At 38.2% G+C, this 1,153,433-nt stretch overlaps 5 protein-coding genes and 2 pseudogenes across 8 annotated transcripts; 3 read left to right on the forward strand and 4 right to left on the reverse strand.

The window, feature by feature from the left end:
• Positions 1-109,186: 109,186 nt before the first annotated feature.
• Positions 109,187-109,985, reverse strand: LOC136148112 (glutamine synthetase pseudogene; annotated as a pseudogene).
• A 167,706-nt stretch (positions 109,986-277,691) lies between these two features.
• MARCHF1 (membrane associated ring-CH-type finger 1) lies at positions 277,692-713,088 on the forward strand. Of its 3 annotated transcripts, XM_065907224.1 has the most exons (7): positions 277,692-277,802; positions 491,181-491,231; positions 592,523-592,602; positions 592,904-593,644; positions 640,357-640,537; positions 701,747-701,894; positions 711,831-713,088. In XM_065907224.1, exons 1-7 carry the CDS (start codon positions 277,692-277,694, stop codon positions 712,127-712,129), a joined length of 1,611 nt encoding a protein of 536 aa, XP_065763296.1. In that variant the 3' UTR covers positions 712,130-713,088. The 3 variants fall into 3 exon arrangements, with proteins under 3 accessions (XP_065763296.1, XP_065763298.1, XP_065763299.1); XM_065907226.1 differs by lacking the exon at positions 592,904-593,644; XM_065907227.1 differs by lacking the exons at positions 277,692-277,802; positions 491,181-491,231; positions 592,904-593,644 and having other exon boundaries at positions 592,390-592,602.
• LOC136148100 (basic immunoglobulin-like variable motif-containing protein pseudogene) lies at positions 402,515-433,664 on the reverse strand (annotated as a pseudogene).
• Positions 713,089-719,438: 6,350 nt separating the features above from the next.
• Positions 719,439-758,479, reverse strand: TMA16 (translation machinery associated 16 homolog). Its single transcript, XM_065907228.1, has 7 exons — positions 758,355-758,479; positions 739,047-739,159; positions 726,786-726,823; positions 725,502-725,586; positions 724,288-724,436; positions 721,342-721,384; positions 719,439-719,663 (listed from the first exon to the last, which is right to left on the reverse strand). Exons 1-7 carry the CDS (start codon positions 758,355-758,357, stop codon positions 719,483-719,485), a joined length of 612 nt encoding a protein of 203 aa, XP_065763300.1. The 5' UTR covers positions 758,358-758,479; the 3' UTR covers positions 719,439-719,482.
• A 24,975-nt stretch (positions 758,480-783,454) lies between these two features.
• TKTL2 (transketolase like 2) lies at positions 783,455-787,628 on the forward strand. The gene has a single exon (XM_065907374.1). It carries the CDS (start codon positions 785,108-785,110, stop codon positions 787,058-787,060), a length of 1,953 nt encoding a protein of 650 aa, XP_065763446.1. The 5' UTR covers positions 783,455-785,107; the 3' UTR covers positions 787,061-787,628.
• Positions 787,629-997,231: 209,603 nt separating this feature from the next.
• NPY5R (neuropeptide Y receptor Y5) lies at positions 997,232-998,663 on the reverse strand. The gene has a single exon (XM_065907536.1). The coding sequence runs from the start codon at positions 998,637-998,639 to the stop codon at positions 997,299-997,301; it is 1,341 nt and encodes a 446-aa protein (XP_065763608.1). The 5' UTR covers positions 998,640-998,663; the 3' UTR covers positions 997,232-997,298.
• Positions 998,664-1,021,840: 23,177 nt separating this feature from the next.
• Positions 1,021,841-1,033,271, forward strand: NPY1R (neuropeptide Y receptor Y1). Of its 2 annotated transcripts, XM_065907275.1 has the most exons (4): positions 1,021,841-1,022,003; positions 1,023,272-1,023,461; positions 1,029,193-1,030,040; positions 1,030,147-1,033,271. In XM_065907275.1, the coding sequence occupies exons 3-4, from the start codon at positions 1,029,342-1,029,344 to the stop codon at positions 1,030,597-1,030,599; spliced, it is 1,152 nt and encodes a 383-aa protein (XP_065763347.1). In that variant the 5' UTR covers positions 1,021,841-1,022,003; positions 1,023,272-1,023,461; positions 1,029,193-1,029,341; the 3' UTR covers positions 1,030,600-1,033,271. The 2 variants fall into 2 exon arrangements, with proteins under 2 accessions (XP_065763347.1, XP_065763348.1); XM_065907276.1 differs by lacking the exon at positions 1,023,272-1,023,461.
• The last annotated feature ends 120,162 nt before the right edge of the window (positions 1,033,272-1,153,433 follow it).

Here is a 1,153,433-nt window from a genome sequence, read left to right on the forward strand (position 1 = left end):
CCAACAGATGTTGGCAATTTGATCTCTGGTTCTTCTGCCTTCTCTAAATCCAGCTTGAACATCTGGAAGTTCACAGTTAACATACTGTTGAAGCTTGGCTTGGAGAATTTTGAGCATTACTCTGCTAGCATGTGAGAAGAGTGCAATTGTGCGGTAGTTTGTACATTCTTTGGCATTGCCTTTCTTTGGGATTGGAGTGAAAACTGATTGTTTCCAGTCCTGTAGCCATTGTTGAGTTTTCCAAATTTGCTGGCATACTGAGTACAGCACTTTCACAGCATCTTCTTTTATGATTTGAAATAACTCAGCTGGAATTCCATCACCTCCACTAGCTTTGTTCATAGTGATGCTTCTTCAGGCTCACTTGATTTCGCATTCCAGGATGTCTGGCTCTAGGTTAGTGATCACACCATAATGGTTATCTGGATCATGAAGATCTTCTTTGTATAGTTCTTCTGTGTATTATTGCCATCTCGTCTTAATATCTCCTGCTTCATTTAGGTTCATATCATTCCTATCCTTTATTGTACCCATCTTTTCACAAAATGTTCTCTTGATATCTCTAATTTTCTTGAAGATATCTCTAGTTTTTTTCCATTCTATTTTTTCCCTCTATTTTTTGCATTGATTGCTGAGGAAGGCTTTCTATCCTTGCTATTCTTTGGAATTCTGCATTCAAATGGACATGTCTTTGCTTTTCTCCTTTGCCTTTCAACTCTCTTCTTTTCACAGTTATTTGTAAGGCCTCCTCAGACAACCATTTTGCCTTTTTGCATTTCTTTTTGTTGCGGATGGTCTTAATCACTGCCTACTGTACAATGTCATGAATGTCCATCCATAGTTCTTCAGGTATTCTGTCTATCAGATCTAATCCCTTGAATCTATTTGTCACTTCCACTGAATAATCATAAGGGATTTGATTTAGGTCATATCTGAATGGTCTAGTGGTTTTCCCTAGTTTCTTCAATTTAAGTCTGAATTTGCCAATATGGAATTCATGATATAAGACACAGTCAGCTCATAGAACGATCTTCTTTTCATTGACTGAATTGAGCTTCTCCATCTCTGGCTGCAAAGAATATAACCAATCTAATTTAGGTCTTGACCATCTGGTGATGTCCATGTGTAGAGTGTTCTCTTGTGTTGTTGGAAGAGGGTGTTTGCTATGACCAGTGCATTCTCTTGGCAAAGCTCTGTTAACCTTTGCCCTGCTTCATTTTGTTCTCCAAGGCCAAATTTGCCTGTTACTCCATGTATCTCTTCATTTCTTATTTTTGCATTCCAGTCCCCTATAATGAAAAGGGCAGCTTTTTTACATGTTAGTTCTAGAAGGTCTTTTAAGTCTTCAATGAACCATTCAACTTCTGCTTTTTCAGCATTACTGGTCAGGGCATAAACTTGGATTAATGTGATATTGAATGGTTTGCCTTGGAAATGAACAGAGATCATTCTATTGTTTTTTTTTTTTTTTTTTCATTTATTTTTATTAGTTGGAGGCTAATTACTTTACAATATTGTAATGGTTTTTGTCATACATTGACATGAATCAGCCATGGATTTTCATGTATTCCCCATCCCAATCCCCCCTCCCACCTCCCTCTCCACCCAATTCCTCTGGGTCTTCCCAGTGCACCAGGCCCGAGCACTTGTCTCATGCATCCAGCCTGGGCTGGTGATCTGTTTCACCCTAGATAATATACATGTTTCGATGCTGTTCTCTTGAAACAGCCCACCCTCACCTTCTCCCACAGAGTCCTGCATCCAAGTACTGCATTTCAAACTCTTTTGTCAACTATATGGCTACTTCATTTCATCTAAGGGATTCTTGCCCATAGTAGTAGAAATAATGGTCATCTGAGTTAAATTTCACCCATGCCAGTCCATTTTAGTTCACTGATTTCTAAAATGTTGATGTTCACTCTTGCCATCTCCTGTTTGACCACTTCCAATTTACGTTGATTCATGGACCTAACATTCCAGCTTCCTGTGTAATATTGCTCTTTACAGCATTGGACTTTACATCCATCACCAGTCACATCCACAACTGGGTGTTGTTTTTGATTTGGCTCTGTCTCTTCATTCTTTCTTGAGTATGCTTTTAGTAGAGCCATAGATAAAATGCAACAATTCTGGGGGAAAAAAAAAGAAAAAAAGTATACACATTTTTAAGAAATTACCAAATTTCCCAACCTCTCATGAACAAAGTGAAGGACCCAAGATCTGGATTGTTCATTAGTGGTATATATGTATGTGTTTATGGGTATATGTGTATTTTCATGACTTCAAAATCAAACTAGCAAACCTTGGCTACAGGAAAGACATTTTTCCTTTTTGCCACAAAACCAAAAAGAGACAGATTGCTGTGCTGTTAAATGTTGAGAAGAGAAGAGCTCACAGAATATGTTTAAATCCCTGTGCATGCCCAGAAATCCTAGGAGTCTCAGATGGTTCTCTTCCTTAGAGGGCTGAATTTGTATCTTTGAGCAAATAAGAATTTTAAGTATTAATTTTTATTTAGGGATATGTCAGAACAGTACTTATTTTATAAAAATTTTTCTTTGCAAAGTTATTTCAGAAAGTGGCTGCATATTAAACACCACCATTTCCCATAAAATTTTAAAGAAAATCAGTGAGCAGAATCTACTAGCATAATTATATTGGTATGTTCTTCTAAATAAGAAACATTCCTAATTTGAATAGTTCAATATGTAAATATTTTTCAAAACTTTAAAAATTTATTATGGCATTCTTAAATCATGATTGCAAAATATGATGCAACTCGTTTGATCATTGTCCAGCAATTTTTGCATTTTCTTAGTTTTGAAAGTGACTGAGGATTTTACTTATAATTCTCTAATAACTTAGAAAATCCTGTTTTTCATGCATTTACTTTTAACTCTTTAGCTAATATTTATTTAACCATTGTCAAAATAAAGCAGAGATATGCTTAAGAATTTTTCAAATCTATGAAATATAATGGAGAATGAGTCTTAGTTGAAGTTTGTGGTTCATGAAAGATGAATGAAGAAAGAAATTCTGTGAACAGGTTTATCTAATCTATGACTTAAGAATTTCTTCTTATAAAAATCTCTGTACTCACCTCAACACTTCCTTTTCTCATTATTGTAATAATGGAAATAAAACAAAATATATATTTGGACATTTGGGAATATACTAAAAGATTTTTATCTATTGATGCAAAATGAACCACTTCAAAATTAAATGACTTCACTATATTAATTACTGTGTTTATTCATGATTTTGCAGTTTGGGATTCCTTGGTGGATCAGACATTACAGAGTCTACCTGCAATGCAGGAGACTGAGGTTCAATCCCTGGGTCGGGAAGATCCCCTGAAGAAGGAAATGGCAACCAACTCTAGTATTCTTACCTGGAGAATTCTATAGACAGAGGAGCCTGGCAGGCAGCAGCCCGTGGGGTAGCAAAGAGTCAGACATGACTGAACGACTTCACTTTCACTTGCAACCTGGGCAGGTCTAAGCTGGGTGTTTCTTCTGCCAGTGGTCTTTCATGTGACTGAAGTAAGTTAATGTTAGGGAAATTAAATAGAACTAGTCTCGTTCAGGCTTCAAAGATGAGAAGGCAGAACAGGCCTCTGACTTTGCTTCTGACTTGCCTGGACAAGACCCTGACTATGTACCTGCTGTGAACGCAAGGCATGTGACACCACAGATAAGATAGGGGATGGATCATGGACTTGTTGAGCCCCTAGAAGGGGTCTGGCCCACCACATTCAGGACTTAACATTTCAAATTACATTTCAAGATTTATAAGACAAAACAAATGGCATTACTAAAATAAATAAATAAATAAAAGTTAGCTTAAAACCAGCGCTGCAATTTGCTCCCAGACTGATGATGATATTAGTTTGTGGCCTGGAATTATAAGCAGGAACCCCCATAGTGGAGTTTGAAGTCTCATCCATTGAGCAGACATACTGCCCAGGACCTTTTCCCAGATTGCTGTCACATGGGACTTCTCAGCACTGTTTGAGTCAGGATGTTGGTCAAAACCCAATTTGGTGATATATATACTGTTATTCTCCTTTAGCATTTCACTTTTCTTCCCTTCTAATGATTGCTTATTGAAAACAAGATAGATAATTCTCTATTAGATATTGATACCCCTTTCTTTTAATGACTGTATAGTAAAAATAAGGTAGGTATTCTCTATTAAATATTGGAATTATTTATGTAATTTGAGTGGTTTCTCTTGTTAACAAATCATTTTAGCCTGAAACAACAATTAAAGCTTTCAACAAGCCAGTTATGTTAGTTAAGGCTTGGGATCAGCTCTAATGTCAGAAAGCCCAGGAATCTGTCTTATTCCTTGTAGTCACATGAAAATAATTTCTTCAGACAGAGAGCTAAAGCCCAGTGTTGCAGGGCTCCCCAAACCACAATAGCAGACCCGTTCAGGATCTCTAAAGACTTAAGTTGAGAAATTGAAAAATTATGACTTCTGAAAACATAATGCTGATGAAGGTGAATTTGCCATGAAGAGAACTTTCATGACAGGGCCCCTAACTTGCCAGCACCCTTCCCAGCTCTGAGATTAGTTCTGTATATGTAAAATGACTTGTTGTGAGATACCAATATAACAGACTATAACACTGATATTAATATATTGTGTATGACATTATTAATGCTTTCCATAATATATATGTGATATTAATATTATGGAAAAATGAGTGACAAAGTGTAAGCAAATACTTCTTTTAGAAGATGTGTGCTGTAAAATTATCTTTTGGTAATGGTCAAATCACAGCTACTGAAAAGCAGATAAATAAACAGAGAAAAGTAGATTTGTTGTTGTTGTCATTCAGTTGCTAAGTCATTTCTGACTCTTTTCAACCCCGTGGACTGTAGCCTCCTCTGTCCATGGGGTTTCCCAAGCAAATATACTTGGGTGGCTTGCCATTTCCTTCTCCACAAGTCTCCCTGATCCAGGGGTTGAAATATTGTCTCCTGCATTGGCAGGCACATCCTTTACCACTGAGCCAACAGGAAAGCCCAGAAAAGTAGTTAAAATTGACCAAAAAGAAAAGACAGTAATCCTTTCATAAATGAGTGTAAATAATTAGGTGAGCTTCTAAACTAGTGTTCTATTATGGGTTTCTTACAGCAAGAATACTGGGGTTTGCCATTTCCTCCTCCGGTGGACCACATTTTGTCAGAACTCCCCACTATGACCCATCCATCTCGGGTCACTCTACACAGCATGGCTCATAGCTCCAGTGAGCTATGCAAGCCCCTTCACACAAGGTAGTGATCCATGAAGGGGATGGGTTAAGCTTTTGAATTCTGGTGCTGGAGAAGACTTGAGAGTCCCTTGGACAGCAAGGAGATCAAACCAGTAATGCTAAGGGAAATCAACCCTGAATACTCATTGGAAGGACTGATGCTGAAGATGAAGCTTCAATACTTTGGCCACCTGATCCAAAGATCTGATTCATTGGAAGAGACCCTGAAACTAACGAGAGAGATTGAAAGCAAAAGGAGTCATATCAATGTATGACAAAACCCAATGGGAAAAAAAAAATAACTAAATAAAATTAAAAAAAAAAAAAAGAAAGCAAAAGGAGAAGAGTGTGGCAGAGGATAAGATTGTTGGATGGCATCACTAATTCAATGGACATGAACTTGGGAAAATTCTGGGAGATGGTGAGGGACAGGGAAGCCTGACATGCTGCAGTCCGTGGGGTCACACAAAACTTAGAGACTAAACAACAAAAACAAAACTAGAAGATTCATTGAACTGCTTTGCTGGAGAGAAAAGTGAAGTTGTTCAGTCATGTCAGACTGTTTGTGACCCCGTGGATTGTAGCCTACCCGGCTTCTCCATCCATGGGATTCTCCAGGCAAGAATACTGGAGTGGGTTGCCATGTCCTTCTCTGGGGGATCTTCCTGAACCAGGAATTGAACCCAAGTCTCCTACAGACGCTTTACCCTCTGAGCCATTGCAGGCAGACACTTTACCCTCTGAGCCACCAGGGAAGCTTTGCTGGAAGTCCTTAGTATTTTATTAAATTAGAAGTTAAATGAGACCACAAGCTTATTCTCTTTTCTGATAATATTTTTAAGGTATCCATTTCATAATGAATTCTATTAAAACTAAGAAGACCTATTGTCTATACAAATGCATTATAACAAAAATTAAGCATATTTATTAACATTGTCAATCCTAAAGGAAATAAACCTTGAATATTCATTGGAAGGACTGATGCTGAAATTGAAACTCTAATACTTTGGCCACATGATGTGAAGAGCCAACTCACTGGAAAAGACCCTGATGCTGGGAAAGACTGAAGGCAAGAGGAGAAGGGGACAAAAGAGGATGAGATGGTTGATGGCATCACCAACTCAATGGACATGAATTTGGACAAACTTTGGGAGATGGTGAAGGACAGGGAAGCCTGGCATGTTGCAGTCCATGGGGTCGCAAAAAGTTGGACATGACTGAGCAACTGAACAACAACAAGAACATTAACATTGTAAAGAATATAATTTCTACAAAAGCACTAGCTTTATAACTACAATTGCTGATGGACTTTATGGTAAACAACTATTATCATTGGGATCATAAATGACTTCCCTTTTCAATTTTCAGTTTGGCTGACAATACCAACTTCCCCTTGGTTCAGTGACTTTTCCTTGTGTTTATTAAAATAGAGATCTCCCTGAAATAGTAGAATCATTTTTTGAAAAAGAATAAACAAGAAGAAAGTATTTGCCATATGTAACAGAGAATTGTGTTAATATCATAATATGAAATATTTTAGATATTCTATTTTACAATGAAATAAGAAGCAAATACATAATTCAGTAGAATCAGAAACTAAAGTGTCAACAAGAACCTTACAGAGGATAAATGAAAAAAGTTGTAATGAATAGAAAAAAAATATTCAACCCCCTTTAACCTCAACTAAAGTGTTTATTTTTAAAACTCCTATATAGTTCTTTCTCAAAAATTCTAGGCTATGACTTACAGTGTCCTGTTAATTGGTATCACTTTAATTATTTTTTTTATTATTTTGACCACAGTAAGCATAGGTTTTTTTAAAAAAAATCTTTGAATTCTAATATCTAATGTATTTCCAAGTCCTTTTCTGCTTTTTGTCTCTTCTATTTTTTGTTCATGCTATTTCATTTTCCATTGCAATTAATTCTTTTTTTTAAATAAGATGTTTATCATTACTAGTATTATTATTATTTTTTTTTTTTTAGAAAATTATTTGTTGGAATTCTTTGAGCCCTAAGATGAAGGCTTTCTTTCTTCAAAGAGATGGTTTATCTTCCTCTATCAAATACCTCAGTCACTGCTACAGGGAGACGGGCTCTTGGACTCCACCCTCACCTAGAGCCTGCCCTGGCATCTAATGCTCTCTCCCATTCTCTGTAAATATAAAAACACAAAAGCATATACAGCACATCGACTATATTTAACATTACCATATGGTATTTTCGAAAGTTACAAAATTTAAGTTCTCAGGAGAAATACAAAGGAAGTATATGAGATTATGAATGTAACTGTCCTTTTTGTGGTAATCATATTGCAATATATACATTTAAAAAAAAACATAAATTCTTTCAGTTTGGCACATGTTCTCAGGACATGTGCCTGGACAAAGTGAAGTTTTGGTTCCAATTTGTCGTCTGAGCTCCAGTTTATTACTTAGACTTTTTTTTTTTTTTTTAAGTACAGATGATTTACAACATTGTGATTATTTCAGGTGTACAACAGAACAATTCAATGTATATTGACAGATTATACTCCATTTAAAATTATTATAAAATAATGGCTATATATCCCTCTGCTGTATCCTTGTTGATTATTTTACACTTAGTAGCTTGTATCTGTTAATCTCCTACCCCATCTTGCTCCTCCCCTTCTCTCTTCTCACTGGTAACCACTAGTTTGTTCTCTATATCTCGGAGTCTTTTTATTTTATACACATTCATAGTTTTATGTCTTGGGTTCCGTATGTAAGTGATACCATAGAGTTTTTGCCTTTCTCTGTCTTATTTCACTAAGAATAACACCCTCCAGGTACATCTGTGCTGTGCTTAGTCACTTAGTCGTGTCTGACTCTTTGTGACCTCGTGGACTGTAGCCCACCAGGCTCCTCTGTCCATGGGGATTCCCTGGGTGAGAATAGTGGAGTGGACTGTCATGCCCTCCTCTGGGGATCTTCCAAACCCAGGGATTGAACCCAGGTCTCCCAAATTGCAGGCAGATTCTTTACCATATGAGCCATGAAGGAAGCCCAAGAATACTGGGATGGGTAGCCTACCCCTTCTCCAGTTTCCTGACCCAGGAATCAAACTGGGGTCTCCTGCAGATTATTTAGCAGCTGAGCTACCAGGGAAGGCTCTAGGTCCATCTACATTGTCACAAAGAGAAGAATTTAGGTCCTTTATATGGCTAATGTTCCACTCTTTATATGTACATCTTCTTTATCCATTTATTTGTTGATGGGCACTTAGGCTGCTCCCATATCCTGGCTATTGTAAGTAGTGCTGCTATGAACAATGGTATGCACATATCTTTCTGAATTAGTGATTTTACTTACTTCAAATATGTACTTAGGAATGGGATTGCTTGATCATATGGTATTTCTATTTTCAGTTTTTTGAGAAACCTCCATACTGTTTTCCATAGTGGCTGTACCAATTACAACCCCACTAATACTAATAGTGTACTGGGGTTCCCCTTATTCACATGCTCTCCATTTATTATAGGTAGAATTTTTGATGATAGCCATACTGAAAAGTATAAGTTAATATCTCATTGTGGTTTTGATTTGTATTTACCTGAGGGTTAGTAGTGCTGAGCATTTCTTTCTTTGACTGTTGGCTATCTGTATATCCTCTTTGAGAAAAAGTTTTCAGGTCTCCTCATCATTTTTTAATCAGAACTTTTTTTTTTTCCATCTTGAGTTGTATGAGCTATTTCTATAGATTTGAGTACTAACCCTTTATTGGTCGTATTATTTGCAAACATGCAAATTAGCATGTTGTCTTTCATTTTGTCTATGGTTTTCTTTGCTGTGCAAAAAACATTTAAGTTTAATTAGGTCTCAATTGTTGACTTTTGCTTTTGTTCCTTTTGCCTTAGGAGACAGATCTAAAAAAAAAATGCCACTGTGATTTATGTCAAAGAGAATTCTGTTCATGTTCTCTTTTAGGAGTTCTAGTTCTTTAACTCATTTCAAGTTTATTTTTAGATATGGCGTGAATTCTAATTTCATTCATTTACATGTCCAGTTTTCTTAGTACTACTTGTTGAAGAGACTGTATTTTCCTCAGTAATTTTTTTGTTTTTGTTTGTTTGTTACCTTTGTCATTGACTAATAACCTTAAGCATGTAGGTTTATTTCTGCGCTTTCTATTTCATGTTAGACTTTGGCTTCCATATCTGTTACTGTAATAATGTTATGTAAAAAGCAATCACAATACTTCAGTTAAATATAAAAATAAGTACATATTGCTTATGTAACTCAGATGGGCAACCGGGCAGCCTTGAAAGTCTTGGTGAGGGTTGGTTGGCTGTATGGGGACATCTGGGAGGCCTGGGGTGATCTGATTCCACTCCTCACTGATCTCATCCTCTGTCTGGGACTAACCTTGGTATGTCCCGTGGCTGACACAGAAGATACTGCTACTGAACCAGGTTGGTTTGCCTGATATTCAGTGAGGCAAACGCTGAGACACCGAGGTTTATAGCAGAGAAAAGGCTTATCCATGAGGCAGCCAAGAGAGGAGATGGGAGAACAACTCTCTGAGGCACCTCCCTGAAGACGAAAAGCTCAGGATATTTAAGAAATAGGGTGGTCTGAGATGTGGGAAAGGTGATTACAGTTAAAGAATTGGTGAACGTTTTTTGTGCAGACTTATCGAGTTACTTGCTTTTTCATGGGACATATATTCAGAAAACGGCAGCATTAGCATGATCTGAGGGTGAATTTTTAGACCCTATGACAGTTGCAAGGTTGGTGGTCTGTCCCAATCAGTCTTAACCAGCAGGACCTTGAACTGAACAAGAGCTGACTCTTGAGCAACTGTTACTATAATCATCCATATTGCAAAACAGTTATCGATGGTAGGTTGCTAAGGATATATTGTCTAGGCTGCCTGAAGTTTGAAAGGTGTGCTGGTCACAGGAACAAGTAAAGCAAGCTTGGTCAGTGAAGGCGGTTACAGGTTATTATTTATTAAGCAAATTATGGTTCGGGAGATCTTATTGATGATGACCGCAGTTTCAAAATAAGTGAGAAATCCAAACACATAAATACCTTTCAAGCTCCTGCTTAGAGAATGCTTGCCAACGTGGTGCTGGACCAGGGCCACTGTGTCACAAAGGGGTAGATACATTTTGGGTTGAAGAATGGGTGTATATTTTACAATTTGACTTACCTCTGTAATCCCTTGCTACCTTTTCAGTCCTGTGATGCTAGTAAGAAGTGTATTGTTTTTATATTTATCTAAAAGTTTTGCCATTTTCTTTGGTTTATTTGGTTTATAAAATAAGTGAGAGAACAATAGCCTGTTTTCATTTATTTTTTCATTTATATAATTACTAATGTATTTTAACATTTTGAGGCTGATATCATCACAATAAAGCACACATAATGTTGCAAAAATGATTGCATTGGTTGGACCAAGCAATATAATTCAGGGTAGCAGTTTTTTGTTTTTATAATTAAATAAACTATTACTTTTTTTCTTATGATGCAATCAAATATATAGTTTCATACCATGAAGAAAATATGAACTGTACTTAATTTAAAGCATCTAGGAGAAATCACTGCTGATAGATTGAAAAAATAAGATGGTGCTGTTCATACTCTATTTAACTTTTTCATTTCACCTCAAAACACACTGAAAAAAAAAATTACATGCCTATAAATACTCCTCTGCTACATACTTTTAATTACAACATATTTTTTATTCTCTTTTTTACCACAGTTTAGTCAGCCAAACTCCTATTTTTGATAGATAGGCTCTACTCTTTTCAATATTATATATAATAATGCAAAGATTATTCATGTAGATTTAAAAAATTTTTTTTAATTTAATTTCTTCAGGATAAAATAGAAAAACTGATTAAAGTCTGTACCCATTTTCAGGGATGGGATTCATATTTCTGTATTTTCCCCTAGAGGTGTTTACCCATTCCACACTCTAGAAATGAACCAGGACCTCTCCAGTGAGAACAGTGGAGGATATCTGCACAAGGCATCAGTCACCATCACCTGCATGTAGCAGAGATGCTGAGGTAGTTAGGCTTGTGAGAAAGCTTTACAGAGAAAGGGGAGTTTTCTAGTTGGAGATTATTGACGTGGGAACATGGGAGGCAAGCTAAGCAGCCATGCATTTTATGTGACTGGTTTGGATACATACTTGGCTTTCTCTAGTTGGCCCTGTGGTGGTAGCAAGGGAAAAGAAAAATCACTTGCAGGTCGTTGGTCAAATCCTGACAATTCTGGGTCAACAGTTTTAGAGGTGTGGCTGTTTGGTCTGATCATTTCAAAACTTGTGGTCTGGCTTCCTAGACTTCCTTTGTGATCAGGAATTTCTTGTCATATAGGTTCTGGCTATTGCTCATCTGTGTATTTAGTCTTTCAATAATGAAAAAGTTATCTAAGAACTAATGCTTAGTATGCACTGTGATATTATTCATTAAATATTTTTTTAAAATGCTTTTAAAATTAAATATTTATGAAAAAAAGTTTAGTAAAATAATTGATCCATGGAAGGTCTCAGCAAATACTAGCCATCATTATTTACTCACTGAAATTTAACTTTTTAAACTAGTGTATTTATTATATTAAACCTTATCAAAACTCAATGGCATTTAATATCCAACATTATTACCTTATTTCAAACTAGGAGTATAACAGAGTACCATAGACTGGTTGGCTTATAAACAACAGAAATTTATGTATCAGAGTTCTGAAGACTAGCAAGTCCTCTCCTCCTGGTTCATAGACAGCTGTTTTCTTGCTATGTGTTCATATGGTAGAAAGGGTAAGGGAGTTCTGGGGTCTCTCTTGTAAGGATGTTATCATATTCATGAAGGTGCTAGACTCTCACCTCCCAAAGGCCTAATTTCCTAACACCATAACATTCAGATTGTGTGTCAACATAATGAACCTTGTGGAGACATTATATTCAGTATAGTAATGATGATGTGATAAGTTGAAATGATATTCAGAGACTTCCATATTCTGTCCCCTAATGTGCACATTTAACATATAATATTCATAAACTCAATGCATGCATTATACTTTACTCATCATTGTTGGTGCAAGACACTGTACTTTAGAGGCACTTTGCTCCTGATACTGTTTACATTTTAAAAATTGATTTATATATTTTAATTGGAGGATTATTGCAATATAGTGACAGTTTTTGCCATACATCAACATGATTCAGCTACAGGTATACATGTGTCCCCCCTCATCCTGAACCACCCTCCCATCTCCCTCCCCACTCTATCTCTCTGGGTTGTCCCACAGCACTGGTTTTGAGTGCCTTGCTTCATGCACTGAACTTGAACTGGCCATCTATTTTGCATATGGTAATGTACATGATGCTAGTCTCTCAATCATCCCACCATCACCTTCTCCCACTGCCTGTTCTTTACATCTGTGTCATCTTTGCCATCCTTCATGTAGGATCATCAGTACCGTCTTTCTAAATTCCATATATATGCATTAATATACAGTATTTGTCTTTCTCTTTCTGACTTAACTTCACTCTATATAATAGGCTCCAGGTTCATCCACTTCACTATAACTCAATCAAATGTATTCCTTCTTATAGCTGAGTAATATCCCATTGTGTATATGTACTACAACTTCTTTATCTATTCATCTGCCAATGGACATCTAGATTACTTCCATGTTCTAGCTATTATAAACATTGTTGCAATGAACATTGGGGTACATGTGTCCCCTTCAATTCTTGTTTTCTCAGCATATGCCCAGCAGTGGGATTGCTGAGTCAAATGGCAGTTCTATTCCCATTTTTTTTTAAAAGAATCTCCACATCATTCTCCCCAGTGGCTGTGCCAGTTTGCATTCCTACCAACTGTGTAAGAGGATTCCCTTTTCTCCATACCCTTTCCAGCACTTACTGTCTGTAGACATTTTGATGATGGCCATTCTGACCAGCTAGAGATTATATCTAATTGTTATTTTGATTTGCATTTCTCTAATAATGAGTGATGTTGAGAATCTTTTCATGTGTTATTATCCATCTGTATGTACATTTATGTGTAATTTAAATTGTAAAATTATGTGTTCTTCTTCAGGGAACAAGATAGGGATTGCATTGAATGTATAGATTGCTTTGGGTAGTATGCTAATTTTCAGTATATTGATTCTTCCAGTCCAAGAGCATGGCATATTTCTCCATCTTTTTGTGTCATCTTTGATTTCTTTCATCAGTGTTTTAGTTTTATGTAGGTCTATTGTTTCTTAAGTTAAATTTATTGCTAAGTAGTTTATTCTTTTCATTGCATTGGTAAATAGGATTGTTTCCTTAATTTATATTTCTGATTTTTCATTGTTGGTATATGGGAATGCAAAGAATATCTGTGTATTAATTTCATATCCTGCAAATTTGTTATATTCATTGATTAGCTCTAGTAGTTTTCCAGTGGCATCTTTAGGGTTTTCTATGTAGAGGATTATGATATCTGCACACAGTGAGAGTTTTACTTCTTTCCCATCTGGATTCCTTTTATTTCTATTTCTCCTCTGATCACTGTGGCTAGCACTTCCAAATCTATGTTGAATATTAGTGCTGAGAGTGGGCACCATTATCTTGTTCCTGATTTTGGAGGAACTGCTTTCAGTTTTTCACCATTGAGGATAATAATTGCTGTATGTTTGTCATATATGGTTTTTATTATGCTGAGGTATGCTCCTTCTATGTCTGTTTTCTGGAGAGTTTTTTTTTGTTTGGTTGTTTTGTTTTTAATCATAAATGGGTGTTAAACTTTATCAAAGGCTTTCTCTGCATATATGTTGGTATAATCATGTGACTTTTATCTTTCAATTTGTTAACATGGTGTATCACATTGATTGATTTGTGAATATTGGAGAATTCATGGAGATATAGAAATTATAAATATATATACACTCAATATAAGAGCACCTCAATACTTAAGGCAATGATAACAGGTATGACATGGAAAATTGAAAGGAACACAATACTAGTGGGGGACTTTACTACTTCACTCACACCAATGAACAGATCACACAGGCAGAAAAATGAACAAGCACTAGCTTTAAAGGATGCTTTGGACCAGTTAGACCTAATTGATATCTATAGATTGTTACACCCCAAAATAATGGATTTTACCTTTTCCTCAAGTACCCATGAAATATTCTCCAGAATAGGCCACATCCTAGGGCACAAACCTAGCCATAATAAACTAAATAATAATAATAATGATAATTTGAAGCATCTTATCTGATCACAATGCTGTAAAAGTAGATATCAACCGTGGCGGGGGTGGGGGGACATAAAAAACACAAACATATGGAGGCTAAAAAACATGTTTCTAAATAATCACAGATCACTGAATAAATCAGAAAGGAAATCAAAATATGCATAGAAACAAGTGGTAATGAAAACATGACAATGTAAAACCCATGGAATTCAGTAAAGGAAGTTCTAACAGAGAAGTTCATAGCAGTGCAAGGCTACCTCAAGGAATGAGAGAAACACCAAATAAACAACCGAACTTTACACCTAAGGCAACTAGAAAAAGAATAGTAAAAGAAAAACCCTAAAGTTAGTGGGGTTTAACAAGTGGGGTTTATGTTTTTAACATAAAAACAAGAGCAGTAATGCAGAATACATAAAGGAGACTATAGCAAAGATCAACAAAACTAAAACCTATTTATTTGAGAAGGTAAACAATGTAGATAAACTGTTAACCAGACTGATGAAGAAAAAGAAAAGGAGAGGGCTCAAATCAATAAAATTAGAAATAAAAATGGAAAAATCACAACAGACAGCACAGAAATGCAAATGATCATAAGAGACTACGTGATCAACTATATGAAAATAAAATGGACAACTTAGAAGAAATGGACAATATTCTTGGAAAAGTATAACTTTCCAAAATTGAACCAGGAAGAAATAGAAAATTTGAACAGACCAATCACAAGCACCAAAATCAAAACTGTAATAAAAATCTTCCAACAAACAAAAGTCCAGGAATAGATGTCTTCATAGGTGAATTCTATCAAAAATTTAGAGAAGAGCTAAGATATCCTCCACATGCCTGCAAATATGAAAACTCATCAGTGGCCACAGGACTAGGAAAGGTCACTTTTCATTCCAATCCCAAAGAAAGGCAATGCCAAAGAATGTTCAAACTACTGCACAATTGCATTCATCTCACATGCTAGCAAAGTAATACTCAAAATTCTTCAAGCCAGGCTTCAACAGTATGTGAACCGTGAACCTCCAGATATTCAGGCTGTATTGAGAAAAGGCAGAGGAAACAGAGTAAATTTGCAACACCCATTGGGTCATTGAAAAAGCAAGAGAGTTCCAGAAAAACTTCTACTTCTGCTTTATTGACTACACCAAAGCCTTTGACTATGTGAACTACAACAAACTGTGGAAAATTCATCAAGAGATGGGAATACCAGACCGCCTCGCCTGCTTCCTGAGAAACCTGTATGCTCATCAAGAATCATAAGTTAGAATTGGATACGGAACAACAGACTGGTTCCAAATAGGGAAAGGAGTATATCAAGGTTGTGTATTGTCATGCTACTTATTTAACTTATATGCAGGCTACATCATGCAAAATACCAGGCTGAATGAAGCAAAAGCTGGAATCAAGATTGCTGGGAGAAATATTAATAACATCAGATACACAGATAACATGATCCTTATGGCAGAAAGCAAAGGAGAACTAAAGAGCCTCTTGATGAAAGTGAAAGAGGAGAGTGAAAAAGTTGGCTTAAAATTCAACATTCAGAAAACTAAGATCATGGCATCCGGTCCCATCACTTCCTGGCAAATAGATGGGGAAACAATGGAAACAGTGAGAGACTTTATTTTTGGGGGCTCCAAAATCACTGCAGATGGTAAATTAAAAGCTGCTTTCTCCTTGGAAGAAAAGCTATGACCAACGTAGACAGCATATTAAAAAACAGAGACTTTACTTTGCCAACAAAGGTTCATCTAGTCAAAGCAATGGTTTTTTCCAGTAGTCATGTATGGATGTATGAATTGGACTATAAAGAAAGCTGAGCACAGAAGAATTGGTGGTTTTGAACTGCAGTGTTGGATAGACTCTTGAGAGTCCCTTAAACTGCAAGGAGATCAAACTAGTCAATCCTAAAGGAAAACAGTCCTGAATATTTATTAGAAGGATTGATGCTGACGCTGAAGCTCCAATACTTTGAACAACTGTTGTGAAGGACTGACTCATTTGAAAAGACTCTGATGCTAGGAAAGATTGAAGGTGGGAGGAGAAGGGGATGACAGAGGACGAGATGGTTGGATGGCATCACCAACTTGATGGACATGAGTTTGAGGAAGCTCCAAGAGTTGGTGATGGACAGGGAAGCATGGAGTGCTGCAGTCCATGGGGTCACAAAGAGTTGGACATGATTGAACAACTGAAGTGAACTGAAGGACATTTTGATCTTTATTTTTTTTTTTTTTTTTTTTTTTTTTTTTTTTTTTTTTTTTTAATTTTTTTATTTTTCAGTGGGTTTTGTTATACATTGATGTGAATCAGCCATAGAGTTACACGAATTCCCCATCCCGGTCTCCCATCCCACCCCCCTCTCCACCCGACTCCTCTGGATCTTCCCAGCCCAACAGGCCCGAGCACTTGATACATGCTGTTCTTTCGAAACTTCCCACCCTCCCCTTCTCCCACAGAGTTCAAAAGTCTGTTCTGTACTTCTGCGTCTCTTCTTCTGCCCTGCATATAGGGCCATTGTTACCATCTTTCTAAATTCTGTATATATGTGTTAGTATACTGTAATGTTCTTTATCTTTCTGGCTCACCTCACTCTGTATAATGGGCTCCAGTTTCATCCATCTCATTAGAACTGATTCAAATGAATTCTTTTTAATGGCTGAGTAATATTCCATGGTGTATATGTACCATAGCTTCCTTATCCATTCATCTGCTGATGGGCATCTAGGTTGTTTCCATGTCCTGGCTATTATAAACAGTGCTGCGATGAACATTGGGGTGCACGTGTCTCTTTCAGATCTAGATTCCTCAGTGTGTATGCCCAGAAGTGGTATTGCTGGGTCATATGGCAGTTCTATTTCCAGTTTTTTAAGAAATCTCCACACTGTTTTCCATAGTGGCTGTACTAGTTTGCATTCCCACCAACAGTGTAAGAGGGTTCCCTTTTCTCCACACCCTCTCCAGCATTTATTGCTTGTAGACTTTTGGATAGCAGCCATCCTGACTGGCGTGTAATGGTACCTCATTGTGGTTTTGATTTGCATTTCTCTGATGATGAGTGATGTGGAGCATCTTTTCATGTGTTTGTTAGCCATCTGTATGTCTTCTTTGGAGAAATGTCTGTTTAGTTCTTTGGCCCATTTTTTGATTGGGTCATTTATTTTTCTGGAATTGAGCTGCAGAAGTTGCTTGTATATTTTTGAGATTAATCCTTTGTCTGTTTCCTCATTTGCTATTATTTTCTCCCAATCTGAGGGCTGTCTTTTCACCTTACTTATAGTTTCCTTTGTTGTGCAAAAGCTTTTAAGTTTCATTAGGTCCCATTTGTTTATTTTTGCTTTTATTTCCAGTATTCTGGGAGGTGGGTCATAGAAGATCTTGCTGTGATTTATGTCAGAGAGTGTTTTGCCTATGTTCTCCTCTAGGAGTTTTATAGTTTCTGGTCTTACGTTTAGATCTTTAATCCATTTTGAGTTTATTTTTGTGTATGGTGTTAGAAAGTGTTCTAGTTTCATTCTTTTACAAGTGGCTGACCAGTTTTCCCAGCACCACTTGTTAAAGAGATTGTCTTTTTTCCATTGTATATCCTTGCCTCCTTTGTCAAAGATAAGGTGTCCATAGGTTCGTGGATTTATCTCTGGGCTTTCTATTCTGTTCCATTGATCTGTATTTCTGTCTTTGTGCCAGTACCATACTGTCTTGATGACTGTGGCTTTGTAGTAGAGTCTGAGGTCAGGCAGGTTGATTCCTCCAGTTCCATTCTTCTTTCTCAAGATTACTTTGGCTATTCGAGGTTTTTTGTATTTCCATACAAATTGTGAAATTATTTGTTCTAGTTCTGTGAAAAATACCGTTGGTAGCTTGATAGGGATTGCATTGAATCTATAGATTGCTTTGGGTAGAATAGCCATTTTGACAATATTGATTCTTCCAATCCATGAACACGGTATGTTTCTCCATCTGTTTGTGTCCTCTTTGATTTCTTTCATCAATGTTTTATAGTTTTCTGTGTATAGGTCTTTTGTTTCTTTAGGTAGATATACTCCTAAGTATTTTATTCTTTTTGTTGCAATGGTGAATGGTATTGTTTCCTTAATTTCCCTTTCTGTTTTTTCATTGTTAGTATATAGGAATGCAAGGGATTTCTGTGTGTTAATTTTATATCCTGCAACTTTACTATATTCATTGATTAGCTCTAGTAATTTTCTGGAAGAGTCTTTAGGGTTTTCTATATAGAGGATCATGTCATCTGCAAACAGCGAGAGTTTCACTTCTTCTTTTCCTATCTGGATTCCTTTTACGTCTTTTTCTGCTCTGATTGCTGTGGCCAAAACTTCCAACACTATGTTGAATAGTAGTGGTGAGAGTGGGCATCCTTGTCTTGTTCCTGATTTCAGAGGAAATGCTTTCAATTTTTCACCATTGAGGGTGATGCTTGCTGTGGGTTTGTCATATATAGCTTTTATTATGTTGAGGTATGTTCCTTCTATTCCTGCTTTCTGGAGAGTTTTAATCATAAATGAGTGTTGAATTTTGTCAAAGGCTTTCTCTGCATCTATTGAGATAATCATATGGTTTTTATCTTCCAATTTGTTAATGTGGTGTATTACATTGATCGATTTGCGGATATTAAAGAATCCTTGCATTCCTGGGATAAAGCCCACTTGGTCATGGTGTATGATTTTTTTAATATGTTGTTGGATTCTGTTTGCTAGAATTTTGTTAAGGATTTTTGCATCTATGTTCATCAGTGATATTGGCCTGTAGTTTTCTTTTTTTGTGGCATCTTTGTCTGGTTTTGGAATTAGGGTGATGGTGGCCTCATAGAATGAGTTTGGAAGTTTACCTTCATCTGCAATTTTCTGGAAGAGTTTGAGTAAGATAGGTGTTAGCTCTTCTCTAAATTTTTGGTAGAATTCAGCTGTGAAGCCATCTGGTCCTGGGCTTTTGTTTGCTGGAAGATTTTTGATTACAGTTTCGATTTCCTTGCTTGTGATGGTTCTGTTAAGATCTTCTATTTCTTCCTGGTTCAGTTTTGGAAAGTTATACTTTTCTAAGAATTTGTCCATTTCATCCAAGTTGTCCATTTTATTGGCATAGAGCTGCTGGTAGTAGTCTCTTATGATCCTTTGGATTTCAGTGTTGTCTGTCGTGATCTCACCCTTTTCATTTCTTATTTTGTTAATTTGGTTCTTCTCTCTTTGTTTCTTAATGAGTCTTGCTAATGGTTTGTCAATTTTGTTTATTTTTTCAAAAAACCAGCTTTTAGCTTTGTTGATTTTTGCTATGGTCTCTTTAGTTTCTTTTGCATTTATTTCTGCCCTAATTTTTAAGATTTCTTTCCTTCTGCTAACCCTGGGGTTCTTCATTTCTTCCTTCTCTAATTGCTTTAGGTGTAGAGTTAGGTTGTTTATTTGGCTTTTTTCTTGTTTCTTGATGTAAGCCTGTAATGCTATGAACCTTCCCCTTAGCACTGCTTTTACAGTGTCCCATAGGTTTTGGGTTGTTGTGCTTTCATTTTCATTCGTTTCTATACATATTTTGATTTCTTTTTTGATTTCTTCTATGATTTGTTGGTTATTCAGAAGCGTGTTATTTAGCCTCCATATGTTGGAATTTTTAACAATTTTTTTCCTGTAATTGAGATCTAATCTTACTGCACTGTGGTCAGAAAAGATGACTGGAATGATTTCAATTTTTTTGAATTTTCCAAGACCAGATTTATGGCCCACGATGTGATCTATTCTGGAGAAGGTTCCGTGTGCGCTTGAGAAAAAGGTGAAGTTGATTGTTTTGGGGTGAAATGTCCTATAGATATCAACTAGGTCTAGCTGGTCCATTGTATCATTTAAGGTTTGTGTTTCCTTATTGATTTTCTGTTTAGTTGATCTATCCATAGTTGTGAGTGGGGTATTAAAGTCTCCCACTATTATTGTGTTACTATTAATTTCCTCTTTCATACTTGTTAGCGTTTGCCGTACATATTGCGGTGCTCCTATGTTGGGTGCATATATATTTATAATTGTTATATCTTCTTCTTGGATTGATCCTTTGATCATTATGTAGTGTCCTTCTTTGTCTCTTTTCACCTCCTTTATTTGAAAGTCTGTTTTATCTGATATGAGTATTGCGACTCCTGCTTTCTTTTGGTCTCCGTTTGCATGAAATATTTTTTTCCAGCCCTTCACTTTTAGTCTGTATGTGTCTCTGGTTTTGAGGTGGGTCTCTTGTAGACAGCATATATAGGGGTCTTGTTTTTGTATCCATTCAGCCAATCTTTGTCTTTTGGTTGGGGCATTCAACCCATTTACATTTAAGGTAATTATTGATAAGTATGGTCCCATTGCCATTTACTTTGTTGTTTGGGGTTCACGTTTATACAACATTTCTGTGTTTCCTGTCTAGAGAAGATCCTTTAGCATTTGTTGAAGAGCTGGTTTGGTGGTGCTGAATTCTCTCAGCTTTTGCTTGTCTGTAAAGCTTTTGAATTCTCCTTCATATCTGAATGAGATCCTTGCTGGGTACAGTAATCTAGGTTGTAGGTTATTCTCTTTCATTACTTTCAGTATGTCCTGCCATTCCCTTCTGGCCTGGAGGGTTTCTATTGATAGATCAGCTGTTATCCTTATGGGAATCCCTTTGTGTGTTATTTGTTGCTTCTCCCTCGCTGCTTTTAGTATTTGTTCTTTGTGTTTGATCTTTGTTAATTTGATTAATATGTGTCTTGGGGTGTTTCGCCTTGGGTTTATCCTGTTTGGGACTCTCTGGGTTTCTTGGACTTGGGTGGCTATTTCCTTCCCCATTTTAGGGAAGTTTTCAGCTATTATCTCCTCGAGTATTTTCTCATGGCCTTTCTTTTTGTCTTCTTCTTCTGGGACTCCTATGATTCGAATATTGGGGCGTTTCACATTGTCCCAGAGGTCCCTGAGGTTGTCCTCATTTCTTTTGATTCTTTTTTCTTTTTTCCTCTCTGCTTCATTTATTTCCACCATTCTATCTTCTACCTCACTTATCCTATCTTCTGTCTCCGTTATTCTACTCTTGGTTCCGTCCAGAGTGTTTTTGATCTCGTTCATTGCATTATTCATTTTTGATTGACTCTTTTTTATTTCTTCTAGGTCTTTATTAAACATTTCTTGCATCTTTTCAATCTTTGTCTCCAGGCTATTTATCTGTACCTCCATTTTGCTTTCAAGATTTTGGATCATTTTTATTATCATTATTCTAAATTCTTTTTCAGGTAGATTCCCTATCTCCTCCTCTTTTGTTTGACTTGGTGGACTTTTTTCATGTTCCTTTACCTGTTGGGTATTTCTTTGCCTTTTCATCTTGTTTAGATTGCTGTGTCTGGAGTGGGCTTTCTGTATTCTGGAGTTCTGTGGTTCCTTTTTATTGTGGAGGTTTTACCCAGTGGGTGGGGTTAGATGATTGGCTTGTCAAGGTTTCCTGATTAGCGAAGCTTGCGTCAGTGTTCTGGTGCGTGAATCTTGATTTCTTCTCTTTGGAGAGCAATGGAGTGCCCAGTAATGAGTTTTGAGATGGGTCTATGTGTTAGGTGTGACCTTGGGCAGTCTATATGTTGACGTTCAGGGCTATGTTCCTGCGTTGCTGGAGAAATTTGCGTGGCATTTTGATCTTTATAAGTACCATCTCAGACATCTGCGGGGAAGTGAACCCACACCTTTCATAGTGTATAATAATATTGAAGGCTTTTATGTGCCACTTACTTTTTTAACATCAAGTTGTCATGACACTAAATTGTTTCAAAACAGCTATTCTGCATGTGTTGAGGCAATATTTGCTACAAGCATTTTTTTCTGGCTATACTGTTATACAGATTGCAAAAATACAATTTGAAATGTTAGGAAAATATTTGGATTATAAGAGTTCAAAGTGAAGCCTAGAAAACTTAAAGTTTGGTGAAACAAGCTCTTTAACTTTCATGAAGGTTGAAAGAAATAAAAAGTGGCTAGGCTAATTAAGATGATATATTTATTACAGGTGGCAAAATTGAACTCCCTGAAGTCAAATTTTCCTACTCTCCTCTCCCCACTGAGAATACTTCAGTAGGACTATTCCAAAGTTAATTCAAGTTTTGGGAAACAAATTACATCCTAAAACACTGATTGAAATTTCAAGGTCGAATCAGTTTTTCCTATTTGGATAAACATAGTGAATGGAAGAATTGATGAAAGACCAAAGCAGTCAAAGTGGGAAGGTTGGTATTCAGAAGCAAATTACCCCCAAAACTTAACAATGCATGAAAGAAATTATTTTGAAATATAGTGTATGAGCTAGTAGAAAAAATAGCATCATGAGTGAGACCCAACAAGGTTCTGATGTGAATGATATGATTAATTAACCTCCTTTTTGGTCTATTGTTGCTGTAATTTAATTCATAACTTACAGGAGTACTGTAGATGTAGGAAGATAATAATATTTTATGATGGCTTAGGAAAAAAAATGGATGGAAGAGAGCACAATGGCAGATTAGTTGCTTGCATTTGTAAATGTTCATACAACCATTGTCAGAGTGTTGATTAATAAATTGATATAACTTTGTGAACCACCTTGTAGCATCATGTAAATTATCCCTTCAACATGTTTGTTCATGGTAGGTGGGAATAAAACTATAAATTTAGCAAATCAATAGGTGATGCATGAATGAAAAGGATAAAATACATGGTTTAGGAGAAATGCAGAGAGAAATATTCCTAGTAGTCATTCTAAATATCAATTTTATCTTTAGAAAATTGAAACTACTTGAAGATTCTTAAGTTATTGAATGAAGATTTATCTCCTTGTAACTTTTACTTAGTTTTCTTAGTTCTCTTCCTCAGGGTCTATAAAAAATGTTGAAGTTTTTTTCTAAATGATTTTCTAAATGATTGTTCCACTTTGTCCTGCTAAATATCCTCATTTTTTTTCATTATTACATGACATGGTTCTGTGTTTGTGTGCAATAGCTTTTATTACCCATTGGTCACAAAATATTTTTGTACTTACATTAAAACATCTCATACCAGGAATACAAGTAAAATTAAAAAATGTATTTTCTGATAAAATTAGAGTAGTATAAGTTTTTCATCTCCAAAATCTGAGGTTCAGCTTTCTGTTAATGACTTGAAAGCATACTAGGAAGCTGTACTTCCTGGAAGCTGTACATCAATATACGTTTAGGTATAATAAGTATAATATGCATATTAAAAACTCTGTTAGATAGGTTAACATGCACATCTTTAGCTAAATTCTTGCAATTTTATATTATTCTTACAAATCTAGTATCAAAATATGGATATCTGGGGAAAAGGACCATTGCTGTTGTTCAGTCTTTCAGACATATCTGACTCTTTGTGACCCCATGAACTACAGCATGCCAGGTATCCCTGTCTTTCACTGTCTCCCAGAGTTTGCCAGACTAATGTTCATTGAGTTGATGACATCAAGCCATATCATCCTTTCTCTCTCCCTTCTCCTCATGCCTTCAATAGTTCCCAGTATCAGAGTCTTTTCCAATGAGTCCCTTGGACTGTGAGGAGATCAAACAGTCAGTCCTAAAGGAAATCAACCCTGAATATTCATTGGAAGTATTGATGTTAAAGCTGAAGCTCCAATAATTTGGCCACCTCACGTGAAGAGCTGACAGTAGAAAAGACCCTGATGCTGGGAGAGATTGAAGGAAGGAAGAGAAGGGGATGACAGAGGATGAGATGGCTGAATGGCATAATTGACTTAGTGGACATTTGTTTGATCAAGCTCTGGGAAATGGTGAAGGACAGGAAAGCCTGGCATGCTGCAGTTCATGGGGTCACAAAAAGTTGGATATGACTGAGTGACTGAACAACAACAACAAATAGGTTTTTCATAGCTTTTCTTCCAAGGAACAAGTTTCTTTTAAGTTCATGGCTGCAGTCAACATCTGCAGTGACTTAAGAAAATAAAAAGGATAATAAAGAATATAAAGTCTGTGACTTTTTCTATTTTTTCCTATTTGCCAGGAAGTGATGGGACCAGATGACACAATTTTTGTTGTTTGAATGTTGAGTTTAAGCCAGCTCTTTCACTCTCCTTTTTCACCTTAATGAAGAAACTCCATAGTTCCTTTTCACTTCCTGCCATAAGGGTGGTGTCATCAGCATATCTGAGGTTATTTATCCTTTCCCCTGCAATCTTGATAACACTTTGTGCTTCATACAGCCCAGCATTTCATATGATGTACTCTGCATATAAGTTAAATAAGCAGGGTGGAAACATATAGCCTTGACATACTTCTTTACCAATTTTGAACCAGTCTGTTGTTTCATGTCTGCTTCTAACTGTTGCTTCCTGACCTGCACGCAGGTTTCACAGTTGGTAGGTAAAGAGGCCTGGTATTCCCAACTCTTTAAGAATTTTCAATTGTTTCTTGTGATTCACACAGTCAGAGTCTTTAGCAAAGTCAATGAAGCAGAAGTAGATGTTTTTATGGAATTCTCTTGCTTTTTCTATGATCCAGCAGATGTTGGCAGTTTGATCTCTGGTTCCTCTGCCTTTCCAAATTCAGCCTCTACATCAGGAAGTTCTCAGCTCACATACTATTGAACCATAGATTGAAGGATTTTGAGCATTACCTTGCTACACGTGAAATGAATGCCGATTGTAAGGTAGTTGGAACATTCTTTGGCCTTGACCTTCTTTGGGATTCAAATGAAAACTGAGTTTTTCCAGTCCTGTGGCCACTGCTGAATTTTCCAAATTTGCTGGCATATTCGGTGCAGCACTTTAACAGCATCATCTTTTACGATTTGTAATAGCTCCACTGGAATTCCAACACCTCCATTATCTTTGTAGTATTTCTTCCTAAGGCCCACTTACTTCACACTCCAGGATGTTTGGCTCTAGGTGATTTACCACAATATCTGGGTCATTTAGACCTTTTCTGTACTTGCATTCCTGCCATCTCTTCTTAATATCTTCTGCTTATGTTAGGTCTCTACATTTCTGTCCTTTATTATGCCCATCTTTCCATGAAATAGTCCCTTAATGTATCTATTTTTTTTTTTTTTTTTTTTTTTGGGAGACAATCTCTAGTCTTTTCCATTCCAATGTTTTCCTCTATTTATTGGCATTATTCACTTAAGAAGATTTTTCTCCTTGCTATTTTCTGGAACTCTATTGCTATTCTCTGCTACTCTCTTGGCTGTTCTCTGAAACTCTATTGCTATTCTCTGGAACTCTGCATTCAGTTGGATATATCTTTCTCTTTCTCCTTCGCTTTTCACTTCTCTTTTTTCCTCAACTATTTGTAAGGCCTCTTCAGACAGCCATTTTGCCTTTCATGTCTTTACCTTGGGGATGATTTTGATCCCTGCCTCCTGTATAATGTTATGAACCTCCATCCATTGATCTTCAGGCAGTCTGTCAAGTCTAATCTGATGAATATATTTGTCGTTTCCACTGTATAATCATAAAGGATTTGATACAGGTCATACCTGAATGGTCTTGTGGTTTTCCCCAGTTTCTTCAATTTAAATATGAATTTTTCTATAAGGAGCTCATAATCTGAGCCATAATCAGCTCCAGATCTTGTTTTTTGCTGACTGTATACACCTCCTCCATATTTGGCTGCAAAGAATATAATAATCAATTTGATGTCCAATTGACAATCTGGTGATGGCTATGTGTAGAGTCAACTATTGTGCTGTTGGAAGAGGATGTTTGCTATGATCAGTGCATTCTCTTGGCAAAACTGTTTGTCTTTGTCCTGCTTCATTTTGTACTCCAACTTCAAACTTGCCTGTTATTCCAACTATCTCTTGACTTCCTACTTTTGCATTCCAATCCCCTGTGATGAAAATGACATCTTTTTTTGGTGTTAGTTCTAGAAGGTCTTGTAGGTCTTCATAGCACAATTGGACTTCAACTTCTTCAGAATTAGTGGTTGGAATATAGCCTCGAATTACTGTGATGTTGAATGATTTGCCTTGGATATGAACAGAGGCAATTCTGTCTTTTCCATGAGGTACCCAAGTGCTGCATTTCAGACTCTTGTTGAGTATGATGGCTACTCCATTTCTTCTAAGGGGATTCTTGCCGAGAGTAGTAGATATAATGGTCATCTGAGTAAAATTAGCCATTCCTGCCTATTTTAGTTCACTGAGTACTTTTAAATTTTAAACAATTTTAAAATCCTTTAGTTTGTAAAGAACCTACACTATAGGCAGGATGTGACAAGAAACAAAACCAGAATTATTTTATTTTGCAAACTGACATATACTAAATTATTGAGTTTACTTTGGACAAAACTTTCATTCCATACATGAGAAAATTGAGACACAAAATGTTTGACAATGTTTACATCAATACTGAAACTCCAATATTTTGGCCACCTGATGCAAAGAACTGGCTCATTTGAAGAGACCCTGATGCTGGGAAGATTGAAGGAGGGAGGAGAAGGGGATGACAGAGGGTGAGATGGTTGGATGGCATCACTGACTCATTGGGTATGAGTTTGAGTAAACTCCAGCTGTTCATGATGTACAGGGAGGCCTGGCCTACTGCAGTACATGGAGTTGCAAAGAGTTGGACACAACTGAGTGACTGAGCTGAACTAGCTGAACTAACTGAATTGAACTAACTAAATGGCAGACTGGATCACAAGCAAAGGTGTTATTTACCTACCTTTCATGTTGATTGTGCTGCAAAAATATTTTGTTAATACTAAGCTGTGTCCATCTTTATAGAAAATGTTAAGGTCTAATTTTATTATCAAGCTTGTATTGCTTGAGAATAAGTGTACAATTGTAAATCATCAGATAGTGCCAATTTTTGAGTTTTATATAGTATGCATTCTGAGCAGATACTTTTGATCGGAATTACCAAAACGTACCCACAAAAGGACAGTTTTCCTTCTAATCCCGAAGAAAGGCAATGCCAAAGAATGTTCAAACTACTACATGGTTGCACTCATTTCACACGCTAGCAAAGTAATGCTCAAAATTCTCTAACTTGACTTCAATATTACATGAACCGAGAACTTTGAGATGTTCAAGCTGGATTTAGAAAAGGGAGAGGAACCAGAGATCAAATTGCCAACATCCATTGGATCATAGAAAAAGCAAGAGAATTCCAGAAAAGCATCTATTTCTTCTTTATTGATTACATCAAAGCCTTTGACTATGTGGGCCACAACAAAATGTGGAAAATTCTTCAAGAGATGGAAATATCAGACCACCTTACCTGACTCCTGAGAAATATGTTTTCAGGTCAAGAAGCAACATTAGAACCAGACATGGAGCAATGGACTGGTTCCAAATTGGGAAAAGAGTAAGTCAAGATTGTATATTGTCAACAGGCTTATTTACCTTATATGGAGAATACATCATGCAAAATGTCAGGTTGGTTGAAGCACAGGCCAGGATCAAGATTACCCGGTGAAATATTAATAACCTTAGATATGCATATGACACCACTGTTATGACAGAAAGTGAAGAACTAAAGAGTCTCTTGATGAAGTTCAAAGGGGAGAGTGAAAAAGATGGCTTAAAATTCAACATTCAAAAAACTAAGGTCATGGCATCCGGTCACATCACTTCATGGCAAATAGATACGGAAAAATGGAAACAGTGACGGACTTTATTTTCTTGGGCTCCAAAAATCACTGCAAGTGGTGATCACAGCCTTCAAATTAAAAGACAACTGCTTGTTGGAAGAAAAGCTATGGCAAACCAAGGCTGTGTGTTGAAAAGCAGAGACATTACTTTGCCAACAAATGTCTGTCTAGTCAGAGCTATGGTTTTTCCAGTAGTCATGTATGGATGTAAGAAGACTGAGCACTGAAGAATTGATGCTTTTGAACTGTGGTGTTAGAGAAGACTCTTGAGAGTCACTTGGACTGCAAGGAGATCAAGCCAGTCAATCTTAAAAGAAATCAACCCTGAATATTCATGAGAAGGACTGGTGCTGAAGGTGAAGATCAGGTACTTTGGCCACCTGATGCAAAGCACCAACTTTTTAGAAAAAACCCTGTTGCTGGGAAAGATTGAAGGCAGGAGGAAAAGGGGATAACAGAGGATGAGATGGTTGAATGGCATCACCGACTCAATGGGCAAGAGTCTGAGCAAGCTCTGGGATATGGTGAAGGACAGGGAAGACTGGCATGCTGCAGTCCATGGGGTCACAGGAGTTGGACACGACTGAGAAAGAACAGCCCATAGATGTGACTGTGGACCTCTGTATTTATTTATACCAGGTCAATTGTGATTGGAAAAAGTAAAAATTATACACCAAAGTTTATATTAATTTTATTTTTATTGCTAAGCTTGATGTTGCACAAAAGCTGCAGGGTTAGTATACAACCAGGCTTTTTGCCAATGAATTTATATAATTAATGCTAAGAAAGCTGAAGAATAATGTTTCATTTATCCATCCTGAATATTTAAAAATCATGTGGAATTTTTGATGAGAAGTCTAGAACTTAATCAAAATTTTAATTTACATAAACACAAAAGCCTTGTCTTAAAGTATCCTATAGAATTGCCTATCACACTGCTAATAGAAAGATTGTATACATATTTCAAAGCTTTTAGTGAAGTCATATGCCCTGGAAATGTCAGCATACTGTATGAGGAAGCAAAGTGAACCAATGTCTCTGTTATAGATATTATATATAGATATAGATATAGATATATAGATATAGATAGATAGATATTAAATAACATATATATATATATGATATTCTGTTATAGAATATCATATACTCCAGTCACTGAAACTGCTTTAGTATTTTGAAGCAGATCATGGAGAAAATATCAGTTACTTTCCTTCAATATACAGAAACTTGAAGTGCTTTCAGTACAACCAGGTTTTATGTATAAGCATAAATTATCTACAAAGAACTCCTCTTCTATAAGTCCCTTTTGCAAAGTGTTAAGGACAGCAGTATCTTCAGATGGTGAAGAATTTTATGCCAAGCCAGACTTCAACTGGAAAGAAAATCTTGTTACTCTGTATCGATGGAGCACCCGCAGTTTTTGGCAATATAACTTTATTTGCAATTTTAAGAAACAAAGAATTTCAACAGGCATCATTGTGACTCACTGGTTTCTATATCTGTGAATTTTTGCATCCAATACTTTGCGACCACAACAATACATCTTTTTTCCATTGCTCTAAAAGTTGTCAGTTTCATTAGCGACAAGGATTTGAACAACTACATTTCCTAGAGGTGTGTTTTAAATCAAAAATTGGAATAAAATGTAAAGTTCCTTTTGCTGTCATTGGTTAACATTGACTTTCTCTGGATGTGTATCAAAGAGGTTAATTATATTTTAGACATTTTAAGGGAAAATGACTTCCTTTTTTGTCAACTAAATTTGTTTGCCTACACATCAGGAAAAAAATAATAAAACACTATGACTTCAAGATAGAGGTTTATATTCCTCTCACATAAAGGAAGTTCAGATGGAGCCAATCTAGAGAGATATAGCATTTCTGTTAAAGGTCTAGCCTTTTGTCTTTCCACTTTATTAACTTCACCCTTTATTTCTATTCACACAGTTGTCCCCTGAGCTAAGATGGGTGTTTCACGGTTGAGTTTCAACCTCTAAGAAAGATGGAAAACAAATGGGCAGAAAAATTTCCTTTGGCTATAAGGTGACTTTAGTGGAAGTCCCTCAAACATATATATGCTAAGGTGTCAGCAGACCAAATTTAGTCACATGATCATATTCAGAAATAAGGGAGACTGAAAATTCTAATCTGAATTGTATGGAATAATGTGTCTTAAAAAAGTTAGGTGTCTGTTACTTGAATGAATAAAGGAAGTGGAAGTTGGGTTAAGCAACTAGCAGTTTCTACAGCATTGATTCAGAACAATTTACTGGATGCATTCTTAGCTTGAGTTATTTTGTGGATATTCTTGTGATGTGAATGAGGTAATATCGTTTTCAAGGTACTGCAGTCTTTATTATAATTATTGCAATAGTATGATACGGGTAGCTACCTAATTTGTGGTGTCCACTGCCATATGAAAATGGCTTTTTCTAAAGCAGGAAAAAGAAAACTTTTTTTTTTTTTTTCTGTAGTCTCTCTCTTTAAATGTCATTGTGTTTTTATTAGTTATTTAAACATCATACTTCCTTAGGCAAAAGGATGCTCCTGAGGGGAGTACCAAAATTCACAGATGCTGAGTGCCTACCCTGCAACTCTATACAACCTTCCTAGAACCCACATTCAGGGATTGATGGGGCAAAATGGTGCAGGTGCTAAGTCTATGTGGTGGAGCAAGGGACTGAGACCCTGTTTGCCCCAGGGAGCTGAAAGGGCATGATGCAGTGCCATGTATAAACCCAGACCCTGCCACTTGTTTCACTGTCCCATCATACTTTGCTAACAAAACACAGATTCAAAGACAAAATTATTATGAAGTTCAAGATGGTGACCACAGAGTATGAACCCCAAGTATCAGCATGAGGTTCCCATCTGAGCATGGAGCCCAGTGCCCCCGCACTGGTTACAATCGCTCAAAATCAGCATCAGTTGTAAGTTCTTCTACTCAGTCTATTTAACAAGCAACTGGAAAACAGATAGCACCATTAACATGTTTAGATAGAATTTTCCAGAGGCAGACCTGACATGAGTTCCTGTGAAAGTGGTTCTCTCAGAAGCTTTCCCAGAGAACGTGGTATGAACCCAGAGAAGTGGAGTGGGACATAAAGGCACTCAAGCAAGGGTCTACAAGTTCTTATGGGAATCTTCTCCCACGGACTCAGAGCTTCTGAGAGGGTCCAGGCCACACCTCTTAGTTGTGTTGGCCAGATCACAGAAGAATTGGGAAGTGTCTGGCCCAGACATGCCAGTCAGTAGTTCAAGGGTAACTTTCAGGAACATAAATTCCCAAGAACTTTCTGTTCTCCCTGAGGCATTCATCCAGGGGTAACTGGGACATCCTGGAGGGAGCCCTTCAGCAAAGAGATGGATATGCTGATTCCTGGAGAGCAAGCAGACAGATCCAGATCCCAAGGAATATGACCCAGACACCAATAGCATGCCTGAAGTAACATCCCAAACTGGACATATACTTCACAGGCCATGGGTGAACTATTTATTTCTGCTAGAAGTATTTATAGACAATCAGACACATTACAAAGGTTACTTCTGCAGGGGAAATATTTGCACCTTTCCTTGGTGACAAAGATGAGCATCATCAATAATGCTGATGTGACTAAAGAAGGACAAGTTTTCTTACACAAGAAACTAACATTCAGAGGTCTTTAGGAAATCAGGCTCTTCATGTTACAATGCCTTCTTGATAATAGGGATATAAAATAAAGCCGCTGAAGAGTGTTGCATGCATATGTATGTGTGCATTTTTCTGTAGAGTAGCTATAAATTTAATCAGTTTCAAGGTAATGGTCCCCAAAGGACCAATACTCTGGGGTTCTGTTCTTTTCCCTGATCCACACTACTTATTGTGTTAAACTAAAAGGAAAAATGTTTAGGTTGACTAAAATTTTGATAGAAATCTACATTTATTTATTAGTACTCTCCTTTTTACTTTACTTATTTGTTCATCTAATAAATATTGGTTTATCTAATAAATATTCGTTCATCTAATAAATTTTGTGTTTTGGCAGAGAAGAACTCAGCTAGCATATCCTTGACCCTGCTAGTCCAAGGGACTCCCCTTCCCCAATATCTCATCACATTTTCTAGGGGTTTTGCCTTCACTGTAGTTTTCACTGACTTACTGTACCATTTTCAATTTATCACTAGTTTATTTTTTATACTCCCCAATCTGTAAATCACGTAAATAAATCACATTTCCTTTTTATACTCCCCAATCTGTAAACCTCAACAGATTTAACAGAGGGTTGTGCATTAGCTAATATCCAAAGTCACTTTCGACTTTCATATTATATGATGGTGTAAAGAATAATTTTCTAACAATTAAGTCATCTCAAATCAAAGTGGCCTTTTTCATAACACAGTGAATTGTTTTTCGCCACATGTTTTCACAGATATTCTGACTGTTGGCTTAAGATGCTGAAGAGATTATTCATGCATTAGAAAAGGAAGTTGAGAGAGATACCCTTAAAGATTATTTTCATCTTTTGAGAGTAGAAACTAAAAATTAGTAAAAGAATAAGAAGAAATATAAAATAGAACACAGAGAATGGCAAGATATGTAAATTATTTCTTTATGGGCTGAAACAAGGCTATTTCACAAGGTTAATGGAAGAAACATGTGGAAAACACAGTAAGGCACTATATTAAATTTTCCCAAGAGCCCAGCAGTTAGGAAAAACATCTTTTTGAGGAAAAAATTGTCTTGGGCCTTAAAACCTGAGATTTAAGTATTGATAGTCAAAGAGAAGTTTACTATAGACAAATTGGAAAGCTAGGAGATGGATTATGCTTTTACCTTTTTAATCACATGCAAGCGTTCCCCTGCCAACTCTCACTGTCACCATGACATGTGCCAGCATCACAAACTGCACCAGGACTTTTACTATATTCAAACATGGCATCATTGATTGAGAAATACCAGCAGACTCTTCATTTTCATTTCTCAAATCGTATGTATCAGGTTGACCACTGAAATAATACTATAGGTCAAAAATGCTCAAAGTCAAGGATTTCATATGGCTTAATCTAAGTCCATGATGTAATGAAAATAATGGCGACCTCCTTCAAAATGTCCCACGCACGCGCTGCTGCACTCAGTGCCCCTGACCCTGCAACAGGCCACCACTGACACACGCTTCTGCTGGAAACTCCTGGACACTCATGGACAAGTCTGGGTCTGTCTCTTTTGGGGTCACTGCTCCTTTCTCCTGGGTGCCGGTGCACACAAGGTTTTGTTTGTGCCCTCCAAGAGTCTGTTTCCCCAGTCCTGTGTAAGTCCTGGCATCTGTTTGGTGGGATTAATTGCAACCTCCTCCAAGCGGGCTTATGCCACATCCAGGACTGCTACACAGAGCCCCTGCCCCTGTGGCAGTCCACTGTTGACCGGAACCTCTGCAGGTACACTCAAATACAATTCTGACTCAGTCTGTGGGGTCTCTGGGTCCCAGTGCACACAAGGTTTCTGTGAGCCCCCCAAGCATCTTTGGAGGCTATGGGGCTGATTCTAAATGTGATCTTTCCCCTCCTACCATCTTGCTGGGGCTTCTCCTTTGCCCTTGGATGTGGGGTATCTGTTTTTGGTGGGATCCAACATTCTCCTGTCAATGGTTGTTCAGCAGCAAGTTGTAATTTTGGAGTTCTTACAGGAGATGAGTGCAAGTTCTACTCTACCATCAGGATACATTGTATAGGATAACCTCTGGAAGTTTTTTTGTTTGTTTGTTTGTTTTTGTTTGTTTGTTTGATTTTAAGGAGGTTGCCATTATTTTCACTATCTCCACCATAGTTTGGCCTCAGGTCAAACAGCAGGGAGGGACACAGTTCCTTCCGCCCATCAACAGAAAATTGGATTAAAGGTTTACTAAGCATCAGTTAAGTTCATTCGCTCAATTGTGTCCAACTCTTTGAGACCCCATGAATCACAGCACTCCAGGCCTCTCTGTCCATCACAAACCCCTGGAGTTTACTCAAACTCATGCCCATCTATTCGGTGATGCCATCCACCCATCTCATCCTCTGTCATCCCCTTCTCCTCCTGCCCTCAATCCCTCCCAGCATCAGGGTCTTTTCCAATGAGTCAACTCTTCACATGAGGTGGCCAAAATACTGAGTTTCAGCTTCAGCATCAGTCCTTCCATTGAACACCCAGGACTTATCTCCTTCAGGATGGACTGGTTGGATCTCCTTGCAGTCCAAAGGATTCTCAAGAGTCTTCTCCAACACCACAGTTCAAAAGCATCAATTTTTTGGCGCTCAGTTTTCTTCACAGTTCAACTCTCACATCCATACATGAGCACTGGAAAATCCATAGCCTTGACCAGATGGACATTTGTTGGCAAAGTAATGTCTCTGCTTTTTAATATGCTATCTAGGTTGGTCATAACTTTCCTTCCAAGAAGTAAGCGTCTTTTAATTTCATGGCTTCAGTCACCATCTGCAGTGATTTTGGAGCCCCCAAAAATAAAGTCTGACATTGTTTCCACTGTCTCCCTATCTATTTCCCATGAGGTGATGGGAACAGATGCCTTGATCTTAGTTTTCTGAATGTTAAGCTTTAAGCCAACTTTTTCACTCTCCTCTTTCACTTTCATCAAGAGGCTTTTTAGTTCCTCTTCACTTTCTGCCATAAGGGTGGTGTCATCTGCATATCTGAGGTTATTGATATTTCTCCTGGCAATCTTGATTCCAGTTTGTGCTTCTTCCAGCCCAGCATTTCTCATGATGTACTCTGCATGTAATTTAATTAAGCAGGGTGACAATATAAAGCCTTGACGTACTCCTTTTCCTTTTTGGAACCAGTCTGTTGTTCCATGTCCAGTTCTAAACGCAGCATAGCCCCACCCATCAGAACAAGACCCAGTTTTTCCCTCAGTCAATATCTCCCATCAGGAAGCTTCCATAAACCTCTTATCCTTATCCATCAGAGAGAAGACAGAATGAAAACCACAACCACAGAAAACTAACCAAATTGATAGCATGGACCACAGCCTTGTCTAACTCAATGAAACTATGAGCCATGCTGTGTACGGCCACCCAAGAAGAAAAGGTCATACTGGAGAGTTCTGAAAAAACATGGTCCACTGGAGAAGGGAATGGCAAACTACTTCAGTATTCTTGCCGTGAGAACCCCATGAACGGTAGGAAAATGCAAAAAGATAGGACACTGAAAGATGAACTCCCCAGATCTGTAGGTGCCTAATATGCTACTGGAGATCAGTGGAGAAATAACTCCAGAAAGAATGAAGGGATGGAACCAAGGCAAAAACAACACCCATTTGTGGATGTGACTGGTGATGGAAGTAAAGTCTGATGCTATAAAAAGCAATATTGCATAGGAACCTGGAATGTTAGGTCCATGAATCAAGGTAAATTGGAAGTGGTCAAACAGGAGATGGCAAGAGTGAACATTGACATTTTAGGGATCAATGAAATAAAATGGACTGGAAGGGGCAAATTTAATTCATGTGACCATTATGTCTACTACTATGGGCACGTTCCCTTAGAAGAAATGGAGTAGTCCTCATAGTCAATAAAAGAGTTCAAGGTGTAGTATTTGGATGCAATCTCAAAAACAGCAGAATGATCTCTGTTCCTTTCCAAGGCAAACCACTCAATATCGCAGTATTCCAAGTCTATGCCCTGACTGATAATGCTGAAGAAGCTGAAGTTGACTGGTTCATTGAAGGCTTACAAGACCTTCTAGAACTAACACCCCTGAAACGATGACCTTTTCATTATAGGGGACTGGAATGCAAATGAGGAAATCAAGAAATACCTGGAGTAACAGACAAATTTGGCCTTGGAGAACAAAATCAAGCAGGGCAAAGGCTAACAGAGTTTTGCCAAGAGAACACATTGGTCATAGCAAACACCCTCTTCCAACAACACAAGAGAAGACTCTACACATGGACATCACCAGATGATCAATACCAAAACCAAATTGAGTTTATCATTTACAGCCAAATAAGGAGAAGCACTATACAGTCAGAAAAAATAACACCAAAAGCTGACTGTGGCTCAAATCATAAACTCCTTATTGCCAAATTCAGGCTGAAATTGAAGAAAGTAGGGAAAACCACAAGCCCTTTGGGTGTGATCTAAATAAAATCCCTCATGATTATACAGTGGAAATGACAAATAGGTTCAAGGGATTAGACCTTACAGAAGGAGTGCCTGAAGAACTGTGGATGGAGGTTCATTCCATCCAGGAAGAGGTGATCAAGACCATCCCCAAGAAAAAGAAATGCCAAAAAGGCAAAATGGTTGTCTGAGAAGGCCTTACAAATATCTGAGAAAAGAAGAGAAGTGAAAGGCAACGGAGAAAAGGAAAGATATGCCCATTTGAATGCAGAGCTCCAAAGAATAGCAAGGGGAGATAAGAAAACCTTTTTCAATGATCAATGTAAAGAAATACAGGAAAACAATAAAATCAAAAAGACTAGAGACCTCCTCAAGAAAATTAAAGATACCAAGGGAATATTTCATTCAAAGCTGGGCACAGTAAAGGACAGAAATGCTATGGATTTAACAGAAGCAGATGATACTAAGAAGAGGTGGCAAGAATACACAGGAAAACTATACAAAGAAGATCTTCATGACCCAGATAACCATGATGGTGTGATCACTCACCTAGAGCCAGACATTCTGGAATGCAAAGTCAAGTGGGTCGTAGGAAGCATCACTATGAAAAAAGCTAGTGGAGGTGATGGAATTCCAGTTGAGATATTTCAAATCCTAAGAAATGATGCTGTGAAAGTGCTGCACTCAATATGTCAGCAAATCTAGAAAACTCAGCAGTGGCCACAGGACTGGGAAAGGTCAGTTTTCATTCCAATCCCAAGGAAAGGCAATCCCAAAGAATGCTCAAAATACCATACAATTGCACTCATTCACACACTAGCAAAGTATTGCTCAAAATTCTCCAAGGCAGGCTTCAGCATACGTGAACCATTAACTTCCAGATGTTCAAGCTGGATTTAGAAAAGGCAGAGGAATCGGAGATCAAATTGCTAACATCCTTTGGATCACAGAAAAAGCACAAGAGTTCCAGAAAAAAATGTACTTCTGTTTTATTCAAAGCCAAAGCCTTTTACTGTGTGGGCCACAGCAAACTATGGACAATTCTTCAAGAGATGAGCATACCAGACTACCTGGCCTGCCTCCTGAGAAATCTTTATGCAGGTCAAGAAGTAACAGTTAGAATCAGACATGGAACAATGGACTCGTTTGATATTGGGAAAGCAGTATGTCAAGGCTGTATATTGTCACCCTGCTTATTTAACTTATATGCAGAGTACATCATGCAAAATGCTGGGCTGGATGAAGCACGAACTGGAAGCAAGATTGCCAGGAGAAATATCAGTAACCTCCAATACACAGATGACAACACCCTTATGGCAGAAAGCAAAGAAGAACTAAAGAGCTGCTTGATGAAAGTGAAAGAGGAGAGTGTAAAAGTTGGCTTAAAACTCAGCATTCAGAAAAATAAGTTCAAGGCATCTACTCTTATCACTTCATGGCTAATAGATGGGGAAACAGTGAGAGACTTTATTTTCTTGGGCTCCAAAATCACTACAGATGGTGACTGCAGCCATGAAATTAAAAGATGCTTGCTCCTTGGAAGAAAAGCAAAGAGCAGAGACATTACTTTTCCAACAAAGGTCTGTCTAGTCAAAGCAATGGTTTTTCCAGTAGTCATGTATGGATGTGAGAGCTGGACTACAAAGAAAGTGAGCACTGAAGAATTGAACCTTTTGAACTGTGGTGTTGGGGAAGACTCTTGAGAGTCCCCTGGACTGCAAGGAGATCCAACCAGTCAATCCTAAAGGAAATCAACCCTGAATATTCATTGCAAGGACTGATGCTGAAGCTGAAGCTCTAATACTTTGGCCACTTGATGCAAAGATCAAATTCATTAGGAAAGACTCTGATGCTGGGAAAGATTTAAGGCAGGAAGAGAAGGGGATGACAGAGGATGAGATGGTTGGATGGCGTCATCAATTCAGTGGACATAAGTTTGAGGAAACTCCGGGAGATAGTGAAGGACAGAGAATCCTGGCATGCTGCATTCCATGGGCTCACAAAGAGTCAGACACTCCTGAACAACCAACAACAATAAAGGGCAAAAAGATGGGGGAAAAAAAGAAAAACATCATATGTGGGTGGAATTTGTATTTTTTATATTGACTGGATTATTGCAATGGGGGATAATAACTAAGACAAAATTTTTCACAGAATAGGAAGTTTTTTAAAGGAACTGTAGCATAATAAGGGGGCTTCCCTGGTAGTTCAGCTGCCAAAGAATCTGCCTGTAAAACGGAAGACCCCAGTTTGATTTCTGGGTAGGGGAGTTCTGCTGAAGAAGAGACAAGCTACCCACTCTAGTGTTCTTGGGCTTCTTTGGTGATTCAGTGAAGAATCCACCTGCAAGGAAGGAGACTGGGTTTGATCCCTGGGTTGGGAAGATCCTCTGGAGGAGGACATGGTAACCCAGTTCTGTAATCTTGCCTGGAGACTCCCCATGGACAGAGAAGTCTGATGGTTACAGCCCATAGGGTCTCAAAGAGTTAGACATGACTGAGCAACTAAACACAGCACAGCACGGCTTAAAAGGGGCAAGGTGCAAACTAGATATTTTGAGATCTGCACTTTTAAAAAAGTCAAAACCGCTAAGGAAAGTACTTTCAACGTCGTGATTATGTAGGCCTGAGAACAGAACACTGAAGTGAAAAAGGAAGTGGAGCATTGAAGGGCTATACTATCAGTGTCTAGAGAAAACCAGAGTCATAATGAATTTTTCAGAAGTACAAATCAACTATCTTACTTTATTGTTTCTGAAAGAATCTTAAAAAGTCAGCACACACTAAGAAAATCTAAGCAGGTCATAGTAAGGGAAGATACACAACAGAGGGTGATCATTTGACCTTTGTCTTCCTTTCATATCTTTCATTTTTGTGGAAGCTCTCAAAGAGTAGCTGAAAAGTCATCTAAAGATTATGCTTCATGTGATTTAAGCTTTTTTGTCGTTGTTGAATTCATATTCTAACACTATCAGTCATCACTTATTTGGTGTAATTAGTTTTAACTTTTTCCCTCTATAGAATAAACTACTTTATATACAAGATTTTTGAACTGTAATTTTACCCTGTCCAGTGATGTGTTTTCTGAATTAGTTCAGAAAGATTAACAATATTCAACATCAATATTTATGTGATTATGTGTTGAATTTGAAGAAAATGCCTAGTAACTTTAAAGTATAAATCAGAAATAAAAGTGGAGATGTGGTTAAAGATTTTTAAAACTTTCTATATATAAAATTGAAGCTGAGTAATAATATATTTTCGGGTAACAGGGAATATGGAATCTGACAAAAGATCAGAAACAAAAGTGGAGAACAGTGTAGAGTTAGAATATCTACATGGCCAATATGGGCCAGGGGGCAGTGGTGAAACCTGCAAAATTAAGTTGGGTTATATTTACAGAATGCCATTTTGTTTGTTCCTATTGCTATCGTGACAACTTAGCACAGATCCAGTGGCTTAAAATAATATTTATCTGTTGTCTAATAGCTCACGGGGTCAGAAGTCCACATGCATTCAACTGGGTCCTCTGCCTCAGATACTATACTCTCAAATTGAGGCACTGGCTGGCCTGGACTCAAGCGTGGAGGTTCTGAGAGAAGTCTGCTACGATGCTCACTATGGCAGAATAATCTTTACCACGTAGTTGTAGGACTGAGGTCCCTCTTTCCCTACTGCCTGTCAGTTGAAGGTCCTTCTCATCTGTTACAGGCATTTTCTGGCTGGAGCTAAATGAATACATATGTCACATGGATTAGGAGTGGAATTATCGAAAGAGTGTCTTAGAAAAGTATATTATTTGGATATGCCTTTAAGCAATTGGATATTTGGATATGCCTTTAAGCAATTGGATATATCTTCAAGCAAATTTATTTTAATGCAAATAGATGCATTTATATTTAGCAATGTTTATGAAAGTTTATATTTCTTTAAGTAATATTCATTTATTTAATATAATTAAATTTGTGGCAGTGATTTTGTCCTGAGGTTTCAACTCTAACACCGCATATTTTAACTTTTATATAAAAATATTAGTCTATTTTCAGTATGCACTTTCCTATTTTCTACCAAGAGTTTCCTTTCTCTTAAACAGATCTGAAAGTGTCTCTTCTTCCTTAAAACTTTTTATTGTGAGTTTTCATCAAAATAACTATCTGTTCTCCTTCACTATGTCATAGATGATCATATTTCTATAGCTATTTTCGCTAATCCTAACACTAATTGTATAATTTAATTTTCTTCTCTTTCATAGGCATTCAGTGGTGTCTCAAAAATAATGTTTTTCATGTTCACTCATATACTGTAGATCCAATGTATCTGTAGTTTTATTAATATTTCTTATCTTGAATTGCAAACTCATTACACAACAAGGATGTGATTTCTACCAATAAGCTGTAATTTCTAGTGCAGAACAAAGATACACTAAGCATTTAATGAGTTACATTAGTAGGAAAGAAGAAAATGATTATATTCACATTGACAATTTAAGAATATACCAAGAATTAGCCTATGATAATATGATGAAATAATGCTTATAATTGGACTAATTTTCATTGTTTTCATCAGTTAATTGAAAACTGGAAATGAACACTTATTATGTGTTAGAAGACAATTCTCTGTGGATCTTTTGTGTTAACTGCATTTCTTGTGAACAGAGGTACTGACAGCTTTTGTTCTGAATATTCTTTCAGGAATATTTGTGAAGTGAACAGCCTTGGTAAATAGAAATCATGTCTCTTCTAGGAAAGAAGATGTGTAGACTGTCCAGTGCAATAAAGATAATGTGTCCCTCCGAGGCAAAGGTCTGTTATAAGGCATTGGGATTCAGCCTGAGGTTCCTTTCCTGTAGCACAAACCACTGTGCATGCAAGTGTCACCTCTCTTGTTTTGCCAGCCCATGATAAGTGGGGCACATGGAATTGGCACATGCAGATGGTCATACTTTGGCTAGTGTAATTGCTAGGAGTAACTAACTGTCTCTTGTCTTGTTTTCTGTCAGCATCCATGAAACTGAGGGAGGCTGGCTTGTCAGCTTGTGAATAGGGTAAATCCAGACCCTTCCATGTTTTTGACATTATATTTCAAGTACTTTGCTGCATGTATAAAGAAAACTAAGCTGCACTCGTGCCCTGTAGTTAATCTACCTTAGGCTGCTTTCGAGACAAAAATTACAAAGTAGAAAATCAGGAGGAGGGGTTTTTCTTTTTTGCTATTTTTTATAAAGTAAGCCACAGTATTTTCATCAGTGTAATGCCATGACTTCTGTGTTTAAAAAAATGAACTAAACTTGAATAACATAACTCTAAAATTTGCTAAGAAGATATTAATTTTTAGTTAATCAAAGTAGTATTCATTTAGAAGGTTTAAAATCCTTTAGAGGGTCCTTTTTGTTGCTGTTTTCTTGTTTAATTGCTTAATTCTCTTTTTTTTTTTTTTTTGCTTGTTTGTTTTTTTTTTTTAAGATAGCTTTGACTTTTGCTTTCAGTTATCAGACAGTGATATTGACTACTATTTCTTTTGATGCACACATTTATGATTTTAGGTATGTGTAGCCAGAGCCACATTAGGGCTGTAATTCCCCAAACTCCTAGAGGTTCCTTATGTTAGTTTCCATTTCCCTGAATGACAGGACAGGCTACCTCTTCTTAATTTGCTGATCTTAGGCACCACTGTTCCATCCCCTGTCTACTTCCAGACAGCCCTATAGGAGTTGCTTTAGGATTAGGGGGAGGGAAATATGTTGCAAAAGAAAAATTAAAGAAAAAATAAAAAAGATGGCATGGGGTGATTTGAAGAAAACCGATGAGGAAGGCCAGTAGCAAGATTCCCAAGTCTGATTCTGGGAATCTTCCATCTGTTCCTTCAAAATCTAAACTCTCCTCTCATAGAGGATTCTATTTTATTAATAAATAGGACATGAATTCTCACTCAATCTGGAGGGACAGAATGGTCTGATTCTTGAACCCTGGCCAAGAACAGTCCTCAGGACAAAAGTAACCAGACAATGATAAACATATTTCACTCTTTCAGAAAATATTAATTAAGAGAAATAGACTGAGAATGTTGGTTGCGCCATCTTGCAACAGAGTTGGAGTCTGTAGAGCAGGGCAATAGTGCAATGAGAAATTGTGGAAGTGGTGAGGGGCTTTTCCTTTTCTAAGTTCAGTTGATCACTTAAATCTGGCACAGGGCAGTTTTTTTTTTTCCCTATACAATTCCCATATTAATTCTAAGACTGTTCAATGTTTTGTAATGAACTATATGAATGGTGCTTCATATAGTTGGTACTTAGAAGAGAGTGTATATGTGTGTAAGTATAACCGATTCACTTTGGTGTACAGCAGAAAGTAACAACATTATAAATACACTATGATCCAATAAAAATTGCTTTCAAAAAGATTATTTAATATTCTGTGAGAGGTACAAAGAAAAGCAAATGAAAGATTATAAACCTGGCATAAATCTTTAGAAGGAAGCACATTTAAATATTCTAATCTAAAATACAATGCTGCTTGTTACAAGACATGTACTAATTTGGTTCTGTCATTAATACCTTTATTCACTCCAAAAATAATTACTAAGGACACATCAACCAAGGAATCACCATGCTAGTAGTTGTGGCAGGTACAGTAAGTCCCCTACATATGAATGTGTTCTGTTCCAAGATTGTGTTTGTAGGTCCAATTTGCTTGTAAGTCCAACAAAGTTTGAAGTACTCAACTAATACAATTGGCTATATAGTATTGCCCTTTAATACTTGTAAAATACTTTTCACATATATGTGACTCCATGGCTGATTCATGTCAATGTATGACAAAACCCACTGCAATGTTGTGAAGTAATTAGCCTCCAACTAATAAAAATAAATGAAAAAATAAATAAATAAATAATACATTAAAAAACACAAAGAATAAAAAAAACATTTTTAATCTCAGAATATAGTACCTTGAAAAGTACAGTAGAATAGTACAGCAGCTGGCAGACAGGGGATGGCATTGAGTGAACAAGTAAAAGAGTTACTGACTGGTAGAGGAAGAAGATGTGGGAGATGGTACAGCAATCGGAGGTGGAGGGCAAGCTTTCATTCATGCCTGATGTTGATCGGACAAGTTCTGGTTCCTTGCTGGATTCAGTTCTATCGACCCCCTTGAAAGAACGATCCAGTGAGGTCTGGGTAGCAGCTTTTTTTTTTTTTTTTTTTTTTTTTGTCATAGATAACACAGTATCACTGGGATGCATTTTGAATAACTGCTGCAACCATCATGTACCATTCCACAATGGGGTCCTCTGCCTCAAAAACTAACCGTGCCTCCTCAAACAAAGAAAATCTTATTTTCATTTCCTGCATTTTGAATCTATTCAGTTCTTCAATTACTTCTTCCTCTTTGTCCTTTTTTCTGAGCCTCCAGTTCCATCAGGTAAGCTTCTTGTATTGCACAGTGAAAAGTTCAATGTCATAAAAATGAACAGCTTCTCATTCTTTTTGTCTTGCTTCACTCTCAATTATTTTCACTTTTGTTTCCATCATTATCATTTGACACTTTTAACAGTACCACTTACATCACCACTGCTTTTATACTTGCTTCTGGACAACCTGAGTTTGAAATAAAGACACTGTGCTATTGTACTCTAGTACTGTACAGTAAAGTACGCAAAAACACAACCACTTATAGAGGATGCACCCATCAGTGTATACAAGACATGTGGACTAATGCACATGATTGAACATGAAAATGCACATCCTCATCTTTGAAAGTTTGCAACATGAGAGTTCGTATGTAGAGGACTTACTGTAATTTGAGGAGGTAGACATGCATCCCATCCATGAATGGCTTGCAGACTCAAAGAAGATATAAGGCACATGGAAAACAATGATTTCTAATAGAAAGGCTAAGTGCCACAACACGAAGTGCAGGCATGGTGCTCTGGTGAGGAACGGAGGGAGGGTCTGACAGAGGTCTACAGGTATGCCTAGGTTTAGCCTCACAGCTTCGCCCATGGCCAAATCCTCTTCCCTCTGCACAAGATATACCTGATTTGCACATTTAGGAGCTGCCACAAAATTCTCCGTTTGCTTATATGACGAATATCTAGATATATTTGCCACATACCAGGAGCTGTAGGTAGTTGGGTTCATAATATAATATGTGGTATAAAGTTTATTATATTGTGATTCTATTATCATTGTCATTATAATTATCTATGAGATTTTAAACTCAATTTAGTGAAAGGGAAAGTGTTAGTCATTCAGTTGTGTCCGACTCTTTGAGACCCCATAGACTGTTGCCCACCAGGCTTCTCTGTCCATGGAACTCTCCAGGCAAGAATACTGGAGTGGATTGCCATTTCCTTCTCCAGGGGATCTTTCCAACCCAGGGATCGAACCTGGGTCAGTAAAGAATCTCAGGCAGATTCTTTACTGTCTGAGCCATTGGGAAAGCCCACTATCATTTGATGTTGTACCATAACAAGAAAATAAAACATCTATGATTTTATTTATTGATTTGTTTATAGTGTGAGGACAATGTCTTAAGTAGACTATTAACATGATCTAGAGCAATAGTAGATGTCTGTTAATATTTGATGGTGCCTCCTGATCTCAGTTCTTTCTAGAAGTCATTGCAACTTCCAGGGAGTATATGTCTTAGACCACAGGCATTGGGAAGAGTGGTGGATGTATATTTTAACTGTGATTACATAAGTCTTGTGTCTTTGGTGGTAATAGCCCAAAGAAAGGACTTCTTATATTGAGTACATCTTCACTCTTCACTTAATTTTGTTGCAGAGATTTTTGCTATAACATGGCAAATGCAATTTAACCCAATGTATTTCTCTGTAACTTTATTGGTATGTCAAAATCAATGCAAATTGCTACTCTGAGGCCAGAAGTTCCACAGAGATTCAAGTTTTATGCCAACCCCATGGCCCCTATTGTTTTTCAAAGCATCTTTAAAAGATTAGCAAACATCACTGTATGCTGAATTTAAAAAGTAAAACCAATATATTGAACTTCTTTTTTTCATTTCTCCAAACAAATGGCTAGAGGCAAATAGCTTATTTTATTCTCTAATCTAGTACATACATATTTGTATATGTATCTGCTCAAATTTCATATGTTAGAAGTTTGTGTTGAGCATAAACTTGAAGTATGTTATTGAATTATTGAATTAATGAGTTTTCCTTCATCTTGCATACATGCTTAGTTGTTCAGTTGTGTCCAACTAAGAGTGACCCTATGGACTGTAGCCTGCCAGATTCCTCTGCGCATAGTATTTCTCAGCAAAAAATACTGGAGTGGGTTGCCATTTCCTACTCTAGGGAATCTTCCCGATCCAGGGATCAAACCTGCATCTCTTGAGTCTCCTAAATTAGCAGATTCTTTACCACTGCACCCACTGGGAAGCCCTTTCCCTCATTTTACTTCAGCTTAATAGTCTCTTGTTATCACATTTTATGTGTGTGTTTTGTAATCATATTTCATTGTTATTTTATTTTATATTAGTTTATCCATAGTCCTGGGTGTTCATTGGAAGGACTGATGTTGAAGCTGAAACTCCAATACTTTGGCCACCTGATGCAAAGAGCTGACTCATTTGAAAATACCCTGATGCTGGGCAAGATTCAGGGCAGGAAGAGAAGGGGACGACAGAGGATGAGATGGTTGGATGGCATCACCGACTCAATGGACATGGGTTTGGGTGGACTCCGGGAGTTGGTAATGGACAGGGAGGTCTGTCATGCTGTGGTTCATGGGGTCGCAAAGAGCTGGACATGACTGAGTGACTGAATTGATTGATTGATCCATAGTCAATTATATAAATTATTGATTGCATCATTTGAAATCATACAGCAAGAGATAATAGATTTGGTAATATTAGTAAAGTTTCGTAATCTCAACTCATAACAAATAATTTTTAACACGAAATAATGCCATGGGATTAGTAAATGTACCACTTATAAGTTAGTAAACAGTCCTCTGGACACAGGAAGAAGTTACTGGATGAACTGGAGACCAACAGGTGTAAGAAGATGGAGAGAGGGAGAAAGGAGTTTGCCAAGGACAACCATTCTGCCCTGCAATTTTCCAGGGGGAGGCTATTATTTATTGGTCTTTCCTCTTATTTGATTTCAAGGTAGAACTAGTAGAAACTTTTAAATCAGAAAAAGTGTCTAAATAGAAAAAAGGACCACTTTTTTCATGTCTAGTTTTACCCTGCTTGTTTTTGTGCTAAGTCACTTCAGTCATGGCCAACTCTTTCTGACCCTATGAACTGTATAGCCCACCAGTCTCCTCCATCCATGGGATTCTCCAGGCAAGAATGCTAGAGTCAATTTCCATGCTGTACTTCCAGGGATCTTCCCAGCAATTGGATCAAATCTGCATTTCTTACATTGGCAGGCATGTTCTTTACCACATGGGAAGCCTCCTAATTGTAGCCTACACAGCACCTTTACAAATTTTAGTAAGATAGCTGTCAAGCTAAATTTTTAAAAATATACTATTTTAATAGAAAATTTGATGCATAGTAAGGCCAACAAATCAGGAGATGTCTTCTACTAAAAAATATAGTTTATTACTCACAATTCCCAAGAGGAAGGAAGCAGGTCACATCAGGAGGCCACGCAGGGAAGCGCCAGCATTGGGCAGAAGACTTTATTGTGATTTCCATAGAAAGGAACTGGCGAGATTGTGCGGGTGGACTTAGGATTGGCTACTCTGAATGATTTTAACAGGGTCTGGGTCACAGAGCTGTTCTTGTTTGTTTAGTACCTGGCACTGGAGTCTTTCAGCTCAGAGGCAAGATCTTAACAAAGGGCAGTAATGGGGGTGATTGGGGGTGTGGACTCTGGATTGGTTGGCTTTGATTTTGAAAAATATGTGTCTAAGGGGAGGACCCCTCTTGTAAGGGGGGGATGTGTGGGTGGGAGAGGGGACCTGAGGGAGGTAGGAGGTCAAGTCAGATGCCTCAGGCATGTGTCGGGCTGTCTACAGCAAGGCGTGCCCAGTGTACTCATGAAGGACAGATACTAAAGCATTGTGTTTACTGAAGTCAGAAACATGGTTAATGAATTAGATGAATCCAGCTAGTTATTCTGATTGGCTTTCGAGTCCCAGTCTCCACCTTCTTCTCTACCTGCTCTGGGCCCTGAGAGGCCAACATTTGTATACCACTTACCTCCATTTTTTCCAGTATGCTTGAAGTTAGAGTCAGTGATGAGGCACACCTGCTGGTGATTAGAGGTGGGATGAAAAGTCCTGTATATTTATATTATCCCCACTCCTCCATTCTGACATTGTCCTACATGTAGTTCCAACCTCTATCACCCAGCACTTCTGCCACCACTTCTGCTTTGATCAGTTTTGGGTAACATTCATCTTACATTTCTTCACTTAGCAGTTGTTATGAATTCCCATTGTTTCTAGCCCTGGGTGCTTCCCCATCTCCTGTACATTTTCTTCATTCTGTACATACTTCTGTAAATAGTCCCTTCAATAAACTGTTTTCAGTTAAACTGTGAACATACTATTTCATTTTTTCCTGCTGAGACCCTAATTTTACACACTTTTTCTGGTTAAACACAACCTTGCCAGTCCAAGCTTAATGAAGAAAGGAGTCCTTTGTACTAACAAAAACTAGTTTTCTTCTTTGTCTAGTCCAGTGTCAGAATGCAGGGTTTGGTTACTAAACACAGACTCCATTTTAGCTCTCATTAGCCTTCTTACCCTGTGCTTCACACACTGCATAATGCATTCACAGAGGAAAAAATGAAGCATGTACTGCACTTACCATGGAAGAAAACCAAGGAAGAAGAAATGGCAGAATCTCCTGCCTCTCACACAGATGTTTATATTTAAGGGGTTTGTTTTTATAATACAATTGTATATTCAGAATATGTCTGTACTAATCCATGATTTTATGTGACAGATTCCATTCAGATAGCATAATACTGTGGTTCTTAATGCACCACAATCTCATAGCAGCTATGGAACATAAGTTCACATCTTTCTGTAATGAGATATTATGTTTTATATATATTCATTTACTTTGACCTATATAAGTTATGGATTGATATATGAAGTTCATGTATAAAAAAACACACGACTTGTATACTGATTTCTTTTCTTTTTGGTGGAAATTCATAGATTCATCAGTGAGCTTCATCTTTAGTGCCCTGACTAGTACCTGTTTAAAATGATAGATTTTGAGAAGATTTTAGAGTAATTTGGATGAGAAAATGAGAACTTTCTAGTCAAGTGGACATGAAGGAAGAGTGAGAAATGAAAATGAGGGGTTAGAGGGACTTAGACATCCAGAGAGTATATGGTGGTGCCCAACAATGGAAGGCTGGAGAGAAGACCTATTGAGCTGGGAAAGGGCACCAGAAGAGTAATTTGGAAAATGACTGACTTATCTTTTCACATTTTCATTTCTGAAATATATTTATAGCTCTTAACATTAGCTATAATTGCTATCAGGTCCTATATTCCAGTTAAATCACTGTCACTTGTCTTTAGTTGTCTGTGTCAGAAAACACAGATTTGGTTGTTTTTTTTCTTTAATTTTATCGAAGTATAGTTGATTTACAATGTTATGTCTAATTTCTGCTGTACAACAGAGTAGCGCAGTTATGCATATGTATTCTTTTCCATTATGATTATTACAGGATATTGAGTATAGTTCCCTGTGCTATACAGTAGGACCTTATTGTTCATCCACCTTTTGTATAACAGTTTGAATCTGCTGATCCCAAACTCCCAATCCTTCCCTCCTCCCTTCCCACCCCAGCTTGGGAACCACAAGTCTGTTCTAATGAGACTGTTTCTATTTCATAGATATGTTTATTTGTGTTGTAGCTTAGATTCCACATATAATATCTTATGGTGTTTATCTTTCTGACTTCTACACTGATATGGTAATCTCTAGGTGTGTCCATATTGCTGCAAATGACATTATTTTATTCTTTGTAATAGCCAAGTTATGTTCCATTATATATATAGCGTGTGTGTGTATATAGTCGTTCAGTCATATCTGACTCTTTGCAACCCCGTGGAATGTAGTCTGTCAGCCCCCTCTGTCCATGGAATTATCCAAGCATGAATACTGAAGTGGGTTGTCATTTCCTACTCCAGTGGATCTTCCTAACCCAGGGATCAAACCTGCATCTCTTGGATCTCTTGGATTAGCAGGCAGGTTCTTTACCACTAGCATCACCTGGGAAGCCCACAGTGGCTGAAACAATTTACATTCCCGTAGACAGTGCAGGAGGATTCCCTTTTCTCCACACCTGCACCAGCATTTATTATTTGCAGAATTTTGCATGATAACCATTCTGACTTATGTGAGGTGATACCTCATTGTGCTTTGATTTTGCATTTCTCTACTAATTAATCAGCCCTCTGTACGTGTTCTTGGAGAAATGTCTATTAAGGTCTTTTGCCCATTTTTCAATTGGGTCATTTGGTTTTTTATTGAATTGTAGTATCTGTGTATATTTTGGAAATTGTTGATCACATAATTTTCAAATATTTTCTCTCAGTTTGTGGGTTATCTCTTCATCTTTTTTATTATTTCCTTTGCTGCACACAAGTTCATAGATTTGTTTACTTTTTGCTTTTATTTACTGACTTTGGAGACTGACCTAAGAAAATATTGGTACAATTTATGTCAGAGGAGGTTTCGCCAATGTTCTTTTCTAGGAATTTTATGGTGTGCCTTTCCTTATATTTAAGTCTTTAAATCATTTTGAGTTTACTTTTGTGTAGATGTGATAGATTTTCTAACTTCACTGTTTTACATGCTGCTGTCCAGCTTTCCTAACATCAATAAACACAGATCTTCATAGCAGCTTTCTGCAGTCTCTCAATCACCTCTCAAACTGTATTATGGAAGCAACATCAATAAGTCAATGATATCGGCCAAACTGTTTCAGTTCAGTTCAGTGGCTCAGTCGTGTCCAACTCTTTGCGAACCCATGAATTGTAGCACGCTAGGCCTCATTGTCCATCACCAGCTCCCGGAGTTTACTCAACCTCATGTCCATCGAGTCGGTGATGCCACCCAGCCATCTCATCCTCTGTCATCCCCTTCTCCTCCTGCCCCCAATCCCTCCCAGCATCAAGGTCTTTTCCAGTGAGTCAGCCCTTCACATCAGGTGGCCAAAGTATTGGAGTTTCAGCTTCAGCATCAGTCCTTCCAATGAACTGACCCGGGACTGATCTCCTTCAGGATGGACTGATTGGATCTCCTTGCAGTCCAAGGGACTCTCAAGAGTCTTCTCCAATACCACACTTCAAAAGCATCAATTTTTCGGCACTTGGCTTTCTTCACAGCCCAACTCTCAATCCATACATGACCACTGGAAAAACCATAGCCTTGACTAGATGGACCTTTGTTGCCAATGTAAAGTTTCTGCTTTTTAATATACTATCTAGGTTGGTCATAATTTTCCTTCCAAGGAGTAGACGTCTTTTAACTTCATGGCTGCAATCACCATCTGCAGTTATTTTGGAGCCCCAAAAAATAAAGTCTGACACTGCTTCCACTGTTTCCCCATCTATTTCTCATGAGGTGATGGGACCAGATGCCATGATTTCAGTTTTCTGAATGTTGAGCGTTAAGCCAACTTTTTCGCACTCCTCTTTCACTTTCATCAAAAGACTTTATAGTTCCTCTTCACTTTCTGCCATAAGGGTGGTGTCATCTGCATATCTGAGGTTATTGATATTTCTCCCGCAATCTTGATTCCAGCTTGTGCTTCTTCCAGCCCAGCGTTCCTCATGATGCACTCTGCATATAAGTTAAATAAACAAGGTAACAATATACAGCCTTGACGTACTCCTTTCCCTATTTGGAACCCGTCTGTTGGTCCATGTCCAGTTCTAATGGTTGCTTCCTAACCTGCATATAGGTTTCTCAAGAGGTGGGTCAGGTGGTCTGGTATCCCCACCTCTTTCAGAATTTTCCACAGTTTATTGTGATCCACACAGTCAAAGGCTTTGGCATAGTCAACAAAGCAGAAATAGATATTTTTTTTTGAACTCTCTTGCTTTTTCAATGATCCAGCAGATGTCAACAATTTGATCTCTGGTTCCTCTGCCTATTCCAAACTGTTTAGAAATCATAATTAAAGGAGATTATCCATGGGTGAGCAAGATAAGTAAACTCCCAAAGCTTCAATACCAGTAATTCAAACCAAAACATATAGAAGTTTTAACAACTGTTCTGGCAATAAGTTCCCATTAATTTGATCTAATTGGATTAATTTTTTATCCTCATTAAGTTTCTTTCAAATCAGAGGATCCACTGTGCTTGATTCTGAAAAGTGGAAATGAAAGTCACTCAGACATATCCAAATCTTTGGTGACCCTATGGACTGTACAGTACATGGAATTCTCCAGGCCAGAATACTGGAGTATGTAGCCATTCCCTTCTCCAGGGAATCTGACAAACACAGAGATTGAATCCAAGTCTCTCACTGTGCAGGCATATTCTTTACCAGCTGAGCCATCAGGGAAGCCCAAGAATGCTGGAGTGGGTAGCCTATCACATCTTCAGCTGATCTTCCCAACCCAGGAATCAAACGAGGATCTCCTGGATTGTAGGTGGATTCTCCACCCACTGAGCTACCAGGGAAGCCCACGTTTGAATTTAGGACTCTCATTAAACACATGTAATATATTTTGCCAGTATTTTTCTTTTAACCTCTAGTGAGTTATTTATATGGAAATACTAGGTTACATAGATATTTTACTTCCCCAAAAGGTTTCTACTTAATAGGCAACAAAAAAGGAATTTTAAATACTTCTCATGGAAAAGTATTAATATGTGTAGTTATTTTCTTTCTAAAAGTTATGAGGTTGTCAATTTCCTTAAGTATTCCATAGAATTTGTTTTTACAGTTCATATCTAGGGTTTGTGTAGTGACTGCTTTGTTTTTCTTTTATTCATTTATTATTCTGTAAATGCATGGAGCTCTTAAATTTTATTTATTTAAAAGAGAATAAATGTATGAATTTACAGAGAAGCTATGAATTTCAGTTATGGCTGTCAAGCTGTTAATGAATCATTTATTTTCTGTGAGCTGCTGCTCCCCAATAACATCCGCCTTCTGTTTCTACACACACTGAGAAAATCCTTGATGAGGTTTCAATTATCTGGTTTTACTAAGATAGTTCAGACTTGGATGAGACACAGTAATGTTATGTATCTAAATAATACTTTATATTAAAACCTTATATACGTGCTCTTCTATTAGAAATGTTAATTAAACTAGAAAAGTGAATTCACATGGATACAGTGAATGGATATCAGTGGCATTCTTTCTTTGATATTTTGTTAATAATGTGACATGTTACAGGTATTTAGAGGGATATGTGTGGAAATCAATTTGTGATCCATATATATGTTACGTTCTCTGGATTTGGAAACAAGAGACCTGTATGTGAGAACCCCAGCTCTATTGTCTGTTGTTTCAGTGATTAAATAAAAGGTATGTAACAGGTATGACCTAAATCAAACCCCTTATGACTATACAGTGAAACTGATAAATAGATTTAAGGGACTAATCTGATAGACAGATTACCTGATGAACTATGGATAAAGGTTCATGACATTGTACAGGAGACAGGAATCAAGACCATCCCCCAGAAAAAGAAATGCAAAAAAGCAAAATGGCTGTCTGAGGAGGCCTTACAAATAGCTGTGAAAAGAAGAAAGTGAAAAGCAAAGGAGAAAAGGAAAGATATACCCATTTGAATGCAGAGTTCCAAAGAATAGCAAGGAGCTATAAGAAAGCCTCCCTCAGTGATCAGTGCAAAGGAATAGAGGAAAACAATAAAATGGGAAAGACTAGAGATCTCTTCAAGAAAATTAGAGATACCAAGGGAACTTTTCACTCAATAAAGGGCTTAATGAAGGACAAAAATGGTATGGACCTAACAGAAGCAGAAGATATTAAGAAGAGGTGGCAAGAATACACAGATGAGCTGTACAAAAAAGATCTTCACGACTTGATAATCATGATGGTGTGATCACTCACACTCACCTAGAGCCAGACTTCCTGGAATGGGAAGTCAAGTGGGTCTTAGGAAGAATCACTATGAACAAAGCTAGTGGAGGTGATGGAATTCCAGTTGAACTATTTCAAATCCTAAAAGATGATGCTGTGAAAGTGCTTCATTCACTATGACAGCAAATTTGGAAAAGTCAGCAGTGGCCACAGGACTGGAAAAGGTCAGTTTTCCTTCCAATCCCAAAGAAAGGCAATGCCAAAGAATGTTCAAACTACTAAACAAATGCACTCATCTCACATGCTAGTGAATTAATGCTCAAAATTCTCCAAGCCAGGCTTCAGCAATACATCAACAGTGAACTTCCAGATGTTTAAGCTGGTTTTAGAAAAGGCAGAGGAATCAGAGATAAAATTGCCAACATCTGCTTGGATCATCAAAAAAGCAAAAGAGTTCCAGCAAAACATCTCTTTCTGCTTTATTGACTATACCAAAGCCTTTGACTGTGTGGATCACAATAAACTGTAAAATTCTGAGGAAGATAGGAATACTAGACCACCTGACCTGCCTCTTGAGAAAACTGTACACAGGTCAGGAAGCAACAGTTAGAACTGGACATGGAACAAGAGACTGGTTCCAAATAGGAAAAGGAGTACGTCAAGGCTGTATATTGTCACCCTGCTTAATTAACTTATATACAGAGTACATCATGAGAAACACTGGGTTGGAGGAAGCACAAACTGAAATCATGATTTCTGGGAGAAATATCAATAACCTCAGATATGCAGATGACACCACCTTTATGGCAGAAAGTGAAGAAGAACTAAAGAACCTCTTGATAAAAGTGAAACAGGAGAGTGAAAAAGTTGGCTTAAGCCAAACAATCAAAAAACTAAGATCATAGCATCTGGTTCCATCGCTTCATGGCAAATAGATGGTGATACAGTGGCTGACATTATTTTTTGGGGGGGGAGGGGCTCCAGAATCACTGCAGATGGTGATTGCAGCCATGAAATTAAAAGACACTTACTCTTTGGAAGGAATGTTATGACCAACCTAGACAGCATATTAAAAAGCAGAGACGTTACTTTGTCAACAAAGGTCTATCTAGTCAAGGCTATGGTTTTTCCAGTGGTCATATATGGATGTGAGTGTTGGACTGTAAAGAAACCTGAGTGCCAAAGAATTGATGGTTTTGAACTGTGGTGTTGGAGAAGACTCTTGAGAATCCCTTGGACTGCAAGGAGATGCAACCAGTCCATCCTAAAGGAGATCAGTCCTGGGTGTCCATTTGATGGACTGATGCTGAAGCTGAAGCTCCAATACTTTGGCCACCTGATGCGAAGAGCTGATTCATTTGAAAAGACCCTGATGCTGGGAAAGATTAAAGGCAGGAGGAGAAAGGGACTACAGAGGATGAGATGGGTGGATGGCATCACCGATTCAATGGACATGGGTTTGGATAGATTCCGGCAGTTCATGATGGATAGGGAGGCCTGGCGTGATGTGGTTCATGGGGTCGCAAAGAGTCTCACCCAACTGAGCGACTGAACTGACTGATGTAACTTCCTTGAAGTCTGTTATCTTTGTTTATAAAAGTCGCATTAATAATGGTAAATAAAGTCAATTTGAGACGGAAAAAATTTGTAGAGGGAAATGTTATTTTTGTGTGTGTGTGTGAAAGATTGGCCTATGCCACTTTATTGAAATGAATTTTTTGTTGTATATGATATTTACCATAAAATGTTATTTTAAAAGTTCAAATAGTAAAGTTGTTATCAAGTAATCATAATATATATTCCATCTATTCACCTTTTAAATGAGAAATAGTAAAAGTCTTACAGGTAGTATTTTAAATTTTACTGAATGCAATATTTCTTGTGCTTACTGTAATGCATAACAACTTGCTACATACCTGAATCCTGATTCTATGCACAAACTCACACATTTAGTTATTTCAGCTTGCTAAAATTTTATCTTTGTTAAGTAGATTTCTTAACCTGGTCTTATTTATTTATTAAAGAATACTATTATCATACACTTCACTCTGTAATAAACGAATATAAGTAAATTAAAAATATACTATAATAAATATTTATGAAATGCAATGCCATAAAAAAATTTGACATTCTCTTTGTGACTATAGACCCTAAAAAACTTGTCTTAGTAAATGATGATGATTTATTATGCATGAATAATTTATCTTGAGTTTTAGGGTTGTCCATAATAGTCAAAGAAATGCAACTTAATTTTCTTCATATGTAGTATCTAGATTAATAGTTCTGAAACTTGAATTATCACTCTCCTTTGAGACTGCAATATAGGATATTATCTTTATCCACAGAAAAATACTCAAATTCTCAGAGAATGGAATTTTGCATAAGGTTTCAGAACATCACTGGGTATCTACTGAAGTCTATTTCTCCATGGAACCCATATTAGGATATTTGCTTGGGTTGTTAATTTCTATTTCAAAAAGTACTTAGACTTTAGGGTGTGTATGTTAGTCGCTCAGTTGTGTCTGACTCTGTGCGAACCCATGAACTGTAGTCCACCAGGCTCCTCTGTCCGTGGGATTCTCCAGGCAAGCATACTGGAGTGGGTTGCTATTTCCTTCTCCAGGGGATCTTCCTGATGCAGGGATCGAAACTGGGTCTCCTGCATTGCAGGCAGATGCTTTATTGCCTGAGCTACCAGGGAATCCTCTAGTAGACAATCCACCCTAGTAGACATTAGGGTACAATTTATAAAACTTACACAAATATGAAAAAGAAACCTGTTTATAGTCCAACTTGGAGGTATTCACTTTTCCCTTGGCACTGACATGTCATTAAATATTCTTATACAGTTTCACCTTTATTAACTGGCTATTATTGCAACATTGAATAATTGCATAATTTTTCATTGAACAAATGCATTGAATATTGCATAATTTTTAAATGACATACTCACTGATGTTTAGCATGCTGATGTTTAGCATGCTGATGTTTCAATTATATAATCAAACTACAATGAACTTAACTTGTAGCTAATAAAAAATTTTCAGAATTGTAGAATGAAATTTTTTTTTTTTTTTTTTTTTACATTTCAGACTTAATTTCCCTCAGGGGATGTTTATCAACTAATTACTACCAGGAGTTGATAGCCAAAGTACTACTTCCCTGAATCTTTGACCCTGCTGGATATACTATTTCAAGTCTTCAGATTTTGGATATAAAACTTAAAATTCTATTGTAATTTATTGACTACTAGAGGAAATTAAGTCTTCCCTGGTGACTCAGAGGTTAAAGTGTCTACCTCCAATGCAGGAGACCTGGGTTCAATCCCTGGGTTGGGAAGATCCCCTGGAGAAGGAAATAGCAACCCACTCCAGTCTTCTTGCCTGGAGAATCCCATGGGTGGAGGAGCCTGGTAGGTTACAGTCCATTACACGACTGAGAGACTTCACTTTCACTTTCAGAGGGACTTAACACTGCTGTATTTAAGATGGATAACCAGCAAGGTCCTATCAAGTAGCACAGGGAATTCTGCTCAATGTTATATGGCAGCTTGGATGGGAGGGGAGTTTGGGATACACGAATATATGTATGGCTGAGACTTTTCAATGTTGAACTGAAACTATCACATAATTGTTAATAAACTATACTCCAATATGAGATATATATATATATATACATATATATATATATATATAGTTGTTGTTTTAAGAAAAAACAAAAAAACAAAAGCAAGTTGTCTAGTATTTGTGCAAAAATGCAATCAAAGCAGCTATGACAGCTAGTGTCTGCAGTTACAATTAGGGCAGGAGAGTTTAAGTCTAGGGAAAATAAATTAAGAATATTCTTAATTTCTTAATAGTGTGATACTTGCAGCTTGGAAAAGCAGTGATCAATAAAGAAATTAAATACACAGGTGACAGAGCTTGTATCTCAGTTTTAAGAAATATTAGCTTAAAATCATAAGGAAGTTATGTAAACACTCTAAAATTTTGTTTATTCTTTTGTAAAATAATGGAATATTATCTCCTATTTTATAGAATGTTTGTGAAGATTTTGCAGAATGTTTTTAACTAAAATGCAAGTAGGGCTATTATCATGGTGTGTAGTACATACTAAAGGTTCAATAAAGATGATTAACATCATTAATCATCCAATATCATTCAGTACTGCAGATAGAAACCATAATGAGGTATCAGCTCACACCTGTTAAAACTACTATTTTCAAAAGACAAATAACAAATATTGGGAAGAATGTAAAGAAAATGGAACCCTTGTGCACTTGAGGCAGCCTCTGTGGAAAATGGGCTTCCCAAGGTGCTAGTGTTAAAAACCTGCCTGCCAATGCAGGAGATGCAATAGATGTGGGTTCTATCCCTGGGTTGGGAAGATTCCCCAGAAAAGGGCATGGCAAACTACTCCAGTATTTTTGCTTGGCATATCCCATGGACAGAGGACTGAGTATGAGGTAGGCTACGGTTCATAGGGTTGCAAAGAGTCAGACACTACTGAAACGACTTGGTAAGCACTCACGCTGTGGAAAACAGAATGGAAATTCTTTTTAAAAAAAAAAAACAAAAAACAAAACTACAAATAAAACTGCCATGTAATCCAGCAATTTCACTTCTGAGTATTACCTAAAGGAAACAAAAACACTAATTTGAAACATATATGCACCCCTTTGTCCATATCAACATTACTTACAATAGTCAGGATATGGAAGCAATGTAAGTGTCCATTGACTGATGAATGGATAAAGAAGACATGAATATATGTACAGGCAATGGAATTTTACTCAGCCATAAAAAGAATAAAATCTTGCCATTTGTAGCAACATGGGTGGACCTTGAGGGCATTATGCAAAGAGAAAAAATTCAGAGAAAGACAAATATTATATGATCTCACTCATATGTGGAATGTAAAAAAAACAAAAAAGCTCAAACAGACAAAATGTAGAGAGCAGATGAGTGGCTGCCAGAGGTGGGGGCTGGGCAGAATGGGTGAAAGGGATTAATAGGTATCAAAAAACACTTCTGGTATAAAGTAAATAACTTATATGGATGTAAGGTATAGCATAGTGTGCTGTGCATGTGCTCAGTCAGGTACAATTCTTTGCAACCGCAAGAACAACAGCCCACTAGGTCCTCTGTCCATGGAATCTCCCAGGCAAGAATGCTGGAGTGGATCACTATTTCTTGTTCCAGGGGATCTTCCCAACCCAAGGATCAAATCCACATCTCCTGTGTCTCTTGTATTATCAACTGTACCACCTGGGAAGCCCATAGCATGGTGACCATAGCTAATAATGCAGTGCTGCATTCTTGAAAGTTGCTGAGAGTATCTCTCATCAAAAGAAAACAAAATTGTAACTACAGACCAATAAAAGTTTACTATTTTTATCTTTTTTTTGTATTCATAAATATTTTCATAATATTAACAATATCTACATAAAAACAGTAAAGAATCTACCTGCAATGCTGGAGACAGAGGGTCCAACCCAGGTTGATCCCTAGGTCAGGAAGATCCCCTGGAGGAGGGCATGTCAGCCAACTCCAGAATTCTTGCCTGGAGAACACCATGGACAGCTGAACCTGGCAGGCTACAGTTCATTGTGTCAGAAAGAGTCAAACATAAATGAAGAGAAAAATTATTCACCAAAAGAATTAATAATTTTGGCAGTGAAAAGTTGTTTCATTACTGTATAATCACCCTGGGTATTTTAGCTTCAAAGAGATTCTGTATTGCAGTTGATATTTTGAATGTTTTCTGAAAGTCATTTTTCTTTGATGAAACCAATGAAATAGTGAATCACATTTCAATATGTTAAAACTGAATGCAAAAATGAACAAGAGAACATTAAGAAAAGTGCAAAAATAAGATGAGATTAAAAGGCATGCTTTTGACCCCTTCAGCATATTTGCAACATAGGAATCATTGTGCCTACTTGTACATATTTTAGCTTTTCTTTTTTAAAGTAAATAAGATTTGCCTTATATATTGATGTCCTACTGTATTGGGTACCTATGTATTTACAATTGTCATATCTTCTTGGATTAATCCCTTGATCATTATGTAGTATCCTTCACTGTATCTTGTAACAATCTTTACTTTCAAGTCTATTATATCTGATATATGTGTGATACAAACAAACTTATCTACAAAATCAAAATAGACTGAGATTCATAGAAAACAAACATCCGGTTACAAAAGGAGAAAGGGGGCAGGAGAATAAAGTAATAATTTGAGATTGATATATACATACTACTATATGTAAAATAGATACCAACAAAGACTTACTACATAGCATAGGAAACTACTCAATATTTTGTAATGACCTATGGGTGAAGGGAATCTGAACAAGAATGTATATATATATATATATATATATATATATATATATATATATATATATATATACATACACATATACATATACACATATATATTTTGGTCTATACAGTCCATGGAATTCTCCAGGCCAGAACACTGGAGTGGCTGGCCTTTCCCTTCTTCAGGAGATCTCCCCAACCCAGGGATGAAACCCAGGTCTCCTTGCATTGCAGGCAGATTCTTTTCCAGCTGAGCCACAAGGGAAGCCCAAGAATACTGAAGTGGGTAGCCTATCCCTTCTTCAGCGGATCTTCCCAAACCAGAAAAGAACCAGGGTCTTCTGCATTGCAGGTGGATTCTTTCCTGAGCTATCAGGGAAGCCCATATATAATACATAAATATATATAAAACTGAATCACTTTAATGTACTCCTGTAACTAACACAACATTGTAAATCAACCATACTTTAATAAAAAGGGATCCCCATTTAAAAAAAAAGATATTGAGAAAGACACTTTTAATAAGATATCTCAGAATTTGAATACTTTTTAGGTGTAATACACTCATCTTCAGGAAGTATATTTACATATATTGAAAAGTTAATTGACACAATGCATGCACACCTTGGAGAAGGCAATGGCACCCCACTCCAGCACTCTTGCCTGGAAAATCCCATGGATGGAGGAGCCTGGTGGGCACAGTCCATTGGGTCGCGAAGAGTCGGGCACAACTGAGCGACCTCATTTTCACTTTTCACTTTCACATTGAAGAAGGAAATGACAGCCCACTCCAGTGTTCTTACATAGAGACTACCAGAGACTGGGGAGCCTGGTGGGCTGTCGTCTATGGGGTCGCACAGAGTTGGACACGACTGAAGTGACTTAGCAGCAGCAGCATGCACACCTTCTAAAGTAGTAATATTCCACCCCAGTCTCATGCACCAAGTCAATCACTGTAAACCATTCTTCCTTTTACTTTTCTTGGTGCCTGCATTCATCAGTCTCTGTTACTTACATTTTAATTCTTGCAAACGTCCTTGACCCGCATAAGGACAGATGAAATGTAGCTTGCTTTTTATGCCCTCCCCATCATTTCTATCCACCCCACTCTAATATTTTAAGTAAGATTATCATGATTGATTTTCTATTTATAGCTTTTTAGCTTTACATAGGTATAAAATCATCTGTTTTTTGTTTCACAAACACTAAGCATTAAGCATTAAGTTAGGGCTTTTGCTACACAATATGAAAATCCTTTATACTCCACCCTAGATTCCATTCTTTATTCCCCTTCAACTTCCCATGAGAATCTCATACAGATTTTCCAGGAAGGTTGTTTGTCTTTCCACTATATATATATATATATATATATATTTCTTGTAGAATGAAGTATAGATCAGTGTTCTTAAATATTTACACATATTTTCTTTTACCATCCCCTTCCCTTCTATTCACTTGCATTCTCTTAATATTTTTAATTCATACTCTGATCTCACTTTCTCAGCAAAAATTCCCTCTTATAATGTACTGATTCATTCATGCTGAAAATTAGGTTGCTGTTATTATCCACACAGATTTATGTATGATACTGTATTAACTTAATAGAGCCTGTTTTGTAAGTGTGAACTCCTCGACAGTGCTATTTCCTCAAGTTTTCTCACATGCTCCATGGTGCATTCTGAACACTCAGTAAGTATCCCCCAAAGTTGTTGGATTGTAATTAAAAGATGATGACACTCAAGCATGTCATTTATGATTAGGATGAATCTTTTGTGTAAAGGTGAATCATTAGTGTCTATAAACAGGTAGTTTGATCTTAAAGGGAATGCAGAAATAGATGACGGATTATTTTACTAGGTTGTCATAGAGCTAACAGAGAGTTTATGATAAGAAGAAAGCCTTCTTAGAAAGAATATTAATTATGCCTTTACTGCACTTGGAGGTTATAAAACAATAGAAAATGTGTATTATCTCCTGTTGTAAAAATTTTAAACATCAAACTATATTCTCAAAACTCAGTCTTTAAAAGGAGGGGATTTACTTCCAGTTTTCTATAGAACATTTCTATCTGTTATCATATTAAAATATATTATTTTCAAATCTAAATTTAAAATGGACCTTTTATAAAAGATGATTTAAAGTTTTGAGAAATGATATTTATAAATAGAGGAAACAGTAACTGATAATGTCTTGTATAATAATACACTTCTTTTCAAAATGCAGTTGTCCTCCAGTGGTTTTCCCTTTTCCAAGTATGTTTTTTTATTCATTATTGTCAATTCATCACTTATAAAATCCCCATGAAAGGTAGGGCCCAGAAAATTAAAAAAGGCACTTTTTCAAAAATTTGCTCAAAAGAACTCAATGTTTAAAAATATAATTTATTAAAAAGAACTCATATTCATTATAAATAAAATATTGTAAGAAGTCTCTTTGAATTTAAAAACAGTATTTTAAATTATATACTTTTCTTTTTCTGTTTTTCTGCAGTTTAAAACTTAATTCCCAGACTAGGGATTGAACTTGGGTCCCTAGGCTCCCTGCAGTGGAAGTGTGGAGTCTTAACCACTGGACTGCTAGGGAGGTCCCTAAAACAGCATTTTAAACTATGACATTTTTATTATGATGGCAATGTGAATGTCTCCTATCTACAAATCGTGGAATAAACTAAAAAATTACTCTTAGTACAATATTCAAGCAACCTCAAATGTATCACTTAATGAAGTTACTACAAATCAATACAAAGATGAAATTCAATAAAGCTTAATATGCCCAACAATCTGTGACCATAAACTTTTGTACAGAGGTACAGCTCAGCAGCACTTCCTGAGACAAATGGAATTTTTCTATTCCTCAGTGTACAACCAGGTGAGCGCTATCAACACGTGTCACCTGAAGACTTGACGTGTGGCTAGTCTAACTGAGAAAGTGAATTTCAGTTGTGTTTAACTAGCCATATGTGGCCAATAGGTAACATATCTGACAGTGTAGTCTTAGAGAAAAGGAGGACTTGAACACAGCAATCGCCAATTTCCTAGTAGGAAATTCATTGTACTGTCAACAGGATTTAACTGAAGAAAAAATAGTGGCAGTATATTGCGGTTCTGTGGCATGTGTAAAGTAAAACACATGACAAAATAGCTCAAAGAATGGGCAGGGATAATTGGGAATTGTTGTAAGGCAACAATTATGCTACTTTAGCTTCCCAAGTAGAATCCAGAAGGTGGAGGGTCCTAATGACGTAGTTTACAGAAGCCGTCTTCTCAGGCCACACAAGAGAGAACAGTAATAGCAAGCAGATTAGAGGAAATGTCCCTAAGATTCCACCCTCTTTACCAGTCAGCTTCTGTTTTTGTCCTTTGATTAATTTCAGAAAAATGCATTCTCAACTCAGAAGAAATACGAAATCCCATAGTCACCATATCTTTACAGGGTGAGCCCAATCACCCATCAGTCAATCCTACTTGGATTTTAGATTGTACAGAAAGCCGAGATATATAGCTTTTTTCTATAATTTCTCACCTTGATAAATGATCAAAATTCCCTCTGGAGAAAACTTGGGAAAGATTTACAGTGTATACTTATTTACAGTGTATACAGTACATACTTATGTGTATAAGTGTATACTTATGCCTTATTATATTTTTTTTCCAAAATAACCAGACCTGCCTCCAAGTTAGTATATTGCAGGTCTGTAAACTGACTGAGGTCTAGGGGTGGTTAATGAGTCTGGGAAGCCCCAATGGTAATTTGATTCAAGTGTGTACCCAGCACACACAAGTGCTTTATTTCATATTTTCTTCAGAATCCTTGGTGAATATTCTCCTATTGATATCTTTGGCCTAGTTCAATGTCACAATTTCTGTTCTTTCATATAATATCCTTAGAATATTTCTCAACACTCTCCCTTAGCTCTTGACAAATGAAATTAGCAAAGATCTTGCAACAGTTTCTCCTTTTGGAAAGGACTGTGCATTTTACCCCCTCCGGTTAATATTGAGATATAAATCTCATTATGAGACCAAAGGCAATGAGAGGTGGTGAAGATAGATCCTGAAAATTATCTGCACATTATTTTGAGGCAACCACCCAAATGGAGTCACTGAAACATTTTGTTGCAAGGAAGATTGGTTCCCTGAGCTGAAGGAACAGAGCTACTTCCATCGGCAAAACATTGCAGGACTTTTAGATTCCAAATTTCAGCTTTGTCTCCTCTTGCCGAATGTCATGGCTCCATTCCTCCCCAACACATTTTCTTTCCTTGGGTCTAAATGATTTGGCAAGTTGTACATTTCATGACACAGCAACATTGTAACTCTGCAATCCTGCAGTCAGACCCTGGGTGCCCTATGCTACTACAAATAAGAGATTATTTAAGGCTGCTATTAAGATTTTCTGGATAGCCACCTGTGACATAAATTAGGAGTTCAGGTTTTTTTGTTTTTTTTTTAATGTATATTTATATTCTTCAGAATCGTCAGAAGGAATCATCCCATCCCATAATCTTTGCAATAACTTTTTTTTTTTTTGCCAAAGCCATTAAGTGCCAAAGGCGATTGATCACTCAGTGATTTGCCCTCAATTAGTTCTTCATTATATGGCATTCCAGTGAAAAATTGATGTCACTTTGTCATATGTCATATGTCTCCTCATATATAGGAGAGCAAACCCAATGCAGAATCCTGCTCATAATACTAACTATTGACAGGGTTGTGACAGAAAACAGGGCATGTTCAAATGATTTTAATAAAATTAATTTAAAGAAGACAGAGCTTAGTGAACCAACAAGGGATGGTGAGGCAGGCAGTGGGTACTTGTGGTGGAAATCCTCAAGGGGACAGTCAAGAAAGCATAGTACATCTGGAAAGACCTGGCCTGCATGGCCCTCAACATATGTTCTCACTGCAGATGAGAGCAACTAAGGTTAGAAATGCCATGACACAGGAAAGAGGTAGAAAAACATGTACCCTGGCCTCACTGCTCTCCTGCTACTCTTCATTACCTCCTGGTGCCCTGCCCTTACCAATCCAGCCAAAGTCAGAGGATAAAGCAGTCCCACTGATGTAATCTATGCTGTATTTTAGGATGAAAAGCAGAGAAGGTCAGGGCATAGAAGAGAGAACAGAGGTCAACGAGAAACAATGGACAATTTTAAAGTGTCAGTTAAAAGAACTTAGGCAATTTCAGAAAGACCAATATGTTAACTTATGACTATGGTTTTGAAGTAAAACTTAGGGGAACAAACATAGTAAAAGGATTCTGTAGTATAACCTATATGACATCCAAGAGCACCCTGTTATATGAAAAGTGTTATGATTTGAAAACCACAATGATATTCTTTGATAAATCTCTTATTACTTATAAAATATTTGCACTTGGTATGCATAATCATGGTAAGCAAAAGTAACTATAAAATGCAGAGCTTCAGTTTACCAAGAAATTACATCAATCATACAATTCCAAATAAGTAATAATAAACATACATATAATAATTGTTACTTTCTTTGAGTTCCTTTAGTGAGTATATAACAGCATCTAATTATGATTTAATTTGATTTTCCAGGTTATTAATTATATTGAACAATGTTTTATATCCTTATCAATTGCATATCTTAGTTGGTGTAACATCCTTTCAACTAACTTGACATTTTGCATCTAGTTGTTTGTCTTCCTAGTATTGAAATATAAGAGATCTTTTTCATTTTTGTAAAGTATAATATGTCTAAATAGACAAAGGTTCAATATTAGTACAGATATGCTAATATAAATATAGATGTTTATAATTATTTATATTAAAATATGAAATTAATATTTAATTAGTACAATACATAATATGAATGAAAAAGTAAGTTGTGCAGTGGGAGAAAAATATGTATATTTTATTATGCATTATTTATATAAGATATCTTATTACATTATATATATATAGCAAAATATATGCAGACTCTATATGATATAATATTTTCTCCCATTCCATAGCTTACCTTTTTACTTATTTAATAAGCATCTTTCAAATATGGTGGGTTTATTTGAAACGAATTTATCAACCGTTTTTCCTTTGTATTCAAGCTTTCTCCAAGCAAAAATATTTGCCTAGCACAATATTTCAAATTTTTCTCCTATGTTTCCTTTTAGAAAAACATAAATTTGATTTAGCCCTTACATTTTGATCTTTGTTTAATTTGGTTGAAATGCTGTCTAAAGTATGAGTTAAGGATCAATATGCATTTATTTCCAAACATGCATATAGATATTATAACATCATGTGTTAAAAAGATATATAATTCTTTGCTGAATTTACCTCACATGTTGCAGAAAAATCAGTTCACCATGGATGTATTGGTATTTGACATAATATTGATATTCTAAATATATAATATATCTATTTATTTAAATCTTTATTTTATCTCAGCAATGTTATATAGTTTTCATAGTATAGCTCTTGCATACACTTTAACTTATTCCTAAGTAATCTTGCTTTCAGATGCTATTGTAAATGGTATTTAAAAATTACATTTTATCATTGTTTGTGGTCAGTCTATACAAATACAATTTATTTTTGGTATGTGGACTTTCAATCTTGTAATTTGTCTTAATTCACTTAGTTCTAACTGCTTTTTGTGAGATTCCTAAGTCTTGTCTGCTTGATCCTGTTTTCTGAATACAAAGACAATATTGATTATGTATTATGAGAATAATCATCTGAACTTGTTTCTGATCACAGAGAGAAATGCTCTTGGTTTGCTTGTTTGATTGTTTATCATTATGTAATATGTTTGCCTTTTCAGAAATATTCTTTATCAATGTGAGAAAGTAGATTCCGTTTTCTTCCTGGTATTCTAAAATTTTATCAACAGGTATTGATTTTTATTAAATCCTTTTTTTCTTTATTAATTGAGTCAATCATTATTATTTGTTTAGATTTTACTATGGAGCTATGCATTGTTATTATTTATTTGTTAAACTAGCAGGCTTCCCTGGGATAAGCCTCATTTGCTCATGATGTATCACCGTTTTAAAATATTGCACTTGATAGGGAACTCTACTTAATGAATTGTGGTGACCCAAATGGGGAAGAAGTCCAAAACGGAGGGGATGTATGTGTATGTGTATGTATAACTGATTAATTCTACTATACAGTAGAAACTAACACAACACTGTAAAGCAACTACACTCCAATAGAAATTAATTTAAAAATAAAAATAAAATGTTGCCCTTGAGATTTCTTCTCTGGCTCATGGAATCTATTTAAATATGCAAGCTGACAATTATTTGGAGATTTTCTAGATTTCCTTACTACTGATTTCTAATTTTATTTCATGGTGATCAGAAAACATATATTTGATTATTCTCCTCTTTCAGGTGTATCGAGTATTTTTGTTGCCCAGCGTTTGTCATTATTTTTATGAATGCTCTATGCACACTTGAAAAGAGTTTCTTTTCCACAGTTCTTGAGTAGAGCTGGCTAACAGTGTTGCTCTAGAATATATTTTTTCCTCTTCTATTATCAGTTACAGAAAGAGGAGCATTGAAATTACAGACTATATTTGTCTGTATATATTTGACTATATATGTCAATTTATCTACTTCTTCAGAAGTTCTAGCAATTTTTGCCTTATTTAAAATCTGTTAAAAGTGGTTTTTTGATATCTTCCTAAGGAATTAATCATTTTAACATGATAAAATGTCTTTATTACTAATCATATTGCTCTCCTTGAATTCTCATTTGCATGTGTTTCTTTACATTAGTAGTTTGTTTTATTTGTTGAGAACATGTGGATTGGTCTCTATTTATTTAGTCTGACAATCTCTTCCTTTTAATTGGAATGTTAACTGTATTTAAAACATGTAGAAATACTCTCAGGTGATAGTTTATCATCCTGCTGTATGTTTTATTGTCTCATCTGCTTTTGCTCTCCCCTGCTCCCCATTCTCTTTTGCATTATTTTGTCGTTCCTCAGTCGCTATGTCATGTCTGACTCTTTGCAACCCCAAAGACTAGAGCACACCAGGCTTCCCTGTCCTTCACTATACTGGAGTTTGCTCAAACTCATATCCATTGAGTCAGTGATGACATCCAATCATCACATCCTCTGCCATCCCTTTCTCCTCCTGCCCTCAGTTTTTTCCAGCACTGGAGTCTTTTCTGATGAGTTGGGTCTTTGCATCAGGTGGTCAAAATATTGAAGCTTCAGCTTCAGCATTAGTCCTTCCAATGAACATTTTAGGACTGGTTTCCTTTAGGATTAACTGATTTCCTTGCTGTAGAAGGGACTTTCTTTTTTAAAAAAGTTATTTACTTTAGTTGGAGGTTAATTACTCCACAATATTGTGGTGGGTTTTCCCATACATTGATATGAATCAGCCATGGGTTTACATGTGTTCCCCATCCTGATCCCCCCTTCTACCTCCCTCCCCATCCCATCCCTGTGGGCCAACAGTGCACCAGCCCTGAGCACCTGTCTCATGCATTGGACCTGGACTGGCGATCTGGTTCACATATGATAATATACATGTTTCAATGCTATTCTCTTAGGTCACCCCACCCTCACCCTCTCCACAGAGTCCAAAAGACTGTTCAATACATCTGTGTCTCTTTTGCTGTCTCACATACAGGGTTATCATTATCATCTTTCTAAATTGCGCATATATGCATTAGAAGACTACATTGGTGGTGTTCTTTCTGGCTTAATTCACTCTGTATAATAGGCTCCAGTTTCATCCACCTCATTAGAACTGATTCAAATGTATTCTTTTTAATGGCTGAGTAATACTCCATTGTGTATATGTACCATAGCTTTCCTATCAATTCATCTGCTGATGGGCATCTAGGTTGCTTCAATGTCCCAGCTATTGTAAACAGTGCTGCGATGAACATTGGGGTACATGTGCCTCTTTCAGTTCTGGTTTACTTGGTGTGTATGCCAAACAGTGGGATTTCTGAGTCATATGGCAGTTCTATTTCCAGTTTTTTAAGGAATCACCACACTGTTCTCCACAGTGGTTGTACTAGTTTGCATTCTCACCAACTGTATAAGACAATTCCCTTTTCTCCACACCCTCTCCAGCATGTATTGCTTGTAGACTTTTGAATAGCAGTCATTCTGACTGGCATGAAATGATACCTCATTGTGGCTTTTATTTGCATTTCTCAGATAATGAGTGAGTGTTGAGCATCTTTTCATGTGTTTGTTAGCCATCTGTATGTTTTCTTTGGAGAAATGTCTGTTTAGATCTTTGGCCTATTTTTTAATTGGGTCATTTATTTTTCTGGAATTGAGTTGCAGGAGTTGCTTATATATTTTTGAGATCAATTCTTTGTCAGTTGCTTCATTTGCTAATATTTTCTCCCTTTCTGAAGGCAGTCTTTTCACCTTGCTTATAGTTTCCTTCATTGTGCAAAAGCTTTTAATTTTAATTAGGTCCCATTTGTTTATTTTTGCTTTTATTTCCAATATTGTGGGAGGTGGGTCATAGAAGATGCTGCTGTGATTTATCACGCAGACTGTTTTGCCTATGTTCTTCTCTAAGAGTTTTATAGGTTCTGGTCTTACATTTAGATCTTTAATCCATTTTGAGTTTATTTTTGTGTATGGTGTTAGAAAGTGTTCTAGTTTCATTCTTTTACCAATGGTTGACCAGTTTTCCCAGCACAACTTGTTAAAGAGATTGTCTTTTCTCTATTGTATATTCTTGCCTCCTTTGTCGAAGATAAGGTGTCCATAGGTGCATGGATTTATCTCTGGGCTTTCTATTTTGTTCCATTGGTCTATATTTCTGTCTTTGTGCCAGTACCATACTGTCTTGATGACTGTGACTTAGTAGTAGAGCCTGAAGTCAGGCAGGTTAATTCCTCCAGTTTCCTTCTTCTTTCCCAAGATTGCTTTGGCTAATCGATGTTCTCTTGTATTTCTATGCAAATTGTGAAATCATTTTTTCTAGTTCTGTGAAAAATAATGTTGGTAGCTTGATAGAGATTGCATTGAATCTATAGATTGCTTTGGGTAGTATACTCATTTTCACGAAATTGATTCTTCCAATCCATCAACATGGTATATTTCTCTATCTATTTGTGTCCTCTTTGATTTCTTTCATCAGTGTTTAATAGTTTTCTATATATATATATATATATATATACATATATATTTTGTATCTTTAGGTAGGTATATTCCTAAGTGTTTTATTCTTTTCGTTGCAATGGTGAATGGTATTGTTTCCTTAATTTCTCTTGCTGTCTTCTCATTGTTAGTGTATGGAAATGCAAGGGATTTCTGGGTCTTAATTTTATATCCTTCAACTTTACTATATTCATTGATTAGTTTTAGTAATTTTCTGGTTGAGTCTTTAGGGTTTTCTATGTAGAGGATCATGTCATCTGCAAACAGTGAGAGTTTTACTTGTTTTTTTCCTATCTGGATTCCTTTTATTTCTTTTTCTGCTCTGATTGCTGTGGCCAAAACTTCCAAACCTCTGTTGAATACTAGGGGTGAGAGTGGGCACCTTTGTCTTGTTCCTGACTTTAGGGGAAATGCTTTCAATTTTTCACCATTGAGAATAATGTTTACTGTAGGTTTGTCATATATATTTTTTATTATGTTGAGATATGTTTCTTCTGTTCCTGCTTTCTGTAAGATTTTTATCATAAATGCATGTTGAATTTTGTCAAAGGCTTTTTCTGCATCTATTGAGATAATTGTATTTGATTATAATTGATTATAATCATAATCATAATTAATTATCTTTCAATTTGTTAATGTGATGTATTACATTGATTGATTTGTGGATATTGAAGAATCCTTTCATCCCTGGCAGAAAATCCACTTGGTCATGATGTAGGATCTTTTTAATATGTTGTTGGATTCTGTTTGCTAGAATTTTGTTAAGGATTTTTGCATCTATGTTCATCAGTGATATTGGCCTGTAGCTTTCTTTTTTTGTGGCATCTTTGTCTAGTTTTGGTATTAGGGTGATGGTGGCCTCATAGAATGAGTTTGGAAGTTTACCTTCTTCTGCTATTTTCTGGAAGAGTTTGAATAAGATAGGTGTTAGCTCGTGTCTAAATTTTTGGTAGAATTCAGCTGTGAAGCCTCTGGTCCTGGACTTTTGTTTGTTGGAAGATTTGTGATTACAGTTTTGATTTTCATGCTTGTGATGGGTCTGTTAAGATCTTCTATTTCTTCCTGGTTCAGATTTGGAAAGTTGTACTTTTCTAAGAATCTGTCCACTTCTTCCAAGTTGTCCATTTTATTGGCATATAGTTGATGATAGTAGACTCTTTTGATCCTTTTTATTTCTGTGTTGCATGTCGTGATCTCTCCATTTTCATTTCTAATTTTGTTGCCTTGATTCTTCTCCCTTTGTTTCTTGTGAGTCTGGCTAATGATTTGTCAATTTTATTTATCTTCTCAAAGAACAAGCTTTTGGCTTTGTTGATTTTTGCTATGGTCTCTTTTATCTCTTTTGCATTTATTTCTGCCCTAATTTTTAAGATTTCTTTCCTTCTGCTAGCCCTAGGGTTCTTCATTTTTTCCTTCTCTAGTTGATTTAGGTGTAGAGTTAGGTTATTTATTTGACTCTTTTTTCTTGTTTCTTGAGGCAAGCCTGTATTGCTATGAACCTTCCCCTTAACACTGCTTTTACAGTGTCCCATAGGTTTGGGGTTATTGTGTTTTCATTTTCATTTGTTTCTATGCATATTATTTTTTTTTAATTTCTTCTATGATTTGTTGGTTATTCAGAAGCGTGTTGTTTAGCCTCCATATGTTGAAATTTTTAATATATTTTTTTTCCCTTTTTTCCTGTAATTGAGATCTATACTTACTGTTTTGTGGTCAGATAAGATGCTTGGAATGATTTCATTTTTTTAATTTGCCAAGGCTAGATTTATGGCCCAGGATGTGATCTCTCCTGGAGAAGGTTTCGTGTGCACTTGAGAAAAAGGTGAAATTGATTGTTTTGGGGTGAAATCTCCTATAGATATCAATTATTTCTAGCTGGTCCATTTTGTCATTTAAAGTTTGTGTTTCCTTGTTAATTTTCTGTTTAGTTGATCTATCCATAGATGTGAGCAGGGTATTAAAGTCTCGCACTATTATTGTGTTATTGTTCATTTCCCCTTTCATTCGTGTTAGCATTTGCCTTACATATTGTGGTGTTCCTATGTTGGGTGCATATATATTTATAATTGTTATACCTTCTTCTTGGATTGTTCCTTTGATCATTGTGTAGTGTCCTTCTTTGTCTCTTTTCACAGCCTTTATTTTAAAATCTATTTTATCTGAAATAAGTATTGCTACTCCTGCTTTTTTTTGGGGGGGAGGGGTCTCCATCTGTGTGAAATATCTTTTTCCAGCCCTTCGCTTTCAGTCTGTATGTGTCTGTTGTTTTGGGGTGGTCTCTTGTAGACAGCATATATGGATCTTATTTTTGTATCCATTCAGCCAGTCTTTGTCTTTTGGTTGGGACATTCAACCCATTTACATTTACATTTACATTCAACCCATTTACATTTAAGATAATTATTGATAAGTATGGTCCCATTGCCATTTACTTTATTGGTTTGAGTTAGAGTTTATACTCCTTTTCTGTGTTTCCTGTATAGAGAAGATCCTTTAGCATTTGTTGAAGAGCTGGTTTGGTGGTGCTAAATTTTCTCAGCTTTTGCTTGTCTGTATGTCCTGCCATTCCCTTCTGGCCTGAAGAGTTTCTATTGAAAGACCAGCTGATATCGTTATGGGAATCCCCTTGTGTGTTATTTGTTGTTTCTCCCTTGCTGCTCTTAATATTTGTTCTTTGTGCTTGATATTTGTTAATTTGATTAATATGTGTCTTGGGGTGTTTCACTTTTTGTTTATCCTACTTGGGACTCTCTGGGTTTCTTGGAATTGTGTGCCTATTTCCTTCCCCATTTTAGGGAAGTTTTCAACTATTATCTCCTCGAGTATTTTCTCATGGTCTTGCTTTTTGTCTTCTTCTTCTGGGACATCTATGATTCGAATATTGGGGCGTTTCACATTGTCCCAGAGGTCCCTGAGGTTGTCCTCATTTCTTTTGATTCTTTTTTCTTTTTTACTCTCTGTTTCATTTATTTCCACCATTCTATCCTCTATCTCACTTATCCCATATTTTGCCTCCGTTATTCTACTGTTGGTTCCCTCCAGAGTGTTTTTGATCTCATGTATTGCATTATTCATTATTAATTGACTCTTTTTTCTTTCTTATAAGTCCTTGTTGAAGCTTTCTTGCATCTTCTCAATCCTTGTCTCCAGGCTATTTATCTGTAACTCCATTTTGTTTTCAAGATTTTGGATCTTGAAAGATTTTTAATATCGTTATTCTAAATTCTTTTTCAGGTAGACTCCCTATCTTCTCCTTTTGTTTTGGTTTGGTAGGAATTTATCATGTTCCTTTACCTGCTGAGTATTTCTGTGCCTTTTCATTTTGCTTAGATTGCTTTGTTTGGGGTGACCTTTCCATATTCTTGTAGTTTGTGGTTCTTCTTTATTGTGAAGGTTCCTCCCTGTGGGTGTGGTTGGACAATTGACTTGTCAAGATTTCCTGATTAGGGAAGCTTGTTCTGGTGGGTGGAGCTGGATTTCTTCTCTCTGGAGTGCAAGGAAGTGTCCAGTAGTGAGTTTTGAGATGTCTGTGGGTTTGGTCTGACTTTGGGCAGCCTGTATATTGATGCTCAGGGCTATGTTCCTGCGTTGCTGAGAATTTGTGTGGTATTTCTTGCTCTGGAACTTATTGACTCTTGGGTAGTGCTTGGTTTCAGTGTAGGCATGGAAGGTTTTGGATGATCTCTTATTACTTAATGTTCCCTGTAGTCAGGAGTTCTCTGGTGTTCTCAGGTTTTGGGCTTAAACCTCCTGCCTCTGGATTTCAGTCTTATTCTTCCAGTAGCCTCAAGACTTCTCCATTCATACAGCACTGATAATAAAACTTCTAGGTTAATGGTGAAAGGGCTCTCCACAGTCAAGGACACTTAGAGAGGTTCACAGAGTTACATGGAGAAGAGAAGAGGGAGGAGGGAGATAGAGGTGACTAGGAGGAGAAAAGGGGGAATCAAGAGGAGAGAGGTAGATCTAGGCAGTACTCTGTTCCCTAAGTGTTCTCCACAGCCCATAATACTTACAGAGATTCACATAATTGGGTTGAGAAGAGGAGGGGGAGAGGGGAGATAGAGGTGATCTTGGGGAGAAAAAGGAGAGTCAAAAGGGGGAGAGAGTAATCCAGCCAGTAATCACACTTCTGAGTAAAAATGGGTACCGAAGATTGGATTCTTAAAAGTTTAAAATTGATATCAAATACTATAAAACAAGGATTAAATATCTAGAGTAGAGATTAGGCTCTTAAAATACAATATTTAAAAAAAACAATATCACAAAAATGTAAGAAATATATGTGAAGTTTGCATTAAAAACAGTTTTTTTTAAGGTAATAGTGGGTTATAAAAATGAAAATTAAAGGAGTAATAGAAGACTTAAAAATTTTAAAAAAATTTAAAAAAGATGATAATATTAAAGATATATCTAGGAATTTCTCTGGAGCTGTTGTGGACAGTGTGGGGTCAGTTCTGTTTCAGACAGCTCCTTGTTCCAGCTTACACTTCTCAATATCTATAGGCCCCTTCCAGTGTAGTCGGTGCTAACTACAGGGATTTTAATCTGTTGCACCTGTCACTTCCCAAGCAGTACCCTCTGTTTATTTAGCTTCTTCTGTTTGCAGGTCTCTTCAGTGTCTAATTTCCTCCCTGTCACAAGGGGGCGGTGGTGGTCACTTTTTTAGGCTCACGTGTTCAGTCCTGCTGTGGGGAGGGAGGAACACTGCAGACAAATATCCCTGGCATGTGTGGGGAGTGCTCGCAATGTTTCAGCCACACTGGGTTTGTGCCCGCTCAGTGCGGGCGTGCTTTCCCGGTCTACACTGCTCAGGCTCCAGGTTGCTCTACAGGAGAACTGTCTAAAGCGGGCCCTGGGTTCTGTGCACTTCCCCGGTCTAAGCTGCTCAGGTTCAGGTTCTTGGGTACTCCACAAAGGCGCAGACTCAGTTGGGCCTGTGTTTTTCTCCTTCCCAAGCGATGCATAGCGACCAGGTGCTTGGTGAACACACTCTCTTCAGGTGCAGTGTGTCTTATCACCTCCCCAGTTCCAGCCACTCATTTCTGGGCGCGCCCGACTCCGGTGTGCCCTGTGTCTCTTCTGGGGAGCTGATCTCTGGCTGCAACCCTCCCGGCGGATGTCAATTGTCCATAATCTCAGGAAGTCTTTGGTTAGAAACTGGAAACCTGTTCACAGCTTGGTAGAGGATACCCTCTCTGGGGCCGAGTTCACCCCTTTCTGTCTCTGGCTGTTGCCTGCCTGCCCCCTCCATCCAGTGGGGGAAGGGCCGGTCTGCAGCCAGCTAGCGCTTCTCTGGTATTGCTAAGTCCTTTGTTCTGTGAGCGGGGGAGCAGTGCCTTATGTTAGGGCTTTTCACAGGATAATTCTCTCTTTCTCTATGGCTATCCCACAATCTGGGTTGCTATCTCACATTAGCTCCCTCAGATTGCCTTCAGGGCATTCAGACCCAGTCCTTACCCTAAGCAATGGCGCCCGCTCCTCTCTGTTCAGCCCCCACTTGCTGATGATGGATGTTATCATCTGGGGTACTTCTCTGCTGGGGGTTGCCTTTAGGCATGCAATCTGTGGGTTTTATTTACTTATTTTTCCTCCCAGTTATGTTGCACTCCAAGATTCAAAAACTTCCCCCAGACCCGCCGGTGAGAGTGTTTCTTGGTGTTTGGAAACTTCTCCTCTATTAAGACTCCCTTCCCAGGACAGATCTCCATCCCTAACTCTTTTGTCTCTCTTTTTATCTTTTATATTTTGTCCTACCTCCTTTCAAAGACAATGGGCTGCTTTTCTGGGACCCTGATGTCCTCTGCCAGCGTTCAGAAGTTGCTTTGTGGAGTTTGCTTAGTGTTCAAATGTTCTTTAGATGAATTTGTTGGGGAGAAAGTGGTCTCCCCGTCCTATTCCTCCACAATCTTAGGACCACCCCGTCCAAAGGGACTCTCAAGAGTCTTCTCCAGCATCACAATTCAAAAGCATCAATTCTTCAACCCTCAGCTTTCTTTATGGTCCAACTCTCACATCCATACATGACTACTGGAAAAACCATTGCTTTGATAATACTGACTTTTGTAGGCAAAGTGACCTGCTTTCTAATATGCTGTCTAGGTTTGTCATAGCTATTCTTTTGAGGAGCAAAATTCTTATAATTTTGTGGCTACAATCACTGTCCATAGTGATTTTGGAGCCCAAGAAAATAATATATCACTGTTTCCTCATCTATTTGCCATGAAATGGTGGGATCAAATGCCATGATCTTAGTTTTTGAGTGCTGAGTTTTAAGCCAGCTTTTTCACTCTCCTTTTTCACCATCGTGAAGAGGCTCTTTAGTTTCTCTTCACATTCCATCATGAGAGTGGTATCATCTGCATATCTGAGGTTGTTGTTATTTCTCCTGTCAAACTTTATTCCATCTAGTCATTCATCCAGCCTGGCATTTCACATTATGTACTATGCATAGATGTTAAATAAGCAGGGTGACAATATACAGCCTTGACATTCTCCTTTTCCAATTCTGAACCAGACCATTGTTTCATGTCTGTTTCTAACTATTGCTTCTTGAACCACATACAGGTTTCTTAGGAGACAGGTAAGGTGGTCTGGTATTCCCATCTAAGAATTTTCCACAATTTATTGTGATTCAGAAAGTCAAAGGCTTTAGTATAGTTAATGAAGCAAAAATAGAGATTATTTTTTAGTATTCCCTTGCTTTTTCTATGATTCAGCAGATGTTGGCAATTTAGTCTCTGGTTTCTCTGCCTTCTCTAAATCCAGCTTGTCCATCTGGAAGTTCTTAGTTCACACACTGTTGAAGCCCAGCTTGAAGAATTTTGAGCATTACCTTGATAGCATGTGGAATGAATACAGTTGTTCAGTACTATGAACATTTTTTTGGCATTGCCTTTCTTTGGGGTTGGAATGAGAACTGACCTTTTTCTATCCTGTGGCCACAGCTGAGTTTTCCAAACTTGTTGGCATAGTGAGTGCAACTCTTTAACAGCATCATCTTTATAGGGTTTTAAATAGCTCAGTTGGAATTTCATCACTTCCACTAGCTTAGTTCATAGTAATTCTTCCTAAGAGCCACTTGACTTCACTCTCCAGGATGTCTGACTTTAGATGAATGACCACACCATTGTGGTTATCTGGGTCATTATCACCTTTTTTTATATAGCTTTTCTATGTATTCTTGCCACCTCTTCTTAAACTCTTCTAGTTCTATTAGGTCCTTGCCATTTTTGTTGTTTATTGTGCCCATATTTGCATGAAATTTTCCCTTGGTATCTCTGATTTTCTTGAAAAGACCTCTAGTCTTTCCATTCCATTGTTTTCTTCTATGTTTTTGCATTGTTCACTTAAGAAGCCTTTCTTATCTCTCATTGATTTTCTCTGGAACTCTGCATTCAGTTGGATGTATCTTTCCCTTTCTCCCTTGTCTTTAATTTCTCCTTTCTCTGCTATTTGTAAGGCCTCCTCAGACAACCACTTTGTTTTCTTTCATTTATTTTTCCTTGGAATGATTTTGTTCACTGCCTCCTATATACTATTACAAAGCTACATCCATAGTTTTTCAAGAATTCTCTCTACCAGAACTAATTCCTTTAATTCATTTGTCACATCCACTTTAAAATCATAAGAGATTTGATTTAGGTCAGATGTGAATGGCTTGGTTGTTTTCCTTACTTTCTTCAATTTAAGCCTGAATTTTGCAATAAGGAGCTTGTGATCTGAGCCATAGTCAACTCCAGGTCTTTTTTTTTTTTTTTTTTCCCCTGACTATATAGGACTTCTCTATCTTTGGTTGCAAAGAATGCAATCAATCTGATTTGGTTTTTAATCATCTGATGATGTCCATGTGTAGAGCCACCTCTTGTGTTGTTGGAAGAAGGTGTTTGCTATAAACAGTGTGTTCTCTTGGCAAAATTCTGTTAGCCTTTGCCCTGCTTCATTTTGTATTGCAAGGCCAGACTTGCCTGTTACTTATTGTCTTACTTAGGATTAAGTATTTTGGCCTTCCCACCTGGCACTATTGGTAAAGAAACCACTTCCCAGTGCAGGAGATATAAGAGACTTAGGTTTGATCTCTGGGTCTGGAAGACCCATGCAGGAAAGCATGGCAACCCACTCTGGTATTCTTAGACATGACTGAAGTGATTTAGAATGCACACATATTTTAGAATTTAATATTGTCTCTGTGTTTGGCTTATGATCCATGTTACATTATTTTACTTTTATAATGATTTTAATGGTTTAGATATTCTTCCTTAACCATTGTCATCTACCTTCATACTATTTTATATATATTCCTTATATTACACTGTTTTACAAAAGTAAGACCCTTACCTTCCTCATTTCTCTTCACAGCCTTTGTCCTATTGTTATTTTTATTGATAATAGACTCTACAATGTAGTGGGTTTTTTTTTTTTTTTTTAATATTATTTTATTAGTTGGAGGCCAATCACTTCACAACATTTCAGTGGGTTTTGTCATACATTGACATGAATCAGCCATATAGTTACACATAATCCCCATCCTTTATTTTTATTAGTTGGAGGTTAATTACTTTACAATATTGTAGTGTATTTTGTCATACATTGATATGAATCAGCCATGGATTTACATGTATTCCCCATCCCAATTACCCCTCCCACCTCCCTCTTCACCCGATCCCTCTGGGTCTTCCCAGTGCACCAGGCCCGAGCACTTATCTCATGCATCAAACCTGGGCTGGTGATCTGCATCACCCTAGATAATATACATGTTTCGATGCTGTTCTCTCAAAACATCCCACCCTTGCCTTCTCCCACAGAGTCCAAAAATCTGTTCTGTATATCTATGTCTCTTTTTCTGTTTTGCATATAGGGTTATCATTACCATCTTTCTAAATTCCATATATATGTGTTAGTATGCTGTAATGTTCTTTATCTTTCTGGTTTACTTCTCTCTGTATAATGCACTCCAGTTTCATCCATCTCATTAGAGTTGATTCAAATGAATTCTTTTTAATGGCTGAGTAATATTCCATGGTGTATATGTACCACAGCTTCCTTATCCATTCGTTTGCTGATGGGCATCTAGGTTGTTTCCATGACCTGGCTATTATAAACAGTGCTGGGATGAACATTGGGGTGGACGTGTCTCTTTCAGTTCTGGTTTCCTCAGTGTGTATGCCCAGAAGTGGGATTGCTGGGTCATATGGCAGTTCTACACCCAGTTTTTTTTGTTTGTTTGTTTTAAGAAATCTCCACACTGTTCTCCATAGCGGCTGTACTAGTTTACATTCCCACCAGCAGTGTAAGAGGGTTCCCTTTTCTCCACACCCTCTCCAGAATTTATTGCTTGTAGACTTTTGGATAGCAGCCATCCTGACTGGCATGTAATGGTACCTCATTGTGGTTTTGATTTGCATTTCTCTGATAATGAGTGATGTTGAGCATCTTTTCATGTGTTTGTTAGCCATCTGTATGTCTTCTTTGGAGAGATGTCTGTTTAGTTCTTTGGCCCATTGTTTGATTGGGTCATTTATTTTTCTGGAATTGAGCTGCAGGAGTTGCTTGTATATTTTTGAGATTAATCCTTTGTCTGTTTCTTCATTTGCTATTATTTTCTCCCAATCTGAGGGCTGTCTTTTCACCTAACTTATAGTTTCCTTTGTTGTGCAAAAGCTTTTAAGTTTCATTAGGTCCCATTTGTTTATTTTTGCTTTTATTTCCAATATTCTGGGAGGTGGGCCATAGAGGATCCTGCTGTGATTTATGTCGGAGAGTGTTTTTCCTATGTTCTTCTCTAGGAGTTGTATAGTTTCTGGTCTTACATTTAGATCTTTAATCCATTTTGAGTTTATTTTTGTGTATAGTGTTAGAAAGTGTTCTAGTTTCATTCTTTTATAAATGTTTGACCAGTTTTCCCAGCACCACTTGTTAAAGAGATTGTCTTTTTTCCATTGTATATCTTTGCCTCCTTTGTTGAAGAAAGGTGTCCGTAGGTTCGTGGATTTATCTCTGGGCTTTCGATTCTGTTCCATTGATCTATATTTCTGTCTTTGTGCCAGTACCATACTGTCTTGATGAAGGAATCCAGATAGGAAAAGAAGTGAAACTCTCGCTGTTTGCAGATGGCATGATCCTCTACATGTTAAACCCTAAAGACTCTACCAGAAAATTACTAGAGCTAATCAACGAATATAGTAAAGTTGCCAGATATAAAATTAACACGCAGAAATACCTTGAATTCCTATACACTAATGTTGAGAAAACAGAAAGAGAAATTAAGGAAACAACACCATTCACCATTGCAACAAAAAGAATAAAATAATTAGGAGTATATCTACCTAAAGAAACAAAATACCTATCCATAGAAAATATAAAGCACTGATGAAAGTAATCAAAGAGGACACAAACAGATGGAGAAATATACCATGTTCATGGAATGGAAAAATCAATATTGTCAAAATGGCTATACTACCCAAAGCAATCTATAGATTCAATGCAATCCCTATCATGCTACCAACGGTATTTTTCATAGAACAAGAACAAATAATTTATAATTTGTATGGAAATACAAAAAACCTCAAATAGCCAAAGAAATCTTGAGAAAGAAGAATGGAACTGGAGGAATCAACCTGCCTGACTTCAGACTATACTACAATGTAGTTTTAAATAATCAATTTTAAATAAAAAATTTAATGAGACAGCATCTTTTGTAATTACTTACATGTATACTATTTCTGGTTCTCACCATGCCTTTGTATTGATACAATTTTGTACCTGATGTCACTTCTCTTTTGCCTGAGAAAATACCTTAACATTTTTTGTAATATAGGGCTGCTAGCATAAATTTCCTCAGTTATTATTTGTGTGGAAACTATTTTCCCTCTATTTTTGAAGGATATTTTCATTGGTATTTAATTTGAATCAACAAGTTTTGTTTTGTTTCCCTTCCAGATGAGCTAAAGAGAAGTTGGTGTGAATCTTCTATTTCTTGCCTTGTATTAAACAAGTCTTTTTCCCTCCAATGTTATTTAAGGTTTTTTTTTTAGTTAAAAGTTTTCAGAAATTTGAATTTGTTGTACTTGAATCTGATTTTCTTTAGATTTCTTCAGTTTGGTACTTGATAAGCTTCTTGTATCTATGAATCTAATTAGCATAAATTTTAGAAAAAAAAATGATTATTATGTTTTTCAATATTAATTTCTGCCCCCATCTTCTCTCTCTTTTCCTTCATACCCTTCATTTGCATGAATGTTAAACTGCTTGATTTTCTCCCACGTTTTACTCTTTCTCTATTATTTACAATCTTTGCAGTCTTTTTTCTCTCTGTGAAAAGTTTAGATATCTTTGTTGCTATATCTTCAAGTTTACTTTTTTTTTTAATGCAATGTCTAATTTTGTTTTCAATCTGATTAGTAAAATTTCATTTCAGATATTATATTATTTAATGTTATAAACTCCACTTGGCTTTTAAAAAATATTTTTCATCTCTTTCTTCCTACATTTGTTTCCCTCTGAGCCAATTTATAATAGTTATTATAATGACTCTTTGTTAGCTCCATCACTTCTATATTTTTTAATTTATTAAATCAATGACATTAACCTTGAGTATTAATTATATTTTGCTGCATCTTTTTATGTCTAATTATGTTTTATTCAGTGCCAGATATTCCATTGTTGAGAAACTGAATTTTGCTATTGCCCTTTAAAAAGTGAAAATTTTTGTTTTAGCCTGCAGATTATTTACTTGAGGTTTAGCTTATTTTGTAAAGTCTGGCTTTTAAACTTTGTGAATGTCTATGGTTAAATTTACTCTAATATATTCTTGTCTGCTGATCTCTGCTGAGTATCCCATTATTCTACAAATTCTCTCCTTTCTCACTTGCTGGATCTTGAATTCCATGCCTCCTCTGGGATTTGCTCAGCTTCTATTACTCAGGTACTCCTGTTTCATTCCTTCTTTGCAGAGTGTAATCTCATGAACATGCGTGTTCATGTATCGCTCAAGAGGAACCTTATACAGATTTCCGGAGCTCTCTTCCTGAGGTACTTCCCAGTTCTTCACAAATTTTAGCCATCTTCATTTCCCTGCATCTCAATCTGTATCTCCTCAATTAAGATAGGCAACCAGGTTCTGGTTTTGTTCTTTGTACCAGAATCCAGAATTTGCCTCAAGGCAGAAAATCAGAAAGTCATAGGAAACTTCTCATTGTTTTCTTTTTTGAAAAACCACTGGTCTGTGTGACTTGGTTGACCATTGCCTGGAAATATTTGTGTAATATATTTCCTCAGTTTTATATTTCTTTACAGTTGTATATAGTTGTATACAGTGGGTAAAATAGCCTCAGAACAAACAAGGAAGAACTCTTCCCACCATTATTTTAACCTCATGTTGCTTCTTCCTCCTATATATCTTGCCTCTTATATGCCTGAAATCTGTGATTTACATTCTGTTCCTAGGTGTTTGTAACTTAAATTTTTGAGTGCCTAGAATATGTCATGATCTGTCTTATGCTTCACACATATTGTATAATCTAACCACATGCTTTGCAACTCTTTATGTAGTGCCCTCAAGTGAAGTTATGAAATGTTTTTCTAGCATTCAACTCATGTAGATTCCATGTAACAGCAAATGGTAGTCTTTATTTGTAAGTGATTTAAGTAATAACATATATGGTAGTTTCTTCTTTAAAACAAAAGTAGATTATATTGAGCATTATGATTCCAGATGCATTGAACTCTCTGTTTTAAATGGAAACTTTATGTGGTAATTTTAATATGAACTAAATGATCATTACTTTCTGTTATATCTTATTCATAAGCTGATTGTAGCTATTTTTAGAAAAAATGATCCTTGGGCAATTGCAGATTTGTTTGTAACAGATGAAAAGCCACCAGTTAATATTAAAGTTCTAAACAGTAATCTATATTTTTATTGCTTAATTATATTGATGCAGTTTTATCTAATAAAATAAAGCATCAATCAGTGTTCTCTATTAACAAGCCATTTTAAAGGTGTTTCATGTCAGGTAGTAAACATTTTCTTAGATATCTATTCTTCTATGAATGAAATTATATCAAATTTAAAATTGTGTATAATTCATAATAGACTTATAGTTTGGATTGCATTTGATTTTCAAACCAATTATAAATATTTGTCCATTGAGTGTCTGGGAATAAGTACTTCTTAATATTCTACTCAAGTGTTCTTTCTTCCTCAGTTGTTTCCACGGGGACTGAAGATAATTATTAAATTCTATCATATGAATAAATATTCAACACAAATAATCTAATTTACTCTATTTAGTAGTTTAGATAAAGTTGTTCAGTATTGCTGTGTGTACACAGAGCTATTATGGGAGAAAATGAAATTTATTTTCTAACATTTAGGTACTAGTTTTGATTATTTGATATCCAAAGTGACTAGAATCTGTGAAAATTTTCAGGAAATAATGTCAACCACTTATATTTTCAGTTCAATGATTTATAATCTGGCATAAAATAGGTATCTGCCAGCAATGCAGGGGACCTTGGCTTTATATCTGTGTTGGGAAGATCCCCTGGAAAAAGGAATGGCTACCCGCTCCAGTATTCTGTCCTGGAGAATTCCATGGACCATATAGACCATGAGGTCGCAAAGAGTCAGAGACAACTGAGCTACATTCATATAAAAATGGTTAGATCATCTATGTTTCAATCATTTATTCTACCTTTTAAAAATTGATTAGAAATCTATTGGGTCCACATTCTTGAGGAAATAATGTAGCAATATAGGAGCTTGTGCTGTATATATTTGTTTTGCCTCTTACAATGAAAGCAAAGACGTTATGATAGAATGCATTGAGCTGGGTGTCATTGTTACTAAAGTTCTAAGAATATCCATTAACACCCTTTGTGATATTCACTGCAAGGAAGGCAAAATCAGGGTACCTTGATGAATCTGCACCATCAATATCATAGTTGCTCTGCAGTCCATCAGTCAGTGTTCTCTATTAACAAACTGTTCTAAAGGTGTTTTGTGTCAGGCAGTGTTATAGTTAATCTTTAGTCTGTCATTGACTATATGTGGGAATCTGGCAAATCATACACCTGCCAGAACCTTAGTTCCCTTCTCTGTTGGTGGTGGTTTAGTTGCTAAGTCATGTCTGACTCTTGTGAACCCATGGACTGTAGCCCACCAGGCTCCTCTGTCCATGGGATTTTCCAAGCAAGAATACTGGAGTGAGTTGCCATTTCTTGCTCCAGGGAACCTTCCTGAGCCAGGAATAGAACCTGGGTCTCCTGCATTGCAGGCAGATTCTTTACCGACTGAGCTATGGGGGAAGCCCCCCTTCTGTGATTACTGGACTCAATTATTCTGCCCAGAAAACTTATGGTGAGAGTCAAGTTTGGTAATGTACATATGTAAGAGAGCCTGACACATTACTTGCCAGATAATAGATGGCTTAACAAATAGTAATTACTGTTGTTATCATTGTTATTTTCTGCAATATAATAATCCAAATTTATGATAAGCAAACTGAGCTGCTGCAACTCTCTGATTAGAGAGTTGCATTGCGTCAGCTATCATTTGGGTACACCATATAAACTATTTTCTTACAATTCTTAGTTTTCAAAGAAAACTAAATGATATTCAATTTAGCATGCATAATTATATTTAATCAACAAATGGCAATAATCCCCTATGGATATAAAATACTAGGTTTTACTGTGTGTTTGAATACTCCTTTCTGAAGTAGCGTTTGAAGGAACATACCAAATATTTTTTAATATATTGAGTCTTCATTATTCTTTATAGTATATTTTTGTAGTCAAAATATTTATTAAATAAACTTCATAAAATATGAATGGTTAACACTTACTTAAATGTCTTCTCAACAGCAGGTCACATGCCAAAAAGTCAGCACACATTATTTAAGTTTTACCACAGAACTTCTGGTGTGATAATTAATGCTATTTAAGAATCTTACTGTCCTTGAAAGTTAAAATATCTAGGTAATTATTAATATTATTAAAAATAAAGAAAACATTTGAATTATTATTATAGTACTCTAATTACCAGATTTTGGAGATTGAATCATAGATGGAGAGAGCATCCCATAAACTGATATAATATCCATCTGATAAAGCTTTTGATTTCTTCTTCTTTTTTTTTAAATTTATTAATTTTAATTGGAGGTTAATTACTTAACAATATTGTATTGGTTTTGCCATACATTGACATGAATCCGCCATGGATGTACATGTTTTCCCCATCCTGAACCCCCCTCCCACCACCTTCCCCATCCCATCCTTCTGGGTCATCCCAGTGCACCAGCCCCGAGCACCCTGTATCATGCATCCAACCTGGACTGGCAATTAGTTTCACATATGATAATATACATGTTTCAATGCCATTCTCCAAAATCAACCCACCCTCGCCCACTCCCACGGAGTCCAAAAGACTGTTCTATACATCTGTGTTTCTTTTACTGTCTCACACACAGGGTTATCGTTACCATCTTTCTAAATTCCGTATATATGCATTGAATACTGCACTGGTGCTTTTCTTTCTGGCTTGCTTCACTCTGTATAATAGCCTCCAGTTTCATCCACCTCATTAGAACTGATTCAAATGAGTTATTTTAAATGCCTGAGTAATATTCCATTGTGTATATCTATCACAGCTGTCTTATCCATTTGTCTGCTGAAGGGCATCTAGGTTGCTTCCTTGTCCTGGCTATTATAAATAGTGCTGCGATGAGCATTAGGGTGCATGTGTCTCTTTCAGTTCTGGATTCCTCGGTGTGTATGGCCAGGAGTGGGATTTCTGGGTCATATGGCAGTTCTATTTCCAGGTTTTTTTGTTTGTTTGTTTTTTGTTTTTAAGGAATCTCCACACTCTTCTCCATAGTGGCTGTATTAGTTTGCATTCCCACCAACAGTGTAAGAGGGTTCCCTTTTCTCCACACCTTCTCCAGCATTTATTGCTTGTAGACTTTTGGATAGCAGCCATCCTGACTGGCATGTAATGGTACCTCATTGAGGTTTTGATTTGCATTTCTCTGATAATGAGTGATGTTGAGCATCTTTTCATGTGTTTGTTAGCCATCTGTATGTCTTCTTTGGAGAAATGTCTGTTTAGTTATTTGGCCTGTTTTTGATTGGGTCGTTTATTTTTCTGGAACTGAGCTGCAGGAGTTGCTTGTATATTTTTGAGATTAATTCTTTGTCAGTTGCTTTGTTTGCTATTATTTCCTCCAATTCTGAAGGCTATCTTTTCACCTAACTTATAGTTTCCTTTGTTGTGCAGAAGCTTTTAATTTTAATTAGATCCCTTTTGATTATTTTTACTTTTATTTCCAATATTCTGGGAGATCCAATATTCTAGAGGATCCTGCTGTGATTTATCTCAGAGAGTGTTTTGCCTATGTTCTCCTCCAGGAGTTTTATAGTTTCTGGTCTTACATTTAGATCTTTAATCCATTTTGAGTTTATTTTTGTGTATGGTGTTAGAAAGTGTTCTAGTTTTATTCTTTTACAAGTGGTTGACCAGTTTCCCCAGCACCACTTGTTAAAGAGATTGCCTTTTCTCCGTTGTATATTCTTGCCTCCTTTGTCGAAGATAAGGTGTCCATACGTGCATGGATTTTTCTCTGGGTGTTCTATTTTGTTCCATTGATCTATATTTCTGTCTTAGTGCCAGTGCATTATTGTCTTGATGACTGTGGCTTTGTAGTAGAGTCTGAAGTCAGGCAGCTTGATTCCTCCTGTTCCATTCTCCCTTCTCAAGATGGCTTTGGCTATTCGAGGTTTTCTGAGTTTCCATACAAATTGTGATATTATTTGTTCTAGTTCTGTGAAGAATACCGTTGGTTCCTTGATAGGGATTGCATTGCATCTATAGATTGCTTTGGGTAGTATTCTCATTTTCATGAAATTGATTCTTCCAATCCATGAACATTGTATATTTCTCCATCTATTTGTGTCCTCTTTGATTTCTTTCACCAATGTTTTATAGTTTTGAATAGATAGGTATTTTGTTTCTTTAGATAGATATATTCCTAAGTGTTTTATTCCTTTTGTTGCAATGGTGAATGGAATTGTTTCCTTAATTTCCTTTTCTGTTTCCTTATTGTTAGTGTATAGGAATGCAAGGGATTTCTGTGTGTTGATTTTATATCCTTCAAATTTAATATATTCATTATTAGTTCTAGTAATTTTCTGGTGGAGTCTTTGGCGTTTTCTATGTAGAGGATCATGTCATCTGCAAACAGTGAGAGTTTTATTGCTTCTTTTCCAATCTGGATTCCTTTCATTTCTTTTGCTGCTCTGATTGCTGTGGCAAAAACTTCCAAAACTATGCTAAATAGTAGTGGTGAGAGTGGGCACCCTTGTCTTGTTCTTGACTTTAGGGGAAATGAGTTCAATTTTTCACCATTGAGGATAATGCTTACTGTGGGTTTGTCATAGATAGTTTTTATTATGTTGAGTTATGTTCTTTCTATTCCTGCTTTCTGGAGGATTTTTTATCAAAACTGAATGTTGAATTTTGTCAAAGGCTTTCTCTGCATCTATTGAGATAATCATATGGTTTTTACTTTTCAATTTGTTTAAGTGGTGTATTACATTGATTGATTTGTGGATATTGAAGAATCTTTGCATCCCTGGGATAAAGCCCACTTGGTCATGATGCATGATCTTTTAAATACGTTGTTGGATTCTCTTTGCTAGAATTTTGTTAAGGATTTTTGCATTTATGTTCATCAGTGATATTGACCTGTTGTTTTCTTTCTCTGTGGCACATTTTGGTATTAGGGTTATGGTGGCCTCATAGAATGAGTTTGGATGTTTACATTCTTCTGTAGTTTTCTGGAAGAGTTTGAGTAGAATAGGTGTTAGTTCTTCTTTAAATTTTTGGTAGAATTCAGCTGTGAAACTATCTGGTCCTGGGCTTTTGTTTGTTGGAAGATTTATGATTACAGTTTTGATTTCCATGTTTGTGATGGGACCGTTAAGATCTTCTATTTCTTCCTGGTTCAGATTTGGAAAGTTGTACTTTTCTAAGAATTTGTCCATTTCTTCCAAGTTGTCCATTTTATTGGCATATAGCTGCTGATAATAGTCTCTTATGATCCCTTGTATTTCAGAGAAATCTGTTGTGATCTCTCCATTTTCATTTCTAATTTTGTTGATTTAATTTTTCTCCCTTTGTTTCTTCATGAGTCTGCTAATGGTTTGTCATTATTATTTATCTTCTCAAAGAACCAGCTTTTGGATTTGTTGATTTTTGTTATGGTCTCTTTTGTTTCTTTTGCATTGATTTCTGCCCTAATTTTTAAGATTTCTTTCCTTCTGTTAGCTCTGGGATTCTTCCCTTCTTCCTTTTCTAGTTGCTTTAGGTGTAGAGTTAGGTTATTTACTTGACTTTATTTTCTTGTTTCTTGAGGTAAGCCGTATTGCTATGAACCTTCCCCTTAGCACTGCTTTTACAGTGTCCCATAGGTTTTGAGTTGTTGTGTTTTCATTTTCATTCGTTTCTGTGCACATTTTGGCTTTTATTTCTTCTGTGATTTGTTGGTTATTCAGAAGCATGTCGTTCAGCCTCCACATGTTAGAATTTTTAATAGTTTTTATCCTGTAATTGAGATCTAAACTTACTGCATTGTGGTCAGAAAGGATGCTTGGAATGATTTCAATTTTTTTGAATTTACCAAGGCTAGTTTTATGGCCCAGGATGTGATCTTTCCTGGAAAAGGTTCCGTGTGCACTTTAGAAAGAGGTGAAATTGATTGTTTTGGGGTGAAATGTTCTATAGATATCAATTAGGTCTAGCTGGACCATTGTGTCATTTAAAATTTGTGTTCCCTTGTTAATTTTCTGTTTAGTTGATCTATCCATAGGTGTGAGTGGGGTATTAAAGTCTCCCACTATTATTGTGTTATTGCTAATTTCCCCTTTCATACTCGTTAGCATTTACCTTACATATTGTGGCGCTCCTATGATGGGTGCATATATATTTATAATAGTTATATCTTCTTCTTCGATTGATCCTTTGATCATTGTGTAGTGTCCTTCTTTGTCTCTTTTCACAGCCTTTATTTTAAAGTCTATTTTATCTGATATGAGTATTGTGACTCCTGCTTTCTTTTGGTCTCCATTTGTGTGACATATTTTTTTCCAGCCCTTCACTTTCAGTCAGTATGTGTCCCTTGTTTTGAGGTGGGTCTCTTGTAGACAACATATATAGGGGTCTTGCTTTTGTATCCATTCAGCCAGTCTTTGTCTTTTGGTTGGGGCATTCAACCCATTTATATTTAAGGTAATTATTGATAAGTATGATCCCATTTTCATTTACCTTGTTGTTTTGGGTTCAAATTTATACACACTTTCTTTGTTTCCTGTCTAAAGAAGATCCTTTAGCATTTGTTGGACAGCTGGTTTGGTGGTGCTGAATTCTCTCAGCTTTTGCTTGTTTGTAAAGCTTTTGATTTCTCCTTCATATCTGAATGAAATACTTGCTGGGTACAGTAATCTGGGCTGTAGTTTTGTTTTTTTTTTTTTTCTTTCATCATTTTAAGTATGTCCTGCCATTCCCTTCTGGCCTGAAGAATTTCTATTGAAAGATCAATTGTTATCCTTATGGGAATCCCCTTGTGTGTTATTTGTTGTTTCTCCCTTGCTGCTCTTAATATTTGTTCTTTGTGTTTGATCTTTGTTAATTTGATCAATATTTGTCTTAGGGTATTTTGCCTTTTGTTTATCCTGTTTGGGACTCTCTGGGTTTCTTGGACTTGGGTGATTATTTCCTTCCCCATTTTAGGGAAGTTTTCAACTATTATCTCCTCAAGTATTTTCTCATGGTCTTTCTTTTTGTCTTCTTCTTCTGGGACTCCTGTGATTCAAATGTTGGGACGTTTAACCTTGTCCCAGAGGTCTCTGAGGTTGTCCTCATTTCTTTTAATTCTTTTTTTCTTTTTTCCTCTCTGTTTCATTGATTTTTACCGTTCTATCTTCTACCTTTCTTATCCTATCTTCTGTCTCCGTTATTCTTCTGTTGTTTCCCTCCAGAGTGTTTCTGATCTCATTTATTGCATTATTCTTTATTTACTGACTCTTTTTTATTTCTCCTAGGTCCTTGTTGAAGCTTTCTTGCATCTTCTCAATCCTTATCTCCAGGCTATTTATGTGTAATTCCATTTTGTTTTCAAGATTTTGGGTTATTTTCACTATCATTATTCTAAATTCTTTTTCAGGTAGTTTCCCTATCTCTTCCTCTTTTGTTTGGTTTGGTGGGTGTTTATCTTTTCCTTTACCTGCTTTGTATTTCTCTGCTTTTTCATCTTGCTTATATTGCTTCATTTGGGGTGCCCTTTCTGTTTTCTGGCAGTTTGTGGTTCCTCTTTACTGTGGAGGTTCCTCACTGTGAGTGGGGTTGGACAGGTCGCTTGTCAAGATTTCCTAGTTAGGGAAACTTGTGTCTGTGTTCTGGTGGGTGGAACTGGATTTCTACTCTCTGGAGTGCAATGAAGTGTCCAGTAGTGAGTTTTGAGATGTGAGTGGGTTTGGTGTGACTTTGGTGCGCCTGCATTTTGAAGCTCAGGGCTATGTTCCTGCGTTACTGGAGAATTTGTGTGGTACATTTTGCTCTGGAGCTTGTTGGCCCTTGGGTGGTACTTGGTTTCAGTGTAGGTATAGAGGCATTTGATGAGCTCATATCAATTAATGTTCCCTGGATTCAGGAGTTCTCTGGTGTTCTCAGGATTTGGACTTAAGCCTCCTGCCTCTGGTTTTCAGTCTTATTCTTACACTAACCTCAAGACTTCTCCATCTATACAGCACTGATTATAAAACATCTGGGTTAATGATGAAAGATTTCTCCACAGTGAGGGACACTTACAGAGTTTCACAGTGTTACATGAAGAAGAGAAGAGAGAAGAGGGAGGCGGGAGATAGAGGTGACCAGGAGGAGAAGAGGGGGAATCAAAAGGCGTGAGAGCAAGCTAGCCAGTAATCAGTTCCCTATGTGCTCTCCACAGTCTGGATCTCTCAGAGATGTTCACGGAGTTACACAGAGAAGAGAAGAGGGAGGAAGGAGACAGAAGTGGCCTGGGGGATATAAGGGGGAATCAAAAGGAGAGAGAGAGATCCAGCCAGTAATCAGTTCCCTAGGTGTTCTCCACAGCCCGAAACACACAAAGAGATTCACATAGTTGGGTAGAGAAGAATAGGGGGAGGGGAGGAGATAGAGGTGACCTGGTGGAGAAAAAGGAGAGTCAAAAGGGGGAGAGAGGAATCAAACCAGTGATCTCGCTCCCAAGTAACAATGGGTACTGAAGATTGGGTTCTTAAAAGTACAAAGTTGATAACAAATACCAAAAAGCCAAGATTAAAAACCTAGAGTAGATGTTAGATTCTCAAAAATATGATATTAAAACAAAGTCACAAAAAATATAAAATATATATACATGAAATAGGGTCTTTTTTTTTTTGGCAAGGTAATAGTATATTATAAAAATGAAAATTTAAGGAAGTAATAGAGGATTTAAAAATTAAAAAAAAGTAATTTAAAAAATGATTATAGTAAAAATATACCTTGGACTTTCTCTGGAGCTTTTGTGGACAGTGTGGGTTCAGTTCATTTTCAGATAGTTCTTTGATCCGGCTTACACTTCTCAAGATCTATAGGCCCCGTCCTATGTAGTCGGTGCTAACTACAGCATTTTAATCTGTTGCACCTTTCACTTCCAAAGTGGTTCCCTCTGTTTATTTTAGCTTCTGTTTGCTGGTCTCTTCGGGTCTAATTTCCGCCCGGACACAAGGGGGCGGTGGTGGTCACTTTTTTAGACTCAGTTGTTCAGTCCTGCTGTGGGGAGGGAAGAACACTGAGCAAATATCACTGGCGAGTGTGGGGAGCGCTCACAGTGTTTCAGCTGCCCCGGGTTTGCCCCTGCTCATGGCGTGTGTGTGCTTTCCCAGTCTACACTGCTCAGGCTCTAGGTTGCTCTGCCGGGAACTGTGATGTGGGCCCTGGGTTGTGCACTCCCCAGGTCTAAGGTGCTCAGGTTCAGGTTCTGGGTACTCCACAAAGGTGCAGACTCAGTTGGGCCTGCGTTTTGAGCCCACCCCAGGTGCGAGCAGCTCATGTGACCAGGTGCTTGGTGCAGAGTCGCCCCCAGTTGAAGGCTGCGGCCTGTCGCCTCCCCCGTCCCATCCACTCAGTTTTCTGGGTGTACAGTGGGTGCACCTTCTCAGGTGTGCTGTATGTCTCTTCTGGGGAGCTGATCTCTGTCTGCAACCCTCCCTGCAATGTTGGCCATCCAGAATCCCAAAAAGTATTGGTTAGCAATGAACCCTGCTTGCAGTTTGGTATAGGATGCCTCTCTGGGGTCACAGTTGCCCCCTTCCGGCTCTGGCTGCCCTTGCCAGCCTGGGGGATGGGCCAGTCTGCAGCCAGCTAGCTCTGCTCAGTCCTTTGTTCTGTGAGTGGGCCTGGCCATGTCTTAGGTTAGGGCTTTTCACAGGATAACTATCCTACAGTCTGGGTTGCTATCTCAAGCTATTTCCCTCAGATTGCCCTCGGGGCATTCAGGCCTGGTCCTTACCTTAAGCATTGCAGCCGGTGCCTCCCTGTCCAGCCCCTGCTTGCTAGTGAGGGATGGGAGCGCCTGGGCCACTGCTCTGCTGGGAGTTGCTGTTAGGCATGTAATCTGTGGGGTTTAATTATTTATTTATTTATTTATTATTTTTCCTCCCAGTTATTTTGCCCTCTGACATTCCAAGGCTTGCCACAGATCTGCCAGAGAGAGTAGAGTGTTTCCTGGTGTTTGGAAACTTCTCTTTTTTTAAAGACTTCCTTCCCGGGACGGATCTCCATCCCTACCTCTTTTGTCTCTCTTTTTATCTTTTATATTTTGTCCTACCTCCTTTCGAAGACAATGGGCTGCCTTTCTGGGTGCCTGATGTCCTCTGCCAGCATTCAGAAGTTGTTTTGTGGAATTTGCTCAGCGTTCAAATGTTCTTTAGATGAATTTGTGGGTGAGAAAGTGGTCTCCCCATCCTATTTCTCTGCCACCTTAGGACTGCCTCTGATTTATTCTTCTTGAAAAGTAATACAGAATACTTTTAAATAATCAATAACCTATTTTCAAATATTTTATAGTATCTCATATGTTTTACACCCTTTAATCTTTATTGAATGTCTTTTCTTTATACTTTTTTTACAGTAATAACTTTTAAAAATCTTCAGCATTTCAAAGTTAACTATGCTAGGAATCTGTTCTGTTATTTTTACCTTTTTTTAGACCTTTTACATGTATTGATAGAATGTGTGTGTGTGTGTGTGTGTGTGTGTGTGTGTGTGTGTGTGTGTGTGTTTTGGTCAATCATTTTAAATTGTAGGAAAGGAACATATATATAGTCAATAACTAGACAGGTCTAGTAATTGTAAAATGCTTACCCTGTTGCCACAAGCTTATTTAACTCTTCTGTGTTAAGATCTAACACCTCTCTCACCCCCTGTCCTTTTCTCTTTTTACTTTTTTTTTTTTAATAGTATGTCATCGACAGCTACAGACACTCTTCCTACCCACATTGAACTTTCCTTTACTAAAATATATAACTTTAAAATGTTACTACCTTTATACAAGGAACAATTTTAGGTACAAAGAACAAACACAGACTCTAATGGCATAGAACCCCCAGTTAAAAGACATTTCAGAAGTTACTGAATTCACCCTTTAAAAATATATTTTTAAAATTTATTCCTTCATCATCCCAGTAAGTGCTTGTGTATCCTTATTTGAACAATAAAGTTTGTTCCTAAAATATAGGTGGGAAAAAAGTAGCCTGTTTTGACTTTCACAGATCTCGGATTGTCAAAACCTTCCTTCTACCTGCTAGACTATGTTCAAGGCAAGGAGTAAGTGTTCCATTATTTCAGGACATACCTCCTTGGCCAGGCCCCTTTATTTCAACCACTTAGCATCGTCCCCATTCTTTTCTCTAGCTCATTCAAGCACCTGTCACCTCGCATTAGGGAACAAACACCATGCAGACCCTGGCGTGGACTCTTCATTCTCAGGCCACTTTAAAGCTGCTTTTTTTCTGCCCACCTCACTCACTGCATCATTCTCAGTCTCTTCTTTCTATCCTTAGTGGTTTCTCCAGAATTTGAGGCCCACTGTTGTTCAAAACACTGATTGGTGTTTTGGCAGTTGTTGATGGTCTCTCTGAGGAGGAGAGGCCTTATCTGAGGAACATGCTGTCTCAGAACCCAGAAGATACAAGTCTTTGGCTAAGACTCCATCCCCAGACTGCCTGTCTCCACCTGACCTTTGGCAGCTCACGTCCTGTCGAGCCTCCTAGACTCCCGACTTGTGCCTCTCGTGCGGGCTGCTTTCCTCTGGAACACACTTCCTGATATGGAAGCCTGGATGGCCCCTGGAATATCATTTCCGTTTTCCCAGGGATATGAGTAGCGTGGCTTTCCTGATGCTCAGGTTTCAGTGAATTGCTTTCTAATTTCTGTACACCTGTTATTTTCCACTCACTGGAACGTGTATCTAGTTTGAAGAAAAAATTCACTAGATTTGAAAAGGAAGAAAGTCTGTTGTATACTTCAATGATATCTGAGTGCTTTTACTAATTCTTTTTTGTCAGTATTTGAAATGTAGAAATATGAATTTATCCTTCAAAGATTCCTTTCCTTTTTCCTAGAAAGAAAGCAGACCTATCTTCACTCAGTTCAGTTCAGTCACTCAGTCGTGTCTGACTCTTTGCAACCCTATGGACTGCAGACCTATCTTAGCTGTCTGAATAAAGAATAGATCATGTTTAGCCAAAGTTTTATGAGTTCATCAAAAATACATATAAGCAACAAATGGGGAATAACTTTCAGTTGCTCCTTATTTTCTAATCATGATATTATTTTTGTAATGGTAAATTAAAATGCTGACATAGTATTTTCATCCATGCCTGAAAATAATTTAGAGCATGACATTAATTTTAAAATAAGAATATATGCAAAGAGAATATTTAGTGAATTTAATTTTTTTTCTTCTAATACCATTGTATTATTTTTTAACAATTAGTAAGTAGCTCATTTCTAATTTCATTTACTTATTTCTAAAATTCTTCAAGGAAGATACACGCTAGCTTAAAAATAAGTATAAATAATTTTGTTCTCAAAAAGATTAAGGATGGTTTTGTATACTTAGTGGTCTCTTAAAATAGGTTATTCAAATGGGATTATAACCAGTTATTTTTAGTAACACTCCAAAAGTGTGTTACTTATACACTGTTAGGACAGGGTAAATAGTTTAAAAAAAAGAAAAGATGATTCAAAGGATCTGTCAGTAGGAGTCAATTAGTTTCCTAGGGCTGCCATAACAAAGTACCAAAACCTGAATGGCTTCAACAGTAAAAGTTTACTGTCTCACAGTTCTGGAAACTTAAAGTCCAATATCAAGGTGTCAGCTGAGACTACTCCTTCTCAGGATCATAGCACAGCATCTGCTGGATCCAGGCTTTTGGTAGCACTCTGGCTGTGATAGCAGAGCCGCCATTTCACTGGCGTCTGCCTATATGCATCTATTTCTGTGTCATGTTGATGTATGGCAAAAGCATTACAATATTGTAAACAGTAAAGTAGTTATCCTCCAATTAAAATTAAATAAATAAATAAAATATTTAATAAAATGAGGTTTCCAAAGACGAGATACATGCAACTTACATTTTTGTACCATAAAATATATTTCTCAGAACAGCTAACACTGAAAAAATATATTAATTATGTTCATAAATAAATATATTTATTACATGGCTTGTCTATTTATAACATATCTAAGCTTTATATTCATAAGATTGTGCTAGATCATGGCAAAAGGGGAGGAATCTCTGTGGATCAGGAAACTGTTTTGTGTTAACTCTACCTTCAACTAGTTTCCAAATATGTCAGAACAGCCGACTGGGACTTAATCTGGTCATCTATAAAATGGTAGGGTGCTTTCCATTTTTACTACCAAATATAAAATTCTATGATTCTGTTTTCAACTTTCACTGAATAAAGACCAGGAAGAGACATTCATTTATAGAGCCTTCAAGCAAATAATATATGAGCATATATACACACACACATGTATATACATCTGGACTTAAAATTTATTTAGGAGTCTAAAATACTGTTATTTATTTTGTGTTTTTGTGCATGTGCGTGTGTGTGTGTGTGTGTGTGTGTGTGTGTGTGTACTTGATTAGGAATATCCGGGCCAATTGTCATTTGCTTAATATCTTGAAATCATACAAGAAGCACATAAATTTGCTCTTTAACTTTCTGATTCATTGGGACTTCCCTGGTGGCTCAGATGGTAAAGTGTCTGCCTACAATGTGGGAGACCTGGGTTCGATCCCTGGGTCAGGAAGATCCTCTGAAGAAGGAAATGACAACCCACTCCAGAACTCTTGCCTGGAAAATCCCGTGGATGGAGGAGCCTGATAGTCTATAATCCACGGGGTCACAAAGAGTCAGACACGACTGAGCGACTAAACTAAACTTTCATGCATTAAGTCAGAGTTTTGACATAAGTGAGGAGAAACTATTATTTCCTTCTTTAATCCAATGAAAGTCTGAAAGGAGCTGTGATGCTGGACTCCGAGGAGGCTGAGGTTCCTGGGACAGTGGAGACTCTGATGGTGCAGTGGAGCATCACCACTCGTGAAATGATCCCTACTGCATTCCTCGGAGACCTCTGTGAAAAGATTCTGAAGCAACAAGTGGCTTGAAAACCTACCGTGAATCCAGCCCCCGCCTAGATGCCAGTGCATCCTTCAGGGTGACTACTTTTCATTTACTGAAATGTAACGAAATAGATATATAATTTCCCTGAGGATTCATTTTTTTCCTATTATTTCCTAATTCAACTGATATATGAATATTATGACAGTTATAGAGGACATTAGCAAAGATGAACTTGTTGATTAATTCAAACTTGTTGATTAACTTGCATTAATATGTACTAGGAGAGCAAGGCTATCTAACTTTATCTGCAAAAATAAATCTTTGTTTTTAAACAAAATTTTCATTCCATTTGTCTGGCCAAGAAAGAAAAATATAGCATCAAAAAATTGTTTCTACTTAATCCTAAACTATGTCCACAAGGCTAAGTAAATATTAATATATGCTTATATTCCTTATAATTTTGATTAATTCTAACATCATTTTTTAAGATAATTGAACAAAATAATCTTTTTCTTTCCTAGCAATTTATAAAGGAGCAAAGATCAGTCTTATGAAACTAAAAAAGAAGATACTATTTCTGATGATTCTTTTGTCATATAGCTGTGAAAAGAAGAGAAACAAAAAGCAAAGGAGAAAAGGAAAGATATACCCATCTGAATGCAGAGTTCCAAGAATAGCAAGGAGAGATAAGAAAGCCTTCCTCAATTATCAGTGCAAGCAAATAGAGGAAAACAATACAATGGGAAGGACTAGAGATCTCTTCAAGAATATTAGAGATACCAAGGGAACATTTCATGCAAAGATGGGCTCAATAAAGGACAGAAATGGTATGGACCTAACAGAAGGAGAAAATATTAAGAAAAGGTGGCAAGAATATACAGAAGAATGTACAAAAAAGATCTTCATGACCCAGATAATCACAATGGTATGATCACTCACCTAGAGCCAGACATCCTGGAATGTGAAGTCAAGTGGGCCTTAGGAAGCATCACTACAAACAAAGCTAGTGGAGGTGTTGGAATTCCAATTGAGCTATTTCAAATCCTAAAAGATGATGCTGTGAAAGTGCTGCACTCACTATGCCAGCAAATTTGGAAAACTCAGCAGTGGCCACAGGACTGGAAAAGGTCAGCTTTTCTTCCAATTCCAAAGAAAGGCAAAGCCAAATAATGCTCAAAATACTGCACAATTGCACACATCTCACATGCTAGTAAAGTAATACTCAAAATTTTCCAAGCCAGGCTTCAACAATATGTGAACCATGAAATTCCAGATGTTCAAGCTGGTTTTAGAAAAGGCAGAGGAACCAGAGATCAAATTGCCAGCACCTGCTGGATCATTGAAAAAGCAAAAGAATTCCAGAAAAACAACTATTTCTGTTTTATTGACTATGTCAAAGCCTTTGACTATGTGGATCACAATAAATTGTAAAATTCTGAAAGAGATGGAAATACCAGACCACCTGACCTGCCTCTTGAGAAATATGTATGCAGGTCAAAAAGCAACAGTTAGAACTGGACATGGAACTACAGACTGGTTCCAGATAGGAAAAGGAGTACGTCAAGGCTGTATATTGTCACCCTGCTTATTTAACTTATATGCAGAGTACATCAAGAGAAACGCTGGGCTGGAAGAAGCACAAGCTGGAATCAAGACTGCTGGGAGAAATATCAATAACCTCAGATATGCAGATGACACCACCCTGATGGCAGAAAGTGAAGAAGAACTAAAGAGACTTTTGATGAAAGTGAAAGAGGAGAGTGAAAATGTTGGCTTAAAGCTCAACCCTCAGAAAGCTAAGATCATGGCATCCGGTCCCATCACTTCATGGCAAACAGATGGAGAAACAGTGGCTGACTTTATTTTTCTGGGCTCCAAAAATCACTGCAAATCGTGACTGCAGCCATCAAATTAAAAGACGCTTACTCCTTGGAAGAAAATCTATGACCAAACTAGGCAGCATATTAAAAAGCAGAGACATTACTTTGCCAACAAAGGTCCATCTAGTCAAGGCTATGGTTTTTCCAGCAATCATGTATGGATGTGAGAGCTGGACTATAAAGAAAGCTGAGTGCCAAAGAATTGATGCTTTTGAACTGTGGTGTTGGAGAAGACTCTTGAGAGTCTCTTGGATGGCAGGGAGATCCAACCAGTGCATCCTAAAGGAAATCAGTCCTGAATATTCATTGGAAGGACTGATGCTGAAGCTGAAACTCCAATACTTTGGCCACCTGATGCGAAGAACTGACTCATTTGAAAAGACCCTGATGCTGGGGAAAACTGAAGGTGGGAGGAGAAGCAGACAGCAGAGGATGAGGTGGTGGATGGCATCACCAACTCAATGGACATGAATTTGTGTAAACTCCAGGATTTGGTGATCGATAGGGAGGCCTGGGGTACTGCAGTCCATGGGGTTGCAACAAGTCGGACATGATTGAGCGGCTGAACTGAACTGAACTAAAGAATCCAAACTAATCCAACAGACTAGTTCCCTGCCTGCTCTATTTATCACACATTTTATGGGGTTGTGAGGATTGCTATTGATGTTTCAAAAGACTGAAATGAATTCCTTAGCTTCACTGTAATCTGTTTCAACTTCAAAAAATAGAGGTGTTGAAAATTAGGAGCAGTACTTTCCAGAGAAAAAATCAAGGAGCTTTAGGATTTATCTGAGCCTTCATTCTGTCTTGAGTTTTGTAAGCTGATTGTCTGGTTGTGTCTGAGAGTTCTGCAGGGATGGAATGTCTACATTAAATGGATGTTTTTCTAGAAAAGGATGCTTGTATATACCAAATATAATCACAAAGTGAATTCCAACTATCAAACAAAACAGAAAAACAGACTATTTTTAAAATGTTTTATTACATTGCATTCTTATAAACCTAGAATAATAAAATTTTAGTATTTTTCTGCTTTATTTTTCTCCCTTACATTATTCCCATCGATCTTATTTTGCTTGTTTAAGTTTTTCCATAACCCTACATAACTCTGCATAAATATGTGATTCAACATTTCCCTAAGAAAAACAGCATTTCAATCCAAGCCTCTTTCTCTTCCTTTTTTAAATCATCTGTCATAAGGCTTTTATGTCGTGCAAATTACTCATTCTTCTCAATGGCCTGGGACAGTGGCCCTCCAGTGCCTTCCAGGTTTCCTCCTTTTCAACAAGGATGTGCTAAGAAATATTCATTCCCTGCTCAGAATGCTTTGTTTCCATTTTCAGAATCTCTTAAAGTTCTTATCTTTATTAGTTTCTGATCTCTATCAATGTATTTATAACTGATGTGTGTGTTAGTCACTCAGTCATGTTCGACTCTTTGTGACCCCCATGGACTATAACTTGCCAAGCTCCTCTGTCCATGGAATTTTCCAGGCAAGAATGCTGGAGTGGGTAGCCATTCCCTTCTCCAAGGTATGTTCCTGACTCAGGGATTGAACCCAGGTCTCTTGCATTGCAGGCAGATTCTTTACTGTCTGAGCTATCTGGGAAGCCCTATAACTTTGCTACTGCTTTGCTTAGACTTTGTTTTTGCTTTTATTTTTTCAAGGCCATTGCTAGTTTCTTCCTCCCAAGTTTCAATGTGTCACATTTGAATGGCCACAGGTGGCTTAAGCAACTTGATAACTTGAAACAAATTTTCTGTGGCTTTTAAACTAGTGTCCTAAGGCACACACCAGCCTCACCCTCATCTCTATGCTTCGAAATGACTCTGTCATCTTATCTGTGAAAAAAAATGAAAAGTGAAAGTGAAAGTCAGTTTTGTCTGAAAGTGAAAGTTGTGTGTGACTCTTTGTGACCCTGTGGTAGTAACCCGCCAAGTTCCTTCTTGTCCATTGGATTCTCCAGGCAAGAATACTGGAGTGGGTAGCCATTTCCTTGTCCAGGGGATCTTCATGATCTAGGGGTTAAACCCAAGTCTCCTGCTTTGCAGGCAGATTCTTTACCATTTGAGCCCACCAGGGAAGCCCTCATCTTGTCTGTACTAAACCCCAACCTGGACCCATTTCCTCTTTAAGATGAACTATTTAGACCTATAATGGTACCTGGTGCTCAAACCTTCTTCGACCCTTACATTCAATATTCTATTTATGTCTCAAGTATTGATTATATTGTACCAGGTATTTTTTCAACCTGACTTAGCTGTGGGAGTCACAACCTCCTAATGACACAGCAAACTTCTTGACTACAGACACCGTCCCACATAATTTTATATATTACCACCTGCCCCTTAATTCCTAACATGGTTCAGAAAACACAGAAGATGCTCAATAAATAGTTGTTAAGTTGAATTATCAGTCTCTCCAGTAAAACATTAGCAGATGTTTACTTGGTTTCTTGTCTTTGCCTAATACTGTATTTCTTTTCTTACTTAATTACAGTCAAACTAATAAACTCTTTAGAGCTCATTTCAGTTTTTGAAGCTGGCAAAGACTTAGGTAGGTCTTATAGTAGAGGATTAGATGTGTATTTCATTTTGTTTCCTTTTTAAACCAGAGATGACTGAAGTCATTGAGACCAAGGAGAAGCACCAAATAAGAATCTCTTTGGGAAGGCTGAGGTTCCAGCCTTAGAATTGCTACCTGTAAATCTCAAGGTAGTTAGCCAGATGTAGTAACTGGGGTGCTGTTTCCAGAGCCTGAGGTCGGAAGTCAAAAGACGGCAGCAAGTCATGTGTGTGAAATAATATCCAAGTGGATCCAGGCTGGTTTCAGCAATAATTATAGTCAATAGTATCATCAAAGACAAGATTGGAATTCTGGATCATGTCTTATGACTGCTGGTGGACGTAGACACAGATCAGCTAAGAGGTTCTGACTTCCAGGACTCGTCTCTGATGTGGGGCCAGTGTCTAGCCGTGCTCAGCTCTTGAATGCTTTGCTTCTTGTTTATTCCATAGGGTTTAGTTACTGAATGAAATAGATTGTGCTCCCACAGGACAACTGCATCCCATTACCTTTCTTTTAGCTTTGGATTGTTATATAAAGAGCCATCCTACAAGACTCCATGTTTCCAGCTAGCAGAGCACTTTGCGAGCTGCTTAAGGAAAAGTGTTAGATAAGTGCGCCCTTGATATTGACTGGTGTAGGATCCAGCATTCCAAGGCTGTGCAGTATTAGAACCCACAGAGCATTGAAAGCATTTTTCCCCTGATTTAAAAATGTTAAAAGCTCAGTGTGTGCCAGTATCTAATACAGTACTAGGTAAGTATTTATTAAACATCCTGGTTAGTAATTATTCTTGTAATTTATGAAGTATTTAGTTGAAAAGACATAATAAATCATGATTATTAAATAACTGGTTTTATTTAGTGTGTAAAATATTTGACAAAGTAAATATTTTCCAGATTTATATTTAAATTTTAAGGTAAAAAGAAACTAATTGAAATAGCTAAAATAAATCAAATTAGCTTGAAATTAAAATCTAATATCTAAAAAATGACTTCAGAGTAAACAAAGGATAACCACCCATGCATAATGAAGTAAAGATTAAGACAGCCATTTAGTTAATTCAAGCTAAAAATCTCCTTTCTGTAACTTCAATGAATATTTTAAGCAAAAGTATCTAAATCTAAGTTATCTGGAAAGCTGCCCTAGCTTTTTATGGAAATTTTCATGGATGAAAACACAGATGATATTACTTTTTTAAACAGATTGATAATTTGCATTTTAGTATTTGTCACACATGATTAAATTTACAGATTTCTATTCCCATCCTTCCCTTAATTAAGACAATCCTTTTAGATAGAAGGATTAACAGTTATTTTTAAAGTAAGAAAACACCCACCTCACAATTACAGGTCACAGATGTCATCTGCGATCCTAGAGCTATAGAAATGTTCAAGCATTATCTGTTTAACTTTGGATAGAACAGTTTTGGAATAATTTGGCTTTTAAGCTCCTTCATAAAGTTTTCCAGATGTACTTTGTAAACTCAGAATGATGAGGAATAGATACTAGGTTTAGGGCTATCTAACTTATTTCTTTAATTTATTTTATTATTTTAAAACAAGACACTTGTCACTAGGTAAACTTTAAATAGCTTATTATTCTAAGGTTATTTTATTGCTATTTGTGGGGATTTTCAAAATTGGTTTATGTTAGAATCATCAGTGATCTGTTAAAGAAATGTTCACCTCGCATTTTCCCTGCCACCCTGTTGAATCTGAGTCTGTGGTAAAGTGACTCTCATAGATCCATCTATGTGTTCTGAAACTCCCCAAGGTGAGGCTCGTGGTCATAGAGCCGCCTGTGAGAGCTCATGTGAGGTAGCAAATTTAGGCTGAAAAATTAGGCCATGCTTACAAGTACGTCAAAGTATTCATTTCAGTAAATATTTTAATGAAAGATTTTTAGCAATCTTTGATGATCTTTAGCTTTTTAATTGCCAATACCAGAACCACCTTTTCCACTTTTTTACCTTTGCCAGAGTTTAAACAAATTGGAACGTCATGTAGAAATGGCAGTATTGTTGTGGAATAGAAAGATAGAGATGAATTGCAGCTAGAAACTACTTGGAATATCTCCTACGTGATTAAGGACAAATTTGAACTCAAAAGCAGTGTCTGAAGACATAAAAACTAATTTCCTGATCTTTGCTTCACTTACGTAAAAAAACATAAAAGATAGCAGAAGACCTGATTTATTCACAATGTCTGGAAAATAGAAAGTGCATGTATTGCAATAAGAAAAAGAGTCTGTCATTTAAAAAATAGAATATCAAATATCCTAGCAAAGAAGACATGATAACAGGAGGAAAAGAATCTTTTAAAGGTTAATATATTTTAATAATTCTCTCCACGGGGATATTGATTTTTTTTTGTTTTGGAAAAGCTGAAATTTAGATTAGCTATTTATGTTCTCCAAATTGCATATCTATAAAGGGGACAATAAAGTCCTTAGCAGAGTCTACTCCCTTCCTGGAAAAGTAAGGAGAAAATACTCTTGGTTCTAATGATGTATTTCCAGAATCACGGAAGTTGCAGTAAAGCAGAAATGGGTGCTGTGGGGCTCCAAGCCTTGGAGTAACAATACCTGTGACTTGTGTTGCTGAAATCTTACTGAGAAAGGTGCAGGCAGCAGGCAGCTCTCTTTAATAACCCGCTGAAGAAAGACATTTGCACTTGTTCCCAATCTCTGTCTCTTATTTTTTAACACCTCATTGGATGCTCTTCACTTCAAGGCAGATCCTTCGACCTAAGCAGATTATTGCAGATGCATTAAGGACACAATCAGCTAGCCATTCTTCTCAAGGAAGAGATTTGGCTCCAAATAGGACACTAAGCTCTTCAGCCTTCTGCTTATTTACCTAGTCAGCAGGATTCGGTGTCTCTGGGTGCTTAGTGCACTCATGGGGAATCAGGAAAAAAACAAAAGCGGAAGTGGCAGCGGCTGCAAATGTGGTTGCTAATAAGGGCCTGTGAGACCTAGGTTTCCTTGGTTTCTGTGACACTTATTAGGTACCATAGAAATTGAATTGTCTCCCATAAAACGGTACAGTTATGACTTGCAGTAAATCGTCCTTTTGAGATGCAACACTCTCTGTACTATTTGCTCTTGCATTTCTTTTCGATTCCCTTTCAGTATGTTTGACCTTTTGGCCAGAGATCCTGGCTTCTGCTGCACAGTCTCTCAACCACTATTTTTCCCCTTTTTGTTTAGAACTGAGCTTGGCAAAGCCAGGATATGAACTGTGCAGGTGGACTCCTCAGGACGAGTGAAGAGATAAGGGATCCAGTCAGGGACTGGCCACCTGCAGCCCTGCCAATATGCCCCTCCACCAGATTTCCGTAATCCCCACCCGGGAGATGGCCAGCAATGGGAGAAGTTCAGTGGGCAGAAACAAAGAGAAGAGCAAGGAAGTCGAGGTAAGAGGAGGTTTGCTTTGATAAACTAGAGCAGCCAAGCCGACTGCAGCCAGCACTGCTCTGCGTTCCCTGGAGTGGCCGGGGCTCAGGAGCAGCGGGGCTCCCCCTCTCAGTTTGTGACGGTCCCCTGTAAGAGAAGGGCGGGTAACTAGCAGGAACACAGGAAGTGTAGCCTCTGCTTCCTGAATGGAGGAACCGAGTCCATGAGGACACTTGCTGCTTGAAAGATAAACACTTCTGCTTCTGTCCTGGCATCCAATGGAGTCACTTTGCCCTTGGGTGGCTCCCAGGACTACCCTGCGTGGCTCTGATTCTGGTATCATCCATTTTCAGAGAGGCTGTTGATGGCTGCTAATTTTGCTCACTGTCCATTAAGCTAGAATGTTTGAAAATAACTTTCTTAACAGAGTGATAGAGAAGCAAAAGCTGTGACATCTGTGTCACTGACGTGAATTAGGACAGCACTCCACTGCCTCCTAAGGTCTGCTGCTTCCATAGCCGTTCTCAGGGATGCATTTGGATTACTTTTGCTTGTTGTCTCTTTCTTTTATATATTTTTTCTTCTTCATTAAAAAATATTTGAAACTTACATGGGCTAGAAGAATGTAATATTCAACTTATTACATTTAGGCTTTATTTTGCTATGAAATCTAGCAGGATCTGTTCTAAGTGAAACTGCTTGAAAGTTGTTGGGAACTTATTTTAAAGCTTTTTAAGGAGATTGAGCAAACTGAAGGATATTGGGTGAAAAGATTTTAAATGCTGTTGCATTCCTTTAAATGGAATCTTGAGACGGAATGTCAGAATTTGTAATCCTCTTACTCCCTTAATATAACTGTTGTCTCAGGACTCGTTAACTTTGTGCAAAACGAGATTTTCCCACCTCCAACTCTGTCTGTTCATCGTTTTTTTCTTAAGAATGGGTGGTGGGACAGAGAAGGCAGGGAAACTGAACCCAAAGCAGCCAACTAACCAAATAAATCCAAAAGAATTCTAGTGTCAAGGAGAGCCTGATAGGCAGAAAGAAACGAGCTCAAATCACCTTCAAGTGAGGAAAAGCATGTGTAGCTTCTTTTTACTTTGTACTGATTTTAAAAATGTCACTGAAGAGTTAGCAGATTGTGATCTGTCTAGAGTCTGCAGAAGATCTAGTAGGAAACATCAGAAGATGTGTCTGACTCACGTAGTAGAAGAAACTTTTACTCTAGTCATTGCCATGCCATAGACATATGGCCTATTTGTAGGATTTTTGAGAATGAAATATCTCTACAAAGTGAGGAAATGTATCAGCATAATATTAATTGGAAACACTCTCTATGATATGTATCTGTCTTTTGACTTGGTGGTATGATCGCTAGAACATAAAAATAATCATCTCTTAAGTTTATTGGAGTGGGACAGGGAGTGGGGGACACTGATTGATTCTGAAAATGTGAGTGGAAATGTTAAAAGTGAGATTTGTAAAAGATACACACTGTTTACTTATTATCTAGGTTCTTTGGATGATCCTAAAGTAATATGGAAGGAAACTTCATATGAGAATATTGAGTGGAAATTTTGCATAATATCCAGAATGATCAACTTCTGAATGACATTTGGAAGTGAAAATGCTGTTTTGATCTCAGCACCCCACCACCTTTCTTTGGCAATATGTCAACACCAGCAATTTCCTGTCTACTTGGCCATGAGTCAGATAAAGCTCGGGTGGCTTATGTGATTTCTTAAATAAATCACACTTGTCTTTTTTTTTTTTTTTAACTTGTTAGAAATAATAATGAAATTACTCAATCTCAAATGAAAATAGTCACAATCTTTATCCAGATATTGATGTTAAGCCACATCTTCTGAATCCGCAAATGTCTTTTGAAAAAATAACCATTTATAAGCAGCTTAGTTTCTTCAGGGGCAAACACACTTACTTTGTGAGAGTGTGAGTCAGGAGACATTCTTAAAAGCAAATTGGGTTCATTATGAGAGAAATGAAACTCCTAGTTTACACAATATCTTTTTTTTTATTGTCACCCTGCTTATTTTTTTTTTTTTTCATTTATTTTTATTAGATGGAGGCTAATTACTTTACAATATTGTAGTGGTTTTTGTCATACATTGACATGGAGATTTCTTAAAAAACTGGAATTAGAACTACACAATATTTTTTAAAAGAGACATTGTTCTGTGCATCGGAAAGGGAACTACATTTCATGCTAAAGTATATCTTGGTTTTCTATTGGATGGAGTTAAAAGTATCTCTTTAAGAGTATATTTGAAACATACCATTAAATTCCATGGGCTATTAAATAGTTTGTCTTGATGGACTAATAGTTTGTCTTGATGGTCCAGAAAATTTGTGAATGCCATTTAAGGTGGATAGATTTAAAAGCATGCCCAGAAAACAGCAAAATTCTGTAAAGCAATTATCCTTCAATAAAAAATAAATACATTTAAAAAAGAAAAGCATGCCCCTGTATGGGGAAAGCAAAAAGAATCTATTCAGGACAATGATTTCTGTAATTCCAAGTGTTGATTCCTTATAAAAGAAGGAAAACCATCTTGTACACATGGCAACAGTTCCTGATGGTTGAGCAAATGAGACAGCTCCTCCTCTGGTTTCCTTAATGCATTTTCACTTGTCCTAAAGTTTTCCAAAGGATACATGTGCATATGGGGCCAACCATCTAATTTCAAATTTAAGACTTTGTTAATTTAAATGTGAGTCAATTTAACTTGCACTATTAGAAACTTAGAATATTTCAAATAAACTAATCTATTAACTTGACATCAGTTTTTATTTTAAGGCATATTTAAAGAAAGGAAAATGTGGAAACTGTTTCTTAGTTATTATTTCACTCCAGAAGATTTAAGTTGTAAAAAATAAATGAGTTAAGGTCTTAAAAGATAATAAATCTAACCCTAAGCTTTATAATGAATATACATTTTGATGCATTTTGTGTGCTGTAACATTATAGTTATTTATCTACTTAGTTAATAAGCCCAGAAGTGCAAAATGCAAAATAAATATTCCATCCAGTTTGGGTATGGCTGGTATTGGTGCTCAAGAGCATTCTCTGTCACTAAGTTGTGTCCAAATCTTTGCTACCCCACGGACTGTATCCCACCAGGCTTCTCTATCCATGGAATTTTCCAGGCAAGAATACTCGAGTGGGTTGCCATTTCCTTCTCCAGTTAGTGCTCAAGGGAAGGATACAAATTATTCTTCCAGGAGGTCCCTGAACACTGAAAGGATAATGTGTCTCAGACATGGATTCCAGACACAAAGTTTTATCAGCACAACCAGAGATGATTAATTTCTTACAAAGTCAATGCACTAGTCAAAATTATAGAAAGTTTATATACAATGCAGTTAATCAAATGTTTCAATCTATACTTGGAGATATTTTTAGTGATGGACTTGACTGAATGTTCCAAGAAAGTTCTGGAAATTAGCAATCAGACTTTTCTTTGTATTATGGAATCAGGTTAGTTCATCCATATCTACAGAAAGCTGAAAAACACCGCTCTGATTAGGTCCATAGCTCTTCAAAGCTTTCCAGAGCTCTTCCTCTTTCATTGAGGGCAGAGGCTGGTCAGTTTGGCTTTTTAAAATCTCATTTGCATACTTTTCTAAGTGACCACTCACTTTTTTATTCATTCATTTTTTCCTTTTTTTTTTTGGTAAGGACAAAGGTGGGGTTTATTGTTATTATAAAAGAAAAAAAGATAATAACTCCTCAGGAATCTTAACAAAAGAAGGGAATATTTCACACTCAGAGAACAGACAGTAACATACAAAATTATAATTGTTTGAACTCCAGACTTGTCCCATCTCCTCCAGAGCAGAGATGGGGAGGAGACAGCTGAAGCAAACAAGAAATTCTGTAAAACAAAGACTTAGAAACCCTACAAAGATGATTAAAATTTAACTTCTGTTTTGCTTTATTTTTTTTTAATATATCAAAAGGCCTGCTTTAGTGACATGATAGCCCCACTAGAAAATAACCCCAATGCCCCCTTGTCAGTAACATACTCAAGTTGACCAGCCAACTCATATTTCCAAACCCCATGTGTGCAAGTACATGTGTGTCTTTTAAACCCGGGGCTCAGTGGATGGCTACTGCTATCTTGGGCTTGCATCTATTAATCAACCAATGTCGGCTTCCCTAGAAGGGAAAGCAGGGCAGAGAGAAGCCCTGAAGTGTTAGTGAGGTAATAACAGCCCCAAACAGCCAACTTTTCCAGCACGGCCTCCCCCATCCCCAACCCGACTCAAAAGGAGATCCTTAATTTCTAAGCAGACTACTTGTCTCAAATTTGGGTTCCCCGTAACCATAATGGCTTTTTCTCCCTAAAGAAAAAACACATTTATCTGCACACCCATGTATATAAATGTTTTGTTTTTATATTTAAGTATAAAAATACTACTCTGCTTTGTGTTATAAATGGAGGACCAAACAATGGTCTTTTCTTTTAAAGTAGAGTTATCCAACCATTTATGCTGATTCTGTCAGGGCATTGAGTCCCTGGGAAAGGAAGCACCACACCAGGAGATCTAGGGCGTTTTCCTACCTGACTTCCCACTCTTTCTTCTCTCCTAATGCTCACTTTTAATAGAAAGTTGGTTACAAACTTGTAAGTAATGGAACTTCCCACCAAGAAGGGAAATCCTAACCTAACCACAGAATCCAATACCCGCCCCCCCACTTAACAACCGCTCAGAAAAGTCCTCCCCATCGCTTCTCAGTGACTGGGCTCTCTGTCCAGAGAGCTATGCCTATTGGACAAACACACCCGATTAAATGGAAGCAGTGGTTATATTCCCTCTCCCTCAACTAACGCACTAGAAAGCTTCAGTGACTGGGAAAAAGAAAAGGGTGGTTGTGAAGTTATTAAGAACTTGACCCCCTCAATCCTGACCACAGGAAACAAGAGATATTAACTGGGTATGAGGAAATAAAAAAAAAAAAAGACCTTGATATTCCCCCCTTTGAGTTATAGCTATGATGACACAGAGGGGCGAGAATGGGAGCAAAATGTAGCATTAGGAGGGTTTGAGGCTGCAAGTCTAGGGCACCTGGTGCTGGTACTGGAAGGGCTCGTGGCCAGTTCATTCAGAAGACCACACACCGTACAAGACGAAGAGGCCGCCCAGAGACGATCTCCCACGTCGACTCCTGCACAGGGCCCTACCTGGAATCCCCACTGCACAGGCATGGCCTTGGTATCTGTGCCCCCAATCTTGATGCCAGCGTACAAGCAGGCCTGGCAGTAAGCCTCCACAATGTCCCTGCCATAGGCCTTGTCTTCCACATGGACCTTCCAGTAAGGACCTTGGGGTCCAGGAAAGCCATTTGCAGGCAAACCAAAGAGGTGCCATCTGTGCCCCTGAGGGTATATTCCTGCTTCATCCCAAACCAGGGGTGCTGGTTGCTCACCATGTCCATTATCCATTTACAGGGGTGCCTTAAATTGGTCTCTGCAGGCTCTGGGTTGCACTTGAAGACTTCACAGAACACCAGCTTGTTGGGGTCCTTGCAGAAAGGGTTCTGAAGCATGGCAGCAGGGACAGGAAACATATCACTGTTGGAGCCTTCAGACCGAAAAGTCCTACGGCCATGCAAATCTCACTGGGGCAACTCCTCTATGCACTTGGGCTCAGAGTCCAAGGTCCGGGTCTTGCAGCACAGTCCTTCTGCTGTACCTTCAGATGTACATAGCTTGGACTTCCTCACCCTGAGGTAGGGCCGTGTAACCTGCCTGATGCTTTGTCCAAGCGGGAGCTGGCTGACGTGGCCATGGTGGAAAGGTGTTCTGGATGCCCTGCAAGTGGTGGGCTGGGCAGGCCGCCAGAGCACGGTGAGGAGAAGAGACGGGCAGGCAGGGGTGCTGCTGAGACAGGCTGCTCTTCTCCCATTCTCGGCTCTCCACTCTTTTCCTTCTTTTAAACATATGTTGGCATCACTTATTTGGAGAAGGCAATGGCAACCCACTCCAGTGCTCTTGCCTGGAAAATCCCATGGATGGAGGAGCCTGGTAGGCTGCAGTCCATGGGGTTGCTAAGAGTCTGACACGACTGAGTGACTTCACTTTCACTTTTCACTTTCATGTATTGGAGAAGTAAATGGCAACCCACTCCAGTGTTCTTGCCTGCAGAACCCCAGGGACAGGGGAGCCTGGTGGGCTGCCGTCTATGGGGTCGCACAGAGTTGGACACGACTGAAGCGACTTAGCAGCAGCAGCAGCAGCAGCACTTATTACACTGCAATTAATTCACATTAGGGATCTGGGCCTATAAGACATCTGTCTTTAACAAGGGGAATCAAATTCTGAGACCTCAAGGGTAATTGAATTTCATACTCTGTGACAGCAAAGTATAAGGATAGTACAAATTCCAGCGTTTAGTTAACCTGTCACACATACTCCTTAGAACACTCATTTATAATCAAATGTCCCTAAGATCCGTTGTATTTCAAATGTAGAGATGAATCAGAAACCAAGCCCAATGTCACTGCCAGCTGCATTGCATGCCGCCCAGCCCTCATTAGCACACTCCCTTACCCCTCAGGTGATAGAGCTGTGTCAGAAGAGACAAGGCTGGAACTCCTGGCTTCTAACCTTTCCTCACTCTCAAACTGACCACGTGTGACAACCATGCTTTAGAAAGGGTTTCAGGGAGAGAAAATAAACCCCTCCCTCCCAAAAACAAACAAACAAACAGATACACTTCTGTTTACATGTGCATTTTCCTTCACTTCTTTCACAATTTTATGATATTTCTATATTTTGATTTTTCCTTCCTTTTTCCTGTGATATCCCTTTTAAGATATTCTATGTGTCTTTTCAACAGTAGCCCAGATAACTGCTGATCTCTTATGTGGCAATACCTTCACAAACTTCAGCAAATTAAGAAATAAAACAACATGGCTTTTGGAATATTCTTCATTTTGAAATAGTGGCTATAATATAGATTTATTATTTCTATATTTAGTAGAAAATTGTAATATCTAAATAGGACATTCAGTCTCAGGGCCAGAGCCTAGTCTAATATTAGCCAATCTAATTTCAAAGTTCTGTGTGTTTCTTTCCAATTAAGGCACCAACTTTTCCCATTGCCTAACCAAAATTTGTGAATCAAGGGGTTCCAGAATCAGAAGTTCCCTTAAAATTTATTCATGTTAATTCCACAGCTGAATTCCACAGAGAATGAATAGCTTGATTATGTTATAGGAGTAGTTAGTGATAAGTGAAAATGAGTGTTAATTGCTCAGTCATGTTTGACTCTTTGCAATCCCATGGGACAGTAGCCTGTCAGGCCCTTCTGTCCGTGAAATTCTCCAAGCAAGATATTGGAGTGGGTAGGCATTTCCTCCTCTAAGGGATCTTCCTGACCTAGGGGTTGAACCTGTGTCTTCTGCATTGTAGGCTGATTGTTTACTCCCTAAGCCACCAGGGAGTGGCAAAGTTGGGACAAAATTGTTGGCCTTCTAAGTGCCAGTCCCTTTGTTCTTTCTAATATTGCTGAATTTAGTAATAAATATTTTTCTTTCAAGGCAAAACATTACAATCCCTAGACTTAAAATAGTTCATATAATTCTCAAAATTGCTAACCTTTGAATGGCAGAGTTTGCATTTCTTGTTCTGAGAGTTAGTTGTCCATTACTCATAGGTTAGATAGAATATTAAATGGGTCTAATTTATAGAATATAACCAGAATTAATTTAATTAAAGTTTAGAAAATTAGGTAAAAATGAATAATAATGCTGAAAATGGTTTGGTAGGGAGGATACTAGATTGAGATACAATGTATCTGAAATGTAGTCCTAGCTTCACTAATACCTTTTAACCTTGAGAAACTCACTTAACATCTCAAGCTTGTCCCCTAGAGAATGTCATGTTTACTGGTAAATCTACAGAAAGTAACTTTGCAAGATCTCATTTTAAAAATAAGAGTCTTTAATTTATTTATTTTCTATTACTCCTTTAACATACATGCTGGAGAAGGAAATAGCAACCCACTCTAGTACTGTTGCCTGAAAAGAATGGACAGAGAAGCCTGGTGGGCTACAGCTCATGGGGTAGCAAAGAGTGGGACACAACTGAGCAACTGAGCACACCTTTAACATAACCTTGAGGTCAGGCTTCCAGTTTGGCTCAGGCAGAATGGGATTCACCTTCAGTGGACATTTCTTTTTTCCATTGCATATCATCCATTCTGTCTTCTGGAAACAGGGCTCAGAGAACCAGTCTTGCCCATCTCATGACAGCCTTGATGGGTTTAAAAAAATCAATATATTGTAACACTGTCTCTTAGCCCTTGAGCACAGAAAATGGTTCAGAACTGAAAACTGAACTCCATCAGAACCAAAGCACACATAGAGCCTTTAATAAACTGCTAGGGAAGAGAAGCCTTGCTGTTCCTGGAAACCTCTGGAATAGACTAGCTCTCTCCTTCTGGATGGTTTATGTGAGGACATGAGGTCTGCAACTGGATATTGTAAGGAAAAAGGTTGGTACTTGTAGGGGATCAGGAAGTCCTATGGGAGCTGGAGCTGATTATAAATAGGCAGTATAGAAGGAAAGAAAGAAAACATAGATTTTGCATGATGTTTGTTGAGCCACTGGGTCAGTCCTTCCTTGAAACCAACCCTTATTCGAAACAAAATGGCTTTCCAATGAAGTGATTCAATATATGTTCTTAATTATTTAAACCATTTTCTCATTTAGTTGTTACATCAATTACAACAGGGCAGGATCCTCAATGATTATTTACAAAGTGTAATTTCAATTGTTTCCTGTGTTGTTACCTGTGTAGCAGCTAATTCCTGAGCTTGGAAAGAACTGGGGTCCAAGTAAAACTGTCACAAACACGAATTTATGAATAACCTGTGCACATAAGCTGTCCCACGTGGTGCAGTGGTAAAGAATTCTCTTGCCAATACAGGAGACTCAAGGGATGCTGGTTCTATCCCTGGGTCTGGAAGATCCCCTAGAGAAGGAAATGGCAACCCACTCCAGTAATCGTGCCTGGAAAATCCCATGGACAGAGGAGCCTGATAGGCTACAGTCTGTGGGGTTGCGAATAGTCAGACACGAATGAGCAACTGAACACATGCACACATTTACCCAGAATGATCTGTATTAACCAAGGGAAGTGTATTTTGAACAGGTGTGAGCTTGACACTCTCTTTCTATTTTTCCACTTTACAAGGCTCTCCTGAGTCTAAATTGAATACTAGAGTCCCATGTGCTTAGAGTTAATTCCTCTGAGTGTACTAATAGTATTGAAATAATTTTCTATAATGAAAACCAGGAAATTTCTATATTATTGTTTGCTTTCAATTAAAATTATCATAACTCACATTAATTTTTCTTGTTTAAAACAGATGTTGTGGATAATTGCATTAATAAGTAAGACTGAATAACACATTTTATTGACTATTAACTGAAAATAGTAATTGTTGGCACACTCTGGTCAGTGAATCATGGGCTCAGTTAGGCAGATAGATTGCTAAAATTCCTTCCTGGCATAGATTTTATAAATCATTATGAATGTGCAGCTGATTTAGTGACTCTGTGATCATTGTGTTAGAAACGTTGTTGAACAAAATTCTTGATGTGGAAGTGTGTAGGAACATGGGAGGAGCAGATGTACCTACCCATGTTTTATTAGTCAGGATATTTAGAATTGTGGATTAGCCAGTATTTAACTCGACTCTTTGCAGCATGAAAAAAGCACTGAGTATGCCAACACGGATTTAGAATCCCTCAGTCGGAGGTACTGCTGAATGGGGAGGACAGCATCACGAGCGTGGCTTTTCCCCAGCTCATTCCCACAAAATCACCCTGAGCCGCTCGCAGTGCCTTCACAGCCTCCAGGTGGGGATGAGAAATGACATCTATTCAATGCTCATTCCCTCCCCTGTCTCTGCAGCCCTGTTAAATAATTGAAACAGGCATGACATGAGGGTAGAGCTGGTGTCAATACTAGACTCTTAAAAGAGGGCAAGGAGACTGAAGCAGAGGCCGGAGTGCTCCTGGGTGTGGGGTTCCTGACGCGATGACCCTGTTCATCATCTGTATGCGGCAGGCAAAGAAGACAACTTCAGTGAGCTCTCTTCCCCAACAGCTGACAAAGAATACACATGGTCTGATACAAAGGAGCTCTTTGAATTCTTTAGGATTTGTGCTTTTGATGTCAACAACAAAAAGAGAGTTTCTTAGGAAAGGATTCTGGCACCAGGAAGTTGCTGAACACACAGTACCGCACAGGGGAGGCTCCAGGGTGAGACAGAGTGGACAATCATTTGTGGAGTGAGGCCCCGCTATGTTTGCACAGATAGTCACGTTTTTAAAAGATAGCAGCCATTCCCACCTGTCAACCTAAGAATATTTACTCCTGAATAAGCTCCACACAGTGGTGTAGGGCTATGAACGTTTCCTGGCTGAAAGTTGTGTGTTTAAGTTGTGTAGTTAGAACTCGTAACACAGTTTTACTTTCCAGTTTTATTCACTTTTTATTCACTTTTTATTTTCCAGTTTTATTCACTTTTATTCAGTTTTATTCACTATTTTTTACAAAGTTACAGAATATGAAGGAGATTTGTTACTGTAACTTTTACAAAACTTCAAAAATTTAAATTCTGGCATGTTTTAATATAAAATACTCTCTCTATGACCATTTATGATGAAACTGCTACTGTAGTACATTCAAGTGTTGGAAGAAGTGATGTCCGCCCAGCATAGTAAAGGATTTGCCTATGACTTCAGCGTTACCATCTTGCTCAGGCATTCTGTTTGGCGTCCAGTGAGAGCATAAAAGGAAATCCATGCCTTAGAATTAGAGGGAATCTCTCGTGTGTTACGTGATCCTATGTGAACAGATCACAGAGTTAAACACATACATCTGGAGAAGACTAATTGAATTTAAATCTGAGCTTTGCCTCTTCATAGTTGTAGAGTCTCCATAAGATAATACCTCTGTGTCTCAGTTTACTCAAGTGCAAAATAGTGACACATGTGAGAAGTGTCTCATAAACTTATGAGAATTAAAATGAGTTCATATTTCTAAATACTAGGAATGCTAGGAACAAAATAAGCACCTCTGAGTGCTTGATAAATGAAAGTATAAATCAAATCCTTATGTTTTACATCAAGCTATTTTATTATTTGTTGTGAATAAGACTCATTAGTACTTTCCACTAATGAAATGATGAAGACCTATTTATGGTTGCATAAGGTCATAGATCAAGCATTTTATAATAATGATGATAATTAAAAGTAATGAAAATAAAAAGCTAACTCATTGCTATTTGAAGTTTGCCCAATCTCTGACCTTTATGTGAATAGACGCTCTGTTTGCCTTAGGTAAATGAAACCTAACCTATGACTTTAATGTCTGACCATCAGTCTCACAGCTACTGAATCAAGAATTTTGGAGAGTCAAGAATTTGTAGAAAAATGCATACTATCCTTCATTTCTGTTCCATATTTATATTGTCAAGTGTTCTTTACTTATGCTACTATTTCTCAACATTTCATGGGCCTTCAAAATTGAATATTATGAATATTTGTTACAGTGATAATTATTTTTATTTTCCTCACCTTTATTGGGGTTATGCTCTCAATTTCCTTTTGTTGGTAAAATAAACTATTTATTGTATAGAATAAGCCATGCTATGGAAAAATAAAATAACCAGTGATACTTAATGGGTAAGCTTATTGAAAGTTTACATGCATAGTATTATCCCGTGAATATCTGAGCACTTATTTCAGTTCAGTTCAGTCGCTCAGTTGTGTCAGATTCTTTGTGACCCTGTGGACTGCAGCAGACCAGGCTTCCCTGTCCATCATCAACTCCCAGAATTTGCTCAAACTCGTGTCCATTGAGTAAGTGATGTCATTCAATCATCTCATCCTCTGTCATCCCCTTCTCCTCCTGCCTGAATACCAGCATCTGGGTCTTTTTCAGTGAGTTAGTTCTTCGCATCAGGTGACCAAATTATTGGAGCTTTCAGCTTTGGCATCAGTCCTCTCAAAGAATATTCAGGACAGATTTCCTTTAGGATTGACTGGTTGGATCTCCTTGCATTCCAAGAAACTCTCAAGAGTCTTCTCCAACACCACGGTTCTAAAGCATCAGTCCTTCTACACTCAGCCTTCCTTAGGTCCAATTCTCACATCCATACAAGGCTACCAGAAAAACCATAGGTTTGGCGAGATGGGGCTTTGTTGACAAGGTAATGTCTCTGCTTTTTAAAATGCTGTCAAGGTTGGTCATAGCTTTTCCTCCAAGGAGCAAACATCTTTTAATTTTATGACTGCAACCACCATCTGCAGTGATTTTGGAGCCCAAGAAAATAAAGTCTGTCACTGTTTCCACCATTTCCCCCTCTATTTGCCATGAAGTGATGGGACCAAATGCCATGATCTTAGTTTTAAGCCAGCTTTCCCTCTCTCCTCTTTCACTTTCATCAAGAGATCTGCATATCTGAAGTTATTGATATTTCTCCTGGCAATCTTGATTCCAGCTTTTGCTTCATCCAGCCCAGCATGTTGCATGATTTGCTCTGCATATAAGTTAAATAAGCAGGGTGACAATATACAGCCTTGATGTCCTTCTTTCCTAATTTGGAACCAGTCCATTGTTCCCTGTCTGGTTCTAATTATTGCTTCTTGACCTGCATACAGATTTTTCAGGAGATAGCTGAGGTAGTCTGGGATTCTCAATCTTTAGGAATTTTACAGTTTGCTGTGATCCACACAGTCAAAAGCTTTAGCATAGTCAATAAAGCACTTAGAGAAATGGCCATTGTTTTTTTTTCATTTTTATAAATCTAGTTAACACTATTATTAACAAAATTTTCTCATATCCTTTCTTTTTCTCTTCTTCTGTGACCCCTCTAACTGGAATGTTGGTGGGTTTGATTGTCCCAGAGGTCTTTGTGACTATCCTCAATTGTTTTCATCCTTTCTACTGTATTCTGATCTTCAGAATTTATTTCCACCAGTTTATCTTCCAGCTCACTAATCCATTCTTTTGCTTCAGATATTCTGCTATTGGTTCCTTCTAGAATATTTATAATTTCAGTAATTGTGCTGCTTGTCTCTGTAAATTTATTCTTTAATTCTTCTAGGTCTTTGTTAATTGATTCTTGTATTTTCTCCATTTTGTTTTCAAGGTTTTTGATCATCTTTACTATCATTATTCTGAATTCTTTTTCACTTAGTTTGCCTATTTCCTCTTCATTTATTTGGACTCCTGTGCTTCTAGCTTGTTCCTTCATTTGTGTAGTATTTCTCTGCCTTTTCATTATTATTATTATTTAACTTATTGTGTTTGAGGTCTCCTTTTCCTGGGCTTCAAGCTTGAATTATTTGTCCCTTTTGGTGTCTGCCCTCCTAAGTTTGGTCCAGTGATTTGTGTAAGCTTCCTATAGGATGCGATCTGTGCTGAGTTTTGCTTGTTTGTTTTTCCTCTGATGGGCAAAGCTGAGTGAGGTAGTAATCCTGTATGCTGATGACTGGCTTTGTATTTTTATTTTGTTTGTTGTTTAGATGAGGCATCCTGCACATGGTTCTACTGGTGATTGGGTGATTCAGGTGGTTCCTTTGTGGGAGTTCTCACTATGTGATACACCCTAGAGTTATTCCTCTAGTAGAGTTATTCCTCTAGTAGTCTAGGCTCTTGGAGTCAGTTCTCCCACTCCAGAGACTCAGGGCTTGATCTGTTTTTTAAGAAAGGTACAAATTTCAAGTTTGAAAATGCAACTTTTATGATTCAGTGGTCTCTTAAAAAGTTCCTATAATCCAGCTGGAGGAAGTCATATAAAGGACATAATGACTGACTGAATGGAGAGCTGGGTGGGAGGTATCCTTAGGGCTCGGACTAGCAGGTTTGTCTCCTGGTCCTTCTAAATCTGTTTTTTATTTTTTTTTTTTTACTGTAAGTCCTGTTTACTACGTAGTGGTTTATTTGCATAGTGCTTGTACATTTTAGATAATTGAGACTGTTTCCATTATCCTTAATTTGTCCCCAACATATATTATGGGCTGAATGATTTCTGTACCATCAAATGGCCTCATTTCCTCTCCTACTTCATTTTACACTTGAATGTACATTTACTTGCTGAATGATAAATTCATTGATTAATAATCTACATAGCATCAAGTTTAAGAAAATTGGGTCATAGAAACACCTTGCATGTAGCATATATTTGTTTCACGTCATTTGTTTTGGTCTGTTGCCCATCCAGATGGACTCTAGCATATGCCACTTTTATCACAAAACATAAATAATAGGAAGATGAAATTCCAGCCTGAGAAAAATCATTTTCACTTTTATATTAAATCTAATTTACATTTATGTAAAAGGAGAATATTAAAATACATATTCCTGTTATCCTGTCACATATAAGCTTTATTGTCAGGAATCAATTTCCCAAAAAGCATTATTTCTTCCCTGAAACCTATCACCAAGCTGACTTATGTCTCTTTGAACATATTTTAAAGCATTTTTATTGCAGCATCAAATTTGCTTTAACTTGTAAAAAATGTCATAGAAAACATGATGAATTTTGCAGTGCAGCTCTTATATGTTTTACTTGGAATAGCACCATTACCTGTTGAGCTGAATCCCATTAGCATAATATATGAACACACAAATACTACTTACCAGCTATGTGCAGTCATGGTGGAGGTGTGCACTCCCATTTTCCTGGTGGTGCAAAAGCTCCAGTCCTCTCTCACGAATCTGACCCCAGTCCTTTCTTGTCAAAACCATTGTAGAAGTTGGCGATCACTCTGGAGACCACCTGTACACCCTGCCCTGGTGGGTCTCTCCTGAGAACAATTCCAGCCTTGTGCCTATGGCTACCTGCAATGCCTATCTGCTTCTTCCTTGTGAACTGGAGATCCTAGCTGTTTCTAGGACCTCTGAATCCTGCAGATCAAGCCCTACTACAGAGCCATCTTCCTCCCTACTTTGCATTGACCAGGGGGAGGAATTAAGCTTAAGACTAAGCTTAATTAATTAACACACTGTGGCTAGACATGGTGATTTGGATAAACAATTCCCAAGTCAGGAAGTCCACTTTTCATTTTGTTGCATTTTATTTTTCAGGGCTTATTTCACTTCAGTGTTGTTCATTGGCTGAGAGGCAGATGGAAGAGGAGCAGTGTTGAGTGAGAGAGGAAGTGATTGCCAAATATTAGGATCTCGGTGTTTGCATCTACAATCCCAGGCTTCTCTTAAGTGCAAATAATATAGAGTGCCCAATTGGCAAGGATGCCCTGGCACAGTCAGAAAGCAGAAAGCCTTTATTTAGTGCTGAACAGAGAGTAAGAGTTCAGAAAATCCTGGCCAGTGTAATAGCGTTTTTGGTTAGTGCTCTTTGTATGCATTAAATGCTATAAATGTAAAAATAATAATAATACATAGACAGTAATTCATATTTTTCTATATTTTAGAGAAAATCACAATACATGATAGTAATTACTGTCTTTGAAACAAGTAGTAAAATGTTACTGAATGTTAATCTGGAAATTTCCTTGATAGAAATTTAAGTCTATGTTTCCCTTTCACTTTATTTTTGCTTTTTCTTCCCCTTTATTTTCAGAATAGGAGTGTCTTTAAGCAAGCATTAAAATTCCTTCCAAAAACCAAAACAAAGCTTTTATCTTTCATGAAGATACACACACACACACACACACACACACACAGAGTCCAAGGAACGTACAAGAGGCTGTTTGCAAATAAAGGACTCTAGTGGAGATGAATACAGACAGCCCTGAATCTGATGCTCTGACTAGCAGAATGTTGTTTAGTCGCTAGGTCATGTCCACCTCTTTTGTGACCCCATGGACTATAGCCCACCAGGCTTCTCTGTCAGTGGGGTTTCCTAGGCAAGTATACAAGAGTGGGTTGTCATTTCCTTTTCCAGGAGATCTTCCCAACCCAGGGAGCAAACCTGTATCTATGGCATTAGCAGGTGGATTCTCTACCACTGAGCCACCAGGGAAATCCAATCAAGGTGAATACTTGCAGCAAATGTGTACTTAACAGTAGCAAATACCAATTTGATGAGAAACATTTCCAGTCATGCTGGGGGACTCTGATGGATGCTTAATGGATAGTATTTAATCAAATAGAAATAGAAATGGCTACTTTGATGGTTAATTTTGTATGTCGAATTGGAGTGTGTTTTTTCAATGAGATTAGCATTTAAATTGGTAAGCAGATTGCTCTTCATATTATGAATGGGCCCCATCCAATCATGTAAAGACCTGAATAGAACAAAAATAGTAGTCTCCTCAAGCAAGTGGAAATTCTCTAGTAGATTGTGTTTAACCTTATCTGCAATATCTGCTCTCCTGAGTCTCTGCCTGCTGGTCAACACTGCAGATTTTGGACTTTCCAGTCTCCATAATGGCATGTGCCAAGTCCTTATAAAATATCTCCCTATGTATATTAATACATATACATATAGATATATACGTATGTGTGTATTCATATACATTGCTGTTTGTTATTTAGTCCCTAAACCATGTCCTACTCTCTGGACGCCCCATGGACTGTAACCCACCAGCCTCCTCAGTCCATGGGATTTCCCAGGCAAGTGTTCTGGAGTGGATTGCCATTTCCTTTTCCAGGGGATCTTCCCAACCGAGGGATTGAGCAATATCGCCTGCACTGGCAGGCAGATTCTTTACCTGGCAAGCCCCACTCATATTCATACACACATATATATCTCTTGTTGGTTCTGTTTCTCAGGGGACACTGACCTTATGACCACCATCAGCCTTTGAATGTTCCTCTTTGTTGCACTTGCTGAAGGAAGAAATGGGTCTGGGGAAACTAACTGGGTGGCGGGGCAGAAAGTGAGAGAGCAGGAAAAACATTGGCAGTTGTGAATAAAGTATTCTTTGCTCGGGTAGTATTTTGATTGTGCTAATTATGTAAACTACCAAAGTGATTTGCATTTCTTAAAACATATTTTGAAAGTTAAAAAATGGGCTAGGACAGTAGTCACACAGAGTAGTCACACTTGAGATCAAGTATGAATCCCTGATCATGAACACTTATTTTCCTTTCCTTCCTCACTGTTCACTGCTCTGGACTCATCTCTGTCAAGGACCAGGCTCGGCTGTCAACAGGCTAACTCTGTAGAAGATAATTTGACAGTATCATGCCTTAAGTGACTGATTATTTCCCACTGCCTTCCCAGTAAATCGAATTTCCTTGTCATGGTACACAAGGTCCTTTAATGATTGGATGCCAAAGACACTCTTCTTCCAAGTCTCACTAGAGCCATTTCACTCTGATTGCTGTGAACTTATTGATCTACTGATCACTGTCTGAATAGACAATCATGATGGCATTCCCCCCCTACCCTGGATGTTCTTTTCCTGCTCTTTGGTGGTTGCATTTTTCACCAACTGAAAAGGAAACTCAGCTATAAAATACTTTCCACTTCAGAGAGTCAGAAAAGTCACCTCTTTTTTGCTTTCAGAACATGTTTCTGTATGTCTGTGATCACACCATCATGCCAGTTTTTAGCAGACTTTGCAGCATGCAAGGCTGATTTTTCTGCCGGAGCTGACAAACCTGGCTTGGGAAATCAACTGTGCTATGTGGTAACTGCATGAGATGGAACATATTTACTCCCTAAGGTCCATTTCCTCATCTGGAAAACTGAAACTAGTAGGACTGTTAGGAAAATTAAATGTTTTAATACATGAAAGTATTTAAAACAGTGCCTGTCTGATATTTTGAAAAAGCTATAAAATATTAGCTTTAATTAATCTATTGATCCTTCAAAAAATATTTATTGAGTCCCTGTTATGTGCCAGGCATTGTTTATCATCATCACACTTATAATAACTAAATTCACATTCATTTTTAAATGCTGAACATCTAGTTCAATAAATGTCACGTAGATATTCATTATATGTTTATTAGTATAAAAACTACTTCAGTTATCAGGCTTAATCACTGAGAAATTAGATACTCAGTTTCCGTTCTATTTATTAGGTAAAAATATACCATCTATAGCTATGCTAAACATGCTTTATTTAAGGAGAATGTTGTTCTCTTTAACGGTTCAGAATTTAATTAACCTAATTAAGATAAAATAATATCTTCTTTGTATGCAAAATAATTATGTTTTTACCTTATAAAATTACATTTGTGACACCAATTTATAAATGGTATGATTGTGTGTTCTCATCTTAATATAACGTAGAAAATTTTAGTATAATTAGATATAAATTATAACTTTTGAAATATTAATACTCTCAACTCTTTGAACCAAAATCAATATAACTTTGCAAGAGCTACATATATAACATTAGTTGTTAGTATTACCACACAACCTCAAATGCCATATATACTTACATTTTATAATTTTTGTGCTATTGTGTCTAACATTTCTCAATCTCTGATATATTATGAATTACACTGAAAACTGTGAGAAATATAAATAAAAAAATAGGTCCTTTTTCACATTGAGATAATGCATACATTCTTATGTATCAAATACAGGACCTATTAAATGAGTGAACCATAATCTGTTACTATACCACATTCACTTATTCATATAAAATTAGTAACTAAGCAGACTCATTGTTATGTGATCTGCTTATGTCATTTTCATATGTCTAAACTTATTCATTTGGGGATACTGAGTGTAGATCAACTTGGTTTAACTATGCAGTGTTATAGTCTTCTTAGCCTGAAGGTACATATTTTATAAATTTGGAGCTATTTTAGAGGTGAACCTGTAAACTATTTTGGTAAAAATGTCATACACAGTAGGAATGGAGCTAAGAAAGACACAGGTCTGGGTTCTGGCTATCATCTGGAGCTGTTTTAGAATGTTACCGTCTCATTGCCTTGACAGAGAGCCCTGAACCCGGTCACAAGGAGCCCAATCTCCGGGACCAACTGTCCAAGTTCAGTTTTATTAGCATCCTGTCTGTGGCTCAGTTTCTTGATTGTGCAATAGGAATGCTGAAAATAACAGTCCCAACCACACAGGGTAACCATGAGGATTCGGTGGGTTGATACATTAAAGTACTTAAAATAGCACACATCTAGTCCAGTGAAAAGCATATGCCTGAACATCTCACCCTAACAAGAAATCTTTTCTCTATGTTTGAATAAAATGCTTTAGGAACTTTAGCCCATTACAACCATTATTCCTTAAAAGAATAAGACCCACATGTTTGGAAATACAAAATTCTATAGAGAAATGCAGTGCCCTCTAGGAAATCCTTATGAGTAAATATTACTTATAAAATTTACTTTAAAATTTATTTATTAAATCATAGTTTAAAGCAAAATGTCATCCTTCCCACTTGTCCCATTGTCTATAAGTAGCTTTGATTGTGCCCTACTTATTATTCTCCTTTGTTCTAGTGAACTTAGGTACTTAATAAAAGTTGTTGCCTATGTTTTTGAACCACTGGAAAATCAAATATTGTTGTTTCATTCATTTCTTTTCAGTTTATAGACATAATTCTTAAACTTGTATAGAATCCTTGCCATGTAGTGCCATGACAAAACTATCAATAATTCACACTGTGAATTGGGTTTTTATTTAATTTTACCTAAAAACAGTTGGGTATCAACTCTGCACCCCAGGCCTTGTGTTCTAGGGCATAATCTCAACCCAGGATGAGCTTGAACTTGACCTTTAATGCAGCATTTCTGAATCAAAAATAGGAGATGTCAGTGGACTTTGACATGTTCCTTGTGTTTGGAGGAAATCACAGCTGGGAGGGACTTTACACAGAAAGTCAGGGGCACCCTAAAAGTACTGCTCATGAAGAGGTTTAAAGGACAGAGAAACCACAAAGGGGAGCAGGACAGAATGAGAAACTGAGAAACTTAGTAGACAAACTTACCTGATTTATAATTTCTGGGATTAAAGGTCCTAGAAGAAAGTGTTTGGAGATCATTTTAACCTCAAGGTTCTCAAAATGTGGTCCTAGACCTGTAGCATCAACATCATTTGGGAAGTTATTAGAGATGCACATTCCTAGGCCACATTTCAGGTCTCAGGAATCAGAAACTGGGGGAGATGGAGTCCGACACCCTGCTTTTCACAAGCCCTCTAAATGGAACCACTGTCATAACTTGGCCAGACAGTGTGCAGACAGTCATTCACATTTAGTGTTTATTAAGTTAAAGGTAATGAAACATTTTTAAAATATCATTGTGATTTCAGCATTACTGCTGCAGATGGAAGTCCTGTGTTTTGGCTCATTCTGAAAATGAAGAAGCAGTTATTTTCTGCTCTCTTATTAGCAATAAAGAAGATTTAAATAGCTAGCAATAAAAAATAAATAGCTAACAATAAAAAGCAGTATTTCCTTAGTATCAAATGATTATTGTGATAAAAACTATAGATATTCAGAGGAGATGGTGACACCCATAGGGCAGGTGATGGTGAATGGGATCAGGACATGGATTTTAGGGGAGGTGGGTTGTCCTGTTCTAGCTCTGGTTTCAAGATAAGCCTCCTGATGACTTATGAGTAGCAGACATCCCAAGCTTGATGGTTAAAGCAACCATGTATTATTATCTCTCATAGTTCTGGGTTTGCTGGGCTCAACTGGGAGGTTCTTGCCTGGGATCTTGTCTGCAGGTACAGTCTGATCATTTAACAGACCAGAGTTCTTGGCCTCCTTAGTCAATAGAAATTTATCAGAGACCAGACAAAAAAAATCATGCAAAACTTTATTTGGGCCCCTTCTGCTGGAGTGGGGAGCAAGAACAAATAACAGATTCTCCTGCTGACTGGCCAAGTCAAGCTAGGGACTCAAACTGGTTCTTCAGCATGGGATGGAGGTAGGGCTGTGTCCAGGGGTCGGTCAGCAGGAGTGGCATAGGTGGTCTGCTCACCCCTTTGGTTGTGTTGAGTACAGGGATGTGTGTGGTAATCTGCTTTTTACTCCTGACATCTTGCTTTTCCTCTCAGCTCTTCAGAAGTGGCAGCTGAGGTTTTTATTTGTTTTATTTTGTTTTTTGGTCTTTTTGTATTTTTTGTCCATAATTTTCCCCAACTGCACATCACACAGCTATTTTTAGTCCCTTATGGTTTATCTCTGGGCTTCCGTGGTGACTCAGTGGTAAAGAATCTGCCTGCAATGCAGGAGACCAGGGTTAGATCCCCGGGTCGGGAAGATCCCCTGGAGGAGGGCGTAGCAACCCACTCTAATACTCTTGCCTAGAAGATCACATGAACATAAGAGCTTGGCAGGCTGCAGTTCATAGGATTGCAGAGAATCAGACCTGACTGAGGTGCCTAAGCAGCAGCAGCAACAGCGGTTTATTTGTATTTTGTTGCTTGAGGAGACATTTGTCCATGTACAAACACTGCAGCAAAGGGTCCCAGGCCCCAGCCTGTCTCAATCGTAGCTGGGTAGAGTTCTCCAAAATTCAGAGGAGGCTGGATTCCATGAGCACTTCTTCACTCACAGGTCATGGTCTCTTTCCCTCTGCCCCCAGCGTTGAGGGCATATCCATGTGACTTGGCCTTCTCACAGAATCTTTGTCTCGGAATCGAAGCAGTCACAGGTTTAGTTCTAATTCAAGGGGAGAGAACACACAGGTGTGAATGCTTGAAGGTTCATCTTTGGGAGACTAATGGCCACAAGTGAAGTGAAGTGAAAGTTTCTCAGTTGTGTCCGACTCTTTGAGACCCCATGAACTATACAGTCCATGGAATTCTCCAGGCCTTAATTCTGGAGTGAGTAGCCTTTCCCTTTTCCAGGGGATCTTCCCAAGCCAGGGATCGAACCCAGGTCTCTCATATTGCAGGCGGATTCTTTACCAGCTGAGCCATAATGACCACAAGTCACTGACAGTCTCTGAAAAATGTTGACTATGGCCTAGACAACTTCTGGAGTATTGTTTCTTTCATGCAGCTTCACCTTTTATGAGCTTCCAACTTTGCCTCCATAAATTGTAATTCACCAAAGAGAACAGTAAAATGTATCTAAAGTCGATATCATTAATTTTCTATCCCCATGGGCTTTGGTTTTCAGTTAGTTATTCGTATGAACAGTTGAATTAAAAAAAAAAGAAGAAGAAAAAAGAAAAAAACAAATTTCAGGTTATAAAACTGCTAGCAACCTCCCAGAAAAATATAGCCTTATGCTTATGAAACATTTTGGCTTTAATTTCATCTTTATAATCAGCCCACACCTATTCATAATCTCAGTGATTTTATATAACCAATGCACATGTGTATGTAAGTTTCTTAAAGTCAATAATGGCCTATACATTCATTTTAGTGGTTTTTTGGAGGAACTTTAGCCCATTACAATCATTACTCCTTAAAAGAATAAGACCCAGATGTTTGGAAATACAAAGTTCTATAGTGAAATGTAGTGCCCTCTAGGAAATCCTTATGAGTGCAAATAAATATGAATTTTCTTATAATTTTATGAGTGTACAGACTCTTTTGCTTCGAGTATCTCATGAGATGAAGCCATATGCCATTCCTTGTGTGAGGATCATTAAAATTTTACCAAATAAACAAAATAAAAATTTAATCTCTAAATAATTAAAAATTACCTTAAAATTACTTATTCTCTAAAAGGTAGTAAAGGGGTTTAGAAGATTTAAATTTATACTAAAATGCATATAAAATGATTCTTCATCATAAGGCCAAAAACATTTCATCCTTAGTATATTATGATAGTATCTAAGGTTTTAAAGTTAAGAGAATGGGATTGTTTACATTTTATATTGAAATGTTGTTGCTGAACCAAGGATTCTTGGCCTCCAGAGGAAAAGAATTCAATCCGAGGCCAGAGACAAGGCTGGATCACTCAGAGCTTTTGTGTAATAAAGTTTTATTAAAGTATAAAGGAGATAGAGAAAGCTTCTGACGTAGGCATCAGAAGGGGGCAGAAAGAGTACCCCCTTGCTAGTGTTAGCAATGGAGTTATGTACCCTCTAATTAGTTATTATAGTGAATCAGAAGAATGTCTGGAGGTTGTAAAGACCTCATTAGATCTACTCCCATAATATACATTTTAAGATAACAGGATTAGCCAGAAGGTTTTTTCCAGAGACTGTCCTCAAGCCAGATACATTATTGTTATATAATCCTAAGGAATGTAGAGGCAAAAAAAGTTTGTCCTTTATTCCTTCTTGAGAATTCCAGACCCCTCTCTCCTTGGGGATCCCTAGACTTCTTATTGACCTGCCTAGGAAATGACTTTCTCATTTAGACAGTTTTTTTTTTTTTTTTTTAACACTCTTCAGACTTGAATGCCTAAAATGAACATATTTTTTTCTCTATGGTTGACTGTAACACATTATAGTTATTGTGTATACATTTAAGTACCTGCTATTCAACTTTAGGTCACAGTAATAGCATATTTCTTGATCATTCTCTATCTCTACATCAGTTAATTAGGGACGTTGGATCTGTGAATTCCCAAAGTTGGCATCTTTTTCATCCAGCCACCTCCACCTTAGAGTCTTCCTGCAGCACTCCAAGTTGTTCCTTCTCCATACCGTTTCCGGCACCTAATATGGGCCTGCCATTAATTAATGTGCTCAATAAGTGTTTGGTGAATGAATGAAAACTGTGTCTCCTTAATCGGATGGGAAGCATTCTGGGCCCTAGATGACTTCAACTTGCTCCTGAGTTTCTAAGATCACCTAGATTAAGGAAGTGCTGTGCTTTGCTTAGCTGTTCAATCATATCTGACTCTTTGCGACCCCACAGACTGTAACCCTCCAGGCTCCTCTGTCCATGGGATTTTCTAGGCAAGAATACTGGAGTGGGTTTCCATGTGCTCTTTCAGGGTATCTTCCCAACCCAGGGATCAAACCCAGGTTTCCCACATTGCAGGGGATTCTTTACCATCTGAGCCACGAGGGAAGCCCAAGAATACTGGAGTGGGTAGCCTATGCCTTCTCCAAGGAATCTTTCCAACCTAGGAATCAAACTGGTATCTCCTGCATTGCAGGTGGATTCTTTACCAGCTGAGCTACAAGGGAAGCCCAGATTTTTTTTTTTTTAATTGTAGCTTTTCCTCTTTGAAAACTTTGCAAAGTATAGGTGATTGGCTCTTGGAAGGCAAAATATTAGAGAAATATTTTAGAATGAAATTTAGCATAGATACCAAGTTATATTTAGTATTAGCTTTTAAAGCATTCTATTTTTACAGATTAGTTCAAGTCACAGCTTAAACATTTTAACAAACAAATGTTTCTTAATTTCAAAATATAAAGAAATCTTAAAATTTTCCACTTTGCCCCCATAAATCTGTGTCATAAGAGGAAAATGAATGAAACAAATGAAAATTGCTAGAGCACTGAGAAATTAGTATTCTTTTCTAAAAAATAGTGATGCTATGTTTGGCTAGTTACAGCCTTTCATCAAGGGGTTCCAAGTATGCTAATAAAAATTAGCACCGTTATCCTCAGTACATTAATACCTTTAGCCTCACAAGGTATTTTAAAGTACAATATTTAAGAGAAAGTGTTTTAGCCTTATTTTTTAACTTTGGTGAGGAGTCAAAGAGGAGTTACATAAAATATTAGGTCAAAGGATAGCGAAGTCATTTGCTGGGAAAGAGATGGGTAAGCGTTTCTGGACCAGACTGGCTGAGTGTCTTTTTGGTCACTTATGCAGCTTCAACTGATGACAAACTGTGATAGGATAAGACACTGTTGTGGGCCAGTGGAACACAAGTTTTAAGGGAATAGAACCATGTGACTTTCTTTTATTATTATTTGTTTGCATCCATTTAGGTGAACTACTGGTTAAAAAAAAAAAAATCAGTGGTGCTCAGTCAGTCTTACACAATTGTAATGGTAGAAACATTTGACTTTTATCATTTTAAATGAAAGAATTAGTGTTCCTTGTAAATATAAGAGATAGCAATGTCACATATATTAAACCTCCCTATGACTATTAACTAACTCAGCATTTATTATATGGAAGGTCATTATGGGAATACTTGCTACTTAATAACTCTTCTATAGATGTTAATGTAGTATAAGTTCTCTATTGTTGCTGATATGGATTGAATTGTGTTTTCTTCAAATTCATAAATTGCATCCCTGATGCCCAGTGTGATATTTGGGGATAGAATCTATAGAGAGCTAATTAGCGTTAAACGAAATAGTAAAGGTGGTACCAAATCCAGTCGGACTGATATCCTTATCAGAAGAGGGAGAGATGCAGAGAACCCTCTGCACACACAGGGGAAGGTCAGGGGTGGGGGTGGGGTGTGGGGAGGAGGTGGCTCTCTGCAAGCCAGAAAGAGAGGGCTCACCCAGAAACCAGCTCCAGCAGCACCTTGGTCTTGAACCTCCAGTCCTCAGAACTGTGAGCAGGTAAATTTGTGTTGCTTAAACCCCCAGAATGTGATATTTGGCAGTCTGAGGAGGTTGACATGGCTATTGAATGAACCACACTGACTTTTACTGGCTCCAAACTCTCATGATGCTATTTGCTCACAATTCCGAGGGTCAGGAACATGTGTCCAGTTTGGCAGGAACAATTCTCCTCCGCCTTCTGTGGGGTGGACGGCATAGACCCACTGGATGCGGAGGTTCACGGGTGACCCCGTGCACACACTGGGGCTCAGTTCTGGCTGCTGGTGGAGGATCACAGTTTTTCTCCACATGGCTTTTTCTCTTCCCACATGTTTCTAATTCTCTGTGGATGGGCTGGTGCCACCTGGGAAGTCCCAGTCCTTTCCTGACAAAGACTAAATTTTACCTCTTTAATGTTGTGTGATCCCAGCTTTTTCTAAGATAGTTGGTATCTTACTTGATTAAGGAAACAACTTATAAGAGTGTGTAAGAATCAAAAGAGAAAATATTAATTCATTAATTTACAAAATTGATAACTGTTACTTGTTTGCTACCTACTATGTTATAAGCTTCTGGACACTGGATCTAAGCTTCAGAGTATGCAAAGTCCCCAACATTTTTATCTCTAAGAATGATCCTAACACAGTCCTCAGAGGTATAACTTCCTGAAAGTGAAAGTGAAATTGAAGGTCTTAGTTGCACAGGCCTGTCCAGCTTTTTGCAACCCCATGGACTGTAGCCCTCCAGGATCCTCTGTTCACAGAATTCTCCAGGCAAGAATACTGGGTTAGGTTGTCATACCCTTCTCCAGGGGATGTTGCTGACCCAAGGATTGAATCTGGGTCTCTTGCATTGCAGGCAAATTCTTTACCACCTGAGCCACCATGGAAGCCCATAACTTTCTAACAGTTCAATAACTAGCAAACACTTATATATTAAGTCACATGGGAAGTGAAGTTATAAAAAACAGAAAAAGAAATAAAATGATTGAGAGGCAATCAGGAAGGGAACGTTTACTATTTTAAATAAAATAGATTAAAGTTGTCAGAAAGAAGGTAAAATTTGAATTTCAGAAGGTAATTAGGAAGTTAGACTCACAATGTCTGGAGGAAGATCCTTCTACATAAAAGTTCTACTACAGGAAAGCTCTGCAATATTCTAGCAAGAATGATTGATGCATCATGAGGAAAAATTGAGTCAATAATTATCCAGGGGCCAGACATGCAGAATATTTCAAGCTACTGTAAAGCTCTAATTTTTAATCTAAGTATGATTAGAAATATTTAAGTTTTTAAAAGACTCTTTGAAGGCAGTATGGAAAATAACCTGGAGAACATGAACTGAATGGAGAACCCATTAGGAAGCTTTTTCAGGAGTCTGGAAAAAGTGATGTTCCAGATCAGACCCAGGGTGATGCTTGTGGATGTGCCCAGAGCTAGGCAGTGCATCAGACACAGTGAAAGTGGAATAGAACTATACATGGGGGGAAGGTGCAAGGATACAAACAGTCCAAAATAACTAAAAACCACTTGGCCTGGACAGCTCCATGACAAGGAAGAGCAAGCGTCAATGTAAAGGAAAGTGAGAGTTTAGTGTATATGTTTGTGGAAGGAGCCAACACTGTATGCACATCACCTTTCAATAGATGCTCAGGTAATTTGATATCTTCTTTCTCTCCATAACTTTTCCCCCCTTACAATGTAATAAAAGGTATCCAAAAAAATAGAAAAGAAAAAAAGGAAGGGCAGAAAAGAGCCAAGCAGTTGACTTGTCAGCAAAACAGAGCATTCTGGCTAGGAATTTTCATATATTTAAAGCAAATTTGAAATCAGCAGATGGTGTGGTTTCCTGGGTCACATACTGCCATCCATGGGGGTTGATTACAGTTTGATTTGGTTGCATGAACTGAAAAGAAATCCTAAAACCACTGCTCAGATTAATTTTTCATTACAGTCACTACACATGTACGTGGAATTTCAGAAAATAATGCATCACATTACATTAATTAGTATGCAGCTTAATGAAGTATTTAGAATTTAGTGTCATGGTTTAATTACACTGCTGTATTTTTTTTCCCAAAGAAACACTTATTCTCAGCTGTAACTATGAAGTTTCTGTCAGTAATTTAAAATTTCAAAATGTGCTAAAATATGCAGAAATCCTACTATATACTTTAGCAAAAAAACAGTTGAAAATAATTGCTTAAGTAATAAGGTTACATAGAGTTTCTAAATTTAGATGAAATACATTTTCTGAGTTTAATAAAACAGACATAATGTAGACATTCTGGGATAAGTGGAATGAGTGAGCAGCAGAGATTCTTATTATTATTTATTCTTATTCTTACTTATATATTTATTGAGTCAAATAAATACTCATCACAATATGTGCAGTTTTGAAATCTTATGGTGAATAACCTTACCAGGATTATTTCAAATTGAGTAATAAACATGCTATTTAGATGCTTATGCTGTGTTTACCATAGAAAATCACCTTGTTATTCCATAATCTACTTGTTTATTTTCTCCCAAATCATTTGTCAGTTATTTAAACAAACACACACACACACACGTAGCTATTTTAAATCATGTATGCATCACATACTAAAATGTTAATATGGCTCAGACTGTAAAGAAACTGCCTGCAATATGGGAAACCCAGGTTCGATCCCTGGACTGGGAAAATTCCCTGGAGAGGGAATGGCTACCCACTCCAGTATTCTTGCCTGGAAAATTCCACGGACAGAGGAGCCTAGTGGCTACAGTCCATGGGCTTGCAAAGAGTCAGACATGACTGAACGGATAACACTTTCATTTTACTGATATCAGGCTTCCCTGGTGGCTCAGACAGTAAAGAATCTGCCTGCAATGCAGGAGACCTACGTTTGATCCGTGAGTCAGGAAGATCCCTGAGTCAGGAAGATCCCCTGGAGAAGGGACTGGCAACCCACTCCAGTATTTTTGCCTAGACAATTGCAAGGCCAGAGGAGCCTGACATGGTGTGCTCCATCGGGTTGCATACAGTTAGACACAACTCAGTGACTAACACTTCCACATTTTCTTATTTTGTACCCTTATAGAAAATACTCTCCATGATATAATTTTTATTTTTACTTAAAGAAACAATCAAATAACAAGTAAATATTAGTACTAATTAATAATGAGCTAAAGGCCTTATTGTCTGGTGTGTCCACTCAAAGGGGACATTCTGGCAACAGTACTTGCTTCCTTCTCTGGCCAATTCCACAGTGGCTTTAATGATAGGATTTCCAAGTCCAGAGTAATCATGTGCTGTGTTATTGCTGTAACAGTGTCTCAGCAAATACATTCGAGACCCTGCTCTATTGTAGCATTTCAGTAAGTATGTACTGCATGACTGAATGAGACAAGAATTATCAGGCTTGAGACTGTGACTTGAGCAGAATCTTTTTTTTTTTTTTTTTTGACTTTTATTTTGGAATGATTTTAGATTTTCAGAAAAATTATGAAGATACTAAAGAATGTTCACATATACCCATCATTCAAACTCCCCTATATAACGTCTTACATAATTATAATTTTTATGCTGTTTTGTCAAAATTAATAAAATTAGCATTGTTACTATTCTACTCACTGCAGACGTTTTTTGAATTTCATCATTTTTCCACTTATATTGTTTACATGTCCCAAGATCAAGTCTTGGATTTAATCATCATGTCTCCTTGTCTGTTTCTATCTGGGACTATTTTTGAGCAAGCTTTTACATCTTTGTCCAAATAACTGAATGCTTGGCATTTCTAGTATGTTTTATACAGAAATGAAAGTCATTTCATATTTATCAATTCAATGAACACTTATGAAGTGTAGGTCATAATACACTATTCTTGGCATTGAAATATAAACATGATGAGATTATTCTTATCCTAGAGACACTCATAATTTATTGTGAGCAAATAATTCCAGAATTTACATAAGTGCTGTAAGAGAGGAATTGGAAGAAAGTAAGGGAAAATATCTGACTTCTACTGGAAACAAAGCTCAGGTCTTCAAGAAGCCTGCGAGAGGTCTGCAGGAAAATGGGAATGTTCAGAGAAAGGCGTATATATGCAGCCACAGAGGTGATATGTGATGATAAGAGATGATATGAGATGATAAACTCAGATATGCAGATGACATCTCCCATATGGCAGCAAGCAAAGAGGAACTAAGGAGCATCTTGATGAAGGTGTAAGAGGACAGTGAAAAACTTAACAGCTTAAAATTCAACATTCAAAAAATTAAGATCATGGCATCTAGCCCCATCAATCCATGGCAAATAGATGGGGAAACAGTGACAGACTTTATTTTTCTGGTCTCCAAAATCACTGTAGATGGTGACTGAACCCATGAAACTAAAAGACAGTTTTCCTTGGAAGAAAAGCTATGTCACATCTAGACAGCATATTAAAAAGCAGAGATATCACTTTGCCAACAAATGTACATAAAGTCAAAGTTATGGTTTTTCCAGTAGTCATGTACAGATGTGAGAATTAGACCATAAAGAAGGCTGAGCACTGAAGAATTGATGCTTTCGAGCTGTGGTGTTGGAGAAGACTCTTGAGAGTTCCTTGGATAACAAAGAGATTAAAATAGTCAGTTCTATAAAAAACAAACCCTGAATATTCATTGAAAGGACTGATGCTAAAGCTGAAGTTTCAATGCTTTCGCCACCAGATGAGAAGATCTGACCCGTTAGAAAAGACCCTGATGCTGAGAATGACTGAGGGCAAGGGGAGAAGGGGACGACAGAGGATGAGATGGTAGGATGTCATCGTTAACTCAATGGATATGAGTTTGAACAAACTCTGGGAGATAGTGAAGGACAGGGAAGCCTGGTGTGCTGCAGTCCTTGCAGTAGCAAAGGGTCAGACATGACTGAGCTACTGAACAACAACAACAGAGGTGAGGAGCGCACCACAATGACAAGATTGGCACATGGAGTGAGAGGGTGAGTGATGAGGGAGTTGGATGGTGGTGGAGGTGGCAGGGAGAGGAAGGACTCAGATCTGGAAGGACTTGTCTGTTGTGTTAAAAACTGTGGGCTTTGTTCCATAGGGAATGAGAGCCACTACATTTGTTTGTTTGTTTTAAATGGAGACTGTAAAACTTTTTTCTCTGTGACAGTGATTATTGTAAGATCATTGGATCATACTGGGGAGTTATTCCTGTTAGATTTTTATTCAAAACACTGTGTCTTTCTCAAAGTTTCATTTTCCATTAATGTTTAATGAGAGTTAGTAAAGACTCTAGGACTAAAGCTATTGTCATGAACGTTTTAAAAGTTATCTTTCTCTATAGGTGGATTTTAATAATATCCAATGAAACTATACCCACATATCACTTCCATTGTCCAAATTTCTCATATTTATCTTGCAAATGAGAAATATAAAGCCATCCTTAATTGTTCAGTGGTTAAGACTTTGCCTTCTTGTACAGGGGTGTGGGTTTGATCCCTGCTTGCCTGATGCGAAGAGCTGATTCATTTGAAAAGACCCTGATGTTGGGAAAGATTGAAGGCAGGAAGAGAAGGGGACGACAGAGGATGAGATGGTTGGATGGCATCACCAACTCAATGGACATGAGTTTGAGTAAACTCCAGGAGTTGGTGATGGACAGGGAGGCCTGGCGTGCTGAGGTTCATAGGGTTGCAAAGAGTCAGACGTGACTGAGTGACTGAACTGAACTGAAGAGTTCAGGTCCCACATGCCTCTTGGCCAAAACATCAAACCATAAAATAGAAACAATATTGTAACTAGCTCAATGAAGACTTAAAAAAAAAATGGTCCACATCATTTGACTGTGTGTATCACAATAAACTGTGGAAAATTCTGAAAGAGATGGGAATACCAGACCACCTGACCTGCCTCTTGAAAAATCTATATGCAGGTCAGGAAGCAACTGGACATGGAACAACAGACTGGTTCCAAAAAGGAAAAGGAGTACGTCAAGGCTGTATATTGTCACCCTGCTTATTTAACTTACATGCAGAGTACATCATGAGAAACGCTGGGCTGGAAGAAGCACAAGCTAGAATCAAGATTGCCAGGAGAAATATAAATAACCTCAGATATGCAGATGATGCCCTTATGTCAGAAAGTGAAGAGGAACTAAAGAACCTCTTGATGAAAGTGAAAGAGGAGAGTGAAAAAGTTGGCTTAAAGCTCAACATTCAGAAAACTAAGATCATGGCATCCGGTCCCATCACTTCATGGGACATAGATGGGGAAACAGTGGAAACAGTGTCGGACTTTATTTTTTTGGTCTCCAAAATCACTGCAGATGGTGATTGCAGCCATGAAATTAAAAGATGCTTACTCCTTGGAAGGAAAGTTATGACCAACCTAGACAACATATTAAAAAGCAGAGACATTAATTTGCCAACAAAGGTCCATCTAGTCAAGGCTATGCTTTTTCCAGTGGTCGTGTATGGATGTGAAAGTTGGACTGTGAAGAAAGCTGAACACCAAAAAATTGATGCTTTTGAACTGTGGTGTTGGAGAAGACTCTTGAGAGTCCCTTGGACTGCAAGGAGATCCAACCAGTCCATCCTAAAAGGAGATCAGTCCCGGGTGTTCATTGGAAGGACTGATGCTGAAGCTGAAACTCCAGTACTTTGGCCACCTGATGCGAAGAGTTGACTCACTGGAAAAGACCCTGATGCTGGGAGGGATTGGGGGCAGGAGGAGAAGGGGACAACAGAAGATGAGATGGCTGGATAGCATCACTGACTCGATGGACATGAGTTTGAATAAACTCCAGGAGTCGGTGATGGATAGGGAGGCCTGGTGTGCTGAGATTCATGGGGTTGCAGAGTCAGACACGACTGAGCGACTGAACTGAACTGAAATATATATACTGGGACACGAAAAGCAAAGACAACAAGCCAAATTAAACACATGGGACTAGATCAAACTAAAAAGCTCCTACACAGTGAAGGAACTCTTCAACAAAATGAAAAGGCAACCTCCTGAGTAAAAGGAAATATTTGCAAACTGTATGCATTGACAACTTGTATAATATCCAAAGTGTATAAAGAACTCATACAGCTTGACAGCAAGAAACCAGCTGATTGAAAATGGACAGAGGATCTGAGTAGACATTTTCCCAAAGAAGACATACAGATTTCTGACAGGCACATGACAAGACACTCAACATGGCTAATCATCAAGGAAACACAAAGCAAAACCACAGTGAGATATCATCTCACCCTTGTTAGGATGACTATTATCATAAAAGACAAACAAATTTTGGGGAGAATATGAAGTAAAGGGAATTCCTATACACTGTTGGTGGGAATGCTAATTAGTGGGTCAGCCGCTGTGGAAAACAGTATGAAGTTCCCTCAAAAAATTAAAAACAGAGCTACCGTATGATCCTGCAATTCTACTTCTAGGTATTTATCCAAAGGAAGTGAAAACAATAACTCAGAAAGATAGCTGCACCTCCATGTTCATTGCAGCATATTAACAATAGTCAAGACTTGGGAAGCAACCTAGATGCTTATCAATAGATGAATTGATTTTAAAAAAAATGTCATATGTATATGCAATGCAATGTTATTCAGTGATTGAAAAGAAGGGAATCTTCTCATTTCTCACAACATGGATGGGTCTTGAGGGCATTATACCAACTGAAATAAGTGAGAGAGAGAAAGACAAATAGTGTATGATCTCACTTACACGTGGAATATATTAAAAAAAGAAGAAGAAGACCACCAAACTCAGATGGTGAGCAAAATAGCTGCAGGTGGTCAAAAGGTACAAACTTCCAATTATAAAATAAATAAGTTCTGAATATGTAATGTGCAGCATAGGGATTATCATTAAATTCTCATCACAAGAAAGTTTGTAATTACTTTTGGTGATGAATGTTAACGAGACTTTTTGTGATAATTTCTCAATATACATAAATAGCCAATCATTATGTTGTACACCTGAAACTAACATAATTTTATATGTCAATTATAATCTCAATAAAAAGTACAGTGGATGTGGTCAAACTTGAGAGCAATAGAGGGACATAAAAAATGTAGATAAAAATCTGGAATGTAAAGCAAGATTAATCCTTTATAGAAGGATTAACATTTTAAAATATCAGCAAGTATAATACTTTGTTTAAATCTCCAGGTTAAGCAGCAAAGGAAGGAAATTTACACTGAATTTATGCCAGGTACAAGGGAAAATTTATAAATTCTCAAGCACGGCAATGCTATTATTTTGTGTGTGTGTTGGAAATGAATATTGGTTAGACTTTGCTGCTCACTGTATGGTGAGCATCCCCTGGGAGCTACTGAACCCGTTCCTGCATCTGTAACAGAATCTTCTATGATATGTGTGCACATTCAGGTTTTAGGAGCGCTGGTTTAAGGTACTATCTGTTATGTTTTAAATTTTTTATGAAGACATATATGGTAGCCAAAAATAAAATCATAGCTATAATTTATTTTTAGAAGAACAAAACTTGTCAATAAAATGTGCATGCTAAAATTCTTCTAGAAAGGAAAGTACCTTGCTTATGACTATTGAGTCTTTAAAATATGCATTTTATTTTTACCTAAAAGCATGCAGGGGACAAATGAGAAAATTGTGTTCAAGTATCTTTAAATGTCACTTCATTATACTCACTCCTTCAGATTATGCATTTTTAATGACAATGAAATTTATTATACCAACCTTCCAAGAAAGTTTTAGATGTGGATCTTAGATGCTGAGATCTTTCATCTACCACTTAAATATTTGAATTTATGTTAAGCTTCAAAATGACTTTTTAAAAATTATGAGTTTCTGGGGAATTTAATTATGATATCTTAGTATTCTATGTGATTTCTGCAAGTATTATAATTCCCTAAGTGTATTCTAAGTGAAATTTTAATAAATGAAGGTTAGAAATTATTTACCTCTCACAGGACCTGTGTCCTTTATCTAACTGTCTTCTTTTTAATTTTATTTGAATACAGTGCTTTACAATGTTGTGTACATTTCTACAGTACAGCAAAGTGAATCAGCTATACATATACATGTAATCTCCTCTCTTCCCACTCAGGTCACTACAGAGCACTGAGTAGGGTCCCCTGTGCTATGGAGTATGTGCTTTAGTTATCTGTTTTATACATAGTATTAACAGCATATATATACATATACGTCAATCCCCATCTCCCAATTCTCCCCACCCATACTTTTCTGCTTTACTTAGGGTTTATTACAAAACTACTGCTAGCACTACAGTGATTATTTCCCTTTGTATCGAAGTCTGGGATACTTGCTCATGAGCCATTTTGATTCAGTTCTCTGTTAGTAACAATCTAAGACAGGGATCAGCTATCTTTTTCTGTGAATGCCGGGCAGTAAATATTTTAGGTTTTGCAGCCCATATTGTCTCTTACCTATTCAACTTTGTCCTTCTAGCATAAAAGTAGCCATAGCCAGTACATAAACAAGTGAGTATGAACTTGCCCCAATAAAACTTCATTCATGAACACTGAAATTTCAGTTTCATATAATTTTATTTTTCTTTTGATTTTTCTTATCAATCACTTAAAAATGTAAAAGTCATTCCTAGCTTGAGGCCTTCACATAAACAGCCTGTGGGTCTGACTGCAGGCTGGATTTGCTGACTTCTGATGTAAGACAATGAGCCTGTATATGGTTGATTCGCTACTGACTGTAGAGTCCATAGAACCCTGAAGAGTCCCGGTACCTTACCCTTGACGTGGAGTTTATATTTTTACTGATTTAGACAAAAACCAGAGACTGAAAGAGAAAGAGAACTAAACGTCGGTGTGAATCTACTATGCACTAAACCCCTTGCTCGGCATTTTATCTTTTCATCTCCTTTGAACTTCACCACACCTTAGTGGAGGCAGAGCATCATTGCCAGTTGATACATGAGAAAAATGGAGGCTTAAACAACTTTTCCAAGTCATTCAGCAAGTCAAAAGCAGAATTAATCCAGGTCTGATTCCAAATCCTGAGAGAGTTGCACTAACACATTTGTGACATGACTTACCAACAGTAGTGCATGTAATACACTAAAGAGATAGTTTTAGAGGAAGGTGAGGGACAGTGTCAGATAAAATGAAGTGCTTGCTTCATATGTTCAGTTACAACTCCAAATGTCAAACAGTGGTAAATCAACAAAAAACCCCTACGAGCAGTGAATCAATTATATCTTTTATTTAAAATTTCATTCGTGATAGTACTTTTATTTTTTTTTTTTCATTTATTTTTATTAGTTGGAGGCAAATTGCTTTACCAGATTGTAGTGGTTTTTGCCATACATTGGCATGAATCAGCCATTGGATTTACATGTGTTCCCCATCCTGATCCCCCTCCCACCTCCCTCTCCATCCCATCCCTTTGAGTCTTCCCAGTGTGCCAGCCCTGAGTACTTGTCTCATGCATCCAACCTGGGCTGGTGATCTGTTTCACACTTGATAATATACATGTTTCAATGCTATTCTCTCAGATCAACCCACCTTCGCCTTCTCCCACAGAGTGCAAAAGTCTGTTCTATACATCTGTGTCTCTTTTTCTGTCCTGCATATAGGGTTATCATTACCATCTTTTTAAAATCCATATAATTGCATTAGTATACTTTATTGGTGTTTATCTTTCTGGCTTACTTCACTCTGTATAATGGGCTCCAGTATCATCTATCTCATTAGAACTGATTCAAATGTATTCTTTTTGATGGCTGAGCAATATTCCATTGTGTATATGTACCATAGCTTTCTTATCCATTCGTCTGCTGATGGGCATCTAGGTTGCTTCCATGTCATGGCTATTATAAATATGCTGCGATGAACATTGGGATACACGTGTCTCTTTCAGTTCTGGTTTCCTTGGTGTGTATGCCCAGGAGTGGGATTGTTGGGTCATATGGCAGTTCTATTTCCAGTTTTTTAAGGAATCTCCACACTGTTCTCCATAGTGGCTGTACTAGTTTGCATCCCCACCAACAGTGTAAGAGGGTTCCCTTTTCTCCACATCCTCTCCAGCATTTATTGCTTGTAGACTTTTGGATAGCAGCCATTCTGACTGGCGTGTAGTGGTACCTCATTGTGGTTTACATTTGCATTACTCTGACAATGAGTGATGTTGAGCATCTTTTCATGTGTTTGTTAGCCATCTGTATGTCTTCTTTGGAGAAATGTCTGTTTAGTTCTTTGGCCCATTTTTTGATTGGATCATTTATTTTTCTGAAACTGAGCTGCAGGAGTTGCTTGTATATTTTTGAAATTAATTCTTTGTCTGTTGCTTCATTTGCTATTATTTTCTCCCATTCTGAAGGCTGTCTTTTCACCTTGCTTATAGTTTCCCTTGTTGTGCAAAAGCTTTTAAGTTTCATTAGGTCCCATTTGCTTGTTTATGCTTTTATATCCAATATTCTTGGAGGTGGGTCATAGAGGACCTTGCAGTGATTTACGTCGGAGAGGTTTTTGCCTATGTTCTCCTCTAGGAGTTTTATAGTTTCTGGTCTTACATTTAGATCTTTAATCCATTTTGAGTTTATTTTTGTGTATGGTGTTAGAAAGTGTTCTAGTTTCATTCTTTTACAAGTGGTTGACCAGTTTTCCCAGCACCACTTGTTAAAGAGATTGTCTTTTTTCCATTGTATATTCTTGCCTCCTTTGTCGAAGATAAGGTGTCCAGAGGTGCATGGATTTATCTCTGGGCTTTCTATCTTGTTCCATTGATCTATATTTCTGTCTTTGTGCCAGTATCATACTGTCTTGACTGTGGCTTTGTAGTAGAGCCTGAAGTCAGGCAGGTTGATTCCTCCAGTTCCATTTTTCTTTCTCAAGATTGCTTTGGCTATTCAAGGTTTTTTGTATTTCCATACAAATTGTGAAATTATTTGTTCTAGTCCTCTGAAGAATACCGTTGGTAGCTTGATAGGAATTGCATTGAATCTATAGATTGCTTTGGGCAGTATAGTCGTTTTCACAATATTGATTCTTCCAATCCATGAACACAGTATATTTCTCCATCTATTTGTGTCCTCTTTGATTTCTTTCATTGGTGTTTTATAGTTTTCTATGTATAGGTCTTTTGTTTCTTTAGGTAGATATACTCCTAAGTATTTAATTATTTTTGTTGCAATGGCAAATGGTATTGTTTCCTTAATTTCTCTTTCTGTTTTCTCATTGTTAGTGTGTAGGAATGCAAGGGATTTCTGTGTGTTAATTTTATATCCTGCAACTTTACTACATTCATTGATTAGCTCTAGTAATTTTCTGGTAGTCTTTAGGGTTTTTTATGTAGAGGATCATGTCATCTGCAAACAGTGAGAGTTTTACTTCTTCTTTTCTTATCTGGACTCCTTTTATTTCTTTTTCTACTCTGATTGTTGTGGCCAAAACTTCCAAAACTATGTTGAATAGTAGTGGTGAGAGTGGGCACCCTTGTGTTGTTCCTGATTTTAGGGGAAATGCTTTCAATTTTTCACCATTGAGGATAATGTTTGCTGTGGGTTTGCCATAGATTGCTTTTATTATGTTGATCTATATTCCTTCTATGCCTGCTTTCTTGTCAAAGGCATTTTCTGCATCTATTGAGATAATCATATGGCTTTTATCTTTCAATTTGTTAATGTGGTGTATTGTATTGATTGATTTGAGGATATTAAAGAATCCTTGCATTCCTGGGATAAAGCCCACTTCGTCATGATGTATGATCTTTTTAATGTGTTGTTGGATTCTGTTTGTTAGAATTTTGTTAAGGATTTTTGCATCTATGTTCATCAGTGATATTGGCCTGCAGTTTTCTTTTTTTGTGGCATCTTTGTCTGGTTTTGGAATTAGGGTGATGGTGGCCTCTTAGAATGAGATTGGAAGTTTACCTTCTTCTGCATTTTTCTTGAAGAGTTTTAGTAAGATAGGTGTTAGCTCTTCTCTAGATTTTTGGTAGCATTCAGCTGTGAAGCCATCTGGTCTTGGGCTTTTGTTTGTTGGATGATTTCTGATTACAGTTTCAATATCCGTGCTTGAGATGGGTCTATTAAGATCTTCTATTTCTTCCTGATTCAGTTTTGGAAAGTTATACTTTTCTAAGAATTTGTCCATTTCTTCCAAGTTGTCCATTTTATTGGCATAGAGCTGCTGATAGTAGTCTCTTATGATCCTTTGTATTTCAGTGTTGTCTGTTGTGATCTCTCCATTTTCATTTCTAATTTTGTTGATTTGGTTCTTATTCCTTTGTTTCTTGATGAGTCTGGCTAACAGTTTGTCATTTTTATTTATCTTTCCAAAAACCAGCTTTTAGCTTTGTTGATTTTTGCTATGGTCTCTTTTGTTTCTTTTGCATTTATTTCTGCCCTAATTGTTAAGTTTTCTTTTCTTCTACTAACCCTGGGGTTCTTCATTTCTTCCTTCTCTAGTTACTTTAGATGTGCTGCTAAGTCACTTCAGTCATGTCTGACTCTGTGTGACCCCATCCCTGGGATTCTCCAGGCAAGAACACTGGAGTGGGTTGCCATTTCCTTCTCCAATGCATAAAAGTGAAAAGTGAAAGTGAAGTTGCTGAGTCATGTCCGACTCTTCGAGACCCCATGGACTGCAGTCTACCAGCCTCCTCCGTCCATGGGATTTTCCAGGCAAGAGTACTGGAGTGGGGTGACATTGACTTCTCTGTTAGGTGTAGAGTTAGGTTATTTATTTGACTTTTTTCTTGTTTCTTGAGGTAAGCCTGTATTGCTATAAACCTTCCCCTTAGCACTGCTTTTTCAGTGTCCCATAGGTTTTGGATTGTTGTATTTTCATTTTCATTCATTTCTATGCATATTTTGATTTCTTTTTTTGATTTCTTATATGATTTGTTGGTTATTCAGAAGTGTGTTATTTAGCCTCCGTATGTTTGAATTTGTAATAGTTTTTTGGTTTGTTTGTTTGTTTGTTTTTCCCTGTAATTGAGATCTAATCTAACTGCATTGTGGTCAGAAAAGATACTTGGAATGATTTCAATTTTTGTTGTGTTTTTTTTTTAAATTTACCAAGGCTAGATTTATGGCCCAGGATGTGATCTATTCTGGAGAAGTTTCTGTGTGCACTTGAGAAAAAGGTGAAATTGATTGTTTTAGGGTGAAATGTCCTATAGATATCAATTAGGTCTAGCTGGTCCATTGTGTCATTTAAAGTTTGTGTTTCCTTGTTAATTTTCTGTTTAGTTGATCTATCCATAGGTGTGAGTGGCTTATTAAAGTCATCCACTATTATTGTGCTATTGTTAATTTCCCCTTTCATACTTGTTAGCAATTGCCTTATATATTGTGGTGCTCCTATGTTGAGTGCATATATATTTATAATTTTTATATGATCTTCTTGGATTGAACCACTGATCATTATGTAGTGTCCTTCTTTGTCTCTGTTCACAGCCTTTATTTGAAAGTCTATTTTATCTGATATGAGTATTGTGACTCCTTCTTTCTTTTGGTCTCCGTTTGCATGAAATATTTTTTTCCAGCCCTTCACTTTAAGTTTGTATGTGTCCCTTGTTTTGAGGTGTATCTCTTGTGGACAGCATATATAGGGGTCTTGCTTTTGTATCCATTCAGCCAGTCTTTGTCTTTTGGTTGGGGCATTCAACCCATTTACATTTAAAGTAGTTATTGATACGTATGGTCCCGTTGCCATTTGCTTTGTTGTTTTGGGTTCACGTTCATACAACCTTTCTGTGTTTCCTGTCTAGAGAAGATCCTTTAGCTTTTGTTGAAGAGACTGTTTGGTGGTGCTGAATTCTCTCAGTTTTTGCTTGTCTGTAAAGTTTTTGAATTCTCTTTCATATCTGAATGAGATACTTGCTGGTTACATTAATCTGGATTGTAGGTTATTCTCTTTCATTACTCTAAGTATGTCCTGCCATTCCCTTCTGGCCTGAAGAGTTTCTATTGAAAGATCAGCTGTTATCTTTATGGGAACCCCTTTTTGTGTTATTTGTTCTTTCTTCCTTGCTGCTTTTAATATTTGTTCTTTGTGTTTGATCTTTGTTAATTTGATTAATATGTGTCTTGGGGTGATTCACCTTGGGTTTATCCTGCTTGGAACTCTCTAGGTTTCTTGCTCTTGTGTGACGATTTCCTTCCCCATTTTAGGGAAGTTTTCAGCTATTATCTCCTCGAGTATTTTCTCATGGTCTTTCTTTTTGTCTTCTTCTTCTGGGACTCCTATGATTCGAATGTTGGGGTGTTTCACATTGTCCCGGAGGTCTCTGAGGTTGTCCTCATTTCTTTTGATTCTTTTTTCTTTTTTCCTCTCTGCTTCATTTATTTCCACCATTTTATATTCTAACTCACTTATCCTATCTTCTGCCTCTGTTATTCTACTGTTGGTTCCCTCCAGAGTGTTTTTGATCTCATTTATTGCATTATTCATTTTTAATTGACTCTTTTATTTCTTCTAGGTCCTTGTTAAACATTTCTTGCATTTTCTCAATCTTTGTCTCCAGGCTATTTATCTGTAACTCCATTTTGTTTTCAAAATTTTGGATCATTTTTATTATCATTATTCTGAATTCTTTTTCAGTTAGATTCCCTATCTTCTCTTTTGTTTGGCTTGGTAGTCATTTTTCATGTTCCTTTACCTGCTACGTATTTCTCTGCCTTTTCATCTTATTTAGATTACTGGGTTTGGGGTGGCCTTTCTGTATTCTGGTAGTCTGCGGTTCCTTTTTATTGTGGAGGTTTCACCCAGTGGGTGGGGTTGGACGATTGGCTTGTCAAGGTTTCCTGGTTAGGGAAGCTTGTGTCAGTGTTCTGATGTGTGTAGCTGGATTTCTTCTCTCTGAAGTGCAATGGAGTGTCCAGTAGTGAGTTTTGAGATGGGTCTATGTGTTTGGTGTGACTTTGGGCAACCTGTATATTGATGCTCAGGGCTATGTTCCTGCGTTGCTGGAGAATTTGTGTGGTATGTCTTGCTCTGGAACTTATTGGCCCTTGGGTGGTGGTTGGTTTCCATGTAGGTTTGGAGGCTTTTGGATGATCTCTTATTAATTAATGTTCCGTGTAGTCAGGAGTTCTCTTGTGTTCTCAGGTTTGGAGCTTAAGCCTCTTGCCTCTGGATTTCAGTCTTATTCTTCCAGTAGCCCCAAGACTTCTTCATCCATACAGCACTGATAATAAAACTTCTAGGTTTATTGTGAAAGGATTCTCCACAGTGAGGGACACTCAGAGAGGTTCACAGAGTTACACGAAGCAGAGGAGAGAGAGGAAGGTGATAGAGGTGAGCAGGAGGAGAAAAGGGGGGATTCAAGAGGAGAGAGACAGATCTAGGTGTTACTCTGTTCCCTAAATGTTCTCCACCGCCGAGAACACCCACAGATATTCACAGAATTGGATTGAAAAGAGAGGGGATAGGGAGGAAATAGAGGTGATCTGAGGGAGAAAAAGTGTCAAAAGGGGGAGAGAGTAATCAACCCAGTAATCACACTCCTGAGTAAAAATGGGAACTGAAGGTTGGATTTTTAAATGTCCAAAATTGATGTCAAATACTGAAAAACAAAGATTAAAAATCTAGAGTAGAGGTTAGACTCTAAAAAATACAATATTAAAAAAAAACAAAAACAAAAAATTTAAGAAATATATATGAAGTTAGCTTTAAAAATAGGCCCCACCTTTTTTTTTTTTTTGCAAGGTAATGGTGGGTTATAAAAAAGAAAATTAAGGAGTAATAGAGGACTTAGAAAAAAAGAAGAAGAAAAAAATTTTTAATTAAAAAAGATAATAATAGTAAAAATATATCTAGTAATTTCTCTGGAGCTGTTGTGGGCAGTGTGGGGTCAGTTGTGTTTCAGATAGCTCCTTGTTCCAGCTTACACTTCTCAATATCTATAGGCCCCTTCCAGTGTAGTCAGTGTTAACTGCAAGGATTTTAATCTGATGCACCTGTCACTTTCTAAAGAGTTCCCTTTGTTTATTTGACTTCTGTTTGCAGATCTTTTCAGTGTCTAATTTCTGCCCTGACACAGTGGGCAGAGATGGTCACTTGTTTAGATTCGCTTGTTCAGTCGTGCTGTGGGGAGGGAGGGGCGCTGCAGACAAAAATCACTGGTGTGTGGGGGGAGCACTTGCTGTGTTCCGGCCACACTGGGTTTGCCCCTGCTCACGGCACGTGTGCTTTCCCCGTCTACACTGCTCAGGCTCCAGGCTGCTCTACAGGGAGCAGGCCCTGAGTTGTGTGCACTTTCCAGGCCCAAGCTGCTCAGGTTCAGGTTTTCGGGTACTCCACAAAGGCCCAGACTCGGTTGGGCCTGCGTTTTGTGCCTTCCCCAGTCAGAGCAGCTCAGGGAATCAGGAGCTTGACGAGCGCACTCTTCCCGGGTGCAGTGCGCCTTATTGCCTCCGTGGTCCCAGCCTCGGTTTCCAGGCGCGCTGATCGGGTGCGCCTTGTGTTTCTTCTGGGGAGCTGATCTCTGGCTGTGACCCTCCCGGCGGATGTCAACCATCTAGCATCTCAGGAAGTCTTTGGTTAGAAACTGGAAACCTGTTTGCAGTTTGGTAGGGGATGCTTTCTCTGGGGCTGAGTTTGCCCCTTTCCCCTCCCCTCTGCCTCCCTTCTCCAGCGGGGGATGGACCACTCCACAGCCAGCCAGCTCTTCTCTGGAATTGCTCAGTCCTTCGTTTGTTCTGCAAACGGCCGGCAGTGCCTTCTGTTAGGGCTCTTCCCAGGTTAATTCTCTCTCTCTTGCTATCCCACAGTGTAAGTTGCTATCTCATGATAGCTCCCTCAGATTGCCCTCAGGGCTTTCAGGTCTGGTCCTTACCCTAAGGAATGACACCTACTTCCTCTCTTCAGCCCCCACTTGCTGGTGGCGGATGTGAGCGTCTGGGATACTTTTCTGCTGGGAGTTGCTTTTAGGCATGTAATCTATGGGTTTTATTTATTTTTCCTCCCAGTTAGGTTGCCCTCCAAGATTCAAAAACTTCCCCCAGACCCGCCGGTGAGAGGAAGAAACACCAGTTTCTTCCTGGTGTTTAGAAACTTCCTCTATTAGGACTCCCTTCCTGGGATGGATCTCCATTCCTAACTCTTTGGACTCTCTTTTTATCTTTTATATTTTGTCCTACCTCCTTTGGAAGATGATGGGTTGATTTTCTGAGTGCTGATGTTCTCTGCTAGTGATCAGAAGTTGTTTTGTGGAGTTTGCTCAGCGTTCAAATGATCCTTTGATGAATTTATGGGGGAGAAAGTGGTCTCACAATCCTATTCCTCTGCCATCTTAGCTCCTCCAGTATTTTTAATCATAATAAGAATTGTTAAACAAAACAGAAACAAATGTAATGCTTGTTTAAAACTTTTAAGTGAACTTCTGACAAATACTCAGAAGGTAGTGGAAGGCAGTCCAAATACAGGGATATAAAGCTCAGGAGGACATATTTGGAACCTGAAAAATCAGCATATGGGAGACCCCTTTTACATTCCCAGTGGATGAGGCATTGTCTTTCATTTTGCTCCCTTTCATTTATCTTCCTCTTTGTAATTTTTAGCCTTTATAGCCTGATGAAAATGGAATTCATTAACATTCTTTTTACTTTTCTGTTTCTGTTCTTGACCAAAACAAAAATTTTCAAAAAGTAAACTTATTGCTGCTTACCTGGCAATTCCATGTCCCCAGGAACAATTTCAGAAGAAGCCTCTAATCTCAGGCAGTTTTACATGGCAGTGGGCTGTAATATAATATGCAGTAGGCAGCTCATAGAAGCTGTGTCTTTAATAGACCATTGCCTTCTCTCTTTTCTCAAAGCAGATTGTAGCCATATAGCTCTTTCAATGCTATGAACGTTTTATCTGGTCAGTTTTGGGGCTGGATGAAAACCCTGCATAAGTGGAGTGGTGTTCCATTAGTATAACTATACAGGCTCTTTGTTGTGTGGTGAGCATATTAAGAAACACAATCCACATTTTCCTCTTAACAATGTAGTCTTATATTTAATATACACTTATTTTAAGGCATTTTAATTGTTCTTCATTTAGAAAACTTTCATAGGAAAAAAAAAAAAAAGTAAAGTAGGACAATGAAGATGTTGGTCCAGAACATCTGCACAAGAGTCTAAAATAAATGTTTGAAAAATGATGAGAAAATTGCACCCTAATAGAGATTTCACAGGTTGTTTCTTTGGTATTTTCTACAGTGTAGAATAATGAGAGAGTAAAAGTATGTGTGAAAGAATCTCTCAAGAATGAAATCTATTATATTAAGCACTGTTCAAGTTTGATATAGGGTATGGAAATTACTACTTTGTGTTTGGAAGATCAAATTCAATTATTATGTTTCTCATATTCCAATGTTTATTTAAATACAGTTAAGCAAGTATCATGGAATCTTAAAAAGTTAAGAGATCAATAGAATTTTATTGCCTAATAATTGTTACTAGTGACTATTTTCCAAGATTGAGAAAAACGTTCTATCTTTATAAATGTTAAATTATAGGATGCCATGAAAAATGAGAAAACACAGTCAAGAAATATTTTGTAAAAGTGTTGACTTCTTTAGTTCACAATATGTAGCATATTTTGAAATAATAACCTAGGAGCAATCTGTTTATGAAAATATTTTTCTAAGGTGCCTTTAGCTGTAGTTTTTTGTAATAACAAATGCTTGGGAAGCTATAGCCATGTGTCTAACTGTTCCTTCCCAAATGATGCTCTGAGAAAACCTGAGATGTCCCTGGGGCTTTAAGCTCAGCTGACTCATCCACACAGCCTGCCCAGGTTCACACTGTGAACCTCAGCACTTGCTTATGACAGCTATCCTGGTCCCCTTTCTGCTCTCTCTCTCTGCAGTTCTCAGATTTCAGTTATCATTCCCTTGGAGGCTTTGCTGCAGGACCACCTTCAGTTAGTCATGAAATGTTTCTCTCTATTTTCCAGAATTGTATTTTTCTTCTTGGTATTTGCTTTGGTTTTAGTTTTGACCCATGCATTCTTCACAAAGATGGATTCTGTTCACTTAAATAGGCACATTTTCTTAAGCTCTACAATCACTAACCTTTCCACAGGCTTACACTTATGTTCTTATTTCTTTGATTCTATATAGCTATCTACTTTGTGAGTGGGAGTTCAGGACAATGATTAATTTAAAGGCAGTGGAGGGAGAGTAGGTGTTGATGATAGATTTAAAGACAAAACTACAGAATGGTTAAGAAGGAGTGCAAATCTGGTTGATTATTTCCAAAAGTAATGATCCTTTTTATCTACTTTTTCACCTCTATTAAGATCAATTTTACCTCTTCTCATCTAATAGTTTAGGTGAAGTTTAACTCATTTATCATAATTCCATGAAAGTGAGTGCAGTAATATTTTTATATGCTTTTTTTTTTTTTGATAGCTAGTCTATTTGGTCTATGTGACTTGACTCTGTCCAATATTTTGAGATCTCATGCTTTTGAAATAACTTCAGTAATCTCTAAATTATTAAAAGTCACTTGGCTCATTGTACATTATACTACACATCATACTGTAAGCTGATATCAAAGTGAGGTTCCTTCAAATGTCAAGGAGAAACATTTATTTAGATCAATTTCTTGAAAATGTACTATTAATACATTTACACTCTCATAGAATACAAATAACCTTATAAATTAATATATTTTATCACCCGAGGGAATCATGTGTAATAGTTAAGCATCACAGAATGAGCTATGGGAATTTCACAAATCACATGTAGATTCTTGAAGAAGCCAGCCAGGTAGCTGCAGTATTTAAATCTTCCTTTCCATTCACACTCTCTAGACTTGGGGTTTCTGATTTTTGGTTTTCACACTCTTAAACCTGTTGTGCTAATTTGTTGTTTTTTAGTGCTTTCATCACTTTGCTTGCTTGCTCAAGTTTCCATGGTATTCCAAGCTGCTGCTGACTGCTCGCTTGTGAACTTCTTACTGTTTATCCTAATTTTCCACGATGCCTCCATATTACTCAGCCATCACAGTGCCAGCTTAGGTTTTTCTGTGTCTTTCTTCTTGCTGTTTGTTCTACTTGGAGTGTCTTCTATCTTCTTCTACAAATAACTTCATCCTGTACTTAATTTTTAAGTCCAACTCATGTCCTGACTACATAAAGCCTTTCTTAGGAAACACGCTATACTTCAGCATCTTTCATTTTCTTTATGCATACCATTTTGACTTAAATATCTGGCAATTCATCATAAACTGATTTTTTCACTAACGTGTTGTTTTCCTTACTTGATTGTAAATTTCACAGAAGTAAAGAATTAAAACTTTTGCTCAATAAAGTCCTAAAATACTAGTCATGTAGAAAACTTAGAAGACTGCTCTTTCTAATGAAAATAAGTGTGCTCTTTGTACTATATTAGGACAGCTAGAATTAGCTTAACTTCAAAGAATTAGTGTCTTAATATGAAAAAAAAATGTAGCTAAATATGCTGTCTGATTTGACAGGAATATTGTTAACAGATCATTGAAACAAAATGTATGATGCACTGCCATTTCAGAGCACTGATTATTAGTTTAAAATGCTGCCTTTGATTTTATGGCTAGATGTTGGTTTTTACCTTAATAGATTATCAATGTGCTACATCAAAAGACATAATAGGACAAAGTAGAATGATGAGAAGGCAAAACACATAATCAAAGGGAGCAGTGATGGCTGGGCATAATACAAAGTCCAAGCTTGTCGTGTTTATCATAGAGCAGGCCAGTAAATCAAGAGACAAGGTGTTGGGGCAAGGAATAGTCACTTTATTCAGAAAACAAGCAGCCTGAGAAGACGGTGGACTAGTATTCCAAAGAACAATCTCTTTGAGTTAAAAGTTATGATTATTTTATATTGAAATAGGTGGGAGTGTGGTTGGTTGCTACAAACTTCTTTGTGTCAGAATCCTTTGTTTGCCACCAAACAAATGTAGGTCAGGTCACAATGTTCCTGTAAACCTCCAACAAGACAAACGTTATTCTCTGCTCTTAATTTTTTATCTCTAGATGGATGGAAAATTATAACTTTAAAAGTCTGAGCTTTGAGAATGGACTATCCTATATATTTCAGAATATAGACAAAATTCTTAACTTGTAGCAAAATTGATAGAATGCAAAGGTTAACAGAAAAGAAACAAATCTAATACAGAATCAGATGTGTTCTTCCCTTTTACAGGGATGGAAGCAGAGAAGTCTGCATGGAGGAATATTACCGCATGCCTTTAGAATTTTGATAGTAGTCAACAGAAATAGAAACAGCTAAATTGTATGTTTATTTTTCTCTTAAAAAGCTATAATAACTACAAAGCAGTTTTCAGTACCCATATATGAAATAGAAAAGTAAGATAATTGTGAACTAAAAGTGGCTCAGCATGCACAAGAGGAAACTAAGCTACCCAAAAGGAAGTATAAGCTGCTTGCTTATAGGAAATTTTCCTATTTCTAATATAAAAAATTATCACAAATTTCATGACTTAAGTCAAACAACAAATTTATTAATTTACACTCTAGAAGTCAGAAGCATAAAATCATTCTCCAAACCTGTTTCCTTCAGGAGACTAAAGAAGATAACTTGTTTCTTTGACTTTTCTAACTTCAAGAAGCTGCATACATATCTTGCCTTGTGCCAACACATGACCCTGACATCTGCATCCTGTGTCATATTTCCTCCCTGATCCTCCACCCTTCTTCTTATGTGGATCCTGTGAAAATATTAGATTCTCCTGGATAATCCAAGATAATCTCCTGTCTCAAGATTCTTAACTTGTCTATAACTTCAATACCCTTTTTGCCATATAAGGTGACATATTCATAGTATTTGGGGATTCAGACATGGACATCTGTTCAGCTCAGTTCAGCCATTCAGTTGTGTCCAACTATTTGTGACCCTGTGGACTACAGCGCACCAGGACTCCCTGTCCACACAAATTCACAGGGTTTACTCAAACTCATGTCCATTGAGTCGGTGATGACATCCAACCATCTCATCCTCTGTCATCCCCTTCTTTCACCTTCAATCTTCCAGAACCAGGGTCTTTTCAAATGAGTCAGTTCTCCGCATCAGGTAGCCAAATTATTGGAGTTTCAGCTTCAGCATCAGTCCTTCCAATGAGTATTCAGGACTGATTTCCTTTAGGATGGACTGGCTGGATCTTCAGGGGACTCTCAAGAGTCTCCTCCAATACCACACTTCCAAAGCATCAATTTTTCAGTGCTCAGCTTTCTTTATGGTCCAGCTCTCACACCCATACATGACTACTGGAAAAACCATAGCTTTGACTACATGGATCTTAGTTGGCAAAGTAATATCTCTGCTTTTTAATATGCTGTCTATGTTGGTCATAACTATTCCTCCAAGGAGCAAGTTTTTTTTTTAATTATTATTATTATTATTTTTTATTTCATGGTTGCAATCACCATCTGCAGTGATTTTGGAGCCCCCCAAAACAAAGTGAGAAATAAAGTTTCTCACTGTTTCCATTGTTTCCCCATCTATTTGCCATGAAGTGATGGGACCAGATGCCATGATCTTAGTTTTCTGAATGTTGAGTTTTAAATCAGCTTTTTCACTCTCCTCTATCACTTTCATCAAGAGGCTCTTTAGTTCTTCTTCACTTTCTGCCATAAGGGTGGTGTCATCTGCATATCTGAGGTTATTGATATTTCTCCTGGCAATCTTGATTCCAGCTTGTGCTTCATCCAGCCCAGCATTTCACATGATATACTCTGCATACAGATTAAATAAGCAGGGTGACAATATACAACCTTGACGTATTCCTTTCCTGATTTGGAACTAGTCTGTCGTTCCATGTCCATTTCTAACTGTTGCTTCCTGACCTCCATACAGATTTCTCAGGAGGCAGGTCAAGTGATCTGATATTCCCATCTCTTTAAGACTTTCCACAGTTTGTTAAAAGAGTTTAAAAAAAAAATGTTTAACTGTAATTTTTAGATCATTTTGTTTGAAAATTTTATCATATAAAGTGAAATATCTTTTCCCAGGTGAATTTAGACTGATGATTTCACAAGTCACAATCTTCAAATATGTTGTTCCACATTTATACTATTTCTTTGTGCATGTGCTGATTAAAAAATGCTCAAATAAGCATTCATTGTTTGCTGCATATGCTACTTTTATTCATATTTCCAAAGCATGTTTGAAAGGCAAATGCTGCCTAAATTTCAAAAACTTCTATAAATATGTGCCCCATATTTAAATACAGATCTAGACTTTCTTTATCTTTGTAGAATTTGGTAGAAGTTTCTAACGGTATAAAGATAACATCTCAACAAAATGTTGCACTGATATTTAACAGACATTTATATATATAATGCAAATTCATCCAATGGAAAATAGATCATGGTAAACATAATCATTTTTAATTACTGAGAGAGACAATTAAAATGCAGCTGTGTCGTCCAAAAGCATGTCCACAATCAGATAAAGTTAACAAGATTACCTAAGAATAAATTAATTAACATCATTCACTTTTGCTCAGCACAATCTGAAGATTTTTGGGGAACACAGAAACAATAGAAGTAGAAACCTTTTCTACCAATATAGTTGGGAAGATTAGGTAGATATTCATGCAAATTAAATTTTAGTAGAAATTGGGAGATGAGCACGATCATTTTGGATTAGAGGAATCAAGAAACTTTTCTGGAGGAAATTACTTTAACTGGTGCATTGGTTAGGCAAAAATGACCTTGTGGACCAATATATGAAGCTGATATAAAAGGACAATGTGAGAGAAAAGTGGGATACTATAGGCTCTATTTTGGATTAACACAGCAGGTTCAGATTAAAAAGTTCTTTAAGCACAGGTAAACAAATTTAAGCTTACTAATACAGGCCATTTAAAAATCAGTCAGACAAAACCCTAGAAAGTAATGTCTCCCCACCCTACATGAACACAAGAGAAAATATGCCATAATGCACATTTTGTTTTTTGTTTGTTTGTTTTTATTTTTGTTTTTTTGCTCAGAAGGATGCTGGATATAGATAGATAGATAGATAGATAGATAGATAGATAGATAGATAGATAGATAGATGGATAGATAGATATATACACACACACACGTATGTGTGTGTGTGTGTGTGTGTATATATATATATATGTATGAATTGTATTGAATGAATAAATTCATTTTCTTTACCATATGGCTGATTCATGTCAATGTATGACAAAACCCACTGAAATGTTGTGAAGTAATTAGCCTCCAACTAATAAAATAAAATTAAAAAAAAAAAAAAGAAAGTAACAGCTGGAGACTGCCTACAACCCATGCTTGCCCCAGCAAGGTGAATTCTTCCTCGGAGGACAATGCAGTCCTGTGTCTAACCACCTTGAGTTAGTAAGTGGTAGATGGTGTTGAAGGACTGTAGTAAAGGCATTTTGGATGAATAGTCTTGGATGAATTAAAAGATTTCACATTCAGTAAAATCTGTGATTGTGCCCAAATTACGCCTGGGGTCAAATTCCCAGTAAGTTTCTAGAATCAGCCCAAGGACAGAAGTATAGTTTAAAGTGTCGTAAACATTCACAGAACACAAGTGCAAGTGTATCTATTATGGGACTTTATGAGCTGAGTTTTGTTTGTCTGGAATCCAACTTTTTCTTCTGAACAGAACCCTGGTTTTCCTTTGGAGGGTCACAGCTCTCCTGTTGTAGAGCAGTGTTCACACTACTAGTAATGATGTGGTTCAGTGTTCTGCTGTCTCTGCCCTAGAGGCGGGTGTGACATCTAGTTCACCAGTGAGATGCATTCGCTCTAGACTGTGAATGTTCAGAGAAGTGACAAGAGCAGGAAAGAGAAGGTTGAGGCTGATTCGTCCAGGTGGGAGCTGCCTGAGAAGACGATCCGCAAGCCTCAGGCCTTTCTTGGCTTTGCCCTGCTTGATATCTAAGTGTTAAAAAGTTTCATTGATTCCCTTAATGATATAATAGTATTCCAATAGATTCCTTATTTATTTTCTTTTAGTTGACAAGAGTTGGTTGGGTTGCTTATAAAGTCACCCTTTGCAGATGGTGAACACAAGCTAATCCAAAATAATAATAGTAATGATAATAAGTTCAGTTCAATTCAGTCACTCGGTTGTGTCTAACTTTTTGTGATCCCATGGACTGTTGCATGTCAGGCTTCCCTGTCCATCATCAATTCTTGGGGCTTGATCAATTTATGTCCATTGAGTCAGTGATGCCATCCAACCATCTCATCCTCTGTTGTCCCCATCTCCTCCTTCCTTCAATCTTTCCCAGCATCAGGTTCATTTCTAATGAGTCAACTCTTCACATCAGGTGGCCAAAGCATTGGACTTTCAGCTTCAGCATCAGTCCTTCCAATGAATATTCAGGACTGAACTCTTTAGGATTGACTGGGTTGATCTCCTTTCAGTCCAAGGGACTCACAAGTGTCTTTCCCAACACCACAGTTCATAAGCATCAATTCTTCAGTGCTCAGCTTTCTTTATGGCTCAACCCTCACATCTATACATGACTACTGGAAAAACTATAGCTTTGAATATATAGACCTTTATTGACAAAGTAATGTCTCTGCTTTCTTACATTCTGTCTAGGTTTATCATAGCTTTTCTTCCAAGGAGCCAGGGTCCTTTAATTTCATGGCTGCAGTCACCATCTGCAGTAATTTTGGATCCCAAGAAAATAAAGATAATAATATTAAATAATGTTAACAATGAAAATGCTAATTAAATAATGATAATGTTAATAAAATAATGATAATAGAAGTAAAATGGAAATTTTGTTATTATTATTATTTACTATGAGCTTATTTCTGAGAATGCTGAAGGGTCCATCCCTCCAGCATATGCTGTTTTGTTCTTTTATTGAACAAGAGCTCTCTGCCAAATAAACACAATTTGAAAGGTCACATTAGACCTTACTGGGTCTAATTAGAAAGGTCGTGATGATGGGTAGTGTAGAATCCAAAGGAAATTAATGAAAATAAGGAGAGAGCTACCCACAGGGACCCTATAATAGATACAACCAGTCAAAGGATCACCATGCTGCTGCTGCTAAGTCACTTCAGTCGTGTCCGACTCTTAGCGACCCCATGGACTGCAACCTACCAGGCTCCTCCTTCCATGGGAGTTTCCAGGCAAGAGTACTGGAATGGATTGCCATTGCCTTCTCCTCCAGCAATGCAGAGTCAGAATCAAATCTAGTCACAAAGCCATATTCTTGCAGGTGCTAGCCACCTTTTCTAATAATTCAAAAAGTAAAGAATAACATGTTTTGTTGTTGTTGTTGTCCCCCCCCCCCAAAAAAAAATAAATAAGAGAATGAGACAAGCAAAACAGAAAGGAAAAAAAAAAGAGAGAGAGCTAATTTGAGAGGAAATAATTTCAACTTGTTATAAGGGAGAACTTTCTAGTTAATAAATCTTTCCTAAATGTATCTGGGGAGGTAATTAGTATTCCCCTACTAGTCCCCATTAGGAGGGAAAAGGAGCTTCCCTGATAGGCCAGTTGGTAAAGAATCTACTTGCAATGCACGAGACCCTGGTTCCATTCCTAGGTCAGAAAGATCCACTGGAGAAGGGATAGGCTACCCACTCCAGGGTTTTGGGGCTTCCCTGGTGGCTCAGCTGGTAAAGAATCTGCCTGCAATTCGGGAGACTTGGGTTCAATTCCTGGGTTGGGAAGATCCCCTGGAGAAGGGAAAAGCTACCCATTCCAGTATTCTGGCCTGGAGAATTCCAAGGACTGTATAGTCCATGGGGTTGCAAAGAGTCGGACACAACTGAGTGACTTTCACTTTCACTTCAGGAGGAAAAAGTAGAGGAGAAAAATGTCTGGCTTGCAAGGCTGTTGGTTAGGATGGATTTCCTGTAAATTTTCCCAATAAGATGTGTCCATCATCTCTCTGCCCAAATAATAATACATCTAATCCATTAGCTCAGGCTCTCAGGATCTCTGCCTGGGAACATATGTAGCACAAGGTCAGGAAGCTGTCCAGGAGGCTTACAGGACAATTGCCTTATTGTCTTTATGTGAGTCTTAACAAGAGCTACAATTAGACAGAGAAACAGTGGCTTAGCCAGAAGGGCATGTTTCTGGAACTCCAGGATATGAAGAGGATTGTTAAAACCCATGACTACTTCTTTGCTTTACTACTTCATGCTTCTGAACTTTGAAGATGACTTCCAAATTGGCCATGTTGAACCTGATGACTTTTCCAGGGAAAAGATGATGTGGAACAATTCAGCACTACAGATATTTCAAAAAATCAGGCCATTATTCATGAAAATTGTAATATAATGCAACAGAAAATAAATATTTTAACTTGCTATTTCTTGTTCATGACAGTAAATACAATTTTTTTTTGAGAAAGTGTTTCTCTTTTAACCAGTCCTTCATATGAATCTCACACTGAATTTCATGTATTGTGTATATGACTTTGACCAAAAAGTAAACAGAATAAAGCTCTTTGGCTGAAAGAATGCAATATGGAAAGAGGTATGCAGGTTTTACTTTTTTTATTATTATTTCTACATGTAAATTAGCACTTCTAAAAATGGAATCATAAAATTAAATATTAATGTGAAAACACTTTCATAGCATTTGCTATAAGCCAAGCATTATTTTACAAACTTAACACATATTGAATCCTCTAAACAACTCTATAAATCTCTTTTCCACAAATGAGAAAATGGAAGTAGTTAGATAAACAGTTCTTTAGGAAGCAACCAGAAAAATGAGCAATGTCTCTGAAAAATCAGTGACAAAGGGAAATCAGTCCATTGGACAGAACTTGGGATAGTAAATTTTGTTTTCAGTTTTGCATGGATTGGGAAATAAATAAAGAGGTCCCATGAGGCTCAAGTAGCAGGACCACAGTTTGAGAGCAGAGTGGGTGCCCCACAGTCTAAGCGCATGTCCTTCACTGCTATTTAGCACGCACAGCTGCTTCTAATCAGACTGCTGTGCCCCCTGACTGTTGTCATGTCTGTAGCATTGGTTTGTGCCCTAACCATGGTTCATCCACTTTCTGTCTCATGGTTCCTTAGAAAGCATTTTTCCTTCCTTTAACTTACTCACCTCCACTCAGGACCCAGCTCAACCCCAACTCCTTCACAAAACCACAGTGAAGATAATATTTGACCTTCTTTTTGCTCATTACCTAGCCAAAGAGTGAAGTAAGTCAGAAAGAGAAACAAACAATATTGTATATTAGTGCATATATGTGGAATCTGGAAAAATGGTAAAGATGATCTTATTTGCAAAGCAGAAATAGAGACACAGATGTAGAGAACAATCGTGGATACCAAGGGGGTAGGGGAGGCGGGATGAATTGGGAGGTTGGGACTGACATATATACACTGCTGATTGGTTGTTGTTCAGTCGCTAAGCTGTGCCCAGCTCTGTGCAACCCCAGGGGCTGTAGCCTGCCAGGCTCCTCTGTCTATAGGCTTCTCTAGGCAAGAGTACTAGAGAGTGTTGCCATTTCCTTCTCCAGGGGATTTCCTGATTCCGGGATCAAACTGGAGTCTCCTGCATCAGCAGCCAGATTCTTCACCACTGAGCCATCAGGGAAGCCCTACTGGTACTATGTATACTATTGACACTATGTGTAGCACAGAACATTTCTCAGTGCTCTGTAGTCACCTAAATCAGAAGAAAATCCAAAACGGAGCATTATGCATACACATGGCTGATACACTTTGCTGTACAGTGGAAACTGACACAGAAAGGCAAAACAACTACACCTCAATTAAAAGAGGTCTTTAAAAAGTTAATTACAGAAATCTAGAAACTGAGATTTTATTTTATAGGATGGATAATATGTTTTGATGACCAACATATGCCATTTTTTTTTTTCTCACTAGCTAGAACATTTGAGTCTGGGAGTCAAGAGGCAGAGGATGGAGTGGTATCACTCACTATTTCATTTACTAAACCTTTTGCGGAATTCTTTTCATTTTCCCCATTACTTAGTTTGAATTTCCTAAAGGAAAATGCTGTCACTGAGAGGGACAACTATGATTTCACTGAATTAGAAATTGAGACTGCCACCTGGCTATTTTGTGTTCCTCCCATCATGAACAAAAAGGCAGGTTAGTTCACTGGTTGAACATGATTGATCCTGATCATAAAGAATAAATTCGGTCACTGATATGTCAACAGGCCTGAAAGGTGATCTGTGATGCCTCCAAGCCCAAAGGCACAAGTTAGCAGGAAATTACAGAATATCCCAGATATTGGTATACAAGACCACTGAGGATTCAAAATGTTTAGGAATGAAAGTTTTAGGTTGGCCTACATGCTGCCAATGCCAAAAGGTCTATCTATGTACTTGCTAGTATAATAAAGTTAGAGCTTTGTTAGAGCTTTGTTACCAGATACAAAATGAGAGCTCCATCTAGTAACTGTTAATGCAACCAATATGCAAATTTTAGTATGTATTTGTCCATATGAGTACGCATCAGTATGTTTGGTCACTAAGTCGTGTCTGACTCTCTTGTGACCCCACAGACCATAGCCCGCCAAGCTCATCTGTCCTTGGAATTTCCCAGGCAAGAATAATGGAATGGGTTGCCATTTCCCTCTCCAGGAGTCTTCCACACTCAGGGATTGAATCCATGTCTCCTGCATTTCAGGCAGGTTCTTCACCCCTGAGCTACCTGTGAAGCCTATGAGTATGTATGAACATGAAATGTTAGTCATCAAGTCATGTTCAACTCTTTAGGACCCCATGGACTGTAGCCTCTGTCCTTGGAAATCTCTAGGCAAGAACACTAGAGTGGGTAGACTTTCCCTTGTCCAGGGGATATTCCCGACCCAGGGATCAAACCTGGGTATCCTGCTTTAAAGGCAGATTCTTTAGTGTGTGAGCCACCAGGGAAGACTGAGTGTGTGTGTGCGTGTGTGTGTGCATGTGTGTGAGAGTGTGTGCATGCGTGCATGTGTGTGTGTGCGTGTGAGTGTGTGTGCGTGTGTTTAATAATTACCTTGTTCTACTCCCTCATTTTATTACTTATTTAAAACTTGGCACTGGTGGTTTCCTCCAAAACTTAGCCTTTAGTTTATAGAATATTCAGAATATTCACTGTGACTGAAATAGAGCAGTAATAAAGATCTCTCCAGAGGTATGAGTTACCGTCTCTACAGATGGATACATGATGGCTTGACTTTTGTAACTCATTTTTAGAGAGAAGCTTCAAGTTCTTTCATTTAAATGAAATATATTTGCAACTTGTTATATGGAAGTATGAAATTGGTAATGTTTAGTCTGGGGATAGATTGTATACTCCAAACTTCATTGTTATGTATTCTGCTTAGAGATGCTGAACCTGAGGTTCTGTAAACTATCTTCTCCTTTGTCAGCTGATTCCCTGTGAACTCTCCCAACCAGGGACCCTGTAGGGAGGTGGAAAGGCAAGAAGAAGAATCTTATTCCTGTCAATATCATCCTGGCTAATGACATTTCACTCAATCAGCAGCAGTGGGTTTATATCTCAAACTGCTTTAGTCATTTCCAGACCCAGCCTTAAGTTTCTCACTTAGAGATCCCAGAAGCAGGTGGGTAGCAACTGCTCCCTGGAAGACTCAGCCCCATTCACATAGGGCCCATCCTATGAGCTGAAGTGCCCTTATTAATCTCCTCAGAGATCTGAGACTGAGTTCCTAGTGCCACTGTGAGCCCATGAGGTACTTACATCAGCCAAATCTGTTAATTATGGGATTACTTGGCAAGCCCAAAGTATAATGAGGCAGGCCAGCTGTCTAAAGACTAAGGGAATTGTTTCAGAGTCCAAAAGAAATCTACAGGGAGAATTTCTTCTTGGGAAGGTCAATCTTTGTTTTATTAAATTATTCAACAAGTTGAATTACCTCCACCTGTGGAGGGTAATCTCCTTTACTCAAAAAAAAAAAAAAAAAAAAAGGCATAGACTTGGTGGTTTAAACAGTATAAATCTATTTTCTTACATTTCTGAGAGGCTGGAAGTACAAGATCAAGGTCTCTGCTGATTCGGTTTCTGGTGAGAGCTCTCTGTCTTTCAGATGGTCACCTTCTCTCTTTATCTTCATATGGCAGAGGAAATGACAGATCTCCTGTTTCTTCTTCTTCTTCTTCTTTTTTTTAAATAATGCCACCAATTCTATTGCCCCAGAATTGGGCCCCAAATTTATGACCTCATTTAACTTTAATCACCTCATAAAGAGTCTATCTGCAAATAGTTACATTGTGGGTTACGGTTTCAAAGCATGAATCTTGGAGAAACAATTCATTACATTCCCTGTCCTTATTAAATCTGTCCTTATAAAATCTGTCCTTATTGCATGGGAAATATGTTCAGTTCATCCCAACAACCCCCCAGGTCTAAAGTTCAACCTAGCATCAATTCTAAAATTCTCATTTAATAGCATCTAAATCAGGTATGATGAGACTTGAAGTATGATTCATCCTGAGAAAAAATATCTTTGCAACTGTGAACTTCTGAAGCCAGGCAGGCTATGTGCTTCCAAAAATTGATGGTGTGATATGCACATGGTAGATAAACATTTCCCAGAAACATCCAAAATAATGTTTGACCAAATTTCTATGCACAGGGTCCAGTCAAGTTGACATATTAAAACAATTGGCACATAAGACATAACATCATCTTCAAAGTTATGGGTCCCAACCCTGCTGGAACTTTGGGTTTCAAAGGAACCAGTACCTGCCACTGGTAATTTTTATCAAAGTGATTTGAAGCTCAGGTCTGTGGTATCCTTGCTCTGAACCTCCAAGGATTAAAAATCTCATTATTTTTCCTTTTATATCCCTAGTCCAGAAATGATAGCTGTTTCCTGGACCTATTGTCTGACCACTATTCCTTTTTTTTTTTCAGTCCTATGGTTGTTGTTGTTCAGTCACTTACTCCTGTCTGACTCTTTGTGAGCCCATGGACTGCAGCATGCCAGGTTTCCCTCTCCAACACCATTCCTGGAGCTTGCTCAAACATGTCCGTTGAAGCAGGCATGCCAATCCAGTCATCTCATCCTCTGTCATCCCCTTCCCCTCCTACCTTCAATCTTTCCCAGCATAAGGGTCTTTTCTAATAAATCAGCTCTTTTTATCAAGTGGCCACAGTATTGGAGCCTCAGCTTCAGCATCAAGTCCTTCCAATGAATCAGTTCAGTTTAATCGCTCAATCATGTCCAACCCTTTGCGACCCCATGAACCACAGCACGCCAGGTCTCCTTGTCCATCACCAATTCCCAGAGTTTACCCAAACACATGTCCATTGAGTCAGTGATGCCATCTAATTATCTCATCCTCTGTCACCCCTTCTCCTCCTGCCTTCAATCTTTCCCAACATCAGGGTCTTTTCAAATGAGTCAGCTCTTTGCATCAGGTGACCAAAATATTGGAGTTTCAGTTTCAACATCAGTCCTTCCAATGAACACCCAGGAGTGATCTCCCTTAGGATGGACTGGTTGGATCTCCTTGCAGTCTGAGGGACTCTCAAGAGTCTTCTGCAAAACCACAGTTCAAAAGCATCAATTCTTCTGTGCTCAGCTTTCTTCATAGTCCAGCTCTCACATCCGTACATGACTCCTGGAAAAAACCATAGCCTTGCCTAGATGGACCTTTGTTGACAAAGTAATGTCTCTGCTTTTTAATATGCTATCTAGGTTGGTCATAACTTTCCTCCCAAGGAGTAAGCGTCTTTTAATTTCATGACTGCAATTACTATCTGCAGTGATTCTGGAGCCCTCCTCCCCCTCCCCAAAAAAAGCCAGCCACTGCTTCCACTGTTTCCCCATCTATTTCCCATGAAGTGATGGGATCAGATGCCACGATCTTAGTTTTCTGAATTTTGAGCTTTAAGCTCATTCTCTTTCACTTTCATCAAGAGATTCTTTAGTTCTTCTTTACTTTCTGCCATAAGGGTGGTGTCATCTGCATATCTGAGGTTATTGATATTTCTCCTTGCAGTCTTGATTCCAGCTTGTGCATCATCCAGCCCAACATATCTCATGATGTACTCTGCATATAAGTTAAATAAGCAAGGTGACATTATACAGTCTTGATGTACTCCTTTTCCTCTTTGGAACCAGTCTGTTGTTCCATGTCCAGTCCTAACTGTTGCTTACTGACCTACATACAGGTTTTACAAAAGGCAGGTCAGGTGGTCTGGTATTCCCATCACTTTCAGAATTTTCCACAGTTTATTGTGATCCACACAGTCAAAGGCTTTGGCATAGTCAATAAGGCAGAAACAGATGTTTTTCTGGAACTCTCTTGCTTTTTCGATGATCCAGCAAATGTTGGCAGTTTGATCTCTGGTTCCTCTGCCTTTTCTAAAACCAGCTTGAACATCTGGAAGTTCATGGTCACGTATTGCTGAAGCCTGGCTTGGAGAATTTTGAGCATTACTTTACTAGCGTGTGAGTTGAGTGCAGTTGTGCAATAGTTTGAACATTCTTTGGCATTGTGTTTCCTTGGGATTTGAATGAAAACTGACAGTTTCCAGTCCTGTGGCCACTGCTGAATTTTCCAAATTTACTGACATACTGAGTGCAGCACTTTCACAGCATCATCTTTTAAAATTTCAAGTAGCTCAACTGGAATTCCATCACCTCCACTAGCTTAGTTCATAGTGATGCTTCCTAAGGTGCACTTCACTTCACATTCCAGGATGTCTGGTTCTAGGTGAGTGATTACAGCATCATGATTATTTGGGTCATGAAGATCTTTTTTGTATGGGTCTTCTGTGTATTCTTGCCACCTCTTCTTAATATCTTCTGCTTCTGTTAGGTCCATACCATTTCTGTCCGTTATTGAGTCCTCTTTGTATGAAATGTCCTTGTATTCAGGGTTAATTTCCTTTCGGATTGACTGGCTTGGTCTTTTTGTTGTCCAAGGGGCTCTCAATAGTCTTCTGCAACACCACAGTTCAAAAGCATCAATTCCTCCGCACTCCGCCTTCTTTATGGTTGAACTCTCACATCCACTCATGACTGCTGGAAACACCATAGATTTGAGTAGACAAACCTTTGTTGGCAAAGTGATCTTTGCTTTTTAATATGCTGTCTAAATTGGTCATAGCTTTTCTTCCAAGAAGCAAGCAACTCTTAATTTCATGGCTGCAGTCACTATCTGCAGTGATTTTGGAGCTCAAGAAAGAGTCTGTTAATGTTTCCAGTTTCCCCATCTATTTGCCAGGAAGTGATAGGACTGGATGCCATGATATTCATTTTTTGAATGTTGAATTTTAAACCAGATTTTTCACTACCATTCCTTTTGTTGAAAGAGGACTATCATTTCTTTCTTTTTTTTTTTTTAAATTCTGTAATGCTAACATGTTCCTCATGTTAAATTCTGCATATTAAAATACATGACACCATTTTTATTTTATCTGTTAGACTATGGTGGATGATGTACCACTCCTGTCTTAGTTTGGGCTACTATAACAAAGTAACATAGATGGTGTGGCTTATAAACCACACAAATTTATTTCTCAAGTTTCTAGAGGCTGTAAGTTCAAGATTAGGGTACCAGCATGGTCGTGTTCTCATGAGAGTCCTCTTCCTGATTCACAGCTCGCTGTCTTCTTGCTTTGTCCTCACTCAGCAGAGAGCAGAATAAAGCAAGATCTTGTGTCTCTTTATAAGGGTACAAACTCACTCATGAGGGCTCCATCTTCATGATGTAGTAACTTCACAAAGGGCTTACTTCCTGATACCATCACAACTGTGAGTCAGGATTTCAAACACATGCGTTTTAGGGGAACATATATATCAGTCCAATGCAATAACACATGGATTCAGCAAAGGCACAAACATTCAGTCCTGGTTTTCCTGGGGCTGTCCTAATCTATTTTAAACTTTCACTTTCTTTTTTTAATTCTGCAAATTATCCTAATTGAAGGATAACCTATACCATTATGCTGAAACTAAAGAACATTGCTCTAGAAATCAGGACATCTGGCACCTAGCCCTGACTTTGTAAACAATGCATGTGAATGAGGAATCACTCAAATCCACTCTGAAGAATAAGTGATTGTTTCTACCATTTATTACAACTCCCAAACTCTCAGATCTTATAATACTTGATGCTATCATGCAATTTATTTATTCAAATATATTCAAATGTATTATCACTGAGATACTGACAGAAATATCAGGAGAATTTTAGAAGGCACCAGAATTGACATGAAGTTTGAGTGGTCTGGTCTTCTAAGGAACAGAAAATAATTTGATTATCAAAGATAAACTGGAAGAGTTTTTCTGAAAAAGGGTTGTTAAATCAATCTGACCACTTCAAAAATTTTTGCAGCAGGAAAGGTTAGAGACATTCGATAAGCTTAAGGTATATACAACTGTACTGGCATATTACTATTCATTGATTTTTTTTTTTTCTGTTTCTCTGTTTAGCCATTAGTATAAGAACTTTGCATATACAGGTTGATCCTGAAAAACATGGGTTTGCTCTGAGTGGTTCCACTTATATGTGAAATTCTCCCCAGTGAATACTGTAGTACTGCACAACCCAAAGGCATTTGGACCTAAGTCTGTAGGGCTGCAGATACAGAGGGTCAACTCTGAGCCTCGAGTGCCTGTGCATTTTGGTATCCTTAGCATGTCCTGGAACCAATCCCCTCCAGAGACCAAGGGGTGACTGTAACTATTTAACTTTTACAATAATCCTGTGAGGGAGGCCTTATTATCATCCACATTTTATAAGTGAAAGTTTAGAGGGTTAACTAATGCGTTTGAATATGTCTAGCAAGCAAGTGGTTATACTAGAAATTATAGCTAGTAATATAGTTTTATAACTGGTTTACCATAATTTTAACTATCAAGATCAATATAGCTTAAAAAAAAACTTTATTGGAGTATAGTTGCTTTGCGATGTTGTGTTAGTTTCTCCTATTCAGCAAAGTGCATCAGCCATACGTTTATATATATATCCTCATTTTTTATTTCCTTCCCATTTAGGTCAACACAGAACATTGAGTAGAGTTCCCAGTGCTGTAGAGTAGGTTCTCATTAGTTATCTATTCTATACATAGTAATGAATATATGTCAATCTCAATCAATGTAATTTATGAGACATGAGAGAGATATTAGCTAACCCTATACCAGTCATCATTTTGCAATACATTAGTATATCAAATCAAAACCTTGTATACCTTAAACTTACACAATATTAAACACCTTTTATTTTTCAACAAACCTGGGGGAACAAAGAATACTGCTAGATACAGAAGAAATATAATCACAGTACAATTTGATTAAGAGATTCCCAGGTGGCACTAGTGGTAAAGAACCTGCCTGCCAATGCAAAAGATGTAAGAGATGTGGTCTCGATTCCTGGATCAGGAAGATCCCCTGGAGGTGGGCATAGCAACCCACTCTAGTATTCTTGCCTGGAGAATCCCGTGGACAGAGGAACCTGGCAGGCTATGGTCCATTGTGTCTCAAAGAGTCAGACACAACTGAAGCAATTTAGCATGCACGCATGCACAATTTGCTTATAGAAAATCTTAAACTCTATTTATTTAAAGTCACCATTGCCTGTTTTACTCTCACTTTTAAAAAGCTATTAGCATTTATCTTCACTTTTCAACAACAATCTTCTTTCTAAAAGTGAAGTGAAGTGAAAGTTGCTCAGTCATGTCTGACTCTTTGCGACCCAGTGGACTATATAGTTCATGGGATTCTCCAGGCCCAGAATACTGTAGTGTGTAGCGTTTCCCTTCTCCAGGCGATCTTCTCAACCCAGGGATCAAACCCAGGTCTCCTGCATTGTAGGCAGATTCTTTACCTAGGCACCTAGTAAATCAGGTTTTTTTAATTAAGATTTCACCTAGATATAATCTCTTTACTTTATTCTGATATATAAGAGCAGGTATTTGGATTATTCTTTTTTTCAGGATTACAAGGAAACTTTCCTGGTGATGTTGGATTTCTTAGAGGACATGGCTCTAGACTGCCTAAAATTAACCATCACATTACTGGGTTTTCACCACAGATAATCCTGAAATACTCAGGCATTCTGATTCAGTAGAGTTGAAGTGAGGCCCAGAAATCTGCCCTACATTTTCAGTGATAGTTTTGTGCCCTAAAGTTTGAGAGCAACAATTTTCTAGCCTTTGTAATGTCAAGAAAGCAATGATGTACCTGATAGGCATGCTGTGTCATTAGTATGCTAAGACTTCTATAACAAAAAACACAAGCTGGATGGCTTAAGCGATAAAGTTTTGTTTCTGGAGGCTTGAAGTCTGAGGTCAAGTTGTCAGCAGAATTGGTTTTCACTGAGACCTCTCTCTCTGTCCTTGGTCTGTAGACAGATACCTTCCCACCTCACGGATGACACAGTCCCTTTGTGCCTGTGTCATAGATGTCCTGATCTCCTTTTTATTATGGATAGCAGTAACATTGAATTAGGGATCATCCTAACAACTACTTTTTAAATTAGTTAAATCTTTAAAGATCTTATAGGCAAATCCAGGCACATTCATCATGTGCATTTTGGGAGATACACCTCAGCCCCTTACACTACTGACCCACATCTCATCTTGTTCAGAATAATCCCAGTTTACATCTGATGTGCTGGGATGATCTTTCCAACTCAAGAGTGTTTTAGTTTGAACCACAAATGATATACTCTCATTATTTAGAAGCTAATAATTTAGTTAAATAGATATACAGATCTCCTATTTTTCTATTTGGATCATTGGTATCTTGAGACTAATTCTTTTTTTTTTTTTTTTTTTTTTAATTAGTTGGAGGCTAATTACTTCACAACATTTCAGTGGGTTTTGTCATACATTGACATGAATCAGCCACAGAGTTACACGTATTCCCCATCCCGATCCCCGCTCCCACCTTCCTCTCCACCCGATTCCTCTGGGTCTTCCCAGTGCCCCAGGCTTGAGCACTTGTCTCATGTATCCCACCTGGGCTGGTGATCTGTTTCACCATAGAAAATATACATGCTGTTCTTTCGAAGTATCCCACCCTCACCTTCTCCCACAGAGTTCAAAAGTCTGTTCTGTACTTCTGTGTCTCTTTTTCTGTTTTGCATATAGGGTTATCGTTACCATCTTTCTAAATTCCATATATATGTATTAGTATGCTGTAATGTTCTTTATCTTTCTGGCTTACTTCACTCTGTATAATGGGCTCCAGTTTCATCCATCTCATTAGAACTGATTCAAATGAATTCTTTTTAATGGCTGAGTTATATTCCATAGTGTATATGTACCACAGCTTCCTTATCCATTCATCTGCTGATGGGCATCTAGGTTGCTTCCATGTCCTGGCTATTATAAACAGTGCTGCAATGAACATTGGGGTGCACGTGTCTCTTTCAGATCTGGTTTCCTCAGTGTGTATGCCCAGAAGTGGTATTGCTGGGTCATATGGCAGTTCTATTTCCAGTTTTTTAAGAAATCTCCACACTGTTTTCCATAGTGGATGTACTAGTTTGCATTCCCACCAACAATGTAAGAGAGTTCCCTTTTCTCCACACCCTCTCCAGCATTTATTGCTTGTAGACTTTTGGATAGCAGCCATCCTGACTGGCCTGTAATGGTATCTCATTGTGGTTTTGATTTGCATTTCTCTGATAATGAGTGATGTTGAACATCTTTTCATGTGTTTGTTAGCCATCTGTATGGGCCAAAGAACTAAACAGACATTTCTCCAAAGAGACTAATTCTTAAAATATAGAAAACATTATAACAAAAAACTTCCAAAAGTTATATTGAAGCAATTGTTTTTAAAATTATATTAAAAACTATAACTAAAATTTGAAATCAGGAAAGAAAATTAAAGTACTTACAGTACATTTTACCACTCTGCATATGCTATTTTTGTCAGTTTTCTCACTTGATATATTACTTTTTTATAGCCAGTCTTTGTAGTGTGTTAGTCGCTCAGTTGTATCTGGCTCTATGATCCCATGGACTATGGCCTGCCAGGCTCTTCTCTCCATGGAATTCTTCATGCAAGAATATTAAAGTGAGAAGTCATTCCTTTCTCAAGGAGATTAAACCTGGGTCTCCTGCATTGCAGGCAGACTCTTTACCATCTGACCACCAGTTTTTGTAATATTAATATATAACCTAAATCAGGATTTAATTTTTCTTGTTCAAGGACTGCTACTCACATAATTGAAATGTCATTTCTATATAGAGCTTTCAATCAAAAAGTTTATACAAGCTTACTATTCTATAGTTTTGATAATGTCTTTTAGATTACCCCAAGTCAGTTAAATTCTTTTTGCTCTAGTGTCCTCACATGTAAAACCTACTTCAAGATACCAACTACCCGAAAATTATAAAATTGTCAAGTTCACATAAAGGCTAAGAAGATGTTTCTGCCCCACACTTAACTGTTTTTCCTTTTAATTTTCTCAGCACCCCTTCCTAGTACTTGTCACATTAGTTCATCTCATATTTTTGTTTTGTCCTCACTATCGGGATGTTGGCTTGGGGCACAGCACTATGTTGGTGGGTTTTTATTCCTTGGATGAAGCAGATGAGTGGCCTAGAGATACTAGTAAATATTCATGGAGGACAAATAAATAAACACAAAGGAAATGAATGGATGAAATTGACAAATGCAATTTGCTTCCATTGTCTCTACAGTAGAGAATTACATGGAAGAATCACATGAAAGATCACTTGAGGGCTTGAACATCTAATTGAGCTTTTTCTAATATGAGTAAACTATACATACAACATTTAAGCATCACGTGTTTAATTCAGATGTGGGCAAACCGAAAAAGCAGGGAACTTAGAAAGCAGATAAGAGAAAGAAAATATGCAATTTTTTAATTCCTCATATTTCCTTTGGTAGAGAAAAATAAATAAATCTTAGCATCGGTTCTAAAGCCTTTTGTTCATGAGTCTTCACTTGTGTGAGTGCGTGTTTCACATTTAAAGAGAAACTAATCTGAAAAATCAATTTGATCTCATATTTCATCTTAGAATTCTTATAAAAATAAATACATGCTAACTCCAGAGTACATTTCTGATTTACCAGCAATCCATGAGTTCTTCTTTCTTTCTGGAGGACAACTTCTATGTTATTTCCCTTAAACTTTGTATAGATCTGTTTTGAAATTATCCTGAACACTAAACAGCTAAAGTGCTTCATTTTATTTTCTGTCATGTCATTAGCATTTCCCAAGTCTCTTTAAAAATGATGATGAACAGATTTACTTAAAATATTCCCTTTGTGCTTCCTCTTTTTTCTTGGTGAGGTGCTTCCTCTAGCACCTGCCTGTCTGCCTGTAAGGACAGGGTTAGCACTACTGAGACAGGTGGAAGAAACTGTGGCTTAAACATGCTGATGGTCCTTGCCCCTCCTCTGCTCCCCACCCCGCCCCCGGCTCAACTTCTGCCACCCACCTCCTTGGGTGACCATCTTGGACAAGTACATATGCAATGGGCTGCTGCCTCCCTGCATTGCTCTGTTCAAACTGGCAAATAAGCTGGCAACCTGGGCAGAAGCTGGCCATCCCAGTGTTCTGATATTTCAGACGTCTGCGCCCTGAAGGTGAAAAGTCAGCTGCCCTGTGTGCTGTGGAGCACCTGTGTAGCAGAGGCAGAGGCCCCTTCCCTGATTTGTGGGAGAATTTTTAAATGTCATGACCTTTGAGCTTCGCTAAGCCTTGGACTTCAGAAAAGTAATGTTTTGGTTTAGTTTGAACCTGTTTTGTGTTAGAAGTGGAAATGCTGTTTCTTGAACTCATTAGGATCATTCAACATAAGTATCAGAATCATGGAGTTATACACAAAAGTTTCTTAGAAACTGACCTTGAAAATATTGATAGAAAGCAGGCGCCTCCAAGATTTAACACCTGCCTGCCTTAATGAGAGCAAAGCAACTGCCTCTCCTTTTTCTTTCATGTAAGTGTTTTTAGGCCAAGTATTATTATGATACCCAAATTCATGCACTATACACTAGTTCCAATGGACATAACTATTTTGGGCAGTTCTTTACAGTTCTTTATTGATACTTCAATTAAAAATTTTACAAAGCATATTCAGTATGCTTTTTTTTTTTTTTTTTGGCATTCTGTACTTGAAAGCATGTAAAAAACCTGGGTACTTTGAAACTAAATACTTCTGGGCATAAGAAAAGCTTTGGGGAAACATTTACAAATTTTAATCACTGACTTTGTTGTTTATATTAGACATTTTCTTTTTCACCATTAAAAGGATGCATTTACTAATATCAAACTTTCTATTAACATTTCAATTAACAAGTAACCAATTACTAATAATTAATCTGTAGCACATCAAATAAGCAGTTACTCTGAGAGATTTGGTCAGTCATACTTAAACTTCAGTCTTTCCTCTCTCTTCTACCCAAATATTTATCTTCTATTTTCAGACAAAAATTGTTAAATGTTTATGAAAGTTCAGTCTCTGAGCTTCTATGAAAGTGACAGTTGCAGATTTTCGTAGATAGTTATTTATCTTGGACATTCTAGATATATCTCATTTGATCTCTATTGTTTTCTAAAGCATTTTGCGTGTTGAATACACAATGTAATGTTAGAATGGGTTGATTTATAAGAATAATTTCAATTGACAGATAACTATTTCTCAACAGTAATTAAAAGCAGAGGTGCTCAGTAGGGAGCATTTCAGCATGGACCTGCATAAAGTATTCAGTTACTGAATTACTGAGGTGTCTGAGCAATGTACAGGCTGTATGTGAGGGAAACAAGTGAGGCCCTGCATCCCGAGCAAGTGCTGCATGTCTGTGTTTTTGAGCTGAATAGCTTCACATATGAACAAATGTTCTACTGTTTTTCCTTTATCTCACTTTTCCTCTCTTTACTTTTTTTTTTAATTGAAGTATATTTGATTTACAATGTTTCCGGTGTACAGCAAAATGATACATTTTTTTTTTTCAGGTTCTTTTCCACTATAGGTTGTTGTTGTTCATGTTACATTGTGTCAGACTTTTTTAGGACCTCATGGATTGCAGCATGTCAGACTCCTCTGTCCTTCGGTTTCTCCCTAAGTTTGCTCAAATTCATGTCCATTGAGTCAGTGATAGTATCTAATAACCTCATTCTCTGTCACCCCTTCTTCTTTTGCCTTCAATCTTTCCAAGCATCAGGGACTTTTCCAATGAGTCAGCTTTTTGCATCAGGTGCCCAAAACGTCAGAGTTTCAGCTTCAACAACAGTCCTTCCAATGAATAATCACGGTTGGTTTCCTTTAGGATTGAGTGGTTTGATTTGCTTGAGTCCCAGAGGACTCGAGAGAGTCAAGTCAAAGGACTCAAGTCAAGAGTCCCAAAGGACTCTTGAGAGTCTTCTCCAACACCACAATTTGAAAGCATCAATTCAGTGCTCAGCATTCTTTATGGTCCAACTCTCACATCCATACATGACTGCTAGAGCAACCATAGCTTTGACTATATGGACCTTTGTTGGCAAATTGGTGCCTTTGCTTTTTAATACTTTGACTTGGTTTGCCATAGCTTTTCTTTCAAGAACATTCGTCTTAATTTTGTGGCTGCAGTCACCATCCTCAATGATTTTGGAGCCCCCCAAAATAAAATCTGTCTCTGCTTCCACTTTTTCCCCATCTATTTGCTGTGAAATAATGGGACTAGATGTCACTTTTTTTTTTTTTTTTTAATGTTTAGTTTTAGGTCGGCTTTCTCACTATAGATTTTTAAAATATATTAAATAAGGTTCCTGGTGCTATACAGTAGGTACTTGTTGTTTATCTATTTTAAATATATTGGTGTGTACCAGTTGATCCCAAACTCCTAATTTATTCCCTCTCCTTTTTCCCCTTTGGTAGTCATACATTTGTCTTATACATCTGTGAGTGTGTTTCTGTTATATAAATAAGTTCCTTTGTATCATTCTTGTATTCCATGTATAAGTGATACCAGATGATATGTGCCCTTCTCAGTTTGACTTACTTAATTTAGTTTGATAAGCTCTAGGTCCATCCATGTTGCTGTAAATGGCATTGTTTCATCCTTTTTTATGGCTGAGTAGTATTTCATTGTGCATGCGTGTGTGTGTGTGTGTGTGTGTGTGTGTGTGTGTGTGTGTGTGCGCGCGCGCACGCACGCCACATCTTCTTTATCCTTTCCTCTCTTGAATGGAATATCTGCCAGGAAATATTGTGAGGTAAACAGAACAACAGAGTTCAAAGCTGACAGTCTACTGGAGAGCAAGATGAGGGGAGCCAAACTGTGCCACTGAGACTTTAGAAAACTCATTCACACTTGGCATTCTGCAGAACTTTGCTTGTGAGTGCAAGCCATTGTCATGTTACTTTATACATGTACCCATAGGACTGAACCAAAAATCAATTGGCTCATGGAGATAAAGGGGCATCTTAGGAAGTGACTTTGTAAGTATGCATTATATTGCTGTTCAATTTCTTTTTCCACAAGTTCATTACATTATGAATTCATTATATGTGATGAAAGGGAGCAAGTGCTTTAGAGCGTGGGCTTTGGAGAGAAACTTCCTGAGTTTGACTTCAAGCCCTGGGGCCCATCAAGCTCTGTGTAACTGTCAGGTTTCCACCCTCTCTACCTGCTCCCATTTCCTCATCTGAAATGTATACCAATCGCACTGTGTAAAAATGATCACGTAAATTCATGTTTATGATGTTGTAAGGGAACTTCTTGGCTCTATACATGTTTTGTAAAATAAAATAAGTAAAACCTCCACAGCAATTAAGAAAAGGACATTTTTTATTTGTTTCTATGCTGTTTTCTGTTCCTGTTCCATATTCTGTAAGATGGCTGTATTGACACATCTCAAGGTATCATATCACATTTGCTGAGATGCTGTGTCCATCCTGTCTCATCCCTTCACTCCTGCTGTTTCTTCATTTGGAATGTTACTTCTCCTGATTGTTGCATGCCACATCCTGCCAGCCTAGAAGACTTGGCTCAAATGTACCAGCCCCTTTCATTACTCTCTAAATGACAATATGAATTTCATCTTCTTCTGAAATTGTAAAGCTTACTGTTCAACTGTTGTGTTTAAGTTCTCTCTATCTTGTATTACAGCTCCTTGAGTACGACACTTCATCTCCTAGATGATAGTCTGTGCAGGTGTTGTCAAAACCTTTCCACATAGTCTACATATTGAGTACAACTCTGCACAACAAATATTTGAATTGTTCATTAGTTCATGAATTAATGAATGCTTGATTTAAATATATTTTGTAACTAATTTGTATCATGTTTTAAAATCAAATATTCTAAAAATATCTTTTGACAGGACAAAATACACATGATAGAATGTTAATTTATAGAAAACTCTATAATCAATGTGACTCTAGTTTTCAAAAACATAATCTCTATCCATCCATGTATTTACTGCTTATCTGTCTACTTACCCATGTCTATCTATCAGGGCTTCCCTGGTGGCCTCTATCCGTTCTGAAAAGATTGGAAATAAACTTCCAAGACTTTATGGTATTTATGTCTACATTATAAGATGCAGGTATTTAAATTTTCTTTTAGGTTTTGATAAAATGTGTATAATCTCAATACATCACCTTTAAAATGATAAAAGCTTAATACTGAAACAACATAAATGCCTATACAAAAGTAAGCATGCTTTAGCCTAGAAATATAAAAACACACCCTCATCTTTTAAGAGTTTAACTTTAGATCAAATGGATTAAAATAAATTGATTTAATAGATTTATCTGCTGACTTTCAGCATATAAGACTTTAGATGTCCTATAAGAAATAGCATATAAGACAGGTTTCATCTTTCTTGCTTAATTCTAAGTGCAATAACTAAAAAGTAATTTTTAGTAAGAAATTCTAAGAGAACTATGAAATATTTTTCACATAAGAACTTTAATTATTGAAAGCAAAGCATATTTTTAACTTGCTTTAAATGTGCAGAAAGAAAAAAACAAGTAGAGAGAAATTAAGAAATACCAATAAGGAATTGAAAGAAGGTTGGCCATATATATCTGTAAAATCTTTTTAAATGATTCCATTTGAAAATAAGTTTTATAGTGCTGCACACATAAAATATAATGTGTATATATATATATATATATTTATTTATATTTATTTATTGATATGAAGGGAAAGTATTTGTTATTTCAAGAAAACAATTAGAAGTGAGTTCAGTTGTTCTTATAAAATGAATTTCCAAGAGGTTATTAAATTAAGTAAACTCACCATATGTTGTTAAGCAACCCTGGGTCATCATTAGTGGGCTTTTCAAATATTTTAATACATTTTCTCAAAAGGACTTTCTTCCAGCCTGGTAAGAGGTACACACATCTGACATTTATCTACTTAAAGAATTCCTTTGTTTTTGACAAAATTACTCATATCTCTGCAGTTCTTCTTTGGATAAAGTTTTTTTATGGTCTATTTGTTTAAACTGAATTTGACTTTACTAGTGAGTGAATTTTCTCTAAAATAGTGCTGAAGAAAAGTTTGTTGAAAGAAATTTCACTTTAATGTATCCTTGGAAAGAAGCAACTCCATAGCGATAGAAAGAACGCAAAGGAGTTGTTTTCTCAGGGAAGAGTATCTGTTGATATTAAAAGGAAATTTGACTCAAGTTCATTCTTTTTTATGGCTGAATAATATTTCATTGCATGTGTATACCACAACTTCTTCATCCATTCATCTGTTGATGGACATCTAGGTTGTCTCCATGTGCTGGCTATTGTAAATAAATAGTGCTGCAATCAGCATTGGGGTACATTTGTGAATTTGAATTATTGTTTTATCAGGGTATATATACAGTAGTGGGATTGCTGGGTCATATGGTCGTTTTATTCCTAGTTTTTTTTTTAAGGAATCTCCATACTTTTCTCCATAATGTCTGTATCAATTTACATTCCTAGAGCCTGGTATACAGAGTGAAGTAAGTTAGAAGAGAAAACACATGATTTGTATATTAGTGTATGTATGTGGGATCTAGAAAAAATGGCACTGACAAACCTATTTGCAGGGCAGGAATAGAGAAGAGACTTGTGGACAGGGCGGGGGAAGGAGAGAGTGGGGCAGAGAGAGAAGCGCTGACGTACATGCATCACCGTGCGTGGGACAGGAAGCGGGAAGTGTAACACGGGGTGCTCTGCCTGGCGCCCCATGATAACCTGGAGGGGTGAGGGGGGCTGGGGGAGGCACACGAGGGCCGGAACATGTGTGTACTGATGGCCGATTCATGCTGTTACATGGCAAAAACCAGCGCAGTGTTAGGCCCGATGTCCGAATCCCCTAGCGGGAAGAGAGAAGGCTTCCAAGGCAATGCAACTCGCAAAAAAAGGGAAGTTTATTACTGACTCGAGCCAGGGCCTTCTGCCTCACCCATCACAGTGGTGCAGGGTCAGAAAAACCCTGAGCCCAAGCTGTTACACAAATTTATAAGATACGCATAATCAACTAGTAGCTGGCTTAAGCGGATTGGTTACATGTTTGCAAAGCAATTCTATTGGTACAGACTTTCGCGGGCTTTTTCAAACCTGGGCTTTCGCGGGCTTTCTCAAACCTGGGCGTTCGCGGGCTTTTCAGCTCTCCCTTTGTTTCTTACTGGGCGCATATTGATTGGCTGGCTCCAGGTTACCTGATGGGGGTAGGGAATCTTACCATTTCGGGGAAAGCTAAAACTTAGGTCCAGGCTGCCTGTCATGGTATTAACCCTGGCAGCCTCACACGCAGTATGGTAAAGCAATTATCCTCCAGTTAAAATTTTAAAAAAATTCAATTTTGAGGACTTGATGATTGCATACAGTAAAGATCATTTGATAAAGAAAAAAAAGGAAGTTTGGCATTAAAAGGATGTTCATTTCTCTTTGTGAAGTTCTTTATTTAGCTGAAATATCTATCTAATATAATTATGAAAATACATCAGAGAAACAGTTTAGTAAAATACCATAGGTTGGTACAACTCATTATGGAATAGCCAAAGAGAACTATAGTTTGTTTAGTATACAAAATAGGTCTTAAGTGAAAACTTCAGTGTTGTTGCTATGTTCTTTTATATATAATATGGGAGGTTAAAAGTAGCTTTCCAAATGCTCCAGATTCCTGAGAATTCTTTTCCCAACTTAAAAGTCTATTCACTAATTTAGGAGAATGAAAGAAACAACAATCATTTTTCCTCCCAAAATTTAATCCTGATTTTTTCCAAGAATTAATCAGTTCTGATAAATCAAAAATTGATTTTATATTCTTTATAATGGTATAAACTTGATATCTTATTTCATTTAAAATAGGTGTGAGATTCTGAAGGAAACAAATACACCACTACTGAATTCTACCTGAGATATGTTCATTCTCTTTGTTACTTTATTAAATATAATTGCATTGTCTTATTTTGATCTGCTACTTTTCTTTTTTTTTTTTTTTTTTTTTTTTTGAGTCATCATGAAAACATTCTAGTGACGGTCCAGTTGTTTATGGACACCATTCCATGAAAATTTTCACCTTCCTTAGAATTCACTGCATGTTGACCTTTGACTGAAGGCAAAAATAAGCAGGAATACAAACTTCTAGATCTACATATTTTCTTGTGGGCTAATAATTTAAATCAGCTCCAATATAGGATCATAAACATATTAAGTATGTTACCATGAGAGGACAGTGAAAGGTTTTTGCTGAATGATAAGACGCTGAGATTCTTGGCCTCTGGAGGAGACGAATTCAATCCAGGGCCAGAGACGAGGCTGAATCGCTCAGAGCTTTTGTGTAATAAAGTTTTATTAAAGTATAAAGGAGAAAGAGAAAGCTTCCGACATAGGCATCAGAAGCGGGCAGAAAGATTACCCCCCTGCTAGTCTTCAGCTGGATGTTATATAGTTACTAGCAGTCTGTTACTGAAAGAAAGGAATGTCTTAAAACTCAGAATGACATCAGGCCCCTCATCCATAAGTTGCACTTTGTGATAATCTTGGCACCAGGTAATTCATCCCAGGCCATAAAAGGGTTGACTTGAATCTTGTAGAAGGGCAGATTACCATACTAACAGCTTCATTTACATAGATTAGGGGAACAATAGCTGAGTATAACATACTGGTCTGTCAAGTAGTTTCTGAGCCATTTGGCGGAACTTACAGAGTCTGGGGTAAATGCAGAGCACATTAACATAGCTTAAGACAAACATTTCCATAAGAAAAATGTATTGGTTAACTCAAGGTTTTGAGAATAGTTAGCTTCAGGTGAAACCAGGTGTCATGGCAATACAGCATTTTAAGAGAAACTTCCTTTTAAATTTGTATAGAGAAGGGGAAAAAAAACAAACAAACTCCAGTTTGTTTCCTCCTGCCGCTTAAGAGAGAAAAAAATGTCTGACACTTGCAGGCTATTTCCTCTGTTTGGAGACCCCTGGCCTTCCTGCCTATTACCCTCTCAATAGTTAGTGTTTATCCTAAGGCAAGATTAAATTTAAACTCTTGCAATTGGATGAGAGTCTCTTCAGTTTACAAAAATTTACAGGGGAATCAGATTCTATCACAATTCATAGCATCATGAGCTGTTTAAGGACATTCTCATCAGGCTATGTTTTGTTTTTCTCATTTAAATTTCTTATTTGATATAGTCAACTATTTTAACCTAACTTTGCTCTCCGTAGAAACAAATACAGTTGACATCATTCTGTTTGGAGACTAATGCTTTGATATAAAAAAAGATTTGAACCTGCTACATCTTTTTAAATTATATTTGTTTTCAAGTTTTATTTTCTCAATTAGAGTCAGTTTGATATTTTTGGTTGAATATTTTTTTGTTTGTTTGTTTGTTTTGTTATTTTTGAGTTTGTTTGTAAGATGTTCCTACATTGTTCAGATCACACTAACTAAAAATCTGCTTACTCTGGAAATTCAAACCTATATGACTTCTTTTTACAAGAAGACTCAATAAGTCACTTCACTCAATGCAGTCAAAAATTTCAAGTAAAATTTGAAATTATGGCAAATATGCTTTCAAATCTAGTATCTCTGACAAACCAGGAGTGTTCTTAACACACATTTTTGCCAGAAAGTGAACAAATCTCTGGTATCCTGACTCTAATAGGTAGTCATTATTAAGGCTATGTTTCCAGTTGGCTACTTATTCTGGGTAAAGAAAGCAGAATTGATCTCAGACCATTTCTACCTATACCATCTACCATTTACTTATTGATCTTGGAGCCACAGAGAGGTTTTATCTGTGAATATCATCTCTGTACTAGATCCCATATATGTGATTATCTCATATAGTCCATCTAATAATCTTTATAAGAAGCCAATGAAATATTAGTCATTAGTCTCATTTTGAAGATGAAGATATGAAATTATGAAGACTTAAGTTCTAACCAAAATCACACTCCTTGAAGAGTAGAAGCTGAATTCAAATTAAATTGTGCTCTTTTTTCTTAGTGACTCATCTATTTTCCTGTAGACTGTTAGATCTAATGTCTTACAGTTCAGTTCAGTCACTCAGTCGTGTCCAACTATTTGTAACCCCTTGGACTGTAGCATGACAGGCTTCCCTATCCATCACCAACTCCCGGAGCATACTCAAACTCATACCCATCGAGTAAGTGATGCCATTCAACCATCACATCCTCTTCGTCCCCTTCTCTTCCTACCTGTATACCAGCACCAGGGTCTTTTCCAGTGAGTCAGTTCTTTGCATCAGGTGGCCCAAGTATTGGAGGTTCAGCTTCAGCGTCAGTCCTTCCAATGAATATTCAGGACTGCTCTCCTTTCGGATGGACTGGTAGGATCTCCTTGCAGTCCAAGGGACTCTCAAAAGTCTTCTCCAACACCACAGTTCAAAAGCATCAATTCTTCTGTGCCGAGCTTTCTTTATAGTCCAACTCTCACATCCATACATGACTACTGGAAAAACCATAGCTTTGACTAGTTGAACCTTCGTTGGCAAACTAATGTCCCAGCTTTTTAATATGCTTGCTAGGTTGGTCATAGCTTTGCATGCACTATTAAATATCTTTAAAATGGAGAGGTCCTTAAGACATAGTTCTAAAATCAGTTCTCTGGTCTGAGGGACTGGTTAAAATATTTCTGGATATTCTGAGTCATTAAATCACCCTAGCAAGTTCTTTTGAAAATAAATACATTGATATAACAGAATTCATGTTCATACTATATGCAAACAATTCATTAGACTGAGTTACATAATTGTGTATAACTATAGGATAAATGGAAGTCTTTTAAAATGCATATTTTAATCTTTTAATTAAGTTAGTCTATTTACTTGTAACTAAGTCAGTATGTTTCTAATAAATAGTTTCTATTCATCAAATTAATATAAAATTAGAGACATTAAAGTATAATACACAGAAAAAAAATATATGCGTAAAATTTCTAGTTTAAGACCATCATTTTTTATATTCTTCCCAATCACTTTGCTAAAATTTCTTTTTTGTTAATTTGTCATTTCCAGTATAGTATTTTAGATGCTTCATATTTTGCTTCATTATTTGAGAATCATTGTTTGTATCAATTTTCCTTTGTGTTGTTGTTTTCTTAATGGAAATATTTACTCTCACCATCTTGAAAGAATTTCCCTTCTCTTTTATAAGCTCTGGCCAGCTCCAACATCTTTCTCCAGTATTTTCATAATGCATTTTAACCTAACATAAGCTGTTTTAGCATTTACTTTTTAACTGAAATCTTATCCATAATAGTATTCATGAGTCCATTATAACTTTCTTAATTCCTCCTCATAATTTCAAGGAGAAATCAATGCCATTCATGGGTAATGTGTCAATATAGTTTCTTAAGTAAGAAGAAAATAATAGCTTTTGCTTCAAAAATGTTTATGACCTTGCAAGAATATTTGTCCCTATAGGAAAAGGCAAAAAACAAACTCACGTTAAAAGCAACTTAATTGCTTATGAATTTGTACTACAGGAGAAAAGGCCAAACCATTATAAATATCCCTGCACAAAATCCACACTGATAGGGAAATACATATAAATTGATGCAAAAGTTATTTTAACTTTCTCACAGAGCTTATCTTGAACAAATAATGCACTGTTCCTCACTTCTAATTTCTAACCAATTCTCAGTTAATTCACACATTAGGGAAAATATACACAGGAAATAAAAAGATGAATGAATGATAGACTCTAGGTATAAACTCCTTTATTGTCTGAAAGAGTAAAACATTAGACACATTTTTATAGACAAAAACATCCTTAGTTATGAAACAAAGTTGTGTGTTTCTGAATATGCAACTTTTTCAAGTCACTTACTCTTTATTATTGTACACCTCCCAAACCAAACATGCTAGATTTTCCCCAACATTCTCAAATTTTGACCTCCATACTTCAGCTGATTGCAAGCACTTTCATATATTTCCCCACCTAAATTTGTGTTCTCTTAGAGTTGCTGTTGTTTAGTCACTAAACTGTGTCTGACTCTTTGCAACCCCATGAACTGTAGCCTGCTAGACTCCTCTGTCCATGTCTCCTGCATTTTAGACAGACTCTTTATTATCTGAGCTACCAGGGAAGTCCTTCTCTTAGAGTATACCTTGTAAAAGATATACCATGACCAATACAATGTTACAGCAAGCCACATATTAGGATAAAACATTTGCAAAATATGTATCTGATAAAAGCCAGGTATCCAAAATGTACAAAGAACTCTTAAAACTCAACATATAAGAAAATGAACAACCAGATTAAATATGGGCCAAAGAAATAATACCTTACCACAGAAGACATAGAGATGTCAGATAATCAAATTAAAAGATGCTCAGCATCATAAATTGCAAGTTAAACCAATGAGAATGACCAAAATCCAAAATGCTGACAACACCAAATACTGGTGAGGATGTGGAGCAACAGGAACTCTTATTTAGTGCTTGATGGAAATCCAAAATGGTACATCATTTTGCAAATATTTGGCAGTTTTATAAAACAAAATATACTCTCACCAATAGAGATAGTAATCACACTCCTTGATGTTTACCCAAAGGAGCTGAAAACATATCTCCATGAAGAACCTACACACATGTGTTTATAATAGCTTTATTCATGATTGGTAAAACTTGGAAGCAAACAAAATGTCCTTTAGAAGGTACATGAGTAAGTAAACTGTGTTACATGCAATGCAATATTATTCAGGACTAAAAAAAAATGACTGACCAAGCTTTGAAAAGACATGGAGTAACCTCAAATTCATATTAAGTGAAAGAAGCCGATCTGAGATGGCTACACACTGCACAATTCCAACTATAAAATATTTTGGAAAAGGCAAAACTGTGGAGACAGTGAAAGAACCAGTGTTTGCCAGGGCCTGGGGAAAAAGAAGGATGAATTGGTAAAGAACAGAGAATTTTTAAGGCAGTGAAATTATTCTATGTGATATTTTAATGATGAGTATATATCATCACACCTTTGTCAAAACTTACAGAAAGGACAACTCCAAGAATGAGCCCTAATATAAACTATGGCTTTCCTTTGGGTGATAACGTAGGTACCAATGTAGGCCCATTAATTGTAAGAATGTGACACTCTGGTTCAGGACTTTGTTGGTGGGAGTCTGTATGTGTATGTAGGGGTAGGGGGTGTTTGAGAAATCTGTACCTTCTGCTCAATTTTGTTGTGAAGCTATAATGTATCTAAAAATAAAGCCTGTCTATAAAAATAACAATACAGAGAATTATCTGTAACATGACTTGTCTGATAATGCCATAGAAAATTAAGTCCATTTAGTGGCTAAAGTACCTCTTAGTGAGATAAATTCTGTGACCCATGGCACCATCAGGAAATCAGTGATCATATTTCTGGCCATTAGGAGCCCATATCTATAGAAATGTCCTTTGTCTTAATTCCTTCTGTGTGCACTCCTGTGCACTCACACATCTGTGTACCTGCTCCCTGTCTTGTATTAGATTCTGGCCTGCTTGGTTCTTGGAATGACCTGTTGTACTAGAGTGGAAAAACTCCAAATTTTGATGCTAGTTTTCCTTATCATGTACTGAGGGGTGAGGTCAAGGAAATCCCTTGCTCTGAAGCAAACTGACTGGAGCAACTCAAGGGGGTCCATCTTTTGAAAGATTGTGGGAATCTAGCATTACTTGAAGAAGTGATTTCTGCTTTCAACCTGCGCTGATCTAGTGCAACAGTTACATGTACTGATTCACATATTTTTCCAGAGATTTGGGTAATGTTTCCTGACCCTGTGTTTATTGGGCTCTGAGCCCTGTGGCTTTTCTGATTAGTTTACAACAGATTTAACTCAGATTCTCACAGAGTTCCTTGAGAAGACTTGACTGTCCTAGTGGTAGGGGAATTAATTTCTATCTTGTACAATCCCCCAGTGGGTTATTAGCAATAAGTGTTCCAAGCCCATGATCTTAAAGCTGGTTTTTGGATCTAACCATTGGCCAAGTAGGAAATCCGTTTAACAATGATCGGCTACCAGCTGCCTTTTTAGGGCCCACGTAAGGTGGTTCAGTGCAGGAAATGAGGCAGGTTTGATCCCTGGGTAGGAAAGATACCCTGAACAAGGAAATGGAAACTCACTCCAGTATTCTTCCCTGGGAAATCCCATGAACAAAGGAGCCTGGTGGATTATAGTCTATTAGGTCACAAAAGTGTTGGATGACTTAGTGACTAAACAATAACTATTCTAACATCAATCTTTATTTTAATAAATACAGTTTAAGAGATGTACCCATTTTTATTGACAGAATTTAGTTTTATCATAGTGCTAGGTTTCTAAAAAAACTGATCCAATTTTACAGTTCAGTTCAGTTCAGTCACTCAGTCATTTCCAACTCTTTGACAGGATTTCCTGACCACCAGCAACTCCTGGAGCTTAATCAAATTCATATCCATTGCGTCCGTGATGCCATCCAACCATCTCGTCCTCTGTTGTCCCCTTCTCCTCCCACCTTCAATCTTTCCCAGCATCAGGGTTTTTTCCAAAGAGTTGGTTCTTTGCATCAAGTAGCCAAAGTATTGGAGTTTCAGCTTCAGCATCAGTCCTTCCAATGAACACCCAGGATTGATCTCCTTTAGGATGGACTGGTTGGATCTCCTTGCAGTCCAAGGGACTCTCGAGGGTCTTCTCCAACACCACAGTTCAAAAGCATCAATTCTTCAGCACTCAGTCTTCATCACAGTCCAACTTTCACATCCATACTTGGCCACTGGAAAAACCATAACCTTGACCAGACGAACCTTTGTTGGTAAAATAATGTCTCTGCTTTTTAATATGCTATCTAGTTTGGTCATAACTTTCCTTCTAAGGAGTAAACGTCTTTTAATTTCATGTCTGCAATCACCATCTGCAATGATTTTAGAGCCTCCAAAATAAAGTCTGACACTGTTTCCAATGTTTCCCCATCTATTTCCCTTGAAGTGATGTGACCAGATGCCATGATCTTAGTTTTCTGAATGTTGAGTTTTAAGCCAACTTTTTCACTCTCCTCCTCCATTTTCATCAAGAGGCTTTTTAGTTCCTCTTCACTTTCTGCCATAAGGGTGGTGTCATCTTCATATCTGAGATTACTGATATTTTTCCTGGAAATCTTGATTCCAGCTTGTGCTTCTTCCAGCCCAACATTTCTCATAATGTACTCTGCATATAAACTAAATAAGCAGGGTGACAATATACAGCCTTGACGTACTCCTTTTCCTATTTGGAACCAATCTGTTGTTCCATGCCCAGTTCTAACCGTTGCTTCTTGACCAGCAAACAGATTTCTTAGGAGACAGGTCAGGTGGTCTGGTATTTCCATCTCCTGAAGAATTTTACACAGTTTGTTGTGGTCCACACAGTCAAAAGCTTTGTTGTAGTAAATAAAACAGAAGTAGATGTTTTTCTGGAGCTCTCTTGCTTTTTTGATGGTCCAATGGATATTGGCAATTTGATCTTGTTTCCTCTGCCTTTTCTAAATCCAGTTTGAGCATCTGGAATTTCATGGTTCCTGTACTATTGAATCCTGGCTTGGAGAATTCTGAGCATTACTTTTCTAGTGTGTAAGATGAGTGCAATTGTGTGTTAAAGGAAAACAATAGAATGGGAAAAACTAGAGATCCCTTCAAGAAAATTAGAGACAACAGGGAATATTTCATGCGAAGATGGGCACAGTAAAGGACAGAAATTTTATGGACCTAACAGAAGCAGAAGATATTAAGAAGAGGTGGCAAGAATATACAGAAGAATTATACAAAAACATCTTCCTGACCCAAATAACCACAGTGGTGTGATCACTCACCTAGAGCCAGACGTCCTTGAATGGGAAGTCAAGTGGGCCTTAGGAAGCATCACTATGAACAAAGCTAGTGGAGGTGATGGAATTCCAGTTGAGCCATTTCAAATCCTAAAAGATGATGGTGTGAAAGTGCTGCACTCAATATGTCACCAAGGTTGGAAAACTCAGCAGTGGCCACAGGGCTGGAAAGGATCAGTTTTCATTCCAATCCAAAGAAAGGCAGGGCCAAGGAATGTTCATACTACCACACAAAATTTTACAGAGGGGTCCCATTAACGTCTCCCACTGTTTTCCTACTATTAAAACCATATTATGCTAGCATAGTTCATTAGTCATAATTAATAAGCCTTTATTAATATATTATTATTAACTGAAGTACATAGTTTAATCAGCCTTTCTTCCTTTTCATTTACTGTCTGTTTTCTCTTCCAGGATCCCATGGGGGACACATGTCTCATTTAGTTGTCAAGCCTCTTTAGGTGTCTCTTGGCTGTGACAGTCTCTCAGGCTTTCCTCATTTCTGATAACCTTGATGATTTTCAGGTATACTGGTAGGGTGCTCTTCTATTGGATTTATTCCTGATATTTTCCTCATAGTTAAACTGGGATTATGGGTTTCAGGGAGAAAAACCACAGAGATAAAGTGTCATCTTCATCATGTCTTGTCAAGGAAGCAGTTATTCTTTTTTTTTTTTTTTTTTTTAATTTACTTCAAAGCAACCTAGGGATTCTCTTAATTTCTCTTTTCCTCTTCCCTCCCCTTTTCCAACCTTGTTCTTTCACATTTTAATCTTCACATAAGAGTAAAATGTCCTTTCTTTAAATTAAACAAAGTGTGTTCTTTAGCCACTTTGCATCCCATTGTTCTTAGAACAAGATAGACAAAGACTTCCCCTTATTTTGTGATTGTCTTGCAATGATCTGACCCCTGCCTATCTCACCAGAATATTTAGGCTATTCCCCTGCCCCACTATGCCCCAGCATGCCCCAGTTCCAGTTATTCAGCACAGTTATGTGGCTCAGATGGTAAGGAATTCATCTGCAATGTGGGAGACCTGAGTTCTAACCCTGGGTTGGGAAGATCCCCTGGAGAAGGGCATGGCAACCCACACTAGTGTTCTTGCCTGGAGAATCCCCATGGACAGAGGAGCCTGGCTGGCTACAGTCCATGGGGTCTCAAAGAGTCGGACATGAATGAGGGACTAAACACAGCACATTCTGCAATAATAGCTGAGGGATCCACCAAAAATACCCAGTGCACACTCAGGCTCCACGGAGAAGTGCACACATACATGGAACAGAAATGACAGAGGCAGTGGAGAAGAACTCAAGTCTGACAAAGGCATAGGAAGATTTGTCTATTAAGGTTTTTATCATCTGTCAGCTTTGCTAATTATTCTTCTATTCTCCACAAAGTTTTAAGCGTTCTTATCTAGTTTTCCACGTAAACTTTAGAAACTCATTAATTTCTCAAAAAAAAAAAAAAAAAAAACTGCTGGAGTTTTGATTGAAATTCCAATATATTTATAAAATAATTTGAAAGATTGGATAGTTTTACTGTACCTTCCAGAATGTTGTACATTTAATTCCTTTATTAAAAACAACTAACCTTCTGATTTGTGATTTTAATTTTATTATTTTAAAAAATAATTTGAATAATATTTGTTATAACTTAATAATTTACCTTTCAATCTTTAATCTTTTCTCTGAAATTATTGAGATGTTTTGAGTTTTTTAAGCTAAATTTTAATTTATTTATATACTTTTAATCATTATTATATATTAAAAAATCTTTGAAAAAAATAAATTTGTCTCTAAATATAGCCTGATCACTTCCTTTAAGTTTTATTTGCAATGCTTTGGTTATCCTAATTTTCTTTAAAATCTATATCTATAAGCTTTGCTTCTTCTTCAATCAAAAATATTTTTAAAAATACTCCTTTTTTTAAAATAAAGGAGTCATTTTTATTTTAAAAACTTTTAAAGTAATATAAGCTTATATTTTATTATGTCATTTAAAATATTATCTTTATTATCTCTGATTTGGGGAATATTTTCAGGCATTGTTAATGGCTTAATATCCGGGTGATTAGTTATAACTTTTTAGCATGTGTTTAAAATGTACTATTAATAAGGCACAAAGCTCAGTTTCTTCTTCTGAATTTAATCTTAACCATCATAAAGCCATACACTCTTTTCTTTTTATTTTCTGGATTTTTCAGTATTGAAAAGGCAGCTATGCTATAAATCTCATACATTAACTATTGTATTTGTGCATTTCCTTTTGTAACTAGCAGTTTTATTGCATGTCTGTATTTAATAGTACATAAAGAGATTATTTTTTCTTTCCACAGCGATTTGTAAAGCCTCCTCAGACAGTCATTTTGCTTTTTTGCATTTCTTTTCCATGGGGATGGTCTTGATCCCTGTCTCCTGTACAATGTCACGAACCTCCATCCATAGTTCATCAGGCACTCTGTCTATCAGATCTAGCACCTTAAATCTATTTCTCACTTCCACAGTGTAGTCATAAGGGATTTGATTTAGGTCATACCTCAATGGTCTCGTGGTTTTCCCTACTTTCTTCAATTTAAGTCTGAATCTGGCAATAAAAAGCTCATGATCTGCGCCACAGTCAGCTCCCTGTCTTGTTTTTGCTGACTGTATATAGCTTCTCCATCTTTAGCTGCAAAGAATATAATCAATCTGATTTCGGTGTTGACCATCTGGTGATGTTCATGTATAGATCTTTCTCTTGTGTTGTTGGAAGAGGGTGGTTGCTACAACCAGTGTGTTCCTTTGGCAAAATTCTATTAGCCTTTGCCCTGCTTCATTCCATACTCCAAGGCCAAATTTGCCTGCTATTCCAGATGTTTCTTGACTTCCTACTTTTGCATTCCAGTCCCCTATAATGAAAAGGACATCTTTTTTGGGTGTTAGTTCTAAAAGGACTTGTAGGTCTTCATAGAATCGTTCATCTTCAGCTTCTTCAGCGTCACTGGTTGAGGCATAGGCTTGGATTACCGTGATATTGAATGGTTTGCCTTGGAAACGAACAGAAATCATTCTGTCATTTTTGAGATTGCATCCAAGTACTGCATTTCGGACACTTTTATTGACTATGATGGCTACTCAATTTCTTCTAAGGGATTCCTGCCCACACTAGTAGACATAATGGTCATCTGAGTTAAATTCACCCACTCCAGTCCAATTTAGTTTGCTGATTCCTAGACTGTCAACATTCACTCTTGCCATCTCCTATTTGACCACTTCCAATTAGCCTTGATTCATGGACCTAACATTCCAGGTTCCTATGCAATAATGCTCTTTACAGCATCGGACCTTGCTTCTATCACCAGTTCTATCCACAATTGGGTATTGTTTTTGCTTTGGCTCCATCCCTTCATTCTTTCTGGAGTTATTTCTCCACTGATCTCCAGTATCATAGTGGGCAACTACTGACCTGGGGAGTTTCTCTTTCAGTATCCTATAATTTTGGCTTTTCATACTGTTCATGGGGCAAGAATACTGTAGTGGTTTGCCATTCCCTTCTCCAGTGGACCACATTCTGCCAGACCATGACCCATCCATCTTGGGTGGCCCCAAAACAGCATGACTTAGTCTCATTGAGTTAGACAAGGGTTTGGTCCATGTGATCAGATTGGCTAGTTTTCTGTGATTATGGTTTCAGTGTGCTGTGAAAAGAAGAGAAGCGAAAAGCAAAGGAGAAATTGAAAGATATATCCATCTGAATGCAGAGTTCCATAGAATAGCAAGGAGATATAAGAAAGCCTTCCTCAGTGATCAATCCAAAGAAATGGAGGAAAACAACAGAATAAGAAAGACTAGAGATCTCTTCAAAGAAAATTAGAGATGCCAAGGTAACACTTCATGCAAAAATGGGCTCAATAAAGGACAGAAATGGTATGGACCTAACAGAAGCAGAAGATATTAAGATGAGATGGCAAGAATACACAGAAGAACTGTACAAAAAAGATCTTCACAACCCAGATCATCACGATGGTGTTATCACTCACCTAGAGCCAGACATCCTGGAATGTGAAATCAAGACAGCCTTAGAAAGCATCACTATGAACAAAGCTAGTGGAGGTGATAGAATTCCAGTTGAGCTATTTCAAATCCTGAAAGATGATGTTGTGAAAGTGCTGCACTCAATATGCCAGCAAATTTGGAAAACCCAGCAGTGGCCACAGGACTGGAAAAGGTCAGTTTTCATTCCAATCCCAGAGAATACTCAAACTCCTGCACAATTGCATTCATCTCACAAAGTAATGTTCAGAATTCTCCAAGCCAGGTTTCAGCAATACGTGAACCGAGAACTTCCAGATGTTCAAGCTGGTTTTAGAAAAGGCAGAGGAACCAGAGATCAAATTGCCAACATCACTGGATCATCAAAAAGCAAAAGAGTTCAAAAAAAATTATTTTTGTTTTATTGACTGTGCCAAAGTCTTTGACTATGTAGATCACAATAAGCTGTGGGAAATTCTGAAAGAGATGGGAATACCAGACCATCTGACCTGCCTCTTAAGAAACCTGTATACAGGTCAGGAAGCAACAGTTAATGCTGGACATGGAACAACAGATTGGTTCCAAAGAGGAAAAGGAATAGGTCAAGGCTGTATATTGGCACCTTGCTTATTTAACTTATATGCAGAGTACATCATGAGAAATGCTGGGCTAGAAGAAGCACAAGCTGGAATCAAGATTTCCAGGAAAAATATCAGTAATCTCAGATATGCAGATGACACCACCCTTATGGCAGAAAGTGAAGAGGAACTAAAAAGCCTCTTGATGAAAATGAAGGAAGAGTGAAAAAGTTGACTTAAAACTCAACATTCAGAAAACTAAGATCATGGCATCCAGTCCCATCGTTTCATGGGAAATAGATGGGGAAACATTGGAAACAGTGTCAGACTTATTTTGGAGGCTCCAAAATCAATGCAGATGGTGATTGCAGACATGAAATTAAAATACACTTATTCCTTGGAAGGAAAGTTATGACCAAACTAGATAGCATATTAAAAAGCAGAGACATTATTTTGCCAACAAAGGTCCATCTAATCAAGGCTATAGTTTTTCCAGTGGTCATGTATAGATGTGAGAGTTGGACTGTGATGAAGGCTGAGAGCTGAAGAACTGATGCTTTTGAACTGTGGTGTTGGAGAAGACTCTTGAGAGTCCCTTGGACTACAAGGAGATCCAACCAGTCCATCCTGAAGGAGATAAGTCCTGGGTGTTCATTGGAAGGGCTGATACTGAAGTTGAAACTCCAATACTTTGACCACGTGATGCAAAGAGTTGACTCTTTGGGAAAGACCCTGATGCTGGGAGGGATTGGGGACAGGAGGAGAAGGGGACGAAAGAGGATGAGATGGCTGGATGGTGTCACCGCCTCAATAGACTAAAGTTTGAATAAACTCACGGAGTTGGTGATGGACAGGGAGGCCTGCGTGCTGTGATTCATGTGGTCACAAAGAGTCGGACACGACTGAGCGACTGGAGTGAACTGAACTGAACTGAAGGAGAGTTTAAAGTTTTATGACTATTTATAGGCGTTATTTTCTCTTATATTCTTTATTTCCTGAAAACATTTGTAAAAGTCAAGCAATTTATTTTCCCAGAGAGCTTTAAAAACCCTTCACTTAGAGTAGGGCAAAATTACAGTGGAAAACCTTATTTTAAAGATTTCCATGAAACGGTACTTCACCAAAGTTTTTTTTTTTTTTTTTTTTTTTTTGGCATAGTTTTTTTTTTTTTAATTTATTTTTTTAATTTTTCAGTGGGTTTTGTAGCTCTATGGCTGATTCATATCAATGTATGACAAAATTCACCAAAGTTTTGATGAGGCTGTCTATAAAAGAAAAGAAAATTAGTTCATAGTTAAAAATGTCTTGAAGAATGTAAAGTAGGTTGTAAAAAGTCACTTTGATATCGATTTTTCATAAGTTTTTATATACTCTCTGAAATAGAGAATAAAAAATTCCCTTATACTATGTAAATCATGTAAAACTTGAACAAAATCTGTCAAATAAAAGATCTCTATTCCTATGAAGCATGAGAACAAATCCAAGAATGGAGACCACCTTGCTGTGGTCTCTGATGTCATCAGCTTCTGTGTGCTGTAATAGCCTGCCAGCACCCACTATGAAAATGTTAAAGAAATGTATAATCAGGGAAATGAGGATGAAAGGCAGAATCTAAGCAACTAGCATTTTTTAACGTCCAAGATATGCTGGGCTTGTACACTTAAACTGTGGTGGCAGTTATAATAAGTGACAGTGAGAAATGTCAGAGAAGGACACCAGGGCACCAGTGTTCAGACAGCAGTGGAATTGGTCAGCTTCACAGATCAAATACAAGTGTGACCATTACAGGGGAGAGCTCAGTTTCTCTTCAGTTATTCTCCTTTTTATAAAAAATGTGTCAAACATTGACTAACAAGTTGTATGTGCTAAATACCCTAGATTTAGTGTACATCATAGTTTAGTGCAAGGAGAATTTCCTGGCACTTTCCCATAAGAATGTAAGACTGCATAGATGTAATGAGACTTCAAAATTTATATGTAGGAACAATGAAAATTTCCTTGATATGGAAAGAGAATATAGTACTGGAAAATATGGTTACCAATTCAACAAAAGTGTCTCATAGAAGGCTAGACTCTTGAGTACAAGCCAGTGTTGTTTATTTTCATTATAAACTAAAACAGAAGTAAATCCCTCTTTGAGGGCACAAACATTAATCTAAAACCTTATAATCTTCAAAATTAGAGAACTGAACAGCAAACCCTCAAGCTGATGCTGAACATCATTATGTGCCTACGTACGTGCTAAGTTGCTTCAGTTGTGTCTGATTTTTGGGGCACGCCATGGACTGTAGCCCGCCATTCTTCTCTGTCCATGGGATTTCTCCAGGCAAGAATACCGGAGTGGATTGCCATGCCCTTCTGCAGGTGGTCTTCCTGATCCAGGGACTGAACCTGGGTCTCCTGTATTGCAGTCAGATTCTTAACCATCTGAACCACCAGCAAGTGGTGAACATCATTATGGGTGTGTGTAATTCACACAAAAATGCACAAAGCATGGGGACACTTTGACTAGTTAAGGAAAAGACTCGTTTTAAACTAAAGAGTGATTTGCTTTATAACAATGTCTTTTAATTTGCATAGTTCTTCGTATGTGTCAAAGCATTTTTACATGTTTTTGCATAGTATTTTACACACGTTTCATGTGACATTACCATAGCAATTTCCTAAATAATTTCTCTTATTCCCACAGGATTATTTTTTATTTCCATGGATTTTATGCCATGATTAGTGTTACTAGAAAATTTTGCAAATACCACTCTTATGATTATATGCCACATGATTTTTTTGTTCTACTTTGCTCATTACATTCTAATAGACAAAAAGTTTGATAGCCCACTGTTTCAGTGATCAATGTGGATCAGTATATAATTGAGTTGAAGCCTGCAAATGATAATAACCAGAAAAATGATCAAAGCATCTGGTTAGCCATGATGAAGTCCAATTCAAAACCAGCTCTTGCAGATTTTAAGGATAATTTCTTGTATGCAAGTGTCCTTTTCCACTCAAATTTGTTTTAGAAGACAATCCACATGTCACTTCCTTCCACATTCCATGGAGCTACCTATCATACACTGGATAAATCTGCATTTAAAAGCTGCTAGCTAAGAAATTCCGTGTTCCAGTGGTTAACACGTTGCCTTCAAATGCAGGGGGGTGCAGATTTGATTTCTGGTCATGGAGCTATGATCCCACATCCCTGGCAGCCAGAAAACAAAACATAAAGGAGAAGCAATGTTGCAACAAAGCTTAGTAAAGACTTCTAAAAATATGGCCCACATTAAAAAAAAAAAAAAATCTTCAAAAAAGTTTTACTGTCTGCTCTTTAGAGGACAGTTATGTAACATATCTTTCTTTATGTTGGTTCCTGTCCAAATGGTTCCTTTTTGTTGCTGTAACTTCTTGTTTTCTCCATGAGTAAGAGAACTTTGAGTTTGCATCTGGACACATCACTTCCTAAAATAATGGCCACATTGTCCAGACTCTCTCCCAGAAACTATGTGTGGTGACATATATTTGTTCTGCTGACAGTTTGTAAACAGAAATACTCTTACGAGAAGGATGCTTGCTTTTTCTCCCGATTTTTCCTTCTCTTGGCTGGAATGCAGATGTGATGGCTGAATCTGAAACATAGAGAAAACCTGTGTTCCTGAAAGCTTCACAGTGTTGGTTTACAAGCTCCAGACCAAGGATTTTGTTTTCCTAAGAAAGGAAATTGCTGTTGCTTAAGCCACTCTATATTAGTTTGCAAGAGCTGCCATAACAAAATACCATAGACTGGATGGTTTAAAAAATGGAAACTTTTTTTCTCACACTTCTGGAGACTAAAAATCAGATGTTACAGTGTTAGCCAGATTGGTTTTTTTCTGAGACCTCGCTCCTCCCCCTGGGTCTGCATGTGGTCTTCCAGATTCCCTCTTAGAAGAAAGCCAATTGTATTGGACTAGGGCCCATCCATATGACCTTGCTTTACCGAAATTACCTTTTGAAAAGCCCTGTCTTCAAACACAGGCTTCCCTGGTGGCTCAGAGGTAAAGAATCTGCCTGCAATGCAAAAGATGCTGAGACACAGGTTCGATCCCAGGTTCAAGAAGATCTCCTTGGAGGACTAAATGACAGCCCATTCCGATAATCTTCCCTGGAAAATTCCATGGACAGAGGAAGACAGCATCCCAATAGCATTATTATTATTATTATTATGACTTGTAGCCAAACACATTCCTAACAAACTACAGGAAGATATTCCAATCTTCTAATTACTGATGGAAACTGGGACATGTGGACATCACAGGCCTCTTAGACCTTTGCTCCTCAGTAAACCTGACTTTTGACCCAGTCTAGGCACAGTTTGCCCCCTTACAGGGAAACCTGTCCTACCAAACTTACAGGGTAGAAAGCGGACAAAACTGTGCTTTCTGAGATAGGACCCAGGAGATACCAAACCATATGTGTGAGTTTCTTCTCCCAAGTCAACCAGACAGGTCACTAAGTCACTCTCTCCTGCCATGGTAAGTGATGAGCAGGGAGACACAAACTTGAGTTCTCTCATTAAAAATCATCCATATGGAAAAATGAAGCTAAGGAAAGTAACTTTTCTCCCAGTACTAATGCTAAAGAAAGTGTTTTCTCATAACTGCTACTACTAACTTTTTAAATTTAATTTTGCATTTAAATTTGTATTAAAGCCTGATAACAGTGCAAACCAGAAGTCCAGAACATGTGGTATATGAGTTTTTCAAAGTTACTATTGATCACTTAAATTGTCTCTTTTAGGAGACACTTATTTCTTACCAGACGTTGGAAAATCACTATTTGGGAAACTTGGTAAAGTTTGGGGCACTTGAGACACTACATTATAGGAGTCACAATGCATAGGGAAGAGACCAATAGGGAAGAGACCATGTTGCTGGAAACGTGCTAAAGACACTGGCTGAGCTGCACTCTCGGAATTTAGTCCATTTGTTGGCAGAGACCCGAGTTTGGCAAACTATGGCCTATGTGGCAGTTTCAGCCCTTGCCCATTTTGCAAATAGTTTTACTGGAACACATTTTTTACACCAGGTCTATGGCTGTTTTGTGCTAAGACAACAAAGTGGAGTCATTATTAAAGAGAACATACTGTCCACAGGGCCTAAAGTATTTACGGTATGGCCTGTTCTGAAAATATTTACTGACATGGGCATAGAATAGGGTCATACAAAATGCTTCCATTTTTAGCCATTAGTTTGCCTTTTTAAAATGCTAAATTATCATATGCAATTGGCTGCATACTTATTCATAGAAACATATTATGGATTATTGCACATATAAACTGATGAATTCTACATTTTGTCACAAATGAAGGATTTGGTCCTTATATGTAAAATGTTCTGCTATGCTTAGAAAATTATAAGACACCACTTCATCGAAGCTAAGAACAAGTGTTCTAGTTAAGATCCAATTAGATAATTTTATTTCCATTGCACTCTAATAGGAAAATGGTTTGATAATATTTTAAATAGATTTAAAGTGTAGCTAGTGAAATTATTTTTCAGTGAATTAATGGTTTAGGATACTTTTCACTAACTCATCTCAGTTTCATGAATATTAAATACAAACTAATTCTCAGATAACTCTCATTTAAATATATGTATGCAAATAACCTGATGTTTTCTACAACACAATTAAAAAAATTCTAAAGTAACTTAATCTTGGTTGCCTAATTTTATTTTCTGTGAAATTAAAGTTCTTTTATTCTTCAGAATCTAGTCAGAGTTCAGCCAATAGTGTAGTATATTAGATTATGGAATATAAGCCTTTATTTTAGCTCATAAAACTGAATAAAATTTCTGACTGAATGCTGCTTAATGAAAGAAAAATGAGATTTACTGTTGTACTCTAAAGTATACCACTCCACTGGATTGTTGAGCCCAGTGCCTTATAGAGGGGAAACATTTTCAATTACAAGCCTGAAATGCTTTCTTTCTCTCTTGAAAATATTTGTAATGTTTTATGGTAATTATAGTATGAGTATGGATTACACATGATTGTAAGTGTCACATATACTTACCACAGTAGGATACAATTTATGGGCTTGCAGTGAGAGAAATGCTTTTGTTTATGCATGTAAAAGATAATGTTAAGTCTCTGAAATCAGAATCCTGGAGTGCTACAAGAGTTTATTATCATCTCACATTTAAACACTTATGTTTCTATTATTGCTTTTCCATAGTAACCACTACCTGAACACAATTTAATTGCATTGTGCAGCAATTTAAATTAATTCAGAAGGGGCTGTTTAAAGAAGGATATTGTAGTGTATCAATTAACACTTATTAAAAGTAATTTTTAAGTCTAGAAGTCCCACATAAAACTGTATTGCTGGGAAAAATTATAATGTTATAAAAGAGGAAATAATGGTGCTATTGATTTTCTTTTCTCAATGTTATATTCTGGCAGAATGAGATAAACTTTCTTGATCCACTGGTTTTACATTCTCTATTTTCCTATAGACTGTTATATTTTTACTGTGTGCTAATAAATCTGTTTTTAAAAATATATATAGCCTTTAAATCTATTAATTCCACTTCTAGGAATGTAAATTCAAAAATTATATTGACAGATACCATAGATTATTTATGATAATAAAAAATTCAACCTTGACAATATGTTAAATTAAATAAGATCCAATCCTATGATCAAATGCTGCACAACATTTAAGAAGAGATTTAATATGAATTTAAATTAAGTCAATAAAAGTGCATAAAATTATAAATGCAGTATATATGCATACACAAATACATATACAGATACAATAACCTGAATGTTTAGCATAATAGTTACCCCTAGATTGTGGGTTTTACATTTTTTTCTCTTTTCTCCTTTATATTTTTCTAATTTTATTCAGTGACCATGTTGCTATCAGATGAGACAACTGTGAAATATATTTAAAATATAAAAGTATCAATCAGTTATGAATTCTAGGAACACTGGCTTTGTGTACCTGGCCCATTTATACTCACAGAGACAAATGAACACACCATCTAGTCATCTATTTAAAACCATCCTTTCAGTTTGACCAAGTGATGTCACATCTATTCAGATGCAGCAGAAAAGATACATTGTGCATATTGTGAGCTTTTTATTTGGTATGTCAACTATTTACAGGCACTGAAACCTTTTAAAACTATGTGCTTTTTCACTTAAGGCAAAGCAACTAATAGAATCAATAAATTTGGTAGCTGGAAATGATGTTTTTAATCATGTTTTCTCTCTTCTTATTTCTTGTCTTTCTGCTTTGGCTAGGACTTGGCATATTTTATTGGTGAGAGTGGTGAGAATGGGCATACTTGTTTTGTTCCTGATCTTAAAGGAAAATTCACCCTTTTACCATTGTATATTATTTGTGGGCTAATCATATAGGACCTTTATTGTGTTGAGTAACATTTCTCTTCTATACCCAATTTTTGGTGAGTTTTTATCATGAGAAGATGTTAAATTTTTGTCAATATTTTTCTGAATCTATGAAAATGATCACATGGTTTCATGTTTCATTTTGTTACTTAGACTTATCATACACATTGATTTGTGTTGAACCATCCTTGCATACCAGTGATAAATTCCATGCAATCGTAGTTTATAACACTTTAAATGCTCTGTCTAATTTGGTTTGCTAGTGTCATGTTGAGAATCTTCAGATATATATTCATTGGGATATTGTTCTACATTTTTATTGTAATACCCTTAACTAGCTTTGATATCATAGTAATTTTGACTTCACCAGATGAGTCTGGACATGTTCCATCCTCTTCAATTTTTTGGAAGAATTTGAAAAAGCTTGGTGTTAATTCTTTAAAATGTTTGGTAGAATTTACTGTGAAACCATTTGGTCTTGAGCTTTCCTTCATTGAAAGGTTTTGATAACTGATTCAATCTCCTTACTTGTTATTGGCCTGTTCATTCATGATTCAGCTTTAATAAGTTTCACATTTCTAGGAATCTAAACAACAATAGAACAATAGTTGGACACTATAATATCCTATGAATCAACTTTCTGCTTCTTCATGATGTAGCATTAATAGGTTTCCTATTTATAGGAATCTATTCATTTCTTCTAGGCTTTTCAATTTGTTGGGATATAGTTGCTCATAGTAACTAGTCAATCTGATCACAAAGACCACAGTCTTATCTAACTCAATAAAACTAAGGCATGCCATGTGGGGCCACCCAAGATGGATGGGTAATGGTGGAGAGTTCTAACAGAATGTGGTCCACTGGAGAAGAGAATGGCAAACCACTTCAGTATTCTTGCCTAGAGAACTCCATGAACAGTATGAAAAGGCAAAATGATAGGATACTCAAAGAGGAACTCTCCAGGTCAGTAGGTGCCCAATATGCTACTGGAGATGAGTGGAGAAATAACTCCAGAAAGAATGAAGGGATGGAGCCAAAGCAAAAACAACACCCAGTTGTGGATGTGACATGATAGAAGCAAGGTCTGATGCTGTAAAGAGCAATATTGCATAGGAACCTGGAATGTTAGATTCATGAATCAAGGCAAATTGGAAGTGGTCAAACAGGAGATGGCAAGAGTGAATGTCGACATTCTAGGAATCAGCAAACTAAAATGAACTGGAATGGGTGAATTTAACTCAGATGACCATTTTATCTACTAGTGTGGGCAGGAATCCCTTAGAAAAAATGGAGTAGCAATCATAGCCAACAAAAGAGTCTGAAATGCAGTACTTGGATGCAATCTCAAAAATGACAGAATGATCTCTGCTCGTTTCTAAGGCGAGTCATTCTATATCACGGTAATACAAGCCTATGCCCCAACAAGCAATGCAGAAGAAGCCGAAGTAGAACGGTTCTATGAAGACCTACAAGACCTTTTAGAACTAACACCCAAAAAAGATGTCCGTTTCACTATAGGGGACTGGATGCAAAAGTAGGAAGTCAAGAAACACCTGAACTAACAGGCAAATTTGGCCTTGGAGTACAGAATGAATGGGGCAAAGGTTAATAGAATTTTTCCAAGAGAAGGCACTGGTCATAGCAAACACCCTCTTCCAACAATACAAGAGAAGGATCTACACATGAACATCACCAGATGGTCACCACCGAAAACAGATTGATTATATTCTTTGCAGGTAAATATGGAGAAGCTCTATACAGTCAGCAAAAACAAGACCAGGAGCTGACTGTGGCTCAGATCATGAACTCCTTATTGCCAAATTCAGACTTAAACTGAAGAGAGTAGGGATAACCACTAGACAATTCAGGTATGACCTAAATCAAATCCATTATGATTATACAGCAGAAGTGAGCAATGGATTTAAGGGACTAGATCTGATAGAGAGCCTGATGAACTATGGACAGAGGTTCATGACACTGTACAGGAGACAGGCATCAAGAACATCCCCATGGAAAAGAAATGCAAAAAGGCAAAATGGTTGTCTGAGGAGGCCTTACAAATAGCTGTGAAAAGAAAAGGAGCTAAAAAGCAAAGAAAAGGAAAGATATTCCCATTTGAATGCAGCGTTTCAAAGAACAGCCAGGAGAGATTAGAAAGCCTTCCTCAGCGATCAATGCAAAGAAATAGAGGAAAACAACAGAATAAGAAAGACTAGAGATCTCTTCAGGAAAATTAGAGATACCAAGGGAATATTTCATGCAAAAATGGGCTCAATAATGTACAGAAAGTGTATGGACCTAACCGAAGCAGATGATATTAAGAAGACGTGGCAAAAATACACATAAGAACTGTACAAAAAAAAGATCTTCATGACCCAGATAATCACTATGGTGTGATCACTCTTCTAGAGCCAGACATCCTGGAATGTGAAGTCAAGAGGGCCTTAGAAAGCATCACTACGAACAAAGCTAGTGGAGGTGATGGAATTCCAGTTGAGCTATTTCAAATCCTGAAAGATGATGCTGTGAAAGTGTTGCACTCAATATGCCAGCAAATTTGGAAAACGCAGCAGTGGCTACAGGACTGGAAAAGGTCCATTTTCATTCCAGTCCCTAAGAAAGGCAATCCCAAAGATTCCTCAAACTATCGCACAATTGCACTCATCTCACACGCTAGTAAAGTAATGCTCAAAATTCTCCAAGCCAGGCTTCAGCAATACGTGAAGCGAGAACTTCCAGATGTTCAAGCTGGTTTTAGAAAAGGCAGAGGAACCAGAGATCAAATTGCCAATATCCACTGGATCATCGAAAAAGCAAGAAAGTTCCAGAAAAAAGCATCTGTTTCTGCTTTATTGATATGCCAAAGCCTTCGACTGTGTGGATCACAAAAAACTGTGGAAAATTCTGAAACAGATGGGAATACCGGACCGCCTGACCTGCCTCTTGAGAACCCTGTATGTAGATCAGGAAGCAACAGTTAGAACTGGACATGGAACAAGAGACTGATTCCAAATAGGAAAAGGAGTACGTCAAGGCAGTATAATGTCACCCTGCTTATTTAACTTATGTGCAGAGTACATCATGACAAACGTTGGGCTGGAAGAAGTACAAGCTGGAATTAAGATTGCCGGGAGAAATATCAATAACCTCAGATATGCAGATGACACCACCCTTATGGCAGAAAGTGAAGAGGAACTAAAAAGGCTCTTGATGAAAGTGAAAGAGGAAAGTGAAAAAGTTGGCTTAAAGCTCAACATTCAGAAAACTAAGATCATGGCATATGGTCCCATCACTTAATGGGAAATAGATGGGGAGACCGTGGAAACAGTGTCAGACTTTATTTTTTGGGTTTCAAAATCACTGCAAATGGTGACTGCGGCCATGAAATTAAAAGACGGTTACTCCTTGGAAGGAAAGTTATGACCAACCTAGATAGCATATTAAAAAGCAGAGTCATTACTTTTCCAACAATGGTTTGTCTGGTCAAGGCTATGGTTTTTTTGGTCATGTATGGATGTGAGAGTTGGACTGTGAAGAAAGCTGAGCGTGGAAAAATTGATGCTTTGAACTGTGGTGTTGGAGAAGACTCTTGAGAGTCCCTTGGACTGCAAGGAGATCCAATCAGTCCATCCTGAAGGAGATCAGTCCTGGGTGTTCATAGGAAGGACTGATGCTGACACTGAAACTCCAATACTTTGGCCACCTCAAGCAAAGAGTTGACTCATTGGAAAAAATCCTGATGCTGGGAGGGATTGAGGGCAGGAGGAAAAGGGGATGACGGAGGATTAGATGGCTGGATGGCATCACCGACTCGATGGGCATGGGTTTGAGTAGACTCTGGGAGTTCATGTTGGACAGGGAGGCCTGGCGTACTGCAATTCATGGGTCACAAAGAGTCAGACATGTCTGAGCGACTGAACTGAAAGAATAGCAAGGAGACATAATAAAGATTTCCTCAGAGATCAATGCACAGAAGTAGAGGAAAACAACAGAATGGGTAAGACTAGAGGTCTCTTCAAGAAAATTAGAAATACCAAAGGAACATTTCTTGCAAATATGGGTTCGATAAAGGACAGAAATGGTAGGGACCTAACAAAAGTAGAAGATATTAAGAAGAGGTGGCAAAAATACACAGAAGCACTGTACAAAAAAGATCTTCACAACCCAGATCATTACGATGGTGTGATCACTCACCTAGAGCCAGAAATCCTAGAATGTGAAGTCAAGACGGCCTTAGAAAGCATCACTACAACAAAGCTAGTGGAGGTGATGGAATTCCAGTTGAACTATTTCAAATCCTGAAAGATGATGTTGTGAAAGTGCTGCACTCGATATGCCAGCAAACTTGGAAAACCCAACAGTGGCCACAGGACTGGAAAAAGTCAGTTTTCATTCCAATCCCAAAGAAAGGCAATCCCAAAGCATTCTCAAACTAATGCACAATTGCACTCATCTCACACCGTAGTAAAGTAATGCTCAAAATTCTCCAAGCCAGGCTTCAGCAATAATTGAACCAAGAACTTCCAGATGTTCAAGCTGGTTTTAGAAAATGCAGAGGAACCAGAGATCAAATTGCCAACATCTACTGGATCATCGAAAAAGCAAGAGAGTTCCAGAAAACCATCTATTTCTGCTTTATTGACTATGCCAAAGCCTTCGACTGTGTGGATCACAATAAACTGTGGAAAATGCTGAAAGAGATGGGAGTACCAGAATACCTGACCTGCATCTTGAGAAACCTGTTTGCAGGTCAGGAAGCAACAGTTAGAACTGGACATGGAACAGCAGACTGATTCCAAAGAGGAAAAGGAGTACATCAAGGCTGTATATTGTCACCCTGCTTATTTAGCTTATATGCAGAGTACATCATCAGAAACTGTGGGCTGGATGATGCCCAAGCAGGATTCAAGATTGCCAGGAGAAATATCAATAACCTCATGCAGATGATACCACCCTTATGGCAGATAGGGAAGAGAAGCTAAAAATCCTCTTGATGAAAGTGAAAGAGGAGAGTGAAAAAGTTGGCTTAAAGCTCAACATTCAGAAAACTAAGATCATGACATCTGTTCCTATATCACTTAATGGGAAATAGATGGGGAGACAGTGGAAACAATGTCAGACTTTATTTTTAGGCCTCTAAAATCACTGCAGATGGTGATTGCAGCAATGAAATTAAAAGATGTTTACTCCTTGGAAGGAAATTTATGACCAACCTAGATAGCACATTAAAAAGCAGAGACATTACTTTTCCAACAAAGGTGCATCTGGTCAAGGCTATGGTTTCTCCATTGGTCATGTATGGATGTGAGAGTTGGACTGTAAAGAAGACTGAGAGCCAAAGAATTGATGCTTCTGAACTGTGGTGCTGGAGAAGACTCTTGAGAGTCCCTTGGACTTCAAGGAGGTCCAACTAGTCCATCCTAAGAGAGATAAGTCCTGGGTGTTCTTTGGAAGGACTGATGCTGAAGCCGAAACACCAATACTTTGACCACCTGATACTAAGTGCTGACTCATTGGAAAAGACACTGATGCTGGGAGGGATTGGCGTCAGGAGGACAAAGGGATGACAGAGGATGAGATGGCTGGATGGCATCATCGACTCAAGGGACATTAGTTTGTGTAAACTCTGGGAGTTGGTGATGGAGAGGGAGGCCTGGTGTGCTGCAATTCATGGGGTCGCAAAGAGTCGGACACGACTGAGTAAACGAACTGAACTGAACTGAGTTACTCATAGTAATCTCTTATAGTCCTTTGTGTTTCTGTGGTATTACATAAGTATTTTAAGTATTGGTATATTGTGTTTCCATTTTAACTGGCTTCAACAGATTTTCAAATTTCCCTTTCAATATATTCTTTGATGCATTGGTTGTTCAGGAGTATATTGTTTAATTTCCCTTTATTTGTGAATTTTTCAGCTTCTTTCATGTATTTATTTCTAATTTTATTCTATTGTTATCATAAAAGTCACTTGATATAATTTCTATTCTCTTAAATTCGTTGAGATTTGTTTTGTGACCTAATGTGATATACCCTCAAATTTTTTTCATGTATTGTTGAGAAGAATTTGCATTTTGCCCCTGTTGGGTAGACTGCTCCATATATGTCTTTTATGTCCATTTATCTACAGTTGTTGCTTCCATATTGAGCTCCTGTGTGAATGATCTATCCATTGTTGAGAGTGAGATATTATAATCACCCACTGTTATTACTGATGTTTATTTCTTCTTTTAACCCTGTTGCTATTTGTTTTACATAAATAGATTCTCTGATATTGGGCATGTAAAGGTTTGGAATTGTCTTTTCTCCTCCTTCTATATGTATAATGACTGTATAATCACTCTCTTTTGACAATTTTAACTTAAAAATCTATTTTTTCTGACATATGCATAGCTTTCTTTTGGTTGCCATTTGTTTGATATATTTTTTGCATCCCTTCACTCTCAGTTTATATGTGATCTTAAAGCTAAAGTTAGTCTCTTGTAGGCATAATACAGTAAGATCTTATTCTTCATTCTGCCATTTTATCTTTTGATTGAAAATTTTAATCCACTTACACATAAAGAAATTGTTTATGGGTAAGGACTTATTATTACCATTTTGTTATTTCTTTTCTGTCTGTTTTGTAGATTTATTGCTCCTTGTATCCTCTCTTGCTGTATCTGATTTGATTACTACTTGTAGTGGTGTACTTTGACTCCGTTATCATAATTTTTTCTGTATCTCCTCAGTTGGAAAAGAGTCCGGAGTCCCTTGTCAGGAGTCCTCCACAAGTGGATAGAGTGATTGGCTGAGATCCTTGCCTGGGCCAGGTCACAGCCCGCATTCAGCAATCAGACAAGTCTGTTGGTTTGGTTGTGCTACAGAGTAGGGATGCAATCTGGCCTGCAAGGCTGTATTGTGCAATATACTGGATATTAAGCCAGCCCAGGGTCACTGTTCAGACCCCATGGTTAGGCAGGACCAGTGACTATAATTAACAGCTGGTCAGCCTAATAGCTTAATTCCTTGCCCAAATGCAACTGTAGGATGGACTCTGAAGCTGCCAGGATTCTCTGGCCATGCTTCTTGGTTGCATAGAACTGGAGACTATATTCAGATGTTGGACAGAACAGCAAATCTGCTTCCATGTCCAGTAAGAGCCATTGGCTTGCTTTGCAAATGGGCAGAGCTTTTGGCTGGGATTTCTGTTTTGGCATTGATGCAAATGTATGTAGGATGCCCAAGTTCTCTGAACAATCTTTCTGCTCAGGCAGAACTGGAGCCTACACTTAATGGTAGGTGGTACTTTGAATTTGCTTCCTTGCCCAGGTAGGACTATAGAGTAGTCTCCATGAGCAGTATAGCTGGTTGGCTAGACATGAATCAAAACTGCCCACTGAGCTCTCTGGCCAGACTGGGCCCCTAGCTCTACTCTCTACATGGACAGAACTGTTGGTCTCTGCCCAGGCACAGCTTTGAGGAGAAATGAGGTCTGACAACATCTGAGCACTGGTTGCCATAAGCTCTGCCCACCTCTCCAGTGTTCTGATCCTAGGTGATCAAGACTCACGGGGTTCCCTAGAGTTCCTTGTGAGGCAGGACCCAAATAAGCCTCCTGGGAAGTGCTCCTCAATGTTTGGGGAGCTGGATATTCACCTTGGGTTCATTTATTTATTTTTTCTTACTGGAGAAACCATAGACCAGCTGGTTCCCTTTGGTGTAGTACCATGTGGCATGGGAGGGATGATGTGGTCAGATGGTACCTGCTCTTCTCACCCTTAGAACGTAGTTCTTTTCAGTCTCTGTGGTCCAGAAAGAAGCATGTTTCAGCTTCATCCCTGGGATCTGGATGTATGTTGCCATTTTGATGACATCACTCCTCACTTGTAAGTTTCTAGTACTGAAAATATTACTTAATATATTTTCTCTCTCTTTCTGTCTTTCTCCCTCCTCCTCTCTTTCTGGTGATGCCAATAGAATGTCTTTAATTAATGTATGCTGCAAGCATTTTGAATGTCATTGGTATATAGTTGACTGAAACCCATTTCCCACCTCAAGGTGAATTTTCATTTTAGCATATGCAAAAGATGGTTACAGATTTTCGTATTAGCTACTGATTAAAATATTTTGTTAAGCTAGGACATGGGCTGAGTTTTTATCTTCCTCTTAATTACAAACCTATATTGCAGAATTCATCTTGTGAAATGAGCCATCAACACTGTATGTCTTTCATATGCATGCCGTGTGTAGACATTGTCTTGTGTAGCATTTGGATATGTTCCTTGAGAATTTGAGAGTTGAGTAGCGTTTGGAGAAGTGTATTGTGTAGCCAGCTGAGTTGTGATATTTAAAGGGATGCAGCAGATGTATTCCAACACTAACCTCCAGGCCCCTTGTTTTATTCTTTGGGTACCTCACTCCCATTGATGTTGGAATATAATGGGTGAGCCAGGGGCTGGGAACTTTTGCATAATCTGCAACATGTACTACCCTGATTAATAAATCTTAGTATAATTATGTAGGAGTCATACATTCTTCATAACTGTCATAACTGTCATAATCCACTTTGATTTTATTTCTAAATAGAAGACACAAATCAAAATGGATAGGGTAGACTGAACCAGATCAAGTAAGAAATTACAGTTCCAAGTCGTTCCAGCCTGTCAACTCACCTAAACTTTTTTCCCCTTCTACACCATTATTATCTTACTTGACTAACAATTCAATCTAGAAGTTAAGGTTATTGCAGAATGGCCTGATCTCAAAACTTTATACAAATATGTAGCTTATTGGCTTAGAATTAAATGTCTTATTCTGTTATGATCTGTATGCTTTGTTTGGATGGGAACATTGACAGAAAAATAAGGTAGGCAGCATCTTCTAACCCGTGCATTTTCCTTCAAAACATTGCTGTCTTATATTGTAACCCATTGCTGCTCTTACAACTCATTTGTCACCTGTATACACCCTACTTTTTCTTAAACAACTAAATGAAATGACAAACACACACACACATACACAAAACCAACCAGTTGTTACTGATATATAAAGTATATTCCACTCATTTGAAGTTTATTTTATTAAGAAAGGTATAACATAAAGATATTATAATAGAAATATAAAATGAAAAAGTGGTATAAAATGGGAAATACAAATGCGTAAAAAATATTATATATGAGTAAGCATAAAATTTAGCTGTGAGCTTACAAAAATAAGGTAAGTATGAAAAAAAGGGTTGTGTAATTCTTACCATCAAACCAGATAACATACATGTTGAAGAAACACCATATTTTTCTGACATTTTATAAAGAAATATATCATACAGTTTCAAAAAAAAAAAAAACAACTGTTAAAGATAGTAGATGATGCTATCTGATCAATAGTTTGGTAAAAGATGCAAAAAAAGCTTATAAAATATTATATCTATTAATTTTTGATGAAATCCAAAAGCAAGTGGTTAAACTGATACTGAATGAAATATGTTGGTAATCTGGTGTGTGTGTGTGTACATGTGTATTTAATCTGAATAAAGTTAAGCATTAGATAATCGATCTCTTAAAGACAAGAGATAGTGTGTTCCTTAAATAGCCTTTGTCAAATAACCATTTTTTTTATCAAGGATTTGTTGACTAATCTAAAAAGCACACAGCATGAGATATGTGAGTTCAGTCTTATCTGGGCCTTACTGAGGAGTGTAACCTGGGAGACAGTCTCTCAGACAGCTCTAAAAAGTATGAGCAGGTCAGAACATGTGTGATTTTTGGGAAGGGAGTCTGTGCAATCAGACACTCATCTTCAGAGAAGGTTTATGCTAGTCTTGGGGAGCAGATGTCTGTGTTAACAATTTCAATGCTTTTGTAGATAAAAGAAGATGCAAGGAATTGTGTTCATAAAATGATCTCCTGACATTACCTAACTAGTCTAACTGTTTTGCCATTTTTTCCGGTGCATGGAATGCCTTATTCCTGATCTCCATCCTGAACTTTCAAGGTGTTCTAATGATCAGCAGCTACAGAAGCTGGTGACTTCATTCTTGTAGAACCAGATGGTGAGCATCATTGTTTTAGTTGTCAGGACCCAGAGAGACATCCAACAAAAAGCTAAGCTTCTTGTCCTTAGTCTGAGATACAAACAAGAGGCAAACCTGCTATATTGCTGAGAAGAGAAGAAAAAAAGTTATTGGTAATCTAGTCAGATACTCAGCAAGCTTTCCCTTCTTTTTATCTCTAATCTCTCTTTTTTCTGTTCTCTTGAATCTGAGCAATATTCTAGTCTCTCCAAGGTAAACCCAATGAGCCCAGAGACAACTCAGGTGCTCCTTCAATACCCTCTTTATTTCCCTGGTTCCATAGAGAAGCCTGGAGACGTGTTTAATTTTCCCTGGGTAGAGGCTGATGGCCCATTCATGGCCCACAACCTTGTTGTGGGGAAGGGGCATGCTTAACTCAGTGAAGTTATGAGCCATGCTGTATAGGGCCATCCAAAATGCACAGCTCATTGTGAAGAATTCTGACAAGATGAGGTCTACTTCAGGAGGAAATGGCAACCGCATCCTGTATTCTTGCTTTGAGAATCCTGTGAATAATATGAAAAGGCAAAATTATATGACACCATAAGATGAGCCTCCAGATCAGAAGGTGTCCAATATACCACTGGAGAAGAGTAGAAGGCAGTTACTAATAGTCCCAGAAAGAATCAAGTGACTGGGCCAAAACAGAAATGATGTTCAGTTGTGGATACATAGTGGTGAAAATAAAGTTTGATGTTGTAAAGAACAATACTGAATAGGAACCTATAATGAATCATCCAGGTCCATGAATCAAGGTAAATTGGACATGGTCAAGAAGGAGATGGTGATTGAAAAATTGACATTTTAGGAATCAGTGAACTAAATGGATGGAAATGGGCAAATTTAATTCAGGTGACAAATATATCTACTACTGTGGGCAAGAATCACTTAGGAGAAATGGAGTAGCTCTCATAGTCAATAAAGAATCCACAATTCAATGCTTGGGTGCAATCTCAAAAATGGCAAAATTCCTTGGTTTGTTTCCAAAGCAAGCCATTCAACAGCACAGTTATCCAAGTCTATGTCCCATTTACTAATGCTAAGGAAGCTGAAGTTGAATGATTCTATGAAGATCTACAACACTGTCTAGAATTAACATCCCAGAAGATGTTCTTTTTCATCATGGGAGATTAGAATGCAAAAGTAGGAAGTTAAGACATATCCAGAATAACAGGCAGGTTTGGCCCTGGAGTACAAAATGAAGCAGGGAAAAAGCTATCAGAGTTTTGTCAAGAGGATGTGCTGATCATAGCAAACACTTTTCCAACAAACCAAGAGACAACTTTACACATGAACATCATCAAATGGTCAATAATGAAATCAGATTTATTATATACTTTGTAGCTGAATGTGGAGAAGCTCTATAGAGTCAGCAAAAGTAAGATCTGGAGCTGACTGTGGCTCAGATCATGAACTCCTTTTTGCAAAATTCAGACTTAAAATGAAGAAAATAGGAAAAGCCACTAGGCTGTTCAGGTGTGACCTAAATCAAATCCCTTATGATTATACAGTGGAAGTGAGGAATAGATTCAAGGGATTATATATGGTAGACATAGTGCCTGAAGAATTATGGTCAGAGGTTTCTAACACTGTAGAGGAAACAGTGAACAAAAACATCCCAAAGAAAAATAAATGTGAGAAGGCAAAGGGGTTGTCTGAGGAGTCTTCAAAAATAGCTGAGGAAAGAAGTGAAAGGCAAGGGAGAAAGGGAAAGATACACCCAACTGAATACAGAGTTTCAGAGAATAGTAGGGAGAGATAAGGCCTTCTTAAGTGAAAAATGTAAAGAAATAGAGGAAAGCAATAGAATGGGAAAGCCTAGAGGTTTCTGCAAGAAAATTGGAGATATCAAGGGAATATTTCATGCAAGGATGGGCATGAAATGATAAAGACCTAATGATAAGGAAAGAAATGATAAGGACCTAATAGAAGCAAAAGAGATTTAGAAGAGGTGGCAATACACAAAAAAAACTATACCCCCCAAAAAGGTCTTAATGACCTGGATAACCACTACAATGTGGTCACTTACCTAGAGCCAAACATCATTGAGTGTGAGGTCAAGTGGGCCTTAGGAAGCATTACTATGAAAAAACCTAATGGAAGTGATGGGATTCCAGCTAAGCTATATAAAATCTTAAAAGATGATACAATTAAAGTGCTGCACTCAATATGTCAGCAAATTTGGAAAACTCAACTGTGTCTACAGGACTGGAAAAGGTAAATTTTCATTCCAGTCTCAAAGAAAGGCAATGCCAAAAATCATTCAAACTGCCTTACAGTTGCACTCATTTCACATGTTAGCAAGGTTATTCTCAAAATCCTTGAAGCTATGCTTCAGAACTGCATGAATGGAGAACTTCTAGATGCATAAGCTGGGTTTCAAAGAGATAAAGGAACCAGAAAACAAATTTTCAGTTTGTTGGATCATAGAGTAAGCAAGGAAGTTTCAGAAAAGCATCTACTTCTGCATCATCGATTATGCTAAAGCCTTTTACTGTATGGATCACAACAAATTGTGGAAAATTCTTAAAGAGATGGGAATACCAGACCACCTTACCTGTTTCTTGAGGAACCTGTGTGCAGGACAAGAAACAGTTAGAACCAGACATGGAAAAATAGACTGGTTCAAAATCTGGAAAGGATTACAAGGCTCCACTAATACTTTGACACTAGTTAAACTAGCTTTCATTCTAGTAAATTTCAGAGTTAAATTATAGTGGTATTGCTCCATTGATCCATTGGATAAATTTTAGGCTTTCCATAGAATGCCAAAGAGATTTACTATCTTAATTTAATTTAATTTATCATCTTAATACCTGTTCTTTTCCTTTTTGTCTGAAATTCATGAAGTCATTATGAATGATTAAGCCACATAAGTTGGTAGGGAAAGGTATTAAAACCTTTTTTGAGCTTTCTTTGCAGGATAGAGTTTTCTGATGTTAACAAATTTAGCTGATTCTGACTGGAATACATTGTCAGCAGTAGAAATGCATTCATCCATGTTATTATCCAGTTTCTTTCCCAGAGATCAGATGGAAAAGGAAGCATTGTTAAATAGGGACCTTCCCATCCAAAGGATTTTCTTAATAGTCTGATAATCAGTTAAGCCTTCCCATATCTTACAGAAGATGCTAAGAAGTAAGACAACAATATAGGTTACCTAAATCTGTGTCAATCAAAATCTAACTCTTTGGGGATTTAGACTGCACATCACTTACAGATGTCTCAGATGTTACAGGGATAGCAGAACTGTCCCTACCCTGACTTTCACCAGAAATTCCTGTTTTAAATACTTTATTTCCTCTCTGTGATATGTCAGCAATATATCCTTGAAAACATATGCAAAATAGACTTCAGATTGAAGTTAATATTGGGATAGTCAGATTCTATCTCTGAAGTTTAAGTCAGTCATTAAACTTCAGATAAAAGGTTTAGAGAAGAATCATTAAAGGAGCATATTCAGTTTGATTAAAGTTCGGTAGGTAGTTCAAATTGCTTATTAACTATGTGAGTCAATAAATATTTGAGCAATCATTAAGTATCTGTGGAACAAAATTGAAAATTATAATAGTTGTGTCATTTAAAATTATTTTTTTTCAATTTATTGTCTCAAAATTAAAGTAATATTATTCCTGAGTTTCTTCATCTGTAGTATTATAAAATTTGTATTAATGACATCACTTAACATATTTAGACAAATTGTTATGAAGCATAATAGAAACAATGTTTTTGCTTTTGTAACAGATCAGGTTCTAATTTGACTTCCTTAAACAATGTGAAATGCAATATTAGAGTTCTATGTATCTATTAATACCAAGCAAAAAGAGCCAGCATTCAGAGATTCAGAGTGAGTTAAAAGTATATGCACATGCACATTCATACACATACATTTTTTTTTAATTTAAAAATATCCAGAGTATTCATGAACTCTTCCTCTACCCAAATGGGGTGTAAGACTATATGATTCACAGCAGAAGTGGATCTTCACAAGGTAAGCTGTTACCTGTCCTTTGCAGGCAATGCAATTATTCTGGGTTCAGGGTCAGCAAACTTGGAAAGAAAATGAGTACTGAAGGCATTTCAGCTCACAACACTGAGGTTTACTCAATTCTGGCTCTACTTTTGAAGTTTAATTTCAGGCTTGGAAATGGATATGGAAATCTTATCTCAAGATACCCTTGTGTAATGTGTGAATTAGAGATGGTTTAGTTGGCAGTGATTTCAGAAATACATGTTTAGCTCATTTAGATATGAGAAAGTAACCATACAAAGGTTCAGTTTGCAGTTTAGAGCTTCCAATTAGTAATGAACATAAAGTTTATGTAGAATATTCACTAGTCATTAGAATAATAAAGCTTTTCTTCTACATAAGCTTTTACAGTGTCTTCTTACTGTATAATGAATTAAATAAAATATACCTAATTTGTTATTGAAATGACTGTACTTAAATCAAATCTGTCCAATTCAAAAAGTACAAATATAGATCATCTGAAAAGCATGACACCAATACACTTGTGCTAAGTTGCTACAGTCATGTCCTACCCTTTGTGACCCTATTATCTGTAGCCCACCTGGGTCCTTTGTGCATTGGGAGAGGATACTGGAGAGGAGTATCCAGGCAAGAATATTGGAGAGGATTGTCATTTCCTCTTCAGCAGATCTTCCCAACGCAGGTGGGTTCTTTACCAACTGAGCTATGAGGGAATACACTTACTTTTTGTTTAATATATATGACATTTGTAAGAACCTCAAAACTTTTGCATTTGACTACAATCATATTAAAAATACAACTTTGAGGCAATTCTTACAAATGAAACACTTTTAGAAGTCAGTCTTGATATTTTGTAAAACTGCTTTGAATCAAAAAACCTCTCAAAAATGCATGCTGAACAAATTCAAGTTAACCTGAAATTAATTAAGTTCTAGAATATTCAGTTAAGTTGGAATCCTGTTTCTCAGCTTCTGAAAATAATCTTTATATATAGTCGTGTCAGGATCATCAGTTCAGTTCATTCAGTTGCTCAGTTGTGTCCGACTATTTGCGACCCCATGAACCACAGCACACCAGGCCTACCTGTCCATCACCAACTCCCGGAGTCCATCCAAACCCATGTCCATTGAGTTGGTGATGCGATCCAACCATCTCATCCTCTGTCGTCCCCTTCTCCTCCTGTCCTCAATCTTTCCCAGCATCAGGGTCTTTTCAAATGAGTCAGCTCTTTGCATCAGGTGACCAAAGTATTGGAGCTTCAGCTTCAGCATCAGTCCATCAAATGAATATTCAGGACTGATTTACTTTAGGATTGACTGGCTGGATCTCCTTGCAGTCCAAGGGACTCTCAAGAGTCTTCTCCAATTCCGCAGTTCAAAAGTATCAATTCTTTGGTGCTCAGTTTTCTTTGTAATCCAACTCTCACATCCAAACATGACCACTGGAAAAACCATAGCTTTGACTAGACAGACCTTTGTTGGCAAAGCAATGTTTCTGCTTTTTAATATGCTGCCTAGGTTGGTCATAATTTTCCTTCCAGGGGGTAAGCATCTTTTAATTTCATGTTTGCAATCACCATCTGCATTGATTTTGAAGCCCAAAAAAATAAAGTCTGACACTGTTTCCAGTGTTTCTCCATCTACTTCCCATGAGGTGATGGGACGGGATGCCATGATCTTAGTTTTCTGAATGCTGAGCTTTAAGCAAACTTTTTCACTCTCCTCTTTCACTTTCATCAAGAGGCTCTTTAGTTCTTCTTCACTTTCTGCCATAAAGGTGGTGTCATCTGCATATCTGAGCTTATTGATATTTCTCCTGGCAATCTTGATTCCAACTTGTGCTTCTTCCAGCTCAGCGTTTCTCATGATGTACTCTGCATATAAGTTAAATAAGCAGGGTGACAATATATAGCCTTGACATACTCATTTTCTTATTTGGAACCAGTCTGTTGTTCCATGTCCAGTTCTAAGTATTGCTTCCTGACCTGCATACAGGGTTCTCAAGAGGCAGGTCAGGTGGTCTGGTATTCCCATCTGTTTCAGTATTTTTCACAGTTTATTGTGATCCACATAGTCAAAGGCTTTGGCATAGTCAATAAAGCAGAAATAGATGTTCTTCTGGAACTCTCTTGCTTTTTTAATGATCCAGCAGATGTTGGCAATTTGATCCCTGGGTCCTCTGCATTTTCTAAAACCAGGTTGAACATCTGGAAGTTCACAGTTCACGTATTACTGAAGCCTGGCTTCGAGAATTTTGAGCATTACTTTTGAGGTGAGTGTAGTTGTGTGGCAGTTTGAGCATTCTTTGGCATTGCCTTTCTTTGGGATTGGAATGAAAACTGACCTTTTCCAGTCCTGTGGCCACTGCTGGGTTTTCCAAATTTGCTGGCATATTGAGTGCAGCACTTTCACAGCATCATCTTTCAGGATTTGAAATAGCTCAACTGGAATTTCATCACATCCACTATCTTTGTTCATAGTGATGCTTTCTAAGGCCCACTTGACTTCACATTCCAGGATTTCTGGCTCTAGGTGAGTGATCACACCATCGTGATCATCTGGGTTGTGAAGATCTTTTTTGTACAGTTCTTCTGTATATTCTTGCCATCTCTTCTTATATCTTCTACTTCTGTTAGGTACCTACCATTTCTGTCCTTTATTGAGCCCATCTTTGCATGAAATGTTCCCTTGGTATCTCTAATTTCTTGAATAGATTTCTAGTCTTTCCCATCTATTGTTTTCCTCTACTTCTGTGCATTGATCACTGAGGAAGACTTTCTTATCTCTCCTTGCTATTCTTTGGAACTCTGCATTCAAATGAGTATATCTTTCCTTTTCTCCTGTGCTTTTTATTTCCCTTCTTTTCACAGCTATTTGTAAGGCCTCCTCAGACAGCCATTTTGCTTTTTTGCATTTCTTTTTCTTGGGGATGGTCTTGATCCCTGTCTCCTGTACAATGTTTCGAACCTCCATCCATAATTCATCAGACACTCTGTCTATCAGATCTAGTCCCTTAAATCCATTGCTCACTTCCACTGTGTAGTCATAAGGGATTTGATTTAGTCCATACCTGGATGGTTTAATAGTTTTCTCCACTTTCTTCAATTTCAGTCTGAATTTGGCAATAAGGAGTTCATGATCCGAGCCACTATCAGCTCCCAGTCTTGTTTTTGCTGACTCTATAGAGCTTCTCCATCTTTGGCTGCAAAGAATATAATCAATCTGATTTCAGTGTCGACAATCTGGTGATGTCCATGTGTAGAGTCTTCTCTTGTGTTGTTGGAAGAGGGTGTTTGCTATGACCAGTGCGTTCTCTTGGCAAAACTCTATTAACCTTTGACCTGCTTCATTCTGTGCTCCAAAGGCAAATTTGCCTGTTACTCTAGGTGTTTCTTGACTTCCTAATTTTGCATTCCAGTCCCCTATAATGAAAAGGACATCTTTTTTTGGTTGTTAGTTCTAGAAGGTCTTGTAGGTCTTCACATAACCATTCAACTTCAGCTTCTTCAGTTTACTGAAGTCAGGACCATAGTAGGATTTAAAGGTTAAGATCCTTGGAAGGGAAATAAGAAACTTTAAAATGAAAAATGTCTACTCTAATGGAATTGGTGCTGAGTGTTAATGATATTGGATGTGTCACATGGACAATATTTGGGTGTCAGGAAAGTCCAGTCAGATGAATGGAGTGTTTTCTGGAAAAGGTGAACGTGGAGAAAATTCATATTGGGTGATATATCTCTTGGTACAGTAGCTGTTAAAGAAAGTATGCTACTCCTATTAGGTAATAAGTCTTTATTCTGAAGTAGAGAATATTTATGTATCATTTATATCACCTGGTCCCAGGTACAAGGTTTCTTCCCTGAAGGAGCTTAAATTTTATTTTTTCAGCATGGTTTTCAGTAATGTGTGTGTACACACATGTAGAAGGGAAAGAAGATATAGGAAATATAATTTCAAAACCTAAAATGACTCTACCTCCCAACACAAAAGTTAAACAGTTTTGGCTATTTTACAGAGACTTCTAGTAAGCCTTCCAAGATTTTGTGATTTGCTTGAATTTACAATAATCTAAGAATTCTGGCTCCTCTATCCGTTTTGAAGACCTAGTAGTTATTAGGGATCCTTTCAGATGAATGGCTTAGATGGTATAGAATCTGCCTGCAGTGCTGGAAACCTGGGTTCCATCCCTGTGTTGGGAAGCTCCCCTAAAAAAGGAAATGGCTATGTGCTACAGTATTTTTACCTAGAGAATCCCATGGACAGAGGAGCCTGGCATGCTACGGTCCATGGGATTTCAAAGAGTCAGACACGACCGAGAAACTAACACTTTCCTTTTTCACTTTTTGAAAATGGGGGCCACTAGAAACAGCCTGTAGAGAGGGAGGAGAGGACAGGCAGGGGTGGGGGTACAAGTTTGAAGGTGGGGGTGGGGAAGGTGAAAAGCCATCACAGGGATGAGCAGGGTTTGGAGAAGAAGAACCAGATCCCACAACATGCTCCAGCTCTTACTGAAGCTCCAAAGCAGATGTGATGATGGAGTTGGCAATAATTTTGGAAAGTGTAACTTTCCAAGCATAGCAGGAAATTAAGACATGCTGTTTGGGAGCTGAACAAAGCACTTATTTGCAGAGATAATAATAATACATTTCCTTATTGGGATGGATAACCAAATGCTTTCTAGAAACAAAGAGAGTCCATTATGATTATTTCTTTTTGATAGAAAGACTATAAACTCTAGTTACTCTCCCAGTCATGGAATCTGGAGTCTGAGAGTTGGCCCATTTTTCTCTCCTCCTAGCACTCCTTACGGAGAAGGCAGTGGCACCCCACTCCAGTACTCTTGTCTGGAAAATCCCATGGACAGAGGAGCCTGGTAGGCTGCAGTCCATGGGTCGGACATGACTGAGCGACTTCTCTTTCACTTTTCACTTTCATGCGTTGGAAAAGGAAATGACAACCCACTCCAGTGTTCTTGCCTGGAGAATCCCAGGGATGGGGGAGCCTGGTGGGCTGCTGTTTATGGGGTCACACAGAGTCGGACACGACTGAAGCGACTTAGCAGCAGTAGCAGCAGCAGCAGAATAGCACATGGAGGATTTCCTACCTGAAGCTCTTTGTTGAGGAATGAAAAAGGCATTAAAGGTGCAATAGGTGCTTTTAACAAATGTATGCAAATTGCATTATGATGGAAATTGTGTCTGAAAGATTTTCTCATTAAGAGACGGGCCAACAATCTGTTTGTAGAAAGCACTTCATGTCTGTAGTTTGATATACTCACAACCATTTCAAAGCCACATAAGGTATTCTGTGAGCCAGCAATAGCCTTCCTGTGGTCTGTGTGATCAACATTCTCTAATTAGGGCAGCACATCACTTGAAAGGATCTTAATATTTAATTAGGTTTAAAAGATTAGCCCCCCGCAATGGTGATGTAGGCACATCACAGCTGCTGAATTCTCTGAGAGAGGGTTAAAGGTGTGCTCAACACCAGCTTTAGAGCCCTGTCAAATGTGACAAACCATGCTTTTGATGCCTGTAGCAATCCTTCTTCACAGACTTGACATCACCAGCCCTTGTGGAGTATTGGGGATATGAAAAATACTAGCATGTAGGATATTTTTGCCACTAGCAACAATTTCTGCTCATTCAGCACTTTTGCAGCAGAATTGCTTGCTGAAGTGATGTGATATAATGACACACAAGAGTTGGAATTTTCTTGATATTAAATTTAAAGAGCTAGAGATTTTGAACATTAGGACAACAGAACCAAACACTTGAGGCAGAGCTGCTTTCACCTTGTTATTTATTCTGTAGTTGTTGAAATGAGAGTTTCACTAGATAGGGTCAAAGGGAAGATTGTAGGTATTTGGTTGTTACCATACATTTTGCAAGAACTCCGAATGTCTGAGATAGAACATAGCAGTTGCTCTAGCTGGTAGAGAAGTGTCATTCTTGCCCAGTTATTTGCCTGTTATTTTCTGTAACAATTTTAATTCTGAAGAAATATCCTCAGAGCCAAAAACTTGTTAAAACTCTGTGTGGAATAAGGGTGCTGCCTTGGGTTCTCTATGAGCTGCAAAAAGAGAGAAGCTCAAAAAAAGAGGTTGGCCCTGCCCATAGGGGCAGTAAATGAAATATAAGACACAGGCAAATAAAAAGGACTTTGTGTACAAGACTGGTGGCCAAATATTAATAAGTACACCAACAGTCATAAAATGGGCTGAATGAAAATTTGACATCAGCTTAGTGAATAGTATTGCACCAAGAACAGAGTACACATTGGTGCTACTGCTACTAATAATAAATACCTACGAAATCCTCTTGTGCTAGGCAATCAACTTAGCTCATATTAAATCTTCAATACAGCCCCATAGTATAGTATAAAATATATATATAAAATAGCATAATCCTAAATTGATGGAGAGGAAAGGTAACTTTTTTTTTTTTTTTTTTCTTTTTCCATTTTTCCTTATTAAGGCTTTTAAAAGAGCAGTTTAAGGCTCATAGCAAAGTTGAGGCAAGTGCAGAAAGTGCCCATGTAACCCTGCCACCACATGTGCAGAGTCTCCCTCTTTTACTGGACGGCACATTTGTTGCAGTTTATGAGCCTATACTGACACATCATCACCCAAATTCCGTACTTCAAATTAGGTTTTGCTGTACATTCTATAGAATGGACAAATGTATAATGACAAATGTCCATCATTATGTGGTTTCACCCTCATTGTTTTCACTGACCAAAAAGCCCTCTGTGACCATAAAACCCACATTTATCCTTTCCCACTGCCCCTAACCTCTGGCAACTGCTCTTTTTTTTTTTTTTTTTTTATTGTCTCCTTATTTTTTGTTTTTTAATTTTTACAGAATGGCAAATAATCGGAATGATACAGTAATATATAGCCTTTTCAGATTGGCTTCTTTCTCTGAGTAAGATGCAGTAAAGGTTTCTCTGTGTCACTTCATGGCTTGATAGCTAATTTCTTTTTAACATCTAATAATATTCCATTTTTATATGTACCACAATGCATTTATCCATTCACCTACTGAAGAATATCTTAGTTGCTTTCAAGTTTCAGCAATTATGGATAAAGCTGCTATAAACATCCATGTGCAGGTCATTGTGTGAACATCAGTTTTTAACATCTTTTAAATACCAAGCAGCATGATTGCTGGGTCAGAAGAATATTCTTAGTTTTATAACAAATAGCCAAACTTCTTCCAAAGTGACTGTACCATTTTGCAGTCCCACCAGCAATGAATGAGCATTTCTGTTGCTCTGCATCTTCACCAGTATTTGGTGGTGTTGTTACTGAACCAGATTTGTTTTGCCAGATAAACAGCAAGTCAAAACAATGAGACCCAGAAGTTTGCAGCAAAAACAGGGTTTATTCATAAGGCAGCTGAGTGAAGAGATGGGAGAACAAGTCTCAGCTCTGCCTTCCTGAATATCCAGTGCTTGTGGTATTATGTGATACCAGATAAATAAAGCAACAGGGTGATATGTATAATGGGGAGCCTGGAGAAATGTGATTGAAAAATAATGCAGGAATGGTCCTTTTGCAAAGGTGTAGTTAAGCTTCAAATCTTTGCACATTGAAAAGGTTAAGAGCACCTTGACATAGGTTATGTCCATAACAAAGGTTATGTCCAGCTAGAGTAGTGGTGGTCTCATCAGTATTAGCTAGTTCAGCCAAAACTAGACTCAACTGATCCCAAGTTTCCAGAAAACAACTCATGAAAACATCTTACTAATACCATTTAGGCTATATGCCACTTGGAGGACCTACAACTCTTAAAAAGGCCTTGATTAGTGAAGGCCGGTGAAATGAATTTAAACCATAGTTTCATTGTCAGTGTTCTGGACTTGACTATTCTATTAATAATAGATGTATAGAGGTATTTTGTTGTTTTAATTTGCATTTCCCTGATGAAACATTATGTGGAACATCTTTTTCATTTGCTTCATTGACACCTGTAGTTCTTCTTTGGTGTGTCTGCTCAGGTCTTTGGCCTATTTTTAAATCAGGTTGTTTTTGTTTGTTTGTTTGTTTTTTCTTATTGTTGAATTTTGAAAGCTCTTTGTATGTTTGGTATAACAGTCCTTTACTAGATGCGTCTTCTGCAAATATTTTCTCCCAGTCTATGGCTTATCTTGTCATTCTCTGACATTGTTTTTCACAGAACAAAAGTTTTAGAATTTAATGAAGTCCATCCAGAAGGTCAATCTGTTCTCTCATGTATCATGTGTTTGGTGTCACATCTAAAAAATCATCACCATATAAGGGTCATCTAGGTTTTCTCTTTTGCTATCATCTAGGTGATTGCAGCCATGAAATTAAAAGATGCTTACTCCTTGGAAGGAAAGTTATGACCAACCTAGATAGCATATTAAAAAACAGAGACATTACTTTGCCAACTTCTGTCCATCTAGCCACAGCTATGGTTTCTCCAGTGGTCATGTAAGGATGTGAAAGTTGGACTCTAAAGAAAGTTGAGTGCAGAAGAATTGATACTTTTGAATGGTGGTGTTGGAGAAGACTCTTGAGAGTCCCATGGACTGCAAGGAGATCCAACCAGTTCATCCTAAAGGAGATCAGTCCTGGGTGTTCATTGGAAGGACAGATGTTGAAGCTGAAACTCCAAAATTTTGGCCATCTGATGTGAAGAGTTGACTCATTGGAAAAAACCCTAATGCTGGGAGGTATTGGGGGCAGGAGGAGAAGGGGACGACAGAGGATGAGATGGCTGGATGGCATCACAGGACGGAATGCTTTATATTAACCACAAAGAAATAAATGCTTTATATTAAGCACAAAGAATAAATGATTACTTTCATGACTGTTTACAGCATGGTAGAACTGAAACCAGAGTTCAACTTTCCTATCGGTGTCATAAAGCAAACAAAACAACTAAATCCTAACTGAATCCTGAAGTTTCTGTTCTGGTTTTATCATCGCTATAATTGTTGTAATTAATTGCATGCTAATAAACCCTAACGAGTGAGAAATTATTCTTGATTCTTTTTCAGCACAATATATATTTAAGGTAAATTCAACAGAAAATAAGGCACAATCAAAAGAAAATATGAAAGTCTAACTGGAGGGAAATGTTTGCACTCCATATTTTATAATTGGTTATAGAAAATCATTTTTATTTCACAAAACAGTGATTTTAAAGTGTCCAGCAATGCTAGTCACAGTGAGGTAATGGAGCCTGTTTTGCTGGGAATTTTTATTTCCCTTTTTTTCAGTTATGTATGTTTGTTGTTAGATGGTGGGGTCATGCATACAGTGTGACTGCAAGGTGTTGGCAAAAGAGAGAGTCAAGGTTTAATCCTGGGGGAGGTGAGGGCGTTGTCTGGCCACTCCCTTTATCCAGATGGTAATTCCACATCCCCTGAGCATTAGCGGGCAGTGTACACAGCCAACGCCTCTACTTATAATCAATAAGCCAGGAAATATAAAGCAAAATTAGGTATGCCCACACTCCACATGCAATCTGGTCAAAACAGAATGAGTGTCAATGAAGAAACTTCAGTCAGTTTGCAGTGACAGCATGTTTGGAGATGGAAATAGTCAAAGCAATCATCTATTGTTCCTGCCTCCACCTGCACTGTGCATCTTCAACTTTGGAAGGATAGGGATCAACCACAGGAGCAAGTAACTGGAGAAATGCCTACAGCCCCACTTTCTGGTCTAGGTAGTGGGTGTTAAGTATGGGTTGAAATAGCTTCCTTTCCATCGTAAGCACAGTTCTTGTCATCTGCCAAGCATCTCTGTTTGAGACAGTTCATCGAACACCCAGGAAGTGTAGCTATCTCAAGGAAACAGCTTGTCCTAAAATGATTTGCTCCTTTCTAGAAGAGTGTTTATTAGAGATTTTAAGGAAATAAGGTAGTGAGGACAATAATGAAGGTAAACAATTCCAAGTAATTGTTCCCCTAATTGCATAAGTACACAACACAACTTAATCATTTAAATTGCTGAAAAGTTGGTGCTGCACTTTCTGGCCATTGCAAATGCATTGTTATGCATGCTTGTTTGTAGGTCTTCTACCTACAAATATATGCCCATATGTGTGCATGTGTGAATGGGTGTACTTCTTATCTTTCAACAAGATGATTTTAAAGTGCATTCAGTATGCACCTATTTTCATTCTTACAGAGGTTGGCAATGAAAGTTACCTGTTCTTTAATTGCTCATTTATTGATTCTGCATATACTTATTATAAATCTGTGTAGATTTATAGTAAACATGGGGTATTTAGCCAAGATTATGGTTCAATTCTTGTTTTAAACTGTCATATATACCTATGTGGATAATTAGACAAGAGACAAGCACAATATAATGTGCCAAATGCTGTAAATAGGGTACTTTAATAACATAAAGGAAAACTGCCAAACCAGTTCAGCCTGGAAGCTAGGTTTCTTCTCATACGTAGCTGAGTCTTGAAGGATAACAGACTTCAACTCACTGTCCCTAACAGGAAATAATACTATCAATACTTTATACTTGATAGTAGTGGTCTTATAACTCTGAAATCACCATTTTGCACTGCTGTATTTTTGGAACTAAGCAAGAAAAAATGAGGAAATGGGTGAAACAAGTTATTTGAGGTATCAAAAGTTAGCCTTGCTGCTGCTGCTGCTGCCGCTAAGTCGCTTCAGTCGTGTCCGACTCTGTGCGACCCCATAGATGGCAGCCCACCAGGCTCCTCCATCCCTGGGATTCTCCAGGCAAGAATACTGGAGTGGGTTGCCATTTCCTTCTCTAATGCATGCGTGCATGCTAAGTCGCTTCAGCCGCGTTCGACTCTGTGCGACCCCATGGACAAGAGCCCACCAGGCTCCTCTGTCCATGGGGTTCTCCAGGCAAAAACATTGGAGTGGGTTGCCAATTCCTTCTCCAAAAGTTAGCCTTAATCCAACTTATTTAGAAACATCATGTGTGTTCCTATGCCATTTGACCAGTGATCAAATTTTGAGTAGATAATCAGTTTCTTTTCTGGCTGAATCATCTAAGCTGACTCTGAACATTTCTTTGAGTATGTTGGCTCCTGGTTGCCTAACATTTGGTGGCTCCCTGGTTTGCTCTTAAGCTCTGTAATGAGACTTCAGTGAAAGTCTAAGGGAAGCTGCTAAATTTCCCTTCACCTTAACCTAAAAGAAAAAACATTGCTGTATATTCACACATTTATTCAAAACACATTTTTTAAACTAAAACTATGTGCCAAAGATTCCATACAGTTTCTTAGTATTTTCTCATGTAAATTTTAGAAATAGCAATTAGCTATTCAAAAAATGAAGAGAATATTATGTAAATGTTTGATCATTATTTACCCAAGTTCCCTATTTGTATGCTTAATGTGTTGGAAGGCAATTAATTCTCCATGGGTATCTTACATTTCAGCACATTTTGTGGGCAGAGGCATCAACTATCTTGTTTCAAACTATCTTTTCAAAGAAGTTTGTAGAGCAGACATCTTTGGAAGACATAAATGGTGTCTCCATCAAGAGTGCAGACAAATTTATTTACTGTCCAGTAGTTTACTGCTGGCTCATACAGTAAAGAATCTGCTTGCAGTGCAGGAGACCCACATTCCATTCCTGGGTTGGGAAGATTCTCTGGAGAAAGGAATGGCTACTGATTCCAGTATTCTTGCCTGGGAAATCCCATGGACAGAGGAACCTAGTGGCCCATAGTCATGTGGCTGCAAAAAGTTGGACATGACTGAGTGACTAACACACATATATACACAGAGTATGATGATGTCTCCCTCCAGGGCTTACTGCCTTTGGGAAAGATCTGTTTCCTAGATCAGGGTTCCTCTCCTGAAGTGAACCTCACTGTGTTTGCAGAAATCATCAAAGTCTCTTTGCATTAGCATGTGGAAATCTGGGTTCAAGAAAATGGCACAAATGCTAATCCTCTGGCTATGACTATTTCTCTGAATAATAGAGTCATTTGCCTCTGATCCTGGAATGTCATGTCTTATGCCAACATCCATGCAACTGGTGGCTAATTAACTAGCTTGCAAGTAGACCCTTCCCAGTCTTAGCAGAATCTTCTGTTAAATACTTCCTTCTACTATCATCTTGTTTCCTTATGGAGAAATAAATGAATAATTCCCTTTTATCAGTTTTTTAATTGAAATATAGTTGATTTGCAATGTTACATTAGTTTCAGGTATACAGCAGAGTGATTCAGTGCTATACACACACACACACACACACACACACACACACACATATCTATATTTATCTTTTCAGTTAATTTTCCATAACTGATAAGACATTTGGCATTGCATCCTGTGTTATGTTGTAAATTCTTGTTGCTTATCCATTTTATGCACAGTAGTTTGTATCCGTTAATCCTATACTCCTAATTTATCCTTCCCCCACCTCCCTTTCTCCATGGCAACTATGCATTCATTTTCTATGTCTGTAAGTCTGCTTCTGTTGTATATATAAATTCATTTGTATTATGCTTAGACTCCATACATAAGTGATATCATATATTTGTTTGACTATCCTATTTCACTTAGTATGATATTCTCTAGGTCTATCTATATTGTTCCAAATAGCATATTTTATTCTTCCTATGGCTGAGTGGTGGGGCTTCCTATATGATACTAGTGGTAAAGAACCTGCCTGCCAATGCAGGAGATATACGAGACACAGGTTTGATCCTTGAGTCTGGAATATCCCCTAGAGAAGGGCAACCCACACCAGTGTTCTTGCCTAATGAACCCCATGGACAGAGAAGCCTGGTGGATTATGATTCGTATTTAGCAAAGAGTTGAACATGACTGAAGTGACTTAGCATGCATTACTGAATAGTATTCTTTGTGTGTATGTGTATACACACATCATCTTTATCCATTCATCTGCTGTTCTGTTGTGGACATTTAGGTTGCCTCCACATCTTAGTTATTGTAAACAGGGCTACTATGAGTATTGGGGTACATGGATCTTTTTGAATTAGAGTTTTAATCTTTTCCAGATATGCACCAAGGAGTGGAAGCATACTGCTGAATCATATTGTAGCTCTAGTTTTAGTTGTTGTTGTTTTTAAAAACCTCCCTACTAATTTCCATAGTGACTGCACCATTTACATTTCCACCAACAATGTAGGTGGGCTCCATTTTCTCTACACCCTCTCCAGTATTTATTATTTGTAGACTTTTTGATGATGGCCATTATGATCGATATGAGGTTTTATCTCATAGTTTGAATTTGCATTTCTCTAGTAACTCGTGATGGTGAGCATCTTTTCACGTGACTTTTCATCTATATGCCTTATTTGGAGGAGGGTCTATTTAAGCCTTCTATTTTTCTATTAGATTGCTTGTGTTTTTGTTTTTTTGTATTGAATGGTACAAACAGTTTTCATATTTTGAAAATTGTGCCCTGGTTGGTTGCATTGTTTGCAAATATTTTCTCCTATTCTGTATTTTGTCTCTGCTGTTTGATGATTCCCTTTGCTATACAAAAACTTTTAAATTTGATTAGGTTCTACTTGTTTATTTTCATTTGTTAATTTTCATTTCTTTTGTCTTCAGAGACTGATCTAAGAAAATATTGCTATGATTTGTGTCTGAAAGTGTTTTGCCTGTGTTCTTTCTAGGAGTTTTATGGTATCATGTCTTATGTTTATTAGTTCTAAGAGGTCTTGTAGGTCTTCATAGAACCATTCAACTTCAGCTTCGTCAGCGTTACTGATTGGGGTACAGTGGACTTGGATTACTGTGATATTGAATAGTTTGCCTTGGAAATGAACAGAGATCATTCTGTCGTTTTTGAGATTGCATCCAAGTACTGCATTTCAGACTCTTTTGTTGATTATAATGGCTACTCCATTTCTTCTAAGGGATTCCTGCACACAGTAGTAGATATAATGATCACCTGAGTTAAATTCACCCATTCCAATCCATCATAGTTCACCAATTCCGAGAATGTCGATGTTCATTCTTGCCATCTCCTATTTGACCACTTCCAATTTGCCTTGATTCATGGACCTAACTCTCCAGGTTCCTATGCAATATTGCTCTTTACAGCATTGGACCTTGCTTCTATCATCAGTCACATCCAGAACTTCGTGTTGTTTTTGCTTTGGGTTCGTCCTTTCATTCTTTCTGGAGTTATTTCTCCACTGATCTCCAGTAACATATTGAGCACCTACTAACCTGAGGAGTTCATCTTTCAGTATCCTATCTTTTTGCCTTTTCCTACTTTTCATGGGGTTCTCAAGGCAACAGGCTTCAGCAATACGTGACCATGAACTTCCAGATGTTCAAGCTGGTTTTAGAAAAGGCAGAGGAACCAGAGATCAAATTGCCAACATCCGCTGGATCATTCAAAAAGCAAGAGAGTTCCAGAAAAGACATCTATTTCTGCTTTATTGACTATGCCAAAGCCTTTGACTCTGTGGATCACAATAAACTGTGGACAATACCTACCATCTTGCTGGGGCTTCTCTGCCCTTGGATTTGAGGTATCTCCTCACAGTCGCTCCAGCGCTGTGCAGGATCACACAGCCACCGCTTCTTGCCCCAACCAGTAATTCTGAAGAAGCTGAAGTTGAACAGTTCTATGAAGACCTACAAAGACTTTCTAGAACTAAGATGCAAAAAAGATGTCCTTTTCACTGTAGGGGACTGGAATGCGAAAGTAGAAAGTCAAGAAACACCCGAAGTAACAGGCAAATTTGACCTTGGAGTACAGAATGAAGCAGGGCAAAGGCTAATAGAGTTTTGCCAAGAGAACACCCTGGTCATAGCAAACACCCTCTTCCAACAACACAAGAGAAGACTCTACACATGGACATCACCAGATGGTCAACATTGAAATCAGATTGATTATATTCTTTGCAGCCACAGATGTAGAAGCTCTATACAGTCAACGAAAACTGGACGGGGAGCTGGCTCAGATGATGAACTCTTTATTGCCAAATTCAGGCTTACATTGAAGAAAGTAGGGAAAACCACTAGACCATTCAGGTATGACGGAAATAAAATCCCTTATGATTATACAGTGAAAGTGACAAATAGATTTAAGGGACTAGATCTGATAACGTGCCTGAAGAACTATGGATGAAGGTTTCTATACGGATGACATTGTACAGGAGGCAGTGATCAAGACCATCCACAAGTAAAAGAAATGCAAAAAGGTAAAATGGTTGTCTGAAGAGCTGTGAAAAGAAGAGATACAAAACACAAAGGAAAAAAGGAAAGATATACCCATTTGAAGGCAGAGTTCGAAGAAAGGCCTTGAGAGATAAGAAGCCGCCTCAGTGATCAATGCAAAGAAATAGAGTAAAACAATAGAATGGGAAAAACTAGAGACTTCTTCATGAAAATTAGAAATGCCAAGGGAACATTTCATGAAAAGATGGGCTCAGTAAAGGACAGAAATGGTATGGACCTAACAGAAGCAGAAGATATAAGAAGAGGTGGCAAGAATACACAGAAGCACTATGCAAAAAAAATCTTCATGACCCAGATAATCATGATAGTGTGATCACTCACCTAGAGCCAGACATCCTGGAATAAGAAGTCAAGTGGGCCTTAGGAAGCATCACTACAAACGAAGCTAGTGGAGGTGATGAAATTCCAGTTGAACAATTTCAAAGCCTAAAAGATGATGCTGTGAAAGTGCTTCATTCAATGTCAGCAAATTTGGAAAACTCAGCAGTAGTCACAGAACTGGAAAAGGTCAGTTTTCATTCCAATCCCAAAGAAATGCAATGCCACAGAATGCTCAAACTAACTCACAATTGCAATCATCTCACAGGCTAGCAAAATAATGCTCAAAATTCTACAAGCCAGGCTTCAATCATATGTGAATCATGAACTTCCAGATGTTCAAGCTGGATTTAGAAAAGGCAGAGGAACCAGAGATCAAATAGCCAACATTTTCTGGATCATCATAAAATCAAGAGAGTTCCAGAAAAACATCTATTTCTGCCTTATTGACTATGCCGAAGACTTTGACTGTGTGGATCACAACAAATTGTGGAAAATTCTTCAGGAGATGGGAATACCAGACCACCTGACCTGCTTTCTGAGAAGTCAGTATGCAGGTCAAGAAGCAACAGTTAGAACTGGACATGAAACTACAGAGTGGTTCCAAATCAGGAAAGGAGTATGTCAAGGCTGTATATTTTCACCCTGCTTATTTAACTTACATACAGAGTACATCATGAGAAATCCTGGACTGCATGAAGCACAAGCTAGAATCAAAATTGCAGGGAGAAATATCAATGACCTCAAATTTGCAGATGACACCACACTTACGACAGAAAGTGAAGAAGAACTAAAGAGCCTCTTGATGAAAGTGAAAGAGGAGAGTACAAAAGTTGGCTTAAAGCTCAACATTCAGAAAACTAAGATCATGTCAGCTGGTCCCATCACTTCATGGCAAATAGATAGGGAAGCAATGACAGACTTTTTATTTTTTTACTTTTTTTTGCCTCCAAAATCACTGCAGATGGTGACTGCAGCCATGAAATTAAAAGAGGCTTGCTCCTTGAAAGAAATGTTATGGCCAATCTATACTAAAGAGACATTACCTTGCCAGTGAAGGTCCATCTAGCCAAAGCTATGGTTTTCCCAGTAGTCATGTATGAATGTGAGAGTTGGACTATAAAGAAAGCTGAACATGAAAGAATCGATGCTTTTGAACCGTGGTGTTGGACAAGACTCTTGAGAGTCCCCTGGACAGCAAGGAAAGCAAACCAGTCCATCCTAAAGGAAATCAATCCTGAATATTCATTGGAAGGACAGATGCTGAAGCTGAAACTGCAATACTTTGGCCACCTGATGTGAAGAACAGACTCATTTGAAAAGACCTTAATGCTGGGAAAGATTGAAGGGGAGTGGGGGAAGAAGGGGAAGAAAGGATGAGATGATTGAATGGCATCTCCGACTTAATGGACATGAGTTTGTGTAAACTCTGGGAGTTTGTGATGGACAGGGAGGCCTGGCGTGCTGCAGTCCATGGGGTCACAAAGAATCGGACATGACTGAGCAACTGAACCGAACTGAACTGACTGTGGCCACTGTCTTATACAGTGCAGGTTAGACCTTTTCATTAACAATATCTATACACACTACTTAATCTCGTTGCCCGTATGCCTCTCCTTGACCAGACAGCCTGTATTTTCAGCTCACTGTCTAGAATTCATCTCCAACAGTTTTAAGATATTCTCCCCCTTAGACCTTGAATCCATTGGTCTTACTACTTTTCACTGTCTTTAGCTCAATGAGCTTCTCAGTACCCAAAACAATTAGAGCAAAACTTGTATTACAGAGTTAATTTATACTTCATCTCACTCACTGATCTTCCCATGCCCCACCCATTCCATGCGCAGCGTCTCCCTCTGCTCTGGACACATTGGTTTCTTGCTTTTTCTAGAACATTACCAGATATGTTCTGTCTGCATTCACCTTCCGTTCTGTATACAGGGATGTCTATTTTTATCTTCTCCTCTTTTCTATTCTCACTAAACTTTCATCAGCATCACATTTGTTAAAACCTCTTACCACAGATGGCTCTGGATTAGAGTATACCAGTAGTTTCTGGAGTTCTTGAGAGTCACAGTGATTTTAACCCTTAAGAACTTCAGTTTATAAAAAGCTATTTAGTATTGGTGGCCACCATCTTTGGCAAGAGATTTCCCAACCTTCTCTCTTCAGCCCTTCCAAAGCTTATGCAAGTTTCTAATGACATATAAAAACACTTCATACTTGGAATACAAAGAACAGCTTCTGTTTTCCTGAGTGAAATTTGACATACACTCTGTAAGGAAATAATCTTCCTCTTGAAGTTGTACTCCTCCCTTCCCCACTTCCTTCAGATATCTACTCCCTACTCTGTCTTAAATAACACCCCTGACTCCCAACCATCTTTCCTGATTTCTGGGCATTGAATTATCTCCACAGCACTTATTGTCAGCAAACATGCTTATGTTGACACATCTGTTTAGTGTCTGTATCTTCCCAATAGAATATAAGATTCTTAGGACAGGGATACTTTCTTTTTTAATTTTTTTTTTTTATTGTGGTAAAAGTCATATAATATAAAACATGCCATTTTAGCCATATTTGACTAAGAGCCACTTCAGTGGCATGAAGTACATTCACATTGTTGTGCAGCTGTCATCATCATCAACCCCCTGAATTCTTCACTTTCCTAAACAGAAAATCTGTATGCATTAAATACTAAGTCCCCCTCCCCACCCCATCCCCTGGGTTCTGGCATCTACAAATGTACTCTATGAATTTGACTATTTTAGGTACCTCACATAAGTGGGATCAAACTGTTGATTCACTGTTACATTCGCATTGCCAGAAGCAGGTCCATCATATAGTAGGGTCCTAATACATCTTTGTTGAATAAATGAAGGAGTAAATTTGCTGTACCTTAAAAAAATGAGCATATTACTTTTTATGGCTGAGCAATATTCCATTGTATAAATGTTTACAGTGTACTATAAATACACTTCATTGCATAAGTATGTATACTTTGGAATATTACTCAGCCATAAAAAGATGAAGTAATGCTATTTACAGCAACATGTATGGGCTTGAGATTATAATACTAAGTGAAGTAAGTCAGAAAGAGAAAGACAAATATCAAGTGATATTGCTTATATGTGGAATCTAAAAAATGATCAAAATGATTATCTTATGGTTACCAAAGGTAAAAGGGGTTGAGGGTAGGGATAAATTGGGACTCTAACAGATACAATTTGCTATATACAAAATAGATAAACAACATGTACCTACTATATACCACAGGGAACTATACTCAATATTTTATAATAACCTGTGAAAGAAAAATTTGAGAAAGATATATATATATATGTATATGTATGCATAACTAAATTACTTTGCTGTATAGCTGAAATTAACACAACACCATGAATCAAGTATATTTCCATTTTAAAAAGTGAACATAATGCTAGCTAATGTTTAAACAGTGTTGGCAATTTACCAGATATAGTTGTAAGGGTTTTACATAATATTAACTCATTTTCAGTCCTTCTAAGAACCCAGTGAAGAAAGCATTATCTTTCCATTTTCTAGATGAGGAAACTGAAGCACAGATAGATCAAGTAATTTACCCAAAGTCTCACTGTTAATGGAGATCAAAGGTCAGGGCTTGATCTCAGTCAAGATTGACTTTAAAGTCTTGTGTTCAGTCACTAAGTCATGTCCGAACCCTTGCTGCCCCATAGGCTGTAGCCTGCCAAGCTTCTCTGCCCATGGAATTTTCCAGGCAAGGATACTGGAGTAGATTGCCATTTCCTATTCCAGGGGATCTTCCTGACCCAGGGATAGAACTCACATCTCTTGGGTCTCCTGCATTGGCAGGCAGATTCTTTACCAGAAGCGCCACCTGGGAGCCATCTCTGATCTTTAATTGAGATTCAAAAAGCAAAGGAACATAAATAATAAAAAAGTGGGGACTCATTTTAAAATTTCAAACACCCTGAATATTTTACAATATAAACACAGAAAATTCTTTCCACTTTCTAGTTCTGACACAAAAACATCAGAAATTGCAGGATGCATTTCTACATTTAAAGTGTAACAAAAATAGCAATGGCATTTTTTATTAAGATTTCTTTTTGATCTGTAAGGAGTTGTCCAGTAATAATTACTTAGAGGTGGATGTGTTATAAGGACATATGCAGACATGTAATAAGAGGGGGATACAATGGTCAGAGTCGCCAGCTAGTGAATGCAGGACTTCTGGTCTATAAAATACAGTAGAAAAGGGAAATAGATCAGGACATGATTTCATTGCATGTGAGGGAGGAACAAATGTCACTCAGGAGACACTCCAGCAATCCTGTGACTAAGGTCTGAGAAATTTAAAAAGAATCCCTTTTGTCCATTGTTATTTATTATCTTGACATATTTTCCTCCAGCATGTAACATGTATTTGTCAAATGTGTTTGGTTATATTACATAGTGATGAGACAAAGTTCCTGTTCTAATTACATTTACAATTTAGTAGAAACACATAAAAAATTATCATATTATGTAGCCTCTTGTTAAAGGTGAAATCTCTGGACTCCCACACCTTGGGTTTGAGTCCTGACTCCAAGACTATCTGAGCAAAATACTTAACCTTTCAGTATCTATGTTCTTTATCCCTAGAGTAGATATAAAAAGAATATCTACCTCATAGGATTACTAGAAGATGAAATGGTTTGATATTCATAAAGCGCTTAGAATAGTGTGTGGTACATGATAAAGACTATAAATATCTCCTGTTATTTAATGTAATATTTATGATATGTAAAACATAAATCATGATAAATATCATAAATTATGATAAACCATTTGTACCTCCAGAACACAGCATTTCATTCCAGATCATTCTGTCTTCTGTATTTTTTTCCTTCTCCTAAAATTTTTTTATTGCAAAAGTCTAGTTTCTCCTCTTGGGTCTTTGTTTTATTGTCACATGGCTGTCATACTCACAACACTTCCGATGCCAGATGTGTGGGAGTTTCCCTACAACATTCCTCTGTGGAACCAGCTGGGTGTCCTACAGTAACTCATTTCTGACATTTTCTACCTGGAGGTGGCGTTAGATCCCACAGATTGAAGGCTCAATCCTGTAAGAATGCTCCTTTTCCATTTCAGGTGCTGATCACAAGTAATAGATCCCCTGGGTTACCAATACCTTCTGTTTGATTTGGCTACAACACCCTCTGCTGGCTCAAATAATCTGCTAGGACAGCTCATGGAACTCAGGGTAACCAGCTTATTTAAAAGATCTGATAAAGGATACAGGTGAACATCCAAATGAAGAGATCTGGGAGGGACCTGGGCAAAGAAGCTGTTGCTCCCATGAAGCTGGGGTGCTTCACTCTCCCAGAATGTGGATGCATTGAGCCACTTGGAAGCTCCTAGAAACCTGTACTATGGGAATTTTATGACAGCTTCTTCATGTAGGCATGTGGGGTTACTAACTCCACCTCAGTCCCTCTCTCCTCCTTGAAGGATGGGGCTGAAAATTCCAAGCTTCTAATCACACCTTGGTCTTTCTGGTAACCAGTCCCCTTACAGAAACCATGCAGAAGCCCACCCTGAGTTATCTCCTAGAACAGCAGATGCATCTAATGCTCTTATCACTTAGGAAATTACAAGGGTTTTAGGAGCCTGGGACCAGAGATGGGGCCAAAGACCAGAAAACGGATTTTCTATTTTCTTACATATGTCATTTCCTGATTCCTCATTAACACCAACTTGTTTTTGAAACTCAGGCAAAGCATCAATTCAGAATGCAAATAGAACTTATTATATCATATATAATAGCTGATACAATTTATTGTGGCTGTTGATTTATTTAGATTCATGCTTCTAGATCACAGGGGCCATTTTGGATGATCTTGCACCCTCAGCATCTAGCATGGTGTCTGGCATGTAGCGCAGGGATTTAGCAGCAAAAACAAAACATCGTTTGCTGCACACAAACAGTGAGGCTATTGGAGCCATATTATGTTCTCCAAGAAGAGGACCCCAGGGTATCTCCCAGGAAACCTGCAGAAGTCTTGTATCTTGATTTATTTCCAACTTTCTGTCTGAACCTCAGCCTTAAGGGCTTAAAAAATACACTGGAACATACACCAATACTTTATTCATTTCTCGGGAGTGGACTCTGACTTACTTAATCAGATAAGTGAAACCAGACTGCAGTTTATCAATTAGCCATGAGAAATTCTCACACAGACAAGGATACAAAGATGAGTGTGTTCCCTTGATAAGGACAAAGTTTTGGGATGATCGTCAATACATATATATTGAATAAAGAATTAATCCTGATAGAAATACTCAAGGGAGAGTTCTCGGTTGGAAAGTGTGGTATTTTAAAGTGTTAAAATGGAAAAATCTTTCTGACATGAGAATGTGGGGCAGGGCAGGAAGAGGATTCAGAGCAAAAACTTAGAGAATCGTTGACTTTTTCATCTTTCTTTTAAAAATTCATCTTCGTCTTATAGGAAGAGGGTCCCTTTTGTCCAAAACTTGATATTGTTCTGGGTTTTTAATTGGTTAGCATCTTTCAGATTTTCTCCTGACAAAAGCCCTGCTTTTTGAAACCCTGAAAAAAAGTGCAACTTGCTTTTCACTTTAGAAGTGAGAAATCTTCTGTACATTCTCTACTGTCACAAAGGTCTTTCCTCCTTCAATTGCATTTACATTTTCTACATTTTTTCTCTATATGAACAGAAAAATCTCCAACCCCCACTTTTTTGTCTGTTTACTAAATTGACCTTACTTAATTTCAGGATTTCAGTGATTTTTGGTAATGCATAGCTACCACTTTTTTTTTTACAAACAGCCTCATCATAGCTTAATATCTAAGGGTGTCAAAATGCTTTTTTTTTTATTGCACATTGCCAATATATTTTATTTTGCTGTATTTGTTATTAAGCTATACTGCTTTTGTTGTTTAGTCACTAAGTCATTTTCTGACTCTTGCAATCCAATGAACAGTAACCCACAAGGCTTTTCTGTCAATGAGATTTCCCAGGCAAGAATACTGGAGTGGGTTGCCATTCCCTTCTCCAGGGGATCTCCCCAACTGAGGGATAAAATCCATGTCTCCTCCATTGACAGGAGCATTCTATACCACTGAGCAACCAGGGAAGCCCCGATAAGTTATATATAATAAATTTATTACATGTAAGGATTATTACAATGCATAGACTATATAAAAACACACATCTGGTGATAGAGGATGAGAAGCAGGTTTCAAACCACAGTCTTAAAGTCTGTCATTTTCATAACTCCATTTAAGGTATGATTAAATCATCCATACTTTGTAATGTGCCTGATGAAGGGATTGCTCTTTACCATGATTTTTGACTTGTGTTACTTTTCTGTTTATTTTCAATTTGATTTCTTTTAAGTTAGCTATAAGCCACTTATCCAGTGAATGAAGGTTAATTTACTAAACCAGAATAAATATCCTTGAAATCCATTTTACAGGGCGTGTTTAAACAAAGGCAGGTTGAAATATGCTGAAATTGAATGACTGAGTGAGGCAGACCTGTCCATTCCTCCTTATGAGGGATACCATTCCCTCCAGAACGGTGGATGATGTGATTCATGTAACAGACCACATGAGGATGCTGGTGTCAGCCACTGGCTAGTAAAGCTTAACAGAGCTCGGTTTTCTCTATTACTACATATGTGTACATACCTATGTTTTTTCACCCTAAGCCCTGCACATAGTCTCATTTGTTTGTTCTACTTTGGACCCCCACTGATTTAAATCAAACACTTTTCCAAAATTATCCCCAAATGTCACCAACTGCAAAAGAAAGTAATTTGCACTCCTGGACTTTGAAGCTTTAAGATGACAGTCACTAAATTTTTCTAAAATTTTCTTATTTTATCTTTAAAAATCTTTAAAAGTAAAACAGCTTTAGCATTCATTCATATTGATTTTTTTTTAAAGTTCTTTTTTCAATAATTAGCTATTTTAAAATGTATATATAAAATGTTTATCTTCTGGCTTGGTCTGTCTCCTGGCAAATTATTATGTTTATAGAAGTTTGCTCAGGTAGATCTCTGGTAAAAGGATTCCTCTGCCAATCCAGGAGCCACAGGAGATGCAGGTTTGATCCCTGGGCTGAGATGATGCCCTGGAGAAGGAAATGGCAACCCACTCCATTATTCTTGCCTGGGAAATCCTATGGACAGGGGAGCCTAGTGGGCTATAGTCCATGGGGTTGCAAAGAGTCAGACACAACTGAATGACTGAGCATGCATAGTAGGTTTGCAAATTTGATGGATGCAATTTTGGAACAAAGATGAGAGAGATCTCATTCAATGTGTTCACAAAAATTTGAGATCAATAGGCTCCATGATGGTGACGTTTTGAAACCTAGGTGGCACCAGCAGCACCTTTGACTTTCTCAGATACAAAGATATCTTGGAACTGAGGTCTCTCAGCAAACATGAGAGATGAGGATAATGGGACAGAGGTGCAGCCAGAGTTGCTGGTTTATCACGTTTGTGCCCATGACTTCTTAGAGAGAAGAGAGGCTCAGATACTCCATTTTAAAGTTTATTTAGAATGTTAATAAAAATTAAGGAATGTCCTAATATGGTCATAAAATAAAGTACATTCTAAAATAGAAGAGGAAACATTCTATATTCAGGTAGCAGTAGAGATTCTTTTATTTTATAAGTATTGTGTTTTCTTAATATAAGACTGCTTTAACCTTTTTTTAAAAAATACTCTAAGCAGGGATTTGGTTTCCAGGTCCAACAGGACCCTAGGAGGTCCTCTTAGGGTACCACTTATGTTGGATCACCCTACAAACTTATTCTTCCATCGACTACTCTACTAGGTAATGGATATATCTGACAGTCAATATCAGTCTCTTAAATCAGAAACAACTGTTCAAACATATTTATAAAGCCTATTAAATCAGGGTTTTCTCCCTCATTGAATAAATAAGGAACTTTTTTTTTTATTCCAGTACATAAATTGCCAAAGAAAATGGTTAGCTATCATGGTATATACAATTAAAATACACCAAACACATACCAAACATGGTCCACTGGAGAAGGGAATAGCAAACCACCTCAGCATTCTTGCCTTGAGAACCCCACGAACAGTATGAAAAGGCAAAAATATATGACACTGAAAGATGAACTCCCCAAGTCAATAGATGTCCAACATGTTACTGTAGAGGACCAAAGAAATTGCTCCAGAAGGAATGAAGAGGCTGAGCCAAAGTGGAACAGTTACAGATGTGTCTGGTGGTGAAAGTTCCACCACCAGATGGTGTAAGATGCTGTAAGAACAATACTGCATACGACCTGAGATGTTAGCTCCACAAATGAAGGCAAATTGGAAGTGGTCAAACAGGAGATGGCAAGAGTGAACATTGACATTTTAGGAATCAGTGAGCTAAAATGGACTGGAATGGGTGAATTTAATTCAGATGACCTTTATATCTACTACTGATGGCAAGAATCCCTTAGAAGAAATGGTGTAGTCCTCATAGTCAACAAAAGAGTCCAAAATGCAATACTTGGCTGCAATCTCAAAAATCAAAGAATGATCTCTGTTCATTTCCAAGGCAAACCATTCAATATCACAGTAATCCAAGTCTATGTTCCAACCGTGAATGATGAAGAGGCTGAAGTTAAACAGTTCTATGAAGGCCTACAAGACCTTCTAGAACTAACACCAAAAAATAAATAAATAAATTAAAAGATGTCCTTTTCATCATAGGGAACTGGAATCCAAAAGTAGGAAATCAAGAGAAACCTGGGGTAACAGATAAGTTTGGTCTTGGAGTACAAAATGAAGCAGGATAAAGGCTAACAGAGTTTTGCCAAGGGAATGCACTGGTCATAGCAAACACCCTCTTCCAACAACACAGGAGAAGACTCTACATGTGGACATCGTTGGATGATCAATACCAAAATCAGATTGATCATTTTCTTTACAGCTAAAGATCAGCAATTCTATACACATGACCAGGAACTGACTGTGGCTTAGATCATGAACACCTGATTGCAAAATTCAGACTTATATTGAAGAGAGTAGGGAAAACCACTGGGCCATTCAGGCTAATCAAATCCCTTATGATTATACAGTGGAAGTGACAAATAGATTCAAGGGATTAGGTCTGATAGACATAGTGCCTGATGAACTATGGATGGAGGTTCATGACACTATACACGAGGCTATTATCAAGACCATTCCCAAGAAAAAGAAATTCAAAAAGGCAAAATGGTTGTCTGAGGAGACCTTAAAAATAGGTGAGAAAAGAAGAGAAGCTAAAGGCAAAGGACAAAAGGAAAGATATACCCGTTTGAGTGCATAGTTGCAAAGAATAGCAAGGAGAGATTTAAAAAAAAAAAAAAAAAAAAAAAAAGCCTTTCCAAGTGAATAATGTAAAGAAATAGAGAAAAAAATTAAAATGGGAAAAACTAAAGAGCTCTTCATGAAAATGAGAGATACCAAAGGAACACTTCATGCAAAAATGGGCACAATAAAGGACAGAAACAGTAGGGACCTAACAGAAGCATAAAATATTAAGAGGGGGTGTTAAGAATACACAGAACCACTATACAAAAAGTATCTTCATGACCCAGATAACCATGATAGTGTGATCACTCATCTGGAGTCAGACATCCTGGAGTGTGAAGTCAAGTAGGCCTTAGGAAGCATCACTAAAAAGCTAATGGAAGTGATGGAATTCCAGTTGAGCTATTTCACATCTTAAAAGACGATGCTGTGAAAGTGTTGTACTTAATATGCCAGCAAATTTGGAAAAGTTAGCAGTGACCACAGGACTGGAAAATGTCAGTTTTCATTCTAATCACAAAGAAGGACAATGCCAAAGAAAGCTTGAACTACTACACAACTGTACTCATTTCACATGCTAGCAAAGTATTGCTAAAATTCTCCAAACTAAACTTCAACAGTATGTGAAGCATGAACTTCCAGATGTTTAAGCTGGATTTAGAAAAAGCAGAGGAACCAGAGATCAAATTGCCAACATCATTGGATAATAGAAAAAGTAAGGGAATTCCAGTAAAAACATCTACTTCTGCTTCATTGACTATGCCAAAGCCTTTGATTGTGTGAATCACAACACACTGTGAACAATTCTTAAAGAAATGGGAATGCCAGACCATCTTACCTGCCTCCTGCAGAGCCTATATGCAGGTCCAGAAGCAACAGTTAGAATGAGACATGGAACAATGGTCTGGTTCCAAACTGGGAAAGGAGTACATAAAGGTTGTACATTGTCACTCTGCTTATTTAACTGATATATAGAGTACACCATGACAATTGGTGGGCTGGATGAAGCACAAGCTTGAATCATGATTTCCAGGAGAAATATCAATAACCTCAGATAAGCAATTGACACCACACTTATGGCAGAAAGGGAAGAGCAACTAAAGAGCCTCTTGATTAAGATGAAAGAAGAGAGTGAAAAAGTTGGCTTAAAACTCAACACTCAAAAAACCAAGATCATGGCATCCTGTCCCATCATTTCATGGCAAATAGATGGGGAAACAATGAAAACGATGACAGACTTTATTTTCTTGGGTTCCAAAATCACTGCAGATGGTGTCTGCAGTCATGAAATTAAAAGATGTTTACTCCTTGGAAGAAAAACTATGACAAACCTAGACAGCATATTAAAAAGCAGATGCATTACTTTGCCCACAAAGGCCTGTCTAGTCAAAGCTATGGTTTTCCTAGTAGTCATGTATAGATCTAGTAGCTGAACCATAAAGACTGAGTGCTGAAAAACCGATGCTTTTGAATGTGGTGTTGGAGACGACTCTTGAGAGTCCCTTGGACAGCAAGGAGATCAAACAAGTCAATCCTAAAAGTTACCAATCCTAAATATTCATTGGAAGGACTGATGCTGAAGCAGAAGCTGCAATACTTTGGCCACCTGATGCATAGTGCTGGCTTATTAGAAATGACCCTGATGCTGGGAAAGATTGAAAGCAGGAGGAGAAGAGGATGACAGAAGTGAGGTGGTTGGATATCATCACCGACCAATGGACATGAGTATGAACAAGCTTGGGGAGATGGTGAAGGATAGGCAAGCCTGGTGTGCCGCAGTCCAAGGGGTCACAAAAAGTCAGACACAACCGAGGGACTGAAAGACAAGAGCAAATGAACATTCATTTGCTACTTTTTCAAAGATTTATTAGATGTTCCTAGAGTAGATATAGATTGGGGCAGGCATACAACTTAGCTTGTCAGGGTTTATGCTGGATATTTCCTAGTAGTTCTTGGTAAATAAAGTTGCTAGATTTAGTATATAAAAATGTAAGACATCAGTTAAATATAAACATCTGATAAAACAAATAATTTTAGTATGGCTCATACAAAATTTATATGCTTATACCAAAAAAGTTAGCTTGCTTATACTAAAATTAAAAAAAAAAAATTCAGTGCTTACTTGAAATTTAAATTTAAACAGGATTTTTGTTTGTTTGTTTGTTTTTTTAACCTGGCAATCCTATCTTTATGCCTCGGGTGGGGGAGGGGGATATTGCAAACTTAGCTTCCATTTAAATTTCCAGTGTTGGCAGTCAATACTCTGTTACCAGGTAGTACAATATCTGATCTCTTTAATAACAAAATCTTAAGGCTCCTTAATTAAGAGTTTGATTGATTACTGGGACCTTTCAGCAAGTCAAGAAACAATAAAAAATAGGATTAAGAAACCTTAATGATTAGGTGATTATTATGAGCCCTTGCATCTTCAGATGTATGGAAATGGAAATGGAAAATATACTTCTCTATGTAATTCTCTGTTTTTTTTAAATAAGCAGTGAAAATAAGCTAATTAAATGGAATTTATTTGCAATTATCAGTGTAAATGTAATGTATTACATTGTTCATACTCAGTGATGGAAGGTGGAAAGAAAAGAATGTTAATATCCACTTCTGTTTCCAATCTCAGTTCAAAACAAAGCTTAAGATTTTAAAATATAGAGTGAAATGCTTAATCAAATTTCCTGCCTTTGGTCGTATTATCTGCTATGGTGACCACCCATTTTTAGCTAGATATCCTTCCAAAGCATCTTGAACGTGTCCTATTTTGACTTTTGTTATATTTAAAATATCATGTTTTTATTCATGTATGGATGTGACAGTTGGACCATAAGGAAGGCTGAATACCAAAGAATTGATGCTTTCAAATTGCAGTGCTGGAGAAGACTTTTGAAAATCCCTTGGACTGCATGAGGAGACCAAACCAACAAATCCCAAAGGAAATCAACCCTGATTATTCTTTGGAAGGACTGGTGCTGAAGCTGAAGCGCCAATACTTTTGACCACCTGATGGGAAGGGTTGACTCTTTGGAATAAGATTCTGATGCTGGGAAACTGAAGGCAAAAAGAGAAGCGGGCGGCAGAGGAAGAGATGGTTAGATAGCACCACCAACTCAATAAACCTGAATTTGAGCAAATTCTAGGAGATCGTGGTGGGCAGAGGAGCCTGGTAAACTGCAGTCCATGGGGTCCCAAAGGGTCAGACATGACTTAGCGACTGAACCACAAGTTTCTATAAGGTCAGACCTATCCATGTTCAAGTATAAGTATGAAAATGCATTTCAGAGATTTTTAGGTAAAATATGTATGCCATGGTAGGAAAGTGGATTATTGAAAGAAAGCAATAGATCTGGCCCACTGGACTTCATCTGGCATCAAATTCCCATGCGAAAACAACAGATCAGGTAGAAAGGTCGACATATAAGAGTAGAGTTTAATGGGTGCAACATGAAAGAAAGTGAAAGTGACTCAGTCCTGTCTGACTCTGCGACACCATGGACTATACAGTCCATGGAATTCTCTAGGCTGGAATACTGGAGTGGATTCCCTTCTCCAGGGGATCTTCCCAACCCAGGGATCAAACCCAAGTCTCCCACATGCAGGCGGATTCTTTGCCAGCTGAGCTACTAGGCTTGCAACATAACCAAATTCAAATCAGATGCCAGCATCTGTGGGCATCTTGGTTTGTATGAAAGATGTGTAGTTCACTGAGTCTCCTTTTATTAAAGTTCCTTTTAGTCATTAGGTATATGTGTCTTTCTTGTGGTGGGGAGCTATACAGACAGGACACAGTGATAGCGAAGGGAGCTACTCCCAAACCTCTAGGACAACCAGAAGTAAGTGATGGTATGAAGCAAGAGAAATGCCTTCATTTATGCACTCCTGGGTCCTAGGTGCTGCAATATATATATTTCACCATCTCTGGAAGGTGAACAATGTGTTCAGTGAAGGTGAATAGTGTGTTTAAGAAATCATTTTTTAATATTTTTATGTAATTTCAACATTGAACATCTAATATAATAATGAGACGAAAAAGAAAATCTACAAAAAAAAAAAGGGTGGTGCTCTAATAGTAGCCTTCAACGGGCTATATCCCAAGAAGCAAAAGTCAAAATAGAAAGACAATAATTTAGACAAATTATGTAAATGATACAATCAAAGTGTAGGGAGATGTGTTTTTGCATTCTGCTTAGGTGACTATAATGGCATATTTCTTACTGAAGACGAGAGACTCCCTGGAACACTGAGGCCCTCATGCTGTCTGGGTTCTGACTCTTGAAAATGAAATTTATTTTACATTTTTGGGGTATAGTTGGTCTGCCGTGTTGTGTTAGTTTCAGGTGTATAGCAAAGTGATTTAGTTATACATTTTCATATATCTATTCTTTTCCAGATACTTTTCCCATATAAGTTGTTACAGAGTATTGAGTATAGCTCTCTACACTACACAGTAGGTCCTTTTTGGTCACTTCTTTTATATATAGTAGTGAGTATATGTTACTCCCAATTTCCTAATATATCCCTCTCCCCCATCTCTCCTTTTTGATTGGATTCTGACTCTGATCACCCTTCATGGTGCTGGTAAGCTGTGTTACCTTAATATTGGCAAAAAGACCTAATTGTATCTCATGAAAGATGTTCAGATTGTCTCTACTTCTTTATAACTATAATTAATGTTGTCATGAAAGCTACACTCATACAAATGCTATATAAATGTAGCAGGTCATGGGTACATCTGTGCTATTTCACAACTCCATGTCTAGGGATTCCCTCTCATTCACGTCACTTGCCCCTGCCTGAACCCCAGGACCCTGCACCCCTCCCCCTGATGGAGAAACAATAGAGGCAATACCTGGCCCAAGATCAATCTCCAGGATTCTGCTTTGATGTACTCAAGTTATACAAAATCCTATCAGCCCTTTCAAGGTCTCCTGAACAATGAGTTCCCCTTCTCAAATTCTTCCTTGGTGATAATCTGAAATTTCTTTCATTTATTTATTTATTTTTAATTGAAGGAGAATTACAGTATTATTTTGGTTTCTGCCATACATCAACATTGATCAGCCATAGATATACATCTGTCTCCTCCCTCATGAGCCTCCTCCCACCTCCCACCCCATCCCACCCCTCTAGTTATCACAGAGCACTAGTTTGAGTTCCCTGAGCCAAACAGCAAATTCCCACTAGCTATCTATTTTACATATGCTAGTGCGTGTGTTTCCAGGCTACTCTCTTCATTTGCCCCACCCTTCCCTTCTAACCCCCACCGCCCTGGTGTCCATGAGTCTGTCCTCTATCTCTGCAGCCTCATTGCTGCCCTGCAAATAGGCTCATTGGTACAGTTGAATACTTCACCTTGTTTTCCTGTAGAACCAAGTTGCCCTCTGTTTGCTGTAGTTTCTCAGGGCACAGAAGTGTGGGAAGTCTCAGTATTATGTGGTGCCGAGGCAGTGAAGGTGCCCACGTCTCTGTTGGGGCCCAGTCCTGAACACCCCATGATGGAAAAGGGGTATCAGGCACAGCCCAGAGCAAATTTTCCTAGTGAGCCTGCAATGACTGGAACAAAACACTGACTGCAGTGGTGCACATATAATGGTATCTAAGGCAGATCTGAATTCTGCCTGAGCCACAAACTGTTGCGGAGACTATTTTCTGGCTTAGGGAATGAGTCCTTCAGTTATGTGAAGAGAGAAGCTCTACAACCCTCCTCAGCACCCACCAGAACAATGGACTCACACGCCCCAGAAAAAACTCTGGAACAAAGGCATGAGGTGGAATTGAATCCAGAAAGTCACTGAGGGCCCCTCTCCCCCAGATCCTGAGTTAGGAAAACCTCCTGCAGGCCTGGAGTATACCCTGGAACCCAGGCAGCCTCAATGCAGTGCCTCCTTCATTGCCTAGCATGATACAGTTTCCATCAACTCAGTGCCCGAGCCCATGTCAAAGTCAGAAGAATTGCAGACTCACTTGGATGAGTAAATATCCTTTTTGCTTTTTAAAATATTTATTTGTTTATTTGTGACAGCATCGTGTCTTACTTACAGCTTGCAGGATCTTCATTCAGGCGTGTGGGATCTTTCGTTGTGGCATGCAGGTTTCTCACTAGTTGAGGCTTGTTGGCTCAGTGATGGTAGCAGGAGTATTTAGCTGCCCTGTGGCATGTGGACTCTTAGTTCCCCAACCAGGGACTGAACCCATGATCCCTGCATTGGAAGCTGGATTCTCAACCACAGGACCACCAGGGAAGAAGCTTCCTGTTTTCAAAACCAATACCTCCCACACCTGCCGCTCCCCTCCCACTATGACTTAACCTCCTCCCCCTTAATGCTCAATGGAGTAAGGAAGCTGGTGTTATATAGAACCAAACTTGCTCCTAGAAAGCCTTTGCCAAAAACGTATATTACTGAAGGGCATTTCGCAGAATTCCTGCAAACATCTACCAAATGAGGTCAAGGGAAAAGGGAACATGTGAAAGAAGCAGGGGGCTCTTCGTTCTTGACAAAGAGGCTAGAAGAGAAAAGAGAGAAACATAGGAAAGAGCATCTTCATAGAGCTTGAGAAACTTCACATGTGACTCCACATCTGAAAGTGTGTCTGCATCCCCTCCACTCCCTACCCTGCACTTTCATGCCTGGGTGTGTATGTACATGTAAATGGCTCTGGTGTTTGCATGTACATGTATGAAGCCCAACGTAAGAGACTGACTGGGCTTCATTCCAAAGTATAACCAGATGGTTGAAGTGTTCTGAGCAGACACTGTAAAATTTACAGTAAATTTATTTTTTTATCGAAGTATAGTTGGTTTACAATACTGTGTTAGTTTCAAGTATACAACAAAGTGCCTCAGTTAGAGTGGAAATGAATCTGAATATATATATTTCAGATTCATTTCCATTCTAGGTTATTATTAGATATTGACTATACTTCCCTGTGCCATACAGTAGAGCCTTGCCGTTTATCTAATTTATGTATAATAGTGTGCTTATGTTAACCTCAAGCTCCCAATATATTCCTCCCTCATTAATTCCCTAAAACTAAGATTCTCTAAAACTAAGATCATGGCATCTGGTCCCATCACTTCATGGCAAATAGATGGGGAAATAATGGAAACAGTGAGAGAATTTATTTTATTGGACTCAAAAATCACTGCAGATGATGAACTGCAGTCATGAAATTAAAAGGCCCTTACTCCTTGGAAGAAAAGCTATGACCAAACTTGACAGTATATTAAAAAGCAGAGACATTACTTTGCTGACAAACATCCATCTAGTTAAACCTATGGTTTTTCCAGTGGTCGTGTATGGATGTGAGAGTTGGACTATAAAGAAAGCTGAGTGCCAAAGAATTGATGCTTTTGAACTGTGGTGTTGGAGAAGACTCTTGAGAGTCCCTTGGACTGCAAGGAGATCCAACCAGTCCATCCTAAAGGAGATCAGTCCTGGGTGTTCATTGAAAGGACTGATACTGAAGCTGAAGCTCCAATACTTTGGCCACCTGATGTGAAGAGCTGGCTCATTTGAAAAGACCCTGATGCTGGGAAAGATTGAGGGCAGGAGGAGAAGGGGGCAACAGAGGATGAGATGGTTGGATGGCATCACCGACTCAGTGGACATGAGTTTGAGTAAGCTCCGGGAGTTGGTGATGGACAGGGAAGCCTGGGGTGCTGCAGTCCATGGGGTCACAAAGAGTCAGACACGACTGAGCGGCTGAACTGAACTGAACCATAAATTTGTTTTCTACAACTGTGGGTCTATTTCTATTTTGCATATAAGTTCATTTCTATCATTTGTGTTTTTATAAGTTCACTCTGCCTGCCTGGTGAAGACTGTGCTGTAAGAGGACAAAAATGGAAACAGGGTAAGGTGGGAGCCATGTCAGAGTAACCCCGTAACTTTTACTTGTTGGGCAGATATGAGGGTAGACAGTGTAGACTTCTGAGAGCAGTGGTCAAGGGTTTAGTTTTGAACATGTTGAGATGTTGAGTGGGGATTTGGATAAATTGATCAATAGATAAGGACAGTAAGACCTTGAGGTGAGATACAGTTTGAGAGTATAACAGATTATTTTCCAGAAAATGGGAGAGAATTAAGAGTGGTAGTCTCAAACCCATGTTTTCATTAGAAAAACAACAGTGCCCACATCCAAGTACATACTAATTGAATTAAAATATCTGGAATGGGACTGAGACAATGATAATTAAAAAAAAAACAAACTCTCCTTTTGATTATGGTGTGCAATGAATTAAAAAACTGATTCATGTCAATGTATGACAAAACCCACTGAAATGTTGTAAAGTGATTGGCCTCCAACTAATAAAATAATATTAAAAAAAAAATAAAATAAAAATAAAAAAAAAAAAAAAAAAAAAAAAAAAACATCCTTGAAGGAAGAAGAGGACTTCCTGGACATGTAAGATATTAGTGAAAGTCACTCAGTCATGTCTGACTCTTTGCTACCCCATGGACTATATTCCATGGAACTCTCCAGGCCAGAATACTGGAGTGGGTAGCTTTTCCTTTCTCCAGGGGGTCTTCCCAACCCAGAGATCAAACCCAGGTCTCCCACTTTGCAGGCAGATTCTTTACCAGCTAAGCCATAAAGGAAGCCAAGAGTACTGGAGTGGGTAGCCTATCGCTTCTCCAGGGAAGGAAAAGATAAATGGTCAGCATATTGGAATTAAATCACTGAAGCTTCTGTCACTTAGACATTTAATCAAAAACCTTTCTGTAATGATGAAAATAACTAATCGAGATCACAAGTGATGACAGATGGAAGGGACTTATAATATAAGGCTGTTATTATCATTTATACAGTAGTTCTTAATACAGTCTCCATAGAGTTGAGCATGGATAATAACTATTATTCTGAAACCTGTGGAGTTTTTAAAATATAATTTGGGGCTATTTTCTTCTTCCTGAAGTTTCAAAGAATTGGTACTAATTAAAGAATGGTTTGACACAATTAAATTTATGATTGAATCTGTAATGTTATTCTAAAGTATCTAATTAATCATCAAACATCATTAGCTTAGCATTTTGCTGTATGTAATCTTTTCAACTACCAATAACTCTTCTTTGTAATTATTTGGAAAGTCTGGCTTGTTAATTTCTGACTTAGCTACTGAATTATTGAAAGAATATTCCACATGCAAGACTGAAGAAAATAATCAGTGGTTAAAAGTGAAAGATATTACTTTGTGTTTCTGTCCTCAACTTTTCTTTTTCATCATCTTTTGGGGGGGCAATACAATTTATTTCTGTGGTTTCTAATATTAATTCTATACCAATAACTACCAAATCTACAATCTTAGCCTTGATCTCAATCCAGTTTCACAAGAACACTTCAAACTCTTCAAATTGATGCTGGGTTGGAGGCTCTTCAGATATCTCACATTCCACATGTGAAAAAGATGGACTAGTGAAGAAGCTGTTTAATAATCCAAAGGAGAGTTGAGGAATTGGAATCAAGCCAGAGGTAACAGGAGATGGAGAGAAGAAATTGGACTTAGATAGATACATTCTGAAGTCCATCTTTATAATCTGGGAGCTGATTAGATGTACGCAAAAGATAGTAACCATGAATAGAATCCACATTTCTAGTTATGAACATGAGGGAATGGGAAGTCTTAGTAAAAATGAAAGTTTTAGGTGACAGAATGATTTTGAAGGGAAGATAAATTCATTCTAGGCATAATAATACCATTCTTCCTGTAAGATATTGAAGTGAATACAGTTGCAGGCAGCTTTTGAGTCTGGATTTGGGGAAACAAGTTAGGTCTACAATGAAATTTGATTTTGATGTAGCAATTGTTGCTGTCTAGAGATTGTCAAGACAATTTCTCTGGGAAGTTTTTCATCCTTATGAGAAAGCTGTGTCCAATAAGGGCTAATAAGCTATAATAATATCTAATCATGGCTTCCTTTGTGGCTCAGCTGGTAAAGAATCTACCTTCAATGTGAGAGACCTGGGTTCAATCTCTGGGTTGGGAAGATCCCCTGGAGAAGGAAAAGGCTACCCAATTCATTATTCTGGCCTGGAGAATTCCATGGACTGTATAGTCCATGGGACCACAAAGAGTTGGACATGACTGACCGATCTTCACTTTCACTTTCACTTTCAATCAGTAATTTGGGGCTTCCCTGGTGGCTCAGCAGTAAAGAATCTGCCTGCAATGCAGGAGACCCTGGCTGGATCTCTGGGTGAGGAAGATTCCCTGGAGAAGGAATGGCAACCCACTCTATTATTTTGCCTGGAGAATTCCATGGACAGAAGAGCCTTGGCATGTTATGGGGTCCATGTGGTCTCAAAGAGTTGGACACAGTAAGAGCTTTATAAATTACAGTTCTGATAGCTTGCTTTTTCTTATCTACACACATATTTATTTTTCTGTGTTATCTAATTCTCTACCGTTATCTTTGCCTGATATCTAATTTCTTCCCTCTTCCAAACATCAATTTATTCCTCAACCTTTAAAGTTTTACTAAACTGCCTTTCCTTAGTTCTCCTTGTCGGAAACAGGTAATCACTTCTCTGGATCCCAAGAAAAATCCCACATACAGCCTGTTGAATGAGAGGAACTAACTTGACTCTTGCTTGCACAGTCTTAATAATTTACAAAATTCTAACTAAGCAGTTCACTTTAGTAAAGATTTTGTAGTTTGGTTTAAACATGGAATAAATGGGTTCAGTTTCCACAGATTAGTACCTGCAATACAAGGGAGCAAATAAATATTTCGACATTCTATTCAAATCAAAAGAGCTGGTTCATGAGCCCAATTTTCACTGCATCTTTGAATATGATGGGTCATGCTGTGGTATTTGTGAGCAGTTCTTATTACTTGTTTTTCTGGGAAATGTAATTAAGGGAGTGAATTTTCTTTCATATTGTGATTTTAATAATCACCTGTTTAAGGCAATTTGGGAAGAAATTGTGACAGATTATTGAAATTTAGCATATTTCATTGCTAAATCCTGCTGAGTTGTTTTTTTTCCACATCGTTGACTTTGAAATTAAAGAGTTCCAAGAAACTAAAAATTAGGGACCTCCCAGTGAATCACTTGTGTTTATCACAACATTTGTATGAACACATTTAACTGAAGACTAAACGAAGACAAAATTTCAAGAAGAGTATCACTGACATGTTAAAAAGAAGAGCAAGCATTCAAAATCAAATCCAACATGTATGTTCAGGGAAGACAGATAAAATTGAGTTGAGTCTTCTGTTATGAATTATCCTGGACAAAAATCACAGAACAAAGAGGTTTATTGAGGTTTCATGCAGATATGAACTCAAATTTTCTGAAGAGATTCATAAATCTTATTGTATATAAAGGTAATTTATATTACCCCCTCCCTTTTTTTTTTTTTTTTTTTTTCTATCCAGAGGCTTTCTTTGTGGCTCAGCTAGTAAAGAATCTGCCTACAATGAGGGAGACCCAGGTTCGATCTCTAGGTTGAGAAGATCCCTTGGAGAAGGGAATGGCAACCCACTCCAGTATTCCTGCCTGGAGAATCCAATGGACAGAGGAGCCTGGTGGGTTACAGTCCATGGGGTTTCAAAGAATTCGACATGACTGAACAACTAACACACACACACACACACACACACACACACACACACACATTATAAAATTGTTGCCACAATCCTTATCTCAAATGGTTATGTGTGTGCGTGTTGAGAAGGTTAAAGATTTACTCTCTTGACAAATGTCAAACATATGATACAGTATTATTAATTATAGTTACCATGCTCTACATTAGATCGTCATAACTAACTTGTCTTATCACTGAAAATGTATACCCTTTGATCAACATTCCTAACTTTCCCCCACCTCCAGCCTCTGGCAACTACCATTCTAATCTATTTCTATGAGTTTCACAGTTTTTTTCTTGAAAGTAAAATATGCATTATTTTCTTTGGCAAACAATATTTTTGAATGTAGGTAACTTGTAGTTGACTGTATTTATCTTTCTTACTTAAGATATATTATTGTGATACCTCTTCTGATGTATAAGCAAAGGCGTTGTCTTTCTTCTCGTAGAAAGGAAATCATGATTTTCAAGTATTTTTTACATCATATCCTTCTTTGCTGAGAGCTTTTAATTTACAATCAGCTCTCCAAACAGTCTACTTTGATCTTCTATTGTGGATACAGAGTTATCATTCTACAAGGGTCTACTTGTGTAGATTTAAATGAAAAACTAAGTGTTCCTTGGCATTTCAGTCTAAGTAAGTGCTTCCCTTTGGGAAGACAATCAGATAACTTTCACTTCAACATGGTAGACTTGCTCACACAGCTTAAATGAATGCTTTATTCACTTTATATGGGACAAAAGGATTGACTAAAATAATACAGGATGCCTAAGGTAATTTTGAATTTGAATTAAATATCACTAATTGAATTAAATATCACTAATTCAATATCACATATTTAGAATTTAGTTTTATTATGTCTAGTAAAGCATGCAACTCTGTGTGATAGTTGATTTATTATATTACTTACCTTAAATTTTTTTCTTTTAAGCATCTTAATTTCAAATGCTTCAAGCTACTTCTTGAATAAATTAAGTAATAACAAACTCCAGTATCAAATATCCTCCTTGACTAATAAACCAATTGTTTTGGACATTATAGGTCATGAAATTAATTGCTTTAATAGTCTGTCTAAAGTAAACTTTTCCTATATTTGATTTAGGATTACTCATTAACTGAGAGTTCTTGATCTCAAATTATTAGCAAATGAAGATGTATTGCACAGAACTACATAATAAAGGAAGAAGCATACAGTTTTCATGTAACGCAAATGGAGATTTCAAATGCACATCCTCTATTACCTATCTGGTTTCACAAGGTCACACACATATTCTTTAACATAACTGACCAAATTTAAAATGTGTTTTTCAGGTCAACTCAATCTATTTGCCTTTTACTTTTCTATGCATTTTACTGTGAGTCCTCTAGAGAACAAAGACTATGTTTAAAATTATCTGATGAGTCCTACATACCACCATTGGCAAGAAGCAACTCACTGAATGCAGTTTTGATACTGAGAAAGATGGTATGTTAGGTATGCATGTGTGATAATTCACTTCAGTCATGCCTGATTCTTTGTGACCCTATGGACTGTGGCTCTCCATGCTCCTCTGTCCATGGGATTCTCTAGGCAAGCAACTGGAGTGGATTGTCATGCTCTTCTCCAGGGGAACTTCCTGACCCAGGGATCAAACTCAAGTATGCTAAGTCTCCTGCATTGGAGGGTGGGTTCTTTACCACTAGCACCACCAGGGAAGCCCAGTTGCTCAGTCGTGTCTGACTCTTTGTGACCCCATGGACTGTAGCCTACCAGGCTCTTCCAACCATGGGAGTGTCCAGGCAAGAGTACTGGAGTGGGTTGCCATTTCCTTCTCCAGAGGATCTTCCCGACCCAGGGATTGAACGCAGGTCTCCCACATTGTAGGCAAACACTTTATCATCTGAGCCACCAGGGAAGTCAGTATTAGGCATAACACCAGTCAAATACTAATCCCATTATTATGCTCTACTCAAACAAATGTTTCCCTAATTAGATATTTCACTCAACACCTCCTTTTGTGCCATACCATGTAAAAAATAATGTTGATGTGCACTGACTCTTCAGATATGGTCGGAGATGAGAATCTTATCATAATGTATAAAGGAAGGAAATGCACTTTGTTTCTCACATATGAAAGCCCATGGCTTACATTTCATTGACTCAAAAAAATTTCAAGCCATCTTAATTTTCCTCTGACCTATGATGAGAAAGGTAACATCACTAGAGTGACAATTTCTTTTAATTCATCCCATTTTGCTTCACTGAAACATTGTGTAAATGTGAGAGCAATCAGGAAGAAATGTGCACTTTAGATTCTTTGCCATGTAAGTTACTTAGTGGAAATAATGTTTCCCTTCTTCAGTATGTAAAACACTATTCATAATATGCCAATAAACAAAACCAAGCCAAACAAAAAACTTGATACAAGGCAGAAAAGCAGCATCTCTGCTCTATTTTGTCCATATCATAAATATATTTGGACAATGACAAGAGTATTGGAAAATGAGATTGTTTTGAATGATAAAGCTTTTCAAATGGAAAATGTGTGCATCTGAGTGACAATAGTCATTTGGAACCACAGAAATTTTGAATTTAATAAAGAAATTTAGAAAAATTATATATACATGATTGAAAAATAATTCTGTTATTTTTTCCTTTTATTATTGTAGTTGAACCACATAGAAATTCTGTTTATCCAGAAAATTGACTGCTAAACAGTCTGAAGTGGTATACATTTTACCTTTGACTCAGTAATTAAGTTGAGCTCCAAATTCCTAGAACAAGACCAATATTTGAGTATGTGATTTTTTAGTTTTAAGATTTTTCTAATATTCAAAGACTGTTTTGGGAGATTTCATTATTTTGCAAGATGCCTAGTTTCAATATTATTTCCACTAATCTTTTTACATGATGACTGAGATCCAGCTTGAAATTTTGGTCATGGGCAATATATATATAATAACAAGAAGTACTTGACTTTAACAGTATAAAATCTGGACAAGGCATTATATTAACTCACCTAAATCATGAACTGAATAATAAATATAGCTACAATTGTTGTGTAATATACAATAATCATTGGTTTCATATTATTTAATAGTTTTAGTGTTTTCTTATCTTGACAGTAGACTTTCATAATGCTTTTTAGTAGATAACTGCTGGAAAATGCTTTCTTATTTCAGGATTTTTCTATTACCCTTGGTTTGTCACACAGAAATTATATGGGGGTACTCTTCAAAAGGAACAACATAAAATATGTAATGTGTTTTTGTTTGATGATGAATTCTGGGATCAAAGAAAATAAAAGATGAATGACCCTGAGTCTGATCTGACATCTGTTCTGGAACTACATGCTCTCTGGTCAAGGTTTCATTTCTAAACCTACTGGATAAACACATTCATAAGAATCTACCTGCAACTTGTTCAAGCAAATCTATTGGGCAGTTCTTGTTACTGGGATTTAGCATCACCGAAGGTCATGAAGTATCTTTATAGCGAATTCCCTAAAGAGTACCTGCTATTTCCATCTGGCTGCTCAGAAGCCTTAGTTAAGCCTGCATTAATCAAACTATCATGGGTCTAGAATATGATTGGGAAATAAGACATGATACCTCGACTCATGTGTGTAATACCTTCCCAGGTTTTTCTGCTTCTCTAGAGATCTTTTCTTTCTTTAGTTATGGTGACCTTGTTGCTTTTAAGCTATTGTTTAAAGCTTTAAACATTTCTTGCACATTGTGAATTGAATTTTAAGAAGGTACTTAAATTAGGGTTTTCTCAGGGTATATACCTCATAGTGGGATTGCTGGGTCAGATGGTAGATTTATTCCTAGTTATTAGACAGGAAAGAGTCTGCCTGCAGTGCAGGAGACCTCGGTTCAATCCCTGGATCGGGAAGATCCCCTGAAGAAAGAAATGGCAACCCACTCCAGTATTCTTGCCCGGAATATCCCATGGATTGAGGAGCCTGGAAGGTCACAGTCCATGGAGTCACAAAGAGTCGGACACAACTGAGCAACTTCACTTCCTTCCATACTATTCTCCCTACTGGTTGTATTAATTTACTATCCCAACAGTGCAGGAGGGTTCCCTTTTCTCCACATTCTCTCCAGAATTTATCATTTGTAAATTTTTTGAAGGTGGCTATTCTGACTGGCGTGAGGTGATATCTCAATGTAGTTTTGATTTGCACTACATTTCTCTAACAGTTAGCTATGTTGAACATCTTTTCATGTGTTTGTTTACCATCTGTATGTCTTCTTTGGAGAAATGTCTGCTTAGGTCTCCTGCCTAAGATAGGTGTACCCCAATGTTCATTGCAGCATTATATGCAATAGCCAGGACATATAAGAAACCTAGATGACCATCAACAGATGAACAGATGAAAGAAACTGTGGTACATATATACAATGGAATATTACTCAGCCATAGAAAGGAAGGAATTTGAGTCAGTTAACTGAGGAAGATGAATGTAGAGCCTGTTATGCAGAATGAAGTAAGTCAGAAAGAGAAAATCAAATATTGCATATTAAAGCATATATATGGAATCTAGAAAAATAATATTGATGAACCTATTTGCAAGACAGGAGGAGACAGACATAGAGAACAGACTTGCGGATGCAGCAGAGGAAGGAGAGGGTAGAATGGATTGAGAGAGCAGCACTGATGTATATATACACTACCGTGTATAAATTAGATAACTAGAGGCAAGCTGCTGTAGATCATAGGGGGTTTGACCTGGAGGGTGTGACAACCTAGAGGGGTGGGATGGGTTGGGTGAGAGGCAGGTTCAAGAGGGAGAAGATGTATGCAGACATGGCTGATTCATGTTGTTGTGTAGCAGGAACCAACGCAACATTGTAAGGCAATTAACCTCCAATTAAAAAAAAAAAAAACTATATAGCACATTGTAGAGGATCTAGTAAATGTTACTGATAAGTGTGCATTCAGGGATCTTGCAACAGGAAAAAGTGTCATAGTACAGCTTTCTATTTCCTATTCTGGGAAAAAAGAATGTGTTCTTAGGGTGATTATTCCTTGCTTTTCACCACACAGGCAATCTAAGAAGGGATATTAAGTCTACCAAAGTCCCTATTTATTGTGGCATAAAACAGTTTCCTTATTCTTTTATCATCAGTTTAACATATCTCCCCCCACAATGGAACATGATACATTTTAAATGTCAAATGTATCTTCAGATGGATCTTCACAGATGTTACTATAAAAATTAGTATTCACATATCCATATCTAACTCTCATGGAATCAGTTTCAATTACACACTTGCTTATGTATACACATGCATGTTCTTTTCTCTTTTGTGAAATTAGTGACATTAGAACACTGCAAAAGTGCATATCAAAATATTTTATTAAAATATGGTTTATTTATAATATTTTATTAATTTCTACTGTACAGAAAAGTGATTCATTTATACACACACATGTATATTTTTTCTTCATATTATTTTCCACTATGGTTTATCATAGAATAGTGAATATAGTTCCATATATGTAGTGCTATAGAGTAGGACCTTGCTGTTTTTTCATTCTATATATAATAGTCATAATTTTTCGTTCATTCAGATAAAATTTGTTGTGTTTTTTTTTCTTCCCCTTTTAGCATCAACTGTTGAATAGTTTTCTCTATTTTGTATTCTCTGGTTTGGTGCTAATGTCGTGTCTGTCATTAGTTTGCAGTTTTTGTTATATCCTCACAAAATGACTTTCCTTTATGATTTTAACTCTAACTTACATTTTTATGGCATTCTTATACATTATGTATGTGGGCAGTATTAAAAGGATTCAACATTGAAAAATGTTTTTTATTTTTTTACTTTTCATTAGCATATGGAAAATATTTTCTTTGACAATCTGTGTTTCTTTTTCCTATTTTAATATTCATCTAACAGTACTGAGCATCTGCTTTGTGCTGTGACCTGGTTTTGATCCTGAAGATATAGGAGACTCATTTGAAAAAACCCTCGCTCATTTCTGAGTACCCTCAGTGTAGATGGAGAGGCAGACAGCAAACAAATAGTAATGCAACACCAAAAATTCTCTGATAGTGGAGTAAATAAACTACCAAGCTCTCATAAACAGTGAATAAGGAATCAAGCAAGATATTGCAAGATTCCTGCTGAAATAGTCTAGTGTAGACTGATGTCAAAATTATGAGAGCTAAGAAGAGAAATCACAGGGAGATGAAAACAGAAAAGGGATCAAAGGAAACTTATAAAGATCAGCTTCTCAGAAGAAATTCAAAATTAATTTATTGAAAGCTAATGATACATTTTATGACTTTGAATTTTGTATATTGGTTTATAATCAGTTAAATTGTGATCTTTAAAACTCCAATATTACTGAATATTTAAGGGCAAATGATTTATGGGAAACCTATATGCAGGTCAAGAAGCAACAGAACTGGACATAGAACAACAAACTGGTTCCAAATTGGGAAAGGAGTATGTCAAGGCTGTATATTGTCACCCTGCTTATTTAACTTATATTTAGAGTACATCATGCAAAATGCTGGACTGGCTGAAGCACAAACTGGAATCAAGATTGTTGGGAGAAATATCAGTAACCTCAGACACGCAGAAGACACCATCTTTATAGCAGAAAGTGAAGAGGAATTAAAGAGCCTTTTGATGAAAGTGAAAGAGGAGAGCGAAAAGGCTGGCTTAAAACTCAACATTCAAAAAAATAAAATAAAATCATGGCATCTGGTCCCATCAGTTAATGGCAAATAGATGAGGAAACAATGGAAACAGTTACAGATTTTATTTTCTTGGTCTCTGAAATCACTGCAGATGATGACTGCAGCCATGAAATTAAAAGATGCTTGCTCCTTGGAAGAAAATCTATGATGCACTTAGATGGCATATTAAAAAGCAGAGACACTACTTTCCCTAAAAAGGTCAATATAGTCAAAGCTATGGTTTTTCCGGTAGTCATGTACAGATGTGAGAACTGGACAATAAAAAAGGCTGAGCATGAAGAACTGATGTCTTCAAACTGTGGTGCTGGAGGAGCTTCTTGAGAGACTCTTGGACAGCAAGGAGATCAGAATAGTCAATCCTAAGGAAATCAACACAACCCTGAATATTTATTTCAAGGACTGATGCTGAAGCTGAAGCTCCAATACTTTGGGCACCTGATGCAAAGGGCTGACTCATTAGAAAAGACCCTGGTACTGGGAAAGGTTTGAAGGCAGGCAGAGAAAAGGAAGACAGAGGATGAGATGGTTGGATGGCATCACTGACTCAATGGTCATGAGTTTGAGCAAGCTCCAGGAGTTGGTGAAGGACAATGAAGCCTGGTGTGCCACAGTCCGCAGGGTCACAAATGGTTGGACACAACTTTAGTGACTGAACAACAAGAACAGTTTCTGGGAATGGCAAAGAGTGGTTTGTGGCCAAGAAGTGTACTATAAAACAGAAAATAGTAGTAGTCAGTATCTGAGTTATTAGTCAGATCAAGTGTCCAAGATAGAAATAAGACTGAGCATACAATAGCATACTAGTGGCATTTTTAACATTGAAATGTAATTCTCATTAAGTAGTACACAATAATTTTAATGTTAAAAATAAGTAAATTCAATTATATTTTGGGACTTCCCTGATAGCTCAGCCTGTAAAGAACCCACCTACAATGCAGAAGACCCCAATTTGATTCCTGGGTCAGGAAGATCTGCTGGAGAAGGGATAAGTTACCCACTCTGGTATTCTTGGGCTTCCCAGGTGGCTCAGCTGATAAAGAATCAGCCTGCAGTGTGCAAGACTTGAGGTCAATCCCTGGGTTGGGAAGATCCCCTGGAGAGGGTAAAGGTTACCCACGTCAGTATTTCATTCTGGAGAATTCCATGGGCTAGCCTGTCACAGAGAGTCGGACACAACTGAGCTACTTTCACTTATGGACGTTGTGCATTCAATTAATCTCATATAAGAAAGGAAATTCACAGAGAGACTTCCATATGTTTGATTTTTTTTTTTTTTTTTTGCTTAAAAATCTTATACTTACTGATTACTACTAGTTATTTAAAAACTTGAGATCAAGATGGCAAGTTTAAACAATAAAATGTTAGAACTGTATGGCCTTTCCTCTCTCATTTTATATAAGTATTACAATTGGAAAGTAAGTTAGAGTGAAAGTGTTAGTCTCTCAGTCTTTGCAACCTCATGGAGAGTCAAGATGTAAAGGAAAGGAGATGCTTTATGAGTGAACACTAAGTTTACTGATTCTTGGTATATACTTGCAACTAAAAATCTATTTTTCTGAATGTATCTTTATAACTTGCAAAAGAAGCTTGAATGATCTACAAAGATATATTTGGAACATCAGGTTAAAATGTAAGGATTTAGATAACTAAAAGACAATAGACAATATAATATTTTCTGATGTTCAAAGATTATCAAATGTTCAGTGTTATACTAACTATGTAAAATATATGCTAGAAATGTCAGAAAAAATTAAATTATATTGTCATCTGTATTCTAGTTCCCTAAATGTTAACATAAAGAGGGAAATGTGTACCTCTTCTAGTGTCTCTTCGAATATAAAAACTCGAGTAGAAACTTCAGCTTAACAGCTGAGATATAGGAAAGGGGATAAATAAAGGTTCACAGTCCCATAGTATGGAGAAAACAAGAGAAGTTGTTAATGAACTTCTTTTAATCTTAAAGATTTTGCAAAATTTAGAGGAAAAACTACATTTTCATAAATGATAAAATGTCCCTAAAATAAACCTAAAAATCTAGGCATGTATATACTTATATTCTCATATCTTCATATATGAACCATGCAGAATTTCATTTATATTAGATGATGTATTTTGCTTTTAAGGGGGACAATGAAAGGTATTTAAGACATTTGATGTGCAATGTCCAGTATGCTATGCTTGTTACAAAGGCATATGGTCTTCAGAAACTTTACTTGAATAGTGAGTGACACAATTAACTTGGAATCAGCTCAGAGATGAAGAGAATTAGAAAAGGAACTCATCTTATTTTCAGACTCCATGAGGATGGTAGAAACTATATATTTAAAATTTTTAGGGAAAACATCTAGAAATTTCTATGACTTTCACATGTGAGACATTTATCTCTGGGATGAATCACAAATTTATTACAATCAGAAAAATTCACATGGCAATGCTTTTTTCTTGATTATACTTAGAATACTCTAAGTATAAAGTCGATCATTTGCTAAATTTTGTATGATTAAAAAGATAAAGATATCTCTTAAATGTGTTCTCAAAGCTACCCAAGGAACTCAAGTTTCCTGTTTTGGTTTTTTTTTTTTTTCCTATTTATATGATCAAACTTTCATGCTTTTGGTAAACAGAATTCTTGAGGAACTGTGCATGTCTGATGCATACAGCAAAACATATCCTTCAAAGGTATTACACTAAATATTACAAATTTCACTCTTTCACTAAATTCCCTCATTTATAGAGAGATGAGACTAGAAGTTAGCCTATCTTTAAACCATTATGATCATTTTGTTTGGAATTTTGACTAAAATCAATTTCAGATCAGTTCAGTCACTCACTTGCGTCCAATTCTTTGTGGCCCCATGGAGAGCAGCACACCAGGCTCCCCTGTTCATTACCAACTCCTGGAGCTTGCTCAAACTCATGTGCATCTAGTTGGTGATGCCATCCAGTCAGCTCATCCTCTGTCATTCCCTTCTCCTCCTGCCTTCAATCTTGCCCAGAAACAGGGTCTTTTTGACTGAGTCAGTTCTTTGCATCAGGTGTCCAAAGTATTGGAGTTTCAGCTTCAGCATCAGTCCTTCCAATGAACACCCAGGACTTATCTCTTTAGGATGAACTGGTTGGATCTCCTTGCAGTCCAAGGGACTCTCAAGAGTCTTCTCCAACACCACAGTTCAAAAACATCTATTTTTTGGCACTCAGCTTTCTTTATAGTCCAACTCTCACATCCATACATGACTACTGGGAAAACCATAGCTTTGACTAGTTGGTCCTTCATTGGCAAGGTAGTGTCTCAGTTTCTTAATATGCTGTCTAGGTTTGTCTTGGCTTTTCTTCCAAGAAGTAAGTGTCTTTTAATTTCACGGCTGCAGTCACCATCTACAGTGATTTTGGAGGCCAAGAAAATAAAATCTCTTACTGTTTCCATCATTTCCCCATCTATTTGCCATGAAGAGATGACCCAGATGCTATGATCTTATGTTTTTGAATGTGGAGTTTTAAGTCAGATTTTTCACTCTCCTCTTTCACTTTGATCAGAAGGCCCTTTAGTTCCTTTTCAATTTCTGCCATAGGGGTGGTGTCTTCTGCGTATATGAGGTTATTGATATTTCTCCTGGCAAACTTGATTCCTGTTTGTGCTTCATCCAGCCCAGCATTTTGTATATTGTACTCTGTATATAAGTTAAATAAGCAGGGTGACAAAAATCAATCTGGTCACTTTTGAATCACAACCAAGTTATATAAACTCTTCTGCCAGGCTCTTGTAGTTATTTATTTCTCCTTAGAATGTGAAAATGACTTCATCAAAATTTCAAATTTATCTACAGCTTTTCTCTGTAATAAGCATCTGAACCATGTAATTTAGAATAATTTGTTGGACTAATTAAATAAAAATGTATACATTTCTACTAGCTACCGATTAGAACTGTATGGTGAAATAAAGTATAGTTTTTACAGACCTAAAACAATAGAATCCACATTTATTTTTTAAATAAATTGTTAAATTTTATATAATTTTAAGATTTATGGGAAACCTGTGACCTAATACAAAGAGTTTCCATATACCCTGTATGCGGTTTCTGCTATTATTTTCCTACATCAGTATGGTACATTTGTTATAATTAATGAGTCAATAATACTACATTAAAATTAACTAAAGTCTGTACTTAATTGACATTCCCTTTATTCCTACACCATACTTCATTTCTTCAGTATCCCATTTAAGATACATGTCTCCTTAGGCTCCTCTTGGCTGTGACAGTTTCCCAGACCTGCTTGCTTCATGCCCTTGACAATCGTGAGGACTAGTGGGCAGATCTAAGAGGAAACAGTGAAAACAGTGACAGACTTTATTTGGGAGGGGGGCTCCAAAATAACTGCAGATTGTGACCGCAGTCATGATATTAAAAGATGCTTGCTCCTTGGAAGAAAAGCTATGACCAACCTAGACAGCATATTAAAAAACAGAGACATTACTTTGCCAACAAGGGTCCATCTAGTCAAAGCTATGGGTTTTTTTTCCAGTAGTCATGTATGAATATGAGACTTGGACTATAAAGAAAGCTGAGTGCCAAAGAATTGATACTTTTGAACTGTGATATTGGAGAAGACTCTTGAGAGTCCCTTGGACAGTAAGTGAATCCAAGCAGTCCATCCTAAAGGAAATCAGTCCTGAATATTCATGGGAAAGACTGATGCTGAAGCTGAAACTCCAATACTTTGGCCACCTGATTCGTAGAACTGACTCATTTGAAAAGACCTTGATGCTGGGAAAGCTTGAAGGCGGGAGGAGACAGGAACAACAGAGGATGAGATGGTTCGATGGCATCACCAAACTCAACAGACATGAATTTGAGTAAGTTCCAATAGTTGGTGATGGACGGGAAAGCCTGGCATGCTGCAATCCATTGGGTCACAAAGAGTCGGACACGACTGAGATACTGAATTGAATTGAACTGAGCTGAGTACCAATATTAGAAACCCAAAACTCTGGGCACCAGGAACGTTCATTTCTACTGAGCTGCCTCTCAACTGATAGAGGCAAGGAGATATATGTACATGTACTAATCAGTATATATTCACATTTATAATTCTTTCTGTATGCAGTTGAAAGATTATTGCTGAGCCACGAAAGACGCTTGGATTCTTGGCCTCTGGAGGGGAAGAATTCGATCTGGAGCCAGAGACAAGGCTTGATCACTCAGAGTTTTTACATAATAAAGTTTTATTAAAGTATAAAGGAGATAGAGAAAGCTTCTGACATAGACATCAGAAGCGGGCAGAACGAGTGCCCACCAGTAGTCTTCAGCTGGATGTTATATAGCTCCTAGCAGTCTGTTAATGAAAAAAAGGAAATGTCTCAAAACTCAGGCACCAGGCCCCTCACCCACAAGATGCATTTTGAGATAATCTTGGCACCAGGTGAGTCTTCCCTGGTCATAAAATGATTGACTTGAATCTTGTAAAATGGCAGTTTGCCATACAAAGAGTTTCATTTACATGGATTAGGAGAACAATGTGTGAGGTTTGTCAAATCAGTTTTGAGCCTTTAGGTGGAATGGAGTTGAAGACAGAGTTCTGGGTAAATGCATAGTACATTAAAATAGCTTAAGATGAACATTTCCATAAGAAAAATGCATTGGTTATCTCAAGATTTGAGAAAAGTTAAGTTCAGGTGGAACCAGGTGTCATTATGGAAACACAGTATTTTAAGAGAAATCTCTTTTTAAATTTGTATAGAGAAGAGGAAAAAATATATCACTAGTTTTATTCTTCCTGCTGCTTAAGAGAGAGATCTTAAAAAAAAAAAAAAGAAAGAAAGAAAAGAAATGTCTGACACTTGCAGCCTATTTCCTCCACTTGGAGACCCCTGGCCTTCCTGCCTGTTACCCTCTCACAGTTAAGGTGAACAAGGGGCTTCCCAGGTGGCACTAGTAGTAAAGAACCCACCTGCCAGTGCAGGAACTATAAGAGACACGGGTTCAATTCTTGGATCAGAAGATCCCCTGGAGGAGGGCATAGCAACCCACTCCAGTATGCTTGCCTTGAGAATCCCATGGACAGAGGAGCCTGGTGGGCTACAGTCCATTGGATCACAAAGAATCAGAAATGACTGAAGCGGCTTAGCACATACCAAGGTGAACAGGAGTTCATACTGATGTTTGCATCTCTGATACCATATGGCATGTGCCTTCTACCCCCGCTTGTCTGTAATCTCCCACCCCAGCACTGAGAAACTGGCCCGACTTAGCTGCCAATCACTTACTTAGTTGTTCAATTACAGCATACTTGTCTAGCTGCATCAAAACTGTCAACCGGTATTTCTGTAGGGAATAATTATGTGAACTAGAGCACAGTGCAGATGTGCGATATTTTTTTTTCTTTAATCTAACAGACTCTGTTGCTGCTGCTGCTGCTAAGTCGCTTCAGTCGTGTCCAACTCTGTGCGACCCCATAGACGGCAGCCCACCAGGCTCCACTATCCCTGGTTTCTCCAGGCAAGAGTACTGGAGTGGGTTGCCATTTCCTTCTCCTACTATTTCTAAATTACTTAGGTCAGCACATTTGACCCACACTCCTTGGTGAGGGCATTTCATACATTTGTCATATATTTAGATAGTATTTTTCTCAATCCATCTTGGGACCTCCCAACCTTCTAAATGATGTTTTAATTTGGATCCATTTTCAGGTTTACACTTTGTGCTATGAAGCTCTATAAATGGCCACGATCGATTACAATGTCATACACAATAGTTTTACTGCGTTATCACTGATTATTTTTTTATTACTAGAATTTTGTCTTTTCCAGAATGTCATATAATTGGAATCATACATAACATAGCCCTTTTCAGACTGCTTCTCTAACATAGCAAATATGGTTTTAAAATTCATTTATGCCTTTTTATGGCTTAATAGCTTTTTTTGTTTCTGAAAATGTATATTTTAAAAAGTGTATTAAAAAAGTGTATAAAAATATACCACAATTTGTTCATCTATTCAGCTATTGAAGGCTATATCAGTTGCTTCTAGTTTTCAGCAAGTATGAATGAAGCTACTAGGAACACCTGTGTGCAGGTTTTAGTGGAAACATAAATTTACAAATCAGTCAGGTAAATAGCTATAAGTGTAATCGTTTGATTTCATGGTAATATTTAGTTTTGCAAGAAAGTACCTAAGTGGCTACACCATTCTGCATTCCTAATAACAATAAATGAGAGCTCCTGTTGCTTTGTATTCTTGTCCAGCGGTTGATGTTAGCCTCTTGGGATTCAAGCCATTGCAATAAACGTGTAGTGATATTTCATTGCTTTATGTTTCCTAATGATATGTGACAATGAGCATCTTTCATATGCTGATTTGCCTCTTGATGAGGTTTCTGTTCAGATAACTTTTTTAAAACTGGGTTATTTGTTTTCTTACTATTGGTCTTTAAGAGCTGTTTGTATATTTTGGATGCAAGTCCTTATCTGATATGCAGTTTTCAAATATTTTCTACCTATAGCTTGAGTTTTCATTCTTAAGTCTTTCAGAGAATAGAAGTTCATAATTTTAATAAATTCTAGTATCAGTTTTTCTTTCATGGATCAGGATTTTAGTGTTCTATCTAATATTTCATTGCTGTAACCAAAGTCATTCTCCTTTGTTTTTCTTCTAGAAGTTTTATAGCTTTTAATTTAAATTAGGTCTATGATCTATTTTGAGTTATTTTTTTGTGAAAGGTGTAAGGTTCTGGTTTATATTTGATTTTTTTTTTTCTTGTGGATATCCAGTTTTCCAGAACAATTTATTAAAAAAAAAAAAAAAAAATTTCTTTTCTCCACTGAGTTGCCTTTGCCCCTTTCTAAAGATGAGTTGATAATAATTATGTGGTTTTTTAGTTTGTTTTGGGATTCTCCAGTCTTCCATTGCTTTATATGTTCATTCTTTTGCCAATGCCACACTGACTTGGTTACTGTAAATTTATGGTAAGTTTTGAAGCTTCATAGTGTGAATCATTCAGCTCTGTTCTTCTTCATGATTGTACTTGCTGTTTTAGGTGTTTTGCCTCTCCATATAAACTTCAGAATATTTTTGTCAGTATCTCCAAAAACAGCTTTTTGGAATTTTTATTGAGATTGAGCTGAAACTATAGCTCAAGGTAGGAAGAACTGACATCTTAACAATATTGTCTTATCATCCATGAACACAAAAGTTGTTGGTATTTATTTAGATTTTATCCAATTTCAAAATAAAAATATAACAGTTTTACACAAAGATCCTTTAACAATTTTGTTAAATTTATACCTAAATATTTCTTTTTTATTGTTATGAAAGTGGTATTGTTTTTTAAATTTCAAATTTTAACTTCACTGACAACTAGACATTCATATATATAGGAAAACACTTGCCTTTTGAATGTTAACCTTGGATTCTGCAAATATTTCTTTTGCTTTTTTATCTTTATTTCTTCTTCTGGTATTCCAATTATGCACATGTTACATCTTTTGAAATAATCCCACAGTTCTTGTATGCTGTGATCTTTTCTGTTTTCCATTCTTCATGCCCTTTGCATTTCTGTTGGGAAGTTGATTTTCTCAGGGCATATGCACAGTAACGGGATTGCTGAGTATGGTACTTCTATTTTCAGTTTTTTAAGGAGCTTCCATTCCTGTTCTCCATAGGGGCTGTATCAGTTTACAGTCACACCTATGATGCACAATTACTCTAATAATTGTTGGTGTTCAAGTAAGTCAGAAAGAGAAAAACAAATATCATATAAATACTTCACTTCTGACCTTTCAAAGATTGCCCCAAACTATGTACTAAGTGTTGAGCGAGCACCACATTTAGGAAGAAGCTTGTCTGCCATCACTGAAGAACAGCCCCTCATTTCCAGTGTGGGTATTTGAATGTGACCTTCTCTTCATCTGCATTTGTATTAAGACTGGAATAGCAAGCTAATGATACAAAGGAAGAAGGGCTGTGGAAATTCCCTCTGGGTGATGGGTAGCCCCAGGTGCCAGGTGGCAATAGTAGGGATACCAGGAGCCCAAAATCCATGGTGTCAGTAGAGTAAGCCAGGGATTCTGTGTAAGGCAGCAGCAGTGGTGACCTCACCACACACATTTATGCTATCATTTGGAGCACTATATCTGTCTGCATTTCTGTTCTTCAGCATTCTAAGGTTGTCCATGAGTAGCAGTATCATTTGAATGAATTTCTTATCTACTCAAATTTGTAAAATGTAGAATGTATTGACTGTAACTAGTATGTTTCCATTAAAATTAGAAACAAAACAAAACAAACAAATGAAAAAGACTAAAATAGTCACTGCTTTATGGTTTTCCCAAATGATGATCTGGAATCTGCCGTTTACTCCTTTTATAAAGGGCTTAGGGTTGTGGCTCATACCAAGACTGTCTCTTCAAACACCTTATCTCTGAACTGCCGCAAAACAGGGGAGAGAATAGGTTCTCCTCTTCCTTTTATGTAACATTTTTTTATTCATCCCCAGATTTCCTCACAAGGTTAAAGAAATTTATAAAACTTCACAGAAAGATGGGTGGTTCTTAGAGGAATTGCAAGGTAGAGAGAGGATTTTTAAAAAGAAAGCTATATACTAAACATACATTTTCTAAAGTTCAAGCCAAAAACACTTAAGAATTTAAACCTTCACCTTGAGTCACGTTATGATTGTTCCCATTTCTTCAGATCAGTTCAGTTCAGTTGCTCAGTCATGTCTGACTCATTGCAACCCCGTGAATCGCAGCACGCCAGGCCTCCCTGTCTATCATCAATGCCCGGCATTTACCCAAACTCATGTCCATCAAGTTCCTGATGCCATCCAGCCATCACATCCTCTGTCGTCCCCTTCTCATCCTACCCCAATCCCTCCCACCATCAGGGAAGAGTCAACTCTTCTCATCAGGTGGCCAAAGTACTGGAGTTTCAGCTTCAGCATCAGCCCTTCCAATGAATACCCAGGACTGATCTCCTTTAGGATGGACTGGTTGGATCTCCTTGCAGTCCAAGGGACTCTCAAGAGTCTTCTCCAACACCACAGTTCAAAGGCATCAATTCTTTGGAACTTTGCTTTCTTTACAGTCCAACTCTCACATCCATACATGACCACTGGAAAAACCATAACCTTGACCAGATGCACATTTGTTCACAAAGGAATGTCTCTGCTTTTTAATCTGCTGTCTAGGTTGGATAACTTTCCTTCCAAGGAGTAAGCGTCTTTTAATTTCATGGCTGCAATCACCATCTGCAGTGATTCTGGAGCCCAGAAAAATAATGTCTGATACTGCTTCCACTGTTTCCCATCTATTTCCCATGAAGTGATGGGACCAGATGCCATGATCTTAGTTTTCTGAATGTTGAGCTTTAAGCAAACTTTTTCGCTCTCCTCTTTCACTTTCATCAAGAGGCTTTTTAGTTCCTCTTCACTTTCTGCCATAAGGGTGGTACCATCTGCATATCTGAGGTTATTGATATTTCTCCCAGCAATCTTGATTCCAGTTTGTGCTTCTTCCAACCCAGGGTTTCTCATGATGTACTCTGCATATAAGTTAAATAAGCAGAATGACAATATACAACCTTGACGTACTCCTTTTCCTATTTGGAACCAGTCTGTTGTTCCATGTCCAGTTCTAACTGTTGCTTCCTGACCTGCATACAGGTTTTTCAAGAGGTGGGTCAGGTGGTCTGGTATTCCCATCTCTTTCAGAATTTTCCACAATTTATTGTGATCCACACAATCAAAGGCTTTGGCATAGTCAATAAAACAGAAACAGATGTTTTTCTGGAACTCTCTTGCTTTTTCAATGATCCAATGGATGTTGGCAATTTGATCTCTGGTTCCTCTGCCTTTACTAAAACCAGCTTCAACATCTGTAAGTTCACGGCTCACGTATTGCTGAAGCCTCGATTGGAGAATTTTGAGCATTACTTTACTAGCGTGTGAGATGAGTGCAATTGTGCGATAGTTTGAGCATTCTTTGGGATTGCCTTTCTTAGGGATTGGAATGAAAACTGACTTTTTCCTGTCCTGTGGCCACTGCTGAGTTTTCCAAATTTGTTGACATATTGAGTGCAGCACTTTCACAGCGTCATCTTTCAGGATTTGAAATAGTTCAACTGGAAATCCATCACATCCACTAGCTTTGTTCTTAGTGATGCTTTCTAAGGCCCACCTAACTTCACATTTCAGGATGTCTGGCTCTAGGTGAGTGATCACACCATCGTGATGATCTGGGTCATGAAGATCTTTTCTGTACAGTTTTTCTGTGCATTCTTGCCATCTCTTCTTAATATCTTCTGCTTCTGTTAAGTCCATACCATTTCTGTCCTTTATCAAACCCATCTTGCAAGAAATGTTCCCTTGGTATCTCTAATTTTCTTGAATAGATTTCTAGTCTTTCCCATTCTGTTGTTTTCCTCTATTTCTTTGCAATGATCACTGAGGAAGGCTTTCTTATCTCTCCTTGCTCTTCTTTGGAATTCTGCATTCAAATGGGAATATCTTTCCTTTGCTCCTTTGTTTTTCACTTATCTTCTTTTCACAGCTATTTGTAGGGCCTCCTCAGACAACCATTTTGCCTTTTTGCATTCCTTTTCCATGAGGATGGTCTTGATCCCTGTCTCCTGTACAATGTGATGAACCTCCATCCATAGTTCATCAGGCACTCTGTCTATCAGATCTAGTCCCTTAAATATATTTCTCACTTCCACTGTATAGTCACAAGGGATTTGACTTCAGTCATACCTGAATAGTCTAGTGGTTTTCCCTACTTTCTTCAATTTATGTCTTAATTTGGTTATAAGGAGCTCATGATCTGAGCCACAGTCAGCTCCTGGTCTTGTTTTTGCTGATTGTATGTATAGAGCTTCTCCATCTTTGGCTGCAAAGAATATAATCAATCTGATTTTGGTGTTGACCATCTGGTGATGTCCTTGTGTAGAGTCTTCTCTGTATTGTTTGAAGAGGGTGTTTGCTATGACCAGTGCAATCTCTTGGGAAAACTCTATTAGCCTTGGCCCTGCTTCATTCCTTACTCCAAGGCCAAATTTACCTATTACTTCAGGTGTTTTTTGACTTCCTACTTTTGCATTCCATTCCACTATAATGAAAAGGATGGCTTTTTTGGGTGTTAGTTCTAAAAGGTCTTGTAGGTCTTCATAGAACCATTCAACTTCAGCTTCTTCAGCATTACTGGTTGGGGCATAGACTTGGATTACCATGATATTGAATGGTTTACCTTGGAAATGATCAGAGATCATTCTGTCATTTTTGAGATTGCATCCAAGTACTGTATTTCAGACTCTTTTGTTGACCATGATGGCTACTCCATTTCTTCTAAGGGATTCCTGCCCACAGTAGTAGATATAATAGTCATCTGAGTTAAATTCACCCATTTCAGTCCATTTTAGTTCGCTGACTCCAAGAATGTCAACATTCACTCTTGCCATCTCCTGTTTGACCACTTCCAATTTGCCTTGATTCATGAATCTAACATTCCAGGTTCCTTTGCAATATTGCTCTTTACAGCATCAGACCTTGCTTCTATCATGTCACATCCACAACTGGGTGTTGTTTTTGCTTTGGTTCCATCCCTTCATTCTTTCTGGAGTTATTTCTCCACTCATCTCCAGTAGCATATTGGGGACCTACTGACCTGGGGAGTTCCTCTTTGAGTATCCTATCATTTTGCCTTTTCATACTGTTCATGGAGTTCTCTAGGCAAGAATACTGAAGTGGTTTGCCATTCTCTTCTCCAGTGGACCACATCTTGTCAGACCTCTCCACCATGACCTGACCATCTTGGGTGGCCCCACATGACATGGCTTAGTTTCATTGAGTTAGACAAGACTGTGGTCCGTGTGATCAGGTTGACTGGTTTTCTGTGATTATGGTTTCAGTGTCTGCCCTTTGATGCCCTCTCGCAACACCTACGGTCTTACTTGGGTTTCTCTTACCTTGGATGTGGGGTATCTCATCATGGCTGCTCCAGCAAAGCGCAGTCGCTGCTCCTTATCTTGGACGAGGTGTATCTCCTCACAGGTGGCCGTCCCATTTCCTAGCTTTACTCAAAAGGGGAGAGCTCTTCTTTACCTTGTCATTTATTCTATTATCAACAGTTATGTATTTGTCTCTATATCTGTGTTCCACATCCTAGAAGGCAACTATGAACCTTTCTGTCCACTTGAGAACCTCACATTCTACTCACAGAAATCAGAAGACCTCCAGGACTTATTTCCATTTCATAGTAGTAAATTTAACAAACAGTTATCTAGTTTAAAGACAGTCTGGTCTAAAGACTTCCCAGTCTTTGGTGGTCATTAAAACTCCATATTTTCAAGGACAGTTCACGGTTGTGTGTGAGCACTTCAAAACACTCATGCAGGCATCCAGAGTAGCAGTTGCTATTTTAGGCATGTATGGTATAACCTTCTGAGGGTCTAGAGAGGGCTCCTGAAACACACACACACACACACACACATCTTTTCAAAGAACAAGTGTTAATTCTCTGAGGAACGGAAGCCTATTCCCAACCAAATCCCTAAAACTTTTGTTGAAAAAATCCTTTCAAAGTCTTAGATGAGGACTATTGTCAAGTCTCAAATTTGAGGATAATTGCCTACATGAGCAGGTTCAGGAAGCCTCCTCAGTTACATGTGTGTGGTGAAGAGATGAGGCCCTTAACTGTACTCTCCTAGATATGACACGCGGTGGGGACATTTTAGGAAAGAAAGAGTTGAAGAGGTAGATAGACAAGGTAGAGGCATGCAACTGCATTTTTTTTTTTCCTATGAGAAAATAAAAGTTCTTATTTTAAGGTTGAATTGCTTTAAACTCGGGGCACTGTAAGATATATGTAATACATCTCACCTAGAGAAACCAGCATGGCTCTCTTTCTGCCAGGCTGCTTCCTGCAGGATCTCCACCCACACGGTGCTTATATGTGAAGCGCACCCCTTGGGGCTCAGTGCTGTTTATGTGGATGACAGTGGGAGTGAGATCCCCTGGAGTGGTGTAGCACAGCCAACCAGTAGTGGCAGAAGCCTTTGGAGTAGCAAGAATTTTAATTTTCATGTAATTTATTTGTAATTTTATTTTCTTTGGAAAGTTGTCCAAAGTCAATGGTCTCCTTCAGCAGTTACTAAGTCAAATGTCTTTTCTCAAATTCTTATTATACTCATTGCACTGTTATTAAAAGTTGATCTACTTGTCAGCTTCCCTTCTACTTCAAAGCTCCAAATTTAAAAATTTTTTTTTAATGTGACCATTTTTAAAGCCTTTAATTGAATTTGTTACAGTATTGCTTCTGCTTTATGTTTTTGGCTTTTTGGCCACAAGGCGTGGGATGTTAGCTTCCAAACAAAGGATTGAATCCACCCCCAACCCCCCTGCACTGGAAGGTGACATTTTAACAAATCAAACACCAGGAATTCCCTCCAGATTTCTTTAATCACTCTTACCAATAGTTCCAAGCACAGTATATGGCACAAGTGTTTAGTGAACGTTTCCTGAATTAGAAGTAAATTACTTTCTATGACATATATGCAATTACCTTGCATTTTTTTCTACTTAATTTTAATTTGTTGTCAATTTAGTTCACAGAAAATGCACTGTGCTTCTATTTATTAAATTAAATGTCTCCTAGGTGTAAGCATATTAAAAGGTAAGCTTAATTAAATCTCAATTTCCTGTGATCATTATATAAGCTCCTCATTGCTTCATTTCATATTAGCTTGGTTCAATGGTTAGATGGAAATTTACATGAACACTTAATGATCAATCACTTTTCCATTCTGATATATTACTAATGATACTTAGAGTTTAAAGTGAATTAGGGTTAATTAGAAATGTTCATAATTTGCCTACCCTTCTTCTTCTCGAGACTGACTCGACAAGCAGAGTTTCTGAAAGTGCAATAGGGCAAGAGAATGAGAAACAAGACACAAGAATTAAAAAATGAAGACACAGTGAAAAGCAAATTCACAAGACACAGTGAAAAGCGAGGATCAGAGGACCAACACTGCTCCAAGGTGAAGGTTCCGAAACTGAATCCAAATCAGCTTTATTATACTTTCAGCCATGAAGAAAAAATATGTGGGGAGTTAAGCTATAAATCATGTGGGCTTCAGGGCCAAAGAACAAAGTGATCATTAACTATTGAGTAACTAAGTAACAGTAATCAATAACAAATCAGTAACTAAGACTAATATTTTTTATTGAGTCCATCTTTGTTGAAATGTTCCCTTAGTATCTCTAATTTTCTTGATGAGATCTCTAGTCTTTCCCATTCTATTGTTTCCTCTATTTCTTTGCATTGATCACTGAGGAAGGCTTTCGTATCTCTCTTTGTTATTCTTTGGAACTGCATTCAAATGGGTATATCTTTCCTTTTCTCCTTTGCTTTTTGCTTCCTTTATTTTCACAGCTATTTGTAAGGCCTCCTCAGACATCCATTTTACTTTGTTGCATTTCTTTTGCATGAGGATGGTCTTGATTCCTGTCTCCTGTACAATGTCACGAACCTCCATCCATAGTTCATCAGGCACTCTGTCTATCAGATCTAGTCCCTTAAAACTATTTCTCACTTCCACTGTATAGTCATAAGGGATTTGATTTAGGTCATACCTGAATGGTCTAGTGGTTTTCTCCACTTTCTCCAATTTTACTCTGAAGAGGTGGCAAGAATACACAGAAGAACTGTACAACAATAATCTTCACGACCCAGATCATCACGATGGTGTGATCACTCTCTGAGAGCCAGACATCCTGGAATGTGAAGTAAAGTGGGCCTTAGGAAGCATCAGTACAAACAAAGCTAAAGGAGGTGATGGAATTCCAGTTGAGCTATTTCGAACTTTGGAAGATAATGCTGTGAAAGTGCCACACTCAATATGTCAACAAATTTGGAAAACTCAGCAGTGGCCACAGGACTGGAAAATGTCAGTTTTCATTCTAATCTCAAAGAAAGGTAATGCCAAAGAATGCTCAAACTACTGCACAATTGCACTCATCTCACACGCTAGTAAAGTAATGCTCAAAATTCTCCAATCCAGGCTTCAGCAATACGTGAACTGTGAACTTCCAGATGTTCAAGCTGGTTTTAGTAAAGGCAGAGGAACCAGAGATCAAATTGCCAACATTCGATGGATCATCAAAAAAGCAAGAGAGTTCCAGAAAAACATCTATTTCTGCTTTATTGACAATGCCAAAGCCTTGACTGTGTTGATCACAATAAACTATGGAAAATTCTGAAAGAGATGGAAGTACCAGACCACTTGACCTGCCTCTTGAGAAACCTGTATGCAGGTCAGGAAGCAACAGTTAGAACTGGACATAGAACAACAGACTGGTTCCAAGTAGGAAAAGGAGTACTTCAAAGCTGTATATTGTCACCCTGCTTATTTAACTATGCAGAGTACATCTTGAGAAACACTGGGCTGGATGAAGCACAAGCTGGAATCAAGACTGCCGGGAGAAATATCAATAACCTCAGATATGCAGATGATACCACCCTTATGGCAGAAACTAAAAAGCCTCTTGATGAAAGTAAAAGAGGAGAGTGAAAAAGTTTGCTGAAAGCTCAACATTCAGAAAACTAAGATCATGGGATCCAGTCCCATCAGTTCATGGCAAATAGATGGGGAAACAGTGGAAACAGTGTCAGACATCATTTTGGGGGGCTTCAAAATCACTGCAGATGGTGATTGCAGCCATGAAATTAAAAGATGATTACTCCTTGGAAGGAAAATTATTACCAACCTAGACAGCATATTAAAAAGCAGAGACATTGCTTTGTCAGCAAAGATCCATCTCACCAAGGCTATGGTTTTTCCAGTGGTCATGTATGGATGTGAGAGTTGGACTATAAAGAAAGCGGAGCACCAAAGATTTGATGCTTTTGAACTGTGATGTTAGAGAAGACTCTTGAGAGTCCCTTGCACTGCAAGGAGATCAAACCAGTTCATCCTAAGGGAGATCAGTCCTGGGTGTTCATTTGTAGGATTGATTTTGAAGCTGAAACTGTGATACTTTAGCCACGTAATGTGAAGAGCTGACTCATTTGAAAGTACCCTAATGCTGGGAAAGATTTAGGGCAGGAGAAGAAGGGGACAACAGAGGATGAGATGGTTGGATGGCATCATGAACTCAATGGACATGCGTTTGGGTAGACTCTGGGAGTTGGTGATGGACAGGGAGGCCTGGTGTGCTGCGGTTCACGGGGTCACAAAGAGTCGGACACGACTGAGCAAATGAACTGAACTGAAGACTCATATTCTAATCTATAGATTTTCCACTAGATACATAAAACATGTGACTCTGAGATGCCAGTTGAGAAAGAGTCCAACCTCAGGATCGTATCTTGTTTTCAAAACTGTGAACTGTTCCCTCTGTACTTGTTCCAAGAGTCTTCATGCCTTATAGCATCCAGTTTATCAATAATTATAAATTTCTTTTGTGACCTGTCGGGGTCCAGCCTCAGCAGGTTCCAGGGGGTACCCTCAGGATGAACGACATCGGCGAGAGATAGAAGACACGTGAGACTAGCCTTGATAGGGCCAAATCTGTATTTTACTTTTTGACAACCGGTTTTATACCCTTTCACAGAATGTTTTCAAGGTACAAGATGCTTACTCATGATTACACAGGATTAGTATTACATCATTTTGATTTTTAGGAAAAGCAGGAATTTTTTGCTTTCTAATTCTACAGTAATTCTTAGCACGTGATCTTCTGGCCTTGGGGCTATTAACATTTTATGCAGGTCAGGTGACTGTAAACCTATTTTCCTTTTTTATGGTGACCTTAACTGAAAGGTAACAATGTCATAGGGAAATAGTACAGAGTAGAATTATATTCTTGTTAATAAAAAATTAATCTTTCTGCAAAAGTTGTCAGTTGCATTTATCTAAGAAATTTACCCCATACTGACTGCGACTTTGGTGAGGCAGCTTCTGCCTAGCACTCCTGACTGACAATTAACAACCATCTTATTGTTACCACACTAGGGCTAAGTTCTTATTTCTCTAGATTTTTAATTATATTAACAATGGTTTTTATAACACAACCTTAGCGCATTAAAGGCAAAAATACAGCAAGCAAAAACACAGCAAGCAAATCACAACCCAATAACCACCTATAGAATAATTTTTCTTATGTTTTCTAATAGGACTCCTTTACCCCTTAAAAGGGCTCTATATTTATGAGGGCTTTTATATAATCAGGTTCTTTATGCTGTTTTATGATTAGGATATTATAAGCAATCATGCACATTAGTACCAAGGGCATAAATGCATTTGGCTAACAAACTACCAGCAAAGGAGTTTAAATTAAAACACTCCTTTCACCCTGAATAATCTCATAAAATACCACCACCTGGGAAACTTATTGATTGAAGTTCTAAATTGATTCTTATTTGGGAAGAGATCGGGGAAGGCCTTCCTGCCTGTGTCAGAGAAATTAGGGAGTAGTCCATTGAGGCAGGCATCAGAAAGACAGATATCATCTTTAAGGTGAGCGCCGGGGGCAGTTTTTTGAAATCCCTGAAAACCTGATCTGCCTTGCCTGCCAGGCTTTCTCCTCGTGACATTGTCATGGGTGGGATCTCGTGAGCTGGCCTTTCCGAAACCCCTGAAAACCTGATCCACCTTGCCTGTCAGGTTTTCTCCCTTATGGCCTTTTTAGGGGTAAGGTCTCATGTGTTGGCTCCCAGCAGCGACCCTCGCTGGGACCTGCTTTTGTTTTATTCTTCCTATCTCCTACACTTCTGACTGACATTACATTCTTACACCTAAGAATACGATGAGTGTTACAGACCTGTGCAGGGATAATACTGGTCTTCAGAGGCTCAGCAATCAACATTATTAACCCGTTAGTTATCTCAAACCTATAACCTAAACTTTCTGGAATTTGTACGTTGTTATCAATGTTCCTCAAAACACTGTTCTGAAGTGTAACCTCAAGTCTGAGTGTTTTGTGATTCCAGAGAAGATATAGTCTTTAGTGACCGTCAGTCACTTCCTCACAGGAATTTGTGGGATGAAGTGGTGCAGCACGTCTTTCATTCCTGTTTCTCTCTCTCTCAACTCACCTACACCCAAGTTGCTTCCTTTGGTGCAGTTTAAAGATTATGTTCTTTCAGTCATGATTCTTTGACTCTAAGGTAACTGTCAATGTGAGTAAATACATATTATACTGAGCACATCATTAGACAAAACTTTTATAAGATGATGTAAGTGTCCAGATGTAGGAATGCAACCATCAGAGGCCTTTCTTATAATCTCACACATTGTTCATTCATATAATGAAATACTGAAGTGACACTCTCTAGTTAGATTGTTCTGCTCGTTTGACACATTTAATTTTCTTTGTGAACGTTTTTCTAAATATGTCCAAGTTTAATGAGAAGCTTTCCAGTCTTCTAAGCTCTGATTTTATATCATGTTTCTTTTCTGTTTTCCCACAACAGACAGGACAGTGCCCGTGGTAAATATTCTATGATTATTACGAACACATTATTTAGGTAGAAAGAGTATATGTGCTAACCTCTTAGATGAATTAACCTATTTGATCATCTTAGAATTAAGATAATGTGTTGCATGCAAAAAACTCCTAAAACTGAGAAATTTATTATATTTATAATATAATAATAATGTAATTAAATATTATATAATATTATTTAATGTAATATTATAATATAGTGTATTGTACTATATTAGCAGGTATAGCTGAAGATTAATAACCCTGTCACAATGACTTATTCACCAAACAAATCAGAAAAAATAGTTTGCAGAAAACCAAGTTCAATGAGGACTTCTAAGATCAAAGAGGGCAAGCGGTCACCTTAGAGTTGAGCAAATATGTATACAAGTTAAAAAAATTAGAGAGTCTAGAAGATGCTAATTATGCTTGAATTTTAAAATTCTCAAGAATATTGCATTGAATCTGACTCAAAATGAAAGTAAGCCTCTTCTTATCATTTCCATGCCTACTTCAATAGTTAAAATATAATAGGGACTCAAGAAATGCTTTAGGATTAATGTTGATTGAATAAGGAGGAACATAGCTATGAACACCATCACTACCATGAGAAAAGCCTGCAAATGAAATTAAATTGTTGTATTTAGTCTCAGAAACTGAATAGGAAATTCTAAGTCTGCTGCCTTTAAAAACATATCCCAGAATGGGTATTCATGATATAATTTTGTGGGCCACATTTTTATGCTTTTTATTCATGCATGAATTCAACATTTTATTATAAGCACTAAAGTGATATTTAATTATAGAGTTAATTATTTTTAATAGCAAATGACTTACAAGTAGAACATTTGTTTGTACTTGATTAAACAGTTTTGGTCATTATGTATCATTTCACTCGCTGCTTTTGAATAAAGATACTCATTTTCATTTGCTTTTAATACACTTCAAGAAATGTAATTAAAAACTGATGACTAACCAAGATACTGTGCATCAAGAATGTGAGAATATTTACTCTCTGTGGAATGCAAATTAGTTGGGTGTGCAGATTTTATAATACCTAGATAAGAGTTTTCAATAAATTTCAAGCAATGTGTTTAAAGGGGCAAGCGTTAATAATTTGTTGCTCATTCAAGCAATTGTTTTGAAGCTCTATTAGCCATTTCCCTGTACCTCAAATGAATGATTCACTCATATGAGATTGCCAGTCTTATTAAAAAAGCCAATCCATTAAGTATCTTAGATTTAATTTTTATGAGAGTTTTTAAAAATAATTCCCTACTTACATTGTTCAGATCCATTTCACTTGAGTATTTTGTCATTTACAGAAATAATTCATCAATCTGTTAGTGCAAGCTTTCTTAAATGTTATTTCTCTTAGTCCTGTGAAATGTGCTATTTTGAATCTCTGAAATGTTATAAACCACCAGATTGCTGATTGCTTTGGATGCTGTGAAAAATAATTAATCCACATTATTTTTTATATTTAATTGACAGTGTAATGAATTTAACTAAAGACCTGCAATAAACTATTTCTAATTACTGAGGGTGGTGGAGTGGAAAACTAGGCTGTAAAACTTTACAAGGAAACAATGTTTTCTTCATTACATTAAATGTCATTGTTGATACAACTTTTTCGGAGACAAAAAATAAAGTCCCCTAAATGGGAAGTTCTGGAAAACTAGAAGGAGTTGTGGAATATTTTTACTCATTATTTGGTGAGATTTTTTAAAATAATTATTTTAATAGATTGCACTAGTGATGTACGTCAGATACTAAATTTACCATCGTTGCACTAAAATTTCTCCTTCTTTATTTGGCAGAACTTTATGAGGGAGCTGCAGTATGTTAGGCTACAGTCCATGGGGTCGCAAAGAGTCTGACACGACTGAAAGACTTTACTTTCACTTTTTCACTATGAGGGAGCTAATCATGCCACTGCCAGAATGAGTGATGTTTATCACTGGCCTGTATTTAATTCACTCTGTATCTGTAGGACATTCACCTGAAAAGCTCTAACGAATTTTAGGTGTCACTGAAGTATGTAGATATACCAGGAACTGGGTCTGTTCTTAGCTTCCAAAGCAGGGACTTCTCGTTAGAAACTGATCCTTGATGTCCAAAATTGAGGTGTGAAGCATTAGGCTCTGATTAGGGCTATTTGCATTGCCTTGTGGCCCTGAGGCTTTTAATTAATAGCATATCCTTCTTTTCCTCCCCATAACCCCTGGCTAAAATAAGGTGTCTCCACTGGTATTTAATTCAGTTGCATATTTAATTTCGATGATGTACATATTCCAACAACAGACAACTAAAGCAAGTGACCTGTTTCAGGGAATGTAAATTATTTTCAGGATTTCAGAAATTGAAAAGGGATAAGAGGAAGGAGAAAATGCTGGGCTGGTGTGAAGCAATAGCCTGTAATCCTCGCAGGATTCCTAACGCCACTCGGACCCCAGAGGGCTCAGAGGAGTGGGCTGATACCTCGCAAGCCTCCACACTGGTGAGTGTAGTCATGGTACCTCAAATGGTTTGTGTGAATGGATGCTGAGGGAATGGTGGGGAGGGAAGCGCTTCCTAAGTTAACAGCTCTCTGCTTTGCAATGGATTATATTGTTTATATAGATGTTGTTCAATGGGTAGTAGTTATCATAATTTTATAGAATTTAGAGTTTAATTCAGATTAAATAGCAATTTATTTTTCTTTCTGTTTCTTTGGACTTTGACCATCCATTATATCAGTGACCTTAAAGAGATATTTAAAGTTTATATCTTGCATTCTACACTTTTTTTAATGAAGTCAATGGAGGAAAACAAATAGGGCTACCCAAAATAATGAAAAAATCAAAATCATACCTTCTGTATTTTCCTAGATTCTAAAAATGTCTTTAAATGGATTTAAGAGTTATAATTTTGATATACTATTGTGAATTAAGTAATTGCAAGAATTATTTGAAGACCAATAACATACCCATTCTTGTATTGTTTTCTGCTTTAAGTTTGCATGTTTGACTTCAGTTAGCTTTATTTTCCAGTGATTAGGAAAAGAACTTATTAACAAAAGAGGTTTTACAAGGTCTTTGTTAAGATTTTGCATGCAATGTATTTCATTTTGATTTAAGGAAGGATGATTCCATTCAATCTCTAAGTTTTAATTGACATGTTAGTTGTATTTTAATTACTGTTTTACCAATGTATAAGAACACAAGTGTTTTCATTGGCCTGATTTATTAATTGATGAACATGTAATTAAACATTTGTAAAAGTTTTAGGTTTCATTTTGCTTTTGAGTTATTTGATAATTTCTATTATTTTACATAAAAACAATAATCTTGAACAAACATTATTGAGCAAATTTAAATAGACACCATTGGAAGGAATAGGCTTTCAACTGGTGAAACGTAGACGTGGGAATCCTTTTTAATTTCATTCGTCTTAGACAGTGGGGAAAAGGGCTGACGGCATTAAAAAAACTGCAATTTGATTGGACAGTCTAAGTTCTGGGGAATTAATTCTTTGAAATTATTATCTGCAATGGTTCATCTCACTCTAATATACTCCTTTGTAAATTACTATTTTCAATAAAACTGCTTGGCATAATTTAACACCACTCATAATATATGTCGACAATATGTATACATAAAGCCAGACTTTGTAGGTATCATGCAATAGGTAAACATTTTTAATAAATATATTACTTCTGTGATCTCATTATAGCGGCTTTAGTGTTTAATTCTTATTTAGTAGAACCATAGATCCAAACCAGGAAACAATCTTGAGCAAACATGTAGCCTGAATTTCTCTTATAATTTTGCATAACCTAATATTAGCTTTATTTTACATATGTGTAATGTGGCCCAGAGAAATTAAGTGACTTTCCTAGTGTCACTTAGCTAGTAAATGTCACTTATAGGATTGCTAGAATCCTTCCTTCTCAAGATAGGGCTTGCTGTATTAGGGTGATAGCCTGCAATCACTGTAACATAACCCCAAATCTAAGAAAAATAAAATATTTCTTATGTCATAGTGCACATGTCTAGGGCAGTTCTCCTTGGAGGTTCACTGATTGTTCAGACTTCATCCATCTGCCTTCTTAAGCACATGAGCTCTTAGGTCACTGAGGAAAGGAAAAGGCTATGTGGTTCATTGTACATGAGCTATTATGGAGCAACCTGTAATGTGTAGGCATCCTTCCACTGGCCAAAACCTAGTCGCATAGACCCGTCTGAACTGCAAAGGAGGCTGGTGAGTGTCAGGAAACCATATGGACAGGAAAAGCAGATGGAACTAGTGAGCACTTAGCACATTTCTGCCACAGTCCATCCTCTGGTCACCACACCTTCATGCCACGTTTTTACTCTTTCATGAAGAAGAATTATTGCTTTCCAAGAGAGATAACAAATATTTTTTTCATTCAGTAAATTCAAGTCCATTATTGTTGTTATTGTTCAGTCGCTAAGTTGAGTCCAGCTCTTTGCAACCCTGTGAACTGCTGCACACCAGGCTTCCCTGTCCTTCAGTATCTCCTGGAGTTTGCTCAAGTCCATAGTCTTTGGTTCTTCATCATCCTCATCTAATGATGTGATGGTGCATCACCTATAAATAAATTATCTGTACCTTGCAACCAGCTCCCAACAGGCATGCATACCCAATATGCAGGACAAGGGTAAGAAAAGGGAAATCACAGTAAGCACTAATTTTGGAAAGAGAAAGAATCAGATGAACATGGGAATCAGGGGTCAATTCCTGCTAGACAGGCCTTATCAAGTCTCTCTGATTGAGAGGTAAGGGAGGATCCTTGAATTGGCTTTGACCCTGCTCCCTATGATGTCTTACTTGGACATCCTTCTCTCTAGCCTTTAGATATGCCCTCTGAGAAGTTCTTCCTTTTCTATTATTGTCCCTGTTTACAATTGAAGTGCTTACAGAAACTTGTATCACATTATGACATTATGTTTTTTTGTTTGTTTGCTTGTTTGTTTCCTGTTTGGGGAAAATTATGGGGCCAAGAGTTGTTTTAAGTCTTCAGTATTTCAAAGCTCATACTTCTGGAATAATGGTATTTTAGTACAACAGTCCTCTGAAATCTGCTTGGGTTCTGATTTCTCTTTGCTTCCTGATAGTCTGTGTGTCTAGGAAAGTTCTTTCTTTGTTGCCTTTTTCTCATGATCTTATGTTGAAAAGCAGACAGGAGGACCACATCCTTAACATCTTTGTCTAGAGATACTTTGTTCAGCTGAGAGGGTCCACTCAGTGTAAGCTTTAAATATCATATGAGTCTTGAGTCACTTTATTCAAATATAACTTTTCATTGGAACTTTGTTACTCACTTCAAGGTCAGATCTACCAGTTGGGGTTTAGAAGAAGCCATACATTGGGTCCAGCAAACCCTGAGACTTCTGGATTCTCTCTATTTCTGGTCAGATCTGCTTTTACACAAACCACTTAGTTCCCGAACTCACACTTCTCCTGTAACATGTTGCTGAATGTAGTGGATACATTGCATTACGTAACATACATTACCAAGTTTTGTTTTTCAATATACTATGAGTGTTGCCAGGCCAACAGGCCTAGGTTCTGCCTCTTGAGTTAATTCAAATAGAGATTTTGCCAAGAGTTTTACCCAAACTTCATAAAGATGCATAGTTTTCTACCTTTGTAAATCAGTTCCCTGGCTCCCTATTGCTTAAACATTAAACAAAGGCCACATATTTGTGATTTTCATTATGGTAGCACAGACTTTGGCTACTGATTTCTGTATTTGGATAGTTATAAAAGCTGCAGCACACTCAGAAAAAACAGAAAGTTGTGATTTTACAAAAAATATAATATAAAAATTATTTAACTTGCTATTGGAAGATTTAAAATGTCAGAAAGTTGCACAAGTTTAGTATTCACGAGAACTAGCAACCACCCATACAAAAGAGTGGCACAGAGAGAAGGCTGGAGTTACTAGAACCTAAAATGTTGGCTGAGACCTCTCAGAACTATACCCCAACTTCAAGAAGGTGTCCAGTTCCTAACTTCTCAACTGGTGCAGGAAACTTGGAGCTCAGAGGAAGGACCCTGAGGATTTAGGACCAATATCCCTGAAAGGAATGCTATCCTTATATATTCAAGTGGGGAAAAGGAGTTGGTGCAGTAAAAATAGTTCAGGGAGTGTGAAAAAAACAAAAGAAAAGAAAAGAACTTAGAAACTGGACACACGCTCCACTGCTGATTTGAAGAAGCCTTGCTGGGGTACGCTGCAGAAAAAGTCTTCTCTCCCCTCCTGTCTTTTGATCTCTGTTATTTGTTAATTTTTTAAGTTACATATTAGCTTTACTATGAATAGAGAAATACCATGTGATTCTATTACGGTTTCAGAAAAATTGCTAAACATATATCTACATTGATTTTTAACTTAAACAATTTTAAATGAGAAACAGAAAGAACATTCTTTAATTTGATGAAATACATTTATTGACTTTACAAGTAGCTTATATAAGTGTAGAGCTTTAGAAATATTTACATTAAAATTAAAGACAAGTCAATTATGTTAGTTTTGTATTGCTGCATAACATTGTCATAAACTAATGGCTTAAAGCAATAACCTTGTGTTAGCTGATAGTTCTATAACTCACCATGTTTATTGACCTGAAGACCTTTTAGTACCAGCATTGGCAGGACCTGACCAAGAAGTAAATGTCAAAAGAGACATCTGGTTTAAAAGTTCCCAACTTCAGCATCTTGGAACAGAATACAGAAGAATGCATTTAAAGCTGGGTGATATTAACTTAGTAATCAGAATGGAAAATTAGGAATAGAAGCTTCAACAAACTCAGAAATTTCAAAAGCTTAGCATAATAAGGGTTTACTTTCACTCATGGCTCAGTCTGATACAGGACATTTGATCCCCCAGCAATGAATGCAGAGATCTCTTGTCCTCCCCTCTCATGTCTTAAATGTATCTGGTGATGGTTGGTTGGTGGTTTAGTTGGCAAATCATGTCTGACTCTTACAGCCTCATGGACTGTAGCCCACCAGGCTTTTCTGTCCATGGGATTCTTCAGGCAAGAATACCGGAGTGGATTATCATTTCCTTCTCCAAGGGATCTTCCCAACATGTCTTAAACATGTCTCCCATCTCTATGTCTTAAACATAGGCCTCCGAGTGAGTTTATCAGATAAGGGACAGAGCATAAATAGATGATCATGGAAATACATGGTTATGTTTGGAAGTGATATGCATCATTGTATCTTGGCAACATGGACTGGAACCAATGACATATCCCAGTGTACCTGTCGGAATGATGGGAAAACAAGCTTTCCTCTATGACCCAAATAGGGAAACTGAGAGCACTTAGTCAGGCTCTACAATGGTTGGATTTTGCTTTGAATGGTAGCACTTTCATCCTGCATTTCAATTTGTAGAACCAGGCTTTTATCGTTATTGTATAATAATACTGGTACCCTCTGTTGTCATCAGAGCATGTGAAATTTTTCTGCACAAATTATACTCCATCTAAACATGATGAGGAGAAAGAGGAAGGGGAAGAGACAGGGAAGGAAGAAAAGGAGGATGAAGAGGATATGACTGGTTATTATTTGCTGGGAACTTTTCTAAGCATTTCACCCATCATCTTATTTGTAACATTACAAGGACTGATGAGGTAGACCTGATCATTATCCCTGTTTCATGGATAAAGAAATTGAGTTATAGATAAATTTAAAACTTGTGCAAAGTGACTGAGTTGAAGCTAGGTTTGCATCAGCCTAGGCAGTCTAAATCTAGATGGCTGCTCTCTAGTCCTTCGGTTGTGGGGTAAGGTTATTTGAATTGTATACATTTGGCTAAATACAAAAACTGTAAATGAGGTAATAATACATTATAATGTGGCATAAAGATAAATATGGCCATTTCATTATAATTTCATGAGTATTTGTGTCTGATATATTATTTTTTTCCTTGCATTGACTGACATAACTATGGTCAGTTTCACCATTGTATCCTCAATAACTAACCTAATTGGAAAAAAAAAATAGCGTTTTAATTTTTTTTATCCATAAGGCAGTTCAGACCCTCTGCTTTCTAAATTCAGAAAATGCTTACTTAGCCTAAAATTTCTTAAGTTTAATAAGATTATTGAAGCGTTTCAGAGATGCTTATTAAGCAACCATCTTTGTAATTGTAACCAATGGGATGAGGGAACCTCTTGTATGACAGAAAGGGAAGAAATCCTTCAAGTTTATTATAATACAAATTTCCATGCTAAAAACAAAACAAAAAATACCTTATATTGACTACCTTGTTACTGTTCAGTCACAAAGTCTTGTCTGACTTTTTGCAAACCCATGTCAGGCTTCCCTGTCCTTCACTATCTCTGAGAGTTTGTTCAGATTCATGTCGATGATGCTTTCTAACCATCTCATCCTCTGCCTCTCTCTTCTCCTTTTGCCTTCAATCTTTCCCATCATCAGGGTCTTACCCTTAAGCAATTTCCTGAATCAAAGGGAGTTCAACATTAGATTCAAACTGAGAGCAAAGGAAACTGAAGCAATAAGAAACTGAAATAAGAAGGTGAGAGACTTTATAGAAATAAAGTTTAAGAATCTATGGAAGTCAAAATAGGGAGGTCAAAAAATGTCATTTTGGGAAGTCATCAATGGCTCCATGGAAAGTTACTTTCCTATAATTAGTGATGGCTCTTTAAGAATATTATTAGTGATGGCTCTTTAAAAACTAAAGAGTCTCTTGATAAAAGTGAAAGAGGAGAGTGAAAAAGTTGGCTTAAAACTCACCATTCAGAAAACTAAGCTCATGGCACCCAGTCCAATCACTTCACAGCAAATAGATGAGGAAACAATGGAAACAGTGAGAAAGTTTAATTTTGGGGGGCTCCAAAATCACTGCAGATGGTGACTGCAGCCACGATATTAAAAGACGCTTGCTCCTTGGAAGAAAAGCTATGGCCAACCTAGACAGCATATTAAAAAGCAGAGGCATTGCTTTGCCACCAAAGGTCCATCTAGTTAAAGCTATGTTTTTTTCCAGTTCTCATGTATGGATGTGAGAGTTGGACTATAAAGAAAGTTGGAGAGGTGGAGAAGTTGGGGGAGTGAAGTCCATTGTGGTGTGGACTTGGGAGTCCCTTGGACTGCAAGGAGATCAAATCAGTCAATCCTAAAGGAAATCAGTCAATCCTAAAGGAAATCAGTCCTGTATATTCATTGGAAGGACTGATGCTGAAGCTGAAGCTCCAATACTTTGGCCATCTGATGCGAAGAGCTGACTGACTAGAAAAAACCCAGGTGCTGGGAAAGATTGGGGGCAGGAGGAGAAGGGGACAACAGAGGATGAGATAGTTGGATGGCATCACTGACTCAATGGATGTTAAGTTTGAGTAAGTTCCAGGAGTTGGTAATGGACAGGGAAGCCTGGCGTGCTGCAATCCATGGGGTCGCAAAGAATCAGACACGACAGAATGACTGAACTGAACTGAACTTAAAGGCTATAAATAGTCTACAGTTAGGTAGAAAAGAGCAAAGTAACAATCTATGTGTTAGATGAGGTGATTTGCCACTTTAAAACACGCATTCATCTGCTCAGGGCACATTTTCTATCCTTCTGTGTACATGATTTGCAACAAGGTACTCACTTTTAGTAAAAAAAAAAATATATATATATATATATATAATTAAAATTATTTGTAATAAGGTACATATTTGTAATATAATTTTCAAACAATATTTATGTCCATTGTGTCATTATAATCTGCAATCATCCTGAATTATACATCATATAATTATTCAAATACATAATGAAATGGAGATGTCGCTAAGAGGTTAACAAATTACTACAAATCCTAAGGACCAAGGACTTCTAGTCTCTAGGTTATTTATATGCCAAACCCATTTTAAGAAGTTGATAGTGTTGGCATATTGCAAGGGAAGATAGTGTATTATTTTTTAAAAAGTGAAATAATTCAACTTGGTGGCAAGTAAGAAAGAATTGGTGACTCAGATTTCGGTCTGATTTTAAATCCCAAGGTTTTTCCAATTTGCTATACATTCAGACACTTTCATGCCAAAACTTCGAATAATGAGATGCAGTAAATAATGAATAATAGCTTGTAATAATGAAGTGGAGTGAAGATCACGTGCTATTGAAAATAACCACATCCAAGTCTAGTAGGATTTTGTATTCAAAATTAACAACATGTTTTAAATTACTTGCCTTTTATTAGTAACTTTAGCAATGATGTTGTTTGAATTGATTAGAATATATTGAATGTGCGTGCTAAGTCAATTCAGTGATGTCTGACTCTGTGACTGTAGCCCGCCAGGCTCCCCCTCCATGGAATTTTTCAGTCAAGAATATTGGAGTGGATTGATTGCCATTCCCTTCTCCAGAGGATCTTTCTGACCCATGGATCAAACCTGGGTCTTTTGCATTGCAGGCAGATTCTTTACCATTTGAGCTGTAGGGAAGACAAATATATACACTACTATGAGCATTGAGTAGAATTCCCTGTGCTATACAGTAGGCAGGGAATTCTATCCAATGCTATGTGGTGATAAACATAGGATATGTGTATACATGTAGCTAATTCACTTCGCTGTACAGCAGAAACTAACATTTGTGAAGTGACTAAACCTCAATTAAAAAAAAAAAAAGATTTTAAAATATTGCATATAGCTTCCCCAATGCATGAGACAATGAAATGCAAATGCATTCATATTAAGAATTAATATGTCTTATATATTATATATATGATACTATATATCATATATATAATATGTCTTATAATAATTAAATTACAAGTTAACCATTTTCCAGTTACTATTTACCAGTCATCTTCCTCAACTTCTTTCTTTCCAAGTATCCCTTTAGTCTATTTTTACTTACCAGGCTGAAGAAAATCATATATCTGCCTATAGCAAATGAACTGATATTGCCCCACAAACATAACCTATCTTAGAAACCAAAGAAAAGGTAAATAAAAAGAGAAGCTTGAGTATGTCAAATTTCTCATTAAACCTATTGACTTATTTTCCATAGGCTCACCCTTATTTCTTTCCATATCTGAGCACAAATGTGCTAGCTGCTTATTGTGCAATGGCCTTTATATATTTGGAAAATAAATGTCAGGGCAGATAGAGTTTTCAGGAGTGCCTTTTTTTAACTTCATTTTCTTCCTCTTTTTGATTCTTTCACATTTGATCATTTATCAGTTATTGCTTTTAATCGCTATTACAGAGCCTTTACTAAGCACTACCAAAGGCAATAGTAAATAGTAAATGAAAAGGAAAATGATTTCTTAGAATAACTATAAAAAAGCAGGGAAATGGAATAAAAGACACCACTCCTTTCAAGAGCTTTGATTTCTGTAAGTAAGTAAATCATTAAAAATATATCCCAATGGTTGTTATGGAAACAGACTGAATTGAAAAATGCAAAGGGGAAGACTGGTGCTTTAAATGTCACATCATGAAGAAAGGTTACATTCATCACCCAGTTTAAAGTCATGCATTAAAATTAATTGTATAGTTACTGAACAATGTCAAAACATCATTATTCACAATCGTAATGATTGATCTAAAAATGCTCCTCAGAGGAAGACATCTTTTCCTCTACAGAATTAGTCACGAGATCATGTGCAGAGCTGTTCTTTATCAAAATATGTCATGTCTGTTTCGTTTAGATATAAATTAAATTGTGAGCACCTCAAAAAGACATTTAATTCTCAATAGTTTAATTCTACAATTAGTACTATTTGGAACACACTGATTTCCTAATATCCCAATTTAATTATCTGAAACCCAATGATCATTATTATGTGTACTCAGATGGGCATGTGTGGAGCTGGGGTGTCCTCTTTCTCTCCACACACAAGTGACCCAGTGTCTTCTTTATGTTGATTTTTGTGGAGTGTTGTCATGTTTTATAGAAAGGGAGCAGGCAGGACAAGTCAATGTCCTATTTGTCAAATCAGCTTGTTTTTGCCTCAGAATGAAAATTGTACCTGGAAATAAATGGAACATGTCAGTGTGGTCCTGAAGAATCTGAGCAATAATCTCCCTAATCAAGAGACAAATAGTATAGAGCTCACAGAACATTTATATCTCAAAACACAATTACCAGTAATATGGTAAGAATATTTAAATTCCTGTTTTATGCTGATGAATTTAGATGTCCTGGCAACCCTGAAAGCAGGTATGCTGTTCTCAAGACACAGGCAGAGAAACTAGGTTCAGAAAGATTAGAAAAGTGGTGTAACAGGAATCCTGAGTTCTATGCTGCTTCATAGAGCATATTTTCTTCATATAAACATTTGACAGTTACATCACATGATATATGATGCTAACCTGAGCAACTGCTCTACTAATTCATCACTGTGGTATTTGCACTGCCTGATGAATGAATTGTTTGGCATCCCGGGCTCTATATTGTTGAGTTACAGTTTGGGACTCCAGAGCTTTCTGCTATCATGGAATGAAGTAAGGATAAATAAATCATTAGGGAATGAGTGATTCAGAACTATGTGAATTACAGTTAGCAGGCAGTTTACAATGTATCCTCATTTATTCATTTAACTACTCTCTATTGAAAGTCAGCTATGTGCGAAGCACCGCTCTATGCAAAAATATATAGTATTGGAAAAAAAGATAGTCCTCATCCTCAGGAATTTAGTGAGCAAAACAAATAAATGAATAGATTAAAAGTAGGATAGGATAGGGAGTCAACATAGGGTGTAGAAGAGTGCTTAGGTGTCACTGGCCCAGCTGTATGTGTTCAAGTTCCCCAAAGACCACAGAGACTTGGAAACAGAAGAAGATGGTTGCAGGGAGGAAAGAGCACCCTACATAAGCCGTTTATCATGTGAAAATTGCACTCTTGTATTCTGTTTACTTTTAAAAATGCATTTTCTATAGTTAGTAAATAGAACCATCTTCAGGAATTGAGTTAGAGAAATACACTTGACCTAAAACAAGACAGTAGTTTTGTCCCTGGTGAATGTTAAGCTCTTGTCACAGAAATAATTCAGAAATGAGAGAGATGTCAAGAAAGTAAAGTTTCATTCATTCATTCATTATTTATTTTAATTTTATTGGAGTATAGTTAATTTTCAATGTTGTGTTAATCTCTGGTGTACAGCAATGTGAATCAGTTATACATACACACATATCCACTCTCTTTTAGATTCTTTTACCATATAGGCCATTACAGAGTACTCATTAAAGTTCCCTGTTCTATAGAGCAAGTTCTTATTAATTACCTACCTTATATATAATAGTGTGCATGTCAATCCCAATCTCCAAATTCCTCTCTCCTCCCCTTTATCTCCTGGTAACCATGATTTTTGTTTGTTTGTTTGTTTGTTTCATTTTCTATATCTATCACTCAACTTCTGTTTTGTAAATAAGTTCATTTGTACCCCTTTTTTTATTGATTCCACATATAAGTGATATCATATTTTTCTTTCTGCATCTGACTTTCTTCATTCTTTATGACAATCTCTAGGTCTACCTGTGCTGTTGCAGATGGCATTATTTGTTCTTTTTCATGGCTGAATACTATTCCATTGTATATATGTAGAGTACGCTCTTACAGGGAGTGTGGGCAGACAGATAAGTAGCTGTCCTGGGTTTCTTTAGAAGGCTGGATAGGAGGGGCTCACAAATGAAGGGCAAAATATTCACTGGGAAAGAGTGCTTGCATGTCATATTCTCTGACTTTCATCCCAGTTCCATCTTCCAAGAGGAGAAGGGATTTTTGTCCTTTTTAAGCTTAGATCAAAAGTGTCATGGCTTCAGTGCCTGATGGGAACTTACCTGCAAAGTTAATTTTGTTGTAATGAGAGCATAATGAGCAGCAGGTTACATCCAGATGTGGAGATTCCAGCCTTTCTCCTCCTTTATTTGTCTGCTCCAGGACCATATCACCCCAAAATGTGTGGTTTCCTATCGGTCTGAAGGTTCCTGCTTTTCTTTGTCTGCCCATGGACCCCTTCTATTTACAAGATGTGTGGTTTCTGGCCTCCTGGCCCATGTTCCCCTTTCTCTGCTCACATCTAGCTACCTGCCTGATGGAAAACTTTCTATAGGTAGTGAAATTAACTAAATATTTTGTGTACTTTTTTCAGCTCTAATATCCAATGTGTAGTCTTATTTATGAAGGCTGTAATAATTCAGTGGCCACATGAAGGTGGCTTCCTTTGAGAGCACAGTGAAACTTCCTAGTGAAAGCTGTGTGTCAAAACACATTCTTTGGGAAGGAAACAAGGACGTGTAAGTGTACCTGTTCCCTTGGCAACACAGAGGTGGGAAAACAATACAATTAAAGCTAGTGTTTGCTGAACACATACTGTGTACAGGTCATGGATCTGAGTGCCCGACATTTTAACAGCTCATTTAAACCTTACTGCAGCAGAGGAAAAAGGTAACTTGTCCAGGTTTATTATTCTAGTAAATCTGACTCTAGAATCCATGCCTATTACACCTTCCTATGCTACAAAGAGGGCCTCCCTGGTAGATCAGCTGGTAAAGAATGCACCTGCAATGCAGGAGACTCTGGTTCGATTCCTAGGTCAGGAAGGTTCCCTGTCGAAGGGACAGTATGCACTCCAGTATTGTTGGGCTTCCTGGTGGCTCAGACCGTAAAGAATCCGCCTGCATTGTGGGAGACCTGGGTTCCATCTCTGGGTTGGGACAAACCCCTGGAAGAGGGCATGGCAGCCTACTCCAGTATCCTTGCCTGGAGGATCCCCATGAACAGAGGAGTCTGGCAGGCTACAGTCCATGGGGTCTCAAAGAGCCAGACATGGCTGAGCGATTAAGTACTGCACAGCTTGTGGCAAATAGTATGCTCAGGAAATGATAAAAAACATTGACCTTATTAGAAGTAAGTTTAATTCAGATTCACATTCAACTCTGAATTTGTTGCACACTTTATATACATATATGATATGTATGAAAGTCGCTCAGTTGTGTCCCACTCTTTGAGACCCCATGGACTATAGTGTCCATGGAATTCTCCAGGCCAGAATACTGGAGTGGGTAGCTGTTTCCTTCTCCAGGGATGTATATAATAGTATTCTCTAAGTTTGTACATATTTTACATTGTATATATGTATTTTTAATTAGCAAAACAGCCTTCATTTCTGTTCAGTCATTCAGTTGTGTCCGACTCTTTGCGACCCCAGGGACTCAGCATGCCAGGCTTCCATGTCCATCACCAACTACTGGAACTGACTCAAAGTCAAGTCCATCGATTCAGTGATGCCATCCAACCATCTCATCCTCCATCATCCCCTTCTCCTGCCTTCAACCTTTCCCAGCATCAGGGTCTTTTCTAATGAGTCAGTTCTTTACATCAGGTGGCCAAAGTACTGGAGCTTCAGCTTCAGCATCAGTCCTTCCAATGAATATCCAGGACTGATTTCCTTTAGGATGGACTGGTTGGATCACTTGGTAGTCCAAGGGATTCTCAAGAGTCTTCTCCAACACCACAGTTCAAAAGCATCACTTCCTCGGCACTCAGTTTTCTTTGTAGTCCAGCTCTCACATCCATGCATGACTGCTGGAAAAACCATAACTAGACAGAACTTTGTCAGGAAAGTAATGTCTCTGCTCTTTAATATGCTGTCTAGGTTGGTCATAGCTTTTCTTCAAGGAGCAAGTGTCTTTTAAATTCAAGGCTGTAGTCACCATCTGCAGTGATTTTGGAGCCCCCCAAAATAAAATCTGACACTGTTTCCTTTGTTTCTTCACCTATTTGCCATGGAATGATGGGACCAGATGCCACGATCTTGGTTTTTTGAATGTTGAGTCTTAAACCAGCTTTTTCACTCTTGTTTATATTTCCCATTGCACAGCCTTTGTATTTCCCATTAGACAGATAGAAAAGCTTAGGTTTTTGACTAGATGTCTTGCCCAAGGGGATTCATCAGCATCTAAAACAGCTCAGTTCATTGCGTTTATACAGGAACAGTGATCTCTTCTAAGACTTTTATTTGTAACTTCTAAATGTTAAAGTGCAAATACAATGTGGCTTTAAATAGTGTTTAAAATGAATTTGGAGATGAGAAATATACTTATGGAATCTGTATTTGAAATAACTGACTTGGTGAAAATATTCATATTCTAATTATCGATCACATTTCTGGAGGAAGGGGTAAGGTTGCTTAATAGATTCACTTAAATTAAGCAAGGACTTAATTTGTTTTAACTATCTAGCATAAAGTAAAATGTCTATTCAACATATGGAACTAGTCCCTCAAGTTAAATCCGAAAACAACCTTTTTGGGTTGATGGTCTGTTAAATTATTTTTATATCACCATAATAATTGTCAACTGTAATTATTAGGTGGAATAATCCATGAGTACAACGTTGTGATCCCATATTAGGAAACCAGCATCTCAAATGCAGATATGGGAACTTACACACCTGGTTTCTGTGTGAAGGATGCAGTCTACAGGAATACATTTTACTTTAACAACCCAGTAATTCTTTAAAGATAAAAAATGAAATGGCTTTCACATTGCAGTGCCGATTGTCAACTTTCACAGACATGTTGTCACACCAACCAAATGTTATTACACATATTACAATGAGACTACAAACAAAAATGGATTGTCTTTTCATGGGTTGAATAATTTTGCCTATGGAAATTAGACAAAGCAGCATTATTCATTGAGTCAATCATTACTGATGCTGTTACTGCCTCTCATTATTCCAGAATAAACTCAAAGTGTAGTGCAGTCATATGTGTAGTGTTTTATCAGAGCCCAGAACCACATTATTCACTATATTTTCTGAAATGTTTTAGGATTAGCTCCACTGCCACTGACTTGTATTAATTTTTTTACAGGGACATATTTACACTCAGTGAAAGGCATTTAAGAAAACAAATTATTTACCCAATCCTTGTGCAGTGCATGCTAACCTTTGCATTACTATAATGCATTTATTTGGGACACACAAGCAAATGCAGAGCAGAGATAAAAATAAGTTTGCTTCTTATAAAAATATTTAAAACTTTATTAAAATCTGATCTACCTTCCATTTTAAAAGGAATCAACTTATGTTTTATTAGAATAAAAGCATCTCTCTCAAATCATCTACTTTTGTTTAAAAATAAAAATACTTGCCTTTCTACTCAAATGTCTATTTCCCTTTCAGGGTAATGATTCATTCCCTTTCCCTGCTGATATCCTGAAAAATGAATGTATAAAAAAACAAAAAGGAATAAATCCAAAATAACAGAAAGGAATTTCAACAAATTTAAGAAAAGTGAAAAGCAGAATTGATCTCATTTCTGTTTCGGTTCCGGAGAAGGAAATGGCAATCCGCTGCAGCACTCTTGCCTGGAAAATCCCATGGATGGAGGAGCCTGATAGGCTGCAGTCCATGGGGTCGCTAAGAGTCAGACATGACTGAGCGACTTCACTTTTACTTTCACTTTCATGCATTGGAGAAGGAAATGGCAACCCACTCCAGTGTTCTTGGCCTGGAGAATACCAGGGACAGGGGAGCCTGGTGGGCTGCGGTCTATGGGGTCGCTAAGAGTTGGACACAACTGAAGTGACTTAGCAGCTGCAGCAGCAGCTGTTTCAGTTCTGAAAAGTCATATTTTTCTTGAAATATGGTCATTTCATCCACATGATAATAGATTCTTAAGTTTGTTAGTATAAAATTGGTCATATTACATCTGTAGGTTCTATGATGTCATCTTTTCCTTTCTGATATTGGTCTTTTAGGCTAGTCTCTTTCTATCATGATATTTCTTGCAAGTTTTGAACAATATTTTCCAAAGGACAAATTTTATACTTCGTCAATTTTTTTTTGTCTGTTTACTTAATAACTCTATTGAGATATATTTCAAATACTGTCAAGTCTACCCATTTAAGTGTAATTCAATGGTTTTTAGTAAATTTACAGAGCTATGACACCATCATTACAATATAATTTTAGAGGGGTTTTAGCATGCCCAAAGAAACTTGTACCCATCAGCAGTCACTTCCAGCCTTCCCTCCAATCTCCAAGCTTAGATAACTACTCATCTAATATGACTCTATAAATTTGTCTATTTCAGATGTCTCATTTGAATGGAATTGTACACTTTGTGATCTTTTGTGAGTGATTTCTTTTACTTAGTGTAATGTTTTAGGGGATCATCCTTGTTGTAGTGTGTATATAATGCCTCATTCCTTTTTATTGCAAAACATTTATTACTATTTCATTGTATGCATACACCATATTTTGTTATCCATTCATCAGTCAATTCAGGTTGTTTATACCTCTTAGCTGTTATGAATACTGTTGTTATGAACATTCATATACTAGTATTTATATGAACATGTATTTTCATTTTCTTGGTTAGGTACAGGTAGAATCAATTGGTCATATGGTAATTCTATATTTAACAATTTGAGGAATTGCCAACATGTTTTTCATCATGGCTACACCATTTTAAATTCCCACTAGGAATATATGAGGGTTTCAATTTCTTGACATTCTCTCCAACACTTGTCTGTCTCTCTGAATGCAGCCATTCTAGTGGATGTGATGTGGTCATTATGATTTTGCCTTTTTGTTTGCCTAATGACTAATGATGGTGAACATCTTTTCATATGTTTATTAACCACATATGTATCTTCCTTAAAGTGAAAGTGAAGTCACTCAGTCGTGTCTGACTGTTTGCGACCTCATGGACTGTAGCCTACCAGGCTTCTCCATCCATGGGATTTTCCAGGCAAGGGTACTGGACTGGGTTGCCATTTCCATCTCCAGGGGATCTTCCCGACCCAGGGATAAAACCCAGGTCTCTTGCATTGCAGGCAGACACTTTACCCTCTGAGGTATCTTCCTTGGAGAAATGTATTCAATTATCTTTTTAATACTGAGTTGTCAGAGACACAAATTCTCTATGATAAATATGATTTTATTATAAAAATATCTGCAAATATTCTCTCCCAGGTTTTAATTTTAATTCTCTCCCAGTCTTTTAATTTTCTTCATGGTGTCCTTTGAAATCTATCAATTTTCTGCATTGTTGCTTTTGCTGTTAGTATTGTATTTGAGAAATTACTGCCTAGCTAAAGATTGCAGAGTCACTTCTGTGTTTTCTCCTAAAAGTTTTAGTTTTATCTCTTACATTTAGTTCTGTGAGCCACTTTGAGTTAATCTTTGTGCATAATGTGAACTAAGGATTCATATTTATTCTTCTAAATGTGGGTATTCATGCAATCTACTTATTTTAGCAACATCTGTTGCTAATTAGAAAGACTATTATTTCCCTACGCAGTTGTGTTGGCCTTAGCATATTTAATTTAATTATTTTGTTAATTATTTGTTATTTAATTATTTTGAATTTGATTTTCTGTTTTCTTCTATTTAGTTTGGGTTCAATTTGTTGTCTGTTGGTCCTTTAATGGACCGGAACCTGGTGGTCCAGAGAGTAAGAGAGAGAAAGAGGCTGCTATCCCCTGGTTTACGCGGAAAGCCAATAGAGCCCTGTTCTCAGGGCTCGCGCTGCTGCACGTAGGCACCAGGCGCCCTCTCGAGTGGGTGAAGGCACAGCGCGCCTTCTCGAGAGGGGCTTAGAAGCCCGGGCAAGAAAGTGGGCTCACCGGGCCTCTGCTCTCCAAGGAATTAGCCAGAAAGAGAGAGAGAGAGAGAGAGAAGGAATAGAAAGAAAGAAGGAAAGAAAGAAAGACACGGGGACCAAAGCTCTCATGAAGCAAAGTTGTTTTTAATCAACACGGCGTGGGCATATATACTGTCTTACAAGGTGGTTATTCTCAGCAAAGAAAAAGATTAAAATTCCAGACTTACAAAACATAAGATGATCCCTATCAAAGACAGAGTTGCAAATGATCACCTTTTACCGTTTGGCTCATAATAAGGAAGAGGGTACTTATCACTGTAATGAGAAATGCCTGGATTCCTCAGCCCCAGGAAAGGCGTGCCGCTCCTCTTAATTCCTGAGTATTCAGGAATCAATAAGGGTCAGAGGGTTCCTGACAGATCCAAAACAGCACACAGGAAGCCTTTTGTTAAATGCTTCCTGATAGTTGTCTATTTCCTAATTTCTTGAGACAGATATTTAGATTACTGAATATCAACTTTCTTCTTTTCTAATATAGATATTTTAAAGCTATACATTTCTAAGTGCCTCTTTTCTTCTTATCACTTATGTGACAAAGGAAATATATATTTATCTCAATTATCATTTGATTCAAAGTAGTTTCATACATTAAGTGAGTTTTTTTAACTCATAGGATATTTTTGGATGAATTTATCTTAACTGTTTTTTGTTAGTTTTGTTTTTTATATAACTTTTTAAAGGTTATACTCCATTTGCAGTTATTAAAAAAATATTAGCTATGTTCTCTGAATTGAAAAATACATCCTTGTAGCCTTACACCCAATAATTTGTACCTCCCAACCCACCACTCCTATATCGTCCCTCCCCTCCCTCACTGTTAACCACTAATTTATTCTCTATATTTGTGAGTTTGCTTCTTTTTTTGTTATATTCACTAGTTTGTTGTCTATTGCCTTCCTCTGTATGACTTTTTCACTTAACATTATTCTCATCCACATTACTGCAAACAACAAAATAATAATCTTTTATATGGCTGTGTGTAATATCCCATTGGACTTCCCAGGTGGCGCTAGTGGTAGAGAACCTGCCTGTAAAAGCAGGAGACGTAAGAGACGTGGGTTCAATCTCTGAGTCAGGAAGACCCCCTGGAATTGGGCCTGGTGACCCACTCCAGTACTCTTGCCTGGAGAATCCAATGGTGAGTCCATAGGGTCTCAAAGAGATGGACTCTACTGAAGTGACATAGCATACACACAGTATTCCATTATATATATATATATATTCCATACCATCTTTACCCATTTATCTGTTGATGGAGACTTACATTTCATTGGCAATTGCAAATTGCTACTATGAACATCAGACTATAGCTTTTTGAATTAGTATTTTTATTTTATTTTATTTTATTTATTTATTTTTTTTTTTTGAACCCCCCCCCCGTATTTTTATTTTTTTCAGCTATATACCTACTAGTAGATTTGCTAGGTAGTACAGTAGTTCCGTCTTTAGTTTTTTGAGAACCAATTTACATTTCCAACAACAGTGTAAGAGGGTTTTTATTTTCTCATAGCCCCAGCAACATTTGCAATTTATTTATTTGGGTGAAAGTCATTCTGATACAGGTGAGCAATATCTCATGGTTTTGTTGCAGTTCCCGGATGATTAGCAATGCTGAACATCTTTTTATGTGTCTGTTCCTCATCTGCTCTTCCTCTTTGGAAAGAACATATCTACTTGGTTTTACTGCTCATTTTTTCAAATGTTATGCCTGATAAAGGATTAATATCCAGCACTTATATTCACATAACAACATAAAAAAGAAACTTACTTAAAAATGCATAGAAGAACTCATAGGATAATAGAAGTGCTCTTCTTAGTTTTAAAATATTGAGGGATTTTTCTTTCTTTCTTTTTTTTCTTTTTTTTGGGGGGCCACATGGCTTGAAGAATGTTAGTTCCCCAACCAGGGAATTTTATCACTATAAAGTTTCTTCTTTAAGATAATAATGATTTTTTCTTTTGATATCTGTTCCACTATATCAACTTTCTTTATGTTAGTATTTGTATAGCATATCTTTTTTGCACTTGTAATACTTTGCATTTTTCTTCATTATTATATGTAAATTGTGTCTCTTAAATATAGCTTTCAAAGGTTGTTTGTTTCTATCCACATGGAAATACTTGCTTTTTAACTGAATTTAATCTGATGACTTTTAATTTTGGTGTTTAAATCTGCTTACTGTTTCTGTGTGTGTGCTAACTATTTCTTTGTTCCTGTTACTTTAATGTAAATTATAGCTCTGTTGCTTCCTGCTTGTGTAATCATGGGCAAATTAAGGCTCAGAATGTTTAAATGATTGGATCAAGTCTCATACCACTGGGATGGACAATTCAGTTCTGCCAGCTCCTTATAATACCTCTAATTGTGACTCATATTTTTCAGTTTTGAATTTGCCATTAACTAGCAATTTATCTTTAAGTTAGACACTCAACTTCCCTGTGATTCTAAGCATACGGTGTTTTCAATGTCCTCTTCATTAAAAATATATGTATATATTCTTATCTTTCCAAAACAATTCTATGGTATATAGAGAGCAATTATTAAAACTCACAGTAGGATGAGTAGGATAACTCACAGTCAATTTGCTCACCTAAAATTCAACCTCCTTAATTGGTTTTCCAGTTACTTTGAGTTTTCCAGGAGGCTGAGTCCCTTGAACTCAGGAAGAATTCTCTCATATTCTCTAGTCACAGTTGTCCAGGCAGCAGCCTCTGAGATCTTTGCGGCCAATGGTCTCTTGATATCACTGTTTCGGGGAAGACACTTTCAATTGCTAATGATTCCTCTTTCTACTATTCTGTGAGCTTTGATCATTTCTCATTCCTTGTCTTTATCTATGTTATTCAAAAGGTACACTTTATGCTTCATAACAGAGGGGCCAGGGTGCATCTTTTAACAAACCTTAAATAATAAGTGTGCATAACCAAATAGTGCAACTATCATGTAGGTATGAATCTGAATAGGTCCCTACAAAGTCAGCTCCTCCCAATTACATGGAAACTTGTCCCTGCAAACATTCTAGAGAACTTCATGCTAATTCCTGGCACTAGAAAAAGAAATAAATAAAATTTCGTCCAATCTGGCCCAAGACTGCCACTTGTTGTCCATCACCAACCTGTTCCAAGGAGAACTGTGCCAAGCCACTTTAGTCTATTTTTATTTTTGTTCCAAGAGACTTATGTTATTTTTTCCATCTTACAGATGGGAAAGCTGAGATGAAGACCTTTGAAGCAAATTTTGCCTTATCACTAAGCAGGAATCTTTCTCTAAGTATATTAAATGAAGTAATGCTTTTGTAGAATAAATGTGAAATCTTCAATTTTTATATATTTAGCCAAAATCCATAGATGAGTTGTACCACTCATTTACCTGCCAGTCTGAAAGACTTCTTACTCTGAGATTTTAAGAAATTTGAATGTGGGCTTACTTGTCCCATGCATTGATTGCAAATTATAGTAAGACTACTATCCTAGTTATTATGTCAGATTTTACTTACTACAAATGTGATAATATAAATATTTACATGCATTTACAGTGATAACATGTGTGTTAATATCCAGAAAGCAGCTCTGACCTGAGTATGCACCTATGAGGACAAAGAATAAATGTAGAGACAGACTTAAGACCTAATAGTAGCAGAGTTTTATTTTCTCTTAACACAATTTGAGCAAGCATAATATATCAGGTATGTCCTATTTTAATTACATATATTTTTCACAAAAATTGTTTGGAAGTACAGAAAACAGTCTGTGGAATTTATTTAAGGTTATGTGACAGGTTTTATCAGGTAAGATTATGTGACAGGTTTTATCAAGTGATGAGTTCCTGCTACTTATTCCCTTAAAGCCACAACTTTGATGTACCACAACAGACTTTTTTTTTGGGGGGGGGGCATGTTTTTAATTCTGTATAAAGTGTGAAATTAACCCTGGTGCTGATTTATGAGTATAATTTTTTTATTTTTTGTTCTTGATAACAAATTGTCGCTTTCTCTTCAAAAACAGAAGAGTGAAGTACAGAAACATGGTGCAATTGTTTATTTTAATGTAATAAGACATAAAAGGCTTATATTCATTGCCTTTACTTATCAGAATGGCTGAAAATGAGGCCAGGCTCCTGAGTGTGCCTGATGCTTATGTGTGGACTTGGACTTGATAATGACATTGTGGTTCACTGTGTGTTTCTAGCGGCTTCCGGAAAGCTCTGATTGATGTTACACCAGGCTGTGCACAATAAACTGAAGTGCATTATTCCATGGTAATTGTTCCCATTTCCGTGGAAATCTCTGACTCATGTCCATTTTACTTGATTGTGTTCCAAACCATTATTATTATTTTTTTTCCCTTACAAAAGTTGTCCAGCCCTCCTGTTCTAAGGTTTAAAAACAATAATATTTTGGATCAAACTTTTAACTGAGCTAGAAGAAGGAAATGAAATCTAATTTTTTCAAGGCTGGAAAGTTTTTACAAACCTTTCTAGTATTTCCATGAATTAAAATAACATTCAAATGAAACAACATTCATGTCTCTGTCACATTAGCACCTTTTCTACACATATCGATTTCATGTGTGAGGGAGTAGAGGTATTCTCACCTCTGTTATACAGACAAGAGAGGATTAAGTTAGGGTGTCATATCTTATCAGGAACAAGACCATCCCTGGAGTCTTCTAACCCTGACTTCTTACCATGCTGAGTCCTTCCTTGTTCTTTATTCCTATGAAAGCCATGCTTGTTCTATGCCTTTATAAAAGGCATCACATTTTATCCATTTGTCCAAATTAGAAAGTGCATCCTTCCCTGTTGTGTACCCCAATCCCTCACAAATTATTTTATCAAATTTACCTGATACATCTTTTCACTCCACTTCTGTTCATACCACCATCATATCGGCACTGTAATAGTTCAATATTCCTCTAAGTTGTCTTTCTGCTTCTGGGTGTTATTGTTTCTTATCTGTTTTGAATTTTGCTTGAAAATTGTCTTTTCAAAACATGAATAGAACGCAGTGCTCTGAAACTGTCAACGACTTAGCTTTGCCTGTATCGCAAATGCCAAGCTTGTTAGTGTGTGTAAATGGGCCCTTCAAATTCAAACTCTGTATTTAACTACCATGAATCCCTTTAGCAGTTCAAGATCTGCCACATTAATGTGTTGCCAAATGCTCTGCAAAGAAGGCCACAAAATTGCTGGCTGGAGGAAACTGTACCTGAACAAAAGAAAATACAAAAGGGAAAGAAGATGAATTTGTGGGCTGACAAATTGCTTTGGATCATTGCCTGCTATATTTCTGCATGGATTAGCTGTCTTACTTCCCTTTTCCCTGAAACTTCTGTTTCAGCCACTAGCTTTTTCTTTCCCTTCAATTTTGTTTGGACTTGGATTTAGTAAATGGACTTTGGACCATAGATGTGGTTCTAACCTGGCAATTCATTTAGATGTTATGCCTGGAAAATTCCCTTGGTTCTGAGAACAGAAAATTCAGTAGAGAGCTTCTGGCCCTCACTTCCTTTATCAGTCAGTGTTCAGTACAGGAAACAGAAACTACTCTAAGAAGACAGTTAAAATGAGAATTAAGTTGTTGGAGGAGCAGAAGAATATTTCATCTGAGCTTCTTGGAAATAATCCCATGCCAACATTCTTGGTTTCCTAGGGAGAGATCACTATTTGTCCTGAACCAGGCTGGAGACAGAGCCCCATCTGCACTATTGCAGCTGACTCTCAGCACCTATAAAACTCTTGGTGGATTCTTCACTGCTGCTGCTAGGGCAGCTGAACATTTCCACACCCAGTATTGTAAGCAGCCTCTGCCACACAAGCACCAGCAGGACCTCATTTCAACTTTTCCAAATCTCAGGAATGTGTGACTGATGGACCTAATTTACATTGAGACCCCTAGCTGCAAGGGAAAAGTCAATTTTAGCTTTCCAAATCTAGAAGAAAAGAGGCTTGGAGGTTGATTGAATCAGTCCAGGGTCCTCAGTATTCTTCCAGCTCTTGCTCCTGTTCTGTTTCTCTGTCAGTCCTGACATTTATTTCTTCTCCTCATTTTGCTTTCTTATTTTCTGATATAGAGTTAGTCCAACTTGACTCATCAATACAGTATGGTACTGACAAAATACATCCTTTTAAAAACAAGCAGAGGGAATCAGTTACACTTATACATATATCCACTCTTTTTTAGATTGTTTTCCTGCATAGGTTATTATACTATGTTGAGTGGAGTTCCCTGTGCTATATAGTAGGTTCTTATTGAACTAATTTTATTTTATTTATTTTTTTTAATTTTATTGGAGTATAATTGTCTTACAATGATATGTTAGTTTCTTGTGTACAACAAATTGAATCAGCTATATGTATATATATATATCTCCTCCCTCTTGAACCTCTCTTCCTCACCCCCCATCCCACTCCTCTGGATCATCACAGAACAAAGAGCGGAACCTGTGCTATACAGCAGATTCCCACTAGCTATCTGTTTTGCCCATGATAGTGTATATATGTCCATTCTATTCTCCCAATTTGTCCTACCCTCCCCTCCCTTTCCCCCACTGTGTCCACATGTCCATTCTTTACTTCTGCATCTCCATTCCTGTCCTGCAAATAGGTTCATCTGTACCACACTTCTAGTATGAAACCAACACAACATTGTAAATCAACTATACTCTAATGCTTGCATGATAAGTCACTTTAGTCATGTCTGCCTCTTTGTAACCCTATGAACTGTAGCCCCACAGACTCCACTATCCATGGGATTCTCCAGGCAAGAATACTGGAGTGGGTTGCCATGCCTTCCTCGAGGGGATCTTTCTGACCCAGGGGTCAAACCTACATCTCTTAAGTCTCCCGCATTGGCAGGCAGGTTCTTTACCACTAGTGCCACCTGGGAAACCCACACTCCAATAAAAATTATGTTTTTACAAATGCAAAAACTAAAAGAAGAAGAAGAAATATTTGTGGGTAGGATGTGAAAACTTGAATTTATCAGTTTATCAATTTGATAAGCTGATAGTTTTATCTAGCTTGCATTTATCTTCCAAACAGGAAAGAAGATAAGAAACTGAACTTGACTATAAAATTAATCCAATTCCTAGAATTTGCAAACACTTTGAATTAAACTTCTAGAGGTTTTAATTAAATTGTTCACAATTTGAACTTATTCAAAACATCTTGACATTTCAGCATTGCTCCAGGCTCCATGCATAATGCTTTAGAAACTGAGCCAAAAATGGGTTAGATATAATTTATCTACTACTTGAAAAACTAGTCTCAGAAAATTAGGAAGTCAGGCAAGGCCAGGTTATTAACCTGTCTTCTGGAAAAGGTAAAAGGATTATTTCCTGTGCAGCCAGGCCTCCAGTTCAATTGTTTATCTAGTTAATTTACACACAAGCATAGCTGCTCAGATTTCCCCTTGGTACAGATCTGTAGGGAAAAACTTAAATTCATAAAGTATGCTTGCACTTACAAAAGTAATGCTGGCAGAAGCGGTGTTTACAAATGTCAGCATGGGTGTTCATTGCAGGTGTATAAGTGGTCACCATCTTGACCAGAAGAGCATTCTCCTCTGGGCCTGTTGCACTTCCTAGAAATCCAGGGAAGGTCTACTGAGCAGTATGGCAAGGCCTGTAAGAAGATTTGGCAGTTTCTGCATATTCTAGTGAGTGATTTGAATTACCACATGTGAAAATGTGTGCATATAGTCACAAATATGCTAGTGATAAATGGTGCCTAGAGTAGGTTCTAGGAAATGAGATTCAAGCACTTTATTTATGGTTTTATATTAACTAATGTGGATCTTCTAGTCTTTCTCTGAGTAAGTATGGAACAGTTGCAGAGTAAGGAGGGAAAAGTTCTTAGCCCATTCTAACTTGTCACAGGATGGTGGCATTTCACAAACTGGACTTTCTCTGCTTTAAAGGAGTTATTAGGATATCCACAGCAAATGGGCATTGAGTGAGAACGCATGCATCCAAATATCAAAAATCATGCTGAGAAAAAGGGATCTTTCTTTGGAGTGGCCTTTTCTATTGCTCTTTTTGGTGTGAAAGAGTTCTGGTGGTGGGCTGCAGCACCCCCAGAATGAGGGTTCATTCAGCTGCTCACCTTGGCTACCTGGGGGATCCCTGCCTCCACTACAGCTCCTTGTGCACCTCTCCCAGGCATGTGTGTTTCAGTTCAGTTCAGTCACTCAATCATGTCCAACTCTGGGTGACCCCATGACTGCAGCACACCAGGCCTCCCTGTCCATCACCAACTCCTGGAGCTTGCTCAAACTCACGTCCATTGAGTCGGTGATGCCACACAACCATCTCATCCTCTGTTATCCTCTTCTCCTTCTGCCTTAATTCTTACCCTAGTCAGGGTCTTTTCCAATGAGTCAGTTATCTGCATCAGGTGGCCAGAGTATTGGAGCTTCAGAATATTATTCAGGACTGATTTCCTTTAGGATTGACTGGTTTGATCTCCTTGCAGTCCAAACCCTCTCAAAAGTCTTCTCCAACACCACAGTTCAAAAGCATCAATTCTCCAGTGCTCAGCTTTCTTTATAGTCCAACTCTCACATCCATACATAACTACTGGAAAACCCATACTTTTGACTTTGACCTTTGTCAGCAAATTAATGTCTCTGTTTTTTAATATGCTGTCTATGTTGGTCATAATTATTTTTCCAAGGAGCAAGTGTCTTTTAATTGCAAGGCTGCAGTCACCATGGGCAGTGATTTTGGAGCCCAAGAAAATAAAGTCTGTCACTGTTTCCATTGTTTCCCCATCTATTTTCCTTGAAGTGATGGGACCAGAACCTATGTTCTTAGTTTTTTGAAAGTTGAATTTTCAGTCAACGTTTTCACTATCCTCTATCACTTTCATCAAGAGGCTCTTTAGTTCCTCTTCACTTTCTGCAATAAGGGGAGTATCATCTGCATATGTGAGATTATTGATTTTTTTTGGCAATCTTGATTTCAGCTTGTGCTTCATCCAGACCAGCATTTTTCATGATGCACTCTGCATATAAATTAAATAAGCAGGGTGGCAACATACAGCCTTGACATACTCCTTTCCTGATTTGAAGCCAGTCTGATGTTCCATGTCTGCTTTCTAACTGTTGCTTCTTGACCTGCATACAGATTTCGCAGGAGGGAGGTCAGGTGGTCTGGTATTCCCATCTCTTTAAGAATTTTCCACAGTTTGCTGTGATCCACAAAGTCAAGGACTTTGGTGATGTCAATAAAGCAGAAGTAGATGTTTCTCTGGAGCTCTCTTGCTTTTTCAATGATCCAACAATGTTGGCAATTTGATCTCTGCTTTTTCTAAATCCAGCTTGAACATCTGGAAGTTCATGCTACACATATTGTTGAAGTTTACCTTGGAGAATTTTGAGCATTATTTTGCTAGCGTGTGAAATGAGTGCAATTATGAAGTAGTTTGAACACTCTTTGGCATTGCCTTTCTTTGGGATTGGAATGAAAACTGAGCTTTTCCTGTTCTGTGGCCACTGCTGAGTTTTTCAAATTTGCTATCATATTGTGTGTAGCACTCTCACAGCATCATCTTTCAGGATTTAAAATAGATCAACTGGAATTCCATTACCTCCACTAGCTTTGTTCGTAGTGGTGCTTCCTAAGAACCACTTGGCTCCACATTCCAGAATGTCTGGCTCTAGGTGAGTGTATACACCGTCATGGTTATCTGGGTCATGAAGATCTTTTTTTTTTTTTTGCTTTTGTCTAATTTTTTTTTTTAATTTTATTTTATTGGTTGGAGGCCAATTACTTCACAACATTTCAGTGGGTTTTGTCATACATTGACATGAATCAGCCATAGAGTTACATAGTTCTTTTGTGTATTCTTGTCACCTCTTGTTAATATCTTCTGCTTCTGTTAGGTTGATACCATTTCTGTACTGTGTTGTGCCCATCTTTGCATGAAATGTTCCCTTGGTATCTCTAATTTTCCTGAGATCTCTAGTTTTTCCCATTCTATTGTTTTCCTCTATTTCTTTGTGCTGACAACTGAGGAAGGCTTTCTTATTCTTGCTATTCTTTGGAACTCTGCACTCAAATGGGTATATATTTCTTATTGTCCTTTGCCTTTAACTTCTTTTTCTCAGCTACTTTTAAATCCTCCTCAGACAACCATTTTGCCTTTTTGCATTTCTTTTTCTTGTGGATGGTCTTGATCACTGCCTCCTGTACAATGGCACAAACCTCCGTCCATAGTTCTTCAGGCACTCCATCTATCAGATCTAACCCTTTGAATCTATTTGTCACTTCCACGTTATAATCATCAGGGATTTGATTTAGGTCATACCTGAATGATCTAGTTGTTTTCCCTCCTTTGATTCAATTCTGAATTGGTCAATAAGGGGTTCTTGATGTGAGCCACAGTCATCTCCCAGTCTTGCTTTTGCTGACTGTATAGAGCTTGTCCATCTCTGGCTGCAAAGAATATAATCAATCTGATTTTGGTATTGACCGTCTGGTGATGTCCACATGTAGAGTCTTCTTTTGTGTTGTTGAAAGAGGGTGTTTGCCTGACCATTGTGTTCTCTTGGCAAAACTCTGTTAGCCTTTGCCCTGCTTCATTTTGTACTCCAAGGCCAAATTTGTCTGTTACTCCAGGTATTTCTTGACTTCCTAGTTTTATATTCCATTCCCCTCTGATAAAAAAGGACATCTTTTATTGTGGTACTTCTAGAAAGTCTTATAGGTCTTCATTGAGCTTCTTCAATGAACTTCAGCTTCTTCAGCATTACTGGTTGGGGCATGGAATTGGATTACTGTGGTACTGAATGGTTGCTTTGGAAACAAAGAGATCATTCTGTAGTTTTTCAGATCGTACTCAAGTGCTTCATTTTAGACACTTTTGTTGAGTATGACGGCTGCCCCATTTCTTCTAAGGGATTCTAAGTGTTTCTTCTTAGTGTTTATATGAAGATAATTATATTACCATGATTAGATGTGCTTCTGTTCTTCAATCAAATGTAAATATAGTTCAGTATCCCCTGCCTAGAATCCCCAGTCTTCTGCTTTTGTTTAACAGAAGACTCATGATGTGAGGTTATAAATGTTTCTGATGAGTTTTTCTTCAAAACAAATCTAGAAAACAAGCACTTGTTTTTTGACCCATTTTTCTCATGATATCCTTATAATATAGCACAGATTCACATGACCAGAATAGTCAGTGTTTAGGGTTGAGGGGGAAATTAAAATGATGTTTTATTAGCTGTAATGAGTTTCTTTGCCAACCAATGTTTTTCCTTGTAAGTTGTTTTTGAGGCTTTATGTGCATTTGTACTTATAACTGAATACGTACTTTTTTTCTTATGTTTAATGTAAACACTCCCTTATTCATACCTATCTTAATATCATTTTTATTTATTTTACAAAAAAAAAAAACTTTAAGCACATCAATGAATACATTCTTACCAAAGTTTCTTAAAAATGTTTATTTTAACCCCTTGCAATGTGCCTCCATTCATCTGAATCACATAGAAGTCATGTTTATTAAGAAAAATAACCAGAGAACAAAGCTCCATAACTGAGGCAATATGTCTTATTTCAACATAAGGAAAAGATTAATAGAAAAATTAAAACTGAATATGAAAACCAGAGGAATATCAGAACTCAGATATTTCTTATGCTTCTTTTCACTCTCTCAGTATCTTTCAATATACCTCTATAAAGTTAAGAGTAAGCATGAAAGAAATCGAGAACACTTAAAAAGTATACACACTACTATGCATAAAATAGATAACTAATAAGAACCTGATCTATAACACATTGAATTCTACTCAACACTCCGTAATAACCCATCTGGGAAAAGAATCTTAAAAAAAGGACTATATTATGTATATATATATACATATATATACACATGTGTACATATATGTGAGCTGATTCTCTTTACTATACCTGAAACTATCACAACATCGTAAGTCAACTTTACTCCCATTGTTGAGTCTCCTCTCAAATCTACTGAATTGACAACCATGGTGTATATTCTATAAACATTCTTACACAACACATTGATTTCAGTTTAGGTTTGTGTTTGTTTAGCTATATTGATTTAAAAGTCTCCAAGAAAAAGAAAGGTCTTATTTTCATCTGATATATGTCTCATTGCATGGTCTCAATTTTCAAAATTGCAAAATATAGCTCAAGTGAAGGTTAGTGTACAAAGAATGAATACTATTTTCTGTAACTTGCAAAGCATCCCTGGAGTATACCTAGGAATAACTGGTGGAAGGGAATTTTCTGTTCAGCCATGTCTTACCACATGCTCACCACATGGCAGCAATGAGCTAACCTGACGGGTGTGCCCTGATTTCATGAAGCAAAGAACTTTTAGTCTGAAAAGAAACATTTAATTCAATGTCAGAAATAATTCACTAATCACTATCTTAACCAATCTATCTATTCAACAAATTTATAAATCAAGTCAATGAAAGTAGAAATCCAATCTCATCTATTTCAAAGACATTAAATGACCTAAATTCTTATTTTTATAATGGTATTAATTAGCATAATCTCCTACAGAAGTCTCAGGTGTTATAATCTTCAGTTTGTTTTTGATCCCTGAAATACCTTGAGGTCTGTCCCCAACTCTACCAATCCAGTGGAGAAAACATCAATCTGTTGGTCAGAAGTCTGTTTTACTGAAAGTTGCCTAAAGCATCAATATGTTTACAGGATGTCTGTATGTAAACAGTCCTACACCACTACATATCTTACTTTTAACCTAAGGTAAAAGGAGATTTTCATTCCTATCTGCCTCTCAAAGCTGGTATAAGAATAAATACAATGTGAATATTTTTAGTTTCCATTTGGAATGGTGGCCAAAAAGATTTGCTCCTTTACTGATTCTCTTTTTCATTCTAAAACATAAAAATATTAATATCTTGTATATATGCAAAGGAGCATAGGCTTATATAACTTTAGACAGTAGAAAATATTTATTGGTCATAAATTCTGCAGAGAAAAGTGTTTTTACCCAATTCTCTTCCTGGGAACTGTGAGCAATGCCTCAATATGGTTATTTATAAGTTAGACTTCCTAATATTATTTTATTTCTCTGTTATACCTCCCTTTTACCTCTGCTGGAGGAGCTTCATACATTTCCTGGCCACTCTCTAAATTGCCCATGAAGTTACAGAGCTAAGCATATTATATCTTTAAAAAAAATTATTAAGATATAGTTGATTTGCAAGGGTGTGTTGAGTTCTACAGTATAGCAAAGTGATTCAGTTACACGTCTATATTGCATTCTTTTTCATAGTCTTTTCATATGTTTTATCTCATAATATTAATATAGTTTCCTGTGATATGCAATAAGATCTTTCTGATTATCCACTCTCTATGTAATAGTTTGCACCTAACCCCAGACTCCCCCATCTCCCTTCTCCCTTGGCAAACAAGCCTGATCTTTTTGTCTGGAAGTCTGTTCTGTTTCAGAAATAAGTTCAATAACTACTGTATCTTCATGGAAGACTTCTATCCTTTTGAAGTAGGGATGGCCGTACTTTTTGACAATACCAGTTGTTTGCTCATATTTTTCATATATTTTCTAGGTTATGTAATCAATATTATTTTCTTACTTGCATTTTGTCTACTTCTCTATGAACTCTATGAAGCAGGGTACATATTGTTTTTGTTAAGTGTTTTACCTTAGTACCTAATACAACACATCAAGAATCTCCATAAATAATTATTGAATGAATACATACTACTTTAATATACTATAGTTCAATAAAACTTTATGTACATCTTCATGAATATTCATTTTCATAACTACGAATTGGGAGAATCAAAATTTTCCATCAAGAAAGTTAACCTAAAATTAACGTTTCAAGAGTAAACTTTGTAAATGATAATTAACTGTGATCATTTTTTTTTTCTTGTATTGCCTTTTCCCTAAACCAAGGAGAGGAGAACGGTATTTCTCATGTTTGTTGGGCACTAGCACCTTTTGAAGTTATCATCATATCTCTTGGACAAGTAATGTGCAAAAAAATTGCCAAAGCCAGATTATAAATTGTACTACACAAGTTGTGAAGTACTAGACAGTAATCCAGAAAAGCTAAACTAGATAAATTAATTAACTAGAAAATAACACATTTGGGAGTTATCTTTAACATCTTATCAGTTCGTTCAATCGCTCAGTCATGTCCGACTTTGTACAACCCCATGGACTGCAGCATGCTAGGCTTCCCTGTCCACCGCCAACTCCCAGAGCTTGCTCAAACTCATGTCCATCGAGTCGGTGATGCCATCCAAACATCTATCCCTCTGGTGTCCCCTTCTCCTCCTGCATTCAATCTTGCCCAGCATCAGGGTCTTTTTCAATGAGTCAGTTCTTTGCATCAAGTGGCCAAAATATTGGAGCTTCAGTATCAGTCCTTCCGATGATTATTCAGGATTGATTTTCTTTAGCATGTACTGATTTGATCTCCTTGCAGTCCAAGGGACTCCCAAGAGTCTTCTCCAACACCACAGTTCAAAATATGAAGTCTTCAGTGCTCAGCTTTTTTTATGGTCCAACTATTACATTCACATATGACTACTGGAAAAACCATAGCTTTGACTACACAGATCTTAGTTGGCAAAGTAATATCTCTGCATTTTAATATGCTGTCTAGGTTGGTCATAAATATTCTTCCAAGGAGCAAGTGTTTTTAATTTCATGGCTGCAGTCACCATCTGCAGTGATTCTGAAGTCCCCCAAAATAAAGTTTCTCACTGTTTCCATTGCTTCCCCATCTATTTGCCATGAAGTGATGGGATCAGATGTCATGATCTTAGTTTTCTGAATGTTGAGTTTTAAACCAACTTTTTCACTCTCCTCTTTCACATCCTGCAAGAGGAATTAATTAATTAATTAATTCTTCTTCACTTTCTGCCATAAGGGTGGTGTTATCTGCATATCTGAGGTTATTGATATTTCTCCCAGCAATCTTGATTCCAGCTTGTGCTTCATCCAGCCTGGCATTTTGCATGATGTACTCTGTGTATAATTTAAATAAGCAGGGTGACAATATATAGCCTTGACACATTCCTTTCCCGATTTGGAACCAGTCTGTTGTTCCATGTCCAGTTCTAACCGTTGCTTCTTGACCTGCATACAGATTTCTCAGGAGGCAGATAAGGTGGCCTGGTATTTCCATCTCTTGAAGAATTTTCTGCACTTTGTTATGATATGATCCACTCAGTCAAAGGCCTTGGCATAGTCAATAAAGTAGAAGGAGATGCTTTTCTTGAACTCTCTTGCTTTTTTGATGATTCAGCAATGTTGGCAATTTGATTTCTGGTTCCTCTGCCTTTTCTAAATCCAAGAGGAGGCAATCCAAGAGGTAACAAGAATTCACAGAAGAACTATGCAAGAAAGATCTTTATGACCCAGATAACCATGATGTTGTGATCACTCACCTAGAACCAGACATCCTGGAAGGCAAGTGGGCCTTAAGAAGCATCACTGCAAACAAAGTTAGTGGAGGTGATGGAATTCCAGTTGAGGTAATTCAAATCCTAAAAGATAATGCTGTGGAAGTGCTGCAATCAATATGCCAACAAATTTAGAAAACTCAGCAGTGGCCCCAGGACTGGAAAATGTCAGTTAGTTTTCATTCCAATTCCAAGGGAAGGACATGTCAAAGAATGTTAACATTTTATAAAATGATATCATTTCCCAGCTAGTCATCATTTCATGGCAAACCAAAGGCATTTTAGTACTTATAATGGGCTAAAAAAAATGCATAGAATGGGCTTAAAACCTATTCCTTTCTATTTTTCACTCACTGGTCAAAAATAATTTTGCTCATAAGTTGTATTAGCTGATCCAGTCCCCTCCCACATTCTCCACAGGAGGTGTGTAGGGGAACATGCACTCTGTTTAGATAGCCAGGAATAACTGCTTAAACAAAGTTCACATTCATCACAGTAGAACCTGAAAGAGGAATTGCTAGGAGCTGATTCAAGTTATTATTTCACTGAAGATCTGAAATAAGTCATTATATCTAAAAGGAAAATATTTTTTGAAAAATAATTAATTAGTAAATAAATAATTTGAATGATCAATTGTGTAACTATGAAGCATTATGTTGATATTTATATTCATACAATGTTTTAGAATTGGATAGTTTCTAAGCTTAGAAAGACAGATTATATTCAAAGATAAATCATTAATGCCATGGCAATATCCCATATAAGTAAGAAGTATTTAAAAAACAAATAAAAATACCATCTTGAGTGGTAAAACCTCTAGTTTATATTAACAACTGCTCTCTATAAATGAAAGTCAACAAATAAGGCTCAGTATTGTTAAAAAGTGGAAAAAGAAAAGTACATCTAAGTGCATAGGTACTAAGAGCATAAAGCACCAAAAACATATGAGATCAAAGGTTACTCTTTCTCACAAACAGTAGTCCTCCTTAACCCATGTGGGGTATATTTCAACACCCCCAGTCGATCCCTCAAGCAACAGACAGTACTGAACCCTATATATTTTGTATGTTTGTATATCTATGGTGAAGTTTAATTTATAAATTAGGCACAGTGAGAGAATATCTGAATTGTCAACATCACCACTCTCACATTTGGAGCACTTATTAAGTAAAACAAGGTCCATTTAACACAAGAACTGCAGTATCATGACAGTCAATCTGATAAACAATGCAGCTACTAAGTGACTAATGGGCAGATGTGTTAGACAAAGGGATGCGCTGTGGCCCAGGCAGCAGAATGGAGCAGGACAGTGAGAGTTCAACACACTATCCAGAATGATGTGCATTTGAAAACTGACAAATTTTTTATTCATAGAATTTTCCATTAAATATTTTTGGAGATTGTTGGCCAGGGATAACTGAAACCTCACAAATCAAAACCACAGATGAAGGGGCACTGGTGTAACAAATTTCAGACCCTCAACACCTAACTTCAGACAGATGTTCATTGTACAAATCATACAGCTTCTAGTGCCTTTTATGAGTGTATTTATAATTCAGTGCTGACCATTCGATGATCTGATAAAACCATGAAAAGGAAAATTGCAAGACTGATAACACAGACAAGTTGTTGGTAGGAGTCCAGAGCAAGGAAGCCAGGAGAGCAAAAGGAAATGCAGAGAGAGAACACAGCTCATGTAAGCAATCTGAGCGTGTTTAAGGTAGGCTGGGCTAAGTTGTGATGTGTGGTAAGTTACATGTATTAAATGCATTTTTTAATTCATTTAGTTTAATTGGAGGCTAAGTACTTTACAATATTGTGGTGGTTTTTGCCATACATTGACGTGAATCAGACATGTCAATTAGATGTGTCCCCCGTCCCAAATCCCCTCCCACCACCTTCCCCATCCCATCCCTCTGAGTCGTCCAGTGCACCGGTTTTGAGTGCCCTGTTTCATGCATCAAACTTGGACTGGTCATCTATTTCACATATGGTGATATACATGTTTCAATGCTATTCTCTCAAATCATTCCACCTTCAGCTTCTCCCCCAGAGTCCAAAAGTCTGTTCTTTATATCTGTGTCTCTTTTGCTGTCTTGCACATATGGTTGTTGTTACCATCTTTTTAAATTCCTTATACATGTGTTAATATACTGTATCGGTGTTTTGTTTTGTTTTGTTTTCTGACTTACTTCACTCTGTATAATAGGCTCCAATGTCAACCACCTCATTAGAACTGACTCAAATGTGTTCTTTTTAACAGTTTAATAATATTTCATTGTGCATATGTACCACAATTTCCTTATCCACTCACCTGCCAATAGACTTATAGGTTACTTCCATGTCTTAGCTATTGTAAACAGTGCTGCAGTGAGCACTGGAGTACACGTGTCTCTTTCATTTCTGGTTCTCTCAGTGTATATGCCCAGCAGTGGGATTGCTAGGTTGTATGGCAGTTCTATTTCCAGTTTTTTAAAGGAATCTCCACACTCTTCTCCATTATGGCTATACTAGTTTGCATTCCCACCCACAGTGTAAGACAGTCCCCTTTCTTCACACCCTGTTTAGCATTTATTGTTTGTAGACTTGTAGATGGCAGCCATTCTGACTGGCATGAAATGGTACCTCCTTGTGGTTTTCATTTGCATTTCGCTGATAATGAGTGATGTTGAGCATCTTTTCATGTGTTTGTTATCCTGTATGTGTTCTTTGGAGAAATGTATATTTAGATCTTTGGTTCATCTTTTTATTGGGTTTTCTATTTCTCTGGTACTGAGCTGCATGAGCTGCTTGTATATTTTAGAGATTAACTCTTTGTCAGTTGCTTCATTTGATATTATTTTCTCCCATTCTGAAGGCTGTCTTTTCACCTTGCTTATACTTTCCTTCATTGTGCAAAATCTTAATTAGGTCCCATTTGTATATTTTTGCTTTTATTTCCATTACTCTGGAAGGAGGGTCATAGAGGATCTTGCTTTGATTTATGTCAGAGAGTGCTCTGCCTGTTTTCCTCTAGGAGTTTTATAGTTTCTGGTCTTACATTTAGATATTTATTCCATTTTGAATTTATTCTTCTGTATAGTGTAGAAAAGTGCTCTAGTTTCATTCCAGTTTTTCCAGCACCACTTATTAAAGAGATTGTCTTTTCTCTATTGAATATTTTTTCCTCCTTTGTCAAAGACAACATGTCCGTAGCTGCATGGATTCACCTCTGTGCTTTCTGTTTTGTTCCATTGATCTATATTTCTGTCTTTGTGCCAGTACCATGCTATCTTGATGACTGTAGCTTTGTAGTATAGTCTGAAGTCAGGAAGGTTGATTCCTCCAATTTTAGTCTTCTTTCTCAAGATTGCTTTGGCTATTCAAGGTTTTCTGTGTTTCCATACAAATTGTGAAATTATTTGTTTTAGTTCTGTGAAAAATACTGTTGGTATCTTCATTGGGATTGCATTGAATTTATAGATTGCTTTGGATAGTATGCTTATTTTCACTATATGGATTCTTCTGATCCATAAACATGGTATATTTCTCTATTTGTGTCATCTTTGATTTCTTTCATCAGTGTTTTATAGTTTTCTATATATAGGTCTTTTGCTTCTTTACAATTCCTAAGTATTGTATTCTTTTCATTGTAGTGATGAATGTGATTGTTTCCCTAATTTCCCTAATTTCTCTTTCTGTTTACTCATGGTTAGCATATAGGAATGCGAGGGGTTTCTCTGTGCTAATTTTATATCCTGCAACTTTACTATATTCATTGATTAGCCCTAGTAACTTTCTGGTGGTGTCTTTAGGGTTTTCTAAGTAGAGGATCATGTCATCTGCAAACAATGAGAGGTTTACTTCTTCTTTTCCAATATGGATTCCTTTTATTTCTTTTACTTCTCTGATTGCTGTGGCTAAAACTTCCAAAGCTATGTTGAATAGTAGTGGTGAGAGTGGGCATATTTTTCTTGTTCCTGACTTTAGAGGAAATGCTTTCAGTTTTTCATCATTGAGGATAATGTTTTTTGTGAGTTTATCATAGATAGCTTTTACTATCTTGAGGTACATTCCTTCTATGCCTGCTTTCTGGAGAGTTTTTTTGTTTGTCTGTTTGTTTTGGGTTTTTTTTTTTTTTAATCATAAATGGGTGTTGAATTTTGTCAGAAACTTTATTTGTATCTATTGAGATAATCCTATGATTTTTATCTTTCCATTTATTAATGTGGTGTATCACACTGATTGATTTGTGAATATTGGAGAATCCTTGCATCCCTGGGATAAAGTCTACTTAGTCATGATGTATGGTCTTTTTAATATGTTGTTTGATTCTGTTTGCTAGAATTTTGTTGAGTATTTTTGCATCAATATTCATCAGTGATATTGACTAGTAGTTTTCTTTTTTTATAGTATCTTTCGCTGGTTTTGGTATTAGGGTGATGGTGGCCTCATAGAATGAGTTTGGGAGTTGGCCTTCCACTGAAATTGTCTGGATGAGTTTAAGTAGGATGGGTGTTGAAGTGAAGTGAAGTGAAGTCTCTCAGTAGTGTCTGACTCTTTGCAACCCCATGGACTCTAGCCTACCAGGATCCTCAGTCCATGGAATTTTCCAGGCAAGAATACTGGAGTGCGTTGCCATTTCCTTCTCCAGGGGATCTTCCTGATCCAGGGGTTGAACCCCGGTCTCCCACATTGTAGGCAGACGCTTTATCATTTGAGCCACCAGGGAAGTTAGCACGTCTATAGATTTTTGATAGAATTCACCTCTGAACCTATTTAGTCCTGGGCTTTTGTTTGTTGGAAGATTTTTGGTTACGGTTTTGATTTCCATTCTTGTGATGGGCCTGTTAAGAGTTTCCATTTCTTCCTAGTTCAGTTTTGGAAGGTTATACTTTTCTAAGAATTTGTCCATTTCTTCCAAATTTCCCATTTTACTGGTATATAGCTGCTGGTATTAGTCTCTTGTTATCCTACGTATTTCTATGATGTTTGTTGTAATTTTTCCATTTTCATTTCTTTTTTTATTTATCTGATTATTCTTTTTTTTTCTTGATAAGTCTGGCTAATAGTTTGTCTATTTTGCATATCTTCTCAAAGAACCAGCCTTTAGTTTTGTTGATTTTTGCTATAGTCTCCTTTGTTTCTTTTTCACTTATTTCTGTTCTGATTTTTATGATTTCTTTCCTTCTACTAACTTTGGGATTCTTCATTTCTTCTTTTTCTAGTTGTTTTAGGTGTAAAGTCAGGGTATTTATGTGATGTTTCTCTTGTTTCTTGAGGTAAGCTTGTATTGCTATGAACCTTCCTCTTAGCATGGCTTTTACCATAGGGTTTGGGTTGTCATGTTTTCATTATCTTTTGTTTCTATGCATATTTTTATTTCTTTTTTTTTTTTTTTTATTTCTTCAGTGGTCTGTTGGTTATTCAGAGGCATGTTGTTTAGCTTCTATATGCTTGTATTTTTAAGTTTTATTTTCCCCCCTCTGCTGCTGCTGCTGCTGAGTTGCTTCAACCGTGTCCGACTCTGTGCAACCCCATAGATGGCAGCCCACCAGGCTCCCTGTCCCTAGGATTCTTCAGGCAAGAACAATGGGGTGGGTTTCCATTTCCTTCTCTAATGCATGAAAGTGAAAAGTGAAAGTGAAGTCGCTCAGTCGTGTCGGACTTGTAGCGACCCCATGGTCTGCAGCCTACCAGGCTCCTCTGTCCATGGGATTTTCCAGGCAAGAGTACTGGAGTGGGGTGCCATTGCCTTCTCCTTTTCCCCCTCTGCTGCTGCTGCTAAGTAGCTTCAGTCGTGTCCGACTCTGTGTGACCCTATAGAGGGCAGCCCACCAGGTTCCCCCATCCCTGGGATTCTCCAGGCAAGAACAGTGGAGTGGGTTGCCATTTCCTTCTCCATTTCCCCCTCTAGTTGACATCTAATCTTACCACATTGTGATCAGAAAAGATGCTTGAAATAATTTCAATTTTTTCAAATTTTCCAAAGCTAGATTTATGGCCCAGGATGTGACCTATCCTGGAGAATGTTCCATGTGCACTTGAGAAAAAGATGAAATTCATTGTTTTTGAGTGACACGTCCTATAGATAACAACTAGGTCTAACTGGTCCTTTGTATCATTTAAAGCTTGTATTTCCTTGATAATTTTCTGTTTGGTTGAACCATCCATAGGTGTGAGTGAGGTATTAAAGTCTCCCATTATTATTGTGTTACTGTTAATTTCCCATTTCACTTATTGTTATATCTTCTTCTTGGATTGATCGCTTGATCATTATGAAGTGCCCTTCTTTGTCTGTTTTCATGGTCTTTATTTCAAAGTCTATTTTGTCTGGCATGAGTACTGCTGCTCTTGCTTTCTTTTGTTCTCCATTTGCATGAAATATCTTTTTCCAGCCCCTCAGTTTCAATCTATATGTATCCCTTGGTTTGAGGTATGTATCTTGTAGACAGCATATATAGGGGGGGTTTGTATCCACACAGCCAGTATTTGCCATTTGTTTGGGGCATTCAATCCATTTACATTTAAGGTAATTATTGATAAGTATGACCCCATTGCCATTTACCTGCTTTACTGTGAGGGACACCCAGAGAGATTCATAGAGTTACATAGAGATGAGAAGAGGGAGGTGGGAGATAGAGGGGACCAGGTGGGGAAGGGGGGAGTCAAAGGGGGAGAGAGGAATCTAGCCAGTAATCAATTTTCTAAATGCTCTCCACAGTTCAAAACACCCAGAAAGATTCACAGAGTTACACAGAGAAGAGGGAGGAGGGAGGCAGAGGTGCCCAGGAAAAGAGGGGGAGTCAAAGGGGAGAGAATGATATAGCCAGTGATCAGTTTCCTAAGTGTTTTCCACAGTCTGGAACACCCAGAGAGATTCACAGAGTTAAGTAGAGAAGAGAAGGGAGAGGAAGGAGATAGAGGTGACCTGGGGGAGAAGAGGGAAAGTCAAAAGGGAAGAGAGCAGTCAAGTTCAGTTGAGTTCAGTCGCTCAGTCATGTCTGACTCTTTATGACCCCGTGAACCGCAGCACACCAGGCCTCCCTGTCCATCACCAACTCCCGCAATTCACCCAAACCCATGTCCGTCGAGTCAGTGATGCCATCCAACTATCTCATCCTCAGTCATCCCCTTCTCCTCTTGCTCTCAATCTTTCCCAGCAATCAAGGTCTTTTCAAATGAGTCAGCTCTTCTCATCAGGTGACCAAAGTATTGGAGTTTCAACTTCAACATCAGTCCCTCCAATGAATACCCAGGACTGATCTCCTTTAGGATGGACTGGTTGGATCTCCTTGCAGCCCAAGGGACTCTCAAGAGTCTTCTTCAATACCACAGTTCAACAGCATCAATTCTTCAGTGCTCACCTTTCTTTATAGTCCAACTCTCACATCCATACCTGACCAATGGAAAAACCATAGCCTTGACGAGACGAACCTTTGTTGGCAAAGTAATGCTTTTGCTTTTCAATATGCTATCCATAGGTTTAATAGGTTGGCCATAACATTTCTTCCAAGGAGCAAGCCTCTTTTAATTTCATGGCTGCAATCACCGTCTGCAGTGATTTTGGAGGCCAGAAAAGTCAAAAGCAATCAAGCCAGTAATCGAATCCCTAAGTGAAAATGGATACTGAAGATTAAATTCTTAAAGGTATAAAATTGATAACAAATATCAAAAAGTAAAGATTAAAAATCTAGAATAGAGGTTAAACTCTCAAACATGCAATACAAAAAGTACAAGACAAAATCAATCACAAAAATTAAAATTGTGTGTGTGTGTGTGTGTGTGTGTGTGTGTGTGTGTGTGTATGAAATTTGCTTTAAAAATAGGGTCCTTTTTTGGCACGGTAAGAATAGGTTATTAAAATGAAAATTAAAGGAGTAATAAAGAAGTTAAAGTTTTAAAAAATATATTAAATGTGATCATAGTAAAAATATATATCTAGGAATTTCTCTAAAGCTATTGTGAGAAGTGTGGGATCAGTTCAGTTTCAGAGAGCTCCTTGTTTCAGCTTGTACTTGTTCTCAAGGTCTATAGGACCCCTCCAATGCAGTCAATATCAACTGCAGGATTTTCAGTATCAACTGCAGGATTTTAGTCTGTCACTTCCAGAGTGGTTCCATCTTCTTTGCTTATTTTGGCTTCCTCTGTTTGCAAGTCTCTTCAGTATCTAATTTTTGCCCTGACACTAGGAGGTGAAAGTGGTCACTAATTTAGGTTCACTTGTCCTGCTGTGTTGTTGGGAGGGAGGGACACTGTAAACAAATGTCATGGGCATGTGTGGAGAGTGCTCACAGCGTGTGAACCACAGTGGTTTGCCACAGCCCAAAGCGGCATGTGCTACTCAGATCTACACTGCTCAGGCTCCAGGGTGATCTGCAATGGCACTGTCCCGGGGGGGCTGTGCATTGGTGCCCTTCCCAGGTCTAAGCCGCTCAGGTTCTCGGGTGCTCATCAAGGGCTCAGACTTGGCTGGACTCTGTGTTCTGTGCCCTTCCCAGGTCCGAGCAGCTCAGGCAGCTTGGCGAGAGCACTGTCTCAGGTGGGCCGTGCATTTTAATCACCGCCCTGGTCCCTTATGCCGATTTCCTGGGTGTGCCGCGAGAGCACTGTCTTAGGTGTGCTGTGTGTCTCCTCTGGGGAGCTGATCTCAGGCTGAGACACTCCTGCCCAATGTCAACTGTCCAGGATCCCAGGAAGACGTATTAGCAACTGGGAGCCTGCTTACAGTTTGGTGAAAGATGCCATCTCTGGGGCTGAGAGTGCAGCAGTCCCTTGCCTTCTGGCTCTGGCTGTCGCATGCCTGCCTCTCTGCCTGGCAGGGGGGGGGGGGAAGGCAGGGGACAGGGACCTATATGCTAGCCCTCCTTTGGTATTTACTCAGTCCTCTGCTCTGTGAGTGTGCCAGGCTGCACCTTAGAGTCTTTCATGGGAAAGTTTTTATTATTTTTCTCTCTCCATGTTCCCATGGTCTGGGTTGCTGTCTCATGTTAGCTCCCTCAGATTATTCTCAGGGCAATCAGGCTGGTCCTTACCCTAAGGACTGATGATGCAATCTGCACCTCCCTGCCCAGTCCCTGCTCACTGGTGGCTGATGCAAGTGTCTGGGCTACTTCTCCACTGGCAGTCACAGTTAGGCACAGATTCTGTGGGGTTTTTTGTTTGTTTTGTTTTTGTTTTTGTTTTTCTCCCAGCTATGTTGCCCTCTGCGATTCCAAAACTCCCCACAGACTCACCTGTGGGAGCATTTCCTACTGTGTGGAAACTTCTCCTCCTTCATGGCTCCTTCCCAGGATGGGTCTCCATCCCTAGTCTTTTTCTCTGCTGTTTTATCTTTTATATTTCGTCCTACCTCCTTTCGAAGAGAATGAGCTCCCTTTCCGGTTATCTGGTGTCCTCTGCCAGCATTCAGAAGTTGTTTTGCAGAAGTTGCTCAACATTCAAATGAGCTTTTGATGAATGTGTGGGGGAGAAAGTAGTCTCCCCGTCCTATTTCTCCACCATCTTGGGACCACCTCCTTAAATGCATTTTCAACTTACAGTTTCTCCAACTTACAATGGGCTTATCAGAATTAACCCACTGTGAATCAAGAAGGATCTGTATATGACTTCAATTTAAAATAAGTACATAGATTATATATATATATATATATAAAAATATATATATATATATATATATGAAATTTGAGTGATGACGTTAAATACTTATTGGAATGATGAAAAAAAAAAAAAAACTAGTTCTGTGTACTAAGTAGAAATTCCTCATTTGTTTATGTGCTGTTTCTGTAATTCCATCTCTTCAAGTTATAGTTTAATTATTTATTTATTTATTTGCATCCAGAATATATTTTGAAAACGTTTACACTGATACCAAAGACAGGCAAAGACACTACAAGAAAATTACAAATATCCTTTAAAAATATTGACCTAGAAATCTTGAACAACATACAAGCAAACCAAAGCAGTACATTGAAAGGTTTATACATTATGACCAAGTGGGATTTGTTCCTGGAATTTGAGAATGAATCGACAAAAATTGATCAATGTGATATGTTAACTTAATAGAATGAAGGGGGAAAAAATCATCTCAGTTGATTCAATGAAAGAATGACAAAATTCCACATCCTTTCACAATAAAAAACACTTAATGAGCTAGAAATGGAAGGAAACTTATTATGATAAAAGCCATATATGAAAAACCTACAGCTAACAACATATTCAGTGGTGAAAGACTAAAAGCTTTCCCCCTAGAAATATAGGGAATGCCCACTTTTGCCACTTCTAGTAAATATTATTTTAGAGGTTTTAGGCATAGCGAGTAGACAAGAAAAAGAAATAAACTTTCAAATTAGAAAGGAAGAAGTAAAATTATCTCTATTCACTAACCACATGATAGTATATCTAGAAAACCCTAAAGATTATAATAACAAAGTTAGATCTAATAAATGAAATCAGCAGAGTTCCAAGATACAAAATCAACATACAAAAATCAGTTGCAATGAACAATCCAAAAAGATAATTAAGAAAACAACTCCATTTACAATAGAAGAATAAGATACTTAGGAATAACTGTAACCCCCTAATCAAAGTCTCAATGGTGATGAAGCTTTGAAACTAGAGAGAGGTGCTCGTTATACAACATTGTGAATGCACTAAATGCCACCTGATTGTATTCTTCAAAATGGTTAATCATGTTTTATCTAGGCAATACCCAGCTTTCTTCTCTTTCTCTTTTCCTCCCAACATGTTATTTTCGAATTTTTCACTGAACACCCATATACTGATCAACTAGATTCTACCCATTAGCATTTTACTATTCTCTTTACTATTCTTTATCACATAATTATCCCTCTTTCTACCAGTGCATTTTATTTTCTGATGCATTTCAAAGAAATTGTCATCATCACTACACTTTGCCCATAAACATTTCAGCAAGCATATCATCAACTAAAGCTCAATATCTGTTTTACATATCTCTGAGTTAAACTTACATAAAATGCACCAAGTTTAAGTGCATTTTGCTGAATGTTGACAAATACACCCACCTATCTAACCCAATCCCGTATCAAGATACATAACATTACCATCATCCTAGAAATTAAGCACTTGCATGGATGAGGTAGGATTTCCACCTTTTTAGCAATATTTCTAGAGCTACTAATTTGCATTTACAAAATACTTGATAAAAATATTCCAAAATTCTTCTGGATTGTATGAGAAGGTAGACAGGTGCCACTGATAGACTCAGGAGTGTGATGTTAATCACACATAACGTCTCTCTTTCCTTCTCCACCAGAGGCCAGTCTCTCCTTGTTTTCAGTCTCTCCATTTGATGCAGGTAAATCTTTAGCCTCTTGCTTGGCCACTTCCGCCTGTCTTCCCTTTGCTCCCTTCTTCCTTTTGTTTGCACTTTTCCACCTGAAGATTCATCCTTTCCTGCTGCCCTCTTTGGCTTTGCCTCCACTGTGGCAGGGGTTGGTTTAGTGGACAGCCTCCCCGGTCTCCTCCTGGGCTCCTCTTTCCCTGCACCCCCGATGTGGAGCTGGGACACCCTGAGAGCTGACCGCAGGGTGGGCACATGCTGGAAATACGGAGAGGAGTCTGGAAGCTGGTCTGCCAGCCCATAGCTGCTCCTCCTCCTGCCTGAGCAGCTGGGACCCCTCATGGGCCCTATTCTTGTCTTCTTTTGTTTTATTCCCTTTCCTTTTTGCTATGCCGATTGAGTGACTTCTACTACCCTTGTCACCCAGATCACTGGTCTGATTTTTGTTTTTTGTTTGTTTGTTTGTTTGTTTGTTGCATTCTTTGTCCTCTTGCTGGTTTCAACTAGTATATTTTTTGTTTCAGTAATTGAATTCAAAAGGTATAAATCTTTTTTTTTTTTCCCCGTTTCTAGCCTTTTGCTGAAGAAAGCTTACAATTCACTTAAGCTTTGGTGATTCTCTCATCGAACTCATCCAGTTTTCTACTGAGTCTGATAAACATCTTTACGAGTGTTACTCTGAATACTTTATCTGATAAACTTATTATCTCCTCTTCATTTTGCTGTCTTTCTGAGATATCCTCATGTTTGAAAGATATTCTTTAAAAGATATTCTGTAGTTCCTTCATTTTGCCTAACTCTCTTTGTTTCTATGTATATCAGCTTCACGGCCCAGCTTTGAAAGAGTGGCCTAATGTAGGAGGTATCCTATAGAGTCCAGTGGTGCAATCTCCCCTGGTCAACAAAGCCAGGTGTCCCAGGGCATCCCATGTGTGGGCTGCGTGTGCCCTCCTGTGATGGGTGGATAGCAGTTGTTGCAGGTGTGCTGGTGGTTTAGATTGGTCCCAGGCCAGCTTGGCTATGACTGCTGCAGAGGGTCCTAGTAGGTTGAGCTGGTGTCTGGTCCAAATGTCTACAGGACCTAGCTGAAACTGCTGCAGGGAAGTGGTGCTGGTCTCTTAAGTTCTCGTAGGAAAGCAGGGGCAGGACAGGTGGTGTTAGTTAGGCTGATGGAGACTGATAGAAATAGTACTCACCAGCACCAGGCCAGCTATGTGGAAACAAAGTAAAAACAAATGAAATCTGCCAGGACTTCCATCCCTAAAGTTCCACTGGAGCCCTGCTCCTCTGGTGCACACCCAGAAATTAGTCAATGGCTCTCCCGCTTGTGTGGCCCAGGCACTTTTCAAGCTGCTGCCTAGGTGATGGACTTTGAAGTGAGTGAGTTTCTGCGTGAGTCTTTTAAGAGTGGAGTCTCTTTCGCAGCCCCTGGGCTCCCCCAGATTAAACCCTGCCGGTTTTCAAAGCCAGCTATTATGGGGGCTCAGCATCCTGGCACAGGTCCCCCAGTTTGGAAAGCCTTATGTGGGACTTGGACCCCTGCTCCTCACAGGGTACCTCCGCAGTTGTGATACATCTCCTGTTTGTGGGTTGTACCACAGAAGTGTGGGAGGGTTTGTTCTCACTAGACCAGGACTCTGCACCTCCTACCTTTCTCAATGTGGCCTTTTCCTTACATCCTTAGTTGTAGAAAATCTGTTGTGCTAGTCTTCAGGTCAATTCTCAGAGACAGTGGTTCTATATGTGGTGGTAGTTTTGGTTGGTCCCTGGGAAGAACTGAGGCAAGATCTTCCTACTCCACCAACTTGATCTGAAAATTGTGCAAGGCACTACCCTTGCACGAGCATTTGACTGAACCTAAGTTCAGCCTAAACGGGGACTAGGAGATGACTCTGTAACTGCTTCTCCTACCCCTTGAGAGAGTCACTTGCCTTGTCACTCAGCTTCAGCATATCCGGTTCCCAGATATCAGGAATCTATCAGATATCAGATATCTGCCACAAGTGGCAGAAAGGAATACCTTTACTCCGTCAGAACCTCTCTCTTAAAGCCCAGACCCAGAAAAGCCAGATCAAGAATGATCCTGCCGCCTCTCACTGCCTGCCACCTTCAAATATCCATAGTTTGGTTTTATTTCTGTTCTTCCAGATGTGGTAATATTAGGACTTCATCCTTTAGATAAAGACTGAAGTTACATAAGGGGATTTTATAATTTTTAAATACCCTATATGCAAGACAGAAAAAGAGACACAGAAGTACAGAACAGACTTTTGAGCTCTGTGGGAGAAGGTGAGGGTGGGATGTTTCGAAAGAACAGCATGTATATTATCTATGGTGAAACAGATCACCAGCCCAGGTGGGATACATGAGACAAGTGCTCGGGCCTGGTGCACTGGGAGGACCCAGAGGAATCGGGTGGAGAGGGAGGTGGGAGGGGGGATTGGGATGGGGAATGCGTGTAACTCTATGACTGATTCATGTCAATGTATGACAAAACCCACTGAAATGTTGTGAAGTAATTAGCCTCCAACTAATAAAAAAAATAAATAAGAAGAAAAAAAACTTTTATAAGAAGGAAACATATTATCTATACTGGCCATAATTTCTTTTCTCAATTTCTATTGTTGAATCTTTAACTTAATTTTAAATGCATTTTAGACTCAAAGTACATTGACTGTGTTTGATTAAATGTAGAGAACTGAAATATAACTCTTCTAGAGGTTTGGCATTATTTGATCATCCTCATTATTAGTTTCCTATTGGTCATATTGTCTCAGTATACTTTAATTACTTCTGATCATTCTGGTTTGTAAATGTTTATGTTCTAGTAGGAATAATGCTAAAACAGTTGTATCAGGATGGAAAATTATGAACTTGGTTAATTACCTAAGACTAATTTAATGACAACTGGTGTGGTTTTCAAAGCAGCAATAATGATTTGCATTTGATTAGGAATTTTGTTAGTACATTATTTTACTGTGTAATTAGGAAAGTAATAGCTCTCTTAAATATCTACTATCCTAATGTATACCTTTTAGCTTGCATTAGGTAAAATTCAAGTAGTGGACAGAGCAAAAAAGTATATATAGAGTTGATTGGAGTTATGTGAATATTCTGATTCTACCATTTATCAGCTGCTGGATCCAGGCCAACTTGTCTTCAACTCTCTGACACTCAGTTTCTTCATCTGTAATAGGAGGGTAATAATGCCTTTCTCTCTGGGTATTTGTGAATTAGTGAAGATAGACAAAGCAGCTGGCAAAAGCAGTAATGGTTTCTCTTTTTGACACAAACTTGAGACATCAGACCACTTTGGAGGTCTAAGTGAATGTGAATGTGTGAAGGGAATTCTTCATTCATTCCCTAATTCCTCTGACTTTTAGGGGTCTATAGTTCTGTCACTTTTGTAGGTGATATAAAAACAGAGAGCATAAGACTAATGAAAATAGAGTGAGACTATTTGTGTTGGAAGCACAATAGATTTAACAGCTGGTAAAGGAGAGTAGAAGACCATAAACAGCTATAGTCTTAGAGTCCACAGTTTTTAACAGGGTTTCCACAGTCAGATTCATGAATGAAATTCAGGGCACTAAGCATCTCCTGATGTTTTTTGTAAACTTGTTCTGGAAGTGTACCTTTCCAGAAGTAGTCATACATTCATCCTATTTTCAATGACATCTGTGACCTCCACACCTCTAATAACTGGCTTAATGCAATGTGGAGGGAGGTGGGAGAGGGGATCAGGATGGGGAACACAAAAATCCATGACTGATTCATGTCAATGTATGGCAAAAACCACTACAATATTGTAAAGTAATTAGCCTCCAACTAATAAAAATAAATGAAAAAATAAAAAATAAAATCTAACATTTCTTCTCTTTTTTTTTTTTTTTTTGCCTACTGCTCAAATAATCAGCAAAAAAAAAAAAAAAAATAGATGGCAGTGTTCTTTTAATAATAGCTGTTATATTTGTCCAGTTGTGTATGCATGTTGCAGAAGGTATAAATAGTTATGGGTCAGGTGACTTTCAGACTGGAAGCCCTGTTAGAAGGAGTGAGCCTCCTTTGTGAAAAATAATCATGTGATGTGTGCATGGAATGGATGTTCATGAAAAGAAATGCAAGCCTTTTGTCTCTATAGTTACATATTCTCTTAGATACCTAACTTAGAAATGATCTAACTTAACAAAAGATCTCTGTGAAGAAATCCAAAACTGAGAACATGATTAAGAAAAAAAAATCAGGATAAATGAAAATTAATTCAGTCTTTTCACAGCATAAAAATCATGCAAGATTATGCTTTTATTAATTTTATTTAATGACATTGTCTCATAACTTGACTCCTTTCCTGGCATGTCTGCTGCCAATGGCTGCATGAGTAGATGAAGTTATAAAAGAAAATTTGTTCTGTGCTTTCTTTTGCCAAAGGAATTTCTGTTTTGTGACAACAAAGCCACAGATGATGCTTTCCTGCAGCAGGATTGCAACCGAATACTTTCTCTGGAGCCTTGGCAGTAAATAAAAGATTTAAAATTTGATGCTGCAATTTTCTATTTTCATAGTCTTTTGTTCCACAAAGGACAGCTTTTTCTTGATTTGTGGAACTAGTCATTACTCAGTTGAATTGGGAAAGAGATGAAAAATTAGGGAGAACCTAAAAACTCATTAACACAGTCATTTTGTTAACCCTGCTAACAAAATTTGCATGACTAATTTAAGTTTACCTTCTTTCAAGTTTTTAATTTTTGTCCCCAAGTATTTTTTGTTTACTTCATAATGTCAGTGATTTAATTTGCCACAAATTTATCAGTCTGGAAAATTGAAATTATTTATATCTAATATTATTATCCAAATATTCATTCATTGCCTATTGTTGCCAGCTCCAATACTGAGCATTGAGCATGCATGGTTCCTGACCTCATGGTCTAGTTAGAGAAATAATCATTAATTAATAAGGAAATCGTCTGCAAGTGCCCATGAAAATGAAGATGATGAGTATATATTAAGACCAAGAGGCCCAGTGATGCTGGAACAAAAAGATCTGTCTAGAGTATTTCAAGATGAAGCTGGAGAGATGGGGATGGGACCAAGCTGGACAATACAGACTGGATTGATGAGTTTTCCTTATACTAAGAGCAACGCAGAATTTAAGCAGGTAGGGGGTGTTTTTATATTTTCATTTTAAGCCCCTCCTGCAGTATAAAGAATGAAACAGGACAATAATAGAAATGGGTAGAATATGTCGAAGGTTACTTCAATAACCCAAGAAACAGATGATGGTAGCATGGACTAGAATTTATGAAAGGCAGTGTTTAAGGATAGAAAGAAGTGGATGTGAATAAAATTTGCAAAGTCAACTCTGCAGGATCTAGTGAGGGGTTGGACGTGGAATAAAGACAGAGAGATGTAAAATCACCCTTGATTTCCAGCCAGCATAATTTGATAATGGATTATTATGATTAGAAATAATGAGAACTGGAACAGAGCAAGCTTGGTGGACTGTGAGGAAGATGGTAAAATTCATGGTAGACATTTTGAGTTTGCATGTTCAAAGTAAGATGTCAGTAGATTTTGAAAACTCAACAGTGGCCACAGGACTGGAAAAGGTCAGTTTTCAATCTGAAAGAAGGGCAATGCCAAAGAAAGTTCAAACTACCTCACAACTGCACTCATTTCACATGTTAGCAAAATAATGTTCAAAATGCCCCAAACTAGGCTTCAACAGTAAGTGAGCCAAGAACTTCTATATGTACAAGCTGGATTTAGAAAAGGCAGAGGAACCAGAGATCAAATTGCCAACATTGGTTGGATCATAGATAAAGCAAGATAATTCCAGAAGAAATTCTGCTTCATTGACTATGATAAAGCCTTTGACTGTGTGGATCACAACCAAGTGTGGAAAATTATTAAAGAGATGGGAATACCAGACCACCTGACCTACCTCCTGAGAAATCTGTATGCAGTTCAAGAAGCAACAATTAGAACCAGACATGGAACATTAGACTGGTTCAAAATTGGGAAAGGAATACGTCAAGCCTGTATATTGTCACTTGGCTTATTTAACTTATATGCAGAGTACATCATGTGAAATACTGGACTGGATGATGCACAAGCTGGAGTCAAGTTTGCTGGGACAAATATAAATAACTTCAGAAATGCAGATGACACCACCCTAATGGCAGAAAGTGAAGAGGTAAAAGAGGAGAGTGAAAAATCTGGTTTAAAACTGAACATTAAAAAAAATGAAGATCATGGATTCCAATCCCATCATTTCATAGCAAAAAGATGGGGAAACAATGGAAACAGTGACAGATTTCATTTTGTTGGACTCCAGAATCACTGTGGACAATGACTGTAGCCATGAAATTAAAAGATACTTGTTCTTTGGAAGAAAGGCTATGAGAAACCTAGACAGCATATTAGCAAGCAGAGACATTATTTGCCAACAAAGCTATGGCTTTTCCAGTAGTCATGAATGGATGTGAGAATTGGAAAATAAAAAATGGCTGAGCGCTGAAGAATTGATGCCTTTGAACTGTGGGTCTGGAGAAGATTATTGAGAGTCATTTGGACAGCAAGGAAATTAAACAATTCAATCCTAAAAGAAATAAGTCCTTGAATATTCATTGCAAGGATTGATGTTGAAGCTGAAGCTCCAATACTTTGCCCACCTAATGAGAACAGCCAACTCATTGGGAAAGACCCCAATGCTGGAAAAAAACTGAAGAGTGGATGAAAATGGGACAACAGAGGACAAAAGTGTTGGATGGCATCTCCAACTCAACGGACATGAGTTTGAGGAAACTCTGGGAAATAGTGAAGGACAGGAAGCCTGGCATTCTGCAGTCCATGGGGTTGCAAAGAGTTGGACATGACTGAGAGCCTGAATAACAACAGCCACAAAAAGACTTTGAATAAGTAACTTGCAGAATAACAAAAGGTCTGAATTAGAGACATATATTTGTATGTCATTGAATCTATGAGCATGAATGATTTTCTCCAATGAGAAAGGAAAAAAAAAAATTGAGAAAATGAGTCTAGAAAGGCAGGGAAGTTCTACAACTGTAGAGCTGTAACAAACAGGAGAGGGTAGTGATGTGAGGTTTACAGAAGAGAGCACTTCAACAAGACCACAATTGACTTCCCTGGTGGTCCAGTGGTTAAGACTCTGCACTTCTACTGTAAGGGACCCAGGTTCTACCCCTGATCAGGGAACCAGGATCCCACAAGCTGAGGCTAAAAAAAAAAAAAAAAAAAAAACCACTGAGGTCATCTTTCTAGAAGGCTGCTGAGAGGGCAGATTCAGTTCAGTTCAGTTCAGTTGCTCAGTCGTGTCTGACTCTTTGTGACCCCATGAATCAGCACACCAGGCCTCCCTGTCCATCACCAACTCCTGGAGTTCACTCAAACTCATGAGACCACCGAGTTGGTGATGCCATCCAGCTATCTCATCCACTGTCATCCCCTTCTCCTCCTGCCCCCAATCCCTCCCAGCATCAGGGTCTTTCCCAATGAGTCAGCTCTTCGCATGAGGTGGTCAAAGTATTGGAGTTTCAGTTTCAGCATCAGTCCTTCCAATGAACACCCAGGACTGATCTCCTTTAGGATGGACTGGTTGGCTCTCCTTGCAGCCCAAGGGACTCTCGAGAGTCTTCTCCAACACCATAGTTCAAAAGCATTAATTTCTCACCACTCAGCTTTCCTCACAGTCCAACTCTCACTAGAAGAGTGAAAAGTATCTACTGCATGTGATGATGTAAATACCAGCACTGACCTACCAAAGCTTTCTGGTATAGCCTGGAGAGTTAATGCAGCTGAGAATGTGGACACTCTGAGTACAGATAACTCCTTTGGGGAATTTGGCTGTGAAGGAGAGAAGGCATTAACTGGAGGGGAACATAGGGTTAATTTTATGTTTTTTTTTTTTTTTAATATTGTTTAAATATATTTTCTTTGATTGCATAGACTTGTGCCAATTCAGGGAAGTAGAAAGATATCAAGGGTTTAATGAGATTCAAACATTTTTGAAACAGTTGTGCTGAATTGAAGAGGAGGCTTTCAGAGAGAGAGTGGTGTTTACATAAGGTGTTTCAGGGCACTTTGTAGTTTTGTCATCATTAACTTACAGTAGCTCAAGTGTGACCTGTTGTGAAACTCTCACAAGTAGTATTCTGCTTCTCTTGGGAAGCCACAGAGTTCGTGTGTGCAGGGGTTTCACTACAGCCAGTGGCTCCACTATCCAAATGCAATTTAAAAAGAGAGAAGCTATGACACCAGAAAGTGTATTATTAAAATAAAAACTATAGAATATCAACTTGATAATGAGAGAAGTAAAAACATAAAGAAAACAAAGGACTGGGATGTCCAAGAGTAGTTTAAAATAACTGTAGTGGGTGTAGTTGAATAATAAAGGTGAATTTTTATATGCATTTGCTCAAGGTAATCCCCAACTGCTACTCTGGGGTGATGACTGAAGTGCCAAGACAGAGAAGAGCATTGGGTCAAGGTGGTGCCAGTGATGCTGGTTCATTAGCGTGAATGTTGTCATCAGGCAGATGAATAGCAGGCTCTGGGCAAGGAGAGCAGACTGTGAGCCTGGTGCCAGAATCGTCAATGAAAGTAGTGTGAGCTGGATGTCTGAAGACACCAAGAGTGAGGAACTGAAAAACGTGATGGCATGTGTTTCAAATAGAGAAGTAACCACATGGGAGCTCTAAGTGAAAGTAAGAAGAATGTTAATTTCTCTTGACCGTGAAGTTCACAGTGAGAAAATAGTGAACATTGAAGAAGTGGCGTCTTCAGAGGCAAACCAGAATTCAGTTACAATATGGAGAGGACATGGGGAGCTTTGCAGGTTTTGGAGTGGAAGTTCCAGAAGGTGACATAGAAGGGTTTGCAAAAGGGGGAGTGATTGAAGGATGAGTTGAGGGCAGATAACCAGAGCAATATGGGATTAACGTACTTGTAGCCAAAAGAAAATATTAATTCACAATGATCTAAAAACAAACGTTATGGCATGCATTCCGCACATCTGTTAGGATTCACGAAACATGGACAAAGGATATCTTACAAAATCCCATAAGATTAACAAGAAAGAGAATCTTTTATTATCTTTCACTTTAACTGGAAGCAAATTAAAACATAATAATGAAATAAGAGGGGCTTTCTCAGTGGCTCAATTTGTGGTTCAAGAAAATACCCTGAAGAAGGACAGAACACCTCACTCCAGTATTCTTGCCTGGGAAATCCAGTGGACAGAGGAGCCTGGTGGGATACAATCCATGGGGTTGCAAAATAGTCAGACATGACTTAGTGACTAAACAACAATGAAATAACAATTGAAATATCAGTAAATTAAGCAATATAGAAAAACTAAAGTATATGAGTAATAATTTCACTGTAGGTACCTTCCCAATTGGTTTCAAAATGTAGGTAAATTCTTGACAGAAATGCCACCAAGTCCTGATTGATATGCAAATTGTATTTTTAGTTCATCTGAGTATATATACTATTTGGGTACTATCCTTTTGGACGCAGACAAATTCTTGAAATAAAAAGATCCTGAAATGTGGCTTACAATTGTATAGAACTAGCTCCTTTTGAAGAGTAAAGAGATGCCCGAGTGGGGATACACTTTACAGGGGAAAATGATGTGCCTCTAAAACATGATACAAATAAAACAGGAGAGCAACCAGAGCTGAAGGGTAACACAGTGAAGAGTAGTGTAATGGACATTGTTTATTTTGAGAGAGTTATTAAAGACATGTCTGACCTTGTTTTTCATCTTATGACTATTTTGAAAATATTCTGCCATTTGATATCATGCAACTAATGTAAAACTACCTAGAAAGTAAACAGGCAAAGCCAAAGCATGGAACAGTAGACAGGGAAGAGGTTTGGATCAGAAAGGCCTGAGTCATCATCTGTTTCCACCACTTGGTACTGAAAGGTTGTTGCTGAACGATAAGATGCTGGGATTCTTGGCCTCCCGGGAGACGAATTTAATCCGGGGCCAGAGATGGGGCTGGATCACTCAGAGTTTTTGTGTAATCAAGTTTTATTAAAGTATAAAGGAGATAGAGAAAGCTTCTAACATAGGCATCAGAAGGGGGCAGAAAGAGTACCCCCCTGCTAGTCTTCAACTGGATGTTATATAGGCACTCGCAGTCTGTTAATGAAAGAAAGGAATGTCTTAAAACTCAGAATGGCACCAGCTAATTCATCCCAGACCATAAAATAATTGACTTGAATCTTGTAGAAGGGCAGATTACCATACAAATAGTTTTGTTTACATAGATTAGGTGAACAATATCTGAGTATAGCATACTGGTTTGTCAAATAGGTTGGCGAACTGACTTGAAGACAGAGTCTGGGGTAAATGCATAGTATATTGACATAGACTAAGACAAACATTTCCGTAAGAAAAATGTATTGGTTAACTCAAGGTTTGAGAATAGTTAGCTACAGGTGAAACCAGGTGTCATGGCAACACAGCATTTTAAGAGAAACCTCCTTTTAAGTTTGTATAGAGAAGGAAAAAAAAATACTGCTAGTTTGTTTTCTCCTACTGCTTAAGAGAGATAAAAATGTCTGGCACTTGCAGCCTATTTCTTCCATTTGGAGACCCTTGGCCTTCCTGCCTGTTACCCTCTCAGTACCTGTGGGCCTTGACTAGGTTATTTAAGTCCTCGGAACCTCAGTTTCCTCATTCATAAGATACAGAGCATCAGAGCTACTGGGAGTTTCCTGCTGGGCAGGTTAAATGAAATGATGTTGACACAGTATGACCAGTGCTGGGTACCCAGGAACTGCTCTGCGCATCCTTGGAGGCTGAGTAGTACGATGGCTGAAGCTGCACTTGGAAACCAGACTGCTGGTTTCAGATATGAGTCTGTTACTTTCTAGCAGTGTGATTTGGGGTAAATCACTTACACTTCCAGGACTGTTGTCAAACTTAAATAAACTTTTGCCTCTTTAAACACAGGCTGATAATATAGTAAGTATCTGATAACTATTTATTCGTCAGATAAATAAATATTTTAAATATTAAATAAATATTTTAAAATCAAATATACAATAGTATTAATACATAAATTATTATTAATAGCATCATTAAGGACTTTTTGGTTAGGGCATCCAGTCAAGAAGGGGAAATTGAATGAAAGTAAAGAGTTTTAGTTGAACCACAAGATATTTCTAAAAATCACACTAAGGTACTTAAATTCATGCATCTGATGTGGTCTATGTACGTTTTGGAGATCAGTGTAATTTACAGTAATTATCTGCTGGCGAGTGTACAGGAACATATAAGAAGTAATCTGCTTATTGATCAGCCTCAGGTTTTATTCTCCTTTCTCAGCCAATTTTCAATGCCTTCACAGCAGATACATGTAATTACAAACATCTGGTCTCACTGGCATCCCCTTAGTTTTATTGTGTTACTGCTCAAGCTTAAGACATTCCTTTTAGAAGTCCCATTTTATTGGTTATTTACTGGAAATGAGGCAATGCTCAGTACAGTATGGTTGCTATGAAATAAGTAGTTTCTGACAACCCATAGAGACAGTGTTTACTACTTCAGTCTGGTAAACAGTGAGTGTGTATCCCCCTTTAACATATTACTTGGAAAGTATATTTACTTTTATCCAGTCACAGAAAGGGAAGATGAAAGGAATTAAGATGATTAAAAACGATGTTTGCAGTTTTGATCTTCATTTGGTTGGCTCATTTCCCCACATTTCTGCATTAATTGTTAGGCAGATAGTTCCCATGATTTTTTTCTGAAAAGTAAGAACTATGTATTTTCATGGAATGCCTCTTTTTCATATATATTTTTATTTTTACACAATTGTAAGCATTACTTTCCACTTACAGTTATTACAGCATGTTGACTATATTCCCCATATCGCACAGTATGTCCTTCAGCATATTGATAATCCAACAGTTTGTATCCCCTGCCCCCTCATGCCTATACGGCCCCTCACCACTGGTAATTGCTAGTTTGTTCTCTATATTTTTGAGCCTGCTTCTTTTTGGTTATACTCACTAGTTTGTTGTGTTTCTTAGGCTCCTCAGAAAAGTGATACTACACAGTATTTATCCTCCTCTGACTTATTTCACTTAGCATAATGTCCTCATGGTCCATTAATGATGCTGTAAGTGGCAAAATATCATTCTTTTTTTTATAGCTGGGTAGTATGAAATGTCTCTTATATAAGGTTCACATAGCCTATAAAATCTGCACAGATAGAACATTTAAATTATTAAGACTCTTAGAAGATGGTAATAGCCATAAATCTTTGACAACTTTGAAGAGAGGAGACACAGAAAGGTAAGCTGTGGCAGATTACAAAGAAACTGGGCCATGGGCCTAGTGTATCAGCATGGGAATCCTGTCTTTTCTGTCTGACTGTGGAGTCATCATGAAGGCACTTCATCTCTCTGAGCCTCTATGTACAGTTGGACTAATAATACCCATCCAGATGCACTGTGAAAATTTCATGTAATCTTGCAGATAATGCAGCAGTCCCAGGCATTATCCATAAGAAACGTCCTGTTAAATTTCTTTCTTTCTTTATCAATAAGAAAATGTAACATCATTTTTTTAGATCTTCCTCAAAAGGAGTTTCCTTCCAAACTGCAGTATGGTTACTCAGGTTTTCAAAGAATAAAGACTGAGACCATTTTATTTATAAATATGCACATTATTACTGGGATGTTTGGGAGTTTTAAAAATCTTTGGGATTTTTTAAGCCAAAAATCTTGGCTTAAATGGAAAATTTGTGAGAATATGCTACAATAAAAGTAAGATATCTAAACTCTTTCTTACTCTTGTTTAAAATATTTATGTTAAACTTAAGACAGAATGCCAACTTGAAACTTTTCATAATAAAGTTGCCCTTAACATTCTATATTCTGTATAAATAAGTCAAGCAAAATAAAGAAAATTGTTTGTGAATATATCTCGTTAGCAACTATGAGCTTAAATTATCTTGTCTTAAATTTTTAAGAATAGTACTGATAAACCTGTTTGTGGGGAAAGAATACAGATACAGATACAGAGAACATACTTGTAGACACAACAGGGGAAAGAGAGGGTGGGATGAATTTGAGAGAGTAACATTGAAACATATACATTACAACATGTAAAACAGATAGCTAGTGGAAAGTCGCCTTATAGCAAAAGGAGCTCAGCCTAGTGCTCTGTGATGACCTAGAGAGGTGAGGTGGAGAGGGGAGTATGAGGGAGTCTCCACAGGGACGGGATATATGTATACTTATGGTTGATCCATGATGTTGTACGATGTTGGCAGAAATCAACACAACACTGTAAAGCAAGTATCCCCCAATTAAAAATAAGAATTTTTAAAAAGAATGAGGCTGACCATTTTGTAACATTGATACACTTAATTTGAAAATCAGTAGAAAAGAATCTTCAAATATTCAAACTTGTGCAAATGTATTTTTTTATAATCATGAAATGCTAAAAGGATATACTGACATTGTATAGTATTATAAATTTTTGAATCATTTTAAGCTTGTGTATATAATTTCAACTCACACACCTATAGTGTTTGCTGATAGTTTTAGCACAGACAAGAAAACTAAAATAGAAAATATAAAATTTGCCCAAAGTCCCATGACAAATAAGCTTTTGAACCAGAAATAATACATTCTTTGACTTTTAGTCTATTTCAATTTATATTATATTGTACTGCAAAGTTTTCTTCCCCTAAAATATGTGGTATGGCAAATAGTTTTCTAGTCATATTAAAATAATTTTTTTCAAATGTGTTACTTATTGGCTTCTAGGATGGTACTTGCAACTAATTCAGTTATTTTATTGGTTTACTTTAGAGGGAATATGCTTAATAAAATAATCAGATACTTGTACATAACAAAATTAAGTGAGTGAAAGTAATTTATGTGTTAAAATATGGGCAGATGTAATGCAATTTTCATTTTTGTTCCTTACTTTCTTTATAAAAACACAGTTTTAATTTTTTTATAAAAACTTTTCTTTAAAAAATCTGTTTAGAAATCATATCTCTGTAATAGCATAGCATTCTAGTTGAGTTAGCAGTAATACATGCTGTGTATTGTCCTGAGGAAATCTGAGGATTTCCACAAATGTGTGCTCATTTGCTTAGTCATGCCCAACTCTGTGACCCCATGGACTGTAGCCCACCAGACTCCTCTGTCCATGGAATTTTTCATGCACTAATACTGGAGTGGGTTTGCTGTTCCCTCCTCCAGGGACTCTTCCAGACCTCAGGTCTCTTGAGTCTCCCTCTTTGGCAGGCAGATTCTTTACCACTGAACCACCTGGGAAGCCCAGTCCTATGAATAATAGTGCTTAATTTGCAGATAGTCAACGATGATAATAACGAACTTTAGCAGAATTACAGCAAGATATCAACTAACACACAAAGGAAGTGACCTAAGAGTCTGAAAGTAGAGTTCATATTTTGGAGTCGGACAAATATGGGTTTAAATTTCAACTCCTGCACCAATTACTTCTATAATGGGAGCTGTGAGGATTACTTAACCAGTCTGATCCTTGGATTCCTCTTCCACTACAAGTGGCATAGGGGGCAAATGCACACATTCAGAAATCATCCTGTTTAAGACTGAATTCTATCAATGACTAGTCATGTAACTTTCAGCATGGGATAAGCCCGCAATTCCTAAATCCACAAAGGTCTATAATCCTAATGATATTTATAACTCTGAGGACATTACCAGCTGTCCTGAGCTAACATGAGCTATTTATAATCCTTCTTTATCCCACTTAGTGTGAAGAGTCTATGTTTGCTTATATAACCCTATTATTACATTCTATTGTGGGTTTATGCAATTTGTGGTTCATGTATCACCTTACTTCTAAAACAACAATTAGTATAAAAATTCTGAATTCCTAAAGGTGTTAATCAGAGGATGTGGATCTATGTCTAATATCTCTAAACCTCAGCTTCCTCATATATAAATAGAGATGAAACACACAGCTGAGTTGCTAGGCCGTTGTGGAGATAAAGTGGTATAATGAATGTGAAGCACAATGCCTGGTCCATTGTAAAGTACTGAATAAATAGGAATTATAGTGATTATACCTGAGCTTCCCCAATGCCTCAGATTATCATCTCTTTTCTAGGAAACTTTCTAGAGTTGACCTTCATCTACAATTGAATTGCAAGTTTCTTCCCTCCCAACATACACTTGAAACAAATTCATCAGAAATTTGATTCTTCTGTTTAACCCTCTCTCTCTCCATTTTTGTTTGCTGAAAACTGAAAATATTTAGGAACTTTTTTTTGGCAATTAGAGACTTTCCAAAATAGCTTGTGGAGTGAGCTAAAAGTCTTAAGACTTGGGCATGTTTGATATAAAATTGTAATATAATTTGCCAAATGAACAAAGCTTGAAATTAAACAAAGTATATTCTCATGCTTTGAAAAATCAAGAGAGGAACCGCTTCCAATTTGACTAGATAAAGCACTTACGGTCTCATCTACTGTGTCCTGGGGAAGAGGAGTCAAACCGACAAGTCTTCAATAAGATGTCCCTCTGCTGCAATGAAACTTCTTTGTGCTAACCCAGCTGTAACCAAAAAACACAAAAGCAACTATGATTACTACCTCTCCTTAGCAATGACAGTGGTGCCTGGGTTACTGTTGTTTAAAGATTTACTCAAGAAAATTCAGTGATATTGTGGGTGATCTGGGGGAAGTGGGGTAGTGAGGATTGGCTTCAATGTGATTTCTTATCCATGGGTGGTTCAGTGTCAGTTCAGTATCAGTTCAGTTCAAGTCAGTTCAGTATCAGTTCAGTCGCTCAGTTGTGTCCAACTCTTTGTGACCCCATGAACCACAGCACGCCAGGCCTCCCTGTCCGTTACCAACTCCTGGAGTCCATACAAATCCATGTCCATTGAGTCGGTGATGCCATCCAACCATCCCATCCTCTGTCATCCCCTCCTCCTCCTGCCCTCAGTCATTCCCAGCATCAGGGTCTTTTCAAATGAGTCAGCTCTTCACATCAGGTGACCAAAGTATTGGAGTTTCAGCTTCACTATCAGTCCTTCCAATGAACACCCAGGACTGATCTCCTTTGGAATAGACTGGTTGGATCTCCTTGCAGTCCAAGGGACTCTCAAGAGTCTTCTCCAACACCACAGTTCAAAAGCATCAATTCTTTGACGCTCAGATTTCTTTATAGTCTAACTCTCACATCCACACATGACCACTGGTAAAACCATAGCCTTGACTAGATGGACATTTGTTGACAAAGTGATGTCTCTGCTTTTTAATATGCTGTCTAGGTTGGTCATAATCTTCCTTCCAAGGAGTAAGTGTCTTTTAATTTCATCGTTGCAAGCACCATCTGCAGTGATTTTGGAGCCCAGAAAAATAAAGTCTGACACTGTTTCCCCTGTTTCCCCATCTATTTGCTGTGGTTGTAATTACTTTATAGTCATCAATATGTATATGTATACTCACCTATATAGTGGTTAAGAATTCAAAGACATTTCCTAAAAACATTAGTATTTCAGATTTATACAATAATTTAAAAATCAAAGCTATACTGAGCTAATTTTAAATTCAAATTTTACTTTGGTTTATAAGGTTTTTTTTTTAAGGATATTAATTTCAATTTTAATTTTAACCTAGAAAAAAGTTCATACCATCATGGAAATTCGTGTCATATGAATATTGTGCTGAGGTGTTTCAGAGACCATTTGGACATGGTAAAGCCAGGAAACTGTGGGCCAGGAAACTCAGAGGCAGAGATGGATTCGCCTGTTGACTTACATGCTAAGGCCCCCAAAAACCAATAGAACCTAATTTTTTCAAGATTTATTGAGATATACTTGGTATACAAAAGTTATGATTAATATATAATTTGCTGAGTTTGGATATATGAGATATACTTGGTATGCAAAAATTATGATTAATATATAATTTGCTGAGTTTGGATATATGTATACACTTGTGATACCATTCCCATAACCAAGGTAATAAATATATCTACCTCTAAAAATTTCCAGTGTCTCTCTGCATTTCTTTTCTCTTCTGTTTTATTGTTGGTAGTGTTTTGTTTTACTGTTGTTTTTTTTCTCTCTCTCTCTCTCTTTTTGATGGTAAGAATACTTAATATGAGGTCTACTCACTGAATACATTCTTAAGTGCACAATATTTTATTTATAATTTTATTTATAATTATAGGCATTAGCTTGTACAGTGGATCTCTGGCACTTACTCATCTCATCTAACTTTATTCTAACCCACAACCTTATTATTTTTTGGATAAGAGTTTATACTTCCTACCTTGTAAAAGAAAGTTGAAGACAAAAAGAAGACCTAAGGGAAAGTTCAAAATATTGTTGGTCATTCTTAAATGTATTTATCATAATATTTAAAAATACTATTGAGTTATAGGTAGTGGAAAGCACCGTGATGATTCTGAGTTTAGCATTGCTAAATAACTTTAGCCAGTTCAGAGTGGAGTCATCCTCAGACCTGTATATATACTGACTTTTCTCACTACCCTCCTCTTTTTCCTTCTCTTTGCTTAACTGCTGCAACTCCAACTGTCCACATCAAGGGTGAAGTCCACACGTGGAAGGGCAGTCCTAGAGGGTCACTGTAAATGATTTAATTGTGGGCTCCCTGGCCCCAGTGTAAATCTTTGCCTGTTGGATCTTGGTGGTCAGGCATTCAAACTTAAAGTCATCTCCCAATCTGACAGTTTTTGTTTAGAGCTTTTCAAATGGCACAGAAGCCTTGCCAAAGACAGAAAAAAGTGAAATTTTATAGAAGTTACTGAACTCAATGAAAATCCATAGCCTTGATTCTGTATCATTTCACTCTTTATACAATAGGAATCAGTCTTTAACATTTTTTTTAAATTATATTTTTATTTTAAAATATGTTTTGCCCCCAGACTTACCACCCATGCCATGTATGTGTCCATGTTTGATTTTTATATAACTTATATGTATACCTACATTTATATAAAAGTAATGGAAACTAAAGTGAAGAAAGAAAAAATATATCTTTTGCACATAATAATATCCTCAGCAGATACTATGTGCCTCATATAGTCCTGCTTTCAATATAAATTTGATCTTTCTTCTGACTTATTCCACAATCATGGAGGACTTCAAAATAGGAGAGAGTGAATTGAAAAATTTAACATTTCAGTTTTGGGGGAAATTTTCTCTTCCCAAAGAAATAGGCAGAACTGGTGTTTACGACTAAATAGAGGAAATGTGAAATATTATAGATGTCATTATAAAATGCAAATATCACTGAAGAGTGGATTCAACATTTAGATCTCAACTAGACTTTTTTTTAACCTTTTACTTTATAAATACTGGTAAAATGTTTTTCTTCTTACTATTAGTAAACCACTTTGCATAACCCATAGCTAGGCTAGTCTGATATAAATCATGACCCCTTTTAAGGATTTCCCAGAGAAAAGGTCATAATTGGCTAAAAGTAAGAAAACGTTTTCAAATTCTAAATCATGTGTTAATTATTACTTTTAGGATTTAAGTCAGAGTGGAGGCCTGGAGTGAAGCGTGAAGCTGAGAATCAGTTGGAAAAGAAAACAAGAAAGGAGCAGGCAGGCAGAAGAAGGAGGAAGGACTTGCTGTTTAGGATGACATAGAGGAAATGGTGCAGACTTTTGAGTTCTCAGCTCTGTGTGAAATGAATGAGGTGGTCTAATCTGGCCTCACCCAACCAACACGCCTAATTTTCTCCTTAAACACAAAAATGGATTTCAGTGCATTTCTGTGTGAACTTTCCATCATTTTCCCATTACCTAAGCCTCATTCAAGTGATAATCAGTGATTTATCTGACTCTAAAAACACTTTTGTTAACCAATACTTAATTAAAAATGAAAAGATGTTTTAATTGATGCTTACATTTGAAGTTTCCTCTCAGCTGTAGCATTTTCAATTAGGGCTGCATAACTTCTAAAAAAACTAGGTCAATCCACTCACTGATTATGTACTTGAATCAGAAATGCTTACCTAGAGAAGCCAGGTAGTTACCATGGAGAAGAGATGGTCCAGGGAGGATGTGATTATTGAAATGGACATTTTATTTAATTTTTTTTTTTTTTTTTAAATATTATTTTATTAGTTGGAGGCCAATCACTTTACAACATTTCAGTGGGTTTTGTCATACATTGACATGAATCAGCCATACAGTTACACGTATTCCCCATCCCGATCCCCCCTCCCACCTCCCTCTCCACCCGACTCCTCAGGGTCCTCCCAGTGCACCAGGCCCGAGCACCTGACTCATGTATCCCACCTGGGCTGGTGGTCCGTTTCACCATAGATAATATACATGCTGTTCTTTCAAAACATCCCACCCTCACGTTCTCCCCCAGAGTTCAAAAGTCTGTTCTGTACTTCTGTGTCACTTTTTCTGTTTTGCATATAGGGTTATCGCCACCATCTATCTAAATTCCGTATATATGTGTTAGTATACTGTAATGAGAAGCCAGGTAGTTACCATGGAGAAGAGATGGTCCAGGGAGGATGTGATTATTGAAATGGACATTTTATTTAATTTTAAAAAATTTTACTGAAGTATAGTTGCTTTATAATGTGTTCATTTCTGCTGTACAACAAAGTGAATCAGTCATATGTATGCACATATCCCCATTTCTTTGGATTTCTTTCCCACTTAAAGACCTAAGTGTAAGCCTGGACACTATAAAACACTTAGAGGAAAATATAAGCAGAAAACCATTAGACATAAACTGCAGAAAGATATTTTTTGATCCACTCCTACAGTAATAAAAACAAAAATAGACAAATGGGACCTAATTAAATTTAAAACCTTTGCACAGCAAAGGAAATTGAAAACAAGACAAAAAGACCACCCTCATGAAGGGAAAAAAATATTTGCAAAGGAAACAGCTGGCAAAGGATTAATTTCCCAAACAGACTTTTTGTGTGACAAGTTCTTATTGGGGGTTGGTTAGCTGTGGTTTTTGTTATGATTACATTGTCTAGTTAGATATATTAATTCATGTAGTATCTATGTATAATTATTTTTTTTCCTCTCCTTCAAAATGCTGTGTCACAAAACAGTACAGCAGGAAGATAGCAGTGCAAGAAACGTATGCAGGACTGAAGGGAGAGAATCCCAGGGAAGAGGCAGATCTTTACTATGAGACTGACTAATCTTGTCAGGGTTGATTCCGTAATTCAGAAACAAAAGCTTTCAAAATACTGTTAGAAAAGTGTTAAACCTTTGCATGTTACATTTTTATAATAAAAACAGCAAATATTTGTGGGGAAAATACTGAAAATAAAGAAGCAAGTAAAAATTAAGTATAATTTCACTACTTAGATTTAAGAAATATTAAATTTAGGGTATATTTATTTCCATCATTTGTTTCATTGGGCTTCTCTGGTAGCTCAGCTGGTAAAGAATCCACCTGTTATGTAGGAGACCCCGGTTCATATCAGTTTCAAGTACTTGAAATAGTTCCAGATATATTATATCACATTTTCCTTCTTTACATTGAAGCAGCCATTTTTATAACTTTACTATAATGAAATAGTGAAATATTCCAGTAGTGAAACAATGATGGATGGATATGTCTAATCTTATTTAAAGTGACCTTTTTATAATACATTTGGATTACATCTAGTTTGTCACTTCCACAAACATATTTAGGCATAAGAATTCTTTGGTTAATTTTGAATTATTTTCTTGGAACAGATTTCTAGAAATGAAATTTCTTACAAATTTGGTTAATTTTGAATTATTTTCTTAGAAAAGATTTCTAGAAATTACAATTTCTTACAAATTGTTAGATGATCATTGGAATGAAGATTGTGAAGGCTGCTTGGAAGAAGTACTAAATTGCTTTCAAAATAGCAGTTTATATATCCATACAGTGTGCACAAATAGTCATTTCACATATAAGCATTTGTAATTGTGTGTCTGTAAATTTTAAGATGCATATACACACAGCATGTAACATTTAACCCAAAAGCTGTAATTTACCTTATGTTTCTTTCTATTATGCTTTATCTTCTTGAATTGTCTGTCTCTCTCTTTGATCCATTTTAATACTGAGAACATTATTGCCATCGTCCTTAGAGTAATTACTTTTTGAAAATGCTAATAAATGCTGTGCTATGCTTATTTTCCCAGTTACATTTTTTGTTTAGGATTGTAGCAAACTGAAGTGCTTATTATTCATGTGTTTCCATTCTATCTGATATCCTTTGTATCATCTTTTATGTTCAGTCTTGGAAAGAAAGTTTCATCCTGATATTTATGAGACTTATTATACTTTTTTTGCTATTTTTTAGATTTTATGTTTTTTTGTTTGTTTCTTTTTTTACATTTATCACCATAATACATCTGGAATTTAATTGGTTGAGCAAGGTTTTATTACCTTGAATCTTTCTTTACTGTGAGTGATCATACTGTTTGGGGCTAAGGTGTAGTCTATAAAATTGGGATGAAAACTTGTACTTGGGAATAAGAGCAGCTGGAATCAAGCAGGATGCTTTCTCCCATCTCTTCTCTCTGCTTTTTAGTTTCACTTTTTCCTTGTAGTGGGGAAAGGGCGATCATCTATTTATATCCTCAGAGCTTTGCCACCGAAGACTAAGTCCCTTCCTGCTAAAGTTTTCTTGAAACAGAACATCAGTTGTCACATCGTGGTTACATGTCTACCCCAGAGGCCAGAGAACCAGGGTGCTAGGGTTAGCAGTCCTCACTGAAGCCCATGACTGGGATGAATGATAGTAGTTATTCCTAAAATGGGTGCAGCAGTTAACTGGAAATGAGAAAGTGCTAGATGGACTAAAAGGATGGAACTCAGAGGTAGGACTGAGCTATCCTTTATGGGTATTGCTAGTCACACTGTCATCCCTCCCGGTGTGTGAAACCAACTGAGAAAAAAGAGTGTCAGACAGGTGGCAATTAACACAGAAATCCATTACCTATAAAGTAGATTGGAGAAAACAGTGTGCCTATGTGCCCTACAGTTGGGTTATACATGCAGCTCCTAAACTGAGTTCATCCTTTCCTGCTACTGACCTGTTGCTAGGAAGGGGCAGAACCCCCTGGTAAGCCCAGTGCATGGATGAGCAGAGAAGTCAAGCATTTCCCCAGGGACAGGGGCTTCCATGTTTGCAGACTGTTCCCAAGAAAGTGAGTAAAATGAGTCTAGAATTAGGAGGATCTCTGAAGAATCACAGTATTTAAAGTGTTAGTGAAAGATTAACAATCTTGTGTCATCAGAAAATCAGGATAAAATACTTTGACAAAGAAAGAGGGTCTCCCGTGCTGGTGCTGTGACACTTTCGACACCATCACTCTGGTCCTCCACACAGCTGGCTGGAATTTCCTAGGGCCGTAGTTCTCAGTGGAGCCCTGTGTTCCAGTGCTGTCAACATAAAGAAAGTTGGGCATCTAAGGTCTTATTTCTTGAACCTCATGTGCTCATGCTTACTTTTCAGTTATTAACACTACATTCCCTATTATTGGAACAAAGCACCTAGATTTCTGTAACTGACTCATCATATTATTCTCACCAGAGGAAAGGACTACATTTTAATTTTTTACCTTTTTTTACAAATAAAATGAGATCCTATTGGTAGTATGTGCAAAGTGACAGAGTACAGGCCATGAGCAAATATAGGGAGGTTCTGATCAACAGTTTCCTCTTAAGAATGGACTGTATCTAATGTAAGTTCAAAATTATTTTGCTTTTCAATTTCAAACGCCTTCTCTCCATTGCAAAGAAATTCTCTTTAAAATACTCCTGGAAAACACCCTGCAACTGAGGACCCAAATACAATAATTAAAACAAGGTGTGAAGAACATACAAATGCAACACCATGGATGACTCTCAAGACTTTGTATTGAATGAAAGAAGCCAGACACAAAAAGTGTATCATTGTTATTCTATACTTGTATGAAGTTAGAGAATAGGCAAAATCAATGGAATGTGATAAAAGTACAGCTAATAGTCACATCTTAGGAAGAATTGACTGGATAGAGGGAAGAACAAGCATGAATTGCAAAAGTTTTCAAATTCTTTCAACTTCTTTCCTATGATTCTGCAGAGTCAAAAAATTGTATCTTTTTTTTTAAGTTTATTTTTTCTAATTGAAGGATAATTGCTTTAGAGAACTTTGTGGTTTTCTGTCATACACCAACAAGAATCAGCCATAGGTACACCCATGCCCCTCCCTCCAAAACTCCCTCCCACCTCCCCTCCCATCCCACTCCTCCAGATTGTCACAGAGCCCCTGTCATTCCCTGAGTCATATAGCAAATCCCCACCAGTCATCCATTTCACTTATGGTAATGTAAATTTCCATGTTACTCTCGCCATTCATCTCACCCTATCCCTCCTCCCCCGCCCCCCACCGTGTCCATAGGTCTGTTCTCTAAGGCTGTTTCTCCATTGCTGCCCTGAAAATAACTTCATCAGTACCATCTTTTCAGATTCCACATATATGCATCAGTATATAATATTTATATTTCTCTTTCTGACTTACTTCACTGAGCATAATAAGGTCTATGTTATCCACCTATTTAGAAATGATTCAAAAATGCAGTCCATTTTATGGCTGAGCAATATTCCATTGTGTATATGTACCACAGTTTCTTTATCCGTTTATCTGTCAATGGACTTCTAGGTTGCTTCCGTGTTCTAGCTATTGTAAACAGTGCTGCAACGAACATTGGGGTACATGTGTCTTTTTCAATTTTTGTTTCCTAGGAGTGGGATTCCTGGATCATATGGTGGTTTTATTCCTTTCTAAGGAGTCTAATACTGTCTTCCACAGTGACTGTATCAGTTTATATTCCCACCAGCAATGCAAGAGGGTTTCTTTTACTCTGCACCTTCTCTAGCATTTATTGTTTATAAACTTTTTGATGATGGCCATTCTGACTGGTGTGAGGTTATTGTAGTTTTGATTTGCATTTCTCTAATAAAGAGTGATGTTGAGCATCTTTTCACATGCTTGTTAGCCATCTGTATGTCTTTGGAGGAATGTCATTTCAGGTCTTTTTCCCACTTCTTGATTTGGCTGTTTGTTTTTCTGGTATTGAGTTGTATGAGCTGCTTGCATATTTTGGAAATTAATCTTTGTCAGTTGTTTCATTTGCTATAATTTTCTCCCATTCTGAGGGTTGTCATTTCACCTTGTTTATAGTTTCCTTTGCTGTGCAACAGCTTTTAAGTTTAATTAGATCCAACTTGTTTATTTTTGCTTTTATTTCCATTACTCTAGGAGGAGAGTCATAGAAGATCTTGCTTTGATTTATGTCATCAGGTGTTCTGCCTATGTTTTCCTCTAAGAGTTTTATAGTTTCTAGTTTTAAATTTAGGTCTTTAATCCATTTTGAGTTTATCTTTGTGTATGGCATTAGGAAGTGTTCTAATTTCATTCTTTTGTACATAGCTGTCCAGCTTTCCCAGCACCACTTATTGAAGAGGCTATCTTTGCCCCATTGTATATTCTTGTCTTCTTTGTCAAAAATAAGTTACCCATAGGTGCATGGGTTTATCTCTGGGTTTTCTATCTTGTTCCATTGGTCTATCTTTCTGTTTTTGTGCCAGTACCATGCTGTCTTGATGACTGTAGCTTTGTAGTGTAGTCTGAAGTCAGGCAGATTAATTCCTCCAGTTCCACTCTTCTTTCTCAAGACTGCTTTGGCTATTCAGGATCTTTTGTGTTTCCATGTGAATTTTTTTGTTCTAGTTCTGTGAAAAAAAATGTCATTTGTAGCTTGATAGGGATCACATTGAATCTGTAGGTTGCATTTAGTAGTATAGACATTTTCACAATATTGATTTTTCCTACCCAGGAACATGGAATATCTCTCCATCTGTTTATGTTGTCTTTGATTTCTTTCACCAGTGTCTTATAATTTTCTGTATACATGTCTTCTGTCTCCTTAGGTAGGTGTATTCCTACATATTTTATTCTTTTTGCTGCAATGGTGACAGGGTTGATTCCTTAATTTCTCTTTTTTTATTTTTCATTGTTAGTATATAGGAATGCAAATGATGTTTGTGTATTGACCTTGTAACCTGTGACTTTGCTGAATTTTATTTTCTGATAGTTTCTCTTGGGTTTTCTATGTATAGTATCATGTCATCTGCAAATGGTGACAGCTTTACTTCTTCTTTTCTGATCTGGATTACATTTATTTCTTTTTCTTCTCTACTTGTCATAGCTAGGACTTCTAAAACTATGTTGAATAATAGTGGTGAAAGTGGACACCTTTGTCTTATCTTAGAGGGAATGCTTTCAGTCTTTCACCATTGAGAATAATGTTTGCTGTGGGCTTATCATATATGGCCTTTACTATGTTGAGATAGATTCCTTCTATGCCTATTTTTTAACTATTTTTATCACAAATGGGTTCTGAATTTTGTCAAGGGCTTTTTCTGCATTTATTGAGATGATCATATGGTTTTTATCTTTCAGCTGTTTAATATGGTGTATCACATTGATTGATTTGCCTATATTAAGGAATCCTTGCGTCCCTGGAATAAACCTGACTTGATCATGGTGTATGAGTTTTTTAATGTATTGTTGAATTCTGTTGGCTAAAATTTTGTTGGGAATTTCTGCATCTATGTTCATCAGTGATACTGGCCTGTAATTCTGTTGTTGTTGTTGTTGTTGTTGTTGTCTTTGCCTGGTTTGGGTATTAGGATGATTGTGACCTCATAGAGTAAGCCTGGAAATGTTGCTTTCTCTTCAATTTTTTGGAAGAGTTTCAGAAAAATAGGCATTAGCTGTTCTCTAACTGCTTGATGGAATTACCCTGTGAAACCATCTGGCCCTGGGCTTTTTTCTTTTAGAAGATTTTTGATCACAGTTTTTATTTCAGTGTTTGTAATTGGTTTGTTCATAATTTCTATCTCTTACTGGTTCAATCTTGGGAGGTTGAACGTTTCTAAGACTGTCCATTTCCTCTAGGTTGTCCATTTTACTAGCATATATTTGCTCATAATATTCTCTTATGATCCTTTGTATTTTCTGTGTTGTCTCTTATAACCACTCATTTTTCATTTCTAATTTTACTGATTTGACTTTTCTCCATTTTTTTCTTGATGAGTTTGGCTAGTGGTTGTCAATTTTGTTTATGGTCTCAAAGAACCAACTTTTAGTTTTATTAATCTTTACTATTGTTTCCTTCATTTTTTTTTCAATTATTTCTGCTCTTATTATTTTTTTTTTTTAATGACTTTTTTCCTTCTGCTGACTTTGGGGGTGTTTTGTTCTCATTTTTCCAGGTACTTTAGATGTAGAATTATGTTCTCTATCCAATGCTTTTCTTGTTCCTTGAGGTAGGACTGTATTGCTCTAAACTTCCCTCTTAGAACTGCTTTTGCTGAATTCCATAGGTTTTGGGTCATCATGTTTTCATTGTCATTTGTTTCTAGGAATCTTTTGATTTCCCTTCTTATTTCTTCAGTAACCTCTTCATTATTTAGTAATGTATTGTTCAATCTCCAAGAATTTGTGTTTTTTGCAGTTTTTTGTTTGTTTGTTTTTCTCCTGTAGTTGTTATCTAATCTCATAGTGTTGTGGTCAGAGAAGATACTTGATACAATTTCAATTTTCCTAAATTTACTGAGGCTTGGTTTGTGGCCCAAGATTTGGTCTATCCTGGAGAATGTTTCATGTGCACTTGAGAAGAAAGTGTATTTTTCTGCATTTGTATGGAGAAGTCCTGAAGATGTCAATCAGGATCATTTGGTCTAATGTTTTATTTAAGGTTTGTGTTGATTCTCTGTTTTGATGATCTGTCCATTGGTTTAAGTGGGGTGTTAAAGTTCCCTACTATTATTGTGTTACTGCCAATTTCCCCTCTTATGCCTGTTAGCATTTGCCTTATATATTGAGGTGCTCGTATGTTGAGTTTATAAATATTTATCAATGTTGGACTTTCTTGGTGGCTCAGACAGTAAAGCATCTGCCTACAACGCAGGAGACCTGGATTCAGTCCCTGGGTTGGGAAGATCTCCTGGAGAGGGAAATGGCAATCCCCTCCAGTATTCTTGCTTGGAAAATCCCATGGACAGAGGAGCTTGGTGGGCTACAATCCATGGGGTCGCAAAGAGTTGGACACGACTGAGCAACCTCACTTTCTTTTCTTTTCACTATGTTTTCTTCTTGGATTGATCCCTTGCTCACTATGTAGTGTCCTTCTTTGTCTCATATAATATTTAAAAAAAAATTTAATGTCTAATTTTTCTGAAACAAGAATTGCCACTCCAGCTTTCTTTTGGTTTCCATTCACATGAAATATCATTTTCCATCCTTTTACTTTCTGTCTGTATGTGTCTCTAGGTCTGAAGTGGGTCTCTTGTAGGCAGCATATATATGGATTTTGTTTTTGTGTCCATTCAGTCAGTCTGAATCTCTTGGTTGCTGCATTTAATCCATTTACATTTTAAGGTAATTATTGATATATATATGTCCCTATTAACATTTTCTCAATTGTTTTTTTTGTTTTTGTTTTTGTAGGTCTTTCCTTTCTCTTGTGTTTACTGGCTACTAGTATTTGTTGCAAGACTGGGTTGGTCATGCCAAAGTCTCTTGACTTCTGCTTGTCTGTAATACTTTTGATTTCTCCATCAATTTTGAATGAGATCTTTGCCTGGTACAGAAATCTTTGTTGTAGATTTTTCTCTTTCAGTACTTTAACTATATGCTGCCATTCCTTTCTGACCTGCAAAATTTCTGCTGAAAGATGTACCGTTAATCAAATGGATTGTCTCTTGTATGTTACTTGTTGCTTTTCCTTGGCTGCTTTTAATATTCTTTCTTTGTGCTTAATCTCTGTTAGCTTTATTAATATGTGTCTCAATGTGTTTCTCCTTGGATTTATCCTGTAAGGGACTTTCTGCCCTCCTTGGACTTTACTGACTATTTCCTTTCCCATGTTGGGGATGTTTTCAACTGCAATTTCTTCAAAAATGTTCTCAACACCTTTCTTTTTTTTTTTTTTTTTTCTTTTTCTTCTTATTCCTCTGGGATTCCCATTAATTGAATGTTGGTGCATTTAATATTGTCCCAAAAGTCTCTGAGGCTATCTTCAATTTTTTCATTCTTTTTCCTTTATTCTGCTTTTCAGCAGTTATTTACACAAATCTATCTTCCAGCTTACTTATCTGTTCCTCTGCCTCAGTTATTCTGCAACTGGTTCCTTCTAGAATATTTTTTAATTTCAATCATTGTGTTATCTATTTGCTTATTCTTTTTTTTCCCCCATGTCCTTGGTGATTGTACTAACTGTGTTAAATGTTTCTTGCATTTTCTGCATTCTATTTTCAAATTTTCAGAACATCTTTGGAATATCATTATTCTGGAATTCTCTTTCAAGTAGATTGCTTATTTTTTCTTAGTTTATTTGGTCAGTGAATTTCTACCTTGTCCTTCCATCTGTGTTATATTTCTCTGTCTTTTCATAATCATTTTTTCTAACTTGCTCCACTTGAGTCCTCATTTTTCTAGGTTTTAAGGTTGTATTCCTTCTTCATTTTGGTTTTTGCCCTTGGAGGAAAAGGCTGTTTGAATGCTTTGTGTTGATTTCTTGTTAGTGGTAACTTGTGCTTGTGTTCTGATGGGAGGAGATCAAGAAGATCACAGAGGTAATTACAGAAATAAAGGGACATATACACACACTTCCACACACACAGTTATAACCAAAGTATTCTAAAGAAAAGAGTATAGGAGATTGATTTGGTGAACAAGGGAAAATAAAAGTGATACTGACCAATTAAAAACAGAGCTAGCTAATGTTCAATCTGGAAAACTGAGCATGAGCAGAGTGCCAACTGGGCAATATAGCAAAGGGAGCTCAACGGTTTAACCTGCTGAAAAAAAGAGAGCGGGGGAGGGGGGGAAGGAGGAGAAAAAAACACAAGGGAAAAAGAGGAGAAGGGAGGGAAAAGAGAAAATGAAGGGGTGGAAACGAGGGTAAAAACATAAAGAGAGAGAAAAGAAAAACAGGAAAGCAAAAATAAACAGATGTATGTGAAAAAGATTTATATAGACAGGCAGATAGATAGATAGATAGATATAGATATACCAGTTCAGTTCAGTTCAGTCGTTCAGTTGCTCAGTCGTGTCCGACTCTTTGTGACCCCATGAATCGCAGCACCCCAGGCCTCTCTGTCCATCACCAACTGCCAGAGTCCAGACAAACCCAAGTCCATTGAGTCGTGGTGCCATCCAGCCATCTCATCCTCCGTCATCCCCCTCTCCTCCTGCCCCCAACCCCTCCCAGCATCAGGGTCTTTTCCAATGAGTCAACTCTTCGCATCAGGTGGCCAAAGTGTTGGAGTTTCAGCTTCAACTTCAGTCCTTCCAATGAACACTCAGGACTGATCTCCTTTAGGATGGACTGGTTGGATCTCCTTGCAGTCCAAGAGACTCTCAAGAGTCTTCTCCAACACCACAGTTCAAAGCATCAATTCTTTGGCACTCAGCTTTCTTCATAGTCCCACTCTCACATCCACACATGACCACTGGAAAAACCATAGCCTTGACTAGACGGACCTTTGTTGGCAAAGTAATGTCGCTGCTTTTTAATATGCTAAGTTGGTCTTAACTTTCCTTCTCAGGAGTAAGCGTCTTTTAATTTCATGGCTGTAATCACCATCTGCAGTGATTTTGGAGCCCCCAAAAATAAAGTCAGCTGCTGTTTCTACTACTTCCCCATCTATTTGCCATGAAGTGATGGGACCGGATGCCATGATCTTAGTTTTCTGAATGTTATCTTTCACCTTCATCAAGAGGCTCGTTAGTTCTTCTTCACTTTCTGCCATAAAGGTGGTGTCATCTGCATGTCTGAGGTTATTGATATTTCTCCCAGAAATCTTGATTCCAGCTTGTACCTCTTTATATATATATATATATGTATACATATGAATATATATGAATAGCTACAGCCAGTAAAAAAAACTATAGGAAAATTACATGTATATATCAAAAACAAAATAAAATAAAAACTTATAAAATGGGTGAAAAAGAGAAAAAAATAAGAAAGAAATCTTAAAATGAATTATTTTTTAACAAGGAAAACTCCACAGCACCACAAAAGGCTAATATGAAGGTGGAAATAGGTAGGGGGTATAAACAGTGTGATTTATAAAAAAGAAAGAAAAGAAAAGAAAGAAAGAAAAGACAAAGGTTCTTAAAGTTGTAATTTTCTTGCTTGTGGAGCCTGCCTCTGTGGATGGGGTTGAGCTAGTGTCTTGTGTTTTCCTGTTTGGGGAGCTTGTGGCTGTGTTCTGGTTAATGAAGCTGAATGTCATCTCTTTGAATGGCAGCACAGTGTCAATAGTCGGTTTTGAGGTGTCTGTAGGTTCAGTATGTCTTTGGGTAGTCCTTCCGGCTTTGGCAGTGTTAGACATGTCTGTTTCTGCAGCCGCCTCAAAGTGGCTCTCTCAGCGTATATTCACTGCTGCCAGTCCCCTACTTGTCCCTGGGGTCTTTGCTGGTGCTTCTGTTCCCCTGCCCTGCCCTACACTGCTGGCTGAAGTTTGCTAGGTACGGGCTTGTGTGGATCTTTTCTTGGCTCCTCGCCTGTGTTTTCTGCTTTGTGGAGACTTGTGGGCTTCCCTCAGTCCCCTGAGCTCACCCTGAATGTCACGGAGCTCGAGTGCACTCACCTTGGCTCGCCAGGCCCGCCCAGTATGTCATGGGGCTCGGGGGGCTTGGGGGTTTGTCTCCGCCCCCTGCCCCCCCCCCACGTGCTGTGGGGTTTGGGGGCTTGTCTCTGCTCCCTGGACCACCCCCCCCCGGCTGTGGGGCTCAGGGGCTTGTCTCCGCTCCCTGGGCGCCCCATCCTCTATGCTGTGGGGCTCGGGAGCTTGTCTCCGCTCCCTAGGTCCCCCCTCTGTGCCGTGGGGCATGGGGACTTGTCTCCGTTCCCTGGTTCCCCACTCTGTGCTGTGGGGCTCGGGGACTTGTCTCTGCTCCCTGGGCCCCCCTCTGTGCTGTGCGGCTCTTGTGCATTTGTCTCCGCTCCCTGGGCCCCCCTCTGTGTTGTGGGGCTCCTGTGCACTTGCTTTGGCTCCCTGGACCCCCCTCTGTGTCTCGGGGGTTGTGTGCACTTTCCCCCTCTCCCGGGGCCCACCCTCTGCATCGTGGGACTTGTCTTGCTCTTGTTTCGTCTCACCAGCCTGCACTCACTGTTGCAGGGCTTGGGTGTTCTTCTTATGGCTCCCCAGACCCACCCTCTGTGCCGTCAGGTTTGTGTGCACTGCCGAGGTTTGTACGCCTCCCCTCTCTCAGCACCCGGGCCCACCCTTTGCACCGTAAGTGTTGTGTGCACTGGCAGAGTTCGTGTGCCTGGCCACCCTCGGACATCCGGGCCTGCCGTCTGTACCACAAGGGCTGTGTGCATTGGTGAGGTTTGTATGCTGCCCCAGAGGGCTCGGTGCCTAGGGCTGTGTGCGCTGGAGAGGTTCGTGTGCCTCCCCTCTCTCGGTGCCCCGAGCCCACTGTCGGGTAGGGGACACAGTCCATGTCTGTTTTCTGCCCTCTAAGTCCCTGTTCTGCCCAGTTTTCTGAGACTCGGTAGCTCTGCCTCAGGCCTCCCTGAAAGGGAGCTTCCCTGTGCCCAGGAACTCCTCCTGTTTCAGGACCCCCTTCCTCCCTTGGGGCACATGCTCCTGTCCAGAAGTTCTCCAACTTTTCCCTTTTAATGTCTCCATCCTCTTTCCTACCTCATTCCAGGGAGCTGAGCCTGTTCCCTTGGAGGACTGGGGTCTTCTACTGTTGCCTAGAGGTTGCTTTGTAGCAGTTGTTCCATATCTTGATGAATTTTTTATGTATTTGTGGGGAGACTGGTGACTTCCCCATCTTACTCCTCCACCATCTTCCTGGAAAGCTTCTCAGAAGATTTTATCTTAAAAATCAGTTTTAAAAATTGGTGGTGTTGTTCAGTCTTTAAGTTGTGTCTGACTCTTTGTGACCTCATGGGCTACAGCAGTGCAGCATTTCCTTTAATTCAGTATGCCCCAGAGTTTACTCAAACTTAGTGTCCATTGAGTCAGTGATGCCATCCAAACATCTCATCCTCTGTTACCCTCTTGCCATCAATCTTTCCCAAAATCAGGATCTTTCCAATGAATATGTTATTCAACAAATAGCCATCATGGTTACGCAGGTCTTTAAGACCTTGCTTGTACAGTTTTTCTGTGTATTCATGTCACCTCTTCTTGGTTGCCTCTTGCTTAAAAGAGGTGGAAAATAAGTCAAGTATATTTTATCATAGAATATACCCTAGCATTATATCTGTATATCTTTTTATTGCTACCAGAGTTCTCTGTGTTTAAGATTTTTGAGAGGAGGAGGAAGAGAAGTGTTTTATATGACTCGACGCTCATTAATTTGTATTTAATGTATTATGGTAAGGAGGAAAGACACTTAGGAATTATGTGTTGGATGTTTTAATAAAATAATGTAGTAGAGGGAAATGATAAGAAAAGAGAGCACATGTACCAATAAGGTTACAAAAATAGTGGTTTATAATTTAAAATAATGAAATTAAAATTAAGACAGTTTTAGTGTTTTAATTTTTCATCATTAATCATCAAATAATGATTAAAGTCTCATTTTAAGCTCTGTAAAAATGTACTTTTAAAGAAACTTTTTCTCAGGATCCAGAGTAAGAATCATCAAATATTAGTTGGCATGGATATTTGTTATTTATTATTAGGCCTCAGTTGACTTAGGCTTATATACCTTTTTATATACTGGTTCATACTTCCCTGATTTAGCAAATTAAGTCTATTTAAATTACTTGGGCCTCTGAAATTCTCATATTATATTCATTTTTAAAAAGTTACACAACATTTTTGCAAACATTCTATAGAAATGTACATTGTTTTCCACAGTATAGCTTAGAAATCAAGGAGAGCCCAGGGACAATGCTTTGTCAGAATCGTTAGAAATTATTCACAAAAAAAAACTCTCTTAAGGGACTTAGATGAATGCTGTCACACAGAATTTCTGTGATGATGGAAATGTTCTGTTGTACTCTCCTCAAAATAGCTGCTAGCCATATGCAGCTATCAAGCATGTGAAACATGCCTAATACAAATAGGAAACAATATATTTAATTTAAATATCATGGACTAGTTGCTATTGCTTTGAATGGGGCAGTTTTAGATATAAAAGTTCAAGCAAAGTGCTTCCTTGAAGGTAGTACCTACCTGACACTATCACTGAGAATATTAAATGACCTAAAATGAGGTGAATGCATAGTACCTGGTCTATACTGGATGTTGAGCACAAGTCACTTACCTTCCTTTCCTTATGTAAGTCAATACTTAGCCAGTGTTGGTGCTCCCAGAGATCACTGACTTTTCTACTATTTTTACAGTTTGTTTCTTGTTTTCTCTTTATATTATCCTAAAATTATCTCTCATATAACCAAACAGCCCATCTTACTTTTATTTCTACTTATCTACTCTTTTTGTTTTCTCCTTCCCTTCATGATGGGAAAGACTACTCAACAATTAACTTATCTTTCCCAAATGCTCTATCCTGAGTGTAAACATGAACTGGGAATGAACTTGCTTGATTAGAATTAGCACTATTTGCAGGCAAATAAGTCAGCCCTTATTTCTCTTGAGGCCTCCAAGAACTTTCAAAATTCCAAGATATTGAGATTAAAGCAAGCACTGAGACAAAAATTAATCAGAAATACAGACACACAAGCTCTCATCTGAATATACACAAGAAAAGGACAACAGACTAATGTCCAGAAAATTTAGATGTTGAAATGACCAGACAAAGAATACTAAATACTTATGTATAATATGTTTCTTTTAAGTAAAAAAGAAACTGGAAACCATGTGTAAAAAAGGAGAGATTTTAAAAAGATCAACAGACTTAGAAAAAATTCAAATGAAACTCCATAAGTTTAAAAATGTAACTAGGGCTAAAAACAATGAGCAAGTTAGGTAAAGATTAAATGTAGATTAAATGTAGCTCATCTGAGTTAAATTCACCCATTCCAGTCCATTTTAGCTCGCTGATTCTTAGAATGTCGACATTCACTCTTGCCATCTCCTGTTTGACCACTTCCAATTTGCCTTGATTCATGGGCTTAACATTCCAGGTTCCTATGCAATATTGCTCTTTATAGCATCGAACCTTGCTTCTATCAACAGTCCCATCCACAACTGGGTATTGTTTTTGCTTTGGTTCCATCCCTTCATTCTTTCTGGAGTTCTTTCTCACTGATCTCCAGTAGCATATTGGGCGCCTACCGACGTGGGGAGTTTCTCTTTCAGTATCCTATCATTTTGCCTTCTCGTACTGTTCTGGGGTTATCAAGGCAAGAATACTGAAGTGGTTTGCCATTCCCTTCTCCAGTGGATCACATTCTGTCAGATTTCCCCACCATGATCCGACCATGTTGGGTGGCCCCATATGGCATGGCTTAATTTCATTGAGCTAGACAAGGTTATGGTCCAAGTGATCCAGATTGGCTAGTTTTCTGTGATTATGATTTCAGTGTGCCTGCCCTCTGATGCCCTCCAGCAACACATACCATCTTACTTGGGTTTCTCTCACCTTGGACGTGAGGTATCTCTTTACGGCTGCTCCAGCAAAGCGCAGCCGCTGCTCCTTACCTTGGATGAGGGGTATCTATAGAAGACCATTATATCTACTACTATAGGCAGGAATCCCTTAGAAGAAATGGAGTAACCATCATAGTCAACAAAAGAGTCTGAAATGCAGTATTTGGATGCAATCTCAAAAATGAGAGAATGATCTCTGTTCATTTCCAAGTCAAACCGTTCAATATCACAGTAATCCAAACATATGCCCCAACCAGTAATGCTAAAGAAGCTAAGGTTGAACGGTTCTATGAAGACCGACAAGAACTTTTAGAAGTAACACCCAAAAAAGATGTCCTTTTCATTATAGGGGACTGGAATGCAAAAGTAGGAAGTCAAGAAACACCTGGAGTAAAAGGCAAATTTAGCCTTGGATTATAGAATGAAGCAGGGCAAAGGCTAATAGAGTTTTGCCAAAGAATACACAGGTCATAGCAAACACCCTCTTCCAACAACACAAGAGATGACTCTACACATGGACATCACCAGATGGCCAACAACGAAATCAGATTGATTATATTCTTTGCAGCCAAAGATGGAGAAGCTCTATACAGTCAGCAAAAAAAGACCTGGAGCTGACTGTGGCTCACATCATAAACTCCTTATTGCCAAATTCAGACTTAATTTGAAGAGAGTAGGGATAACCACTAGACCATTCAGTAGGACCTAAATCAAACCCCTTATGACCATACTGTGGAAGTGAGAAATAGATTTAAGGGACTAGATCTGATAGACAGAGTGCCTGATGAACCATGGATGGAGGTCTGTGACATTGTACAGGAGACAGGGATCAAGACCATCCCCATGGAAAAGAAATGCAAAAAGGGGAAATGGTTGTCTGAGGAGGCCTTACAGATAGCTGTGAAAAGAAGAGAAGCAAAAAGCAAAGGAGAAAAGGAAAGATATTCCCATTTGAATGCAGAGTTCCAAAGAATAGCCAGGAGAGATAAGAAAGTCTTCCTCAGTGATCAATGTAAAGAAATAGAGGAAAACAACAGAATGCGAAAGACTAGAGATCTCTTCAAGAAAATTAGAGGTACCAAGGGAATATTTCATACAAAAATGGGCACAATAAAGGTCAGGAATGGTATGGACATAACAGAAGCAGAAGATATTAAGAAGAGGTGGCAAGAATACACAGAAGACCTGCACAAAAAAGATCTTCATGATCCAGATAATCACAATGGTGTGATCACTTACCTAGAGCCAGACATCCTGGGATGTGAAGTCAGGTGGGCCTTAGAAAACATCACTCTGAACAAAGCTACTGGATGTGATGGAATTCCAGTTGAGCTATTTCAAATCCTGAAAGATGATGCTATCAAGGTGTTGCACTCAATATGCCAGTAAATTTGGAAAACTCAGCAGTGGCCACAGGACTGGGAAAGGTCCGTTTTCATTCCAATCCCTAAGAAAGGCAATCCCAAAGAATACTCAAACTATCGCACAATTGCACTCATCTCACACGCTAGTAAAGTAATGCTCAAAATTCTCCAAGCCAGGCTTCAGCAATACATGAACTTAGAATTCCAGATGTTCAAGCTGGTTTTAGAAAAGGCAGAGGAACCAGAGATCAAATTGCCAATATCCGCTGGATCATTGAAAAAGCAAGAGAGTCCCAGAAAAACATCTATTTCTGCTTTATTGACTATGCCAAAGCCTTCGACTGTGTGGATCACAATAAACTGTGGAAAATTCTGAGGGAGATGGGAATACCAGACCACCTGACCTGCCTCTTGAGAAACCTGTATGCAGGTCAGGAAGCAACAGTAAGAACTGGACATGGAACAACAGACTGGTTCCAAATAGGGAAAGGAGTACGTCAAGGCTGTATATTGTCACCCTGCTTATTTAACTTATATGCAGAGTACATCATGAGAAACGCTGGGCTGGAAGAAGCACAAGCTGGAACTAAGATTTCCAGGAGAAATATCAATAACCTCAGATATACAGATGATGCCACCCTTATGGCAGAAAGTGAAGAGGAACTAAAAAGCTTCTTGATGAAAGTGAAAGAGGAGAGTGAAAAAGTTGGCTTAAAGCTCAACATTCAGAAAACTAAGATCATGGCATCTGATCCCATCACCTCATGGGAAATAGATGGGGAGTCAGTGGAAACAGTGTCAAACTTTATTTTGGGGGGCTCCAAAATTACTGCAGGTGGTGACTGCAGCCATCAAATTAGAGGACGCTTACTCCTTGGAAGGAAAGCTATGACCAAACTAGATAGCATATTAAAAAGCAGAGACATTACTTTGCCAACAAAGGTCCATCTGCTCAAGGCTATGGTTTTTCCAGTAGTCATGTATGGATGTGAGAGTTGGACTGTGAAGAAAGCTGAGTGCCGAAAAATTGATGCTTTTGAACTGTGGTGTTGGAGAAGACTCTTGAGAGTCCCTTGGACTGCAAGGAGATTCAGCCAGTTCATCCTGAGTGTGATAAGTCCTGGGTGTTCATTGGAAGGACTGATGCTGGAGCTGAAACTCCAATACTTCCGCCACCTCATGTCAAGAGTTGACTCATTGGAAAACATCCTGATTCTGGGAGGGATTGGGGGCATGAGGAGAAGGGAATATCAGAGGATGGCAAGATGGCATCACCGACTCGATGGGCATGAGTTTGAGTAAACTCTGGGAGTTTGTGATGGACAGGGAGGCCTGGTGTGCTGCGATTCATGGGGTGGCAAAGAGTCAGACACGACTGAGCGTCTGAACTGAACTGAAATGTAGCTCAGAAATTAGTTAAGTATCAAACCAAATAACCAAATGCAGCACAGAGAAAAATAAATGTCAAGTATAAAAGAGGTATCTGTCAGAACTGGCAATACTGTCATATATATATATATATATATATATATATACATGATCTTGAGTCCTGAAAGGAAAGGAGAGAAAGGGGATGAAGCTATATTTCAAGATATAAATTTAGTAACCTCAAGAGTTGTTGAAAATTACTAAGCCCAAATAATCTTAAATGAAATAAATTCACACCCGCACACACACACACACACACACACACATGCACACACACTGTGTCAAAGTTGAAGCCACATTACACCAAGGACAGAAAGAGCTTAAAAAACATCCCCAGAAAAGACACAGACCCCTTAGAAAGGACAATAGGCTTCCTGGTAGCAAGAATGGAAACTTCAGGCTTTAGAAAAATATTCTCAAATTAGCTAAAGAAAACAATAGACAACTTAGCAAGTATGAAATAGATTTCAAGAACAGGGTGAAATAAAGAAATAATAACAGTTTGTTACCAATGAACTGTTATGAACAAAATTCTCTAATAGGCCTCTGCCAATTAAGAAATAATCCTAAACAGGAATTAGGCAAAACTAGCATATAGATGTGAGATGTGGTCAGATTTAAAACATTCTCAGGCCATTTATTATTCAGGAGAGAGGTAAATGTGTTCTTACACTTCATACTTTATTAAGGAGGAAGATTAAAAGCTATATAACTACTGAAAATATAAGGGCAAAGAACTTAACCACTGAAGAGTGAAGGGGAAAGAATAGAATGAGAAGAAGAGTAATCTAAAATAAGTTCAGAAAAATGATGATAATAATATCCAAATAGATAAAAATGGGATATACTCATAATTAAATGAGCAAAAATGTCAGACTGTAGTAAAACATACTTAAATATAGTGGTCTGCTATTTTTAAGAGCTGCCTCTAAACCCTGACAGAAAAGGCAAAAGGGAAAAAATAACAAGATAGATGTAAGGCTAGTATCACCTCTTTATTCTTTCCTTGCTCCTGGATAAAAAAATAACAAAAATTGATGTAATGGTAGTAATATCAGACAAACTAAAGTTTAAGTAAAATTTATTGCTAGAGATAAAGCCTGGTTACATGTTGATAAAAGTTTCAATTTCCTAGGGAGGTATAATAATTGTACATTTATATGCATTGAATATTCTTCATAACTTGACAGAATTACATGGAATAGTTTCTAAATTATCTTCATAAAAGAAAAATATTTAACACCCTCTATTAGTAAATAATAGATGAAGGAAAAGTAATAAAGTTCAAAAACACCTAAACTATATAATGTGGAAATTTGACAAGATTGCATATCTATACAGGCATATTTTTTTGTTGTTTTGTTTCATAGATACTGCATGTTTAAGAAGTTGAAGTTTTGTGGCAACTCTGTGTTGAGCAGGGTTGTTAGGGTCATTTTTTTCAATAATTTATTCAGACTTTGTGTCACATTTTGGTTATTGCAATATTTCAAAATTTTTCATTATTATTACATTTGTTATTATGATCTTTGATATTGTAATTGTTTTGGGACACTCATATAGTATGGCAAACTTAAGCAATAAATGTCATGTGTATGATGAATAAATTCTGTAAAATTGCAAGATACAAGGTTAATATTTAGAAATCTGTTGTTATTTTTCTATACATTAATAATGAACTATCAGGAAGAGAAAGTGAAAGACATCTTATTTAAAATTGCATCAAAATGATAAAATAGCTAGAAATAAACTTAAGGAGGTGAAAGATTTATTTATGCTCTGAAAACTACAAAACATTGATGAAAACATTTTAAAATGATACAAAGACAGGAAAAGATATCCAATATTTTTGGATTGGAAAAATTAATACTGCTAAAATGGTCATACTGCCCAAAGACATTTAATGCAATCCCTATCAAAATACTCATGACATTTTTCACAGAACTAAAACAGATAGTCCTAAAATTTATATGGAACTATAAAAGACATCAAATTACCAAAACAATTTTTAGAAAAGAGAAAAAAAATTAGAGGTACCACACTCCCTGGCTTCAGACTATACAGCAAATCTGTAGTGATGAAAATAGCAAGTCAGTGACACAAAAACAGACACATAGACCAACTGAATAGAGAGTCAAAAAATAAATGCACACTTACAGTTAGTTAATCTACAATAAAGGAACCAAAAATATACAATGGAGGAAAAACAGTCTTTTCAATAAGTGATGCTGGGACAGCAACATGTAAAAGAACCGGATTAGAACATTTCTTCATACCATATACAAAAAAAAAAAAAAAAGGATCTAATGACCTGAAACCATAAAACTCCTAGAAGAAAACATAGGCAGAACACTCTTTGGCACAAATTGCAGAAATGTTTAAAAAAAAAAAAATCTGTCTCTTTAGATAAAAGAAGCAAAAGCAAAACTAAATAAATGAGACCTAATTAAACTTAAAAGCTTTTGCGCAGTGAAGGAAGCCATCAACAAAATAAAAAGAAATGTATTGAATGGGAAAAAAAATATCTGCAAATGATATGATTCAAAATTTTTTTAAACTGAAATAATATGATTAAGAAAATGGGCAAAATACTCGAATAGACATTTCTCCAAAGAAGGCATACAGATGACCATGAGACACATGAAGAAAATCTCAATGTTGCTGATCATTAGAGAAATGTAAATCAAAGCTGTAACAAGATATCATTTCACACCTCCCAGAATGAATATCATCAAATAACATATCATACAAATAACAAATGTTGGTGAGGATGTAAAGAAAAGAGAACCCTCATACACTATTGGTGGGAATGTTAATTGGTCCAGCCACTATGAAAAACAATATGGAGGCTTCTCAAAAAATTAAAAATATAGCAACCATATGATTCAACAATTTCATTCCTGTTATATATATGAATAAAATAAAAACACTAATTCAAAAAGGGAAATGAAACCCAATGTTTGTAGCAGCATTATTTATAGTATTCAAGTTATGGAAGCAACCTAAGTGTCCAACAGGTGAATAGATAAAGAAAATGTGATATATATATATATATATATATATATATATATATATATATATACACATAGAGAGAGAGAGAGAGCTTTACTCAACCATAAAAAGAATGAAATTCTTTGACTAAGCTTCAATAAAAAAATAAAAATAAAAGTTGTGTATGTTATAACTGTTCCTGCGCCTCTGACCCTCTTTTCAGATCTACTTCTAGAGACACAACCATATTGAAATTAAGCCAGTTAATAACCCTACAGTAGCCTCTAAGTATCTAAATAATAAAAACAAAAAGAGTCACATGTCTAACTTTAAATCAAAAGCTAGAAATAATTAAGCTTAGTGCATAAGGCATATTAAAAGCTGAAACAGGTCGAAAGCTATGCTTTTTGTAGAAAATTGTCAAGCAGGATATGCAAAAGACAAGTTATTGAAGGAAATTAAAATTGTTCCTCCAAGAAACACACAAATAATTAAGAAAGCGAAGTAGCTTTATTTCTGATATGGAAAAATTTGAGTGAAGCAGTCACAACATTCCCTTAAGCCTAAATCTAATCCAGAGCAAGCCCTAACTCTCTGTAATTCTATGAAGACTGGCAGAGGTAAAGAAACTGAAAGAAAAAAAAAATTGTTTGAAGCCAGCAAAGGTTGGATCATGAGTTTCAAATTATGAAGCCATCTCCATAACATGATAGTACATTATGAAACAACAACTGCTGATAAAGAAGCTGTAGCAAGTTATACAGAAAACCTAGCTAATTCATGGAGGTAGCTACACTAAACAATAGATTTAGAATGTAGATGGTATAGCAGTTGTATACTAGAAGAAGACACCATCTAGAACTATCATAGCTAGAGAAGAGAAGTCAATGCCTGTCGTCAAAGCTTTAGACAGCAGGCAGACTCTCTTGTCAGGGGCTAATGTAGCTGATGACTTTAAGTTGAACTAATGCTCATTCACCATCTGAAAATCCTAGGGCCCTTAAGAATTATGTTCAGTGTACTCTGCGCTTTATAAATGGAACAACAAAGCCTGAATGACAGAACATCTGTTTACAACATGGTTTACTGAATATTTTAAGTGTTCTATTGAGATACACTATTCAGGGGAAAAAAAAAACTATATATATATATATATAATTTTTGAAAGAATTGTTGATCACTGCTCACTGGTCACCCAAGAGCTCTGATGAATATGTACAAAAAGATTAATGTTGTTTTCTTACATGTCATCACACATCCATTCAGCAGTCCATGGATCAAGGAGTCATTTTGACTTTCAGGTCTTATTATTTAAGAAACACGTTTCATAAGGCTGTAGCTGCCATAGAAAGTGATTATTTAGATTTGGGCAAAGTCAAATGAAAGTCTTCTGGAAAGGATGCCCCATCCTAGATGCCATTAAGAATGTTTGAGAGAAAAATAATGTTTGTGGTTTATGGGAAGAGGTCAAGCTATCACCATGAACTAGAGTTTGAGAAAAGTTGACTCTAACTCTCAGGGATGACCTTGAGTGATACAAGATTTCAGTGGAGGAATTAATTGAAGATGTGATAAACTATCAGAACTAGAATTAGACATGGAACCTAAAGATGTAACTGAATTGCTGCAATCTCATGAAAAAAATTAACAGGTGAGGAGTTTCTTCTGGTAGATGAGCAAAGAAAGTGGTTTCTGGAGATGGAATCTTCTATTGGTGGAGATGCTGTGAAGGCTGCTTGGATGACAATAAAGAATTTAAAATATTTTGTAAACTTATTAATAATTAATAAGCCAGTGGTAGAGTTTGAGAAAATTGACTCCAATTTGGAAAGAAGTTCTTCTGTCAGTAAAATGCTATTAAAGAACTTTAACTGCTACAGAAAAATCATTATTAAAAGGAAGAGGCAATGTTGTATTATTTTAAGAAATTGCAGGCGAATGGATAAGAAAGCTGTGGTCATATACACAATGGAATGGCTGCGATCCAAAAGTCTACAAGCAATAAATGCTGGAGAGGGTGTGGAGAAAAGGGAACCCTCTTACACTGTTGGTGGGAATGCAAACTAGTACAGCCACTAAGGAAAACAGTGTGGAGATTCCTTAAAAAACTGGAAATAGAACTGCCATATGACCCAGCAATACTACTCCTGGGCATATACACAGAGGAAACCAAATCTGAAAGAGACACGTGCACCCCAATGTTCATCACAGCACTGTTTATAATAGCCAGGACATGGAAGCAACCTAGATGCCTTTCAGCAGATGAATGGATAAGGAAGCTGTGGTACATATACACCATGGAATATTACTCAGCCATTAAAAAGAATTCATTGAATCAGTTCTAATAAGATGGATGAAACTGGAGCCCATTATACAGAGTTAAGTAACGCAGAAAGATAACACCAATACAGTATAGTTCAGTACAGTTCAGTCGCTCAGTAGTGTTCAACTCGTTGCGACCCCATGAATTGTAGCACGCAAGGCATCCCTGTCCATCACAAACTCCCGGAGTTTACTCAAACTCATGCCCATCGAGTCGGTGATGCCATCCAGCCATCTTATCCTCTGTCATCCCCTTCTCCTGCCCCCAATCCCTCCCAGAATCAGGGTGTTTTCCAATGAGTCAACTCTTGGCATGAGGTGGCCAAAGTATTGGAATTTCAACTTCAGCGTCAGTCCTTCCAATGAACACCCAGGACTTATCACACTCAGGATGAACTGGCTGAATCTCCTTGCAGTCCAAGGGACTCTCAAGAGTCTTTTCCAACACCACAGTTCAAAAGCATCAATTTTTCGGCACTCACCTTTCTTCACAGTCCAATTCTCACATCCATACATGACCACTGGAAAAACCATAGCCTTCACCAGATGAACCTTTGTTGGCAAAGTAATGCCTCTGTTTTTTAATATTCTACCTAGTTTGGTCATAGCTTTCCTTCCAAGGAGTAAGCATCCTCTAATTTGATGGCTGCAGTCACCAATGAAGTGATTTTGGAGCCCAAAAAATTAAAGTCTGACACTGTTTCCACTGACTCCCCATCTATTTCCCATTAAGTGATGGGACCAGATGCCATGATCTTAGTTTTCTGAATGTTGAGCTTTAAGCCAACTTTTTCACTCTCCTCTTTCACTTTCATCAAGAAGCTTTTTAGTTCCTCTTCACTTTCTGCCATAAGGGTGGCGTCATCTGTATATCTGAGGTTATTGATATTTCTCCTGGAAATCTTAGTTCCAGCTTGTGCTTCTTCCAGCCCAGCGTTTCTCATGATGTACTCTGCATATAAGTTAAATAAGCAGGGTGACAATATACAGCCTTGACGTACTCCTTTCCCTATTTGGAACCAGTCTGTTGTTCCATGTCCAGTTCTTACTGTTGCTTCCTGACCTGCATACAGGTTTCTCAAGAGGCAGGTCAGGTGGTCTGGTATTCCCATCTCCCTCAGAATTTTCCACAGTTTATTGTGATCCACACAGTTGAAGGCTTTGGCATAGTCAATAAAGCAGAAATAGATGTTTTCTGGGACACTCTTGCTTTTTCAATGATCCAGCGGATATTGGCAATTTGATCTCTGGTTCCTCTGCCTTTTCTAAAACCAGCTTGAACATCTGGAATTCTAAGTTCACGTATTGCTGAAGCCTGGCTTGGAGAATTTTGAGCATTACTTTACTAGCATATTAGATGAGTGCAATTGTGCAATAGTTTGAGCATTCTTTGGGATTGCCTTTCTTAGGGATTGGAATGAAAACGGACCTTTCCCAGTCCTGTGGCCACTGCTGAGTTTTCCAAATTTACTGGCATATTGAGTGCAACACCTTGATAGCATCATCTTTCAGGATTTGAAATAGCTCAACTGGAATTCCATCACATCCAGTAGCTTTGTTCAGAGTGATGTTTTCTAAGGCCCACCTGACTTCACATCCCAGGATGTCTGGCTCTAGGTGAGTGATCACACCATTGTGATTATCTGGATCATGAAGATCTTTTTTGTGCAGGTCTTCTGTGTATTCTTGCCACTTCTTCTTAATATCTTCTGCTTCTGTTATGTCCATACCATTCCTGACCTTTATTGTGCCCATTTTTGTATGAAATATTCCCTTGGTACCTCTAATTTTCTTGAAGAGATCTCTAGTCTTTCGCATTCTGTTGTTTTCCTCTATTTCTTTACATTGATCACTGAGGAAGACTTTCTTATCTCTCCTGGCTATTCTTTGGAACTCTGCATTCAAATGGGAATATCTTTCCTTTTCTCCTTTGCTTTTTGCTTCTCTTCTTTTCACAGCTATCTGTAAGGCCTCCTCAGACAACCATTTCCCCTTTTTGCATTTCTTTTCCATGGGGATGGTCTTGATCCCTGTCTCCTGTACAATGTCACGGAACTCCATCCATGGTTCATCAGGCACTCTGTCTGTCAGATGTAGTCCCTTAAGTCTATTTCTCACTTCCACAGTATGGTCATAAGGGATTTGATTTAGGTCATACCTGAATGGTCTAGTGGTTATCCCTACTCTCTTCATATTAAGTCTGAATTTGGCAATAAGGAGCTCATGATCTGAGCCACAGTCAGCTCCAGGTCTTTTTTTGCTGACTGTATAGAGCTTCTCCATCTTTGGCTGCAAAGAATATAATCAATCTGATTTCGTTGTTGGCCATCTGGTGATGTCCATGTGTAGAGTCATCTCTTGTGTTGTTGGAAGAGGGTGTTTGCTATGACCTGTGTATTCTTTGGCAAAACTCTATTAGCCTTTGCCCTGCTTCATTCTATAATCCAAGGCTAAATTTGCCTTTTACTCCAGGTGTTTCTTGACTTCCTACGTTTGCCTTCCAGTCCCCTATAATGAAAAGGACATCTTTTTTGGGTTTTAGTTCTAAAAGGTCTTTTTGGTCTTCATATAACCATTCAGCTTCGGTTTCTTCAGCGTTACTGGTTGGGGCATATGTTTGGATTACCGTGATATTGAATGGCTTGCCTTGGAAATGAACAGAGATCATTCTGTCGTTTTTGAGATTGCATCCAATATACTAATGCATATATATGGAACTTAAAAAGACGGTAACAATAACCCTATATGCAAAACAGTAAAAGAGACACAGATGTACAGAACAGACTTTTATACTCTGTGGGAGAAGGCAAGGGTTGGATGTTCTGAGGGAATAGCATTGAAACAAATATACTATATAGGGTCAAACAGATCACCAGCCCAGGTTGGATGCATGAGACAAGTGCTCGGGGCTGGTGCACTGGGAAGACCCAGAGGGATGGGATGGAGAGGGAAGCGGGAGGGGGGATTGGGATGGGGAACAAATGTAAACCCATGGCTGATTCATGTCAATGTTTGGCAAAAACCATTACAATATTGTAAAGTAATTAGCCTCCAACTAATGAAAAATAAATGGGGGGGAAAAAAAGAAAGAGAAAGACAAAGAAAAAAATTGAATGAAGTAAAAAACTAAATAAATAACAAGGAAGAGGCAATGTTGTTTTATTTTAAGAAATTGCAGACGAATAGATAAGAAAGCTGTGGTACATATACACAATGGAATATTACTCAGCCATTAAAAAGAATACATTTGAATCAGTTCTAATGAGATGGATAAAACTGGAGCCTATTATAAAGAGTAAATTAAGCCAGAAAGATAAACACCAATACAGTATACTAATGCATATATATGGAATTTAGAATGATGGTAACAATAACCCTATATGCAAGACAGAAAAAGAGACACAGATGTACAGAAGAGACTTTTGGACTTTATGGAAGAAGGCGAGGGTGGTATGATCTGAGATAACAGGATCGAAACATGTATATTTTCAAATGCGAAACAGATCACCAGTCCAGATTGGTTGCATGAGACAAGTGCTCGGGGCTGGTGCACTGGGATGACCCAGAGGGATGGGATGTGGAGGGACGTGGGAGGGGTGTTCAGGATGGGGAACACATGTAAATCCATGGCTGCTTCATGTCAATGTATGGCAAAAGCCACTACAGTATTGTAAAGCAACTAATAAAAATAATGGGGGAAAAAAAAAAGGGAAGAAAATTAAAAGCACCAAAAAAAAAAAAAAAAAAATTGCTATAACCACTTCAGCCTCCAACCACCACCCTGATCAGTCAGCATCCATCAACAAAGAGGCAAGACTCTCCACCAGGAAAGAAAAAAAAAAAAAAAAAAAGACTGTGACTCACTAATGGCTCAAACGAGAGCTAGCATTTATTAACAATAAAGTATTTTTTAGTTAATGCATGTACATTTTTAGCTGTAATACGTGCATTGTAGTGGGCTTCCCCAGTGGCTCAGATGGTAAAGCATCTGCCTGCAATGTGGGAGACCCAGGTTCTGTCCCCGGTGGGGAAGATCCCCTGGAGAAGGAAATGGCAATCCACTGCAGTACTCTTGCTTGGAAAATCCCACTGACAGAGCAGCCTGGTAGGCTACAGTTCACAGGGTTGCAGAGTCAGACACGACTGAGCAATTTCACTTTTTTTTTTGTTTATGAACATAACTTTTATATGCACTTAGGAAACAAAAAAGATTCAAGCAACTTGCTTCATTGAGGTATTCATTTTATCGTGGTAGTCTGGAATGGAACCTGCAGTATTTCTAAGGTACCCCTATACAAGTAAAAATTTGTCAGACAATACTTTTAAAACACATGTGAATTCATTCAACCAAAAACATACAACATCTTTTACTGAAAAACACTGAAAGAAGGTCAAATAAATATAACTGGATGGAAAAAATCAATTTCACAAACAGATTTTATGAATTTGATTAGTAGATGTAATTTAATTCCAATGTAGTTTATTCTAAAAATTAATAAAATGAGTCACAAATATATATGAAAAGAAAATAGAGGAAGAATAATCAAGACATATTAGGAAAACAACAAGATGAAGCCAAAATTTAAAGTAGTGACAAAGAATTTTCTATTTCTTAATCTTTGTAGATAAAAACTGCTTCATTATATTTAACCCTAAAGTTAATTTTTATGTATTTTGGTTTTATGTACCCTATTTCACAACATTTTTTTTTAAAGCTAACAGTATACATCTGAGGTTCATAGTCCTATAGAATTGACAATTGAAACAGGATGTTTTACTATTTTACATATGGAACTCAGTAATTGTTACTCACTTTTTAAAGTAAAATATATTTCAAAATAATTAGAATGCAAGTGTAATTTAGGAAATTTGAAATACACAGAAAATATGTATAAATAAAAATCATTATTATCCAGGTTAAGTACCATGAACATCTTGTACACTAATCTTTTTCTCTGTGAATGTGTGCATCTGCGAATTTGTGATTTTTTTTTTTTTTACAAAATTATTGCTTTATTTTATTATATATTCATTTCTGTTACACTTTTTTGTTGACGACTGCAAATTTATTATTTGGTGTGTTAAGAATTTTGCAAAACTATACTTTTAATTATGAAAAAGTATAGCTGAAATTAGTGTGCCTGGTCAAGCAATTATCTTTAGAAATAGCAATATTTTAGAAACTAAAACTTGAAAATATATCAGAGGTTACATTTCCTGAAAGATATATAATGCACAGGAAGAATACCTTTTTAGTAATCCAAAAAAGAGAAAGACAGGGCATACATTTATCTAGTGCACTAATCTCACTACAAATTGTCAATACTCTGCACTGCACCTGCCACTTTTATTTGTTAGTTATTAAAATGAAGTGTAGAGGGCTTTCCTTAAACAATTTCCTCACAAAAACTGATCCCAATAATTTGCATAAAGGACATATTTATTTCAACAATTATTGAGAGAGAAGATAGCATAGTGAACTTGATAGTATGACAAAACACTTTCTATATTTTTCTTTCTATCACAAAAACAGAATTTATTTTCAAAGGCAGAAAACATCTTGAGTAGTATTTCATGGGAGAGGAAGAGGCCATTTCTTTCAGCTTGAGAAAATCTTCCCTTGAGTTTCACATCTTTTCCTCCAGCTACCTGGGGAGAACTACAGGCCTGAGGTTGAATCTGGTCTGCAGCAAGTAACTTTATAAATCCAACAATGCCAGTCATACTTGAGACTTCTCTAAATGTTGCTTTCAATCTGTGAAATATATTCCTGTTACTGCCTAATTAGAGGGAATAATAGGATTATATTTGCATTGCCATGGCAACTTACATCTCTAGATTGAGAAGACATTTTTTACTATTTAGCTCTACTTTTCGTTTAGGGATAACAGTTTTGTTTCTCTTTCTTTCTTTTCTTTTTTTACTGCTTTTTAATAGAAAAAAATGATATTCAAACAAAGGGAGGAAAATTAAAATTTACTTTACACCTGCTATATGTCAGGCATTGAATTGAGTTGTTTATACACACCACTGCATTTAGTTCTCTGAGGATTTCAGGAAGGTTGTCCCATTTTAGAAGGAGACAGAAATTTAAGTACTTTGTTTTGCTTAAGGTCAAATTAGAATCTAGTAATTCAACCAGGATCTCTTGGAACCGGTGACACTAATTCTCAAGCCAGTGTCTTTTCACTGCTCTAGACCTCTTCCTCCAAGTTTTCTCCTGAACTTCTAGTCTGACTCTCCCGTATAACTGACAGCAAATGTTTTGTGAAACATTAGTACATGCATTGCAATATACATGTTTTAAGTGTTGTGGGTTTTGATGCTTAATTTTAAATTCCCTGTATAGAAAATTGCATCTAAATCAGAATTGACTTGATTATGCTTTACTCCTCAGTTAAAATAGTTATTCAAATGTTTAAATTGCATGCCATGTGCATTAGAAGATGATACCAATTAAGTAGTTAGGATTTAGTTATACATATGATAGAGAATTAGTTATATCACTGTGGAAGAATAATATCTAAATTTTAATACAAGTTTACAGATATAGACTGCATAAAATATGCATTGCAAATATTTGATTTTGAGGATCAGCACAGATTTGTTGAATTTAAGGGTATGTCTGTGTTCGATTGGAAGAGCAAAGGAACAAAGATGAGTTATATTTATAAGCCATTGAATTAAAATTAAATTGATAGCTACATTCGTGGTAAAATCTAAATATTCTTTAGTTAAAATTGGATATCATTTTCTTTACATTTTGTTGTAGAGATTTTTTTTCCCTTTTAAATAAAAGAATATAAAGACTAATGCAAAGAGAAGATCTTTTGTAGCAGACTTTAGGAGATATTTAAATAGTTTTGTTGTGAGGAAATGTTGTTCATCCAGAAGCACCAGTGGCAACTTGCAGGAATAAAACAAAATTCTGTCTATTGATTTTGTCTTAATGAAGAAGCAAATAGAAGAAAGTGTCTGATTTTTTTTTTTTAAACGTGATATCATCATTTAAGCACCTCAGCAGTTTTTTTCCCTCTTGGTTCCCAGCAGGAAAAGGTCTCAAAAATATTTATTATTTGGGCAGTTGAGGGGTGATAGCATTTGAAAGCAAGAACATTTCTACAAGAAAATTTCTACTTGAGTGATACGGGCATAAATAAAGGCAGAGAAGAAGCTATTAAAGACTGATGGGTGATCCAAACAGAAAGCATAAAAGTTTAGGATTGAAGGGTAAATCAAAAGAAAAAAAAATAAATTGAAGATGAAATGTTAGGCTGGAAAAGTTGTATTAGTCTTTGAAGTCAAGGGGTTCCTGGGTGACTAGATCCGCTGTGTATGGTAGAATGGACCCTGTGCGGGAGCCAGGTCCCATCCCCATCCTGCAGTCCTGCCATGCCCGGCCTTGTTAACTAGAGGTGCTGCTTGGCCCTGCTATGATGAAACAATCTAACATAAAAGAACTTCTGATTGACAAGTTGTTCCAAAGTTAATATGAATGCATAAAATTTCGAGTACAAAAAATTATAAGGTGCTATGAGTCTTATATAAAATTATCTTTGATAAGTGAAACAAAATGCACCATCTAAAAGTTGAGTTATGTTTCATCCAGTGGACAATATGAGTACTGAAGTACAATACACAGTATCTCAGATAACTCTGAGAAATTATTCTGGAAAGGAAGGGGTGGAAGATGAGATTTGAACATAGGCTTCTGTTCAGTTCAGCTCAGTTCAGTCGCTCAGTCGTGTCCGACTCTTTGTGACCCCATGAATTGCAGCACACCAGGCCTCCCTATCCAGCACCAACTTCGGGAGTTTACTCAAACACATATCCATCTAGTCGGTGATGCCATTCAGCCACCTCATCCTCTGTCGTCCCCTTCGCCTCCTGCCCCCAATCCCTCCCAGCATCAGGGTGTTTTCCAGTGACTCGACTCTTCCCAGGAGGTGGCTGAAGTATTGGAGTTTCAGCTTCAGCATCAGTCCTTCCAATGAACACCCAGGACTGATCTCCTTTAGGATGGACTGGTTGGATCTACTTGCAGTCCAAAAGACTCTCAAGAGTCTTCTCCAACACCACAGTTCAAAAGCATCAATTTTTCAGCACTCAGCTTTCTTCACAGTCCAACTCTCACATCCATACATGACCACTGGAAAAACCATAGCCTTAAAGAGGTGGACCTTTGTTGGCAAAGTAATGTCTCTGCTTTTAAATATGCTATCTAGGTTGGTCATAACTTTCCTTCCAATGAGTAAGTGTCTTTTAGTTTCATGGCTGCAGTCACCATCTGCAGTGATTCTGAAGCCCCAAATAATAAAGTCAGCCACTGCTTCCACTGTTTCCCCATCTATTTCCCATGAAGTGATGGGACCAGATGCCATGATCTTAGTTGTCTGAATGCTGAGCTTTAAGCCAACTTTTCCATTCTCCTCTTTCACTTTCATCAAGAGGCTTTTCGGTTCCTCTTCACTTTCTGCCATAAGAGTGGTGTCATCTGCATATCTGAGGTTATTGATATTTCTCCCAGCAATCTTGATTCCAGTCTGTGCTTCTTCTAGCCCAGCATTTCTCATGATGTATTCTGCATATAAGTTAAATAAGCAGGGTGGCAATATACAGCCTTGACCGACTCCTTTTTCTATTTGGAACCAGTCTGTTGTTCCTTGTCCAGCTCTAACTGTTGCTTCCTGACCTGCATATAGGTTTCTCAAGAGGCAGGTCAGATGGTCTGTTTTGCCCATCTCTTTCAGAATTTTCCACAGCCTATTGTTATCCACACAGTCAAAGGCTTTGGCATAGTCAATAAAGCAGAAATATATGTTTTTCTGGAACTCTCTTGCTTTTTTGATGATCCAGCAGATGTTGGCAATTTGATCTCTGGTTCCTCTGCCTTTTCTAAAACCAGTTTGAACATCTGGAAGTTCACAATTCACGTATTGCTGAAGCCTTGCTTGGAGAATTTTGAGCATTACTTTACTAGCGTGTGAGATGAGTGCAATTGTGCAGTAGTTTGAGCATTCTTTAGGATTGCCTTTCTTAGGGATCAGAATGCAAACTGACCTTTTCCAGTCCTGTGGCCACTGCTGAGTTTTCCAAATTTGCTGGCATATTGTGTGCAGCACTTTCACAGCATCATCTTTTAGGATTTGAAATAACTCAACTGGAATTCCATCACCTCCACTTGCTTTGTTTGTAGTGATGCTTTCTAAGGCCCACCTGACTTCACATCCCAGGATGTCTGTCTCTAGGTGAGTGATCACACCATCATGATTATTTGGGTCATGAAGATCTTTTTTGTACAGTTCTTCTGTGTTTTCTTGCCACTTCTTAATATCTTCTGCTTCTGTTAGGTTCATACTAATTCTGACCAATATCAAGCCCGTGTTTGCATGAAATATTCCCTTGGTATCTCTAATTTTCTTGAAGATAACTCTAATCTTTCCATTAGAAGATCTTAATCCTATTATGGATCTAGGTTAGCTGATATTTTAATACTTTTCAAAATGAAACATTACAGTGATGTTTTGTCATCTACAGTAGGATAAAACATTTCAGGATATCTGAAGTTTGGACCATAAAGATCAATTTTACAAGACTGAGAAACATTAATAAATATTAAATTGAATAGATGTCCTCTTTACAAACAAAATCAAGATGAGTGTTTGGTGGATTAACTGAAAAGGTTGGTAAAAGTAAAAATGTAAGTAAAAATTATCTACATATCCCTTATTAAAAAAAAAAGGTAAAATTGCATAACTGTGTTGCATAGTTACATAACTGGGGCTTCTCAGGTGGTTCAGTGGTAAAGAACATGCCTGCCAGTGAAGAAGCCACTGGAGACACGGATTCAATCCCTGAGTCGGGAAGGTCCCCTGGATGAGGAAATGGCAACCCACCCCAATATTCTTTCCTAGAAAATCCCAAGGACAGAGGAGCCTGATGGGCTATAGTCCATGAGGTTGCAAAGAGTCAGACATGACTGCGCATGCAAGCACTCATAACATTCACTAAGCTTTAAATGACACACACTTCCTTTGAATAGAAAACTTCCAGTTGGAGTTACTTGTCATCCTGTTTAGACCATCTATGATTTTTAATCTTTTCATTTTAGTTTCTTTAAATTTAAAATAAATTTAGCTATTTATTAAAAAAATAAAATCACCTTGAGATGAAAATTCTTCTAAACATTAACATTATTTAATCCAGTCTTTATATTTTCTTCATTTTATTCAACAATATTTTTGTAAATATTTCCCAACTTTTTGGTACCTTTCCAAAAACGTGGTATAGTTTTCATGTAACTCATTTTATATTTGTACTCAATAGATTTACATAATATTTAATTAAGTTTTCCAATTAATACTACCTTCAAAATAGCTAGCTTTCTACAAAATAATTTCCCTTATTATTCCGTAGATGCAGGACTATCTTCAAAAGTCCCATGCATTTAAAGATGGCCATGTAAACAAATTCTCCCCAATAGAATATGAATAAATTGTGTTGTTTACTGTTAACCCTGGCCTATTGGACTTCCCAGGTAATTGGTTCTGTGTCCTTGTTCAATATTTTCAGACTCATACAATAAGGACGAGAGCAATGTTTAAGTTCATATGTTGAAATGATAATTACCTAGATCTCTAAAGGCTCAATGGAAAAGTACTCTCTCTCAACTAGGAACTACTCACCTTAGAGTGTGAAAAACAACTTCTCTTGGTTTGCAAACTATATTTTCATCAATCATAAAACAGAAATTAGTATCTTGATTTAAGCAGCTGCTTTAACAAAAACTTATAGTATTTAGCATTGGCTTAATAGTCATGCTATAGCTGCAAATAGCAAACATACAGATGCTTCAAACTATCAAGGTAAAATATTTGATGAAACTACAACCTGTGGTTTCTAGAAAGGCAGACCTTATGCCACCAGCCGAGCCTATACTTCAAGGAGAAATACTTGTGAAGAGCCAGAAAATGAGTGAGTGCTGCTTGCTGCTCTATGCTATAAACAAAACCTTCCAAGAAGGGACAAGCTTTTTGCCTGCTTTGCAGGAAAACAAAAAGAGAGTTCATAAATATAGAGCCAAATCTTGGAAAAGCCAACAGATCCTGAACTTCAAATAATAAGAGAATAAATTGTTCAAAACTCTTTGAAATAACTTCTTTACTATTTGACACTTTCCTACATAAATTTTCTAAGCTTTCAAGGCAAAAACAAAAACACAGTTCTTTTTCCTTAAAAGAGCATGTTGCCCACTTCTTTAGAGGCTACGATGAAGAGTGGCAACTGGAGTTCAAGGAGCCCACATACAAAATTTAAGGAAGCACTTACTCTCTACACATGGACATCACCAGAGGGCCAACACCAAAACCAGATTGATTATATTCTTTGCAGCCAAAAATGGAGAAGCTCTATACGGACAGTAAAAACAAGACTGGGAACTGACTGTGGTTCAGATCATGAACTTCTTATTGAAAAATTCAGACTCAAATTGAAGAAAGTATGGAAAACTACTAGACCATTCAGACAGGGCCTAAATCAAGGCCTTTATGATGATACAGTGGAAGTGACAAATAGATTCAAGGGACTAGATCTGATGGACAGAATGCCTAGGGAGCTAAAGGCAGAGGTTCATAACATTGTACAGGAGATGGTGACCAAAACAATCTGCAAGAAAAAGAACTGCAAGAAGGCAAAATGATTGTCTGAGGAGGCCTTACAAATAGCTGAGAAAAGAAGAGAAGTGAAAGGCAAAGGAGAAAAGGAAACATAAACCCATCTATAAGCACAGTTCCAAAGAATAGCAAGGAGAGATAACAAAGCTTTCTTAAGTGGACAATGAAAAAAAAAAAAAAAAGTAGAAGAAAACATTAGAATGGGAAAGACCAGAGATCTTTTCAAGAGAACTGGAGATACCAAGAGAACATTTCACACAAAGACAGGCATAATAAAGGACAGAAAAAAGAAAAAAAAATACTAGAAGATATTAAGAAGAGGTGGCAAGAATACAAAGAAGAACTACACAGAAATGATCTTCAAGACCAGATAACCATGATGGTGTGACACTCACTTAGAGCCAGACATCCTAGAGTGTGAAGTCAAGTGGGCCTTAGGAAGCAATACTTCAAACAAAGCTAGTGGAGGTGAAGGAATTTTAGCTGAGCTGTTTCAATTCCTAGAAGGAGATTCTGTTAAAATGCTGCACTCAATATGCCAACAAATTTGGAAAACTGAGCAGTGGCTACAGAACTGAAAGAGGCTAGTTTTCATTTCAATCTCAAGGAAGGCAATGCCAAAGAATATTCAAATTATCACACAATTGAGCTCATTTCACAATCTAACAAGGCTCAAAATATTTCAAGGTAGGCTTCAAGAGTATGTGAACTTCCAGAGGTACAAGGTGGATATAGAAAAGGCAGAGGAACCAGATATCAGATTGTCAGCATCCACTGGATCATAGAAAAAGCAAGAGAATTCCAGAAAAGATATCTGCTTTATTGACTATGCTAAAGACTTTGGCTGTGTGGATCACAACAAACTGTGGTAAATTCTTAAAGGATGGGAATCCCAGACCACCTTACATGTCTCCCAAGAAACCTATAAGTCAAATGAAGATGCAACAGTTATAACTGGACATGGAACAATCCACTGATTCAAAATTAAGAAAGGAGTATCAACAGGTATATATCGTCAACCTGCAATTTTGACTTATACGCAGAGTACATCATGCAAAATGCCAGGCTGGATGGAGCACAAGCTGGTTTCAAGATTGCTGGTAGAAATATCAATGACCTCAGATATGCATGTGATAACACCCTTATGGCAGAAAGCAAAGAAGAACTAGGGCTTCCTGGCCTGCAATGAGGGGCCTGGATTTGATCCCAGGGTTGGCAAGGTCCCCTGGAGGAAGGCATGGCAGTCCACACCACTTTTCTTGCCTAGAGAATCTCCATTGACAGAGGAACCTAGCGGACTACAGTCTATGGGGTCACAAATAGATGGACATAAATGAGCAGCTAAGCACAGAACAAAGAGGAACTAAAGAGCCTCTTGATGAGGGTGAAAGAGAAGAGTGAAAATGTTGCTTGAAACACAACAGTCAAAAACCTAAGACCATGGCATCTGGTCCCATCACTTCATAGCAGATCAGTTCAGTTGAATTTAGTCACTCCATTGTGTCCGACTATGTGTGAACCCATGGTCTGCAGCACCTCAGGCTTCCCTATCCAGAACCAACTCCCAGAGCTCATTCAAACTCATGTCCATAGAGTTGGTGATGACATCCACCCATCACATCCTCTATCATCCCCTTTCCCTCCCACCATCAATCTTTCCTAACATCAGGGACTTTTCAAATGAGTTACTTCTTTGCATCAGGTGGTCAAAGTATTGGAGTTTCAGCTTCAGCATCAGTCCTTCCAATGAACATTCAGGACTGATGTCCCATAGGATTGACTGGTTGGATCACTTTGCAGTCCAAGTGACTCTCAAGAGTCTTCTTCAACACCACAGTTCAAAAGTATCAATTATTCAGTGCTCAGCTTTCTTTATAGTCCAACTCTCATATCCATACATTACTACTGGAAAAACCATAGCTTTGATTAGATGGACCTTTGTCAGCAAGGTAATGTCTCTGCTTTTTAATATGCTGTCTAGGTTCGTCATAGCTTTTGTTCGAAGGAGCAAGCATCTTTTAATTTCATGGCTGCAGTAACCATCTGAAGTGATTTTGGATGCCAAAAAAATAAAGTCTGTCAGTATTTCCATTGTTTCCCCATCTATTTGCCATGAAATGATGGGACTGGATGATAAGATCTTTGTTTATTAAATGCTGGGTCTTAAACCAACTTTTTCACTCTCCTTTTTCACTTTCATCAAGAGGATCTTTAGTTCTTCTTTGCTTTCTGCATAAGGATGTTGTTATCTGCATATCTGAGGTAACTGATATTTCTCCCGGCAAACTTGGTTCCAGTTTGTGCTTCATCCAGCCTGGAATTTCTCGTGATGTACTCTGCATATAAGTTAAATAAGCAGGGCTACAATATACAACATTGACGTACTCCTTTCCTGATTTGGAAACAATCCATTGTTCCATGTCTCGTTCTAACTGTTGCTACTTGGCCTGTGTACAGATTTCTCAGAAGGCAGGTCAGGTGGTCTGGTATGTCCATCCCTTTAAGAATTTTTGACAGTTTGTTGTGATCCATAGAGTCAAAGGCTTTGGCATAGTCAATAAAGTAGAAGTGGATGTTTTATTGGAATTCTCTAGCTTTCTCAATGATCCAGTGGATGTTGGCAATTTGGTCTCTGGTTCCTCTGCCTTTTCCAAATTCAGCTTGAACATCTGGAATATACTGCTGAAGCCTTGCTTGGAGAATTCAGAGCATTACCTTGCTAGTGAGTGAGATGAGTGCTATTGTACAGTAGCTTGAACATTCTTTGTTCTTGCCTTTATTTGGGATTGGAATGAAAACTGAACTTTTTCAGTCCTGTGGCCACTGCTGAGGTTTCCAAATTTGCTGGCATATTGACTGCAGCACTTTCACAGCATCATCTTTTAGGATTTGAAATAGCTCAACTGGAATTCCATCACCTGCAGTAGCTTAGTTCATAGTGATGCTCCCTAAGGCCCATTTGTCTTTGCATTCCAGGATGTCTGGCTCTAGGTGAATAATCACACCATCGTTGTTATCTGGATCATGAAGATCTTCTTTGTATAGTTCTTCTGTGTATTCTTGCCACTTCTTCTTAATATCTTCTGTTTCTGTTATGTCCATACCATTTTTGTCCTCTACTGTGCACATCTTTGCATGAAAATTTCCCTTGGTATCTTTAATATTCTTGAGGAGATCTTTAGTTTTTCTGATTCTATTGTTTTTCTCTATTTCTTTACATTGATCACTGAGGGAGGCTTTCTTATATCTCTTTGCTATTCTTTGGAGATCTGCATTCAAATGAGTATATCTTTATTCTTCTCCTGTGTGTTTCACTTCTTTTCTCAGTTATTTGTAAGATCTCCTCAGACAATAATTTTTCCTTTTTGCATTTCTTTTTCTTGGGGACGGTCTTGATCACTGCCTCCTATACAATGGCATTAACCTCCATCCATAGTTCTTCAGGCACTCTGTCTATCAGATCTAATCCCTTCAATCTATTTGTCACTTCCATTGTATAGTAATAAGGGATTTGATTTAGGTCATACCTGAATGGCCTAGTGGTTTCCCCTACTGTTTCTTCAGTTTAAGCCTTATTTGGCAATAAGGAGTTCTTTGTCTGAGCCACAGTCAGCTCCTGATCTTGTTTTTGCTGACTCTATAGAGCTTGTCCATCTTTGGCTGCAAAGAATAGCATCAATCTGATTTTGGTGTTGACCATCTGGTGGTGTCCATGTGTAGAATCGTCTCTTGTGTTGTTGGAAGAGGGTGTTTGCTGTGACCAGTGTGTTCTCTTTGCAAAGCTCTGTTAGCCTTTGCCCTGCTTCGTTTTGTACTCCAGGACCAAATTTGCCTGTTACTCCAGGTGTTTCTTGACGTCCTACTTTTGCATTCCAGTCCCCTATAAGGAAAAGGACATCTTTTTTGGGTGTTAATTCTAGAAGGTCTTGTAGGTCTTCACAGAACCATTCCTCTTCAGCTTCTTCAGCATTTATGGTTGGGGCATAGACTCAGATTACTGTGATGAATGGTTTGCCTTGGAAACAAATAGAAATCATTCTGCTGTTTTTGAGATTGCATCCAAGTACTGCAATTTGAACTCTTTTGTTGACTATGATGGCTACTCCATTTCTTCTAAGGGCTTCTTTCCCACAGTAGTAGCTATAATGGTCATCTGAGTTAAATTCACCCATTCCAGTCCATTTTAGTTTGCTGATTTCTAAAATGTCAGCATTCACTCTTGCCATCTCCTGTTTGGCCACTTCCAATTTGCCTTGATTCCAGGTTCCTATGCAGTATTGCTCTTAAAGCATTGGACTTTACTTCCATCACCGGTCACATCCACAACTGGCTGTTGATTTTGCTTTGGCTGTGTCTCTTTATTCTTTCTGAAGTTATTTCTCCATTGATCTCCAGTAGCATGTCGGGCACCTACCGATCTGGGGAGTTCATCTTTCAGTGTCCTACCTTTTTGCCTTTTCCTACTGTTCATGGGATTCTCAAGGCAAGAATACTGAACTGGTTTGCCATGTCCTTCTCCAGGGGACCCCATTTTGTCAGAACTCTCCACCATGAACTGTCTGTCTTGGGTGACCCTACATGGCATGGCTCATAGTTTCATTGAGTTAGACAAGGCAGTTGTCCACATAATCAGATTGGCTACTTTCTTCTGAAGCAGGTTACATGAGAGGAGCCCTCCCTATATCAGAAGGAGAGGAGCATCTTTCTCCAAGAGGAATCTAAACTAGCATGCCTTGCTATTTCCTCCAGTTTACTGTATTTAGCTCATACTGCCTTTTTTTTCTTATCATACTTTTTCCTTGACTCTCCAATCTGTGTCATACTTAGCACAAAAATAGTAAGGTTTAACTGTTTCTTTGAATCTTCATTTTGTCATGATGGCTTTGATGCCATGTGTAGCATGTTTAATGAACATGTATGCTTTATCCCTGCTAATCTTTCTTTCAGAGTGGTCACAGCAAAGAACTTATAAGGTTAGAAGAATAAGGTGTTTTTCTTCAACTATACCCATAAGGTACAATTTTTATCCTTTCACAGATGATAAAATTGAAGCTTGGAATAAACTAACCTCAAAGAAAACTAGCAAATGACAGTCAAAATTTCTGATCATCAAAATTCTAAATTCTAGACAGCAGAATCTACTCCACCTAGCTTGAACAGGGAGAGATTTAATGTAAGATATGATGTAGCTTACAGAATCCTTGGAAAGGAATGGATCCTTGGCTGTAGGTTATGTTTCTAAGACAGTTTTCAGAACCACAGCACAGAACTGTCCTGACAAGTGAGCTGTAAATTCCCTTGAACAAGGATCCCATTTCTTCTGCTTTGATGAAAAACCTGTCTTGGCACTCCTAAAAAACACTACATCTGCTGTCACCTGCACCAGCCAAATCATCCAGTTATCTCCCAGTTCACTTCTGAAAGAAAGTCTGAGGGCACACACCTTAGGCTCCGAACCAAGGTGAGGATGAAGGAAACACAGGAGGAGGCCATGGTATAAAATGTAAGAGGGTGCTCATTTCCAGGGCCATGCACAAGCAGAGGGTAAGCAACAGAAAGAGATGTTTGCTGTTCAGTCCCTCAGTCACGTCTAACTTTTGCAACCCCATAAAGAGCAACATGCCAGGTTCCCCTGTCCTTCACTATGTCCTGGAGTAGGCTCAACCTCATGTCCATTGAGTCGGTGATGCCATCCAACCATCTCATCCTCTCTTGCCCCTTTCTCCTCCTGCCATCAATCATTCCCAGCATCAGGGTCTTTTCCAATGAATTGGCATTTGTAACAGAGGGTCAAAGTATTGGAGCTTCCACATCAGTCCTTCCAATGAATATTCAGGGTTGATTTCCTTTAGGATTGACTGGATTTATCTCCTGACTGTCCAGGGACTCTCAAGAGTCTTCTCCAGTAAGACAACTCAAAAGCATCAATTCTTTGGTGCTCAGCCTTCTTTATGGTTTCTTTCTCACGTTTGTACATGACTACTGGAAAAACCATAGCTTTGACTAAATAGATCTTTGTCGGCAATGTAATGTCTCTGCTTTTTGCTTAGGTTTGTCATAGATTTTCTTCCAAGGAGCAAGTGTCGTTTAATTTCATGGCTTCAGTCACAGTCCCCAGTTATTTTGGAGCCCAAGTAAATAAAGTCTGACTGTTTTCATTTTTTCCCCAACTATTTGCCACGAATCTATGTCCAAGAAATTTAGCCCAAGATGACAGAGTAGAAGGATGTGCTCTCATCTTCTCCTGCAAGAACTCCAAATTACAACTTGCTGCTGAAAAGGTTGACAGGAGAATGCTGTATCTCACCAAAACAACATACCCCAGGTCCAAGGGCAAAGGAGAAGCAACAGAAAGATGGTAAGAGGGGCAAAATTGCATTTAGAATCAAACCCCATATCCACCAGAGATGCTCAGAGGGCTAAAAAAATCCTTGTGTGCACCAGGACCCAGAGACCCCACAGAGACTGAAGCAGAACTGTCTGAGTGTCTCCTACAGAGGTACAGGTCAGCAGTCGCCTGCTGCAGAGGCTGGGGCTCTGGGTGCAGTAGACTTGGGTATGGCATACGCCCTCTTGGAGGAGGTCGCTATTAACACCACCATAGAGCCACCAGCACTTACACAGGACTGGGGAAACAGATTCTTGGAGGGCACAAACAAAACCTTGTGCACACCAGGACCCAGAAAAGGAGCAGTGACCCCACAAGAGACTGACCCAGTCTTGCCCATGAGTGTCCAGGAGTCTCCAGTGGAGGCATGGGTCGGAGGTGACCTAATACAGGGTTGGGGACAGAGTGCAGCAGTGCATGCGTGGGACCTTTGGAAGGAGGGCACCTTATCTTCATTACCCCCACCATAGTTTGGCCTCAGGTCAAACAACAGGAAGGAACACAGTCCCATCCATCAATGGAAAACTGGATTAGAGATATACTGAGCATGGCCCCACCCATCAGACAAGACCCACAGTCAGTCTCTCCCATCAGAAAGCTTCTGTAAGCCTCTTATCCTTATTAATGAGAAAGCAGACAGAATGAAAACCACCATCTCAGAAAACATACCAAACTGAAGATATGGACCATAGCCTTCTCTAAATCAATGAAACTATGAGCCATGTCATGTAGGGCCACCCAAGGCGAACGGGTCATGGTGGAGAGTTCTGACAAAACGGAGAAGGGAATGGCAAACCAGTTCAGTATTCTTGCCTTGAGAATCCCATGAACAGTAGGAAAAGGCAAAAAGGTAGGACACTGAAAGATGAACTCCCCAGATCGGTAGGTGCCCGACATGCTACTGGAGATCAATGGAGAAATAACTTCAGAAAGAATAAAGAGACACAGCCAAAGCAAAATCAACAGCCAGTTGTGGATGTGACCGGTGATGGAAGTAAAGTCCAATGCTTTAAGAGCAATACTGCATAGGAACCTGGAATCAAGGCAAATTGGAAGTGGCCAAACAGGAGATGGCAAGAGTGAATGCTGACATTTTAGAAATCAGCAAACTAAAATGGACTGGAATGGGTGAATTTAACTCAGATGACCATTATAGCTACTACTGTGGGAAAGAAGCCCTTAGAAGAAATGGAGTAGCCATCATAGTCAACAAAAGAGTTCAAATTGCAGTACTTGGATGCAATCTCAAAAACAGCAGAATGATTTCTATTTGTTTCCAAGGCAAACCATTCATCACAGTAATCTGAGTCTATGCCCCAACCATAAATGCTGAAGAAGCTGAAGAGGAATGGTTCTGTGAAGACCTACAAGACCTTCTAGAATTAACACCCAAAAAAGATGTCCTTTTCCTTATAGGGGACTGGAATGCAAAAGTAGGACGTCAAGAAACACCTGGAGTAACAGGCAAATTTGGTCCTGGAGTACAAAACGAAGCAGGGCAAAGGCTAACAGAGCTTTGCAAAGAGAACACACTGGTCACAGCAAACACCCTCTTCCAACAACACAAGAGACGATTCTACACATGGACACCACCAGATGGTCAACACCAAAATCAGATTGATGCTATTCTTTGCAGCCAAAGATGGACAAGCTCTATAGAGTCAGCAAAAACAAGATCAGGAGCTGACTGTGGCTCAGACAAAGAACTCCTTATTGCCAAATAAGGCTTAAACTGAAGAAACAGTAGGGGAAACCACTAGGCCATTCAGGTATGACCTAAATCAAATCCCTTATTACTATACAATGGAAGTGACAAATAGATTGAAGGGATTAGATCTGATAGACAGAGTGCCTGAAGAACTATGGATGGAGGTTTGGGACATTGTACAAGAGGCAATGATCAAGACTATCTCCAAGAAAAACAAATGCAAAATGGTAAAACAGTTGTCTGAGGAGGCCTAACAAATATCTATGAAAAGAAGAAATGTGAAAGACAAAGGAGAAAAGAAAGATATACCCATTTGAATGCAGAGTTCCAAAGAATAGCAAGGAGAGATAAGAAAGTCTTCCTCAATAATCAATGCAAAGAAATAGAGGAAAATAATAGAGTGGGAAATGCTAGAGATCTCTTCAAGAAAATTAGAGATACCAAGGGAACATTTCATACAAAAATGGGCACAATAAAGGACAGGAATGGTATGGACCTAACAGAAGCAGAAGATATTAAGAAGAGGTGGCAAGAATACACAGAAGAACTATACAAAAAAAGTTCTTCATGACCCATATAATCACAATGGTGTGATCACTAGAGACAGATAGCCTGGAATGCAGTCAAGTGGGCCTTAGGGAACATCACTAGGAACAAAGCTAGTGCAGATGATGAAATTCCAGTTGAGCTATTTCAAATCCTAAAAGGTGATGCTGTGAAAGTGCTACACTCAATATGACAGCAATTTGAAAAACTCCCCAGTAGCCATAGGACTGGAAAATGTCAGTTTTCATTCCAATCCCAAAGAAAGGCAATGTCAAAGATTGTTCAAACTACCACACGATAGCACTCATCTCACACGTTAAAAAAGTAATGCTCAAAATTCTCCAAGCCAGGGTTCAACAGTACATGAACCATGAACTTCCATATGTTCAAGCTTGATTCTAGAAAAGGCAGAGGAACCAGAGATCAAATTGCCAACATCTGTTGGATCATCAAAAAAAGCAAGAGAGTTCTAGGAAAACATCTATCTGCTTTGTTGACTATGCCAAAGGCTTTGAATGTGTGGGTCACAACAAGCTGAAAAATTCTTAAAGAATTTTTAAGACCAGACCACCTAACCTGCTTCCTGAGAAATCTGTATGCAGGTGAAGAAGCAACTGGACATGGAACAACAGAATGGTTTCAAACCAGGAAAGGAGTATGTCAAGGCTGTATATTGTCACCCTGCTTAGTTACCTTATATGTGGAGTACATCATGAGACATCCTGGACTGGATGAAGCACAAGCTGTAATTAAGATTGCTGGTAGAGATATCAATAACCTCAGATATGCAGATGACACCACTGTTATGGCAGACAGTGAAGAAGAACTAAAGAGCCTCTTGATGCAAGTGAAAGAGGAGAGTGAAAAGGTTGGCTTAAAACTCAACATTCAAAAAACTAAGATCATGGCATCTGGTCCCATTACTTCATGGCAAATAGATGGGAAACATTGGAAACAGTGGCTAACTTTATTTTTGGGGGCTCCAAAATCACTGCAGATGGTTTCTGCAGCCATAAAATTAATATGCTTTCTCCTTTGAAGAAAAGTTATGACCAACCTAGATAGCATATTAAAAAGCAGAGACAATACTGTGCCAACAAAAGTCCTTATATTCATAGCTATGGTTTTTCCAGTAGTCATGTACGGATGTAAGAGTTGGACTACAAAGAAAGTTGAGTGCTGAAGAATTGGTGCTTTTGAACTGTGGTGTTTGAAAAGGGTATTGAGAGTCTCTTGGACTGCAAGGAGATCCAACCAGTCCATCCTAAAGGAAATCAGTCCTGAATATTCATTGGAAAGACTGATGCTGAAGTTGAAACTTCAATACTTTGGCCACCTGAAGAAAAGAGCTGACTCGTTTGAAAAGACCCTGATCCAGGGAAAGATTAAAGGCAGAAAGAGAAGGGGACAACAGAGGATGACATGGCTGGATGGCATCACTGACTCAATGGACGTGAGTTTGAGTAAACTCTGGGAGTTGGTGATGGACAGGGAGGCCTGTTGTGCTGCAGTCCATGGGCTCACAAAGAGTCGGACATGACTGAGACTGAACTGCTTGAGTACGTCCTTCCTGCATAAGACATTTCTCAAATTCCTCTAACTTAAATTATACAATATGCCAAACTGCCACATTTTGGGATTATTTGGGGTTTATTTTAAAAATTGAAATTTATTTATATGAGAAAACAGTGTAAGACTTACATTGGATAATTTATAGGGATTAGCTGTATTTTGTTATCATTATTTATTAATTTGATAAATTAAGTCATCCATGCATCTGATCTTTATCTCTAATTCCAAGTTACCCATTTAATTTCCTTTGTTCTTTTGTCCCTAGTTTTGCCTATCAATATTATCTTAATAATCTGGGTTTCTATTTTACCCAAGTTCTTTACACTGACAGTCTACTGTTTTGTTGTTTCCTATGAGACTCATATTCTGAACTTCCCTTGCATGCCTATTGGAGACTAGATTCCAAAATTTCAAGGCTAGTACTTCCTGTTCTCTTTCTCTGATGCCTTTGGATACATGCTCATCTTCAGAGCAAGCCTGTGGATTCATACTCTCCATCCCCAACTATGTGTCTGCTTGCCCATGCCTGCTTACAGAACCTTCCCAGTGTCAACTCTGTCTTGACCATCATCTGCTGCCTGGCACCATATTGGTGAAAGGTGCCAACTGGCCTCACTGTTACTGGTACTTATGCTCTGAGCACCTACCTCTTCCCAGAGAATTTACCAAGTCTCTGAATCAGAGGGCCTCTGCTTCTTCCTACTCAATTCCCATTTTCTCCCAGGAATTGTCATAATACTAAAGCTATTCTGTTCTCATTTAAAACATATTGCTTTTTTCCTCATTTGAATCATAGCTGTAGTTTTCTCCAGGTAACCACACAAGACTGCTTTCCCTTTATTATGCATATATATATGCATAATATATATATATTATGTATATTATACATAATATATATATATATCTTTTTTTTTCCTAGGTAGTTAAACACATGTACAAAGAAGCTATAATATAATATGAGGGGACCTATTACTTTTAGTGGTTTCATCTTAAGAAGTACATCATACACAGTGTCTTAGAGGAAAAAATGTACCAGATGTAAGTCTGAACAAAACGCTGACATTATCTGACTTCACCTATGTAAGGACTCCGGAATGCCACAAGTGATTTTTTTTTTCTTTTTTCCTTTTTTAAGATAAATGGCCAGATGGAGATCTCACCTTTATAAAGACAGTCTGTAACTATAAATAGGTTTGACTCGCATATGACCACTCCAAACTTGAAATCCTTTTGCTTTGGGTCTTATAACAGAAGTGTTTTCCTCTCTCTCTCTCCTTTCCATTTTTTCTTCTTTATTCCTGCTACAGAAAATGCTGAACCTTTGCAAGATGACCTGTGGGAATTTACCTCACTCAATGCAACTTCTGGCTAATATTTCCTCTCCCTACTTATTTAGCAAAACAGATCACTTGCCAAATTTGAATCCTACCTTCAGCTGAACCCCTTGTCCATTAATGACCTCAGCCCACCTCCCCACCCAATATATCAGTAGAGATGCATTTGGTTCTAAAGACAGAACACAAAGTAATACAGTTAAGTCATATTAAGAGCTCCCTCCCCATCCTCCAAATGGGGTTCATGGACAGAAAATTCAAAGATTACATCTGGCTCCAAACCTGATAGAATGTAGGTCCAGACATTTTCTCTCTGGTTCTAATTTGACCTTTCATTATGTCTTTCAGTTGTTAAAGTTCATATCCCACCGGCCTGTTGATATCAGTGGTAAAACAGTGTCTCCCACTTGGGCTCTGGCAGAAAACTACCAAAAAAGCAACCGACTCACCCCCACTTCCGTCACATGGTGCTTTCTCAGACAAGTACTGAGGCCAGGAGGTGTGAGGTGCAATGCTCTGAGTGGTCAGGGCTGGATTGTGGAGATACCACTGTGGTGCCTTCGAACAACCCTATCAACATCACATAGAATGAATTCCTCTCAGAAAGGACGCTTTTGTAAGGGAGGAGAAAAAACTATATGCTCTAAATGAGAGAGAAGAAAATGTACTTGGAAATCAGAAGCAACAAGCCACTCATTGGCTATCCAATATCCCTGCACACATTTTCTGAATGTGGCTATCTTAAACGTCCTTTTCATATAAACCAACGAGTCTTATAAAATCCAAGTCAAAATTCCCCTCTTCCTAAAGAAAATTATTTTATCCTCATTGCCTTCACCTCTAAATTCAGGACCGCTGAATCATAAGCCTTCCTGTTTTTATGAGCTGCAGAGTGTCTCTTCATCAACAGTCCTTGTAAGCATGTAACAGTTCCCTTTTATGATTAGAAATGAAGCCTGGAAAAGGCTAAATACTTTCACAAGGGAATTATAGAGAATTAATAGAAGATTTAGAATTCCCATCCCAGCTTCTCTAACTGCATTATCTGATCAGTTAACTTTTTCAATATTCTGATCACATTGGGGGTTATTATACTCAATTCTACTTCCTGAGAGTCATAATTCAGTAGACTACAATCTGCAGAACCTCAATAATATCTTTTCCTGAACCAAACTGAGGTCTAAGAATAAAACATGCTAACATAAATGAAAGAATAATTCCTGAATAAAATGTATGGTCTCTATGCTGATCCCATTCTCTTGGTTTTTCAATGTTTATCACAGTGGTATTAGAAATTATTTTTAAAAGAATCAATTGATGGGACCTTCCTGATAGTCCGGTGGTTAAGACTTCACGCTTCCACTGCAGGGACTGTGGGCTCAATCCTTGTTCAGTGAACTAAGATTCCATATCTTGTGCAGGCACAGCAAAAATAAATAAATAAATAATTGATAATAGTCTATATAATTTTTCCACAATAAGCGTGTAATTTATTTCAAGAGAAGTTCTGAAGCAAAACCCAAAACGTCCAAAATATTCACAGGGGAACTTAAAGTAATTCAATATGGATGTCTGAGAGAAAAATACATGTTGTTATGTGTTGTGTTGTTAATTTTAGGATAAAGCCTTTCATAAAAACAAAATAACAACAACAGCAAAAAAAAAAAAAAAAAAACAGGAACAGGTGAGTGGTCCATCATTAGCAAAAGAAAATATCTTTTTGTGGCATTTATATTCTCATTAAATTTCAGCTACAAGACTGCCATCTGAAAAGCCCAGTCATCTTCAGGAGAGCCACAACCTTATCACCATGGAGATTAGCCTGCAAATTAGACTTAATCTATTGAAGGTTACTTGGGAGAATACAGTGTCTTGACCCAGAGGCAGATCATCAAGAAATGCTCTGACCTGCATTACAAAGATTGAAAATCTATGCATTTTCCCTTTAAAAGTGATTTTTTTTCTGCAAAGTGATTGAATTAAAAAGTCAAAGAGACTACATAAAAGGGGTTCATAGAGTACAGAGGCAGTGCACCTTGAGGGTAGAAAAATTGTCACAAATTGTTCCCTACTCTCAAAATGACTATTTTATCAATGTGTTTGTAATGGATCTATGCTTTCAATTCTTTTATTTTTTTCATATATTCTAAATTCTGTGATCAAGTCTAACTTCTCTAGAGCAGTGATGATAGCAAATTGCCTTCATAATATCTCCACATATTGCCTTGTTTCTAAATTGTTGACTCTTCTTCAGAGAAAATAATTTACGTATCTTCTGTATATGAAATGATGTGCTAAGTGATTGTAATACAGAGACATATGAGAGCCATTTCACCCCTGGTAGGTGGGTAGTCTAGTGAAGAGGAAGGCAGAAGGATGGTCAAGCATCACAAAAGGCAAAATGCAATAAATATTCAAATGAAAGTAGAAGCTTAACACTAACTGGGACATTTGAGCATTTTCTTGGATACACATTTTTTAAATTTTCTTCTTTCAGCATCTGTTAGGTTGGCAAATTGAAACTATATAAACAGCAACTACAAAAACTGAACAAGAGAGAAAAGGGAGGGATGGATGCTGGAAAGTAGCAGATTTGGATTTGAACACTTGTTGCTCAGTCTCTAAGTCATGTCCAGCTCTTTGGGACCCCATGGACTGCACACACCAGGCCTCGCTGCAGGAGTCCGTCACTATCTCTTGAAGTTTGCTCAGGAGAGTCAGGGATGATCTCTCACCATCTCATCCTCTGCAACCCTCTTCTCCTTATGTAGGAGGATATAAATAAATTGTTAATTTTTTTTCTCCCCCCCCCCCCATGCCCTTTCACATCTATATGTCCTTCTTGCTAGAAATATAGCCAAAGGTTTCCCTCTTTCCAGGAAGTGCTTAGCAGTGTCTCCAGGGCAGTTCTTCACCTGTATTCTCACTGCATCACTGCACCACTCTGACCATCCACCGACCCAGGTAGCCTTTAAATTGAGTGCAAACTCTCTCTCTTTGACCATCCATCACAAGCTGCTATAAATGACCCCATCATCTTGTCTCCTTTTTCCTTCTTTTCTCTTAAAATCAACTTACATAAATTGCTCACTGTTTTCTCATTGGAAACATTCTGCTTCATCCAAAACTAAACACTTTTTCTAATATCCATCTTAAACCTGTCATACTTGCTATTTTCTTAAAATCAGTGAATCAAGTCTTTTAATCTGTCCCTGAAATTTACATCTGCTCTATAAAGCTCTTGCTGAACTGAAAGTTATCCACAAATTCCTCTTAAAACCTTCCTGAGCTGAATTTGAGATTATTCAAATTCAGGGCCCAGTCACATAATGCATGTTCTCCTTTGATGTATAAAATGTTAATAATTCATATATTCATGCTGCAGTATTGGAGTGACTACTACATGATGGGCTTTGTTCTAAGCATAGGGGACATCCGTTCAGTTCAGTTCAGTCACAGCACTGAACAAAACAAAGCTCTATTCTCATGCAGAAAGAAAGGAGAGACAGACAACAGGCCTGTAAGCAAATATATAAATAAGTACTGTGATGAAATATAAAGCAAAGTAAGGGGAGAATGATTAGAGGTCTGTCTGCCAAGGTGACATTTGAGTGAAAGCATGAAAGAAGTTAAGAAGGAAAGCATGCTGGTATTTGTGGGAGGAGAATCTGGAAAGAAAGAACAACAATGTAAAGACTGAAAGCAGGAGCTTTCTTGAGTGTGGCTGGAGGAGAACTGGGAATGCAGCAACAGCTAACTCAGGCCCTACCTCGGAGGCAACAGTAATGGTCTGGGATGTTCCTGAGAGACAGGCAAACCCATCTGAGACTTTGCAACAAATGTAACATGACATGACTTTAGGGGGAAAAAATCAAGGTGAAGTTGACACACAAATTGCAAATCTCTTACTAAACTATGCTGAGATAGCCCAACATTTTTCAGGCTCACATTCCTCCTTTAAAAATGAGGGACTAATAACTGCTATGTCAAGTTGAGGAAATTAAATGAGGACTTACCAGGATGGCTAACATATGATGAACACTTTATTGAAAGTACTAAACCTTATTGCATGTGCATTTGTCAATATTAGCTTTATCTCTCTCCATAATAATGTTTTTCTTGGGACCACATCTAAATAATTGTGGACACTTTGGCTAGATGCCAAAGATACGCACTTCTTTATGCTTTATGTGTGCAGTCTTTTGTCATTTCAAGCAAAATCCTCTAAATATTTGGATTTAAGAGAAAGCTGAAAAACCAAATATGATTCTGACTTGTTATGAATAGTGACTTGACCTATTTTATATGGTTATAGTGGCACCATTCATGTCTTTACTTTTTATTGTAAATGTATTCATGAACATATCTTGAGGGAAACAGACATGAAGAATCTTTTGTCTTATGCTCACTGATTAATTTTCAAATAGAGTTTACTTAAAAACATTATGTAAAATGTCAGCCATTTGAAGAGTATTTTGGCGGAAGTTTGAAGCCAGGGGAAAAAATTATATATAAAACCATAATAAATTTGAATTCTTTAATCCTGCCTAATTTTTTTCAATGAAACTCAAACATGGTTTTTTAATTACACTGTGAGACTACATGTATATAATGGGAAGCAGTTCAACATTTTCTAAACCTATCATTCAGGGACTTCCCTGGTGGTCCAGTGGTTGAGACTCTGCTTCCAGTGTGCATGTGTGGGTTCAACCCCTGGTCTGGATGGTAGCTAAGATCCCACGTGCTGCATCCTGTGGTCCCAAGATAAAGAAGCAAAATAAAGCCACAAAGATCAGGTACCAGGGAGCAAGGTGTGTGGGACCAGAGCAGCCCCAAGGTTAAGAGCCTGTGAGGTGGATGTCAAACGGAGTGTCACCTACTGCCTGCGTCAGGCATTTTCATCACCATCTTAGCTGTGATGAAGAGGGAGAGAAGACAAAGTCTGTTCTCTGCGGTTTAGCATCCCTACCATGAATTTGTCAAGAGAACTTCACTCGTAACCCAGGCAACCGCAGCACTGGCCCCAGAGCCCCAAGGGACAGGATGAAGGGATACATTCTGTGCCTTATAAAAGTCTGAAAAAATTAATTCAGTGCTATCATTCCTCTCCTTAAAACCCTGAAATGCAAAGGACACGAGGTCCTCCTTACTTCATATTCAGTTTACAGTAAAGAGGAAACAATCTGAGCAGATTTCTCCTCCAAGCATTGCCTGGCTTGGTGGTGTCCCGGCACACCCTGAGTAGGCTGTTTTCTGGGCTGTCCTGTGAGGAGGGTCTGCAGCTTCCTCCCCTCTTCAGCATATCAATCCACATTCAACTCATCAGGACTCTGCCTTTGGGTAGAACACCTGCTCCTCTGAGGTACATTCCACATCCTGCTGCAATCTCTGCTCTTTCCAGCAACATTTCTTTCTTTCTTTTTCTTTTTTTTTTTTTTTTTTCTGTTTAAGTAATCCACCATTGCCTGTAGCAGAGATCTTAAAATTTTCAGTTGCCTTAAAGCTTTGAAACTGAAACATTCCCCTTTACTTTTAGCAAATTAACTGCTAACCTGATGAGTAGACTGGAGGTCTGCAGACACCCTGCACAGCACAGTGAGGTTTATAAGTGCCATCTCACTTTCTCTTTTCAGACACCACTGAGGTTGCCCCTCCATGTGGGGTCTCATCACTGCAAGGAGTCTGTGACAGGCAGAGGCCTCACATGTCTCCCAAGATTCACTGTCCCCCACATAATCCCCAAGGATGTGACTATGTGGGTTTTACTTGTCTGGTAGGTTTATTTTATGGGACTGTTGACTTTAGGAAAGGGAGTTTTTCTGAGTGCCTAACATCTAATCACATGAGAAAAGCAGAGATTTTTCTCTGGCTCCTGGGTGAAAGGAAAATCAAAGATTCAAATCTGCTGACTTGAAGATGAAGGGACCCATTGCAAAGAATGTAAGTGGTCTCTAGAAGCTGAGACCAGCCCTCTTCTGACAGCCTTCAAGGAATTGGGTCCTCAGTCCCACAGCCATGAGGACTTGAACTTTGCCAGCAAGAAGAATGAGCGTGGAAATAGACTTTTCTCTAGAGCCTCCAAACCAACCAGGCTGGCATTTGATTTCACTTTGTGGTACCCCAGCCAGAAAACTCAGTCACAGCTCAAGAACTGTGAGAAAATAATGGGTATTTTAAAGTACTAAGTTTGTGGCAATATGCTACACAGAAATAGAAAATGAATACATTCTACATCTATTCTTATCTCTTTTTTAGGAATCTTTTCATTAAATTGTTTCCAGCCTTCAACTTCTTGCTGTGTCATATGGCCTGTCATCACTATAACAACCATCACAACCACCTCTAATAGTAAATGAGTATGCTAGATAGTATATGTAAGTGCTACAGCTATAGTATTATATTTAAAGTTTCATAAAAAGCCAGGGATCTTATGAAAATGCAGATTATGGATCTGTGGGTTTGGGTTGGAGTTCAAGATTTAAACCAGTTCCCAAGGGATGGTTCAAAGCTCTGTTTGTGTATATAAGTCAAAAAGTTCAAATACAACTTTTAGCTGCATGAAATGACAATTCTTCTTAGTCCATCATTCTTATAAGTTATGTCAGTGGCACTTATAAGTCAGTGACACTGACTTTATTTGGATTTAAGTAACTACACACTCAGTTTGGTATTTCTCAAAATATAACCTGAGGGAGGGGAATGGAATGTGACCTGAGGAAATTAACTAGTTGCTGATTACTAAAGTCCATCTCTACCCTTGAAATCAGAACTGCTAGAAGCAGAGCTCAAGAATTTACAATAAGCCCCTCAGATGCCTCTTATGTTAAGCAGAGTTTCTCAGCTTCGGCACTGCTAATATTTTGGACAGATCCTTCTTTCTTTGTGAGGGGCTGTTGTGTGCACAGCAAAATGCTAACATTTCTGGTCTCTACTCTGCAGATGTCAATGGCATCCCCATCCTCTGTCATACCAACAAATAATGTCTCTAGAACTTAAAAAAATTATTGGAGTACAGTTGTTTTACAATGCTGTGATGGTCTGTCATACAACAAAGTGACTCACTACACATATCCATATATCGCCTCCTTTTTGAATTCCCGTCCCATTTTGGGCCCCACAGAGCACTGAGTAGAGTTCCTTGTGATGTAGATTTTTATTTTGTATCTATTTTTTGCACAGTAGTGTATACAATACACTATTCCCAATTCATCCCACCCTTTGATGTCCATAGGTTTGTTCTCTCCATCTGTGTCTCTATTTCTGCTTTGCAAGTAGGTTCATCTGAACCATTTTTCTAGATTCCACATGTTAATATATGATATTTTTTCTTGTTCTGACTTCCTTCACTCTGCATGATAGTCTCTAGGTCCATTCATGTCTCTGCAAATTGCACAATTTTTTTTTCTTATGGCTGAATAATATTCCATTGTATATATGGACCACATCTTCTTAGACTTGACTAAATGCCCTTGAGAAGCAAAATCCCCTTGACTCTTAAATCAGCAGACTGTTGATTTAGGTTTTGTCTAGAAAAGATGTAACTGAAAGTGAATTTAACACAGGGTTCAGTCACTTTTTTTCCTATAAAAATAGAATAAATGTATATCCATAAAATTATGCTATTAAAGTTATAACATAGTTTAGTATGTTTCATTAAAATGATCTAGATAGACACTATTTATTTATAAGTGAACTTTTTTTCCAGGTTTAATTCAGTTTGAACTTTGCATTAATTGACACTTTTCTTTGTGAGGTCCTGGTGAATACTCATATCTTTATAAGACTTAGAAGTTCTACTTTTCAAAACACTTTAACTGTGTGATAAAAGCTATTAAAAAGAGTGATTTAAAAAAAATCTGTCCTCAACATTTCTATGAATAATGAAATATTGTCTTCATCCCCTCTCCATTGTTTTCTGACCACTTTAGAGATTCTTTACTTCTGGCAAATATATCTGCTGATTAGCCTGTCACCCTTTTCTCTCCACAAATGAGACAGATCAGTAAAAATCTGATTCTGAAACTTTCTAATGGTCTGTATAAATCCCCATGTCTATTATGTTACTGTGTGTGCTTCCAGTTAGGAAAAATTTATTCTGATGACCATGTATTGCTATCACCAGTAGTAATGCCTCCTTTGAATTTATATTTCATGTTGAAGTCTATCGCTAAGGCAATATAGCAACTAAGTCATGTGCGTATCTGTGTAACTTCAGCTCCTTTTATTTTTCCATCCTTACAAGCCGCAATCCTTTCTTTTCCATATGACCATTTTAAACACAATTTTGAGTTTAAAATCACTTAAAATGTGATTTTTAAATATGTACATAATGAGTCCTTGACTTATCTCTAGGAGGTGGTGATCTAGGATGTGTGCAAATTTTAGGATAAGTGCAAATTTTAAGGTACTCACTTAAAATTCTAGGATAAGTGCAAATTTTAAGTTACTCGCTTAAAATTAGGTCTATTTCTTTGATTGGAGCATTCAGCCCATTATATTTACAGTGATTTTTGTTATGTATACTTTATTGTCTTTTTGTTAGCTGTTATGGGTTTGTTTTCATAGGTATTTTTTGTTCTTTCTTCTTTGCTTGCTTCTCTTTTAACTATAGATAGATAGTGTTATGTTTGGATTCCTTTTACATTTTTGTGTGTATTTATTACTTGTGGGCAGTTACATATATATACACATGCACACTACCGAATACTATTTGGTCATAAAAAGAATAAATTGCTGCCATTTGCGACAACATGGATGAACTAGGAGCACATCATGTTAAGTGAAATAAAACAGACAGAGGGAAACAAATACTGTGTGATATCATATATGTGGAATCTAAAAAATAAAACAAATGAGTGACTATAACAAAACAAAGGCAGACTCGCAGATGTAAAGAACAAACCAGTGTTGCCATTGAGGAGAGGGATGGGGGAACTACAATATTGCAATAGAGGGTCAAGAGGCACAAATAATTATGTATAATATAAACTCCAAGGATGCAGCAATGTACAGGACAGGAAATATAGCCAATATTGTATAATAACTACTAATGGAGTGTAACCTTTAAAAAATTGTAAATCAGTGTATTATATAACTTAAACTTATAATATTGTACATCAACTATATCTCAATAAAAGGTGGGAAAAAACTCAAGAGGTTCCCAGCTACAGGAAATTTCTCAAATCCAGGGGCTATTCGAGAAGAAATGGTTTACCAAGCAGAGTTCTAGTCTCTCTTGTTAAAGTTGGCCCCAGCACTGCTCATTTATTATTCTTATGTCTGTCACTTAAAGTCTCTCAAAAAGCAGTGTGGAGGAGTGGAATTAGACATGGTCTTAAGACTGGACAGACATGTGTTTCACTCTAGCTTTGGCACAATTTTGGCAAACAACTAACTCTTGAAATCTTAATTTCCTCATTTAAAAAGGAGGATGAATCAATCTCATAACTATTTTGTGAAGATAAAATGCAATAAAAAATTGTTAAATGATTCAGTTCAGTTCAGACGTTCAGTGGTGTCTGACTCTTGTGACCTCATGGACTGCACCACACCAGGCTTCCCTGTCCATCACCTGCTCAAACTCATGTCCATCAACTCGGTGATCCCATCCAACCACCCCATCCTCTCATGTCCCCTTCTCTCCCTGCCTTCAATCTTTCCCAGCATAAGGGTCTTTTCTAATGAGTGAGGTCTTCACATCAGGTGGCCAAAGTATTGGAGCTTCAGCTTCAGCATCAGTCCTTCAAATGAATATTTAGGACTGATCTCCTTTATGATTAACTGGTTTGCTCTCCTTGCAGTCCAAGAGACCCGCAAGATGACTAACACAGGACAGGGCCCATGGAAAGTACTCTGTTTAAGTTATTAATAAATAATAATATTAATTAATGATACAATACTATCATTTTACTTATCCTGATCTATTCCTTGTCTGGCTTTGCTTTCCTTCACCTTATGTGTAGACAAATAGGCATAGCTAGATCAGAAATTTGTCCATATTAATTCTTAACTATAGATTTTTATATACACTCTCTGTATCAGTTCAGTTCAGTTGCTCAGTCGTGTCCAAATCTTTGCGACCCCATGAATCACAGCACGCCAGGCCTCCCTGTCTATCACAAACTCCTGGAGTTTAATCAAACCCATGTGCATCGAGTCGGTGATGCCATCCAGCCATCTCATCCTCTGTTGTCTCCTTCTCCTCCTTCCCCCAATCCCTCCCAGCATCAGGGTCTTTTCAAATGAGTCAACTCTTCGCACAAGGTGGCCAAAGAATTGGAGTTTCAGCTTCAGCATCAGTCCTTCCAATGAACACCCAGGACTGATCTCCTTTAGGATGGACTGGTTGGATCTCCTTGCCGTCCAAGGGACTCTCAAGAGTCTTCTCCAACACCACAGTTCAAGAGCATCAATTTTTCAGTGCTCAGCTTTCTTCACAGTCTAACTCTCACATTGATACATGACCACTGGAAAACCCATAGCCTTGACCAGACGGACCTTTGTTGGCAATGTAATTAATGTCTCTGCTTTTTAATATGCTATCTAGGTTGGTCATAACTTTCCTTCCAAGGAGTAAGCATCTTTTAATTTCATGGCTGCAGTCACCATCTGCAGTGATTTTGGAGCCCAAAAAAATAAAGTCTGACACTGTTTCCACTGTCTCCCCATCTATTTCCCATGAGGTGATGGGACCAGATGCCATGATCTTAGTTTCCTTAATGTTGAGCTTTAAGCCAACTTTTTCACTCTCCTCTTTCACTTTCATCAAGAGGCTTTTTAGTTTCTCTTCACTTTCTGCCATAAGGGTGGTGTCATCTGATATCTGAGGTTATTGATATTTCTCCCGGCAATCTTAATTCCAGTTTGTGCTTCTTCCAGCCCTGCGTTTCTCACAATGTACTCTGCATATAAGTTAAATAAGCAGGGTGACAGTATACAGCCTTGACGGACTCCTTTTCCTATTTGGAACCAGTCTGTTCCATGTCCAGTTCTAACTGTTGCTTCCTGACCTGCATACAGGTTTCTCAAAAGGCAGGTCAGGTGGTTTGGTATTCCCATTTCCTTTAGAATTTTCCACAGTTTATTGTGATCCACACAGTCCAAGGCTTTAGCATAGTCAATAAAGCAGAATATATGTTTTTCTGAAACTCTCTTGCTTTTTCAATGATCCAGCAGATATTGGCAATTTGATCTCTGGTTCCTCTGCCTTTTCTAAAACCAGCTTGAACATCTGGAAGTTCTCGGTTCATATATTGCTGAAGCCTGGCTTGGAGAATTTTGAGCATTACTTTATTAGCATGTGAGATGAGTGCAATTGTGCGATAGTTTGAGCATTCTTTGGGATTGCCTTTCTTTGGGATTGGAATGAAAACGGACCCTTTCTAGTCCTCTGGCCACTGCTGCGTTTTCCAAATTTGCTGGCATATTGAGTGCAGCACTCTCACAGCATCATCTTTCAGGATTTGAAATAGCTCAACTGGAATTCCATCACATCCACTAGCTTTGTTCTTAGTGATGCTTTCTAAGGCCCACCTGACTTCACATTCCAGGATGTCTGGCTCTAGGTGAGTGATCACACCATTGTGATTATCTGGGTCATGAAAATCTTTTCTGTGCAATTCTTCTGTATATTCTTGCCACCTCTTCTTAATATCTTCTGCTTCTGTTAGGTCCATACCATTTCTGTCCTTTATTGAGCCCATCTTTGCATGAAATGTTCCCTTGGTATCTCTAATTTTCTTGAAGAGATCTCTAGTCTTTCCCATTCTGTTGTTTTCCTCTATTTCTTTGCATTGATCACTGAGGAAGGCTTTCTTATCTCTCCTGGCTATTCTTTGGAACTCTGCATTCAAATGGGAATATCTTTCCTTTTCTCCTTTGCTTTTTGCTTCTCTTCTTTTCACAGCTATCTGTCAGGCCTCCTCAGACAACCATTTTGCCTTGTTGCATTTCTTTTCCATGGGGATGGTCTTGATTCCTTCCTCCTATATAATATCACGAACCTCCATCCATGGTTCATCAGGCTCTCTGTCTATCAAATCTAGTCCCTTAAGTCTATTTCTCACTTCCACTATTTTTTCATAAGGGATTTGATTTAGGTCATACCTGAATGGTCTAGTGGTTATCCCTACTCTGTTCAGTTTTAGTCTGAATTTGGCAATAAGGAGTTCATGATCTGAGCCACAGTCAGCTCCTGATCTTGTTTTTGCTGACTGTATAGAGCTTCTCCATCTTTGGCTGCAAAGAATATAGTCAATCTGGTTTCAGTTTGGCCATCTGGTGATGTCCATGTGTAGAGTCTTCTCTTGTGTTGTTGGAAGAGAGTGTTTGCTATGATCAGTGCGTTCTCTTGGTAAACTCTATTAACCTTTGTCCTACTTCATTCTGTACTCCAAGGCCAAATTTACCTGTGACTCCAGGTGTTTCTTGACTTCCTACTTTTGCATTCCAGTACCCTATAATGAAAAGGACATCTATTTTGGGTGTTAGTTCTAAGAGGTCTTGTAGTCTCTATATAATTAGCATTTATTTATAGTTATAAGCTATTCACATCACTTGTTAAAATATCCTGGCTTGCTTTTAAAAAGCACAACAGCAAAATCATCTCTACAATGGCCTTTTGCTAACTGAGGAAAAACAAGACTTATTGTTAGCTGAACTTTTCACATAGTATGTAGTTTAAGGTATATATTCACACTAAATATTCTCAAGATTACTGTAGACACCAAGGTGTCCAGATACTTAAGATACACAGGTTCAATGTCAGTTGAAGAGCTAATGACTTAATGAAAGAGAAAGTATAGGAAATTCCATCCTATTTCTATAGGCAGGAAAATTATTGGCTTTAAGTCTTCACTTTGCTACTTGTCTGTCAAAACTCAAACCAAAGAAACAAGATTCGATTTGGTTTTGTAGAATTTTCAGAAACTTACTTATAAAGTGCAAAATGTTATGCCGAATAATTTCATAATAAGCATCGTGCTGAAAATGACTCACTCTGCCTTTGACTGTTGCAAAATAATAATTACCTATGTACTACTGAGGAGAAAGGAAATGGAATTATTGTAGTATTGCGTTAATAAAAAAATTTCAAACTTTTTTCTCTTGATATTTTAGATTTATTGCAACATGGCAATACTTTTCCTGTTTTGTTTATGCCTCAGAATTAGAGTATAACTACCTATCCTTCTAACTAGTTTGAAATATATTTACAACATGCTCCTAATTTTGTAATGTAGACAGTTCAAGGTATCTCTGAGTAATGAACTGAGTTGTGTTCACAGCATTCTTTTTAACATGCGGTATATAAACAATTTATGGTGATAATTATGACATTTTTGTTCTAGTTCTTCTGCCTTTTACAAATTTCAGGTTGCATTATAAATGATACAAAAAAGTATAATTTATTTAAAGTGTATGTTGTGATGATTTGATATATGTTGTGAAAAGGTTTCTGTATTGGGTTCGTAACATATCTATCACCTCATATGTTTTATTTATTTATTTTTTGGTGGGAACATTTACTTTCTCCTCTCTTGGGAAATTTTGATTATACTAGACAGTGTTCTCAATTAGCCACCACATCAGATTTTCAGACTCATTCACTGGTGGCTGAAAGTTGGTGCCCTTTTGCCACCTCTGTGTGAAGCTCTTAGTCCCTCAGTCGTGTCCAACTCTGTGCGACCTCGTGGACCGTAGCCTGCCAGGCTCCTCTGTCCATGGGATTTTTCAGGCAAGAATACTGGAGTGGATTGCCATTTTCCCTCCTCCAGGGGAATCTTCCTGACCCAGGGATCAAACCTATATCTCCTCTGTCTCCTTCATTATGGGCAGATTCTTTACTTTTTAATCTTAGAATATGTGGCAGTTGAAACAGTTTTTTTTTTTTTTTTTTTTTTTAATGTTTCCTAATATTCATTCATGTGTTAGTCACTGAGTCATAGTTGTGTCCAACTCTTTATGACCCCATGGACTGCAGATCACCAGGCTCCTCTGTCCATGGAGTTTCCCAGGCAAGGATGCTGGAGTGGGCTGCCATTTCCTTCTCCAGGGGATCTTCCCCACACCGGGATCACACCGCATCTCCTGCATGAGCATGTGGGATCTTTACTGCTGAATTACCAGGGAAGCCCACTTGTTCATTTATCTACCCCTAAAACAGGTTTATTGTAGACTTACAGAAGTCTTTCAAGACTGAAAGTTCTTGTGAGTATGTAGCCATAACATACTAAGAAAGTTCAGAACACTTGAATCAATGCACTAAGTCACCCATTTACACCAAAAGAAAAGGTCAGTTTCTGGACACTCCTCCTGAGAAAGTCAATCAGGGGGGAAAAAAAAAATGAGGCAGGCAAGATACTGCTGCAAGTAAAAGAATTTCTAGACTCACTAAATTGTTTTAAATGAGCTTTAACCATGAGGGGAAAAATAGTAGAAGTCAATAGCCCCAATTAAATAAATAAATAAAGTAACTTACATTTTGAACTAAGGAAAAAAAAACAGCAACAAATATCTGGGGGTCAGGTCATAGGTAATCACTTCATGCTTAAGTATTTCAAATTATGATGCTATTGACTGAAATTGTGTTTGATTTGTTTAATGCAATTTTATTGCATTTTGCAAAACTGTTCAGGATGTTTATATGCTCTTAACTTTAAAAGGAAAAAAATAAATCTGTGCTTATCTATATATATGTCTGAAATCACCCATCCTAATCATATAAAAATTTATTTATTGGGCGAACAATAAGGTTATGTTTTGTCCCACAAGATCTGTTCCTATTTAACAATGAGTGAAAATCTCAGACAGCCTTAACTCAGTCCTGCATAGACCAGCTCTGTATGTAACATCTGTCACAGGTGCCCAGCGTGGTCAGTCATTCCAATCGTAATCACTGTAACCATGGTAGCCACTGTTCCTCCTCTCGTGGACACTGGATTTCCTTCTCCTTGTTGAGTCCTAATGGAATCTAACCCTGGAAGACCGGCCCAGACACCTGTGCTGCTACTTGCTGTCCTCACTCTCCCATTTGACAGTTCCCTGGGTGTGTGTGATTCTTTTCTGATGTCTCCAAATGGAAAATTCCAAAGGCCAAATCTTTGCCATCTGAGTCTCTGAAATGCTATGATGCAATGCAAATTTCCCCCAGCTTTCTTTGTCTTTCGATACTGCAGCCTCCCTTCTAAGTGCTAGATATCTAGATATTTTGGATTTTGAGTGTTTGGATCTGCCCATTTTTTTAACAGGGGATAGCAGTATGTTTCCTACTTGATTCTCCAATTAAGAACCAATATTCTACTTCCTGTGGTGAGAGGGGAGCCTCTGAATGCTTTATTCACCTTAACTGGAGTATAGTTTCTTTACAATGTTATGTTGCTTTCTGCTGGACAACAAAGTGAATCAGCTATGCATATACATGTGTCCCCTTTCTCCCTCTGCCCCATCCCATTCTTCTTGGTCATCACAGAGCCCCAGGCTGAGCTCGCTGGGCTATACAGCAGCTTCCACCAGCTCTCCATTTCACACACGGCAGTGCACATCCGTCAGTGTCACTCTCTCAATATGTCCCATTCTTCCCCTCCCCTCCTGCGTCCACAAGTCCATTCTCTATATCTATGTCCCTAGCACCGCTCTGCAAATAGGTCTTCTGTAACATTTTTCTAGGTTCCATATATGTGTTAGTATACGATATTTGTTTTTCTCTTTCTGACTTACTTCACTCTGTATGACAGACTCTAGGTTCATCCACATCACTACAAATGACCCAATTTCTTCCCTTTTATTGGCTGAGTATTTTCATTGGTTATTAAAAAAAAAAAAAAAAAAAGCTGAGTACTGAAGAACTGATGCTTTTAGAACTGTGGTTTTGGAGAAGACTCTTGAGAGTCCCTTGGACTGCAAGGAATCAAATCAAATCAGTCAATCCTAAAGAAATCAGTCCTAAATATTCACTGGAAGGACTGATGCTGAAGCTGAAACTCCAATACTTTGGCCACATTATGTGAAGAACTGACTCATTAGAAAAGACCCTGATGCTGGGAAAGACTGAGGGCAAGAGGAGAAGGGAATGACAGAGGATGAGAGGGTTGGATGGCATCACCGACTCAATGGACATGAGTTTGAGCAAGCTTTGGTAGTTAGTGAAGAACAGGGAAGCCTGGCGTGCTGGAGTCCATGAAGTTACAGAGTTGACACGACTGAACGACTGAACTGAAAAAAAAAAAAAAAAAAAAAGTAAACTCTGTCCAGGTTGTCTTTCCTTCTCAATGTAAATGAGTGGGATTTCTAAGAAGGAAACTTGAAATCAGACAGATCTCTGGATCTCCAGCACTAATAGATAATAATCCCTGGGTGAGATATTTAACTTTTAAACATCTCAAGCTTCCCTATCTGAAATCACACAGCAGTTTGTAATTTAAAGATGTTTCATGAGAGTAAATGAGTTAGTGAAAAATTGTATATCATCATACTTGGCATTAGCAATTATTATCTTTACAACTAATGATAAAAAAAAAAAACAATATACATATTGACTGGAAATACACAGCAGAAAAATCCCAAGGAAGAGGTTTTCTGTTTGTTTTTAGACATATAAATTAGAGCTGCAATGTTTCTATAGTAGATACAAAAAGATTAAGAAAACTCTGATATTTCATAAACCTATAGCTTGGAAACAGAGTGTATAAAGTCAAAGGATTTCTTTTTTGGTATCAAAATATAACTAATCCATTTAGCCTGAAAAATGTAAAAATATTTTTCTTTTTGAGGGTATTTCCTATTATTAGGTACGTAATCTGTGTCATGGGCTTCCTTTGGTGGCTCTGTCTGCCAACGCAGGAGACACAATTTTTATCCCTGAGTCAGGAAGATCCCCCAGAGAAGGAAATGGCAACCCACTCCAGTATTCTTTACTGAGAAACCATATGGACAGAGGAGCCTGGCAGGCTACATTCCATGGAGTAGCAAAAGAGTTGGACACAATTTAGTGACTAAACAAGACCCAAAATTAGATTGCACATTCAAATAAAAATATTTCTTAAGAAACTATGAGCAGCCATTTATATTTTACTTTTAATACTGTGTGTTAAATTTCAAACCTTTAGAAGTGTAGATAAAGCATAAATAATGGGCTGAGAAGAACTGAGACAGATGACATTCACTTCTCCAGTTTACATAAGCTTCCTAAGACTTCCAAACCTTATTTTCTCAAAAGTTGCATTTGTTTATTCTGGATGACATTTTCTGTGTGTATTGTCCCAGTAGCTTCTCCAAGTGAGTATAGAAATCTCAAGAGGAATGCCTGGATGATTTATAGGTGTCATCACACCTCTGGTTTAAAAATATCACCTTCTTTGATATACCATTTAGGAGTATTTTATTGCTTTCTAACTTGTCAGGAAATTGCTGAAGTTTGACTCTTATTATGACTGCATACTTATGTGAGAACTTATTGATAAGAAGAAATCCACAACATAAATTAAGCAAAAAGCAATATTAAGCCTGTCATTCAGGATTCAGAACACAAAGAAGGAAAATTCCTTTTCTGAAATCCTTTGCAGGGCTTCCTTCTCCAGCGACACTGTTCTTACCTCTCCAGCCTTCTGCTTTTCTCTTACCTGGGAGAGAGAAAGAAGGCTCTAAGTGCACAGTAGTTTTCTAGAAAAGGAGAATCTGTGTGGTGAGTCATAGGTGTCTTTAAGAGCAAGTTCACCGAAAGCCCTAAATTCTGTTCTTAGCTCTGGTGAAGAATTGCTGTGCATTGAACACAAGTGATCCTGCACAATGAGCTATCCTCAGCTGTGTCTTAAGATAATAATACATTTTTTGTCTGTTCACAGATTTTATGGGGATCAATGAGATGATATGTAAAAATGTACAAAATTTGAAAATTCCATACTAATAGAAAATTAGCTTCTAACTAGCTTCTATTCTAAGAAGTAAATTAGACTTGCAAAAACTTTATATAATACAAGAGAATAAATAAAATTTCTAAAATGTTCATATGAATAATATTATTTTCTTAGTTTTAATTACCCATCTCATTTGCTTCTAATATATCAGTTTAAAATTTTGACTGCAGAGCAGGGAATTTTCCATGAATACGTATTGAGTTATTTTAGAGTATAGTGGTTAGTTCCAAATGTTTCTACTTATATCCCATGAAAGTGGTCAAGGCATTGGTTCCATTTCTGAGACAGCAGTGTTTATTAGATGCTCATCAAAACCAAAAAAATCTGCATGCATACTCATATACACATTTATTAGAAATTTGCTATTAAAAAGGATTTGTAGACACAATTTGCAAATAATAATACAATATGTAACACTTTTATTGTAAACTACATATAGTTAATTATCATAGAATGCTTTAATTAATTTTGTGATATATCCATAGCCAACCTATGGCTACAATTGACAGATGAGTGTTGTTCTGACAAAAATTCTGTGTGATGCTTTTGTTTTATTTGACAGTAAGAAAAAACTAAACAATAAAACTGTATGTTAGAAAGTCATGTATTCATCAATGTTCAGTGATGAATCATCTTTTTAGTAAATTGAATAATAGTCTTCAAATACTGGAAGAATAGAACTTCAAGTTTTAAATTTTACTTAAACTACAATGGCTACAGACAAAGCACACTTTTAAATTTAATCTCCATCATTAATATTTTCTCTGCAATCTTAAGCCCAACAACCAAAGAAACAATAAACCATAACTGGTAGTATTTGTTGATTTCAATGGTATATTCTCACCATGACTGAGATCAAGCTACCAAAGTGACCTCATTAAATGTACAGTTGAGAAGAGAGGCAGAATAGCAAACACCATTATATAGTATTTCTAGTATACAGGTATCAGTTCAGTGCTGTTCATTCACTCAGTCGTGTCCAACTCTTTGCGACCCCATAAATCACAGCACGCCAGGCCTCCCTGTCCATCACCAACTCCCAGAGTTTACACAAACCCATGTCCATTGAGTCGGTGATGCCATCCAGCGATCTCATTCTCTGCCATCCCCTTCTCCTCCCGCCCTCAATCTTTCCCAGCATCAGGGTCTTTTCAAATGAGTCAACTCTGCATCAGGTGGCCAAAGTATTGGAGTTTCAACTTCAACATCAGTCCTTCCAATGAACACCCAGGACTGATCTCCTCTTGGATGGACTGGTTGGATCTCCTTGCAGTTCAAGGGACTCTCAAGAGTCTTCTCCAACACCACAGTTCAAAAGCATCAATTCTTCTGTGCTCAGCTTTCTTCACCATCCAACTCTCACATCCATGCATAACTACTGGAAAAACCATAGCCTTGACTAGATGGACCTTTGTTGGCAAAGTGATGCCTCTACTTTTAAATATGCTGTCCAGGTTGGTCATAACTTTCCTTCCAAGGAGTAAGCGTCTTTTAATTTAATGGCTGCAATCACCATCTGCAGTGATTTTGGAGCCCCCCAAAATAAAGTCTGACACTGTTTCCACTGTCTCCCCATCTATTTCCCATTAGGTGATGGGACCAGATACCATGATCTTAGTTTTCTGAATGTTGAGCTTTAAGCCAACTTTTTCACTCTTCTCCTTCACTTTCATCAGAGGCGTTTTAGTTCCTCTTCACTTTTTGCCATAAGGGTGGTGTCATCTGCATATCTGAGGTTATTGATATTTCTCCCAGAAATCTTGATTCCAGCTTGTGCTTTTTCCAGCCCAGCGTTTCTCATGATGTACTCTGCATATAAGTTAAATAAGCAGGGTGACAATATACAGCCTTGACATACTCCTTTTCCTATTTGGAATCATTCTGTTGTTCCATGCCCAGTTCTAACTGTTGCTTCTTGACCTGCACACAGGTTTCTCAAGAGGCAGGTCAGGTGGTCTGGTATTCCCATCTCTTTAAGAATTTTCCACAGCTGATTGTGATCCAAACAGTCAAAGACTTGGGTATAGTCAAAATAAAGCAGAAATAGATGTTTTTTCTGGAATTCTCTTTCTTTTTTGATGATCCGGCAGATGTTGGCAATTTGATCTCTGTTTCCTCTGCCTTTTCTAGAGATCGCTTCAAGAAAATTAGAGGTACCAAGGGAACATTTCATGTGAAGATGGGCTCAATAAAGGACAGAAATGGTATGGACCTAACAGAAGCAGAACATATTAAAAAGAGGTGGCAAGGATACACAGAAAAACTGTACAAAAAAGATCTTCACCACCCAGATAACCACGATGGTGTGATCACTCACCTAGAGCCATACATCCTGGAATGTGAAGTTAAGTGGGCCTTAGAAAGCATCACTAAAAACAAAGCTAGTGGATGTGATGGAATTCCAGTTGAGCTATTTCAAATCTTTAAAGATGATGCTGTGAAAGTGCTGCACTCAATATGCCAGCAAATTTGGAAAACTCAGCAGTGGCCACAGGACTGAAAGAGGTCAGTTTTCATTCCATTCCCAAAGAAAGGCAATGCCAAAGAATGCTCAAACTACTGCACAATTGGACTCATCTCACACGCTAGTAAATTAATGCTCAAAATATACAGGTATAATAGAAGTTAATAACCTCAGGAGCTTAGGTAAAAGGAAAAATTTAAAAATAATGAGTTTAAATGTTTACTATTTTTGTTTTGATATAACTTATTTGTGACTTTATATAAGTTAACTCGTTAATAAAGCCTGTGATTAAGATATAGCCACCATACTCCTGAAGCTTCAACAGCTGGCTCCCACAAACCAGCACAAACCAGATCCAACATGTTGGTCCCAGTTGTGGTTTCATAACAACCTGAAACAATCAAAGTAGGAAATGGTTGGAACTAATAACACTCACTTGATGATTCACTACTATATTCAATCTCCATTAGAGGTTACAACCTTATAACGCTTCTTGGGCCTTTTATTGACACAGTTACACAGTCACTGTAGTTATCATAGAGAAGTTGACATCTTGAGATCACATCATATTCAAAGAAGGGTATAGCTTGGCAATATCTTGAATGTGAGTTTGCGAATAATTTCTGCTACAAAGATAAACTTTTTCAAAGTGAAAAATGATGTTGGCAAGGAAAAATTTTCCTGTAACTTTTTAGATTATTTTTGCTGGCCTTAGATTGAAGTGAAACAGATTAACAGGAGAAAAATACATTTAAGTACAAGCATACTGGGGTTCCAGGGATTTAAGACCCAGGGGCAAGTTGAGTAGTTGAGGCTAATGAATCCTGAGTTAAGGAGTGGAGTAGGAGCCCGGGACTTCAAAGGAGAGGCGGGCAAATTCACAGGAAGTTGAGATCAGTTGTTTGTTAGTTAGATATCTGTGTGCCGTGCAGATAAATTCAGATGAAACACCTCTAGTACAGCTCTCTCTCTAAGCCAGGTCCTTTATCTAAATTACTTTAGGTAGTTAAGGGGAAAATAAAAAGTTCTTCCTGAGTCTCTTGGGCTTTCCTTTTCTTCAGCTCAAAATAATTCACTTGCTGACTGGCAGTTTAAGGAGGCTCATTTTGAACACCTTCAATGGCTTGATGTGAAGTTCTATTATGCCCTTCTGTGGACACATGTGCCACTGTTTTTCTAAAGAATTGGCAAGAGAAACCTTACCGATTGTTCCTATGTGCTCAGACCTCAGTTTTTAGTGCAATAAAATAGGCATTTTAGTCACTGAAAATATTTTAAAGAGTTTCTGCCTGTGCCTTCCCTTTAATATATGCTTCTTCCTACATTATTCATTTAATTAAATGTCACTCTTATCCACCAGTTATCAAAGCAAGAAAACTGGGTGTAATACTAAGTTATTCTTTTCCTTTCTGTTTACGACTTGTAAATAGCCACTATATGGTATTTCTTCTTCCTAAATAGCATTACATCTACTACTATTGTCGATTTAAAAAATATATATTCACAACCTAAAAGTTGAGCATTATGTTTTATTCAATGGGAATTTTTAGGACTTTAGGCTGGGGGCAGACAGCATTTCAGGTAACCCTGAGAAAACTGTTTCAAAGAAGTGAGGGGAGGAGTCAGGATAATAGCAGTTTTTCAAGGAAGTGCAGGTAGTCTGAATGTCAAAAGATTACTGCTAATTAAAGAAAATCAGATAATCCAAGCTAAGAAATTTAGCATTTTTCTATGTATGGCAAGAGTCTGTGCTCACTGAAATCATTCCTTTGATATTCACCTCAGCCACCTGGGGCCAGTATTCTGTTTTCACATCCTGAACTTCCTCAGAGCTCACCATAGGAAGGGGCTGGAGTCTGATGGCTGCCAGATGACAGGTATTCTTTCCTTCCTGAGTTCTCTCAGGCTCACCAGCTCATCATCCATGGTGGCTGCAATCGCTGGTGACTGTAACACCCTTGTTTACTGACATGGCAGAAAGTGTTCCATTTCTCACTTTTTGAAGAAAAAGAATGGCAAGAAGACCAAGTGGTTGTCTGAGGAGGCTTTACAAATAGCTGAGAAAATGAGATAAAAGGCAAGGGAGGAAGGGAAAGTTATACCCAACTGAATGAAGAATTCCAGAGAATAGCAAGGAGAGATTAGGAGGCCTTCTTAACCAAACAATGAAAAGAAATATAGAAAAATAATAGAAAGATAAAGGACAGAAAAAATAAGGACCTAACAGAAGCAGAAGATATTAAGAATAGGTGGCAAGAATATACATAAAAACTATACAAAAATGTCTTAATGATCAGGATATTCACGACTAGTGTGCCCACTCACCTTGAGCTGAACATCCTGGAGTGTGAAGCCAAATGGGCCCTCAGAAGCATTATTACAAACAAAGTTAGTGGAGGTGATGAAGTTCCAGCTGAGCTATTTAAAATTCTAAAAGATGATGCTGTTAAAGTGCTGCACTCAATATGCCAGCAAATTTGGAAATCTCAACAGTGTCTATAGGACTGGAAAAGGTCAGTTTTCATTTCAATCCCAAAGAAAGGCAATGCCAAAGAAAGTTAAAAATATCATACAAATTCATTCATTTCATATGTGAGCAAGGTAATGCTCAAAATCCTTCAAGCTAGGTTTCAGCAGTACATGAACTAAGGATTTCCAAATGTAAAAGCTGGGATTAAAAAAGGCAGAAAAACCACAGGCCAAATTGCCAATACTTGTTGGATCATGGATCATGGAGTTCCAGAAAAGCATCTACTTGTACTTCATTGACTATGCTAAAGCCTTTAACTGTGTGGATCACAACATACTGTGGAAATTCTTCAAGAGATGGAAATACCAGACCACCTTACCTGTCTCCTGAGAAACTTGAATGTGGGTCAAGAAGCAACAAATAGGACCTTACATGGAACAACAGACTGATTCAAAATTTGGAAAGGAGAACATCAAGGCTGTAACCCTGCTTATTTAATTTATAAGCAGAGCATATCATGAGAAATACTGGGCTGGATGAATCACAACCTGAAATCAAAATTGCTGGGAGAAATATCAACAACCTCAGATATACAGATGATACCACCCTAATGGCAGAAAATGAAGAGGATCTAAAGAGCCTCTTGATGAGGATTAAAGAGGTGCGTGAAAAAGCTGGCTTGAAACTCAACATTCAAAAAACTAAGAACGTGGCATCCAGTGCCATCGCTTCATGGCAAGTAGAAGGGAAAAATTGGAAGTAGTGACAGATTTTATTTTCTTAGACTCCAAAATCACTGCAGATGATGAATGTAGCCATGAAATTAAAAGATGCTTGCTCCTTGGAAGGAAAGCTGTGACACACCTAGACAGTGTATTAATAAAAAGCAGAGACATCACATTGCTGACAAAGTTCTCTATACTAAAAGCTATGGTTTTTCCAGTAGTCATGTATGGACATGAGTTTTGGACCATAAAGAAACCTGAACATCAAAAAATTGATGCTTTTGAAATGTGATGATGGAGAAAACTGTTGAGAGTTTCTTGGAATGCAAGGAGATCAAACCAGTCAATCCTGAAGGAAATCAGTCCTGAATATTCTTTGAAAAGACTGATGCTCAAACTGAAACTCCAATATTTTGGCCACCAGATGTGAAGAGCCAACTCTTTGGAAAAGACACTGATGCTGGAAAAGATGGAAGGCAACAGGACAAGGGTATATAGCTTTCTATAAAGAAAGCTGAGTGCTGAAGAAATGATGCTTTTGAACTGTGGTGTTGGAGAAGACTCTTGAGAGTCCCTTGGACAGCAAGGAGATCCAACCAGTCCATCCTAAGGGAAAGCAGTCCTGAATATTCATTGGAAGGACTGATGCTGAATCTGAGACTCCAATACTTTGGCCACCTGATGCAAAGAACTGACTCATTTGAAAAGACCCTGATGCTGGGAGAGATTGAAGCGGGGAGGAGAAGGGGACAACAAAGGATGCAATTGTTGGATGGCGTCACTGACTCAATAGACATGAGTTTGAGTAGGGTTCAGGAGTTGGTGATGGACAGGGAAGACTGGCATGCTGCAGTCCATAGGGTCGCAAAGAGTTAGACACAACTGAGTGACTGAACTGAAATGGACTGAAGAGGAGAAGGGGGCAAAAGAGGATGAAATGGTTAGATAGCATAATCAACTCAGTGGACATAAATTTGAACCAAATTTGGAGGTTGTGGGTGACAGAGGGATCTAGGTTGCTGCATTCCATAGGGTCACAAAGAATTAGACATGACTTAGCAAATGAACAGCAACAAAGAATGCTAGAACAATACTTAGACCTAGGAAGACCCCAGTAAGCCTTTGATGAATATATGGCTCAGGGGTTGATTCAGGCAAAGGCTAGGGGGAAAAAAAAAAGAAATGATAAAAATTACATGAATCTGTTCTTTGTGGTGAAGCAGTAATTCATTTCCTGGCCCTAATTGCCTGCACTCGCGTAGATTTAGGATGGTTTTTATTTCTTCATGAAAAATTTAAAATGCCAGATTTCCAAATAGATGGGGTAGTGGATGTTATGTGACTCTAGTCTTGTAGCTGGTATCATCAGAAAACTTTGAAAACAGATTTTAATGGTTTTCTTTTTTTTTTTCCTTGAATCTAATTTACTTGCACACTTAATACATACAAGACTAAGATGAGTGATGTTTATGACTAAATAATTCACTGCTAGTATAACAGTCTGATTCATTAGTTTAAAAATAGAGTTCAGTTCAGTTCAGTTCAGTTGCTCAGTCATGTCCGACTCTTTGCAACCCCATGAATCACAGCACTCCAGGCCTCCCTGTCCATCACCAACTCCCGAGTCCTTAATATAATGACATCTTTTGCTCTCCAACACAAAATGTCCCCAAACAAGAAATGGCTGTGAAATGGCACATAGTCCATAAAGTTTTTATTAACAGAGAGAATGCCAAGAGGGAGACATTCTGGCTTACTCTAAAGCAGTGATTCTTTAACTAATGTTGGTCAGAGTTCCCAGTAAGTCTTATGAAGACCTTGATTCTTTCATCAGAAAAACACATATCTGCATATAACAGACAATTTTGCAAGAATTACAGGGCATTTTACAGTCTACAGATTAAAAAATCAATGCTCCAGAGAAACTCAGCTTGGGCAAGGCTTGGCAAATAAAATAAATGAGTATTAAGCCAAGGGAGGGTTAATTAACCCCTGGTTAAGACAAGAATGCCACAGTCCTGAAAATAGGCATATTCCTGCTCAGTGAACAATGTGGGAGCATGTATGGAGACAAGGACAAGCACAGTTCATGAGCTCATCTCTCCATGAGACATTCCTTGCCTGTCCTCAGACTTCATTAAGGGTGGAATGAGCTGCAAAGGTTTGAGTGCAGAGAAGAGATGAATCCTGATTGATTTCAAGAAAAATAGGAAACATAAAGTCTTCTCACCTAAACTTTCTCTTTTATACGTATAAAACACATATAAAAAATAAAGGTTAAAATTGTGCTCAGAAAGCACATTTGATGCCCTAGTGCCAAGAGCATTGAATTTTGTTTCTGTGGTTTATGTTTTCCCCTGAACATTTCAATATAAATAGAGCTTTGTATTGTGAAGTAGGGCAATACACGATTATTTTATAGTGAAGTCTAGAGTAAGCTTATCATGTGAACTTGTATGTTTTCACTGTGGCCTTACACTTTTTTATCATATTCAGAAGGAACATCATTGAAGTGTCTGGTAAGAAACTTAGCCACAAAGTAGTCAATACATAATATCCAAGTAAGATACATGACCATGTTTACCCTCTAAGCTAAATATATATGTATATATAATATATATAGATATAATGCTGCACCAAGATGTCACATATTCAACAAATATATGCTAGTAGAAACGTTTTAAATATTTTTGAATTGTTAATTAAATTAAAGTGTGCTATTTGGATAATTTTAAATCTTTACAATATATATTTACGATGGTCACAGAAGTGATAATAAGAGATGTAATTTCTTCTAAAAAATTTTGGAATACAAAAGTTTTCATTCTTACATTTAGGTTGATTTTTATTTGTTGCTGTTGTTTAGTCTCTAAGTTGTATCTGACTTTTTGCAACCCGATGGCCTGCAGAGTTCCCTGTCCTTCATTATCTCTCAGAGCTTGCTCACACTCACGTGCATTGAGTTGGTGATGCTATTGAACCATCTCATCCTCTGTCTCCTCTCCTCCTCCTGCCCTTAATCTTTCCCAACATCAAGGTCTTTTCCAATGTATAGTATATAAACCTAATATATATTATGTAAATATTATGTGAATATAATATATAAATATGATGTGTATATATTTCTTTTCAACTTTCTTGCACATAAAGGGATTTGGACAATCAGGACACTTTTGAAGATAAAGTAGCCCAAATGATGTAACTTTGCCTTAAATATCCTAAAAATGTATTTTTTTTCTTTGTATGTGATCCGGGTGATTGTTGGGATTATTCTCTTCACTATTTACAATACATTCATAATTACTTTTGCATTTTCTTTAAAACAAGTCCAAGTAATATATCTTTTCACTATTGTTAGAACAGAATTTTATGAAAGCTAGATGTATGCTAATTATCTCTCAATGAAACTCGGGGGAAAAACAGGCTTCAAAAATAGTAGTCACAATAATAATAAAGGGAATGGCAGGAAACTTGGGGAGGTAATGGACATGTCTATGGCCCTGGTGGTTGGTTTCATAGGTGTATTCTTATCCCCAAACTCAGCAAACTATATACTTTAAACATGAACAGCTTTTTACATGTTGATTATACCTTAATAAAATTTTTTAATGAAAAATAAGTCTGTATAACAAACCCTTTTGTATATAAGTATATATCCTAATGGTTCTGTTTATTTATTAAAATCTGATTGATAGACTAAACATCTTATCAGCATCAGAACTTCTTTTTTTTTTAGTTTTAAAATGATTGTTCCATATCTAAATAATGTTTATGTTTTCAATATCACTATCCTAGTAGCAATCATTTATGGCAGAGTCCCCAACCTGTGGGATCTAATTCCTGATGAACTGAGGAGGAGTTGATATAATAATAATAGAAATAAAATAAACAATAACTGGCATGTGTTTGAATCATCTAGAACAATCCCCCCCACCCCAGTCTGTGGAAAAACTGTTTTCCATAAAACTGATCGCTAGTGCCAAAAAGGTTGGGGGACTGCTGCTTTGTGGTTATCTTGTTGGGAGCATTTTATGAACAAATAAATTGCTAAACATTTTCCTTGAAATCTCTAATTTACAGTTGGATTAAAATTGCATTTCAACAAGCAAAGTCTAATGGCCTGCCTATTTAAATTTAGCAAGACTACATTTAACTGATGAAAAATAAACACTTTCCACTTTCAAAAAAAAAAGTTCAAAAGCCAAACCATAATGACCAAGTTAGTGACTTTATTTATTTTTTTTTTACATAATGATTTTTTTAATTGTTCTCCCACATTTTCTGTGTCACCATATTTAAAGCATTAACATAAGGTTTATGCTACTGTGCTAAGTAGGTCAAATAATATACAGTTCTTCCTATAAAAAGGATATAGCAGTTAACTCAAAAAAGTTACAATTAACCATTTTTTCATTCAAATAATCATAATTTATCTATTAGAGAAATATGATTGTATCAGAAGACAATTTTTATGTTTTTATGTTGGGCAAACGTGGAGTGCTTAAATATGCAAACATCTTCTGGGATTAATCAAAATTTATCACCTTATTTTCCTCAGTTATTTTCAAATTTTGTACAAAGGTAATATAATCAGTCTGTAATACAGCATTCTAGATAATTTCTGGAAGTACAAGTCCAAGTAAGATTGTATCTTTACCAAAGTACAAAATTTTGACATATCAACATCATATTCTCTCATACAATAAGATGATTTTTTTCTGTAAGTGTCATAGATTAATGAGAATTTTACTTAAGTTTTTTTACTTAATTTTTTTTACTTTAATTTTTACTTAAAACGTATCATCTGAGAACCAAATAAAAACACCATGTCTTTCAGAGCTATTTATAGGAGAATGAAGTTTTTTCATACAATTTAATGTGGCTTATGCACTTATATAATGTTATTCTTTAGAATGAGTTCTTGGATGCACGTTTCTGAGGTTAGATGTAACAGGACAAGAGTGTATAAAAGACAACTGCTTCATGTTGTTGTTAGTCTAAAATGATGGGCCACTGCCTGAGGGCTTTAAAATTCGTAGAGATCCAACAGGCAATATCAATTTTAAATTAAAATAACTTTTTCAATGTTACATCTTTACACATGTAGTAGAATCTGCAATGCTAGATGCCTTGTCAGTGTATATTAATTCCGTTAGTATAGTACAGTATACTATATTGTATAATATATTACATAGTATATTGTATAGTATAGCCCTTCACCCTTCCTTTTATTTTAATAAAAAATAAGTCTTTCTCTAAGCTGCTCATTTATTAAAACCCCTTTAAGTCATATTTTAAAATAAATCAAGTACAAGTGAACATATTTCCATGTAAGATAGACTGGGAAGACCTCAGGTTTTATACCATTAGTGTTGATTATTTCTTTGTAAGAACTGTTCTTGCTATTTCCTCTTACTGAAGCTAAATGTTCTTCAGACTCAAAATTTAATTTATGTCTCTTTATTCCACTGCTTCTTGATCTTTTTGAGCATTTGAAGATATTGTACTTTCTGTTACTCCTTCTAAATAACTAGTGAGACTGATTCTTTCCTGGTGATTATAGCTTAAGTTAAAATTGCCTTTCCTGGATTTTGAGGATGTGGTTTACATCTGTCTCATGTCTGTTTTCTGAATGAGATATTAGTAGATTTTTTTTTCCATTTATTAGTAGATTTAAGTTCATTCTTTTCACTAAAGAATGTTACTGCATAGATAACTTGGTTCCTTCTGCAAAATAAGTGATTCACATGAAGACATTCCGCTAATGCACTAATTCATATGTTTGTGTAGTTCATCAATTGATCACACTTCCATTCATGAGAGTTGGGTATTTCTGCACTGCAGATGTGGTGACATACGGATAGCTAAAACCTTGTTATGAAGTTCAAATATTTGTGGTGCTTCAACCTGTGCAATGTCTAGACAGCAATAGGAATAATCTCCTTATTCTTAAAGAATATTTTTACCAGTTGCAGATTTCTCTACTGACAGTTATTTTGTTTTAGCACTTTGAAACTGTCATTCCTCAGTCTCCCCTTATTTCAGTTTCTATTGAGAAGTCATCTGTCAGTCTGACTGTTACTCCTGTGAAGGTAATCTGCTTCCTTCATTGGCTGATGATCTTTTTTCTTCTTCTTCAAACTTTTACAGTGATATGTGGATGCTGTGGTCTTTCTGGATTCATGGGGCTTTTTGTATATATGAAAAGTGAAAGTGAAGGTCGCTCAGTTGTGTCCAACTTTTATGAGCCCATGGACTTCACTGTCCATGGAATTCTCCAGGCCAGAATACTGGAGTGGGTAGACTTTCCCTTCTCCAGGGCATCTTCCCAACCCAGGGATCAAACCCAGGTTTCCCACATAGCAGGCAGATTCTTTACCAGCTGAGCCACAAGGAAAGCCCAAGAAAACTCAAGTGGATAGCTTATCCCTTCTCCAGCAGATCTTCCTGACCCAGGAATTGAACCAGGGTCTCCTGCATTGCAGGTGGATTCTTTAGTAACCGAGCTATGAGGGAAGCTTTTGTATCTATAGCTTGATATCTTTCATAACTTTTAGAGAATTTTTTAAATTAATCTATTTTAATCAGAGGCTAAATACTTTACAGTATTGTGGTGGTTTTTGCCATACATTGACATGAATCAGCCCCAGGTGTAGCATCAATGTCTCTCCTCTCTTTTCTTGGATTCTAGTTTACAGGCATTTTAGACCATATCCTAATTTCTCATATGTTTTTTATTTGATTCCATATTTTATATCCTTTTTCTATGCATACCTCATTCTGGATTTTTTTTTTCCATTTATCCCCATTAATCGGAGGCTAACTACCCCACAAGATCTCAGTGGTCCCTGTCATACATTGACATGAACCAGCCATGGATTTACATGTATTCCCCACGCCAATCACCCCTCCCACCTCCTTCTCTACCCAAGTTAGTGACTTTAAAAATTGAATACACTGTAAGACCCATAGTCAATTGATAATTTAGTTTTAAGAAAGACTTCAGCCTTTCCATGCAAAGATATGAATTTTTATATGAATTCAATTGTAAGTTTTATCTCCAATTCTTCATCTGTTGGGAAAAATTCGTAACTAGAAACACATGTCAGCATGTGTGCAAACTAGTAATCATCAGCCAAACCAGAGCAACATCAGCCAAACTGTTTCAAATTAGTCTGAGAGGAATGGATGGGCACCAGTTGACTCTCTACCTAAGCATTGGGATTATAATAAACTGGTTACAATGTGTGGAGGCTAGAAGAATGGCCTCCAAAATGTCCACATCTCAACCCCAAAACTCATGAATGTCATGTTACATGATAAGAGGAAATCAGAGCTACAGATGGAATTGAGGTTGTTAATCAACTGATTTTAAGAGGAGGAGATTGTCATGTATAATGTGGGTGGGTTCAGTGTAACACAAGGATCCTATAACAGAAAGAGTGAAACAGAAGTCTGAATCAGAGGTAGAATCAAAGGACCTGATCATTCACTGATGGCTTTGGGGACAGAAGGGACACACAGGCCAAGGAATGTGGACAGGTTTTAGGAACTGGGATAACAAGGAAGAGATTCCCCTTGAGAGCCTCCTAAAGGAACACCACCTTACTTGTAGCTTGACTTTAGCCATGAGACCCATTTCAAACTTCTGATCTCCAGAACTGTAAAGTAATACATTTGTATTGTTTTAAATCACACTGAGTTACTGGTTATTTTTTACAAAAACAATAGGAATCCAATACACAGAACATCAGAACAAATACATCAGAACAATACACAATACATCAGAACAAAATGAGTGATTGAAGTCGGTAGCTTTGATAGAATAATGCACTCACATCGACTCTCTCAATCCTACTAAAAATGAGCAGGGAAAATAGGAATAAATATGCAACTATACAAAATTCACATAAGGGGAAATGTATCCATAATAAGAAAATCATTAGGAAATGTTGTTTTCCCAGTTTTATAACTTTTATAAAAGAAAGAAGAATTAAAAGAGAAAGAAAAGAGAATTAACTGAACATGTGCAACACTAGCTAACTTACATCTCCGTGCACCCCACTACATTATATCTTTTGATTATGCAGAGTTCATTTCAGCTCAATGTAGATTAAATTGAATAGTGACATTCCCAACTGGACTACCAGATGGAATCACATTTTAATTAACTTTTCAGCCAGCATACAGATGTGCTTCTTGTGATAATTATCAAGAAGGGATAGGTACAAAGGTAATATAATCAGTTTGTAATACAGCATTATAGATCAATTATCAAGAAATCATTTGCAATACGAGAAGCCCTGATGGCAGATTGTAGCTTAGAATGATTGATCACATTGTGAGATCATTACCCTTAAAATACTTTTAATCGTGCATTGACCAAATGAAAAAAAAGGTTATATACCATTATTGAATGTATCTAAAACACATTGCCATGTACCTTTTAGGAGATTAAACTAAGGAAAATATTTGTATGATAAAATAATGATCCATGAATATATATTATATCATTAATTTTCCAGAAAGTCACTTGGTTTCTGAAATTATGCTTCCATACATTAGTGAAAACACACACCACCAGAAAAAGAACCTACCTGTTTCCATCTTTTGTTCTTCATCACCATTAAGTAATTGCAACTTGCATTTGGTACTTTAAGAATATTAAAGCCCCTACCTTTCTACTTTACATTTTGAAAATGATCACCAACTTAAATAGAAAAAAATAAGTGAATATAAATGAAACATAAAAGATAATTAAAAATTACAGAAAAGATGAAACAGTTTTACATGTACAACTTATTTGATTTGATGTTTACTTCAGTTATTTTCAAGCTGTGAATAGTAACTCTAGTAACTAGAACCCTAGAAATTAAAAACACAGTTATCAGAAGACTTTCTTAATTTTAAAAGGAAGAGTTTCATCTGCTTATTCCAAAATGTATAGGTGAAAGTTGGCATGTAAGGTATGTCAGTTGTTTTAATCACGAACTGAAATAAAAATGTCCGATGTGAGAGCTGCGAGTTTCAGTCCTTTGGGCACTTGCTGAGGACGACGTGTGCGCGGTCACTGAGTCGTGTCCTCTTCTTCGCGGCCCCATTGACTGTGGCCCGCCAAACCCCTCTGCCATGGGATTCCCAGGCAAGAATACTGAAACAAGCTGCCAGCTCCTTCTCCAGGGGGTCTTCCCCACACAGGGGTCAAACCCACGACTCCTGCATGACAGGAGGATTCTTTAGCGCTGAGCCACCTGGAAAGCCCGCTGAGGACTGTAGCAGTTCCTCAGCACTGAGAGACTGTCTCACCTGAGACAAATTGTTCCCAAGAGGTAAGCGGAGAGGCCAGCCTATCTGTGATTTTGATGAAGAGGTGCGTGCAGTCAAGCACACAACTCAGTAGAAGAATACAGCTAATTCGGAGGAACAGAAATCTCAGTCAGCTACTTTAGTGCTTTTCTAAGTACAACAAGTCCCCTACGTGCAAACAAGTTCTGTCCCGAGTGTGTTCATGATACCTGACAGTGAATTTAGCTTCAGGACCAGGGACCAGGCTTGATCACTAAAGAGCTTTTGTGCAGCAGAGTTTTATTAAAGTGAAAAAGGGACAGAGAAAGGCTCTGAAATGGACATCAGAAGGGGGTGGAGAGTGCCTCCCTAGCTAGTTTTAGCAAGGGAGCTATATACTTTCTTAATTGGTTATTACAATAAATCAAAAGAATATCTCAAGGTTGCAAAGATCTTATCAGACCCACTCCCACAATTTACATTTTAAAGCAACAGAATTAGAATTTAACAATGTAAAGATCTTAACAGCTTTAACAGGATTAAGTGTAACATAATTTACATTTTAAAATAACAGGATCAGTCAGAATGTTCTCAAGAAGGAGAATCCATAAGCAGGATGCCTTGTTGTTATGTAATCACTGGCACAGAGTTTAAGGGAAAACATAACCTTGAGCAAGATGAGCTGTTTTGTTTTGCAATCATCAACTCTGGGATTAAAGCAAAAAGAAGATTGTCCTTTTCACCTCCTTGAGAACTCCAGACCCCTCTCTGATCCTCAGGGACTCTGGACTTATGAACCTGCCTAGGAATTGGCTCTCTCAGTTCATAAGTCCACTTTGTTCATAAGTCCATCAAAGTTAGCCTAAGTACACAACTAACACATTCAGCTATACAGTGTTGTACTGTAACGGGTTTATAATACTTTCACACAAATAATATATAAAAAACGAACACAAAAAAGCAAAGCATTTTTAATCTTATGCACAGTCTCTTGGAAAGTACGGTAGCGCAGTACCACTGGCATACAGGGGCTGGGTTGCGTGAACAGGAAAAAGTTACTGACCGAGGAGGGAGAGGAGGTGGGAGTTGCTGGCAGAGCTGAGGGATGGTCAGCAACAGGGTGTGGGAGGCAAGCTGCATCTTCATTCACACATGATGCCGATGGCACCCGTTCCTTCCTTGCTGGAGACAGAGGGTTTTCTACTCTCTTGAAAAAATGATCCAGTGCTGTCTGGGTGGGAGCTCTTTTTTCTCATTATAGATGACATAGTAGCCCTGGGTTGCATTCTGAACTGCTTCATGTGCCATTCTATGTTCAGTGTCTGGTACCACAAAGCCTGATAACAGCACCTCATCAGATAGATTTAACTTACATGATTAGACATGTGAATGGATCTTCATATCTTTTATTTACTATTCATTTTCGATTGACTGATGATTGGTTTACAATATCCATTTGATTTCTGTCATACATCAACTTGAATTAACCATAGGTGTACATATGTCCACTCCCTTTTGAATCTCCCTTCCTCCTCCTTGCCCTTTCCCACCCCTCTATGTTATTCAGTTCAGTCGCTTAGTCGTGTCCAACTTTTGTGACCCCATGGACTGCTGCACAAAAAGCTTCTCTGTCCATCACCAACCTCCCTGAGCTTGATCAAATTAATGTCCATCAAGTCAGTGATGCCATTAAAGCATCTCATCCTCTGTGGTCCCCTTCTCCTCCTGCCTTCAGTCTCTCCCAGCATCAGGGTCTTTTCCAATGAGTCAGTTCTTTCAATCAGGTGCCCAAGTACTGGAGCTTCAGCTTCAGCATCAGTCCTTCCAGTGAACAATCAGGACAGATTTCCTTCAGGATAGACTGGTTGGATCTCCATGCAGTCCAAGGGACTTTCAAGAGTCTTTTCCAACACCACAGTTCAAAAGCATCAATTCTTCTGTGCTTAGCTTTCTTAATAGTCCAACTCTCACATCCATACATGACCACTGGAAAAACCATAGCCTTAACTAGATGGACCTTTTCTGGCAAAGTAATGTCCCTGCTTTTTTAAGATGCTATCCAGGTTGTTCATAGCTTTTCTTCCAAGGAGCAAGTGTCTTTTAATTTCATGGCTGCAATCACTATCTGCAGTGATTTTGGAACCCGAGAAAATAAAGTCTGTCACTGTTTCCATTGTTTCCCCATCTATTTGCCACGAAATGATGGGACCAGATGCCATGACCTTAGTTTTCTGAATGTTGAGTTTTAAGCCAGCTTTTTCACTCTCTTCTTTCACTTTCATTAAGAGGTTCTTAGTTCCTCTTTGCTTTCTGCCATAAGGGTGGTGTCATCTGCATATCTGAGGTTACTGATATTTCTCCCAGCAATCTTGATTCCAGCTTCTGCTTCATCCAGCCCAGCGTTTCTCATGATGTACTGTGCATATAAGTTAAATTACCAAGGTGACAATACAGCCTTGATGTACTCCTTTCCCAATTTGGAACCAGTCCATTGTCCCAAGTCAGGTTCTAACTGTGGCTTCTTGACCTGCATACAGATTTCTAAGGATTATTAATTTCTAGATTATTATAGAGTCCCAGTTTGACTTTGCTGAGTCATACAGCAAATTCCCAGTGTCTTTCTATTTACATATGCTAGTGTATCCTCTTTACTTGCTATTCTCTCCATTTATCTCACCCTCTCCCTGTTCTCCTCCACCTTTGTCCATAAGTCTGTTCTTTATGTCTGCATCTCCATTGCTGCTCTGTGAATGGGTTCATCAGTACCATCCTTCTAGATTCCATGTATATGTGTCAATATACAATATTTGTCTTTCACCTTCTGACTTACCTCACTGTGTATAATGGGCCCTAGGTTCACCCACCTCATTAGAACTGACTCAAATGTGCTTCTTTTTTATGGCTGAGTAGTATTCTATTGCATGTATGTACCACAGCTTCTTTATCCATTCACCTGTTGGTGGACATGTAGGTTGCTTTCATGTCTTGGCTATTATAAATAGTGCTGCAATGAACACTGGGGTGCATGTGTCTTTTTTCAGTTTTTTCTTCAGGGTGTACACCTAGAAGTGGTATTGCTGGGTCATAGGTCATTTTATTCTTAGTTTTTACAGGGATCTCCATCCTGTCCTCCATTGTGGCTGTATCAACTGACAGTGTAGAAAGCTTTCTTTATCTCCACACCCTCTCCAGCCCTTGTTGTTTTTGAATTTTTTGATTGTGGCCATTCTGTCTGGGATGAAGTGATCTGTCTTGCATCCTTTATGACCCATCTCCTAGAATAATAGAAATAAAAACAAAAATAAGTGCATGCTCATATCTTTGAAAGTTTGCTACTTGAAGGTTCACATATAAGGGACTTACTGTATGGGAAGATGAAAGAATCCAAGTCCATAATAATTTCTTCTGACATATTTCTAATTAACTGAGGGGCTATTTTGCCTGTATCCCCAGAGCACAGAGCACCTCATCCTTGCCTTTCAGAGTGTTTCTATAGGTCAGCTACTGCAGTGGCTAATGATTCAATCCTTATAGAACTGGATGACAAAAGACATTACTTAGTTCACAGTGCCCCATGTAGTTCATAAATCAACTAAGTTTTTGGAGGCATTTCATGACTAATTTATTAATGGGGCATAGGAAAAGCCATTTCTAGGTCTGGTAAGGATTTCTTTGGTAGACCAGTCAATGTGCTATTACTGGGCCAGGCCTTGTTAATTGTAGTAAAGAGTCTCTGGACCACCTGTCTTACTAATCTGCTATGGCCCAGGAAATTATTTCCTCTTGTTGTTTTTTCCCATATGTAGAGATACATTGATCTCTTATATAGCCATATATTTGGTCAATAATATCAAGTTGTCTAAGTTATCATTATTTTTATAAGAGACTCAGCCGCATATTTGGTAATGACAAGAAACAGTAATCCTATAAAATTGAATACAAATAATATAACTAGTAGCATTAATAGAGTCATAAATAGATATTTACTTATGCAAACACCATCTTCCAACAACACAAGAGTGACTCTACACATGGACATCACCAGATGGTCAATACCAAAATCAGATTGATTATATTCTTTTCAGCTAAAAGTGGAGAAGCTCTATACAGTCAGCAGAAACAAGACCAGGAGCTGACTGTGGCTACTGAACATAAACTCCTTATAGCAAAATTCAGGCTTAAATCGAAGAAAGTAGGAAAAACTACTAGGTCATTCAGGTATGACCTAAACCAAATCTCTTACATTATACAGTGAAAGTAACAAATAGATTCAAAGGATTAGATCTGATAGACAGAGTACCACAGAACTATGGATGGAGGTTCATAACATTGTACAAGAGGTGGTGATCAGAACTATCCCCAAGAAGAAGGTATGTGAAAAGGCAAAATGGTTATCTGAGGGGGCCTTATTGAGAAGAGAAAAGAAGCGGAAGGCAAAGGAGGAAAGGAAAGTTATATCCATCTGAATGTAGAGTTCCACAGAATAGCAAGGGGAGGTAATAACGTGTTCCTCAGTGATCAATATAAAGAAATAGAGGAAAACAGAAAGAAATAGAATGGAAAGACTAGAGATCTTTTCAAGAAAATTAGTTACTAAGGGAACATTTCATACAAAGATGGGCACAATAAAGTGTAGAAACAAAATGGACCTAAAAGAAGCAGAAGATATTAAGAAGAGGTGACAAGAATACACAGAAGAACTATACAAAAAAAGATCTTAATGATCCAGTTAACCACTATGGTGTGATCACTCACTTAGAGCCAGACATCCTGGAATCCAAAGTCAAGTGGGCCTTAGCATTACTATGAACAAAGCTAGTGGATGTGATGGGATTCCAGTTGAGCTATTTCAAATCCTGAAAGTTAATGCTCTGAAAGTGTTGTACTCAATATGCCAGCAAATTTGGAAAACTCAGCAGTGACCCCTGGACTGAAAAAGTCATTTTCATTTCAATCCCAAAGAAGGACAATGCCAAAGAATGTTCAAACTACTGCACAGCTGCATTCATTTCACACACTAGCAGGGTAATGCTCCAAATTTTCCAAGCTAGGCTTCAACAGTGAATGACCAGAGAATTTCCAGTTGTTCAAGCTGGGTATAGAAAAGGCAGAGGAACTAGAGATCAAATTGCCATTATCCACTGTATCATAGAGAAAGCAAAAAAGTTGCAGAAAAATATCTGCTTTTGCTTCATTGACTACTCTAAAGGCTTTGACTAAGGATCACAACAAACTGTGGAAAATTCTTAAAGAGATGGTAATACCTTACCAACTTACCTCCTGAGAAATGGTATGCAGGTCAAGAAACAATAGTTAGAACCAGGCATGGAACAACAGACTTGTTCAAAATTGGGAAAGGAGTATGTCAGGGCTGTATATTTTCACCCTACTTATTTAACTTTTATTCAGAGGACATCATGAGAAGTACTGGGCTGGATGAAGCACAAATTGGAATCAATATTGCTGGGAGAAATATCAATAACTTCAGATACACAGATGATACCACCCTAATGGCAGAAAGCAAAGAGGAATTAAGAGCTTCTTGTTGAAGTTGAAAGAGGAGAGTGAAAAACCTGGCTTAAACTCAACATTCAAAAAGCCAAGATCATGGCATTTGGTCCCATCATTATATGGCAAAGAGATGGAAATGATGGAGACAATGACAGACTTTATTTTCTTTTCTTGGGCTCCAAAATCATTGCAGATGGTGACTGCCATGATTTTAAAAATAAAAATAAAAAGGATGCTTTCCCCTTGGAAGAAAAGCTATGACCAAGCTAGACAGTGTATTAAAAATCAGAGACATTGTTTTGCCAACAAAGGTCCGTATAGTCAGGTCTTTTTTTTTTTTTTTTCTAGTAGTCAGGTATGGATATCAGTGTTGGACTGTGAAGAAGGCTAAGAGCTGAAGAATTGATGCTTTTGAGCTGTGTTGTTGGAGAAGACCTTGAGAGTCCCTTGGACTGCAAGGAGATCAAACCAGTCAACCCTAAAGGAAATCAGTCCTGGGTATTTATTGAAAGGACTGATGCTGAAGCTGAAGCTGACACTTTGGCCACCTGATGAGAAGGGCCCACTCACTAGAAAAGACCCTGATGCTAGGAAAGTTTGAAGGCAAGAGGAGAAGGGGACTACAGAGGATGAGATGGTTGGATGGCATCACTGACTCAATGGACATGCATATGAGCAAGCTCCAGAAGATGGTGAAGGACAGGAAAGCCTGATGTGCTGCAGTCCATGGAGCCACAACAAGTCAGACATGACTGATTGAGTGACTGAACAACAACAACAACAAAGTAAGTATTTAAGTCTAGGGGTTTTCAAGACTTGGGCATGGATTGCTTCAGACAGAAATTAGATTTTTCACGTGATTCATTAAATGAATTATATTGAAGTATTCATCTGGTATAAAAACATAACATTTAGTTGGAAATGTGGCACAGACATCTTCCTATAAGGATATTGAGGGCCATGTCATTTTATAACATGAGTTTTTTCATCATAGAGACCTCAGAATTCATTAGACTATAAGCCTGATCATCATTGTTTAAGACCTGTTGAATGAATTTGTTAAGGCTTTAATATGAGTGATTATATATTATATTATAATATATATATTAATTAATTAATTAATATAATATATAATATATTATATACTCCAATTCTCCTGAAGACACACACACAAAAATCACTACAAAATGATCATACCAATGAAATATAGGTTTCTTGATGTGTTAAACTTGTACCAATAGTAAATTTACTTAAGTCATATTTAAATTGGCTCTCAAATAGCCTTATATCCAAGAGAATCCTAGGGTACTGTCTTGTTCATCCAGGTGGATGCCTGGGCCATAAATTGGTACCACAAAGCCATTCTGTTCCATTAGATATAACCCAGTATAACCCTGGTCATCTGACTCAGTCTATTTCATAACAAATTCTGTTTGTAAGGGTAATAATACAGTGGCATTGTTCATAAGGCACCCAACTCAATTTTCTAGTGTAATTAGGCTTACCCTTAGTATGATTTAATTGTTACCAACATAAGGAGGCCTTTAAACTTGAATGGCCATAGCTTGGTGTTGTCCATATAAACCCATTCTTAATTGCAGATGGTTTTCTCCCAGTGAGCAGGGAGTTATGGCTTTATACTGGGATTCAGTTCTTTGTTCCAATTGAGTAATCTTTAAAGAAAATTCACATTCATGGCCTATGTTAGAGAAGGTATTATTGCATCAGTCAAGTGGTAGGATCCTATCTAGTAACATCATCGGCCCAAATAGAACTACAACTCCTTTCCTCTAAAATGAATTTTCTGGGGGCCATTCAGTCAAAGCCTTATGGAGGAGAAATTCACCAAGATAACAGGAACTACTGACTACAGACCCAACGACTGGATAGATTTCTAAAATCTACATTATGGCCATGATAGAAAAACTTTTGATTCATATGCAAAATCTAAGAAAGCACTATATGGGTCAGGTCTGACATCTTTGGATAGCTATTTGTTTCTGATTCTTATCCTGGGGTGAGTGTCATTTATCCTCTGTTTGGAAATAGTTTTAAGGTGATTTGGGGGTCAGCAATCCTCTTTAGACCAGTGTAATACAGAATTTTGGGTAACTTAAAACATCTATTAATTAGAAATTATTACTATTAGAAATTATTAGAAATTGTCAACTTTTGAAAAACTTAAACTTCAAGTGAAAACTAAGAAGCAAGCAGTTACAAATTATATTTTTCATAAGCATTCTGTAGATTGGCAAACCCACAAGCACTATTTATAATTTATAATTCCTAAAAACATACTTTCTTATAATGTCTCAGTGTGACACTAAATGTATTTATTGAGTCTTAAATATCTTTAGTTTTTCTGTAAAAGAAAGCTTGTATGAAGTAACTAATGCTTCAGGATCTTGTTGTTTTTTTTTTTTTTTTTTTTGAGAATTATCTGGACTTTCATAATTTTACTTAATTTTGCAAAACTGAAGTTTCAAATTACCAAAATCTGGAGAAACTATTTTAAGTAGACATACTGTAAAACATAATTAATCCTAAAGAGTTCACACACACACACACACACACACACACACACACACACACACAAAACAGCTTACCTTATTTATTTTTAATTTACTTTTAAAAATATCATATTAGTGGTAAAGAATATGCCTGCCAATGCAGGAGTCTCAAGACACATGGGTTCGATCCCTGGGTTGGGAAGACCCCTGCTAGAGGGCATGGCAACCCATTCCAATATTATTGCCTAGAGAATCCCATGGACAGAGTAATCTGGCAGGCTACAGTCCATAGGGTCACAAAGGGTTGGACATGACTGAAGTGACTTAGCATGCATGCAAGTTATTTTTCTAGCTAACAAATTTTATAACAGAACTAACATTTTATTTGACTTCTAGAAAACCTAGGTACAATAAAATTACTTATGTTGATGGCCCTAAAGACATGTCTGTATTAATTAAGCCAACAAAACTATACTCAGAAAAGTTTTCTTCCAGCTCCTGGGGTGATCATGGAAAAGACACCTAAACTCTCTATCCCTTGGTTTATTCATCAGAGCAATGAGTAATTTCCTCCCCGGTCCCCATGTCCATAAGTCTATTCTCTATGTCTGTTTCTCCATTGCTGTCTTGTAAATAAATTCTTCAGTACCATTTTTCTAGATTCTGTATATATGCATTAGAATATGATATTTCTCTTTCTCTTTCTCACTTACTTCACTCTATATAAAAGGCTCTAGGTTCATTCACCTCATTAGAACAAGATTGCTTTGGCTATTCGGGGTATTTTGTGTCTCCATACAGATTTTGAGATGTTTTGTTCTAGTACTGTGGAAAATGCCGTTGTTAATTTGATAGAGATTGATTTGAATCTTTAGATTGCCTTGGTTGGTAGAGTCATCTTGACAATATTGATTTTTCCAATTCATGAACATGGCATATCTTTCCATCTGCTTATATTTTCTTCAACATTTTGCTCAGCATCTTATACTTTTTGGAGTACAGGTCTTTTGTCACCTTAGGTAGGTTTATTCCTAGGTTTTTTTTTTTTTTTTTTCCCCATACAATGGTAAGTGGAATTACTTCTTGAATGTCTCTTTCTAATCTTTCATTGTTAGTGTATAGAAATGCAATAGATGTCTGTATATTAATGTAACCTTCAGCTTTACCAAATTCATTGATGAGTTCTAGTAATTTTCCAGTGGCATCTTTAGGATCTTCTATGTATCTGTCATCTTCATGTCATCTGCACACAGTGACAATTTAACTTATTTTGCAATTGGATTACCTTTGCTTCTTTTACTTCTTTACTTTTACTTCTTTACTTCTCTGATTGCTATAGCTAGGACTTTCAAACTATGTTGAATAAAAGTGCTGAAAGTGAAAAAAAAAGTGTTGAAAGTGGGCATCCTTGTCTTTTCCCTGATTTTATTTATTTATTTATTTATTTTTCTTACACTGTTGGTGGGAGTGCAAACTAGTACAGCTGTTATGGAGAACAGTGTGGAGATTTCTTAAAAAACTGGAAATAAAACTGCCATATGACCCAGCAATCCCACTTCTGGGCATACACACTGAGGAAACCAGATCTGAAAGATACACGTGCACCCCAATGTTTTTCCTGATTTTGGAGGGGATGCTTTCAGTTTTTCACCATTGAGTGTGATGCCAGATGTAGGTTTGTTATGCATGGCCTTTATTATGCTGAGATACGTACCCTCTATGCCCACTTTCTGGAGAGTTTTTGTCATAAATGGGTCCTGAATTTTGTTGAAAGTTTTTTCTGTATCTATTGAGATGATCATATGGTTTTTATTATTTAATTTGTTGATATTGTGTATTGTCTTGATTGATTTGCAGATGTTGAAAAATCCTTGCATCCCAGGGATGAATCTCACTTGATCATGGAGTATGATCATTTTAATGTATCATTGGATATGGATTGCTAGTATTTTGTTGAAGATTTTTCCATCTCTGCTCATCAGTGATATTAGTCTATAATTTTCTTTTTTGTGTGATATCTTTCTCTGATTTGTTAGCAGGGTGAGGGTGAGCTCATAAAATGAGTTGGGGAGTTTTCCTTCCTCTATGAGTTTTGGAAGAGTTCAGAAGGATAAATGTTAACTCTTCTGGGAAAATTGGCCTGTGAAGCTGTTAGGCCCTGAACTTTTGCTCAGGGAACAAAAGTTGGGAAGTTTTGCATCATGGTTTCAATTTCAGTGCTTGTGATTTGTCTGTTCATATTTTCTATTTCTTCCTGATTCAGTCTAGGAAGACTGTACCTGTCTAAGAATTTGCCCATTTCTTCCAGGTTGTCCATTTGATTGTTGTATAGTTGTTCATGCGGCTGTGCATAGTAGCCTATTATTATCCTTGATATTTCTGTGGAATCAGTTGTAACTTTTTTATTTCTAGTTTTGCTAATTTGAGTCCTCTCCGTTTTTTCTTGATCAGTAGACTAAAGGTTTCTCAATTTTGTTTATCTTTTCAAAGAACAACCTTTTAGTTTCATTGATCTTTGTAATTTTCTTTATTTCTATTTCAGTTATTGCTGCTCTGAGCTTTATGATTTCTTTCTCTGTACTAACTTTAGGTTTCATTTGTTCTTCTTTCTCTAATTGTTTTAAGTATAAGATTAGGTTGAGATTTTTCTTGTTTCTTGAGGTAGAATTGTATTGCTATAAACTTCCCTCTTAGAACTGCTTTTGCTACATTCCATAAGTTTTGGACTGTTGTGCTTTCATTTTTTATTGTCACTAGGCATTTTTTTTTTAATTTCTTCTTCTTCTTCTTCTTCTTTTTTTTTTTTTTTTAGTGATCCACTAGTTGTTTAGTAGCATATTGTTTAGCCACCGTGTGTTTGTGTTTCTTAGAGTTTTGTTCTTGTAGTTTATTTCTAATCTTATAGCATTGAGATAAGAAAAGATATTTGATATGATTTTGATTTCCTTGAATTTACCAAGGCTTGCCTTGTGACCCAGCGTGTGGTCAATCCTAGAGAATGTTCCATGTGCAGTTGAGAAGAATGTGTGGTCTGCTGATTTTGGATGTAATGCTCTATGTGAGTGAAAGTTGCTCAGTTGTGTCTGACTCTTTGTGACTTCATGGACTCTATAGTCCATGGAATTCTCCAGGCCAGAATACTGGAGTGGGTAACCTTTCTTTTCTCCAGGGGATCTTCCCAAACCAGGGATTGAACCCAGGTCTCCCTCATTGCAGGCAGATTCTTTACCAGCTGAGCCACAAGGGAAGCCCAAGAATACTGGAGTGAGTAGCCTATCCCTTCTCCAGTGGATCTTCCCAACCCAGGAGTTGAACTGGAGTATCCTGCATTACAGGTGGATTCTTTACAAACTGAGCTATCATGAAAGCCCTAATGCTGTATGGATATCAATTAATTCCAACTCATCTAAAGTGTTGTTTAAGGCCTGCATTTCCTTATTGATTTTCTGTCTGGATTATCTGTCCACTGATGAAAATGGGATATTAAAGTCCCCCACTATTATTTTGTTACTGTCGATTTCTTCCTTTACATTTGTTAATATTTGCCTTACACATTGAGGTGCTCCTATGTTGGCTGCATATATATTTATAATTGCTTTCTCTTCTTGGATTGAACTCTTGATTATTAGGTACTGTCCTTCTTTGTTCTTATTGCAGTCTTTGTTTTAAAGTTTATTTTGTCTGGTATAAGTATTGTGACTCTGGCTTTCTTTTTTTTTCCATTTATTTTTATTAGACTCTGGCTTTCTTATAATTTCCATTTGCATGAAATATCTTCTCCCATTCCCTTACTTTCAGTCTTTAAGTGTCTGTAGGTCTGAGGTGGGCCTCTTGTAAGCAATCTATATATGACTTTTAGTTGGTGCAATTAATTCATTTACATTTAAGGTAATTATCAATATATATGATCATATTTCCATTTTGCTAATTTTTGTGGGTTTAATTTTGTATATCTTTTCCTTCTCTTGTATTTCCTGCCTAGAGAATTTCCTTTAGCACTTGTTGTAAAGCTGGTTTAGTGGTATTGAATTCTCTTAATTTTTGCTTGTCTAGAAATCTTTTGATTTCTCCATCAAATCTTAATGAGAGTCATAGGTTCTTCCATTTAATCACTTGAAATATATCATGTCATTCCCTTCTGGCTTGTAGAGTTTCTGTTGAGAAATCAACTCCCTTATATATTATTTGTCTTTTTTCTCTTGTTGCTTTAAATAACGTATCTTTGACTTTAATTTTTGTCAGTTTCATTATTATGTGTCTCAGTGTGTTCTTCTTTGTATTTATCCTGCCTGGGACTCTCTGTGCTTCCTAGACTTTGTTGATTATTTTCTTTCCTATGTTGGGGAAGTTTTCAGCTATTATCTAGTCAAATGTTTTGTCAGGTCCTTTTTCTCTTTCTTCTCCACTTGGGATGCCTATAATGTGAATATAGGTGCATTTAATGTTGCCCCAGTGGTCTCTTGGGCTGTTTTCATTTCTTTTCTTTTCTTTTTTTTTTTTTTTCTGTATTCTGTTTTGCAGCATTGATTTCCACCATTCTGTCTTCCAGGTCACTTATCTGTTCTTATACCTCATTTATTCTGCTACTGATACCTTTTGGTACATAGTTCATCTCTGTTTGTTTGTTCTTTAGCTCTTCCAGGTCTTTGGTAAACATTTCTTGCATCTTCTCCAATCTTTTCCCAAGATCCTGAATCATCTTCACTATCATTATTCTGAATTATTTTTCTGGGATGTTGCCTATCTCCATTTAGTTATTTTTCTGGGGATTTATCTTGTTCCTTCATCTGGGACATAATCTTGTTTCTTTTCAGTTTGGTTAGCTTTCTGTGATTGTGGTATTAGTTCTGGAGCCTGCTGGGACTATATTTCTTATTTATTCTGACTGACCTCTGGTGGATGAGGATAAGAGGCTCATTTCCTAATGGGAGGGACTGGCTGTGGAGAAAACTGGGACTTGCTCTGGTGGGCAGGGCCAAGCTCAGTAAAACTTTTACCCAGTTTTCTGATGATGGGTGGAATTGTGCATCCTCCTTGTTAATTGTTTGGCCTGAGGCGATCCAGTCCTGGATTCTACAGGCTCTAAGGTAGGACTGTTGGTGACCTCCAAAAGTACAGATTCCAAGGCTCATTTCCCAGGATTTCATCTTGGCAGGCCACTGCCAACCCACACTTCTGTAAGAGACTTTCAAACAATTTCAAGTAGGTCTGGCTTAGCCTCCTATGGGTCACTGTTCCTTTCCCCTGGGTCTGGTGAATACAGGGTTTTGTTGTGTCCTCTATGAGTGGAGTCCCTGTTTCCCTCAGTCCTGTGGAGGTACTGTGATCCAATCCAGTTGGGCATCAAAGTCAGATTCCCTGGGAATTTCCAGTCCCTTGGCCAGATACCCAGGCTGATGACTGATGTGGGGCCTAGAAACTTCACAGTAGTACAAGAACATTTTTTATATTATTTTTCTCCAGTTGACGAGTCATCCAACCAGTGGGTACAGGATTCAAACTTTTCGTGCCTGTGCCACTCCTACCATTTTGTGTCAGCTTCCCCTTTGTCCTTGGTTGTGGGGTATCTTTTCTTAGTGGGTTCCAGTGTCTTCTTGTTCATGGTTGTTCAACAGCTTGTTGCAATTTTAGTATTCTGGCAGGAGAAAATGAGCGCATGTCCTTTTACTCCACCATCTTGGACCAATTTCAATAATAGCTCTATTCTTTTTGAAGAACTCACTTTTTAATATTTTGCTACCCTTCAGATTAACAGTAGATAAAATAACACCTGTCTTCTTTATATTCTCCTTTGATTCTCTAAACTGACATTCCCAGGATGCCAAAAGTGACATCATTATTACACCCTTGAGATAGGAATGACAGGTGATCAAAACAACAAGCTGGCTTTAAGCCCTATCAGAGTTGCTAATGGGGGCTTCCCAGGTGGCTCTGGTAAAGAGTTCACCTGCCAGTGCAGGAGACAGGGTTCTATTTCTGGGTTGGGAAGACCACCTGGAGAAGGAAATGGCCACCCCCTCCAGTATTCTTGCCTGGAAAATCCCATGGGCAGAGGACCTGCTGGGCTACAGTCTATGGGGTAGCAAGAGAGTCAGACACAACTCAGCAACTAAACAATGACAGTAAAATTGCTGACACTTCTTAGCTCCATGGTTTCTCTGCAGTTTATTCATAAATTCTTTGGCAGTAATTGTAAATTAATATGATGTAGTATTTGGGAAGGACTTTCCTGGGTCTCAGTGGTAAAGAATCCACCTGCTGAGCAGGAAATGTGGGTTCAATCTCTGAGTCAGGAAGATACCCTGGAGAAGGAAATGGCAACTCACTACAGTACTCTTACCTGGGAAATCCCATGGACAGCAGAACCTGGATTGCTACAATTCTTGGGGTCACAAAACAGTCAGACATGACTTGTTTACTAAACAACAGCAGCAAAATATTTGGGAGAAGTGTCTTGTTTGCCCTAGCTTCAAGGTGCTTCAAGCTCTTCTTTACACATTTCTTATTCATGTTTATGGACTATTCTCCAAGAGAGTTACCAGAACCCTCTCAGTCCCTGGAAGAGAGCTGCTTGGACTGACTTTACACACACGTGATCTCAGAAAGCCCATTATTAGTGAATTTTTGTGCTTGCCAGTTTATATAACTTTCCCACCAAGGTTTAATATGCAAACATTACTGATTTAGTAAAGATTTGAATTGTAGGAAGAGTTGAGCTTCATTTCCATTTTCATGTTAAGTCCATGTAAGTCTTCACCCTAACACCAATGGGCATTCTGTTTTCCCCCTCTGTGGTCCCTCAAGTCTTCGATGGAAATTATTGGAATGGTATTTCAAAAACCAGCCCCAGTTTTCCTTTTCACATACTGACTTCACTTGAAATATTTCTGCTTATTTTTCTTCATACATACCACAAAATATCAAAATCCTTAACAAATTTACCTTAGATATCTGAACATAAGCAGTAAGTTTATATTAGACACCTGAATATTAAACATGTTACTCAAATTTTATTTTGTCATCTTTGGAACACATGAAAAGCTAGTATCAGGATTCAAATGTTTTTTTCTTGCTAATTTTCAAAATTGAATTCCTTTTACACCACATATTTCTCTAAGAATAGAAGTTATATTGGTGCAGTAGAAAAAGGAATAGAAATCAGACAATTGGGGTTGGAATCTGGCTCCAGTTTTATTAGGTCTCTTTGCATAAAGCATCTTTTTTGCTCTGTATCTCAATGTTCAATCTTGTCTCGGGGCTATTGTGATGGTCTAAATGTAAGTTGTGTATTAAACTATTTGTAAGCTCAATGTTTCTATATGTGTTAAGTAGTATTTGAGTTCCTTTGAAGACTCACAAGTAGTCTTAAAGTGAGAAGTCTCTGGATCACTTAGGGAATGCTGCCTCTATAGGCCAGTTCAGATCACATGATAGAATAAATTCTCTCTCTGTGCTCACTGGAAGGATAAAGTTCCCACCAATATATATCCGATAGTACGTAAGGCCCAGTAACTGGGATCTGAATGTAATATGCCTTAATTCCCTGAGAAGACAGAGCTTGCATACACCTTTACTGGGTTCACTATGTCCTCCAGGAAATTTCTCATTCAGCATCAACTTTATGAGCTTGCTTATGCAGCCAAAACCTCACCAAGGATTTATTCTTTATTAGTTCCCTTGTTATAATAGAAATATAGCATTGCTTCCTCAATTTTGGGGTGATTTTATTTTCTTTTTCAGATACTCAATAGTACAAGGTGCCAAGGCCAGCCAAACAGATTGTGTCAACTCGAGTCCTTTTCTTTTAGGAGAAAAATTGGATCTTTGCTCTCTGGTTCACTTTTTCTTTCTTTGTGCATGACCTGCTCAAAATTAGAGGGTCAGACATGGAAAGACAGCTGTGTTCACTGCTTGTGTTAAGTTTGAAAATTAAATTGACAGAGAAAAACAGAGGTCCCAGTGTTGTCAGGGACTCAGAATGCAACATCTGCTGAAGTGAGTACCTCCCAGCCCTGACATTTAGGTGAATGGGCAGGACAGGCTTGACCTGCCATTGGGAACCTGAGTCACAGAGAAAACTAGCCCAGGATGGAGCATACTTGAAGAAGAGACAGAAACTTCACTCTCTGTAGTTGTGACTTCCTGCTATCAGCCAACCAGGAGAGGCAGCAATCTCAGTGTAACTTGTTGATCCAGTAGTCAACTACAAGGCTCAGGGTTTTCAACCTCTGTGCTCTTGGCACACTAGGTGGATAGTGTTTGTTGTGAGGGGCTTTCCTTTGCAACATAGGATGTTAAACATCTCTGGCCTCCACCTGCTCTATGTCCAGTAGAATCATTGCTGCAGCTGTACTCAGTTGGGAAAAGCAAAAGCTTTTCCAAGCAAGACCCAATTCCCCTGGAGTGGGAGATCATCCAAATTGAAAGATACTAGTTTAAAAGTAAAGGGGGAGTTCCCTAGTGGCTGAGTGGTTAGGATTCCAGCCTTTCACTGCTGACTCAGGTTCATTCCTTGGGCAGGGAACTGAGATATCTCAAGCACTGAGGGCAAAAAATAAAATAAAGAGTATACTGAGGCTGAAGCTCAAATTGCAGAGTTTATCCTTGTGATCTTTGCTTTTCATTTCTTCTTTTTCCCACCCTCCTGCCCACCATAGTCTCAAAGCTTCCAAAAACAAACTCTTATTCCTGTGTAAGTGTGAAATGACATTTTACAGTCTATCTAGGAAAAAAGTCCTTAATCAGCTTAAATCAAAGCAATAAAATTCTAATCATGGAGTTTTAGGTGTCAAGTTTTTGCAATGTCCTGATTGTAGAAATGGATCATACAAGAAGTATTAATTTTTCCAAAAGTAATCTCCAACATCTGAGGGATTCAGATGTTGTCACTGTTGGAAAGAAGAAATTTTCCTCTAACTTTCTGGGTTTTTCAGACTAATCTAAGATGCAAATTTAAGTGAGACTGATTAATAGGAGAAATTCAAACCAAAATATAATAATGTGTGTACACAGGAGAGAATCAGGAGAACTGAACATCTCACCAAGATGGCCAAAATCCTCAAGATTCATCTATCTTCAGCTAAAAGCAAAAAAAGATGTTGAGGATAGTAGTTTGGGACTTCAGAGGGGAGGAAGACAATTTTCAGGGAGATGTAAAAGTAAATCTTTGGCTAACAAATGTTTGCTAGGCCAGGCAGAGAAAATGGGACACAGAAAGGAATTTTAACAGACTTCGCTAAGTTCTTCCCTATCTATACCTAGTTCACACTGTAGTGACATATGCTGACACTTCCCTTCCTAGAAGAGGTCTTCTCTCTGCTTTTAGGCAGTTAGTGAAAGTGAAATTTGCTCAGTCATATCTGACTCTTTGCAATCCCACAGACTATACAGTCCATGGAATTCTCCAGGCCAGAATACTGGAGTGGATAGCCTTTCCCTTCTCCAGGGGATCTTCCCAACCCAGCCATCAAACCCAGGTCTTCTGCATTGCAGGCAGATTCTTTTCCAGCTGAGCCACAAAGGAAGTCCAAGAATACTGGCAGTTAGGGAGAAAGCCTGAGTTTCTTCCTGAGTCATTTTAGCCTTGTTTTCAGCTCAAAATCATCCACACATTAAGGAGACATGTTTTGTGGTGGCAAATTTTGCTCCCCTACGTCCTCTGCATCAGTTGTTTATTACCAATGGTATCACATTATTGGTAATAACCCATTTGTCCTCTGGCGCATGATTTCATTTGAAAAATTGAGGATATCTAGTCTTAGGAATCCCACCCTATATAGTAGATAGTTGTCATTTTCCTCCTCACTTTCTGTTCTGTTTGGTTTTTTTTTTTTTTCCCAGCAACAGCCATAGATTTTAATTTTAGGTAAAGCCCTCTTCCACTCTTGGTTCAAGTGATCTGAAAGTGTTCTACCTCTGGCTGGAGAAGCAATGCCCATAACGCAGACTTAATCCACTAAGAGTGGAGATTTTGTTGGGCTCATAGGGATAGGGGGATGCTTCTTTTACTGCTGGACTTAAACCTGGAAGAATGTAGGCTGAAGCTGCATGAAACAATCACTGCTCTACAGAGTCTCAGAAAGAAAGCAGACCTGGAAGGGAACAGAGTTCAGCAGAAAGGGGAGCCAGCTGCTCCTGATGGCAGATTTGACCTGAAAGCAACAAAAACATCACAATTAAGTCAGGTTGGTTTGAGCTTCTGAAAGTAACAGCAACATCACAGTCAAGCCGGGTTGGGTTTTCTGTCACTTGCAAGCAGGAGTCATAGTGAAAACATTCAGTTATTTCTGATGCATGTTGGAGTTGCTTCCTGCTTCCTCTACTCCACGGCCCATTTGTGATGTCAGCTGTCCTGCCGCTACTCCTAAGTGCATTGCCTTCTCCGACTGTACTGCGCCCACAGCAGAGTAAGGAGGGAAGCATCGTACTCACTTTGTCCTGGCCATACTGTCTTCTCAGCATGAGAACCGTGGCTTCTGTCTCACAGAGACCCTATGAAAACACTCAACAGGTCCTGTACCTGCCCACCTTGGGATGTACCCTGAGCTACTGGATCTCAGACTTCAAGGATTAGAGCCCATCCAGGCTCCCCTTACTCTAACCCCTGGGTCTCTTCGATGTATTTATGATAACATCTTCTTTTTTTCCAGCTGACAACATTTCATGAGAAATGAATTGTGGTGATTAGAACAGAGCAGAAAACAGCATCAACAAGCTCAATGAATAGGCATTTTCCTAAACATTAAATAACTGAAATGGCAAATTAAAACATTTTGAAACATAGTATCCTTACATAGGAAGGAATCTTGAGTGATCAATGTAATTCAAAGGAACCATTTTATCTCCCATGGATGGAGGAGCCTGGTAGGCTGCGGTCCATGAGGTTGCTAAGAACCGGACACGACTGAGCGACTTCACTTTCACTTTTCACTTTTATGCATTGTAAATGTTATTTTCTTGTTCTATATCCATGGGTATGGTTTACTAAAATTTTGTTTAGAACTTTGCATCTACATTTATGAATTAGACAGTCCTATAATATTTTTCTTAATGTTCTCATTTAGATATTAAGGTTACGCTAACCTCATAAAACAAGACAGAGTCATCCTTTGTTCAGTGAAGTCTGTGCTGCTTGAGACAATTTTCTCCTTAAAAGTGTGAGAGAACCCTTGTGGTCCTAAGTTCTGTATCTGAGGGGCCCTGGTGGGTCTTGTATTCTCTTTGCATAATATTTCTCACTATGGATTCAGTGTCTTTAATGGTTATAAAGCATCTGGGCCTGGGATCCTTAGGAAACAGAATAAACAATTGATTCACAGGAAGCAGGAATGAGGGGCAAAAGGGATGAAATAAAGGACAGAGCTGGAAGCCAAAGTCTGGATGTATTCATGAGTTAGCCTCTGTTAAGCACTTCTGTTGGCTGATTTCACAAACAGTTCCTGAGAACATCCATAATATCATACCATCAAGTTAGTAGATTCAGAATGCATAGCTGAAAAAATTTAGAATAAAAATTCTCCACAAATGAGAAATAGAGAAGAGATCCTCCAATTTAATAAAGAATGTCTACAAATACTTACAGATAGCATTATACACACTGGTGAAGACAGAACTGCTTAAGATGTGGAAAAGGCAAGGATCAATACCCTCATCACTTCTATTCAACATTTTACCTGTACTCCCTGCCAGGGCAAAAAGTGGGAAAAAGAAACAAAAATTAGAAAGCAAGGAGCAAATCATTTTATTTACAGATGACCTGATTGTGAAAAAAATTCTAAGGAATACCAAAAAAGAATATGGAAATGAATAAGTGAATATTGGAAAGCCAATTAAGAACAAAGTACAAGAAAAACTATTATATTTCTCTGTATTCACAAAAAAGTAATTTAAAAATGAAATAGACTATCAATACTTTTATAATAACACTCAAAATGTAAAACACCTGGGAATAAAGTCAATGAAATAATTCACAATACCTGCACATTTAAAACTATGAACAATTACAGGGGAAAAGATTTAAATAAATATGAATAGATGAGCTTCCCTGGTTGTTCAGACAGTAAAGAATCTGCCTGCAATGCAGGAGACCCAGATTCAATCCCTGCGTCAGGAAGGAGGGATTCCTGGAGGAGGGAATGGCTACCTACTATAGTATTCTTGTCTAGCTTGGCAGGCTACACACTCCATGGAATCACAAAGAGTCCACTTTCATAAATTAAAGACAAGAAATCACAAAAAATGCTATTTCTTCTCAATATGCTATATCGTTTCAGTGTAATAGTATTAATAATCTTAGCTCTTTTTTAAGAAATTAACGAAAGAATTATTATTCAATTATTCACCTCTGCATTTCTCTATTGTATTTCTCTTTTGTTGTCATATTCTATATAAATTCTTTCTCTTACCAGTAAATCTAATTTATTGTTAAACCCACTCACAGAGTTTTTAATTTAAATTATCACATTACTCTGTCATTTTAGTTCTAGAAGTTCAATTTGGTCTCTCTTGGAATCTACTGGATAACTTTAATAGACTTTTCTTCTTAATTCATATATTTAATTCTTTAATTTATTTTATTAACATTTTAATATATTGTTTATTTTATGCTTCCAGAATTTGAAGTCATTACACATCAAATTCAGCTGTCAGTAAATTTGCTCATTCCATTCTCATATATGATACATCTTTCCTTGTGTATTTTGAGTTTTGACTATGAGTTCATATATCTTGGAATGTTATATATGAGAATTGTTTTGAGATCTAAAACTAGGTTCCATCAGAGAAAATTTATACTTGCCTCTGCCAGTACCTCAGGACACTTCCAGCTTGAGATCAACTTTTAAAAAAAAAGTACTCAGTTTGAGATATGTTGTTCCAGTCAGATTATGTGATTTAAGGCTAGTTATAGTTACAAATTCTCAGGGGAAAGTATTTTCCCCCTTTTCTAAGGGCTATGCTTCATGAAAGGCAATTTTCTTTATAGTCCCCTCAAAGGAAATAAAAAGTTTCTGTTCCCTCATGACACTGGCAATGTAATTCTTTAATGCTGCAACGTGTGTGTCTCTCCTATTAGCACCATTGGCAGACTGAATTTTGTTTCCTATACCTCAGCAAAGTATAATTTTGGAAGCGTTGATCAAGTTCACCCAGCTTTGAAAATGTGCTCAACGTCAAAGACCATTTTAATGGTCTACTTATCTCTCTTCCTCTGTGCCTCTGAATAACGAGCCTCGGTCTAAAACACTCCCCCACTGCGGTGCACCACGATGAGAATGAGGGATCCGGGGGTGAAGTCACTTTGCTAGCTTACAAGTAGCATGTTATGGATACAAGTTGCCTTAGCCTGTGTTCTGAGGAAACAGAGCCTGAGTCAAAATACTGAGTGCTAAGCATTGTCAGGGAGAGTGTTTATTAAAAAAAAAAAAAAAACACGACAGTAAAAAGAAGAGCTGGATATATGGAAAGAGAGAGAGCAAAAAGTGAGAGTGTGAGCAACAGGAATCCTCCTTCTTTGCTGATGATATTGAAAAATGGTGTAGCTGGAAGAACAGTTTGGCTATTTCTAACAAAACTAAACTACTCTTACCATTGTACTCCTTGGTATTTATGCAAATGAACTTAAAACTTATGTTAATCCAAAAAAAGCCATACATAGATGGCTGCTGCTGCTGGTGGTAAGTCGCTTCAGTCGTGTCCCACGCTGTGCCATCCCATAGACGGCAGCCCACCAGGCTCCCCCGTCCCTGGGATTCTCCAGGCAAGAACACTGGAGTGGGTTGCGATTTCCTTCCGCAATGCATGTAAGTGAAAAGTGAAAGCGAAGTCGCTCAGTCGTGTCCGACTCTTAGCGACCCCATGGACTGCAGCCTACCAGGTCCCTCTGTCCATGGAATTTTCCAGGCAAGAGTACTGGAGTGGGGGTGCCATTGCCTTCTCCGACATAGATGGCAATAGCAGTTTTATTCATAGCTGCCAAGATATATAAAGCAAATGAAATGTCCTTTAATAGATGAATAGATAAACTATAGTACATTCAGACAATGGAATATTGTCTGAATATAAAAGAAATGTTAACAAACAATGAAAAGAGATGTAGAATACTCAAAGGCAAACCTTTAAGTGAAAGAAGCCATTCTGAAAAGGCTACTTAGTATATGATTCTAGCTACATGAATTCTGGAAAAGGCTAAACTATGGAGATAGTAAAAGGATAAGTGGTTGCAGGTATTCAGGAAGATGGATGGATGAAACAGGCAAAGCAAGGACATTTAGGGCAGTGAAATTACTCTATGTGATACTATCATGGTGGATACATGTCATTACAGATGTGTGCAAAACTACAGCATGTACAACACCCAGAGTGCACCCTAATGTAGACCGTGGGTTTTGGGTGATGCTGGTGCATCAGTGAAGGTTCGTCAGTGGTTACAGTTGTAGTCCGTACCGCCCAGGGGCAGGACTCTGGGAGCAGAGATGTGCCTCTGCGGGATTAAGACTATGTATGTATACGAGAGAGCTCTGTCCTTTTTGTTCCATTTTGCTGTGGACCTAAAGTTGCTCCAAAAAAAATTAATCTATCTTTTAAAAAATGAGAATTTCTATCCCAGAACCTTCTCAACTTCACAGCAACCCAGCTTCTCTCAGGTGAAAGAGAACTGTTATACTCCTCAGAGAAGACCAGGATTTTCTTCATGAGATACTCCTTGATTTCACCCTATCAACTCCTGGGAATTTTCCCATGGCATGTTGCCGGGATGACCATTTGGAGAATGTGTTTTTGATCAGATGATGTACTGTCTGAGCAGGAAGCATGAGAAGACGAGAAGAGTTAATACAAAGCTTTATGAGAGGTGAACATCAGGAAGTCTGCATGCTCACCTACCAGCAAAAGGTGTTGATGGTTTAGCCCAGCATTTAAGCCTCATTAAACTTTTTTTCCAATTTTTAAATTGTGGTAAAATCTACACAAGACTTACTACCTTAACTATCTTTGAGTGGTAATAGATAGATTCATAATGTGAACCATCACCACCTTTCATCTCCAGAACACTCTTCCTCTTGCAAAACTGAAATCCTATACCCATTAGACAATAGCACCATATTCCTCCAGCCCTCCAGCCCCTTGCAACAATCTTTCTTCTTCTACTTTCTGGCTGTATGATTTTGAGAACTCTATGTACTTCATATATTAATAAATGTAATCACATAGTATTTGGATTTTCTGTCTGGCCTATTTCACTTAATGTCCTTAAGGTTCATTCATGCTGTAGCATATGTCAGAATTTTCTTTCATTTTCAGGCTGACTAGTATTCCACTGTGGTACAGATAATGTTTTTCCTATCTGTTCATTCATTGATGCATACTTGGACTGCATCCATTATGAATGTTGCAGGTATGAACATAAGTGTACAAATATATCTTCAATGCTTTGGGGTATATACCCAGTGAAAATGCTGAATTATATAGTAATTCTATGTTTAAATTTTTTAGTAACTGCCATACTCTTTTCCACAGGGCTATGAAAAAACTTACATTCCCACCAGCGGTGCACAAGGATTCCAATTTCTCCACACTCTTACCAACACTTGTTATTTTTATCTCTTTATTTTTTCCACAATGATGTTAGATGGTATCTATTATAGTTTTAATTTGGATTTCCCTAATAACTAGTTGTAGTGAACATCTTTTCATGTGCTTATTAGCCATGTGTATTTTTTTTGGAGTAATTTCTATTCAAGTCTTTTGCTATTTTTGAAGTGGATTTGCTGTTGTTGAGTTTTAGGACTTCTCTATATGTTCTGGATATTAATCCCTTATCAAATATGTGATATATTAATATTTTCTCCCATTCTGTGGGTTAGCTTTTATTCTGCTGATAGTGGCTTTAGATTTACATTTGAAACATTTTTATCAAGTCCAATTGTCTTTTTTTTTTTTCATTGTCTGTGTTTTTGGTGTTACTTCCAAGAATAATTGCCAAATCTACTGTTGTGAAGCTTTTATTTTATTTTTTTTAAAGAATTTTATGCCTTTAGCGTTCTCACTGAAGTCTTGATTTACTTCGGGTTAAGTTTTGTTTATGCCGTTAGTTATGTTTCAAACTGTTCTTTTACATGTGATACTCACTTTTTCCAGAATCAATTGTTGAAAATATTCTCCTTCTTCTAATTCAAGATTAAATTATCTTGGCACCTTTGCCAGAAAACCCTTTGACCATATGTTCAAGAGCTTATTTCTGAGTTCTATATTTTATTCCTTTGGTCAATATATCTGTCTTTATGCCAGTAACACAATGTTTTGATTATTAAAGCTTGGAGTGAGTTTTGAAATTAAGAAATGTGAATGCTCCATCTTTGTGCTTGTTTTTTATTTAATTTATTTGTTGGCTGTGCTGGGTCTTTGTTGCTGCATCTGAGGGCTTTCTCGAATTTCATGGAGCATGGGCTGTTCTAGTTGTAGCATGCGGGCTTCTCACTGTGCTGGCTTCTCTTGTTGCAGAGCCTGGACTCCAGGGCCCAGGGCTTCAGTAGTTGTGACATGTGGGTTTAGCAGTTGTGGTGCATGAGCTTAGTTGCCCCAAGGCCTGTGGAAACTTTCTGAACCAGGGATTGAACCTGTATCCCCTGCCATGGCAGGAGGATTCCTAACCACTGAACCACCAGAGAAGTCCACTTTGTGCTTGCTTTTTGAGATCATTTTGGCTATTTGGGGTCCCTTGAGGTTTCATATTAATTTTAGGATGGGATTTATATTTCTTAAAAAAAATCATTGGAATTTTTATAGAGATTACATCTTTGATCTGAATATAAGTAATACACAATCAAGGGGTAAAAATACAAACATAACTTCCTTATTTGCCAGGTATTATTCTAGGCACATTTATACCTTAAAAATTTGACAGTCACACAATGTTTACCAACAAATGAGGTATGCTTTTTTTTCCATTTTACAGATAAGACAGCTAATTATTAGAGAGCTCAAGTAACTGTAAATTCTGACACTATAATACAAGCTCATTTCAATACATGGTGCTGATCTTTATCTAGATAAAACCTGAGAAAATACTTATTATATGGAGAGTCTGTTGAACTCAGATGAATAATGTGCTATTTTCCCATGACATCTTTAGGATATGTAGACTTCTGTTATAACTCTGCACCTGAAGTAGGCAAAGTGTCACCCTAAACAGAATAAGATAAGATGTCTGCTTCCTATTTTACTAAAGAGAAAAAGTACTTTGGCTTGATAATTCAAATCAAACTCTGTGAAAAATCACCCAGTGGGTCCTTGGAGTCTTTTTGTATTATCAAAATATTCACATAGTAATTAATCAATCAGTGCTCTCTCAGAATGGCTTAAGTACAGTCATTTTGAAAACTGCTCCAGCACCTGCTTGTGAAATAGAAATTGATTTGAAAATAGGGGTCAGTTTTTAATTTAATATTTCATGGAGCAATTCTATTTGAAGTATTTCACACTAAAACTAAGATGATTTATTGCATACACTCAACCAAAGTTGCAGTCACAATCACAGTGAATTGCACAATTGAGAGTCAGAGTTGTGATACAGAATATATATTTCAGCACCAAATTCAGGGTCTTTAGTTGTTATATTTTTAAGTCTTAGAGAGATTATCTAGTTCATCAAATTGTTTAGTGCTACTCTGTGAAAGACGATAAATCTTCCTTCTATCTTGGTTATAATTGAATCTATTTAAATGTAGAAACAAATTAGTTGTAATTAGTATATGGGCTTCCCTAGTAGCTCAGATGGTAAAGCATCCTTCTCAATACAGGAGACCCAGGTTCAATCCCTAGGTCAGGAAGATTCCCTGGAGAGAGACATGGCAACCCACTCCAGTATTCTTGCCTGATTCACATGGACAGAGGAGCCTGGTGGACTACAGTCCATGGGGTGGCAAAGAGTCGGACACGACTGAGAGACTGATGTGCACACAGTAATTAGTGCACAGTTACTTTATACATTAATTCTACCATAATCAGCTACAGAGATGCATCTCAATATTGCATCTTTCTCAGGAAATATGCCATCTTATTTATCTGTCTCTGCTCAATTGGCTTAATCTGAGAAAAATCTTTAATGTTTGGAAATTCTGCCCAACACACCTCTTCTTCTACTCATCTGTGACCAGCATGTGAGAACCAGAGGACTGAGCAAGAGCAGTGGACTGATCTGCTACTTTGGTGCCATATCAGATAATTCTATAATCTTTTATTTTTAACCTCTACTGAATGTACAGTGTTAGGAAACATTCCAAAGTCTGTTTCTGGTGTCGCTTCCTTTCAGACTCAAGACTGCCCTTAATCTCTGTCCCCTTCTGCCAAAGCCCTTCTAAGACAGGACTTGAGAGTGCTTTCCTTCCCCTCAGCTAAGAGCAGATGATGAAGAGGAAAAGTTACGATTTCACATAACCTACTGCCCCCTCTACCTCTGTGACTCAGCTTGCTCCTCGCAAAGTCTGGATCACATACGTCAGGTAGTCTCAAAGCAGGGACTCCCAATACTAGGAACTGGAGCTTATCTCACTCATCCTTGTCCTGCTTCTTGCAATCACCAAGCTCCGGCAAACCTGCTTGATCACGCCTGTCCGTGTATAAAATCTCTGTAACCCTTTTGTTCAGGGCTCAGAGCTTGGAGTGTTAACTCCTATGGGCACCCCTGGTGTAATAAATGTGAGTTCTCCAGCTTTCTGACTGTGGCGCTTGGTTTCTGTACTGGTTTCGGCAACAATAAGCTCTACATAAAGATGTGTTTCAAAACTACACTTGGAGCAGCAAGAAGATGGTTATTTCTTTAGTATGTTGCTTTAGTATGCTTTATATTTCATTAGCATGTTGGGTTAATGAAACAGAATAGCTTTGATGTAATGTCTCTGTAAGTCATGTATATCCAGCTGACCAGGTATGTGTATGATGTGTTAATTGCTCAGTTATGTCTGACTCTTTGCAACTCCATGGACTGTAGCCCACCAGGCTCCTTTATCCATGGGATTCTCTAGGCAAGAGTACTGGAGTGGGTTGCCATTCCCGTCTCCAGAGGAGGTATGTATATGCTTGATTACAAACGGTTATGTGGAAGAAAAATGGCTACAAGACAAAACCAAATGAAAGTACAATTTATTACCTGTAGCAACATGGATCTGGTCTTCACACTGAATTCTTATTGGGGGAAATACTACTAAAAGTAGATGAACTAGAGATATGAAAATAAGAATTTTTTAAGTGCAGAGAGTGTCTCACCCTCCTGATTCCCCATCCCCATGCTTTCCCATGTAGGTCAGGGGTCAGGGGTTGACTCAATGCTCTGATTCTGAACACTAATGATATAAACTCCAGACCCACACAACTGATCCTTTCACTTTTCTTCTTCATTACAACCTGTGTTTAATCATGCACGCACACACAGATAACTCCATCTGTGGTTCACATATTTAACTTTCCTTCTGTGAATTCTGATCAGAGCCATATCCTTCAGAAATCTCTTTTTAACTGCAGCTGAATGTATGGCCATGTTAAGTGACCATGTCCCTACCTACAAAGCATCATCTGAATGTAATCTTAAAGTGGTTTCTCTGATCCATAGGTTATCATAACAACATCAGTGCTGAAGAATTCCAAAGTACTCTCCCTTTGGGGAGCTAGCCATCCTACATATCTTATAAATTACAATTTTTGCCTTCCTGAAAATATGCATGGAATCTTTTAATGCTCTTTTGCTTTTTCTCCTTTTCCTGATCTTCATTCCTCCTTCCCTGTCTAGACTTGTCAGAGGCACCCACAGGCATTAGTGTGTCACCTGTACTAATGAGCCTGCTGACGGACAGATGAAGCCTTTCACCTGAGCCTCCTCATGACTGTGGTCATTGGCCAAGGGGCAGCTTTTTTCTCTGTCTTTGGAAACATCTCTTTCAAAGTTAATTGCTCCCTGGTCACCATGAAGAACAATCTCCTGACCTTGATTTTATTAGTCTTGAATTTTCACTAACTGGGTTATTCAACCCAAGCCATCACCATCTCTTTGCATTCATACAGTGCAATTGTCCTCCAAGCATAGTGGAATAAAACAGTGCTGCAATGAACATTGGGGTGTATGTGCCTTTTTCAATTATGGTTTTATCAGAGTATATGCCCAGTAGTGGGATTGCTGAGTCATATGGCATTTTATTTCTAACTTTTTAAGGAATCTCCATACTGTTCTCCATAGTGGCTATATCAATTTGAACTTATTTTTAAAATCAACATTGTTGAGGATGGAATGGAATAATGTAAGTGAACTGTTCAGTAAATTGTATGATTTCTTATAGGAAGAGGTTGTAATTAAGACACAGATTATCCTTCTTGTAGCTCATGGCTGATCTTTATCTTCTTATTCCATCTGAGATATTAAAGTAATTTACACGGAAGGCAGGAACCAGTGCAATTAATTGCAGCTGAAATTGCAACACTTGCTTTCTGTCTCAGCCTTTCCTTGTGATGTGATGTGTCCTAATCTATCAGATATAGGAAGTTAATCCTCTGTAGGACTAGTCTGGTGACTATCATGTTTGTTTTACTTCATTCAGTGTTCTTAGCAAGCCTGAAGAATAGAAATGGGAAGGGAGAGTGTAAAGTGAGAGCACAAGTGAATTGATGGATTTGGTCTAGGGTCATAAAGAGCACTTCCACAAGCTGTGATCTTCAGGTTTTGAGGTCATGCACCTCCGTTACAAACTTTGTGAGCACACTTTTCCTGTACTTATCTCTTTAAAGTAGTTCAAAAATGAATACACTACTTTGCTATTAACTATATAGATTTTAAGTATACATAAAAATAGAAACTTGACAGAATGAGATAAAAATTAGAAGCCTACAACATGGTGAAGGTGCTTAATGCCGCTGGATTACACTTAGAATGGTTAGAATGGTAAATTTTATGTTATGATATTTGATATATATTTTATCATAATCAAAATTGTTGACATAAGTAGAAATAATATCCTAATATATCCATCCAGAATACCTGATGTGCCCCATGGTGGTTGGCTGGAGCTATAAGAGAAACTTAAAGCCAGAGTGAACATGCCACAGTCGTAGTCTCTATTATTAAAGGCCAAATCTCCTGTGAGACAGAATCCCTTCAGGAAACATGTGAGGTCATGGAGGGAAACCGGCTGTGTGATCTTGGGCAAGTCACTTAAACATCCTATTGTCAAGTTTCCTAATTTTTTTTTTTAATGGAAGGTAAAAAATTCTTATATATTTATAACAAATATGTATTAGAAAAACGTACATTAAACATTTTATAAATCCAATGGGGACAGATGGCTGCTAGACTTATTGTAGAAATCATTTTATAATGTATCCAAGTGTCAAATCACTATAGAGTATATCTGAAACTAACATAACATTGTTTATCAACTGTATTTCAAAAAATTCACAATCTTCAGAAGGGCCTCATAATATAGAGCATCATTCAGATGTTTTAATGAGAAAACAATATTTTTTTAAGTTATGTAATTTATTTACGATCACTGTTTCAAAGAGGTCAGACTCAGAACCTGAATCCATGTCTTAGGTCCAAATCCTTATTCCACCCCCTAGAGGTGACAGGAGGTATAGTGGGTATGACATAAGGTACAAGGAGGTATAAGAGGCGCAAGGGGTTTTGTGAAGATTAATCAAAATGATCAAAGTAAAGCTTTATGCACAGTTTTTAGGCAGAATAGATCCTCTCTGAAAACTTTCAGTTTCTTCATGGTACACTGTTTTGTTGAAAGTTTTACTTTCATCTTAGGTTCGAAAGATTCGTTAGGAAAAGAAGCCATTTGTTACACACAAAAAACCTATTTCAATTTCTTAATCAGGGGTTATTTTACTTAATTTCAATATACAGTCATTAACAGAAAAGAATCTGAAGCAACAGAGAGAAGTAACAGTGTGGTGGTGGTTTGCTCACTAAGTCATGTCTGACTCTTGTGACCCCATGGACTGTAGCCTGCCAGGTTCTTCTCTCATGGAATTTCCTGGGCAAAAATGCTGGAGTGGTTTGCCCTTTCCTTCTCCAGGGGATCTTCCTGACTCAGGGATCGAACCTGGGTCTCCTGCCTTGCAGGCAGATTCTTTACCACCTGAGCCACCAAGGAAGCCCTAAGTAAGTGTTGCTATTGTTGTTGCTTAGTCGCTAAACAGTGAATCTTTTGCAACCCCATGGACTGTCAGGCTCCTCTGTTCATGGGATTTTCCAGGCAAGCATACTGGAGTGGGTTGCCATTTCCTTCTCCAAGTAAAAGTATATACATCACCAAATTGGGCTGAAACCTACATCCAGATTTGAACAGCTTTGGGAAATCCCACGCAAAAGCAATCTGGAGTTCCAACTGGGAAAGGGTCATGGGTGGTGCATCCACCCCATGGGTGAGACTTCAAATTGCAGTTTTGGAGGCTGCCACTTGTAATCTCAAGCTGCAAACTAATTTCATCAATTTGAGCACAAAAATGCAACTCTAGGTTTTTACTTTTACACTGCCGTTTCTTTCACCTTGTGAGTGGTAAGACTTTTCAGACCCCAGGGAGCTGATCAGGCCTCCTCTGGGGCTCCAGGGGCTCAGGAAATTCGAAGTCTCACTCCCCAGCTTATCTAAGATGACACTTGCATTGCTGGTAACAACTGGTGGGCTTGCAGGCAGGCATGTAGTCTATGCAGGATCCAGGCAAAATTGGAAGTCAGTCAGAGGCTCCCTACACCGGACCCTGAGCAAGACTACTTCCATTTTAATTTTCCTAAAATACACTGTATAAGAAATAAATCAATAAATGAATTAATATTTGCATTTCCTTAGGGAACAAATTAAGGGTAACATTAAATGCAAATTAATCTCTGTCTCCCCTCCCCCTTACCGTCTCTTCTCTACTCCCTCAAACACAAACACACACAAACACACACACACACACACGAATACACACAAAGTAACAATCCTGAGCAATTCAACCGTGAAGTCACATATAAAAGAATAGTTGAGATAACAGAACAATGCTAGAAATTTGACTCTTCATTTTGCATAGAACAAGACTGAGACTCAGCAATTTTGAATGACTAACCAAGGTCAAGTAACTAATGTGCAGAAGAACTGAGTTTAAAAGCCAGTCTTCTGGCCCACAGGAAGTGTGTTCTGCACCACACCCTCTGCCCTATGAAGAGTGGTAGATAAAAGAATACCACAGAGAAGGAGAAAAAATAGAAGACAGTCCACAGAAGGTCGAGGGTCTAAGTGGAAGATGGGAGAGGTTCCCACTGACAAGTGTCATTTGTTAGAAATGGCAGGACTCTTTGCAGCAGATGACATAGAATTTCCTTTTCTTTGGTACCGTGCATCTTGTAGCTCTTTAGTAGCAAGATACCGTTTTTTGTGAAATAGCTGCTTTAGAGTTTCTTCCTTCTACTTTTTACCTGTTCAGGAAAGACAACAAAAATGTGTCACATTCAGTTAAATTAATGTTGGAATTTGAGTGTGCATGAGTCTCTTGTATTTCAGCACATCTTCCTAGGAGAGGCACTAGGATCATGCTCTTTCCAAGGATGACAGGAAGATGATAGGAAGAGCCTTGGAATAGGGGTTCTGTGTCTCCCTCCACAGCATAGAGCAGGCATGTTTTCTGGCCATTAAAATCGATTCAAGCTCTTAAAACCCAGGTTGCTCGCCTGCCACACATCCCACAGAGTGTCAACATCTTGTGACTCTCTCCACCTTGCCCAGGGTAAACTAGCAATCTATAGTGGACTACAGTCCATAGGGTCACAAAGAGTTGGACATGACTAAAGCGACTTAGCACATATAACCAGCACAAATGCTGGTACTCTGACTCCAAGGAAGAAACTGTCCTGGCCTGAGATTCACAAACCTTATATCCTCTCCCTGCATCAGTGACACAGACCGATCTTGGGCCAAACCAGGTAATGGTGGGGGATACAAACAAATGTGCTCTTCACTGCAGATGGCAGATGAGCGCACAGTAATCTGGCAGGAAGCAGACCGTGGACGTAGTTAGGTGGTTTTTACAATGCCGTCCATCTCTATCAGGGGCTAAAATTAAGCTCTTTTGGCTGGTGTGCAATCATCAAGTCTCCCACTTCGAATGACTATGAGTCAAGGGCAGGTCAATCATGCAGCCTGCCTGTAATGAGCAGATAATTTACATGTCGGTAATTATTGGCAAAAAGCAATTGCAACAAGAAGTGGGATCACAATTTATTATTTCTTTTACCAGCATTCAGGCATTCTGACCTGAGTGGAATGCTATATCAGAGCCAATTAAACTCCACTGATAGACACCTAACAAGAAAAATAGAGCTTTAAACTAAAGGACAAGATGTTTGTGAAGTCCTGCATGATGATTTTTACCATATTTTAAAGAAAATATACTTTAATCTTAACATGAAATGGTGAAGTAGAAAGTATCTCTGAAAATTAGCACGTAAAAGAAGTTTAAACAACTGAAAGCTTTCTTGAGAATTTATTCTGAATGTCACATTAGTGAATTTTGTATGATTGTCTCTTACAATGGTTTAGCTGTTAAATACCAAATAGAGTTCTTAAAGACTTTTAAAAAGTGTGTGTGTGGGGGGGGTGGGGGGGGGGCGGGGGTTGGTTTGAGCTCATGACATTTCAATTTAGTGTTCTTTTACTAAAGATATGATGTTCTTTGAAATTACCATTCTGTTATTCTTATCACACATACAATTTTATCATTCTGCTTGGTATAAATGTCAAGAGAAGGCATGCCCTTTACATCATACTGAATTTTCTCATATATAACAATTATTCTCCATAATTTGTGAATAATCAATTGTTCCATGAACTAGTCTGCTATTTCCTTTTATGATTTGTATTTGTCTAGCTGTCCTTGTATTTCAGTACATAGAATCTGATCCAGTGTTCACCCTACCAAGGGTCTTAAATGCACCACATGGAGGATAATATAAAATCTATTTGCAATTCAATGTTTGTACAGGGTTGTAAGATGAGATCCAAACAAATATTTATTCCACATGTACACTCTTTTAGAGAAATAAATGAAAATTGAAATACTATCAAATTTGATTTTGTGCAATAGTTGTTTGATTTTTCTGACAGACTAATATTTTCTTCCAAAAGGCAAATGTCACTAACCTAAAAAGCATTTGACAGAAAAAAAAAAAAAAATCTAAAATTTCAAAGATAGACTAAACAGATTTTTTTTTCTTGTTTTCATCCATGGTTCTTAGCCACTCCTGATACTTCAACTAGAAATTAGTTAGGAAGGAGGTAGAGGATAGTTACTGTGCTTGAGAATCAGGAATATTTATGATGTTTGAAGCAACTGATAATTTAAAAATATGCTTTAGATTTTAAGTTTCATGAGTGATTTTTACCACTTATCCAGCTGTAGTTTTGTGTTTATGGCAGTGAAATATTTTTCTCAGGCTAAATCCTGAGCCAAAGAATGGAATTCTGTTCTGCTTTGCACTTGTAAGAACTGCAGTTGAAAGATGTTAATCACTTGGCATGAAGCGCTCTTTAAAATACCATTTTGAATAAGAAAAAATAGCCCTTTATCAGGTATATAAAGACATCTGAGGCATGTTTTGATGTCTAATTTGAATGTACCAGGTAGCTGATAATACAGTACTTCTCAATTTGAAGATGCTTTTGTCGCAAAAATGTATGTTCTCATGTGTCATATTACATAAAAGGCAATAATACATGATGAAAATAATCTTTAAAAATATGCAAAAGCTCCCTGAAGCTAAAAATACTTTGGGATATGATAAGTCCTGAACAAAACAAAACCCCAGACCCGTAAGCACTCAGCTTTGTCCTATCAAAACCCCAAAGAAGGCTTTGATCCTCTCGTGGAAACTTCTGCAATGTGTTTGTTTCAAGGGCCTAGGTTCAGTTGAGTTCAGTCGCACAGTTGTGTCTAAATCTTTGCGACCTCATGGACTGCAGCACACCAGGCTTCCTTGTCCATTACCAACTCCCAGAGCTTGCTCAAGCTCATATCCATCTAGTCAGTGATGCCATCCAACCATCTCATCCCTTGTCACCGCTTCTCCTCCTGCCTTCAAATTTTCCCAGCATCAGGGTCTTTTCCAATGAGTCAGTTATATACATCAGGTGGCCAAAGTATTGGAGCTTCAGATTCAGCATCAGTTTTTCAAATGAATATTCAGAATTAATTTCCCTTAGGATTGACTGGTTTGTTCTCCTTGAAGTCCAAGGGACTAAGAGTCTTCTCCAACACCACAGTTCACAAGCATCAATTCTTCGGCACTCAGCTTTCTTCATGGTCCAACTCTCACAGCCATACATGACCACTGGAAAAACCATAGCTTTGACAAGACAGAACTTTGTTGGCAAAGTAATGTCTTTGTTTTTGATATGCTGTCTAAATTTGTCATAACTTTTCTTCCAAGGATCAAGTGTCTTTTAATTTCATGGCTGTACTCACCATCTGCAATGATTTTGGAGCCTCAAAAAATAAAGTCTGTCAACTGTTTTCACTGTTTCACCATCTATTTGCCATGAAGTGATGGGACCAGATACCATGATCTTAGTTTTTTGAATGTTGAGTTTTAAGCCAACTTTTATTCTTTCCTCTTTCACTTTCATCAAGAAACTCTTTAGTTGTTCTTTGCTTTCTGCCATAAGGGTGGTATCATCAGCCAATCTAAGGTTACTGATATTTCTTCTGGCAATCTTGATTCCAGCTTGCATTTCATCCACCCTGAGATTTTACATGATGTATTCTCCATGTAAGTTAAATAAGCTGAGTGACAATATACAGCCTTGACATACTCCCTTCCCAAATAGTAACCAGTCTGTTGTTCCAAGTCTGGTTCTAAAGGTCACTCTTGACATGCATATAGGTTTTTCAGGAGGCAGGTAAGGTGGTCTAGCATTCACATCTCTTTAATAATTTTCCACAGTTTGTTGTGATACACACAGTCAAAGACTTTGGCATAGTCAGTAAAGTAGAAGTAGATGTTTTTCTGAAACTCTTTTGCTTTTCTGATGATCCTACAGATGTTGGCAATTTGATCTCTGGTTCCTCTGCCTTTTCTAAATCCAGCTTGAACATCTGGAAGTTCACAGTTCATTTAATGTTGAAGCCTGGCTTGGAGAATTTTAAGCATTTCTTTGCTAGCATGTGAGATGAGTGGAGTTGTGGGTAGTTTGAGCATTCTTTGGCACTACCTTTCTTTGGGATTGGAATGAAAGCTGATCTTTTCCAGTCCTGTAGCCACTGCTGAGTTTTCCAAATTTGCTGGCATATTGAGTGCAGCACTTTCACAGCATCATCTTTTAGGATTTGAAATAGCTCAACTGGAATATCATCACCTCCACTAGTTTTGTTCATAGTGATACTTCCTAAGGCCCTCTTGACTTCACATTACAGGATGTCTGGCTCTAGGTGAGTGATCACATCATCAGGATTATCTGCATCATGAAGATCTTCTTTGTTTAGTTCTTCTGTGTATTCTTGCCTCCTCTTCTAAACATATTTTGCTTCTGTTAGGTCCATACCATTTCTGTCCTTTATTGAGCCCATGGTTTTCCCTACTCTCTTCAATTTAATCCTAAATTTTCAATAAGGAGTTCATGTTCTGAGCCACAGTCAGCTCCCAGTCTTACTTTTTCTGACTGTATAGAGCTTCTCTATCTTTGGCTGCAAAATATATAATCAATCTGATTTCAGTATTGACCATTTGGTGATGTCCATGCATAGAGTCACCTCTTGTGTTGTTGGACAAGGGTGTTTGCTATGACCAGTGTGTTTTCTTGGCAAAATTCTGTTAGCCTTTGCCCTACTTCATTTTGTACTCTAAGGCCAAATTTGCCTGCTACTCCAAGTATCTCTTGACTTCCTACTTTTGCATTCCAGTACCCTATGATGAAAAGGACATATTTTTTTAGGATGTTACTTCTAGAAGGTCTCGTAATCTTCATGAAACCATTCAATTTCAGCTTCTTCAGCATTACTTGTTGGGGTATAGACTTTCATTACTGAGATACTGAATGGTTTGCCTTGGAAATGAATAGAGATCATTCTGTCATTTGTGAGATTGCATCCAAGGACTGCATTTTGGACTCTTTTATTGACTTTGATGGCTACCCCATTTCTTCTAAGGGCTTCTTGTCCACATTAGTAGATATAATGGTCATCTGAATTAAATTAACCCATTCCAGTCCATTTTAGTTCACTGATTCCTAAAATGTTGATATTCACTCTTGCCATCTCCTGTTTGATCACTTGCAATACCTTGATTCATGGACCTAACATTTCAGGTTCCTATGCAATACTGTTCTCCACATCATCAGATTTTATTTGCCATTAAAGTGGTGTCATCTGTTTATCTGAGATTATTGATATTTCCCCAGGCATCTTGATTCTAGCTTGTTATTCATGGACTGGTTCAAAATTGGGAAAGGAGTATATCAAGACTGTATATTGTCACCATGCTTATTTAAATTCTATGTAGAGTACATCATGCAAAGACTCCTCTGTTCATGGAATTCTCTAGGCAAGAATACTGGAATGGGGTGCCATACCCTTCTCCAGGGCATCTTCCCAACCCAGGGATCAAACTCAGGTCTCCTGCATTATAGGCAGATTCTTTACCACCTCAGTCACCACAGATGTGAAAGTTGGACAGTAAAGAAAGCTGAACACTGAAGAATTGATGCTTTTGAACTGTGGTGTTGGAGAAGACTCTTGAGAGTCCCTTGGACTGCAAGGAGATCCAACCAGTCCATCCTAAAGGAGATCAGTCCTGGGTGTTCATTGGAAGGACTGATGCTGAAGCTAAAGCTCCCATACTTTGGCCACCTGATGCAAAGAGCTGACTCGTTGGAAAAGACCCAATACTGGGAAAAAATTGAGGGCAGGAGAAAGGGAAAACAGATGATTAGATGGTTTGAATGCTATAATTGACTCAAAGGACATGAATCTGAGGAAACTCTGGGAAAAGTGAAGGACATGGAAACTTGGTGTGCTGAATCCTAGTGTGTCAAAAAGAGTCGGATATGACTGAGCAACTGAACAACAAGTGTCTTTGGCACTTTTCTGTTGACTGTACTCAGTTCAGCTCAGTTCAGTCCCTCAGTCGTGTCCAACTCTTTGCAACCCCATGAATCACAGCACACCAGGCCTCCCTGTCCATCACCAACTCCCGAAGTTTACCCAAACTCATGTCCATCAAGTCGGTGATGCCATCCAACCATCTCATCCTCTGTTATCCCCTTCTCCTCCTGCCCTCAATCTTTCCCAGCATCAGGGTCTTTTCCAATGAGTCAACTCTTCAAATGAGGTGGCCAAAGTATTTGAGTTTCAGCTTCAGCATCAGTCCTTCCAATGAACATCCAGGACTGATCTCCTTTGAATTGACTGGTTGGATCTCCTTGCAGTCCAAGGGACTCTCAAGAGTCTTCTCCAACACCACAGTTGAAAAGCATCAATTCTTTGGCACTCAGCTTTCTTCACAGTCCAACTCTCACATCCATACATGACCACCAGAAAAAAACATAGCCTTGACTTGAAGGACCTTTGTTGGCAAAGTAATGTCTCTGCTTTTTAATATGCTATCTAGGTTGGTCATAACTTTCCTTCCAAGGAGTAAACATCTTTTTAATTTCATGGCTGCAATCACCATCTGTAGTGATTTTGGAACTCCCCAAAATAAAATCAGCCACTGATTCCACTGTTTCCCCATCTATTTGCCATGAAGTAATGGGATCAGATGCCATGATCTTCGTTTTCTGAATGTTGAGCTTTAAGCCAACTTTTTCACTCTCCTCTTCACTTTGACTCTACTAATTAAGGTCAATTTGAAAACAGACCCATGTCTCCCTCCAGCCTTTTCTGAAGCACCAGAAGTCAAAATGTGTGTGTGTGTGTGTGTGTGTGTGTGTGTGTGTGTATCCAACGGAATCACCTTGATGTATAGCAGAAATTAGCACAACATTGCAAAACAAGTGTTCTTCAATTTAAAAAGACCTGAATCACTTTGATAACAAGGTCTACAGGGCAGACCAACCTGCAGATTTCAGAGAAGCACACAACCCTACCATGCAACCTCAACACATGCTCACAAAACCACCAGGAAGCCTGAATTGCTTTCAGAGGAGGCAACCAAACAAAACTGTGAGTTTGGGGAGGTGGCTTCACTGAAGCAGCATGACCACAGACTTTGTCCAGTTGATAAATGTTTAGACAAAGATAAATGGTCCCTGGCATGGTTGTCTTGCTCTCAGTGAACAGATAGCCCTGCCTCTGTGCCTGAGCTACGAAGAAGGGATTTAAAGCTATGTAGACACAACCCTCACTTGTTTCTTTCCTCTCACATGTGTGAGATAAAGTTTGTCTATGCATGGTTTGCAACTGAATGTGTTAGATCCCTCATAAACTTATGAGCTTTTCATTTTTACATGCTAAGAGAGAAAATTAAGAAAGGATATAGGGTTAGATGGCTATGAACAAAGTAAATTATATTTTATGCAAGATTTAGTTTGTAATGAAAAACAATTTCTTGCTCACACAACATGCAAAAACAGTTTGTAGACTGTAATAGAAGATAAGCATTCTAGTTGAGTGCTTTGGAATTTTTTATTACATTTCTTAGATGTGATATAACTTACTATAATTTGCTATTGAATTTTTTATAGTTTTTAGCTTTTTAAAAAATATCTTGTGCGTGTGTTTTGTTTTGTTTTGTCTTTTTTTTTTTGCCCTATACTTCTTGGGCTTCCTTACATCCCATATATATTATAGATCACTACCCATTTCATCATGATTCTTTGCATTTTGTGAGAAACGTAGTGGTGATCAGCATCTACAAGCCTTTATAAAGATTGCCCTAGCACATACTCCTCTGCGGCATATCACAAAAATGACCCAAGAAACGAGAGGAAAGTGTTAAAGAAATGACAAGGTCTATGTACAGGAACAATAGCATACAGAGAAAGATTTTGTGTTGTCTAGGTAACTACATCAATATATATTTATTGAGTGTGTAATATGTTAGGCAGTGTTCCACTTGATTGAGTTCTAGCAGAGAACAGAACATCCAGGTTCTCCACTACCATAGCTGTCTATTCAGGTGGAGAAAAGGACAATAAACAACTATTTAATATAATACAGATGTTATAATAGACAAGGAGATAGACTGGATGGGATAATGGGCTTAAGTGTGAAACGTCATGAGTTTGTAGGGATTCCTGTAAATGGTGTGGTGAAGGAAGGCTTCTGTGACGGGGTGACATTTGATTAGAGAATTTAAAAAAAAAATGTGAGGAATAATTTCTGATGATTTGTAGGGAAGATGTGTTCAGTTGAAGGAATAGTGTTTCTGATCAGGGGAATGTCTGATGTATTCAGGACCAGGAGAAAGACCAGATGGAGATACAGAGGCCAGATTACATAGAACCTTTTAACCTAAAATAGGAACTTTAAATTTTATTCAAAAAACAATGGAAAGACAAGAGAGAACTTTGAGCATAACAGTGGTAAGGCTTGACCTAGTATATACTTTCACAACTTTATTGAGGTATAACTGACATACTATAAACTGCAAATGTTAAAAGGGTACAATTGTATATATTTTAGCATATGTATAGACCTGCTGAAACCGTTACTGCAATTAGTGCAATGAACATGGCTTTCTCCCAAAGTACTGTATCACTAGGTAGTTCCACCGTCCTGCTGCTCCCCTCCACTCTCACCCCTAAGAGGCTCTCCATCTTCTGTCTCTGGAGTAGTTTTAATATTCTAGAATTTGGACATTCCATTCTAGCAATAGAATTGGAATGTAACCAACAAATGCTTATTGAGCACAATTTTTTTGAGTCATCCATGTTGTGTCACATTAGAAATTCAGTCCTTTTTGTTGATGACTAGTAATCTTTTGTATAAATGTTCCACAATATGTTTATTTCCTCATCTGTTAAAGGAAATTTAGATCACTTCCAGGGTTTTTACTATCATAAATAAGGCTTCTATGAATATGTGTGTACAAGTCTTGGTATGGACAAACGCTTTCATTCTCTTTATTAAAATACCTAAGAGTAACAAGACCTGGAGCTGACTGTGGCTCAGATCATGAACTCCTTATTGCCAAATTCAGACTTAAACTGAAGAAAGTAGGGAAAACTACTAGACCATTTAGGTATGACCTAAATCAAATCCCTTATGATTATACACTTATAATCCAAGCCAGGCTTCAGCAATAATTGAAATAGATTTAAGGGACTAGATCTGATAGACAGAGTGCCTCATGAACTATGGATGGAGGTTTGCGACACTGTACAGGAGACAGGAATCAAGACAATCCCCAATAAAAAGAAATGTAAAAAAGCAAAATGACTATCTGAGGAGGCCTTACAAAGAGCTGTGAAAAGAAGAGAAGTGAAAGACAAAGGAGAAAAGAAAAGACATACCCATCTGAATGCAGAGTTCCAAAGAATAGCTAGGAGAGATAAGAAAGCCTTCCTCAATTGCCGGGAGCCAGCACACGAGATCCCACCCATGACAAGGTCAGGTGGAGAAGACCTGACAGGCAAGGCGGATCAGGACTTCAGGGATTTTGAAAAGCTCCCGGCGCTCACCTTAAAGATGATCTCTGTCTTTCTGATGCTTGCTATATTAGACTACTCCCTAATTTCTGTGACACAGGTAGACGGCCTTCCCTGATCTCTCTCCAAACAGAATCAACTTAGAACTTTAATCAATATGTCCCCCGGATGGTGGTATCCTATAAGATTATCCAGGATGAAAGGAGTGTTTCAATTTAGACCCCTTTGCTGGCATTCTAGCCTGCTTGGCAAATGCGTACTAATGCACATGACTGCTCACAACACCTTAATCATAAACAGCATAAAGAACCTGACCACACAAAAGGCCCTAATAGGCACAGAGCCCTTCGGGGGTGAGGAAGCCCTACTAGAGAACACAAAAATATTATTCTAAAAGTGGTTAGAGTTAAAGATTTAGAAAAATAAGAGTTCAGAATTGTTAATTTTAACCAGGAATGCTAAACAGGTGCTGCCTCACCAGAGCTAGAGAGTCTTTGTGTGGTAAACATTTTAGATAAATTTAACTGATAGCTTCTGCAAAAGGACTGACCTTTGTGTTCATTAAAGAATAGATTACAGAAAACAGTTTTGCATTCACCTAGGTCATAAAATGTCAATAGGCCCCATGGCCAGAAGATAATGTACAAGACTCTTACAAAGAACTATGCAGAAAACACCCTAGTTTTGTGAAGGATAAACTGATGTAATATTAAACTATCTTCCCCTTAAAAATGTACTAACTTAGAATATAAAAGCTACGGTAAAAAATAAAGAATTGCCAGACTCTGCTGCACCCTCCATCTGGTCTCTCTCTCTCTCTCTCTCTCTCTCTCTCTCTCTCTCTCTCTCTCTCTCTCTCTCTCTCTCCCTCGTTGATGCCGTTCATCCTGAGGGTACCCCTGGATCCTGCCGAGGCTGGACCCCGGCACTCAATAATCAATTCAAAGAAAGAGAGGAAAACAATAGAATTGGAAAGGCTAGAGATCTCTTCAAGAAAATTAGAGATCCCAATGGAAATTTTCATGCAAAGATGTGCACAATTAAGGACAGAAATTTTATGGACCTAACAGCAGCAAAAGCTATTAACAAGAGGTGGCAAGGATACACAGAGGAACTATACAAAAAATTTCTTCACAACTCAAATAATCATGATGGTGTGATCACTTACCTAGAGCCAGATATCCTGGAAAGCAAAGTCAAGTGGGCCTTAGGGAGCATCACTATAAACAAAGCTAGTGCAGGTGATGAAATTCCAGTTGAGTTATTTCAAATCCTAAACAATGATGTTGTGAAAATGCTGCACTCAATATGCCAGCAAGTTTGCAAAACTCAGCAGTGGCCATAGGACTGGAAGAGGTCAGTTTTCATTCCAATCTCAAAGAAAGGTGATGCCAAAGATTGTTCGAATTACCACACAATAGCTTTCATCTCACATGTTAGCAAAAAAATATTGAAATTCTCCAAGCCAGGCTTTAGCAATATTTGAACTGTGAACTTCCAGATGCTCAAGCTGGTTTTAGAAAAGGCAGAGGAACCAAATTGCCCACATCTGTTGGATCATCAAATAAAGCAAGAGATCTCCAGGAAAATATCTATTTCTGATTTATTGACTACACCAAAGTCTTTGACTGTGGATTACAACAAACGGTGAAAAATTCTTAAAAAACTGGAAACAGAACTGCCATATGACCCAGCAATACCACTTCTGGGCATACACACTGAGGAATCCAGATCTGAAAGAGACACGTGCACCCCAATGTTCATCGCAGCACTGTTTGTAATAGCCAGGACATGGAAGCAACCTAGATGCCCATCAGCAGATGAATGGATAAGGAAGCTGTGGTACATTTACACCATGGAATATTACTCAGCCGTTAAAAAGAATTCATTTGAATCAGTTCTAATGAGATGGATGAAACTGGAGCCCATTATACAGAGTGAGGTGAGCCAGAAAGATAAAGAACATTACAGTATACTAACGCATATATGCGGAATTTAGAAAGATGGTAACGATGGCCCTATATGCAGGGCAGAAGAAGAGACGCAGAAGTACGGAACAGACTTTTGAACTCTGTGGGAGAAGGGGAGGGTGGGATGTTTTGAAAGAAGAGCATGTATATTATCTGTGGTGAAACAGACCACCAGCCCAGGTGGGAGGCATGAGTCAAGTGCTCGGGCCTGTTGGGCTGGGGGGATCCAGAGGAATCGGGTGGAGAGGGAGGTGGGATGGGAGACCGGGATGGGGAATTCGTGTAGCTCTATGGCTGATTCATATCAATGTATGACAAAACCCACTGAAAAATAAAAAAATAAATTAAAAAAAAAAAAAAAAAAAAAGAATTTTAAGACCAGACCACCTGACCTGCCTCCTGAGAAATCCATATGCAGGTCAAGAAGCAGCAGTTAGAACTGGACATAGAACAACAGACTGGTTCCAAATCAGGAAAGGAGTATGCCAAGGCTGTATATTGTTACCCTGCTTATTTAACTTATAAGCAGAGTACATTATGAGAAATCCTGGACTTGATGAAGCACAAGCTGGAATCAAGATTGCTGGGAGAAATATCAATAACCTCAGATATGCAGATGACACTATCCTTATGGAAGAAAGTGAAGAGGAACTAAAGAGCCTCTTGATGAAAGTGAAAGAGGAGAGTGAAAAAGTTGACTTAAAGCTAAACATTCAGAAAACTAAGATCATGTCATCTGACCCCATTACTTCATGGCAAATAGATGGGGAAACAGTGGAATCAGTGGCTGACTTTATTTTGGGGGGGCTCCAAAATCACTGCAAATCGTGTCTGCAGCCATGAAATTAAGACATTGGTCCTTGGAAGGAAAGTTATGACCAACCTAGGCAACTTATTAAAAAGCAAAAACATTACTTTGCCAACAAAGGTCCGTCTAGTCAAAGCTATAGTTTTTCCAGTAGTCATGTATGGATGTGAGAGTTGGACTATAAAGAAAGCTGAGCACCGAAGAATTGATGCTTTTGAACTGTGGTGTTGGAGAAGACTCTTGAGAGTCCCTTGGACTGCAAGGAGATCCAACCAGTCCATCCTAAAGGAGGTCCTTCCTGGGTGTTCATTGGAAGGGCTGATGTTGAAACTGAAACTCCATTACTTTGGCCATCTGATGCAAAGAGCTGACTCATTGGAAAAGACCCTAATGCTAGGAAAGATTGAAGGCAGGAGGAGAAGGGGACCACAGAGGATGAGATGGTTTGATGTTATCATGGATTCAATGGACACGAGTTTGGGTAATCTCCGGGAGTTGGTGACGGACGGGAGGCCTGGCGTGCTGTGGTCCATGGGGTCGCAAAGAGTCGGACACGACTGAGCATTCGAACTGAACTGAACTGAACTGAGAATGACTGAGTCATATGATAGATGTGCTTTTAACTTTTTAAGAAACGGTCACATTATATTACAAAGTAGTTAAACAATTACGTATTCCCACCAACAGTGAATGAGGGTTTCCTCTTCTCCATGTCCTGCCAACAGTTATACTGATTGTTTTGTATTTCAAATAAAACAGTTTTAGCCATGAAACTTAGCTGGTGGTGGTATCTCACTTTTAGTTTTAACTTTTATTTACCCAACAATGACTACTAATGTTAGGCGTATTTCATGTGCTTGTTTGCCATCTGTATGCCTTCTTCAGGCATACATTGAAGAATATGCTCAAATCTTTGCATATGTTTTTAGCTGTTTGTTTTCTTTTTACTGAGTCTTGAATCAAAAACTTATGGTAAGCAATTCTCTCAGGATTCCTACCCCTGCGGGCTTGATTTGTATTTTAAAGAATAATTCTAATTGCCACAAGGAGAATGGATTGTATATGTTCAACAGTATGTAGGGTCATAGGAAACTTTACCTTACTTTTTTTTAACATAGTTAAAATTCAGTTTTAAGATTTATTATTTTGGTTAAACACCAAGAGCTCCACGAAAAGTGTGAACAGGGGTGTTTTCTTTCAAATGTAATTAGCTAGAGCAAACCCTAGATTATTAAAGTTGTTCTTGTCCTGAATCATTTTAGGGGTGACTTAGATTTAGACAAGTAAATTTGAGTTGTCTGTTATATATCTATGTATAGATGCTAAGTAGGTTTTTGTAGATGATGACAAAGAAGTTGGGCATATGAGTCTGAAATTCAGAGAGGAGATCAGACAAAGAGTTATAAATTCAGAGCTTCCATTCTATTGGTTATCCTTAAACCCATAGAACTGGGAGAGCTCATCCAAGAGTAAGTATAGATAGAAAAGAAATTCAAGAGGTAATCCCTGAAGCACTCCAACTTTTAGAAGTTTGAATAAAAAAGGAGACAAATTTGGCAAAAAGATTGTTGCCATGGTTAATGAAGGTGGTGGTAGCATTGACAGGGGGTTAGCATTAAAAAGTAATTGACTTTTGCTGGATTTGATGCTAAGAATTCCCTGAATCACAATTAATAGAAATAAGAAGTCATGTTGTTTGAATGTGGAAGAAAGAAAGTAAACAAGTAAAGAAATTATTTAAAAAGGCACACAGTCTGTGATGGAGGATGTGATAGGGCTGGTTTTACTTTACTAGGGTGGTGTGGGTGCAAATCCTTAGTGACAATCAGCTTCCTTTCTTCATATATGAGTATCCAGGTATAGTCTTTTTTTTTTTTTTTTTTAAGTTCATTTTAAGCCACTTTGCTTTTATGAAAGATCTGCCTTAGTATGTGTGCTAACTAATCAAAATAAAACTGACATGGAGATGTTTTTTATGGGAAGAGGCAGTTGCTTCATTTTTTATTAATTTTTGTTGGAGTGTTTGCAATGTTTTGTTATTTACAATGTTGTGCTAGTTTCAGGTGTACAGAAAGTGATTCAGTTATACATATATCCACTCTTTCTTAGGTTCTTTTCCCATATAGGTCAATACAGAGTACTGAGTAGAGTCCCATGACTATACAGTTCCTTACTAGTCACCTAGTTTATATATAATAGTGTGTATTTGTCAATCTCAGCCTTTCAATTTATTCTTATCTCACTTACACCTTGGTAAACATGTTTGTTTCCTATATCTTTGACTCTATTTCTACTCTGTAGATAAGTTCATTTGTATCCTTTTTTTAGATTCCACATATAAGTGATATCATATGATACTTGTCTTTCTCTGTCTAGCTTACTTCAATTAGTATGACAATTTCTAGGTCCATCCATGTTGCTGAAGATGACATTATTTCATTCTTTTTATAGCTGAATAATACTCCAATATATGTACCAATACTCCAATATATGTACCATTCCTCTGTTGATGGACATTTATGTTGTGTCCATGTCCTGGCTAACAATCAGTTTTCTTAATGTCTGTACTGAAAATGTGATACAACATACTTATAAAATAAGCCCATGAACATACATTGGTTCTGTTGTCTAACTTTATGCAAGCAAACAGTAAAATGGGGAGGTAATGACTATGTTGGATTCTCCATGGCTCTCACCCAATAGAGATTAATATAAGGAAAAATTAGAGCCTTCACTCTTGTAGCAAGCTGATTACAGCTAGTTGCAACATAGCACTTCTTTTACCTGGTCCTCTCCTTCCTATGTGAAGGTAACAGAGCACATCATCCTTATTGTCTTTAAAACTTTTCTTATCATTTCTTATTTCTGTGAAGTTCAGGTTGATAATCCTACAAATCACTTATTAAATATAATTTAACATCAATTAACTTTATATAAGTATACTATAATATTAGTTATTTTATGACTTTTACATTTGCATTTTATTCACCGTATTATCAGAGAGCTATAGCTGGATGTCTGACACTCAGTATTACTAGTGTTGATACGTGTTTGTTGGTTGAATGAATAAATGAATTAAACAGTGAATATTGAATAAGTTCAGCTGAATAAATGTTGGATTTGTGGCAGAAACTGAGGTTCCACCAGTTAAATAGGGACTCAAGGAAATTACTTCACTTGTTCATATCTATTTCATCTGTAAAATAGAAAGTGCAAAAGGCATTTCTTAGATCTGGCCTTTGGTAATGAATGCTCTGATAGCATTTCTCTATGTAGCAATACTTTTGAAATACTGATTTAATAAAATGTGGAATTCTATGCAATAAAATTCAGTGATATCTTAAAAATCAAAGACAAGTGATAGCTTTCTCATCATTTCAAAAAATTCATATTATTAGAAGATCAATGGAAGCCATGAAAAATAAAATAATGTGATTCTAAATGTGACCGTGTAATAAAAATAAAAGACAGGTATTAACTGGATATAGGCTTGATGTTAACTGGATATTTATGTAAAGTATCACACTTAGTTCTTACAGCAGAGATACTTAAATATAAGTACTGATGGTATTTTTGTTGTTGTTGTTCAGTTGCCTGGTCGTGTCTGACTCTTTGCTACCCCATGGACTGCAGCACGCCATGCCTTTCTGTCCCTCACCATCTCCCCAAGTTTGCCCAAGTTCATGTTCATTGCGTTGGTTTGCCATCCAGCCATCTCATCCAATGATGCCCTCTTCTGACTCTGACTTCATTCTTTCCCAGCACCAGGGACTTTTCCAATGAGTCAACTGTTCACATCAGATGGCCAAAATACCGGAATTTCAACTTCAGCATCAGCTCTTCCAATGAGTGTTCAGGGTTGATTTCTCTGAAGATTGACTGGTTTGATCTCTTTGCTGTCCAAGGGACTCTCATGAGTCTTCTTCAGTACCATAGTTCAAAGGCATCAATTTTCACAATTACAGAAACAAGCACAGAGGAGTCAAATAAGTGTCCTAAGATTGCACAGGTAATCAGCAAATGATAGAAACAGAGCTCCAACTTTGGGATTTCTGATTAGAGATTCTATACCACTTATATGCTGCTCTATACTGACTCCTATCCACGGACAATAAAATATTAGAGGATCTATTTTGAAATTTGTTTTCTAAACCACTTATTGATTGAAAATGCATTAATATTACCACCAAAAATTCTCATTTAATTTTTTTACCATACTTTATGCTTTCTTTCTTTGTGTCACAATTATCATCAATTTTTTAAATACTTGAACTATGTATAAACTTCTCACTGACACAAATTAATCAGCAACTATAATGTTATACCACTTTAGACATCTAATTTTTTGTCAAGACATATTATAAATTAACTTGTTATTAACTCAAGAAATTTATACTATTAAGTATTAATATAAGCCACTAAGCTCTATGAGAGATTTGCTTATTTGTCCATTTAGAATGACTATAGGTAGAATCTTTCTAGATTTTGAATAGTTTCTGGACCTGGAGTTGCTTTTTAACAACCAACTCAAATTTTGGCAATTCTGTGCACCTTTAGTTTTAGGTGGCGCTCTTTTGCATCTGGCTGCCCTCCAGCATTGCCAGCTGTGTGCTGGTGATTTGCCCACTGGTCCCAAGAGACTGATGGGGATGTGGAGGCACCCTACATCAGGGGAGTCAGCGCCGCTGTCATGAAATGCGTGTCCTCAGGGCTTCACATGCCAAGGGAGCAGAGCACATCCATTGTCCGCTAACACAAGCAGTTCTAAATATGCTTATACATTACGCTTCTGCTTGCATATATATATATATATATATGTAAATGGACTTTTATGGTTTTACAGATTGCCTGATTTGAAGTCGACTTTAATTTTATTCTGTATTGCATCAACATCTTAGAATAATCAATAATATCATCTCAAAGACTGGGAAATGACTTCACCTGTTACTATAAAGGCAATTTGCAAATTTCTCTGTACATATAAATTATATAAATTTATATAATTTAAAATGATAAAATCACTTAAAAAAACTCTTTTTAAAAGGACTTGCAGAAAACTAGTTACAAAAACAAATAATTCTTCTTGTTGGTAATAATTCACTAACATTGTTTTATTTTGAACTACCAATATTTTGATAACGGTCCCTATTTATCTTATTTTATACCAGACCACTTTGCCTACCTCCTGAGAAATATGTATGCAGATCAGGAAGCAACAGTCAGAACTGGACATGGAAAAATGGGTTGGTTCAAAATTGGGAAAGGAGTATGTCAAGGCCATATATTGTTACCCTGCTTATTTAGCTTATATGCAGGGTACATCATGCAAAATGCCGGGTTGAATGAAGCAAAAGCTGGAATCAAGATTGCCAGGGAAATATCAATAAACTCAGATATACAAATGTCACAACCCTTATGGCAGAAAGTGAAGAAGAACTAAAGAGTTTCTTGATGAAAGTGAAAGAGGAGAGTGAAAAAGCTGACTTAAAACTCAATATTCAAAAAACTAAGATCATGGCATCTGGTCCCATCACTTCATGGCATATAGATGGGGAAACAGTGGAAACAGTAAGAGACTTTATCTTCTTGGGCTTCAAAATCACTGCAGATGGTGACTGCAGCCATGAAATTAAAATATTCTTGCTCCTTGGAAGAAAAACCATGACTAACCTAGACAGCATATTAAAAAGCAGAGACATTATTTTTCCAAAAAAGTTCTGTCTATTATACAGAGTGAAGTAAGCCAGAAAGAAAAACACCAATACAGTATACTAGCACACATATATGGAATTTAGAAAAATGGTAACAATAACCCCACATGCGAGAAAGCAAAAGAGACACAGATGTATAGAACAGTCTTTTGGACTCTGTGGGAGAAGGCGAGGATGGGACGATTTGAGAGAATAGCACTGAAACATGTATATTACCATATGTGAAAGAGATAGCCAGTCCAGATTCGATGCATGAGACAGGGTGCTTGGGGCTAGTGCACCGGGATGACCCTAAGGGAGGGGATGGGGAGGGAGGTGGGAGGGGGGTTCAGCATGGGGGACACATGTACACCCATGGCTGATTCATGTCAATGTATGGTAAAAACCACTACAATATTGTAAAGTAATAACCTCCAATTAAATAAATAAATTAAAAAAAAAAGGTCTGTCTAGTCAGAGCTATGGTTTTTCCAGTGGTCATGTATGGATGTAAGAGTTGGACCATGAAGACAGCTGAGTGCTGAAGAATTGATGCTTCTGAACTGTGGTGTTAGAGAAGACTCTTGAGAGTCCCTTGGACTGAAAGGAGATCCAACCAGTCAATCCTAAAAGAAATAAGTCTTGAATATTCACTAGAAGGACTGATGCTGAAGCTGAAACTCCAATACTTTGGCCACCTGATGCAAAGAAAAGACCCTGATGCTGGGAAAGATTGAAGGCAGGAGGAGAAGGGGATAACAGAGAATGAGATGATTTGAGGGCATCACCAACTTGATGGACATGAGTCTGAGCAAGCTCCAGAAGCTGGTGATAGACAGGGAAGCCTGGCATGCTGCAGTTCATGTGGTTGCAAAAATTCAGACACTATTGAGTGACTGAACTGAACTGATTTTTGATAAAATATCTTCACTTTGCATTTTTCATGCTTTAAAAAATTCAGACCCTGAATTGTTCTCTGAACTCTGTTAATATTAAGTGGAGGTCTAGGAAGTGTTAATTTTCATTGACCACAGAGTGTGTTTGAAAATTCACTAATTTTTGAAATCTGCTTGTGGTCAAAGGTCTTAATTCCCTTTGAACTTCTGATATTGAAGTAGAGAATTTTCAGCAGATACACCAGCCCTGATTTTATTATATTTTATCCTTTAAGATTACTTCTATTATGAGAAATTCAAATGGGTTTAATAAATAGCCATTAGTTCAAGTTCCCTTCTTGCACATATGCCCATGTTTTGGATCTCAGCAACTTCCACTGAGATTAAAGTTTAGGCCCATCAGATTTCCACATCTGAGTGACTGAAATTATGTAAACACTTCATAAACATAGAAAAGCTCAAACGTATAAAAGTTAATACCTCTGCTGGGGGAGAGGCAGCTGAATTAGATGCAGTATAGCATCAGAATTCCAGGTAATAATTTTAGCCACAATCAGGTCAGTGTTCTTTTTATCTCTTAAAAATTTCAGCTCACCATCTTAGGTCAAAGTCTGATTGTTTTTGATTAATCCAGAACTGATAACAAAACTTTCATAAATAATGTTGTCACATGAAGGAAATGATAATATTGTATGGGAAATACATATACTATAGTCAAAACAAATCCAATATTACTTTGTATCTTTGACTGTATAATTTAGCAAAATTTTAAAAATAGGTATAGATTTTTATTTCCATTATAAAATGCAGAATATAAAGATATATTTCATTATTCATGAATAAAATATCACATAAATTACAGTCATACACTTGCTGTTTAGTATTCTCAAGAATATTTATGCTACTATCTCTCTGAATCATGCAGAACTAATAGTAGCTCTATTTCATTTATTAAACATCTATGATGCTCCAGGCAGGTGCTGTACTGGATTTAAAGATAATAAACATATAATGGAAATATAAACCCTTACCTTGAGAGATACTTTAAAATGGTAGTAGAATAATAGACAAACTTACTCCCAAATCAGTTATATCAGTAACTGCTATTTATGTACAATGAGTCTTTTTTATGTAAAGGAAGTTTGAGGGCAGTAACAGAACTGGTAGCTAGGGGATTTCTATACATCCCCTATATTTGAGTTTGCATAGCAAGCAAGTTTTTGCTTACATTGTATATTTATCTCGTATACGGCTTTTACCTGTCTGCTGGAAAATCAGGGTTCCTGGAAATTGGGAGGCTCAAGTCAGTTCTGTCAGTATTTATTGAAAGGTGACCAAATCCTACTCAGTCCAGTGCTTATAATACTTTTTTTCTTTAAAAAAAATTATTGGAGTATAGTTGATTTACAGTGTGGTGTTCAAGCTTTAAATAAAGAAGAGTGTCTGGCCCAGCTTGGGCTATGGAGTCCAGCCACTGCCAGAGAGTGGGGCTGGGGGAGGAGGCTTGGTCGATACTCCCTGCAAGAGTGCATGCATTGGGGAGAGCAGGGCTCCCAGAGCATACAAGAGTGCATGCACTCGGGACAGGAGGGCACCCAGAGCATAAGTGTGCTGTTTCTGGACGGGGGGAGCCGAAAGGTGTGCATGTGGCCAGGTGCCTTGGCCTTCTCACCTCGTCAGTTACCCAGGACATGGCACGCCGCAGGCTCGGGGAGGGAATGGGGATCCCTAGCGTGCACCTGACGACATATATGGAGTTAGGATTTCAGCACCAAGGCAGGGTTGGACAATGTGGTGTTATATCCCACATTGTATTGTACTTTGGGAGCTCAGTTTGAAATCGGTAAATGAATGAATGAATGGTCTACATGGTATGATGGAGAAGCAACTGGACTCACATGTAGAGACAGTTGTGTCCTCTCAACTCTACCATCTAATATAGGTTTGTTTTCAGGAAAGTCATGCCCCTTCCTCAGTTCTTCTACCAATAAAGCAGAGAGGGATGCTCACGGTGACCCTCTCAGGACTCACCTGCTAGCAGTCTATGGGCATGGATACACTATGAACAGCAGATGGCGCCACAGAAACGCAGCCTCCTCACCCTGTGTACTGGAAGCAAATTCGCACAGATGTCCCGGATACAGAAAAGTTAAAAGCCCATTACAGTAGGAGTCCACGGGAAAAATAGGCCGAGCTGAGGTTCAGCATCTGCAACCTCCTCCATTAGCGTCTTCCTCCTTAGCTTCAGAGCCAATATAGGAAGGATGTGGTCCCCTTTATGAAGCATTACTTCATAAAGTTAAAGCTACCGCTGTGGACAGTAGTAGCAGTAAGATCCTGACACGCTTTCATAACACATTTCTGAAACTAATTTTTCCACAGTTTCAAGAAATGGATTCAGAACTTCTTTTTCTAACACAGTATGCCTTGAATGTAATGAAACACAGGCTGTATAGAAATAAGAGTTAAAATTTATAGAAAATGTAAGATGAATGCTGCTGTTGTTTGTTAAGCCCCTAATGTTCATGCTGAACATTTGATCCTACATTCCAGTTTAATTCTTACAACCACCTTGAGAGGGCTGTGTCCTTATCAGCAGGTTGCACTTACCTCAACAGAAGTTGCAAGTGCCTGAGTAACTCACCCAAGATGGCACCATGAGTGATGTAGGTGGAATTTGTATCCAACCATCCTGGCAAGTTTATTCTTAAATATAATATTCTATAAGATAGTAACTCTGCAGTGCTTTTCCTAGTCATACCCTCCTGCATCCAACAGAATGCATATGAGGAAAAATTAAATTTAATTTTAATATGAATTTTTATGAGGTCGTTTATTTCCTTATCCACTCTCAATTGTCTAATAATTAATCTAATGAGAATAGACAAGAATCCTGAAATGTGTTAAATACTAAAGTGTCTGTTTGGTTTTTGTGTTTGTTTTTAAATAGCTACAGAAAGATTACTCTAGCTATGGAAGGTGAGCAATAGAGAACAATAAAGAGAGAAATGCTGTCTTAAAGCTACTATAAAGATTCAGAGACAATCTGGTTGTGATCTCTTGCCTGCATGCACAGGACTTGCATTCATGCAGACTAAGCTTGACTCTCAGGGTTTCTAAAAGATCCCCAAAAATACTGCATCAAGATTTATAATTCCACACTCTCTAGTGGGTGAATATTATCATATAATGAGGAATTTTTAAAAATGGACCATAAATGAATGACAGTGAGGGCAAAGTCTGACACTTGGGGAGTATCACCTTCTCTGTGACTCTTCTCTGGTCCCTGTCTAGGTCACTGTGCCCAACTAGGCCTTACAAATAGCTGAGGAAAGAAGAGAGGCAAAGGAGAAAAGGAAAGCTATACCTATTTGAATGTAGAGTTCCAAAGAATAGCAAGGAGTGAAAAGAAAGCCTTCCTCAGTGATCAATGCAAAAAATAGAAGAAAACAATAGAATGGGAAAGACTAGAGATATCTTCAAGAAAATTAGAGATACCAAGAGAATATTTCATTCAAAGTTGGGCACAATAAAGGATAGAAATGGTATGGACCTAACAGAAGCAGAAGATACTAAGAAGAGGTGGCAAGAATACACAAAAGAAATATACAAAATAAATCTTCATGACACAGATAACCACGATGGTGTGATCACTCAGCTAGAGCCAGACATCCTGGAATGCAAAGTCAAGTGGGCCTTAGGAAGCATCACTATGAACAAAGCTAGTGGAGCTGATGGAATTCTAGTTGAGCTATTTCAAATCCTAAAAGATGATGCTGTGAAAGTGCTGCACTCAATATGCCAGCTGAAGGAGTCTTTTGGGCCTAGAAAAGAGAACTACAGTCTCAAAGGCCCCTTGCTGAATCATCTAACTTCGGAGAAAACAAAGCATAACTTTAGTTCCATCCTGATGCTCCAGGCCAGTTGCATCTATCTGGGACTTATCACCCCCTGTCTGGAAACCTTCCACCCCCTACACCTGCCCAGAAGACTTATCACCCCCTGTCCAACTACAAGGGTCATCTCAACAAAAAAATACTCAAAATCTCAACAAAAAAATACTCACTTGATTGACGTTTCCCTTATCGCTTCCACAAACCTCCCTATAAGTATGAAGCCTCCCTGATCCCTTTTGGCGCTCAGCCTGGTCATTAGGCCGACTGTCGCCCCTCCTTGCCTGAATAAAGGTAACCTACTTCTGTTGAGGTCGTCTTTCCTTTTCTGCCTTGCCAGAACTGTACGTTACACCAGCAAATTTGGAAAACTCAGCAGTGGCCATAGGACTGGAAAAGGTCAGTTTTCATTTCAATCCCAAAGAAAGGCAATGCCAAAGAATGCTCAAACTACCACACAATTGCACTCATTTCACATGCTAGCAAAGTAATGCTCAAAATTCTCCAAGCCAGGCTTCAACAGTATGTGAACTATGAACTTCCAGATGTTCAAGCTGGTTTTAGAAAAGGCAGAGGAACCAGGGATCAAATTGCCAATGTTCATTGGATCATTAAAAAAGCAAAAGAGTTTGAGAAAAGTATCTACTTCTGCTTTATTGACTATGCCAAAGCCTTTGACTGTGTGGATCAACAACAAACAGTGGAAATTTCTTAAAGAGATAGGAATAACAAACCACATTACCTGCCTCCTGAGAAATCATATGCAGGTCAAGAAGCAACAGTTAGAACTGAACACGAAACAACAGACTGGTGCCAAATTGGGAAAGGAGTCCATCAAGACTGTATATTGTCACCCTGCTTGTTTAATTTATATGCAGGGTACATCATGCAAAATGCTGGGCTGGATGAAGCACAAGCTGGAATCAAGATTACCGGGCAAAATATCAGTAACCTCAGATATGCAGATGATACCACCCTTATGGCCAAACATGAAGAAGAACTAAAGAGCCTGTTGATGAAAGTGAAAGAGAGTGAAAAAGTTCACTTAAAACTCAGCATTCAGAAAACTAAGATCATGGCATCTAGTCCCATCACTTCATGGCAAATAGATGGGGAAATAATGGAAACAGTGAGAGACCTTATTTTGGGGGGCTCCAAAGTCACTTCAGATGGTGCTTGCAGCAAAGTAATCAAAAGACTCATGGTCCCTGGAAGAAAATTTGTGGCTAAACTCAATAGCATGTTAAAAAGCAGAGACGTTACTTTGCCAATAGAAGTCCATCTAGTCAAAGCTATGGTTTTTCCAGTAGTCATGTATGGATGTGAGAGTTGGACTATAAAGAAAGCTGAGCACCAAAGAATTGATGCTTTTGAACTGCGGAATTGGAGAAGACTCTTGAGAGTCCCTTGGACTGCAAGGAGATCCAGCCAGTCAATCCTAAAGTAAATCAGTCCTGAATATTCATTTCATGGACTGATTCTGAAACTGAAGCTCCAATACTTTGGTCACCTGATGCAAAGAACTAACTCATTGGAAAAGACCCTGATGCTGAGAAAGATTGAAGGCTGGAGGAGAAGCGGATGACAGAGGAAGAGATGGTTTCATGTCATCACTGACTCGATGGACATGAGTAAATTCCCAGAGTTGGTGATGGACAGGGAAGCCATGTGCACTGCAGTCCATGGGGTCGCAAGGAGTTGGACATGACTGAGCAATTGAACTGAACTGATACGAAGAATACTAAAGATCATTTTCATCCATAAGGATCTAGAAAGAAACAGATGGCACTTCAAAACTGGATAATTTGGGAGAGAATTAATCTGTTTCTTTATTAATTTTTAGTGGAGTATAGTTGCTTTACAATACTGTGTTAGTTTCTGCAGTACAGCGACATGAATCAGCCACACACACACACACACACACACACACACACACACATATATATAGATCTCCCCTCTTTTTGGATTTTCTTCCCATTTAGGTCACCACAGAGCCTTGAGTAGAGTTCCCTGTGCTGTACAATGGATTCCCGTTATTTATCTATCTTATTGTTATTGTTGTTTAGTTGCTAAATCATGTCTGATTCTTTGCAACCCCATGAATGTCCACCAGGCTCCTCTGTCCTTGGTATTTCCCAGGCAAGAATACTGGAGTGGATTGTCATTTTCTTCTTCAGAGGATGTTCTGGACTTAAGGATCAAATCTGCATCTCCTGTGTTGGCAGGTGCAATGCTTTCCACTAATTCATGGGGAAAGACCTACCTATTTTATACATAATATCAGTCGTGCATATATGTCAGTCCCAATTCCCCACCTTCCCTTTTCCCTTGGGTCCATACATTTGTTCTCTAGATCTTTGTCTCTATTTCCACTGTGCAAATAAGATTATCTATACCATTTTTCTATATTCTGCATATACGTGTTAACATGTGATATTTGTTTTTCTCTCTCTGACGTACTTTGCTCTGTATCACGGTCTCTAGGTCCATATACATCTCTGCAAATGACCCAATTTCATTCCTTTTATGTGTCTATTTATAACAAGTGTGAACAGAGTATAAGAAAATGCAAGGAATAGGTCAGTAGGTCCTGTCTGGAAGCAGCAGTGGTGTTTACCACCACAGGCTTGAAAAGGTGGGTAGAACCCTGCTCTCCAGGACCAGAGACAGAGGTTTTGAGGACAGGGCCACCTGACTCCAACTGACTCTAGCCACCCTCTGTTAGATCTCAGGGAAGAATTGGAGACTCTGACCTCATTACCCTCTGTTCCTACAATCTCCTTCTGGGTTCTGCATGGGAGGAATGAAACTGCAAGTCAAAGGGCAAACGAGGCTGTGCTGAGGTTTTTCTGGTGTGCCTTCTAGGCATGAAATAGAGAAGAGGAGTGGGAGGTGGATCCCAGGGGACAAATAGAAGATGTCTGGAACATTTTCAAGTGTATTTGAAATTCAAATGAACATATGAAGTCTGTATTACTGAAACTCCAAGATTCCAAAACAGAAAAAATCCTAAAAGTCAGTGCAATGTTAAGTATTTATAAAGAAATGTCCATTAATTAATAAGGAGTGAATAATTAATAAGGAATGTTTGTTTAAAAAAATTTAAGAAAACTGAGGGTAGATTTTCCTTTTGGCAGTATGGAGTGAGAATATTATAGTGAGAGAAAGTATATGACCAAAAGGAATTTTATGCCTGGATCAATAAAAATATCTGAGAAGTTTTGTCAATTACATGTTTGTTCTTAGAATACTTGAGGTTAGTCAACTTCCCACTTTTAATATGAACATAGTCATATAGGATAGAATTGTGGGATAAGTTTAATTACTGATAGTTAATTTAATGAATTTAATTGCAAATGTTTCAGTCCTATAAGAGTTCAACTGCTATACACTGAGAGTTTATGCTGACCTGAAAATCGTATGCAGGTCAAGAAGCAACAGTTAGAACTGGACATGAAACAACAGACTGATTCAAAACTGGGAAAGGAGTACGTCAAGGCTGTATATTGTCACCTTGCTTATTTAACATCTACTCAGAAAACATCATGCAAAATGCCAGGCTGGATGAAGTACAAGTTGGAATCAAGACTGTGGGGAGAAATATCAATAACCTCAGACATGCGGATGACACCACCCTTATGTTAGAGAGTGAAGAAGAACAAAAGAGCCTCTTGATGGAAGTAAAAGAGGAGAGTGAAAAAGTTGGCTTAAAACTCAACATTCAACAAGTGAAGATCCTGGCATCCAGTTCCATCATTTCATGGCAAATAGATGGGAAAATAATGGAAACAGTGAGAGACTTTATTTTTAGGGGCTCCAAAACCACTGCAGATGGTGACTGCAGCCATAAAATAAAAAGATGCTTCCCCCTTGGAAAAAGAGCTGTGACCAACAGAGACAGCATATTAAAAAGCACAGATATTACTTTGCCAACAAAGGTCCATCTAGTCAAAGCTATGGCTTTTCCAGTGGTCGTGTATGGATGTGAGAGTTGTACTATAAACAAAGCTGAGTGTCAAAGAATTGATGGTTTTGAACTGTGGTAATGGATAAGACTCTTGAGAGCCCCTTGGACTGCAAAGACATCCAACCAGTCCATTCTAAAGGAAATCAGTTCTGAATATTCACTTAAAGGATTGATGCTGAAGCTGAAACTCCAATTCTTTGGCCACCTGATGGGAAGAACTGACTCATTAGAAAAGACCCTGAAGCTGGTAAAGATTGAAGGCAGGAAGAGTAGGGGATGACAGAAAGAGATGGTTTGATGGCATCACTGACTCAACACAGACATGAGTTTGAACAAGCTCTGGGAGTTGATGATGGACAGGGAGGCCTGGTGTGCTGCAGTTCGTGGAGTTGCAAAGAGTTGGGCATGACTGAGAGACTGAACTGAACTGAATTGAATCTATATATAATGTAAAGATACATCATATGATTCACTTATCAGTTCAGTGACATCACTTCAGAAAAGTGACATCACTTATATGTGGGATCTAAAAAATATAACAGGCTACTGACTATAACAAAAAAAGAAGTTAATTCAGATATAGAGAACAAACTAATGATTACTAGTGTGGGGAGGGGTGAGAAGGGGCAAGATTGGGGCAGGGGATTAAAAAACACAAGCTATTATGTATAAAGCAAGTTACAAGGGTATATTGCAGAATACAGACAATATAGTCATTATTTTATAATAACTATAAAAGAAATACGACCTTTAAAATTTGTGAATCATTATATTATATACCTTTAATTTATACAATATTATACATCAGCTATGCCACTAATTCGTTTCAGTCCTGTCTGACTCTGTGTGACCCCATAGATGGCAGCCCACCAGGCTCCCCCATCCCTGGGATTCTCAAGGCAAGAACAGTGGAGTGGGTTGCCATTTCCTTCTCCATACATCAACTATACTTCAATTCAAAAAGAAGAAATTGCCAAAAAAAAAAAAAAACCCTCGTATCACCCACCTTTCATACAACCCCTGAAATGAAGCCATAATCTCCTGCATTTATCAGCTGTTCTGCACCCTTTATTCTCTGTCTTTTCATAACTGTAAAGATGCATGACTTAAACCCTCATGGTCTTTTCCCTGGTGCTCTGGCAACTTAGCCAATGATCAATTTTTTATGTTCTTTTTTTCCCATCCAAATAAGTTTTGGTTTGAAACATTTTCAACACTAGAGTGTGCAAACTCTTTTTAAAAACTCATTTCCTTTTGTTTTCATGCTAGGAATTGCAAACACTTAACTTGTCCAAAATGCCACATCCCCTATCAGGGGAAAATCTTCCTTTCAGAGGTGTAGACACTGCTTTATTCAAAAAGACTCTGTTTACTTGTGTTTAAATAAATGAAATCATCCTATACACTTAAATTATTTTTTTACCTTAATAGCATCATGCCTAACTTCATAAATGATTGCAATTTCGTACACACTTCACATCCATATATAATTTTACATAAACAATTTCCAACATGCTCTTTTGCTCCTTAAGAACTTTTCCCTTATCTCATTTCTCTGCCCTCCCACTTGCACCCTTAGACATTTATGCGTATCTTTCTGTGACTGTATCTCTCTTCATATAGCCATGTACTGATGTGGGTCTACACATAAATATATGCACCCATAGACAATTACAGAGGATCTGACTTTATATGTTTTACAAATAATCCTATTATACCACTTCTCATTTTACTTTGCATTGTCAGTCTTATTTGGTGGAAATCCCTTTCGGTCAAATGGCAGAGAGCCAAATCATTCTTTTTCATTGTTGCATAATATTTCAGGATGTGGTTCCACTATAACTTAATCATTTCTCTGTTAATAAGCATTGTTTACTGTTAGTCAGGTTCTAGTCAGGAGAGATAAACCAGAATTTTTGTTTTATCATAGAGAATTTATTCTAATGACTTATTGCCTAGCTGTAAAAGATCACTGCTACCGCTGCTGCTAAATCGCTTCAGTCGTGTCTGACTCTGTGCGACCCCATCCCTGGGATTCTCCAGGCAAGAATACTGGAGTGGCTGCCATTTCCTTCTCCAATGCATGAAAGTGAAAAGTGAAAGTGAAGTCGCTCAGTCGTGTCCGACTTTTCGCAACCCATGGACTAAAGCCCACCAGGTTCCTCTGCCCATGGGATTTTCCAGGCAAGAGATCACTAGGTAACAGTAAAGGGGGAAAAAAAAAAAAAAAAACAGAACAGTAAGATACTACAAATTGGAATTGCAGAAAGCCATCATCTGCTCCTAGGTCTGTGTGAACAAAGGAAGGATAATGGAATTATTAAAAGCTTGGAAGAGGCACCAATGGAACTGAAACTCGGATTTCTGAGAATGGAGCCAGCTGAGCTGGTCCTGGAGTCTGAAGCCTGAATCTGTTTGCACAAGTGTTCTGCCATGAGGAAGAAGTGATCCTAGGCTGATGCTCACACACAAGCAGCAGATAAACAGCCAACAGGAAGCAATCCTGTTTTCTTTATCCAGGCTTCCAGTTTCCCTGTGGAGCCCTTCATAGACTATATTCAGAGGGAGATGTGTGACTTTACAGCATCCCAGATCCAGAGTAGAATATAGGAGATGGGTTTAAAGGTGCCAGGCGTTAACTTACCAACTGACACATCTTTATTGCAAGATATTTTTTATTGGTCAGTTAAAAACAGAGCTGTATTGAGTTCTTATTTACATACCCTTATGTATCAGTGCTTTTATTTCTCTGGGATAGATTACTGCGTAAAATGATTTTTTAAATTTTAACAGGTGTTGCAAAATGTTTTGTTGTTGTTGTTGTTCAAATGATACTGCAGAAATTAACAGACCTGCTAGTCATTTTTAAGAGAATTCCTTCTTCTCACCCACCAACAATAGAGGCTATTGCTCTTTTCCATTTTCCCAGCATAATGGATATAAAGCATTGTCTTGTTACCTCAATTTTCATTCTCCTGACTGCTTGTGATTTTAAGTATGTTGTCATATGAATATTAACAATCTGTAGTTACTTTTTACTCATTTCAATTCTTGTCTTTTGCTTAATTTTTGTTGTTGCTGTTGTTGGGATTCTTTCTGTTACCATTTTGTGTGTATGTGTGAACAGACAAAGCCTTGGCTTCCTTGGTGATTCAGATCATAAAAAATCTGTCTGCAATGCAGGAGATCCAGGTTCGATCCCTTGAGAAGGAAAGAGCTACCCACTCCTGTATTCCTGCCTGGAGAATTCCATGGCCAGAGGAGCCTGGCAGGCTACAGTCCACATGTTGCAAAGAGTCAGACATGACTCAGCAACTATCATTTTGACTATTATAGAAACTGAACTTTATCAGTCTTCTGTACTGTACTTTTTTTCTAAATCTATTATTTGTTTATTCACTTCCATTTTTGTATTTTTCCAATATGATATAACCAAATACAACTTAGCGCTTCTGATTCCTATATTATATAGATCACTCTGACACAAAAATTGCATTTATAATATAGGCTTATTTCAAGGACTTTTTATTTTTATTACATTTTAGACATTTTTTATATACTTTGGCTGTAAATGTCATTTGATGTGGGTTTACTTTTTCTTGTCCAGAAGCATTTATTACATTACCTATCATTTCAATATTAATTTGACTACTAGTTTTATTAAATATGAAATTCTTATACTTATTTCTGGGTTTTCTATTCTGGATTTTACTGACTTTTGATTAGGATTTCCCTGACAACTCAGCTGGTAAGGAGTCTCCCTGCCATTCAGGAGGCTCCAGTTCAATTATTGGGTTAGGAAGATCCGTTGAGAAGCGAAAGGCTACCCACTTCAGTATTCTTGGGTTTCCCTGGTGGCACAGATGGTAAAGAATCCACCTGCAATGTGGGAGACCTGGGTTCAATCTGTGGGTTGGGAAGATCCCCTGGAGGAGAACATGGCAACCCACTCCAGTATTCCTATCTGGAGATTCCCCATGGACAGAGGAGCCTGGCAGACTACAGTCCATGGGATCACAGAGTCAGACATAATTTATTATGTCAACTATCATTTCAACATTAATTTTACTACTAGCTTTGTCACATGTGAAAGTCTTATACCTATTTCTGGATTTTCTATCCTGGATTTCAGACTTTTGATTAATTCTTATGCCAATACCATGCTGACTTAATGACAGTGACTTTATATGGGCAGTGCCTAACATAAGGAGATGTCCTTTTTTTCCATATTTTTTTGTCTCTTCTCGGACATTTCTTTTTATATACATGTTATTTAAAATCATTTTATCTATTTTCTTTCTACTTCAAAAAAGAAAAAACAAATTTTGAGGCTTTATTGAACCCACACTCTATTTACATGTCAATTTATAGAGGATCTATATTTTATGAAATATTCTTGCCATTACAGAATGTTTTAAGATTATGATTTATACTCATCAATAAGATATTATCTTTTATATCTTAATAAGATTTTAAGAGATCCTTTTCACATTTGTTCTTAAGTGTTTTATAGGTTTGGGTTTTATTTTGACACTTCTGGATATTTATAACTAGAAGAGAGAAAGCTATTGATTTTGCAACATTTCCATTAAGAAAGACTAAATTGTTGTATAAAGAAACCCAAAAATGTAGTGACCCCAAAGAAATACAAATTTATTTATCTCTTGTGACTGTTCAGGATGTATATTATAAATTATCAGATGGCTTTTCACTGACGGTCATTAAGGGACTCAGGGGAATTCAGCTCTACCACCTTTAATATGTGCTTCTTGGCTTGCTCCAATAGTCTCCATCCTCACATAGAGCAGCAGAAGAGAGCATGAGGTAAAGTTTAGATTTATGGGACAAGCAGAAAGCTGACAAATGTTAGTTCTACCCACATCTCACTGGAGGGAATTTGGCCATCATTTCAGTTCAGTTCAGTCACTCAGTCATGTCCGACTCTTTGCAACCCCATGAATCGCAGCATGTCAGGCCACCCTGTCCAGCACCAACTCCCAGAGTTTACTCAAACCCATATCCATCAAGTTGGTGATGCCATCCAGGCATCTCATTCTCTGTCGTCCCCTTCTCCTCCTGCCCCCAATCCCTTCCAGCATCAGGGTCTTTTCCAGTGAGTCAGCTCTTTGCATCAGGTGGCCAAAGTATTGGGGTCTCAGCTTCAACATCAGTCCTTCCAATGAACACCCAGGACTGACCTCCTTCAGGATGGACTGGCTGGATCTCCTTGCAGTCCAAGGGACTCTCAAGAGTCTTCTCCAACACCACAGTTCAAAAGCATCAAGTATTCGGTGCTCAGCTTTCTTCACAGTCCAACTCTCACATCCATACATGACCACTGGAAAAATCATAGCCTTGACCAGATGGACCTTTGTTGGCAAAGTAATGTCTCTGATATCTAGGTTGGTCATAACTTTCCTTCCAAGCCATGATTTCATGGCTGCAATCACCATCTGCAGTGATTTTGGAGCCCAAGAAAATAAAGTCTGACACTGTTTCCAATGTTTTCCCATCTATTTCCCATGAAGTGATGGGACCAGATGCCATGATCTTAGTTTTCTGAATGTTGAGCTTTAAGCCATCTTTTTCACTCTCCTCCTTCACTTTCATCAAGAGGCTTTTTAGTTCCTCTTCACTTTCTGCCATAAGGGTGATGTTGTCTGCATATCTGAGGTTATTGATATTTCTCCTGGCAATCTTAATTCCAGCTTGTGCTTCTTCCAGCCCAGCGTTTCTCATGATGTACTCTGCATATAAGTTAAATAAACAGGGTGACAATATACAGCCTTGACATACTCCTTTTCCTATTTGGAACCAGTCTGTTGTTCCATGTCCAGTTCTAACTGTTGCTTCCTGACCTGCATACAGGTTTCTCAAGAGGCAGGTCAGGTGGTCTGGTGTGCCCATCTCTTTCAGAATTTTCCACAGTTTATTGTGATCCACACAGTCAAAGGTTTTGGCATATAGGCAAGTTGTAATTGGAAGGAACCCTGGGAGATGTAACATGATAGGGATAATGCATACCTGGTTACCATTTTCTTAATACAGAGGAAGGGATAGTAGGTTTTTGGAAATTTATAGACTCTGTCATGATATACATATTCTCTATCTAGCCATTGTACTAAAGTCTCATTAACTGCAGTTTCCTTTTATAATTAGAGGCAGTTGGAATTTATATAATATTATATTTATCAATAAGAGAAAAATGGCTTATTTTTAGCTTCTTTTTCAATAATATTTCAAATATTTTATTTTTTTTGTTATTGTTAAGTTTGCTAGAAACTCTAAGTTAAGCTGAATAATAATAGCAAGAGCAAACATCTCATGCTTCCCTGGCGGCTCAGTGGTAGAGAGTCTTCCTGCCAATGCAGGAGACATGGGTTCCATCCCTGATCCAGGAAGACCTCACATGCCATAGAGCAACCAAGCCGATGTAGCATTACTACCGAGCCTGTGCTCAAGAGCCCAGGTGCCACAGCTCTGAAGCCACTGCAGTGAAAACCTGCACACTGCACCTAGAGAGCAGGCTCTGCTCAGCAAGACAGAGAGAAGCCCGCGTGTGGCCAGGAAGGCCCGGAGCAGCCATAACTAAATAAAATTATATAAAAAGAGCAAGCATCCCTAAAAAAGTATCTTTAATTAATGTAGTTTTAGTATTTTGCCATTTAAGATAATATTTGATAATGATTTTTAAGATATTATCTTTATCACTTTAAAGATTTCCTTCAATTTTTACTTTACTTAAAGCTTATATTGCAGTAAGAGTGGTTTTCTCTTTCAAAGAATTGGTGATCAATTTCCTGATAAGAAAATATCCTGAATAAATCTTATTTTATTCTTGAGAATTTTTTGGTACACTGCTGGTGTATCAAACATCCATGCTACTATAAGATACATGCTAATATGTTAAAGAAATTTTTCATCTTTGGTCCCAAATAAGACCATAGTATAGCCTTCCAGGTGGCACAATGGTAAAGAATCCTGTTGCCAATGCAGGAGATTCAAGAGTGAAGATTCGATCCTTGGGATGGGAATTTCCCCTGGAGAAGGAAATGGCAACACACTCCAGTATTCTTGTCTTGAAAATTCCATGGACGGGGAGCCTGGTGGGTTACAGCCCATGGGATCACAAAGAGTCAGACACAACTGAACACAAGATCATAGTATAACTTACTTTTCATTTTTTATTTTTGATACTCTCAACACATTCGAAGAGTCATTTATACAGAGTTCATAATACGAATTAGGGAATTTTATGTTCTTATGGTTAAGAATAGTGTAAATGAAACTGTAATTATGTTTTCTTGAGAAGTAGGTAAATGGAAAGAGCAAATTAGCCAGGATGGTATGGTCAGACTCTCTCGCTCCACAGCCTCTTGCTCTTGCCCCTCATTTTGTAAACAATGATTATGTAACAGTTGAGATCATTTGTAGCCTGCACGCGCATGTCACGAAGTACTCCCTTGGTCAGGGGGTGTGCAGCACGCATACATGCGAGCTCCACCTAGAAAGTGGGGACATTTTACCACTGGGGCCCAGCTGTGCCTGCTGCGTCAGCCGGAGGAGAATACTGTGACGGCGGCTGGGCCCGCCAGGAGAGAACAAACGTGTCTGTAGGACCTGTGGCTCCTGAGTCTTCTTCCAGCCTCTGAACTCACGCCTTGCCTACCCTGGGTTTAGTGAACAGTGCGAACGATGTGAACAGCAAGACAACTGGCCTCACGAACAGGGTCAGCAAAGCAGTAAGATACAACTCAAAGCTTCACTGGTGGTCAAGTGGCCAAGAGTCTGTGCACCCAGTGCAGGAGGCCCAGATTCGATCCTTGGTCAGGGAACTAGATTCCATACGCCACAACTAAGACCCAGCATTACCAGGTAAATGGATAAAAAACAAATATTGAAAAAAAGATAGAGCTCAATTGTGAAATGATCGTGCCCTTATCCTTTGTAGGGCATATAGACTTTTATTTATTTATCCAATCTCTTCTTGGTTAATTATCTAATCAAATTTCCCTCTTTTTGTATAAATTCTGACAACTTTTATTTTGCTAAATGTGATTCGTTTCCTCTAGGTTTTCAAATTTGTTGCAGTACCATTACATTTAGCCTTCTTTTACATTTTTAAAAATATTTTCTGTGTCTCTGATTGTATCCTTCCTTATTTCTTACATATTCTGCTCTCCTAAATAAGTTTTTAAAAGTCTCATAGGGAATTCATCTACTTTGTAATTATTTTCAAAAACCTGCTATAAATTGTTTCTTTATTCTTATTTATGCCCATGTAATGAGTTTTAGCTTTCATATTTTATTGTTTTAACTGCATTAAAAAAAAATTGTTTTGCTACTGTGTTCTTCAATAATGAAAGTCTTTAAAGTCATAAAATTTTATCTGGATATAGCTTTGTTGTGTTACATAAGTCTTAGTATAATGTTTTCCAGAATTTCTGGCTATAATTTTCCAAAAGCTTTCATTTCTTTGAACCAAGCCTTATCTTAAAGTGAGTTAGTTTTCAGGTGATCAAGATTTATTAGTAACATTTCAAATTTTTATTTCTAATTTTATTTCTAGTTTTACTGGCTTAATATCAAGAGAGCTACCCTATAAAATCTCTACTTGGAGATTTTTGTTGAGGTACTACTTGAAGTCAGATAAATTTTAAACATTTCATAAGCATTTTTAAAAGTATTTTTTATCTAAGGGACATGACATTTTTAATAAATCTATTAATTGGGTTTTATTATATTATTCAATATCTCTGTGTCATTTTTTTTGTTGTTGTTGTTTACAAGCCACATTGCTTTCAAAGATTTTTCTTCTATTTTAAGCTTTAATTCTTTAATTGTTTAGCAGAAATAGTTTCATGATCAACTTAGAATTTTTCAGATGATCCTCAAAATTGCCTCATTTTTTCTTCTTTCAAATATTCTTGTCTTTTAGCCTGGGGTGGGGAGGACAAAGGAAGAAAACTGTAGAATACCATCATATCTGTTGTCTGATTAGTGGTCTGAAATTGTCTTATTCTGATTTCTGCACTCAGAAATAGATTTTTTTTCCTTAAAAAGCAAACAAAAATCCTCCCTCAAGCTTCTTTACTTCCCTCTCCTGATTACTGGTATTATAGAGAGTAGTCTTCTGTAGATAAATACAAGTCCACTGTATCATACATTCTTTAACACAGAGCGTTCCACTTTAAAGGATCTATGTCATTTTCCTTAGATTATAATGTTAAATGAGTACAAAAAATTTAGTAATGGTTTCCTTATTTGGTAATCATTTATTCTTGCTGGTGATAAAAATCAACCCTTTCTTAGTAAGGTCAAATTGAAAAAAAATTATCCTATGTTAATAATAATCATCAAAAAAATTTAGCAATACATTAAAAATTATAAACTTTTGAAAATATTTTAAAACACTTGTGAAACTAGAAGTCTCTCTCCCTGCATGCCATGAATAAGCTGCTAAAATTGATCTACTAAAATATCTCATCAACGTTATTGCTTCATGATCCCTTAATTTTTGTGTAGATTTGTCTGGAACTCTTATTGGTTTCAACTTTTAGTGACCTACAAGATCATTATAATTTGGGTACCAGTAAGTTACATTATATTCTGTGACAGCTTCTATTTAATCTAAGGTAAAGAATTTAAACTGATCATAATGAGGTATGACAACCATATTTCACTAATCTAGGAAAAAAGAACACATCACAGCAATAGTAATGGGACAAACCACCCAATTAATCAGTAGCAAATTGGACAGGTTGCTTTGGAAGTTTTCCACGAGGGAAAGAAAGTGTTTCTGATGCTTTGCTTTGAAAGCAAGGCAGACTGGAATTCCTTAATCCTCTTTGGTAGAGAGCAATTTGATTTTCCATTCTTAAGTTTTATATGCCAGAATCTAATCCACAATGGAGGTGGAATTGCAGGACAGAGAAACTAGGGTGTTTATATTAAAATTACCGATCTAGTAACTTGTGATGATTGTCATGATTTTTGAGGGAGCTCTTTGGGTGTTTCCTCTACCTGTGAATAATAATGGAAATATTATAATCTTGTAATCTATAATTCTTTTCATCTATAACTCATTCGATCCAGTCCCCATTTCACAGGGAGTAATTTAGATGCTTGGGCTCTTGAATACACTCCTGCTAGAACTAGTTCAGAGGTACAAGTCTAGTTCACATCAAAACCTCAAATTTTGCATCACTGCAGATGAGCAATAGGGTAACCTCTCTGTTCCCAAGTGTAAACTGAAATAAAAATAATAAAGACCTTAGCCATGGCAAAATGCTAGCCCTTGTCTAAGCTTGTTTACTTCCTTCAATGCCTAACCTTTTATTAAAAGAGAATAGAGCTAACAGATTTCAAGGTAAAAGATCTTTTGAAGTACTAAATAATCAAGGAGGTGTTCCCCACGCTGCTAGATTGGGAGCTGCTGTGGGAATTATCTGCTTATTATAGCCCCATGATGAACTCACTCACAACTGTGGAAGGACCTGACCGTCGTTTTTATCTTAAAACACTACAGAGTCCCATTTGGTTGGAAAAAGTAGGTAACCTGATGTCAAATTCAGTTTGTATAGTATTTCTTAGTTCTTGCTGAAGCGCCTTTCAATTCTAGTTCTTTGGCTAGGTTCTCAAATATCATGTAAATATAGAAAATATAGTAAAACAATGAGGACAACCAAACTCCCCTCAAGTCTGTTGTATCATTGACCTCTCTTCTATCAAGTAGCATGTCAAAATTCTGAATTTCACTGAGAAGAATAGATGGATTAGTTTTGTTTTCTTGTCTGTAGAAGAAGAGTTGAAGTGTCAGTGGAAAAGTACCTCTCTCCATCACCAGGGGAAGCTAATCAAGGAAAAATGTCTTTGGGGAACACACACATTAATCTCCAACTGGATCACAGGGCTGTTACAAGGTGTAACTAATCATATAGTTGTGACTCATCTCGGTCTGTAATAACATGCTTCACAGTGACATTCATGGTTGTATGAAATGGAAGGTGCATGTAAAGGAAAAAGCACTGTTCAGCTGTAACGCCTGCAAGTCTGCGCCAGACTCAGTGACAGTTTGCAGTGAATTCAGTCACTGTGTTTCCGTATTAACACGTTGCCATATCCCCTCATCACAGTGTTTCTGAAAACTGTCTCCAGCAGTCATCGCTGGGCAATTTCAGACCTGCAGTTTGTTATAAAAACTTAGTTTTAATGGCTGAGTAATATTCCATGGTGTATATGTACCACAGCTTCCTTATATATTACTCAGCCATTAAAAAGAATTCATTTGAATCAGTTCTAATGAGATGGATGAAACTGGAGACCATCATACAGAGTGAAGTAAGCCAGAAAGATAAAGACCAATACAGTATACTAACACATATATATGGAATTTAGAAAGATGGTAATGATAACCCTATATGCAAAACAGAAAAAGAGACACAGAAGTACAGAACAGAATTTTGAACTCTGTGGGAGAAGGAGAGGGTGGGATGTTTCGAGAGAACAGCATCGAAACATGTATATTATCTAGGGTGAAACAGATCACCAGCCCAGGTTGGATGCATGAGACAAGTGCTCAGGGCTGGTGCCCTGGGAAGACCCAGAGGGATCGGGTGGAGAGGAAGGTGGGAGGGGGGATCAGGATGGGGAACACATGTAAATCCATGGCTGATTCATGTCAGTGTGTGACAAAAACCACTACGATATTGTAAAGTAATTAGCCTCCAACTAATAAAAACAAATGGAAAAAAAATAAAACATAAAAAAACCTTAGTTTTCAAATATGACTTCTGTCAAGATGCACTGTAGTTGTCTACTCTGGTCCACTGTGATGTTGAGTCCAGATGCTCAGAAATAGTTTTTTAAAGATTTCTAAAGTGTTAATATAGATCTTTCACAAAATATCGGTTTCCAGAACAGGGTCTTTCAAGTTTTCTACACAGAAGGAAAGATGTGCTGTGATCTCTTGATACGTGTAACATGCAGAGCACCCACACATCCTGACTGCCGATCAGTCACCCACCAGCAGATAACTGGGGGAGTGGGAAGAGTGACTGACCTGGAAGAAGGCCCTGCACTGGCCCTGGCTCGGGCAGCGTTCTGGGGGTGGAGGCAGCACAATGCCTATGGTCTTCTAACTACGGGTTGCCACTTGTCAGGGGCCCTTTTTACTTTAAAATTGGATGACTTTTTTTTAATAAAAATATCTATTCAAGAGCTTTGTGCATGCTTCTTTTCTCCTAAATTGAAAATTCCTTAGGAAGCAAGAACAGCGGTATAATTTTTAAAATTTATTTTTTTAAGCTTTAAATTTTAAAATATTTTTTTAATTAAACAGTTACCTTTTAAATTGTCTTTAAACTTTCTCTCATTTTTAAAATAAGAGAAAAGACAAACAAAGTGTATTGTAGAAGAATACAAGTTAGATGCTATGCACCATACGGTTGCAATATTTACTGACACTGAGAATCAGAATTTACTCAGAATTTCCTGGTAGCCAAAGCCGAAAAAGAAATAATGGACTATATTTTCATTTATAAATTTATTTCAAAGAAACTGCATTTATTTTTCTAGAGAAATAGGCATTTCCTAGAAATAAATATTCCTAGATTGGTATAAACCCTGATATTAACTGAATTTTTTTTAAATACACTAATATGTACTATAGAAATAAAAGTTGGTGTGAGAAATACCATCTTGTGTAAGAAGATTATTTTGTCTGTCAGAACAGTAAGAAGAACTTCTACATTTTGGCCTGTGCTATGCTTTCTTTTCTCAGCAGTAATGATTATTGCTATGTTTTAATCAATGTCTTTAATTTTATTTTTCAGAATGACAAATCCCCAAGGCGATCTGCAAGTCGATCAAGTAATATCTCAAAAGTAGGTGAAGTATATTCATTTCCTTGTTTATTGATTTGCATATTTTATGAGTTCAAGTAAATATTTTATGTTTTACCTGCAATTGTTATCTGTGACCAATGTACAAATATGACTTGCTGATGGTAATAACTATTTTAAGGGTTTACTGTGATGAATGGACATGCTTTCACACAACAAAATGAGTGAAGTTATTTTTTCCTCTTCAGTGCTGTATGCAAAAAGTAATTTGCTGCTTTCAGGGTGTCACTCAAAGCATGTTAATTCTCTCCCTCGAGCTCAGAGAGCTGCCACACACATCAGTGGAAACTGTCAAACATCACAGTACTATTTCCATGAACTCAATTTTTCCAGGAGTTTGGGCTCAACTATGCTGGAATTTAACCTGGCCAAGTTTTAAAAAGCAATTTAAGACATTAGTTTGGTAAGATATTTGCTTTATAGAATCAATAGTTGAAAAAACTCATACTGCTTTCTAGATTATCTATAAATCCAAGCAAGACACCAGAGTATTGAAAGCTTATGGCATAGAAGAGATATTCTGGATTTTTATTTCACCTTAAAAACAAAAATTCAGTTCAGTTCAGTCATTCAGTTGTGTCCAAGTCTGCGATCCAATGGACTGCAGCACACCAGGCTTCCCTGTCCATCATCAACTCCCAGAGTTTACTCAGACTCATGTTACCAACACTCACAACTACAGGAATTAAGCACATCTTGTGTGATTCCCCAGGGAGTCAACTTGTGGACGTTTGGAACTCTGCTCCCAGTTCCCTCTGGACTTCACCTCATGTGCCTTTTCCCTTTGCTGACTTTGCTTTGTGTCCTTTCATTGTAATAAACCATAGGGATGAATATAACTACAAGTTCATTCCTGTGAGCAGTCCTAGGAAGTCATGCCCCAGGCGTGGTCATGGGAACCTCTGATATTCCAGTCAAAAGCATACAGATCAGAGGTTGTGGAGGGTGCATTTACATTTGGTGACAGGATAGCACTAGGGAAGAACTGTATATTAACAGGGACTTGGAGGGTGGGTATGACTTGATTAAATGCAAGGAAAGGATGTTTAAAGGTATATACGTGAAAGGCGTAGAAGTTAGAAAGCATGGATTATGAGAAGGATACACAAAACAGTTTTTAGGGGCCTTTGAGATGGAACATTGGTCATAGGACATTCTCTTTAATGGTACAAGTGTTCCCTGGCTTGGAAACAGAGATGGATTTAGAATCCATCAAGATCCTTGAGACTTTTTTTTTTTTTTTTTTTTAGTAAATAGAACATTAGAAACAGAACATTATCATTTTTGCTGAATTTCAGGGTTGTATAAGTCCTGACTGATCTTGCTGTTGTGAATATGAAATATCCAAGTGTGGAATAAATAAAAATTTTGAACTGTTAGTAAACACTTAAAGTTTTTCTCCTTAGTCTTTACCGTTGAATCTTTCTACCTCATATTATTCAACTGCAATTATACTTTGAGTTTTCTGGTTATTCCAATCTTGAGTATGGGGATTTTCTTTCTTTTTTTTTTTTAATCGGTTTATATTTATAGCTTGTTTTAGGATGTATAAGATACATTTGTGACTATTTTTCTTACACTAATAGGATTTGTGTGCATTAGCTATATTAATGCTGATCCAAAAGCTACAGAGCTGCTATATAAAAATTTAAAACAATGTATGTGGGATTGTCAAAATATCTCATTGTGAACATACCAGCATTCATTTTTTCCCCTCACTCATCCCTTTTGATATTAGTGTTTGTTGCTGAAAGGTTGTTGCTGAACGATAAGACGCCAGGATTCTTGGCCTCCAGAGGAGATGAATTCAATCCAGGGCCAGAGACGAGGCTGGATCTCTCAGAGCTTTTGTGTAATAAAGTTTTATTAAAGTATAATGAAGATAGAGAAAGCTTCTGACAGAGGCATCAGAAGGGGGCCGAAAGAGTACCCACCTCCTAGTCTTTAGCTGTAAGTTATATAGTCACTCACAGTCTGTTAATGAAAAGAAAGGAATGCCTTAGAATTTAGAATGACACCAGATAATTCATCCCTGGTCATAAAACGATTGACTTAAATCTTGTAGAAGGGCAGATTACCAAACAAATAATTTCGTTTACATAGATTAGGGGGACAGCATATCTTAAGACAAACATTTCCATTAAAAAAATGTATTGGTTAACTCAAGGTTTGAGAGTAGTTAGTTTCAGGTGAAACCAGGTGTCATGGCAACACAGCATTTTAAGAGAAACCTCCTTTTAAATTTGTATAGAGAAGGAAAAATATCGCTGGTTTGTTTCCTCCTGCTGCTTAAGAGAGATAAAAATGTTTGGCACTTGCAGCCTGTTTCCTCCATTTGGAGACCCCTGGCCTTCCTGCCTGTTACCCTCTCATTGCTGCTTTTTGGGGGAGGGAGGTTTCATTTTTTTAATTATTGTTATTTTTTATTGAAGGATAATTGCTTTACAGAATTTGGTTGTTTTCTCTCAAACCTCAGCATGAATCAGCCAAGTTCAGTTCAATTCAGTCGCTCAGTCGTGTCCGACTCTTTGTGACCCCATGAATCACAGCACGCCAGACCTCCCTGTACATCACCAACTCCTGGAGTTTACTCAAACTCATGCCCATCGAGTCAGTGATGCCATCCAGCCACCTCATCCTCTGTCGTCCCCTTCTCCTCCTGCCCCCAACCCCTTGCAACATCAGAGTCTTTTCCAATGAGTCAACGCTTTGCATAAGGTGGCCAAAGTATTGGAGTTTCAGCTTCAGCATCAGTCCTTCCAAAGAACACCCAGGACTGATCTCTTTTAGGATGGACTGGTTGGATCTCCTTGCAGTCCAAGGGACCCTCAAGAGTCTTCTCCAACACCATAGTTCAAAAGCATCAATTTTTCGGCACTCAACTTTCCTCACAGTCCAACTCTCACATCCATACATGACCACTGGAAAAACCATAGCCTTTACCAGAGTAAAGTAATGTCAAAGTAATGTTGGCAAAGTAATGTCTCTGCTTTTTAATATGCTATCTAGGTTGGTCATAAGTTTCCTTCCAAAGGTATACATGTATCCCCTCCCTTTTGATCCTCCCTCCCATCTCCCTCCCCATCTCACTCCTCTAGGTTGATACAGAGCCCCTGTTTGAGTTTCCTGAGCCAGACAGCAAATTCTCATTTGCTATCTATTTTACATATGCTTTTTAACACACATACAGCTTACAGATTCATTCCTCAAGAGACAAAATTAGCCACATTTGGCTTTTCTTTCCTTTATTCTAGGATAAGCCCTCATTATAATCAACTTGTAACAGTGTACTATGTATTTCACAGGAAAAAACCTTTCAAGAGCAAACTGTGAAAGGGAAAGAAAGCCTTGTACTTTCAGTTCAAATCAACATCTAGAATTTTCTTTTAAATAAAACACTTTGCAGTTCATAAAGTTTAATCTATTTATGAAAACAATTCAAAAGCCACTATCTTAAAATGATGCTTGTTAGCTTCCATTATTTCCTGTTATATTTCCTGCATTTAGTTGCTCAGTCATGTCCGACTCTTTGTGACCCCATGGCTTGTAGCCCACCAGGCTCCTCTGTCCTTGGGGATTCTCCAGGCAAGAATACTGGAGTGGGTTGCCATGCCCTCCTCTGGGGATCTTCCCAATCCAGGGGTCAAACCCAGATCTCCCATGTTGCAGGAGGATTCTGTACTGTCTAAGTCACCAGGGAAGTCCATGAATACTGGAGTAGGTAGTCTATCCCTTCCCCAGGGGATTTTCCTGACCCAGGAATCAAACCAAGGTTTCCTGCATTGCAAGCAGATTCTTTACCAGCTGAGCTATCAGGGAAGCCTGTTATACTCCCTAGACCTCACTTATTTGACAAAGGATCATCTAAGTTGTTCAACTGGTCTCTACCTAGAAATATTCTATACCATGTTAAGGTAAAGATGGCACATAGTGTATAAAATATTATTGCTAAAGCGTTCCCTTTTCCTGTCTGTGTGCCCCAGCTTACTCTGCAGTAAGTGCAGGTATATAGCATGTCAACACAATTTATTCAACAAACACTTTTAAGGATGTATATTTTAAATACGTGCTTTCTTTTGATTAAATACCTTGATTCTACTTCTGCAAATCTTCATCTCTTTGCCTTTAAGATTCCAATGTGTTTTTCAGTAACGTCAAAGTGAATGTGTTTCCCCAATTTAACATGTATTGGGAATTTGTTCCGCTGAACCTGAGCTAAGCATTTGGGTCTCAGAATAGGTATTTCATGTTCTGAGGTAGTGAGAGATCCATCTTTGTTTGCTGTTACAAGGGACCTATAAATCAGCCATATCTTCAGACTACATACCTTGAGAGGATAATTTTGACAGGTTGATGAAGTAAAATTGGATGTAGAATTAGGAAACAGCTAGAAAGGAGGTAGGAGAAGGAAATGGCAACCCTCTCCAGTGTTCTTGCGTGGAGAATCCCAGGGACGGGGGAGCCTGGTGGGCTGCCATCTATGGGGTCGCACAGAGTTGGACACGACTGAAGCGACTTAGCAGCAGCAACAGCAGCAGAAAGGAGGTGAACCAATTTGAGAACTGTCTTAGCACATGAATGGTCAGCAGGCACTCGAGTGGACAGGCTTCTTAGCAGCAGCCTTTTCTCTTCATCAGCAAGTGGCCCTGGGTCAGTTTCCCATCTTTGCACAGAAAAGCACTGATTATTATCATTCACTTGCCCTGCAGAGAACCTTCTATTTAAAGGAAAATTTGAACCCAGAGTTCTTGCACAGTGAGCGACAGCTCTTCAATGCCAGGAGCAGCATGGGCATGTAAGGCAGAATGTCCAGGGCTTAAAAGACATCATTTCTTCCCCTTCCTATCACTGGCGTTCCCTGTCAGGGCTGCAGTCACCCTGCAGTTTGTTGGCATCTGCAGGAAGTGTGGGGCTGACACCTCCATCCCCACCCCCATCACGGGGTCACACCGGTCCTGCCTGGCCCCTGTGCATGTCCCCTCCCTCCTACACACCACCTCAGCCCACTAGCTGTCCCAGAGCATGGGTTGAGCTCCCTGCGCCCATGCAGCCGCTGCCCTCTGGCTATCTATTTTGCACACGGTAGTGTATATGTTTCAGTGCTGCTCTCTCAGCTCATCCCGCCCTCTCCTTCCCCCACTGTGTCCACAAGTCTGTTCTCTATGTCTTCGTCTCTATTCCTGCCCTGCAAATAGGTTCATCAGTACCACTTTTCTAGATTCCATATATATGCATGAAAATATTTGATTTTCTCTTTCTGACTTACTTCACTCTGTATAACAAGCTCTAGGTTCATCTACCTCAGTTCAACCAACACAGGTTCTTCCTTTCTATGGCTGAGTAATATTCCATTGTGCATATGTACCAGAACTTCTTTATCCATTCATCTGTTGATGGGCATCTAGGTTGCTTCCATGCCCTGGCTACTGTATATAGTGCTACAATGAAGACTGGCGTACACATGTCTTTTTGAATTATGGTTTTCTCAGGGTATGTGACCAGTAGCAGAATTGCTGGGTCGTGTGGTAGTTCTGTTTTTAGTTTTCTAAGGAACCTCCATGCTATTCTCCAAGTGACTATACCAATTTACATTCCCACCAACAGTGCAAGAGGGTTCCCTTTTCTCCACATCCTCTCCAACATTTATTGTTTGTAGATTTCTTGATGATGGCCATTCTGATAAATAAAAATAATAAATAAATAAATAAATAAAACACTGGTGTGTTTTATTGTTTTGTTTTGTTTAGTTTTTATTTGTATTTCTCCTGTAATGACCATTGTTGAGCAATTTTTCATGTGTTTGTTGGCCATCTGTATGTCTTTGGAGAAAAGTCTGTTTAGGTCTTCTGCCCACCCCCCACCTTTTTTTTTTTTTTTTTAATTGGGCTTTTTGTTTTTCTAATATTGAGCTGCATCAGCTGTTTGTATATTTTGGAGCTTAATCCTTTGTCAGTTGCTTTGTTTGCAATTATTTTCTTCAATTCTGAGGATTGCATTTTTGTCTTATTTATCATTTCCTTTTCTATGCAAAAGCTTTTAAGTTTAATTACGCCCCATTTTTAAAAAATTTTTGTTTCTATTTCCATTACCCTAAGAGGTGGGTCAAGGAGGATCTTGCTGCAATTTATGTCAAAAAGTGTTCTGCCTATGTTTTCCTCTAAGTTTTATAGTGTCTGGCTTTACATTTAAATCTTTAATCAATTTTGCATTTATTTTGGTGTATTATTTTAGAAAACATTCTAATTTTATTCTTTTATATGCCACAGTCTGGTCTTCTCAGCACCACTTATTGAAGAGGCTGTCTTTTCTCCATTGTATATTCTTGCCTTAAAGGAAAGTATTCATTTTAAATGAGATTGATTACAGTCAATGTCTTTCTAATTTTTACAGATATTCATATATTCCAGTTACGGAATCTCTGATGAAATAGGAGTATACATTCCAAGTCTAACTGATCATGAATTAATAGTTTTCTGGGATGCTGAGTTGGGGTTAGGAGATGGGGTAAGCAGAAGGAACAAAACTGTCTATTGCTACTCTAAGAAATTGTAACTTTCTTTCTCTAGATTTTCTGAACTACAAGTTCAAGGCCAGAACAATTGATCTGAAGCCAAATTGGTGTTTTTTCTTCTCTGGCTATGTTTAAACTTTGGATAGGTTAATAACTATGCAAAATGTACCTAAATTCATTTTATCTAACAAGGTAGTTTAACGGGTGCCCTCTTGAATTTTTCGTTTATGATTTTATTTCAGGAAATAATGTATGCTTGCAGATTTTCCCACACATGACAATAGGCTGCATTTAGCTCCAGCAACCATAAAGGTTGATCACTAAAGGACTCAGACATGCACTAGTTCAATAATACAAATAAATTTTTAAAAAGCATTGCTTAAGTCATTGGAAGCCATAGAAGTAAGTTTTTGATCATCTTTAAACGACTTAAACAAAAGATGACGGACATATTTTCTATAGGATGACACTGACATCTCTCAGCCTCTCTCCTTTTCTGTTATTTCCTGTATCATTAGGATGTAGATTTTATTTTTCTTTCTTGCAGGTTACAATTAAATCCTTTTCACTTTTCTCAGTTCACTGACTCATTCACTTGCCATCACCTAATATTTTTTTCCTTCCAGTGTCCTTCATCACACTTTTCTTTGCACTCTTTCCATGCATCCTACAGTGATGAGAATGTTGGCAACTGTGTTGTAAAGTAATTAATTGCACAGTCAATTTGAATTGACTAGGCCAAATAAATCCACTTTGGGACTTAAACTACCCAATTTGGCTGTCTTTGCAAATCAGATTAGCTGGATAATTGTCAAATCTCTATCTCACAAGTTACCACAGAGATACATCATGTATTCCCTTTCTTGATTCTCATTTCATTAAAATTTACAGTTTAAGCTCTATGAAGGAATAGTGACATATAAACAGCACCAGTTTAAAATGAAATTCAGTGCCACTTGCGTTGTTTTCCATCTCGTCTTTCTGTTGAAGTGAGGAAAGGGAGAGTTGTAAGGATATATGTTTTGTTCTGCCACCAGGGAAAGGGTAAAAGAGAAGAGTCTATACCCAGCTTATACACAGACTTCCCTTCACAGCATTCCAAAATTCTCTGTCTTAGTAACTTGTTTTATTTTTAACCTTTAAAAATGAAAATAGATTAATTAATTACATTTTGACTCATCAAGGACTTCAGTCTTCAGAAACAACACTTTCGCTGACCAGACTACAATTAGCAAGTATTTTATTTATTTACTCAGTGAACTTTTGTACTTGTTCTGTTTCAGGGGAAAGAATGTAGCCTCTTACCTCTTGGAAATGTACACTGAACTTGAGAGACTGTTAGATGGGTACTCGGTAATTACAACTCCATGTTAAGTGCTTTCTTTTCCCCCAGCTTGGTATTTCCAACTATTTCAAGATGATTTTGTTCAAAGTAAGAAAAATAAAAATACTAAATTACATTTTGTACCTACCCATCTAAGTTAGATATAACACCTAGGTTACAGATATAACATCTAAGTTAGATGTAACACATGTGCCAAAAAGCTAATAACAAATTTACAGGCCTCTAATCCATGCACTGCAAGGTAAATTTTTCATGGTTTGGAACGACCTCTGTCAACAAAAAAAGCTAATCCATTGTCAGTCTAAAAAAGAAATGGAAAATTTTACTCATATAGAACAGATAACATATAGAGAACCTATAGTATAGCTCAGGAAACTCTACTCAGTGCTCCGTAATGACATAAAGGGGAAGGAAACCCAAAAAAGAGGGTTTTTTTTTTTTTTTTTGTGTGTGTGTGTGTGTGTGTATACATATATACACACACATATATAGGTGATTCACTTTGCTGTACAGGAAACACTAATACAATGTTGTAAAGCAGAATATATTCCAATAAAAATTAATTTTTAAAAAATTAAAAATGTACTTGAGTCAACATGAGGATTACAACTGGGGAGACAGTTCCTGGTCTGTTCTGAAGAGTAAAGGGGGAAGCCAGTATACATGTGACTTTAGAGAAGGGGGGACAAGCAATCAGTGACACATTTTTTTTTCTATAAACAAATTATTAATATATAATTAATGATCCAACATTACAAATTTATTTCACATAAAATGTCCTATAGACACTAAAAAAAAAGTTAAGAAATCAGATGTTTAGATGTCACACTTAACAAGTTAACTTTTCAGTTCAAGTATTTACTAGGTTTGAAATCAAGTGGACAACATGGATAACAACACTGAATTCTTTCTGTTCCACCACAACGCATTCTGTTAGAGCTAAAGGCTATTTTACTATCATTATAACTAAATTTTTTTCATGAGCTTAACGAACCATAAGCAAGATCAGATTTTGTTTCACAAAGCAATGGGGAAAAAATATTTAAACATAAAACAAATACAAAGGTAAGAAATTTCAAAAGAGTAAATATATACTTTGTTTTATTAAAATTATTAAATCACATATATCTCTTTAAAAAGACTGGATTTTCCCCCATTTAAATTATGTTAGTATTTATTACACCATTACTAATCTACATTGATACCATTTTTCAAGAAAATTATTGACACTTTTAAAACCATATGCAGGGAATGTATATATTGGCACATTCATAAAAAATGTAATTATTCTTCCCTTCCCAAGTTTGGGTTATGGTATGTGTCTTAAAAGAAGGAGATTCATTTCTGGCTGAGACTATCAGAAAGATTCAATGGAAGAATAAAAAGCATTGAAGCTGGACTTTATAAAGTTCAAAGCACAAAAAGCCGGAGGGAGAATATTCCAGGCAGAGAAACAGATGAGTTTCACCAAGCGGAAGAGGATGTACTGTACTGAAATGGGAAAGAGACCACGCTGGCCTGTAAAATGGGGCCACACAGGGCTGAAGTAGGAAACAGTGGTTTAGGACTTAAACTAACAGCCTAATCATAGAGGACCTAAACAAGAAACAAAGGAGCAAGGAATTTATACTGTGAAGACTTGGAGGGAATTCCCAGCCATGCAGTGCTCAGGTCTCAGTCCTCTCAGTGTGGTAGCTGGGTATCAATCCCTGGTTGGGGAACTAGTATCCTGCAAGCAGCCCCCCCAAAAAACATATATATATATATATATATATATATATATATATATATCTCAGTGAAACCATTAAAGAAGGCTTGTAAGCAGTTCTGTAACCCAAACTGTGCTTTAATTAACATGTCTTGGACTATAATAGACGGGGAAGATGGAGATGGGAAAACCAGATAGAAGAATCTTGAAAAAAGTAATAAGCATAAAAACTGATAGATGATTTCAAAAGTAAAAGTTAAACAGTCCTGATTTTGAAAGTTTCCTTCACTGTAGATTAAGGATCAATTTTTAATTTCCTTTACAATAATGTACATTAAAGAAAAAAATCTATGGGCTTATTCTCATGAATGATTGGGAGGTACCTGTCTCAAACCTCTGTAAGCTTAGTGGAAACAGTTAATGATACGGAAGCCTAGACATTTAAAAGACGAGATTCTCAATCACAAATTGATTACTGTTTACATGGACAAGTCTTTTCAAAACTGCAGTGACACATCTTGATAGAAGGTTATGGCTATGTGCGCATGGATGCTCAGTCACTCAGACATGTCTGACTCTTTGTGACCCTATGGTCTGTAGCCCGCAATATGGTCTGAATCTCTCTATCCAAGGGATTCTCCAGGCAAGAATACTGGAGTGGGTTGCCATTTCCTCCTCCAGGGGTTTTTCTTAACCCAGGGATCAAACCCGTGTCTCCTGAGTCTCTTTGCATTGGCAGGAAGATTCTTTATCATTGAGCCACCTGTGAACTCCTCTTGTCATCTGTAAGGAACAGACATAAAGGTTTTAGTGCTTTTCTGAGTATGGAAAGATTCTAGGAATTGGGCTCATAAGATTTCCTCCTGAGATATCTATCTTAGGGCTAGTTGTACCAGTTTTCCCAGAGCACAGATTGTGCTATCCTAATCCTTGCCCTGAATTCCTTGTAAAGTGCACTGCAGCTTAGTGATTACAGTGACTAATGACTGGCTTCTTATAGAACTTGATAGTGGGCGGCATTCTTTATTTTATGATCCCTTCTTTTTCATTCTTAACTCAATGAATGTTTGGGAGGCATTTCTTGACCACTTTGTCCCACAGTGCTAGGAACCCCAGGTCAAGCGAGGTTTGTGTTGATAAGCCATTTCATGTGCAATTACTGTTAATAGTAGCCAGACACCTCTGCTAGTCCATCATGGTCCAAGAAATGGCTCCCTTTTGTTGTTTCTTCCTATATGTAGAGTTACACTATTATAATCATTGATCTTACATAAGTATATTTTGTCAATCGTTTAAAGTTGCTTGGCCATCGTTAATTTTATTGGAGCCCCAATCACACATTTGGTAATGGAAGGAATGATAATATTGTGAAATGGAATAGAAGCAATAGAGAACACAAGTAACAGAGCTAGTAACATTAATGATGTTGTAAGTAAGTATTTAAGCTAAGAATTTCCATTATGTACAGCCCAGTCTCTCCCCAGGTCATCGGACAGACCAGTCTGTCCAGCAACTATGATAGATTCTCTTTGTATGTAAAGTTCACCAATGATTGCATGTACAAAGCCAGTGGTGGAGTGGGTCATCATGACCCCTTACAGAATTGAGAGAGGAATGTTGTCTTTTAAGCCTGGTGTCAGAAGAAGAATGGTACCTTATGGTTGAGCAGATATTCCTGCCACTGGGGAGGCTGGTGAGCACATAACAAGAACTGCACACTAGGGGGTGGAGGAGGTGAAAGGGCAGAGACGGCATTTCACGTTCAAATTTTTTTGACTTGCTTTAAAATAGAAATCTTACTTCATCACCTCTAATAGAAGACTTTGGTTTTGAGAAAACATCTTTGTTCCAAGAATAAAACAAGATAGCTAAAAATAATAAAAATTATAGTAGCTATTTAATGATTCCACAAATATTTCAACTGAGTCCTATATTCCTAGGTTTTTCATACTGAATTATAATAGCAGATTTGTTTTTCTACATAGACATATACCGTATTAAAGAGCATTTTCCTAATGCAGCTGTCTTTGACTTTTTTCCTTTTTAAATGAATAAATTGTGATAATAATAATAATAAATATTTATTGCAAATGCATGTCAAGGGCTGACCTCAACACTTAAGCCAGGAGATGAAAGTTTTTCAATGTGGGTAGTCAGAAAATGAGACATTATAATTGAGATAGTTCAGTAAGTGTATATTTAAGGTACTTGAAGGAGATTTGAAGACATTAACAGAGATATGCCCATCCATCCATCTTTCCACATACTGTTTCCCCAGCTATTTTTGAGCCCAAATGAGGAAACAGGATGACATATGATTTCTATGTAGATCTTTCTGCCCAAGTATAAAGAGAAATTTTGCTTGCTATTCAACAACATAATAAAGTTATATTTTAAATGTATAAATCTGAGAATGGATAAAGAATTTGTGGTACATACATACAATAAGAATATTACTCAACCATAAAAAAGAATGAATTAAGTCAGTTTTAGTGCATTCGAGCATTTTATACCGAATGAAGTTAAGTCAGGAAGAAAAGAAATAACAAATATCATATGTTAACAAACATATGGAATGTAGAAAAAGATACTGTTGGACCTATTTGCAGGGCAGGAATAGACATAGTCCTTGAGGACAGACTTGTGGACACAGCAGGGGAAGGAGAGGGTGGGACAATTTGAGAGGGTAGCACTGAAACATACACTACCAGATGTGAAACAGGCAGCTCATGGGCAGCTGCTGCCCAGCACAGGAAGCTCAGCCTGGTGCCCTGTGACAATCCAAGGGGCGGGAGGGGTGAGGATGGGAGGGAATTCAAGAGGGAGGGGACATATGCATACATAAGGCCGCCTATGAGCACAGAAAGCTCAACCTGGTGCCCTGTGACAATCCAGGGGGCGGGAGGGGTGAGGATGGGAGGGAATTCAGGAAGGAGGGGACATATGCATACATAAGGCTGCCCATGAGCACAGGAAGCTCAACCTGGTGCCCTGTGACAATCCAAGGGGTGGGAGGGGTGAGGATGGGAGGGAATTCAGGAGGGAGGGGGCATATGCATACATACGGTTGCCCATGAGCACAGGAAGCTCAACCTAGTGCTCTGTGACAATCCAGGGGGCGGGAGGGGTGAGGATGGGAGGGAATTCAGGAGGGAGGGGACATATGCATACATATGGCTGATGCGTGTTGCTGTATGGTAGAAAGCAACAGAAGGTAGGAAACCAATCATCTTCCAATTAAAAATTTTAAAAAGTATATATCTGAGGTAAAGATATTTTCCATTGGGAACTGATTTGTTGTTAGTAGAATACAAGACTGGCTTTTAAGTTTATTGAGGTTGGAAATGTGTTGTATCTTTTTAACATTAAGAAGAATACTTAATAAATACCAGCTTTTATTTACTGAGCACCTACTATGTGTCAGGCATCCTAGTTGGTACTATACATGTATCCTCACTAGTACTGACAAGAGCCTAAAAGATACATTTACAATTTAAAGATTATAAAACCAAGACCCAAATTACTTTACCTTAAATCACAAAGCAGGTTAGTGACAGAACCAGGACTTGAACCTACATGTGGTATGCCAAGAGTTCCTCATCCACAGTCTCATGTACAAACCAGCCCACAGCCCTCTTGACTCTTTTTCACTGTGACACACACAAAAATGTGAATGACCATCCCAGATTACATAGGTTTCACAGTATATAAGGAAGAGAAATGATTGTGAATATAATTGCAGAATGAATGTGGTTTTGAATATAATTGCAGAAGATTTGGGGTAGCTGATTTTGGTAGACAATGGGAAGTCATTGGATTTCTTGAGAAGGGAAAGAGCATAAAAATGGCTCTTAAAAAATAGTGATTTCAGGGCTTCCTGGCAATCAAGTGGTTAAGACTTCACCTTGCAGTGCAGAGAGAGTAGGTTAGATTCCTGGTCATAGAGTTAAGATTCCATATGCCTTGTAACCAAAACAGAAAAGAATATAAAATAGAGCAATATTATAACAAAATCAATAAAGACTTAAAAAATGGTAGGTATCAAAAAATCTCTAAAAAAAGCAATGTTTTGTAAACTTGTCACATGATGCATCTATGATGCATGCATTTCTCTGTATGTGAAAATTTACCTAAAAATATATCATACACAAATACTGATTTGATCTAATTACCAACATCCACTGGATCATCAAAAAAGCAAGAGAGTTCCATGAAACATCGACTTTTGCTTTATTGATATTGTCAAAGTCTTTGACTGTGTGAATCAAAACAAACTATGGAAAATTCTTAAAGCGATGGGAATACCAGACCACCTGACCTGCTGCTTGAGAAATCTGTATGCAGGTCAGGAAGCAACAGTTCGAACTAGACATGGAACAACAGACTGGTCCCAAATAGGGAAAGAAGTACATCAAGGCTGTATATTGTCACCCTGCTTATTTAACTTATATGCAGAGTACATCATAAAAACTGCTGGACTGGATGAAGCACAAGCTGGAATCAAGATTTCCAGGAGAAACATCAATAACCTCAGATACGCAGATGACAACTCACTTATAGTAGAAAACGAAGATCTAAAGAGCCTGTTGATGAAAGTGAAAGAGGAAAGTGAAAAAGTTGGCTTAAAACAACATTCAGAAAACTAAGATCATGGCATATGGTCCCATCACTTCATGGCAAATAGATGGGGAAACAGTGAAAACAGTGTCAGACTATTTTTGGGGGCTCCAAAGTCACTGCAGATGGTCATTGCAGTCATGAAATTAAAAGATGCTTGCTCCTTGGAAGAAAAACTATGATGAAACTAGACAGCATATTAAAAAGCAGAGACATTGCTGTGTCGACAAAGTCCATCTAGTCAAACCTATGGTTTTTCCAGTAGTCATGTACGGATGTGAGAGTTGGACCATAAAGTAGTCTGAGTGTTGAAGAACCAATGCTTTTGAACTGCGGGTATTGGAGAAGACTCTTGAGAGTCCCTTGGACAGCAAGGACATCCAACCAATCCATCCTAAAGGAAATCAGTCCTGAATATTCATTGGAAGGACTGATGCTGAAGCTGAAACACTACTTTGGCCACCTGATGTGAAGAACTGACTCATTTGAAAAGACCCTGGTGCTGGGAAAGATTGAAGACAGGAGGAGAAGGGGATGACAGAGGATGAGATGATGGATGGCATCACCAACTCAAATGGACATGAGTTTGAATAAACTCTGGGAGTTGGTGATGGACAGGGAGGCCTAGCGTTCATGGGGTCACAAACAGTCAGACATGACTGAGCAACTGAAGTGAATTGAACACAGATATCGAATGCTGGTTAATGGTATACATTCTAAATCACTTAAAAATAGAGTGTCCATTTGCATGCAGTTTACTTAGCTATGAATCACAAAAATGATAGATTTGTGACTGTGTCAAAAGGATGAATGGATTGACAAATATATGATACAGTAAAATTAACAAAATTTTAGAAATTTAGGTATCAGCATACTGATGTTACTGCATAATCCCTTCAGGTTTTGTATATAATTGACATTTTTCATAAAACGCTAGAAAAAAATAGAAGCATAGCAATAGTGGGAGAGATTGGAAGAGCAGAGAGCAATGCTCAGAGACATTACAATATATGGATCTGAGCTGTTGAATACCTGGACTAGTTAGTGACAATGGGAAAGAAAAAGTTGAAAGAGCTACTTTTTAAAAATTAGAAATAAGGGATGAAACAAAGAAAGATGAATCTTACCAAGAGATTTTAGCCTAGGAGAAAAATCAAATAAAAGAGTTGCCCTCTGGCATGGAGGTGCTCTGACAGGTGCCTTTCTGCAGCAGATGTTTTTGGAGACTGCCCAAACCAAAATCACCCCTAACATTGACAACAGACTTTGTACCTGACATCTTCTGACCCCACCAGAGTTCCTTTTACTGGCCACAGCAGTACCTACCCCATGCCACATGCTCTTTCTACAATGTGACATTCAGAGCCCTCCATTGAAACCAAGAAGAGGCCCCAGATTCACTCTGCTTGAAAGGAGGTGGACCTGTGTAATGCTTTCAGCCAGCTGACTCTAGCAGCATGACTCCTGTCACCTCTCTCCCAGGACTCACACCTTTGAGCCTGAGACACCTACGGAAGAATCCCGGTCACCCTGAGGCCACCAGCAGGAGAGGCCACATGGAGACCAAGCAGAGGGAGAGGGAGAGAGAGATGTCGGAGGAGCCCCAGCCGCTTCGGCCCCTGCTGCTGGCCCGGTCCCTGCCCTAGTGAATGCTGGGCCATGAGTCTCCATGGGATTCTCGCTGAGCCCTGTCTGATTGTAGATTTGTCAGGAAAACATGTGTCATAATTTTAAGCCACTGACTTTTGGGATACTTTGTCATTCAACCATCATAAAAAAGAACACTTTCACACAGACTTTTTCCTTTAAGATCACACCATCCTAGCAGGAAGACTAGACTTCTTTCAAGACAACTTAAGCCCCCAGGAAACATGAACACTGGCTTCTTACTGTGAAAAAACATCTTATTCTAACTGGTTTCTTTCTTCACTCTGCAATAGTACCTAGATTAAGGTTAGTCTATCATCTTTAAACTTTTCTAAATCAGACAAAGATTCTCTGCAGCTTCCAAAATCTAGACAGTGAATACCAAACTCCGGCCTACCACCAGTGTATATGTGCTGATTGTGCAAAGTAGAAAAAAGTCACCATTTACTCAAGGTATTATACTTCCACCATAACTGTCATAATACATACTAATTTTATTAGAAAAAAATATTGTACTTCCACTTGATTTAAAATTATTTTACTATACTAAACTATAATGCCTATGATATAATTGGCATACTTTGAGTGCAGTGCACAACCTGCATAATTGTAATGCCAGTCAGAAAATTCTTCTCCAAGGTTTCCTAAATCTATCTTTACTTGGTTTGAGGTGGTTGGAAGCATTGTCTCAATCACAGTGAATAAAACTTCTCCCCTATTAATCTGAGTGCAAAGATGATTAAGAATGTCCCAGAATTAGTTAGTGGGGCGGAGCTGTCATCTCTTAACAATTCCTATATAGATTCAATAGCACAGCCCTTTAAAATAAAGGGATACTGTTTGCTTGTTCAAAGGTGCAGTTTAGGGAAAAAAAATAGGCCTGTTTAATGGAGTCCCAATGACATCTGGTTATCATTATCTATTCAGTCAGTAGTTATTGATTTTATGTATATATGTGTGTTCATATACATATACATGTGCCAGGCCCTAAGAAAATGGTGACGAGCCATGGAATTTAGAGGGTAATAGATTGTTCAGGCAATTTTAGGACCACACAAGTATATAAATATATAACCACTGGCACCCAAAATTCCAAATTTGGGGTTTCCCCAGTGGTACCTGTGGTAAAGAATTGGTGGTAAAGAGAAGGAAATGGCCACCCACTCTAGTACTCTTGCCTGGAGAATCCCATGGACAGAAGAGCCTGGAGGGCTGCAGTCCATGGAGTTGCAAAGAGTTGGATACAACTGAGCATGCACCCACACATGAAGGAATTACAAGTCATAGTGGAATATTTGCAGCACAGGTCTGGACTGAAAATAGAGATTCAGGATTTATCTCACAGACATGGTGGTTCTAAACATAAGACATGATAGTCACAGGGAGTAAAGATATGAAAAAGAGTCGCAATGTACACCCCTAGTTCCACAGAAGAAGGAGCCCTGGAAGAACAGGAGAGGCAGAGAGACACAAGTAAATGTGAGTCTGAGCCTCAGAACACAATGAGGAGTGCTTCAGAAAGAGCTGGTAGTCCAGAGAGCAAGACTCCGCAGGCAGTTTAGGGAGGAGAAGCCCCGAGTAGAGGGCTTCCCCAGGGGCACAGAGGTAAAGGATCTGCCTGCAACCCAGGAGATGCAGAAGATGCGGGTTTGATCCCTGGGTTGGGAAGATCCCTTGGAGGAGGGCATGGCAACACACTCCAGTATTTTTGCAGGGAAAATCCCATGGGCAGAAGAGCCTGGTGGGCCACAGTCCATAGAGTCACAAAGAGTTGGACATGACTAAAGCGAATGAGCATCCACGCAGGCAAGCACTGAGGAGAGATTACTAGGTTGGACAAATAAACAAGCACTGGCCACCTTCGAGTTTAAAAGTGAGGCCTGAGTTTTATGGCAAAGACATGAGGAGAATATTGTAGCTTCACAAGGAAAAGAAATTCAAATTAGGCTGTGGCATCCAGGGAGGCTTTCAGGGAAGGCTGAATCCGAGCTGAGTTTCAAAAAGTAAATTAGATAAGGGAAATCCTTTTTTTTTTTTTTTTCCTAACTGCACCATGTGGCATGAGAGATTTTAGTTCTCCGACCAGGGATTGAACCCATCCATGCATCCTGCAATGTAAGCATGGAGTCTTAACCACTGGACCACCAGGGAAGTCAATCTATAAAACAGAAATAGATGTAGATGCTCTGTTTTCTACTCATGTGTAGAAAGCAAACTTATGGCTGTCAAGGGGCAACTGGGAGCTAGGGATGAACTGAGAGATTATGATTGACATATGCATACTACTATATAAAAGAGGGCTTCCCTGGTGGCTCAGTGGTAAAGAATCCACCTGCCAATGCAGGGACGTGGCTTTGATTCCTTGGCTGGAAAGATCCCCCGGAGAAGGAAATGGCAACCCACACCAGTACGCTTGCCTGGAGAATTCCCATGGACAGAGGGGCCTGGCAGGTTACAGTCCATGGGGTCGAAAGGAGTCGGACACGACTAAGCAACTAACCACAGCAGAGCGTGGCATATGTACCTGAATAACTGACTGATTCACTTTGCTGCACAGTAGGAACTAATGCAGCATTGTAAATGAACTCTAGTCCAATTAAATGTTTTTAAAATAAAAGTTATACCAATAGTGAGATTAAGAGATGTTTGAAGCCTTAGAAAAACAGGAGAGTATGGCGTGTTCCAAAGTTGCCAGTGGTTTGGGGCAAGCAGTTGAGCTTGAAGAAATGACCGAGACAAGACTGGGGAGTAGGAACGTAGATCCCTAGACAAGGTCTAGGAATGGAGCTTGAGATGAAAGTTATGGGGAACATTGAAAAATTTGAAACAGGAAAGTCATGTAAAAATATCTATGCTTTAGTAAGAGCACTATAGCAGTAAGGTTGATCAGTCTCAGAAAGACAGACGCAAAGCAAGAGCTCAGTTACAAGGGGAGTTTCAGAAGTGGAGATACATATGAGCTGTCCTTTAAAGCACGAGACTCATGGCTTGAAGACTCTGGAGGCTGCGGACCAGATGAGGGAGAAACCTAGAATACCACTCAGGTCCCTGTCTTCATTCCCAGGATGGACCTGAGTCATAGGGACTGCATTAGCCACTGAGGAGGATGCTGGTGCAGAAGATGATGGGGTTGAAGCATCCTAGTGTTTTCTGATGGCAGCAGGGATCCACTCTAGGTGGAGAGACCTGGGCTATGAGAATAAAACAGACATATCAGCATATGCACTCAGATTTTCCTCTGAAACTGATCAGATCAGGCTGTCCTTAAATCTGGAAAATCCAGTGATTTTTGAAACCCATGACACAACATTAAGCCCAGAAATTATCCTTTCACATTCTCCCAAAGCAGACTGGCAGGAAGGGAAGGAAATCATTTCATCCTCTCCTCTTTCAATTGATTTGAATATTTTGAGCATCAAACATTGTGCTAATAACTTAAGGCCACGACTCACAACCTACTTCACATCTCCTTCCCTTTGTCCACACCCCACACCCCCACACCCAAAGCTGATGCCCGTGTCCACCACCCATTAGTCCATGGACTCCTTTTTGAAAAATCACCACAATTATGACATAAAGTGTTCATTTTTAAAGTTGCATTGACATCCCATCTAAATAGAGATGCTTTTGCACTTAGTGAAAAAACAGTGACTAATCATTCAGTTGACTGAATAATGTGATGAATAAGACAGTTATGTTAATATATGAGTAAACAGCAAAGAATATACCTAAGTTGTGTTGAACTTCTGTAATTCCAAGAATCTAATACCAAGAAAGAAAATGTAGGAAAAAAACAGATAAACTGAGTCCCAAAGAGGCACAGACAATCACAAGAACAGGATTCAGTGCAGTGCCATCAGTTGCATTCCTCATAACTCATACAGATAACTCCTTTTCAGTCCAGGAAATGTTCTAGAATAGTAGAAGAGATATACTGAGTGTTTATTATAAAATTACCGAGTGTGAGGCTTAAAATGTTTGTTTCCTTAAAGGAGCCTGCCTGACATTTGAACTTCCTTCTAAAATTGCATTAAATATGTATCAGCTCGGAGGGCCTACCAAAACAGAATAATGCATTTTCAATTTAGTCTTGGTTACACTTGACCTATTTTAAAGTGTTTCTCTAATGAAATGGAAGCTACAACAAAATTAATTCTATGCGAGAGGCAGGGCAGACTCCGTGTTACTTAATCACCATGCATACCATCCGCTTTGCCTTAGCGCAGAAACAATACAGAGCTGACCATGGCTCTAAACTGGCATTCCTGATAACATTGTCATAATTGTCACAATGAAGTTCAGGAGGCTTTCTGACCTGAATATAATGCTCATGTTTTACTGTAAGGAATAAAGAAGGGCAGAGACCCAAAGAATTCTGCTGTGGCAGTTTTAGCTTGTAGCAGTGCAAGTAATTCTGTATCTAGAGCAATTGAGCTAAGGAGGGAGAGTTGAAATCCTGATCTTCCTCGTTATTCTCCAAGTATCTGCTACAAGTTGGACCCCTTTATAGGCATTTTCACATGAATTAACTCATTAGTGAGTTCATCCTTAAGATCTTGTATACCTCTTTAAAACACATACACACACCACAAACCATCTGAGATAAGGAAACCAAGGTCAGAAATGTTCCAAAGTGCCAGCACTGGCAAGTTGGAGACCTGGGTTTGTGGAAGTCTTCCTCTCCTCGCCACCCCCTCGTCTTTTCAGTGATGTGCATGATGGCGGGCACTCTGCTGAGGGTGTGAGTGTGCGGTGGATAAAAAGTCACACCCATTATACAGAGTGAAGTAAGCCAGAAAGATAAAGAACATTACAGTATACTAACACATATATACGGAATTTAGATAGATGGTAGCGATAACCCTATATGCAAAACAGAAAAAGAGACACAGAAGTACAGAACAGACTTTTGAACTCTGGGGGAGAACGTGAGGGTGGGATGTTTTGAAAGAACAGCATGTATATTATCTATGGTAAAACAGACCATCAGCCCAGGTGGGATGCATGAGTCAAGTGCTCAGGCCTGGTGCACTGGGAGGACCCTGAGAAGTCGGGTGGAGAGGGAGGTGGGAGGGGGGATCGGGATGGGGAATACGTGTAACTATATGGCTGATTCACGTCAATGTATGACAAAACCCACTGAAATGTTGTGAAGTGATTGGCCTCCAACTAATAAAATAATATTAAAAAAAAAAAAAAAAGTCACACCCCTGATAGAGATGTCACTCTAGTGAGATAGAGCAACAGTAGACGAGTCAAGATATAAGCCAGATGGTGGTTAAGAGGTGCTGAAGAAACACGCTGCATGCAGAATTGGGGGAGTGGGAGTATTTCTAGTTTGCTTTTTGTTTTATTTTCAGTGAAAAATGAATAGGCAAGACCTCTCTGAGGAAGAGATTTTTTAAAAATTTTTCTTGGAGTCTAGTTGATTTCCCTGGTGGCTCAGTGATAAAGAATCTGCCTGCCAATGCAGGAGATGTGGGTTCAATCTCCAGGTCGGGAAGATCCCCTGGAGAAGGAACTGGCAACTCACTCCAATATTATTGCCCAGAAAATTTCTTGGACAGAGGAGACTAGTGGGCTTCCATGGAGTCACAAAGAGTTGGACACAATTTAGTAACTAAACAACAGCAACAAAGTCAATAACCCTGCTGTGTTAGTTTCAGGGGTACATCAAAGTGAATCAACGTGTATCCTTTTTCAGATCTTCCGTATATTGGTTGTTACAGAGTATTGAGCAGAGTTTCCTGTGCTATACCATAGGTCCTTATATAACTTATGGATTTTACATATAGTACTGTGTGTATGTACCCCAATGTTCATTGCAGTGCTGTTTACAATAGCCAGGGAAGGGATATTTTAAGGAGAGAACTGAACGGTGCAAAATCACTAGAAGTAAGTGAGCAGCTATTTTAGCACCAACAGTACATGCCAGACTCCTGAGCAAGGAGCTTAGCCTCTTCTGAAAAGTGAAAAGTGCTGAAAAGTGAAAGTGCTACTTGCTCAGTCATGTTTGACTCTTTGCAACCATATGGACTGTAGCCCACCAAGCTCCTCTGTTCATGGAATTATCCACAAGAACACTGGAGTGGGTTGCCATTCCCGTCTTCAGAGAATCCTCTCAATCCAGGGATTGAACTTGGGTCTCCCACATTGCAGGCAGATTCTTTACTGTCTGTGTCACCAGGGAGGTTAGTCTGGCACAAATATAATAAATAAGAGAAAGAAAACAGTGAAATAAGAGTGAACAAATCATGAACCATAAGAGACATGCAGAACCACCTAGATTTTATTCTAAGATTAATGGGAAGCTACAGAAGAATTATGGTTTTAAAAATGATAATCTAATCTCCATCTTTAAAAAATTATCTTAGGTTCTGTGTGAAGAATAGATTGTTTATTTTTTGTCTACTTGGTTGTAGTTTTAGAGAGACATATGTAAAATCTCAAATGACAATCGTTCATTTACCCGTTTCTCACTGGAAAGTTTTGATTTATATGTTTTTAGTCTGTTATATAGGAGCACTTATGTTTATAATGTCATGCCTTTCCTATTCTTTTAAAGTATATAATATCCTTATTTTTTTTTTCTTTTTGTGAAAATCACTCAGTCGTGTCCAACTCTTTTCGACCCCATGGACTATACAGTCCATGGAATTCTCCAGGCCTATGTACTCACATGATATTGTTGTCTTAAATTTTATTTGTTAGGTTTTAAAATTGCCACCCCAGCTTTGTTGTTGCTGTTTGTATTTTCCCTTTTAAAACATTTTGTCTTTTTGTTTTAAAAGTGTCACTTGCAGAAAACAGAAATCTAAATTGTTATTACCCAGCTCTTATTTTATTAATATTTTCTAGAACTTAATTTTCAGTTGTTATGAATAAACTTTAAGTACTATGATTTTGTGCTTGTTCTCGCTCTCTCTCATACATACACACACAATGTTACTGAATAATTTGATAACTACTTCTTCCCCTTATAACATCTCTGGGGTACTGTTTTGTTTTTCTTTACTTATTTGAATACTTACTTCAAGAATGATTTCATTGTATGACATTATCGAAAGTCCTGAAATTTTCAATGCCTATGTTTATGTCCTCAAATTTGAATAATTATTCAACTGGATACTCTTTAATACTTTAAAAAATTACTCCACTTTTTGTATCATATATTACTATAAAAACATTTGACACCTGATTCTGATTCCTACATGGGAGTTTGCTTTTCTCTCTGAATGTTTTTTACATACTTTCAGTGTCTTCAATATTCTTGTTTAACAAAATTTGTTAAGTAACGGTGTTGCCTTCTCCCCTTGTTTAGCATTCTAAACTTTTTCATCCTGAAGTCTTCCATCTTCCTTTAATCTTGTGAATCTTGTCTTTCTTAGTATATTTTATGTATATTCTTATATATCTTTAGATCTATCTTCTGGAAGAGTTCCTCTATTTTATCTTCCAAATCAGTAATTCCTTCTTCAGCTATATCCAGCCTAGTATTTATCCCTCTCTTATGTTCTTTATTTCAACTATTACATTTCAATATCTAATATTCACAATTTTATGACTTATTTTTCTTGTGTCTTTTTGCTTCTCTCTTACCTTTTCTGCTCACGTGTAGATATTACACTTATTTTAAATCACAACTCCAGTGATTGTGTGTCAAAAGTTTTCAGTTTAAACCTTTCTTTACCAAGGTTGTATTCAAGTCTCCAGTGTTTGATTTGTGAGCTCCCACTTGTCCGGAGGCCTAGCCTCTCTGGGAAGGGGCATGAGAGACAGCAGAAGCCCCATCCAAACGCCTGCTGACAACCCCCACTCGCTGTCTCTCTGCTGACTAAGCTCACAGGCCAGATCTTTGCATCAGAGTTTTGAGATGAGATGAGGAGCATGAGGAGGAGTCTTCCTTCCTAGGGAGCCACTGTTGCCCTGGGGGTTTATTTATTTATTTATTTATTTTCCATTTATTTTTATTAGTTGGAGGCTAATGACAATATTGTAGTGGTTTTTGCCACACACTGACATGAATCAGCCATGGATTTACATGTGTTCCCCATCCTGAACCCCCCTCCCACCTCCCTCCCCTGGGGATTTAAAGGAGGCAAGGCTACAGGGGCTCTGATGGAGGAAGACCTGTGTTCAGCCTCCTCAGCCATCACTTTTGTCTCTGTGTTGCTCGTGTTTGGCTCTGTTATATTTTTCAGCCCTGACCGCACCTTAAATCACTATCCTCCAGGTGTTTGTGATGAGTTTGTTGATGAGAGGTAAAGAAATGTTTGTCTGAAGGCATGAGGGAAGAAGCACAGAGGCTCCTGAAAGATGCCCAAAGACCCCTTCACCAGTTGCCACACTCCCAGGTCAAGGCCTCAGGCATCCCCTGGAGTGGATCAGGTTGAAGTGGTTTTCTGTTATGTGGGCATCTCCTGCTGGTCTTGTTCCTACTCTCATCTTTGGTTTCTCCAAGTTTGATTTTGAAGGAGGTTTTAGGAACTCAAGCTAGCTTAACTTCATAACAGGAGCAGAAGTTTTGTTTTCTTTTCTTTCTCACATTTGTTTGATTTAAATCAGTACTTTCTTTATTCTCCAAGTGCAATTCATGAACTACACTCATGACAGACTACAAAAGTAATATACAATATATCAAAGTCATGGCATATGGCAAGCACTTAAAAAAACAACTTTTGCCTTTTATGATATTATGTTTATGGATTTCTCTAGGAAATCACAACTTTATTTCTTCCCTTTTTCAGATGCTGCAATATCTCACGTATTTTTGTCACCTGCATTTCATAGAATAGATGTTTTATGATTGATAGGAAAACAAATCTTTTTTAATAGGATGTCTTTGGTTAGCATTGTGTTTCAATACAGAAAACTAAGAAAATTTTTCTGTTTTTATTATTGAAAACTGAGTAAACAAATAAGAAAAAGAACAACTAAAAGCCTAGTTTTAAGATAATTAGAAAGTTTATAAATTTTGAAATGTTGAACATTAAAATGAAATGCAACTGTCATTAAACCCTAGATAGAGCGTAAATTAACACAGCATTCTTGGATTTAATTAAACAATGTTCACTCAATTAGGCTTTTGATAAATCCTGAATAGTGCAATATTGAGCAAAATGTTTTATTTTTCTTTTATGGCCACACCACGTGTCATGTGAGATCTTAGTTCCCTGACCAGGGACCAGACCCTGTCCCTGAAGTGGATGTGCAGCCTCAACCACTGGGCTGCCAGGGGAATTCCCTCAGAAAAGATTTAAATGGACGTTGTTTCATCAGAAACTTACGTCTAGAAATGTATTCTAAGAAATAATGAAGAAGTATGCACAAGTTGGGCTTCCCTTGTGGCTCAGCTGGTAAAGAATCCACCTGCAATGTGGGAGACCTGGGTTTGATCCCAGGGTTGGGAAGATCCCCTGGAGGAGGGGAAATCTACCCAATCCAGTGTTTTGGCCTGGAGATTCCCATGGACTGTATAGTCCATGGGGTCACAAACAGTCGGACACGACTGAGTGACTTTCACTTTCACATGCACAAATTAGTTTCTCCAAAGATGTCCCCATCCTAAACTCTGGGATCTGTGAATGTTGTCTTCTATTCCTCCACAGCAAAAGGGATTTTGCAGATGTGGCTTACTTAAGGATCTTTAGATGAGAAGATGATTCTGGATTATCTGAGTGGATTCAATGTAATTACTCAGGTTCCTGAATAGGAAGGCAAGAGGGATAAAGTCAGGAAAAGGACTTGGAAAAAGAGAGATTGAAATCATGTACTTTGAAGTGTGAAGAAGGGGGTGGGCCCAGCAATTCAGGGGCTTTTAGAAGCTGGAAAAGGCAAATAAATGAATTCTCGCTTGGAGTCTCTAGAAGAAACACAACCTTGTTGACATCTTGGTTTTAGTCTGACATCCAGAACTGTAAAATAATAAATTCAGTTATTTTAAGTAACTAAATTTTGTGGTAATTTGTTAAAGTTACAATAGGAAACTAAAAATGTACATAATAGGAAAAATTAAAAACAGATCAACTGCAGAGAGTTAAGTAAGGAATGACACAAAGAAAATAAATATTATGCCTCCACTGGAATTATGTCATAGGACAATGTTTTATTATGCACTCCTCATATGATGTTATTAATTAAAAGCTTTATAAAACAAAATGTTAAGTAACTCATTTTAACAATAAAATTACAAGTTAAAATAGTTGCATTTTAAGTGTTTTTATGTGCACCAGGAAATTTTAAAGAGCTTTATATGCATTATCTCAATTACTGCTCCTGGAGGGTTGAGTATACTGTCCTCATTTTACAGAGGGGGTAATTAAGGCACTGAGTCAGTAGGAGATTACAGTTAGTAGGTGACAAGTTTGAAAACAGGGCATGATACCTTTGAACTTGCACTCTTAGTCCTCTTGAACAGATAACCCTGGACAAAAATAAAGCAAATTTATAAAGCATAAATAATGTTATGTGGTGGAAGATAGCCATGTTTTCTGTTCTTCATCTGAACAATAAATTTTAATTACTTTTGAAATGCAGAAAAATTAAATTTAAAAAAGAGTAAGACAAAGTTTTAAAAATCTGTTGAGATGGTCTTTGAAAAACTTTGAAAACAGTCTCTATTCTCATTTTTATTTTTAGAAAAATTAGCACCTGTCTCATTTCAAAGTAAATTGCTATAACGATTTTTCTATAAGTATGCAATTGTCTAGAGGATGAAATCATGTCATGACCTACTTGATTACATACCATTCAGGGTTTTGCAAATCTAATATATGCATATTTAAATAGCAACACATTTATTTATAAATACCAATAAAGATACACATGAGAAAATGTAGCACTAGGAATTGAACTAAAAAATTAACCCAGGGAGAAAATGGGATATGATTAGCCCTTAATATGGCCCACCCCATAACAGTTATAAGGAAATTACCTACAAAGGCATACAAAAAACTACCAGACTAGAACCACACTAAAAAACAAGCAAACCAAAAAAACTGCTATTGGCAAAAGACTTACACTGTGTTCTTGCTGAAAGAAAACTATCATATTATGCCTCTGCCTGGTCCCTTATTCAATATCTAAAGTCTCTACTAAAGCAAATCTTGACAGTTTTCCTCTACTATGGGTCCCCTGCTTTCTGAAGTGCTGATTTAAACACCCTAAGTCACTTGCAGCTTTGGTACATCTTGTTGATAATTGTATTTCCCAGAAAAGGAAAAGCAGATTAACAGAGAAATGGCTATAATCAAGGAAAAGATAAGGGACTGGATCATTTGTACAATAAATAGAGAAGACTGTTTTCTCACTTAAGTCATCCATTTATAGGACTAGGTAGTAAGTCTAGGAGAATATCTGTATATCCAACTGCTAAGACAGAGAACAGCAAAAAGTAAAACAGCCGTGAGCTACATCCTCCACCAAGTGAAAAGTGAAAGTGAAAGTCACTCAGTCGTGTCCGACTTTTTGTGACCCCATGGATTACACAGTCCATGGGATTCTCCAGGCCAGAATAACGGAGTGGGTGTCCTTTCCCTTCTCCAGAGGATCTTCCCAACCCAGAGATCGAACCCAGGTCTCCCACATTACGGGTGGATTCTTTATCAGCTGAGCCACAAGGGAAGTCCCATCCTCCATAAACCATCCAGCTAAATGCAAGGGAAAGGATTTAACGAGTAAACAAGTAAATCCAGGAGGGCTGGGGTCAAAGACAATCCCTTGGTCTTGCTGTTGGCACACTGTTGGCACACTGTTGGTCTTGCTGTCTGGCTCTTCTCTCTTTTGAAGATTAATAAACAGAAATAAAAACACACTTATAGTTGCCAGGTACTATAAGACAAGAAAAAGGAAACACCTCATTTCATTCAAAAAATAAAAAAATAGAACCCTTCCAGTGACTGACAACCAGAATAAGAACATTTGTCTTTCTTGGTAACAATTGTATCCTCAACTCCTAAAATATTTGTGTGACTGATTATGGACATTCAATAAATGTTCATTCACTTAATGAATAAATCATTTCAGAACATATTCTCCATTCTTAATGGGTAACAATAAATCTTTAAATCTAAAAGGCATGAATGTAAATCTATAGAGAGAATACACTAAGACCAGAAAACAAGAAGAAAATCAAATGTACAAGTAAGAAAATTGAAAAGAAAATAATAGTTCTGTCAAGGGAGTAATAAATGATGGATGTAACGAATGTGTCATTTTGTGTGAATCAAATATTTACTCACTATAACTTGTCCTTTGACTTCACTTTTTTTTTCACTTTTTTAAAGACTTTATTGTTTAGAACAGTTTTAGGTTTACAGCAAAACTTAAAGGGAGATACAGAGATTTCTCACACACCCCTCTAATAACTTTGCTATTTTTAAAGTACAGAAATACTGAAGTTTTACATATAGTAGAACCACTCTCTTTCTCTTTTTGTCTCTTTCTCTCCCTCTCTCTTCCTCTATTTCTGTTCTTTCTGGTTTTTAGTTTTATGTCAGCCTTAGGAAGACTCTTCTCATACTATGATTATAATTTTTCCATTTTTTAATAATTTTCTGCAAAACTTTTTAACTCAATTATAATTTATTATTATGCAAGATGAGAGATTTGTGTTTAATGTGATATTTTTTGTTTTGTTTTATTTTTATTTTTGTTAATTTTTTAAATTGAAGGATAATTGCTTTACATAATTTGTGATTTTCTGTCATATATCAACAAGAATCAGTCAAAAAATAAACTTGAAGTCACCATGGGTGATTTTTGTTTCTCTTAATATCTAAGGAATTCGGGCAATTAGAAAAACTGAAAAAATATTTAAAATTCATCTTGGTGCAAGAATTTGGAGAATTAAGATGACAAGGATGAAATAGCAGGCAAAGACCCAAAAGGGGTAAAATCAGAGAAGGTAGCTTGGCATTTGGGGCTACTTTACCCTATACAGCGAGCATGTCACTCAGTCCTGTCCAACTCTTTGTGACCTCATGGACTATAACCCACCAGGCTCCTGTGTCCATGGGATTTTCCAGGCAAGAATACTGGAGTGGACTGTCATTTCCTTCTCCAGGGAATCTTCCCAACCCAGGGATCAAACCGCACTTCAGGGGTCTCCCGCACTTCAGGCAGATTCTTTACCACCTGATCCACCAGCGAAGCAATGTAGATATATTTATCAGTTTCAGAAATGGCCAAGCAGCTGGCAGTCTGAGGAGCCAAATTAGGATCCAGAGCCTTCCCAGTCAGGGACCTGGTAAGCACCCCCCACTTTGGTGACCCTTTAGGGCTAAACCCAAGAATTACGAGTGAGCAGGAAGCAGACATGTTTCATAGCACCTGCAGCTTTTTTTCCACATCATTTCAGTGCCTGGAATGAAAGCAATGTGATTCTGGATTACTAGTGGCACTAGGTACCTGGGATGAACAAATCTATATTCTCTGTTTGAGTCAGATTATTTCAGAAAAGCACTGATGGGAAGGAATACAATGTCCAACAATAAATAGAACCAGGTATACACAGACAAGACAACAAAACTAGAGCCAAGTCAAGGTTCAGTCAGAAAGAGAGCAGCCATTGGATGTAGACGAGGTACAGAGCAATTACTAGGAGTACTGGAGGCTTCTAGCCACCCTGGGAGATAGGAGGGGCTGAAAATCTGAGAAGCAACCATGGGAAATAACTGTGCTCAGCCGGAAGTACCAAAGTAGAACTTTTCAAAACCTTTTCCAAAGCTGCTACAGTTCTCAGGAAATTCTCAGAAGTTCCCACAAATACCACAGTCTGCAGAAGAGAAGTGGGTGGGTCTCAAGGGCTCATCAGAGAGCCACTGTGAAGCTCCGGCCAGCTGACGCATCAGCTGCAAAAGCCTCTGAGAATTACGGCTTCTTTTCTCATCCACCTTCCCTTCCATCGCTTCTGGGAGTCTCTCACCAAGGAGCACCCAGGGGAGAGGATCTTGAGTTCTATGTCCTTTGGCCTATTTTTTTGGTTTCTAGAAGTTATATAGAAACATCAGAGGATTTCTTAACGAATTCAGAACAGTGAGAGACTTTTAAACTATGATGCTGAGAGCACTAACTTAAAAGAAAAGATTAATTGATTGGACTGCAGTAAAATGAAGAAATTGGTCATCAAAAATCTCATTAACGGAGTAAAACGTCAAGCTATAGAGTAAGAAGCAATATTTTAAGCATGCATAACAGACAGAGATTAATATAAAGAACTATGATTCAGTAAAGGGGAAAAAATCAACCTGAGAGCAAAATAGAAAAATAACATTCAAATAGTTAGTAAGCATGTGAAAGACTTCCAAGCTAATGAGTAATCAAAGGAATGCACACTTAGAGCATAAAGGTGTACTCCAATATTTTTTTTTAATTTTAAAAATTAAAAAAAAGTTTCTTTTTTTAACTTTTTATTTTATATTGGAGTATAGCCAGTTAACTGGGGAACGAAACAGCATCCTATTCCAGTATACTTGTCTGGAAAAATCCCATGAACAGAGGAGCCCGGCAGGCTACAGTCCATGGGATTGCAAAGAGTCAGACACAACTGAGCACTTGTGTGTATAACCAGTCAACAATGTTGTGATGTTTTCAGGTGGATAGCAAAGGAACTCAGTCAGTCATATATATACATCCATTCTCCCTCAAGCTCCCCTTCCATCCAGGCTGCCACATAAAATTGAGCAGAGTTCCCTGTGCTATACAATACAACCTTGTTGGTTATCCATTTTAAATATACCAGTGTGTACATATCCATTCCAAGCTGCCTAATTATCCCTTCTCCCCATCCTTCCCTCCTGACAGCCATAAGTTCTTTTTCTAAGTCCATGAGTCTGTTTCTATTTTGTAAATAAGTTCATTTGTATCATTTCTTACTAGATTCCACATATAAGGGATGTCATATAATATTTCTCTTTCTCTGACTTACTTCATTCAGTAGGACAGTCTCCGGGTCTTTTCATATTAAAAAGCATAAGAAGATACTATTATACAGATATTAGAATGCCTACAATTTAAGAGACTAAAAATATTAAGTGCTGGAGAGGATGCGGACCAATGGGAGTTTGTAGGAAAATTAATTGAAAAAACCACATCTGGCATTACCTTCTGTTACACTGTTAACTGAGGAAATGATTAAGAATTAATAAAGAAATCTTACTTCTGATAGATTTTCTTTTGACCATTTCTGGCATTATCTCCTAAAGACAAAAATTTATATACTTTATGATCAAACATTTCTTCTAATTTATATATTCAATAGAAATGTGTTCATGTTTGTATCAATATATATATAATAATCTTTATAGCATGATTAATTTTAATAATGCAAACTGAACCCAATTATCTAAATAAAATAAGTAAAGAAATTATAACATGTTTATAAAATGGAACAGTATGCAGCAATGAAAATGGCCTATATATAGGCAAAAAATTAATCTCAAATGTAATGCTAAGAGACCAGTCAGAAAATAAGGCATACTGTAGGATTCTCTTTACATAAAGCTTAAAAACAAGTAAAACTGTATCATAGTTATTAGGAATATAGATAGATGCTGAAAATACTTTTTAAAAGAAAGAAGGTAATATCATAAAAGGCAAAATAATTATTCTCTTTAGGGGGGAAAAATGATGTCTAAAAGGGTACTGAAGGCTAGTTCTAAAATGAGCATGACATTGCTTCTCTGGACGTTATTTACTTTGTGATAACTCATTAAGATTGCTAGCTAATATTGGGGACTTTTTTGCATATTATACCACTAAAAGGAAGCACATATGGGGTCCTCACACTATCCTATACAATTCCTTCTATCACACTAACTGAGGAAACGATTATGAATTAATAAGGAAATCTTGCTTTTGATAGATGTGCTTGTGGCCTTCAGAAGTATTCTCCCATGTCATCCTTGTGCTTTCAACTCACCATTCAGGCTCTGTTGATGCCTTGTTTCAGGGGGAGTAAAGGTGCTGTCTACCTACCTCTGGTTTGGATTCTTTCCTAGGTGTATCGGGCAGGCCCTATAGTCTTCTCTTAAGATCACTATTTGTTATTGCTCTAATCTTTCTCTCTCCTTCTTCTCCACCTTCCCTCTCTTCCTTTGAGTAGGTCACTTCTCTGTGCTGTTCTCTGTCATATGTGTGAGCTTTATCAAGCAATGTGGCTTCCCTCATATCCGCCAGCAATGCAGGAGACCCTGGTTCAATTCCTGGGTCAGGAAGATCTGCCAGAGAAGGGATAGTATTCTTGGGTTTCCCTTGTGGTTCAGCTGATAAAGAATCTTCCAGCAATGTGGGAGACCTGGGTTCGATCCCTGGGTTGGGAAGATCTCCTGGAGGAGGGAAAGGCTACTCCCTCCAGTATGCAGGCCTGGAGAATTCCATGAACTGTATAGTCTATGGGGTCACAAAGAGTCAGACACGTGAGTGACTTTCACTTCACTTCACTTATCAAGCAATGTATACAGCAACTGTGGGCATACCTGCTTCACTTATAAGATTGTGGTCATTCTTGAGGGTGAGTACAGACTATGGTTCATTCATTTTCTATTACCTATGAAAACCAGTCAATCCTAAAGGAAATCAGTCCTAAATATTCATTGGAAGGACTGATGCTGAAGCTGAAACTACAGTACTTTGGCCACCTGATTCGAAGAACTGATTCACTGGAAAAGAGTCTGATGCTGGGAAAGATTGAAGGCGGGAGGAGAAGGGGATGGCAGAGGAAGATGGTTGGATGGCATCACCAACTTGAAGGACATGAGTTTGAGCAAGCTACGGGAGTTGGTGATGGACAGGGAAACCTGGTTAGCTGCAGTCTGCGGGTTCCAAAAAGTCGGACATGGCTGAGCGATTGAACTGATACTGATACTGATGCTTAGCTCACTGGCTCATTGAGATTAGGCTCCAGCTTGGTAGTGAACTTACGAATTCTGGATTTGTTTGGAACACATTCAGAGAAAATATAGTCAAATTTCTCCAAATTATGGTTGTTTATAACACACAGAGTGATTTAATGATATACACAATTACGGTCAAATGGGCACACATTTGTTTCAGATGATTCAGTCACTAAAGTACCACCAGTGTTTCTAACTAGAAATATTTGACATGTAGGGTCATGTATACATTCATTCATTCTAACACAAGTCCTTCCAAAATAAGCTTAAAAATTACATTTCCATCAAATTTTAAAGCGCTAAAAAAAAATAATGGGCACCATACAACTATGTTGTTACTGTTATTCTGTTGCCCAGTCATGTCCAGCTCTGTGACCTCATGGACTGCAGCACGCCAAGCCTCCCTGTCCCTCACCATCTCCCAGTTTGCCCAAGTTCACTTTCACTGCATCAGTGATGCCATCCAGCCATCTCATCCTCTGACACATTCTTCTCTTTCTGCCCTTGATCTTTCCCAGCATCAGGGACTTTTCCAATGAGTCATCTGTTCACATCAGGTGACCAAAACACCTAAACTTCAGCTTCTGCATCAGTTCTTCCAGTGAATATTCAGGGTTGATCTCCCTAAGATTGACTGGTTTGATCTCCTTGCTGTCCAAGTGACTTTCTGGAGTCTCCTCTAGCACTGCAATTCAAAGGCATGAATTCTTTGTCGTTCTGCCTTCTTTACTGTCCAGTTCTCAGAACCATACATGACCACTGGGAAGACTATAGCCTTGACTATACAGACCATTGTTAGCAGAGTAATGCCTCTGCTTTTCAACACACTGTCTAGGTTTGTCATAGCTTTCCTGCGAAGAAGCAATCATCTTCTGATTTCAAGACTGCAGTCACCATCTGTAGTGATTTTGGAGCTGGAAAAGAGAAGATCTGTCCTTACTTCCACCTTTACCCCTTCTATTTGCCTTGCAGTAATGGAGCCAGATGGTATGATCTTAGTTTTTTTTTTGTTTGTTTTTTTTTAATTAATTTGTATTTTATTGAAGGATAATTGCTTTAGAGAATTTTGCTGTTTTCTTTCAAACCTCAACATGAATGAGCCACAGGTATACACACTCCCCCCCCCCCCCCCGTTGAACCTCCCTCCCATCTCCCTCCCCATCTCACCCCTCCAGGTTGATCCAGAGCCCTGTTTGAGTTTCCTGAGCCATGCAGCAAATTCCCGTTGGCTCTCTATTTTACATTTGGTAATGTAAGTTTCCATGTTACTATTTCCATACATCTCACTCTCTCCGCTCCTCTCCCCGTGTCCATAAGTCTATTCTCTATGTCTGTTTCTCCATTGTTGCCCTGTAAATAAATTCTTCAGTACCATTTTTCTAGATTCCGTATATAAGTGTTAGAATATGGTATTTATCTTTCTCTTTCTGACTCACTTCACTCTGTATGATAGGTTCTAGGTTCGTCCACCTCATTAGAACTGACTCAAATGTGTTCCTTTTTATGGCTGAGTAATATTCCATTGTGTATATGTACCACAACTTCTGTCAATGGACATCTAGGTTGCTTCCATGTTCTAGCTATAGTAAATAGTGCTGCAATGAACAATGGGATACATGTGTCTCTTTCAATTTTGGTTTCCTCAGAGTATATGCCTTTTTATTTTTATTTTTTTATATTTAGTCTTAAGCTGGCTTATTCACTTTTCTCCTTCACCGTCATCAAGAGGATCTCGAGTTCCTCTTCGCTTTCTTCCATTAGAGTGGTATCATCCACATGTCTGAGGTTGTTGATGTTTCTCCCGCCTATCTTGATTCCATCGTGTAGCTCATCCAGCCTGACATTTCTCCTGATGTGCTCAGTGTATAGGTTAAACAAACAGGGTGACAGTGGACAGCCCTGCTGTCCTTTCTTGATCTTGAACCAATCAGTTGTTCCATAAAGGTGTCTAACTGTTGCTTCTTGACCCGCATACAGCTTTCTCAGTAGACAGGTAAGATGGTCTGGTATTCCCATCTCTCTAAGAGCTTTCCACAGTGTGTCGTGGTCTACACAGTCAAAGGCATTAGTGTAGTTGATAAAACAGAAATAGATGATTTTCTGAAATCCCTTGCTTTCTCTATAATCCAGCAAATGTTGGCAATTTGATCTCTAGTTCCTCTTCCTTTTCTAAAACCAGCTTGGGTGTCTGAAAGTTCTTGGTTCACATAATGCTGAAGCTTAGCATGCAAGATTTTAAGCATGACCTTACTAGCATGGGAGATGAGTGCAATTGTCCAATGGTTAGCACATTCTTTGGTACTACCTTTCTTGGAAATTGGGATGAAAATTGACCTCTTCCAGTCCTGTGGCCACTGCTGGGTCTTCCAGATTTGCTGGCATAATGAATGCAAAACCTTGATATCATTCTCCTCTAGGGATGTGAATAGTTCTACTGGAATTTCATCACATTCACTAACTTTATTAATAGCAATGCTTCTAAAAGCCCACTTCACACTCCAGAATGTCTGTCTCTGGGTGGACTAATCACACCATTGTAGTAATCTGGTTCATTAAGATCTTTTTTGTACAGTTCTTCTGTGTTTTCCTTCAATTTCTTCTTGATCTCTTCAGCATCTGCTAAGTCTCTACCATTTTTATCCTTTATTGTGTCCATGTTTGGGTCAAAAACTCCCTTGACCCTTCCAATTTTCCTGAAGAGGTCTTTAGTCTTTCCCCTTTTTTTATGTTCTTCTATTACTAAACACTGTTTATTAAAGAAGGCCTTCTTGTCTCTTCTACCTATTCTTCGAAACTGCATTTAATTGCATGTACCTTTCCCTCTCTCCCTTGCTATTCACTTCTCTTCATTCCACTGCTACTCATTTGCCTTCTTGCTTTTCTTTTTCTTTGGGATGGTTTTGTTTGCCACCTCCTGTACAGTATTATGGACCTCTGTCCATAGTTCTTCAGGCACACTATTATCTAGATCTAGTCCATTAGATCTATTCATTACCTCTACTGTGAATTCATATGGGATAGTTTAAGTCATATCTGCTGGCTTAGTGTTTTTCCTGGTTTTCTTTAGTTTAAGCATAAATTTTGCTATTAGAAGCTGATGATCTGAGCCACAGTAAGCTCCAGGTCTTGTTTTTACTGATTGCATACAGCTTCCCCATCTCTGGCTACAAAAAAAATGTAATCGATTTGATTTTGGTGTTGACCATTTGGTGATGTCCACATGTAAAGTATTCTCTTGTGCTGTTGAAAAAGAGCATTTGCTATAACTAATGCATTCTCTTGGCAGAATTCAGTTATCCATTGCCCTGCTTCATTTTGTTCTCCAAGGCCAAACTTGCCTGTTACTCCAGGTATATCTTGACTTCCTACTTTTGCATTCCAACCCTCGATGATAAATAAGACATCTTATTTTGGTGATAGTTCTGGGAGGTCTTCTAGGTTTTCAGTGAGCTGACCAACTTCAGTTTCTTCAGCATAGGTAGATAATAGGAGCATAGACTTGGATTACTGTGATATTGAATGGTTTGCCCTAGAAACAAAGCGAGATCATTCTGTAATTTTTGAGGTTGCACCCAAGTACTGTATTTCAGACACTTTTGTTGATTCATTTCTGCTATATTTACAGTAGTAAATATAATGCTCATGAAAATTAAATTCACCCATTTCCATCATACACCTGTACATACATCATACAACTATATACACACATGCATCATATAATACATGCATCACACCATACACCTATATGCATCATACATATATATATCATACAACTATACAACCATATAAAGTATTCTAAAACTAATAAAAATTTCCCTTTTCTCCACTCTGCTAGGATCTTCTTATATAATTTCTGTCTTACCTGAAGATTAAGGAAAGTAAGTGTGTGGATTTTGATGTCAGCAAAGGTTTTGGCCCAATCAGTAGAAGGCTATTTTCAACATATTTAAATTTATGAGACACTGTTATTGTTGCCGTTCCAGCCTGCAATGTAGGGAGGAAATTTGTATGTAGTTAATTACTGAAAAGCGCAGTACTTTTCTCTTGCTGGCAAGTCCGTAATAGCAGCCCTGCAACCCAAGCTTCAGTTCACCCTCTACAGTTCTTGGTTAGAACATCTTCAAGCAGTCACACTGCTGGATTTTCTAAAAAATATTTTACACTGAACAAACTAACTGGCTTTAAAAAAAAAATGGTTGAAACAATTTTGTGTTTTAAGACTTATCCATATTATTTTAGTCACTTAAATATTAAAAATGCAATGCAGTGTAGGCATTAAAGGATAAGATAAAAGATTAAATGATAATAGTAATAAAATATTTAAAATAAATGACACTAATGATAAAAGATAAAATGTTTCCTCATCAAAAAATTTGTAGTTCTTAGAATCTAACATGAGGATTCCAAAAATTCAGGGCTTTGTGTTTTAGCTTTGTCATTTCTTTGTGGTTTTGTCATTTCTATTTTTCAATTTAAAAGTAGAATTTTAAACTGTTTTTAAATTGTATTTTAAAATGGGAACATATAACAGTGGTTAGAAACAGGAAGTATAAAGCAGAACCTTGAAATTTCTGAAAATAGGCTAAAAAAGAAAATTCTATAAATTCTATCTCGTGACATAGCATCTGTTGTTTGATTGCTCTGCTCCCTGAAAATAAATTTGACAGTGGAGACCCATGAAAAGATGCTTAATACATTCATTGATAGTAAGCATAGCAATCAATTCAGCAAGAAGGGACAGTCGCTATTTTAAATGAGTGCTTGATATGTATGGAGTTGCAAGTGGTCTAAATCTGAAGGTATATTTCTTTGATGAATCCCTTGTGATAAATTCATTAAATAATCACTCTTTCTACAGTTTTTACACAGAACTGGCACAGATCCTGAGAGGGTTTTATTGTGTCAATGTGTGTCTGTGTGTGTATGTGTGTGTGTGTGTGTGCAACTAAAAAGAGGAAGAGTTGGTTGGGAGCAATAAAGTGAAAAACACTTTTTTTTTTTATGCTCAAACATGTCTTCACAGTCAGTTTCAGAATCAGGAACAAGGTTAAGCTCACAAAATAGAAAAAGAAATCTTAAAGCAGTGTGTTACAGAGGCCAAAACTTTATTAAAACAACACTATCAAATGATGTGTTTTATGGTTTTCAGTAGACACGTGGACAAATCGTTTAAATGTTCTGGTTAACCTTGTCCTTTAGAACTAGATGGACTAGAAGATATTCGTTGATAATTATTCTAACTTTTGGACCACTTACTGATATTTGTTCTCAGTATTTACAATGAAAATGGGAAGAAAGTAATCAAGAGTAAATTAAACAATACAAGACATTTTAACTTACTGTGTGAGATTGTAGTAAGTGTGTTTGCATGCAGCATAAATGTGAATGTTTGCCTGAAGGGAAGTGGGGATGTCAACTACATCAAACCCATTGGGCACAGGACTCCATATTCATCAAAAATCTCTTCTTCTGAGAGATTGCATCAGGGTGTCCAGTGAAGTAGTATAGCTGGTAACATTTAGTTATTGAAAAGTAGGTGAAGATTTAAGGAAGATTGATAACAAAATGCAAAATATCTTTGAGAGTTGATTCTAGAACACACATGCAGTGGTGAGAATGTTTAGAATTTTTTAACCTAACTTGGGCCTTTTTTTTTTTTTTTTTTTTTTAATGAAGGAAAAAAAGTCACAATAAAGGGGAAGAGGATAGATAAAGGGAATTAATTCAAACTTCACCTTAATGATCTTTAAGCTCAAAGCTTGTTTATATAACAGGGTTGTTTCTTTAAATGTTATACACTCTCCAGCAATACTTCAAAGAAATGTTACTTCTATCATACATACATAAATTTTTGAGATGAAAGAAAATTATAATGTGAGTGGAAGAACATCATTAGTCACCTCTACTACCTGAAAATTCACTTTGAAAAAACATTTCTTTGAGGCAGTAGAACAGGACAGCTCTTTTAAGTCCCCTGTCACCTGAGCATCTATACCTCTTAAAAGAGGCTGCAAACAACCCAAGTTCCCCTCCCCCCCCCCAGCAGACTTCCATTGCAGGCAGCATTTTCAAGATCTCTTTTCAGTTATACTCTTTTTAAAAAACATTTTATTGAAGTGTAGTTGATTTGCGGTTTTGTTCATTTCAGAGTTACAGCAAAGTGATTCAGTTATACACATATATACACTCTTTTTCAAATTCTTTTCTGTTATAAGTTTATTCAGGGTCTTAAATACAGTCCCCTGTGCTATACAGTAGGTTCTTCTTATTTATCTACTTTATATATAGTGGTGTGCATCTGTTAATCCAAAACTCCTAATTTATCCCTCACTCCCTTCCCTTTGGTAACCATGTTTGCTTTCTATGTCCGTGACTCTATTTGAAAGTGAAAGTGAAAGTCACTCAGTCATGTACAATTCTTTGTGACCCCATGAACTGTAATTCTCCAGGCCAGAATACTGGAGTGGGTGGCCTTTCCCTTCTCCAGGTGATCTTCCCAACCTGAGGATTGAACCCAGGTCTCCTGCATTGCAGTTGGATTCTTTACCAGCTGAGCCACAAGGGAGGCTCAAGAATACTGGAGTGGGTAGCCTATCCCTTCTCCAGCAGATCTTCCCAACCCAGAAATCAAACCAGGGTCACCTGCATTGCAGGCAGATTCTTTACCAGCTGAGTTATCAGTGAATCTATTTTTTCTATTTTCTAAATAAGTTTGTTCATATCATTCTTTAGATTACACATATAAGTGATATCATATGATATTTGTCTTTATCTTTCTGACTTACTTTGCCTGGTTTAATAATCTCTAGGTCCATCTATGTTGCTGCAAATGGCATTATTTCAGTTATAGTCTTGACAGAATCTTTCAAGCAATTGCACTGTAATTTGTATCTGTATAATTTAGTCTATATTACAAAATATTATGACATCAAGAGTGACATGGGAAGTCTGTTGTACTAAAACTTACAATAGAATCAATTCTGTTTAATTTTGCAGAATGTTCCAAAGTTGTTGGGATCAGGACCATTGCATCAAGTCTAGAAGATGGATAAGGCTACCTTATAACTTTCATGAACCCAGAGTACTTTTACCTTTGATGGACACCTTACTCCCTCAAATTAAAATTATTCTTTATGACCATGTTAGTATAAAGACATGTGTACATGCTAAGGCACTTCAGTCTTGTCTGACTCCTTATGACCCTATAAACTGTTGTTCACCAGGCTACTCTGTCCATGGGGTTCTCCAGGCAAGAGTATAAAGACAGATATAATCTAATCTGGATTTATTGTTATTTATTTATATTTATGATATTAATTGTGAAGAAACTAAAATCAAAATATTTTCATGAGTCCTTGAATGTATCATAGGACTCAAGCTGCACACCTGTTGTGTCTACTGGATAAACTGTCCCTGAAAATAAAATATCTCTTTATTCCAACAGATTAGGAATATTTCAGATGTGATCCTTAGATCCAGTATACCTCCATGAAAAATTTGATTCATTCATAATTATCTGTATCACTTGAGGACTCATTAATTGTCTGGAGGTACCTGCACCAACCAGCCAGGAGGCAAGAGATTCCCTCCTCTTGTACAATGAGAACAGTTTGACTTTAATATGTCTTGTATTTAGGACACCTTGGTGATATTTAATTTGGAAAATGGAGACACTGCCTTAAAAAAATTGAAAATCATTGTTAGAGAATTGTTAACAATTAGAGGTCCACTGCTGTATTTCAAAGTAACTTTTAATTAATTTGATCTTTGTAAACATCTTGGAGTTTTCTGAGCAGTATGTGCTCATACTTCTTGACTACTATCCACAGAAGTACATTACTCTTACCAGGAAGAGATAAATGGAGACAATGATAACACCAGTTCATTGCTTTAAACTCCTTATGCTTTGGTTTATTAACAAAACATTTTTGCCAGACCTTCTCAGCATTGCAAGTGCCTGAATTTTATTGTCTGTGAAAACTAAAGTAGTGTAACTACTCTTACTTTATTTTTCAATATCCAGTCTTAGTGAAACAATGCAAATCTATGTATCACAGCTGATTGCATTTGTCAGCTGTCTGGGGTTTTTGTCAGTTTTATTTTCTTAACTACCCTATTTGGGAAAGTGCACTGAAGCCCTGACTTTTAGCTTGAAGTTCTGAAGAACAATCTAGTAGCAAGAGATTATTAGAAGAGATAAAAGATGAAAAATGGAAGATAGGGTGATAAATACGAAACCTTAAGGATTTTTAGCTTCTATTAATTTATATGTACTTGATACTTACAAGCTTGTGTGACACTGTGATTTATAATAAATATCTATTTGGTGTTTATCCCCAGTTCTGGCACAGAGCTTCCTCAGAAAGCTTCCTTGGAATTTCCTAAGCTATAAGGATGTCCTGATAGTCATCCACCACACCTGAGTTTAAGTTAATGCAGCTACTTTGGAAAGCACCTAAGGGTGAGATACTGGTTGATAGGGGAATCAAACACGAACAGAGGGCTGGAACTGTAAGTCCGAACCCCTGGGGAAGGGGCTGGAGGTTGAATCTCCCACCGATGGCAATGATTTGATCAACCAGGCCCATGTGATAAGCCTCCATTAAGATTCAAAAGGAGGGGGTTCAGACAGCTTCTAGATTAGTGAGCCAGAACATTCGTTACGTACCACGCGGCCAGGACCCAAACTCCACCAAGAGAGAAGCTCCTTTGGGATCTTGCCTGAGGTATCTCTTCAACTTGTAACCTTAAATATCTTTGCAATAAATTGATTATGTGGTGAGTAAACGTGTTTCCGAAGTTCTGTGAGCAGCTCTAGAAAGTTAATTGAAGACAGGTTATAGGAACCCCTGATTTATAACTAGTTGATCAGAACCATAGGTAACAACCTGGAATTTTTCCCCTGGAATCTGAAATGAGAGCAGTCTTGTGGGACTAATCCCTTAAGTGTTAGAATTGAGTCAAGTTATAGAACACCCAGCTTATGTCAGAGCATTGCCACTTCCTCACACACACGCTGGAACTGGATCTGGCATTGTTAGCTTGTGTATGCTGGTATAAGTCAGAGGATGAAGAAGAGATCCAGGGACTCAATATGTTGGAAGAAGCACTGTCCAGGAGAAATGTGACCTTGACTCTGTAACTAGTAGTTACTCCTGGGCTTGTCACTTGGTCCACAAACTTCCACTTCCTTTCCTGTAAAATCCATTGTTGCAAAGATGGAAATAAGATAGAGACTAGCAGTGCTGCAGACAGGATGATCTGAGATTATTCCTAATATTAAAACTCAGAAACACTAGATAAAAAATAACAAATATCCTTATTCATACTGTGTGAGCAAGAGGGTAAGAGCAGTCTCCAGAAATCAAAAAGAAAGAGGGGACATTAAGCCAGGGAAACTGGCCTCTGAACTGACAGGTTGCTGCCCTGGGAGCTGGTCATTGTTATCACCTAGTGGGTGTCCATGCCCACTTAGGAAAGGAGACAGGGCAACGGGCCTGCATGGGACATGGAGTTAAACACCCAATCCCTCCCTTTGAAAAAGTGGTGGGGATGGGGGTGTGGGGGGCATGTCTTTAAAATGTTTCCTGAGAAATTTAATCACAGTTCTGTACTACACTCCAGTTATAGGCTCAAATTTGTCTTATCTGCATGAAATAGGTTCCCCTAAGTTAAGAAACATTATTTGTTCCAGGCTTATGTTAACCCCAGGGAACTAAGATCCCACATTCTGTGGAGCAACTAGGCCTGCCAGCTGCAACTACTGTGCTTGAGTGCCAAAACTAGAGTTCATGCACCACTATGAAAGAGTCCACCTACCACAACTAAGACCCAAATAAATAAATATTTTTTAAAAACTCAGAAATGAAAATATCAAAATTCACAACCCATTATCTGGTTCCTACTGAGAATGGATTTGTATTCCTTGCAAACAAAGTCTTCCCTGATGCCTCAGGTGGTAGAGTCTGCCTGAAATGCAGGAGACCTGGGTTCAATCCCTAAGTCAGGAAGATCCCCTGGAGAAGGAAATGGCAACCCACTTCAGTACTCTTGCCTGAAAAATCCCATGGACAGAGGATCCTGGCAGGCTACAGTTCATGTGGTCGCAAAAAGTCAGACAAAACTGAGAAACTTCACTTTCTTTCCTTGCAAACAAAGAAAAGAATGTAGATAAATGAAGACTTTGGATCCAAGAAAACAGCTTCCAGAATGGAATTATGTTGAGTGGTGGCAGAAGTTAGTGTAGTGCATGACTTGATGTATACATAGCCAAAATTATTATTCAGCTATATTAGGGAAATGGAAGGAATGTGTGGCTAGAGGAAGCATTAGGAGAGAATTGTAAGAAAGGTATATTCCTTAATTTCCATAGGAGGGAATCAATAAATAATACCCATATCTTTAAAAAATAATAATAAAATCAATTTTAACATACTTTTGGCAATACATAGATAAATTACAAAATGAAGGTCTCAATGAGCTATAAATAGTTTATCTGTAGAGGAAGAATCCAAGTGAAAAATTATAGCATGTACACTTGGAAGCCTAGAGTAATAGGTGAGAAAAAGTGGGGAAGGCTAATTGTACACAATTCATAAGAATCATGACTCCTTAGATTTAGGAAAGTCGATGTTGAGTAAAAATCCAAACTGCAGAAGGTAGGGAGTGCAGAATACCATAGATAATAGAGAAGAGCAAAATACAGCAAAGACAGTACCTCCAAATAAACTAATACCATATTTTTTTCAATCAAAATAATACAATCCAGAAAAAAAAAAAATGAAACACTACCATGTAAAGGAGAAAAATAGAAAAGAAAAAAGCCCTGTCAATCTAGGATTATATACTCAGCTAAGTTATTTTTCAAGAAAAAGGATATAAGTTCTGATGGATATAAGGATACAAGTTCTGATGGAATTTTCTACAAATATTTCCAAACAACTCAAAAATTTACTTACTCAAGGAGAAAATGAGGTTTAAAATGCCATGAGATACAAGAAGAAATGATGATTGAATAAACCAACAAATGTACACAGGGAGCTAAATAAATGTAATAACAATAATAAACTTAAGGGCTTTTAACATCTAGGTGGAGTGAAAAAGTGAGGAACCATAATTGGAAAGATGAGAGGAGATGGTAAACATTTAGCAAGAGATCAGAGCATGCATAGTAAAAATTTAAGAGTAAACTTGAAAAATGCAAGTAGAATGTATAACTTCCAAACCCATGCAAATAGAGGTAGAAGTAGGTGGCAGAAGGATATGTGAATAGGGAAAACTTAATTAGCATGATACAAAACAGAAAAGAAAAAAAGGCAAAAAAAAAAGTATGGTTAATATTAAGTACATAAAAAGATAATAGAAATAAATAATAATTCACTATGTAACTAATCACAATTAATGTATATGAATTAAATTTGATGTTTAATGACAGAATTTGTTAAAATTGACTCAAAAGAGCAAAATTCAGCTGTTTGGGATTTACAAAGGCATGTCTAAAGTCAAAGAATGGTTGGAAGAAAATGGATAGAAAAATTAGATAACAGAAAAATAAATCACAAAAGAAAGTTGGTGTTAATATATTAACATGAAGCAAAACTGGCTTTAGGAGAAAAATAATTATTAAGGATGAAGAGAAAAGGGAAAAATTCACCTAAAAGTTAAATTAATTCTAAATATGTATGCACCATTGTCTTCAACAGTATAAACAGTACAATAATTTGAAACCAAGATAGAGAAATCTACATTAAAGAGATTAATACATCCTTCTCAGTACTTGTGAAATCAAGCAAACAAAAGTTTATAAACAAGATGCAAATAATGCAATAAATGACTTTATCTAATTCACCATTTTCAAAGGAGGATACTGGAGACACTGTACGAACATTGTGATCCTTTCACCAAAAAGATGCTCAAGTTGTTATGGTCCTGAGAGGTAAATTCATCTATCCAGACACTGCCTGTATATACCCTTGCTTTCTACATGTTATGGATATTTTAAATGTAAATCAACACATGAAAAGGATTTGTTGTTGGTCAATCACTCAGTTGTGTTCAACTCTTTGTGACCCTGTGAACTGCAGCACACCAGGCTTCCCTGTACTTCACCATCTCCTGGGGCTTGCTCAGACTCATGTCCATTGAATTAATTAGTGATGCCATCCAACCATCTCGTCCTCTGTTGTCCCCTTCTCCTCCTGCCTTCAATCCTTCCCAGAACCAGGGTCTTTTCTAATGAGTCAGCTGTAAGATTGTGAAGCCCCAATTCAAGATCAAACTTATAATGGCTTCAATACTCTTTTATATACATAGATGTTTTATAATTTAAAATTGAGACTCTCTAAAGTGTTCTTGAGTAGCTTTCACAATCTCTGACCTACTTCAAAAGGCAGAAATTCTATATTTCACGCAAGCTTTGCTGGGGCCCAGCCTTGGTAGGATCCAGGGGATACCCTCAGGATGAACAGTGTCGGCGAGAGAGAGAGAAGACACGTGAGACCCGCCTTGATAGGGCCAAGTCTGCGAGGGAGAGAGAGAGAGTGATTGACCAGTCGGGGGTGTTTGCAGGGTCTGGCAGAGTCTGGCAATGCTTTATTTTTTACCATGGCTTTTATATCCTAAATTAGTACATTTCTAAGGGGAAGATAGTTTAACATTACATCAGCTTGCTCTTCATGAAACCAGGGTGTTTTCTGCATACTTCTTTGTTTATGAGGGTCTTGTACATTATCTTCTGGCCTGGGGGCCTATTGACATTTTATGACCTAAATGACTGCAAAGCTATTTTCCATAATCTATTCTTTAATGAACACAAAGGTCAGTCCTTTTGCAGAAGTTATCAGTTAAATTTATCTAAAAGGTTTACCACACAAAGACTCTGCAGCTCCAGTGAGGCAGCCCCTGTTTAGCATTCCTGGTTAAAATAAACAATTTTAAACTCTTATTTTTCTAAATCTTTAACTATAACCACCTTAAGAATAATATTTTTATGTTCTCTAATAGGGCTTCCTCACCCCCGAAGGGCTCTGTGCCTATTAGGGCCTTTATGTGATCAGGTTCTTTATGCTGTTTTATGATTAGGGTATTATAAGCAATCATGCATATTAGTACCAAGGGCATAAACATATTTGCCAAACAAACTAAAATACCAGCAAAGGAGTTTAAATTAAAACACTCATTTCACCCTGGATAATCTCATAAAATACCATCACCTGGGAAGCTTATTGATTGAAGTTCTAAACTGATTCTTATTTGGAAAGACATCGGGGAAGGCCTTCTGCCTGTGTCATAGAAATTAGGGAGTAGTCTATTGAAGCAAGCGTCAGAAAGGCAGATATCATCTTTAAGGTGGGCAGCTTTTCGGAATCCCTGAAGTCCTGATCTGCCTTGCCCATCAGGTTTTCTCCCTCATGACCTTGTCATGGGTGGGATCTCATATGCAGGCTCCTGGCAAAGCTTCTTCTGCCTCTAACTTTTCTTTTGCATTTTTTTCATCCTGTTGTTTATTTGTTTTCAGAATTCTCTATAGCTGCCCACACCATTCCTATATTGTGGCTCTTTCTTGAATGTATTCTAGTCAGGCCTTCTACCGTCAAGGTAGAAGCATTGCTCTTGTCAAGGATGACAGAGATTTATGCATCGCAAGCAGTCTTCCCACGGCGTCTAGCACAGTGACCCTCCCTGTCTTCTCAAGCTGCCTATTCTGTTGACTAGACTCCCCAGGCCCCTCTCTGCAGGTTTTCTGACTGCCCGAATGGTCCCTACTCCCGAGGCTCTTTCAGTGGTTCCCCTTCTTCCTTCTGAATTCAGTATCAGAATGCCCCAGAATTGCCTCGTTACCTCTCATGTCTATACTAGGTCCCTAGATTACCATATTCATTCTTTGATTTTATTAAAAAAAAAAAAAATGAACAGAAGGGTATGCACATGTCTACCTCATGTATTCACGAGAGATCCCAAGGAAAAGTGACTAACTCAAAGCAGTGACTTAGTGCTCTGGCTTAAGGTCCAGCTTCAGTGAAAGACAAAAGGTAAAAAGCTGTGGAGAAGGACAGTTATGGGGAGGTTACCAGAAAAAGCACAGTTAATAAGAGTAAGATCTATTATATAGATTGAAGTGAATACTTTCTTTGATAAAAGTACAAAGTTGTGTCTGGGAATGAACTTTCTTCCTTCATGGTAGGAAAGCAAAAGAGGGACAACTCTATAAATTCATGTTCTGCTTTTAGTCAAATAGGGGGAAAGTGGGGAGCTTTTCTTGTGTCTGCTTCTACTCAGTTCCTTCAGCTCAAAATAATCCTATGTCAAAGTGGCATAATTTGGGTGTGGTATATTTTTCTACCTTTTATTTCCTGCCTTTGAAACTTTCCCAAGAAGTTTCACAGACCAGACATTGCGTTGGTAGATTGCTCCATATCTCATTGAACCTGTCTTTTAGTCCTGAAAATAGGTCAGTTCAGTGAAGCAGTTGTGTCTCCTTTCAGGAGGTGATGGTGAACAAGGTCTCCTATCAAAGTTAGGCATATAAGGTACTAGAAATCTGGTATTTAATAAGAGAAACTTCTATGGAGACAAAAAGAAAACAACTTAATGACTGAAAAACACTACAAGCCAGTTTCTGAGTCTGTAGAGCAGCCTGTCATGAGAATTTAAGATGTTGGGCTGAAAGCATCTTTTGAAGTTTGGATATTTCTGGTGATGTCACTGGGTCTTCCTGAACTTTCTGAGGAGTCACAGCAGCAGGGACAATGATTGTGCATACCTGAATTATTGTCGTGATTTATCTGGAGTTTATATCAAGTTGTTCAGTTTCTGCTTTCAAGGCTTTGGGGGATGGGCAGTTTTTAGTCAGTGATTTCAAGTCAGAAGGGTGGGAGAAAATTGGGAACATAAAGTTGTAAAATAGTAACCAGATGTTGGAGAACCTAGAGTTCCATATCCAGTTGAGTTTATAGGTAAATGAACAAGACTAGAATCTGGTATCCATAAGGATGCACTACAAAAGTGATTCCTTCACTGCAGATAGACTTGCTCCCTCTGGGTCCCCAGTTGGACAGAACCATCCCCAGACAATGGCTAAGAGAGGCTAGGACTGTGTTGTAGGGCCGCTTTAGGACCTGCAGCCAGACCAAGGTCAGCACGCCTGTCTCCAGGGCTGGGGACAGCATGTCTCCTGGAGAGTCCCTGTTCAGGCAGGAGTGTTTCAAGCCTGTGGCTGAGAAGGCTGGTGACAAGTTACAGGGTCATTTCGATATCTGCAGTAGGAACAAGATGAACACAGAAATGGCTCCTTGTTGGCTCTTGGGTAGTAAGAGTGGTCCCTCCCCAGGATGTGAGGGGCAGGAGCCAGGTCATGAACCACCTCAGAATCCACAGATTGGACAGCAGGTCTGTTTCTGGGGCGTAGGTTGATATGACCACTGAGAGGTCTCTTGGCAAAAGGTACTGGTGGCAGGACCAAGACCACATGGGTCTGTATCTCAGTCCACAGCAGGGGAGAACTGTCTCTGGGTCTGTAACGGGGGCCACAGTTGGCAAACCTGCCACTTGACCATGGGCCTGCCTTCTTCAAATATCCCTCCTCATTCTCGGGCCACACTAGGGTTTCACAATCCCTTTCCTTTATTTAAAATTTCCTACAAAGGCATTTTAAAGTATTTATTTGTTTGGCTGCCCTAGGCCTTAGTTGTGGCATGTGGGATCTAGTTCCCTGATCAGAGATAGAACCCAGGCCCCCTGCATTGGGAGCATGGAGCCTTAGCTACTTGAATCCCATGGAAGTCCCCACAAAGGCATCTTTATGGGCAACTGTCAAGTTGATGCCGTTGGGCAGGGGGTAGCTATTCCATTAACTCTGCAGTGCTGACATCACTCCATTCCACAGCTTTCAATACTGTGTGATTCCAAAATGTGTAACTCCAATCTTACAGATCCAGCTACATACTCATCATCTTTACTTGGGTATGGAACAAGCATCACAAGCTTAGTATTTCCAAGATCAAACTGTAAAATCCAAAACACCTGTCCAAAGAAAACCCTGATATATCTCTCAGAGGCTCATCTTTGAAATAAACCTACTCCATCCATCTCATCCTCAAGGACCACCTTGATGTCAGTCTAGTCTCCTTTCTTTCTCTCTTAACTATCCTGTCATCAACTTGTCAGTGTTGTGTAAATAAACTTTACTTTTGACACATACTCTAAATCCAACCTCTTTTTGTTTCTCTCTTATGACATACTAGACAAAACTTCTACATCTCTTCCTCTTGATGCAATAGTCTCATAGCGAGTCTCTCCATTTCCACTTCTCCCTCCCCAAGTTCTAGTCCCCCTACATACCACACAGTGATAAACCTTCAGATAGATTTTCTTGTATTTCTACCATGATCAAAACCATTTATTAGATTCCAACCAAACTCAGAAAACTCCCTTTGGTTTCACCACAGCTAAAAAGACCTATATAATCTGACACCTACTGCTTTTCTGACCTCTTTCTCATCACTCTGCTTCTCACTTGCTCTGTGGCAGCTACAGTGGCCTCTTAGCTAAACCACATCCATTTGCAAGAGCACTTGCTGTTTTCTGTCTGGACTGCCCTTTCTCAACCTGTGGCTCACTCTACCTCTTCAGTCACTTCTTCAAAGAGGCCTTCCCCAACCACTCATTGAATTGCAAACCCCTCCCCAATGACTCTCCAGACCATTATCCTGATTAGCTGAACTTAGTAGCTCTTATCTTTACCTAATGATCAGATAAAACATTTTCTTGTGTTTTTTTTCTTTTTAATATTCTGTCTCCAACCTCCCTCCTCCCACAAAATGTAGGAACTCTATAAGTGAGAGATCTTTATTTACTTACTGTTTTACCCCTATTAACTAATAAGAAACAGAAACATAATCAGAGACCAATAAGTATTTGTTTAATGACTGCGGAATTAATAAATTTGGACTTTGCCTAAGTTACTGAGATACATTAAGAGTTGGATTAAAAAAAATCAACTGGTATTTCATTTTCTTCAGCTGTACAGCAGGGATGGAATTGCTTGATCATATGGTAGTTGCATTCTTAATTTTATGAGGAAATTCCATGCTGTTTTTTTTTTTTTTTTTAGTGGCTAAAACCTTTTAAATTCTCACCAACAATGTAAAAGTGTTCCCTTTTCTGAACATTCTCAAAAAGATACATGGATCCTGATATTCACAGCATAATTATTTAAAATAGTCAAGATATGGAAGCAATCTAAGTATCCACCAACAGATGAATAAAGAAGTTGTGAGATATATATAAAATGGAGTATTACTCAACCATATAAAAGAAGAAATCTGTCGTTTGCAACAAACTGGATGGACCTAAAGAGTGGTGTGCTTAGTAAACTAAATCAGAGGACAAACACTCTATGTTATTACTTACATGCAGAATACAGAAAAATTAAATAAAAGAATATATATAATAAAATAGACTCACAGATAAAGAGAAAAAAACTAATAGTTACTAGTAGAGAAAAGGAAGAGGGAGAGGCAAGTTGGCAGAGGGAGATAAGAAGTAAAAACTATTTTGTATAAAACAGATAAGCAAGAAGGATATACTCTATACCACAGGTAAATATACCCATTCATTTGTAATAACTCTAAATGATATATAATCTGTATAAACATTAAATCACTCTATTATTATGTTATATTACCTTATATACCTTCAGTTCAGTTAAATTCAGTTCAGTCCCTGAGTTGTATCCCCATGAATGTGAACCCATGAATTGCAGCATGCCAGGCCTCCCTGTCCATCACCAATTTCCGGAGTTTACTCAAACTCATGTCCATCGAGTCAGTGATGCCATCCTGCCATCTCATCCTCTGTCGTCCCCTTCTTCTCCTGCCCCCAGTCCCTCCCAGCATCAGGGTCTTTTCCAATGAATCAACTCTTCACATGAGGTGGCCAAAGTATTGGAGTTTCAGCTTCAACATCAGTCCTTCCAACAAACACCCAGGCTGACGTCCTTTAGGATGGACTGGTTGGATCTCCTTGCAGTCCAAGGGACTCTCAGGAGTCTTCTCCAACACCACAGTTCAAAAGCATCAATTTTTCACTGCTCAGCTTTCTTCACAGTCCAACTCTCACATCCATATATGACCACTAGAAAAACCATAGCGTTGACTAGATGGACATTTGTTGGCAAAGTAATGTCTTTGCTTTTTAATACGCTATCTAGGTTGGTCATAACTTTCCTTTCAAGGAGTAAGTGTCTTTTTATTTCATGGCTGCAGTCACCATCTGCAGTGATTTTAGAGCCCCCAAAAATAAAGTCTTAAACTATTTCCCCATCTATTTCCCATGAAGTGATGGGACCAGATGCCATGATATTACTTTTCTAAATGTTGAACTTTAAGCCAACTTTTTCACTCTCCTCTTTCAATTTCATCAAGAGGCTTTTTACTTCCTCTTCACTTTCTGCCACAAGGGTGGTGTCATCTGCATATCTGAGCTTATTGATATTTCTCCCGGCAATCTTGATTCCACCTTGTGCTTGTTCCAGCCCAGCGTTTCTCATGATATACTCTGTATACAAGTTAAATAAGCAGGGTGACAATACACAACATTGACATACTCCTTTTCCTATTTGGAACCAGTCTGTTCCATGTCCAGTGCTAACTGTTGCTTCATGACCCTCACATAGGTTTCTCAAGAGTCAGGTCAGGTGGTCTGGTAGTCCCATCTCTTTCAGAATTTTCCACAGTTTATTGTGATCCACACAGTCGAAGACTTTGGCATAGTCAATAAAGCAGAAATAGATGTTTTTCTGGAAATTTCTTTCTTTTTTGATGATCTGGCAGATTTTGGCAATTTGACCTCTGGTTCATCTACCTTCTCTAAAACCAGCTTGAACATCTGGAAGTTCATGGTTCATGTATTGCTGAAGCCTGGCTTGGAGAATTTTGAGCATTATTTACTAGTGTGTGAATGACTGCAATTGTGTGGTAGTTTGAGCATTCTTTGGGATTGAAATTGACCTTTTCCAGTCCTGAGGCCACTGCTAAGTTTTCCAAATTTGCTGGCATATTGAGTGCAGCACTTTCACAGCATCATCTTTTAGAATTTGAAATAGTTCAACTGGAATTCCATCACCTCCACTAGCATTGTTTGTAGTGATGCTTTCTAAGGCCCACTTGACTTTACATTCCAGGATGTCTGGCTCTAGGTGAGTGATCACACCATCGTGATTATCTGGGTCGTGAAGTTCTTTTTTGTACAGTTCTTCTGTGTATTCTTGCCACCTCTTCTTAATATCTTCTGCTTCTGTTAGGTCCATATCATTTCTGTCCTTTATCGAACCCATCTTTGCATGAAATGCTCCCTTGGTATCTCTAATTTTCTTGAAGAGATCTCTAGTCTTTCCCATTCTGTTGTTTCCTCTATTTCTTTGCACTAATCACTGAGGAAGGCTTTCTTATCTATCCTTGCTATTCTTTGGAACTCTACATTCAAATGGGAATATCTTTCCTTTTCTCCTTTGCTTTTCGCTTCTCTTCTTTTCACAACTATTTTTAAGGTCTCTTTAGACAATCATTTGCCTTTTTGCATTTCTTTTTCTTGGGGATGTTCTTGATCCCTGTCTCTTTTACAATGTCATGAACCTCTGTCCATAGTGCATCAGGCACTCTATCAGATCTAGTCCCTTAAATCTATTTCTCACTTCCACTGTATAGTCATAAGGGATTTGATTTAGGTCACACCTGAATGGTCTAGTGGTTTTCCCTACTTTCTTCAATTTAAGTCTGAATTTGGCAATAAGGAGTTCATGATCTGAGACACAGGCATCTCCTCATCTTGTTTTTGCTGACTGTATAGAGCTTCTCCATCTTTGGCTGTGAAGAATATAATCAATCTGATGTCGGTGTTGACCACCTGGTGTTGTCCATGTGTAGAGTCTTGTCTTGTGTTGTTGGAAGAGGATGTTTGCTATGACCAGTATGTTCTCTTGGCAAAACTCTATTAGCCTTTGCCCTGCTTCATTCCATACTCCAAGGCCAAATTTGCCTGTTACTCAAAGTGTTTCTTGACTTCCTACTTTTGCATTCCTGTCCCTTATAATGAAAAGGACATCTTTTTTGTGTGTTAGTTCTAAAAGCTCTTGTAGGTCTTCATAGAGCCGTCAACTTCAGCTTCTTCAGTGTTACTGTTTGGGGCATAGGCTTGGATTACCATGATATTGAATGGTTTGCCTTGGAAACAAACAGAGATCATTCTGTCGTTTTTGAGATTGCATCCAAGTAATTCATTTTGGACTCTTTTGTTGACCATGATGGCTACTCCTTTTCTTCTAAGGGATTCTTGCCCACAGTAGTAGATATAATGGTCATCTGAGTTAAATTCACCCATTCCACTCCATTTTAGTTTGCAGATTCCTAGAATGTCAACATTCACTCTTGCTATCTCCTGTTTGACCACATCCAATTTGCCTTGATTCATGGACCTAACATTCCAGGTTCCTATGCAATATTGCTCTTTATAGCATTGGACCTTGCTTCTATCACCAGTCACATCCACAACTGGGTATTGTTTTTGCTTTGGCTCCATCCCTTCATTCTTTCTGGAGTTATTTCCCCACTGATCTCCAGTAGCATATTGGACACCTACCAACCTGGGGAGTTCCTCTTTCAATATTCTATCATTTTTCCTTTTCATACTGTTCATGGGGTTCTCAAGGCAAGAATACTAAAGTGGTTTGCCATTCCCTTCTCCAGTGGACCACATTCTACCAGACCTCTTTACCATGACCCGACCGTCTTGGGTGGCCCCACATGGCATGGCTTAGTTTCATTGAGTTAGACACGACTATAGTCCTGTGATCAGATTGGCTAGTTTTCTGTGATTATGGTTTTAGTGTGTCTGCCCTCTGATGCCCTCTCGCAACATCTATCATCTTACATGGGTTTCTCTTACCTTGGACGTGGGGTATCTCTTCACGGCTGCTCCAGCAAACCACAGCCGCGGCTCCTCCCAGCCCTACTGCACCCACACAGCCACCGCTCCTTGGATGTGGGGTTGCTCCTCTTGAAATATATGTCAACTATTCTTCAATTTTAATTTAAAGAAAAGAAAATACCACTTGGAAATGAGTGTACAAATGTGAAGTTGTCTGTTGTTGTTGTTTTCCTTTAATTGGAAATATTTAGATCCTTCTGAAATATTTAAAAGAGATAAAACTATATTGAAAGACACCGGCAGGCATTCCTGCTCTGATGGCTAAAATTTGTGGGCAAAGTGATGTCTCTGCTTTTTCATATATTGTCTTGGTTTGTCATAGCTTTCCTTCCAAAAAGCAAGAGTCTTAATTTCATAGCTGCAGTCACCATTGAGACTGATTTTGGAGGCTAATAAAATAAAATGCGTCATTGCTTCTATTCTCTCCCATTCTATTTGCCATGAAGTGATGGGACCAGATTCCATGATTATAGCTCTTTGAATGTTGAGTTTCAAGTCCATTTTCACTCTCCTTTTTCACCCTCATCAAGAGACTCTTTAGATTCTCTTTACTTTCTGCCATTACAGTGGTATCATCTACATATTTGAGGTTGTTAATTCTCTCAGCAATCTTGATTCCAGCTTGTGATTCATCCAACCCCACGTTTCACATTATGTACTTTGCATATAAGATAAGTAAGTGGGGTGACAATATTCAGCCTTGTTGTACTCCCTTCTCAATTTTAAAACAGTCATTTGGTCCGTGTTTTCTACTAACTGTTGCTTCTTGACCCATATACAGGTTTCTCAGGAGACAGGTAAGGTAGTCTTGTACTCCCATTTCTTTAAGAATTTTCCAAAGTTTCCTGTGATCCACATGGTCAAAAGCTTTAGTGAAGTCAATGAAGCAGAATTTCTGGAATTCCCTTGCTTTCTCTATTATCCAACAAAAGTTGGCAAGTTGATCTCTGTTCCTCTGCCTCATCAAAATCCATCTTATACATCTGGAAATTCTCAGTTCATATACTGTTAAAGCCTAGCTTGAAGTATTTTGAGTATAACCTTACCAGCATGTGAAATGAGCACAATTGTACAGTACTTTTAACATTCTTTGGTATTGCCTTTCTTCAGGGTTGGGATGAAAATTGACCTTGTCTAGTCCTGTGGCCCTGCTGAGATTTCCAAATTTGCTGACATATTGAGTGCAGCATTTTAACAGCATCATCTTGTAGGATTTTAAATATCTCAGCTGGAATTCCATCACTTCCACTAGCTTTATTCTTGGTAATGCTTCCTAAGGTCTGCTTGACTTCACACTCCAGAAATCTGGCTCTAGGTGAGTGACCATACCATTGCAGTTATCTGGATCATTAAGACCTTTTCTATATAGTTTTTCTATGCGTTCTTGCCACCTCTTCTTAACCTCTTCTGCTTCTGTTAGGTGTGTCTGTCCTTTATCATGCCATCCTCACATGAAATATTCCCTTGATATCTCCAGCTTTCTTGAAAAGATCTCTAGTTTTCCCCATTCTATTGTTTTCCTCTACTTCTTTGCATTGTTTGTTTAAGAAAGACTCCTTATTTCTCCTTGCTCTTCTCTGGAACTCTGCATTCAGTTGGGTATATCTTTCCCTTTCTCCCTTGACTATCACTATTCTTCTTTCCTCACCTATTTGTAAATACTTCTCAGACAACAACTTTACCTTCTTGCATTTCTTATTCTTTGCAACAGTTTTGGTCAATGCCTCTTATAAAGTGTTATGGACCTTCATCCATAGGGCTTCAGGCACTGTCTAGCATATCTAATCCCTCGAATCTATTCATCACCTTCATTGTATACTCATAAGATATTTGGTGTAGGTCATACCTGAATGACCTAGTGGTTTTCCCTACCTTCTTCAATTTAAGCCTGAATTTTGCAATAAAGAGCTCATGATGTGAGCCACAGTCAGGTCCAGGTCTGATTTGTGCTGACTGTATAGAGCTTCTCCATCTTAGGCTGCAAAAAACATAATCAATCTGATTCTGATATTGATCATCTGGTGAGGTCCATGTGTAGAGTCATTTCTTGGGTTGCTGGAAAAAGGTGTTTGCTATGACTAGTGTGTTCTCTCGGCAAAAACAAACAAACAAACAAACAAACAAAAACCCTAAAAACAAAGAAAACTTTTAAGTACACAGAATAGCAAACAGAAATGCCTAACAGCAAATTCCAAGGAACCAGTCTTAGTTGGTTCCAAGCGGCAGTCAAAATAATCTATTCATTCATTTATTCATTTGTTTGACAAGGTGGCTCAGACAATAAAGAATCTGCATGCAGTTCGGGAGGCCTGGCTTCAGTCTCTGTGTCAGGAAGATCCCCGGGAGTAGGAAATGGCAAGCCATTCTAAAATTCTTTCCTGGAAATTTCCTTGCATAGAGAATCCTGCTAGGCTACAGTCGCTGGGATTGCAAAAAGTTGGACAAGACTGAGAAATTAACACTTACACTTCCTTTCACTTTGACAAATATGCAGTTTAAAGTGATTAAATAATTGATTCTGGAACTTACTGAGTACACATCAGGTTAATAATTTTAAACACCTGGCATGTAACAAACACAAGTAAGTATTTGCTTCTCCTTTTGTGACTTCAACACATCCAATTACCAATCCCAATCTCTGGGGTTACAGTTGAGAAAAAGACAGTGCCATGCATATTCTAGCCTTGAAAACTAATAAAATACATGAAGGAATCTCAGTGAGAGATGCTGAAAAGAAATGGATTATTCACTATGAAATTTTTCACCTGGATGTCTGTTTTCAGATTAAGTAAATGAGTAAGTGAATGAAAAGGTTTAAATTGGCATTACATTATTACCCTGTAGAATTTAATTTCCAGCAACGTGTTTAAGAAAGAAGGGAACTAACATAACAGGTGTACTAGACATTTTATACCTGATTTAATGTAAGTTTTAGAGGACATATAATACAAGAATAGTATTCTTACTTTATAGGCAAATAAGGTGCAAGGAAATTCACACACTTTCATGGAGTTTGGGAGTTTTTAGTCAGTGGAGAGAAGGAATGAAACAAATCAGAGTCCATGCCGGAGTCTCATAATTTCTAGATACTTTAATCTTTCCCACTGTATAAATATTTTTCTACCATTAAACTTAGAAAAGGGCTTTGTTTTCCCTTTTTATCCCTTTTGAAATTAACTTTCTTACTTTAACAGCTATTCTTAAAAGATTTAAATCCTTGATTATGTTGAGTTATCTCAGAGTTTTCAGCACAGATTTTTATATCCCACCTTTGTGCTCCTCAGTGACCTCAAAAAATGGTATGCAATATATTAGCAAAAGTTCTTTTATATAAAAGATATAAAAGCCTTTTATAATACCTCCTGTGCTTATTCATTCTTTTCTTACTCATTCTTTTCACTCTAACATGCAAATTTTAATTTCTACCCACATCTTGTCACTAATCATGTCTTTGACCTCAAAGGTCTACCCAGAACTGTTCATTTATCTTCTTTATTAAGGACCTCCTGATTGCTGACTTCCTGTGCAAACTTTCTTATAAAGTTGAATTAGAGTGTGTTCTTTGTTCTAATAATCTCAAGTGAATTGTACTTACTCAGCTACTCATTTTGCCTTTATTCTCACAAATATATTCTGTCTGTCTCCCTAAGGTGGGGAATGTAGCCATTAAATAATTACATCACAAACACAACAACAGAACCAGGTATAAACAAGGAGAGACTCCTTAGTGCATCATAAAGGGTGTTTCAGTTACCTGTGTTTGAGGGAAAATGCTGTGTCTAGGATTTTGCTTTGTTTGTTTTTCACCATCATGCACTTTAAAACTGACATCACTTTAAAACTAAGGCCCTCAGCCTGCAGCAGCAGCTACCAGGGTTCAGCAAGGCCCAGCTTGTACACTGCAGATGTTATTCAGTTCCTTCAAAATCTATTCAAAATTTTACCAGATCAATCTCTCTAAGAGATTGGGAAACAAAAAACATTGATTATCACCAATTATTTTCTCCAATATCCTTTTAGTTTGGGACAATTTTGTTTTGATTTATAACTCTCTGCCCATAACTTTCTCTTCCATTGTAGCATGAGATGTTCCCGTGGGTTCAAAGAAAATTAAACTTTGAGAAGTTGAATTTCAAAAATGCTCCACCAAAATGTTCTTTTTGTCTGAGTCAATATGAGGGCTCGAGTCACCTATTTTAGTGTAGAGAATGCACTCATCTGAACAGAATATTCAGTTCAGTAGAGCATATTATGCTCAAAGAAAACTCATTCTCAGGAATATGCTGAACCAGGTGCATAACTTACCAGAAATGAAGTTAAGTTCAGTATATTCTTTTAAAAAGCATCACGTGTGGCTTGTATATTGTGCTATGCATTCTACTTCAATAGAGTGAAGAGTTTGCCTTCAATGTGGTGATTGAGGAAAGTCAAAAATATTGTCACACTGGGAAAAAGCTGCATTGAACTCCCTGCTTTATTACATGGTTTTTCCCACAAAGATGGTACCTGCAGCAATACTACAGACCGTAACAGGAAAGGACAGAAAGATATTGATTTAATTGTTCTGATTGTATTTGCTTGTTTAGGAGAGCAAATTTGCCATCCCAAAGTGTATCTTGTTGCATATGAATTATGTTAATTTTTTAATGTATTTTATTGAAGTATAGTTGATTTATAATGTTGTATTGATTTCTGCTGTATGGCAAAGTGATTCTGTTATAGATAGATAGATACTTATAAATACACATTCTTCTTCATATTATTTTCCATTATGGCTTATCACAGAATATTGAATATAGTTCTCTGTGCTAACATAGATTATTTTAGACTAATTAGTATTAAGGAAGAGAAGACTGAGGAAGACTTTCTTTTTACTCTCCTGTTAGCTGCCTAAAGACATTGATAGAGTGCCTGATGCAGGGAAAACACCATCCCAGTTGCATCTCCAGGTGTGGTGGGGGGCAGGGAACAGCCCCTAGGCGGGAGTGTCCTCTCTGTCCCACTGGGATCTGCATGGCCCAGCAAACAATTTATATACATAAAATGTTTATTCATATAAAATCTACATGACCCAAACTTCAAAAGTTTGAGTTTGGACACAGAAGATATGCCTTAAAATTACTGACACAGTAATTTTCATAATATAACAGCAATAATATATATAATACAATAATATCATATAATACACACTTTTAGCAATATTCTGCACATTGGATAATATATTGTGTCTAAAATTGACCTCACTAATTAGCAATCAAGCCTAAGAGCTATAAGATCTATAAGATAAATATTTGCTTAGTCTCAGTTTCACATATTTTGACTCAGAAAAACAATTTTTTAAAGGGAGATTGTAAACATTTTTATTATGTGATTGATTTTTTAGAGTCCCTGATGTAAAGTGGAAAATCCTAAGTTTGATTTCATGCTAATAGAAAATCGTTATCAAGTAGTACTCTTTCTAATAGATCAAAACTTATCAACCAACCTTCTGAATTTGTTTCATTATTGGCTGAGAACTTACATTTGAGGTACATTTCTGAGAAAACAATATTTTACCTAAAGTGTTTCAAGCATTAAGAAAACTAGGTATAAAAGAAAATATAGAAATACTGGCTTTACCCAAATGTTATAAACTTTATAATAAAAAAAATGTTTTGAAGAGACAAGGGTAGTATTACTTATAAAATCACGATATAACATATAGATAGAAAAAAAAGCAGTTGAACTTTAAGAGACCACAAAAGGAACATCGTGCAATAACATAGTTATTCCACTCTTATATTCCTTCTTTGAGTCCCATCTCCATTCCACCCTAGTTATAAAAAAGTATATGTAGGGAGAAGGATAATTTAGGAACTCGTGATTAACAGATACAAACTACTACATATAAAATAGATAAGCAACAAAGACTTACTGTTTAGCACAGGGAACTATAATCAATGTTTTGTAATAACCTATACTGCTGAGAGTCCCTTGGACTGTAAGGAGATCAAACCAGTCAATCCTAAAGGAAATCAACGCTAAATTTTCATTGGAAGGACTGATGCTGAAGCTGAAGCTGAAGCTCCAAAACTTTGGCCACCTGATACGAAGAGCTTAAAAGACACTGATGCTGGGAAAGGCAAAAGGAGAAGAGAGCAGCAGAGGAATGAGATGGGTAGACAACATCACCAACTCCATGGACGTGAATCTGAGTAAACTCTGGGATATAATGAAGGACAGGAGAGCCTGGCATGCTGCAGTGCATGGGGCCACAGGGAGTCAGACGCGACTTAGCGACTGAACAGCAATACCCTATAAGTGAAAAGAATCTGGTAAAGAGTATATACACATAGAGAGATATAGATGTATATCTGAATCACTTTGCTGTACACCTGAGGCATTGTAAGTTAGTTAAAGTTCACTGAAACGTAAAATGTGTATGTATGCACATATGCATGCATATGTAAATATATATGTGTGTGTGTGCGTGTGTGGTAAGTCACTTCAGCCATGTATGACTCTCTGTGACCCTTTGGAATGTAGCCCACCAAGCTCCTCTGTCCGTGGAATCTTTCAAGCATGAATACTAGAGTGGGTTGCCATGCCCTCCTCCAGGGAATCTTCCCAACCCAGAGACTGAACCTGAGTATCTTACGTCTCCTGCATTGGCAGGTGGGTTCTTTACCACTAGAGCTGCCTAGAAAGTCCCTATATATATGTATATATATATATATGTAACTTTCTTCCACATGTTTTCCTTCTGGCCACTTTAATTCTGTTATAACAAGATGGTAACAAAACATAAGCTAAAAGCTAATTTTGCAAAACCAAAAAGTTATTTATCTCCTTCACTTCCAAGAAAAGGAAAGCATATCTAGAGAAATGTAAACCATTGAAATCAACTTCTAAGTATCCAAAACCCATGCTGTGTGCTAGTCATGCTTCTCCAGAGAATCAAAACCAATAGTAATTTATTATGAGGAACTAGCTTATGAGATTATAAAGGCTGAACACTCTGCCATCTGCAAGCTGGGGACCCAGGAAACGTGTGGTGTGATTCCATCCAAGTCTGAAGGCCTGAGAATCAGAAGAGATGATGGTGTAAATCCCCGTCCCAGAGCAGGAAGAGACCAGCATCACAGATCAACAGGAAGGAAGCAAACGGGGGCTCCTTCCACCACTGACTGGTTCTCTTCAGGTCCTCACAGACTGGGTGATGGCCACACCCATCAGGAAAGCAACCTACATCACTAAACCCCAGATTCAAACGCTCATCTCAAGAGAAACACCCATCTCAAGACAAACACCCTCACAGACACACCCAGAAATCATGTTTAACCTGGGCACCACTTAGCCTAGACGAATTGACACAAAAAATTAGCCTCCATCCTAAACAGTTACAAAAAAGATACTGTATCTGTACATATTTGTATGTACATAATGCATCTGTACCATTTCTCCCTTATTATTTCCAAGTCAATGTTTGGGAATTACTTATTCATAGAAATATGCTTTTCCTTTCTTGTATCATGACTCTCAATGTTAAGCAATAAATCATTTTCTTTTTTTAATAAAATAGAGAAGTTTATTGTTGTTGCTCAGTTGCTAAGACATGTTTGATTCTTTGGGACCACATGGACTATAATATGTCAGGTTCCTCTGTCCTCCACTATCTCAGAGTTTGATCAAATTCTTGTCCAAGGAGTTGGTGATACTACCTAACCATCTCATCCTTTGCTGCCCCCTTCTCCTCCTGCCCTCAATCTTTTTCAGCATCAGGGTCTTTGTCAGTGAGCCAGCTTTTTGCACCAGGTGGCCACCCTATTGGAGTTTCAGCTTCAACATCAGTCCTAACAATGAATATTCAGGGTTGATTTCCTTTAGGACTGACTGTTTTGACTTCCTTGCAGTTCAAGGAACTCTCAACAGTCTTCTTCAGCACCACAATTCAAAATCATCAGTTCTTCAGCACTCAGACTTCTTTATAGTCCAACTCTCACATCCATACAGGACTGATGGAAAAAGCAACCTTTGTTGGTGAAGTGATGTCTCTGCTTTTTAATGATATGCTGTCTAGCTTTGTCATAGCGTTCCTTCCAAGGAGCAACCATCTTTTAATTTCATAGCTTCAGTTTCATCTGCAGTGATTTTGGAGCACAAGAAAATAAAATTCATCACTGCTTCCAGTTTTCTCCCTTCTATTTGACATGAAGTGATGAGAGTTGAAGCCATGATCTTAATTTTTTGTATGTTAATTTTCAAGACAACTCTTTCATTTCCTCTTTCACCCTCATCAAGAGGCTCTTTAAATTCTCTTTACTTTCTGCCATTAGTGTGGTATCATCTATATATGTGAGGTTGTTGATATTTCTCCCAGCAATCTTGATTCCAGCTTGTGATTAATCCAGCCCAGCATTTCTCATGATATACTTTGCATATAAGTTAAAGAAGGAGGGTGACAATATACAGCCTTGATTACTCCTTTCCCAATTTTGAACCAATCAGATGTTCCATGTCCAGTTCTAACTGTTGCTTCTTGACCTGCATACAGGATGCTCAGGAGACATGTAAGGTGGTCTGGTACTCTCATCTCTTTAAGAATTTTCCACAGATTTTTTGTGATCCATATAGTCAAAGGCTTTAGCATGGTCAATAAAGCACAAGTAGATGTTTTTCTGGAACTCCCTTACGTTCTCCACAATCCAATGAATGTTGGCAGTTTGATCTCTGGTTCCTATGCTTTTTCAAAATCCAGCTTGTACATTTGGAAGTTGGTTCACCTAGTGCTTCAGTATCTCTTGAAGGATTTTGAGCGTTTGCTGGTTTTTAAAATGAGCATAATTGAACAGTAATTTAAACATTGTTTGGCATTGCCCCCTTCCTTGGGATTGGATTGAAAACTGGCCTTTTCCAATCTGTAGCCACTGCTAAGTTTTCCAAATTGCTGACACATTGAATAGCACTTTACCAGTATCATCTTTTAGTATTTTAAAAAGCTGAGCTGGAATTCCATTACCTCCACTAGCTTTATTCATAGCAATGAATCCTGAGGCCCAATTGACTTCAAACTCTAGGATGTCCTGCTCTAGGTGAGTGACCATGACATCATGGTTATCTGGGTCATTAAGACCTTTCTTGTATCACTTATCTGTGTATTCTCACCACTTCTTTTTAATTTTTCTGCTTCTATTAGGTCCTTACCATTTCTGTCCTTTAGTGTACCCATCTTTGCATGAAATATTCCCTTGATAGCTCCAATTTTCTTGAAAAGATATCTTGTTTTTCCACTTTTATTGATCCCCTTCATGGACTGCAATCTTGTTGTGGTGAAGGGGCTTGTATAACTCAATGAAACTATGAGTCATACCATGTAGGGCCACTCAAGTTGGACAAGTCATAGAGAAGAGTTCTGACAAAATGTGACCCACTGGAGGAGAGAATGATAAACCATCCCAGTATTTTTTGCCCCAAGATCCCCATGGACAGTATGAAAAGGCAAAGTGTATGATACCAGAATATGAGCCATCCAGGTTGGAAAGTGTACAACATGCTACTGGAGATGAATGGAGGGCAGTTACTAGTAGCTTCAGAAAGAATGAAGTGGCTGTGTCAAAGTGGAAACAATGCTCAGTTGTGGAAAATAAAGACATGGTGAAAGAAAAGTTCAATTTTGTAAAGAACAATATTTCATAGAAACCTGGAATGTTAGGTCCATGAATCAAGGTGAATTGAACGTGGTCAAGCAGGAAATAGCAACATTGAATATCAACATCCTAGGAATCAATGAACTAAAATGAACAGGATTGGGCAAATTTAATTCACATGACCTTTATATTTACTATATATGGGCAAGAATCACTTAGAAGAAATGGAGTAGTCCTCACAGTCAATGAAAAAGTCCAAAATGCAGTATTTGAGGGCATTTTCAAAAATTACAGAGTGATCTCAACTCGTTTCCATGTCAAATCAATAAACATCACAATAATTCAAGCCTACGACCCAACCACTGATGCCAAAGAAGCTAAAGTTGACTGGTTCTAGAAGTAACACATTCTAGAAGTAACACCAAAGAGAGATGTCATTTTCATCATAGGGGACTTGAATACAAAAGTAGGAAGTCAGAAGATACCTGGAATAACAGAAAAATTTGGCCTTGGAGTACAAAATGAAGCAGGAAAAAGCCTAAAAGAGCTTTGTCAAGAGAACATGAAGGTCATAGCAAACACCTATTTCCAACAGCCCAAAGGATGACTCTACATAGGGACATCACCAGATGGTCAATACCAAAGTCAGGTTATTATGCTGTTTGCAGCCTAAGATGGAGAAGCTCTATACAGTCAACAAAAATAAGACCTGGAGCTGACTGTGGCTCAGATCATGAGCTCCTTATTGTGAAATTCAATTAAAAGTCTTAAATTGAAGAAAGTAGGGAAAACCTCTAAGCCATTCAGGTATGACCTAAGTCAAATCCCTTATGATTATAGAGTGAAAGTGACAAATAGATTCAAGGGATTAGATCTGGTAGGCCAAGTGCCTGCAGAATGATGAACAGAGGTTCATCGCATACAGGAGGTAGTGACAAAAACCATTACAAAGGAAATGAAATGAGAGAAGGCAAAGTGGTTGTCTGAGGAGACCTTACAAACAGATGAGGAAAGAAGAGAAGCAGAAGGCAAGGGAGAAATGGAAAAATATACTTAACTGAATGCAGAGTTACAAAGAATAACAAGGAGAGATAAGAAGGCCTTCTTAAATTAATAAAATATAGAAATAATGTATTTCAATTAGTGTTTAAATTAGTTCTCCACTCACACCAGTAAGGCCCTACTGTATAGCGCAGGGAATTCTATTCAATATTTTGTAATAATCAGTAATGGAAGAGAATCTGAAAAATAGATATATAGGTGTGTATAACTTTGCCATACACCTGAAACTAACACTGCTGTTAATCAGCCACACTCCAATAAAAATAAAAGATACATTAATGAGCCCACCAATGCCCACAGAGAACCAGCTACAAGAGCCTAGCCAAAGTCACCAGTTCTTAAAATGTTAATCTAGTAAAGTGTATAATAAAATGCGCTTGCTTTAAGCCATGTGGTTGCTTTGCATATGCATATATGTATGTGTATATATATATGCATAGGTGTATATACATATAATACATGTAGGAAGTCACATAATTTCAAAGATTAAAACATATATCATAAGGGATTCAGGGGGAAAAAAACAAAAAACTAGATACATGTAAGCCAAGCAAGGAAGTAGGAGAAAGCTTGAACTTGTCAATTTCTTCACCTTTTATAGTACTGTCTACAGTGGAAATAGGTAATTAAATATAAATAAAGAAACTTTAAAAAGATGTATTTTTCTTTAATCTTAATCTAAGATTTTTCATTTAAATAATTCTTTACATTGTAGTCAAATAATTCCTGTGTCACTTCACAGATAGAGGTGTTTGTAAGAGGATTATTTGACAAGTCCTCAGAAACATGACCCTAGCTCTATAGAATAAGGTTAGCAGAACTGCAGTTCTGGAGGAACAAATCAGACAGATAAATAGTATATCCTGTGAGCTTCCATTAATCACCCATCCATTTCCTTCAGAGCACAGGAAACAACCCAGTTGTAATAGTAGCTATGGAAACAACTTTACAAAGAGAATTAGCAAACTTGTCTCCTTAGTCAAAAGACAGACATGCAATCAAGTCAATCAGAATGCAAGGCAATGACTTATCAATCCAGGAAGGATGGTCCACAGAATGGAAGTGACTTTTAAGCACACTTTTTAAGCAGTGGCAGCTGTATGTTTTACTGGAAAAAATAAATCTGGGTGACCCAGAACTCCAACATGAAATTTCAACATGATTTAACAGGGGGACTTCAAGCAATTAAATGTAAATAAACAGAATCAACTTTTTATTATAAAAAACAAAAAGAGCAATGAATTTTTCTGTTTTTCTTTCCTGGAGAACAACAGAAACCTAAAGCCCAGTGTTAAAATTACCCTACAGAGAAAGGCCAAATGAGTGCATTCACTGCACTGCCACATTGAACAGCTGTGCCCCTAAACTCAGAGTCAGTGAGTAATTGATCCACACATGAAGTCAAACTCCTGACTTCATGTTCTGATCCATGATTACATTTTGAATCATATGGCTGCTGGAAGACAGACAGGGTTCATTAGCCTTGCAGGAGCTGGGGGAAGGGGCAGGAGACCCCAGTAAGAATAGGAACACATCTCCATTGGTGACCATTCAACAGTTTCTGAGCTATTTCACACAGGGTCAGTTTAGCCAAAGAAAGCAGGAAAGCTAACTAAAACTTAATTCTAACATAGATAAAAAACAACTTTGGATTTGGTCCCACAAATCTCCAGTATTAATCTGAAGAAGAAAAACCAACAGTAAGAAAAAACGAAGAAAATACATAGAAGTCAAATAGAGAGGGACCACCTAAGAGCATTACCTTTGGGGATTCTTTGGGTTCCTGAATACATCCATTGGACTGATGTTTCTCAACAAAAATCCCACTCTTTGGGGGTCCAAGAGGAAGATACTCAATTCCCAGCGTAGAGGAGGTAAAATTTCTCTTCCACCTTGTCACAGTTTCCAGCTGGGACAGATTAACAAGAGGAAAGGATACTAATTTATATTAAATAAATTTTATATATACATGGGAATCCCCAAAGGAAAATTAAGTCCTACAGAATTGCCCAGACCTCAGTGCTCATGTTCATTAATGAGGACCCCAACAAAGAGATGCAATCATGAAAAAGTAACTAAAATAAATGGATGACTTAAGGAAGATAAAAATTGCCATGGCAAGATCTGTTGTCTGGGCCTCAACTTTCTGGCTCTGGAGTTAAGAATGCTTGCTTCCTCCTCATACGAGGACTGCATCTGTCACCTGGGAATTTCATATGCTTCTTTCAGGAAGTAAAAGGGATGTCAGTGTTCCTTTCTCACAACTGCTATTTTTCAAGCACATTTACCTCAGGATAATCAACCCACAGAAGCAGCAAATTTGTAATATACATCCAAGACTCCCTTGCTAGGATGTATTTGCTTTCCACTGAAGGTGGCCTAGTGGTAAAGAACCCAACTACTAATGCAGAAGACATAAGAAACACAGGTTTGATCCCTGGATCAGGAAGGTCCCCTGGAGGAGGGCATGGCAACCCACTTCAGTATTCTTGCCTGGAGAATCCCATGGACAGAGAAGCCTGGCGGGCTACAGCCCAAATGATCACAAAGAATTGGACCCAACTAAAGTGATGGCATGCACACACGCACATAAGCTTAAAGATACTTATTAATTCCTGCAAAGCTTCAGGAATGCATATCTTTCTTGTGGTTTCCTACCCATGGTCTAGTATGTGATAATCATATACAGTAGACCCTTGAAGGAATATATCCCAAGACCTTCAGTAAAACTCAGGTTTATGAATATTGCAAGAATTTATTTCCTTTAGAAACATCTTTTTTTCTTACAAACAGCCATAAATTACAAGAATTGTAATAACCATAGTCCTTCTCTTTCTTCCCCCAAGTAGTGATATTAATTGATTTCCCTATGCTCTCTCAAAGTTAAACTATCATTTTATTCTTGAAAATTGAAATATGTGATGAAATAACAACAAAGATATTAAGAAATATTCTTTAGCTTCTTATAGCAGACACTACTTACAAATTAACATGCAGGAAATGCAAGAATGACAAGTTATAACATGAAGCAAATGCACTATATTTGCCAGAAGCCAAAAATGACTAAATGACTCTAGCAGGAATGAAAAGACTGCGCTGACAGGTTGACATGATAATGAGATTTTGTGTCAAAACCATAAAAACACAAATTTAAATGAAGGAAGTATGAAAACTGAGACTAATATTACCAAGTGTCTTTCTATATTCTCTTGTCTTATTGTCCATTGCCTTTTGGCATTTGAAATGTAAAAGTAAATATTGTCTTTTATATAGATAATATGATTTTAATGAAAAAGAATGGCCTTAACAGACAATAAGACCAAGTTTCAGATAATTATCCTAAGATTGACAGATACACTATCTTAAAATCATATGCTTTGCTTATTTGAAGAGTCAATAATCCAGTATAAAAATCTGACTTACGCAGTGACTTAGGCATGAAGTTGGCGAGGTGTTTAACTTGGTGGATATAATAGAATGTAACAGCTCAAGCTGCTAAAAATACCATAGGTGATTTGCTGATTCTTTTTGAATGAACATGGTAAAATGTGGTTGGACACACAGTAACATTTTTCCAGGATAAAATTATCTATAGCTGTGGCCCATGATGTTGGAATTTGAGATTTTAACCCTCCTTTTATCTGTGTACTTAAATGCACCTCAAAAGGTTCCTCTTGATAGCTCCTAGCCTTCCTCCTATGTAAATATGTGCCTGATTTGCTATCAATTGTTTGCCAGCTTTTTATTCAGATGCATTTTTGACAGGATCCTCAATATACATAAAAAGATGCTTAGGTTTACCTGACCTCATCTGTCTTCACACTTAACTAAAATGACTGGACTAAAAACACTGGAAATAGCTTCATGGAAGCACATGCCCAAGAATATGTAACTCATTTCAACTCTTTCCCAGCAACCCTTTGTGGTATACAACATTTTTTTTCATTTATTTTTATTAGTTGGAGGCTAATTACTTTACAATATTGTAGTAGTTTTTGCCATACACTGACATGAATCAGCCATGGATTTACATGTGTTCCCCATCCCGATCCCCCCTCCCACCTCCCTCTCTACCCACTCCCTCTGGGCCTTCCCAGTGCACCAGGCCCGAGCACTTTTCTCATGCATCCATACAATATTTTTAAAGTATTATCTGATTTGTAGATTTTCTTCTGGTGCTCTAAAGTTGATTCCTAAATTAAGCAAGATGGCAAACAGGACTTCAGATCTCATGTTTTGCTCTCTTGTAGGGTTGTTTTCCTTTGACACAAACCAAAGAAATTGAGGCCTTCTTGCTTCTATTTAGGTCTGTGTAAACACAAAAGATCATTCAAAAGAAATGCAATTGCAGTTCTGAAAGCACTGGTGAGCTCTTTTATAAAGGTTTCTTTGGAATGGTCAATGGATTGCAGGCAAAGGTGGATATAAAATTGGAAACAGGGCAAAGAACATACAAAAGGATTTCTAAAGATCCTTCTTTATCTCCATCCCTTGAGTCCTCATTCATTAAAAGAGCTGCTCATCTTTGTCCATTCACAAAATTCAAAGCTTACTCCATCTCCTTATTAGATCTAACTTATTTTCCAAACTTTTTATTTGTAAGGTATTCCACCTCTCATGTGCTCCCTTACATTACAATATCTGCCAACCCAAATAACATAGTAAAGACAAGCTGTGAAGATTTTTAAAGGAAGTGGGTAGGGGAATGAACTAAGAATATTTTATAATGAACACAGCAATGAATTTCAAACATACATCCTTATTATTTCTCAATGTCATAGTGTCAAAGTAAAATTTTTCCTGTCACATTGCATTTTACTTTGACATTATGCCACGGGAAAATAATAGTGGACGTGTGTCTGAAATTCATGACTATATTCATTATAAAATGTGTGCCAAGCATAAATGCTCATTGCTAGGTCTCTTAAATGATCACAAAAGACATAGAATTCTTTTGGGTCTCAGAATCAGCAATTGTGCTTCATCTAATGATTTAGCTTGTGATTGTCTCATGGTGAGTGCAAATCATGTGATTTATTGTATCATGAACTAGAAAACCTAGAACCACATTGGGGTGACTGCTGCAGCCAGTGCACCCAAAGGTGTGTATCTTATCTTGTTGCTCTCATTTCTCTTTGTCCCATTTTCTTTTATATTTTTAAGCATTTTAATTGTAATTAAAATACACATAACAAAAAATGTGCTGTCAACCAATCGTTAAGTGTACAGTTCAGAAGCGTTCAGAATATTCTCACTGTTGTGCAACCAGTATCCAGAACTCTTTTCATCTTTCAGAACTGAAACTCTATGCCCGTTAATTACCTTCTCAGGTTCATCTTTACCATCTGAGTCACTAGAGAAGTCCCAATAAAGTATAGAATTATACTTAGCAAATTTTGTTTTTCGTTATGAATCATAGCCTCATTGTGACAAAGGAGCTTACATAATTCAGGGAAGCTATAAGTCATGCCAGGCAAGGCCAACCAAGAGGGATTGGTCATAGCTGAGAGTTCTGACAGAACATAGTCAACTGGAGGAGGAAATGGCAAACCACTCAGTATTCTTGGCATGAGAACCCCACGAACAGTATGAAAAGACAAAAAGATATGACATCAGAATATTAGCCCCCCAGGTCAGAAGGTGTCCAATATGCTACCAGGGAAGAGCAGAGGACAATTATTAATAGTTCCAAAAACATGAAGCAGCTGAGCCAAAGCAGAAATGACACCCAGTTGTGGATGGGTCTGGTATAAAAGTCTGATGCTGTAAAACTAATATTGCAAAGGAATCAAGAATATTAGGTCCATGAATCAAGGTAAATTGGAAGAGGGCAAGCAGGAGATGCCAAGGGTGAACATTGACATCCTAAGAATCAGTGAACTAAAATGGAGAGGAATAGGCAAATTTAAATCAGATGACAATTGTATCTACTACTGTAGGCAAGAATTCCTTAGAAGAAAGGGAGTAGCCTCATAGTCAACAAAAGGCTCAGAAATGTAATACTTGGGTGCAATCTCAAAAACGACAGAGTGATCTTGTCATTTCCATGTCAAGCCATTCAATATCCCAGTAAGCCAAGTCTATGCCCCAAGCCCTTGATGCTGAAGAAACTGAAGTTGAATGGTTCTGTGAAGATCTAAAAGACTTTCTAGAACTAACAACAAAAAAGAAAAGATGTCCTTTTCATTATAGAGAATTGGAATGCAAACATAGAAAGTCAAGAGATACCTGGAGTAACAGGAGAGGTGGCATTGGAGTACAAAATGATGCAGGGCAAAGGCTAACAGAGTTTTGTCAAGAGAACAAACTGGTGATTACAAATGCCCAGTTCCAATAACATAAGAGATGACTCTACACAAGGACATCACTAGATGTCTGATACTGAAATCAGATCAATTATATTCTTTGCAGCCAAAGATGAAGAAGCTCTATACAGTCAGCAAAAACAAGATCTGGAGCAGACTGTGGCTGAGATTATCAGCTCTTTATTGCAAAATTCATGTGTAAGTTGAATGAAGTAGGGAAACCACTAGGCTATTCAGGTATGACCTAAGTCAAATCAAACCCGTTATGACTATACAGTGCAGGTGATGAATAGATTCATGGGTCATATTTGGTACACAGGGTGCCTGAAGAACTATGGACAGAGATTTGTAGCATTATACAGCAGGTGATGACCAAAACCATTCCAAATAAAAAGAAATGCAAGAAACCAAAGTGGTTATATGAGGATGCCTTACAAATAGTTGAGAAAAAAAGAGAAAAGTGAAAGTTGTTCAGTTGTGTCTGTCTCTTTGGGAACTCATGACTATAACCTGGGAGGCTACTCTGTCCACAGAATTCTCCAAGCAAGAATACTGGAGTGTATTGTCATTTCCTCCTCCAGGGGATCTTCTGAACCCAGGGATCAAACCTCTGCCTCCTGAATTGCAAGCAGATTCTTCCCCATCTGAGCCACCATGGAAGCCCAAGAAAAGAGGAAAAGTAAAAGGCAAAGGAGAAAGGAAAAGATACACCCAACTGAATGCAGAGTTCCAGATAACAGCAAGGAGAGATAAGAAAGCCTTCTTAAGTGAACAATGCAAAGAAATAGAGGAAAACAATAGAATGGGAAAGACTAGAGGTCTCCTCAAGAAAACTGGAGGTATCAAGAGAACATTTCATGCAAGGATGGACATGATAAAGGACAGAAATGATAAAGATCTAACATAAACAGAAGATAGTAAAAAGAGGTGTCAAGAGTACACTGAAGAGTTACACAGCTGGAATCAAGGTTGCTGGAAGGAATATGAAACCACCCTAATGGCGGAAAACCCAGAGGAACTAAAGCTCTTGATGAAGGTGAAAGAGGAGAGTGAAAAACCTGGCTTAAAAGTCAACATTCAGAAAACTAAGATCATTGCATCTGGTGCTATCACTTCATGGCAAGTCGATGGGGAAAAGATAGAAACAGTGACAGACTTTTTCTTGGGCTCAAAAATCACTGCAGATATGACCGCATCCACAAAATTAAGAGACACTTGATCCTTGGAAATTGAAGGCTATGACAAATATAAACAGCATATTATTTAAAAGCAGAAACATCACTCTGCCAACAAAGGCCCATATAGTCAAAGCTATGGTTTTTCCAGTAGTCATGTACAGATGAGAGAGGTGGATAAAGGATGAGAGAAGATAATGAAGGGTGAATGCCAAAGAATTGATACTTTGGCATAATTGATAATTGATCGTTGATAATTGTGGTCCTGGAGAAGACTCTTGAGAGTCCCTTGGACTGCAAGGAGATCCAACCAGTCCATCCTAAAGGAAATCGATCCTGAATATTCACTGGAAGGACTGATGCTGAAGCTGAAACTCCAATACTTTGGCCACCTGATGCTAACAGTCAACTGTTTGGAAAAGACTATGATTCTGGGAAAGATTGAGGGCAGGAGGAGAAGGGGGCAACAGAGAATGAATTGGCTAGATAGCATTGCTGAATCAATGGGCTTGAATTTGAATAAACTCCAGGAGATGATGAAGGACAGGGAAGCCTGGTTCCCTGCAATCCATGCAGTTGCAGATAATCAGACACGATTGGGTGACTGAACAAAAACAGTGACCCAGATAATTAGGATGGTGTGGACACTCACCTAGAACTTGACTTCCTGGAGTCTGAAGTCAAGTGGAACTTAGGAAGTATTACTACAAAGAATGCCAGTGAATGTGATGGAATTCCAGCTGGGCTATTTAAAATCCTAAAAGATGATACTGCTATAGTGCTGCACTCAATATGTCAGCAAATTTTAAAAACTCAGCAGTGGCACAGAACTAGAAAATGTCTGTTTTCATTCTAATACCAAAGAAGAGCAATGCCAAAGAATGTTCAAAAACTACCATACAGTAGTGCTCATTTCTCATGCTAGTAAGATTATGCTCGAAATTCTTCAAGCTAGGTTTCAGCAGTATGTGAACCAAAAACTTCCAAATGTACAAGCTGGCTTTGGACAAGGCAGAGGAACCAGAGATCAAACTGCCAACATTCATTGGATCATAGAGAAAGCAAAGGAATTCCAGAAAATCATTTACTTTTGCTTCACTGACTACACTAAAGACTTTGTCTGTGTGGATCACAACAAACTGTGGGAAATTCTTAAAGAGATGGAAATACCAGATCACATTATCCATCTCCTGATAAAGCTGTATGTGGTGAGAAACCTGTATGGAGGGCAAGAAGCAATCATTAGAACCTTATATGGAACAACTGACTGGTTTAAAACTTGGAAAGGAATAAGACATGACTGTCTATTGTCACCCTGTTTATTTAACTTCTATATAGAAGACATCATGCAAAATGCTGGGCTGGATAAATCACAAGCTGGAATCAAGATTGCTGGGAGAGAAACTTCCCTGCTGGCTCAGCAGTTAAAAAAAAAAAAAAAAAAAAAAACACCTGCCAGTGCAGAAGACACAGGTTCATTTCCTGATCCAGGAAGATCCCACATGCCCTGGAGTAACTCAGCCTGTGTGCTACAACTACCGAACCTGTGCCCCAGAACCTGAGATCCACAGCTCCTGGAGCCCATGTGCCTAGAGTCTGTGCTCCACAGCCTTATTGAAGCCACCACAACAGGAACTTGTACACCACAAGCAGAGAAAAGTTCCTGCAACAACAAAGAACCAGCACAGCCAAGAATAAACAAATAAAATTAACTTCTAAAAATTGCTGAGAGAAATACCAACAACCTGAGATATGCCGATGATAGCTCTCTAATGCCTCTTGATGAGGGTGAAAAAGCTGTCTCAAAAATCAATATTCAAAGAACTAGGATCATGGTGTCCAGTCCCAGCACTTCATGGCAAATAGATGGGGAAAAAGTGGAAGTAGTGACAGACTTTATTTTCTTGGTCTCCAAAATCACTGCAGATGGTGACTGAAGCCTTGAAACTAAAAGAAAAAAAAAAAAAAAAAAAAGACTCTTGCTCCTTGGAAGCAAATTTATGACAAATCTAAACAGTATATTAAAAAGTAAAGGCATCAATTTCCAATAAAGGTCTGTACATTTAAAGCTATGCTTTTTCCAGTATTTATGTATGGATGTGAGAGTTGGACCATAAAGAAAGTTGAGCGCTGAAGAATTGATGCTTTTGAACTGTGGTGTTGGAGAAGACTCTTGAGAGTCTCTTCGACTGCAAGGAGATCCAACCAGTCCATCCTAAAGGAAATCAACCATGAATATTCACTGGAAGAACTGATACTGAAGCTGAATCTCCAATATTCTGGCCACCTGATGCAAAGGGCCACACTCATTTGAAGAGACCCTGATGCTGGGAAAGATTGAAGGCAAAAGGAGAAGGTGGCAGAGGATGAGATGGTTAGATAATATCACCAACTTAATGGATATGAATCTGAGCAAATTCTGAGAGAATGAAGGACAGGGAAGCCTGGCATGCTGCAGTCCACAAGGTCACAAAGGGTAGGACATGACAGTTACTGGACAATGTTTTCCCCTTCCCCACCACCCCTGGCAACCACCATTGTACTTTTTAACTCTGTGATTTTGACTACATATAAGAGTCTCATGTAAGTGGAACCAAACAATATTTTTCTTTTGCTGACTAGCTTATTTTATTCAGCATAATGTTCTCAAGGTTTATTTGTGTTGCAAAATATATCATAATCTCCTTCCTTTTTAAGGCTGAACATATTCCTTTGTGTGTATAGACCATATATTGCTTATCTATTCATATATCAGTAGACACATGAGTTGTTTCCTCCTTGTGGCTGTTTTGAATAATGCTACTATGAACATGGATATACAAATATGTCTTCAAGACCCTGCTTTTAATTACTTTGTGTATATACACAGAAGTAGAATTGCTGAATCATATGATAATTTTATTTTTATTTTTTTGAGGAGCTGACATATGATTTTCCACAGTGGCTTTACTATTTTACATTAACACCAACAATGTGCAAGGATTCCAATTTCTCCACATCTTTGCCTTGCCAAAACTTATTTTCTGTTGTGTGTGTGTGTGTGTGTGTGTGTGTGTGTGTTTTAATAGTAACCAACCTACTTAATGGGCTTGCCAGGTGGCTCAGTGAGTAAAGAATCTGCCTGCAGTACAGAAGATGCAGATTTAATCCCTGGGTCAGAAAGATTCCCTGGAGGGGGCATGGCAACCCACTCCAGTATTCTTGCTGGAGAATCCCATGGACAGAGGAGACTGGTGAGTCTCAAAATGTGGGACACAATGAAGCAATTGAGCACAGTCTAATTAATGGGGTGAAGTGGAGTATCAATTGTGGTTTTGACTTACATTTTTCCAATGGTTAAGGATATTGAGCATCTTTACATGTGCTTATCAGTTGCATGTATATCCTCTTTGGAGAAATGTCTATTCAAGTTTTTTGCCCATTTTTTAAAAATCGATTATTTGTTTTTGGATATCACTGAATGGTAGATGGTTGTTATGTATTCTGTATATTAAACCCTTCTGTGATGCATGACTTGCAAACACTGTCTTCATTCAGTAGCCTGCCTTTTCCCTGTATTGATTATGTGCCCAGAAGTTTTCATGTCATCCAGTTTATCTATTTTTCCCTTTTTTGCCTGTGCTTTCCATGCCATATCCAAGAAGTCATTAACAAAATCAATGTCATGAAATATTCCTTATATGTTTTCTTCTAAAAATTTTTTACATTTAATTTTAATTATATCTAAAACTATATTTTTGTATTTTTCTTTATATTTAAATTGTATAAATTACCTTAAATTAATTTTTGAGCAAGACATATATGAATAGATATAAGATAACACTTTTAAATTATTCATCTCTTTTAATTCCTTAAACCCTCTCCAAGCTATTTGGCAGCAGTGCTATATATTTTAAACAGTCTTGCAGTTGATTCTATATTATGCATTTGAATCTTTATGTACATCTGTTTATTCCATTAAGATATGCCTAAAATGCTTCATGCCTCAGAAGATCTAGTTAGGAATAACAACTAAACAAAATAGCCAAGTTAAGAAAATTGGTTTCCTACAAAGCTGTGAAATAGTGGCTAGAGTAATAAGTTTTCAAAACCATAGATAGTCAGCCTCTTCTCACAGCATGATATATATATATATATATATATATATATATATATATATATATCCTTTATCTCTCTTTTTTATTATTTTAGTTCTTTTTTCTCCTTTTTCTCTGCTCCTTTTTTAAAAATATTCTCAGCTTTCTTCTTTCCAATTCCCTTTTCTTCACAATTTTACTCTTCTTCCTTATTTTTAACCTTCTCTTCGTCTCTTTTTCCTATTTATTTTTAAAAGACTCCTGATTTTAAGTGCATTCCTCTTATTATACTCTATATCTGATATAAAAAATGTCTTACATTGAGCAAAGAAATATTCTTACCTTTATAAATCTGTTCTCAATTTTCCCACCACAATTCATTTTCCACAATATTGTCTATTTATTTTTTATTTTTTTTTTTTGGCACAACATATCAACTTTATTTTTTTTTTTTAATAAATTTTTATTTTTCAGTGGGTTTTGTCAGACATTGATATGAATCAGCCATAGAGTTACACGAATTCCCCATCCCTGTCTCCCATCCCATCTCCCTCTCCACCCGATTCCTTTGGATCTTCCCAGCCCAACAGGCCTGAGCACTTGACTCATGCCTCCCACCTGGGCTGGTGGTCTGTTTCACCACAGATAATATACATGCTCTTCTTTCTAAACATCCCACCCTCCCCTTCTCCCACATAGTTCAAAAGTCTGTTCTGTACTTCTGCGTCTCTTCTTCTGCCCTGCATATAGGGCCATTGTTACCATCTTTCTAAATTCCGTATATATGTGTTAGTATACTGTAATGTTCTTTATCTTTCTGGCTCACCTCACTCTGTATAATGGGCTCCAGTTTCAGCCATCTCATTAGAACTGATTCAAATGAATTCTTTTTAACGGCTGAGTAATATTCCATGGTGTATATGTACCACAGCTTCCTTATCCATTCATCTGCTGATGGGCATCTAGATTGCTTCCATGTCCTGGCTATTATAAACAGTGCTGCTATGAACATTGGGGTGCACGTGTCTCTTTCAGATCTGGATTCCTCAGTGTGTATGCCCAGAAGTGGTATTGCTGGGTCATATGGCAGTTCTATTTCCAGTTTTTTAAGAAATCTCCACACTGTTTTCCATAATGGCTGTACTAGTTTGCATTCCCACCAACAGTGTAAGAGGGTTCCCTTTTCTCCACACCCTCTCCAGCATTTATTGCTTATAGACTTTTGGATAGCAGCCATCCTGACTGGCGTGTAATGGTACCTCATTGTGGTTTTGATTTGCATTTCTCTGATAATGAGTGATGTTGAGCATCTTTTCATGTGTTTGTTAGCCATCTGTGTGTCTTCTTTGGAGAAATGTCTGTTTAGTTCTTTGGCCCATTTTTTGATTGGGTCGTTTATTTTTCTGGAATTGAGCTTCAGGAGTTGCTTGTATATTTTTGAGATTAATCCTTTGTCTGTTTCTTCATTTGCTATTATTTTCTCCCATTCTGAGGGCTGTCTTTTCACCTTACTTATAGTTTCCTTTGTTGTGCAAAAGCTTTTAAGTTTCATTAGGTTCCATTTGTTTATTTTTGCTTTTATTTCCAATATTCTGGGAGGTGGGTCATAGAAGATCTTGCTGTGATTTATGTCAGAGAGTGTTTTGCCTATGTTCTCCTCCAGGAGTTTTATAGTTTCTGGTCTTACATTTAGATCTTTAATCCATTTTGAGTTTATTTTTGTGTATGGTGTTAGAAAGTGTTCTAGTTTCATTCTTTTACAAGTGGTTGACCAGTTTTCCCAGCACCACTTGTTAAAGAGGTTGTCTTTTTTCCATTGTATATCCTTGCCTCCTTTGTCAAAGATAAGGTGTCCATAGGTTCGTGGATTTATCTCTGGGCTTTCTATTCTGTTCCATTGATCTATATTTCTGTCTTTGTGCCAGTACCATACTGTCTTGATGACTGTGGCTTTGTAGTAGAGTCTGAAGTCAGGCAGGTTGATTCCTCCAGTTCCATTCTTCTTTCTCAAGATTACTTTGGCTATTCGAGGTTTTTTGTATTTCCATACAAATTATGACATTATTTGTTCTAGTTCTGTGAAAAATACCGTTGGTAGCTTGATAGGGATTGCATTGAATCTATAGATTGCTTTGGGTAATATTGTCTATTTAAATTAGACAATTAAATTGTCTAATTAATTGAATTTATATTATTGTAGCTCGGATAAAACAATAGACTGCATCCCTTTGCATTTCTCAGTTCACAGAGTTTTCACATTATTGTTCAGTTGCTGAGTCCAACCTTTTGTGATCCCATGGACCGTAGCACACAAGGACCCTCTACCCTCTTCTATCTCCCAGAGTTTGTTCAAATTCATGTCCATCGAGTCCATGGTACTATCTAATTATCTCATCCTCTGCCACCCCTTCTCCTTTTGCTGTCAATTTTTTCCAGCATTGGAATCTTTCCCAATGAGTTGGCTCTTCGCATCAACTGGTCAAAGTATTGGAGCTTCAGCATCAGTCCTCCCAAAGAATATTCAGGGTCGGTTTCCTTTAGGAGTGACTGGTTTGAACTCTTTGCAGTCCAAGGGACTCTCAAGATTCCTCCACCACCACAATTGGAAAGCATCGATTATTCAGCACGTAGCCTTCTTTATTGTCCAGCTCTCACATCTGAACTTGACTACTGGAAAAACCATACTTCTGACTATTTGGAAATTTATCAGCAAAGGGACCTCTCTCCTTTTTCATTTGCCTTCTAGGTTTGTCATAATTTTCCTTCCAAGGAGCATGAGTCTTTTAATTTCATGAATACAGTTGCCTTCTGTAGTGATTTTGGAGCCCAAGAAAAGATAATCTGTCACTGTTTCCAGTTTTCCCACTTTTATTTCCCATGAAGTGATGGGACCTGATGCCATGATCTTAGCATTTTGAATGTTTATCTTCAAGACAGCTTTTTCACTCTCCTTTTTCACCCTCATTAAGAGACTAATTCCTCTTCACTTTCTGCCATTTGAAAGATATCATCTGTATATCTGAGGTTGTTGATATTTCTCCCAGAAATCTTGATTCCAGCTTGTGATTCATCCAGCCCAGCATTTCTCACGATGTACTCTGCACATAAGTTAAATAGGCAGGGTGACAATATACAACCTTGCCATACTCCTTTCCCAATTATGAACCAGTCAGTAGTTCCATGCCTGGTTCTAACTGTTGCTTCTTGACCCACATACAGGTTTCTCAGGAGACAGGTAAGGTGGTCTGGTATTCCAATCTCTTATAGAGATCTGTTTTCCACAGTTTGTTGGGATCCACACTAAGGTTTTAGCTTGGTCAATGAAGCCACAAGTAGGCGTTTTCCTGGAATTACCTTGGTTTCTCCATGATCGATTAGGTATTGCCAATATGATCTCTGGTTCCTCTGCCTCTAGAAAATCCAGCTTGTACATCTGGTAGTTCTCAGTTCATGTACTGTGGAAGCCTAGCTTGAAGGATTTTGAGCATAACCTTACCAGCATGTGAAATGAATGCAATTGTATGCTACTTTGAACATTCTTTGGCATTGCTTTTCTTTGTGATTGGAATGAAAACTGACTTTTCCAGTCCTACAGTCACTGCTAAGTTTTCCAAATTTGCTGATATATTGAGAACAGCACTTTACCAACATAATCTTTCAGGATTTTAAATAGCACAGCTAGAATTCCATCACTTCCACTAGCTTTGTTTGCAGTAAATTTTCCTAAGCCCCACTTGATTTCACACTCCAGGATGTCCTGTTCTAGGTGAGTTATCGTAACCATCATGGTTATCCATGTTATTAAAAGCTTTTTTGTATAGTTCTTCTGTGTATTCTTGTCATCTCTTCTTAATCTCTTTGGTTCCGTTACGTCCTTACCTTTTCTATTCTTTATCATGTCCATCCTTACATGACATATTCCCTCCAATTTTCTTGAAGCGATCTCTAGTCTTTCCATTCTATTTTTTCCCTCTATTTATTTGCATTGTTTACTTAAGAAAGCCTTCTTATCTCTCCTTGCTCTTCTCTGGAACTCTGTATTCAGTTGGGTATATCTTTCCCTTTATCCCTTGACTTTCACTTCTCTACTTTCTTCGGCTATCTGTAAGGCCTCCTCAGACAACCACTTTGCCTTCTTGCATTTCCTTTTCTTTGGAATGGTTTTGATCATTGCTTTCTGTGCAGTGTTATGAACCTCTGTCCATAGTTCTTCAAGCCATCTGTCTACCATATCTAATCCCTTGAATCTATTCATCACTTCCACTGCATAATCATAAGGGGTTTGATTTGGGTCACACCTGAGTTGCTTGGTGGTTTTTCCCTGAAATCTTCCTGAGTTTTGCCATCAGGAGCATGTGATCTGAGCCACAGTCAGCTCCAATGTTCCTTTCCTGACTGTGCAGAGTTTCTCTATCTAGGCTGCAAGCAACACAATAATCTGATTTCAGTGTTGACCATCTGCTGATGTACATGTGTAGAATTATCTTTTGTGTTATTGGAAATGGGTGTTTGCTATGACCAGCATGTTCTCTTGACAAAATTCTGTTAACCTTTGCCTTGCTTCATTTTGTGCCACAAGGCCAAACTTGTCTGTTATTCTGGCTATCTCTTGACTTTCTACTTTTGCATTTCAATCTCCTATGATGAAAAAGACATTGTTTTGGTGTTAGTTCTAGAAGGTGTTGTAAATCTTCATAGAACCAGTCAGCTTCAGCTTCTTTGGCATCAATGGTTGGTGCATAGACTTGGATCACTGTGATGTTGGATGATTTGACATGGAAACAAACCAAAATCATTCCACAATTTTTGAGACTGCACCCAAGTACTGCACTTCAGACTCTTCTGTTGACTATGAGGGCTACTCCATTTCTTCTAAGGGATTCTTACCCACAGTAGTAGATATAGTGGTCATGTGAATTAAATTTGCCCATTCCCATCTATTTTAGTTCACTGATTCCTAAGATGGTGGCATTCAATCTTGCCATCTCCTGCTTGACCACACCCAATCTACCTGGATTCATGGACTGAACATTCCAGTGTCCTATGCAATGTTGCTCTTTACAACAGACTTAACTTGTACCACCAGACAGATCCATAACCAAGTGTCATTTCTGCTTTGACTCAGATGTTGCATTCTTTCTGCAGTCATTAATAATTGCCCTCTGATCTTCCATGTAACATATTGGACACCTTCCAACTTTGGGGGTTCATCTTCCAGTGTTATATCCTTTTGCCTTTTCATAGTGTTCATGGGGTTCTCACGGTAAGAATACCAGAGTAGGTTGTCATTTCCTCCTCCAGTGGACCACGTTTTGTCAGAACTCTTCACTACGAGCCATCTGTCTGGGGTGGCACTGCATGGTATGGCTCATAGCTTCATTGAGTTACACAAACCCCTTCAGCACGACAAGGCTGTGATCCATGAAGGGAGTTTTGACATTAGAACCTGCCAAAATACAGAATATTTCTATCAAATTCCCAGATTCTTTAGACTCCTCTGTAGTTCATCAATCCCTTCTTTTACCTCTGCCCTCAGTAACCACTAATATGCTTTATTTCACAAAGATTAGTTGGCACTTTGTAAATGGGACTCTTTTGGAAACAGTCTTTCTTTTTTTCTTTTTTTCATATTAATTTATTTATTGTAATTGGAGGCTAATTACCTTACAATATTGTAGTTGTTTTTGCCATACATTGACATGAAACAGTCTTGTAACTGATTTCTTTTACTCAGCGTAATTATTCACTAGGCTTATTGACTATATCAGCAGTTTCTTCCTTTTTTATTGCTGAGTACTATTCTGAGATATGAATATACCATGTTTTGTTTATCCATTCACCTGTTAACAGAGGTTCAGTTTGAGTTTGAGCCTGTTATGAATAAAACTGCTATAAACATTAGTGTATAAGTCTTGGAGGGGGGGAGGAACATGTGATTTCATTTCCCTGGGGTAACTCCTTATAAGTAGAATAGCTAGGTTATATTTAACTTTATGTAAAATTACTAAATGGTTTTCCTTTTTACATTTCCTCCAGAAATGTACAAAAGTTCCTGTTGCTTCACATCCTTGCCCATACTTGATATTGTCAGTATTTTTCACTGTAGCCCTTCTAATAGGTATCAAGTGGCCTGTCTTTGTGCTTTAATGTTCATTTCACCAATGATTAATGATTTAGCAGCATCTTTTCAAATATTTACTGGAAGCTAATTTATAATTTTTTTGTAAGTGGTTGATCAAATCTTTGACCCATATTTATTATTTGTTTATTTTTGAGTTATAGGAGTCTAAGAATTCTATACATACTTGATCCAATATGCACTTTGAATTTTCTCTTTCTTTATAAAGCCTTTCTTAGAACAAAACTTTTTTGCATGAGTGCATGCATGCTAAGTCACTTCAGTTGTGTCTGACTCTTTCAACACTATGGATTGTAGCCCACCAGTCTCCTCTATCCTTGGGGATTCTCCAGGCAAGAATACTGGACTGGGTCACCATGCCCTCCTCCAGGAGATCTTCCAGGACCCAGGGATTGAATCCACATTGCTTGCATGTCCTGAACTTGCAGGCAGGTTCTTTACCACTAGCACCACCTGGGAAGCCCAGAAGTTTTTATATAAAGTCTAATTTACAAAAATTTACTTCATGATTTGTGTTTTTTGAGTCTCATCTAGAAAATCTTTTCCCACTTAGAGTTTTTTTCATATTTTCTTCTCAAAGTGGCATAGCTTTAGTTTCTTTGTTTTGAATAAATCATTTTACATAATTTTATAACATGTTATAAGGTAAGGACTGAGATTCATTTCTTCCATGTGGATACCCATTTGTTCCATCACCATTTGTTTGAAAGACATTCTTTTCTTCATTGAATTGCTTTGCCACTTTTGATATAAATCAATTGATTATATTTGTGAACCTATTTTTGAACTCTGTTCTGTCCCACTGACGACTTTGTAGGTACTTTATGACTTTGGTGCTATTGTAAATGGAATTTTTTAAATGTCAATTTTCAATAGTCTAAATTTTATAAGAGTTGTCATCATCTTTATCTCCTGATCAATACCTTCATTGAATACATATCAAACGATGAAGTCTCATTACCATCTAAAACCTTTCTTTACAATATTTTTTCACCAGCATGCTATTTTCAATAAAATTACTCACTGATCCAAATGTATACTCCAAACTTACATATAAAACTGCATATGTATATGCTAAACTTGCATAAGAGGATCAAGGATGCAGGAATACAGAATATGCAAAGATCAGTAAGTGGAAAAGTGCCCTGATATAGAAGAGAGACTCAGAGATTAAGCAAATTCTATGTTGCTTTGGAGGGTAAAACAAGAATTAGTGCTGGAAACTGCAGAGAAACTGACTTCAATGTAATAGTAGGAGGATAAGGTCAGAAGATATATTTAGACAAATGCAAGGGACTTTCTCAGGAGGCAGTTAATTCTGTTACTGGCCAAGCAGGTCCCGGATGACCACCTACTGAGAATGTTACCAAGGGAATAATCAGTGTCACGTGTGGGTTAAATCAGGCCACCTTTGAAAGATACCCCAGATGCTGAGCTTGCAATTGTCTAAATTTATTTTTGACCTTTAAATATCATTTCACCACCCAAAAGAGTCTTTGGGGCAGCTTTTGGACTATTTGTATTCCTTGTGAGTGTGTGTGCTCAGTCACTTAGTCACATCCAGCTCTTTGGGACCCAGTGACCTGTAGCTCACCAGGATCCTATGTCCACAGAACTTTCCAGGCAAGAAATACTGAAATGGATTGCCATTTTCTACTCCAGGGAATATTCCTGACCCAGGGATCACACTCTGATTTCTTGCATTTTCTGCATTGGTAGGCAGTTCTTTACTTCCCTGGGCTGAACCACCTGGCAAGTCCTTGTATTTCCTACGGCCAGTTTAATATTTCCTCTAATATTTAATTTTTGAACATATTATTCATGAACTACTGCTGAAATTAGTGAAGGCTTATTTTGGGGGAAGAGGTTAAGATTTTCTCTCTAATTTTCCGTTTCATGTTGGAGTATAGCTGATTGACAGTGTTGTGGCAGTTGCAGGTGAACGGTGGAGGGACTCAGCCATATGTATACCTGTATCCGCTCTTCCCCAAACCCCTCCTCCCACCCCCGCTGGCACATAACGCTGAGCAGAGTTCCCTGTGCTGCACAGTAAGACATTGTTGGTTACCCACTCTAAATACTGCGTTGTGTACACGTCCACCCCATGTCTATCCCTTCATTCCTTCAGTCTGACAGCAATAATTTTGTTTTCTAAGTCTGGAGTCTGTTTCTGTTCTGTAAATAAGTTCATTTGTATCTTTTTACATTCTGCACATGAGGGATGTCATACAATATTTCTCCTTCTCTGTCTTACTTGGCATGGCAATTTCTAGACCCATCCATGTTGCTATAATTGGCATTACTTCATTCTCCTTAATGGCTGAGTAATATAGTAGAGGCTTTTTTTACAAACCAGCTTCTACAACATCACCTCCTGTTGGAAGTTCTAGAATCACTCTTCACAAGGTATTCTTAATGTATTACTGGATAAGAGAAGCTATTTGTAAATGGTTATGCATGATCATTATTTGGCATATCCATAAATTATCTGTCAGGCTCTTCTAGTGGAGTGGACCTAAACCTGTCAAGGCAGCAGGAGGCAACTGTTTCATCATCTTTTGAAACAATAATTAATTTTCAAAATGCCAAGGCCAATTGGCAATAGTTAACATTGCCCCCAGATTACAATCATGGCCTAGATGCCACCGAAAAAAATTGTCTTGCATTGCCTATAAACAGATTCCCAGAAAACCTAATTTAAGCTCACTGCCTTTAATTATACTTTTGATATAAATAACTTTGATAAAATTAGTGCAGCTGGCCTCCTATTTGTTTTTCCCATTTGAATGCGCTGTACAATATAATCATCTGAAATAAACTCCGTTACAAAGAATGCTTCATTTCGAAGGACATGTTATTCTGCTCATCCAGCCAATTGTTATCTTCCTCTCCCCAATACATTTCCATCTTGCACCTATTAAAGGGATGAACAAATTACCAAGCTCTCATAATGTACCAACTAGCAAATTAAAACAATTCATTGATGTTGAATAGGGCCATGCATTTTAAAGATTTTAATTCATTTTTATTCACAATTATCATGTTTTCTTTTTAAACAGACCCTACCAGCTTACAAATTGTTGGAAGACATACTCTTCTTTACAATATAGTTATGTCTTTTCCTAAATAGAAACCTCTATCTTTAAAAGAAAATAGGACATACATCTTGCATTTGATATGCTTTTTACTCCAAAGTCCATGGAAATAGTCTTAAGAACCATATAACACTTAGATCTCAGTTCATTTATTTTGTTACAAAACAAAAGTGGCTCTTTGCCAGAAGAGAGTGAAGTCTTGTGATGTGATTGTCATCTTTTATCTCCACTAGAATCAGAATGAGACTTGCCAAGGTCAATTCAACCCCAAAACTGTTTATTAGATACCTGCTACATACAGGACATTATGAAGTTTCCTAAAATTAGTAAGATGTGACCTCTTTTCTCAATCTGGTACAGAAGCCAAAAAGATTAACCATAGAACATTGTGGCAATTTGGAAATGGCTAGACAGGAACACAGATGATAAAATATAAATCAGAGCAAGCTGGATCCCATAAAGGAAGTTAAAAAGGGCTTGGAGTTCAAAAGAAATGGCTGGCATAAAGCTGGCAAAATTAAGTGGGCCTTGAGGAAAATCCCAAGCCTTCACTTTTGTTCTTCTCTAAGGAGAAAGATATAGAAATTTGAGTATGGGACATATTTGATAATAATAACAAAAAAGCTATGCTTTTCTAGAAGCTGGAAACTAAAAAGACTGATGAAAGTAAATACCAGAAAAGTAGATGGGATGCAGAACCCAAGGCCCTAAATCCTTGGTGGTTCAGTGGTAAAGAATCCTCCTGCCAATGCAGGAGACATAGGTTTGAGTCCTGGGTTGGGAAAATCCCCTGAAGAAGGAAATGGCAACCCACTCCAGTATTCTTGCCTGGGAAATCACATGGACAGAGGAGCCTGGCGGGAGTCCAGATACAACTTAGCAACTAACCAACAACAAAGTCTCTTTGTATTTCATTTATTAGACAGTCAGGAACCACTGAAGCCTTTTTAATAAGATGAAGGAAATGACTGGGGAATCTCTCTTAAGGCACATCTTAAAGCTCATTGAATACTGATAAAACGAAGAAAACTGGCAGGCAGTGAGAACTATGAGAAGAATGTTTATCCTCTCTCTGAACAAGTAATTGCACCATGTCAAAGGAAGGGCCAGGACTTTGGAACTTGGTCTTCTTGTAAATAGACTTGGTTGCTGGGCAGCAGACCCACAGCTCGAGGGCTCAGTGATGGGGAATATATAAAACTATGGGAATGTGGGAGGAGGTCCAGGCTGACAGGGCAAAGGCAGCAGCCAATCCATTCACCTGGCATACAGCCCACCCTAGACATCCAGGGACTGAGCTGATGTTCACACAAAGGCAGGATGTTGGACAAGGACTTGTATGGGTACCCTGTTTGGGAAATGCTTCCTAGGCAGCAGGAATGAGGGAGGAGGGGAGTAAGACAGAAAAGGGGAAGAAGCCGATACAAAGGTGTGGGAAAGAGGCCAGTGATGGGATGATGGACCTGAATCCCTACAGTCCCCTATGAAATGGAAAGAACTCTGCCAAACTCTGAATTCTTTAAGACTTGCTATTTTGCATTTTGTTAAAGGAGTATAATAATCCATACTTTCTAAGGTTGTATATGTTGGATACATATATATAAGTAAAGCATGTTATAAGACTTTGGTAAATAAACCAATATTTACTATTTCTGATTATTACTAGTGTTGCTAAAATTATTATTGTCACTACTACCCATGGAATTGAATCTGACAAGCTCTGTGGTCTTCCAAGAGGCCACTCTCTGCCTAACTCATATATATTTTATTGAAGTATAGTTAATTTACAAAGTTGTGTTAGTTTCAAGACACAACTTAGTGAATGAACAATAACAAATAGTGTAGGGAGATAAGGGAATGACTAAAAGGAAATTTACAGTTCACAGGAATAGGAATCCCACTTTGCTTGCCACTACTTGTACCAAAGGTCAGGACAAGGAGAGGAGAACAGGGATGACATTCCAGGGTTTCCCTCCCCATTTATATACCCCCAGCAAGGTTTGTGGAGAGGGTGGTGGAGGGTGAGGGAGGTACTCTATATATATATACATATGTGTGTATATATATACACACATATGTATACATATATGTACATATACATATATATATACTCTCAAGAGAAGACTCTTGAGATTCCCTTGGAAAGCACAAAGATCAAACCAGTCAATTTTAAGGGAAATCAACCCTGAATACTCATTGGCAGGACTGATGCTGAAGCTGAAGCTCCAATGCTTTGCCCCCTGATGCGACCAGTTGACTCATTGGAAAAGACTCTGATTCTGGGAATGACTGAAGGCAAAAGGAGAGGAAGGAAGCAGAGGATGAGATTGTTGGATGGCATCACCAATTCAATGGACATGAACTTGGGTGAACTCTAGGAGATGGTGAAGGCCAGGGAGGCCTCATGTCCTCATGCTGCAGTCCATGGGGTCACAAAGATTTTATATATATATATATATATATATATATAATTCTTTTCCCTTATAGGTTATTATAAATATTGAGTTATCTGTGCTCTCTAGTTTGTCCTTGTTGATTATCTATTTTATATATAGTAATGTGTATATGTTGATCCCAAAGTCCTGATATATCCAGTTTCTCTTTCTCCTTTGATAAACACAAGTTTGTTTTCTATGTCTAGCTTAAATATCTGAAAACAAGCTTCAGTAAACATAGCATTACCTTTAGGCATCCAGAGAACTGTTTACTTCTAAATTCTTCCAGAAAAAGGTAAATCTAGTGTATGAGATTTCAAAAAAAAAAGAAGAAGAAGAAGAAGAATGTTGCCTAGAATTGCACACCTGAATGATTAGGGGCTGGTGCACCTTGGGGATATACACAAAGCACCTTAGGTTGATATCTGGCCCAGCTGAACCTCCTGTTGTTTTTCATAGAAGCTTCCAAAGCAGGAAACCAAGCCACGCAACTATGTATCCTTCTAATTACCATTGGCTCTTCCTGCTCAAATGCTTGGGCTTCTGCATGCTCCCCACTACCTGCACCTCAGCTTCTCGGAGGAATCATGATGCTTAGTGCACGAGGCATCAGCACCACCCCACTCACTCCCAGCAGAAGGTTCCCTCTTCTGTCCGGCCATCGTGACCCAGCTCCTAAATTCTATCCTGAGGTTCTCCCTTCCAGCACTATCTCTGGTACAAGCTCTCTCTCTCAGTTTGGGTTTCCTTCAAAGCAGTACTAGTAATAAGACATTCAGTGTAGGTGGTGTATTTCAGACATCATTCCAAGAATCATAAATGAGGGATCTGGGCACATAAGACAGGACAGGTAGAAAGTCAAGTGAAAGGTGCATTTTGAAGTCCATTTGGGGGGCTTGAATCTAATGGGAATCTTGTTGTAATTCAGTCCCTGAGTCTGTCACTGCTTCCATTGTTTCCCCACCTATTTGCTTGCCATGAAGTGATGGGACCTGATGCCATGATCTTAGTTTTTTGAATGTTGAATTTTAAGATAAATTTTTCACTCTCCTCTTTCACTTTCATCAAGAGACTCTTTAGTTCATCTTCACTTTCTGCCATTAAGGGTAGTTTCATCTATGTATCTGAGGTTATTGATATTTCTCCTCACAATCTTGATTCCAGCTTGTGCTTCATCCAGTCCAGCATTTCACATAATGTACTCTGCATATAAATTAAATAAGCAGGTGATTTCTCAGGAGGTATATGTTAAGGTATTCCCAACTCTAAGAATTTTCCAGTTTGTTGTGATCCACACAGCCAAAGGCTTTAGTGTAATCAGTGAAGCAGAAGTAGATATTCTTCTGGAATTCTCTTGCTTTTTCTATGAAACAATGGATGTTGGCAATTTGATCTCTGGTTCCTCTGCTTTCTCTAAATCCAGCTTGAATCTGGAAGTTCACCGTCCACATACTCTTGAAGCCTGACTTGGAGAATTTTGAGTGTTACTTTGCTAGCATGTGAGATGAGTGCAATTGTGTGGTAGTCTGAACTTTCTTTGGGATTGCCTTTCTTTGGAATTGGAATGGAAACTGACCTTTTCCAGTCCTGTGGCCACTGCTGAGTTTTCCAGATTTGCTGGCATATTGAGTGCATCACTTTAACAGCATCATCTTTTAGGATTTGAAATAGCTCAGCTGGAGTTCCATAACCTCTGCTAGCTTTGTTTCTATTTCTGCTTCCTAAGGCCCACATGACTTCACATTCCAGGATGTCTGGGTCTAGGTGAGTGATCACACCATCGTGGTTATCTGTGTCATGAAGATCTTTTTTGTAGAATTATTCTGTGTATTCTTGCCACCTCTTCCTAATATCTTCTGCTTCTGTTAGGTCCATACCATTTCTGTCCTTTATTGAGCCCATCTTTGCATGAAATGTTCCCCTGGTATCTCTAATTTTCTTGAAGTCATCTCTAGTCTTACCCATTCTGTTGTTTTCCTCTATTTCTTTGCATTGATCGCTGAGGAAGGCTTTCTTATCTCTCCTTGCTATTCTTTGGAACTTCGCATCCAAATGGGAATATCTTTCCTTTTCTCCTTTGCTTTTCTCTTCTTTTCACAGCTATTTGTAAGGCCTCCTCAGACAACCATTTGCCTTTTTGCATTTCTTCTCCTTGGCAATCGTTTCAATCACTGCCTCCTGTACAGTGTTACGAACCTCCATCCATAGTACTTAGATAAACATAGTACTCTGTCTATCAGGTCTAATCCCTTGAATCCATTTGTCTCTTCCTCTCTATTATTGAAAGGGATTTGATTTAGGTCATATCTGAATGGTCTTGTGGTTTTCCCTACTTTCTTCAGTTTAAGTCTGAATTTTGCAATAAGAATTTCACGATCTGAGTCTCAGTCATCTCTCGATCTTGTTTTTGCTGACTGTATAGAGCTTCTGCATCTTTGACTGCAAAGCATACAATCAATTTGATTTCCATATTGACCATTTGGTGACATCCATGTGTAGAGTCATCTCTCATGTTGTTGGAAGAGTGTATTTGCTATGAATAGTGTGTTCTCTTGGCAAAATTCTGCTAGCCTTTGCCCTGCTTCATTTTGTACTCCAAGGCCAAACTTGTCTGTCATTCCAGGTATCTGTTGACTTTCTACTTTTGCATTCCAGTCCCCTCTGATGAAAAGGACATCTTTTTTTAGTGTTAGTTCTAGATTTTAGCATAGTCATTTAAACAGAAGTAGACTTTTTTTGTCTTAATTCTCTTGGTTTTTCTATGATCCAGCAGATGTTGCAGTCGTTTGATCTCTGGTTTCTCTGACTTTTCTAAATCCAGCTTGTACACTGGAATTTCTTGGATCACATTCTGTTGAAGCCTAGCTTGAAGGATTTTTAGGGTTACTTTGCTAGCATGTGAAATGAACACCTTTGTATGGTAGCTTAAACATTGTTTGGCATTGCCCTTCTTTGGAATTGGAATGAAAACGGATCTTTTCCAGTTTTGTGGTCTCTGCTGAGTTTTCCAAGTTTGCTGACATATTGAGTGCAGCACTTTAACAGCATCATCTTTCAGGATTTGAAATAGCTCAGCTGGGATTCCATCACCTCCACTAGTTTTCTTCATTCTAATGCTTCCTAAGGTCCACTTGACTTCACATTTCAGGATGTCTGTCTCTAGGTAAGTGAGAATACCACTGTGATTATCTGGGTCATTAAGACCTTTACTGTACAGTTCTTCTGTGTGTTCTTGTCACTTTTTCTTAATCTCTTCTTCTATTAGTTTCTTGCTGTTCCTGTCCTTTATTGTGTCCATCTTTGCATGAAAGTGTTCCCTTGGAATCTCCAATTTTCTTGAAGAGAACTCTAGTCTTTCCCATTTTTTTCATTTCCCTCTATTTGCATTGCTCATATAGGAAGACCTTCTTATCTCTCCTTGTTATTCTTTGGAACTCTGCATTTAGTTCAGCATGTCTCTTCCTTTCTCCTTTACCTTTTGTTCCTCTTTTCTCAGATATCTGTAAGGACTCCTCAGATAACCACTTTGCCCTCTTGCATTTTTTCTTCTTGGGCGTGGTTTTTGTCACTGCCTCCTCTACAGTGTTATGAACCTCTGTCCCTAGAACTTCAGGCACTATGTCTATCAGATCTAATCCCTTGAATCTATTTCTCACTTTCACTGTATAATCATAAGGGATTTGACTTAGTTCATACCTGAATGGTCTTGTGGTTTTCCCTACTTTCTTCAATTTAAGCCTGAATTTTGCAATAAGGCCTTCATTATCTGAGCCATAATCAGTTCCAGGTCTTGTTTTTTTCTGACTGTATAGAACTTCTCCATCTTTTGCTACAAAGGACATAATCATTCTGATTTCAGTATTTACCATCTGGTGGTGTCCATATGCAGATTCATTTTTTGTGTCATTGGAAAAGGGTGTTTGCTATGATTAACGCATTTTCTTGTCAAAACTGTGTTGCCTTTGCCAGGATTCATTTTGTACTCCCAGGCCAAACTTGCCTGATCCTCTAGGTATCTTTTGACTTCCTACGACAGGTGATGACAATAGATAGGTATATAGTAAATAGATAATTGACAGATGATGATGATAGGTGGATAGATTTCTATTTTTATGATGTATCTTTGCCACACACATATTCTTATTTCTGAAGATTCATACTGTGTTTTGATATTTGGTAAATGTCTTATGATTTTATGTAGCTTTTAAAAGTATATTCCTAGATGCTTCCCAAGGTTACTTTGTTCAGCTGATCTTTCAAATAATTTTATTATGTTTAAAAATAAAGCTTCTACTTGGAATGGTATTTTTTAAGATTCTCCTCTCCTCTTTCCCAGTCATATCTTGGATATATCGAATCCTAATTCTTCTGCCTGTTGAGGAACAGTTCTGGACATCCCAGTTCTTAGCTGCCATAGTGAACTTCTAGTGCCCTAATGTAATTGCTTCCATTTGTTGCTGACCGTGTCTCTGTGGTTTTCCATTTATTTAAGGGTACAATTCAAGCATTTCAATGTGGTGTGTGGGACATCTCTCTGCTCTTTTCTCCTGAATTTTATCACTTCCTGTATCACTCACCACCCTCCTTCTAACCACCACCAAACTTTCTGTGGTTCGATGATCTCCCAACTCTGCTCTAATACACATTTCTCCCTGTTTGGACTGCTTCCCCCCCATCACTAACTATTTCCTTTTGAGGTAAACTGTCATCTCCTCTGGGGCACTTACTCTAAATCTCTGTTCTGTCTTGCATCCGGACCCTTCCTTCACCAAAACTCACACTACCACTCTCAGGATACACTCAGTTCAGTTCAGTTCAGTGACCCAGTCACGTCTGACTCTTTGCGACCCCATGAATCGCAGAACGCCAGGCCTCCCTGTTCATCATCAACTCCCGGAGCTTACTCAAACTCATGCCCATCGAGTCGATGATGCCATCCAGCCATCTCATCCTCTGTCGTCCCCTTCTCCTCCTGCCCCCAATCCCTCCCAGCATCAGGGTCTTTTCCAATTACTCGACTCTTCGCATGAGGTGGCCAAAGTATTGGAGTTTCAGCTTTAGCATCAGTCTTTCCAATGAACACCCAAGACTGATCTCCTTTAGGATAGACTGGTTGGATTTCCTTGCAGTCCAAGGGACTCTCAAGAGTCTTCAACACCACAGTTCAAAAACATCAATTCTTCAGTGCTCAGCTTTCTTCACAGTCCAACTCTCACATCCATACATGACCACTGGAAAAACCATAGCCTTGAATAGATGGATCTTTGTTGGCAAAGTAGTGTCTCTGCTTTTTAATATGCTATCTAGGTTGATCATAACTTTCCTTCCAAGGAGTAAGCATCTTTTAATTTCATGGCTGCAATCACCATCTGTAGTGATTTTAGAGCCCCCAAAAATAAAGTCTGACACTGTTTCCCCATCTATTTCCCATGAAGTGATAGGACTAGATGCCATGATCTTGGTTTTATGAATGTTGAGCTTTAAGCCAACTTTTTCACTCTCCTCTTTCACTTTCATCAAGAGGCTTTTTAGTTCCTCTTCACTTTCTGCCATAAGGGTGGTGTCATCTGCATATCTGAGGTTATTGATATTTCTCCCAACAATCATGATTCCAGTTTGTGCTTCTTCTAGCCCAGCATTTCTCATGATGTATTCAGCATATAAGTTAAATAAGCAGGGTGACAATATATAGCCTTGACAGACTCCTTTTTCTATTTGGAACCAGTCTGTATTTCCATGTCCAGCTCTAACTTTTGCTTCCTGACCTGCATACAGGTTTCTCAAGAGGCAGGTCTGATGGTCTGTTTTTCCCATCTCTTTCAGAATTTTCCACAGCTTATTGTGGTCCACACAGTCAAAGGATTTGGCATAGTCAATAAAGCAGAAATAGATGTTTTTCTGGAACTCTCTTGCTTGTTCAATGATCCAGCAGATGTTGGCAACTTGATCTCTGGTTCCTCTGCCTTTTCTAAAACCAGCTTTAACATTTGGAAGTTCATGGTTCACATATTACTGAAGCCTGACTTGGAGAATTTTGAGCATTACTTTACTAACGTGTGAAATGAGTGCATTTGTATGATAGTTTGAGTATTCTTTGGGATTACCTTTCTTAGGGATTGGAATGAAAACTGACCTTTTCCAGTCCTGTGGCCACTGCTGAGTTTTCCAAATTTGTTGGCATATTGAGTGCAGCACTTTCACAGCATCATATTTCAGGATTTGAAATAGCTCAACTGGTATTCCATCACCTCCACTACCGTTGTTCGTAGTGATGCTTTCTAAGGCCCACTTGACTTTACATTCCAAGATGTCTGGTTCTAGGTGAGTGATCACACCATTGTGATTATCTGGGTCATGAAGATCTTTTTTGTACAATTCTTCTGTGTCTTCCTGCCACCTCTTCTTAATATCTTCTGCTTCTGTTAGGTCCATACAATTTCTGTCCTTTATCGAACCCATCTTTGCATGAAATGTTCCCTTAGTACCTCTAATTTTCTTGAAGAGATCTCTAGTCTTTCCCATTCTGTTGTTTTCCTCTATTTCTTTGCATTCATCACTGAGGAAGGCTTTCTTATCTCTCCTTGCTATTCTTTGGAACTCTGCATTCAAATGGGAATATCTTTCACTTTCCCCTTTCTTTTTGCTTCTCTTCTTTTCACAACTATTTGTAAGGCCTCCTCAGACAATCATTTGCCTTTCCATGGGGATGGTCTTGATCCCTGTCTCCTGTACAATGTCACGAACCTCCATCCATAGTTCATCAGGCACGCCATCAGATCTCGTCCCTTAAATCTATTTCTCACTCCCACTGTATAGTCATAAGGGATTTGATTTAGGTCATACCTTAATGGTCTATTGATTTTCTCTACTTTCTTCAATTTAAGTCTGAATTTGGCAATAAGGAGTTCATGATCTGAGCCACAGTCAGCTCCTGATCTTGTTTTTGCTGACTGTATAGAGCTTCTCCATCTTTGGCTGCAAAGAATATAATCAATCTGATTTCGGTGTTGACCATCTGGTGATGTCCATGTGTAGTCTTCTCTTGTGTTGTTGGACGAGGGTGTTTACTATGACGAGTGCATTCTCTTGGCAAAACTCTATTAGCCTTTGCCCTGCTTCATTCTGTACTCCAAGGCCAAATTTGCCTGTTACTCCAGGTGTTTCTTGACTTCCTACTTTTGCATTCCTGTCCCCTATAATGAAAAGGACATCTTTTTTGGGTGTAGACTATATTAAAATCACCTGTTCACTTACACATCTTTCCCACCAAGAAGCCCTGTCAGAATACCATCTGTTTCTTAATCCCAGAACTCACCGTCATGTTTATTACTTGATAGATCTTTATTCATTTTTGCTGAGCAAATGAATCAAAAGTGACACAAGCTCATATTAATTTCATACCAATTAGCCGGTCAAATAGATTCCAGTCAATTTAGATGGTGTCTTTGTTGGGTTCAGGAAGTTTTGGGGGGAGGTGATTCTGGAAAGTACATAATGCATGAGAAAAGTAAGACAGAGAAAGGGGAAATGCCAATAAAGTGTGTGTTGATGAGCTGGGGACAAGTGAGTTTTCATCTAGCTTGGAACGTTTCGAGAGACTCTGGAAGTCACTTCAGCACTGTCCCTGGGAAAATGCAAAAGTAGGGCATTTATGCATTGACTCCAATCTGAGAGCTGTCCTCCAGCAGTTTAACTTATTCCACACTCCCAGGCTATGCCCGTGTGCAACCCAGCAAGTGCACGTGCTACCAGGAAAAATCCAGGGCACAGAGTGCAAGTGGGAAGCAGTCCACAGGCAAGTGAACTCAAGGTAGGGTAAGGGTCCTGGGAGTCATGGCAGCATCTGCTCCAGCAGGAGACACTGGTCCACTGAACATATAAACTAAAACCAGATGTGAGCTATTCAAAGACTCCTGAGGGCCAACAAGAATGATTTTAGTACTCTTCAAAATCCTTCAGCATTATAGACATGAATGCTATTTGAATCTGTATCATGGTGAAGCCAAAACCTCTCCAAAGGAAAGCTGTATCTTTTTTAATGTTCTGTGTTATTATTTGTTGATAAATCACTTTCACATTGCAGAATATTCATTTGCCCAGACCTGTGAGGTTATAAAATGTGTTTTTTCATGATGATGTCTATTTCAGGATCTTTGTCTGTGCAGTCTCATGGAATTGGCTTTAACATACCATTAAGTAGCCATGGATACCCATTATGATGGTAATCATATTGTGATCCACATTTATAGTCACATTATCAATGATTGGGAGTCACTTTGGGATTGTGTTGCTGTTTTTAAAAGAGAATGAGGAGCAAACTTCACATATGTAGTCTTTATTCAGTGTCTGCTGTATGCAGAGATTCCTCTTAAACTCATTTGGTGTATGTGGAATAAATCATACACATTCGAACAAAATTTACTGCTTCAAGTACAGAAAAATGCTTATATTTTACAAAAACTGCTTATGTTTTCAATGGGTACAGATATGAAGTTGATCTAAATTAAAAACTTGAAATAAGTTTGTTTTGATGCAAATATTAAAGGAGATCACCGAACGTGGACTGGTGTCCAAAGATGACATTCAAAGACTTTAAAAACACACAGTGTCCATGAATTGATAGAAAAGACTCAGAAAATTAAAAGTCAAAAGTATGCAGATGCCTCAAATGATAAATGTTAAAGAGGGTGTGGAGAAAAGGGAGCCCTCATACACTGTTGGTGGGAATGTAAATTGGTGCAGCTACTATGGAAAATTGTATAGAAGCTCCCCCAAAAAAACTAGAAATAGTTGCCATATGATCCAGTAGCCCCACTTCTGGGCATGTATCCAAACAAAATACTAATTCAAAAAGATACATGGTGCTCTATTTTCAGAGCAGAACTATTCACAATAGCCAAGACATGGAAACAACCAATATGTCCATTGACAGATAAATGGACAGAGAAGTATATACACTGGAATACTACTCAACCATAAAAAGAGAATGAAATATGTTGGTATTCACAATAGACTAGTACTCAGCCATAAAAAAGAATGAAATAATGTCATTTTCAGCAACATGGATAGACGGAGAGATTATCATACTAACTGAAGTAAATCTCTTTCCAGAAACAGAAAAACAAATGTCATATGATATCACTTACATGTGAAACCTAAGATATGACACAAATGAACTTATCCATGAAACAGAAACCAGCTCACAGACATAGAGAACAGACCTGTGGTTGCCAAGAAGAGGAGGGGTGGAAAAGGGAAGGACCGAGAGCCTGGGATTAGCAGATGCAAACTATTATTTATAGAATGGATAAACAACAAGGTCCTACCATATAGTAGGGAACTATATTCAACATCCTACAATAAACCATAGAGGAAAAGAATTTTATATAATATGAATCACTTTGCCGTACAGTAGAAATTAGCACATTATAAATCAACTATACTTCAATGTTTGTTTGTGTGGATCACACACAATGTTGGACTGTGTGAATCACAACAAACTGTGAAAAATTCCTAAAGAGATGGGAATACCACACCATCTTATCTGCCTCCTGAGAAATCTGTGTGGAGGTCAAGGATCAATAGTCAGAACCAGAAATGGAATAATGAACTAGTTCCAAATTGAGAAAAGAGTACATCAAGACTGTATATTGTCACCCTGCTTATTTAACTTATATGCAAAGAACATCATGCAAAATGCTGGGCTGGATGAAGCACAAGCTGGAATCAAGATTGCCAGAAGAAATATCAATAACCTCAAATATGCAGATCACACCACCCTTATGGCAGAAAGTGAAGAAGAACTAAAGAGCCTCTTGATGAAAGTGAAAGAGGAGAATGAAAAAGCTGACTTAAAATTCAAAAAACTAAAATCATGGCATCCAGTCCCATCACTTCATGGCAAATAGGTAGGCAAACAACAGAAACAGTGACAGACTTTATTTTCTTGGGCTCTAAAGTCACTGCAGATGGTGACTGCAGTCATGAAGCTAAAAGATGCTTGCTCCTTGGAAGGAAAGCTATGACCAACCTAGACAGCATGCTAAAGAGCAGAGACATTACCTTGATAAGAAAGGTCTGTCTAGTCAAAGCCATGGTTTTTCCAGTAGTCATGTATGGATGTGAGAGTTGGACCATAAAGAAAGCTGAGCACTGAAGAATTGATGTTTTTGAACTGTGGTGCTGGAGAAGACTCTTGAGAGTCCCTTGGACTGCAAGGAGATCCAACCAGTCCATCCTAAAGGAGATCAGTCTTGAATACACATTGGAGAGACTGATGCTGAAGCTGAAGCTCCAATACCTCAGTCACCTAATGAAAAGAACTGACTCATTGGAAAAGACCCTGGTGCTGGGAAAGATTGAAGGCAAGAGGAGAAGGCAACAGAGGATGAGATGGTTGGATGGCATCACCGACTCTAATGGACATGAGCTTGACCAAGCTCTGGGAGTTGGTGATGGACATGGACGCCTGGGGTGCTGCAGTCCGTGGGATCACAAAGAGTTGGACACGACTGAGTGACTGAACTGAACTAAACTGATACTTCAATGTGTGTATTAGTCGGTCAGTTGTGTCTGACTCTTTGCAACCCCATGGACTGTAGACTGCCATGTTCCTCTGTCCATGGAATTCTCTAGGCAAGAATACTAGAGTGGGTTGCCATTCCCTCCTCAGGGGATCTTCCCGATCCAGGGATCAAACCCAGGCCTCCTGCATTGCAGGCAGGTTCTTTACCATTGAGTTACCAGGGAAGCCCCTAGACTTCAATAAAATAAACTTAATAAGAACAAAGTGTGCAGATAAGTCTATTGGAACATGTAGAGGACTCCATACTCCCCTGTGGGGATGTGGCTTCTTCTGACTCAGAATATTTTTAATATCTTCTTTAATAACTCCTACTTTCCTTTTTAGCTTAGTTGAGTATTACCCCTATGTTAGTTTCCTATGACTGCTAAAACAAATTACCACACAAATGTATCATCCTGTAGTTCTAGAGGTCAGAAGTCAAACATGAGTCTCACGGGGCTACACTGCAGATGTTAGCAGGACCTCATTCCTTCTGGAGACTGTAGAGGAGAGTTCATTTTCCAGTCTTTTCCTGCTTCTAGAGGCTGCCTGCATTCCTCCGTTCAGGGTCTCCTCCGTCTATCTTCAGTGGCAGAAGTGGAGCATCTCCCCTTCCCTCTGACCTCTGTTCTCATCCTTTCATTTTCTCTCTCTGACTCTAATGCTACCACCTCCCTCTTAGAGGGATCCTCATGCTTATACCTGGCCCACCTGGATAATGCAGGACTATCTCTCCATCTCAAGGTCCTTAACTTAATCACCTGTGTAAAGTCACTTTTGTTATGTAAGGAAACAGATTCACAAATTCCAGAAATTAAAATGCTGACATCTTGACTAGGAGTAAGGGGCAGTATTATTCAGCCTTCCACACATCCTCTTGAAGTTCTTCTAACCTTTTAACTTAGAATTAATTTCTTTTCCTCTGGATCCCACAATCAGGTATATTTATTGTTTTCTTTCTTTTTTTTTAACTGAAGTATATTTGATGTACAATATTATATAAGTTACGGATGTCCAGCATAGTGACTCATAATTTTTTAAAGTTGCACTCCATTTATAGCTCTTATAAAATATTGGCTGTATTTCATGTGTTGTGCAGTATATGCTTGCAACTTACTTATTTTATACATAACAGCTTTTACTTGTTAATCCCCTACTCTTATTTTATCTCTCCCCTGTTCCCTTCCCCCATTGGTAACCACTAGTTTCTTTCCTATGTCTGTGAGTCTGTTTATTTTTTGTTATATTCACTAGTTTGTTAGATTATACATTTCTAAGAAGTTGTCCATTTCTTAGTAGTCTCTAATGATCCTCTATATTTCTGTGGTGTTGATCGTAGTTTTACTTTTCCCTCTCTGATTTTATTGATTTGTGCTCTCTCTCTTTTTTTCTTGATGATTCTGGCTAAAGGTTTATCAATTTTGAAAAGATTTCAAAGAACCAGCTGTTAGTTTAATCCTTTCTAATGTTTTTGTTTAATCTTTTCTATTGTTTTTTAAGCCTCTAGCTCCTTTATTTCTGCTCTGATCTTTATTATATCTTTCCTCCTGCCAGCGTTGGGTTGTGCTTGTTCTTCCTCTTATAGTTCCTTTAGGTGTAAAGTTAAGTTGCTTATTTGAGATTTTTTAATTGTTTCCCTAGGTAAGCTTGTATTGCAATAAACTTTCCTCTTAGAAGTATCTTTGCTGAGTTGCATAGGTAGTTTCCATTTTCATTTGCCTCCAGATATTTTTTATATCTTCTTTGATTTTTTTCAGTGACACATTGGTTGTTCAGTAGCATATTGTGCAGCTTTCACACGCTGATGCTTTTTTGCAGTTTTTTTCTTACAGTTGATTTATATGTATGTATCTTTAACATGGGGATTTTTAGAACTTTGAAATTTGGGGTTAATCTTACTACATTTATTGTTATTTTTCTTGCTGGCAATTTCATTTGTGCAGTCAGACTGGTTTAAATCTGGACCTTGAACTCCCTGTGTTTCCTCTGTGTACAGGAGGGCATTGCCTTGAGAGTTGAATATGAGAGCAGATCAAGGAGCAGAATTTCTCACATGAAGCTCTGCTCTACCATCAACCAGCAAGGAGTAGCACTGATTTCTCAGTCTCCTCATCTGTAACATGGAAAAAATTATAATATTTGCCACATGTGTTTCTTGTACTAATGAATGAACATAGGAAAATTACTTAGAACTGTGACTGGCATATAATATTCCCTCAAAACATTTGTTATTATTATTTCCTGTTTGTGAGATTATTATAAGGATCAAACAGATGGCGGATAAACCACAGTACCATGCTTGGCACATAGTAATTCTTCACACAGTCTAGTTTTTTATTTATCATCATCACATGTACTAAATACAGTGGTTAGAAAATTCAAAGTAGTGAAGAAATGCTGTGTTTCAAACACAGAAGTCTCATGAAACAGACTGAAATTTATGCCAATTTGCATAATTTCAGACTTTCTTATTCTCAGGTTTAGTCTGGTCACGAAGTTAAAAGTTATGAAGGTTAACAATGTTGTGAAAGATAGATTTTTATTAGCCTCCACGATGAAATAATAATAATCTCTGCAGGCTTTTAAATATTGCAAAGTGTTTTTAAATTTATCATCTCATGGGGCCTTAAAGTGACTTAATGTTAATGTGACTTAACTCCAGGCAGTATCTGGCAATCTAATGGCTATTTGATTCTTGAAGCTTCCTGAATTAGTATCATCTTTGTCATATAATAGCCATTGTGTCCTTTATATCATAGGCTATGCAAGAGTTACATATTTGTTTCCAAGGCAAATTGAGCCATTCCACTCAAAAGTTTACAGTAAATAGAATAGAAACTTGTGGAATCATCTTCCTCTATCACAAATGAAGAAACAGCACAGTGGTACAGCTTCTCAGCTGTTCCAAGTTCCTCAAATCAGTTTTACTTTTGCAAACCTGCCCTCCGACTTCCTATATCCTGTGAGCTGCCTTACGAACAACATGACCGGCAGCCACGTTTGTTGTAATTTTTTAAATATGTGGAAAAAAAGCAAGATATCGACCATGTACTACCTTAACCAAGATGCCAAATTGTCTAACTTGTTTCTCCAGGCCAGCAGCCCAACAACTGGGACAGCTCCCCGGAGCCAGTCAAGGTTGTCTGTCTGTCCATCCACTCAGGACATCTGCAGGTAAGTGTGCAGCAAACGATCCCGTTTGGGGTTTTTAGACCAGTGTTTTGTACTCTTGCTGTATACGATGAGACTGTGTGACTCTCGCTGCTGTCTTATCTTGCCTGTGGATAATTTATATCAGCCTGATTTTTTTTTTCCTTTAGTGCATCCCCCTCATTTGACCTTTCCCAACTTTGGGTCCATGCTGTTGTTTTCATCTCTCTCTCTTTCTGTTTCCCATGGCTGTCCTCTCCTTTCCAATTCCCATGGCTTTCCTCCCCACCGCAATCCCTCATCCTTTGCCTGCCGCTTTGTCTAGATCTGCCATCTCACATGACATGTCAGGAGCCTCACTTGAGCACTGCACTCCTGTCACAGCGCTGAGCCCTGCTAGGCAGGAGTCCGGTAAGAAACCAGTAACACAGAAGCCTAGGAGGCGGAGGCGGGCCGCTCAGAGGGACGAGCATGCCCGAGAGCAGGGGAGAGGGAGAAGAAGCGACTTGCACCTCCACGTCCCCAGCCCCAGATGCAGTGAGACCGACACCGATTCTTCGGACTCATCTTCCACCCGTGAGAGTCACTGGATTCAGGCAAAGAGAAGAGCCCAAGTGAAGTTCCGCCTGTCGCGGAGAAGAAGGAGAAAGAACAAACCAAGCGGAATCCTGGGTGAGCCTTCTGCTCCTAGGGGAATCAGTCCAGTACACTTGGGATCCGAAGACAAAAAGCACCCGGAGCTGACCAGCTGTGAAAGCCGCTCTTTAAACCTGCTCGGAGCAAAAGGCACAACCTATGAAGGATGTGGTGTCTCCCTGTCGAGGTCCTCTGAGAGTAAAAGACCCTCAAGGAAGCAGCAGGAGAGCAGAGGCGGGGACCCCCGCGGGGACCCTCAGCTCTTACATCGCTGTGGGCAAAATGAAAGAACAATCAAGAGAAGATTTTCAGGGACAGATTCCAGCACTGAAATGCTGGCGGTCAAAGGTGGCAAGTCTGCTGATGATGCGGGGTTCCAGGAGCCTCCTGCCACGGACCGTGACGGGTCTGATCATTTACATGCATGCAGGTCAGTTTCTCCAGAGAAAGATTTGATGCCCCCAAATATACCTCCTCCCGCTGTGAGTTACACGTGTGTGTGTCCCCTGCCCTCAAAACGTAACATTTATCCATACTGTTATTTGCCGAGGGGATATAAGGTGATAAAATGAGCAAAGGGATGGGGACAAGTATCCGTGGCTTTGAAAGCTGTTCCAAAATTGTTAGCTTTCCCCTTCTCCCTTCTTTTAACTGAAAGATGATTTATCCGGGTCAAAGAATTGACAAAATGAGTCCTGTCCCCTCTCTCAGTAAAGACAAGAATTGTGGAGGAAACATGAATGAGAGTGTGAGATCTTAGTGCAAATCTGGTGAACTTTTAGCACCCTGACAGAGGATATTCAAGGCTTGGGGGGATTAAGGTCAAATTTTTTTATCAGAAAAGTCTCCTCTGTGGTTGGTGCCAATTTGTTCTCCAGTTGTCTGACTCAGCAGGTAATTCAAGAAAGGACACAGAAACAGGTCACAGACACACCAGCGGGGTTCCTGGGACCTTCTAAGAAGGAGACCACATTAACTTTGGTGATAACCATGTACTAAAAAGTTTCAACATGTAGATAATTCATATTAATATCTATGAGACTGCTTGCTTGCACTTTTTACCCAATTGGATAGAATTTTCAGAATAAAGTTTTAAAAAAAAAGATGTGACTACCCAGGTTAGTTTGCACCAATGAGACAATTTGAAACAAAACAAATGTTTTGAATGTTCCTATTACCCAATCATTTAAGTAACGTGGGTTCTGTTTGGGAGCAAGTCAAGTGTTTTGTTTTTGTTTTTGTTTTTGTTTTCTGGTTTGGGGGCTCGCTTTTACAAAAGCCGTACTTTATAAAATGTGTGTGTGTTTCCTTGTGAATCACATGACCCAGAGAAAGCTTCCTATGTTCATTCAGGGCAGGACAAGAAGGAGAATTAATCTCTAGATGTAAATAATATTATAATGGCTTGTTTCTCTGAAAATTTTATGGGTCGTTCAAAAAATGCTCATTTACTTATTCACTGAGGCATTTATTGGTTACAATGTGTCAGGCTTTTATGGTAGGCATTTGACATCTGAGAGCTTACTATCTGGTGGAGATGAACACAAACTATTTCACAGTTAATTGCAGTTGTGATAAGTGATGTAGGAGTGTATAACGAGGAAAGTAGATCTGTGCTGGAGATCAGAGAAGGACTGTCTTAAGTGACGAACTGCCTGTGGCCAAGGCATGACGGGAACTAACCGAGGAAGGAACAGGGAAGGGTGTGCAGACAGCATGCCACTGGGGTCTGGGGAACCGAAAGCTGCTGCTGCTGCCGGGGTATGGGGTGGGGGTGGGGGGCACTGGTGGGGATGAGGTCAGAGGGGTGGGGAGGGCTGTGCAAAGCACGCTAAGGGAGTTAAAGGAGAAGTGACACCAGTTTGACCCATATACTGAAGCAAGCAAGTTTCTCGTAATCTTTTGACTATGATTTAAGTGTGGCTTCGCTACAATATCTGGGGACGGAATAAAACACAATTTCTAGTCTAGACTAAGAAATCCTCATTAGCAAACATATGTGGTCATTCCCCAAATCTACTTCCAATGTAATTTAAAGAAGCTAGTTGTAGACTTAATGGTAATTGGAGAAAAAAGGAATGCTTATAATTAAGAGTCGTAGTGGCTGGTTCTCCAAAGTTAAAAGCACTGCTCTGGAGAAAAAGAATATTTAACATAGACTCCTATTAATAAAGTGAGATCAATGTGTCTATAGTTATTTCTGGCTGTGGGTTATTGTCAAAATACACCCATTAAGCAAATCCTATGGGCCATATATTATACTGGGAGCTGAGCATACAACGTGACACAAAGACTTGATTCTTCACTTAAGTGGCCTATTAACTAATGACAGAAGTTGAATGTACACTTGAAAAGATGGGAGTTCAAGATGGTGAGTTTTAGAAGAGGAATACTGCAGGAATTTGAAAAAAAGGGAAATTGCTGGCAGCTGCCACAGCCTGGGAACCCCTTAAGAGCTGGGGCTGGGACTGAGGAAAGGAGAAGCTAGCCTGGCAGAGAGGCCTGGTGGGCATCCGGGCCCTGGGGACAGGGTGGGCAGGATCCCCTCAGGTGGGCAGGATCCCCCACCACTAGATCACCAGGAGCAACTCAATGCTTGGCATTGGTAAGGGCAGACCCTACAGGAGTCAAGCATGATTCCAGATCTTGGGCGTTGGGAGGGAGTAAAAGCTGATGTTACTGACAGAAACAGAAGGGTCAAAGCCAGCTAAACTGGGAAAGACAATGAGTTCAATTACAGGCAGGCTGTTTGTGGTGGCTCTGGATCAGCTATTGAGCAGACAGCTTGAGTCACATCGCAGAAATGTGGGAGGGCAGTCCAGGCTCAGTCTGAGTATACTGTCAAGCATTAGTAGACTATCCACAGACTAACATTAAATAGCTGCATATTTCCATTGGTCATTCACATGATGTCTGAACACAGGACAGTCACACCAAGACATTAACAGTGAAAGTCTTCTCAAGGGAAGATAGGATCTGGGTACCGTTCTCAGGGGGGTGATTGAGATACTTGGAAAGTGAATGACATCTCTAAAGGCTGCAGATGGACCAGCTTGAGCACCAGGGTCCCTTGTAGGACAGGAAGATGAACTTGCACTCCTGCTGCTTCAGACATGAACAAGTAGGACCTGTCTCAGCCAGAACCACAAAGCAGAAGCAGCTTCTAAGCCCCTTCTTCCTTGTTTCTTCCTGGTATTTAGTCCCACAAGGACACTCTACCCACTAACCACTCTACGCACCCGCATCAAAGCCTCATGCAGAGAAAGTGTCTCTATTAGTATCCTACAACTTAGAGGAAATTTAAATCATCATGGCATCATACCCACACTTGTGGAATGGGAAAGATTTTGCCTTTTTTATATAGAAAATTTACATTTAAAAATTATGTTAGCTTACGCTTGAAACTTTTCAATAGCCTCTTAGTTGCCGTCTGTGGTGAGTTCAAAATCTTTTTTTTTTTTTTCTTCCCATTTATTTTTATTAGTTGGAGACTAATTACTTTACAATATTGTAGTGGTTTTTGTCATACACTGACATGAATCAGCCAGGGATTTACATGTATTCCCCATCCTGATCCCCCCTCTCACCTCCCTCTCCACCCGATCCCTCTGGGTCTTCCCAGTGCACCAGGCCCGAGCACTTGTCTCATGCATCCAGCCTGGGCTGGTGATCTGTTTCACCCTAGATAATATACATGTTTCAATGCTGTTCTCTCAAAACATCCCACCCTTGCCTTCTCCCACAGAGTCCAAAATTCTGTTCTGTACATCTGTGTCTCTTTTTCTATTTTGCATATAGGGTTATGGTTACCATCTTTCTAAATTCCATATATATGTGTTAGTATGCTGTATTGAATAGAATTTACAAGGGTCTGAATGATCCATCAGGCCAGCCTCCTCTGCTTCAACAGCACTGTTAACAATGACCTACTAGTGCTGGTCTGTCTTCAGGCCTCTGAAAGAGCCAGGCTCTCACCTTTCATGAATGCCTTCATGTTATCTGATCTTCACTTCACCAGATTAATTCTAATCATTTTTTCTTAATTTAGATGTCATTCCTTTGGGGAAAACTTTGTGATTCCCCAACCAACACTCAGGTCCCCTTAACTTCCATATCATCTTTTAAAACTTTTATTGCAATATTGTTCATTTATTATATTGTATTAGTTTCAGGTATACAGAATAATAATTCAGTCAACACAGCCTATTTTTTAAAATTTATCTATGTTTTATTGGAGGATAATTGCTTTACAGAATTTTGTTGTATTCTTTCAAACCTCAATATGAATCAGCCACAGGTATACATATATCCCCTCCCTTTTGAAGTTCCCTCCCATCTCCCTCCCCACCCCACCCCTCTAGCGTGATACAGAGTCCCTGTTTGAGTCTCTTTAGCCATACAGCAAATTCCTGTTGGCTGTCTATTTCACATCTGGCAATGTAAGTTTCCATGTTACTCTTTCCATGTTACTCTCACCCTCTCCTCCCCTCTCCCCGTGTCTGTAAGTCTATTCTCTATGTCTGTTTCTCTATTGGTACCTTGTAAGTAAATTCTTTAATACCATTTTTATAGATTCTGTATATATGCATTAGAATACAATATTTATCTTTCTCTTTCTGACTTACTTCACTCTGTATAATAGGTTCTAGGTTCATCCACCTTATTAGAACTGACTCGAAGGTGCTCCTTTTTATTGCTGAGTAATATTCCATTGTGTATATGTACCACAACTTCTTTATCCATTCATCTGTTGTTGGACATCTAGGTTGCTTCCATGTTCTAGCTATTGTAAATAGTGCTGCAGTGAACAATGGGATACATGTGCCTCTTTCCATTTTGGTTTCCTCAGGGTATATGCCTATGAGTGGGATTGATGGGTCATTTGATGGTTTTATTCCTAGTTTTTAAAGGAATCTCCATACTGTCTTCCATCATGGCTATATCAATTTACATTCCCATCAACACTACAAGGGAGAAGGAAATGGCAACACACTCCAGTGTTCTTGCCTGGAGAACCCCAGGGATGGTGGAGCCTGGTGGGCTGCCGTCTATAGGGTCGCACAGAGTCAGACACGACTGAAGCGACTTAGCAACAGCAGCAGCAACATTGCAGGAAAGTTCCCTTTTCTCCACACCCTTTCCAGCATTTATTGTTTGTAGACTTTTGATGATGGCTCTTCTGACTGGTGTGAGGTGATATCTCATTGTAGTTTTGATTTTCATTTCTCTAATAATAAGCGGTGTTGAGCATTTTTCATGTGTTTGTTAGCCATCTGTATGTTTTCTTTGGAGAAATGTCTATTTAGGTCTTCTTCCAACTTTTTGATTGGGTTGTTTTTCTGATATTGAGTTGTATGATCTGCTTATATATTTTGGAAATTAATCCTTTGTCAGTTGTTTCATTTGCTATAATTTTTTCCCATTCTGAGGGTTGTCTTTTCACCTTGCTTATAGTTTCCTTTGCTGTGCAAAAGATTTAAAGTTTAATCAGGTCCCACTTGCTTACTTTTGTTTTTATTTCCATTACCCTAGGAAGTGGGTCATAGATGATCTTGCTTTGATTTATGTCATCGAGTGTTCTGCCTTTGTTTTCCTTTAAGAGTTTTATAGTTTCTGGTCTTACATTTAGGTCTTTAATCCATTTTGAGTTTATTTTTGTGTATACTGTTAGGAGGTGTTCTAATTTTATTCTTTTACATGTAGCTGTCCAGTTTTCCCAGCACCATTTACTGAAGAGGTTGTCTTTGCCCCATTGTATATTCTTGCCTCCTTTGTCAAAAATAAGGTACCTATAGGTGCGTGGGTTTATTTCTGGGTTTTCTATCTTGTTCTATTGGTCTATATTTCTACTTTTGTTCCAGTACCACACTGTCTTGATGACTGTAGTTTTGTAGTATAATCTGAAGTCAGGGAAGGTTGATTCCTCCAACTCCATTCTTCTTTCTCAAGACTGCTTTGGCTATTCAGGGTCTTTTGTGTTTCCATATGAATTGTGAAATTTTTTATTCTAGTTCTGTGAAAAATGTCATTGGTAATTTGAAAGGGATCACATTGAATCTGTAGATTGCATTTGGTAGTATAGTCATTTTCATAATACTGATTCTTCCTACCCAGGAACATGAAATGTCTCTCAGTCTGTTTATGTCATCTTTGATGTTTTTCACTACTGTCTTATAATTTTCTGTGTACAGTTCTTGTGTCTCGTTAGGTAACTTTATTCCTAGACATTTAATTAGTTTTGTTGCAATGGTGAATGGGATTGATTCCTTCATTTATCTTTCTGATTTTTCATTGTTAGTGTATAGAAATGCAAGTGTGATTTCTGTGTATTGGTTTTGTATCCTGCAACTTTGCTAAATTCACTGATTAGCTCTAATAATTTTCTGATACTATCTTTAGGGTTTTCTATGTAGAGTATCATATCATCTACAAACAGTGAGAGCTTTACTTCTTTTTTTTCATTCTAGATTCCTTTTATTTCTTTTTCTTCTCTGATTGCTGTGCTTGGACTTCCGGAACTATGTTGAATAATACGGGTGGAAGTGAACACCCTTGTCTTGTTCCTGATCTTAGGGGGAATGTTTTCAGTTTTTCACCATTGAGAATAATGTTTGCTGTAGGCTTATCATATATGGCCTTTATTATGTTGAGGTAGATTTATGTCCATTTTTTGAAGAATTTTAATCATAGATGGGTGCTGAATTTTGTCAAAGGCTTTTTCTGCATCTATTGATATTTTTGTATGGTGTTTACCTTTCAATTTGTTAATATGGTGTATCACATTGATTGATTTGCATATATTGAAGAATCCTTGTATCCCTGGAATAAATGCAACTTGATCATGGTGTAAGAGCTTTTTGATGTGTTGCTGAATTCTGTTTGTTAAAATTTTGCTGAGGATTTTTGCATCTATGTTCATCAGTGATACTGGCCTGTAGTTTTCTCTTTGTCTGATTTTGGTATCAGGTTAATAGATGCCTTATAGAATGAGTTTGGAAGTGTTCCTTCCTCTGCAATTTTTTGAAAGAGTTTTAGAAGGATAAGCATTAACTCTTCTCTAAGTATTTGATAAAATTCTCCTGTGAAGCCATCTGGTCCTGGGATTTTGTTTTTTGGGAGATTTTTAATCACAGCTTCAATTTAAGTGCTTTTATTTGGGTTGTTCATAATTTCTATTTCTTCCTGGTTCAGTGTTGGAAGATTGAACTTTTCTAAGAATCTGTCCATTTCTTCCTGGTTATCCATTTTATTTCCATATAGTTGTTCATAATAGTCTCTTATAATCCTTTGTATTTCTGCATTGTCTGTTGTAACCTCTCCTTTTTCCTTTATAATTTTGTTGATTTGATTCTTCTCTCTTTTTTTCTTGATGAGTCTGGCCAAAGATTTGTCAATTTTGTTTATCTTCTCAAATAACCAGCTTTTAGTTTTACTAATCTTTAGTATTGTTTCTCTCATTTCTTTTTCATTTATTTCTGCTTGGATCTTTATGATTTATTTCCTTCTGCTAATTTAGGGGGCTGTTTCATCTTGTTTTTCCAGTTGTTCTAGGCGTAAAGTTAGATTTGCTATTCAACCTTTTTCTTGTTCCTTGAGGTAGGATTGTATTGCTATAAACTCCCCTCTTAGAACTGCTTTTGCTGCATTCTGTAGGTTTTGAGTTGTTGTGTTTTCATTGTCATTTTTGTCTAGACATTTTTTTATTTCCCTTTTGATTTTTCAGTAACCTGTTGATTATTTAGAAGTGTATTGTTTAATGTCCATGTGTTTGTGTTTCTTACAATTTTTTCTTGTAATTGACATCTAGTCTCATAACGTTGTAGTCAGAAAAGATGCTTGATATGATTTCAATTTTCTTAAACTTACTGAGGTTTGACTTGTGACCCAAGATGTGGTCTATCCTAGAGAATGTTCCATGTGCACTTGAGAAGAAGGTGTATTCCTCTGTATTTGGATGAAACGTACTAAAAATATCAATGAGATCCATCTTATCTAATGTATCATTTAAGACTTGTGTTTCCTTATTAATTTTCTGTTTTGATGATGTGCCATTGGTATGAATGGAGTGTTAAAGTGGTTGTGCTACCATCAATTTCTCCTTTTATGAATGTTAGTGTTTGTCTTATGTATTGAGGTTCTACTATGTTAGGTGCATAGATATTTACAATTGTTATGTCTTCCTCTTGGACTGATCCCTTGTTTATTATGTAGTGTTCTTCCTTATCTCTTGTAATCTTCTTTATTTTAAGGCCTATTTTGTCTGATATGAGAATTGCTACTCCAGCTTTCCTTTGTTTTCCATTTGCATAAAACATTTCCCTTTTATGTTACTTGTTGCTTCTCCCTTGCTCCTTTTAATATTCTTTTTTTGTGTTTAATCTTTGTTAGTTTGATTAGTATGTGTCTTGGTTTCTCCTTGGGCTTATCCTGTATGGGACTCTGTGCCTCTTGGACTTGATTGACTATTTAGTTTCCCATGTTGGGGAAATTTTCAACTACAATCTCTTCAAAACTTTTCTCATACCCTTTCTTTTTCTTGTCTTCTACTGGGATACCTATAATTTGAATGTTGGTGCATTTGATATTGTCCCAGAGGTCTCTGAGACCATCATCAATTCTTTTCATTTTTTTTTTTTTTTGCTTTATTCTGCTCTTCAGAAGTTATTTACACCATTTTATCTTCCAGCTCACTGATTCGTTCTTCTGCTTCAGATATTCTGCTATTGATTCCTTTGAGAGTATTTTTAATTTCATTAATTGTGTTGTATGTCTCTGTATGTTTATTCTTTAATTCTTCTAGGTCTTTGTTAATTGATTCTTGCTTTTTCTCCATTTTGTTTTCAAGGTTTTTTTTTTATTATTATTATCATTTTTACTATCATTATTCTGAATTCTTTTTGAGGTAGTTTGCCTATTTCCTTTTCATTTATTTGGACTTCTGTGTTTCTTATTTATTCCTTCATTTGTGTGGTATTTCTCTGCCTTTTTATTATTTTTTAAATTTATTGTATTTGAGTTCTCCTCTTCCCGAGATTCAGGGTTAAATTTTTTCTTCCTTTTGGTTTCTGTCCTCCTAAGGTTGGCCCAGTGGTTTGTGTAACCTTCATATAGGGTGATATTTGTGCTGAGTTTTTTGTTCGTTTGTTTGATTTTCCTCTGGTGAGAAAAGCTGACTGAGGTGGTAATCCTTTCTGCTGATGATTGGGTTTGTATTTTTGTTTTGTTTGTTGTTTAGATGAGGCATCCTACACAGGCTGCTACTGGTGGTTGGGTGATGTTGGGTCTTGTATTCCAGTGGTTTCCTTTGTGTGAGTTTTCACTATTTGATACTCCCTAGGGTTAGTTCTCTGGTAGTCTAGGCTTTTGGAGTCTGCTCCTACTCCAAATGTTCAGGACTTGATCTCTGATCAGGAATGAAGGTTTCACAAGTGGTTTGTTATGGCATTAAGTGAGATTAAAACAAATACCCCAAAATGAGAAACCAAAGAAGAACCCCAGACAAATGGCAGTTACAAAATCAGGCAAATAATAATTAAAATAATGGAATATACACATATAAATATACACCCATAAGCAAAGTCAAAACAGTTCAACAAAAATAAAGTACAGTTTATTGACCCAGCAAACAACGGAAATCAAAAATTATGTTTACTAGTTAAGAACAAAACTAACTAAAGCACAAACTGGAAAACAAAACTAAAGCAAGGTGCCAAGTGGGGAATAAAGCAATGAAAACAAGACTAACAAATATGTTGAGAGGAAAGGAAAGAAAGAAAAGAAAGCAAGAACAGATATGCAAAGTTAAATAGAGGTAGATGAAGAAGATTTGTATACACTAAAGATCAACTTCAAGGGGAAAAGAACAGTAGGAAAGGAAACCAAAGGAATAAATGCATAAAGATATAATAGGTTTTAAAAAATTAAAAATTAAAATTATAAAAAAGAGAAAAGAAAAAAAGGAAGAAGAAAGAAAGAAAAAAGAAAACTCCACACAACTGCAACAGCCCAATGTAGAGGCAGAGGTTTATAACAATAAAAAGTATGACTGAATATACACATGCACACACACACACACACACACACACACACCTATAAGCAAAATCAAAACAGTCCAACAAAAATAAAGTACAATAGATTGACCTGATGAACAAAGGAAACTAAAAATTATGTCTACCAGCTAAGGACAAAACTAACAAACTGAAAAACAAAACTAAAGCAAGGTGCGAATTGGGGCATAAAGCAATGAAAATAAAACTAACAAATATGTTGAGAGGAAAGGAGAGAAAGAAAAGAAAGAAAGAATACATATGCAAAATTAGCTAAAGGTAGATAAAGAAGATTTATATACATTGGAGATTAGCTGCAAGGGGAAAAGAATAGTAAGGAAAACAAACAAAGGAATAAATATAGAAAAAATAATAATAGGCTTAGAAAATTAAAATTTAAAAAAGAGAAAAAAAAGAAGAAGGAAAACTCCACAGAACTGCAAAAGCCCAATGTAGAGGCAGAGGTTTATGACAATAAAAAATGTGAGTTAGTGGAAAAAACTCAAAAGTTTAATTAGATTTCATACTGCCAATAAAATCAACAACTACAACAGAGGGGGGGAAGGAACAAATAAACAAACAAAAATCCAAAGAAACTACAGAACAAGTGAAAACATAAGAATAATAAGTGTTTTTCTTTCCCCTCCCCAATTATTTTTATTAGTTGGAGGCTAATTACTTTACAATATTGTAGTGGTTTTTGCCATACATTGACATGAATCAGCCATGGATTTACATGTGTTCCCCATCTTGAATCCCCCTCTCACCTCCCTCCCCATCCCATCCCTCTGGGTTATCCCAGTGCACCAGCCCCAAGCACTTGTCTCATGCATCCAACCTGGACTGGCGATCTGTTTCACACTTGATAATATACATGTTTCAATGCTGTTCTCTCAGATCATCCCACCCTCACCTTCTCCCATAGAGTCCAAAAGTCTGTTCTATACATCTGTGTCTCTTTTTCTGTCTTGCATATAAGGTTATTGTTACCATCTTTCTAAATTCCATATATATGCATGAATATGCTGTATTGGTGTTTATCTTTCTGGCTTACTTCACTCTGTATAATGGGCTCCAGTTTTATCCATTTCATTAGAACTGATTCAAAAAAAAAAAAAAGAATAAAATACTTAGGAGTATATTTACCTAAAGAAACAAAAGACATATACATAGAAAACTATAAAACACTGATGAAAGAAATCACAGAGGATACAAACAAATGGAGAAATATACCGTGTTCATGGATTGGAGGAATCAATATTGTGAAAATGAGTATACTACCCAAAGCAATCTATAGATTCAATATACTCCCTATCAAGCTACCAACGGTATTCTTCACAGAACTAGAACAAATAATTTCACAATTTGTATGGAAATACAAAAAACCTCAAATAGCCAAATAAGTGTTTTTCTTGAGTCACTGCTGTCAGAGTCCTTTCCCTCGCTGGGAGTCACAGTCCACCCTAGAATGCCCTCCAACACTATGCTGTTCACTGGGCTTGCTCTGGGGGCAGCTCAGATTCTAATCTGGTCCTACTCCTGTGTGTTCTTGCTTCCAATGTTCACAGCTATCAGAACTAGTGCCTTTTATTTTGTGAGATCTCTCAATGTCCTTTTATCTATTCCATAGACACAGTGTCTGCCTAGCTGATCATGTGGATTTAATCTACAGCTTGTGCAGCTGGTGGAAAGGTTTGAGGTCTTCTTCCTTAGCAACACTGCCCCTGAGTTTCAATTGTGGTTTTATTTCCACTTATGCATGTGAATGGTCCACTGGGGTTTGCTCCTGAGGCTGCCCTGGAGGACTTGGGTTTGCCCCTGTGAGGGCCATGTGTGGAGGTGGTGCAGCTGCTTGGGTCACAGTGTTTCTGGCAGCACCAGGTATGCAAGGGAGTTGGTGGCTAGGGCAGCAGGAAATATAGTGCTGGAGAAGGAAATGGCAACCTACTCCAGTACTCTTGCCTGGAAAATTCCATGGATGGAGAAGCCTGGTAGTCTACAGTCCATGGGGTCTCAAAGAGTTGGACACGACTGAACGACTTCACTTTCTTTCTTTCTATAGTTTCTTTTGGAGGAGGAAATGGCAACCCACTCCAGTGTTCTTGCCTAGAGAATGTCATGCACGGAGGGGCCTGGTGGGCTGCAGTCTATGGAGTTGCAAAGAGTCGGCCACGACTAAGCAACTAACACACACACACACACACACACACAGAGAGAGAGAGAGAGAGAGAGAGAGAGAGAGAGAGAGAGAGAGAGAGAGAGAAGGGTATGGCAACCAGTATTGGCCAATACACTCCAGTATTCTTGTCTAGAGAACCCCGCTGATAGAGAAGACTGGCACGCCATGGTCTACAGGGTCACAAAGAATTGGACACTACCAAAGTGACCTTGCATGTACAGACAAGATTTTTTTTTTTTGCCTGTGGCAGCTCTGCCCCAGTGAGAGTTGAGTGTGAAGGTGGTGAAGTTGCTTGGCTTATGGGGACCCTGGTTGCCCAAAGTGTGCAGGACATGGACATAACTCCTCTGCCCCAGGAGTTATGGCCGTATCTGAGTCATTTTTCTAGACTCTCATAGCTGGAAATGAGAAGGCCTCTTTCACCAGTCTTTCTCTGTAGCTCTTCCCCATCAGGCACTTAGAGGGATCCCTTGCCTGGGGTCATTGTCTGTTGTTGGTGTTTCAGGCACATAGAGGGGGTCCTGTGGCTGGGTTTCTACTCTGTAGATCAGCATGTCAGGCACTTGAAGGGACACCTTGGGTGGTGTCCTACTGTGTAGTTCAGACACATCAATCTCTTAAAGGAGCATCCTGGGTGGAGTCCTACTCTGTAATTCAGAGTATCAGGTGTTTGATGGGCCAGCATCTCTATTGTTTAGCTGCCAATGCTGACGTGTGGGGAAAGAGAGACTACGATGATGGCTCCACCCCCTATGCATGACTCAGCAGTATCGCCTTGCTTCCTTGGCTGCCTGGCTTTCATTCACAGGCATTTCACAGCACAATCTCCTCCCTCACATCCCCTTGATCCATCTCCCTGCAGTTAACAGCAGCCCTCACCCTGGGATCACTCCACAGTCCCTAAACTGCAGCTGCCAGCTGCTGTTCCTTCCAGGGGACTTGTATTCCTATCTGGGGTATATATGGCTGTGGCAAGGACTGTCTGATTCTCATTCCATTGAGGCTGCCACAGGTCAGCTGTTTCACTCCCAGCCTTAAATGTTTCTTCTCTGACACAGGTAACTGCCCAGATGTGGGGATCGGACTCCTGCTTCAGTTTCCCCACCCACTGAGGGCAGATCCAGTCCTACTAACACTTCTGTATTTCCCCCTAGTTCCTTTGTCCTACTGAGTTTTGCGTGCTTCTATATATTCTTTTCCAGTGGTCAGGTACTCCTCTCTGCTCTCAGCTGATGTTCTGCATGCATTTCTGTGTCTGAAAGTGTATTCCTGATGTATCCATGGAGAGGGGTGGACTCCACGTCCACCTGCTCCTCTGCCATCTTGTTCTCCCCTGACCATAGCCTAATTTTTAATTGCCAACACCTATGTATTTTCATGATTGACGATATCAGGTTTGTTTTCTGCAGTGTCCAACGTGCTTGACAGATAGCACATATTCAATATACAGTTTTTCAGGGAAGATGAATTTTTCAAAGGGAGTCATTCTTCCTGTGTGAAATTATAGCAGTCAGTGGTGGGTTGCCTCACCTGTGCTAGAGCCCCATGTAGAGCATATTCTTCATCAGTGGGTATGAATGTCACCCACAGGGCCTATTCAAAAGGAGACCCTGCCCCCGCCCCCAGAGTCCCTAATGACTTCCTCTGGGGTTGGGCCATGACTCTGCACTTCTAATACATTCCCAAGTGATACGGATGCTGCTGATCTAGGGACCACAATTCAAGATCCTCTGTTTGATGCTACAAATTCTCCCTGGTAAAGACGGAGTTTGGGAAGCATAATTAGAGTTTTCTGTCATCCTCTACTGAGCACTGACACAAAGCACAAAATCAGATCACTTTCCTGATTTCACACTGTCATCCCAGTGTAGGGTGGGTCCTCAAACTGAAACCATAGACTGACAAAGTCCCAACTTTACCAGGAACTCAGCTGTCATCATTTGATTATTATTTCCCTTCAGATCCACTTCCCCATCCTCGCTGCCCTTTCTTGCCAAAAATTTCCTGTTTTTGAAAAATTTTTCTTCTCATTGAGTATATCTGGTCCCAACCAAGTACTGTTACTTCTTCTTCAGGATGCTGCTTTGATCTGGGTCCTCTTCCCCATTACCACCATACTCTTATGATTCTCTTCTACCTGTCTGTCCTCCCTCTTCATCCACCCTTTAACCCATTTTGGTCTGAACTCATCTACCAGGTTAAAATTGGCTGAAACTAGTTAAAATGAGCTTGATGTATTAGCCACAGAAATTGAAAATTCAGGTATACAGATGGCCTCAGGACCTTCAGAGAGTCAGGCACTGTGGTTCCCTTGCTTCCATGCCTTCTCTCTGTGGTTTTTTATTTTCTCTGACTGCAGTCAAGCTTCCTCTGTACATCAGAGAGAATAAGCATTATGGACAGGAATAGCGGCAGCCTTACATTTTACTAACAGTGGCTTCACAGGAAAGGGAAATGTTCTCTTCAAGCAGTTTCATGAAATCCCAGAGAAGGAATAGAATTAGCTTTTTTTTAGGTCACATCCATAGGCTAATCATTGTCAGCAGGTCACTATGCTTGGACTATGTCCTTGAGTGAGAAGGTTGGATTTAAAATGTAGCTGCTGGCAACCCCTTCAGAAACTTATGAATTGGAGAATGAATATTCTAAAATCTTAAAGAATAGCATCAGTACCAGAAGAAGTGGGAAAAGAATTATGAGCAGGAAAAAGCGAGAAAAACAAACAACCAAACAGTACAAGGTCCCACTGTATAGCACAGGGAACTATATTCAAATGATAAACCATATTGGAAAGAATATTAAAAAGAATGTGTGTGTGCGTGTGCACGCATGCACACATAGCTTCTCAGTTATGTCTGACTCTTTGCAACCCCATGGACTGAAGTCCGCCAGGCTCCTCTGTCTATGGGGATTCTCCAGCAAGAATAGTGGAGTACATTGCCATGCCCTCCTCCAGGAATAGCTCCTGGTAATTCAGTTGGTGAAGGATCTGCTTGCAATGCAGGAGACCCAGGTTCAATCCCTGGATGGGGAAGATACCCTGGAGAACTAAATGGTAACCTACTCCAATATTCTTGCCTAGAAAATCCCTTGGACAAGGAGCCTGGCAGGCTACAGTCCATGGGGTTGCCAAGAGTTGGGCATGGCTTAGCAACTAAACCACCAACATATTTATACATACATACATACATATATGTATGTATGTATACTATATATTTGCTGTTCAGTCATTCAGTGATGTCCAACTCTTTGTGACCCCATGGACTACAGCACACCAGGCTTGCCTGTCCTTCACTATCTTCTGGAATTTGCGCAAACTCATGTCCATTGAGTCGATGATATCATCCAACCATTTCATGCTCTGTCACCCCATTCTCCTCCTGCCCTCAATCCTTCCCAGCATTAGGATCTTTTACAATGAGTCAGCTCTTCGCATCAGGTGGCCAAAGTGTTGGAGCTTCAGTTTCAGCATCAATCCTTCCAATGAATGTTGATGGTTGATTTCCTTTAGGATTGACTGATTTGATCTCCTTGTTGTCCAAGGGACTCTCAAGAGTCTTCTCCAGCACCACAGTTCAAAAGCATCAATTATTCAGCACTCAGCCTTCTTTATGGTTCAACTCTCTCATCCATACATGATTCCTGGAAAAACCATAGAGTCACCTGGCTATATAGCAGAAATTAAACAACACTGTAAATCAACTATACCTCAATTTTTTTTTAAAGTAGTGTTCAACTACCATCAAATGCAATTCTTCCCTTCCTAAATATTTGTCATCTTTTCGAAATGTCCATATTTAGATATGTTTCCTTATTTTTATCCTCTTCCATGAAGCTTTTCCAAACTGTTCTGGACCATGGTGACCTTTTCCTTCTTGCAATTTGCACAATCTTTATAGTTAGTATCACGTGTTTAGTATTGTCATTTGTTAGTAGTTTCATGTGTATTGGTTCCCTTTTCTGTACACAGCAAGCCACTTGAAGGTAGGAATCTTGTCTCATACATGTTTTTCTCCCTCTGCAGTGAATGGGCTAAGTCATTTCAGTCATGTCTGACTATTTGTGACCCACTTTAAGCACAATTTTCTCTCCCTGTCATCCTGTATGTCTACTTACTCATTTACTCACACATAGAGCAACTATTTCTTAGAAATTTACTCTATATCAAAGCAAGTTCTTAGAAGCTGGAAATACAGTGTAAAATGCAGTAATGGTTTCATCCCTAATGAATTTATATTCCATGTGATAATACAAATAACCAAATAGGCAAACGTTTTGTTTTATTTTTTACTTTAAAGGAACATACATCTAGTAGAGCAAAGCAGGTTTCCCTGAGGAACTAATAATTAAAGAACAATCCAAAGGAGTAAAAACAAGAGATACCCTACTTTAGGAAAAAGAGACGGCATAAGTGAACACATAACGAGGAGCAAGATTTGAAGGAAGAGGATTTCTTTGTGGCCCAGCAGGAAGCAGGAGGAGGGGGTGGGAGCCAACTATAAGCTCTTTACCAGCCACAGTTAGGAGTTTGGAAGATATCCTAATGACAAAGGGAAATTTCTATAAACTTTCAAGTAAAAGAACAACATTGTCACTTTTGTGTTTTGGAAAAACACTCAAGCTTCTTTTGGAAAACAGATAGGAAGGATAAGATAGAAGCCAAAGAAACCCTGTTAGAAAATCAATGCTGTGTTCTGTGAAAGAAGGTGATAGAGGCTGAAAGAATAAAAAGAAGTAGATGAGGGACTTGCCTGGCAGTTCGATATTTAGGAATCTGCATTTCCAATGCGAGGGGATGCAGCTTTAATCCCTGGTCAGGGAATTAAGATTCCACATGCCTTGTGGTAGAGCAAAAAAATAAAATAAATAAAATAGGTAAGCAGCAAAGAGTTGCTGTATAGCACAGGAACTATTAAAAAAGAAAAGAAAAAGTAGATAGATTTTTAAAGTATTTTGAAAGTAAATCAAGTAGAACTCAATGATTAAGTATGTATGGAGCTGATCTCATGTTTCTGATTTAGATAACTGGGTAGATTTTATTACCGTTTACTATAGAGAAAACACACTGTTTAGGAGGCAGATAGAAAAGAAGAGGAATTCAATTTTGGACACAATAGCCTGAGGCACAAAATAGACCTCCAAAGAGAGATGTTGAAGGGACATACAGGTCTGGAGGTCAGAAGAGGCGTTGCAACTTTGGATGAAGATTAGAAGGTCTTGGGCCAATAGGTGGTGATTGGTGAGCTCTCCCATAGGAAACTGTAAACTGAGAAGATTCGGGCATGGAGAACCCCAAGGAACAGCAGCATTTAATGGTCCTGGGATAGGGCAAGCAGCAGGTGGAAACCAAGGAGTGTGTGAAGGAAGCAGAATGGATGGAGGTGGAGACAGAGGGCAACTGGGGGCCTGCTCCTGCATTTAGAGAACTCTTGAGCTCAGAGAGAGAAAGAGGATGAAGATACAGAAAACTGGGAAGATTGCTTATGTGTTGAGGCACCACAGAGAAGGGAGAAAAGGATGGAGCCCAAAGCACAAAATAGAAGGGTGGCTACGGTAAAGAAAATAGGTGTGTCTTTCTTTCCAATAGAAGTGAATGAGGAAATGGTAGATATGAACAAATGCTGATCTACTGATTATAAAATTTCTTTTAAAAATTATTTTCATTTAAAGAATGAGGGGGGATTGCAGGGTTGAACATCCATGAAAATTTGAGTTTCAGATAAACAAGTAGTTTTTCATGGGGGCACACTCATAATGTAAAAAGTATTTGCTGTTTATCTGAAATTCAAATTTCACTGGGCATATGGATATCTTTTTTTCTAAGTCCAGCAGTGCTAAGAATAGCAAGAGAGAAAAAGCACACTGAAAGCGCTGCTGAGACTCATAACTAAGTTTATGGGACTGCAGCTGCAGGAAGTGCAATTTCCCTTTGCAGCTCATCATTTAAACGCAGATACCACCAAAGGAGGCAATTGGACAGGGACCTACAGGAGTGACATCATGAAATAACCAGGCTCCACACTTAGCACAACTTCATAGATTTATCCATACGTGTCCCCAGAAAAAGCTGAAATTTTAAAACTAAGACAAATATGCTTTACAACTAAGATATTTAAAGCAAAGTAACATTCCATTGAGCAGTTTTTCTCTCAATAATTTTTTAGCGGAAAAAAAATTTAAAAATACTGCTCTTTACCTTACCCTTTTAAGCAGTTATTATGGTCATCGGAAAGGCTAGGATCATAGATTCATGATCCATCCAGGTCACTTTCTAGTCTGTTCTTTGAGGACCCTTGAATATCAGCATATTTATTATTTATTGTTCAGTTCAGTTCAGTTCAGTCACTCAGTCGTGTCCGACTCTTTGTGACCCCATGAATCACAGCATGTCAGGCCTCACTGTCCATCACAAACTCCCAGAGTTTACTCAAACTCATGTCCATCGAGTCAGTGATGCCATCCAGTCATCTCATCCTCTGTCTTCCCTTCTCCTCCTGCCCCCAATCTCTCCCAGCATCAGGGTCTTTCCAATGAGTCACCTCTTCACATGAGGTGGCCAAAGTATTGGAGTTTCAGCTTCAGCATCAGTCTGTCCAATGAACACCCAGGACTGATCTCCTTCAGAATGGACTGGTTGGATCTCCTTGCAGTCCAAGGGACTCTCAAGAGTCTTCTCCAACACCACAGTTCAAAAGCATCAATTTTTCAGTGCTCAGCTTTCTTCACAGTCTAACTCTCACATTGATACATGACCACTGGAAAACCCATAGCCTTGACCAGACGGACCTTTGTTGGCAATGTAATGTCTCTGCTTTTTAATATGCTATCTAGGTTGGTCATAACTTTCCTTCCAAGGAGTAAGCATCTTTTAATTTCATGGCTGCAGTCACCATTCGCAGTGATTTTGGAGCCCCCCCAAAATAAAGTCTGACACTGTTTCCACTGTCTCCCCATCTATTTCCCAAGAGGTGATGGGACCAGATGCCATGATCTTATTTTTCTGAATGTTAAGCTTGAAGTCAACTTTTTCACTCTATTGTTACCGAACCAAATTTGGGTTGTGGTGAAGAAAAAAATGCACCGTTTATTGAAGGCGCCAAGCAACGAGTCTAGGGCAGCTAGTATTCAAAACACCCAAACTCCTCGATGGGTGTCAGTAAAGCATTTTTAAAGGCCAGGTGAGGAAGAGAGTCACAGGGAATACAATCAGCTTGTGCACAATTCTCTGATTAGTTGATGATGAACTAACAGGGTGGGATCATGGGGTTAACATTATCAGTCATCAGATACCAGTATGTCTGGGGACTACATGCTCATGGACATCAGATGTTAATTTCTTCCGTTTGGTGGAGGTGGTAGCATCTGTAAAACCACTCAGCTAATGTGTATCAGATACTGCTAATCCAGATACTTCATAGAGGAGCTAAGGCGGAGGGTATGGGGAGGGGTCTGAATTGGGAAGGCCCCATAGGGTCGTCCCTGAAGAAGGGAAAGGCCTGGAGTCAGACGCAACTGAGCGACTTACACTTCACTTCACATAGGGTCCTGCTCAGTTATACTATTTCTTCCTTGGATATATCATTTCCTGGGAGTCTCTTTCTTCCAAAGCCTGTAATTATGAAAGCATTCTTTGTAATAGTTAATAGCCTGTGTCCTTCTATTTTCTGTTAGTCCTAGATTTATATTTACTCCATAGATTTTTTTTTTTTTTACTTTCACTGCATATTCCATTACTTCTTTCTATCAGTCATTCTGTACAAACAGTGAGACCAACATTTAGTTGTCAATGTCCATTCCGTGAATGAAAGATAAGTTGTTCACCATCTTCAACATTCAGGTGAGAAAGTTTATTTGAAGTGGCCTAAAGAAAAACATTCATTTCCAAGAGTTAACAGAATTTATTGTCTTCTGTAAGCCTTTGCTTCGGTTTGCTGAGTCTTGTAGGCATTAAATAACAACCTTTCTCCTGTTCATTCTAAATTATGGCTGAGTTAGTAGGAAATGCAGGCATGAATAGTGCCTCCAGAGATTAGCTACTCAGGGTGACTCCACAGAGTCACGAGGTCTCACTTTCAATTCTTGCTTTCTCTTTACTTGGAGAAGGCAGGCTACAAAAGGCGAAGTGGCCCTCTCTTCATTTATATGATAAAAAGAGCAGAAAAACCAATATATTTTTGAAATAGATTCATTGCTAGTCTAATACATGTTTTAGAACTGATTTTTTTCCTAGAAGTGAATAATTGAATTCTTTGCAGTCCTCAGAAAAAATTAAAACATACATGATGCTTCTTTATTTTACAGAGTAAAAGTTCTCAAAAACAAAACTGTTTATGACATCACATTTTAATATTTGGTGTGATTTCACATAGAATTTCAGCATTTATTTCAGTAATTTCTATTTTGAATAAACAAGAACAATGAAGACACTGAAATGTGTGTGTGTGTGTGTGTGTGTGTGTGTGTGTGTGTGTGTGTATGAAACATATGGAAAAAAACTTGAAAAGCTAGCAGAAATGACAGGTTTTTTTTTTTTCTGTCTTTCAATGATACATATTATCTTAGCAGGCTTTTTTATTTCTATTTATTCTGAATTTAGGAAATAATCTTTTCAGAAACAAAATGACAGTATCAACAATAATACTAATTGTCTTAACTAGTAAATTATCTTACATGACCAAAATCAAGTGAGTTGATTCATTGCCTTCAATTTGGCTAATGAAGCCACTCTGATTTTTGAAAAGAACATATATTCTGTAAGTCAATTATTTAACAAGTAATGATTTTAGAAAGAAAAAAAATAAAATAGAAATTTTCTGCCTATAAATATGTCTTAGAGTAAATTTGAATCAAGCAGGAATTTTCCATCTTTGGAAAGTTTCAGGCAAAAGTAGATAGAAGTATGATGCTCCTTACTATGTCAGTATCTATGTATTATGAAGCAGTTTACACTTTACTATGCTTATTTTTTGTTGGTAGTTTCCATGATTGTTAAATAACCAATTATACCAAAGTGCAAAGTACTGAATGAGCAGGAATATCAGTTAGATCAAGTTTATCTACTTCTTATTTAAGGATAATATATATTTAGAATTTACAGTTAACTTGAACTATGTCCTTTTTTTAGTGAATTTATATCTGTTTGGCAATATGCAAAAATAACAGAAAAGAAAAACACCCTTTCTCTTCTTTCAATCACACAAATTCCTTTTTAGTCCTATGTATTTAGATATTTATGCAAACAGAAAATGAACACTAGGTAAATATTGGGTACAGTACTTGTTGCTACCAAATCATGATTTGTATCTGAGAATGTATTTATAGCTTGAGCATTTCCTGCATTCCTAATTACAAATTTGAGTTCTTATCTTCTTTGTAGCAATTACAGAGTAGTTCCACATTCATTTTAAATTTCTGCAATCACCTCAAACATAGGTAAATTTAAATACAGTGTCTAATTCGGTTCAGAAGTTAAGATGCCCCTGGAGCAGCACCAGTGATTTGCCTTCTGCTTATAGAACTCTGACTATCAAACTCAGAGCCATGACCTCCCTACCACCTTTGTCAGAGGCAGTAAGGGCTCCAGAGGGTTCAGTTCTCTTCCACTAACTTGCAGGTTTATGCAGAACTGAAGATGCCAGAGTTCCTGGGTTTAAGAAGCTTCTTGGAGGGGGCTTTAACCTTAGACATTATACTGAAGACTTTCCTCTTTCCTTCATGATTATCTAACAAGTAATCATCAAAACCTCTCTATTTTCTGCCTTAGTTGCACCATTTTGTGCTTGTCTGTCCCTCTATGCCTCACCTTAACAAATTCTGGTGTCTGTATTTTAGAGATTTGGGGGTTTAGACTAGCTTGCAACTCTCTGAGAGTGTTAACTAAAGTGTTTTGCCAGTCTCAGACAATAACAAGGGAGAAAATGAGGAATAAAGAAAGAAAAAAGTAGTAACTAGAATGAAATAGAGGTCATAAACACTATCAAAGTTTCCATGATTGGAGGAACCCTGGTTCCAATCAGCACTTAAAAGACTCAAAATTCTACCAAGCAGTGATGGAAAGAACCAGAGAGCTCACCTCACCCTGTAGTTCTCAATCTGGGCTTCTGGTTAGAGTCACGGGGAAATTTTTTTTTTTTTTTTTAAGTGTTGCTACCAGGGCTTCATGCAGATCCCTTTAAAAGTGATGTCTCAGCAACAGCACAACTTTAAAAATCTCCCAGATGGGAACTTCCCTGGTGGTTCAGTGGTTAAGAATGCAGGGGATGCAGGTTTGATCTTGGTCAGGGGACTAAGATCTCACATACTGAAAGCAAGTGAGCCCAAGAAGTGCAACTAGAGAAAGCTCACAGACTGAAACAAAGACTCAGAACACCCAAAATAAATACACTAAAAAATTAAAACTTCCAGATGATTTTATTGTGCAGCCAGGGTGAACTAATTGGCTCCCAGAAAATACACGTGTGGTAAAAACCTGACTTAGGACAGAAGCCCAGTTGGTGGCTTGTCTGTGATCTGGTTACAGTAGGACAGCGCCTGGAATGAGAAAGAAGTACAGATAATTTCCTCTTGGCTCTTGAAACCATTTGGGACAGGGGTTCCCAAACAACTCAATTGGAGGACATACAAGATACAATCTCCTTTCACAGTTTTTATGTTGGAAACCTTAAATTTCTCATCTAGCTGCAACTTACTTTCAGATGACATGATAGGAAATAAAACCCAACTGAATTCAGTTTGCAAAGGATAATCCCTTCACTAGAGCATCAGAATCGTGTGGGAAGTTGTTAGGCATGCAGACCATTGGGTTCCAACCTAGACCTACTGAATCAGAAACACTGGGAGGGGAACCTGGCCCCTAGTTTGACTCATCCTAGTCCTCTGTGTGAGTCTGAGGCATGCTTACATTAGGGACCCACTGAAACAGAGACTGCAGAGAAGAAAATAGTTGAATAGAATGTGTTCACACCTTCATGGGGTAAGCATAGGGTTCTGGAGAAGGTCAGGAAAAGAAGTCTGATGCAAATCTGCACAAAGCAAGTAAAGAGGATGATACATGTTTGTATTTGGTAACTTTCTATGTCCTTTTAAAATTATTTAACACTTTTTTTCACATATATATGTATATATAAATGTGTGGTGTTGTATATGAATATATATATAGATAGATAGATAATTGCAAGCTGAAATCAAGATTGTTGGGAGAAATATCAATAACCTCAGATATGCAGATGATACCACCTTTATGGCAGAAAGTGAAAAAGAACTAAAGAGCCTCTTGATGAAAGTGAAGTAGGAGAGTGAAAAAGTTGGCTTAAAGCTCAACATTCAGAAAATTAAGATCATGGCATCCGGTCCCATCACTTAATGGCAAATAGATGGGGAAACAGTGGAAACAGTAAGAGACTTTATCTTCTTGGGCTCCAAAGTCACTGCAGATGGTGACTGCATCCATGTAATTAAAAGATGCTTGCTCCTTGGAAGGAAAGCTATGACCAACCTAGACAGCATATTAAAAAGCAGAGACATTACTTTGCCAAAAAAGCCTGTCCAGTCAAAGCTATGATTTTTCCAGTAGTCATGTATGGATGTGAGAGTTGGACTATAAAGAAAGCTGAACACTGAAGAATTGACGCCTTTGAACTGTGGTGTTGGAGCAGATTCTTGAGAGTCCCTTGGACTGCAAGGAGATCCAACCAGTCCATCCTAAAGGAGATCAGTCCTGGGTGTTCATTGGAAGGACTGATGTTGAAGCTGAAACTCCAATACTTTGGCTACCTAATGTGAAGAACTGACTCATTTGAAAAGACCCTGATGCTGGAAAAGATTGGGAGGAGATGGGGACGACAGAGGATGAGATGGTTGGATGGCATCACCGACTCAATGGACACGAGTTTGGGTAAACTCCAGGACTTCGTGATGGACAGGGAGGCCTGGCATGCTGCAGTCCATGGGGTCGCAAAGAGTTGGACATGACTGAGCGACTGAACTGAACTGATGCATGTGTACATGCTTAGTCACTCTGTCAGTCATGTCTGACTCTTTGCAACCCCATAGGCTGTTGGGATTCTTTGTCCACAGAATTTTCCAGGCAAGAATACTGGAGCCAGTTGCCATTTCCTTCTCCAGGGTCTCTTTCCAACCAGGGATCAAAAACATGTCTCTGGTGTCTCCTGCATTAGTAGGCAGATATTCTTTACCACTGTGCCAGTTGGGAAACACATGTATACATGCTTATACATGTGTATATGGTATACACATGTATATATGGTACACATACCCAAGCAAGTGTATATAGTCCTATATACATGTATATATAGAGTTTCCCTCGTGGCAATGTAGAATTCACCTGCAATGTAGAAGTCACGGGTTCAATCCCTTGGTTGAGAAGATCCCTGGAGTAGGAAATGACAACCTGGGAAATCCCACGGACAGAGGATTTGGGAGTCAGTCTTTGGGGTCACAAAGGTTGGATACAGCTTAGTGACCAAACCACCATGACATGTGTATATATATGTATATGAAAGTGAAAGTTGCTCAGTCCTGTCTGACTCTTTTGCGACCTCATAGACTATACAGTCCGTGGAATTCTCCAGGCCAGAATACTGGAGTGGGTAGCCTTTCCCTTCTCCAGGGGATCTTCTTAATCCAGAGATCAAACTCAGGTCTTCCACATAGCAGGCAGATTCTTTACCAGCTGAGCCACAAGGAAAGTCCAAGAATACTGGAGTGGGTAGACCTTCCATTCTCCATCGGATCTTCCTGACCCAGGAATCCAATGGAGGTCCCATCCATTGCAGGTGGATTCTTAATCAAATGAGCTATGAGAGATGCATACACACACACACGCACACGCACACACACACACACACACACACACACACACACACATATATATATATACACACACACATAGGTAGAAATATCAATAACCTCAGACATGCAGATGACACCACCCTTATGGCAGACAGTGAAGAGGAACTAAAAAGCTTCTTGATGAAAGTGAAAGAGGGGAGTGAAAAAGTTGGCTTAAAGCTCAACATTCAGAAAACTAAGATCATGGCATCCGGTCCCATCACTTCATGGGAAATAGATGGGGAAACAGTGGAAACAGTGTCAGACTTTATTTGGGGGGGCTCCAAAATCACTGCAGATGGTGATTGTAGCCATGAAATTAAGACGCTTGTTCCTTGGAAGGAAAGTTATGACCAACCTAGATAGCATATTAAAGAGCAGAGACATTACTTTGCCAACAAAGGTCCATCTAGTCAAGGCTATGGTTCTTCCAGTGGTCATGTATGGATGTGAGAGTTGGACTGTGAAGAAAGCTGAGCACCGAAGAATTGATGCTTGTGGAGTGTGGTGTTGGAGAAGACTCTTGAGAGTCCCTTGGACTGCAAGGAGATCCAACCAGTCCATCCTAAAGGAGATCAGTCCTGGGTGTTCATTGGACAGACTGATGCTGAAGCTGAAACTCCAATACTTTGGTCACCTCATGTGAAGAGTTGACTCATTGGAAAGATCCTGATGGTGGGAGGGGTTGGGGGCAGAAAGAGAAGGGGACGACAGAGGATGTAACGTCTGGATGGCATCACCGACTCGATGGACATGAGTTTGAGTAAACTCTGGGAGCTGGTGATGGACAGGGAGGTCTGGCGTGCTGCAGTTCATGGTGTCACAAAGAGTTGGACATGAATGAGCGACTGAACTAAATTGAATACAAAAATACACACCCAGACATATATGTATACATATATGTGTGTATCCACATGCATGTGCATGCACACACACACACCAAAAGGATTATTGAGAAATTCAAGACACAGGAAAACAAGGGTAGATATCTACTAAATCCACAGAAAAATGCAAACATGGAGATCTACTACAAGTTTTAATTTTCATAGGTACAGTGGTCAAAGCAAAGAAAGAAATAGGATTCAGAGAAAAGCAAATCAAGTGTTCAGATGAAATATGGTTTTTTCTAGTAATGAAAAATAACTGAGCAAATTTCTCTCCTTATAATGATTGAGGCCATCTCATTAGACTGAGATGCTCCTTGGCTACCTGGTGTAAGCAACTCGTGCCACTTTCTTTGACAGTCAAGGTTTGGCAGAGGACAGGGTTAAGGTCCATATCAAGAAGTTGGAGAGCTACCTCAAGACGAGCAGTTAAAAGGATGTTTCTCCAGCTCCAAAACTCCCTGGACACTCAATATTTGTGGGAAAAACCATCAAAGAAACAAATGCCTGTGTCCACTGGAGGCCTGCACTTTTTCTTGAGAAATAACTCAAGATCAATCCTCTGTTGTATAACCACTTTAATTTCCCATGATTATATGTAATAACTTGCACATTCTTTCAAGGGAGATTTTAAAATGATATCATGCCTTGTTTTATTTTTATTTCAATATTAAATAAAACATGCCATTGCAAGAGCCTATTGATTTTATAAGAAACACAAATATGTATCCTGAAAGTCACAGCTTATATATTTTTTTATTGTTTTATATGATTGACTGTGTACAATAAGCCATTTGTGAAGAAGAGAAAAGGTTGGGGTAAATTTATCTTAGATTTACTTAGAAAGTGCCTTTAAAGAATAGAAAAAGAAAAGAGAATATGCTTCTTCTTCTTCTTCTTCTTCTTCTTCTTCACCATCCCCCTCCACCTTTGCCACACTGAGCCAATGTGACAAAATACAACTATAGGTTGAGGCCACCCAGTTAAAAGTATTCACACTCATACTGATTTTCTACAAATGAAGCCACATTTCCACCTTCCTTTGGGAGATATCTTAGCCCAAATTCTACTCTGTGCAGAAACAAAGCTCAGAAATGAATTTAGCTTCTGTACTTACTTCATACCTTTCCCAGTGGTGAGTTAGCATGCAGATTAATTTTCATGTGGTTATCACAATGATATATTGCAGCTATAAAGACAGACAACTACAGTTCTATTTGCAACTGTTTAATTCCTCTACATTTTGTCAAATGCCATTAAGGGATCAAGTGTGGGAATCAGCAAATTTTGCTCCAGTGATTCATGAATATAATGTGAATATTTGGCACGGAATAAAATATATGCATTTATGTCTATAACATACATATGTGTATGTATATATACAATAGATATATAATATCTTAAAATAGTTAAAGGTATTATAATTAGGCTCAAGTAAAATGCTATTTGTTTGAAATCAAACTGAATCTATTAGCAGTTTATATTCACCATGTACTTCCTTAGAGAATATACACATTAAGATGCTATTTGAAAAGTAAAATGGTTTAAAAATAAAAGGCAGTTTCATTATAGTAACAGTCAAGAGGTTTTTAAATATTAAGCCCAGAATTTTACCTTCTCTCTTCTCTGTGCCTTAAAGAAAAAAACATGGCTGTATCAATATCAAGAAAGTGGAGGAATATTACTGTTGTTCATATTATACATCAGCTATAGCTCGTCAGTTCAGTTCTGTTCAGTTCAGTTCAGTTGCTCAGTCGTGTCCGACTCTCTGTGACCCCAAGAACTGCAGCACGCCAGGCCTCCCTGTCCATCACCAGCTCTCGGAGTTTACCCAAACCCATGTCTATCAAGTCGTTGATGCCATCCAGCCATCTCACCCTCTGTCATCCCCTTCTCCTCCTGCTCTCAATCTTTCCCAGCATCATCAGAAAACAAAATAAACTGAGAGTTTATCATGACAGTCATCTACTCTTTATTTAGCTTACATGAGGTATAGTACAACACCATGCATGAAGTCATCATTCTGCACTTGCATTTCTCATTTTTGCCGTTTGTGCATGAAAAAGAAATGTTTTATTTTATCTTTCATTAAACCTTCTGTGTTATACATTTTAAAAATTTAATTGTTTCTATCTTCACATTAAGACAGCTGCTTCAAAGACTTAACAAAAAGGTAAAGGTAACTGGAAAGAGATAAAGCAATTGTATCTGGTATATATAATTAATGAAATTCATTCATACTTGATGTGCAGGAAAAATGACATCAATGTATCATTTAGATTATGCCATAGTGAAAAATTTTGCCATCCAAAGAGAAAGATCAAAAATTCAAGGGAGGTTTGAACAGGAATACAAAATTTAGAGCAGACATTGAAAAAAGACTCAATGAACAGTGTTGAAAAGTTTCAAACACATCCACAAATCTGAGCAATGGAAAATGCCAATGATAGCTGAAGAGAGACTCATTTCTGTGGTTTACTAGGAAACCAGAGTGTAAGTTGACTTTATCTTCTAGGAAACTGAAGCAGAATTATCACAAAGCTAAATGGAATGTCTGAATATACATTGCAGAGATCAGAGATGTACACCATACTTGGCATGAAATGTTATGTTTTATATGGTTAGACTTCAAAGAGTACAAAGACATCCCTGGCATTTGTGTATGCATGTGGGGTGGAGGGGGGAGGCAAATTATTCTTAACACTCTCCTATTCTCTAGAAGATTCTCACTGACCAGGCTGCTCCAGAAGCTGCCCAGGAAGCAACTCACACTTACTGATAATAAGACACAGTACTTTTCCAAACTGCTCAAATATATAAAGCCATCAAATATTCATGAATTTGTTAACTTACTAGCAAATGAGAGAAAAGAAATTGGAGTAAATTGGAGAAGTATTCTTAGATCTTTTTATTTTTTAGTTTATTTCAGTATTTCTTTTAGTGATTTTTTATAGTAGTTGTGGTTATTGTAAAGAAATTAAAAATAAATGATTGCTTTAATTTATACTTTTACCTAGATAATCAACATTTAGATTTTTAAATATTATCTTATACTATTTTAATGCATATAATTTTAATAGGGTTGTTCTGGTTTTTCAGTTGCATTTCATTTCTTTTTTTATTTTGAAAATGATTTAATTCAGCTTTTAAAATTCCCCAAAGCACAGATTGAGAATTTATTAAATGCATGCTTATTAAAAACCATATCCAAAATTGTCAAGTTCAACTCTTGGGGTTCACTTAACATAAGGAGTTTTCACAGAGTCCAAAATCTCTCACCTGAAACTAAGGAAGGCTGAGAGGAGATAAAGAGCCTAGATCGTCCTTCAAAATAAGGATGAGCATGAAAGTGAATTTATCTTTGCCCAGCTGTATGAAATTCTCATTGGCTTAGAACAGGGATCAGCAAACTGTTTCTGAAAAGGGCCTGATGGTTAATATTTTAGGCTTTGCAAATCACATGGTTTTCTGTTAACAGTTACTCAAATTCTCCAACAGAAGTTCAATCACAGTCACAGGAAATAGATAAATAAATGGATGTGATTGTGTACCAATAAAACTTTATTAACAACAACAAAAAAAAAAATAGATGGCAGGAAGAATTTGGCCCAAGGGCCTATAGTCTGCTAAGGGCCCTAACTTACAGCTTCTTAAGAAAACACACAACTCTATTTAGTATATACCTAAGATCACATTTGAAAAAATTGATTTTGGACACTGAAAGACAAAAGTCAACTTTTCACCTCTTCTCCTACTTACATTCTTTTTTTATTTTTTTTTCCTATTTATTTAAATTATTTATTTATTATACTTTACAACATTGTATGGGTTTTGCCATACATTGACTTGAATCCGCCATGGGTGTACATGTGTTCCCCATCCTGACCCACCCTCCCAGCTCCCTCCCCATCCCATCCCTCTGGGTCATCCCAGTGCGCCAGCCTCGAGCATCCTGTGTCATGCATTGAACCTGAACTGGCATTCGTTTCACATATGATAATGTACATATTTCAATGTCATTCTCCCATATCATCCCACTCTCGCCCTCTCCCAGAGTCCGAAAGACTGTTCAATACATCTGCGTCTCTCTTGCTGTCTCACATACAGGGTTATCATTACCATCTTTCTAAATTCTGTATATATGCATATATATTCTGTTCTATGATTGAGAAACAAGGATAGGGATAATCAAAGAGTATAAGAATCTTTTTTAAATTAATTTTTATTGGAGTATAGTTGCTTTACAATGCTGTTAGTTTCTGCTGTACAGTAAAGTGAATCAGCTATACATATACGCATATCACCTCTTTTTTGGATTTCCAGCAGAGTTCCCTGTGCTGAACAATAGGTTCTCATTAGTTATGTTTTATACATAGTAGTGTATATATGTGAAATCCAATCTCCCAGGTCATTCCCTTTCCCCTCTTGGTATCCATATGTTTGTTCTCTACATCTGTGTCTCTATTTCTGTTTCGCAAGTAATATCATCAATCCCATTTTTCTAGACTGCACATATATTTGTTAATATATAATTTGCTTTTCTCTTTATAACTTACTTCACTCTATACTACAGTCTCTAGGTCAATCGACATCTCTACAAAAAAAAAAAAATCTTTCTAGGTAGACTACACACTAGGGAAAATATGAATTAGAAAGAGGAAATAAATAACCACATTATTAATTAGGTATCTGTAATTCTGGGCTTTCCTCATAGCTCAGTCAGTAAAGAATCTGCCTGCAATGCAGGACACCCAGATTTGACTCCTGGGTTGGCAAGTTCCCCCGAAGAAGGAAATGGCAACACACTCCAGTATTCTTGCCTGGAGAATCTCATGGACAGAGGAGCCTGGTGGGCTACAGTCCATGGTGTCCCAAGAGTCGGACACTTAACTTAGTGACTAAACCACCTTCTGTAATTCTACTACTAATTGGAAAAGTCTATTTCATAGACTTATTGTTTGAAATAATTATTTGTTATAGGTATTTTTGTTGCCACTTGGGAAAATATTTTTCAATTATTTTCAAAAATGTTTATTGTTTGAAATATGTCAAATACAAGAAAATAGCATCTAAGTGAAAGTGTGGAACTATTTCCTTCTGCTTTTCAAAATGATCCTCTCCATACAGTTGTCCTCGCCATAACTAAGTTAAAAATTAGATTATCAACGTTGTCATTTCCAAGTGGTTCTCGTGGTGACAAACAAATGCTTGGAGGTCTTATAACTAGATTAATTTTGAGCCTCTGTCCTGAAAAACTTTTTTTAAAATTTATCCCTGGGTCGGGAAGATCCCCTGGAGGAGGGCATGGCAACCCACTACAGTATTCTTGCCTGGAGAATCCCATGGACAGAGGAGCCAAAGGGTTGCAAAGACTCAGACATGACTGAAGACACATGCACACAGTTGATTTACAATGTTGTTTTAGATTCAGTTGTCTAGAAAACTTATTCAGTTATACATAGATATATATTATTTTTCATATTCTTTTCCATTATGGCTGATCATAGGATATTGACTATAGTTCCCTGTGCTATACAATAGGACCTTGTTGTTCATCCATCCTATATACAACAGTTTTAGTTAAAACACTAGAATCAGTGTAATCAGTCCTTCCCCTCATTGTCCATCTTCCTGGTCTCCTCTTATCAAATTCGTGTCTACATTCCACAACTTTACTTTTGCAGGCTCTCCTATTATCTTTTTTATTGTCACGACTATTACTCTAGTGCTTGTCCTCATTACTATTGACTTTGGTGGCTGCAATATCTTCTTTTTCTTTCCAGTCTCTGAGGTAGCACAGACAGATTAATCTTTCTAACAATCTACTTTCTTACTCAGATTCTTTATTGAGTTCCCCCTCAAACTGAATATAGTTAAAGCTTTTGTGTGTGTGTGCCTGTATGTGTGTGTGCAAATGTCAGTGCTAGATGAAGGTAATTTTTTTAGGCTCTCCACAATCCTAATTTTTCAACTTGACATCCCAATATAGTCCTATCCAAACCTCATGTTCCTTCCAAACAGCCGTGTACCTGACCTGATTACCTGGTGATTCCTACTGCTAGACAGTCACTGAAAGGGTCTTTTATGTCTGGAGTACTCTACGAACTTTCCCCTCCACCTGGCAAAAATTCTCCCCAGGCTCCAGTTCTAATTTCTATAAACATTTTCCATTAGGCTCTAACCACCTTCTCACCCCTAATCAATACATTCTCTTTCTCTTCCTTGCAAAGTACCTAATTTCACACACATCACATGCAACTTGAATTGCAACTAGTTTGCTACTGTCCAATGTATAAAGTGTCAAAGTATAACATCCTTGAAGGGAAAAGACTGAGACTTAATCATCTTTGCATTTATCACAGCACCTTATATAACCTTGCACACACACAACAGATTATTTGGTGAGAGAATGATTAAGTAAATAAATGGACAAATGAAGGAATATGTGAATAAGTCAATGAAGAGAGACCAGTGTTCACTCAAAGTGGCTGGAGCTGCTGTATAACATTAATATTTTGTCAAGACACTCACTTGGCTATGTAGGAGAATTTATATGCAAAAGCATATTTCTAATTCATTCAGTGCATTCTTGGTTACATGTAAATAAAGTAACTGCCTTGTCAATTAACCATGGCAACTTGAGACTTCCTTAGAAGTAATGCTTAGCCAGATACGGCTAATGACTGGACAAGCCTGGAAGGAAGTAGTGGTGGAGGATAAGGTTATAAGGATTCAAATACTTAGCAATTACAAAAAAGCTCTGTCACAAAATCAACTTGAATTAAGAATCTCTGCCACATGCAGAAAAGTAAAAGGACTAAGTAGTTACAGTGATAAGTTAACTGATAGCTCTGTTATTATGTACATACCAAAGCCCTATTCTGCATCTGATCAAATATATTTGTTTCATCATATCTACACAGAAAGTAAATGAGTGTGTTTTATTTGTGCTTTTGTTTTTCCTTTTCACATCAATGCAAGCAGCTAATAAAAATTGAGCCTGATAACTTTAATAATCCCTGCTTAGAAATATATCTAGTTCAGTTTTGTTCATCTTGCAAATGCATGCAAAAACATCTCAAAGTTGACATAAAATGAATGTTTGTGATGTGTGAGTGTAGAGAAAAATCACTACATCAGGATATTTATTCAATGTTTATTATCTATTAATTCATCTTAATATCACCAAAATAATAAGGTAGGATCTGGAAAGGTAAGCACATTGGGAAAAATCCATTCCTTTACTCTGAAATGGACCATGCTCTGCCTGGAGCCACCAGCAGATTGTGGATAGGGCAGCAAAGCCATGGTTTGCAAGAAAGGGATTATCCCAAAGGGCACAGTCCATCTTTTGATATCTCCTGACTTGGAGGATTTGGATAGTTTGAGCTGACATGAGACTAATAAGAGAGATCTATCTTGCTATTGAGTGCACATGGGAATGGGACTCCTGAGGCTACACATGCCAGTACAAAGGGGAAGACATCGCACGCACTCCACTTCCATGGAGACTTCTCAGAAATCCCTCCAAGAGGGTGTAACCCACTATGAGACTGAATCATTAGGCTAGCCAATAAAGAAGGAGTCCCTATGACAACCCCTGATCCTTATCAGAATGTAAACTCCTGGGATCAACAGGTTGACAGGAGGCAATAAGGCTGCAAGAGGAGCAATTCAAATATCATCTTACCAGTCCATTGCAGCTCATTGATCTAAAATACCTGTAAATTCAAATAGGCCTTGGCTGCCTCTGTTTCCATTATCGACATAAGTGATCGTTCACTGTCTTCTTCTTTTCCATTGTCTACTGTGTGATGGGAAGGACTCTGAACTCGCTCCAGGATCCAGTGAGGAGCCAGGGGCGCTGCTATCTCCTTGCCTTTGTGGTTGGTCCTTCCCTGCAGCTCTGTGCAGATGGTTTGAGGTTGGGACCAAGTCAGTGGTGACAAATTAGGGCATGAAATTAAACTCAGGAAGTCATGCTATGTACCAGGTTTTTCAAGTTGAAAATACTCTTGAGAAACAAAACATGTTAAAAAGTCATTTGTGTGTGAAGAGTTGTCACTCATCTGTAGATGTTAAAAAGATTGAAGATTCAGAATGATGAAACTTATGATTACAAATATTGTATCACTCTCTATAACATATTTTTGTTTTATGTCATAATTGTATTTTTAATTAAAATTTACAAAATATTTTTTTAATTTTTTAAAAATTTTTCTACAAAATATTTTAAATCTCAGACTGAATGGTAGCTTACAATACTCCATCTCTGTGGGGAAATCTTAGAAATCTGATTTGCAAGGTTTTTTCTTTTAACTCCAAAATATATTTTGGCTCCATATCACTTAGAGTTGCTGGAAGCAACTGTTGGTAAGAATAATACTAAATACTGTCCATCTTCTTCTCTGCTTTTTTCATAAGAGTTACTTCTCCTTTCTACAGAAGATCAGTTTGCTTGACTTCCTCTAATGCTCGGATACGGTATAAAATTGGTACATCTCAGCTTACTTCCTCAAATGCAAATAAAGATTACATGGTATGTGTAAGTGTCATACATTTCTCACTTTCATTATAAGCGAGCTTTCCCGAAACATAAACAGAACACTGGTAGTTGGAGACATCTTCTGAGAATTACTAAATCATCTCACTAAACTAGGCTATCTCTTTTGGTCTGTACATGTTTAAACAACACTTTAAAATATAGTATCACTGGTCCATTTGTGGACCATCTTTATGTTGACTTTTTAACACTGTCATCATTTAAATTGCTATTAATATCCTGCTATTCTTTCCATATAAAGAAAATCCTACTCCTCAAAATTAATATATAAGAATTTATTCTGCTTATAATAGCAGAACTTGCATAGATGAAAAAACAAACCACAAACACCAAATCCGTATTAAGAACAATGATACCTCAAAACTCATAAGCAAAGAAAGTCTAGAGTCTATTTCAAGAAGGATGTGAGTCTTAAAGGCAGCTTAAATTTAGATGAAATAAGAGGATCTCAGGGGGCTGAGATCACATTTGAGAAAATTCCCAGAGGCAACTAGTCTCAGAAGGCTATAGGCTGAGGAAATAAACACCTGAGCATGAATTAAAAAAAACAAAAAAAACAAAAAAAACATACTGTTTGATCTTTATCAATACTTAATTAACTTATTCTTATAAACAACCCTATGAAGTAGACAGTGCTATTTTCCTATTTTATTCATGAAGAACTTGAAAGCACCAGAGATAAAGTGATTTAACAGACATGACCAGCAAAACTGATGCTACTGTTAGCAACCACATCATTTTCCCCAACATTTTCCAGGTAATGACACATGCAGAACACAAAATTTGTGAATTAACTGGGATTAATATACCACACACCCAGGACCCTGAAACTGCCCTCTAGACTGAGGAATCAAGATCTTGGCACAGTGGTAACTTATTTGTATCTTAACTCAAAGCTTCTCAGCTATCCTACAGGTAAATACTGTAGCATGCTGCTATGCCTATGTGTTAGGGATTAAGAGGAGATACAGTAGAATGGGTAAGGAAAATTCAAATTACAGAGGGTTAGCTGAAAGCCAGGTGAGATAATTTGGATTTTATTTGGTTGATGATAGGGTTCTTGAAGAATGGCCTTATTTTAACAGGATCTGAATAACTAACTGCATGTTTAAAGAATGATTTGGAGGACTTCCCTGATGATCCAGTGGCTAAGACCCCACACTTCTGATAGAGGGGTCCTGTGTTCAATCCCTGGTCAGGAAACCAGATCTCACATGCTGCAAATATGACCTGGTGCAGCTAAATAAATACATAAATAAAGTATTTTTAAAAATAATAATTTGGAAGGAACAAAGTCTTAAAGACAGTTTGTGTATCTGTTGACAATTCAAAACTACCAGAGCAATCACAGTGTGGATGAGAAGGAGGAAAATAATTTTTTTGAGAGAAAGGAAAAATCACTAAGGTATAAAAAGTATTGCCATATTGATAACAATTTGAATTTAGAACTAAAATTACCCAAAGGCTCAAAAACAAAGGCAAACAAGAGAATGAGATATTGATGGAATGGCATCTTTGGGAAGAGTAGCTAATTTGGAGATGGTGATATGTATGAACCAGTAAGAACTGGCTGAGACTTCTTGCTATTGGAGGGGCAGCAGTTGGTTTGGAGACAAATGTTTTAAAGTCACAAGTCCAGGAGCAATATTTGAATGTGGTGGGCCTGGATGGCTTCCCTGGAGCAGTCAGTGTAGAAAGGAAAAATCAAAGGGTTAAGTATAAAACTCACAGGGTAAGCAGAGGGGAAATGCTGACAAAAAAATGTCAGGGGTGGAGCAAGGACTTTGGCCTGTGGGAAAGGAAAAAAAAACATACTGACAACACTAGAAATCTGAAGTCATGTAGTTTAAATATCCATGTTTGAGTTATTTTACACTAATGCGTGCCATGTATGATCCTACTTATGTTTGATGTTTGAGTTCTTTTCATGATGGGAAATCCACATCTCCTCGGCAAGCCCAGTTCAACTTTGGAAATTTCTGTGTGTAGATATATAGATATATTCTTTAACTTCTACTCCCTGGATCCAGTTGTGGGACAGAATAAACTAGCTGCCTTTCACACAATATCTTGTCACATATCTAAAGACAGTTGCAGTGTAATGGCCCCTTCCATGCCTTTTTTTTCCTCTCCAAGATGTTAAACGTAAAACTCAGTATTTTTTATTTCTACCAAAATGAGTACAGTCATACTTTAAGAGGTGGCTTTTGTGACCTGATTGAACCTGGGTCTCCTGTATTACAGGCAAATTCTTTACCATCTGAGCCACCAGAGAAACCCACAATATTAGGTAGACAAAACTTAGCCAAGAAATTAGATACGCTGAAAAGTATCAACATATTATTCCCGACATAGTAACTCACCTGTCATGTCAAGCATCATATCTCAAATTTCTAAGCCCCAAATATTTTGGGTCTGTCTTCCATAAGTAGTCACTCTTTCAGTCCCTACAATCAAATTATATGCTCTTCTGATTTCACTTTTCCCAAGTTTAAGGGTTCAGTTCAGTTCAGTTGCTCAGTTGTGTCTGACTCTGCAATCCCATGAACCGCAGCACTCCCTGTTGATCACCAACTCCCAGAGTTTGCCCAACTCATGTCCACTGAGTCAGTGATGCCATCAGCCATCTCATTCTCTGTCATCCCCTTCTCCTCCTGCCATCAATCTTTCCCAGCATCAGGGTCTTTTCAAAGGAATCAGCTCTTCACATAAGGTGGCCAAAGTATTGGAGTTTCAGCTTTAGCATCAGTCCCTCCAATGAACACCCAGGACTGAACTCCTTTAGGATGGACTGGTTGGATCTCCTTGCAGTCCAAGGGACTCTCAAGAGTCTTCTCCAACACCACAGTTCAAAAGTGTCAATTCTTCAGCACTCAGCTTTCTTTATAGTCCAACTCTCACATGACTACTGGAAAAACCATAACCTTGACTAGATGGACATTTGTTGGCTAAATAATGTCTCTGCTTTTTAATATGCTGCCCAGGTTGGTCATAACTTTCCTTCCAAGGAGTAAGCATCTTTTAACTTCATGGCTGCAATCATCATCTGCAGTGATTTTGGGGTAGTGATATAAAAACAGTGTCACATAAGCCAAAAAGGGAAGAAACTTTAAGAAGGAGGAGTTAGTCCACACTTCAAAGGGACATCAGGAAAGATGAAGAACTAGAGAAGGTCCTCAGACTTGACTGTGACAGGGTGCTGGTAGCTTAGGAGAAAAGTAATTTCATTAGTACAGTAGATTTGGAAATATCTGCCTTACTTACAACACGGTCCTAGAGGTGAAAAATGACAGTCCCGTGAAGTAAAACGCAGACATTAAAAAATGAGTTGCTTTTATAAAAAATGTACAGTGCATTGCATTTACTACCTAGAAGCACTTTTGTTTATTTCATCGACTTTGGCAGTAATGACCTGCTTTGGGACAATATTTATATTTTGCAGTATTTTCTCATATATCTTCTTGGAACCTGTGATAACCATATAAATTTTACAGATTAAAAAAAAATCAACTATCTGGAAACTTGTCTGAGGTCACCAACATACAGAAGAGTGAAGCTAAATCCAATCCTAGTTTTCCTCTACACATACCTAAACGTACTCTCATGCCAAAATTTCTTTGAGATGTGTCTGTGATACAACTAACCTGGGGATTCCAATGTGTCATAACAACTCACCTGAATGAAGTCAAATTCATAACCTTGACCTTACAAATGCTTGCTCTAAGCAACTTAACAAACTAACTGCTAAAAAGCTCTTAGTCCAATGCACTGGAAGCAATAACATCGATAAACCAAATTAATAGTAGAAGTAGCAGTAGATTGCATGCTAAAATTAATAAATTTAGCCATAAAAAATGAACAAATATTTGGTTGAATACTATATGCCAGGTACGTACTCTTTTGCTTAATCTTCCTGACACCCTAAGAGTTATTTTTAACTTAATTCTACACATGACTAAATGGAGATCTTCTCCAGTTTACTGGAGCAGAGAGCAAAGATGTGAGTCAAGATAAGATTTGTTTGTGAACTTCAAACACCAAATAATTCTATAAACTTTATTTTTATTTTTTCTGTGACAATGGAAAAATACAACAAAAGGGAGGTGTACTAATCCTTAAGAGAGATGAATGCATCCTCTACATAGGGACAATTTTTGTCCTATTTCCTCCCATTGTCAATATCAGTTCTTCAGCATCACTGTGTCTTTTGGCCTCTGAGAGCACAGAGTCCATGGGGTGGTTTCACTGGCTTCCCTGTTCAGTTCATCTAGACTCTGTGACAGCTATTTTCATACCATCTTCTCTGATGTGCCAGAATCCTTCACTTCTGGCCTTCCCTATCCTGACCTGGTGATCTCGAGACAGTGAGGTTGTGTTACCCGCTGTAGGATCACACTGACTAAAGAGCATACAGAGTCAGAGAATGTCCACCATAAGCCCATATATCTCATCTGATCTGGGACCTCACAGCTGCTCCACAATTGTGATATTCATGCTTGCTTAATTTTCCATCACATTCTCCCAGTGGCTTTCTTTAATCATTTAGAGCCTCTGTGAGACCTTAAGTGCCATGCCTCCCTGCCTTACCTGTTGTCTGTTGTGTCAGGGAAGATAGTAAGACCATCCTTTAGGCTCAGCTGCTGCACCTCCCCTTCCCCACCTCCTGTCTATCTTTACCAACGTTCCACCTCTGTCTTTTGCTCATGGGAAACTGTTGGCTTTCCCCCTGCGTATCCTTGCACTTGTCCAAAGATATTCCTCTGCCATCCTTTCTTTACCCACACTCCCCTAACTTCTCAAGAAACTTCGCCTGACCATGGGTCATTCTCTTGCTTGATTATTTCTTTAAATGTCTCCCTCTCTGTGACACCTTCACTTCTGCTTATGAACACATTCACTTTTACTGTGAAAACAAAATGAAACGCAAATGAAAACTAAAATTTTCTCTAGTCTGCTATCCTTTCACTATGTTGATATATTTCTCAAAAAGAGAGATTATATCTCCTTTCTCATTTATTTGAGCACTAATTTCTCATACACTGCTTACTACCTTTCAACATGGCTTCTGCCCACGATACATTCTAATCATTTTTAGCTTAGAAAAGTGAATTCTAAGAATGGGTTTCCCAAAATGCAGCCATGCCAAGTCTATGTGCTTTAGTTACTAAGTTGTGACCGACTCTTGCAACCCACGGACTGGAGAGCGCTAGGCCCCTCTAAAGCAGCTCTTAGAGGGAAGTTAATAACAATAGAGACCACCCTCAAAAAAATAAGAAAAATATCAAATAAACAACCTAACCTACCACTTAAAAGAATTGGAAACAGAACAAACAAAATCTAAAGTAAGCAGAAAGAAGGAAATAATAAAGATCAGAGGAAATAAATAAAATAGAGATTAAAAAGCAATTAAAACAATAATAAAAGCAAGAGTTAGTCCTTTGAAAGGCTAAAAATGGGCACCAAATAGGTGCCAAACTCTGAAGAATGATGACTAGCTTTGAGGAAAATAACATCCAAATTAAATCATTACAAACACAGCAGTGTCCATAGATACTGTGCTCAAAGCTTGGAAATGAAGTATGGGGGGAAATATAAGTAAGGAAATGAGAAAATAGCAAATGAGAAAGTGACATGGAATATGGGAAGAGAGTTGAGATGATGTTTGAAGGTTATGGGGATGATTGACTTTAAAAGTTCCATGTTATAGAAATGCTTTGTCTCCAAAGTTTGTAGTCATGGAAACCAAGCTGGGGTCCTTGGAGACCTTGGCACATTATGTAGGCTGTCTCCCATCTCCTCCCCAGTGTCACCATACTGCTTCAGATCCTTTTCTTTTTCAATTTTTATTGGAGTATACTTGATTTACAATGCTGTGTTCAACTGCAGGCGTACAGCAAAATGAATCAGTTATAGGTAGATAGATAGATAGATAGATAATAGATGATAGATAGATGATAGATAGATAGATGATAGATAGATAGATAAATGATAGATAGATAGATGATAGACAGATGATAGATAGATAGATGATAGATTGATAGATGATAGATAGATAGATGATAGATAGATTGATAGATAGATAGATGATAGATAGATAGATGATAGATCAACCGATCTCCACTCTTTTTTTTAAAATAGTTTTTCCATTATAGAGTTTTGAGTAGAGTTCACTATGCTATACAGTAGGTCCTTATTAGATTTATGTTTCATAGATAAATTCATCTGTACCCTTTTTTTGATTCCACATATAAGTGATATTCTATATTTGTCTTTCTCTGTCTAACTTACTTCACTCAGTATGACAATCTCTATGTCCATTCACATTGCTGAAAATGGCATTATTTGTTCTTTTTTAATGGATAAATTGCTCAGTGTTAAGGATCTGCCTGCCAATGCAGGATACTGGTTGAATCCCCCGGGTTGGGAACATCCCCTGGAGAAGGAAATGGCAACCCACTCCAGTATTCTGCCTGGAAAATCCCATGGAGAGAGGAGCCTGGTGGGTTACAGTCCAACTCCAAAAAAGTTGGACATGACCTAGTAACATTAAACAACAATATTGCAATGTATATATGTACCATATCTTCTTTATCCATTCCTCTGTTGATAGATATTTAAATTACCTCCATATCCTGGTTATTGGAAATAGTGTTGTGATGAACACTGGAATACACATATCTTCTCAAATTAGTGTTTTCTCCAGGTAGATGCCCAGGAGTGGGATTGCTAGGTCATATGGTAAATCTTTTTAATGTTTTAAATAACTTCCGTACTGTTCTCCATAGTGACTGTACCAACTTGCATTCTCACAAACAGTGTAAGAAGGCTTCCTTTTTTTTCCACATCCTCCCCAGTATTTAGTGTTTATAGATTTTTTTATGATGACCATTCTGGCCAGTGTGAAGTGATTCCTCTTTGTAGATTCTTAATACCTAGATGTTTATAATCATTGCCCAAATGAGATCCCTGCCTCCAGATTCTTTTCTCTCTCTCTCCAGTCACCCCACATGTTGATGCTAGTATCTGATGTTCTTTCCATGTAGCAAGAACTAAGAAAATGTGACCGAATGAAATAATGAATGAGTGAATGAAAAGAATTCTAAAGTTGCCTAGTCACTATGGTCCTCACAAAGATAAATTATTAAAAAAAAACTTTTGCATAAAAAATATTATTTTACCTGAACCAAGGTGTCTTTACAAATGGATAGGGAACAGGAAATGGAGGTCATTTTAAGGTATATAAGACTGGGGAAAAAAGAAGCCTACTTTTCTTAAAACTTAAACATTAAAGAGGGGCTTGAAGCTTCAAACACACACACACACCTTGTAAAATTTAATTTGCTAAATAGTATTTTGTGGTCAACTCTTTACAGAAAGCTAGAAATTATATGACAGTAGATAACCATTCAAGTCATAAATGGTGAAAACATAGCACGTGTTGGTTGGACTATAAACAGTCAGTTAAAATACTAAAATGCCAATAAAATCTATGAATTCAACCTGTTCCTTCCACCAGGTGACAGACACCAATGTAGATCACCAATGATTTTTAAAATCACTTAATTCCAAGTCTCGATTTCCTATAAAGTGAAAGTGCATCAAAATTATGATTATTTTGCAATGCATTTTTATTATTGAACTCATTTTCTCTATATGATTATTATATTGGAAAAAGCATGTTTGTATTTTTATTACTATGTTTTCATTTAAAATTTAGCAATTATGGTTTGTGTGAAGTGTCAATTTAAGAATTGTTTAATTCTTTCTGTAATGGCACTATCACTTTATTTTTCATTTATAGTAGATATTTGGAATTGATATTTAGCTTTCAAATCCATTTAGAACAGTCTCAACATGGTTTGAAAAAGACTCTTGGGAACAAACATGAGTTGGATAACCTAGAAAAATTTTTCTTTTTTTTTTTTTTTTTTTGAGAGAACAGCATCAAAACATGTATATTATCCAGGGTGAAAGAGATCACCAGCCCAGGTTGGATACATGAGACAAGTACTCAGGTCAGGGCTGGTGCACCGGGAAGACCCAGAGGGATGGGATGGGGAGGGAGCTGGGAGGGGGGATCGGGATGGGGAATACATGCAAATTCATGGCTGATCCATGTCAATGTATGGCAAAAACCACTACAATATTGTAAAGTAATTAGCCTCCAACTAATAAAAATAAATGGGAAAAAAACACAAAAATTTCAAAATGCTAACACAATGTAAAAAGAAATCTTGGGCAACAGAAATGAAAATGAACCAAACTTTTGATTTTCCTGATGGGAAATAATCTTCAGTTCAGTTCAGCCGCTCAGCCATGTCCAACTCTTTGTGACCCCATAGACTGCAGCACGCAAGGCTTCCATGTCTATCACCATCTCTCAGAACTTGCTCAAACTCATGTGCATTAAGTTGGTGGTGCCATCCAAGCATCTCATCCTCTGTCGTCCCCTTATCCTCGCACCTTTAATTTTGCCCAGCATCAGGATCTTTTCAAATGAGTCAGTTCTTTGCATCAGGTGGCCGAAGTATTGGAGTTTCAGCTTCAGCAACAGTCTTTCCAATGAATATTCGGAACTGATTTCCTTTAGGATTGACTGGTTTGATCTCCTTGCATCCAAGGGACTCTCAAGAGTCTTCTCCCACACCTCAATTCAAAAGCATCAGTTCTTTAGCACTCAGCTTTGTTTACAGTCCAACTCTCACATCCATACTTGACTGCTGAAAAACCCATAGCTTTGACTAGATGGACATTTGTCAGCAAAGAATCTTAACTTTATGAAAAAAATTAATATTGCTGGTGATGCTTCAGGTAATTTTCAGGAGAAATTTTTTAAAAGAATGTGTTAGACATAAGAAGTGTTGACAACACTCAGGTTCAGTTCTGGTCAGTCTAGAATCAACAAGGTCCCTGTTTCCATACACTTATGATGAATTACATTTTCAAGTTTGTTAAAATTCAGAGCCTCAGAACCATCTTGGAAGCTGTGCATCATTTGACCCATTTTTTGGTGATAAATTATCAGATGGGATTAACTGCACATTTTTCTTTTTCAAATAATAAACTTTTCCCCCTGTCCCTACAGACTTGTCATGAGTCAACAGGCATCAGTGACAGGCCAGGGGGGACTTTTGGTTTTATCATATGCTTCTCCTTGGAACTTTTAATTCAATTTTTGTTACTTGCAGAAGTTGGGATGATTTATTTTATCAACTTTGTTTTCATCATTGTTGATAACAGTCAGACATTGTCTTTAACTCAGAATCACCATAGTGTAAATGTTTCCTGCAAAGGGTCACATAGTGAAGACGATAGTCTTTGTGGCCACATGCATCTTTTTCAGGCCAGTTATAGTATGAACACAGCTCTTAACAATACATATACGTGTGTGCTGCTGCTGCTGCTGCTGCTGAGTCGCGTCAGTCGTGTCCGACTCTGTGCGACCCCATAGACAGCAGCCCACCAGGCTCCCCCGTCCCTGGGATTCTCCAGGCAAGAACACTGGAGTGGGTTGCCACTTTCTTCTCCAAAGCATGAAAGTGAAAAGTGAAAGTGAAGTCGCTCAGTCGTGTCCGACTCTTAGCGACCCCATGGACTGCAGCCCACCAGGCTCCTCCGGCCATGGGATTTTCCAGGCAAGAGTGCTGGAGTGGGTTGCCATTGCCTTCTCCATATGTGTGTGGGTGTGGTCCAAAAAAAAAAAAGAAACGTTATCTGCCAAAACATGCATAAGGAAGTATCACACCACAGTGTGCTGGCCCCTGATCTAAGGGAGGATCTCTGTGTGAAGTCAGTTAGAGAACAGGTTCAAAGGACTTCAGAAATATTAGCCACTCATAATGTATAGTTTGTTAGGGTTCAGTTGTTCCAAAAATAAATATTACATAAAAATGATGTGACTTAATGGAAACATATACATTAACATATGTGAAAGAGATAGCCAGTGTGAATTTGCTCTATGATGCAGGGAACTCAAACCAGGGCTCTGTGACAACCTAGAGGGGTGAGATGGGGTGGGGAGCGGAAGGAAGTTTCAAGAGGGAGGGAACATATTATACCTATGGCTGATCCATGTTAACGTATGGCAGGAAGCAACACAATATTGTAATTATCCTTGAATTAAAAATATTTTTTAATTGGAGATGTACAGCTAAAAAAATGATGTGCTTTAGAAACCCAGATTTTCTTTCCTTAGTCACTTTTATAATAAGTTATAGTTTGTTGATTGAACAATTTCTTGACTCAACGAGCATCTACTGATCAATAGCAACAGGTATGATATAAATTATGCTAAGCCTTGATCCTGGGATCTACAGGTTTGGAGAGAGGACATATTTCCTTTTCATATTAAATAGGCTCTGAGATAATTTTTAGTTTTATCTTTTTATAAATTTTCATTGGACTATAGTTGCTTTACAAAGTAGTGCTAGTTCCTCCATACAGCAAAGGGAATCAGCTATGACATACACATACATCTCCTCTTTTTTGGATTTCCTTCCTATCTAGGTCACCACAGAGCACTGAGTAGAGTTTTCTGAGATATATGGTAGATTCTCGTTGGTTATCTATTTTATGAAATAAAGGAAAAGTGTTAGTCACACAACTGTGTTTGACTCTTTGTGACCCTATGGACTATAGCCAGCCAGGCTCCTCTGTCCATGGAATTCTCCAAGCAAGAATACTGGAATGGGTAGCCACTCCCTTCTCCAGGGGATCTTCCCATCCCAAGGACTGAACCCTGGTCTTCTGCATTGCAGCCAGATTCTTTATCATGTGAGCCACAAAGAAAGCCCAGTCAATAGTCTATATATGTCAATCTCAATTTTTAGCTTTTCCCCACTAAGCCAGCCTTTGACAGCTACCCCCAACACTGCTACTTTGTAATTCCATCCAGGGGAAGGCAGACACTGATTTTGAACTTTCCCTTGTTCTATCTTTTCACTGCACCCAAAGAACTTTTGAAGTCAGTGTTGCTGTTTGCTTACTTTGTCTTTACTGAAGAAAAAGAGATTCAAAATGTTAGCATACTGTGTCATACTTCTTTATTTTGAAGTTAAGGGAGGGTTAAGTTTCAATTCCTGTTATCTCAATGAAGTAACAATCTGACCAACCAACCACTGCATTTCCCCTGGGAGACAGTTGAGCTATATAAATACATTTTAAAATCCACTTTTTTAAAAAGCACTGCTTCTGGTGAAGATGGCTGAAAGGAAAGAACAGCAGTAGTAATTCAAACATTCTTCCAGCCTGTCACTATGACTCAGCTCCAAAAAATAGCTATACAAGTGTTCTGGGAACATTCCATTCATATTTCTAACAGATTTCAAGCAATATTTCTAATCAAATTTAGGAACAACTTCTATAGCTTCTAGATAATAAGAATTATTGAAGTTGTAAGATTTGAATTTGTGACCTCATGTCATGAAAAGCTTATCTCGTCCAATGAGGAAAACAAGTTAGTTTTAAAATCTGAAGATGAGAATAATGGAGATTTTATAGACTGAATCTATGACATTAGAAATCATAGTAATTCAGTAAACTGCTTGAAATAAGAACTTTTAGGAAGACATAGTAATTAACATTTTAAAATAGTAGCTGAACTTTACTGTTTACTGTAGCTGAACTTTTGTAACCAAAGACTTTCATGACAATGATGATTATTAAAGTTTAGCCCATTTGTTGTGAACAAACGTGTGCATCTTCCTAGGAAAATTTTTGTAATATTTCCAAGCTGATACTGTCTATATTCACTTTATTTCATGGCAATACATTAAATTTTTTCAGAATTCTTTCACATTGGTAGAATATCATATGTACTAAATTACACACCCTCTGAAACTATTGTCAAAATAAAACAATGAGATTACCAGATTCCAACATTCCTTAGAATACTAAACTGTAACTTTAATATATGAAAGAAAGCTTGTGCCTGTGGACACTGACTTTTTTTTTTTTTTTTTTGAGTATAATTCCTTTACAATGGTACACTGACTTTTATTTTTTTGAACTTTTTATTTTGTGTTGGAGTATAACTGATTAACAATGTTGTGGTAGTTTCAAGTGAACAGTGAAGGGACTCAGCCATACATATGCATGTATCCATTCTCCCTCAAACACCGCTCCTATCCAGGCTGCCACAAAACACTGAATAGAGTTCCATGTGCTATATGATAGGTTCTTGTTGGTCATCAGTTTTAAATAAAGCAGTGTGTACATGACCTTCCCAAACTCCCTAACTATCCATCCAAACAAACAAGCAGCTGTAAGTTTGCTTTCTAAGTCTGTGAGTCTCTTTCTGTTGGACACTGACTTTTGATAGATAAAAGTGGGGACACAGCTCAATAGTTAGTCTATTAAAATTTATTTCCCTGGAGGAATGATTGTGCATTTTTGATGTACAGGTGTGTAAAGCCCCAGGATATGACCTAAGAGTCCAGCAATGACTAAGGCAAGTGAAAGGAAATTTATATTGACCACTTATTTAGCTCCAGCATTAAGCTGAATTGAAATATTTGTGGTTCCAAATGTGAGGTTGTAGATTCCAATAAGCCCAGGATGCTCAAGGAGGAGGATATGGTGTGCACCCCGGGAGATCTCACCTGCTTGCTGTGTCCTCCCCAGGATCTGTCACTGTGAAGGGGATGAGGAGAGCCCACTCATCACACCCTGCCGCTGCACAGGCACCCTACGCTTCGTGCACCAGGCCTGCCTGCACCAGTGGATCAAGAGCTCTGACACACGCTGCTGTGAGCTGTGCAAATACGACTTCATCATGGAGACCAAGCTCAAGCCCCTGCGGAAGGTACCGTGCTGCCTGGACCAGTTTAAGAGAGCTGGCAAAACAGGCTTCTCTGTTTTTAATTGAAGTGTAGCTGAATTCAGCAAAAATTTACAGTGTTATGTTACTTTCAGGTATACACCAAGGTGATTCAGTGATGCATACATATTAAATACACATTTCCACAGTAAGATTTTGCTAATGTGCTAATATCCACTAAGACTATACATCATGTGTTGGGCTCAATATGGAAAACGCAACCAAGTTTTCCCAGATAATTCTCCATACTTCTTCTGTCTTAGGTTCTGGGGCCTCTGATTTTTGTATCACTCTTCAAAGTCAAAAAGCCATGTGCATGTGTATGCATGTGTGTATGTGCTTGTGAGTGTATCCAAAATATACCTATGGGTCAATGTAACTGAACTGATGGAAGGAGACTGTGAGAACATTGTACTAACTGAAGTCAATTCCCAAGAAGGTTAGATAATAGACCACAAAGATTAAACAATGTGAAGTTACATAATGTTATGAAAACCAAGCATTTGGTAAGAAAGAGAATGATCTCTTCTATAAGGTGTGGAGACTTTCTTGTGTTTGCCTTTATCTGGGGATTTGGTTTTGTTGTGGGAGTATGTAATATCCTCAATTCTGGTCATCACAACAAAAATTTGAAGTGACGGATGTTAAAGCCCTTGGACAGACTGTGTCACAGTCGGACAGATCAGTGTTACAGCTCCGAGTTACAGCTTAGTTTTATTTAGAAAATAAAGTAAAATACATCCTCGAGGCGTGATGGCATGCCAACCCAAAAGATGCGAAGAGGAGAGAGAGAGAGAAAACCCTGGCCCTTTGGCTCCTCTTTTTATATGTTTTTCCTCCTCCCCTGAGCCTGCCTTATGTAAATTGGTCTAGCCAGGAGTGCTATTTGTTCTACCTGAGGTCCTCACTCTGGTCCTTGGACCTTCCTTTGTTCTATTGTCATGGACTTTTCCCTTCCTTGTCTTTTAGCCACCACCATTCTGGACTCCTGTTTCCTATTCCAACTACCCAGCAGTTTGATGGTTCATGTAAGAAAAGTATCATTTTCCATATTGTGCACCAAGCTGTAAGACAGACGTAGTGTTTTTAACTATAAACTTAATCTTCAGATTTCTCATTTGTGTTATATTTTTCTAAATAATGAAGATAATAATTGAGATAAGTATAAAGTTAGCGTCTAACTCGATGCTGGAAAAGGATAGATTGTAAAGGAGCAAATGAAGACAAAGAACTTTACCTAATTCATGTGTAGCAGCTTTGTCATTGTTTTTCAGTTGCTAAGGTGTGTCTGACTCTTTGTGACCCCCATGGACTGCAGCACGCTAGGCTCCTCTGTTCTTCACTATTTCCCGGAGTTTGCTCAAACTCATGTCCATTGAGCAGGTGATGCTATCTAACGAGCTCATCCTGTGCCACCTTCTTCTGCTTTTGCACTCAATCTTGCCCAGCATAGGGTCTTTTCCAATGAATCAGCTTTTCACATCAGGTGTGATACTGTGACCTTGAATTTCACAGGTGGTGGGTGGTGCTCGTGGTAAAGAACATGCCTGCCAATGCAGGAGATGTAACAGACATGGGTTTGATCCCCAGCTTATCTTTTGGCCTAACTCCAGTCTTACCTATATAGATACTTCAACTTCCAAAGGAGAGTATGGAGACTGCAATTTTAATAACAAATCTAGCTAGGATTGCATTTTATTTAAATTTCATGCAAAGAAAAAGTGGATAAGAGTGACGGGTTCCAGGGTAAGCAAAGTGTAGAGCAAACAAGAATTTTCCAATAGGCATCCAATCGGTGGCTGGCTATTGCAATTCTTTATTAATTCTATAACTTATGGAGAGACAGAATAAACAGTCACTGCTTTGCGGTAGCCTTGATTTTTGAAATCTGCCTGTGGTTATAGATGTAAAAATTGGTGCACAACATATCTCTGAGTTATGGATTTTCTTTCTTTCTTTTTTTTTTTTTTTTTTTTGGATTTTCTTAGCATATGGGGTGACCTGAGTTCAAAAAGGTGAGACTCTACTCCTCCAGGTCCCAAAGCAATCTATGCCAGAAATAGATGTGGACCCTTCCTCCTTGCCCTTTGCTCTATCTGCTGAAAGATGCTGTGTGCTGTCTGGAGTTGCTAAATGACACATTATGCTCTGTGATTCTGTAAATTTTTCTTCTTACCCCTCAGGGAAGTACCAATTGTTTGATGACATCTCTATAGTTCTCCATTTTTTTCAACATACATCTGTACAAAATTTTCATTTCAACTCTGTCAAAAATAATATTTCAATTTAAGAACAATCTAGAATAAAATATTCTAATTTCCTCTTCTTCATACCATCTACTGCCATAGTCTGGGCATGAGTTGGAAAAGAATTTCCAGACATGAGACAGAATGAGAGGGAAATAAAGTTTATTAGAATGGGAGACACTGTTAGAACAGCATGCCAGTTCAATGGAGAACCGTCGCTGAACAAGGGGTCCTTAGTCCACTTCATACACGGGGTACAAGGACTGGGATAAGGGTCTTGTGGTTCCTTTGCAGATTGGATGAGGCACATATACTGAGTGGGGGAAGAGTAAGGCAAACACCTTCCCCCCCATGGGGTAGGGGGGGAGAGGTTATACTTCTCAGGAGGACCTAAAATCTGTTAATAGTTACAACGTGGGAAAAGGAAAGATGATAAGTGTATGGTTTTTCTGATCCTACATTTATCCTTGCATTTATCTGGTCTTTTCATCCTTGAGTCACTACATTCATCCCTGTCTTTATTTTTAGGGTCAATTCTTTGGCCCCTTTTGATACTCTGCTCATGTCTAACTATCTACTTATTTCCCTTCTCAGGCATTTGGCAACCCAGTCTCAGGGGAAAGGGGGCAATGACCACTCTGAGTTCAGGCTGTACAGGGGCATCGTGGGGCTGTGGGCTTCCTATGCCTGCTGTCTGTCAGGGTGCATTTACAGAGGGAAATGAGAGTCCATGGAATGATAAGGCAGTTCGTTTCCACATTGTCTGGGTGTTGGCCAGGGACTATTCTTATTATACTATGACTTGGAGATTTGTTGTATTCTAGAAGAAACAAACTTTAAATTAAAGATATGTGGCCCAAAGATTAATAGAAGTAGAAAAACTGCTGGGGAGAACCAGGAGAACCAGGAGTAGACAAAGACATTGGTTCGTGATGTTAGTATTTCTCTAGATAGGAGAAAAGGCAAGAATTTGGGTTCATAAAATCTTTACCTGAAAACATCTGACTCTCTGAAGGCCGATTCTTCTAGGCTTTTCCCAGAGCACAGAGTGCCTTATTTCTGATCTCCACCCTGAACTCGTCTCAGGGCATGTCAGCAGCTTGCAGTGGTCATGATGAAATCTTTGTAGAGGCAGCTGGCAAGTGCCAACTTTCAGTTAGCAGGGTCCCTTCACAGTCACAGGGTCCCTTCACAGCCATGCTTTGGGGGCATTTCATGGCCATTTGTGTCCCACGGTGCTGGGAAGGCACATTTCCAGGTCTAGGGAAGATCCCATTGATAGGCCCACTCTGTGTGCCTATCACTGGACCAGGCCTTGTGAGTAGCAAAAGTCTCTGCACCATACCTGTCCCACTAGCCTCGTGGTCCAGGAAAATATTCCCTCTTGTTGCTTCTTCCCTTATCTAAAGTTATGTTATTACAATCATTGATCTCATATGGAGGAACATAAGAAACAATCTTCTGAAACAAGTGACATAGAAAATAATACAGCTAGCAGTTATTAGTAAGGTCACAAGCCAGAATTTAAATCAAGAAATTTCATTAGGTATAGCCCAGTATACCCAGGTCATCTGACTTACTTAAATGAATATAGCCAGGTGTGAATCTCCTGATTGTGCATCATGGAGCATCTGACCTTTATCCAAAGACTGGTTATTGAGATAAGCTTTAGAAACAAACTTAGAGTGTCCTCTTTAATAACAATTAATCAAACCTTTTAGCAATATAACATAACTAAAAGGAACTAGCTCAGAAGTGAGTTGTAGTAAACACAGACCTTAATTAACAAAACTAGAACTTAATAAGTGAAATATAATTTTTTTGTCATTATGAGAGCATTAACCCTGTAGCCAGGTAAGGCTTTAACTCATCAAATAAAAATGAGGCTTGTCAGGGAGCTGGGAAAATCTAAGTGGCCATCTTGGATTTCCCATAGCACTGACTCTGATTTACAGCTATTGTTCACCCATTTTTAATTTCCTGTTTTGTAGTAGACTGTTGCCATGTTTTAAAGACATCCAGATAGCAGAAGTCTAACCGTGAGGGCTTATTTTTTGTAGAAGCAGAATGAACTTTGTCTACATGTACAATAATCTTAAATAATGCTTCTTTACCAAAGTAACAAAAGATTTTAAAAACAAATATAAATAACTTAAAGACAAAGAAATTCATAATTTGTTATCAAAAGCTTCATTCTAAGAAAACTTTGTTCCCTTAACATAGAGAGTAAACTAAATTCCAGCCTGTTTCCAGTTTACCAGATAACAAACAAACAAAACTTGTAACACTTTAACATGATAACTAGAATTATAATTGACCACATTTTATCAGGGCATATCAGATCTGTATGAATTCCACATAATTTTAGGGTATCTATATTAGTAACATCAACCATACAGTAAAATCTGAGAATATTTATCACCCCTTCAACAACACTTTCCATGTAATTTAACATGTCCAATGAACCCAGGTAGTTTAATAGCTCTTTGGGATGTCTCAGGGGCCCTCTGAAGCATCCCAAAGTCAGATAGAAGTCAAGTTATTTAAGAAGTTTTGCCGATAAATATCAAAAGGGTTTATAGCATGTTAGATAGAATCATATAGATCACTGTGAAACATTATATTCACTTAACCAAAGTAACAAAGAAAATTTCAAAGTAAACACAGACGTGATCACTTCAGAGGTAAAGAAACTTAAGATTCATTATCAAAAACAATTCAACATCTCAAGAAAACTTGTATTTATGCACAAAACTCTTCCCTTGGGGTTCACTTTCCATAAAACCTTATCACTTTCTGTACCCATTACTTTGTTCTCCCATTCTGAAACAGCCACCTGTAAGTCAGACCTAGTTCCTTTTCCCTTCATAAAATGTAATTTCATTCCTCATACCTTCTTTACTGAAAACACACATCCTACTTTCCTTAAACAACCAAGAACTGACTTTTATATCAGCATTCTATAGATTGGTGAACATAAATACCAGTAATAATTTCTAAAAAAAAAATTCTACAAAACATCTCAGGATGGCATCAAACATTATTCATTAATAGTCCAAAATCTCTAGCTTCTCTGTCTGTAAGAGGAAGTTAGTGTTCAGTAATGAATGATTCAGAATCTTATTTTATTTGGAAATGACTTGGCTACAGTCACTTAGCTTAGCACAACCCTAGAAATTCAGGTTACCAAAATCTGGAGAGACTATTTCAGACAGACATTTCTAAAGTGTAATTATTCTTAATAGTTTATCTAAAAACTCATATCTCATTTACTTTTTTTTAGGAGTTTTGTTCTTTTTTTTTTCTAGAGGTACTTTCCTTGTTGACAAACTTGTAACAGATACAGCAATATAACAATATTTAGCTTATAATAAACCAAAGCACAGAATGAAAATCCTATGCTTAATGACTCTTAGATATATCTATACTAGATTAGCAAACAAACATTAATACTAGTTATTTAATATTGAATATTTCCCAGTTCACATGGATCTGAAATTCATTTAGGTTAATTTTTCTTGTATTTAGAATTGCCTGACTTGTAACTGCTTACTTTTCTTTAGGCCAATTAAATTAGAACTCATTTACAACTTCAGCAATATTAAAAAAAAAAAAAAAAGGAAACATACTAAGACATACATAAATCCAGACAGACAGAGATCTCATAGTTTCCTGCCTGAAATTTAACACATCTCTTTGACCCTTTTTTTTTTTTTCTTAAAGTTCTAGCTGCCAAAGGCTGAGGTCTCAGGCAAAGTGGGCAGTGTATTTCAAGGACGTGGGAAGGGTTAACTTCAAGTTTTTCCCTAGGCAAGCCTTTAAACAAGCTAGTTGTTCTTAATTGCATATGCAAAAAGGACCAATTCTGCAGTTTCCAAGAAAAAAAAGAATTTAATTTTAACCAGTTTTCTCTAGAGTCTAAAAAATATAATGGCCATCCTGTATCGAAAAGTCATCTTTCCTTTCTGTAGTCATAGTTTTATAGCTAAAATATAGACCAGTTCAGTTCAGTCACTCAGTCGTGTCCGACTCTTTGTGACCCCATGAACCTCAACACTCCAGGCCTCCCTGTCCATCACCAACTCCCGAAGTCTACCCAAACCTATGTCCATTGAATCAATGATGCCATCCAACCATCTCATCCTCTGTCGTCGCCTTCTCCTCCTGTCCTCAATCTTTCCCAGCATCAGGGTCTTCTCAAATGAGTGAGCTGTTCGAATCAGGTGGCCAAAGTATTGGGGTTTCAGCTTCAGCATCAGTCCTTCCAATGAACACCCAGGACTGATCTCCTTTAGGATGGACTGGTTGAATCTCCTTGCAGTCCAAGGGACTCTCAAGAGGCTTCTTCAACACCACAGTTCAAAAGCATCCATTCTTCAGCACTCAGTTTCTTTACAGTCCAACTCTCACATCCATACATGACCACTGGGAAAACTATAGCCTTGACTAGACGGACCTTTATTGACAAAGTAATGTCTCTGCTTTTCAATATACTGTCTAGGTTGGTCATAAGTTTCCTTCCAAGGAGGAAGCCTCTTTTAATTTCATGGCTGAGGTCACCATCTGCAGTGATTTGGGAACCCCCAAAAATAAAGTCAGCCACTGTTTCCACTGTTTCCCCATCTATTTGCCATGAAGTGATGGGACCAGATGCCATGATCTTAGTTTTCTGAATGTTGAGCTTTAAGCCAACTTTTTCACTCTCCTCTTTCACTTTCATCAAGAGGCTTTTTAGTTCCTCTTCACTGTCTGCCATAAGGGTGGTGTCATCTGCATATCTGAGGTTATTGATATTTCTCCCAGCAATCTTGATTCCAGCTTGTGCTTCTTCCAGCCCAGCAGTTCTCATGATGTACTCTGCATATAAGTTAAATAAGCAGGGTGATAATATACAGCCTTGATGTACTCCTTTTCCTATTTGGAACCAGTCTGCTGTTCCATGTACAGTTCTAACTGTTGCTTCCTGACCTGCATACAGGTTTCTCAAGAGGCAGGCCAGGTGGTCTGGTATTCCCATCTCTTTCAGAATTTTCCACAGTTGATTGTGATCCACACAGTCGAAGACTTTGCCATAGTCAGTAAAGCAGAAATAGATGTTTTTCTGGAACTCTTTTGCTTTTTCAATGATCCAGCGGATATTGGCAATTTGATCTCTGGTTCCTCCACCTTTTCTAAAACCAGCTTGAACATCTGGAGGTTCATGGTTCACATATTGCTGAAGCCTGGCTTGGAGAATTTTAAGCATTATTTTACTAGCGTGTAAGATGAATGCAATTGTGTGGTGGGTTGAGCATTCTTTGGCATTGCCTTTCTTTGGGATTGGAATGAAAACTGACAGAATGTGGTCCACTGGAGAAAAAAAAATGGCAAACCACTTCAGTATTCTTGCCTTGAGAACCCAATGAACAGTTTGGTCTATATATAAATATATACCAAACACTATTTGGTCTAGATAGATAGATAGATAGATAGATAGATAGATAGATAAAAATACAGATAGATATAGGCTTGGTTCCCTCCCCACCTATGAGATAAGTGTAGTCAGAAGGGGATTCTTTAAAATATTTTTGATCCTTCCAGCTTTTGAATATAGGAGAAAGACCTGGACCAAAGGTAACCTAAGAATTCTTTCCTAGAGATCATGTGGATATGAAAGGTCGAGTAGGGGCCATCTAGGAAATCCGATGGAGAGAGACAGAGGGGGGCAGGACATAGGGAGGCAACAGAATGTAAGGAAATTCTGAGTTTTTTCCCTGCTCTTGGCAAAAGCAAGTGTGCCACTCAGAGACCATTTTTGGGGGGTCCCCCAGTTTGTATTGGGGCCTGACCTTTGGCAGGGTCAAAATTTTCAAATTTCTGAGAATGTAGCCAAGGGATGAGTCTGAGAGAGGCTCCCAGGATGTACCAGAACCCACTCTTAGCCTACCTACCATAGAATGGGGTACTGAGTGTCATCGGCTCTCGGACGACAGAAAGGCATCCCTTTTGCACCAGTGATCTCTCCATGCGACTAACGGCACAAAATGGCCGACTATCCCAACAGTCGCATCCGACAGTGAGAGGTGACCCCTGAGAACTGTGCAGCTGAGGCACCCTGTGACCCGGGCAGAGAAAGACAGCGATCCTGGGGAGCAACCAGGTGACTCACCATTTGGCGATTCCCTGGAACATGGAAGGCATTCTTGGGATGGCCCAGAGGCAACACCTAGACTCCAGTAAATTAACCTAGACCAAAAGGGGAAGAAGTGAAAGTGACAGGAAGAAGACTGAGGAATCTGCCTTACAATCCTATCAGGGAGGTGGTGGCCAGGGGACAAAGGTCTCTGTTTTGTTTCAACCAATATATGCCTGTCCCATGCCCACACAGTAGTAGCTGGCTTGGTCCTCAGTTGGAAAGAAGACAAAAGAGAGACCCTCACCTGTTCAGGTAGCAGTTACCTGGACTCTGTGCGCAGTGGGGCCTTCGGAACACACCAGAGGGTAACCCTGCCCAGAGTTCCTCAGTTGTTTCCACAGCACCTGTCTGTTCACAGAGGGTCCCTGTGAAAAAGGAGAAGTGAGGAGGTGGGAAAGAGACCCCAAGCTCCCGGTACGGGCCACCAAAAATGTTGTGGTCCAGGCACAGGTTGGAAAACAATCTCCAGACATGAGACAGAATGAGAGGGAAATTAGAAGTTTATTAGAATGGGAGATGCTATTAGAACAGCAGGCCAGCTCAAGGGAGAACCAACACTGAACAGGGGTCCTTAGTCCACTTTTTTACACAGGGTACAAGGACTGGGATAAGGGTCTTGTGGGTCCTTTGCGGATTGGATGAGGCATATATAATGAGTGGGGGAAGAGTAAGGCAAATACTTTCTCCCCTGGAGTAGGGGGAAGACAGGTTATACTGCCCAGGAGGACCTGAAATCTGTTAATAGTTAAAAAATATGGGAGAGGGAAAGACAATAAGGGTCTGGTTTTTCTGTTCCTACATTCCAAGACCCTCCTTGGTTTTATCTGTTCTTTTTGTCCTTGGGTCACTATGTCTACTCCTCCCATTTTTGTATCACAACCAAATACATAGTGCTGTGTGGACCTTCAAAAGTCCTCTTCTACCTTCAGCTTTTCTAGAACCCTTTCTTCATATTCTTTTCCCCATAAGTTAAAATCCTTTCAAGAGATCTTTTTCCCCCTCAACCAACCTGTTTATAAATCAGAGAAAGACAGTGAATAAATCTGCCTTTTTCATCTTAATAATAAACATGTTGCAGCAACCTGTCTGTCTGTTAATGAAATGCCCTGGTTACTTTTTTCAAATGTTTCATTGATTGGTCATAAGTATTAATGAAGGGCAGCATGTCCACATCCTTCATCTCTGATAGCTGTTGTGTGTCTACAGAGGATATCAGAGTATAATGCAGAGGCTGCTGCATGACAGCCCACAGATGTATTTCACTTGACCCACAGGGCTGAAGATCCGAATTGGTTATTATTTCATGTAAAATCCCATACATCTGTATTTGTTTGAAAACCACTATATCTGGCCTGATTGGAACCACATTTCCATAAGACAACAATCAGTGTAGCCAGTGAGTAGCTAGCCGCTTTGAGAGTTTGTTTGCCCTCAAGGACCCTGTATCTCTCAATCTTGCCCTCTTTCTGATGCTAAGAGATCCCCTTTCATCTGAGCATCTCTGTGACTCTGGTGTATGGATCTGAATTTTCAACTCATGGCCTAACACAGTCCTAGACATGAGAAACAAGCATGCTATTCCTGCTTTTATGATTTATGGGCTTTAAGAACCTAGGGGGAAAAGAAAGACTCCACATTTTCATTTTCTCCCTTAAAATTATGTGGCCCTGGGAATACTTCAATGGCAGTATCTGAAATGCCTTTTCAGATTTTGAAATGATGTGAACAGACATGAGGCATATTTAAATGGTTCTGGGTGGCTTATACATGGCACTAAGATTCATCAACAGTTTTCTTTTGGTAGTTTTTAAGTGGTCATTAAGAATGACAGGTATAGCATTTAATTAGAATATCCAATTAACTGCTTTCAACTCAGTAATTCTATTACAGTTTTATTACATTCTAAAGACCAGCCACATGAAACAATTAATTTAGCTAATGACTCTGAATATCTATCATTAGCTGATGGAGACAGGAGATTCTGTTGAGATGAAATGGTTTCTTAAAGTAGAAAGGTGCAAATCTTCATACTCTGATGAACCTTGAGGTGTGATAGCCTCTAAAGATATCAGTGAAACTTTACTCCATTAATTGCTACTATTACTATACCAAGATCTACAGTTAGTGAACTCATCAAGGTACTCTAATGTTTCCAGAAGAAAATCTCTAAAGTCTAAATAAAATCAAGGGCTTATTTGAGAAAAAGCAGTTTTTATCACCTTAAGTCCTTAGCTCAGCTACTCTTATAACCCTCAATAGAAGAGTTATCAAGAATCAGAAATAAGTCTCAAGGCCCAGGAAAGTCAAAAATATAGAAAGCACAGTGATGACTCAGTACAATCTGGGACAGCACGACTGGTTGAGAAAAGTAAACTAATCTGTTCTGAAGCTGAAGAACTGCACAGGACTCAGATCTGAATCACTCCTGAATATGAGAAACCAATGCTGGACAGAAAGCTAAGCTCAAGAAGACAGCAAAAGCTCCTAATTCTGTGTGTCCTTCCCTAAAAGAGTCCCCTGCATAATTTCCTATTTACAAACTATTTGGCAAATACATAACACAAAATATTCAAGTCTGTGCATCCTTTTATTCCCTGTCTCATTTCTACAAACAAAATGAGGCAATGAATCAATTTCATTAAACTACCTTTACTTTAGTAAGAATTAGGTAGAACCATATGCACTTGTCATTTTTGTAGGTCAATACGGTTGAAAATTGGAAAGTTCCTAAATATAAATTCTGTATGAACTTATGATGCTAAATAAAAAGAAATAAAAATGTTGATGTCTTTTTAAATTTATCAGAGTATAGGTGATTTACAATGCTATGATAATTTCTGCTGTACAGCAAATTGATTCAGATATATATGTATATTCTTTTCCATTATGGCTTATCACAGGATATTGAATATAGTTCCCTATGCTGCTGCTACTGCCAAGTCACTTCAGTCGTGTCCGACTCTGTGTGACCTCATAACAGCCCACCAGCCTCCCCCGTCCCTGGGATTCTCCAGGCAAGAATACTGGAGCGGGTTGCCATTTCCTTCTTCAAATAGTTCCCTATACTATACAGCATTTTCATATTTCTACATTTCTACCATAATGACTTACAATGCTTTAGTTGAAATACCTATTTTAAAAAATAAAGAATTGTATTTAACAACTACTGTGTTAATTTTTTCCTTTTCTTAATTTGATATAGCATCCATCTTCTGAACAGCCAAGAACCAATGCAAGTCACCATAGCAAATAAACCAACCAAAGAGTGCTATTAATTCTCTGCTTAGCTGGAGCTGTAGCCTTAAAATTGGATCAGGCAGGAATGTAGTCACATTCCTAGCTAACAATTTCTGAATAATCATACAAAATCTACACAAAAGAAATTCAAAGTGCATCATTTACTTACCATTATGGGTGATTTGCAGTTTCATTAGTGCAGCCACCAGAGACTGGATTTTCTATTCTGTGCCAGGCCTTTAGAATCTGTCATTTAATTAACTTAATCCTCATTGTAGCCCCATTGCATGTAGGAGCATGAGGCCCATTTTGCAGGTGAGGACACGAGCCACGTATGATTCACACTCTGGGGTCCCTAGGTCTATAGTCCATGCTCTCTACATGGCATCTGGCTTCCCCAGGAACCTCACCCTTTAAGATCAAAACTTAAATTTTTATTTAAACTATTTAGTGGAAATCTTTCAAATTAAAACTTTCTAAAATAAAATTGTTTCTAAAATCTTCCTTTTAATTTTAGTTTTTGTTGAAATACAGTTGATTTACAGTGTTATGTTAGTTTCAGGTATACAACAAAGTGATTCAGTTTTATATTCAGCTTATATATTCATTTTATATGTGCGCGCACACAAACCTTTTCAGATTATCTTCCCCTATAGGTTATTACAATATATTGAGTGTAGTTCCCTGTGCTATACGGTAGGTCCTTGTTGATTATCTACTTTATATACAGTAATGTATACACACTGGTGGCTCAGTGGTAAAGAATCTGCCTGCCAATGCAGGCAGAAGACACAAGAGAGGCGGGTTCGACCCCTGAGTCAGGAAGATTTCCTAGAGAAAGAAATGTCAACCTATTCTAGTATTCTTGCCTGGGAAATCTCATGGACAGAGAAGCCTGGCAGACTACAGTCCATGGGGTTGCAAAAGAGTCGGACACGGCTTAGCAACTAAACAACAACATTTCTGTATATTAATCCCAAACTCCTAATTTATCCTTCCCCCCCACCTCCTCCTTTGGTAACCATAGTTGCAAAACCTTCTTTTGAAATATGCTTTTTTACCCACTATATTTTCCTAACACTTGGTTACATCATTTTATAAACATCAAATATTTTGCAGACAGAAAGCCTCAGTAACTTGAAACACATCTAAGGCTGTTTTCCTTCTCTCTGCTTTGATAGCCTGTTGTGCTTTGGAACCCTTTCTATTTGCTTTTTACTGTTTCTTTTTCTTCCCTGCTCTCAGAGCATCTGCTTCACTTGTCTGCTCCTTCAGTAGCTGTTATCCCACATATCACATAGCTACCACTTTTTTGCTTTAAACAACAAAAACAACAAAGTCAAAAGTTATAAAATTGGGCCCATAAAAGGCTGAAGTCACTTCTGGATGAACTTCTGCACAATTCTCTTTGATTGCTGGCAAGGGTTTTAGTAGGTGTGTCATGCTGGCATCATTCTAGGTTCTTGGAGTTTCCCATAGCATGCTTCTTAATTCACAATTTACAAATTACTTGGGATTACATTCTCAAGCCCTCAACAAATGAAGTTTTGATGTCTCCAGACTGTCCCCTGATAATCAGAGCCCAGTTCTGGGGAGTAGGTTTGCTATTTTATTTTTTCATAAGCGTGGAAACTTGGAAACAATGAAAATATCTGCCTTAATATAGGGCTAGACAAGACTCTCTAGTACTTCTTGCAGAATATCCATACTCATAATTTGCAATGCACGTTTGTTCCATATTATTGCTGAGTTTCGGTTCCATTAGCATATGAGCCCTCAGTGACTCTCAGGAAGCAATTCTGTTTTCAACTCACAGTCTCTAAATGATCCAGTAAGCCTTTCACAGAGATTTCTCATGTTGAGTGGTGGCATTTCTCCACCCCAGCACTCCCCTTACCTTCACTGAATGAAGGGCTTCATTCAGTGAGAAGGAGGGGCCAGAGGCATTTGGCTGATTACTGTGGGGTGGGAGGGTGTAAGTAAACCACAAAATAACAAAAAGAAGGTAGATCTCCTGCCTTGCAGGCAGATTCTTTACCGTATGAGCCATGAGGAAAGCCCCTCATTAAAAGAAAAGTATTTCAATTGGAGCATCATCTTCCCCACTAAAGTGTTTTTCTTGTTTTGTTTCTTGTTGTTGTTTATTTGTTTTATTGCCTTACATTCATGCTCTCAGTTGAACTGCAGTTGATATTTCAATTAAAATAATATTCCAGGGTGAGTAGATAACAATGCCAGCATGTCTGTATCAGATATGGAAAATATAAGCATCTCACAAATTTTTTTGATAAGTACCTGGGAGTTATCACATGGCTTCATCCTTTTGTCTTTTGATGAAACACTCATGGGTCAATTAGTCTTTAAAATTTCAGAAACAAAAAAATAACCATGTAGTCAACTGAAATCAGTATTATAGCATAATTAGTTCAAAACAGAAATGTGCTTCTCTTGGCAGCAGATCTTCTTTTGTGAAGCTCCCATCCATAAACACACTCTTCCCCCTAGGCAGACGAGAACCCACAGTGGCCAATTGTTTTCTAAATGATTGTTCAGAGAAGACACCAATGGATGCAATTCACTCATCTACTCAACTCCTTGCAGTATTCACCACGTGTCAGTGGTGCTCAGTAGAGAACTAGACAGAAAACCCCTACTCTCAGAGAGTGTAGACTCCCCCAAAGAAGGATGGAAAAGGGTGAATAACTTAGAGTAGAATCTGCCTGCCCATGTGGATCTCTGGGCCAGGAAGAACCCCTGGAAAAGGAAATGGCAGCTCATTCTAGTATTCTTGCCTGGAAAATCCCATGGACAGAGGAGTCTGGCAGACTACAGTCCATGGTGTCGCAAAAGAGTTAGACATGATTTAGTGACCAAACAACAACCAAGTTTGAAAGGACTGGTAGTTGTTGGGTGGGGGTGTGGGGATCAGGAATTTTCTGTTGGGATGGGAAAGGCCATTCAGAGAAAGCAAACCACCATAGATTTGTTATTTATTGTGAGGCCATCATATCAAGAGGTGGATTTGTTTTTTTTTTTTTTTTTTTTTTTGCTTTAACTATAGACACATAGCAAAGTGATTTTTCTCTTTTCTTTTGTTCTCCATGCTTCCTATAACCTGGACTAATCAATAAGGTATTCATCAGTTGGACATCTGGGAAAACACAGCAGGGATTTGCTATGTCTCCCAAAAAGACTTAAGTAAGCAGTCCCTGATTGATCATTGTTAGCTGGACCATTTCTCTTCTGTACTTCCTTATTAAAAGTCCCAACTGTATACTAATTTAGTTCAATTTCTCTTTGTGAAACTTATCCCTTGAAAATAGCCTCATTGGGTTTGTTAGAACATCACCTGGTGTTAATATTCCAGATATGAAAAGAAATACTTAACTTACACCACATTTTCTGTTGAAGTTTTTAACTGGACATTCCCTCCACCCTCTGCCTCGGGAAGGAACACATAGAATGGAGCTTCTTTATGTGCCATGATTTTTGATATTTGATACATAAACTATGGTGAAGATGATGGAATCAGTGTTACAGTGATCCATATGGAAACCTAAAAGCATCAAATCAGAATCTGCAGAAACAAATGTATATCTGTGCACACATACACATTTACAAATAGTTTTCCCCAAAGCATTATCTTATGATTGAGAATTTTTTATGGGAAATAAGTATATTCATATTCATCTTTAATTTTCATTTTTCTTGAGTTCAGCTAGTTCAATCATTCAGTCATGTCTGACTCTTTGCAACCCCATGGGCTGCAGCATGCCAAGCCTCCCTGTCCATCACCAACATCTGGAGTTTGCTCAAACTCTTGTTGATTGAGTCAGTGATGCCATACAACCATCTTATCCTCTGTCATCCCCTTCTCCTCCTGCCCTCAGTCTTGCCCAGCATCAAGGTCTTTTCAAATGAGTCAGTTATTCTCATCAGGTGGCCAAAGTATTGGAGTTTCAGCTTCAGTATCAGTCCTTCCAATGAACACCCAAGACTGATTTCCTTTAGGATGGACTGGTTGGATCTCCTTGCAGTCCAAGGGACTCTCAGGAGTCTTTTCCAACACCACAGTTCAAAAGCATCAACTTCAGTGCTCAGCTTTCTTTATAGTCCAACTCTCACATCCAAACCTGACTACTGGAAAACCATATCTTTGACTAGATGGACCTTTGTTGGCAAAGTAATGTCTCTGCTTTTTAATATGCTGTCTAGGTTGGTCATAACTTTTCTTCCAAAGAGCAAGCGTCTTTTAATTTCATGGCTACAAGTCACCATCTGCAGTGATTTTGGAGCCCCCAAAAATAAAGTCTGTCACTGTTTCAGCTGCTTCCCCATCTATTTGCCATGAAGTGATGGGACCAGATGCCATGATCTTAATTTTGTGAATTTTTCTTGAGATGGAGGAATTATTGGATTTTAAATTACTTTCATATTTAAGTTTTCCTCAGGCTAAAGATTGTTCTGTGTTATCTGGGATTTTTTCTTAATTCATTATCCCAGGGTCTCAAATCTTGGCATAAAATATAAGAAAAAAGTTTCCCTAATTTTTTGCTTTAATTTTTGAAGCATAAGGTATTGGGAATTTACATGGCCTTTTGAAAGATAATTTAAACCAAATCAAATCCCTTTCCTTCTGGATTGACAATTAAGAGGAGCAGTGAGGGAGCCCTTGATATGAGGTGTGTGGGAGGATGGGGTCTAGTCCCAGCTTGCCCTGGATCACCACATGTGTGTGATGTTATCAATGTTATCTGAGGTCCATGGCTGGAAGATTTCACTCCAAAAGAGGACTTTCCCCTCACAACTCACCTTCCTTCCAGTTTTCACACTTCTTTCACTGGTACCATTACTTGGCTCCTCTTTTCTTGTTTCCCACATAGATGCACCACCCACAGCCTCATCATATCAATGTCATCACCTTGCAAATGAACGCTTTGCCCCAAATGAGGCTGATTTACCCAGTCTGTCAGGTATGGCGTCGCCTGCCTCTGGAAATGTACCCCACATTATAAAATGGAGGACGGTGGTCAGGAAAAGAGAGGTTTGGGCGATCCGTGCCACATTCTCTGCTCCGTGCTCTCTAGTGAAGTGAATGACGGGCAGAGGGAGGCAAACTGCTCTCCTCTCAGGGAGCTCCCCACACAGGAACATGAAGCAAACAGAGGTGGCTTCCTTACGAGACAGAAATGCTCCTGCCATAGGACCTCTCCCCAGGAGACTCCACTCCCAACACATGGAGAGCCCTAAAGTCCAGGAATGATTGCTACTTTTAAAGCCTCTTTTAACTGAAATGTGAGAAGAGCAGATAAAATTAAAAAGACAAATAATTCAAATAGTAAAGGAAAGAGCTACAAGCCAGAAAATCAGGTTTTAATTCTGGTTCTGAAACTTAATACCTCCGAGTTTTACCTCAGTTTCTTCATCTGTAAAACAGGAAGTCTGGACAAGATTATCATTTAAGTTTCTTCCAACATAAAATTATGTAATTTCATGAAAAGCAAAAGTGAGGAATCTGAAAGAGAGAGAGAGAAAGAGAGAGAAAGAAAGAAAATGGAAGGAAGGAAGGAGGGAGGGAGGGAAGAAAGAAGGAAGGAAAGAAGGGATTTCTCATTCAAAAGAATTTTTTTAAATATTTAGAAGAAAAAAGAAAACATGTATAGAGAGAATCCTTCACACCCACAGTAGCTCAGGTTATACAGGACAGGTTACAGCATCCTGTTAACTTGTAACAGAGCACAAGTCACAAGTTCTGAAGAAGTAATGTGTGTGTTTCCTCCCCTTTGTTTCCCTTTAAAGCAAACCACGGTGGAAAAAACAAGACACACTCCACATTCAAAAAAGAAAGCCAGTAAAAAGCATGACTAAAGGAAGACAGGAAAGAAGAAAGGAGAGAAGGAAGGGAGAAGGAAGAGGAGGAGGAAAGAAGCAGAGAGGGGAAAGGGGTTGTCCTGGGAGGTGACCGGAGGCTAGAGGGTCCGGGCCACACGCTTTTTTTTTTTTTTCCTTATAAGTTGTAAGCAGGTCATTAAAAGCTTAAAAAAGCCAAGCAAGTGGTTCTTGACTGCAAGAGGCGCTGCAGCCTGAGACACACAGGAAACTCCAGCCCTGAGAAAAGAGGCAGAAAGATGGGCTGGCAGCCACCTTCCCCTTGGCACAACCAAGCAAGTCAGTGCAAACTGAGGGTCTAAGCAAATGAGGTTTCTGAGCCTAAGAAAGATTCTGTATTCTTTATGGCTAGTGTTTCTGTAAATGTAGAACTAGTTTAATGTAAAAATTGATATTTTGATGCTAAGCTGCTTCAGTCATGTCTGACTCTTTGCGACCCCATGGACTATAGCCCGCCATAGGATTCTTCAAGCAAGAATACTGGAATGGGTTGCCATTTCCTTCTCCAGGGAATCTTCCTGACTCAGAAATCAAACCAACATCTGTAATGTCTCCTGCATTGGCAGATTGGTTCTTTACCACTAGTGCCACCTGGGAAGTGGCAATATTTTGATGAGTTCTATCAATAAACAAAGCTAATAAATTTTTCAGCTAGATCTTTTCTGCCTCCAAAAAATGACTTATCTCCCAAGAGACTGATAATCTCCCACCAAATTCTCTGCATAAATAAACCCACACCATAGATAAGGGCCAGTCGTGTCTGAAGGACCACACTGAGAGGGTCCCGGGATTGCCCATTTCTGATTCTCTACTCCCACTTTCATTCAGTCAGTCTACAAACATTTACTGAGCACTTACCATGTACCAACCACTGTCCCTGGTATTAAGGTTAGAGTGATAAACAAGCAAAGTTCTCTGACCTCAGAATTTACATTTTTGGGAGGGAGGGATAGGGCTTCCCCAGAGGCTCAGTCATGTCCCACTCTTTGTGACCCCATGGACTGCAGCCCACCAGTCTCCACTGTCCATGTGATTTCCCAGGCAAGAATACTGGAGTGGCTTGCCATTTCCTTCTCCAGGGGATCTTCCTGGCCCAGGGATTGAACCCGTGTTTTCCAGCATTGCAAGAGGATTCTTTACCAATTGAGCCACCAGGGAAACCCAGTCTCCCACATTGCAGATGGATTCCCTCCACTGGGGAGATATTTGCAAAGACATATTTGCAGGGCATTTCTACCCTGCAGAGGACATAGGTCTGTGGGCTGAATCTAGCCTTCATATATATTTTGCTTTGCCCCAATAATTATTGAGTTTGATTTGTTATGATTATTTTTGAAAAAAAATCAGAAGAGATTAAATGGGGGTATATGCATTGATTAATTTGTTCAGTGATTCAGGGTATTTAGTCATACATATAAGAGTCACGTTGTGCTTCCCTTGTGGTTCAGCTGATAAAGAATCCGCCTGCAATGTGGGAGACCTGGGTTTGATCCCTGGATTGGGAAGGTCCCCTGAAGAAGGGAAAGGCTACCCACTCCAGTGTTCTGGGCTGGAGAATTCCATGGACTATATAGACCATGGAGTTGTAAAGAGGTGGACATGCCTGAACAACTTTCACTTTCACTTTCATAAGAGTTATGTCGGTTTAAGTTGCAACTTAGTTTATCTATAAAGAATTTGCTATGTTCTCCTCTAGGAGTTTTATAGTTTCTGGTCTTACATTTAGATCTTTAATCCATTTTGAGTTTACTTTTGTGTATGGTGTTAGAGAGTGATCTAGTTTCATTCTTTTACAAGTGGTTGACCAGTTTTCCCAGCACCACTTGTTAAAGAGGTTGTCTTTTTTCCATTGTATATCCTTGCCTCCTTTGTCAAAGATAAGGTGTCCATAGGTTCGTGGATTTATCTCTGGGCTTTCTATTCTGTTCCACTGATCTATATTTCTGTCTTTGTGCCAGTACCATACTGTCTTGATGACTGTGGCTTTGTAGTAGAGTCTGAAGTCAGGCAGGTTGATTCCTCCAGTTCCATTCTTCTTTCTCAAGATTACTTTGGCTATTCAAGGTTTTCTGTATTTCCATAGAAATTGTGAAATTATTTGTTCTAGTTCTGTGAAAAATATCGTTGGTAGCTTGATAGGGATTGCATTGAATCTATAGATTGCTTTGGGTAGAATAGCCATTTTGACAATATTGATTCTTCCAATCCATGAACACAGTATGTTTCTCCATCTGTTTGTGTCCTCTTTGATTTCTTTCATCAGTGCTTTATAGTTTTCTATGTACAGGTCTTTTGTTTCTTTAGGTAGATATACTCCTAAGTATTTTGTTCTTTTTGTTGCAATGGTGAATGGTCTTGTTTCCTTAATTTCTTTTTCTGTTGTTTCATTGTTAGTATATAGGAATGCAAGGGATTTCTGTGTGTTAATTTTATATCCTGCAACTTTACTATATTCATTGATTAGCTCTAGTAATTTTCTGGAAGAGTCTTTAGGGTTTTCTATGAAATCTCAGCAGGGTCCTCTATGACCCACCTCCCAGAATATTGGAAATAAAAGCAAAACTAAACAAATGGGACCTAATGAAACTTAAAAGCTTCTGCACTACAAAGGAAACTATAAGTAAGGTGAAAAGACAGCCCTCAGATTGGGAGAAAATAATAGCAAATGAAGAAACAGATAAAGGATTAATCTCAAAAATATACAAGCAACTCCTGAAGCTCAATTCCAGAAAAATAAATGACCTGATCAAAAAATGGGCCAAAGAACTAAACAGACATTTCTCCAAAGAAGACATATAGATGGCTAACAAACACATGAAAAGATGCTCAACATCATTCATTATTAGAGAAATGCAAATCAAAACCACAATGAGGTACCATTACACGCCAGTCAGGATGGCTGCTATCCAAAAGTCTACAAGCAATAAATGCTGGAGAGGGTGTGGAGAAAAGGGAACCCTCTTACACTGTTGGTGGGAATGCAAACTAGTACAGCCACTATGGGAAACAGTGTGGAGATTTCTTAAAACACTGGAAATAGAACTGCCATATGACCCAGCAATACCACTTCTGGACATACACACCGAGGAAACCAGATCTGAAAGAGACACGTGCACCCCAATGTTCATCGCAGCACTGTTTATAATAGCCAGGACATGGAAGCAGCCTAGATGCCCATCATCAGATGAATGAATAAGGAAGCTGTGGTACATATACACCATGGAATATTACTCAGCCATTAAAAAGAATTCATTTGAATCAGTTCTAATGAGATGGATAAAACTGGAGCCCATTATACAGAGTGAAGTAAGCCAGAAAGATAAAGAACATTACAGTATACTAACACATATATATGGAATTTAGAAAGATGGTAATGATAACCCTATATGCAAAACAGAAAAAGAGACACAGAAGTACAGAACAGACTTTTGAACTCTGTGGGAGGAGGTGAGGGTGGGATGTTTCGAGAGAACAGCATGTATATTATCTATGGTGAAACAGATCACTAGCCCAGGTGAGATGCATGAGACGAGTGCTCGGGCCTGGTGCACTGGGAGGACCCAGAGGAGTCGGGTGGAGAGGGATGTGGGAGTGGGGATCAGGATGGGGAATGCATGTAACTCTATGGCTGATTCGTGTCAATGTATGACAAAACCCACTGAAATGTTGTGAAGTAATTGGCCTCCAACTAATAAAATAAAATTTAAAAAATAAATAAATAGATAAATAAAGAATTTGCTAAGCAAATTAATAACATGAGCAAAATTAAGACACCAAAAAGATTAACACACTGAAACCTTTTCAGCATTTCATAAAAATGTTCAGAAAAATAATTAGCCTTGCCTGGCACATTTGACCAAAATTTATTTTGTGCTTACTTTCCAAAGGATGACCACTAAGTGTACCCGGCAGTCATTTACATATAAACACCTAACTGAGCTCTTGATAATTATTATTGATGAATTAAATATTCCTTTTAAAAACTTCTGATACAAAGTAACCCAATACTGTGGTTATTTTTATTTTTTTCTATCTGACTGTGTAACGATTAGGGCTTGAGCTCTGGAGTCAACCTGCCAGTGTTTACTCCTTGAAATAGTCATTGTAGCTTTAGAGCTTTGGGCAAAGTATTCAATTTCTCCATGCCTGTATTTCCGCATGTGTAAAATGAAGATAATAAAAGTATATACCACCCGATATGGTTGTTTGGCATTCTGAATGAGATAATACGTGAAAAGCACTCAGCATTGCATCTGGAACATGATGAGAATAAATATTAACTATTAGTACATGTAAATTTTGAATGACTTTAATTTCAACTTTTCAGTATTTTTTATGGTCCTAGAATTTTTTAAGTGAGAACTGTCTTTTGAAGTTATAACAATTGGTTTCTAAAGCTGTTTAAAGCTGTAGAACTGCCGTCTTTTTTAATGTAATTCTATTTATAATTCAGTGGAGAAGGAAATGGCAGCCCACTCTAGTATTCTTACCTGAGAAATCCCATGGACAGAGGAACCTGGCAAATTACAATCCATGGGGTCTTAAGAGTCAGATAAGTATGAGTGACTAAACCACCACCACCTTTCATAATTCAAAAATCTAACAGGTAAGAGGTCATAGGGTAAATGGAGACACTAGAATGTGACTCAGAAGTGCCCCCCTCATTGAACAGAGACATTTTCAAGGGATCAGCAGAGCAAAGGCATGCTCACTGAAGCCACACAACCTGGCCTGGAACAGCTTAGAGGGTGGGAAGGTGGGTTCCATAGGCATGTAGAAAGACCATAGCACAGATTGGGTGCTTCACTTCAACCCTCAACCTGTCTCAGCTACTTGCTAATGTTTTGGTTCAAGAACCATGGTGTCAAATAGAAGAAAGAGCAGTGGGGAAACTCAGCAACAGGTGTCACCAGGAACATCAAAGCATACCATTTCAGTGAAGAAAGGGAAACCCCTCACCCACCACTGCTGCAAACACTTTGCCTGGAGGTCCCAGAATTCAGATCCCTCTGCACCTGATTCACCCGAGCCTCTCGCAATGAGCAACCTTGAGCAGAGGTGCCTCTGGTTGGCATTTATCATAGAAATCTTAGCATCATGATGCCCAAGAAGCATGTCTGAAAATCTTCCTTGGGTACTGTCCTCTGAGACAGTCATAGATCAGTTTGTGCAACTATCTGACTTACCTGGGGAAGATGGTCCCAACAGCCTAGATACACGTCTCCTCTTCTGGATGCCCCAGCAGGGGAGGGGCTGCCCAGCACTGGTCTTCTTCTGCCTTAGCTTCTCAGCTCTTGAGGAAGGTCTGTGTCCAAGGGCTAATGTCACCAAGAATTCCAAGCACATTTAATGGGTGGACTTATTTGAGTTAAAAGAGACCAAGCTCAGGGATTAATCTGCTTCTGGAAGAAAAGTAACCCCTCATCCTTTCTCACAACCCACATCTTCCATCCTCCCTTTGGGCATCTTCTCTTCCAAATTTCTGAATCACAGAGAGTTGTCAGGAGATTTTGAGAAAATAGCAGAAACTAAGCTCCCAATTTACCCTTTGAGTTTAGCTCAAAGAAATAATCCAACCAAAGTCAGGACAACTTAAGAATTCCAGTCCCTCATGGGCCAGCATTTTTCTCCTTCATAAAACATTTTAATGTTTGTGGAAACTGTAGGATGTCAGGGCCAGTGTTATTTAAACATGTCCAGTGAGGAGGGAGAGAATGACTTTTCCAGTATTTTTCAGGAAGCTGCCATAGCATTGGCAGTTTTCAGAACTTGACAAAGAAAGCTTAATTTATTAAATTGTATATTTATGTTTCAGGAACTCATGAATTAAGAAAAGTAAAAAAACAAAACAAAACTTAATTTTCCCTTAGAAATCAAGTAGCTAAAAAGCACTCAATGGAAGATTTGAAAAAGAAAGTTGAATAAATATCCCAGAAACTAAAATAAAAGAGCAAAAGGAGTAAAACAATTTTTTTAAGTTAAAGTAGAAGTCTAAAATTAGATTAAAAAATTTACAGATACTGAGAATAGACAAAAAGGCAGAGAAAACTAGCAAAGAAATAGTGCAAGAGTGCTTCTGAAAAATGTTAGGATTGATTATTCAGCATAAATGAATAAAGGTTTAGATAAATATATGCTACTGTAAAAATTCAGGATGCCAGGAAGAAATAAAAATAAATAGGAAATTCAGAAAACTTTCAAAGGGCTTCTGATGAACTCCATTGTAATCAGAATTATGGTGATCTCAACAATATATGCTTAAAAAGTGGTTTAATAAGAAGTGACATACTCTAAAGTAATATTCAACTATCACTTTAATACTTAGCAAATCTACCAATAAAATGTAAGAGTAAGGCAAAGATTCTAAAAACTTACATCCCATGCTGTCTTAGGAAACTTTTCCAGGGAATACATAAGCAAAATAAGGGTCTTGACGCCAGAAAAAAAGTTAGGATGGAAAAGCACAGGAGGCAACATAGAGGAGGAGCATAGATGCTCCCATAACAAGGGCTGGGCATTCAGGGTTTCTAAACTACTTGAGAGGGACTGCCCCCAGGGAGGATGCAGAGGAGCAGAAAAAATGCAGCCTGCAGGACAGTGACCTGCTCAGATTGGGAAATAGCATGGAAGACTCAGGGTCAAAGACCTGGGGAAAATCTATTTGGCAGAATATCTGACTTGTTTCAGAAGTAGGATTAAGGGGCTTTGGATAGATGCAATGAAAGACACAGAAAAAGTAGGTATGTTTAAGCAAATAATTCAAAAAGAATTATCTTTAAAATGCAACATATATTTATTCAGAAACTCAATTATTTCCCTAGAGTGACAGTTTTCAAACTTTCGATCTCTAGACCCTTTTACAAATTCTTGAAGACACCAAAGGGCTTTGGTATATGTGGGTTATTTCTACCAATATTTACCAGGTTAGGAATTGAAACTGAGAAATAGTCAAATAGGCACATATTAAATAATTTTAAAACTACAAGAAATGTTTGCATGTTAAGTGATATATTTTATGAAAAATTATTGTTTCCAAAACAACAACAAAAAAACTAATGAGAAGAGTTGCCTTATTTCTCACAGTCTAACAGAAGACAGCTGAAATCGTGCATTTGCTTCTGCACTCAGTCTGCTGTGGTGCCATACATCATCTAGCTTCTGGACAATCCCACCATACAAAAATCTTTAAGAATTATTATCAAAATAGTATTGACCACACAGATCCTTTGAAAAGATTCCCAGATGACACTTTGAAAAACGCTGCTCTCAAGTAGCACTTGATTTCTCTTGTGAATGCCATTTATATTGTTGTAATTTTTTATGTTGATATAATCAAAATAACCATACAGTTATACTGGGAAGATGGACGTGAGTGAAGGGGGCTTTTGCTAGGCATTAAATACTCAACAAGAATAAGAAACCAATAGATAATGTGTAATATCAATGAGTTGTCAATAATAGTAGAAGCATGTTACAGAAAATGAAGGAAGTAAATATCAGAAGTGGCACGTACCATAGCAGCCCACACTGGTCAAATGGCCAGCATTAAAAGACTTGCAAATAACAAACGCTGGAGAGGGTGTCAGGAAAATGGAACCCTCCTACACTCTTGGTGGGAATGTAAACTGGTGCAAGTGCTGTTAATCGCTCAGTTTTGTCCAACTCTTTGCGACCCCGTGGACTGTAGCCTGCCAGGTGCCTCTGTTCATGGAATTCTCCAGGCAAGAATACTGGAGTGGGTTGCCATGCTCTTCTCCAAGGGGATCTTCCTGAACCAGGGATCAAACCCAGGTCTCTTGCATTTCAGGCAGACTCTTTACCATCTGAGCCATCAGGGAAGCCTGGTGCAGCCACTATGGAAAACAGTATGGAGATTTCTCAGAAGATTAAAATAGAGTTGCCATACATATGATCTAGGAATCCCAGTATGGATTCCTGGGCATGTATCCAGAAAAAAACTATAATTTAAAGAGATACACACACTCCAATGTTCATCCGGCACTACTGACAATAACCAAAGCATTTGGAAACAACTTATGTCCATTGACAGATGAATGAATAAAGATGCAGGACACATATACAATGGACTATTACTCAGCCATAAAAAATGAAATAATGCCATTTGCAGCAACACAGATGGACCTAAGGGCTTCCCAGGTTGCACCAGTGGTGAAGAAACCCACCTGCCAATGCAGGAGATGTAGAAACTGTGGGTTCCATCCCTGGGTCAGAAGAGTACCTGGAAGAGGGCATGGCAACCAACCTCAGTATTGTTGCCTAGAGAATCCCATGAACAGAGGAACCTGGAGGGCTACCATCCATGAGGCTGCAAAAGCTAAACATAACTAAAATGACTTAGCACACACACACACTCAGATGAACCTAGAGATGATCATACTAAGTGAACTAAGTCAGAAAGGGAAAGACAAATAGCATATGATACCCTTTATATGTAGAATCTAACATATGACACAAGTGAACTTATCTACAAAATAGAAAAAACAGACTCAGAGACACAGAAAACAGACCTGTAGTTGTTAACAATGAGTGGGGGTTGGGGAGGGATGGATTGGAAGTTTGGGATTAGTGAACACAAACTATTATATATAGAATAGATAAACAGCAAGATCCTACCATATACACAGGGAACTATGTCCAACATTCTCTAAGAAACCACAATGGTAAAGACTATGAAAAAGAATGTATGTGTATATATATATGTGTGTGTGTGTGTGTGTGTGTGTGTGTGTGTATAACTGAATCACTTTGCTATACAGCAGAAATTAACACACTGTAAATCAATTATACTTTAATAAAATAATTTTTTTAGTATTTTAAATTTGAAGAAAAAAAGAAGCAGCACCTACCGTATTTAAAAGTGATTGCCTTTCAGTTCAGTTCAGTTCAGTTCAGTCACTCAGTCATGTCCACCTCTTTGCGATCCCATGGACTGCAGCACTCCAGGCCTCCCTGTCCATCACCAACTCTTGGAGCCTGCTCAAACTCATGTCCATTGAGTTGGTGATTCCTTCCAACCATCTCATCCTCTGTCATCCCCTTATCCTCCCGCCCTCAATCTTTTCCAGCATCAGGCTCTTTTCCAATGAGTCAGTTCTTCGCATGAGATGGCCAAAGTATTGGAGTTTCAGCTTCAGCATCAGTTCTTCCAATGAATATTCAGGACTGATTTCCTTTAGGATGGACTGGTTGAATCTCCTTGCAGTCCAAGGGACTCACAAGAGTCTTCTCCAACACCACAATTAAAAAGCATCAATTCTTCAGCACTCAGCTTTCTTTATAGTCCATCTCTCACATCCATACATGACCACTGGAAAAACCATATGTTTGACTTTGTCAGCAAAGTAATGTCTCTGATTTTTAATATGCTGTCTAGGTTGGTCATAGCTTTTCTTCCAAGGAGTAAGGGTCTTTTAATATCATGGCCGAGGTCACCATCTGCAGTGATTTTGAAGCCCCAAAAATAAAGTCTCTCACTATTTCCACTGTTTCCCCATCTATTTCCCATGAAGTGACAGGACCAGATGCCATGATCTTAGTTTTCTGAATATTCAGTTTTAAGCCAACTTTTTCACTCTCCTGTTTCACTTTCATCAAGAAGCTCTTTAGTTCTTCTTTGCTTTCTGCCATAAGGGTGGTGTCATCAGCATATCTGAGGTTATTGATATTTCTCCCAGCAATCTTGATTCCAGCTTGTGTTTCATCCAGCCCAGCATTTCTCATGATGTACTCTGTAATATAAGTTAAATAAGTAGGGTGACAATAATACAACCTTGATGTACTCCTTTCCTGATTTGGAACCAGTCTGTTGTTCCATGTACAGTTCTAAATGTTGCTTCCTGACCTGCATACAGGTTTCTCAAGAGGCAGGTCAGGTGGTCTGGTATTCCCATCTCTTTCAGAGTTTTCCACAGTTTGTCATGATCCACACAGTCAAAGGCTTTGGCATAGTAAATAAAGCAGAAAAAGATGTTTTTCTGGAACTCTCTTGCTTTTTTGATGATCCAATAGATGTTGGCAATTTGATCTCTTGTTCTCTGCCTTTTCTAAATACAGCTTGAACATATGAAAGTTCACCGTTCACATACTATTGAAGCCTGGCTTGGAGAATTTTGAGCATTACTTTACTAGCATGTGAGATGAGTGCAATTGTGCAGTAGTTTGAGCATTCTTTGGCATTGCCTTTCTTTGTGATTGGAGTGAAAAGTGACCTTTTCCAGTCCTGTGGCCATTGCTGAGTTTTCCAAATTTGCTGACATATTGAGTGAAACACTTTCACAGCATCATTGTTTTAAGGATTTTCAACAGCTTAAAGGGAATTCCATCATCTCCACCAGCTTTGTTCATAGTGATGCTTCCTAAGGCCCACTTGACTTTGCATTCCAGGTTGTCTGGCTCTAGGTGAGTGATCATACCATCGTGATTGTCTGGGTTGTGAAGATCTTTTTTGTATAGTTCTTCTGTGTATTCTTGCCACCTCTTCTTAATGTCTTCTGCTTCTGTTGAGTCCACACCAATTCTGTCCTTTATTGAGCTTATATTTGCATGAACCTTCCCTTGGTATCTCTAGTTTCTTGAATAGATCTCTAGTCTTTCCCATTCTATTGTTTTCCTCTATTTCTTTGCACTGATCACTGAGGAAGGCTTTCTTATCTCTCTTTGCTTTTCTTTGGAACTCTGCATATAGATGGGTATATCTTTCCTTTTCTCCTTTTTGCTTTTTGCTTCCCTTCTTTTCACAGCTATTTGTAAGGCCTCCTCCAACAGCCATTTTGTTTTTTGCATTTATTTTTCTTGGGGATGGTCTTGATCCCTGTCTCCTGTACAATGTCATGAACCACTGTCCATAGTTCTTCAGGCTCTCTCTCTATCCAATCTAATCCCTTGAATCTATTTCTCATTTCCACTATATAATTGTAAGGGATTTAGATCATACCTGAATGATCTACTGGTTTTCCCCACTTTCTTCAACTTAAATCTGAATTTGGCAATAAGGAGCCAAAGTAAAAACAACACCCAGTTGTGGATGTGACTGGTGATAGAAGCAACGTCTGATGCTGTAAAGAGCAATATTGCATAGGAACTTGGAATGTTAGGTCCATGAATCAAGGCAAATTGGAAGTGGTCAAATGAAATGATAAGAGTGAACGTCGACATTTTAGGAATCAGTGAGCTAAACTGGGCTGGAATGGGTGAATTTAACTCAGATGACCATTGTGTCTACTACTGTGGGCAAGAAGCCCTTAGAAGAAATGGAGTAGCCCACATAGTCAACAAAAGAGTCTGAAATGCAGTACTTGGATGCAATCTCAAAAACGTCAGAATGATCTCTGTTCGTCTCCAAGGTAAACCATTCAATATCACAGTAATTCAAGTCTATGCTCCGACCTGTAATGCTGAAGAAGCTAAAGTTTAATGGTTCTATGAAGACCTACAAGGCCTTCTAGAACTAACACCCAAAAAAGATGTCCTCTTCATTATAGGGGACTGGAATGCAAAAGTAGGAAGTCACGAAACACCTGAAATAACAGATAAATTTGGCCTTGGAGTACGGAATGAAGCAGGGTAAAGGCTAATAGAGTTTTGCCAAGAGAACACACTGGTCATAGCAAACACCCTCTTCCAACAACACAAGAAAAGAATCTACACATGGACATCACCATATGGTCAATACCGAAATCAGATTGATTATATTCTTTGCTGCCAAACACAGAGACGATCTATACAGTCAGCAAAAACAAGACCAGGAGCTGACTGTGGCTGAGATCATGAACTCCTTATTGCCAAATTCAGACTTAAATTGAAGAAAGTAGGGAAAACCACTAGACGTGATTGCCTTTAGATAAAGGTAAGGAAGGTTGTAGTAATGTAGATCAGGAGATTGTCATGAGATGAAATTCTTTGTGGTCTTTAACAGGAACTTTTCTATAGGTTTATGGAAATAAATCTCAAGAAGTGTATCAAGTTTTGATCGTTCAGTAGATCTGGGTGGGGCATGAGATTCTGCGTAACTAATAAACTCCCAGGTGATGCCAATGAAAGATCATTCTCTCTATAGCATGAGTCAATAAGGAGATCTAACATAATGGAGCCATTAAGGAGATCCTAACTCAGATCTTTAAGACATCCTGATGCCAGCAGAGAGAAATCCTGACTTAGGTACTAAACTGTCCCTTACAGTTCTTCCATATTGTTTAAACTCTGAAAAATTATTTCCAAACTTTTTTCAGGGAACCGTATCTAGCTAAAGGTTAAAAGGAAATAAGTGGGGAAACTGGTATTGTTTTCTTTGACAAATATATTCCAATAACATGAGATCTTAACATTAGAGGAAACTGGGTGAGGGGCACATAGAAACTCCCATAAACCTAACAGTATTGAAAATTTAGAAAGTTTATCTTAAGATACTTCCCTGGTGGTCCAGTAGCTATGGCCCTGCACTCCCAATGCAGGGAGCCCAGGTTCTATCTCTAATCAGGGAAATAGATCCCACATGCTGTAACTAAAACCAAGAGCAACCAAATAAATAAACAGGTTTTAAGTTTATCAAAATATTAAATAAAATAGTGAATAACAAAGGATAAAAGCTGAAATACTTTGCTTAGACTCAAGAGAAAAGATAATGAAGGGAAACACAGATCCTTCCTGGTCTCTGTCCCCTGGGATTCTGCAAAATTCTTGGCCTCTAAGGAAGAAAGATTGGAAACCAAATCTAACTTCTTACATTCTAAGGGAGAGAAAGATATGCAACCCAAAGAATATAATGTGGCTTATATATTTGTATCAAATGAGGATCAGAAGGTGAGATTTCCTTCTGTTTCATTTTTGCTGTTTACCAACTACAGATTTTATTTAGTTATGTCTACTTTTTGCTCTAAATTAGAGAGGTTTTCTTCATCATGACTACAAAGATAGACTCCAAATTTTACCCAAATAGTCCTCGTGTGAGACTGACCCATGTGTGGTCACACTAAGAAGACCACAGGACAGGTGAGCCATTTACCTTGAGAAAGAAGTCAGGAAAAAGATGAAGGTCTGTCTTCTTGGTGGAAATTCTTGTTTCCTGTGGTCTTATGAGAGTTTTTGCATGGAAGTTGTACTGGTTAGATTGTTGATTAACTAGGTTAAAGGACTTAGCTAAGTGAAAAAATTATGGTTGAATATTTGCTTCGATTCCCTGTATTCTTATCTTGATTGAGAAATCCTAACGTTTAGGATTGAATCAGAAGCTGTCCAGGACTCCTTCTTTGGCATACGGCCCAAAAATATGTTTATTTTTCTCCCTGGCATCTTGCCAGTGAAGTTGCTGTTGATGGTGTTGATGTTCACCTGTCACTTCTAAAGATACATCTAAAGAACAATGTTTCCCTTCTTCCTTTGGCATCCTTTAAATTATTCATAGAGTTGGAGTGATGGACTTTGCCTCCACGGGACATAAAGTTCATGAATAACACTGGCGTTTAATGTAGGTGATGAAAGTGAAAGTGTCCGACTGTTTGCAACCCCATGAACTGTAGCCTGCCAGTCTCAGGCTCCTCTGTCCATGGAATTCTCCAGCCAAGAATACTGGAGTGGGTTAACATTCCCATCTCCAAGGTATCTTCCCGATCCAGGAGTCAAACCCCAGTTTCCTCCATTGCAGGCAGATTCTTTCCTGCCTGAGCCACCAGGGACGCCCCAGTGTAGGTGATGGGTCCACTTATGAGGGCTTCCTGTCCATTTTGCAGGAGAGTGAAAAGAAATGGCACTTGGGACAAAAAACCTTCATGCTCAATGGCTCACTCTGCTGGTTACCTAGGCCCCAGTTGTGGGATCTGCCAACATCTACCTTTTTGTGCTCTCTGAGTTTGGGGTAGTGCTTCTCAACTTTGCTACTACCAAGTCAGTCTGTCTGACAGCTCCTAATATGGGCCCTCCTGTCCCAATTCCCTTCCATGACCCAAAAGTCAGGAAATATAGAAGGGATGGTCACCCCAGCCATGCCAGGTACAAAAGCCCGAGCACAGTATATATTTTCTTCCTTCAGGGCTCAGCTTGGATAGTATCAAGTGAATTACAGCTTGAGACCATGTTGAAAGCAAAACTCAAATTGAGTTTAACCAAGGAAAAGCATAGTTCAGATTACATTTATTTGGGGGGGGGGGGGGGGAGGGGAACATTTATGAAAAAATCCAAGCTCCTCATTCAAAATCACTTGATGGTGACTTTGGAAGCAGAGTACAAAATTGTATAGTTAGAACAGTGCCAGAAAGGGAACTTGCTGGGGGGAGGGTAGTAAATTTGTTTTCAGTCACAGGCTCTGTCTTTGAGGCTTGATGCTCTATGATAAATCTCTCCTCAGCCCTGCCAGGAGAATTGGGCTAGAGGACTCTCATGTTAACAGGTTTTCTTTTCTCTTCCACTAATAACCAGCTCTGTTGTGACAATCCTTATTATGCTCATTATTTACAAAAATGCTGTAGGGACATGGGATAGTCCCCACAGAAAAGCATTGTAGGGGACTGCTTGGGAAATGAACAGAATCAGGGTGAGACACATTTTCTTAGGAGAATCAACTTTCAGAGAGCACACAGGACTTCTGGGGCCCTGTTGGAGGTGTGGAGGTGTGAGGAGGGTCAGAAAGATTCTCATAGAACCCTTGTACTTTCAACTTTCTTTCCCCTCTCCTATCTTACTCACCAAGATTTTTCATCTATTTTCTAACAAGGTTCATGTTAAAAAAGTAAGAACCAATATTTCATAGATGAGGTAACACTGCCTTGTAGTGGGATCCATTTTATTTTAACCTAATTTGAGAGATAGTTTACAATCTTGACATACCAGACATCCTGCATTGCCATGGATTTCTTTATGCAACGAACCCATGTTGTCAAGGCAACCCACTTCACTGCTTTCTCCCCTCTAGAAAACCATTTACAATGTTGCAAACCCGAAATCTCAATCATCTCTTGCAATACGCAGAATCAAATATGTCCCTGAATTCACAAAGCTATTTACTTTTTTACAAGATATTGCCTGGTTACAGTGAAAGAATTTTACTTGAGGAAATGTGTATATTAAAGCATCAACATTAATCTCATAGCATTTGTGTCCTGTCTCTGCATTCCCAGGAGACACAAGGTTGTTTACTAAAGGCAGTTACATTTTTGAAGCCTTGGTAGCAGGTAATATTTAGACTAATTTCTATGTAAATTAATCCAATCAACAGCTTTTTCATGGTTTGCGAAATCAAATCACGTAAAAGATAAAGTATTTCCTGGGGCTAATGGGACCCACCTGTTGTATATTTCCCCCTTTTTAAGAGGCAAGGCTCAGTTCTGAGAGCCCTTTCCTTGTAAATGGTATAATTCCATGATTCCCTGAGAAGCAAAGACAGCATCATGCTTGAATTCAGATACTGACATCCAGAGGGAAAGTGTCTTCCCAGAGATTTGGATTCCTGAGTGTTTGGTCAAAAAAAAAATCCCATTGAAAGAAGAGCAGAGGTCATTTTACTCTTTCTGCTAGCTCATTATTAATAAGAAAACTGAGATAAGAGTCTTACTGAGATGTAAAGATATGAAGACTTAATTTTTTAATTTATTTTATTGAAATACAGTTGATTTAAAAATGTTATGTTAGTTTCAGGTGTCAGCAAAGTGATGCAGTTATTCATGAATATACATTCTTTTTCACATTCTTTTCCATTATGGTTTATCATAGGTTATTGAATGTGCTTAGTTGCTTCAGTCATATCCGACTCTTTGTGACCCCATGGGCTGTTGCCCACTGAGCTCCTCTGTCCGTGGAAATTCTCCACGCAAGAATACTGCAGTGGGTTGCCTTGTGTTCCTCCAAGGTTACTGAATAGTTTATTATACTATACAGTAAGACCTTGTTGTTTATCAAATCTAAATAATAGTTTGCATCTGTTAACCCCAAACTTCCAATCCAATCCTCCCCACTTCCCTCCCCTTTGGCAACCATGAGTTTGTTCTCTATGTCTGAGTCTGTTTCTGCTTTGTAAATAAGTACATTTGTGTCATATTTTAGATTTCACATGTAAGTGACATCATAGGGTCTTTGTCTTTCTCTTTCTGACTTACTTCACTTAGTTTAATAATCTCCAGGTCCATCCATGTTGCTGCAGATGGCATTATTTCATTCTTTTTATTGCTGAGTAGTAGTCCATTGTATATATGTACTGCATTTGAAGACTTTGTTTTTAACCTAATCTTGGCAATACAACTCATAGGCCACCTTTAGTTATGTAAATGATTGGAAGCAATTCTGAATCACTATCCAGTACTGCTGGTGTGCGTTTCCAGTTAGTTTTCAAATATTCATAAGATTTTCCATCCCTTACATTTTTTCTCAAAAGTTCATCACATCAAAGGGAGCCATATTTCTTTTCACAATTCCCAAAGCTTTGAGACACAAATAAGGCTGAAATGAAGTTTCTGCATTGGCCTTACTGGCTCAGAGTATTTTCATGTTGCACATATATTAGATAAAGCACACCTCAGCTCCTTTGAACTGTCATTCTTATTTCAATCAAGTTTTATCTACATAAAATAGTACAAATTATCATATCCACAATTGCAGCATTGGTGTTATTTTCTCCCCATTGTCAAGATGTGACAGATCAAGTGTTCACTGGTCACTCAATCTATAGAGCCTTTCAGGGCACTCAGCAGCCCTCTTGTAGCCTTCCATGATTATTAGCACTCCATCACAATGCAAAACGAATTTGAGCCTGCTTTTAGAAACACATCCCAAAACATAAGACACAAGGTTAAGGAAGTTGTAAGAAAAGAAAGCGAATGAAGTATACTACTAAAGCAAACATAAGGGAAATTCATACCACAGTCTGTATGCTGCTTATATGGTAGAGCTGTGTGCTTCCAACATTGTAGCAGCCAGAGCAAAGAGAGAAATGTGGCCAATTAAATAAGTCATAGTATACACATAGAAATATTTCAGCCAGTACACAGATTACTAGGTCTCTGAGGTCTGAGGGAAATTGTCCTCCTGGATTGCTGTTAAGGTAATTTGGTAGAGTCTAGGTCATCTACAGTAATGATACATTAAGATGCATTAAGTCAGAGTTTGCTAGTTGCTGACTGTGGGCATGCTTTGTTATACACCTAACCTCCAGTAACCCTCTCAAGAAATATGAACTATGTGTTCCTATCATAGAGTCACAAGTGACCCACAAACTGAGGCCAATGGAGGTTAAACAAACTGTTTAAGGTCTCAGGTTTTACATGGTGGACTTGGGATTCAGACTTAAATCAATGTCATCCCCACATGTATGATTTTAGGTAACCCACAGTGCCTCTGTCATTCAGAGGAGTGATTGTGTTTGCTGGATGGTTAGGAAATGCTTCCAATGAGAAGGGGCACCTGAAACTGTTGCTGAATGATGACTAGACATCTCCAGTGAGATCTAGACAGGTAAGGACACTCTAGGTAAGAAAACGGTGCATTTAAATGCAGAGTATGAATGATTCACAAGTTGAAAGCAGCTGGCTTTTCCGGAGAGAAGGATGACCATAGCGAAGTTTCTTAATCTCCCATCCTCACCTACAATGAAAGTAAAAATAAGCTATCCATCACAGAACAGTTGTGAGAATTAATAATATAAAGCTATTAATATTAATATTCCTGTTAAGACAGATACTAGATGAGGTTAAACAGAAGGCAAGTGCCAGGCAATATAGGATGCTTTACTAAAGGATTTCAACTTTATCCAGAAGGAAATGAAAAGACATTTAAGGATATTAAATAAGGAATTAACATACTTGCATTTTTGCAAGATTGTGCTGCAGCCGTATGTGGAAGATGAATTGCTCATGTGAGTGAGCAGCATGATAAAATATGCAAGCTAGGAAACAAAATGATTCAAAACAGCACCAGCTGAGGGCGTAGAGAGGAAGTCATACGGTGGGGTTTGGTTCCTGAACTATTGCAAGGGCTGAAGATGAAGGATAAAGCGTAGGAAATGGCCATCAGCTTTCTGTCTTGGGTGACTGGGTAAAGAGTCTGGTTATTCACTGGAGAAGAATATACATGCAGGTAAACAAATTCGGGGATATAACATAAGAGCTCCAGGCAGGACACATGAGTTTGAGATGCCTGTGCTTAGCCAAGAGTAGGAGGTATTTCTGAGAGTCTGAGTCTGGATGCAGAAAGGTGTAGGAAGCAGTCATCACGACTTCTCCGGCAGAAACAAACAGCAGCAGCTGGAAGGAGGCACAAGACCAGGGAAGAGTGATGCTTTTGAAACAAAAGTTTTAAAAGAAAATACACACTTGGAGAATGGACTTGTGAACACAGCAGGAGGGGAAAGAGGGGGGCGAACTGAGAGAGTAGCACTGACATAGTATACACACTGCCTGTGTAAAACAGGTAGCTAGTGGGAGGCATCTGTGTAACACAGCGAGCTAAGCTCAGTGCTCTGTGATGACCTATATGGGTGGGATGTGAGGCTGTGCCCACGAGGGAGGTGATATGCGTACAGTTATAACTGATTCACATCATTGTACAACAGAATCTAAAGCAATATTGTACAGCAGTTATCCTCCAATTAAAAAATAAAATAGTTAACTACTAAGGACCTACCATATAGTACAGGGAACGCTACTCAATATTCTGTAGTAACCTATATGGGAAAAGAATGGGAAAAGTGCTTGTTGCTCTTCAGTTGCTAAGTCATGTCCAACTTATTGTGACCCCGTGGACTGTAGCACATCAGGCTTCTCTGACCTCCACTATCTCCCAGAGTTTGCTAAAATTCATGTCCATTGAATCAGTGATGCTATCTATCCATTTCATTTTCTGCCACCCTCTTCTCCTCCTGCCCTCAATCTTTCCCAGCATCAGGGTCTTGTCGAATGAGTCAGCTCTTCACATCAGGTGGCCAAAGTATGGGAACCTCAGCTTCAGCATCAGTCCATTAAATGAATATTCAGGACTGGTTTCCTTTAGGATTGACTGGTTTGATCTTGCTGTCCAAGGGACTCTCAAGAGTCTCCTTCAGCACCACAATTCAAAAGCATTGGTTCTTCGGTGCTCAGCCTTCTTTATGGTCCCACTCTTATATCCATACATGACCACTGGAAAAACCATAGCTTTGACTATACAGACCTTTTTCAGCAAAGTGATGTCTCTGCTTTCTAATACACTGTCAAGGTTCATCATAGCTTTTCTTTCAAGGAGTAAGTATCTTTTAATTTCATGGCCGCAGTCACCATCCATGTGATTTTGGAGCCCAAGAAAATAAAATCTGTCACTGTTTCCACTTTTCTCCCACCTATCTGTGATGAAATGGTGAGACTGGATGCCATGATCTTAGTTTTTTAAATGTTGAGTTTTGGGGGTTTTTTGAGTGTTGAGTTTTAAGTCAGCTTTTTCACTCTCCTCTTTCACCCTCATTGAGAGCTTCTTCTTCAATTTCTGCCATTAGAGTGATACCATCTACATATCTCAGATTGTTGATATTTCTCCTGCCAATCTTAATTTCAGGTCATGCTTCATCCAGCCCAAGAAAATAAAGTCTCTTACTCTTTCTGTTGTTTGCTTACCTATTTGCCATGAAGTGATGGAACCGGATGACATGATCTTAGTTTTCTGAATGTTGAGCTTTAAGCCAACAACTCTTTCACTCTCCTCTTTCACTTTCATCAAGAGGCTCTTTAGTTCCTCTTCACTTTCTGCCATAAGGGTGGTGTCATCTGCATATCTGAGGTTATTGATATTTCTCCTGGCCATCTTGATTCCAGCTTGTGCTTCCTCCAGCCCAGCGTTTCTCATGATGTACTCTGCATATAAGTTAAATAAGCAGGGTGACAGTATACAGCCTTGATGGACTCCTTTCCCGATTTGGAATGACTCAGTTGTTCCATGTCCATTTCTAATTGTTGCTTCTTAACCCACATACAGGTTTCTCAGGAAACAAGTGTATGTATGTATATATATATATATATATATATATATATATATATATAACTGATTCACCTTGTTGTACACCTGAAACTAATATAACTTTGAAAGTCAAGTATACTCCAATAAAATTTTTTTAAAAAGAAAAGAAACTGGAAGAGAATCTACCTCTTCACAATATTGAGATACACATGGCAGATGAGATTATGAATGATTCTATTTCTGATTTATTTTCCTGAATTTTATACATTTTCTATAATGAACATACAGTTAATATAAGTAATAAACTACTGTGAAATAAAATCTAACTGAGACATAAAAGCAGGTTTTCATATTGAATGGGAAAAGTATACAAAAAGAGAAGTTAAAAATAAAGGAAAAGATAATCAAAAATAATCAAAGGGTGAAGGGTCTTGGAATGTCTGAAGGGACATTTTGTCCATTTAAATAAGAGGAAAGGAAGTACAAAGGGTGTGATGCAGTTATAAAAATGCCTTTAGTCTGAAGAAGGAAGCTAAGGAAGTTTACACATGTGAGAACTGGTGTTCTCCAAAGTAGAAATCATAGTTAATAAGACCCAAACGTTGGCACCATCAGTCCATCCAGAGGGGAGGAAATGAGTAGCAGGGTCTGCTAAGTCATCACCTTCCATTCAATTCATCCTCCTTACAGCACAAAATTGGACTTTGTAAAACTCTGCTAAATGCAAACCCTAAAATCCTGTCCCACATTATCCTTTGGAAATTTGCTTAAACTTGGCCCTAATTTCAAATCCACAGTCTTAATCCTCATCTCCCTCCTGCTTTCTGCAGGTACCTGCAGCTCATTTTCTCTATTTCCATCTGCTCTGTCCATGCTGGCTGTTTCACTTCTGTTCGTGTACGTATGATCTCAAAAGTCAGTCATTTTGTGGAATTTTGTCCCCAGATACACTGGGCATTTGGTGAGTTCATAGCAGGAGAGGAATTCCATCATTTTGGCCACTCCCCCACTCTCTCCAACCTTGCATCTCCTTGGACAGGGAGGCACCCTTTGCCATCTCTCTCAAAGACAGCAGTCCAGACTGATATCCCATGTGTCTTGTTTTTCACTCCAACTAGTCATGAAGAAATTTATTTCTAGCAAATTCTATGAAGGAAATCTGAGAATATTTTCTACTTCTTGCGTATTAACCCACCCATGCCAATCTGATGCCCTGTATCTTCTCCCTGCATATTAACCCACCCATGTCAATCTGACACCCTCTGTCCTCTCACTTTGGGTTGGTACTCAAGGCTGCTCATTACTTGGTCTTGTTCAGTCACCCCACCTGATGCTCACACTGAATCTTTGCAGTTTCCTCAGACAAATCCACCCCATACCGCTCTGAAGTGTCACATAACCCCAAATTCACCTTGTCCTCTTTCCCCTTGTATCACAGTCAACTCAGGCATCAGAAGGCTTTTATGATCCTTGATAGAACAGATATTTAAATGAGGCTATTAAACCTTCCTTCTTCCTTTTCAATGTTGATAACAGAGCTTCACTTCATTATTTTTATAAGAACAAATTATTAGAATTATAATAGATTGTCTTAATTCACAGCCTTTTGCAGGGGTTCAGTGGTGTTAGAGAAATTGACTAGCAAATCTGCTGCAGAGAAAGGTATTTATTTTCAGAATTGTAATAACTGGGAATGAAGGACATAGAAAAAGATGCAGGGCCAATCCATTTTTGTTTGATTTCCAAAAAGGCAAATAATTAGATACTATTACATAAGACTATTACATATTACATAAGGGTCGTCCTGGTGGCTCAGTTGGCAAAGAATCCACCTGCAATGCAGGAGATCCAGATTCAATTCCTAGATGGGGAAGATCCCCTGGAGAAGGAAATGGCAGCCCATTCCAGTGTTCTTGTCTGGAAAATCCCATGGACAGAGGAGCCTGGCAGGCTACAGTCCATGGGGTTGCAAAGAGTCAGACAAGTGACTAAACCACCATATTACATAAGAACCTTTGAGTAAGAGCTCTTTTCATATTCACTTCTCACTCTTACGCTCCAGAAAGAAAAATGGAATCTGTTCTACAATGTGAACAATTTTCACATGTATCCTAAGAAATTCCACACAGACTGCAGTCAGACCTAAGGGATCACGCAGGAAGCCGACAACTTGGCCAGGACCTGAACAAATCATTCTGGTATCCTTGGAACTGAAATGAGATGCTCAGCTAACCCAAAATCTTTGCCTGGTCAAAGCAATTTCTTTGTAAAAGGAGGAAAACTAGATGTGGGACTGAAAGGAGAAGAGTTGCCTTTCTTAGACAGATCTTATCTGAGCATCTCCATGACAACAGGAGCAAGTACCACATGTTCTTTCCCACCCCCTTCCCAGGAGGCTAAGAAGCAGCATTTGGGATTGCTACCCATTCTAGGTTCTGCAGATGAGGAAATCTGGCCAATTGTGGTTGCAGAGTTACTCTTTGTTTCCCCAATTTGTCAAACCCCCAGACCACAAGTTTCAGTTCCAGTCTGTAGAGATTTCATGTACCTCACCCTTCCCTCATCCAGGGCTTCCTTATTTTGTAAGAAGTGGATGTGCTCAGTAATATTAAACCAATTAAGAGAGAGCAGTTTTAAAGTAAGGGGTTTTAATCCAGAAAGTGTCTCAAACTTCTCTGAGAATCAATGCAAATTATTGACTTCTTCCCAGAAAAAGGAAATACACACAGTTCACATGCAATTTAAGGAATTTACACATAGGCAAACCATTTTATTGTGTTTCATTTAATTTTACACTAAAGATATTGCCTTTTTTACAAACTGGCAGACTGTAGCAACCCTGTGTTGGAAAAGATGCGTTTTTCCAACAGCATTTCCTCACTTCCTGTCACTGTGTCACATTTTGGAAATTCTCACAGCATTTCACAGCTTTTCATTATTTTTATATTCCTGTGATGATCAATGATCTTTGATGTAACTATTGTGGAAAAATTAAAACTCCCTGAAGGTTCAGATGATGATTAGCACTCTTAGGAACAGCGTATTATCTAATTCAAGTATGTACATTGCTTCTTAGATGTTATGCTATTGCACACATAATAGCCTGCAGTATAGTGTGATCATACCTTTGGTAAGCACTGGGAAGCAGAAAAACTTGTGTGACTCCATATTGTAATATTCACTTCATTGTGATGATTTGGAACCAAATCTACAATACCTCTGAGATGTGTCTGTACCCCTGGAAAGGCCAAAGAGCTCTTCTCTTTAATACAAAGTCATCAGTTTTAGGACAAAATTCTTAGCAAAAGCTGAGTCTCTAAAATGCCAAAACAAATCCAAAGGTAATATATTGAGCCAATTAATTATGCTTGATGTCAAAATACTAATACAGCTGATTTTAAAACATATTGTTTAAAGCACTATTTGCTTTATTTGTATTATTATATCCAAAATCTGACTCAGTATTGAGAGAGATTAAAACTTCTTTGACTGCCATATATATCTGATGTATCTCAAATTGGTATGTGACTGTCTGAGACTAAAAACAACAGCAATGAAAACAAAGACAACAAAACTCAACCCAATCACGTTATATACAACATTCACACAGGAAAACAAGCGCTGACAATGGGCTGTCAGTAGAATTGGGATGGCACTCCTGAACAATAGCAATTCCAGAGAGAAACTTCTCTTTTTCTTTGCTGCCACCCAAAAGAATGTTTTAGAACAATAAATACAGAAAACACACACTCACACACAAATACACAGTTAAAGACAGTTGGGAAAGAAGCGCTTACAAAACAGAAGCACATTGTATCTGACTGATGGGCAGTTATACAATCCTCTGTTCCAAAAAATTCAAAATATTCCACAATTATGACATTTATGTAACCTTCATAAAAGCAGTAGGCTTGGCTACCTTGTTCCCTGGCACCTAGAATAAATATCTGATAACTTGTGATGCTTCAACAATTAGCTCTTGAATGAAAAAAAATCTACTACTCAATAAGGCATTTAATAATTTTCACTGGGCAAATCAATTCAGTTCTCCAGGCCTGTTTCTTCATCTATGAAATGAAGGGTATCTGGGCAGACCAGGTGGCTCACTGGTAGAGAATCTGCCTGCAGTGCAGGAGACACAGGTTCGATCCCTGGGCTGGGAAGATCCCCTGGAGAAGGAAATGGCCCACTCCAGTATTCTTGCCAGGAAAGTCCCATGGAAAGAGGAACCTGGTGGGCTCTAGTCCATGGGATTGCAAGAGTTAGATGACTTAGCAATTAAACAACAACCTATATTATCTATCTATATATAAATATATATGCACACATATACTTTTTATTGAAGTATAATTGAGTTACAATATTTCATATGTACAGCAAAGTGATTCAATTATATCTGTGTATATATGTGTGTGTGTGTGTATATATGTAAATATACATATTCTTTTTCAGATTCTTTTCACTTATAGGTTGTTACAAGATATTGAGCATGATTCTCTGTGCTATGGTAGGTCCTTGTTGTTTATCTATTTCATTTATAAAATAAATAATAATAATAATCTCAATTTCAAAACTAGGTCTTTTGTTTCTGCTGCTGTTTTTGTTGTTCAGTTGCCAAGTCATGTCTGACTCTTTGTGACTCCAAGAAACTGCAGGCACGCCAGGCCTCCCTGTCCCTCACCATCTCCCAGTTTGCCCAAGTGCATGTCCATTGAGTCAGTGATGCCATCCAACCATCTCATCCTCTGTCACCCTCGTCTCCTGCCTTCAATTTTCCCAGCATCAGGGTCTTTTCAAATGAGTCAGTTTTCCACATCAGGAAGCCAAAGTATTGTAGTTTCAGCTTCGGTATCAGTCCTTCCAATGAACACCCAGGACTGATCTCCTTTAGGATGGACTTGTGGATCTCCTTGCAGTCCAAGGGACTCTCAAGAGCCTTCTCAACACCACAGTTCAAAAGCACCAGTTCTTCTGCACTCAGCTTTCTTTATAGTCAAATTCTCACATGCATACATGACCACTGGGAAGATCATGGCCTTGACTGTATGGGCCTTTGTCAGCAAAGCGAAGTCTTTACTTTTTAATACGCCATCTAGTCTAGGGTTTTTTAAGTCTCTTAATTTCGTAGTCTCCGGTTCTGCTTAGCACGCAGACAATTTCTCCTCAAGTGCAAGGCTATGATCATTCAAGCACAAGTTGCTGCCTGGCCTATGTAGACCCCTTGTGGGACACTATGAACAGCAGGGCGAGTTTCAGAGTCCCTGGCGAGGCTTGAATCTGTGAGGAAGAGGTAGCGTGCCATCTTGTGAGACGGTGTCCCTCTTGTTTCCAAGCCTCAGCCCATAATTAAGTATTCCCTGGACACACAGTCCCAGGTTTCCCCACTGGTTCAACATAGCTGAAGCAGGAACACATTCAAAGTGCTACCAGAACACCCCATACATTTTCACCATAATCTTCAAGGGAAACATACAACCAAGTATTGGTTAAATATTTTTAAAGTAAATTCATAAAGCAACACACCTATTAATTCCTTAAGTAATTTGTATTTGTCTTCAATACATATGTTAATCATCCCAGATGTGGGTAGGAAGTATGTATGTGTGTGTGTGGCAGGAATGAAACTCAATCATAAAGACCACTTGGAGTGCTTTATTAAGAATGCAGATGCCTAGACCTGGCCCCCAAAAATGGATCTGGACAGTCTAGGAATTGCCTTTTAGCTGTTAACTGGAGCAATTCCAGTGCGCACTACCTTAGAACCACATAGTACATCTCCCCTCTAAGAGACCCATCATACAAGCAAGCGTCCCTTTCTTCTTTATTTTTGTCCCAAATCATCTTCACGTGTGATATGGTTGCACCCTCTAGTGGATGATTTCACTCAGCAAATTGTTTTTCTCTATTACAAATGCCTTGCTCAAAATTTTTAGGAATTCCATCTCTCAAGAACTTCTTGAAACAATAGGAAATCAGGAAAAGGCTTATAAGAAAAACTGCTTCAAGTAACATGAGATTCATATATATTTAGATATATGTTTAATATGCAATATATATACATTTTATATAGAGAAAATTTTAATTGTGATCAAGTCAGCTGAATATGACTAACCTGTTTTGTATGAATATTTTAGAAGCCTCGGATTTACTTGCCACAATAATTTTAGATTGTTCATTATCTGTAAGGTTAATATTCCCACACACCAGTTTCCTAATAAACTCCTTCTCACCAATCAATACTATGATCTGGATCTTCTTTCTGATACCTCTCATGCTGGCTTCTGAGATCAACAACTCTTTTTAAGATCCTGAAATCTCTGGATGTATTTTGCACATTGTGGCTTCTATCCCACTGAAAAATTCTGCTTACTGGCGCTACCACTTCAAGAGTCACAAATTTAGCAGTCCACAAAGACCAATCAGTGACATAAATGAGTGGAGTGGGCAGAGTAGGAACCAAAGACAGTGGTAGGTGACTTCATGACATTTCAAGGAATTCATAAATAATTATAATTCTATAAAGCCCACTATGGGCCTAATTAGACATCTGTGAACTGGAAGAAATTTTGTTTCATAAACCAGCTAAGCATCCCTGATTTACTTGAGGACTTAACAAATTGCTAACTGTGTATGGATATTATCTCATAAATCTAACAACAACCCTATACAAGGGATAGTTTCAGCATCCCAACTATACTAAACAGGAAAGTAGGACTCAGGTGGTAGTTTCCTTATTGCAAGTCAGACAGGTAATTTTCCCTGCCTGGCTCTAATCCACATGCCTGACCCCAGAGTCTGTCACTTTCTCCAGGGCCTCTCTGAGCAGGGGACTTCCAGCCTCCCCACCTGTCTGACCACACGTGCTCCTCTCCCCACCCACCACCCCGGGCCCCCTGCTCCCCTGACTCTTCACAACGTCTCTGATCACGTGACCTCTGATTGCAATAGTGTCTTTTCATCTAGACAATTTCTCATCTGGTAGCCGACAGCTCTCTGCACCAATACTGGGCTGGCTACAACTCTTGGAAACTTATTGCTCCCAGTGCAAGTGAATATGACAAGTACATCGTACTCTTTTAGTTTTAAGCAAGTGCATCTTCTACTCAAGCTTTAAGATGATATTTCAGCAAAAATAAGATTTTTGTTATAAGTAGAAATGGCCCTATTAAAACACCTCTGTTTCTACTCAACTAGATTGTTCCAAGTACTACTGTGAACACTCTAAACTGTTGGGAGCTCTCTGGGTAAAGCCCTATGGTATTAAATGGCCTCAAAACATGTTTTTTTGAAAAGCAAATTCTGAATTAGGCAGCTAGTGAGAAGCTACTGTACAGCATACGGAGCTGAACTCAGCGCTCTGTGCTGACCCGGGGACGGGGCTGGCAGGGGGGCTCAGGACGGAGGGGGTCTGTGTACGCGCGTGGCTGGTTCACGTCACTGCACACACGTGGCTGGTTCACGTCACTGTACGCGTGTGGCTGGTTCACGTCACTGCACACACGTGTCTGGTTCACGTCACTGTACGCGCGTGGCTGGTTCACGTCACTGCACAGCAGAAACCAGCGCAACATTGTAAAACAACTGTGCCCCAAGGAAATAAGCAAACAAACAACCGAAAAGGCCACTGTGTACAGAAACCACACTGAATTACCTTTTGCAGGTGGCAGCTGGGTTATCTGTGATGCCTGAGACACAGTGGCAGCCCTGGGCTTGCTGCTGACCAGACTGCCTCTCGTGGACTGCATTCCTTGCGAAAGAGGTAGTTATATCCACACATTCGCACCAGCACTTCATTTTATGTGGAATATTTGTGTCCCTTTACCATTAATAAAAATTGTTACCCAGTACAGTATTTCTTTGGGTGGGTTTAATATTACATTTTAAATTGAATTTTCATACAAAAAGGATGGAAAGATCCTGGGACATACATTGCGACCTGTGGCATGTTCTCAAGTCCTAACATTAAAGAGTGTATCATTGTACAGTCTTCTAGGAGAGTCCAACTAGGATATGCACAGTAAATGATCTGCTTGCCCTTCTTTGTATTAATAATTAACAAAAACAGACTATTTCTCTGTTATGAGAGTCACTATTCAGAAAAATCTATTTGTACTTGGAAAATAAATGGGAGTGGGAGGATTCCACTGCCTTAATTTTGGAAAATAACAAAATCCCAACTTATCCCTTCCTCATCCTCAGTGATAGTATCAACATGAAAGTAAAAATAACTGAAGTCTGTGGTAAAAGTAAAAATAACTAACTGGCTGTGGTGATACAAGATCCAAGTTATGATAACTGTTTATTAAGTTCTTTCTAAGTGCCAGATAGCCTTCCCACTATGTGCATTAACTCACCTAAACTTGACTGTGTAACATAGGTACCATTCTGTCTTTTACTGGAGTGTAATTGATTTACAGTGCTGTGTTAATTTCTGGTGTACAGTACACTGATCCAGTTACACATAATATACATGTTTTTCATATTCTTTTCCACTATGGTTTATTACAGGATACTGAATATTTTCCTGCACTATACAGTAGGGCCTTGTTGTTTATCTATTTTACAGATGTAGTTTGTATCTGTTAATCCCAAACTCCTAATTTATCTCTCCCCGCCCTCCCCTTCAGTAACCATAATTTGTTCTCTATGACTGAGTCTGTTTCTGTTTTCTACATAAATTCATTGGTAACATTTTTAGATTTCATATTTATATATAGACATTTATATCATATTCTATATTATATATAGGATGTTTATCTTTCTCTTTCTGACTTACTTCACTCAACATAACAATCTCTAGGTTTATCTATGTTGCTGCAAATGGCATTATTTCATTCTCTTTATACCCTATCTTCTTTATCTGTTGCAGGACGCTTAGGTTGCTTCCATATCTTGGCTATAGTAAATAGTACTGCTATGAGCATTGAAGTGCATGAGATTTTTTCAAATTACTGTTTTCTCCAGACATAGGCCCAGGAGTGGGATTGCTGGATCCCATAGTAGCTCTATTTTTAGTTTTCTGAAGAAACTCCATATCTTCTCCATTGTACCTGCTCTAGGTACCATTCTTATCACGACTTTACAGGTAAAGGAATGGAAGGGCAGAGAATTACACTAGCCCAGCCCAAGGCACACAGCTCTTAGTGGCAGAGCTCTCATTTCTAGCAGGCGTCTAGGGGACCCCTGATGGAATATCCTCTTAGCGATGGAGTCAGCAGGACTGGTGTGTATGCTGGAATTTATCTTAACACAGGATTCTGCTTGAGAGTCAAGGCTAAAAACTACTTCTTATAATGATTCCCAGATCTGAATAATCTGCATTATTATTCCCTCTATGTCCAGGTAATAGCCATTGCTCAGTAGTTCCACATACCAAAGGCGGTGCAAATGAAGCCATTTATCCTGTGTTCCCGAGTGTTTCTCTTCTTTATAGTAAGGCTGCCACTAGCACGCAGTGCCATCTTTCCTGACCTGGATGTCAGTAACTACTTCTCCCAACTCCAAATCAACATGTGCTTCAACTGTCCTACAATGGGAGCTGTCGATCCCATAATTACATTTCAGCAGAGACTTTCCAGGTCTAGTCCCTATGGTGCAAGCTCACTGTCTCTGCGTGCAAGTGCTTTGGCTGTGGGTCCCAGGCCCTGCTGCAGTGTGAGGCCATTTCCTCTTAAATGTATATAATATGTATAGTATCCCTTCAGGGAAGGATGGACTGACAGACTGAGTTTGATATATGTATACTACTATCTATAAAATAAGTAACAATGAAAAATGACTGTATACCATAGGGGACTCTGCTCTGTGGTGACCTAAATGGGAAGGAAATCCAAAAAAGAGGGGTATATGTGTACATAGAGCAAATTCACTTTGTTGTACAACAGAAACTAACACTATATTGTAAAGCAACTATACTCCAACAGAAAACAAAATAATAAAAAAAAGAAATGTATAATACCACTTCACATGGAGCTGATAGCTTACAGTGAACAATGTCGGATCCATGATCGCTGAAGAAGAAAATTTAGCTTCAGGATCAGGGGCCAGCCTTGATCACTCAAGAGCTTTTGTGTAGCAGAATTTTATTAAAGTAAGAGAAGGGACAAAGAAAGCCTCTGACACAGACATCAGAAGGGGGACAGAGAATGCCCCCCAGCTTGTCTTATCAAGGCCTTATATACTTTATCAGACCCACTCCCACAAAATGCATGTTAAATTAACAAGAACATCTTAAATTAACAAGACTAGGATGAACAATAGAAATATCTTACCAGACCCACTCACATAATATACATTTTAAGATGACAGGATTAGTCAGAAGGTTCTTGTTAAGGAGAAACATATCCATAAGTAAGATACACTGTTATATTGACGAAGACATAACAATGTAGAAAGGAACGTTTGTCCTTTCCTCCTTGAGAGCTCCAGAACCCTTTCTCCTTCTCAAGAACCCTGGACTTAGGAATTGACTCTCATATCCCCCCTTTTCTTTTAGAATTATATTGCCAAGGGAAAAGGGTGTCATTTTCATTCCAGGCCCCCAAGTAATAGTTGGAGGAGTCTGTGGCACTCATAGGAGCCTGGACAACCATTTGTAACTTAAAAGCTTTCAGTTAGAAATAAACCCCATTTTACAGTTACAGATGTAAGGCAAAATAGTCATTAAGCCAAGTTAAAACCTAATCAAAATTAAAAGTTACATTATGTCCATAGTTATATCAGTCCATCTTAGCATTGTCAGACGTCATCACAGAGTTGAGGAAAGTCTTTTCCTTGAAGCACAGAAACCCTCCATGGGAAGTCTTCAACTGATGAGTGCTCTGCAGATCCAGCAATTATGTCGATTGTGGAATGCGGCGTAGGAAGGAGCCCAGGACAGGGAGGTGTTTTCTTGAGGGTCAAATGGCAGACTCAGGACTTTTGGAGTCAGCAGAAGCAAGCCCACATGGATTCTCAGACCCATCTCCATTCCTGGCTCAAACAGCAGCTTGTTTGACTCAAAACTGGGTCAGGAGTCAACCTCACAATAATGTTTGTTGAAAAGCTAAAAGCTGAGTCACATAATTAATTTTAAGGCTTCAGGATCTATGACAATGCTGCTGCTGCTGCTGCTGCTAAGTCACCTCAGTTGTGTCTATGACAATATTTGTGCACAAAAGCAGTCTGTCATAGAGACAGTCCCTTCTTCTTAGGGGCAGTTTGAACCCTCATTAAAGCTATGGGTAGAACTGTAAACCAACTGCCTTGTGTTTCCTGGGTTAGCTTACATGGATGTCTTTTAATAACATCATTAGCCTTTTCAACTTTTTCTGAAGATTGGGGTCTCCAGGAACAGTATGATATTCTAATCCTAGAGTTTTTGACACCCCTTGAGTTACAGCAGCTTTAAAGATGGAGTCCTTGTCACTTTGAACTTTAGAGTTTAAGATCCCACTTATGTCATGAGAAGTCACTACAGTAAAATTTCACCCATTAGTAAACTTGTGACCTTTAGGCATTAGCAAAACAATAGTAACAATTACCCTTAAGTAATGTGGCCATAGCTTTTTTTCAGCAACAAACTAAATTCTGATCCTGTGGGCAAACTCCAAGCTGGAGCCTGTAAGAGAGCAGGTTAAGAGTCTTTTAAGTCTCTGGGGGCCAAATCAGCTTGTCGGTTTGGGCCTACTGAGGCTCAGTTATAAGTTTATATAAAGGCTGGGCAAGTTCCCCATAACCTGGAATCCAAATGCAGCAATAGCCTGTAATGCCCAAGAATTCTTTCTGTTGTCTTAAAGTCATATTTGGTTCATTTAGGAATCCTCAGACAATAAAGTATAAGGATTAGACACTTATTATTCGTATATCTTGAACAAGTCTCCTTTTATCATTTGACTTTTTTACACCCAAAATAGGAGTACTGTATGGACTGTTACAGGGAATTAATAGCCTCTGCTCCTTTAAATTCTCAGTGATGGGTTTTAACCCTTCCTTAACACCTCAGGCTTTAATGGATACTGCTTTTGATGTGAAAATAAGTGAGGGTCTTTGAGCTGGATAAAGACAAGAACAGCATTTTGTTCTCAACCCACAGTTTTTCCATTAGCCCACACTTTAGAATTTACATTTTGTTCATTTAATGGGAGAGAAAGAACAGGCTCCATACTCATGAAAGCAGTCCTGGACCTTGCTCAGTATATCCCTCCCCAGAAGGGGTGAGGGAGACTCCACCACAATCAGAAACTCTTGAGAAAACAGCACAAAGCCACAGTTGCAGCTTAAAGGATGACTGAAATAATAATGTTTGGCTCATCCGGACAGTCTCATTATGGTAATAGATCGAGAGAAAGCAGGCCAGGAGCTTCAGTGAGCACAGAGAAAGTTGCCCCAGTGTCCAAAAGAAATAGACTGATTGACCCCCCACAGTTATTAATACCTGGGTTTCCTCAGGTGTAATTAGAATGGGAGCTTGTGTGGGGACCCCCAGGTACCTTCAATCTGGATTGTCTTGAGAGTCTGACCCCTGGGGCCTACACGTCGGAGGGCAGTCTCTTCTCCAGTGTGGTCCTTGGCAGACCAGACCTGGGCAGCTTAGATGCCTGAGGGCAATCCCGCTTGAGATGCCCCTCCTTTCCACAGTAATGATAAGTCCATCCCTTTTCACCTGGGTTCCTCTGGGCACTTTTCCTCAGGCTGTTTCAGAGCAGATCTAACAGCCATTGCTGGGGGTTCAGTCTTTTGCCTGGTTCTTTTAAGCCTCTTATTTTGCTCTTTATATTCTCTACCATAATATACCATCTGAGCCAGCTGTAACATTTTTGTAAAGACTGATTTGGTCCAAACACCTGTTTTCATAACTTATGGCAGATATCTGGAACTGATTGAGTGAGAAATCTATCTTTTGAGGCCATTCCTCCTGCACTTTCAAGATCAACATCAGTTAACGTGTGGACGCCCTCCCACAGTCTATCTAGGAATTTACCAGGAGCTTCCTTCTGCCCCAGTTCTGTATCAGCCAACTGAGCATAGTCTAAAGTCTTAGTGTGTGCTCGCTTAAGCTCTTCAAGAATACATCCAGCAAAGCGGCTCTGTTATTGGAACCACTTGGTTCCCAGTAGGAAAGAGGATTATTTTGTGTTCCTTCTTTCCCCTTGTCTCACGTTCAGGTCATTCATCTCAAAAAGTAGTAGCTTCCCCCAAAACTCAAGTTTTTGTGTCAGGAGTCAGTGTCTGTTCCAAGACATACATTGCATCTCACCAAGTAAGGTCATAAGATAAAGTTAGTCCTGTAAAGTCTTCTATGTACTTTTTGGATCCTCTAAATAGTCCCAACTGCAATTGGGACTGTTTGAAATTCTACCAAGACTGAGGCAACCCCTCCTAGAAGGATGCCCTGATTCTCAGCCTGTTCAGTTGGGAGCCCCCAGATAGAGGCAAAGTAAGAGAATAGGAGGGAGCTAAAGGTTTCACACCCATATCTACACCCTTAGGACATAAGTCTGGCATGTCTCACAGAGAAATAAAGAACAATTCAAAAGGCACTTCTATCCATTTCCCTTATTTTCTACAGACCCGGTCTAGTTGTAAAACAGTAGTAATTGAGATCCTTCAATTGGCCAGCATTCCCCATCTTCCAAAGGATACTGTGGCCATTCAGTATTACAAAAGAAGATCAGGAATGCCTTTTTAAACTCTGGGTATCAAACTTGTCCCAGCATTTAAAAAAAAAAAATATATATATATATATTTTAAAGGAATGGTTTTGGAACTGCTAGCTCCCATCTGTAAGAGAGAAAAAAGTGGCATCCACAGCTGCGACTTTTTTCCCCCTAAAGTGTCCTTCCCTGCTCTAGATGGGGGTGTAGACAGACTCTCCACCAAAGCTTTCCTTCCCTGGTCGGACTTAGTCTGTCCCTTACTGATGCAAGCTCCATACTCATCCCTCCCGGTTCTACCACTGAGGTTGGGTGGAGATGCACCAGGGACAGACCTGATGGCATCCCAGATTGATTTAGTTCCTTACCATCAACACCTTTGTTTGATTTCCCCCGTTCCTCTGATGCCACCCGGGGTGGAGCAGACTAGCTTCTCGGAATGTTTCCCAAGTCAGTGCTACCAGGGGGAGCATCCATCTTACCTGTCCCCATGCACATTCCTGGGTACAGTCCTGACTGCGGTAGAAATGGTGAGTCACAAAGGGATGAACAACAACCAAAATGTCTCTTCTGACTGTCACCACACCAGTATACGTGATAGCAAAAGAGGTTGTGGAGGGTTGGCCAGTGAGGGAAAGTGATTTTTGTCCTCAAGCTACTAGGGCCAATCCTTCCAGTTCATTTCCACAGCTTCACAAAAGAAATATCTAAGCAGCTGAGACAGAAGCCATCAGAGAGGCTCCTCTGGTCTGCTAAGGGCTAGCACTACCAAAGGAAGAAGCCCATTGCACTTCCAATCTGACCAGATCCTGCAATTCCTGATCTGTGTCCTCAAAAGCCTCATGGTCACCAGCAATGCTTCTACCCACATGGATCAGAGGCACAGCTGTGACAAAGACTCACTTTCAGGTCTCTCGCCCCTGAGACAGGCAGTCAGAGAGTGACCTATAGCCTGAGAGATGTTCCTGCAGCTAGAGTTTTGACTCACTCCCAAACATGCTCCTGTAACTTTATAGCAAGGCTTGCCTAGTCTAGCAAGGCTAAGTGCTCCCATACAGGGTGTCTAAGTAAAAGCGCATAGCAACAGCATAGATCACAAGACCCTTGAAAGTCTATGGTTCGACAGATTATCTTAGTAGTTCTAATTCCCCAGGCAATTACGAAGTGGTCAAAGAGACCAGGAAAATGTGACCGAGAAGGGAAAGTTCGGTCCACATGCTTTGCCCATCTCTTGCTGATCCCCTCGCAGGGACACTGGGTATCTCTTGGCATTGGCAGGTCAACATAAAGCCCCGACAAGGCGCCCCTTTTTGGAGGCTGCCTTCAGTCATTTCAAGGCACTGTGAAACCACAGAGCAGGGCTCATCGCTTGCTTTGCATAGGATGTGTCATTCATTCACACAAGCACACTGTGGAGTTAGTAAAGTAAGGCGGAAAACATGAACACTGCGAAAGCAGAGAGGCTAGAGTCCTGAGTGATCTTACCTTGTCCTGAAGATCCCAGACGAGCCCCCCAAGATGATAGTTTATGGTGAACGATGTTAGATTCGTGATCTCAGAAGAAGAAGATTTAGCTTCGGGACCAGGGACCAGGTTTGATGACTCAAGAGCTTTTGTGTAGCAGAGTTTTATTAAAGTAAAAGAAGGGAGAGAGAAAGGCTCTGACACAGACATCAGAAGGGGGATAGAGAACGCCCTCCTAGCTAGTCTTATCAAGTCCTTATATACTTTTTCAGACCCACTTCCACAACATACATCTTAAATTAACAAGATTAAGATGAACAATAGAAAGATCTGACCAGACCTACTACCATAATATACATTTTAAGATGACAGGATTAGTCAGAAGATTCTTGTTAAGGAGAAACATATCCTTGAGCAAGATACACTGTTATATTGACTAAGACAAAGCAATGTAGAAAAGAATGTTTGTCCTTTTCTCCTTGACAGCCCCAGACCCCTTTCTCCTTCTTAAGAGCTCCAGACCCCCTTTTCCTTCTCGGGAACGCTGGACTTCTTATCAACCCACCTAGGAATTGACTCTCTCATGACCATGCATGAAAGATCAGTCAGTATAGTGACTCAGTCACGTCCGGCTCTTCGTGACCCCATGGACTACAGCACACCAGACTTCCCTGTCCATCACCAACTCCTGAAGCTACTCAAACTCATGTCCATTGAGTTGGTGATTCCATCCATCCATCTCATCCTCTGTCATCTCCTTCTCCTGCCTTAAATCTTTGTCAGCATCAGGGCCTTTTCCAATGAGTCAGTTCTTCGCATGAAATGGCTAAAGTACTGGACTTTCAGCTTCAGTATCAGTTCTTCCAACGAATATTCAGGACTGATTTCCTTCAGGGTTGACTGGTTTGATCTCCTTGCAGTCCAAGGGACTCTCAAGAGTCTTCTCCAACACCACCGTTCAAAAACATCAATTCTTTGGTACTCAGCTTTCTTTATAGTCCGACTCTCACATCCATACATGACTACTGCAAAAATCATAGCTTTGACTAGATGGACCTTTGTCAGCAAGGTAATGTCTCTGCTTTTTAATATGCTATCTAGGTTGGTCATAACTTTTCTTCCAAGGAGCAAGCCTCTATTAATTTCATGACTGCAGTCACCATCTGCAGTAATTTTGGAGCCCAAGAAAATAATGTCTCTCACTGTTTCCATTGTTTCCCCATCTATTTGCCACGAAGAGATGGGACTGGATGCCATGCTCTTCATTTTTTGAATGTTGAGTTTTAAGCCAACTTTTTCACTCTCTTCTTTCATCAAGAGTCTCTTTAGTTCTTCACTTTCTGCCATAAGGGTGGTGTCATCTGCGTACCTGAGGTTATTGATATTTCTCCCGACAATCTTGATTCCAGCTCATGTTTCATCCAGCCCAGCATTTCTCATGATGTACTCTGCACATAAGTTAAATAAGCAGGGTGACAATGATACAGCCTTGATGGACCCTTTTCCCAGTTTGGAATAAGTCTGTTGTTCCGTGTCCGGTTCTAATAGCTGTTTCTTGACCTGCATACAGATTTCTCAGGAGGCAGGTCAGGTGGTCTGGTATTCACAACTCTTGAAGAATTTTCCACAGTTTGTTGTGATCTACACAGTCAAAGGCTTTGGCATAATCAATAAAGCAGAAGTAGATGTTTTTCTGGAATTTTCTTGCCTATGATCCAGCGGATGTTGACCATTTGATCTCTAGTTCCTCTGCCTTTTCTAAATCCTGCTTGAACATCTGGAAGTTCACAGTTCACATACTGCTGAAGCCTGGCTTGGAGAATTTTGAACATTCCTTTGCTAGCGTGTGAGATGAGTGCAATTGTGGGCTAGTTTGAACATTCTTTGCCATTGCCCTTCTTTGGGACTGGAATGGAAACTGACATTTTTCAGATCAGTGACCCCAAAGAAACTGATGCAGACTTGCCTGCGAGTGTCCAGGAGTCTCTGGCGGAGGCATGGGTTCCCTGTATCATGCTGCAGGGTTGGGGTCACTGCATGTGGCAGTGTGTGCACAAGACCTTTTGAAGGAGGTCGCCATTATCTTCATTACCTCCACCATAGTTTGGTCTCAGATCAAACACAGCCCCACTCATCAACAGAAAATTGGATTAAAGGTTTACAGAACATTCCCCACCCATCAGAACAAGACCCAGTTTCCCCCTCAGTCAGTCTCTCCCATCAGGAAGCTTTCATAAGCCTCTTATCTTTCTCCACCAGAGGGCAGACAGAATGAAAACCACAATCGCAGAATCACCTGAAGGCCAGGTGAAACACCATATGCAAATATTTCATTTCTAATGGGTAAAAGATAAACTAGGGCTTATTTAAAGATTTAAGAATTCATTTGAACAAAATTTCATTTGAATTGGGCAACACCATACTGGAAGTGGCTAGGAGACGCCACCCACAGGAGCCGCAGAAGAAAGTGCAGAAGCCAAGCTAGAAGATTAGGGGTGGCTCATGATTAAAGCCTAGTTGGCTGATTGGGATTAGTTGTCCTTAAGTTTCTATTTTCCGACCATGAGGCATTTAAAGGCTTAGATTTTGATTTGTTTACATGGGCACTGGGGCACTGAACCACCTCAGCCAAATGGCCTCCTTCTTTGATTAATGCAGCAGTGACCAAGTTCCACGCTGGTGGTGATGCGCCTGAAGAATTTCTTTAAAAAACACTAGCCCGTGGATAAACAAGAAGGTCCTACTATATAGCTCCGAACCATATTCAATAGCCTATGAGAAACCACAATAGAAAAGAATATTTTTAAAAGAATAAGTGTGTGTGTGCATAACTGAATCACTTTGCTATATAACAGATATTAACACAACATTGTAAATCAGCTATACTTCAATTAAAAAAAAAAAAGCACAAAAACTAAGAATTTAAAAAAAGAACCACTGTCCTAGACCAAGGGGGCCTCTAGGGATTCGGTCAGTCTTTCAGCCCCAGACTCCCTCCTGTTCCAGGCTGGCTGGCACAATGAGTCACACGGGCGTGCTGTTGGTGGTGGTGCTTGCTTAAGTCGCCTCTGACTCTTTTGCCACCCATGCACTGTCCTCTGCCAGGCTCCTCTGTCCATGGGATTTCCCAGGCAAGAGTACTGTCATTGATTGCCATTTCCTTTCCAAGGGATCTTCCTGGCCCAGGGATTGAACTCGCATCTCCTTCATTGGCAGCCAGATTGTTTACCTACCACTGAGCCAGGAGGGAGGCCCATTGGGTCTGTAGATAATGTAACAAACTAAACCTGCTGATCCAAATATTAGTTTCATTCATGTTATCACCATAACATGATAAGCAGGGTTGGGAATTTTTAAAGGGCTAAAATGTGCCTTTGCATTTAGTCTGGGTTGCTGAAATGACGGAGAAGAGCCTGCCAGCCGCTGGTGGGGACTCTGGAATCTCTGGGACCCTGGAAAATCACCTGGGAACCAGGAGCTTGGTGGGCCGACGCCCTCTGGTGGTGGCTTTTGCTTTATCATGACACAGACGCTGAAATTCTGGCTCCTTTAGGAAACTCCCTTAGGAAACTTGGAAGCTTAGGGAACTAGGAAGCTCCCTTAGGAAACTTGAAAAAAGCAGTGGGGCTGAGTCAAGGACGAAAAAAAATAAAAAATAAAAAATGGACTTGGTAAAGTAGCACCCATCTCGTGTGCGTTGATGTCATACAAATAAGCTGCCCTTATTTTTCACTGGTACAAAAATTTTAAAAGCACTCTTACTAGGCAGTGTTTGCTGTTGTTGTTTTAAATTTATATATTAGGACAGGCTGAAAACACAAGTAATTTAAATTAGAAAACGCTCAGTTTCATCTCGCTAAAATAAACGGAGAATTTTACAGAAACCGTGTCTGCATCAATTTAGACTCCAATTTGGAAATCTTTTCAGACTCCAATTTGGAAATCATCCTACACTTTTTATCTTTTTATATTAAATACTGAGGTAATCCAAGAAATAGTTACTAAATCACGAAATGCTGTTGCCAAATGAATAATGTTCTAGTTCATAATCACACAGTATTTAGACTAATATCACAGTAAATAAATACAATAACACAATGAAATTTCAATTCAATAATTGTGTATTTCTAAGTTGAATAAAGGAGTTCTGTTCAATTCTTTCTGTCGTTGAAGGCTCTGGATAGGGGACCAAAGGCCAAGGACAGTAAAACAGGTGCCAGCGACCCAGGGATCCTATAAAGGGAAGCGAGGTCTGGGGCGCTGAGACTGTGCAGCTGGTTTTGCAGGTGAAGTAAAGTGCATGGGTCGAGGAGGGCAGGGACTTGCCGGCACTTGAGCGAATATGCGGGGTCCCCTCCCGCCTGCCTGTTTCTGGCCCCTTCCACCAGCTCCCCTGAGACCCCCTGGAGAGACGCGTCTCCTTAAAGCAGCACCTAGAGGGCGCCTCCTAATCTTCCAGGGTGGGGCGGGGACGCGGGTCCTGCACAGGACACGGGCCTGTGGGCGTAAGCACACATTATTTTATTAAATTGGAAGGGGAGCTCTGATGCTCTGTGCATTTGTGCATATAGTCCTTTGCTGTCAAATCTTTTGTGAATTAGTATTGAATTTCAGCTTCTTAAATAATGTTAGTATTTGCCCTTTCATGACAAGTCTGTTAACATAAGATTTATATCCTTGCCTTCTTGATCCACTTCTCACTGTGGCGGCTTGCAAAACGTATTCAGTCTTTAAACTTGAAAATTCAAAGATGTGGATGGATGAACATTTCATGAAATGGTTTAAATTTTGTTGGCGCCGTGTGCGGGGTGCCACATGCAGTGACGTGGCTGTCCGGAAGAGGGCGCCGCGGTATCGCGTTTAGCCGTGTGCTGTCTGGGATTCCTGGGCGGCCCCTGTGAGGGGGAAAGTGTAACAGCAACGTCTGATGGTCCTTTTACACTCCACTTCTCCTTAAAACGCTGCTGCGGTTAGGAAGTGACAGCTTCAGAACTACTATTGTCTAGAACTAAAAGGAGTTTGGTTGATACTTGTCAGCCCTCTGATATTTTTCTATTGAGGCTGATGAGTTTTAAAGAATATGTTTCAACCACTTCATCAAAACGCTCTTTAGATTAAAAAAAGACCCACTTTTTAAGCACTTTTTCCTCCCTCAAAGTCAATTTTACAAGGGAGGGTTGATTTGTTATGAATATTTTGTTACTGAAGGTATTGTAACACTTAGAACATTTAGGAAATTTGAACATGTAAAGCTGCCCTTGTGCACCATCCTACACTTTTTATCTTTTTATATTAAATACTGAGGTAATCCAAGAAATAGTTACTAAATCATGAAATGCTGTTGCCAAATGAATAATGTTCTAGTTCATAATCACACAGTATTTAGACTAATATCACAATAAATAAATACAATAACACAATGAAATTTCAAAAACAATCTTTCACACCTGTGATGTGAAGTTGTGATAAAAAGCCCTGAAATCTTCTCATTTCAATGTTGATTAATTAAAAATAGATTCTATAGATAAATTGAAGCATTTGGTTTTCCCCTAATTTCATTACAAAGATTTCTCCATTACTTACTTAGAGTAATAGAGAAAATATAGTTTGAGGAGAAGGAGTCCAAGATTAGGTTAACTGGCTCTAACAGACCCTGAATGGGAAATGCTGTGATGACTAACTGGCCAGTAAAAGAGGAATGGGCTTCCCAGGTGGCTGAGTGGTAAAGAATCTGCCTGTAATGTAAAAGACTTCAGTTCAGTCCCTGGCTTGGGAAGATTCCCCTGGGGAAGGAAATGGCAACTCACTCCAGTATTCTTGCCTGAAAAATCCCATAGGCAGAAGAGCCTGGCGGGCTACAGTTCATGTGTTCACAAACGTGTGGTCATGTGACATTAATGTTCTGGTAGGGAAGTCAGGAGGTTTCATTTCCTTCTATCAGGAATTGCCCTTGACAGTGAGGAGCAGGGTCCTGAGAAGCAGTGGCTCAGACAGGACTTTATTTCCCTCACATATGCATGGCGGCCAGAGGTGAGCTGTGGCTGATGGGCTGAGGTCTCTCTTAGTTCTCAAGATTTTTCCTCAAGGTTGCAAGATGACTATTAGGACTTCTACCATTAATTGGGAATTCCAGGCAGCAAAGAAAAGAAAATGAAGGAGAAAGGGGCAATTCCTGTGTCAGGAGGGTAAAAACTCAGCATCCCAGTAGATAGCCACTGACATCTCACTCATAGGAAAGAGTCCATGTCACCTCTGCCAGGAAGGTGGGAAAGCAGCTTTACCTGGCACAGTGCCTGACCTCACGGCTTAGTCTGTTAGTGAAGGAAAGGAGAGGATCGTGTCTCACCACCCATCTCTGCCTCTGAGGGGGATGAGGCCCCTGGGCCTGGAGAGATTGAGGCTCACTCGTGTCTCAGAGCTGGTGGCAGATTCAGGCCTTTATGGGGCTTTATGACGTGTGAGGTGGGCTGGGTAAGGAGTGGGACTGTGAAGGTCTAAGGATTCTGCTTTAGCAAGAACATAATAAATAAAAAATGTAAAGACTCATAGCAGCGCTATTTGCAATAGCCAAGATATGGAAACAACGTAAATGGCAATCTGCAGACGGATGGATAAAGACGTGACATAAATATACACGTAGATACATATGTGGAAGTATTCTGTATACATGGAATACTACTCAGCCATAAAGAGAGTGCAATAACGCCATTTGCAGTAACACACATGGAACTAGAAATTATCATAGTAAGTGAAGTCAGAGAAAGATAAATACCATATGATACCACTTATATGTGGTATCTAAGATATGATACAAATGAACCTATTTACAAACAGCAATAAATTCATAGACATAGAAATTAATTTCATAGTTACCAAAGAGGAAAGAGGAAGAGGGAATAAATAAGGAGTTTGGGAGTAACATATACACACTACTATATATACAACAAATAATCAACAAGGACTTACTGTATAGCATAGGGAACTATACTCAGTATCTTGCAATAACCTATAATGGAGAGAATCTGAAAAAATATATATATTAAATATATATAATATATCTGCCTGTAATGCAGAAGCTACATAGTAGCTAGAGGGAAGCTACTATGTAGTTTGCTTATACCTGAAACTAGCACAACAATGTAAATCAACTACAATTTTTTAAAAAAGAATGCAAACAATCATGAATTGCCGAAAAAAATTCATGATCTAATAAGTTCATAATGATTTGATTTTCCTATAGAAACATGTGAAGAAAAGTAAAGATCAAATCCTAACAATGTAATGAAGTGATACTGTAATTGTCAAGGCATTAAAATGTTGTTTGATAGTAAAAATTTCATCTGAAAGCCTGTTACTGCAAAATAACCCATGGACACGTTTCCTCATGCACGCCCTGACTCCCTTCTGGCCACACAGGGGCTGCCCGCCTCCTCTCGCCGACTAAGAAAGGGCCCTGGGCTTCCTGAGGAGGGAGACTTGGGCACAGCGACTGTGACTGCTGGCAGCTGAAGGCAAGACTGCACCCAAAGGGGCTGCAGCTGACTTCCTTCTGTTGCCTGGAGGATAAAATGTGTCTTCTCGGAGGAGAGTTGTGACACACATTGACTCTTTCTCAGATAAAATTCGGCCATTCAAATACTTGGTAAATTTACACATTGAAGAATGCAACACTCACATGCATTAATATATGGTATTTGTTTTTCTGTTTCTGACTTACTTCCCTTTGTATAACAGACTCTAGGTCCATGTCTCTGCAAATGACCCAATTTAATTCCTTGGTACAGCTGAGTCATATTTCATTGTATAGATGTACCACATCTTCTTTATCCATTCATCTGTCTGTGGACATTTAGGTTGCTTCCATGTCCTGGCTATTGTAAATAGTGCTGCAAAGAACATTGGGGTGCATGTGGAATCTAGAAAAAGGGTACAGATGAGTGTATTTGCAGGGCAGGAATAGAGACACAGACGTACAGAACGGAACTGTGGACATGGTGGAGGGTGGATGGGGAGACTAGAATTGACACATATACACTGCCTGTGTGAAATAGCTGGTGGGAGCTCAACTGTGATGACCTAGAGGGATGGGAGGAGCAGGGAAGCAGGAGAGAGGCCCCAGAGGGCGGGGATCTACGTATACATATAATCTTCCCCCAGTGCAGCAGAAACTAACAACATTGTAATGCAACTATACTCCGATTTAAAAAAGAGAATGCAACACTGTGTCAGGGTATGTATCAATCCAGGAGATACTATGTATGACTGCTTATAACCTAGGGCCACAGAGAAGTAATATGGAACCTGAGCCAAAATGTTTCTGAAAATTGTGTAATATTAAAACTGTCCGCTTCATGTTACAGAAAAAGAAACTACAAGGAACTACTTATTTGAAGAATAGGAATATATTTTTGTTTTTGCTTTACTATGTACTTTTTAAGTTATAACTCCACAGTTTATGATTGTAGTTCTTTTAAAACATGAAGACTTGTTTGAATATTTTAGTGTCATCTAAAATGGCAGCTATGTAACGTTTTCTCTCCATTTATGACCTAGGCCTGGGATATAAATGGGGAGCAAGATTTCCTGGCTGGAGACTCAACTGTGTGTAATTGGTTTGTGATTGCAGTGGGAGAAACTGCAGATGACCACCAGCGAAAGGAGGAAAATCTTCTGCTCGGTCACTTTCCACGTCATTGCCATCACCTGTGTGGTCTGGTCCTTGTACGTGTTGATAGATCGGACAGCAGAGGAGATCAAGCAGGGCAATGATAATGGTAAGAGTTTGTCTCCTTTCTCTTTGTGGCTTGAGTCCTGTGACATCACCCAGGGATGCACAGCAGAGCTGTTTCCCTGTTCCGGCAGCTGAGGCTCCTCTGGCTCCCTTAGTGATGAGCACTCTGACCGTAAAGCGCTGACCAAAGTGAGATTTATCAAGTCCACCTTAGCGGGGCAGAAATCCACAGATGCCACACACCACTTTAAGCTATTCAGGAGCTGATGAAGATCAGATTTTGCCCCATGTGAAAAGACAAACGACTGTAAAAATAGAATGTTTTTTCCATTTATTTAATTCACTTTATTCATGGCTTCCTGTAACACATGAATAAAAGGGCAGTTAGTAGAGACTGTGTTACAGCCTATTAATTAGCACACTATAATCTTATAGAATGGGTTAACACTACAGTTTGAAATTTTCACCATGCTAAGTTTCATAGTGCAGATGACACCATCCTTATGGCAGAGAGTGAAGAGGAACTAAAAAGCCTCTTGATGAAAGTGAAAGAGGAGAGTGAAAAAGTTGGCTTAAAGCTTAACATTCAGAAAACTAAGATCATGGCATCTGGTTCCATCACCTCATGGGAAATAGATGGGGAGACAGTGGAAACAGTGTCAGACTTTATTTTCTTGGGCTCCAAAATCACTGCAGATGGTGATTGCAGCCATGAAATTAAAAGACGCTTACTCCTTGGAAGGAAAGTTATGACCAACATAGACAACATATTAAAAAGCAGAGACATTACTTTGCCAACAAAGGTACATCTAGTCAAGGCTATGGTTTTTCCAGTGGTCATGTATGGATGTGAGAATTGGACAGTGAAGAAAGCTGAGCACCGAAAAATTGATGCTTTTGAACTATGGTGTTGGAGAAGACTCTTGAGAGTCCCTTGGACTGCAAGAAGATCCAGCCAGTCCATCCTAAAGGAGATCAGTCGTGGGTGTTCACTGGAGGGACTGATGCTGAACATGAAACTCCAGTACTTTGGCCACCTCATGCAAAGAGTTGACTCATTGGAAAAGACCCTGATGCTGGGAGGGATTGGGGGCAGGAGGAGGAGTGGATGACAGAGGATGAGATGGTTGGATGGCATCACTGACTCTATGGGCATGAGTTTGAGTCAACTCCGGGAGTTGGTGATGCACAGGGAGGCCTGGCATGCTGCAATTCATGGGGTCACAAAGAGTCGGACATGACTGAGCGACTGAACTGAACTGACTGAAGTTTGATAGTGAAGGGTGGTATCAAGTCTGAAGAAAGATGTTTTAAAATCATTGCAGCATAGTCTAACATTTTAAATGGACAGGCCACTCAAAACTGGAGCAGAAATAACTTGCTTGTCTTCACCTCTGAAGGGACCCAGTTCTGTTTCTCAACAGGCTCTGCTGACTTTAGCCGGTAGCCTAAATGATAGCTGGTAAAACAGTGAGGGAGACACCCCAACCTCCTCCAGGGAGAGATACATATATCATATGTAAAACCAGGGGTGAATTTGGAAGGAGAAGGTGTTCAGATGATAGCACTGTAAGTTTGAGCCTCCTTCAAAAAAAGAAGTGAAAGAGAAAAAGATGAGAGGCAGTCAGACTAGGAAGGAAGGAAGAAAAGAATCTTTAAAAGGAGAGGTTTCTTTCTTCTGTGTTTCTCTGTCTGGACCAAAGGGGAGAAGGAGTCCCGTTCTTGTGCTCCTGGTGCTGGTTCTCATCAGAACAGGGCTGGGATCAAAAGGATCAGGACCCCAGAGTCCCCAGGAGGTGGTGTGTAGCTGGGAATTGGCAGGGCTGGGGGCAGGCAGGGGTATGCTGGGTCAGAAGACAAGTTGGGGGGTATTTTGTACATCAGTGTTAACTCATGTGTACACAATTTATATTCAACCATGTTGCTTAGAGCTGTATTGTTTCAGAGATGCCAGACTTTAAAATATCTATCACATCCCTACTAAGTTCCTTCAGAGTAGACCTTTTTTTGGTGTGTTTAGTCACTTCAGTTGTGACCGACTCTTTGTGACCCCATGGACTATACCCACCAGGCTCCTCTGCTCCTGGGATTTTCCAAGCAAGAATATTGGAGTGGGTTGCTGTTTCCTTCTCCAGGAGATCTTCCCAAACTAAAGATGGAACCCGTATCTCTTATGTTTCCCGCATTGGAAGGCACATTCTCTACCACTACCACCACCTGGGAAGCTTCAGACATTTCTTTTAACTTTTCATTTTATATTGGGGATATACAGATGATTAACAATTTTGTGATGGTTTCAGGTGGACAGAAAAGGTACTCAGCCATACATATTCATGTATCCATTCTCCCCTAAATTCCCCTCCCACCCAGGTTGCCACAAAACACTGAACAGAGTTCCCTGTGATATACAGTGAGACCTTGTTGGTTATCCATTTTAAATGTAGCAGTGTGTACATGACCTTCCCAAACTCCCTAACTATCCTTTCTCCCCATTGCTCCCCTCAGATGAAATTTGTTTAAGCCCATGTCCTCTACGGTTGCCAGTACTGGCTCAAGCCAGGTTAAAAAAAACCATGCTACAAACCCTGCAGTTGTCTGTGCGAGAACAAAGAGACGCCCCGTTCCCTACATCACCTCCCCGCCCCCAGCCTATGGCCTCAGGGATGGAGTGCTTCCTCACGAGCCAGAGGAGACCTGCAGCTGGACCGAATCTGGCCTGAAGTCTGACTCAGGGTCCCAGCAACGCCTTCTTCTCGTCCAGTGGTCACCCTGCTTGGGTCTGCTGCCGCAGCCTTCGGGGCTCCCCCTGGGGTCCCCCAGCCACAAGGAAGGGGAAGGAGATGAAAGTCACCTCAGCCAGACAGAACAAGAGGATGACTCTTATGTCATCCACATGCAGATTGCTCAGAAGTTCTCTCTTAACTCACTTGCTCAGTCCCTTCTGACACACATGAGCAGATAGTGTTTGTTTATTTCACATTGGATATGGCTGTCAGCTTCGGCCGTGAAACCCGTGACCCGTGTCTCCTGTTTCTGTCCCTCTCGAGTCCTCCCGAGTGTCCTTATGTCCTCAGATGTTGTTTCTATGCTGGTAACGCCCTTCCCCTGATCACCAACCAGACATCTGACTGCTTCCCGGCCTCTCCATTTAAAGGTCTCCCAGGCACTCAGACTAGTGTGTCCAAACTCCTAACCCTTCCACCACTTCCCACTCTGACCACTCTGGCAAAGATATTGCTAATCCCCAGTAACAAAATGCAACCCAGTTTTCATTACTGTCTCCTCCCCTTCACTTCCAGCTTTCATCAATCACCAAGTCCTATTTATTTAGTCTGCCCCACAAGCCTCTGAAATCTATCAATTTCTCTCTCTCCCCACTGCTACCACCCATGTAGTTACATCTCTTTTACTCCAAGACTGCAACTGCCCCTTGCAAGACTTTCTCTAGTTTGCCCACCTTCAATACACGTCCAGAAACATAATCACAGCAAGCTCAAAACATAAATCTGACCACATTCTGTCCCTGCTTATTCATGACTCTTAAAAAATATACCCTGGACTATGGGAAGGAGCTATGCTGACCCCATGGCCCGGCCAAACCCAGTTATGCTGAACACTGGTTCAGCCCGCAGACCTGCTTCCAGACCCTGTTCCACTTCTCTGTCTCGGGGACATATTTCCTGCCAGCTTTCCGTGTCCACCGTGCACACCAGCTCTCATGCTCATGTGTCATCACACACTTCCTTGTCCCTTAAGTTGACCTTAAATTTCGCTGCTTCCCAGAAACCCAGATCAGCTCCCTGAGGTAGAATAACTGCTACTGCTGCAGCAACTCTCAAATGTGGTCCCCAGGCCTACAGCACGAGCGTCACGAGTGCTTGCTAGAAAGGCAGACTCCTGCGTCTCTCCGCCCTGGACCTGTGACTCAGAGGTTCTGAGGGTGGAGCCCCGCTTGGCGGGTGGAGCCCCGCTTGGCGGGTGCAGCTGGCACTGTCTGAGCACTGGGCACACGTGCTCCTGCGCGTCCTGCCCCACCCCCTGCGTGGCCCATCGCATCACTGTGCAGCGTCTGCACCACCGCTGAGCATCGAGCTGTATTCCCAGGGGTTTACGTGTAACTAGCCCTTACACGAGCCTCTTGTGCAGTCAGGCTGAGAGGCTCTGCCCCGCCAGGAGACTTGCCACATGCTATTGTGACTGCTCGTTTCTTTGTCTGAGTTTTGACGGGTCAGGCGGGTCTCTCTTGTTCACCAGCACATCCTAGGTGCTGAGCGCTTGTATCTGGTACCCAGCAAGGGACCCAGTCAATGTAGGAGGGTGAGTTCTTTGTATGCAAGCTTTTCTAGTTTTTTCTTTTCTTTAGACTTTTTCTGCAAAATAGTTTTTCCCTTTCTCAGTTCTGGGTAGATGCAGAATTTCAAACCACAGTCTCCAGTGGACTATCACCCAGGGTTATCAGTCATATTTCCCAACAGAATATGCTGCATGGTAATCAAAGATCAGCTTTCCAATACCTGTATCTATCTATCAATTTTTATACACATGTTATATAAGGTCAGTTTTCTAACATATACTTTTAAACATTATTTTCAGTTTCTTAAAAGCAAGTAAAAATGAGATAGCTTTTATCTTTGGTGTTCAGACTTTTGGAATTAGGAAGCAAGATCTTTATCATGAAGCAGACTCTGTAGTTATTCCTACAGAGTCACTGGTTGGGTAATTTTGAGTGGGACAGAGGTGATTTTTGTAAAAAAAATTTTTTTTTTTTGTAAAAGGCTCTCTGTATTTGTGTTCAAATTGTATGTAATGCCTGACTTCCCAAAATGCACATTATCAGGTGGTGTAGGCATCCTTGTGAGTTGTTACTAATCTTCCTTTGGCATTGGAACTGTGAGAACTAATCCTGAACTGGATTTTAAAGTTTTTTTGGGGGAGGGGGGGAACTGCATAATTTAAAAGTAAAAATATTTAAAATCCATCCTGAAAACCTTCAAAAATCTTTGAAGAGGAACAAATTGCCCTTCTTTAACCAGAATGGAAGTTGAATATAAAATAGCAACATCTTCCGAGCTGTAATAACAAGACTGTCAGGAAAAAGTCCTTTGTATGTTGAGTGACTGTCCTTTTAGCTTAAATATGCATCATGCCCCAGATTCCTCTCTTTCTATTTCCTGTGATGAAAAAAGAAAAATCAAAAATGCATGGTACTTGAAACTTTAACATCCTAAATTATCCATGTTGTCAACTCTAATTTGGGGGAACAATTACTCCCCCTGCCTTATCTTTACATATTTTAGAAGAATGCTCCAGGGTACTATCTGTGTGCTGGAAACAAATCACAAATATAAGGCCAAGAAAATGAAACAATTCATGCAATCTATGAAAGAGACTGTAGGTGCAGAGTTAAGGCTGCCCGAGGACCATGTAAATGCATAGAAATGAAGGCCTAGTATAGCAAATTGATTTTGTTCACATCTGACTCCCTCACAAGCCTCCAAGCACATCCAGGGTTGGACTGTACCTCCCTGCTGGCTGTTAACATCTGCTTTGAGAGCATCTTAAAAATCACTTCCCTGCCATCCATATAATATTTTCCTTTTCAGCACTGTTGTTTAAACATTCCTTTTTAACATAACTATACATGCTGTTTTGTTAATGACCTCAAAGTGGTAAATGGCGACTTGGGCTAATGATTGGAAGGCCCACCACATATCTAGTTGTGCCTTGGTCATGAAGAAGTCATCTTGAATAAAATAATCACTCCAAAGCTTACTTTTTCTCATTTGTTGACTAAGTCAGACTGATCATCCTCCGAAATTTCTTTCTAGGATTGGTTTCTCAAAAGCATAATGAGCTTGACCTTGCATCAGATAAATTGAAACAAAGTGTTTATACAAATACTGCACATGTATCATCCATGTTTACTCACAGTCAATATTACCATTAAAACTAGTTAAGGAGAAGACTGTAAATATGTGAAATGGGCTATTTCCCTGTGCAAAATCCCTTCATTCTTGGAAATACCCCTTGTGAAGCTGTTAACCATAAGGAAGGAAATCTTAGTAAGGTCTGATTTGTGAAGAAATTGAATATGAGTCTGAGTCATTTGGAATCTGGCTGTTTCTTAGCCAGGAAAAGAGAGGGTTCTGAAAGTGAAAATAAGGAAACAGTGACTGTAAAGTTGGCTGCAGTGATCCTGTTGGTGGAAAACTCTAGTCTCAGGTTCCTGGGGGTAAATGCCCTTCAACCCAACCTGTCTTCTGATCCTGCCTCAGTGTGAGATGCAGTGAGGAAGATCTGGGCAATTTTTTTATGCAAAAAAAAAAAAAAAAAAAAAAAATTACAGATTTTACTCTTCCATCATGTTTATTCCTTCATTCAAGGTCTGTAAATACAGTTACTTTTACCTAGACTTCCTACTTTCCCTCTCTGGCTTGCTAGAAAAATCTCACCTTAGATACAGAGCATATGATGAGCTGAATGGTCAATGTACTTTTCTTTGTCTGAAGTGCTTTTACTCGCTCTTCAAATACCAGTTTCTTTACAAAATTGTGTACTGATTTCTGTGGTTCTGGTAGCACTGCACTTTTAGGCAGATGGAATGCAGCATTTTGATTCATCTAAGTCTAATTTGTGAAGTCTTCAATGCCATATCACAGGACAAATCTAAAGCCTTTCCTGGAAAACCTATTGGCATGTCTATTGTTTTGGGATGGTGTGGATGTTGTTGCAACCTTCAGGTATCGTATCACATATAAATTATCAAAATGGTGGAAGAAGTTATTTTGACAACTGTTTATTGATATGACTTGAAAATTTATTGCCCATTCTTGTAGGATTGACATGATGATAGGAAAAGTGAATGAACTGATTGAAGATATCTGAAGGGCAAGAGAAGATTTCCATTTCCTTAGAAAATGATGGTTCACAGAATATCTGCTCCTCCAATCCTTGCTCAAGAATTTCCAGGCATCTCTTATCAATACTTAAGAGGTCAAGATGGGCAGAGAGTTGACTTCTAAGTCTTCAGAAACTCCTGAAGAAAGATCTCAAACACAAAGGCAGAAGTAGAGATAAATAATAAATCCTTGGACTTCAGAGAAAAGACGAGATGGTTGAATTGTTTGAAGTTGCATTTTCCAAATTCCTCATCTGAACTGGCAAGTAGGGTCAACTTTGTGCTCTTAGCAATTTTGAGTACATGCTCCAGCTTCACAGAATTCTTTGGGTTACACAAGGGGTCCACTCTGACCTTCCCTTCTTCACCTCCACCCTTCCTTACTATGTACATTCTTTTCTCTTCACGGAAAACAGCATAGAACTGACTAGTCCAACACAACTGAATGGGAAAACAACATGCTATCTCTCAATAAAAAGAAGAAAATACATCTCACCAATGAAAAGAACATTGAAAATCCATTTAGCCACATTTTGGCATCTTATTTTAAGATATCCTTAGCATGAGTTTTCCAAAGTAAAATCCTATAACTGCTCAATAATATCAATAATTTCTAAAGGAAACAAAAATCCTGCCCACTTAGTCAAAGGGAAAGAGAAAAATCAGCTGTCTCTGAAAGAAGATGGTCATCTGAACAATGAGTTTGCACTCAATGGCTTTGGCTCTGGGGTGGGGGATACTCTGTACTCGAAACTTTGTCTAGAGAAATCATGGGAGCTTTGACTCCCTAGGAAAGTAAAAAGGAAGAATGACCTGAGCAGAGGAAATGAATTCAGAGATACCTTGTGGAAGAAAAGTACCCGGGTCAGGGTCTCCAAGGTCTGGCAGCTGACTACTCCTGACCCCGACTCTTAGGCATGTCATGGACTCTGGCCACTGGGTCTGGGAGGAGAAGTGGGACAAGAAAGGAGCCTTCTTCAGCCTATCCATCACTAACGGAGCTTCACTTGCAAGGGAAGAAAGGCTGTCACTTCTGGTTATATTGGAAAGATTGAGGCACAGCAGTCAAAGTCAGAACTTTAGTCATTAGAATGTTTATTCATCCTTGAAATGTCTACTGAGCAAGGCAGTGTGAAAAACACAGACCAAGAAGATGCAGATCTTGCACTTGTCAGGATGATGGCATTGCAGAGAATAACTTGTGTCAGAGTGACTCAGGCCACATGTGTAAGAAATAATGTGAAAGGGTGAGCACATCTATTACCGGGTGGAAATGATTTCCCACTCAGGTTTGTGAGACAGGTAGACACACAGAAATGGAGAAGCAAAATCTTGAGAGAGGAAATATCATGGGTAGAGGCTCAGAAGGGAAATTATCCAGGCACTTTTAACTTTCAGTGTGAATAGAAATCAGAGGGAAAGTGAGATGTCATGCATGGGGATTTCCCAAAAAATGAGACAAAGCACACTTCATCTCCTGTTTGCCTGTGGTTAAAATTTTTCTAAACAAGGAGACTACTGCTCAGTGGAACAGCTGAGAGCAAAAATCCTGCTAAATTTAAAGAACTCCAAGATGTTTAATTTGTATACTGAATCTTCCCTGCAAATTTCTAAATAAAGAAGCTTAAGTGGTCGTCTTCTGCAACAGGGCTTCTCAGCCTCAGCAGCACTGGCATTTTGGACTAGGTAAACTTCCTGCTGTCCTTCACACTGCAGGATGTTAACAGAGCAGCATTACAGACCTCGGCTTGCTAAGTCAGTACCACCTGCCCAAGTGTTACCAGGTGGAACAATCATCTCCAGACACTGCCCGGTGGCCCAGGGAACAGTTACACCCTCCCCTGCCCAGTGGGGAGCTGCTGGTGCCCAGGTGCACTGACTCAAGTCTGTTCTCCTTGCACAGACACGAGTGAAGAGCAAGGCGAACCCTCTGTGTGAGGCAAGCAAGGCAGTGATCGTTTTGCTGTCAGAGTAGAGTAAATGTCACTGTTATCAGCAGGATGTGTAACTCTACTCACTGTTGTCAGTAAACGGAATTCAACTCCCCTGTACTGTGGTTTCCAACCAGCCTTCTTTTTGACAGCCTCTCACATGACTGAAGGCAGGTATATCCTCCTCAGCATTCTAATGTTGGCAAGATGTGGTCTTTTGGCCATCATTTATTACACACTTATAATCATGCCTGGCCTAAATACTGTTACAGCAAACTCTTTGTGAAATAAAGTCCCTTTCTAGTTATAATGATGGAAATTAAGAGAAAACATTGATGCGTAAAAAAGAGATGGTTCTCAGTTACAAAATCTAAGATGGATAAAACAAGTGACTGAAACCCTAAATCTTATGCATGTCTGTACCCAGGAATTTTTTTCTCTCTGGTGAGATGTAGCAGCTTCTGTGTCTATCATCTTTTTTTTTTTTTTAATTTAAAGATAATGCAGGTGGGGGTGGGGACCTGTAGGTACAACCCCACACACATAGCTTCTCTTACCTTAAGAAGATTAAGTCTGATTCTTTCACTCAGTATGTACACTATCCTTCCTTAAAAATTTCACTGTAAACAATAAATGCTGAAGTCAAGTATCAAAATACAGTGTAGTATCTGATGATCACAGTGGTTCTTGGTGGTAAGAGGAATGAGAAACAGTAGAGTGGTAGGTGAGAGAAGTCATGTACAATTTTAGCAACACTTTGAGAATACTTAAAGCAATTAAGCAATTTTGGTTGTAATTATTACTAGTTGTTAACAATATATTCCTGATTTATGTTAACAAGTGGGCATAATCCTTTAAGGGCTTCCCCGTGGCTCAGTGGTAAGGAATCCATCAGCAATGTAGGAGACACGGATTCGATCCCTGGGTTGGGATCCCCTGGAGAAGGAAATGGCAGCCAACTCTAGTATTGCCTGGGAAATCCCATGGATAGAAGAGCCTGATGGGCTATAGTCCATGGGGTCACAAAAAGAGTTGGACACGACTTAGCAACTAAACAAAAGCATGCATGGTCCTTTGAAGGAACCATAGGGGGAAAATCACCTAATCTATCAATAATGAGTCGGTGATTACATTCTCTTTTATTTGAAAGGTGTCCTCGAATGGCCATTTTGGACAAAGCTGGTTGTGGTGGCCATCGGCTTCACTGGAGGTCTGGTCTTCATGTACGTCCAGTGCAAGGTCTACGTGCAGCTATGGCGCAGGCTGAAGGCCTACAACCGCGTGATCTTTGTGCAGAACTGTCCGGACACAGCCAAGAAGGCGGAGAAGAACCGCTCTTGCACCGTGAGCATGGACACCAAGGACGCTGGGGCGGTGCCCGCGTTGCAGACGGGGACCACTGCACGGCCACCCGCGGAGGCCGGGCCCACCGAGCTCATACCCGTGTGACGGGGCCAGCGGGGGCCTGTCACCCAGAGCAGAGTCCAGCCTGTCACTACAGACGACAGAAGTGATCCTGAATAGTCGCCCTCTATCTTCTCTCCGCTTTCTGACTCATTTGTTCTTACTTTGCTCAAAAGGAAAGAAGAAAACACCAAATGACCAGGATCCCATGAAACAGTCTCAAGTGTAAAGAGGAAGTGTGGAAGTTAGCTGGAAAAGGATTTCTGAGACAATTCACCACTGGAGCAAGGGATGCTTTTAGGCAATGAGGAAAGCCTGAGTGGACAGACCTGTGAGTCCTCACAGTACCAGGGAAAGGTCCAGAGTAAGGACTTGAGTTGAACATGTGTTTCTTCTAGGGCCTCATGATGCTAACTCTCTCAACTGAAAATGACAAAGGTATTTGGGTTTAAGCTTGAAATTGTCTGCATTATCCCTAAGGCACACTAGACGCAAACTTGGAAGACGCATATTTTGATATTCATACTTTGACAGCTAACACGTTTTTATGGCTATAGTGGAGTCCAGTTTGTTTTGACCGGTGCATGTTTTTAAAATAAATGCAAGACACATTTGAAGATATTAATACTTGGAATTATGTTTAAATCATGAAGAGTAGATTTTGAAAGATTTTGGGATTTAATTAGCTCTGTTAAATACCCAGAAGCCTTGTATACTCCACTTGGACCCTCTGAAACAGCAGTGTCCAACAGAAATGTAATGTGAGCCACAAAGGCTGGCTTACATACGCAAATTTAAAATTTTCTAGTAGCACCATTAGAAAAAGTAAAAATAAACAGGTGAATTTCGACAATGTTTTATTTAGCATTATATACCCATTATCATTTCAATGTCATCATGATAAAAAAAATTATTGAGTTATTTTACATCTCCTTTTATGAACCAAGTCTTCAAAATCCAGTATGCATTTCATCCTTATAGGGAATCTCAATTCAAATCCACTGTATTGGATACAGCAGCCCTAAAATTAGACACAAAACCTGTTTTAACAGTTGAATCTTTCAAAACAGCACTTCATTCTTTTTTTCAAAGTATCACAAATGTTATTTTACAAAGCACTAATCAAATGAAGTATCTTAATAAGAGTTAGACAAAGTTACTATTTTTTAAAGGGTAAAAAAACAAAACTATAAAGCAATCTGCCTGTGACAAAGTTTCAAAATTAACTTATTTGCTACTATGAAGCACTTCTAATAGGGGGAAAAATAATTTTTTTTAAGTCAAATGTACTTTTTAAAATCCACATAAGGTGTCAACTTGACAGATGAGTAGTGAGTAGTTATGACCAAGCATTTAGACTGTATTTTAAAGAGCTGATAATTATTTCCCTTGCTCAACTGGGAAGCAAAAACATTCAACATTCTGTGATAAGTAATAAATCGAGTTGTTTAGGTTTGACAGATGAGTTGATTATTGTATTCTTTGCATATTCTTATGAACCTGAAGTGTGATACTTCAGTGAGCTAGACTAATGATTATAAATATAGTGACCTGTCAAAGAGAGATGTCTTACATAAAACAAGGTGATTTATTTTTGCTAGCTGTTGTTATTTATTATTGTGAAAAGGCAACCATGATGGCCATAGAACCAAAGCATGGGTTTCGCACTGCACAAATCTGGGCATCACATCACTGATGTACTTTGTAACTGTCAGTGTGCTTGTTCCTCACAGGTTACCACAGAAAAACGAAAGAGATAACCTTTCACTCAGAAGGATGCTATGATACTAGTAGTGGCTGACACTGAGTCCAAATAGTCCCAGTTCTTAGAAATAGAGCAAAGGTGGGCAGCGTCAACTTTGTGTGCATGTGGGGTGTGTGTGTTCCTGTATAAACATGAGAAAAACGTTAAAGTGTTCAGTCAAGCAGCAAACAAGAGGTTTTTTAAAGCTCATCTTTCTTAAAACTTGTTGAATGCACAGGAAAAAAAAAAACACTTGAGGCAACTAAACTGGACCAAAATTTCTGCACAATTAAAATATATGACCCTTAAACTGGACTTTGTATTAACTTCTTAATTTCCATCTTCAAGGTTTAAGACACATACATTCACAGATGATGAAGCTTTGGGTGACTTAACCATGGCACTTCACCCAAGGGACTAAACGTGATTCATTTCTTCTGATAACTTTCCTAAGCAGTTTACTAATCCATGTCTCCTGAGGTTTAGCAATGGCAACACTTCCACAAGTTCCTGAGGGAACAAAATCATCACCAGCAAAGAACTGTTGATCTCTCTGTTGTCTGCTCTGTAAGGAAAAGGATTATTTACACCAAAAACACCATTTCAATTCTGTCCAAACTTCAGAAAGATAGGTAACTATATGGCTCATTTCACAGTGGAAGATGATTGGCTAACATAAGGCCTGGTTTATTAAGGCGCACACTGAACACTAGAATGAAAATAAAGATAATCTTTACTGTATTAACGATAAAAGAGGACATGGTGTTTTAAAACCACACAAAAATTCTCAAAATTAACTTGAATAGGCTTTGTCTTTGTTGAACTGAGAAAATATAGAGCTCTCTAATGGGTTAAAAGTCAGCATTATTCTGCTATTCTTTTTTAAAACCTGAACTCTCAAATTTAAATCATTAAAAAGTTTTCCCGTAATGGCTGTTGAAGGTTCAAACAACTGAAATAACTATGTGTATTTAAAACCTAGTGTTGATTGTTTTCTTTTATACTGTGTGGCAATGGTTTCTGACCTTTCAATGACTGGGTGTGGCTTTGTGAAAATACTTTCGTGGACTGGATATACCCTTCAAAAAGAAAAACTGCTCTCTGGAATGCTCTTCAATTTTTTGAAGCATGTTTACCTGGTTATTTAAGAAATAAAATGGAATTGAAACAAAGGACTTAAATTGAAGAATAAATTTATAGTTCTACTAAAACCTTGGTTTTTTATAATCATAACTCTGTGGTATTACCATTTAGTTAATTTTTTTTAAAGAACTGTCACTTTTATTGTATAAGCTCAAATATTAAGTTGTAAAGAAATTCATATTTTTTTTAAAGTGAAGCCAAAAAGGCAATCAAGCTTAAGTACAAATGAAACAAAAATGTTACCATCAGCTTGGGATATAAAACAATGGAGAAACTGAAGGAAGACAGGTGTATACAGTAAAGGAGTCTTTCAAATGCCACAGGATTAAATCTCATTCTGAGCTGCTGCTCATGTGATTGTAGCCCCAGAGAGATAGCTGCATAGTTAATCTGTTTTGCACAAGGTCCCTGAACCATCTGTATAGTTTGGCTGGAAAACCAGCCTATTGGAGCAATGGCGTCACTAACACATTCTGTCACAGAGGTGAGGTGGAAACTAGCCCATCAGAGCAATGGCCTCACTAACACATTCTCGTTGTCATGGAGGTGAGGTGGGAAGTGTTTCATCTGCCCGACACAGTTCTCCTTTCCTTTCATGCCAGTTAGCATTTTGGAACAAAGTAGAGCTCTCCAAACTTAACATTGTCATTATTGTAGTTGTCATATAATTGTGTAGGACTTACACTTTAATTAAGAAAGATGGAAACCAATTTTCTTCTCTTTTACAGTCAGCCCAAAGGTGCTATTTTACATATCAATACAGTTGAGAGGAAGTACTGTTATTTTGGGCTGCAGTGTTTCCTCCACATCTGAAGAAAGCCCATTTGAAACTGCATTAAGACAAAAGAAAAATTTTAACTGTGTGCAATTTTGGGGATTGAGCATTTGTACTTTTTTGGTTTTTCCTAATTCTCTTGCATTAACAATTTACTGTTTTGTGAATTATATGTACTAAGACAAATTAAGGAAAACAAATAATTCCCTGTGAAAAAAGACTTTGTATATTAAATAAGTGACCCAAACTTTTGCTGTGATTTCTTTATTTTTTGCCTAACTTACCTGAATTTCTTCAGATTTGTATCTGCAACATTCAAACAGCCTTGAGTTCTTAAGATTCTGCAATGATCTGGGTTTTTAAGCAGGGTCTGAGCATATTTTAAGGCCAACATAGGTTGATTAACACATGGCATTTTAGGAAGGATTAAATAGGTGCGTTAACAAGGGAAAATCAATGAAAATAATCTACACAGACTTTCAAACTCTGTTTTAAAGAAAAAAAAAATTAAGAAAAATCAGAATGCAATCCAGAAAAAGATTCTCTGATGAATAAGGCTTGGATATACAAAAGAATGTAACAGTATTTTCCTACTCAGAGGTAATAAAAACTAAAAGAGGGAATCTAATTCAAACCTAAGCAGGTTGGTGATCAGTGAAGAAAACACCCCAACTGCAGCCCCAGCTTTGAAGCTTGAATTCAGGGTCTAATTGGATGTGTTCATTCTTCTGTCCAAACAGAACATGTGCATTTGTCTTCTCAGCCTCCCAAATTACAACAAACAAACCTAGATCATAAATCATTGTCACTGTGTGTTTAGCCAGTGACCAAAACCGGGAGCTGTGACAGAGACACCAAGGGTGGGGTAGACTCCTTAACCCAGGGAAGTGGCAGGGCAGGAAGCAGAGTCCTGAACAAGGCAGATCAGCAAGATCCAGCAGGGGGGAAACAGTCTGCGCTGGAGTTTAAGCCAGTTCACTCCTTACCGCGGCACACAAGGAAAGAGGAAGAGGCGCCAGCTCCTAGGGAGTCCTGCCCCAGAGAGGAGGCACAGGAAGAAAGGGGCACACGTGATCAGTAACACTGCACGAGGCGGGGGCGCCCTGTTGCTGAGAAGGCAGGACCACAGTGCACCTAGGCCCTTTCGCAGCCTGCAGCCACAGCGGGCTGAGAAGGAAGTCTCACACTTTATCAGAACCTGCAGGCGGTGACAAGCTGTCCACTTATTCCCCCGGAAAACAGGGAGACAGACATGCAGTGCCCCGTGGAAGCACAGCACCCCACGTCTTCCTGCTCTAGGAAGACCACATGGCACTCTTCTGAGGCTCAGGAACGCCGCGGCCCAGCCTGGCCTCAGAGGACACACACGCTCATCAGGGGGCCAGCACCAAGCTGTCCCCACCCGGGACATGGCTTGACCACCCTGGGGCAGGACAGGCAGACAGTGTGTCTGAAACGAGGCCAGCCTGGGGCATGTGGAGAGGATGTCAGCAATCAGAGCACCTCAGGCCTCTCTGACCATGGTGGTTGTTTAGTCTGGCCGTGGTACAGAACGTGAATTTCATTCCAAACATGCTGGATGTCAATGTAGGTTCATCAGTTATAACATGTGTACCATCTGGTGGTGGATATTGGTAAGCGGGAGGTTATGCATGTGGGGCTAGGGAGTATATGGGAAATCTCTTTACTTTCCTCTTGATTTTAATGTGAACCTAAAATTATTTTTTAAAAAAGAGGTCAAGAATAAAATCACACCTTATCAAATAAACATGCCAAAGAGGACACCTATTTAATCTTCCGTCCTGAAGCATAAGGATTACAAGAGCAGAAAACGCTATTTAAGGTGAACAGAGTCCCAGAGAGAGACCAATGCCTGCAAGGCAAGGAAGTGTCTAGGTATTAGGAATAGCGGCTACAGATAGCAGTTAGTGGCTGAGTTTAGAAATATATCCTAAGCCTAAATTCGTGGACTTCAGCTGGCTGATTTAGACCAGGGATTGGCAAACTCTGGCAAGCAGGTCAAACCTAGTCTGTAGCCTATCTGGGTATGGCCATGATGGGTTTCACATTTTTAAAGGGTGGTAAAACACACATACATGTATAAGAATATGCAACAGACACTACATTTGGCCTACAATATCTAAAATATTTACTATCTGCCATTTTATTATCTGTCCACCGCGAGTTTACAAAGAAGAATTGCCAACAAAGTGTTACTTTTACTCGGTTCCATGGCTGTGGACTAGAGAAGCTATCTCTCAAAGGTTTAACACTGACAGAAAAGGGGGTGGGACAAGCATCACTGCAGAAAGAACATGTTCCATAGACAATGGTTAAGGGGACCATTTAAGAGGATTACTCTAAAGACAAATGATCTCTTAGGTTACTCTGGTCTAGCCAGAGTAATGACAATTACTAGCCAGTAAATGACAATTACAGTCCTAAATTCATTCAACAAGCACTTATCTGTTCTGGTTCCAAGCAGTATAGCCTGTTATATTTTCTGCTTTGATAGCACAGGGAAAACTAGAAATAAATCTTGGAGGAGAATGTTCTGCCATTTTCACAAGTTATTCATCTAACAGTAATGCTTTTTAAATACCAGACTGGATAAAGCAGTTTTTACTCTCTTTACTGTAATTTATGACTCAGTTTTTATAGTCATTTTGAAACAAAAAATGAATTCCCTTCCCCCTAGAAGGAAATTTTCCAATGACCAAAGAGATAAGAACTTACTATATAACCATAAAACCATACTTTTGCATGGATTACCTAAAGTCAAAGCAAGTCAGCAATAGTTAAATCACTAAACATTAAATAATAAGAACCTTAAATTAAGTAAAATTATAGAATAAGTTTTATTTCTAACCTTCTGAAGTAAAAAAGCTGTTAACAACACAGTTGACACCTGGTTACCTCATACAGAATTTTTTTTTCCCTTGAAAATGCACTTTCACTGCACTCTTTAGGAAACAGGCCAGAAAAAACTTGCATTTAACAAGTTCTGTTAAGAACATTCTACCACATTCATGTTTTTCATGATGTTGGAAACACTGAGTTACATGTCAATTTAACCTATCTCTCAGAAGAAGAAATAAGACAATTGAAATAACTAGTTCTCTAATCTTTAGTTCTGTTTCCACAAATAAAATCTAATACTTTTCACAATGAGAAAGTAAAAAATAATATAAAAACAAAACTAGCCAACCTGAAATCATTTATCCCCTTTATCCATATAACAGGTTAATAACAGGAGATCCACAGAAGAATATGTTGGTGATTCTTCTTTAACCACTTACCTAACTCTGGGTCAAAGATAATAAATAACAGCAATGTACAATCCATAAGTGTTTATAAATTCTGTATCACATTTTCCCTATTTTATAAGGAAAGAAAACAGGTTTGATGTGTAAGAGGAAGAACAGTGAAAAACACTGCTAAAAGGCAGTTTTGCTGTCATCACTGCTTACTCAAGAAGTACCCACATTAACCTTCTAGCAAAATGGCTACTGCCTATGACCCAAAATGTGATAGGTGATTCTAAGTAAACATGCTTAATATAAATGAAAAGCAACATTCCTTTTTAAGTAAAAATTGCCACACTGTTTTTGAAACCGAAAATATAAGAGTAAGGTAAAACAGCAAATTCGTGTGTTGAGACAATTATTTACCATAATCAATTCAAGTATAACTTGGAAGTTCTCAAATTATTTATTTTCAACTCAAGCAAAGACACTTAGGCCACCGCAGTCATTTCCTCGTCTGTGTCACTTGACTCATCTTTCAGTTCCAATTCCCCTAAATCTCTGTCTACAGCTGTCACAGCTTTCTTCTTACACTTCTTGGGCACCGCATCACTAGCACAGACTTTTCTCATTTTAATGTTTGGCAATTTCTTCAGATCAAAATCCCATTCCCTAGACAAAAGAGAGAATGCAGAGAGTTGGTGAGGTGGGGAATGAAGTCAATATTCAAAACTATGCAGAAAAAAGTTTATAAATTTACAGCAGACTCAAATGTGCTAGACGGAAACAATATAAATGCACCAGGAAAAAAAAAAAAAAGTCCCCAAAACTAAGGTTTGCATTTTCCACACTTAGCGTACTTTCTCATTCATCTATAGTATGTTATAGTTGCTCACTCACGTCTGACACTTTGCGACCCCATGGACTGTAGCCCGCTAAGTTCCTCTGTCCATGGGATCTCCTAGGCAAGAATACTGGAGTGGGTTGCCATTCCCGTCTCCAGGGGATCTTCCTGACCCAGGGATCGAACCCAGGTCTCCAGTACTGCAAGCAGATTCTTTACCATCTGAGCCACCAGGGAAGCCCCATTAATCTATAATAGCAGTTAACTGCCCAGGGAATTTCACATGTTCAAGATTTTTAGAACAATGCAGGAAAACATTAGGTAGAAGTTACAAGGACACTGTTCCCTTCTTTTATGATTCTTAACCTGAATACTTCCCTCTATCAGGACATACAGTATCAGGAAATCTCAAAAGCAGGCACTATACCACACTGGAAAATCTCCAAAATGCAGAGTCAGAAAAGGTTTTCCTCTTCACACACGATGGTAAGTCACAATTAAGTTTCAGCAACCAAACAATTCTTATAACAGAAAACTTCCAGTTTTTCAACCTCAGCATTTCTGTGACAATCCTATGCTCAGTTATTTTGGGAGCAAAATGAAGACTGTTTTGAGAATTGAACTCTAGCTAGATAAAAATACTAACAGTCTATGCTAATTTCTTCTCATTTTTGGCTTTCTTTGGAGGAGGAAGAATCTATACCGTTTTACTGAATAAAGGGAATACTTACATATCTGACTACTTAATAATACAGGCAAAAAAATTAACATCTGAAAAAATCTTAAGCTGTATGTACTTACATTATAACTACATGTAAATGAGTTAAAAAGTGAACCACTTCTTAAATACGACTGATAAATTTTATGAGCTGAGATTTTATGAACATTAAATATTTTCTATAAATTCAGAAGTATAATAATATAAAATAAACAAAGGTTTTAAATAATATGGACTTAATTTATCTACTTTCGGTTAAAATTTCAGGCTGATCAACATGACCTACCTAAGGTCAAAGTGATTAATAAAAATTATTTTCTAAAGAAAAATAATTTATGTTTGAAAACCAAAAACTGGAAATCCTACTCACTGGTCTTTCTGGTCACAGAGTACTATTAGAGAGATCACTGGGTCACCTGGTTCTTTATGATTCCCTTCCCACCAACCAACTTCTCCAGAAGGAGGTGCTGCAAACAGTCTGGGAATGGGTCTCTGAGCCATCAAGTCTGCTGCTGACAGTTTTTTTTTTTTTTTTACATAACAGAGAGGAACAGTGATATCATGTTCTTTTAAATGCTATATTGAAGAATTTTGAAGTATTTTGTAAAACAAAAGCACTAGGACACTATCATTTCAGGCATTTCTAACAAATGTAACTTAGGAAAATTCTTACTTATCTGATGAAAGAGAGGTTAAAAAGGACCCCTGAATACTCAAAAGGGAAGAAAGTTTACCTATCATGTATTTTACATGCAGCTTTAAAGAAAAAAAAAATGCAACAAACTCACCTAAAAGTTTTCAGATTATCTGCATTTAAAATGTCTGGAATCTCTGGAAAAGAAAATATATTTATTAGGTAAAGTCTTCTATTACAGTATTTATAGTTTCTTCCTTTATTATCTCAGGAAGAAAAAGAAATAACTGATAAGAGAGAATAATGCCCAAAGCAAAACAAACTTTCAAAGCATGATTACAAAGCTATAATGAAAAGAAGTTTCAAAAGTATAAAGGACTTAGTTTAATAAGGTGATTAAAAAAACCAACACTATTAAATAATGCATTCTAAAATAGAATCTATAAAATGAAACGAATCTACAACAAAAATGTTTGACCTTTACAACAGCTTCAGAAAATAAGACTGTGAGTGAGGAATGGCTATGTTAAACAGGGGCAAGACGGAGAGATGTTAGTACGTAGTCTTCACTGAATCACTGACAGCATCTCTGACCATTTGCCCATGTTTCTAGATGCCTGTAGACTTGTGTCACCACATTCCCTGGGCTGAGGCATAACCAGAACACAAAGTCTGAGATTTAGCACTGGCTTCACCACCAGTAGGATGCCTGACCTGGGATGTGCTGTCAATTACTGCTACTCAGCCTGATGGCTTCAGGTCGAGACTGAAGGAGGCCATCACTAGGGCAGAGCTGAGATTCAGGTGGCTCGAGCCACGGAGAGCAGAGCAGCAGTGCCAGTCATCAGACTCCAGGTGTACCTGGCTGATGAGCTGGATGTGGGATCTGAAATGTCCGCAGGATGACGGGCAAGTGGTGATGTCACTGCCTGAAACAGGGATTGTACAGAAGGAGCCAGTTTTAGGAGAAAAGCTGGGCTTTGCTTTGGGACATGCCAAACTGGAGCTGTCTAGAAGACATTTAAGCAGAGATTTTAAGAAACTCAAGTTTGAGTCTGGAGTTCTAGGGACAAGTTAGGATTGACAACATAAATTTGGAAGTCATGACATTTAGATGGTATTTAAAAGCATAGGATTAAATGAGATAAATGCAGGACCTGGTATAAACTGGAAAGACAAGAGGCCCAAGGACAGAATTCTGGGCCAATTATTTAGTCTGTGAGGTTATGAGAAGGAGTTAACTTAGAAAACTGACATTATGGCCAGTAAACTAGGAGGAAAACCGGGAAAGGACAGCGGCTACTACCCCAAATAAAAAGTGTGACAAAAAACGAAGGGATCATCTGTACCAAAGGCTGCACAGAAGCTGACTATGAGAATAGGTACCCAGTACACTACCTCTGTCTTAGTAACTTAAACAGTTCATCAGCGACGAGGACTTTGAGTGGTGGCTACAAAAGCCTAATTTAAGGGCTTCCAAAGACAATGGAAGATGAAGAAATGGAGACTATAAGCACAGACAAATTTATGTGAAAGGACACAGGAGTGGTTGAAGCTTTCCCTCAATCCCTACATGTCACATGCAATCTCGTTTAACTTTTAAACGACCTGGGAAGGGGAGGTGTACGATCCATCTCTATTTTTAAATGGAAGGTAACAAGGCTGGGGAGTGGGTAAGAAGTAACTTGTCCTGTTATACAGTAAGCTGCAAGGGTCTCAGTACAGATCTAACCTGTTCTAAAGCTATTCTGTTTTTTTTTCTTTTTTTTTCCAGTAAAAAAACTCATTTCTTAGGAATGCTGAAGAGGAACTGCCATCTACTCAGGGTTCCTAGTGTTACTGAAGGTGATAAGTGAAGGTGATAAGTTAACCTTCTGACTGCGAAGACATCCAACTCAATGAACCTACTGCCAGCTTCTGACACAGCTGCAGAAAACAACTGCCCCAGCCAATCAGAACACCCCAGGTTAACTGATCACTGGAGGGAACCCATTCTCCTTTCTGGCATCTTCATAAACAGGAAGCCCCTGAAACCCTGGGCATTCCACCTGTGACCCTTACAATGGCAGGACCCCCGGCCCCTGCTTGCCCCCTCTTTCTCTACTGGAGCCCTCACCGTGTGCCCCTCAGGGTACCTCTGGGACCTGCAAGCGCTAAATTTTGTGTTTTTCAAAGCTCCCTGCGGGGTGTTGCTGAAGTGCACCCTGCAGTCATAGTAAGAAACCGCCAGGGAGGCTTGGCCTGAGGGGAGAACGCCTGCGGGGGGCCGCCCCAGGTTTTCCTGGATCAAGTGTTGCTATAGCCAGGGCTGGGACCTACATGGCAGGAGCCAGCAGGATAACGCCTTCAGGCTCCTACTGTTATTATTAAAGCTAAAAAAACCTTATTTTCCTATTAAACATTTCATTTACTGAACTCTCCAAGCCAGTCCACACATGAGTGCCTACAGGGACCAGGCAGGGAACGTCGGGGACCACGGAATGCTAAGTCTAAAAGTGATGGCTGCTGTTCTGCTCTAGCAGACAATGCTGTCAGACCGTATGTTTAATGGGCATCCAGAAATCTACATTCTTCATGTGAAATCAGCAGATCTTTCTATTGGCGTATGACAATGCATACGCCAATCAAACATTACTTGCAGGCCATGAGCAGCCTTTGGTTGTTCTCTGCTAGTGGGCTTTGCAAGCCCTTGCAAGTGCCCTCTCCTCTCCTCCTACGCACTTTTCTTTAGACAGTGCTGCTAAACGAACAACACACTTGTCTTCAGGAACTGTAAGAAATGTTATACTGCTAAGAAAGAAAATTTGATTTCTGTAATTTCTCAAGAATGGCTGCAACAAGTATAGCTCTTTAATGTGATTGGAGACAGGCAAGTAATAACCCTAAACCAGAGCAGGTTAAGCACATGCCTGAAGGGAGAGGAAAACATTACTATCATAGTAGAAAAACATCACTGTCAAAATCGACAGTTTTGGGAATGTAGGAAAAAAAAAGAATTAAAAAATTCCAAATATTCAAAAAGAGAAAAGGAAAATCGAAGTCAACTAGATAAACAGAACAAGTGACAGTGACAAGACAGCAGGAAGCAGCATGGGCGCACCGAGGCCGTGGACCTGGTACTGCCGCCGCTCCCGCTCCAGGGTCTGCCTGATGGCCGCCTCCCGAGAGCAGTGCCTCCGGCCCTGCCTGTCCTTGAAGCTGTTCCGCAACTCAATCTGCTCCAGCTCACTGCTGAATCGATTCAAATACCTGAAAAACAAGAGGGTCTGATTTACAATGTCTGTTTGGTGTACATTACTTCATTTAAAACATAATCCCCAGCCACTGCCTGTCCTTCTCAAATTTTTATTTTCCTCTAGACTCCTTCAAGTTCTCAGACCTCAGACTTTCTCTTGATAACTCAACCACTTTCAAAACTTCTGTGAACAAATCAAAGTCTGCCATTACAGTGTCTATTAAACTCCAGGTCCTCACACTCCACTACCTCCTGGATGTCTCCATCTGGCTTAACAGGTGACATCTTAACACGCCCTCCGCCCTGCCCCTAGTCCCCTCCGAACCTGCTCCACCTCTGCCCTGGGCCCTGCCCTCATTCACGCAGATGAAGACTGGATCACCCTGACTCCTCTCTCTCCCCTTTATGCCACATTTAAGTCTTCACTGAAGATTGAGACTTTTACCCCCCGTTAAACTCTCTAGACATTTCCATCTTTCTTTACCACACTGCTCCCACCACCACCATTTGCCTGGACAGTTTCATCAGCCTCTTAATAGTCTGTCCCCTCGTCCACTTTCCTCACTCTCAAAAGTTTAAATGTGAGCATCGCAGCTACTTGCTATTCAAAGTCTCCTGTGACTCCCACTGTCCTTGGGTAAAGTTCAAACTCTTACAATGATATCTGAGATATTTATGTGTTGCTTGTTTATTCAAACTGTCACAATTCCCTCCCGGAACCTATTATCTCAGTGATAGTAAATGCCTGGCAGATCACTAAATATGCTGCTCCCATCCCCAGGTCTTTCAGATCTTGTTCTCTCTGCCTAGACACTCTTCAAACTACCTCACCTCCATCTTCAGATGTGAGTTCTGATGTCATTTGTCAAGGAAGTCAAGAAACTGGGTCACCTACCATTCTGAGGCTCAGAAAGGTGATGAGCCTACTAAAATGACTAAGCTAGTATACAAATCAAAAGTCTTTATAACAAAGTCTATCTGCTTGTCTATAAATCCAGAACAGAAGTCTGCATCTTGCAGAACCAAGTTGGGGAATTCTTCTTACTGACCCTTTGCTCATTAACGTGCCCAGTGTTTACCTTTCAATTAATTCACAAGCATCTCTTTTTGAATATCCTACTTTTTTGGGATCAAGGTGATTTTGAAACCACTGCAGTTTTTCACCTATAACAACAAGTACCAAAACAGTTTAACACCATAAGTCATCATTTAAGCAGAGGTATTCATTATAATTCTCAACATCAATGTGTTTAAAACAGTATCAACATTTATTTCAAAGTTAAATATAAAGTTTTGTGTGGGTTCAAAGCTAACTAAACCAGCCTGTCAGAAACTGAACTGTCACATTTTAATTTGGGGAAGAGACAAAGGTAGGAAGGATGCTTTTCTGTATGTATTTCTTATCCAGTAAGGATACAAAACATTTTTTAAAAGAAAGAATACGCTAAAAGAACATGAAGTTCCAACTATTTATAAAGCAAAGGATAGAACTTGTCTGAAATAACAAAAGGAGAGTTTGATTAGATTAATGAAGAGCATGGTATGTGCTGAACTTTTAAAGAGCAGCAGGCACTATGTCCAGGCACAGAGCTTGACTTTTACAATCCTATGAGGATTATTATTATTACCTCCATTTAGAAGAGAAAGGTTAAGTAAGTTCAGGGCCTCAAAGTCAGTAAATACACTAAGCATACAAGATCTGCCGTATACTATGCAGAATAACTGACATGTACTATCAAAGAGCTAGCAGACTTCGTGCTTATGAGTCGATCTGACCATAGCGGTGCCACTTTCAGTAAGATTTCTCAGTATTACAAATCAAGAAATGGCCCTACCCAGGATTACTGGTAAACCATTTACAAATACGATTCTGCTGTCTGATAAGGCAGTAGAGTGAATGGTTTGAATATCTTTCATTTTAGTTATAAAGCCTAGTAGCTACTCTTTTGAAATCTCAGACTTATCAGATAACCTTACCAATAATAAATCTGATCACACACCCACACACACACATAAAAGGACTGTGACACTGAGATATAGACTGAGGATATATTCACATCATTAAACATGAATTCCTGTTTCCAAAACCCTTCATAATTCTAATGGTTAGAAAGCTAGAATTAAACTGGAGAGAGAAAGGGATGGATACAGGTAGATACTAAACAATTTCTAAAAAACTGAGCTAGATATTAACACTGCTCTAACAGTTTAATGACTGACTTTATTTTAATCAAGTCTGGTAGAAAAAATTCACTTAATCTGACAAAATCACTTTTATCTGGTAGAGATAAAAACAGTATTTCACTAAGAGAGTCAAGAGAAAATAAGTAAGGGAAGAACTTCAAACAAGTAAATCCACTTACCAATAAGGCTGAGACGCAACGCCTTTTCATTCTTCAATCTCGGGAGAAAAAGTGCATGTGTGTTAGAAAACTTGCAAAACAAGTTTTAAAAATCTGAAAAAACAACAAAAACTACCCAAAGAACCTCAATTCAAAGATCACTTTTATGCATATGAAATTAATCTTCTTACAGAAGAAACACTGACACCATGCTTCTCTTTTAAATCACTGAAACAAAATGTTACTAGAAATTTTTTTCTGCTCTACAGTGACTAAAGGATACCTATAAAACTGGTTTTGAAAACACAAAGGAAAGCTTGTCTGAATTTTGTAATATGCATGATGCTTGTGCACAGAAGAGTAACGAGGACCTTCTAGAAAACAGCGCTGCCATCAAGACCAAAATGCATCACTGTCATCTTTTAAACTTCAACAGGAATAAAACAAAATGCTTACTTTTCATTAATTTGATACAAATTATAACAAAGAAAAAGAACTCATTTACTCTCAGAAAATGGCCTACATGATCATGTGCCTCCCACTGTTGCTATTTTGAATTCTAATCCATTCAGGGACTTCCCTAGCAGTCCAGTGGTTATGTCTGAGCTTCCATCGCAGGGGGCATGGGTTTCTCTCTGGTCAGGGAACTAAGATCCCACAGGAGGACAAGAAAAGAAAAAACTCTTTTCCATTCAGAAAAGAGCGATGCTAGTGAGAGGGTAACAGGCAGGAAGGCTGCTGCTGCTGCTAAGTCACTTCAGTCGTGTCCGACTCTGTGCGACCCCATAGACGGCAGCCCACCAGGCTCCCCCGTCCCTGGGATTCTCCAGGCAAGAACACTGGAGTGGGCTGCCATTTCCTTCTCCAATGCATGAAAGTGAAAAGTGAAAGTGAAGTCGCTCAGTCGTGTCCAACTCTTAGCGACCCCATGGACCGCAGCCCACCAGGTTCCTCCGTTCATGGGATTTTCCAGGTGAGAGTACTGGAGTGGGGTACTATTGCCTTCTCCAGGCAGGAAGGCTAGGGATCTCCAAATGGAGGCAATAGGCTGCAATCATCACAAGTTTTTTCTCTATGTCAGGAGGAAACAGACTAAAATTGTCAGATTTTTTTTCCTCCTCTATACAAAATTAAAAGGAGGTTTCCTTTAAAATTGTGTTGCCATGATAACACCTGGTTCCACCTGAACTTAACTTTTCTCAGCCCTTGAGCTAACCAATGTGTTTTTCTCACAGAAATGTTTTTCTTAAGTTATGTTAATGAACAATGTTATTTACCTTAGACTCTGTCTTTCTTCAAGTCAGTTCCAACTAAGACTCAGAACGGACTTAACAAACCAGTATGTTTTACTCTGGCAAATGTTCTCTTAAGCTATGTTAATGAGATTACAAATTTGCTTGGAAACCAAACCTGCCTTTCTTCAAGATTCATGGCAATCGTGTTATGGCCTGGGATGACTCACCTTGTGCCAATGTTATCTCAAAATACATGTTATGGGTGAGGGGCCTGGTGCCACTCTCTGAGTTCTGAGACATTTCCTTCCTCTAATTAGCTGCCTGCTAATAGGTATATAACTTACTGCTAAAGACTAGCGGGGGTGGGGGTGGGGGGCACTCTTTCTGCCCCCTTCTGATGTGTATGTCAGAAGCTTTCTCTATCTCTTTTATACTTTAATAAAACTTTAATACAGAAAAGCTCTGAGTGATCAAGCCCTGTCACTGGCCCCAGGTTGAATTCCTCTCCTCTGGAGGCCAAGAATCCCAGCGATTTTAATGGCTCAGCAATAACCTTTCACTAGCTTTTTTTCAATGTTTAATGCTATCAACTAGGGATACAGCAATGAAGGAAAAAAAATCCTCTGTCCCTGCACTAACAAAGCAGATCAGATTTACCCTCCCACTTTAAACAACTAGAAAACCAGAGAAATAAAATGAAGCCTTTTTAACAAAAATATTTCAGCCACAGAATGGGAGAAAATATTCACAATATAAATAACATACAAGACTTGCATTAAGAATATATAAAAGGTTTTTACTACTTAACAATGGACAAACTGAAAATCAAAAGGGAAAAGATTTTAACAGATTTTTCATCAAATCAGAGACATAAAAGCAAACACTAAACACATAAAAATATATAATTAGTCATAAAGAAATACAAATAAAAACCACACTGAGACATTACTGTACACCCACTAGATTGGCTCAAATCTGTTTTAAAAATGATAATACATGTCTGAGAGGGAACAGAGGTTAAGTCCCTTCAGTCGTGTCCAACTCTTTGCAACCCCGTGGACTGTAGCCAGCCAGGCTCCTGTGCCCACGGGATTTCCCAGGCCAAGAATTCTGGAGTGGGTTGCTATTTCGTCCTCCAGACAATCTTCCAGACCCAGAGGTTGAACCAACAACTCTTGCGTCTCCTGCATTGGCAGGCAGATTACTACTAGCACCACCTGGGAAGCCCAACTCTTATACATCAGTGGTGAAAAAAATTAAAATGGCATTATCACTTCAGATAAGGTAAATTTTTTATTATACATACTTAAACATTACACCTCCCACATGACTTCATTCTTTTCAATAAGTTTTTTAAAAATTCAATTTCTTATTTACTTAAAACATACACCTGCTGTGCATGTGTGTGCTGCTTCAGTCACGTCAGACTCTTTGCGACCCTATGGATTGTAGTTCTCCAGGCTCCCCTGTCCATAGGATTCTCTAGGCAAGAATACGGAGGGGGTTGCCATGCCCGCCTCCAGGGGATCTTCCTGACCCAGGGACTGAACTCGAGTCTCTTGTGTCTCTTGCACTGGCAGGTAGATCCTTTACCGCTAGCACCACCTGGGAAGCCCGTATCGACTATATAGTCCAGCAATTCCAGTTCTAAGAACAGAGAAAAATGTTTGATGTCCACGAAAATACCTGTACATGTTTATGGCAATTTTATCTGTATGCAACAGCAGGGTTGATCATTTTCACTTAAACATCCGCCAGTAACAAGTAAGGCTTTGAGGACCATGTGGCTGGTCTGTCATAACTACTCATCTCTGCCATCACAGCCACAAACATGAAAGGAATAGGCAGAGCTGCCTTCCAATAAAACAAACTGCTTTTATAAAAATGGATGGATGGCCACTCAAGTTTGCAGACCCTGAGAAAAGCCCAAAAGTATAAACAATCCAAATGATTATCAACAGGTAAATGGATAAAACCTACATATCCATACAATGAAATACTACTCAGTAATAAAAGAGAAAGACAACCTGTTGTTCATCACTAAGTCGTGTCTGACTTTACAACCCCGTGGACAACAGCACCCTAGGCTTCCCTTTCCTCCACCAGCTCTCAGAGCTTGCTCAAATTCACATCCATCAAGTTGGTGACGCCATCCAACCACCTCATCCTCTGCCATTCACTTCTCCTTTTGCCCTCAATCTTTCCCAGCATCAGGGGCTTTTCCAATGAGTTGGCACTTCGCATTAGATAGCCAAAGTACTGGACCTTCAGCTTCACATCAGTCCTTCCCCAATGAAAGACAACTAATATATGCAATTGCATGGATAAGCTTCATGCTAAATGAAAAAGACTGGCACAAAAAACTGCATACAGTATGATTTCACTTACATGAAACACTAGGAAAGATAGATATCATCTATTTTTTTTCCATTTATTTTTATTAGTTGGAGGCTAACTACTTCACAACATTGTAAGTGGGTTTTGTCATACATTGACATGAATCAGCCATGGAGTTACATCTATTAAACAACAAAACAACAGGTGCCCAAGGCTAGGGGTGGAGGGCTAAGACCTGTCTGGGAAGATTTTGGGGAGGATGAAAACACACTCTAGCATACTGATCATGGGGGCTGCACCATGTACTGTCAAAACTCAAATGCTGCACACTTAAATTACGTCTGTTTTGTCATATGCTTTTTAAACCTCAAAGATGATTTTTAAAAAGAAGTACAGAACACGATTTAATAAGGCTGAGAATGACTCTGAGAAGAATTCATTCCTTTCAAATCAGCCTAGAGGGAAGAGTTTAGTTAGAAGTCAAGTTTGCTATGGTTCTGAATGAATACACTGGAGGCCTGAACTACAGGGGAGTGAAGCTGGAATGAAAGAGAGAGATCTGAGACTAAATTCTCCAAGTTGTTATCTAGATTCTTACCCATTATGTTTGTTAAGTGAAATTATTTTCATTTGATATCTATAGTTCTTTGCTACATACTCTATGGGACAAAATATGACAGTATACAAAATGTTGCTATGCTGAGAATTCATAAAACAAATGATATAGAATGATATAGAACAGTAACTATTTCCTGCCTATAAATTGAGCATCACTTGAAATGCACTAGTTCTCAAACTGCACTAATTTCTTTAATAGGAACAGAAGAGGTATTTCATATAGTCCTAAATCAGAGCATTCAAATGCTGAAGATAAACAGTGTCTGACTCCTACTCTACACCGCTATTCAAGCCTTCAGTATCTTCAGGTATTCAGAGTCCACCTGATGAACCCAGCAGCTCGTGTCTGTACCCTCTCCCTCTGCTCAAGGGCACTGCACCCTAACAATACCCACCCCAAACTTCCCCTATCTCTGTAAAAATAAATCTTAGGAAGTAGTACAAAGAATCCTCCAGCTGTTGACTATCTTTCTTCCTTATAAAATCAAGGATCTGTGCTGGGCAGGATGTGGTAATACCTAAGAGGGTCCCCAACGCAGATTCCTGCTGTTTTGACATTCACACCCTTGTCCTCCCTGAGTGTGGCTGGACCTCATGGCTCACTTTTAAACACCAAAACAGTGCATACTGGGAGGGATGTCATCTGAAAGTGACAGTACAAACACTGTCTTCCATCCTGTTCACCCCTCTTCCTCTGACTCCCTCTGACAAGGGAAGCCCAAGAACATTGGAGTGGGTAGCCCATCCCTTCTCCAGCGGATCTTCCCGACTGGAGTCAACTGCATTGCAGGCGGATTCTTCACCAACTGAGCTATCAGGGAAGTCCTGTATCAGGAAACCCCTAGTGGGGCAGCCCGAAAAACTGTTTTAATACACTTTAGGGGTGTATCTCAGGTACACTAAAGTTAGTGAAATACTGGTATAGGTGATAGCAAAATCATGAAAGTAGTAAATCATGTCAAAAAGATACAGAAAAAAATTCATGAAAGTGATACACAAATAACTGCTGTTCAAAAATTACTGTCTTAAAGCAATATCATTATAGTAACCTTTAATGTACAAAACAAAGACCCTCCTTTAAAAAGAGGAAAGAAAACTTAACTATATTATCATAGCACTTGACTATTCTTTTCAAGAAAACTGCTAACCCAACTGGTCTTGGGCAAGGAATGTAACAATGAAACAGCTGGTTTTTATCAGCTACTATGCAAATGTATTTAACATCCATCAAATTGCTAAGGCCATTCTAAAATAATCAAAATCATATCTATTTTGATTTTATAACTTCATTTAAAGGAATTTTTTATTTGTTCCTATAGCAGTTCCCTTGTGGCTCAGCTGGTAAAGAATCTGCCTGCAATGCAGGAGATGTGGGTTTGATCCCTGGGTTGGGACGATCCCCTGGAGAAGAGAAAGGCTACCCACTCCAGTATTCTGGCCTGGAGAATTCCAGGGACTACAGCCCATGGGGTCGCAAAGTTGGACACAACTGAGCAACTTTCAGTTTTTACTTTCACAGCAGTTCCTGGGGACTCTCAGCCCAGAGGGGCAGGGAAGAACAGGCAAATTACAGTGTGCGAGGCTGATCAAAGACAGCCTAAGAGACAAGAGGGGAGAAAAGAAGAGGCAGCGTACATGTTTCAATGTTCCATCTTCCGAGGAAGAAAATCTTCTCGTGAATTCCTTGTCATCAAGAATACAGAGCTACTCTCAGAATGGCAGAAGAACAACTTACAAAAATCTACAGAGAGCACTGACAAAACTTGTCAAAATCAATTTTTTCAGAAGTATAAAAATTAACCAAAGGCATGCAACAATCAAAGGAGCATTTACTCAAGAAAAATGACTCAATCTCAGTAAGAACAGCAAGCTCTGTGGTGTTTCAATTCCATCCCCCTCTTCCCAGCTCTGCAGTAGTCTTATAACCCAATGTGTTCCTAGCAGTCACTAGAACAGTTAGGTTTGGAATTCCCCACAGCTTCATCCTGAGCACTGTCACCATTTGACATGGCAGCAGACCTAAGTGCTCCCTTGCGTCTGCAGGTCGCACAGACTCGGACCCTACTGAAGTGACTTAGCAGCAGCAGCAGAGTTACTTTGTAATCTAATGCAGAGCTCTCCGTGGAAGCAGCCCAACCCCCAGGCTGTTTTCTCAGAAACAATCTCAGTAGCAACTGTCTACCACAACAGCTGACTGAGTGATATCACCACTTGAGGACTAACAAAAGGCTGATCAAAACAATTTAAAAGCAAAATCTAAGGAATGGAAGGTCAATACAAGGCTCTGAAAAGCTTGCTCCAAGATATTCCTGGGAATCTAGAATGCCAGGTGTACATTTAGGACACTGTTCATGCCAAAAAAAGACCCGAGAAGATCCTACTCTCTCACTTCTGGATAATCCTGAGGCTCTGTGCAAACGCTAAATGAAGTCTACACAAACTGCCTCCTGGAGCATGGAAAGTATGTCCAGCAGACCTACACAGCCCCTCAGCAAAGGCTGGCTTATTAGTCAGAAGCAATTAAGGAAATCCCTGTCCAAACATGAGCTGACCACTAACTGAGCAGAAATTGCAAGAACTGCACATGACAAACAGGCTTTCAGAAGTCAGAAAGCAAACAGCAACCACAGCGAACCTAACTGACCGTGGGGACGGAGAGAGATGCGCAGCACGGGAAGACGCGGGGTGGCAGGGTCACTCAGGCCTGTGCGGGCTGTGCGGTCGCCTCCAAAGGCTCAGTGCCCCAGCTTTGTTTTGGGCATCTTTTATACACCATAAACTTCTCGCTCAAACAGCTCAGATTCCTCCCCTCCCCAGGTAGCCTAACTTCCTGAAGATGCAAAGAGCAAGCAAGGTGAGCAAGCAAGATCACAGAAGCGGAAGCTGTGACTGATGAGCAGCAGCTGTTAAAACAAGATAAAGGAAGGAAAAGCAAAAGGTTGTTCCTTTAATTGGGGCTTTGATCTCGCTCCTATCTCAGGATATGTCTGACTAACAATTGTATCACCCTGTATTATTTAAAACGCTCAGTTTTGAACACAAAAGCAGGAGACTCACAAAGAAACAAGAAAGTATGGCCTATACTCAGTTTAAAATACCATACACGTATGGCTGATTCGTGTCAATGTATGACAAAACCCACTGAAATGCTGTGAAGTAATTGGCCTCCAACTAATAAAATAAAATTTAAAAAAATAAATAAATAAATAAAATACCATACAGTAGAAACTGTAAGACCTGCAGACAGACAAGCAAACATAGGAAGCCAGTTGAAATTATCCAATCTGAGCAAAAACAAAGAATAAAAATTAAGATGTCTCAGAGACCTGTGGGGACACCATCAAGCATACCAATACATGCATGTGGGAGTCACAGGAGAGGGGCAGGAGGAAAGAAAGGGTATTTGAGAAAATAACGGCTCCAAGCTTCCCAAGTTGATGAAAAACCTTAACCTACATAACCCAGCTTAGTAAACTTCATGTAGGATAACCTCAGAGATCCACACCTAGGCATATCCACACACTAGTCAAGCTACTGACAGACAAAGTGGGTATCTTGAAAGCATCAGGAAAAAAGTGACTCCTCACATACAAGTGACCCTCAGTAAGATGAACAGCTGACTACTTATCTGAACGCTGCAGGCCTGAACACCAAGATGTGACATTTCAAGTCTTGAATAGGAAGACTATCAACCAGGAATTCCATACATATTGAAACGTCAAAATGAAGCACAGTCCAACAGAAAAACTAAGGAAAGATTCAAGATGTTCTCAGATGAAAACGAGAGCATCTGTCATTTTCACTCTCCCTACACGTAACACTGAAGGGAGTTCCTCTGATCAAAAGGAAAGCACAATAGTGACTAATTTGAATCTACATGCAAAAGTAAGAAACACCAATGATAGAAGGTAATTACACAGATAAATATAAAAGACAGTATAAATGTGTTTTAATTTGTAACACTTTTCTTGTCCTAACTTAAGACAATTGCATAAAAACAATAATCATGAAACTCTATTTATGAGCTTACTATGTATTATGTGTAACTTATCTGACAGTAAGGCTTCCCAGGTGGCTCAGTGGTAAAAAATCCGCCTGCAAATGCAGGAGACATGGGTTTCATACCTGGGTCAGGAAGATCCCCTTGAGGAGGAAATGGCAACCCACTACAGTATTCTTGTCTAGGAAATCCCATGAGAGGACAGAGGAGCCTGGCGGGCTGCAGTCCACGGGGCTGTAAAGAGTTCCACATGACTGAGTGAAGGCCTGCAAAGCACATTCGACAGTAATAGTACAGAGAAAGGGCTCACAGTGGAGTTACAGTGGAGCAAATTCTTTGTATACTATTCAAATGAACTTGACGTTAATCTGAATTAGATTGTTTTAAGATGTTAGCTCAAATTTCTGGACCAACAACTAAGGAAACAACTAAAGAAAAAAATATATATAGTGATCTCCACTTTACTAAATCAATTCTCAGACCTAATCTTGTAAAAAACGACACAGGTTGATCACTATTTTCTCTTTGAAACACGTTTTTTTCTCCTAAGTCTCACTGGTTGGAATCTCCTCCTTTCTCCAATCTCTAAATAGCTGAGGGGCTCTGGACTCAATCCTTGATGTCCTTCCCTATCCTGTCTCATTTACTTGTTAGGTGATCTTACCCAGTCATAGGACTCCTAATATCTGCTAGATACTGATGGCTCCGAAATTTGTATCTATATCCCTAACCTATCCTCTGAGCACCAGAGCCAGCACATCCAACAGCCCATTCCGTATCTCACCTTTTACATCTAATAGGTTCAGTTCAGTTCAGTTGCTCAGTCGTGTCCGACTCTTTGCGACCCCATGAACCACAGAACGCCAGGCCTCCCTGTCCATTGCCAATTCTCGGAATTTAAGCAAACTCATGCACATCGAGTCGGTGATGCCATGGAGCCATCTCATCCTCTGTCAACCCCTTCTCCTCCTGCCCCCAATCCCCCCCAGCATCAGGGTCCTTTCAAATGAGTCAGCTCTTCGAATGAGGTGGCCAAAGTACTGAAGTTTCAGCTTCAGCATCAGTCCTTCCAATGAACACCCACGACTGATCTCCTTTAGGATGGACTGGTTGGATCTCCCTGCAGTCCAAGGGACTCTCAAGAGTCTTCTCCAACACCACAGTTCAAAAGCATCAATTTTTCGGTGCCCAGCTTTCTTCACAGTCCAACTCTCACATTCATACATGACCACTGGAAAAACCATAGCTTTGACTAGGTGGACCTTTATTGGCAAAGTAATATCTCTGCTATTTAATATGCTGTCTAGGTTGGTCATAACTTTCCTTCCAAGGAGTAAGCATTTTTAATTTCATGGCTGCAATCACCATCTGCAGTGATTTTGGAGCCCCCCAAAATAAAGTCTGACACTGTTTCCACTGTTTCCCCGTCTATTTCCCATGAAGTGATGGGACCAGATGCCATGATCTTAGTTTTCTGAATGTTAAGCTTTTCACTTTTTCACTCTCCTCTTTCACTTTCATCAAGAGGCTTTTTAGTTCTTCTTCACTTTCTGCCATAAGGATGGTGTCATCTGCATATCTGAGGTTATTGATATTTCTCCCAGCAATCTTGATTCCAGCTTGTGCTTCATCCAGCCCAGTGTTTCTCATGATGTACTCTGCATATAAGTTAAATAAGCAGGGTGACAATATACAGGCTTGACATACTCCTTTTCCTATTTGTAACCAGTCTGTTGTTCCATGTCCAGTTCTAACTGTTGCTTCCTGACCTGCATATAGGTTTCTCAAGAGGCAGGTCAAATGGTCTGGTATGCCCATTTCTTTCAGAATTTTCCACAGTTTATTGTGATCCACAATGTCAAAGGCTTTGGCATAGTCAATAAAGCAGAAATAGATGTTTTTATGGAACTCTCTTCCTTTTTTGATGATCCAGCGGATGTTGGCAATTTGATATCTGGCTCCTCTGCCTTTTCTAAAACCAGCTTGAACATCTGGATGGAGCCAAGGCAAAAACAATACCCAGTTGTGGTTGTGACTGGTGATAGAAGCAAGGTCTGATGCTGTAAAGAGCAATATTGCATAGGAACCTGGAACGTTAGGTCCATGAATTAAGGCAAATTGGAAGTGGTCAAACAGGAGATGGCAAGAGGGAATGTTGACATTCTAGGAATCAGTGAACTAAAATGGACTGGAATGGGTGAAGTAACTCAGATGACCACTGTATCTACTACTGCGGGCAGGAATACCTTAGAAGAAATAGAATAGCCATCATGGTCAACAAAAGAGTCTGAAATGCAGTACTTGGATGCAATCTCAAAAATGACAGAATGATCTCTGTTCATTTCCAAGGCAAACCATTCAATACCACGGTAATCCAAGCCTATGCCCCAACCAGTAATGCTGAAGAAGTTGAAGTTGAACAGTTCTATCAAAACCTACAAGACCTTTTAGAACTAATATCCAAAAAAGATGTCCTTTTCATTATAGGGGACTGGAATGCAAAAGTAAGAAGTGAAGAAACACTTGGAGTAACAGGCAAATTTGGCCTTGGAGTACAGAATGAAGCAGGGCAAAGGCTAATAGAGTTTTGCCAAGAGAATGCACTCATTATAGCAAACACCCTCTTCCAACAACACAAGGGAAGACTCTACACATGGACATCACCTGATGGTCAACACCGAAATCAGATTGATTATATTCTTTGCAGCCAAAGATGGAGAAGCTCTGTACAGTCAGCAAAAACAAGACCAGGAGCTGACTGTGGCTCAGATCATGAACTCCTTGTTGGCAAATTCAGACTTAAACTGAAGAAAGTAGGGAAAACCACTAGACCATTCAGGTATGATGTAAATCAAATCCCTTATGACTATAGAGTGGAAGTGAGAAATTGAGTTAAGCGACTAGATCTGATAAGAGTGCCTGATGAACTATGGATGGAGGTTCGTGACATTGTACAGGAGACAGGGATCAAGACCATTCCCAAGAAAAAGAAATGCAAAAGGCAAAATGGTTGTCTGAGGAGGCCTTACAAATAGCTGTGAAGAGAAGAGAAGCGAAAACCAAAGAAGAAAAGGAAAGATATTCCCATTTGAATGTAGAGTTCCAAAGAATAGCAAGGAGAGACAAGAAAGCCTTCCTCAGCGATCAATGCAAAGAAAAAGAGGAAAACAACAGAATGGGAAAGACTAGAGATCTCTTCAAGAAAATTAGAGATACCAAGGGAACATTTCATGCAAAGATGGGTTCAATAAAGGACAGAAATGGCATGGACCTAACAGAAGCAGAAGACATTAAGAAGAGGTGGCAAGAATACACAGAAGAACTGTACAAAAAAGATCTTCTTGGCCCAGATAATCACGATGGTGTGAGCACTCATCTAGAGCCAAACAACCTGGAATGTGAAGTCAAGTGGGCCTTAGAAAGCATCACTATGAACAAAGCTAGTGGAGATGATGGAATTCCATTTGAGCTATTTCAAATCCTAAAAGATGATGCTGTGAAAGTGCTGCATGCAATATGCCAGCAAATTTGGAAAACTCAGCAGTGGCCACAGGACTGGAAAAGGTCAGTTTTCATTCCAATCCCAAAGAATGCTCAAACTACTGCACAACTGCACTCATCTCACATGCTAGTAAAGTAATGCTCAAAATTCTCCAAGCCAAGCTTCAGCAATATGTGAACCGTGAACTTCCAGATGTTCAAGCTGGTTTTAGAAAAGGCAGAGGAACCAGAGAGCAAATCTAATAGGTACTTCCACCTAAATGCCTAATAAATGTCTGCATGGCTCACTGCTCAAATGTAAAGTCTTCAGAGAAACTTTCCATGACTATCCTATGTCAAACAGACTCTCTACCTCACACTCTCTATCCCATAATCTATTAAAATTTTTTTCATGGCAGTCATCACAACCTATTTATATTTATATATGTTTTAGGTTAAGTTCTAAGTACTGAATCCATGTTCACTGCTTTACCTTGGTGCACAGAACATACCTGAATATTTATCAAAGGAAGAGAAAGGGAATACTGATTAGGAATAAATGTATAAAAGACTTTTTAACCAATACATAAAAAATACAATGAAGATACTTACTTTTCCTTTTTTTCTTGTTTGTGGGCCTCTCTTGTAATTTGAGCTGCTTTTCTACTATATGGATGGATGACTTTTTTTTCTTGTCCTACTCTTTTTCCCTTTGGTGCTTTAGGCTGAAATGTAGAGAAGTATATGACACACATAGTCAGATACATAAATGACTTATGTCAAAAAATTTTCTTTAGAAATAAAAATTTTAAACAGTAGTATAACAGAAATACCATGAGCTGGAAATACATCACTAGAAATTAGGAGATATGCCAGACTCAGTCTTTGTTTCCATGGTCCTAACAGAAATGATATACAGTTGACCTCGAACAACTCAGGTATGGAATGTGTGGGTCCATTTGAATGTAGATTGATTGTTTCCCACAATAAGTACTACAGTGCTACATTATCTATGTTTATGGAGGAACTGTATATATGGAGGGCTGACTATAAACTATATGCAGACTTCTGACTGAGTGGAGAGTCGGTGCCCCTAACCCCTGCACTGTCCAAGAGTTAACTGTATTCAGAACTATGCTCCCGTGATGTAAGAAAATAAAGGCAGAGAGTAAAAAACCCAGGTTTTCAACTGTTCCATCTTCAAAGCAGATACAGAAAATGCAGATAGTGAGGACAGTCATAGGTGGTCATCTGCGTAAAAGTTAAAATTAAGAGAGGGTAGAAGGAACCCAAGATGTTAATAGGAGCCTGACTGTAGAAGCTGCACAAGAAGTTGTAGAAGAGAGTGGGCTGTGAATACAGCAAAATCAAAGCTGGATGCACAGGAAATAAGAAGAGAGGGAATAATATAAGCCATCTCAAATCAGCCCACTCCAAAAGAAACAAATTATTTTCCCATCCAAGACTTAACCAGGTCCTCTAAACTAGCTGTCTAGCATTTCAGTACTGTTTTATTCCTACATACTTCTGTTATCTTATATCTGACCTAAATTACTCGGGAACTTTGGCTCCCTGTAATAGAAAGCCAAAATAACAGTGGCCTAACCCAGATGAAGTTAGCTCTCTCCACAAAAAGCAGAAGCTGGAGGCTCTGTCCTAAGGAGCTCTGATACCCACTCCTTGCTGCTGCCCTCAGATGGAACACCAGGCCTTCAGTCCAGCCAGTGAGAGGCAGAAGAGAAAATCAACAGGCATGTTCCTTCAATATTAAAGGAGGATTATATAACTGATTAGTAAATATAGCCTTTATTCCCAGAAAAAAATACATGATTATAGAAGAAAAAGAGGCTCTTTAGGGGACAGGTGGGAGTCTAACATATCTAATCTTCAAAAAGAAGATTAGAATATTCTCTCCAAAACTCCTGTCACTGCTTTAATGCAGCCTCACAGTCTTTCATGATTAAGGTGGCCTTTAGGTTCTCACTGCTACTCCTTTTTCGTCAGAAGACTCAGAGTGCACCTGCCTAGAACACTAACGAGTAAAGTCCTTCTGCCCTGTAAAGGGCTTCACAAACTTGGTTAGGCCTAAAACCTTAACACGAGAAACAAACTCCTCCCACTTACTCTCCAGCATTACACCCCACTCAAAAGACTCTTCATCACATTCTTACTAACTTCTCACCATTCCCAGAACATACCATGCTGTTTTGCTTTTTTTTTCCTTTAACTTCTGGAGACTGAACTTGTTACCTCTGCCAGTAAAATCTTTACTTGTCCTCTGATAAAATGCAGCTCAGTCACTTCCTTTATAAAACTGTCCAAGTAGAATTAATCAAAATGACCACCTCACATACGTATTCATTTCTTCAACAATTATTAACTAAAATACTCAATAAATATGAACTATTGCCTTCCTGATAAACATGACCAGAGAAGATTAACTCCAAGTGTGAAACCCAGGCTGCTCCTAGGAGCTGGTCATGGGTACAGGAGTATAGTGTGAAACCATCATCAGAGTGTGTGCGTTCTTCCACGTGTCTCTCTACGCGTGCGGAGGGAGGAGACAGGAAGGTGTAACAAGAACTTCTGTGCATGAAGGTTAGCTAGCAAACACAGATCAAGTAAAACTTTCAGAACTCAAGGCAGGCTGCCTCTAAGATGGTCCCCAATGACCCCACCTCCTGAGGCCTATATGCGTCTGTCCATTCCCTTGAGTGTGGGCAGGACCTCTGACTTACTTTGTGAACTAACATTTGGGAAAGTGATACTGTATCAGTCCAGAGATAGGTTACGAAAGGACCCTGGCTATGTCTTGCCCACTCCACTCTGCCCTCTCTGGCTGCCTCCGATGGAGACTAGCTGTCTTGTGGTGAGCTGCCCTACACAGAGGCCAGTGAGACAAGTGACTGAGGGAAGCCTCAGGGAGTGAGGAACTGAGGCCTTCAGTCCAAGAGCCCACAAGGAGCTGAACTCCACCAAGAACCGTGTGAGGGAGCTGCAAAGTGGACCCTCCCCAAGCTGTGCCCTGAGACGAAGCCACAGCCTCAGCTTATACTTTGCAATCTTGTGAGAAACCTTGATGGAGAGGACCCAGGTAAAGTATGCCTGGTCTGTGAGAGAATAAACTCTATTTTTTCAAGCCAGTGAATTGTGGGATAGCTTGTTAAAGAGTTAACTGATGCAAAATCAAAAAAATAAAGCAAAGATATCTTTGCAAAGGTACTTTTATTTCACACATTCCAACAAATAAAGTGCTTTCAAAAAATGGAACAAGATCACAAAATTCTCAAGAAAAAAAGATGGTCTCTGAAGCTGTAAAACAACTGAAGCTACAGACTTGTGTAACATTGTTTTAGCAGTAAGTTCAAGTCTACAGAAAATTTCCTTTAAAGATTTAAAAACTTTCTTTAGAACAAGAAATAGTTTGATAACCCTTGGAATACAAAATACCTGCACAGCTTTAGAAGACTCCATTTTAAAGAACCTCTAAGATTTAGTTCAAAGAAAGTACAAAGAAACCAAACTTACATTCTGACTCAACTGTGGACTATGATTCCTTATAATAATTTATTCATGAAAAAGTTGCCTCAAGGCAGGTTATAAATATATAATAAGGCACAGAACTATGTACCATAAAATAATAAATTTCAAAACAATTCTGTCAATATATTAATTTTTTTTTACAAAAAAACCAACAAAATGCTTCAACAGGAGAAAAATGAAGTAACAGCCTATCAATAAAAATTAATCTATTAATTACATTCTATTCAAACTAAATACTTCTTAATTAAAAAGCAATCAATCTTCATTAGTCAGGGATTCTTCAAAATTTATTTTATAAAACATCTGACAATTCATAAGATAGTATAGAAACATTCTATATATTGGAGGGGAAATGTTTACGCTGTGTTTTCAATTCAAATTTAGTATTTTGTTTCAAAAAGGAACAAATTTAACTTTCAAAGATATAGCAAAAATGCATTGTTTTCATATGCATAAAACACTACTCTAAAAAAACAGAAACTTCTGAAAAGTTTCTAGCATCACAGAAATATTCTATTTAAGAAAACTGGTGTTAAAGGTATTAAAAGTCTCTCTTACATATGATCTTTAGTGATCACTTCAGAAAATTCATTATAGACCAATCTTTGGATTCAAACTTGAGAGTAACAAAGAAAACACAAATCAGTTTATTCAAACACAGCAACAGAGAGAGGTTTTCAGGGACAATACACTTTCAATGTTTCTATAAAAACCATAAAAAACAAAATAGAGCTTTTCCTAAAAGACAATCAAAGCCATCAAAGAATCTAAGCACAACTAGAAAAAGAAATGTCATTTCAACTGCCCGATATAACTAGAAATCTAAAAAAATGATCATTTCACCAACACACTTAAGATACACAGATACACATAAATGTTTTTTTCAAAAGTAGAGGAGTAATGCCATGCCTACAACTGAGAAAGCTTACAGTATATAATACCTTGAACCACAAGTAACTGTAATCACAAAGATAAATTCTAGAATATGATAAACTAAGTCACTTTATATCAAAGATATGACAGGAATATAATGAACTAATTAAGAGAATCTGACCTTTTTTTTCTTTTTTTTGCAGTGACTCTATCCTGAAGAATTCTAGGACACTTCCCTTGCTTAGCAGATAAATATGATGACAAGTGTCAATAACAAATACCTTGTTAGAGCATCCAGAAAGGACACATAAGCTGTGTTAAATGCCATTCAATTTTCAACGACCATTTCCAGTTTAAGTTCACCTCCTCCTTGAAGCTATCCACTAACATGTAACCATTTCATTCTCAATAATCTTGCTCTCTGGGGAGCATTTTCCACACAGCACTTAACATACTGTACTGACCAGTCCTTTAATTTCACACTTGTGCTTATTTCCTCCATTGCAACTCCCTGAAGACTACAAATATGTCCTATTGGGTTGAAAAATAAGTTCGAAAGAAATAAAAAGAGGTTTCCAAGATGGTGAAGGAGTTCTACCTGGAGCTCATTTTGCTCCACGAACACATCAAGAATACATCAACAGGTGGATCAGTTATCTACATCTACAGGCAGAGCACCAGGTGATCACTAGCAGAAGACCTTGGATACTGGAAAGGACAAGAGGGATCACTGTGTTACCAGGTAGGATGAAAAAAGATGGGAAAAAGAGGAGAGGACATGGGACAGGACCTGTGCCCTGGTGGGGAGGTGAAGACGGGTAGAAGTCTCATCTGGCGATGCCCCCTAACTGAGAGGACAATAGACACAGGTGGAACATCTGAGGTGTGGAGAAGGGGGAAAGAGCTGGTCTGCGGCAGACGGACAGAGACTACACAGACGGCTGGGGCTACAGCCCTGTGCACCCACCCAAACTGGGACGTCCCCCATCAGTGTGCACAGAGGCTGACGGCTGGAACATGGAGACAAGAGAGCAAAGCTGGGGAGAGGACTGCTGTTGGCTCTGAGGAGACAACCTGAGGGGACGGAGGGAGGAGATCTCTCCCTGGGAAAGCAACTCAGAATGCCACAGGTGCAAGGCACCACTGCTGAGTGGTAAGCAGGGGTGGGAGCCGCCAGCACACCCTCTCTTTCCCCGTGTGATGGCCGCTACCTGCCGATGGGTTGGGAAGGGTCCCAGCCAGGGCAGGCCCTAGCACACCTCTCACTGGCCACTCGGAAAGGCCCCCAACAGTGGGCCCACGCATGCCCACAGCCAAATGCCAGGAAGGGCCCTCACTAGGGCTGATCTTATGCCAGCCATCTGTCACACCCACGACTGTAAACTTCCCTGCTCTTCTCATCACTGAAGGACTGGCTCTCTCGTGGCCACCAACTCCTCCGCTCACTTGATGCTGAGACGAGGATCCCAGCAGCCATGCCACCTCCACACCCTGTCCTCACCAGGCCAGACCCAAGAGCTCTCAGGCAACCTCGGGAGCAACTCCTGTGTGTGGCCAACATGCAGAGGTGGGGCTAAAACCACAGCTGAGCCCCAGGGGTCTGGTGACTAAGGAGTAAAACTCTCTCCGTGCAGCTGCACAAGGTGTAGATTAAATCTGTGCTGCCAGCTTGCTAAGCCCAGCGTCGATGGAATATCCACATAGACAACGACGGTTCCCACAATGACGCTGGTCCAGCTGTAGCAGCTGTGGACTCTGCACCAAGTACACGTGGGAGTTGTGCCAAGTCAGAGTCTGAGAGTTCCCCCAGTGCCCACGGCAGGCCCAGAGACCCAGTCAGAGGTGACGGAGGGTCTGCTGGGGAGACAGAGGATGGCTGTGATTCACAGTAGGGGCAACAACACTAACAGACAAGACCCCAGAAAAATGTTGTTATTACTATCATTACCCTATATTCTGTTCTGTCGTTCTTTCTCTCATAATTACCACTGTTTAGCTGAAACTGTGAAAGTGTTAGTCACTCAGTCGTGTCCAACTCTTTGTGGCCTCATGGACTATAGCCCACCAGGCTCCTCTGTCCATGGGATTCTCCAGACAAGAACACTGGAGTGGGTACCATTCTCTTTCCAAGCTCATCTTCCTGACCCAGGGATTGAACCTGGGTCTCCTGCACTGCAGGCAGATTCTTTACTGTCTGAGCCACCGAGAGAGCCCTATTTCTTAAAATTTTTCTTTAATTTTTAAAACATGTTTTACATTTTTCTCTATTTTTATATACTTTTCACTGTTTTCTGTTTCTTCCTGTTCTCCTTCTGTTCAGTTTTGTTTTTATCACTTTTTATTTTTCTGTGTTTTTGCTTTCTTTGCTTTTTTCCTGCACTCTGCTTTATTTTTTGTTTTTGCTAACTTTATTTGACTTGACCTCTGGGTCACTTTGCTGTGGTAGTTCTCCTGCTCTCCGATTTCTCTGCTCTGTTCCTTACGCGTGCATGTGTGCACTGGGTATTTGTTCAGTTTTGGTTTTACTGTTTGTCTCAGGCTTTGTTTCTTCATTTCTCTTTTGTTGTTGTTGTTGCTACTACTTGTTTATCTCTTCACCATTTGTCTTGAGTTTTCTTCGATTCCACCACCTGCCTTACTTTTTCTTTTTCTTTTGCCACACTGTATGACTTGCAAGATCTTGACTCCCCAGCCAGGGGTTGAGCCTGAGCCTTTGGGGTGGGAGTGCTAAGCCCAGGATGCTGCACCAGCAGAGAATGCCCAGTCCTAGGGAATATTAATCTGTGACAGTTCTCCCAGAGATATCCTTCTCAACTCCAAGACCTGGCTCCACTGAAGGGACTTCAGTCCCCAGTACTAGATCCCTCATGCCAAACAACAAGCAAGACAGGAACACAGACCACCCACCAGCAGACAGACAGCCTCAAGTTGTACTAAGCCCAGAAACACCCCAAAACACACTGACGTGGCACTGCCCATCAGAAGGACAAGATCTAGCATAATCTACCAGAGCACAGGCACCAGGCCCTCCCACAAGGAAGCCAACACAAAAGATGGGACCAAACTCACCCACAAGGGGCAGACACCGGCAGCAAGAGGAGCTAAGACTGCAGAAAGGAGACCTCAAACACAGTAAGTTAGACAAAATGAGAACATGGAGAAATATGTTGCAGATGGAGCAACATAAAAATCCACAAAACCAAATAAATAAAGAAAAAATAGGCAATCTACCTGAAAAAGAATGTAAAATAGTAATAGTAAACATGACCCAGATCTCAGAAATAGAATAGAGGCACAACAGAATGGGGAAAATATCATAAATATTTAACAAGGACCTAAAAGACATAAAGAACAAATAATGATGAAAAACATAACTGAAATAAAAAATACACTAGAAGGCATCAATAACAGAATAACTGAGACAGAAGAATAAGTAAGTGAGCTGTAAGATAGAATGCTGGAAATGACTACCATGGAGCAGAATAAAGAAAAAAGAGTGAAAAGAAATGAGGATAATATCAAAGACCCTGTGGACCACATTAAACTCACCAACACTCGAATTATAGGGATCCCAGAAGAAGAGAGAAAAACAAAGAAATAGCTTGAAAAAACTTTGAAGAAATTAGTCAAAAATCTCCCTAACATGGAAAAGGAAATAGTCACCCAAGTTCAGGAAGCACAGAGAGTTTGAGAGTCCCATACAGGATAAAACCAAGGGGAAACAGGCTGAGACACACAGTAACTAACAAAATTTCAATACACAAAAACTAAAAGCAACAAGTAAGATACAGGGAACCCCCACATAAGGTTATCAATTGATTTTTCAGCAGAAACTCTGCAAGCCAGAAGGGAGTGGTAGGATATATTTAAAGGGATGAAAGGGAAAATCCTACAACCAAGATTACTCTATCCACCAAAAATCTCACCCAGATTCAACAGAGAAATTAAAAACTTTACAAACAAGGAAAAAAGTTGAGAGAATTCAGCACTACCAAACCAGCTTTACAACAAATACTAAAGGAAATTGGGGGGAATAGGGGGAGGGGAAACACATAAAAAAAGACCTATTAAAAAACTCCAAACAGTAAAGGAAATGGTAATGAAAAATCTCAAATAAACAACCTAAGCTTACACTCGAAGTATACATATCAACAATTAACTTAAATGGAAATGTATTAAATGCCTCAACCAAAAGACAGACTGGCTAAATGAATACAAACACAAAACTCCTATATATGTTGTCTACAAGAGACCCACTTTAGACCTAGGGAAACATCCAGACAAAGTGAGGTGCTGGAAAAAGATATTTCATGCAAGTGGAAATCAAAAGAAAGCTGGAGTAGCAATACTCACATCAAATAAAATAGACTTTAAAATTAAGATGGTTACAAAAGACAAGGAAGGACACTATGTAATGATCAAGGGACCAATCCAAGATGAAAATACAATTGTAAATATTTACACATCCAACATAAGAGAACCTCAATACATACAGCAAATGCTATGAGCCACAAAAGGGGAATCGAAAGTAATACAATAATACTGAACACCTCATACCAATGAACAGATCAACCAGAGAAAATTAACGAGGAAATTCAAGCCTTAAATTACAGATTAGATCAGACAGCCTTAATTTATACTTATAGGATATTCCTTCTGAAAGCAGAAGAATACACTTTTTTCTCAAGTGCACAGAACACTCTCCAGGATAGAGCACATCTTAAGTTACAAACCAAGCCTCCGTACCAGTAAATTTTAGAAACTGAAATCATATCAAGCATCTTTTCCAACCCCAAGACTATGAGATCAGAAATCAATTACAGGGGGAAAAAAAAAAAACTGCAGAGAAGCACAAACACACGGATCCTAAACAATATACTAGTAAATAAGCAAAAGGTCACCATAGAAACAAAAAAATACCTAGAAAAAAATGGCAACAATAACAAGACAACCCAAAACTCAGGGAACTCAGCAAAAGCAGTTCTAAGATGGAAGTTTATAGCAATATAATTCTACCTCAAGAAGCAAGAAAAATCTCAAGTAAATAACCTAAGCTTACCCAAGCTTTTTCTAGTTAGAAAAAGAAGAACAAACAAAATCTAAAGTGAGTACAAGTAAAGAAATGTTAAAAATCAGAGCAGAAATAAATGAAATGGAGACAAAGCATTCACAAAGATCAATGAAACTAAAAGCTGGTTCTTTGAGAAAATAAACAATCGATAAATCTTCAGCCAAATTCTACAAGAAAAAAAGGGAGAAGACAAATCAATAAAATTAGAAATGAAGGAGAAGTAATGACACTGAAGAAACACAAATGACCTCAAGAAACTACTACAAGCAAATATACGCCATTTAAGTGGACAAACTGCAAGAAATGGATAAATTCTTAGAAAAGAACAACCTTCCAAGACTGAAACAGGAAAAAATAGAAAATATAAACAGACCAATCACAGGTAATAGAACTGAAACTGCAATTAAAAAGCTTCTGTCAAATATAAGGTCAGACAAGATGGCTTCACAGGCAAATTCATCAAACACTTAGAGAAAAACTAACACCTATCCTTCTCAAACTCTTCCATAAAAATGCAAAGAAAGGGACATTCCCAAGCTCCTTCTACAAGGTCACCATCATTCACTCTGATACCAAAACCAGACAATCACACACAAAAAGGAAAGTTACAGACCAATATCACCGATGAACACTGAAACAAAAATCCTCAACAAAATACTAGCAAAAGCACATCCAACAACACAGTAAAAGAATCATACACTATGATCCAGTGGGATCTATCCCAGGGATACAAAGATTCCTCAATGTACACAAAACAGATAACATGATACACCACATGGACAAGCTGAAGATTACAAACCACATGATCATCTGAGTAGATGGAGAAAAAATTTTTGACAAAATTCAACACCTGTTTCTGATAAAAACTCTCCAGAAAGTGAGATATAGGGAACCTACTTCAACATAATAAAGGCCATATATGATAAATCCATAGCAAACATCATTCTCAAAGGCAAAAACCTGAAAGTATTTCCTCTAAGATCAGAAACAAAACACTCCACTATTATTCAACAAAGTTTTGGAATTTCTAGCCATGGCAATCGGACAAGAAAAAGAAATAAAAGGAATCTAAATTGTAAAAAAGAAAGTCTAAAACTGTCATTGTTTGCAGATAACATGATACTATATATAGAAAATTCTAAAGATGCCACCAGAAAACTTCTAGAGCCAATCAATGAATTCAATAAAGTTGCCAGATACAAAATTAATACACAGAAATCTCTTGCATTCCTGTAACTAACAGGAAAGATCAGAAAGAAAAATTAAGGAAACAATACCATTTACCATTGCAGCAAAAAGAATAAAATACCTAGGAATAAACTTTCCTAAGCAGGCAATACATCTGTATGCAGAAAACTGTAAGATACTGATGAAAGAAATCAAAGCAGACACAGACAGACAGCGATATATATACCATGTTCCAGGATAGGAAGACTCAATATTCTGAAAATGACTATACTACCCAAAGCAATCTACAGATTCAGTGCAATCTCTATCAAATTACCAATGGTATTTTTCACAGAATTAGAACGAAAAAATTTCCAATGTGTATGGAAACACAAAGTGTTTTAGTTGTTCAGTCATGTATGATTCTTCACGACCCCATGGACTGTAGCCCACCAGGCTCCTCTGTACATTGGACTCTCCATGCAAGAATAAATACTGGAGTGGCAACATGATAAAAACCATATATATTACAAACCCACAGCAAACATTTCCTCAATACTGAAAACCTGAAAACATTTCCTCTAAAACCAGGAATAAGACAAGGGTGCTGGTGCCCACTCTCACCATTACTATTCAACATAGTTTTGGAAGTCCCAGCCACAGTGATCAGAGAAGAGAAAGAAATAAAAGGAATCCAGACTGGAAAAGAAGAAGTAATTCTCACTGTTTGCAGATGACATGATCTTCTACATAGAAAACCCTAAAGATACCACCAGAAAATTATTAGAGCTAATCAATGAATATAGTAAAGTTGCAAGATATAAAATTAATACACAAAAATTCCTTGCATTCCTATACACTCTAACAAGGAAAAAACAAAGAGAAATTAAGGAAACAATCCTATTCACTGCTGCAACAAAAAGAACAAAATATTTAGGAATAAATTTACCTAAAGAAACAAGACCTATATATAGAAATCTTTAAAACACTGATGAAGGAAATCAAAGATGATGCAAATAGATGGAGAAATATACCATGTTCATGGATTGGAAGAATCAATATAATGAAAACAAGTGTACTTCCCAAAGCAATCTACAGATTCAACACATTTCCTATCAAACTATCAACAGTATTTTCCACAGAACTGGAACAGATAATCACACATTTTGTATGGAAACATAAAAAACCTCGAAGAGCCAAAGCGATCTTGAGAAAGAAGAATGGAACTGAAGGAATCAATATTCCTGACTTTAGACTATACTACAAAGCTACGATCATCAAGACAGTATGGTACTGGCACAAAGACAGAAATATAGATCAATGGAACAAAATAGAAAGCCCAGAGATAAATCCATGCACCTATGGGCACCTTGTCTTTGACAAAGAAGGCAGAAATATACAACAGACAAAAGACAATCTCTTTAACAAGTGGTGCTGGGAAAACTGGTCAACCACTTGTAAAAGAATGAAACGAGAACACTTTTTAACACCATACACAAAAATAAACTCAAAATGGATTAAGGATCTAAACGTAAGACCAGAAACTATAAAACTCTTAGAGGAAAACATAGGCAAAAGACTCTCCAACATAAATCAAAGCAAGGTTCTCTGTGACCTACCTCCCAGAGTAATGGAAATAAAAACAAAAATAAACAAATGGGACCAAATCAAACTTAACGGCTTTTGCACAACAAAGAAAACTATAAGCAAGGTGAAAAGACAGCCTTCAGAATGGGAGAAAATAATAGCAAATAAAACAACTGACAAAGAATTCATCTCCAAAATATATAAGCAGCTCAATACCAGAAAAATAAATGACCCTATAAAAAGTAGACCAAAGAACTAAACAGACATTTCTCCAAAGAAGACCTACAGATGGCTAACAAACACATGAAAAGATGCTCAACATTAGTCATTATCAGAGAAATGCAAATCAAAACCACAATGAGGTACCATCTCACGCCAGTCAGAATGGCTGGCATCAAAAAGTCTACAAACAATAAATGCTGGAGAGGGTGTGGAGAAAAGGGAACCCTCTTACACTGTTGATGGGAATGCAAACTAGTACAGCCACTATGGAGAACAGTGTGGAGATTCCTTAAAACACTGGAAATAGAACTGCCGTAAGATCCAGCAACCCCACTGCTGGGCATACACGGCAAGGAAACCAGAATTGTAAGAGACACATGTACCCCAATATTCACTGCTGCACTGTTTACAATAACTAGGACATGGAAGTAACCTAGATGTCCATGGGCAGAAAAATGGATAAGTAAGTTGTGGAACATGTACACAACAGAATATTACTTAGCTATAAAAAAGAACAGATTTGAGTCAGTTCTAATGAGGTGAATGGAAGCCTAGTATACAGAGTGAAGTAAGTCAGAAAAAGAAACACCAACAGTTTATTAATGCATATACATGGAATTTACAAAGACAGTAACAATGACCCTATATTCAAGACAGCAAAAGAGACACAGATATAACCAACAGACTTTTGCACTATGTGCGAGAAGGTGAGGGTAGGATAGTCTGAGAGAACAGCACTGAAACATGTATATTACCATATGTAAAATAGATGACCAGTACAGATTCAGTGCATGAAGCAGGGTATTCAAAGCCAGTGCTTTGGGACAACCCAGAGGGATGGGGTGGGGAGAGGAGTGGGAGGGGGATTCAGGATGGGGGGGACACATGTGCACCCGTGGCTGATTCATGGCAAAACCCCCACAATATTGTAAAGTAATTAGCCCCCAATTAAAATAAATAAATTAATTAAAAAAAAACAAAAACGAATACTTGAGTGGGTCGCCACTTCCTACTCCAGGGGTTCTTCCCAACCCAGGGATCGAACCCAGGTCTGCTGCATTGAAGGCAAACACTTTACCATATGAGCCACCAGGGAAGCAAAGACCCTGAACAGCCAAAACAACCTTAAGAAAGAAAAGCAGAGCTGGAGGAATCAGGCTCCCTGACTTCAGACTATACTGCAAAGCTATTACAATCAATACAACATGGTTCTGGCACAAAACAAATATAAATCAATGGAACAGGACAGAAACCCAAGATAAACCCACACACCTATGGTCACCTAATCTTTGACAAAAGAGGCTAGAATATACAATAGAGAAAAAATAGTCTCTTCAATAAGTGGTGCCAAGGAAATTGGACAGTTACATGTAAAAGAATGAAATCAGAACACTCTCTAACACCATACACAAAAATATATTCAAAATGCATTAAAGACTGAAACATAAGGCTGGACCCTTTAAAGCTCTTAGAAAACATAGGCAGAACACTCTGACATAAATTATAGCAAGACCTTTTTGACCCACCTCCTAGAGTATGTCCCAGGTTTGCAAGAAAGCAACCAAGTAATCAGAACTCCCATTTACTAAAATAGGAATGGCACATAGAGACAGAGGATATCAAGAACTCACTTTTAGACTCTGGTTTAGATGTCCTGAAGACAGCTAAGTAGAGATGTGAAGTAAATGAATAAACTTATTAGTCTGGCACCAAAAAAAAAAAAAAAAAAAAAAGGCCTGGGCTAAAGATAGAAATTTGGGATAATTTGGGGTTACATGTGATACTTTAACGCTGCAGAAAGTGATACTTTAATGATACACAGGTAAGACTCCCCTGAGAAGAATAAAGGGCTTGAGGCTAAGCTCAGATGAACAGATGTTTAATAAGCACCTACAGGGTAACAGGTACCAACATAAAATCAATAAGAAAAAAATTTAGTAACCTAAAATAAAAAAAAGGTCACAAGAAAGAGTATATATTAAGTGCTTTTAAAGTTTTCAAAAGATGTGTGCTCTACCTTAAAAGAAATGTAAATCGAAACTTCAGAACTTCCTTTGTGGTTCAGCAGTTGAGAATTCACCTGCCAATGCAGAGACACAGGTACAACTCTCTGCTCTAAGAAGATTCCACAAGCTGCAGGGACACTATGCCCATACATCACAACTACTTATGTGCCTATACCTAGAGCCTGTGCTTTGCAACAAAAGAAGCCATTGCAAAGAGAAGCCTGTGCACCACAACTAGAGGGTAGCTCTGCTTCGTGGCAACTAGACAAAGTCCACATACAGCAATGAAGACGCAGTGCAGCCAAATTTAAATAAATAAAATCTATTTTTTAAAAAGTGTAAATAAACTGTAATTTTTAATGTATAAAAATGATTTTAAAAATTATTAACACTGTTGGTGAGTTAGCAGTCTCACTAATAAGTAGGAGGTATCAATAAATTGGTACAATCTTCTGGAAAGCAATTCTTATCAAGATAAAAATCACATGTCTTCCCTGGTGGTCCAGCGGTTAGGACTCTGCCCTTTTACTACTAAGGGCATGGGTTTAGATCCTTGGTTGGGGAACTAAGATTCCACAAGCTATGAGGTGTGGCCAAAAAACTAAAATAAAATAAAAAATGAAAATGTTGCACATCTTTTGATCAAGAAATCCTATTTCTATTTATTTAGTGTACAGACATTCACATATGTACAAAACAAAAAAGAATAATCGATATAGCAGTGTTTGTAACAGCAAAAGAATGGAAACAGTTTGAGTGTTCCCATCAGAGACCTGACAAATAAAGCACCATAAAAGCAAACAATAGGATGTCAGCTGTTAAAAAGACAAGTAGATCTATAAGCATGCACACAGATTGGTCTAAGATCAGGTACAACAAAAAAGTAAGTGGCATAGGACTGTGTCTAACATACTGTTTCTATTAAAGATGGGTGGGATTAGAAGACATGTATGCTGGCATATTCATATGAAATATATGAACAGTTATCTAGAAATTGGGTTCTACAATGGCTGTTTCTCAGTTGAGCTTGGGAATTAGGTAACAGAGTTGGAGGCAGACTGACTTTCTGTTGTATATAGAATAATGTACTCCCTTCCAAAGATGTCCATGCCCTAATTCTCCCATATTCGTGAATGTATTACCATATATAACAAAAAGGACTTTACAGATATCATCAAAAATCTTGAGATGGGACGATTATCTTGGATTATCCACATGGGTCCAAAATAACTGCAAGGGTCTTTATAAGAGAGAGGCAGGAGGATTACTGGGGAGAAAGAGATGTGGCCTCCTCTTAAGGTAAATTTGAAGATGTTACACTGCTGACTTTGAAGATGAAGGAAGGAGCCAGAATCAAGGAACGTAAGCAAGTTCTAGACACTGGAAAAAGGAAAGAGATTCTCCACTAGAGCATCTTGAAGGAAGACAGCCCCAGCAATACCTGGATTTTAGCTTAGAAGACTCATTTTTGGACTCTGATATCCAGAAATGTAAGAGAATGAATGTGTTGTTTTAAGCCATTACATCTGTATTAATTTTTCACAGAAGTAACAGGAAATTAGTGAATTAGTGCGCTTTTCACGGACAACCATATTTTACTTTTTTTTTTGAAACGACATACATGAAACACTACTCCAAAAAAGGTTAGTATACTAGGTAGATTTTCATTAATGTTTCTCTTTAATTTTGCTAACTTTTAGGAGCAAGTTTTTACTAGCAGGTAACCTCTTTAAAATTTATTATACTTATAGCCATAAGACAAATGAAACAGAATTGAAAGTTCAGAAACAAACTCAGGCATATACAGCCACCTTGGCAAGGGAGCCAAGAAGACTCAGTGGGAGAAAGACAGTCTCTTCCACAAATGGTGCTGGGAAACTGGACATTTACATGCAAAAGAATGAAACTGGTCCCCTCCCTTACAACACTTGCAAAAAATTTACTCAAAATAGATGAAAGATATAAATGTAAGGCCTAAATTATAAAACTCTTAGTAGAAAACATAGGGAGAAAAGTTCCTTGACATTGACCTCAGCAATGACTGGTTATGAAACCAAAGACACAAGCAACAAAACCAAAAATAAGCAAGTGGGACTACATCAAATGATAAAGCTGCTGCAGAGCAAAAGAAATGATCAACAAAATAAAAGGCACCTACAGAAGTTGGAAGAAAATATTGGCAAAATCACCTACATGATAAGGAGTTAGTATCCAAAATATAATCGGAATTCATACAATTCAATGACAACAACAACAATCTAATTAAAAACTGGGCAAAGGATATGAATACACACTTTTCCAAAGAATATATACAAACGATCATCAGGTACCTCTATTATTATTAAAGGTAATTGCAATAACTAACATTCACTAAGCACCAGACACTGGGCTAAGCTGTTTACATTTAATTTTCATAATTCTATGAGGTAGGCACTATGATTATTCCAATTTAACAGAATAACTGAGTTTTAGAGGGGTTAGGAAACTTCATCAAGACCATAGTTTAGCAAAGACAGGTGCCAAACATCCCGCAAGACTCCACTGCCCATATTCTGAGCTGCAGGAAAGAAGTTTATAGAGTAACTGATACAAATGTCTAGATGGAAAAACCTCCAGCTCCAAGCTGAGTTTAAATTCAAGACAGGATGCAACAGAGACACTACTGATGCACCAGAAAAATGACAGGGCAGGAAATGTACCAATGAGAACAGTATTTATATTCCTTGACTCATGATAAGGCAATATACTCCTACTATACAGCCTGACAAAAGTGAAGTTCAACTACAGTCAAATGTCAATGAACACCCCCCAATCACAAACACAATCCAACTACTAACAGTAGTTAGGGTAGAAAATTATGAAGAGCTGACAATTGCATATATTGATACGTAAAAAAGACTGAATTTACACAAACATGTATGCTGTTAAGTCACTTCAGTCGTGTCCGATTCTATGCTACCCCAGAGACGGCAGCCCACCAGGCTCCCCCGTCCCTGGCATTCTCCAGGCAAGAACACTGGAGTGGGTTGCCATTTCCTTCTCCAATGCATGAAAGTGAAACGTAAAAGTGAAGTCGCTCAGTCGTGTCCAACTCTTAGTGACCACATGGACTGCAGCCCACCAGGCTCCTCCGTCCATGGGATTTTCCAGGCAAGAGTACTGGAATGGGGTGCCATTGCCTTCTCCAACCAACGTATATAGCCTGAAGTAAAAACTGATGTGAAAAATAAAAATACAATGAAAATGATAAAAAAGAAAATAAAAAGGGACTAATGACACTGAGACCAGATACCTTTCTGCCACACTATAAACTTTCTGCAGACGGTGTGCGGCCATGGAATTAGAAGGCGCTTAACTCCTTGGAAGAAAAGTTATGACCAACCTAGATAGCATATTCAAAAGCAGAGACATTACTTTGTCAACAAAGGTCCGTCTCGTCAAGGCTATGGTTTTTCCAGTGGTCATGTATGGATGTGAGAGTTGGACTATAAAGAAAGCTGAGCGTCGAAAAATTGATGCTTTTGAACTGTGGTGTTGGAGAAGACTCTTGAGAGTCGCTTGGACTGCAAGGAGATTCAACTAACCCATCCTAAAGGAGATCAGGTCTGGGTGTTCATTGGAAGGACTGATGTTGAAGCTGAAGCTCCAATACTTTGGCCACCTGATGCGAAGGGCTGACTCATTTGAAAAGACCCTGGGATGAAAAGATGCTAGGAGGGATTGGGGGCAGGAGGAGAAGGGGACGACAGAGGATGAGATGGTTGGGTGGCATCACTGACTTGATGGACATGGGTTTGCGTGGACTCCGGGAGTTGGTGATGGACAGGAAGGCCTGGCATGCTGTGGTTCATGAGGTCGCAAAGAGTCAGACATGACTGAGCGACTGAACTGTACTGAAACTTTCTATGCTGTTGCTTTCATTAGAAACTAACTGAAAAATGAATATTTAAAAATCATGTTCGCACTCATTATTAGAGAAATGCAAATCAAAACCACAATGAGGTACCATTACGCACCAGTCAGGATGGCTGCTATCCAAAAGTCTACAAGCAATAAATGCTGGAGAGGGTGTGGAGAAAAGGGAACCCTCTTACACTGTTGGTGGGAATGCAAACTAGTACAGCCACTATGGAAAACAGTGTGGAGATTTCTTAAAAAAACTGGAAACAGAACTGCCATATGACCCAGCAATCCCACTTCTGGGCATACACATTGAGGAAACCAGATCTGAAAGAGACATGTGCACCCCAATGTTCATCACAGCACTGTTTATAATAGCCAGGACATGGAAGCAACCTAGATGCCCATCAGCAGATGAATGGATAAGGAAGCTGTGGTACATATACACCATGGAATATTACTCAGCTGTTAAAAAGAATTCATTTGAATCAGTTCTAATGAGATGGATGAAACTGGAGCCCATTATACAGAGTGAAGTAAGCCAGAAAGATAAAGAACATTACAGCATACTAACACATATATATGGAATTTAGAAAGGTGGTAACGATAACCCTATATGCAAAACAGAAAAAGAGACACAGAAGTACAGAACAGACTTTTGAACTCTGTGGGAGAAGGTGAGGGTGGGATGTTTTGAAAGAACAGCATGTATATTATCTATGGTGAAACAGATCACCAGCCCAGGTGGGATGCATGAGACAAGTGCTCGGGCCTGGTGCACTGGAAGGACCCAGAGGAGTCGGTGGAGAGGGAGGTGGGAGGGGGGACCGGGATGGGGAATACGTGTAACTCTATGGCTGATTCATATCAATGTATGACAAAACCCACTGAAATGTTGTGAAGTAATTAGCCTCCAACTAGTAAAAAAAAAAAAAAAAGAAAAGAAAAAAGAAGAAAAAAGAAAAACCATGTTCATATTCAAGAATTATTCTCAAGAACAGGAGCGAAAAGGGCCAGAAAGAGCAGCTTTGGAATACAAACAAGCAGTGAGTATAAAGACAAGCAAGCAGAATTTAGATACTGGTTACCTCGAAGTGGCTCCTGGAGATACAGATTCAAGGAGAACGGGGATTTCTTAGAGTGAGTAATAAACGAGATTTCCTTAAACAGCTGACCTTTATATTTAAACGTACTATATAGGCACTCTTTCGCGGCAGGCGCAGAGGCGGGGTCTGGGGTGGGAGTGGTCACTGGACGGAAGACGCGGAGCAGACCCAGGCCCGGCGACCGCGCCACGCCAGCCGCTCTCAGTTCAGCCGCGTCCCCCCCGTCCCCACCCCCACCCGCTGAGGAGCGAACAGGCGGAGCCTCGCGCATTCCCACGGGCGGGGGGCGGAGCCACGCAGAGGCCGGACCAGAGCCCAAACACGCGGAGCCCCCGCCCGCCCCGCCCCCCGTTCTCACTCCCTACGCGCTCCCCGCCGCCAGGCGCTGGCCCGCCTCCCCGCCGCGGCACTGACCCGGGCCTTCTAGGAACCTAGGGGAACCCACCATGGCGACGTTCTCACGGCCCGGGCCTCCGGAACTTCGATTCCACACGCCAGCAACTGACTGCCTGCAGCAGCGGCCCGTCTCGAGGTGGGTCCCACCAAACACACGAGGGGCGGAAGAAGCAAGGCAACCCGACCGGAAGTGGGGGGGGCGAGTGCTCATTCCTGAAAGGTCCCCGGAAACAAGACCCGGTCTTTGTGAGCCGCAGGAGACTTTGGCGGTCAGTCGGTCGCTCTCAGGTGCCTGGGGAAACGTGGGCTCTCAGGCGTCTGCCCTGCGCTCAGATCCAGGACCACGCAGCCTCTTAAGACGTGGCGGCTCTAGGCTCACGCCCAACGCAGGCCTGCCCTCTGCACCTCCTGGCTGCCTAAGCGAGGTTCCCCGAGGCTGTGCCCTCACCCGTAAAAGCCCAGGCTGCACACTCGCGGCTTCTTCCCACCTGCTTTTTCTGTGTTCTCAGGATGTGTCTTCGTTCCATCTGTACTTCTTAGGATTCCATGGACATTATATTCATTCAGCAGATTGTGTGCAAGGCTTTGGGAACGGGCAAACTATTTCCATGCCCTCTCTCAGCTCATATTCCAAGGCAGAATGTGGAGGAAAAACAAAAAACAAAACCCTACAAATTAATATGTTTCCAGTAGTGTAAGTATTCTGAAAAACAAAGTTGACGGGAAGGCAGGGAAGTTGTTTTAGGCGTGGTGGTCTCTGAAATCCACTTTTGGAAAGAGTTGAGCAGAGACCTATGTTAAAGGCAAAATTTTCAAGACACTTATTAAGCAAAGGGAAGGGAAGTGAAGGAAAAGTCGTATCCGACTCTGCGACCCCATGGACTGAACAGTCCCTGGGATTCTCCAGGCCAGAATACTAGAGTGGGTTGCCTTTCCCTTCTCCAGGGGATCTTCCCAACCCAGGTATCGAATCCAGGTCTCCCACACTTGCAGGCGAATTCTTTGCCAACTGAGCCACCAGCGAAGCCCAAGGGAAGTTAAGACAAACTTTATTCAAGAGGTTCCTCCTCTCTCTGTGTGAGGATCACCACAATGGGGGAGAGATCTGCTTGGAATATACGTGGACTAGTGGGAATTTATAACCAAGCAGCAGAGTCGGGGTTGGTGGATGGAAAGTACCATGAGGAAATATTAAGAGTAACGGTGTGTTCTGGCTCCACCAACCTAATGCGTAGGTGCTAAGTTGCTTCAGTCGTGTCTGGCTCTATGTGACCCTATATACTGCAGTCCGCCATGCTCCTCTGTCCTTGGGATTCTCCAGGCAAAAATACTGGAGTGGGTTGCAGCCTCCTTCAGAGGATCATCCCGACCCAGGGAAGGAACCGAGGTCTCTTACCTCTTACGTCTAACCTGCGTTGGCAGGAGAGTTCTTTACCACTAGCGCCATCTGGGAAGCCCAACCTGTAAATAGGCAGGCTGGTGTAATGAGCCATCACTTGTAGTAATAGATACAGAGGTGGAGGAATGGGGACTCTCTAAACTGACTTCCCTACTAAAACTGAACCATCAGTTAAGAACAGGAAGTCCAAAATTCCAGGCCTAGTTGGAAAATTAGTTCAGAGGAGCCTAAGTAGAGTTTGGTCAAGGACAGACTCTTGTCACCTGAATTAAGGGAGAAAACAAGACAATGGGAAGGAGATACAGACACAGTGAATTTGGGTGTGTTAGGTATGTGTGTGCAGGTTTATGTATTTAATCAACAGATATAGCCATCTAAAACTAAATTGTAACCAAGAATGGGTGACCACAGGATCCCTGAATCTTGGGGCAGTGCTTTTAAGTGTGTGAAAGAGCACTGTGTGTGAAGCTGCACAATCAAGGGCAGCCTTGCAGTCTGTACTCTGGAAGTATTACTTTATTGAGAACAGTCAACCCATAATGTTTACACCCTACTTCTGTGCTCTCACCATTTCTTGTGAAGCCATCTGACAAGCACCCAAGCCTATTCCCTGAATCTGGCTCAGGGCACATCATTGTTCTGAGTTCTATGCTACTGCAGATCCAGTGAGCATGAAATTATTATTCTGTGGCCATCATTTTAAAAGTTTACAAGTAGCAATTGCTGGAGAGGCTGTGGAGAAAAGGAAAACTTATATGGCTGGTAGGAATGTAAGCTGGTGCAGCTACTCTAGAAAATAGTATGGAGGTTCCAAAAAAACAAAACTAAAAATAGAATTACCGTATGATCCAGCAATCCTACCCCTATGCATGTGTCTAGACAAAACTATAATTCAAAAAGATGTGTACACCCCTATGTTCATAGCAGCACAATGCCCAGTAGCCAAGACTTGGGAATGGCCTAAATGTCCATTCATTGATGAATGGATAAAGAAGATGTGGTACATATATACAATGGAATATTACTCAGACATAAAAAAGAAAGGAATAATGCCATTTGAAGCAACATGGGGGCAACTGAAGATTATCATACTAAGTGAAGTAAGAAAGACAAATACCATATGATATCACTTATATGTTGAATCTAAAATAAGGCACAGATGAACTTACCTATGAAACAAATACACACAAACGTAGAGGACAGACTTGTGATTACCAAAGAGGAAGACAGGGAGGGAGGGATGGACTAGGAGTTTGGAGTTAGTAGATGCAAACTATCATATATAGACTGGATAAACTATATGATCCTACTGTACAGTATGGGAAACTGTATTCAATATCCTATGATAAACCATAATGGAAAAGAATATTAAAAAAGAGTGAATATATGTTTATAACTGAGTCACTTTGCTCTACAGCAGAAATGAATACAACATTGTCAATAAACTATACTTCAATAAAAATAAATTTAAAGCATTCTTATTCTGGCCATTTAAGCTGTTCCTAACTGCTCTACTGATGACAAAATTCCCTACCTGTACCGACCTCATTCTTAATTTCAAATTGCCAACAATAAATCCTAAATTCTTTTTTCATTTTAATTTGGGTTGGAAAAAAGATTTTGTATTTTCGCCATTCAGATTCAATTCTAAATAATATTGATTATAGGCAAGGCATCATATTCAAAATATACTGTAGTAAATGCAAAATGAGTTACACAAAGTAAGAGTACAATAGCATACTATATATATAAGTAAAATAGTGAAGGCTAATATTTGGTCATAATTTAATGTATAGATGCATCACAGTGAAAAGCGGGATGAATCCTAAGTCTCCCCCTGCCCCCGCAGTATCGCACCCTTGTACCCTTGCCACCCTGTAAAAACTGAAAAGTTGGGGGATATCATTATCTTTAGAGCTATTTCCCTGTGCTTTCACAAATGTACTGAGGTGTGTATGTGTATGTGTGTGTAACAGTAAAGTACTGATTAACATTAGATATTGATATAATAATGCATGTCAGATTTCTAGGGTTACCACTAAAAGAATAGAAACAGGATATATGATTTTGAATAGGATACAAACAAGTGGAGAAAAATGGGATAATTTTAAACATCGAGATCATTCAGAGCAGTGAAATGAAAAAGAACTGTAGAGAACATTTTAAAATATGGTAATAGATTTAAATCCATATAATAATAATTATGGATGAACTGCCCCAATTTAAAAATGAGTATTTAACATTGGGCTTAAAATATACAACTGTGTTCTATTTATTGACACACATCTAAATATAAAGAAACAGAAAAGTTAAAGATGGAAAGAAGGATGCTAATCAAATACCAAGCAAAAGAATGATAATATAGATATATTAATATTATAGAAAATAGACTGTAGGTCAAAAAGTATTATGGTAGTTAGAAAAGGTAACTTGATGATAGTAAAAACTTTCCACTGTATTTATTTAGGCGAAAGTAAAAGTCACTCAGTCATGTCTGACTCTTGTGACCCCATGGACAGTAGCCCACCAGGCTCCTCTGTCCATGGAATTTTCCAGGCAAGAATACTGGAGTGGGTTGCCATTTCCTACTCCAGTATTTATTTATATTCACCTAGTAATAAATACTAGTAAAATAAATACTAGTATATTCACCTAGTAAAACAAATACTCCAGTATTTATTTATATTCACCTAGTAATATAGGCCCAAATATATAGTGGAAAAACTGATAAAATTTCAAATAGTAGAAAATGAACAGACTTGGAAGAAAATCATCTTTTTTTGTAATTAATACAACCACCAATATGTGTGTGTGCCATGCCATGTGGCTTGTGGGATCTTAGTTCTCTCACCTGGGGCCTTGGCAGTAAAAGCATGAAGTTCTAACCATTGGACCACCAGAGAGTTCCTCAAGCTGATAAAATAGTCACAATGATTTGGAATATTATACCACCAAAAGAGTTTGACCTAATGGAACAATACTGCTTCCAGTGCTTGAGAAAATACATATGTTTTCCAACATATATGGAATAGTTGCCAAAAATGATCATTCATTGGGCTAGAGAGGGAATCCAAACAATTTCAAAAGGATGGAAATCCTATGGAATGTGTCTTCTGACCACTGTGCAAATAGACTAGAAATCAGCAATAAGAAGATAGAGGAACAATTCCCATATGTTAGAAATTAAGAATTATACTTTAAGTCATGAGTTAAAGAAGAAATCACACTGTCATTCAGTCGCTCAGTCATATCCAACTCTCTGTGACCCATGGACTGCAGCATGCCAGGCTTCTCAGTCCTTCACCATCTCCCAGAGTTTGCTCAAAATCATGTCCGTTGAGTCAATGATGCCATCCAACTGTCTCATCTTGTCATCCCCTTCTACTCCTGCCTTTAATCTTTCCCAGCATCAGTTCTTTTCCAATGATTTGACTCTTTGCATCAGGTGGCCAAAGTATTGGAGCTTCAGCTTTAGCATCAGTCCTTCCAATCAATATTCAGGGGTGATTTCCTTTAGGATTGATTGGTTTGATCTCCTTGCTGTGCAAGGGACCCTCAAGAGCCTTCTCCAGCACTACAGTTTGAGAGACTCAATTCACTGGTGCTCACCCTTCATTGTACAGCTCTCATATCAGTACATGACTGCTGGAGAAACCATAACTTTGACTAGATGGACATTTGTAGGCAAAGTAATGTCTCTGCTTTTTAATACACTGTCTAGGTTTGTCATTGCTTTTCTTCTAGGAGCTAGTGTCTTCTAATATCATGACTGCAGTCACCATCCTCAGTGATTTTGGAGCAAAAGTAAAGTTTCTCACTGCTTCCATTGTTTCCATCTATTTGCCATGAAGTAATAGAACCAATAAACTGTGGAAAATTCTGAAAGAGATGAGAATACCAGACCACCTGACCTGCCTCTTGAGAAAACTGTATGCAGGTCAGAAAGCAACAGTTAGAACTGGACATGGAACAACAGACTGGTTACAAATAGGAAAAGGAGTACGTCAAGGCTGTATATTTTCACCCTGCTTATTTAACTTATAGGCAGAGTACATCATGAGAAACGCTGAGCTGGAGGAAGCACAAGCTGGAGTCAAGACTGCCTGGAGAAATATCAATAACCTCAGATATGCAGATGACACCACCCTTATGGCAGAAAGTGAAGAAGAACTAAAGAGACCCTTGATGAAAGTAAAAGAGGAGAGTGAAAAAGTTGGCTTAAAGCTCAAAATTCAGAAAACTAAGATCATGGCATCTGGTCCCATCACTTCATGGCAAATAGATGGGGGAACAGTGGAAACAGTCTCTAACTTTATTTTTCTGGGGTCCAAAATCAGTGCAGATAGTGATTGCAGCCATGAAATTAAAAGACGCTTACTCCTTGGAAGGGAAGTTATGACCAACCTAGACAGCATATTAAAAAGCAGAGACATTACTTTGTCAACAAAGATCCATCTAGTCAAGGCTGTGGATTTTTCAGTGGTCATGGATGGATATGAGAGTTGGACTGTAAAGAAAGCTGAGCACGGAAGAATTGGTGCTTTTGAACTGTGGTGTTGGAGAAGACTCTTGAGAGTCCCTTGGACTGCAAGGAGATCCAACCAGTCCATCCTAAAGGAGATCAATCCTGGGTGTTCATTGGAAGGACTGATGTTGAAGCTGAAACTCCAATAGTTTGGTCACCTGATGCAAAGAGCTGATTCATTTGAAAAGACCCTGATGCTGGGAAAGATTGAAGGCGGGAGGAGAAGGTGACAACAGAGGATGAAATGGTTGGATGGCATCATCGACTTAATGGACATGGGTTTGGGTGAACTCTGGGAGCTGGTGATGGACAGGGAGGCCTGGTGTGCTGTGGTTCACAAGGTCGCAAAGAGTCAGACACGACTGAGCGACTGAACTGAATTGAATAGGACCAGATGCCATGATTTTCATTTTTTGGATGTTGAGTTTTCGGCCAGCTTTTTCACTCTCTCTTTCACCTTTATCAAGAGGATCTTTAATTCACTTTCTGCTATAAGGATGGTTTCATCTGCATATCTGAGGTTATTGATATTTCTCCCAAAAATCTTGATTCCAACTTCATCCAGTCCAGCATTTCCCATGATTTACTCTGCACAGAAGTTAAATTAGAAGGATGACAATATACAGCCTTGACATTCTCCTTTCCCAATATTGAATCAGTCCAATGTTCTATGTCCAGTTCTAACTGTTGTTTCCTGACCTGCAAACAGGTTTCTCAAGAGGCAGGTCAGGTGGTCTGGTATTCCCATCTCTTTAAGAATTTTCCATAGTTTGTTGTGATCCACACAGTCAAAGACTTTAGTGTAGTCAATGAAGCAGAAGTTTTTCTGGAATTCTGTAGTTTTTTCTATTATCCAACAGATGTGGGCAATTTGATTTCTGGTTCCTCTGCCTTTTATAAATCCAGAACTGGTACATCTGGAAGTTCTCAGCTCACATAAAGGATTTTGAGCATTACTTCACTAGTATGTGCTCCTGCTGCTGCTAAGTCACGTCAGTCGTGTCCGACTCTGTGTGACCCCATGGACAGCAGCCCACCAGGCTCCTCTGTCCCTGGGATTTTCCAGGCAAGAATACTGGAATGGGTTGTCATTTCCTTCTCCATCGATAGCATGTAAGATGAGTGCAATTCTGTGGTAGTTTGAACATTCTTTGACATTGCTTTTCTTTGGGATTGGAATGAAAGCTGGCTTTTTCCAGTCCTGTGGCCATTGCTGAGTTTTCCAAATTTGCTGGCATATTGAGTGCAGCACTTTCACAGCATCATCTTTTAGGATTTGAAATAGCTCAACTGGACTTCCATCACCTCCACTATCTTTGTTCGTAGTGATGCTTCCTTAGGCCCACTTAGCTTTGCATGCACTCCAGGATGTATGACTTTAGGTGAGTGATCACACCATTATGGTTATCTGGGTCATGAATATCTTTTTTGTATAGTTCTGTGTATTCTTGCTGCCTCTTCTTAATATCTTCTGCTTCTGTTAGGTCCATACCTTTTCTGTCCTTAATTGTAGTGATCTTTGCATGAAATGTTCCCTTGGTATCTCTGATTTTCTTGAAGAGATCTCTAGTCTTTCCCATTCTAGTGTTTTCCTCTATTTCTTTGCGTTGATCACTTTGAAGGCTTTCTTATTTCTCCTTGCTATTCTCTGGAACTCTGCATTCAGATGGGGATATCTTTCCTTTGCGTTTCACTTCTCTTCTTTTCTCAGCTATTTGGTTAAGGCCTCCTCTGACAGCCATTTTGCCTTTTTGCATTTCTTTTTCTTGGAGATGGTCTTCATCCCTGTCTCTTGTACAATGTCATGAGCCTCTGTCCATAGTTCTTCAGGCACTCTGTCTATCAGATCTAATACCTTGAATCTATGTGTCACTTCCACTGTATAATCATAAGGGATTTGATTTAGGTCATACCTCAGTGGCCTAGTTGCTTTTTTTCTTCAATTGAAGTCTGAATTTGGCAGTAAGGAGTTCCTGATCTGAGCCACAGTCAGCTCCCAGTCTTGTTTTTGTTGACCGTACAGAGGTTCTTTATCATTGGCTGCAAAGAATATAATCAGTCTGATTTCAGTATTGACTATCTGGTGATGTCCCCGTGTAGAGTCATCTCTTGTGTTCTTGGAAGAGGGTGTTTGCTCTGACAAGCGCGTTCTCTTGGCGAAACTCTATTAGCCTTTGGCCTGCTTCATTCTATACTCTAAGGCCAAATTTGCCTGTTTCTCCAGGTGTTTCTTGACTTTCTACTTTTGCATTCCAGTCCCCTATGTGGAAAAGGACATCTCTTTTTGGTGTTAGTTCTAGAAGGTCTTATAGGTCTTCATAGAACTGTTCAACTTCAGCTTCTTTGGCATTAGTGTGTGGGGCATAGACTTGGTTTACTGTGATATTGCATGATTTGTCTTCTAAACAAATGGAGATCATTCTGTTGTTTTTGAGATTGTACCCAAGAACCGCATTTCAGACTCTTTTGATGACTGTGAGGGCTACTCCATTTCTTCTAAGGGATTCTTGCCACAGTAGTAGATAAAATGATCATCTGAATTAAATTTTCCCGTTCTTGTCCATTTTAGTTCATTGACTCCTAAAATGTTGATGTTCATTCTTGCCATCTCCTGTTACCTAGGTCCATGAATCTAGGTAAATTGGAAGTGGTCAGACAGGAGGTGGCAAGAAATCATACGTAAATTAAAAAATATTGGGGGCTGAAAGATAACAAAAGTATTACTTATCCAGATTTGTGAGATACATCTGAGGTAGCAATTAGTTCTTTTAATGTAAGCATTAGAGCTTCAATCCAAGGTGGTGCTAGCAATAAAGAACCTTCCTGCCAGTGCAGGAGGTGTAAGGGACACAAGTTCAATCCCAGATTGGGAACATCTCCTGGAGAAGGAAGAAGCAACTCACTCCAGTATACTTGCCTGGAGAATGCTATGGACAAAGGAGCCTGGCAGGCTACAATCCATAGGTTTCCAAAAGTTCAGACATGACTGAAACAACTTATTACACACACATAAATGTTAGAGAAGAGGAAATGCTGATTAGAAACAAGCAAAAGGCAACAAGAGAAACTCAAAAGAAAGGTGGAAGAGAATGAAGAGCAGAAATTATTGAAATTGAAAAAAATATACATAATGTGAACATGAATGTAAAAATTTATTTTCTTCTAAAAAACAGTAATATTGATGCATTCCTACAGGGCTACTCAAAAAACTTAAAGAAGACCCAATTATACAATACCAAAACTGAAACAGGTGATATCACTTCAGATGATGCAAGCATAAAAGGATATTATGACCAAATAAATTTAAATAAAATGAACACATTTTTAGAAAAAATATATCTTAAAACTGATACAGAGGAATAGAAAACAACTATTCAAATCATTATCTTTTAAAATGCTTACTCAAATATCTGCTAATGTTAAAATTATAAACCCAGGTTTTTTAGATTTTATAAATATGTGTAAATAGGAATAGAACAGTACTCCTTAATATGTTAAAAGCATAAACTGGTAGACATCATTGTTTTATTCCAGACCTCAAAGAGCAAGCTTCTGTTTCTTTATTCACTTTGGGAAACCACTCTGGCATTATCTGAAATGTCAAAATGTGTAATTCTTCTAATCCAGCAGTGTCATTCCTGGACATAATCCCTAGGAACTCCAGCCCATGTCTCTCAAGATTTGTATATGAAAACATCCCTAACAGTATTATTTGTAATAGCTCAAACTAGGAAAAAATCTAATTGCCCATCAACAAAAGATAAAAAAATAAGTGTGATAAATTCTATATAGCAAAATAAACTACAATATGATAAGCATTGATAATTTTAATCATAATATAAGAGAAATAATAGACAAAAGGATGCATACAGTTATAGGTTCATTTATAAAGTTCAAAACAGGCAAAATCAACTGTGATTTCTACAGATACTTTCATAAGTGAACAGCAATATTCTTAACCTGAGTAATGGTTACTTTGCTATTTGCTCTTTAATTTTCTTCATGTGTTATATTTGTGTTTTATGCACATTTATTATGTTTATAGGGTATACTTCACAGTAAAAGTTGCTTAAAAATGTTAAGCACAAGCATATTACTCTGTTGTCTCTTGGATCCAGTATTACTGTTGAGAAGTCTCACGTTGGCCTAATTTTGGTCCCTTTGTGGGTGGTTTACTTTTTGTGTGGCATCGTTTCATCATTTCTCTTGCATTTTCTGTTCTGTAATTTTAATATAGTGTGTCTAGATATTTCCTTTATGCGTCCTGCACTATATGGCCCCTCAATTCCTTTTGGGAATTTGTATTATCTAAATATTGATAATTCTGTTCTCCTGATTTTCTAGCCTTTCTTTTATATTTTCTATATCTTTATTCATTTCTGTTGCCCCTTGGAACACTCCTAACTTGATCTCCCAGTTTATTTTTCTGTTCATTGATATAATCATCTTGCTAGATAGTCCATCTTATAACTTCATTTTAAGTATCTTATTTCTAACTCACACACACATTTATATATATCTCATGTATCACTGGTTTTCTAAAGTAATTTCTTATCCCTTTGCTTTATTACTATATTATTCTTCAACTCTTTTGAATATGTCGTAACTTAAGTTACTGGTTCATCTGTTCCAATAAAGTACTTAAGGTGGCGTGTGCTGTTCAATTTCATTATCTTTTTGACTTTCTTTTTGAGAAGTTGCAGCCCTCAGGTAGGTATTTTCCTTGAACCTGTAACATCATACCTCACTGATGTAGTCAGTTCTCGTCATGCAATGTGTCCTGGGAACGTGCTAAAAGTCACCCTCTCGACTGAGTCTGTTTTTGAAAGTTTGAGAGGGTGGAGGGTCAGATGTCAGAGGACAGACTGCAGAGGCCAGCTGCTGACAGGAGAGCAGGAGGCGTGAGCGCTCCGGGCGCCTGTCGCCCTCTGAGCCTGTGTGCATCTCTCCTCGCTTAGCTGGGCTCCGTCTCTGCGGGCGGTGCCTCACACCACCGGGACAGCAGGGACGCTCTCCCTTCCCGGGTGAAGGAAGAGAGACAGGAGCTCCGGGTACAGCCTCTCCAGATCCCTCCCTGGCTGCCAGACACCTCCCTTCCGGGCCACCGCCTCCACCCATCCTCCCATGGAGTTCACAGTTGCAAACTCACTTCTCACCACCAGTTCCTTCCGGCTTCTGTCATTGTCACAGTTGATTTGGAGGATCCTGTGCTTCTTTACCATTTTACCCTATTTTACCATTTTACCCTACTTATTGTTAGTAGTCTTGATTACTTTAATAAAATTAGCCTTTTGTCACATATGATGTAAATTGCTTGCTAATTTTTCTTTTGACCAATCTGTGATAATTTTTTGCTACAGAGAATTTGTAAAGTGTCTTCAGATACGGAGTCAGTTGTTATACAAGGGAGTTAAAGGTGATCTGGCGTAAAGTTATCTCTTATTTTGTTCCTCACAGCAGTCTGGGACCCAGTAACTCAAAAAGCCTGATTGGTGTTAAAATGTAGACATCTAGTTAGTTGTTTTAAATACAGTTCCAAAGAGCAGGTGTTTAACCTTTTATTCTCCCTGCTTTGTATACCTTGTGAAACACCACCCAGCAAAACATCACCCAGCATCATCCAGCATCTTCTAGCCTTAGGTGAGATCAACCCTGGGGCTCTAAAAGACCCAAAGCCACTGCTGCTCTCCAGAGGTATCTGGCGCGGAGTCTCCCCTCTCTGACCCCCCTCGTCCTTCTCCCCTGCAGCATAGTGGCTCTACCCTGCTTTGGGAGGGGATTAGTGCTGAGGGGCTCTCCCTGACCCCCTGCAAATCTGTCAGAATTGTTAGTCTCCCATCGTGGCCAACTCTTTGCAACCCTATGTACTGTACCTGCCAGGATCCTTTGTCTTTGGAATTCTCCAAGCAAGATACTGGAGTGGGTTGCCATTTGCTCTTCCAGGGGATCTTTCCGACCCAGGGATTGAACCCAGGTCTCCTGCATTGCAGGCAGATTGATTATCTTCTGAGCCACCAGGGAAGCCCTAAAAGTTGTTGCAGTGGTTTCCATATAAAGTTGGTTGTGTGCTAGCGCCATCTCGTGGTCACATTTTTGATATCGCTGCTCCAATATGTCACGGTTATTTGCTGCTGCTTTTTAAATAAATGGTTTAAAATCTGTTATGTATCAATGTGGGCAATGTAGTAGGCTTGTTAAGTAGAAAAATGAGCTATAAGACAGTATGCATAAGCTATCTCACACAAAATGTGGAAGGAAGACAGCTCGGAAGATATCAGGAAGGATAACAATCAACGGTTAATAGTTTACAAGATGAGGATTGAGGTGGAGGAAGATTGGAAAATAATTGCACTGTATTCTTCTAGAGTATTTGAATTTTTAAAGCATTATATATATATATATATAGCTTTAAAAATATATGCCAGTTGAAAAAAGGACTGAGAGCAGTTGAATTTGATTAAAGTGCTCAAAGACTGTGGTTTCATTGGAGATGTGTTAACACACACAAAAATATAAGGGCTGGTGATCAAGTGGGCAAGTTCCTAGCCTGTAGCACCTCAGAATGTGACCTTATTTGTAACTAGGGCCATTGCAGATGTAATTAGTTAAGATGAGGTCATTACTGGAGAAGGGTGGGCCCCTATTCCAATATGCCTAATATTCTGACAAAAAGAGGAAATTTGAGGACTTCTCCAGTGGGCCAGTAGTTAAGACTCTGCCTTTCAATGCAAGGGATGCAAGTTTGTTCCCTGGGCAGGGAACTGAGATACCACGCGCCTCAGGGTGCAGCCCAAAATGAAAATAAGTAAATGAATAAAACTTGGTTTAAAAAAAAAAAAAAAAGATTTGGATGTAGACATGCATAAGGGAAAAACTCCAGTATGTGAATATGGACTTATATGACCATAAAATAAGTGTTACAGTTTGAACTACAACCCCTACGCCCTCAAAAGATATCTAGGAGTCCCAAGCCCCTACCTCAGCAGTGTGGCCTTGTTAGGAGTTACAGTAGTCTTTCTGGAAGTCGTCAATTTTTTTTTTTTTTTTTTTTTACTTTCTTTTTTTTTTTTAATTTTATTTTATTAGTTGGAGGCCAATTACTTCACAACATTTCAGTGGGTTTTGTCATACATTGACACGAATCAGCCAGGAAGTCGTCAAATTAAAAGGAAATCACTAAGGTGGGCTCTAATCCAAAGGAACCGAAATCCTTATGAAAAGGGGAGGTTCGAATACAGAGTCATGCACAGAGGGAAGACCGGCATCAGCAAACCAAGGAGAGGGGCCTGGCATGGATCATTTCCTCATGGTCCCCAGAAGGACAGCCTGCTCAGACCTCGATTGTGGCCCTCCAGCCTGCAGAGCTGTGAGACCATCTGTTGTTTTAGCTTCCCACCCTCAACCCCCCAGTGTGGGATCCTTTCTTACAGCAGACCTGCTGTTTTCCCCACTTCTTGTTCTCAATCTTGTCAGAGAATTCTACTTACTGGCATTAAATTTGATGTTCAGAACTCTATGTATGTATATAAAAATTGTTTTGGAGTCACAAGTGAAGTTTATTTAGTTTATAACCTCCATTGCACACTAAGTTAAATTTACAAGAAATTAAAGCTGAACATTTGAAAATTGATCTGAAAGAAAGAACATAATAATTGGAACAGAAATAGATCCTAAAAGAAACTGTAACACTAAATAATCCTGGAAATGTAATTTTCCTTATTATTGTTTGTATTTATGGTTCATGAATTGCCTTATAATTTTCTGCAACAGTTTTGTATCATGTGTAGCAAAGAGAAAAGTTCCTATGTGTGCAGAGAAATTTTCTTCCAGTGTTTCTATAGTCAAAGTTTAATTTGCCTTGCTCAGTATTCATCAGAGGACTGGAAACTGGAAGTGTCTAAATTCAGCCAAAGACAAACTCTCAGAACTATATTTTTTTGTGAAGGTAACAAAAGGAAGAGCTCCCTAGTTAAACCTGTATTATCTGACCGAGGTACAAACGCAAAGCTTCGTCTTCCCCACATTTATTTTATCTCTCCTAAAGAGTAGCACGAAAGATGAGAAAGCCTTCCTAAGTGATCAATGCAGAGAAATAGAGGAAAACACTAAAGTCGGAAAGACTAGAGATCTTTTCAAGAAAATCAGAGATACCAAGGAAATATTTCATGCAAAGATTGCCACAATTAAGGCCAGAAAAGGTATGGACCTAACAGAAGCAAATATTAAGAAGAGGCAGCAAGAATACACAGAAGAACTATACAAAAAAAGATATTCATTACCCAGATAACCATAATGGTGTGATCACTCACCCAGTCACACATCCTGGAGTGCAAAGTCAAATGTGCCTTAGGAAGATCACTACGAACAAAGATAGTGGAGGTGATGGAATTCCGGTTGAGCTATTTCAAATCCTAAAAGATAATGCTGTGAAAGTGCTGCACTCAATATGCCAGCAAATTTGGAAAACTCAGCAGTGGTTACAGGACTGGAAAAAGTCAGCTTTCATTCCAATCACAAAGAAAGGTAATGCCAAAGAATGCCAAACTATTACATAATTGCACTCATCTCACACACAGGCAAAGTAATGCTCAGAATTCTCCAAGCTATACTTCAACCGTACATGAAGCAAGAACTATCAGATGTTCAAGCTGGATTTAAAAAAGGCAGAGAAACCAGAGATCAAGTTGCTTACACTGGTTGTATCAGAAAAATCAAGATATTGAAAAAAAAAAAAATCTACTTCTGCTTCATTGACTATGCTAAAGCCTTTGACTGTGTGGATCACAGCAAACTGTGGAAAATTCTGAAAGAGATGGGAATACCAGACCACCTTACCTGTCTCCTGAGAAATTTGTATGCAGGACAGGAAGCAACAGTTAGAACCGGACGTGGAACAGCAACTGGTTTCAAATTGGGAAAGGAGTACGTCAAGGCTATATATTGTCACCCTGCGTATTTAACTTGTATGCATCATGTGAAATGCCGGACTGGATGAAGCACAAGCTAGAATCAAGACTTCAGGGAGAAATATCAATAACCTCAGACATGCAGATGACACCATTCTTAAAGCAGAAAGCTAATTAAAGAGCCTCTTGATGAAGGTGAAAGAGACAAGTGAAAAAGCTGGCTTAAAACTCAGTGTTCTGCAGAATAGAAAGTCCAGAGATGAATCCATGAACCTATGGACACCTTATCTTCAACCAAGGAGGCAAGGATATACAATGGAAAAAAAGACAACCTCTTTAACAACTGGTGCTGGGAAAACTGGTCAACCACTTGTAAAAGAGTGAAACTAGAACACTTTCTAACACCATACACAAAAATAAACTCAAAATGGATAAAAGATCTAAATGTAAGACCAGAAACTATTAAACTCCTAGAGGAGAACATAGGCAAAACACTCTCCGACATAAATCACAGTAGGATCCTTTATGACCCACATCCCAGAATATTGGAAACAAAAGCAAAACTAAACAAATGGAACCTAATGAAACTTAAAAGCTTTTGCACAACAAAGGAAACTATAAGCAAGGTGAAAAGACAGCCCTCAGATTGGGAGAAAATAATAGCAAACAACGCAACAGACAAAGGATTAATCTCAAAAATATACAAGAAACTCCTGCAGCTCAATTCCAGAAAAATAAATGACCTGATCAAAAAATGGGCCAAAGAACTGAACAGACGTTTCTCCAAAGAAGACATACAGATAGCTAACAAACACATGAAAAGATGCTCAACATCACTCATTATTAGAGAAATGCAAATCAAAACCACAATGAGGTACCATTACACGCCAGTCAGGATGGCTGCTATCCAAAAGTCTACAAGCAATAAATGCTGGAGAGGGTGTGGAGAAAAGGGAACCCTCTTACACTGTTGGTGGGAATGCAAACTAGTACAGCCGCTATGGAAAACAGTGTGGAGATTTCTTAAAAAAGCTGGAAATAGAACTGCCATATGACCCAGCAATACCACTTCTAGGCATACACACTGAGGAAACCAGATCTGAAAGAGACACGTGTACCCCAGGGTTCATCACAGCACTGTTTATAATAACCAGGACATGGAAGTAACCTAGATGCCCATCAGCAGACGAATGGATAAGGAAGTTATGGTACATATACACCATGGAATATTACTCAACCATTAAAAAGAATTCATTTGAATCAGTTCTAATGAGATGGATGAAACTGGAGCCCATTATACAGAGTGAAGTAAGCCAGAAAGATAAAGACCATTACAGTATACTAAGACATACATATGGAATTTAGAAAGATGGTAATGATAACCCTATATGCAAAACAGAAAAAGTGACACAGATGTACAGAACAGACTTTTGGACTCTGTGGGAGAAGGCGAGGGTGGGATGTTTCAAGAGAACAGCATCGAAACATGTATATTATCTAGGGTGAAACAGATCACCAGCCCAGGTTGGATGCATGAGACAAGTGCTCTGGCCTGGTGCACTGGGAAGACCCAGAGGGAGCGGGTAGAGAGGGAGGTGGGAGGGAGGATTGGGATGGGGAATACATGTAAATCCATGGCTAATTCAAGTCAATGTATGACAAAAACCACTACAATATTGTAAAGTAATTAGTCTCCAACTAATAAAAATAAATGGAAAAAAAAAAAAAAAACAAAACACCTCAGTGTTCTGGGAAAAAAAAAAAAAAAACCTCAGTGTTCAAAAAACTAAGATCATGGCATCCAGTCCCATCACTTCATGGCAAATAGATGAGGAAACAATGGAAACAGTGAACTTTATTTTCTTGGACTCCAAAATTGCTGCAGATGGTGACTGCAGCCATGTAATTAAAAGATGCTTGCTCCTTAGATGGAAAGCTATGACCAACCTAGATAGCATATTAAAAAGCAGAGACACTACTTTGCCAACAAAGGTGCATCTAGTCAAAGCTATGGTCTTTCCAGTAGTCGTGTGTGGATGTGAGAGTTGGACCATAAAGAAAGCTGAGTAGCAAAGAATTGATGCTTTTGAATTGTGGTGTTGGAGAAGACTCTTGAAAGTCTCTTGGACAGCAAGGAGATCAAATCAATCAGTTTTAAAGGAAATCAGTCCTGAATATTCATTGGAAGGACTGATGCTGAAGCTGAAGCTCTAATAGTTTGGCCACCTGATGCGAAGAACTCACTGGAAAAGACCCTGATGCTGGGAAAGATTGCAAACAGGAGGAGAAGAGGACAACAGAGGATGAGATAGTTGGATGGCATCACTGACTCAATGGACATGAGTTTGAGCAACTCCAGGAGTTGGTGATGATCAGGGAAGCCTGCCATTCTGCATTCCATGTGGTCACAAAGAGTCGGACATGACTGAATGACTGAACTAAATATTATCAAAACAATTTCCATGATCAAGACGTTCAGATGATGAAAACCCTTGTGTTGCACTTCACCCCCAACCCAAAAGCAAGAGAACAAAGCAAAACTAAAAAATAACCCATTTGGCTTTATTTCAAGGCCTTTTCAAAATCTGACTTCCTCCTTTCCCTCACTGTTCTCAGCATGAATCTTTTTTTTTTTTCCTGTCAGATTAGAAATTCTCTTTTTCTACTATTGTAACTTTCCTCTTGACTTCCTATCATATTTACACTAATGAAAATCATTCCCATTCTACAAAACCTATGTCAAAGATGACCTCTTGCATTCCATAGTTGCTCTTAAATAGCTAAGAGTATTTGTTTCTCTGCCCTGGTACCACACTGGGCACTAAGGGGGCGTTTGCTGTAATCATGTGGGTTTTCCCTACTAAATTTAAGTCCATTATCTGGAGGGCAAGAACTAACTTTGATTCATCAGTAGAGCATTAGCTTAGCATTTGCATCTATATTAGCTTTGAATCTATCAAGCATGCAATAAAGAAATGAATCAATTATTATTGTTTAATGAAAAAAATCTGCTTTGATTTTTAAGCATACAAAACATTGCTCTGAAGGTGAACTGTTTGGAACTTGAAAACAATTCATGTAAAAGGTGTTGCAAGACTATGTACATAACCAAAAGTTAAATATTAATGTGTGGTGGAGATTATGAATTATATACCAGTATTGATTTTTACTCTTGTTTTTAGTATTAGGTTGGTACAAACATAATTGTGGTTTTCATATTGCTGAAATTTGCCATTTGATATTGTAACACATTCCTGATAAATTAAAATGCACAGTTCTCACTTTATGTTTGTTTCTTTTTTTGCTAATGACATTACTTGCTGATTATTTTATATTTAATTTTTGGACTATAGAAATAATGTTAGAGAGAAACAAATTCAAGCAGTTTTCTTATCTGAGTTCAAAATGGGTCATAAAGCAGCACAGACAACTCACAACGTCAAAAACTCTTTTGGTCTAGAAACTGCTAATGAACATACAGTGCAGTGGTGGTTCAAAAAGTTTTGCAAAGATGAGTGCCTTGAAGATGAGGAATGCAGTGACTGTCCATACGAAGTTGACAACCAATGAGAACAATCATCAAAACCGATCCTCTTACAACTACACAAGAAGCTGCTGCAGAACTCAATATCAACCATTCTATGGTCATTTGGCATTTGAAGTAAATTGAAAAGGTGAAAAAGCTCAGTACGTGGGTGCTCCATGAGCTGACTGGAAATCAAAAATACCGTCATTCTGAAGCGTCATCTTCTCTTACGCAACAACAGCAAACCATTTCTCTATCTGATTGGGACCTGTGACAAAGAGTGGATTTTATACAACAACTGGCAATGACCAGCTCAGTGGTTGGACCAAGAAGAAGCTACAAAGCACTTTCCAAAGCCAGACTTCCACCAAAAACAAGTCATGATCAGTGTTTGCTGGTGTCTGATCCACTACAACTTTCTGAGTCCTGGCAAAGCCATTACATCCAAGAATGTTCAGCAAATCAGTTAGATGCACCAAAAACTGCAATGTGTGCAGCTAGCATTGGTCAACAGAAAGGACTCAATTCTTTTCAACGACAATGCTTGACCATATATTGCATAACCAACACTTCGAAAGTTGAACGAATTGGACTACGAAGTTTTGCCTCATCTACCATATCCACCTGACCTCTCTCCGACTGAGTACCACTTCTTTAAGCATCTCAACAATTTTTTTTTTTTTTGCAGAGAAAACACTTCCACAACCAGCAGGATGCATAAAATGCCTTCCAAAGTTCATCAAATCCTGAAGCATGATTTTTGTGCTACAGGAATAAACAAACTTATTTCTCATTGGCAAAACTATGTTGATTGTAATGGTTTCTATTTTGATGAATAAATATATGTTTGAGCCTAGTTACAATGATTTAAAACTCATGGTCTGAAACTGCAAATAGTTTTGCACCAACCTGATAATTATAAGTATAAGCCCCTACATGATAATTTAACATACTCTTACATTTCCCCATCTCCCATAGTATTGGGTGTGATTAGGCAAATAAGTTCTTACCAATGGAATATGAGACATAAGATTTACAATTTCTGGGACACTTCCTGTAAAATTAATATCTTACCTCCCTTCCATCCTTTTTGTTCCTTCATGTGGGGGTAAAAAGAGGACAAGATAATTTTCGGCTTCAGCTCTGCAGATGAGGCAACACTTGAGGAACGAGTGAACAACAAGACAGAAAGAATTTTGGCCCTGGAGAGACCCTGTTGAACAGAACTGTCTGACAAGTCTGGACCTTCCACCCTCTTCTGAATTTTTACATGAAGGAGAAATGAACTTAAACTTTGCTTGGGCCACTTCCAATTTTTTTCTTGTAGGGGGTCATTTTGTTACCACAGACATATAACCTGAAAATTATGCTACAGTACAGTAATAAAAATTTTTTAATATTTATCCTGAACATTATTCTGTAGATACTGGAATAACCTCCCTTAGGCATCATTTTAAATAATTATTTTAATTTTCTTATTAAATTTCAATAGGATATACTAGCCAGTGTTCATAATGAAGACCTCTATTCATCAAAAATAAAGGATTACAACTTCACATCCCCTTTCTAAAAAGAAAGGTAGATATTTGGTATGTTTCAGGGGGGTTAATTTAAGACCATTCACAAGCAAAAGTTTTTGCATTTTACAGAGCAGTATTAAATCTCTCTAGAAAATTCAACTAACCATAACAATGGGATTTTTAAAAATACATAAGGCAGATTTATTTTTAAGTTCTCTACAAAGATGTGTTAAAATCTCCAATTAAATTTTTTTATTATTATTTTTCACTGAAGTATAGTTGATTTACAATGTCATGTTAATTTCTGCTGTACAGCAAAATGACTCAGTGGCACTAGTGATAAAGAACCTACCTGCTAAAGCAGGAGATGTAAGAGATGCAGGTTCGATCCCTGGATTGGGAAGATCCCCTGGAGAAGGAAATGGCAACACACTCCAGCATTCTTGTCTGGAGAATCCCATGGACAGAGCAGCCTGGTGGACTACAGTTCATAGGGTCCAAAAGAGTCAGACTTGACTGAAGTAACTTAGCATACAGATTGTACCTTAGGGGACATATATTTTAAATGACACCAAAAAGGTTAGCAATAATTGATGTAGTTAGAAATTCTAAACTCCAGAGTCTTGTGGGGTCAGAGTTGTAGTGTTCCAGTCTGTGGTGGTGTCAAGGTTGACGGAGACTAGCGCAGTTTGGGCTATAGTTATAGAGAGAGTATATGCCCCATGGAAGGTATCAAGGTTCAAAACATTTTAAAAATACTGTTCTAAGGCTATGATCGAGTAACTAGAATGAGATTTGCCCTCTACCCGTAAACAATAACAAAATTAGAGACACTATACAAAGCTACAGTGTTCAAATGCTGGAAAACAAGCATCATGGAACTGTAATCCTTAAAGTAGAAAAATAAACAAGGTAAGCCACATCATCTTCATGGTTTCCTTCCTGGAGGGACTTTGCAAACAGTGCTAAGGAGGAGGCTGTCTTACACAGAGCACTGCAGAATTGTGAAGGCCTCTACTAGGCCAGGCAAAGGACAACTTGGGGGCAGTATATGAAACAGTCCCCACAGTTCACATAGAGCTCACTGGCACAACTGAATCTTGGGGATTCAACCAGAGGGGAGGGTCCTTGTTGAACGCTTGGGAGCTTCAGTGGAGACCCCAGAGAAAATATGCTTTTGCAGCAATACCAGAGTGAAGCATCTTTTATACCCATCTTAACAAACTTAAACAATTTTAAAGCACCAAGCTGTCTGCTCGAATGAAGTCCAATACTCTTTATAAGAAGTTAACAAAATAAAATATAGCACCTCTAAACAATGTTCATCATTTAATTTTTTTAATTACTATTTCAAAAAGCAGAACTGTGTAACTCCTTGTCCAAAGGGAAACAGTCAATAGAGGCAAACTTAGAAATAATGGACTGAAATAGAAGCAGTTTATTTTTTCCCCAGCTTATTGAGATATAATTAACATATAATATTGTGTAATTTTAAGGCATAAAATATGATTTGATCCATGTTTATATTGCAAAATAATTACCACAATAAGGTTAGTTAACACATCCATACATCACATAATTATAATTTTTATGTATGTGTGGTGAGACCTTTTAAAATCTATTCTCCTAACAACTTTCAAATATTTAATATAGTGTTTTGAACTCAAGTCACTAGGCTGTAAATTACATTTCCAGGACTTATTCATCTGAGAAGCGCTTTAAAAAGTAAGCCTAACTTTCTTAGTATGTTACTCTCCAACCCTCTAACCCGCCTCTCACCAAAATTAAAACTTTATGGAAAAAGTAGGACTGTCAGTAATAGCATCTGCCATAAATTTCAAAGTAATATCAAGAAAGTAGAATGCCTTTATCCCCCTGCAAGAAACTTACTGCCCTACACAAGAATCTTACTCTCACTAGCTTCATACTCAGCCCACTAAACTAGCCAAATTCAAACAAAGTAAGAAGAAGGATGAATTCATTATCTGTGTCTTTCTTTGACAAAATTCCATTTTAACAAAATTCAACAGTTAAAATAGCAGCGAAACTTCAGTTTTCTCAGTCTAAAGGTAACTCACTCTCACATAGTGGAAGTGTATATCACAAATTAATGTAGACCTCCTGAGTAGTAGGCGTATTTAGTTTCCTCAGAAACTGCACTTACTAATTCCTGTTATTTCCATTTTTCCTTCCATAACTATATGTATTAGTGTTCCTGCTGGGTTTTATTTTCATTTCAAGTACATATTACAATAATATCTTTTCTTACTATGAGGGAAAAAAATTAAAGTGAAAAATGTAAACAAAGGTAAAAATAAATATTTATTTATAAACAAATTGGGGGCAAAAACTGGGGTAAAATCAGGGGTAAAAACAAATAAGTCACAGACAAAAACTAGCAGCCTGAAGAAATGCTTTTTTCCCCCAACAAAGTGTTCACAGATCTCTCAATTTTGCATGCCTTTAGGTGGGCTTGTATTCTCAAATATCTGTCAGAGGCTCCTCCAACCCTCTTACATCATATTTTACATATGTTTATTCATTTAACTTCCTAATCCAGTAGGTGCTTGAATCTTCCAATCCCTACTTTAAGTGCATAAACCAAGATTAATAAATTAATAATTTCTTCCCATTTGCAGAAAACTTTTGACTGTCTTCCAAAATGACTTCTAAAATGAGTAATGGACTTTTCTTTTGGCATTTGGCTTAAAAATTGGGGGCTGGCCTTTTGTCAGTAACAGTCTCTTCTAAATAGAGAAAATAGAATGTGGTAACACATCTTTGACTTATTTGAGTAAGTTGTGTTCACAGCCACATTGGATGACTTGTATTATCAAGTTATGTATATGTTATATTTATATGTTTTCTTAAAAGGAAGCTTTATTCTTTCTTTTATAATTTTATTTATGTATTCATTTTTGGCTGTGCTAGATCTCTGTTGCTGTACACATGGCTTTCTTTTGTTGTGGCTCTCAGGCTCAGTAATTGTGACGCACCGGCTTAGTTTTCAGGCAGCATGTGGGATCTTCCTGCCCAGACCAGGAATTGAACCCATATTTCTTGCATTGCTAGGCAGACTCTTAATGATTGGACCACCAGGGGAGCCCACTTATATGGTTATTTTTAATTGCATATTTGAAAATATATTTTTAAAGACTAAAATGCCTACAAAGAGTATTAATAATTTTTATAATATTTAAATTTCCATTTCTTTCCTTAAAAAAATCTCAGAACATTTAAACATATTTTAGAGATAATTTACAAAGGATTCTTTTCTATGTAGTCAAAGAAAAAATTCCACACTGTCTCACAAAGCAACAGAGGGAAATTCACACTCATTATCTAAGGCATTAAATCTCCAAGACTACATTATTTTCTTAACAAAATTGACCTTTACTAATGTTAAGAACTTTCTGTTTAATACTTTGGGAGATAATTGTGCAATACTTTAAACAAATGGAAGAATTTGGGAAATTTAAAAGAAATGTTAACTACTTATTTATCCCATTTTTTTTCAGGTAAGCACTGCCTCATAGACGATTTTTGCACTGTCACGTTTAGCTTCCAATTTTTAGGGTTAATTAGAGCAATAGTGAATTGCCTACATTTATGTTAACTGCTTTTCTGTCAGCCCCTAATAGTTTGCTGTTTTGATATAGCGGGTTTTTTTGTTTGTTTTTCTAACTTCCATCTTACTAACATCAGTTTGGTATATTTTTATTTTGTCTTCCTTTACTAGTGTAAAAAGATAAGTCAGCATTAATTTGTAAAAGTAATGTAGAGTAATACAAGATGAACTTCTAAGGATTTTTCTGATGCTAGCATTTTTCCAACAAGTCTTAAAATGTTTGCATATCATACCATTATGGTTTATTCTAATACATATAAAAATGGTAAATTGCATGTAACATGTAAAATTTATCTGAGATATAATGTAAAAGACATATAAAGAACAGTAAGACCCGCTTAGTTTGTTTACAACCCAACTGAACATTGAAATTATCATGGGAGTTTTAAAAATTACTGATGCTTAGATCCTTTACCCAGAAATTCTGATTTGGCTGCTTTGGAGTGCAGCCTGGACACAAGATTTGTTTGTTTAACTCCTCCGATAACTCTTAAAGTACAACCAATGTTGAAAACCACTGAACTAAGTCTATCTGCAGACTATTGGTTCTTAACTTTGACTAAGCAGTAGACAATTCAGTTCAGTTCAGTTGCTCAGTTGTGTCTAACTCTTTGCAACCCCATGAATTGCAGGAGGCCAGGCCTCCCTGTCCATCACAAACTCCCGGAGTTTACTCAAACTCATGCCCATCAAGTTGTTGATGCCATCCAGCTATCTCATCCTCTGTCGTCCCCTTCTCCTCCTGCCCCCAATCCCTCCCAGCATCAGGGTCTTTTCCAATGAGTCAACTCTTTGCATGAGGTGGCCAAAGTACTAGAGTTTCAGCTTCAGCATCAGTCCTTCCAATGAACACCCAGGACTGATCTCCTTTAGGATGGACTGGTTGGATCTCCTTGCAGTCCAAGGGATTCTCAAGAGTCTTCCCCAACACCATAGTTCAAAAGCATCAATTTTTTGGCACTCCACTTTCTTCACAGTCCAACTCTTACATCCATACATGACCACTGGAAAAACCATAGCCTTGACTAGACAGACCTTTGTTGGCAAAGTAATGTCTCTGCTTTTTAAAAGGTTATCTAGGTTGGTCATAACTTCCCTTCCAAGAAGTAAGCGTCTTTTAATTTCATGACTGCAGTCACCATCTGCAGTGATTTTGGAGCCCCCCAAAATAAAGTCTGATACTGTTTCCACTGTCTCCACATCTATTTCCCATGAGGTGATGGGACCAGATGCCATGATCTTAGTTTTCTGAATGTTAAGCTTTAACCCAACTTTTTCACTCTCCTCTTTCACTTTCATCAAGAGGCTTTTTAGTTTCTCTTCACTTTCTGCCATAAGGGTGGTGTCATCTGCATATCTGAGGTTATTGATATTTCTCCCAGCAATCTTGATTCCAGATTGTGCTTCTTCCAGCCCAGCGTTTCTCATGATGTACTCTGCATATAAGTTAAACAAGCAGGGGGTGACAATATACAGCCTTGACGTACTCCTTTTCCTATTTGGAACCAGTCTGTTGTTCCATGTCCAGTTCTAACTGCTGCTTCCTGACCTGCATACAGGTTTCTCAAGAGGCAAGTCAGGTGGTCTGGTATTCCCATCTCTTTCAGAATTTTCCACAGTTGATCCACAATGTCAAAGGCTTTGGCGTAGTCAATAAAGCAGAAATAGATGTTTTTCTGCAACTCTCTTGCTTTTTCAATGATCAGTCAAACAATAACCCATATCAATGCTGCCAAGAGCAAAGAGCTTTATTTGGGGGTCTTATGAATTGCCATTCTGGAAGCACCAATTGGGGTGAAGCTGAAAGAGTGTTCAAGGAAGTAAAGAGCCAGGGACTTATAAAGACAAATGTCAAGTTTGTTAAAGCTCTCTGGAAAGAATTATCACTGATCCTTGTGTAGGAAGAAGATATTTGTTCTTAAGAGATATGATGTTGGAGCTATTTAGGGTAATGGTCCAACAAGCACCTTAAATTTCTGAAACATAGGGCAGAGTTCTGGATGCCTGAGTTAAGACCGTAAGTGATCAGAAGTTCAAAGTCCTTCCAGAATCACTTTCTCCGTAGCCTTCCAGCTCCATTTTGATCTCTCTTGGCAACACTAAATTTGTTTTATTTTCCTCCCAGAGAATTAACAAGTACATTAAAACTATACTGTCTGAAACTCTAGTCCCATGGATTATAATTTAGCTTCTCCTGAGGTGGAGTCCAGGAGATAAGTCTGTTTTATTTGTTTCCAGTGTGATGATTTTAATGTGAAGTTAAAACTAAGTATTATTACTCAAGAATCAAGCTGTTTAATACCACAGCATGGGAGAGGTATTGTCATTGTGTTTTTAGATAACATGCTATATAAAACCTTGGACTGGTAGAAGCACTCAGTGGCACAAGTTTAGTTATATAACTACATCAAGTAAGTTAATTATGTTTAAAAAGTAGTATTAGTAACTGTATTTTAGGATATGTGGGGGAAATTGCAGTTCTAGGTACCTTACCATTCAGCAGGTCTAAATTTGATCCTCGTGAAAATTTTGGTCAAATTATCGTATTTCTATCTGTGAGTCAGAGTCAGAATTTTCACCAACACAAAGCTGAAGAGCAATTATCCTGGAATTAAAAATAAATAAATTTTCAGCTGCTCTGAAAAGTCTCATTGACACGGTGTTGCCATATCCATTAGACTGATTAACTGGATTATTTCCATTAATGCTGGGCTACAGAACAGTGCACAGGCTTCCCAGGTGGCTCAGTGGTAAAGAATTCATTTCCCGATGCAGGAGATGTAGGACACTTGGGTTCTATCCCTGGGTCAGGGAAGAGCCCTTGAAAGAGGAAATGGCAACACACGCCAATATTCCTGCCTGGAAAATTCTATGAACAGAGGAGCCTACAGTCCTCAGGAATGAGGAGTCTGACTGGACTTTGCAACCGAGCACCCAGGCACAGAACAGTGTGGATGTCTCAGGCAGCCTCAAGGCAGGAAAAAGCAGCAGGACCTCAACAAACAGCATCCCATAATACAAGGATAAAAGAAAGCCCTTTTGAATTTATAACAAGGAAAAGTATAAAGAAGCTTAATTATTTTTAATAATGTTAAGCATATAAATGACTGAAAGGAGCCTGTGGAGCACTGCGAGGACCTAGGCCCGGGTGGTAAGCAGGCTCCTTCCAGAGGTGGGGCCAGGACTCCCGTCACAAGATGAAGCCGCACTGCTGTTTCCAGGGCCGGTGGCCCTGGCCGCTGGGGTCACCATTAACTGACAGAACCTCCAGAGCGCGTTTCCCGAGGCGAGGCCAGGCATGACGTCACGTGAAGCAACCGCCGTGGCACCGCCCCGTCTGCCCCGCACAGGAACCTGGGAAGGTGCCAACATGGCGGACAGCGCGATGCCGGACGCGACCACAGTGCAAGTGCTGCAGGACCTGGCCAACCGCCTGCGCGTCCATTCCATCAGGGCTACGTGTGCCTCTGGCTCCGGCCACCCCACATCGTGTTGCAGCGCGGCAGAGATCGTGTCGGTGCTCTTCTTCCACACGATGAGGTACAGACAGACTGAGCCCGCTCACCCCGACAACGACAGATTCGTCCTTTCCAAGGGTCATGCAGCTCCACTGCTCTATGCTGCCTGGGTGGAGGCGGGCGGCATCAGTGAACCCGACCTGCTGAATTTGAGGACAATTCATTGTGACCTTGAGGGACATCCTACCCCAAGGCTGTCGTTTGTGGATGTGGCGACAGGATCGCTCGGGCAAGGGTTGGGGGCTGCGTGTGGAATGGCTTATACTGGCAAGTACTTGGACAAAGCCAGCTACCGGGTATTCTGCCTTCTGGGTGACGGTGAGTCCTCAGAAGGCTCCGTCTGGGAAGCTTTGGCCTTTGCTTCCCGCTACGGTTTGGACAATCTCGTGGCAGTGTTTGACGTGAACCGCTTGGGGCAAAGTGGCGTTGCGCCCCTGAAGCACTGCACAGACATCTATCGGAATCGCTGCGAGGCCTTTGGATGGAACACTTACTTAGTGGATGGCCATGATGTGGAAGCGTTGTGCCAGGCCTTTTCTCAAGCTGCTCAAGGGAAGAACAAGCCCACTGCCATAATTGCAAAGACCTTCAAGGGACGGGGTATTCCAAATGTTGAGGATGCAGAAAATTGGCATGGAAAGCCAATGCCAAAAGAAAAAGCAGATGAAATCATTAGAGTAATTGAAAGTCAGATACAGACCAACAGGAATCTCCTACCAAAACCTCCTGTTGAAAGTTCACCTCCAGTCAGCATCACAAATATAAAAATGACCTGTTTGCCTGATTATAAAGTTGGTGACAAGGTAGCTACTCAGAAAGCATATGGTTTGGCTCTGGCTAAACTGGGCCTTGCAAATGAAAGAGTTGTTGTTCTGGATGGTGACCCAAAGAACTCCACCTTTTTTGAAATATTCAAGAAAGAACATCCTGAGCGTTTTATTGAGTGTTTTTCTGCAGAACAAAACATGGTGAGTGTGGCACTGGGCTGTGCCACACGTGGTCGAACCATTACTTTTGTTACCACTTTAGCTGCCTTTTTGACTAGAGCATTTGATCAGATCCGGATGGGAGCCATATCTCAAACTAATATAAATCTTATTGGTTCTCACTGTGGGGTGTCTGTTGCTGAAGATGGCCCGTCCCAGATGGCCTTGGAAGATCTAGCCATGTTCCGAAGCATTCCAAATTGCACTGTTTTCCTCCCAAGTGATGCTGTCTCAACAGAGCACGCTGTTTATCTGGCTGCCAATACCAAAGGAATGTGCTTCATTCGGACCAGCCAATCAGCAACTGCAGTTATTTATACCCCACAAGAAAATTTTGAGATTGGAATGGCCAAGGTCATCCGCCACAGTAATAATGACAAAGTCACAGTAATTGGAGCTGGAATTACTCTGCATGAAGCCTTAGCAGCTGCTGATGCTCTTTCTCAGCAAGATATTTCTATCTGTGTTATTGACCTGTTTACCATTAAACCCCTGGATGCTGCCACCATCATCTCCTGTGCAAAAGCTACTGGTGGCCGGATTGTCACAGTGGAAGATCATTACCAAGAAGGTGGCATTGGTGAAGCCGTGTGTGCAGTAGTGTCTGGGGAGCCTGACATCCATGTTCATCAGCTGTCGGTGTCAGGAGTGTCTGAAAGAAACAGGAAACCTAGTGAATTACTGAGTATGTTTGGTGTCAGTGCAAGACACATTATAGCAGCTGTGAAATATACTTTAATGAACTAAAATAGCCGATTTTTAAAAATGTTAGTCTCTTTGTGTTGGTTTTAAAACCCTGTTGGGCCTTTGTGTTATTATTTAAACAAAGCCATTTAAGAGCTTGTTTCATTCCTAATTCAGAAATTCAAGCCAACTACTTGTCTCTTAAACTGTGACTGTATATACAAATGTCACTCAGTGTTGAATCATAAGTACTTTAAGTAATAGAATACAACAACCTAATGCGAAGTTTGCTGATAAGACTACAAATAATCGACTAGTTTGGGAATTAATGTAGAGGTAATTTTCCTAAATGTAATTTATTTGTAAAGAAAATGTGAATTTTATTGTAGACTTCAGTAGCCTAGGTTTTGAGGCAAGTATGAGGTTTCATGTAATGCCATCCCACCTGCAGCTTCCTGGATAATTTTTGACTACAGTTGCCTGGAAATTCCCTTCAAAGTTTGTTTTCTTTCTTGTGCAGTTTAGAGACTGGAAGGCAGCAGTGAAAGCTCTTATGATGTAGCACATTGCTTCAGTGACTGTTCTGTGAAGAAATGAAAACCTGACTACTTCTGGTTTGCACACTACAATGTTTTGTGAGGTTTCAGAAATGTTTCATTTTCTCAGTGACCAAACCAATTTGCTAGCTTGATTGTATTCATCTACTCAGGAAACTAAAATTAATGTAATAAAGTATTTAAAAACCAATAATTTTATTCAGTTTGTGTCATGTATGTGTGACTTGGCTTCTCTCTGATAACAAAAAAAACCCCAACTTCTATCTAAACAGGAAGAGGCGTGTTCCCTCAATAGAGGAAACTGTCCCAGCTGGAGACAGATCACTGGAAAGCAATGTGTGGACTGAAGCACACCCTACACTTTTTGCTGCGAGTTCATAGATTATATGGCTGGAAGAATGAAGTACTAGTCTGGTAAATTAAAGCCAGACCCAAGGTTTGAAAGTAAAATTAAAGTGACTTTTTGTCAGGTAATTCCCTAGTTTTATTACCTTCATTAAGTGTCGTCATTAAGTTCATTGGCACATAACCCAGCTTGTCTGAGGGTTGTTCTGGAAGGTATAGAATCCAAAAATCACTAACCTGGGAATCAGAAAAATTGGGGCCTGCTCAGGACAGTAGTAATACTCTGCACTTTTTCTCTGAGCTAGTTCTGGTTTCTTCTTTTGAAAATTGATGAAAATTGCTCTATTTATTTCCTAAGATTTAAAAATCATTTTGTAAAAATAAAAAACATACAATAGGATTATTGTATGAATTTGGAAAATGCAGATACATGAAATTTAGCTCATTTGTCTCACCATAGAAAAATCCATTTATAGTATGCATATATAACTGTAGCACTTAAAAACCTGGTCATTCCCTTGTAGTAACATCAATCAGATGTATCCATGGATGGGGTGCTATTAAATAAACGTCTTTAGCCTTAAAGTTTTCAAACCCTACTGAAAGGTTGTTGCTGAACCACGAAAGATGCCTGGATTCTTGGCCTCTGGAGGAGAAGAATTCAGTCTGGGGCCAGAGACGAGGGTTGATCGCTCAGAGTGTTAATGTAGTAAAGTTTTACTAAAGTATAAAAGAGAAAGCTTCTGACATAGACATCAGAAGGCGGCAGAATCAGTACCTACCCCCCTGATAGTCTTTCAGTTTAGTTCAGTCGCTCAGTCATGTCCAAATCTTTGCAACCCCATGAACCACAGCACGCCAGGCCTCCCTGTCCATCACCAACTCCCGGAGTCCACCCAAACCCATGTCCATTGTGTTGGTGATGCCATCCAACCATCTCATCCTCTGTCGTCCCCTTCTCCTCCCGCCTTTAATCTTTCCCAGCATCAGGGTCTTTTCAAATGAGTCAGCTCTTCACATCAGGTGGCTAAAGTATTGGAATTTCAGCTTCAGCATCAGTCCTTCCAATGAACACCCAGGACTGATCTCCTTTAGAATGGACTGGTTGGATCTCCTTGTAGTCCAAGGGACTCTCAAGAGTCATCTCCAACATCACAATTCAAAAGCATCGATTCTTCGGCCTTCAGCTTTCTTTATAGTCCAACTCTTACATCCATACATGACCACTGGGAAAACCATAGCCTTGACTAGATGGACCTTTGTTGGCAAATAACGTCTCTGCTTTTTAATATGCTGTCTAGGTTGGTCATAACTTTCCTTCCAAGAGCAAGCATCTTAATTTCATGGCTGCAATCACGATCTGCAGTGATTTTGGACCCCAGAAAAATAAAGTTAGCCACTGTTTCCACTGTTACCCCATCTATTTGCCATGAAGTGATAGGACCAGATACCATGATCTTAGTTTTCTGAATGTTGAGCTTTAAGCCAACTTTTTCACTCTCCTCTTTCACTTTCATCAAGAGGCTCTTTAGTTCTTCACTTTCTGCCATAAGGGTGGTGTCATATGCATAACTGAGGTTATAATTCTCCTGGCAATCTTGATTCTAGCTTGTGCTTCCTCCAGCTCAGGGTTTCTCATGATGTACTCTGCATATAAGTTAAATAAGCAGAGCGACAATATACAGCCTTGATGTACTCCATTTCCTATTTGGAACCAGTCTATTGTTCAATGTCCAGTTCTAACTGCTGCTTCCTGACCTGCATACAGGTTTCTCAAGAGGCAGGTCAGGTGGTCTGGTATTCCCATCTCTTTTAGAATTTTCCATAGTTTATTGTGATCCACAGAGTCAAAGGATTTGGCATAGTCAATAAAGCAGAAATAGATGTTTTTCTGGAACTTTCTTGTTTGTTCAATGATCCAGTGGTTGTTGGCAATTTGATCTCTGGTTCCTCTGCCTTTTCTAAAACCAGTTGAACATCTGGAAGTTCACGGTTCACATATTGCTGAACCCTGGCTTGGAGAAGTTTAAGCATTATTTTACTAGCTTGTGAGATGAGGGCAATTGTGCAGTAGTTTGAGCATTCTTTGGTATTGCCTTTCTTTGGGATTGGAATTAAAACTGACATTTTCCAGTCCTGTGGCCACTGCTGAGTTTTCCAAATTTGCTGGTATATTGATTGCAGCACTTTCATAGCATCATCTTTCAGGATTTGAAATAGTTCAACTGGTATTACATCACCTCCACTAACTTTGTTCATAATGATGCTTCCTAAGGCCCACTTGACTTCACATTCCAGGATGTCTAGCTTTAGGTGAGTGATCACATCATTGTAATTATCTGGGTCATGAAGATCTTTTTTGTACAGTTCTTCTGTGTATTCTTGCCACCTCTTCCTAATATCTTCTGCTTTTGTTAGGTTCCTATCATTTTTGTTCTTTATTGAACCCATATTTGCATGAAATGTTCCCTTGGTATCTCTAATTTTCTTGTAGAGATCTCTAGTCTTTCCCATTCTATTATTTTCCTCTATTTCTTTGCATAGATCACTGAGGAAGGCTTTCTCATCTCTCCTTGCTAATCTTTGGAACTCTGCATTCAAATGGGTATATCTTTCCTTTTCTCCATTGCTTTTCGCTTCTCTTCTTTTCACAGCTATTTGTAAGGCCTCCTCAGACAGCCATTTTGCTGTCTTGCATTTCTTTTTCTTGGGGATAGTCTTGATTCCTGTCTCCTGTACAATGTCACGAACCTCCATCCATAGCTCATCAGGCACTCTGTCTATCATATCTAGCCCCTTAAGTCTATTTCTCACTTTTTAAAAGCTGGATATTATATAACTACTAGTAGTCTGCTAATTAAAGAAAGGAAATGTCTCAAAACTCAGAGAATGGCACCAGACCTCACCCACAAGAAGCATTTTGAGATAATCTTGGCACCAGGTGAGTCATCCTGGGCCATAAATATAGAGAAGGGAAAAAAATGTAACACTAGTTTGTTTCCTCCTGCCGCTTAAGAGAGAGAGAGAGAGAAAAGTCTGACACTTGCAGCCTATTTCCTCTGTTTGGAGACCCCTGGCCTTCCTGCCTGTTACCATCTCACTACTATTGATTTAGACACAGATTAAAACAGATAAAGTACCAGTACAAAATTACTTGTCCTAATTTGAGTGTGTATAGTAGGAAAGGGCTTCAGTTTGTATGACTTTTAACTTGACTGTGGGATGCAAAGTACTTTGCTTCCAATCAACCATGCATAAACACAACTGTAATAATGACAGCAGTTCAGGGTGGAATTTCAGAAATGATCAAAGTAGTTTTGTAGGAGGGTGGAGAAGGCATTAATCTCTCCTGTAAAGATTCTGTCCCACAGGGCAGGTCCAGAAGGAAGAAATGGGAGATGAGGCTTGTAGTTCTTCATGTAAAATGGAATAAAATCCAGTTGTGTTAAATATTCTCCAGCTTTGAATATGTCTGGAGAGCGTGTAACTGCCCATGGAAATAAGAGAATCATCCTGATTGATACTAATCTTGACCCCTAAATCTTGTATATATGCAATTTTGACTTGGATGAAAAACCTGGCCACTGGTTTAACTCAGGTCTTCTATTCATTGTTTTGCCTAGAAGAGGGTTATCACAATTAAGAAAGCTTGATGACATTCCAGGGACAGCTGTGAGTACATCTGCTCCCTGACTTATCATTCAGCTAACAAAGACCAAAGATGGGAAAGGGCAGGAGGTGGCAAACATCATCAGGCAAAATCTATTTGCCTTCCATCTTTGTGCAACTGCAAGCTCGAAAAATCCAGTGGGCAGATAATCCTGGCAAGCTACAATCCATAGAGTCACAAGAGAGTAGGACGTGACTTAGCAACTAAACAAACAAGCAAAAAACTACGTATGGCTTTATACTTTTAGATGGTTAAAAAAGTGTCATGAGCAGCATTTCGTGAAAACTATGAAATTCAAATGTCCATGAATGAAATTTGATGGTAACACAGCCACACTCCTTCATTTATATATTATCTGTGGCTGCCTGGGTGCTACCACAGCAGAATTGACATCAGTTGTTGACATTTGTCATAATTGTTACACACTGTGGTGTACAAAGCCTAAAATATTTACTCTCTGGATTGTTACAGTAGAAGTTTGCAAATCCTGAGGTAAAGTATTGGAGCGAGGTGAGGGTGGAGGCGAAAAGGATGGCCTGTGGGGGTTCAGGCTTCATGGCTGCCTCTATCTTTGGCTACAAAGTGTTGGTAAGATTGGAGGTTTCAGGCTTACCACAGGCCACCATGTTGAGGAGTAAAGACACACACGCATCAGAGAGGTTCTATGTGATGCGTGACAGTCTGGGAACATAGGAAGTGAAGTTGGGAACATAGGAAGGTGTAATCTCACTTAGAAAGGGACCACCAGTGATTAGAGTCCCTACTTGCTATTAAATCCCCCATCTATTGGTCCCAATGTTGTTGAATTTATGTGCAAAGACATGGTTTGTAGTGATTTTCAGCAGAGGCGATGACAATGTATTTGGAGAAAACTGGAAATTTGGATGAAAGAAAAGTATAAGAAAACATACTTCCCTTTCTTTCAACTCTCACTGAAGGAACTGCGGAGAAAATGTTACCATTTCCTTCTCCAGGGATCTTCCCAAGCAGGGATCAAACCCAAGTCTCCTGCATTGCTAGGCAGATTCTTTACTGCTGAACCACTAGGGAAGCCCAAAATATAGCTAATACATGTTAATTTGGGCTTCCTCAGTGACTCAGCAGTAAAGAATCTGCCTGTAATGCAGGAGTTGCAGGAGCTGCAGTTTCCATCCCTGGGTAGGGAAGATCCCCTGGAGGAGGGTGTGACAACCCACTCCAGTATTCTTGCCTGGAGAATCCCATGGGCAGAGGAGCCTGGTGGGCTACAGTCCATAGGGTCACAGAGTCTTACACACCTGAAGAGACTTAGCATACATACACGTGTTAATTTGACGAAGGCAGAAAGGCAGTTATGCAGGGTGCTGCAAGGCTAGCTGAGTCTCCACTGCACTCTCAGTCACTTTTACAAGCACTGTGAAAGGATGTCTGCTCTAAGTTGGGCATCATGGAGGTAAAGTTCAAAATCAACATTCAGCATGGCAGGGGCACCTCCTACCAAGAATGAATGCTGACCTATCAGAAGGTATATTGCCAGGAGAACTGAACAGTAAAGCAAAGAACCCTCTGACATCCCCGAGGGAAAGGTGACCAACCATTTAGTTGGGTCCAGGGGCTCTGTGGAGTGAAAGACACAGGACCACATAGCGCTCTGGATTTGGAGTGTTTTCCTCCAAAAGGCAGACTGCCAGGTTTTCCAGATTCTTACATCTCATACCTTCAAGAGGAGAACAACATGCATAAAATTTCTTGAACACAGTATAGTTTCCCAATGAAAAATTATTTTACCAGTAATATGCTAATTAATAGATTGCAGGCCCCTCTGTTCATGGGATTCTCCAGGCAAGAATACTGGAGTGGCTTGCCATGTCCTCCTCCAGGGGGATTAATAGATTAGTATATTTCAAAAGCAGACTAAGTATCCCACACATGTAGATGAAGATTAACTGACACACACATATACAGACATATACATACATACACACACATACATACATACACACACATATACATACATACACACATATACACACATAGACACATATTCATGCACATGTGTGCATCACATGATTTATGCCTTGTGTTTAAAAGAACATTGCTAGATGAATAATGCTATTGTTCAGTCACTAATTCGTCACTAGATGAATAATGCTATTGTTCAGTCACTAATTCGTGTCTCTTTGAGACCCCATGGACTGCAGCACGCCAGGCTTCCCTGTCCTTCACTATCTTCCTGAGTTTGCTCAAACTCATGTTAATTGAGCAAGCAATGCCATCTAACCATCTCATTCTCTCTCCCCCTGTCCTCCTGCCCTCAATCTTTCCCTACAGTTCATAGGGTCACAAAGCATCAGACACAACTGAAGCAACTTAGAACACACATATCTGAGACATATTAATGAAAATCTCCCACAGCACCCAGATGCTGCTAAACTCATCTCTTGTCTCTCTGCCCTTGGCCTTATAGATTTGCCTCTTTAGAATCAAGTCTGCTACTCTGTTCCTGGGGCACCACTGGAGTTAAAATTCTGTTTATACACAGAAGACTTGAAAGCATGGATAGGAAAATTAACTTTGGCTTAAGTTATCTGTCTTCTTAATGTAGTCCTAAAATTACAGTGGTATATAGTAATCTATTTCTGGAACCCTAAAAGGTGTATTTTTATTTTCTCTTTTCACCTAAACATCTTTCTCTGAACTGTTTATGCAAATAGCTTCTACTTTCTAGGTGACGGATTCATGCTGACTATGTAATATAAATTAATTACAACAAAAAGTCACCTAACCCAATCAGCTGTACAAGTCAAGTTTATTTGTTAGAAATAGGTTGGTTTGGTAAATTGGCAGTTTTACTGTTTCTGGGGAATACAAGGATGTTAGACTATTTTAACTTTGTTTATACCAACCCACCTTCACATAAATGCTATTATTTTCATATATTTTAAGTTCTTCCATACATAAGTTTAGTTTAAAAGCTAACAAATCATTTTGATGTATATCATCCAAACACGAAGTGCACAGTTCACTGAGTTTTCACAAAGTGGAAACACTCTTCTAACTCATATTGAATCAACAATTACGATAGCGGTCCCAAAGCCGCTTTCTGTCCCCTTCCCGTGGATTGATTATTTCCTCCTTTATCCTCCAAGTAACTTCTATTTTAACGTCTAACTCCATTGATTACCTTTACCGATTTTTAAACTTTATATACATGGAATGATATAGTGTGTACTATTTTGGATCTAGCTTCATTTACTCAACATTGGGCTTACAGAATTTTCCATGTGGTTACCTGTACTTAAAGTGAAAGTGGATTGAAGTCATTCAGTCGTATCTGACTCTTTGCGACCCATGGACTGTAGCCTAGCAGGCTCCTCCATCCATGGGATTTTTCAACCAAAGTACTGGAGTGGGTTGCAATTTCCTTAATGTTCATTAAATTTCTCTGCTGTATAGTATTTCAGATCATGAATATACTGCAATGTGCATGTCCATTTAAATGAATAATGAACATTGTTTTCAGTTTGGAGCTATAACAAATAGTGTTGCTATGAATATTATTATACACTCTCATGATGAACACAGGTTTATTTTTATTGTTTATAGAAATCAGGAGTTATTCCTTTGTCACTTTGTTATACTATGTCCACCTTTAGTAGAAACTTCCAAGTATTTCTCTACAAGGGGAATTTTTATTTGCTAAGTCTTGAAACCCACTCCATAGTGATCATACTAATTTACACACTCACATCAGAATATGAAAGTTCAGGTTGCATCCCATTCTTGTCAACATCTGCTTTAATCTATATTTTTTATTGAAGTATAGTTTATTTACAATTTTGTGTCAGTTACTGCTGTGCAGCAAAGTGATTCAGTGATACATGTATAGACATTTTTATATTCTTTTCCATTATGGTTTATCACAGAATATTGAGTGTCATTCTCTGTGCTATACAGTAGGACCTTGTTGCTTTTCCATCCTATATATAATAGTTTGCATCTCTTAATCCCAGCCTCCCAGTTCATCCCTCCCCCAACACCCCCCCTCCATGGTAATCAACAGACTGTTATGTCCATGATTCTAAATTTTTAAAAATTTTATTCTTGGAGTTTGTTGTTTAAATGGCATTGCATTGTGATTTTAATTTGTATCTCCTTATGGCTAATGCATTTGGGCATCTTAGTATGTTCACTGGTCATGTGAAAGTGTCTATTCAATTGTTTTGCATGGAGGTTCTTTGCCTTTATATTTTGATTTTATGGGTGCTTTATGTATTGTGCATACACGCATTTGTTGTATACATGTATTTCAAATATCTGGTCTCACTCTGTGAACTGCCATTTCACTCCCTTAAGAATTCTTCTAACAAACAGAAACATTCGTTTTAATGTAGTCCTACTTACCATCATGTTTCCTCTCTAGGTATAGTGTTTAAAAAAAGTCTACTTTCCCCAAGGTTATTAAAGATATTTTCTTATGTATTCTTCTGCAAATTTTATATTTTTATCTTTCACTTGTTGTTCAGTCACTCAATCATGTCTGTGTCTGACTGTTTATGACCCCATGAACTACAGCATGCCAGGCTTCCCTGTCCTTCACCATCTCCCAGAGTTTGCTCAACCTCATGTCCTTTGGGTCAGTGATGCCATCCAACCAGAGATCTACAATTCATGTGGAATTGACTGTTATATGTGGTTTGAGGTTAGGGGTCAAGATACAATGTTCGTCCTTATTGACACAATTGCACAGCATCATTTCAAAAAGCTCATCCTTTTCCTCTCTGTACCAGGTTGTACATCAGGCAGCTGTGCATGTATGGATGTGTTTCTGTCCCACTGGTCTGTTTTTTCTTGAGCCCACGCTACATTGTCTTAATTATCATTGTTTTTTTCATAAGTCTTACATCCAATATTTTAAGTCCTCTTATTTCCTCCAGTTTTTGTTTTCAAGATTACCTTGGCTCTTCTCAGTCCTTTGAATTTCTGGATACATTTAAGAAATAGGCTGTCAATTTACACAAAATTTCAATTGCATCTTCATACAATTATATCTATGCTATATTCCCTTTTACTATTCCATTTAAAGAGATTACATTGTTAAAAGTCCTTTAGAAAGTTAAACAGATATCATTAAAGTAATTTTAGCAAATTAGGTTTACAATCTTCAAACTTTGATGTATCTTGGGAGAGGTTGGAGGTAGGTCCTGAAGACTTTGAAAGTGACTTGTAAACACGGAAGATTTGAACAAATCTATTTCCAGATCCTTAAGTCCATCTTTTGTTCCTAAAATTAATATTCTTGAGAATACATCTGTGATTTTTTCCAGTATTCTCTTTCATAATTGACTCTCTTCTACTTTTCAGAAGAAATCTGTTTTTTCACCTATCCTTACTGTTATCATGCATTACTGGTTGTGAAGTTTTCAAAGTGTCAAAGAAATATTTCAAAGTATTGATTCTGGCAAAGCCACCTTTACTGAAGTTCCCATGAGTCAGCCGTAAGTCATTGTGCCTTTTCTTGCCTTACTGTTAACTTTGGTAAAGTTAAAGCCTGGAGTTAGAAAGTTATTTTAACCTATGTGTGTATACTCTCAACTCAAGATACATTACAGATTGGAGTGGTGGCAGTGATAACATTTTATGGACAAGTCCTTTCCTCCTATTTCTCAGTTACTGTCAAAGCATTGATGCTTAGAGTCTCAGGAAAGCAAAACCAAACAACGGTAAAAATTACTGAAGATGGCAACACTTCATTTTATCCAGCCCAAACATCCTGACAAGTTGTTATGCCTTATCTATGAATTTTAGAAATGGACTATTAAAGATTTATAAAAAGCATTTTCAGTCTCCTCATTAAGAAGAAAGCAAAGTCTCTCATTCACTTATGTCTATAGTATGAAATGATACTCTGCATGATTGATTGTAGCCATGAAATTAGAAGACGATTGCTTCTCGGCAGGAAAGCTATGACAAACATAGACCATGTGGTAAAAAGCAAAGACATCACTTTGCTGACAAAGGTCCATATAGTCAAGGCTATGGTCTTTCCAGTAGTCATGTCTGATTGTGAGAGCTGGACCGTAAAGAAGGCAGAGTGCCAAAGAATTGATGCTTTCCAACTGTGGTTCTGGAGAAGACTCCTGAGAGTCCCTTGGACAGCAAGGAGATCAAACCAGTCAATCCTAAAGGAAATCAACCCTGAATACTCATTGGAAGGACTGATGCTGAAGTTGAAGCTCCAATATTTTGGTCATCTGATGCAAAGAGCTGACTCATTGGAAAAGACCCTGATGCTGGGAAAGATTGAAGGTGGAAGGAGAAGAGGGTGACAGAGGATGAGATGGTTGGATGGCATCACTGATGCAATGAACTTGAACTTGAGCAAATTCCAGGTGATAGTGAGGGCCCAGGAAGCTGGGCATGCTGCAGTTCATGGGATCATGAAAAGTTGGACACGACATGGAGACTGAACAACAACAATGATTTCAAGGCAGAGGAAGTGAGATGTTCCATGTTTACTTCTGATGGGCCAAATTACTGTTTAATTTCTTGTGTGCTAATTGTTTAGAATCACAGATGAGATTTGTGTGTGTGTGTGTGACAAGATTCCTGGATAATGCATGTGCATTGCTTTCTTTAGGTGTAAAACTTGTGCTTGTTGTCACCGATAGACCATTTCTCTGCTTTTTCATCTTTGATATTCTTGTTTATCTCTGAGTGCCCATTGCTACGATGTATTTACTAAATTTAAATTAACCTAAAATTTGGGATGTAGTGAATTCTACTTTATAAAGAGCTCATTTAAGAGACAGCCACGAATTACCTGTTGCAAAGCTTATGTTTACTTTTGGTCCAATATGTTCTTTTATTTTTTGATGTTAATTTCCACAAATTAAAAACTTTGATCTTTATAGAACATATTAAAAGCAGCTGCAGAACTAAATGTACCCCTGTTACAATCTAGGACAAACTAGGGCATGGTGCCCTGAACTTTAGAGAACTTGCTTCATTTAGTCAGGGTTAATTTATCCCTTTCAGGTTTGATATATCATTTTAATTCCATTGGATGTATTACAATAATAATTTTATTTAAAAGGTAATATTAATGTGACAGAAACTACATCCTTAATATAATAACAAAAAATTAGGTGTAACTTTAAATTTTCTGGTAGTAGATGAGGAAGAAATTTCAAGACCACTGGTTTTAATTAATGAGGACTCATTTATACCAGACAGACATGACAAATTCTTGACCTGAGGGATGAATCCAGCCCACAAAGGTCATCCTATTCCAGCCCAAGGTTGAAATAAATCTAGAATGTGTTTTCTTACAAAAACTGAGTATGTTTTGAGAGTCCAGGCTGACATAATTAAGATAACTCTGTAGCAAACAAGATGAGTTTAATCATTTTAGTTTATTAAAAAAAAAAAGCTATGTCTTCTGATTCATCACTGTTAAGAATAAAATAAGCTTATATTTTATTTTATTTGAGTTTGCTTCTTCTAAACTTAAGTAAATTTACTGATCAACTAGGCTAACTCCTACACGTTTATGATTATAAAAAATTAGATTTTATTCACTCTAATTGAATCATTATTCTGACTAGCTTTTCTCAAGTCAGGATCATCTTGAAAATAACTTGAGGGTAATCTAAGTCAGCTTGAGGATAATTTCCAAGATTTTTAGATAACCTAAAACCTTAAACTGATGCTGACAATCAGATAATAGACTCTGAGTTCAGACTTCCAGTAGACATCATTTAGACAATGCTCAGACTATAACACTGGACTGGGTCAGCATATCCAGAACTCACTTTCAGTTGTGACTAGCAACCCAAGATCCAGAAGGACAGCAATTAATCACTGAATTAACTGATGAGGGGAAATTTATGGTGGTTACCTGTTTGAAATATTTATGATTTTGTCTCTTTGTGTTCTATTTTTCTGGATATATAAGACAGCTACTTCTTAACCAAAAATGATTTTATAAATTCTGCTTTTGTAACTTACGTGAAAAAATTTTAATATCTGACTCTCAGGGTCCCTTCTCCCCAGAACTGGAAAGCCTACAACATCTGCCTAAGTTTTGTGGCAGTTATCTTGGGTTAACTCTAAGAAGACCCACTGTTCTAAGAAGCTGAGTTTCTCTAAGAAGCTGTCCTCCTTCTTACCAAGTTATAGCTGGTTATATTGTGCAACCAAGCCTTTGCCTGCAGAGTCTTGAGGGTGGTGGTCAGTAATGGGGGTGTGACAAGACATTTCAAGGAATTAACTCTGATGCTCTGTGGGACCAATGCCCACAAAGACCTCTCTGAACCCTGGCCTGTAATGAGTGGAAAGGCAGTTAAATCCAGCGTCCTAGAGAAAAGAAGACAATATAAGGTTTTAGATACTAAAGCCATACAAGGTTTTAGATACTGTGGTGCAAACTAGCAGAGAGAGTTTTTCTTGGATTTGAATTCTTAGCCTCAGAATAGCAAACCATAGAGGCTTTCTTCTTCTTCTTTTTTTAATCTTTCCCTTTGCGTGTGTGTGTGTGTGTGTGTGCTACTCACAAACATGTCAACATTTAGCCTGCATTATTAGCTTTTTTCCATCAGTTAAACAGTGATCTATTTACTTTTGGCTGCACTGGGTCCTTCTCGCGGCATGTGGGCTCTCTCTAGTTGTGGCGCGCGGGGGCTGTCTTCTAGTTGTGGTGCGCGCCTTCTCACTGTGGCGGCTTCTCTTGTGGAGCACAGGCTCTAGAGTGTGGGCTCTGTAGTTATAGGCGCTGGCTTAGTTGTTCCATGGTGTGTGGGATCCTCTCACACCAGGGATTGAACCCGTGTCCTCCGCATTGGCAAGCGGACTCTTAACCATTGGTCCACCAGGGAAATCCCATGGAGGCTTCTTAAACACAGACAGTCTCTCACCCACACTATTCATGGACCGCATGCTTCTCTTTGCTACTCTCCTTTCACTCGCCACAACCCGGGTATCTGTAGGTGTACAGTAAAGGTGGCTCCCTGCCACACACAGACATCATTGTAGGAGGCACCATGCTGTCAGTTACTGTAGCAATGATGTCTCTTTGCTGGTCATGAAAGCGGCTTGTGAAGAGTCAACTCATTGACTCTTCAGTGTTTCCTCTGCTGAGTCTCATGAAGATCAGATTCTTCTAGGCACAGTTTCCCCATGTGATATGCCCGCAGATTGACTGTAACCCACCTTGGTGGACAGGGCTCGACTAAGCCCTTCTCCCCATGCTGTTCTCCAGGACATTTCCTATAATTTTGACAGTGTTTCCCATTTCCAAGGCTTACTTGTACCTTTTTTTGTTTGTTTGTTTTGCTTCCCTTTCTTATGGTCTCTGGGACCTCTGCATCAACTATCTGTTCTTTGTTTCTGAAACTTTGCAGAAAAAAGGTGCAGTACAAGGGGGAAGGTGGAAGCCAGATGAAAACAAGAAAGAATCAAATAGATAGTGAGAAAGTTAAGCCAATGACATGGTGAGTCTTTTGAGAATTTCTGCCACTAACAGGTTCGTGTATTTTAAGATTAGTGAAACAGACATATGCATCAGCTTAGAAATCAATCAAAAAAAAAATGCTTTAAAATTTTAAAGATGAAGGCAGAAATATAGTAAGTCCAGAGCACTGAAGGAAGGAGGGGCTTTGAATTAAGAAGAAATGAAGGATGAACTTCACAGAAACTTTGAGGTAGCAAGGAGAAAAGTGATCATGGTATTTGAATTTAAAAAAGGAAAGCAGTAGAAGATAGTATTGATCTCAGGTGTATAACAAGCCCTGTTTTTCCAGAGTCTGTGGTAGATCACATTGATTTGTTCATGAACTATAGAATCGGCAAATCACAGTTGCAAGACCTCAGTTTGTCCCCTATGCCCATGATATTAGTCATCCTTATTTTAAACCCTTTATAGCCTCGTACTTAGTATATATCTTAAAGATTCATTTCTTTCCTTAGAACCTTTCTATCCAATAGCTTTGCACTTAGTATTCAATATATCTGAAAAATTCATTTCTTTCCTCATAAAATAGATTATAGTTATTGGTTCTGGCTTATATTTATATTTATCTTTAAAAATTTTACTTAGTTTAGCCACATCCCATATTTTTAAAGTCTGTTTCTCTAGCCCACACGTATTTAGTGGAGAAAGAACAGTGCTCTAGGGTACAGGCTTCATCCCGAGTGCCTTCTGATGAAAGCTTCCATTAGTTATCGTCTCTTTGATCTTAAGTGCACTTTTCAATCAGTCATAATACTGACTCATATTATCTTCCATTTTTAAAGAATTACTTGAATCAGATTTTATGGTAACATATTTCCAAACCACTTACAATTTCTGCTTCTGCTGGACGTGTATCCTTCAACATGATTATATATTATGGAACTGAAATAGGAAATCTATCAATTAATCAACAGATGTGAAAGTGCCTTAACTAATAGTGCAATAGAAAGATACATTTCATGAACAGCATGGATAACTATGCTTAAGAAGTGGCTAAATTATCAGTTCTGCACCATCTATTTAATGTTATCAAAGTTTTTTGCTTTATCGTCTATTATTCATCACCTTATCTGCCTTTTTTACTTCAGAATTTCTTTGCATCATCATTTACTTTTATATTCCGTAATCATTAAATAAATATATAGTATTGGCATATATTCTGATAGCTGTTGAAGAAACAGTGATTAAAAAATTTGGACTCTGAGATGGGTCCCTCCTTAGTGGGAAGGAAATATCCATAAATAATATTCATAAAACACAGGTAGATACTACATCAAAACATGAAATTGTCATTTGTTGTAGGTCCATATTGGTCAACCTTGAGACAATACTCTAATGTGTTGATATAGATTTTGAAAGTATCGCTTAAGATACTGTGAAAAATGACAGGTATCAGGTGTCAGGCAGGAAAGAGATCAGGAAAGGAGATGCTGCTATTGGATGAGGAAATAAGTGTTTTCCATACAAAGGAGAAAACTTTAGACTTGAAAGTGTCAAGGAACTTGGCATATTCCAGGAAGCATATGAAAACAGTTGTTGAGAGATAAGTACCCAAACTGTTTCGGTTTAAATTTCACCCCACCACTGACTTGCCATACGGCCATAAGGCCATAAGCTATTAATTTTTCTGTCTTCCAGTTACTTCATTTGGAGAATAAAGGTAATATTAGGACCAGCTTCATCTAGTTGTTGGAGAGTTAAATGGGTTGCATGTTGAGGCTCTCAGGATGGTGTCTGGAAAAAGACAGTCCTCTGTCCATGTCAGTTCTTACTGCTGTTGAAGGATGAACATTGAAGAGCCCTTCCCTCCTTCATTTGCATTTCTGAAGCCCTGTCCTGCCTCCTTTCTAAGCCTGTCCCTGTAGGAAGTGTAACCAAAAGTGGAGGTTTGGCTACTCACCCCTCTAAAGCCAATAGCAAGACAAGTTCTGTGGAAAGGTAAGTTTACTTTATTTGAGATGCTGGCAACTGAGGTGGGGGAAAGGGCAGACTCTAATCCAAAGGCTGACACCCCACCACTGACAACCAGTGGGCAAGAGTTTTTATAGACAAAGGGGGCTTCATGCAGACAGAGTCAGCTCCGGCAGTCTTCTTGAAGTTGGTCATGTGGTGATTGTTTTAGGTACAATTAGTCTTCAGTTCCAGGGCTGGTTTGTTTCCATTTCCTTGAGGCCAGTTCTCAGAATTGTCGCAGCTTATGTCATGGCTACGGTCTGGACATCATGTGGTTATCTTCCTCCACCTGCTGGGGGTTTCAGTATCTACAAGACAGATCACAGGACATGGTTCAGAATATTATCTAAAGGCCCAGAGAAGAACTGAATGTCCTTAACTATGCTTAATGACTAAACTATTATTGTCTGACTGCTTTTCTTTGCTTCTGCATTTTCTCATCTCTCTGATTAAACTTCCTCTCTGGCTAAAGTTTTTCCACAGACAAAAGGCAGGGCGAGGACATAGGAGGGAAGGACCATAGTGTCCTACTTGATTTCAAAAGTATCTGATCGCATCATCTCTTGATGTAACTCCAAAACTTGACTCCATCAATTTCCTCTCTTTCAAGTGCTCTGCATCTTGCTAAGGAAACTAACACTCTCTCTTCACTGAGGAGGCCTTGTGCTGACCCCAGCTGAAGGTGAATGGACAGAGAGCTCCACTTCAAGGTTGTCAAATCTGAATGCTGTGCATTTGCCAAAGGCCCATCCACAGGGCAGTTTTGCGGGGCTGGGAGCCTCTTCTGTGACCCACTCTGAAGTCACAACATTTCACTCATTCATGAGTGAGATGGCTTCACATCAGTACTTTTCCATATGACCTTAGCCTCATAACGTTACTACAGCTTCAGTTTTTTAAAATCTTTATCTCTTAGATTTTAAATTATTAAAAAAATGGATACTTATTTTAATGGGAAGAATAATAGCATTTGGTAAAAATGAATAATCTCACACTTGCTTGTCAATCCATTTCTTATCTCACTCATCATGGGAACTGGTATTAAGAGCCCCATGTACAGCCTTTAACTCCTTTGGCCCTTCTCCACACTCAGACAAATGGTCTTGTCCTAGGATACTCTCATTTGGATATTTAACACATGAAAATGTTTAAATTTGGGGTTTTTTTAAACTAAAATGGAACCATTTGCTACCCAATATTCTCAAACTTTCTGTTTTCACTAACGTGTACTATAAACATCTCTTCAGGCCAATGGAAATAGAGCTAACATAGATGCTTCAGGGCATGGGTGTAAACATAATTTTTTATTCAACATTCCCCAACTGGTGCTTCCATATTATAAAAAATAGCTTTTGTATCCATTTTTTTGAAGTTTTTTTTTTTAAACTTCAGACAGTGAGATCTTTAAAAATGGGGCTGCTGAGTCACAGGTTGTGAGTCTTTTTACATTAACAGTTATTTACAGAGTACTTTCCATGAATGATCTTAGTAGGTCTCCCTCTTGTTTATCAGAAACATCAGCAGCAGCAGGAGATGTTTTCACTCTTAATTATTCCCAGTCTGATGAGTTAAAAATACCTTGTTATGGTTATATTTTGCATTTCCCTTACTACTTAGAAACATTGAAGATCATTTCATATGCTTGTCAGTGCTTAAACTTTATCTTCTGTGAATATCTAGTTTGCTCCCTATTTTCTTCAATTATTTGTATTTTTATTAATTGGCAAGAGCTAAGAGTTGGACACAACTGAGTGTCTGAACAACAATAAAAAGCTCATTGTATATTAGAAACACTAAATATTAAAATAAAATTAAAAGATGAACAATAGAGTCAGAATATATTTACAGTGCATATTTGGTTACATTAGCACCACTGGGTGTATAGAAAACAATGTGTTGTTGAATGTAATAATGCCATCAAATATGTTTATAGCTTCTGGGTGTGCTGTCTTACTTAAGAAACTCCACTTTCCCCACACCTATTGTCAAATCTAAGGCTATACAAATACTCCTCAAGATTATCTCCAATAATTTGATCATTTTATTTCTATACCAGACCTTAATTAATTTAGATTTTTTAAGTTGCTCTATAGTTTATTTATAATATATGTTTCATGTGTACAACATAAACATCAATATTTTTATAGATTATACTCCATTTAAAGTTATTACAAAATATTGGCTATATTTCCTTATGCTATACAATATATCCTTGTTGTTTATTTATTTTATAGATAGTAATTTGTGTCTCTCAATCCCATATCCTCACTTCCCTCTCTCCACTGGTAATCACTAGTTTGTTTCTGTGAGTCTGTTTCTGTTTTGGTATGCTCATTTACTTGTCTTACTTTTTAGATTCCACATATAAGTGATAATATAGAGTATTTAAAGTCTTTCTTAATCTGACTGATTTCACTAAGCATGATACTTTCTAGGTCTACGCACGTTGTTGCAAACAGCAGAATTTCATTCTATTTTATGGCTGAGAAATATTCCATTATATATGCATATACATACATATATATATATATATATATATATATATATATATATATATATATACACCACATATTCTTTATCCATCAATCTGTTGATGGACACTTAGGTTGCTTCCATATTTTGATTATTGTAAATGTTGCTGCTATGAGCGTTGGGGTGTTTTTTTATTTATTTTATTTGGATATATATCCAGGAGTGGAATTGTTGGATCATAGGGCAGTTCTTTCTTTCTTTTTTTTTTTTTTTTTTTTTAGCTTTTCAAGGAACTTCCATACAGTTTTCCGCAGAGGCTTCACCAATTTAAATTCCTACCAATAGTGTACAAGGGTTTCCGTTTCTCCACATCCTCACCAATATTTGTTTCTTGTGATATTTTTTATTTTAGCCATTCTGACAAGTCTGAAGTAAAGTGTAGTTGTGGTTTTGACTTGCATTTCTCTTATAATTATTGATGTTGAGTATCTTTTCATGTGCCTGTTGGCCGTCAGCGTGTGGTTTTTGAAAATATGTCTATTCAGGTCTTCTGCCCATTTTTCAGTTGGATTGATTTTTTATATTGTTCATATAAGCTGTTTATATATTTTGAATATTAAACCTTTATTGGTCATACAATTTGAAAATATATTTCACATGCAGTAGGTTGTCTTTTCACTGTGTTGATGGTTTTCTTTCATAAATAATTTTTTTTAATTTTTAAATTTTTTAAATTTTAAATTGAATTAGGTCCCATTTGTTTATTTTTGCTTTTGTTTCTCTTGCCTTAGAAAACATATCCAAAAATATTGCTATATTGATGTCAAAGAGTGTTCTGTCTTTGTTTTCTTCTAGGAGTTTCATGATTTCTGGTTTTACATTTATGTCTTTAATCCACTTGAGTTTATTTTTATATGTAGCATAAGGGGATATTGTAATTTCATTCATTACATGTAGCTTTCCAGCTTTTCCAACACTACTTGTTGAAGATACTGTCTTTTTTTCATTGTTTATGTTTTCCTTCTTTGTTGTAGATTAATTGACCATAGATGTGTGGGTTTATTTTGGGACTCTCCATTTTTTCCCATTGATCTATGTGTCTGTTTTTGTGCCATTACTGTATTGTTTTGATTATTATAGCTTTGTAGTGTAGTTTGAAGTCAGGGATCATGATCCCTCCAGCTTTGTTCTTTTTTTTCTCAAGATTGCTTTGGCAATTCAGAGTCTTTTGTGATTTCATATAAATTTTCCAAGTATTTGTTCTAGTTCTGTGAAACATATCTTGTGTGTTTTGATAGAGATTGCATTGTCTGTAGATTGATTTGGGTGGGTAGTATGGATGTTGTGTCTGACTCCTTGTGACCCCATGGACTGTAGCCTACCAGACTCCCCTGGGATTCTCCAGGCAAGATACTGGAGTGGGTAGTGATTTCCTTCTCCAGGGGATCTTCCCAACCCAGGGATTGAACCCAGGTCTCCTGAGTGTCAGGCAGACTCTTTGTCATGTAAGCCACCAGGGAAGCCCGTGGACATCTTAACCATATTATTTCTTGCAATCCAAGAACATTGGCTATGTTTCCATTTCTTTGTACCATCTTCAATTTCATCAATGCTTTATAGTTTTTAAAGTATAAGTCTTTAATTCTTGGTAATTTATACCTAGATATTGTTTTTGATGAAATTTTAATTGGGAGTATTTTCTTGTTAATTCTCCCTTTATGTCTCTTAATATTTGCTTCACATATTTAAGTGGTCCTGTATTAGGTGAGTCTCTTATAAGCAGTATACATACAGATATATATTTTTAACCCAGTCAACCACACTATGTCCTTTGATTGGAGCACTTAGTAAATTAGCACATAGTAATAATAGATAGATGTATACTTACTGCCATTTTGCTATTTGTTTTCTGGTTGGTTTTGTAGTTCTTCTCTATTTTTTTTTCTTCTTTTAGTTTCTTCCCTTGTGGTTTGACGATTTTCTTTAGTGGTATTGGAAGGTTGTTGCTGAATCACGCAAAGACGCTGCGGTTCTTGGCCTCCGGAGGAGAAGAATTCAATCCGGGTCCAGAGACAAGGCTGGATCGCTCAGAGATTTTGTGTAATAAAGCTTTATTAAAGTATAAAGGATATAGAGAAAGTTTCTGACATAGACATCAGAAGGGGGTAGAAAGAGTACCCTCTTGCTAGTCTTAGTACTGGAATTATATACTCTCAAATTAGTTATTACAGTGAATCAAAAGAATTCTAGAGGTTGTAAAGACCTCACCAGACCTACTCCCATAATTTACATTTTGAGATAACAGAATTAGCCAGAAGGCTTTTTCAGAGACTGTCCTCAAGCAGGATACATTATATATCCTTATATATATATAATATATTACATATATAATATTATATAACAATATATTAAATATTAACAATAATATAATAAATAATTATAATAATTAAATATATTAATTATTATAAATAATTACATTTAAATATAATAAATAAGTAAATAATATATATTAATATTATATAATAATAATTATTATATGTTATATAATAATCCTAAGGAATGTAGAGGGGGAAAAAAAAGTTTGTCCTTTCATGTGCATTTCTCTGATGATGAGTGATGTTGAGCATCTTTTCATGTGTTTGTTAGCCATCTGTATGTCTTCTTTAGAGAAATGTCTGTTTAGTTCTTTGGCCAATTTTTTGATTGGGTCATTTATTTTTATGGAATTGAGCTGCATGAACTGCTTGTATATTTTTGAGATTAATTCTTTGTCAGTTGCTTTGTTTGCTATTATTTTCTCCCATCTGAAGGCTGTCTTTTCACCTTGCTTATAGTTTCCCTCATTGTGCAAAAGCTTTTAAGTTTAATTAGGTCCTATTTGTTTATTTTTACTTTTATTTCCATTACTCTGGGAGGTGGGTCACAGAGGACCCTTCTGTGATTTATGTCAGAGAGTGTTTTGCCTATGTTTTCCTCTATGAGTTTTCTAGTTTCTGATCTTACATTTAGACCTTTAATGTATTTTGAGTTGATTTTTGTGTATGGTGCTAGAAAGTGTTTGAGTTTCATTATTTTACAAGTGATTGGCCAGTTTTCCCAACACCACTTGTTAAAGAGATTGTCTTTTCTCCATTGTATATTCTTGCCTCCTTTGTCAGAGATAAGGTGTCCATGGGTGTGTGGATTTATCTCTGGGCTTTCTATTTTGTTCCATTGATCTATATTTCTGTCTTTGTGCCAGTACCATACTGTCTTGATGACTGTAGCTTTGTAGTATAGTCTGAAGTCAGGCAGGTTGATTCCTCCAGTTCCATTCTTCTTAGGAGAAGACTCTTGAATGTCTCTTGGACAGATCAACCCAGTCAGTCCTAAAGGAAATCAGTCCTGAATATTCATTGGAAGCACTGATGCTGAAGTTGAAACTCCAATACTTTGGCCAACTGAGGCAAAGAACTGATTTATTGGAAAAGACCCTGATGCTGGTAAAGATTGAAGGCAGGAGGAGAAGGGAACAACAGAGGATGAGATGGTTGAATGGTGTCATCGACTTGATGGACATGAGTTTGACCAACCTGTGGGTATTGGTGATGGACAGGGAAGCGTGGCATGCTGCAGTCCATGGGGTTGCAAAGAGTCGGACAAGACTGAGTAATTGAGCTGAACTTACTCTTAATATCAGCTTATTTACATGGTATTCAACCATTACAATATATTTTCCTTTACTAGTGGGATTTTTCCTTGCCTATTGATACTTCTTTTCCATGTAGAGAAATCCCTGTAATATTTATTTTAAGGTAATTTGGTAATGAAACCTTTTAGCTTTTACTTATCTTTCAGTTCTGAGTGATAGGACATAATATCCTGGGTTGTAAGTTTTTTTCCTTTCAGCACTTTAAGTATATCATACCCCTCCCTTCTGGCCTGTAAAGTTTCGGATGAAAAATATGCTCTTTCAGAAAGCAAATGTGACCAGAGCAGGTGCTCAGCTCAAGCTGGGCCTCATACTGGGGTGGTTTCAGGAAGCTAGTCAGAGTCCCAGGCTGTTTCAGTCTGCTTCCTCAACCATGTTCAGGAGTAAGCAAGCATGTGTACAATTCTCAAGTGGAGTCTAGGTTTCTTACAAACATACTGTCAGTCCCTAGATCTCTAGAGAACCCAGTCACTGGTTCTCTAATCAGCTAAGTGGACTCACCTTCCTGGTGTCAGACCCCAGAGCTGGAGCACGTAATACGTGGGTTGAACTGCTCACTCCCGAGAGAAGATCTCTCTGCATCTAATGCCCCTCTTCTTCTGAGTCCTCTCTCAGGGACACAGGTCTCTAACTGGTAACTTTTCTTTCCTTTCTACCTGATTGTAGCTGAATCTTTCTTGCAGCCTCGCAAGGAGTCCTCTCCCAGTTTCCAGTTAATTGTCAGTGGTAATTGTCCAACACGTAGATATATTTTTGACGTGTTCATGTAGGAAGGTGAGCTCCATATCCTCCATCATCTTGATCTCCCTCTGGATTTTTGAAAATATTATTTAAAATGGGGGTTGAGCTTTATTTCTTCCAAAGAAGTTGCAAAAAGTATCAGCACGATTTTTTTTTTGCTTTTTTTTTTTTTCAGTGGGTTTTGTCATACATTGATATGAATCAGCCATATAGTTACACGTATTCAAAAAGATTTTATGTATACACATGACATTTATCAAAAGAGATATCTTGATAAATGTGGTCATAGGACTGGAAAAGTTCAATTCTCATCCCAATTCCTAATAAGGGCAATACTAAAGAAGGTTTAAACCACCAGACGATTGCACTCATCTCCCATGCTAGTAAGGTTATGCTCAAAATCCTTCAAGCTAAGCTTCAGCATTATGTGAACCGAGAAATTCCAGATGCTCAAACCGGGTTTAGAAAAGACAGAGGAACCAGAGATCAAATTGCTGACTAGATCACAGAGAAAGAAAAGGAATTTCAGAAAAACATCTACCTCTGTTTCACTGACTATGCTAAAGCCTTTGACTGTATGGATCATAAAAAAACTGGAAAACTCTTAAAGAGATGGGAATACCAGGCCATCTTACCTTTCTCCTGAGAAACCTGTATGCGGGTCAAAAAGCAACAGTTAGAACCTTATATTGAACAACTGACTGTCCAATTCAATGGACATGAATTTGAGCAAACTCCAGGAGATGATGAGGAACAGGGAAGCCTGGCATGCTGCAGTCCAGGCATTTGAGAAAAGTTCTATATGACTTGGCCAGTGAACAACAACAACAACAACAATATGTTAAAACTGAGCTAATGCCAGTTACAGTTACAGTTGAGGAGAGAGCTTTCCTTTTTTTTTTTTTTTTTTTTTTACTTATTTTATATTTCAAAAGGACCCTGTTGCTGGGAAAGATTGAAGGCAAAATGAGAAGAGGGTGACAGAGGACGAGAAGGTTAAATAGCATCACTGATTCAACAGCTGTGAATTTGAGCAAACTCTGGGAGATAATGAAGGACAAGGAAGGAAGCCTGGCGTGCTACAGTCCATGGGGTCCCAAAGAGTCGTACACATCTGAGCAACATTCACTTTTCACTTTCACTTTCATGTTGAATTTAGAAATTAATTTAGGGAGAATGCTCATCATAACAATGCATGAACTGTGATAGCTTTCAACTTATTTAGTTTAAACTTTCTCTTAGTTGAATCTTGACAGGTTTTTTTGTGCAGAGATCTTTCTTATCTTATGCTAGATCAGGCCAGGGTTCTCTAATCTCATATTATTGACATTTTGACCTAAAGATTCATTGTTATGGGGTGCTATCTTGCATTGTAGAATGTTTAGCAGCTTCCTAGCCTCTACACACTGGATACCGGAAGTACCACATAAACTGTGACAGTTAAAAATATTTCCAGACTTTGTTAAAAGTCCTTGCAGGGCAAATTGCTCCCAGTTGAGAAGTACACTTGATTTAGTTTCAGATACTTGATATATTTTTGGTACTGTTGTAAATAATGTAGATTTTTTTAAAAAACTTTATGTCCATATATATTGCCAGTATGTTTTCCTTGTATCCTGCTTCTGTTGCTGCTGATGCGAAGTCGCTTCAGTTGTGTCCGACTCTGTGCAACCCCATAGATGGCAGTCCACCAGGCTCCGCCGTCCCTGGGATTCTCCAGGCAAGAACACTGGAGTGGGTTGCCATTTCCTTCTCCAATGCATGTAAAGGAAAAGTGAAAGTGAAGTCACTCAGTCATGCCAGACTCTTTGCGACCCCATGGACTGCAGTCTACCAGGCTCCTCCATCCATGGGATTTTCCAGGCAAGAGTACTGGAGTGGGTTGCCATTGCCTTATCTGCCTTGTATCCTGAGGTCTTGCTAAATATTCTAACAATTCTAACAGTTAGTCAATTCCAAAGGGCTTTAATGTACACTATCATTGTTTTTCTTTTTCTAATATTTATGTATTTTATTTATTTTTCTAATCTTATGGCATGGGCTATGAACACCACAATGTTGGATAAAAGTGGTAAGAATAAACATATTAACCTTGTCCTTAACCTTGAGGGAAGAAATGTTTAATAGTTTAATATCAGGCACAGTGTTAGCTGCAGGGTTTTTGTATTAGGTTGGGGCAAAAGTAATTTTGTATTCAGTTCGGTTCAGTCACCCAGCCGTGTCCGACTCTTTGTGACCCCATGAATCACAGCACACCAGGCCTTCCTGTCCATCACCAACTCCCAGAGTTTACTCAAACTCATGTCCATTGAGTCGGTGATGCGATCCAGCCATCTCATCCTCTGTCGTCCCCTTCTCCTCCTGCCCCCAATCCCTCCCAGCATCAGGGTCTTTTCCAATGAGTCAACTATTCACATGAGGTGGCCAAAGTATTGGAGTTTCAGCTTCAGTATCAGTCCTTCCAATGAACACCGAAGAATGATCTCCTTTAGGATGGACTGGTTGGATCTCCTTGCAGTCCAAGGAACACTCAAGAGTCTTCCCCAACACCATAGTTCAAAAGCATTAATTTTTCGGCACTCAGCCTTCTTCACAGTCCAACTCTCACATCCATACATGACCACCGGAAAAACTATAGCCTTGAGTAGACGGACCTTTGTTGGCAAAGTAATGTCTCTGCTTTTTAATATGCTATCTAGGTTGGTCATAACTTTCCTTCCAAGGAGTAAGCATCTTTTAATTTCATGGCTGCAATCAACATTTGCAGTGATTTTGGAGCCCAGAAAGTAAAGTCTGACACTGCTTCCATTGTTTCCCCATCTGTTTCCCATGAAGTGAAGGGACCAGATACCATGATCTTAGTTTTCTGAATTTTGAGCTTTAAGCCAACTTTTTCACTCTCCTCTTTCATTTTCATCAAGAGACTTTTTAGTTCCTCTTCACTTTCTCCCAGGTATGAAAAGGCAAAATGATAGGATTCTGAAAGAGGAACTCCCCAGGTCAGTAGGTGCCCAATATGCTACTGGAGATCAATGGAGAAAAAACTCCAGAAATAATGAAGGGATGGAGCCAAAGCAAAAACAATACCCAGTTGTGGATGTGATGGGTGATAGAAGCAAGGTCCGATACTGTAAAGAGCAATATTGCATAAGAACTTGGAATGTTAGGTCCATGAATCAAGGCAAATTGGAAGTGGTCAAATAGGAAATGGCAAGAGTGAATGTCGACATTCTAGGAATCAGCAAACTAAAATGGACTGTAATGGGTGAATTTAACTCAGATGACCATTATATCTACTACTGTGGGCAGGAATCCCTTAGAAGAAATGGAATAGCCATCATGGTCAACAAAAGAGTCCAAAATGCAGTACTTGGATGTAATCTCAAAAATGACAGAATGATCTCTGTTCATTTCCAAGGCAAACCATTCAATATCACAGTAATCCAAGCCTATGCCTCAACCAGTAACGCTGAAGAAGGTGAAGTTGAACAGTTCTATGAAGACCTACAAGACCTTTTAGAACTAACACCCAAAAAAGACATCCTTTTCATTATAGGGGACTGGAATTCAAAAGTAGGAAGTGAAGAAACACCTGGAGTAACAGGCAAATTTGGCCTTGGAGTACAGAATGAAGCAGGGCAAAGGCTAATAGAGTTTAGCCAAGAGAACGCACTGGTCATAGCAAACACCCTCTTCCAACAATACAAGAGAAGACTCTACACATGAACATCACCAGATGGTCAACACCGAAATCAGATTGATTATATTCTCTGCAGCCAAAGATGGAGGACTATATGTTCATTGGGTTGCAGATAGTCAGACTTGACTGAGCAACTTTCACTTTCACTTTTTAGCCTTCTTTATGGTCCAAGCCTCACATCTGTACATGACTACCAGAAAAACCATGGCTTTGACTATACAGACCTTCGTCAGCAAAGTGATGTCTTGGCTTCTTAATACACTATGTTTGTCATAACTTTCCTTCCAAGGAGCAAGTATCTTTTAACTTCATGGCTATCATCGTCCTCATTGATTTTGGAACCCAAGAAAATGAAATCCGCCATTGTTCCCATTTTTTTCCCCATCTATTTGCCATGAAGTGATGGTAGCAGATGCCATGATCTTCATTTTTTGAATGTTGGTTTTTAAGCCACCCTTTTCACTCTATTCCTTCACCTTTATCAAGAGGCTGTTTAGTTCCTCTTCACTTTCTGTCATTAGGGTGTTATCTGCATATCTAAGGTTGTTGATATTTCTCGCAGCAATCTTGATTCCAGCTTGTGATTCAGTCAACCCAGCATTTCGCATGATGTACTCTGCAAAGAAGTTAAATAAGTAGTGTGACAATACACAGCCTTGGCATACAATATACCCTTGAAATCCTTTTAAAATATGTAGAATATATAATTAGACTATTTAAAATTTATTATTTGTGTTTATACAAATAAAGAGATAATATATCTTTTTCTTATTCAATCTTGCTATTAGCATATCAATTTTAATAATCTTTTCAAAGAATCAAGCTTTATTTTTTAATTAATTAGTTTATTTTAATTGGAGGCTAATTACTTTACAATCTTATAATGGTTTTTACCATACATTGACATTAATCAGCCATGAGTGTACATGTGTCCCCCATCCTGATCCTCCCTCCCCATCCCATCCCTCAGGATCATCTCAGTGCACTGGCCCTGAGCACCCTGTCTCATGCATTGAACCTGGACTGGCGATCTATTTCACATATGGTAATACACATGTTTCAGTGCTGTTCTCTCAAATCATCCCACCCTCACCTTCTCAAACACAGTTCAAAAGTCTGTTCTTTACATTTGTGTCTCTTTGGCTGTCTTGCATATAGGGTCATCATTACCATCTTTCTAAATTCAGTATATATAAGTTAATATACTGTATTGGTGTTTTTCTTTCTGACTTACTTTGCTCTGTATAATAGACTCCAGTTTCATCCACCTCATTAGAACTGATTCAAATGCATTCTTTTTAATAGCTGAGTAATATTCCATTGTGTATATGTACCACAGTCAAGCTTTAATTTTATTGATTTTTCTCTTCTTTGTGTTCTCCATTGTTTTCCTATACTGTTAACTTGCTCTTATTTCATAGTTTAAGGTATTAGCTTAGATTGCTGACTTTGCATCTTTATATTAAAAGTTTCATAATCTTTTGTAGTAAGTACTTATGTAATATAAGCTTTTTTTTCCCCTTGAGCATTACTTCAGTTACTTCTTACAGATTTTGATATCATGCATTCTAAAATTCCAAATATCAAAAAAATTTATAGATATGTCCTGTTATTTTTAATTTAATACCATATTCATAAAAAATATACATTTGACTTTAATACTTTGTTTTTATGGTATTTTTTGAGATTTTTGAATAACTTTTTCTATGGTCTAATCAGATGAATCCTTCATATGCAACTGAAAATAATTTATTTTCTATTGGGTGCAGAATAGAAATGTCTGTTATTCACTGTTGATATTGTTATTCATACCACTAATATCTTCACTGTTGCAGTTGTTGACTTCTAATTAATGCCAGCATATCATGCAATATCATTTGTAAGCCAAATTCCAATTATTTTCTCTCTCATAAAAATTGGTCATAAGAACTTCCATGAAGGCTAGGATATAAGGAAAAAGCAGGATCAACTGAAGTGTGAGCATTCTGTTTTTGCAGTTTCCTTGGGTTTTCAGGAGATTCTCTGAATAAGTATATATTCCAGGTCAACACTGAATGCTACTGTGTATAATCTATGGTTTGAATTACCCTCATAAAGCTCAGCTAATGAGTTCTTAGTTCTTAATGTTTCCCAGTGTCCAGTGATCAGATGTTGAAGCCAAGAACTGTCTCTCAGAAGAATTACATTCCCAAAATGACTTGACTTTCCTCCAGAATTCTGAGACTTTGTTGTGATTTTTTTTCCTAACTTAACCAGTCAGAGTCTCCATAGAGTATTGAATCATCACTGGATATGTTGGATCATAGAGCAAAAATGAATTGCTTACTCCTCTGCCATCTATCTAGAAAAATGACATGCATGAACCTAGTAGAGAACAGATTTATGGACACAGTGGGGGAAAGTGAAGATAGGATGAATTGAGAAAATCGCATTGACATATATACACCAACACGAGTAAAATAGGTAGGTAGTGGGAAGTGGCTAAAAAACACAGGGACCCCAGCCTGGCACTCTGTGATGACCTAGGGGGAATGCTAGAGGGAATGTGATGGAGAGAAGGGAGGAAGGCTCAAAAGGGAAGGAATATCTACCTACTTACCTATCTATCTATCTATCTATCTATCCATGTATGTGTTAGTTGCTCAGTTATGTGCAATTCTTTGCAGCCCCAAAGACTGTAGCCTGCCAGGCTTCTCTGTCCATGGAATTCTCCAGTCAAAAGTGGATTTCCATTTGCTTCTCCAGGGGATCTTCCCAACCCAGGGATCAAACCTGGGTCTCCTGCATTGCAGGCAGATTCTTTGCCATCTGAGCTACCTGGGAAACCCATGTATGTTTGTGTATGTGTGTGTGTGTGTGTATGTGTGTGTGTGTGTGTGTATATATATATATATATATATATATATATATATATATATATAAAATTATGTCTGATTAGTGTTGTTGTATGGCAGAAACCAATGCAAAAGCGTAAAGCAAATTTCTACCAATTAAAAAATATTTTTTTAATTGCTTAAATTTCAGCCTGTATCATTTGGAAAATCTTCTCTTCTAGACTCCAGTAAAAGCTGACAAACCTTTAGCTTATTTGGTAAATATGATACCAAGCTTTGTGGCCTTCAGTAAAGTAGAAACTTGTACTTCATTTGATATATTGCAGACCCTTTCACCACCTCCTCACCCAAACACTTCAGTGAGGTGACAGACCCCTGTGTTTTCCAGGAATTTATCCTTCATCCTCTATATCTCACTAAAGCATCTAAAATGTTTATATTGCTTTCTTTCCAGGTCCAATTAATATGATGTCACTAGTATAGTGTGATGTCCCTGGAATTGTGAGATGATTCATGCTCCTATTTATTAAATGGCAACAAAGATTCTGAGTTGACAGTTTTGACGTAAAATGCTGCAACATCCTGCTGTTCCTTCCAGGTAAGAGCAAATTACTTCTAGAGTTCTCCACTTCTTAGTTAAGAGAAAATCATTTGTAAAAGGTGTGAGGCTCTGATTCTGTGCCCCCATAAAGACAGCAGCAGTTGGAGTGTGACTGTCTGATTAAGCTCATTACATCCACTGTCATTCTCTGGTACTCATAAGTTTTTCACATTGGTTAAAAGAAACATTAAAGAGAGATATGATATGAGTTATCTTTTATCATCTCCCCTTTTCTGGGCATTGTAAGGTCCGTGAGGGCAAAGAGTTTTATTTTATTCATTGCTGTATTCATTATACTTAGAATTCTGCTTGGCACTTGATCAAATATTTATTTAATTAATATTTATGTGTAGATTGAAAGGTATATGAAGGGATTGCAAGGGATGCAATTAAAGATATAAATAAGGGATTTATATCTTTATAAACTGAAGGCATTTTTCTGGAGAGGATTTTGGAATTCATTATGTAAGTAGCAGGGAATTATTGAATAAGCTTTAAAGTGATTTATATTTTAGAAATATGATTCAAATGTTAAGTGGAGGATGGTTTAGAAGGTGAAGAGCCTGAAGATAGGGAGGCCTAGGAAATAGAACAAGTTAGAGATAGTCACTAGGTCTTCATGCTAGTCTCATGTTTCTGTCCATCAACAATTGCTTTGTAATGAGTTAGCTTGACACCCATCTAAGATGAAAATTCTTAATAAGAATAAAAATCAATTTTCTTAACCTTCTTAAAAGTATCTGAAAAATACAGGAAATATCATACTTAATGATGAAGCATTAAAGTATCTCCATTAAGGGAGGAGCAAATATCTGGCAAGGATGCCTACTGAGAAAGCAAAGAAGAAATTGTGACAGCTATCAGCTGTGTACCAACCTCATGCCCATGACAAGGATGCACTTTTTATTCCTTAGTAAAAACAATTTCATAGGACATCCACATTTGCCAAGGTCACTCTGTGAACGACTGTGGTAGAGAGGGCAAAACCAAGACTATTCCTTAATCATTTCTGAGCTTAGGAAAATAGAAGAACACTGTGCAAATCACAAAAACAGCCAAGTATCTCCCTCTGCTATTTCTATGGTCAATTAGAGCTTTAACTCCTTCCATCCCAACTACTTTCTAGATAAAGATGAAGATACAAAAATCATAGAATCCAGAGGAAAATGCACTTCTCTCTTCCTCTTCAAAATGATATGATCGAAGCCTCACTCCTTTAACAATTCCATCATAATATTCTCTTGCTGAGACATCTCACTGTTTCCTATGGCATTCTGCCTCCCTTGCAACAAGTAAACCAAACTCTGATTCTGCTATTTCTTTTGGTCTTTGGCTGGTGAGTATCTACACTCCTTTATGGCAATTATTTAAAAATGGGGAGAAAAACAGATTCTCTTAAAGGAGAAGCAGTATCCCAAGGCAGATAAAGGTTTCACTTAAAGGGAGAAGGTAATATTCCATTGTATATATGAACTACATCTTCTTTATCCATTCCTCTTTTCATGGACTTTCAGGTTGCTTCCATGTCTTGGCTATTGTAAATAGTGCTGGAAAAAAAAATAGTGCTGCAATGAACGTTGGGGTGCATGTATCTTTTTGAATTATGATTTTCTCTAGATATGTATAACTGACTCATTTTACTGTACACCTAAAACTAACACAACATTGTAAATCAACTATACTTCAATTTATTAAAAAAACAAACACCTACTGTTAAATATACCCATGAATGTTCAATTTTTTCCATTGATTTTTCTCAGTTCTAGAATTTCCATTTGATGTTTGTAATTCTCAGTTTTTTTCCTCATGTATATATATATTTTAAAATGTTTGGAACATGATGAAAATAATTTTTGAAGTTTGTATCTAGTATCTTAAAAAGGGTTGAGGGGGAGAAGGCAAAGGGAACATTTGGAAAAACAGCTGAGGATCCAAGTCACTGCTTACAGCTGTGTTGGTTGTATTCTGCCAAAGGGATTATGCATAGGGTGCTGGGGAGGCTAATATCCAGACTGGGCTCCTCTAGCCAAACTGTGAGCTCTCAGGCTGGCAGGGAGGAGTACCTTTAGGAAAGTGCATGACTTTCTTAGTATGACTTGGCTATGGCTTTCTTTAGGTCAAGGAAGAGTTTACTGTAGACTCAGCGTGAGTTCCAGAGGGAGAATGTACAGAATTCTATGAGGATGAGGATCTGGGGGATGAGAGTGGATCTGGACAACTTGGGCTAAAACTTGGGTGAACTAATCAGGGATAAAGTACATGAGATTTGTGACATGATCAACCCTGTCTCAAGTAGAATATAGCAGTAAGACTTTGAGATTTGAGGCTGGGGCATCTCCTGCCAGAAGCACGCAGAGCAGGGGTACCCAGTTCACTCTGTCTAAGAGCAAGGTAGATGCCAGGGAGGGGCCAGTCTTCCCTAGATCCCCTTTCTGTGGGTCTCTCTTCTAACTCTGCAACAGCAAACACTCTGTGGTGTCCACTCAATTCCTGCCAACTGAGTCATAGAGGCCAGAAAGGGACTGCCTCACCTGGAATACAGGAAGTTCCTCTCTTCCTTGTACATTTCTTCTGCTGGTCGTGTTGTGGCTGGGGGAAGCTCATAGAAAAGGATGTATTCTTTCCTGCTTTCACCACCCATGCTCTTTCTCTTTCTCTCTCCTAGGAATACTCTCCTACCTGGTTAATAAGTAACTGACCTCCTTTCAAACACAATTCAGAAATTAACTCTTTGGTGAGGGCTTCACTGACTCCTGAATTGAACTTGATTCCAGTGGTGTAATGGTGGAAGAAGGACTTCAGCCCTTGCCTGCTTTGAAGAAAGAATTCAGCAAAGAGGCCAAGACTGTGAACTAGAGACAGCGTTTATTAGAAGCCAAGTGTGTGTGGAAGATCAGATGGGTGAACTCAGGGTGTGTTGTGTGCAGGAGAGGTGGCTTAAGTTCCTTATATGGGGGCAGTTTTCCAGGTTGTCTCTGGCCAATCCTTTCACTTGTGCCTATGTTTAGTCTGTCAAAGGGCAGCAGGAAATCAATTACAGCTGTTCAGCCTGGGACCTATCTATCTCCTACTCAAACTGACTTCTCTTTTGAACTCCTACTATTTTTATTACATTACCACTCTCAAATTAATACCATTTATTTGTTTACATATTTCTTTCTTTTTAAGCCTACATAATATCTTTTATTCTTTTGTCTGTATCACATAGCACAATTCATAACACATAAAGGTATTTAATTATACTGAATCAAATACTGAGTTGATTTGAAAATAAACTAATGTGATCTAATAGAGTGAATATGGCTTCTGAAAGTAGAAACCCCAGCTTCCAGATCCACCTGTGCTGACTACATTTATTTGTACAAATGAACACACTATGTTCTTAACCTCTGTACATTTTCATTTCCTAAAGTGTAAACTAAAGATATTGGTTGAATCTCTAACATCACTTTCAGCATCACTACAGTGATTCAGATTGATATTCCTTATGCTTGACCTTTTTAACTGAGTTTTCATCAGTTAATGAAGAGCAGTCAGCATTCCTAGGCACAGAAAGTTAATGTGATCATTGGAAATAAGGCTTTTGCTCAAGCACTAACAGCTAACTAGGATATTTGGCCATGAACACTTGAACACTTCCCAAAGCTATGAGATCTCTCACAATGACCTAAAAACAAACAGTAGTGTAATTTATAAAGCTTTTATCTATATAGAACTCATGCAATGAGCTTGGGTTCATTGCATTATGTTGAATTTAAAAAGGATTACATTGTTAGGGCAGTTTGGAACCTGTGATTTACTGGAATGACTTAAAAGTTTATACACATACAATTAAACCACGTCATTAAAGAATAATCTCCTTTCCACATATTGCATTAAAAAACTGACTGCCAGGAACCAGTTATCAAAACAATATGATTTCAAATGAATTACATAAGCAATTCAGTATGTATTGCTACATAAACAATACAGCAGTTCTAGCATTATGAAGATGATGTTTACAAATGATTGAATTGCCTTTGAACTGTTGCAACAAAGAGCTACATTAACTCAGAATATGAGGCCTCATTATCAAAATTACGCTGTTTTCTCCAGCTGCTTTTGTAAAAAAATAGCTGAGTTTTTGATACTAGTAGGTGAATAGAAATAGTATAATTTAGTACAAAATAATCTATAAATACAAATAATATTCAGTGTTATAAACCAGTGTGGATTTATCTCATGTACATCACAGTGGTGAGGGCAAGGAATATGTCAATTCAAGGGGGTGTCTGCTGACTTATATTGATTATATAGTCTTAGATCATGGTCATTGTATTGGTTAATGTGCTCTGAAGACTGACAAGGGCAGTTCAAGTCATGATCTCCAGTTAGTTATTATTGCAATTCTGTGTGGACATGTATAAAGAATCAAAACACTGTGGAATTTTCCCAGCTGAAAAAAATTGCTATAACTGTATTCAAATAACTATCCAGGTTTTTAAAATTACTTTCTGTTAAAAAATAAATAAATAAATTGCCTTTGAGTGAAGAATGTTATTTGTGTCAATACTAGGTCTCAGATATATTCAATTTGAGATTTGAAAAGTGATTATTATTCTCCATATAACAGAAAACATGCCCACTCTTGTTTTTGGTGTAAGGCCAATATAACTGCCAGAACCTTAAAAACATTTTAGTACTGGGTTATTTCTAGGAAAGCAAAGGACTCATTCTTAGTGATAGTCTGTTCACCAAGACCATGTTCCTATATGAAAAACGGAAAGCACTTCCCCTTACTTACAGGAGCATCTGTATTACTAGCAGAACACGTGATCAGCATCACCTCCGGTATCCTGACTCTGACGCCACAACGCGCGAGTGTCCCACTGCTGCTGTAACAGGGTTTCCCGAATGCTGAGCTTTAAACAACACAAATTCTACTCTTGCAGTTGTGGGAGTCAGAAGTCCAGGATGAGCCTGGCTGAGCGACAGTCAGGCTGTCATCCGGCTGCACTCCTGAAGGCTCCGGAGAATCGGTTTCACTTGCCTTTTCCACCTCCCAGGGGCTGCTGCATTCTTGGGCTCACAGCCCCTTTCTCTGTCTTCAAAGCACATCACTCCAGCCTCTGCCGCCAGCATCCCTCCTCCTTTCTCTGATTTTCACACTTACTTTTCTCTAATAAGGACCCTATGGTTACATTTGGACCATTCAGATAATTCTCCAGCATAAGCTCCCCACCTCGTGTCCTTAACCGCGTTTTCAAAGTCCCTTTTACCATGTGAGGTACCCAATGCAAGGATTCTGGGGATAAGACATGAGATCGTTGAGGTGACATTTTTCTTTTTTTTTGGACACAGAATTCTTTGTATCTGATAAAGTCTATGGTTTCCTTCCCAGAATAACATTTTTAAGGGCAAAAGGTAAAATTTGTAATTACACAATGAAAAAAATTATACTAAAATGCAATAATCAAAATATTAAAAAAATAAATGTGTGCTTTAGTAATATGTGTGCTTTTTAAGTTATTGCATAATTATTTTAATGTCTAATAATAGCTAATAATAATTCTAATAATTTCAAAGTAATAACGGACATAATATTTGCAACCACTATTGTGTAATATGAAAATATCTAACTTCTATTGTACTACTAATAGTGTGATTATGATTTTTTCCCTGTACACTAATAATTGTAGGAAATATTCAGCTTCAATTAGAAGTTAAGGCAAAAAATGTAATTTTTATTTCTACCCATGATCTTGGACTGCAAGTTAAGAACCCCTACACACATAGCAGAAAGAATTTATGACTTGTTAATGTTCATGTGTGTGTGTGTGCATATGATTCCCACCGACAAGACAAGTATGAGCCGAAAAGCATGCTATTGTTCAACATTTCTTCAACTGTGTTTGCATTTACCTATGAGTCAGCTACTAGCAGACAAATAAAATAATTATGGACAATTCTTTATTAGAAATCTATACTATGAGATTTGCCTTCTGCTCAACATTAGACACTAAGGTATTCAGAAACATGGCAAATCCTTCTGTATGTATTCAAATTTCAATATGTCATCCTGAGGAATTTTAATATTTACTAAGCAATGAGATCTCTGTGTTGTCTAGGAGTTTGCACTCAATTTAGCATAATAAAACACACATATTTTGCTATGTGAAAACTATCCAAATGTGTGTTATGGTTTAATCATTTATGAATTTTTTAGATAAAATTTTCTCTACACTTGTGTGTAATAAGCAAGCTTATGTCCTCACAATTCAAAGCAAAATAAGAGAGTTATACACTATAAAGGCTGAAAGTTTACCTTCAAAAGCAATTTTTTCTTCAGAAGCTTGGCTCAATAAAACAAAAGTCTTTCATTTTTTACTTGGCTTTATTTCTTAATGTTTCATTTTTAATAAGGCCTAATATATAAGTATAATATGATCAGTTATACAGTTACTAAACATGTATGTCTGACTAACTAGGAAAGATTGAAATGTTTTTTAAATTTTATTTTATTGATGTACAACTGATCTACAATGTTGTGTTAATTTCTGTTGTATAGCAATGTGATTCAGTTATAAATATGTATAGGTATTATACACAATATTATACATATACACATATATATATATATATCCTTTTTTCCTATTCCTTTGCATTATGGTTAGTTTTAATACTTCCAGCATTTGCTGTCTCAGAAATTTAGGCCAAAATATTAAGCCTTATCTTAATATGTGGACATTTGAGAATTGGACTTGAAATGCTTTTAAAAGTTCTTTATAGTTTCACTTTAAAATAATCAGCATGTTCCACTTAGTTGTGGAACCTGCTTGCAATTCCTAATCATGGATTATTTTATAATAATCATGCTTATATTTTGACTATCTAATGAACACATCTTTCTGGTTAATAGGAAACTGTAGGCCAAGTGCAACTGTTTAACCAAGAAAGCAGATTCACAGGCAGAAAAGGTCACACAGGGATGAAATTTTCAGTGTCAAATCCCTCTAAAACATTATTATAGCTTTTGTGTACATGGCAAGCAATTTGAGAAAAAGAAATGTTCTGCAGTAGTAATAAGAATAAGAAGTTACAGCACTGAAACATTTCATATTAATGGGTAAGTCCCCACTTACATGGTTCCCTACTTCATTCCTCCAATTACCAGGGAGTCAGCACTCTCATTTTTTGTGATTTCAAGTTCTATAATTTTGGGTGTATCTGACTGTGTTGTGTTGTGTATGTGTGTGCTCTACAATTTACATAAAACAGAAAATTGTCATGATGGACAAGTTTGAGAACATTTGAAAAAGTCTAATAAGATCAGCTAAATCAATGTTTTACTTCTTCTTGACTGAAATCTTTTTCTATACATCTTTCTTTTGATTTACTTTTTATGAGTTGCAGCTTTAAATTATCGCAGAATAGCTGAGACATTCAAAATCCCAACTGCTGTGAAAGTCCTTATGAAAAAAAAACATGAGATAATATGTCCCTTTGATCAGAGCATGAGATAAATCCAAGTTCCTACTCTGGGAGTCATAAGTGACATTTGCTAAGTGGAATGTTATGGTTAGAATCAAGAAAGTGAGCACAACTTGAGAAATGTCATTTTTTTATTATTTGCCACTAAATATTAAACATTTTGGCAGTGATCTGCCAAAGATATCAAATGTGATTGCATATAATAAAATATAAAGTTTGAGTAGTATGATTTTGTGAAGGAAGTGGCAACTCACTCCAGTATTCTTGCCTGGAGAATCCTGTGGACAAAGGAGCCTGGGAGTCTATGGCGTTACAAGAGTCGGACACAACTGACCAACCAAGCCCACACACACAGTATGATTTGAAGAAATTACAGACCTAAAAAATTACAGACCTGACAATATACTTATTTTTATTTGCTGCATTTAGTGTTCATTTTCCAAATATTCGTTATGCTGGGCTTAGGTAAGGAAAAGATGGACACTCCACAATTCTTCTCCAAACTCATAGTTTGGTAAAGAAGGTTGCAAATGAACCAACCAAAACCATGATATCTTCCATAAAGCGGCAAAGTAGATACACATATAAAGTGTTTTGAAAGCAGAGAGTGAAGCACAGTTTTAATTTTAAAATATTTACAAAACCTTTCAAGATAGAATTACATTTCATTGAAGCATATACCAAGATTGGAATTCTGACTCTATCACTTACTGAGTTCGTGAAAGACGTTTGATTTTTGAATCTTGGGTATAATAAGATAGCACTTATGTGTGGACAGTGATACAAATGAACTTATTTACGGAACAGAAACAGACTCACAGACTTAGAGAGTGAATTTATGGCTACCAAAGGAGAAGTGGGAGAGGGATAAATTAGGAGTTTGGGATTAACAGATACACACTACTACATATAAAATAGATATACAATGTGGCCCTACTGTATGGTACAGGCAACTATATTCAATATTTTGTAATAATCTGTAAGGGAAGATAATCTGAAAAAGAATATATCCATATATCTATGAATTTAGATTATTTATATCTGAATCACTTTGTTATACACCTAAAACTAACACAACATTGTAAATCAACTACACTTCAATTAAAAAATGCTTGACTTTTTAAAAATTGATTTTTAGTCTTTTTTAGGAACTCACCAAGGAACAGGAGATTTCCTCTCAGAAGTTGTGATGATGAAGTAAAATGGTTAGGAAATTAGGCAGCCTGATTTTCAGTCTTATCTCTTTACTTTGGCTCTGGTTAACCTTGGTCTGTTTATTCAATTTCTCTTGAGTTAAGCTAAACAAAAGTTAAACCAGATGATTATCTGCGTGGCCCCTCTTACATACCATTTTATGATTATAACTCAGCAACAGTTTTAGTAATGGTGCTTGGGGCCTGCTTCAGCAGGAAATTTAATATAAACAAAGTCTGAGTATTTTCTTTTGACCCGGTTGCTGGGGTTTTTACCAAGAGACTTTCATGCTGGGACAATCACAAAACCTTGCAAAATGCTATCAGGACTAATGAAATATCGCTTCCTTTTCTTTAAAGGAGAGTCCTACCCTAAATTGAGATGTCCTGTTAAGTCCTGTACTTTTGGTGGGAATTAGGGTATTCTAAATTGTGAAGATAGAATTTGGATAACTAAAGGTTGGAGTAGTTCCTGTCTGGATCAACAAGGCAATCTATTAAACACCCTTAACCTAATGCAGGGGGAGAAAAGAATGCTTGATTTAACTTAGAAACTCTGGGAATGCTTCATTCCACACCCAGTAACACACTAAGAAGGAAATTGTCTTTTATGCTCTGGAACTGATAGAATTAAATTTTAGCCAGAGGTTTACTAAGAAGATTGCTTAGACTCTTATGATGTTTAATCAAAGAAGAAGATAGGTGACTTCCAGGTAAGATGGGAAAGTAGTGCATGCATGTTTGTTCAACTCCTTTAGCTAAACTTTAAATTCAAATAAAAAAATCCCACATGCAAATAAAGTAAAACAAAAACTGAACAAGAGTAAACAAAACCAAAAAAAAAAAAAAAAGGAAGAAAAAGAAAAGACAACTGGAAAATAAACTTTTTCTATACTGAAATTAATGAACAACTGCAATTTATATGTACATCTTAAAAAAAATCTGCCTCTATTATACAAATAATAATTATTAGCAATTATATAATTACAATTGTTATTATACAAAATAATAAAGACCAAAGTGGAATACAGCTTTGAGATACAATGTAGATCTCTAATTCTGAATCCAGAGCAACCAGATGGAAATGAGGAAGTTCATGAAAGACTCCATTGAGAGCCATGCTGGAAGAAGTCTGGGTAGCAGATGTGGGTGTTGCTTGGAATGGAGAAACTCTGCTTCACCTCTATTTCTTCAGTGTTGAGCAGGGGTGATTTATGTTATGCAGAAAGAGAGCACTGCACATCTCACCCTTGAGTTGTCTGCCTGTCCTGCTGGAGTCTATGCCATCCACATTTGGGAAATCCTCCTCACTCAACCCACCAGCAATGAACTCTAAGTATGTGGCTTTTCTAAATCAGCTAGACAATTTCTCATCCATCTGGGGTTTAACTTCATCATTTTAATGTTGATCCTATTGCTTGCTATGAACTTTTTGCAGTAAAGCGTATCTGCCCAACCTTCAATCTCTACTCATAAGCAACTTTCATCATCCTTTATTGACCCACTGATTTTTAGGACTCTCAAATACTTTTCTCTCCTAAGAAATCTTTATGGAGTTTTATTCTTTTATGACATCTCATGTTCTCCCTCATGACACAGTTATTTCTGTTTATAATGCAAGTTCCTTAATCATGCTGACTTTGTCTTTATTTATTTCCCATATCTTCTGATACAGTTCTTCTCATAAAGCAATCATTCTCTGAATGCTGGTCAATCTACATTTTTTTTTGTTGTTTTGAGAATCAGATGAATATGAAGGCCTTTAACTCCTAAAATATATATATATTTTTTCTCGGAACAGTGCAAATCTCAGTTCAGTACAGCGTTATCTTTCAAGGTCTTGGAATTCGTCATTGTGAAGCAAATGAGTTCCTCAGTTCTCTTTGACTTTGCCAGACCTCTGACGTGATAAATACCACCCTTAACCTTGAAAATCTATTTACAGCACAGGTGGCTTGAAAATTCTCTCTCAAATATTCAATCATCCCACATAAATTGCCTTGACTTTTCTAAGTATATTCCTTGTATGTCATTACATCATTTGTCCAAGATTATGGGCAGAATTATTCTGTGTTTTCTCTTGCTGAAGTCCTTATTTTTTAGAGAGACTTATTTTTCCTTTAATCTCCTTTCTCATATAACATTTTATGCACGCAAGTGTGTGTGTAACATATATGTAATTCAAAAGTGTGGTGATTAGAGGAATAGCCATGAGAACATGAACGATTTACAGTTCTCCAAGCCCTCCTTCTCATTCCTCTACCTTATTCATATTGGCTAGATTTTGTGTTTCTCTTTCCCCAGCTTTTTTTCTTAAATTTTAATTTGGAATTTTAAATTATTATATAAATTATTAATTATATAAATTATTAATATAAATTTTTATATAAAGTAAAACTTGTAAGAATAGTGCAAAAAACACCTATATGCTTATATATACTTATTTTTATGTACATATTTACATACATACACATATGTTGGAGAGGAAGAGAGTTAATATATATATGTATTCTTAGAATCTTTTGAGAGTAAGATGCAAATATCATTATCTTCCTTTATCTCTACATATTTCAGTGTGATTCCCTAAGAATAAGATACTATATTTTTATACAATCATAGGACAGTTTCCAGCTTCAGTAAATGTATCATTGACATAATACTCTTACCTAATTTACTGTTCATATGTTCAAGTTCTTATCTTGGTTTGTGAGTCTTTATACACATTATTAATAACATATAATATAATCATAGTATATAAAATAGTGGATAATAAAAGTTTTCATTATTTTAAGTGTAATCTCCTACTAGGTCAGTAATTTCAAAATTGCTCCATGGATACTTGGGAGTTTACAAAATTGGAAAATAAATGTAGCTTAATGAAGGGACACAGGACTGAGAGCCATGAGAGCCAGTGGCAATCACTCAACTTTAAGAGTTTCTTCAGTTATTTTGTGACTGAATGTTCAGTCTGGGTGTTTTCCACTCAAAGCCAGTAAAGAGGCAAGGTTGATGGAAAGGAAAATCTGCTATATTTTGGATGCCAGCAACTGAGATGAGGGGAGGGTGGACTCCAGGCTGACTCCCCCAGCACCCAACCCCACGGCTGACAACCAGTGGGCAAGAACTTTTATAGACAGAGGGAGGAAGCCACATGTAGAAACAGTACAGTTACCTCTCCCCACTTCTTTCTCTGACTACTTCACAATGTATTGCTTTCCTAAATTTCTTTCACATCTACTACTTTTATAAAGTCCTGCTCCATTTCAATTTGCTTTCTTGATTTTCAAGTTTGCTTTGTGAAATGAGGCTTATGATTTAAAATTTTTGGTCCCTGGCTTCCTTTTAAGAACTTTTTTGTGAACCATAGTTTTCTGGGCTTTATACTAGCATTGTATCTATAGCAATCTTCTGACTTAAGAATTTTTTCCACATTTGATGAATGAAGAAAAGAAGGTCAGAGAGGTCTGTCTACATTTCAAAAGTCATACAGTCCAGATATATCAGAGCAAGCATCTGAACTCAGATCTAACTTGAAATTGTTGCTTTTGTTTCTTTGTTTTTATTGCTTATCAGATCTAAACAAGATGTGTCTTATGAGCACTGAAGTTCCACAGTTTGGTTTCATCATGATGTTAATTCTGACCCTGATTATCTCCACTCAATCCCTCCTACATTTAATCTTCCCTACACCTACAGTGCTCCTTCCTGCCTCAGTGGTTGTACTCAGGGCTCCCTACCACACCACTTTATCCATAGTCACATCTCACCTACCTTCATGGTCATCTCTCCCTGCTTCTTTCTCTGACTACTTCATGATGTGTTGTTTTCCTAAATTCCTTTCACATCTACTACTTTTATGATTATTTTTGTTCTTCATTATATTTTCTCCTGAGAGTTTAAAATGTCTCCATTCAAAAAAATGTCTTCTAGCATGTCTGCAAGTAATAAAAAGGCAAGAATTATACCATATATGTCTTTTTATCACACTCTATCATTATTTGATGCTGGGCATGAGTTGAAAGCTTAGTTCCTAATGACTAAGTTCCTTCTTACCATTGATCTGCATATTATTTGAAAAGTTAGAAACATGGCACCAGCATATATTAATATAATTTCCAAATTTTGGTCTTCATTTCTTTTTATCCAGTCCAATTTTATGCAATAATTTGTTCACTTACAGTTATCTGTCCAAAACTATGGTCTTTATTGTTGATAGTCTACAGTAAGAGTCTGCCTGTCTATATGCTTTCAGGTCAATTTCTCTCAAGAATAATGACTGATGCTACCCATTAAACACCTATAATATGCTAAACATTATTACAATTTAATCTCATAAAATAAATTGGGATTACTGTATTTGTATACATCATCTCCAATCCCCAAATGACTTATCAAGGCAGCCACTATTTACATGGAAGCCAAGTATTAAGGCTCAGAAGGATTTGTCAAAGACTGCCCCAGTGAAGACAAAAGTTACTATTGTAAGCTAATGGGGTATGATCTCAAAGTCTCTGAAATTTTCTCCATACTTTCTTCATCTTTATTTCATGGAATTTAAAACTATATGATATAATCATATACTGATATATATGTTTAATGTGTACAAATATATGTTAAACAAAATCAGCAGGTATTTTTTTTTTATATAGTAGAGAGGAAGTCAGTAGTTGAGGTTCAATATTTTGTTTCTTTTGCTGTACTGTCTATATTATTTATATTAAGCATTTTGATGATGTTTAAAATCGGTGGGAAAATGAACTAGATAGGAAAGAACATAACACAGGCACTTTGAAAGAGAATCATGTCTATCATTCATTGAAATAATACTAGCAGGCCCAAATTATTGTATTCTTATAATAGTTCTTTCATCTAACACAACATAAAATTCTTGTCATTTTTTAAAAAGCAGGTACTAATGCCAAAATTTCTCAAATATTAGATGACAGATGATTATTTCATACTGCACATACATATTTATAAATCTAGCTTATTTTGTATTTTGTAGCATTAAAAATATTAGTTAACAACACAGATAGAAGCTGAAGTCAACAGATAAAAGTCAAGAAAATTTGTATTCTCCATAAAAAGTACCAGAGCCAACAAACTACAGATAGATTTAATTATTTTTAGGAAACTTCCCAGAAATAATTTATCCTGGGTCATGTTTATGAAATAATTCCTTGATTAAATCAACAAGCCAGGGAGACATGAATCCTGGAAACTGAAGATAAAGTTTAATCTTAGAAAGGTTAACCTGATCATGAAAGAATGTTAAAATGACAAAAATGTTAGTAACTGATAAGCTCAAGAAGGCAATGAGGAGAGTGGAAATTGGACAAGAGAAAGGGGCTGTGATCCTAAACATTTAGTCCTGGTTGGTTGCATATAACCAAAATACAGAAAATCTCTAAAATACAGAAAATCAATTTAGGAGAGAACCAAAGCTTGGGGGATGTGCCTTTGGAATATCTGTGGGTTTTAATAATAAACTCAGTAAACAACATTTTTCTTTAACATCTATTTTCCAGAACCATCAGGAAAGGACTGACCTCTTCCGAAAATTGTCTCTGGTTATTAGGTCAGGGTAATATTAGCTTCCCCTCCATTTGAAATAAGTAAAGTGGAATTCAGTATATAAGTCATGTTATGGTCAGAGGATCTGCACACAGTAATATGATTCAGAAACTTGGAGCAAGCACTTAAAACTGACTTTAGACAGAAAGTGCAGGGACAAGACCTGCTTCCATCAGAGCTATTGTTGTTCATTCGCTAAGTCATGTCCAACTCTTTGCAACCCCATGGACAGCAATATGCCAGGTTCCACTTTCCTCCACTATCTCCTGGTTGCTGTTGTTCAGTTGCTCAGTTGTATCTGACTCTTTGCGACCCCATGGACTGCAGCACGCCAGGCTTTCCTTTCCTTCACCATCTCCTGGAGTTTGCTGAAACTCATGTCCATTGAATCGGTGATGCCATTAAATCATTTCAATTTCTGTCATCCCCTTCTCCTCCTGCCTTCAGTCTTTCCCAGCATCAGGGTCTTTTCTAAAGATGTGACTCTTTGCACCAGGTGGCCAAAGTATTGGAGCTTAAGCTACAGCATCAAACTTCCAATGAATATTTATAATTGATTTCTTTTATGATTGAATGGTTTGATCTCCTTGCAGTCCAAGGGACTCTCAAGAATCTTCTCCAACACCACAGTTCAAAAGCATCAATTCTTTGGTGCTCAGCCTTCTTTATTGTCCAATTCTCACATCTATACAAGACTACTGGAAAAACCATAGCTTTGGCTATATGGAAATTTGTTGGCAAACTAATGTCTGCTTTTTAATATACTGTCTAGGCCTGTCATAGCTTTTCTTCCAAGGAGCAAGTGTCTTTTAATTTCATGACTGAAGTCACCATCTGCAGTGATCTTAGAGCCCAAGAAAGTAAACTCTGTCACTATTTCCATTGTTTCCCATCTATTTGCCATGAAATGATTGGTCCAGAGGCCATGATTGTAGTTTTTTGAATGTTGAATTTTAAGCCAGTTTTTTTCACTCTGCTCTTTCATCATCAACAAAAGGCCTTTGATTTACCTTTTGCTTTCTGCCATAAGGGTGGTGTCATCTGCATGTTTGAGATTATTGATATTTCTCCCAGCAATCTTGATTCCAGCTTGTGCTTTATCCAGCCTGGCATTTCTCATGATGTATTCTGAGTAAAAGTTAAATAAGTAGGGTGACAATATACACTCTTACCATACTCCTTTCCGAATTTGGAACCAGCCCATTATTCCATGTCTGGTTCTAAGTGTTTCTTCTTGACCTGCACACAGATTTCTCAGGAGGTAGGTAAGGTGTTCTGGTATTCCCATCTCTTTAAGAATTTTCCACCATTTGTTGTGATCCACACAGTCAAAGGCTTTGGCATAGTTAATGAAGCAAAGTAGATGTTTTTCTGGAACTCTCTTCCTTTTTCTATGATACAGTGGATGTGGGCAACTTGATCTCTGGTTCTTCTTCCTTTTCTAAATCCAGCTTGAACATCTGGAAATTCTCAGTTCAAGTACTACTGAAACCTAGCTTGGAGAATTTTGAGCATGACTTTGCTAGCGTGTGAGATAAGTGCAATTGTGTAGTAGTTTGAACATTGTTTGACATTGCCTTTCTTTGGGATTGGAATGAAAACTGACCTTTTCCAGTCCTGTGGCCACTGATGAGTTTTCCAAATTTGCTGGCATATTGAGTGCAACACTTTTGCAGCATCATCTTTTAGGATTTGAAATAACTCAACTGGAATTCCATCACCTCCACTAGCTCTGTTCATAGTGATATTTCCTAAGGCCCACTTGATTTTGCACTGCAAAATGTTTGGCTCTAGGTAAGTGATCACGTCACTGTGGTTATTTGGGTCATTAAGACCTTATTTGTACAGTTCTTCTGTGTACTCTTGCTACCTCTTAAGATCTTCTGCTTTTATTAGGTCCACATCATTTCTGTCCTTTATTGTGCCCATCTTTGCATGAAATGTTCCCTTGGTATCTCTGATTTTCTTGAAGAGCTCTCTAGTCACTCCCATTCTATTGTTTTCCTCTATTTCTTTGCATTGATCACTTAGGAAGGCTTTCTTATCTCTCCTTGCTACTCTTTGGAACTCTGCATTCAGTTGGATATATCTTACCATTTATCCTTTGCCTTTTGATTCTCTTCTTTTTTCAGATCTTTGTAAGGCCTCCTCAGACAACCATTTTGACTTTTTGCATTTCTTTTTCTTGGGGATGGTTTTGATCACTGCCTCCTATACTGTGTTACAAATTTCCATTCATATTTTTCAGATACTTTATCAGATCTAATCCCTTAAATCTATTTCTCACTTCCACTGTATAATCATAAGGGATTTGATTTAGGTCATACCTGAATGGTCTAGTGGTTTTCCCTACTTTCTTCAATTTTAGTCTGAATTTGGCAATAAGGCTTTCATGATCTGAGCCACAGTCAACTCCTGGTCTTGTTTTTGCTGACTGTATAGAACTTCTCCATTTTTGGCCACAAAGAATATAATCAATCTGATTTTGGCATTGACCATCTGGTGATGTCCATGTGTAGAGTCTTCTTTTGTGTTTTTGGAGGAGGGTGTTTGCTATGACCAGTGTGTTCTCTTGGGAAAACTCTGTTACCCTTTGCTTTGCTTCATTTTGTACTCCAAGGTCAAGTTTGCCTATTTCTCCAGATGTCTCTTGACTCCATACTCTTGCACTCCAGTCTCCTATGATGAGAAGGACATCCTTTTTTGGTGTTGGTTCTAGAAGGTCATGTAGGTCTTCACAGAACTGTCCAGCTTCAACTTCTTCAGCATTGGTTGTTAGGGTATAGACTTGGATTTCTATGATATTGAATAGTTTGCCTTGGAAATGAACAGAGACCATTCTGTTGTTCTTGAAATTCCACTCAAGTGTGGCATTTTGGACTCTTCCATTGACTATGAGGGCTTCTCCATTTCTTCTATGGGATTCTTGCTCACAGTAGTAGATAAAATGGTCATCGGAATTAAATTCACCTATTCTGATCCATTTTAGTTTACTGATTCCTAAAATGCTGATGTTCACTCTTGCCATCTCCTGTTTGACCACTTCCAATTTACCCTGATTCATGTACCTAACATGCCAGGTTCCTATGCAATTTTAGTCTTTACAGCATCAGACTTTGCTTTCACCACCAGACACATTCACACCTGGATGTTGTTTCTGCTTTAACTCAGCCTCTTCATTCCTTCTGGAGCTATTTCTCTGCTTTCTTAAAGTAACATGTTGGGCACCAACCAACCTGGGGATTTCATCTTTCAGTGTTATATCTTTTTATCTTTTCATACTGTTCACGGGGTTCTCAAGGCAAGAATGCTGAAGTGGTTCGCCATTCTCTTTTCCAGTGGACCAGGTTTTGTCAGAACTCTCACCATGACCTGCCCATCTTGGGTGGCCCTACATGGCACGGCTCATAGTTCCATTGAGTTAGACAAGGCTGTGATCCACGTGATCAGTTTGATTAGTTTTCTGTGATTGTGGTTTTCATACTGTCTGCTCCCTGCTTATTTAACTTATATGCAGAGTACATCATGAGAAATGCTGGACTGGATGAAGCACAAGTTGGAATCAAGATTGCCAGGAGAAATATCAATAACCTCAGATATGCAGATGACACCACCCTTATGGCAGAAAGCAAAGAAGAACTAAAGAGCCTCTTGATGAAAGTGAAAGAGAAGAGTGAAAAAGTTGGTTTAAAATTAAACATTCAGAAAACTAACATAATGGCATCTGGTCCTATAACTTCATGGCAAATAGATGGGGAAACTATGGAAACAGCCAGAGACTTTAATTTTTTGAGCTCCAAAATCACTGCAGATATGACTGCAGCCATGAAATTAAAAGACGCTTTCTCCTTGGAAGAGAAGTTATGACCAACAAGTTAGACAGCTTGTTAAAAAGCAAAGACATTGCTTTGCAACAAAGGTCCATCTAGTCAAAGCTATGGTTTTTCCAGTAGTCATGTATGAATGTGAGATTTGGGCTACAAAAGAAAGCTGAGTGCCAAAGATTTGATGCTTTTGAATTGTGGTGTTGGAGAAGACTCTTGAGAGTCCCTTGGACTGCAAGGAGATCCAACCAATCCATCCTACAGGAGATCAGTCCTGGGTGTTCATTGGAAGGACTGATGTTAAAGCTGAAACTCCAATACTTTGGCTTCCTGATGTGGAAAACTGACTCATTTGAAAAGACCCTGATGCTGGGAAAGATTGAGGGCAGGAGAAGGGGATGCCAGAGGTTGAGATGGTTGGATGGCATCTCTGACACAATGGACATGAGTTTGAGTAAACTCCAGGAGTTGGTGATGGACAGGGAGGCCTGGTGTGCTGCAGTCCATGGGGTTGCAAAGAGTCAGACATGACTGAGCAACTGAACTGAACTGAACTGTGTTCTCTCCCTTTAGTTTGGCCTAAGGTCAAACTGTGGTAGTGATACAATGGTGATAATGATGATAACTCCTTCAAAAGGACTTATGCCAGCAAGCTGCATCTCCCAGGACTGTTGTATTCAGTGTCCCTGATTGTTGACCCAGATCTCTGCCAGAGACATCTCAACACTCACAGGCAAGTCTGGCCCAGTCTTTTGTGGGGTCACTGCTCCTTTCTCCTGGCACACACAAGGTTTTGTTTGATCCCTTCAAGAGTCTGTTTCCAAGTCCTGTGCAATTCTGTAATGAAATCCCGCTAGCCTTCAAAGTCAAATTTCCTGGGCTTCTCAGTACCTTTGCCACACCCCTAGGTTGGGAAATCTTGTGGGGGTCTTTTGAAAAAGTGTGAGAACTTCTTTGGTATATCTTTGGTATGACTATGTCCTGGAGTTTGCTCAAATTCATGTCCATTGAGTCATTAGATAGCAGTGACACTATCTAATCATCTCATCCTCTGCTACCCTCTTTTCCTTTTGCCTTCAATCTTTCCCAGCATCAGGGTCTTTTCCAATAAGCTAGCTCTTCACATCAGGTAGCCAAACTACTGAAGCTTCAGTTTTAGCATCAGTCCTTCCAATGAATATTCAGGGTTTTTTTCCTTAGGATTTATTGGTTTGATCTCCTGGATTGCAAGGAATTCAAACCAGAGCTGAGATCCACACTAAAGAACTGAGTAACTAAGATTGGAGTTTTGAGTATGTTTATCTTGTCTGTGACTTGGAAAATTGTCTGCCTCTAAAGGAAAATTCAGATATATATTTATATATTGTCCCTTTATAAGGCAAGTGGAAAGCAAATGCTCAAAGTGTATAATATTATGACTAGAGGAAGAGAAGAAATGATTCTAAATTGATTTCAATGAAATATTCTCTAGAATCATTTGGCATTACTGGTTCAGCTCATACAGATACAGGGTAGTTACATAATATGTATCATAAAAATGTTTTAAAAATTGTGATGAATAGCTATTAAAGAACAGACAGTTTTTTTCAAACACTCCTTATGATTCACTACAGGAAATTCTAATTTAAATATCCCCTAAAAGATTCTTCACTGACAAAGGAGTAATTTAAAGGTGCCAATTGTACCTTTCTTTGATGAATAGCTTTCTTAAGTTACTCACATTTGCCATTTTCAACTACACATCTTCATGAGAAACTAGCTACGTGTAGCTAACAGATTTGGGAGCTTCCATTTGTGTTGAGACATATTTGGCTCATAATGTAGGAGCTAAATTTTGCTGTATTTATAGTGATGTTGTTATATTTTGGGGGAAACTGGCATGAAAGATAATGTTGGTCTCAGCTAAAAATAGAGGAAGATACAGAGGAATCTTCTTGCCAGTTTTAATAGTTATAAATATAGTTAAATTGCCTTTGCTCATCAAAAAGAAACAATGATTAGGAAGTCTCCTCTTTAGGGAACTTCTTAGGTTGGTTATAACTGCCTTGAGGTTCCCCCTTTTCCATACTTAAGTTTGTTCTTCCTTATTTTCCCTTTATAATTGGTGGAATAACCCAAGAAAAGAGCTACTCTGGTATGAAATCTGTAGCAACAAACTTAGTTAAGAAGTGGTCTGAAAAAAAGGGAAATTCATATTGTGTAATTCAATTTCATCTGGTTTTTTGTTCTTTTTATTCATTTTTAAAAATTGACTTACTTATTTTAATTGGAAGATAATTACTTTACAATATTGTGATGGTTTTTTGCCATCATCTGGTTCTTAGTTTGGGAATTCCTGGAAATTCAGGTTTATTTTAAAGTATGATAGATCCAAAAGTCCTAAAATGAACTCTGAATTACCCTAAATTCAAGGGAAATACTGGAATAGAGCTACACTAAATCAGATTCAGAACCAGATTTCTGACTCCATTAAAAATGAATGGGATCTTCCTGATTTTTCTTTAAGAGAAGTATGTGGAAAAAAGACAAAATCACAGCTTTGGCAGCTCTTAACAATTCCTTATAACCACCATTCATGTCTTAAATTCTGATGGACATTTGCTATGTTATTAGAAGCTGTATCAGGGTAGATTAATATTTTGAATGAAAACTTAATTTGATGAAATATGTTCCCTGACTGTAAGCATCAAATTAAGTCCATGTAAACAAGAGACAAGTGGTTGAAATTTTTTAAGGAAAAGTTCCTGTTAAGAAATGTTCAGTTTTCCCATTGAATTTTCTCATCACCGTAAAGATGTGGTTTTCCAGAGATCTTGACTGCTGGGGGTAATAGCAGTACTTAATGGCACAGTCTTTTCTAATCACAGATTTTTCTAAACCAATAAAGAACAGTATTAATCCCATGTCTTCACTTTGTGGGTGTTTGAAAAAGTGGAAACCAGAGAAGTTAAGGAACTTGCAAAGATTATATAGTTTTAAATATTCTTTTCTGTAGTTTACTGAAAACTTATTATTCAGGTTTTTCTTTTTCTTAATTTTCTTGCATTCACTCAGAGCAGATATTTTGGTTGGACATGGAAGGTCTCCTAATTCTTAACTTGAAAAAATCTTCTAGATTTTAACTTGAAAAGATCTCCCAGATGGATACTTTTTCCTATGCTGAATTCTCTGTTTAACTATACTGTAAAGCCTTAAAATAAACCTCCTAAATTTTTTCCCTTTAGTTTTTTTTTTTTAGCTTTTCTCTTTTTTAAAAATTAATTTTATTATTGTCTGATTGGTTTATAGTGTTGTGCTAGTTTCTGCTGTACAGCAAGGTAAATTAACCATACATGTACATATAATCTCCTCTCTTTTGGATTTCCTTCCCATTTAGGCCACCACAGGACACTGAGGAGAGTTCCCTGTGCTATAGAGTAGGTTCTCATTAGTCTTCTATTTTGTACATAGGGTTAATGTGTATATGTTAATCCAAATCTCTCAGTTCATTCCATCCCCTTTTCCCCATTGGTGTCCATACACTTTTTCTCTAAATCTGTGTCTCTATTTCTGTTTTACAAATAAGTTCAGCTATACCATTTTTCTAAATTCCACATATTTGTGTTAATGTGTGATAAACATTAACATGTTTGTGTTAATGTTATCACATTTGTGTAAACTATCACATTTGTGATAATGCATGATAAATGTGTGTTAAAATGTGATATTTGTTTTTCTTTTTATGACTTACTTCACTCTATGGCAGTCTCTAGATTTCTTAGTGATAAAATCAGGATTTCACATAAATTGTGATTTTGTTGCACATCTTAACAATAAAGTTTATTGTGCTCCTTCAAAAAAATAAATAAATAAAAGATGGTAACTGTTATGTTTCCAGTGATCCTAATATTCAAATTCACTGACTACAATACCTAATTCTCAACATTAATGTATCTGGCAAATTAAAGAAGATAGGATGAGAGAGCTGGGCTAAAGGATGTGAGTAATCTCACCTATTTGAGTCTGGACAATTGGTCTTACTCCTCTTTAGAGAATACTTTCTAAAAATGACTTGAATACTCATGTCTGTCAAATAAGTCAGAGTGTCTGTTGTTCCTACTTCTGGATAGTCATTGATAAACACTTATTTGATTCTTCTCATTTTCACTATGGGAGAAGGAAATGGCAGCCCACTCCAGTGTTCTTGCCTGGAGAATCCCAGGGACAGAGGAGCCTGGTGGGCTGCTGTCTATGGGGTCGCACAGAGTCAGAAATGACTGAAGCGACTTAGCAGCAGTAGCAACATCATTTTCACTATTCCTTGTTATTTTCCCCAAACTCCTTTCATTACAAAATATCATGTTTGTAGAATGTTGCAGTTCCCAAGATTGCATCTTTGTGCACATTATGATGTGATGGTTACTCAGTCGTGTTTGACTCTGCAGCTGCTGGACTGTAGCCCGCCAAGGCTCCTCTGTCCATGGAATCCTCCAGCAAGAATACTGGAGTGGGTTGCCATTCCCTTCTCCAAGGGATCTTCCTGATCCAGGGATCAAATCCAGGTCTCCCCCATTGGAGACAGATTCTTTACTGTCTGAGCCACCACAGATGTTCTTGTGTACATTAGCTATGTTTTTGGTAGATGCTTATTCATCACCTCAGTAGTATAAATAGAGATTTCTCTGAATCATGATGTAAGTTAGATTTTATTTATTCCCTGTCTACTGGGCATTTCTGTATTCTCAGATAATTGCCCTTTCATGTTTCAGAACTTATTTTATCTGTTAGAACTAAAGTTCTATACTAATGTGTGATGTATTACTCACATATTTGTCATGACCAGTCAAAATAAAGGCATTATAGCAGATCTTTTTGGAAGCACAAAAATGACTATAAAGGTATGGTACCCACTTAGTTCAAAGGACACTATCTCTTAAATGTGTGGTTAAATTAATAAACCACTGAACTTTGAATCAGTTTCTTCTAAACAGATGATCTATCCATAAAATAGCTTGTGTTACAAGCAGTTAGGGCAGGTAGATCCTGTAGAAAAATAGTTATAATTCATGATTTTGATAAATGGTGACATACAGTACAAGCTAAGTCATATAGAGGCACAAAGCAGTGAGAAAATAATTCCTTCACTGGAGACAAAATAGGAATGTACTATGGGCAGCCAAGTTCTGCAGGGAATTGTGCGCTGTGTTTAATGATCTATTGAGTCAAACATTTCAATATAAAGTCCAAGGAGAATTGTCTTTTAAATACTTGGAATTATGCTATGAAACCCAAGTCAGAATAAAGAGTTAAGGTCACATTTCAGACTGTTTTTGTATGAATGAAAATGGGTATAATATCAGTTGTGGTATCTGCTGTAGACATAGAAGGACTAAAGATGTTACTATACAATGCTGACATTTTGAGAGATGTAATTATTTTAGTTCTGAAGACAATGTCTTTCCATTGTTTTTAAATTATGTGATTCAGTGCTTGATTTAAAAGAGTTGTTCTATATACAAAGCTAGGATTTAAGGACTCGGATCTGAGCCACAATACAGAATTGTCTCTGTGTCTTTCTAGTATATGGACTTGTTTGTAAAACAGTAACACCCAAGGAAAATCAGAAAGCTATTGAACTGAGTACTCTGCTTTTTTTTTTTTTTTTTTTAAAGATGGTTCGGTGGGGAGCAAAAAGCACAAACACTAGCGTCAAAAACTGGGTCCAGATCCGGCTTCCAGCAGCTTGTATTTTTCAGTGTTTTGGGCAAGTTATTTAACTCTTTTTGAGTCTCAGCTTTTCATCCATAACATGTAGATAACAATACCAACTGCAAATCTGATGTAAGGATTAAATTTATGTTACAGTAAGTAATGAGAAATATGACAGTTTTTTTTTAACAGTCTAATCTTATTTTATTTTAATTTATTTTTTATTATTTTTTGGCTGTATCGTGTGGGAACTTAGTTCCACATTCAGGGGTTGAACTTGCACTCCTGCATTGAAAGTGCAGAGTCTTAAGCACTAGACCACCAAAGAAGTTCCAACTGCTGTTCTTAACATTTTCATTATCACTATCATTATTACCTAATGGCAAATTTACTCATTTGGAATTGGTAGTACATCAAAACGTTCTTACTTGAGCCTGTGTGAGATATAGTCATAGTAATCAAATATTGGCCAGTTGCCACATTTAATGGATCCATAAAAGGAAGAAAACAGAGAACTCCAAATAATGATAAAAATCTGAAATTTCTTAGAAATGTCTAGGTACATCTTAGAGAATTTGTGATTAATTCCTAAAACCTTTAATTTAGACCTTTGTTAGATTAGTTTTGGAGAAGGCAATGGCAGCCCACTCCAGTATTCTTGCCTGGAAAATGCCATGGACAGAGGAGCCTGATAGGCTGTCATCTATGGGGTCGCACAGAGTTGGACACGACTGAGCAACTTCACATTCACTTTTCAATTTCATGCATTGGAAAAGGGAATGGCAACCCACTCCAGTGTTCTTGCCTGGAGAATCCCAGGGACGGAGGAGCCTGATAGGTTGCCATCTATGGGGTCGCACAGAGTTGAACATGACTGGAGCGACTTAGCAGCAGCAGCTAGATTAGTTTATGCTAAGAAAACATACAATTATAAGCCACACTTTTTGTTATTTCTAACTTCTATGCAAGACTAAATAATTTGTGAGAGTAGGTAATTTCCCTTTTTCTGGATCTTACATTTTAAGTTCCTATTATTATAACACTAAAAGTTGAACTCCCCAGGTTGGTAGGTGCCAAATAAGCTACTGAAGAAGAGTGGAGAAATAACTCCAGAAAGAATGACGAGATGGAGACAAAGCAAAAACAACACCCAGTTGTGGATGTGATGGATGATGGAAGTAAAGTCTGATACTGTAAAGAACAATACTGCATAGGAGCCTGGAATGTTAGGTCCATGAATCAAGGTAAATTGGAAGTGGTCAAACTGGAGATGGCAAGAGTGAACATCGACATTCTAGGAATCAGTGTACTAAAATGGACTGGAAAGGGTGAAGTTAACTCAGATGACCATTATATCTACTACTGTGGGCAGGAATCTTTTAAAATAAATGGAGTGGTCCTCATAGTCAAGAAAAGAGTCCAAAATGCTGCACCTGGATGCAATCTCAAAAATACAAAATGGTCTCTCTGTTCATTTCCAAGGTAAACAATTCAATATCACAGTAATCTGAGTCTATGCCCTGATCAGTAATGCTGAAGAAGCTGAAATTGGCTCCATGAAGATTACAAGACCTTCTAGAACTAATACTCAAAAAAGATGTCCTCTTCATTATAGGGGACTGGAATGCAAAAGTAGGAAGCCAAGAAATACCTGGAGTACAGGCAAATTTGGCCTTGGAGTACAGAATGAAGCAGGGCAAAGGCTAACAGAGTTTTTCCAAGAGAATACACTGGTCGCAGCAAACACTGTCTTCCAACAACACATGGACATCACCAGATGGTCAATACTGAAATCAGATTGATTATATTCTGTGAAGCCAATTATGGATAAGCTCTATACAGTCAACAAAAACAAGACCGGGAGCTGACTATGGCTCAAATCATGAACTCCTTATTTCCATATTCAGACTTAAACTGAAGAAAGTAGGGAAAACCACTAGATGATTCAAGTATGACCCAAATCAAATACCATATGATTACACAGTGGAAGTGACAAATAGATTCAAGAGATTAGATTTGATAGACAGAGTGCCTGAAGAATTATGGATGGAGGTTTGTGACATTGTACAGGAGGCAGTGATCAAGACCATCCCCAAGAAAAAGAAATGCAAAAAGGCAAAATGGTTGTCTGAGGAGGCCTTACAAATAGCTGAGAAAAGAAGAAAAGCTAAAGACAAAGGAGAAAAGGAAAGATATACCCATATATATATACCCATATACCTTTTGAATGCAGAGGTCCAAAGAATAGCAAGGAGATATAAGAAAGTCTTCCTAAGTAATCAATGCAAAGAAATAGAGAAAAACAATAGAGGAAAAAAGGGGAAAGACAAGAGATTCAAGAAAATTAGAGATACCAAGGGAACATTTCATGCAACGATGAGCACAATAAAGGACAGAAATTGTATGGACCTAACAGGAGCAGAAGATATTAAGAGGAGGTGGGAAAATACACAAAAGAATTATACAAAAAATATCTTCATGACCCAGATAACCACGATGGTGCGATCACTCACCTAGAGCCAGGTATCCTGGAATGCAAAGTCAAGTGGGTCTTAGGAAGCATCACTATGAACAGAGCTAATGGAGGTGATGGAATTCCAGTTGAGCTATTTCAAATCCAAAAGATGATGCTGTGAAAGTGATGCACTCAATATGCCAGCAAATCTCGAGAATGCAGCATTGGTTATAAGACTGGAAAAGGTCAGTTTTGAATCCAATCCCAAAGAAAAGCAATGTCAAAGAATGTTCAAACTACTGCACAATTGCACTCATCTCACATGCTATTAAAGTAATGCTCAAAATTCTCCAAGTCAGGCTTCAACAGTATGTGAACCATGAAATTCCAGATGTTCAACTTAGATTTAGAAAAGGCAGAGGAACAAGAAATCAAATTGGGAACATCCTCTGGAGCATTGAAAAAGCAAGAGAGCTCCAGAAAAACATCTACTTTTACTTTATGCCAAAGCCTTTGACTGTGTGGGTCACAACAAACTGTGGAAATTCTTCAAGAGATGAAAATATGAGACCATCTTACCTGCCTCCTGAGAAATCTGTATGCAGGTTAAGAAGAAACAAAACTGGACATGGAACAGACTGATTCCAAATAGGGAAAGGAGTACATCAAGGCTGTAGATGGTCACCCTGCTTATTTAACTTAAATGCAGGATCTATCATGTGAAATGCCAGGATGGGTGAAGCACAAACTGGAATCAAGATTTCTGGGAGAAATATCAATAACCTCAGATATGCAGATAATATCACTCTAATGGCAGAAAGTGAAGAGAAACTAAAGAGCCTCTTGATGAAGGTGAAAGAGGAGAGTGAAAAAACTAGCTTGAAACTAAACAATCAAAAAGCTAAAATAATAACCTCCGGTCCATTACTTCATGGCAAATAGAAGGGGAAAAAATGGAAACAGTGAGAGATTTTATTTTCTTGGTCACAAAAATCACTGTGGATGTTGACTGCAGCCATGAAACTAAAAGATGCTTCTCCTTGGAAGAAAAGCTATGACAAACCTAGACAGCATGGTAAAAAACAGACACATTACTTTGCTGACAAAGGTCCATCTAGTCAAAACCATGGTTTCCCCAGTGGTCATGTATGGATGTGAGAGTTGGACCATAAAGAAAGCTGAGCGCTGAAGAATTGATGCTTTTGAACTGTGTTGTTGAAGAGACTCGTGAGAGTCCCTTGGACTGCAAGGAGATCCAACCAGTCCATCTTAAAGGAGATCAGTCCTGGGTGTTCATTTGTAGGACTGATGTTGAAGCTGAAGCTCCAATATTTTGGCCACCTGATGTGAAGAGATGACTCATTTGAAAAGACCCTGATATTGGGAAAGATTGAAGGCAGGAGGAGAAGGGGATGCCAGAGGTTGAGATGGTTGGATGGCATTACCGTCATGATGAACATGAGTTTGAGTAAACTCCGGGAGTTGGTGATGGACAGGGAAGTCTGGCATGCTGCAGTCCACGGGGTTACAAAGAGTTGGACACGACTGAATGACTGAACCGAACCAAACCGTTATAATCATTAGATTTCTTCTCAATTTATGATTAGGACTGCATGAGATCCTCATAGACACATTTATCTCACACAAAGTCTGAGGTTAAGATTAGTTAGGGTAGACTTGGCTAGAATAAGGAATACTCCCCTAAATTCCATGGTTTAGAGAAGAAGAAGACCAATTACTTTTCTCTCTGACAATACATGTTGGTATCAAGGTCCGCAGAGCGCTTTACTTTTGTGTGGTTATTCACTGGCCAGCTGACAGCCCCTCTGCCCCTTTTGAAACGTTACAACCAAGGTCACAAAGGGCACTGCCATCCTTATCAGAGGCGAAAGGGCCACGGCCCACCATATGCGGGAGAATTTATGAGCTCTCTCTGATAAAAGAATGCGCAACCTCTAATCATGCCCCATGGGGTAGAACCCAGCTCACATAGCCAAAGCTGACTTCAGGGAAACGGAGTCTTGTTCTTGCCAAGAGGAGAGGACAGTGTTTTAATGGACCTCCAGCAGCCTCTGCCACATTTTTCAATGTCAAGGCAAATACACTTTGTGAACATTGTTTCTGTATTCATTTGCTGCTTTGGGGAGATTTGTCAGTCATACAATTTTCTCTGCTTCAGTTTCATTGGCATGTTCAGCTCAGTTCAGTTGCTCAGTCGTGTCTGACTCTGCGACCCCATGTACTGCAGCACGCCAGGCCTCCCTGTCCATCACCAACTCCCGGAGTTCACTCAAACTCATGTCCATTGAGTCAGTGATGCCATCCAGCCATCTTCTGTCCTCCCCTTCTCCTCCTGCCTTGAATCTTTCCCAGCATCAAGGTCTTTTCAAATGAGTCAGTTTTTCACATCAGGAGGCCAAAATATTGGAGTTTCAACTTCAGCATTAGTCCTTCCAATGAGTATTCAGGACTGATTTCCTTTAGGATGGACTGGTTTTATGTTCTTGCAGTCCAAGGGACTCTCAAGAGTCTTCTGCAACACCACAATTCAAAAACATCAATTCTTTGGTGTTCAGCTTTCGTTATAGTCCAACTCTCACATCCATACATGACCACTGGAAAAACCATAGCTTTGACTAGATGGACCTTTGTTGGCAAAGTAATTTCTCTGCTTAATATGCTATCTAGATAGGTCATAGCTTTTCTTCCAAGAAGCAAGGGTCTTTTAATTTCACGGGGCAGTCACCATCTGCAGTGATTTTGGAGACCCCAGAAATAAAGTCAGCCACTGTTTCCACTGTTTCTCCATCTATTTGCCATGGAGTGATAGGACCAGATGCCATGATGTTAGTTTTCTGAATGTTGAGTTTTAAGCCAACTTTTTCCACTCTTCTCTTTCACTTTCATCAAAGGTTCTTGAGTTCTTCGCTTTCTGTCATAAGGGTGGTGTCATCTGCATATCTGAGGTTATTGATATTTCTCCCAGCAATCTTGATTCCAGCTTGTGCTTCATCCAGCCTGGCATTTCTCATGATGTATTCTGCACAGAAGCTAAATATTCAGGGTGACAATATACAGCCCTGACTTATTCCTTCTCCTATTTGGAACTAGGCATGTTACCTTCTGATAAAAAATGAGACAATACATACTAAAACTTGATGTTAAGACCATGGATAAATATTAACAAGAGAAGGGACAAAAAGCAACAGGCATTTGTTAGTCTGAAATTTGACCCCTAAGTTAAATGATTAACCCATGGCAATTTCATGTTCTCTTAGGTCACCATGGTAATGGAAATGAATAAGCCTTTCATGGGACTGAAATCTGTACTTCAAAAGTGTGACTTGTCTTGGGAATAATTTTCTTTGGTTTTCATGTTAATTTCTACCAAATGGATGAACTGGGAGAGTAGAACTGACATATAGCACTGTGCTGTGCTGTGAGCTTAGTCGCTTAGTTGTGTCTGACTCTTTGGGACCCCATGGACTCTAGCCCACGAGGCTCTTCTGTCCATGGGGCTTCTCCAGGCAAGAACAATGGAGTGGGTTACCATGCACTCCTCCATGTTATCTTCCCATCCCAGGGATCATACTCAGGTCTCCCGCATTGCAGGCAGATTCTTTACCATCTGAGCCACCAGGTAAGCCCCATATATACACTATTATGTGTAAAATATATAGCTAGTGGGAACACAGTTCAGTGCTCTGTGGTGGTCTAGAGGGGTGTCATGGGGGAAAGTGGGAGGGAGGTTCAAGAGGGAGGAAATATATGTATATATATATATATATATATATATATATATGGCTGATTTGCTTCATTGTATACAGAAACTAGCACAACTTTGTAAAGCAATTATATTACTATAAAAATAATAATAAGTGAAAAGATAAAATTGCTTATTAGATATTGTTTTATAAAAGTAAAGATCACTGAGATACATGATAAAAGGAATGGACTCAGGCTGTACACTGTGTATGTCTCCTTCACCAATAGCTTTTAAAGTGGCAACTTTCTTATGTATATCCTGTTACTTATTAAATCAATCATCTGAACACCACTGTGTCTAAGTATTTAGCCAAACAGAGATGAATGTGACAACTCCAGGAAGCTTAGCCTCTAGTAAGAAGACAAACAGTAAAATAGGCAGCTGCAGTAAACCGTGAGAAGTGTGATTATTTGAAAATGCAGCATATGATGGAGAGATTAGCATATTTGGGAGCAGTAAGGGAAAGCTGCATGGAGGAAGTGAGTTTACTTGAGATCTAAAATTCAAATTGGGAGAGTAGCATTGACATATATACGCTGTTGGTCCTTTGATGAACCGGGACCTGGTGGTCCAGAGTCGACAATAAGAAAGTAAAAGAGAGAGGAAGAGGCTGATATTCCCTGGTTTACACAAAGAACCAATAAAGCTCTTTGCACAGAGCTTGCACTGCTTTACGTAGGCACCAGGCGCCTTCTTGAGGGGGTGAAGGCACAGTGTGCCTTATCTAGAGGGTCTTAGAAACCCTGGCAAGAACGTTATCTCACCAGCCTTCTGTACTCCAAGGAACTAGCCTGAAAGAGAAACAGAGAGAGAGAGAGAGAGAGAGAGAGAGAGAGAGAGAGAAAGGAAAGAATGACACGGGGACCCAAGCGCTGATGGAGCAAAGGTGTTTTAATTAACATGGTGTGGGCATATATACTGTCTTACAAGGCAGTTATTCTCAGCAAAGATAAAGATTAAAATTCCAGACTTACAAAACATAAGGCGATCCATATTAAAGAGAGAGAATTGTAGACAATCACTTTTACCGTATGGTTCATAAAAAGGAAGAGGGTAGTTATCACTGTATAGAAAAACTAATGAAGGAAATACATGGATTCCTCAGCCCCGGGAGAAGCTTGCCTCTCCTCTTAATTCCTGAATATTCAGGAATTAATAAGGAACAGAGGATTCATGACAGATCCAAAAGAGCACACAGGAAGCCTCCTGTTAAATGCTTCCTGACAATACACTACCATGTGAAGAACAGATAGGTAGTGGAGTGGGAGGGAGGTCAGAGAGGCCAGGGAGATATATATGATTCATTTTGCTGTACTGCAGAAATTAACACAACATTGTAATGTAATTTATCCTTCAGTAATAAAAAATTCTTGTCCTGTCTCTGTTGAAGTAGGTCTGATTTAATAAACTATATTTTGTGCTCTATTTTACTAAAAAAAATTCCTGATTAGGCCAAAGCAAACTTTTTGGAGAGTTTTTAACATTTTGAGAAAGACTTTCAAAGGCATCATTCATGAATTCCTCCTACCTTGTCCAGTAAACTTGCCAGCATGGACATGTGCTTTGGATTGTAATGTATATAGCAGAAATCAAACGAAAGAGTTGTGTTTTTAACCAGAAGCTTAATACAAGAAGCTAGTGCTAAGAAACTCGTTAGAATTTGCCTTATTATTTTATCAATAATATACTACTTTATAAAACAATATAAGGAGGAAGAAACAAATCTATTGACACAGTGATAAAGCGTTTAGAGAGGATAAAGGGAGGTATGTAGCAATAACTGGCCCAAAATAACTCCATCATGACCTCATACTGTTTAAAATTTTATTTATCTTCACTTTTAAAAAATTAATTCATTTTTAAAATGGAGGTAGTGTTGATTTATAATTGTAGGGAAAGAGCAAATTAGTCAAGATGTCATGGTCAGGCCTTCTCCCCCCACAGCCTCTTGCTCTCGCCCCATCTTTTGTGAATAATGACTGTGTAACAGCTGAGATCGTTTATAGCACTGTACATGCATGTCACGAGGTGCTCACTTGGTCCTGGGTTGTCTGTGGTAAGCATGTATGTGAGCTTCTCCCAGAAAGTCAGGGCCTTTTTACTGCTGTGTGATGGCTGTGTCCATTGGGTCAGCCCCGAGAGAAAGAATACAGCGTGTCTACTGCTCAGGCTGCTGCGTCAGCCAGGAGAGAATGAATGTGTCTGAAGTTCCTATGGCCCCTTATGTCGTCTTCCATCCTCAACTCGCACCTACCCTGGATTCAGCAAACAGCACGGACAGTGTGAACAGCAAGACAATTAGTGTCACGAAGAATTATCAGCAATACAATAATGTTATATAAGTTTTATGTGAACAACATTGTTTCTACTTCTGAACACCCTACAAAGTGCTCACAAACCAAAATTTAGCTTCCATCAGTCACCATATAACTGACCCCCTGAATCCATGCATTTCATCCTCCCTCCCACCCTGCCCCACTTTGTAGCTTCTACTCTGTCCTTTGTATCTATTTGTTTGTTTTTGCATGCTTTAATTTGCTCATTTTATTTTTTGTTTTTTGGTTTTTTTTTGATTTTTTATACTGTTTATGGGGCTTTCAAGGCAAGAATGCTGGAGTGGGTTGCCATTCCCTCCCCCAGTGGACCACGCTTTGTCAGAACTCTCTGCTATGACCCATCCATCCTGGGTGGCCCTGCATGGCATTCCTCATAGCTTCATTGAGTTGTGCAAACCCTTCACTGAGACAGGGCAGTGACCCATGAAAGGGGTTTGGATATTAGTTTTTTGATATCCCACATATCAGTGAAATCATGTGATATTTGTCTTTCTCCATCTGACGTTTCACTTAGCGTAATACTTTCAAGTTCCTCGCATGTGGTCACAAATGGCAACATTTTTCCTTTTTTTGGGCTGAGAAGTATTACACTGTGTATACATGCATGCATGTATATATGTGTATATATATATATAGAATGTACAGAATATAATTATATATATATATTCCATTATATATATACAATGGAATATACAATGGAATACTTTATCCATTCATTCATTGATGGGCACTTAGCTTGTTTCCATATCTTGGCTACCAAAAATACTGTAATGATTATGTTACTGTTGTTATAGATTCACTAAGTCGTGTCTGACTCTTTTGCGACCACATGGACTGTATCCCACCAAGCTCTGCTGTCAATGGGATTTTCCAAGCAAGAATACTGGAGTGGGTTGCCATTTCCTTCTCCAGGGGATCTTCCCATCCCAGGGGTTGAATCTGTGCCTCCTGAATATATCCTGAATTAGCAGGCTGATTCTTTACCACTGAGCCACTAAGGAAGCCTGTAAAGAATACAGGGGTGCACATATCTTTTCAGAATTGTGTGTATTTTCTTTGGATAAATACCCAGAAGTGGGATAACTGGGTCATATGGTAGTTCTATTCTTAATTTTTAAAGGAATCTCTATACTATATTCAAGATGACTGCACAAATATAACTTTCCCACCAACAATGTATGAGGGTTTCTTTCTCTTTACAGCCTTGACAACATTTGTTTTTTCTTTTCTTTTTGATAATAGACATTCTGACAGGTATGGGGCAGTATGTCAATGTGGTTTTAATTTGCATTTACCTAAAATTTAAATTAGTGATGTTAAGCCTCTTTTCATGTGCCTATTGGCCATCTGTACAATTCCTTTGGAAAAATACCTATTCAACTCCCTTGCTCAGTTTTAATCAGGTTGTTTGCTTTTTGTGGTTGAGTCATATGAGTTCTTTACATATTTTGGATATTAATCCTTTATTGGCTATGTCATTTACAAGTATCTTCTCCCATTCAGTAGATTTTCTTTTTGTTTCATTGATGGCTTTCTTTGCTGGGCAGAAGCTTTTTCATATGATGTAGTTCCATTTGTTTATTTTTTTCTTTTATTTCCCCTCCCTTAAGAGACATATCTAAAAGATACTGCTAAGACCAATGTCCAAGAGTGTATTGCCTATGTTTTTTTTTTTTTTTTTTTTAGGAGTATTATAGTTATAGGTCATATATTTGAGTCTTAAATACATTTTGAGTTAATTTTTGTATATAGTAAGAGATAGTGGTCCAGTTTCTTTCTTTCTTCTCCCCTCCCTCCCTCTCTCCCTCTTCTCTTTCTCTCTTTCCCTGGGGTTATCCAGTTTTTTCAACACCACTTGTTTTTTCTAGATTGTGTGTTCCTTGCTATTCTATCTTAATTAACCTGTAGATTTTTCAAATTCTTAGTTAAACTTATTACTAGGTATTCTGGTCTCTCTTTTGTGATCATTAATGGGATTATTTTCTTAATTTCTCTTTCTGCTAGCTTATTGTTAGCATATAGAAAAGCAACAGAGTTTCATATATTGATTTTGCTTAATGAAACTTTATTGCATTTGTTTCTTTATTATGTTTTGTGTGTGTGTGTGTGTGTGGAATCTTTGGGGTTTCCTATACATAAAATGTGGGCTATGAATAGTAATAGTTTTACTTCTTCCTTTCCAATTTGGATATCTTTTATTTCTTTGTCTTGCCTAATTCCTCTGGCCATGACTTCCAGTACTATGTTGAATAAGATTGGGCATTCTTGTCTTGTTCTTGATCTTAGAGGGATAGCTTTCAATTTTTTTTTTTTAACCGTTGATTATGATGTTAGTTTTGAGTTGGGACAATTTTAATATAGTGTGTCTTAGAGAAGGTCTTTTTTGCATTGAGGTAAAAGGTGTTTTCTTAACTTCATAGATTTGTATATCTGGCTCCTTCCCCAAGATTGGAAAGTTCTCAGCTATTATTTCTTTTTAAGCTCTCTGTCCCTCTCTCCCTCTGTTTTCCTTTGGGGTACACATTATTCTATTATTGCCCTTCATGAAACAGTCAGATACTTCTCTTAGAATTTCCTTTTTAGAATTTAAATCTCTTTGTAAATTATGTCTTCTGTTCATTATTTTTTAATTAATTTATTTTTGATTGAAGGATAATTGCTTCACAGAATTTTGCTGCTTTCTGTCAAACACCATGAATCAGCCATAGGTGTACATATTTCTCTGTTCATTATTTTTTATTTCTGAGCTTATTAAACTGCCTTTCTGAATTTTCTTGTGTCTCATTTAGTTTCTTCATGAAAAAAAGAAAGCTATTTTGAATTTCCTACCAGTTAGATAGCAATATTCCATGACTAATTTTGGATTCTGCAGAATTGTCATTTTCTTTTAGTGGCACAGTGCTAAATGGTTTTTCATTGTACTTGAGTGAGAATAAAGATTCTAAAAAAAATCACTACCTGTTTTAGAGATACAATTCCTTTATTTAATTTTCTAATTTGTGTACCTTGAGTGGTGGTTAAAGAACTAATTTTGAGAACTATATATTTGTGTGTGTGTGTGTGAGAGAGAGAGAGAGAGAGAGCACATGTATAGAACTGAGAGAAGACTGGATGGGAGAATAAGTTGACGTGATTGAAGCATACTTTGGATTTTATGGGCCAAATTAAAAAGAAAAAAATGATGGATTCATTTCAGTGCTTTTCATAATGTCCAAGATGTGGAAACAACCTAAATGTCTGTTGGTCGATGAATGGATAAAGAAAATGTGGTATAAAATGGAATATTCTTCAGTTCTAAGAAGAAAATACTGTAGTATGTGGAACATGGATGAACCTTGAGGACTACAGGTGAAATGAAACAAGCCAGTTACAGAGAAGCTGCTATTGTGTGAGTCCAGTTATGTGAGAAATCTAACATAGTCAAATTTAAAGAAGGTCGCTGAGAGGCTGGGGCATTTGCAAGCAATTTATAAAATTTCAGTAATGCAAAAAGAATAAGTTCTAGACAGCTGATGCATAATAATGTGCCTGCAGATTTTTAAGGGTCAGAGTGCAGCATAGAGTGTATGTTAGAGAACAAAAGTGGGAGCAAGGCAGTCATTTAGGATACTCTTATAGAATTCCTAATGAGACAAGACGGAGATGCTAAGGACTTGGGTACTACCCACAGAGGCAGGATGAAGCAGATGAATCCAGGTGTCTCCTAAAAGATTATCAGAAATATTCAGGCAAATGGTGGTAAAATAAGAGTATCTCTTTCTACAAGGAGGAGGTTGTTTTAAATTCATATTTTAATCAACTAACAACTTATGTCCTATGATTTCTTAAGTGTTAAAGAATACAAGCCATGCATATTTTTATTCATTTCAAGAGTCATGGTTCTAAATAATTAAAATGGCATTCCAGGCATCTAAAAATAAACTCGGTGGTCCATTGTGATGTATACCATTAGTTCTCTTCTTGAGCACATGGGAGGGAACCACTTCCCAGTCTCTTCCTTTGATCATGCCAAGTGACTAATGCAGGTCCATAAAATGTGAGGGAAACAAGATGAATTACTTTCAAGCTGAGCATTTAAGTGTAATCTTATGCCTTCTCTCTTCCTCTGCAGGAGAGACTTTGGGTGGCAAATGTTAAGAAGTCACAGTTACCACAAAATAGAAATGATAGAATCTTTCAAAGTCTGCATAATAAGACCGTAAAATAAATATTAGTTGTCTTAAACTATTGAGATTTAAATTTGTTGGCTATTGTAGCATAATCATTCATTAATTATCTTGACTAATGCATATTTATTGTTGTTTCAGTCACTAAGTCACGCCTGATTCTTTGCGACCCCTTGGACTGCAGCATGTCAAGCTTCCCAGTCCATCACCAACTCCCAAAGCTTGCTCAAACTCATGTCCATCGAGCTGTTGATTCCATCCAACCATCTCATCCTCTGTCATCTCCTTCTCCTCCTGCTGTCAACCTTTCTCAGCATCAGGGTCTTTTCTAATAAGTTGGCTTTGTGCATCAGGTGGTGAAGGTATCGGAGATTCGGCTTCACTCCTTCCAATGAAGGTTTAGGGTATATTTCCTTTAGGATTTCCAAGGGATTCTCAAGAGGTTTTTCCACCACCACAATTTGAAAGCATTAATTCTTCATTGCTCAACCTTCTTGTACATATAGATAGTAAAAATAAGCATGATATAAAAGTAATATTACATATTGGCTTTCCAGGGTAAAAAGTTGTACCAGGATTATTTCAACAGTGTTTGTTTTGTGATTATGATGAAGTGTAACTTCCATATACATAAAGACAACAGACCTTGAGTTGAGCGTTACTAATCACTGTTTTTATAGATGAGAAGTCTGGCTTGTAGAGGTGCTAACTGGTTCTTGATTATGCAGCTCAAAAGGGCCAGAGTCAAGCACTGAAGCTAAGTCCCCTGTCTTCACTTACATCAGTTAAGTGTCATTTTATAATAAAAGGAATCATTATATCTATCTTTTACCACTTCTGAGGTTTTTTAGGCAGGGGACTTGGATATTCTATTTCTTCAGCATTAAGAAACACTGAATTAATGAAGCACTAGTTTTGCTAATTCTGTGTATTTAAGAATTCAGATCAGCTTTTGTAGGAATATTTTTATTTCATAGCTCATTTTACCTGCCAATATTTTCCCAGGCTTAAGAATTTTCACTATTCTTCATGCAGTACTTATTAAATTTATTTTTTGCCTACCACAATTTTTCATTTCATTCTATTTTAACATTTTGTGACTCTGTCTACCCAAATTGCAGGTCTCAATTTCTAGCATAATGGCATCTAACACAAAGCTGGGGGCTTTACTTTTACTTTCATGGTTTCTCACCACTTACTGGACATATCATTGAAGCAGACAGGAGGGTGAAATATAAGATTTTAAAAAAAACAGCTTCAATGAGGCCAACTTGACATATAATAAACTGTACATACTTAAAGTGAAAAATTTGATAAGTTTTGACAAATACAGAGGAGACTGGTGGGCTACACTCTATGGGGTCACAAAGAATCAGAGAGTTGGGCATGACTTAGTGACTAAACAACAACAACAAATATATATAAACCATCACCACAATAAAGAGAATGTGTATATCTTGGAAGAGGAACATAGGAGATGGTGATGAAACAGCACAAAATTTCAGTTATAAAATGAATAAGTTCTGGAGATCTAATATACAGAAATATGACTGTAGTTAACAATACTGTATGGTGCACTTGAAATTATCTAGGAGGGTAAATCTTAAGTGTTCTCAACACATAGAAAATTTTTTTGAAAGAAAATGGTGACTTCATGAGGTGATAGATATGTTAATCATCTTGATTGTGGCAATTACTTGACAATGTATATGTATATCAAAACATCAAGCTGTACACCTTAAATATATACAGTTTTTATTTGTCAATTATGTCTCAATAGAAACAAACAAGCAAAAAGAACAGGTAAACCCATTATTTAAAAAAATTCTTTGTGTCTCAAAATTCCTCTCCCCAACTTGCTTCCCAAAAGTCAATCAAAAACTGGTTTATTTCCAATCACTACAAATTTATTTTCATTTTCTAGATGTTCATGTAAATGAAATTATACAATAACTATCTTTCTGCCTTTTTTCTTTCATTTAACATAATTAACTTGACTTTCTTCCATGTTGTTATGTGTACCAATAATACATATGTGTTGTTATGTGTATCAAATTGTTTTATAGCTGAGTAGTGTTCTGTTTTATGGATATAATATAATATACGTTGTCTAACCTTTTACATGTTGATGGATATTTGGATGGTTTCAAGCTTTGGACTGTTTGAAATAAAAATACTCTGGATATACATGTACAAATATAAATATATGTAGGCAGGTTTTTCCTTTTCTCTTAAATAGACACACAAAGTGAAGTTGACAAGATTATATGGAAAAGTGTATATGATTTCCTAAGAAGCTGGCAACCTGCTTTCTTTTATTTATTTTTTATGTATTTGCTTTTATTGAAGCACAGTTGGTTTCCAATATTATATTATGTTAGTTTCAGGTATACAACTTAATCATTCAACATTATATAGATTATTCTTCATTTAAAACTATTACAAAAATAATGGCTATATTTCCTTAGGCTGTACCTTATATCCTTATTGCATATTTATTTTATACACTGTAGTTTGTGTCTCTTAATCCCCTACCCCATCTCACCCTTCCTCACTTCCCTTTTCATTAACTATTACCTAATTGTTGTTATTGTTCAGTCCGGGTCTTTGTGATCCCATGATCTACAATACTCTAGGCTACCATGTCCATCACCAGCTCCCAGAGCATGCTCAAACTCATGTCCATTTTGTCAGTGATGTCATCCAACCATCTCATCCTCTGTCACTCCTGTCTCCTCTTGCCCTCAGTCTTTCCCAGCATCAAGGTTTTTTCCAATGAGTCGGGTCTTCACATCAGGTGACCAAAGTATTTAAGCTTCAGCTTCAGCATCAGTCCTTTCAATGAATATTCAGGTTTATTTCCTTCAGGATTGACTGATTTGGCCTTGTTGTCCAAGGGAATTTCAAAAGTCTTCTCCAGCACCACAGTTCAAAGGCATCAATTCTTTGGTGCTTAGCCTTCTTTATGGTCCAACTTTCACATCCATACATGACTACTGGGAAAACTGTAGCTTTGACTATACAGATCTTGGTGAAATGATGTCTGCTTTTGAATATATTGTCTAGGTTTGTCATAGATTTTCTTTCAAAGAGCAGGCATCTTTTAATTTCAGGGCTGCAGTCACCATCTGCAGTGATTTTGGAGGCCAAGAAAAAAAAGTTGGTCACTCTTTCCACTTTTTCTCTGTCTATTTGCCATGAAGTGATGGAACCAGATGCCACGATCTTTGGTTTTTGCATGTTCAGTTTTAAGCCAGCTTTTTCACTCTCTTCTTTTACCTTCATCAAGAGGCTCTTTAGTTCTTCGCTTTCTGACATTAAAGTGGTATCATCTGCATATGTGAGGTTGTTGATATTTCTCCCAACTATTTATTAACTAGTAACCACTAGTTTGTTCTCTATACTTGAGTCTGTTTTTGCTTTCTTATATTTATTTATTTTGTTTTTTGGATTCCACATATAAGTGATATCATGCCTTTCTCTGTCTGACATTTTAATAAGCATTATGCCCTCCAAGTCCATTCACATTGCTACAAATGACAAGATTTTATTCTTTTTTATGACCTTTGTAGTATACCATTGTATATATACATCACATCTTCTTTATATGTTCATCTGTTGATGGATGTAGGTTGTTTCTGTGTCTTGGCTATTATAAATAATGCTACCAAGAACATTTGGAGTGCACGTATCATGTTAAACTAGGGTTTTCACCTTTTCCAAATATATGCTCAAGAGTTGGATTGCTGGATCAAAAGGTAGCTCAATTTTTAGTTTTTTTTTTTTTTTAAAGGAATCTCCATATTGCTTTCCATAGTGGCTGTGCCAATTTACATTTCTATCAACAGTCTAGGAGGGTCCCCCTTTCCTCACACCTTCTCCAGCAATTGTTCTTGATAGAATTTTTTTTTTTATTAGTGGAGGCTAATTACTTCACAACATTTCAGTGGGTTTTGTCATACATTGACATGAATCAGCCATAGAGTTACATGTATTCCCCATCCCGATCCCCCCTCCCACCTCCCTCTATTGATAGAATTTTGATGATGGCCATTCTAACTGATGTGAGGAGGTGATAGCTCATTGTTGTTTTGACTTGCATTTCTCTAATAATAATTTGATGTTGAGCATCTTTTCATATGTCTGCTGGCCATCTGTATGTATTCTTTGGAGAAATATCTGTTTAGGTCTTCTGCCCATTTTCTGATTGTGTTGTTTGTTTTTTTGATGTTGAGATGTATAAGCTGTTTGTATATTTTGGAAATTAATCCCTTGTTGGTCACATAATTGGCAAAGATCTTCCATTCAGTAGGTTGTTTCTTTAATTTGTTAATGATTTCCTTTGCTATGCAAAAGATTTTAAGTTTGATTAGGTCCCATTTGCTTATTTTGCTTTTATTTCTTTTGCCTTGAAAGACTGATATAAGAAAAGATTGGTAGGATTTTTGTCAGATAATGTTTTGGTCTTTGGGGATTTTTATGGTGTTATGACTCATATTTATGTCTTTATGCCTTTTTGAATATAATTTTGTGTATTGTGTGAGGACGTGCTTTAATTTCATTTATTTGCTTGATGCTGTCCAGCTTTCCCAACACGACTTGTCAAAGAGACTATTTTTTCTCCATTGTATATTCTTCTTGCCTCTTTTGTTAAAGATTAATTGACTGTAGGTGTATGGGTTTATTTCCAGGATCTCTAATTTGTTCTATTGAAGTATATGTCTGTTTTTGTGCCAATAGTACATTGTTTTGATTATTGTCACTTTGTAGTATTGTTTGAAGTCTGTGAGGGTTGTACTTTCAGCTTTGTTCTTTTTCCTAGGATTTTCTGACAATTTTTTTTTCTTTGTGATTCCATATAAATTTTAGCATTATTTGTTCTAGTTCTTTGAAAAATGTCATGGGTAATTTCACAGGGACCACATTAAATCTGTAGACTGGTTTCGGTAGTTTGACCATTTTAACAAAATTAATTCTTCCTGTCCAAGAATAGTGTATATGCTTCCATTTCTTAGAATCACCTCCAGTTTTCTTTATTAATATTTTATATTCTCAGCATTATAGGAGCATTATAAGAGGTCTTTTACCTCCTTGATTAGGCTTATCACTAGGCATTTTTTTATGTGATTTGAACAGTAATTTTTTAAACTTTCTCTTTCTGAGATCTTATTGTTAGTATAAAGAAATACAATGGAAGCCTGTGTATTAATCTTATATCTTGCTACTAGCTAAATTTATTTATTAGTTCTAATAATTTTTGTGTGGAGTCTGTAGATTGCTTTGGGTACTCTGTAACTTTCAACAATATTAGTTCCTCCATCTGCAGGATACAGTTAATATACAGAAATCTGTTGCTTTTCTATACAGAAATGATGAACTATCAAAAATAGAAATTAATGAAACAATCCTATTACAACCACATTCAAAATAATAAAATACCTAGAAATAAACTTAAGCAAGGATGTGAAAGACCTATACTCTGAAAACTATAAAAGAGTGGTGAAAATATTTTGAGATAATACAAAGAAATGGAAAGATATCACATTTCTTGGATTGGAAAAATTAATATTGCTGATAATGTTATATGTTTGCATAATACTATGTGTTTGCATGATCTTACATTTTCCTCAGTAGTATATGAGGATTCCTGTTCCCACTTGTTCTCACCTACACTTGGTATGTTCAATGTTTTTAATTTTAGTATTTGAATGTGTGCAGTGTTATCTCATTAAAGTTTTAATGTTCATTTCCCTAAATTATGTTTTACATTTTTGATTTGCATATTTACATTTATATATCTTCTTTGATAAAATGTTTGCTCAAGTCATCTGCTTATTTTAAAATCAAGTCCTTTGTTTTCTTAATATTGAGTTTCTGAGTTCTTTGTGTATCCTAGATGTATATACTCAGATATATACTTTGGAAAAAAATTGTTTTCCAGTATGAGTCTTGCCATTTCATTTTCTTAACAGTATCTTTTGAAGAGTAGAAGTTTTAAAATCTGATGAAGTTTTATTTATTAATTTATTTTTTTTATGGATTGTACCAGTTTTAGTTTTGTGGCTAAGAACTATTTACCTTCTTCATGATCAAGAGATTTTCCAAAGTTTTAGAACTTTGGAATTTAAATTTATAACTTTAGTCCATTTTTACTTACAAATATGACATTTTAATATTTAAAATTCAATCAGCAAAAGATACAGTTATTTTGGAAGCTATTACAGACATTGCAAGCTATCTGTCTTATAACAGGTTTCCCAGGAAACATGATGATTAGAGTGCAGGAGAGTTCTTGGGAGGTGCTTTCAGGAAAATACCTGTGTGTAAGTGATGAAAGAGGAAGAGACCAAAGACAAAGAATTTGAATTGCAAGGCAGTAAAGATATTAATAAATCATGTAGATAACAATGGTCCTTCAGATTTTGTACACAGTTGAGAAAAGAGGATAGGGACTTTGCCTCCACTTTTCCTTTCATGGAATAAATGCTGTCCTTAGAAAAGAGTGTCAACCTGGGTAAAGCAAGAGCAATTCCTGAGGAGGGACTCAGCATTCAACAACTCCGGTGATTGAGAAATGGGTGTCTTGAGCCTGAAGAGGGGCAATTTAGAGGAGGGTATGTAACAATGTCTTCTACAGTGTAAAAATCTTTTGTCCCCAGTATGACTGTGAACGAAGTGAGACATACAACTTGGGCAGGTTTCCTGGAGACAATTTTGCTTGTGATGGAGACAAAAGCAGAGTTCATGTTTTGAAAGCTTTGTTAAAAAGAAACTCACCAAAAGTTGAGAGAGGTTTCAAATTAGTGTAATGAAAATTGAGCATGGTTCAGTTCAGTTCAGTCACTCAGTCGTGTCCGACTCTCCGCGACCCCATGAACCGCAGCGCGCCAGATCTCCCTGTCCATCACCAACTCCCTGAGTTCACCCAAACCCATGTCCATTGAGTCGGTGATGCCATCCAAACATCTCATCCTCTGTCGTGCCCTTCTCCTCCTGCCCTCAATCTTTCCCAGCATCAGGGTCTTTTCAAATGAGTCAGCTCCTCGCATCAGGTGGCCAAAGTATTGGGGTTTCAGCTTCAGCATCAGTCCTTCCAATGAACACCCAGGACTGATCTCCTTTAGGATGGACTGGTTGGATCTCCTTGCAGTCCAAGCGACTCTCAAGAGTCTTCTCCAACACCACAGTTCAAAAGGATCAATCCTTCGGTGCTCACATTTTTTTATAGTCCAACTCTCACATCCATACATGACCACTGGAAAAACCATTGCTTTGACTAGATGGACCTTTGTTGGCAAAGTAATGTCTCTGCTTTTTAATATGCAATCTAGGTTGGTCATAACTTTCCTTCCAAGGAGTAAGTGTCTTTTAATTTCATGGCTGCAATCACTATCTGCAGTGATTTTGGAGCCCAATAAAATAAAGTCAGCCACTGTTTCCCCATCTATCTGCCATGAAGTGATGGGACCAGATGTCATGATCTTAGTTTTCTGAATGTTGAGCTTTAAGCCAACTTTTTCACTCCCCTCTTTCACTTTCATCAAGAGGCTCTTTAGTTCTTCTTCACTTTCTGCCGTAAAGGTGGTGTCATCTGCATATCTGAGGTTATTGATATTTCTCTCAGCAATCTTGATTCCAACTTGTGCTTTCTCCAGCCCAGGATTTCTCATGATGTACTCTGCATACAAGTTAAATAACCAGGGTGACAATACACAGTCATGATGTGCTCCTTTTCCTATTTGGAACCAATCTGTTGTTCCATGTCCAGTTCTAACTGTTGCTTCCTGACCTGCATATACCTTTCTCAAGAGGCAGGTCAAATGGTCCGGTATTCCCATCTTTTTCAGAATTTTCCACAGTTATTGTGATCCACACAGTCAAAGGCTTTGGCATAGTCAATAAAGCAGAAATAGATGTTTTTCTGGAACTCTCTTCCTTTTTCTTTGATCCATCAGATGCTGGCAATTTGATCTCTGGTTCCTCTGCCTTTTCTAAAACCAGCTTGAACATCTGGAATTTCACAGTTCATGTATTCCTGAAGCCTGGCTGGGAGAATTTTAAACATTACTTTACTAGCATGTGAATAAGTTAGTCCAGCTTAATGACTGAGTTAGTCCAGTTTAATTTAGGAGAGATTGGAGAACCAAATCCCAATTAATGAATACATATACTGCTAATGATTGAACTTGTGGTACTTTTAAAAAATATGAATTTCTTAATCCTCTTCCATCCCTACCCACATAGCCCCCACCTTGGGACTTGGAACCTGGTAATACACATTTTTAAGAATATTTATTTCCCAAAGTTCCTGATGGAGGCAATTGTAAACAGTGAAATAATGTGAAAAGAATAGTGTTCTCAGATTTGCAAACAAATCACTAACTCTAAATAATTATTGATTTCTTAGAGTTGAAATTAATAAATCTTGAACCTTAGGTAAAACACTTAGCTTAAATCTTTAAAATGTACTTTAGAGTTATCTTAAATGTAAATCACAATAATTACCAAATCTACTACTTTGGTTGCTACAAAATATAATACATAAAAATAAATGAAAAAAAAAATAAAATAGAATACATACTTTTGAAAGGGCAGTTCTTTCTCTGAAATAGTAATTGAGATGTACGTACTGATGGTCACCATCCTCTCCCACCCAGGCACTTTGCTTCAGCTCCAGACTGCCTTAAGTTGAAGGAAATTTCACAATGAGAACCCGATTTTTCAGAGCATTATGAATTGATCTGATTGTTCCCTCTTCAATACAAGCCCTCCAGCTTCCTGCAAATGAGAAGACTGGGACCCTCTTGATTCCAGGTTACTGACTTGATTAGTAATAAAAATATAACTGAAAAGCTAACTGGAAGGGTTTCTATCAGCAGGATCAAATTTGAATGACTGTGAGGAAATGTGATTTGATTCTATGAAACTTGCCTCAGTTCCCTGCTAGAAGCTCACTATGACCAGTGAAGACCAATCAAGTGTGTGCCGGCAGGAACTTTTAAATATATAGGTCAAAATTACTTTCAGAATATCACAATATTTTATGGTGAGCAATATCATAGTATCATACTATTTTGTGGTGAGAGAAGGGTGTTGCACAAGCATATGTAAGATTTGATAGAATGTATATGCTAACCATCCCTTGATGCTTTATTTTCTTTGTTAGAAAATGATGATTCAGGCATATTGCAGTATTTAGCAAGTGGCACAGAATACCTTGTTGGGCTTGTTAATGAAAACAATTTAATAATGAAAATGGTAAATGAACAGATACACAGAAAGAGTGTCAATAAAACTATAAGCTTGGAAGCTTAAAAAAAGAAAAGGAAAGGAAGTATCAGAGCTTACTCAAGATATGAACCCTACAAAGCAGTATTTATAACTGTAGGAAGTCACATGACAGTGTCAAGTTAAACATGAGTCATTCTTTCTCTATACAACATGATCTGAAGGAGATTTACTTTCTTACATAGAACAGAAAATTGTTTTCTTTTTCTTTCAATGATTAAAATCTGTGAAATTAGTGAACCAAGGATTTGGCTATATGTAAAAGATGTCACTAATGTTGACTCAATTTTTTTAGAGATAAATATTGAATAATTAGCTCCTATTTATTATTTAAAATGTTTAAAAAGTTTATTATTTAAAAAATATACAATATAGATATTTACCAGTAATGTAATAATTTGTGAAAACCACAGTCACAGAAAATTAGCCAATTTGATCACATGAACCACACCCTTGTCTAACTCAATGAAGCTATTAGCCATGCCATGTAGGGCCACCCAAGACAGATGGGTCATTGTGGGGAGTTCTGACAAACCTGGTCCACTGGATAATGGAATGGCAAACAGCTTCAGTATTCTTGCCTTGGGAACCCTATCAATAGTATGAAAAGGCAAAAAGATAGGACACTAAAAGATGAACTCCCCAGATTGATAGGTGCCCTATATGCTTACTGGAGATCAGTGGAGAACTAACTCCAGAAAGAATGAAGAGACACAGACAAAGCAAAAACAACACCCGTTGTGGATATGACTGGTGATGGAAGTAAAGTCCGATGCTGTAAAGAGCAATATTGCATAGGAACCTGGAATGTTAGGTACATGAATTAAGGTAAATTGTAAGTAGTCAAACAGGAGATGGCAAGGGTAAACGTAGACATTGTAGGAATCAGCAAACTAAAATGGATTGGAATTGGTGAATTTAACTCAGATGACCATTATATCTACGATTGTGGGCAAGAATCCCTTAGAATAAATGGAGTAGCCATCAAAATCAACAATAGATTCTGAAATACAGTACTTGGATGCAATCTCAAAAATGACAGAATGATCTGTTTGTTTCCAAGGCAAACCACTCAATATCGCAGTAATCCAAGTCTATGCCCCGACCAGTAATGCTGAAGAAGCTGAAGTTGAATGGTTCTATGAAGACCTACAAGATTTTCTAGAACAAACACTGAAAAAAGATGTTCTTTTTATTATAGGGGACTGGAATGCAAAAGTTGGAAGTCAAGAAATACCTGGAGCAACAGGCAAATCCGGCCTTGGAGTACAGAATGAAGCAGGGCAAAAGAGTTTTTCCAAGAGAATGCACTGGTCATAGAAGCACCCTCTTCCAACAGCACAAGAGAAGATGCTACACATAGACATCACCAGATGGTCAATTCTGAAATCACATTGAGTGTATTCTTTGCAGCCAAAGATGGAGAAGCACTATACAGTCAGCAAAAACAAGACCAGGATCTGACTGTGGCTCAGATCATGAACTCCTTATTGTCAAATTCAGGCTTAAATTGAAGAAAGTAGGGAAAACCACTAGGCCATTCAGGTATGACCTAAATCAAATCTCTTAGGATTATATAGTGGAAGTGAGAAATAGATTCAAGGGATTAGATCTGATAGACAGAGTGCCTGAAGAAGTATGGACGGAGGTTTATGACATTGTACAGGAGACAGTGATCAAGACCAACCCTGAGAAAAAGAAAGGCAAAAAGGCAAAATGCTTATCTGAGGAGGACTTACAAACAGCTATGAAAAGAGGAGAAGTGAAAGGCAAAGGAGAAAAGGAAAGATATACCCATTTGAATGTAGAGTTCCAAAGAATAGCCAGGAGAGATAAGAAAGCCTTCCTCAATGATCAATGCAAATAAATAGAGGAAAAGAATAGAATGGGAAAGACTAGAGATCGCTTCAAGAAAATTAGGGATACCAAGGGAAATTTTCATGCAAAGATGGGCACAATATTGGACAGAAATTGTATGGACCTAACAGATGCAGATATACTAAGAAGAGGTGGTAAGAATAGACAGAAGAACTATACAAAAAAGATCTTCACTACCCATATAATCACACTGTTGTGATCATTCACTTAGATCCAGACATCCTGGAATGCGAAGTCAAGTGGGCTTTAGGAAGCATCAGTATGAACAAAGCTAGTGGAGGTGATGGAATTCCAGTTGAGCTATTTCAAATCTTAAAAGATGATGTTGTGAAAATGCTGCATTCAATATGACAGCAAATTTGGAAAAATCAGCAGTGGCCACAAGACTGGAAAATATCAGTTATCATTCCAATCCCAAAGAAAGGCAATGCCAGAGAATGCTCAAGTTACTGCACAATTGTGTTAATCTCACATGCTACCAAAGTAATGCTCAAAATTCTCCAAGCCAGGCTTCAACAGTACGTGAACTGTGAACTTCCAGATGTTCAAGTTGGATTTAGAAAAGACAGAGGAACCAGAGATCAAATTGCTAGCATCCGTTGGATCATCATAAAAGCAAGAGGATTCCAGAAAAACATCTACTTTTACTTTATTGACTATGCCAAAGCCTTTGACTGTGTGGATCATAACAAACTGTGGCAAATTCTGAAAGAGATGTGAATACTAGACCACCTGACCTGCCTCCTGAGAAATCTGTATGCAAGTCAAGAAGAAACAGTCAGAACTGGACATGGAACAGCAGATTGGTTCCAAATAGGAAAAGGAGTACATCAAGGCTGTATATTGTCACCCTGCTTAGTTAACTCATATACAGAGTACATCATGTGAAATACCAGGTTGGATGAAGCACAAGTTGGAATCAAGACTTCTGGGAGAAATATCAATAACCTCAGATATGTAGATGACACCACCCTTATGGCAGAAAATGAAGAAGAACTAAAGAGCCTCTTGATGAAAGTGAAAGAGGAGAGTGAAAATGTTGTCTTAAAACTCAACTTTCAGAAAGCTAAGATCATGACAGCTAGTCCCATCGCTTCATGGGAAATAGATGGTGAAACAGTGGAAACAATGACAGACTTTATTTCTTTGGGCTCCAAAATCACTGCAGATGGTGACTGCAGCCATGAAACTAAAAGACACTTGATTGTTGGAAGAAAAGTTATGACCAACCTAAACAACTTATTAAAATCAAAGACATTACTTTGCTGACAAAGGTCCATCTAGTCAAAGCTATGGTTTTTCCAGTAGTTGTATGGATGTGAGAGTTGGACTATAAAGAAAGCTGAGTGCCAAAGGATTGACGTTTTTGAACTGTGGTGTTTGGACTGGTTGGATCTCCTTGCAGTCCAAGGGACTCTCAAGGGTCTTCTCCAACACAACAGTTCAAAACACCAATTATTTGGTGCTCAGTTTTCTTTGTGGTCCAATTCTCACATACAAACCTGACTACTGGAGAAACCATAGCTTTGACTAGATGGACTTTTGTTGGTAAAGTAATGTCTCTGCTTTTTAATATGCTGTCTAGGTTTTTCATAGCTTTTCTTCCAAGGGGCAAGTGTCTTTTAATTCCATGGCTGCAGTCACCATCTGCAGTGATTTTAGAGCCCAAAAAAGTAAAGTCTGTTACTGTTCCAATTTGCCCAAAAGGGCTCTAAATAATTTTCTAATGTTGGGTATATAATATCTCTCCCTTTTGGCTCATTTTGCAAGTTCTATGGAGATTAGTTGTTTTAAAAATAACTAAAACTTTATCTCAATTAAAATATAGAAACATAATAGTTGCCACATATGATAGAGGCTAGCTTTATAATGATGATGTCAAATATTTTTTCTCAACATTAATCCACCCAGCAACTCAGTAAGTTCTCACCCAGTTTACAAATGAGACTCAATGAAAATAAATACATTTTACAAATTTGGCTATTGGTTAAGTAGTGGAAAAAGAATTCAAACCTATTTCTATTAATGTTTGATTCTAAAACTTACATTATAGTGTGTTTTCAATTTTAAGAGAAATTTGAAATTTCCTTTCTGAATATGAAATTAAATCCCAAACTGTTTCAAATATTCAAGTTTTTGGTAAATTTGTATCATCTCTAAACCCATTCGTTTTTGCTATTTTTTTTATTCAAAGAGAAAAGAATATTGTATTTAGCAGAAAATATATGGCAACAAAACAATTAAATGTCAAAATTTTTAACGACTGACTCTTAGTGTTATATTCATTCCCCAAGCCTCGATACTCCAGCTTCTTTAAATAAATTAATTTGCAATGAGACTCTTATGACAAACAGCTCTTTTAGTTTGTGATGTTCATTTATTAATAGTTTTTAGGTTAACTATTAATTAACATTGAGTGATTATTAGGTTGATATTAAATAGCTATTAACTGATATTAGAGATAGAAAATTATATAAAGAATAATTTTAAAACAGTAGTCTCAAAACAAATTGTCAAAATTTACAATAGTCAATTTATCAACCATAGGAAATGGCACACTTTTTGCAAAGTTTCATTCCTTTAGGCAGCTTCTAAGACTCTAATGGAATTTAATATCAGACTAGAGTCTCTCTTCTTTTTGATTAATCAAGATCCATTAACGTTTTAATTTACTTCTTTATCCTTGTGTCCTCTTATGTGGACATGGAGAACTGCCATCACCTGACTATTGTGAATGGAAAAATACAAGAGCCAAAGGTAAAATTCATAGCTGCTGTTCTTTGGACACCAATTGTTGATCTATTTTGCTCCTGAAGCTAGGTCCCCAAAAGCTTCTCGTCTACTCTACTGTATATCTCTATCTCAGAAAATGTATGTTTTCCTCTTTCTTTAATATTCATGTTTAATCAATCCTAACCTTATACATCCTTTTTCTTACTTATTTGCATCCGCTTTATGGATACTTCTTTTATACAATACTTTAAATAGAAGCTACAACGTAGCTCATTTCCAACACTCCTTAATTAATTAACTTCCATTTGACCTTCCCACTAAGCAGATAAATTCAGTCTCAGCAGTGACCTGAATAAGGCATGTAGTGAGGCTAATTCAATACTCTCTTGAATTAGGCTGAATCTGTCTTCAATGAAATTTGATGTAAGAGCAGTGGGGGTCTAGAAGCATTGCTGTAGTCTCCACACACTTACTGTATAGTAATTTTGGACTCAATAAGAAAGTTTAATATTTAATTTTCTGGCTTTATCATTTTCACTGAATTGAAGGCATAGAATAAGCTGCCTGGAAACTGACTGTAAATGTCTAGCTTTTACCAAGTTCATATTTCTGTTAGGTGGTTAGAATAAGAAAAAGGAGTTCAAAACGGTGGTGGCTAAAAGACAAAGATAGAAAAAAGCCTGTGAAAACAGAACAAAGGAAAATCCGTGGACCAGAGTGAGAACTTCTGGTGAAACAAACATGCCCCCTTCTTGGCTAGCCCAATTTGCATGGGGCAGGCTCAAGGTGGGGAGGAGACACCTTCCCACCTTCTTTTATAAGCCTATAAAAGAAGGAAGCCAAGACAGATTGAGGCTCCTCCTTTGGGATAGGCCCGCCCTTACACCTCGAGGGTGTACTGTCCTTTGCCTGCTGAATAAAACCCTGAGCTGTAACCGAGCTGTAACACTGGTTCACCATTTCAAATCTTTGCTGCAGCAAAACAGAACCAAGAAAAACACATTACCCCGACAAGTCTGGTGCCATGTCTTGGATGTAACCTGGCTGAAACAACCTCAGCTCAGACCCAGAGAGGCAGAGGCCAAACACAGCAGAGGCCCAACTTGGCAAAAGCTCACCTGGTGGAAACTGAACACGAAGGAAACCCAGAGCAGTGGGAGTGACAAGAAGCTTAGTGTGCTAACAGGGACAACAAAACAAACTTGGCAGAAAGCTCACATGACTCAATATCAGATTCCAGAAGACCTCTGGTTAAGGTTGGAGGTCCTCACCCCTATGGCTGGAAGGATATATGGTTAACAAAATCTTAATTCCTTTACCATCTCTCATTTCTTGTTTCCTTGAACTCCCTGTGAACAGGTGATCATCAGTGGGTACAGATGAGGAACTCTGGCAGGGACTACTCCCCAGTGTGTCCTAAAGGATCCACTATCTGCTGTACCCTAGTAGCTGTTGCCCAAGTGGGTGAGGGTTCTTCTGTCCTTAACCTTCTTTGTGCCAAGGCTCAGGCCAATGAAAATTGTGGGCACAAGTCAGGCATTTAGCAGTTTTTCCAGCAAGTTAAGAAAGGGGATCCTCGGCACATTTTCCCCAATGTTTTTTCCTCCCATCCTTCAGCTCCTCTCTGCATCTATGCCACTGTTTACAAAGTATTGGGCATGTCATCTTTCCATTTCTGAAAGTTGTATTTGACACTGTGTACCTAAGACTGGGACTCAAACCCACGTGGCAGGGACACTGTGCTATGCTTAATCACTCAATCATGTACAAACAGGACTTGAGCCTGGCCAAAACCCACAGTGCCTGGTTTCAGGACCTAATGAAGCTCAGGTTCTTGATTTCTCATTGAAGAAATACTTCAGTGAGAGACAAATGATAGTTAAGAAGTGGGTTTGTTCAGATTCAGACAGAAGCACACTCCAAGAGTGTGGGCCATCACAGAGGGCAAGTGCCATGGCCATGGAATGTGGTGTGGTTAGTTTTTTATGGGCTGGGTAATCATGTGCCAATGAGTGGGAGGATTATTGCAACATTTTGGAAACCACCCACTCCTTGGTCTTTTGATAGTGCCTTGGAACTGTCATGATGCCTCTGGGTGCGTCATTTAGCTTGCAGATTAAGGATCAAGGTTTAGTTGAATTTGACTTGTCTACCATATTGGACCCACTTGATCTTAATTGGTTTATGTTGTGCCCTTGGGCTATGCCATCTTTCAAAAGTTGTGCCCTGTCCCCCTTCTGCCCTGTTTCATGCTCTCTTCCTGAGCCCACAATGTTGCCTCTACAATCTTCTGGTGGGACAACCAGAAAATAGCTGATCCTTGGAAGGGAAATACTGCATAACTTCCAATTCCTCTAGATATCCAGGTCTTCATCTTCCATGTTTCCTCCAACATGTGCAATAACATCATCTCTCACTGAACCTGCTTGGGTGGGTGACAGGCACACAGATGTCCATCTGCTAGGAGTCCGTCTATTGGTGGCGTCCCTTCAAGGGCAATTGGGCTTCCAGGGACAATGTTTGCCACGGGAGTTAACCCTTCAGGCTGTTTGGGCCCAAACCCTTACCATCCTTCTCCTAAGGTTACAAGCATACCCCTGGATCAAATCTCCACTCCATTTTTATGGAACATCTGCTCTGTTGCCTCTTATCAATTTGTTCATAAACCACTTACTAACTCCTACAACCATGATCCTGCCTCCTCTGTAGGCAACATTACTCCACCTAGTTTATTAATCAGATACTCTTAATGCTCCTGACAGGACCAGATAACTCACTCCTTTGTAATTATTTCTGTTACTACCTACAGTGGGCCTATGACAATGAAACATTTACAATTGGAAATACCCATAACTGCTCTTATGGAGGACTAGGGGAGGAAATCAGTGACTTATATTACCTCAAGAATATAAGCCTTACAGCTATTTCACCAGGTTCCCAGTCTCAGGGCTTGGGCTAGGAGATTGCTTGACATCTTGGTATCTATTCCCAGCCTCAGTGGACAAACCAGCAATGAGTTAAGATTACAACCCCTTAATCCTACCCAGCACTAGTCCTGCTGGAGACCTTGGGGACACCTCAATCCAGTCTGGGGATCCCAGGATGTCATTCTGCCTTGATCTGCCTAGGGATCTTGTCCCTGGGAGGTTGTCATGCCTCAACCATGCTTGGAGATTCACCAGTCTGGGGGTCCCAGGAGGTTCACTTGCCTCAACCTGCCTTGGGATCTTGTTCCTGGAAGGTTATCATGCCTCAAACCTACTTGTGGATCCATCAGTCCAGGGGTCCCAGGAGGTTGACATGCCTCGACCTGCCGGGAGATTTGATCTCCCTCAACCTGCCTGGGGATCTGCACCCTGATCAGGGGATTCCCGGATCTCAGGTTGCAACAGTACTGGGTAGGATAAGCTTCAGAAAGACACCCCTAAGGAAGTCCACCCATGGAAATAGAAGGAGGCCTATTAGTTGTGGAACTGTGCCCAGTCTCAGCAATAACTCAGGAGCCCAACAAGAACCTTATTACCTTTCTGAAAAGGCTAAAAGTGGCCCTCCAAAAGTCTACCAATCTGCACCTAGACTCTTATGAGGGACAGGTGATTTTTTTTTTCTCCCTTTAAAAAAAAAAATTATTTATTTTAATTGGAGGCTAACTACTCTACAATATTGTAGTGATTTTTTGCCATACATTGACGTGAATCAGCCATGGGTGTATATCTGTTCCCCATTCTGAACCCCCCTCACACCTCCCTCCCCATCTCATTCCTCAGGGTTATCCCAGTGCACCAGCCCTGAGCGCTCTATCTCATGCATAGAACCTGGACTGACGATCTACTTCACATATGGTAATATAAATATTTTAATGTTATTCTCTCAAATCATCCCACCCTTACCTTCGCCCAGAGTCCAAAAGTCTGTTCTTTATATTTGTGTCTCTTCTGCTATCTCACATATAGGGTCATCATCAGCATCTTTCTAAATTCCATATATATGCATTAATATACTGTATGGGTGTTTTTCTTTCTGACTTACTTCACTCTGTATAATAGGCTCCAGTTTCATCCACTTCATTAGAACTGATTCAAATACATTCTTTTTAATAGCTGAGTCACATTCCATTGTGTATATGTACCACAGCTTTCTTATCCATTCAGGACAGGTGATTTTAAAGGACAAATTCCTGTCCCAGTGTGCATCAGACATCAGGATAAAGTTACAACTGGTACCGTAGAGGACCCTGCTGTCTCTTTAGATGAGATGGTCCAGACAGCCATTAATACCTTTTAAAACAGAACAGGAAAGGGAATCCAAGACCCAGGAAAGGGAAAATAGGAAAGAGATAAGGCATGCCCAGATGCTGGCCACCCTCCAGGGAAGCCCTATGGCAAACTCTGAGTCATTGAAGGACAAGGAACTAGGCAAATGCTTAGTCTGTAGACAAGCAGGACTTTGGGCCAAAGAATGTCCAAATAATGGCAAGTCTCCTAAAATGACTTGCTACAAATTCCATCAACTGGGACATTGGGTGGCACACTGCCCTTGGGGCCCAAGAGACTCAAGGTTAAGCATCAAGCCTTCCCTCACGAAGGTTCAACAGGACTGAAGCAGCCTGCTCCAGCCAGCCTGCCTGTCACAGATAACCATCACGGGGCTGGAGCCAATGCTACTACTGGATGTGGCAGGTAAGTCCGAGAATTTCTTGGTTGACACAGGGACTACCTACTCTGTCCTGACCCCCTACTCTGGAATCTTCTCCCAAACCTGTACCATTTTGGGTGCAATAGGAAAAACAATTACAAAAAGATTCACCCAAGCACTTCTTTGTTGCTAGGATGGACAAATATTTCCCCACCAGTTTCTGGTGATCCCTGAATGACCTACTCCCTTATTAGGAAGAGATCTTTCCCTGCCTTCAAAGTCTTGAAGCTATTGCAGTCCTGATAGAAGATGTTTTAAAAGTGTCTCGGAGGCAAAATATTTTTACCAGCCAACAAGTGAAACAACTCTTTTTTTTTTTTTTTTTAAATATTATTTTATTAGTTGGAGGCCAATCACTTTACAACATTTCAGTGGGTTTTGTCATACATTGACATGAATCAGCCATATAGTTACACGTAATCCCCATCCCGATTCCCCCTCCCACCTCCCTCCCCACCCGACTCCTCAGGGTCCTCCCGGTGCACCAGGCCCGAGCACCTGACTCATGTATCCCACCTGGGCTGGTGGTCCGTTTCACCATAGATAGTATACATGCTGTTCTTTCAAAACATCCCACCCTCACGTTCTCCCCCAGAGTTCAAAAGTCTGTTCTGTACTTCTGTGTCTCTTTTTCTGTTTTGCATATAGGGTTCTCTTGAATGGGAGAGGCCATTTACAGATGTCTGATCAGTAGTGCTGATGGAAAATCCAGGCCTCACTATATCTCCTTGTGAGGTTCTTAACCCAGCTACCCTCCTGCTACCCAAAGGCTCTCTCCCCTTTCACTCTTGCCTAAAAACGTTGAATCATTGGACAAAACCTGGAGAGGGATTGTCAGAAGATCCTCTGATCAATCCTGAGGAAATCTGGTACACTGATGGAAGCAGCTTTGTCTTAGATGGAAAAAGAGGAGCTGGATATGCAGTAATCTCCAATTTTGAGACAATAAAGACTAAACCTTTACCACCACATACTTCAGACCAATTGGCGGAGCCCATAGCCTTGACTCCAGCTTTAGAGCTGGGAAAAGGAAAAAGAGTAGCCATTTACACTGACTCCAAGTATGCCTTCCTGGTGCTGCATGTACATGCTGCTATTTGGAAAGAAAGAGGCCACTTGACCACCCGAGGCTCCCCAATCAAGTATGGTGATCAAATCCTTAGGCTCTTGGAGGCAGTCCATTTGCCTGCTTAGGTTTCAGTCTCCCACTGGAAAGGACACCATAAAGGGAGCACAGAAGTGGAACGAGGGAACGAAGAAGCTGATCAGGCAGCTAAGAGAGCAGCATTACAGAACAATGACCTAATAGGGGTTGCCACCTTAGTTCCACAGACTAATTTGCCAGAAACTCCTTCATAAACTGAAGGTGAGACTCAAAGCTAAGAGTGAGGACTTTCAAGATCATATGGGGTGGTTCCAAAGGGAGGGGCTCCTTTTTCTGCCTGGGAACCTCCAATGGAAGTTGGTTAACTCCTTATATGCTGCCACTCATTTGGGGGAAAAGGCCCTTCAAAGATTACTGGAAAGGTCCTTCAGAGGAGCAGGCCTCCAAACGACTACAAGGCAAGTGGTCTCCTCTTGTCCCACTTGCCAATTAAACAACCCCCAAGGAGCTTGAAGACCCCAGCTGGTCCAGTCCATCCAACAGCATAGGACCAGGAGAGGACTGGCAGATGGACTTCACCCAGATGCCAGTTTCTCAAGGGTTTAAATACCTATTAGTCATAATAGACACATTCACAGGGTGGATTGACGACTTTCCCACCCGGACTGAGAAGGCTGAGGAGGTGGTAAAAAACTGCTCCATGAAATCATAACATGATTTAGTCTGCCCAAGTCATTACAAAGTGACAATGGGACATCATTTACTTCTAAAGTCACCCAAGGGGTTTCTAAAGCATCGGGCATTACTTATTATCTCTATTGTGCCTAGAGGCCTTAGTCTTCAGAAGTAGAAAGAGCCAACCAATTCTTAAAATCAGCAATAAAAAAGACAACCCAGGAGACCTCCCTGGGATAGAAGGAGGCTTCACCAATAGCTCTCCTCCACACCCATATTGCCCCTAAGGAACAGGTTGGTCTTAGTGTTTATGAGATGCTATATGGGAGATCTTTTGTTTATGTCAATGACCTCTTCCTAGATCCAGAGGTTCAGACCCTCCAGTCTTATACCATGGTTATTGGGCATTTTCAACAAGAAATATATGCAATGTGAGGTGTTAACCAGAACCCAAAAGATTCTAAAAGGCCACCACTATATACTCCAGGGACCCAAGTCCTAATTAAAGCCTGGAAAGATGGGTTCCAAAGACTCAACTCCAGCCCACATGGAAGGTCCCCTACTCTGTAGTACTTTCCACCCCCATAGCAAGCAACTCCTGGATTCATTACTCACGAGTCAAGCTGTGGAAGGAAACAAAGAGGACACTCAATACACCTATGAGCCCCTGGTAGATCTCAGATGCCTATTTAGGACTACAAATGAGTGCCATTCTAATGAACACTCCCAACATTAAGTTTCTGGGGATAAGATTTCTCAAGATAGCGCTAAAAAGCCAACAGGGCTTGGCAGGAGTTATACTCTAAAATAGACAGGAGATAGATCTCCTGATCCCTGAACAAGGAGTGACTTGAGCCATCTTGAATGAGATATGTTGTTTCTGCGTAAATACCCCCAATCAAATTAAAGAAAGTCTCACGGCCCTCAAGAAAAGCATTCAGATTCTATGGGATCTCGAAGAATGAGCTGGAGTGTTCTCAGGGTGGCTACAATCTCTCCTTGGGGATACTTCTCCTGGCAAGAGGGAATTTGGAGTTGGCTAATGCCCCTACTAATCCTTGTTGTCACCATATTGATGCTGCTAATTATTGCTCCATGTATTACCAATTGTCTAACCCATTTTGTCTCTGCCTATATCAACAAGCTACAACATGCCAGTTCAACAAGGATATATAAAACTATACCTGATCATGGTAAATATCACTCACCCTTAGATGGAAACTGCTATAAGGACTCTGAGGCTTGAGACTAGCAAGAAGGGGAGGCTCAATGCCCCTCATCATCCCAGCTCAGCAGAAATTAGTCAGAGAGACTTCTACACCCCTATTCCCCCAAAGAATTGGGTCTCCCATCTCTTGAGAGGGGAGTGTTAGGTAGTTAGAATAGGAAAAAGGAGTCTAAAATGGCAGTGCTTAAAAGACAAAATAGAGAAAAGCCCACGAAAAAGGAATAAAAGAAATCCCATGGACTGGAGTGTGAACTTCAGGTGAAACAAACACGGCCCCTTCTTGGCCCCAATTTACATACAGCAGTCTCAAGGTGGGGAAGAGACAAACATATAAAAGGAGGAAGCCAAGACAGACTGATGAAACAGTGAGAGACTTTATTTTGGAAGGCTCAAAAATCACTGCAGATGGTGACTGCAACCACGAAATTAAAAGTTGCTTGCTCCTTGGAAGAAAAGCTATGACCAACCTAGATAACATATTAAAAAGCAGAGACATTCCTTTACCAACAAAGGTCCATCTAGTCAAAGCTATGGTTTTTCCAATAGTCATGTGCAGATGTGAGAGTTGGACCATAAAGAAAGCTGAACACTGAAGAATTGATGCTTTTGAACTGTGGTGTTGGAGAAGACTCTTGGGAGTCCCTTGGACTGCAAGGAGATACAACCAGTTCATCCTAAAGGAAATAAGTCCTGAATATTCATTGGAAGGATTGATGATGAAGCTGTAACTTCAACACGTTGGCCACCTGATGCGAAGAACTGACTCATTGGAAAAGACCCTGACGCTGGGAAAGATTGAGGCAGGAGGAGAAGGGGGCAGCAGAGAATGAGATGTTTGGATGGCATCACCGACTCGATGGATATGAGTTTGAGCAAACTCTGGGAGTTGGTGATGGACAGGGAAGACTGGCATGCTGTGGCCCATGGGGTCACAAAGAGTCAGATACGACTGAGTGACTGAACTGAACTGAAGACAGATTGAGGCATATCCTTTGGTGTAGGCCCGCCTTCACACCTCAAGGGTGTACTATCCTTTGCCAAATAAAACTCTGAGCTATAACTGAGCTATAATACTGGTCTGCCATTTCAAATCTTTGCTGTGGCGAGACGGAATGGAGGAAATTGCACACTTCCGCGACATATCCATCAAAATGTTTAGCAAGCTTAGTTTGAAATTTGCCAAATCTGATTATCCTTTTTTGTTAAAGATCAGTAATTCTGTCCTCACCAGATGAGTATTGTATTTTCTCGGAATAAAAGCTAGGAAGAGAGCTCTTTCTTGATCATTGAATGTCATAATTGTGCTAGATTTAGAGGAGATATCCATTTAACATTGATCAGTTTTAAAAATTAGAGTGTGAATCCCATTATATTTTTTTTAAGATCATATTTAGAGGTACATACATGCCAATAAAGGGTAGAATTCATTATTACATGCTTGCCACAAGTTAGGATAAACCTATATTGATGATGTTTTCCTTTATTCATGTGTGCCAGACATTAATTTTCCATCAAAGTTTTATTATGTACCCAAATATTTGGTTATGAAATGTGTTTTTCATTCCAAGCATTCACGTTTGAATTTTAGGTTCTGAAATATCACAATATAAGAAAAACTTAGTAAGTAAATGCAATTTCAGTCTTACCATTTTGGTACACTTTCATCTTTCTAATTACATTAACCTGGGAATTCTCCTTTTCCTTACTCTATTCCTAACTTATTTAAAAGCGAGAAACAAATATAGGGGCAATGTGAAAAGGTCATGTTTTGAAGAAGCTTAAGTTGGATAAACTGTATATAGACCAGGATAGAGTGGTGTTGAACCTCATCTGCAAAATTTCATCCCTCAATCTGGGCCCTTTGTAAAAGTAGACTCCCATCTATTTTAAGAGATCGACCCCTTTAAAATTGATTCTCTTAAAGTACGTGAGGTCTGCTTTTAAGAGGGGCTCAAATTGAGGGATGACTCAGTTTAAAGGGAGTCAATCTGATTCAGAATCTAACTATGTGCTTTCACAACACAATATCATCAGGAAATTTTATATCATCAGGAAATGAAACTCAGGCACATTAAAAACTGTTCAACATGCTTTTAAAATAATTTTGAAAGTGTCTTGCAATCTAAATTTAATAGTATTTCATGTGCTGAAATACCAGAAAATTATAGAAATCAAAGCTGATTATCTAAGAAAGCTGTCCATTGGAGGCTTCTACTTCAGATAGCCCTACATAAACTCCACGTCTAGAAGAACTAACCATAGGATATGAAAACATTCTCCTTAACCCTCTGCAGAACCCTTACCACATTCTTTTAAAGACACTGTGAGGACACTGCTTTACATAATATCTTCTCAGAATCTTTTATTTGCATGCAATTTTACTCTTTTAAATGAGACCATAGATTCTGGCACTTAAAGTGTACAAAAAGAAGTCTTAAATAACCATTCCTGGTTCAGTTGATGAAGAATCATCAGTGGTCAAAATGATGACTTTCTGGTCAAACATGCTTCAGTAAATCTCTTAGTCACTAAACTGTACAATAAGCAAACTATTAGAGTCACTTGGTATTACAGGGTGGGAAGTGGCAAGTTAGCAGTATTTTGGAACTAATTTTATTGAACATGCATTCATCACATTTCAGGGGAAGTTATCTACTTTTTTTCTTTTAAAAAATATTTATTTTAATGGAGGCTAATTACTTTACAATATTGTAGTGGTTTTTGCCACACATTGACATGAATCAGCCATGGGTGTACATCTGTTCTCCGTTCTGAACCTCCCTCCCCATCCTATCTATCCCTCAGGGTCACCCCAGTGCACCAGTCGTGAGCATACTCTCTCTTGAATCGAACCTGGACTGGCAATCTGTTTCACATATGATAATATACATGTTTCAGTGTTAAGCCCTCAAATCACTCCATCCTTGCCTTCTCCCACAGAGTCTAAAAGTCTGTTCTATATATCTGTGTCTCTTTTGCTGTCTTGCATATAGGGCATCATTAACAACTTTCTAGATCCCATATATATGCATTAATATGCTGTATTGGTGTTTTTCTTTTTGACTTACTTCACTCTGTATAATAGGTTCCAGTTTGATCCACCTCATTAGAACTGATTCAAATGTATTCTTTTTAATGGCTGAGTAATATTCCATTGTGTAAATGTGCCATAACTTTCTTATCCATTTGTCTGCCAATGGACATCTAGGTTGCTTCCATGTACTGGCTATTATAAACAGTTCTGTGATGAACATTGGGGTACATGTGTCTCTTTCAATTCTGGTTTCCTCGGTGTGTATGCCCAGCAGTGGGATTGCTGGGTCATATAGCATTTCTATTTATAGATTTTAAAGGAATCTCCACATTGTTCTCCATAGTGGCTGTACTAGTTTGCATTCCCACCAACAGTGTATGACTGGCATGAGATGGTACCTCATTATGGTTTTGATTTGCAGTTCTCTGATAATGAGTGATGTTGAGAATCTTTTCATGTGTTTGTTAGCCATCTGTATGTCTTCTTTGGAGAAATGTCTGTTTAGTTCTTTGGCCTATTTTTCTTTTTTTTCAATTGGGTCGTTTATTTTTATGGAATTGAGCTGCAGGGGCTGTTTGTATATTTTTGAGATAAATTCTTTGTCAGTTGCTTCATATTATTTTTTCTCATTCTGAAGGCTGTCTTTTCACCTTGCTTATAGCTTCCTTCATTGTGTAAAAGCTTTTAAGTTTAATTAGGTACCATTTGTTTATTTTTGCTTTTACTTCCATTACTCTGGGAGGTGGGTCATAGAGGATCCTGCTGTGATTTATGTCAGAGAGTGTTTTGCCTATATTTTATAGTTTCTGGTCTTATGTTTAGATGTTTAATCTGTTTTGAGTTTATTTTTTTGTATGGTGTTAAAGTGTTCTAGTTTCATTCTTTTACAAGTGGTTGACCAGGTTTCTCAGCACCACTTGTTAAAGAGATTGCCTTTTCTCCATTGCATATTCTTGCCTCCTTTGTCAAAGATAAGATGTCCATAGGTGCGTGGATTTATCTCTGGGTTTTCTATTTTGTTCCATTGATCTATATTTCTGTCTTTGTGCCTCAACATAATAAAAGCTACATATGACAAACCCACAGCAAACATTATCCTCAATGATGAAAAATTAAAGCATTTCCCCTAAAGTCAGGAAAAAGACAAGGGTGCCCATTATCACCACTACTAATCAACATAGTTTAGGAAGTTTTAGCCACAGCAAGCAGAGAAGAAAAAGAAATGAAAGTAATCCATATTGGAAAAGAAAAAGCAAAGCTCTCACTGTTTGCAGATGATATAATCCTCTACATAGAAGATCCTAAAGACTCCACCAGAAAATTACTAGAGGTAATCAACGAATATAGTAAAATTGCATGATATAAAATTAACACACAGAAATCTCTTGCATTCCTATACACTAACAATGAGAAATTAAAAGATGCTTACTCCTTGGAAGGTAAGTTATGACCAACCTAGACAGTATATTAAAAAGCAGATACACCACTTTGTCAAAAAATGTCTGTCTAGTCAAGGCTATGGTTTTTCCAGTGGTCATGTATGGATGTGAGTGTTGGACTATAAAGAAAGCTGAGCACCAACGAATTGATGTTTTTGAACTGTGGTGTTGGAAAATACTCTTGAGAGTCCCTTGGACTGCAAGGAGATCCAACCAGTCCATCCTAAAGGAGATCAGTCCTGGGTGTTCATTGGAAGGATTGATGTTGCAGCTGAAAGTCCAATACTTTGGCCATCTGATGTGAAGAGCTGACTCATTGGAAAAAGACCCTGATGCTGGGAAAGATTGAGGGCAGGAGGAGAAGGGGATAATAGAAGATGAGATGGTTGAATGACATCACCGACTCGATGGACATGGGTTTGGGTGGACTCTGGGAGTTGGTGATGGACAGGGAGGCCTGGCGTGCTGCGGTTCATGGGGTCACAAAGAGTCGGACACAACTGAGCGACTGAAATGAACTGAACTGAACAATGAGAAAACAGAAAGAGAAATTAAGGAAACAATTCCTTTCACCATGACAATGAAAAGAATAAAATACTTAGGAATAAATCTACCTAAAGAAACAAAAGACCTAAATATAGAAAAGTATACAACACTGATGAAAGAAATCAAAGATGATACAAATAGATGGAGAAATATCCCATGTTCATGGATTGGAAGAATAAATATAATGAAAATGAGTATATGACCCAAAGCAATGTATTCAACGCAATCCCTATCAAGCTACCAATGGTATTTTTCAGAGAACTAGAGCAAATAATTTCACAATTAGTATGGAAATACAAAAAAACCTCAGATAGCCAAAGCAGTGTTGAGAAACAAGAATGGAACTGGAGGAATCAACCTGCCTGACTTCAGGCTATACTTCAGAGCCACAGGCATCAAGACAGTATGGTCTTTTTTTTTACCTACTTTTTTCTAATGCTGCTCCCTGTCAACAGGCCTAGCTGCCTCAGATTCACTTGCCCAAAGTTCCAAGAGGACTTTCCAGCCTGGCCAAACCTGTGTTTTGCTCTGTAACCTGTGACTTCAGTTGTGGGGTCTGGGTTATCATGCAACTCCTGGTTCTTATTTTCCAACTTTACAGAGATAAAAGTGACAAATACCTTCATAGAAGTTTAGGCTGTATACTGTGATATTTGATATATATTGTGAAATGATTATCACAATAAGTTTAATTACATCTATTGCCTCTCATAATTACTATTGTGTATGTGTCTGTGGTAGGAATATTTAAGATCTACTCTCAGGAAATTTCAAGTAGACCATAGAGTAAACTATACTCACTGTGTTGCACATTAGATCACCAGGATTTACTCATTTTATTATTGAAAGTTTGAACCCCTTACCAACCTCTTGCCATTTGCCCTACCTCCAGGTTCTGGAATCCACCACTGTACTCTCTGTTTCTAGGAGTTCAACTATTTACATTCAAACAGAGGTGAGATCATAGTCCTTTCTGTCTGATTTATTTAACTTAGCATCATGTCCTCAAGATTCATCCATGCTGTCAAAAATGACAGAATGCCTGTCTATTTTTATGGCTGAAAAAAGCTGTACAAGTATATAATGCATTTATATATGTATGTATGTATGTATATATATACATATTCAGTTCAGTTCAGTCACTCAGTCATGTCCAACTCTTTGTGACCCTATGGATCACAGCACGCCAGGCTTCCCTGTCCACCACCAACTGCCAGAGCCTATTCAAACTCATGTCCATCATGTCAGTGATGCCACCCAACCATCTCATCCTCTGTCGTCCCCTTCTCCTCCCACCTTGAATCTTTCCCAGCATCAGAGTCTTTTCCAATGAGTCAATTCTTCGCAACAGGTGGCCAAAGTATTGAAGTTTCAGCTTCAGCATCAGTCCTTCCAATGACTATTCAGGACTGATTTCCTTTAGGATGAATTGGTTGGAACTCCTTGCAATCCAAGCGACTCTTAAGAGTCTTCTCCAACACCACAGTTCAAAAGCGTCAATTCTTCAATGCTCAGATTTCTTTGTAGTCCAACTCTCACATCCATACAACTACTGGAAAAAAACATAGCTTTGACTGGATGGACATTTGTTGGTAAAGTAATGTGTCTGATTTTTAATAAGCTGTCTAGGTTGGTCATAACTTTTCTTCCAAGGAGCAAGCAGCTTTTAATTTAATGGTTGCAGTCACCATCTGCAGTGATTATGGGGGCCCCCAAAATAAAGTCTCTCACTGTTTCCAATGTTTCCCCATCTATTTCCCATGAAGTGATGGGACGATTTGCAATGATCTTAGTTTTCTGAATGTTGAGTTTTAAGTCAACTTTTTCACTCTCCTCTTTCACCTTCATCAAGATGTTCTTTAGTTCTTCTTTGCTTTCTGCCATAAGGATGGTGTCATCTGAATATCTGAAGTTATTGATATTTCTCCCAGCAATTTTGATTCCAGCTTGTGCTTCATCCAGCCTGGCATTTCACATGATGTACTCTGCATATAAGTTAAATAAACAGGGTGACAATATACAGCTTTTTTTTTTTTTTCTTGCCTTTTTTTAAAAAATTTATTTTTCAGTGGGTTTCGTCATACACTGATGTGAATCAGCCATAGAGTTACATGAATTCCCCATCCCGGTCTCCCATCCTACCTCCCTCTCCACCCAATTCCTCTGGATCTTCCCAGCCCAACAGGCCCGAGCACTTGACTCATGCCTCCCACCTGGGCTGGTGGTCTGTTTCACCACAGATAATATACATGCTGTTCTTTCGAAACATCCCACCCTCCCCTTCTCCCACAGAATTCAAAAGTCTGTTCTGTACTTCTGCGTCTCTTCTTCTGCCCTGCATATAGGGCCATTGTTACCATCTTTCTAAATTCCGTATATATGTGTTAGTATACTGTAATGTTCTTTATCTTTCTGGCTCACCTCACTCTGTATAATGGGCTCCAGTTTCATCCATCTCATTAGAACTGATTCAAATGAATTCTTTTTAACGGCTGAGTAATATTCCATGGTGTATATGTACCACAGCTTCCTTATCCATTCATCTGCTGATGGGCATCTAGGTTGCTTCCATGTCCTGGCTATTATAAACAGTGCTGCGATGAACATTGGGGTGCACGTGTCTCTTTCAGATCTGGATTCCTCAGTGTGTATGCCCAGAAGTGGTATTGCTGGGTCATATGGTAGTTCTATTTCCAGTTTTTTAAGAAATCTCCACAATGTTTTCCATAGTGGCTGTACTAGTTTGCATTCCCACCAACAGTGTAAGAGGGTTCCCTTTTCTCCACACCCTCTCCAGCATTTATTGCTATATACAGCCTTGATGTACTCCTTTCCCTAGTACTCCTTTGGAACCAGTCTGTTGCTCCATGTCCAGTTCAAACTGTTTCTTCTTGAGCTGCATACAGATTTTTCAGGAGGCATGTAAGGTCATTTGGTATTCTCATCTCTTTCCTAATTTTCACAGTTTGTTGCAACCTACACAGTCAAAGGCTTTGGTGTAGTCAATGAAGCAAAAGTAGATGTTGTTATGGAACTCTCTTGTTTTTTCGATAATCCAGAAGATGTTGGCAATTTGATCTCTGGTTCCTCTGCCTTTTCTAAATCCAACTGAACATCTGAAAGTTCACGGTTCACATACTGTTGAAACCTGGCTTGGAGAATTTGGGGCATTACTTTGTTAGTGTGTGAGATGAGTGCAATTGTACAGTAGTTTAAACATTCTTTCGCGTTGCCTTTCTTTGTGACTGGAATGAAAACTGATTTTTCCAGTCCTGTGGCCCCTGCTGAGTTTTCCAAATTTGCTGGTATATTGAATGCAGCACTTTCATAGCATCATCTTTTAGGATTTGAAATAGCTCAACTGGAATTCCATTACCTCTATTAGCTTTGTTCATAGTGTTGCTTCCTAAGGCCCACTTGCCTTCACATTCCAGGATATCTGGCTCTAGGTGAGTGATCACACCATCATGGTTATCTGGGTCATGAAGATATTTTTTTGAATAGTTCCTCTGTGTATTCTTGCCACCTGTTCTTAATACCTTTTGCTTCTGTTACGTCCATACCATTTCTGTCCTTTATTGAGGCCATCTTTGCATGAAATTTTCCCTTGGTAGCTCTAATTTTCTTGAAGAGATCTCTAGTCTTTCCCATTCTATTGTTCCCCTCTATTTCTTTGCATTAATATATATGTTTTTGTATTCCAATTATTTATCAGTGGATGCATAGCTTGCTTCCATATCCTGACTATTGTAAATAATGCTGCAAGGAACATGGGCATGCAGAAACTACTTTGAGATAGTAATTTGATTTCTTTTGGATAGATACACAGCAGTGGTATTGCTGGATCACATGTTAGTTTCGGCTTTTTGAGGAACCTCCATACTGTTGTCCACAGTGGCTGCACCAGATTACCTTCCCCCCAACAATTTGTGAGGGTTATCTTTTCTCCACACCCTCCCCAAAATTATTACCTCTTATATTTTTAAAAATAGCCATTCTAACAGTTAACAGTACAATCTTTACTAACATTTCAGTAATTTGAATTTTCCTTTATGAAAAAAGTTACTTTGACTGCTACTATCTATTATTCTACTTACTAGAAGTATCTTTTTTATTTATCGAGAGTAAACTTTTATTATTATGAAATTTAAAATATAATTAACTGAAAAAACATAATTGAATATGGCTTATTTTTAGATCTAGGTCCCTCTTCTTGGAGTTCATATTTTCATTATTTCACTGCTTATCAGGTTTGTGACTATTTTCAATCTTTGGTTCAGTAATACTCTTGAGTTGAAGACTGATGGGTAATTTTCATTTTTCTCCTATAATTATTTCTCATTGCTCTTAGGAAAAATTCCAAACTCCATATTATGACTCAAGCCCATCTAATATTTAATTGCCAACAACTTCCTAGCCCCATCTCCTGCTACACCTTTGTTGTAATTTGTGGGCATGCCCAAGAATCACAGAAATGCCCCTCATTACTAATAATGTGTAACATAACATTTGAGTCAGGTTCTTCTTGGACTGACACAACCTCAACCTAAAAGAACCAGAATGAATAGCAACTGCAATGGCTATCGTCGAAAACTGGAACCTCAAATATAACTAGCATAACCTATTGATAAGACAAAGATGAATTTATTGCTTACTAGAGGAAAGAACACCATTGCTATGGAACATTCTAAATGCCTTGGAATGGGGTAAAAGTATTAATTTACTAGGTTACTGTAACAAAGCAACACAAACTAGGAGGCTTCAATAACAGAAATCTATTGCTTCACAGTTATGGAGGTTAAAAATCTGAGCTCAAGGTGTGGGTTTATTGGTTTCTTCTGAAGGCTGTGAGGACATATCTGCTCCATTTCTCTCTTCTGGTTTCTGGTGGTTTGCTGACACTCTTTCCTTAGCTTATAAATATATCACCTCAATATCTCTGTTCATGCTCACATGGCATTCTCCCTGTGTGTATCTGTCTCTAAATTTCCTCTTTTTATAAGAACACCAATCACATTGAACTAGAGCCCATTCTAATGAACTCATTTTAACTTGATTACCTCAGTAAAAATGCTACCTGCAAATACAGCTAAATTCACAGGTACTAGGGGTTAGAACAAAAAAGATCTTCATGACCCAGATAATCACGATGGTGTGATCACTCACCTAGAGCCAGACAGCCTGGAATGTGATGTCAAGTGGGCCTTAGAAATCACTATGAACAAAGCTAGTGGAGGTGATGGAATTCCAGCTGAGCTATTTCAAATCCTGAAAGATGATACTGTGAAAGTGCTACACTCAATATGCCAGCAAATTTGGAAAACTCAGCAGGGGCCATGGGACTGGAAAAGGTCAGTTTTCATTCCAATTCCAAAGAAAGGCAATGCCAAAGAATTGCACAATTCTACCCATCTACTGCACAATTGCACTTATCTCACATGCTAGTAAAATAATGCTCAAAATTCACCCAGCCAGGCTTCAGGAATATGTGAACCATGAACTTCCAGATGTTGAAGCTGGTTTTATTTATTTATTTATTTATTTTTTTAAATATTATTTTATTAGTTGGAGGCCAATCACTTTACAACATTTCAGTGGGTTTTGTCATACATTGGCATGAATCAGCCATATAGTTACACGTATTCCCCATCCCGATCCCCCCTCCCACCTCCCTCCCCACCCGACTCCTCAGGGTCCTCCCAGTGCACCAGGCCCGAGCACCTGACTCATGTATCCCACCTGGGCTGGTGGTCCGTTTCACCATAGAGAGTATACATGCTGTTCTTTCAAAACATCCCACCCTCACGTTCTCCCCCAGAGTTCAAGCTGGTTTTAGAAAAGGCAGAGGAACCAGCGATCAAATTGCCAACATCTGCTGGATCATTGAAAAAGCAAGAGACTTGCAGAAAAACATCTATTTCTGCTTTGTTGACTATGCCATAGTCTTTGACTGTGTAGATCACAGTAAACTGTGGAAAATTCTGAAAGAGATGGGCATTTCAGACCACCTGACCTGTCTATTGAGAAACCTATATGCAGGTCAGGAAGCAACAGTTAAAACTGGACATGGAACAGCAGACTGGTTCCAAATAGGAAAAGGAGTATGTCAAGGCTGTCTATTGTCACCCTGCTTGTTTAACTTATATGCAGAGTACATCCTAAGAAACGCTGGACTGGAAGAAGCACAAGCTGGAATCAAGATTACTGGGAGAAATATCAACAACCTCAGATATGCAGATGTTACTACCCTTATGGCAGAAAGTGAAGAGGAACTAAAAAACCTCTTGATGAAAGTGAAAGAGGAGAGTGAAAAGGTTGGCTTAAAACTCAACATTCAGAAAACTAAGATCATGGAATCTGGTCCCATAACTTCCTGGGAAATAGATGGGGAAACAGTAGAAACAGTGTCAGACTATTTTGGGGGGCTCCAAAATCACTGCAGATGGTGATTGCAGCCATGAAATTAAAAGAAGCTTACTCTTTGAAAGGAAAGTTATGACAAACCTAGATAGCATACTAAAAAACAGAGACATTACTTTGTCAAGAAAGGTCTGTCTAGTCAAGGCTATGATTTTTCCAGTTGTCATGTATGGATGTGAGAGTTGGACTGTGAAGAAAGTTGAGAACCAAAAAATTGATACCTTTGAACTGTGGTGTTGGAGAAGAGTCTTGAGAGTCCCTTGGACTGGAAGGAGATCCAACCAGTCCATCCTAAAGGAGATCAGTCCTGGGTGTTCATTGGAAGGACAAATGTTGAAGCTGAAACTCCAATACTTTGACCACCCCAAGCGAAGAGTTGACTCATTGGAAAAGACCCTGAAGCTGGAAGGGTTTGGGGGGTGAAAAAGAAGGGGACGACAGAGGATGAGATGACTGGATGGCATCAACGGCTCGATGGACATGAGTTTGAGTAAACTCCGGGAGTTGGTGATGAACAGGGAGGCCTGGAGTGCTACGATTCATGAGGTCGCAGAATCGGACACGACTGAACGACGGAACTGAGCTGAACTGAGGGGTTAGAACATCTATGTATGAACTTGGGTGGGACACAGTTCAAACCATAACAAAAAATAAAGTCTAAATGTATATAGTACTTTTAAGATGAGTGTTTCAATGTGGGGGGGTATATTGGGATTAAGTAAGGTCATGTTATAATAGTCCAGGTATAAAGGAAATGTCAAGGCAAGGATTTTGAGGTGTTTTCCATTTGAGGTGTTTTGCTGTTTTCCATTGAAAAGTTGCTAAGTCTTCTAGGAAGTTCATTTAGTAAACAGTCAAATCTTTTGGTTGGGAAAAAGTTTCAGGGAAGGATAAATTAATGCTAATGAAGACAGTGGTGAAACAAAGTCATGGTATTGTGGGTGTTTGTGAGACAGAAGTTTTGTTACCAGAGTTTCCTTAAGACTTTTGTTAAAAACCCAAAAAAGGGTGCTTGAACAGGAACAAACACATATCTTTATATTTTTTCCATTTATTTTTATTAGTTGGAGGCTAATTACTTTACAATATTGTAGTGGTTTTTGCCACACATTGACGTGAATCAGCCATGGATTTACATGTATTTCCCATCCTGATCCCCCCTCCTGCCTCCCGCTCCACCCCATCCCTCTGGGTCTTCCCAGTGCACCAGCCCCAAGCACTGTCTCAGGCTTGGTGATCTGTTTCATCCTTGATAATATACATTTTTTGATACTGTTCTCTCAAAGCATCCCACCCTCACCTTCTCCCACAGAGTCCAAAAGTCTGTTCTTTACATCTGTGTCTCTTTTTCTGTTTTGCGTATAGGGTTATTGTTATCATCTTTCTAAATTCCATATGTATGCATTAGTATACTGTATTGGTCTTTATCTTTCTGGCTTACTTCACTCTGTATAATGGGCTCCAGTTTCATCCATCTCATTAGAACTGATTCAAATGAATTCTTTTTAATGGCTGAGTAATATTCCATGATGTAATGTACCACAGTGTCCTTATCCATTCGTCTGCTGATGGGCATCTAGGTTGCTTCCATGCCCTGGCTATTATAAACAGTGCTGTGATGAACACTAGGGTGCACGTGTCTCTTTCAGATCTGGTTTCCTTGGTATGTATACCCAGAAGTGGGATTGCTGGGTCATATGGCAGTCTATTTCCAGTTTTTAAAGAAATCTCCACAATGTTCTCCATAGCGGCTGTACTAGTTTGCATTCCCACCAACAGTGTAAGAGGGTTCCCTTTTCTCCACACCCTCTCCAGCATTTATTGCTTGTAGACTTTTGGATAGCAGCCATCCTGACTGGCGTGTAATGGTACCTCATTGTGGTTTTGATATGCATTTCTCTTATAGTGAGTGATGTTGAGCAAGTTTTCACGTGTTTGTTAGCCATCTGTATGTCTTCTTTGGAGAAATGTCTGTTTAGTTCTTTGGCCCATTTCTTAATTGGGTCATTTATTTTTCTGGAATTGAGCTGCAGGAATTGCTTGTATATTTTTGAGATTAATCCTTTGTCTGTTGCTTCGTTTGCTATTATTTTCTCCCATTCTGAAGACTGTCTTTTGACCTTGCTTATAGTTTCCTTTGTTGTGCAAAAGCTTCTAAGTTTCATTAGGTCCCATTTGTTTATTTTTTAATTTTATTTCCAATATTCTGGGAGGTGGGTCATAGAGGATCCTGCTGTGATTTATGCCAGAGAGTGTTTTGCCTATGTTCTCCTCTAGGAATTTTATAGTTTCTGGTCTTACACTTAACAAGTGGTGCTGGGAAAACTGGTCAACCACTTGTAAAAGAATGAAACTAGAACACTCTCTAACACCATACACAAAATAAACTCAAAATGGATTAAAGACCTAAATGTAAGACCACAAACTATAAAACATATAACTTTAAATTTGGATACAAAGAAAAGAAGTTATAAGAAGAGAAAAACGGAAACTGGATTGAGCCAACTGGAACCAAGGTGGTGAAAAATTTGACCTGCAATAGACCTGAGTCTCATTCTGTGTTGATTTCACTATGTTAGTGTACAAAATGATGCATATACTGATGGCTGTGACTTGAAGTCACTGACCAAAAAAGGACAGAAAAGGAGTAGCTCCTTCATTTCCAAGGAAGCTCTGTTTTAACTAGAAAACTAATGCATATGCCTTCTTATTATTACTCTCATTCCTTCCTCTGTTGCCCTTATTCCTTAAAAGCAAATCCTTTGTACATTATTTGTTGCACATATATACAATGGAATATTACCCAGCCATAAAAATAAATGAAATTGTGCCATTTATAGACATGTGGCTAGACCTAGAGAATGTCATAGAGTGAAGTAAGTCAGAAATAGAAAAACATCTACTGTGTATTAACACATATATGTGGAATCTAGAAAAATGCTATAGATGAACCTAATTGCAGGGCATGAATAGAGATACAGACATAGAGAGCAAACATATGGACACCAAGGATAAGAGGGTGTGTAGGATGAATTAGGAGATTGAGATTGATATATACACACTACTTTGTATAAAATGGACTTCCCAGGAGGCTCAGTGGTAAAGAATCAACCTGTGAAGCAGGAGACGTGGATTTAATACCTGGATTGGAACTATCCCTTGCAGAGGTACATGGCAACCCACTCCAGTATTCCTTCCTGGGAAATACCGTGGACAGACGCTTGGTGGGCTACAGTCTGTTGGGTCACAAAAAAGTCAAACAAAACTTAGGGACTAAACAACAATAAGACGATGTATAAAACAGACAACTAGTGAGAACCTGCTGTATAGCACAGTAAACTCTACTCAACGTTCTGTGGTGACCTAACCACAAGGAAATCCAAAGAAAGAGGGGACATACGTATGTATATAACTGATTCACTTTGTTCTGCAGCAGAAACTAGCACAAGTTTGTTAAGCAACTATACTCCAAAAAACAAAACCAAAAAACCCCCACAAATCCTTGCCATTAAGGCAAGAAGTTGATTTGTGAATTATATTCTCACTTCTCCATTCTCTGGCCTTTGAATAAAGCTTGTGCTGTTTCAAACTCAGATTCAGTTTTGTTTGTGACCATGTTTACCTTAATGGAAAAAGAAATTTTCTTGTCACCAAGGCAGGGGTCTTAGCCAGCCTGGGACCCAAATGGGGATCCACATGACCTAATTCAGTGACAGTTTCAGTCCTTAGTATCAAAGGGAACATGGGAAAATGCCTTCAGTCCTCACTCTGATGACTAAACTTTCAAGGGAGCAACTACCATACTACAAACGGAATTCTTTTTATTTTTTATTTCTTCTACTTAACTTGGGAAAGTGGTTGTGTAAGTAGATTTTATTTAAAATAATTCCCCTAATTATAGAAAAGGATTATGCTAAATTTACCCTCTAAGGATTAACATGAAATCCATTTTCATTAGAGTAGGCACAATCCACAAATTCAAGAAAAGAAAAAAACATTTTTAAAGCTGCTTCAATAGATTACATTCTGAGTGATTAACAGAAGGTTCCAGCTGTGTTCTTTAATTCCCATTAACCAAAAGCCTTGAATTATGGCTGTTGCCATATGCTAAACTCTGAAGCAAACGGCTTTATAGCATCATTTCATGACTGATCAAATATGTGTCTCTTTTCTCTCTTCTAATTAATTAGGATTGGAAAATTTGAATTTTTCAGTGCTGGCCTTCAATCAGCATATCCCAGAACATGTTCTACTGATGTAGTCAGTTTCAATATTAAAAAAAAAAAAAGAAAAAATCCTCAGTGACTCCTCACAGTATAGAGCTTCAATGTGTAGAACGCATGCACCATTGCAGATTTTAACAACTAGCTTAGAAAGCACTCTCAAAATGTTACCCCCAAATTGGGTTTGCCTCTTGGTGCGTGTTGATCCAAAAGACAACCAAGCTAAAGATGAAAGGAAGGAAGGTTTTACTCCCTGTGGTAAGAATGCTGAGAATCTTTCCCAAAGTAACGTTGCCCTGAGGAGCAGTATTGGGGAAGTTTTAAGCTAAGGGCATATATATATTCATGAAGGGGCTTGAGCAGAAGAAAATTCAGAATAGAACTGGGCAAAGGTCACAGAGTTCAAGTTTTAATTGATTGAATTCACGGGGGTCAGAATGTGGGAGACCTGGGTTCGATGCCTGGTCCAGGAAAATCCCCTGGAGAAGGGAATGACACCCCACTCCAGTATTCTTGCCTTGAGAATCCCATGGACAGAGGAACCTGGCAGGCTACAGTCCATGGGGTCAAAAAGAATCTGACACTACTGAGTGACTAACATGAGGGTCAGAAAACATCAGTAGTGTCATCCGTTTGGTTATAGTCGATCTGGTGGTTGAGGGCTCAAAGGGATTTGAATTCTGCAAAACAGCTCAAGAAAGTGCTTTGGATTCATCTTTTCCATTGAAACAGAACTGAGAGTCTTACAACTGATGTATTTTCTTTGCTGTTATCACTTCTCTAGCCGGATAAGCCATTTGGTCCTGCATTCTTTTTTTCCTTCAAGATTGTTAATCCCTGGGACCTGTTCAAGGGCAAGCATTGAGGCCAGGCTTATATTATAAAATGGCTTAGGTCTAAACTGCTTCTCTTTTGTCAAGAAAGCTATGCATGGCCATCTTTCTTTATGGACTCCTTAGCCCATCTGTTGACAAAAGGTCAAATAAATTTAGAGGAAATTAGATCAAGTAAAGTGAGACAAATTTCTTAGCTGTAAGTTATTAGGATCTCAGACCTTTAAATAAGCTCATGGAAGTTGTGAACCTATAAAACAAGGTATGGCCATCCCCAAAGCTTCTTCCCTTCACCTTCCCTCATTTTAACAGAACATCCTGTGGGTTAGATGTTGTTCATTTCCAACTAGAGGATGAATACTGGTGAACACTGACTTAGTTTAATGTATCTCCCAACCATTTCTTCCCTATTTTTCACTTAATATGTAATCCTTCATATTTCCATACCCAAGACATCCATTAATGCAATTGAAATCTATCAATGAAAAGTCAATGAGTCAATATAAGGAGAAAAAAAAGGAAAATTTTAAATTCCAGCCAAATTGAGGATCATAACCTGGGAACAGCCTCTCAGAAAGCTCTGAGAATTGTTCTGCCCATTGGAAGTCAAAGCACAATTATGTAAGTTTTTTTGAGACAGAGGGCTGTATATTAAATGGCATATTATTACAATTTACACAATTTAAATCTACAAAATGAGTGGATTATGGGTCATTGTGGCCTCCTTCGGAAAGAAGGTTATCACCAAAGATTTCTGGTTAATACAGGTGCTCAATATACCCTAAAGGGGAGGGGAGAGGCCCAAAAGAACAAAGAAAAAAATTTTTTTGTTTTAATTTTTCTTGTCTTGTCATTGAATTAGTCGACTGGACCCTCACTGGGGTACTAGCCTTTACAGAGATCCCTTGTCTCAAATGGGGAAGTTCTTTTTCTGCTCAGATACACACAGCCAGTAATGAAAGTGATGCTAAAGTGATGTAACAGCACAAGCTTTATTCAACAGCCAAAGAATGGGGAAATGGGAACATATTTAACAATTCAATTCAGGTGGAGACACCAGATATATAGGAGGGTTGATGTAAAACGGAGGAAATTGGAAAGAGTGATAGAAATATTCATGAGTTATCTGAGAGCAGAACTCTGGTTTGGACATAGAACTCATGAAATACTCTTCTTCATAGAACTAATGGCAATACTTGTTTTCAGTTCTTGTATGAACTTTTCTGGTTGTTGCCATTGTAGCTGAAATTCAATCTGTACACTGCTACTGAATTGAATCTTGAAGACAGATTTTTGGATAAAATAGAAAAAAATAAATGTACTGTTTTGCCAGGCAAAGCAAGCCACAGTGGGCTAATGCCCTCAAAACTGAATGTCCTTTCTTGTAGGAGGTAGTAAGGCTCAAATGGTAGTGAGCCATTATAGTAATGGCTCAAAGAGGACATGATCAGCTCATGGACAATCTCCTGACTGGTGGTGAAGTAATTGGGATTCATCATCTTCAACCTTCTGGTTCCATCCAGTCTGGGGTCTACTTGCTTGTGGGCAGCATACAGTTAAATTCTTCCAGCTGGTGGGCGTTTCAATATCTACAAAACAGCTTCAAAATATTGTTTCTTGCGGGGGAATCAGAACTCTCCCCCAGGGCTGCACTGTTGTTTCTTGACTGCGCCTCCCTTGTCTCTGCATCCCCTTCCTTCCCCAATTAGCAACAATTTGATCTGCCCTTTGTAACTCCCTTGTGGCTCAGGTGGTAAAGAATCCTCCTGCAATGCAGGAGACTTGGGCTCAATCCCTGGGGCAGGAAGAGCCACTAGAAAAGGGAGTGGCTACCCACTCCAGTATTCTTGCCTGGAGAACCCCATGGATAGAGGATCCTTGTGGGCTACAGTCCATGGAATCACAAAGAGTTGGACAGGACTGAGCAAGTAACACTTGGAACACAGAGGAGGTCATGGAGGTTGAATAAAGTCCATTTTCTACAAACAAGAAACAGGGGACACAGACAGGTTTTTGTGCCTCACTGGATCTTGCTCAGTTTCCTCATGACAATCATTAACTGTCATGGCACTGCTGGGTGTCTCATTTAGCAGCTAATATATTACAATCAGCATGTAATGAGGCTCTAGGTCCATTTGAAGTCAAATCTTCTGCCATCTTGGGCTTATTTAGTTCTAACTAGTTCTTGTTTTTGTTTTGTTTTTTTTCCCCTCTTTGCAGCTTCCTCTTGAAACTTAGATAAGAATAATTGATTTCCATTTGAAGGAGGGACAGGAGTAGGATTCTGGGGCAACAGTCTTATCATAAAATATGAATTTTATTTCCTTAAACCTTTTATAGAAAATTGAACCAACTGGTGTTCATCTGAAAGAGCATGAAGTTTACCTCTTCAATACAAAAAATAAAATAAAATAAAAGAGAAAAATTCAATGTGGGTTCCTCTTACCAGCCAGTCACATACACCTTTTCAAATGTCCTTTGATGAAATAAATCATCACTGTTCTTTTGTTCTAGTATTTCTCATTTTCTGACTGTTCAAGACCCTGGTTTTATAAGGACTTCTGTTTCTCTGAAGACATATTTTCATTCATTGAGCAACATAATTAGCAACAAAATCTCTTCCCAATTCAGAAAATCTCTCCATAAAAGGAGAAAAGAAAAAAAATAATTTTCTTATTGAATAAACACATTAAACTTGAATATAAGAAATATCACAGGTGATCAGCTGAAAGATTACAAGGAAATCTCACTTTTTATATAGTGAAACTCATTATATACACATTCTCAAAATAAATAATATTCTTCAAGTAAAGGGATTTGACAACATCATGTCTCACATAGCTCATCCTAGATTCATTTGGTAGTTGAGGTGACCATATGTGTTAGCTAATTGGCTTTATCCCAAAACATTTCACAGATTTGTGACAGGAGATAGCTTTTGTAATTGGGAGCAAAAAAAGCTTGTGCTGCAGTGGGGCTCCTCCCCTCCCACAGAAAAAAGAGGTAGGGACTCTTTCTTCTTGACTGATTACATTTCAAAGAGATGTTTACTAACCCTTAAGAAAGTTATTTCTGGTTCATATAGCTGGCAAGGGGCTTATTTAGCTTTAAAAAGATTCACATTCATTCCAAAGGGACAAAGAAAGAACTCACAAATTTTCTAAACTAAATACTTGGGGAGGGAAGGGTATATTATTTTCATCAGGGGAACTGTTTCTTTCTTTTTGGTCTCATGTTAAATTTTTCCTTTCCCTTACATTCTCAGCAGATGCCCTTCTGTTTCTTACCATATAATATGGTCCTTTCATTGGATTTCTTGGTACTGAATACGGCTGTATATACTTCTAAAGCTTTTTTTTTTTTTAATTTGTAAAACAATTTTTTTGTTGTTCCATAATGGAAACATAATCATGACCTTAGTTTGTTTACTATCTTTAAATCCTTGAAACAGATTTATAATGATTATTTCAATTGCCTTTTTATTACTCAGAGGCAGATATTGATGCCCTTTTTTACTTAGGGTAAAAATTAAAATACAAAATGCAACAATTTAAATATAACAAAGATTATAAATATTGTTGATAGCATAGTGTGGTGGGAAGAGCATGTGTGGGATTTGGGAGCTCTCAAAGAGAAAAGAAATTTCAAATCAGCTTTATATTTGACATCAATTTGATGGTGTGAACTTAAAAAATATTTTCAACTTAAAAGTTGAGAGTTGTGTTTTATTTTGTGGGATTTTTAGGACTTCAAACTTGGGAGACAACATGCCAAGTAACCCTGAGAGGACAACTCTGAGCAGGCAAGAGGAGGAGGAGGAACCAGGCTACACAGAAGTTTTGCAGCAAAGGTCAGGTAGTCAGAACATCAAATTATGATTGTTAATTAAATAAAACCAGATATCTCAAGTTAAGGAATTTAATGCTTTTCTTTGTATGGGAAGATGCAAGAGCCCGAGCTCACTGAAATCATTTCTTTGCTATGCACCTCACCTATCTGCAGTCGGTACCCTGTTTTAACATCTGGAGTTTTCTCAGGGCACACTGTGAGGAGTGGCTGAAGTCTGATAAGCTGCTAGATGGCAGGTCTTCTTTTCTTTCCTGAGTTTCCTCAGGCTTAATGGCTCATGTTGAAAGGTTGTAATTGCTGGTGACTGTGAAATCTTTGCTTACTGATATGGAAGGAAATATTCCATTTCTCAATGGCAGAAAGGAATCCACTGTATTTTGGATTATTTGAAAGGAAATGAGACTTAACCTATTGGAAAGGGCACAGATTTTGGAGTGTAACAAATGTGAGTTTTAATTTTGGGTTTGACCCTTACTAGCTTCTGACTTGCTTTGAGAGGTCCATGTTTCTGCTTAATAGTTGTAATGTGAAGATAAAGATAACCTTCTCATGGGATGACTGAGAGAACTCAATGACATGCATGAACCAAGGGTCTGACTGTCTAACTTTTAGTAAATTCTTACTGAAAGATTATCCTCCACCACCCCTTTTGTTTTGTTTCTGTAACTGGGTAGAAGGGCTCATGTGCCTGCAGTGCAGAAAACAAAACTCTGACACTGGGCATTTGCAGCAAAGTAAGGGTTTATTGCAGGACACTAAGCAACAGAGTGGAAGACAAGTCTCAGGTCCACTCCCACTTGCTCTTTGAGTTGCGTGTGTAAAGGGAAACAATGAAGACACTGGAGTTAATCATCATCGTGTGACATTTATGTGACATTCTTTAATTGTGTTTCCTAATTAACTGTAATTCCTTAATTATAGTTCTTGATTATAATTCCTGTCAGGAATCAGATACCTACACTTTATGAGCCTCTGGGCTGTTGATCCATGACCCAGGGACTTGTACTCATCCTGTCTTGGTGAAACAGCCTGAGTATGTGCATTAATGGTGATATTTACAGCAGCAATTTTAGTACATTAATGATGCTATGGACAGCAATTGTAGTCATCTAACTCTGGCTGATAATGATCAGTTAGCACAGGATTGAGATCAGAGGGGACAAGAAAGGGAATAAAGTTTTTTTTTTCTTTAGAATTATTTTATTAAATCATAAATGTACAACTGCTTCATATAATAATTCTACATGCTAAAATTTAAGGAATAATGTTATTAATATGTAATACAGCATAATTCTAATAGCTTTTCAAAAACAAAAATCTGACAAAAGATTTTTAAAAATGCAACATTTTACAAAGAAATGTTAATTTACAAACATTTAACAAAATGTTTAAACAAAATTTAACATTATCAATGAAGTGACCTTCTACACTCTGACAAAGATCAGTAGAAAAAAAAACAGTTAAGCAAAGAAACTGCCTCAAAGGCATTTTCCATAGTTTTTCCTCTGCAGGAAGGCAATGTTCTTAAATAATTCAATTCATCCACCAACAACTCTCTGTACCTGCTCTGGTGTCTTCTGCCACATCCCTGCATGTTTACTCATAACCTGAAGCTGCCCAGTTACCTCTGGGCTCTCATCCTCTGCTATTTAGACAGCGAAGCCCAGGGCAAAGAGGAAGAAGCTCAGTTTCGGCTTCACCCTCCCAACCCCCAAATCCCCCACTGCCTCCTGGACCAGAGTTTCCTTCATCATATTGAGCCCTCAAGTTCCTGCTACCAAAGTTTCCATTCCTCATCAACTGTAATTAGATTGCTGCTGATAATTTCCAAAGTCATTGTTAATTCCACTTCTACAATTTCCTCCTCCATAGTAGCCATGACCACCTCTGCAGCCCCAGTCATGGTTGCCAGATGTGGCAACTTTCACCACATCTGCCAGACAGACCCTCTGTCTCTCCCTTCTCCAGCCCCATGATAAGCACTCCTAAATCTAGGACCATTTCCATATGCATCAGATCCTCCCCAGAAGTTACTTTCTCATCCTGATGCTAGTCCCAAATCGCTACCACCACCAGGATAAACCCCCAAACCAAAGGGGCGTCCTCCACTTCTAGAACCTTATACTTGCTGCATTTCCCATGTTAACAAAGCTTTTGCGACTTCTGCATGATGACCACTGATGGGATGGTTTTTCGGCAACACAGTCTTGTCCACAGAATCAATGTCATCAAAAGTCACAAATCCAGAGCCTCTTGCCAGACTGCCTATCAGTAATGATCTCAACAGTATCATTTTCCCATATTTCTCAAAGTAATCTCTAAGATGATGTTCCTCAGTATCTTGTTGAATACCAACAAACAGCTTCTTCAGTGTCCAAAGGACACCCTGCTGTCCAGATGCTGCTCTTGGAACACATGTTTGGGTTCAAGCACTCTGCCATCAATGGAATGGGATCTAGTGGACATTTCATCCACCGTGGTCATGGATGAAGAGGTGACAAAACTGCACTGTCTTGATCTTTGGCTGGAAGGATCGCTCAGGACCACAGTCTGTAAGTTCCCTCCACTGCTGGTAACAGTTCCTCAGACTTTCTTCTGCAGTTTCAAAGTTCAAAACACAAATAAAGAGTTTATTAATTTGTTCATCTTCGCTCTTTTGCCTCTTCAAAGCAACTAATTTCTCGGTTTTCTCCATCAGACTGGGTTGCTTCAGTCAGATTTCCTATAGCTCTAGGAGCACTTCCACCGTGACCCGGCAATGCTGTAGGCCTCTCAGCTCCTGCCGCCCTTGAATCAATCCTGAGTACTTTTCCATCTTCCTTTGGAAGGAGCTGGAGCTGGAGCCGCTCCAGTGGCGGGGGCGGCAGGGGGAGCGGGGTTGCCGGCGTTCGTTCAGGGGACCTGCCCCAAGGGGAACGTGACCTGCTCCTCCTCAGCCTGCGCCACGTGCAGGGCGGTGGCAGCATTCTCCCGGGAGGGCTCAGTCGCCTGGGTGAGCTGGGGTGGCTGGGGCCGGGGGGCCAGCACGATCTGCCGGCCGTCGGCTGGCCCTCCGTCCATGTGCTTGAGCGCCTTCGCTGCCTCCGGGAATAAAGTTTTGAACAGAGAGTTAGTCATAAACTTGGCAGGGGAACATGGTATGGGGTAATGGGATTCATTTTCAAGAGTTCTAATTAGCGGAAAAGATGGGACTAAATCTAGTCTTTTATCTTCTCCTTTATCCCTACTCTCAAAGTCCTTCTTTTAATTTAATCTATTTATTGTTTTTGACTAAGGGAGTTACAGAATTTTATGAATTCGGCTAAACAAAGATTTTTAGTTATTTTAACTTCATTTTTATTAAAATATATAACAAGTTTATTTAATCGATATATTGCCTCTAAATTTTTGACAGATTATTTTCTTTTAATCTGTATATTCTTTCAGTTCAGTTCAGTTCAGTTGCTCAGTCATATCTGACACTTTGCAACCCCATAAATCGCAGCATGCCAGGCTTCCCTGTCCATCACCAACTCCCGAGTTTACTCAAACTCATGTCCATGAGTTGGTGATGCCATTCAGCCATCTCATCCTCTGTCGTCCCCTTCTCTCCTGCTCCCAATCCCTTCCAGCATCAGGGTCTTTTCCAATGAGTCAACATCACATGAGGTGGCTAACATATTGGAGATTCAGCTTCAGCATCAGTCCTTCCAATGAACACCCAGGACTGATCTCTTTAGGATGGACTGGTTGGATTTCCTTGCAGTCCAAGGGACGCTCAAGAGTCTTCTCCAACACCACAGTTCAAAAGCATCAATTTTTCAGTGCTCAGCTTTCTTCACAGTCCAACTCTCACATCCATACATGACTACTGGAAAAACTATATTGACTAGATGGAACTTTGTTGGCAAAGTAATGTCTCTGCTTTTTAATATACTATCTAGGTTGGTCATAACTTTCCTTCCAAGGAGTAAGTGTCTTTTAATTTCATGGCTGCAATCACCATATGCAGTGATTTTGGAGCCCCCAAAAATAAAGTCTGTCACTGTTTCCATTGTTTTCCCATCTATTTCCCATGAAGTGATGGGACCAGATACCATGATCTTAGTTTTCTGAATGTTGAGTTTTAAGTCAACTTTTTCACTCTCCTCTTTCACTTTCATCAAGAGGCTTTTTAGTTCCTCTTCACTTTCTGCCATAAGGGTGGTGTCATCTGCATATCTGAGGTTATTGATATTTCTCTCAGCAATCTTAATTCCAGCTTGTGCTTCTTCCAGCCCAGCGTTTCTCATGATGTACTCTGCATATAAGTGACAATATACAGCCTGGACGTACTCCTTTTCCTATTTGGAGTTAGTCTGTTGTTCCACATCCAGTTCTAACTGTTGCTTCCTGACCTGCATACAGGTTTCTCAAGAGGCAGGTCAGGTGGTCTAGTATTCCCATTTCTTTCAGAATTTTCCACAGTTTATTGTGATCCACACAGTCAAAGGCTTTGACATAGTTAATAGAGCAGAAATAGATGTTTTTCTGGAACTCTCTTCCTTTTTCTTTGATCCATCGGATGCTGGCAATTTGATCTCTGGTTCCTCTCCCTTTTCTAAAACCAGCTTGAATATCTGGAAGTTCATGGTTCATATATTGCTTAAGCCTGGCTAGGAGAATTTTGAGCATTACTTTACTAGCATGTTAGATGAGTGCAGTTGTGCAGTAGTTTGAGCATTCTCTGACATTGCCTTTCTTTGGGATTGGAATGAAAACTGACCTTTTCCAGTCCTGTGGCCACTATTGAGTTTTCCAAATTTGCTGATATATTGAATGCAGCACTTTCACAGCATCATCTTTCAGAAACTGAAATAGCTCAGCTGGATTTCCATCATCTCCACTAACTTTGTTCATACTGTTGCTTCTTAAGGCCCACTTGACTTCACATTCCAGGATGTCTGGCTCTAGGTGAGTGATCACACCATGATTATCTGGGTTGTGAAGATCCTTTTTGTACAGTTCTTCTGTGTATTCTTGCCACTTGTTCTTAATATCTTCTGCTTCTGTTGAGTCCATACCATTTTTGTCCTTTATCGAGCCCATCTTTGTATGAAATGTTCCCTTGGTATCTCTAATTTTCTTGAAGAGATCTCTAGTCTTTCCTGTTCTGTTGTTTTCCTCAATTCGTTTGCATTAGTCACTGAGGAAGGCTTTCTTATCCCTCCTTGCTATTCTTTGGAACTCTGCATTCAAATGGATATATCTTTCCTTTTCTCCTTTGCTTTTCACTTCTCTTCTTTTCACAGCTATTTGTAAGCCCTTCTCAGACAGCCATTTTGCTTTTTCCCATTTCTTTTCCATGGGGATGATCTTGATTCCTGTCTCCTGTACAATGTCATGAAACTCCATCCATAGTTTATCAGGTACTCTGTCTATCAGATCTAGTCCCTTAAATCTATTTCTCACTTCCACTGTATAATCAGAAGGGGTTTGATTTAGGTTATACCTGAATGGTCTAGTGGTTTTCCTTACTTTCTTCAATTTAAGTCTGAATTTGGCAATGAGGAGTTCATGATCTGAGCCACAGACAGCTCCTGGTCTTGTTTTTGCTGACTGTATAGAGCTTCTCCATCTTTGGCTGCAAAGAACATAATCAATCTGATTTCAATGTTGACCATCTGGCGATGTCCATGTGTAGAGTCTTGTCTTGTGTTGTTGGAAAAAGGTGTTTGTCATGACCAGTGCATTCTTTTGGCAAAACTCTATTAGCTTTTGCCCTGCTTCATTCTGTACTCCAAGGTCAAATTTGCCTGTTACTCCAGATGTTTCTTGACTTCCTACTTATGCATTCCAGTCCTCTATAATGAAAAGGGCATTTTTTTTTTGGGGGGGGTGTTAGTTCTAAAATATCTTGTAGATCTTCATAGAACTGTTCAACTTCAGTTTCTTCAGAATTACTGGTTGGGGTACAGGCTTGGATTAACATGATATTGAATGGTTTGCCTTGGAAGTGAACAGAGATCATTCTGTCATTTTTGAGATTGCATCCAAGTGCTGCATTTTGGACTCTTGTTGACCATGATGGCTACTCCATTTTCTCTAAGTGATTCCTGCCCACAGTGTAGATATAACGGTCATCTGAGTTAAATTCACTGAGTTCAGTCCATTTTAGTTTGCTGATTCCTAGAATGTCGACATTCACTCTTGCCATCTCCTGTTTGACCACTTCCAATTTGCCTTGATTCATGGACCTAACATTCCAGGTTCCCACGCAATATTGCTCTTTACTGCATCAGACCTTGCTTCTATCACCAATCACTTCTACAACTGGGTATTGTTTTTGCTTTGGCTCCATCCCTTCATTCTTTCTGGAGTTATTTCTCCACTGATCTCCAGTAGCATATTGGGCACCTACCGACCTAGGGACTTCCTCTTTCAGTGTCCTATCATTTTGCCTTTTCATACTGTTCGTGGGGTTCTCAAGACAAGAATACTGAAGTGTTTGCCACTCCCTTCTCCAGTGGACCACATTCCGTCAGACCTCTCCACCATGACCCGACTGTCTTGGGTGGCCCCACACGGCATGGCTTAGTTTCACTGAGTTAGACAAGGTTATGGTCCATGTGATCAGATTGGCTAGTTTTCTGTGATTATGGTTTCAGTGTGTCTGCCCTCTGATGCCCTCTCGCAACACCTACCATCTTACTTGGGTTGCTCTTACTTTGGATGTGGGGTATCTCTTCACGGCTGCTACAATAAAGTGCAGTCCCCGCTCCATACCTTGGATGAGGTCACCCCTCCTGACCTTGACCGTGGAGTAGCTCCTCTAGGCCCTCCTGTTCCTTTGCAGCCGCCGCTCCTTGGACGTGGGGTTGGTCCTCTCAGCCGCCGCCCCTGACCTCAGACATCAGCTAGAGCTGATGTTTAACTGTTTAACCCAAAATGCTTTTTACTCTTCAGTTCTGAAAGAGTATTAGCATTAAAAAATGATCTAAAGAGCACCTCATATATTTGGATTTATGTTTTATTACCTATGATGAAAGGTAAAAGATATTTGCTATGTAAAAGGACTTACCCTGTATTAAATGAGAGTGAGCCTGAGATCTTGTGCTCTTTCTAGCTGCTAAATAGGAGCTGAATGGTTGAAGCGGCTTTTATTGTCCTTTCCCTAATGATTTTGTGCTCTGTTGAACTGATTCAGCCTTGCTTATCCACTTAGATGACCATCAATTGGCACAACTCATTTCTAAGCCACTTAAACTATAGCAGTGAGCCACAAAACTCATAATTTAAAATGTGACCTCCAACATCAAATAACAATGGGGAATTGTTTTGTATGTAATCTTTTTCAAGGCTTCATATCCAAATACATATTCAAAATCAAGCAAATAATGACTGTCTCAGTAAAGCAGTGACTAGTAGTATATCTCTGTAAATGTCAAAAGTTGAATTCTATAAATATATTTTTATCTAGAGAAAAGAAGACATTGCTTTTGCTGCATTTTAAAAAGGGTAAGCCCCTCAAAAAAGTAAATAAAAAGAAATTAGCGTTTCTCTTTTTTTCAGTGGTTTGGCATTAGGAAATGAGAAATAAACTTTATTCAAGTGGTGATTGAGAAGATTAAAAATGTTGTGCATAATAAAAATATTTACTCAAGTCATGAGAAACTATGAAAAGACTATCTCTTTCCAAGAGACAGTATTTTCTATTTAATTATATGGCATTAAAAAAAAGAGAGATCATTTAGCTCTTCATCCTAAAATGAATGTATATTTCTGCTGTTTCAAAATAAATACTACTAAAACACTTCTGCAATGATAACCTGGGACTGTAAAATACCTTTATGCTATTTCAGTAATTTTTATTTTATGTTAATTTTGCTTATGGAATAAAGATCTCAGCTAGGCAGGCTCCACCAATGTGGACTTACTCATGACTGGAAATGTGTAAAGCCCTGCTGATAAGCCTGTCAGAATTGGTTGCTATACCTACACAGGAGCTGAGGAGTTTCCTAGGAAAAATAACTTCAACTATGTTTCTTTCCACATTTCAGGCATATTTTATCATGTCTACCAAAATGGTGAGACTGTCCAATGAAAGTATCTTTGCAGAAGGATTGAGAAATATTGTTGGTGCTTAGTCATTGAGAGAAATATATGTTTTGAGTTTGACAGTCAGTACTTAAACAATTCTTGAGCCAATTCCCACGTACATTATGGGTCCTATGAAGAGAATAAGATATAATAGATACAGACAGGTTCTGCTTTGCATAGTAGTGCAGGCCCAGAGAAAATTCCAAAGCTGAAATTTTAAAGAATTGCTTAAAATTAATGGTAAAAATAATAATTGTTCTGTAGTCTTTAAAAATTTTATTAAAACATTAAAAAGAATTTTTTAAGCATTGATTATAAAGGTGCATAAAAATGAAAAGTAAAGCTATTGCTTGTTTGATATATCAAAATATAAACATTAGAGACATTGAGAATTAACATAATTAATTTCTTTGGAAAAACTTACCAATTGAAAAGTGACGGCTCCTCCTCATTTGATAAATTCATATTGTATAATGGCATAAAGTAAGCATTCACTTTTCTGTAATTTGCTAGTTTTCACACTTCTTTCTAAATCTGGTTCAGCTTCAATATTTTATCCTTAGCACTTTCAATGTCATGAGAGATCTCTGAGAGTTTCTTTCATGTGAATTCTGTTAACATCACTTCTGTGGGTACTTTTACTCACAACAATTTCCCTCCTTTGTGTTGGGAAGCTCACCCTCATCGTGTCACTAGCTACATACCTAGAACTTCTCAGACGGCGAAGGTTGTTTCAAATACTGGTTGTACTGATTCTTCACTGCTGCCTGTTGACTTTCTCTACTTGTGGTGAGTAGGGCTACTCTTCATTGCAGAGCAGGGGTTTTTCATTGCAGTGGCTTCTCTTGTGGTGAAAAATGGCCTCTCGGCACTGCAATGAAAATCCCCTGCTGTTGATAGAATGCATGAATGAATTTATTAATAAATAGTAATATGGCTAAATGTTTATAAAAAGACAGATATAAACTTTGCATTTAATAAAATGATGTAGGTTGGAAATAACATTTTAATAAAAGTTTCGAGACAAAAATCTAAAGTCAAAATAAATGCCAAGTAGCTTCAAAGTGTTTCTCTGATTGAGGAAAAGAAATGGTTATGCTGCATGTGAGATCAAATATTTGGAGATTTGTGTTAAGACTCTTTTTCCTCCTTTTCACATAGAAAAACAGAACTGTCAGTCCCAGAAAGCTGATTGAATGTGCCTAGGCTGCTGTAACACCTGCTTTCTATTTAAATTGGAGATTCCCAGCCTCTTTTGAGAACTGTCAAAACTACAGAAACTAGAAACATGGGAACACAGAAACTAGGAGAACAAAACAGAAAATAAAGGTAGGCAAGAATAAAAGTCATAGAATTTTTGTTATTTGCTTAATGTAGAGACTTGTAAATAATGTCAGCCCTACTCTGTATTTTTTGATATTCAGTTATGGTTAGTGAGTTATACTCTACACAGCATGGGGTTCTCATCTCATAAGTACAGAGACAGAGAGAAGTGCCAATGGCCACTGCAGTCAGTAGTGTTATGTTTAAAGTGCACAGAACAAAATAATATCACCCTTTGCAGAATGTTGCATTACTGAGATCTATTTCTGCTTGGAAAAATTTAATGTTATATTAGTAAAGATTGATAATATTGAGGAAAATGCTAAATTTGAAATCTTGTGTGTTTAGAAACTTCCATATTTTAGTATTATTTTATCAAAAATAATCAAGCTGCCTATTGTTAAATGCTTTATGGTTTTGCTTATTAATATTCTTGAGTGGGAAGCATGTAAAATTCTTACAGAGGTGCTGTCAGTGGTTTATATTGAATGCACAGCTTCACTCCTCCTGGTGGCAGCACATCAATTACAGGCAAAGTATTAAGTGCTTGTTTTTGAAAACTCAAATTTGTAAAGAAAAATGAATATTATGTTAAAAGCCCCTGCCAAGTGAGCATAGAATCAGTTTTATTATGTAATTCCTTTTGGAATAGCACAGCAGAAAGAGAAGAAAATGCTATTTAAGAACCAAGACACTGTCTTTTGTTGTTTTTGTTCAGTTGCCCAGTAGTGTCTGACCCTGTGACCCCATGGACTGCAGCATGCCAGCCTCCCTGTTTCTCACCGTCTCCCGAAGTGTGCCCAAATTCATGCCCATTGCCTCAGTGATGCCATCCAGTCAGCTCATCCTCTGATGCCCTCTTCTCTCTCTGCCCTCAATGTTTCCCAGCACCGGGGACTTTTCCAATGAGTCAACTATTCACATCAGATGACCAAAATACTGGGGCTTCAACTTCACTATCAGTCCTTCCAAAGAGTATTCAGGGTTGATTTCCCTTAAGATTGACTGGTTTGATCTCCTTGTTGTCCAAGGGACTCTCAGGGGTCTTTTCCAATACCACAATTTGAAGGCCTCAATTCTTCGGCGCTCCTCCTTCTGTACAGTCCAGCTCTCACAACCACACGAGACCACTGGGAAAGCCATAGACCTTTGTTGGTAGAGTAATGTCTCTGCTTTCCAACACATTGTCTAGGTTTGTCATAGCTTTCCTGCCAAGAAGCAATCATCTTCTGATTTCGTGGCTGCAGTCACCATCCACAGCAATTTTAGAGCCCAGCTCAAATTCATAAAGAAAAATGAATATTATGTAAATAGCCCTGAGAAGTGAGCATGGCACCAGTTTCATTATGTACTTCCTTTTGGACTATACTGCAGAAAGAGAAGGAAATTCATTCCTTTAAGACCAACGCATTACCTTCAAGCAATACTTATTTTCTGAATTTGCATTCCTAGGGTCCATTACTCTTTAATGCTATTTCATAGCTTTTCAAATCCTTTGTTTAAGGGAAAATTTGGGGGAATATAAAGATCAACATCAATAGGTGAAAAAGAAGATGCTATTTGGTTGTGATAAACATACCATGTTTCTAAAATGTATTTTTTTATATTTAACTTCTGTGAAAAGATAGTGAAGTACAGAGTACTTTGATTTGAGTGAACTCTCCATATTTAAAAAACAAGCACAAGCATGTCTAGTCTTGGGCTTCCTGGGTGGCTCAATGGCAAAGAATCTGCCTGCCAATGCAGGAACCTCAGGAGATGTAGGTTCAATCCCTGGTCAGGAAGATCCCATGGAGGAGGAAATGTCAACCCACTCTACTGCTGGACAGATTGGTGGGCTACATTCCATGTGATGTTGGAGAAGAACTCTTGAGATTCCCCTGGACAGCAAGGAGATCAAACCAGTAAATCTTAATGGAAATCAACCCTGAATACTCATTGGAAGGACTGATGCTGAAGCTGAAGCTCCAGTATTTTGGTCACCTGCTGTGAACAGCTGACTCAGACATGACTAAGCACACACGCATGAATGTTTAGTCTTTTTTTCTTTTTATTTTAGCTTTTAATTAGAAGATGATTACAATACTGTGACGGTTTCTGCCATATATCAACAAAGGTATACATATGCTCTGTCCCTCTTGAACCTCCCTCCCCATCCCACTTCTCTAGGTTGTCACAAAACACTGGCTTTTGGTTCCCTATGTCATACAGCTAATTCTCACCAGCCACCCGTTTTCTATATAACAATGTATATGTTTCAATGCTAGTCTCTCAATTCATTCCACCCTCTTCTTCCTACTGTGTCCAAAAGTCTGTGGTTTATTCGGTGTTTCCTTTGCTGCCCTGCAAGCAGTATCACTGGTACTTTCTAGATTTTAACATAATCTATATTATAAGCATTAATATATGGTATTTGTCTTTCTTTCTGACTTACTTTACTCTGTATAATAAGCTTTAGGTTCATCCACCTCATTAGGATTGGTTTAAATATATTACTTTTAATAGTTGAGCAGTACTCCATTGTGTTTATGTGCCACAACTTCTTTATCCATTTTGTCCATCTGTTGATGGATATCTAGGTTGCTTCCATGTCCTAGTTATTGAAAATAGCGCTGCAATGAACTATTGTGTATATGTGTCTTTTTCAATTATGGTTTCCTCAGGGTATATGACCAGTAGTGGGATTGCTGGGTCATATGGTAGTATCACTTCTAGTTTTTTAAAGGAATCTCCATACCATTCTCCATATGGCTGTATCAATTTGCATTCCCACCAACAGTGCAAGAAGGTTCCCTTTTCTCCACAATCTCCCCAACATTTATTTGATTATGGCCATTCTGATCATTGTGATATGATGCCTCATGCAGTTTTGATTTGCTTTTCTCTAATAATAAGTGATATTAAACATTTTTCATGTGTTTATTAACCATCTGTAAGTCTTCTCTGAACAATTTTCTGTTTAGATCTTCTGCCCATTTTTTGATTGGATTGTTTGCTTTTCTGGTATCAAGATGCATGAGCTGCTTGTGTATTTTGTAGATTAGTTCTTTGTCAGTTGTTTCATTTGCCATTGGTAGTTTGATAGAAATTGCACTGAACCTATATATTGCTTTGGGCAGTATAGCTGTTTTCACTATATTGATTTTCCAACCCAAGAACATGGTGTATCTTGCCTTCTATTAGTATTGTCTTTGACTTCTTTCATCAGTGTACTATAGTTTTCTGAAACAGGCCTTTTGTCTATTTAGGTATATTTATTCCTAAGTATTTAATCTATCTGTTGCAGTGGTGAATGGGATTTTTCCTTAATTTCTCTTTCTGATTTTTCATTGATAATGTATAAGAATGCAAGGGATTTCTGTGTATTAACTTTATATCTTATGACTATGCTGCATAATAGTGATGAGAATGGGCACCCTTGTCTCGTTCCTGATTTTAGAGTAAATACTTTCATTTTTTCACCACTGAGGATAATATTTGCTGTGGGTTTATCATATATGCCTTTTATTATGTTGAGGTATACTCCTCATGTACCTACTTTCTGAAGAGTCTTTATTATAAATGAGTGTTGAATTTTGTCAAAGGCTTTCTTTGTTTCTATTGAGATGGTCATATGGTTTTTATCTTTCAATTTGTTATATGGTGTATCACATTGATTGATTTGCAAACACTGAAGAATCTTTGCATCACTGGGATAAGGTCTACTTGATCATGATGTGTGATTTTTTTAAAGTGTAGTTCGATTCTTTTTGCTAGTATGGTGCTAAGGAATTTTGCATTTATGTTCATCAGTGATATTGGCCTGTAATTTTCTTTTTTGTGTGGCATCTTTGTCTGGTTTTGATATCAGGGTGATATTGGCTTCATAGATTTAGTTTGGGATGACCTTTCCTCCCTCTGTAATTTTCTGGAACAGTTTGAGCAGAATAAGTGTTAATTTTTCCCTAAATTTTTGACAGAATTTGCCTATAGAGATATCCAGCTCTGGGCTTTTGTTTGTTGGAAAATTTTTAATTATAGTTTTGACTGGTCTACTCTTATTTTATATTTATTCCTGGTTCAATCTTGGAAGGTTGTACTTTTCTAAGAATTAGTCCATATCTTCCAGGTTGTCCATTTTATTAGCATATAGTTGCTCATAGTATCGTCTTATGACTCTTTATATTTTTGTGTTTGTCATAACTTCTTTTTCATTTCTAATTTTATTGATTTGAGTCATCTTCCTTTTTTCTTGATGAGTTTGGTTAACAGTCTGTCAGTTTTTACCTTCTCAGAGAACCATCTTTTAGCTTTATTGATCTTTGTTATTGGTTCCTTCATTTATTTTTCATTTATTTCTGCTCTCATCTTCATAAATTCTTTCCTTCTACTAAATTTGGTTTTTGTTGTTCTTCTTCTTCTTTTTCTCATTGCTTTAGGTGTAAGGTTAAGTTATTTATTTGATATCTCTCTTGTTTCTCAAGGTAGGCTTCTATTGTTATAAACTTACCTCTTAGAACAGCTTTTACTGCATCCCAAAGGTTTTAAGTTGTCATGTTTTTTCCTTCTCCAGAGGGTCTTCCTGACCCAGGGATAGAACCCGGTCTCCCACATTGTAGGCAGACACTTTACCATCTGAGCCACCAGGGAAGTCCTTCATTTGTTTCTAGGAATATTTTAATTTCATTTTTAATTTCTTCAGTTGTTTATTGGTTAGTCAGAAGCATATTGCTTAGCCTGCATGTGTTTGTGTTTTTTATATTTTTTTTCTCTTATACTTGATATCTAATCTTACAGCATTGTGGTCAGAAAAGATGTTTGAAATGATATCAGTTTTTTTTTCTTTAATTTACAAAGGCTTGATTTGTGGCCCAAGATATGATCTATCCTAGAAAACATTCTATGTGCACTTGAGAAAAAGAATGATTTGTATTATTTTTGGAGGAATTGCTCTGTATATATCAATTAAGTCCAGCTGATCCAATCTATCATTTAAAGCTTATGTTTCCTTATTAATTTTCGCACTAATTGTCTATTGGTGTGAGTGGAGTGTCAAAGTTCCCCACTAATATTATGCTACAGTCAGTTCAGTTCAGTTCACTTGCTTAGTTATGTCCGACTCTTTGTGACCCCATGGACTGGAGCACGCCAGACCTCCCTGTCCATCACCAACTCCTAGAGTTTACTCAAACTCTGTCCATTTAGTCGGTGGTGCCATCCAACCATCTCATCTTCCATCATCCCCTTCTCCTCCCACTTTCAATCTTTCCTAGCATCAGGGTCTTTTCAAATGAATCATTGCTGCACATCAGGTGGCCAAAGTATTGGAGTTTCAGCTTCAGCATCAGTCCTTCCAATGAATAGTCAGGACTGATTTCCTTTAGGATGGACTAGTTGGATCTCCTTGCAGTGCAAGGGACTCACAAGGGTCTTCTCCAACACCACAGTTCAAAAGCATCAATTCTTCAGCACTCAGCTTTCTTTATAGTCCAACTCTCATATCCATACATAACTACTGGAAAAACCATAGCTTTGACTAGATGCACCTTTGTTGGCAGAGTAATGTCTCTGCTTTTTAATATGCTGTCTAGGTTGGTCATAACTTTTCTTCCAAGGAGCAAGTGTCTTTTAATTTCATGGGTGCATTTACCATCTGCAGTGATATTGGAGCCCAGAAAAATAAAGTCTCTTACTGTTTCCATTGTTTCCCCATCTATTTGACATGAAGTGATGGGGCCAGATGCCATGATATTAGTTTTCTGAATGTTGAATTTTAAGTCAACTTTTTTACTCTCCTCTTCCACTTTCATCAAGAGGCTCTTGAGTTCTTTACTTTCTGCCATAAGGGTGGTGTCATCTGCATATCTGAGGTTATTGATATTTCTCCCAGCAATCTTAATTCCAGCTTGTGTTTCATCCAGCCCAGCATTTCTCATGATGTACTCTGCATATAAGTTACGTAAGTAAGGTAATAATATGCAGCCTTGACATACTTCTTATTCCTTTTTAATAGTTGTTAGCCTTTGCCTTATGCATTGAGGTGCTTCTATGTTGAGTGCATATATATTTATAATTGTTATATCTTCTTTGATTGAGCTGTTGATCATTATGTAGTGACCTTCTGGATCTCTTGTAATGGTCTTTACTATAAAGTCTATTTTATCTGATATAAGTATTGCTGCCCCCACTTTCTTTTGATTACCATTGGCATGGAATATCTTTTACCAGTTCCTCACTTTTAGTCTGTTTGTTTCTGTAAGTCTGAGGCGTGTCTCTTGTAGAGAGCATATATAGGGATCTAATTTTTGTATCTATTCAGCCAATCTATCTTTTAGTTGGAGCATTTAGCTCATGTACATGTAAGGTAAGTATTGACATATATAACCATGTTACCATTCACTTTATTGTTTGGGGTTTGTTTTGTTGCGTTTCCTTTTCATGTTTTCTGTCTAGAGAAATTCCTTAAGCATTTATTGTAGAGTTTGTTTGATGGTGCTGAATTCTCTTAATTTTGCTTATCTGTAAAGCGTTTGATTTCTCCTTTGAATCTGAATGAGGTCCTTGCCCAGGTGGAGTAATCTTGGTTGTAGGTTTCTTTCCATTTCATCACTTTAACTGTATACTGCCATTCCCTTCTTGTCTGCAGAGTTTCTGTTGAATGATCAACTTAGCCTTATGGGTATCCCCTTGTATGTTATTTGTTGCTTTTCCCTTGCTGCTTTTCATATCTTTTTCTTTGCACTTAATTTTTGTTAGTTTGTTTAATGCGTGTCTTGGCTTGTTTCTCCTTGAATTTATCCTGCATGGGACTCTCTGGGCTTCCTGGGCTTGCCTGGCTATTTCCTTTGTAATTTTAGGGAAGTTTTTAACTATAATATCCTCAAATATTTTCTGAAGCCCTTTCATTTTATCTTCTTCTGGAACCTGTGATTCAAATGTTGTTATGCTTAAAGTTGTCCCAGAGGTCTCTGAGACTGCCCTCATTGCTTTTTATTCTTTTTTCTTTACTGTGTTCTGTTTCAGTCATTTCCACCACTTATCTTCCAGCTCACTCATCTGCTCTTCTACCTCAGTTACTCTGCTGTTGGTTCCCTCCTCTGTATTTCTTTAAATTTTTTTTCTTAATATATATATTTTGTTGTAGTTGACTTACAGCGTTTCAGGTGCACAGCGAAGTGATTATGTTATACATGCACACATACACTATTTTAGAAATTCTTTTACATTATAAGTTATTACAGGATATCGACTATAGTTCCCTGTGCTATAGGGTAAACCTTTATTGCTTCTTGCATATCTATTTTTTTAAATTAGAGATCTAGCACTTTATTCATACTAAGTCAAATAAATGGAATAAAATGTCATAAATGTTTTAGTTAGGAAAAAATTCATAAGTTTTCTAAAATATATATATTATGCATATTATTTATATATATGTATACAAAAGCTTTTCTGCTAACTTGAAAAAGGCTTGAGAAAGAGCAACAAAAAAGGAAGAGAGGGGAAAATTGGAAAACATTATCTAAACGAAATGAGAGCACTGAATATGAAATAGGAAAAGTGAGGCAAACTAGGTAAAAGTAAAAGATCATCATATAATTCAGTTGTTTTTAAGCATGGCTGCTCATTAGAAGCACCTGGAACTCTGAAGGGAAAAAAAGCTATACCTGGGCATTTGTACTTTTCAAAAAGTTCCAAGATAATCCTCATGTGCATCTGGATTTTAAAAAGTGACTACAGGCTTTTCTATTAAATTGGAGCTTTGATGATATAGAGTTCTATTACTTTTTTGTTGACCAATCATGATACAATGGTCTTAAGTGAGTAACAGTTACATAATCACAATAGTAAAAGATATATATCAATATTTACAATCAATAGCTGGACAAAAATTAAAGTTAATTGCCATTGCAGGCCATAATGGGAAGATGATTAACCTAACAATATAAAATAAGTACATACAGTTTGGGGGCTTAGTCAGAGTGATGTGGTAAGTGGAAGTGCATACTGTGCATGTTTTCATCTGCTCAGTCTATCTCTTTTGCTTGGTGCTTTTAATCCATTTACATGTAAGGTAATTATCACTATGTATGATCCTGTTACCATTTTCTTGTTTGGGGCTTATTTTCTATAGGTCTTTTTCTTTTCTTGTGTTTCCTGCCTAGAAAAGTTGCCTTAGCATTTGTTGTAAAGCTGGTTTAGTGATGCTGAATTCTCTTAACTTGTGTTTGTCTGGAAAGATTTTAACTTCTCTATCAAATTTGAGTGAGAATCTTGCTAGGTAGAATATTCTTGGTTGTAGTTTCTTCCCTTTCATAATTTTAAATATATTGTGCCATTCCCTTCTTGCTTGTAGAGTTTCTGTTGAGAAATCAGCTGATAGTCTGATGAGAGTTCTCTTGCATGTTATTTGTTGTCTTTCCCTTCTTGCATTTAATATTTTATCTTTGTCTTCAAGTTTCGTTGCATATATATTTTTCAATTAGAGATCTAGCATTCTATTCATACTAAGTCAATGGAATTCTCCAGGCCAGAACAATGGACTGGGTTACCTTTCCCTTCTCCAGGGTATCTTCCCAACCCAGAGATAAACCCAGGACTCCCGCATTGCAGGTGGATTCTTTGCCAACTGAGCAGCAAGGGAAGCCCAAAAGTACTGGAATCGGTAGCCTATCCCTTCTCCAGCAGATCTTCCTGACCCAGGAATCAAGTTGGAGTCTCCTGCATTGAAGGCAGATTCTTTACCAACTGAGCTATGAGGGAAGCCCAAGTCAAACAAGTAGAATCAAAATGTCATAAATTTTTACATAAAGTTTGATTGCTATTGTCTCAGTGTGTTCCTCCTTGGACTTTTCCTTCCTGGGAATCTCTGTGCTTCCTGAACTTGGTTGACTATTTCCTTTCCCATGTTAGGGAATTTTTCAGCTATTGTCTCTTCAGATATTTTCCCAGGTCCTTTTCCCCTCTCTTCTCCTTCTGGGACCCCTATAATGGGAATGTTGCTGCACTTAATGTTGTTCCAGAGGTCTCTTAAGCTGTCTTCATTTCTTTGCATTCTTTTTTCTGTAATCTGTTCTGCACTAGTGATTTCCATCATTCTGTCCTCCGGGTCATTTATCCATTCTTCTGCCTCAGTTATATTGCTATTGATTCCTTCTAATGTATTTTTCATCTCTGTTTGTTCTTTAGTTCTTCCAGGTCTTTGGTAAACATTTCCTGCATCTTGTCTTTTGTCTTCCCGAGGTCATGGATCATCTTGACTATTATTATTCTGAATTCTTTATCTGGAAGGTTGCCTATCTCCATTTCATTTAGTTGTTTTTCTGGGGTTTTATCTTGTCCCTTCATCTAAGACATAACTTTCTGTTTTTGCAGCCTGCTTAAATTTCTGTAAAGTGGTTTTTGTTTTAGCTGCGGTGGAACTGTATTTCTTCTTACTTCTTCTGTCCAGCCTCTGATGGAGGAGGCTAATATACTTGTGTAAGCTTTCTGGTAGGAGGGATTGGTGGTGGTGGGAAAAAAAAGAAACCAACAGAATAAAAAAACATTTCTTACATCTTCTCAATCCATGCCCTCAGTCTATTTACCCATACTTCCATTTTATTTTCAAGATTTTGTATCATCTTTGTCATCATTAATCTGTATTCTTCTTCAGGTAGACTACCTAGTTCTTCTTCATTTGTTTGGTTTGTGGGTTTTTACCATGTTTTTCATCTGTTTCATGTTTCTCTGTCTTTTCATTTTGTTCAAGTTATTGTGTTTGGGGTCTCCTTTTTGCAGATTGGAAGGTGGCAGTTCTGCTTAATTTTGGAGTCTGCCCCCTGTGGATAAGGCTGGGTCAGTGCCTTGCAAATGTTTCCTGATTGGGTGGACTTGTGCCTATATTCTGGTGGATAAAGCTAGATTTCATCTCTCTGAAAGACAGTGCCACGTCCAGTAGTGTGTTTTGCAGTGTCTATGAGTTTGGTATGGCTTCAGGTAGCCTATCTGCTAGTGTGCAGAGCTGTGCTCCTATTTTGCTGAAGGATTGGCATGGGGCGTCTGACAATGAAGCTTTCTAGCCTTTGGGTGGGATTTGGTCTAAGTGTTGACACGGAGTCCTTTGGGAGGACTCTCACATATTAGTACTTCCTGGGGTTGGCAGCTTTCTGGTTGTTCAAAATCCTGGACTTGGGTCTCCCACTTTAGGGGCTAAAGCCTGACCCCTGTTGCAGCACCAAAGCCTCACAAGCCACACAGCACAGAGGACAAAACCCCAAGACTCTTGTTGAAGGCAACACTCAGTGGTCCAGAACACCCACACCAAATTCTCTAATATTTCTAGGAAGATCTCTGGATCTTTTGTGAGCAGTATGGGGCCAGCTCTGTCTCACATCTGGCTTTACTCCACCTTGTACTTGCTCCTGAAGTCCACAATCTGTTCTCTGCCCAGTCATAAGTGGGTGAAGGCCAAGGACTATTATGGTTCATTGGCTCACTCAGGCTGGGGTGGGGTGGGGTGGGGCGGGATATAGAAGCCACAAAATAGGATGTACTAGAGAGTCCCTGTGGCAATAGAGACCTGCCAGATATTGTTACAGCTGGAAGCAGGTTGTGCACTCCCCCAGAGTAATTGGCTTAAGGTTGTAGAACCCTAGGAAACGCCAAGCTACTTAAGCTCCCAACAAGGTGCGGGCAATAACCAATGCGTGCTCACATCCTAGTGGCAGCTGCCACCTGTGGGGTTGGGACGCATCAGTAGCATTTTGTTTGCTGCCTCAGGCATTTCCCCAGGCCTTGGCAGTGGCAGTTACATCTAATTCCACAGCTGGTGCTCTGACTAGTTTTGCCAGTTTGGGTAGCCAAGTGTGGAGTAAGCATCCTGCCGACAATGACTTCTTGCCACTCTGGGATGACGAGTCTTTTCTCTGGACTCCCTCAACTGTGTCGAAGTAACCACTTCAGCGTATCCTCACAGCAGCCAACCAAAGTCCTCTTTCTGTGATCTGACACCCAAGCCTAAGCCTTAGGACCCCTGCCTCACTCTCTGTTGTGGGCAGAGTCATGTGAGTCCCTTCTAGGCTGGGAAGTTCAGCAGCGATATCTGTGGTGAATGTTCTCTGTTTTGCCTTCTGAGTCCCAAACATTACACTCCTCTGAGGTTCTGAAGCTTCTCCTAGCTCTGCCTGCTTGGGAATTTCCTAGTGTGTGGAAACTTTTTCTCCTTCATGACACTTTCTGCAGCAGGGTGCAAGTCCTTGTCCTGAAATCCTTTGTGTGTGTGTGTGTGTGTGTGTGTGTGTGTGTGTGTATGTCATTATCTTTTCATTAGCTTGTTCTAAGGAGATTGACTTGCTTTTTTTTTTTTTTTTTTGAAGTTTGGGATCTTCTGCTAGTATTCAGAAGTTATTCTCTAAGAGTTGTTCCATATTCAGGTGAATTTTTGATGTATTTGTTGGGAGAAAGGTGATCTTCCCATCTTACTCCTCCTCCATCTTCTCACCCCCATAATGTCTAGTCTTTTAGGTCAATTTTATAAAATATTGTGAAACTTCTTTGTTAAGAATAAAAAGTTAATATGTAATGGTAAAATGCTAAAATTATGTTAGTTAATTAAAAATATTGTTAGGCTTTGGAATTTTGAAAAATGGTGGTTAGAGAATATAGGTTGATGAGTTGCTTAAATCTATAACATCCTCAAATAAAACTGGTCTTCCATCATCCTATACAATTTGTTATGAAATGAAAAGGACATAACCAGAGGAAAATATAGGGCTACAACAGCAAATTTGTGTAAAACAAAGAATATTGCTCACTACCTGGTTCTACAAGGATTAAATTGTGAGCCACTACAGTCAATGATAAGCAGGGCACTCTGAAATGCATTCAAGATGTATACTATGATAAGGCACTCTGTGTTTTGGAAAAACCAGCCCCCCTTTAGGTAGTTAGAAACACATCAGGGGGAAAAAAATTAATGAATCCAGATTATTGAATCTTCCCATACATACAAAAACCTAACATAATTAACTGAGATATCTGATCCTTGTGATTAGCAATAACCTTTACTGAGATGTGTTTGCATATATTCCCTAGCCAAAACCATATATATTCCAGCTGCTTTTGAGAGCAGCTCCTTGGGGCTGTCTGAGATGCTGTCTCCCTGGCTAAGGTCTTGAATGACTCTAAGTGGAATTCAACTCACAATTCGTAAATTGTGCTTTTTTTTTTTTTTTTCTTTTTCAGTTGACAGTCTTAGCGACATTAAGAACATCTTTTTCCCTTTGGCCTGAACTCTACAAAGATCCAAAGCCTTGGATCTAGCAAGGATGCTTGTGCCCATCCATCTCCTTGGTGAATCTAGAAGACTTTAGGTGACTCTCTCCTGATCTTGGATCTCCTATCTTGGTTGATGATCCTGAGTTTTATTTCAGTAGTTGTTAAAATTCTCACTATAAGGAGTAGGTTTTCCTTGAACTTACGTTCAAGAAGAGGCACTTGGATCTCCCAGATGAAAGACACTGGAAAGATTTTGCTTAGTCCAAAGACACTGAGGAGGTTTGGATTAAATAATTAAAGGCTGACCTAATCTCTCTCCTCCAATTTGTTATTTTAACAGTGTTTTGTCAGAATAAAAATGAAGATATCATATGAGAGTTTTCATCTTTTAAGATAAGGGGTACAACTCCTTTCAGCCAGCTTCAAACTTCTCAGGCAACTTACAGGAATGGTGGAGGTGAGTCCTTATACTGTGCAGAAGTTGTGTAGGGAAACCACTCGTTAATTAAAAAGCTCATTCAGCTGGGGATACATACATAAGGATTGTTATCCAGTACTCCTAGGACCCAAAGCAGTTTTAGACTGCCAGAGGGAGAAACTGATATATGAAAGAGCTGAAATGACTCTAGGGTAACACCTAGGGGAAGTAAATTCACAAACAGCACATGATCCCACCACACAGTTTTCAATAGTAAGTTTATCCCCAAAATTTGACCCTGAAATGGGCAACAGCTATCAAAACAGAAGGGGAAAAGGCACCACATAACTTCCAGCTAATACTCCTGCTGGATTTATGTGCATATAAACTTATACTTGCAAGTACTTATTGAATTAGACATTAAGGAAATCTTGCCCTGACATGTCTAAGAAGGGACTCTTTTTGACATTCCAAAACTGGTTTTTGCATATGTAATTAGAGAAAGCCATTTTACAAAACATCTTTTCAAAATTCTGACCCTAAGGGAACAAAAGTCCCTCTGGGAGGAGCTTGCATTTCTCTAAGACCAATGCCAAAGAATATTTGAACTACAGAACAATTACACTCATTTCACATGCTAGCAAAGTAATGCTCAAAATCCTTCAAGCTACACTTCAATAGTACGTGAACTGAGAACTTCCAGATGTACAAGCTGGATTTAGAAAAGGCAGAGGAACTAGAGATCAAAATACTAGCATCTGTTGGATCCTAGGAAAAGCAAAAGAATTCCAGAAAAACATCTACTTTATTGATTGCCCTAAAACATTTGACTGTGTGGATCACAACAAACTGTGGAAAATTCTGAAAGAGATGGGAATACCAGACCATGTACATGCCTCCTGAGAAACCTGTATGTAGGTCAAGCAGCTAGAACTGGACATGGAACAACAGACTGGTTCAAAATTGGGAAAGATATATGTCTAGGCTGTATATTGTCACCCTGCTTATTTAACTTATATGCAGAGTACATCATGTGAAATGCAGGGCTGGAGGGAGCTCAAGTTGGAATTAGGATTGCTGGAAGAAATATCAATAGCTTCACATGTGCAGATGACACCATCCTAATGACAGAAAGTGAAGAGGTACTAAAAAGCTTCTTGATGAAGGCAAAAGAGGAGAGTGAAAAGCTAACTTAAAACTCAGTATTCAAAAAACTAAGATCATGGCATCCAGTCTCATCAGTTAATAAGAGGAAAAAAGGGAAGCAGTGACAGATTTTATTTTCTTGGGCTGCAAAATCACTGCAGATGGAGACTGCAGCCATGAAATCGAAAGATGCTTGCTTCTTGGAAGAAAAGCTATGTATACAAAACTTAGTGTTAAAAAGCAGAGACATTACTTTGCTGAAGAAGTTCCGTCTAGTCGAAACTATGGATTTTCCAGTAGTCATGTACGGATGTGAGAGTTCATCCACAAAGAAGGCTGAAGAGCTGATGTATTTGAATTGTGGTGCTGGATAAGACTCTCGGGGGTCCTTTGGAAAGGAAGGAGATCAAACCAGTCAGTCCTAAAGGAAATCAACCCTGAATATTCTTTGGAAGCGCTGAAGCTGGAGCTGAAACTTCAATACTTTAGCCACCTGGTTTGAAGGGCTGATTTATGGGAAAATTCCCTGATGCTGGGAAAGATTGAAGGAATGAGGAGAAGGGACAGCACTGGATGAGACAGAGAGCGTCACCAACTCAATGGACATGAATCTGAGCGAACCCTGGGAGATAGTGAAGGACAGAGGAGCTTGGTGTGTTGCAGTCCATGGGGTCGCAAAGAAATCCAGCATGACTTAGCAACTGAACAACAACAAAGGCTTACTTCTACTTCTTTTCCTATGCTAGCAAATGTGTTAATTGATTTTATGTTGCCAAGATGAGGATAATGGTGCTGCTATGATTGACAGTTATTCTGTGATATCTATCTGTCTATATATATACTATCTATGGGATACTTCCTATATTTCAGCTAAATTTAGTATGAACTGATCCTGTATACTCAGGCATGTGGGGAAAATATAGCAGCTATTTAGCTAGGAAATGGCCTGGGATGATAGGCCAGATGGAAATAAGGAGGTTTTCCTGTTGAAGATCAGTGTACAACTGCTTACTTCTTAGTTTCCACTAGAAATTAAGACTCTTTGAGAGTTTAAAGTTCAGAGAGCTTGAGAGAGAAAGCATGGTGCAAAATATGAAAATCAATAAGGAAGTTATAGAATGTTTGTGGAAATGAAACCTTGATAAAAAGTTTTTAATGCAATCAAGACTGGCAAAGATAGGAATAAATTTAATTGAGTGAATGAGTTTTTATATTAAAAGTAAGAATAAACTGATGCAAATCTAGAATATGGTTTTCTCTCCCTGTTAAGTGGACAAGGTTTTCTTGGACTATTAATCTGCTTTTGATAACAGATTATAAAGAGTCTTTACCTTTTACGTAATTTGTTGTAACTTTCTATATTTACCTTTAAAATATTTTACTGTGACTTGATTAAGTGAATAAGTAATGTTTCACAGTGACCTATGGGTCCTATTGGACCAATGGCTTTAAGCCTTTTTGATATCTTTGGTGAACTTCTTTAAATCAAATTCTGAATAAAGTTCTTTTCACCTCTAGCTAACTTTGAGATGTTTTGGAGGGGCTGAAATACCTAAAATAGACATACTAAACTAATTAGCCTTATTTGGTATATTAAATCATGTGAAACATTGTCAAATGAGTGATAATAAGCCTTATTAGTTATATTTTATGGTAAATATGATCAATATAAATTTTTTTGAAAATTATATGAAATTACTAAAATTTGCTCATAGCCTGGGATATTATCAGTCATAATTCTAGCTGTTATTTTAATATATTTGTGCCACAAAATAGCAAAATATCTTTGATAATTGCATTGTAAGTAGGTCTGTAGCAGTACTTTTTGTTTTTTGTCATTTATAGACAGTTGTTATTTTACTATGATGCTTTTATAATAAATGCTTCATCTTCAAGAAGTTTCATAAAAAGGACTTTATGACAAGTACAGATATCTAATAACTTTCAGATCATACCATTGAGCTGAACAAGAAATTACAAAATTCTAATGGAAAATCTCATAGCTTTATAAAACTGTTAACATAAGATCAAGATCAACAGGAATTAGTTATGTAGGGATGAATGATAATTTTTATGACTTTTTGTCTAAAAAACCATTGGTTTTTAATCTTTATTTTCCAGACAGAGGAAAACTTCTCCCCTTAAGCTATCAATGTGTACAGCACTTTGGTAAATTACAACTTTGTAAGCAGAATTGCAACATTTATCTTTTCTCTCTACCTGACCCCTCCAGAATTAGGAAACACTTGGTGAGTATTCTTATTTTCATGGCAATATATATTTGCATAAACTCTTTAAGAATTTGTTCTCCTATATCAGACATAATTAGAGACATTGGTTTTATTACCATTTCCTTGATGGCTTTCACTGAAATGTCAATATTAAGAATATGCATAGACTTAGTTATGACTAAACAGCTTTGAAGAACTAAGGTGAACTTTAAGGATCCAGCATGCTCACTGAAAAAAACCTCTCAGTACCTTGTTACAGAATTCCCAGTACATTATCAGGTGAACAAAGAAGGTCACTTCCTGGCATGTACATGAACCTCAAGGTATCTTGGACCTCAAGAAGAGAGGAATTTACTCAAATTTATAGGAATTACAGGCAAATCTGGTGGCAAGTACTTGGTGTGACTTCTTTTGGCCTTGAGAGACCCTTTAGAAGTTCAAACTGAGATTCCTTACGAAAAGTTCCAGCAAAACAATTTGAAAGAACTTATGTGATCAATTATACATGTAAATAATCAGGCAAAGTTTATTGGAACTAATTTTGCAAGCAAATTAGTCTTAATATGGCTATATTTGGTCAGAATGAGGGTATTTGAGAGAAAAACATGTCTCAGTGGATATTAAACTCTAGTGTTGTTAATGGATTTTGATGTTTTGTATTTACTTTCTGAGACTCACTTCCAAAAAATGGTTCCATTTTACTACATTTCATTATTATAAGGTTTAATTGAATTGTTAGAAGGAATTCTAAGCTTGCTCTGAAGATTTTCATAGTAATCTATTTTTAGATGAAGACCACATGCTGTATGATATACAACCATGAGATTATACAAACATGAAAAGGCATCATTTAAAGGACTCTCTCCAACCTAGATAGAAGGATCCTTGTCAAGTATACTTAACTAGGTCATGTGCAGCAAAACTGAAGGGAAATGACTCTTGATTTATATTTTGCATTCTAAAAGGGGCCCTGAACTGGACTGGTTCATAGAGAGGGCTGATGACTTCAAGTTCACCTCAAAATAACAGTCAAACAGAGAAAAAATGACACCAACACCAGGATGAGAAGAAGATAAAATAAAAAATAGACAGCTGTCCAAAAATGCTGGACATACCCCATATTATTATTTCGTGTTTTCTTGATTTCTTGGATTTTTGTATGTGAATCAAATGTTTTTCTATCATGGACTCAACTCTGTGCAGAACTTAGAAATCAGTCAAATTTTGGGGTTTATGGTCAATTGCCTATGTGCAGTACTTTGGTATACTTTGGTGAATTTATCTTCTCCAAGGCTCTCATTGGGCTTCCCAGGTGGAACTACCAGTAGAGAACCCGCCTGCCAATGTAGGAGACGTAAGAGATGTAGGTTCGATCCCTGGAGGAGGATATGACAATCGGCTCCAGTGTTCTTGCCTGGAGAATCCCATGGACAGAGGTGCCTGGTGGATTATAGGGTCACTCCGAGTAGGACACGACTGAAGTGACTTAGCACACAGCACACACAAGGTTCTCATTGGATTGTCCTTAGGAAATAGTTATGGTACTTTGGGGACACTATAAATATTACTAGATGGAATTCCCTCACTTGGTCAATCTGTAATACTTGCTTTGTCTCTGGGGCTTCCCTGGTAGCTCAGCTGGTAAAGAATCTGCCTGCAATGCAGGAGACCCCAATTCAATTCCTGGCTCAGGAAGATCCCCTGGAGAAGGGAACAGGTTACCCACTCCAGTATTCTGGCCTGGAGAATTCCATGGACTATATAGTCGCAAAGAGTCAGACACGACTGAACAACTTTCACTCATCTCTGGCCATTTTAAATGTAAATTTTCTTTAAAAGTTGCTTAAGCTCAGGAAGAGCAACAATCTAAATTTCAGTCAAAAATCATAACCTCCTGCTTATCAGGAAGGAATATCCCTCAGTTATGGGATTGATTTATATGAGTAACACCAAGTAAGTGTTATTTAAGTTTAGAAGCCCCTTTATGTTGGGAACAATTATATCATGCTCAATCTAATAACACTAAGAAGTTAGACTGGATGCCTTATGAACAAGGTAAATATATCATTACCCTTAAATATACTGATTAGCATGGAACAGCCTGGGTCAGATGACCAGGGATACCCTGGGTTGCACTTAAGGGAAGTTCTTGACTTAAATTCTTACTCATAACTTTATTAGTGCTACTAGATGCATTACTTATATTCTCCCTATTGTCATTTCTTTTTTTTTTTTTTAACTAAAAAAAATTTGTGGGCCATTTTTAGAGTCTTTATTTATTACAATATTGCTTCTATCTTAAGTTTTGGTTTTTTGGCTGTGGGGTGTGCGATCTTAATTCTCTGACCAGGGATTGAACCTTCATCCTCTGCACTGGAAGGCTGTCTTAACCATTGGATTACCAGGAAAGTCCCTGATTTTTATTTTTGGCATTGCCCAATATGTAACTGAGCTTCTGACAAAAATAATGACTAAGCAACTTGAAGCAGTTGACAAAACGCATATTTCTGTATAAGATTAAAAGGATTGTAATAGTTTAGATATGGGAAGAAGCAACAGGGAGAAGATTTTCCTGGACTAGAACAGACTCGTAAAACAGAGGGTCCAAAGGCTTTTATGCTGCCATTAACAGAGCCATGTCTACTAACAGCACACTGGGTGACCAATCAATGAAGTCCTTTTCTGGCCTAGGAATGAGCCTTCTGAGTGCCGTGGGACAAAATGGTCATGATATGCCTCACAACCTCTATCAAATTTGTGACTGAAAGGGAGAAAATGTAAAACAAAGAATATTGGTCACTGTCTAGCTTTACAAGGATAAAGTCATTAGCCTTTGCAGTTACTCCGCAACAGTCCACGCTGAAAGGAATTCAGGACAAACACCAAGATAAGACAGTCTGTGCTTTGGAAAAAAAAATAACTCTTAAGAGAGTTAAAGATATCTTGAGAGAAAAGAGTTAATGAACCCAGATTCTTGCATATTCCCATATACAGAAAAACACACTAACATTATTATCAGAGATACCTGTTCCTAGTAACTAGCAGAAACTTTTATTGAGGTGTGTTTGCACATATTCCCCAGTCAAAATCATATAGATAGATAGATAGATAGATAGATAGATAGATAGATAGATAGATAGATAGATAGATAGATAGACTGGCCATTGCCCCTGACTCTTGGGAGCAGTTCCTCAGAGCTGCATGAGATGCTGTCTCCTGGGCTATCGTCCTTAGTAAGACACTGAATAAAGCTCAACTCACAGCCCTTAGGTTGTGTTTCTTCAGTGGATATATGTCATTTATGTGTGGACTTCTGAGAAAGGACAGTAATATTTAGCCCAAGAGTCAATGAGCTGCAATCAGAATAGTTTAAGATTGAGAGAAGCAAGAAACAGTTATCTATCAGAATAAGCAAGTATTAGTTTTGTAAATGATTTTATTGTCTCCAAATAGGAAACTCCTGTTGATTGAAACTTTTATTTTTAGTTGTAGACATAGTTATTGCTTTGATCATTGTCAGTGGTGCCATTTTTTAATAAAATGTTCATGTTGAAGACTTACCAAAGGATTTACATTATAGTGATTTGCATTAAGCAAAACATACTACTTGCTAAGCAACCACATTTATGCCCTTTTCCAAATAACCCATATATCATTTAGACAAATACAATACACTTAATGGTAGTGGTCTCTACCAAAGTGTCAGTTCTATCAAAGCCATTGAGCTACAATTTACAGTCCTTTATACCATTCTTTGGCACCCCACTCCAGTATTCTTGCCTGGAAAATCCCATGGATGGAGGAGCTTGGTAGGCTACAGTCCATGGGGTCTCGAAGAGTCGGACACGACTGAATGACTTCACTTTCACTTTTCACTTTCATGCACTGGAGAAGGAAATGGCAGCTCACTCCAGTATTCTTGTCTGGAGAATCCCAGGGATGGGAGCCTGGTGGGCTGTCGTCTATGGGGTCACATAGAGTTGGACACAACTGACCTGACTTAGCAGCAGCAGCATACCATTCTCTTTTTCACCCAATTTCAATTTTTTTCCTAGAATAAAATAAATACTAACAGGTAGGCATATGAAATTTTCTTCAAAGCTGTTATCACTTCTAAGTGTAAAGGAACACTATTATTTGGTGATTCTTTATTATTTGGGTTGCACAGTATCTATCAAAAGCTTGAAAACCTTAACTATTTTTTTTTCTCTGTGATTCAACAGTCTGCATATTTCTATGCCAAGGTGTAAGGCATGACCACTTATCTTAAAGACAATCAATATGAACTATTCACATATTTCTTGCTCAAGTCTTTTTGTCCATCCCAGTGACATAGGTGATCTGACTATGGTGAGAGACATTGCCTTCTGTAGTGACTGAGAATGAATTGGCTTAATATTATGATCTGTAGTGTTTTCATATACATATATATATATGCATATTTTTAAAAGATATTCCAATTGCACAGTAGAATAAAAGATGAAATATTAATAAAATATTTTTCTCTAAACCTATTCCAAGTCACATTTTCCCAATTAAGAGTTTTTCAAAAAACTTTTCTAGTTTATACAAATTTGTCTGTATGTATGGCAAGTGATTTCTTACCATTGGTTCAAGTGTTTTAAAATCTGTATTTGTTTTCTATTGTTGTTGAAACATATTACCAAAGACATGGTAGATTAAAGCAATACAAATTTATTTTACAAACCTTAAGGTTGTCAGTCTAAAATGGACCTGTAAGGCTGTGTCCCTTCTGTAAGTCTAGAAGGAAGCCATGCTCTGACCTCTTCCCAGCTTCTAGAAGCTGCCTACTTTCCTTATTAAGCAAAAGTCCCTCTTGCCATGTAGGATTATTTTATCATGGGTTTCAGGAATAGGACACAGACAACTTTGGGGGCCCTTATTCTGCCAACAATAACATATCTCAGCAAAGATTTTACATTGTTTTAATTCAGGTCCTGTCTTATTATTTTATCTTCAATTATGTTATCTTTTTTGTTGTTTTGGCTCTTGTTTTTTCTTAGATTCTCAACTAACATGGGTATTTTGGTAGCTGGGGAAATATGACTTTCTTCAATAACAGAACTTTCTTAAAATGTTCAATTAAGTGGAGGAAATGAGCTGTCTGCACTGAACACTCCTCAAATCTAAAGAAATATTTCCTGGAAATAGCTATCATTCTATCTTCATACTGCTGTCAGCATTACTTATTTCCTCTGACTTGAAACTTTTTCTCTTTTCCTCAAAATCCTCTTCCCTCTTGGTTTGCTTACTTCACCAACAGCTCCATCTCATCCTCCTTTGTCATTTTGTCACATCCCCTCTACATGTGTATGTACAGTTCTTACATTGTTAATATCCTCCAGATGTATTTATACACTATTTGGGTACTCTCCAATCTCATGGATTTACAACACCTATGAGGAGAAAAGTCCTGAATTTATGTATTCAGCTCCAACCCTCCCTTTAATTTCAGACTTGAAAATGCAACTGCTTTTTTGACATTTTTATTGATAAATGACTGTCTACTTGGCATTTCAAACTTAGATATCCAAAGCAACAGTTTTAATTTGCACCCAACACTCATACCAAATAGTCCCCCTTCACCAGTCCTCCCACCTCAATGTATAGCACCGTCTCTCATCCAGCTAATTGTGAACTCTCACACACATACACACATTTGGAGACACACTTGACTCCTCTTCTCTTACATCTTTATCCAATTCAACACCAAATGCTGATAGCTCTACTTTGAAAAATTTTCAGTGCTTCACCATTTTTCATTACCTCTATTGTTAACATTCTAGTCCAAGACACCATTATCAACCAATCGGATTACTGTAATAGCTTTGCTCTGCTTTCACTCTTGTTCCCTTACAACATTCAAAGTCTTTCCCAAATGTTCAACAAGTTATATCACCTCTCTGTCCAAAACCTTCTAATTCCACTCAGGCTAAAAGTACCACTCTTTGGTTTTTGAATATATTTGGTATATAGAATCTAAAAGGATGAACAGCCTCCATTTGAGATGATTACAAGGCAAGTGGAATTCTTGGAAAGGAAAATTTTCTAGACAGTAAAATTTTCTAGACAGTAAAATAAATATTCCTTGAAGAGGTCTAAGATGTAAAGTGAGTAAAGAGTAAAATTGATAGAAGTAAAGAGTTAAAAAAAAAAAAAAAAAAGATGAGTCAGAGAAGGTATTAGGAATTTGTGTTTGGGTTGTCACCAAAGATGTTAAAAACATGACTCATGAAGGGACTAGCTACTTCTGAGGCTTCAAATTTAACTGTGGTGTCAGTTTAGACAAAAGGAACACAGATTTAGATTTTGGCTGAGAATCAAGGCAAGGCTGCTTGTTTGCTAAGGACAGCCCTGGAAATCAGCATATTCAAGGCAGTGGAATCGAAGAGAACATAAGAGAAAAGGTGAAAATCAAGGGGATATAATTGGTGCCACTTGGATCTGCATATTCTCCAATCATTGCTAACTGGTGGAAGTTCTGAGTTTCATTTTATTTAAATGGGCATTTCACTTCTAAAATTAATTACTTTTCTTTATTTTTCTTGAACACTTGCAATATCCATGACACTTTAAATCTCTTCAACTTTCACTGTAAGTTTTTTTAAAAAATATTACAATTAATTTGTTCATGTAGCTACCAATAAATATTTTTAAAAGAACAGTAGGATTTCTTCTGGTTTGGTATTTTTCAAGACAACTATGTGACCTCAGTACTTTATAAGGCCATAATATTCTTTCCCATGTGCAAGTGTTTATGTTGGTCACTTCATAGACTTTTTTTTCTTCCATTTATTTTTATTAGTTGGAGGCTAATTACTTTACAATATTGTAGTGGTTTTTGTCATACATTGACATGAATCAGTCATGGATTTACATGTATTCCCCATCCTGATCCCCCCTCCCACATCCCTCTCCACCCGATTCCTCTGGGTCTTCCCAGTGCACCAGGCCCGAGCACTTGTCTCATGCATCCAGCCTGGGCTGGTGATCTCTTTCACCCTAGATAATACACGTGTTTCAATGCTGTTCTCTCGAAACATCCCACCCTCACCTTCTCCCACAGAGTCCAAAAGTCTGTTCTGTACATCTGTGTCTCTTTTTCTGTTTTGCATATAGGGCTATCATTACCATCTTTCTAAATTCCATATATATATGCATTAGTATACTGTATTGGTGTTTATCTTTCTGGCTTACTTCATTCTGTATGACAGGCTCCAGTTTCATCCATCTCATTAGAACTGATTCAAATGAATTCTTTTTAATGGCTGAGTAACACTGATGAAAGAAATCAAAGAGGACACAAACAGATGGAGAAACATACCATGTTCATGGATTGGAAGAATCAATATTGTCAAAATGGCTATACTACCTAAAGCAATCTATAGATTCAATGCAATCCCTATCAAGATACCAACGGTATTTTTCACAGAACTAGAACAAATAATTTCACAATTTGTATGGAAATACAAAAAACCTCGAAGAGCCAAAGTAATCTTGAGAAAGAAGAATGGAACTGGAGGAATCAACCTGCCTGACTTCAGACTATACTACAAAGCCACAGTCATCAAGACAGTATGGTACTGGCACAAAGACAGAAATATAGATCAATGGAACAGAATAGAAAGCCCAGAGATAAATCCACGAGCCTATGGACACCTTATCTTCGACAAAGGAGGCAAGAATATACAATGGAAAAAAGATAACCTCTTTAACAAGTGGTGCTGGGAAAACTGGTCAACCACTTGTAAAAGAATGAAACTCAAACACTTTCTAACCCCATACACAAAAATAAACTCAAAATGGATTAAAGATCTAAATGTAAGACCAGAAACTATAAAACTCCTAGAGTAGAACATAGGCAAAACACTCTCTGGCATAAATCACAGCAGGATCCTCTATGACCCACCGTCCAGAATATTGGAAATAAAAGCAAAAATAAACAAATAGGACCTAATTAAACTTAGAAGCTTTTGCACAATGAAGGAAACTATAAGCAAGGTCAAAAGACAGCCCTCAGATTGGGAGAAAATAATAGCAAATGAAGCAACAGACAAAGGATTAATCTCAAAAATATACAAGCAACTCCTGCAGCTCAATTCCAGAAAAATAAATGACCCAATCAAGAAATGGGCCAAAGGACTAAACAGATATTTCTCCAGAGAAGACATACAGATGGTTAACAAACACATGAAACGTTGCTCAACATCACTCATTATCAGAGAAATGCAAATCAAAACTACAATGAGGTACCATTACATGCCAGTCAGGATGGCTGCTATCCAAAAGTCTACAAGCAATAAATGCTGGAGAGGGTGTGGAGAAAAGGGAACCCTCTTACACTGTTGGTGGGAATGCAAACTAGTACAGCCGCTATGGAGAACATTGTGGAGATTTCTTAAAAAACTGGAATTAGAACTGCCATATGACCCAGCAATCCCACCTCTGGGCATACACACTGAGGAATCCAGATCTGAAAGAGACATGTGCACCCCAATGTTCATCGCAACACTGTTTATAATAGCCAGGACATGGAAGCAACCTAGATGCCCATCAGCAGACGAATGGATAAGGAAGCTGTGGTACACATACACTTCATAGACTTTTAAGCCATTAATAAATTAGGGCAGTTCAATTACTCTTGAGTCACATTCATAATTACTGTGACTATCTTTAACCCTCTCTCTTAGACAGTAAATTTCCCAGGGCAGAATCTTTTTTCCTGGAACCTGACACTGTTATATTTAAATATTCAAAAATGCCACCTTCATGTACAGATACCATTGCACTTGTACTCTTTTATGATCTGTCTTAATTATAATCTTAAAAGAAATATAGTATATAGAAGCAAACAGAAAAAGGTACATGCATAATTATGCCTTAGGTCTATAAAGCATTTTTCTGATGTACAAATCAGTTTTACTTACATTCTCTTTGGAGTTCAGTATAACACTGTAAACTAGACCCCTACCTGTTTAGAGAGAAGATATAAAAATTAAGATCTAGTAACTTGCTATTAAGTGTCAGCAATAGACTGGAGTCCAGACCTTTTGATTTTTAGTTCATTCTAATTTACATTTTGTCATACAATGGCCATTCAATGGCTACCCAGAAAAATCCATGAGAAGACATAATTTATGACATAAACCATATTTCATTGTAAGTATTATTGCCTCAATATTTTTCCTAGGGGAGATTCCTTTCAATTCAAACCAGTCAAAAAATTACCTTTTATGCCAAACTTTGATATAACAGAAGAGAGAATGCAATGTCCTATCATGACATCAGCACAGAAAGAACAGGGGCATCTGGCTAAAGAACAGAAATCACTAAGAGAGAAAACCAGTCAGTCAGAGCCACTTGCAAATAGCTCACCTGTAAGACTGGCAAGAGGTATTTACAGAGCATAGTGGAGAAAGTGAAAGCCACGCTGACAATACAATAGATAAAGACTACTGTACATTAAATGAATCTTGTGTAGTTGCAGGATTAGAAACCAGTCATCTTCTAGAGAGACTTCAATAAGCTTTCTCCTAAAAGGAAATGGTATTCAAGTGCAGGCCGGTGTGAGGGAAGAGACGTGGAAAAAACATACAGGAATTAGTGGGGCTCAGCAGCAAAAGAAGGAAAGCTGTTATTAGGTAGAAGCAGAAGCAATTAACATAACTTCATTTGATTAAGGGTTTTCTCAAATTCCTAGAGAACTGAAAATCAGCATTTCAAGGTCATTGTATATATTTTATAGTAATTTTTCCATGTGTATGAATCATGTGTTTTTAATTATGAGAGAAGCTAGCATAGGATGGGTAACCAAATAGGACCCTATGGGGCCTTCCTGGAAGAGACACTCCCCATGTCCACTGCCTGTCTCTTGTCTTTAGAAAACCTAGTCTCCTAGACCTTCCCTGAGTTCCAAAGAGTGAATTTAACCACATAAATGAGAAAATTCAGGGAAAAAAAGGAAAACAGTCAAGCAAAACAAAATAATAGTAGCTTAGCTATTTGACAAAGTCAAGGACCTTTAGTTCCTCCTCAAGGGCTGTAGATAATATTCTTAGCCGTGTCCTTTGAGCTGTTTTTCAGATTCTGAAACCCCCACCAGATGAAAGAAGTTAACTGTATGCTGCCTACAAGCACATAGACCCCAGACTGGTTGGAGCCAGAAGGTTGATGGTGTTGACTCCTGATTATTTCACATCCAACCTATCAGAAGAATGTCCATGAGCTAATTACACACTCCACAACCTCTGTCCCTCACTCTGTTTAAAAATCTTTCCCTGAAAGCCTTAAGGGAGTTCACACCACTTAGGTACATGCTGCCTGAACTCCTTGCTTGGTACCTGCAATAAATGCTGCACTTTCTTCATCACAACCTGGGGTCAGTAGATTGGCCATTTTGCATGTAGGCAGGAGGATCCAAGTTTGGTTCTGTAATAGATGAACTCTCCTTTTAGTGTTGGTGTACAGCCTGTGCTTCACTCATCTCTAGGGGGTGCCATTCACATAGACTGTGCTGAAACTCAATTGTGAATACACTTGCTTAAACTGCTTTACAGCTGCTCTTGAACAGCAAGCCTCATCTCTGGATCCTCTGCTCATACTATTTGTGTGTGTGTGTGTGTGTGTGTGTGTGTGTGTGTGGTGTGTGCACATTCTTACCCTTCACTTCAGTCCAGCCACTTGGTCCTGTCTGACTCTTTGCAACCCCATGAACTGCAGCACGCCAGGCCTCCCTGTCCATCACCAACCCCCAGAGTTTACTCAAACCCATGTCCATTGAGTCGGTGATGCCATCCAGCCATCTCATCCTCTGTCATCCCCTTCACCTCCTACCCTCAATCTTTCCCAGCATCGGGGTCTTTTCCAATGAGTCAACTCTTCACATGAGGTGGCCAAAGTATTGGAGTTTCAGCTTCAGCATCAGTCCTTCCAATGAACACCCAGGACTGATCTCCTTTAGGATGGACTGGTTGGATCTCCTTGCAGTCCAAGGGACTCTCAGGATCTAACACCACAGTTCAAAAGCATCAGTTCTTTATCATTCAGCTTTCTTTATAGTTCAACTCTCACATCCATACATGACTACTGGAAAAACCATAGCCTTGACTAGACGGACCTTTCTTGACAAAGTAATGTCTCTGCTTTTTAATATGCTGTCTAGGTTGGTCATAGCTTTCCTTCCAAGGCGTAGGTATCTTTTAGTTTCATGGCTGCAATCACCATCTGCAGTGATTTTGAAGCCCAGAAAAGTAAAATCAGTCACTGTTTCCACTGTGTCCCCATCTGTTTGCCATGAAGTGATGAGACCAGATGCCATGATCTTAGTTTTCTGAATGTTGAGTTTTAAGCCAACTTTTTCTTTCTCCTCTTTCACTTTTATCAAGAGGCTCTTTAGTTCTTCTTCCCTTTCTGCCATAAGGCTGGTGTCATATGCAATAAACTGTGGAAACTTCTTACCTTTACTTCAGTCAATTATCATCTCAGAAAGACTTTCTTACTATTGGATTGAATATCCTCTCTAACCTTAGCCAATCTCAATTTTCTTACTCAGTTCTACTGCCTTCAAAGCATTGTCCACTGCCTGAAATTATCCTGTTCATGAATTTATGATTATTTTTGTTTTCCTGCTCTGGGGGTACACACTTCATCTGTGCAAATAAGCCATAGCTACAGAAAAGTGTCTGGCACATAATAGTGTTCAACCAATATTTGTTGAATAAAATAAATGAATATAGTATCACATAATGTTTGAAAAATTAAATGATATACTGAAAGAAATCTATCAGCCACAAAATGTTTGAAACTTACTAAGTGATAATTTACTTTTTATTCATTGATTTCTTTATTTGACTATTTTGTACCTATTTATTTATGATTACATTCAAATATTCTAACAGCTTCTTTGCCTACAAATTCCATTTCCTTACCCTTTTTTGCTTCATCGTGCTTCCTGGAAAAACTCCAGCCCTTGTTAAATCCAACTTTTCCCTGCTGCCAGAAAGAATTGCATCTCAGTACTGCTTAATGTCTCTTTAAATTCATGACTTAAACTCAAATAGGGCCATGGAGGTGGCCAGCAATCCAAGTGCATTTCCTGTTTTGTTTTCTCTCTCTTCTATGCTCTCTGATGCTTTTTAAATTTCTTCTTTCCTTTCCTGAAACCACCACCATCTCTTCTGCCTTCTGCCTCTCAGTTGAAAACATTACTTATTAAGAAAATAAAAAGTAATTGGAGGAATTCCATAAACTTTGCAGATATCTGCTCGTCTGTCTCCACATGGATGGGAATATGGCTCCCTGGGTATGAGGCCAGTGCAGTCACAGAGAGATCTATACTCAGAAGGGTCCTCTTCCTGTTGTTCCATGTTCTGTGGTCCTTGTCATAAGATATAGTTCTTATAAATTTTTCTTGAATTTGCATGTTGTAAATCAGCTTCCAATGATAATGGAGCAGGCTTCAGGGACTCAGAACCTGGGCCCTGCCTCTCATGGCCTCTATGTCTCCTCCAAATGGTTCCTGAAATTGCTTAGTTTCTGCTCCCAGTTGCTCTTTACCCCTCCTGCTCTCCTATCATTCTCCTGCTACTACTGTTGTCATCTTCCACCTAGGGCTGCAAGTTATTTTGGGCTGAGAGTCTGCAAGTCATCATCGGCATCTACCCCAGGTAGAACACCTGAGCGCTGGAGCATTGTGGGTGAGGGCTAAGCCCACACCTGTGGCATTTTGGGGGCAAAGTGAGGCAATGGCTGCTCTGGCAACTCCTTCAGCAGGTGAGTAGTTAGCCCATCTAGCCTATTCCTGATCTCAAGACTGAGTATAGCTTGGGGAAACTAATCTCTTAGGAGTCACCTATGTGACGGTTTATTGTATGTGTCAACTTGGCTGGGCCATGGTTCAGTCAAACATCATTCTGGGTGTTTTCTTGAGGATGTTATTAGATGAGATTAACATTTAAAATTGGTGGATTTTCAGCAAAGCAGATTGCCTTCCATAATGTGGATGGGCCTTTTTCCATCATTAGAAGGCCTGACCAGAACAAAAGACTGACTTCCCCTGAGAAAGAGGGAGTTCTGCCAGCAAAAGGACTTTGGGTTTTGTATCAGTCAGGGTTCTCAAGAGGACCAGAACAAATGTGATATGAAGCTGTATGAGGAGATTTCTTATGGGAATTGGCTCATGTGATTATGAAGGCTTAAAAGTCCATGATATGTTGTTGCTCCAGGAAAGCTTGTAGTCCAGAACCCAGTTCAGAATTCCTGAGAACAAGCTCCAATGTTCAATGTCTGCAGGCAGGAGAACATGCAGGTTCCAGCTGAAGAAGAGAGGGAGAATCCACCTTCCTCTGCCTTTTTATTCTATTTGTTCCTCAGTGGGTGGGATGTTACTGGTCCACTTTGGTAGGGCATTTTTGTTTACTCACTTGACTGATTCAGACACTAATCTCTTCCAGAGATGCTCACAGACACATCCAGAAATACTTTCCACCAGTTATCAAATAATCCTTTAGCCCAGTCAGGTTGACATATTAAATTAACCATCTTAGACTTGAACTGAAACATTGGATCTTTCTGGGTCTGCAGCCCCTCAGCTGGGCTGCTCTATAGATTTGGACTTACCAGACTCCATAATCATGGGAGCCTATCTCTCAAATAAATCTCTTTATGATTCTACGTGTGTACACATATACATATAAACACCCTACTGGTCCTCTCTGTCTGGAGAATCATGATTACTATGCTTATCCCCCATGGACTGGAGCCATCAGCTCCTGGGAAGGGGAAATGAACTCGACTACCTTTTGCCAGAGCCCTGAATTATTATTTTTCACTTGGGCCACAAAGTATGTAGCCAGCCATGTCCTAATTATTATAATTTTTGCCTTTTTTTCTTGTTCCTATAGATGTATTACCCCTAAGGGTCATTCTTTCGCTTACACACCAGACCTCATAGTCTTACATCTTCTCAAGGACATTGCTTCAACATTCTTTCCACTCTTCTGTATGATTCCCTTCCTCCTTCTGAATCATCCCATCATCACACCAATTTGCTACAATTTTTCACCTTTGAAAAAAATGCCTCTTCTGATTTCATATACTACTTAAGTCACTACTGATTCTTCCATGTCCTTTAGACCAAAGTTACTCAATAGAAGCATTTACACTGGCTGTTACAATTCTTCCCTTAGTCTAGAATTAGTTGACTGGCACAGCCAGAGTTAATTATTCCGGTGACCTCTGAAGTATCAAAAAATTCCTACATCAATCAGCGCTAATGACCATCACCTTGTTTCAACATGCCGCTTCACCTTCTGCACATACTGTCCCAAGTGAGTGGGAGGTAGTGAGTAAGAACAGAGGGTGTGCCACTACACAGAATATTCTACAAATACCATCTCTTTGGGGAGCACAAAGACAGGAAGACAACAGTTGTAACCCCTAGCCAAGTTTATAGCAAACCTCATCTACATATCTTATAATAGGATTTGACAGCTTTTCTAAAATAGCCTAGAATGTCAAAACTTCCTTTTCTTTATTTCATAAAGCAAAGGAGAAGTAAATCAGTTATTCCTATATCTGTAACAAATAACATCCTATTAGGATCTCTGTTCAGCTTGTATTTCAGAGCTTTCTAAAAAGAACAGGCTGTTAAATAAATGTATCTTCCTATTGAGATTAATACAGCAGCAGCTACCATGATACAGTTTGCACCTCTGTCCTTAAAGGGAGTGTCAATTTTCTGTATTTTTGTAGGTTAAGAGACCTAAAGCTATGCCTGGTTTCAGACTGAAAACTTGCTAATGAATATTTTTATAATGAAGTATTTATTCCTGGTAGCTACATGCCCAAAATCTTTAGAGTTTTGGGTTTATATTTACCATTTATTTTCTAATGGAGAACAGAGACAAGGCAAGTACAAAGAAATCATACAAATTAAGCTAAAAGCAGGATGAATATTTGGAAAACTACAGGAAAGCATGAAAGAACAAGAAGCAATGATTCAGCCACATAAAATCTATGAAGGAAAAATGCACATATGGCCTCAAAGGGCAAGTAAATATTTGATAGCAATGAGTTATGAAACATCTTCGGGGAGAAATTCCTGCTCCTATTTTTCTTCTCGATCTCTCTGCATCTGAAGATTTTCCCTCTTTCTGATTATGTTGTTCTTCCTCTAAATCTGATGACTTAGTATCTTATTATCAACATTCCTTAATGCACACACACACACACACACACACACACACACACACACACACACACACTTTATTTTAGATTCTCAACAAAACTGAACATCAGGTACAGAGATTTTCTACATATACTTTGGGTTAACACATGCACAGCCTCTTCATTATCAACACCCCTCACCAGAAATGTGCATTCATTATGACTCATGACCCTTCACTGACACCTCATTATCACCAAAGTTCATAGTTCACATTCACTCTTGGTGTTTTATATTCTATGGGTTTTGACAGATGTATTTTCTATTATAGTATCATGCAGAATAGTTTCACAGCCTATACATTCTCTGTGCTGTCTTCCCTACCCCACCCCTAGCAACCACTGATCTTTTTACTGTCTCCTTTTTCAAAATCTCATATAGTTCAGAGCATTTGGTCTTTTTAGATTGGCTTATTTCACTTAGTGATGTGTATCTAAGTCTCCTCCATAACTTTTAATGACCTGATAGTTCATTTTTTAGTGCTAAATGATGTTTCGTTTTCTGGTTGTTGCAAAGTTTATCTGTTTACTGGCTGAAGGACATTTTGGCTGTTTCCAACTTTTGACAATTATGGATAAAGTTGCTATAATTATCTACATGCAAGTTTTTGTGTGGGCATGTTTTCAACTCATTTGGGGAAATATCAAATAGTGTGATTTCTGGATCATACGATAAGAAAATGTTTAATTTTGTAGGAACCTGCCATGTTGTCTTCAAATGTAGCTGCACCATTTTGCATCCCCACCAGCAACAAATGAGAGTTGCTATCGCTTTACATGGTTTCCAGCACTTGGTTTTGCTCCTTCAGATTTTAGCACCCAAACAGGTGCGTGTGTGATTCACTCATTATACTTTTATAATTTAATTCACTTGTATTACCCAACTACCTCTTGGAGATAGAAAACGTTTAATAACTCAGGTTTGATCTCTCTTACACACTTTTTACTTCTCTATTTTTCTTCCTTCAAATATAACTCTCACAGCCCAATCATACATACATAAAAACCTACTCTAAATAGTACGTTGACTAGGATATAACAAATATCATCCCCAGTCAAGGATGAAGCAACTCCCATACACTTTTTCTCCAATTAGATTTGGCAACTTCTCTAAACTGTTTTATTCTTTTGGATGCTATTATCAATGGAACTATTTTCTTAATTTCCTTTTCAGATAGTTTGTTGCTAGTATATAGAAAAGTAACTGATTGTTGTATGTTGATTCTGTATCCTGCAACTTTATTGAATTAATTATTAATTCTGACAGTTTTGGGGTGTGTGGAGTCTTTAGGGTATAAACATGTCATCTAAAACAGTAATAAAAATATTATTTTTTCCTTGAATATATATATATATATATATATATATATATATATATATTTGCCTAATTACTTCTAATAGGACTTCCAGTACTATATTAAATAGAACTGGCAGAGGAGAAATGCTCATTTTGTTCTTAAAGAAAAGGCTTTCATGATATTGATTGTGAACTTTTCATAAATGGTCTTTCATTTTTAAGGTATTGTTAATATCCTTCTGTTCTAAGTGTGTTGAAAATTTAGCATGAAAGGTGTTTAATTTTTTCAAATGCTTTCTCTGCCTCTATTGAGATAATCTTTGTCTTTTGTTTTGTTAATGTGGAGCATCACATTAACAGATTTTCATGTGTTGAAGCATCCTTGCATCTCAAGGATAAATCTAATCCAGTCATGGTGATTGACCTTTATGTGTGCTGCTGAATTCAGTTTCCTAGTATTTTGTTGATGAACTTTGCATGTTTATACATCAGGGAAATTAGCCTGTAGCTTTCTTTTATTGTAGTGTCTTTGTCAGAGTAATGTTTGCTGGAATTCAGCAGTAAAGCCATCTGGCTCTAGACTTTTCTTTGTTAGGACATTTTTGATTACTGATTCAATCTTCTTACTGGTTTGTTTAAATTTTTATTTCTTCATCATTCAGTATTGTCAGGTTGTATGTTTTGGGCAATTTATCCACAATTTCTAAGGCTATCCAATTTACTGATGTATAAGTGTTGATTGTAGTATTTTGTTTCTGTGGCATCAGTTGTAATGTCTCCTCTTTTGTTTTTTATTTTTGTTTTTTGAGTTCTTCTCTTTTCTTAGTCTGTCTAAAATTTGTAAATTTTATTAATCTTTTCAAGAGACTAACTCTTACCTTTGAAGTTTTGCTTTTGTTTTTCTGTTTTATACTTTATTTCTATTCTAATACCATATTATTTGTTTCCGCTATCTTTGAGCTTAACTTGTCCTTTCTTTTCAGTTCATCGAGGTGTGAGTTAGGATGTTTGACCTTTATTCTTTTATAGAGAAGTTTATTACTGTAAAATTCCATCTTACCACTGTTTTTGTTTCATCCCATAAATTGTGGTATGTTGTGCTTTTGCATGCCTCAAAACATTTCCTAATTTCTCTTTTAGTCTTCTTTGACCTATTTATTGTTCAAGAATATATTATGTCATTTCCTAATATTTATAAATTCTCCGACATCCATTCTGCTTTTGTTTCCTGGTTTCATTCCATTGTATGGAGAAAAGATAGCTGGTATGATTTCAATTTTAAATTTGTTAAGACTTGTTTTGTGAGAAATGGTTACATGTACATCTGAGAAGAATGCATGTTCTGCTGTTGTTGAATGGAACTTTCTCTGTTTCTGTTAGGTCTAGTTTGATATATGGTGTTCAAGTCTCCTGATTCCTTACTGATTATCTGTGTAGATACTGTATCTATTATTGAATATGGGGTCAGTTCAGTTCATTTCAGTTCAGTTGCTCAGTCGTATCAGACTCTTTGTGACCCCATGGACTGTAGCACACCAGGCTTCCCTGTCCATTACCAACTCCCAGAGCTTACTCAAACTCATGTCCATTGAATTGGTGATACCATCCAACCATCTCATCCTCTGTCGTCCCCTTCTCCTCCCACCTTCAGTCTTTCCCAGCATCAGGGTCTTTTCAAATGAGTCAGTTCTTCACATCAGATGGCCAGGGTATTGGAGTTTCAGCTTCAGCATCAGTCCTTCCAATGAATACTAAGGACTGATTTCACTTAGGATGGACTGGTCAGATCTCCTTACAGTCCAAGGGACTCTCAAGAGGTTTCTCCAACACCACAGTTCAAAAGCATCAATTCTTTGGCACTCAGCTTTCTTTATAGTCCAACTCTCACATCCATACATGACTACTGGAAAAACCATAGCTTTGACCAGACAGAATTTCATTGGCAAAGTAATGTCTCTGCTTTTTAATATGTTTTCTAGGATGGTCATAACTTTTCTTCCAAGGAGCAAGTGTCTTTTAATTTCATGGCTGCAGCCTGCAGTGATTTTAGAGCCCCATCTGCAGTGATTTTTAGAGCCCCCCCAAAATAAAGTCTCTCACTATTTCCATTGTTTCTCTATTTTCCATGAAATGACCAGAATGTTGAGCTTTAAGCCAACTTTTTCATTCTCTTTTACTTTATCTAGAGGCTTTTTAGTTCTTTTTCACTTTCTGCCATAAGGGTGGTGTCATCTGCATATCTGAGCTTATTGATATTTTCCCCAACAATCTTCATTCCAGCTTGTGCTTCATCCAGTCCAGCGTTACTCATTATGTACTCTGTATATAAATTATATAAGCAGGGTGACAAAATACAGCCTTAACGTAGTCCTTTCCTAATTTGAAGCCAGTCTGTTGTTCCATGTCCAGTTCTAACTGTTGCTTCTTGACCTGCATATAGATTTCTCAGGAGGCAGGTAAGGTGGTCTGGTAGTCCCATCTCTTTAAGAATTTTCCAGTTTGTTGTGATCCACACAGTCAAAGGCTTTGGTATAGTCAATTAAGCAGACGTAGATGTTTTTCTGGCGCTCTCTTGCTTTTTCAGTGATCCAATGGATGTTGGCAATTTGAACTCTGCTTCCTCTGCCTTTTCTAAATTCAACTTGAACAGCTGAAAGTTCACGGTTCACGTACTATTGAAGCCTGGCTTGGAGAATTTTGAGCATTACTTTACTAGCGTGTGAGGTGAGTGCAATTGTGCGGTAGTTTGAGCATTCTTTGTCATTGCTTTTCTTTGGGATTGGAATGAAAACTGACCTTTTCCAGTCCTGTGGCCACTGCGGAGTTTTCCAAATTTGCTGACATATTGATTGTAACACTTTCACAGCATCATCTTTTAGCATTTGAAATAGCTTAACTGGAAATCCCTCACCTCCACTAATTTTGTTCGTAGTGATGCTTCCTAAGCCCTACTTGACTTCACATTCAAGGATGTCTGGCTCTAGGTGAGTAATCACACCATCATGGTTATCTGGGTCATGAAGATCTTTTTTGTATAGTTGTTCTGTGTATTCTTGTCACCTCTTTTTAATATCTTCTGCTTAGTTAGGTCCAGGACATTTCTGTCCTTTGTTGTGCCCATGTTTGCATGAAATATCCCCTTGGTATCTCTAGTTTTCTTGAAGAGATCTCTAGTGTTTCCCATTCTATTCTTTTCCTCTATTTCTTTGCACCAATCACTGAGAAAGTCTTTCTTATCTCTCCTTGCTATTCTTTGTAACTCTGCATTCAAATGGGAATTCCTTTCCTTTTCTCCTTTGCCTTGTGCTTCTCTTCTTTTCTCAGCTTTTTGTAAGTCTTCCTCAGACAACCATTTTGCCTTTTTGCATATCTTTTCCTTGGGGATGATCTTGACCACTGTCTCCTGTACAATGTCATGAACCTCCATCCACAGTTCTTCAGGTACTCTGTCTATCAGATTTAATCCCTTGAATCTATTTGTCACTTCCACTGTATAATCATAAGGGATTTGATTTAGGTCATACCTAAATAATCTAGTGGTTTTCCCTACTTTCTTCAATTTCTGAATTTGAAAATAAGGAGTTCATGATCTGAGCCACAGACAGCTCCTGGTCTTGTTTTTGGAGACTGTATAGAGCTTGTCCATCTTTGGCTGCAAAGAATATAATCAATCAATTTTGATATTGACCATCTGGTGATGTCCATGTGTAGAGTCTTCTCTTGTGTTGTTGGAAGAAGCTGTTTGTCATGACCAGTGCATTCTCTTGACAAAACTCTTTTAGACTTTGCCCAGCTTTATTTTCTAATCCAAGGTAAATTTGTCTGTTACTCCATGTAACTCTTGACTTCCTACTTTTGCATTCCAGTCCCCTATAATGAAAAGGACATATGTTTTGGGTGTTAACTCTAAAAAACATCTTGTAGGTCTTCATAGAACCTTTCAACTTCAGCTTCTTCAGCATTACTGTTTGGTGTATAGACTTGGAATACTGTGATACTGAATGATTTCCCTTGGAAACGAACAGAGATCATTCTATTGTCTTAGATTGCACCTCAAAACTGCATTTTGGGCTCTTTTGTTGATTATGAAGGCTACTGCATTTGTTCTAAGTGTTTCTTGCCCACGGTAGTAGATATAATGGTCATCTGAATTAAATTCACCCATTCCAGTCCATTTTAGTTCACTGATTCCTAAAATGTTGATGTTCACTCTTGCCATTTCTTGTTTGACCACTTCCAATTTGCCTTGATTCATGGACCTAACATTCCAGGTTCCTATGCAGTATTGTTCTTTACAGCATTAGACTCTACTTCCATCACCAGTCACATTCACAACTGGGTGTTGTTTTTTGCTTTGGCCCCATCTCTTCAGTTCTTCCTGGAGTTATTTCTCCTTCATCGTTCAGTGTCCTATCTTTCTTTCTTTTCATACTGTTCATGGGATTCTCAATGCAAGAATACTGAAGTAGTTTGCCATTTCTTTCTCCAGTGGACCACATTTTGTCAGAACTCTTCACCATGACCCGTCCGTCTTGGGTGGCCCTATATGGCATGGCTCATAGTTTTGCTGGGTTAGACAAGGCTGCAGTTCATGTGATTAGTTTTATTAGTTTTCTGTAACTGTGGTTTTCATTCTGTCCCCTTCTGAGGGAAGAGGCTTATGGAAGCTTCCTAATGGGAGAGACTGACTGGGGGAAACTGGGTCTTGTTCTGATGGGCAGGGCCATGCTCAGTAAATCTTTAGTCCAATTTTCTGTTGATGGGAAGATCTGTGCTTCTTCCCTGTTTTTTAACCTGAGACCAAACTATGGTGGAGGTAATCAAGATAAGGCCACCTCCTTCTAAAGGTCCCATGAATGTACTGCTGCACTCAGTGCCCCCGACCCTGCAGCAGACCACTGCTGATCCATGCCTCCACCAGAGACCCCTGGGCAGGCAAGTCTGGATGAGTCTCTAGTGGGGTCACTGCTCTTTTCTCCTGGGTCCTGGTGTGCAGTGTTTTGTTTGTGCCCTCCAAGAGTCTGTTTCCCCAGTCCTGTGTAAGTTCTGGCAGCTCTATGGTGGGGTTAATGGTGACCTCCTCCAAAAGGGCTTATGCCACACCCAGGTCTGCTGCACCTAGAGCCCCTGCCCCTGTGCAGGCCACTGCTGACCTGTACCTCTGCAGGAGACCCTCAAGGGCAGGTCTGGCTTAATCTCTGTGGGGTGTCCTGGTCTCACAACATTTTTTTGAGCCTTATAAGCAACTCTGGTGGGTATAAGGTTTGATTCTAAACACAATTTCACCCCTCCTACCATCTTGCTGGGGCTTCTCCTTTGTCCTTGGACATGGGGTGTCTTTTTTTGGTGGGATCCAACATTCTCTTATTGATGGCTGTTCAGCAGCAAGTTGTAATTTTGGAGTTCTTGCAAGAGAAGATGAGTACATGTCCTTCTACTCTGTCATCTTGGCTCTACCAAGATGGCAAGAGTAAGTATATAATTTTCAAAAATCACTTTAACTGTTCATGGCCTATATTTTCCACTCAAACGACATAGATGGATGAATGAATAAAAAAAAAAAAAACCAAGACCTAACTATATTCTGCCTAAACGAGACTCACTTCAGCTTTAAGGACACATACAGACATAAAATGAAGAGATGGATAAAAATATGCTTACACAAGTTGAAACCAAAGAGATCAAGGATACATATATTTATGTCAAACAAAATAGACTTCAAGCCAAAAACTATAAAAAGAGACAGTAAAGGTTATTATTTAAAGAAAAAATTTCACTTCATCAATTGTACATATTTATGCATCTAGCATTAGACCACCTAAATATTTTAAGCAAATAATGTCAGTAATGAAAAGAGAAATACATAAAAAAAAAAACATACCTCACTGTCAACAATGGCTAAATCATCCAGGCAGAAAATCAATAAGAAAACATTAGATTTAAGGTACATGCTAGAGTAGATGGACCAAACTCATATATATGGAACATTATCCATGTTTGTTAAGACAAAACAAATCTTAACAAATTTAAGAAGACTAAAATCATATCAACCATCTTTTCTAACCACACGAATATGAAACTGGAAGTCAATAACAAGAGGAAAACAGGAAAATTCATAGTCATTCAGATATGTCTGACTCTTTGAGACCCCATGGACTGTTGCCTGTCAGGTTCCTCTGTCCATGGAATTCTTCAGGTGACAAACTATAGTAGGAAGTAATTTCCTTTATCAGGGGATCTTCCTGACCCAGGGATCAAATCCAGGTCTTCTGCATTACAGGTGGATTCTTTACCATCTAAGCCACCAGGGAACCCCAGACAATATGTTATTGACAAACAATAGGTTAAAGAAGAAAATAAAAGAGGGATAAAAAATGTCTTGAGACAAATGAGAATGAAAACACGACATATTCAGTCTTGTGGAATGTAAAAAAAGCAGTTCCAAGAAAGAAGCTGATGGCAGTAAACACCTAATGAAGAATAAAGAATGGTCTCAAGTAACCAACTTAACCTGATACCTCAAGGAACTAGAAAATTAACAAAATAAACCCAAACTTAGCAAAAGAGGGACATAAAAAAGAAATCAGAAAAAAATGATCACAAGAAATAAATTATTAGAAAAAAAAGGAAATAAAGGTTAGAAAAACAATAGAAAATACCACCAGAAGTGAGTTGGTTATTTGAAATGTTAACAAAACTAACACTTAGCTAGACTAAGAAAAATGAAAGAGGGCTCAAAGAAATAAAATCAGTAATTAAAAATGAGACATTGCAAGTTGATAACACAGAAATCCTAAGAATCATAAAAACTACTATGAACAAGTATACAAACAACAAATTGGATAGCCTGGAGGAAATGAAAAACAAAGCAAAACTAAACTAAAAATATACCTCCTACAAAGACTGAACCATAAAGAAACTGAAAATCTGAAATATGCCAATTCCTAGTAAGGAGATTGAATCAGTAATCAGAAGCATCCCAACAAAAAAAAAAAAGCCCAGAATCAAATGGCTTCAGTGATGAATTCTACCAAGCATTCAAAGTTGCATTAGTGTAATTCTCCTCAAACTCTTTAAAGACATATAGATAAGGGAATAGTTCCAAATTAATTTTATGAGGTGAGCTTTACCATGATAGCAAAATCAAAGAAACTATAAGAAAAGAAAATTGCAGGCTGATATCCTTGATAAACATTGATGAAAAAATTCTCAATGAAACACTAACAAATTGGATTAAACAGCATATTAAAAGAATCATCCAGTATGACATATGACTTATCACCAGTAAGGATGGTTCATCACATGTAAGTCATTAAATATAACACACTACAGTAGCAAAATGAAGAATAAATATCTTATAATTGTCAATAATTCAGAAAGAAGCATTTCACAAAGTTTGACTTCCTTTCAAGATGAAAGCTCTCAGCAAGTTGGGTATAGATGGAATGTAAATCAACATAATGAAGCTACTTGTGACAAGCACATCATTAGTATAAAACTCAATGGTGGAAAGATGAAAGCTTTTAAGTTCAGGAACAAGTAAAGATACCAACTTTTGCCATTTCTTATTCAACATTTTACTGGAACTCCTAGTCAGAGCAATTAGACAAGAAGAAGAAATGAAGGCATCAAATTTATAAAAGAAGTAACATCGTCTCTGGTTACAGAGGACAAAATATTATATATGAAAAACCCTAGAAATTGCACCAAAAAACTGGTAGAACTAATAAACCAATCTTTAACATTGCAGATACAAAATCAACATACAAAAATCATTTGTGTTTCTATACACTAACAACAAACTATTGGGAAGAGAAATTAAGAAAATAATCTCATTTACAGTAGCTTCAAAAACATTAAGTGCTTAAGAATAAATTTAACCAAGGCAGTGAAAGATCTGAACACTGAACATTATGAAGCATTGATTTAAAACAAAAAACAACTGAAGAAGACACAGAAAGATGGAAAGATACTATCTGTTCATAGGGACCATTAGGCTTCCTGGCTCTGGATGTCTATTTCCTTTCTTAGATTTGGGAGGATTTTGGTCATGAATAACCTTTTAGTCTGCTCTCTTTTTTTCTCAATTTCTGAGACTCCCATTGTGAATATTGTTCTGCTGATGATATCTCTTGAGATCTTTACAACCTCTCTTTTTTATTCATTTATTGTTATAGTTGTTGTTCCCTGGACTGGATTATTTCAAGTGGCCCATCTTTAAGTTTGCTTGTTCTTTCTTCTGCTTGATTTGATCTGTATTGAATCCCTCTAGTAAATTTTTTCAGTTCAGATATTATACTCTTCAGATCTAAGATTCCTATTTTGTTGTTTTTATATTTTCTATCTCTTTATCAAAATTCTCTTACTGTTCACATATTTTCGCCTAAGTTTATTGGAGATCTTAATAGTGGCTGTTTTGAATTTTTGTCAGGTGATTCATATACCACTGTTCCATTATGGTTGGTTACTGGAGCTTTATCTTGTTCCATTTTGGGGACTATATTTTCCTGTTTCTTCACTTTCCTTAACTCTGTGTTGGCATCTGTGCATTAGAAAAAGCTGGCACCTTTACCAGTCTTCATAGTGTGGTCCCATACTGGCTAAGAACATCACCAATCAATCTGGCAAGAGATTCAGGATGCCGCTCAAACCTTCTCTGTGTATGTCTTTGGATTTGTATGTGTAAATTTCCAATTAAAGGACTTTGATGGCTTGCTTATTTTTATTTCCAAGACTTTGTACTCTCTTGATTCCTCTAGTGTTTCTGTGATATTCCGCAAGTCCTTTGAAGCAGCAGCACTCTTTAAACTTTTTTTTTGTTCTCATAGACCCCTCAGGTATCTAGGGTATACTGGGTCCTATTCCTGTTCTGAGGTGGCAAAGACTGAGGCCAGAGCATTGGGTGGATGGTCACCTGAAAAGTCTAAATATTGGGTGTACATTTCTGTCTTCTCTTTTCCTCCTCAACAAGAAGCCAGGGGCTTGCAGTCTTGCCGGGGTAGACGACTGCATGGTAGTCTGAACCAGTATTATCTTCAGTGACCCCCAGGCATCTAGAGTGTGCTGTGTCCCATCAGTAAGGCAAGCAGAACAGAACCCAATGCCTTGGGCAGCCCCTGGAACAGATGGAGTAATGAACACATGGTCCAAATCTTTCCTTCCTCAAGGAGAAGCTGGAGTCTGGAGCTTTTCAGCAACTCGCTTTGTGCTGAGCCAGTTAGAGATACTCTGGAGAATGCTTGCCTGCTGGTCCAAACTGCCATCTTTACTTTCAGTGGCTCTCAGCATTTAGAGTATACTGAGTCCAGGCGATGCTCCAAGACAAGCATGGCAGAAGCCAGTCCCTTGGGCAGCCCTTGGAAAGAGAATTTTGATATGTGGTCTAAGCTCTCGAGGGTGAAAGTGAGATTTGCAGTGGATCACTTGCTCACTCTACTGTAAACTGTGGGGAGGAGCTAAGGTGACTGCTTGCATACCAGGCCAAATCACCATCTTTGTTCTCAGCAACTTGTTCTCCCAGCCTGAGAGCTCCCAAGAGCTGCTGCCAGTCCTCAGATTCAGGTATGACAGAAGCCAGTTCCTCTGGTAGTCCCCTGAGAAATCCAAATGTTATATGTTGTCTAGTCCTTTCTTTCCCTCCCCAGAGAGAAGCTGGGAGCAGGGGTTTCCTCCCAATCTTATGACTCTGTGGCAAGGGCAGGGGCTTTGGTGAGAGGGTGTCTCAGATTTTCCTAAGAGCTCAGATGTGGGCTGATTTCACACTCATGTAGGCTACAGGAGCCTCTCAACCGCCCTCCAGATTCTTCACACAGGTAACTAGTATGCATATTGATTTTGAAACAGTGTATGTCTTGAGATTTGGAGGTGGGGAGGATAGTTCAGGGCTTTCTATTTTGCCATTTTACTGATGTAATATCCTCCCCCAAATTAATTTCAACAATCTTTCATTAATGGACATATTGATCATTTGAATTTTAAAATTATATATCTACAATATTGTAAAGTAATTAGCCTCCAACTAATAAAAATAAATGAAAAATAAATAAAGAAAATAAAATTCTAAAAGATGAAAAATAAATAAAATAATATATCTCATTGTTAGTGTTATATATATTCCAGATTGTTTATTTACTATAACTTCTTGGAATAAATTTTCAGGATTAAAATACATAAACATCTCTAAAATGTTTGAAATGTATTTCCAAATTCCACTCCTGAAAGACTGGGTGGATTTTTAGACCTTTGAGAATTGTTCAAGAGTTACCAAATAATATTTAAACTATCACTTACTACCTTTTAGGAATTCTTAGGATTAGACACAGGAAAGACTCCAACATGTGGGAGAAAAGGCAATTTAATTGGAGGTAAGGTGGGCAGTGAGTTAAGCCTTAGATCAATAGGGGAGAGGAGCTTGATGGGCTACAGTCCATGGGGTCACAAAGAGTAGGACATCACTGAGCAACTAACACTTTCAGTTCTCTTTTCAATAGGACTTGTAGCCAGTTTTCAGATTGCAGAGAACACAGGGCATTCATACTGCTTATTAATTTATTATGTTCTTGGATTATTGTGAAAATAATTTTTTCCTAACATTCCTGTTTTATAACATCATAAAAATAAAAATGCATCATCCTGGAAGCAAGAACATGAGCACTGACTCTTTTTTTTTTTTTAATTGAAAGGTAATTGCTCTACAGAATTTTGTTGTTTTCTGTCAAACGTCAGCAAGAATCAGTCGTAGGTACAACTATGTCCCCTCCTCCCTGAGCCTCCCTCCCGTCTCCCTCTCCATCCCACCCTTTTAGATTGTTACAGAGCCACTGTTTGAGTTCCTTGAATCACACAGCAAATATGGTAATGTAAATTTCCATGTTACTCTCTCCATACATCTCACCCTCTCCCTCCTCCCCTCCCACCATGTCCATAGGTCAGTTTTCTATGTCTGTTTCTCCATTGCTGCCCTGCAAATAAATTCATCAGTGCCATCTTTCTAGATTCCATATATATGCATTAGCATATGATATCTATATTTCTCTTTCTGACTTACTTCATTCTCTATAATAGGCTCTAGCCTCATCCACCTCATTAGAACTGACTCAAATGCGTTCCTTCTTATGGCTAAAGCACTCACCCTTAAAGTTTACTTTTTATAAGCCAAACTATGAGAGTCCTTTTCTCTGATGTATTCCATCAGTACTGAAACTGTTCAGATAAGATGATGGTTAAGAGTCCATTTAGCTTCTGGCCAAAGGTAATTTTCCATTGGAATTCAGTGGAGATTCTGCTACAACATAATCCTTTCCTTAGTATGGGGAAAATTGGACAATTATCACTCTGGGATGATTTATACAGAGAGATGCCAGAGAACTGGTGCCTGTCAGCTTTGCAATAATACAACTGTAACAAGCCCAAAGTGCCTCTTCCATCTACCTGGGATTTTCTTTGTTCTCATTTTTATTCCTCTTGGACCCAGATGAAATTGCATGTTAAAGAGAAAAAGACAATGCTAATGGGAATAATATACAATGCTGAGAAATATTTCTGATCTTAAATTAATAGCTCTTTTTAGTTTTTCTAATTTTTTTGATTCATATTTGGTGCAAAAGTGTATAAACAGTTTAGGCTCCAACCTTGATCTGAAAGTTGCAGAAGAAAGGTAAAGAAAAAAAACAAGTATTAATTCATGATTGACAGGAAAATTCATACACGTCTGGCCCACAACACCACAAATGAAGCACAGGAGAAGAATGAAGAGAGGAGCAATGAAGAAAGGAATGAAGACAGGAATGAATCAAATGAAGAGAGGAGAATGGATGCCTGTTGTTTGTGAGGATGTTTCTGCATATCCACCTTACATGAGCTCCTATTTCCTTTAATAGAGAGATGATGTGTGTACACTGAGATTTCACTAGCATCATTCAATCTATCACTTCTTTCTAGGTCATATCTATAGTTTTATAAGTTCTCCAGCCTGATCCATTTTGACACTTACTCATTTTTTTAAAGAAAAAGATAGCTTATGCTAACGTAATAGCTACTTGTACTCTTCTGAACTAATAAACTGATCTTGTCATAGAACATAGTGTCTTTAGGAAACAGTTCTAGCACCTTTCTTCAGGACCTGGCATTGTTCACTTTTTACCAGGACAACATGACCACTTAACAAATGGCTAACAATAACAAAATCTGCCAGGTGCTGCCTTTGTTCTATTATGTTTTAGAATACATCCCTTCCCTCCAACCAGGTTGCTAAGGTGATATACGACCTCTTTCTTTAAAAATTTCCTTCAAGTTGGAAAGTCAAATAAGTGAACTAAAGCCAGCCAGAATGTATTTAGGAGAGTGAAAGCACAAGAAGAACTTGAGATTAAAGGTGCAAGAGAAACAAGAAAACTCTGAGATGGTAGAACTGATGCTCTCTTTTCCCAAATACACAAAAACTTGTACACCAAACAAGAGGCCTTGTGATGAACAACTGATTAAGTTCTCTCAAACTTTTGAACTAGACTGAATTTTCAGCCATTATGTATTTAACTGAAATGCTAGACATGTTACTCATTTGTGTGTATGCACTTTCAAAACCCTATGCATGGTGCCTCGAAAGAAAAACAATAAAATAATGTAATAAAGGTGATGTGGTATTTATTCTGAAACATTAAAATGAAGCTCATTGCCATGAAAATCAACCGATAACAATAAGAAAAGAACTGAGGAATTTATTTTTATTAATGAAAACTGCATATTCTCCCAGTCAAATTTTTATTCTAATAAAAAGAATTCATTACTTTTCTTAGAGAAAAAGCCACCTATTAAAATGGCTTTGCTTATTAAAAACAAGCAAAAATATGACAATGTCCAAATGAACATGAAAGTGCAGATTTTTAGTCAAAAATTTCCACTTGGTCATCTGTATTTGGAAATTAATTGGAGAGAAAAGTTCATGATTCTAGAGGAACATACCATTAAGAGTATTCCTTTTAAAAAGACAAATAAGTAAATTATGTATTTATTTATTTGTTTCACTTTTTAATGAGAACCATTTAGGAACCTCTAGCATCTCTGTCCTCATGTAAAGACCCTTCATCATGCTTTGGTGACATCATGCTTTTGTAGTCCTGGTCGATAATCCCTGTGTACTGGTCCTCTCAAAGTTTCTGCCTTTCTCTTTAAAGATTTCTCAGGCCTGAATTGATCATTGTAGCAGCAAATTGTGAACAACAATTACAGTTACAAAGGGACAGCTTATATATATTCTCTACTCTAAGAGATGAATAGAGAAAGCTCAAGGTCTCCGGAATTAACCAAAAATTCTAATAAAGGACGAGGAATTGCAGTCATCATAGAATTTTAGCAAAGCAGATGAACAAGTAAGATAATAGATATGAAAAAACCACAGTAGAGATATTCCATAGTTTTACACTCCTAACCATGTCACTCGGAGAGGGCAATGGCAACCCACTCCAGTATTCTTGCCTGGAAAATCCCATGGAAGGAGGAGCCTGGTGGGCTGCAGTCCATGGGGTTGCTAAGAGTCGGACACTACTGAGCGACTTCATTTTCACTTTTCACTTTCATGCATTGGAGAAGGAAATGGCAACCCACTCCAGTGTTCTTGTCTGGAGAATCCCAGGGACGGGGGAGCCTGGTGGGCTGCCGTCTATGAGATCGCACAGAGTCGGACACGACTAAAGCGACTTACCAGCAGCAGCAGCAGCAACCATGTCACTACTTCTCTTTTAAATAAGGTTTATTGCTAATACCAGAAAGTGTTGTATTGTTGTTGAATTTTATTAAAAATATTTATTTATTTGGCTGCACTGGGTCTTTGCTGAAACATGCAGGATCTAGATTCCTGACCATGGTCAAACCAAGGCCCCCTGCACTGGGAGTAAAGAGCCACTGAACCAAAATGAAGTCTCCTTGTTGAATTTTAAGCCAAATGTAAGCTTGGAGTCCATCAGGCATTTCTCAGTGAGGTGCAAAGAGGTGTAGTCCAGAAATCCAGGGGTAAGAAAAAGAAAAACTCACATTCAAGGAATTCAGAGTGCTAAGGGCAATACATTTATAACCAGTAATATATTTCTAGCCTCATTTGTTTCACACATAATGTGGTCTGAGACTTTAACCTCTCAGTGAGGTTAACCACCCAGTGTTCATCTAAACCCACCTGTGCAGTTTTCTGTCTCTCATTCTCCTTCTCCCTCTAAGGCCACCTTAGCTCTATTTGTTGTATACATTCTCATTACACACAAAACACAGGCAAACGTAGAACACTACTTGAGGCAGAGATTAGGGCACGTGAGTTAACAAAGACAGTCTCTCAAAACTAAATTAACATACCATTTACTCTTAGTCATCAGAAGTTGTTGTTTTAGGGAATGCAGTGAAATATTTTGGTAATACTTTGCTATGATGTGAATTTGGATATTACAGAACTGTGCACATTCTTACCCCACATTCATGTTCAAATGCAGATAGGCTGGTGCATGGGGTTGCTTGGAAGTGACTACCTTGTGCTCTTCTGGAGTGGGAATTTCTGAGTTCAAGGTGAGATCATTTGAGGTCACTACAGGTTTTGCTGTCTTTATTTTATACATTTATGGTAAGATGATCTAACTGAAAATAGTGGGTTTTTTTCTTTAATTTGCCATTTCATTAACATGACGTACATGTTAAGAAATTGAATTTTGTGGACCCCATTTACACTGATATGGTGGGATTCACCTTTCACTGGTTATGTAAACAATACCCAATAGTTGTAGAGAATTAGAGTAGTACAGAAAGACAAAAGAAAGGGAGTAAAAACTTCACCCCAAATCTTACCACTTAGATAGAGACAGCTGGGATAAATGTTGACTTAACACTGTCCTACACTTCTCTCTAGTCAATACTTGGAAATTTATATTTCAAGTAACAAAAATGCTTTTAAAGAGCACCCTTATACAGAAAAAGATATCTGCAATAGACTTATCTTAGTGAATCTTACCTGGACCACAAGATAATAAATTTCCATCACAGGCTGTCATGTGATAACAGTTATCCTCTCTGTGGGCATCAAATAAAACCAAAGCAATGGGATCTGAATTTACAGTTTGGTGCCCAGCTCATCTCAAAGAACCTTTTATGTTGTTAGTATCAGATTCCAGAAAAGGGGAGCTTTCCCACATTAAGAAGGCATAGGCCCCAAATAAGAATAGCAATCAAGATGCTCACCGCCAGGAATCAGCAAATCAGCTGAACAGCAGCCCATATGACATACAGCTTAAGTTGGGCTCTTTTGATCTGAGTGTTGTACTTTTTCCAGAAAGTTCTCCCTGCCCATGGGATGGGGCTGGGTAGGGTGGGATGGTCACAGATTATTCACTACCTGCCTGTATTCTTTATGAAGTTTAATTACCCTGGTAGAGCAGGTGTAGATCAAACCAGTTGTCTCATTTAGGAAAAGAGGATACCAGATTTTTATTAAAAAGTCCATATAGGATGCAACAAAAAGAGAACAGAGGCCTGAAGACATAAAGATGGAAAGCAGGCACAGGAAAAGATGCTCAACCTTGATAATTTTTAGAGAAATTTAAATCAAATCTATAAGGATCTGATGGGCATCTAGGTTGCTTCCATGTCTTAGTTATTGCAAGCAGTGCTGCAATGAACATTGGGGCACGTGTGTCTCTTTCAATTCTGGTTTCCTCAGTGTGCATGCCCAGCAGTGGGATTGCTGGGTCATATGGTGGTTCTATTTCCAGTTTTATAAGGAATCTGCACACTGTTCTACGTTCTGGCTGTACAAGTTTGCATTCCCACCAACTGTGCAAGAGGGTTCACTTTTCTCCACACCCTCTCTAGCATTTATTTTTGTTTGTATACTTTTTGATGGTGGCCATTCTGACTGGCATGAGATGATACCTCATTGTGGTTTTGATTTGCACTTCTCTAATGAGTGACTTAACCAGTCCATCCTAAAGGAGATCAGTCCTGGGTGTTCATTGGAAGGACTGATGCTGAAGCTGAAACTCCAGTACTTTGGCCACCTCAGGAGAAGAGTTGACTCATTGGAAAAGACCCTGATGCTGAGAGGGATTGGGGGCAGGAGGAGAAGGGGACAACAGAGGATGAGATGGCTGGATGGCATCACTGACTCGATGAGCATGAGTTCGAGTAAACTTGGGAGTTGGTGATGGACAGGAAGGCCTGGCGTGCTGCGATTCATGGGGTCACAAAGAGTCAGACATGACTGAGCGACTGAGCTGAACTGAACTGAATGAGTGACTTTGAGCACTTTTTCATGTATTTATTAGTCATCTGTATGTCTTCTTTGGAGAAATGTCTGTTTAGTTCTTTGGCCCATATTTTATGTGGTTTGTTTTTTTTCTGGTATTGAGCTGCATGAGCTGCTTGTATATTTTAGAGATTAATTCTTTGTCAGTTGTTTCATTGCCTTTTCACCTTGCTTATAGTTTCTTTCATTGTGCAAAAGCTTCTAAGTTTGATTTGTTTATTTTTGTTTTGTTTATTTCCATTACTCTGGGAGGAGGGTCATAGAGGAACTTGCTGTGATTTATGTCAGAGAGTGTTCTGCCTATGTTTTCCTCTAAGAGTTTTATAGTTTCTGGTCTTACATTTAGATCTTTAATTCATGTTGGGCTTATTTTTGTGCATGGTGTTAGAAAGTGTTCTCGTTTCATTCTTTTACAGATGGCTTAACCAGTTTTCCCAGCACCACTTGTTAAAGAGATGGTCTTTTCTCCATTGTATATTTTTACCAACTTTGTCAAAGATAAGTTATTCATAGATGCATAGATTTATTGCTGGGCTTTCTATTTTGTTCCATTGATCTATATTTCTGTCTTTGTGCCAGTACCATACTGTCTTGATGACTATAGCTTTGTAGTACAGTCTGAAGTCAGGAAGGTTGATTCCTCCATTTCCATTCTCCTTTCTCAAGATTGCTTTGGATATTCAAGGTTTTTTGTGTTTCCATACAAATTGTGAAATTACTTGTTCTAGTTCTCTGAAAAATACCATTGGTAGCTTGATAGGGATTGCATTGAATCTATAGCTTGCTTTGGGTAATATATTCATTTTCACTATATTGATTCTTCCAATCCATGAACATGGTATATTTCTCCATCTATTTGTGCCATCTTTGACTTGTTTCATCAGTGTTTTATAGTTTTCTATATATAGGTCTTTTGTTTCTTTAGGTAAATTTATTCCTAAGTATTTTATTCATTCCATTGCAATGGTGAATGAGATTGTTTCCTTATTTCTCTTTTTGATCTGTCAATTGTTAGTGTATAAGAATGCAAGGGATTTCTGTGTATTAATTTTATGTCCTGCAAATTTACTATATTCATTGATTAGCTCTAGTAACTTTCTGGTGGTATCTTTAGGGTTTTCTATGTAGAGGATCATGTCATCTGCAAACAGTTAGAATTTCACTTCTTCTTTTCCAATCTGGATTCCTTTTTCTTTTTCTTCTCTGATTGCTGTGGTTAGGACTTCCAAAACTATGTTGAATAGTAATGATGAGAATGGGCACCCTTGTCTTATTCCTGATTTTTGAAGAAATGTTTTCAATTTTTTGCCATTGAGGATAATGTTTGCTGTGGGTTTGTCATATATGGTTTTTATTATATTGAGGTGTGTTACTCCTACACCTGCTTTCTGGAGAGTTTTTTTTTTTAATCATAAATGAGTATTGAATTTTGTCAAAGGCTTTCTCTGCATCTGTTGAGATAATCATATGGTTTTTATTTCAATTTGTTAATTTGGTGTATCACATTTGTTGATTTGCAAATATTGAAGAATCCTTGCATCCCTGAAATAAAGCCCACTTCATCATGATGTATGGTCTTTTTAAATGTTGGATTCTTTTTGCTGGAATTTTGTTGAGGAATTTTGCATCTATGTTCATCAGTGATATAGGGCTATAGTTTGCTTTTTTAGTGGCATCTTTGTCTGTTTTTGGTATTATGGTGATGGTGGCCTCATAGAATGAGTTTGTGAGTTTACCTTCCTCTGCAATTTTCTGGACGAAAAGCAACCTAGTTGTCCACTGGCAGATGAATGGATAAGGAAGCTGGAGTACATATACACAATGGAATGTTACTCCGCTATTAAAAAAAAAAAGCTGATTTGAGTCAATTCTAATGAAGTGGATAAAACTGGAGCCTATTATACAGACTGAAGTAAGTCAGAAAGAGAAACATCAACACAGTATATTAACACATATATATGGAATGCAGAAACACAGTAACAACTTTCCTATATTCAAGGTAGCAAAAGAGACTCAGATGTAAAGGACAGACTTTCAGACTATGTGGGAGAAAGCAAGGGTGGGATGATTTAAGACAGTAACATTGAGACATGTATATTACCATATGTAAAATAGATGACCAGTGCAAGTTCAATGCATGAAGCAGGGGACTCAAAGCCAGTATTCTAGGACAACCTGGATGGATGCAGTGGGAAGGGAAGTGAGAGGGAGTTTCAGGATGGGAGGACACATGTTCACCTGTAACTGATTCATGTCAATGTATAGTAAAAACGACCACACTATTGTACAACAATTATCCTCCAATTAAACTTAATTAATTAATTAATTAAAAAAGAGAAAAGGAGAGTGATATAATCTTACATTAAAGGGTGTGTGTCTGTTTCAAAATATTCTCAAGAGAGCACAGTGATGGACAAATATCTGAGTACATAGAGCAAGTTGTTGAGAATTTCAGGAAAGTTATTTTATTTGCCTTGAATTATAATAGCTTAGTCTGAAAAGAAGCTATGAAATGTATTAAAATTTTGGCAAATTTGTTCAGTTTTGAAGAATTTTGTCTTGGGATAATTTATGGAATGAAAAGGAGCTTGTGAATCTTTTGCTTTCAAATTATTCATGAAAAATTAAAATTTAGATCTCTCTCTGTTAGCATAATAAATTAATCTTAACAAGGGATTAAAAAATGTTTTTGTGTATCCTCTGTAAAATCTATTCAAATAGGAGAGGCTCCATATCTCATTGGAATATAGTTTTTGTTCTGTACTGACTTTTATTAATGTCCTTAATTATTTTTTAAAAAGCAAAAATAATGAACAAAGATTCTTCACTTATGAAAGAGTTAAAACTCCTTACAATCATGTTACTATGTTTGCTGTTTAGTCTCTCAGTCTGATCCTTTGCTACCTCGTGGACTGTCGCCCACAAGACTCCTATATCCATAGGATTCTCCAGGTAGGAACGCTGGAGTGGGTTGACATTTCCTTCTTCAGGGGATCTTCCCAACCCAGGGATTGAGCCCATGTCTCCTGAAAGTCTCCTGCAGGATTCTTTACTGCTGAGCCACAAAGGAAGCCCAATATACTCTGCTTGATGTAATTCTAAAGTATCTTATTGACACTTTGATTAAATAGGTAGCCAGGTACTAGTTCTCAGCATCCATAATGTTGTCTTAATTAAGCCTCCAAATCTCTTCTAATAACTCTTTTGACTTAGACCTTAATTTTTAATTTCTACTTTTTCTAATAGAAAAATAAAATCAGTATGTCTTAAAAAAAAAAAAAAAAAGAAAACTACAGTGTGGTATCTCTACACACCAATCAGACCATCTGATTAGTGGTCATTTAATGAAGATCATTTAATGACCATCATTAAAGAGTTTACAAATAACAAATGCTGGAGAGGGTATGGAAAAAGGGAAATATCTTACACTATCAATGGGAATGTAATTCGGTGGAGCCATTATGCAAAACAATATGGAAATTCCTCAAAAACTAAAAATAGAATTACCATCTGATTTAGAAATCCCACTCCTGGGCATATACCCAGATAAAACTGTAATTAAAAAAGATACATGCACCCCTATGTACATAGCAGTGCTATTCACAATAGCCAATACATGGAAACAACCTAAACAGCCACCAGCAGATAAGTGAGTAAAGATGTGGCACACACATACAACAGAATATTATCCAGCCATAGAAAAGGACAAAACAATGCCATTTGCCGCAACATGGATGGAACAAGAGACCATCATACTAAGCGAGTGAGTCAGAAAGAGAAAGACAAATATCATATGATATCACTTACATGCAGAATCTAAAATATGACACAAAGGGGCTAATCTATGAACAAGAAACAGACTCACAGGCATAGACTTTTGGTTGTCAAAAGGGAGAGGGGTGGGGAAGGAATGGAGTGGGAGGTTGGGGTTAGCTGATGTAAGCTATTGTATATGGACTAAAAAAGCAAGAAGGTCCTACTGTATAGCATAGGGAACTATATTCAATACCTGTGATAAACCACAATAGAAAAGAATATAAAAAGAGAGTGTACATATATGCAAGGGTTTCCCAGGTAGCACTAGTGGTAAAGAGTCACCTGCCAATGCAGGAGATGTAAGAGACACAAGTTCCATCTCTTGGTTGGGAAGATCCCCTGGAGGAGCACACAGCAATCCACTCCAGTATTCTTGCCTGGAGAATCCCATGGACAGAGGAGCCTGGCTGGCTAAAGTCCATAGAGTCACAAAGAGTCATACATGACTGAAGCGACTTAGCATACATGTATGCATATATATATGTGTGTGTGTGTGTGTGTATTAATATATAATATATAATATAATATATATTAATAATATATTATTATATTATTAATATATCATATATTATTTATATATTATATAATATATAACTGAATCACATTGCTCTACAGCAGAAAGAAACACAATATTATAAGGTAACTACTTCAATAAAAATAAAATGAGGAAAACATCTCATTAAGTTGTTGCCACAATTAACAAGAGCCACAGATGTTAAATTTCAATTTACTGTTAACACACTAAAATCCCTAGTTCATCTTAATATTTTTTTGATATTTGATTAATGCCATTATACTGCAAATACATAATATGACATATCTCCAGTAAGAAAGTTAGGTCATATTACCCAGATGTTTAGGTAGGACTGGAAAAATATATCTTCCACCTCACTGTTCTTTTGTGTGTCCTCTAGGATATATTATTTCTTGTAATGGTCCATGCTTTCTCCTTCAGTCACTCTTAAGAGTAGGTCCTCTTCTAACTTACTGGAAAAGAAAGACTGTTTTCATCTTCACAGCATTAAAGAAGAAGTCTTCTGTGGTTCTTCCAGATAGTGAATCCAGCTGTTTCTTAGAAAAACAATTCAGTGTATCCTAGTGGGTAAAATTCATTCATGGGTGTTTACTCCTGTCTAGGAAATGAAGATCCTAGATCATTAAATAAGTAAGAAAGCTTACTGGGGTCCAGGAAGCTGACTACCAGCAGGGTTAAAGATGCTGAAGAGAAGAAAATCCAGGGCTCCCAAATTTCTAGACAGTTGCATTCATAGCCTTGCTGCATTCTGGTGAGGACACTCATGTTGCCAGTTTTGAACAGCTTTTTGAAGAAAAATCCAGGAGGTATTTTTGTGATGAAAAACATATGAGACCTTGTTTCTATATAAGGACCTAAAAACAACAACAACAAATTTTTTTGAGAAGATAAGTTTATCAATAAGAAGTCAATCTTTTGGATTAAGGTGAGTGTACAGTGACTGTGGACAGTTTCAGGAATTTTTTTTGTCCTATCCACATTCTCCATGCATTGTGCTCATTTGTTTAGTTCTGACCTTTAGAAGTTTGGAATTGCAGAGCCAGTTTTTGGTAGCAGTGGTAGTGGACGTTGTAGTGGAGGTAACTGCAATAGTGTAATTATCTCCTGGCCCAGGCACCCTATCCAGAACTTTTCATACCCTTGCATTTTAATCTTCACAATGCTTGACAGCAGCAGTAAGACAGTAGTTACCATAGATTACAGGCTTCTTAACATACAGAAACTGTGCTGTTTCTTATATATGTAATCTCTAATTTTCATTATATAAGTGAAAAATTTTACATCTATGAGTATCATTTTCTAATTTACAGATGTGAAAACTTAACTTTTAGAGGCACAGACAACATGAGTCACTTACCAGAAGTGTGAATGTATTCTGTGTATTTAACATAGCTTGTCATTGGCACAGCTAAGATTTAAATGCTCATCCATGTGAGCACACAGCCTGAGCTTGGTTTTTATCATCACGTTATATTGCATTACTCAAACATATTTTATTATTTCTTTTGTCATTACTAACAGATATTTTTTCAGTTCAGTTCAGTCTCTCAGTCACGTCCAATTCTTTGCGATCCCATGAACCACAGCACACCAGGCCTCCCTGTCTATCACCAACTCCTGGAGTTCACCCAAACCCATGTGCATTGAGTCGATGATGCCATCCAACCATCTCATCCTCTGCCGTCCCCTTCTCCTCCTGCCTTCAATCTTTCCCAGCATCAGGGCCTTTTCAAATGAGTCAGCTCTTCACATCAGGTGGCCAAAGTATTGGAGTTTCAGCTTCAGCATCAGTCCTTCCAATGACTATTCAGGACTGATTTCTTTTACTTCTCCAACACCACAGTTGAAAAGCATCAATCTTCAGTGCTCAGCTTTCTTTATAGTCCAACTCTCACAACCATACATGACCACTGGAAAAACCGTAGCCTTGGGTCGTATTCATTGTAGCAAGCATAATACTAGATGCTTTATTATGTTATCTTGATTATTGTTCACATTTACCTATATCACTGCTCTTATTCCTATGTAGTAAATGAAGATACTGAGGGTAAGAAAAATGGGTTCTTCAGGCCATTTAATGATTCTAGTGAGATACAGATCCAGGTCTGTGTCAGTCCAGAACCTATGTTCTTTCCACTAAACTTGATTGCTAAACAATCCAGGTGAAAAAATAATGATAAGTACATCTTTTTCAATGTATATTGATATCTAGTCCCATAGTTAAATAACTGTGAGGTAAATCTCTAAGATTAATAAATCATATTAATTGTGAAGTCACTAAACTGCACTGACTTACAAAGATAAAGAAAATACCAAGTTATACTACTATCTTTTTAATCATGCCCTGACTAGATGCTGCTATCAACACTGAAGTCAGGCAGAGAAGGGCTAACAGAGGATGAGATGGATGGATGACATCACTGACTCGATGGACAGGAGTTCGAGCAAGCTCCAGGAATTGGTGATGGACAGAGAAGCCTGGTGTGCTGTAGTCCATGGGGTTGCAAAGAGTCGGACACGACTGATCGACTGAAATGAACTCTTATATACAGTAATTGGAGTCAGAATAGTGATGACTTTGGAGACAAAGACATGTGTTGCAACTAGGATCAAATAAGTTTCTGGGTGCCAGAAACTGACTTTCACTTAATCTGAGTGGTGATCCCATGAATGTGCTCTTTCTTTGAAAATGAGCTATACACCTATGATTTATATATAAATGCTAGACTTCAGTGACAAGTCAGTTTAAACAAATAAAACCAAAAGTTTGGTCTTTTAAGATGGAAAATCCTGTGGAGTGTTAGGCATGCAGTAAACTAAGATAAGATATCTATACATTAGGTAAGGAGATAGTATAACCAGGTACAGAAAAAATGTTTTAATTGTAAGAAATACACACACACACACACACACACACACACACATATATATATAAATTACTTGAATATTTTTTAAAACTAGACTTTTTTTTTTTTTTAGTGTGACTGAGAGGAAAACTGAATAGTCTAAAACCAGAAAAAAATATGAAGTTTGTAGATAACTAACTCCTCCAAGGGCCAAAAATTCAACCCCTTCAAGAGTACTGAGTTCAGATGGATATAAGGTTTTATACAATCTAAAGGGAGCACATTATAGAAAATTATGAAAAGCATTACAGCTAGTTAATAAATCAATATTTTAATAATATAGTTTATATTATTATAAAATATTGTTATGGTCTTTTAAATATGTTTTTAACACCTTTTTGCCAAGCATGGTATTTATTGAGGCAAGACTAAAATGGAGCTAACATAACATAAGCTTGACAAGTCTAAGAGGTGTTGGTAAATCATTTTCAATGATATTAGTACAACAGGTAATTCTTGCCTCATTTTAGGATGAAATCAGGAAGGGGCCTCAACTGTAACTATACAGACTGTGAAGATTTTTTCTGAATATTGTGAAAGTGGAATTCTGGCACATGAAATTCCTACCTGCCAAGTTTTTCTGTCTTCATCTCTGGACTTGCCATTCTAGGACCTTATTTAGAGACTAGGGTCAACGTGCCACATGGTGGCAAGAGGCTGCAGCGACAACATGGAGCCAAAACACTTATTTTTGAGGCAATCCTTTTCACTGAGAAATACCTGAGCTCTGAACAATTAAATGAGTGAATTTTCTTCTTTTGAGGGGAGGGAGAATGAGAAGAATTTAGGCAGCAGACTCTCACTCTTTGTAGTTACTTTACATACTCTCAGCTTGGAAGTGAAATTTTATTTCTAGCTACATCATAAAATAAATTATAGAGGTGTATTGGATCCAGCCCGTGCCATCTCACGAAACTCATTGTTAAATCTGCAGGGAATTTGGACTTCAGTTGTTCAAAACACCCCTTTTAAAAAACATATAAGCTTATAATTAAATCACCTTAAAAACAAAGTTATAAGTATCCCCCATTTCTCACTTCCTTATTACTTCACTATTTTCTTTGCTCCAGAGGTTGTTGACACTTTTGCTGTTTGCGTGGTGTGAGTCCGTATAATGATGTGCTCCTGCACACCTCACTCAGCTCCACACTTAGTGAGTCATGTGATAGATCGAAATCAACCACGTTACATAATCATGAACATTGAAAATTAGGGCACACTCCCACTCCCTTGCAGAATGTTAATTTTTCAGTGTTTCCCAGCACATCCTGAGAGACTGTAAGAGATGTAAATACCCTGACCTTAATTTATGACTCTCACATCATTGGCAATTGTCTTCTGGACAACATGATATAGATATTACATATATATCTGCTGTCCCAGCCTTATATTAACCATACCAGCTTTCCATTCTAAAAAGTGTTTCAGTTTAGATGATAAATGATGTGATTATTTTTCTTAAAGTGCAAGCTAGTTCAGCCTCAGCACTTCTGAGGTATTGAACTGGATATTTCTTTGCCATGGAAGGCTGTCTTGTGTGTTGTAGGATATTTTAACATCCCTGGCCTCTATGCTAGATGCTTGTATTCCCCTTCCTCCACTGTGACAACCAAAAATGCATCCAGGAATTATAAAATGACCCTATTCTGAGAACCACTGTCATACAGTATAGGGGACAAAAGCAATCCTAATTATTTTTAAAAATTTCCTCTGATGCCCATAGGGATAGAAATTCCCTTCTGTTTTTCCCCTTAGATTTTTTAAAAAATATATCATTGTAAATTAAATCTCTGTTCCTTTGATGTGTAAGTCTCAAGAAGCTAAGAAAAAGCCTCTTGCAATTTTACAACCTGAAAGACTATGGGCCTTAAAAAAGCAGAAGATACTAAGAAGAGGTAGCAAGAATACACAGAATTGTACAAAAATGTCTTAGGGACCCAGATAACCATGAATGAGTAATCACTCACTTACAGCCAGATATCCTGGAGTGTGAAGTCAAGTGGGCCTTAAGAAGCATTACTATGAACAAAGGTAGTGGATGTCATGGAATTCCAACTGAGCTATTTCAAATCCTAAAAAATGATGCTCTTAAAGTGCTGCACTCAGTTCAGTTCAGTCGCTCAGTAATGTCCACTCTTTGCAACCCCAAGGACTGCAGCATGCCAGGCTTCCCTGTCCATCACCAATTCCTGGAGCTTGCCCAAACTCATGTCCATTGAGTCTGTGATGCCACCAAACCACCACATTCTCTGTGGTCTCTTTCTCCTCCTGCATTCAATCTTTCCCAGAATCAAGGTCTTTTCTGAGTCAGTTGCCATCAGGTGACCAAGATATTGGAGCTTCAGATTTAACATCAGCCCTTCCAATGAATACTCAGGATTGATTTCCTTTAGGATGGACTAGTTGGATCTCCTTGCTGCCCAAGGGACTCTGAAGAGTTTTCTCCAACATCACAGGTCAAAAGCATTAATTCTTTGGTGTTCAACTTTCTTTATAGTTCAATTCTCACATCCATACATGACTACTAGAAAAACCATAGCTTTGACTAGATGGACCTTTGTTGGAAAAGTAATGTCTCGGTTTTTAATATGCTGTCTAGGTTCATCAAAACCGTTCTTCCAAGGAGTAAATATCTTTTAATATCATACCATCTGCAGTGATTTTGGAGCCCAGAAAAATAAAGTCTGTCACTGTCTCCATTGTTTCCCCATCTATTTGCCATGAGGTGATGGGACCAGATGTCAAGATCTTAATTTTCAGAATGTTGAGCTTTAAGCCAAAATTTTTACCTTCCACGTTCACTTTCATCAAGAGGCTTTTTAGTTCCTCTTTGCTCTATGACATAAGGGAGGTGTCATCTGCATAAGATTATTGATATTTCTCCCGACAGTCTTGGTTGCTGGTTGTGCTTCATCCAGCCCTGCATTTCACATGAGGTACTCTGCATATAAGCTAAATAAGCAGGGTGACAATATACAGCCATGTTGTACTCCTTTCCCAATTTGGAACTAGTCCATTGTTCTAAGTCCAGTCCTGATTGGTGCTTCTTGACCTGCATACAGATTTCTCAGGAGACAGATCAGGTGGTCTGGTATTCCCATCTCTTTAATAATTTTCCACAGTTTGTTGTGACCCACACAGTCAAAGACTTTGTCACAGTCAATAAAGCAGAAGTAGATGATTTTCTTAAACTCTCGCTTTTTCTATGACCCAACGAATGTTGGCAATTTGATTTCTGCTTCCTCTGCCTTTTCTAAATACAGTTTGAACATCTGGAAGTTCCCAGTTCAAGTACTGTTGAAGCCTGGCTTGGAGAATTTTGAGCATTACTTTGCTAGAATGTAAGATGAGTGGAATTGTATGGTAATTTGAACATCCTTTGGCATTGCCTTTCTTTGGGATTGAAATGAAAACTGACCTTTTCCAGTCCTGTGACCACTGCTGAGTTTTCCAAATTTGCTGACATATTGAGTGCAGCAATTTAACATAATCATCTTTTAGGATCTGAAATGGCTCAATTTGAATTCCATCACCTCTACTAGCTTTGTTCACAGTGATGCTTCCTAAGGCCCACTTGACTTAACATTCCAGGATGTCTGGCTCTAGGTGAGTGATCACACCATCATGGTTATCTGGGTCATAAAGACCTTTTTTTGGATAGTCCTCTGTGTATTCTTGCCACCTCTTCTTAATACCTTCTGCTTCTGTTAGGTCCATACCATTTTGGCCCTTTATTGTGCCCATTTTTTAATGAAATGTTTCTTGGTATCTCTAAATTTTTTTGAAGAATTCTCTAGTCTTTCCCATTCTATTGTTTTCCTCTATTTCTTTGCATTGATCACCTAGGAAGGTTTTCTTATCTCTCCTTGAGATTCTTTGGAACTCTGCATTCAGATGGATATAGATTTCCTTTTCTCTTTTGCCTTTAGCTTCTCTCCTTTTCTCAGCTATTTGTAAGGCCTCCTCAGGCAACCGTTTTGCCACTTGCATTTCTTTTCCTTGGGGATGATTTTTATCACCACCTCCTGTACAATGTCATGAAACTCTGTCTATAGTTCTTGGAGGGCAAGATTCTTGGAGGGCACAAACAAAACCTTGTGCGCACCAAGACCCAGGAGAAAGGAGCAGTGACCCCACAAGAAACTGAGCCAGACTTGTCTGTGAGGGCTCAGGAGTCCCCTGAGGAGGTGTGGGTTAACAGTGACCTGCCATGGGGTCAGGGGCAGTGAATACAATAGTGCTGGCATAAGTCCTTTTGAAGAAGGTCGCAAATCCAAAGAATGCTCAAACTGCTGCACAATTGCAATCATTGCACATGCTAGCAAGGTAATGCTCAAAATTCTTCAAGCCAGGTTTCAACAGAATGTGAACTGTGAACTTCCAAATGTACAAGCTGGATTTAGAAAAAGCAGAGGAATCAGAGATCAAATTGCCAATATCTCTTGGATCATGGAAAAAGCAAGGGAATTCCAGAAAAATATCTATTTCTGCTTCATTGACTACACTAAAGCCTTTGACTGTGTGGATCACAACAAACTGTGGAATATTCTTAAAGAGATGGGAATACCAGACCACCTTACCTGCCTCCTGAGACAGTATGTGCAGCACAAGGAGCAACAGTTGGAACTGGACATGGAACAATGAACTGGTTCAAAATTAGAAAAGGAGTACGTCAGGTTGTATAATGTCACCCTGCTTATTTAACTTATATGCAGAGTATATTATGCACAATGGCAAGCTGAGTGAAGCTCAAGCTACAATCAGATTGCCGGGAGAAATATCAACCTCAGATATGCAGATGACACCACTTTAATGGCAGAAAGCAGAGATGAACTAGAGCATCTCTTGATGAAAATGAAAGAGGAGAGTGAAAAAACTGGCTTAAAATTCAACATTTAAAAAACTAAGATCATGGCATCTGGTCCCATCACTCCATGGCAAATAGATAGGGGAAAAGGGGGAAACAATGGCATACTTTATTTTGAGGGGCTCCAAAATCAGTGCAGGTGGTGATTACAGCCATGAAATTTAAGGACACTTTCTCCTTGCAAGAAAAGGTATGACAAATCTAGATAGTGTATTAAACAGAGACATCACTGTGCCAACAAAGGTCCATATAGTAAAAGGTTTGATTTTTCCAGTAGTCATGTACGAATGTGAGAAAGAATTGATGCTTTTGAACTGTGGTGCTAGAGAAAACTGTTGAGAGTTCCTTGGACAGCAAAGAGATCAAACCAGTGACTCCTAAAGGAAATCAGCCCTGAATATTCATTGGAAAGACTGATACTGAAGCTTCAATACTTTGGCCACCTGATATGAAGTGTCGACTCATTGGAAAAGATCATGATGCTGGGAAAGATTGATGGCAGGAGGAGAAGGGGGTGACAAAGGATTAAATGACTGGATTGCATCACTGACTCAGTAGGCATGAGCTTGAGCAAATTCTGGGAGATAGTGAAGGACAGGGAATCCTGGTGTGCTGAAGTCCATGGAGTTGCAAAGAGTCAGACATGACTGAGCAACTGAACAGCACATTTTACAGCCCCGGAATGTTTTCCTTAAGGGCCTTGGAGTTCTCTCTTTGAGTTAGACACATTTAAGGATGGTCCATCTCCTCATCTCTTTGGGAATTTACACGCAACACTTGGCTCTAAATTGTCACTACCTGCTTGTCATAGAGACATATGACAGTGTGTTTTCTACTGGATAAAAATAATTAGCTAACAAAGATGTCATGCTGATACCAAGTGAAGTTAAGAGGAACCATGTGGAACAAATGGTTCTGTTAAGTCGCCTTACCCGTGTGCCAGTTATCATTGCTCCCGAGAACATAGAGGGAATGGATAACACATCCCTGACTATTTTTATAAAAAAGTGAGATTTCTCTCTATTCATACAACTTTTTCAGCAAATTGCCTATGATGCACATAAAGTCTACATTAATGCTTGTACTCAGTCACTTCAGTCATGTCCAACTCTTTGCAACCCTGTGGACTGTAGCCTGTCAGACTACACTAGCCATGGGATTCTCCAGGCAAGAATACTGGAATTAATTGCATACCCTTCTCCAGGAGATCTTCCTGACCCAGGGGCCAAGCTCACATCTCCTGTGTCTCCTGCATTGCAGGTGAATTCTTTGCCTACTGAGACACATGGGAAGATTAATGCTTATTCAGTAATAAAATTGCTATATTCTCCTCTTCCTTCATCAAAAGGATTTGAGGATTGGCTGGAGATTTTATTTTATTTTTACCTAGAAGAATAACATCAGGAGTGGGGAAGAAGGAGAAAGTCAAAGCAAAACAGGACAGAGTAGTGGGTGATATGCTATCAACCATAGAGGTAAACACAAATAACCCTTAATTTTAAGCATAACCCTTTCAGGAACTGATTTCATCTCACATTTTGGGGGGAAATGTTTCAGTTTTGCCCCACCCATCTGTCCCTAGGTTAATACATGCTGAACATTGCTTCCCATTATAAACTGCCTCTCACCATTGTTCTCTGTTCCTGTATGTTCAGTCTCTCTATATATCTGGGACCCCTTCTCATGGAATATCACTCCACTTCATTCATCCCTTAAACAAAACCTTAAGCAAGGCTGCTGTGTTTCATTGAAATTCCCAAGGAGACGGGGCAGGTGATGAGGAGGAGGAGGGCAACACTACAGCATGGCGTAGCTGGCCATAGAGGACTGACCGTGGAAATCAGTATACTCAAGTTTCCCCTTACCCCCACCACAAGGACTTTACCACTGGCCGAATTTTTCTCTGCTTGTCTTCAGTCTCTAGACCCAGGGTAATAAAGGATGCCCTGAACATCTTGTGTGTGTGTGTGTGTGTGTGTGTGTGTGTGTCTTTATTTTGTTAGTCCCCACAGTGCCTAAAAATACAATGTGCCTAGGTGGGAACCAACTGGCAGGTACCAATTATGAAAAAATTAAGCAATTAGTAATATAAGCAAAGTTAAGATTGTGCAATTAAGACGTGCTGGATATTACATTTGTGATCCTTGGGTACAACTGGGCTTGGGAAGAGGAATGAGTCATAGCAAGCTGAATTTTGGAGAAAGCAGAAAGGGAACAAATATATGGAGGAGGCTGGATGCATAAAGAGTTTATAGTTTCAGAGAAAGAATCAAGCACATAGAAAATAGTTAAATTACCTCAGTGGCAGAACCCTAGACTGAAGATTAAAAGAGACTCATGGTCTTAGGTGGCACCAATGGTGAAGAACCCGCCTACCAGTGCAAGAAGTGGCAGAGACATGGGTTCAATCCCCAGGTCAGAAAGGTCCCCTGGAGGAGGGCATGGCCACCCACTCCAGTATTATTGCCTGGAGAATCCCATGAACAGAGGAGCCTGATGGGTTACAGTCTACAGAGTGGCAAAAAGTCAGACATAACTGAAGTCACTGAGCATGCATGTATAGTGTCTTGTAACTGAGAACACAAGTGCTCCCTAGACCCTCTTAATTCTCAAAATGTGTTTAATTCCATGTGAGGGCTTTCTGTGTGTCATTTAAAAATCTTTTATTGAAGTACAGTTGATAGCCAAGACATGGAAGCAACCTAAATGTCGATCAATAGAGGGATGGATATTCCTCTGGGAATATATAATATATTAAAGATACAACACTTATGTATTTATCACTTGTTCTATATCAGGCAGTGTGGTAGACTTTGAGGAATAAACTGATGAATAATTGAGACAAATCTCTGTTCTCACGGAGCTTTATACTTGAGTCCCTAGTGTTCACTGTCATGTGTACCCTTACAATAAATTTCATATGATTTACTATAACTTAGTTTCTTATGATTAATAAGCCTAAGTAAAGAATTAGACAAAGATAAAGATGTTGAAGAAAATAGATCTTCTTCTTGGAATAGTCTGAAACCTCTATAACTTTCCAATATTGAAAAACTTCCAGACTTTTATTTATAGATTGAAGCTTATTGTGTTACCATTTTTTGTAGGTCAAAATGGCTGAATACTTGCAGTTTTATATGGTGAAACTTAATATACTTTTATTTATATCTGGGAAGTACTAAAAGATATTTCTTCCTTAAACCTCTTGTTAACATTAAAATTGATTTTCAGTATGATTCTATGCTTCTGACTGAATAATCAAATGAATGAAAGTCACTTTCATTCATTCACAATATTCACTTGAATGAAAGTCAAAATTATTTGACATAAACACTTTTGAAAAGAAAGAATATAAAATATGAAATCCCTAGTACTGAGGAATGGGGTGGTGGTTTATTTACTAAGTCATGTCTGACTCTTGCGATCCCCTGGACAGTAATCCACGAGGCTCCCCTGTCCATGAGATTTCCCAAGAAGAGTACTGGATGGGACCTCCTCCTGTGAGAGCACCAAAACCACAACTAGCTGTTGAACAACCACTGACAGGAGGACAGTGGAACCTACCAGAAAAAGATATCCCATGTCAAAAGAAGAAACCACAGCAAGATGGTAGGAGAGGCAAAATCATGATAAATCAAATCCCAAATTCTTAAAGAGTTGGGAATACCAAACCACCTGACCTGCCTCTTGAGAAACCTGTATGCAGGTCAAGAAGCAACAGTTAGAACTGGACATGGAACAACAGACTGGTTCCAAATAGGAAAAGGAGTACGTCAAGGCTGTATATTGTCACCCTGTTTATTTAATTTTATGCAGAGTACACCAAGAGAAATGCTGGGCAGGATGAAGCACAAGCTGGAATCAAGATTGCCGGGAGAAATATCAATAACCTCAGATCTGCAGATGACCCTTATGGCAGAAAGCGAAGAGGAACTAAAGAGCCTCTTGATGAAAGTGAAAGAGGAGAGTGAAAAAGTTGACTTAAAGCTCAACATTCAGAAAACTAAGCTTATGGCATCTGGTCCCATTACTTCATGGCAAATAGATGGGAAAACAATGGAAACAGTGACAGACTTTATTTTCTTGGGCTCTAAAATCACTGCAGATAGTGACTGCAGCCATGAAATTAAGGTGCTTGCTCCTTGGAAGAAAAGTTATGACCAACCTAGACAGCATATTAAAAATCAGAGACATTACTTTGCCAACAAAGGTCTGTCTAGTCAAAGCTATGGTTTTTCCAGTGGTCATGTATGGATGTGAGAGTTGGACTATAAAGAAAACTGAGCACTGAAAAATTGATGCTTTTGAACTGTGGTGTTGGAGAAGACTCTTGAGAGTACCTTGGACTGCAAGGAGATCCAACCAGTCCATCCTAAAGGAGATCAGTCCTGGGTGATCATTGGAAGGACTGATGTTGAAGATGAAAATCCAATACTTTGACCACCTGATGCAAAGGACTGACTCATTTGAAAAGACCCCGATACTTGGAAAGATTGAAAGTGGGAGGAGAAGGGAACGACAGAGGATGACAAGGTTGGATGGCACCACCAACTCAATAGACATGAATTTGAGTAAACTCCAGGAGTTGGCAATGGACAGGGAGACCTGGCATACTGCAGTCCATGGGGTCACAAAGAGTCAGACACAACTGAGCGACTGAACTGAACTGATACCCACTGGGTGGATGATCCACAAACTGGAGAACGATAATACCAAAGAAGCTCCCCCACTGTTGTTAAAGTTATGAACCCCACTTCAGCCTTCACAGCCTGGGGACCCATGAAAGGGACTGGAAATCCCAGGAAATATGACTTTGAAGGTCAGCAGCATTTGATTGTAAGACTTCCACAGGACTGCAGGAAACAGAGACTCCAGTCTCAGAGGGCACAAACAAAACCTTGCATGCACCGATACTCAGAGGAAAAGAACAGTGACCCCACAGGAGACTGAACCAAAACTACCTGCTCTTGTGGAGGGTCTCCTATGGGGGCGTGGGTCGACAGGGACTCACCACAAGGATGGTGACACTGGCAACAGCAGCCTGGGAAGTTTCCTTTTGGTGCAAACCCTCTTGGAGTTTGCCATTAACCTGACCAAAGAGCCCATAGACCCCAGGGCTGGGTCACCTCAGGCCAAAATACTACCAGGGAACTAGTACAGCCACTATGGAAAACAGTGTGGAGATTTCTTAAAAAACTGGAAATAGAACTGCCATATGACCCAGCAATACCACTTCTAGGCATACACACTGAGGAATCCAGATCTGAAAGAGACACGTGCACCCCAATGTTCATCGCAGCACTGTTTATAATAGCCAGGACATGGAAGCAACCCAGATGCCCATCAACAGATGAATGGATAAGGAAGCTGTGGTACATATACACCATGGAATATTACTCAGCCGTTAAAAAGAATTCATTTGAATCAGTTCTAATGAGATGGATGAAACTGGAGCCCATTATACAGAGTGAAGTAAGCCAGAAAGATAAAGAACATTACAGTATACTAACACATATATACGGAATTTAGATAGATGGTGGCGATAACCCTATATGCAAAACAGAAAAAGAGACACAGAAGTACAGAACAGACTTTTGAACTCTGGGGGAGAACGTGAGGGTGGGATGTTTTGAAAGAACAGCATGTATACTATCTATGGTGAAACGGACCACCAGCCCAGGTGGGATGCATGAGTCAGGTGCTCTTGCCTGGTGCACTGGGAGGACCCTGAGGAGTCGGGTGGGGAGGGAGGTGGGAGGGGAGATCGGGATTGGGAATACGTGTAACTATATGGCTGATTCATGTCAATGTATGACAAAACCCACTGAAATGTTGTAAAGTGATTGGCCTCCAACTAATAAAATAATATTAAAAAAAAAAAAAAAAAAAAAAATACTACCAGGGAGAGAGCACAACCCCACCCATCAGCAGATAATCAGATTAAGGTTTTACTAAGCAAGGCCCTGCCCACCAGAGCAAGACCCAATTTTTCCCACCACCAGTCCTTCCTATCCAGAAGCTTACACAAGCCTCTTAGCCTTCTCTGTCAGAGAGCAAACAGAAGAAGCAAGAAGAACCACAGTCTTACAGTAACTAAAAAGTCACATTATGGAAAGTAAATCAGGGTGAAAAGCAGAAAGTCATGTCCCAGATGAAGGGACAAGATAAAACCCCAGAAAAATAGTTGAGTGAAGTGCAGACAGGCAACCTTCCAGAAAAAGAATTCAGAATAATCATAGTGAAAATGATTCAGGATCTTGGAAAAAGAATGGAGGCAAAGATTAAGAAGCTGCAAGAAATGTTTACCAAAGATGTGAAAGAACTAAAGAACAAACAAAGAGAGATGAATAATATACAAGAAGGAATTCATAGCAGAATAACTGAGGCAGAAGAATGGATAAATGACGTGGAGGACAGAATGGTGGAAAATCATTGCTACAGATCACAATATAGAAAAGAGAATGCAAAGAAATAAAGACAGCTTAAGAGATCTCTGGGACAACATTAAACACATAAACATTTGCATTATAGGGCTCCCAGAGGAGAAGAGAGATAGAAAGGACCTGAGAAAATATTTGAAGAGATAATAGCTGAAAACGTCTGGAATATGGGAAAGGATATAATCAACCAAGTCCAGTAAGTGCAGAGAGTCTCAGGAAGGATAAACCCAAGAAGGAACACACCAAGGCATGTAATAATCAAACTGACAAAAATTAAAGACAGAGATAAAATATTAAAAGCAACAAGGGAAAAATGACAAATAACATACAAGGGAATTCCCATCAGGCTATCAGTTGATTTCTCAACAGAAACTCCACAGACCAGAAAGGAATGGCACAATGTATTTAAAGTGATGAAAGGACACGTGTACCCCAATGTTCATCACAGCACTGTTTATAATAGCCAGGACATGGAAGCAACCTAAATGCCCATCAGCAGATGAATGGATAAGAAACCTATGGTACATATACACAATGGAATATTACTCAGCCATTAAAAAGAATACACTTGAATCAGTTCTAATGAGATGGATGAAACTGGAGCCTGTTATACAGAGTGAAGTAAGCCAGAAAGATAAACACCAATACAGTATACTAACACATATATATGGAATTTAGAAAGTTGGTAACAATAACCCTATATGCAAGACAGAAAAAGACACAGATATACAGACTTTTGGACTCTATGAGAGAAAGCGAGGGTGGGATGATCTGAGAGAACAGCATTGAAACATGTATATTATCAAGTGTGAAACAGATTGCCAGTCCAGGTTGGATGCATGAGACAAGTGCTCAGGGCTGGTGCACTGGGATGACTCAGAGGGATGGAATGGGGAGGGAGGTGGGAGCGGGGTTCAGGATGGGGAGCACATGTAAATCCATGGCTGATTCATGTCAATGTATGGCAAAAACCACTACAATATTGTAAAGTAATTAGCCTCCTACTAATAAAAATATTTGTTGCTTAAAAAAAAAAAATACCCTAAAAAATAAAATGCAAATCATAGCAGAAAACTTTAAAAAATGAAGTGATGAAAGGGAAGAACCTAAACCAAGAATATACTCAGCAAGACTCTCCTTCAGATATGATGGAGAAATCAAAAGCTTTCCAGACAAGCAAAAGTTAAGAGAATTCAGCATCACCAAACCAGCTTTACAACAAATGCTAACAGAACTTTGCTAGGCAGGAAACAAGAGAAGGAAAAGAGCCACCTACAGAAGATAAAACCCCCCAAAATTAAGAAAACGGTAATAGGATCATACATAATGATAATTATCTTAAATGTAAGATAAATTATCTTGAATGTAAATGTCTTTCACTACTGAAAGACATAAACTGGCTGAGCAGATGAAAACATGTGCATGTATGCACTTCCATTTACCATATCATTCTGCTTGACTCCCAAATTGTATGTAATTATTTTACATTATTAGGTAAGTCAAGTTCCCATTATGGCTTGCAATTGTAATTAACTTTTATTTTTGTCTGGCTATTGATTGTGAAAACTGATAAACATCTTTTACTATTGTGATTATGTAACTATAACTCACTTAATACCATTGTATCATGATTGGTCAAGAGAAAAATAATAGAATTCTGTATCACCAAACTATCATTTAAAAGGAAAACCTGTAGTCACTTATTAAAATCCAGAAGTATATAATAATTATTTTGGAAAAAATTTTTTTTGATTGGAGTTTTATTTATTTATTTATTTTTTATTTTTCAGTGGGTTTTGTCATACATTGATATGAATCAGCCATAGAGTTACACGTATTCCCCATCCCGATCCCCCCTCCCATCTCCCTCTCCACCCGATTCCTCTGGGTCTTCCCAGCCCACCAGGTCCGAGCACTTGACTCATGCATCCCACCTGGGCTGGTGATCTGTTTCACCATAGATAATATACATGCTGTTCTTTCGAAACATCCCACCCTCACCTTCTCCCACAGAGTTCAAAAGTTTGTTCTGTACTTCTGTGTCTCTATTTCTGTTTTGCATATAGGTTTATCATTACCATCTTTTACAAATACAAATGCCCAGCTATTGATTTTTTTTAGTCAGATCTCCAGATATATTTCTAATGAGTAGCTGTGTTTAAAAACAACTGGACTATATGAGGATCTTTTACTTTTATCTAGCTTGTTTCACTTTTTCTATGTCATATTCAGTGCTCCCATTTCATTTAGTTAGTGTTTTCCAATTTCTTCATCTCTTCCTTTTTTTTATTCTTTCTCAAGCCTTTATAAACATAGTAGAAATGCTTTTTCAAACATATATACACATGTAAAATATGCATAATATATATGTTTTAGAAAGCTTATAATTGTTGCTTAACTAAAAAAATTATGACATTTTGTTTACATTTGCTTGAATTAATATGAATAGATTGCTATATTTCTAATTTTAAAAAAAAGATATACAACAAGCAATAAAGGTTTACTGTATAGCCCAGGGAACTACAGTCATTATCTTGTATGGGGCTATACAGTAAACCTTTATTGCTTGTAGCATATCTTTTTTTTTTAATTAGAAATATAGCAATCTATTCAAACAAGTGTAAACAAAATGTCATAATTTTTTTTAGTTAAGCAATAGGTATAAGCTTTCTAAAACATATATATTATACAATTTCAAAAATAACATATGTGTATATGTATAACTGAATCACACACACACACACACAAATTTTACTTTTGGAAATATAGTCATATTTATCTTTTTGCCAGTTTTCTAAATGTCCTATGGACATCTAATAACAATGTATGAGATACAAAATTTTAAATATATTTCTGTAGGATATAATATTAATATAAATTAATTAAATATAAATCTATTATATTTGAATTATTAATGACATTCAAGGTGTTCTTATTCTTATTTCTTCTGCCCATGATAAAATATTCTCAGAGAAATGTTAATGTGTCTCATTGTGATTATACACTTTTTTCTTTTCCCTTACATTTTTTCTGATATTTGCTCTGTGCATCTCTGTTTCTTTGTTGTTAGGTGTCTAATGGCTTACATTGTCTATCTTCTTTGTGAATTGTACCTTTTATTAAAAACTGTTAAAATACTAACTTTTTTTATTTTTAATAAAAATATTTTAAAATATTCATCTTTGTTTCATTTTTAAAAATAAATAAATGAAAATTAAAAAAAAAAAAAAGAATACTGCAGTGGGTTGCCATTTCTGTCTCCAGGAAATCTTCCCTACCCAGGAATCAAACCCAGGTCTCCATCACTGCAGGCAGATTCTTTACCAATTGAGCCACCAGGGAAGCCCCCAGTATTGAGGAATAACATGATATAAATGAAAATTAACACTATAAGTTATAAACAGAAATATTAACTTGATCTTAGGGGCAAAAGTTAGCACCAAAAAAACTACAGGGACACTGAAAATGTTAGATAAGAGTAACACTCCAGTGGTTTCTATATAACAATGAAAGCAAATATCTAGTTCTTTTGTATATATGGTTAACTCATGCTTAGAAGGAAGTCAACCAGCATTAGAAATCCTACTGTTCCTAAATTTAATGGCATTACATTATAAACAGTGTATATATAAATCCAAATTTCAGCATTGAAATAGGCATCACTGTTGGGTCTTCTCACAAGGTAGCAGAAAACACCTCAAGGAATAATGGCATCAAAACAGCAGCAACAAGTAAATCCAAGCATGTGGTTTCAGGCCCTGAAGAATTTCTCTTTCCCGTGGGTCAGTTCAAGGCCATTCTGGAATCTACACTTGTTTCACAGTATAGATGACACTGATATTTGGAGAAAAAAGATGGAGGCTTATTTTCCTGTTTTCTGAGGAACACGTTGAAAATCTATCTGTCTTGCTGTTCCTGCTCTTGTCATCACACTGGAGAGTTGGGCTTACCCTGAGCAGGAAATGATTGTGAAAATAATTTGTAATTACCAGAAGAGAGGAAATGGTATGCTTCTGTAACACCTGAATTGTCTAAAGTCTTTATCAAAGAAAATACCAAAAGACTTCAAAAGTAACAATACCAGAAGCATAAAGATTAAACAAGAATATAGTTTCACAATAAGATGAAATAACAAAAACAACTGGGGGAAAGTGACAAGTGTATTACAGTAGAAAGAATTTTCTAAAACAAATTTAATTTACCTTTAGACCAATATAGACATAATGAGAGTTCCAGAAATGGAAGAGAGCAAAAAATGCCTATGTAAATGTAAGAACCCAAAACTTCTTGGAAAAGGATAAAGTTGAATGACTCACTTTCTTGTTTCAAAATTTCAAACAAAGCTACAGTATTCAGGATGGTGTGGTACTGACATAAATCTAGAAATGCCACTCACCGGAACAGAACTCAGAGTCCAGAAATAAACCATTGTATTTATGAGTAAGGGTACCAAAACAATTGATTCTGACAAGAGTAACATCAAAACAATTCAATGGGGAAAGAATAGTCTTATCAACAAATATTGCTGGGATAACTGGATATCCACATGCAAAATGATGAATTAGGACATTTGCAATATAACATTTACAAAAATGAACTCAAAATGGATCACAGAACAAAATACAAGACATAAACTATCAAACTTCTGAAAGAAAACTTAGGAGTAAATGTTCATGACCCTGGATTAGGCAATGATTTCTTAGACCCTACACCAAAAGCACAAGCAACAACAAAAAACTATACATAGTAAATAATTTGTACTTCATTAGAATTAGAAAACTTTGTACTTCAAAGGATAGCATAAATAAGGTAAAAAAATAAATCACAGATGAAAAACAGCATTTGCAATTTCTATATAATATGAGGAACTTTTACTCTGGATATGTAAGGATTTTTTACAACTCAACAACAGATAGACAACCCAATTAGAAAATTGGCAAAGATTTGAATAGACATGTATCCAAAGAAGATATACAGCTGTCCAATAAGAACATGAAAATATGCTTAATGTCACTGGCCACTGTTGCTATTCAGTCTCTCAGTCATGTCCAGTTCCTTGAGACCCCATTAGACTGCAGCACGCCAGTCTTCCCTGTCCTTCACCATTGCCCAGAGCTTGCTCAAATTCATGTCCATGGAGTCGATGATGCCATCCAACTGTCTTGTCCTCTGTCGTCCCTTTCTCCTCCTGCCTTCAATCTTTCTCAGCATCAGGGTCTTTTCTAATGAATTGACTCTTCACATCAGGTGGCCAAAGTATTGGAGTTTCAGCTTCAGCATCAGTCCTTCCGTGTATATGCAGGATTTACTTCCTTTAGGACTGACTGGTTGGATCTCCTTGCAGCCCAAGGGACTCTCAAGAATCTTCTCCAAAACCACAGTTCAAAAGCATCAATTCTTTGGCCCTCAGTTTTCTTTATACTCCAACTCTCACATCCATGCATGACTACTAGAAAACCATAGCTTTGACTCTATGGGCCTCTGTCAGCAAGGTAATGTCTCTGCTTTTTAATATGCTGTCTAGGTTTGTCATAGCTTTTCTTCCAAGGAGCAAGTGTCTTTTAATTTCATGGCTGCAGCCAGCATCTGCAGTGATCGTGAAGACGAAGAAAATAAAGTCTGTCACTGTTTTCATTGTTTCCCCATCTATTTGCCATGAAGTGATGGGATTGGATGCCATGATCTTAGTTTTTTGAATATTGAGTTTTAAGCCAGCTTTTTCACTCTCCTCTTTCACTTTTATCAAGAGGCTCTTTAGGTCCTCTTTGGTTTCTGCCATAAGGGTGGTGTTATCTGCATATCTGAGGTTATTGATTTTCTCCCAGTCATCTGGATTCCAGCTTGTGCTTTATCCAGTCCAGCATTTCTCATGATGTGCTCTGCATGTAAATTAAATGAGCAAGGTGACAATATACAACCTTGATGTATTCTTTTCCCAATTTAGAACAAGTCCACTGTTCCATGTATGGTCCTAACTATTGCTTCTTGATCTGCATGCAGGTTTTACAGGAGGCAGGTAAGGTGGCCCAGTATTCCCATCTCTTGAAGAATTTTCCACAGTTTGTTGTGATCCACACAGTCAAATGCTTTAACATAGTCAATGAAGCAGAAGTAGATGTTTTAGTGAATCAAAACTACAGAAATACCACTTCAAGCCAACAATCCAAATGCCCATCAACAGATGAACTGATAAACAAAGTGTTGTACACCAACACAAGGCAATGTTAATTGCCAATAAAAATGAATGAGGTACTGATCCATGGTACCACATGGATGAACCTTGAAAACGAAATTAATGAATTAAATCAATAAAAGACCATATATGATTCCATTTACATGAAAAGTCCAGAAAAAGTAAATCTATAGAAACAGAATGTAAATTATAGTTTGCTGGAGGAACAGAGGAGGGAGGCAATGGGGAGTGACTCCTATTGGGCTTTAGGGTGATGAAAATGTTCTAAAATTAGGTAGTGATGATGGCTGCACAACTCTGTGAATAACATAAAATCCTCAAAATGGTAGAATTTAAAGGGTACATTTTAAAGATTGTTCATTATGTCTCAGTAAAGCTATTATAAGAAAAACAAATGGGACCTCATTAAGCTTAAAAGATTCTGTGCAACAAAGGAAACTGTAAGCAAGATGAAAAAACAATCCTCAGAATGGGAGAAAATAATAGCAAATGAAGCAACTGACAAAGAATTAATCTCCAAAATACACAAGTAGCTCATGCAGCTCAATACCAGAAAAAGGAACAACCCAATCAAAAAGTGGGCAAAAGACTTAAACAGACATTTCTCCCAAGAGGACATACAGATGGCTAATAAACACATGAAGAGATGCTCAACATCACTCATTATTAGAGAAATGCACAAATCTAAACCACAATGAGATATTATCTCACATTGGCCAGAATGGCCATCATCAAAAAGTCTACAAACAATAAATGCTGGAGAGGGTGTGGAGAAAAGGGAACTCTCTTACACTGTTTGTGGGAATGTAAAGTAATACAACCACTATGGAGAACCATATGGAGATTTAAAAAACTAGGAATAAAATGACCATTCCACACAGCAATTCCACTGCTGGGCATACATCCCAAGGAAACCAGAACTGAAAAAGACACAAGTACCCCAGTGTCCATTGCAGCACCATTTACAATAGTTAGGACAAGGAATCTCTTGGACGCTCCAGCACTTTGCAGCTGTCTATTCAAGGTTATGGGTTTTCCAATAGTCATGTATGGATGTGAGAGTTGGACTATAAAGAAAGCTGAGTGTCGAAGGATTGATGCTTTTGAACTGTGATGTTGAAGAAGACCCTTGAGAGTCCCTTGAACTGCAAGGAAATCCAACCAGTCCATCCTAAAGGAGATCAGTCCTGGGTGTTCATTGGAAGGACTGATGTTAAAGCTGAAACCCCAATACTTTGGCCACCTGATGCAAAGAGCTGACTCATTGGAAAATACCCTGATGCTGGGAAAGATTGAAGGTGGGAGGAGAAAGGGATGACAGAGGATGAGATGGTTGGATGGCATCACCAATTCAATGGACATGAATTTGAGAAACCTCTGGGAGTTGGTAATGGACAGGGAGGCCTGGCGTGCTGCAGTCCATGGGGTCACAAAGAGTCGGACACGACTGAGTGACTAAACTGAACTGAGGACAAGGAAGCAACCTAAATGTCCATTGGCAGATGATTGGATAAGGAAGTTGTAGTACATATATGCAATGGAAAATTACTCATCTATGAAAAGGAATGCATTTGAGTCAGTTATAATGAGGTGGATGAACCTAGAGCCTATTATAACATATATTATAACCTATAATCTAGTAGAGCCCATTATTACCTATAGAGTTAGGTAAATCAGAAGGAGAATATAATATATTAACATATATACATGGAATTTAGAAAGATGGTGCCAGTGATTCAACATACAGGGCAGCAAAGGAGACACAGATGTAAAGGACCGACTTTTGCACTCAGTGGAAGAAGGAGAGGGTGGGAAGATTTGAGAGAATTGTATCGAAACGTATACAAGACCATATGTAAAATAGATGACCAGTGTGAGTCCGATGCATGAAGCAGGACACTCAAAGCTAGTGCTCTGTGACAACCTGGAGGCCAGGGAGGGCGGTGGGAGGGGGATTCAGGGTGAAGGGGGCATGTATACCTATGGCCGATTCACACTGATGCATGGCAAAAAACCATCACAATATTGTAAAGTAGTTATCCTCCAATTAGATAAATAAATTAATTTAAAAAAAAGAAAAACAGATTTTTAGTTTAGTTTTTGGAAAAGTATAAAATGAGCATAATGCAGATGAGTTGACTTTTTTCCTATCAGGTAACTCAAAGCTTTCTGTGGCTACCTATAAATGACTCAGTGGAAGTATCAATTTCTGGTATTGATCACTGTAAAACTTTTACCACCCACCTAAGCATTAGGAAGCCTTTTCCTTACCACTCCTTATGTTACCTGGCATAGTGTTGTTAGGTGAATAAACATGCTACTTTGCCAAGATTTTAAGCAGATATGTTTAAAAAGTAAGTTTTCCAAAGCGAAAAAGGCACAACAAAATCAAGTAGACATCACTTTTGGATTATTTCTCTCTCTAGGTCACTCCTCTCTGATTCCTATTCCTTTAGATTATATATCAAATTACTACAGCTTTTCAAGTATTTGAAAATACAAAGAGAAAGATTCCAGCTATCTATGGATATCTAAAGTGATCTGCCCTATTGGAAGATAAGAAGCAAAGAAACTTGAATTTTGACTAATTAGGGGCAGAAAGAGTGCAGTACACTTCTTAAAGGATTTAGGAATGGAAGGACAAACCCAAATCCAGGTATCTGCTGTTTAAACTCTGATTATCAATAAGGTGATCTGAAAATGACACTGTTTCTGGCACAGATCATCCATGAAAATGGTCAGGTTCAAACGAGAAACAAATCTTTCCTTTATCATGTTCTAAGAAGTCAACGAAGGGATCTGTTTCTGATAAGAATCCTTAAAAAGATCATCAACATGAGGGCAGGGAAAAACTATCACAGTTTTAATCAAACCAAAAAATAGAATTAGAGGAGAAGATGTAGAAAAAGTTACAGAACAAAGAAAGAAAAAACAATGAAGTGAAAGATGCTTGATTAACTCTAAGCAGAAAAGAAGTGACAGATTAATTGGGGAAGAGGACTTCAAATCCGTTACTCTTGATGCAACGAGCCTGAGGCAGCACACTTGAATGGAGAAAAAGAGCAACAAACAAAATCCCAAGATTATGATGAGTGTATCCACCCCTTTCTTTCCTATCTTCGGAATTGCCACCAAAACTCTTAGCTCGGCACTATGTACATATCCACAAGAAAAGCATTCGTAGAGACCGCCAAAGCTGCTGCTTAATATAATCTTTTTATGGTATTATATTGTATTGCATTTTAGGAGCATGAAGATACTACTTTAAATGAACTTTAACAATAATCACTACATCTCTAGAGATATTTAGGGTTGTTTTTATATCTAACACATAATACTTTCTTACTTTAAAATAAGTTGGAATAACTTCACCAATTAAAATATTTTTTGATGATAGGTGCATTTTAAGCTATAGATTTAAGTGCAACTAAATGTTTATGATGTCAATAATATAAAAATTCCTGTTTTCATAACCTGATTTTGGAACTGTCTCAATTTGTACTTCATATATTCAATTTTTTAATAACAATACTTTTGTGCCTTTATTCTAAATGATTAAACATATTAGACATTTAGGTTTCCATTTACAGAGCATTTTACTACAAAGCTGTAGCTTTAGTTTGGATACTCTTTATTCCTAATAAATCGAGTATCAAAGGCCCAGTTACTTTCTCATTTTAATAATGTTTTTATTAGGCTTAGAGACATCTTAGTGTGCTACATAAACTTTTAAAGTAGATAATGCAAACTTCTGAAGCTACTGAGTAGAATCCTGAAACAGATTTGCAAAATTATCATCATGTTCCTTCTCATTAAACTATAGTTCAACACAGTGTTCCTTCTGCTTCCTATGAAACAATGGTGTCTATTAACTTACATCTAAGACTAAAACCAAAACTTACAATGGTCAAAGTATTACTGTGGTTTCGGGTGTCCAGCCAAGTGCTTTATCAGCTAAATGACTTGAGTCACCAACATGCACTTCTTGCCTCAGCTACCAGCCTGAACTTGCTCTCAGAACTGATCTAATAAAAGAAAAGGGGGCCAATAAAACATATTATTTAAGCAAACATTTAAACAGCATCTATGTGTACCTTTAGTGATTTTAATGGCCCCAAACACTTCATAAGTGCCATGAAGATTTACAGAGACAGTAAGGAACCCCTGGGTCCAAAGCCGTGCCAGATAGCACTGTCCTTGAAGGTGAAGTTGCAAACAAAATCACTTTAAGAGCCAGGAAATTTAAATTGTGTAACAGACCTACTGAGAGAGTGCTCAGTCGCTCAGGTGTGTCTGACTCTCTGCTACTTCATGGGCTGTGTCCTGCTAGGCTCCTCTGTCCATGGGATTTTCCAGGCAAGAAGAGTGGAGTGGGTTGCCATTTCCTTCTCCAGGAGATCTTCTTCACCAAGGGATCGAACCTGGGTCTCCCACTTGGAAGGTGGATTCTTTACCACTGAGCCACCTGGGAAGTAAATGCATACAAACATGTGTATATAAGGGATAAAGAGATTATTCAAAGAAATTATTTGCTAAAATGTGGTTGATGGGGAATAAGTGGTAGATGCATAGATTACATAGCCACAAAGTTTCATCCAAAATCTGGTGTCAGATGTGCTTAGAAAAGTAAATATTAGAATATCTATACCATATATTATTTGCTACCGCCAGTATGGTCTGAGGCAACATTCCATAATAAAAATATTAATATTTCTGCAGGAAAATGTGTGGCTACATCTGTTAAATGGTATGTATAAGGCTCATTACTAGTTTTATGTGGACCTTAGATAATTTCACTCCAAAAATTGTAGATAAGAGTTTGTTGACATCTATTCAGGATAGAATACTAAGAAGAATTTTATTGTACATTGTACAAGAGTATAGTTGCAATATTTTGGCATTCATTTATCACTGTGAAATAACAATAAATATGTATTTCCTCTCCTCCCTGGTTTCTGACACAGAGCTCCTTAATCCCTTGGAATTTCCTGCATAATAGAGACATCTTTTGTTCAAATGACACTATTTTTGGTGGGCTACTAGACAGCTTTTGGATGGGGCTGGTAACCAGAAAGACTATGACATAGTTAGAAATCATCTTCTGGGAGAGGGGTATGAGAGGCTGGAAACTGAATTGATGATTGAGTATGCCTCCATGAGGAAGTTCCATAAATTATCTACATAAATCTGTAAATTCCCAGATTTGAAGAACTTCTGGGTTGGTGAACATGTCCACATGGTGAGAGGATGGTGCACCCCAACTCCTGGGAAAGATGCTCCTCCACTTGGGACCATCCTGGACCTTCTCCTACATACATAATAATGCCTCTTCATCAGGATACTCATCAATATCTTTATAACATCTTTTAAAGTTAACCAATAAGTATAAAGAGTGTCCTGAAGTTCTATTAGGCATTACAGAATACTAACAAACGGAGGAAGGATCATGGTAACCCCAGATTCACAATCCATTGACTGACAATCGGAGGCTTTTGACTGGTGTCTGAAGTGGGGGCAGCTTTGTGGGACTAGGTCCTGGCCTGCAGGATTTGCACTAATTCCAGGTTAGTGCAGAACTGAATAATTAGTGTCAGAATTGAATTGTAGGACACTCAACTTATGTCCCAAAAGTTGGAAAGTTGGTAGCTGATGTGAAAGAAAACCCCGCACTTTGGTGTCAACATCTGTGAGTAGAGAAACAGAATTTTAAAAAATCACTATCCTCAAAAACACTTCTGTGTATTAATTTTATATCCTGCAACTTTACTATATTCGTTGATTAGCTCTAGTAATTTTCTGGTAGAGTCTTTAGGGTTTGCTATGTAGAGGATCATGTCATCTGCAAACAGCGAGAGTTTCACTTCTTCTTTTCCTATCTGGATTCCTTTTACTTCTTTTTCTGCTCTGATTGCTGTGGCCAAAACTTCCAAGACTATGTTGAATAGTAGTGGTGAGAGTGGGCACCCCTGTCTTGTTCCTGATTTCAGGGGAAATGCTTTCAATTTTTCACCATTGAGGGTGATGCTTGCTGTGGGTTTGTCATATATAGCTTTTATTATGTTGAGGTATGTTCCCTCTATTCCTGCTTTCTGGAGAGTTTTGATCATAAATGGGTGTTGAATTTTGTCAAAGGCTTTCTCTGCATCTATTGAGATAATCATATGGTTTTTATCTTTCAATTTGTTAATGTGGTGTATTACATCCCTTGCATTTCTATACACTAACAATGAAAAAACAGAAAGAGAAATTAAGGAAACAATACCATTCACCATTGCAACAAAAAGAATAAAATACTTAGGAGTATATCTACCTAAAGAAACAAAAGACCTGTACATAGAAAACTATAAAACACTGATGAAAGAAATCAAAGAGGACACAAACAGATGGAGAAACATACCGTGTTCATGGATTGGAAGAATCAATATTGTCAAAATGGCTATTCTACCCCAAAGCAATCTATAGATTCAATGCAATCCCTATCAAGCTACCAACGGTATTTTTCACAGAACTAGAACAAATAATTTCACAATTTGTATGGAAATACAGAAAACCACGAATAGCCAAAGTAATCTTGAGAAAGAAGAATGGAACTGGAGGAATCACCCTCCCTGACTTCAGACTCTACTACAAAGCCACAGTCATCAAGACAGTATGGTACTGGCACAAAGACAGAAATATAGACCAATGGAACAGAATAGAAAGCCCAGAGATAAATCCACGAACCTATGGATACCTTATCTTTGACAAAGGAGGCAAGGATATACAATGGAAAAAAGACAACCTCTTTAACAAGTGGTGCTGGGAAAACTGGTCAACCACTTGTAAAAGAATGAAACTAGAACACTTTCTAACACCATACACAAAAATAAACTCAAAATGGATTAAAGATCTAAATGTAAGACCAGAAACTATAAAACTCCTAGAGGAGAACATAGGCAAAACACTCTCTGACATAAATCTCAGCAGGATCCTCTATGACCCACCTCCCAGAATATTGGAAATAAAAGCAAAACTAAACAAATGGGACCTAATGAAACTTAAAAGCTTTTGCACTACAAAGGAAACTATAAGTAAGGTGAAAAGACAGCCCTCAGATTGGGAGAAAATAATAGCAAATGAAGAAACAGACAAAGGATTAATCTCAAAAATATACAAGCAACTCCTGAAGCTCAATTCCAGAAAAATAAATGACCCAATCAAAAAATGGGCCAAAGAACTAAACAGACATTTCTCCAAAGAAGACATACAGATGGCTAACAAACACACGAAAAGATGCTCAACATCACTCATTATTAGAGAAATGCAAATCAAAACCACAATGAGATACCATTACACACCAGTCAGGATGGCTGCTATCCAAAAGTCTACAATCAATAAATGCTGGAGAGGGTGTGGAGAAAAGGGAACCCTCTTACACTGTTGGTGGGAATGCAAACTAGTACAGCCACTATGGAAAACATTGCGGAGATTTCTTAAAAAACTGGAAATAGAACTGCCATATGACCCAGCAATACCACTTCTGGGCATACACACCGAGGAAACCAGATCCGAAAGAGACACGTGCACCCCATTGTTCATCGCAGCACTGTTTATAATAGCCAGGACATGGAAGCAGCCTAGATGCCCATCCGCAGATGAATGGATAAGGAAGCTGTGGTACATATACACCATGGAATATTACTCAGCCATTAAAAAGAATTCATTTGAATCAGTTCTAATGAGATGGACGAGACTGGAGCCCATTATACAGAGTGAAGTAAGCCAGAAAGATAAAGAACATTACAGCATACTAACACATATATACGGAATTTAGAAAGATGGTAACGATGACCCTATATGCAAAACAGAAAAAGAAACACAGAAGTACAGAACAGACTTTTGAACTCTGTGGGAGAAGGTGAGGGTGGGATGTTTCAAAAGAACAGCATGTATATTATCTATGGTGAATCAGATCACTAGCCCAGGTGGGATGCAGGAGACGAATGCTCGGGCCTGGTGCACTGGGAGGACCCAGAGGAGTCGGGTGGAGAGGGAGGTGGGAGGGGGGATCGGGATGGGGAATACGTGTAACTCAATGGCTGATTCGTGTCAATGTATGACAAAACCGACTGAAATGTTGTGAAGTAATTGGCCTCCAACTAATAAAATAAAATGTAAAAAAAAAAATGTAAAAAAAAAAAAAAAACACTTCTACAGTAAATTTGAAAGTTGTGTAGGACTCTGGCCACCATACTGTGTGAAAAAGTTACTTCTTAAATTGCTTCCTGAATACTTACTACCATGAAGTTCTCGGTTTTAACTACTTGTGAATGTGTCTCATTTACATTGAGCTGTGTCTACAGCATGAGCCTGACTTATAAACAAATTATATAGAGTACAAGAAAATCAGTAAAGCACTCAAGATTATGTAGGTTCAATATTGTACTGCCTAGCCCTTGACATTCCACCCCTTAGCAAACTTATTAATACTGAGAGAAAAAGAGAGAGATTTGAAACACCATGAATGAGTATTCATTCTCATTAAAGCCTTTATCATTTATGATTTAGAACACACATAATGGAGTTCCACATCTGATGTAAATGAATAGCTTCTATTGGACCTTGTGGCTCAGCTGGTAAATAATCCGCCTGCAATGTGGGAGACCTAGGTTTGATCCCTGGGTTGGGAAGATCCCCTGGAGAAGGGAAAGGCTACCCACTCCAGAATTCTGCCCTGAAGAATTCCATGGATTGTATAATCCGTGGGGTTGCAAAGAATTGGACACAACTGAGAGACTTTCACTTACTATTAGACCTGACCTTCCCACAGATAATAATTATATATACTAGACAGCAAAAAAAAGAAAAAAGAAAAAAAAAAAAAAAGATGACCCAGAGCCTACTTGAAGAGGCTTTCACTTGCCAAAGATGAAACTATTTGACCTTCTTCAATAATGACAGTAATGCCAATGAATCAGACCCTATCAAATGTGTTTAAATTCATGAGTTGATCACTTTTTGACAGTCAGTAAAGAGAGAGATAGTATCAAACATTCATCTTGTTTTCTGAGAAAACTGTATTTGGTTATCAAAATAATGCATAAAAGAGAGTACCTTTTCATTAATCTATTTAACTAATACATGTAAAAGAAATGATAAAATAGAATATCACTATTGTATAGCCCTTTATATCCCTTTACGTAGTCGCTTCAGTCGTGTCCGACTCTGCAAACCAATGGACTGTAGTCCACCAGGCTCCTCTGCGAATGGGATTCTCCAGGCAAGAACACTGGAGTGGGTTGCCATGCCCTCCTCTGGAGAATCTTCCTGACCCAGGGATCGAACTCTCATTTCTTGGGTTGCCTGCACTGCAGGGTGGATTCTGTACCACTGAGCCATCAGGGAGCCTTGTATCCCTTCAAAGTATCTATCTACCTATCAATCTATATATAGTCAACATATACTATACTTTACAGTATATAATATGTATGTGTGTGTGTGCTGTATATATACACATATATACTGTGTGTGTATATATATACATATACACATATGTATATATACAAATACATGTGTATGGTGTTAGGAATATATGTGTTATATACATGATGTTAGGAAAAATGAATGCTTAATGTCCCCTCTACACATACACCCATACCTGCCCCACCCACACACATATTAATGCTGATATATATATACATGCACACATATATATGCTTTATGCATCTCTCTCTCTCTGTATATACATATATACACATTTGACCCTTGAACAACATGGGGGTTAGGGGTGCCAACACCCACATAGTCAAAAGTCTGCATGTAAATTCAGCTTCTCCAAACTTAAGTATTAATAGACTACTGTTGACTAGAAGTCTTACTGATAACATAATCAATTAACACATATTTTGAATGTTATATATGTTATATACTGTATTCTTACAATAAAGTAATCTGCAGAAAAGAAAATGTTAAGAATATCATAAGGAAGAGAAAATACATCTACAGTACTCTTTTGTTTATTGACACCATAAGTTTACATTGTCTGTTTACAAGATGAATTATCTGTCAATATTTTCTTGTATGATATAAAACACTGTAGATATTGTATGTATGAGTAACACTAGACATCAAGAATGAAAAGATGATGTGAAAAGAAATTCCTATGTATTTATAAGTGTGAAGATTTATGTATTGGTAATGAGGCAGCAGCAATATGATTGTTTTGTGGTGACCTACTGTAATCAATACAATCGCTTCACTGTAGCCATCAGTGCAGACTACACACTAATGAATAAATCATAAACTTTTATAGCATAGTGTTATTAATATTCATTACAGTTTTTAAAAGCCTCATCTATGATGACAATCTGAGATGCAAATTTTCCAAATATGAGAGAGAGGCATATAGTATAGCAATGTAATTCTTTGAAAGCAAAGTTCCACATTATTAATCTTATGTTAAATAACACTCACCTTATGCTTATGTAAGGGTAGGCTATACACTTTACTACCTCTTGCACATGATGTTCTACATGATACTTAGATGTTACACATGATGATAAGGATGACAGAAATGTCTCTTACAGTTCTTGCTGCACTCACACACACAAAAGAGGCATGAAGATTATTTACTAATCAGTAAATGGTAGTGGATCACCATGAAGGTCGTCGTCCTCTTCATCGGGAGTAAGCTGAGGAGGAGGAGGAAGAAGAGGTGTTGGTCTTGCTGTCTCGGGGTGGCAGAGGATGTGGAAGGGGATGTAGATATAACTTTGCAGAAATACATTGTAATCTATGTCTGATTTTTTGATTTTGTCATTTCTCTAAATATATTTTTGTATTACTGTTCATCCTGTTTGTGACACCACTTGTCTTGTTGTGCATACTGTTCGTTGAACCCAGGGTGGGCAAGGGGTGAGTTAAGAGGCTGGAAGGAAACTCAAAGAGCTGTAGGAACTGCGGACACGTTTATTCTCTTCTGGCTGGCACAAAAGCTGAGGCAGCAGACATACCACAACACAGCACAGCCACACACAACCTCTCTCCTGACTGACGCGGCAGCCACGGCGGGGTCCTCTCCCGGCTGACGCGGCAGCCATGGCAGTATCCTCTCCCGGCTGACGCGGCAGCCACGGCGGGGTCCTCTCCCGGCTGACGCGGCAGCCACGGCGGGGTCCTCTCCCGGCTGACGCGGCAGCCATAGCAGGATCCTCTCCCGACTGACGCGGCAGCCACGGCGGGGTCCTCTCCCGGCTGACGCGGCAGCCACGGCGGGGTCCTCTCCCGGCTGACGCGGCAGCCACGGCGGGGTCCTCTCCCGGCTGACGGCGGCAGCCTGAGCAGTAGACATCCTGCATTCTCTCCTCTCGGGGCTGGCCCAGCGGACACAGCCCTGACACTGCAGTAATGTCACCGCTTTCTGAAGTGGAGCGCATATATCCATACTGCCCGCAAAAGCTGTGGCCTAGTGCGTACCTCGTGCGCACATGCGCAGTGCTCTCTCAGCGGTTAAGATGAGTGATCTTAGCTGTTATATAATCATTATTTACACAACGTGAGGCGGAAGAGCCTGAATATGCCATCTTGGCTAATTTGCTTTCTCCCCACAACTTCTCTACAGACTCCAATCCTTTTGCTGTTTGCTTTGGTTCATAGAAGGGTCCGTGTCATAGAAGTCAAAAGGAGTCTAGGATAGTTGGAGCCATTCTGACAGACTGTCTGATGCCAGCTCGCTTCCCGGCAGGGCTTCTTCTACATCCTCCTCACCCTGTCTGGCACTGCTTTGCAAGAACTTATCTTTGTCCGGTCATCTTCTGTTAATTGCTCTGGTGTGATGTCTATTAGCTGTTGAATTTCTCAAAGATCCATATCTTGAAGGCCGTTCCTCTTTTTTTTTTTTTTTGCCATGTACATAAACTCTCTCGTGACCTTGCTTGGCTCTATCAGAAAATCCTGCGAAGTCATGTACAATATCTGAATATAGATTTCTCCAGCAGGAATTTGTTGTTTCAGACTCAAGGGTGTTCACAGTTTTTACTATAACAACAATGGCATCTTCCATGGTGTAATCCTTCCTAGACTTCCACAATCGTCTATCAGAGTTCTCTTCTATAGTACTGAAAATCCTTTCCATAGATATTATATCTATGGAAAATCCTTTCATAGATATCACAATGGCCTTTACAGGTCATTATCACCCTCTGATCTAGAGCCTGAGCAAAGATACTGTGTTTAAGGGCAAGTAGGTAGCTTCAGTGCCTTCATTCTTGAACTCATGCAGTTTTGGGTGGCCAGAGACATTGCTCAATATCAAAAGAACTTTAAAAATCAGTCCTTTTGCTCAAGAGATATTTTCTGACTTTAGAGATAAAGCATGAATGGAACTACTTTATAAAAAAGTGTTCTCATTGTCCTGGCCTTCTTGTTGTCCAGTCTGAAGACCGCTGGCCGGTGTTTATCTTCTCCCTTAAAGGCTCAAGGATAACAGCTTTATAGATAAGGGCTGAACTGATCATAAATCTTACTTCATTTGCACAAAGCAGTAAGTAAGTGTACACCTTCCTGCCTCAAACCCGTCTCTCTTCTCTTGCTTACTAATGAATCTCTTTTATGGCAATTTTTCCAGAAAAGGGCAATTTTATCTGCATTAAAAACTTGTTCAGGCAGATACCCTTTCTTCTCAATAATTGTCTTAATGTTATTTTGGAACTCATCAGCTGACTCTTGGTGTGCAGAAGTTTCTTCTGTTGAGTTTAGCTGCTCAGTCATGTCCGACTCTTTGTGATGCCATGGACTGCAGCACGTCAGGCTTCCCTGTCCATCACCAGCTCCCGGAGCTTGCTCAAACTCATGTCCATCTAGGCGGTGATGCCATCCAACCATCTCATCCTCTGTCATCCCCTTCTTCTCCTGCCATCAATCTTTCCCAGCATCAGGGCCTTTTCCAATGAGTCAGTTCTTCACATTGGGTGGCCAAATATTGGAGTTTCAACTTCAACTGGGATCTCGCTCCTATTATCTTGACATTTTTAAAGGCAAACTTCTTTTCTAAAATTATCAAACCATCCTTTACTGGCATTAAATTAACCAGCTTTGGATCATTCATCTTTCTTTAGTTGTGATATAATGGCCTCATGTTAGTCTAGAGGTATGAATTTCTTATAGCAATCCTGTACCCACAAAAAAAAAAGCTAATTTCATGGCTGCAGTCACTGTAGTGATTTTGGAGCCCAAGAAAATAAAACCTGTCAGTGCTTCCACTTTTTTCCTATTTGTCATGAAGTGATGGGGCCTGATGCCATGATTTTAGTCCTATGATGTAGTTCACCAGCAAGGACCATCAAAGACTGCTGACTAACAATCAGAAGTGGGAAGAGACAAGGAGAATTCACAACTTTCACTGGAACAGACACATTGATTTCACATTTTTAGTCTTCAGAACTGTCAGACAATAAGTTTCTGCTGTTTTAGGACACCCAGCTTGTGGTACTTTATTAAGACATACTAGGAAATGAATACATCTATCTATATATTATATCATTACTATATAATTCACCTTTTATTGTTCATATTGCTTACTTATGATCTATATCAATCCACTGGTTCTCCCTCCCTCCTTACCAGAAGGCAAACATCAAACCAGAAGGGATCTTTCTCATTGCTGTATTCCAAATACCTAGAAGAGGTCTTGGTAGACAGCAGGTATTCCATAAATATCTGAATAGAATCATCCTCATATATGTTTCTTCATCATTTAACAATTTTAGATGCTCTTTGTGCATTTACCTTTGGGCTTTTGTTCTTTGGGCTTTCCTGGTGGCTCAGACAGTAAAGTGTCTGCCTCCAATGCAGGATACCTGGGTTCAATCCTGGATTGTGAAGATCCACTGAAGAAGGAAATGGCAACCCCCTCCAGTACTCTTGCCTGGAAAATTCCATGGATGGAGGAACCTGGTAGGCTGCAGTCCATGGGATCACAAAGAGTTGCACATGACTGAGTAACTTCACCTGTGCATTCCCCAGTTTTTATTTTTTTTCCCCCCCATTTAGTGCTTTATTATCCACAATAATGGGCAACAGATCTAGCAGGAAAATTTAAATAACCATTAAAATTTAATTTACCATATTTTTCTTAATTGAATAATTTAAAATTATTGTTAAAGTTTAGTGAGGGTGATGTTTCTAATTTCATCTCCATTTATTTTAGCCATGTTTTCTTTGTGGAGGTGTTAAAAAAGAAGCAATCAAGTCAAACACCAGGAGAGAAAAGGAAGAAAAGATAACCAACTCTTGAGCAATTGAGAGTAGACTGAACAAAAATTTTTTATCTCACTAAGCAAATTTCCATGGAGGGAATTATTATTCATAATGCCTTCTAAAACCATTAATCCTCCCCTAATGACTTCTATCTACCAATCCATTCAAACTTCTCAACTTTCAATTATTAAGAACATTCAGTCATTTCTGGTTAGGGAAGATAAATGGCTTCCTTAGAGTTTAATAGTTTAAGAGCTTCAATAGATTAAGATTAAATTAGTTAATCTTGTTTAACTAAACTCATCTATTAAGAACCATAAAATCTGTGGTTTGACTGATTATTGTACATTTGCTAAATAAGTTACTCTAACAGGATAAACCCACTCTTATGGCACAAAGTGAAGGTGAACTAAAGAGTCTCTTGATGAAAGTGAATGAGGAAAATGAAAAAGTTGGCTTAAAACTCAACATACCAAAAACTAAGATCATGGCATCTGGTCCCATCACTTCATGGCAAATAGATGTGGAAACAGTGACAGACTTTATTTTCTTGGGTTCCAAAATCACTGCAGATGGTGACTGCAGCCATGAAATTAAAAGATGCTTGCTCTTTGGAAGAAAAGTTATGACCAACCTAGAAAGCTTATTAAAAAGCAGAGACATTGCCAACAAAGGTCCATCTAGTCAAAGCTATGGTTTCTCCAGTGGTCATGTATGGATGTGAGAGTTGGACTATAAAGAAAGCTGTGAGCTGGAGAATTGATGCTTTTGAACTGTGGTGTTGGAGAAGATGCTTGAGAGTCCCTTGGACTGCAAGGAGATCCAACCAGTCCATCCTAAAGGAAATCAGTCCTGAATAGTCATTGGAAGGACTGATGCTGAAGCTGAAACTCCAGTATTTTGGCCACCTGATGTGAAAAACTGACTCATTTGAAAAGACCCTGATGCTGGGAAAGATTGAAGGTGGGAGGAGAAGGGAACGACAGAGGATGAGATGGCTGGATGGCATCACCAACTCAGTGGACATGAGTTTGAGTAAACTCCAGGAGCTGGTGATGGACAGGGAGACCTGGTGTGCTGCAGTCCATGAGGTTGCAAAGTAGGACACAACTGAGTGACTGAACTGAACAGAATAGGATAAAATACTTTCCTATGTTTTTATGTTTGTCCTTAGCGAATTTTCCCCCTTTGGACACTAATGTTAAATTGATTGCCCTAATGAAAGTGAAAATTGCTTTTTCTTTTAAATAAGAGGGCAGTCTTAAACTGAGACTTTTTTGTTTTGGGTCTGGGGTGACAATACAGTCTTGAATTTAGGCATTTAAAAGGGAAAGTTGTTTTTTTTTTAATTTTTTAAAGATTTTTTTAATGGCCATTCTAAAAATCTTTATTGAATATGTTACAATATTGCCACCATTTTCTTGGCTTTTTTTGGTCACAAGGCACATGGGATCTGAGGCTAGTGGTTGAACTCATACTCCCTCACTAGAAGGCAAAGTCTGCACCACTGGACCAATAGGGAAGTCCTGGGGGAAATATTTTAAATCACGAAAGCTTTCTTTTCCAAAAACAAACCTTAATATTCTGTACATAGTTTTACCACAAGCCCCAGAGCACAGAAAAATGAAGATTTTGTTAGCAAGGCACATTCTTAGTAGGTAGAAAGAAGCAGAAGACCATACAATAAGAAGAAGGAAGAAAGAGAAAAGAAAAGTGAACCAAAGTTTTCTCTGCTATCATGTCAAAATTTAGGACAATCATATAACCCCAGAAAGATTAGAGGGAAACTGAAAGGAGAGGGGCTTTTACCTAGTTTTGTGCTAGAAAACCTAGAAAGGAACTGAAAAGCAGATGTCTTTTATTGCAACATGAGATGACATAACAGTGTGGATGGGGTGGCTTGTAGTGATTGGCAGAAAATGCCCTGGGAACCCCAAGCTGCCTTGTTTCTAGGTGAGCTTTGTGAGCAGTACATTCAGCATCATAGTAATCCAAGTCCATGCCCCAACCACTAATGCTGAAGAAACTGAAGTAGAATGGCTCTGTGAAGACCTAAAATTCCATCTTGAACTAACACCAAAAATAGGTGTCCTTTTCGTTATAGGGGACTGGAATGCAAAAGGAGGAAATCAAGAAGTATCTGGGGAGAACAGGCAGGTTTGGCCTTACAGAACAAATGAAGCAGGGCAAAGGCTAACAGAGTTTTGCAAGAGAATGCTCTGATCATAATATACATCCTCTTCCAACAACACAAGAGATAGCTCTACACATGGACATCACCAGAGGTCAATATTGAAATCAGATTGATTATATTCTTTGCAGCTGAAGATGGAGAAACTCTAAACAGTCATGAAGAACAAGACTGGAAGCTAACTGTGGCTCAGATCGTGAACTCCTCATTGCAAAATTCAGATTTAAATTGAAGAAAGTAGGCAAAACCACTAGGAAGCATTACTACAAACAAGAGTAGTGGAGGTAATGGAATTTCAGCTGAGTTATTTAAAATCCTAAATGGTGATACTGTTGAAATGCTGCACTCAATATGCCAGCAAATTTGGAAAAACTCAGCAAAGGCCACAGGACTACAAAACGTCAGTTTTCATTCCAACCCCCAAAGAAGGGCATGTTCAAACTACAACTGTGCTCATTTCACATGCTAGCAAGGTAATCCTTCAAGCTATGCTATAACAGTACATGATCTGAGAACTTCCAGATGTACAAATTGGACTTAGTAAAGGCAGAGAGGCCAGAAGTCAAATTGCCAACATCTGCTGGATCACAGAAAAGGCAAGAGAAACCCAGAGAAACATTCTCTTTTGCTTCATTGACTATGTTAAAGCCTTTGACTGTGTGGATCACAACTGTGGAAAATTCTTAAAGAGATGGGAATATCAGACCACCTTACCTGCCTCCTGAGAAACCTGTATGCAGGTCAAAAAGCAACATTTAGAAATATCAATAACCTCAGATAAGCAGATGATACCACCTTAGTGGCAGAAAGTAAAGAGGAACCTAAAGAGCTTCCTGATGGTGAAAGATAAAAGTGAAAAAGCTGACTTAAAACCCAACATTCAAAAATCTATGATCACGGCATCAGTCCCATCACTTCATGGCAAATAGATGGGGAAACAATGGAAACATTGTCAGACTTCACTTTCTTGGTTTCCAAAATCACTGCAGATGGTGACTGCAGCCCTGAAATTAAAAGATGGTTGCTCTTTGGAAGAAAAACTGTGACAAACCTAGACAGGGTATTAAAAAGCAGAAACATTACTTTGCTGACAAAGGTCCATATAGTCAAAGCTATGGTTTTTGCAGTGGTCATATACACAAGTGAGAATTGACCCATACAGAAGGCTGAGTGCTAAAGAATTGATGCTTTGAAACTGTGGTGCTGGAGAAGCGTCTTGAGAGTCCCTTGGACAGCAGGAGTTCTAACCAGTCAACCCTAAAGGAAATCAATCCTGAATATTCATTGGAAGGACTGATGCTGAAGCTGAACCATCAATACTTTGGACAACTGATACAAAAAGTCCACTCACTGGAAAAATGCAAAACAAGCACAACTCTTTCCCTGATGCTGGGAAAGATTGAGGGCAGGTGGAGAAGGGGTCAACAGAGGATGAGATGGTTGGATGGCATCATCTACTCAATGGACATGAGTTTGAGCAAACTCCAGGAGGTGGTGAAAGACAGGTATGCCTGGCATGCAGCAGTCTATATTGGGTTGCAAAGAGCTGGACACGACTTAGTGACTGAACAACAGCTAGGATAGTGAGGAATAAATTGATAACTTGAGCAATCATCAGTGATAGGAAATAAATATTTTCCTGTCGAGGTTCCAAAACTGTACCCACTGTTGGCAATTAAATTTATGACTTAGGCCTATATCCAAGAGGGAATTCCTTAGTGACTTAGTGGTAAAGAATCCACCTGCCAATGCAGGAGATGGGGTTCCATCCATATGTTGGGAAGGTCCCCTGGAGAGTGAAATAGCAACCCATTCAGTATTCTTGTGTGGGAAATCCCATGGACAGAGGAGCATGTGGTCTCAAAGAGTCAGACATGACTTAGTGACTAAACAAGAACAACAACATATATCTGTCATTTAGTTATGGCTTGTTGGACATACTAAAACTTTTCTGTATTTTCAGAAGTAAAATATTAAGAAATCTGTGAAGTAAAAATTAAGACTAATAAATATTCCTCATATTTGAAATTAAATGTCTGAGGAAACATAAGACTTTTTTTTACCTAAAATTTTGAACAAAAAGCTACAATTTTTTTTTATGGTTAAATACAATTTTTATTTTAAGCAAGAACTAACAATTCATTGGTTTACAGACAAGCTGAAATGGAAGGTAATATAAATACTCTTTAAAATGAAATTACAGACTGGATTGACAATGACTTTATACAACTAAATGAATTTATCTTATATAACACATTAAAATTATCTTCTATATATTATGAACTGACATCCAAATCCACAGCTCTTATACATAAACTCCACATGTTAACAAAGTTTGTTGATTATAAATACATAGTTACTATGAATATATTTTAGGTGATCACCACACTTTTTTTCTCCTTAGTAAACACTGAGAATTATGACATATGCAGACAGTGTATAAGAGACCTTAAGTCAGCTTTGATTCCATTATTAAGAAATCCATACAGAATTGGATTAAGACAACAGGACATCATGCCTAGCAAGTGACATATGCAATACACCAACTTGAAATGTCTGTTTGAAATCAGGTTATCATTAAAATCGGTCACCACGTGGAAAAGGTGTAGAGGCATCCAGCTCACTGCAAACACTAGTATCAAGATAGTCAGCCTGTAGAAAACACTTCGAGATCTCTTTTTTATTCTCATGATAGACTGGTTTACTCTCATCTCATGAACATCTGAGTTTTCTTCCGGTTTCACCTCAAAGCAGGTGGGCACCCCCGGTATGAACTTACTGGATGAAGGGAGTGGACTCTTCCTGGGGCCCGCGTGCTCCGGAAGCCTTCCGGGGCGGTTCTCCAGAGGCGGCCTAGCTGGGGCAGGCAGCACACAGGCTGTCTTCTTGCTGTACCGCCTTCTGTGCTTCCTGATGAAGGAGTAGCTCCACTTCTGGCTGCTGGGGAGCCTCACTTGGGGCCCACTCTTTTGGGAAGGATGGAGAGTTAAGTTGATCATCTCTTTTTCTTCCAGTTGGTTTTCTTTGTTGGACAATCCACAGCTTATACTCCTGCAGACACTAGTATGACTTACAGTTAGACAAACTAAGGGCAGAATATACTGAACAAGCAATAAAGAGATAGTGAAAGCAATTCGGTATGCATCAGATGGCCATGACTCGACACACAGATATCTGTTGCTCAGCAATGCCGAGCCAAAGGTCTCCTGAAGTTCCACGAGGCTGTGAAACACTGGGAGAGGAGAACACATTGCAAAACCCAGTGTCCAGACAGTGGCAATCAGGAAATAGCCATGGTTAGCCGTTAAATGATTAGATACAGGATGTTTTATCATGTGATACCTGACAATGGCGATGGATATTAAAATTAAAGTGGAAACCAGAACCGTCACACATTGAAGGAAAGGCATAATGTGACACATGACCCTGCCAAACATCCACTGATCCAGCAAGACTGAGGTCAGTGTGAAAGGCGAGCAAAACAGCACAACCAAGATATCGGAGAAGGCCAGGTTCCCTATGAGGAAGTTGACTGTAGTCTTCTGATTTCGCTTCCTCATGAGAGCCATCAAAATAAGTAGATTCCCCATAAAACCAAGAAGACTTACAAGTGTATAGAGTCCAATCAAAAAATACTGCAAGTCATCAACACTGCTTTTATAGTCATCCCAGACTGGGAAATCAGAATTCCGAATGGAAGCAGTATTGTTCTCACCAGCAAATGTCTTGTTATAATAATCCTTGAGCTCTGAATCCATATTCTACTCCTGCTTGGAATAGAAAGACACTAGTTAGGAACTAAAAAAAAAAAAAAAAAAAAAAAAAAAAAAATGGCAACTATAAATTAATCCACTGAGAAGGAAACAAATTTTACCATTTTCTCTTGTTACCTTATTAATTTACTAAGAAAGGTTAGTGAAGTCTTCACCTGGCACCAAGTACAGTGCAAATATCAACCATAACAATTATAGTAGGTTTAAATCTGTCATCATTTCTATGATGTGCTGACTCATGTTAAAACAGTAGACCAAAAAAAAAAAAAGTAGGCCTTTTTTTTCACTTATGTAGGAAAAATGTAAGGGAAGGAAAAGGAAAATGTGGATAAGAACTCCAGGATATCTAGTTATAATAGCTAATTAATATTTTTGTCTAGTAGAGATACATGTTGTAATCATATCTTAAACATTTCTTTCTATCCTACATCAATCAAGCTCAAACTTAAACTATTCCTTGTTCTAGTCAAATGGATATAATCTCCTTTGAATCCCCACATATGTCTGTTTAGAGTCTGATACTACATGACACAATTTGCTTTGCACTGCAAGCATAATAAAAACCAGTTTATCTTATTTATGTATAAGCAATGGGGAAGCAGAACTGTCCTTTACTCACTGTGATATCGACCATAAAACATGGCACAGTAACTTCATCATGGCACTGTTAAGTAAATATATGTGGGAAAATGAAAAGTTCAAACCAGAATAATATCCCATATATGTCAAGTTCATAAAATCTTCAGATTTGAGCTTCTAAAGTGTAGATACACTATCTTAGGACCTACATGTACAGAGTAGGCACTCAATAAATGCTTATCACGTGAAACTGTTGACTATGTGAACACAATCTTGACAGCAAAATCATCCTGTGATCAATTCTCAGTCCTCTGAAACCTGCAGATTATCATGAATTAAACCACTGACCAGCTAGCTGCTGGTATTTTTAAAAACAAAATTTACTTGCTTATTTTTACTTTAAAAATTGAAAATAGATTTCAACCTTAAAAATATTGAATAATCTCATTTTGTTTAAGGAAGATATTATAGCATAAAGAAGTGATATTAATATAACATCCCATAAATTTTGTCACCTAAGGATATTAATAATAGTAATACCACAATGATATTACTCATTTACTGTTACATATTACAGATTTGACATTATTGTCTAATGAAGTATACAATTGCCTATAATATATCAAGATGAGGCAAAAGGAAAACCTTCTCCCCTTTAAAAAAGCAAGCACTTCCCATTTTTTTCTAAACAAGAATATCTTATAGAATACTCAAGATAGCAACAGTTCATTAATTCTGATGCGTATACCTTGTAACAGAGATCCCGATGTAGATAGATATAGATAGATGGATATATATTATGTGGATATATTTGGAGATACATGCTGGGAGAAATATCAATAACCTCAGATATGAAGATGACACCACCCTTATGGCAGAAAGTGAAGATGAACTAAAAAGCCTCTTGATGAAAGTGAACGAGGAGAGTGAAAAAGTTGACTTAAAGCTCAGCATTCAGAAAACTAAGATCATGGCATCTGGTCCCTTCACTTCATGGGAAATAGATGGGGAAACAGTGGAAACAATGTCAGACTTTATTTTGGGGGGCTTCAAAATCACTGCAGATGATGACTGCAGCCATGAAATTAAAAGACACTTATTCCTTGGAAGGAAAGTCATGACCAACCTAGATAGTAAATTGAAAAGCAGAGACATTACTTTACCAACAAAGGTCCATCTAGTCAAGGCTATGGTTTTTCCAGTGGTCATGTATGGATATGAGAGTTGGACTGTGAAGAAAGCTGAGCACTGAAAAATTGATGCTTTTTAACTGTGGTGTTGGAGAAGACTCTTGAGAGTCCCTTGGACTGCAAGGAGATCCAACCAGTCCATCCTGAAGGAGATCAGTCCTGGGTGTTCCTTGGAAGGACTATAGCTGCAGCCGAAACTCGAATACTTTGGCTACCTCATGCAAAGAGTTGACTCATTGGAAAAGACCCTAGTGCTGGGAAGGATTAGAGGCAAGAGGAGGAGGGGACAACAGAGGATTAGATGGCATCACCAGCTCGATGGACATGAGTTTGGGTGGACTCCAGGAGTTGGTGATGGACAGGGAGGCCTGCTGCAGTTCATGGGGTTGTAAAGAGTCAGACATGACTGAGCGATTGAACTGAACTGAACTGAACTGATCTTAAAAAAATCAGTGTATGTTTATCAATCTATTTCTAGATCTATAGTTGGGTAATTATGTTTAAAACTATAAAATACACACATATTTAAATTAACAGTTAACAATTATCTTCCATTTATAAGGGATATATAGATCCTGGGCCAGTAAATTTCCAAAGGACAAATCTTATTGTGCACATTCCTTTGTCATAAATAACTTTTCAAGTAAACATACAGCAATTTTCAAATAGCATGATATAAGCACTGTTGTACTATGAGAAATTTAAAAGTTTTTTTTCACAACTTCTATAACAGATTCTATATTATTAAATTTCTGAAGGCCAATTGCATTCCTTTAAAGATGTGTGAAAGTCACTCAGTCATGTCTGACTCTTTGTCCATGGAATTCTCCAGGCCAGAAAACTGGAGTGGGTAGTCTTCCCTCCTCCAGGGTATCTTCCCAACCCAGGGATCAAACCCAGGTCTCCCACATTGCAGGCAGATCCTTCACCAGCTGAACCATCAGGGAAGCCCCTTTTAATGATAAATGAATTCAAATGTTCAGGATCTTATTCACTTATTCTTAGGTGTTAATCAATAATTTATGCTGATATTGTCTCAAGTTGAAAAGGATAACTGGTAGGTGCGATAGTGACTCACCAGGCTTCCTGAATCATCCCGCTCATCATATTCCCAGTCAATGGCCTTCCTGCTGCTCCCCTGGACAGGTCCATGCACTTCTAATCAATGAGCCTTCCTGCCTCATTTCCTGAGCTCCAGTGACCCCCTGGCTCCGTCTGGCTTCTTCACCATCCTAGTTACACTCACAGTTTGTACAGGCTGCTTGTTACTATGAATCCTTTATACTCAGCTATTCGTCTCTGGATTCACTTTTTGAAAACAGTCCTTTTTAGCTGTGCATCAGTAGCTACTGATTGTCCCCCCTTCGACCAAGGCAAGGACAGAAGAGAAACTGGACAGTATACTCTACAATGGCTTTGTGTTTTCTAGGGACATGTAATTGTAGGATAAAACATCTTCAGAGTAACAATGACTGTCCCACATTTGAAGTAAGAGGAGGAGAAGCACTACTGTGATAACAGAAGAATGTGGTGTGAGTCTAAAATTCAGAGTGCCTCCAGTGATGGTCAGTTCTCTCTGTGCCACTCTGATGAAAAGGGGATAGGTCTCAATTATTTTCATGATTTTAATGATGCTTCATAGAGTATGTTGTACATAGTAGATGCTAAATAAATATGTTACTTCATCAATTTACAAAAGTAGCTTAATTTTCTCAGCTTTAAAATAACAGAAATGAGTCATCCTGGGATTATGGGCAAATTTAGCATAGAGTATGACTATATGCGTATATATGTGTGTGCGTGTGTGCTTAGTCATGTCCGACTCTTTGCAACCCGGTGGACTGTAAACCGCCAGACTCCCCTGTCCGTGGAATTTTCCAGGCAAGAATACAGGAGCGGGTTGCCATTTTCTCTTCCACAGAATCTTCCTGCCTCAGGGATGGAACCTGGGTCTCCTGCATTGCAGGCAGATTCTTTACCATCTGAGCCATGGTTCTAGTATATGTGTATATGTAAACATACATACATACATATGTGTATATATGTAAAAATACGTTGTATATATACAATGTATACAATAATATATGTATATATTCATGTATTGAATATATGCAGATATATTAATATATATTCACACATTGAATATTGAATGCCCATTTATATTCTATATTCATATATATTTACTATTCAATGTATGGATATATAGAATATTGAATATATATGCATATATGTATGTATGTCTATTTACATATATACATATATCAGAACTACTGAAATTAGACAAGGTTTCAAAACATCCCAAAATGAAATGAAGAATACCTACATAGACAATTGTGATGATTTACCACGTTTCAACTTTAAATTATGATCAGGCCTCATTATAAAATGAGTGCTTCACTTTATTTCACTTACAGTGTGTTTTTACAAATTAAAGGTTTGTGGCAACCCTGCATAGAGCAAATGTATCAGCACCATTTTCCCAACAGCACATGCTTACTTTGTGTCTCTGTGTCACATTTGGTGATTCTCTCGATATTTCGAATTTTTCATGATTATTTGTTACGTTGATCTGTGATTGGTGACTGTTGATGTACTATTGTAATTGTTTTGGGACACCATGAACTGTATCCATGTAAGACAAGGACTTTATCCACACACATTGTGTCTGTTTTAACTGCTCCATTATCTGTTCCCCCACCTCTCTCCCTCTCCGAAGGCCTCCCTATTCTCTGAGACACAACAATATTGAAATTAGGCCAATTGTTAATTCTACAATGGCCTCTAAGCATTCAAGAGTTTCAAGTCTTTCACTTTAAATCTAAAGCTAGAAACCATGAAGTTTAGTAAACAAGGCATGCCAGAGGCCAAGGTAGGCTGAAAGCTAGGCTTCTCATGCCAAATAGTTAGCCAACTTGTGAATGCAAAGGAGTTCTTGAAGGAAATTAAAAGTGCTACTCCAGTTAATACAGGAATGGTTAGTAAAGAAACTGCCTTGTTGTAGATACAGAGGAAGCTTTAATGGATAAAAGATCAAACAAATGACATTCCCTTAAACCAAACCCTAATCCAGACCAAGGCTCTAACTCTCTTCAATTCTGTCAAGGCTAGGAGAGCAGAGGAAGTTGCAGAAGAGTCTCAAGCTAGCAGAGATTGTTTCATGAGGTTTAAGAAAAGAAGCCTTCTCTATAACCTCAAAGTGCAAGGGGAAGCATCAAGTACTGATGTAGAAGTTGCAGCAAGTAACACAGAAGATCTAGCTCATATAAATAATGAAGGTGGTTGCACTTAACAGGTTTTCAATGTAGACAAAACAGTCTTATATTGGAAGAAGATGCCCTCTGGGACTTCCATAGCTAGAGAGGACAAGTAAGTACCTGGCTCCAAAGTTTCAAAGGACAGGCTGACTCTCTTGTTAAGGGCTAATGCTCTAGTGACTTTAAATTGAGCCAATGCATGTTTATTATTCAGAGAATACTGGAGCCCTTAAGAATTCTGCTCAGTCTACTCTATCTGTGCTTAATAAATGGAACAATAAAACATGTCTATTGACAACATGGCCTACCAAATTTTTTAAGCCTGCTGTTGAGATCTACTGCTCAGGAAAAAAAAAAAACAAAAAACTTCCTATCAAAATATCACTGCACATTGACAATACAACTGGTCACCCAAAAGGTTGATGAGATGTAAGAGACTTCATGTTGTTTCCATGCCTGCTAACGTGACATCCATTCTGCAGCCCACGGATCAGAGTAATTCAACTTTCAAGTCATTACTTAAGATAGAGAATTTTGTAAAGCTATAACTGCCATAAATAACGATTCCTCTGATGAATTTGGGCAAAGTCAATTGAAAAACCTCTAGAAGGTATTACCATTCTAGATACCATTAAGAATATTTGTGATTTATGAGAAGAGTAGACATGTCAATATGAACAGGAGTTGGGAATAAGTTGATTTCAACCATCATGATGACTATGAGGAGTCAAGACTTTGGTGAAGGAGGTAACTGCAAATGTGGTGGAAATAGCAAGCAGAGCCTGAAGAACTAACTGAATTATTATAATCTCATGATAAAACTTTAAGGGGTGAGGAGTTGCTTCTTACGGATGAGCAAAGAAAGTGGTTTCTCAAAATGGAAACTTTTCCCAGTGAAAATGCTGTGAAGACTGTTGAAATGACAACAAAGGATTTAGAATATGACATAAATTTAGTTGATAAAACAGCAGCAGGGTTTGAGAGGACTGAATCCAACTTTGAAAGGAGTTCTACTGCAGGCAAAATACTATTAAACAGCATCGCTTGCTATAGAGAAATCACTCCTAAAAGATACAATTAATGGGACAAATTTCATTGTGCCTTACTTTAAAAAACTGCCACAGCCACCCCAACCTTCTGCAACCATCACTCTCTTGATCAGTCAGCAGCCACCAACACTGAGGTAAGACCCTTTACAGCAAAAAGTCTATGGCTCACTGAAGGCTCAGATGATAGCATTTCTTTAAGCAATAATGGATTTTTAATTAAGGTATGTACATTGTTTTGGGGCTCCCCAGATGATGCTAGTGGTAAAGACTTGCCTGCCAATAAAGGAGACAGAAGAGACACTGGGTTCAGAAGATCCCCTGGAGAAGGGCATGGCAACTCAGTCCAGTATTCTCTGTCCATGGGATTCTATCCATGGAAGTCTCCATGAGGCCCTTGGGATTCTGTTCATGGGATTCTCCATGGGGTTTAGGGAATCCCATGGACAGACGAGCCTGGTAGGCTATAGTCCATAGCCTTGCAAAGAGTCGGACACAACTGAAGGTACCTAGCATGCATGCACGCACATTATTTTATTAGATAAAATATTATTGCATGCTTAATAGACTACAGTGTAAACATAAGTTTTATATACACTGGAAAATGAAACACTCAAGTGACTTGCTTTGTTGTTATGGTCTGGAACCAAGTCTGCAATATGTCTGAGGGTTGCCCCAAAATATCCTCATTGATAAAGGCTATCATATAAGAACACAAAACTGAAAAGGTAAAAAATATTTACAACATTTTTACTTAAATGAAAAAGAAGTACATCAGGTTGTACAGTTGGTGGCTGGTACAATTCTATTATAATATATGCACATAAATATTGAACTCATTAAGGAAAAAAACAATGTCTCATAATTAATCAGATGAAAGAAATGTCATCCTGCATATTCACTGGGCATGACAAGACTGAAGGCAACACTTCTGTCATTCTCTAAAAGACACTAATTTACACATAATTTAAAAGGGAGGCCTTTTTTGTTAATGAATAGCTAAGAAAGATCAGTTGTTCCTTTATTCATTCAACTAGCATTTATTGAACATCTAACGTGCTAGGTGCTTTGCTAGGCCCTGGCAGAAGAAAGATAACTTATACAAGGTATGATGTGGAGAATATTCTGAGAGATTGATTAAAGATCTCTGATGAGTTGTTGGGAGAAGGCAATGGCAACCCTCTCCAGTACTCTTGCCTGGAAAATCCCATGGGCGGAGGAGCCTGGTAGGCTGCAGTCCATGGGATCGCGAAGAGTCGGACACGACTGAAGCGACTTAGCAGCAGCAGTAGCAGATGAGTTGTTGCAGACTACAATTGTCTCATACACGAAAGACCTTCCATGAATGATGAATAAATGAAAGAAAGGCATTCTCCTGATGCCTTTTTTTCACTATAGCTTGAACACTTGTATTTCTGGGGAATCTTATGACTATTTGTACTTACTGATAGATTAAATTATCTATTTTCTCTTATGCTTTCTCTCACCACACATTCATTCACTCATTTACCATTCATTTTTTTCATTTTATTTTGCTGTGACTATGTAGTTAAACCTTCTCTGCTCTTCCTGTAGCCCCACTCCACCCCAAGTACACACATAACACCTAAGATCACACTAGTCACAGAAGGAACCTGATGTAAATGTTTTCTTGGATGGATAACGTCTCACAACTAAATAATGGATACTGCAAATGAGAGACGGGGGCAAAAAGGGAATGTTAAACTGTTTCTTTCAAAGTGTCTCCTTGTAGTCTGGGAACATTTTGAACATCAGGAAAATTCTGTCTAATAAAATTCTTCCGTTTCTTCACTTGAAAAATTTATAGTATAGGAATAACTTTAAAATGAAAGGTGAAAAAAACATAGAGGGTTTCTTTCATTAAATTCACTCCCTAATTTCTCTTTCTTCCTGAAAAGCACAATAAACAAGCCTATAATGGAAATGGAAATCACTTTAATAACGATCTGCTTTTCAACAAGTGTTGTAATGAATGTTGTACAATATTATGCAGCATAAATGTTTTACAGATAATAAAAATAATATTAAATGTGAACTTCTCTTCATCTTAGATCACTAGAGAAATTATGAAATAAAGAATGTTTTTAAAATGAAATATTATTTTAGAAGACATCTGATATTGACTGTGTGAAACCTTTCGTGGTGTCTAATTTTTGTTCACTCTTTTATACCTGGTTTTAACCCCCCTCCTCCGCTCAGAATTCCCAGGCTGAAACATCAAACTTTTATCCTCAGAGTAACAAGTAAAAGACACAGAAGTTCTTGGTCTAACTGTGGTGACGTTTTTTTTAAAAGTAGTATCTTGTAAAGACACTGCAATTTTGTTATATTGTAATTGTTTATAAAAATTGATCTATATGTGACACCAAGACAAATGGAATCTTGCGAATAGACTTTCAATATTTTAATAGATAGTTCTTAAAAAGAATGGGAGGAGCTGCATGGAACTCAGAGGACATAGAAGGACTGAGCTTATACATTTAAATAAGATTGCTTTGCTGTGATCTTTTCCTGCCTTATGAAAATACACATCTTTCTTCTCAAAAAGGTTACTAATCACACAAAAGAATAAAATACGTGCAATTTTTCCCCTCTAGCAATGATAAAATATCACCTATTGTCTACTTTGCTGTGATCCTGGGACAATGGCTATATTTCACGTTCTCAAATATCCCCATGATCTACTTTTAAAGCCAGAATCTGGTAAAATGTGAATTGCAAAGAAATACCGTTCCGCTCAGCTGATAAACACGCAGGCACGAGCCACCCTCTCTCCCCATTTCTAACATCTTTTCTCTTGAGAAATCTGAAATTTAAAATTGCATCTGGGAGGCAAATTTCGCTGAGGGCGCCTTTGGTGATTTCCACGGTCTCCCAGCAAGTCTCTGGGCTTCCATCCAACAGGGTAGTTCGGTCCCTTTAAAAAGATAACTGAAAGGTCCGCAAGCTCCGGGATGAATTCCCAGCCTCGGAATTCGGGGCACTGGGATGAGTTGGGATACCTGCCCGCTGAGAGCAGACCCGGGCGCGCCGCTGCGGGGTCCTGGGCGTCAGCGCCCGGGGCCCCCGCCTGGAGCCCTCCGGCAGCCCAGCCCCGAATTTGCCGGGCTTCCCCGGGCTCCCCCTCCCCCGAGCCGCGTCCTCCCTGCACCCGTGCCGGCGGGACCCTAGACACGCTCTTCCTGCTCAGCTCTGCTCACCCACGTCCCGGTCACCGGACTCGCACGGAACCGCCGCAGAATCCTCCCCTCTCCCTCCGCGCCCCACAGGCGCTCGCTCCCAGCTCGGACCCCTGATAGCAACCCCGGCCCTACGGGCACCTCGGGGCGCCTCGGCTCCCGGGATCGCGGCTGTTCCTGCTCCCAGCGGCGGCAGGACTGGGGGCGCCAGGGGAAGCGACCGCTCCCGCAGAGCTCCCCGGCCCTGCTCCCCGAACCGCTCGGGGCGCCCCCTACCTTCGGATCGGCGGGGGAGAGGAGGCACCCCTGGGCACCCGGTCTCCGGGGTAGGGCCAGCCAAGGCCGTGCAGGGAGGTGGGGCTCGGGGCGGCCGTGGGCGCGGCAGCACCGTAGCTCGGGCTCCTCAGGAACTCTTCAAGGCCCAGGTTTTCTCCTCGCTAGAAAACAGAAAAATAATTAAAACCCAGAGCAAGCAGCGCGCCGGTCTTTCTCGCACCTTCCAGAGTCAGGCGGGGAGGTGTCCGGGCGGGGGTCGCCTAACCTTCGCGGGCGCGGGGTTGCGGAGGCTCCGGGCGGAGCAGGGCCGGCTTCTTCCCGGCGCGGCGCGGGCGACGCGTGGGCGCCAGGCGGGGAGGCTGCCGCCGAACCCTCGCTTCCACGGGCTGCGCCTGGCAGCTACAGACGACGGGGAGGGAAAGAGTTGTCATAGGTTAAAAGGACCAGACAAGCAAAACTTGTCCTCCGTGTCTGCTCAACGTGATTTCCGTCCTCAAGAGGTCCAAATCTGTATCCATCCAATAGGTTTGCCTTATTTTTGGTTATCAGTTGATAGGAGCCTGTGGTTTCTCTGTATGAGAGGGTGTGTGTGTGTGTGTGGGTGTGTGTGTGTGGGTGTGTGTGTGTGCATGTGTGTGTGTGTGTGTGAGAGAGAGAGAGAGAGAGAGATTAGGGATGAACCGGTAATAAACCCTTGTGTTCCTATCCTTTGAAGTAAAAGTCATTTCTTTTAGGCTACCAGATCTCCTCTGAGTCTCTAAAGGCTGCTCCAGAGCTAATAATTACGAATGTGAAGATGTAGAAATAAAGAATAACTGTTGGACTGGGGGGATTGGTAACAATTTATTTATTTATTTATTCACAATTTAGAATAAATGGACCACATGGTGGAATCACTAGGTCCCTGAAAGATACAGAGAAAAGGCTGGCCCATTCCTAGGTTGTTTTTATAGGAAGCAGATCCCCACCAGATGAAAATTTATGACCATAAGAATATAGACGCTGGACTGCTTGAAACCAGAAGGTTGATGATGCTTGAAACTTAATATTGATGGCAACCAATTCGAGAATCATGCATAAGCTGTTCACTCACCCAGCAGCACTCCCTCTCACACTGTTTTTAAAACCCCCTCCCTGAAAGCCATCTAGAGTTTGATTTTGAGCTTCCCATTCGCCTGGCCTGGTACCTGCAATGAACACTGCATGTTCCTTCACCACAACCTCGTGTCAGTTGACTGGCGTCAGTTGCAAGGGTGAGCAGAACCAAGTTTTCTCTGTAACAGGGAGAGGGTCACATGCCTTTGACCACAGTTAGGTCTGAGAAGGGGTGTGTTACTGCACACTTCAAAACTCAAAGCTACTGTGTCCCAGTCACAGTTCCCCATGTCTAGTGATGAGTGCAACCCCGTGGGAACAGCACTCTGAACTGGAGAGGACTGTATCCCTTGGGAGCAATGTCACTCGTAAATCTAATTTCTGGGGACAGTAAATATTAGTTATTACCCCAGAAGTCAGAGGAAAAAATTCCTGTGCCCCTTTTCTGCTGACTTTTAGTATGTGATACTCAGGGGACCTGTACAGATTGTTGTTGCAGCAGCCAGAGCCATCCAAGAGCTCAAGTATATAAACGTCCTATTTCATTTGTCACTGTTTTCACACAACAGGCATTCTGAGAACACCCATAGGCCTGTGTGGTGGGTGAAAGGAAAGCTGAAATTGTCAAGAAGCTGTGCCTGGGGAGAAAAGAAAGGTTGTTTCTTAGACTTCCTTAACTCCAGCATCTATCTACACAGTATAGTGCCATAGCTGCCATATAAATTTCTACCCTTCTATCCCCTGTACAGTTATAACACACGCCTACTTCTGGGGCACATGGGCTTTAAAACAACTTCCAAAAGAGTCCCCTTATGACTATTGTCTTGGAGGGGGGAATGTCCCCCCTCTCACTTTTGGAGTCCTCGTGGCTGGACTAATGATAAAATGGACACAAGGTGGATTAACAGGAGAAAAAGTAGCATATTTTAATTCATTTGCATGTTGCATGGAGAACTGGTAGAAATGAGACTTCAAAAGTGGCCAAAGCAGGCAGGTTTTACACTTTTTAGACAAACAATACATTTGTGAGAAATTGACAGGACAAGGGAGTTTAAGCTTTGGATGCTTAATTAGTAAGCCACAAATAGAGTTTGTGCTTGGAGTAGTAAATACAAGAAATAAGGTTGTTTATTTATACAGGCCTCTCTGCCCAAATTTCTCACCTCTGGTGATAGATGTGCCCTCCACAGGGAGAGAGAGGACCTGTCACAGGTGAGATTTATTTCTTGCTTCCAGAGAGACAGAAAGAAGAGTCAGTGTCTCTCTCACACTGGTCATTTTTTTTTTTTAAGAATTTTGTTTTTGATGAGGACCATTTTTAGAGTCTATTGAATCTGTTATAATATTGCTTCTGTTTTACATTTTGATTTTTTGACCAGGAGTCGTGCAGGATCCTAGCTCCCCCACCAGGGATCAAACCTGCACTCCCCTTAACCACAGGACCACCAGGGAAAGTCCCACATCAGTCATTCAAGTAACTTTAATCAGAGATAACAAGCATGCCACCTTGACATATTTTGAGGTGGCCCACCATAAGCCCTAACACTATCTTCTGAAAACAAATACATCTTGTCTATGCAATAAACTTTTGTATGTTAAAAAGAAAATGGTAATTTGTTGTTTCCACAAATTTTGTTTTTTTTCTTTTGATGATATGAATCTTTAGGTTGGAAGTAATTATTAGAGTAAAAATAAAAGGGCAGCATGTCTTTGAGATGTAGATTGTGTTTAAGCCACCATTTCTGTTCTCACCACACGCACAAACATGCACGCCTCAAAAAGAGAGTCAGAATTTCTTATTTAAATACATATTTGCCATACATCATTAGAAATCTTCTTTTGAAGAAATCATCAATTTGTAAAATTTCAACAATATGTTATATAAAGAAGAAAATATGAAGATAGCTGTGTTTTTATTTTCAAATTTCCCAGGAAGGATTCAAGATGAATCATTATAATTCTGTAGAGTATAATAGTGTAATTTTGTTTCTATTTGATAGAGTGTTATTCAAACAGAGAAGGTATCAATACTACCCCTGGGAACAGACATAGTAATGCCCACTTCTGTTCTATGTATTTTTCCCACTCACCACTTGGAAAATGCTCATTTGGGAAATTAAGTTGGGTTTTATGTGTGTTACAAAATTAAACTGGCCATTTTCCAGTTCTCATGGTTCTTCATCAGTTACGGAAGGAAGCATATCTGTAAAGGTAAAAGCTAAAATTGCTCGGGAACTCCTAAGACAAATTATTGAATAATAAAACACTCCAGACAATGCCTGGGGTAACTTTTCTCTGAGGAACATCTGTTGTTTTTATCAAAGTTATTGCTGCTTTTTAATAACAACTACCATTTGTGGAGACTTGAAGTGCTTTGATATAATCTCAAGTGACATGTGATCTCAAACATTAGTTATAGTGGAAGTAAATAAATGAAAGAAAATATTATTTTAGTTGTATTTTTTTCCTCTGAGAATTTTTGTTATATTCATTAATGGTAAATGTTTCTTTGTCCACTGTCTCTATCATGATAAATTTAAATCTTTAATTCTTAAAAGGTATGGAAAGGGCCATTTCTGTGGGTTAAAAATGTTTTTATGATACTTGCTGATTGCATTGATTTCTTTGGAATCATAGTAGATTGTCATGTAATCAATATTCAGGACTTAAGGAACTAACTTGTACTTGTGAAATACATGCAATTTAACTAACGAAGACTAGTTTTTTAAAAGTTACTCCAAAGTATTTGCAAGCCTAGAGTCATTTTCTCGGGGAATTCAATTACAGCTTTGACATGCTAAGAAGAAACTATAAACATTTCATAGTCTTCTGATGAGCACTATGCTACTTAAGTAAGCATAACTCTATCTTTCTTTTTGATGCCCTAATAATTAAAGCACTAAATATAAATCAGTGACTGATGCCAGTTTTTTTCTTAAAGTAATTTTTCATGTTAGAAACACCTACATACTTACATGTGACACACATTCATATAGTTATATAATCACATATCGCCTATGTATTTGTATACTCATTTGTCAAAATACCTGGATTGTAGTTAGGTTTACAAATTAATCATGTGGCTTTAAACATACAATTTTATCTTTTTAGTCTTTACTTTTTTTGTCTGTAAAACAAAATATTTTGACTAGCAGGTCTGGAATTCCCTTTCATTAGGCAGGAAGTTAGCTAAGAGCAAGGCGAGGTGCCCCTTCAGCTAAACATCCAATAGCCACCTAACCCCACCCCCACCGAGCAATTTACTAGCCCTGCCCCTAAGAAACCCCCATCAGTACTCCAAAATAGTCAGGAAGCTGGAAAAATTCCCCACAGGCCTTCTGGCAGGACTTTCCCTACTCTGGGACATGCCCACACTTCACACTATCATATACTGAAGTGACCTTCGGTCGCCATTGGATTTATTAACTGCTGATAAATATCCCATGAATATATACATCTAGTTATAACAGGCTGAGTTATGGAAGGATATGCTGCATTAGAGCATCTTGTTACATAACCTGCAGCTGTCAATCAAGACTGTCAATGAACAACTCCCTGGATTAAGCAAATGGCCATTGCCTTTAAATCTCTGTACCCCAGCTCTTCAGGGCCATTGCCTCCCTTGACGAGACCCACCTCGCTCTTGAGGTGTTCTTCTGTTCTTTCTTTCCTTATTGTCAATAAACTTTCTTGCAACAGGTAAGAACTTTGGTTTTTTGCATCCTTACGGAGAACCAAAGCCCATGGAGGAGGTCTCCACTAACACTTTGAGCCCTGAATACCTATGCCATTAACAAGCACACATTACAAATATATGAGCAGAAAAATAGCTTTTTTGGATCTGCAGAAAAATTTGATGGTCATAAACATTATTTGTTTCCCCTTTATATTGGGTAAGGGGGAAGAAAAAGAAGAAAGAAATATTGTTGATAAAATTTTCTATTATTTTTGTACCTTCTCTACCCTGCAACTGGTAATAACTCTATAGTAATATTTAATTCATTCTTAAAAGTTGTGCTGTTTCTTAAAGCAAATTATTCTATGTCTAATTACATTATTTAAGACTTTTATTACAAAAAATATAAAAAATGAGAACATGGATTCCTTTAGAGACAAAATATTCTATCAAGAAAATTCACAAATAGGTCATATATTCTACCCTTTTGTAGGTTAAAACCCCTCACAAAAAGTGTTGATAAATATCACCTCAATATTATTTTAAGATAAATTTCCATTTCTTAGTGAATTTTCATGGCTAAAATATTAAATCTAGTTTTAAGTCTAAATATAGCTTTGTTATATTTAAGTGGAAATGAAAAGGAAATAGTTTATTTATTTTTGGTATGTCAGTTTATTTTTAAGTCTTTAAAAAGGATGTTTAGAGAATGGTTCAAAGCATAAGCTCAGAATCAAAAGTGGATATGGTTGAATGATCTTCAAAAATGGATCTGTTACCATCTTCTTACTTTTATGCTCATGGATAATTCAGCTTTTAAAAGTATATTATTCAGCAAGTAGAAAAAGGTATGAGACATTTTTGTTACTAGACATTATATTCATTTTCAAAGCCAGCGAGGTCCATTACTCAAGTCTACACTGCATGGGGAAAGCAGAATTCAACATTTAGGAAAATCAAAAAGTACAAGAAGAATCAAGAAGAGTCTAGTAATCATATGTAAATAATGTATACATGTGTGGTTCATATGTATAAAAATGATAATAATCATCATAGGTACAAATGCTAAACATTTTTTTTAATGTTTGAGGTGAATAAATGGACTTGATTTGTGATGCTCATAATTTATATAGCCCTATCTACTTCTCATTCTTCAATCCCTCAACAAAACTGTTTTCAGTATCTTATGATACACCAGATATTATTCTAGACTCTAAGTTTTAAGAAGTGAAAAATAAAAAAGAGTTACTGCCTTCCAGAGATTACAGTATAGCTGTAGATCTGTGGAATATATAACTGTCTGCAATATATTGTGTTTGAAATAAACTCAGAGTGCAGTAGGAATAAAAATAGGAATATAAATACAAATTCAGCCCAAGGGGGGAATCTGTAGAGATGGGAGATAGATCTAGGAGAGGGCTTTGTAGTTGAGAAGACACTTGAACTGAAGTTGAAAGAATTGGTGCAAGTTAAACCAGCAGATTCATGGGGTCACAAAGAATAGAACACGACTGAGCGACTGAACTGAACTGAATCGAACTGAAACCAGCAGAGGGAGGGGATAGGCAAGTAGGGAGTAGGGGAGAAAACAAAGGTGATAAACAATGACAGAGACCTGAAGACAGCTCCGTTCAACCAAAGTTTGGGGAGGGGGCAGAGGATCACACTGAAAGTGTTCAAAAGAATACTGTTCGCACTTTTCTTGAGGGATCTGGAGAGCAACTAGATTATTTCAGCTGAGAAGTTTTATCACTGAACTGCTGTGACAGCAGCTGGTGGCAGAAGGACCATTCAGTAGAGAATTAACTAGAGCTTGATGGATATAAAAGAACACACTTGAGACATATCATGCTGTGAAATCAACAGCAGTGTGTGACCAGTTGCCAACTGACCTATCGCGTTTGAGTCCAGTTGAATTTGAGTGTGTGTAAGCAGGGGAAATGCCAGGGATGACCCTCAGGTTCTGGTTTGAGGGGCCGAGATGATGGCACGGGTTTGGATCACGTCCACCAGTTGTGCAGCACGTCAGCCAAGGAGACCTGGGAGAGGTCTGCACTTCGCATGGAGTACAGGAGAGCCATTGATGGCAGAGGGTATGACTATGCTTCAATGTGAAAAAATATAGATGAAGAGCTCTGTTAAATGTGGGGATTTCAGAGCTGGTCAGGGAGGAGACAGCAGCAGTGAAAGCATGGCGCACAAGTTTTATTTGGCTGGTCTTGAGCAGGCTTGCATGACAAGGAAGTTTCTCTCAGCAAGACACCTCCCAGGGAGAGCAGCATAGACTACCACTCAGAAGGAGGATGGCACAAGGAGACCCCCAGGGAGAAGAAGAAAGTAGAGAGTGGTTTAGAGACATTTAGAAAATGCCACTCACCAGCAAGATGGGGAGACTTGGGTCAGAAAGCTCTGAAGGGCAGCATCAGATGAGTGTGTTTCATCACTGCAGGATTGTCATTTGTGGTTAGCAGATGTTGAGTGCAGTTTCTCAGAGCATATAAAGTAGGTAGGCTCTAAATAGCTAAACATATATTTATTTGGACTCTATTAAAATAATTAGATGTGTGAGAATTTGAGATTTGTGCAGTCTGGCATTGCTGTCTTGGTCTGCTGTGGAGAAGTAAACAGTATGGGGATGATTTTAGGCTAATACTCAGGGGCCATCACTGGCTCATTGATATAACAGGATCCTAGGAAGAGAGACACCTAAGAAGGAGATGGAGATGCAAATCCTGGGGAAGAAGGCTGACAAACACCAAGTAAGGAAAGAGGACCACATGAAGTGTAGTTAGCAAAGTCAAAGGAGAATGAAAGTCCAGGAGAGGGTGGCCAAATGAGACAAATGCCTCATAAAGTCTGAATTTGATCCCCTGGTGTAGTCATTGGTGATACAGGCAAAAGTAAGTTCCAGCGGGACACTTGAGGCACAGTGAGAAGAATGGAGTGAAAGGCTTCATTCCTAGAGGAGTGGCCGAGACAGACAAGGCAGCTAGAGAATCTCTGACAAGGGCGGACAAGGGCGAGGAGTTGTCTTTGTTTTAAGCATTGAGTCAAGAAAAGTGAGTTGATGAACGAACTGGTGTTTTTGGTTATGCTACTGTTCTGTAACAAGCTTCTCAGAACTTAATAGGAAAACAACTCATGGGATCTATGCTCATGGATTAATTCAGTCAGCATTCTCATCAGGAGAGGACATCAGCGATAGCTTGTCTGTGACATGGTATTTGGGGCATCATCTGGGAAAACTCAGTGGGTTGGTATGATTTAATGCCTGGAGTCTGGATCGGCAGGGCTGGTCAGCCCACTGCCAAAATGAGGGATGTGAAAGAAAATAAATACCCTATGGTAAACAGTATTATTTCCTTCTTTTTATGACTGAATAATATTGCCACCACATCTTTTTTATCCATTCTTCTGTCAATGGACATTTAGATTGCTTTTATGTCTTGGCTATTGTAAATGGTGCTGCAATGAACATTGGGGTACATGTATCTTTTTATATTAAGATTTTCTCCAGATACATGCCCAGGAGTGAGATTGCAGGATCATTTGGTAACTCTATTTTTACAACATGGATGGACCTAGAGATGATTATACTAAGTGAAGAAAGGCAAACAGAGAAATCTGATGATACCACTTATATATGAATCTTAAAATTTATGCAGATGAATTTATTTACAAATCAGAAATAGACTCACAGAAACAGAAAGTATATTTATGGTTACCAAAGGGGAAAGAGGAGGTAGGGACAAATTAGGAGTTTGAGATTAACATATACACACTACTTGACGTAAAATAGATAATCAACAAGGATCTACCATATAGAACAAGGGACTATACTCAATGTTTTGTAATAACCTGTAACGAAAAGACACTCTCTCTATGACTCTTTGTGACTACATGGACTGTAGCCCGCCAGGCTCCTCTGTCCATGGGATTTACCAGGCAAGAATACTGGAGTGGGTTGCCATTTCCTTCTCCAGGCGATCTTCCTGATCCAGGGATTGAACCTGTGTCTCTTACCTCTCCTGCACTGGCAGGCAGGTTCTTTACCACTAGCGCCACCTGGGAAGTGCTCACAAGGAAAATAATCTCATTCTCTCTATATATACACACATACATATAATTGAGGGCTTCCCTGACAGCTCAGTTGGTAAAGAATCCACCTGCAACACAGGAGATCCCAGTTTGATTCCTGGGTCGGGATGATCCACTGGAGAGGGGCTAGGTTACCCACTCTAGTATTCTTGGGCTTCGCTTGGGGCTCAGCTTGTAAAGAATCTGCCTGTAATGTGGGAGACCTGGGTTTGATCCCTGGGTTGAGACGATCCCCTGAAGAAGGGAAGGCTACCCACTCCAGTATCCTGGCCTGGAGAGTTCCATGGACTGTATAATCCATGGGAGCGCAAAGAGTCAGACATGACTGAGTGACTTTCACTTTCTTTTCTCCAATATATAACTGAATCACTTTGCTGTACACCTTAAACTAACACAACATTGTAAATCAACTCTACTTCAATTTTAAAATACCCTACTGGCTTTTATTCCCTTCAGAAAGAAGGGGGAGTCCACTGAGGCCGAGGGTATGAGGTAGGAGGCTGGAAGAGAGGGGTGATGAATTGAAATAGCTTCTAAGGAGAGAGCAATTGGGAGTCCCCAAGCCTGAGAATTTCTGAGTATCATTTAAAGCTCAACTGAGATTTTGAACTTGTTGCAATATTCTGCACAGTTGAGTTATTTCCTGCAATATACAATACTAGTGGAAAGTGGTAGCTATGCAATTTCCTAGGGTAAGAAGTGTTGGGTTATACCACAGACCATACTTGGATATAAATCTCATTCTAGATTTATTGATATGTGTACCTGAGGAAAAAAAAGCTATAGCTAGACCTTAACAAAGGGGTGAATGAGGAATAGTTACCCTAGCAAAGTGATACCCAGGAACATTTCGTGCCACCTCTGTGCCCATTTGTCATATTATTTAAATGCATATAAACGAGTCTTTCTCCTATTTGGGGGAAAAACTGCCCAATCTCAAGACGGGAATTAGCTTTACTTCATGGGGCCAAGTCTGATCTTCTGATATAATGTGTTGAGAAGGGGTCTAATGCCAAGCCTGAGGTTTCAGGGGTGGGGTGGGGTGCAGTGGGGTGGGTCGGGATGAACAGAGACCTTTGTCATGGACAATGGAAGGTCATTGGTGGTGTTCATCCTAGCCCTTCTCTCTAGCTATTCCTACTCCTGTTTGAAAGGAGATAGGAAGGGAGTGGTAGCAATTACAATAAAAAGTGATAGTAATACAATGACAAAGCTCTTTTCATTATACCATGTAATACATACATAGCATTACACTTTTGTAAAATAACATTACATATCTGTTGAATGTTTAGAGTGTCTAACAGGACAAAATCTGCAGGAAAATATTCAAATATTTACTAAGTAATTTTAAGATCGTTGTCATATAGAGTCTATTCTGACAGAGTTTTATAACAAATGCTCTAAATTTGTAACTTGCTTCCTTGAGTACATTTCCATTTCAAATCAAGAGCAAATCTATGACTAGTATTTGGTTTCTTCTATACTATGAAGATAACTGAATTGTCTATATACTTGCATACTAACATTTTAATTAAATTAATTGTCACTTTTTTCTGTTAATTCTCTCAAAAAAAAAAAAAGTGATTGTATCGATCATTTGTACTAACCAATTTAGTCAAAGTTCTTTACCTACTATATTTTATTGGTTCAAAGATGAGGACTTTAAAAAATATTTTAATACTCTGAAATTTAATTACAATTGATTATATGTCATTTCTTTACTAGAAGTGTTTTTTCTTTCTTGGTGGTCCATAAAATAGCATTGCAGCTTACATTCTATGGCATCATAGATTCAAAGAAAAGCAATAGGTAAGTCACAGAAAGAAGGAAAAAATGGCATCTAATAATTCATAGAATAATGAACTGATTCACCAACATACTTCATAGTAAATTCTATCCAAGTGGAATTTTCTTCTAATCAATATTTCCTACATTCTAATTTTCACATGTAGTATTAATTCCTATCCTATCAAGATTTTTCTGTTGACTTAACATTGTTAGTCAACTACACTTCAACAAAATTAAGTAAAAAATATTTTTCTGAATGATGTTGTGATAATTCTCATGTATCAAGACCTAACAGCATTTCAGGAACTTTAACCCTTATAGCCAAAATTCATTAGGCAGCCAATAAAGTAATTATGGTATGTAAATTCCAGAGTGAATATAGTGACAGACTTTTATCTAGCCAAGGAGTGACTCATGGAATTTACAGCACCAGACCATAAAGCTCTTCCAATTTTTAAATGATAAAACTAAGATCTAGAGAGGTTTAAGGTGTAGATCCTATGCTTCTGTTTAAATGGTAGAACAAGACTGGTACCTGAGAGAACATGAGAATAAGTCACTAATTTAATTCTCCTAGTCATGATTTATGGATCTGGCTGCTGTGAAATTTCATAAGATGCAAAAAATTCTCTCTTTCCAGCAAAGGCTAGGTTTTACCTAGCTTTAATCTCAAGTAGGAAAGTATGCAACTGACTGTTCACTTAATAGTAGAAAGAAAAGAAGATCTTTGACACTCATACTATTTAATCTTTTTGAGGAATTCAGGTTGCTGTTTAACACATTTTCTGAGCAACTCATACTACTTTGCTTACTTCAGATCTTCTATAAGATTGCATTATAAGAGGATCTTATTATACTGTGCTTATAAGTTTTTTATTTCACATATTGCAAAGAGCCTTTAGTAAATGATATTCCTAGAAAACTGTATAAATCTGTCTTCATTCAGAGTTTCAAAACCTCCCTTTGTATCACAAAATTTGAAGTGGAAAAAAGTCTTTGAGTTTAACAATTTTTCAAAGTTTGGTATTTGACATTAATGTCTCGAAAATGCAGCTTTATAAATTGGCCTTGGTGGGGACACTTTATAAAAAATTAAGAAGATGACTAAATACAATGGACATCGTAATTTAGGCATTCTTGCAGACATGCTTTTATTAGTATTCCTGGAAAACATAGAAAAGAAAGTGTCTAATGACTCCAAATTATGTTCTTAAATAAAAAATATTTGCTGATATAGCAAATTGTTTACATAAAAATGTATTCTTTTTAGAGAATTAAATTATTTCATTTGTAATTCTTGCAGCAGAGTACAAACAGCCAATTTGATGATAAGGAGCTGGGGTAAATTCGTTTCTGTGAACAGAAAGTGATTTAAGAGATGAAGTAAACAAGAGAGTGAATAGAAACCTAAATGAGTTATTTCTCTTTAAACAATGGAAACTCCTAAAGTGTCTTACATTTTCATCCTTAGTTTAGAAAAAAGAAAGTATAAATGTCATTTCACTCTCCTTTAATCACTAGTGGGTTTTTTAAAAAATATGATCACATGTATTGTTATAGTACATTTATTACCTGATGGTAGTATTTTGATTCTTGGTCGAAACCCCTTTCCAACTTTATAAAAATGCAGTGCTCAGTCATATACGACTGCGCCCCATGGACTGTAGCTCACCAGGCTCCTCTGTCCATGGAATTTTCCAGATAAGATACTGGAGCAGGTTGGCATTTCCTACTTCAGGGGATCTCAATCAGGGGATCTCAACCCAGTGATCTAACCTGTGTCTCTTCTCTCCTGCATTGGCAGGCGAATTCTTTACCATTAGGGCCACTTGAGAACTCTCCTTATAAAACTATACCTAATTACAAATATTTTAGAAACCTTTTTTGAGGGGAAGGGACTACAGAGATTATGTACACTATTTATATAAATAATGAGATATAATTTTTATTGAGCTTTAAATAGTATTTAATTAGTCTAACAATTAAAAAAATAAAACATTTTCCAACAAAGTTTAAGTAATTCCATTTGTCTTGGAATTTTGTTCTGTTTTTAGTTTGAAAGCAGACTGCAATCATAGTTGTTATAATAATAAAGCTTGTATGTATCTCCTAGGCAGCGTCCTGTATCTTTATTAGGAAGACTTTTTATTATTTAAAAGTTTGATTTGGAAGAAGTTGTAGTCATCTACATCAATAAACTGTGTGTGTGAGAGAGAGAGACAACTTTGGCTTTTCCAAGTCCACTAGAACTAGGTAAACACCTGAGATCATTGTATCACAATTAGCTTGAATCATCAGGTACCAGGAAGGCTTTGCTCCATCAATGCACTCTATGTACATTCTATTCTTTTACTCTTTCAGGGCGTTCCGCACGGTAGTAGCTTAAGTACCTAGGAAACGGCACTGACTCTTTCTGACCCGCAGAAGAATGTTTCATTCCTTATGCTCCCCGAAAGGAACAGCTCGATGCTGGGAACACATGTGACTCAACGCGTTATCCTAGCGGAAAAAAAAGAAAAGAAAAGAAAAGAAAACCTTCAAAAAAGCCAGTCCATCTTATCTGAGATTTGCTACTTGTGCTTTTTAAAGGTCTTCTCTTTGTTCACTGTTAAAAAGAAAAAAAAAAAAAAAACTGGTCTGGCGTAAGAAAGAGCCGAACATCACAAGGCGAGAGACACAGGAGCGGCTCAATCGGGATGGGCTTAGCGCCCACTTCCCCGGAGCTGGGTTTCTCCCGGCTTCCCGCACAGCCTCAGCCGCGAGGTGGCACCGACCGCCAGCGACCGCGCGCGGGCGAGACCTCGGCCCGGCACGGCGCCTCCCGGCCCGCCCCTCCGAGAGCGGAGCGCGCGCCCCGGCCCGGGCGCGTGGACGGACAGTGCGCGCGGCTCTCCGCGCCGCCTCTCGAATTCCCCGGGAGCCTCCGGCGAGACCGCGGAGAGGGTGCGGGGGGCTGCGGAGCGCCCGGGCTGTCACGTGCCCGGGACTAGGTGGAGCTCAGCTTCAGGGGCGGCTCTTTGCTTCCCCACCGATCTTTGGGATTTGTGCCGGAGAATCACCCGCGATCTCTCCACTCCACTCCGCTCCCTTCCGCGGCCGTCCTTTTCGCTTTAATAAACGGGCCAAAAGACGGATCCAGCAGAGAGGGTAAGTTTCAAGTGTACACTTTTGAAGGGACTGACTTTTGAGAAATCTCTCACTGATGAGGTGAAGGACGAGAGAGGAAGGAAAGGCTTGAGAGTCCCGAAATGGGGAGCCGTGGGCGCACACCTTCAGTACGGTCCCGCGCAAGCGGGATGCTCCCTACCATCCGCTCCGCACCATCCGCCACCCGGGACCGCTGCGATGTGGGGCGGACGTCGGTGACCCAGGTTCTGTGCGGGGTCCGCGTGCCCCTCCTGTGGCCGTGGTGAGACTGCGTCCCCCTTCCGTCGCTGTCTTTGACATCTTTCCCGAGCCTCCGAGGGGCGGCTACGCTGGGCTTTTGCGAAGGAACGCGCCGCTGGGACAGCAGGAGGAGGAGGGCTTGCGGGTCCGCCTCCGCCCGCGTTCCGCTCCTGTCGGCGGGGAGCCGCCCCGGGCCAGGTGGGCGCCCACCGCGCTGCCTGGGTGGAGCCCTACCCCCCGGAGCCGCCTCTCGGGTCTGGCGCCGCGAACTGAGAGACACCCTGTTCCCTACTTCCTAGTTTCCAGATCCAACTCTTGAGCTCCTTTCACACTGGTGGTGGTGGAGGAGCGCCACTGGGTAGGACATTGTGGATGAACTGGAGATGGGGGTGGGCAAAGTGGTCCACTGGTCTCCAGGTAGACTGGAGAGGGGAGACTGTTTTAAGGACTGATGCCGGGTTCCATCTCTGGGTGGGTAAGATCGCCTGAGAAGGGAATGGCTGCTCACTCCTGTATTTTTGCCTGGAGAATTCAATGGACTGAGGAGTCTGGTGGGCTACAGTCCATGGGGTCGCAAAGAGTCGGATGGGAATGAGCGACTAGCACTTCCACTTTTCACGCTGGGCCAGAGAGAACTGAATTTGGACTCTGCTTCTTTGTTTCTGGGTTGTTGTGGACGTTTTCTGCTTCGCCAGTCTCGTGGTTATTGGTAGAGACATCTCCAGACAAATGGATGGCATGTGTTTGTGTGTGTGTGTGTGTGTGTGAGTGTGAGTGTGGCGGAGAGGGAGGGGGTGGAAGTGTTAGGAATGAGGACAGTTTGGAGCAATTCACCTAGTTACACAATATGAGAAAGGTGGGCGCGTAAGCGTGCAGACAGGAATTTTGATTTAACACATCCCATTTGTTCTTTGATAACTCCGGAAAATCTAGGGGAGGGGAAAGTGAAGGAATGTGTTTTGACATTCCTTTATTTTTTCTTTCTTTCTTTCTTTTTTTTTTTTTTTTTTCTTTTCTTTTTTTAAAAGGCTTTCAGATTTGCCTTCCCACCAAGATCCCAGGGAAAGCAGACTTGCCAGGTGGCACACGGGCGGGGGAAGCACAGAGCTTGCCTGGCTCTGCCTGAACGGGAAACCCCAGCAAGTGTTGCTTCCCCGGTGAGAGGAGAAAGCTGTCTGCCGGGTTGCATACCCATGACCAAAGACCTACTGCTTTTCGGTGGGTGACTACTGCTTTATTAATCTTTCCTAATTGTTATAAGGCAGCTGTCTGTTGAGCAAGCCCTCCCAGAAGGGAATAAAGCAGAATTATGTAACTCATGTCCATGAACTAGCTGTAACTTTGGTTATTAACAAAGTTAATTGGGTAAGTAACAAGGCTGATACTTCTTTTCCAAAAACTAGGGAGTAGAGCAGCCAGTTTTGAATAAATGATAGAATGTATCTGCAGCAGGTTATGACCACAGAGCCGTTTTCTCAGGTTGTAACAGCTCTAGGAACAGCAAACTGTAAAGGCCAGTACTCTAACTGGAATGGAGAAACATTTCCATTTGGAAGGGGGCTCAATTGCCAACTGGTAATATATGTGGTGTGTCTGTTTTGTCCCTAGGAGCAGGGCAGCTATATTGAGATTTAACAACCATTTGTTTTTATTTTGCAGTGTTTTTAGGTCCCTACTTCATTTTAGAAGTGTATATTGGAATAATAAATATTAAATCATTTTCTTTTTCAAAGATGATGTATGTATATTCTCAATATTGTTATTTTTTGACAATTATCATCCTTGAGATTATGTTTAGGTAGGCTGAAAATACACATTTTATCTAATGCAGAACCATTTTATGCAAGTGGAATGACATGCACTTAGCAAGTCTTTTGAATACTCTAAAAAATTTGGTTTTCATTTTCTATGTAGCTAAAGTAACTTCTACTTAATAAGAAAACTGCTATTCCTCAACAGGTATGTCTAGCAAATATAATTTCAAAGGGATATAAATTTTAAATATAAATTCAAAGATAATTGCAAAGACTGGAGTTTCAGTAGATTTAACCTAAATTCATCTGCAAGAAAGCTTTGTAGCCCATAAACTGTAATAATTTAATAAGTGTTTGCATGAAGTCCCATATGTAGTGACTTTTGTCAAAGTCAAAATAAATTTTAACTTATATATAGATGTAAAATAGATATAAACTGTATTTTTCTTTGTTTTCACGGCAAACATCTTGGTGCCCCCATTACTTGTTGCCTGGTTTAATGCACTAGCCTCTAAATGAACCGACCTACTTCTCTCTCCTGCCTTAAGTCCGTGAAAACACCAGCTAGAGTAAGAATTTTAAAACACTGTCATGGGACTTCATGTCTTTACCAGAGACTCTCCGGCGAGTCCCTCTCTTGTCTCAGAGACAAGTCGAAGGCTGTCTGTGGAGACTCACTCTGCAGAGTCTGTTTCTCCTCTGCTTATCCTCCAACTACTGCCCCATAGTCCCTCCCTTATTTGTCTCACTTCTCATCTACTCGCAATACACACACTCCAGTCATAAGGATTTTTGGTTGTGTTTTCCACGAGGGCTGCCTCCCTGAGGCGTCTGCCTGGCTTCCTCCCTCACTGCGGAGTCTTGGCTCATATGCCCTCTTCTCGTGCCAGTCAGACGCCTTCCAAGCCACCCAGCAGCAATGCCCTCCCAACAGTCCCAGGTCCCCTGCTTTGCTTTTTTCTTCTCCACTGCACTTACTACCATCTTGTGTACTATCTCCTTTACTGATTTACTTTTTCATGTCTTTCTCTGCCCATAAGACTAGAAACCCAGTAGGAAGGTCACTGTTGTTTCCATGAAAACCACATCTAACACAGAATTGTGTCCAATAAATATTTCTTGGATGAATGCATTTTCTTTCAGAAACAATTCCTTTTTTTAATTTTTCACTAAAGTGGAACATCCCCCACACCTGACCTAGTAAAATGATTCTTTTAACTAGCATCCATTTTGCATATAAAAGGACTATGACAGTGTAGACAAGGAAGTCATCTCCATATCAGCAAACAAAGAATCCTGAGCCATCAAGCCACCACCCCTGCAGCTGCCCTGGACTGTGTACCCTGAGGGTATTCACACAGGAAAGAACAGGACACTGGCCCTAACAGTGTTTCAGGGAGCCCAGACTCATGTATCTTCCCAAACATAGAAATGCATTAAATTCATTAACTTCAGATGTCTTGTTTTCTTTAATTAACAGTAATATTTTGATGTTCCAACTACCTGGTTTTTGTTGCAAAAACTCTTATATATGCTGGCTCCTCCCTTACCTCTTTGGAGCAGTCCCTCAGAATGATCTGAGAGGGTGTCTACGGTGTGTCCACCAAATAAAACATAATTCTCAGCTTTGAGGTCATGCATTTTTTCCAGTCTACAATAGAATTCAGCTATTGATGTTAGTATTGACTCACATAGAAGCTTACCATCCAAGTGTCTACTTCTTCAGTCATTTTTATTCTAAAGCTGATATTTGCAAGGTATTATGAAATACACATAATATCTACCTCCAGAGATAATATTACAGTTAGGAGGAACCAATTAAGATTCAAGGGTCTATATAGAGCTTTGAAAAGTGGGTAGAATTTGGATGGATGAAGAGGAGCAGCAGAGGCAAAGATGCAGAAGCTATAGCGGGCCGGCGCCCTTGGTGTCTGTGAAGGGACTGTCCCTGCTGGGACAGGGCGTGCCCCGTGGGGTTGTCAGGCCAGGAGTGAGGGACAGGGCGTGCCCCGTGGGGTTGTTAGACCAGGACTGAGGGTCAGGGCGTGCCCCGTGGGGTTGTCAGGCCAGGACTGAGGGACAGGGCGTGCCCCGTGGGGTTGTCAGACCAGGAGTGAGGGACAGGGCGTGCCCCGTGGGGTTGTCAGACCAGGAGTGAGGGTCAGGGCGTGCCCCGTGGGGTTGTCAGACCAGGAGTGAGGGACAGGGCGTGCCCCGTGGGGTTGTCAGACCAGGAGTGAGGGTCAGGGCGTGCCCTGTGGAGTTGTGAGGCCAAGACTGAGCGTCAGAGTGTGCCCTGTGGGGTTGTCAGGCCAGCATCGAGGGACAGGGCGTGCCCCGTGGGGTTGTCAGGCCAGGAGTGAGGATCAGGGTGTGTCCCGTGGAGTTGTGAGGCCAAGACTGAGGGTCAGAGCGTGCCCCGTGGGGTTGTCAGGCCAGGAGTGAGGGACAGGGCCTGCCCCGTGGGGTTGTCAGGCCAGTGGTGAGGGACAGGGCGTGCGCTGTGGGGTTGTTAGACCAGGACTGAGGGACAGGTCGTGCCCCGTGGGGTTGTCAGGCCAGGAGTGAGGGACAGGGCGTGCCCCGTGGTGGGGTTGTCAGACCAGGAGTGAGGGACAGGGCGTGCCCCGTGGTGGGGTTGTTAGGCCAGGAGTGAGGGACAGGGCGTGCCCCGTGGTGGGGTTGTCAGACCAGGAGTGAGGGACAGGGCGTGCCCCATGGTGGGGTTGTTAGGCCAGGAGTGAGGGACAGGGCGTGCCCCGTGGTGGGGTTGTTAGACCAGGAGTGAGGGACTGGGCGTGCCCCGTGGGGTTGTTAGGCCAGGAGTGAGGGTCAGGGTGTGCCCCGTGGGGTTGTTAGGCCAGGAGTGAGGGACTGGGCGTGCCCCGTGGGGTTGTCAGACCAGGAGTGAGGGTCAGGGCGTGCCCCGTGGGGTTGTTAGACCAGGAGTGAGGGTCAGGGCATGCCCTGTGGGGTTGTTAGGCCAGGAGTGAGGGACAGGGCGTGCCCCGTGGGGTTGTTAGACCAGGACTGAGGGACAGGGCATGCCCCGTGGGGTTGTCAGGCCAGTGGTGAGGGGCGGAGTGGCGGTGTTCAGGTGTCTGGCCAGCCCAGGAAGCGCGGTGACCGCTGTGTCTCATGCTTCACCGGGTCCTGTGTGCTGAGGGGGCCGTGTGGAGTTAGCGGATGCAGTTTCCTGTCATGCTAGTTCTACCAGTAAAGAAAAAGTCAGCTAACGGAGCCATAATGTTAGCTATCTTGCTAGCAACTTGACTCTGAAGTATGATGCGAGATTTTCTTGAATTCCTAAGAGAATAGCATTGATGCGTGTACACTACCATGTGTAAAATAGCTAAGAGGGGGTTGCCGTATAGCACAGGGAGCTCAGTCTGCTGCACTGTGATGATCTGGAGGTGTGGATGGGGCGGGGAGGCTCAAAAGGGAGAGAACATACGTATACATATGACTGATCCACACTGTTGTGCAGCAGAAACCAGCTCAACATTGGAAAGCAATTATCCTCCAGTTACAGCTTGTTTTTCTTGAATTCTTAAGTTCAGAATTTCCAAATAAGTTTTAGATTAGCACGCGCCTCCTCTCAGTTCATTTTCAGACACTGAGAGACACAGATATCCTCTCTCTTTGGTATACTTGAGAGAAAAGTGTGATACCAGGGAAGTTCAGGAGTCTTTCCAGGCTGCTGACAGAGGAGAGAGTTTCTATAACATTCACACTTTATATCATTCCACTGCCTTTCCTAGCCCTGATACTTTCATACTCATTACATGGTAGCAACCTTTACTTTTACTCTTCAGTTTTATAAGCTGTGGTTTTATAACAAACACCTCATATTCTAGAAAGCAAAAGCACTCAAGGAAAGATTCAACAGTGGCACCACTTAAAAGGCAGAGGCATATTTTATTCATGAAATTTCTTATCTCCTTTTCAGTGGAAGTAAACCTGCATGATTTTCTTTATTGTTCTCACAGAAGAAAGAAAAGAACCACAATTCCCTTTCTTAACACAGGAACAATTAACATAATAAACCCTATCTCCTATATTTACTTAGTAATCTAAGGGAAATCGGAGCTTTTTTTTTTTTAAAGGAGGTTTTAAGGTCTACAAGACTGTGATTTGTTTTGTTGGTAAGAAAAGAGTATTCCTATTACAAAATGCTGTGAAAGATCAAAAGTACAACTAAAATTTACATCTCAGCCTTGTATCTGTATACAGTTTAGTGGGGGAGGGAAGATATTTACATGAATAACACCTTAGAAATCCATAGAAAGCTTCTGACCTGTTAATAAAGTTATTGAATCTTTAAGTCAGAAATAGCTTCAGACTTACCCCAGTTGAACCCCCACACACCATGAGAACTTTCCCAGCCTTTCTAGTAGCAATTACAAATTATGTGTGGGGAACAGTTTGCAGGCAGTTTGTTCCATTTGATTAAACTCTTGTTCCTCATAAAGATGTGAGATAGTTTTAATATAATCCACTTCACTTGGTCCTACTTCTGACTTGAGTGGACATAACATTCTGAGCCAGAAGCCATGGACCCAGTGCTGCCTATTCAGATGGGAGGAGATGTGTGTATGATTCCTAGGAAGTCTTTTCTGGATTAAACATCTGTTCTTTGAGCAGTCCTTCATAGGACAAACTTTCTTGGTGGCTCACTGAATTGATCATTTTCCTAAAGTACTTGTGCCAAAGAGTCCTCTCTAAAGAGCAGTTCAGTGTATGATGGGGCTATTCCTATTAATACAATTTGATAAATTCTTTTTTAGAATAAGAGAGAGAATTAGGTACAATTTTTTTGTTTTCTTTTGTTAGTTTCATATCTTTTGTATATGTTCTAACCTGTGCATTGTTCTTTTATACATTAATATTCCTAAAATGTTTAGGAATGCACTGATGGTCCTTTATGTAAGACTTATAGGCAGGAGATTTATACATATTTTACTAATGTACAGACCACTACATTTTCCTGAAACTCAATACGTAAGTACATTCAGTTAAAAGTATTAGTAGCTTTTTCAAATTGTTTGCACCATTTCTACTATTTGAAAAGATGCATATATAGAATACATTTTGTTTATTTCAGTATCTTCAGTTTAAATTTTACTATGAATGAGAACTTATTGTGACTGCCCTCAGTAAAATTAATAAAACAATTGGTCATTTTCTCTTTACAGATTGTTCAGTTCAAGGGAATGAAGAATTCAGAATAATTTTGATAAGTGGATTTTAATATAGAGAATAAAAATAAGTTGAGTCTTTGACCTGCTTTGAAGAAACATACTGTCCATTTGTCTAGTCATCTGTAACAGCCAAACTAGTCAAAATGAATTCAACATCATTTTCTCAGGTGGAAAATCATTCAATCTATTATAACTTTTCAGAGAAGAATTCCCGGTTTTTGACTTTTGAAAATGATGATTGTCATCTGCCCTTGGCCATGATATTCACGTTAGCACTTGCTTATGGAGCTGTGATCATTCTCGGGGTCTCTGGAAACCTGGCTTTGATCATCATCATCTTGAAACAAAAAGAGATGAGAAATGTCACCAACATCCTGATTGTGAACCTTTCCTTCTCAGACTTGCTTGTGGCCATCATGTGCCTTCCCTTCACGTTTGTCTACACGCTGATGGACCACTGGGTTTTTGGTGAGGCAATGTGCAAGTTGAACCCCTTTGTGCAGTGTGTTTCCATCACCGTGTCCATCTTCTCTCTGGTCCTTATTGCCGTGGAACGGCATCAGCTGATTATCAATCCTCGGGGCTGGAGACCAAGTAATAGACACGCATACGTAGGTATTGCTGTCATCTGGGTCCTTGCTGTGGCTTCTTCTCTGCCCTTCCTGATCTATCAAGTATTGACAGATGAGCCATTCCAAAATGTGACCCTTGATGCATTCAAGGACAAATACGTCTGCTTTGATAAATTTCCATCAGACTCTCACCGGCTGTCTTACACTACTCTCCTCTTGGTGCTGCAGTACTTTGGCCCGCTCTGTTTTATATTTATTTGCTACTTCAAGGTAGGAAAACCCTTTCCCTTACCATTTTCATTTTTATCTTCTTTCCACAGGAGTACTCATTCTATGAATGGTTCTATTTGAGTTCTTTGTTTTTTCCCTCCTGTAGATATACGTACGCTTAAAAAGAAGAAACAGCATGATGGATAAGATGAGAGACAATAAGTACAGGTCCAGTGAAGCCAAAAGAATCAACATTATGCTGCTGTCCATCGTGGTGGCGTTTGCTGTCTGCTGGCTGCCTCTCACCATCTTCAACACTGTGTTTGACTGGAACCATCAGATCATTGCTACCTGCAACCATAATCTGTTGTTCCTTCTCTGCCACCTCACAGCCATGATCTCCACTTGTGTCAACCCCATATTTTATGGCTTCCTGAACAAAAATTTCCAGAGAGACCTGCAGTTCTTCTTTAACTTTTGTGATTTCCGGTCTCGGGATGACGACTATGAGACCATCGCCATGTCCACCATGCACACGGATGTTTCTAAGACATCTCTGAAGCAAGCAAGCCCAGTCACACTTAAAAAGATCCACACTGATGATAATGAAAAAATCTGAACCTGCCATAGCATTTGGTCCCAAATGATTGATATCTGCTTAAAAACAAGCACAACCCGAATGGACTTTGATTACCTGTTCGCTTTCGGAATGGGATTGAAATCATTTAAGAAGGCCAAGATTTTCTTGTGTTGCTTTTTACTGCTTTTGTAGTAGCTGTCATAATTATATCTGGAGCAAAATGTGTGGGCTTTAGAATCTTTTGGCAATAGCTTTGACCAGACATCTTTCAAGTGCTTTTTTGTAAACTTATGCATAGAGTAGAAAGGCTTTTATATTGTATTTATTAGAAAGAAATTTCTTTAATATATTTGTATAAACTGACTTTAGAAGCACTGTATCCGATGTTCTCTCTCCACTGAGTCACCTTGGCTCGATGAGATTGCTGGTAGATTGGACAGTCCTGCTTAGATGAGGTTGTCAATGGATTGGGCAGTCCTGTGCAGGATACACATCCCTTCAGCCTGTTACAGGTGACAGCTTGCAAAAGCAGCATTCAAGATGTGAATGTCTAGTCTGAGGTCGTTCAGAAGTGACTTGCATTTTTTTTGAAATTTTAAGACAGGATTTAGTTTGCTCCTAATTGATTATCACTTCAGATGAAAAAATGCGTTTAAAAATACTCAGTGGTGAATATCATGGGGAGTTGGGTCAGCCACAAAAATTAAGTGGGAAACCAGTTTCCTAACCTCAAAACTATTTTGGTTCCTGACAACCAAAGGATTTTAGAGCATAACAAGTAAATTAGTATTGCTGCATAGAGTTGGAATATATTTATTTGAATGAATAGTCAAGAGGCTTCTGTTCTTCATGGACTGTTCAATGTTTGTCAAGCTTTCTGGCATAAATATATATGTAACTTAAAAGCATTTATTTCCAGTTTATAATATAAATGACCATAAAGTGTATTTTCTATACATCAGTGCCTACGTAGTTACTCATTTTTAATGTTCAATGGCCATATTTCAAAGGGCACCATGGTGTACAGTGTTGAAAGATTGTCCACCCTGCCTAGAAGGGGTAAATACCAGAAAACAGGCCACTTCCTGTAGCTTATGTTAACTTCTGTGAACTGTGTGCCTTGCGGAGTCTTACCAATCAGGCATTGTGTACCAAGGCCGTTTGTCACATTAGTATACTGATACTTCATTTCATGTACCCTGTAAGCATGGTTGAGCCTCAGAATCATTGGGAGGAGAGGTGTTTAAAAAAATAAGCGTATCTTTGATGTATTATACAAAATATTAAATGTCTCTGATTTTAGAAGGGCAGACGTTTTCTTTACTAAAATTGTTTCTGTGTTTTCTGAACAGCCTCTTTTGGGTCTCCCTTTAGCTTCATATTTTTTTCTTTTTGGTCCCTTGTCTTCCCTCCTGTGAAGCATCCTCTATCTGCTTGCCAATAAAGCATTTTCTCCCTTGTGGTATAACCCTTGGAGGTCCAGTCTCTCTCCCTGGCTTCCTGAAGCTTACTGAAGACAGCGACTGTTTTTATATGACTCTGAGTCCCAGTGTATTTAGCAAAGTGCAAGCAAGTACACAGAAGGTTTTTAAAATTTTTTCTGAGAAATGAATAAATAATGCTCCAAATCCTTCTTTCTCATTTATTATTGAATTGACTTTAACATGCTGAAATTTTATTGGACTCCTCCTAAGTTCATTTTTACCACGGAAGTGTTTTCTCTTTTATTATATCATTTTCCTTTCTAAACTAACCAAAATGACATTTTAGAAACTTGCATGATTTGTCTTGTAAGACAAACATCAGCATTTTCATTGAATGCTAATATAATTATATAATATATAATATTTATATAATATATATAATTATATAATATAAAATATAAATGTAACCAAAGAATGACTTTTAGTTAACTGAAAAAAAGAAAAAAATTCAAAAACCATCATTTAATGCATAATGAAAAGTATCATCTTTCCTTACCAAAACCTGGAATTTGAAACTAACTGGTGTTTTTTGCTTTGGGGTACAAATGGGAGATTTTGTCTTTGTCTACTTAGGTGCTATGGAAACAAATAGCTGCTTGAGACAGCCTGAATATGCAGGTGCTTTTTTGTTAGCACATTTGCTGAGATGCCACTTCTAGAATCTTCATTTAGCTATATAGTTTGCTCATTCTTTAGCTTTTCGTAAATAATGAACTAAATACCAAATTCTTCTCTTTCATCCAAAGATGTCCATGAGCTAGTAGTAAAGTCTAGAATCAACCACAGATTCACTGTGATTCAAGAAGAAATAAACATTCATGTTAAATACAAAGCACTGAGTTTTCTTAAACTCAAGAACAAAAATCAATTGCTGGTTTAGTATAAGAACATAATTATAATGTAGCTTATAAAAATAGGAAGAAAATGATAATAACAAGGGTTTCAAACACTTAGCCTAAGCAAGTAATATATCAAGTACTTTAGTACCTGTGAGGTTGTGTGACTGGTGTGACCACTTGACAGAAGAGGCAACCGAAGCTCAAGTTGAAATATTTGAACCTCACCCACTGAGCAGCAGGTGCAGCAGGAACCAGACTAAGGTCTGGCCAGTGCTATCAAACCCGTCAATGTGCTGAACCTATGATAGAGTTTTAGGAAGTGATTTCTCTTTCCCTCCTTACAAGCAACACTATTAAGGCATAACAATATCATTCACCTTCTTTCTTATTTCAGTTGCAGAAAGGACTGACATGGAAGAGAGAAGAGAATATAGTCATGACGATTATTTGTATCCAGAATTCCCTTCTGAGAGAATTCCACTTATAATAGAACTGGGTTATTCATACCACCTTTATTTCTTTACTGTTGACTGGATACTGTCATTCCCTTCTCTACTCCACAAATTTCCAAGGATATATACATCCATGTACATTTTACCATACCTTCAAAATTTTATAGCCAAGTAAACATTTCTTTTGACAAAGTATTTTTCCATGAACAGTAAAAGTGTCAGAAAGAAGTAAATTTAAGCTGAGGTCCCAGGGAAACTGGCCTTGTTCAGTGAGTTTAGAGGTAGTGCTAGGCCTTTTTTTACAGCCAGGATTGCTTTTCTCAGCAATCAGAGATTCTCCTGGAATGTAGTTTCTCAGTGAGGCATGAATTCTTTCACAGTCTCCCTATTTTTTCATCTACTTATCCCTGTGGTCCATCAAACAACACATTACATGTAAGAATTAGAGCCCATGAGAATGAGAGTGTAGCTTTCTAGGGCAAATGGATTAGATTTCTCAAGTTTCATTTAATGATTCCTTTATTAATATATTTGTATGTGTGTATATGCAACACATTATATGGATATGAATATATATATTAAACATATATTTCTACAATGGGCTTATTTTCATTGCTATTTTTTAATTTCTAATAAAAATGATCACATACATAGCACTTATCACAAATCATTCTATAAAGTACCACTAATGCTTTCCTCACATATCTGAAGATAAAACTGAGGCATGGAGATGTTATGTCACTCATCAATGTTGCTCAGCTGGTAAATGACAGCCAGGATTCTAATCTAGGCAACTTGGCTTCTGACAATGAGCCTTTGATCTACACTGAGAATGTTTCCCACATGCCAGATTCTGCATGATTCCCCCACCTCTACATCCCCTATCTTTCCATTCCTGACCTGTATCTCTAGTCCACACTGACCCTAATCCTAAACAACATCAGAAAGGTAAAAGTTAGATATTTTCAAAGCCATCCTCTGAGAGCTAATACAAATTCCTAATTATGGTGATTCAAGCCCAGTTGCAGAACTGACACAGATCTCCCTCACCCAAGAATTATCAATACAAACCTTCTTTCATTTTCTCCAGGTATTGCTCTCCTCTGCCCTCCTAAACTATACAACCCCTAATCTTTCTGGTCTCCCAGCTTGAGTCATCTTCTAGGATCATTTTATCAACAAGCAGGCTGAGTTGAAATTCAGCCTGACATCATCATATAGGGTCTCATGAGTGGAGTCTTGTTAGAAGGACTGTACCTACATGACTCCTTAATCTTGGATCCTGCCTGGGAGAGAATATGAAGAACCGTCAATTAAAATCATAGACCAAGGGTGAACAGCATTTTATTAAACCTGTTTTTTTTTTTAAATCAAATCTTCAATATTTTATACTGAAGCAGTTTTTTGATGGAACTTTACAATTGCTCCTTCACTAAGTAGAATTACATCATGAACTGTGACTTTTGACATATTTTTAGAGCAATTATATTTTATTATACTTTTATTCTTTTGTCAAAAATAGCCTTGCCTAAAGTTCTGTTTGTTTTAGCATCAAAAATGAAAACTGTGAGGATCATTTTGATTTCTGGGCAATCTTTCTATTTATTGTTTATTGAGATATCATTGGCATACTATAAAATTAACTATTTGGAAGTACTTTCCAGTGGTCTTTTGTACATTCACAGAGTTGTGCAATCAATATCCCTATATGATTCCAGTTTTTATTCATCACTTCAAAAAGAAACCTTAACTTCTGATCTCCAGTCTGGCAAGTAAGAAGCTTAAAAGTTGTCACCTTGTCCTAAGAAGTAAAAAACCGAGCAAAGTGAGAACCAGAAATTCTCTTTAGATCTGTCAGAGAAGTGAGGTCACTGAACAGACTGCTGGACCCGAATTGAAGAGACAAGCAGATACAGAGAATCACAAGTTACTGGGGAAGAAACTTCTATGGAAGCAGTACTGGGGCAAAAAACTTGAACTCTAATGGAGACTTAGAGTGAACAGGCTTCCCTAGTAGTGGACAGGGCTCAGCTGGTAAAGAATCTGCCTGCAATATGGGAGACCTGGGTCCAACCCCTGGGTTGGGAAGATCCCTTGGAGAAGGGAACGACTACCCACTCCAGGATTCTGGCCTGGAGAATTCCATGCGCTGTATAGTGCGTGGGGTCACAGAGTCAGACACGACTGAGCAACTTTCACTTTTGACTGGACAAGGCTGAGAGTTAAGAGCTCCAGTCATCTGGGAGGGGAGAGGTACGCTGTATTGTTTACCTTCAGGAGCTTAACTGCATGCACTTTTACAGTGAATATTGGAGGAAAACCCTCTTGTGCTTCTAGCAGGAGGCAAGGAAGAGGAACCATTTTAAAATATGCCAGAGCATTCTATACTTCATAACAAGGCCTGCTCTTTAGGAGAACTATTTTATCAGAGCCTAACCTGCTAGACTTTTATCAGTCTAACTGGCCTGGGGGAAGGGTAACACACACTTCCAGTTACCTTTAGTCTCCCATAGTAGAGAAGGGATATATCCAACAGCAGCCAAACGCAAGCACCTACCTCTCCTAAGAGGGGAGAGCAACCTGAGAAGAGCTCGTGAAGTCCACAGTTCAGAGACTTACTCAAAGAGTGAGACCTAATCTTAGGACAGTTGAGTACATCCCCTCTCCTCCGAGTTTACCACTACATCATTAAAGGCTGTTTGCCAGTTACTTTTACCCATAACGCCCAGTTGTTAAGAAAAAATTACAAAGCATACTCAAAGTCAAAAAACAGTTTGAAGAGACAGTGCAAGCAACAGAGCCAGACTCAGACATGGCAAGAATATTGATATTGTCAGACTGGCATTCAAATTAACTTATTATGATGAATATACTAAGGGATCTAATGAATAAAATAGACATCATGCAAGAACAGATGGTCTATGTAAGCAGAGAGGTGGAAATTACAAGAAAGCTTAAAAAAGAATAGCCAGAGATCATTAACACTGTAGGAAAAATGAGGAACACCTTTAAAAGTTTCATTTCTAGACCGGCACAGCTGAGGAAAGCATCTCTAAGCTTGCGAGTGCATCAATAGAAACATCCAACATTGAAAAGCAAAGAGAAAAAAAAAGACAAAATAAGCAAGCAAACAAACAAAAAAATCAGAACAGAATATCCAGGAAATGTGGGACAATTACAAAAGGCATAACCTATGTATAATGGGAATACCCAAAACAGAACAAGAGAAAATGTAACAGAAGGAATATTTGGAACAATAATGAGGGAGAATTTCTTCAAAGTTAATGTCAGACACCAAACCACAGATCTGGGAAACATGAAGAACACCAAGGAGGATAAATGGCAAGAAACACACACACATACAATACTATACCTAAGTACATCATATTCAAATTAAAAGTTCTTCCTGCTTTTAATTTGAATATGAGATAGGTCATAGAAAAAATGATATAGGTCATAAACTCAGGTCTGTATAAATAAATGAAGATCAGCAGAGAAAAAGTAAGTGATTATAAAATAAAAGCTTTTGTTTTTCTTATTCTAACAAATAGCAGTCTGTTAAAAGTAGTAATAGCAATAATGTGTATCTATATAAACATACAAAATCATTTACACAGTTGCAGTTATTATTTTATCTACATATGTAAACATACATGATTGATATATACATATCAGTATATATCCTTATGCACAAACACATTTGTGTATAAGTAAAGTGAGTGACAGCAATGTTACAAGAAACAGGAGGGAGGAATTAAGATTATTTTATTATTATCACCACATCAACAAAAGATTTAAAAAAACACATGATCATTTCAATAGATGCAGGAAAAGTGTTTGATAAGATTCAACATCCATTCATTATGAAAATTCTTATCAAACTGAATATGGAAGGAGCATATCTCAACATAATAATAGCCAACACAATATTCAATAGTGAAAAGCTGAAAGCCCTTGCTAAAATCTGGAACAAGACAAGGATACCAACTCTCACTACTTTTATTTAATATAGTACTGTAAGTGCTAGCCATAGCATTCAGACAAGAAAAAGAAATAAAGTTATCCAACTTGGGAGGGAAGAGGTAAAATTGTCATTACATGCTGATGGCATGATATTCTCAAAGACTTCAGGCTTTAGAAAACCCTAAAAACTTCACACAAAACTACTAGAACTGATAAATGAATTCAACAAAGTAGCAGGATACAAGATTAACATACAGAAATTGGTTGTAGTACTTTATACCAACAATGAAATATCAGAAAGAGAAAGTAAAAAGAAGATTGCTGTCATAAGATACTTGAGCTACTTACAACGTGGATAGTGCTATTTGAGTGTGGACTTGGATTAGTTGTAAATGTATATTACAAACTCTAGGGCAATCATTTTGTAAAAGTTGTAAAATGTAGTATAAATAATATGCTAAGAAAAAAGAGAAAATTGAGCCATACAGAATGCTCAATTAAATCCAGAAATGGCAGTAAAAGAGTGGAAGAATAAAATAAAGAATGAGAGAAACAAATAGAAAACAGTTAAAAGTGTATTAACTGTATCAATAATCACTTTAAATGTCAGTGATCTAAATATACCCATTAAAAAACAGAGATTGCTAGAACAGATGAAAAAAGAAAACAAGATCCAATTATATGTTGTCTACAAGAGACCAATTTTAAATAGAAAGATAATTTAGGTTAAAAGTAAGATAATGGTAACAAAAAACAAATGGGCTAAGGACTTGAATAGACATTTCTCTAAAGAGAAAATATCGACTAAAAAAAATTAGCAATAAACACCTGAAAAGATGCTTATTATTACTAATCATTAGGAAAATACAAATCAAACCTGCAATAAATACCGCCTAATATCATTAGTATGGGTACTCTAAAATAATAATGATAATAAAGTGCCGGCAAGCATGTGAAGAAATTGGAGCCCTTATGCACTATTAGTGAGAATATAAATAGCTGCTGTGGAAAACAGTGTGGTGGTTCCTAAACTAATTAGAAATAGAACTACTATATGATCCAGTATCCCATTAGTGGATATATACTCAAAAGAATTGAAAACAGGTTCTAAAAAAAATTTGTACACTTATGTTCATAGCAGAATTACTCATAATAGCTAAATCATAGAAGCAATGCAAGTTTCCATTGACAGATGAATAGATAAGCAAAATGTGATACATATGTGTGTGTGCATGTGTGTGTATATATATATATATATATGTATATAAAATGAACTATTATTCAACTTTGTAAAGGAAGGAAATTCTGACATGTGCTATGATATGTATGAACCTTGAAGACATAATGCTAAGTGAAATGAATCAGTCAAAAAGTACAAATACTGTGTGATTCCACTCATATGAGTTTAGAGTAATCAAAATCATAGACACAGAAAGTAGAATGGGCAGTTCCCTGGGCTGGGGGAGGAGGCAATTGGAAATTATTGTTTAATGGGTATAGAGTTTCAGTTTTGCAAGATGAAAAGAGTTCTGGTGATAGTGGTGAGGACTGCACAATAGTATGAGTGTACTTAATAGCATTAAACTTACATGTAAAAGTGGCTCAGATGGTAAATTTTATATTATGTGTATTTTATCACAATAAAAAAAGTGGGGTAAAAGTAAAAGATGGAGAAGGTATGTACCATAAACCATACTGACACTAATCAAAAGAAAGCAGGCATAACTATATTAATTTCAAAACAGAGCATACATCAGAGTAAGGAAAGTTATGAGGGCTATGGAGAAGCATTTAATAATAGTAATTATCCAGCATGCATTATTACATAAAATAATACTATCTCCTAGAAGATCTAATGATCTTTGATGTTCACACACCTAACAAAGTATGTGAGGCAAAAATGTATAGAACTCCAAGGAGAAACTATATATATTATTATAGTTAGATACTTAAAGACGCTTCTGTCAGGAATGGATAGATATGGTAGGCAAAAAATCATTTAGAACTTTGGTGAACTCAACAGCACCACCAATCAACTGGATTAAATTGCCATTTCTTGACTACTTTATCTAATAACAACAGGCTACACATTCTTTACAAGTTCACATAGAACATTCACCAAGATATACCACATTTCTGCTGCTGCTGCTGCTAAATCGCTTCAGTCGTGTCCGACTCTGTGCGACCCCATAGACGGCAGCCCCCCAGGCTCCCCCGTCCCTGGGATTCTCCAGGCAAGAACACTGGAGTGGGTTGCCATTTCCTTCTCCAATGCATGAAAGTGAAAAGTGGAAATGAAGTCGCTCAGTCGTGTCGGACTCTTAGCGACCCCATGGACTGCGACCCCATGGACTGCAGCCCACCAGGCTCCTCCGTCCATGGAATTTTCCAGGCAAGAGTACTGGAGTGGGTTGCCATTGCCTTCTCTGATACCACATTCTAGGCTATGCAAAAACAAGCAAAAAAACCTTAGCAAATTTAAAACAACCAGAATTCATACAATGTCTGCTCTGAGATAAAAATGGAATTAAGCTGGACATTAACAGTAGAAACATAGCTGGAAAATCCCCAAATACACGGAGGTTAAACAAAACAATTTGAAGTAATACACAAGTTAAAGAAGAAATATCTAAGAAAAAATATATGTATTGAAGTAAATGACAGTGAAAGTACAGTTTATCAAAATTTTTGGAATGCAGTAAAAGCAATGTTTACAGTAAAAATTATAACTTTGAATGTATGTATTTAAAAAATAAGAAATATCTAAAATTATTAGTTTAAGCCTTCACCCTATTATGCACTAAAAAAAGAAGGGCAAATAAATCCAAAATAAGCATAAGAACAAAAAATTAAAATTAGAGCAGAAATCAATGAAATTGAAAACAGGGAATCAATAGTGGAAGTAAATGAAGCTGAAAGTTCATTCTTTGAAAACATTAATAAGGTTGATAAGACTATAGTCAGGCTAAGTAAGAAAAAAAGAGAAGACACAAATTACTAATGTTAGAAATAAAAGAGATTGAATAGCTACAGATCTTACAGATATTAAAAGGACAAAAAGAATATTATAAACAGCTCAATCCCACAAATTTGCTAACCTAGTTGAAACGGACAAATACTTGAAAAACACTATTAGTCAAAGCTCACAAAAGAACTTTCAAAAAACTTTCAAAACAGAAAGGACCAGGCACAGATGAATTCACTAGTGAATTCTATTGAAAATTTAAGTTAGAAATTTCACTAAATCTATGCAATGTCTTTCAGAAGGTAGGAGCAGAGAGAATCCCTTCTAATTAATTCTACAAAACTATCATTGTCAAATATCAAAATGAGACAAAGTCATTATAAGAAAAGAAAAGTACATATCAATATATCTTATGAAAATAGATTCAAAAATCTTAAAATATTTTAGCAAATTCAATCAAAGTATAAAAAGAGCATTTCACCAGAATCAACTGGGTTTTACCACAAGTATGCAAGGCTGATTCAGTATTTAAAAATCAATTAATGTAATTCATCATCAATAGGATAAAAAATTAAGTATCATATCAATTGATATAGAAAAAGATATCTGACAATACCCAACACTTATTCACAATAAAAACTCATCAACTAGGAATAGAGATTTCCTCAATTTAATAAAGAATATCTACATACAAACCTATAGTTAAAATCAAGCTTAATGATGAGAAACCCGAAGTCTTCTCATGTAGTTGTAGAACAAGGCAAGGATGTTCCTTCTCACCACTTCTTTTTAACATAGTATTGGAAAAGAAAGTGCTAGTTGCTCAGTTGTGTCCCAGTCTTTGCCACACCATGGACTATAGCCCACCAGGTCATCTGTTCATGAAATTCTCTAGGCAAGAATACTACAGTGGGTTGCCATTTCCTACTCTAGGGGCTCTCCTGACTCAGGGATTGAACACTGGTCTCTTGTATCTCCTGCATGGTAGGCAGATTCTTTACTGTCTGAGTCACAAGAGAAGACCCATTTGTGTAGTATTGGAAGTCCTAGCTAAAGTGATAAGACAAGAAAAGGAAATTTACGGCATTATTGATTCAGTTCAGTTCAGTAGCTCAGTTGTGTCCGACTCTTTGTGACCCCATGTACTGCAGCAGACCAGGCCACCCTGTCCATCACCAACTCCCAGAGTTTACTCAAACTCATGCCCACTGAGTCGGTGATGCCATTCAACCATCTCATCCTCTGTCATCTCCTTTTCCCCCTGCGCTCAATCTTTCCCAGCATCAGGGTCTTTTCCAATGAGTCAGTTCTTTGCATCAGGTGGCCAAAGTATTGGAGTTTCAGCTTCAGCATCAGTCCTTCCAATGAATATTCAGGACTGATTTCCTGTAGGATGGACTGGTTGGATCTCCTTGCAGTATTGCATTATTGATTGGGAAGGAATAAATAGAGCTGTTTTTGTTTGCAGGTGATGTCATCATTTACATAGAAATACAAAAGAATCAATTAAAAAACCTTTGGAATCTAATAATCAGATGTGACAAGATTGCAGTATATAAGGAAATATACAAGTCAATTGCTTTCCTGTGTATTAAGTTGGCCAAAAGAGATGTTCATTTTTTCCCATATGATGGCTCTAGTAGTACATAGTTGTCTTTAAATTCAACCAAAAAAATTTTGTTAGATTGTATTGTGACAGCTATAATGCCAATATTAATTTTAAAAAATCTTATAAAAAATGAGTAATTTTTGTGTGTTGTTGTTTTTCAGTTGCTAAGTTGTGTCTATTTGAGACCCCATGAACTGCAGCACACCTGGCCTCCCTGTCCTTTACTACCTCCCAGTGTTTGCTCAGATTCATGTCAATTGAGGTGGTGATGCTATCTAATAATCTCATCCTCTGTCCTGTTCTCCTTTTGCCTTCAATCATTCCCAGTATCAGGGTATTTTCTGATGAGTCAGCTTTTCTCATCAAGTGGCCAAAGTATTGGAGCTTCAGCTTCAACATCAGTCCCTCCAATTAATATTCAGGGTTGATTTCCTTTACGGTTGACCACTTTGATCTCCTTACAGTCCAGGGAGCTTGCAAAAGTCTTCTCCAGCACCACAATTTGGAAGACTCAGTTCTTTAAGGTCCAATTCTCACATCTGTACATGACTACTGGGAAAACCATAGCTTTGACTATACCGACCTTTGCTGACAAAGTGAAGTCTCTGCTTTTCAATACGTTGTCTAGGTTTGTGATAGCTTTCCTTCCAAGGAGCAAGTTTTTTTTTTTTTTGTTTGTTTTTTGTTTTTTAAATTTCAAGGCTACAGTCATCATCTGCAGTGATTTTGGAGCCCAAGAAAAAATTCTATCAACTGCTTCCACTTTTTCCCCTTCTGTTTGCCATTAAGTGATGGGACCACATGCTGTGATCTTAAGTTTTCTGAATATTGAGTTTTAAGCCAACTTTTTCACTCTCCACTTTCACCCTTATCAAGTGGCTTTTTCATCAATTGAAAAGTTCCTCTTCATTTTCTGCCATTAGAGTGGTATCATCTGCAAGTATAAGGCTGTTGATATTTCTCCTAGCAATCTTGATTCCAGATTGTAATTCATCCATCCCAGCATTTTGCATGATGTACTCTGCATATAAATTAAATAAGTAGGGTGACAATATACAGCCTCAATGTTCTTTCAAAATTTTGAACCAGTCTCTTGTTCCATGTGAGGTTCAGTTGTTGCTTCTTGACCCACATACAGATTTCTCAGGAGACAGGTAAGGTGGTCTGGTATTCCCATCTCTTTAAGAATTTTCCAAAAAGAAAAAAGAATTTTACATAGTCTGTTGTGATCCACACAGTCAAAGGCTTTAGCATAGTCAATGAAGCAGAAGTAGATGGTTTTTTTCTGGAATTCTCTAGCTTTTTCTATGATCCATTGAATGTTAGAAATTTGATTTCTGGTTCCTCTGCCTTTTCTACACCTCACTTGTACATCTGGAAGTTCTTGGTTCAGGTACTGCTGAAGCCTAGTTTGAAGGATTTCAAATATAGTTTTACAACTGTGAGAAATGAGTGCCATGGTAAGATAGTTTGCACATTGTTTGGCACTCCTCTTCTTTGGGATTGAAATGAAAACTGACTTTTTCCAGTCCTGTGGCCACTGTTGAGTTTTCCAAATTTGCTGGCATGCTGAGTGCAGCACTTTAACAGCATCATCTTTTAGGATTTTAAGCTCAGCTGGAATTCTATCACCTCCACTAGCCATGTTTGTAGTGATGCTTCCTAAGCAGACATCACACTCTGGGATTTCTGGCATTAGATAAGTGACCACACCATAATGGCTATCTGTGTAATTAAAACCTTTTTTGTATAGTTCTTCTATATGTTCTTGCCACCTCTTTTAAATCACTTCTGTTAGGTCCTTGCTGTTCTATCCTTTATTGTGCCCATCCTTGCATGAAATATTCCCTTGATATCTCCAATTTTCTTAAAGAGTTATCTAGTCTTTCCCATTCTATTGTTTTCCTTGACTTCTTTACACTGTTCATTTAAGAAGTCTCTTATCTTTCCTTGCTATTCTTTGGAACTCTGCACTTAGCTACATGTATCTTTCCCTTTCTCCCTTGCTTTTTGCTACTCTTCTTTCGTCAGCTGTATGTCATGCCTACTCAGATAACCAGTTTTCCTTCTTACATTTCTTTTTCATTTGTGTTGGCTTTGATCACCACTTCCTTTACAGTGTTACAAACCTCTGTTCATAGTTCTTCACATACTCTCTCTACCTTTGAATCTATTGATCACTTTCACTGTATAATCATGAAGGATTTTATTTAGGTCATACTTAAGTGGCCTAGAGTTTTCCCCTACTTTCTTCAATTTAGGCCTGAATTTTACAATTAGGAGCTGATTATCTGAATCACAGTCAGCTCCAGGTCTTATGTTTGCTAACTGTATATAGCTTCCATCTTTTGCTGCAAAGAATATAATCAGTCTGATTTAGGTATTGACCATTTGGTGATATCCATGTGTACAGTCATCTCTTCATTGTTGGAAAAGGGTGTTTGCTATGACGTGTGTTCTTTTGATGAAACTCTTTTATGTTTTGCCCTGCTTCATTTTGTACTCCAATGCCAAACTTGCTTACTACTCCAGATATCTCTTGCCTTCCCACTTTTGTATTCCAATCCCCTATGATGAAAAGAGGATCCGATTCCATTTGTATTCCAATCCCCTATATTAAAAAGCAAAGACATTACTTTGCTGACAAAGGTCCGTCTAGCCAAGGCTATGGCTTTTCCAGTTATCTATGTATGGATGTGAGAGTTGGACTATCAAGAAAGCTGAGCACTGAAGAATTGATGGTTTTGAACTGTGGTGTTGGAGAAGACTCTTGAGAGTTTCTTGGATTGCAGGGAGATCAAATCAGTCAATCCTAAAGGAAGTCAGTCCTGAATATTCATTGGAAGGACTGATGCTGAAGCTGAAACTCCAATACTTTGGCCACCTGATTCAAAGAGCTGAATCATTGGAAAAGACCCTGATGCCAGGAAAGATTGGAGGCAGGAGGAGAAGGGGATGACAGAAGATGAGATTTTTGGATGGCATCATCGACTCACTGGACACGAGTTTGAGCAAGCTCCAGGAGTTGGTGATGGACAGGGAAGCCTAGAATGCTGTATTCCATGGGGTCGCAAAGAATTGGACATATCTAAGCGATTGAGCTGAACTGACTGATGAAAAGGACATCTTATTTTTGGTGTTAGTTCTAAAAGGTCTTAGGTCTTCAGAGAGTCATTCAACTCCAGCTTCTTCCCTATCAGTGGTTGGGGCATAGACTTGGATTACTGTGATATTGAATAGTTTACCTTGGAAATGAACCAAAATCATTCTGTCATTTTTAAGATCGTACCCAAGTACTGCATTTCAGACTCTTTTGTTGACTCTGAGGACTATATTTCTTCTGAGGGATTCTTGCCCATAGTAGCAGATATAAAGGTCATCTGAATTAATTTTGCCCATTTCTGTCCATTTTAGTTCACTGAATCCTGAAACATTGATGTGTACTCTTGCCATCTCTTGCTTGACCACATCCACTTTATCTTGATTCATGGGCCTAACATTCCATGCTCCTATGCAATATTGCTATTTACAGCACTGGACTTTACTTTCACTACCAGACACACCCACAACTCAGCATCATTTCTGCTGTGGCCCAGCCACTTCATTCTTTCTGGAGCTGTTAGTAATTCCCCTCCACTCATCCCCAGTAGCATATTGGACACCTTCTGACCAGAGGTTCATCTTCCAGGGTCATATCTTTTCGCTTTTTCATACTGTTCATGGGGTTCTAGCAGCAAGTGTACTGGAGTGGTTTGTCATTCCCTTCTCCAGTGGATCATGTTTTGTCAGAACTCTCCACTATGACCCATCTGTCTTGGGTGGTACACAAGCCCCTGTGATCCATGAAGGGGGAGTTTTTGTGCAGCCACTTTAATACTGATGATGGAAGAAAAAAACAACATTCTTGCCATATTATGGTTTATTATTTCATGAAATGTAAAAATGCAAACTGAGACACAAAAAAATTTTATGTAGTATATAAAGATTGTGCTATGACTGATTGAACATGTCAAGAGTGGTTTGTGAAGTTTCATGCAGGTGATTTCTCATTGGACAATGCTCCATGGTTAAATAGACCAGATGAAGTTGACAGCGATCTAATCAAAGCATTAACTGATAACAATCAGTTGGGAGATAGCTGACATACTCAAAATATCTAAATCAAGAGCTGAAATTAGCCCCAGCTTTTTTATGTTTATCACTTTGATGTTTGGGCTCCACATAAGTTAAGCAAAAAACGTTCTTCACTGTATTTCCACATGTGATTCTCTACTTAAATGTAATGAAAACATTGTTTTTAAAGCAAATTGTGATGGAGGGTGAAAAGTGGATACTGTACAATAACGTGGAATGAAAGAGATCATGGGGCAAGCAAAATGAACCACCACCACCAACTCCACCAAAGACTGGCTTTCATTCAAAGAAGGTGATGTTGTTTATATGCTGGAATTGGAAAGGAGTCCTCTGGGAACCAAAGGGTTAGTTCCAACAAGTGCTGCTCCCATTAGACCAACTGAAAGCAGCACTTGACAAAAAGCATCCAGAATTAGTCAACAGAAAATGGATAATCTTCCATTAGGAGACTGCAAGACCTCGTGTTTCTTTGATGACCAGGCTAAAGCTGTTATAGCTTGGCTGGGAAGTTCTGATTCACTCACTGTATTCACCAGTCATTGAACCTTCAGATGTCCATTTATTTCAGTATCTACAAAATTCCCTTCAATGGAAAAACATGTAATTCCCTGGAACATAGTAAGAGAGACTGGGAACAGTTCTTTGCTCAAAAAAATAAAATGTTTTGGGAAGACAGCCATAAAGTTCTTCAATAAGGTTCTTGGTGAATTTGAATATGAAAATTGTGTGTTTTATTTTTACTTAAAAAACTGAAGGAGCTTTCTGGCCAAATCTATACTCTATATAGGCTTTCCAGGTGGTGCAGTGGTAGAGAATATGCCTGCCAATGCAGAAGACATAAGAGAAGTGGGTTGGGAAGATCCCTTGGAGGAGGAAATGTCATCCCACTCCAGAATTCTTGCTGGGAGATTCCCATGAACTGAGGAGTCTGATGGGCTACAGTCTGTGGGGTCACAAAGAATCAGACATAACTGAGCGTCTGAGCAGCAGCAGCATACCAGCAGTGAATAAGTAGAATTTGAAGTTAAAAACCCCATCTGCATTAGCAGTTGTTTCTTATGCCTTTATCCTCCTTCTTCTTTGGCAACCACTAGTTCAGTTTCTGTAAATATGAATTGCCAATTCCGGGCATTTCTTTAAATAAAGTTATCCAATATGTGGTGTTTTTTTGACTTGACTCACTTAGCATAATGTTTTCAAGGCTCATCCCTGTTGCAACATATATCAATACTTTCTTTTTTTATTGCAAATAATATTCCAATATTTGGATATACCATATTTTGTTTATGTATTCATATGTTGATGGACATTTGGGTTGTCTCCACTTCTTTGGTTACTATGAATAATGCTGTTATGAACATGCATGTATAAGTTTTTGTGTAGACATAAGTTTCAATTTTTCTTGGATATGTACCTAAAGGTGAAGTAGTTGGATCATCTGTTAACTCTATGTTTATCTTTTTGAGGAACTACCAAACTGTTTTCCAAAGCAGCTGCACATTTTACATCCCTACAGCAATGTATGAGTTTCCCAGTTTCTTCACTCTTGTCTGTCATTTTGATCATTGTCATGTAAAGTTTGTAAAGTGAAGTCTCATTGTGATTTTGCTTTGTATTTCTTTAATGACTAATGTTGTTGAGTATCTTTTCATGTGCTTAGTGAGGATTTATATTTCTTTCCTGAATGAAGGCTTATTCAAGTCTTTAGCCCATCTTTAAATTGAGTTATTTCTCTTTTCATTTTTGAGTTGTAAGAGTTCTTTATATATTCTGGATACTAGTCTTTTATCAGGTATTTGCTTTGCAAATATTTTCTCTCATTCTGTGAGTTGCTTTCTTAATTTAATAAAAAAATGACATGAGTTACTTGAATTATCATCACAATCTTATTTCATTTTACAATAATTTCTTTTTTTTTTCATTTATTTTTATTACTTGGAGGCTAATTACTTTACAATATTGTAGTGGGTTTTGTCATACATTGACATGAATCAGCCATGGATTTACATGTATTCCACAATATCTTAAGGGGAGAAAAAGGTACAGAAAGCCAGAAGAGAGGAAATATTTGAGCACCTACTATGTTCCAAAAATTTTATATATGTTATCTCATTTGATCTTCACAAAATGTCTTCAGAGCAGCCTCTTTTATCCTTATTTCACAGATTAGGAACCTGAGGCTCAAAAAGATTAAATAACATTCCAAACTCACTTGAGTTCACAAAGAGCAATGCAGACATATAATTGCATGTTTATCAATAACTCTAAGTCTTGTGCCAGTTCTAATCTATCTGATTATCACCTCATTATCTAAAAATTTCTAAACTTTATCAGAAAAAAAATTATTCAGATGATTACCATTTGCCCTTAATGAGAAAATTTTGTGCAATGCTTCAGCTATTACCAGTGAAAGCTTCAGTGAATATGCATTCACTTGACATCCCCTAGACACAGTGTCACAGATCTACAGTCTTGTACTGAAGTCAGTCTTTGCATTTGCATCTTATACTCCAAAGTGAGATAGAAGAGAAAGATTTGTCGATTAAAACTGTGTCCCTAGAGAATATTGCATTAAAATATGTATCTGATTCAGTCTTTTGCCACTCACTTTATTTGTACATGATCTGTGATATTATGGGTAAATGCATAAATTGATGTCCATAAAGATGATAGGATTCAAACTTACATTCATGGGATTGCAACGTTGATGGATTTTTCTTCCTTTCCATTCCTTTACTTCAGTGAGCAACTTTGCTCAATACAATTTACTTATTTTCCCTGTGTTCCATGTAATTTACATGACTAGTTGAAAAATAAGTAAAAGCAATTAAGCAAAATATTGTGCTTTTCCCAAAAGACAAGCAAATACAAGATGTGACTGACTTGTTTTTCTTGATTTTGGTTTTATTTCTAAACTACATTTTACAGATTGTTGTGGTCCCTACTCCTTTATGTATATATATGTTCCTCTTGAGCCTTAGTATTTGATGACTTAAAAAAAAAAAAAAAAATGAAATGACTGACCATCCATATCAAACATTTTCTCTAGTTCCATAAGTTTTGTTTTGTTTTGTCTCTTACTTCCTTTTGGAAGACTATTTGGGAGACTGCTTTATCTATCTATATATGCATTCCCCCTAAGTAATACCATATAAACTTTCATAATAATAGCTTCCAGATATGAAGCACTTATATGTTGGGTGGTTATCATAATTTATCTCTAACTCCTACTTCAGGTTTGTGTTATTGTTCCCATTAACACTGTTAGAGATTTCATGAACTAACCAAGGCCATGAGGCAGCAAGTGGTAAATTCTGATCTAGATACATCCAGATCCAAAGCCCATGAACTATGCTCTACAACATAACACAGTTTCCTTTTGGGGCATAGATTTTATCCCAAGACCTAACGAAGGGCAGGCGACAACCATAGAAATACAGCTTATGCAAAACTTCCAAGTCATCTCCTGCTATTGTCATTATCTACTGAAACAAGTACCACCTTTCTTTAAAAATAAATTATTTTATTTATTATTGTCATTAGAGCTACACAATCAAAGTTGTCTTTGCACTGTCTGTGTTTTGTTAACATGAAATTAAACAGCAATTATAAGCAAAAGTTGGTTGCCTTGGGAACAATAATTGTATATTCAGTTTAAAATAAATAAAAGAATATTTGACTTATGCAATTACATTATAAAAATTTTTAATTTCCAAAAGTGAAAATGATGTGTTCTATTTGAGCTTAAAGGGGGAATGTTTCAGTGCAATATCACTCCTTAAAGAAAAAGAGAAGTAATCTGGGATATTTCTCCACTGCAACACCTGTTATAGACAATGCTTTAATAATTAGGTACACAAATTATATCAAAATCTTTTGTAGTGTTGATTTATTTTATTGGCACCAAAGCAACTTAGATTTTATAGACACATGGGATGTGCATAAAAAGTAATCTTTGCATTCAAGAAGTAATTTCTATTGAAATTTAGTCCAGTTAAAATAAAAGACAGGCAATGATTTTTGTGCACCAGTCTTTCTGGGCCTCTGAACTCTCATTTGCAAAATGAAGAGATTAGACTAAATAATATCTAAGATAGATATGTGAAAAAGTGAAAATCTATCGTTAAGTCATGTCCTGCTCTTTGCAACCCCATAGACAACAGTCCACCAAGGTTCTCTGTCCATGGGATTTCCCAGGCAAGAATACTGCAGTGGGTTGCCATTTCCTTCTCCAGGTGATCTTCCCAAACCAGGGACTAAACCCACATCTCCTGCTTGGCAGGTGAATTCTTTACAACTGAGCCACCAGTGAAGCCCCAAGTTAGACATAAACTCAAAAATTATGTGATCCCATTTAAATAAATCTATGAATGGGTTAATAGAAAGGGAAGACCTGGTCAGGGACTGTTTGCAATACAATATTCTACCTGTAACAAGTCCTATAAGAGGAGGTATCCTGAAAAATAAAGAGAGCATAGTTTATCAAAGTAAGAGAGACATTTGTGCTGTACATGAGCAGACTGTGAAGGATGAAGGGTGTGAGGCTGAAGTTGACTGAGGGAGGCTGTGGTGGGGCTGATGAGGAGAATGCATCTATTCGCAAAATATACAACAATGTTAAAGATCATTTAAAGGATATTTTGCAACTCGGAACAGAATAAGACACTTAGAAATATATCTGGATATGGATGAAGTTGCTGAGAGGTAAGCAAGTTGACCCAACTATACTCAAGATGGAACTCAGAATTGATGTGTCTTATACGAAGCATAGGGTCACAGAAGCCAGGGACTGTGGTGACGCTCAGGGAAACTGAGAAAATCAATGGTAAGTATTAAAAGGAAGATATGATCTATCTTTCCAGTCAAAGACTTGAAATTTGAAAATATTCAATTATAAAGTAGTAATGCAAAATGACAAAAATAATAATAGCAATAAAATGATTTCCTCCTGAATGGAGGAAAATGGTTATGGACAAAGAAATCCTTTGTCATGAAGAGACTAGTAATAAAAGTTGTTTCATAGAGGCTACACCAGTAGTTACCAATAGAGAATTTAGTACCTCACAAGCCATAAATTAGATAATGTTACTATTTTACAGATGAGAAAGCTGAAGCTCTCAGACTATAGAGCAACTCCCAAAGTCACAGTTAATAATTTGCAAAAGGTAAATTTAATTCCACATCTAGGTGACTCCAGAGCATGTTTACCTAAACACTGGATAACTACTTCTCACTCACAACCAAATGGGAGTTTTTTAAAGTTACATACCTGGCTTTCAGCTTGAGCTCCTCCACACACAATAAGTCTCTTTCTTCTCAATCTCAAGATATTATCGTTAGTCTGTATTTAATGCTGAATAAGAATACAAGAGAATTCAGAAAGAGAAAGACAAGTACCATACAACATCCTTATCTGTAGAATCTAAAATATGACACAAATGAACTTACCTATGAAACAGAAACACACAGGCATAGAGAATAGACTTGTGGTTGCCAAGGGGCTGGGAGGGGAAAGGAGGGGTGGACTGAGAGTTTGAGGTTCGCAGGTGCAAGCTCTTATGGATACAATGGATAAACAACTAGGCCCTACTTCACAGCACGGGGAACTATATTCAATACCCTGTCATAAACCAGAATGGAAAGGAATATGAAGAAGAATATATATGTGTAACAGACTTTTTGCTCAGTCGTGTCTGACTCTTTGCGACCCATGCACTGTAGTGCACCAGGCTCCTCCATCCATGGAATTTTCTAGGCAAGAGTACTGAAGTGGGTTGCCATTTCCTTCTCCAGGGGATCTTCCTGATCCAGGGATCGAACCTGGGTCTCCCGCACTGCGGGCAGACGCTTTACTGTCTGAGCCACTGGGGAATCTATAAAAAAAAAATCACTTTGTTGTACACCAGAACCTACCACAAGATTGTAAATCAACTCAACTTCAGTAAAATAAATTGAAAAAACAAGAGTACAAGACAATTTTGAAGAAAATGAAACATTTTTCAAGCAAATATCATCTTCCCTTTTACTTCATTAGGGAAAATTGCACCTGAACATAATTAAATAATGTTTTAAAACTTTAAAAATCACATCTCAAAATTAGAATTTATAATAGCCATGATTAATACTCTAAATATGTCAGTATAATTAGAGCGCACTAGGAAAAAGATCACCCAAATAAGAAAAATAGTTGGAAAATAAAATAAGCTAAAATGCCAGTAGCTGTATAATAGGGTTCACTTAATACACAATTGCACTTATCTCACACGCTAGTAAAGTAATGCTCAAAATTCTCCAAGCCAGGCTTCAGCAATAAGTGAACCGAGAACTTCCAGATATTCAAGCTGGTTTTAGAAAAGGCAGAGGAACTAGAGATCAAATTGCCAACATCCGCTGGATCATCAAAAAAGCAAGAGAGTTCCAGAAAAACATCTATCTCTGCTTTATTGACTATATCAAAACTTTTGATTGGGTGTATCACACTAAACTGTGGAAAATTCTGAAAGAGATGGGAATACCAGACCACCTGACCTGCCTCTTGAGAAACTTATATGCAGGTCAGGAAGCAACAGTTAGAACTGGACATGGAACAACAGACTGGTTCCAAATAGGAAAAGGAGTACATCAAGGCTGTCTATTGTCACCCTGTTTATTTAACTTGTATGCAGAGTATATCATGAGAAACCCTGGGCTGGAAGAAGCAAAAGGTGGAATCAAGATTGCTGGGAGAAATATCAATAACCTCAGATATGCAGATGACACTACTCTTATGGCAGAAAGTGAAGAGAAACTAAAAAGCCTCTTGATGAAAGTGAAAGAGGAGAGTGAAAAAGTTGGCTTAAAGTTCCACATTCAGAAAACTAAGATCATGGCATCTGGTCCCATTACTTCATGGGAAATAGATGGGGAAACAGTGGCTGGCTTTATTTTTGGGGGCTTCAAAATCACTGCAGATGGCAATTGCAGTCATGATATTAAAAGATGTTACTCCTTGGAAGGAAAGTTATGACCAACCTAGATAGCATATTAAAAAGCAGAGACATTACTTAGCCAGCAAAGGTCCGTCTAGTCAAGGCTATGGTTTTTCCTGTGGTCATGTATGGATGTGAGAGTTGGACTGTGAAGAAAGCTGAGTGCCGAAAAACTGATGCTTTTGAACTGTGGTGTTGGAGAAGACTCTTGAGAGTTCCTTGGACTACAAGGAGATCCAACCAGTCCATCCTAAAGGAGATCAGTCCTGGGTGTCCATTGGAAGGACTGATGTTGAAGCTGAAACTCCAATACTTTGGCCACCTCAAGTGAAGAGTTGACTCATTGGAAAAGACCCTGATGCTGGGAGGGATTGGGGGCAGGAGGAGAAGGGGACGACAGAGGATGAGATCACTGGATGGCATCACCTACTCGATGGGCATGATTTTGAGTAAACTCTGGGAGTTGGTGATGGACAGGGAGGCCTGGCGTGCTGCTATTCATGGGGTCGCAAAGAGTCGGACACGACTGAGCGACTGAACTGAACTGAATAGTTCTATTCACAATTTTCCTTTTGAGGAAATCACAAAGTTGGTGCTTTGAAAATATTTCAATTGCTTTTGGTTTCTAAGTCATCTTAATGCTTCTTTTATTTATTTTTTATGCTTCCTGTAGTTTAGACATAATATTCTCTTGCCAGATAGCTTTACCTGAACAGTTTGACACAGTAGTAGTCTTGGCTGGAGATTGGGTAAGGAAGAAATAGCAGACTATGAAGCTAAGAATTTATATCCAACCTTTGTTTAGCAGAATACGCTCATCTCACTATCAGTTTATCTGAGGAGCAAAAGACTGGATCTCAGAAGAAGGTAGTAGCAGCTCAATACCATTCAACTGACATTTAATGAGTAGTTCCAATGATGCCAGGTTTTGTGGAAGATGCTGGCAATAAAACAAGACTGTCCTTACTCTTAACAGGCATTGAATTTGTGAGAGACATACCCAGAAATATATTTTTTTTAACATGTAACAGATGGTGAGCATAAACCCAGATGTATTGTCATGGTTTTCTTGGAAGTACTTAAGTTAAAATTGAAGGAAGCTTCTTGAAGACACTTGAACCAAGTCTCAAAAGTGAGTTAGAGCAATAGCAGCATAAATCTATCTACTGTGTGACAGGAAGAATTACAAAGAAACTTCACCTGGCCAGGTTGTAGAGCATACAGCAAAATTATCAGATATTTTTTGCTTTTTTAGCATATGTTAGGCATAATTTATTCACTTGAAAAAAGTTATCTTTATTTAACAATAAGAAGAATTATTTTAGTGGAGAAAGGAGTTAACATTAATCAAAAGACAAATGTAAATGAAGCCTAAGCTGTTGTTCACAGTACTGGAAGAATAACATATCCAAGAATCCTGTTTCTTTTGAATGTGCTAGTTCCGAGTGCAGTCATAGATGTGATGTTTCTTCCTTGGATACAGTTATCATCATGTGAGCAGCACTAGAACAGTGGTGGAGGATGAACTAAGTCTGAAGATCTAATACATAATGTGGTGACTATAACTGATAACATTGTAGTGAATAATTAAACTTTGCTAAGAAAGAGGAGGTGATGGAATTGCAGCTGAGCTATTTCAAGTCCTAAAAGATGATGCTGTTAAAACACTGCACTCAACATGCCAGCAAATTTGGAAAACTCAGCAGTGGCCACAGGACTGGAAAACATCAGTTTTCATTCCAGTCCCAAAGAAAAGCAATGCCAAATAATGTTCAAACTACCACACAATTGCCTTCATCTCACAAACTAGCGAAATAATGCTCAAAATTCTCCAAGTGAGGCTTCAACAGTACGTGAACTGAAAATTTTCAGATATTCAAGCTAGATTTAGAGAAGGCAGAGGAATCAGAGATTCCAACACATTGCCAACAAATTCCAACAAATTGCCAACTCCTGTTGGATTATAGGAAAAGCAAGAGAGTTCCAGAAAAGCATCTACTTCTGCTTTATTGACTACACCAAAGCCTTTGACTGGGTGGATCACAACAAATTGTGGAAAATTCTTAAAGAGATGGGAATACCAGACCACCTGATCTGCCTCCTGAGAAATCTGTACGCAGGTCAAGAAGCAGTAGTTAAAACTGGACATGAAAAATGGACTGATTCCAATTTGGGAAAGGAGTACATCAAGGTTGTGGACTGTCACCCTATTTATTTAACTTATATGCAGAGTATGTAATGAGAAATGCTGGGCTGGATGAAGCAAAAGTTGGAATCAAGATTGCTGGGAAAAGTATCAACCTCAGATATGCACATAACACCACTCTTATGGCAGACAGTGAAGAAGAACTAAAGAGCTTCTTGATGAAAGTGAAAGTGAAGAGGGGGAAAACTAGCTTAAAACTCAACATTCAAAAAACTAACCTCATGGCATTCATTCCCATCACCTCCTGGCAAATATGGGGGAAGCAATGAAAACAAGGACAGACTTTATTTACCTGGGCCCCAAAATCACTGCAGATGGTGACTGCAGCCATGAAATTAAAATATGCTTGTTCCTTGGAAGAAAAGCTATGACAAACCTAAACAGCATATTAAAAAGCAGAGACATTACTTCACTGACAATGGCCCATCTATTCAAAGCTATGGTTTTTCCAGTAGTCATGCATGGAGGTGAGAGTTGGACCATCAAGAAAGCTGAGCACTAAAAAATTGATTCTTTTGAACTGTGGTGTTCGAGGAAACTCTTGAGAGTCCCTTGGACAGTAAGGAAATCAAACCAGTCAATTATAAAGGAAATTAATCCTGAATATTCATTGGAAGGACTGATGCTGAAGTTGAAGCTGAAACTCCAATACTTTGGCCACCAGATGCAAAGAACTGAGTCATTGGAAAAGACCCTGATGCTGGAAAAGATTGAGAGCAGGAGATGGGGATGACAGAGGATGAGATGGTTGGATGGCATCACCGACTTGATGAACATGAGTTTGAGCAAGCCTCAGGAGATGGTGAAGGACAGGGAAGCCTGGAGTGCTATAGTCCATGTGGTCACAAAGAGTTGGACATAATTGAGTGACTGAACTGAACTGAAGAAACTGGAACTTAAGTGTTCTGACAAGAAAAAAGAAGAAAGTTAAATACGGGAGGTGATGGATGTGTAAGTTAATTTTATGGGGAATCTTTTCACAATGTGTACATATATCAAATCATCACATTGTACCATTTAAATATCTTAAACTTTGTCAACTATACCTCAGTAAATCTGGGGGGGGGGGACCCAAAGTGCTGATATCAAGATAGTATGTTAAAAATACTGTTAAGAACAGGGAAAACTTCTACAGAAAGATGGGCAAAATATTTAAACCTTACCAAAAAAGGGAATTTAATTATTATTAAATAAATGAGATATTCAGTGCCATTAGTAGTCAGGAAAATGTGACTGAAAAGTACAATAGAATATCATTACACATCCATAAGATTGACTAATACGGGAATGGTGTGAGTTATATACACTGCTGACAGGACTGTAAATGGGTACAGGCACTTTGGAAAACTATTTGAGATTAGCTAATAAAGTTGAAAAACTGCATATTTGACCTTCTTACAATTTTAGACTTCAGATAGAATGTTTGTGCATGTGGAGCAGAATACATTAGGTGTAAAAAGTGTCTGTAGCATCATTGCCCTTTAATTATCCAAACTAGAAGCAAACTGAATGTCCAGTTAGAATGAATAATCTTGATATATTCATAGATCAGGACATTTTCTAACAACAAAACTAAATAAAGTCTGTCTCCATTCCGAGTCTTCCACAGGTAATACTGAATAAATGAAACTATTGTAGACAAGAAATCATACCTTTTGTGTGGTTTCATCCATATGAATTAAAAAAAAAAGAAACACAAAGTTAAACTACATTTTTAGGGCTGCACATATTTTTGGGAAAACTATAAAACTAGGGCAATTGTTCTCTGAAACGGGCAGGAAAGCAGCAGACTCTGGAGAGGCACAGAGTGACAGGTGCAGAGTCCTTGGAGGCAGCACATTTCCTCATTCCGAGTGTCATCATTATTATAGTTATTCCTGATGCCTCTCAATTACAATTTGTATGGTGCAGTTATGCTATATGTGTGTTCGATTTCACAATTTTGAAAAGACTTTCAAAATACTGCTTAAGGAGAAATACCTCACACAAATGTCATCAAATTGAGCATAATAAGAATTTGGGATTAGGAATTGATAAGGAGAGAGCCTGTACTTGATTTACAGCTGAAATTGTATACATATGTATAATTGTTAGCACCTATCAACAGCCTTACCTTTGTACTTCATGTAGTGGGATGTGGTTGGGGATTCTGGAGCTGCTTTTTTTCAGCTAAAATACAAATTTCAGACAATAATCTAGAAATCAGAGAATGACAATCAAGCATTGCTGCTGCTGAAAGTAACAATGAGGCACCCATGGCAAGGCCAGGGGAGCAAGGTTTTAATTAATGAGCATGTTTATCTAGATATGAATGATACTGCCACCACTTCCTGTGTCCAGAGTCTCTTATTAATATTTCTATGGGTAGCATATCTTTCTTCCAAGACCTCTCCTTTCTTTTTTTTTGTTGTCTTGGGTATTTAGAAAAGGGTTGTGATTTACCTTATGGCTGATTCTCACGTGAATCTTTTCATAAGAGTCTGATAAAAAAGAGTCAACCGATGGATTCTTATTAAAATGTAAAATATAAAAAACTATGGGCAACATGGCAACAGATTTGGTCATAAAACCAGGAGCACACAGTGTTAGGACTAAAGCATATTTACACATTAAATGAGAACATTATGAACGCACATGGAAAATAGAGCAATCATGACAATGTAAATGGAAACCACCCCTTATCTAATTTGACACTTACAAAATCCTTCACCCTTTACCATCTGGGAAAACAGAAAAAAACCAAATTACAAACAAATAGGTGTGCTATTTCCCGCATGTTTAGGTTTTTTGTTTTACCAAGAGATGTACTATTCCCTTTCTAGTTCAGATTCATGGGTTGTGGTCCTGACAAACTAAACAGAAAATGATGACTTTTCTAAAATGAGAGCAGTTTTTAGCTCTTTAACTGAGTGTAGCAGCCAACATCCATTTGTCACTTGACATCTGTCAAGTGTCTTACATATATTATTTCCTTTAATCCTCACAAAATTTTATAAGATAAGCAACATTACGCTGCCCACTTTATCAGGAAAGAAACTGAGGTTTAGAGATATTGAGTGTTTGGCACAAGGCAAGTCAATGCTCAGGGAAGCTGGAAGCTAATCCCAGAAGCCTGATTCCAGAGGCCACACTTTAAAGGTCATCACTGGGATAGTGCCTGGACAGCATCCTTAACAGCCTCAAGAAATGCTGGCAGGTTTTAGAAGCACAAAATTTACTCAGAAATTTATCCATGGAGAGTTTAGCATAGGCTATAAAGAACCAGAAACAGTTCTAGAAGTTTGCATTAACAGACTTTCATTTGTAAACACATCAAAAGCTTCATGTTGCCTTGTCTGTGACCCCCTGCCCCCACCGGCTATGTTCCCACATCTCGCTGTCACTGCACTTCTCACGTTAGCCGGTCACAAGATTATCTTTTGCTTGTGTCTACTTGATCTTGAGAACAATTAAAGGAAGGAACTTTAAAATCTTATGTCCTCAGTACCTCGCACAAGATCTGGAATATAACAGACATGATAAATAGTTCTAGAATCCAGCATTAAGCAATAATATACAGTAAATCCCCCATGCACAAATGATATCCATTCCAAGAGGGTGTTTGTTAAATCCAACAAAGTTAGCTTAGGTATCCAACTGACACAGTCAGCTATATAGAACTGTATTGTCATAGGTTTATAATACTTTTCACACAATAATACATAAAAAGCAAACCAAAAAATTAAAGAAAACATATTTAATGCTACAGTACAGTACCCTGAAGAGTACAGTAGTACAATACAATAGTGGGCACACTGGGGCTGGCACCCAGCGAACAGGCAAGAGCAGCTACTGACTGGAGGAATGGGAAATGATAGAGCTGAAAGATCATCAACAATATATGGAGGGCAAGCCACAATTTTGCTCATGCCTAAAGTTGATGGGACACACATTTGCATCTTCAACAGCTTGCAATTTGAACGTTCATATGTAGAGGACTTACATTTGTTAAGCGCTACCGTGTGTCAGGTGCTATAAGGGATCATTCTTGTGTGTTATCTCATGTATTTCTCACAGAATTTAACGGGGTGAAATTCTTGTATTAGCCTTATCTTTAAGCAGTTAATTATAGGCTTAGATTTAACTATGAATAACTTGCTCAGGATCATATAGGTAATAAAAGTGAAGCCAGAATCCAGACTCAGAGCTATCTAATTCTGGACCCTTCCCTCTCACACCCTGCACTGTCTTATTCTCATGTCTTAAAGTCAGTAGTATTTATTAGAGAAAAATTAGTCATGCTCGGTACGTTCTCTGTTTTGTGTGACTTTATGGTAATCTTCTGGCTTCCCTTCCGACTCAGCTGGTAAAAAATCCACCTGCAATGCGGGAGACCTGGGTTCCATCACTGGTTTGGGAAAATACCTTGGAGATAGGAAAGGCTACCCACTCCAATATTCTGGCCTGGAGAATTACATGGAATGTATAGTCCATGGGGTCACAAAGAGTCAGACACGAATGAGTGACTTTCACTTTCACTTTCATGCTAATCTTCATTCTGTAGGTAAGTATGTAAAATATGCCTCTTGAAATATCTTTAATTTCCTGAATGGATGATTCCTTAAGAGTTACACCCTTCAACCTGGTTGTAACCATCCTTTGTAATGGCATGTAGAAAGAAATTAGTGACGCTTCTTTCTAGAGGACAAAGATTGAAGAACTGGTTGGTGAATGCACATCCCTGATGACTGCACGTTAGATATCCAAATGCAGTGGCACTGAATGACAGAAAACACAAGTTATTCTTCTGAAATTCGATGCTTCACTCTTAGTAGTTTTGATTGTCCTCAAATACAATTTTTGCTTATTTAAAGAAACAATCATTCAAAGCACACTCCAATTTTTTTAAAAATACTACTACAGTTTGAGGAAAGAATAAAATCTTCCCCATTAATCATCTGGAATATGATACAAGCATTGAGAGGTCTGGTTTCATCTAAGACTGACCATATTTATTAAAGTTAATTTTTTCTATACAGTATGTTTTCTACTTTTTGTTAATGAGAAATTTAAGGAACATTATAAGAGCTGTGAGAACAATTTCACACTTCAAGCAAGAGCTTGGGGAAAACATCAAACCATGTATTTGAAATACATACAAAAAAAGAAATCACTTGTGCTGGAATTTTTTCAAACTTTGGTCACAATAGTATGAAATTTTGAGAAATATAAAATAATTTTCTCTAAAGTGATACAATTTAAAAAACAGTCCAAAGGAAATGTTCTCCAAGAATCGTATATCCATAGCAATTTATGGATTCTGAGGTGCAATTATTCCTGCAAATAAAACCAATGAAACTGTAATGCTGTCAAACTACTAGGCCAAGATTTAATAAGAGCTGCTGCTGTTTTTCCTTCCATTCTCCTTTATACTTCCCATTCAAACGACTGCAAGAAAATAGAACAAAATTAAAGACAGTCCTCAATTAGGAAGGATTAAATTAGGCAGGCAGAAAATTAAACCGTGTGCATTGGGAGGCGGTGAATCGCCTACGACTGGGATACTACACCCCTACGGACCAGGACGTCAGGACCAGGTCATGGTTACAGCCTTTTCCCAATCTATAGGTCTGTTTGCGCTCCTGGCTTGTGCCCTCCCTCTGTGAGATCCTCCTACCCTCCCTTGACTTTGTCTTTTAAAGGGCGGAATCTACTCTCAAGTCTTTGACTCCTTCTGGCCAGAAATCTCTCTGCTGGGTCCAGGAGCAGCTCTGTCCAGAGGCAGTTTGACATAGAGCAGAGGATAAAGCCATCTTTGTACTTGTCCAGAGTTGGCCTACCCTGGTCTTTCTTCAGTCTCGATCCAGCTCTCTATTTATAGATGCAGCTGGTGAAAGTTGGGCTGGCATCCAAACCAAAGTCTGTCTCCAAACCTCATGTTTCTATTGCACCACACGTCAGCAATTATCCTAGATTTTCAGCAATTCAGCAGCAGAATTTTAATTTGTTTCTCCTGTCTCGGCATAGCTCAAAGCCTGAGGGGTACAAAGGTACAAAAGCCATGGCCAAGCCAGACTGTTATAGCCCAGAAGATTCTCTGATGCATCATCCAAGTTACCATGGATGCCCAAAAGTATCAGCTGTATCCTTTCAAAGAAATGAAACCACATTCCTGCTGATAATATCCTGCACAATGGAATGCTGGCTGTGGAACTGAATTTGCATGCATCACCTGAATTGAAGACTCACAAAATTATTGAATTAAACAGGGAAAGTATCTTGGAAGATCTTGTACTTACAGTTTACACTTTAGAGATGGAGTGTAAGGAGGCTCAGCGGAGTCTGAGTTGGGTTGAGTTTGAGTTGGGTTTAGGGCTGCTGTGGGCCCTTCCTGCAATGTTGTCCTTCACTCTAGGTTGTGGAGGGTTAGTAACCCTCTTTGTGTTGACAGGAACTGAGGCACCCCTTTCCCCAATGATAACAATAAGATGAATTTTCACAAAATCAGGGGTTACAGAAAGTGCTCCAAGCAATTCCAAAGCAGATAAATCACAGAGCACCTGCAGGAAAAAAGAATTGTAAATTGAGATTATGTAGAACTTGAAACACCTGTTCTGACTTTAGGACTAATTCTATCATTTAAAAAATGTTTTAATGGACTTTCTAAATACTTTTCTTTGCAGAAACTTTACCTATAAAAATAGGAGAAAATCTGACTGTTGGACAAATAAGGATATAACTTAGCTAGCGCTAAAAATACCTTCAGTTCAGTTCAGTTGCTCAGTTGTTTTTGACTCTTTGTACCCCATGAATCACAGCACGCCAGGCCTCCCTGTCCGTCACCAACTCCCTGAGTTTACTCAAACTCATGTCCATCGAGTCGGTGATGCAATACAGCTATCTCATCCTCTGTCGTCCCCTTCTCCTCCTGCCCCCAATCCCTCCCAGCATCAGGGTCTTTTCCAATGAGTCAACTCTTCACATGAGGTGGCCAAAGTACTGGAGTTTCAACTTCAACATCAGTCCTTCCAATGAACACGCAGGACTGATCTCCCTTAGGATGGACTGGTTGGATCTCCTTGCCATCCAAAGGACTCTCAAGAGTCTTCTCCAACACCACAGTTCAAAAGCATCAATTCTTCGGCACTCAGCCTTCTTCACAGTTCAACTCTCACATCCACACATGACCACAGGAAAAACCATAGCCTTGACTAGATGGACCTTTGTTGGCAAAGTAATGTCTCTGTTTTTTAATATGCTATCTAGGTTTGTCATAACTTTTCTTCCAAGGAGTAAACGTCTTTCAATTTCATGGCTGAAATCACCATCTGCAGTGATTTTGGAGCCTGAAAAAATAAAGACTGACAGTTTCCACTGTTTCCCCATCTCTTAAGCAGTGCTAAATATAGCAACAAGAACAAGACGTAGACCCATTTTTCACAAACAGGCTTTCTCCTGTGAAAATTTCAACTCAAAGTGAAAATTTCAGCAAACAGCATAGGTTGAAAGGCATTTTAATTATTAAGAAGTGAAGACATTCTTTTCTAAGTTTTAAAACAAACTTTTATGACATAAAACTGTATACACACACATTCTACCAATGTCAAATTCCTAATTTTGAAATAGCATAATAATTATTTAACATGTAATCAAAGAAAATTTGGTGTAAGTCAGCTTCCTATGAGTCTATAATTATTTCCAAATAAAAAACCCACTAACTGTTGAGAAAGTTATTGAATGCACACTCATTACACATCGTTCCATGACACTGACATCATGGTCAGTTACTACTGTTAGTGCAGCACCACTCCTGCTACATGCTTATTTTTTTTTTAGCACTATCAGGAATCCAATGTTGACTCATTTCCAATATAAGCTTCATAAACAAGGGACTTAAATATATGTCAAAAATATTTTTTCATTAATTCAGGCCATTTTTTGGTACCATTTAGGTACCTAAACCTCCACATTGGGTTGATCTTTTGCTTGCCTGATATTATTCATTCAAAACATGTGTACTGATTCATTTAAAGATTGTCTATGTTGATTGAGGGCTTCCCTTGTGGCTCAGCTGGTAAAGAATCCACCTGCAATGTGGGAGACCTGGGTTCAATCCCTGGGTTGGGAAGATCCCCCAGAGAAGGGAAAGGCTACCCACTCCAGCCCTCAATCAACATAGATAATCTTTAAATGAATCAGTACACATGTTTTGAATGAATAATGTCAGGCAAGGCAAAAGATCAACCCAATGTGGAGGTTTAGGTACCTAAATGGTACAAAAAATGGCCTGAATTAATGAAAAAATATTTCTGACATATATTTATTTTATTTTATTTTTTTAATATTATTTTATTAGTTGGAGGCCAATCACTTCACAACATTTCGGTGGGTTTTGACATACATTGACATGAATCAGCCATAGAGTTACACGTGTTCCCCATCCCGATCCCCCCTCCCACCTCCCTCTCCACCCGACTCCTCAGGGTCCTCCCAGTGCACCAGGCCCGAGCACTTGACTCATGCATCCCACCTGGGCTGGTGGTATGTTTCACCGTAGATAATATACATGCTGTCCTTTCAAAACACTTGTTTATGAAGTTTATATTGGAAATGAGTCAACATTGGATTCCTGATAGTGCTAAAAAAAAAATAAGCATGCAGCAGCAGTGGCTCAGAGCTTAAAGGGTCTGCCCGCAATGCAGGAGACCTGGGTTCGATCCCTGGGTTGGGAGGATCCCCTGGAGAAGGAAATGGCAACCCACTCCATTATTCTTGCTTGGAGAATCCCATGGACGGAGGAGCCTGGTGGGCTACAGTCCACCATGTTGCAAAGAGTCAGACATGACTGAGCAACTTCACTTTCACTATGTTGATTGAATCATTTTGAGTGCTATAGAATGTGAGTAAAAATTTTTTCTTAATTGAAAAGTCAAAAGGCCTGATTTAAGAAATTTATAACTTTATAAAATCTAGCCTAAATAGATCATGATCCTTATGTCAAGTCCATAATGTTCATTTATTTAAGGACATTAGTTTGTGCTTCTCATGGAACACTGGAGTTGGAAAAGACTATAAGAATTATCCAATTCGTGCACCATGTATTATACTAATAGATGACTGACTGAAGAGTGAATGATTTGCTCACTAAAGCCATCTTTATCATTGTAAAAATTCATATTCAGATTTGTTTTGACTGAGTTCAGAACTCAGTTGTGCATCTCACAGCCATATGACTTTATTCTCTCTGTGCTTCAGTGTCTGTAACAAGAGGATCCTGACAGTGCAATTGTCGAGATTTTTCTGAGATATAATTAAATTACAATTTTTTTTTATTCTAAATATGCTAGAATTTAGCTGAGATGATTTTATACTTGAAAGTCTAGATATTCTTGGTTTATCAGTATTTCCCTGATGTGTCTTTTCTTTTTTTTTTTCCAGTGGGTTTTGTCATACATTGATATGAATCAGCCATAGAGTTACACGTATTCCCCATCCCAATCCCCCCTCCCACCTCCCTCTCCACCTGATTCCTCTGGGTCTTCCCAGCCCACCAGGCCCAAGCACTTGTCTCATGCATCCCACCTGGGCTGGTGATCTGTTTCACCATAGATAATATACATGCTGTTCTTTCAAAACATCCCACCCTCACCTTATCCCACAGAGTTCAAAAGTCTGTTCTGTACTTCTGTGTCTCTTTTTCTGTTTTGCATATAGGGTTATCGTTACCATCTTTCTAAATTCCATATAAGTTCTTTATCTTTCTGGCTTACTTCACTCTGTATAATGGGCTCCAGTTTCATCCATCTCATTAGAACTGATTCAAATGAATTCTTTTTAACGGCTGAGTAATATTCCATGGTGTATATGTACTACAGCTTCCTTATCCATTCATCTGCTGATGGGCATCTAGGTTGCTTCCATGTCCTGGCTATTATAAACAGTGCTGCGATGAACATTGGGGTGCACGTGCCTCTTTCAGATCTGGATTCCTCAGTGTGTATGCCCAGAAGTGGTATTGCTGGGTCATATGGCTGTATGACTACCTAAAGAAACAAAAGACCCATACATAGAAAACTATAAAACACTGATGAAAGAAATCAAAGAGGACACAAACAGATGGAAAAACATACCGTGTTCATGAATTGGAAGAATCAATATTGTCAAAATGGCTATTCTACCCAAAGCAATCTATAGATTCAATGCAAACCCTATCAAGCTACTAACGGTACTTTCACAGAACTAGAACAAATAATTTCACAATTTGTATGGAAATACAAAAAACCTCAAATAGCCAAAGTAATCTTGAGAAAGAAGAATGGGACTGGAGGAATCAACCTGCCTGACTGCAGACTCTACTACAAAGCCACAGTCATCAAGACAGTATGGTACTGGCACAAAGACAGAAATATAGATCAATGGAACAGAATAGAAAGCCCAGAGATAAATCCATGAACCTATGGACACTTTATCTTTGACAAAGGAGGCAAGGATATACAATGAAAAAAACACAACCTCTTTAACAGGTGGCGCTGGGAAAACTGCTCAACCACTTGTAAAAGAATGAAACTAGAACACTTTCTAACAACATACAAAAAAATAAACTCAAAATGGATTAAAGATCTAAATGTAAGACCAGAAACTATAAAACTCCTAGAGGAAAACATAGGCAAAACATTCTCTGACATAAATCACAGCAAGATCTTCTATGACCCACCTCCCAGAATATTGGAAATAAAAGCAAAAATAAACAAATGGGACCTAATGAAAATTAAAAGCTTTTGCACAACAAAGGAAACTATAAGCAAGGTGAAAAGACAGCCCTCAGATTGGGAGAAAATTATAGCAAATGAGGAAACAGACAAAGGATTAATCTCAAAAATATATAAGCAACTCCTGAAGCTCAATTCCAGAAAAAATAAATGACCCAATCAAAAAATGGGCCAAAGAACTAAACAGACATTTCTCCAAAGAAGACATACAGATGGCTAACAAACACATGAAAAGATGCTCAACATCACTCATTATCAGAGAAATTCAAATCATGGAGAGGGTGCGGAGAAAAGGGAACCCTCTTACACTCTTGGTGGGAATGCAAACTAGTACAGCCACTATGGAAAACAGTGTGGAGATTTCTTAAAATACTGGAAATAGAACTGCCATATGACCCAGCAATACCACTTCTGGGCATACACACTGAGGAATCCAGATCTGAAAGAGACACGTGCACCCCAATGTTCATCGCAGCACTGTTTATAATAGCCAGGACATGGAAGCAACCTAGATGCCCATCAACAGATGAATGGATAAGGAAGCTGTGATACATATACACCATGGAATATTACACAGCCATTAAAAAGAATTCATTTGAATCAGTTCTAATGAGATGGATGAAACTGGAGCCCATTATACAGAGTGAAGTAAGCCAGAAAGATAAAGAACTTTACAGTATACTAACACATATATATGGAATTTAGAAAGATGGTAACGATAACCCTATATGCAAAACAGAAAAAGAGACACAGAAGTACAGAACAGACTTTTGAACTCTGTGGGATAAGGTGAGGGTGGGATGTTTCGAAAGAACAGCATGTATATTATCTATGGTGAAACAGATCACCAGCCTAGGTGGGATGCATGAGTCAAGTGCTTGGGCCTGGTGGGCTGGGAAGACCCAGAGGAATCAGGTGGAGAGGGAGGTGGGAGGGGGGATTGGGATGGGGAATACGTGTAACTCTATGGCTGATTCATATCAATGTATGACAAAACCCACTGAAAAATAAAAACAAAATCAAAAACAAAAAAAAAAGCACACACCAAAAATATATATATATATATTAAAAACACATACCAAACCGAAAGCATTGACCATCAGCAATAGTTTCATTAAATACATTTACAACCCTCTTTTCTTTCTCTTCTTTCTCTGACTCCCTCCAATGCAAGTGGTGGTAGAGGTGGTTTAGCTGCTAAGCTGTGTCTGACTTAGGGTATTTGGGTATTTGGTCAGGGCTGGGGTGCAAGATGTGGTAGTCTGGTCACCATCAGAGATCCAGACTGCCCCTGCTGCCTGTGTAAGCACCCACAGTGGCTGTCCCTACCCTACTCAGACTCCACCTCAGGTGTGAGCCAGCTGAGGGTCTCACAGCGTGGTTCTGTCCTCAGCCATGTGGAGTGTTATGTGGGGCAAGTGGAGCTGGAGTGTCCGCTCCGTTCAGGCTGGGTCATGGGCTGGGCAGCCGCAGGAAACCAGTCAGCCACCCATATGGTTTCAACTTGCCCTCTCCTCCTGCTTCAGTTGCAGGCAAGCAAGCCTGTGCTCCTCACAGGTGGAGTCCAGGCCTCCCACAGACTTCCTGTTCACCCAACCAACCAAGGATACTTGCCTTCCCGTGTTGGACCCCAGGGCTGGCAGGCCCAGTATGGCTTGAACCACTCATGAGGGCCTCTGTGTAGTTAATCTCAATTTCCTCCGAGTCCCCTCCTGGGGCACAGGTCCCGATCTAATCACTTCTCTTTCCTTTCTGCCTGACTCTGGGTGTTCTACAGGAGTCTTTCTTTCAATTTCCAGTTCATTTTCATTGAGAATCATCCCATCTTTTGATTTGTTTCTCAGGGGAGGTGCACTCTATATCCTCATATTCCACTATCACAATGTGAGTTTCCAACACTGACTATCTTAAAAGGATAGAAATCATATATAAATTTGGCTATAATATAAATAAATACCAACTACCATATGAAAGACATGTTAAATATCTTGGAAATACAGACAATATGGAAATCTATGAAGGCAATATTAAAGACTATTTGATGTTTAAAATGAAAATTAAGCTTGATATTCAGAGAAAGAGATGAAGGCATTTAAAAGCAAAAAAATAGCTTTCACAGTAAAAGGTGATAAAAAAAATTCTATTAGGTATATACAAGAAATAAAGCAGGTAGAACAATAGGATTAAAAGTAATATAAGGTAGTTCAGTTCAGTCAGTTCAGCCACTCAGTCATGTCTAACTCTTTGCAACCCCATGAACTGCAGCACACCAGGCTTCCTTGCCCATCACCAACTCCCAGAGCTTGCTCTAACTCATGTCCATCAAGTCGGTGATGCCATCCAACCATCTCATCCTCTGTGTCCCCTTCGCATCCTGCCTTCAATCTTTCCCAGCATCAGGGTCTTTTTCAATTAGGCAGGTGGCCAAAATATTGTCGCTTCAGCATCAGTCCTTCCAATGAATATTCAGGACTGATTTCCTTTAGGATGGACTGGTTGGATCTCCTTGCTGTCCAAGGGACTCTCAAAAGTCTTCTCCAACACTACAGTTCAAAAGCATCAATTTTTCTGCACTTAGCTTTCTTTATGGTCTGACTCTCACATCCATACATCACTACAGGAAAAGCCATAGCTTTGACTATATGAACATTTGTCGGTAAAGTAATGTTTCTGTTTTTCAATATGCTGTCTAGGTTTGTCATGGCGTTTCTTCCAAAGAGCAAGCATCTTTTAGTTTCATGGCTACAGTCACCATCTGCAGTGATTTTGGAGCCCAAGAAAATAAAATCTGTCATTGTTTCCATTGTTTCCCCATCTACTTGCCATGAAGTGATGGGTCTAGATGCCATGATCTTAGTTTCCTGAATGTTGAGCTTTAAGCCAACTTTTTCACTCTCCTCTTTCACCTTCATCAAGAGGCTCTTTAGTTCTTCTTTGCTATCTGATAAGAGTGGTGTTATGTGCATATCTGAGGTTATTGATATTTTTCCCTGCAATCTTGATTCCAGCTTGCACTTCATCCAGTCCAACATTTCTTATGATGTACTCTGCACATAAATTAAATAAGTAGGGTGACAATATACAGCCTTTATATACTCCTTTCCCAGTTTTGAACCAGTTCATTGTTCCATGTCCAGTTCTAACTATTGCTTCCTGACCTGCATACTGGTTTCTCAGGAGGCAGGTGAGATGGTCTGTTTTTCCCATCTCCTTAAGAATTTTTCACAGTTTGTTGTGATCCACCCAGTCAGGGTTTGCACTTTGTTCGGTAGTTGAATCAAAACTATTTGTTGTTTTAATTTGGATAGTAATATCTTCAACAAGAAGTATAAACCCCACAGGGGGAACTGGGCAAGAAAACATAGAATAGTAGTGCTATAAAATTGGCTTAAATTAGGATGGTGACAATGGGGATGGAAAATAATGGACGACAAACCTGGTCTTGAAATGATAAAGTCTGTGGAAATATTTCCAAGGATGCAGATGTCCCTGGCACCTCATATGTAAATATTTTAATGCAGGCAAAATTTCCAAGAAAGAGAGTCCATGGCTCTTGTCAGAAATCTCAAAGGAGTCTCAAATATGACAATTTTAAGAAGGCTAGCTTACTTACCCTAGTTCTCCCCTGTGGGACTACTTGGAAATACTTATCCATGGCTTTCATTTGTTTTTGATGCTTTGTCTGGATCATTCTGTAGAGTAAGACACTCAACCCAAATTAGCTACATTTAAAAAAAAGAATTCTCAACAAATGCAATCCCAGGCTGTGTCATTTATATTCATTCATTTCCATTCAGAAGGGAGTAATTTTTCTCTTTCTCAGTGATTCTAGCTTTTGAATCTAAGGATAAGCATTCATATTCAGTGGATTAAATATACCCCCTCACCCTTTTAAACCAGCCTCCCTTTGACTAATACAGATTTGTAAATTTTGTTCCAAGCCTCTAACAGAAGTTGCTTCTTAAAGGGCATATGCAAACACTGTTCACTCGTATACCCAGGTTATTTTTCTAATACTTAGAGAGTGGATTCAAAGAGCAGGCTTACACACAAGTGAAGTGTTTCAGATTTCTATTCTGAAGTGTATCTAACTCTAGTCGATTTTCAGGAATTGTTTCTTTTCCACTAAGTGGATTTAAGTTACTAGGGCTTTCTTACCTTACCTTGTTTCCTAGGTGTGGATATTAACCATGAAGACTGTTTTCTCACTCATGGAAGACATATTTTAGAAAACTGGGTATTGATTTGTTCTTGTAGGGTGTGCCAGACAGACAATTTCTCCTGCAAGACCCAAGCATGAATTCCCTTCTGCTTCTAGGAGCTGGTTGCTGACACATCTTGCCTTTGCAGATAACTGTTCCAGCCCTGCTCCACTTGTAGTGGAAGCAGATCACAGGCAAAGTGCCCTGCCCGCAAGGAGTCCTTGTCCCTCCTTCTACCACTCTCTGGGCACCCAGAACCTGGGAACCCCTGCTCAAATGGACTCAAGCTCAAATTCTTAGTAGACAGTTGGGTAATTATTATAATTATTCCATAAGTTTCTGCAACTTTGATAGAAGAGGTATGAAAGTGTCCAGCAGCAAAACCAGTTGAACTGTGGTTTAGGGTCCAGGCAACAAAAAGGCAATTAGTTTTTAGAAGAAACTCATTTATTAGACCAGTGAGAAATTTCCCTTAAGGTCCTCTTAAAAGCAACATTGTATACCAGAAGAAACAATCATTATAACAACTTCCTTACAATTCCTTTAACAAGGAGCTCCCTAAGATTATTTCTTGCAGTGCTCCTCAATGAAAGTCATGGGCACAGTGCAAAAGCAGGGTAAATAATAAGGGCAGTTTCACAAAAGCTTTTTATCTGGTGCAGGCACACAACTCTTAACTGGCCTGGTGTACAATAAAAAAGATTACCTAGAGTAACAAATGAAATGCATATGCTTCAGAAATATTTCACAAATTCTAGTTTTAAGAATAATCTTCTAAATGATGGCCTATTTTAAATGTTCTTAAAATGAAGCCAAATGAACTGTGTAAGTATAACTTTATAAAAAGTAGGAGCAAATGTAAGTGTGCAAAAACCTTAAAAGAAGTGAAATAAAGGATTTGTTCCCATTTGAGTATTAAATATAAAAAAGGTCAGATTTGAAGATAAACTTTTTTCTCTATTAGATAATTAGAGTTTTATGTCTGTTAGAGAATTAGCTATAAAAATGTTTACACTGCCAACAAAGTAGTTCTCTCTCTAAATGTCTATGTGAGTTTTAACTATAAAAAGTTATATTTGTAAACAAGTTTGTTAATCTTTACCTCAAAATGTCTTTAAATTCTTAAAAACTGGAAGAATTAAGCTCTCTTGACTTCTGTCTCATCATTTTTTCCCCTAGGGCTGTTTGCAAAGTCTCCACATCTACTCTTGAACTTCTTTGATTCATTACACAAGCTCAGGTAGAGTGACCTTTTAAAAACACAGAGTCTCAGGAAACCCCACATTCCATAGTCTGGCCTGCACTGGTAACTGAAAAATGAATTTTCCTGGAAAGGATCAAACTATCTAATCTGTACCTGTAAAATGAAGAGCATAAGAACCATAGCAACTTGTCAACAGCTAGAATTCATCATACTCATTTAATACTATCCAGAAAAAGTGGAAACAGCGACAGAATTTGTTTTCTTGATCTCCATTATCACTGTGGATGGTGACTGCCACCATGAGATTAAAAGAAGTTTACTTACACTTGAGCATCTTTTCATGTGTTTGTTAGCCATCTGTATGTCTTCTTTGGAGAAATGTCTGTTCAGTTCTTTGGCCCATTTTTTGATTGGGTCATTTATTTTTCTGGAATTGAGCTTCAGGAGTTGCTTGTATATTTTTGAGATTAATCCTTTGTCTGTTTCTTCATTTGCTATTATTTTCTCCCAATCTGAGGGCTGTCTTTTCACCTTACTTATAGTTTCCTTTGTAGTGCAGAAGCTTTTAAGTTTCATTAGGTCCCACTTGTTTAGTTTTGCTTTAATTTCCAATATTCTGGGAGGTGGGTCATAGAGGACCCCACTGAGATTTTTGTCGGAGAGTGTTTTGCCTATGTTCTCCTCTAGGAGTTTTATAGTTTCTGGTCTTACATTTAGATCTTTAATCCATTTTGAGTTTATTTTTGTGTATGGTGTTAGAAAGTGTTCTAGTTTCATTCTTTTACAAGTGGTTGACCAGTTTTCCCAGCACCACTTGTTAAAGAGGTTGTCTTTTTTCCATTGTATATCCTTGCCTCCTTTGTCAAAGATAAGGTGTCCATAGGTTCGTGGATTTATCTCTGGGCTTTCTATTCTGTTCCATTGATCTATATTTCTGTCTTGGTGCCAGTAAACTTGAAAGGAAAGCTAAGACAAATGTTGACAGTGTATTAAAGAGCAGAGATGTCACTTTGCCGACAAAGGTCTGGATAATCAAAGCTATGATTTTTCCAATAGTTATGTACATATCTGAGAGTTGGACCATAAAGAAAGATGAATGCTGAAGAACTAATTCTTTCAAATTGCGGTGCTAGAAAAGACTTTTGAGAGTCCCTTGGACTGCAAGGAGATCAAACCAGTCAATTCAAAAGGAAATCAATCCTGAATATTCATTGAAAGGACTGATGCTGAAGTTGAAGCTGAGGCTCCAATACTTTGGCCACCTGATGCAAAGAACTGACTCATTGGAAAAGACCCTGATGCTGGGAAAGATTGAGAGCAGGAGATGGGGATGACAGAGGATGAGATGGTTGGATGGCATCACTGACTTGATGAACATGAGTTTGAGCAAGCCTCAGGAGATGGTGAAGGACAGGGAAGCCCTGACATGCTATAGTCCATGTGGTCACAAAGAGTCAGACACAACTGAGTGACTGAACTGAACTGAAGAAAGTGGAACTTAAGTGTTCTGACAAGAAAAAAGATGAAAGTTAAATATGGGAGGTAATGGACGTGTAAGTTAATTTTATGGGGAATCTTTTCACAATGTGTACATATATCAAATCATCACATTGTACCATTTAAATATCTTAAACTTTGTCAACTATACCTCAGTAAACCTGGGGGGGGGGGAGGGGACCCAAAGTGCTGATATCAAGATAGTATGTTAAAAATACTGTTAAGAACAGGGAAAACTTCTATAGAAAGATGGGCAAAATATTTAAACTTTACAAAAAAAGGAAATTTAATTATTACTAAATAAGTGAGGTATTCAGTGCCATTAGTAGTCAGGAAAATGTGACTGAAAAGTACAATAGAATATCATTACACATCCATAAGATTGACTAATACGGGAATGGTGTGAGTTGTATACACTGCTGACAGGACTGTAAATGGGTTCAGGCACTTTGGAAAACTATTTGAGATTAGCTAATAAAGTTGAAAATCTGCATATTTGACCTTCTTACAATTTTAGACTTCAGATAGAACGCTTGTGCATGTGGAGCAGAATACATTAGGTGTAAAAAGTGTCTGTAGCATCATTGCCCTTTAATTATCCAAACTAGAAGCAAACTGAATGTCCAGTTAGAATGAATAATCTTAATATATTCATAGATCAGCACATTTTCTAGCAACAAAACTAAATAAAGTCTGTCTCCATTCCGAGTCTTCCACAGGTAATACTGAATAAATGAAACTATTGCAGACAAGAAATCATACCTTTTGTATGGTTTCATCCATATGAATTTCAAAAAAACACAAAGTTAAACTACATTTTTAGGGCTGCACATATATTTGGGAAAACTATAAAACCGGGGCAATTGTTCTCTGAAACGGGCAGGAAAGCAGTAGGCTCTGGAGAGGCACAGAGTGACAGGTGCAGAGTCCTTGGAGGCAGCACATTTCCTCATTCTGAGTGTCGTCATTATAGTTATTCCTGATGCCTCTCAATTACAATGTATATGGTGCAGTTATGTAATATGTGTGTTCGATTTCACAATTTTGAAAAGACTTTCAAAAGACTGCTTAAGAAGAAATACCTCACACAAATGTCATCAAATTGAGCATAATAAGAATTTGGGATTAGGAATTGATAAGGAGAGAGCCTGTACTTGATTTACAGCTGAAATTGTATACATATGCATAATCGTTAGCAGTATTGTCTTAACAATATTCTCTTCAGTTCCAAAAAAGTTTTGTCTTTTTTTTTTTCTTGAATTTTATTCAGCCTATTTTCTTTTATTATTATCTATGGAGAATTCCGTGGACAGAGGAGCCTGGTGGGCTGCTGTCCATGGGGTCGCACAGGGTCGGACATGACGGAAGCGACTTAGCATAGCATAGCATAGCTAAATTGGATAATCTTAAATAATACAGCAAACATGTTTCAGCATATTAAAGGTATTTCAGAGACTTTCTGGTCTTGAAAATTAAATACAAAATAGTATTTTATTTCTTATATTATTGAATAAAGGCCCTTATGATCTGTTCCTCTTGAGACTCATTTCCTACTTCTTGTGAAAGCACCCTCTACTCCCCTATCACATAGCCAATCTCTTGCACATCTGTTCATGCACAGGGTGTTCTTCCATCTCTGTTCTACCTGAAGCACTAGTCCGTGTTCATCCTTCAAGGAAGCATATGCATTGCTTTCCCTAGGAAGTCTTACTTGAACTCTGTTATCTTCATTTTTGTTTTTTACTTTTTATCTTGTAATGGAGCATAAATGATTAACAATGTGTTAGTTTCGGGTGAACAACAAACTGATTCAGTTATACAATACATGTATTTATTCTTTTTCAAATTCCTTTCTCAGTTACAGAGTACTGAGCAGAGTCCCTGTGATATACAGGAGGCTCTCATTGGCTGTCTATTTTATACATAGCATCAGTTGTGTATAGGGGACTTCCCAGGAGGTGCTAGAGGTAAAGAAACAGTCCTCCCTGGGTCAGGAAGATGTCCTGGAGGAGGGCGTGCAACCCACTCCAGTAGTCTTGCCTGGAGAATCCCATCGGCAGAGGACCCTGGCAGGCTACAGTCCATAGGGTCATAAGGAGTCAGTCATGGATGAAGCAACTTAGCATGCATGGACTCACCAATTGTCTATATATGTCAGTCCCAACCTCCCAATTCATCCCACCCATCTTTTCCTCCTTGGTATCCACCTTTATATTTGTTCTATACACATGTGTGTGTTTCTGGTTTGAAAATAAAATTGTCTATACCATTTTTCTGGATTCCACATACATGCATTGATATATTGAACTGGTCAAAAAGTTCATTCAGGGAAAACTCAAATCAACATTTTGGTCCACCCAGTATGATGTTTGTTTCTTTGTCTCTGACTTACTTCACCCTGTGCGACAGTCTATAGATCCATCCACATGTCTGTAAATGGCACAGTTTTGTTCATTTTTATGTGGAGTAGTATTCCATTGCATGTCTTTATCCATTCCTCTGCTGGGATATTTAGGTCACCTCCATGTCCTGGCTATTGTAAATACTGCTGCAATGAACATTTGAGTGCATGGATCTTTTGGAATTATGATTTTCTCTGGGTGTATGATCAGGAGTGAGATTGCTAAATCATCTGGTAGTTCTAACTTTACTTTTTAGAGGAACTTCCATGTTAATTTCCATAGCTATTGTGTTGATTTCTCTTCCCAACAGTGTAATAGTGTTCTGTTTTCTCCACACCCTCTCCAGCATTTACTGTTTGTAGACATTTAATGATGGTCATTCTGACTGGTGTGAGATGATACCTCATTGTCGTTTTGATTTGCATTTCTCTAATAGTGATGTTTCATGTGTTTCACGTGTTTGTTTCATGTGTTTGTTGGGCATCTGTGTATCTTCTTTGGAGAAATGTCTTTTTAGGAATTCTGCCCATTTTTTGATTGGGTTATTTGTTTTTGATATTGAGATGCATGAGCCGTTTGCTTATTTTGGAGATTAATCTTTTGTCAGCTGCTTCATTTGCAAATACTTTCTCCCATTCTGAGAGTTGCCTTTTTGTCTTACTTAAGGTTTCCTTTGCTGTGCAAAAGCTTTTAAGTTTAATTAGATCCTACCTGTTTAGTTTTGTTTTTATTTTCATTACTCAAGAATGTGGGTCAAAAAAGATTTTGCTGCCATTTATGTCAAAAAGTGTTCTTATGTTTCCATCTAAGAGTTTTACAGTGTCTTGCCTTGCATTTAGTTCTTTAATCAATTTTGAATTTATTTTTTGTGTATGGTGTTAAGGAACATTCTAATTTCATTCTTTTACATGTAGCTGTCCAATTTTCCCAGCACCATTCATTAAAGAGACTGTCTTTTCTCCGTTGTATTGTATGCTCCTGCCTCCTTTATCACAGGTTAAATGCCCACAGGTGCATGCGTTTGTCTCTAGGCTTTCTGTGCTGTTCCATTTCTGTTTTGTGCTAGTATCATGCTGCCTTTATTGCTGCAGGTTTGTAGTATAATCTGAGATCAAGGAGCCTGATTCCTCTGACTCCACTTTTCTTCCTCACTATTGCCTTGGCTATTCAGAGTCTTTTGTGTCTCCATATATATTGTAAATTTTTTGTTGTTCTAATTAAGGATTGCATTGAATCTGCATATTGCTTTGGATAGTATAGTTGTTTCCACAATATTGACTCTTCCAGTTAAAGAACATGCTATGTTTCTCCATTTGTTTGTGTTGTCTTTGATCTTTTTTTCATCAGTATTTTATAGTTTTCTGAGTAGAGGTCTTTTGCCTCCTTAGGTAGTTTTACTCTTAGGTATTTATTCTTTTTGTTGCAGTGGTAAATGGGATTGTTTCCTTAATTTCTCTTTCTGAACTTTCATTGTTAGTGTATAGGAATGCAGGATATTTCTGTGTATTCATTTTCTATCTTGCAACTTTACTAAATTCATTGATTAGCTCTAGTAGTTTTCTTGTGGTGTCTTTAGGATTTTCTGTATGTAATATCAGGTCATCGGTAAAGAGTGACTATTTAATACTGTTTAATAGTAAAGGTTTTACTATTCTTTTCCAATTTGGATTCCTTTTATTCCTTTTTCTTCTCACATTGCCATGACTAAGACTTCAAAAATGATGTTGAGTAATAGTGGCAAGGTTGGATACCCTTGTCTTGTTCCTAATCTTAGAGAAAATGCCTTCAGTTTTTCACCACTGAGAATGACGTTTGCTGTATGGTGTTGTATATGGCCTTTATTATGTTGATGTAGGTTCCCTCTATGCCCATTTTCTGAAGAGTTTCTTTTTTCATAAATGGGTGTTGAATTTTGTCAAAAGCTATTTCTGCATCTAATGAGATGATCATATGGTTTTTATCCTTCAATTTGTTAATATGGCATATCTCATTGATTGATTTCTGTATATTGGAGAATCCTTGAATCCCTAGGATATATTTCATTTGATCATGATATATGGTCTTTTTTTAACATGCTGTTGGATTCAATTTGCTAGTATTTTGTTGAGGACTTTTGTATCCATGGTCATCAATGATACTGGCATGTAATTTTCTGTTTTTGTGATGTCTTTGTCTGGTTTGGGTATCAGTGTGATAGTGGCCTTGTAGAACAAAAGTTTGGGATTGTTCCTTCTGCAGTTTTTTTGGAGGAGTTTGATAGAATAGGTGTTATCTCTTTGGAGAAGGAAATGCCAACCCACTCCAGTATTCTTGCCTAGAGAATCCTGTGGACAGAGGAGCCTGGTGGGCTTCTGTCCATAGGGTCACATAGAGTCAGACATGACTGAAGCGACTTAGCATGCATGCATGTATTAGAAAAGGAAATGGCAACCCACTCCAGTATTCTTGCCTGGAGAATCAGACAGAGGAGCCTGGTGGGCTGCCGTCTATGGGGTCGCACAGAGTCGGACACAATTGAAGTGACTTAGCAGCAGCAGCAGCAGCTTCTCTAAATGTTTGGAAGAATTTGCCTGTGGAACCACCTGGTCTTGGATTTTTGTTTGTTGGAAAATTTTTAATCACAGTTTTAATTTTATTGTTTGTGACTGATCTGTTCATATTTTTTATTTCTTCTTGGTTCAGGCTTGGAAGGTTATGCTTTTCTAAGAATTTGTCCATTTCTTCCAGGTTCTTCATTTTACTACCACATAGTTGTTTGTAGTAGTCTGTTATGATTGTGTTTCTGAGGCATCAATTGTAACTTCTCCTTCTTCATTTCTAATTTTATTGATTTGAGTATTCTCCTCCCCCGTTTTTTTTCTTGATGAGTCTGGCTAAATGTTTATCTATTTTGCTTATCTTTTTAAAGAACTAGCTTTTTAGTTTCACTGATCTTTGTTATTGTTTTCTTCATTTATATTTCACTTACTTTTGCTGTGATCTTTAGATGTCTTCTGTTAGTTGTGGCGTTTTCTTTTCTTCTTGTTCTTTCTCTAGTTTCTTTAGGTGTAAGTTCAGGTTGTTTATTTGATATTTATCTAGTTTCTTGAAGTAGGATTGTATTGTCATAGTCTTCCCTCTTAGAATTGTTTTTGCTGTATTCCATAGGTTTTGGGTCATCATGTTTTCATTATCATTTGTTTCTAGATATTTTTAAATTTACTCTTTGATTTCTTCAGTGATCTCTTGGTTATTTGGTAGCGTATTCTTAAGCTCCCCATGTTTGTGTTTTTTATAATTTTTCTACTGTCATTGAATTCTAATCTCATAGCATTGTGGTCAGAAAAGATGCTTGATAAGATTTCAATTTTCTTAACTTTACTGAGGCTTGGTTTGTGACCCAAGATGTGATCTACCCTGGAGATATTCCATGTGCACTTGAGAAGAAGGTGTATTTTGCTAATTTTGGATGGAATTTCCTGTAAGTATCAATTAATTCTATCTGGCTTAATGTTTATTGTGATTCATGTTTCCTTATTAATTTTCCCTCTGGGTTATCTGTTAATTGCTGTAAATGAGGTGTTAAAGTCCCCACTCTTACTGTGTTAATGAAAGCTTCCCTTTTTATGGCTGTTAGCATTTGCATGATGTATTGAGGTGTTCCTATGTTAGGTACATAAATATTTACAATTTTTACATTTTCTTCAGTTGATGCCTTGATCATTATATAGTGTCCTTCCTTGGTTATTGCAATAGTCTTTAGAGTCTATTTTGTTTGAAATGAGTATTACTACTCCAGCTTTCTTTTGATTTCCATTTTCATGGAATCTCTTTTTCCATCCACTCACTTTTCAGTGTATATTCCTAGGTCTGAAGTGGATCTCTTGCAGACCGCATATATATATATTAATTTTGTTTTCATATCCATTCATCAAGTCTGTGCCTTTTGGTTGGAGTATTTAATCTACTTGCATTTAAGGTAATTATTGATATGTACATGTGTGTGTGTGCTTGTCCAGTTGCTTCAGCTGTGTCCAACTCTGCAACCCCATGGACCAGAGCCCACCAGGCTCCCCTGTCCATGGGATATTCCCAGCAAGAATGCTAGAGTGGGTTGCCATGCCCTCCTCCAGGGAGGGGAACTTCTGGATCCAGGGGTTGAAACTGCATCTCTGTATCTCCTACATTTCAGGCGGATACTTTACCACTGAGCCACCAGGGAAGCCCCATTGATATGTATGTTACCATGACCATTTTATTAATTATTTTAGGTTTGCTTTAGTAGATCTTTTTCTTCTCCTGTGTTTCCTGCCTACAGAAGTTCCTTTAGCATTTGTTGTAAAGCTGTTTTGGTGGTGCTAAATTTTCTTAGCTTTGCTTGTCTGTAACGCTCTTGATTCCTTCATCAAATCTGAGTGAGGCTCTTGCTGGATAGGGTAATCTTGGTTTTAGTTTTTTATCTTTCATCACTTTAAATATATCCTGCCACTCCCTTCTATCCTGCAGTTTCTGCTAAAAAAATCAGCTGATAATCTTATGGGAATTCCCTTTATGTTACTTATTGTTTTTCCTTTGCTGCTATTTGTAGTTTTTCTTTGTACTTAACTTTTGCTAGTTAGATTAATCTGTGTCTCAGCATGTTTCTCCTTGGGGGGTTATATGTATGGTACTGTATGGTACTCTCTGCACTTCCTGGACTTGACTATTTCCCTTCCCATATTAAGGAAGTTTTCAACTACAGTATCTTCAAATATTTTCTCAAACCCTTCCTCTTTCTCCTCTTCTTCTGAGATACCTATAATTTGAATGTTGGTGTGTTTAGTGTTTTTCCAGAGGTCTCTGAGCCTGTTCTCATTTCTTTTCACTGTTTCATTCTTTATTCCGCTCTATGGCTGTTATTTCTACCATTTTATCTTCCAGCTCACTTTTCTGTGTTTCTGCCTCAGTTATTCTGCTATTGATTCTTTCTAGTGTATTTTTCATTTCAGTTCTTGTGTTGTTCATCGCTGTTTGTTTTCTCTTTAGTTCTTCTAGGTCCTTGGTAAACATTTGATGTATCTATTTGATTCATACCTCATTTTATTTCCAGTCATTACTCTGAATTCTGTTTCAGGTAGACTGTATATTTCAGCTTCACTGACTTGGTCTTGTGAGTTTTTATCGTGCTTCTTAGGCTGCAACATATTTATTTGTCATCTCATTTTGTCTAGTTTCCTGTGTTTGTGACCTCCTTCCCCTGGCTGCAGGGCCATAATTCCTTCTGCTTCTGTTGTCTGCCCCCTGGTGGGTGAGGTTGACTCAGGGGGTCGTGAAGGCTTTCTGATGGGATGGACTGGTGCCTACACTCTGGTGGGTGGAGCTGTCTTTACCCTTCAGTGGCTGGAGCCGCATCTGGTGCTGTTTTGGGAGTCTGTGGGCTTAATGTGACTTTGCACTGCTTTACTGGCCCGTGGGGTTGTGTCCTCTTGCTGGTTGTTTGGCATGAGGTGTCCAGCACCAAAGCTTGCAGGCAGAGGGTGTAGCCAGGTCTCAGGGTCAAGATGGATACCTCTGGGGGAGCAAACACCAGTTAATATTCCCTGAGCCTCTGACTTCTCTAGCAATCCGGCACCTCGGACTCAGAATTTCTGCATTGGAAGCCCAGGACAACCCCTGGCCAGGGTACCAGGAACCTGCAAGCCACATAGTGTGGGAAGAGGAAAAAGAAAGGACAAAAAATGAAAAGAAAACATGCAAAAGAAACCCAAGACAACTAACAATAACAAAAAACCCAGCAACAACAACTCACACAAAGAAGCAAAAGGAAAACAAACAAACAAAAAAAGAGGAAAACAGACAAACCAAGCCCAAGACAAATGATAAAAACAATCCAAACATAAACAATGAAAAAAACAAAAAACAGAAAACAAAAAAATTAAAGAAATAAAAGAGAACAAACAACAGAACTAAAAAATGAAAAGAATCAAGACTAAATTAACCAAAGCAAAAACAAAAACAGAAAGCAAGCTAAAAAATCAAAGAAAACATAAAACACAGAATAACAGTTTTAAAAGGCTGGTGCCCTGGGAAGACCCAGAGGGATGGAATGGGGAGGGAGGTGGGAGGGGGATTGGGATGGGGAACACATGTAAATCCATGGCTGATTCATGTCAATGTATGGAAAAAACCACTACAATATTGTAAAGTAATTAGCCTCCAACTAATAAAAATAAATGAAAAAAAAATTAAAAAAAAATAAAGAAATCCAAAGAACAAAAATTAGAAAAAAACAAAAAAGTACAGTAAAAATAGAAAAATAAAAAGAAATACATTACAAAAGCAATAAAACAATAAAACAATATCACCAACAAGGTAACAAAGTGAAGTAAACACAAAAAGAATAACAGTAGTAATGATGTTTTCCCAGGACTTTCACTGTCAGTATCCTTGCTCCCTCAGCGAGCCACGCCCAATTTCCACCTTCCCAGGAGGCCCTCCAATGCCTCTGGGTAGATCTCTGGGCACTCTGACCTGGCCCAAGCCCCACATATACTTGCCCCCAAGTACATAGCTGCTAAACCTAGACCAGTCTCAGTTAGGGAGCTTTCACTGTCTGTTTAGGTGTTCTGCAGACAGTAGGTTTACCAAGTCGATGGTGGTGATTTAAACTGCAGCTTGTGCAGCTGCACAGAGACATTCTCTTTCCTCTTCCTTAGTCATGGTGCTCCTGAGGCTCAGCTTTGGTTTTGACCCCCACTCTGCATGTGCACCGCCCTCAGCGATTTGCTCCCCATCCAAGTGAGGGGGGCAAAAATAGCCCAACTGAGGCACACTTACTCCCTCAGGCTGGTGAGGGGTGTGGTATCTACAGCTGGGGTGTACCTGAAGTCCCTTGTGGTGAGGACTGGAGGGCAGTTGTACCTGACTGGGGCATGCGTACCCTGATGAGTCCCTTCCAGTGCCCGTGGAGGCAAGTGCTGGGGTGTGGGGCTGTGGCAGGCCCTGCTCTGTGTGCCCCTCTCCCTAGGCAGGCCACACTTCCTCCACGGGAGGAGGAAGACCCTCACTCCCATCCCCTCTGTGCTATTTGCACAACAGACAGTGGTCCTCTCCCTGGATCTGCTCTCTTAACCCCACAATTTAGCACTCAGGCCCTGCCAGCATTGGTGGCTTCCTGTCTCAGGCAGGAGATGTCAGGACTGATTCCTGAGGAGGCTTTGGCATGGGTGGCATTCAGGACCCCAGAGCCTATGTGGGTGGAGGAGCCCTTGGCTTTGGCAGTGGGTAAGCCTGCTCAGGTGGGTGCTCCTCCCGGTGCTGGCAGAGGCCAAAACTGGTGGTTGGAGAAGGGGGTTGCAGTAGCAGTCCTGGCCCTTCTGTATCACTCAACAATGGCACCTTGCTCCTACACTGCCCTGGCCTTCAGAAAATTCCCCAGTTGTGGAACTCCTTACGCCCTTCCCTTCAGGTTGCCTTTTTACAACCAACAGCCGTCCTCTCCCTGGGTCTGCTCTCCATACCCTAATTTTCAGCACCCAGCCCAGTTCTGTGCTGGGAGACACACAGTACAGTCTAGCGTGACAGGGCTGCCGCGTGGACCGTGTGCCAGTTCTCACTTTGCTCTGCTTTCCACACACTGGTTCCTCTGTTCTCCATTGACCCCTGCAGGTGTTTCTGTCCCAGCTGGCTTCCCCATCATGGTTTTTTTTCCCTGAGTGCAGGTACATCTCCACCTTTGGGTTTTCTGTTTTGTCATTGTCACAATACTAAATCTTTCAGTCTGGAGAACAACTTTTTTTTTTTTTTTTTAATCACATCTGAAGAATAACTCTTGCAAGCAAATTCTTGCCCTGATTCTTTTAACTCTGCTGGTGAGTATGCCCTGACTAGAGCCTGGAGTTGATAATGTTGGAGTTTCCCCTCAGGCCATGGCCACACTATTGAGCTTTTTGTAGTGACCTTGTTCTTCCCCCTCCCAGCTCTGGATGAACCAGAGATGGATGTGTGACCCCAGCTCTTCCTATTCTCTTGTCTCTCCCTCAACTTTGGAATCTGAATTAAACAATGTCAGTGATCCCAAGAGCATACACCTGGCAATGTGACTGTTACCATGTGGAAGTTATCTTTGCCAACTTTCCTGGAATCTACTTAGACTAATTTTCTATGAAACCAAAGATAATGAATGCCAATTTTGTATGTTACAATGGAAAAATGTATCAGAACATAGGTTAAGTTGGGTTCACAAGTATTAATTTTCTTGTAAAGTAAAGGGGAATAAAGAAAGATCTCTTTGAACACGTGATCATGGAGAAGGATAAACTATTTCTGGCCAAAATACCCTAAGGATAATTTTCTAAATTGAGAACTGTGGGTGGTTTTCTGGGAGCAAAGTATAACACATGGTGGGAATTTTTTGTACTTTTTTTTTTCTTTTTTCTTTGCAAAAGATGTAACTAATTGTTGTGCCTTATATGAAGCTATATTAAGTAGGTTGAAATATGCTTTCATGTCCTCTTATGTTTTCACCCTTTCATATCCTCCACATTGTAACATCACTTTTATCTTTCATACTCCTTTCATCAGGAATTTCATCATGAATGAATATTCCAAATGCATACCATCTAGGAGGGAAAGAAAATGGTGTCAGAGGTTGCCTTGTTGCTTTTTATATGCACACTATTCATCACAGTGTCTATTTCGAGAAATTATCAAGTAAGACATAAACAAAGCTTTAAAAAATTGCTGACTGTTCAGAAGAAGGCATATAAATATCTAGAAAGTTAAGGAAGAATTAGATCATGTTTACAGTCCAGAAGTTGAATTGAACAACACATAACAGGATGATACAGCTCGTTAACCATCTCTGCACAACTCTTATTTCTTTCCTCTGACACAAGGTACACAAATGGGATATTTTTTTGGTGGAAGGACTGATGCTGAAGCTGAAATTCCAATACTTTGGCCACCTGATGCAAAGAACTGACTCATTGGAAAAGACACTGATGCTGGGAAAGATTGAAGGTGGGAAGAGAAGGGAACAATGGAGGATGAGATGGTAGGATGTCATCACTGACTCAATGGACATGAGTTTGAGTAGGCTCCAGGAGTTGCTAATAGACAGGGAGGTCTGGTGTGCTGCAGTCTCAAAGAGTGGGACACGACTGAGTGACTGAAGGGAACTGAACTGATGGGGCCAGGATACTCATTCTCTGGATTTGGCTTGAAACTTCTAATGTGACTGATTTGACACTCATTTTTTAAAATCTTATTTTTTGAAATTTCTATTCCATCTGATCCTGCAGTTTTCTGCCCATACCTTCTCCTCTGCATGGGTAGTTGGCTCTCCCAATTAGTTTGCTCTGCTTAAGAAAGCGTCACAGGAAAGCTCCCCAAAAGTTAACACCTTCAGGTTTTTTTTTTTTTCACAATTAAGTTTTATTACTTGCATTTGTTTCATTTTCCAGCATCTACAGTTCCCTCCTTTTGTCCTTCACACAGTCAGCTTACTGAAACTAGTATTGCATGTGCATTATTAGGAAACACTGACACTAATAACTGGTTGATAATCATAAACAATGTCAAACAGTTAAATTCCCCCAAACTGCATATATTTTTAAAAAACATTATATGAGCTTTTATTTTCTTTGAAGAAAAACTTATGTATTCACCTGATATCAAACCCCTTTTGAAAGGAGCACAATTTCTACTTAGGTCATGTAGCATCTCTGGGTTCATTTGATATTGATATAAATAGAAGCTTGCAACCATTCTTCACCATTCTGGATAAACTTAGTTGGAAGAATAACAACAAATACTGTTCATCTAAAATAAAAATAGATGAGGCCTATTGGACACTCACATAGGCCAGGCTCTCTTTTAAAAATCAAAGCCTGCAATATTCTATTTAATTCTTATAAGAATCCTGTGTGATATGTTATCCCCATTATCATTGTCATTCTACACATGAGATTGCTGAAGCTAGAGAGCTTAAGCTTTCTGTATGCAAGATCACACAGCTCAGGAGAGGCAGAAGTAGGAACCAGGTTTGGTTCAGTTCAGTCACTCATCCATGTCCAACTCCTTGCGACCCCACGGATTGCAGCATTCCAGGCTTCCCTGTCCATCACCAACTCCTGGAGATTTAGTTCAGTTCAGTTCAGTCGTTCACTTGTGTCCAACTCTTTGCGACCGCATGAATCACAGCACACATGGCCTCCCTGTCCACCACTAACTCCCAGAGTTTAATCAAACTCATGTCCATCGAGTCGGTGATGCCATCCAGCCATCTCATCCTCTGTTGTCCCCTTCTCCTTCTGCTCCCAATCCCTCCCAGCATCAGGGTCTTTTCCAATGAGTCAACTCTGCATGAGGTGGCCAAAGTTTTGGAGTTTCAGCTTCACCATGAGTCCTTCCAATGAACACTCAGGTTGATCTGCTTTAGGATGGACTGGTTGGATCTCCTTCAGTCCAAGCGACTCTCAAGAGTCTTCTCCAACACCACAGTTCAAAAGCATCAATTCTTCGGCGCTCAGCTTTCTTCACAGTCCAACTCTCACAACCATGCATGACCACTGGAAAAACCAAAGCCTTGACTAGATGGACAAGTACTTTGTTGGCATTACTTTGTTGGACAAGTACTTTGTTGGCAAAGTAATGTCTCTGCTTTTTAATAAGCTGTCTAGGTTGGTCATAACTTTTCTTCCAAGGAGTAAGTGTCTTTTAATTTCATGACTGCAATCACCATCTGCAGTGATTTTAGAGCCCCCCAAAATAAAGTCTGACACTGTTTCTACTGTTTCCCCATCTATTTGCCATGAAGTGATGTGACCAGATGCCGTGATCTTAGTTTTCTGAATGTTGAGCTTTAAGCCAACTTTTTCACTCTCCTCTTTCACTTTCATAAAGAGGCTCTTTAGTTCTTCTTCACTTTCTGCCATAACGGTGGAATCATCTGCATATCTGAGGTTATTGATATTTCTCCTGGCAATCTTTATTCCAGCTTGTGCTTCCTCCAGCCCAGCTTTTTTCATGATGTACTTTGCATATAAGTTAAATAAGCAGGGTGAGAGTATACAGCCTTGACATAATCCTTTTCCTATTTGGAACCAGTCTGTTGTTCCATGTTCTAACTGTTGCTTCCTGACCTGCATATAGGTTTCTCAAGAGGCCGGTCAGGTGGTCTGGTATTTCCATCTCTTTCAGAATTTTCCACAGTTTATTGTGATCCACACAATCAAAGGCTTTGGCATAGTCAATAAAGCAGATATAGATGTTTTCCTGGAACTCTTGCTTTTTTGATGATCCAGTGGATGTTAGCAAATTGATCTCTGGTTCCTCTGCCTGTTCTAAAACCAGCTTGAACATCTGGAAATTCACAGTTCACGTATTGCTGAGGCCTGGCTTGGAGAATTTTGAGCATTATTTTACTAGTGTGTGAGATGAGTGAGGTAGTTTGAGCATTCTTTGGCATTGCCTTTCTTTGGGATTGGAATGAAAACTGACCTTTTCCAGTCCTGTGTCCACTGCTGAGTTATCCAAATTTGCTGGCATATTGAGAGCAGCAGTTTCACAGCATCATCATCCCAAAGTTTACTCAAACTCCTATCCATTGAGTTGGTGATGCCATCCAACCTTCTCATCCTCTGTCTTCCCCTTCTCCTCCCACCTTCAATCTTTCCCAGCATCAGGTTCTTTTCAAATGAGTCAGTTCTTTTCATCAGGTGGCCAAAGTATTGGAGCTTCAGCTTCAGATCAGTCCTTCCAATGAATATTCAGGACTGATTTCTATTAGGATGGACTGGTTGGATCTCCCTGCTGTCCAAGCGCCCCTCACAAGTCTTCTCTAACCCCACAGTTCAAAAGCATCAATTCTTTGGTGCTCAGCTTTCTTTATAGTCCAACCTATTCATACATGACTACTGGAAAAACCAGAGCTTTGGCTAGATGGACCTTTGTTGGCAGCTAAACCAACCAGTTTAGTAGGAGTTAAACACACAGTTAATCCCAGAAAATATGCCCTTAGCCTCAATCCCACACTACCTGTATTGTGTTTAAATATGGCTACCAGAGGATTTATTCTGAGGATTTATTGCTTATATATGTTTGACTTCTAAAACTTTTTATTTTGGTTTCTTTGTGTCTATACTTTTTCAAAATTTTTTAATTGAAGTATAATTAATTTACAACATGTTTCTTTCAAGTGTATAGAAACTGATTCAGTTTTATATATATATATATATATATAGTTATTTGTATATTGATAAATAACTATATATATATTGCTATTTCTCATTGTAGGTTATTACAAGTTATTGAGTATAGTTCCCTCTGCTATTCTGTGGGTCCTTGTTACTTATTTATTGTATATATAGTAATGTGTATAAATTAATCCCAAATTCCTAATTTATCTCTTCCCCTCTCACTATCCACTTTGATAACCATAATTTTGTTTTCTATGTCTGAGTCTGTTTCTTTTTTAAAAAAATTATTTATTTTTAATTGGAGGATAGTTGCTTTGCAACACTGAGTTGGTTTTGCCATGTATCAACATGAATCAGCCATAGGTGTGCATATGTTCCCCCCTCTCTTGAGCCTCCCTCCCACTTTCCACCTCATCCCACCCCTCTAGGTTTTCAAAGAGCACCAGAGTTATGCAGCAGCTTTCCATTAGCTGTTGTTTTACATATGGTAATGTATATATGCTTCTGTTTTGTATATAAGCTCATTTGTATTGGTTTTTAAATTCCACATATAAGTGGTATCATATGATATTTACCTTTCTCTGTGTCTTACTTCACTTACTATGATAATCTCTAGTTCCATTCACGTTGTTGCAAATGACATAATTTCATTATTTTTATGGCTGAGTAATATTCCATTGTATATATGCTCCACATCTTCTTTATCCATTCATTGTTGATGGACATCTAGGTTGCTTCCATGGCTTGGCTATTGTGAATACCATTGCTATTAACATACGAGTGCGTGTATTTTTTGAGTATGATGAAACTGATTCTTTTTTATGATTCTGTTTACTTAGTTTTTACATGTAGCTTACTTAGAGGTTATAAAAACATATAAGGTGTTTCATATGCAATGGGACAAGGAATAAGAAAAGGTTATGCTTGGATAAGTGATGCTTAAATGCATGTGTGAGATAGTCTGTGTGAAACACTACAAGGTCAGCTATGGCGTCTCTTTCTCCATCCTGGACTCTTTAGACCCATTTATATGGTCCTCCTGGGCTCCTCCACATGGGTCTCATATTCTACCTTCTGCAACAGCTGCACCTGCCTCCGCCTTGAACACAAACCCAAATCCACCTTTTCTTTTTGTTTTCCTTGTCTCAGTCAGTGGAACCACCAACTGCCGGAAGAAGGTGAGAAGTACCTTCATTTCCTTCCTCCTTTCCCCCAAACATTTCCTCTGAGAGATGCTCTTTCCTCTTTATACTTCAGTGCAAGTCTTACCTGAGACCTTGTCCTGTGTTGATTAGTCATTCCTAAGAGCACCCTGAGCTTCCTTAGTGGCTCAGATTGTAAAGACTCTCCTGCAGTGCAGGATCCCTGGGTCAGGAAGATCCCCTGGAGTAGGGATAGGCTACACACTCCAGTATTCTTGCCTGGAGAACTCCATGGACAGAGGAGCCCGGCAGGCTATCGTCCATGAGGTCACAGAGTCTGACATAACTGAACTAGTACTTTCACTTTCTTTTCACTTTCAAACAACAACAACAAAGAATACTTAGTTATCAATCCTAGTGCCTTCCAGAAAGCTACCAGGTGAAGTTCCTAACATACAAATCCCATCATGTTATTCATTCCCTTCATTTCTTAGTAGATGCTCAGACCTACAGAATTAAGTTCAGACTCCTGAAACCCTTTCAGGCTTACCTCCCTAAACGTCCATACAACATAGCTTTCACTTCAATTTCAGCAAAGCACACTCAGTCTCTCATGAGGTCAAACATTCTGTGATTTTGTTATAATCCTATGGTTTCCAGCCCCTACTTAATTGGCTGGTGACTTCTGCTCTTCCCTCAGAACAAACCAATTATCATCTCCTTCTCGAAACACTTTCTTATCAAGACTTCATCTCCTTCAACTAAATTATATTCTTTCTTTGTGCTGCTACTTTACTCCTGCACTTCTACTTACTTTGTTTGTAGGTTATGGAATTAAGCCATACTGTCTCTAATTGTTTTTTTATGGTGTATATCTTCTCAGTGTGAGGCTGAAGAAGACAGAGTCTATGTCCATCATCTCTGGATCCTGGCACCTTGAACTGTGCCTGGCATGTCTTAAGTGCTCAATACATGTTTGTTGAATTGAACTGAAATTTTAACACATACCCTAAATGTGTGATTAACAATAAACAGAAATATTGTTGGCTGCCCTGAGCAATAAAAACAAAAGTGAAGTGACAAAAAAATTGAATATTCAGAAAATGACATTCAGATGTCTGCTTGTCAGGGAAACCAAATACCTGATTAAAGAGTTGGAACTTTCAGCCTTACCTCTCAACTCCAAGGAGGTGAGAGGGTGGAGACAGAGTTTAATCATCAATGGCCAGTGATTTAATCAACTCTGCCTAAGTAGTGAAGTTGCTATAAGAAACCCAAAAGCATGGGGTTCAGAGAGCTTCCAAATTGGTGAACATATGAAATTTCTAAGAGGGTGACTCCGCTGAAGAGGGCTTGGAAGCTCCTGCCCCTCCTCCCATGTCTTTTTTTTTTTTTTTTTGCATATCACGTGAGATGTGAGATTCTGGTTCCCTGACCAGGGATCAAACCCATGTCCCCTGCATCAGAAACATGAAGTCTTAGCCATTGAACCACCAGGGAAATCCCATGAGTTAAATCCTTCTTTAGTAAATGATTTTCCTGAGTGCCCTGAGCCACCTTAGAAACTCATGAGACCTAAGGAGGGGTCATGTGAACTCTGGTCTATGATCAGTGCGTAAGACGCACAGGTAACCCCTGGTCTCACGCTTGCTCCTAAAACCAGAAAGGAGGGGCAGTCTTGTGGGACTGAACACTTGACCTGCAAGCCTGACACTGACTTCAGGTAGATAGTGCCAGGATTAACTCATATTGTAGGACACAGTGTCTAGGGAGTCAGAGAACTGGTTGAAAAAACCCACACATTTGATGGTGTTCAGAAGTCTTGAGTCACCAAATGTCAAATGCTCTGATTCTGGTTATATGAGATACCTAGACTAAGTCAAATTCATAGAGATGTAAAGTAGAATGGTGTGTGCCAGGGGATGGAGGTGTATGGTAGTGGAGAGTTGCTTAACGCATACAGAGTTTCAGTTAGGGAAGATGAAAACTTTTCTGGAGATGGATGGTAGGGAAGGTTGCACAACAATATGAAAGTACTTAATGTCACAGTACAGTACACTTTAAAAATGATTAAAATTGTACATTAAAAAATGAAGAAAATAGCTTTCAGGACTTGCTACGGCACTATGTACATTAAATCTAACTGCCTCCATATCCTTTTTATGGATCTGTTCTAATTTATGATACAAGCGATGCTCAAAGATTTCTGATTATGGTACCTTAAGACATTATATCACCAAGATGCAAGTATTGCAATATACTTTATCTTCTATCACACATACCTATTATGTGTGTGTGCATATATACACATGCAACCCAGATTACATCAACTTGGAAGTAAAAATAGAATCACAGTTATTATAAGCCCATTTTCCTCTCTTCTCTAAACTGCTCTGCAGAAACCCTAGACTCCTCACAAATTCCTCCAAATAATTCTGGGAGATCTTGTGTAGGTTCCCAAGTGTGCTGAATAAACTAGTACTCATGACTACCCAAGGTACTAGTCAGGTTTCTTCTCTCCTGCTCAGCTTTCCCTGACCATGCCTCTGCATCTGTCGATACCATCTCCATTTTATTAGTCTTTGTGTTGAGCAAGATGGTTCCTGTGCCAAGAGTAGTAATGTCCAACCCTCTCCCTCCAGAGAGAATGCTATCAAAGCCAGCCTGGATTACCCAATGGGCAGGGTAAGCACACGGTTGGAGAACTAACAAAGAAAACTTTTGTAAAGCACTCATTTACTATTCAAACATTTGTTGATTTAGCTTTTACAGTCAAATCATACTTTACTTAAATTTTCTTACATTTATTTAACAGTCTGCAATTATTACTTCATGTCTGTGTGGGAGAACAGCATAGTCTTTTGAGTCTCGTGTCTTCTAGAAATCTTAAGGCAGCCCTCCTTGACATTAGCAACGCTGGTGTCCAGGCAGCAGCCGCCACTGCCCAGTGGGGACACCAGTGTCCGCGCTTCTGGCCCCACCTCACATCTGAGGCCCAGACACGTGCTGGACATTTCCCAGGCTTTTTTTTTTTTTTTTTTTTTGTATTCTATTTTTGTTGCTACTCCCTTGATGTAAGACTCATGTGTGAGTTCTTGGAGACTGAATGAAAAACGATTCTGGTAACAGTATTCAGAGCATCCTTCTCAGACTTTGGTCTTTTCCTTGATGATCCTTTTCCCTTGGGATTTCTCTTGTTTGTGGAGAGGAATCTTGGTGTTTCTAACTAGACTCTGGATAGATGTCCCCTCCTTCCCTGTCACTCCAGGTGGGTTTAATACAAGGCTCATGGGAGCTAGCGGCCTTCCCAGGTGGTGCTAGTGGTAAAGAGCCCGCCTGACAATGCAGGAGATGCGGGTCGATCCTTGGGTCAGGAAGACCCCCTGGAGGACACAGCAACGCACTCCAGCATTCTTGCCTGGAGAATCCCATGGACAGAGGAGTCTGGCGGGCTACAGTCCATGTGATCACAAAGAGTTGGACACATGTGAGCATGGAGCTAGACTTCGTATGGAGATGCTGGGCCACTAGTAAGTTCATAAATATTTTTCAGTGATACTTTTTGAAAAGAAAATAGCGTTTTATTTTATTAAACTCTAGTTAACAGGACTATTCCTTATCCAGGAAATCTGTTTAACTGAGGTGTTACTGTACCATTTTAATCTCAGAATTTTAAAATAAACATTTGAGGACTTTAAAGATAAAAGAAACAAATCCTTACAAAAGATAAATTTAACTTGTCTTAAAAATTATTAAAGGAGACAAGGTAGGTGAACAGTAAACACACTTTACTAAATACTTCATAAGGCAGAGAGTCTCTATCCCCAGGCATCCAGACAACTGCAAGGGGAGAAGGCAGGAGCTTTTATAGGATAAAGAACAAGAAACAAGGAAGTAACGATAGAGTTTAGAGTTGGCTGGACATTTGGGGACTGGCTGACTGGATGTACTGTTTCTGGTCAAGAAGAACAACTAGGAGGAACTGAAGTCACTGAAGTTTCAGCTTAGGATGAGGCACCCACAGTGGGGGTGGCTGCCTTTTGGGCCGAGACAATCGTTTTGACACACGTCACATATCGCAGGTGTCTGAACTCTCCTAGAGAGTCAGGGGTTGAGTAGGACTTGCAGAAGTCAATGGGTGCACACACTTCCTCACCTAATTATTCCACACTCAACATTCAGGTGGCCTCATCACAAGATTGAACAATAAGTGGGTAAGGATGAGAGGATTTCCCTGTCATCCTTACCTCAGAACATCCCCACGTTTTACAGAGTTCATAGGGAGATTTTCAAAAAATGAAACATTTTTTTTCTCATTAAAAGCAAGAGAAGTGGCAATGACAGTGACAGTGGGAGCCAGATTCACTTTGATTCTTTCACCAGGCCATCTGTTCTCTTTGTCCTCAGTATGATAGAGTCTGTTGGGATCACTGAACAAGATAACTGAGAATAAGCAATACAGACTTCACTCCCCTAAATTGCTAAACTACATAGTCTTATTGTTTGAGAAGTCATCCAGAAGTATAAAACTGAAACAAACATAGAAAACACAAGTAATTTTGTAATAGATCCTATATTGATTTGGGTAAAAGCTAAGCTGCTGTGACAGAAACAGGAAAATACAGTAGATTGAAATAAAAGATAATTTATTCCTCAATCACATAATAGCCACAGGTGAGCTGTCCAGAAGGCTCAGCATCTGCCTATTTGCTCTGCTCCTGTTTGATGTCTGCCACACCAGGTGGAACCACAGCCAGATCTGGTGGAGAAGACAGAATATTACCCAGAAATCTTAACTTTGGTTGCATGAAGAGACAGGATGAGCCTTGAGTTGCATTTGTTGTGGGAAGAGAGTGACCTGTGTTAGTGGAAAGAAGAAAGGGTGTGGAATCTAGGGGAGGGGAGGGACATACAGAGGGTCAGTCTCCCAGCAAACTTCTCCCCTCCTTATGGTTTGTATATAGGATCCCCAGCCCTTCCCTGGTATATAGAATGCTTCCCAGCTGCAAACTACAAGCCTTTCTCCCAGGCTTTCTTACTGTCATGTGAAGCTGTAAGTTCAAATTGATGAGGTAGGAAAGAATCTGAGTTGGGCCATTTCCAGGTCATCTCACAGATATTTACACTGCCTACTCCCTTTTCTGTTGTCTAGAAAGTGGTGACAACTGAGATGGAATCAGGAGATTGCAGAGTAAGAGGATGCTGAAATCACCTTCTCTCAAAAACACAGCAAAACATTGGCTACATACAGAACAACTCTCTCTGAAATCGACCTAGGGACTAGCAGGACAGCTCTTTTACAATGAAGCCTATAAAGAACCACACAGAGTCTGATAAGAGGAAAAGAGAATCAAGTTGGTTAAAACCCCCACCCTTACCAGAAGGAGGATGTTACAAGGTCAGGGATTCTCTGTGGGAAGTGAGAGAGTCAAGCCACAGTTTAGACACCCCAGTCCTGTGGTCCAAAATCGGGAAAACAAGCCCCCTTGGCTCGTTTGAAAGCAGTGTGGCTTAGCAGAGGGCTGCAGGAAACTGAGATCCACTTGTGAAGAGCACAGACACACGTGTGCTCAGTCTCAGTCACAGCACTGAGGAAGCAGGGAAAAGCAGGTGGTGTCCTAGCTGGACACCCCAGCACACACCCCAGCAAATACTGGGTTCCTACCCCAATCCTTGGCTCTAGTGCTGCTCCCCGCGAGGTGTGGGCTGCTGCTGCCAGCAGAGGGTGAACACCTGCAGGGATCAGAGCCCACTCTGTTCCACAGAGAAACGCAGCCCTGTCCCTGACTAGGGTGGAGGCAACCACTGCCAGTATATCACACCCCTGAGAGGGAGCAACCTACCTCAGTAGCGTGGCTCCAACCCCTCCAGCCCCACCCAAGCCTCTAATTAACACATAAACACCAAGGAAAAAGCAAAATCAGCGCTGAAACACAGCCCCAAGTCCTGGGGTCCAGTACAAAGCCCTGACCAAGGCAGAGACTGCCTTCATACCCTTGAGAAACCCAGCTTCCTGAAGCATCTACTGCAGTCACCTGGGCCTTGCCTTCACCCCCCACCCCAAATAGAGCAGTAGCTTCTATTGAGCAGAGGAGAAGCCCTGGCTCACATTTAACTCTGGCCCTTACCCCTCCATCTCCAGCCCCACCTCCTACCAAGAAGACAGAGTCCCTCCTGACTTCAGATCCAGCTCTCCCACCTGAGCTACCAGGCAGAAGCAGATTGCATAGGGATATTCTTACACAGGACATGCCTTCAAGATGGGGACAGTCAACTGTTTCACCTAATTTCATAGAGACAAAGAAAGTTAAACAAAGTAAGAAGACAGAAGAATGTGTTTAAAACAAAAGAACAAGAAGAAAATCCCTGGAAAAAATCTAATGATATAAAAAAGAAACAATTTACCTGATAAATAAATACAAAGAAATAGTAATAAGACAATAGCTGAACTTAGAAAACAAATAGATGAACACAATGAGAATTTTAACAAAGAACTATAAAATATAAAAAAGGATCAGTCAGACACAAAGAATAAGAAAACTGAAGTTAAAAAATACAGTGGAAATAATCACAGCATGTGATACATAAGAATGTATAAATGAACTGGAATACAGAATAAGAGATCATCCAGTCAGAACAGTAAGAAAAAAAACAAGTTGTAAAAATTAGGATAGTATAAGGGACCTCTGCAACACCAAGCATGCCAACATTTGCATTATCAGAGTCCGAGAGAAGAAGAGAAAGAGAGAGAAGAAATTATATTTGGTGAAATCATGACTGAATCTTTGCTAAACCTGAAGAAGGAAACAAATATGTGGGTACTGGAAACACAGAATGTTCCAAACAAGATGAACCTAAACAGACCTACACAAAGACATATCATAATTAAAATGATACAAGTTAAAGAGAGAATTTTAAAGACAGCTATACCAAAGCAAAGGGGCTTCCCTGATAGCTCAGTTGGTAAAGAATCTGTCTGCAATGCAGGAGACCCCAGTTCAATTCCTGGGTCTGGAAGATCCACTGGAGAAAAGATAGGCTACTCACTCCAGTATTCTTGGGCTTCCTTTGTGACTCAGCTGGTAAAGAATCTGCCTGCAAAGAGGGAGACCTGGGTTCAATCCCTGGGTTGAGAAGATCCCCTGGAGAAGGGAAAGGCTACCCACGCCAGTATTCTGGTCTGGAGAATTCCATGGACTGTATAGTCCACAGGGTCAAAAAGAATTGGACACGAGCTGAGCGACTTTCACTTTCAGACTGCTGCCAAGTCGCTTCAGTCATGTGTGACTCTGTGTGACCCCATGGACTGCAGCCCACCAGGCTCTGCCGTCCCTGGGATTCTCCAGGCAAGAACACTGGAGTGGGTTGCCATTTCCTTCTCCAATTCATCAATAATAAACTGATCCTAAACAAGCATTAAAGAGTCTTCTTTAAGTTCAAAAAAAGGCTATACCAAGAAATAAGAAATTAATGAAAGGGGAAAATCTAATGAGTAAAGGTAAATGTACACTAAAAATTGTGGACCAACAACTCACATAAGGTAATATGAAAGTTAAAAGACAAAAATTATAAAATCAAGTATAACTAAAACAAGAAATATATATAAACATAATAGATAAAAAGCTGCAAAGTATGTGAACAAACATATAAAATATGGGGGTGGTATAAGTATATATATTTTATAATGGGATTGAACTTAAAGGACTACATGTTTGAAACAAGTAGATACCGGTATAAGTCAGCATATATGATCACCATGGCAACTGCACATCAAAAATCTACCATAGATACACAAAAACTAGAGAAAAAGGAACACAAGCATACCATTAAAGAAAGTAATCAAACTACAATAAAAAAGATGAAAAGGACAAAACAGCAAATAAGAACTACAAAAACAACCAGAAAACAAGTAACAAAATATCAATAAATACTAATATATATTTATCTATAATCACTTTAAAGGTCAGTGGATTAAATCCTCTAATCAAAAGACATGCAGTGGCTGATTGGATAAAAAACAAGACCCATCTATATGCTGCTTGGAAAAAAAAACAACAACTCACTTTAAAACTAAAAACACACACAGATTGAAAGTGAGGGAATGGAAAAAGATGTTTCATGCAAATGGAAAATAAAAGAAAGTTGGGATGACAATACCCATATAAGAAAATGTTAACTTTTCTTGTAATGTAATGTAAATGTAAAATCACTCTTATGGCAGAAAGGGAAGAAGAACTAAAGAGCTTCTTGATGAAAGTAAAAGAGGAGAATGAAAAAGCTGGCTTAAAACTCAACATTCAGAAAACTAAGATCATGGTATCTGGTCCCATTGCTTCATGGCAAATAAATGGGGAAACAATGGAAACTGACAGAGTTTATTTTTGGGGGCTCCAAAATCATTGTGGATGGTGACTGCAGCCATGAAATTAAAAGATGCTTGCTCTTTGGAAGAAAAGTTATGACCAACATAAACAGTTTATTAAAAAACAGACACTACTTTGTCACCAAAGGCCCATCTAGTCAAAGCTATGGTTTTTCCAGTAGTCACCTATGAATGTGAGAGCTGGACTATAAAGAAAGCTGAGTGCCAAAGAATTGATGCTTTTGAACTGTGGTGTTGGAGAAGACTCTTGAGAGTCCCTTGGACTGAAGGAGACACAACCAGTCCATCCTAAAGGAAATCAGTCCTGAATATTCATTGGAAGGACTGATACTGAAGCTGAAACTCCAATACTTTGGTCACCTAATATGAAGAACTGATTCACTGAAAAAGACCCTGATTCTGGGAAAGATTGAAAGTGGGAGGAGAAGGGGACGACAGAGGATGAGACGGCTGGATGGCATCACTGACTCAATGGACATGAGTTTGAGTAAACTCCGGGAGTTGGTGATGGACAGGGAGGCCTGGCATGCTGCAGTCCATGGGGTCACAAAGAGTCAGACATGACTGAGCAACTGAACAGAACTGAACTGAACACACTTAGTATGGGGCTTCCCAGGTGGCGCTAGTGGTAAAGAACTCACCTGCCAATGCAGGAGACGTAAGAGATATGGTTTTGATCTGTGGGTCAGGAAGATCCCCTGGAGGAGGGCACAGCAACCCACTCCAGTATTCTTGCCTGAAGAATCCCATGGACAGAGGTGCCTGGAGGGCTACAGTCCATGAGGTGGCACAGACTCGAACATAACTGAAGTGACTTACAAAGCATGCACTTAATACAGGTGCACCTAAATATATAAAGCAAATATTAGTAGATATAAAGGGAGACTCTCCTGGAGAAGGAAATGACAACCAATTTCATTATTCTTGCCTGGAGAATCCCATGAACAGAAGAGCCTGACAAGCCCCAGTCTATGGGGTTGCAAAGAGTCGGTGACAAAGAGTAGGACATTACTGATCAACTAATACTTCAAAGGGAGAACATCTTTGAATGAAGCTACCGATCTCTGCTCTGGCCTTTCCCAATTCCTGAGTCATAATATCTGTGAGCCTAATAAAATGTCTAAATATTTTGTGGTATCCTTGTTAAAGCAACTTAGTCTGTACTCTGAATGATGCAAACAATGCCAATCAAAAAGTATTTAAATAAGAAAACAAGACTTTTAAGTGCCCAGTGCAATCTTGAATGCTATTACAGTTAGAAAGCAATTGTCTACCTATTCATTGGGTTGGCCAAAGTTTGTTCAGGTTTTTCAATAAGACATCATGCAAAACTCAAATGAACTTTTTGGCCAACCCAATCTTAAGCAACCAGCAGAAGAAGGCATGTCTGTCAAAAATTACTCAGAAAATGAAGCCTGTTCTGAAATTGGACACTCTGATATTGTATTTGGGGAATTTGATTGGCTGGGCTGACATCATACATACTTGATTCATACCTGTACTTTCTTTCCTTTCCCTTATAACTTGCTGCTCAGAGCTCTGAGGGTGCATTAGGTTTGAGTTAAGTCTAGTTTATGATGTATGTTGGTGTTTAGTCCATAAGAAAGCCCTTATGATGTATTCCTACTTAGTAAACTTGGAATTGAAAGTTTCCTGTTAACCTTTATTTCTGGGTTGGTACATATTTCTATAGGCATTAAATGACCTCTTGCTTGTGAGTTTCCCTTTGAGTCTGAGAGTAAATATAAATGTATCAGCCCTTGTTGTGACAAGGTCTTCAGTAGCTGAGTGTTTCAACTCCATTTTTCAGAGGGAATGACTCTCATCTCTATTAGTTTTCTTTTCTTTGTCTGCAGTCGAAGAAAACCAAAAAGATTTGGTTTTTTGTTTGTTTTTACTAAACATGTATCAATTTTTTTTAAAAAATTCTTTTCCCATTTAAGTTGCACATAACATTGAGCAGAATTCCCTGTGCTATATAATAGGTACTTGTTGGCTAGCCACTTTATCTTATTTTTAACTGGAGGATAATTGTTTTCCAATGCTGCATTGGTTTCTGTTGTACAACAGTGTGAATTGGTTATAAGGATACATGTATCACCTCCTTCTTGAGCCTCCCTCCAATACCCCCATCCCACTCCTCTATTATTTTTCTATCTTTATCATTGATAGAATTGAAACAAACATTATAAAGTAATATTCAGAGAGATACAGATGCAAATGACAGTACATTCCTGGACCATAGGTCACCAAAAGTATGGTCCATGAAACTATTCTCCAAGAGACTATGAGCATCAAAAATCAACACAGGGACTTGGCATTTATGGCATTTAACTTCTCTAAGCCTTACTTTCCTCTTGGACTAAAGGAGACAATTAATCTCGACTGCACATATCTCAGGGTAGTTATGAGGAAGAAATTGCACAGTGTGAATTGTCCCAAGCTGCTCTAGTGAGAGATGTTCATGAAGTGTTATTATATATCCAGGAGGAGACCAGGGTAACTGAGAAAAATGAATACATGTTCCCCAACTGCACGCAGACAAAAAGGGTTAAGAACATTTAAAGGCTTTTGTTAGCTTCCCTTTTATCTTTCTATCTATCTAGACAGATCGATAAAGTTCTAGGAAGTATTTAATGTATTGAGGGTGAAATCTCCAACAGTCACACCTTCTCATGTTTGGGGATACAGGGCATACTCAAAATCAGCTGTCTATCTGTTCATTTCTACCTTTCTATGACCACTTCTGCTTACTGACTTTTTTATTCTGATACTGTAGATGACATGAAATCCCTGCAGGTCAAGTCTTATTTATTGTACTGAATGTGAAAAGTGAAGTCACTCAGTCATGTCCGACTCTTTGTGACCCAATGGAGTATAGCCTGCTGGGCTCCTTCATCCATGGGATTTTCGAGGCAAGAATACTGGGGTGGGTTGTTATTTCCTTCTCCAGGGGATCTTCCCAACCCAGGGATCGAACCCGGGTCTCCTGCATTGCAGGCAGACTCTTTACTGCCTGAGCCACCAGGGAATCTGGTGAATTTATTGTACTAGTTTATATAAAATATCTAAACCATTGAAAAACCCTTTCTTGAAGTGCGTATTCCTTTGTTTCTTGTCTAACCTGCCCAGACAACCCGATGGGTGTCTCCCATTACAGAAGCATCCTCCCCATGCAGAGTGGGGCTCGCGTGTGATGATGCAGAGGCTGGAGACCTGGCTCCTTCTCCTGGTCTGTCACTCTCTGGTGACACTGTCCCAGTCTCCAAGGTCCAGGTTTATCACATGGAAATGATAGATTCTACCATACTCTTTTTAAGGGGTCTTCCATTTCCAAGATTTTGCAAACATATTGACTGAACAAACAGCAATTAAGAGAGTGGGATCTCAGTCCTTACCCTAGGCTAGAACTTCAGTTCTCCCACTTCTCATCTGTGTGACATTTGGTGAATGACTTACCTTTTATGGGTTCCCTTGTGGTTCAGCTGGTAAAGAATCCGCCTGCAATGTGGGAGACTTGCATTCAATCCCTGGGTTTGAAAGATCCCCTGGAGAAGCGAACAGTTATCCACTCCAGTATTCTAGCTTGGAGAATTCCATGGACCATGTAGTCCATGGGGTCACAGAGTTGGACATGACTGAGCGGCTTTCACTTTACCTTTTATGTATCTCAACTATGGCATCAGGAAATGTTCCAAGAATGGTCCTGAAGAGGAACAAATGAGACGGTTTATGTAACTGGGGTCATGCATAGCCCGGGTAGGACTCATATAGCATTTACTTCTCCTGTACAGAATACATAATCCTTTATTTCATGTTCAACATATGCTAAAGAGCTCAGAAACCCACGACAGCAAGGCTCACAAGTTGTGGAAATACTCAACCATGGGCACAGCTGACTGCAAGTATCTTGTGTTTTAAACACACATCTGCATAGTGTGCCTTATTGAAAATTCTATGAAATGGCTGTATATAGCATATCTACATCTTAAGAATCATAGAATTATTTGAAAACCATAAGTTTGAACTCCTAAGTTTGTTATGCTATATTCTACTTTTTAGTGTCCCTCTTGGCAGGCTTGGTAATCTGTGTTCTTTTTTGGCATTGAGAGATACTTGTTTTGATTTTAGTTCCATTTCTGTGAAACAGGCTGAAACCCAGAGTCCAACACTTTTCTCTGGAATTTTCCCAGGGGTATGTACAGGAGAAGTTCACATTATGTCCTTATATTAGTAAAGCAGTACAGAAGTCAACAATTTCAAAGTTAACCTTTTATTCACTAGGAGAGTAGTTTTTTATTGCCTCTTTTTCCATTTATTTTCATGACCTGGACAAAGAAGAGAGAGAAAGACATGAAGGTGAGTGATCCTGAATTAGATGGGATGGAAAGAAAAAAGGACAGACTGGGGCAAAACCAAGGTAGCAAAGGAAAGTAAAACCCCGTGCATTTTAATAACACTCATCACCTACCATTTTGATCTCCAACTCCTGTGATGGGATCTAAGCTCTTCATTACTTAAAGCAGCACATATAGAATCAGCCACATCCTGGTTGAAAGTTTCAAGCCTATTTCCCCCTCTAACAAACTAATACTAAGAGAGAAATACTAAGACTGTCCCTAGCCTTCAGATATTTCAGATAATGGTGAAATGATCTGCTGCTATTTTCATTTACTGAGGAGACATTTACCAAAAAGTAACCCTGAGTCAAGTACTGAGCCTGACCCTGGTGGGGACAGAAGGCGGGTGGGGGCAGAGGAGGAATCAGGGTCTGAGACGTGTGTGAGACATGTGACAGGGGATACCTTAGAGTCTGGTGAAGAAGATGGATGTGCAATAACAATAATAGTAATGATGCTAATAGTATTAATAACTACAACAATAGCAAAGTGTTAATAATAGTAATAACAGCAATAGTATTAATAATAGTAATAGTAATAATGATGATATTGGTCATAATAATAGTAATGATGATGATGGTAATAATAGTAATGATGATAGTGATAACAGAAGACAGAGACCCTGGGGTGGCAGAAAAGAGCTGCCTGTGGTGATAGATTGTGGAAGAGTTCCTGATTGGTTTGCTGCTGCAAGTGAGTGAGTGACTGACAAGGGGCCCTACCATCTCTTTCAGGGAGCATGCATGGCCCCTGCTCTTGGGAAGGGGCTGTTCAGTTGGAATCCCTTTGGTCTTCAACAGGGATTCCTAAGATCAGGCCTTGTTTGATCTACTATGGATGATAACAATAAAATCCCTCCTTTTTCTGGTGAAAAGATAGGCTTAAATGTCAAGGACAAAATAGCTTTACAGACCATGTTGCAACAATCTCAGAGTCTTTCAAACAGATGAAATCACTGCTGCAAAACAATTCATCATACTTACCAGCCCTTGAGGGCTCGCTCCTACGCCAGGTCCTTACCCTCTCTTCACTAAGTTTCAGGGTAAAGGAAAATAATTTTGTGACACACTTGAAAATAGGCCTTTTAAAGATTTATCTAAAGCATTGTCTCTGCCGTCTCAGAAAATACTTTAAATCTTTAACCAACCACTTTCCATGTTTTTCCCTCCCCACACCAGGATATATATTTAAAATAACTTTTATTTACAAAACTGTATCTTAGCAACAGTGGCACAGCACAAGAGTGTGTTATCTAAAGCAAACCAATTCTGGCCATAAACTATACAAGAAAAGCAGCCAAATGTGATCAGTATAGTTCTCCTGTGATACCAAGAGCCTGAGGTGTCACATGAGCTTAAAGGCATATTTTTCAGATCTGAAATGATCCATCATTCATGTTTAATCTAAGGGATGGGCAACACTGTTTATTCCTAATTATAGAATCATAAAGTTTTAGTGCTGAAAGAGTTATTAAAGGCTGCTTAGTCCAGTCCTGTGACATTAAAATAGGAAAAAAAAATAACAAAAAGAAAGATAACTTGATTTCTTCAAAGCACACAGCTGGCTAGTAGCAGAGCTGGTTTAAGAAATCAGGTTTCCTGACTTTTGGTCCAGTAACTCCAGTAACCATTGTATGAGGACAGCTATTGGGTCTTTATTTCATATGGATCCATCTAAATTCCCACTTTGAAAATAGGTATATGAGTGAATTATTTCAAATGTATGAATATAGATTTGAAGAAGCTTTTTTGTGTGAAAAAAATAAGCAAATGGTAATTTCAATTTGCATAATTCATAGCCCAATATTATTACCTAGGCAGAGATCATTGAAGTTAAGAACTTCCATACCAGTAAAATCTAGGTGACTCTTTGTGAACCATGATAAAATCTATTTGTATGTGCACATCTGAATTAAGAGAGATTTATCCAGTTTAGTGGAATGTAGTTAGAAATGGTTAGAATTGAACTCCTATGATATGAATCCCAGCTCTACTTTCTAATTCCTAAAGTTGCTTTGGAAAGTTACTTGACACTTCTGTAAATCTAAAAACCTGGAGAAAAATTCATATTTATAGAAGCTTTGTGATCAGTTAGATAATTTATGCAAAGTGCTTATAACAGTTCCTTGCAAATAGCACATAAATATCTGTTAGCTATTTTAATTTGTAATTGTAAGGAAGTTATTTGGAGGATGCCTAATGTAAGTTCTGACCACATTGTCCATTTTTTTGGTCTGAGAGCCTATATTCAAATTTAAGCATATAGCTTTATTATCGAGGATGCTCTGAGTGACCATTCCAAAAAACAATGGCAAACAGTTTTCACTCATTTCCTTAAAAAAAAAAATTCCTTGATAAGCAATAGGTGTATTTTTAAGATGACTAACCAGGTTACAATCTGTGGTCTTAAAATAAAGAGAAAAAAATGACAAAAACACCTTTCATATGATTTAAGAATCTGTGAGCTTGACCCCATAATATGATGTTCAAAAAACTAAACCAGCCAGCTTAAAAAATATATACTGAAAGTTTAATTAAAAATAAGATAAAAAAGAAACAATTCCCTAGATGTTAAGCTGTTTATTCTAAGTAAAAATAAGCCCAGTCAGTCTTCAATTGCAACATCATTGCATTAAAAGGGATATTACATTTAATATTAAATATTAGAAAAGTATATTTTAAAATGGTGAAGTTTGGTAATAAAAATTATAACTAAATGTATGGAGCCTTAACACTTAATAGGTCCTGTTCTAAATGTTTTATGTGTATTAATTTGTTTAATCTTAACAATCTGATGAGGTGGTGTAATTTGTTAACACAATTATAATGACATCCATAGTTAGCCAAACAGAGGGCTTGGGGTTAATTCAAAGTGGAGTTATTAAAGGTTTTATCTGGAATGACAATTTTATATTCTAATCAAAGTAACGATTAAAATTGTATAAGAAGGTATTGCTCTGATATCTTTCATGCTCTCAGTTTCTAAAATGTAACATTCTGTCATGCTCAAAACCTCATTCTTAGTTTTGTTTCAAGTCTTACCCCTTAAAAAAAATATTCTGTTGCTTCCAATCTTTGTTCTATAAACCTTAAAAGACCCTTGGGCCAAAAGCAATAAATATTTTGTTTAATTTCCCTGCACCCTCAAAGGAATATTAAATGAAAACTTTACATTTTTAGTCTTTATTCGTGCATGAAATAAGTAATCTCTTGCTATTTTCTTACATTTTCATAAGACCTGAAGTCAAACATTAGTCTTCAGACTACAAGGCAATCTATAAAATGAGGTGAAGGTTCAGGAAAGTAAGCAACATTGATAGTGGTGTGCAGATATTTCTGTGCACTGATGCATTATTGATAAATCATTAAGAACTGTTGCAAAAACTATTGGGGTATTTAAAAATTATTACAAAAATTAAGATGGATATCTTTTACAGTTCTAAATGGAACATAGATAATAAATGAAGAAGATTTTTAACTAACTTTTATTTTTAACTAATATAAGCTTTTTTCTTTAAGCTTACATTGATATTTAAGAGTAAGAAGGAATGTAAGAAAAAGAAAAGTATTGTGTAATATTGTTTATATGTGGAATCTAGAAAAAATGGTGCAGATGAACTTATTTGCAATTAAGAAATAGAATCACAGATGTAGAAAACAAATTTATGGTTACCAGAGGGGAAAGGGGAGGGCAGGACGAAGTGAGAGATTTGGGATTGACACGTATAATAGATAACTGATGAGAACCAAAGTGTACCAGACAGGGAACTCCACTCAATGTTCTGTGGTGACCTACATGAGAAAGAAATCTAAAAATGTTCAGATGCATGTGTACATATAGCTGATCTGGGTTTCCCTGGTGGCTCAGCGGTAAAGAATCTGCCTACAATGCGGGAAACCTGGGTTCGATCCCTGGGTCGGGAAGACTCCCCGGAGTAGGGCATGGAGCTCCCCCCCGCCCCCCCAAGTACTGCTGCATGTAGAATCCCACGCACAGAGGAGCCTGGCGGGCTGTAGTCAGGGTCACACAGAGTTGGACACGGCTGAGTCATAAGCAGTGGCAGCAGAGCTGATCACTTTCCGACGCAGCAGAACCTGGCACGGCATTGTAAGGCAACCGCACTCCAATTAAAAAGTGAACAGGAATGCTATAATCCCTTCAAAACCATACACTTAAGTGTTAGCTGCTACCCATTAATACTGCATTGCCTCTCATCTGGGCCAGGTTCTCTAATCTGGGCCAGGTCAGCCAGTAACATGTACATAGCTTACAGTCATAAAGCTTACATTTGAGCACAGAGAATATATTTAATATTGTGTGATAAATCATAATGAAAAAGAATACATATGTATATACATATATAAATAATATATAACTGAATCATGATGTTGTACAGAAGTTACCACATTGCAAATCAACTATCCTTCAGTAAAAAAAAACACAAAAAGCTTTTCATTTGAATTGAAAAAAGCATAAACATTTTTGAAGTATTTCTATGCAGGAGACCTGGGTTTGATCCCTGGGTCAGGAAGATCCTCTGGAGAAGGAAATGGCAAGCCACTCCAGTACTCTTGCCTGGAAAATCCCATGGATGAAAGATCCTGGTAGGCTACAGCCCGTAGGGTCGCAAAGAGTAGGACATGACTGAGGGACTTCACCTTACCTTACCTTACCTTAATTACTTATCTACTTAGAAGGAAGGTTCATAAATATTACACTCTTTAATGGATGATGCAAGTGAGGGGCAAAATGGAAAACTGCTTCAAAGAAGCAACATCTAGTAGTAATGGAGCCAAACTAGGATGACAGGTATTTTTAATCCCAGACCAAGGGTTTTACAGACAGTTGTGCTATCAGATCATATCCCACGTGTCCAGTTTCCTTCTCTTCCCCACCCCAAGTTATTCTGCAGAATGTCATGCTTCTGGCTAGGGATCAAACTTGGGTCTCCCACATTTCAGGCAGATTCTTTATCATCTGAGCCACCAGGAACGCAGACTACTTCAACATTCCCTAATCATTACATCTCTTTCCTTGACGTGCAAACAAAAATGACCTTCAAAAATGATACTAAGGATACTAAATATTTCTGTCCCTACCCTGGACCTGCTGAATGAGATTGTTAGAAGTGGGACATTTTAACAAGCTCCCCAGATGACTGACATACACTGAAGACAGCCGATAGCCAGTGGGATGAGGGCCAGTTCCACAGCTTCAATTCCAGGGCCTTCTAGTATGACTTACACCTCAAACTACTCTGAGCTGCAATTTTCTCTGCTGGACTTTGCTCCAGCAAAATCTTTCTAGTCAGAGCTCTCAGACTATACCTGTCCTTTCACCTCTCCGGGCCTTTTACTCACCCCTTCAGTCTGAAAAAAATCTGTCTGTCTCCACCCATCTCCATCTACTTGGCAGACTAATCATTCTTGAGACCAGGTCAGACTGCTCCTATTTTCCCAGGTTTTCCTCCACACTTACAAGCAAAGTCAATCACTTCTGCTATGACGCCTTCTAAGAGCTCCTGAATTTATTTGTGTGTTTGCATCATGTGCAATCTGGTGCCCTCAGTTCCTAGATATGAAGGAAACAGTAAACATTTGATGAAAGAATAACAAAGTTCGCAGGGATGCTGTCACTACGCCACTTCTGAAAATCACTTGGGTTGAAATCACATATGGACTATTCAGTTATAGAGGGCCATTATGTCCAAATGATATCATTGCCATCAAAAAATAAAACCATTACCTATGATATTCATGGTGATAGAATAAAAATGTCTTCCAAACAACCTTTAGTCAATATCTATGCCAATTAAAACAATATCAGAAGTCTTTCTCTACCTTTTCCTTCTCTCTCCTTTTCTCCCCCCCCCCCCCTTTATTTTTTCTTTCTTTCTGCCTTCCTTTCTCTCTTGGTATAGCCTCTCAGGGTTACAGATTGTTGCCTGTAGCATGAAAAAGCAGCTTCTATTGTTTCACTAACATTATAGAGGGATAAGGCTATTTGGAAGTGCTGACTTCCCTGAAAGCCTCCAATTTTCATTCATTCTTTTGCTTTTACAAAGCAGATAACTATTTTCTGACCAGGATTATGTGAGTTTTCAATTCACTTCCTTTAGAATCTGATACTGGTTTCATAGTCACTGCACTTTTAGGAAAATGTCTATGAAGTTCTAGTAGACATTCAGCGCTATATTTTGCATATTTCTCTTTTAGCCCAGAGCATTTTACACCTCAGGACTCCTAATTTTGAATTTTGAATGTGATATATGTGCAAAGAATTACAATATAAAAACCCCCAGAACCATTTATTATGAACATGTACTTGTTGGATACTATAGGCAGAAAAGTTAAATAGAGAACAAAATAAATGACAATAAAAACTATGGAGGAAAAGTGATAAAGTCCTGGGAAATACCTTTAGTTCTATGAGCATGAAGAAAGAAAAAAAAAAAAATGGCCAAGGGTATCATCCCAGAGAAGACACTGGTTACTTTTGCAAAAGTAGATTTCTTATAATATGGTAGAATGAAGGCAGAATTAAATAAATATAACAAAACATGCACAAAATATAGGAGAACGACAGAAAGAGAGATAATACTGATTTGGAGAAAGGAGGAGGAAGTTTTGGATTGAGAATGCATTTATTGAAGTATCATTGATTTGCAATGCTTCAGATCAGTTCAGTCGCTCAGTCGTGTCTGACTCTTTGTGACCCCATGAACCACAGCACACCAGGCCTCACTGTCTATCACCAACTCCTGGAGTCCACCCAAAACTATGTCCATTGAGTCGGTGATGTCGTCCATCCATCTCATCCTCTGTCATCTCCTTCTCCTCCTGCCTTCAATCTTTCCCAGCATTAGGGTCTTTTCAAATGAGTCAGCTCTTCTCATGAGGTGGCCAAAATATTGGAATTTCAGCTACAACATCAGTCCTTCCAATGAACACCCAGGACTGAACTCCTCTAGGATGGACTGGTTGGATCCCCTTGCAGTCCAAGGGACTCTCAAGAGTCTTCTCCAATACCACAGTTCAAAAGCACCAATTCTTCAGCACTCAGCTTTCTTTATAGCCCAACTCTCACATCCATACATGACCACTGGAAAAACCATAGCCTTGACTAGATGGACCTTTGTTGACAAAGTAATGTCTCTGCTTTTTAATATGCTGTCTAGGTTGGTCATAACTTTCCTTCCAAGGAGTAACTGTCTTTTAATTTCATGGCTGCAGTCACCATCTGCAGTGATTTTGGAGACCCCCAAAATAAAGTCAGTCACTATTTCCACTGTTTCCCCATCTATTTGCCTTGAAGTGATGGGACTGGATGCCGTGATCTTCGTTTTCTGCATGTTGAGCTTTAAGCCAACTTTTTCAATCTCCTCTTTCACTTTCATCAAGAGACTCTTTAGTTCTACAGCAAAGTGATTCAGTTACACACATATATATATGTGTATATATATTCTTTTTCAGATTCTTCTCCATTATAGGTTATTACAATATATTGAATATAGTTCCCCATGCTGTGCAGTAGATCCTGTTGATTATCTATTTTGTATATGGTAGTACATATATATGTTAATCCCAAATTCCAGTATATCCCTCCCATCATGTCCCCTTTGGAAGCCATAAGTTTCTTTTCTATATCTGTGAGTCTGTATTTTTTTTTAGATTCCACATATATGTGACACCATATGATATGAGTCTTTGTCTGGCTTACTTCACTTAATATGATAATATCTAGGTCTATCTATGTTGCTGTAAATGGCATTATTTCATTTTTTATGCTAAGTAATATTCCATTATATATATGTACCACATCTTCTTTATCCATTTCTCTGTGGATGGACATTTCAGTTGCTTCCATGTCTTGGCTATTATAAATAGTGCTACTATGAACACTGGGGTGCATCTATCTTTTAGAATTAGAGTTTTTGTCTTTTCCAGATATATATGTCCAGGAGTGGAATTGCTGGGTGAGTTGAATATTTAAATAGGAACTTGAATATAGGGAAGAACAGAGGAGAAGGGATCAGTGAAAGTTTAGGAATTTTATTTGAGGACCATATTTTGCCAGCATTATTCCATTTTGTTAAGTGCTGGAGATTTGTTTATAGGATAAATTGCCTCAGAGTGGCCTAGGATATTTGTAAATTGACTACACTATTTCTTACTTTCCACAGAGTAGCAGAGGTTATGATTAGGCTAAGTTGACAAATATCATAAAAGGTGAATCTAAAACTGATCAAGGTAGAAGGTTACAGTTCTATTAAGCAATACAACTAAATTACACACTAGTTAGTTCCCCTGTTTCCTTCAAAGACAAACAAAAGAAAAAAATGCCCAGCTTTGATTTTTCTTGGAAAAATGAACTATTATTGACTAGGCAGAAATAAAAGTGAAAGTATATATAATTTATACATTTCACTGCTTTCTATAAATCTAGAAAGAACCCTACTGATTGAAATTGCTGCCTTGTGACTACAAGGATATCTTGGATGGGCCAACATTTTCCCCTTCACAGTGCAGACACTGAGGCCATATATTTTTAGTGTGTGTTACTGCTCTTGGCAGCTGTGACCCTTCTCCATTTACTGCACTGTTAAGTCAGCCTTCCCAGACTGCCGCATGCTCTGACTGGCTCTTCTACACCAGCCATCAATATTATTGCTTCAGGTTGGTTTTTGGCTTCATTAACATAATTAAACTCTAACAATCACACAAGTATTTCCAGTGCTTGTGATTTAGCTTTAGCAATGAGAACCCAGTGGAATTCTTTGTAAGGACAAAAAGCATTTTAGGAAAAATTTTAGGAAAACTATAAAAGAAAATTTAAGAAGCTTGGATCTCAACAGAATTAAGTCCTGCTACTCACCTTTCGTTGTTGCTGTTGTTGGGGGGGGGGGGAGTGTCGCACATTGTGGCTTTCAGGATCTCAGTTTCCCCATCAGGGATTGAACCTGGTCTTCAGCAGTGAAAGCACAGAGTCTTACCTACTAGACAGGCAGGGTCCCATCCTATTCCTCCCAACAGGGCCATGTTTGCAGTTTAATAAGTGTAGACTGAAAGAGCAGTGGTGATATTTATAAGCAAAACAATTCCATTTAAAATATATAGGGTCTGTGAGTCTATAAATAAAATGTGTTGAGGAAATGCTGTTAAGCAATAAAGTCAAAATTTGCAAAGGAATATGATAGAGCACATCCAGAAGTGTTTTGTTTCTGAGTTACAGCAAACAAGACATTTTTGGATGTACTCCTAGCACCACCAGAGTGCATGCGACTTCAGGAGCCAGGTCATCTAACTTGAATAGGAATCGTGCGACCATCTGGACTGAAGTTTCAGTGAAAATTCAGTTTTTAATAAGTACAATCTTTGCTTTTTAAGATTCTCTGTATTAATTCATTCATAATTGTCTCCCTGTTTTTCATGACTCAAGACTGAAATAGTCACTCACTAGAAAATATCACTGCAACTGATAAGAGATACTTCAGAAGCTATGATTTATCTCTTGTTAATTCCTAAAGGAGTTATTTCTAATGAGACAGAACTGAGTCAACTTTTGTGCAATGTCATTTTCATATGTGATTTTATATTTAAAAAATAAAATCTTTTTTTTTCTTTTTTTTTTTTAAATATTATTTTATTAGTTGGAGGCCAATCACTTCACAACATTTCAGTGGGTTTTGTCATACATTGACATGAATCAGCCATATAGTTACACGTATTCCCCATCCCGATCCCCCTTCCCACCTCCCTCTCCACCCGACTCCTCAGGGTCCTCCCAGTGCACCAGGCCTGAGCACTTGACTCATGCATCCCACCTGGGCTGGTGGTCTGTTTTACCATAGATAATATACATGCTGTTCTTTCGAAACATCCCACCCTCACCTTCTCCCCCAGAGTTCAAAAGTCTGTTCTGTACTTCTGTGTCTCTTTTTCTGTTTTGCATATAGGGTTATCGCTACCATCTATCTAAATTCCGTATATATGTGTTAGTATACTGTAATGTTCTTTATCTTTCTGGCTTACTTCACTCTGTATAATGGGCTCCAGTTTCATCCATCTCATTAGAACTGAATCAAATGAATTCTTTTTAACGGCTGAGTAATATTCCATGGTGTATATGTACCACAGCTTCCTTATCCATTCATCTGCTGATGGGCATCTAGGTTGCTTCCATGTCCTGGCTATTATAAACAGTGCTGCAATGAACATTGGGGTGCACGTGTCTCTTTCAGATCTGGATTCCTCAGTGTGTATGCCCAGAAGTGGTATTGCTGGGTCATATGGCAGTTCTATTTCCAGTTTTTTAAGAAATCTCCACACTGTTTTCCATAGTGGCTGTACTAGTTTGCATTCCCACCAACAGTGTAAGAGGGTTCCCTTTTCTCCACACCCTCTCCAGCATTTATTGCTTGTAGACATTTGGATAGCAGCCATCCTGACTGGCGTGTAATGGTACCTCATTGTGGTTTTGATTTGCATTTCTCTGATGATGAGTGATGTTGAGCATCTTTTCATGTGTTTGTTAGCCATCTGTATGTCTTCTTTGGAGAAATGTCTGTTTAGTTCTTTGGCCCATTTTTTGATTGGTTCGTTTATTTTTCTGGAATTGAGCTTCAGGAGTTGCTTGTATATTTTTGAGATTAATCCTTTGTCTGTTTCCTCATTTGCTATTATTTTCTCCCAATCTGAGGGCTGTCTTTTCACCTTGCTTATAGTTTCCTTTGTTGTGCAAAAGCTTTTAATTTTCATTAGGTCCCATTTGTTTATTTTTGCTTTTATTTCCAATATTCTGGGAGGTGGGTCATAGAAGATCTTGCTGAGATTTATGTCGGAGAGTGTTTTGCCTATGTTCTCCTCTAGGAGTTTTATAGTTTCTGGTCTTACATTTAGATCTTTAATCCATTTTGAGTTTATTTTTGTGTATGGTGTTAGAAAGTGTTCTAGTTTCATTCTTTTAAAAGTGGTTGACCAGTTTTCCCAGCACCACTTGTTAAAGAGATTGTCTTTTTTCCATTGTATGTCCTTGCCTCCTTTGTCAAAGGTGAGGTGTCCATAGGTTCGTGGATTTATCTTTGGGTTTTCTATTCTGTTCCATTGATCTATATTTCTGTCTTTGTGACAGTACCATACTGTCTTGATGACTGTGGCTTTGTAGTAGAGTCTGAAGTCAGGCAGGTTGATTCCTCCAGTTCCATTCTTCTTTCTCAAGATTACTTTGGCTATTCGAGGTTTTTAAAATTGCAACATATGGAGGCTAAATAACACGCTTCTGAATAACCAACAAATCATAGAAGAAATCAAAAAAGAAATCAAAGTATGTATAGAAATAAATGAAAATGAAAACACAACAACCCAAAACCTATGGGACACTGTAAAAGCAGTGCTAAGGGGAAGGTTCATAGCATTACAGGCTTACATCAAGAAACAAGAAAAAAGCCAAATAAATAACCTAACTCTACACCTAAAGCAATTAGAGAAGGAAGAAATGAAGAACCCCAGGGTTAGCAGAAGGAAAGAAATCTTAAAAATTAGGGCAGAAATAAATGCAAAAGAAACTAAAGAGACCATAGCAAAAATCAACAAAGCTAAAAGCTGGTTTTTTGAAAAAATAAACAAAATTGACAAACCATTAGCAAGATTCATTAAGAAACAAAGAGAGAAGAACCAAATTAACAAAATAAGAAATGAAAAGGGTGAGATCACAACAGACAACACTGAAATACAAAGGGTCATAAGAGACTACTACCAGCAGCTCTATGCCAATAAAATGGACAACTTGGATGAAATGGACAAATTCTTAGAAAAGTATAACTTTCCAAAACTGAACCAGGAAGAAATAGAAGATCTTAACAGAGCCATCACAAGCAAGGAAATCGAAACTGTAATCAGAAATCTTCCAGCAAACAAAAGCCCAGGACCAGATGGCTTCACAGCTGAATTCTACCAAAAATTTAGAGAAGAGCTAACACCTATCTTACTCAAACTCTTCCAGAAAATTGCAGAAGAAGGTAAACTTCTAAACTCATTCTATGAGGCCACCATCACCCTAATTCCAAAACCAGACAAAGATGCCACAAAAAAAGAAAACTACAGGCCAATATCACTGATGAACATAGATGCAAAAATCCTTAACAAAATTCTAGCAAACAGAATCCAACAACATATTAAAAAAATCATACAGCATGACCAAGTGGGCTTTATCCCAGGAATGCAAGGATTCTTTAATATCCGCAAATCAATCAACGTAATACACCACATTAACAAATTGGAAGATAAAAACCATATGATTATCTCAATAGATGCAGAGAAAGCCTTTGACAAAATTCAACACTCATTTATGATTAAAACTCTCCAGAAAGCAGGAATAGAAGGAACATACCTCAACATAATAAAAGCTATATATGACAAACCCACAGCAAGCATCACCCTCAATGGTGAAAAATTGAAAGCATTTCCTCTGAAATCAGGAACAAGACAAGGATGCCCACTCTCACCACTACTATTCAACATAGTGTTGGAAGTTTTGGCCACAGCAATCAGAGCAGAAAAAGACATAAAAGGAATCCAGATAGGAAAAGAAGAAGTGAAACTCTCGCTGTTTGCAGATGACATGATCCTCTACATAGAAAACCCTAAAGACTCTTCCAGAAAATTACTAGAGCTAATCAATGAATATAGTAAAGTTGCAGGATATAAAATTAACACACAGAAATCCCTTGCATTCCTATACACTAACAATGAAAAAACAGAAAGAGAAATTAAGGAAACAATACCATTCACCAATGCAACAAAAAGAATAAAATACTTAGGAGTATATCTACCTAAAGAAACAAAAGACCTATACATAGAAAACTATAAAACACTGATGAAAGAAATCAAAGAGGACACAAACAGGTAAAAAATAAAATCTTAAGAACATGGTACACGTTTCCATCTGTTTTGTTGTCTTCAGTTTCTTTCATCAGGGTCTTGTTGTTTTCTGATCTTTCCTTGTTAGCATACAGAAATGTAAATAATTTCTATAATCTTCTATCCTGCAACTTTACTAAATTCATTGATGAACACTAGTAGTTTTCTCATAGCCTCTAGGATTTTTTTCCATATTGAATCATGTTTTCTGCAAACAGTGAGTTTTGCTTCTTCTTTTGCAATTTAGACTCCTTTTATTTATTTTTCTTCTTTGATTGCTATTGTTAGGATTTCCAAAACTGTGTTGGATAAAAATGGCAAGAGTTGGAATCATTGTTCTTGAACTGGAACAATATTTTAAAAATCATCATTTTAAAAACAATATTTTTTAAATGATCATACAGCCTAAGGCAATCTACAGTTTTAATGCAATCATCATCAAAATACCAATGACATTTTTCACAGAACCAGAGCAAATAATTTTAAATTTTGTATGGAAACACAGCTCCTTGAAAGAAAAGTTACGACCAACCTAGGCAGCATATTAAAAAGCAGAAACATTACTTTGCCAACAAAGGTCAGTCTAGTCAAAGTTATCATTTTTCCAGTAGTCATGTATAGATGTGAGAGTTGAACTATGAAGAAAGCTGAGTGCTGAAAAATTGATGCTTTTGAAGTGTGGTGTTGGAGAAGACTCTTGAGAGTCCCTTGGACTGCAAGGAGATTCAACCAGTCCATCCTAAAGGAGATCAGTCCTGGGTGTTCATTGGAAGGACTGATGGTGAAGCTGAAAACTCCAATACTTTGGCCACCTGATGCAAAGAACTGAATCATTGGAAAAGACTCTGATGCTGGGAAAGATTGAAGGTGGGAGGAGAAGGGGATGACAGAGAATGAGATGGTTCAATGGCATCACCAACTCAATGGACATGAGTTTGAGTAAGCTCTGGGAGTTGGTGATGGGCAGGGAAACATGGTGTGCTACAGCCCATGGGGTTGCAGAGTCAGACATGGCTGAGTGAGTGAACTGAACTGAACTGATGGAAATACAAAAGATCCCAAATAGCTAGAACAATCTTGAGGAAGAACAGAGCTGTTAGATTCAAGTTTCCAACTTAAGGCTATACTACAATGCTGCAATAACCAAAACTGTATGGTACTGGCACAAAGGCAAACAGAAAGATCAATAGAGCAGGCTAGAGAACCCAGAAATAAATCCATGAACTTATGGTCAATTTATCTACAATAAAGGAGGCAAGAATATGAATTGGAGAAAAAACAGTCTCTTGAATAAATGGCCCTGGGAAAAGTGGACAGCTACATATGAAGGAATCTATTCTTTTATAGGTAGATCTAATTTAACCTAAAACTTTGTACAACAAAGGAAACCATAAACAAAATGAAAAAAGCCATCTACAGAGTGGGAGAAAATATTTAGAAACTATGCAACTGGCAGGGGATTAATTTGCAAAATATACAGCTTATAAAACTCAGTATCATAAAAACTAATAACACAATAAAAATGGGCAGAAAATCAAATTAGAAATTTCTCCAAGGAAGACACACAGATAGATAATAGGCACATGAAAAGATGCTCAATATTGCTAATTATTGCTGCTGCTGCTACTGTTAAGTCATTTCAGTCATGTCCAACTTTGTGCAAACCCATAGACGGCAGCCCACCCAGATCCCCCGTCCCTGGGATTCTCCAGGCAAGAACACTGGAGTGGGTTGCCATTTCCATCTCCAATGCATGAAAGTGAAAAGTGAAAGTGAAGTCGCTCAGTCGTGTCTGATTCTTAGCGACCCCACAGACTGCAGCCTACTAGGCTTCTCCACCCGTGGGATTTTCCAGGCAAGAGTACTAGAGTGGGGTTCCATTGCCTTCTCTGACATTGCTAATTATTAGAGAAATGCAAATCAAATTTACAATGAGAAACTACCTCACACCAATCAGAATGGCTATCATCAAAAAATCTACAACTAACAAACACTGGAGAGGGTATAGAGAAACAGGAACTCTTCTATACTGTTGATGGTAATGTAAATTGGTGCAGCCACTGTCTAGAATAGTATGGAGATTCCTTAAAAAACTAAAAATAGAGTTATCACAAGATCCAACAATCCCATTCCTGTACATATATCTAGAAAAGACAAAAAGTTTAATTCAAAAAGCTATATACAAACCAATGTTCATAGCAGAATTATTTATAATAGCTCAGACATGGAAGCAGTCTGAGTTTCTACTGATAGATGAATGGATAAAAAAGATGTAGTGTATATATATGCAATGGACTATTACTCAGCCATAAAAAAATGAAATAATGCCATTTGCAGTAACATGGATGGACCTAGAGATTATTATATTAAGTGAAGTAAATTCAAGACAAATATATGCTATCATTTATTTGTGGAATCTAAAAATTGATGTAAACAAATTTATTTACAAACAGAAACAGACTCAGAGACAGGGAATAAGTTTATGGTTACCAAAGCTGAAGAGGAGAGGGGATTAAGTTGGAGAATTTGGAATTAACAGATACCACTACTATATATAAAATAGATAAACAATAAGAATCTATTATATAGCACAGGGAACTATATTCAACATCTTGTAACAAGCTATAATGAAAACAAATCTGAAAAAGTATATCTAAATCCATCTAGATAGCTATAGATAAATAGATACATAACAATCACTTATCTATAAACCTGAAACATTGTAAATCAACTATATTTCAATTTTTTTTTAATTCAGGAAAAAATAAAATCTTTAAGATGGGTTTTAAAACTGGTAAGGATGCAAGATAATTGATGTGTTAACCTTAGTATGGTAATCATATCACTGTGCTTAGTTGATGGACTGTAGTCCACCAGGTTCCTCTGTCCAAGGGGATTCTCCAGGCAAGAATCTGGAGTAGGTTACCATGCCCTCCTCCAGGGGATTTTCCTAACCCATGGATCAAACCCAAGTCTCTTGCAATGCAGGTAGATTCTTTACCAGCAGAGACACCAGGGAATCATATCACAACACTTATCAAATCATCACTTTATACACTTTAAACCTACAAATTATTATATGTCAATTTAAATCAAGCTAGGGGTGAAGGAGAATTGGTTCCAGAAACAAGGTAAATTCCATTGCACAAAAATTATTGATCATTCCATAGCTCCAATTGAAATTTTATTTAAGAATGAATAATTCAAAGAATACAAGGTAGCCACAATGTGCTCCAAATTTTTTAAAAATTTTATTTAGTTATTTTTTTTCCAGTGGGTTTTGTCATACATTGATATGAATCAGCCATAGAGTTACACATATTCCCCATCCCGATCCCCCTCCCACCTCCCTCTCCACCCGATTCCTCTGGGTCCTCCCAGTGCACCAGGCCCGAGCACTTGTCTCATGCATCCCACCTGGGCTGGTGATCTGTTTCACCATAGATAATATACATGCTGTTCTTTCGAAACATCCCACCCTCACCTTCTCCCACAGAGTTCAAAAGTCTGTTCTGTACTTCTGTGTCTCTTTTTCTGTTTTGCATATAGGGTTATCGTTACCATCTTTCTAAATTCCATATATGTGTGTTAGTATACTGTAAAGTTCTTTATCTTTCTGGCTTACTTCACTCTGTATAATGGGCTCCAGTTTCATCCATCTCATTAGAACTGATTCAAATGAATTCTTTTTAATGGCTGAGTAATATTCCATGGTGTTTTGATAATACTGTTTCTTATTTCCCATTTAGAAATGTGTTATAGAAGGATTTCAGAGAAAAAAACACAGAAGAGGTAATGAACTATAATTTTTTTAAGTATTCCTTAAATTATTCCGTAAATGATGGAAAGCTATAGACTCTGGAATTTACTCTAAAATAAAATGTTGTGAGTTGAAAAGAAAGAAAGGGAGGTTTTAATAACCCTCCAAATAACGTAAGACTACCATTCTGTAATAGCTGGAATTGGAGGAGATAAAAACCACCTTCCCTACAGAGGTCTTAAATGTGGAAATTTTAGGATATGAAAACATCTTTTTCCCACAGTGTGCTGTACTACTGATCATGTATTAGGTATCTTTGGGAAGCACTGATGGTGTCAAAATAACGGGGATGGGGAAAGAATGGTGACTTAGAGAATGTTGTTATTCTCCTTCAGTTGCTAAGTTGTATCCAGCTCTTTGCAACTCCACAGACTGTAGCAGGCCAGGTTCTCCTGTCCTCCACTATCTCTTAAAGTTTGCTCAAATTCACGTCCACTGAGTCAGTGAACTCATCCTCTGTCTCCCCCTTCTCCTCCTGCCCTCAATCTTTCCCAGCATCAGGGTCTTTTCCAATGAGTTGGCTCTTCTCATCAGGTGGCCAATGTATTGGAGCTTCAGCATCAGTCCTTCCAATGAATATTCAGGGTTGATTTTCTTTAGGATTGACCAGTTTGATTTCATTGCAGTCCAAGGGACTCAAGAGTCTTCTCCAGCACCACAATTCAAAAGCATCAGTTTTTGGTGCTAGGTCTTCCTTAGGATCCAACTCTCACATCACTACTTGATATCTTTCTTTCTTCCCTTGCTTTTCTTTTCCTCTCTCCTTCCTTTCCTTCTCCCCTCCCTCCCATTCCTCCCTCCTCCCTCCATTCCCTCCCTCCTCCCTCCCTTCATTCCTTCCTTCATTTCCCATTTGGTTTCATCTAGTGCTGCAGGTCTTCAGGGCAGAATTAGGTCTTCAGACACACAGGAGCACGTCTTGTGCCTTGGAAGGAGCTCTTCAAGTAAACAAACATGACTGGATGTCAGTTGAACTCTCAAAATTTTAAATCGTTTTACTACCTATGAACGCATTTGACAAAACTGATTTTCCTGTTGTTTAACCAAACATATTTAGAAATGGATTTGGTACAATATTATGACATTTAAATATATTGTCAACTATTGTTTGTTAAATGCTATGTAACTAGTGATACAACTTGACTTTTTTTTTTAAATCTTAAGAAATTTATAATATCTGATTTTAAGTCTCTCAGATTTAGTGCCTTTTTAGAGTCTTAGTGACACAATAAGATAAGCATTTCAAATGTTTTTAATCCCTAATAAATAATACTTTAAAGACTCCCTTGCTATTTCACTGTTATTCTTGGGCTGGTTCACTGATTTCCAAATGTAACATATCATTGCTATTTATTTCTCATTCCTGCCAAGACTTTCTAATACTATTCGTGTCTGCTGGAAAAATGCTCTGAAATATTATTCAGTTCTTCACTAAGGAAAATATTTTCTTAACTCATGGATCCATAAACTCAGCTTATTTAATGAAGTTCTGTGGCACAAGCTTTGGTATTTAGTAGAATTTTGTTATATTTCATCATCATATATTGTACAGTACTTTTAGTAATGCCTGCTTTTCTCAAAGCAAAAGTGTCTGATTTTTCCTTTTTTGCTGATATTCTAAAAATTATTAATTATCAAACAAGACTTCAGTAAGAGGTAAATAAAAAAATCAATTGGTATTATTTAGATTACTAAAATCCATTTAAATATATGCCTGACAAAATATGTGTTCCATGAAGGCAGGGACCTTTGCTTTGTTCATCTATATAACCTAAATGCCTAAAATAATGTTTGGCACAGATTAGATGCTCAATAAATACTGGTTGAATAAATAGTATGCATTGCTTTTGCTATGGACTGAATTGTGCTCCTCCCCTAAAAAATTCATATTTTGATGCCCTAGCCTCTAATGTAATTGTATTTGGAGGTAGTGCATTTAGGGTATAATTAAGGTTAAATGAGGTTCATAAGCGAAGGATCCAAATCCAATAGGATTGGAGGCCTTACAAGAATAGAAAGAGTGACCTCTCTCTCTCTCTCTCTCCATGTTCATGCCCAAAGAGTCCTCACCAGACCTTGACTCAGCTGGCACCCTGACCTTGGACTTTCTCAATTTGTTGTTTAAACCACCCGCTCTATGGTATTTTGCTATGGCCGCCTGAGCTGACTAAGACGCTAAGGAATTAGAAGGGACACAATACATTGAATGATAATCATGACTATAATGCTTGCTAAGTCGCTTCAGTCATGTCTGACACTTTGCAATCCTATGGTCTGTAACCCACCAGGCTCCTCTGTCCATGGGATTCTCCAGGCAAGAATACTGGAGTGGGCTGTCATTCCCTTCTCCAGGGGATCTACCCGACCCAGGGATCAAACCCATGCCTCTTGCAGCTCCTTCATTGCAGGCAGAGTCTTTACTGCTGGGCCACCTGGGAAGTCGCCATGAACATTATGGTGAGGGAAAAACTTCAAAAATTTAATTCTGAATTTTTGTATTTTAACTCTTCAAAGAATTGAACAAATTCTTCAAAATTAAAATCTTAGTATCTCATTGGTCAGAAGGTTTGATTTGTCTGTGATTGTGAGCTTCTTAAGCTTAATTTAGACAGCATCCCAACACCAGGAGTCTGTCTAAAACACATTAGGACACCAGGTGTCCTACTGGGTCATTATTAGAAGACAGTTTTTAAAATGGAACGTCTCATAAAAGACCCTTTAACTTCCAATTCAGCAATCATTCATTCAATCAGTCAAAAGTCAATTGGAGAAGAAATGGCCACCCACCCCAATATTCATGGCTGGGAAATTTCATGGACAGAGGAATCTAGTGGGCTACAGTCCATAGGGTCACAAAAGAGTCAGTAATGACTTAATGACTAAGTTGTGTTATTTTTGATTGACTGTACTTTTTACATGCCAAATTATTTCAAGTGTTGGAGATATATAGATGGAAAAGTTCATTGAATTTTATATTCTAGTGGCAAGAGGCAGAAATAAATAAGACAACATTTAATATGGTAGTTGGTGATAAGAGCTAAAAAATTAAGTCAAAAGATTGAGATAGAGAGTGTTGGATTGGTTTAGGTACTGCAGGCAGAGAAGCCAAGAACTTCATCAACCTATGGAAACTATTGGTATCTCCATTTCATGGTTTTGTCCATTAAATTCAGATCTTGAAATTTACATCCTTTTCTAATTTGCAAGCTTATAATGGAATGCTGACTTTTTATTAGGCTGTTACACATAAATGTCATGGAGTTTGCCACCTGAGAAGTTCCATTTTAAAGGCCCACTGAGAACAATTAAGCCCACTTACTTATTTGTTCAATAAATATTTACTAAGTGCATGTTATGTCCTACAATTTGGGTGTAGAATTTTGAACTAGTGAGTTGCCATTTTCTTCTCTGGGGAATCTTCCCAATTCAGAGATTGAATCCACATCTGCCACATTTCCTGCACTACAGATGGTTCTTTACTGCTGAGTTATTGGAGAAGCCCCAATTCTTAGTTACTTACTCAAAAATGATAGAATAATCTCTGTTCATTTCCAATGCTAACCATTCAATATCGCAGTAATCCAAGTCTATGCCCCAACAAGTAATGCTGAAGAAGCTGAAGTTGAATGGTTCTATGAAGACCTACAAGATCTTCTAGAACACCCAAAAAAGATGTCCTTTTCATCATAGGGGACTGGAATGCAAAAGTAGGAAGTCAAGAGATACCTGGAGTAACAGGCAAATTTGGCCTTGAAGTACAAAATGAAGCAGAGCAAAGACTAACAGAGTTTTCCCCAAAAATACATTGGTCATAGCAAACACCCTCTTCCAACAACATAAGAGAAAACTCTACACATGGACATCACCACATGGTCAATACAGAAATTAGATTGATTATATTCTTTGCAGCCAATGATGGAGAAGGTCTATACAGTCAGTAAAAACAAGACTAGGAGCTGACTGTGGCTCAGATTATTGCCAAATTCAGACTTAAATTAAAGAAAGTAGGGAAAACCAATAGACCATTCAGGTATGACTTAAATCAAGTATCTTACGATTATGCAGTGGAAGTGAGAAATACATTCAAGGAATTAGATCTAATAGAACTATGTGATAGAAGAACTTCTGGTGGAAGAACTATCTGATATAAGAACTTCATAGTGCCTGAAGAAATTTGGAAGGAGGTTCGTGACTTTGTTTAGGAGGAAGGGATCAAGACCATCTCCCCAAATAAAGAAATTCAAACAGGCAAAATGGTTGTCTGAGGAGGCCTTACAAATAGCTCTGAAAGGAAGAGAAGCAAAAGGCAAAAGAGAAAAGGAAAGATATATGCATTTGAATGCAGAGTTTCAGTAATAGGAAGGAGAGATAAGAAAGCCTTCTTCAGCAGTCAATGCAAAGTAATAGAGGAAAACAATCAGATGGGAAAGACTAGAGATCACTTCAAGAAAATTAGAGATACCAAGGGAAATTTTCATGCAAAGATGAGCACAATAAAGGGCAGAAATGGTATGGGCCTAATAGAAGCAGAAGATATTAAGAAGAGGTGGCAAGAATACGCAGAAGAACTAAACAAAAAAGATCTTCATGACCCAGATAATAACGATGGTGGGATCACTCACCTAGAGCCTGACATCTTGGAATGTAAAGTCAAGTGGACCTTAGGAAGCATCGCTACAAACAAAGCTAGGGGAGGTGATGGAATTCCAGTTAAGCTATTTCAAATCCTAAAAGATAATGCTGTGAAAGTGCTGTTCTCAATATGCCAGCAAATTTGGAAAACTCAACAGTAGCCTCAGGACTGGAAAATGTCAGTTCTCTTTCCAATCTCAAAGAAGGGCAATGTCAAAGAATGTTCAAACTACTGCACAATTGCACTCATCTCACATGCTAGCAAAATAATGCGCAAAGTTCTCAAAGCCAGGCTTCAACAGTACATGAACCGTGAACTTCCAGATGTTCAAGCTGGTTTTTGAAAAGGCAGAAGAACCAGAGATCAAATTGCCAACATCTGTTGAATCATAGAAAAAGCAAGAGAATTCCAGAAAAACATCTACTTTTGCTTTATTGATTATGCCAAAGCTTTTGACTGTGTAGATCACAACAAACTGTGGAAAGTTCTTAAAGAGATGGGAATACCAGACCACCATGTCTGCCTCCTGAGAAATCTGTATGCAGGACAAGAAGCAACAGTTACAGCTGGACATGGAACAACAGACGGGTTCTAAATCAGGAAAGGAGTACATCAAGGCTGTATATTGTCACCTTGCTTATTTAACTTACATACAAGGTGCATCATGAGAAACGCTGGGCTGGATGAAGCACAAACTGGGATCAAGATTGCTGGGAGAAATATCAATAGCCTCCGATACACAGATGATATCACCCTTATGGCAGAAAATGTAGAGGAACTGAAGAGCCTCTTGACAAAAGTGAAAGAGGAGAGCACAAAAGGTGGATTAAACTCAACATTCAAAAAACTATCATCATGGCATCCAGTCCCATCACTTCATGGTAAATAGATGGGGAAACAATGGAAACAGTGACAAGTTTCATTTTCTTGGGCTCCAAAATCACTGCAGATGGTGACAGCAGCCATGAAATTAAAAGACACTTGCTCCTTGGAAGAAAAACTATGACCAACCTAGACAGCATATTAAAAAAAAAAAAAAGCAGAGACATTACTTTTCCAACAAAGGTCAGTCTAGTCAAAGCTATTGTTTTTCCAGTAGTCATGTAGGGATGTGAGAGTTGCACTGTAAAGAAAGCTGAGTGCTGAAGAATTGAACTGCTTTTGAACTGTGGTGTTGGAGAAGACTCTTGAGAGTCCCTTGGACTACAAGGAGATTCAACCAATCCATCCTAAAGGAAATCAGTACTGAATATTCATTGCAAGGGCTGATGCTGAAGCTGAAACTCAAATACTTTGACCACTTGATGTGAAGTACTGAATCATTTGAAAAGACCCTTATGTTGGGAAAGATTGAGGGCAGGAGGAGTAGCAGATGGAAGAGCATTAGATGGTTGGATGGCATCACCGACTCGAAGGACATGAATTTGAGCAAGTTCTGGGAGTTTTTATTGGACAGGGAAGCCTGGCGTGTTGCAGTCCATGTGTTTGCAAAGAGTTCGAAATGACTGAGAGACTGAACTGAACTGATCTACACCATTGAGGGCTTCCCTGGTGTCTCAGATGGTAAAGAGTCTGCTCCAATGCAGAAGATTTGTGTTAGGAAGATCCCCTGAAGAAGGAAATGGCAACCCACTCCAGTATCCTTGCTTGGGAAATCCCATGGACAGATGAGCCTGGTGGGCTACAGTAAGTATTGGACAGCACTTAATGACTAAACAGCAACAACAATTTAGACCATTGAATTCTTGTGAGAACCAAGTAAACTAATCTCTTTAATAATACTTGTTATGCTTCAAAATCTGTGTGAAATATAAGGAACAAAGAAAGTGGTCCGTGCAATGATGATCTTTTCTATGCTCTAAGAGACATAAGGTGCGATTTTCTCTTTTCTCAACTTGTGTAAATTCACAAAATTCCAGAATAAGACTCTTTATGCAAGTAAAACTATTTCTACGCTCCTATATGCAATTAACACTTAAAATTTATCACTGGAGTTTCTTTCTTTCTTTCTTTTTTTTCCTATTCCAGGATTTCAGTACATAAAACAAGCTCCTCAAGCCCTATGTGGCTTTTTTTTTTTTTTTTTTTAAAGATATTCATGTCAGTAATCCATGCAGCTAACCAAATGTGTTTGTTGTAGTAGGGAAACCGAACATTTTTGCCAGAGTCAATGTTTCCACAAATCTTTCTTTTGGATCCAAAAATCACAGTCTAAATAAACAGTTGGACAAAAACAAAGATTTCTAGCAATTTGTGCTAAGAAATTTCAGGTTTGTTTCTATAGCCCATTGAATTATAATTTCAGATAATTGCACCTCAAATGTATCTTTTTTTCAAGTCTCCATATGGCTAGACAGTTTTCCAAATTTAAATTTGCCTCCCAGCACCCAGGTGAAATATGGTTCAAAAATATTTTTTTAAACATACTCTTACAATCCTGGTTCTGCACAAAGAAATGTGATTAAATACCCAAAGGAAAGGAAAAAGTTAAAACCATTGTTTTTAATACATTCATTATTAACATAGAGACTTAGAACTGTCTTCAGTGTTCATGGAATTCTGGATATATTTTGTCCAGAATTTCTTTCATTTGTTTGATCATATAAAATAGTAACAGTTAATGTTGCATAGTGGTAAAAGGTAATTGAATTAATATCAGCTTACTGCTGAGTTACCTCTTGAGAAAAAGAGGAACGGAGCCTACAGCATCTTATTTCTTTCAGTGCAAGGATGAGCACTGGAAATTACTAGAACAAGGTCTCATATTTTTTAGAATATATTCAGGATATGTTTTTTAAAATGGCCCTCATTTCTTCAGTCATCTTACCTGCCTTCTCAGGTGTTTTGACCACGTTGGAACTTCATATCTGGAGCTTCTGCAATGAAACACTTGTGAACCCATGACAGTTCCCATCTCTCCAACTCCCAGGAAACAAAACCAGAAGATTCTCAGCCTTGTTCCTCAGCTCAATAAGTGCATAATCATCCACCACTGTACAACAGAAAAGTACAAACTCTTGGAGACACCCTACGTCTTGGTATTTATCTGATTTATTTAAAAAGATTTAATATCTTCTTAATATCTTCTGTTTTTGTTAGGTCCATACCATTTCTGTCTTTTATTGTGCTCATCTTTGCCTGAAAATTTCCCTTGGTATCTGATTTTTTGGATGAGATCTCTAGTCTTTCCCATCCTATTGTTTTCCTCTATTTCTTTGCATTGATTACTTAGGTTTTCTTATCTCTCCTTGCTATTCTTGAAACTCTGCATTCAAATAGGTATATCTTTCCTTTTCTCCTTTGCCTTTTGCTTCTCTTCTTTTCAGAGCTATTTGTAAGCCCTCTTCAGACAGCCATTTTGCTTTTTTGCATTTATTTTTCTTGGGGGTGCTCCTGATCACTGCCTCCTGTACAATGTATGCAAGTCAAGAAGCAACGGCTAAAACTGGATGTGGAACAACAGACTGGTTCCAAATCAGGAAAGGAGTACATCAAGGCTATATGTTGTCACCCTGCTTCTTTAACTTATATGCAGAGTACATCATGAAAAATCCCAGGCTGGATGAAGCACGAGCTGGAATCAAGATTGCTGGGAGAACTATCAATAACCTCAGATATGCAGATGACACCACCCTTATGGCAGAAATTGAAGAAGCACTAAAGAGTCTCTTGATGAAAGTGAAAGAGGAGAGTGAAAAAGTTGCCTTAAAGCTCAACATTCAGAAAACTAAGATCATGGGATCTAGTCCCATCACTTCATCGCAAATAGATGGGGAAACACTGGAAACAGTGACAGACTTTACTTTTTTGGGCTCCAAAATCACTGCAGATGGTGATTGCAGCCATGAAATTAAAAGATGCTTACTCCTTGGAAGGAAAGTTATGACCAACCTAGATAGCATATTAAAAAGCAAAGACATTACTTTGCCAACAAAGGTCCATCTATTCAAGGTCATGGTTTTTCCAGTAGTCATGTAAGGATGTGAGAGTTGCACTATAAAGAAAGCTGAGCATTGAAGAATTGATGCTTTTGAACTGTGATGCTGGAGAAGACTCTTGAGAGTCCCTTGGACTGCAAGGAGATCCAACCAGTCCATCCTAAAGGAGATCAGTCCTGGGTGTTCATTGGAAGGACTGATGCTGAAGCTGAAACTCCAATACTTTGGCCACCTGATGCAAAGAATTGACTTATTGGAAAAGACCCTGATGCTGGGAAAGGTTGAAGATGGAAGAAGGGGACGACAGAGGATTAGATGGCTGGATGGCATCACAGACTCAATGGAATGAGTTTGAGTAAACTCCAGGGGTTAGTGATGGACAGGGAGGCCTGGAGTGGTGCTATCCACGGGGTCAGAAATAGTTGGACATGACTGAGCGACTGAACTGAACTGAACAGATCAAAAACCAAGCGATAGATAAATTAAATATAAGTTGTTCAAATTTGCAAAACTAATACCAGGCAAAGCTGGAATTTGAGGCCGTAACCTCCGACTCCAGAGACCACGCACTCAAACATTAGTTTGTGTTGCCTCTCCAACACATTAGTAAGTTTTATCATATATTCTCATAAATATTTCTCAATCCTTTCTCCCTATCCCCTGCTGTCATGCTGATCAAGCACCATCACATTTCCCATGATCTTCAAACCTTTCTTTCCTCTCTCTAGTGCCATCTAACTCCAGTTACCCATGATCAGACTGCAATTTCTCAAAGATATATTTTGATCATTTTAGTTCCTAACAGAAACTCTCCATGGCTTTCCAGGGTAAAAGTCAACTTCCCTTGCATTGTCTACTTGGTAGTTTCTGTACCCTCCACTCCTTGTCTGTGTCTCTGAGTTCCATATAATTCCAGTTTCCTGGGTGTTCTATGCTCCTTCAGAACCTCTCCAATCCCATCTTAGCCTGAGATCTCCCAACCTTAGCACCATCAACATTTTGGACTGGAAAAGAGCTCTTTGGTACAGAGGCTGTTCTGTGCATTGTAATATGTTTAGTAACATTTCTGACCTCTACACAAATAGATGTCAGTAATAACCCCTACTTTTAACAATGAAAAAGTGTCTCTAGACATAGTCAAATGTTCTCATGTGTGTGTGTGTGTGTGTGTGTGTGTGTGTGTGCGTGTGCGCAAATCCTCCCTATTTAGAACCATTGCCTAGACCTTAAGTATCTTGGTCCATGTATAGGTTCATTTGTACAGTATTCACTCTGCCAAACTAAGCAGCCAAGATCACTTCTTCGAAAAAGCCTTCTCTAATTTTGGACCAAATGTCACAGTTTGGATTCCCCAGGAAGCAGTCTCTGTAAAAGCATTACTGAAATTAGAGTCCGACGGCTCACCACTCAAAAGCCAATACTTGAGAGGCAAGGTTGGTGGAAAGTTGGCTTGATTTCAGAGGTTGGCAGTGGGGGGTGGGGGGTGGGGCAGTGCTGGAGGGATGCAGGGCAGACTTGTGTACAAAGGCTGACATCCCCCACCACCAATCGGTGGGCAAGAGCTTTTAAAGAGGAATTTCAGGGGTGTACGGAGGAGGTAAGTGGGCTACATGTAGGAAAGCACAGTCAGCCCTGACCGTCCCCTTGCAACTGGTCATTGGAGGTCTGACCAGGCCATCTTGATTCTTTTAAGTATGGTTGGTGTTCAGTTCCAGGGTTGGTTTGTTCCCATTTCTTTGGGGCTAATTCTCATCATTGTGGCAGCTTATGTCATGGCCACAGTCTGGTGAATATATAGTTAACTTCTTCCACCTGGTGAGTGTTTCAGCATCTATAAGACAGATCATAGGATATAGCTCAGAATATTATCTGTAATCCTTGAAGAAGAACTGAAGGTCCTTGACCAGGCTACTGACTAAATCATTGTTATTTAGTCTTGTTGGACTGCTTTCTTTGCTTCTGGATGTTCTCATTTCTCTTATTAAACTTATCCTTTGACTAAAGTTTTTCTACAGACAAAAGGCAAGTGGACGACAAGTAGACCCTAGGGTCCTGTTCCAGTTTACAAGTAGTTTATTCCAAAGCACTCTTGGGATAAGCATCTGTGGAGGAAAACAGTTTGTACTCAAATGCCATTTCCAAAAAGGTGCCCCTTAACTCCACCAGCATCTCTGAAGTTGGGATGATCTCTCTGAGTTGTACTCTATTGGAGTCAGGGAGCAGGGCCCTTTTATCTCCAAGTCAAGGGTTGCAGCTGTGAAGGAAGGGGCATGACCTTGGGCTTAGCAACTGTCTTTAGTGGAAACAATTTGTTGAACAACCTGCAAGCTAGGGGCTAAGATTCAGCCGTAATTGGACATCCCAGGGAAGTAAGTCCTTCTGTTCTGAAGGAGGATCAGGATGGCACAGGAAACATGTGCTGCGGTTCACCCCTTAGACCCTCATATCCATTAATTAAGAAAAGTTCAGGGGTGTGGGGTCTTTCCTGGAGTGAATTCAAAGAGGAAGTTCACTGGGAAAGCCATAGCCTCTGTTGGGACTATATATCTCAGGAACAAGTGTGCCTGCATCATCTCCCTCTGGGACATCCATTGGAGACATCCTCATCCAAGGCTCATATCTCTGCTCGTCTCAACCTTGAATGCCCTGTGGTTGTGGCATAGACCATCACTCCAGAAGGGCTTTTGCCCTTTTCAAGCTATGGTTAGTTCCAGGTGGCCACCTGCCAATTCGGAGGTCTCAAGAGATGTGGGTTCAATCCCTGGGTGGGGAAGATCCCCTGGAGTAGGAAATGGAAACCTGCCCCCGTATTCTTGTCTGGAGAATCCCATGGAGAGAAAAAAATTGCGGGCTACATTCCATAAGGCCTCAAAAAGTCGAACTGACTGAGCACCTGAGCACACGCACAAGGGCTGTGTTTGTTCCACTCTCTACCAAAGTCCAACAAAGGACCAAGCAGAGGGCTTGAGTCAGCGGTCTCAATGCCAGCCATGTTCCCTGTCCCCACTGCGGAGCAGTAACAGGTGAACCCGCAACAGGCAGCATTCCCAGCACCCCAAGAATCTCTGCAGATTCACCACGATTATGTGTTTTGTATCAGTGAATTCAAATTCAGTGAATGTCAGGGTGATGGAGACCCTTTCAGTCACAATTCACAGAATACTTAATTGAAAGAGGCTAAAATTCCTGCCTGGAGAATCCCCATGGACAGAGGAGCCTGGCAGTCTACAGTCCATGAAGTTGCAAAGAGGCAGACATGACTGAGCAACTAATGCAATGACTGAGCACAGCACAATGCAATGACTATATGCATTATTTTATCAGACAAGGAGCCTAGGGGCTAAGTAACCATCAAACCTAGGGGTTAGTCTAGTGGAGAATGGAGAGTGTCATGGAGAATGGAGGCTTTTTCATACTTCTCTTGGCTTTTCTCCTTTTGTTTGAACGTGCCTGGTAGCTGCTAAGATGCCAGGCTTGGTCGTCCACACAATGGCAACTAAGCCAAAGGCTGATTTCTTTTCATATATCTCTTTATGTCCGCTGTTAAGCCACAGCTGTCAGGGTACTTGGAAAAGTGAGCATCGGGCAATTTCAATGTCTGTCATAGTGCAGAGTTGTGATAGTGAGGGAAACAGGAGCTGGTTCCATAGGTGCTCCCACCACATGCAGGGTACCTGGTGCAGAGGAGGAGTCAGTACATTTTCATCTACAAATTTCCCCTCATGCCTCTTTTTTCCTCTCAATTGTTTTCCTATTTTTCTAATTCTTTTCCTTTTGTCTTTACTTACCTTGTTCTTCATTTTATTCCTGTTTATTCTTCTGCTTGTAATACAGAAATTAAACATAATAATTTCTAGCATCATTAAAGTTTTGTGTTTTTTTTAATTCAAAAACAAACTGTTATATATTTCTCCATAGAAAATGAAAACAAAACTATCTGACCCTGCCCAGCCTTTTCAGTCTCACCCCTCCCATCCACCAATCACACTGCACATTCTGGCAGTTTGTTAACAGTATTTTATTGTTGTTTGGTCGCTAAGTCGTGACTGACTCTTTTGCAACCCCATGGACTAGAGCCCACCAGATTCCTCTGTCCATGGAATTCTCCAGGCAAGAATACTGGAGTGGGTTGCCATTTCCTTCTCCGGATCTTCCCTACCCAAGGATTAAGTCAAATCTCCTGCATTGGAAGACAAATTCTTTACCATCGAGCCATCAGGGAAGCCCTAAGAGTATTTTATTTTCCTTAAATTTACTTCCTCTAAAATAGCGTTGGGAAATGCAATATATACTTCAAAATCTGACTCAATTGCCCTTTACATTGCCAACCACAGATAATTATTTCCCTTTCAATTCCCTTAAGGTGTCTCCTTTAGAATTCTTTAGCATATAACATCTGATCAGTGTTAGAAACATTCTTTCACTTTATTTTTTCTATTTGTTTGTAAATATCTTAAGACAGCAGTCGTAGTTTGCTCAGAATTCACACTAATTTTAAAAAATTATTGTAGTGTGTATAGTAAAAATGTAAATGCTGTGCACTAGGATAATCTTTAAAATGTTTATAACGTTAAAATTTGCATTTGCATGCAGTTTTGTTCATGCATTTGATTCAGTTCGGTCACTGAGATGTTTTTAAATCCTAAAAAGTTGATTTTAGGTGTCTTCTCATGTTTTCTCTTTCAAAGACTTCATTATTGTGTGTATATGTTTGTTCAATTAAAATGTAGTCACTTTTGAAATATATAACAGAGGTAAGTAACATAGCCTACTCCATTTAGTAGATAATAAATTTATAATAAATTTTTGAGCTCTGTGAATTAAAATCCATAGAGATGCTGAGTATTGTTGCCTCATATCATTAGCATTTTGGCTGGAAACCTCTCCCTCTAGGCACATATGGGGTTTTTATTTTTATGCATAAATTTGCATAACTGCTTCACTATCTTTCACAGACTACAGTCTTTAGACATTAACTTGACAAATATGATCAAGTTACAAGTTTCAGTCTGGTTCAACGGGTTGGCAACTTCTTAGTGGGAGTATTTCCTTATCTCCTCAGTCTTCCCTCGTCTCTGTCTCTGTCTCAGTCTCTTATCTCTCTTCAGTGACAGGCATTTAGTCAGTAGCAACCGTAGACTAACATAGCAAACATTCATTTTCAAAGATAATTTATTGGTTTTGTTGGGTATTTTCAGACTCCAAGTCAGCAGGAAATATTCAGAAACAGCTTTCTTCAGGAAATGATCACTAGTTATACAAGGCACTATCATGCACAGGCAACAGAGAGATTGTGCTGTGGCATTTGATCGTTTAATTTTCTCCCAGCTTCATCAGCCTACATAGAAAATGTCCTTTCAACTATATTAAACTTGAATCCCTAAACTCTCATCTGCTTGACTGCCAAATTCCCCATCACCACCTCCACTCAAATATTTATGGGTACTGCTTGCTGATTTTTGCCAAAAGTTGCTGTCCTGGGCTCCCCTGCCCTGGGTACAGGTGGTCCACAGACAGTCCACCAGGAGTGGGACCTCTGCACCTGATGCTCACTGAAGATGCCAGTGGGGGAAGAATTACCTGAGCTTCAGTTCTCTGGACCTGGAATTCTCTTGACACACTTGCCAAGTGAGAAAACTCCTCTGCTCTTTCTAATACTCAGTTGGGTACAACAAGTTTGCATAAGTGCCAGAGCTTTGCAGAAACAAGGGAAGCAACTCTTTCCACTTTCACAGAGTCATCTTCTTTATCAAGCATATAGATGCCATTAGAACCTGCCTGCAAGCTGCACTCTGAACAGCCAGTGCCATGTTTAAAGCATGGGTGATCATTCCAGATGCTTCCCTGTCTTATAGCCGGTCTAATATCAGAAACCCTGTCATCTCCCATGCATAATGACTGCCACTGGGCCTCTGTTAAACTTGTATTTATCTGAATGCTGTGAGCTATGGGTGAATTCCAAGTCTTCCCCCTACCCAGAATTCCCCCCCCTTCAAAATCTCTATTCATCAATGGATGCAAATAGATATCCAATACTTCCACCAGAGTGAAGCATCTGACTCCTATACTTCACCCATTAACTTTGGCTTTTATCATAAAAAATATATATATAATTATAATCAGTATTAGAGAAATAACCACTAAAATACAGAAGAAAAAAAATCCTGCTGTAGAAAGCTTTAAAATTATAGCTCTCAGCATAAACTTCCCAAATCAGAGCCTGACTACCAAGTTTTATATTCTTACTCATCAACTTACTACATGTATGACCTTGGGGAAATGTCAGCTATTTATTGCTGTGTAACAAACAACCATAAAAATTAGCAGCTTAAAATACCCTGTGCTTATTATCCTACAGTTTTTCTCAGTTAGAAATCAGGGCAGGACTTGACTAGGTTCCTTACTCCAGGGTGTTTCATAAAGTTGAAACTAAAGGTGTTGGCCAGGGTTGGAATCTCATATGAGACGAGACTTGGGGAAAGTTACAATTCCAAGTTCACATGATTGTTAGTAGGATTCAATTCCTTACAGGTTATTAAATACCAGTTTCATGCTAGCTGTTAGCAGGAGTCCACCCTCAGCTCCTTGCCACATGTGCTTCTTCATATTGCAGCTTTACTTCACCAAAGTCAGGGCAGGAAAAAATCAACATGGAGAATCTGGTAGCAGGATGAGAGCTACAATCTCATACATCCTAAACACAAACATGGTATCCCAACACTAGGTCATACTCTATCATTAGAAGCAAATCACAGGTCCCACCATGCTCATTACAAGAGGTAAGGTTTAATAGTAGGTTATCTAAGAGACCATCTACCAAAATAAATCACTTATTTGTGTATTTTTCTTTCTAAACATGTAAAATAGAAAGACAAATGAAGATAACAATAGTACTCACCTCATAGATTTATGAAGACTGAAAGCATAGGTCCACACAAAAAATCTATATACAGGTGTTGTACGACATAAATCATAGCAAGATCCTTTATGACCCACTTCCTAAAATAATGGAAATAAAAACAAAAATAAGTAGGACCTAAATAAACTCAAACACATTTGCACAGCAAAGGAAACTATAAACAGGGTGAAAAGACAACCCTCAGAATGGGAGAAAATAATAGTAAATGAAACAACTGACAAAGGATTAATTCCCAAAATACACAAGCAGCTCACACAACTCAATACAAACAGAAAAACAAACAATCCAGTCAAAAAGTGGGCAAAAGACCTCAACAGAAATTTCTTCAAAGATGACATAAAGATGGATAATAAGCACATGAAGAGATGCTCAGCATCGCTCATTATCAGAAAAATGCAAATCAAATCCACAATGAGATATTACATCACACCAGACAGAATGGCCATAATAAAAAAATCCACAAACAACCTGTGTTGGAGAGGGTGTGGAGAAAAGGGTAACCCTCCTACGCTGCTGGTGGAAATGTAAATTGATACAGCCACTATGGAAGACAGTATGGAGTTTCCTTAAAAAAACTAGGAATAAAACCACCGTATGACCCAGCAATACCACTTCTAGGCATATACCCTGAAGAAACCAAAACTGAAAACAAAAACAAAAACAAAAAAAAGTACCCTAATGTTCATTGCAGTACTATTTACAATAGCCAAGATATGGAAACATGTCCACTGACAGATGAATGGATAAAGAATCTGTGGTACATTTATACAATGGAATACTACTCAGCCATAAAAAGCGACACATTTGAGTCAATTCTAATGAAGTGGATGAATTTAGAGCCTATTATAGAGATTGAATTAAGTCAGAAAGAGAAAAACAAATATCAGTAGTAACACATATAACACATATATATGGGATCTAGAAGGATGGTGCAAATGAACCTGTTTGCAGAGCAGCAGTGGAGATGCAGACATAGAGAACAAACGTATGGACAAGGGTGGCGGAGAAGGGGGAGAGGGTGGGATGAGTGGGGAGAGTAGCATGGATTCACATACACTAACACATGTAAATAGATAGTCAATGGGAATTTGCTCTATGACTCAGGGAATTCACATTGGGACTCTGTAATAACCTAGAGGGGTGGGAATGGACAGAAGGTGGGAGGGAAGTTCAAAAGGGAGGGGACATATGTACACCTATGGTTAATTCATGCTGAAGTGTGACAGACATCAAACCAATATTGTAAAACAATCATCAATCAATTAAAAATAAATAAATATTTTTAAAAACCTACAGACAGGTGTTTATAACAGCTTTATTCATAATTGCCAAAACTTGGAAGCAACTAAGATGTTCTGAGAAATGGTGAGGGACAGAGAGGCTTGGAGTGCTGCAGTCCATGGAAATACAAAGAGTCAGACACGACTGAGCAACTGAACAACAAGACATCCTTCAGTAGGTGAATGAATAAATTACTGTGTTACATCCCGACAATAGAATATTATCCAGTGCTAAGAAGAAAAGAACTATCACGCCATGAAAAGACATGGGACAACCTTAAATGCACACCACTAAGTGAAAGAAGCCAATCTGAAAAGGCTATGTATGATGTGATTCCAATTATATGACATTCTGGAAAAAGCGAAACTATGGAGACAGCAAAAAGATAAGTGGTTATCAGAGGTTGGGTTGTAGGGGTGGAGGAGATGAATAGGTGTAGCACAGACAATTTTCCAAGTAGTGAAAATATTCTATATGATGCCATAATGATGAACAGATGTCATTATTATCAAACCTACAGAATATATAAAACCAAGAGTGAACTGTAATATAAACTATGGACTTTGAGTGACTATGATGAGTCAGTGTAGTTTCATCAGTTTTAACAAATGTACCACTCTGATGGGAGATGGTGATAATGGGGAAGAGATGCATGTGCCAGAGCAGGGGATAAACACATAGCATATCTCTGTGTTTATCCTTAATTTTGCTATGAACCTAAAAACAATTTTTAAAAATCAATTAAAAAATACAAATAAGCCAATTTAAAAATTGACTAAGTAAATAAGCATTTACAAAAAAAGATACACAAATATGCAACAAGTACACAAAAAGATGCTCAGCATTATTAGTTACAAAGGAAACGTAAATCAAAATCACACGATATCATCCCATACTCTGAAATCATAAACTTAAAAGGACAATAATAAGTGTTAACAAGAATATGGAAAAATGGAACTCTCCTGCGGTGCTGGTGGAAATGTGAAATAGACCACTCTGAAATATACTTTACAAGCTCCTCAAAATGTTAAATATAAAATATCCAAAACTCCAGCAAGACCCACTCATAAGTATATGCTGGGAAAACAGAAACACATGCCACATAGAAACATGCATCATGTACATAGCAGCGCTATCCACAAAAGCCAAATGGTGGAAATAACCCAAATGTCCATCAACTGATGCATGAATAAACACAATGTGGTCTGTACACACATGACAACCTTTTGTGAATAAGGCATGATTTGGTGATAAAAAGGAATGAACTACTGATATGAGTCATGCTGCAATAAAGCTGTTCTTTAAAAAATAATTGAATTGTAAACTGTAAGAAGGGCAGCTTTTACATCTGCGTAAAAAGCATTTGTTGGCTAATACCAAAGACTTTTAAACTTTTAATCTGTCATACATTTAGCCATTGCAGATTATTCAAACCATTGTTTGTCCATATAATTATGTCTAGATGGTTTTAAAATAAAAATGTAATTCATTCTCTTAATTCTGTTGTATCAAAACCAGTCATGCCTGTTGAACCATGATTTCTGTTACATGTGTAAACAGATTGAAGTACACTAAATTTAGCAAAAGTGCAACAAATTTCTATCAGTTACTGGATCCACAATTCTGTTAAGGTTAAAGCTGTATTAACCAAATTATATAACTTATGCAAGGTTGAATACAGGCATTCTAAATTTAAAAATAAATCATTTGTTTTGCCAGGAGTAAAAGAAAAACTGCAGCAGCAGGAATACAGATTAGTTTACCCTCACCTCACATTAGGTTACTTTCTTCCTTTGAAAGTAACTAAGGCTATTTTTTCCATGTCAGAGAATGAATTCCTAGTGGTTTTTACACCTGAAAAATAGTCATGGACAGTTTGTTTCAAATACCATGGAACTCTTCTATCTAATGATGATCTGCTTACTTGTCAGCCACCTGGGGACTGTGGGTGGCGTGGGTTGTCCAACTCTCTTTCGATTATGTCCTTGGAAAGGAATAGTAGCTACCATGCCAATGTTCCTTTGGTATTCTCTTCATGCCAAATAGCTCTTGTTTTGAATTTCTGTCAGTCTTCTCCCTTAGTCCTGGTGAATTAAGCTCATAGCCATAGTATTTAACTACCGGGACATACATGAGCAGTTACCACAGGGCTCGCAGACCTGTGGCCAGAACAGGCGAATGGCAGCAAGCTCGAGCGTCCTTGTTTCCCTCGTAAATTGCACCGCACATCTATTTAATCCAGCAGCAATGTGAATGTCCCTCTCTGGGGTCCATTAAGAATTTCCTGTAAGGATCATGTTAACGAAATATTTCAGCCATAAAAATATAAGGTAGGATTCTCAATACTGTCTTATATGAGTATGCATATCTCATATCTTATGAGTATGCATTGATTCATTTAATTAGCTACTTTTTAAATGTCATATATCCACCCAGAGGCCTTTGAATTATGATTTTGGCCTTAAAAAGATAAACTAAATAGAATAATAAAATCAATGACCCCATCAGCAAATATGTTTTTAACATTTTTTAAAATATGTCTTTTATTTTTTACTTATGCAAACTTAGAATAATGTTGAGAGTAATTATATTGAAACAGTTACATAATTGAGTGAAAATACAGCAGATTAATAAGGGGAAAAATGTCTTTCTATTCGGGCTATGTTAAAAAGTCAAAATAAAATTTATTTTCAAATTTTGTAGTAGATTAACTTTCAGAGCAAAACTTAGAAGGGCCTGAGACTTAAAATTAAAAGTAGTAATAACTAAATCAATATTTTTTTGCCAAGTGTCTATATACCATTCATGGGATAACTTTGAATATTAACTATAAAATCTGTTTTAATGTTGATAAAGTTAACATTTGAGCACTTTATTATATTGAGTGATAAAATTAACCTTTAAGCACTGTTTAGCGCTATTCCCATTTCATAGATGTGAAACACAGAGAGGCTAAGTCACCTGCCCAAGGTCACACAGCTAGAGAGGCAGAACTGTGATTCTAACAGAGGCAGCCTGTCTCTGAAGACTTCATGCTTCACCACAAAGCCATCCAGCCATTGCACCCTTGAACTAAACTTGCCGCTACATTTGGTTTTCTCCTCCCTTCCTCTCCTCCTCTGCCTTACCTGCTTCCCCTTCCTCTTTCCTCCTGCACCTCTTCTTCCTCTTCCCCCTTCTTCTCCTCAGCCCTCTGTTCCTCTTGCTCTTCTCCTCCTGCTTCCCCTTCTTCCTCCTCCTTCTCCTCTCTTCCTCTTTTTCTTCTCCCTCCTTCCTCTTTCTCACCCTCTCTCTCCAGTTATAGAAATACATAGCGTTTCTTTCATTTCTTGGTAGTTTTAGACTTTCCTTTCTATTTCCCCTCTCACCCGTTTACTGTTAGTGGAAGCTCCCCTATTTTCAGATCATGTTGATATCAAGTATACCACTCATCCTTGACCATGCCTCCTTTTCCTGACCCTCTTTTATCTTTTTCTACATGGTTCCTGAGGCTTTGAAATGGTGAGAAGCTTGTGCAACTGGCAGATGAGTTCACTGACTCATCAATGACTTGAGCAGTTTGAGCAACTAGCAAATACCTTAGTATTTGTTCATCCTGACAGTGTGGCCTTCGTGTGCAGAGCAGTTCATGCATCAGGCGGGAATAGTTCCAGTCAGTATTCCTTACTGATGTTTCCAGAAGACCATCCATTTTCCCAAGGGTTGTGATCATATTAGTCACACAGAGCAAAATAAGTCATGCTTCTTTTCTAAATAAAAAGCAAAACCATTATAATTCCCAAGGCAAACAAGCTTCAACAAGAGCAAAATGGATTTTCAGAAACTTCGTGGAAATTATTTGTATCATAAAGTAGATAATACTTTATGTTTTGAAATGTGTCACAACATGTGAAATTTTTAATCAGGGGAAACAAATGTACTTTTTGTTTCCATGTGAAAAAGTAACACAAATGACAGCTATTAAATTAAGATGAAAAATAACTAGGAGAAAATTTGTATTTAGTATTGCCATAAATTTACAAAAGTTAATAAATATTTTTCTTTGTTTTTTATTCTTTTCTGTTGGAAATAAAAATGCATATATTTTTTAAAATACCCTATTCTTTAATCTATTCTGAGATGATTAACACTGTTAACACTATGCCTATCATGCATTTTTTATGGCAGGAGAGAAAGGGCCTGCACATATGTTATTTTAACCCCACTATCACCAAGAGGAGCAGGAGGACTATGGGCATTATAGGTGTTCATGGTCAGTCTGCTAGAAGTCAGAGATTCAGGTATAGAGCACCCTCTCCAGTCCCTTAAGTTAGTGAACTTTCTACCCACTGACTTGCCTCTAAATGCATGAGGAAGACAGGTAATCCCTTCTTTGCTTTCAGAGCTGTGGCTCTATCATTGAACCCAAGTTCATGTGCCTGGTGCTCAGTGAGGCCAAACAAACCAAGCTGTTAGAGTTTGGAGCAGAGAAGGATTTATTGCAAGGGCCGTGCAAGGAGAATAGGATGGTTTAAATTCAAAATCCCTGATGGATTTCAAGGAATAAATTTTAAAGGCCAGGGGAGGTAGGGGAGGCTCAGGATGTGTGATCAGCCCATGAACAATCCTCTGCTTAGTTGATGGTGAGGTAATAAGACAGGGTCACAGGGGTTAACATTGTCAATCCTCAGGCTACACACTCAAGGTCTTCAAGTAGTTAACTTCTTCCATTTGCTGGAGGTTTTAGCATCTGCAGAGCAGCATCTGTGTATCAGATATTGTTATCTAGGTACTTCAGGGAGGAACTAAAGATTCTGTGACTGCCATATGGCTGATTTACTATTTAAATTGTGGCTAGTTCTCCTGGCCCAATTGCTACTTTTGTCATTACGCGTTCACATCCTTTCAATCCCTGAGTTCGTAAGTCAGGCTTTTTTGACTCAAAGGATGTCTGGAAGACAACACCTTTTCTACAAACGAGAGGGAGGAAGAGGACTTGGGGAAAGTGGTCTGCCCTAGGATGGCCCTATAGGTTCCTGCTCAGTTACGCTCAAAAATTATCAAAATATGTTTTGTGACACTTTGTCTTAAAATTCAGGACTGGAGTCAAATAATCTGCATTTTGATACTCATATCTATTGTTTCAACTACAAATTCAAAGACCCAAATTAAAAATTTTCTTATGTTCTAATTCTATAATACTTTTAAAATTGCTTATAGGCAAATTACAGAAACTATTAGATAAGAAATATGACAGCCAAGCATTGAAGTCTTAGGACTAAATTCTGTAGCAAGGGCAGTCACTGAACTAGAATGAGACGAGTAATTTAATTGTTAAAACTACATTTCAGATGTAAATTTCCCTCTACAAACTATGATTTTTGATCTTACTATCACTGTTTTTATCTAAAAATCTAAAAATAGCATTCTAAACTGGGCTAGAAATTTGAAAGCATGTTTCTTCACAATACTTTCCATCCCCACACAAACCCCTACATTTGGAAGGAATGTCTGTGACATGTCATCTTTGATATTTCTAATCTTGTTCCTGGAGGAAATTGGCAGTGTAAAGTAATAAAATGGAAATTTACAAATTTCATTAATCAAATGAAGTTTGATTTCTGTCCTGGAAACAGACAGGCCATGTAAAGAATTTTTCCAAGCCATTTATTTTCCTAATATTTGTTTAAACTTCTACTTTGGAAGATTTATTTCTAGAGTTAATTAATGATTTAGAGCTGTTTCCTAGTCATCTCTAGAAAGTAGTTCATCTTGGAAACACTTTTGTTCATCTTGATCCATTAAGTTCATCTTGGAAATTTAGCTCTCTCTCAATCTTATACTTTATGATTGGGAGTTTTGATTAAATGTTGAAATTACTTCTTTGTGAATGTAGTACTCTTTAGTTAAATTACAAAACTTGACCTTGAGATTATGATTTTAAACTGTAATTTTGATGTACACAGAATATCTTTGCTACTGACCAACCACTTGTATTGAAATCCCCTATAATTAATTGATTTACTATTACTCAGAAATGATCAGGCTATTCTTAACACTTATAGACAATAAGCGCTTCAGATTGAGGGCCTGTGTCTGATTCATCTATGTGATCTCCCTAGTAGGTTGTATACAAACAGGATGTCAAATAAACAAGTAATTATTTTCTGTTATAAGTGATTTGGAGACAACAGACAGCAATTTGATTCTGAACTTTCCGCTTAATCACTTTAGGCAATTAGTCAACCTCCTACTTTCATCATCTCTGAAGAAGTAATTAAAAAAAAGAAAATCAGCCCCCATAGAGTTAGCTTGAGAATTGAATAAGATAATGTGTGTCAAGCAACATTGTGCCAAAATCATTCTAAGTACTCACCTGCAGTTCGCTATCAATAAATAAAGAAAACAAAATGCTATTCATGATCACATGCATAAGAGAATGGTGAACTATAGCGAAAAACCTAAATATCATCTAGAGGAAATCAGTTGAAAAATTACATAGAATATTATACCATCAGCCAAGTGGATAAGAAAATGTTTTAGGTACTGATATGGAATTCACTATAAGTAATGCTATTAACCAAAAATCCAAACCAGGAATTTTCTGGTGGGACAGTGGATAGGAATCTACCTGCCGATACAGGAAACAGGGGTTTCACCCCTGGTCGGGAGGATTCCACAGCCACGGAGCAACTAAGCCCATTGCCACAATAACTGAGCCCATCTGCCCTGGAGCCTGTGCTCAGCAACAAAGGAATCCATTGCAACAGCAAGCCTGCCCACCGCAGTGAGGCACAGACCCTGCTCTCCGCAGCTAGAGAAGGCCCACACACAGCAGTAAAGATTCCGTGTATCCAACAATAAAAAAAAAAAAAATTAAAAATGGGGGACACATGTACACCCAGCACTGATTCATGCCAATGTATGGCAAAACACACTACAGTGCTATAAAATAATTAGCCTCCAGTTAAAATAATAAAATTATTTTAAAAAAGGAAACAAATTATAGTGCAGAGTGGGCATATGTATGAAAAAGAAAATGAAGCAACTCATATGCACTTTCTCCAGGCTGGAGAGATCACATAGATGAATCAGATACAGACTCACATCTTCAGGAGTTTGTTGAATGTGTTAAAACAGCCCGGCCATTTCTGAGTAACAGGATATAACTATATCTAGATATATCTATATCTAGTTCAAGAGGAAGACATTTGCTTCTGGCTTTTAGGTTCTTCTGGCTGGTATAAGAATTAAATTCACATGAGAAAGATTGACAGGAGAAAGTTAAACAAAGTTTGATAATATGTATACATGGGAAAGACCTAGAAAAATTTGTAACTCACCCAAACACCTGAAATCCTCACCTTAAACACCATCTTCAGCTAAAGACAAAAGAGGATTTGGGGGGTAGTGATTTGGTACTTCAAAGGTGAAGAAGGCAATTTACCTGGAGATGAGAAAGCAGATGTTTGGTAAACAGATGTTTGCTGGGCCAGGCAGATCACTACGGAACAAAGAATGAACTAATGGATTGACTTTGTTCCCCTACCACACCCAACCATATTCTCTGCAGATGTCTGTGGTGATCACTCTATTCTGGGAACAGACCCATTATCTAATATTTTTAGGCAAGACAAGGGGGAGATAACAATAAAACTTTCTAGAGACTTCTGATTCTTAAAAATAACCCACCTAGATTAATCCTCTTGCCAAAGAGACACATTTTGGGGTGGCAAATTGCACTGCTCACAGTCCCACCTGGACTTTAGAAACTGCTCCAAAAGGCTTACAGTCCAGAAGCTGAGTTGATAACTTATTTCATCCCATTGAACTGGTCTCTTATTCCTGACAGCAGGTCAGTCCAGTTAAATTCATTTCAGGAGATGGTGATGGAGACGGGCTCTGAAAGTTAGGCCCATATGGCACTAGAAACCAGGTATTTAATAAGAGGTATCTCTATGGAGACAAAAGAAAAACAAGATTAATGGTTGAAGCAAATTATACATGTTTCTGAGCCCAAGAGCTTTCCAGGTGGTTCAGTTCAGTGAGTTCAGTTCAGTTGCTCAGTCATGTCTGACTATTTGTGAGCCCATGGACTGTAGCACACCAGGCCTCCCTGTCCATCACCAACTCCTGGAGTTTACCCAAACTCATGTCCATTGAGTCAATGATGCCATCCAACCATCTCTTCCTCTGTCATCCCCTTCCTCTCCTGCCTTCAATCATTCCCAGCATCCGGGTCTTTTCTAATGAGTCAATTCTTCTCATCAGGTGGCTAAAGTATTGGAGTTTCAGCTCTAACCTCAGCCCTTCCAATGAATATTCAGGACTGATTTCCTTTAGGATGGACTGGTTTGATCATATTGCAGTCCAAGGGACTCTCAAGAGTCTTCTCCAACACCACAGTTCAAAAGCATCAATTCTTCTGTGCTCAGCTTTCTTTATAGTCCAGCTCTCACATCCATATATGACTACTGGAAAAACCATAGCTTTGACTAGATGGACCTTTGTTGGCAAAGTAATGTCTCTGCTTTTTAATAAGCTGTCTATGTTGGTCATAACTTTCCTTCCAAGGAGCAAGCGCCTTTTAATTTCATGGCTGCAATCACCATCTGCAGTGATTTTGGAGCCCAATAAAATAAAATCTGCCACTATTTCCACTGTTTCCCCATCTATTTGCCATGAAGTGATGGGACCAGATACCATGATCTTAGTTTTCTGAATGTTGAGCTTTAAGCCAACTTTTTCACTTTCCTCTTTCACTTTCATCAAGAGGCTCTTTAGTTTTTCTTCACTTTCTACCATAAGGGTGATGTCAGTGTCATCTGTATATCTGAGGTTACTGATATTTCTCCTGGCAATCTTGATTCCATCTTGTGCTTCATCCAGCCCAGCATTTCGCATGATGTACTCTGCATATAAGTGGTAAATAATCTGCCTGCCAGTGCAGGAATCACAAGAGACTCTGGTTCAATCCCTGGATCAGGAAGGTCCTGGAGTAGGAAATGACAACCTGCTCCAGTATTCTGCCTGGAAAGTTCCATAGACAGAGGATCCTGGCAGGCTACAGTCCAAGGGGTCACAAAGAGCTGGATACAACTGAGCACACACATCACCTTCACCATCTGAGCCCATGGAGCAGCCAGCAGGCAAAATTTCTAGATGTCAGAGTCCAAGTACCTTTTGCAGTTTGAAATGTTCCTTATGATGTCATCAGGTGTTCAAGTAAGCTTTTGAGTCATTCACACAGCAATAGGCATGAGGATTGTGTAAACATGCGCTATTGTGATCATCTTCTTTAAGTTTAAATCAAATTGTTCAGCTTCACCTTGCAGGGTTTCAGGAAAAGGATACTAATTTCATTCAAAAGTGGGGGAAAAAAACAGATATGTTAGTTTGGAGAGCTGTAGTCAAATATTTGAGAAAACTAGAAGAATGCAGAATCCAGTCCAGTTTACAGGTGGGGGAAAGAAAAAAACTTCAGAGATGATTAGCAGAACTAGAATCTAATATCCACAACTGGATATTATAGTTCTACTTAAACACATTTTTTTTTTCTCTAAAATCACCCACATTTCTACCAAAGATACACAAGTGAAGACTAATTTCTTTGCAAAATAATCTTAGTTTCACTAAACTTACATATTTACATAAGTCCAGCAAGAATAGTGGGCTTCTCTGGTGCCTCAGATGGTAGAGAATCTGCCTGCAATGCAGGAGACCTGGGTTCAATCCCTGGGTCAGGAAGATCCCCTGAAGAAGGGAATGGCTACCCACTCCAGTACTCTTGCCTGGAGAATTCCACTGACAGAAGAGTCTGGCCGGTTACAGTCCATGGAGTTGCAAAGAGTTGGACACAACCAAGGGAATAACGTACATAACAAAGCAAAAATAGTAACTGACCCAACGGACATGTTTAAATATGCTTTGCTGGAACTTTTCATAAGGAATCTCTAGACTGAAACTTTAACAGTATTTCAAGATCAGGAAACCATGGTAAGGAATTGCCATCAGACTCACCTGTAATATATTTATGTTAATTCCTCTCTTCTTGAGGTCCCCCAAATATCCCTAGGTTTCTGCACCTGCAGGAAGTGACCTTCCTTACTCAGCTGGTAAGGCTATTGGGAACCATGTATGCAGGGGGTTTTATGGAGCCATAAAGTCAGTCTTAGTTCCTTGAAGCTGTCTGGTCATCTCTGAGTCCATGTGTGCCTCTTTTCAATACAATATTTTGGTCAAAGCCTTGGTAAAATAACCAATGTTTCCAATTATGCCCTGTTACAAGGAGAACAGATTCTTAGTATATTTATGCAAATAAGTATATTGTCACGTAAATAAGAGTACTCACTAAGAGTTTCCAAATTCAGGAGGGACCAGGCAGGGAGACTAAATCTAAATGTTTCAATTCTGTTACAAAGATATAATTCAACAAATTGGTATAAATCATAGTTAGCTTAAGAGAAAATGTTTCCTTATATTAGGAAAGCAAAGATTAAAAAGATGTGGTATTTCAGATAAGAGTCATAAAAATTATAATCATATTCATCATTTCATTCAGTCCTGGGTAATTAATTCTTGTTGATCTTGACCTTTTGCTAGCAGTTTTTTATGAAGCTGTCTATTTTTCTATTGTGGATGTGTGTGTACCTTTACATAGTTTAGTGGTATGACCTAATATTTTTTAAAGCCCTTAATTGTCAAGAAGCACTTTCTATGAATCCTTTTTGAAGATGAAGCATGTTTTATAAAGGCATCAGAGCAAATCAGTAAATGGCAAAAGGCATGGCTATAGATATGATTATAATGCAATTGACAAGGAAATTAGTTATTTCTGCAACACACATTTTAAACTAACTAGAATTATTATTGATAACATTTTGCCAGAACATGCAGATTTGGGGGAATTACAAATGATTTTCACAACACATATTGCAAATATCTATGCAGTATAACCCAAGAAGGCTTATTGTTACTTATTTGACAATGCTTCCCATTTAATTTGCCATGCTAAATAATTCTAATTAGTTTAATATCTCTCTTTGAGATTTTTCAGGGATCCTCTGAAAAAGTCCCAAATTTAGCTAAATATCAAAAGTATTTATTTAGTGTTTGATTTAGCGAAGATTATGAAAGATATCAAAAGGTCTTAAAACACTGGTCAAATAGGATCATAGAGCACTGTGAAATAATACTTTATCCACTTAATGAAATTGATAATAAGAGATTTCAAAAGCAAGTACAAAAAATTATACCATATTACTTCAAAGACAAAGAAACTTTTACAGCCTGTTATAAAAGCAGATTGATAGTCCAGTATAACTTTGTCCTCAATAGAAAGAAAACCAAATTCTAGTTTTACATCAGCTTACTTTCAATGTTAAAAATTATTCAATTAAATTAATTCTAATCTTAACCACTCTTAATCACACACAAATCTCTGTTCTCAGGGTTCCTTTACCAAAACCTTCTATAGCTTTCCTTTTATATGCAGCTTTTGTCCAATGCTTGATCTCCCTGCCTCTCTCTTCCTCTTTCTCTCCATCTATCTACCTCCATCTCTCTCCATTTTAACCTCTCTTTAGGATAAAATTACTTTCCTCCCCTTAACAAAATGTATTTCCATTCCTTATACTTAAAAAAAAATTTACTTGTGTACAAAATTATTTCCTTGTTAATTTTAATAGAATGTGAAGTCAAATGGGCTTTACAAAGGATCACTATGAACAAAGCTAATGGAGGTGATGGCATTCCAGTTGAGCTATTTCAAATCCTGAAAGATGATGCTGTGAAAGTGCCACACTCAATATGCCAGCAAATTTGGAAAACTCAGCAGTGGCCACAGGACTGGAAAAGGTCAGCTTTCATTCCAAAGCCAAAGAAAGGCAATGCCAAAGAATGCTCAAACTACCTCACAATTGCACTCATCTCACACACTAGTAAAGTAATGCTTAAAACTCTCCAAGCCAGGCTTCAGCAATATGTGAACTGTGAACTTCCAGATGTTCAATCTGGTTTTAGAAAAGGCAGAGGAACCGGGCATCAAATTGCCAACATCCTCTGGATCACCAAAAAAACAAGAGAGTTTCAGAAAAACATCTATTTCTGCTTTATTGACTACGCCAAAGCCTTTAACTGTGTGGATCACAATAAACTGTGGAAAATTCTTAAAGAGATGGGAATACCAGACCACCTGACCTGACTCTTGAGAAATCTGTATGCAGGTCAGGAAGCAACAGTTAGAATTGGGCATGGAACAATGACTAGTTCCAAATAGGAAAAGGAGTATGTCAAGGCTGCATATTGTCACCCTGCTTATTTAACTTGTATGCAGAGTATATCATATGAAACTCCAGGATGGATGAAGCAGAAGCTGGAATCAAGATTTCCAGAAGAAATATCAATAACCACTGATACACAGATGACATCACCCTCATGACAGAAAGTGAAGATGAACTAAAGAGCTTCAGGATCAAAGTGAAAGAGGAGAGTGAAAAAGTTGGCTTAAAACTCAACATTCAAAAAACTAAGATCATGGCATCTGGTCCCATCACTTCATGGCAAATAGATGGGGAAACAGTGACAGATTTTATTTTTTGAGGCTCTAAAATCACTGCAGATGTTGACTGAAGCCCTGAAATTAAAAGATACCTGTTCCTTGAAAGAAAAGCTATGACCAATCTAGATAGCATATTAAATAAAGCAGAGACATTACTTTACCAGCAAGGGTCCATCTAGTCAAAGCATGGCTTTTCCAGTAGTCATGTATAGATGTGATAGTTGGACTATAAAGAAAGCTGAGTGTTGAAGAATTAATGCTTTTGAACTGTGATGTTGGAAAAGACTCTTGAGAGTCCCTTGAACTGCAAGGAGAACCAACCAGTTCATCCTAAAAGAAATCAATCCTGAATATTCATAGGAAGGACTGATGCTGAAGCTGAAACTCCTATTTTGGCCACCTGATGTGAAGAACTGACTCTTTGTAAAAGACACTGATGCTGGGAAAGATTGAAGGTGGGAGGAAAAGGGGTCAACAGAGGATGAGATGCTTGAATGGCATTACCAATGCAATGGACATGAGTTTGGGTAAACTCCAGGAGTTGGTGATGGGAAGGGAGGCCTGGCGTGCTGCAGTCCATGGGGTCACAAAGATTTGGACATGATTGAGTGACTGAACTGAATTGAACCTCATACAATTGTGGACTGTGTTTATATTTCTGATTTTGAAGAGATTTTCAAGATAATTACAGTCACTTTCCTTATCATAATCATTGGCCTTCAGCTTCCATCTCACACTGTGTGGGCTCAAACGAGCCTACTTACAAGCCCTAGGAGATTCAGCTAACATTGCTGGAAGGGTGGATTTGTATGTCTTGTCTTACAATACTGGGCAGGGGAAATATACCCCAATGAGACACAGTGTTCATCTCACAACACAATTAGGAGAGAGATATGATCACTCTACATAAAGCCCATTCAAATACATTGATTGCCCTACAAATGTTCAGCTCAATTTCATCAACACTTATACCTCTAACCACAGCCTCCACAAAACCCAGTCTGTAAGCCTGAGTCTTACAGTACTGGGTAGGGCAAATTTTCCCAGCCAGTCAAAACAGACAGTCCCATAAAACACTCAGGTAACATCAACACAGCCTTTTCATATAACATCTACTCCAACTTTCCAACTTTTGTAATCCTATCATCCCTTGTGCTTTTACATTTTCTCAATCTAGTTGTAGCCTGTCTGGGTTCCACCAGTGGATTGTGGTACCGCAGCATGTAGGGTTCCTGGATCAGAGTCTCAGAAGCTTCTTTTCATTCCCTTTGTATTTTACCTATTCCTGTGTAAGAGGCTTTGGGTCTCCAGTGAGGCATCAAGCATAAAGCAAGCTGAGCACTGAAGAATTGATGCTTTTGAAATGTGGTGTTGGAGAAGACTCTTGAGAATCTCTTGTACTGCAAGGAGATCCAACCAGTCCATCCTAAAGGAGATCAGTCCTGGGTGTTCATTGGAAGGACTGATGTTGAGGCTGAAACTCCAATACTTTGGCCACCTGTTGTGAAGAGCTGACTCATTTGAAAAGACCCTAATGCTGGGAAAGATTGAGGGCAGAAGAAGAGGACAACAGAGGATGAGATGACTGGATGGCATCACCGACTCAATGGACACGAGTCTGAGTAAACTCCAGGAGTTGGTGATGGACGGGGAAGCCTGGCATACTGCAGTCCATGGAGTCACGAAGAGTTGGACACGACTGAGCGACTGAACTGTACTGAACTGAATATCTGTTTTACTTATCTTATTTCTTAATAACCATCTAAATATTTCTACCCTGCTGTGATGGGTGCAGTGATTCTTTGTGGTTATGGGGACATACAAATGAAAGGGAAGAATAGTCACTGGAGCAGAAAGGGCATGAGGGAGATAATCCCTGATTTCCTTCCCAACCCCACCTTCCAGATGGGAGGGGGGATTTTTGCCCTTATTTAGCTTTGATCAGTGTCATGGCTTTGGTGCGTGATGGAGACTTATTTACCATGCTAATTTTATTGTAATGAGAGTATAATGAGCAACAGATTACATTCAGATGAAGGAGATTCCAGCCTTTCCCATTGTTTGCCTCCAGTTATCACCCAAAATATGTGGTTTCCTATCAGTCCTGAGATTCCAACTTTTCTTTGTCTGCCGGTGGACCCCTGCTGTTTATAAGATGGGTGGTTTCCTGCAACCTGGCCCCTGCCCCAAATCTCTGCTCATACCTAGCTATCTGTCTGCTGGAACAACTTAATGTTCATCTAACCTGTTTCATGACTAACTTATTCTATCATGGATGCCTTCCTGAGTTGGTGAGTGGCCCAATGGCTCAAATGCTCAACTTGTATCCACCAACTGTGTGGCTGTGTTTCTAAGATGTCCTTTAACAATCACCTTTACCTCATCATGGGCATAACAACCCACAACAGAGTGTCCAAACAGACAACAGTATGGTGAGACCCACAAACTCATCAGTCTTTGGGGCTAGCCAGAACAACAGGCTTACAGGGTGTATGTCTGCATCCTACCGGAAAGAATTTCCTTTTTATGAACAAATGACACATAGAGACTAAGAAAAACAGTTACCATGTCTGGAAAGAGAAGGATCAGTAAAGACAAGAGTGATAATAACAGAATAATGGGACAAAGTAGGTGATTAAATAGTTAATCCCACTAGGGGATTGTAAGTACAGAAAGTATGGGAGTTCCCTGTAAGTTAACGATCACTCAAGAAAGCAAGTTTGCTTAACCACAAAACCAAACAGCCTTGCTTAGCAGCAAAACTATGTAACAGAAGCCCTGAAACCATAAAACAATGGTGGCATGAGACCCACATCCTATCCAGTGAGGTCAGTAAATTAATGGTTCCAGGACATGCTCTTTGCACACATGAAAAGCACTAATTTGTGGACCTAACGTGACCATGCAGGGACAAGAAAATTGCCCAGCCTCGAGCAGGGGCTGCTGCTGGAAGTGTGATGTCTACTCAAGAAAGTTTTTAACTTTAATTAGTTTTCATTCATTCATTCTCTGTTTTTATTTCCTTTAGGAGACTGATTTAAAAAGTATTGCTATGATTTATGACATATATCTATCTATTACAGATTTTTGGTTTCCAGTTACCTTGAGTGTTTTTTAGTAGCAGTTTCTCTATATATATGTGAACATTTTGAGTTGCTGATCTCTTAATTTCAAATGCATTTTTTAAACCCTGAATTTATACTCTCCTCCCCTCATGATTACTGTTTTTGATTTAAGGGGAATACATGTAACTATATGGCTGATTCATATCAATGTATGACAAAACCCACTGAAAAATAAAAAAAAAAAAAGAAAAAAAAATAAAATAAAAATAAAACAAGTACCCTTAAAAAAAAAAAAATTTTACATCGAATTGCTTTGTGTACCCCTTAACTGCTTATTGTGAATACAGATGACTTTACTAATTTTATCTTCTAACCTCTCTACAGGTTTTGTGTGTGAATGATTTTCTACTTTTACGTATGTTTACCTTTATCAGTGAGCTTTTCATTTTATAATTTTCTTGTTTTTAGTTGTGGCATTTTATTTTTCACCTTTAATATTTGTTGTAAAACTGGTTTGTTGGTACTAATTCTCTTAGCTTTTGCTTGTATGGAACACTTTTGATTTCTCCATCAAAACTGAACAAGTGCTTGTTTAGGTAGAGTATTTTTGGCTGTTTTTCCCTTTCATCACTTTAAGTATATCATGGCACTTTCTTCTGGCCTACACAGTTACCACTGGGAAAAGCAGCTGAGAGTCTTATGGGAATGTGTCTGTATGTTATAGGCTTCCCTGGTGGCTCAGGTGGTAAAGCATCTGCCTGCAATGTGGGAGACTGGGGTTCGATGCCTTGGTCAGGAAGATCCATTCCAGTACTCCTGCCTGGAAAATTCCATGGACTGAGGAGCCTGGCAGTCCATGGGGTCACTAAGTGTCAGACATGACTGAGTGACTTCACTTTCACTGTGTGTTATATGTTGCTTTTCCCTTACTTCTCTGAATATTCTCTCTTTAACTTTTGTTATTTTATTTAAATGTATCTTTGCATGTTCCTGTTGAGTTAATTATGTGTGTAATCATTGGTTCATGAACTTCTGTGATATTTTCTCTTCCCAGGTTAGTGAAGTTTTCAGCTATTATATCTTTAAATATTTGCTCAGGCTCTTTCTCTCTCTTCTTCTCTAGGATTCCTATAATGTGAATATTAGTTTGCTTGATATCGCCTCAGTTCAGTTCAGTTCAGTCACTCAGTTGTGTCCGACTCTTTGTGACCCCATGAATCACAGCACGTCAGGCCTCCCTGTCCATCATCAACTCCTGGAGTTTACTCAAACTCATGTCCATCGAGTTGGTGATGCAATCCAGCCATCTCATCCTCTGTTGTCCCCTTCTCCTTCTGCCTCCAACCCCTCCCAGCAACAGGGTCTTTTCCAATGAGTCAGTTCTTTGCATCAAGTAGCCAAAGTATTGGAGTTTCAGCTTCAGCATCAGTCCTTCCAATGAACACCCAGGACTGATCTGCTTTAGGATGGACTGGTTGGATCTCCTTGTAGTCCAAGGGACTCTCAAGAGTCTTCTCCAACACCACAGTTCAAAAGCATCAGTTCTTCAGCACTCAGCTTTCTTCACAGTCCAACTCTCACATCCATACATGACCACTGGAGTAACCATAGTCTTGACTAGACTGATATTTGTTGACAAAGGAATGTCTCTGCTTTTTAATATGCTATCTAGGTTGGTCATAACTTCCCTTCCAAGGAGCAAGCGTCTTTTAATTTCATGGCTGCAATCACCATCTGCAGTGATTTTGGAGCCCAATGAAATAAAGTCTGACACTGTTTCCACTGTTTCCCCATCTATTTCCCATGAAGTGATGGGACCAGATGCCATGATCTTAGTTTTCTGAAAGTTGAGCTTTAAGCCAACTTTTTCACTCTCCTCTTTCACTTTCATCAAGAGACTTTTCAGTTCCTCTTCACTTTCTGCCATAAGGGTGGTGACATCTGCATATCTGAGGTTATTGGTATTTCTCCCAGCAATCTTGATTCCAGCTTCAGAGGTCTCTTAAACAGTCTCATTTCTTTTTTTTTTTCCTTTTCTCTCTCTCTTTCTTTTTTTTTTTTTTTTTTTCTTTTTTCCTGTTCATCAGCAGTGATTTCTACCATAGAGTCTTTATATGTTAGGCCTAAGAAGTGATTTCACTTATTAAAAATGAATGAGAAAAATAGGTTCAATATAGTTAATGAAATATTCTTTAATTATAGGTGTCTGTGTGGAAGAGGAAACTTCCTTTCATATACTCCAAAGATCTTGATCTCATCTTTAACAAAAATAGAGATTATTAAACTAATTATCATATGTTAGAAACACTTTACTTGTCCCTAGATACAGTTTAATCAATTCTGTTGATTTAATTCTAAAAACATTGCAGGTTAGGGAAAGATTCTTAAACATGAACTGAGTAAAGCGGACCCTCAAACGTCTCCACAGCTCAAGTCTAAGTATCACTGTCTCTGCCTCAAAAACAAAGGAATTGTTATAAGACTTACCCAAGGGCAAAAATTGAAACAGTTTAGATAGAATCAGGACCCAGACCCTAGTTCTTTTTATTTCTCATATTGTGTTCCTTAATGGAATACTTTCCCCCATACTTAATTTAAGTATCTGTAAAATGAAAATACTATATTGGGGGGGGGGGGAAGCCCTGTATAAATGGGCCTGCACAGTTTAAGTCCGTGTTATTCAAGGGTCAACTGTGTATCTCAAAGCGCAAATATTTTTACATGTTACTATATCAGATTAACAAATTTCTGTATTAAAAAAATGCCAAAACAAAAGTTAAAATACAAAAACAAAAAACATAAATTCATATGAAGCCCTTAGAAACATGCCTCGTGTACTTTAAGGGCTTAACATATGTTAATATTACCAGGTTTGGTTTTTTTTTTTTCCACTAGAATAAGAAACACAAAGAAATATAAACTCATAGAAAAGTTAAATCACATCTTTCTTCAGTAATATTTAGCTGAAATATACATGCAGATGGCCTCCCTGGTAGCTCAGATGGT

Source organism: Muntiacus reevesi, chromosome 16, assembly GCF_963930625.1.
Source record: "Muntiacus reevesi chromosome 16, mMunRee1.1, whole genome shotgun sequence".
Classification (NCBI taxonomy): Eukaryota; Metazoa; Chordata; class Mammalia; order Artiodactyla; family Cervidae; genus Muntiacus; species Muntiacus reevesi.

Coding starts and splice junctions, on each gene's coding strand:
- NPY5R (XM_065907536.1), bottom strand. CDS start 998,639: ATGGATTCAGAGCTCAAGGATTATTATAACAAGACATTTGCTGGTGAG.
- TKTL2 (XM_065907374.1), top strand. CDS start 785,108: ATGACGTCACGTGAAGCAACCGCCGTGGCACCGCCCCGTCTGCCCCGC.
- NPY1R (XM_065907275.1), top strand. CDS start 1,029,342: ATGAATTCAACATCATTTTCTCAGGTGGAAAATCATTCAATCTATTAT. Junction 1,030,041..1,030,146: donor TATTTATTTGCTACTTCAAG/GTAGGAAAACCC, acceptor TCCCTCCTGTAG/ATATACGTACGCTTAAAAAG.
- TMA16 (XM_065907228.1), bottom strand. Junction 726,824..739,046: donor AAACAAGAAAAAAAGGAAAA/GTAAGTATCTTC, acceptor TTTTCTCCCGAG/ATTGAAGAATGAAAAGGCGT. Junction 721,385..724,287: donor GTACCAGGTCCACGGCCTCG/GTGCGCCCATGC, acceptor TTTCTTTTCCAG/AGATTCCAGACATTTTAAAT.
- MARCHF1 (XM_065907224.1), top strand. CDS start 277,692: ATGCTGGGCTGGTGTGAAGCAATAGCCTGTAATCCTCGCAGGATTCCT. Junction 277,803..491,180: donor CCTCGCAAGCCTCCACACTG/GTGAGTGTAGTC, acceptor TTTATTTTTCAG/AATGACAAATCCCCAAGGCG. Junction 640,538..701,746: donor AGCTCAAGCCCCTGCGGAAG/GTACCGTGCTGC, acceptor TTGTGATTGCAG/TGGGAGAAACTGCAGATGAC.